The sequence below is a fragment of the Erythranthe guttata genome, chromosome 1, assembly GCF_056151865.1.
Source record: "Erythranthe guttata isolate IM_541 chromosome 1, IM_541, whole genome shotgun sequence".
Lineage (NCBI taxonomy): Eukaryota > Viridiplantae > Streptophyta > Magnoliopsida > Lamiales > Phrymaceae > Erythranthe > Erythranthe guttata.
In genome coordinates this window covers 9298-1082077 of record NC_142533.1, presented here as the reverse complement: position 1 = coordinate 1082077, position 1072780 = coordinate 9298, and the positions used below count along the sequence as shown (strand labels likewise).

General features: G+C 36.0%; 229 protein-coding genes, 4 long non-coding RNA genes, 4 other non-coding genes and 5 pseudogenes across 350 annotated transcripts in view; 107 read left to right on the top strand and 135 right to left on the bottom strand.

Moving 5' to 3' along the window:
• LOC105977073 (8-hydroxygeraniol oxidoreductase) overlaps positions 1 to 1617 on the bottom strand; it is a 2030-nt gene extending 413 nt beyond the window's left edge. Inside the window, exons 1-6 of the mRNA XM_013002334.2 lie at positions 1455 to 1617; positions 1157 to 1299; positions 1018 to 1055; positions 560 to 962; positions 220 to 456; positions 1 to 119 (exon numbers count right to left, since the gene is read on the bottom strand). The exon at positions 1 to 119 is cut by the window's left edge and continues 40 nt beyond it. Of these exons, the coding sequence (XP_012857788.2) occupies positions 1 to 119; positions 220 to 456; positions 560 to 962; positions 1018 to 1055; positions 1157 to 1299; positions 1455 to 1485 (971 nt within the window). The 5' untranslated portion in view covers positions 1486 to 1617. The remainder of the gene's footprint in view (positions 120 to 219; positions 457 to 559; positions 963 to 1017; positions 1056 to 1156; positions 1300 to 1454) is intronic.
• Positions 1618 to 2059: 442 nt separating this feature from the next.
• Positions 2060 to 5967, bottom strand: LOC105977070 (RNA polymerase I-associated factor PAF67). Its single transcript, XM_013002330.2, has 8 exons — positions 5491 to 5967; positions 4828 to 4986; positions 4167 to 4498; positions 3308 to 3647; positions 2810 to 2958; positions 2608 to 2701; positions 2348 to 2419; positions 2060 to 2251 (listed from the first exon to the last, which is right to left on the bottom strand). The coding sequence occupies exons 1-8, from the start codon at positions 5854 to 5856 to the stop codon at positions 2207 to 2209; spliced, it is 1557 nt and encodes a 518-aa protein (XP_012857784.1). The 5' UTR covers positions 5857 to 5967; the 3' UTR covers positions 2060 to 2206.
• A 790-nt stretch (positions 5968 to 6757) lies between these two features.
• Positions 6758 to 9539, bottom strand: LOC105977074 (uncharacterized). The gene is made up of 3 exons (XM_013002335.2): positions 8834 to 9539; positions 7984 to 8064; positions 6758 to 7354 (listed from the first exon to the last, which is right to left on the bottom strand). The coding sequence occupies exons 1-3, from the start codon at positions 9240 to 9242 to the stop codon at positions 6936 to 6938; spliced, it is 909 nt and encodes a 302-aa protein (XP_012857789.2). The 5' UTR covers positions 9243 to 9539; the 3' UTR covers positions 6758 to 6935.
• A 1265-nt stretch (positions 9540 to 10804) lies between these two features.
• ADCL (D-aminoacid aminotransferase-like PLP-dependent enzymes superfamily protein) lies at positions 10805 to 12764 on the top strand. Of its 2 annotated transcripts, none has more exons than XM_013002306.2 (5): positions 10805 to 11140; positions 11228 to 11277; positions 11514 to 11692; positions 11759 to 12435; positions 12543 to 12764. In XM_013002306.2, the coding sequence occupies exons 1-5, from the start codon at positions 10942 to 10944 to the stop codon at positions 12635 to 12637; spliced, it is 1200 nt and encodes a 399-aa protein (XP_012857760.2). In that variant the 5' UTR covers positions 10805 to 10941; the 3' UTR covers positions 12638 to 12764. The 2 variants fall into 2 exon arrangements, with proteins under 2 accessions (XP_012857760.2, XP_088671299.1); XM_088815173.1 differs by having other exon boundaries at positions 10857 to 11136; positions 11227 to 11277.
• Positions 12765 to 24258: 11494 nt separating this feature from the next.
• Positions 24259 to 30334, top strand: LOC105977140 (ENTH/VHS/GAT family protein). 4 transcript variants are annotated; one of them, XM_013002414.2, is made up of 10 exons: positions 24259 to 24817; positions 25441 to 25519; positions 26347 to 26445; positions 26529 to 26642; positions 26754 to 26914; positions 27624 to 27705; positions 27994 to 28079; positions 28627 to 28818; positions 28917 to 29377; positions 29478 to 30334. In XM_013002414.2, the coding sequence occupies exons 1-10, from the start codon at positions 24717 to 24719 to the stop codon at positions 30071 to 30073; spliced, it is 1971 nt and encodes a 656-aa protein (XP_012857868.2). In that variant the 5' UTR covers positions 24259 to 24716; the 3' UTR covers positions 30074 to 30334. The 4 variants fall into 4 exon arrangements, with proteins under 4 accessions (XP_012857868.2, XP_012857867.2, XP_088671284.1 ...); XM_013002413.2 differs by having other exon boundaries at positions 27991 to 28079; XM_088815158.1 differs by having other exon boundaries at positions 24362 to 24817; positions 25237 to 25519; positions 27991 to 28079.
• Positions 30335 to 30605: 271 nt separating this feature from the next.
• Positions 30606 to 33786, top strand: PEX4 (peroxin4). The gene is made up of 6 exons (XM_013002417.2): positions 30606 to 30848; positions 31077 to 31126; positions 31920 to 32039; positions 32141 to 32269; positions 33019 to 33148; positions 33520 to 33786. The coding sequence occupies exons 2-6, from the start codon at positions 31121 to 31123 to the stop codon at positions 33606 to 33608; spliced, it is 474 nt and encodes a 157-aa protein (XP_012857871.1). The 5' UTR covers positions 30606 to 30848; positions 31077 to 31120; the 3' UTR covers positions 33609 to 33786.
• Positions 33787 to 33911: 125 nt separating this feature from the next.
• LOC105977141 (alpha/beta-Hydrolases superfamily protein) lies at positions 33912 to 37230 on the bottom strand. Its single transcript, XM_013002416.2, has 13 exons — positions 36959 to 37230; positions 36305 to 36381; positions 36132 to 36212; positions 35761 to 35889; positions 35578 to 35664; positions 35424 to 35477; positions 35237 to 35327; positions 35077 to 35147; positions 34934 to 35003; positions 34767 to 34819; positions 34589 to 34682; positions 34369 to 34466; positions 33912 to 34154 (listed from the first exon to the last, which is right to left on the bottom strand). The coding sequence occupies exons 1-13, from the start codon at positions 37200 to 37202 to the stop codon at positions 34065 to 34067; spliced, it is 1239 nt and encodes a 412-aa protein (XP_012857870.2). The 5' UTR covers positions 37203 to 37230; the 3' UTR covers positions 33912 to 34064.
• A 1520-nt stretch (positions 37231 to 38750) lies between these two features.
• LOC105977253 (protein tesmin/TSO1-like CXC 5) lies at positions 38751 to 42069 on the bottom strand. 2 transcript variants are annotated; one of them, XM_013002555.2, is made up of 8 exons: positions 41388 to 42069; positions 40999 to 41106; positions 40668 to 40845; positions 39879 to 40196; positions 39686 to 39765; positions 39489 to 39586; positions 39101 to 39403; positions 38751 to 39012 (listed from the first exon to the last, which is right to left on the bottom strand). In XM_013002555.2, the coding sequence occupies exons 1-8, from the start codon at positions 41741 to 41743 to the stop codon at positions 38993 to 38995; spliced, it is 1461 nt and encodes a 486-aa protein (XP_012858009.2). In that variant the 5' UTR covers positions 41744 to 42069; the 3' UTR covers positions 38751 to 38992. The 2 variants fall into 2 exon arrangements, with proteins under 2 accessions (XP_012858009.2, XP_012858010.2); XM_013002556.2 differs by having other exon boundaries at positions 39498 to 39586; positions 41388 to 42068.
• Positions 42070 to 45073: 3004 nt separating this feature from the next.
• LOC105977223 (uncharacterized) lies at positions 45074 to 49972 on the top strand. Of its 2 annotated transcripts, XM_088815135.1 has the most exons (9): positions 45074 to 45430; positions 46173 to 46215; positions 46308 to 46490; positions 46992 to 47269; positions 47383 to 47421; positions 47576 to 47617; positions 47705 to 48486; positions 48576 to 49506; positions 49595 to 49972. In XM_088815135.1, the coding sequence occupies exons 3-9, from the start codon at positions 46324 to 46326 to the stop codon at positions 49840 to 49842; spliced, it is 2487 nt and encodes an 828-aa protein (XP_088671261.1). In that variant the 5' UTR covers positions 45074 to 45430; positions 46173 to 46215; positions 46308 to 46323; the 3' UTR covers positions 49843 to 49972. The 2 variants fall into 2 exon arrangements, with proteins under 2 accessions (XP_088671261.1, XP_088671266.1); XM_088815140.1 differs by lacking the exon at positions 47383 to 47421 and having other exon boundaries at positions 45298 to 45430.
• An 825-nt stretch (positions 49973 to 50797) lies between these two features.
• Positions 50798 to 53457, top strand: LOC105977234 (putative beta-1,4-xylosyltransferase IRX9H). The gene is made up of 4 exons (XM_013002534.2): positions 50798 to 51417; positions 51701 to 52733; positions 52826 to 53075; positions 53145 to 53457. The coding sequence occupies exons 2-4, from the start codon at positions 51865 to 51867 to the stop codon at positions 53244 to 53246; spliced, it is 1221 nt and encodes a 406-aa protein (XP_012857988.2). The 5' UTR covers positions 50798 to 51417; positions 51701 to 51864; the 3' UTR covers positions 53247 to 53457.
• A 1142-nt stretch (positions 53458 to 54599) lies between these two features.
• Positions 54600 to 57876, top strand: VTE1 (tocopherol cyclase, chloroplast / vitamin E deficient 1 (VTE1) / sucrose export defective 1 (SXD1)). Its single transcript, XM_013002450.2, has 10 exons — positions 54600 to 55040; positions 55287 to 55531; positions 55667 to 55746; positions 55974 to 56050; positions 56344 to 56513; positions 56610 to 56707; positions 56794 to 56901; positions 57012 to 57128; positions 57221 to 57370; positions 57460 to 57876. The coding sequence occupies exons 1-10, from the start codon at positions 54778 to 54780 to the stop codon at positions 57634 to 57636; spliced, it is 1485 nt and encodes a 494-aa protein (XP_012857904.2). The 5' UTR covers positions 54600 to 54777; the 3' UTR covers positions 57637 to 57876.
• Positions 57877 to 58316: 440 nt separating this feature from the next.
• LOC105977166 (Phosphorylase superfamily protein) lies at positions 58317 to 59954 on the top strand. The gene is made up of 5 exons (XM_013002449.2): positions 58317 to 58597; positions 58700 to 58767; positions 58887 to 59042; positions 59141 to 59383; positions 59483 to 59954. Exons 1-5 carry the CDS (start codon positions 58363 to 58365, stop codon positions 59843 to 59845), a joined length of 1065 nt encoding a protein of 354 aa, XP_012857903.2. The 5' UTR covers positions 58317 to 58362; the 3' UTR covers positions 59846 to 59954.
• Positions 59955 to 60957: 1003 nt separating this feature from the next.
• LOC105977164 (phosphoinositide binding protein) lies at positions 60958 to 63666 on the top strand. The gene is made up of 9 exons (XM_013002445.2): positions 60958 to 61056; positions 61173 to 61441; positions 61513 to 61578; positions 61682 to 61750; positions 61853 to 62240; positions 62535 to 62699; positions 62788 to 62837; positions 63128 to 63185; positions 63283 to 63666. Coding segments are annotated over exons 1-9 (1254 nt in total). The 5' UTR covers positions 60958 to 61055; the 3' UTR covers positions 63471 to 63666.
• A 1602-nt stretch (positions 63667 to 65268) lies between these two features.
• TIP4;1 (tonoplast intrinsic protein 4;1) lies at positions 65269 to 66977 on the top strand. The gene is made up of 3 exons (XM_013002514.2): positions 65269 to 65550; positions 65654 to 65895; positions 66397 to 66977. The coding sequence occupies exons 1-3, from the start codon at positions 65427 to 65429 to the stop codon at positions 66769 to 66771; spliced, it is 741 nt and encodes a 246-aa protein (XP_012857968.1). The 5' UTR covers positions 65269 to 65426; the 3' UTR covers positions 66772 to 66977.
• Positions 66978 to 67976: 999 nt separating this feature from the next.
• Positions 67977 to 69874, bottom strand: LOC105977047 (protein JINGUBANG). Its single transcript, XM_013002308.2, has one exon. It carries the CDS (start codon positions 69810 to 69812, stop codon positions 68355 to 68357), a length of 1458 nt encoding a protein of 485 aa, XP_012857762.2. The 5' UTR covers positions 69813 to 69874; the 3' UTR covers positions 67977 to 68354.
• A 1105-nt stretch (positions 69875 to 70979) lies between these two features.
• On the bottom strand, positions 70980 to 72423 carry LOC105977058 (E3 ubiquitin-protein ligase ATL42). Its single transcript, XM_013002319.2, has one exon. It carries the CDS (start codon positions 72297 to 72299, stop codon positions 71052 to 71054), a length of 1248 nt encoding a protein of 415 aa, XP_012857773.2. The 5' UTR covers positions 72300 to 72423; the 3' UTR covers positions 70980 to 71051.
• Positions 72424 to 73539: 1116 nt separating this feature from the next.
• On the top strand, positions 73540 to 75060 carry LOC105977035 (pre-mRNA-splicing factor cwc22-like). Its single transcript, XM_013002294.2, has one exon. It carries the CDS (start codon positions 73540 to 73542, stop codon positions 75058 to 75060), a length of 1521 nt encoding a protein of 506 aa, XP_012857748.2.
• Positions 75041 to 78178, bottom strand: LOC105977236 (carotenoid 9,10(9',10')-cleavage dioxygenase 1). Its single transcript, XM_013002536.2, has 11 exons — positions 77939 to 78178; positions 77721 to 77858; positions 77531 to 77636; positions 76996 to 77255; positions 76738 to 76917; positions 76557 to 76635; positions 76375 to 76456; positions 76226 to 76288; positions 75984 to 76122; positions 75389 to 75868; positions 75041 to 75292 (listed from the first exon to the last, which is right to left on the bottom strand). Exons 1-11 carry the CDS (start codon positions 78053 to 78055, stop codon positions 75188 to 75190), a joined length of 1749 nt encoding a protein of 582 aa, XP_012857990.2. The 5' UTR covers positions 78056 to 78178; the 3' UTR covers positions 75041 to 75187.
• Positions 78179 to 78517: 339 nt separating this feature from the next.
• Positions 78518 to 80970, bottom strand: LOC105977034 (wall-associated receptor kinase-like 1 pseudogene; annotated as a pseudogene). Its single transcript, XR_016031975.1, has 2 exons — positions 80001 to 80970; positions 78518 to 79902 (listed from the first exon to the last, which is right to left on the bottom strand). The product of XR_016031975.1 is annotated as a wall-associated receptor kinase-like 1 pseudogene (transcript).
• Positions 80971 to 81663: 693 nt separating this feature from the next.
• On the top strand, positions 81664 to 83829 carry LOC105977103 (Ribosomal protein S5 domain 2-like superfamily protein). The gene is made up of 7 exons (XM_013002373.2): positions 81664 to 81876; positions 82141 to 82254; positions 82569 to 82690; positions 82874 to 82946; positions 83033 to 83100; positions 83324 to 83456; positions 83588 to 83829. The coding sequence occupies exons 1-7, from the start codon at positions 81771 to 81773 to the stop codon at positions 83701 to 83703; spliced, it is 732 nt and encodes a 243-aa protein (XP_012857827.1). The 5' UTR covers positions 81664 to 81770; the 3' UTR covers positions 83704 to 83829.
• Positions 83830 to 83834: 5 nt separating this feature from the next.
• On the top strand, positions 83835 to 87188 carry LOC105977100 (wall-associated receptor kinase-like 8). Its single transcript, XM_088815074.1, has 4 exons — positions 83835 to 84915; positions 85016 to 85180; positions 85282 to 86680; positions 86867 to 87188. The coding sequence occupies exons 1-3, from the start codon at positions 84033 to 84035 to the stop codon at positions 86412 to 86414; spliced, it is 2181 nt and encodes a 726-aa protein (XP_088671200.1). The 5' UTR covers positions 83835 to 84032; the 3' UTR covers positions 86415 to 86680; positions 86867 to 87188.
• LOC105977101 (putative glycosyltransferase At3g07620) lies at positions 87094 to 89916 on the top strand. 2 transcript variants are annotated; one of them, XM_088815083.1, is made up of 5 exons: positions 87094 to 87321; positions 87834 to 88410; positions 88499 to 88629; positions 88721 to 89069; positions 89162 to 89916. In XM_088815083.1, exons 2-5 carry the CDS (start codon positions 87844 to 87846, stop codon positions 89825 to 89827), a joined length of 1713 nt encoding a protein of 570 aa, XP_088671209.1. In that variant the 5' UTR covers positions 87094 to 87321; positions 87834 to 87843; the 3' UTR covers positions 89828 to 89916. The 2 variants fall into 2 exon arrangements, with proteins under 2 accessions (XP_088671209.1, XP_012857825.2); XM_013002371.2 differs by lacking the exon at positions 87094 to 87321 and having other exon boundaries at positions 87789 to 88410.
• Positions 89917 to 90343: 427 nt separating this feature from the next.
• Positions 90344 to 93702, top strand: LOC105977102 (putative glycosyltransferase At5g03795). The gene is made up of 5 exons (XM_013002372.2): positions 90344 to 90613; positions 91494 to 92192; positions 92311 to 92441; positions 92539 to 92887; positions 92959 to 93702. Exons 2-5 carry the CDS (start codon positions 91545 to 91547, stop codon positions 93616 to 93618), a joined length of 1788 nt encoding a protein of 595 aa, XP_012857826.2. The 5' UTR covers positions 90344 to 90613; positions 91494 to 91544; the 3' UTR covers positions 93619 to 93702.
• A 714-nt stretch (positions 93703 to 94416) lies between these two features.
• On the top strand, positions 94417 to 96380 carry LOC105977105 (hypothetical protein). Its single transcript, XM_013002375.2, has 4 exons — positions 94417 to 94779; positions 95464 to 95559; positions 95643 to 95713; positions 95939 to 96380. The coding sequence occupies exons 1-4, from the start codon at positions 94567 to 94569 to the stop codon at positions 96195 to 96197; spliced, it is 639 nt and encodes a 212-aa protein (XP_012857829.2). The 5' UTR covers positions 94417 to 94566; the 3' UTR covers positions 96198 to 96380.
• Positions 96381 to 101342: 4962 nt separating this feature from the next.
• On the top strand, positions 101343 to 102630 carry LOC105977104 (ethylene-responsive transcription factor TINY). The gene has a single exon (XM_013002374.2). It carries the CDS (start codon positions 101604 to 101606, stop codon positions 102339 to 102341), a length of 738 nt encoding a protein of 245 aa, XP_012857828.2. The 5' UTR covers positions 101343 to 101603; the 3' UTR covers positions 102342 to 102630.
• A 10425-nt stretch (positions 102631 to 113055) lies between these two features.
• On the top strand, positions 113056 to 115327 carry CCD8 (carotenoid cleavage dioxygenase 8). Its single transcript, XM_013002314.2, has 6 exons — positions 113056 to 113381; positions 113480 to 114223; positions 114327 to 114520; positions 114620 to 114809; positions 114901 to 115003; positions 115089 to 115327. The coding sequence occupies exons 1-6, from the start codon at positions 113106 to 113108 to the stop codon at positions 115232 to 115234; spliced, it is 1653 nt and encodes a 550-aa protein (XP_012857768.1). The 5' UTR covers positions 113056 to 113105; the 3' UTR covers positions 115235 to 115327.
• A 154-nt stretch (positions 115328 to 115481) lies between these two features.
• Positions 115482 to 118119, bottom strand: LOC105977254 (YebC-like protein). Its single transcript, XM_013002557.2, has 7 exons — positions 117803 to 118119; positions 117549 to 117697; positions 116800 to 116861; positions 116514 to 116670; positions 116168 to 116442; positions 115954 to 116074; positions 115482 to 115864 (listed from the first exon to the last, which is right to left on the bottom strand). Exons 1-7 carry the CDS (start codon positions 117900 to 117902, stop codon positions 115772 to 115774), a joined length of 957 nt encoding a protein of 318 aa, XP_012858011.1. The 5' UTR covers positions 117903 to 118119; the 3' UTR covers positions 115482 to 115771.
• Positions 118120 to 119948: 1829 nt separating this feature from the next.
• On the top strand, positions 119949 to 124737 carry LOC105977094 (elongation factor Ts (DUF810)). The gene is made up of 5 exons (XM_013002365.2): positions 119949 to 120778; positions 121696 to 122562; positions 122650 to 123105; positions 123221 to 123410; positions 123511 to 124737. Exons 1-5 carry the CDS (start codon positions 120215 to 120217, stop codon positions 124437 to 124439), a joined length of 3006 nt encoding a protein of 1001 aa, XP_012857819.1. The 5' UTR covers positions 119949 to 120214; the 3' UTR covers positions 124440 to 124737.
• Positions 124738 to 125515: 778 nt separating this feature from the next.
• On the top strand, positions 125516 to 127500 carry LOC105977097 (uncharacterized; annotated as a pseudogene). 2 transcript variants are annotated; one of them, XR_016030156.1, is made up of 2 exons: positions 125516 to 126422; positions 127242 to 127500. The product of XR_016030156.1 is annotated as an uncharacterized LOC105977097, transcript variant X1 (transcript). The 2 variants fall into 2 exon arrangements; XR_001174533.2 differs by having other exon boundaries at positions 125589 to 126422; positions 127316 to 127500.
• A 759-nt stretch (positions 127501 to 128259) lies between these two features.
• On the bottom strand, positions 128260 to 132566 carry LOC105977095 (Regulator of chromosome condensation (RCC1) family protein). 5 transcript variants are annotated; one of them, XR_016030137.1, is made up of 7 exons: positions 132411 to 132566; positions 132124 to 132306; positions 131955 to 131990; positions 131715 to 131839; positions 129752 to 131644; positions 129298 to 129652; positions 128260 to 129190 (listed from the first exon to the last, which is right to left on the bottom strand). XR_016030137.1 is itself a non-coding variant. In XM_013002366.2 (5 exons), the coding sequence occupies exons 1-5, from the start codon at positions 132502 to 132504 to the stop codon at positions 130373 to 130375; spliced, it is 1710 nt and encodes a 569-aa protein (XP_012857820.1). In that variant the 5' UTR covers positions 132505 to 132566; the 3' UTR covers positions 128260 to 130372. The 5 variants fall into 5 exon arrangements, 1 of the variants encoding a protein (XP_012857820.1); XR_016030143.1 differs by having other exon boundaries at positions 129326 to 129652; XR_016030132.1 differs by having other exon boundaries at positions 129298 to 131644.
• On the top strand, positions 128420 to 130253 carry LOC105977096 (hypothetical protein). The gene is made up of 2 exons (XM_013002367.2): positions 128420 to 129195; positions 129314 to 130253. The coding sequence occupies exons 1-2, from the start codon at positions 128466 to 128468 to the stop codon at positions 130093 to 130095; spliced, it is 1512 nt and encodes a 503-aa protein (XP_012857821.1). The 5' UTR covers positions 128420 to 128465; the 3' UTR covers positions 130096 to 130253.
• Positions 132567 to 132900: 334 nt separating the features above from the next.
• On the bottom strand, positions 132901 to 133710 carry LOC105977099 (SWIM zinc finger family protein / mitogen-activated protein kinase kinase kinase (MAPKKK)-like protein). Its single transcript, XM_013002368.2, has one exon. It carries the CDS (start codon positions 133643 to 133645, stop codon positions 132920 to 132922), a length of 726 nt encoding a protein of 241 aa, XP_012857822.2. The 5' UTR covers positions 133646 to 133710; the 3' UTR covers positions 132901 to 132919.
• Positions 133711 to 137540: 3830 nt separating this feature from the next.
• LOC105977051 (GATA transcription factor 9) lies at positions 137541 to 139394 on the bottom strand. Its single transcript, XM_013002313.2, has 2 exons — positions 138820 to 139394; positions 137541 to 138640 (listed from the first exon to the last, which is right to left on the bottom strand). Exons 1-2 carry the CDS (start codon positions 139132 to 139134, stop codon positions 137879 to 137881), a joined length of 1077 nt encoding a protein of 358 aa, XP_012857767.1. The 5' UTR covers positions 139135 to 139394; the 3' UTR covers positions 137541 to 137878.
• Positions 139395 to 140813: 1419 nt separating this feature from the next.
• LOC105977258 (Thioredoxin superfamily protein) lies at positions 140814 to 143786 on the top strand. Its single transcript, XM_013002561.2, has 11 exons — positions 140814 to 141169; positions 141288 to 141332; positions 141632 to 141688; positions 142062 to 142131; positions 142451 to 142492; positions 142638 to 142711; positions 142820 to 142890; positions 143042 to 143124; positions 143211 to 143320; positions 143410 to 143472; positions 143564 to 143786. The coding sequence occupies exons 1-10, from the start codon at positions 141005 to 141007 to the stop codon at positions 143470 to 143472; spliced, it is 780 nt and encodes a 259-aa protein (XP_012858015.1). The 5' UTR covers positions 140814 to 141004; the 3' UTR covers positions 143564 to 143786.
• A 3105-nt stretch (positions 143787 to 146891) lies between these two features.
• Positions 146892 to 152525, top strand: HB-8 (homeobox-leucine zipper protein ATHB-8). Of its 2 annotated transcripts, none has more exons than XM_013002494.2 (19): positions 146892 to 147220; positions 147949 to 148168; positions 148260 to 148419; positions 148583 to 148683; positions 148788 to 148878; positions 149028 to 149123; positions 149218 to 149331; positions 149431 to 149514; positions 149601 to 149756; positions 149844 to 149918; positions 150009 to 150115; positions 150213 to 150405; positions 150500 to 150685; positions 150810 to 150890; positions 151049 to 151183; positions 151275 to 151591; positions 151690 to 151795; positions 151901 to 152050; positions 152210 to 152525. In XM_013002494.2, exons 2-19 carry the CDS (start codon positions 147951 to 147953, stop codon positions 152354 to 152356), a joined length of 2517 nt encoding a protein of 838 aa, XP_012857948.2. In that variant the 5' UTR covers positions 146892 to 147220; positions 147949 to 147950; the 3' UTR covers positions 152357 to 152525. The 2 variants fall into 2 exon arrangements, with proteins under 2 accessions (XP_012857948.2, XP_088671191.1); XM_088815065.1 differs by having other exon boundaries at positions 146913 to 147220; positions 147879 to 148168.
• Positions 152526 to 165956: 13431 nt separating this feature from the next.
• On the bottom strand, positions 165957 to 169976 carry LOC105977221 (Leucine-rich receptor-like protein kinase family protein). Of its 3 annotated transcripts, none has more exons than XM_013002518.2 (3): positions 169785 to 169976; positions 166826 to 169440; positions 165957 to 166553 (listed from the first exon to the last, which is right to left on the bottom strand). In XM_013002518.2, exons 2-3 carry the CDS (start codon positions 169344 to 169346, stop codon positions 166171 to 166173), a joined length of 2904 nt encoding a protein of 967 aa, XP_012857972.2. In that variant the 5' UTR covers positions 169347 to 169440; positions 169785 to 169976; the 3' UTR covers positions 165957 to 166170. The 3 variants fall into 3 exon arrangements, with proteins under 3 accessions (XP_012857972.2, XP_088671178.1, XP_088671181.1); XM_088815052.1 differs by having other exon boundaries at positions 166826 to 169406; positions 169788 to 169956; XM_088815055.1 differs by lacking the exon at positions 169785 to 169976 and adding an exon at positions 169480 to 169663 and having other exon boundaries at positions 166826 to 169406.
• A 2254-nt stretch (positions 169977 to 172230) lies between these two features.
• On the bottom strand, positions 172231 to 173175 carry LOC105977046 (uncharacterized). The gene has a single exon (XM_013002307.2). The coding sequence runs from the start codon at positions 173021 to 173023 to the stop codon at positions 172418 to 172420; it is 606 nt and encodes a 201-aa protein (XP_012857761.2). The 5' UTR covers positions 173024 to 173175; the 3' UTR covers positions 172231 to 172417.
• Positions 173176 to 181194: 8019 nt separating this feature from the next.
• On the top strand, positions 181195 to 184674 carry LOC105977233 (alpha/beta-Hydrolases superfamily protein). Its single transcript, XM_013002533.2, has 7 exons — positions 181195 to 181916; positions 182490 to 182528; positions 182634 to 182704; positions 183251 to 183315; positions 183446 to 183535; positions 183661 to 183753; positions 183957 to 184674. The coding sequence occupies exons 1-7, from the start codon at positions 181489 to 181491 to the stop codon at positions 184359 to 184361; spliced, it is 1191 nt and encodes a 396-aa protein (XP_012857987.2). The 5' UTR covers positions 181195 to 181488; the 3' UTR covers positions 184362 to 184674.
• A 1306-nt stretch (positions 184675 to 185980) lies between these two features.
• Positions 185981 to 194909, bottom strand: LOC105977163 (P-loop containing nucleoside triphosphate hydrolases superfamily protein). Of its 4 annotated transcripts, none has more exons than XM_088815022.1 (19): positions 194586 to 194909; positions 194107 to 194253; positions 193914 to 194004; positions 193611 to 193729; positions 192717 to 192907; positions 192396 to 192606; positions 191863 to 192103; positions 191072 to 191535; positions 190220 to 190334; positions 189930 to 190120; positions 189481 to 189826; positions 189079 to 189167; positions 188786 to 189004; positions 188414 to 188653; positions 187809 to 188018; positions 187230 to 187499; positions 186942 to 187145; positions 186565 to 186756; positions 185981 to 186469 (listed from the first exon to the last, which is right to left on the bottom strand). In XM_088815022.1, the coding sequence occupies exons 1-18, from the start codon at positions 194739 to 194741 to the stop codon at positions 186592 to 186594; spliced, it is 3669 nt and encodes a 1222-aa protein (XP_088671148.1). In that variant the 5' UTR covers positions 194742 to 194909; the 3' UTR covers positions 185981 to 186469; positions 186565 to 186591. The 4 variants fall into 4 exon arrangements, with proteins under 4 accessions (XP_088671148.1, XP_088671156.1, XP_088671143.1 ...); XM_088815030.1 differs by having other exon boundaries at positions 185981 to 186361; XM_088815017.1 differs by having other exon boundaries at positions 186572 to 186756.
• Positions 194910 to 195573: 664 nt separating this feature from the next.
• LOC105977060 (lachrymatory-factor synthase) lies at positions 195574 to 196242 on the bottom strand. Its single transcript, XM_013002320.2, has one exon. The coding sequence runs from the start codon at positions 196167 to 196169 to the stop codon at positions 195627 to 195629; it is 543 nt and encodes a 180-aa protein (XP_012857774.2). The 5' UTR covers positions 196170 to 196242; the 3' UTR covers positions 195574 to 195626.
• Positions 196243 to 197025: 783 nt separating this feature from the next.
• On the bottom strand, positions 197026 to 199209 carry LOC105977057 (Polyketide cyclase/dehydrase and lipid transport superfamily protein). The gene is made up of 2 exons (XM_088814973.1): positions 198617 to 199209; positions 197026 to 197180 (listed from the first exon to the last, which is right to left on the bottom strand). The coding sequence occupies exon 1, from the start codon at positions 199141 to 199143 to the stop codon at positions 198622 to 198624; it is 522 nt and encodes a 173-aa protein (XP_088671099.1). The 5' UTR covers positions 199144 to 199209; the 3' UTR covers positions 197026 to 197180; positions 198617 to 198621.
• Positions 199210 to 205877: 6668 nt separating this feature from the next.
• On the bottom strand, positions 205878 to 208739 carry LOC105977262 (protein SAWADEE HOMEODOMAIN HOMOLOG 1). 2 transcript variants are annotated; one of them, XM_013002568.2, is made up of 9 exons: positions 208531 to 208739; positions 207906 to 207991; positions 207770 to 207815; positions 207551 to 207686; positions 207109 to 207172; positions 206851 to 206902; positions 206513 to 206656; positions 206262 to 206381; positions 205878 to 206175 (listed from the first exon to the last, which is right to left on the bottom strand). In XM_013002568.2, the coding sequence occupies exons 1-9, from the start codon at positions 208582 to 208584 to the stop codon at positions 206116 to 206118; spliced, it is 762 nt and encodes a 253-aa protein (XP_012858022.2). In that variant the 5' UTR covers positions 208585 to 208739; the 3' UTR covers positions 205878 to 206115. The 2 variants fall into 2 exon arrangements, with proteins under 2 accessions (XP_012858022.2, XP_088671093.1); XM_088814967.1 differs by having other exon boundaries at positions 207109 to 207169; positions 208531 to 208737.
• A 439-nt stretch (positions 208740 to 209178) lies between these two features.
• Positions 209179 to 214106, top strand: LOC105977235 (NADP-dependent malic enzyme). The gene is made up of 20 exons (XM_013002535.2): positions 209179 to 209494; positions 209641 to 209873; positions 210419 to 210539; positions 210623 to 210697; positions 210770 to 210921; positions 211013 to 211118; positions 211245 to 211310; positions 211498 to 211593; positions 211671 to 211742; positions 211826 to 211909; positions 212001 to 212099; positions 212189 to 212236; positions 212325 to 212378; positions 212454 to 212552; positions 212653 to 212742; positions 212821 to 212898; positions 213075 to 213149; positions 213260 to 213350; positions 213513 to 213641; positions 213735 to 214106. The coding sequence occupies exons 2-20, from the start codon at positions 209725 to 209727 to the stop codon at positions 213821 to 213823; spliced, it is 1773 nt and encodes a 590-aa protein (XP_012857989.1). The 5' UTR covers positions 209179 to 209494; positions 209641 to 209724; the 3' UTR covers positions 213824 to 214106.
• Positions 214107 to 215829: 1723 nt separating this feature from the next.
• Positions 215830 to 217602, top strand: LOC105977197 (histidine-containing phosphotransfer protein 4). Its single transcript, XM_013002489.2, has 6 exons — positions 215830 to 216020; positions 216327 to 216457; positions 216571 to 216639; positions 217072 to 217143; positions 217248 to 217320; positions 217413 to 217602. Exons 1-6 carry the CDS (start codon positions 215961 to 215963, stop codon positions 217431 to 217433), a joined length of 426 nt encoding a protein of 141 aa, XP_012857943.1. The 5' UTR covers positions 215830 to 215960; the 3' UTR covers positions 217434 to 217602.
• A 473-nt stretch (positions 217603 to 218075) lies between these two features.
• LOC105977196 (cell division control protein 2 homolog A) lies at positions 218076 to 221745 on the bottom strand. 4 transcript variants are annotated; one of them, XM_088814952.1, is made up of 9 exons: positions 221476 to 221549; positions 220861 to 220899; positions 220594 to 220778; positions 220288 to 220408; positions 219678 to 219851; positions 219145 to 219308; positions 218919 to 219006; positions 218760 to 218813; positions 218076 to 218523 (listed from the first exon to the last, which is right to left on the bottom strand). In XM_088814952.1, exons 2-9 carry the CDS (start codon positions 220867 to 220869, stop codon positions 218434 to 218436), a joined length of 885 nt encoding a protein of 294 aa, XP_088671078.1. In that variant the 5' UTR covers positions 220870 to 220899; positions 221476 to 221549; the 3' UTR covers positions 218076 to 218433. The 4 variants fall into 4 exon arrangements, with proteins under 4 accessions (XP_088671078.1, XP_088671081.1, XP_088671084.1 ...); XM_088814955.1 differs by lacking the exon at positions 220861 to 220899 and having other exon boundaries at positions 221534 to 221745; XM_088814958.1 differs by lacking the exons at positions 220861 to 220899; positions 221476 to 221549 and adding an exon at positions 221595 to 221737.
• Positions 221746 to 222560: 815 nt separating this feature from the next.
• Positions 222561 to 223721, top strand: LOC105977032 (early nodulin-93). Its single transcript, XM_013002292.2, has 4 exons — positions 222561 to 222720; positions 222827 to 222888; positions 223165 to 223240; positions 223361 to 223721. Exons 1-4 carry the CDS (start codon positions 222666 to 222668, stop codon positions 223450 to 223452), a joined length of 285 nt encoding a protein of 94 aa, XP_012857746.1. The 5' UTR covers positions 222561 to 222665; the 3' UTR covers positions 223453 to 223721.
• Positions 223722 to 224278: 557 nt separating this feature from the next.
• On the top strand, positions 224279 to 226210 carry LOC105977225 (mitochondrial import inner membrane translocase subunit TIM17-2). Its single transcript, XM_013002524.2, has 2 exons — positions 224279 to 224438; positions 225126 to 226210. The coding sequence occupies exon 2, from the start codon at positions 225219 to 225221 to the stop codon at positions 225885 to 225887; it is 669 nt and encodes a 222-aa protein (XP_012857978.1). The 5' UTR covers positions 224279 to 224438; positions 225126 to 225218; the 3' UTR covers positions 225888 to 226210.
• Positions 226211 to 226981: 771 nt separating this feature from the next.
• On the top strand, positions 226982 to 229892 carry LOC105977049 (amino acid permease 8). Its single transcript, XM_013002311.2, has 7 exons — positions 226982 to 227736; positions 228058 to 228285; positions 228384 to 228477; positions 228584 to 228801; positions 228892 to 229031; positions 229131 to 229358; positions 229447 to 229892. Exons 1-7 carry the CDS (start codon positions 227634 to 227636, stop codon positions 229876 to 229878), a joined length of 1443 nt encoding a protein of 480 aa, XP_012857765.2. The 5' UTR covers positions 226982 to 227633; the 3' UTR covers positions 229879 to 229892.
• A 1618-nt stretch (positions 229893 to 231510) lies between these two features.
• On the top strand, positions 231511 to 233833 carry LOC105977168 (receptor protein-tyrosine kinase CEPR1-like). The gene is made up of 2 exons (XM_013002451.2): positions 231511 to 233296; positions 233432 to 233833. Exons 1-2 carry the CDS (start codon positions 231511 to 231513, stop codon positions 233773 to 233775), a joined length of 2130 nt encoding a protein of 709 aa, XP_012857905.2. The 3' UTR covers positions 233776 to 233833.
• On the bottom strand, positions 233702 to 235849 carry LOC105977169 (Pentatricopeptide repeat (PPR-like) superfamily protein). The gene is made up of 2 exons (XM_013002453.2): positions 234835 to 235849; positions 233702 to 234753 (listed from the first exon to the last, which is right to left on the bottom strand). The coding sequence occupies exons 1-2, from the start codon at positions 235725 to 235727 to the stop codon at positions 233826 to 233828; spliced, it is 1821 nt and encodes a 606-aa protein (XP_012857907.2). The 5' UTR covers positions 235728 to 235849; the 3' UTR covers positions 233702 to 233825.
• A 64-nt stretch (positions 235850 to 235913) lies between these two features.
• Positions 235914 to 241366, top strand: LOC105977170 (endoribonuclease YBEY, chloroplastic). Of its 2 annotated transcripts, none has more exons than XM_013002454.2 (12): positions 235914 to 236514; positions 237212 to 237463; positions 237545 to 237640; positions 238191 to 238368; positions 238501 to 238569; positions 238716 to 238816; positions 238928 to 239020; positions 239500 to 239571; positions 240009 to 240128; positions 240223 to 240273; positions 240629 to 240817; positions 240907 to 241366. In XM_013002454.2, exons 1-12 carry the CDS (start codon positions 236119 to 236121, stop codon positions 241072 to 241074), a joined length of 1785 nt encoding a protein of 594 aa, XP_012857908.2. In that variant the 5' UTR covers positions 235914 to 236118; the 3' UTR covers positions 241075 to 241366. The 2 variants fall into 2 exon arrangements, with proteins under 2 accessions (XP_012857908.2, XP_088671059.1); XM_088814933.1 differs by having other exon boundaries at positions 236011 to 236514; positions 238447 to 238569.
• A 136-nt stretch (positions 241367 to 241502) lies between these two features.
• Positions 241503 to 242877, bottom strand: LOC105977171 (early nodulin-93-like). Its single transcript, XM_013002455.2, has 4 exons — positions 242664 to 242877; positions 242233 to 242294; positions 241825 to 241900; positions 241503 to 241725 (listed from the first exon to the last, which is right to left on the bottom strand). The coding sequence occupies exons 1-4, from the start codon at positions 242779 to 242781 to the stop codon at positions 241643 to 241645; spliced, it is 339 nt and encodes a 112-aa protein (XP_012857909.2). The 5' UTR covers positions 242782 to 242877; the 3' UTR covers positions 241503 to 241642.
• Positions 242878 to 243506: 629 nt separating this feature from the next.
• On the bottom strand, positions 243507 to 245278 carry LOC105977215 (profilin). Its single transcript, XM_013002510.2, has 3 exons — positions 244935 to 245278; positions 244405 to 244542; positions 243507 to 243855 (listed from the first exon to the last, which is right to left on the bottom strand). The coding sequence occupies exons 1-3, from the start codon at positions 245058 to 245060 to the stop codon at positions 243721 to 243723; spliced, it is 399 nt and encodes a 132-aa protein (XP_012857964.2). The 5' UTR covers positions 245061 to 245278; the 3' UTR covers positions 243507 to 243720.
• A 134-nt stretch (positions 245279 to 245412) lies between these two features.
• Positions 245413 to 247835, bottom strand: LOC105977268 (uncharacterized). The gene is made up of 3 exons (XM_013002574.2): positions 247536 to 247835; positions 246820 to 247051; positions 245413 to 246283 (listed from the first exon to the last, which is right to left on the bottom strand). Exons 2-3 carry the CDS (start codon positions 246995 to 246997, stop codon positions 245664 to 245666), a joined length of 798 nt encoding a protein of 265 aa, XP_012858028.2. The 5' UTR covers positions 246998 to 247051; positions 247536 to 247835; the 3' UTR covers positions 245413 to 245663.
• Positions 247836 to 248732: 897 nt separating this feature from the next.
• On the top strand, positions 248733 to 253515 carry LOC105977179 (ATP-dependent 6-phosphofructokinase 6). Of its 2 annotated transcripts, none has more exons than XM_013002465.2 (13): positions 248733 to 249157; positions 249774 to 249820; positions 249917 to 249956; positions 250086 to 250148; positions 250236 to 250373; positions 250729 to 250887; positions 250999 to 251052; positions 251322 to 251390; positions 251780 to 251909; positions 252094 to 252347; positions 252563 to 252611; positions 252685 to 252839; positions 252999 to 253515. In XM_013002465.2, exons 1-13 carry the CDS (start codon positions 249056 to 249058, stop codon positions 253206 to 253208), a joined length of 1470 nt encoding a protein of 489 aa, XP_012857919.2. In that variant the 5' UTR covers positions 248733 to 249055; the 3' UTR covers positions 253209 to 253515. The 2 variants fall into 2 exon arrangements, with proteins under 2 accessions (XP_012857919.2, XP_012857920.2); XM_013002466.2 differs by having other exon boundaries at positions 248849 to 249157; positions 250100 to 250148.
• An 84-nt stretch (positions 253516 to 253599) lies between these two features.
• On the bottom strand, positions 253600 to 256438 carry AUR1 (ataurora1). Of its 2 annotated transcripts, XM_088814988.1 has the most exons (10): positions 256384 to 256438; positions 256244 to 256347; positions 255505 to 255624; positions 255164 to 255310; positions 254987 to 255082; positions 254717 to 254812; positions 254539 to 254635; positions 254309 to 254426; positions 254087 to 254159; positions 253600 to 253994 (listed from the first exon to the last, which is right to left on the bottom strand). In XM_088814988.1, the coding sequence occupies exons 2-10, from the start codon at positions 256277 to 256279 to the stop codon at positions 253893 to 253895; spliced, it is 885 nt and encodes a 294-aa protein (XP_088671114.1). In that variant the 5' UTR covers positions 256280 to 256347; positions 256384 to 256438; the 3' UTR covers positions 253600 to 253892. The 2 variants fall into 2 exon arrangements, with proteins under 2 accessions (XP_088671114.1, XP_012857921.1); XM_013002467.2 differs by lacking the exon at positions 256384 to 256438 and having other exon boundaries at positions 256244 to 256364.
• Positions 256439 to 256837: 399 nt separating this feature from the next.
• Positions 256838 to 257281, bottom strand: LOC105977076 (oleosin Ara h 15.0101). Its single transcript, XM_013002337.2, has one exon. It carries the CDS (start codon positions 257279 to 257281, stop codon positions 256838 to 256840), a length of 444 nt encoding a protein of 147 aa, XP_012857791.2.
• A 137-nt stretch (positions 257282 to 257418) lies between these two features.
• On the bottom strand, positions 257419 to 260433 carry LOC105977265 (uncharacterized). Of its 3 annotated transcripts, none has more exons than XM_013002571.2 (6): positions 260112 to 260433; positions 259074 to 259194; positions 258607 to 258745; positions 258396 to 258524; positions 258219 to 258309; positions 257419 to 258077 (listed from the first exon to the last, which is right to left on the bottom strand). In XM_013002571.2, exons 2-6 carry the CDS (start codon positions 259148 to 259150, stop codon positions 257908 to 257910), a joined length of 606 nt encoding a protein of 201 aa, XP_012858025.2. In that variant the 5' UTR covers positions 259151 to 259194; positions 260112 to 260433; the 3' UTR covers positions 257419 to 257907. The 3 variants fall into 3 exon arrangements, with proteins under 3 accessions (XP_012858025.2, XP_088671121.1, XP_088671125.1); XM_088814995.1 differs by having other exon boundaries at positions 259074 to 259219; positions 260112 to 260415; XM_088814999.1 differs by lacking the exon at positions 260112 to 260433 and adding an exon at positions 259291 to 259379.
• Positions 260434 to 261601: 1168 nt separating this feature from the next.
• On the top strand, positions 261602 to 272297 carry LOC105977172 (Tetratricopeptide repeat (TPR)-like superfamily protein). The gene is made up of 19 exons (XM_013002456.2): positions 261602 to 261814; positions 261911 to 261985; positions 262709 to 262828; positions 262941 to 262981; positions 263642 to 263853; positions 264049 to 265877; positions 266178 to 266390; positions 266499 to 267161; positions 267321 to 267556; positions 267652 to 267862; positions 267970 to 268125; positions 268512 to 268669; positions 268757 to 268949; positions 269243 to 269625; positions 269968 to 270148; positions 270395 to 270612; positions 270761 to 271424; positions 271675 to 271753; positions 271866 to 272297. Exons 1-19 carry the CDS (start codon positions 261812 to 261814, stop codon positions 272099 to 272101), a joined length of 5871 nt encoding a protein of 1956 aa, XP_012857910.2. The 5' UTR covers positions 261602 to 261811; the 3' UTR covers positions 272102 to 272297.
• A 473-nt stretch (positions 272298 to 272770) lies between these two features.
• LOC105977266 (glutamyl-tRNA(Gln) amidotransferase subunit C, chloroplastic/mitochondrial) lies at positions 272771 to 275913 on the top strand. 4 transcript variants are annotated; one of them, XR_016030100.1, is made up of 7 exons: positions 272772 to 273092; positions 273186 to 273226; positions 273456 to 273511; positions 274011 to 274062; positions 274171 to 274267; positions 274455 to 274704; positions 274999 to 275913. XR_016030100.1 is itself a non-coding variant. In XM_013002573.2 (6 exons), the coding sequence occupies exons 1-5, from the start codon at positions 272895 to 272897 to the stop codon at positions 274244 to 274246; spliced, it is 423 nt and encodes a 140-aa protein (XP_012858027.2). In that variant the 5' UTR covers positions 272771 to 272894; the 3' UTR covers positions 274247 to 274267; positions 274517 to 274644. The 4 variants fall into 4 exon arrangements, 3 of the variants coding, with proteins under 3 accessions (XP_012858027.2, XP_012858026.2, XP_088671130.1); XM_013002573.2 differs by lacking the exon at positions 274999 to 275913 and having other exon boundaries at positions 272771 to 273092; positions 274517 to 274644; XM_013002572.2 differs by having other exon boundaries at positions 274455 to 275913.
• A 1389-nt stretch (positions 275914 to 277302) lies between these two features.
• LOC105977131 (uncharacterized) lies at positions 277303 to 290848 on the bottom strand. Its single transcript, XM_013002406.2, has 22 exons — positions 289631 to 290848; positions 288257 to 288372; positions 287219 to 287424; positions 286905 to 287024; positions 286543 to 286671; positions 286337 to 286462; positions 285192 to 285247; positions 285011 to 285110; positions 284746 to 284863; positions 284326 to 284535; positions 283737 to 284070; positions 282579 to 282672; positions 281779 to 281887; positions 281288 to 281559; positions 281034 to 281161; positions 280577 to 280811; positions 279815 to 280003; positions 279416 to 279702; positions 278622 to 278823; positions 278261 to 278503; positions 277834 to 277910; positions 277303 to 277729 (listed from the first exon to the last, which is right to left on the bottom strand). Exons 1-22 carry the CDS (start codon positions 290476 to 290478, stop codon positions 277582 to 277584), a joined length of 4347 nt encoding a protein of 1448 aa, XP_012857860.2. The 5' UTR covers positions 290479 to 290848; the 3' UTR covers positions 277303 to 277581.
• A 4497-nt stretch (positions 290849 to 295345) lies between these two features.
• SIGC (RNApolymerase sigma-subunit C) lies at positions 295346 to 299056 on the bottom strand. The gene is made up of 7 exons (XM_013002500.2): positions 298789 to 299056; positions 297950 to 298113; positions 297295 to 297867; positions 296980 to 297210; positions 296342 to 296482; positions 296004 to 296204; positions 295346 to 295848 (listed from the first exon to the last, which is right to left on the bottom strand). The coding sequence occupies exons 1-7, from the start codon at positions 298877 to 298879 to the stop codon at positions 295564 to 295566; spliced, it is 1686 nt and encodes a 561-aa protein (XP_012857954.2). The 5' UTR covers positions 298880 to 299056; the 3' UTR covers positions 295346 to 295563.
• A 4999-nt stretch (positions 299057 to 304055) lies between these two features.
• Positions 304056 to 315868, bottom strand: ALA2 (aminophospholipid ATPase 2). Of its 3 annotated transcripts, none has more exons than XM_013002426.2 (25): positions 315462 to 315868; positions 314716 to 314951; positions 314196 to 314409; positions 313483 to 313599; positions 312812 to 312904; positions 312552 to 312726; positions 311923 to 312089; positions 311353 to 311457; positions 311001 to 311098; positions 310760 to 310902; positions 310226 to 310322; positions 309980 to 310089; positions 309577 to 309741; positions 309102 to 309256; positions 308875 to 308955; positions 308611 to 308731; positions 308374 to 308480; positions 307380 to 307511; positions 306815 to 306968; positions 306156 to 306273; positions 305862 to 306035; positions 305661 to 305712; positions 305335 to 305462; positions 305036 to 305186; positions 304056 to 304644 (listed from the first exon to the last, which is right to left on the bottom strand). In XM_013002426.2, exons 2-25 carry the CDS (start codon positions 314838 to 314840, stop codon positions 304306 to 304308), a joined length of 3321 nt encoding a protein of 1106 aa, XP_012857880.1. In that variant the 5' UTR covers positions 314841 to 314951; positions 315462 to 315868; the 3' UTR covers positions 304056 to 304305. The 3 variants fall into 3 exon arrangements, 2 of the variants coding, with proteins under 2 accessions (XP_012857880.1, XP_088671043.1); XM_088814917.1 differs by having other exon boundaries at positions 312812 to 312928; positions 315462 to 315657; XR_016030079.1 differs by lacking the exon at positions 305661 to 305712.
• Positions 315869 to 320323: 4455 nt separating this feature from the next.
• Positions 320324 to 321868, top strand: LOC105977151 (zinc finger CCCH domain-containing protein 23). Its single transcript, XM_013002428.2, has one exon. It carries the CDS (start codon positions 320462 to 320464, stop codon positions 321590 to 321592), a length of 1131 nt encoding a protein of 376 aa, XP_012857882.1. The 5' UTR covers positions 320324 to 320461; the 3' UTR covers positions 321593 to 321868.
• Positions 321869 to 325252: 3384 nt separating this feature from the next.
• LOC105977208 (uncharacterized) lies at positions 325253 to 326698 on the top strand. The gene is made up of 4 exons (XM_013002502.2): positions 325253 to 325351; positions 325578 to 325749; positions 325842 to 325971; positions 326071 to 326698. Exons 2-4 carry the CDS (start codon positions 325614 to 325616, stop codon positions 326528 to 326530), a joined length of 726 nt encoding a protein of 241 aa, XP_012857956.1. The 5' UTR covers positions 325253 to 325351; positions 325578 to 325613; the 3' UTR covers positions 326531 to 326698.
• Positions 326699 to 326719: 21 nt separating this feature from the next.
• Positions 326720 to 330005, bottom strand: LOC105977209 (vacuolar protein sorting-associated protein 32 homolog 1). The gene is made up of 8 exons (XM_013002503.2): positions 329794 to 330005; positions 329509 to 329655; positions 328791 to 328890; positions 328562 to 328647; positions 328376 to 328467; positions 327752 to 327866; positions 327490 to 327670; positions 326720 to 327029 (listed from the first exon to the last, which is right to left on the bottom strand). The coding sequence occupies exons 2-7, from the start codon at positions 329578 to 329580 to the stop codon at positions 327494 to 327496; spliced, it is 642 nt and encodes a 213-aa protein (XP_012857957.1). The 5' UTR covers positions 329581 to 329655; positions 329794 to 330005; the 3' UTR covers positions 326720 to 327029; positions 327490 to 327493.
• A 677-nt stretch (positions 330006 to 330682) lies between these two features.
• On the top strand, positions 330683 to 335071 carry LOC105977110 (clathrin interactor EPSIN 1). Of its 2 annotated transcripts, none has more exons than XM_013002379.2 (11): positions 330683 to 330903; positions 330991 to 331042; positions 331509 to 331588; positions 331723 to 331801; positions 331967 to 332050; positions 332173 to 332318; positions 332424 to 332636; positions 333076 to 333224; positions 333748 to 333944; positions 334096 to 334468; positions 334658 to 335071. In XM_013002379.2, exons 1-11 carry the CDS (start codon positions 330863 to 330865, stop codon positions 334873 to 334875), a joined length of 1632 nt encoding a protein of 543 aa, XP_012857833.1. In that variant the 5' UTR covers positions 330683 to 330862; the 3' UTR covers positions 334876 to 335071. The 2 variants fall into 2 exon arrangements, with proteins under 2 accessions (XP_012857833.1, XP_088671012.1); XM_088814886.1 differs by having other exon boundaries at positions 331505 to 331588.
• Positions 335072 to 335238: 167 nt separating this feature from the next.
• Positions 335239 to 341715, bottom strand: LOC105977111 (3'-5' exonuclease domain-containing protein / K homology domain-containing protein / KH domain-containing protein). The gene is made up of 10 exons (XM_013002380.2): positions 341493 to 341715; positions 340283 to 340458; positions 339501 to 339632; positions 339361 to 339411; positions 338686 to 338782; positions 337958 to 338004; positions 336979 to 337195; positions 335941 to 336070; positions 335679 to 335721; positions 335239 to 335533 (listed from the first exon to the last, which is right to left on the bottom strand). The coding sequence occupies exons 1-10, from the start codon at positions 341536 to 341538 to the stop codon at positions 335456 to 335458; spliced, it is 1017 nt and encodes a 338-aa protein (XP_012857834.1). The 5' UTR covers positions 341539 to 341715; the 3' UTR covers positions 335239 to 335455.
• A 948-nt stretch (positions 341716 to 342663) lies between these two features.
• On the bottom strand, positions 342664 to 346335 carry LOC105977030 (protein EARLY FLOWERING 3). The gene is made up of 5 exons (XM_088814823.1): positions 346118 to 346335; positions 345388 to 345694; positions 344545 to 345062; positions 343814 to 343865; positions 342664 to 343677 (listed from the first exon to the last, which is right to left on the bottom strand). The coding sequence occupies exons 2-5, from the start codon at positions 345601 to 345603 to the stop codon at positions 342859 to 342861; spliced, it is 1605 nt and encodes a 534-aa protein (XP_088670949.1). The 5' UTR covers positions 345604 to 345694; positions 346118 to 346335; the 3' UTR covers positions 342664 to 342858.
• Positions 346336 to 348268: 1933 nt separating this feature from the next.
• LOC105977112 (uncharacterized) lies at positions 348269 to 351283 on the top strand. The gene is made up of 4 exons (XM_013002382.2): positions 348269 to 348487; positions 349800 to 349907; positions 350294 to 350461; positions 350937 to 351283. The coding sequence occupies exons 1-4, from the start codon at positions 348386 to 348388 to the stop codon at positions 351057 to 351059; spliced, it is 501 nt and encodes a 166-aa protein (XP_012857836.2). The 5' UTR covers positions 348269 to 348385; the 3' UTR covers positions 351060 to 351283.
• Positions 351284 to 351899: 616 nt separating this feature from the next.
• On the top strand, positions 351900 to 355298 carry LOC105977247 (glycosyltransferase BC10). Of its 2 annotated transcripts, XM_088814890.1 has the most exons (3): positions 351900 to 352481; positions 352538 to 353138; positions 354373 to 355298. In XM_088814890.1, the coding sequence occupies exons 2-3, from the start codon at positions 352620 to 352622 to the stop codon at positions 355009 to 355011; spliced, it is 1158 nt and encodes a 385-aa protein (XP_088671016.1). In that variant the 5' UTR covers positions 351900 to 352481; positions 352538 to 352619; the 3' UTR covers positions 355012 to 355298. The 2 variants fall into 2 exon arrangements, with proteins under 2 accessions (XP_088671016.1, XP_012858002.2); XM_013002548.2 differs by having other exon boundaries at positions 351945 to 353138.
• Positions 355299 to 356691: 1393 nt separating this feature from the next.
• LOC105977130 (uncharacterized) lies at positions 356692 to 361723 on the bottom strand. 4 transcript variants are annotated; one of them, XM_088814865.1, is made up of 8 exons: positions 361157 to 361723; positions 360971 to 361007; positions 360726 to 360886; positions 360511 to 360640; positions 359481 to 359850; positions 358074 to 358494; positions 357026 to 357103; positions 356692 to 356922 (listed from the first exon to the last, which is right to left on the bottom strand). In XM_088814865.1, exons 5-8 carry the CDS (start codon positions 359831 to 359833, stop codon positions 356872 to 356874), a joined length of 903 nt encoding a protein of 300 aa, XP_088670991.1. In that variant the 5' UTR covers positions 359834 to 359850; positions 360511 to 360640; positions 360726 to 360886; positions 360971 to 361007; positions 361157 to 361723; the 3' UTR covers positions 356692 to 356871. The 4 variants fall into 4 exon arrangements, with proteins under 4 accessions (XP_088670991.1, XP_088670992.1, XP_088670986.1 ...); XM_088814866.1 differs by lacking the exon at positions 360971 to 361007 and having other exon boundaries at positions 361008 to 361347; XM_088814860.1 differs by having other exon boundaries at positions 360726 to 361007; positions 361157 to 361347.
• Positions 361724 to 362801: 1078 nt separating this feature from the next.
• On the bottom strand, positions 362802 to 366372 carry LOC105977129 (vacuolar-processing enzyme). Its single transcript, XM_013002402.2, has 9 exons — positions 365952 to 366372; positions 365020 to 365184; positions 364775 to 364931; positions 364446 to 364531; positions 364161 to 364360; positions 364024 to 364072; positions 363717 to 363926; positions 363424 to 363630; positions 362802 to 363297 (listed from the first exon to the last, which is right to left on the bottom strand). The coding sequence occupies exons 1-9, from the start codon at positions 366147 to 366149 to the stop codon at positions 363115 to 363117; spliced, it is 1455 nt and encodes a 484-aa protein (XP_012857856.1). The 5' UTR covers positions 366150 to 366372; the 3' UTR covers positions 362802 to 363114.
• Positions 366373 to 367435: 1063 nt separating this feature from the next.
• On the top strand, positions 367436 to 371466 carry LOC105977230 (phosphorylated adapter RNA export-like protein). 2 transcript variants are annotated; one of them, XM_013002527.2, is made up of 5 exons: positions 367436 to 367556; positions 368072 to 368349; positions 368650 to 368755; positions 370240 to 370383; positions 370977 to 371466. In XM_013002527.2, the coding sequence occupies exons 2-5, from the start codon at positions 368084 to 368086 to the stop codon at positions 371244 to 371246; spliced, it is 786 nt and encodes a 261-aa protein (XP_012857981.2). In that variant the 5' UTR covers positions 367436 to 367556; positions 368072 to 368083; the 3' UTR covers positions 371247 to 371466. The 2 variants fall into 2 exon arrangements, with proteins under 2 accessions (XP_012857981.2, XP_012857982.2); XM_013002528.2 differs by having other exon boundaries at positions 367453 to 367560.
• A 113-nt stretch (positions 371467 to 371579) lies between these two features.
• On the bottom strand, positions 371580 to 373519 carry LOC105977229 (putative protein phosphatase 2C 72). Its single transcript, XM_013002526.2, has 5 exons — positions 373242 to 373519; positions 372876 to 373160; positions 372667 to 372781; positions 372129 to 372352; positions 371580 to 372033 (listed from the first exon to the last, which is right to left on the bottom strand). The coding sequence occupies exons 1-5, from the start codon at positions 373422 to 373424 to the stop codon at positions 371863 to 371865; spliced, it is 978 nt and encodes a 325-aa protein (XP_012857980.2). The 5' UTR covers positions 373425 to 373519; the 3' UTR covers positions 371580 to 371862.
• A 3120-nt stretch (positions 373520 to 376639) lies between these two features.
• On the bottom strand, positions 376640 to 379431 carry LOC105977239 (BRISC/BRCA1-A complex protein). Its single transcript, XM_013002540.2, has 3 exons — positions 379063 to 379431; positions 377531 to 377689; positions 376640 to 377179 (listed from the first exon to the last, which is right to left on the bottom strand). Exons 1-3 carry the CDS (start codon positions 379366 to 379368, stop codon positions 376820 to 376822), a joined length of 825 nt encoding a protein of 274 aa, XP_012857994.2. The 5' UTR covers positions 379369 to 379431; the 3' UTR covers positions 376640 to 376819.
• Positions 379432 to 379686: 255 nt separating this feature from the next.
• On the bottom strand, positions 379687 to 381929 carry LOC105977153 (flotillin-like protein 4). The gene is made up of 2 exons (XM_013002430.2): positions 380784 to 381929; positions 379687 to 380436 (listed from the first exon to the last, which is right to left on the bottom strand). Exons 1-2 carry the CDS (start codon positions 381708 to 381710, stop codon positions 379921 to 379923), a joined length of 1443 nt encoding a protein of 480 aa, XP_012857884.2. The 5' UTR covers positions 381711 to 381929; the 3' UTR covers positions 379687 to 379920.
• Positions 381930 to 382220: 291 nt separating this feature from the next.
• On the bottom strand, positions 382221 to 384518 carry LOC105977154 (flotillin-like protein 4). The gene is made up of 2 exons (XM_013002431.2): positions 383355 to 384518; positions 382221 to 382954 (listed from the first exon to the last, which is right to left on the bottom strand). Exons 1-2 carry the CDS (start codon positions 384279 to 384281, stop codon positions 382442 to 382444), a joined length of 1440 nt encoding a protein of 479 aa, XP_012857885.2. The 5' UTR covers positions 384282 to 384518; the 3' UTR covers positions 382221 to 382441.
• A 703-nt stretch (positions 384519 to 385221) lies between these two features.
• LOC105977155 (PITH domain protein (DUF1000)) lies at positions 385222 to 388110 on the top strand. The gene is made up of 9 exons (XM_013002432.2): positions 385222 to 385421; positions 386077 to 386157; positions 386374 to 386423; positions 386768 to 386845; positions 387064 to 387121; positions 387219 to 387268; positions 387382 to 387490; positions 387575 to 387636; positions 387837 to 388110. Exons 1-9 carry the CDS (start codon positions 385338 to 385340, stop codon positions 387877 to 387879), a joined length of 615 nt encoding a protein of 204 aa, XP_012857886.1. The 5' UTR covers positions 385222 to 385337; the 3' UTR covers positions 387880 to 388110.
• A 664-nt stretch (positions 388111 to 388774) lies between these two features.
• On the top strand, positions 388775 to 392939 carry SHM3 (serine hydroxymethyltransferase 3). Of its 2 annotated transcripts, none has more exons than XM_013002429.2 (12): positions 388775 to 388997; positions 389678 to 389929; positions 390302 to 390491; positions 390584 to 390758; positions 390853 to 390970; positions 391059 to 391171; positions 391281 to 391403; positions 391528 to 391632; positions 391760 to 391846; positions 391923 to 392030; positions 392297 to 392369; positions 392453 to 392939. In XM_013002429.2, the coding sequence occupies exons 2-12, from the start codon at positions 389713 to 389715 to the stop codon at positions 392725 to 392727; spliced, it is 1584 nt and encodes a 527-aa protein (XP_012857883.1). In that variant the 5' UTR covers positions 388775 to 388997; positions 389678 to 389712; the 3' UTR covers positions 392728 to 392939. The 2 variants fall into 2 exon arrangements, with proteins under 2 accessions (XP_012857883.1, XP_088670960.1); XM_088814834.1 differs by having other exon boundaries at positions 388778 to 388997; positions 390296 to 390491.
• A 53-nt stretch (positions 392940 to 392992) lies between these two features.
• On the bottom strand, positions 392993 to 396344 carry CHX28 (cation/hydrogen exchanger 28). Its single transcript, XM_088814832.1, has 4 exons — positions 395908 to 396344; positions 394794 to 395789; positions 394129 to 394719; positions 392993 to 393857 (listed from the first exon to the last, which is right to left on the bottom strand). Exons 1-4 carry the CDS (start codon positions 396106 to 396108, stop codon positions 393246 to 393248), a joined length of 2400 nt encoding a protein of 799 aa, XP_088670958.1. The 5' UTR covers positions 396109 to 396344; the 3' UTR covers positions 392993 to 393245.
• A 1586-nt stretch (positions 396345 to 397930) lies between these two features.
• Positions 397931 to 402215, top strand: LOC105977029 (ferrochelatase-1, chloroplastic). Its single transcript, XM_088820257.1, is given in 9 exon segments — positions 397931 to 398354; positions 398592 to 398862; positions 398950 to 399093; positions 399193 to 399248; positions 399364 to 399514; positions 399709 to 399809; positions 401783 to 401852; positions 401854 to 402039; positions 402041 to 402215. Coding segments are annotated over 8 exon segments (972 nt in total). The 5' UTR covers positions 397931 to 398354; positions 398592 to 398646; the 3' UTR covers positions 402089 to 402215.
• Positions 402216 to 404117: 1902 nt separating this feature from the next.
• LOC105977123 (uncharacterized) lies at positions 404118 to 409301 on the bottom strand. Its single transcript, XM_013002396.2, has 6 exons — positions 408817 to 409301; positions 408005 to 408294; positions 407663 to 407755; positions 407512 to 407583; positions 407256 to 407372; positions 404118 to 405267 (listed from the first exon to the last, which is right to left on the bottom strand). Exons 1-6 carry the CDS (start codon positions 409106 to 409108, stop codon positions 404332 to 404334), a joined length of 1800 nt encoding a protein of 599 aa, XP_012857850.2. The 5' UTR covers positions 409109 to 409301; the 3' UTR covers positions 404118 to 404331.
• LOC105977124 (NADH-ubiquinone oxidoreductase 20 kDa subunit) lies at positions 409272 to 411378 on the top strand. The gene is made up of 2 exons (XM_013002397.2): positions 409272 to 409896; positions 410835 to 411378. Exons 1-2 carry the CDS (start codon positions 409481 to 409483, stop codon positions 411067 to 411069), a joined length of 651 nt encoding a protein of 216 aa, XP_012857851.1. The 5' UTR covers positions 409272 to 409480; the 3' UTR covers positions 411070 to 411378.
• Positions 411379 to 411955: 577 nt separating this feature from the next.
• LOC105977240 (SNF2 domain protein) lies at positions 411956 to 416415 on the top strand. Of its 2 annotated transcripts, XM_088814802.1 has the most exons (6): positions 411956 to 412916; positions 413633 to 414397; positions 414864 to 414916; positions 415096 to 415259; positions 415347 to 415498; positions 415758 to 416328. In XM_088814802.1, exons 1-6 carry the CDS (start codon positions 412157 to 412159, stop codon positions 416168 to 416170), a joined length of 2307 nt encoding a protein of 768 aa, XP_088670928.1. In that variant the 5' UTR covers positions 411956 to 412156; the 3' UTR covers positions 416171 to 416328. The 2 variants fall into 2 exon arrangements, with proteins under 2 accessions (XP_088670928.1, XP_088670926.1); XM_088814800.1 differs by lacking the exon at positions 413633 to 414397 and having other exon boundaries at positions 415758 to 416415.
• Positions 416416 to 419935: 3520 nt separating this feature from the next.
• Positions 419936 to 423400, top strand: LOC105977189 (protein NDL2). The gene is made up of 11 exons (XM_013002477.2): positions 419936 to 420241; positions 420910 to 421009; positions 421412 to 421509; positions 421592 to 421680; positions 421819 to 421879; positions 421963 to 422049; positions 422161 to 422238; positions 422325 to 422381; positions 422474 to 422529; positions 422625 to 422760; positions 422845 to 423400. The coding sequence occupies exons 1-11, from the start codon at positions 420182 to 420184 to the stop codon at positions 423064 to 423066; spliced, it is 1044 nt and encodes a 347-aa protein (XP_012857931.2). The 5' UTR covers positions 419936 to 420181; the 3' UTR covers positions 423067 to 423400.
• A 358-nt stretch (positions 423401 to 423758) lies between these two features.
• ATH1 (homeobox protein ATH1) lies at positions 423759 to 428042 on the bottom strand. Of its 3 annotated transcripts, XM_088814793.1 has the most exons (6): positions 427679 to 428042; positions 427299 to 427425; positions 424828 to 425696; positions 424340 to 424719; positions 424188 to 424248; positions 423759 to 424099 (listed from the first exon to the last, which is right to left on the bottom strand). In XM_088814793.1, the coding sequence occupies exons 3-6, from the start codon at positions 425647 to 425649 to the stop codon at positions 423944 to 423946; spliced, it is 1419 nt and encodes a 472-aa protein (XP_088670919.1). In that variant the 5' UTR covers positions 425650 to 425696; positions 427299 to 427425; positions 427679 to 428042; the 3' UTR covers positions 423759 to 423943. The 3 variants fall into 3 exon arrangements, with proteins under 3 accessions (XP_088670919.1, XP_012857929.2, XP_012857930.2); XM_013002475.2 differs by lacking the exons at positions 427299 to 427425; positions 427679 to 428042 and adding an exon at positions 426233 to 426612; XM_013002476.2 differs by lacking the exons at positions 427299 to 427425; positions 427679 to 428042 and having other exon boundaries at positions 424828 to 426057.
• A 1119-nt stretch (positions 428043 to 429161) lies between these two features.
• Positions 429162 to 429545, bottom strand: LOC105969435 (putative carboxylesterase 9). Its single transcript, XM_012994190.1, has one exon. The coding sequence runs from the start codon at positions 429543 to 429545 to the stop codon at positions 429162 to 429164; it is 384 nt and encodes a 127-aa protein (XP_012849644.1).
• A 2200-nt stretch (positions 429546 to 431745) lies between these two features.
• On the bottom strand, positions 431746 to 432676 carry LOC105977048 (abscisic acid receptor PYL2-like). The gene has a single exon (XM_013002309.2). It carries the CDS (start codon positions 432674 to 432676, stop codon positions 432095 to 432097), a length of 582 nt encoding a protein of 193 aa, XP_012857763.1. The 3' UTR covers positions 431746 to 432094.
• KEA6 (K+ efflux antiporter 6) lies at positions 431746 to 442705 on the bottom strand. 4 transcript variants are annotated; one of them, XR_016030026.1, is made up of 21 exons: positions 442074 to 442705; positions 441522 to 441565; positions 441271 to 441329; positions 441057 to 441135; positions 440913 to 440974; positions 440762 to 440837; positions 440585 to 440659; positions 439839 to 439910; positions 439653 to 439736; positions 439172 to 439240; positions 439007 to 439084; positions 438601 to 438689; positions 438425 to 438521; positions 438249 to 438302; positions 437916 to 438011; positions 437554 to 437742; positions 437387 to 437464; positions 437200 to 437244; positions 436389 to 436478; positions 435931 to 436296; positions 431746 to 432735 (listed from the first exon to the last, which is right to left on the bottom strand). XR_016030026.1 is itself a non-coding variant. In XM_013002513.2 (20 exons), the coding sequence occupies exons 1-20, from the start codon at positions 442303 to 442305 to the stop codon at positions 436207 to 436209; spliced, it is 1758 nt and encodes a 585-aa protein (XP_012857967.1). In that variant the 5' UTR covers positions 442306 to 442705; the 3' UTR covers positions 435856 to 436206. The 4 variants fall into 4 exon arrangements, 2 of the variants coding, with proteins under 2 accessions (XP_012857967.1, XP_088670906.1); XR_016030028.1 differs by lacking the exon at positions 431746 to 432735 and adding an exon at positions 433705 to 434028; XM_013002513.2 differs by lacking the exon at positions 431746 to 432735 and having other exon boundaries at positions 435856 to 436296.
• Positions 442706 to 443147: 442 nt separating this feature from the next.
• HDA2 (histone deacetylase 2) lies at positions 443148 to 446870 on the bottom strand. The gene is made up of 13 exons (XM_013002490.2): positions 446513 to 446870; positions 446307 to 446362; positions 445844 to 445961; positions 445212 to 445274; positions 444944 to 445012; positions 444684 to 444850; positions 444518 to 444582; positions 444381 to 444427; positions 444188 to 444232; positions 444034 to 444084; positions 443786 to 443872; positions 443598 to 443685; positions 443148 to 443495 (listed from the first exon to the last, which is right to left on the bottom strand). The coding sequence occupies exons 1-13, from the start codon at positions 446795 to 446797 to the stop codon at positions 443389 to 443391; spliced, it is 1248 nt and encodes a 415-aa protein (XP_012857944.2). The 5' UTR covers positions 446798 to 446870; the 3' UTR covers positions 443148 to 443388.
• A 1607-nt stretch (positions 446871 to 448477) lies between these two features.
• On the top strand, positions 448478 to 451192 carry CBL10 (calcineurin B-like protein 10). 2 transcript variants are annotated; one of them, XM_013002492.2, is made up of 9 exons: positions 448478 to 448707; positions 448860 to 449025; positions 449138 to 449220; positions 449480 to 449539; positions 449705 to 449813; positions 449968 to 450020; positions 450322 to 450402; positions 450494 to 450606; positions 450809 to 451192. In XM_013002492.2, the coding sequence occupies exons 1-9, from the start codon at positions 448684 to 448686 to the stop codon at positions 450861 to 450863; spliced, it is 744 nt and encodes a 247-aa protein (XP_012857946.2). In that variant the 5' UTR covers positions 448478 to 448683; the 3' UTR covers positions 450864 to 451192. The 2 variants fall into 2 exon arrangements, with proteins under 2 accessions (XP_012857946.2, XP_088670551.1); XM_088814425.1 differs by lacking the exon at positions 450809 to 451192 and having other exon boundaries at positions 448553 to 448707; positions 450494 to 450685.
• A 527-nt stretch (positions 451193 to 451719) lies between these two features.
• On the bottom strand, positions 451720 to 458541 carry LOC105977187 (putative serine/threonine-protein kinase SIS8). The gene is made up of 13 exons (XM_013002473.2): positions 457697 to 458541; positions 456078 to 456518; positions 455716 to 455819; positions 454300 to 455219; positions 453894 to 453934; positions 453515 to 453583; positions 453298 to 453398; positions 453089 to 453167; positions 452909 to 453007; positions 452708 to 452776; positions 452509 to 452558; positions 452221 to 452397; positions 451720 to 452118 (listed from the first exon to the last, which is right to left on the bottom strand). The coding sequence occupies exons 1-13, from the start codon at positions 458063 to 458065 to the stop codon at positions 452022 to 452024; spliced, it is 2616 nt and encodes an 871-aa protein (XP_012857927.1). The 5' UTR covers positions 458066 to 458541; the 3' UTR covers positions 451720 to 452021.
• Positions 458542 to 459092: 551 nt separating this feature from the next.
• On the bottom strand, positions 459093 to 464711 carry GLDP1 (glycine decarboxylase P-protein 1). The gene is made up of 15 exons (XM_013002496.2): positions 463166 to 464711; positions 462762 to 463007; positions 462593 to 462670; positions 462404 to 462504; positions 462124 to 462319; positions 461893 to 462018; positions 461595 to 461780; positions 461380 to 461493; positions 460780 to 460932; positions 460486 to 460674; positions 460318 to 460395; positions 460080 to 460205; positions 459871 to 459969; positions 459491 to 459608; positions 459093 to 459352 (listed from the first exon to the last, which is right to left on the bottom strand). The coding sequence occupies exons 1-15, from the start codon at positions 464351 to 464353 to the stop codon at positions 459258 to 459260; spliced, it is 3093 nt and encodes a 1030-aa protein (XP_012857950.2). The 5' UTR covers positions 464354 to 464711; the 3' UTR covers positions 459093 to 459257.
• Positions 464712 to 465362: 651 nt separating this feature from the next.
• Positions 465363 to 468536, bottom strand: ZIP9 (ZIP metal ion transporter family). Of its 2 annotated transcripts, none has more exons than XM_013002549.2 (4): positions 468105 to 468536; positions 467872 to 467929; positions 466609 to 467315; positions 465363 to 466089 (listed from the first exon to the last, which is right to left on the bottom strand). In XM_013002549.2, the coding sequence occupies exons 1-4, from the start codon at positions 468117 to 468119 to the stop codon at positions 465634 to 465636; spliced, it is 1236 nt and encodes a 411-aa protein (XP_012858003.2). In that variant the 5' UTR covers positions 468120 to 468536; the 3' UTR covers positions 465363 to 465633. The 2 variants fall into 2 exon arrangements, with proteins under 2 accessions (XP_012858003.2, XP_012858004.2); XM_013002550.2 differs by having other exon boundaries at positions 466609 to 467301.
• A 1556-nt stretch (positions 468537 to 470092) lies between these two features.
• On the top strand, positions 470093 to 471254 carry LOC105977263 (uncharacterized). Its single transcript, XM_013002569.2, has one exon. The coding sequence runs from the start codon at positions 470198 to 470200 to the stop codon at positions 470963 to 470965; it is 768 nt and encodes a 255-aa protein (XP_012858023.2). The 5' UTR covers positions 470093 to 470197; the 3' UTR covers positions 470966 to 471254.
• A 4230-nt stretch (positions 471255 to 475484) lies between these two features.
• Positions 475485 to 476749, top strand: LOC105977036 (NDR1/HIN1-like protein 13). The gene has a single exon (XM_013002295.2). It carries the CDS (start codon positions 475773 to 475775, stop codon positions 476592 to 476594), a length of 822 nt encoding a protein of 273 aa, XP_012857749.2. The 5' UTR covers positions 475485 to 475772; the 3' UTR covers positions 476595 to 476749.
• A 4635-nt stretch (positions 476750 to 481384) lies between these two features.
• Positions 481385 to 482304, bottom strand: LOC105977027 (LOB domain-containing protein 4). Its single transcript, XM_088820239.1, has 2 exons — positions 481533 to 482304; positions 481385 to 481418 (listed from the first exon to the last, which is right to left on the bottom strand). The coding sequence occupies exons 1-2, from the start codon at positions 482180 to 482182 to the stop codon at positions 481385 to 481387; spliced, it is 684 nt and encodes a 227-aa protein (XP_088676365.1). The 5' UTR covers positions 482183 to 482304.
• A 1670-nt stretch (positions 482305 to 483974) lies between these two features.
• On the bottom strand, positions 483975 to 485783 carry LOC105977192 (acyl-lipid (9-3)-desaturase). The gene has a single exon (XM_013002481.2). The coding sequence runs from the start codon at positions 485497 to 485499 to the stop codon at positions 484156 to 484158; it is 1344 nt and encodes a 447-aa protein (XP_012857935.2). The 5' UTR covers positions 485500 to 485783; the 3' UTR covers positions 483975 to 484155.
• A 1265-nt stretch (positions 485784 to 487048) lies between these two features.
• On the top strand, positions 487049 to 489466 carry SQD1 (sulfoquinovosyldiacylglycerol 1). The gene is made up of 3 exons (XM_013002482.2): positions 487049 to 487204; positions 487741 to 488808; positions 488903 to 489466. Exons 2-3 carry the CDS (start codon positions 487756 to 487758, stop codon positions 489302 to 489304), a joined length of 1455 nt encoding a protein of 484 aa, XP_012857936.2. The 5' UTR covers positions 487049 to 487204; positions 487741 to 487755; the 3' UTR covers positions 489305 to 489466.
• On the bottom strand, positions 489419 to 491226 carry LOC105977195 (putative uncharacterized protein YDL057W). The gene is made up of 7 exons (XM_013002483.2): positions 491083 to 491226; positions 490660 to 490778; positions 490467 to 490549; positions 490256 to 490377; positions 490021 to 490185; positions 489859 to 489952; positions 489419 to 489780 (listed from the first exon to the last, which is right to left on the bottom strand). Exons 1-7 carry the CDS (start codon positions 491120 to 491122, stop codon positions 489531 to 489533), a joined length of 873 nt encoding a protein of 290 aa, XP_012857937.2. The 5' UTR covers positions 491123 to 491226; the 3' UTR covers positions 489419 to 489530.
• A 1327-nt stretch (positions 491227 to 492553) lies between these two features.
• LOC105977220 (protein indeterminate-domain 7) lies at positions 492554 to 495040 on the bottom strand. The gene is made up of 3 exons (XM_088814560.1): positions 494741 to 495040; positions 494258 to 494657; positions 492554 to 493786 (listed from the first exon to the last, which is right to left on the bottom strand). Exons 1-3 carry the CDS (start codon positions 494910 to 494912, stop codon positions 492739 to 492741), a joined length of 1620 nt encoding a protein of 539 aa, XP_088670686.1. The 5' UTR covers positions 494913 to 495040; the 3' UTR covers positions 492554 to 492738.
• LOC148772527 (uncharacterized) lies at positions 495041 to 495627 on the bottom strand. Its single transcript, XR_016029945.1, has 2 exons — positions 495493 to 495627; positions 495041 to 495295 (listed from the first exon to the last, which is right to left on the bottom strand). It is a non-coding gene; the product is annotated as an uncharacterized LOC148772527 (long non-coding RNA).
• Positions 495628 to 499693: 4066 nt separating this feature from the next.
• LOC105977050 (glutaredoxin-C6) lies at positions 499694 to 500609 on the bottom strand. Its single transcript, XM_013002312.2, has one exon. The coding sequence runs from the start codon at positions 500558 to 500560 to the stop codon at positions 500021 to 500023; it is 540 nt and encodes a 179-aa protein (XP_012857766.2). The 5' UTR covers positions 500561 to 500609; the 3' UTR covers positions 499694 to 500020.
• Positions 500610 to 512907: 12298 nt separating this feature from the next.
• Positions 512908 to 514704, bottom strand: LOC148772526 (protein IQ-DOMAIN 6-like). The gene is made up of 5 exons (XM_088820236.1): positions 514700 to 514704; positions 513903 to 514020; positions 513503 to 513601; positions 513169 to 513396; positions 512908 to 513072 (listed from the first exon to the last, which is right to left on the bottom strand). Exons 1-5 carry the CDS (start codon positions 514702 to 514704, stop codon positions 512932 to 512934), a joined length of 591 nt encoding a protein of 196 aa, XP_088676362.1. The 3' UTR covers positions 512908 to 512931.
• A 912-nt stretch (positions 514705 to 515616) lies between these two features.
• Positions 515617 to 517413, bottom strand: LOC148772525 (protein IQ-DOMAIN 6-like). The gene is made up of 5 exons (XM_088820230.1): positions 517409 to 517413; positions 516612 to 516729; positions 516212 to 516310; positions 515878 to 516105; positions 515617 to 515781 (listed from the first exon to the last, which is right to left on the bottom strand). The coding sequence occupies exons 1-5, from the start codon at positions 517411 to 517413 to the stop codon at positions 515641 to 515643; spliced, it is 591 nt and encodes a 196-aa protein (XP_088676356.1). The 3' UTR covers positions 515617 to 515640.
• A 913-nt stretch (positions 517414 to 518326) lies between these two features.
• Positions 518327 to 520122, bottom strand: LOC148772524 (protein IQ-DOMAIN 6-like). Its single transcript, XM_088820223.1, has 5 exons — positions 520118 to 520122; positions 519322 to 519439; positions 518922 to 519020; positions 518588 to 518815; positions 518327 to 518491 (listed from the first exon to the last, which is right to left on the bottom strand). The coding sequence occupies exons 1-5, from the start codon at positions 520120 to 520122 to the stop codon at positions 518351 to 518353; spliced, it is 591 nt and encodes a 196-aa protein (XP_088676349.1). The 3' UTR covers positions 518327 to 518350.
• A 912-nt stretch (positions 520123 to 521034) lies between these two features.
• On the bottom strand, positions 521035 to 522831 carry LOC148772523 (protein IQ-DOMAIN 6-like). Its single transcript, XM_088820220.1, has 5 exons — positions 522827 to 522831; positions 522030 to 522147; positions 521630 to 521728; positions 521296 to 521523; positions 521035 to 521199 (listed from the first exon to the last, which is right to left on the bottom strand). Exons 1-5 carry the CDS (start codon positions 522829 to 522831, stop codon positions 521059 to 521061), a joined length of 591 nt encoding a protein of 196 aa, XP_088676346.1. The 3' UTR covers positions 521035 to 521058.
• A 912-nt stretch (positions 522832 to 523743) lies between these two features.
• On the bottom strand, positions 523744 to 525541 carry LOC148772522 (protein IQ-DOMAIN 6-like). Its single transcript, XM_088820215.1, has 5 exons — positions 525537 to 525541; positions 524739 to 524856; positions 524339 to 524437; positions 524005 to 524232; positions 523744 to 523908 (listed from the first exon to the last, which is right to left on the bottom strand). The coding sequence occupies exons 1-5, from the start codon at positions 525539 to 525541 to the stop codon at positions 523768 to 523770; spliced, it is 591 nt and encodes a 196-aa protein (XP_088676341.1). The 3' UTR covers positions 523744 to 523767.
• A 913-nt stretch (positions 525542 to 526454) lies between these two features.
• Positions 526455 to 528251, bottom strand: LOC148772521 (protein IQ-DOMAIN 6-like). Its single transcript, XM_088820207.1, has 5 exons — positions 528247 to 528251; positions 527450 to 527567; positions 527050 to 527148; positions 526716 to 526943; positions 526455 to 526619 (listed from the first exon to the last, which is right to left on the bottom strand). Exons 1-5 carry the CDS (start codon positions 528249 to 528251, stop codon positions 526479 to 526481), a joined length of 591 nt encoding a protein of 196 aa, XP_088676333.1. The 3' UTR covers positions 526455 to 526478.
• Positions 528252 to 532216: 3965 nt separating this feature from the next.
• Positions 532217 to 547767, top strand: LOC105949216 (cytochrome P450 711A1). Its single transcript, XM_088813927.1, has 7 exons — positions 532217 to 532678; positions 532756 to 532908; positions 532998 to 533757; positions 533866 to 533961; positions 534069 to 534415; positions 539329 to 539342; positions 547562 to 547767. The coding sequence occupies exons 1-5, from the start codon at positions 532437 to 532439 to the stop codon at positions 534396 to 534398; spliced, it is 1581 nt and encodes a 526-aa protein (XP_088670053.1). The 5' UTR covers positions 532217 to 532436; the 3' UTR covers positions 534399 to 534415; positions 539329 to 539342; positions 547562 to 547767.
• LOC105949213 (uncharacterized) lies at positions 534733 to 539042 on the top strand. The gene is made up of 4 exons (XM_088820203.1): positions 534733 to 535714; positions 537062 to 537340; positions 537668 to 537918; positions 538245 to 539042. The coding sequence occupies exons 1-4, from the start codon at positions 534733 to 534735 to the stop codon at positions 539040 to 539042; spliced, it is 2310 nt and encodes a 769-aa protein (XP_088676329.1).
• Positions 539327 to 542005, bottom strand: LOC148772520 (protein IQ-DOMAIN 6-like; annotated as a pseudogene). Its single transcript, XR_016031968.1, has 5 exons — positions 542002 to 542005; positions 540793 to 540899; positions 540433 to 540660; positions 540215 to 540330; positions 539327 to 540139 (listed from the first exon to the last, which is right to left on the bottom strand). The product of XR_016031968.1 is annotated as a protein IQ-DOMAIN 6-like (transcript).
• Positions 542652 to 544646, bottom strand: LOC105977176 (uncharacterized). Of its 2 annotated transcripts, XM_013002462.2 has the most exons (3): positions 544598 to 544646; positions 543197 to 543675; positions 542652 to 543059 (listed from the first exon to the last, which is right to left on the bottom strand). In XM_013002462.2, the coding sequence occupies exons 2-3, from the start codon at positions 543669 to 543671 to the stop codon at positions 542821 to 542823; spliced, it is 714 nt and encodes a 237-aa protein (XP_012857916.2). In that variant the 5' UTR covers positions 543672 to 543675; positions 544598 to 544646; the 3' UTR covers positions 542652 to 542820. The 2 variants fall into 2 exon arrangements, with proteins under 2 accessions (XP_012857916.2, XP_012857915.2); XM_013002461.2 differs by lacking the exon at positions 544598 to 544646 and having other exon boundaries at positions 542761 to 543059; positions 543197 to 543718.
• Positions 545396 to 547767, top strand: CYP711A1 (cytochrome P450, family 711, subfamily A, polypeptide 1). 2 transcript variants are annotated; one of them, XM_088814007.1, is made up of 5 exons: positions 545396 to 545711; positions 545960 to 546112; positions 546208 to 546967; positions 547076 to 547171; positions 547279 to 547767. In XM_088814007.1, the coding sequence occupies exons 2-5, from the start codon at positions 545967 to 545969 to the stop codon at positions 547606 to 547608; spliced, it is 1332 nt and encodes a 443-aa protein (XP_088670133.1). In that variant the 5' UTR covers positions 545396 to 545711; positions 545960 to 545966; the 3' UTR covers positions 547609 to 547767. The 2 variants fall into 2 exon arrangements, with proteins under 2 accessions (XP_088670133.1, XP_012857912.1); XM_013002458.2 differs by having other exon boundaries at positions 545396 to 545881.
• On the bottom strand, positions 547606 to 549877 carry IQD6 (IQ-domain 6). The gene is made up of 5 exons (XM_013002459.2): positions 549629 to 549877; positions 549084 to 549347; positions 548724 to 548951; positions 548512 to 548625; positions 547606 to 548436 (listed from the first exon to the last, which is right to left on the bottom strand). The coding sequence occupies exons 1-5, from the start codon at positions 549692 to 549694 to the stop codon at positions 547762 to 547764; spliced, it is 1347 nt and encodes a 448-aa protein (XP_012857913.1). The 5' UTR covers positions 549695 to 549877; the 3' UTR covers positions 547606 to 547761.
• Positions 549878 to 551799: 1922 nt separating this feature from the next.
• On the bottom strand, positions 551800 to 554331 carry LOC105977256 (IQ domain-containing protein IQM1). Its single transcript, XM_013002559.2, has 9 exons — positions 554211 to 554331; positions 553771 to 554059; positions 553546 to 553660; positions 553393 to 553458; positions 553150 to 553238; positions 552982 to 553069; positions 552643 to 552873; positions 552432 to 552533; positions 551800 to 552336 (listed from the first exon to the last, which is right to left on the bottom strand). Exons 2-9 carry the CDS (start codon positions 553989 to 553991, stop codon positions 551935 to 551937), a joined length of 1314 nt encoding a protein of 437 aa, XP_012858013.1. The 5' UTR covers positions 553992 to 554059; positions 554211 to 554331; the 3' UTR covers positions 551800 to 551934.
• Positions 554332 to 556771: 2440 nt separating this feature from the next.
• Positions 556772 to 557383, bottom strand: LOC105977026 (pectinesterase inhibitor 1). Its single transcript, XM_013002285.1, has one exon. The coding sequence runs from the start codon at positions 557381 to 557383 to the stop codon at positions 556772 to 556774; it is 612 nt and encodes a 203-aa protein (XP_012857739.1).
• A 220-nt stretch (positions 557384 to 557603) lies between these two features.
• On the bottom strand, positions 557604 to 559460 carry LOC105977025 (pentatricopeptide repeat-containing protein At5g66520). The gene has a single exon (XM_013002284.2). The coding sequence runs from the start codon at positions 559444 to 559446 to the stop codon at positions 557779 to 557781; it is 1668 nt and encodes a 555-aa protein (XP_012857738.1). The 5' UTR covers positions 559447 to 559460; the 3' UTR covers positions 557604 to 557778.
• Positions 559461 to 565547: 6087 nt separating this feature from the next.
• LOC105977067 (uncharacterized) lies at positions 565548 to 567718 on the bottom strand. The gene is made up of 3 exons (XM_013002327.2): positions 567599 to 567718; positions 566857 to 567488; positions 565548 to 565974 (listed from the first exon to the last, which is right to left on the bottom strand). Exons 1-2 carry the CDS (start codon positions 567618 to 567620, stop codon positions 566857 to 566859), a joined length of 654 nt encoding a protein of 217 aa, XP_012857781.1. The 5' UTR covers positions 567621 to 567718; the 3' UTR covers positions 565548 to 565974.
• Positions 567719 to 568434: 716 nt separating this feature from the next.
• LOC105977252 (magnesium transporter, putative (DUF803)) lies at positions 568435 to 571713 on the bottom strand. The gene is made up of 9 exons (XM_013002554.2): positions 571260 to 571713; positions 570499 to 570597; positions 570283 to 570412; positions 569982 to 570070; positions 569663 to 569719; positions 569519 to 569577; positions 569267 to 569387; positions 569021 to 569169; positions 568435 to 568847 (listed from the first exon to the last, which is right to left on the bottom strand). The coding sequence occupies exons 1-9, from the start codon at positions 571368 to 571370 to the stop codon at positions 568628 to 568630; spliced, it is 1035 nt and encodes a 344-aa protein (XP_012858008.1). The 5' UTR covers positions 571371 to 571713; the 3' UTR covers positions 568435 to 568627.
• Positions 571714 to 571957: 244 nt separating this feature from the next.
• LOC148772519 (uncharacterized) lies at positions 571958 to 572682 on the bottom strand. The gene has a single exon (XM_088813508.1). The coding sequence runs from the start codon at positions 572549 to 572551 to the stop codon at positions 572192 to 572194; it is 360 nt and encodes a 119-aa protein (XP_088669634.1). The 5' UTR covers positions 572552 to 572682; the 3' UTR covers positions 571958 to 572191.
• A 6459-nt stretch (positions 572683 to 579141) lies between these two features.
• On the bottom strand, positions 579142 to 582823 carry LOC105952403 (S-adenosyl-L-methionine-dependent methyltransferases superfamily protein). The gene is made up of 13 exons (XM_012975949.2): positions 582621 to 582823; positions 582053 to 582145; positions 581888 to 581949; positions 581755 to 581805; positions 581655 to 581681; positions 581378 to 581482; positions 581108 to 581215; positions 580878 to 580949; positions 580741 to 580791; positions 580569 to 580631; positions 580369 to 580493; positions 580103 to 580286; positions 579142 to 580019 (listed from the first exon to the last, which is right to left on the bottom strand). Exons 2-13 carry the CDS (start codon positions 582135 to 582137, stop codon positions 579306 to 579308), a joined length of 1647 nt encoding a protein of 548 aa, XP_012831403.2. The 5' UTR covers positions 582138 to 582145; positions 582621 to 582823; the 3' UTR covers positions 579142 to 579305.
• Positions 582824 to 583022: 199 nt separating this feature from the next.
• On the bottom strand, positions 583023 to 586955 carry LOC105952381 (conserved oligomeric Golgi complex component-related / COG complex component-like protein). Its single transcript, XM_012975926.2, has 12 exons — positions 586742 to 586955; positions 586506 to 586658; positions 585721 to 585869; positions 585532 to 585609; positions 585331 to 585424; positions 585185 to 585259; positions 584765 to 585061; positions 584383 to 584450; positions 584242 to 584296; positions 583955 to 584093; positions 583672 to 583856; positions 583023 to 583558 (listed from the first exon to the last, which is right to left on the bottom strand). The coding sequence occupies exons 1-12, from the start codon at positions 586877 to 586879 to the stop codon at positions 583223 to 583225; spliced, it is 1767 nt and encodes a 588-aa protein (XP_012831380.1). The 5' UTR covers positions 586880 to 586955; the 3' UTR covers positions 583023 to 583222.
• A 206-nt stretch (positions 586956 to 587161) lies between these two features.
• LOC105952392 (kinase with adenine nucleotide alpha hydrolases-like domain-containing protein) lies at positions 587162 to 590262 on the bottom strand. The gene is made up of 8 exons (XM_012975937.2): positions 589874 to 590262; positions 589693 to 589784; positions 589488 to 589609; positions 589198 to 589401; positions 588936 to 589104; positions 588769 to 588858; positions 588243 to 588671; positions 587162 to 588016 (listed from the first exon to the last, which is right to left on the bottom strand). Exons 1-8 carry the CDS (start codon positions 590025 to 590027, stop codon positions 587297 to 587299), a joined length of 1980 nt encoding a protein of 659 aa, XP_012831391.2. The 5' UTR covers positions 590028 to 590262; the 3' UTR covers positions 587162 to 587296.
• Positions 590263 to 590433: 171 nt separating this feature from the next.
• Positions 590434 to 594058, top strand: LOC105977224 (Cyclophilin-like peptidyl-prolyl cis-trans isomerase family protein). 2 transcript variants are annotated; one of them, XM_088813743.1, is made up of 9 exons: positions 590434 to 590834; positions 591153 to 591331; positions 591432 to 591533; positions 591878 to 591975; positions 592086 to 592224; positions 592358 to 592577; positions 592910 to 593142; positions 593525 to 593653; positions 593738 to 594058. In XM_088813743.1, exons 1-9 carry the CDS (start codon positions 590615 to 590617, stop codon positions 593876 to 593878), a joined length of 1461 nt encoding a protein of 486 aa, XP_088669869.1. In that variant the 5' UTR covers positions 590434 to 590614; the 3' UTR covers positions 593879 to 594058. The 2 variants fall into 2 exon arrangements, with proteins under 2 accessions (XP_088669869.1, XP_088669842.1); XM_088813716.1 differs by having other exon boundaries at positions 590445 to 590834; positions 593525 to 594058.
• A 2047-nt stretch (positions 594059 to 596105) lies between these two features.
• LOC105977182 (nuclease) lies at positions 596106 to 598112 on the top strand. Its single transcript, XM_088813779.1, has one exon. It carries the CDS (start codon positions 596309 to 596311, stop codon positions 597830 to 597832), a length of 1524 nt encoding a protein of 507 aa, XP_088669905.1. The 5' UTR covers positions 596106 to 596308; the 3' UTR covers positions 597833 to 598112.
• Positions 598113 to 599514: 1402 nt separating this feature from the next.
• Positions 599515 to 604291, top strand: LOC105977181 (AGC (cAMP-dependent, cGMP-dependent and protein kinase C) kinase family protein). 2 transcript variants are annotated; one of them, XM_013002469.2, is made up of 13 exons: positions 599515 to 599864; positions 600694 to 600868; positions 601065 to 601148; positions 601229 to 601470; positions 601548 to 601782; positions 602063 to 602142; positions 602456 to 602540; positions 602795 to 602926; positions 603007 to 603120; positions 603233 to 603280; positions 603466 to 603550; positions 603654 to 603704; positions 603791 to 604291. In XM_013002469.2, exons 1-13 carry the CDS (start codon positions 599722 to 599724, stop codon positions 603892 to 603894), a joined length of 1578 nt encoding a protein of 525 aa, XP_012857923.2. In that variant the 5' UTR covers positions 599515 to 599721; the 3' UTR covers positions 603895 to 604291. The 2 variants fall into 2 exon arrangements, with proteins under 2 accessions (XP_012857923.2, XP_012857922.2); XM_013002468.2 differs by having other exon boundaries at positions 599599 to 599864; positions 603654 to 603719.
• Positions 604292 to 605055: 764 nt separating this feature from the next.
• On the bottom strand, positions 605056 to 607903 carry LOC105977022 (ran-binding protein 1 homolog c). The gene is made up of 4 exons (XM_088813560.1): positions 607596 to 607903; positions 606930 to 607081; positions 606579 to 606704; positions 605056 to 605594 (listed from the first exon to the last, which is right to left on the bottom strand). Exons 1-4 carry the CDS (start codon positions 607760 to 607762, stop codon positions 605392 to 605394), a joined length of 648 nt encoding a protein of 215 aa, XP_088669686.1. The 5' UTR covers positions 607763 to 607903; the 3' UTR covers positions 605056 to 605391.
• A 297-nt stretch (positions 607904 to 608200) lies between these two features.
• On the bottom strand, positions 608201 to 610315 carry LOC105977185 (thioredoxin-like protein YLS8). The gene is made up of 2 exons (XM_013002471.2): positions 610074 to 610315; positions 608201 to 608738 (listed from the first exon to the last, which is right to left on the bottom strand). The coding sequence occupies exons 1-2, from the start codon at positions 610191 to 610193 to the stop codon at positions 608430 to 608432; spliced, it is 429 nt and encodes a 142-aa protein (XP_012857925.1). The 5' UTR covers positions 610194 to 610315; the 3' UTR covers positions 608201 to 608429.
• A 1317-nt stretch (positions 610316 to 611632) lies between these two features.
• Positions 611633 to 614913, top strand: LOC105977087 (putative protein phosphatase 2C 6). Of its 9 annotated transcripts, none has more exons than XM_088813168.1 (7): positions 611707 to 611922; positions 612044 to 612142; positions 612374 to 612434; positions 612530 to 613564; positions 613697 to 614008; positions 614092 to 614197; positions 614292 to 614913. In XM_088813168.1, the coding sequence occupies exons 4-7, from the start codon at positions 612842 to 612844 to the stop codon at positions 614624 to 614626; spliced, it is 1476 nt and encodes a 491-aa protein (XP_088669294.1). In that variant the 5' UTR covers positions 611707 to 611922; positions 612044 to 612142; positions 612374 to 612434; positions 612530 to 612841; the 3' UTR covers positions 614627 to 614913. The 9 variants fall into 9 exon arrangements, with proteins under 9 accessions (XP_012857804.1, XP_012857805.1, XP_088669294.1 ...); XM_088813204.1 differs by having other exon boundaries at positions 611715 to 611922; positions 612374 to 612788; positions 612889 to 613564; XM_013002350.2 differs by having other exon boundaries at positions 611633 to 611922; positions 612374 to 613564.
• An 82-nt stretch (positions 614914 to 614995) lies between these two features.
• Positions 614996 to 620466, bottom strand: APM1 (aminopeptidase M1). Its single transcript, XM_013002348.2, has 19 exons — positions 620010 to 620466; positions 619465 to 619610; positions 619152 to 619254; positions 618808 to 618994; positions 618617 to 618710; positions 618311 to 618464; positions 618102 to 618206; positions 617900 to 618016; positions 617683 to 617796; positions 617274 to 617456; positions 616898 to 617180; positions 616692 to 616813; positions 616496 to 616593; positions 616233 to 616410; positions 616025 to 616139; positions 615867 to 615934; positions 615658 to 615732; positions 615459 to 615536; positions 614996 to 615348 (listed from the first exon to the last, which is right to left on the bottom strand). The coding sequence occupies exons 1-19, from the start codon at positions 620241 to 620243 to the stop codon at positions 615163 to 615165; spliced, it is 2640 nt and encodes an 879-aa protein (XP_012857802.1). The 5' UTR covers positions 620244 to 620466; the 3' UTR covers positions 614996 to 615162.
• A 256-nt stretch (positions 620467 to 620722) lies between these two features.
• LOC105977089 (protein phosphatase) lies at positions 620723 to 622223 on the top strand. Its single transcript, XM_013002355.2, has 4 exons — positions 620723 to 620871; positions 621068 to 621152; positions 621243 to 621363; positions 621968 to 622223. The coding sequence occupies exons 1-3, from the start codon at positions 620780 to 620782 to the stop codon at positions 621342 to 621344; spliced, it is 279 nt and encodes a 92-aa protein (XP_012857809.1). The 5' UTR covers positions 620723 to 620779; the 3' UTR covers positions 621345 to 621363; positions 621968 to 622223.
• Positions 622077 to 624333, bottom strand: LOC105977088 (S-adenosyl-L-methionine-dependent methyltransferases superfamily protein). The gene is made up of 8 exons (XM_013002353.2): positions 623814 to 624333; positions 623542 to 623650; positions 623229 to 623453; positions 623009 to 623108; positions 622812 to 622922; positions 622642 to 622725; positions 622502 to 622560; positions 622077 to 622427 (listed from the first exon to the last, which is right to left on the bottom strand). Exons 1-8 carry the CDS (start codon positions 624091 to 624093, stop codon positions 622235 to 622237), a joined length of 1161 nt encoding a protein of 386 aa, XP_012857807.2. The 5' UTR covers positions 624094 to 624333; the 3' UTR covers positions 622077 to 622234.
• Positions 624334 to 626205: 1872 nt separating this feature from the next.
• On the bottom strand, positions 626206 to 627311 carry LOC105977021 (putative WRKY transcription factor 25). The gene is made up of 3 exons (XM_013002281.2): positions 626886 to 627311; positions 626662 to 626788; positions 626206 to 626552 (listed from the first exon to the last, which is right to left on the bottom strand). The coding sequence occupies exons 1-3, from the start codon at positions 627154 to 627156 to the stop codon at positions 626402 to 626404; spliced, it is 549 nt and encodes a 182-aa protein (XP_012857735.2). The 5' UTR covers positions 627157 to 627311; the 3' UTR covers positions 626206 to 626401.
• Positions 627312 to 628317: 1006 nt separating this feature from the next.
• On the top strand, positions 628318 to 632177 carry LOC105977210 (S-adenosyl-L-methionine-dependent methyltransferases superfamily protein). The gene is made up of 13 exons (XM_013002504.2): positions 628318 to 628713; positions 629126 to 629184; positions 629306 to 629356; positions 629484 to 629619; positions 629969 to 630054; positions 630218 to 630316; positions 630421 to 630474; positions 630559 to 630703; positions 630829 to 630890; positions 630998 to 631085; positions 631287 to 631370; positions 631574 to 631735; positions 631837 to 632177. The coding sequence occupies exons 1-13, from the start codon at positions 628467 to 628469 to the stop codon at positions 632067 to 632069; spliced, it is 1506 nt and encodes a 501-aa protein (XP_012857958.2). The 5' UTR covers positions 628318 to 628466; the 3' UTR covers positions 632070 to 632177.
• LOC105977211 (17.3 kDa class II heat shock protein-like) lies at positions 632166 to 632935 on the bottom strand. Its single transcript, XM_013002505.2, has one exon. It carries the CDS (start codon positions 632812 to 632814, stop codon positions 632341 to 632343), a length of 474 nt encoding a protein of 157 aa, XP_012857959.2. The 5' UTR covers positions 632815 to 632935; the 3' UTR covers positions 632166 to 632340.
• Positions 632936 to 633207: 272 nt separating this feature from the next.
• Positions 633208 to 633992, bottom strand: LOC105977020 (17.1 kDa class II heat shock protein-like). Its single transcript, XM_013002280.2, has one exon. The coding sequence runs from the start codon at positions 633926 to 633928 to the stop codon at positions 633335 to 633337; it is 594 nt and encodes a 197-aa protein (XP_012857734.2). The 5' UTR covers positions 633929 to 633992; the 3' UTR covers positions 633208 to 633334.
• Positions 633993 to 634630: 638 nt separating this feature from the next.
• Positions 634631 to 636477, bottom strand: LOC105977019 (uncharacterized). The gene is made up of 2 exons (XM_013002279.2): positions 635791 to 636477; positions 634631 to 635575 (listed from the first exon to the last, which is right to left on the bottom strand). The coding sequence occupies exons 1-2, from the start codon at positions 636253 to 636255 to the stop codon at positions 634778 to 634780; spliced, it is 1263 nt and encodes a 420-aa protein (XP_012857733.2). The 5' UTR covers positions 636256 to 636477; the 3' UTR covers positions 634631 to 634777.
• A 120-nt stretch (positions 636478 to 636597) lies between these two features.
• Positions 636598 to 638528, bottom strand: LOC105977232 (uncharacterized). Its single transcript, XM_013002532.2, has 2 exons — positions 637819 to 638528; positions 636598 to 637422 (listed from the first exon to the last, which is right to left on the bottom strand). The coding sequence occupies exons 1-2, from the start codon at positions 638407 to 638409 to the stop codon at positions 636766 to 636768; spliced, it is 1248 nt and encodes a 415-aa protein (XP_012857986.2). The 5' UTR covers positions 638410 to 638528; the 3' UTR covers positions 636598 to 636765.
• A 402-nt stretch (positions 638529 to 638930) lies between these two features.
• On the bottom strand, positions 638931 to 640639 carry LOC105977018 (uncharacterized). Its single transcript, XM_088812579.1, has 2 exons — positions 640031 to 640639; positions 638931 to 639940 (listed from the first exon to the last, which is right to left on the bottom strand). The coding sequence occupies exons 1-2, from the start codon at positions 640604 to 640606 to the stop codon at positions 639116 to 639118; spliced, it is 1401 nt and encodes a 466-aa protein (XP_088668705.1). The 5' UTR covers positions 640607 to 640639; the 3' UTR covers positions 638931 to 639115.
• A 679-nt stretch (positions 640640 to 641318) lies between these two features.
• On the bottom strand, positions 641319 to 642886 carry LOC105977017 (uncharacterized). The gene is made up of 2 exons (XM_088812608.1): positions 642308 to 642886; positions 641319 to 642198 (listed from the first exon to the last, which is right to left on the bottom strand). Exons 1-2 carry the CDS (start codon positions 642884 to 642886, stop codon positions 641404 to 641406), a joined length of 1374 nt encoding a protein of 457 aa, XP_088668734.1. The 3' UTR covers positions 641319 to 641403.
• A 936-nt stretch (positions 642887 to 643822) lies between these two features.
• LOC105977044 (uncharacterized) lies at positions 643823 to 645066 on the top strand. The gene has a single exon (XM_013002305.2). It carries the CDS (start codon positions 643930 to 643932, stop codon positions 644884 to 644886), a length of 957 nt encoding a protein of 318 aa, XP_012857759.2. The 5' UTR covers positions 643823 to 643929; the 3' UTR covers positions 644887 to 645066.
• Positions 645067 to 646439: 1373 nt separating this feature from the next.
• Positions 646440 to 648501, bottom strand: LOC105977016 (uncharacterized). The gene has a single exon (XM_013002275.2). It carries the CDS (start codon positions 648315 to 648317, stop codon positions 646614 to 646616), a length of 1704 nt encoding a protein of 567 aa, XP_012857729.2. The 5' UTR covers positions 648318 to 648501; the 3' UTR covers positions 646440 to 646613.
• LOC105977015 (uncharacterized) lies at positions 648479 to 650151 on the bottom strand. Its single transcript, XM_013002274.2, has 4 exons — positions 649647 to 650151; positions 649287 to 649546; positions 649014 to 649184; positions 648479 to 648938 (listed from the first exon to the last, which is right to left on the bottom strand). The coding sequence occupies exons 1-4, from the start codon at positions 650011 to 650013 to the stop codon at positions 648621 to 648623; spliced, it is 1116 nt and encodes a 371-aa protein (XP_012857728.2). The 5' UTR covers positions 650014 to 650151; the 3' UTR covers positions 648479 to 648620.
• A 317-nt stretch (positions 650152 to 650468) lies between these two features.
• On the bottom strand, positions 650469 to 652293 carry LOC148772518 (uncharacterized). 2 transcript variants are annotated; one of them, XM_088820765.1, is made up of 6 exons: positions 651822 to 652293; positions 651450 to 651564; positions 651162 to 651346; positions 651000 to 651073; positions 650722 to 650871; positions 650469 to 650635 (listed from the first exon to the last, which is right to left on the bottom strand). In XM_088820765.1, exons 1-6 carry the CDS (start codon positions 652180 to 652182, stop codon positions 650471 to 650473), a joined length of 1050 nt encoding a protein of 349 aa, XP_088676891.1. In that variant the 5' UTR covers positions 652183 to 652293; the 3' UTR covers positions 650469 to 650470. The 2 variants fall into 2 exon arrangements, 1 of the variants encoding a protein (XP_088676891.1); XR_016032147.1 differs by having other exon boundaries at positions 650498 to 650635; positions 650722 to 650876.
• Positions 652294 to 656477: 4184 nt separating this feature from the next.
• Positions 656478 to 657956, top strand: LOC105977271 (protein BIG GRAIN 1-like B). Its single transcript, XM_013002578.2, has one exon. The coding sequence runs from the start codon at positions 656624 to 656626 to the stop codon at positions 657860 to 657862; it is 1239 nt and encodes a 412-aa protein (XP_012858032.2). The 5' UTR covers positions 656478 to 656623; the 3' UTR covers positions 657863 to 657956.
• A 2144-nt stretch (positions 657957 to 660100) lies between these two features.
• Positions 660101 to 662353, top strand: LOC105977014 (serine/threonine/tyrosine-protein kinase HT1). The gene is made up of 5 exons (XM_088820201.1): positions 660101 to 660313; positions 660409 to 660702; positions 660972 to 661482; positions 661755 to 661897; positions 662028 to 662353. Exons 1-5 carry the CDS (start codon positions 660101 to 660103, stop codon positions 662217 to 662219), a joined length of 1353 nt encoding a protein of 450 aa, XP_088676327.1. The 3' UTR covers positions 662220 to 662353.
• A 1596-nt stretch (positions 662354 to 663949) lies between these two features.
• On the top strand, positions 663950 to 665053 carry LOC148772517 (mechanosensitive ion channel protein 10 pseudogene; annotated as a pseudogene).
• Positions 665054 to 672632: 7579 nt separating this feature from the next.
• Positions 672633 to 674032, top strand: LOC105977269 (mechanosensitive ion channel protein 10). The gene is made up of 5 exons (XM_013002575.2): positions 672633 to 672838; positions 672908 to 673028; positions 673115 to 673408; positions 673496 to 673698; positions 673780 to 674032. The coding sequence occupies exons 1-5, from the start codon at positions 672633 to 672635 to the stop codon at positions 674030 to 674032; spliced, it is 1077 nt and encodes a 358-aa protein (XP_012858029.2).
• Positions 674033 to 676848: 2816 nt separating this feature from the next.
• Positions 676849 to 680151, top strand: LOC105977012 (mechanosensitive ion channel protein 10-like). The gene is made up of 6 exons (XM_088812347.1): positions 676849 to 677094; positions 677322 to 678779; positions 678880 to 679000; positions 679091 to 679384; positions 679470 to 679672; positions 679758 to 680151. Exons 2-6 carry the CDS (start codon positions 677341 to 677343, stop codon positions 679999 to 680001), a joined length of 2301 nt encoding a protein of 766 aa, XP_088668473.1. The 5' UTR covers positions 676849 to 677094; positions 677322 to 677340; the 3' UTR covers positions 680002 to 680151.
• Positions 680152 to 680912: 761 nt separating this feature from the next.
• Positions 680913 to 683441, bottom strand: ACL5 (S-adenosyl-L-methionine-dependent methyltransferases superfamily protein). The gene is made up of 9 exons (XM_013002553.2): positions 683120 to 683441; positions 682899 to 682965; positions 682658 to 682752; positions 682410 to 682512; positions 681895 to 681983; positions 681558 to 681790; positions 681381 to 681439; positions 681138 to 681274; positions 680913 to 681030 (listed from the first exon to the last, which is right to left on the bottom strand). The coding sequence occupies exons 1-9, from the start codon at positions 683314 to 683316 to the stop codon at positions 680952 to 680954; spliced, it is 1059 nt and encodes a 352-aa protein (XP_012858007.2). The 5' UTR covers positions 683317 to 683441; the 3' UTR covers positions 680913 to 680951.
• A 2750-nt stretch (positions 683442 to 686191) lies between these two features.
• On the bottom strand, positions 686192 to 690382 carry PEX10 (peroxin 10). 2 transcript variants are annotated; one of them, XM_088812248.1, is made up of 12 exons: positions 690024 to 690382; positions 689729 to 689760; positions 689492 to 689581; positions 688908 to 689002; positions 688631 to 688811; positions 688310 to 688379; positions 688135 to 688213; positions 687497 to 687630; positions 686958 to 687052; positions 686747 to 686826; positions 686498 to 686628; positions 686192 to 686345 (listed from the first exon to the last, which is right to left on the bottom strand). In XM_088812248.1, exons 1-11 carry the CDS (start codon positions 690220 to 690222, stop codon positions 686526 to 686528), a joined length of 1158 nt encoding a protein of 385 aa, XP_088668374.1. In that variant the 5' UTR covers positions 690223 to 690382; the 3' UTR covers positions 686192 to 686345; positions 686498 to 686525. The 2 variants fall into 2 exon arrangements, with proteins under 2 accessions (XP_088668374.1, XP_088668344.1); XM_088812218.1 differs by having other exon boundaries at positions 686308 to 686628.
• Positions 690383 to 690547: 165 nt separating this feature from the next.
• On the bottom strand, positions 690548 to 690619 carry TRNAD-GUC (transfer RNA aspartic acid (anticodon GUC)). Its single transcript has one exon. It is a non-coding gene; the product is annotated as a tRNA-Asp (tRNA).
• Positions 690620 to 696388: 5769 nt separating this feature from the next.
• Positions 696389 to 699116, bottom strand: LOC105977272 (uncharacterized). Of its 2 annotated transcripts, none has more exons than XM_013002579.2 (2): positions 698813 to 699116; positions 696389 to 697686 (listed from the first exon to the last, which is right to left on the bottom strand). In XM_013002579.2, exons 1-2 carry the CDS (start codon positions 698840 to 698842, stop codon positions 696460 to 696462), a joined length of 1257 nt encoding a protein of 418 aa, XP_012858033.2. In that variant the 5' UTR covers positions 698843 to 699116; the 3' UTR covers positions 696389 to 696459. The 2 variants fall into 2 exon arrangements, with proteins under 2 accessions (XP_012858033.2, XP_088668291.1); XM_088812165.1 differs by lacking the exon at positions 698813 to 699116 and adding an exon at positions 697871 to 698136 and having other exon boundaries at positions 696395 to 697686.
• On the bottom strand, positions 699051 to 699122 carry TRNAD-GUC (transfer RNA aspartic acid (anticodon GUC)). The gene has a single exon. It is a non-coding gene; the product is annotated as a tRNA-Asp (tRNA).
• An 85-nt stretch (positions 699123 to 699207) lies between these two features.
• On the top strand, positions 699208 to 701052 carry NDHU (Chaperone DnaJ-domain superfamily protein). Its single transcript, XM_013002440.2, has 5 exons — positions 699208 to 699751; positions 699891 to 699952; positions 700054 to 700143; positions 700233 to 700373; positions 700809 to 701052. The coding sequence occupies exons 1-5, from the start codon at positions 699475 to 699477 to the stop codon at positions 700902 to 700904; spliced, it is 666 nt and encodes a 221-aa protein (XP_012857894.1). The 5' UTR covers positions 699208 to 699474; the 3' UTR covers positions 700905 to 701052.
• LOC105977160 (uncharacterized) lies at positions 700852 to 707948 on the bottom strand. Of its 2 annotated transcripts, XR_016029266.1 has the most exons (16): positions 707538 to 707948; positions 707228 to 707315; positions 706155 to 706215; positions 705583 to 705719; positions 705261 to 705313; positions 705135 to 705189; positions 704919 to 705049; positions 704580 to 704753; positions 704228 to 704491; positions 703771 to 703818; positions 703634 to 703674; positions 703336 to 703423; positions 703064 to 703262; positions 702872 to 702976; positions 702032 to 702748; positions 700852 to 701781 (listed from the first exon to the last, which is right to left on the bottom strand). XR_016029266.1 is itself a non-coding variant. In XM_013002437.2 (15 exons), exons 1-15 carry the CDS (start codon positions 707707 to 707709, stop codon positions 702115 to 702117), a joined length of 2250 nt encoding a protein of 749 aa, XP_012857891.2. In that variant the 5' UTR covers positions 707710 to 707948; the 3' UTR covers positions 701863 to 702114. The 2 variants fall into 2 exon arrangements, 1 of the variants encoding a protein (XP_012857891.2); XM_013002437.2 differs by lacking the exon at positions 700852 to 701781 and having other exon boundaries at positions 701863 to 702748.
• Positions 707949 to 709241: 1293 nt separating this feature from the next.
• Positions 709242 to 711224, bottom strand: LOC105977161 (uncharacterized). The gene is made up of 2 exons (XM_013002439.2): positions 710520 to 711224; positions 709242 to 710330 (listed from the first exon to the last, which is right to left on the bottom strand). Exons 1-2 carry the CDS (start codon positions 710990 to 710992, stop codon positions 709628 to 709630), a joined length of 1176 nt encoding a protein of 391 aa, XP_012857893.2. The 5' UTR covers positions 710993 to 711224; the 3' UTR covers positions 709242 to 709627.
• A 3996-nt stretch (positions 711225 to 715220) lies between these two features.
• Positions 715221 to 719551, top strand: CKX7 (cytokinin oxidase 7). The gene is made up of 4 exons (XM_013002493.2): positions 715221 to 716513; positions 716610 to 716885; positions 717601 to 717863; positions 718946 to 719551. Exons 1-4 carry the CDS (start codon positions 715794 to 715796, stop codon positions 719262 to 719264), a joined length of 1578 nt encoding a protein of 525 aa, XP_012857947.2. The 5' UTR covers positions 715221 to 715793; the 3' UTR covers positions 719265 to 719551.
• A 4531-nt stretch (positions 719552 to 724082) lies between these two features.
• Positions 724083 to 729932, top strand: LOC105977149 (F-box/LRR-repeat protein 15). Of its 8 annotated transcripts, none has more exons than XM_088827159.1 (18): positions 724166 to 724477; positions 724585 to 725156; positions 725533 to 725713; positions 725806 to 725938; positions 726062 to 726161; positions 726246 to 726443; positions 726532 to 726802; positions 726880 to 726978; positions 727062 to 727150; positions 727232 to 727331; positions 727459 to 727629; positions 727758 to 727910; positions 728033 to 728193; positions 728314 to 728512; positions 728614 to 729065; positions 729145 to 729208; positions 729319 to 729405; positions 729603 to 729932. In XM_088827159.1, the coding sequence occupies exons 2-18, from the start codon at positions 724804 to 724806 to the stop codon at positions 729681 to 729683; spliced, it is 2892 nt and encodes a 963-aa protein (XP_088683285.1). In that variant the 5' UTR covers positions 724166 to 724477; positions 724585 to 724803; the 3' UTR covers positions 729684 to 729932. The 8 variants fall into 8 exon arrangements, with proteins under 8 accessions (XP_012857878.1, XP_088683285.1, XP_088683398.1 ...); XM_088827272.1 differs by having other exon boundaries at positions 724169 to 724398; XM_013002425.2 differs by having other exon boundaries at positions 724287 to 724422.
• On the bottom strand, positions 729890 to 732932 carry LOC105977145 (uncharacterized). Its single transcript, XM_013002421.2, has 7 exons — positions 732658 to 732932; positions 732044 to 732083; positions 731342 to 731412; positions 731021 to 731115; positions 730467 to 730534; positions 730182 to 730295; positions 729890 to 730094 (listed from the first exon to the last, which is right to left on the bottom strand). The coding sequence occupies exons 1-7, from the start codon at positions 732848 to 732850 to the stop codon at positions 729959 to 729961; spliced, it is 717 nt and encodes a 238-aa protein (XP_012857875.1). The 5' UTR covers positions 732851 to 732932; the 3' UTR covers positions 729890 to 729958.
• Positions 732933 to 733080: 148 nt separating this feature from the next.
• Positions 733081 to 734969, top strand: LOC105977146 (uncharacterized). The gene is made up of 2 exons (XM_013002422.2): positions 733081 to 733278; positions 734247 to 734969. The coding sequence occupies exons 1-2, from the start codon at positions 733209 to 733211 to the stop codon at positions 734840 to 734842; spliced, it is 666 nt and encodes a 221-aa protein (XP_012857876.1). The 5' UTR covers positions 733081 to 733208; the 3' UTR covers positions 734843 to 734969.
• Positions 734970 to 735114: 145 nt separating this feature from the next.
• On the bottom strand, positions 735115 to 736272 carry LOC105977147 (putative F-box protein At5g62060). Its single transcript, XM_088820192.1, has 2 exons — positions 735986 to 736272; positions 735115 to 735901 (listed from the first exon to the last, which is right to left on the bottom strand). The coding sequence occupies exons 1-2, from the start codon at positions 736270 to 736272 to the stop codon at positions 735115 to 735117; spliced, it is 1074 nt and encodes a 357-aa protein (XP_088676318.1).
• A 4895-nt stretch (positions 736273 to 741167) lies between these two features.
• On the top strand, positions 741168 to 743799 carry LOC148772514 (uncharacterized). The gene is made up of 3 exons (XR_016032145.1): positions 741168 to 741554; positions 742053 to 742087; positions 743773 to 743799. It is a non-coding gene; the product is annotated as an uncharacterized LOC148772514 (long non-coding RNA).
• A 2384-nt stretch (positions 743800 to 746183) lies between these two features.
• Positions 746184 to 747110, top strand: LOC105977010 (uncharacterized). Its single transcript, XM_013002272.2, has one exon. The coding sequence runs from the start codon at positions 746184 to 746186 to the stop codon at positions 747108 to 747110; it is 927 nt and encodes a 308-aa protein (XP_012857726.2).
• Positions 747111 to 750765: 3655 nt separating this feature from the next.
• Positions 750766 to 755101, top strand: LOC105977041 (RNI-like superfamily protein). Its single transcript, XM_013002301.2, has 6 exons — positions 750766 to 752876; positions 753368 to 753801; positions 753884 to 754045; positions 754211 to 754286; positions 754450 to 754605; positions 754716 to 755101. Exons 1-6 carry the CDS (start codon positions 751551 to 751553, stop codon positions 754848 to 754850), a joined length of 2289 nt encoding a protein of 762 aa, XP_012857755.1. The 5' UTR covers positions 750766 to 751550; the 3' UTR covers positions 754851 to 755101.
• Positions 755102 to 755180: 79 nt separating this feature from the next.
• On the bottom strand, positions 755181 to 756783 carry YLMG2 (YGGT family protein). Its single transcript, XM_013002303.2, has 3 exons — positions 756385 to 756783; positions 755599 to 755798; positions 755181 to 755512 (listed from the first exon to the last, which is right to left on the bottom strand). The coding sequence occupies exons 1-3, from the start codon at positions 756700 to 756702 to the stop codon at positions 755266 to 755268; spliced, it is 765 nt and encodes a 254-aa protein (XP_012857757.2). The 5' UTR covers positions 756703 to 756783; the 3' UTR covers positions 755181 to 755265.
• Positions 756784 to 757317: 534 nt separating this feature from the next.
• LOC105977040 (copper-transporting ATPase PAA2, chloroplastic) lies at positions 757318 to 766388 on the top strand. 2 transcript variants are annotated; one of them, XM_013002299.2, is made up of 18 exons: positions 757318 to 758196; positions 758611 to 758688; positions 758802 to 758899; positions 758997 to 759050; positions 759203 to 759289; positions 759652 to 759819; positions 760327 to 760437; positions 760675 to 760743; positions 761473 to 761582; positions 762734 to 762839; positions 763579 to 763645; positions 764105 to 764184; positions 764345 to 764799; positions 765164 to 765338; positions 765433 to 765564; positions 765655 to 765805; positions 765927 to 766059; positions 766162 to 766388. In XM_013002299.2, the coding sequence occupies exons 1-17, from the start codon at positions 757578 to 757580 to the stop codon at positions 766037 to 766039; spliced, it is 2673 nt and encodes an 890-aa protein (XP_012857753.2). In that variant the 5' UTR covers positions 757318 to 757577; the 3' UTR covers positions 766040 to 766059; positions 766162 to 766388. The 2 variants fall into 2 exon arrangements, with proteins under 2 accessions (XP_012857753.2, XP_012857754.2); XM_013002300.2 differs by having other exon boundaries at positions 757361 to 758196; positions 766168 to 766388.
• A 2047-nt stretch (positions 766389 to 768435) lies between these two features.
• On the top strand, positions 768436 to 775111 carry LOC105977039 (Leucine-rich receptor-like protein kinase family protein). The gene is made up of 27 exons (XM_013002298.2): positions 768436 to 769374; positions 769682 to 769820; positions 769955 to 770026; positions 770143 to 770214; positions 770306 to 770377; positions 770458 to 770529; positions 770607 to 770678; positions 770774 to 770845; positions 770950 to 771021; positions 771107 to 771175; positions 771256 to 771327; positions 771406 to 771477; positions 771558 to 771629; positions 771765 to 771836; positions 771923 to 771994; positions 772075 to 772146; positions 772227 to 772298; positions 772404 to 772475; positions 772582 to 772653; positions 772752 to 772823; positions 772926 to 772994; positions 773081 to 773152; positions 773232 to 773305; positions 773415 to 773546; positions 773669 to 774016; positions 774133 to 774503; positions 774572 to 775111. Exons 1-27 carry the CDS (start codon positions 769293 to 769295, stop codon positions 774935 to 774937), a joined length of 2946 nt encoding a protein of 981 aa, XP_012857752.2. The 5' UTR covers positions 768436 to 769292; the 3' UTR covers positions 774938 to 775111.
• Positions 775112 to 775262: 151 nt separating this feature from the next.
• On the bottom strand, positions 775263 to 776900 carry LOC105977042 (RNA demethylase ALKBH10B). The gene is made up of 7 exons (XM_088811909.1): positions 776716 to 776900; positions 776503 to 776567; positions 776280 to 776394; positions 776087 to 776200; positions 775893 to 776008; positions 775605 to 775786; positions 775263 to 775532 (listed from the first exon to the last, which is right to left on the bottom strand). The coding sequence occupies exons 1-7, from the start codon at positions 776873 to 776875 to the stop codon at positions 775430 to 775432; spliced, it is 855 nt and encodes a 284-aa protein (XP_088668035.1). The 5' UTR covers positions 776876 to 776900; the 3' UTR covers positions 775263 to 775429.
• Positions 776901 to 778118: 1218 nt separating this feature from the next.
• LOC105977062 (RNA demethylase ALKBH10B) lies at positions 778119 to 779306 on the bottom strand. Its single transcript, XM_088811746.1, has 5 exons — positions 779117 to 779306; positions 778940 to 779041; positions 778738 to 778853; positions 778467 to 778636; positions 778119 to 778382 (listed from the first exon to the last, which is right to left on the bottom strand). Exons 1-5 carry the CDS (start codon positions 779253 to 779255, stop codon positions 778280 to 778282), a joined length of 630 nt encoding a protein of 209 aa, XP_088667872.1. The 5' UTR covers positions 779256 to 779306; the 3' UTR covers positions 778119 to 778279.
• A 2901-nt stretch (positions 779307 to 782207) lies between these two features.
• On the bottom strand, positions 782208 to 821125 carry LOC105977259 (uncharacterized). 2 transcript variants are annotated; one of them, XM_088811652.1, is made up of 7 exons: positions 820980 to 821125; positions 820262 to 820628; positions 819898 to 820165; positions 819665 to 819760; positions 819517 to 819584; positions 819152 to 819287; positions 782208 to 782223 (listed from the first exon to the last, which is right to left on the bottom strand). In XM_088811652.1, the coding sequence occupies exons 1-6, from the start codon at positions 821023 to 821025 to the stop codon at positions 819161 to 819163; spliced, it is 972 nt and encodes a 323-aa protein (XP_088667778.1). In that variant the 5' UTR covers positions 821026 to 821125; the 3' UTR covers positions 782208 to 782223; positions 819152 to 819160. The 2 variants fall into 2 exon arrangements, with proteins under 2 accessions (XP_088667778.1, XP_088667744.1); XM_088811618.1 differs by lacking the exon at positions 820980 to 821125 and having other exon boundaries at positions 820262 to 820697.
• Positions 783040 to 799717, top strand: XI-I (myosin). Its single transcript, XM_013002383.2, has 38 exons — positions 783040 to 783467; positions 783643 to 783786; positions 784503 to 784648; positions 784742 to 784898; positions 785183 to 785241; positions 785750 to 785906; positions 786096 to 786245; positions 786334 to 786470; positions 786779 to 786925; positions 787027 to 787128; positions 787876 to 787933; positions 788038 to 788139; positions 788917 to 788954; positions 789049 to 789175; positions 789273 to 789446; positions 790144 to 790275; positions 790965 to 791074; positions 791270 to 791330; positions 791462 to 791639; positions 792178 to 792383; positions 792890 to 793009; positions 793498 to 793596; positions 794194 to 794415; positions 794922 to 795061; positions 795304 to 795415; positions 795584 to 795634; positions 795711 to 795800; positions 795967 to 796137; positions 796350 to 796502; positions 796782 to 796958; positions 797326 to 797463; positions 797556 to 797626; positions 797704 to 797803; positions 797885 to 797941; positions 798024 to 798080; positions 798211 to 798291; positions 798933 to 799018; positions 799136 to 799717. Exons 1-38 carry the CDS (start codon positions 783348 to 783350, stop codon positions 799257 to 799259), a joined length of 4554 nt encoding a protein of 1517 aa, XP_012857837.2. The 5' UTR covers positions 783040 to 783347; the 3' UTR covers positions 799260 to 799717.
• Positions 799912 to 801747, bottom strand: LOC105977114 (hypothetical protein). Its single transcript, XM_013002384.2, has 2 exons — positions 801072 to 801747; positions 799912 to 800644 (listed from the first exon to the last, which is right to left on the bottom strand). Exons 1-2 carry the CDS (start codon positions 801329 to 801331, stop codon positions 800194 to 800196), a joined length of 711 nt encoding a protein of 236 aa, XP_012857838.2. The 5' UTR covers positions 801332 to 801747; the 3' UTR covers positions 799912 to 800193.
• On the bottom strand, positions 804803 to 807300 carry GH9A4 (glycosyl hydrolase 9A4). The gene is made up of 8 exons (XM_013002315.2): positions 806951 to 807300; positions 806643 to 806855; positions 806366 to 806566; positions 806193 to 806270; positions 805955 to 806104; positions 805746 to 805854; positions 805500 to 805663; positions 804803 to 805399 (listed from the first exon to the last, which is right to left on the bottom strand). The coding sequence occupies exons 1-8, from the start codon at positions 807188 to 807190 to the stop codon at positions 805067 to 805069; spliced, it is 1488 nt and encodes a 495-aa protein (XP_012857769.1). The 5' UTR covers positions 807191 to 807300; the 3' UTR covers positions 804803 to 805066.
• Positions 807948 to 811545, bottom strand: FAP2 (Chalcone-flavanone isomerase family protein). Of its 2 annotated transcripts, none has more exons than XM_088811540.1 (11): positions 810929 to 811545; positions 810016 to 810578; positions 809695 to 809923; positions 809331 to 809406; positions 809132 to 809234; positions 808963 to 809031; positions 808819 to 808855; positions 808656 to 808730; positions 808522 to 808573; positions 808382 to 808426; positions 807948 to 808265 (listed from the first exon to the last, which is right to left on the bottom strand). In XM_088811540.1, the coding sequence occupies exons 2-11, from the start codon at positions 810477 to 810479 to the stop codon at positions 808168 to 808170; spliced, it is 1248 nt and encodes a 415-aa protein (XP_088667666.1). In that variant the 5' UTR covers positions 810480 to 810578; positions 810929 to 811545; the 3' UTR covers positions 807948 to 808167. The 2 variants fall into 2 exon arrangements, with proteins under 2 accessions (XP_088667666.1, XP_012858005.2); XM_013002551.2 differs by having other exon boundaries at positions 810016 to 810567.
• Positions 812258 to 817772, bottom strand: LOC105977228 (G protein alpha subunit 1). The gene is made up of 14 exons (XM_088811563.1): positions 817283 to 817772; positions 816519 to 816688; positions 816326 to 816398; positions 815765 to 815802; positions 815565 to 815654; positions 815335 to 815412; positions 815091 to 815198; positions 814867 to 814968; positions 813583 to 813638; positions 813343 to 813477; positions 813174 to 813267; positions 813024 to 813083; positions 812854 to 812933; positions 812258 to 812772 (listed from the first exon to the last, which is right to left on the bottom strand). Exons 2-14 carry the CDS (start codon positions 816600 to 816602, stop codon positions 812595 to 812597), a joined length of 1176 nt encoding a protein of 391 aa, XP_088667689.1. The 5' UTR covers positions 816603 to 816688; positions 817283 to 817772; the 3' UTR covers positions 812258 to 812594.
• A 717-nt stretch (positions 821126 to 821842) lies between the features above and the next one.
• LOC105977009 (uncharacterized) lies at positions 821843 to 823769 on the bottom strand. Its single transcript, XM_088826942.1, has 5 exons — positions 823321 to 823769; positions 822552 to 822819; positions 822356 to 822454; positions 822174 to 822241; positions 821843 to 822069 (listed from the first exon to the last, which is right to left on the bottom strand). The coding sequence occupies exons 1-5, from the start codon at positions 823668 to 823670 to the stop codon at positions 821955 to 821957; spliced, it is 900 nt and encodes a 299-aa protein (XP_088683068.1). The 5' UTR covers positions 823671 to 823769; the 3' UTR covers positions 821843 to 821954.
• Positions 823770 to 824380: 611 nt separating this feature from the next.
• Positions 824381 to 825326, bottom strand: COPT5 (copper transporter 5). Its single transcript, XM_013002506.2, has one exon. The coding sequence runs from the start codon at positions 825013 to 825015 to the stop codon at positions 824572 to 824574; it is 444 nt and encodes a 147-aa protein (XP_012857960.1). The 5' UTR covers positions 825016 to 825326; the 3' UTR covers positions 824381 to 824571.
• Positions 825327 to 825976: 650 nt separating this feature from the next.
• LOC105977214 (uncharacterized) lies at positions 825977 to 826772 on the bottom strand. Of its 2 annotated transcripts, none has more exons than XM_013002507.2 (2): positions 826640 to 826772; positions 825977 to 826497 (listed from the first exon to the last, which is right to left on the bottom strand). In XM_013002507.2, exon 2 carries the CDS (start codon positions 826483 to 826485, stop codon positions 826072 to 826074), a length of 414 nt encoding a protein of 137 aa, XP_012857961.1. In that variant the 5' UTR covers positions 826486 to 826497; positions 826640 to 826772; the 3' UTR covers positions 825977 to 826071. The 2 variants fall into 2 exon arrangements, with proteins under 2 accessions (XP_012857961.1, XP_012857962.1); XM_013002508.2 differs by having other exon boundaries at positions 825977 to 826500; positions 826640 to 826754.
• Positions 826773 to 829288: 2516 nt separating this feature from the next.
• Positions 829289 to 832772, top strand: CID7 (CTC-interacting domain 7). Its single transcript, XM_013002501.2, has 6 exons — positions 829289 to 829768; positions 830278 to 830990; positions 831315 to 831705; positions 831814 to 831884; positions 831995 to 832119; positions 832221 to 832772. The coding sequence occupies exons 2-6, from the start codon at positions 830346 to 830348 to the stop codon at positions 832507 to 832509; spliced, it is 1521 nt and encodes a 506-aa protein (XP_012857955.2). The 5' UTR covers positions 829289 to 829768; positions 830278 to 830345; the 3' UTR covers positions 832510 to 832772.
• Positions 832773 to 832997: 225 nt separating this feature from the next.
• LOC105977136 (protein DELAY OF GERMINATION 1) lies at positions 832998 to 836875 on the top strand. The gene is made up of 2 exons (XM_013002410.2): positions 832998 to 833773; positions 834424 to 836875. Exons 1-2 carry the CDS (start codon positions 833404 to 833406, stop codon positions 834828 to 834830), a joined length of 777 nt encoding a protein of 258 aa, XP_012857864.2. The 5' UTR covers positions 832998 to 833403; the 3' UTR covers positions 834831 to 836875.
• On the top strand, positions 835419 to 836875 carry LOC105977132 (exosome complex exonuclease). Its single transcript, XM_013002407.2, has one exon. The coding sequence runs from the start codon at positions 835419 to 835421 to the stop codon at positions 836703 to 836705; it is 1287 nt and encodes a 428-aa protein (XP_012857861.2). The 3' UTR covers positions 836706 to 836875.
• LOC105977137 (transcription factor HY5) lies at positions 836842 to 838423 on the top strand. Its single transcript, XM_013002411.2, has 4 exons — positions 836842 to 837489; positions 837706 to 837886; positions 838055 to 838211; positions 838286 to 838423. The coding sequence occupies exons 1-4, from the start codon at positions 837204 to 837206 to the stop codon at positions 838328 to 838330; spliced, it is 669 nt and encodes a 222-aa protein (XP_012857865.2). The 5' UTR covers positions 836842 to 837203; the 3' UTR covers positions 838331 to 838423.
• A 267-nt stretch (positions 838424 to 838690) lies between these two features.
• Positions 838691 to 841273, bottom strand: LOC105977133 (adenine nucleotide transporter BT1, chloroplastic/mitochondrial). Its single transcript, XM_013002408.2, has 3 exons — positions 840171 to 841273; positions 839457 to 839618; positions 838691 to 839363 (listed from the first exon to the last, which is right to left on the bottom strand). Exons 1-3 carry the CDS (start codon positions 840687 to 840689, stop codon positions 838890 to 838892), a joined length of 1155 nt encoding a protein of 384 aa, XP_012857862.2. The 5' UTR covers positions 840690 to 841273; the 3' UTR covers positions 838691 to 838889.
• Positions 841274 to 842467: 1194 nt separating this feature from the next.
• On the top strand, positions 842468 to 843378 carry LOC105977139 (EG45-like domain containing protein 2). The gene is made up of 3 exons (XM_013002412.2): positions 842468 to 842674; positions 842812 to 843091; positions 843192 to 843378. The coding sequence occupies exons 1-3, from the start codon at positions 842554 to 842556 to the stop codon at positions 843196 to 843198; spliced, it is 408 nt and encodes a 135-aa protein (XP_012857866.2). The 5' UTR covers positions 842468 to 842553; the 3' UTR covers positions 843199 to 843378.
• A 1200-nt stretch (positions 843379 to 844578) lies between these two features.
• Positions 844579 to 846208, bottom strand: LOC105977135 (putative sugar phosphate/phosphate translocator At2g25520). Its single transcript, XM_013002409.2, has one exon. The coding sequence runs from the start codon at positions 846042 to 846044 to the stop codon at positions 844989 to 844991; it is 1056 nt and encodes a 351-aa protein (XP_012857863.2). The 5' UTR covers positions 846045 to 846208; the 3' UTR covers positions 844579 to 844988.
• Positions 846209 to 847989: 1781 nt separating this feature from the next.
• On the top strand, positions 847990 to 848061 carry TRNAG-UCC (transfer RNA glycine (anticodon UCC)). Its single transcript has one exon. It is a non-coding gene; the product is annotated as a tRNA-Gly (tRNA).
• A 241-nt stretch (positions 848062 to 848302) lies between these two features.
• On the bottom strand, positions 848303 to 850417 carry LOC105977261 (putative L-type lectin-domain containing receptor kinase S.5). Its single transcript, XM_088820186.1, has 3 exons — positions 850024 to 850417; positions 849224 to 849934; positions 848303 to 849144 (listed from the first exon to the last, which is right to left on the bottom strand). Exons 1-3 carry the CDS (start codon positions 850415 to 850417, stop codon positions 848303 to 848305), a joined length of 1947 nt encoding a protein of 648 aa, XP_088676312.1.
• A 527-nt stretch (positions 850418 to 850944) lies between these two features.
• LOC105977260 (tuliposide A-converting enzyme 1, chloroplastic) lies at positions 850945 to 852119 on the bottom strand. Its single transcript, XM_013002566.2, has one exon. The coding sequence runs from the start codon at positions 852022 to 852024 to the stop codon at positions 851092 to 851094; it is 933 nt and encodes a 310-aa protein (XP_012858020.2). The 5' UTR covers positions 852025 to 852119; the 3' UTR covers positions 850945 to 851091.
• A 120-nt stretch (positions 852120 to 852239) lies between these two features.
• Positions 852240 to 852312, bottom strand: TRNAR-CCU (transfer RNA arginine (anticodon CCU)). Its single transcript has one exon. It is a non-coding gene; the product is annotated as a tRNA-Arg (tRNA).
• A 608-nt stretch (positions 852313 to 852920) lies between these two features.
• Positions 852921 to 858112, top strand: RDR6 (RNA-dependent RNA polymerase 6). Of its 3 annotated transcripts, none has more exons than XM_013002463.2 (3): positions 852921 to 853280; positions 853960 to 856720; positions 856850 to 858112. In XM_013002463.2, the coding sequence occupies exons 2-3, from the start codon at positions 854000 to 854002 to the stop codon at positions 857717 to 857719; spliced, it is 3591 nt and encodes a 1196-aa protein (XP_012857917.2). In that variant the 5' UTR covers positions 852921 to 853280; positions 853960 to 853999; the 3' UTR covers positions 857720 to 858112. The 3 variants fall into 3 exon arrangements, with proteins under 3 accessions (XP_012857917.2, XP_088682702.1, XP_088682656.1); XM_088826576.1 differs by lacking the exon at positions 852921 to 853280 and adding an exon at positions 853285 to 853613; XM_088826530.1 differs by lacking the exon at positions 852921 to 853280 and having other exon boundaries at positions 853867 to 856720.
• A 325-nt stretch (positions 858113 to 858437) lies between these two features.
• On the bottom strand, positions 858438 to 859568 carry LOC105977178 (ethylene-responsive transcription factor WIN1-like). The gene is made up of 2 exons (XM_088826619.1): positions 859219 to 859568; positions 858438 to 859132 (listed from the first exon to the last, which is right to left on the bottom strand). Exons 1-2 carry the CDS (start codon positions 859299 to 859301, stop codon positions 858700 to 858702), a joined length of 516 nt encoding a protein of 171 aa, XP_088682745.1. The 5' UTR covers positions 859302 to 859568; the 3' UTR covers positions 858438 to 858699.
• A 549-nt stretch (positions 859569 to 860117) lies between these two features.
• Positions 860118 to 862263, top strand: LOC105977244 (uncharacterized). 3 transcript variants are annotated; one of them, XM_013002545.2, is made up of 6 exons: positions 860118 to 860318; positions 860400 to 860572; positions 861316 to 861580; positions 861667 to 861754; positions 861858 to 861924; positions 862007 to 862263. In XM_013002545.2, exons 2-6 carry the CDS (start codon positions 860564 to 860566, stop codon positions 862058 to 862060), a joined length of 483 nt encoding a protein of 160 aa, XP_012857999.1. In that variant the 5' UTR covers positions 860118 to 860318; positions 860400 to 860563; the 3' UTR covers positions 862061 to 862263. The 3 variants fall into 3 exon arrangements, with proteins under 3 accessions (XP_012857999.1, XP_012857998.1, XP_088682580.1); XM_013002544.2 differs by having other exon boundaries at positions 860156 to 860318; positions 861321 to 861580; XM_088826454.1 differs by lacking the exons at positions 860118 to 860318; positions 860400 to 860572 and adding an exon at positions 860979 to 861032.
• A 1794-nt stretch (positions 862264 to 864057) lies between these two features.
• On the top strand, positions 864058 to 868110 carry LOC105977186 (EIN3-binding F-box protein 1). Its single transcript, XM_013002472.2, has 2 exons — positions 864058 to 864770; positions 865531 to 868110. The coding sequence occupies exons 1-2, from the start codon at positions 864746 to 864748 to the stop codon at positions 867486 to 867488; spliced, it is 1983 nt and encodes a 660-aa protein (XP_012857926.1). The 5' UTR covers positions 864058 to 864745; the 3' UTR covers positions 867489 to 868110.
• Positions 868111 to 868314: 204 nt separating this feature from the next.
• On the bottom strand, positions 868315 to 871889 carry LOC105977205 (TPX2 (targeting protein for Xklp2) protein family). 2 transcript variants are annotated; one of them, XM_013002497.2, is made up of 9 exons: positions 871399 to 871889; positions 870516 to 870724; positions 870159 to 870434; positions 870007 to 870071; positions 869744 to 869818; positions 869558 to 869657; positions 869382 to 869453; positions 869164 to 869274; positions 868315 to 869071 (listed from the first exon to the last, which is right to left on the bottom strand). In XM_013002497.2, the coding sequence occupies exons 2-9, from the start codon at positions 870717 to 870719 to the stop codon at positions 868703 to 868705; spliced, it is 1272 nt and encodes a 423-aa protein (XP_012857951.1). In that variant the 5' UTR covers positions 870720 to 870724; positions 871399 to 871889; the 3' UTR covers positions 868315 to 868702. The 2 variants fall into 2 exon arrangements, with proteins under 2 accessions (XP_012857951.1, XP_012857953.1); XM_013002499.2 differs by having other exon boundaries at positions 870516 to 870720; positions 871399 to 871719.
• A 654-nt stretch (positions 871890 to 872543) lies between these two features.
• Positions 872544 to 875052, bottom strand: APX6 (ascorbate peroxidase 6). Its single transcript, XM_013002547.2, has 9 exons — positions 874677 to 875052; positions 874269 to 874384; positions 873970 to 874040; positions 873817 to 873859; positions 873636 to 873732; positions 873274 to 873357; positions 873050 to 873171; positions 872883 to 872949; positions 872544 to 872793 (listed from the first exon to the last, which is right to left on the bottom strand). The coding sequence occupies exons 1-9, from the start codon at positions 874907 to 874909 to the stop codon at positions 872691 to 872693; spliced, it is 936 nt and encodes a 311-aa protein (XP_012858001.1). The 5' UTR covers positions 874910 to 875052; the 3' UTR covers positions 872544 to 872690.
• Positions 875053 to 875595: 543 nt separating this feature from the next.
• On the top strand, positions 875596 to 879060 carry LOC105977270 (uncharacterized). Its single transcript, XM_013002577.2, has 4 exons — positions 875596 to 876294; positions 876432 to 876614; positions 877172 to 877516; positions 877947 to 879060. The coding sequence occupies exons 1-4, from the start codon at positions 875920 to 875922 to the stop codon at positions 878934 to 878936; spliced, it is 1893 nt and encodes a 630-aa protein (XP_012858031.2). The 5' UTR covers positions 875596 to 875919; the 3' UTR covers positions 878937 to 879060.
• Positions 879061 to 883179: 4119 nt separating this feature from the next.
• Positions 883180 to 885188, bottom strand: LOC105977264 (histone acetyltransferase). The gene is made up of 4 exons (XM_013002570.2): positions 884655 to 885188; positions 884426 to 884540; positions 884225 to 884339; positions 883180 to 884090 (listed from the first exon to the last, which is right to left on the bottom strand). Exons 1-4 carry the CDS (start codon positions 884753 to 884755, stop codon positions 883474 to 883476), a joined length of 948 nt encoding a protein of 315 aa, XP_012858024.2. The 5' UTR covers positions 884756 to 885188; the 3' UTR covers positions 883180 to 883473.
• A 1061-nt stretch (positions 885189 to 886249) lies between these two features.
• LOC105977037 (Core-2/I-branching beta-1,6-N-acetylglucosaminyltransferase family protein) lies at positions 886250 to 888002 on the top strand. Its single transcript, XM_013002297.2, has one exon. It carries the CDS (start codon positions 886597 to 886599, stop codon positions 887815 to 887817), a length of 1221 nt encoding a protein of 406 aa, XP_012857751.2. The 5' UTR covers positions 886250 to 886596; the 3' UTR covers positions 887818 to 888002.
• Positions 888003 to 888601: 599 nt separating this feature from the next.
• Positions 888602 to 890589, top strand: LOC105977081 (ENTH/ANTH/VHS superfamily protein). Its single transcript, XM_013002343.2, has one exon. The coding sequence runs from the start codon at positions 888602 to 888604 to the stop codon at positions 890426 to 890428; it is 1827 nt and encodes a 608-aa protein (XP_012857797.2). The 3' UTR covers positions 890429 to 890589.
• A 406-nt stretch (positions 890590 to 890995) lies between these two features.
• On the bottom strand, positions 890996 to 895316 carry LOC105977080 (putative LRR receptor-like serine/threonine-protein kinase At1g56140). 3 transcript variants are annotated; one of them, XR_016034540.1, is made up of 19 exons: positions 894780 to 895162; positions 894532 to 894688; positions 894359 to 894430; positions 894198 to 894269; positions 894010 to 894081; positions 893849 to 893920; positions 893662 to 893733; positions 893480 to 893551; positions 893323 to 893394; positions 893152 to 893223; positions 893003 to 893074; positions 892847 to 892918; positions 892642 to 892710; positions 892482 to 892541; positions 892358 to 892402; positions 892189 to 892256; positions 891752 to 892099; positions 891441 to 891636; positions 890996 to 891338 (listed from the first exon to the last, which is right to left on the bottom strand). XR_016034540.1 is itself a non-coding variant. In XM_013002341.2 (19 exons), the coding sequence occupies exons 1-19, from the start codon at positions 894868 to 894870 to the stop codon at positions 891160 to 891162; spliced, it is 1968 nt and encodes a 655-aa protein (XP_012857795.2). In that variant the 5' UTR covers positions 894871 to 895316; the 3' UTR covers positions 890996 to 891159. The 3 variants fall into 3 exon arrangements, 2 of the variants coding, with proteins under 2 accessions (XP_012857795.2, XP_088681914.1); XM_013002341.2 differs by having other exon boundaries at positions 891717 to 892099; positions 894780 to 895316; XM_088825788.1 differs by lacking the exon at positions 894532 to 894688 and having other exon boundaries at positions 891717 to 892099; positions 894780 to 895043.
• A 129-nt stretch (positions 895317 to 895445) lies between these two features.
• LOC105977083 (Nucleotide/sugar transporter family protein) lies at positions 895446 to 898520 on the top strand. Of its 2 annotated transcripts, XM_088825910.1 has the most exons (11): positions 895446 to 895541; positions 895617 to 895773; positions 896252 to 896328; positions 896522 to 896686; positions 896843 to 896976; positions 897132 to 897262; positions 897357 to 897401; positions 897476 to 897573; positions 897812 to 897919; positions 898062 to 898118; positions 898207 to 898520. In XM_088825910.1, exons 2-11 carry the CDS (start codon positions 895632 to 895634, stop codon positions 898279 to 898281), a joined length of 1032 nt encoding a protein of 343 aa, XP_088682036.1. In that variant the 5' UTR covers positions 895446 to 895541; positions 895617 to 895631; the 3' UTR covers positions 898282 to 898520. The 2 variants fall into 2 exon arrangements, with proteins under 2 accessions (XP_088682036.1, XP_088682065.1); XM_088825939.1 differs by lacking the exon at positions 895446 to 895541 and having other exon boundaries at positions 895548 to 895773; positions 897132 to 897288; positions 897320 to 897401; positions 898207 to 898454.
• Positions 898521 to 899245: 725 nt separating this feature from the next.
• Positions 899246 to 902137, top strand: LOC105977084 (Ubiquitin-like superfamily protein). The gene is made up of 5 exons (XM_013002345.2): positions 899246 to 899748; positions 900007 to 900106; positions 900578 to 900677; positions 901086 to 901168; positions 901504 to 902137. Exons 1-5 carry the CDS (start codon positions 899565 to 899567, stop codon positions 901799 to 901801), a joined length of 765 nt encoding a protein of 254 aa, XP_012857799.1. The 5' UTR covers positions 899246 to 899564; the 3' UTR covers positions 901802 to 902137.
• A 173-nt stretch (positions 902138 to 902310) lies between these two features.
• Positions 902311 to 903459, top strand: PDE334 (ATPase, F0 complex, subunit B/B', bacterial/chloroplast). Its single transcript, XM_013002346.2, has one exon. The coding sequence runs from the start codon at positions 902589 to 902591 to the stop codon at positions 903249 to 903251; it is 663 nt and encodes a 220-aa protein (XP_012857800.2). The 5' UTR covers positions 902311 to 902588; the 3' UTR covers positions 903252 to 903459.
• Positions 903460 to 904652: 1193 nt separating this feature from the next.
• LOC105977144 (Protein kinase superfamily protein) lies at positions 904653 to 907898 on the top strand. Its single transcript, XM_013002420.2, has 5 exons — positions 904653 to 905078; positions 905511 to 905877; positions 905966 to 906057; positions 906145 to 906618; positions 906702 to 907898. Exons 2-5 carry the CDS (start codon positions 905515 to 905517, stop codon positions 907669 to 907671), a joined length of 1899 nt encoding a protein of 632 aa, XP_012857874.1. The 5' UTR covers positions 904653 to 905078; positions 905511 to 905514; the 3' UTR covers positions 907672 to 907898.
• A 4-nt stretch (positions 907899 to 907902) lies between these two features.
• On the bottom strand, positions 907903 to 911430 carry LOC105977143 (Myosin heavy chain-related protein). The gene is made up of 2 exons (XM_013002419.2): positions 910806 to 911430; positions 907903 to 910322 (listed from the first exon to the last, which is right to left on the bottom strand). The coding sequence occupies exons 1-2, from the start codon at positions 911034 to 911036 to the stop codon at positions 908055 to 908057; spliced, it is 2499 nt and encodes an 832-aa protein (XP_012857873.2). The 5' UTR covers positions 911037 to 911430; the 3' UTR covers positions 907903 to 908054.
• Positions 911431 to 911563: 133 nt separating this feature from the next.
• Positions 911564 to 917634, bottom strand: LOC105977203 (Phox (PX) domain-containing protein). 2 transcript variants are annotated; one of them, XM_013002495.2, is made up of 10 exons: positions 917161 to 917634; positions 916377 to 916487; positions 915742 to 915840; positions 915489 to 915575; positions 914907 to 915015; positions 913944 to 914746; positions 913277 to 913441; positions 912952 to 913194; positions 912350 to 912571; positions 911564 to 912034 (listed from the first exon to the last, which is right to left on the bottom strand). In XM_013002495.2, the coding sequence occupies exons 1-10, from the start codon at positions 917248 to 917250 to the stop codon at positions 911789 to 911791; spliced, it is 2175 nt and encodes a 724-aa protein (XP_012857949.2). In that variant the 5' UTR covers positions 917251 to 917634; the 3' UTR covers positions 911564 to 911788. The 2 variants fall into 2 exon arrangements, with proteins under 2 accessions (XP_012857949.2, XP_088681640.1); XM_088825514.1 differs by having other exon boundaries at positions 915742 to 915832; positions 917161 to 917567.
• A 545-nt stretch (positions 917635 to 918179) lies between these two features.
• On the bottom strand, positions 918180 to 919398 carry LOC105977079 (14 kDa proline-rich protein DC2.15 pseudogene; annotated as a pseudogene). The gene has a single exon (XR_016034472.1). The product of XR_016034472.1 is annotated as a 14 kDa proline-rich protein DC2.15 pseudogene (transcript).
• Positions 919399 to 919800: 402 nt separating this feature from the next.
• LOC105977078 (vesicle-associated membrane protein 711) lies at positions 919801 to 922459 on the bottom strand. The gene is made up of 4 exons (XM_013002339.2): positions 922082 to 922459; positions 921182 to 921372; positions 920675 to 920838; positions 919801 to 920291 (listed from the first exon to the last, which is right to left on the bottom strand). Exons 1-4 carry the CDS (start codon positions 922296 to 922298, stop codon positions 920201 to 920203), a joined length of 663 nt encoding a protein of 220 aa, XP_012857793.1. The 5' UTR covers positions 922299 to 922459; the 3' UTR covers positions 919801 to 920200.
• A 1292-nt stretch (positions 922460 to 923751) lies between these two features.
• Positions 923752 to 931735, top strand: LOC105977077 (TRAF-like family protein). Its single transcript, XM_013002338.2, has 10 exons — positions 923752 to 925483; positions 926491 to 926964; positions 927081 to 927382; positions 927648 to 928373; positions 928461 to 928739; positions 928890 to 929051; positions 929154 to 930092; positions 930167 to 930382; positions 930744 to 931004; positions 931118 to 931735. Exons 1-10 carry the CDS (start codon positions 924118 to 924120, stop codon positions 931457 to 931459), a joined length of 5067 nt encoding a protein of 1688 aa, XP_012857792.2. The 5' UTR covers positions 923752 to 924117; the 3' UTR covers positions 931460 to 931735.
• A 559-nt stretch (positions 931736 to 932294) lies between these two features.
• Positions 932295 to 934983, top strand: LOC105977243 (ACT-like superfamily protein). The gene is made up of 8 exons (XM_013002543.2): positions 932295 to 932589; positions 932744 to 932823; positions 932916 to 932967; positions 933050 to 933164; positions 933293 to 933360; positions 933548 to 934219; positions 934300 to 934404; positions 934483 to 934983. Exons 2-8 carry the CDS (start codon positions 932753 to 932755, stop codon positions 934813 to 934815), a joined length of 1416 nt encoding a protein of 471 aa, XP_012857997.2. The 5' UTR covers positions 932295 to 932589; positions 932744 to 932752; the 3' UTR covers positions 934816 to 934983.
• LOC105977242 (putative glycosyltransferase At5g25310) lies at positions 934976 to 938571 on the bottom strand. Its single transcript, XM_013002542.2, has 4 exons — positions 938008 to 938571; positions 937327 to 937499; positions 935863 to 936214; positions 934976 to 935754 (listed from the first exon to the last, which is right to left on the bottom strand). The coding sequence occupies exons 1-4, from the start codon at positions 938278 to 938280 to the stop codon at positions 935089 to 935091; spliced, it is 1464 nt and encodes a 487-aa protein (XP_012857996.2). The 5' UTR covers positions 938281 to 938571; the 3' UTR covers positions 934976 to 935088.
• Positions 938572 to 938962: 391 nt separating this feature from the next.
• Positions 938963 to 941363, bottom strand: LOC105977119 (putative glycosyltransferase At5g20260). Its single transcript, XM_013002388.2, has 3 exons — positions 941230 to 941363; positions 939750 to 940104; positions 938963 to 939670 (listed from the first exon to the last, which is right to left on the bottom strand). Exons 2-3 carry the CDS (start codon positions 940089 to 940091, stop codon positions 939005 to 939007), a joined length of 1008 nt encoding a protein of 335 aa, XP_012857842.2. The 5' UTR covers positions 940092 to 940104; positions 941230 to 941363; the 3' UTR covers positions 938963 to 939004.
• Positions 941364 to 942090: 727 nt separating this feature from the next.
• LOC105977008 (synaptotagmin-5-like) lies at positions 942091 to 945216 on the top strand. Its single transcript, XM_088825358.1, has 13 exons — positions 942091 to 942332; positions 942464 to 942569; positions 942655 to 942704; positions 942795 to 942915; positions 943008 to 943129; positions 943208 to 943309; positions 943413 to 943487; positions 943567 to 943646; positions 943733 to 943883; positions 943965 to 944195; positions 944297 to 944590; positions 944716 to 944829; positions 944930 to 945216. Exons 1-13 carry the CDS (start codon positions 942228 to 942230, stop codon positions 945068 to 945070), a joined length of 1692 nt encoding a protein of 563 aa, XP_088681484.1. The 5' UTR covers positions 942091 to 942227; the 3' UTR covers positions 945071 to 945216.
• A 253-nt stretch (positions 945217 to 945469) lies between these two features.
• Positions 945470 to 948632, top strand: LOC105977120 (hypothetical protein). 2 transcript variants are annotated; one of them, XM_013002389.2, is made up of 8 exons: positions 945470 to 945834; positions 946619 to 947002; positions 947088 to 947305; positions 947434 to 947504; positions 947593 to 947694; positions 947806 to 947923; positions 948019 to 948154; positions 948238 to 948632. In XM_013002389.2, the coding sequence occupies exons 1-8, from the start codon at positions 945754 to 945756 to the stop codon at positions 948298 to 948300; spliced, it is 1173 nt and encodes a 390-aa protein (XP_012857843.2). In that variant the 5' UTR covers positions 945470 to 945753; the 3' UTR covers positions 948301 to 948632. The 2 variants fall into 2 exon arrangements, with proteins under 2 accessions (XP_012857843.2, XP_012857844.2); XM_013002390.2 differs by having other exon boundaries at positions 945473 to 945834; positions 947437 to 947504.
• A 224-nt stretch (positions 948633 to 948856) lies between these two features.
• Positions 948857 to 950741, top strand: LOC105977121 (ER membrane protein complex subunit 7 homolog). Its single transcript, XM_013002394.2, has 7 exons — positions 948857 to 949003; positions 949212 to 949255; positions 949491 to 949599; positions 949790 to 949853; positions 949944 to 950060; positions 950161 to 950260; positions 950457 to 950741. Exons 1-7 carry the CDS (start codon positions 948930 to 948932, stop codon positions 950552 to 950554), a joined length of 606 nt encoding a protein of 201 aa, XP_012857848.2. The 5' UTR covers positions 948857 to 948929; the 3' UTR covers positions 950555 to 950741.
• Positions 950742 to 950952: 211 nt separating this feature from the next.
• LOC105977007 (Galactosyltransferase family protein) lies at positions 950953 to 954534 on the top strand. Its single transcript, XM_088825158.1, has 12 exons — positions 950953 to 951361; positions 951433 to 951496; positions 952395 to 952444; positions 952568 to 952758; positions 952884 to 952944; positions 953104 to 953176; positions 953313 to 953436; positions 953529 to 953616; positions 953788 to 953838; positions 953920 to 953991; positions 954063 to 954175; positions 954258 to 954534. Exons 1-12 carry the CDS (start codon positions 951231 to 951233, stop codon positions 954278 to 954280), a joined length of 1041 nt encoding a protein of 346 aa, XP_088681284.1. The 5' UTR covers positions 950953 to 951230; the 3' UTR covers positions 954281 to 954534.
• A 691-nt stretch (positions 954535 to 955225) lies between these two features.
• Positions 955226 to 958402, top strand: LOC105977116 (cysteine--tRNA ligase, chloroplastic/mitochondrial). Of its 2 annotated transcripts, none has more exons than XM_013002386.2 (9): positions 955226 to 955619; positions 955760 to 955827; positions 955984 to 956145; positions 956226 to 956396; positions 956646 to 956927; positions 957080 to 957205; positions 957342 to 957545; positions 957672 to 957773; positions 957891 to 958402. In XM_013002386.2, exons 1-9 carry the CDS (start codon positions 955541 to 955543, stop codon positions 958134 to 958136), a joined length of 1440 nt encoding a protein of 479 aa, XP_012857840.2. In that variant the 5' UTR covers positions 955226 to 955540; the 3' UTR covers positions 958137 to 958402. The 2 variants fall into 2 exon arrangements, with proteins under 2 accessions (XP_012857840.2, XP_012857839.2); XM_013002385.2 differs by having other exon boundaries at positions 955232 to 955619; positions 955764 to 955827.
• A 48-nt stretch (positions 958403 to 958450) lies between these two features.
• On the bottom strand, positions 958451 to 961258 carry GUS3 (glucuronidase 3). The gene is made up of 9 exons (XM_013002387.2): positions 960902 to 961258; positions 960482 to 960518; positions 960220 to 960403; positions 960000 to 960148; positions 959664 to 959894; positions 959389 to 959578; positions 959177 to 959302; positions 958977 to 959076; positions 958451 to 958886 (listed from the first exon to the last, which is right to left on the bottom strand). The coding sequence occupies exons 1-9, from the start codon at positions 961181 to 961183 to the stop codon at positions 958500 to 958502; spliced, it is 1686 nt and encodes a 561-aa protein (XP_012857841.2). The 5' UTR covers positions 961184 to 961258; the 3' UTR covers positions 958451 to 958499.
• A 928-nt stretch (positions 961259 to 962186) lies between these two features.
• Positions 962187 to 966659, top strand: LOC105977231 (topless-related protein 1). Of its 2 annotated transcripts, none has more exons than XM_013002529.2 (16): positions 962187 to 962582; positions 962981 to 963075; positions 963195 to 963374; positions 963456 to 963569; positions 963665 to 963823; positions 963978 to 964110; positions 964211 to 964282; positions 964370 to 964531; positions 964624 to 964689; positions 964763 to 964915; positions 965022 to 965321; positions 965435 to 965563; positions 965633 to 965728; positions 965826 to 966017; positions 966104 to 966270; positions 966353 to 966659. In XM_013002529.2, the coding sequence occupies exons 2-16, from the start codon at positions 962999 to 963001 to the stop codon at positions 966510 to 966512; spliced, it is 2160 nt and encodes a 719-aa protein (XP_012857983.2). In that variant the 5' UTR covers positions 962187 to 962582; positions 962981 to 962998; the 3' UTR covers positions 966513 to 966659. The 2 variants fall into 2 exon arrangements, with proteins under 2 accessions (XP_012857983.2, XP_012857984.2); XM_013002530.2 differs by lacking the exon at positions 962187 to 962582 and adding an exon at positions 962585 to 962802.
• A 406-nt stretch (positions 966660 to 967065) lies between these two features.
• PHT4;6 (phosphate transporter 4;6) lies at positions 967066 to 969436 on the top strand. Its single transcript, XM_013002434.2, has 2 exons — positions 967066 to 967214; positions 967875 to 969436. Exon 2 carries the CDS (start codon positions 967982 to 967984, stop codon positions 969314 to 969316), a length of 1335 nt encoding a protein of 444 aa, XP_012857888.1. The 5' UTR covers positions 967066 to 967214; positions 967875 to 967981; the 3' UTR covers positions 969317 to 969436.
• A 115-nt stretch (positions 969437 to 969551) lies between these two features.
• Positions 969552 to 971952, bottom strand: LOC105977159 (AmmeMemoRadiSam system protein B). 3 transcript variants are annotated; one of them, XM_088824903.1, is made up of 9 exons: positions 971811 to 971952; positions 971590 to 971702; positions 971206 to 971290; positions 971042 to 971110; positions 970848 to 970960; positions 970570 to 970681; positions 970342 to 970485; positions 970057 to 970231; positions 969552 to 969903 (listed from the first exon to the last, which is right to left on the bottom strand). In XM_088824903.1, exons 2-9 carry the CDS (start codon positions 971639 to 971641, stop codon positions 969778 to 969780), a joined length of 876 nt encoding a protein of 291 aa, XP_088681029.1. In that variant the 5' UTR covers positions 971642 to 971702; positions 971811 to 971952; the 3' UTR covers positions 969552 to 969777. The 3 variants fall into 3 exon arrangements, with proteins under 3 accessions (XP_088681029.1, XP_088680992.1, XP_012857889.1); XM_088824866.1 differs by having other exon boundaries at positions 971787 to 971907; XM_013002435.2 differs by lacking the exon at positions 971811 to 971952 and having other exon boundaries at positions 971590 to 971786.
• Positions 971953 to 972115: 163 nt separating this feature from the next.
• On the bottom strand, positions 972116 to 975454 carry LOC105977156 (protein PHOX1). The gene is made up of 4 exons (XM_013002433.2): positions 975127 to 975454; positions 972818 to 974821; positions 972542 to 972724; positions 972116 to 972435 (listed from the first exon to the last, which is right to left on the bottom strand). The coding sequence occupies exons 2-3, from the start codon at positions 974778 to 974780 to the stop codon at positions 972582 to 972584; spliced, it is 2106 nt and encodes a 701-aa protein (XP_012857887.1). The 5' UTR covers positions 974781 to 974821; positions 975127 to 975454; the 3' UTR covers positions 972116 to 972435; positions 972542 to 972581.
• A 278-nt stretch (positions 975455 to 975732) lies between these two features.
• Positions 975733 to 979199, bottom strand: LOC105977219 (calcium-binding EF hand family protein). Its single transcript, XM_013002515.2, has 7 exons — positions 978765 to 979199; positions 978608 to 978675; positions 977644 to 977867; positions 977365 to 977448; positions 976731 to 976944; positions 976356 to 976652; positions 975733 to 976265 (listed from the first exon to the last, which is right to left on the bottom strand). The coding sequence occupies exons 1-7, from the start codon at positions 979096 to 979098 to the stop codon at positions 976008 to 976010; spliced, it is 1479 nt and encodes a 492-aa protein (XP_012857969.2). The 5' UTR covers positions 979099 to 979199; the 3' UTR covers positions 975733 to 976007.
• Positions 979200 to 980668: 1469 nt separating this feature from the next.
• Positions 980669 to 981742, top strand: LOC105977245 (uncharacterized). The gene has a single exon (XM_088824664.1). It carries the CDS (start codon positions 980799 to 980801, stop codon positions 981462 to 981464), a length of 666 nt encoding a protein of 221 aa, XP_088680790.1. The 5' UTR covers positions 980669 to 980798; the 3' UTR covers positions 981465 to 981742.
• Positions 981743 to 983404: 1662 nt separating this feature from the next.
• Positions 983405 to 986080, bottom strand: LOC105977238 (uncharacterized). Of its 2 annotated transcripts, none has more exons than XM_013002539.2 (9): positions 985832 to 986080; positions 985527 to 985738; positions 985254 to 985435; positions 984893 to 985177; positions 984748 to 984806; positions 984616 to 984652; positions 984466 to 984537; positions 984055 to 984379; positions 983405 to 983950 (listed from the first exon to the last, which is right to left on the bottom strand). In XM_013002539.2, exons 1-9 carry the CDS (start codon positions 985959 to 985961, stop codon positions 983579 to 983581), a joined length of 1674 nt encoding a protein of 557 aa, XP_012857993.2. In that variant the 5' UTR covers positions 985962 to 986080; the 3' UTR covers positions 983405 to 983578. The 2 variants fall into 2 exon arrangements, with proteins under 2 accessions (XP_012857993.2, XP_088680727.1); XM_088824601.1 differs by having other exon boundaries at positions 985527 to 985735; positions 985832 to 986061.
• A 1016-nt stretch (positions 986081 to 987096) lies between these two features.
• Positions 987097 to 988954, top strand: LOC105977128 (small ribosomal subunit protein uS17). Its single transcript, XM_013002401.2, has 6 exons — positions 987097 to 987241; positions 987332 to 987372; positions 987529 to 987629; positions 988269 to 988413; positions 988495 to 988584; positions 988677 to 988954. The coding sequence occupies exons 1-6, from the start codon at positions 987230 to 987232 to the stop codon at positions 988765 to 988767; spliced, it is 480 nt and encodes a 159-aa protein (XP_012857855.2). The 5' UTR covers positions 987097 to 987229; the 3' UTR covers positions 988768 to 988954.
• A 418-nt stretch (positions 988955 to 989372) lies between these two features.
• LOC105977126 (hydroxyproline O-arabinosyltransferase 1) lies at positions 989373 to 991665 on the bottom strand. The gene is made up of 8 exons (XM_013002400.2): positions 991066 to 991665; positions 990788 to 990855; positions 990497 to 990698; positions 990318 to 990415; positions 990163 to 990232; positions 989996 to 990067; positions 989814 to 989927; positions 989373 to 989731 (listed from the first exon to the last, which is right to left on the bottom strand). Exons 1-8 carry the CDS (start codon positions 991489 to 991491, stop codon positions 989672 to 989674), a joined length of 1110 nt encoding a protein of 369 aa, XP_012857854.2. The 5' UTR covers positions 991492 to 991665; the 3' UTR covers positions 989373 to 989671.
• A 178-nt stretch (positions 991666 to 991843) lies between these two features.
• Positions 991844 to 998267, bottom strand: LOC105977125 (neurochondrin family protein). Of its 2 annotated transcripts, none has more exons than XM_013002398.2 (17): positions 997929 to 998267; positions 997661 to 997811; positions 997184 to 997320; positions 996800 to 996903; positions 996595 to 996690; positions 995780 to 995873; positions 995400 to 995520; positions 995089 to 995288; positions 994713 to 994816; positions 994582 to 994637; positions 994140 to 994229; positions 993937 to 994039; positions 993660 to 993761; positions 993510 to 993582; positions 992427 to 992590; positions 992263 to 992326; positions 991844 to 992178 (listed from the first exon to the last, which is right to left on the bottom strand). In XM_013002398.2, the coding sequence occupies exons 1-17, from the start codon at positions 998095 to 998097 to the stop codon at positions 992099 to 992101; spliced, it is 1908 nt and encodes a 635-aa protein (XP_012857852.2). In that variant the 5' UTR covers positions 998098 to 998267; the 3' UTR covers positions 991844 to 992098. The 2 variants fall into 2 exon arrangements, with proteins under 2 accessions (XP_012857852.2, XP_012857853.2); XM_013002399.2 differs by having other exon boundaries at positions 993937 to 994036.
• Positions 998268 to 998814: 547 nt separating this feature from the next.
• Positions 998815 to 999528, top strand: LOC105977068 (uncharacterized). Its single transcript, XM_013002328.2, has one exon. The coding sequence runs from the start codon at positions 998860 to 998862 to the stop codon at positions 999445 to 999447; it is 588 nt and encodes a 195-aa protein (XP_012857782.2). The 5' UTR covers positions 998815 to 998859; the 3' UTR covers positions 999448 to 999528.
• A 187-nt stretch (positions 999529 to 999715) lies between these two features.
• On the bottom strand, positions 999716 to 1002938 carry LOC105977237 (Vacuolar protein sorting 55 (VPS55) family protein). 4 transcript variants are annotated; one of them, XM_013002537.2, is made up of 5 exons: positions 1002723 to 1002938; positions 1001390 to 1001544; positions 1001256 to 1001295; positions 1000323 to 1000407; positions 999716 to 1000182 (listed from the first exon to the last, which is right to left on the bottom strand). In XM_013002537.2, the coding sequence occupies exons 2-5, from the start codon at positions 1001486 to 1001488 to the stop codon at positions 999990 to 999992; spliced, it is 417 nt and encodes a 138-aa protein (XP_012857991.1). In that variant the 5' UTR covers positions 1001489 to 1001544; positions 1002723 to 1002938; the 3' UTR covers positions 999716 to 999989. The 4 variants fall into 4 exon arrangements, with proteins under 4 accessions (XP_012857991.1, XP_012857992.1, XP_088680535.1 ...); XM_013002538.2 differs by having other exon boundaries at positions 1002740 to 1002877; XM_088824409.1 differs by having other exon boundaries at positions 1001390 to 1001514; positions 1002740 to 1002867.
• Positions 1002939 to 1003969: 1031 nt separating this feature from the next.
• LOC105977066 (CHD3-type chromatin-remodeling factor PICKLE) lies at positions 1003970 to 1018264 on the top strand. Of its 2 annotated transcripts, none has more exons than XM_013002326.2 (31): positions 1003970 to 1004214; positions 1004343 to 1004498; positions 1005540 to 1005677; positions 1005768 to 1005922; positions 1006311 to 1006472; positions 1007141 to 1007388; positions 1007508 to 1007603; positions 1007741 to 1007877; positions 1007987 to 1008199; positions 1008284 to 1008391; positions 1009047 to 1009097; positions 1009204 to 1009303; positions 1009884 to 1010026; positions 1010130 to 1010227; positions 1010485 to 1010623; positions 1010726 to 1010895; positions 1011116 to 1011182; positions 1011272 to 1011394; positions 1012561 to 1012670; positions 1012755 to 1012836; positions 1013353 to 1013550; positions 1013966 to 1014116; positions 1014205 to 1014307; positions 1014458 to 1014532; positions 1014927 to 1014988; positions 1015077 to 1015153; positions 1015828 to 1015952; positions 1016314 to 1016770; positions 1017028 to 1017154; positions 1017543 to 1017616; positions 1017698 to 1018264. In XM_013002326.2, the coding sequence occupies exons 2-31, from the start codon at positions 1004346 to 1004348 to the stop codon at positions 1018025 to 1018027; spliced, it is 4272 nt and encodes a 1423-aa protein (XP_012857780.2). In that variant the 5' UTR covers positions 1003970 to 1004214; positions 1004343 to 1004345; the 3' UTR covers positions 1018028 to 1018264. The 2 variants fall into 2 exon arrangements, with proteins under 2 accessions (XP_012857780.2, XP_088680289.1); XM_088824163.1 differs by having other exon boundaries at positions 1003979 to 1004214; positions 1014193 to 1014307.
• Positions 1018265 to 1019111: 847 nt separating this feature from the next.
• On the top strand, positions 1019112 to 1021905 carry GOS11 (golgi snare 11). The gene is made up of 5 exons (XM_013002325.2): positions 1019112 to 1019508; positions 1019966 to 1020196; positions 1020378 to 1020548; positions 1021434 to 1021547; positions 1021614 to 1021905. Exons 1-5 carry the CDS (start codon positions 1019470 to 1019472, stop codon positions 1021725 to 1021727), a joined length of 669 nt encoding a protein of 222 aa, XP_012857779.1. The 5' UTR covers positions 1019112 to 1019469; the 3' UTR covers positions 1021728 to 1021905.
• Positions 1021906 to 1022075: 170 nt separating this feature from the next.
• Positions 1022076 to 1023232, bottom strand: LOC105977064 (uncharacterized protein At2g39795, mitochondrial). Its single transcript, XM_013002323.2, has 3 exons — positions 1022923 to 1023232; positions 1022505 to 1022839; positions 1022076 to 1022431 (listed from the first exon to the last, which is right to left on the bottom strand). Exons 1-3 carry the CDS (start codon positions 1023130 to 1023132, stop codon positions 1022272 to 1022274), a joined length of 705 nt encoding a protein of 234 aa, XP_012857777.2. The 5' UTR covers positions 1023133 to 1023232; the 3' UTR covers positions 1022076 to 1022271.
• A 115-nt stretch (positions 1023233 to 1023347) lies between these two features.
• ASP5 (aspartate aminotransferase 5) lies at positions 1023348 to 1027503 on the top strand. The gene is made up of 12 exons (XM_013002322.2): positions 1023348 to 1023470; positions 1023581 to 1023677; positions 1023749 to 1023799; positions 1023929 to 1024123; positions 1024271 to 1024309; positions 1024394 to 1024483; positions 1024581 to 1024689; positions 1024767 to 1024876; positions 1025750 to 1025893; positions 1026073 to 1026239; positions 1026963 to 1027227; positions 1027313 to 1027503. The coding sequence occupies exons 2-12, from the start codon at positions 1023591 to 1023593 to the stop codon at positions 1027442 to 1027444; spliced, it is 1389 nt and encodes a 462-aa protein (XP_012857776.1). The 5' UTR covers positions 1023348 to 1023470; positions 1023581 to 1023590; the 3' UTR covers positions 1027445 to 1027503.
• A 753-nt stretch (positions 1027504 to 1028256) lies between these two features.
• Positions 1028257 to 1035067, top strand: LOC105977090 (chaperone protein ClpB3, mitochondrial). Its single transcript, XM_013002356.2, has 10 exons — positions 1028257 to 1028832; positions 1028962 to 1029180; positions 1029259 to 1029496; positions 1030258 to 1030453; positions 1031114 to 1031168; positions 1031820 to 1031970; positions 1032375 to 1032683; positions 1033298 to 1033563; positions 1033653 to 1034582; positions 1034677 to 1035067. Exons 1-10 carry the CDS (start codon positions 1028587 to 1028589, stop codon positions 1034950 to 1034952), a joined length of 2886 nt encoding a protein of 961 aa, XP_012857810.2. The 5' UTR covers positions 1028257 to 1028586; the 3' UTR covers positions 1034953 to 1035067.
• Positions 1035068 to 1035348: 281 nt separating this feature from the next.
• LOC105977091 (sister chromatid cohesion protein PDS5 homolog C) lies at positions 1035349 to 1042941 on the top strand. 13 transcript variants are annotated; one of them, XM_088823977.1, is made up of 16 exons: positions 1035530 to 1035676; positions 1035948 to 1036086; positions 1036325 to 1036470; positions 1037115 to 1037318; positions 1037398 to 1037579; positions 1038039 to 1038165; positions 1038243 to 1038440; positions 1038983 to 1039036; positions 1039373 to 1040203; positions 1040303 to 1040413; positions 1041084 to 1041157; positions 1041247 to 1041298; positions 1041390 to 1041476; positions 1041552 to 1041595; positions 1042075 to 1042149; positions 1042245 to 1042941. In XM_088823977.1, exons 3-16 carry the CDS (start codon positions 1036423 to 1036425, stop codon positions 1042705 to 1042707), a joined length of 2550 nt encoding a protein of 849 aa, XP_088680103.1. In that variant the 5' UTR covers positions 1035530 to 1035676; positions 1035948 to 1036086; positions 1036325 to 1036422; the 3' UTR covers positions 1042708 to 1042941. The 13 variants fall into 13 exon arrangements, with proteins under 13 accessions (XP_088679813.1, XP_088679859.1, XP_088679755.1 ...); XM_088823912.1 differs by having other exon boundaries at positions 1035572 to 1035743; XM_088823940.1 differs by having other exon boundaries at positions 1035651 to 1035805.
• A 4470-nt stretch (positions 1042942 to 1047411) lies between these two features.
• Positions 1047412 to 1048916, bottom strand: LOC148772511 (uncharacterized). Of its 2 annotated transcripts, none has more exons than XR_016033649.1 (2): positions 1048297 to 1048916; positions 1047412 to 1047911 (listed from the first exon to the last, which is right to left on the bottom strand). It is a non-coding gene; the product is annotated as an uncharacterized LOC148772511 (long non-coding RNA). The 2 variants fall into 2 exon arrangements; XR_016033638.1 differs by having other exon boundaries at positions 1047412 to 1047901.
• A 1665-nt stretch (positions 1048917 to 1050581) lies between these two features.
• LOC105977226 (uncharacterized) lies at positions 1050582 to 1053757 on the bottom strand. Its single transcript, XR_016033626.1, has 3 exons — positions 1053087 to 1053757; positions 1052254 to 1052333; positions 1050582 to 1050786 (listed from the first exon to the last, which is right to left on the bottom strand). It is a non-coding gene; the product is annotated as an uncharacterized LOC105977226 (long non-coding RNA).
• A 6316-nt stretch (positions 1053758 to 1060073) lies between these two features.
• On the bottom strand, positions 1060074 to 1063370 carry LOC105951410 (uncharacterized). Of its 3 annotated transcripts, XM_088823436.1 has the most exons (10): positions 1063237 to 1063370; positions 1062608 to 1062747; positions 1062372 to 1062530; positions 1062098 to 1062289; positions 1061775 to 1061966; positions 1061538 to 1061696; positions 1061264 to 1061455; positions 1061014 to 1061132; positions 1060934 to 1060968; positions 1060198 to 1060328 (listed from the first exon to the last, which is right to left on the bottom strand). In XM_088823436.1, the coding sequence occupies exons 2-9, from the start codon at positions 1062710 to 1062712 to the stop codon at positions 1060938 to 1060940; spliced, it is 1149 nt and encodes a 382-aa protein (XP_088679562.1). In that variant the 5' UTR covers positions 1062713 to 1062747; positions 1063237 to 1063370; the 3' UTR covers positions 1060198 to 1060328; positions 1060934 to 1060937. The 3 variants fall into 3 exon arrangements, with proteins under 3 accessions (XP_088679539.1, XP_088679595.1, XP_088679562.1); XM_088823413.1 differs by having other exon boundaries at positions 1060074 to 1060328; positions 1060934 to 1061132; XM_088823469.1 differs by having other exon boundaries at positions 1060074 to 1060328; positions 1060934 to 1061132; positions 1062608 to 1062736.
• Positions 1063371 to 1072780: the final 9410 nt, after the last annotated feature.

Sequence of the window (1072780 nt, the reverse complement as noted above, 5' to 3'; positions counted from 1 at the left end):
TGAGTTCTTACACCACCATAGATTGAACCTTTGACTGTTCTACCACACAAGAGTGGAATATAATTCAGCTCTCCACTTTTCTCAACCCCTGCACCAATAAACACCACTGTTCCAGTTCCCTGATTTGTAACAAAGTTACTCCCGTTACACATAACGTCGGAAAAAAAAGTCAATATCAAATATCAGGAATCGAGGAAAAAAGACGAAGAAATTCGTTACCACTTTCGAGCCCTCTATGGCTTCGTTGAGTAGTGCTGGTACGCCAGTGCACTCGAAACAGTAGTCAACGCCTAACTCTCCGGTGGCTTCTTTGATCAATTCCGATACAGATTTACCAGAAACTTCTGGATTTATGAATTCCGTAATACCGAAAAATCTTGCCTTGTCATGCTTCTTCTCATTTATATCTATTCCTATTATTTTCGAGGCCCCTAGCATCTGAGCTCCCTTTACAGCCTGCATAGTATCTCATTATTTTAACCTCAAAACTCTACATATAATCTTGATATATATATATTTATATATGTATGTATGTGTATGTGTGTATACGCATACTTACGCCAAGTCCAACAGCACCGAGGCCAATGACAGCAACAGTTGAGCCCTTGTGAATATTGACTACTCTTAAGGTTGATCCAAAGCCTGTAGTGAAACCGCAGCAAAGAAAACTAGCATGGGGAAGTGAGATTCTCGGATCAACTTTCACTGCATAGTTTGCGTCTATTACGGCATACTCTGACCAAGTTGAGCAGCTGAAATGGTGGTATAATCTTTCCCCTTTAACGGACATTCTTGATGTGCCATCGGCCATTAGGCCGTTGAAATTGAAGGGGTATTTGTGGCACAAATTTGTTATTCCCGAAATGCAGTTTGAGCATTCTCCACATTCTCCGAGATAGAGTGGCATTACGGTATCTCCTACCTTCAGATTCGTCACGTTTTCGCCCACGCTCTCGATTACACTGTTTTTTTTATTTTGTGTAGATGTTTATTTTGCGGAGAGAGAGAGAGATTTACCCAACTCCTTCATGTCCAGGAATCCGAGGGAACATAGGCTGGAAAAAAAAAACGGAAAACTAAAATTAAAAAATCTTGATAAATTTGAACTAAACGAAGAACTCACACTAGTAATCAAAGTATTCATAGTGCTTAGTACAAGGGGGACGCCTTGCCAACAAAGGATGTCGGTGTGGCAAATACTGGCACAAAGCATCTTAATCCGAACTTCAGATGATTTAGGTGGATCAACTTCAATCTCTTCCACTTCAAGCGCCTCCCGACATTTCCTTACAACAGCAGCTGCAACCAACAACATTCATACCACACAATAATTACGAGCTTGTAGTAATTTGACTCCAAGAATCTCTCTTTTTTTTTCCATAATAATGCGAAATATATAGTAATTATGAGTCGCAGCGATGAAATGAATAACTATCAGATGAAAATGCATGCACCTCTGCATGTCATGACTCCTCTGCTAGTCATGGTGGCTGCTGTCTAACTATGCAGAAAGTTTGTGCTTAGCTAATTTATGGGGAATAGGAGGAATATGGCTTTCTTGCAGTAACCAATCAAGCCATTTAATCTCGCATGAAAATCAATATTCGGTCACAATTAATGTCACAGAATCGTGCACCCACCGCTTTTCATTTCAATAAAAAAATTTGGTTTCGATTTTATGATCTTAAAAGCTCCGCCGTAGGTAGGCCGGCATAATTTTAATGTGTTTAAAGAAGAATGTAAATGCATATCTTCTTATGGCTAAAAAGGGACAACGGTAGTGATTATTAAATTTTCTTTACATACTCTATAACTCTATAATATATATTATATATATATTTCTGTAATATATCTTGCAGATTTTCACAATTACTGAGAAGTTGATTTATCTTGACAAAAACAATATGTAATTTGATGTAACAATTACAATATAATTTATCTAAGCAGCAAACTGCAGATTCTGGGGTTTTTTTCTATTAAAAAAGATGCTGGCTTTACGAATTAACCTCCGTAATTGAGGTAATTCATTTCTGGCATACTCAACAACAATACAAAAGAATCGACAAACTTGATCCAAGTCCATTGCAAAAGTTGAAAAATAATTTCTGAATGAAAAACATTTCAAAATCTGAATAAGACAACAAGGATGGTACCTAAACAAATCGGAATAATTTAAAAAAAAAAAAAAAAGAAAGGATTTTTATGGTTACTCCAACTTTATCCTGTCGATATCAGTCATTATCCCTTCAAGCTGCACAAATATAATACATAGAAGGAATCATACTGTCAGCACATTTACGATGAAAGGAAAACGACAAGAATAAACATCTGCTGCTACAGCTTTTACCTTAACAATTTGTCGCATAAAGTAATCCCCGTATCTTTTTGCTGGTTTGGATTCCGTAACATGAATCATGTCCTGAAATAAAAAAAAAACAAGTCCAATTGATCCATTAAGTAATCCCCATATCTTTTCAAACCTATATATTGAACTAACGAAGTTTGATAGACTAAGGGAATATCACTTCCATACGACAGTACGAGTGAGACATAATTTTCGTGTAATAATTAGGCTGACAATTCATGACCAAGCAAAATGAAACTCACATCATCAACGTAGAAATCGAGATCTGCGTTTGAGGTGATTTTTCCATCAGAGTCTACAGAATGTGTCTTGTGTTTGTATGTCATCAAAATTGTCCTGTCAATAGATAATAAAAAGCCCTTCGAATTAGTACAATTGTAGAAAATAAACCGGGACACAAATAGGGCAAGAAAGAAGGGCGTCAAGTTAGAATTTCTATCAGACCTTAAGGTAGGCTCATCGACTTCCATGTAAGCCGCAAGCTTTCCAAGGGAGATTGTCGAATACACTTTTAAGAATGTCCTGACCCCTGATAATAGTTGTTGCTGTTTCACTTCATAAAGGAACAACTTCAATTGTAGTCTGTAAGCATCCTGAAATAATTTAATCGTTGAATTCGATTTAAAAAAAAAAATGAATTAGATTAATCGTTGATCAACCTCGTGTACTATGTTTAATATATAATATAAGGATGTGACTTCATAGAATTCAAGGCATGCAACTATTTGCAATCTTTTAGCAGAAACCAATGAACTCAAAAAATCAAAAAAATAAATAAATAAACATCTTAATCTGCAGATTCAATCAACCTGAACAGAGTATATTTATTTCACCTTAGTTTTGAAGGATTTCATTTCTAAAACAATTCAATCTGTGATGATCAATTTAAGTTCTAAATTAAAACCACAAAATAAACCCTGGACTGGACTTAATCACACATACCTGATTGTAGTTGACAAGAGTCTCCTCATAGCTAGGAGAAGATGGAGTGATGAACTTTGGGCATGCATATGAGAAGAGCTCATCATAAAGAGTAAATGCATCATCATCATATCCCTGCATCCTCGACATTTTCTCGCCATATTTTTCTCGCAATTGGGAGTTTACAGTCTCCTCAACAAGCTTCACTTGGGGACAAAGAGAAAGAGATACAGCAAGCAAGGCATACATCTGTTCATTTTTCTTCAATATTTGCTCATATTGTGGAGATTTTTGATGATACTGCTTAGTCTTGAAAATGTAAAGCAGTATCTTGTTAAATTCCCGTATTGCCTCCACATACCTATAAGAGCATGAAAAAAAAATGTATTAGGATGATGGAATCCTGACAAAAGTAACAAAAATTAATAAGAAATGGTCAATCGTTGTAGTGTTCTTATAAAATTATGCTCATCTATAAATCTCACAAAGAATATCACGTCACAGAACATCTATGAAGTCCACAAAGAATATCCCGTCACAGAACATCCATAAAGTCAAAACACTGATAGCTCTTGAATACATGGATTATCTTTATCAGTTAGAAAGATACAGTTTTGCCAACACCAAATATTCATCAAGGCAAGGCAACCAAATGGATATGGAAACATATATTAGCACTCTTTCTATGAATGTAACAACATGACTATTGCATTCTCGACTGCCCCCACGAATAGTCAGATTTTTGTCTGACGCCAAATAGTAGCAGGTGTACTTGCAAAACAATTTCAAAGCTATTTACAAATTTCACAAAAAGAATTGATAATAAACCAGCCATACACAGCTATTTACACAATTCACAGACAGTTTTAAATAAACAAACCTTCTCAGCATAAGATTTGCAAATCCATAATGATAAATAGTAGTGATGTGACTTCCGATAACACTGGTGTAGACGCCTTGTTGAGTTATGTCGATTGGAACTATGCACTTGAGGGCAGTGTGGTAATCACCCAACAAACAGTGAACTCTCAGCAGGCCAATCATGCTAAAATACCCTAACACCTTTAAGACATTACTTCCTCCACTGTAATCGTATCCATCAGTAGCAGTGAACTGTTCAAGTCCTTCCTTCTCTTGCTCCAGGATTTGAATGATCATAGACTTCTCCACGAGTGCTTGTAAGAAATTTAGGACACCATAGACATTCCATGCCTAAGAAGAAAACAAAGTTAGCAACCCAACGTAACTTCAATATTAAGCACGAAACTTGAAGACAGACCAAACTACAAACATCATTTGCCATCTCTAGTGAGCAGTTTTCGTATCCAACTTCCAAACAAAACTACGGTAATATGGGTCCAAATTCATTTATAATTTCATAATAGTAAAGCTCTATCAAGAAAATTAAGCATCAAAGGTATGGTGTTAACAGTAAAAGAGCATCATCGGCGAAACAATTACTCTGAGAAAATCAACTTAAACTAGCAAACAAATTTGCCACTAAAATTACCATTCATTCACATATTTTTTTGTCAATGTACCTGATCATACTGTCGAAGAAGTGCAATCTCCTGCTCAGTCTTGCTCTTCATTTTGGCACGATACTGGCAGAATGACTGGAACTGGTACACAAATTCGTCCACCATGTCCCACAACCACTGGTTTGGCAGTTGCATATTCACCACACCATGCAACACAACCTGCATCCGCAACAATAATTTCATATTTGAACTTCTTCAAAATTGATAATAATATAAAAAGCACCACTATTGAGTCATGAAAAATAAAAAATAAGAACATTCCTGCAGTCTTAACAATAAAATTCTCTCTCGCTCTCCGTAACATTTGAATTCCAGCATCAACAGGAAACAACTTAAAATTACACAGAAAGAGCTAGTGAGAGCTGTAAATCATTCTTCGATGACTGTATGCAGCAGCATTATGAGCACTCACCAATTCTACCCAATTGTCACATCTTAAACCCTTAAAAATTCCCTTACGCTCAAACTTCCTTCTGAACCAAACATTTCAAAAAATTTATTGCAAGTCTACTCAATAATTGAATCCCTCCCACTACCCAGCCAACCCACGCCCCAATCATATACCACTCCAATTACATAAACAAGACCAGCTCCCAAAACCATTGCAGCCACATATATTCCACGGCTCTTAACATAGAATTATAATGACAGAGTAATTCTAACCTGGAAGAGACTGCAATAGTTATCCCACGAATCAATCCGCTGCTTGGGCGTGGGCGAAAGGCGCGCGTACAAGTGACGGTACCACATCTCGCGGTACAACAAGCAGAAAACATGATCGTTGTCCACGTACGACGCCACCGCATCGACGGAGGGCCACGGGGAGTCCTTGAATAGCCTCTCGCTGATGCTCTGGAACGAGGTCTCGTACATCTGGTGGATCTCGTACACATTCTTCTCCCGTATGTGGCGGTACATGTGGACGACGAACGACTTCACTGAATCGGGTACATAATTAGGGTCGTACCCGGTGGAGGCGGATTCTCCGGCGGCAGGTTGCTCGGCTTCGTACGACGGCGTGACGGCCATGGTTGTGGGTGGTCTGTTGCAGCTGGGGACGAATAATCTGGTTTTCACCTCTGTAAGAGAGAGCGAGGGTTTTGGAGATAGCTGGGTTGGGCTTTTGTTGATTATTATTGGGTCGCAATTCGGGTCGGGTTTTGGGCCGTATAAACAAATACTCTTCAATTTTCTTTTTTAATTTAAACACAGTTTTTTTTTTCAAATTAAACTTAATTAAGGATATTTAAGTTTAATTTGAACTTATTCTTTTTTTTTAGGGTAAATTACAAACACCCCCCTGAGGTATGGTCAAATTACAAAAACCCCCCTCTTGTTTGGATAATTACATCTACCCCCCTCAACTATGATTTTTTCTTAGACCTCCACCTTTATGGTGCTCTAGTTTGTACTCTTTTTGTGTAAAAAATACAGTTTCTGATGCACCATAAACTGATATATACAAGCTAAAAATCACATATTATGATCATCTTGCTTCATAATGTAGAGTTTGAATGGGATAAAACGGGTACAAAAGTGATAATATTCCATATAATCTCGAAGATTCCACTAAATTTAATGAGTTGAGGGGGTGGTTGTAATTATCCAAATAAGAGGGGTGTTTTTGTAATTTGACCATACCTCAGGGGGTGTTTGTAATTTACCCTTTTTTTTAAGTACAAATTTGTTTTGGAAAAGTTTCAATTATGTACTAAACTTCTCCTAGTCTAATTATACTATTATATTGTCATAAAATTGTATAGTTGTAAACTCGATCCATTCCAAAATAAGTGTGGTTTTGGATTTGCTCCGTACGTATAATTTCGCTTGGGGCTACAAACGGGTTCGTATAATTTCGGCCATGACAAAAGCGAACCTGTTTTTTCATAGTTTGCACTTCGCACCAAGTGCGACAGCTCTTCTTCAGTAATTAAGCGACGAAGTGAATTTTTAAGCACACAAAAGATAATCCACATGTAATATGATTTTGTACACCTTCAGATTTGAGACTAACTACATTTACTACTACTTGGCTAAATGCACAAGTATCAGTGCAACTATAAAAGAGATATCATATATCATGCACAGAGACAAAAATTAAAATTACTTCACATTCTTTGACGGGCCGAATTCGAACGTTCTACAGTTGGAACTTCAAGATAAGCATCCGGTTCATCTTCCTCGTCGGATGATAAAAAAGACGGGCCCATCCATGCTTTAAAGCCTTCGGTGACACGTCTCTCCATATCTGGTGTTACTTGTGTTGGGCTTGCTTCGAGCATTTCCAGCCCGATATTTCTACCGGCAAAGTCAGCCTCGTCGAGTAGCAGTGCTGCTCTTTTCCGAAGGAAGAAAGCTGCTCCTGCGTGTAGGATTACTAGACCCCATGCTGCAATTTCGTAGAGCCAAAACAGAGGTAAGGAGCATCTGCTACCAAGTGTGAGGAGAGTTGAGCCGAGAAATAGTGCAAGTAGACCGAATGTGACCGCAAATACTATGTTCAGTATAGATAAACAACGTACGCTGCCTGTAAATAGGAATAATATTAAAAGCAACTTCTTATCCAAAACGCCAGACACAATTATGTACATAGATAAACTAACATGTTAGATACACCAGACACTAGAACTTGTGTCTAATAAAGCAGCCATTAAACTCCCCTCATCTTTCTCTGTCTTCCTTCAAATCAAGAATGGCATAGATTGTAGAAACTTCATTCACTTCATGTTAGAACATCAAATTTCAAACTTGCGCTAATTTCTGCTACTTCGTAAAATCTCATTACCATCTCAAGTTTCAACCCAACTAGTACACAAATAATAAAGAAGAAAACGAACTTCAATGCAGGTCAAGTTGCCTCTCACAAGACTACATGCTCAGGGTAGTCTAAAGGGTTGTAGATCAGCTCGTTATCCAAATAAGGAAAGGTTAACTACCACTGCTTGAGATCAATTTTACAGTTTTAGCATTAGTGTTGCCCAAGAAAACTCAAGAATTCAGTTGTCCTCTATTGCTTCATAACGAAATGCAAATGCATTATGTCCATAAATTTTGACAGGCTCAAACATATTATATGGTATAAGCTCCGTAAACTTTGACTATCCATCCCGTAGAAAACCACATGTAAAGCAAAAACAGGTCACGAAAGAAGGATACCTCTTCTAGAAGCACAGTAATTGTTCTCAACTACCTTCAAGCACTCATGCCGTGCAGGAGCAGTATAAGCAACAATAATTCCTGCATTACAAATATACTTAACTACGTTGGAATCTGGAGAGAAAAAAATGTCGTGATGGATAATCCACCTCAAAAAAGGAACAGGAGTACTACGAAGCCCTATCGCATAACAGAATCAGTTGAACAAGAGGACAAAAACAATAGACCATCTTCAGTAAATAGTGCAATACATTTTTATCAGCCCGTCAAAGAATATGAAAACTACAGCATATGTGAAGCTTAGTCTGATGTGTACTTCCTTTCCGATGCACAGAGGAACAGTTCGTTAGAAAATGAAAGCCGTAAAGAGATGCATGTACTCGATTTTCCACTGTCCTAGTGAAGAGTTCTCCTATTATATATTATTTTACCATGTGTGCGTGGCACATGTCGTGTATCGTAAAATAACCTTTTAAAGTCGTCTACATTTATTATCACAGTTTCAAAATCCACTACATTCTCAAATATAAGAACTGATGTCAAACAATAGTTTGGATTCAGATCCTAATTCTTATTCAAAACTGAATCCACGATTATACTAAGATGCTTAGACATTCACAATTTAGGAAGCTATCAGTAATCAGTAATCGGCTAATCGCAGGTTAATATAACTGCCATAGTCAATAGGAAATTCGTTAAGAAAAAATAGCCATCGCCACTACCACTAGTCATCAGAATCTCAAATGCAAGCAGCATTACATAGTAGGTTTAATTCCTTAAACTGAAGAAAAAAAATTAACTAAGAAATTCCAATTATCTGATAATTCAATAACAGCACGCATTGGCTCACCTGCAATCAAGTACACCCCAGAAACGCCGAAGAGCAAAGACGAAGGAACAAACACCACCATCCAGAAATAATCAACCGTTTCCTGATCCGTCAAGGCAAAAGCGCCGGGTAGAAGATCCGGCTCCCCGCCGCCGCCGCCGCCCTCCGCCACCACCGACGCGGTGGTGAAATTAATGGATAGAGGCTGCATCCTAAGATCATGGCAGAAAGGCCTGCGCAGATTGTCACCCGGATTCATTATTTTCACGATAATCGCAGTGGAAATCACGACGGCGAGTGAAATTAGGGCAAGCGCGAGGCAAGCGAACGGCTTCTGCAGCTTCTGCCACGCCTTCTCCTCGTCGCGGAGGCTCGCGTACTCGTGTTTCGGCATGAACGCCTGCCGCAATGCGTCTCCTATTATCGCCATTTTTTTTTCCCAACAATTAGTATTATTATATATTTTCACATGTATGTCTATACACGACAGTGTTTTTATTGTTTATTGTTTATTCTGCCTTTGTACTTTTGGAGCTTTCCGGTGGCGGAGCTAGGGCTGGGTGGGTGGCGGTGGGTGGAAGAGAGCTCGAACAAAATGGGGTTTTAAGTAATAATAATCTATGAGCTGTTATTGCTGTTGAACAAAATGCAGTGTTGTTTTTTTGCTTGCAGTTTGGGAATTCACCATTTACCTGGTGTTTTTATCTCTTTCCCCAATTTGTCCTTTGTGGATGGTTTGGTTTAATATTGTGATTAAGATTAAGTAATTAATATTATATAATTTTGTCTTGAATAATATTGTTTATAGTAGTATTTCAATATCAGTAATTCAGTATAGTTTAAATTTCTTTTCAAATACTTATTTCAATCCTAAATCAAAATAATTGATAAATATATATAGGGTAAATTACAAACACCCCCTGAGGTATGGTCAAATTACAAAAAAACCCCTCTTGTTTGGATAATTACATCTACCCCCTCAACTATGATTTTTTCTTAGACCTCCACCTTTATGGTGCCAAATTCAACATAGTCATCTAGATTCCTTGAAATGTGCTCTAGTTTGTACTCTTTTTGTGTAAAAAATACAGTTTCCGATGCACCACAAACTGATATATACAAGCTAAAAATCACATATTATGGTCATCTTGCTTCATAATGTAGAGTTTGAATGGGATAAAACGGGTACAAAAGTGATAATATTCCATATAATCTCGAAGATTCCACTAAATTTGATGAGTTGAGGGGGTGGTTGTAATTATCCAAACAAGAGGGGTATTTTTGTAATTTGGCCATACCTCAAGGGGGTGTTTGTAATTTACCCAATATATATATTCAAAATTACATATTGTCTATATGAGTTTGATGGTATGACCCATAAGGCCCAAAACGAAGTAGAACTCATTAAAAGGCCCAATTGAGGTGATATACCTTTACAAAGCCTTGTAACCTATGATGCACGTAACCTTCTATACACATTCGTTTCCACATTTCGTAAATATTTCGGAAACTGAAACGCCATGACACTAATAGGATATATTTCGGGAACATTTTCGTAAATATTTAAAAGTTTTGAGGACGTTTCTAGTAATAATATAAAAAAATAGAAACGCAGTTCCACCCAAAAAAACCCAACACCCATTTTAAATAACGACTCGGAATTGCCTGCACTTCAAAAAATCTTTGTTACTTCTAGTGGTTTTTTTTTTCTTTTTTCTTTTTTTGTAGATGTTGATTTCATCATAAAAATTAAATTATACGCCCCGAATATAATTTGTGGAATGATAATTCGATTTGAAACTTGTAAATTATATATAATTTATAGATACATATATGTAATTACCGACAAGTATATAGGCTAAAACAATATTATAATACTTTTTTAGAAAATTATAAATGTACCCCTATATTTTTTACAATTCACACGTTTCCCCATCTTCCCGGCCGGTGTTTGTCTTTTCTTTCGGAGTCTGCTGCATTCACTACTACTACCTACTACGTCGTATTATAATATTATTAGTTCGTCAACCTTTTTTTGTTTGCAGAGATTCTAGGATCTCTCTCTCTCTCTCTCTCTCTGGTTTCAGTTCCACACACACACACACTCTAACCTCACGGTCAACGCTCCCATGGCGTCTCTAACACTACTAACATCTCTCCCAAATCCCATTTCACAAACCTCGTTCATCCAATCAAAGCTCACTTCATCGAAAAAAAATCTCTCCTTTTCAAGAAACCGTTCCTTCTTATATCCACATCTTCAGCAGACATCCTATTTTCAATCAAATGCATCCAATAATTCACCCCAAACCCAGATTTCTTCTTCTGGTAATTAAGATTAATTATGATATAATTAATCACTTTTTACATGTGGGTTCTGTTCTTAAATGTTAATTTAATTTTCTGTTGTTTCAGAAATGGAGTCCACTCAAATATCCGATGTCCCTCTTCTTTCTTGCTCCGAGGTTTGTTTTCTTTCACCATCTTTTTTTTTTTAATCATCGAATTTAATTAATCATTAATTAATTAATTAATGACTTAATAGATCATATGATCAATGTAATTGTTTAGCTAGCTTCTTAGTGAATTTGGAAATTCTAACAATAAGTATATGTGACTAATTGAAGTTGGAATATGATTTTCTTTTTCTTTTACTCGATAATCGAAATTGACAAATTTCGGTTTTTTCGGTTTTTCGAAGGCAATCGAAAGATCAAGAAAGTTTCGAGCAAATTACGAGAGCAAGCAAACGTACTTAGCAATGTACTCGAGCATATACGGTGGAATAACAACTGATCCAACCGCAATGTTCATCCCCATCGATGACCACATTGTCCACCGAGGCCACGGCGTTTTCGATACTGCAGCCATTCTCGACGGGTCCGTTAAATAGTATATATAATTCTCGATTTTAATTAATTTCTAATTATGGTATTCGATTTGCAGATATTTATACGAACTGGACCAACACCTAGACCGTTTCCTAGGATCAGCAAAAATGGCGAAAATACCCCTACCGTTCGATAGGGAAACCATTAGAAGAATACTCATACAAACAGTGAGTGCTTCAAATTGCAAGAAAGGGTCTTTAAGGTATTGGCTTTCAGCGGGTCCCGGCGATTTCCAACTATCTCCTGCTGGATGTGTTACATCGTCTCTCTACGCCATCGTAATTGAGGACCAATCACCACCGTCTGATCACAAGGGCGTTAAGGTAATTACATCATCGGTACCGATAAAGCCGCCTCAGTTTGCTGTTGTGAAGAGTGTGAATTATCTCCCTAACGTACTGTCGAAAATGGAGGCGGAGGAGAAAGATGCTTACGCGGCGATTTGGATCGATGAGGAAGGGTATATAGCCGAAGGGCCTAATATGAATGTGGCTTTCGTTGATAAGGAGAGGGTGCTTTTGATTCCTAAGTTTGATAAGATTCTCCGGGGTTGCACCGTAAGTAGGGTGTTGATGCTCGCGGAGGATCTTGTTAAAAGGGGTGGAATTCGAGGGGTACAAATCAAGAATGTGAGTGTGGAGGAAGGGAAACGAGCCGATGAAATGATGCTTATCGGCAGCGGAGTTCTTGTTCGTTCGGTTGTGCAGTGGGACGATCAAGTTATTGGCGATGGTGAGAGTTTTTTTTTTTTTTTTTTTTTTTTTAATATTTAATTAGGATGCAATTTAAATAAATGTGTTGATCTTGATTTTATTGACGAATTCGATGAAATGATGCAGGAAATGAAGGCCCGGTGAGTCGGGCGCTTTTGGACATGATTTTGGAGGACATGAAATCTGGACCGGCTGCGGTACGAGTTCGTGTTCCGTATTGATCGATTTTCGACTTTTCGACGTTTCGTGGTTTTTATGTATCATTAGTGAACAAATGTAACTTTAAAACTGAAAATGTGTATTGTAATGACATTTTGTTGAGTGAATTTTCATACATTTGCTGGTTAATAAGATAGGTATTAAGCATGATTATGTATCCTTTTGGCTAAAAGCTCGACTGTGGGAAAGGGTAAATTACGGCCACCTCCCTGAAGTAAGTCAAATTATAAAAATTGCTCTTATGTTTGGCTAATTATAATCACCTATTCAAGTATTAATCTCCTTACACATCCACCCCTGCAGTGTCAAATTTAGTGGAATTTTCTAGATTATCCGCTTCATCTCATTCGAACTCCATATTTTAAAATAATATGATCATAAAGATGTGTTTACTGGCTTGTAAATATCAGATTGTGGTGCATCAGAAAACTGTATTTTTGCACAGAGAGAATTTTACGGAATCTAGAAGATTATGTTGAATTTGACACTATTGATTCGTACGAATATGTTGATAGGCCTTTTGGATCCAAGATGCTTATGGATCTTCTTGATTCTGTGAATAAGAACACAAAAGAAAGAACCGGGCTGATGCCGGAGTTAGCACTCCGACGGCCAAGTTAGTATATATTAAAATCAAAAGGTTTTGAGGAAGAAATTATATGTTATCTTTTTCTTTTCTTCGAGCCCCCCCTTAATTGAATTAATTCCTTACTATTTATAGGAGAGGCTTCTGAGAACGGACTCCAAATACTGATTCCACTCCTACTTTAAGTGTCCCTTAAAAAATATGACAGCTTTTCCAATAACTTATTAAATTAAAATTACCTATCTTTTCGATGAACAGTGTCATGAACAGTGTTGTGAGCTGCTTATTCCCTAGACTGCATATTCTCTGAACTCCTTTGACATCTGAGGAGGGGGAAATTAAATGCAGAATAATTATGTCAGATATCGTATAAATCGTATCTTACAGCTCTCGCCTTTGTTCTCTCGCTGCTGAAGGTGGACTCCTCGCACCCACGGTCAGCTCTCGATTAGGCTTTCTAGCTAGGCCCAGGACATTGATTAAATCAGCTAGTCTATATATATATTCTCTGTGGCACCTGACATCGGAATAGACGTGCATTAAATATAAGTCGGCGCTGTTGCTTCCCTTTTCAGACAATATTCCTTCCCATCCTTTCATGTCGGCGACCGCGGACTTGCCCTTCTCTCGCCATGGGGTGGACTTCCGAGAGCTTCCCCTTGTTGGGCCCTCATTGGGCCTTCTTATATTGGGCCGAAATGGTTATTTTTACCGGATCAACTAGCCCCCTACTCGCGAGGACCGAGCTAAAGTCCTTCGCGAGTACATTTTATGATATTCGACATCTGACAAGCTATAACAATATACTCATTATTATTATTTATTATATATATATACCCCTTTTTTTTTTTTTTTTTTTTGTCGATTGCGCTTCCCGAAACGCGACTCTACATTCGATGAGAGCCGTCTTTTCGCCTTTAAGGCGACGTATTGACAGCCCTAGGTAACTGTGCAGCCGTCTCTTCATGTCGCCACCTCCCTCCTATAAATAACGTTCCTCTCCCTTGTGCCTCCATTTCTCCTTCAGCCATTTCTTCTTTTTCTCCGGCGTCTGCTCCTTCCTCCTCCGGCGATTATTTCGGCCTTCCTTTTTCCCTCAGGTACATCTACTCCTTTTTGTTGTTTTGTATTGCTCCCTCCCTCAAATATCTATGGCTTCCTCTTCTTCTTCATCCGGAGGGGTTCCTCCTCCGTCTTCCACGGCTGGCCTTTCCCGTGCCGCCGTGGGTCCTTCTCCTCCCTCCAAGGTTGGCTCCTCACGCGCCGCCGTGCCGAAGGGAAAAAAGAAGGTGCTTTCCAAAATGCGTGGCAAATCCTCCTCTCGCAGGGCATGGGAGGCAGACGAGTCTGTTCCTCCCCTGCCCCAAGGTCGCGGGATCATTCGTGAACCTAAATCGAGAGAGCCTACTGTACATATTCCCTCCGTCCCTCTTCAATCCATCCTCACCGCCGATGATATAGCCGACCTTCTCATTCGGCAGGGTCTGGATGTGTCTTATGACATAGCCCTTCCGGACCCTACCCAAGACTCCCTACATCCCCCTCTCGGTTTTAGCACTTGGTACCTGGATCAATTTCTTGCGGGCTTATCTCTTCCCATTCATCCTTTCTTTTTTGCGGTGGCCAGTAAATACCAAGTTCCTCTTAACCAATTTCTCCCCAATTCTATCAAATTCATGTCCGCCTTTTTTATGGTTTGTCTCGAAGCAGGCCTCAACCCGACCGGTGATCTTTTTCATTCAGCATTTGTTATAAACCACTCCCCTTCGGGTTTTTTCCATTTAACTTCTCGCCCGCGGTTGGGACTTTTCAGCGGGCTGTCCAATAAGGTTCAAAATTGGCCTCAAAGATTTTTCTTTGTGCGCCCCCCTTTCCTAGAGGTTTTTCCTACTTCTTTTTTGCTAGATTCCCCGACACCTATGGCGGTGTCGGAAGGCTGTAAACCGTTCCTTGCACATTTGGCAGCTCGCGCCCCTCCTGAGCGATGGGATGTCGAGAAATTGATTGCTACCCCCCTTCTTTTTACTCGCTCGGGACTTTGGGCAATGTCCTGCCCTGACTCTCGTTCGCTCGGTACTTTTATCCCCTTTATACTTATTTAATTAACTCATTATTCATTTATATAACATTGCTCTTTGTATAGGCGAGATGATGCGAGAAACAATGAAAGCGGCTCTTGCCAAACAACGCGCACAATCCTCCTCTCGCCAAGTTTCTGAATCCACCAGCCATGCTCCTTCGGCCCGCCAACCTTCCCAGGACCGGGCCGTGACTAGTGCAGCTCCGGGAGCTTCTTCTGTTCCCCCGCGAGCTGCCACATGGGAACCAGTCATCGAGCTGGGCAGCGAAAACACCGCCCAAGGTACACCTGATCTCTCGATTTCTGCTGAGAGAAATCCAGGTGTGGGGGGCTCAAAGTCCCTGGGTATGCCCGAGCATGAAGAAACTTCTCTCGCCTCTAAGCGCTCTCGCGTCCGAGAAGGCGGTTTCCTGTCATCCTACCATCCTGATATTCCTATGGAGGATCTGCTACTGCACTTCGACCAGCTAAGGTGCATTGAGGATGCTCAGGCTCTCGAGCGGCTGTCTCCCGAACAGAAACACGCTCGCGTTCTGTTTCACGCTTCTCAGGTAAAATGGCAGCCCCTCTGTTCTACTGCCTCCACCTTGTTTATTTTGCGACCTACTTACCTTTTTATTTTAATTAAAAATACTTATTGTCAGATGAACGTGCTTTTGGCTCACGGCTTCGGTGCCGATGAGTCATCTCGCCAAGTTGAAGTAGATCGCCTCAAAAGGGAGGTAAACGAGAAGTCAGTGGAGGTGGTTCAACTGCGAGATTATGCTCGCCAGCTGGAGCAAGCTAAGGAGACCTCGGATGAGAAGGTTCGAATGGAGGCCGACAAGTATCGGGAGATGAAGTCAATCCTTGAGAGCAAGGTCAGGAGATTGGAGGCGGAGAAAGAACAGACGATGGCCGTGGCCCGCGAGACCACGCAGAATATGGAGATAGAGTGCATCCGAGCCGTGGCGCACGAGAGGGCGAAAGGGCTATACGAAACACTTTGTTCACCCAGCGGGCAACACTTTTTGAGCAAGTATCGCGAGGCGCTGATCAACAACTATCCCCTATCGATGCACTTTGCCTCCAAAGCTGCCTCCATAGGGGTTGGTTACTTTGAACGTGGGGTCCGCTTGTATGCCGAAAGGAATGGCTACCCCGACCCCACTGAAGTCATAGGTTACTTGCTCGACCAGTTGGGTGATGAGATTCCCGGATGGGAAGGCAACCCTGAAGAACCGCTCGACCACGATTGGTGGTCCCGGGTCTTAGAAGAGATGCTTGCTTCCTTAAACCGTTATGCATCTCACGCTCCTTCTACGGTGGCTTTAATGGACTCGGGCCATCCTTTCGTCCCGGATCCTCCCTCTGCCTCAGCACCCGCTCTCGCAAGCTCTGGTCCAAACGAGCCCCCTGCTGCTGCGGATGTTACTCCCGATCCTTAAAAAGCAGTTTTTATTTGTAATCTCGCTATCTTCTGATATTAAAAACTCTTGTTCAACTTTTGTTTTTCGTTTTTATTTTCTCTTGTTTTCTTTCGGATAGTCTGTTTATTTGAAACAATGCTTTGCGCGAGATCCCCGCGTTTTTATTTCAGTAATTATCTTTTATCGAGAGCTTTTGCACTCGTGTTCACTGCTTTAATGATCTTTAAAATCTACCAAGCACTTTTTCTGAGCACATGCTCTCGCAGCCTCTATGATTTGTGAGTTCTACCAAGAATGTCTGAGCACATGCTCTCGCAAGCTTTATGATCCTTGAATTCTATCAAGGATCTCTCTGAGCATATGCTCTCGCCGCTTTAATGATCCTTGAATTCTACAAGGATTTTCCTGAGCGAGGGCTCTCGCGGGCTTTATGATCCTTGAATTCTATCAAGGATCTCTCGGAGCATATGCTCTCGCCACTCTAATGATCCTTGAATTCTACCAAGGATTTTCCTGAGCGAGGGCTCTCGCGGGCTTTATGATCCTTGAATTCTATCAATGATCTCTCGGAGCACATGCTTTCGCCACTCTAATGATCCTTGGATTTTATCAAGGATCTCTCTGTGGCCAGCTGTGTTTTTCATACAAGTATATCAAAAGGAGGACCTTTCATATTGTGTTGTTACGAGGAAAATTGTTCGCCTCTTTCATGCGAGACGAACTACAATATGAGCCCTATATCTACACAAAAATACAAGTTTTCAAAAGCAAATCGGACCTTCTACCGTATTCCTTATTTCATACATAATATTTTTTTAAATGACAAATATTCCATGCCCGCGCGACTTGCCTTCCTGACATATCGCTTAGCCTATATGCTCCTCCCGCGAGAACTTTTTCCACCTTATATGGTCCTTCCCATTTCTCCATTAACTTGCCCACCTGTTTTAGGGCATCTGCCTGTTTGAGGACCAAGTCCCCCACTTGGAATGCTCTTGCTTTTACCCTTTTATCATACGCAGCCTTGATCCTCGCTTTACTTGCCTCCATTCTGCGCATAGCATCCTCCTGTTTTTCCAATATTAAGTCCAAGTTTTCTCGTAAGCGTTGATTATTAGCCACTTATTGGAAGTTCATGATTCTGCTTGACGGCATTCCCAGGGGTCACTGCCTCGGATCCATATACTAGCGAGAAAGGACTATCTCCCGTTGATTCCTTCCGCGTTGTTCGGTATGCCCATAGGACTGCATGCAACTCCTCCACCCAATTTCCTTTCACCTTTTCTAATCGTTTTTTTATCCCCTCGAGTAATATACGGTTAATTACCTCAACCTGGCCATTCGCTTGCGGGTGTGCCACCGCCGCAAATCGCTGAGCTATCCCCAAGCCCTCGCACCATTCGCGTATCTTCTTAGAATTGAACTGTGTGCCGTTGTCTGAGATGATGTTTTTTGGTAACCCATACCGACAACAAATATTCTGCCATAGGAACTTCATAACTTCTGTATCCGTGATTTTAGCGACCGCGACGGCTTCGACCCATTTGCTAAAGTAGTCTACTGCCACTATCAAGAATTTTCTTTGACCACTAGCGAGCGGTAAGGGCCCCACAATATCAATCCCCCATTGTGCGAATGGGTGCGGAGATGTGATGATCGTCATGTCTTCTCCCGGGACATGGATTAACGGTCCATGTCTCTGGCACTTGTTGCATTTCTGGACAAACTGCATTGCGTCCTTTCTCATAGTTGGCCAGAAGTATCCGCTCCTCAGGACCCGTGTTATTAAGGCTCTTCCCCCTGCATGATCGCCACAACACCCTTCATGGATCTCTCGCAACACATATTGACCCTCTAGCATGTTGAGGCACCGTAGATGCGGTCTTGTGTATCCTCTCTTGTATAGGATATTCCCATCGAGGCAGAAATGCTTTGCTCGCTGATTCAGTCTCGTTATCTCTTGCGAACTCCCTTGACTTTTACCACTCAGATGATTTTTTATTTCTGTTCGCCAATCCGGTGCTTCTGTCATTCCCAGGATTTCATGTCCCACCTTGAACGAGGGCTCTCCAATGATTATCTGAATCCTTCGAGACTCGCACCCCACATCCATGCTTCCTATTTTGGCCAGAAAATCTGCTCTCGCATTTTCCTCTCTCGGGATTTGCTTCAAATCTACCCCTTCAAATTCCTCCATAAGGGCTCGCGCCACCTCGCAATAACTATTCATTCGGCTGTCCTTGGCTTCGAACTCTCCTTTTATCTGTTGGACTATCATTTGTGAATCTGAAAAGATAGTCACTCTTCTTGCACCTGCTATCGCTGCCAATTTCATACCCTGTATCACTGCCTCGTATTCTGCCTCGTTATTGGAAGTTCGAAACGGTAATTTGATCGCATACTCCGCTTCCTCGCTCTCGCCTGCTTTGTGTAACACTACTCCTGCCCCGCTTCCCATTGAATTGGAAGCTCCATCCACAAATAACCTCCATTCTGCCACTTCCGTAACCCTTGTAGTTTCTTGCAAGAAATCCGCTAAAGCTTGGCCCTTGATTGCCAACCGCGGTTCATACTCTATGTCGAATTGTCCTAATTCGACTGCCCACTTCACCATCCTTCCCGAAACATCAATCCTTCCCAGCACCGTCTTCATTGGGTGATTGGTCCGTACTACTATGGTATGCGACAGGAAATATGGCCGCAACTTTCTCGCTGTAGTTACTAGTGCCAACCCAATTTTCTCAATCTCGGAGTATCGCTCCTCCGCCCCACGCAACAATCTGCTCGCGTAATATACTGGATTCTGTTTTCCCTCCTCCTCCCGAATGAGGACCGAACTTACTGAATATTCACCTACGGAGAGGTATACGTACAACTTCTCTCCCGCTTTAGGCTTGGTCAACAACGGCAACTGAGCGAGAAGCCTCTTCAGCTGGGCGAAAGCGACCTCAGATTCCTCTGTCCATCTGAATTCGGCACCTTTTCTCAATATTTTGAAGAACGGGTAACTCGCCTCCCCAGATCTGGATATGAATCTGCTTAAAGCCGTGATCCTTCCCGCTAGCGTTTGAACCTCCTTAATGTTCCTGGGTGCTTTCATGTTGATGACCGCTTGGACCTTCTCTGGATTCACCTCTACCCCTCTTTCTGTGACCATGTAACCGAGAAACTTGCCCGTTCGGACCCCGAAAGCACACTTATTTGGGTTGAGCTTCATTCCGTACTGTCGCAAAGTATGGAAAGTTTCTTCCAGATCCTCTAAGTGCGTTCTTGCTTCTTTGCTCTTCACCAGCATATCATCCACGTATATCTCCATGTTTCTTCCCAGCTGTGTTCGGAACATTCGGTCCATCAACCGCTGATAAGTTGCACCCGCATTCTTCAGGCCGAAGGGCATCACCGTATAACAATATGTGCCTGTTGATGTGATAAAACTTACTTTGGGCTGATCCTCTCGATCCAGAGGTATCTGATGATAACCTTGGGATGCGTCCATCATACTCAGCATTTCACATCCTGCCGTCGAGTCTACGAGTTGATCGATTCGGGGGAGGGGGTAATAATCTTTAGGGCATGCCTTATTGAGATCTCGAAAGTCAATACACATTCTCCATTTATTCACTTCCTTCTTTACCAATACTGCGTTGGACAACCAGGTGGGAAATCGTATCTCCCGAATTTGACCTGCCATCAACAACTTTTGTACTTCTTTATGGATTATTCCATCTTTTTCGGCTCCAAAATGCCTCCTCTTCTGTTTGACCGGTTTGGTCCCCGCTTTAACGTTCAACTTGTGAATAGCTAAACGACTATCGATCCTTCCCAAATCCTTTGACGAGAAGGCGAACACATCCAGATTGTTGCGCAAGAACTTGATTAATTGCTCTGCCATTGTGGGATCCATCTCTCTCCCGATTCTAGTTGTGCGACTAGAGTCCCTCTCGCAAAGCTGTACAATCATCAACTCCTCCATGGGTCGCACGTGACTGTCCTCTTTCTCGGGGTCAATTTTGGGACGAGGCTCGTCCTTTTCCATCATGTCAGCTCGCCCACTATGAATGGTATCAATCCTCCCAGTTCGTCTTAATGCATCGTAATAGCATCTTCTCGCGGTCTCTTGATCTCCTCGCACCTCTCCGATCTGATCTCCAATGGGGAACTTTAACTTCATATGGTAAGTGGATACCACCGCTCGAAATAAGTTCATGGATGGTCGACCAAGTATCATGTTGTATGTGGAAGGGACATCCAACACTAGGAAATTAATCGATCTAGTAGCTCGCACAGGCTCCATACCCAATGATATGGGCAAGCAAACCTCTCCTAGGGCCTGAACCGTCTCGCCCGAGAATCCCATTAAGCTGGTCTCCACATACTTCAGCTCAAAATTCATATTCATTTGCTTGAAACAACTGTAGAAAATGACGTCCGCAGAACTCCCCGTGTCTACCAGTATCCGCGCAATATCGAAATTGGCCACCATGGCCGTGATCACTAGAGCATCGGTGTGTGGGTGCTGTATCCCCTCTTCGTCTACTCGTCCAAACATGATAGGAGGGACTTGCGACACCCTCTGTACCTCTGCGAGTTGTGATTCCATCTCATATAGTACCTGTAAATTCGCCCGACTTGCCAGATCGGCCGCTTCGACTTCTCCGAAAAGCTCTTCAGTCTCCCTTAATTGTCTCAGATGGGCTCTCCGAGCTCTATTCGAATCACCTCCCGAAGGCCCTCCATGTATCATGTGGATAAACCCCCCTGATGAGGGTTGGTCCTTCCTCTCGCCGGTCTTCTCTCGAATATTCTCCGGTCGGACAGCGCCAGGTCGATTATGCGGGACCACTGTGCTTGCAGGAGACTGTCCGGGTTTGACAAATTCGGGCAAGTTTTTTGCCCGAATCAGCCTTTCTATCTCATCTCTAAGATGCTGGCATTCGTTCGTGGTATGCCCATAATCATTATGAAAACGACAAAAACTACCCGCGACCGGATTCTTCTTGGGAACCTCGGAATAGGTGCGAGGCCATTTCAACTTGGGATGATTCTCGATGGCCATCAAGATCTCAGCGGGAGGTGCTACTAACGAGACGTAATTCTCGAATCGAGGGCCCACCCTCCTCTCCACTGATCCCTCCTTTTTGGCCGGAAGGTTAGGTCTTTGCACTTTTTCTTCTCGCCTTTCCTTTCTTTTATCCATTCCTTTGTCTATGGCCTTGCCTTGCTCGGCTTCCTCTGCATTCATATACCGCTCTGCTTTTCTTAATAAATCGTTAAATGAAAGAGGCGGCTTTTTGGATATGGAGGTGAAGAAATCCCCAAGTCGTAATCCTTGGGCCAAGGCATTAATTAGGACCTCTTCCGAAGTTATTGGCACTTCCAGAGTGGCTGTTATGAAACGCTTAATGGAACTTCGTAGATGTTCCCCTTCTCGCTGTTTGACCGCGAAGAGGGTCAAGGTACTTCTCTTCTGCTTTTTGGAGCTCGCGAAATGATCGAGGAAAACAGAGGCGAGTTGATCAAAACTACCTATTGAGGCGGGCCGAAGCTGACTGAACCATGCTTGAGCGGGTCCTGCCAAAGTAGTAGTGAATACCCTGCACTTTACTCCTTCAGAGAAACGATGTAGGTCTGATGTGTTGTTAAATCTGCATAGATGTTCGCTAGGATCCGTGGTCCCCAGATATTCGTACGTGACTGGTCGGAATGAACCGGGCAGTTCATCATTCAATATTTGTGCAGTAAACGGGCTCCTTTTGGTCTGGACATGCTCTCGCGACTCCTCTAGAGCGAGTGCTGTGTTTAATAACCCTCGCTCCGGAGCAAGCTCCTCGTCGGACCTGTCTGTGTATCTCAAACGTCTTTTCGTGGGCGGCAATCCCTCTTGCTCTCTTCTTTCACTTGGCGACCCACCTTGAACTACCGCCGTAAGGAGAGCCTGGAGTGACTCCATGGTTATAGTTACCGTGGGTCCGGCCACTGCGGGATCCGAAGTGTGCAAGGCCTCTACTTGACGAGTAGATGTGCTTCCTGGGTAAAGTCCTTGCAAATCAGAACGAGGTGCTGGGCTGATTTCGGACTCTGTCGGATCAGGCTGACCAGTCCTTTCGATGGGGGTATCCATTTTCGGATTTGCTTTGATCTTTGTAAGGAAAAAGTGATTTTGGAACTAAGAAAAAAAGATGCTTTTAACAGGGTTTCTGGCTATTTATAAATAAGTTTCCCACAGACGGCGCCATTTGATTCGTACGAATATGTTGATAGGCCTTTTGGATCCAAGATGCTTATGGATCTTCTTGATTCTGTGAATAAGAACACAAAAGAAAGAACCGGGCTGATGCCGGAGTTAGCACTCCGACGGCCAAGTTAGTATATATTAAAATCAAAAGGTTTTGAGGAAGAAATTATATGTTATCTTTTTCTTTTCTTCGAGCCCCCCCTTAATTGAATTAATTCCTTACTATTTATAGGAGAGGCTTCTGAGAACGGACTCCAAATACGGATTCCACTCCTACTTTAAGTGTCCCTTCAAAAATATGACAGCTTTTCCAATAACTTATTAAATTAAAATTACCTATCTTTTCGATGAACAATGTCATGAACAGTGTTGTGAGCTGCTTATTCCCTAGACTGCATATTCTCTGAACTCCTTTGACATCTGAGGAGGGGGAAATTAAATGCAGAATAATTATGTCAGATATCGTATAAATCGTATCTTACAGCTCTCGCCTTTGTTCTCTCGCTGCTGAAGGTGGACTCCTCGCACCCACGGTCAGCTCTCGATTAGGCTTTCTAGCTAGGCCCAGGACATTGATTAAATCAGCTAGTCTATATATATATTCTCTGTGGCACCTGACATCGGAATAGACGTGCATTAAATATAAGTCGGCGCTGTTGCTTCCCTTTTCAGACAATATTCCTTCCCATCCTTTCATGTCGGCGACCGCGGACTTGCCCTTCTCTCGCCATGGGGTGGACTTCCGAGAGCTTCCCCTTGTTGGGCCCTCATTGGGCCTTCTTATATTGGGCCGAAATGGTTATTTTTACCGGATCAACTATAATGATGTAGGTGTAAGAAAATTCATCATTGAGGGGATAGATTATAATTACTCAAATAAATGAAGTTTTTTTTATAATTTAATATTATCTCAGGAGTGCCGCAATAATTTACCAAAAAAAGAGAGAAAGAATATATTCCGATGATATTTAAATATTAAGAAGCACTTTAATTTAATTATTCAAGCTTTATAAAAAGGAAATGATGAAGCCATGAGACTATGTTGGTGTTTTAACTATCAATATATTTAAAAATAGTAATTGTTTTTTTTATTTTATGCCGACTTTGCATGACTCATGCATCCAATAAAAAATAAGTTACGACCACACAAATAATACATTTAATTTCCAAGGACCAAATTTTAAATTTTGAGCCAAAAAAGGGCGAAGAATGAGGGAAAATAGAAACTAATTATATATTATTAGTCCACAAGATTCCAATAATTGGAAAACCACCACCCCTCATTAAATAAGCTGACGTGGACCACCAAACCCACTAATAAATTTTTCATTTCCAGCACACAATCTCCACCGTCGGATCCCGAAAGTCGGCGGCGTCAATCACCACTTAAAACAGAGAACAAACGACAGAATATGAGTCCACGCGTCTAATTACTATTGGCTCACCCCGTTTCCACAGTTCAGGCACAAAACTTTTTTATTTTTATTTTTTATTTTTTTTTAATTTTTTCATTTTCTTCGATATGGTAAAAAACCTCAACAGAATTGTGATAGGAACCACCGATCGGATCCACCGAGATCGTTGATTTTGTTTCATTTTTTTTTTCATTTTTTGTTTCAATTTGTAAAGTTTATTTTTAGAGAAATTGAATTCCAGAGGGGTGTTTCTGGAATTTTTTGATAAATCTTTCGCCGGCTGAGAGGCGTCGATTTCTGTAGTTGCTGTGCAATTTGTCCCCGGCGAGGGTTTTGTGGATTGAGGGAGGAAGAAGATGGTGAATTCTATGGTGGAGAGGGCGACGAGCGATATGCTAATCGGTCCTGATTGGGCTATGAATATTGAGATCTGCGATATCTGCAATCACGATCCTGCGTAAATCTCTAATCTCACTCCATTTCATTAATCATTACTTTTTTTTGTTTAGTAAGGATATAGTTTGTTGACGAATAGAATGAACAGAGAGTGTAGTTTACTGTATCTTCAAATTGGAAGTGGCCGTGTTATTTTTCAATTTCATCTGTTTGGCAATTATATGCAATCATTCGGAATTATGTATTGCAGAGTTGCTTCTTTTATCATATTTCGATTATAAGAATTGGGATTTTGTGGTATTACTAGCATTTAGTTGGTCAGTAGTTACTACTTGAGGTTGTAACTAATTCGATTTGTGAAAAAAAAGTTGATTTATTACTTTCTTATGTTGACTGTAATTTCAATCATTTGCTTGATGAACCTTGACAGCTAACAATATTGTTTGATACTGAATGTACATGTTATTGTATGAAATTAAGGGAAGGAGAAATCATATGGCAACAACAGGAGTCGTAGGGGTAGGGGAAGAGGGTGATTCGTGGGAAGATTTAGGAATATTTGTCTCAATACTAGCACCTGATGCATTTTACTCTTGCTCGCCCTACTTTAATATGCATTTGATATATGCTTTGTACTAGTAATAATGCCATTTTTAAGCTTGTATTTCATTATGCATTTGTCAGACAAGCGAAAGACGTTGTAAGAGGTATAAAGAAGCGTCTTGGTAGTAGAAATCCAAAAGTGCAGCTTCTTGCCTTAACGGTGAGCTTAATTTTACTTAACCTCTTGTTTCATATTGTGCATACATGTCTTATTTTCTTCTAATAAAACACTTGGGTTACTACTATATGTGGTTGCTAATGCTCAATGTTATTGGATGTCAGAAAACTAGTGCCATGATGATTGAATATTATTGGTGTATTACACTAGCTTCAGTGAACTACTTTCTAATCACTTTTAATTTATGACATTCGTTGGTGAATAATTGCCTTTAAATATACTAAAATGAGCTATTCAGCACCGATAGTATAAAACTAGGCATTTTGATTGGGGTGTTGTTACACTAGAATTGAATCAAGGAGTTGTTTGCTTCACTGATCCAAATCATGCACCATGCTAACCGAGTAGAACTATTCCTTTTCATACAGAATTATATAAGGTTAGGGAATTTGTTTGGGTAACAAGGATATGCATGGCAGAGCAAATTGCATTAATCCACTGGAATTTAAGGGATAAATTGCAACATTAATAAACCAGAAGAAGATAATTAGTATTATTTGCTAACTGGTAGGTTAGTGTTTTTTTTTCCTTTTAAAAAAAAAATGGCCTTATGAAACGCCCTTACAACAGAATACCCAAAGGGGTTCGAACTCCTGACCTTTTACCAAACACCACTATAAAATGACTGACAGAAATTATGGTTTGTTTGTATATGTCGTCCACTGGCAATGAAGATGTTTTGGAACAAAATATCCTCCTTTAGATGCTTGTATTATTCCCTTTCCTGTAAAGGCCACATACCCTTGTACTAAAGACAGTTTGATTTTATTATTCGGCAAATCTCAAATGTATTCGTGCCATTTTCCTAGCTATTGGAGACCGTTGTCAAGAATTGCGGTGATATTGTCCATATGCATGTTGCAGAGAAAGATTTACCTCATGAGATGGTGAAGATTGTGCGAAAGAAGGTAAGCCAATGCATAGATTCTTCTACTGTCTTTGACTTGGTCATTTGCTTCTATTTTCATTGACATGAAATTTGTTACTGCAGCCAGACTTTCATGTAAAGGAGAAGATATTGATTCTAATAGATACTTGGCAAGAAGCTTTTGGAGGATCAAGGGCAAGATACCCCCAGTACTTTGTAGCATACCAGGATTTATTGGTATGTCATGCTAGGATCTTTTCGGTCTTACTACATTGGTTTTCATTTTTTTATGCTGTTCTCCAATAGTAGTAATACTTATACTTTTGCAATTTATGGCCCTTTTGTCAGCGTCTTGGGGCAGTTTTTCCACAGAGAACTGAGACGACGGCTCCTGTTTTTACACCTCCACAAACACAACCGTTGACATCTTATCCGCCAAATATTCGTAATCCTGAAGCTAGACCTGATGCTGCTGAATCTTCTGCAGAAGCTGAATTTCCGACATTGAGGTACATTATTTTAATGCCGCATTTAAATTTTCTTCTGTTTCGCATTGACCAACCAACACATGATAATATATTTTTGGTTTGCAATGTGAAAAGGCTGTCTTCCTTATCTAGCAAAATGGTATATAGTGTCATTTTAGTGGAAGTAGGAGTCCTATTCTTTTCAATACCCACTGCTTCTTGACTATGTCTATATTGCCTAAAATCTATATCTGGATGAATTTATTTATTGAGCTGCTGCTGGTTGGAGAAATCATTTTAGAAATCTATGTCAGAAGTGCTTGACTGAATTTGATGAATCGGGGATTTGAGCATCTTGTCCTAGACATGAAAAAGTTATAGAACTAATAGGTCAAGGCCTGGTGTACACATATTTCGCGTAGTTTCTTGTTTAATGAAGTTAACTGTCTCATTGGCTCCATTATTGTTCATGTGCAAGGTCAGTGAGATATTTCTTAAGTTCACTCCCTTGAATTGTTCTGATGTTTCAGAGGTGTTTGTGTTGAAACGTGAAGCTATATGTGTATTATGAGATCCTCCTCTCTTTTGTGACATGTTACGAAGATAGTGGCTCTTGTTGTGTGTAGTTTGTGATTATTAAATTAGGATCTGCAAGGGGTATTGACTTGATAAATATAGCTATTCCCGTACTCCGAGGTCTATGTTTTTAATTGTAGTTATTGATCCTTCTTTCCGGCGGCTCTTTTTTCAGCTTGACAGAACTTCAAAATGCACGTGGTATCATGGATGTTCTTGCAGAAATGCTGAATGCTTTAGATCCTGGTAACAAAGAGGTATGATCACATATAGAACGGTAAACTTTCCAATTATTCCTGTCGTTGTTAATAGTAGTGAGCACTAAAGTAGTTCGAATGGGTCCTTTTAGTTTCCCACTACAGGAAATGACTATGAACAATTTTTGGGATTGGAATATTTCATTTTGATTCATTTGGCAAGATGATAAGTACCCTGCTCTTTATACAAATGAAACTATCTTGTAAAGTTATTATGCTATCCATTAATTAATCTTCGATAGCATGTTAAGTTTTCAGATGATGCCTTTTTTTTGTTTTGTGTAGCAGGGACTAAAGCAGGAGGTTATTGTGGATCTGGTGGAACAGTGCCGTACCTACAAGCAAAGAGTGGTGCACCTTGTTAACTCGACCTCGTAAGGCCTTGTTTCCACTTCTTATCGTTTGTATTTGTGTGGCTGTGATTTGGATATTCTACATGTTTGCACCTTTTCATGCTTGGGTTTCAGTTTTGTTGCATCTAGTTGTTTCGGTTCTTGTAAAAGTGATGCATGAATGTAGAATAGCATTTTCCGCAAAATGTGGTTCAGCTTTGCCGCATCTATTTGCATGCTAAGTATACAGAGTGCTCGGCAATTTAAGTTAGATTTGCCATGGTTAAAGTTAAAACTTGTTTCTCATAAAAGTAATGCACTGTGAATGTAGAAATTTATTTTCCTAAAAGTGCGGCTTGTCTACTTGCATGCTAACAATACAAGAGTGCACTGATTTTTTTTTCTTCTTCCAAGTACCTACTATACTACTGATGTGGATATTATATTTAGTTTCTATCTATATAAAATGATGCACAGCTCTCTAAAATGTGATGCCATCTTTCAGTATATACCCCTTTATCAGAATGAGTTCGATTCAAGCGAAGTGCCATTTAAACTTCGTGCATTCTCTTGACGTTTCCTAATGCAGGGATGAGTCACTTCTATGCCAAGGCCTAGCACTGAATGATGACCTACAACGTGTATTGGCTAGGCATGAATCAATTTCCTCTGGTGTTACCTCTGTTCGAATAGAGAAGCCTACTCCTGAACCTTCCAAAGCTTTGGTCCCCGTTGATGATTTCCTTATCGACACTGGTGATAGCAAACAACCAGAAAAAGGGTAAATTTTGATAGTTTGGATTTTTCATTATTCAAATATTTCAATTCCTCCTTTTAAAAACGGCTTGCTTTAGTCTTAGATGCAAGTTCCTTTTGCAGATCTACATCCGGTACTAGCTTAGGAGCACAGCCGACAACTAACGGTCAGTTGACAACTCCAACAAAGGCTGATCCTAAGATAGATCTTTTGAGTGGAGACGACTTCAACTCACCCACAGCAAACTCAATGGCACTTGTTCCAGTGGAGGGGCAGCCTCAGCCTCAGCCTGCAAGCCCTGTTGCATCTCAGCAAAATGCACTTGCCCTTGTTGACATGTTTTCTGGGAGTAATATCAACACTCAATATGTGAATTCCGTTGGACAAGCACCCTATCATCCTTCATCTCCTCGATTTCAACAACAACCCAATTTCAATTCTCCACAGCCTTTGTTTTACCCAAATGGAAATGTTTCTGGCCCTATGCCACCTCAGCATGAACAGTCGCATTACATGCAAGGCTCCCCTCGTGCCTGGAATGGTCAGATTCCTCCGCAACAGCAGCCACCCTCACCTGTTTATGGTACATTTCTCAGATTTATAAACACATAAAATAGGAAAATTAATATTAGATGTTTTATATTATTATTATTTTTTTTTAAATAATGTTTTTCGTTTTATAGGTGGTCAAAGCAGCGGCGCACTTCCACCTCCACCATGGGAGGCACAACTAGACAACAGTCAAGCTGCCTTCAGCCAGCACCAGCAAATGCATTTGCAAGCCACTCAACAGGCGCCAGATGGCACATACCTTCCAGGATCGCCAACTATGGGAAATTACCAGAATAACCAAATGGTGGTGGGCATGCAGCCTCACCCAATGCAAGCTGGCCACGTGGCTATGTATCCTCAGCCAATGCAACCTGGTCATGTGGCTATGTACCCTCAGCCGATGCAAAATATGTACCCTCAGCCAATGCAAAATATGTATCCCCAGCAAATGGCTGGTTATGGCTACAACTACGGTTATGGCCAAGGCCAACAGCCAAACGCAAACGCAAATGCAAATGCACAGTATCTACAGCAAAGCATGTCCGGATTATCTATGAGAGACGATAATGCCGGCAGAAACAATTCACCCTATTCGGTTCCCACTCCATCTTACGTGCCGCAGTCTGCAAGGCCTTCTAAGGCAGAGGACAAGCTATTCGGAGACCTTGTCGACATTTCTAAATTCAAACCGGGGAAAACCGCACCAGGTAGAGCTGGGAGCATGTGATGTATTTCGGCTTCGTTTCGCCTTTATTTTATTTTGTTTGCTAACTTGCTTGCTGCCTCTTAGGTTTTTTTTTTTTTTTTTTTTTTTGGGTAATATAATTCTTCACATTCATCTTATTGTGTTGATTGCATTTTTTTTTTCTTGCCTTGATTCTGTTTTTGCATTTTGTTTTGGGTTTATTGTCTTTAGAATTAATTATGTACATTTCATGTAGAAAAGGAGAACTCATATAAAGTGAAAGGAAAGAATCATTTTCTTTTATGTTTCTTTATTATTTTATTATTCATTAAATATACTATTTCCATTGAACTTCATGTAAAATTAAAATCTAAATATGTAATTGAATTATCTTGTTAAAATACATTTACTAATTACTGTAACTAATAGCAACCATATTAAAAAAAAAAAAAGTAGATTTTTTTTTAACAAAAAAGTAAAAATAAAAATATAAATTATTTAAGAATTTTCAATAGGACTAGATTAATTATTAAATTGAAAAGTATAGACACAGAGTCATGAATTTTCAAGAGTTGACTTTCTCTGATTTTAAAATTTCACGGAAATACATTTTTTTTACCAATATTCAGACGTTTCCGAATAATATATAATATAATATAATATAATATAATATAATATGAAAATTAGAGGAGGTGTACCACTACAATATTGTGCACCGCCAGTACAGCGGATCACTTCAATCACGATACCACCAAACTTCTCCTCTCTCCGCTTCTTCGTCTCATATCTCAATTCTCAAGTTGGCGACTGATTTCAGGTGTGCTGATCGTTCATCCGTTTTCATTTCTGTTAATATATTTATGATTTTCCCTAAATTCTTTCAGTATTTGAATTTGAATTCAGGAATTTTCCGTCTCGTTTTCTCTTTGTAAAATTAAACCGAAAAATTGCTACGCTCTCATCTTATTTTTTTCGAGGGTTTTTTTTGGGGGGGTTTGATCATTGATGGGTTAATTAAAGCTAAACTAGTGGTCAATTGATGCAGTTTTTGAACATTAGCGTGAATTCAATCAACAGTCATTGCAGAAAATGCAGGTTAGTACTGTTTTCTTCGTGTTTCAATCATGATTGTTCGATTTCTTTACCTGGCTGGGAAATACTCTCTACTTTTTGCTGCTAGGAGTGATGAAATCATAGGGATATGATTTCTGAGAGATGTGATGCTAATACTGTTTATTGTAGTAAGAAATTAAGCATTCTGGTTGATTTTATTTATTTATTTACATTTTATATGAAGGAAAAAACTAATGCGGGTTCACTTGTAATCTTATTTGTTGTCAAACCAGAGTTAATAACTATATCACAATGTTTGGTGATGTGTGCCAATCTAATGCTGCCATTAGAAGGGACGATAACGAAAAGAGAAGTTTATGCACTATATTTTGTTCGGAATTGGAGGGTGTTGAATGAAATATCCAGCTGATGTGTATTTAGTTGTGATACTAATCAGATCGAATTCGGCTTCAACTAAGTTAAAAACTGATTTCCTTTAAAAATATGCATGAGCATCTATGTGTTTAATAAATGATGTACCCGCAATACCGGATGTACATTTTATACGCTCAGAGAATTGTGAAATGTGATGTATCGTGTATGGCACCTGAGAACTGTTGGTAATCTACAGCAATAAATTTGGACTAGCATGACGGCAAATAATTTAAGAAATGAATTCATCTAACTTAAAAGAGAGGAAAAGAGTATTCGATGAAGTTAAAATTTGTTTCATTTTAAATGTGCTCCAACGTGGTAGTTTGTGGATAGGCTTCTAAGTTATTCGAGTTAATATTGGAATTTTTTTTTTTGAATTGATCATGTGCTTCGGTAATAGGCATCAAGAGCTAGGCTGTTTAAGGAATTCAAAGAAGTGCAGAGAGAGAAAGTAGCTGATCCTGATATCCAACTCGTATGTGATGATTCAAACATATTTAAGTGGACTGCTCTTATAAAGGTTGGTCTCGTTATTCTTGTGCTTCATCTCATGAGACATTTTTTTTTGAGGGGAAATCACTTAATCTGAACTAGTTTTCGATCCCATGCTATGCTGTGTAGGGACCATCAGAAACTCCGTTTGACGGTGGAATTTTCCAACTTGCTTTTTCTGTGCCTGAGCAGTATCCATTACAGCCCCCTCAAGTTAGGTTCTTAACCAAAATATTCCATCCAAATGTACATTTCAAGGTAATTGTTACTTCAGGCTTCAAGTCATTCTTTATTGTTATGTTATTCTCGCAAATTATCATTTTTGTGTCTTGTATTTTCCTTGCAATAAACATTGTGAAAGAGCAAGATATGGAATACGTGAGAGTTCCTAAAGTAAGAATGTTGTTTTGCTGAACAATGTTAATATAATGATTGGTGCTCTTTGTGCACAAAACAATTGATGGAACTATATGGAACGAGTCCTGAGAATTGCTAAGTGGAGTGCATGATGAGAACTTGAGTGAAATTTACTCGAGGATGAGCTTGTTTCTGAACTTTGAATCTTCATGTCTGTTAAGTCCAAACTCCAGAGTAATGAACTGTGACTTCCGCCTATCGAGATAGAAAATATAAATTTGTTTTATGTATTTTTTAACACTTACTAGTTTACATGCTGTTAGCGCCGTACTTAGCCAAACGATAAGGGAATTATGCATGCACTTGAATTTGGAAACTGAGCTACGTAAATGATGTATGATTGTGCCAGACCATTAGCTGCAATAAGACGTGCTTAAGGTCTAGTGACATGTTTTTATGGTTTATTTTAGGAGAGTTATGCTTAATGTTGATGGCTTTATGTCGTGAATAGTCCATTTCTGTTTTATCTTCTTCTTCTTCTTTTTCATACTTAAATTAAGGAAAATCTTATATTGATGTATTATGAAATCTGTACGAAGAGTTTCTTTGTGGTATTACTCATTGATGACGTGGTTCTTATTTTTATACAGACAGGTGAGATTTGCCTTGATATCTTGAAAAATGCATGGAGTCCGGCTTGGACCCTGCAATCAGTTTGTAGGGCTATAATTGCATTGATGGCTCATCCAGAGCCTGATAGCCCACTCAACTGTGATTCAGGTATTGTCGCTTGTGGTTCTTTTCTCAACCTGGTAACTCGGTTTTCTGCTTGGTTGAATTGTATGGCCATCTTTTGGGTTTGAATGAGATTTGCAGATTATTGTAAACAGTTAAAAGTTCAAAAATGCATTTCAAGATAATAGAAATGTAAAGATTCAAGTCGCCAGAAAACAATGGCAACCATGTAGTACACTAAACATGTTGCAGAATAGGGATTGGGAAGGCCCGATTGTTCATCTCCTCTAGATTGTTCTTTACTAACCACAAAAAAAAGAAAAAAACTTCTACTTTCTTGAAAATATTGAGAAACGAAATACATATAATCTTGAATGCTTGAAGTGAAATTGATGCTTTTGTGTTTTATTGGGTAGGCAACCTTCTCCGGGCAGGTGATATCAGAGGGTACCAGTCCATGGCCAGGATGTATACCAGACTTGCTGCCATGCCCAAGAAAGGCTAAAAACCTTCGGCTGCTATTTGCTCATGGATGTAGTAACGCATTGCTGTACAATTATATTAAATATGGATTATGTGAATTATTTTTTCAGCGACTGGTATGAATGTTGAAACATATATTTGTAATAAAACTTCATTCTTTTTTCTGTTGTTCGATGATAATGATCAGCTTGGACCTCTTATTTTCTGTTATTTTGTTGAGAAGGGTAGCATTTCCCTTGGTTAAATTGTTGATAACGTAGATTCCGGATTAACTGTTTTGGGGCTTTGTGTAAGCAGACACATTTGTAGTTGCAAAATAAAATTAGGTATAATACTGAATTGGGATGACTGAAACAAATGAATTCAAATGTTGGTTTTAACTTAAACGACGTGATCTTTCAGTTTACAAAAAAAACGTGGAATTGAAGTAGTAGAGCATTATTTCGAAGTACGCAGAACGCCATGTTTTTAACCCTTCTCATGGTTTTAGGTGTTGATCAAACCAGTCGCTGGCTTCTTTGACCATCAAAGATGTCATCTGATGTCCGATACCTGGTTGAGCTATCAGCTGAAAAAACAAAAAAATTGTCTGAACAAGTGCAGACGAGGTTGTTTTGTTTGTGGAATTGGACTGTGTGTGTGCGCGCGCGCATGTGTGTGTGTGTGTGCGTGTGTGTGTGTGTGTGTGTGTGTGTGTGTGTGTGTGTGTGAGAGAGAGAGAGAGAGAGAGAGAGAGAGAGAGAGAGAGAGAGAGAGAGAGAGAGAGAGAGTCCGATCCACACCTTAAAGTCGTCAACGGCATTGGCCTCTTCGTAAATCTTTCTAGCTTTTGATTCGGGAAGTTCCAATCCACCCAGAGGGCAACGAGGATCTTCTTTCCCTGTAATTTGCATGAGCTAGTTTCAGTCTCTTAACTGTCTTAAGGAGAAACTAACAGGAGAAACTAACAGTAAAGGGCATAAATCTTGATACTCAAATGTTGTACTCAATGGCACATAATACCATTCAAAATTAGCAGGGGACGTGGTGCGATAGCAGGAACCGTGTAAGGTGCATCAAAATCAGAGGCCAAACCAGGAGCAATCCTATCCCACACCTGTTAACAACAATATAAACCCTTCTGCAACTCAAAATAAACAAAATACACCAAACAGAGATTAGGGCCAACAGTAAGACTGACCTTCTCCACCACTTCTTTGTCGATTGCACTTTTTCCCAAATCAGTTCTCGCTTCTGGAAACCAAGAACCAAACAATCATCCTAATATTTGTCAGTCACGGACATTTTTCTTTCAAGAGACAAATATACAACGATGATGAAGCCTTCTAGTCACAATATGTCTCTTACCTTCAAATACAGCCTTAATGCTGTCGACTCGAGCTTGCCACTTGTCGTGATCAATTGCCCACCGGAACCCCTAAGAGTATAGACACAAATACTCAGACCGCAAATATTCTTTTACTCAAATTAACTCGTGTTGAAACACTTACTTGAATACCAATTACAGGGGCAACCACTGAATATCGAGTATCGGCAGCGGCACCAAACCAAGCATGCATTCCTGAAGTATAGAAAGTATCATCATACTGAAAATTGCAATTTGAAGAAAGATTTTTCATATATAGTATCATCTTTGAGTGAATATCTGACCTCCAAGTGATTCACCCGTAATTCCTATCCTGGATGGATCGATGTCCTCCCTTTGTGTAAGATGATCCGCCAATTTTACCAAGTCCCATACCTGAAGTTTGTAAGCACAAATATTGGGAAAAATAAGATTGTAGCATATCATTACTCTTTAATTTTTTTTAGAAGATTTAAGAAATGGCATCAATACCGTATCAAATATGAAAGGCATCGTATCGCCTTTTTTCCATGATGACACCAGAGACTGCATTACAACAAATATGAATCACATACGAAGCAGAACTTCGATATTAATTTTTTAATCAATGTGACAATAAGTAAAGATCAAAGTCCAGCAGGCACACCTCCCGGTAAGTTGTCAGGTTTTTCGCACGCTCTCCATGGTAACGGGAATCGATGGCTATAGCAATGTAATCCCTCGAAGCATATGCCTGGAACCATTAAAAAGAAAATACATGGATCAATCTCTGACCCTGAAAGAACACTGGTCAAGACTTGAGCATCTGAAAAAATAACTATTCGATTACCTCAAGTAAAGGCCGCAACCACTCTTTGCATTTGTGTGTACTATGTAGGAAAACTATCGCTGGCCTTCTCTTTTGACTGTTCTCCTTCAGTTTCAATATCAGAACAGGTAAGCGTCCTTGCTCCCCCGCCTGGTCGGAGAAATTTTTGGCAAGCTCGTTTTAAGTGCATAAAGATAAATTACCAGAAATGTCAACTATTGTCGAGTACTGGGAACTTTTAGAAATAGCTGACGTCAGTGTTTTACGACAAGATCTGAATAAATTCAGAATCAAAGAAAATATCCTCTACAACGATTAAGACTAAAACCTACACGCACGATGTGCAAAATTCCTGTTCCAAAGAAAAAAAAGAGAAGGCAGAGTTATAATACCTCAGTTGTAAGGTAAAAGTTCTCCTCTTGAAGCAATTCTTTAAAATTAGGAATCTCTTTCTTTGGACAAGACTCCATTGCCTATATATTTGACCATAAGCTGATACATAAGAATGATGGATCCTATAACGAGAAATCTAATAAAAATTAGAATTCCTGAAGCAGATTTCAACCTCACTGAAGGTTGGCTTAGGTGTTTCTTGATACAACGGATCTCGTACAGGCTGCGCAGGTTCAACGGAAAGAGGAACTGCAGATATCAAACATATTTAGTGGTATGTAATGTTTAGGAAATCTCCGTAAGTTAAATTCCTCTAACATAACCAATCAAAAGAAACAGAAAAGTCGATCTGCAAAATAGGTTTTTTTTGTTTTTTTTTTTTAACTTCCAAATTAGCCTCATTGCCTCTCGAACCGAAACCGATAAACAGCAGATGATATTTTTTTTGGGCGAAGTTTCAACAGGATTTTGAACAAAAAGTCAAAAACACAACAATTATGCTAAAAGTTTATGCTGAGCATTTGCTTCCATAAAAGATTAACACAATGCGGTGTGTTTGGTCAAATCAACGAATACATTATCAGATCACAGATTATATCAGGTGTTGTACCATCCCCTTCAGTTGTAGTACCCATCCATCTAAAGTCTAATCAGAGTACTCAAATGGGGGAATTCAAACTCCTAAACGAAATTCAGCAACAAGGACGAACGAATTCGACAACAAAACATCAAAATTTCACAGCCAAAAAAAGACGATTCACGAAAGAACAGAAACACCAGTAAAGCGGGGCGAGAGAGAGAGAGAGAGAGAGCGCGTGGATTATACCTTCAGCAGTCCGGCGAGTGCGGAGGAGGTGCAGAAAGTCGGAGCGAAGTTTGGCGGCATCTTCGGAAGAATCCATTCTCCGATCAACTGAGGTGAATTGTGGAGTGGTTATGGCGGAGTTGGTGGTGGTGCTCTTTGTATTTACTAATAAGTTGAATTTGGAATTAGCAATTGGGAGTGCATGGGCTCGCACGTGCGCAATGGTGCTCGGCACGTGCGATAAAGTCATCATGGTTGCCGCCATTATTATTTTTATTATGGTGGTTCGCGCGAGTCCTTTGCTTTTCTTTTGCCCCATTTCTCTTAAATTCATTTCATTTTTAATTTATTATTTATAATGGGATTATAATTAATTTTTCAGTGTAGAAAAATCGGGTTTTTTTGTTGTAGGGCGGCTTTCTAGAGTCTTGTGTAAAACGTGTTTCTAGGTTTTTTTTTTTTTTTTTTTTAATATATATATATATATATATATATATATATATTTACATTGAAGAAACTAGAATTTTAGTGTAAATTACGGACACCCCTGAGATAAGGTCAAATTATGAAGAAAAAAACTTTAATATTTGGGTAATTACAACCACCCCTTAATTATGAATATTCTTACACGTCCACATTTTTATGGTGTCAAATTCAGCAGCATCTTCTAGATTCAGTAGAATCGTTTTCTAGTTTATACTCGTTTTGTTCAAAAATGATGTTTCTAATGCACCACAGTATGATATTTACAAGCCAAGAGATGCATATTGCAAAAATGTGGAGCTCGAATGGTGTAAAACGGATACAAACTATAAAATATTTCACATAATATATGAGATTCCACTAAATTTGACACCACAATAACGAACGTGTAAGAAAATTCATAATTAATAGATATGGTTGTAATTAACTGAATACGAGGGTTGTATCTAATTTACCCATAATTTTATGTACCACTAGGCATAATATAATCAAACTTACAAGTCAAAGCAAAAGTCTCCTCAATAAAATGAACCAAAATTTTATTAAGATTTATTATCCGTGGAATAATAATCATACTCATATAATAATAAAATATTTAACACGTACTAGCGACTAATCTAATAATTTAGGGTAAATTACATACACTCCCAGGTATGGTCAAATTACAAAAAATCATCTCTTGTTTGAATAATTACATCTACCCCTCAACTATGATTTTTTCTTACACCTCCACCCTTATGGTGCCAAATTCAACATAATCATCTAATATCCGTGGAATGTGCTCTGGTTTGTACTCGTTTTGTGTAAAAATACAGTTTCCGATGCACCACAAACTGATATATACAAGCTAAAAAACACATATTATGATCATCTTGCTTCATAATGTAGAGTTCGAATGGGATAAAACGGATACAAAAGTGATAATATTCCATATAATCTCGAAGATTCCACTAAATTTGAGGAGTTGAGGGGGTCGTTATAATTATCCAATAAGAGGGGTGTTTTTGTAATTTGACCATACCTCAGGAGGTGTTTGTAATTTACCCAATAATTTAATTACTAACAAATAGACCATTATTGCACATTAATAACTCAGTAGTATAAAATTTTGAATCTGCCCAACATCAACTTTCTTTCGGCCTTTTAATACTAATATAATAATTGCTAGTCAAGAGGACCTAAATTGTGCCAGTAAGACGATTTTACCCCTCAATGAAAAACATTGGACACACACACGCATGTGTGTGTGTGTGTGTGTGTAGCACAGTTATAAAGATGAAGCATGATTTTATCAACTTATGCAAAAAAAGGGAAAAAAAAAAAATGGAAGTATAGAAAAAGAATCTTGATTTCTTACACATGAGTTCTATAAGAATGGTGTAAACAAGAAATCATCACCATCCACCTCACATATTATCTAACTGCAACAACAAGTCCTAACTTTTGGACACACAGTTGTCAGCAAAAACAAAACAAAAAAAAAATATATATTAATTATAACTGCACTAACACCATTCACCTCTCAACCTGTACTCGTTCGATCATCTGCACACGCACTTTACTCCACGAGCTCTAGGGTTCTATCTTCTTTTCTACAATGAATCGGGAACGAATTTTTTTTCAAGAACTTTTGATTCGTCACATAATATATAGCATTTAGTTCATGAAATAGGTAGTTACCTTCTATGGAGCCACAAGTGATAAGTTTATTGAGAAAACTGCAAAATCTGGTCAATACGAGCCTTTCTTGATCGACGTATGTCAGGTCTGGTTTCGTATTATTTGTCCTTGTATTAGGTTCGGTTGTTGTAGATTGAGGGGCATTAGCTGCCATAAATGTTGCGTCTTGTTCGTCGCACATTAACGCAAGTGTTCCTGGTGATAATGGTCGATTATCAGAGGTGTCTGATTCATGGGATGAAGAAGCTGGATTTTTTTCAGCCTCGTTCGCGTTTGTGGAATTATTCGTCGGTTTTCTTTCTTCTGAAAAAAAGGCAAGACACAAATAATTTATAAGCCGGAATAATCTTAATTGTTGTCAATATAATTTTAACGCAATTGAACAGACGTGAAATACTATGTGCTGCTGCTTCTGCCGAAACTTCGACCAAGACTTTGCACAAGTCCTTCACATGTTGTGGTTGGAGGATGCCAGCTAATGGAGACCTTCAATCGTACGAAGAGGGTCATAATAAAATAAAATACTGGAATTTACTCGAATTCGTAAGTAAATAAATAACCGGAAAAAAAAATACGAAGTCTTACTTGTAAGAGGATTTAGAAAGTCCTGAGACTGAAGCTTTCTGTTTAGCAGATAGTGGTGAATTAGATGTCGAACAAGTTTCCTGATTATAACGGGAAACAAGATTTCGTCATAAAAGAAACTGAAAACCACTGCTTCATAATTCAAGATTTAAAAAAAAAAAAAAATCGAGAAGAACTTGAAACAAGCATGCACCTGAGGATATTTTGGAAGCCAGCTAGCCAATTGTTGTTTATTAGATGCTGTCCCGAAAATAATTTGCCGGTTATTTCTAGTTGTCTTGCTTGGAATTCCAATGGCTTCATTAATGGCTGCATTGGCTGCCAATTGGATGAGCGCCATTGATTTTGACGAATGATGGTGAAAATGAGCGTTCCTCTCTTTACTTCCTTCGTAGTTTTTGCAGTCACAGCATTTACATCTGTCGGAGCATAGAATATTGGCTTGGAAGCAGTCACAGTACCTCTTGAGACAGCCCGATTTTTTACAATTGCACCCTTTATGGTATTCTACCTGAATCACACGAATCGGTTAAAGTATGCCGATGATAGCAAAAATCACGAGTCAGTTGAATACATGCTGATGTGGATTTAGACTTTCTTGTTTCTTGTAAAGAATTTGTGAATCACATAGTTCCTTGTTTCTTGAACGAAAGCACAACAAAATCGAGCAGTTAAAAGCACGTCCGGTGAAGGTGTGCAGGTTTACACTATTAATGACAAGTACTTAATCTTATAAGTTCTGCTTAATTTGACTCCATACTGTGTTCATCTCATCTAAATGCGCAGATTAGCAGAGTTGTTCCTTATTTCCGTACGACTGAAACACAATAGAATAAAAGAAGAAATAACAATATAACAGAACATGATCTTGATAGACGAATCAAAGACTAGTGATCCAACAAAGCTCAGGGAAACAAAAACCGAGAACTAGAATTCAATCTAAAACGTGTCTAAAAACGCATGACAAAGTTGTTTTACATACCCCACCATCTGCAGCACCATGTGGACTGCCACTTATCTTTGGTTTGAAGGCATCGGGATTTTTCTCCAAAAGAGCTCTAACTGATTCCTTCTTATACGGCTCGTTTTCAAGATTATTGTAACAATTGGTGCAGTTACATCCATCGCAGTAAGAACCAGACGCAAAACATTCACAGTACCTGTTGGTCATTACAAATGAACATGTTTTGCTTGCTTACATTACATACTCTAAACAACAAAACGAAAAACCTAGTTGACGGGTCTTTTTTATGCATTTTCAATTTCAGCCAACTAAGCTCGCAGATGCTAATCAAACGAAAGGATGTACTTACAGCTTCAAGCATCTCGAGTTCTTACAATTACATTGCTTCTGCTTCTTCGGCGTGCCATCGTTCTGTTCAAGATTAGACCTTTCTCGGGATTTTGGAGACTCCATCTTCCTAAAAAACACATTTTGCTGATAATTATTGCCGTTTACAACTAACAAGCAGTCGAAGCAATAGCTCAAAAAAATTATGAAAGCAAGATAAAATTAGGATTTTTATAGATCAATCACATGGATATTCCCCTTTCTTTAATCCTTTCGGATGACCCGAGCTTCGATCAACAAATTACCGAAAACGAACACTCGATTTTTTCGCATTTCTAATTCAATCTATATTCGCTAAATTGAAAAAAAATAAAAATAAATTTTCTAAAAACATAGACAAAGGGATTTTACAGCAAGGGCTTCAATGCAGGTTTGGGCGCTATCGCAGGCGATTTCGTTTGCCCCACAATTTGAGAAAGCTCTCGCCGGGAATTTTTTTTCGGCGGCATAACAATTTTTCCAGGTGGCAGTTTCCTTTGCGACACCGTTCTCGGCGGCGATTGAGCCCTTCCGTTGGCATGCACTTGTTTCTGTTCAATTAAAGCCAGCAACTTGGACTGTAACTGAGCCTGCGGATGCTCTGGCAATATCAAATTCGCATTGGCATTAGCATTCGCCGCCGTCGATTTAAAATTGATGGTGAAATCCAGCTGCCTCACCACCGGAGACGCCGCCAAAGCACCCGCCGCCGTTTCGCCCTGCTCCATCACTCGAATTCGTAGATAATTCCTTCCGAAAACGCTGCGGGTTTTTCAATTTCATGCAACGGAGTCGATTTTCACTCCCCAAATTATAAACTGGGTGCGTAAAAAAAAAAATCAAATCTTCGGCATTGTTGAACAGAAAAGAAAAGGGGAAAAATCAGAAACGAGGCGGAGTTGATTTTGTAAACACGCGCCGTAAAAATCGAATCTTTTTTTCCGGGAAAGAAGAAATTAATAGGGTTAAAAAGTCTGAGAATGGGGTTGGGGATTTCTAGAGAGAGAAAGTAGTGTGGTGGGAGTAATTTTGAATTAGAGTATGATCCTTTTCTTTTTTTTCAAATCTTTTTGAAAAATTATATTTTTTGAAATACACGGTCTAGATTAAGAGTAGGGTTTCAACGAACGGATGCGATTGAGTTGGCTTTTCTCCTGTGAATTCTTATCCAATTCCGTACATCTGTCAGTTATGAACATTAATTTCTTTTTTCAAAATTAATAAAATATAATCTCTGGATTAAATGCTCGAATTTGATGGTACTTATTTAGTCATTTCTTTATATTTTAAGACTATTTTAATTTTTATGTTCTTATATATAAACGCAGAAGCAGCACTGAAGAAATTGTATGAAACTGGAGAAAGGGGCACCGGAGAGAAGAGTTTTAAAAAATTAGGTCAAAGAAGGCCAACGAGAGTCCAAAGGGGGGAATTTACAAAAGTGACACGAATTTGGCGCTAAAGAGGAGATATTGAGATGCGGCAAACACACACTTGCACCCAACACGTGGAAGCTTATGATTGGTCAGCGTACGTGTGATATTATGGACGGATCGAACGATGAATTTGTGTACCTGAGATGAACAAAGTTGTGGGGCCCACTTGAGCCCCGTTCTTTTTTTGTCTTTAATGAGAAGGTTTTAAATTTTGAAATTCGAAAATGTAATTAAAATGGGCCCATGGGCCCGGAAAATAGTCTAAAATGGGCCCATCAGCCCGGCAAAATATTATAAAATGGGCTAAAAATGAGCCCATTAGCCCGAAAAAAGTGTAAAATGGGCTAAAGAATTGGGCCCACTAGCCCGGCAAAATAGCGTAATATGGGCTAATGGTATATCAAATTTTAATTTTAAAAACAAAAATATGAAATCACGTACTAATTCGCATGCAGTGACAAAATTTATTACTTAAGTGGATTTCATATACATGTTTAAGAACTTAATTAATTACGTACTATATGTATATATGATTATTTGTAAATTTAGTTCATATATATATATATATATATATATATATATCAAAAAAAAAAAAAGCACAGACAGAAGAAAAAAAACATATAGTACCCTCTAAAGCTGTTTAACCTAAAGTGAAGTTACTATTCATTGATGGCCTTATAAATATAATGTGACAATTTAGAGGGACCCATATATATTATTATATTATTTAAAAAAATATATACTATTGCAATTTACTTTGTAGTTGGAATTATTATATTACAGAGTTGCTAATTAACTTCAGATATATAATTAACTGAAATATCTTCAGTGTAAACACATGCAGTATTGTACAGTTTATTGATGTAAAACATAGTATTATTAACTTTGCAAGAACTTCAAAAATAACGAAAATGCCCACCAAATTAAACTAATAATATTTCCCACACAAGTTTAAAAACCCTTTTTTTTTGGTGTTAATTAAGCTTCATTCTCTAGTCACTGAAGATTGATTAGTCGTCGTTTCTTGGATAAATAAAATAATTAATTAATTTATATGATTATTAGGTATGTATTATTTTATATGCCTCAATATGTTGGGAGCATGTGAAGTGTGAGATGCTATTTTTAATTTTATATAAAAACTATAAAGTAATTATTATATTGAATTCCCATTTTTAATTAGTACAGTCTTGCTGCAAATAATTGGAGAAAGGAAATAATTTGGAATCATTACAAAAAAAAAAAAAAAAAAAAACCCATCAAAACACATACACACACACACACACACACCATCTATCGGCTTCAATCATAACGTACATTTTTACCCTAGTAAAGAGTACCTATATATTTCTATATATATGTCATATATAATAGCAAATAAATATATTGTAACTTTTATTTATTTATTTTGTGCTTTTTGCCACTCTTAACTAGTTGAAATAGAATCAATTGATAAACAAATAAAGGATAAGGGTATTTCAGTCATTTTTCTCTATAACTCGTGTATATTTATTATCGATTTTCTTAATATTTATGGCGTTACAATCCAAGAGGACCAATATTTTAACACGTAGAGAGCAGTATTTATTACGTATCAGCTGTGCACCTTGTTTTAGCACAGAGATAATAATATTACATGTACCAGCTGCGCACCTTGTTTTAGCACGGAGATAGTAATATTACCATGTACCAGCTGCACCTTGGTTTATCACGAATAGAGTAGTATTTGTTAATTTCGTCAGATGTGTGATTATGTGTAAATCGAAAGTGAACAAAATGTCCGTTACACTTTTAACAAGGGATAGCATGTAGTGGACTCTAATACACAAGGGTAATTAGGGGAGTTGGACGTTACACAGAGTGGATTTCACCGTAGATCTGATTAAATAACACCCACTAAACACACATACACGCTCAATGTGTCATTATATTGATATGCGGTTGAAATCCAGCAAATATAAATAATGAGTGTAACATCTAATTACCCGAGTACATTTCAAGGTAAGACTATGGAATGCTTTACATGCCATGTTTAATAACTTGCCATGCAAATTGCAATTAATGGGGTAATTACTTTGTTTTGCTAAATGCAATAAAACAGCCAAAAAACCCTAACTACATTTTATCCCAAACCTAACCACATTTAATTTATTTTTATTTTTTTAATTTTGGCAAGTTAAATTATGTTACCCCTAATGTAATATCTTATGGTTTTAGGGTTGTCCCTACCTTTACCTTCCTCCTTTATTACCACACGATTTAGGGCTCTCTTTCCTTTTCCTTCTCTCTTCATTTCTCCAAAAATTTCCCCCACTCTCGATTCTTCACCGGTGTGCGCCACGCACCAATCAGATCCCACATTGGTGCGCGTGGACCATCTTTTGACAAGACAGCGACCGTTCAACTACCCTCCAAAGTGCAGCGCGTGCGATGCACGTCCGTACTGCCGTCTGACTAGGGTTTCGCGGAAACGCATTGTGGGTGGTGATAAGCATCGCAACCAAAGCGCCTCGCTGGCGAGATCTCATTGGGCCCTGCTCTCTCTCTCTCTCTTACATTACATACACATGCCATGTATACATACACACACATAAAAAATACTACAAAGTACCCATATGGGTCGACAATAAACATCATTATTATATAAAAAAAATACACAGAAATCACACACACACACTGTCTCTCTCTCTCTCTCTCTCTCTTCTTGATTTTTTTTTCGTGTTTCTCTCTCTAAAACATTTCTCCTTCCTTCAGGAAACTAAATTTCCAGACCTAGAAAATCTAGGGTTCTCATTCGTTTTGCTCTCGAATTTGTTCTATTTTCTCTCAGATCATCTCAAGATATACATAGAGATGGGTTTTATTTGCTGGTTCATCTTGTAATCAAATGAATACTGTTCTTCACTGAGCTGTGGAGGAAAAAAATTCAGCTGGGTCGACTCGGTGAGCTTCTGATCCGATTCCTCGATTCAAGTAAAGGTTTGTTTTTTTTTTTCTCTTACTTGTTTTTTTTTTTTTTTTACTGTTTACTGTTGTCTTTATTTGATGTTGCAAGATTTACTTTTTTATTTTATTTTTAATCTTAGGGTGAATCTGTACTAGGTTTGTAGCTGACTTTCAGCTCAATTTCTTTTTTCTTTTTTTTCATCGGAAGTGGGTTTCTTGAATTTATTTTAATTGTTGTATTTATTTGCTGGCATGTAATTTCTTTTCACGTTCTTATCATTTTATGGTGTTTTTTTTTGCTTATTATTTATTTACTGTTTTTAGCTTAGCTGGTGACGTTTAAAATAACCGAAACCTTTTCTTGAATTCAATAAACCCTAATTTTAATTGGGAATCAAAAGTAACATCTTTATTTCTCCACTTGTGATTGAACGAGAGATGGGTTTCGAGTTAATTTCTAAGTTGTCAATACCCTAAAATTTAATTTTGAAATTCTGGATTGCATCTTCCTCATAAAGAAAACCCTAAAAATTTAATTTATTTTTTTGCTGTGCTTTTAGTGACTCATTTTGCTTTTTGTTTGGTGGGTTTTGCTATTCTTGAAGTTTATCGTATGTGGGAACCTGTAAATCTTTGATTGGTCGAAGTTTCGTCTTTATTGTTACTGTTAGCTAGGGTTTATCATATGTTCTACATGGCACATTTTAATGTCAGTTTTCCTAACCGTATGTTACTCGTTCCTTCGTTTCTTTCTAATCATATTAATATTTGCCAGGTACACTAAATAAAGTTAGCTTTGAGCTTTGATCGCCTCTCGGGTATAAAACACAGACATTTTAAATCATGATTTTATGCACTAAGTATGTGAATGTAAATGTGAATTAACTTTTTTTTCACCCACTGGTTGTAGGGTTTCGCTATCGGAAATGGACAATAGAACGGTGTCGAGAGAAGAAAGTCATCAGAAAGGTGATTCTGCGGTATCTGCATCAAAATCTTTAGGATCGCTTGTTCGAATTAATTCAATAGCTATAGACATCACTAGTGCTGTGGAAGATATCGAGTCACCAATACACGAGCACTTTTCAATACGGTAAGTGTTTCTTTGATCGAGTTAAACTTCTTTTATCGATTTTCAAAACAATGAAAAAAAAAAAAGCAAACTTTTTTTATTATTTCGGCAAGTAAGTTTCTTTTGACTGGCATTATATAAGCTTATGATCAATCGACTATTTTAAAATTGGATATATCTCTTTCTGCTTCGTGCCTATGTTTCGTGTGTGTGGGAAAATGTGTTCCATCACAAGTGCTATACGTGATACGGATAAGTATAAATTGCATGACAGGAAAAACGATTTTTAGTAGTTGTTTTCATTGATATAATAATATCTTGATCCTGTGGTTTAAACCGAGGATACGAAGATAGTATATATGTGAAACTGACGGTGACACAGTTTGCATGCATGGCAGTAATCTTAGATATCTATAATTATCAATAAGAATTGTTTTTCTGTGTAACCTACAGTACCTAACCTCGTTGAGTTTCAAAGAAAATATTTGTGAATGTCCGGTTTATAATTATGTGGTCGTGCAGTGGTTTTGTTGCTGGGATGAGGAAAAAGAATAGGATGACATGTTTGCCCTTTGCATCACAAGGCAATGATGATGAGCTGGCGGATAATCTGCCTCCGTTAGTTGTTCCTAGATTTCAATGGTGGCAGTGTTCAAACTGCGTTCCAGACATTAATACGAAGAGGAGTACAGACGACACAGTACTAGTACTCGCAGACAGAAGTGATGCCGGTACAAGTTCTTGTCCGATTATCGTTGCAGAAAAAAAGGACTTGTTCTTAGGCGTCAAGGAGAATATAGGTAAATGCTGAATTCTGGTATATATATATATATATATATATATATTCTGTGATCAAGAATCATTCTTGATGATTCTTTTGTGTATTTGCCAAATTTCTTTGTGGATGATGAAGACAACTGTCCAAGTAAAACTATCAAGTATTCTAATTCATGTAAGTGTTTATTTATTTTCTTTTTTTACTTTTTTTTTTTTTTTTTTACGGATAAAAATCTTGGTACCACAGATGTAATTTCTCTGTTAGTATAATTTGCTGCTCTAGATTTTCCCCATGTTTAATATACGTAACATCCGAAATATCCGTGCAGGCAGCAAAGACAAAGCAGTAAATCCACGTGATAATGTTGCAGGTAATTTGATAAATAACTATGTTTTTGAAACTGCTGAGATTATAATATTATAGCAACTGATGCTTCTGATATATTGTATTGTCACAGTGCGTCCTTTGTGTATACTTGACGAGCAAGAAAACGCATCGTCTGGAAAAGACGGTTCTTTTAGTGCATTTCCGCATAGGAGAAAGCCGAAATTGCGTTTTCTGGCTGATATAATGGTGGAGAAGGGGAATAATTCAACTAGTGATCATGTTAGAACAATATCTGTTGATCAGAAGAAAGCAGTTTCCGATTCTGCGGAAGTTTCTAGAAGTCCTCAAAGTAAAAGAAAGATGGTTCTCGAAGAAGAAGAAGAAGACGAAAGAGGAGCCTCTGCTAAAAAAAACAGAACCCTTGTACTGCACGCAGACAGAAAATGCAGGAGGGTTCGAAATTCCGAGTCCGAATCGGAAAAAGACGCACCTGCGAGATTGGATTCGAAACTTGGTGCAAGGGTTGAGAAAATCAAGAAGAAAAGAAATAAAGGTCTTGATATTAGTAAAAAGGCGACGAGGCCTCACACCTTAAACACTGAAGATAGGACAGGTGTCTCTGTTTCGACAATGGGAGAATTAAAGACGAACGAAGCTGAAGATAATCTTGTACCTTTATTAATGGGGACGAGCATTAATAAAGAATCGAGCATTTTAGGAGATTGCAGCACCAGAGGGAAAGTGGGGTTGGACCTTTCTCTCAACAGCTTTATGGATGCTGACATCATCAATTCCAAGAATCGAGCATCTTTCGTGCAGTTTAGGGGCATTCCTGATCTCAATGAGGAGTTTCCTCAGAGGACTAATTATTCTGACAAGAGGAATTTTCCTCTGCATAATAAAACTTCTTCGGTACGTAAAATTCCCTCCATTTATTTTTTATTTTTTTTCTTTCTATTTTGATTCTGTTAATCGTTGCTATTTTCTGTTATTTTTTACAGGATGCATTTGCTTCGTACAGTAAAGAGTCAACTAGAGACGGCAAAGGGCATTTCGGAGTTTACGAGCCACAAAAGAAAGATAATTCCATGGAAATCGGAACTTCAGATGATATTCCAATGGAAATAGTTGAGCTATTGGCCAGAAACCAACACGAAAGGGCACTCGGAAACACAAGGCGAGGGTATTCCGGTCTTTACATGGATCAACGCCCTGGCATGATTAATTTCCCTCTGGCGGGCAGAAACGGTTCAACGCTAGGAAATGGAAATGTGGGAGTGAGACAAAACATTAATCCCTTAATTAATTTAGCGCAGTTTAACAATAACTACTCTCAAATCGAAATCGGCAAACCAGAGGAGAGACAATTCGGATTCTTCAGTACAACTACATCGAGACAACAACAGATTAAGAAACATTATCCAGCATCAGGTTCCATCTTGATCGGGCAGAGACCTAGTACAGGGGGGGCGGAACTATTTTGGCCCCCTACAAGAGAGAATGTGCCGTTTCATCTTAGCACAAATAGGATGGGTGTTGTCGGTCCGTATTCAGACCAATGCTACAAAGGAAAGAGTACTGTAATAAGCGATCATCATACGAAGGTTGTCAAGGGAAAAAAAGCAGCATTCGAAGAGGGGAGAGTGGGGTCCATGTCGTCAGCAGCTTCCGGAAGGTCTTTGGACCATTACTCGAACGATACGATTCCAGCAATGCAGCTGCTGTCTTTGATGGATCAGAGAATTGTATCGGGCTCTTCTTTTGAAGTGGGCCCAAAAAGATTTCTTGATAGCCCGTTTTCTTCTTCCAATCAAAACCGACAGATAAACGGGAAGGAGAACCATAACTTGAAAGACTTGTCTTCTGGATTTCGTTATGGTGGTGCTTATTGTGCCGGCGAAAGCTCAAAGAAAGATTCTTCTTATGTGCTAGGTAAGTTTCACCCTCGATTCTTGAAAAGGCTGATATTTGTCAAACTATTGCATATATTTTGAAAAAGAATGCTTTTTTTTTTTGTAAGGTCAAAGATTAGACGGGCTTGTGATTCGGCCGGAGAGAAGTAATTCACAGTTAGGTCCTTGCACTCTTAATCGGAACCCTGCTGACTTCAGCATTCCCGATGCGGGAAATGAATTCACTCTAACTGCGAAGGATTTGAAGTTTAGAAAGAGATCAAATGCTTCGAAGGAAAAAATGCGTTCGTTGAATTTGGCGAACAGAGGAAGAATGAGAAAGGATGTTTCGGGAAAAGAGTTTTCGAGAAAATGAATAATTGTTCGGGTTTATGCTCTTCGAGCTCTTAATTTAGATTCTCACAATCTAGAGACAATTTTTTTTTTAAATATAAATTGTTGTATCGGAATTTATTTAAAATGTATTAAGCTGCTGGTTTCGTCTCCGGATTTCTCAATATTTATGTACAAACTCCGATTACGACTCCAACTTGCACATCCCTCGAGTCGATGCAAGAATGGAATAATCTTGAAATTAGTAGCTTCAAATTAGTTATGTCTTAAATATATAAATATATGTATGTATATATATAGCAAAATATATATATGACATATCTGTGTTTGTAATCTTGAAAAATGCACACCTATATTGCACAGAAAATGTACATGTATGCAATACTTGTGCAGATACAAACTGTACATTTATTGCACTCCTTTTGTACTGAAAAGTTATTTTCCTTGAAAGTCGCACTTTATTCAGGTTGATAAGACGTGAGACTAGCAGTAGCAACTTTATGTGAATAAGAAAATAATGAATTAATTGAGATTAATTATATTAGGGCTGACGTATGAGACTGAGACCTCATACTTAATGTAATGTTCACACAAACACACACAAACACACACACACATATATATGCATGAATAAATTAATTAATTAAAGACTTAGGCAAAATACGGAGCGTGGCTTGTTCTTCTTTAAAATGAAATTGCAGTAATTATCAAAAAAAAAAATGAAATTGCAGTAAATTGGTGTACAGTAAATTACTAAATTGACCCTTTATTACAATACGAGGTCCCACATTGCCATTTTCTGACACAGTTGATCTGTCAAGGAGGACCCAATTGACAGTTTTCAAAGCAAATTAAATAAAATTAACAAATATCTATATTCATTGATTAATTGATAGATTCCCACGAAAGGGTTTCGCTTAATATGTTGATTTATTTATTGAGAATATCTGCAGGTGTTCGATTATTCTCCATAATTTGACGTTTAATTGATCCATTAATTAATTGGGTCAAAAACTTCCCATATAAGTTTGAATATGTAAGGCACAAACATTCTTTCGCATGTTTAATACAACACTTTTTGTGGTAACCAAATATCTTCTGAAAGAACAATCTTGATCATTGAATTGTAACCATAGAACCCCAATAAATTTGAACACATTGTGTTGAAAAAGTGTGTGTGTGTGTGTGTGTGTGAGAGAGAGAGAGAGAGATCAGTGACTAGTAATTTTATAAACAACCTGGGACCCTCTGTTCATGGAGTTATATATAGTCCATCCCTACATCCTCATGTGATTTGTTGTCATATATTCTGCAGAAAAACACACACACACACACACACACACACACACACTAACACACCTTTTCTCTTTCCGTCTGCTCCCCCAACTCTCACCTATTGTTTTTTGTAGTTCCAAGATTCAAATTTTATTTTTCTGTGTGTGTGTGTGTGTGTGTGTTTATAGACAGACATTCTTCCTCTGTTTTACAGTTAAGCTGCCGAGTTCCGACTGTGGTGCTTGTGTCTGAATTTCTTTCCCCTTTGGAGATTGGTTCGAAAGAAATATTGAAGACCCATTTCTTGGGGGATGAAGACGAGGTAATTGATTTCATTTTCAAGAGCTATTTCAGTTATTTGAGCTTCAAATCTTGTTCTTTATTGCATAAAATGGAATCTTTGCTCGTGTTCTCTGTGGGAGTTCTTTTTGGGGGTTATATTCGTCTTCTTGTATTGATAAAGTTTGCATTTTTCGATGAATTGTTGAGATTTGCAGTTGTAAAAATTCAATCTTTTTAATGATATGCTTAGAAAAATTTAATCTTTTAATGATATGCTTAGAAAAATTAATTTTTGATTTGGGGTTTTGAATGTTCATTCTCAGGGAACTTCTGAGGCGAAAAGTGAGCAACTTCCGATATATTGAGTGTTTTTAAAGTAGGATTAAAGATTCGGATTTTTTTCGAAATTGAAAGAATTATGAATGATTCTTGAAATAACTGTCACTTGGCCAAGATTATATCATATACTAGTTGTGAGGCATTGATCATGGCATCAATTAGAAGAACATTGTCTCCCGTTCCTCGACCCGGAGCTTTAATGAATGGCGGCGAAGCTTACCAGGTGGCATCTCCCTTGTCCAAATCTTCGTCAAACGCGCCAAATTGCCCACCAAATTCCGGTCCATTTTCGTCTTTGTTTGATTCCTTGGACTATGCAGTGTACAAATCCCAGAATTTTATTCTCAGTATATTCTCGCAACGATCTTCTAGGCCCTTCGACAGATCAAAGTTAAAGGGAAAAATTTGGTGGAAAGCATTTCTGCATTTCTTAACGTGCTTCATTGTCGGTATTTTTATTGGACTCACCCCATTTTTTCCATTGGATTTATCCACAAATGTCGTCTCTAAAAACAAAGTATTCAACGAGCTTTACAGTTCAAGAAAGGAGATGTCAATAGTTGGCAGAATTTCTTCGAACGAGAATTCTACATCACAGAAAGTGAGTGTTGAATTCAGTGAAGGAACTTTAGATAATTCGTCAAACCGGGATTCTGAAATGATTTCCGATAAGCTTCTAATAATTGTGACTCCATCCCACGCTAGGCCAATTCAGGCCTACTATTTGAACCGTTTGGCACACACGTTGAAACGGGTCCCACATCCTGTACTGTGGATCGTTGTGGAGATGAATTACCAGTCGGTAGAAACAGCTGAATTATTGAGGAATACTGGTCTTATGTACCGACATTTAGTATGCAGTAGAACAAACTCTACTGAGATAACCGATAATAGTGCGAGTTTGAGGAATGTGGCTCTTTCACACATTGAGGCGCACCGTCTTGATGGAATTGTTTATTTTGCGGACGACGATAATATATATTCGACTGGTGTGTTTGAACAAATGAGGAAAATCAGGTAACTTTCTTGAACACTAATTCACTTCGAATTGTACGTTGAATTGTGGTGACTTATTTGAGAAAGACGTTTATTTTTTTGTTTAAATGCAGTCGAATTGGGATATGGGTAGTGGCGAAGTTGGTTGAAAACGAAGGTGATGTCTTTTTTGACGGTCCGATTTGTAATAGCTCTAAAGTGATTGGGTGGCATGTGGCTGACGTGGCGAAAAGATCTAGAAGATTCCATGCTGAGATGTCGGGTTTTGCTTTTAACAGTACTATTATATGGGATCCGAAGAGATGGCACCGGCCTACAATCGAGCCTATTAGGCAGATTGAGACTGTGAAAGAAGTTGTACAAGTGAGTTTCTTTATTTTATTTATTTATTATCTTTTTTCTGATTGCTGATATATATCTATTATGTTTCAGGCGAGCACATTTATCGAGCAAATTGTGGAGGACGAAAGTCAAATGGAATGTTTTCCGACGAGTTCTTCAAGAATCATGGTTTGGCATCGTAATAATAAGTAGTTGCATGCAATGTACTTTAAAATGTTTTTGTTTAATTTTTTTCATTTAATTTGTGGATATTGAGAAAGCTCGGGAAAAATACGCAATGATGAAAAGTGAAGGAAAAAAAAAAACTCGTCGAATATCATCATATATGGAGAGAATGAGTGCAACTTACTTCATTCTTTTCCTATTTTCTTCCTAAAAAAAGAACATAATTCATTCTCTCTCTCTCTTGCTCTCGTTGTTTCTCTCTCTAGCTAGTTGTTCGATATGGTGCCGAATATCGATCTGATGGTTCTTGCACTAATTCATGGTTCGTTCATATCTTGCGTGCTTCTTGTTGTTACTCTAGTTATCTTGATATGTCTTCTTCTTGCAACCTTTTTCTTGCTGCTACTGATTGTGTTTGTCGATTTCTACGAAACGTTGTCGTTTATCTCGTTCTATTTCGCTACTGCGAAATCGAGCATGGAGTTGGTATTTGTGGTAATTCTGTTAAGTTTGATGGCATTAGCTTTGAAGCTATTTGCTGCTGGTGAAGGTTTTGCTGTCAAATTGAAAGTGAAATTGCAGCAGCAGCAACTCATGAGAGGCAAAATATAATGCACTATTATATTATGGAATTTGTATATAGTTAACATGCTAATCATGTTTTTAATATTTAATTATTCATTTTATTGAAAATCATTGAACATATTTATTAATAATATTTAGTTGTATACAAATGGCATTAGTTGACTAAAGCACAACTTTCAATGACATACACATGGAATTTTAACTAGTTTATTGCCTTTACCTTTGACAATGAGACATTTTTTTTAAATTTTATTTTGGAATCCAAAAGTTATAATAAATAATGGGTAAATTACGACCAAGCCCTTGAGGTAATGTCAAATTACGAAAAAACTCTCTCATGTTTGGGTAATTACAACCACCTCAACTATAAAATTTTTTACACGTCCATCCTTATTCCTTATGGTGTTAAATTCAACAGATTCTTCTACATACCGTGGAATATAATGTTCTCTAGTTTTGTACAAAAATGCAGTTTCTTATGCACCACAATATTATACAAGGCAAGACACACATTTTATAATCATCTTGTTTAAAATGTGGAAAAAACGGGTATAAACTGGAGAATATTTCACATAATCTAGAAAATTCCACTAAATTTGACTTTTAAGTCGACATGTAAGAAAATTCATAGTTAAGGGTGTTGTTGTAATTACCAAAACATTAGGGGTTTTGGCCGTAATTTACCCATAAATAATTGAAATTGCTATCAATTATTAAATGCCACATGTTTATTCGTTGAATAATGTAAATTTAATAATTTATAAATATCATATAATAATTTATAAATATCCTATGATTTGAACATATTTACAATCATTTATTTGGCAAGAATTATTATAAATCAAATGTAGGGACAAAATTAGTGCTCATATACACGTTTTCATTTTGACACGTAAGCTACCTTGCACCACCTCTCTCTCTCTCTCCGCCCACACATCACACACACACACAGTCCTGCTTCAGGACTTCATCAATGGAGAATATCTGCACAATCGCCAACAACCCATGTTTTAATCCATGTTCATTCCCTCTCAAACCCGCCGCAAGACCTCCATTTTCGCCGCCGGAGCTGCTGCGGCCCAGGAAGAAATCCCACCGCCCGTTTGCCGTAAAATCCGTTTTGAAATACGACCCGTTAGATTCTATTGCTAATGATCCTGGAACCCATGTTCTTAATGCGGATCCCGTCTATGAACCCACCCCTCGTAATCGCCCTCTTCGAACCCCTCACAGCGGGTAAATTCAAAATTCCTAATTTTTTTTTATTATTTTGTTGCGTCGCTCAAATTCAGTGTTTTCTAATTTCCACAATTACGTATATTTGATGCTTTTAATTATCGACGTGTATGATTACAAGTTTATGACTAGAATAGCAATTTTTGGAAGGATCAAATTATTGGAATTTGGTACTGCAATTTTGATAATAGTTTTTTGAATTAGGTTTTGATTTTCCTTGCGCATGATTGTGGATTCTTTGATCAGGTACCATTTCGACGGAACCAGTCGTAAATTTTTCGAGGGATGGTATTTCAAAGTCTCGATTCCAGAATGCAGGCAGAGTTTCTGCTTTATGTATTCTATTGAGAGCCCATCATTCCCCAAGAAATTAACCGCACTGGAAACCGCACAGTACGGCCCTCGATTTACCGGCGTTGGAGCTCAAATTCTAGGCGCAGACGATAAGTATATTTGTCAGTACACCGAAGAATCACGCAACTTTTGGGCAAGTATGTTATGTAACCTATTTGTAAATTTGCTCTTTGCTCGTAAAATTTGGAAGAATAATGAAACTGTTTTAAGTCGAATCGTGTGTCGAATTGTTGCGATAGCGCTGAATCTTTACATCATCTAATATGTGGTAGACAGGGATGAACTGATGCTTGGTAATACTTTTGTGGGGAAAACGAATACGAAGCCTCCAAAGAAAGAGATCCCTCCACAGGTTAGCTTTTATCCGGTCGTATTTGCTTTAAACAAAATATTTTCGATGCTTCTTAGAACTCTAAATGACGTGCATGGGAAGAAAGAAGGGTGTTCTTTCATAATAAGCATCTTAGGGAGGAAACCGTTCATTTTTTTTTTTTTTGCGGATTTAAGAATCTTTTTAGCTCTTACGATCGAATTGAAACACTGTTGTTCGTTTATGACTGTATCAAATTGTATGTTCAGGAGTTTAATCAAAGAGTTACGGAGGGTTTCCAAGTTACCCCGCTTTGGCACCAAGGCTCTATTCGTGATGACGGAAGGTAAACCTTCTTCCAAGATGTTTTGATTTCTCGATGCATTACTTCGACTTTTCTAAGTTATTTGTTAGGTTGTATTTCCCTTTAATGACGACTGAGGAAACTTGAATATTTTTCAACTTAGGAACGATGGGTAGTAGTGTTACTCTGTAATTGCTCGCTGTTACATATATAGTGAGAACTTTTTCGACATGCCACAATATTAGTATGTATTATCTGCGTTCCTGTTAATGCAATTGGGACTTCATTTAACTGTTTGTATATACCGCTCATTTTGACATGATTTAGCTTGACAGGACAAATTATGCGGAGACTGTAAAGACTGCACGGTGGGCATACAGCACGCGCCCCGTTTATGGATGGGGAGATGTCGGGTCAAAGCAAAAGTCAACTGCCGGATGGCTTGCTGCTTTCCCTGTCTTTGAACCTCATTGGCAAGTATGTATGGCTGGCGGACTTTCAACTGGTATTCTCTTTTTTCCATTTTGCACTTTTTCCTTTTCTTTTTCAACATGTATATGTGCAAGCTTATTTTATTTATTTTATTTTTTTTCTCGTGTAGGTTGGATTGAGTGGGATGATAAACGCTACGAGTTTAAAGATGCTCCATCGTATTGTGAGAAGAACTGGGGTGGTGCCTTCCCTAGAAAGTGGTTCTGGGTACGTAGTTATCCGTACATTCAGTTTTATTTATTTATTGTGTGATATATCTTCATCTATGCTTAATGCTCGGTCGGTATTTACAGGTGCAATGCAACGTGTTTGAAGGAGCTGATGGAGAAGTTGCTCTAACTTCTGGTGGTGGATTAAGACAGATCCCTGGTCTGACTGAGACTTTTGAAAATGCTGCAATGGTAGTTATCTACAATCTTGATCATATTCCCGTTTTTTAAACCTCGATTACGATAAGTAGTAGTAATTAAGTTATTCCTAAAAACTATCGTTACACCATCTTATTACGCAGATTGGAGTTCACTACGGTGGTATTTTCTACGAGTTCGCACCATGGAATGGAGTGGTTAACTGGGAAGTTGCTCAATGGGGCCATTGGTTCATTACTGCCGAAAACGAAACACACACGGTATAATCACACGCATTACAAGATTCTTTTTTTTTTCTTTTTATTCCAAAACTTGGGATTGCTTTTTAATATAATTTTTTTGATACGATTAGGTGGAATTGGAAGCAAAAACAAAAGATCCTGGTACAACATTACGCGCTCCAACATCAGAAGCAGGCCTTGCTCCGGCATGCAAAGACACTTGTTTTGCCGACTTAAGACTCCGAATATGGGAAAAACAAAACAATGGAACTCAAGGGAAGGTACTTGTTTTTCACTCCTCGATAATCTTTTTTTTTTTTTTTTTTTTAAATAAGAAAAGAAAAATATAATAATTTTATTTGGTTGTTAGGTTATATTGGATGTGACGAGTAAAATGGCTGCAGTAGAAGTCGGGGGAGGACCATGGTTCAGCACATGGAAAGGCAAAACGAGCACACCCGAGATTATCAATCGTGTTGTTGGCCTTCCTATTGATGTTGAAGGACTCTTCGGTTTTGCACCTTTCTTCAAACCCCCCGGTTTGTAGTTTCATATTATTATTATCCGATACAAGATGCTTCTAGAATCTTCCATTCTCGACCCGCCCCGGAAGATCGGTTGCTTTGGACAGGTGGCACACGGGCTTTCCAAGAAAATTCATATGTATTAGTATTACAAAAGATTATATAGTATATTCTTTCTTGTGGTCATGGGGTTAACACTTGACAATGGCAGATAACGAGTGGTGCAATCAATAAGTTTGGCAAAGCATTCAATTCTTTCTTTATCTACTGCCTAACAATTCAATATAAAATAGGTAGACAACTTGTTATATTTATTTTCAATTTTATAATATTTTTCCGCATTCACGTATACGCACGTGGTAAATTCGTTCTCGTGCAATAGTCACAAATTATAACATAGGTGACAGAGCTTGACCTAAATAATGTTGCAAAAGAAATCGAACTAAGGTCGTTAGACGCAGTGATCGTTACTCCACTAATTAGGTCATTCTTGCGTGCAAGAGTTTGGCAATGGTGATAAGGATAGTATTATACAATTCAAAAAAACAAAAAAACACGTTGCGTATACGAAAAATTAGACTAGTATTCGTATGGACCGTATCAACATTCAACGTACATTTCAACTTGGATTATTCAAATCAATAATAAATACTTTTAACTATTTCTATTCTACTATATATATACTTATTTCTCATCATCTATCTCTCTCTCTCTTACACACACACACATTGCATGCAAAACTAATCAAGATGGTGGAAATTAGGAGGGTTTTGTGTTTTGTAATTATTTTGAGCATAATAATGACGTCATTAATACCAAATAATGCAAATGGTGATGTAATAAATGGAAAGACACAAAGAATGATATATAAAGCTAACAAAGAGGGCCCTTATCTTGGATTAGTGATTCCTAATCTCTTTGAAATGAACCCTCTTCTTCACCATCCTAGCTTCCAATCTACTAATCTCACCATTGATTTTGCAGGTCTTTTTTCTTTTCTATATATATATATATATATATATATCTTTTTTTTTTTTTGTAATGAACGAACGTGCAGCCAAATATAATATAATATTGTTTTGACAGGAAGAAGGTTCAGATTTGGTACCATTTATGAAGAGAAAGTGATATTGGTTATGACCGGGCTAGCCATGGTATAATTATGAATCGTCTCACATAACATGTCAACACACACACACACTTATGCACGCGTCGCGCGTGTGTATATATATATATATAAATATATATATAATTAAGGTTTTTCGGTAAATAGTTAAATGCAGGCGTGACGACGCAGCTTCTGTTAAGCTTGTTCAATATAAAAGGAGTGTTGCATTATGGAATTGCTGGAAATGCAAATCCATCTCTGAATATTGGAGATGTCACCATTCCTGAATATTGGTCTCATACAGCTCTTTGGAATTGGCAGGTACATTATTTTTTATTTTCTTTTATTGCAACCAAAAAATAAATTTAATTTTTTTTTTAATTTAATTTAATTTAATGCAATTTAAAATTAATTTGCAGAGGTATGGAGATGGGCCAGAAAATGAACTTGCCCTTGAAGGAAATGGAGACTACACAAGAGAAATTGGACACTTAAGATTTGCTAACTACACTACTAATAGTGTAGTTAGTGACAATCTCTTAAACCGTGTTTGGTATCAACCCGAAGAAATATTCGAAATCGACGGCACCCCCGAGCAGAGACAACACGCATTTTGGGTCCCCGTCGATTCTAATTACTTCGAATTATCCAAGAAACTAGAGGTAATAATCAAGAAATTGTTTATTTCATTGATTTTGTATCTTGATTTTAATATAAATAAAAATATTATTAATATTATTTTATTGAAATAATAAAATTAGGGCATGGAATTGGAGAAGTGCATTAATTCAACAACATGTTTGTCTGATACTCCAATTGTAAGAAGGGTGTCAAGAGGGACAAGTGGCAGCATATTCTTGGACAACTCTGCATACAGAAGTTTCTTGCATGATAAATTCCACGTCAGCCCTGTGGATATGGAGAGTGCTGCCGTGGCATTGATTTGCCACCAGCAAAAGGTGCCTTTCATCACTTTCCGGTCACTTTCTGACCTCGCCGGTGGCGGCTCCGCCCAGTCTAACGAGGCTGAAATCTTTGCTCCGCTGGCGGCAAACAACTCCGTCGCGGTGGTGGTGGGCTTCATTGAAATATTGGCTAGCCTTAACTCCAAAAGTTCTTCTTGAAAGTACTATGTATATATATTATATAGCTCCAAATGTAATTTTAAGCATCACACTACATATTATAATTTATTTTACTTTTCTTGAATAGAAAAAGTGCCGAAGTTACGAATCGAAGTTATTTAAAGTTTGGAAAATACGGTGGCCGTTGGATTTTGGGTCGAAACCGAATTAATCAAGAATTCAGCTTGTTAGCCCGATCTTCAAATAGCACAAAGCCCACTCGGTGAATTAAGAGCCATTTTCGATCTTTTGACTTCTCTTCCGAGTTCTAGATCTCGATTCTTTTGTGAGAGAGTGAGATCCACTTCAAAATGTGGGAAACAAGAGAGTGTGTTCAAACGAGGAATTACATCGAAAACCGTATCAAACAAAAACGGGTTATGGGCTAGCGATGAATGTTGCGTGGGACCTTATTATTAGTGCACCACTATTGAACACACTTGATTAAAAGCAAAACAAAGATTAGAAGATGCACTCCCCACTTACACTTAGATTGCCTAGAATTTAGTAAACTACAATTATCATCATAATCATCATTAATGCTGATTAATATTCCATTATTCACTAATTTATCATATCCATGGCTGCATTTATCAAATAAAGAGAAAAGTACATTCCCAAGAATGAGAGGGGTAAAAGAGGAATCAAGAATCAAGAATCAAAATCTATATAAATCTTGAAAGTAGTAAGTTGTAGCAAGTGATGGATGATGAACTGAGGAAAAAGCCCTTTTCTTTATTTGACAAGTCAATGCAGAAAACTGTAAAGTAGTAACTTGAGAGAAGTAGAATCAGAGTTAACCAGAAACATATTCCTGAAAAAAATTACTCCTTTCATCAAATGAACTGAAATAAAGCATAATGGATGGAGGGCCCTCTGTTTTATTTAATTTTTTTTCATGCTTTTAAAACAGTGTTAATGGGAGAAATACAAAAGATCCCTTGTAATAATGAACCCGCCGCTCGAGAAACGAAAAAAAAAACCATTCTTTAATCTTTTATGCACAGCAAAAAAAGGATTCAAAAGAGACACTCTTAAGTTGGAGACAAAAGTTTGTTCAAACTTTATTTTGGGAAACTTTCGTTTTTTTTTATATAATTAATTTCAAGAAATCATCCAAACACCGATAAATACCAGCAGGGTGTGTTCCTTTTTTTGCATCATCACCAATATCCAGTTTCAGATAGGTTATAGGCATAGCAAGAAAGAAAGTAAGATTAACCACTCTGCTTTTCAACTAAGAAACGAGGAAATAGTCGAGAAAAGTGAAACTTACTCGTGTTTATATTTCCTTTGTTTTTTTTTTTTTCTGTGGGATTTTTTGCAGTGTCTGCGAACTCGAAATGCAGGAGCAATAAGCTGGAAAACATCGAGGAAGAAAATGCTGCAGAGTTTTTGCCCGTGACATGTCCACCGCCAGAAACTCCGACCGAGTCGATGGAGTTCTTGGCTCGTTCGTGGAGTCTCTCAGCCATGGAGCTCTCAAAGGCTCTTTGCCACACTAATGATGCAAACCAAATTTCCCATAAGCCGCCATTAGGCGGCACGGATGGTGGTCCCGCCTCTCAAACCGACCACGGAACCTCTTTGCTCTCTGTATGTACTTCACATTTTAAAGAAGATTAACGAAAAAATAGTTTATGTATAACTCGTCTTATGTATTGCAGCAGAATGAGCCTTTGTTAGCCTCAGAGAGCCCTCCGATGTCACCTAGAAGTAGTGACGATGCCAAGGTAATAAAATCTGTCACACGTGTGCAATTCGACAAAAGTCGATACTTAGTCTAATTAATTAATAAAGTTATCTCCACTTAATTACCTGTGTATAAACTTACAGGAAATATTTGTGCTGCATCAAGCTTTAAACCCAGAATTCCTATCCAATCAACACTTACCTCGAAACGGGGTACGTTTCAATTTTCTCCGGCCGAATCAGAATTAAAAAAAAAAAAAACTATAAAAACATTAGTGCCACAATTCATTTCTCTTTCGTTTTCAATTATTACAGCAGCTATACAGAAGCATCATGAAGAAGAAAACAATGGGGAGATGGATGAAAGATCAAAAGGAGAGGAAAAAACAGGAGATTAGAGCTCACAATGCTCAACTCCACGCAGCGGTGTCGGTCGCCGGAGTGGCTGCAGCCGTGGCCGCCCTTGCCGCCACCTCTTTATCATCATCATCATCCTCGCCGGAGAAATCGGTCAGTAAGCATAAGAGACACTCGAAAACATCCTCTGCGATTGCTTCTGCAGCGGCTCTAGTTGCATCACACTGCTTGGAAATTGCGGAGGATATGGGAGCGGATCACGATCATATATTGGCGGTTGTGAGTTCGGCTATTAATGCAAGAACCAACGGGGATGTTATGGCACTCACTGCCGGAGCTGCTACAGGTATCATCAGTTGGTAGTTAGTTATACACAAGTCTTGAATTGAAAACAACGTAGATAAAAATCGAAACTTTCTTACACAAGTCTTGAATTGCAAACATCATAGATAAAAATCGAAACTTTTTTACACAACACTTGAATTGCAAACATCATAGATAAAAAAATCGAAACTTTTTAAGTTTTACACAAGTCTTGAATTTGCAAACAACATAGATAAAAATCGAAACTTTAGAAATCCATCCGTGATAACATTACTCTGTGTTCTTCATTTTGCGATACTAATATCGAACGGTGCAGCTTTAAGAGGGGCCGCGACACTAAGAGCAAGGCTATATAAAGAACATGGAGGTGCAACTATTGCTCTTACGGAGGATAATCTTCGGAATAGCAAAGAATCGAACATCTCACTAACTCTGAATTTCGTTTCGAAAGGCGGTGAACTTCTCAAACGCACAAGGAAAGGTAAATTATTAAATTTTCTTGAGGTTAAGCTACATTTAAACCCCTTCAAAGAAGATAAGTTACATAAATTTGTGGGTTATTATTACAGGAGATCTACATTGGAAGCAAGTCTCATTCAACATAAATTCAAACTGGCAGGTAATTAAGAAAAAAAGACAACCTCAGTAATATCGAATTTAGCTCAATTTCACTAAGGCCTCGTTTGGTTCAGTAGATTAGCCATGATTAACTAAACTTTATTTGATGTTTGGTATCTCATTAAGTTGTCGGGTCGACCCGTAAATATTATGTTAGAATACCTTATCTTACTTTGTAGGCATGTTTTTTTATTAGGTCATCGAATATCCAATAATATAATTGTGTTTCATTGAATTATTTAATCTTATCATAGCAACCAAAACGAAGCCTAAAAATGTGAAATGAAACAGGTGGTGGCTAAGATGAAAAGCAAGCATATTGGAGGAACATTCACTAAGAAAAAGAAGTGTAAGCAGAAACTAACTATACGGTGTCGTTTTAATAAACATGAATTTTTTTTTATGATTATGTAATTCTTGGAAATGAAACTGGTGCGTGTATACAGGTGTGGTGAGTGGTGTGTATAATGATATACCAGATTGGCCGGCGCGTGAGACAGACGGTAAAGAGAAGATGGCGTACTTTGCTGTACAAACTTCCGACAGAGTAATCGAATTCGAGTGCCGGAACAAAGGGGACAAGGAATTGTGGGTTGAAGGGATCCAACATATGCTGCATTTACATGTCATTTGATATTGGGTTTTTTTTTTTTTTTTTTTTTTATTATTCTGAGTGAAGGTATAAAAATGGTGGTTCTGTCAACCTAGTTTCCAGACAGGAGAAACAGAGCCTTTCGGGCTAAAGATTCGGGCTTTATTTGAGCCCGTTAAGAAATGGGCTGATATTTGAAATTTAAAGCCCAATTAAATATTGTGGGCTGACATTTAAACATTTTGAATTTTTTTAAAAGATTATAATATATAAATTGTAGAATATGAAATATATGTAATAAAAATAAAAATAAATTAAAGGGATGACAAAATAGGATGCATACGTCATGTCATATATTCATATCATATCATGTTCACATCAAATTGGAAATAAAGCCTATGAACGTGGAAATATATTATTAAAAATATATAAAAAATATTATCATTTTTTTTTTGTTTAATTTGAAATAAAATCGATGGGAGATGACTGTACTGGTACATGAATATTACAGGACAACGTCAACATACGTGACATGGCAAAAACCAATTGAGTTAAAGGTCAACGCAGAGAAATAGGAAGTTCATCCATCATGCTATATTTTAATTAAAATTTGAATTTTATCTCCATTATTATTGTATTTTATCTCAAATGGTGGTGGAGAAACAGTATAAACTACGCAGATTGATTGAATAAAGTTGGCAATAATTGAGTATGTGTGATCTGTAATTTTAACTGACGGTGCAAGTTTTCCTGCCAATTAAATTAAAAATAAAATAAAATAAAAAAATGGACCTTTTGAAAATTATGATTATTCTATTTTCTTATATATATATATTTATTTTGATTATCATAAGATCGTCGAAAAAATTCTTCGAATCCCGCAAATGGATAACCAAGCAGTTGGAGTATTTGAGTTTGAATCTCCTTAGTTAATTTACGGTCGTTAGGTGGAGTTTGTTACACACTTTTAGTCGATCTAGTGTAATTTACGTATCTCGTATGATCTGCATGCAAGCTATTATACAAGAGTATAAAATCGTCGATTATAGCTGATTAAATCGTAAATATAATATATAAAACGAACAAATATAGATAGATCAGAAAAGAAGGGAAAGTTTTTATAGGGGTAACACTTAACTTGAATATGATGTGCATCAACATGCATGCTTAATAATTGATGATTAATAAAAATAATTTATCCAATTGGAATAAAAAGAATGTCAATGGAACCATTAATGTAATTTTCAGCTGACAGATATGTCACAATAAAAATAATTAATATGTTTTCCTTTACAACTTTTTTTCATTTTGAGAAGCCAAAATACATATGAAGAAGACATACACCAAATAAACACACTCATTGCGCATTCCAATTTTTTTCTGATGAACATCAACTAATTAATCAGCTTTTTTATATATAAAGTAAAACGACGTCGTATTGCGTATTTAATTGAATATCATCAAGCAGAGTTAGTTAATAATTAATGATTAATTATTATCAACCGAATAATTAACATTTCAGTACTATTCCAAGCTCCAAATTTAAAGTAATAAAACCTAATTATTTTAAAAATGAGGAATTTGGGATTTAATTAATTAATTAATTAATTAATATTCACATATACAAACTTGGAGTGGCAAACTAAAGATTAGATGGGAAGTCAACTGGTCATATTAGTCATTTCACCTTCTCAATAATTCATTAATTTACATCACATGCCATATCCTAGATGATGATCATGCCAACTTTTATTATTACTATTATATTATATTCTTTTATTATTATAATTATAGCCAGGCTTGCTTTTTCATTTTCTAAAATTAAAAAATAAAAATAATTAAAGGAATCTTATTTCTGAAATAATGCATGTTCATGCATTATGTGTATTTTCGCTCTATAAATACAAATGTATTGTCCACTACTACTACTACACTTAATTAACCATTTCTTCAATATAATTAATTAATATTTTTTTAATTAATATAATATAATTAGTAATGGCGATCGCCGTCGGCCACTACCGGGAGGCGTACCAGCCGGACTGCCTCAAAGCCCTCATCGTTGAGTTCATCACCACCTTCCTTTTCGTCTTCGCCGGCGTCGGCTCCGCCATGGCCGCCGGTCAGTTGCATGCATGCTAACATACGCCACTACTTATTATTTAAATATTCCAATTTTCATATATATGACATTATTAATTAATTACGTGTAATTATATTAACAGACAAGCTGAATGGAGATGCACTGGTGGGTCTGTTCTTCGTGGCGATGGCCCACGCTCTGGTGGTGGGTGTGATGATCTCCGCCGGCCTCCGTATTTCCGGCGCCCACCTCAACCCCGCCGTCACCCTCGGCCTACTCGCCGGCGGCCACATCACTGTTATCCGGTCAATCCTCTACTGGATTGACCAGCTGTTGGCTTCCGTGGCAGCATGTGCTTTGCTCAGCTTTGTCACTGGTGGTTTGGTAAGTCCGTGTTTGTTCACATTATTTACCATATTTCATTTTTTCATTTTTTTTAAATAGGATAAATTACGAAAACGCCCCCGAACATAGGATAAATCCATCTATTAGTAATCTCCAAAAACCCACTTGATATTTGTTTCCGTCTTACACCAACCTCTTACAATGTGACTTTTCACGGAATTTTTTTTATTCCAGATAACAGACTTTACGCAATTTCACCTGTTTAACATAAGGTATATTAGATTGTACACATTTCCTGTTATAAAACTCGATCAATAATCAGAGGGGGTTTTTGGATATTACGGATTGATGGATGACTTTTTTTTTTCGTCATTTAATCTAAGTTCAGGGTTTTTTTGTTATTTAGCCTAAGTTTAGGGGCATTTTCGTAATTTACCCTAAAATTAATGATTGCACAAGTAACCTATTAATTGAAAAAAAAAAAAAAAAAGGAATTTATTTATTATTTCAATATGGTCTGAAAAAAAAATTAAATTGCAGACAACACCAATACATTCACTAGCAAGTGGAGTGGGGTCCATACAAGGGGTAGTAATGGAAATAATATTGACATTTTCGTTACTGTTCACTGTGTACGCCACAATTGTGGACCCCAAGAAGGGGAATCTTGAAGGGCTGGGCCCACTTCTAACCGGGCTTGTTGTCGGGGCAAATATCATGGCTGGAGGCCCATTTTCAGGAGCTTCAATGAACCCGGCTAGATCATTCGGGCCGGCTCTTGTGAGTGGAAATTGGACCGACCACTGGGTTTATTGGGTCGGGCCGTTAATTGGTGGCGGGCTTGCTGGGTTTATATATGAGAATTTCTTTATTGTTAGAACCCATGTTCCTCTTTCTGGAGAAGAATCTTTCTAATTATTCAATGTTTTTCGTTTTTAGTGTAAGTGGGGTATTGGAGTATTTCTCGTCGTGGAATTTGGTGAGAGGTCGAGGGTTTAATAATAAATATTTGTCGATGTATGTGTTTGTACGTGTACTTTGATTGCCATGTAGCATCTATGTAATAACGATCGAGTGATCGATCGGTCACGATGAATTGCGAAAGTCGTCGATTCTGTTTTTTTTTTCTTCGTAAATTACACACACCCCTGATGTATTGCAGTATCGGTAATTACAGTTACCCCCTGAAACATTATTAGAAAGTAGAAACTCCAACAGAATAATGCATTCGATAAGTTATTCCATTACGATTTTAACGGACTATTAGTTTCAGGCAGTAGTGGAGATAACATAGAGTTAGGGGTGACATGACTTTCCTAATATTTCTTAAATCCTTATTATTTTATATAAGATTTATAGATTTTCGTTTATGGTAGCATTAACGGCCCCGTAAGAAACAAAATGTAGTGCACATCGGTCCTCAAGACATTAAATCTTGATTGCTGTAATTGTTTCAGGGGTGTGACTGTAATTACAAATACCATAAGGACATTAAAGTTATTTTACAAATACCTCAGGGGTATAGGTGTAATTTACCGTATATATATATATATATAGATAGATAGGAACCAAATTAATTGCGGAATAAGTAAACATAAATTAATTATGCCACTGCGCATATATAATATTAATTTCAACAACGACCATACAACTGTTTTCACTAGCTACAGATTTGATGTGACACCTTTTTTATTATTGGCATGTTATTGTTAGTTAGAATCCCTTAATTGCCCTTCAATGTCACGTTCAAGAAGTAGCTTTGGTAGCTCAAAATGCAAAGTGCAATTATGGGAATTTATATATATCTTATTACCATCTGTCTACCACGTGTTTAATGTTGTGACACATTCTTCATGTTTCTTCATTACAATCTCTGCTCCCTCTTCTCTAAATTAAATACTACATACAGTAGAAACATAAATTAAAAGAGCAATTAATAGTATTATTTATATAACTGGTTTTACTTTATGAATAATTATTTAGATATATGAACATAATATAATCCTTGTTATTAATTAGTTAATTAGAAATTCAAATTAAACTAATTACTAGTTTGTTTAAGTATTTTTCTAATGAGACAAATTAATTCTCATAATTAAATACCATGCAGAAAAAGACTAATTAAAATATGAAATATATGTTGATCAGCATGATGCATACATGTTTCATTCTCACAAATTTTGGCAAATTACAACCACCCCCGAGGTAAGGTGTCTATTCACGAAAAAAATTCTTACTTTTTCATAATTACATCCACTCCTTGAAATTTGTAAATTACTTACATTAACACTCTTTTATAGGGGGTGGATGTAAGAAATTTAAGAAATGGAGGGGTCTGATTATAATGTTTAAAACATAAGGGGTTTTTTCGTAAATTATCTTTACCTCAGGGAGGTGGTTGTAATTTATAATTTCTATGCATGAAAAAAAAAACCAGGATTTTAATTGCGACACTAATTAATACATAATTAGGGGCTTAATTAATGACTAATTAATCATCAGTGAAAAGGATTAGTATTATCACCACCTTGGAGCTTCTTCTCCACCCAAGAAGGAGATAACACAGGGCTCATTTCATACTCTGTAATATTCAAATCATGATGAGTCGTATCTATAGGTTCAACACGTTGACGGTGGTGGTGATGGTGATTATAATTACTCTTCTCCTCCTCCGGCGGCGGCAAAACCTTAATCCTCCAAACCTTAAACGTTTGATCCAGACCGGAGCTGTAGACCAAGAACCCCATGACAACTACTTTCTCGATTTCCAGCGTCGCCGCCAGGCATTTCACCGGGCCTCTGTGGGCGTCGAGCACCGCCATGCATTCATGGAAGCAGCTCCCTTCTTCTCTTCTCCAAACCCTAATCGTCGTGTCCTCCGATCCGCTGAACAGCAGCTTCTCTATGGCGACCAGACAGAGGACGGAGAATCTGTGGCCCTGTAAGAACCCGCCGTGGTTGTACCTGCCGGACATTTTTTCCTTCTCCCAGAAGTTGATGAACCCGTCGGAGGAGCCGGAGTAGAGGAAGCACGAGTTCGGCGGGGAAGGGCTTATGGCCAGGGCGTTCACCGGCGACGGCTGGAACTTCAGCGTCATGGTCAGGGTGTGGGAGCTCTGTCCGTACACGCGCCGCCAGATCTTGACGGAGCCGTCGGAGGAGCACGTGAAGACGCAGCCGTCGTCCTGGTTGACCACGACGGCGTTTATGTGGTCGTCGTGGGCGGCGATCGAGTCGACGCAGCGGCTGTCGGAGATTCTCCAGACCTTGACCGTTCTGTCGTAGGAGCCCGTGTACAGAAGCCCCTCCGCGTGGTTGTACGCCATGCAAGAAATGCAGTCTTTGTGCCTGTTGTTGCCGCCGCTCGGGAACTTGAAGATGGACCTGTTTCTTGGCAGATTAGTGAGTTTCTTGGCCTGGAAGTTTTCCGGCGCGGCGGTGATGTTCCATACGCGGACTTTTCGGTCCTTGTGGGAGGTGAAGAGCATGTTTCCGCGGGCGAGAATGGCGCGGACTTCGCCGGAGGTGGACTTGAAGCAGCCACGCTCGGTGCAGTCAGGCTGGCGCCAGGCGCGGACGCGGGAGCTCTCGGAGCCGGTGAAGACGAGCCCCTTGGCGGCGGCGATGGAGAAGATGATGCCGTCGTGGCGGTGGAGGGAGGCGATGCAGTGGTGGAGGAGGGAGGGAGAAGGGGTGTGGTGGGGGGAGAGTGTCCAGGGGGAATCGGGGCTGGGCGGCGGGAGAGGGGTGGAGGATCTAGAAGGGCTGTAGAGGAGATTGTCGTGGCGGTGGTCGTAGCTGATTATTTGTGGTGGCTGGGATTTGAAGGAGATCATGCGCGGCGGCGGTGGAATATTATGAACTGTACTAGTTTCTTCTTCTTCGAACAAGTTGCAGAGATGATTATTATTGCTTGATCTACTCTTGCTCCTCATTTTGTACTGCTGTTGTTCCATTTTTTTACTTCTTTTTCAGAATTCTTGAGAGAAGAAACTATGGTGGAAATTTGATATATATATATATATATATATATATATATATATATATAGAGAGAGAGAGAGAGAGAGAGAGAGAGAGAGAGAGTTTATATGCAACTGGTTTATTGCTAGGTTCGTAGATAGATGACGAAATTTATACGAACGTACGTTTCTTTTATAAGGTTCGATTCCACATCACGTCTCGCATTCTTAATTCATTGCGTGGGCACAACCTGCGTCACAAAAAGTCGTTACGGCCCAAGGTTTTAGTTCGACGAAAACCCTTCGATACTCTTGTCAGCTCAAGATGGTGAAAGAAATCAGAGAATTCAAGAGTACTAATCGATCGGGAGCTATGAATTGCGAACCAACTACTTAAGTCTTAACCTACTTGAACTTGGTTCGTGTGCTTCTATAGACTTGCCGATAAGAACCTTTGGATGTGGGCCCATCAAACAAACCCCATAACTACCCACATGAGAAAAGATATTTCCTGCGAATTAATTATAAGATAGCTATTTTACATATTTTCTATGTATATATAAATTAGGCAGGGAAACAATTATTCCCACATATATATGTATAAAATTATTAAATGAGATAGCGATTGGGTTATAAGTATTTATCTTGAATTATATATATATATATATATATATATATATATATATATATATATATATATATATATATATATATATATATATATATATATATGTTGAGCAAAATTGGCAAAGGATAGGGTACACTTTAGTAGAACTACTATTTGCTGAATTAAAATGGCTACAATCTATAATTCTATATAGTTTTGGACCAGCATCCAATATGGTCCTAACATATGCTAATTTACTTCTTGTTTTCTCAATTATTTTCCATAGATTGCTATTTCTCATTAAAGCAAAGTTTAATTGATGCCTGAATTATTAGTTAGGCAAATAATTAATATACTATATAATATTTTAATTGTATTAATCAATCAAATATTTAACTAATTAATTAATGTGTTATTTACAATTTCTAGTTGGTTCCATATGTACACGTGGCCATGCATTTATATATATTAATTTTTTTATTTTTTTATTTATATTCTTCAGTGTTGGTTGGTATTGGCATTTGCTGAAGTTAGTTCTACATATACTGCAGAAGTTAATAAAATTGGTAATTTAATTAATTTGACACCTCTAGTTTAATTTGTAAAAAAAAAAAAAGATGAAGAATTAATCAGACATTATTAACAGAATATTTTAACCTAGGATTATCCGAAGTAATTTCTTGATCAGCAAATTTCTGAATGGTTCTTCTAGCTATAGGCAACCAAACCCTTGCAACGTTTTCGTCTTCGTCGACATTTTTACCGAACCTCAATTCTTTAAATCTCGAAAAACTCGTAATTTCGGACATTGATCTCTTCTCACCTGAATCTAACGATTTCGTCGAAGTTACCATCATGCTAGAACTTTCACCCGAACTAGTTTGACCGTTTCCAACGACTACCTTTGACTCAACAAACTTTTTCCTCTCCATATCCTCTTTGATCTTCAATATCTGCTCTTTCGCCGAAACCTCGTTACTATAAGTCAACCTCCCGCTAGGAGACGAGAATCCGGTGCCGTAAGTAGCACTAATCATGAGCATCTCCGAGTTCAACGATATTAGATCCGAAGAGTTCACGTCGCTCCACCGGCTCTTGTGCATCACATCCGATACGATAATCCTGTGTTTAACGTTGTGCATAATCGAATAATCTTGATTATTGTTAATAATCAAGGGCTCTTCGGATTTCTTCCCCGTGTTATTGTACAGCCTCTGCAAAGTGTTTGCCATGTTGAATCTTGAAGAGGGCCTTTCTTGATTTTGCTCTCGTTGAATGAAGAACTCGAGATTCGGAGGCTGATCTTGATCGCAATCGTCGGTACTGGAGATTCGGAAGCTATTCGTGTACGACAAACTTTTGAGGTCTTTCACGTCGAACTTGTGCCTACATAGCGGGCAGCTCGAGTGGCTTTCGAGCCACTTGTCGATGCAGCTCATGTGGAAAGCGTGGCGGCACTTTGGCAGCAAACGGAGGATTTCCGATTCGTCGAATCTGGACAAGCAAACGGAGCATTCGAGGCCGTCTTTCGAGCCCTTTAAGGAAGAGAATCGAAAAAACGGTAGGGTTTCGATTAGGGTTCTGTCGAGGCCGGAGAAACGGGATCTCGGTCCGGTCAGGTCGTGGGGCCCACCGCCGCCGCCCGGTGGTTCGGTGGCGGTGGGGCTGTGGCAGAACTTGGCGTAGGCTACGATGAGGAATGTGAGGCAGAACATCAGTGAGAGGACAAGTAGGACAATTGCCATGCTTGGATGAAGTGGATTCATTGCAGCATGCTGATTATTATTGGCTGTACTAGATTCTTGAGCTTTTACTACACATACTTTGGAAAACAAGATTAATATAGAAATATTGATCAATTGATTTAATTGATTCATAATTGGGAATTTATGAGATTTTTATTTGGGATTTGTTTTGAAATACAAGTTATGGAAAAGTAAATTTTTTTGTGGGCTTTTTATCCATTTCTTGATGATTATGAAGTCAAATTTAATCCTTATTAATTAATATTTGGTTTTTTGTTTGGATGTTTTCTTTGTATGCTACTAGTTTATTATTGGAGGGAGCATCTTCTAAGTGTTTGCTCTTGAAACATGGAGCCAAAAAATGTAACTATCAAATTAAAATATTAAATAAAATTAAAAAATTAAAAAAAAAGGATAAGATTTATTTAGTATTATCCCTCTGACCGAATAAGCCAAATTTATAATTTTGGTCAAATTTTGATTATTGAATGAAGAAAGAATATAATATTGCATGTTGACTAATGAGGACAACTCCAGCTATTGATTAAGATAAAATATTTGTTGTTTTCAAGGAAATTAAAAAGGACAGCCAATAAAATAAATATATATAGATAAAGACTTTTCATCTAATTAACTAGAAAATTGACACACATTTTTGTATGAACGTGAGTTTACAATAATATAATATATAATGTCGCAATTATGTGACTTTATTTTGTAAATTAAGTAATTGCACCTAGTTGACTCAATTAATTATGATCTCTTCCTTGATTAGGAGTTTGATTCTTCATGGATTTATGGAGAAGCAAACAAAACCGGGAAAATTATTGCGTCGACTAACGGTTTTATGGAATCTGCACCCGATAAAATACATCATATAATTTTACATTATTGATCTACACATAATATAACACACAAATTATTGTATGTATGTTTAGAGTTTAGTTATTTATGTAAATTGGGTATTTTTCTTCTTAATTGGGTATTTTTTCTTCTTTCCTTTGCTTATTAGTACGTTTTTTATTATTTATAATAAAAAAAAAGGTAGAAAAAAAAGTGAAAAATAAATGGATCCACTTAAATTGTCATTCCACGTGTCATTTAATAGTGGCATCCGTTATTTTCTAAAATTTTCAGTAAATCCGATTTTCTTGGAAACCCTAAAAAGAATTAGGGTTTGTTTCCTTGTCCATAATAAACTCTCTTACCTTTTCCTTTCCTTGTAAAAATTAATTAGTTTCCTAATCCTAATAAAACAAGAATTTCGCTGCCTCTCTTATAAATTCATCTGCAACTCACACAAAAAATATATTAATAATAAAAAAGAAAATCGATTCGTTAGAAGAAGAAGAAGAAGAAAAGGTTGAAAAGCATGCATGAACACAAACGCAGTACTACGGTGAGCAGTGCAGTGTACGTTCCTCCGTTTAAGTGGTCGTCGGAGAATCAAACCAGCGGCGGCGGCGGCGGCGGTGTTGAATATCAGAAGCGTAGAATCAATGGGTTGATGAACAAAGCAAACCCTACCAACATCAAGAATTTCATAATCCCTTCTTTGTTGGCCGAAGATCTGACACGTGGCAGCAAGGGTTTATTCTGCCGGTCGTGTATCAAATCTCAAGTTGCTTCTCCTATTTTCACGCCTCTATTCGCGGCGTTAGTTGCTGCCGTGAACTCAAAGTTCCCGGAAACCGGGCTTCTCTTGCTGCGCATGTTAGCGCTGCAGTTTTGGAGGGCGCACTTTAGCAAAGACAGGCCGCTGCTATCCGCTTCGGTCAGGTTCGTAGCGCACTTGGTGAACCAGCGCGTGGTCCACGAGGCTATCGCTTTCGAGCTGCTGCTGGACAACTTGCTTTTTGGAAATCCAAGTCTTGATTGTGTTGAGGTGGCTGTTTGCTTGGTTAGAGAATGTGGCTCCTTCCTTCTAGAAGCTTCTCCTACGGAATTGGATCGTGTGTTCGCGCGGTTGCGTACGGTTTTTGCTAAGGTTGAAATCGATAACCGTGTCCGGTTCATGATCGAAGAACTCTTTGCGCTGCGAATAACGAGTTTCGAGGGGCAACCGGCTGTTGTTCCGGAGTTGAATGTAGTGGATAACGAAGAACAATGGATTACTCATCGGGTTTCCGTGGCCGATGAGATCGAAGCAGAGGTCGACGCAGAGGTAGACGAAGACATGATCGAAAGACTCCGCGCGCTGCAAATAGCGAATTTTGTTGCTCCGGATAAAGAAGAACAATTGATTACTCATCAGGTTTCCGTCGTGGCCGATGCGCAGGTCGATCAGATGGGAATTGTGAAGGACGAGAAGGAGAAAAATTCGATCGATTTTCGAAGAAGTATACAGCTGGCAATTACAGACAGTGTCGATTACGAAGAAGCGGGGAATAAGCTGTTGGGAATAATCAAGCCAGGTGAGGGGATGGAGGTGTGTACTGTGTTTTTAGAGTGTTGCGGTAGTGAGAGAAACTACCGGCACTACTACGCGCTTTTAGGGCATCGTCTTTGTGCGGTGAACGAAGATTATCAGGCGGAGTTCCAAAAGTGCTTTGTGAAGCAATATCAGACGGTCGACAGCTTGGACATTAACAAAATGCGGAATCTTGCGATGCTTTTGGCTCATTTACTCGCAATGGAGGCGTTGACTTGGCGTTTTTTTAGGTTCGTACCGTTGACCGTAGAGGGTACGACTTCTTCTTCTCGTGTTTTCCTCAAGATCCTGTTCCAGGAACTATCCGAGTTTCTTGAACCTCGCGAGCTGAACGAGCGTCTTACGCAACACTGTTCGGAAACCGCTCGGTATGCTGTTGAATTGTTCGATTACATCGGGCTTCGCAGTAATGCGAAGAACTTGCGACAATATTTCGAAAACATGGAAAAGGCAAAATCTTAGTGGAATATTTATCATTAGCTATCTTTGGTTTGCAATGTTTTTTTTTTTCCTTTTCTCATTAGTATAATTGATTTGCAATAGATTTTTAATTAATTAAATTGCATTTCTTATATTAAATTATATATAATTATAGTGTCACAAAAGCTCCATGAAATCCATAAGGAACTCTGCTTGGAAGAGTAACTATTGCAACTGGTTCACTTGTGAAATTCTTTGCATCAACTATATATACCTACAACAATATGTATATATATGTCAGCACAATTTCTTTAATTTACAAAACTGTATTTATTCTACGAAAAAGAAAGATTGAAATCGGAAAACTTACTTGAGATGTGTTAGTGTCTTCGTTATGCACGTACGTAATAATCCAACCGTTGTCCTCGTCAGCATCTTCGCCAGATTTCGCCACATAAGCAGCCCCCGAGCAGTAGGTATTCTCCGGAAACTCGTGATAGTCAACTTTTGTCGTCTCTTCGAAATAAAGCTTTGCTAGCCCTCCGTATTTTGCCATGCCTGATTTGGAGCTTGCGTTTGAGTCGATAACTTGTGTGTACGCAAACTTATTTTTGCCGCCAATGTAGTTTTCGTTGATCATCGGAAAATCCATGGAGTAGTCATCTCCGGTGAGATTCTTCTCTGCCACTTGTCCGGTGTGCATATTCAGTCTCCACTCATAAGCACGCGAGAAAAACGAAACGTTTTCTGATTTTTCATCGAACCCTTTGGAGAACCACTCGAATTTGTTCGAACCGAAGTCAGGCCCTGGTATAATTGAATTACGAGCTCGACACGCCAATACGACTACCTGTGCATACATTTGATCTTACATTAGGCTTCATAATCAAGAAAACGAAATTTCGGTTTTTTATTTTTTATTTATTTTTTATTTTTTATTATTATATAGATGTAGGAATTGTTACCTCATCGCCAAGCTCGTAACAATTGATAATGTGAAATGTGCAGCTTGGTTCGACGTAAAACCACTTGACAGATTCTGCATCTCCGTAACGAGGCATTATTCCGATTCTGGCGTATTCTTCTTTGTTGTATTTTATCAGCCTAAATATTTCGAATAAATAAATTACGAAACGGTTAAAAAGGGCTATATCTTGTATGTATGTTGTACCGACACTCCATTTATCGAGTCAAAGAAAATACTCACGGTCCTCCATTTACGAGTCGATTTATGTCCAAGGTCAGAGGAAAGTCCATAATCACATTGTACCTTACAAAAATAATAACCATATATACATCAAAACTCGAGGCGAAAAATTTCGATTCATGAGTATAAACAGAGATTATTATTATTACCTTTTCGTAACACCTATTTCATGACAAAGGCAACATCTGCTCAATTTTAGATCCACTTTATGAAGTAATTTTTTCCCATCGGCTGATCACGGAAATGATAATATAGATTCGTCGTACGTTAGCATGTTCGAACTAGTTAAAATTAATGTCGTAAAAATTTCGACAGTAGTTTTATTAATTACCTGAGATTACTCCTAGCTCAAAGTAAGGCTTTTGTGGATGAATTCCCATAATCACAAGCTCCCCTGTATCTGGAGCTCTCTGTTCATATATAAATCGCAAAAAAAAAAAAAGGTTTATTATGAATTTATAATTAACCGAAACAAGAAAACGAGTAGTGAAAAAGTTAATCTTGATTAGTACCTTTGGATGGCTAGTAAACGGCCTAATCCAAGATCCTTCGATATCCCAATTTCGTCGAGTTTCTAATGTAAGAATGTCGATTTCTTGAGGTATATGATTCTCGGCAATCGAGTACAGCTTCCCAGAATGCTCGAAAATGTTTGTGTTGCTTAGGAATTTATTCACTTCACCAAACCTTAACTGCAACGAACGAAAGCAACGATATCGGTACTATATTTACTACATTATTAATAAAAAAATATCGTTTAATTCGCCTACCGAGTTCAGTAGATAAGCTAACAAAACAGCGAGAGAATCGCCTTCTATAGCAGGGAGAAATGACGGTTTCGCCCTTTCCCGTTCAAGTTTGTACGTGTCCGTTTCGACGTGTCTGTTGTTGTAAGAAATCTTACATTTGCCTTTGCTGTCTTTAAAGAAGTATAAAGCATGTAGCATGCCTTCTCCTTCTATCCAAGAATGGCTCGATTTTCCGAATATTGACTTTGTCGATTTAAAACCACCGAATAACGGGTTCGGTCCTGCACACGTCTTATTGCATGTTAATTTTGGTATGAAGTACTATTTGTCCTTTCCTATTGTTTCTATTCAGGAATTCATCTTTCTCGAGCTCCTTTTTCACTCGAAAACATCGTTTCTTTTTTTTTCGTTCGTTCGTTCCATCGTTATCTACTAAGTCAGAATTAATCTATCTAGTATTTTATATTGTTCTGGACACTAACTAAGAAACAAATAGTAAACGCCAAAATATCTTCTCGGGTTTCGGTGATGGATTAGAAAACGGAGACAAAAGTACCGTTTCTGATGTAAACCCCCGCCGGAAAATCATCCGGTATTCTCCCGGTAACGGAGCCGGTCACCTGAACAGCCTTTCCGATCTCTTCCACCGGAGCAAAATTACTCTGCGTGCATGAAATGCATATAATTCATCAACAATAAAAAATTAAAAAGAAAATCGTATTCATTTTTGCATGGATGTAAATTACCTGAGACGGGAGCAAGGGCTGATCGGAAAACTCGAACGCCGAATCGACAAAGGCATCCAACAATCTCACCGAGGCTTCCTTGATTTTGTTAGGAACATGGTGTAAAATGGGATTCTTCTGCACCTCTTTCAAGAATGTCTGTCAAAATACTATGTCAGTAGAGATAATATTATGTATTTCAAGAAAGGCATTAAAAACGAACATTTTATTTATTTCACCTTAAAACTTAGAGAAGACGAGAGTGAAGCCGCACCGGAACTATTGTCGATTTTCGGCGAAAAAGAAGGCTTTCCTGTGGTGCAACTCACTTGAATTGCATAGCTAAGGCTTGGCATCTCTCTCTCTCTCTCTCTCTCTCTCTCTCTCTCTCTCTCTCTCTCTCTCTCTCTCTCTCTCTCTCTCTCTCTCTCTCTCTCTCTCTCTCTCTCTTAAATGGTAGATGTTTTATTATGGTGAGTATCTTGTGTCCTGTAGGAAAGCATCTTTTTTGTTCAATGATGACTTACTAAAAATAGATGCCATGAACAAGATAATAAATATGTGGGCTTAGTTTAATTAGCAATTTTCTCAGTTCCAAGTTGACTAAGTTAATTTCCAACTAATTAAGTATATTTTATTTTGGGTTTTGTCTGTTTGCTTACTAATCAAGGGTGGGAATATGATATGGCATCAAACAGAGGGTTTTAGGTCATTTTTTATTTGATTGGTGCTAATTCAAATGATTTGAATCTTGATTGATATATATATACATTGATAAAAATTTGATCTTTAAATATCAAATTTGATAAAAAAAATGATCTTTAAATATCAAATTTGATAAAAATTTGATCTTTATTATATACATAAATGAAAGTGTGCATTTGGTGTTAACTCCACAACCAAAATTCTGTGCCTGAAATCACAAATGACTCTGTTTCTGTGCAGCTCATGTCTTCAACGTTAGACTCGACGAAAGACGGATTTCCCGACGCTCTAATTCTCTCCAACTCGACCGCCACTTCTCGTATGTTCGGCCTTTTCTTCCCGCTTAAATTCAAACATCTCTTCGCCACATCAGCAACCGCAGTATGCTCTTCACTCACACCTTGTTCTATTATCTTGGAATCAAGAATCTCCTTAAGCCGATTCTCTTTCATTGTCAAGAGAAAACGCGTAACTAAGCTCCTTTCTTCTTCCGTCTCGTCACTTGTTAATATCGGTTTTAAACCAGTTAGTAGCTCGACAAGAACAACCCCAAAGCTATAAACGTCGCTCTTTTCTGTGAATTTGCTCGTTTGAAAGTACTCGGGGTCTAAATACCCGAAAGTCCCTTTGACCTTTGTGGTCAAATGAGTCACGTCTATTCCAACCGATCTTGAAATTCCGAAATCCGACAATTTCGCTCTGTATTTTTCGTCTAGTAAAATATTACTGGACTTCATATCTCTGTGGTATACGGGAATGGAAGTTGCATAGTGTAGGTAAGCAAGTGCGTTTGCTATCTCCGCCGCGATTCTCAACCGTAGGTCCCACGAAAACGGGAAACCGGTGGTGTCTTCGTGGATGAGGTGGTATAGGGTTCCGTTTGGTACGAATTCGTAGACTAGTAACGGAACTTCCGTCTCTAAACAACATCCTAGTAACCTGACAACATTCCTATGATTTATCTGTGATAAAATGACAACCTCGTTTACGAACTCTGCGAGTCGACCTTCGTTTACTTGCTTTGACTTTTTCACTGCAACGATTCTTCCGTCCGAGAGCATCCCTTTGTAGACCGTACCTTGGCCTCCTCTGCCAAGTATTCGACTCTCGTTGAATCTATCCGTAGCCTTCTCCAATTCCTTTGATGTGAAAATCCCACCTCTTTCAAGAACACTAGTATTATCACGAGCCGACATTTGTTGATGCAAAACAAGACCCCCGTTTCGTTTGATGAAATCCCGTTTTTGCTGCTTCGCTCGTCTCTTCTTCACCGTCTTGTACAGCCAGAAACTCATTGCCAGTGTTAGAAATAACCCCAGCCCTGCTGGTAAACCTGCATATAGGGCGGTTTTCGAAGGGGGCGGCAGATAAATACAACCGGTGCCGTTTTTCGTGCCGTCGCCTACGTAATCGGGGCGGCAAGAGCAATTAAAAGAACCTGGAAGATTAATGCACATGGCTTTTCCATGGCATGGATTAAACTCGCATTCATTGATATCTGCATGCAAAAATATACACACACACACACACATTATATCAGTACATAATATAGCATATACATATTCATGCAAAATACGAAAAAAAAACCCGAAAAACCTTGACAGCCTGGACTGAGATAAGGATTCCCAAAATACCCCTCAGAGCAGTTGCAGCGGTAGCCTCCAAGACCGGTACCTGAATCAACACACACGCTCTCACCCTCGCATATCATTTCGTTCGTACTCAGAATTTGTTCGCAAGTTCGATCTCCGATCGCCCAATCGATCAGAAGCGAAGCGCTTTCAAGCGTCCTGTTACCGAAAGGCGAATCCGAAACATCGGAAGTTTCGAACGTGTAGCTACCGGGCCCCGCGAGAAACGAGTATCCGCACGGGTTGAAAGATTTGACCTTATTGTGGGAAGTCAAAGTGATCATGGAGGAGTATAAGGACTGCAAACCCTTCGGAATCGAAGACTGGCAACACCCGATCCCGGAGCAAGAACCGTTGATTAAATCTTCCGATTTCGAGCAGATCGCCACGCATGAGCTGATGGAGTAATCCCAGTCGTTGGATCCGGTCGACATAATCGCCACGTCATCGCATCCGACGACAGTCAGCTTGTTCTTGCTGGAGAACGCGAAGGGCGTCCCGGTTAAATTCATGGAGAAGAAGCCGGGGTTCGCCGGGGAGGCCGAGTTTTGATCGTAATTGCCTTCGGATTGGCTGTCGTTGTAGTAGCATGTGTAAGAAAGTCGGTTCTTGACAAGTATTTCGGAGTTGTAAATACCTAAGACCTCGAGCTCGTCTGATCCGAGGAAGGCCTTCGGAGGGTCGAAAGACGAGTTGCAGTTTAAGTGGAAGACAGGGTTGATAGAGCATGTGGGGTCCACCTCCGCTCCCGTACCGAACGGGTACGGTACGGTTAAGTTGCCGCATTTGCTCGGGCAGTCGGGATTTGTCGTGCCGGAAAGTTCCGTAAACGAGTTCTTGAAATGATGATTGCCGAATGCAGATTGTAAATGGCAAAGAGAGATTGTTAATAGTAGGAGAAATTCAAAGTAGAAGATCGAGGTTATTGTTTGCATGTTTAATTAACTTGGAATTACATGAATTATTTTTCCAATTGAATTAATTAATTGGTATATATATTTGTTGTGGTTGTTTAATTATTTGAAAAAAAAAATATGGGCGGCTGCCGGAGGTGGTTTTGTTTTTAACGGCCGCCTGCATTTGGGTGATGTAACTAACATTTTTGATCTGAGAATTAAGACAACTGTACAAACGGTCTGTGCTTACGTCATTATCATGTGTGCTTTTACCATTTTATGTCAAATTACAAAAAAGACCCTACTGTTTGGGTAATTACAACCAACCATTCAATTATGAATCTTCTTGCACGTCCACCCTTATAGTGTCGAATTCAACAGAATCTTCTAGATTCCGTGGAATTTTCTCTAGTTTGTACTCGTTTTGTGTAAAAAAATGCGGTTTCTGATGCACTATTATCTGATATTTACAAGCCAAGAGACACATCTTATGAAAATCTTGTTAATAATTTGGAGCTTGAATGGGGTAAAACGGGTACAAACTGAAAAATATTCTCAATAATAATGAATATTCCACTAAGTTTAACTTATCGATGGAGGACGTGTAGTATAATTCATAGTTGATGGTGATTGTAATTACTCAAATACGAGAGGTTTTTTTTCGTAATTCAACCTTAACTCAGGGCGTGACGGTAATTTACCCTAATAATAAAGACATAAAATAGCCAAGAAGCGCGGTTACGACTCTAGCTTAGGTCGTCTTCCCCGTTAAAATTGCTGTTGTTTTCAAACGTTAAACCCTAGCTTAGACCTCCCTTCAATTTCAGAGTTTAAAAACAATGGATTCGGAGAGAAAAGGCGGCCGTGGAGCTAACCAATTGCGACCTGTTGATTGTTCCCGCAACGTTCTCAGCCGCGCTCATGGCTCTGCTAGTTGCTCGCATGGTACGAACCCCCCTTTTTTGCGTACATTTCTCTCTCTAATCATTTTCGTTGATTGCCTGATTTTTAATTATTTTACTGATTTTGTGAGAACTGTCTTGTTACATCACTCCATTAGTTGATTGGAGAAAAATGTTAAGGATATGTTTTAGGATCATCTAGTTTAATTGATTTCTTATAGTTATGCTTTGATTGCGTTTAATGTGAAACTTGCTTCCTGTAGCATGTACTAAATAGGACTTTATAATTTAAATTTTATTTTTTCAGGGGAAACCAGGGTGCTTGCTGCTGTTTATGGACCGAAAGCTGGGACGAAGAAGAACGAGAACCCGGAGAAAGCTTGTATCGAAATCACCTGGAAGCCTAAAACAGGGCAGATTGGTGAGTTACTTTTTTTTTTTTTAATAATAAAATTGGCCTTATAAATTGGCGGCGAGTTTAAGTTAGTTTGTGCTACAATATAATCTGGCATGCTTCCTAATAAATTGTTATGCTCTAGAATGAAGCATTTACATATTTTCAGTTCATTTTCCAATTGAATTGTTGTTGGTGAAGGAACTTAATTTTGCATGCTCCATTATGTGCCAATGGGTGTAAAGATAACTGTTCTATGTATGCTTTATTTATAGCTACTTGTAGTTGATACACTGTCCATTTCATTTCATTGACTAATTTGATACATTGATATTTCGTAGGGAAACCCGAGAAGGAGTTTGAGATGATACTGAAGAGAACATTGGAAAATATCTGCCTTTTAACTGTTCATCCGAACACCACAACGTCAATTATAGTTCAGGTTGTCCACGATGATGGTTCTGTATCCTTTTCTTGGTCATGTTTAGTGATTCGTCTAAGAAATTGGATTGAATTGGTAATTTCGATCAAGCATCATTCACAAGGCAAAAAGGTCCACGTTACTGAAAATATTCGAACATAATGACTTTAGCGCGTAGTATTTCCTATGATATTTCTGAACTTCTTTGACCAAGTTTTTGTTAAGCTTCTCCCATGTGCTATACATGCAGCGTGTGCTGCTCTTTTAGATGCTGGAATCCCTTTGAAATATCTCGCAGGTAAAAAAATATGCTATCTATTACCGCAAAAGCCAGCCTTGCTAGATTGATACAAATGCTGATGTTATTACCTTCAATTTCTGTAGTTGCCATATGCTGTTGTCTGACCGAAAGTGGAAATATTCTATTGGATCCCAGCAAACTAGAAGAACAGGTATGTCCATTGTTACGTTGTTTATGGCACTGTTTTATTGCTGTAGCTTACAAATGGAAATGACCCTTTTCTCCTTTCATTTTTAGCATAGCATTGACGAAAGACTTTACTATGGCTTTAATCTGCCCTTGTCTTTTAATAAATTCACATTTGGTGCATCCAAAGCAATCTTGATTTTAGCACAAATGGCTCTGATGTAACACGTGGTTGGTTATTATGGCAGAAAATGAAGGCATTTGTGTGTTTAGTTTTCCCTAGCTCGATTCATTCTGTGCTCCCTGAAGGATCGATAAGTATAGGTGGAGAATCGAAGGGGGATGGGATTATTACATCTCTTACACACGGTGTAATGAGAGGTAAAACCCTTTTAGTCGTTGTGTCTGTTAAACTCGTCTGGTTTATTATTATTTTTTTTAACATTATAAGCTATTTGTACTAGCAGGTTGATATCTAATTATCATTTTCTTTGTGCTTAATTTCTTAACAGTGGAAGATTACTTTCAGTGCGTCGAACAAGGGCGAGCAGCAATCACGCCGTTGTCGAATATTCTTAAAAAGAAATTGCAATCACAATCTGCAAGTAACCTATCCAAGGCTGGTTGAGCTTAGTTTAGTGGAATTTTTTATGTAGTTTCTTAGCTTCATAATTTCTTAATCACAATATTTGAAGGCAAAACTCTTTATGATTGTATAATCACTTATTATTATCTACTTCAGTTTTATATTGCATCTCATTTGTTATTTGGTGTGATAAAATAACAACCATATTATATATCTAATGAAATAATTTATACAAAGAAAAAAAAGAAAGAAAACGAACTGCTGTTTTCGATGTGTGCAAAGTGCAGGCTGCCGTTCACTACAACCTAGTGAAATAGTATAAGGATCAAATTAGGAATCCAAGATTCTTGTTTCTGTGGGACAGCAATAATATGGGGATAAGCTTTCTCTTGAATGTTGGTATGCTTGTGCTCTCTCTTCTGAACAACTCCTTAGCTGAAGTAGCCAGAATAACAAAGCCCAACTGCCCGAGCAAATGCGGTAACTTAACCGTTCCGTACCCGTTCGGTATAGGCGCCGACCCCACTTGCGCCATCAACTCCTTCTTCCACTTAAACTGCAACTCATCTTTCAACCCTCCAAAGGCCTTTCTCGGGTCAGACAAATTCGAGGTCTTATCTATATGCGACTCCAAAATACGAATCAAGAATCAACTGGCTTGGGTCTGCTACGACAAAAACGGAGACGGGGTCAGTTATGTTGAGTCCTCCATGAATTTATCGGGAACCCCTTTCAGCTTCTCGAATGAAAACAAGCTCACGGTCGTCGGATGTGACGATGTTTCGATAATGTCCGGAAACACGTGGGATGATTCCGTCAGTTCTTGCATCGCCGTTTGCTCGAAAATCGAGGATTTGAGCAACGGTTCTTGTACTGGAATCGGGTGCTGCCAGTCGTCCATTCCAAAGGGTGGTATCCAGTCCATGTCTTCAACCATGGGAACATTGAGCCAACATGCTAAGGTTCAGTCTTTCAACCCCTGCAGCTACTCCTTTCTTGCAGAGGACAACACCTACAAGTTCGAGGTATCCGATGTTTCGGATTCGTCTTTCGTTAACAGGACAACAGAAACTGTTCCGATTGTGATTGATTGGGCGATTGGGAACAGTTCTTGCGATGCGATTCGAAATAGTAAAGAAATGATATGCGAGGGGAAGAGTTTGTGTGTTGATTCTAGTCAAGCGATTGGAGGGTACCGCTGCAGCTGTTCTCCAGGTTACGAGGGAAATCCTTATCTCAGTCCAGGCTGCCAAGGTTATTTACTTATTAGCAGATACTTAGGAGATTAATCATTAGTTAGTCCGCGTTCTTGAATGATTATTATGTTTCTTGACGCGACTAATTTGCTTGATAGATATAAATGAATGCGAGTCTTATCCATGCCATCCAAAAGCCATATGCGTTAACCGTCCCGGTTCGTTTAAGTGTTCTTGCCCTTCGAATTACGTCGGTGATGGCACAGTACTAGGAACTGGTTGCATTTTTCTGACACTTCCAACAAACACTGCACTATATGCAGGTTTCAAATGCTCTCTATCTATTCTTCGTAATTTTTTCTTCATTGGTCGTGTTATGTGAATAAGATCCAAAAAGCATTCTTTCTTTTTTTTCTTCTTCCAGGTTTGCTTGTAGGATTGGGATTGATGTTATTACTGGCTTTGAGCTTTTGGCTGTACAAAATAGTGAAGAAGAGGAGAGCAGAACAGCTAAAACGAATGTTTTTCAAACGAAACGGGGGTCTTATGCTGCTGCAGCAACAAATAGCTCATGACAGTGTCCTCCACAAAACAAGAATTTTCACGTCCAACGAATTGGAGAAGGCCACAGATCGATTCAACGAGAGTCGAATACTTGGCCAAGGAGGTCAAGGTACGGTCTACAAAGGGATGCTCTCGGACGGAAGAATCGTTGCAGTGAAAAAGTCAAAGCAAGTAAACGAAGGTCAACTCGCAGAGTTCGTAAACGAGGTTGTCATTTTATCGCAGATAAATCATAGGAATGTTGTCAGGTTACTAGGATGTTGTTTGGAGACAGAAGTACCTTTACTCGTCTACGAATTCATCCCGAACGGAACCCTATATCACATCATCCACGAAGATACGACGGGCTTTCCATTCACATGGGATCTACGGTTGAGGATCGCTGCAGAGATAGCGAACGCACTTGCTTACCTACACAATGCAACTTCGATTCCCATATACCACAGAGATATGAAGTCTAGTAACATTTTACTGGACGAAAAATACAGAGCGAAATTGTCGGATTTCGGAATTTCAAGATCGGTTGGAATAGACGAGACTCACTTGACCACAAAAGTTAAAGGAACCTTCGGCTATCTTGACCCTGAGTACTTCCAAACGAGCAAATTCACAGAGAAAAGCGATGTTTACAGCTTTGGGGTTGTTCTTGTCGAGCTATTAACCGGCCTGAAACCAATATTAACAAGTGATGAGAACGAAGAACAAAGAAGTCTAGTCATCCATTTTCTCTCAACCGTGGAAGAGAACCGTGGCCTTAAGACGATTCTTGATGCTCGAATAATCGAACATGGGGTTAATGAAGAGCATATTGCAGTAGCTGATCTGGCAAAGAGATGTCTGAATTTAAGTGGCAGGAAAAGGCCCACTGTAAGAGAAGTGGCTACAATTTTGGACAGCATCAGAAAATCTGAAAATCCATCTTTTGTTGAAGATAAAATCTTCACAGAAACCGAATCTTTTGTGCTATCAGATGACGAATCACAGAATGTTTAGAATTGATTGGTTCTGTTTGAACAAACAATTATCGTGATCAAGCAGAGATTCAAGAACTTGAGACAGCAGCATTGATCTCGTTCGGAATAATTCCTGTGAAATCTGACATTGTTTTGTTCACATGATACTTCTCCTTGTGTACAACCAACTATGTTGCCAGAGATTTATTATTATATTTCTAAAGAAGACAAGAGAATAAAGCTGGCCCCATTATATTTAATTCTTCCCATTATATTTAATTCCTAAAGAAGGAGCAGAAAAATCGGGTAATCCTACAAGCAATTCAACACCTATATGAGTCTTTGAGACTCAATGAGAATTCCATAGATTATCAAATACACTTAGGCAAGGAATCATATAATCATACATATACATACATGTACAAGTATACATATACCTTAATCACCATTTCTTTAAGGAAATTTACCGATTTACCTTTACCTTCTCGGTAGGAACTCTGCGTGATGCTGATGCAGAAGCATGCTGGAAATTAATTTTATATTATTCTTGCCTATTGTTTTGAGAAAAAAAATATATATATATGGGAGATAATTTGTTTGGTGGCAAACAAAGGATAAAAAAATCGATTCTTTGGCTGATATTTTAGTTGGAAAATTTTCCATCTCCCACTACCAAAAAAGCAAGCTGACAAAAGCGATATATATGTGTGTGTGTGTGTGTGTGTGTGTGTGTGATTTATACTTGCATAGAGATCAAAACCAGCTTTGTATTTTGCTACCCAATTCTTTAATCCATAGGGTTATGAGTTATGAGTAACCCTCCTCTCCTCATCATTTTACACACACAGAACCCACATGCATATACTGTATTTCAGCTCAAAGTTTGAAGGAGAGATTAATTCTTTCCTAATTAATGCATCGGGCTACTACACAGCACTTCACCCTAGGTGAATTCTCTCTCTCTCTCTCTCTGTATTTATTTTTTGGTGTTCATACTACTGACTGGTTTGCTTACAAGTGACCCTTTCTTCACCTTTATTTCAACTCCAATTCCGCAGAGTTTTTTGCTGTTCTGCAATCAGGGTTTTCACTTTTCACCATTATTAAGTTCCATTTTCTTGAATTCTTGTTTTGGTGTTTCTTCAATTTGTCTGTCTTTTATTTGTGGGATAAGGATAACCTTTTCTGTTGAATTAGGGTTGACTTGATTGATATCCTGGTAAGAGGCAACCTTTTGTGTTCTGCTTTTATGTATTTTATATCTCTATTAACTACTGAACTAAATGCTTCTTGTATTTTTCACTTTTCCCCTTTTAAACTTTGATTTTTTTTGAAAAACAGAGTAAAAAAAAGAATAAGGCAATTGATTCGTGGTTTTTGCTCGTTCGTATTATCGTATCGAAATCTCGTGTTTTTTTTTTATTCTTCAGGAATAATTATGAAAATATCATGATAGCAGCTGATGAGTAATGGAGACAAGGAGACTGCTGTGGTTAATGGCATTGCTCTTTTCATTAGTTTTATTAGTTCAGTACATTGAACTTCCATATGGTTATGTTCTATCATCTTTCCTATCTTTCACCAAATCTCGATCCAACTCGGCTAAAACGAACCATGCTCGTGATTCGTCTGTAAATATAACGAGCTCGTCTGATGAACATGTTGTAAGAAACAAGAGCTCAACACCAGAACTGGCTCCAGTACAACATGGCTATAATGTTTCGATACCGAAGTATATTTCCTCAAAGAATTCTTCATCGGTTGATCTTCAGTTGACAAATGCTGCTCCCACTAACACGAAAAAGAAAGACCGAAATTCTCAGACAACAATTCCACAAGTAGCAAATATGGTTCTGAACAATGAAAAACCTAAGAAGATAGCACAAAGTGATCTTTCAGCTTCTGTTAATAGTTCGTTCGTTAACGGAACTTCTTCTAAGATGAGAAGAAGGTTCAAAGGACCTCCAAGTAGAGTCGTGCCTATGTCCGAAATGAATCATATGCTGACTGAAAGTCGTCTTTCCTTTCGCTCTGTGGTATGTTTAAATCCCGAGATCCTTCTCCCTTTTTCCCAATTTACTTCGTCATCATCATTTTTTTATTTTATTTTTTAATTCTTGGCAGAAACCACGGTGGCCTTCAGAAGTAGACAAAGAATTACTAAATGCAAGAACGCAGATCGAAAGTGCACAAATTGTGGAAACGAGCCCTCATATTGATGTTAGTGTGTATCGAAACTTCTCTTCATTTCTAAGGTAAATAAATAAATAAAGTAAGCCATTGCTTCCGTAGTGACACTTTGATTTGTATATGACTTAACCAAGAATTCGGTATTTTCATTTGCAGAAGCTACGATTTAATGGAGAAAACACTCAAGATTTACGTCTACGCAGAAGGAGAAAAACCCGTATTCCATCAGCCAGAGCTTAGCGGAATATATGCCTCAGAGGGATGGTTTATGAAGCAACTCGAAGAAAACAAGCACTTCATCACTAAAAATCCCCAAAAAGCCCATCTCTTTTACTTGCCTTTTAGCTCCCATTTATTACAACAGACTTTGTACGTACCAAATTCCCATAGTCGCAAGAACTTGGTTCGATATTTGAGCAACTACCTCAAAACAATCACCAAAAAACACCCTTTTTGGAATCGAACCGATGGTGCTGACCATTTTCTTGCCGCCTGCCATGATTGGGTATTATATATATATTAGACTTTTTGTGTGTGTGTGTGTGTGTGTTTTTCTTGTTTTGTTTGTGCTTATACGTTTCAATACTAATGACACAGGCACCAGCTGAGACGAGCCGAATAATGAAGAACTGTATAAGAGCTCTGTGCAATGCTGATGTCAGCGAAGGATTCCACTTCAGCAAAGACGTATCAATACCCGAAACATACGTACGCCATCCTACAAATCCGCTCAAAGACATTGGTGGAAAACCGCCTTCCCAACGGAACATTCTAGCCTTCTTCGCCGGAAAACTGCACGGCTATCTCCGCCCCATTCTGCTGAATCACTGGGAGAACAAAGATCCCGACATGAAAATCTCCGGTAAGCTTCAAGGGCTTAAAGGTAATTTAACTTACATCGAGTACATGAAGAGTAGCAAGTACTGCATAAGCGCAAAAGGCTACGAGGCTTACACACCTCGAGTGGTGGAGGCTATATTCTACGAGTGTGTGCCTGTGATCATATCGGACAATTTCGTCCCTCCGTTTTTCGAGACACTGAATTGGGAGTCGTTTGCCGTTTTCGTGATGGAGAAGGATATTCCGAATTTGAAGAATATTCTTTTGGCGATACCGAAGAAGAGGTACGTTGAGATGCAAGAAAGGGTTAGAAGGGTACAGAAGCATTTCCTTTGGCATAGGTCTCCTGTGAAGTATGATGTTTTTCACATGATACTCCATTCTGTATGGTACAATAGGGTTTTTCAGATGACAGATGGCTGATTTGTGTGACTTTCACTCGTATATAATTTTACAGAATTGCCATTCACCAAGTAATTATATGAATGCAATAAAACATCGTAATTATAGAACTGCCACTACTAAACGAATAGTTACAAAACTATCACTCAACAAATAATTACAACACTGCCATTCAACATTAATTACCGAAGTGCCGCTCATCAAGTAATTACAGAACTGCCACTCTTAAGCCACTCAACAAGTAATTATAAAAATGCCACTTAATAGTAATTATAGAACTGCCACTCATCAATAATTACGAAACCACTCGAAATAGTAGAAATCAGAGTTTTACAATCATAATAAACCCAAGTTTTTTTGTATGTATTTATTTATTAATAAAAGAAGCAAGCAAATAATAATTTTTTTTTTTAAATCATTAAATTCCAACGGTCTATATATAAAGTTCGATTTTTTTTTTCTTAAATAAAAGAGTTGGTGAACCGGCTTTTCTGAATTCAGAAATATTTACTAAAAATATTTTATTATTTTAAAATCATATTTAAAAAAATTCTTCCAAGCTAAAAAAGAAAGTATACATTTCCTGAGAGCGGCACAAGAAGCACGCACACTCACGCAATTGGGCATCCATCGATAAAGAATACAAGAAGAACAAGTCATTCTAATTATAGCTAATTCGCTCAACGACAAGATTAATCAAAACCCCCCTTACCTTACCTTACTGCCTACCTACATATGATGAGAAGAAGAAGAAGAAGAAGAAGAAGAAGATTATTTTGATGAGTCGTTGATTTTCGATTAGTGCAGGTACACCCATTTTACAGAATTATGATTGATTTTTCTGTTTAGTTATTATGTTTGTTCCTTCCAACTTATGGGTTTTAGTAAAGATTGTTTCTTTGCACTTTTAAATTCTTGTTTTAGTTGACTAATTATCAGTTATCAGATCCCCTGCTCTGTCTTAATTTCTTGATACGAGCTTAAGCTGTGAGGAGATTTCTCTGTAATCTCTAGTTTTGTGTTATGAATTTTATTGTTTGTCTGATGCTTTTGTATTTTACTATGTTTCTTGAATTGCTTTGTTTTTCTTGATTTAGCTCATTAGTTTATTTCTTGGAGTCAATTGTATTTTCTACCCCTGTGACATTGTTTGTTGATGTCAGTGGCGGAGCCAGCATACGGCCAGAGGGGGCCGTGCCCCCCGCCCAACAATGCTCGAATTCCTATGTTTATGTAAAGATTTAAAAAAAAAAAATCGTGTATTATTAACAATATCGGCCCCCTCATAAAAGTTCTAATGTATTCAGTCTCCCCGGAACTTAAGATCCCGATTCAAAATCCCGATTCAGCTAGTGGTTGATGTGATGAATAGCATAAAGTTGATAAACCCTAGTGATTGATTGTCTTTCATGCCCTCGTTTGTCTCTTTGGATATCGATGAACTTTGATTTTCTTTACGACTGTCAAAATCCCATCTGAATTTTAGCTCTGTTGAAACATATGGAAACTGATTTCCCTGAGTAACTGGTCGTTCGAAACGAAGGCTATATACATTTTAAAATTGCTTTCTGTATTTGATTTGTTGAAATGACGTCAAATTTTGATATTTACGTGGTCGAATTTATTATATATTTTCTTTTTAATTATTTTTTTTGTGAAATTGATTTTAAAATTACTTTGGTTGCAGAGTTTTGTAGGTGCATTGTAAATATACTTCGATTCAAAGGGTTAATTAAGCATGGGGAAAGAATTGCGGTACAGGTGCCTGGTCGAGACCAGGAAAATTCTGTTGCTAATGGGGGTCGTTTTCGGAATAATTTTATTCATTCAGTTTTTCGAGCTTCCGTATACCAATGTCTTCTCATCTTTATTCCCCACTGAAAAATCTCAGACACCACCACTAGAAAGCTATCCTAGTACAAATTCGTCTAGCAGCCCTACAAATTCAAGAAATCCGACATACATTAGCAGCACTAACTCCACCAATTTAGATGTCGCTAACGGAGCATCGAATACTACCAAGAAACCCGATAGAAGTGATTTTGATCGCGAGAAAAGCAAGAATCCGGATGATTCTTTAAATGACGATATCGACCCTGAGGATGAGTCTCCGTTTAAGGACTTTCCGGAAATGGATCACAACTCGACTGTTGCGTGGATTCCACTCAATGATAGCTTCCCATTAGAGAAGAGTAGAGAAACTCGTCATGAATCACTAGAAACTTCTTCTCCGCTTGCATCTACGGGAAAAGACGACCAAGTAAAAGACGAAAATCCGAAGGCAAAAAAATCTGCTCCTGTGACAAAGGAGACAGAACCTGCAGCGGTAACTATATCGAAAATGAACGATATGCTGAAGCAGAGCCGTGTGTCGTATAAACCAGTGGTATGTTTTCATTGGCCACCTCCGATTTTTTTTTTTTTTTTTTAATTTACGGTAGAAGCTTCTCCAACTTGTTTTGCCGTTTCTTTTAATACTACTATTTGCAAATTGTTGTTTACAGAAAACAAAATGGCCTTCAACAGCCGATCAAGAATTACTGAATACGAAACGCCTTATCGAGAATGCATCATTTATAGAAAAAGACCCTCATTTTGATGTCAACTTGTATCGAAACTTTTCCGAATTCAAAAGGTAATCATTTGACTGGATTTTATAGTAACACTACACGATTTCTTTTGCAACATAATTTAATTTAATTTTTTAAAGAATTTCAAATTGTTGTATGCAGGAGCTACGAATTAATGGAGCAGACGCTCAAGGTATATGTATACGCCGAAGGAGAACGTCCCATATTCCATCAGCCACCACTCAAAGGAATATACGCATCAGAAGGCTGGTTCATGAAGCTACTTAAATCAAGCAAAAGATTCGCCACTAAAAACCCGAAAAAAGCACACCTTTTCTACTTACCATTCAGCTCACGCATGTTAGAGATGACGTTATACGTACCCAATTCCCACAGCCGCAAAAATTTAATCCAACATTTAAGCAACTACGTCGAAATAATCAGATCAAAATATAATTTCTGGAATCGAACTAACGGAGCTGACCATTTCCTCGTCGCCTGTCATGATTGGGTATAATTTGAATAATCTTCTCTTATTTTATATTGAGAGTGACATGAAAAATAAAGTTACGTTTTTTTTAGGCACCAGCAGAGACGAAGGGGGTAATGGCGAATTGTATAAGAGCGATGTGCAATGCTGATATTGGAGAAGGGTTTAAATTCGGAAAAGACGTATCTCTTCCGGAAACTTCCATACGTTCTCCACAGAATCTTCTACGAGAGCTCGGTGGAAAACCACCTTCGCAGAGAAAAATACTCGCGTTCTTCGCTGGCAACATGCATGGTTATCTTCGGCCGATTTTATTAAAATACTGGGAAAATAAAGATCCCGACATGAAAATATTCGGGCGAATAAGAAAATCGAAAGGCGAAATGAGCTACGCGCAGTACATGAAGAGCAGCAAGTACTGCATATGTGCTAAAGGGTTCGAAGTCAATAGTCCACGAGTGGTGGAGGCGATTTTCTATGAGTGCGTGCCGGTGATTGTGTCGGATAATTTCGTGCCTCCGTTTTTCGAGACTCTGAGGTGGGAGTCTTTTGCGGTTTTCGTGATGGAGAAGGATATTCCGAATTTGAAGAATATTCTCTCGGCGATACCGAAGAGGAGGTACGTCGAGATGCAGAGGAGGGTTAAGATGGTGCAGCAACATTTTCTGTGGCATTCTAAGCCTGTGAAATATGATGTTTTTCATATGATATTGCATTCTATTTGGTACAATAGAGTGTTTCAAATTAGGTAGTATTTGGAACTTTGGTTTTTAGGGTTTTTTTGTTTTGTATATATATACAATAAAATATAGAGAATAAAATTATTTTCCTGTAAATATATTGGGAGAGAATTACTGAATTACTGAGTTACTCCATTTTTTTTCAATTTATTGCAGATCAAAGAAAAAAAAAAGTAATAAATATGCGTGGATTTTAGGGAGAATTTTTTTTACAGAATTTGACTAAAATACCCTCTTACTAATTATTTCTAAACTAATTTTCTATCAAGTATTTAAGAGTGATAGGGGTAAAATTTAGAAAATGGTGATTAATGCCTAATTAAAAAAGAATGTATGAAATTTGAAACTATTTAAATTAATTAATGTCTGTTAACCATAAAATTTAGGGTAAATTACAACCACCCTCTAAATATGGTCAAATTACGAAAATCTCTCTCATGTTTGGGTAATTACAAAATACCCATCAACTATAAATCTTCTTACACGTTCACCCTTGCGGTTTCAAATTTAGTGGAATCTCCGAGACGATCATAAGATGTGTCTCGTGACTTGTAATATCAGATTGTGGTACATAAGAAACTGTATTTTTACACAAAACGAGTATAAACTAGAGCACATTCCACGAAATCTAGATGATTATATTGAATTTGACACCATAAGGATGGAGGTGTAAGAAAAAATCATAGTCGAGGGGTAGATATAATTATCCAAACAAGAGGGGATTTTTCGTAAATTGACGTTGGTTCTAATTTACCCTAAAATTTAATTTTGCGTCTTCATAAAAAAAAAAAACATGCTAGAACATGTAATAACAGTAGAAACCAGGTAGTTAATTATCCTTAAAGAAACAGTTAAAAACTCATTAACCAGAATTTCTCCTGTATTTTTCCCTTTTCCCCCATTTTTTCCCTGTAAATTCTAAGGTTTGTACCAGCAGACAGAGCACAGGGAGAAAAATCCATGGCGACAGATACAAAATCGAGCAATTCAATGAAGATGAAGGCATCATCATCATCATCTTCAAAACCCAGTAATTTAATAGATTCAAAACCCAAGATTGAATCATCTGCCCAGAAGAAGAAATTTGCTGATGGATCTATCAAGAATTCTTCCTCTGCTTCTGCTTCTGCTTCTGATATCAAGAACAGATCCAACACCAATTCATCCAAAACGGTGCGCCAAGATTACATTTTTTTTAATCTCTTTTATGCAAAGATCCGATCTTTATTCACCCTTTTAATTTCATTTTGGATTTTGTGATTTTTTGGCGATTTGTTGATCTGGGCTGTGCATAATTCATACTTTTGTTTCTGTGTGATGCTTATTTTCAGTACTGCATTTAATATTTGTCAATTCAATTTGGTTTTATTTACCATTTTCACCACCATCAATTTTGATAATGATTGTATGTGATGATCTATGAGTCGATTGATTTCGTACACTTAGTTACGGAACACGATTGTATTTAGACCCGGAATTTTAATCCTTATTTGTATTGGAGGGGTTCGGTTTGGTGGGATTCGGTTCGTATGTATATATGGAATCATGTGTAATGATTTACATCTGTAATTTGTGTATATGCGGATCGATGCTACGGTCGTGTAACAAAATTGTCTCGAATCGACTTTCTCTTGTTAGTGGATACAAGAAATGAATCGGTTATCGATTATTTCCAATCAATTGCTTCTGTAGTACAATCGTGTAACTTGTTGTGCCTGCGAATAAGATGGTTTATCAGTTCGGTTCTTTGCTATATCTATTTATCGAGAGATTATTTATTCGACTACGATGCTTAAAAGTGAGAATTTTCTGTCATTTTTCTGACTGGTTATGAATATATATATTGATCAAGTGAAGGTAAAGAAAACGACGACACAAACGGTGACCAAAACCAAAACCAGAGAGAAGAAAGTCTATTCGTTAGCTGGCCAGAAATTTGATGTTCCTGAGGAGGTTTGATTTTGTATCCGTAGTTTTTTTTTTTTTTTTTTTAAAGAATATTCTCTTGAATGTTACGTATTCTTCTCCGTTTACAGCGCGAACCTTTGAGAATATTCTATGAATCGTTGTCGAAGCAGATACCTTCAAGTGAAATGGCCGAGTTTTGGTGAGTTTTCTTGAAGTATTACGAAAGTGCTTTGCAATTCATTATCAAGTAGGATATTAGCCAATATACGAGTAAGATATCGGCCGACAATCCATCGATATGCAATAATTTTGTATTGAGACGTTCGTCTTTTAGAACAACCCTATGAGATACGTACAACTGAGAATATAATTAAATAATTAATTATAAGTAATCGAGGACTTAATTGTGTGTTTATTACTACAGGTTAATGGAGCATGGGATGTTGTCTCCCGATAGAGCGAAAAAGGCGTACGAGAAAAAGCAGAGGAAGCAAAAGCAAATTCGGATGGGCACTCCGATAAAATCTCCACCGCCCTATGTGCCGAACAAACCCGAGAGTTCGAAACGGGCCCCACCACCAGTTCCCAAGAACGGCGAAGTAAAAGCAAAGAAGCGGATAATGAACGACAGTGATGACGAGGACGACGATTTTGTGCTGAGCCACAAACGAAGAAAAGGGTAATCATAAGTAATAACTAGTAAGTATAGATTGAAATGTTGTTTGTACAACTCTATAGTTTTCTAGCGATCGAATTCGGTTGAGAATCGATGAATTTGGATGATTCTTTACTTCTGATTAACTATATCAAATAAAAGATGTACCGAAATTGTGATTCTTGGTCATAATGAAATTATAATTCGACAATGAGCCAACCTTTTCGGGTTTTTTTTTTTTGTGTGTGTCTTTGTGGATTTTAATATCGAATTATCGTATCATAATTCGAAAGTCGTGAATATGTCATACTAACCGGATAATTAGAAAGCGATTAAGAGATCAATAATATAGTGTTTAATCTTTCGTATATCTGGCGTTCATCGGGAACCGCGATCGGCCACTCTTAAATACTCTGTCTTGATACAATGGATTGCATATGCTGCAAAAGGGTACTGCAACATGACTCTGTTATAGAAACTTCTGTTAGGAAAATTAAAAAAAAAAAAAAAAAAAAAAAAAAAAAAAGGTTAAATTTGAGCAGAAATATGCAGAAGAGAGTTGCTGTTCATGTTACAGATAAATGAGCAGTTAGGTCAGAAGAAGATCATTAAAACTTGTAATAATAATGTTTGTTTTTTTCACCATTGCATGCATGCCACGTGATGTGCATGTGATGCAACAGGCAAAAATATCAGTAGCCCTCAATTAATACACAAATTCACCAAGCAAAAGAAATATACATATATATGATCAGAATTTTTTTTTTTTTTTTTTTGTGTGTGTGTGTGTGTGGGAAGTGAAGGTGAGATGGATGAAGAGTGGTCCAGTTAGAATTGGTGCAGTGGGTTACTTTTAAAACCTAAAATGGGGAGCCAAGTAGTTTGGCAGCTCATTAATCATTGATGAAAAAAGTGGAAATTCATTTAGAACAGAGTGTATGGTGGGCATTTATTGAGTTTGGGGGGGCCATATTACATGCACAGTGACAAACTACAGCTTTCCCCCCCCCTCTCTCTCTCTCTCTCTCTCTCTCTCTCTCTCTCTCTCTCTCTCATATGGTAGATAAAAGGTGAAACATTTCAAAAAAAACAAGAACACAAGGTAGATGATTTCTTGAAGACTACATATATATTGTCTGAAAATATATATAGGTCAATATTTGTAACTCAAGTTTGACAAAAGTGTTACCTTTTTCTCACATCTCCAGTTTTTTCAACATTATATATTATTGATTTATTTTGTATATATATAATATAAAAATAAAAAATATCGGAGAATGAGAAATTAAATGCTGCATTAAAAAGACTGATGATCAAAGAGATGATCGCTTTCAAGAAATGTTAACAGTCAAGAGTGGTGGAAATTTTGCAACCATAAGAGGGCACAGGTCAAACTAATGGTTTACTGCTGCTTTTATGACATTTTTTTTTTATTAATTATTTTATTTTCTTTAATTTCCACTTGTCATATTTTCTTTTCTTTTTTAATGTCTTTTTCAGGGAATTTATTACGTGGCAATAATTCAATTATTCATCATCAACACTCACTCCCATTTAAGTGTAATAATATTTCATGTTTTTTTTTTTTTTTTTTTTTTTATTTATTTATTTTATAAACTCACTTTATAAGTTAGGGAAAAAAGAATGAAATAGAAAGATAACAGTTAATTGTATAAATTACATGCAAATATACATGTACTTTCGATTGGAGCGAAAATCGAGTTCGACCATGTGAGACCGCAGTATGAGATTTTAGCCTAAAATTTCATACATCAGTCCGAGAGATAATTCTAGTAAAAATTCGGATAGAGAAGATGGAAGAGAAAACAACAACGAAGATTTGACGAATTTTAATCATAGTTACTCTTGTCATAAAATGAAAATCTATAAACCGGCTGGCTGTAGTCATTTAATAATATTGTTTTATTTTATTTTATTTTATTTATTTAATTAATGTATGAGTTGATTTACAAAGATTTGCAATGATATGGAAATTCGAGCAAGGGCCCCTCAATTTTTGCTGTTTGAAAGTGATATTTAGCATGCAACTTCCATTTTGATTAAAAAATCATGCATCTAACTTTATATACATCTAACTTCATAATAATTTTAATATTATTATTATTATTATACCTTTTTTGGAAAATTATTATTATTATTAATATTAATATAATAATAATTATTGATCTGTATAAGGATGGGAGATGTGTTTGGTCCATGGAGATGTAATAATACGACAAGCATGGTTGTAGCACCAATAAAAAAAAAATATATATATATATATATATATATATATATATATATATATATATATATATATATATATATATATATATGAATGAATTGAACACATCAAACAAGGCTGGACCAAATTAAGATCAATGTAAGTAATTGCTATCAAAATCATGCCCACTACCAAAAAAATAAAAACAAAAGTATTGGCAGCTAAAAGTATATCAAATAAGATACTAATATTTCATTATTTTATTTTATTTTATTTTTTTTACCATCAAATTAGGTTTAATGATTTGACTTCGGTTAGGTTTTTGTAATAAATAAAAATTAATTTCTATGAAAACTAGTCCTAAAAAAATTATAATTCTCAAATCCAACAAAAGCAGAGAAAACTATCTTAATAGTTTGACTATAAAAAACCCCAATTATTATTAGTAAAAATGGAAAAAAAAAAAAAACCGGATATATCGATCGTTTGAAAGTCTAAACAAAACGTCGCGACCAAATTCGAAACCCAATATTTGTGTTTCTTAGTGCATTTCGTTTATATAAAGGTGCCACTTTTCATTTAAAATAAAGTTTGTCTCGAAACCAAACTCGATATTTTTCAAAAAAAAATTTAATATTTAATTTTCCATTAATATTTTCCTTGTCAATTTGTCACATATCAATTTTCATAAATTTACCCTCCTTCATCGGGCTCTAATTTCTGCACCCAAATTTATTACACACTTGTATTTTTCGTCCTGTCTGAAAGCTCTTGTCCAAAATGATGAACACTAAAAAATATCTAAATTTTCTTTTATTTTTTCTTTATTTAATTTTGATATATATTCCATATTTGTAGTAGAAGACAGAACATCTTGTCTTAAAAAATTGCTAAAAATAAGTCCATGTAACAAATAATTAATCAAACTATTACATTTATTTAGGACTTTATATTAATAATAATAATTTCCCCATCAATTGAAATGGACCCATTTCCTGAAATCTTCAACTTGTCCTATTCCCCCATTGGGACCAACTCATGTAACAGCACTCCAATTTTTATTTATTTTTATTTAAACATATATATATATATATATATATATATATATATATATATATATATATATATATAAATTATAAATAATCCCTAGGAAATTGAATTTTCTCTAGATATTATTTGTTCCCATATATGTATTATATATTATTGAATATATATAATGTTGGGTTTTCGCCTGGTGTGACACTGTTACCCTTACATTGATACATCATGCCCTAAAAAATAAAAACAAAACATTAATAATATATAGGAAATCTTCAATTATTTCAATCACAAAGATATTCAACACTAATCTAGAGGACACCATATTTCTCAACCCTACATAAACACATACACTAAATGACACGTCTATTATTTCCATTTTTTTTTTTACTATACATATGTATTAGTGTTTTTTGGTTTTTTTAAGGACATCACTTTCATAGGTGATCGATGAACCTCTTACATATATTACCTACTAATAACTAAAAAAAAAAATTACAATTAGTACTTGCCCTAAGTCAATAATTAATTTTTGGGATCATTTGAGATACGCTACTGTTGAGGTGCAAACCATGTCCCACATCGGTTTAACATGAGAAAGATCACTCATTTATCATATCAATGTGGAGTTTGTGTTATTCTGTGGGCCCCCAACAGTGTTATTAGAGTCATGGCGCAGACTTAACCATGTGGTGGAAATTGCCGGAATCTATGTGAAATATCCGGAATCCTCGGTGCTGAACAAATATGGTGAGCTCCCGGTGCCCAAATGGCAGGCGGCTCGACAAACTCCAGGTGGGAGGCTCGGTGTTCCTTTGTTCGAGACTCGGTTCGATCTGAAACTAAGATGGTGTAATGAGCCCTAGGCGCATATCGAGGGGAGAAATCAGTTGGACTCGGCCCAATTTGGACAATATCACACCAATGTGGAGTTTGTGTTATCACTTGGGCCCCCAACACAGAAGCTACTATAACTAGTGAAAAACCAAACCAAAATAATACTTTGAGATACCTCTGAAGAAGCAAAAATACTATACTACCCTTACATGTAATTTTCGTCATCTGCATTTACTGTCTTGTAAACGACTACAAATAACTATAGTTATTCACTTATTTGTGGTTATGTTCTTTCGTTTTGCCTCATCTGGTTTTCCAATCCTTCCCCTCATATGTGATATTAATTTATACACATTCTGAACAAAATTTAGAGATCATCATGAAAACAAGTACAACAACCTTACATTTAATTTGTAATGTATATATATATTACATAATTATTAAAGAAAATACCCCAACTGTTATGTATCTATTAACTACAATAAAGTAATGAACAATGTAAGAGAATTAATATACATGCTGATATATATAATAAAAAAAAATAGTATATGGTATGGTGAAAGAAGATAAGGGATAAATGTACAGTGTGACCAATAGTTTTAACTTAGGTGAAATTAATAAAACCATAAATAAATATATATGTGAAAAAGGTTGAGAATTAAATGAAGGGTTGCGTGGTGGTGTATATACAATACAAGTAGCTACCAGAATGACCCATTTCTTCTTTCTGTGGGCCCACGTATTTAATTTCTTATTCAATTTATTGCAATTAAATTAAATTTACTGGTTATTATTAATTAAATTATAGGAGAACAAGATTTACCTCCTGGATTCCTTTGTTGCAAACGAAAACAAAATAAATAATTGTTGTTGTTATATATGTATGAGTCATTGTGAAATTATGACACTACAAAACAAAGGTCTTGTTGATTAATAAGGGCAACAACCCTATACCCTCTATCACTTATGACATTTTGTATCTATCTATCTATATCTATATATATATATAATATATATATATATATATATATATATATATATATATATATATATAACTCAACTATATACATACATATTCCTTACATATATTCCCTTCCATTTCTTTGCTAAACTTTTTCATTCAACATCTTCAAGAATACATCTCTCTCTCTCTCTCTCTCTCTCTCTCCTCCACACTCTCTGCTTCTTCTCTAACTCTGCAGAAACTAGGTGTACAATTCAATTATCTTACATGCACACACACATAAGAAGACACAGAAACACGATAACGCCGTTAAGTAGCGGAAGTTTGGTTAAGTGGATATTCTGTTTGATATAACGATCGAATTATTAAAAATGATGATGATGAATAATTGTACGGATCATCAATTATCAGACGGCTCGGAAGAAACTAGCTACAGCGGCGGCTCATTACTTTCCTTCTCTTCATCCACGTCATCACTCAACTCGTTATGTCAAACCCAGTCTCCACCACCACCACCGTCCTCCTCCTCCGCGGCGGCGGCGGCGGCGGCGAGTAAGAAGATCAAGAGAGTAAGAGAGGCGGCGGCCAACAGTAACTCCAGCACCAAGCACCCTGTTTACCGAGGGGTACGAATGCGTAACTGGGGAAAATGGGTTTCCGAAATACGGGAGCCCCGGAAAAAGTCGCGCATCTGGCTGGGGACTTTTCCGACGCCGGAGATGGCGGCGCGTGCGCACGACGTGGCGGCGGTGAGCATCAAGGGCGCCTCCGCGATACTCAATTTCCCGGAGCTGGCTTCCGCCCTGCCCCGCCCGGCCTCACTCAGCCCCCGCGACATCCAGGCCGCGGCGGCGAAGGCGGCGGCGATGGACAAATTCGACATCCCGACATCGTCTTCTTCTTCTTATTCCAGCACGTGCTCTTCGTCGGGGAGCTTGTCTTCGCCGCCGTCGCTGGTATCCTCCATAGACCTGTCTGCAACTCTAGAAGAACTGAGTGAGATCGTCGAGCTACCGAGTCTGGGGTCGTGCTTCAACTCGTTAGAACTGAGGAATGAGTTTGTGTACGTCGACAACATGGCCTCCGACGAGGGGTGGTGGTGGAGTTGATCAAGACGTACAGTCGAAACGACGTCGTACCGTGGAATAATTTACAGATTTTTTTTTTTTTTCCTTTTTTAATTTTTTTTTGTGTGTGGTTGTGGTGTAATTGTTAAGTACTTTTACGTTTGTCTTTAATTAATTAATCAGTAGTTAATTGTGAAGAAATTACTAAATTAGCCTTTGCATTTTTTGTTTGAAGGGCTAAAAAATCATTTGTTCTTCACTTCTTCCCCCATCCACCACCTTCTTTTCTCTTCAATGAATCTAACTGTACAGTGTGTTCTCTCTCTTTAAATTCTCTTTCTCTCTCTTATTTATTTCTTTTTTCTTTTCTTTTTATTTTAATCCCACAAAAAGAAAAAAAAAGTAATTATTCCAAATAAACAGTAAAATCTACATAAAGAAAACCTGACAATTAATTTTCCGAAAAGGGCAAATTAAACAGTAACCCTTCTCGTTTTACATCCATTTTATTTTTACCTTATTTGACTAAAAAAAAGACATAAACAAATGTTTCAAAAATTGCAATTCTTTTGTCACATTTATCATTATATATATATAAATATATATATATTCGTCAAAAAGTACCTGACTGCATCAGTTGAAATGAAGGTTCATGAGTTTCACTTAAATTGGAAATAATTTAGGAGGAATCAATCATGAATTAAAACATAGTAGATTCGTGATGATTGGATAACATATTTATTTTATCCACTTTCTCTAAATGGAATGCTATTCTTTTTTTTTTTTTTTCGATTTCACTTATAATTATATCACTGACAAACAATGATCATAAATTTGTTGGCTAATTAATATAATTATTACCTTATTATTATTAGTACTCAAACTATGCACGTCTATATAACAAAATAAAAATCATATTGCTCAATTAAATTATTCATTCGATTGGAAAATTTTGATTTCTTTTAATTTTTATTACTATATACAAAAATAAATTAAGTTTTCAGATGATTTTGGGGTGTAATTTATGTCAACTCCTCTAGCTAGTTCGAGCCGTTTTCAAGTCGTTCGAGGCACGAAATTAAATTAAGTCCACTCAAATTTAAAACTGAACAGTGAAATATATAGTTCAAAATTCAATTAGGTCAACAGCCTTTTTAATATATATATATATATGTAATATTTCATTAATACATATATTACCATGTTCTTAAAGCATCTAAGCCAGTTCAATTTTAATGTATACCAACTACGTTAAAATTAACCACATTTTTCATAACGCATCAGATATTTTATCATGCCTCCCATTTGTGGTATTTATTTTTTATTTATTTATTTATTTTGGAATTTGTGGGGGCAGTTTGGTTAGTTAGACTGAACAACTGATATCTCATTAATACTCTATTATTCGTCTCTATTAAAATCTATATATATGGTGTAAGAGAATCTTTAATTCATTAGTGTTTGTCTCTTTAGAGATATATTGAATTCCCATCTTAAAGTACTTGATTAATTTCTGATTAAAATCTTAATGCAATCACATTTATATACATATATAGATCGATACTTGATAAAATCGTGTTTTGCTAATGACTCGAGTTCGATTTTCTCGTGCTAATATTTTTTTCACATCGAACTCGTCACACGTTGGAGATATTTATAATAACTTTATCTCCTAATTTAGTTACATCTTTATTTCAACACAAAGACACGTTCTTGGGTTTGTTTAATTATGCATAGCAAAGTAGGCAACAGTTGAAAGAGTAGTGCCCAACATTTTGCAAAAGCTAGCAAATTATTCCATGTTCCGAAATTACCCCCCAAGTCTTTGCTTTTATCAATTTATATATTTAGATGTGTATATTAATTATTTGTACAAATAATTTTATATGTTCAAAAAAAAATCTGAAATTTTGACCTCCTTTGTGAATCAAAAAAATAGTTTTTCAGGAAAGTCAAAATAGATGTATTCAATTTCGGTTCTGACTTTTAAATTTCTTTTCATTTTAGATTGTTCTCAAGAGTTGACTGCGAATTTGATGCCCCAATTCAATTCATTTCCAATTCTTACTATTAAAAATGCTAACAAACGGTATATTATAAGCAATATATAAGAAAGGGATATTTTGGTAATTTCTGTTATGTAGTAGCACTGATCAAAATAAAATTCCTACAAATCAATATCCAGTGCCAGTAGATAAAGCACTAATCAGCTAACTGGAGGGCATTTTCTCAATACAACAAAGGGGTATTTTGGTATTTTCCTATTTTGAAATCCTCTACTTTTTATGGAACTTGAATCGTTAGACGCAACACGCTCGTTACTTCACCGACTAGACCACATTTACGGAAAATTATTTCCTCATCTTCCTTTCTCGTGACATGATCCAAAAATGAACTTATTTCCATTAAGCACTTGCATACATTACAACTTTTTTTAAAAAGATAGGAAATAATATTAAAGAATGGACTTGTTAATTGTTAGGGTAAATTACACCTACACCCCTGAGGTATGCTTAAATAATTTTAAGGTCCCTATGGTATTGATAATTACAATCACCCCCTGAAACGTAGTTAGAAACTCTAACGGGATAATGCATTGAATACATTATTCCGATAGGGTTCTAATGGACTATTATTTTTAGCTAGTGGTGGAGATAACATAAAGTTATGGGGATTTCTGCGGTGACATGGCTCCCCCAATATGTCTTAAATAACCCATGCATAACTCTTTGTTGTCTCCACCACTTCCTGAAACCAATAGAGCGTTAGAATTCTATCGTAATAACGTATCCAATGCATTGTCCCATTAGAGTTTATAACTACGTTTCAAGGGGGTGAGTGTAATTATCGATACCACAGAGACCTTAAAACTATTTAAGCATAACTCAGGGGTGTGGGTGTAATTTACCCTAATTGTTATCTAGAAATTAATGGTGGGTCAATTTATATTATCACATCAACTTTTTAATTCACAGACAAAAAAAGCTTTTGGGTTTGAGTGAATAGGAAAAGACAAAAAAAAAAAAAAAGCACTTTTATATTTTGGTAAACCTCAAAAAAGCTATTTTAATACATTATTGGTATATATATATATATATATATATATATATATACTTCCCTGTATGTATGTATGTTACTGCTGCTGCAACCTTGGAACTTTATATACAAGCAGCTGGGGGAAAATAGTATAAGTTGTGCTTAATTGATTCCCAAGTCCCTACACTTTCTCAGCAAATTCTATTTCACCCCTTTAATTTTAGGATATATTAATTAATTTTCACTACAATAAATAATCTGTTGAGGAGTTTTTTTTTTCCATTATAATTATATATATGTCATCAATTAGTGAGTAGAATTTACTGCATGCATAGTTTTTATTTACACCATAATAATTAAATTATAAATTAAATAATTTATTTTTTTAGTTGTGTGGTTCAATTACTTGACATGTCTCGAACTAACCCTAATAAGAGGCCACTGTCACAAATAATTTGATGATGTAACAGCTAAGAATGTGCCAGCTGCAACTTATTAAATTATATATATATATATATATATATATATATATATATATATATATATATATATATATATATATATATATATATATATATATATATATATATATATAAAATACAACAATTTCTCTTTTCCAGATAATTAGTACTAATTTAATCACAAATCTAAAGGCAGGCAGGCAGGCCGGAAATAAGGTAGCATTTTTACATGATTAAGTTGTTAATTAAGCATATAAACTCAGTCACGTGATTTTTTTTTTACGGTAATTAAACTGTCATTAAGTCAAATCAAATAACTAATCATTATTCCTCAGACAATTATCTCGTCTAAGAAACTGACTTAAATAATTAATGCGTTACTTAACAACCTCTTTCGATAATCATATCTTAAACAATTCAGATTTTAATCCTGATACATATTTGTCTCGCTAAATAAGCAAGTTTTAATCATTCGTAATTATAACAACGTTAAAATTTATAATTATGTTAATCTCAAGCACGTGCCTTGCAAATTACTAACATTCTGTCCCAATTATTTATATAAATTATTTTATTTAATTTGTTTGGCCAAAATTGTTGCATGTAATTAATATTTCCTGGCAATTGAGAACAGAAATTGTGCCAGCATAATGTGCAGATGAGGAAGTGGACGAAATTTAATTTCATATGACAATTTTTATTTAATTTATTTATAATTTTTAATCAGAATTGTTCAATTATCGAAATTAGACAACTCATATATATCACGACATGCTCTGATAGTATTCAAAGATCCGTTCGACTGTGAATCTAATTATTTTTCGTTCACTTGTGAATTCGAATGCGGTCGTAATCTATACACACTTGAAACGAAAAAAATTGATTCGGAAATAGAATATACCTTGTACATTGAATAATATAATTTGTATTAAAATTATAAATCCAATATATATGTATGTATATATATATAGAGAGAGAGATAAGTGGGCAGCAAACTTAAATGTTCATTGGTACAACAAACAATTAAATGAAAATGATGGGTCGAAATTTTGGGTACTAATAACATTGACCCATTGAGTGACTATTTTTCAATCATTTTTTTCTCAATTATAAAAAATAATTGGAGTGCAATGGCCTACTTATAATAGCTAAGGTCAGAAATTAATATTTATCATATATTAAAAATTAATTGTGTTTTATTTAGAAACAATATATCCATCCATATATTGGTTTTTGTTTTATATATAATTGTTAATTTGGTCAATTTTTATAAAGCTCTCAACTTTTTGGTCATCATATTCAAAAGTGTGGTTTCGTGTTTCAAATTTGCCGACTCTAATTTTTATTTCATTTTTGTCTGCAAATGATCACATTTACTTTTATCGTATACCAAAATTATTTCTAATTTATGGACTCGGTACTGTACGTTGAATTGTTCCGCGTCGACAATGTAATTATTAGTTCGTATAATCAGCAAAAAGAAGAAAAAAACGACGTCGTAGCATGAATGGCCTTTTTTCTTATAGTCGTCGACAATAATATCGGTACTCTTAAAAAATATATATATACATGCGTAAATTAATAATAAGTAAATAAATATATAATGCTAATGATTTCTCAATTGTAGTACATCACATTTTTTTGTCACCGGAGTAGTTTACACGAAAAATAAATAATTTTTTGCAATTTAAGTAATTAAATGAATAAGAACAAAAGATCCTACGTGTACAATGGGATTAAGAAATGATTAGTGTGCCCCTCTTATGATTCAGTTAAGATTCGCTTTAATTGCCACTACTAATAATGGCAATGCTACTTGTACCTATTTACATTATATTATTAGCTAAGTAGGGTTTCTATTAATTAAGTATGGTCACACAACTTAGGGTTTTGATTTAACAATTAAATATCTTCTAAATGAGGAAAGTTGGGAGAATCAACGTCTATTCAAACCCTAATCCCATCAATTAAATCAGTAAGTCGGCTGATTATGAGATATTTTATAATTAATTACATTAATTAATTTCAACATGTAGTAGCACCCCATACAGGGTAGGGTATATATGATGAATTTAAAAGGAAAAATGAGATATTAATCAGTCCCCACTATATATGTAAGACTTCGATTTATTTATTTTTAATAATTTGTTTCAATTACAATTTTATTTATTATCGATCCATGTAAATATTATTCACTTCGCGGTATACATTTAATAAATTATTTAAATTCTAATTTTTGGGTTTCGATGAAGAAATAAATGATTCAAAACAAATAAATAATTTATTTTATATATTTTAACAGTTTAATTCTTTTGGACGAAATAATATATTCTTAAATTCGGAGAAATATCAAACAAAAAAATTAGGGAGACTTTTTTTAAATAATTTTTTCCTTGTATAATTGATGTCGACAATTTCCACTATAATTTAAATCAATTAATATAGATCTTCTAATATTTTCCTTTAGAACTTGTCGTCGACAAAATCCTACAAAGCTCAAAGTAGGTTTAGCTCGGAGTCAAATGATCACAACACTTTGTAAATCGAGTTTGTCGATCACAAATGGATTAAGTCTAGTGTGAATTACAATTTATTGCGTGATTTTTAAACTATTTACATGAAGAGAGTAGAGATTTACCCAACAGCTGTGTCGTTTGTCGTGTATTAATTTTTTCGTTAAAACAATAAAAATAAAAGTAAGGTTAGAAAAATAAAGAAAAAAAACACCATGATTTTGACATGTTATAGGGTTGCAAAATTGTCAACAAGTTGGACCCCTTCCCTAAAGAACATTTAAGAATATAAAATTTACATATGTAGGCCATAAGTGTTGTTGTCAAAATACTAAAAGAAATAATTTAAAAGACATATGTAATAACGAGAAAGTTGGGGGGGCCTATAAAAAATCATGGACCAGGTGATATTTACATATGCATTCTACCCAAAGGGACCCTATGCATTAAACTAGATTCACAATTAGAAAAAAAAAAATCACATTAAACTTATATAATAAATACTGTCAAAATCTCTATAAATTAATACAGTTATAATTATCGACAAAATCATATTAATTTGGTCAAATATTAAATTATCGAACTAATAATTTAGTATGCTTTCACCGAGTAGGGGCCAAGTTCTTTATTTAAATGAAAGTATTAATTTATCGGGTATTAATTTATCGAGGTTTCTAGACATTTTTAATATTAAAAAATGAATATTTTGATGTTTTCAAGAGGAGATATAGATCCAATGGAGGCGAGCATGTCGGCAAGATGTATGAAGGGTTACGATATTGCCACGTGTCTCACTTATCCAGGAGCTTCCTTGTGTACGGAAACGTCTTGTCAAACTTGATATTCTGTGCAAACCCTCTGTCTTTCTTAAATTACGCCCGGGCCCCTATTCATCATTTTTCTTCTTTAGTTTATTTATTTTACAAAAAGAGAAAGAGGAGAAAATTGTGTTCTTTTATATATAGATTTAAAAATACATATTAATCTATTATTTTTACATTTGAGGAATAGTTGAATGTTGAATATAACATTATTCATAACTCTCATTTTACCTAGCAATTAAGCCAACCAAATTTTATAAATATAGAGAATAACATTATTTATTTATATATATGAATTTAAAAAAAAAAAAAATCTGAACTTTGTACTAGAGAACAATATGTGTGGTGCATAACAAAAGCGAAAGCAAATTAATAATATGAAAAATATTATTAATGATCCATCCACAACTTGCAGACACAATGATTGAATCTAATTTATGAAGAAAACTGTTCATAATTAATATTTATTATTATTATTATTATTATTATTATTATTATTATTATTATTATTATTATTATTATTATTATTAATATTAACGTGTATGAATTAATTCATATATATATATGTATATATATATATATATTTCAGACAAAAACAAACAAGTTATGGTCTGTTTGCTGCGGCCAAGGTAAAAACAATTTGCTACAGAACAACGTGTAATTTATTCAATCTGTCTTTTCCTCGATTGACACCCACCCATCATTTTTTTATATGTTTACTCCACCAAATTTAATTTCCTCCACTTTTCATTTTATTTCTTGAAATAAATACATATATAAATATATATATATATAAATTCTGCATCCAAATTTTTTTTTTTGGCAGAAAATAACCGCTCGTAATTAATGGGGTTAATTATTATTGGAAAAAAAAAATGTAATTAGTAAGAGGTCCAACAAATAATATTCTGACACTTAAATCATGAGTTTTTATTGAACAAATTGAGGACCCGACCCGACCCGACCCGACACTTGTTATAAATTTCCAACCCTGAATCGAACCCATCATTTTCATCATGGCCATGCAAACAAATAATTTCATTTGCATTCAATTGCTTCTGTCTTTTTGTCGAATTCCAAATTATAAGTAATTAACTATGAAAATTTTAATTGGGTTTTATTTTGTAACATAGGCCCAAGAATGATGATTAACTCTAATTATCAACGTTAAAAATTAAATGTGATTAAAGTTAACATGGACTTGGGCTTTTAATTGAACTTAGCTGCACTTATAAAATTGGGCCTGTAATTACTTGGGCCCATTAAATTTGTAATTTTTGGGTTAGGCCAGGCCTATCAAAATGAGACATAAATTGAAAATCGCAGTTATATTATTAAGATGTGTGTCTATCGGCTACGGCTCGATTGTGGCCGAGTTATAAATAATATAAATGATCAGAATAAATAATATTTTTCCAAAAAAATATTTTTTTAATTAAGTTATAAGATGCCTGTCAATGTCAAGAATCCCAGGTTTCTGCTATATATGATTCAACCTAGGAGAAAATGCCCATGGTTTTATATTTAATGAGATAATTAAAGTTAATTAACCAACCAATGAAGATGTTAATCACAATTATAACTAAGTAGATACAAAAATTGGCTTTATTCAACCATTAGCTATTGGTTTAGCTCTTTCATTTGATTCTCTTTCCACTACTAATTGAATCCAAGTATTAATGCATTATTATATTATATGAGTGGGGGTAAATATCCTGACATATTTTTATTTATAATTTCTCGAAATTAGGTGGATTGGACAAAATATAATGTGACGTAAGAATGTGTAATTAAAGGAGACAATCCATGTTGACCCTGTCACTAATAATTTAACAAGTTGCAAAAGTTACACGTTAGTGCAATTAGTGTTTGCCCCACACTTCCATAATCAACCTCTAAATTATTATAAAATATTATTATTATATCTATATATATTAGCAATAGTTTTTGCAAACACTAGTAATATTTTTTTTTTCTAACTTTTTCTTATATAAACGTACATATAGATACTCCAAATAGTACAATGCAAACAAAAAAATTTAATAAAAAAACCCTCCTAACCAGAGGTTTTTTCTTCATAAATTCAAATTTTATATAAAAAAAAATAAAAAAAAAGTAAAGTAACGGACAAGATTCGAATTCTAGACTTTAATCCTAATAATCAATATTAGATACCTCTAGCCAAAATTAGAATATCAAACACTAAGTCATTGAAATGGCATCATATGATTATATAAGGATGATGAGCGTCTAGGGGTGTAAATGAATTGAGTCGGTTCAACAAAAGCTCGAGCTCGAGTCCAATTAACAAAAAGATTATTCGAAAAGTTCGAGCTCGTTAAAATTGATTCGAGCTCGAGCTCGCCAAAACAGCCTAGCTCGACTCATTTACACCCCTATGATGAACTATGCAAACAAAAATTTCTAAAGAAACTCGAGGCAAAATTTTCCAATCTAAATCCTAGTAAGAATGAACCATATCATACAATTGTATAAATATGAACTAACTAATAAATTGCAATAGTAATAATTTCCAACTTCAGAGTTAGTACACTAGTTATAAGCATTATTATGAAAATATATATTCAATTTTGACAAGATTATCTCTTAATGCACTTAATAATTTGTTTTTTTTTTCTTTTCTTTTCTATTATTACGTAATACATTTTTTTGCAAGTAAATGATGAGTAAAATGATGAAGGTGGAGGAAATAACAAATATAAAAATAGCCAATTGTGGTGATGCCTAATATTGTCTGCCACAATTGGGAATTTAATATTTTTCCAATTTGAGTGATACGTATGGGAATCAATGAAACATTGAAATGACACTAATCAATTTTTGATGCTACATTTTGCATTCATTTGGCCCCAATTCGCCAATATTTACTCAATTACTATTGCTTTTTCTTTAATATTTATTATATTTTAATAAATTAAATTAAATTAACTAGCCTTTTCTCCTCGTCAAATGATTTAAATCCCAATATTAATGATTTTGTATATATGAATATTCAACTCCACCTATTATCATTCCATTGAATTAAATTGAAAACTATTTTTTACGTCTCTCCACCACTTTGAATGGCCATACATATTTATGACCCCCTATATAAATTTTATTTATTTTTCATTCTAATTAATGCTTGATTTGATTCATTTCAATCAATTAAGGTTGCCTATTTGATTAAGAAATGAAATATGATACATTTTAGTCATATCACGTTACATTTTCGAACCGTTAATTAGTAGCGTCTGAAGTCGTACATCTTATTTTTTTAATATGATATTATTCAATTGGTCATATTATGGTTTCGGTGGAATCGGAAAGTAGTTGCTGCTGCGTCAATAATTATCCGACCTAGTTGAGCTTAGCCGGATTCAAAATTGAATCTTTACTATAGACAAGAATAAGATGAAATTTTCTTTAGAGTAAAATAAAGATGTTACTATCATTGATTGGATTTTATTTATAACATTTTCGTGTGTTCATATATAACAACGCCAAATGAAACGGGAAATCAGATGCTACAATTGATTATTTATATCGAGAATTATAAATTGATTAATGTTGATATGTTTAATAATTATGAACTATTGTTCTATATTATACACGACACCAGTAGCTATTATTATTATTATTATTATTATTATTATTATTATTATTATTATTATTATTATTATTATTATTATTATTATTATTATTATTATTATTATTATTATTATTATTATTATATTAAATAATTAATAAGCCCTCAATCTATATATGTCTGGTAGTATAAAGGAATTCCACCAATCAAGATTCCATCCCACTAATTTAAATCCAACATAGAAAAATCAGAATTACAGAACACCATTCAAATCTTCATAATTAATTCTCTTATAAATATAGTGTCACAACCTCCATAATTTCTACAAAAAAACACACAATAATATTCTTTCTTGTCTCCAAAGTTAACATCATATACATCTAAGTATGGCTTCCCTCTCATTTTCTTCCTCCCTCAAACCCTGCAGCAACAATTATTCCCGAAAAATCGTTACTCGTTATCGAGCAAAACACGATTACAATACGGATTACCAAAGTCGAGGTTTAACCATCTCGAACGTTGCCACTAAACCACCTTCAAATGTCGTGATTCCCTCGAAACAAGACGATGAAAACATTAAAAAAAATGTTGCTTGGACAAGTGTAAAACAAGAAAGATGGCAAGGAGATCTTCTTGTTCAAGGAGAAATCCCACTTTGGCTGGTAATTATTTATTTATTTTATTTTATTTGAATTTTATTTTATATAATTATATATGAATTAGCATTAATGTTTTTTTTTTTTTTTTATTTGCCATGCAGAATGGAACATACCTAAGGAACGGGCCGGGCCTATGGAACATCGGAGACTACAACTTCCGCCACCTCTTCGACGGCTACGCCACCCTAGTCCGCCTCCACTTCGAAAACGGCCGCCTAGCAATGGCCCACCGCCAGATCGAATCCGACGCATACAAAGCCTCCATAGAAAACAAGAAACTCTGCTATCGAGAATTCTCCGAAGTCCCGAAAACAGACAGTTTCTTGTCCTACATCGGAGACATAGCCAAGCTATTCTCCGGCGCATCATTGACCGACAACGCAAACACTGGCGTGGTCAAACTGGGCGACGGGCGGGTCGTCTGTCTTACAGAAACAATAAAAGGGTCGATTGTGATCGACCCGAATAACTTGGATACGATAGGGAAGTTCGAGTATAGTGACAATTTGGGCGGGTTGATCCACTCGGCCCACCCGATTGTGACGGATAGTGAGTTCTTGACTTTGCTACCCGATCTGATAAACCCGGGTTATGTTGTTGTGAGGATGGAACCCGGGTCGAACGAGAGGAAAGTGATCGGTCGGGTCAATTGCCGAGGCGGGCCCTCTCCGGGTTGGGTCCACTCTTTTCCGGCGACTGAGCATTACGTGGTGGTGCCGGAGATGCCGCTTAGGTATTGTGCCGGAAATTTGCTCAAGGCGGAGCCCACGCCTTTGTATAAGTTCCAATGGCACCCTGAGTCCAAAGCTTACATGCATGTTATGTGCAAAGCTAGTGGCAATGTTGTAAGTATATTTTTTCTTTGTCTAAATATATTGTCACAATTATGGAAAAAAAATGTTAATTTTTTTTTTCTTCAATTTAATAATAATAAAAAAATAAATAAAGGTGGCAAGTGTTGAGGTTCCGCTATACGTGACGTTCCATTTCATCAACGCGTACGAGGAGAAAGACGAAGAAGGAAGGGTGACGGCCATTATTGCCGACTGTTGCGAACACAACGCCGACACCACCATCTTGCAGAATCTCACCCTCCAAAATCTCCGGTCATTCTCCGGTGAAGATGTGCTACCAGATGCAAGGTATATATACCACTTTCGAAAAAAACCCGTTTCAATAATGTATAAGTATTAAAGATTTCTTTTTTTTCAAGAATCGTCACTTTATTCGTAAAAATACAGGGTCGGAAGATTCAGGATTCCGATGGATGGGAGCTCATATGGGAGTTTGGAAGCAGCTTTGGACCCAAATGAACATGGTAAAGGCATGGATATGTGCAGCATAAACCCTAATTTTCTGGGCAAGAAATATAGATACACTTATGCATGTGGTGCTCAAAGACCTTGCAATTTCCCTAACACCCTCACTAAGGTATATATACACATATAGATACACCCAAAACACAGTACAATTAATTCATTAATCACTTATTTATATATGTTTTAATTAATCATTACATCAGATTGATCTGATGAACAAAACGGCAAAGAATTGGGTGGACGAGGGCTCGATACCATCCGAGCCCTTCTTCGTGGCTCGCCCAGGTGCTACAGAAGAAGATGATGGTAAGCTCTTCAAAAATATACATACATACGTACATACATATGTATAACTGTTTACTAAATATGTAATGTAATAAACAATGGACAGGTGTCGTGATTTCGATGATCAGCGACAAAAACGGGGAAGGATACGCGTTGTTGTTAGACGGATCTACTTTTCAAGAAATTGCCAGAGCTAAGTTCCCTTACGGTCTTCCTTACGGCCTGCATGGATGTTGGGTTCCAAAGACATAGATCGATTTACCGTACAGACAACCCATTGTAATTTACTACGTAAAAATTGTGTCTTGTGAAGAAGACCGAAGATACGACGTATCTTCGAATGTACTAGGATGTCGTATAGGGGTATTAGATATATAATTATATACATATATATATATATATATAGTCTATGCTCCGATAGGTATCTTGTTTGTGTAATTTGCAGCTTTCTTGTTTAAAAAATATTTCCAGTCGCAAAAAAAACGAAAGAGAGAGAAAATCAGACACGAAATCAATGTTTGAATCAATGAGAGTTGATGAAACTATGATTTGTCCGTAACTTGATACAAATAGGCAATTTTATTTTTCGTGCTCTTGTTCGACAATAAACGGTATAATGCGTATCGGAAAAGTTATTGACTGTGCTATCTAAAATTTTGCTCTATTTCTTTCTTTTTTTTTTCTCTGCGACGAGATACTAATTCTCCCATGAGTGAATTCAAGATTACCTTGTAAGCGTATGAAATCCAACGGCCAAAAAACCTCCGTTTCAAAATTGAAGTGGCGAAATCATTTCTGATCTGTATATACTGCATCCACATCGTCTAGCTCGAGTAGTTTCGCCATCATCTCCTTGTTCAAATCCATTGCCTCGTCATCAACCTGCAATTCAGACCGTAAGTTTACAATATGCGATCGTTAAAAAAAAAAAAGAAAAAAAAAAAAATGGAATTTTATCTCTTAAGGCGTACCTCAACGGGTGTTAAGGGAACAAGCTCGAACCCGTTGTCGGTTTCAAATGTGATTCCTTCCTCTTTGAGTCTTGTCAATATGGCGGTGTAGTTTTCCATCGAACTTACTATTTTATAGTAACTGATTCAAAAACCATGAAACTTTACTACATAATTACGATAATTTCACGAGATTTCCGACAAAATTCATGCGGTGAAACGGATCTCTTTTTACCTCTCAGAATCTTCTTCGGCATCATCTTCATCGGATGAGGGCTCGATGACATCATCAGCACCAGAATCTAAAGCAATGGCAAGAAGCTGATCTTTGTCGGCATCTTTGGACTTTATATTTAAAACACGAGCACGTTTAAATTTGAACATCATCGATCCAGAATCCGCCATTTTCCCACCGTAGTCCCTCACAACTTCTCTAACACGAGCCACAGATCTATTCACTTTATCCGTTAGCACTTGAACCACCATTCCTGCTCCACCGTAGCCATACACCTGCAAAAATTACACATAATGTTTCATTTATGAAATGTTTACAACATTTGAAAAAAATAAAAAAGCCCGACCTCGTAGAATTTCTCGATGTAGGCTTCTTGATCCTTTTCTGAAGCTCGTTTGATATTGCGGTCAATAATATCCCTTGGGATATCGAGCTCCTTTGCTTTCTCGAATAGAGCGGCCAAAGCTGTATTAGATACAGGACTCGGACCACCTTTCTTGACACTGGATCATTATATACGGAAAAATATGATCCAAGTGAAAATTAACCCAGAACGATTAACATGAAGGCATCAAAAGCTGTGTGGTTTTGCAGAACGAAAAAGGGTTTCCAAAATTTTTCGACTAACTTACGCAGATACGACTTCCTTCCCAAATCTAGCGTACAGCTTTGTTTTCTTAGCATCCTGAGCAGTCTGCATCAAAAGAAGTGATCTAGACTATGAGAAACTAAAGTCTCGTGTATCAAGAACACACAATATGAAAAGAATCTAATCGGACAAACATAGTCTTGTACTCTCGATCCACTCAACGATGCTACCTACAATGCCTATTCAATCAGAATGAATAACATGCAATGCCTCTGTTTGAATTGTTCTTGTAAAGAAAACCGGTTCTACTAATGAGAATAACATAAACTAAAAATCGGATAAGTTTATCTTGTCCCTCGGAAGAGTTGTAAGCTGGTGAAAAAGAAGCTTCTATATGATTATTGGTCAAGATGAAACTGCATACGACATTTTCAGACTATTTACATCCCGAATTAACGCAACTTTAAATCCACCTGCCACGCTATAAAACAGCGCTGGAGAATAACCACCGTTCATTTCAGCAGACGAAGAAATCGAAGCAGTTAATATCCAATACACATTTCTAGAATGAATTGGACCCTCCGAATCGGGATACATGAATTCGCACCTGCACATTACCGAAACCGAAACCAAAACCGAAACCCCAGATTCAGGGGCCATAATCCCCTGTAGCTACCAGGGCTATTTTAGCATTTTTACTTCAATCAAGAATCTTGAATTTGACAGCAATCCCACATTCTAAAGAGCTTAGCTCCAAAAAAAAAATTGAAAAAAAAAATGACAAGTAAATACCTTTCTGCCAGCAATTTTACAGGATCGCCTACCCATACACAAAGGTGTGAAAGTTGAGATCTTTCTATCATGAACTCCATTTTCAAATGAAACCCATTTGCCAGAAGATGAGTACCCACCTAAAGATGATAGCTTTCTGCTCAAATAACCTGTCCGTAAAACAACAGCCCCACAATAAATTACATTTTGATCAGAAATCCCCACCTACAATACTATTCTGAATAAAGAAAAAGAAGAGAGAGAAAGGGACTAACTATTTAGAGAGAGAGAGTTGGAGGGTTTAAGAGAAACCCCATTTGAAAATCTGACGAGTAACGAACCAAAAGCTCTAATTGTTGTTGATGAACACGACATCTTCTTACATGAAATTGGGAGGGTTTTTCTTATCCTCAATACCCTCTAAAACCTCATTCACTTTTTTTTTTTTTTAAACTTTTAATTAAGAATGCCTCATGTTCTGTTCTTGGTTTCTTGCTTCGATAAAATGATTTTTTTCTTTTTTTTTGGGGGGGGGGGGGGGGGTAGGGGTAGGGGGTGAGAGGGGCGGCCTTCCTCTCTCTCTCTCTCTCTCGGTATTGATCTCATTTTTTATCTTTCATTTTTCAAAGAATATGTGAATTTTAAAGTTTTTAATTTAATTAAGAATTAATGTAATAGTACACCAGAATCTCGATAAATTAATATTTAATAAGTTGATAATATAGCGAAAATAAAATATTTTTATATCCCAACTTGATGACAATATTATAAATAATTATCTTGATAAATTAATAAAATTTTGTTAATTACAATAGACTCAATAGTATTAATTTATAAATATTTGTCTATGTATTATTTTTTAAATTAAATATGTACTTGATAATAAATGGGCTTGTTCAGAAAGATTCAAGCATGCATTACCAAAACCTAGTGGGCTTTTCTACCCCTAATAATTCGAAAAGCCTGGCCCATATTTGACCTTTCAAGCCCAACAGACGGATTCTTTCTTCTAGCCCCCCCAAAGTTTCAATAAATTACAAATTGGCCCAATTTCATTTTCCAAACTATTAATTAATTAATCCCATTAGTTAATACTAATCCTAATATTAGGTGAGGCTGAACATGTGGAGTATATATACTATAGTGTTGTTGGAACTTATTTTTCCAAACTATTAATTAATTAAGTAGCATGTCACATGTACAGCCCAGCTGTCCTTAAGCAATTGCTACATCCATAAGTTCTAATAATTAGTGTAGACAATATAAGTTTAGTTCTAATAATTAGTGTAGACAATATAAGTTTATGAAGAAAAAAAAATAAATTATTTCCAACTTAAAATATACTATCTTTGTTTAATGTCAAATTACAAAAAATACCCCTCTTGTTTGGGTAATTACAACCACCCTTCAATTATATATTCTTTTACGAAAAAAAAATCATCTTTCGGTAGGTAAATTTGATACAGTAAGAATTGACGTATAAGAAAATATATAATTGAGGGATGGTTGTACATGATGGGTATTTTCGTAATTTGATCTTACATCGGGGGTGGCCGTAATTTGCACTAAATGATAAATGCTTGAAACATAATTAAATTATTTTGGGCCTTGTTGGATCAAATAAATGGTGATACAAATGAGGCCCAATAGAATAATACAAGTGTTGACTGACTATTCTCTTGTGGCAACGTAGTGCTGAAATTTATATTATATTATTTATTTTATACTAGTATAAAATAAAAGGGGATAACTAAAATTTATTTGTTCACACTTCACTATAATTTAAATAAATCCAATTAAAATAAGGAAAAACAAATGATTTATATTAATTTCCCATATGCAATAAGAACATGCCAAGATTTTCTGCCACTGTCAAGCTTTTGTTTCTTTATTCTCATTTTAATTCTTTTTAAGTATTTCTCTTTGCACACACACTGAGTGTGTGTATGTGTGTGTGAAATTAAGGAATTGAAATTGTTAGTGGTCCCCCTTCAATAATAAAGCATAAAAATTAAATAAAAAAATAATTAAATATAGGCCCCTAACATTTGAAATATTACCAACCAAAATCCAACCAATGTCTTATGTATTCCAGCTTTGTTCATACCTTTCATGCCCAACTTGCAAATGTTGATATTTCCAGCCTATTATAATTTACTTAATTCAATATTATTTCTTATGTTTAATATATATATATATATATATATATAAAAAGGTATTTACTTAATTCAATAATATATGTTAAATTGTGTATGTGATATGTCACTTGAAAATGATAGGTCACCGGTATCATTTTGTAGTCAAATTTTGTGTTACAACTTAGATACTGAATCGGAACAATTTGCGCATTAATTATTTCAACCATTATATTTGTCAATCAAAATTAGTGGACCAAGTCAAAATTGGAATTCACTTTATTCCAATGAAGCACTTACCAAATACTAAATTAAATTAGTATTTTCAAAAAAAAAAAAATTAAAAAAAATAGAAATTGGTAAATCTGATTATTGAAATTAAGTATTAACAAAATCAATAGGCATTAATTAATACATATATTGAAAGAAGGAAATAAATCTAATTTAGAAGCTAGAGAGAGAGAGAGAGCCCTTCTTTTTCCTCTCTGGTTTTACTTTTTTCTGACTCATCTTCTCTCTCTACTCTCTCTCTCTACACACAGAGTAGCAGCAATGGCGTCCCTCTTCCGAGACCGAGCCCTCGGTCTCTCCAAGAGAGACTCTTTCTCATTCTCTTCCTCATCCTCCACCGCGGCGGCCGCCGCCGCCGCATCTCCTTCTTCCGCTACCTCCCGCTTCATGCCTGCCGCCAACTCCACCGCTTTATCCCCACTCCCGTCCCCTTTCGGCGACCTCACCTCAACTCTCTCCGATTCCGACATTCGTTCTTCCGCCTACGAGATCTTCCTCTCCGCCAACCGCTCCTCCGCCTCCAAACCCCTGACGTACATTCCCAGCAGTAATAGCAGTAATTCACCCAGCAACAGTACCACCAACGGCAATTCCACTGCTAATCTGCAGAGGTCATTGACCTCGGCGGCGGCATCCAAGATGAAGAAGGCCTTGGGGATGAGATCCAGCAGTTCCAAAAAGAGTTCCGATTCGCATAATTCGACCCCTGGGGGGAAATTGAAGAAGCCGGTGACTATAGGAGAGCTCATGAGAGTCCAGATGAGGGTTTCTGAGGCCGCAGATTCGAGGATTCGCAGGGGTTTGCTGAGGATTTCTGCTGGACAGGTTATAATCTGCTTTTTGGAGGGTAAAAATGACAAAAAATAAAATGAATTGGCTGAGCTTTTTTATATGTGTGTTTGATTTTCTTAATGTTCATATTGCGATTAACTCCTAGATTTCGATCATTGATGAAGAATTTCGTTTTCTTGTGAGTGATTTAGGGGATTTTAAGCTTTAATGAGTGAAAATTGGGGAACTTTGTGATCTGATCATCTTAAGATCTAGCATTCATTTCTTTTTTGTTTTATAACTGTTTCAATATTTATTTGAGAATTTTGTTGTCTGTCCCATTGTTTTGTTGTTTATCCATTAATGTTTAGTTTGCATTTCTGGTAGGAACATCAAATTGGATTTTGAAGCTAGTGTATTATTTAATTTCCTGAAAAAACTTAATTTTACTAGAAACTGAGAAGTTCTACTGAATACGGGTGTGGCATGTGTTTCGTATACAACCGAAAAAGCCAAAAAAAAAATCTCTGTTTCTTTCTGTGGAGCTTATCAGATTGTTATTCTTAACTTAAATTGAGTTGGAATCCATGGCAAATTATCTTTCTCTTCTGCGTTTTTTATTAGAACGAAAAAATAGATATAAAAATTTTGGTTGCTTTTTAACAGCGACATATATGTTAAATATTCGCATGACTGCTGACTTTTCAGATGTGGACTCTTGTTGCCGTCTTGTTATTGATAAATGATATATATACCTTCAACTCTGTGGAAGACCTGTCAATGTTTTAACATTTTATTATTGATCTAGAAATTTCAAAAAATTATGTTACTTAAGTATGTATGCTATTTTTGAGTTCGTCTGATAATTTTAACTTGATGGATGTTATTTACGTACAATCTTGTGAAACCTAGGGACATAAGCAATATAGGTACTGAAATAAAGATTCAATCTAATTTGCTTGGTTGTGTAGGTTGGGAGAAGGACAGAGTTGACAGTTCTTCCACTCGAGCTATTACAGCAATTCAAAGCCTCGGATTTCACTGATCAACAAGAGTACGAAGCATGGCAGAAGAGAAACCTCAGAATGCTCGAGGCTGGTCTCCTTCTCCACCCTCACACGCCACTGGAAAAGGCTAATACTGCCGCTCAGCGACTGCGCCAAATTATCCATGCAGCATTGGATCGGCCAATAGAAACTGGTAGAAACAACGAATCCATGCAAGTCCTTCGTACTACAGTAATAGCACTTGCCAGCAGGACAGTCGACGGAGCTCCCTTTGAATGCCACTGGGCAGATGGTCTCCCCTTGAATCTCCGTCTATATGAAACCCTTCTAGAAGCTTGCTTTGATGTTAATGACGAGACTGCTATTGTAGAGGAAGTTGACGAGATCATGGAACTTGTAAAGAAAACATGGGGAGTCCTCGGTCTGAATCAAACACTACACAACCTATGCTTTACGTGGGTTCTATTCAACCGATATGTTGCTACTGGGCAAGTTGAAAACGATCTATTACGTGCTGCCGATAGTCAACTCGCTGAAGTTGCCAAAGATGCAAAAGTAACCAAAGATTCGATTTACTCCACGGTTTTGAGTTCTACACTAACTGCCATGATGGGTTGGGCCGAGAAAAGACTATTGGCTTACCACGAAACATTTGACAGTGGAAATATTGACTTGATGGAAAGCATTGTTTCTGTTGGGGTATTAGCTGCTAAGATCTTAGTTGAAGACATATCGAATGAGTACCGTCGAAGAAGAAAAAACGAAGTTGATGTGGCGCTTAGCAGGATCGACACTTACATTAGGTCATCACTCCGCACTGCATTTGCTCAGGTAAGTTAAAAGATACGATTAGTAATTATTAAGCACTAATCATTTACTTAATTCGACCTCTTTTGATAAAGCAATTCTCTCTTGCAGAGAATGGAAAAGGCTGATTCGAGCAGAAGAGCATCGAGAAACCAGCCGAACCCTCTTCCTGTGCTTGCTATCCTGGCTAAGGATGTTGGTGAGCTGGCAATAAAAGAGAAGGACACGTTTAGTCCTATATTGAAGATATGGCACCCCTTCGCTGCAGGAGTTGCTGTTGCCACTCTGCACGCTTGCTATGGGAATGAACTGAAGCAATATATTTCAGGCATTGCAGAATTGACACCGGATGCTGTGCAAATATTAAGAGCCGCTGATAAATTGGAAAAAGATCTCGTTCAAATTGCTGTTGAAGATTCTGTGGATAGTGATGATGGTGGGAAGGCCATTATACGTGAGATGCCTCCTTATGAAGCCGAAGGTGTGATTGCTAATATGGTTAAATTATGGATAAAGACAAGAATAGACAGGCTGAAAGAATGGGTTGACAGGAATCTCCAGCAAGAGGTAACTCCGATTTTCTTACATATTATACTGTAAAAATAATTAGCATGAAGCTGCTGCATTTGGATTTCATTTCTTAGGTATCAAATCTAATCCTTTCTTTTTCTGCAATTGCTAGGTTTGGAATCCACGAGCTAATCAAGAGGGATGTGCTCCTTCAGCTGTGGAGGTTTTACGAATAGTTGACGAGACCTTGGAGGCATTCTTTCTGCTGCCAATACCAATGCATCCTGCGTTACTTCCCGATTTAGTGACTGGCCTAGATAAATGTCTTCAATACTATGCAACTAAAGCAAAATCTGGCTGTGGTAATATTCCCGAGCTCAAGATATAAGAAATAAAAAATAAAATCATACCCCAAAATTCGAGTAACCTTAAGAATTAACAATTTGCTTTTCTCATATTCAGGATCAAGAAGCATCTACATTCCCACAATGCCAGCATTAACCAGATGTACCACAGGAACAAAATTTCAGTGGAAGAAGAAAGAGAAGGCAGTGGCCTCTCAGAAAAGGAACCCTCAGGTTGCTACAGTCAACGGAGATAGCTCTAATACGGTACCACAGCTATGTGTACGCATAAACACATTGCATAAAATACGTATGGAATTAGAAGTTCTTGAAAAGAGAATAATCACCCTTCTGAGAAACTGCGAATCAGCCCATGTAGAAGACTTCTCAAATGGGGTCGGTAAAACCTTCGAAATCACTCCAGCCACTTGCATCGAAGCTGTCCAACAGTTATCCGAGGGTGTTGCATACAAAATCGTCTTCCAAGATCTAAGCCACGTCTTGTGGGATTATCTCTACGTCGGCGAACTTTCTTCTTCAAGAATCGAGCCTTTTCTCCAAGAACTCGAAAAGAATCTCACGATAGTCGCAGACACGGTCCACGAAAGAGTTCGCACACGTCTTATAGCCGATGTAATGAGAGCTTCCTTCGACGGGTTTTTCCTGGTCTTGCTTGCAGGTGGGCCCACACGGGCCTTCTCCAAACAGGACTCAAGTATGATAGAGGATGATTTCAAGTCACTTAAGGATCTTTTCTGGGCCAATGGGGATGGATTGCCTGACGACGTAATAGACAAGTTCTCGACCACTGCAAGAGAAGTACTTCCACTTCTTCGAATGGAGAGTGAGGCACTAATCGAGAGGTTTAGGCGGTTGACTTTGGAGACTTACGGTTCGTCTGCTAAGGCTCGACTTCCTCTGCCTCCAACATCTGGGCAGTGGGACCCGAACGAACCGAACACGTTATTGAGAGTTCTGTGTTACAGGAATGATGAAACTGCTACAAAGTTTCTTAAGAAGACTTATAACTTGCCCAAGAAACTGTAGTTACTGAAAGGTGATGCAGCCACTTTGGGGAGGCATAGGTTTGCTCGAGTTGTTGTACAGTTGAGAGATTTTTTTAAGGCTTAATTTTCGAAAGGCTTTTTATTTACGAGGAAGGTATCGGTGTTATTATTTGTTCTATTCATCTATATAATTTTAATTTGATTGATATATTTCTAGTCTTAGTTTTTTTTTTGTTCATATTTATTCTTTATTGTGTTTTGAGTTTGTTTGTTAATGTAGGGAGATTGATCTATCATGTATGAACTTTGTTATTTACAGCAAGTACCTTACAGTGTTACTGACTTGGATTTGTCTTTGTGTTTCGGAGAGTTGGTATTTAGTCTCGACTCTCAACTACTAGAGTCGAAGGTTATCGTTCAAATCATGCCCGTATTCGAACCTTTTTAATTGTAATAATATATAATATATATACATTGCATTACAGTTAAATCATTTTTCAAAAAATATATAAACCTCAAACCTTAGTATGATGGTAAATTTAATTGAAATATACAAAATAAATAAATGAATAAATAAATAAATCTTCATTTACATATATTTGATTATAATTTTATTATCAATAATAAATAGGGTAAATTACAAACACCCCTGAGGTATGGTCAAATTACAAAAACACCCCTCTTATTTGGATAATTACAACCACCCCTCAACTCCTCAAATTTAGTGGAATCTTCGAAATTATATGAAATATTGTCACTTTTGTACCCGTTTTATCCCATTCAAACACTACATTATGAAGCAAGATGATCATAATATGTGATTTTTAGCTTGTATATATCAGTTTGTGGTGCATCGGAAACTGTATTTTTACACAAAACGAGTACAAACTAGAGCACATTCCACGAATTCTAGATAATTATGTTGAATTTGGCACCATAAGGGTGGAGGTGTAAGAAAAAATCATAGTTTAGGGGGTAGATGTAATTATCCAAACAAGAGGGGGGTTTTTGTAATTTGACCATACCTCAGGGGGTGTTTGTAATTTACCCTAATAAATATTTTAGTAAAATACTAAAACAAAATGAACGAAGTGGGTTTGATAAAACCCTAGTTCCTCCCCCTTTTCCCCGCTCCTCAGAAATCAAAAAAATTGCAGAGAGAGGCAGCAAATCTCTGTTCTTTGCGAAAATGTCGATGTCGAAGAGTTCGAAGATGCTTCAATACATCAATTACCGGATGAGGGTAACAATCCAAGACGGCCGTCAGCTCATCGGAAAATTCATGGCCTTCGACCGCCACATGAATCTCGTCCTCGGCGACTGCGAAGAGTTCCGGAAGCTACCTCCGACGAAAGGTTCCAAGGAAGAACGCGAAGACCGCCGCACCCTCGGCCTCGTCCTCCTCAGGGGCGAAGAGGTCATTTCCCTCACCGTCGAGGGCCCACCTCCCCCCGACGATTCACGCCTCAAACCTACCTCCGCTAACGCCGTCCCCGGTCCCGGAATCGGCCGTGCCGCCGGCCGAGGCGTCGTTACTGGACCGCTCACCCACGCCCAACCCGGCCTCTCCGGCCCCGTTCGCGGCGTTGGTGGGCCCGCACCTGGTATGATGCAGCCCCAGATTTCTCGCCCTCCTCAGATCTCCGGTCCGCCTATTTCCTACCCTCCGCAGCCGCCGGTGGTGAGGCCGCCGAATATGGCGCCGCCGCCGGGAGGGTTTCAGCCGAGACCTGGAATGCCGATGCCTCCGCCGCCGCAGTTTAGGCCCGGTATGCCTCCACCTGGGGGGTTTGCTCCTCCACCTCAGTTTGGACAGAGGCCGCAGATGATGAGGGGTCCACCACCGCCTGGTGCACCGCAGTGGCCAGGTATGCAAGGTGGTCCGCCTGGACAGCAGCCACCAAGACCTGGTATGCCGCCGCCACCTCCTCCCGGTGGACAGGCTCACTTATTTGGTCCACCTAGACCAGGAATGCCACCTCCACCTCAGAACCAACAGCAGTAAACAGTCAGTTTCAGATAGGTGAGTTGTTTCTGATTATGATTATCTAGGTTTATTATTCGAGTTTTCTTATCTCTGGTTGAAGTTATATATGTGTTTATCTGTCTTGCTAGTAACTCCTCTTGATGTGCTTTGATTTTAATCATCAGCTTTGTACGATTATTATATCTCGTTTTGTTTGATTTTCAGTCTCGTTGCCCTTGATTGGAACCTATTCGCCTAGTTTTGTTAATTGTCTATCTATTTAGTAATTCGAGTGAGCTGCGGTCGGAAATATTAGAGTTGTAGAAAATCGAAAGAGTTGGAGTTTCTGCACGAATATACTCCACCATCCATATTAGCTAAACTGTAAAAAGAAATAGAAGAATCCTATCAATTTATATAACTATATATATAAGAATTAAATTCAAGAATGGCTTATGTAGTCCTCTTTCTTGTTGCATGCTCACTGTATTAATGTTTCTACAGTATGTCGGGTTATTACTTATTAGCTATCGAAAATGGATCTGTAGACTAAGATATAAATACCATAACGAGAAGTATACGTTTTTCTGCTCTCTGGTCATGGAAGACTCGAGCGCTACTTTATATTAGAAGTTAATAACGTCTAGATACATAATAGAATCATTCGTAAGTGGACGGAATAAATAACATTGCGACTGATTGTCATTATAGGGCAATCCGAGTTCTTGTAAAGCAAATGCAAGAATCGGAAACATCTGATTTCCCACCATGATATATTAATAACATGCTCTACTATTCTTTAGGTAAAACGTGTTTTTGTTCGGGTCTACTTATATTTGAAACTGTGTTTCTTTGTCTTCTTGGGAATTTTTCTAGATGATGAGGTGAATTTGTTGGAAGTTAAAGTGATCAACATACATCTGAAACTATGATCTGATGTTGTGGCGCAGGGATTTCTCTCAAGGCTGGTGGATTGATTGATGAACGTAGTTGAAGAGTATTATTACCCGGTATCTTTTGCAGTAATTAGATTTTTCGATTGGTAATTAGTGTTTCTTGTTCTTGACAATCGGGATTACTTTGCCATGTTGACTTTGCAAACCTCTTATGAACATGAAAATATGTTGTCTTAGAATATTTTTTTTTGTTTTGTTTTTCTGATGAATCTGAAGTGCATTTCAACCTGTGAAGATGCTGAGAAGAGAAACTCTACATTCAATATTCAGTAAAATTTAAAAATTAATTTGGATCTGCACTTCACCCCTAGGCCTAACCTATACATAAATGAATTAAATAAAAAAATAAAATTAACCAATTTTTTACCTTTTTTAATCTCTTTGTTACTTCACTCTGAATTTTACTTTTCATGACACCTGGGGTAGAGGTTATGCCTGCCCATTTTCCCAAAATATTGATTCATTTGAAAGGAATTGACCTTCAAATTATTTAATTATATGATGTTATATTTCACCTTAACTCGTATATTTTATTTCTAATTTAAAACGTTCTCAAATAATAATATTAACTGGTGGCGGATATTCTCATCAACCAATCCATTTCGAAACCAAATATTCGGTTGCCAACAATCAACCGACCCAAAAAAGTTGAGTCGACAATGGTTTTCAAATTTAAACAAAATTGATTTGTCCTATGTTTTTCGGGCATCAAGTGAGTCAATGTAGGCGTGGAGCGAGTTATCAATCAAGCAATATAAATAATCACCCTTTTCTTGTTCTGAATGTCATCTTATTACCAACATTACACGAAGGAAACAATTCTCAGTACTTGACCAGAACAGAACAAAACTTGTTATTACAGTATTATTATTAATATCAAATAACGTGCAAATAAAACATAACCATGAGAGCTGACCTTGACATTTCTGAAACCATACTCCCCATGAAAACCTCTCTTAACATAATAATTTAAAAAAGAAGAAAGAACACTTGAGATACAAATCACTAGTAATGTCAAACCGGCTAAACCCTCGATTTAGGGTTACGTTAACCTTTTCGAACCTCTATAAAAAAAGACCATCCACTATCAACGAAAACAACAACCCGAGATTCACATAATAACACAGCATAATATACATCAATCATGGTTCGTCGGTTTTTATCAGTTATTCTTGTTCTTCTTCTTACAGTGGCTTTGGCCGAGGCGCAGCCTCGTAAGCCGAAGAAGGTGAAATGTAGGGACAAGAAGTTCCCTCTCTGTTACCACAAGCAACTTTTATGCCCCGACGCTTGCCACCGCGACTGTGTCGTCGACTGCAAATCTTGCCTGCCTGTCTGCACTCCTCCGCCACCGCCCCCACCTCCTCCACCACCTCCGCCCCGTAGGGTGAGGTGTAGAGATAGAAACTTCAGACAAACTTGTAACAAGGATTTCATTTGCCCCTCCACTTGTCCGAGGACTTGTGTCGTTGATTGTCCTTCTTGCCAGCCCATTTGTGCACTACTCCCTCCCACCCCGAGTAACGCCCCTCCTCCTCCTCCGGCGGTGGTGGTCACTCCTAACTCTCCTCCTCCTCCGACGGTGGTTACTCCTAGCCCTCCTCCTCCTCCGGCGGTGGTGGTTACTCCTAGCCTTTCTCCTCCACCTCCTCCGCCAGTGGTGGTGGTTACTCCTAGTGCTTCTCCTCCTCCTCCTCCAGCGGTGGTTGTGGTTACACCTAGCCCTCCACCCGATAGTTCGGAAGCTGCCGGAGGAAAAAGAGTCCGCTGCAAAAACAAGAACTTCCCCAACTGTTTCTTGCAGGAGCACCGCTGCCCCGTTTCTTGTCCCGATCAATGCGAGGTTGATTGTGTCAGCTGCAGCCCCGTCTGCGGTAAGTAATTTGCTCAATCACAACCCCCTTTTCTATCTTTCTTTTTTGTTGAAATTCGTAAATCTTTTTTTTTTATATAATTATTATTTTTTCTCACTCAACTGTGTTGAAAAAACAGAGTGCAACAAACCCGGAGCAGTTTGCCAAGATCCAAGATTCGTCGGCGCAGACGGAATCACTTTCTACTTCCACGGAAAAAAGGAGAAAGACTTTTGCATAGTCTCCGACAAAAACCTCCACATTAACGCCCACTTCATCGGAAAGAGAAACGAGAACATGGGGCGTGACTTCACTTGGGTACAGTCTCTCGGAATCCTCTTCGGGACCCATCGAATCTCTGTCGCCGCCAAAAAGACCGCCACCTGGCAAAACGGCATCGACCGATTGGATCTCTCCTACGACGGAGAATCCATCTCCCTCGACGAATCAGAAGGTGCCACATGGCAGGCGGCGGAATCTGCACAGGGAACAACAACAACAATGACAAGAACACGCGACACTAACGAAGTGGTGATTGAAGTCGAAGGCAATTTCAAGATTAAAGCGGCGGTTGTACCTATAACCGAGAAAGACTCCAGGATTCACAAGTATGGGATTACGGAGGAAGACTGCTTCGCGCATCTCGATTTGGGCTTCAAGTTTTTCTCGTTGACCGATAGCGTGAACGGGGTTTTGGGTCAAACGTACGCGAGCAGCTACGTGAGTAGAGTGAAGATGGGAGTCGAGATGCCTGTTTTGGGAGGGAGGAGGGAATTTGCTTCTTCCAGTCTCTTCTCCACGGATTGTGCCGTTGCCAAATTCGAGGGGGCACAGTCGAATAATTCTACAAACAGTTTCCAGTACGCGAATTTGAACTGCGCGAGTGGGCTCGATGGCCGTGGTGTGGTGTGCAAGAGATAATTCAATTCGTCTTCTCTCAAATATTATTTATAATGTATCTGTAACAGTGTAATAAAGGCAGCGGTACCAAGAGTCGAGCTTCTGCCATGTTTCTTTAAAGTCATTATTGTACGGATTCTTGCCCAAAATAAGCTTATTTATACGATTATTTGAATAAATCAATCGGATACAGAGTAATTACTTGAAATAAAAAAGAAAATATATCTGCATACCTTGTTTCGATTATCCAAACTTTTTAGCAATGTAGTTCTAAGACAGACTCTGCACGAAATGAAATTTACTCACTAGTTTTGTCGGTGTTCGATTTTATGCACTCGTGCACAATCTCGTATATCCTTCTCTTCATCAACTTATCCTTTACGCCAGCAAGCATATCGCGGTAGAACATTTCTAGACGAGCAAGTTTTCTTTGATCCGAAGATTCCAGCATATTCTCCCACTCTTTTCCAATATCAAACGTACCGGAGTTTTGAAGAGATACCGGAATATCCTCCTCTTGGAAAGGCTTCCCAAAAATCGAACCATGAAGCACACTTGCGTATCTCTCCATCACCGAGAATTTCGATCGAAGCAGGTTCATCTCCGCCATTACCTCGGAGAATCTTTTCTCCGATTCCAAATTCTCTAGACTATTTTTTTCTTCAATATACTCATTGTCCACCGAATTATTCGATAATGGCCAAGACACTAAAGCCGGCGAATAGCAATCGTGGGTCCCACGATTTCCGAGGACCCCACTCCTTCCTCTGCCCCAAGACCAAACCCTAAACCCACCGTCGCCAACAAGAACCGTGTGGGCCCCACCACAAGCAACCTCCAAAGGTTCCGGAAACTTCCGGTCAACCAATCCATTACGAGGAATCAATATCGGGGAGAGAGCATCCCCTGCATCAGGTCCAGTAAACCTAGCATCGGGGCATAAACCGAGACCTTTCTCCATACCCCAAGACCACACTTCTCCTTCAGACGAGACAACACTTGTGTGAAACAAACCACACCCGATCGATACCAGGAATATTCTCTTTGGCAGCTCTGTCACAATTTCAGGAGATGGTAAACTCTGTGTCGTGCCATGACCTAGCTGCCCGTTATCGCCCAAGCCGAAAGTCCAGCAAAGACTTTCTAAAGATTCGGTCGGTTTCTTTCTCTTGGCTAATAAAGCAGTGTGGAAAGCACCACATGCTATATCGTAGATTTCCAAACGGGATTCGAGGTTAAATGCTTCTATAATCTTCGGATTGGTCATGTTTTCTTTGTGCCCTAACCCTAGTTGACCGTGGGTATTACCACCCCAAGAGTAGCATATTAGGTCACCGCCTTCATGCGTTTCTCCAGCACTGACTAACGCGATAACGTGTTCGTTCCCGCATGCTACTTTAACAACAGTGTGGCCGTGGAAATTCCAGACAGGAACCGGAGATGCACTGCTTATGAGTGAGAACTCGAGCGACTCGTTTTGAGAAGGGTGGGGGCAATTACCCCACATCCACAACGAACCGAGACTGTCGATTGCAAGCGACATCATTCCTCCAGCTTCGACTGAGGCGATCTGGAAATGGAAATATGAAGCGCTCTCGAGATATTTTATTTGACATTGAAATAAAATGTCGGCTTCGTACCTTGAGTGGTTTTTCGGTGTTTGTTTCTTGATCTCGTGTCGAAGAACCTGGCGATCCTAATCCAAAGAAGCCCTCCAACAAGTGAGGAGTCAGATTATTTTCTCCAGTTACACCAATTTGACCATCCATCATATTAAGGTCAAGGATCACCTTTATCTTGTGAGGAAGTTCTTCGAAAACACACACACACACACACACTCTCTCTCTCTCACACACACACACAAGTTCATAAAAGGATACAGATGTTGTAACCCCAGCCCCAGACTGATCCATCATCTGCCACCATAACAAGAAATAAAAGGAAATTTCCCAAAAAAAAAATTCAATCTTTATCCAAACAACAGAATCTTTAACATAGAAAAAACACTAATCTACAAGAAAAATTAAAACAAAAGGCAATGGAATAAACCTGCAAGAGCAAGACTGTGATAAGAACCAGCAGCAATCGCAACAATCTTCAACTTCTCTTCCCTATCAACATCATCATCGGAGTCAAAGAAGTTGACCCGGACCGGAAAATGACAATCTTCCTCCGAACCGGTGCCCAGCCGGCCGAATGTTCCTCTCCCCCAAGAATACACTTTTCCATCACCTATACATACAATACGCATAAACCCATTTAAGGTAAACTACGTAGGCTATTAGTTCATGTAAATGATAGAGTACACCCAGTAAAAGAAAAACACACGCGCCGACCAGTGAGAGCGAGTGTATGAGCTTCGCCGGCGGCGATAGAAATGATTTTGCGGGAAATATCGCCGCCTTGTTCGGGATTGTCCATTTCCTCCATTGAAGGCTACTGCAAAAGCTTTTGATTGTTCAGTATACAAATTCAATTTGTGTTTATCTGAATACGATGGCAGAAGGATAATTATGTCATTACACTTTTCAATTATTATTTTTTAATTATATATTCACAATAAAAAATCGTATAACAAAATTAATTCTTAATTAAGTTAAAATTGGGCTGATGAAATTAATATTAATTGGACCCTAATGCATCCTGATTAAATGGGGCCCACCTCTTGATCCGATTGGCCCAATTAGCCTAGTCATTGTTGCCCATTTAATAATAAGTAAATAAAGAAAATAAATTATTTTTTGAAGAAAGTAACAAATGAAATAAATAAATTAGTAGCAACTTCTATACAATTTAATGAATATTTTATAGTACACCTGAACAAATTACAAATTAAATTAATTAATTAATCACTGCATGGCCCGTTCCCCTCCGCCGCCAGATCATCTTCACTGACATAAGCCGAAAGATTCAAATACTTTTCCTGGTCATCGCCGCCGTTGCGCCACCGCGCACGGCACAGCACGCAGGTGGCGGACCTTCTCCGGCAGGTCTTCTTCCAAGCCAAGAAACACGTTTCGTGTATCACGTTCTTGCAAGTCCCGCAAGCAACCACTTTATCCTCTCTTCCCAAATCCTCCAAGCAAACCGGGCAGGCGGTGCCGATTTCCGCCACCACATCCGGCCGCCGCGAGCCGGTGCTTCTGGACTGAAAGAACAGGTGATGAAACCTCTCCCTGACGGCGGCGCCGGCGAGGGCTTCCCGGGAGGTGGGGAGATTGAGGAGGCGGCGGAGCTGGCACGGCCGGAGCGTCCTCCGCCACAGGGAGGAATCGTCTAGCGGGAGGCCGAGTACTCGGATGAAGACGAAGAGGATGTGTTTGCATGGGGTGGCACGGTCGGGGCACGTGCACGATGGCGCGGCGGAGATGTTGACGGTGTAGACGTTTCCGGTTGCGCCGAGGACGAAGAAGAGTGAGGAGTCGTCGGTGCGGTGGAGGAGGCGGAGGCGGTGGCGGACGGCACGGATGACGCGGTCGGAGAAGGGTTGGGTGGGGATGAAACGGTGGCGATGCGGAGGAGGGCGGTGGTGGTGGTCCGGTGGGGTGGAGCTTGATCCAACGGATTCCATGAGAGGAAATTAAGGGTTTATAAATTCGTTATGGCGGTTGGGTTTGGGGGGAGGAAATTAGAATGGGAATTAATCATGTTATATGGTATATGGTATTATTAATTTATTGAAAATAATTTTTTATTTTTATTCTAAGAATTTAGGAATGAAAAAAAATTAAATGTGGAGATTCTTTGAAGAGTTGAGTGGGGCACGTGAGGGATAGTGTGATGGTTAATACATTGGCTGTAATGTATTGGTTGTTTGTGTGTTAAGCCACGTCATTATGGGCTGGCTATTTTTATTTTTTTTATTTTCTTGATGAAAATAAATTAATTAATTAATTAATTAAGAAGAATAAGAAAAAAGAAGCAGCAAGCGTAGAAGTACAATTAACATTTTGCTATATTGGCCCTACAATGTAACTAAGGTTCCTGAATACTAGATTTCAGCCCATTAATTTTAAAGTCAATTTATCTTAAACAAAACATTTATATGGGCTCATCTGAAACAAGCCCAATATAAATAGGTTCTTCATTATAATATATTAATAATTTAATATATATATATATATATATATATATATATAATTATATATAGGTTCTTGATTGTAAAGAAGGAGAACTAATTATTTTTTTGTGATTAAAAGCAAAAGAAATCGGACGCATTAGAATCTTTGGAATTAAAAATATAGAATTTCGGGATTTGAAATGAAAAAACTTGGTCCAAAATCGAAATTTGGGGGCATGATCAATAGTAGTAATTAAAATGAATTAATTTAGATAATTATATTACCATTTTTTTAGGAAGAAAAATGAAAAATAAAAGAGAAGCCAAATGTCGGTAAAGTAGTAAAGTATTGGAGACAGACTCTTTACAATGAACATGGAAATATCCCTTATGCATGCATGCATGGCAGCCCATTATATATACCATCATTTTTTTCACCAATTTAATTTAATTTGTGTCTCTAGCTCTTTAATTTTTTATTACCTAAATACATTTACAATGCACTTACACACCCCTGAGTCCCTGACGATTAATTAAATTATTCTAATAGGATCTGATAATCTTTATGTTATTCTACTCAATCCAAATAATGATTCTTCACGAATCACTTTTTTTTTTTTTTTTTTTCTTACTCTTCCATGGGTTGCGGTACACACGTGCTTCCATTTTGGGATATTACCAAACTAGCCATAAGAATATCGGACGAGGGGAACAAGTCCAGTTCGAGCGATTCTATGAGCTCGAACTCGAGCCTGATTTTTTAGGGCTTTCATGAAGCTCGCTACAAAGGCTCATGGCTCACGACGAGCTTTCATTCACCTAAACAAAATTGAGTTTTGGATTTTAAATATATATAAATAAATGCTCACGAGACGACTCATGAGCTTTCAAACAATTTTGAAGTGAAATTCAAGATATTGACAAAACTATCATATAACATGTTTTATTCTTAATTGGAATTAACGTGTCTCTCTCTCTCTCTCTCTCTCTCTCTCTCTCTCTCTCTCTCTCTCTATATATATATATATATATATATATATATATATATATATATATATATATATATATATATATATATATATATATATATATATTACTCCCTCTGTCCCATATTATATGTCTTTTTAGAGAGTTTTTTTTGTCCCAAATTATTTGTCATTTTAGATTTTCAATGAAACATTAATTGCATTATTTTCAATTTTACCCTTAATCACTCCTAATTAATTAGTTGAGAATCAATTAATGTCAAGGATATCTTTATAATTTTATATGTTTTTTTACTATAATCTATGCACATTTATTGATTTTCTTAATATGTGCAAAACAACCCAAAACGACATTTAAATTGGGACGGAGGGAGTAATTAGCAATTAATTAAAATATATGGAAAGACTTAATTAAAATTAGAGTGTAATTAATTGATAATAAATATGGATTGGTGCATGAAAGGTGGGAAGATCAGACATGTGATTACTGCTAAACTGCTGCCCTAAACAATTTAATGTTACAAAAAATAATAATTATAATGAAAAAAAAAAAGTAAGTATTATTTGATCCACTACTCCCTTCTCAGCTTTCACTGTGACTCTAATTTTAATAAAGCTCATTTGCTATGCTAACACCAGATTAAGAAATAAACCTTGCTGCAGAGAACCACAATACAATATCATTAGTAAATTAATTAATTACATTATTAGTCAGTAAACATTTTTTTTAATAAAAACTAAGATTCCATTAATTAAAGTACAGGCTATAAGCCCTATGGATCAGCGATGCCTAGGATCGCACATAGGGTATATACTACGTATAATATACCTACTATACATCATCTTCAAAATTAATATATATATATATATATATATATATATATATATATATATATATATATATATATATATATATTAAGCCATTCACTATATATAATTAATTTGCAGTTGTATTTATTAGGAAGATAAATAGAAAGAGAATTCATCATCAAAATTTAGTTGGATGAATTAAATATAAACATTTGGATTAATAAAAAAATAATATATATTCAAATTCAATTATTAAATTTATAGTGATAGGTGTGACGTATGCATGACACCACATTGGTACTGACCAAAACCTAGTTTTAAATTCATGAAAATAAAATGAGGATTGTTTAATTTGGAACCTCACATGGTGTGCATGAAAGTAGGCACGTCTAAATTTTGACTCCCACACTTTATTTTTATTTTATTTTATTTTATTTATATGTTTATTTAATATAATCTTTCTCGAGAACCAATGAATTTTAGGGTTGGTTGAATAGAATTCCGTGCAAAAAGATATCATTGCCCAAATCAGAAATCGAGGTAACAAAAGGGACTAAATAGTAAATACATTATCCCAAAAATATATTTTATTATCTAAGGTAAATAATTCAAGATTAATAAAAATAATATGCCATAACAAATAAACATTCTCTGTATTTTTTAATTTTATTTATGGGAAATTCAACCTTCAGATACATGTATGTATGTATATATACTCTTTTGTTGTGGAAATTGTGCCTATTTGTTTTTACACTTAGGAATACACAATTGTTTATATTTTTTTTATTCAAAATGTTAAATATACATTATTTTTATAAATTTATAATTAATATCTATAAAACTCATATAGTTCTTCTGTAGGCTGCAGCTGGCAATATTGTTACATGAGAGATGAGAATATAACATGGTATATACTAATATATATAAATATAAATATATTTCTATAAATGAATATTGTGGATATTTAGTAGTGTAAGAATATATAATGGTTGGCACATAAATGAAATGAAATTAAATAAAAGCTCTTTAAATATCACAAAACAATGTGACACTTCTGCACGTACCTTGTTGCTGTGGACCAACTCGTGCAAACACATTATTCATAAAATCACAATTCAATTTGATTTTATTATTATTTTTTATTTAAAATTTTTTTTGTCTGTTAATATTATTGAAGCTACCGACGCTGCCGACGACATGGATTATTGGTAGTTCAATTTGAAATAAATGCATGCAATATGATTATTTCCATTCACCTCTACAAGTAGGCCATCTACATAATATTATTATTATTTTTTTATATATATATGACGCAATAATTAAACCAATTTCGTTGTGCCAATCATGGAGCACACATATATACGAAGTCGCCCTCGTACTTCCAATTTTGTCTAAGTATTATGTTTAATTTGCTTATAATTAATTTGATTTTCATTAAAATCTTCAGGATTTATGATATTTCTATGTACGAATAACGAATAATGAAAAAAACAAAACTAAAATGTGTGTAATTATGTGACGATCTACGGTTAACAATCACTCGATGTAAATAACTTGGTGTAGCATAGAATTTCCGACATACAGCTCAATCGAGGCGACTGAGAAAAAAATGAGAAGAAATGAGGAGTTCTTCAAATTAATTATAAGGGTTCAAGAATTTGCCACATTTTGGCAAAACTACACTTTAAAAAAAGGATATATAATTACTACTCCCTATCTTCTATTTTTCCCTATTTCTATTTTTTTTTCTTTTTCTACATATTGAGTAAATTAAAAAAAAAAAAAAAACACGAACAAAATTTGATGAGTTAGGAATAAATACTTAACCTAGAAAATTAATGAACTAAAAAAAAATAAGAAGGGGGGAAAATTTGTCTAAACCTCAGGCTCAATGTGGTCTCTCCAAGAAAAATTAATACTAATCCGTACTAATTAATCTTAATTAACACTAAATAATCTGCCGGTAATCGGGGCCAATATGTTGATGGATCAAGTAATCGTCACCGTTGGATACATCAAAGATCATGTTCTGATGATGATGCATAAACTGCTGCTGCTGGTTCTGCTGAGCCCTCACCATCTCTTTCTGCCTTCTCAGCTCCATTACTTTCCGGTGCGAATTCGAGTGCTTCGTCATCACAAACGTCGGGCTCGACGCCGGCCTGTACTCCGGCACAAGCCGGCCCGACTTGTACCTGACACCGCACGCATTGCAGAGCGTCTTCGGGCCCATGGGCCCGGTCCTCCACTGGGGCGTCTTGTCGGTGGCGCAGTGGACGCACCTCCTCCCCTCCCCGCCGCCGCTGCCGGAACTGTCGGACGCCTCCTTCTTCTTCTGCTGCGCCGCCGCCGGCTTCCCGGACTTCTTAACCGCCACGTCGGATTCGGAAGAGGACGACATGGCGGGGGCGGTGATGAAGGCCGCCGGCGGCGAGGTGGACACGGCGAGGAGACGGGATGTCCAGTTCCCAGGGGCGGCGCGTGGGCGCTTGCTCCGGGCCTTCGCCGGGACCGACATTTCGGTGGGGATCAAGGGGGTGGGGTGGGCCGCCTCCGGCGGCTGGAACTGGTACTGGTGGGTCTCCGACGAGTCGTTAGTAGTTCGGGCGGCCTTCATTCCTTGAATTAACTGCATCTTCTGCAAATCCTCGCTCGAAAATGATTCGTCCACGAAATTCGACAGCCATTCCAGCTCAGCCAAGTCATCGTACTGTGTAATATTAATAAATTTGCCAGAAATTAATTAATTAATTAAAATCCCAATTTCTATAACAAATTTAACGTACGAAGGAAAATGCTATGCATTCCACATTGCAATTCTAAATAAAAGTTGCATGACTTATGTATGTATGTATAATTATAGATACAATAAAAAGTAATTATACGTACAGGGACACAAAGTTCATTAGAGAAGTGGTCATCGGCGAAGCCGTGGGCGGTGGTCTGCAAGTAGGGTTCCGCCGTGGAGAAAGATGAATTGCAGGAGTTGTCGGCGGTGGTGGGAGCGGCGGTAGGAGAGGAACCGGTGGAGGTGCCGCCAGTCAACGCGGCGCAATCGTCGCCGGCGTCCACCATGCCGTCATCGTTAGGGAAGTCGAGGAGGTCTTCAATGATGAAAGCGTCGACGCCGTTTTTGGGGTTGTTGTCGGCGGTGGTGAATTGAGAGTTGTAGTAGGTTGTCTGGTAGAATTCGGGGGTTTCCATTTGGGGGAGATTAATTCAATTAATTTAGGTTATTGATTTTATTGAAAAGAAGTGAGAGAAAGTGGATGTGAGAGAAAGAGAAGAAGAAGAAGAAGAAGAAGAAGAAGAAAAGAAGTAAAGTGGGGAATGTGTGTGTGAAAAAAAATTGGGTGAGGAGAGGAGTGAAGTTTCTTTGTGGAGAGAAGTGAGGGGAGGGGTTTATTTGCGCTTGAAGGGGACACTGTGGTGGCTACAATTTTGGATTTTGACTAGGACAAATTATGGCTCTTAATCATTCACTCTCTTTTTTCCTTTTGGGGATTTTTATCTAATAATTATTATTATTTTTATTTTTCCATAATCTTCCTCCTAATTTGAGTTAATAATTGTGAAATTACGATTTTGGGTCATTTAATTTTGGTAATGGGTGTGTTAATGTGTTATGATGACGACATGTGACATGTGATTGGATTGGTGGACCACACGTGAGGATTGAAAGAATGGTCTTTTACTTAAGAACTAGGTCATCTTAACGGACCCTTTATTACAATGTGAGCAAGTTATTCACTGCATAAAGTGCAATGGTACCATACTTAGAGTCTGTTAGGCTAAACTTATTTTAAACAGCTGATATGCTCTTACGTCTGATAAGATGTTTTTAGAGCTGATTATCCCTTACATCTTATTTTTAGGATTAATTTTTAATGTGTTTGAATAATGAGCTTATTTCCTATTTTTACTCATTATAAGATCTTAAATAAAAATGTGGGGTAGATGTATTTTTTTAAAAAGATCTTATTTGGTGTCCAATAGCTTATTTTGAAACAAATTAATATATTTTGTAAAAAAATTACCAAACCCTTTGGAAGAGCTTATAAGCTCTAAAACATCTTATAAGCTCATTTTAACATCTTATAAGCTTAGTCAAACACCCTCTTATTGCTATATCATGGTCCACCCAATTAATTTTTCTAACTACTCTATTTATTTACGAAGAAAATTTAATTACTTATTATACTGTACAGTCTTCTTACTTCACCAATTAGACCACTATTGCTAGCCGATTGAAGTATTATTCTTGTTATTATAGATCTAGTTTTTGAAATTGAATTATTATCAACTTATTTTATGTTATAGATGTAAAACGAAGTGGCGAATGAATTTTCATGTCAAACTTGGCCAAAGATCGTGGAGAAATGTGGGGGAGAAGGTTAAGACATGGATGAAATTGTGGGTCCCACTTTTTTAACTCCAATCCCGATGTTTTTATGAATTAGTAGATATGTGTAACTTTGTTTAAAGGTTACAATGTATATTGTAATTTATTTCATTTACCTCAATAGAATCTCTGCTTTGTGCAATTATTTAATTATAGTATTAAAGAAAACTAATCTTGTCTACTGTCCGAATTGCACGTGACAAAGGGTGGAGAGTGTGTCAGCTAAAGCATGTGAGCGCCTAAGGCTTGTGCCAAAAGCCGAACCGGTAGTCAATGAGACGTGGCAATCATCTATTGGTGTATCCGCCGCTGCTGTCCAATGATATTCGTAGCTCACGGCAACGTGTGAGCACGTGCGTCTAATGCACCGCACCTGCGTCGTCATTCCTTGTGACATGTCACGTGCAAGGGATGCTCTTATCTTCTTTACTTTTTTTCTTTTCTTTTTTGAGCTTGAGGAGTGGGCCGTGGGTTGTGCGTATATATATAGGCCGGGCTTTGAATTTAGCCCATTTAAGGCATATTTACACCGTGGCCCATATAAAAAGCATTTTAAACGGGCCCGCCCAATTTGGACCGGGCCCGATATTGTGTATACCAGAAAAGCTTTAATCGGAATTCTGAAGGAAACGAAATGAACTTCCAATTTTGCAGAGATCTGCAGATTTAGAGATGTCGGCAAACAGCAGGAATTCGAATTCAATGAACTGGATGAACCGTATGGTTTCCGAGCCGTACTACTTGCTCCACTTTCTACTGTTCTTCTCCTACATTCCCCTACGATGCTCCGCCGCCAACATCCTCTCCCCTCTCCGATCAGCTCATCTTCTTCACCGAGTAATTCATGATTTCCTGTTTTATTTTTTTTCCTGTATTTTTTAAATTAGTTGATTGTTCTGTTAAATCAATTTATTAGCGTTGTTTCTGAGTTATCGATTTGGTTTGTTTGCTGTAGGAGACACAAGCGCTGCTTGCTTTTTGTGTTTTAGCCGCTATTAAGGTATGGGAATTTTTTTAATTTTTAGTTTTTATTTTAATATAACTGTGATCGAATTGTTTGATTATCTTAATTATTACTGAAGAATCGTATTGATTTCGCTATGCGCATAGTTAATTAAACATGAATTTAATTTTCCTTTAGTTCATCTGTTTGCAATGCATTTATTTTATATTGTGTGATGTTATCACATTAAACAGCTTTGAATTACTTCGGAGTACATTGATTGTGTTGTCGTTTATACTTTGCTGGAAGCCGTGGTTCCTAATCCGGTATCGTGTTTTCTCGATGCTAACTTGCAGGTGACAAGAAGTGAATCATGGGAGGCTTTTATATCCGATACCTTATTTCATGCAAAGGTACACAGTTTGCTGTTTTTTGAAGAAAATGCATAGTTAGCATTTAGGTTTAGATTGTACGAAAATGCGGTGCTATTGAAAATTGAATGCTTATTAAATACAGGAGATAGGAATCGCAAATATTTGCAAATGAACTTTGCATACCTTCCATATTTATTCTCGTATCTGTTATTCAGTCTTTGCAAAGTGGAACGTTCGTAAGGGAGAGGGCTTTTTGAAAAGTTTGAAACAATCGTGCTATGGGAGAGAATTTCCAAAACTAGTGTCGTAATATTCAAATGGGATATAACTTTCAACTCCGTTCGTCATATGCCTGATTTTGTTTCCTTAGTCTTAAAGAAGTATATATCTTAACTTGGATTCTTTTTTCCAGATTTTCCTTGCTGCTATAGCTTTGGTCATGGATTATCACTTGGCTTTGTGGTATGCACTAGCATTTTTGGGTATGTCTTGCACAGTGGTGTTTTCTTTGCCTTACCTCTGCCCCGACTTCATAATTGCAGCTTTGTATTTATCTTATATTATGTAATTTATTTAATCTGAATTTAGTTTGTAGTAGTTTACAGTGGAATACACGATAACAATTATTCCATACGAGTTAAAACAGTGTAAATGATAATTCCAAATGAAAAGTTTCAAAATATAGAGTCATAAATCGTATTGTCACAGATTTACAGTTTTTAGTTAACTGGGCAAGTGAATATGTGAATGTGTATAAATATTCTTAGTTCTTAATGTATTTATTTTGCTTCTGCCTGGCAGTTATATACATCATCGCCGAACAACCTGCATATGGAGGACTAGGTACAAAGATGGTTACACTGTTTCAATTAAATTTCCTTATGTATTCTATATCTAACTGGTGAATATATATTGCATATCGTTCATTATTTTTAATACTGATCTTTTGTCTAATTTTTTATGTCTATTTTGAATTCAACTAATTTAGGTACAACTAGCCAATTGACACCGCTCCAGTTAGAAACATTGCTTACAGAAGGGAACACATCAAGATTCTGGATGGTTGGTGTGTAGACTTTCTCTTAGTACTTATTAACAGCATCTGTTAGACAAGCATAATGCGAAGTGTAGCTAATTACAATGGTTCCTCAATCAACTATTTTTCGGCAGGTGGAATTTCGTTCTTTGTCCATGTCCAGTTGCATACGAGCAAGTTCTTTTTTCCCGGAACTCTCGATTACGTGAGTGTTTAGCATCCCCTATTCTCTCATGCTTGTCATTTTTTTATTGTACTCTCGACCTTTTGTCATAAACTTATTAATTCATTTGTGATGTTTGTTTGTTGCATTATCCTTTCAAAGCTTTTCATACTTCCGGTTTCTTCTTCTGCAGATTCTCAAACAAAAATTTATCCTTTGGAACAATCGATCTTGGACTGTTTCCGAATGCTGCTGAGAAGTTTGGAGTCACCCTCGGTACGGGGAGCCCTTCTATTGCTTTCTTGAAATATCTTATGTCGTACATTATGCCCATTGATGACTGATGTGTCGTACACACACAGGAAGCCTTCACCAACTTCCAGCTTATATATTGTTTCATGATGGAGCTGCTATCTCGCGCTTACCTGATACGGATTACGAAGCGAATTTTTTCGATTCTCCTGTATCTAAGGTCAACAGTGTTACCATTCATATTTCGTAATTGTTACTATATTTAAATTCTTAACTGTTAATGGAGTGTTCTGATTTGCTGATCTGCAGAAACTTCTTTGCCGGCATTTTGAGCTTGATAAACAGCTCATTGATCATATCCATATTAAATAGGTAAGCAATAGAGCACTGCATGTCGATTATTTAGACCAGGTATGATTTTCGAACTCCAACGTCTATCCCTTAATGAATCAATTCCTCCCAGGTTTGAAGTGGTTAGAATGTAAAAGAAGCATACTTCTTCGATATATTGCTCTGCCGCCCGATAACAAGTACGCATTCTTTTTCCGGGCACTTTTCTTTTTTTAATTAATCTCCAGATTTTCAATTTCTCTTTAGTAGGAATGTAAGGCTTGTCTCACGAAAAAGAATTTTGTTCATGGGTAGATAATCTGCGTGAAAAAATGGATACAACATTTGGGCTTTCACTTTTCCTTTCCTTCTTTGGGCTTTATTCTCTCTTTGATTTCTTTGCCCATTTTTTTTTTTTTTTTTTTTTTTTTTGGAAATGGTAAAATTAGAAGTTCAATAAGCAAATATATAATAAACGAACCATACGCATTATTACATTTTCACTGATTGTCATAAAATATTATTGATAAAGTATTTATCTACCTCATTTAAAAAAAATAAAAAAATTATCTACCTACGATTTCTTTTTCTTTTTTATCTTTTAAAAAAAATACATCATAAAATGCATATTTCTTTTGTATGGTTCTCCAATCCCACCTACCAATTTTATAATTAAAAGAAGTAAGACCAATTAACAATAGAAGAAGACAATAAATAAGGTTCAAAACTTGTGTATTGGGCCCAAACCATCATATGAACTGATATTGCTGGACCACCCTCTACAGACTACAGATGGAGTATTTCTTTATCTTCAGAATATATCAGAAAATTAAAAATTAAAAAATAAAAAAAAAAATCTTCTTAAGTACTAATTTCGTTGTATAAGAAATCAATAAATCATCCCGTACAAATTAGAATAAAGAAAAAGGAAGCGCCGCCGAATATTCTTCTGATCAGCCAATAAAAAAATTGCTGAACAATAAATGGGCCTCTGTATCTCTTTCTTCGCGCCGCTTTAGTGGGCCCCAGTTACAAGCTGTCGGCTCACGCCCGAGCCGGCCCACTGACAAACGTCTTTTCGTGCTTCCACTCACTATATTACGCGTGGAATTCCTTTTTCTTTTTTGTATGTAATAATAATTTCATAATATGTCTACTCGTACATGAACCGTATCTCGTCTGTGACTATAATCACTCATACTTTAATTTTTACGTCCCATCCGTTGGATTTTGTCACTGAAACCTGATTTAATTAGTTGTATGTTATTTATTTCTATATTTAGTTGCTTATTAAAATTAAACTTAAAATTAAAATTAAAATTAAGAATTAGAATTAAAATAAAAATTAGGGCACGGTTCAATTTCTCGTAATAGTTTGTTTAAGAATAGTTTAATATTAGAATACATTTTTAACGATTGTAGAGTTTGTTCATGTGTGTTAATTTTAAATAATTTTAGGGTACAACACATGTACTTTTAACAAAAGTTATATCGAGTGTGGCACACGCGTTATCAGCCTTCTGGAAGCAGCGACTGGGGCTATAATGCCGGGAAACTTTAGCCTTTGACAAAAGGAATGAATGGGGTATAGTAGCGTTAGCGTGAGAAATAAATAAGAGGAAAAAAAGAAAAAAAAAGGATGTAATAAAATGGGGCGTGGAGCACGATATAAAGTTACAACCCAATCTTTCACGCGTGCGGGCCACACTCCCAGAAGTGTGGGGCCACACTCAGATTCGGTCTGCTCCCGTTCAGCACAAGCCAGACAGGTTTCTGGGGCACGTGTCTGCACCCAGATTAATTTTTTTTTTTTAATTTATCCGGTTCTTCCTTTTCAAATTTTCATGGTTGAGTACAGCAGATAATAACTAATTAACTGTTTATTAATTTTCACTAATGTTTCATCATTTAAAGAAATGGTAAAAAAATTCAACACAATTGGTCTTCCACCATTTTCAACCAATAAATAAAACCAAAGTTTATTAGTGTGTGTGTGTGTGTACAAATATTCAAAGTTTGAGTGGCAGAATTTAAGGAAGACCAGAGCAATAATATGGAAAAATTGCATTATTGAACAAGTCTTTCTGCTTTGAAATATTTAGTGCATATTATATTATTAGTATATCTGTGTTATCTGGTTTGAATTTCAGAACCCATTAAGGATTATTTAATTTAATTTAATTTAATTTTTTTATTTAATTTAATTTTAATTTCCCTTGTCAGATATATAGCTAGGTTGAATCCGTAGAGTTGAATGAGCAATGACAATAGCAGTAAGGTAGGGCATTTATTAACAGGGGGATATCATGATTAATACTATGTTATTTTTTTCTGGTCATGAGACAAATGGAATGTAATGATTTAAATTTTTAATGAATTACTTGAATTTATTCTTTTAATGAATTATTATTATATATATAATGAGATACTATTGTAGAGGTTGATGATTTAAATATATATAGAGCAGCATGAATGATGATGAATGCAACAAAAAGCATACAAATTTTAACTCAGACGACGACGCATGCTCTTTTCCTTCATTATTTTGTCTTTCCTTCCATTTTACCCCTCAGCTCAAATTTCTTTTTTGCTTTTTTTTTTTTTTTAAATATTATTATTATTTATTTTATTGTTAATTAGGAGAATTGATTTATGAGGCCGAAACATAGTGCTATGTCATCTTCATTAACTTTTTTCTAGTATATCTTAGGCTTTAAGCTAAATTTTATTAACATTTTTGTTAATAAATTTTTATTTTATTTTTGGTACATTTAAATAATTGAGCTTATTTGATATATTGAGTTAGTGGAATTATAATTTTAAGAAAGGGTAAATTACGGTCAACCCCCAGAGGTAAGTCTGAATTACGAAAAACACCCCTCGTGTTTGGGTAATTACAACAACTATCAATCTTCTTAACATGTCCACCCTTGTGGTGTCAAATTCAACACGATCCTTTTGATTTAGTTGAAGGATCTCTAGTTTATACTCATTTTATGCAAAAATGCAGTTTTTTATGCACTACAATCTGATATTTACAAGTCAAAAGACATATCTTATGATCATCTTGTTTCAAATTTTGGAACTGAAATGAGATAAAACGGGTACAAATTGGAGAGTATTCCACTATGTGATACCGTAAACATAATCATGTAAGAAGATTTATAGTTGAGAGGGGTTATTGTAATCTACCCAAACGTAAGATTCTAATTTTTTTATAATTTCATCTTATAATTTACCCTTATAAGAAATTATATCAGTTTAAGTGTATTTTTGTATCTTATCTAGACACAGTATTTATTCTAAATGATGTAAAAAGAAATCATTTAATATATATAAGGTTGGCTTTTATGAGTTAAATTTTCTTGTGACTGATTAAAAAAGTTATACACAGAAAAAATAATTATTAATTAATTAAAATAAAATAATAAAAAAAAAGGGAGCAAAGCAAAAAAGAAAACAGCAACAGCGGAAAGCAAAACAAGGAGGAAAAGGACAATCAAACTGATTTACATTTACTCCAAAAAATGGTCTCCACTTCTCACTTCTGTCCCCTTAGATTCTAGATTATAGATACACACACACACACACATATATACATATATATCTTCTTCCTTTCACTTCAGCCCACCACACTCGAACAAAACCCAGATTATTATTTTTTATTTATTTATTTTATAAACAGGGGTGGGGGGACGGAAAACGGTGATTATGGGAGATCTGTGTATAGTGCTTTGCGCTGCTGTGTGCTTCTGAAGAAACAAGACGACACCGTTTGCTCTTCAAACAGGTAGCACCACAAACTCATACGTATGCTTTGTGTGTTTCTAATTGTGCGCGCGTGCGTGCGTGCATGTGTGAGTTTCTTGAATTTTGAAGAGTTCTGCTAGTGGAAGTTTCAAGACGCTTCAGACACAAGCTTCACTCAAAACAATTAACTTATTCTTTTTATTCTACTTCTTGAAAAGACACATGCTTATTTGCAATATATAATTATATATATATATATATGTATGTATAAATGTTGTCTGCATGTGAGTGTTTATATTCAGATCCACACGTATACGGCACCGAATAGCTGCCTTTTCTTATCTGGGCTGCCGTCTATTTCTGATTTTATGAGGATTTGTGGAAGAAAGTTCACAACTTTCTGTGATTAGGGTTCATACAAACACACACACACACACACACACATAGATGGAATTGGGGATGTGGTTCAATTTGAAGAAAGAAGTCTACTTTCTTCATTTATTGCATCCTTAACTAAGCTGCAAAGAAGAAAATTTTAGTAATTTTAAGTGGGCTTGCTTTTTTTTTGTTAGTTTCTTTATAAATTTACAACTAGTTGGGGTATTTGTGAATCAAGACAGTACCTTGGAAATGTATAGGAAATACTGCAGATTTGTGTTTTAATCTGAACAATTGTCCGATTATTGTGCAAAATATAGGTGCCCTTAAAAAATTGAAAAAAAAATTTGGGGGTAAATTTTCTGAAAGAATCTATCGATTTTCTTGAAGTTATGATGGCGGTGACATCATCGTGCAAAGACAGTTCGAAAATGGGGTTAGACAATGGCAAGTATGTGAGGTACACACCGGAGCAGGTTGAGGCTTTAGAAAGGTTGTACCATGATTGTCCTAAACCGAGTTCGCTTCGAAGGCAGCAACTTATTCGAGAATGCCCCATCCTCTCCAACATCGAGCCTAAGCAGATCAAAGTTTGGTTTCAAAACCGAAGGTATGTATAATAATATTATGCCTCAATATTTTGTCGTGGTTTTACGGATTTTAATTTTATCGTAATTTCACTATGTTGTATTGGAAAACAGATGCAGGGAAAAACAGAGGAAAGAGGCGTCGCGCCTTCAAGCTGTGAACAGGAAGCTGAGTGCGATGAATAAGTTGTTGATGGAGGAAAACGATCGTTTGCAGAAGCAAGTTTCTCATTTGGTGTACGAGAACAGTTATTTCCGACAACAGACTCAAAATGTAATCGAATTATATTTGCCCTTTTCTCGTTTTCTCGTTTCATATGATACTCGTGTGTTAAAACAAAGTTAGAAACAAAAAAAATGCTGTCTTGATCATGTTTTTGGATCTTTTTTGTCCGATTAGAGTATTTGATAATTTTTGTCGTTTTTCTGATTTTCAGACAACGCTAGCCTCAACCGATAATAGTTGTGAATCGGTGGTAACAAGTGGTCAACACCACTTGACTCCTCAAAATCCTCCGAGGGATGCAAGTCCTGCAGGGTGAGAATTACGCGTCTTGTTCATTATTTTGTAAATTATTATTATGAATTTATTATTTGTTATCTTCGTTAACTTATGAATTGCGCTTCTTGTATCTATTGTAGACTTTTGTCCATTGCAGAGGAAACTTTAACAGAGTTTCTATCTAAGGCTACTGGAACTGCTGTGGAGTGGGTCCAAATGCCTGGGATGAAGGTAATAATTTAACCCCTCTTTTTTTTTTTTTTTTTTTTTTTTCGATATCAATTTTAATAGTGGAATTTATAAAATAAAAGTGGAATTTCCGACTTTTTTTTATGATTTAATTTTTTTTTTTAAATTCTCCGATTATTTTCACTTGGCAGCCTGGTCCGGATTCCATTGGAATCATTGCAATTTCACATGGCTGCACTGGTGTTGCATCACGTGCATGCGGCCTCGTGGGATTAGAACCTACAAGAGTGAGTTCTTATTCATTTATTTAATTTTTTTTTTAGCTGAGCATTTTTATTTTAATTGAATTAATTTAAAAATTAAAAATTGTCACTAAAATAGGTTGCCGAAATCCTTAAAGATCGGCCTTCATGGTACCGTGATTGCCGAGCTGTGGATGTTCTGAATGTCTTGTCGACTGGGAATGGTGGAACTATTGAATTGCTTTACATGCAGGTCAATTTTTTAATTTTTTTTTTTTAATTTCTATTTCACATTTAATTTTTATTAATTATATTCTTAACTAAAAAATATTTTATTTAACAATCGATTCAGCTATATGCGCCGACTACTTTAGCTCCCGCTCGTGACTTTTGGTTACTACGCTACACTTCTGTTATGGAGGATGGCAGCCTTGTGGTACCTACTAAATCTTTTTAATTACTCGTCGCAAAATAAAACGCATACGTGTACTATTTTTGTTTATTACAAAGTTTTATTTATAGGTATGTGAAAGATCACTGAACAATACTCAGAACGGTCCCAGCATGCCACCTGTGCAGAATTTCGTACGAGCAGAAATGCTTCCAAGTGGATACCTAGTTAGACCTTGCGAAGGTGGTGGTTCGATTATTCATATCGTTGATCACATTGATTTAGAGGTATATATCATCAACACTTGTTTGGTTCTTGATTTTATCAAGCAATATTTTTTTTATTTTTTTTTAAATTAATTGTTTTCCGGTCAGCCTTGGAGTGTGCCCGAAGTGTTACGCCCACTATACGAATCATCAATGCTTCTCTCTCAGAGGACAACATTAGCGGTAAAAAAAAACTTATATTAAATAATATCCCCGTCGATAGATTGGATTAATTGTATTTTATAATGATTTAAAAAATATATATATATTCAGGCTTTGCGCCAGCTCAGGCAAATCTCTCTAGAAATTACTCAGCCTAATGTGACTGGTTGGGGGAGAAGACCCGCAGCTTTGCGGGCCCTCGGTCAAAGATTGAGCAGGTTAATTATTTTTATTTTCTTATTTCAATATTTTTCTCCGCATGCATGCAGTTTAATTTAGTGTGTCTTAATAATTTTATCCAATCGTAAAATGCAGAGGCTTCAACGAGGCTGTAAATGGGTTCGCAGACGAGGGCTGGTCAATGATAGAAAGTGACGGCATCGATGATGTCACCGTTCACGTGAACACTTCTCCGGGAAAATTAATGGGAACTATTCAAACCTACGCAAACGGATTTCCTTCTATGAGCAATGCCGTGCTGTGTGCTAAAGCATCCATGTTGTTGAAAGTACGAATATCGATCGAGTTTTAATTAATTTTTAATATCTCAACATAATTTAATATCCAAATAATTACTCATCAATTTTTTTTTGGGTTGGCAGAATGTTCCTCCGGCTATACTGTTGAGGTTTCTAAGGGAGCACCGATCGGAGTGGGCCGACAGCGGTGTAGATGCTTATGCCGCCGCTTCTGTCAAAGCGGGCCCGTCTAGTTTGCCCGTTTCTCGAGGTGGATGTTTCGGTGGGCAGGTTATTCTTCCCTTGTCTCAAACTATTGAGAATGAAGAGGTGACAATCTAATTTAATATTAGTATTTATTTTTCTGATATTTTCTCCCATAAATTGTATCGATTTCAATTATTTTGTACCTTCTCTTATTATTATTATTATTTTTTTTCTTATTAATAAACAGTTCATGGAAGTGATTAGGCTGGAAAATATGGCTCAGTATCGAGACGACGTAATTATGCCTAGCGATATCTTCCTCTTGCAAGTGAGTTATTATATCAAGCCAAAATTTGCCATATATCATTTGATTGTTAAAATTTGGGTTTTCGTCACGGTTTGTAAAGGGTAATTTGGGTATTTTCGTAAAAAAAAATGAGGCGATTTATTAGGTTCCTTAATCTTTATACATGATGATTTGATCAGGTGTGTAATGGGGTGGATGAAAATGCCATGGGCACATGTGCCGAGCTTATATTTGCTCCGATAGACGCTTCTTTTTCCGACGACGCACCCCTTCTTCCATCCGGTTTTCGTATTATTCCTCTCGATTCAAAATCAGTATGTCTCTTGTCTTAAATCAATAATTACAATCCACTATTTATTTATTTATTTATTCATTACGTGCTGATATTATTTCGATTTTTAACAGGATGCATCTAGTCCAAAACGAACGTTGGACCTAGCATCGACACTTGAAGTTGGACCGAACAACAAACAGTGTGGCGATAGGAATAATGGATCCGTAAAATCGGTGATGACAATAGCATTTCAATTTGCATTCGAGATTCATCTTCAAGAAAGTGTGGCTGTTATGGCTAGGCAATACGTACGAAGCATTATTTCGTCTGTTCAGAGAGTGGCGTTAGCACTTTCCCCTTCTCCGATTGGTTCTCACGTTAGCTTAAGGCCTCAACATAGTGCTCCTGAAGGGCAGACTCTCGCCCGTTGGATCTGCCAAAGCTATAGGTACTGTTCGATTCTTTCTTAGCTACAATTTTCCTAATTACACATTAATTCGCAAAATCTTATTTTATTTTATTAATTTTTATTTATTTATGTTGCAGATTTTTCTTGGGTGTGGATCTACTGAAAACTGTAGCTGAAGAAAGCGATTCTCTTCTTAAAACACTCTGGCAACACTCCGATGCTGTGCTCTGTTGTTCGTTAAAGGTAAACCCTAAACGATTTATATCGACTCTGATTTTTTTTTCTATATATTAAAATCATGGATTTTTAATTCATTAACATTGTTTTTCGTTCTTCTTAATAATGTAGGAATTGCCGGTTTTCACGTTCGCAAATCAGGCAGGGCTCGATATGCTCGAGACAACCTTAATTGCACTTCAGGACATCACGCTCGAGAAAATATTCAACGACAACGGAAGAAAGACACTATTTGCCGAGCTCCCACAGATCATGCAGCAGGTATATATATATATATATATATATATATATATATATATATATATATATATATATATATATATATATATAATTATATATACAAATTTTCAACACCTTTGATTGCAAAATTAATTTCATGAATTTATAATTTTTATTTATTTATTATTTTTTGTCGGTTAGGGTTTCGGGTATTTGGAAGGCGGAGTGTGCATGTCGAGTATGGGGAGACCGATTTCGTACGAGAGAGCAGTCGCCTGGAAGGTGATGAACGAAGATGAAGATGTACACTGCCTCTGCTTCATGTTTAGCAATTGGTCTTTTGTTTGAATTAAGAAGAAAGAATTTCCAGATAAATTAAACCTAAATTAAAACATCATATTTTGACCTCTTTTTTGTATGAATTGACCACTGTCTTCATTTCTCTTTACTTTGTACTGTGTCTGAATTTCTAAGTTAATTATCCTTAATTTATGCTAAACAACTGTTTTTTTTCTCACTCTTTGTATAATTCTATGTTTATTTAACTAAAATTATTAGCTCGACTGTGTCCGAACAGCAAGAACACGTTTTATTGATCGAGCAATGGAGCTTGGAATCGATTACAAGACCACACACACTCGCGGCAAAACACTCTCACAGAAAACCCTAGAAACTGTGTTGATCAATGGGGTGTTTCGCGGAAAATACAGTTTTTATCCCTCAAGTTTTTATCGATTCCACATTTGGTCCTCCATGTTCACGAAAAACACATTTGGTCCCTCATGTTTCAATAATTTAACACTTTTGGTCATTTCCGTCAATTTACAGTCAGTCCGTTAGTTAAGACAGTGATGGACACACGCTTGATTCCGTTAGTTTTAACGGGAAATTGACGTAAATAACTAAAAGTGTTGAATTTTTAAAACATAAGAGACCAAATGTATTTTCTGTTAACATGGGGACCAAATGTGAAATCGGTACAAACTTGAGGGATGAAACCGGGGTGTTTGTCTCTCTAATATCAATTTATTTTGGGTAAATAAGAAAAAGAAATATGCCTAAAAATGGCTAAGTTTGTCATTGTTAGAAGATGTCATGTTGATTTTGAACAACTTAATTTGGGCAAGCAGATCAATCAGTTTTGCTAAACGGTGTCTGATTTCTATTGCTCAAAATTTTCAAAGTGACCCCTCCATTATGGAATAATTGCTTTTTCTTTTCCTTTTTTCTTTTACTTTTTTCTTGAATGAGGAGAAACAACTTGTGATGGAAACATAAGAGCATTTGTCTTTCACCCTACTATTTTATTTACATATATGGACCTACATAATAACTATTTTTGCTAATTAATTAATTAATTAGCTGTCAACATATTAGTTTATGCTTGGTTGTAAAGTGAAGTGACTGAAAATTGAATCCTCGGAGTGGTGTCAATTTGGGTGCCTAAATAGTATATGCTATAAGTTACATACATAAAATATATATTCATGATGTTCATAAATTCGCAAATACACATGAAGATCGATAACCGAACTTTTGACACGAGTTTGATACAATAAAGAACATAACAAGTTGATCCAATAACTTAACTGTGTCTCAACTCCGTCCATTATGCCAAACTAGCCCCAATCATATATTATACAAAACGTATGTTGTTTTATATGTTTCGGTTCGGTTCGATTCAGTTCAGCTTCAGACATCTTCGTTGGATTAAGATTGAAAGTTATAACACCAATTTCAAGAAATGAAGATATGATTGATTATTTTCTTATGTAGATGGTGTGTGATTTGAGTAGTGGTCAAAAGTTGTGAAATATCCTAAAGGCCCTTTATTGATATAACACAAATATTATGTAACCAAAAAAAGTGGGTTTGGACAGCAAAATCGCATTTTGTTCTTTGAGGTTGAGTTAGGTTATGTACTTATAAGTCATTCCATTTTGTCCCCCCAACTAAACACAATTTTTGACTTAATTATGACTTATAAGTAATTGGGGCTTAATACTTTGGCATGTGATCTTTTTTATTGTTTTAATTAAAGTATAGTTGTGTGATTGGCTCATAGATACATAGGCATGCTTGCACAATGAAAAAGAAAGTAACACTACCAAACCATATGTCGGCTCTCTCTCTCTCTCACACACATTATATATTGATATACCTAAATGGGCCGGCCCAATGGACCCTCAAATTTATCTACCAATTAGGCCCATTGCAAGAACGCCCAATCACATACATGTGGGCCCATTACACGAAAGCCCAAGCTCCTTCAAAATAAGGCTTGAGCCCAACAAAGTAAGCCCAACCCATTTAACGATATATAAATAGATGGTTTATTCATTCGTAAAGGTACGTTCTCATTTTTTAACTGATAATCCACCACGAGTTTATTCTCTCTACTCTCTCTACGATCCGTACATCTGACTTGAGCGTCGGAGGGGTTTCCGCCGGATCAACCCCCGGCTTAGTTCACGTGTGCTCTTTTCGCAGGGACCTCAGGAGCATCAAGTTATCAAGCTACTGATTCGCTTTGCTCTCCCAGCTCTTTTCTATACTACCCTAGGTGTGCTATTCTTTAGCTTCATCATTTTGGCGCCGTCTGTGGGAACGATGCAAACCAGATCACGTAGCCAACAAGATCCTCCTGAGGCGTTAGCTCGGAGAGAGAATGACACAGCAAGTAACCTTCCAGTCCGTGGAGGATCGGGTATACCACCTCCTCCACGCCCCGCGGATCCACTTCCCCCACGTCCCACGGAGCCAGCTCCTCCACGTGTGGCAGATCCACCTCGCGAGGTTCAGGTGATCCCTCCTCGGGACCCACCACTCGCCGATCCAGCTCTCCCTGCTCCTCGAACGGTTCAAATAACCGAGGATGCGCTCCAACGCATGATAGCGGAAGCTTCAACTCGCGCCGCCACAGAGGCTGTGACTCAATATATCGCTACGATGGGAGCAAACGCTCCCAATGCGATACCAGCACCAGCTCCATTTGTAGCGCCACCTGTGGCGCCACCGCCAATCCAGAATCAAATAAGTGTCTCCTCCTCTACCTCAGATCCACGGTCCCGAGTGCAGCTATCTACCAACCATAGAGGGGCACAGCCCAGACAGCGGCGTCCACGCTCACCCCCACGGGGGAATGCGTCACCACCAAGAGTCCCTCTCTTTAATGAGGGAGAAGGCGAAGTAAACAGCAGAATGTCTCGCCAAAACCTTTTCTCCCAACCAAATAATCAAAGGGATGAAAGAATGCCTCCCCCAACAAGACGCAGTCCCTTCACCATAGACATTCTCAACGAGATTTTACCTCAAGGGGTAAAGATCTCGGGGTTACCACAATTTGAAGGGACCACCGACCCACAGGAACATATAGAGAAATTCAGTGCCATGGCAGATTTATATGGCCCAACGGATGCCGCGATGTGCAAAATGTTCCGCACCACTCTCTCCAAGAGGGCAATGAATTGGTTCAACTCCCTGCCCATAGGGTCGATTGACACCTTCGCTCGGTTGTCAACCCGCTTCACCAACCAATTCGCCATCAACAAACAATATGCCAAGACTCCAGCTCATCTTTTCTCTATAGTACAGAGAGATAACGAGACGCTCCGCAACTACATTAAGCGTTTCGTAGAAGCCGTCCACGAGGTCCCCAGTGTAGGACAAGACATGCTCTCCGGGATCATGCAGCAGAACTTGAAACCGAGTAGATTCAAAGAATCTATCGCCGGAAGACCTCCAGGCAACCTAGAAGAGTTGCTGAATCGAGCCGAAAAATACGTCCGGATAGAGGAAGCCTCTACCCATGCTCCTCCTAAAAGAAAAAGGGAAGACGACCGTCAGGACAATAGGAGGCGCGACGATCGACGTCCACCACTACCACCTCAAGGCCAACCCTCTTCCTCCTACAATAGGTTCACTCCGCTGAACACTCGCCTCACGGAAATCCTTCACGTGATAGAGCAGAAAGGTTTAGCAGAACCTCCACGTCCTATGCAGCCAAACGCAAAGCGAGAAAAATCGGATCGTTATTGTCGATTCCATAAGGACAGAGGGCATACTACGGAAGAGTGTGCACAACTTAAAATGGCGATTGAGAGGCTGATCAAACAGAGCCATTTAGGCGAATACGTCGATAAGCCGCGAAATAAACGCCGTGATGATCCTCCACGCCGAGATAATAACCGAGATCAACAACAAAGACGAGAAGATGGGGGTCACCGACGTGACCTAGATAACAATGATAACCAGCCTACCCGAGGAATCATCTCCTTCATCTCCGGAGGACCGGCGGGAGGCGATTCACATAATGCAAGACGCACACTCGCTCGATCAGCGCGCATGAATCAAGAACGCGCTTCTCCATCCGAACGCGTATATCAAATACGAAGACCTGATCACAGCATAGTCTTCAACTCCTCCGACCTTGAAGGTCCAGAGGAAGACCATGTCGACGCATTAGTGGTAACAACAACGGTGGCCAACTTCTTGGTCAAGAAAATATTAGTAGATGGTGGGAGCTCAGCTGACATCATGTACCTCCATGCTTTTAAGCAGCTAGGCATAGATAATGCCCGTTTTAGTCTCATCTCCACACCCCTGAAAGGGTTCACAGGAGAAGGCATTTTGTCAATGGGAGAAGTGGAGCTGCCTGTTTCTTTAGGGGAAGACCCCTGTCGAATCACGAAACTAATCAAGTTCCTCGTCGTCGACAGGCCATCACCCTACAACATCATTCTGGGGAGGCCAGCCATCCACACATTCAAGTCAGTACCTTCCTCCTACCATCAGAAATGGAAGTTCCCTACTCCCTATGGAATGGGAGAAGTGCTTGGAGATAGACGTCTCGCTCGAGAATGCTATGCAAGGGCCCTACGAGAACCCTCAAAGAAGCCTAAACCGCCCGGAAAGGGAGACGATACCCAAAAATCCGACAAACGGAAGTGGGTCAATGCAATCATTGAGGACAATAAAGAAATCCTCATCAGTGTACCAGACGATAGCATCAAGCTAGCGGCTGTCGAAGAGCTTAAGCTCATAGAGCTCACACCTGGAGATGATTCCAAACTCCTACGCATCGGATCTGATTTAGATCCTGAGACGGAGCAGCAGCTAATCAACTTCCTGCGACACAATGGAGATGTGTTCGCATGGAAAGCCCAAGATTTGTCGGGCATTCCCCCTCAGGTAGCCCTACATCGACTTAACGTCGACAAGAGGATGAAGCCAGTCAAACAGAGGAAACGAACGTTTGGACCCGAACGCAACAAGCATATCAAGGCAGAAGTGGCTAAACTTCTAGAGGCGGGTCATATACGACCAGTTCAGTATCCTGAATGGTTATCGAACGTAGTGCTCGTTCCCAAACCCGGAGGAAAATGGAGATTATGCGTAGACTTCACTGACCTCAACAAAGCCTGTCCTAAGGATCCATTTCCTCTACCCAGAATCGATCAGCTCATCGATTCGACCTCGGGGTGCGAACTCCTCAGCTTCCTCGATGCATACCAAGGATATAACCAGATCTTACTGGCACCAGAAGATCAAGAGAGGGCTAGTTTCATCACTGACCAAGGCATCTACTGCTATCAAGTCATGCCCTTCGGGTTAAAAAACGCAGGAGCCACCTACCAGCGTCTAGTGAACAAAATGTTCGCAGATCAGATCGGTAAAAATATGGAGGTGTATATCGACGACATGCTCGTCAAAAGTGTCAAGGTCTCGGACCACCTAACTGATCTGGATCAGTGTTTCGCCACCCTGCGAAAATATAAGATGAAGCTCAACCCCCTCAAATGTTCATTCGGAGTTAGGGGAGGCAAATTTTTGGGTTATATGATTTCGCAGCGAGGAATCGAAGCTAATCCCGCTAAAATCGAAGCAATCACCTCCATGGCTCCGCCAACATCGATCAAGAAAATTCAACAACTCAACGGATGTTTGGCATCCCTGAATAGATTCATTTCAAGATCAGCGGACAAAGCTCTCCCATTTTTCAAGATTTTAAGGGGAGGAAAAAAGTTCGAGTGGGATGAGGCATGTCAAAAAGCCTTCACTGAGCTAAAGTCATACCTCGCTTCACCACCCTTGCTCACAAAACCTCAGCCGGGAGACACACTCATGCTGTACTTAGCTACCTCGGCTGATGCCATCAGCGCGGTCCTCATCCGAGATGGAGGAAAAGGTCACCAACCCATATCTATTACGCAAGAGTTGAAGTAAATTCTTTCCACCACAAAAGGAGTATATTTATTTGGCCCCTGGTATATTATTTAAAACCCTTAAATATATACCTCGCTGCCAAATAAATACAATTATTCCTTATTCAAATTAAGGAATTAATTCACCACCAACGGAAACAATTCGACGCAATTAACTCTCGACACGACCCGGGTCCCTCTACACAAGTCTCCGTCTCGAATCGAGAGTTGGGGGGCTTAATGATATACCTAATTGGGCCGACCCAATGGACCCCAATTTATTTAATAATTAGGCCCAATACACGAAAGTATTCGGGCCCATTACACGAAAACCCAAGCACCTTCAAAGTAAGGCTTGGGCCCAACAAAATAAGCCCAACTCAATCAACGACATATAAATAGAAGTTTTATTCATTTGTAAAGGGACGTTCTCATTATTGATAATCCACCACGAGTTTATTCTCTCTATTCTCTCTACGATCCGTACATCTGACTTGAGCGTCGGAGGGGTTTCCGCCGGATCAACCCCCGGCTTAGTTCACGTGTGCTTATTTTGTAGGGACCTCAGGATCATCGAGTTGTCGAGCTACTGATCCGCTTTGCTCTCCCAACTCATTTTTCCATACCCCTTAGGTGAGCTATATTTTAGCATCATCATATATATATATATATATATATATATATATATATATATATATATATATATATATATATATATATATATATATATATATATATATATATATATAAAATATGTTGAATAATACATAATTTTGATCAACTAATTAAGTGGAGATGAGCTGGAAAGATCAGTCCACGTGGCAAGAAATGAAGGAGCTGATCAAGTAAGCTGAACGCCTTGAGGTGCAGTATAAAACTAACACTAATTAACATATATAAGATCAAAAGAGAGAGATTATGGAGGACAAAATTGAGAACAAAGTAAAGAGATTTCTTGTATAAACATATATCCTCATTAATTAGTATCTTAATAATAATGAAGAATGTGATAATTTGTTGGGACGACAAAAAGGTTGTTTCTCTTGAATCTCTGAATAAAGTAAAAATATGCAGCTAGCCCAGAAGCTGTGTAAATCTTCCCAGACAAAAGATTCTTGAAATCATATATATATACACTTTCTTCACACACACACACACACACATATATATATATATGCTTTTGGTCTAATAATTCATGCATGTCAATGCTCACCATCAACTCTGCTAAATGTAATTAATAACCAAAAAAAAATAAAAAATCTTTTAATTAATTAACTTGGTATTTATTCGTCTGACATGATCTTTAATTCAATTCCAATAAAAAGAACATTATTATATATATTACTAACTTAAAATTTAAGATAAATTGTAACAAGTGCATTGGTCAACTGGAAATCCAAAAACAAAAGTGTAATCATAACGAGAAATGACTTGTTGAATTGGAGTGGGTAGTACTATGCATGGAGAATCCAAAATTATACATGGCTTGCACGTGTGAACGCACAATCACCATTATCATCATCATCACATGATTTACTTTTATTTATTTTTCAATATAAATATTGAGAGTAAAAGGGGCTTTAATTAAATAAATTCAACGGAAATTGAAAAAAAGAAGAGTAAACGAATTGAAGCTCTTTTGCATGGTCTTCAAGAAGTTATAAGTTATGATGAAAGTTTTTAATCTTTTGAGATATGATAACTTAATTAAATATATATTTAAATTTCAATGACAGCAAATCTTAGCTGTTTGATTTATATTTTTATGTTTAGACTCTTCTTTTATGGACAGAATCTTCTACTTCTCATGCATTACTACAAAAGTCACATAAATAAACAAATTATTAAGTAATGGGATTATATATATTAAAATAAAAATAAAAATAAAAATGTGAAGCACAATGATTAAAATGCAGAAAGAAAAAGTGGGCACCATTATAAAGGTTGTGGCCGAGCTTGGTTTCTACTTAAAAGTGTGTGTGTGTGTGTGTGTGTGTGTGTGTGTTTTTATATATGATGGTGATCTTTATGATCTGAGCATTGAGAATAATAATTGGTACCAAAATAAAAATGGTCCCCTTAAGCAATTGGAATTTTCTTTCGGTTTTTAGTTGTTGACCCCAACTGTTGACCAGGACCCTTCAATTCACCTTTTTCCTTTTTTTTTTTTTTTTTTTTTTTTTTTTTTTTTTTTTTTTTTTTTTTTGTAAACCTAATTAATTTTTATTCATATTAAAAATTCACTACAATATAGTTTTATTTCCAATAATTGCTTATAATGTAATGTTGGAAACTGTCACTAATTAGTAAGTAGACCTCAAGCTTTTGAATTTCTTAATTTAATTAGATTATTTTGATGTAGTTTAAGGTTGTTGATGTATACAGTGGCGAGGCCAGAAAGTTTGGTGAGGGGGGGCTTAAACACACGGGGGGTTCGGGGGCAGCGCCCCCGAAAAAATATTTGCTATAAAAGAAATTTGAGATGAAAATTTGATACGCATTTTTTTCCCTTCACTTTCAGATGATAATCCAAAACGAATCTCGAAAGCTAAATTGCTATAAAAATTTGAGAAACATGAATATCAAGTCGATTATCAAATTGACACAGTCGACTTCTAATTGATACCCAATCTGAAAATTAAGATGAGAGAGAAGTTGTCAAATGCTAAACAATTGTCGGTGGGTGGCAATTTAACTGCTATTAGTGAGACTATGGGAGAGAACAAAGTTTTTTTTTTTTTTTTCAAGAAACGTAACGAAGTTGAAAAATAGAAGATGAGAGCAAGTCAGACATGGGGGGCTTTGAGTAAGTGGACTAGAAATAAGTGGGCTTAAATAATATAATTGAATAGATTAAAAAAAAAAGATATAATTGAATAGGCTAAAAATATAAATAAAATATACATGGGGGGCTTTGAGTAAATAAACTAAAAATAAGTGGGCTTAAATAATATACTTGAATAGACTAAAAAGTTAAATAGAATATATATCAAAAAAAAAAAAATATATATATATATATATAACTAGTATTTCACCCGTGCGTTGCACGGAGGTCAGTTTCACAATAAGAAAAATAAAGTTATGTAAACGACTATCTCTTTATAACAATACCAATTCAAGGAAAACAAAATGGAAGGAAATAAAAAAACAAACTTTATCTCTTAAGGTCAGTTTCACAATAAGAAAAATAAAGTTATGTAAACGACTATCTCTTTATAACAATACCAATTCAAGGAAAACAAAATGGAAGGAAATAAAAAAACAAACTTTATCTCTTAATTTAGAGTTGTAACATATAAAATTAAGTTATATATTACAAATAAGAAAGCATGAAGCGCGCAAAACACGATATCAAGATTAAGTGAAATCATTTAAAACATATGGTATAACTCTATTTTTTGGATTGCAATCTACTACAACATGTGAATCTTCTGCAAAATAACTAAGGTAACAACACGGTAGCAGAGAAGTAACACAATAGATATTCAAATAATTTGCAAGTTTATGACTAATGGCGTTCAATTAGTGATGCACATTACTCAAACAACAATAAAACTTATAAATATAGCAAAAGAGATATGATGTATATGCCACTATCAGTACTGGTACCAATGTTGATACCAATACCGATATCAATACTGATACCAATATTGTTACCAATAGTGATACTAATTCAATTAATACTGATACTCATACTCATACTAATACTAATACTAATATTAATACTAATAACATTAATACTAATACTAATACTAATACTAATACTAATACTAATACTAATATTAATACTAATACTAATTCTAATACTAATACTAACACTAATATTAAATACTAATACTAATACTAATACTAATGTTAATACTAATAGTGATACTAATACTAATATTGGTACAAATACTGGTACTAATACTAATACTAATACTAATACTAATATTAATACTAATACTAATACTAATACTAATACTAATACTAATACTAATACTAATACTAATATTAATACTAATACCAATACTAACACTAATACTAATACTGATATTAATATAATATTAATACCGATACTAATAATGATACTAACACAAATATTAATACTAATTGTGATACTAATAGTAATACTAATACTAATAATAATACTGATACTAATACTAATACTCATACTCTTACCAATACAAATATTAATACTAATAATAAAACTAATACTAACACTAATATTCATATTGATACTAATACTAATACTAAGAATAAAACTAATATTGATACTAATACTAATAATAATATTGATACTTACAATGATAATTATAGTGATACTGATACTAATACTAATACTAATACTAATATTAATACTAATACTAATATTAATACTAATACTGATACTAATACTAATATTAATACTAATACTCATACTCATACCAATACTAATAATATTACTAATACGTACTAATACTAATATTCATATTGATACTAATACTAATACTAAGAATAATACTAATATTGATACTAATACTGATAATAACACCGATACTTTCATTGATAATGATAGTTATATTGATACTAATACTAATACTAATACTAAGAATAAGACTAATATTGAGACTAAAACTAATAATAATATTGATACTTATAGTGATACTAATAGTGATATTGATACTAATATTAATACTAATACTAATACTAATCTTATATATAAAAGAAAGAAACGTTGGGCAACCCTAAAAAACCCTAATGACATTTCTGTAATTATTTATTTTTAACTTTTGTTTTTTACTAATTTTAACTATATTTTCAACAATTATCAAACTGATAAATCGTGAAAAATACTTCAACCTCCGGTTTTTTCATAAATATATCCCAAATCATAAAAAATAAAGATAGAAATTCAATTTGTTAAATTGATTATTTTTTTTTTCACTTTTAAAATTCGATACCGTGCATCGGCACGGGGAAAAAATGCTAGTACTAATTAATACTAAGACTAATACTGATACTAATAACAATAATAATTATGATACTGATACTAATACTATACTCATACTGATACTCATAGTAATATTATATTAATACTAATATTAATACTGATACTTACACTAATACTGATACTCATAGCAATATTAATATTAATACTAATACTAATACTAATACTGATATCAATATTGATACTGATATTAATACCGATACTCATAGTGATACTAATAGTAATACTAATACTAATATTGATACTCATATTGATACTCGTCGTACAATACTGATACTCATACTAATATTGATACTCATGCTCATACAAGTACTAACAATCATACTGATACTCATACTAATACTGATATTAATGTTGATGTTGATATTGGTACTAATATTGATACTAATAGTGGTACTAATATCGATACTGATAATGATATTGATATTGATACTGATACGCATACTCATACTGATACTGATATTGATACAAATGTTGATATTGATACTGATACTAATACTAATACTAATACAGATACAAATACTGAAACTGAAACTGATATTGGTACTGATACAGATATGATATTGATATTGATATTGATATTGATATTGATATTGATATTGATATTGATACTGATACCGATACCCATACCGATACTGATGCCGATACTAATGTCGATATCGATAATTATACCGATACTGATATTGATACCGATATTGATATTTAGACTAATATTAATATTAATATTAATACTAATATTAATACTAATACTAAAACTAATATTAACACTAATATTAAGACTAATATTAATACTAATACTATTACTAATATTATTACTAATACTAATATTAATACTAATATTAATACTGATATTAATACCATTTCTTATACTAATATGTTAATAGTGTTAATGTTAATGCTAATGTACATATTCTAATTCTAATACTAATTTTAATGTTAATGTTAATCTGGATATGCTTATGTTGATTATAAGTGTAATACTAATATTATCCAAATCCTTATCCTATTCCCAATCATATTCATATATAACATTAACCATGATTATAATCCTAATCATAATTCTAATCCTAAACCTATTTCTAACATTAATTATAATCCTAATAATTTTACTACTGATAATACTAATGCTAATGCTAATGTTAATTCTAATTACAATTATAATTATAATTCTAACCATAATCCTAATCCTAATGCTAATCATAATCATAATACTAATACATGTCTCTAATTGTAGTACTAATCAATAATCATAATCTTAATTATAATTCTAATACTAATCTTAATCATAATCATAATCCTAATCCTAATATTAATTATAATACTATATTAATCCGAATCCTAATCATAGTATTAATACCAATACTAATTCAAAGAATATTAATTATAATCGTAATTCTAATGCTAATACTAATCACAATCCTAATTTTGATTTTGCATCAATGTTTTTGCAATGATCTATTATTTTGTATAATAAACAATTATATTCAATGTCGCAACTTTTATATCAAATTCCTTATGTGTGGTACCTGATACATCAAGAAACACATATTAAATATATTAGAAATTAATATTTAATTATATTATCAAACTGACATTAAAATTATTTGAAATAATGTAAGGGTATAAGCAAACATTAAGACGTGAAAAGAACGATAATCGTTGTTAATAGGATAAATTATGAAAATCCTCATGAACTTAGGCTAAATTACGGAAAGCACCCCTATTTATCGGTAATTACCAAAATCCCCCAGATGTTTGTTTATGTCTTACACGACCCCCTTATGGTGTGATTTTTTACGGAATCTTTTTTTATTCCATGTAATATGTGGATTCTACCCTTGCAGACGTGACATTTCTTTTATCTTACTTTTTAAATACAAAAAATACCTTTAGGGGAGGTAATAGTAATACTAAAAAGTTGTGAAGATTTTAAGAAGAAAAAATATTTCGTGTAAAGTGCCCCTTACGGTAATTTTTGTCTTTGAAAAGTACCATAAACAAATATCGTGTGCAAGGTAGAATCTGCATTTTCGGTGAATATTCCACGTAATAAAAAAAAAATTCCGTGAAAAATCACACCGTAAGGGGGTCGATGTAAGATGGAAGCAACCATCAGGGAAATTTTTACGATACACATTCTCTGGTCATGTTCATGTATAATGTATAATATCAAATGATTTATTCTGCAATATTTTGTTTATATAAATCCAAGTTTATGAATTAAAATACACAATTTTCGTAACACCGTCAATCATACAATTATAATAGGTGAAGATTTTAAATTGAATTTAAATTAAATTAATTACTATTGAAATTAAATTAAAAAATAAAACTATTTAGAGTTTTCCAATAAAGTTGATATATTTAAAGTATTTTATAAATGGTATGATATAAAAATATAATTAAATAATTAATATCTTTTTAATTTTGGAAAATAGTGACATGTTTTTTGATGATTTATTTTCACCAATCAATTTGCCACATTGGATGAAATTAAGGACATGTCATCATTTGAAATTGACAAATGTCAATCAATTAGGCATGCAATTCAACTTTTATATATTATATAGATGGGAAATTTTTTGGAAGTGAGGGGGGGCTTGAGTCCACCCTATCCCTTGGGTGGACTCGCCCCTGGATGTATACATGGTATATTTGAATATTACTGATATATATTTCATTAATTATTGAAATGCCTTAATAAGCATGCATCATTAATTTTCTGTGCATTATTTAATGAAGTTATAAACATATCAAAATAAATAAAAGTAATAAATTTTCAAGGGAATTTAGTTAATAACAATTGAAACTTCAAACCATGTACAATTATATATACACTCAGTAGCATGCCATCACAACATCAACCAAACCACTAATCTTACACAAAAAACAAAAAAACATAAACTAAATTCAAGAAATTACAAAAAAAAAAGCAAACAAAATTCAACACAGTAAGAAAAAGAAAATCAAATACTACTAATTAATAACTATTAAGAGAAAAGAAGCTTAAACCCTGAAAAAACACAAGAACTGGATCTAACAATTGCTTCCAAATTGTTGACTAAATCAACAGCACAAGGCCTGGCAGCCGGATCTCCTGCGGTGCATTGCAGCGCAAGATTCATGGTCTCGACGACCTGGTTCTGATTATAATCAATCACACCTTGATTATTATCATCCTTGATTATATTATCATCAATCCACATTTCAACATGACAATCAGAGTAGCAGTATCTTGCCCATTCAACTATGCTTTCATGCATACCTAACTCAGCGTCTCCGGCCGCAGATTTTCCGGTCAGCAGTTCAATTAACACAATCCCAAATCCATATATATCACTCTTTTCTGTCAACACTTTTGATCCTTTAGTTTCTACATATAAAAAAAATAAAAAAAAATTAATTCAATTTTTTTTAAAATATTATACGTGCATGGGACATGATTACTTGTAAAAGAAAAGGAGAGTAATTTTACCCTACTGATAAAGTGAAACATCTATATATGTACTTGCAACAAGAAAGTGATTTTTCATTCATCACTTTCTTGATTGAACTTATAATGCATGGATATATATTTTTGGAAATTATTTTAAATTAAGAAATTAAAAACAATTAGTTTGTGTAAATGATTATTATTATTATTACCTGGAGCAACGTAGGCGGAGGAGGAGTCGAAACACTTGTTGTCTGAACAATGATTCATCCCATGAAGACTTAATCTCAAATGTGCTTCATTTTTTTCATCCACCATGATTTTCTTAGCTGAAATTTCACCAACTATAATACTAGGTGAAAAACAACAATGCAAGTACTTAAGCGCTTTCGCAATCCCGAGCGCGGTTTTAATCCGATTTCGCCAGCTCAGACGTTGAATAACTTCACTCAAATCCTTGCCTTGAATGTATTCGTGCACCAAAATCGCGGCCTTTTCCGATCTACAAATCGCAAGCATCTTCACAACATTCGGATGATTAATCTCGCAATACAATCGAGTCCACTCCGTCCAATTCTTTGTCGCGATCGGAGCTATTTCCTTAGCGAAGAATCTTCGCCTCTTGTAAGAAAGATTCTCCTCCCTTACTGAAGAAACGATATCCTTTACAGTCATCCATTTCGAAACACTCGAATTCAAGAACTGCAATTCCCAATCCCCGTCTTCACTCTCGACTACCCTACTCTTCGAATCGAACGGTATTCTTTTCCTTTGCCTAACGAAGACCGCGACAAAAACAGCGACGGAAAATACCGTCACTAGCGAAAGAAGAGAGGCTAAAACGAACCAATGAGTGCTGCGGTTTTTAGCCCCGTCGTTGCACGGTGGTAAAACGGCCCCGCAGAGTTCGTTATTGCCGATCACAGCACTCGAATTTATTGCGAGAAATGCCCCTGTGGAGGGCAACCTTCCATGGAAGTTGTTGTAAGAAATATTGACTTGAACAAGCGATTCCACTTCGCCCAAATTCGAAGGAATTTTTCCGGTTAATTCATTGACAGATAAATCGAGCTGACCAAGAACCGGCATGGATGCAAAACTTGTCGGAATTTCTCCTGCGAGATGATTATGGCTTAGGTCTAAGCTCACAAGCTTCTTACAATAAGATAACTGGTCTGGAATTTTTCCTGACAGTTCATTCCCACTTAGCTTCATCTCCATTATGTCTGAAAAATCGCCAAACTTTTCCGGTATGCCACCCGAAAATCTGTTCCCTGATAAATCCAAATTTTCCAGGCTATTACTTCCGAAAGAATCCGGCAATTCTCCGAAAAACTCGTTTTTCGCCAAGTTCAGCATTTGAAGCTGTGGCATATCCCATGTTCTGTCATCAATCCTGCCTGAAAATTTGTTGTCTGAAAAATCAAGAAAGTACACCGCCGGAAGTGACGTGAACTCCGGCGAGAGTTCGCCGGAGATTTCGTTTTTCTGAAGTCGAACTCGCTGCAAGCTCTTGCAGAGGCTCAAACTCATTGGAATTTCTCCGGTTAGGGAGTTCGAAAAGAGGATGAGCTTGAATAAACGCGACGAAGAGCAAAGATTTTCCGGGATTTTTCCGGTGAGATTATTTGTCGAAAGATCCAAGATAGTGAGGTTATTGTACTTGCCAAGGTCTTTAGGTATCTCACCTGATAACCTATTAGACCAGAGCTGAAGAATTTGGAGGTGAGGTAGAAACGACAACGCGTTCGGTATTTTTCCGGAGAAGTTGTTGGAGAATAAGTGGAGGATTTCCAAATTCTGCAACTGAAAAAATAATTCCGGGATTTCGCCCGAAAGGAAGTTATCGCTCAAATCGAGCGACACTAGTTTCCGAAGATCGAAAAAGGTTATCGGAATCGGACCGGTGAGTTTATTGAAGTAGAGAAAAAGGTGTTCAAGATTTGTGAGGTTGCCTAAAGACAAAGGGATTTCACCTGTGAGATTGTTGTACACTAAATCAAGATGCTTCAAGTTGATCAAATCTCCGATCGAATTCGGAATTTCGCCCGAAAAATTATTGTACCCTAAATAAATCCACTTCAAGCTCTTCATAAGGCCTAATCTTTTCGGGATTTCGCCACTCAATTGATTTGATGCAAGTGTAAGAAACTCCAACTTTGTCATGTTTGCGATCGAATCCGGAATATTCCCGGAGAGAATATTCCCGCCGAGATCGATAACTTTTAATCCCGAAAAAAATCCAATCTTTTCCGGGATTTCACCGAAAAGCATGTTATTCGACAAGTCCAATGTTTCGAGAAACGGGAGGCGGCCGATTGGGATTGGCCCGGTTAAGTTATTGCTGCTCAGATTGAGGTATCTGAGAGAATAACAAGATGATAAATTGTTCGGGATTTCGCCAAACAACTGATTGTTCGATAGATCGATGGATTGGATGTGTGGTAATTTGAAAATGGAATTCGGGATTTTTCCGGATAAGTTTTTTCCAGGTAGCTCGATTTTCGAGACGTGCGAAGAATCGAAGCATGTGATTCCATTCCATTTGCAGAAAGCAAGAGATGAGTTCCAGTTGATGAAGGGATGAGATACTTGATTGTTATTATTTATGGAAGATTTTAAGGAGAGAAGTAGTTCGAGTTCGAGTTCGAAACCTTTGCATGTGGACAGGTGGCAGCTGATGAACATAAACACGAATGCAAACCGGAGAAACATGTCGTAATTGTTCGCCATTTTCGACCGACTGAATCTTGATCTGCTGATAATAAGCTCAAATTAAGGGATGGTTTTCAGCTGATATGAGGATAACTAATTAATCCATCATTTCCTGCAACAAAACATAACAAAAATAAGCAATTGTACTCACAATTGTGTGTTCTTGGATCTGATGTTTAATTTATTATTACTATTAATTAATTAATATAGAATGTTTAGTAAAAATTGAAGGAAAAACACATAGTACACTCACACAGAATGAAAACAGCTTTTAAGTTATTTTGTAAAGAATCTTTCATACATAGACAAATTAAACATGTTTATTAAAAAAAAAATAAGTGACAGCAAAAGCAACAATAAAGAAGAAGAAGAAGAAAGAGAAAGCATGGTGAAGATAATTAACAATACATAAATATCAGTTACAAATATGAATAAAGTTAAGGTTAGGTGACGTACCACAAAACTTATTAGAAGTTGTATGGATATGTATGTAAGAAAGAAACAAGATTTTTTGTTACACAGCAGAAAAAAGCTGGTTATACAAATTATATAAAGGAGTTATATATATATAGAAGTGATGAAGATTGAAGAGAGACTACTAGGGTTTATTTTGAGGGCAAGAGTCTGTGAATTGAAGGGTATATATATATATATATATATATATATATATATATATATATATATATATATATATATATATATATATATATATATATATATATATATATATAAAATAATGGGGTTTGAACTTTGAAGGTAAGCAAGCTAAATGAACACAACACACGAACGGTATAAAGGGGGAAAAAAGGGAAAAGGTTTTGTCGGATATTACCAAAATGCTCTTTTGACTGCCTTTGGAAATTTGTGTAACCGTTGATGCTCAAAAAGTTGGTGTGATATATATATATATATATATATATTTGGTCTCATAAAATTGAAAATATTCGTGAAGATGGATTTAATTAAAGAATTAAGTAACATTCTTGAATGAATTAATTCCATATATATATATGATATAATTTGAGCACACAATTTTCATTGCTTTTCTTGTAGACACACACACTGTGGGTGGCAGTGTGTGTGAGAGAGAGAGAGGGGTGAAAGTTATAATGTCAGATGGAAAGAAGAGTGGGGATTGTGAAAGAATGAGACACATAAATACAGATGATATACCATAATGTACTACAAAAGAGATGAGAGAGAGAGAGTAGTGAGAAAGAGAGTACATAAAAGAAAAAGGGAATATTTTTATACAGAACTGGGTAAAAAAAGTGGTGTATCTTTTTGTTGGTAATGAAAATGGGTGCTTGTGCAATACCATTTCTTCACTTTGTGGGCCCCACCCCCTCCATTCTCTTTCTCCCAAGGAATATACAGTGTCTTGTCTTTGTCATTTTTAGCATGCTTTCTTTTCTTCTTTCATCCTTCTTTCCCCCCAAATTCCACATTATTTCTATTCCTACCCCTAATTTCCTTAAACTTGTCCTATTCCACCCCTTATATTATCTATCATATCAATTTAGAGAAAACCAACTAATTAAAATCATCATAATATTTGGATTATTTTAAGTTGAATCACTCGATAGGTTTCGATACAAATACTCTCAATAGATTAAAATATTACACATATATATAAAAAATTCAATTTCAACTTGGAGTTTAATAATTTACTTTATTTTTACTTTGGTGGCGTGCGCCATTTATTCATATTTCTCATCTGGTATATATACAATATTTATTTATGTATACTGGTTCACTTTTCCTGTGTAAATCCAGTTTTCAAGATCATGTAGATTATTTAACTTTATCTTATATTAAATATATAAATATATATATATATCAAAGTTAATTATGGCACTATCAACTCAAAATGCAGAATTTAATTAATTCCACTTTATTAGTAGATGATATTGGAAAGTTAACTTATGCCATTATGCTGTAAAGTGCACTACCATCCAAGATTTAGTGCCCCTGCTTGCACTACAAAATAATGTTCCACTTTTCTTAATTTAATGTATTAATTAAACATATATAATCCCATCTTAATTTTGTGACAGATCAACTAAACACTAATCTTTTATTTTGTAATTATGTATTAAGAAAATAGAAAAACAAGAAAGATATTGTCCTACTTAAAAATCAATATTTATTTGGTCTTATTAGTTGATGACATGAGATAAGCATGACGATAAGCCGACCCAATTCCACTAAATAAGGGTTGTCCAATGTGACCATTAGATTATGTGCACTTAATTAATTTAATTAAATAAAGAAATAAAAGCTAACTTCCTTGGTAAACTCTTTATTCAAATCAACGGATCCATTGAACAGACCCGGTGAGTATTATGGGTCGGAATAAGCCCAGTAGAGCAGATTGGGTCCGAACAAATATGGGCTCTATTTCTCATCAATTTCTAGGTACTATATATTTGGGATTATCGGCTGCCTACTATTTTCTTATTTGAAAATTTGTAATATTGTTATAAAAATATTTTTTATATATTATTTTCGATTTCTCTCTTTTTTAAGAAAAAAATATTAATTGAATCTAATGAATTTTTTATACGAGTTTACATAAGAAAAATACATAATTATGTTTGGGGGTGTAAATGAGCTGAGCCGACTTAACCAAAGCTCGAACTCGAATTTTTGGAGTTCGAGCCTAGATTGAGCTTCTTCTCAGTTTTCAGTTGTTCATGAGCTCGTCAAAATTGGCTTGAAGTCGATCACGAGCCCAAAAATTAATATTCAAACTCACCAAAATGAACTCGAGCTAGACTCGTTTACACCCATAATTATGCTTATGCTGGTTAATGGAGTAGCTCACACGTACAAGTAAACAGACGAGAAGAAATCACTTATAAATCAGAAAATTAAACTACACAAAACTCTAGGAACACAATTCATCACAAAACAAACTTGTATTAATTAAATTATATATTATATTTATTATTAACACCATTCCAACATACACTAATTAATTAGTTACAATGCAAGTAGAGAACTAACTTAATATTAATCAATTAAAAACCCATTCTGCATGCAATTAATTAATTAAGTAAGTAATTAATTAGATCATTTTATCAGTATTAATTATTCATCTCCTTGGTAATAGCCGGAATACAGCTGGCACTCCTCGAAATCCCAGCTTTCTTCTGAGTATTATTAATATTCGTTCCGCCTTTATCTCTAGGGCTAACCGATTTCGCCCGAACATTCCGCCGGAAAATCTCTCTCATCGCCTCCGCCTGGCACAGCACCGGAAAAGCCCTGCCCAGCCGGTTGAACCTAGAGCACGCGCTGACGTGCGCGTGAATGGCATCCTCCCTGCTGCCGCCGTTCTTCTCCATCTCCTCCTTCACCGCCTCCGAGCAAAGCCCGCAGATCATCTTCCCGCAGTACTTGTCGCGCACTTTCTTCACGTACTGCGGCGTGCACTCCTCCGACATCCCGCAGCACTCGCACTTGGCCTCCTCCACCTCCGATATCGGCGGCAGTGGCGGCGGCTGGTGTCGGTGGTGGTGGTCGTCGGTTTCTTCCGATGAGTCCTGGCTGATGAGCTGGAATGAAATGTCGGAGATGGTGCGTTGGAGGGTGTCCATTGAGAGTTTGGGGGGCTTTTGGTAATTAACGTTGTTGTTGGGGGTGTTTTTGGTCAAGCTCTCGATAAAACTGGAGTCCCTGTTTGGCGCCATGATGATGAAGATTGAATATTGAATATACCAATTGTAATGTAAATTAGGGTTTTTTTTTTTTTTTTAAATTGGGTTATTGAAAAAGGTTTTTGCTTTGTTGAAGTTGCATGAAGACTGGAGTTGATAATAATTTGGAGATCGGAGGTTTAAATTTATAGTGCGTTCCCTTTTAGGGTTTTGGAGTTAAAGACTGGTTCAAGGATATGTGGACCATAGTTTTAGCATGCATGGTTTTTTTTGTGGACCATAGAAATTTGTGTGTGTGTGTGTGTGTGTGTGTGTGAGAGACATATTTTTTTGGCAACGAAAGAAACAGCAGCTAACTATATAATATAGGTGCATGCACTGGGTAAACTTACACTCTCGTATAATAGTATAAATTATACGAGAGGCGTAAATCACACTAGGTTAGCCATATGTGACAAGTTCCACCTATCGGCTGTTAGTAAAAAAATTTGAACTTGGGCTGATTGACACGAAGTCACTTTTTCCAATCGTTAATTAGGTCATCATCTCTTGCAGGACTTTTTGTGACTAGTTTAACTCTATTACTCGTAGAATCTACAAAATCCGATAATCTAAGGAAATTAATTGAACTTTCAAGCTTACTCATTTTGTCATAATTATAAACTAATAGTGAATCAGTGATTATTAACTAGGAAACAATGGACATTACTTAAGAATTGTGAGTTATTTTTTTGGAACTAAGGGGATTTATTAAACTTTGTTAAATCTCCTTTTTAGCTTAAGTTAGGGAAAGTAATGTTTGAATTACAAATAAAAAAATTAAAAAATAAAAACAAATAAGGACTAATTAAATCAAAATTTGTATGAACTAAATTGTAGTGGAAGACAATAAAATTAAAGATGTACACCCCTTAACTACTCAATCACCACAATATACTATTGTACAACTCACTTTGGGATAATTAATTAATTAATCTATTTTTTTTTTATTATTTTTATAATTATAATATATGGTTTCTCCGTTAATTAATAATAATGAATTAATAATTGTGCATCTCCGTGAAGTGATGCTGTTATCACGGGACATGATATTGCAACCATCCATGAACTGTTGCTTTTGTTGAAAGAACATATCATAACTCATCACACCACAACATCACAAAATATGTCTTTTTCTCTTTTTTTTTTTTTTTTTTTTTTTTTTTTTTCCTTTTTTCTGTTATTTACAGACCAAGAACACAAACTCATCACGAGAAAGGCAAAAAGAAAAAGAAAAAAAAAAACAAAAAACAAAATTTATGGTAACTTGTAAAGAAATAAAGTTCCTTCAGCATCAAATCGAATCACATGAGTCTTGATTGGTAGCTAAAAGCAGTAATCTGGCTTTTGTTACCATACCACTAGTGGTCTAGGGGGTCATTAGCAATACACCCCTCTTATAAATAAAAACTAGTGATAAGTCCATACCATAATTCTTCCTTTGTGAAAACCCCCTAAAATATTTAATTCCCATCTTACCCCTCTAGTAGCATCTCACGTTGATTTTTTATATTTATATATTATTTTCAAAATCCCTATTAATAAGGCACCTAATCCCACTATTTATGCTTAATTATTTAGTTTCTCTAATAAACTGCTCTTAATTAAACATTTTAAAAGAAAAAAAAAATTAAACCGTAGCATCGTTAACAAGGAGACCCACATATTGGGATTTTTCCCCCAAATCAAAAACTGGCAAAAAAATCAAAATACTCGTTGCGAATCTGCAGTCACATTCCAAAATCAAAGATAGTTGCTACAAAATCGTCCACCCACTCTCCCCATTCACAGTCGTGTTTTATTTCAGTGGTGTTTCGGTAGTCATAATCCCGTGAATTTGAGTTGCGATAGTCACATTCGAATCTGCTTTTTGAAATGAAGAAGAAGGCGTCACAGAAGCGTAAACGAAGACCCAATCTTCAGGACATTATGCATCTTGATGCCGGTTAGTTTGTATACCTAAATCCTTTGTTTTTGCCAATCAATTTTCGTACCATATATTGCAAAAAATATAGTTTTTTGTGCCCGTAGATCCAATTTAATTTTCTTTTAGGGGTTTCTTAGGATGATTTGTGGTTGCATCATGACTATATGTGACTATGCTAGATACACATTGAATCTATGGTTGTTCGGATTTCATTGAAAAGTGTTATGTATGTATGCCCAAACTGCAATTTAATTAATTTCACTTTAGGGGTTTCTTAGGATGATTTATGGTTGCATCATGACTATATGTGACTATGCTAGATACACATTGAATCTATGGTTGTTCGGATTTCATTGAAAAGTGTTATGTATGTATGCCCAAACTGCAATTTAACCAGTGTTAATAATGTTCTGACTTCTTAACACTTGCAGCAGAAATATGCTCTGATTTGAGTATGTTATACAAATTTGAAACTAAATTAGTGTATTGTTATAGTCGTTTTATATAGTCATGTTGATATAATATATGCTATATGTCTGCATGTTGATGTAATTAGTTGTATACCAATGTTAATAATGTTCTGACTTCTAAACATTTGTATCAGAAATATGCTCTGATTTGAGTATGTTATAAAAATTTGAAACTAAATTAGTGTATTGTTATAGTCGTTTTATGTAGTCATGTTGATATAATGTATGTTATATGTCTACATGTTGATGTAATTAGTTGTATACCAATGTTAATAATGTTCTGACATCTAAACATTTGCAGCATAAATATGCTCTGATTTGAGTATGTTATAAAATTTTGAAACTAAATTAGTGTATTGTTATAGTCGTTTTATGTAGTCATGTTGATATAATGTATGGTATATGTTTGCATGTTGATGTAATTAGTTGTATATGTCTGCATGTGTGATCGTAGATCCAGATTAGATCCATTTTGTTGTTTCAGATGGGATTTACTTTTGTACACACATATTTTTTGGGGCAGCAGTCATGTTTGGGGTATGCGTTGATGTATTAGTTCCCAACAATAGATGTTGTGGTGTATTCATATGGAGTCATGTTGTAGTATGTGAATTATACGATAAATTTGAATTACATTCATATATAGACATATTTTTTTAGTAGTCATATGAGAGTCATATGTAATCATATTTGCTATGCTTTCTCATTATTCGGTGCCATAGTCGAGGAAATAGTTGTTACTAACAGTACCATTCTTTTAGACAGAGGCATCAAAGAAAATGGTACGACAAGTCTGTAACCTGAGATATGGAATACGCAATGTGGAGGTTAGTAAGCTATCGTGACATTCTTCAAGGACGTGCAATTGGAACCAACACATTTTCTTATTTTTTTTCATTTTTTGTTCTTATGTAATATTTTCCAGATTTGGTTGCTTGAGTTTTTTTCTTCTTCTTAATCACTGCTCTGCTTACTTGTCAGTGCAATAAAAGTTGTTTACCCGTACAGTTTTCACTCCAATTATGAACAATAAATTTCTTTTATATTACAAGTTTGTAGTAAATTAAAACGATTTTTAACAAAAAAACTTGAGTGAAAATCGTCTCAATGTTGTTTCTGGAAAGAACGAAAAGGATTTCATTGATATCAACCGTTGTTTTTACATTTGTGGTCATACGAGGTAGTAGTTATATCTAGTCATTTTATTAACCTAGCAAGTGCGTTAAAATTACCAGTTCATTACATCGAGTTTGAACGAATACAATTATGTGTGGTATAGTCATTTTCCAATTTATCTTGATGTCATATAAATTGACTGCATCATCATATTATATTCAAAAACAAAATGAGCATTAGTTGTCAAATGCCATTCGTAGTCATATTTCTTTTTGTGTAGTAATATTACTATTTTAAGGCATAGATGAGCCATTAGTATTCAAATGTCATGCATGTGTAGTTATATTTCTTCTTATGTAGTAATTTGGTGGCATATTCAAGGCTTTTTTCGTTGATATCATTTCCATTCTTTTATCCAGATACTGCAAGGAAGCTGGCTCGGTAGGCCCGTAATCAGGGCTCGTGGAATACACAATTCAGAGTATGAAATCAATTCGAAGACGTGTACATGCAACCAACACATGTTGTCTGTGTCTGATCACGTACCATGTTCTATATAACGATGTCCAAAAAATGAATCTGTATTATGGCTATTATTCAAAGCGACTACGCAATATGACTGTTTAGTGACATACATATACTAAAACAGCCTTGAAGTTTTTTCATTATTTTTTGATCTTATGGAATATTTTTTTGTATCAATATATTTATCTATGTTTACTCTATTTGTATTAGTACGATCCCTAAATTTTTCTGTATCAGTACATTTATCTAATGTGTGTACTTAATATGACTATAGTCCAATATGACTATAGTCGAATACGACTAATCGAACATGACTATAGTCCAGCCTTAAAACCCCTTCATGTTTTTTACCAGATTTTTTTCATCACTACAATCCTCGAGTGTAATGAAATTCAATTCTCCTTCCCGATCCTCAAAACCAACACAAATTCATCACTGCAATTAAGATTACAATTTTGACATAATTTGTAATGGCCTGTAACAAATAAAAACAATATAGTACATATTTTTTTCTGCTAATTGAGACTAATTAAGGATCATACAAGAAAAATGTAAATACGCAATCTTTTCTTCTTCTTCTTCGTTCATAAAAATTCGTACAAATACTCAACACCATTCTAGATATCAGTAAAAATCTCTAATAACAATTGAGAAGCTCTTCCAGGTCATCTTTTGAGTACAAATCCTTCTCCGTAACCATCTGCAACATGAAGCGGTGGAAATCGAGATAAGGGTGGTTGAAATCTTTCTTCTGCGTCACGCTCTCGCTGCCGATTCTCAGAATCTCTGGACATCGCTCGAGCTCCGGATGGCGTCCGCCTCTACATCGGTGTCGGAGGATGAGCACATCGGGGTGGTGTCGCAGGAGGTGGAGGAGGAAGACAACAACGCCACCACCACACGCTGCCATCACTGTCATCGTGTAAAAATACGAGAAGGAGGCGGCAATGGTGGTGTAAAATCTGAAAGGTGGGCGACGGTGGTGGTGAAAATCTTTGGTATGCTGATATGAAGAAGAGAGAAGATAGAAGGGTTTGAAAGTGGGGTGAGAAACGAGATGAGAGAGTGGGAGAGAAAAAGAGGCGAGAATGAGAAGAGTTAGGGTTATGTTGGTAAGGGTATTTTTGTCTTCTTACATAAGTTCAAGGGGGTCTCACTAATTTAAATTGAGATTTGGGTGTATGAAAAAGTCTTTATAGTCAATTGGGTTTAGTTCATAATATTTTCGAAATGAGGGGTGTATTGCATATTTCCCCTTTAAAAATTAATAAACTTAAAATTGAATATTTATAGACTTTATTCGGATTGATCATTAAATTTGCTCAGATTTTGATTAGTTTGAACCAATTAATTTGAGTTGGGCTTTTATCTATCAATTTTTTTTTTGCTTTTAAAAATTCAATGTAGTTAAAGACCAAATTAGAATTATTCAACAACTATATATGTAATTTGCCTTTGATAATTAAGAATTAATGAAAATATATTAAATAATAAATTATATTTCTTTTGTTTTATTTTAATAGCCCTGGCCGAATAGTCCCCACTTATTTTAATGAAAATAAAATTAAAAAAATGAAAATGAAAAACAAAATGGAAAAAATATGTTGGAATTCAATTTGTTGGGCCAAGATTTCATTACCCATACAGATCGGAGTGAATGTGGCCCAAATGGGTCCATGAATATGTTGGAAATTCAATTTGTTAATATAATTTGTCAATAAATATTTAATTTCAATATGGAATTTAGTTTGTTTGGACTTCAGATTGTGTCTGACAAAATTCGGAGTTCGGAACGTGGGAAGTATTTCCACTGCCAAAAGAGTACAACTCCGCAATGCCAGTGGTACAACAATGATTGGAAACATTACAGTGGTGCAATTAATTGATTTAAGTAATAAAGAAATTAGTTTTGAACTTGTATATATATATATATATATATATATATATATATATGTAATAAACTATATTTATTATATAGCCTTTCAACTTTTCAAAGGATTCACCACAAATGTTTTAATTTAAGGGGTTGAAACTAGGCTAACAAGTCAATCAAAACTTAATATATATATAAGTGTCTAATCTAGCTCATAAAATGATTAACAATTATAATGATAAATTAATGAAAAAGGCATATATAAATAGTAAGATGTTACAATCAATCAAATATACTGAGTAATTTCGCATCATATATCTACACATCATTTACACATATACGTACTTGCGAATATATATATAAAATGACTAGTTATCTATACACGTAAATAGCGACATTTTACTCGATATATTTGACTGGGTATATAGTCTCTACCGAACCTATAAAAAATTTGCAGTAGCAAAAATTATTAGCTAATAAATGAATTAGTTGAAGAAGATGGACAACATTGAGACAACATACACATCAAGCATAAGAAATATCGATGCACGTATTATTATTATTAGCTAATTATTATTGTTATATAAAAGTTGATGTAGATTGTAGGGTCAATTGAAGCAACTAAATTAGTATTTTATTGCTGACATATATCTTTTTCCAAAGATACTATTATTTCTTTTTTCGGTAACGAATTAATTTGCAGCCAAACAAATAGGTGTATTGGGTAAACATAATGCACACTCTCGCATAATAGTTTGTAAATCATATGAGAGACGTAAACAATTAGACTAACAATTTATGACGAGTTCGACCTAACGACCATTAATAAGTAGATTCGAGTTTGGATCAACTGACACATGTCCACTTGCTCTTATCGTTAGGTCATCCGATTCATTGTGGGACCCTAAAGAATACTATTAAATAGATGTTGGAAGTTGATGAAGTAACAAAGTTTACTAATTCAATATTAATTATATATAATTTTGGAAGCTCCTAGGAAAGGTTGTGGACCACAAACAAATTACATCCACATGCACTCCTCGATTAAAATTATGCGTATAATCTTAGATTTCTCCAAATTAAACTTATGCATCCACATAATTTGGCTTGCATTAATTATTAAAGAATATAAAAATTAATATCCAACATTTTTGGCCCCAACATATATTTTGAATGTAAATACTTAAACTACACCTATATATAGATATTCTATTTGATATGGGTATGAACCAATTGTCCATGCTCAAAATTTATGAACAATTAAATTTAATAAAAAAAATGTCATAATTGTTTAATAAGAACAATTAAGTGAAAGATTGCATTGGATAAGATTGTAGAGGTGTCAAGATAAGATTGCACCATAGTTAAGGAATATATAAAAATTATTTAATTACAATTGTGACTAAGATTCCAAATTTCATGTGTTACATGCAAAAAATATTTGTGTAGTTTTAACTTTCACTACCCCTTTGACTTATAAAATTAAAAAAATTAAAAAATAAAATTACACTTGTACTAAACAACCTCCATAATTCAAAATTGAACGAACATGCCACGTATTTTAAATATTTAATAGGTGCAAAAAGAAAGGAACAAAATTTGGTCAAAAAAGAAAAAGAATAAGGGAACAAAATTTGGTCACATATCTTACAAAAATAGCCCTTGGATAATTCCCGAACCACATTTAACACTAACCTAATAACCAATTAGAACGAGACACGTCAGCAGTTACATCATAAACTTGTACACGCATCACGTTGAATTAGTCCCCACAAACTCTATAAAGTAATATAATATTCCCACAACACCGTATTGTTTCCCTTCCTGGGTTTATTGAGCCGCTTCACTTTCCTACTGTGATCTTCTGTGCTATTTCATCCAATTAGTACTGCAACTTCTGCTGTGGAAATATTTTCTAGATTCTGACATACTCTGACTGTAACCAACACAGAGAATTATTAAACTAGTAAACGACAATTGCCCTTCAGAAGATTTGCAGTTATTGGACTAATATTTTTTAAATATTTTATAAACTCAGATATGCAATAAAATATGTTTGCAATTTAAAAAATGTTTAAGAATTAATCATCGAAGTTTTAGATAATAAAAAACTATTTAATTGTTTAAATATTTGGTAGTTGCAAAATTTGTAGTAATCAGAGAGGAATTTATTATGATAAACCTTATTTGTGGAGTAAAAAATATTACAAACTTTTATTAATATATATATTTCCTTTTTTTTTTTTTTAGCGATGTAAGATTTTTTGCTTTTCAATATATTATAAGCCCAACCCAACCAAACAAGTCCTAGGAAAATATTCCATTTTATTCGAACTGCAAATTACTGAAGAAACAAAGACAGGAGGGGATTTCCACACCTTCATTCGTGTATAGAATCCCCGGTAACGCGTTAAACCGCCACCCTCTGTTCCTCTCTCTCTCTCTCTCTCTCTCTCCTCCTTTCCCTCTTTCTCTCGACCTAGAATTTTTGTTTACGGACGTATTGAAAACAATTTCACATAATTTACCCTAACGAAGGGCACGGGGAATGGAGGCAGCGGCGGCGGCGTTGCAGGTGGAGGAGCTAACGTCCGGTGCGAGTAGCCGCATAATTCCGGTCTTCAAAAACCTACGTCAGTCAATCCTTTCATACGAGTCATTTCGCAAATCTCTTCTCTTAATTTATTCATTTTTCGTATGGATCCTACTCCTTCTCCCCCGCCGTCACCGATTATCCTCTGCCGCCGCCTCCTCACCGCCTTCGTCCCCCAAATCGGCGTCGTCTGCCGTACGATACCGAAAATTTGGTATCCGGAGAGATGAAGAGGATACGCTGAGGCGCAGGGCTTTAGCGGAGGCAATTGATATGGTGGCGGACGATAACAGCCGGTGCCAGTGGACGACGTCGTTGTTTTTTGGTGTGCGACGGAATGCTCTCTTTTGCCGGTCGTGGTTGCCGGTCTACGGTGAAATTAAGTATGATTCCTCTTTTTTTTTTTTTTCCTGTTAATTTTATGCTTGCGTGAGAATGGAATTGAAGAATTTTTTGTTTCCTTGATGCGTTCATTGTATTGCTTAATTGTCAAGGTTTTATGTCCACGGATTCCGATTGATGTTTGCGTAGGACCATATGAACATGTCTTGTGTTCTCGATCTTTAATCTGATTATTGTTTTGTTTTTCTTTTGTGAATAATTATTTTAAACATTAACAATCGAATAATATTGAACTCAACACTCGGAGTATCAAGCATTTTGCAGTTTCAAAATTTTGCCATGTGACTATTGGTGATATACTGGTATCAAGCATTAGACAGGGTTCTTGAGTATTGATTTGTTTCTGCTTGTGATATACTGATATCATCTATGTATTTGGCCGTGATTGCGTCCGTGCACTTTAACATCTAAAATTCATGTATTAAATGGAGTGAGTGTCAATTTATTTGTTTACGATTATGTCTAGATATATACCTTCTCAATATTTACCAATTGCCTGCCTTTATGTTATTACATTTATTCGTCTCTCTATTCACTAAGGACTTGAATTTCAGGGGTATTCTGATTATCATACATGGTCTTAACGAACACAGGTATGTTATTAACTTTATTTCTCATTTCTACTCATTTTCCTCTCTAAAGTAAAGATGCTGTTGCTAATCTGTGGTCCGTAACATTTACAAATGTTTCGGTTTCAGTGGACGCTACACACATTTTGCTAAAGAACTAGTCTCCTGCAACTTTGGGGTCTATGCAATGGATTGGATTGGTAAGATCTTGTGCTGGAGCTTTAATGATTTTCCTGGATTTTGATTTATGTAACAATTTTGCTGCTCTAGATTACGAAATTAGTAGAGTCGTTTCCTTCCCTCTGATTTTGCATATTAATTTATGTGCCAACAAATGCTCCTTGTAGAGTTGAGCAACAGAAAAGATGACGCATGAGATCAAGGATCATCATTTTGTTTATACATCAATTAATATTTTCAGAAATAATTTTAAGCCAAAGGAAACTATTACGTAGTGGTTATGCATCTGGCGTGTGCCCGTTGTTCTATCTCTTTTGCATCTTTTGTATGAGCCTATATTGATCTTTTCTGATTGATTGATTTTTTTTTGTTTATTCATATACTTCAACAGTCACTTCATATTGTAACCCTAATCTCCTTCCACTGCTAACTTGTAAACAATCGGATAAGTATATAATTTTTTAAATAAAACCACCATCATTTAAGTGCTGATGATTCTTAAAGAATCCTGCCGCAAGTATAGTTTAAAAATTGCTGTTAAAGAGACTGAGGTTTTCCTTCGATAGGTCATGGTGGAAGTGATGGATTGCATGGATATGTACCTTCACTGGATCATGTTGTTGCTGACACTGTAAGTTTAGCTTTTCTTTCTTTTTTGTGTATGTTCGGTGGCCTTTTGTGCCATTATTTGTTTTCTCTGCTGTTTTAGTATTCCTATATATGTAACGTGGTTTAAAAGATACCTCTTCTCCTTTTCAAAGGCTGCATTTCTGGAAAAAGTAAAGTTAGAGAATCCAGGTGTACCATGCTTCTTGTTTGGTCATTCAACTGGAGGGGCAGTGGTCTTGAAGGTATGACTTTTGCAAGAAGCATATGCCAGTTTGAGATCCTTTTTTTTTCCCTTCATTTATATTCTGTCTCCAGCAAAATGTCTGCTATTCTTCTTACTGTGTTGGAATTTTGATTCTTTTGTTAGGCTGCTTCGTATCCTCATATAGAAGAAATGTTGGAGGGAATCATATTGACTTCACCTGCTTTGCGCGTCAAGCCAGCCCATCCTATTGTTGGTGTAAGTAATGCGGTTCTCTTTTACTATAATTCTTGAAAGATCTTCCCATTGTGAATATGCTCAATGAGTCTTTACCTATTATATAATTGTGCTCTTGTTTCCAAGAAAATCATATATTTCATGTCACTAGAGAAAAATGTTGATATTGGTTCAACTTTTCTTTTTGGCACAATAAATTTACTTCCATCGTCATTTTCTTGCAGGCTGTGGCCCCAATATTTTCAATGGTAGTTCCAAGATTTCAATTCAAAGGTGCTAACAAAAGGGGAATTCCAGTTTCGAGGGACCCTGCAGCGCTCTTAGCTAAATACTCGGACCCTTTGGTTTACACTGGACCCATAAGAGTCCGTACTGGCCACGAGATATTGCGCATTTCTGCGTACTTGATGCGCAACTTTCAGTCTGTTACAGTTCCATTCTTCGTCCTTCATGGAACTGCTGATAGAGTAACTGACCCGTTGGCTTCTCAGGATTTATACGATAAGGCGCCCTCCAAGTTTAAGGACATCAAACTTTATGAAGGATTTTTGCACGACCTTCTTTTTGAGCCTGAGCGTGAAGAGATCGCCCAGGATATCATTGATTGGATGGAGAAGCGGCTATTATGAAAATGCCACTCTGGTTATTTTGGTGATATATATAACCTGCAGAACTAGCTTTAATTGTTAAACCATGGCGAAGAGCCGGACTGTTTCTCATTTTGAGCTGAATATTCAATCTTTAGGTGTGACTTTGTGGACTTAGAATATGTATATAAGTGAATGTTGCATGTCTTGTATTTATTGCAGCAAAACTAGAAGTGCTTTTATGATTAGTTTATTGAAAAGACAGGAAAAGCTTTGCTGAAAAATCTTGTTTTGGAACATGATACTCGAGATTTGCTATGTGTTGGAATTACTGGCAGTTTATTCTTTGTCGAAATGCAGTAGCAATAACTGCAAAGCTGATTTTGTGGTAAGTGGTATGTGTGGAGTGTATTCAAATTCACTGTGGTGTAGTGTAGTGTATTTAGTTCTTTCTTGGTGTAGTGTATTTAGTTGTTGTTGTGTATTTATTAGTCTTGGGTGTAGTGCATTTAGTCGTAGTGTATTTAGACCTTAGTGTACTGCATTTAGTCTTGGGTGTGTATTTAGCCTCTATTGTAGTGTATTTAGCCTTGGGTGTTTATTTAGTCTCTATTGTAGTGTATTTAGACCTTATTGTAGTGTATTTAGTCTTGGGTGTTTATTTAGTCCTCAGTGTAGAGTTAGACTTGGGTGTAGTGCATTTAGTCCTCCGTGCAGTGTATTTATTCCTTGATAGTGTGATTAGTCTTGGGTGACACCGTAGTGTAGTGTAATTAGTCCTCGGTAGTGTGATTAGTCTTGGATGCAGACTGTAGTGTAGTGTATTTAGTCCTTGGTAGTGTGATTAGTTGGGTGTAGTGTATTTAGCCGTCAATGTAGTTTGATTAGTTCTGGATGGTGTTTTTTAGTTCGTGCTTTCGGTGTACTATTTTTTGTTACATGTAGTGTGTTTTTTAGTGCGTGTTTTTGGTGTAGTGTGTTTTTTTAGGTGGTGTTTTTTTTAGTGCGTGTTTTTTGTGTAGTGTATTTTTTAGTGCGTGTTTTTTGTGTAGTGTATTTTTTAGGTGTACTGTGTTTTTCAGTGCGTGTTTTTGGTGTAGTGTATTTTTTAGGTGTAATGTGTTTTTTTAGTGCGTGTTTTTTAGGTGTAGTGTCTTTTTTTAGTACGTGTTTTTTGTGTAGTGTGTTTCGTAGGTGTAGTGTATTTTTTAGGTGTAGTGTGTTTTATAATGCGTGTTTTTAGTGCAGTGTGTTTTTTTAGTGCATGTTTTTGGTGTTAGATGTAGTGTATTTTTTAGAGCGTGCTTACGGTGTAGTATAATTTCTTACATGTCGGATTCTTGGTGAATGTTTTTACGCGTAGTGTGTTTTTTAGTGCATTTTTTTTTACGTATAGTGTATTTTTAGGTGTACTCTGTTTTTATGGTACGTGTTTTCAGTGCGTGCTCCTGGCGCAGAGTATTTTCAGTGCGTGTTCGGTGTAGTGTGTTTTTAAATGCGTTTTTTGGTGTGGCATGTTTCTTAGGTGATCTAATTAAAACAGATCTAATTAAAATGAAAAATGTCTGAAATTGCTTTAGTTTCAAATTAAAGCAACAAAGAGAAACAAACACGAACTATGTACCGTTGCACATACTTCGCCCAGACAAGCAACTTAATAGTTTGTTATGTGAAACATCTAACTTTTAAGACTCGCAAAATGCCAGTACAACAGTCCATCTTAATCAATCAACAAAAGAAAATTTGAAATCAAATTTAGAATTACAGACATCAGTCCATATATCACATAGTAAGCATGCACAACAGAAGGACATCTCTATCAGAACCACAGGAGGAATCTTTCTTTAAAAAATCAACTAATACTCTTTTCAAGCTACCATAAATAAATAATGCATTGTGTGTGTGCATTAGATCACAAGTTCAAAACGAGACAAAATATGGATAGAAGGTCCATACCTTGTTCTTACTCTGTCGGATAGCCAATATGGTTAGGCCATATGTTAGAAACAAGCTTTACTTAGTATCGTTCGTTCCCATTGTAGCTGCAATAAATGTATTCGGATAAAGCACAACAAAATTGGACAAAAACACGCATAAAAAACGTTGTATCTGCCCCAGTATAGTGTACGGTCGAGGATGCTCTTCCCCGACTGCAAAGCACAGATATCCAACATATTGATGAGATATTTTACATCATACGACATGAGCTTAATGCTGCAAAAGCAAACATGATATCCCGACTCACCACTCACCAGAAATAGCAGCTCAAGAATCAGGATTCTGTTCTTCGTCGTATTTTCTTGTTTTGCTTTTCCTGTTCTATGTACCTTCCCCTCCGTTCTTCCCTCTGTCTCTTTTTCGAAATTTGCTCTTCCTTTGCAAGCTCCACTGCTCTTGTCTTCCTCTTTACATCGTCCTTGATTTTTTGTTTTTTCATCTACAAAAAAAAAGAGGGTATCAAATTTAGACTAGCTATAGTTGAACTTGTCCGTAGAGCTTGGTGGGGAATATAAATTTCGTTCAAATTTCTGTTTTTTCACACATAAGATGACACTTGTCGATCATGGTAAAAATGGCTGACAGAAAATTCTTTCAGAAAATAATGTAGGCTAATTTAATTACCTTTTCACTTCTAATGAGTTGAAGGTGTTGGACAAGAGCATGCACTTTACGTTCTTTAGGCTCCATCACTACAGCTCTCCTATTTTCAAGCAATGACCTTTTTCTAAAAGGTATATCCTTGGGCTTCGACGCAAATGGTAGAGCTGCCTGTAATGACTTTGGGATAACCAACGGATTGAACTTTCTCTGCTTCCTCTCAATAGGCTTTAATCAAAAAAAAAAAAAGGAGTCAGGAAATAATAACACAACGAAAATCAATTTGTTCATAATTCTGCTATATTTCTTCACCTTGTAAAGTGAATCCTTGTTGACTGGCACCGGAAGGTTCTTTTCCCACCTAAGTTCAGACACTGTTTTCATTCCCTGCCATGTCTCATTACGTGGCTGCAAGGCTGTTGTCAGAGGGTTGTAAAACTGAGGAACTTCCACTTGAGTCCAAGCCCGTAAGAACACAATGTCACCCTTTTTTATTTTATCCTCAAATGTGCATCTAGCAATGCCTTCTCTTGTAGCTCCGCCCTTCTTCTTGGACTTGTTACCAATCTCTTCTTTTGCAGCCTAAGAAAAAGAAAAAGAAAAAGAATAAGGAAAATCACTTACCTAAAATTAACGTCAATGCGTGAAATATGAACAAAAAGAAAAGCCAAATAGGTTATATAATTTATAATCAATTATCAGCAGAACACCTGGCAGTCTGGCACCAAACAACATAATCATACTATGAACCTCGGCATATATTAAAGTCGAGAAGAGGAGAGTTGTAACAGTATAAGAAAATAGAAGGAAAAGCCACCAAAATAAAGTGACAGGAAAATCAAAGGCTACTATTCAACAGAATAGGGTTAGCCTTAGGGGTAAGAAAATTACCTTCTTAACTTGCCCACGAATTCCACTAACGGTTCGTATAGCTGCCCCTTGAAATCTGGCTATTTCAAGATTTGAAGTAAACATTTCCTCAATGAAGGCAGTTTTCTTGAAGATTTTACAGGCATAACCAACTAGCTTGATCTTCTTCACTATCCTTGCAGCATGGTTGAATTCCATCACTGTAGCAGTAGCAGTAATTCTAAATGATGCCTGAAAACCCCCAAAAGCAATTAGGACACATTAGTGACAGGAACTGTGAATAAAATCAAGGATCAACAGACTTGTACATGAGTACATCCTTTATGCAAGCCAGAGTAATATGGGAATGGCCAAACGGGTATTTCCATGTAGTTTGTATATAGAAACAAATATATATATTCAGAAAACTAGCCAGTAAGTTGATGTCCCAGAGGTTATGCAGTCTCCTTTTTCAAGTCAGCTAGAGTATACCATTTTAATAGCTTTTAATAGCGTTCATGAATATAGATAAATAAATAACTGAAGTCGAAAGGTTTTCTATTCCTTAGTCGGGAGAAGGTTGAAATGCTAACCGGCAATACAAGTTTACTCTCAACCTAAGCAGCAAACAACCAAACCAAATTTACCTGATTACTCGATAAATTCTGGATAGCAACCACCCCAGTATGAGGGGGTGCAAGTGGGCCCCAAAACATTGCAAGACAATGCATATGTTCAGGCGTGTATTTGAGCATGCGATGTCGCCCATTATGGTCTTCAATGGCATATATGGGTACAGTTTGATAGCGTCTCCATCCAATGGAAACAATTATCGGGTCTCTAGTTTTAAGTACTTTCTTGTGCCATCTATGTCTTTTCAGTCGTACCTTCAGAGGACAAATGAATGAATGATCAGTGGACCATTAGAGAAAATATAGTACTACAGGTGGCATTAATTTGTATGTATATTAGAAATTTAAAAGCAGAAAACTAAATAACTTTTCGGCGCTGTTCCTGACCTGCATATATCCAACATTTTCTTCCCCCAGTGCAAGACCACCAACAAGAATAGGATGACAAGGATCAAAATTTTCAACCATTTCAAAAGGCACATCGCGAAATTCAAGTCTAAGATAAGACCCAGTTCTGTAACCTTCTATCTCAACCCGAGTAACTTCATCAAGTTCATTAAGTTCAGCAATGTTTACTTGTTTCCGAAGTTCCATCTCTTCCTTCAACTGTACGAAGAGATTGAGTAAGTACCCTCTCAGATGTTTGTGTAGCTCATATAGATCAATACCAGAAAGATTACCTTATCATAGAATCCACTTGCATTGGTTTGACCACGACTAACCTTGGTCTCGTCATTGCCATCGTTACCTTCATCTGAGCCATCAAGCTTAAATTGGAATTAAGGACACAAATATTCAAAATGATGCCGTAAAAAAGTAGTTAGGTGTCTTAATACTCTTATCAAGCCGATCATAAATTCAATAAGCAATTCTTGACCAGGCCTTACTGTCATTGAAACTTTTAAAGCATGACCAAATCATGCAAGGAACAGATGCAAATGATTTCTCCTAATACTATGTAGCACTAAATAGGAGAATGCAAGCGACGCATCTATGATTGTTTATGCAGATCTGATGCATGTGGAAATATATCATATTATGGAACTAAATGAAAAGAATATTAGGTCATAGATAAGGATATTGAGCATCAAATTTTGCACGGAGAGCCAATTTTTTCAGCTTTCGCTCCTCAGCTGCCAAGTCATTATCTTTGCGAGAGCCACCAACTTCATCTGTGCCATGGCTTTCATACTTCTGACCCGTTTCCAAGTCTTCAAAATCACCGAAGGCTTCATCATCTTCATCACCATCAGTACCTTTTGAGAGTTGATTTCTTAAGGATGCCTTCGACCAGTCTCCAGTGACAAAACGATCGCGAATACTTGCAACCATATCGTCACTGGTCCAATCCTTAAGGCTTACGTTACTTAAGAATTTTGAACAATCATCAACGTCCACATCATTTTCATGTATTCCTTCCTGTGATATCTGCAATTAATTCAATGATGGAGAGGTTACCACACTAAAATCCCCAACAAGAATATTGCAAGAGAGAGAGAGAGAGGAGTGTCGACAGTATATAGGAGTAAACCTTATTCCCTTCCCCTTTAGGCTTAAAGAACTCATCATCCTCGCTTCCTTCATCGCTGATTTCCTTCATCTCGTCCGAAGATTTTGATTCAGGTTTCCCATAAACAAGTTGCATAAGATTAATTTTTCTTCTGGCTGCAGTTCGTTCTGACAATGACTCCTTCCATTTGGAAACGTTTCCCATCTCATCTTCTGCAAGAATTACATCCAAAAGAATAAAGGAGGGAGAAATCAAATTAATTCTGAATCATGTATATTCAAAAGACGACTTTAATACAAAAGATGATGTACCATTATCTTCTTCATCATCTGCTGAAGAATCAGAATGAGAAGATGCATATTCATCATCACCAATTTCTGTGTTATCATCATCACTTGAATCCGAATCATCCTCATCACCAGAATCCTGAATTCAAAGGTTCCCAATTTATGAAATTTTATCCCAACAAGGACCATAAATTCATATAAATATCAATAAATAGCAACTTATACAGCCTAATTATTACTAAGACATAAGTTTAATAAGAATCCAATACATGCGATATAGTGACTTGCGCTCAGAGTGTATAGTGTTAATTTGAGAGCATCACTACATTATAATTTTTCAAATCGTACAATTTTCACTGTATTGATTCAAAGTCCTTCTCAGACAAACATGAAATTCATTAATGTTCTCATGTCTACAGGGGCAGTCTCATCATTCACACATCTAAGCATTTGTACAGCCTATATTTGCTTGCATAAACTCTGTACACATATAAGCTTCATCCTGCTACAAAATTGAGCTCAAAACATTCATCCCAAAGGCATTGTCATGTTTAAAAGTATTATTATCAGTCTTCAAAGATTCAAGTGAAGGAAGAAACTTTTTGTTAGATTATACATTAGATGACGAAAATTTAATTAGAAGACATAGTACAAAGCTAATTGAATTACTTAAGCCATTTGGTGATATAATATGATTTTAGCCATTATAAGTTGATTTTATAGAACCAGTTGTTCTTCTTTAATGCCTATCCTCTTAGAGCCTGCATTTTAAGATCGATCTCCTACACTTGTCCATCCGTCCCTTTTCATAAGCATATAGAAGCAACATAAAAGGAAAACAGATGCATACAGATTAGATACTTACAAAACAATTACCTTGTCATCTGTCACCATTTCATTTTCAAAAACAGCTCTTCTTCTCACCCTTCCGTCATGTACATCAATTTGTTCTTTAAAGTTGCTTTGTGCTGGAGATTGTTGCTCCGATGCATAGAAGGTCTCCTCATCTGAACTATCATCTATACTCCTTGAAGATGGTTTTTTAATAGTTTTTTTCTCCCCATCAGATGATTCAAGGTCATCTTCACCCTCGGTGTCACTATCCTCGTCTGATTCATCATCTTCATCTACTATCTCAGATTGATACTTCTCTACAGGCTCTAAAGGTATTTCTTTATCAGCCACATCATGAGCATCAACTGAACCAATTGGAACTTCGGAAGGTGAAATAGGTTTCTTGCCGAAAAGTGTGATGAAACTCTTCTCCAATTTCTCATCAACAGAATATCTTGTCTTCTGCAGTGATTTAACCAAATCAACACCAACATCACGTTGCGTTGCTGCCAGACAAAAGACAAATGTTTAGAGATAAAGAAAACATACAGGACAAAGGTAAGCAGATTTAGTCGACTTCGCGAAAAGCAAAAAAATTAAACACCGCTGCAAATTTTCCATCAATAGTGGTTCGGAATTAATTGAGTCGAAAAATTTCATGTGAGAAAACACTTTCAGAAAAAAATAATTGCCATTTTGAAAATGTAAAATTATATCGGGATTGTTGGAAAAATGAAAATTTGCAAATGGAAAAAAAGTTAAGTAGGAATGGAGGGTGTATATAATGAAAGCATAAAGGAACAAAATTATGATGACCCTAATCATATGTACACCTTTTTGTAGCCCTTCTGCACTAGTTCCATCATCTTTAGAGTACTGAACAAAGTGATCATTTATATTTATATAGACAGCATCCTTATCATAAAGGAGATCCCCTAGCCCAGACATGGGTGCATAAAATAGCTTTTCCTTATCACGAAGTCCCTTCTTTTTGGCAGCTGAGGGTAGAGGACAAGGGTCAGCTAGCGCTGTAATTCCTGACAGAGGATAATCACCCACTCCAGCGATATGTGCCTGTTTTATGCTACATATTAGTAAAATAAAGACTATATATATAAATCAAAAAAAAAAAAAGATCCCTAACTAACTACTCAGAAACAATGAAAAAACATAAACTAACAAAAACAAAGTGTTGCGAAATTAGAAGCGTAAAATGATGGACTAACAGGAATGAGATTGCAATAGAAAAAAAAAACATAATTAGAGACCAACATACTCCATCTGGGCACTTATATTTGAACTTATCTCCTCACACAGAAGCAACTTAAAAACATTAATCTGAATGAGACTGAATCCAAGTGTGTACCTTAGCTCCCTTCTTCAAATTACAGCCACGCAAATAACCATAGAGCGTAACATTTCTGTCACATTTACTATTCATGTGCACCTTCTCTGGGGGCGTAACATCTTCCAAACGATCGACCAAGATGTAAGGATGAGAAACTCTCCAAGATAAAGGGGGGAATTTCATGACAGATATGAACCTCGCTAGATTATGTACTTCACGTTTTGTGTACCTGTTTACACACACACCAAAAAAAATTAAGGCTATTTACAGTACTAGTCATTAACAGTGTAACTCAGAAGTCTGAACAACCAAATATGAAAGAAACAATTAGCCTCTTACTTTCCATGAATCAGGCCAGATAGATAAAATAATTTGGCACCATCATAGATCTCAGTCCAGAATCTGTGCTTGAGTCTTTGTTTGGTTTTCTTTAGTTTCTTAACATCCTTGAATTTGTCCAGATGTGTAAGAACACCCATTACTCTAGGAAATCCATGATTTTGTAATATGTTGAGAAATTCAAAGGTTTCCTGCACAAGATAGTTAGATCAATAATATGAAAAAAATTTAAAATAAATCATTTCAACAGATTTTACAAGAAAAGGATGACATGATAGCAAATTGGTAAAAAATATGTAAAATCGATACATGGACCTCCCTTAGCCAGGGAATGCGTGCTGGGGGTCGGGGGTGCGGTTGCCACGATGAAACAAGGAGGTCAATTATGTCGCTTCGGAATGCAAACCAACAGATATACTCCAATAGCATTTTACTTTTGAGATATATTGTAAAACATCAATTGGATATGGAGAAATTGAGTGGGAATCTGTCATTAGCTTGCTCCTGTAACTTGTCTATCCAGAGTCTTAACAGGATTCTATTGCAGCTAGCCCATGACAATTATGCTTAATGAGCAGTTAGCTTCTTTCCTAGTATAAAGTCAACCTAATGGAGGACGGAGTCAAAGATCACACACAAGCATCTTGAATCTGAATAGCATTCTCGTAAACTTACCACTTTCTATGTTTCATTTTATGAAGCAGCTTACAATGTCAGAGTTTTATTTGATTTCAATAACCAACAAGGATCTGCATGTTCAAGGTGCGCCTTATTATCTAATATACGGCGTCTTAATATAAAAACTCCCTGAATGCTTAGAAGGTATTATAGTAGACAAAGAAGAGGAAATAATCATAGAAAACGAGGAAGATGGAAATAATAATAGAAACTCACCATTTCAAAGCCATAGCTTCCATCAATAAGAAGCAAAGCTAAATCAGCAAACTTCGCACAATCTATCATCCCGTTGATATCATTTGGACACTCAACAAACTGCAGTCGCCTTTGCTTGCCTAAACAATGGGTCAAATAGTCAATGACCACAAAACAAGTTTATCCCAATCCATCTTATAATCACAGGTACTCAAGAAAGCACGCTTTAGTAGATTTATGTATCTACAGACTACAAGCATATGAATAACAGGTCGGAAACAAACACCGACTCGTTCCTAAAGTAGCATGAAAAGCTAACTCAACCTGATACAATAGTAATCGGCCCACGAACTTCAGGCAAATTGTGCTTTGTGTAATGCTTTATTAGAGACTTGATCAGCAATGACTTCCCCACCTACAGTACAACCCATAAATTCCAAGTTCGTTTAAGAATCAACAGAACAAACATAGGATATTTACATAACCAAAGAAAAAGTAGAACATCATATGCACAAACCTGAGGAGGTCCCTGAACTACAATAACAAAGGGAGCAGGTTCTCCCGTGGTGCGATCCATCGTAGGGACATGAAGTCTTTTCTGCTCCTTCTCTGTAGCCCGTGATTGCAGCCGTTTCGCTTTCACAGTCGAATTGAAAGCAAATGCCTAGCACGAAGCCATACATTCAAACAACAGTAAGTGACCAGATCGAAGAAACGATATTGGAAAAACACGGATTATTCAAGCCACGGAGTGAGATAAATTTGTCCTTGAGAAAAAACGGCCGAATTACTCAGAATTATCCAAAACAATCGAACAAAATTCCAGTGACATAGGGTCTAACATAAGTTTGTTATACATCAACATGTCCCTAATTCGAAAAATTGGCACGAATTGGGGTATTTTTTTCATGCTAATCACATATAGAAAATTCGGTGACATGTAAATATCAATGAATCCTACCGCCGAAAACATGAGATACGTATAAATTAATATACCTTAGGGTTGTTAAGTTTCTTCTGCTCCTTGGAAAGACCTTCGCTCGCATTCGGCTTGGACTTCGATTTCTTCTTCACCGAAGCACCGGATTTTCGTATCCTGTGAGACTTGTTTCCCTGACTGTTTTCATCGTTAGTCTTCTTATCCTTTTCCATCGCTTCAACACGAACAATGCGGACGGAGGACGGCGAACGGAGGACGGAAGACGGCGGACGGCGAACGGAGGACGGTGGACGGTTGGTGGAAGTGGAATGAGGGTTTAGAAGAAAGGGTTTTGAGAAAGGTATTGGGTGGAAGTGTTATGCAACTAAGGCCCAGCCCAATTGAATAAGCGGTTTACTATTTATAGTCAGGACCAGCAATTGAGCCGGGCCCCAAGCCCGATGGCTCGGCCCGACTCTATTAGAGCCAAGTCTATCTTGTAGTGAGTCGACCGAGTTTGAGTTATTTGTCTAAACCCGATTTATTTATAAGTCAAGTTTATCCTTTAGTGAGTCGAGTCGAGTTTTAGCTATTTGTCTAAATCCGATTTATTTATAACCGAGTTTGAGCCTACAAAACCCGAATAAGGCCGGATTGATTAAGTTAATAATAAAACATATAATATATTTATTATTTTAATAATATGGCTCAACATAATATTATTTTATTTTGCAAATAAAATAAAATAAAGTAAATAATAAAATGAATTAAGTGGTTGCGATGGCAATAGGTAAAATAAGAATCAAATGCAATATGCCTACGAGCCCGTTACGGGCCACGGGTTGGCCCATTCCATGGAGTAAAACTGAGGCTCAGCCCATGGAATTATATTGTTGGGCTGAATCCATTAGTTTGCTGCAGACGGGCTTCACCCGCAGAATTCGGAATTCGGAATTCAAAATTTCGAAAGTCGGAATGAAAAAAAAAATTATAATAATAATAATAATTACTAAATAATAATTATAATAAATCAATATTATTTAGAAAATAAAAGAAAAGCAAAGCTAAAGGCAATATTTAATTTAAATCCAAATTAAAGTCCAATACATAATATTCCATTAAGAGGATTTATTTTCAATTAAAGAGGAATCATCCATTAATGCTTTCTCCATATTCTGTGCCATGCCCTGAAGACTGACATCCAGATAATTAACCATATCATCGTAACTCAAACCATCAATCGGGTCAGCCAAAAATGACCATTCGATCTGGCACCCTTCATCTCCACCGTTGATCACTCCAGCTGGCACGACCTTTATCGTTGACCTGTACGACTTTAATCCCATGTTATTGTCTAAAACCTCATAGCTTAATCTCATACCTACCGGGTCAACATCCAGAAGCTTTTCATGGCACCACTTCACAACCCCCCCGCCGCCGCCGCCGGCAGCCGCCGGAGTAGTGGCGGCGCAGTAGCGGACGAGGCCCTCTTCGTCGTCGTCGTCGACTTTGTAGCAAGTGTCGATTGTTGGAAGCCACTTGTGGAAGCTGCAGAAATCCTCTAGGAGAAGCCACACCTCTTGTGGTGTGGCCTTGTTCAGTTTAGCAATCACTTTTCCTTCCCATTTAAGCTCAAGAACAGCTTCTTCTTCTGCTGCCATTAATTTTTATTTTATTTTTTTTGTAAAGAAAAATAAACCACTAGAGATTAGTTAATGGTGTGAAGTGTTATATATAGCATGAAGAAAGAGGCTACATATTAAGTAATTAAAATTAAAATTATTAATGAATAAGTTGACCAGCTCGTATTGGATGCTCTAGCAATATTATTCTCACACTTGGAGTATTTTTTACATGCATTATATTGGTACTGCTTCATTTTTTATTTACTGATTTTTATTTTTATTTTGTCCTATACGTTGAAATTGCCTCATGTTGTACATTATTTATTAAAAAAGAAATACATTTGGGATTAATTATTGCTAGTTGTAGAAATTAAATAAAAAAATTGATTAATTATTTGGAATTACTACTGATGATTGATAAAATGAAATATATTAATTATTAGCAAAAAAAGAAAAAAAAGGACCCGTGCAAATTAAGATTTGAGTGAGTGCAGTAATTAAAAAGGAATTAAATGGCAATTGACAGCAGTGGTCCAGGAGTGAGCATCGTTATAAGTAATTAATGGGTTGGATTGATTCTTCAAGTTTTAACCATTTATTTAAGGTGGCATTTATTCTCTGCCCCCACATCACCCCCCTCCTCTTCAATAGTGAAATATTAAAAAAAATATATGCTTATTAATATTATAATAATTATAAATAAATGAATAATTAAAAAGTATAAATACAATGATCATAAACTATAAGGAAATTTAGCAACTAAGTATTAATTTATTAATTGCGAAAAGCTTGATTATATCGGTTAAAAAAAATTATAACAAATATTATTATTATTATTATTATTATTATTATTATTATTATTATTATTAAATATAGAATACTTGGGCTAATAAGGGTCAAATCAGTAAATTGTCCAAACTTCGGCCCATTATAACATGGACTCAAAAAAAGGAGTCTTAAACAGAAGTGCTTATGCCCAACAAGTGCTTATCAGCTTAAGTGCTTAACAGTTGAAGTCAAAGTCAACTGACTAACTGGTGCTTTAACCTGCCCAAGAGAAATTTAATTTGGTGGGGTAAGTACGGAGCATGACCAGCTTATTTCAAGCTTTGATAATTTCAATGATATACACGTTATAAATAGGGGGTTAAGATATAGGTACCTTGTGACAAAATTTATTAGAATTAAATAACAAGTTCAACTAAACATTTGTTTCACATCCTTTATAAAATTTATTCGAAAACTACTCTTTCATTCACAAATTCAAAACTTGCATTACGAAACATTCAAACTGCATTTATCAGTTTTAATTCTGTATTTAATATTTTATTTTTCCATCTAACATTAAAAAAAATGAATGCAAAATACACATTTTTCTTTTTTCTCCTTTTTCCTTTCTTCATTTTTTTTATTTTTTTCCTTTTTTTCTACAGAATACAATTTACATATTTTTCATTTTTTTTAATTTGTTTTTTTATCTTTTATCAACAAATGTAGTCATCTATAGTTAACATCTTTTATTTGTTTATATAAAAGTACAATAGACTGTAGTAGATTATGACATATAGATTGCAGTAGACTATGGTATACTACGGTTTACTATAGTATACTACAGTATACTTGGTACTTAGTGTACTATTCCAAACCATAACCGTCAACAACTCCCAGCCATCGCCAACCCTATCGGTCAACGCAGTCGCGGCCCAACCCTAACTGCCAACATTCTCAGCCGTCGCCAACCCATATCCACCAAATCCTAGCCACCTACTAAAATCTATAGCCGTCAAAGAGCCCTAGTTGATGAATTCGCCCCCAGCGTCGATCTAAATCCACACCACCATCTCCAAATGGTCGGTCATCTCCATAATCGCCGCCCACTACTGCCATAACCATCCCCTTTATAAACACAACCACCACCATCACTTAGGAATGACAATAGGTACGCATCGCCATAGCCACCGCCTCTCTCTATCACCAGTTCGTGATTAGCCGTCGGACTCCTCTACAACCAGTTCTGATCAGATTCATCTCCGCCACAAAATGCGGATCTGTTGTGTGTGTATATATATATATATATATATATATATATATATATATATATATATATATATATATATATATATATATATATATATATATATAGAGAGAGAGAGAGAGAGAGAGAGAGAGAGAGAGAGAGAGAGAGAGAGAGAGAGGGGGTGGGTTGGGCTGGGCGGAAGAAAATATAGAGCCAAAGAGAGAGAAAGCGAGATAATGCTTGAGGCGGCTGAAAATTGAGAGAGTGAGAGGAATGGGCGATGAGAGAAGATCATGATTTCTTATCAGTTATTATAAGGGTATTTCAGATTAAAAATAAATTAAATTAAGTTTGATTGATGTGTGTCTCCAATATTAATCCTTATAAATATAATATAAAATATGTTTTATAGTTAAAAATCAAATATAAAGTAGCTAGGTTTTATTAAAAAAAGAAAAAAAAATACCTATTTCAAAATCCAAAAATGGAAGCCTCCATCTTCTTCAGCATACGCTGCAGCCCAAGTTCATACCTACCCACCAAATCTTCCAAATTCCACCCCACCACCGGATCCAGGCTGATACGCCACCGCACAGTGCATCCTCCTCCGCCGCCGCCGCCGGGAACGACCGTTACAGTCGAAACATAGGATTCGAACCCAATGTTACAATCCACAATCTCATAGGTAAATGTCATTTTGGCCCCACTGATTGCCACCAGTCTTTCCTTCGACCAGCTCAAATTCGAATCCCCATCGTCATTATTATTAGTATTAGTATTAATATTTCCTTCTCGTTTGAGCCCGCCGGAACCCGAACAGTAGCGCATGCAGCCGGGCTCGCCGTTGGAGCCGTGGATGCCGTAACACGTGGCGAGGCCCGGGAACCATTTGTGAAGCCCGAAAAAATCCTGGAAAAGAGGCCATATTTGATCAGCCGTAGCTTTTTGCAGTGTTGTGGATACTTCGGCCTCCCATTTTAGATTTTTTGCCATAGTTTTAAGTTTTTGACTCAGCCCGTGGTGGCGGAGCAGAGTCAATGCTTATAGTGGACTAGGGTTGTTGAGTTTATTACTATTATTATATATAGAATATTCGTAATAATTATTTTCCATAAAAAGAAAAAAAATACCGTTATTTTATTCGGGAGTATAGTCAATTCAAATTATTTTAAGGTTTCGTTTTGGTGGTTGGTGAAATAAGTTATTGATATGCCTAATTGGTCCAACCCAATGGGCCTACAAATTATTTATCTACCGGGCCACGAGCCCAATATCGAAGACTACTATCACCGAGGCCCAATCACCTTCAAGCAAGGTTTGGGCCCGACAATCTTAACTAAGCTATAAATACACATTTGAACTCATTCGATAAGGTACGTCCTATTAACTGAGTAATACTATCAACTGTATTCTCTAGACTATTTTCCACTATCAGCACGTCTGACTTGAGCGTCGGAGGGGTTTCCGCCGGATCAACCCCCGGCGTAGTTCACGTGTGCTCATTTCGCAGGTACCTCAGGATCATCAAGTTGTCAAGCTACTGATCCGCTTTGCTCTCCCAGTTCGTTTTCTACACTACCCCAGGTGATCTAAGTAATTAGCATCATCATTTTGGCGCCGTCTGTGGGAACGATGCAAACCAGATCACGTAGCCAACAAGATCCTCCTGAGGCGTCTGCTCGGAGAGAAAATGACATAGCTAACGACCTCCCACCTCGTGGAGGCTCTGGCTTGCCACCTCCTCCCCATCCCATGGATCCGCCTCGCGAGGTTCAGGTGATCCCCCCTCGGGACCCACCACTCGCCGATCCATCACTCCCTGCTCCTCGAATGGTTCAAATAACCGAGGATGCGCTTCAACTCGCGCTGCCACAGAGGCCGTGAGCCAATATATCGCCACGATGGGAGCAAATGCTCCCAACGCGATACCAGCACCTGCTCCACATGTGGAGCCACCTATGGCACCACCGCCATCGACTCCCTGGGGGCAGTTGTAACCTCTGCCCCCAAAATATCTCGCTCGCCAAGGGTTATCGACTCCCTGGGGGTTTACATCGCCCCCAAAATATTTCGTTCGCCAAGGGTTATCGACTCCCTGGGGGCTTACAACTGCCCCCAAAACATTTCGTTCGCCAAGGGTTATCGACTCCCTGGGGGCTTACAACTGCCCCCAAAACATTTCGTTCGCCAAGGGTTATCGACTCCCTGGGGGCTTACAACTGCCCCCAAAATATTTCGTTCGCCAAGGGTTATCGACTCCCTGGGGGTTCACAGTGCCCCCAAAACATTTCATTCGCCATGGGTCATCGACTCTCTGGGGGTCTACTTCCGCCCCCTCGAACGGTTCAGATAACCGATAAGGACCTTCAGCGTATAATCGCGGAAGCTTCAACTTGTGCTACCACTGAAGCAGTGGCACCATTCATCGTTATAGCAGGAGGAGCAAACGCTCCTCCTCGTGAGGACCCACTGGGTCCTCAACATGATCAATTTCTATTTACTTCTCGAACGGTTCAGATAACCGAAGAAGACCTTCAGTGTATGATCACGGAAGATTCAACTTGTGCTACCACTGAATCAGTGGCACCATAAATCGCCAAGGTTGGGCATCTCACCCCAGTGGTTCGTGATCGCCTCATCCTAAATGGGGGGCTATCACATCCTAAAATTGGGCATCTCATCTCAAGGGTGGTACATCCACTTACCTTTCAACCCCAAGGGGTTTCACATCCCATCAAGTGTTTCACGTCCCTACTTCAAAAACAGAAAAAAGGGTCTGACGCGCACGCGCGAACCAATGGCACAACCGTGCGCATCCACCTCAGACCATAGGTCTCGAGCGCCTCATCCTACAGTGGGCAATTATCCCCATCCTAAGGTTGGGCATGACCCTTACCTTTCAACCCTAAGTGGGTTCACATCGCATCTCAAAAGACGAGTAGAATCTCCCTACTCAAAAAATAGAACATCCCCAAGGGGGTGCACATCTCATCTCAAGGAACGAGGATAATCTCCCTACTCAAAAAATAGAACATCCCCAAGGGGTGCACATCCCATCTCAAGGAACGAGGATAATCTCCCTACTCAAAAAATAGAACATCCCCAAGGGGGTAAATATCAACCAAAAAAAAAAAAAAAAAAAAAAAAGAGGGGTAAAATCGCGTACGCGAGACCCCAGAAGAAGATGAAAAAACAGAAGAAAGAAGAAGAAGAAAAAAAGAAGATGAAAAAATAGAAGAAGAAAAAAGAAGAAGAAAAAATACAAGAACAAGAAAAAGAAAAAAGAAGAAGAGGAAAAAACAGAAAAACAAGAAGATGAAAAAGAGAAGAAGCAAGAAGAAGAAAAAAGAAAGGGAAAATCGCGTGCACAGCACGCGAGCGTGAGACCACGCGCCAATCGCGCGGCCCAAGTGGCGCGCGCGCGTCTAAGAAAAAAAAAAAAAAAAGGGGATGGCTACCAGCGCGTGAACCACCGCGCGCCTCCTACCCGCGCCTCCCAGCTCTCCAACCCGCGCACCATCCAAGGCGCGTCAGCCCCACATGGGCAGCCTTTTTCCGCATTGGGGCGCGCGCTGCTACAAAAAAAAAAAAAAAAAAAAAAAAAAAAGAAAAAACAAGACAAAAGAAAGTGAAGAGAAAGCAGCACACGTGACACAATCACCCAACCACCACCCTCTCTCATGCATTAATTGTGCACGCCTTCCCATGATTTCTTCAAAGCTTTACACACTCTCTCTCCTACACATGTGGGAACAACTTTAATGTCCGCGCGGGACTCAATGCACATCAAATCGCGCGGCTGCCCTTTCAATCACCATCGCGCGCTTCCCAAAGCGCGCGTCAGCCATTTTTTCTTCCAATCGCGCTGTTTCATATATCGCGCTTCACTCCTCATTCAATTGCAGGTAAATTTCACCGGTTCAACTAAATCGCGCGCGAATTTCAATACACTCCACACAATTGCGCGCTCTCTAACGCGCCTCACCAAATCGCCCGTGCTCTCTGATAGATAAATAAAAATTATTTCTCTACACCACGCCAACAGTTATCGGTACACCACGACACCGATATATACTCTCGACACGATCCGGTATCATTTTCGACTAGGCTCCCACATCGAATCGAGAGTGGGGGGCTTGCGAGACAAACCCACAGCGAGATAACTCCCACGTGGAGAGAACCCGCTCTGTCCTACAACCCTTGCGAGACAACTCCCATGAGGAGCAAACTCGCTCGAAACTACAACCCGTAGCGAGACAACTTCCAAGAGGAGATAACTTGTTCGGTCATATAACCCGTTGCGAGACAACTCCCACGAGGAGCCAACTCCCTCGGGTCTACGAAACCATAGCGAGACAACTCCCACGAGGAGCAAACTCGCTCCATCCTACAACCCGCAGCGAGAAAACTCCCACGAGGAGCCAACTCGCTGCGGTAGCGAGATAACTCCCACGAGGAGACCACTCGCTCCGTCCTACATCCCGCAGTGAGACAACTCCCACGAGGAGCCAACTCGCTGCGGTAGCAAGATAACTCCCACGAGGAGACCACTCGCTCCGTCCTATAACGCGTTGCGAGATAACTCCCACGAGGAGCCAACTCCCTCAGATCTACGAAGCCACAGCGAGACAACTCCCACGAGGAGCCAACTCGCTCAACACTACAAATTCGTTGCAAGACAACTCCTACGTACAACCACCTCGCTCGATAATAAGACTCGCTGCGAAACAACTCCCACGATGAGACAACTCGCTCAGAGCAACCTCAATCCGCACGCTCCTAATCGCGCGTCATCCAATGCTCCTACAACTTCGCTGCAGGACAACTCTCTTGAAGAGACAACTCGCTCGCAATGCACTACATAATCGCAAGCTCAAGTTAGCACGATTACAACCCTAGAAACACTTAGAGATATTATGAGAATCTATATAGCCTGGCCAGCTTGATTACTCAAAATTTATCTACTTGTTTTCGATGGGTCCTTCATTAAAACGTGGCCACGGTCCAAACATACTTACGACCCACGAGGTCTAACAAGGGGCACGATCCCCATAAAAAAAAACTCTTGAGAGCCTGATCCCCTCCTCAAGTACATCACGCACAAGGCTATATGTAAACACATACAAGCAACACGTCAAAACATTGACAATGTCGATAAATAACAACTCCCACGAGGAGAATACTAGCTCCGTGCTACTACATTTTCACGAGACAACTCCCACGAGGAGATAACTCGATCAACTCTATTACCCCACGACGAGACAACTCCCACGAGGAGATTACTTGATCCGTGCTACCACATTATCGCGAAACAACTCCCACGAGGAGATAACTCGATCAACTATATTACCCCGCGACGAGACAACTCCCACGAGGAGACAATTCGCTACTACATCGTCGCGGGACAACACCGACGACTCAAATAACTTACATATCGACAACTTGGTCGCGCTACGCGCCAACGCGCATTCACGCCCCTCCGACACACGCTCCAATTCATTTTCGCACACCATCAGGCCATATGCCAAAGAACGAACACTACAATTTTCACTCTCGACACGATTGAGAACCCATTTCAACATGGCCCCCACATCGACTCGAGAGTGGGGGGCTTAATGATATGCCTAATTGGCCCAACCCAATGGGCCTACAAATTATTTATCTACCGGGCCACGAGCCCAATATCGAAGACTACTATCACCGAGGCCCAATCACCTTCAAGCAAGGTTTGGGCCCGACAATCTCAACTAAGCTATAAATACACATTTGAACTCATTCGATAAGGTACGTCATATTAACTGAGTAATACTATCAACTGTATTCTCTGGACTATTTTCCACTATCAGCACGTCTGACTTGAGCGTCGGAGGGGTTTCCGCCGGATCAACCCCCGGCGTAGTTCACGTGTGCTCATTTCGCAGGTACCTCAGGATCATCAAGTTGTCAAGCTACTGATCCGCTTTGCTCTCCCAGTTCGTTTTCTACACTACCCCAGGTGATCTAAGTAATTAGCATCATCAGTTATAATTAATTAAATTTTATTTGTTTGATATAAAAAATGGATTCTTATTTATATTTTATTGAAAAATTGTGTGTTAAACATCCCATAGTCCAAATTGTTACAAAACTACATTTAGTTGTCAAGATAATTGTATGCCATGTATGAGAACAAAATTGTATGAATGGGATTAGGGAACATTAATTACAAAATCTCTATGAATAAGTAGGAATAAAGCTCGTGATTTTTCCATAATTACGTGTCGACCAAAGAAATATTATACTAATCAAACGTCAAATAAAACCTTAAAATTTTGATTAATTGATCTACGTGGTAATTAAAATTATTCAACGTGTTAATTAACTTATACAGATGGATTAGATTTGGAAGAATACATGACATGCGTGCAATTCAACAGTATAATTCCAAAGTCCATAAGTTGTATATGCACTGCATGCAAACCGGATCGCCGAAGACCTACTCAACATCACAGACTACCTATTTTACCTTGAAATCAAGGGCTACAGTTGACAATCAAACGAGCCCAGGACAAAGGGCCCCAGTTGGGCCAAATAGTAGAGATTATTAGAGGATTTTATAAGATTTTCTAGAATTCTCGTATTAATGTAAAGATTCTTACATGATTTTTCTTTGTATATATTTAGTAGAATATCATAGGAATTGATCATAACCATTAGATTGAGATGATTACCACCATATATTAAAAGAGGTGGAGTTGTATAAATAGGAGTACGTTCATTCATTTGTAATCATCTAATATTTCAAGAATTTAAAGCAGGTTGTTTATTCATTTATTCGTGCCTAAGTGATAGTAAATATGACTAGCGGCAAACTGTATCGTCGCCGCAGGCCTTTCTCTTCTGTCTTGTCCTCAATTTGACTTTCACCTTCCACGTCAGATTTAGACATTAGAACATTAGCTCGGTCCGGCTCGATGGACAACGCCGGCGTCAGATTCAGACATTAGAACATTAGCTCGGTCGGGCTCGATGGACAACAACGGCTTCAATTTTGCCGTCACATAGTCACGTAACTCGTTTTGCGCATGTTGATTACAAGGTTAATAATTGAATATATAACTATAATACCGGCCAAGACCGCAATATTTACCGAAAACCCGACTTTATAGATTTAATAAACTCCTGGAAAATTAGATGAGCTCATTCCAATATATATATATATATATATATTTCGATAAACTTTGGTAAAAAATAATATTATAGTCGTTTTTTTTATTAATGTATATTTAATGTTTAAAAATCTAAAATAAAATAAAATATATTTCTTAATAATATAAAAAATATTTATTTATTGATCTTAGATAACGTTATAATTATGAACGAATGAATTTATATTTGTTTTCTTATTAATATTTAATTATAGATTTAATAATATCGATAAAATTGAACATGAACCCCAAGAAAAACTTATTTGACTTCATACTCAACCAACCAATATTTATCTTATAAAAACAAAATAATATTGTTGATAAGAAATTTATGTTTATACATTAATTTCAATATTAAGATATTTGAAAATTTGAATATACTTTTTCATAATATATAGTAATTTAGTAGGAAATTGACCTTAAAATTATAATAGTTAATTTTTTTTAACATATATTACAGTAACAATTGGATAATATTATCATTGAATATTAGTTAATAACATTTTAATTATTTTTTAATTATCAAAAATAAAACTAGGATCAATCACAACGTTAATCGTCATTAATCACCATCGACTTGAATCATCATTAATCACCAAGAACATCGACTTGAACAAATTAAAGAGGCTTACGACTTCGTATCAGAATTTTATTCACTGGACTTGAAGAAACAGCTCACGTCAACTAATATACATATAATGTAAGAGCCTTCCACCTACACCAAATGACACAACAACTCAAGAACAAAGGTTGAAGAACAATTCCCACAAAGCCAATTTCACTCCGACTTTGCCAGTATGTCTGGCCGACAACATAATCTCCTCAGACGGACTTTCTCCTATCACAGTGAAAATACTTTCGTAAGATTGAATAAACCAAACATTTGATTTAATTATAATCCGACAAAAGAAAAAGGGCATTCACCTCAGAATTATCGTGGTCGTATCTAATCAAGAAAAGACATCTGCAACCTCTAACATCATGCCATCTCTTTTGTATTTCTATCACATGAGCATCATAGTACCTTGCTTGATCTTGTCTCTCCTGATAAGTAAAATACGACTTATTGGAATTTATATTTGACATTTAGATGAACCACTCCTCTTTTTCGTACTTCCTGTTTGTCACCATCATGTAACATATTTTAGTTAATATAAATGGAAAAAAAAAGATACCTGGAAACAAACAACGAGATCTCCAACTTTCACTTTACGGCATTCAGAATGTTCTAAAGCAACGGAGCGAACCCTAACAGAATCTCTTACATTAATCCATTCATCTTCCTCTGCTCCAAATCCAACATATCTTACATGAACTTCCTGCATTGATTTAAATAAGTTAGAGTTTTGCCCAAAAACTCAGTACTAGGATTCTCCTCATGAATAATTGCAAATTAATAAAAAAAAAAAGAGAAAAGGTAACTGAAAGCAATCAAGCATTCATTAAAAGATAATTTGAGAATAACTGTTATTTCCATCATAATCAAATGTCAGAACAAAATTTAACTGCTTACAATATCTCCGGAACTGAGGAATCTATGGGAAAGAAATGTGTCAACGTCGTACCTGTAAAACATCAGAAAAGATAAGATAGTGCACAGATAAATAAATAATTTGTGGTTGTAATATAGTCGAGTATTTTGGCTATAATATAAGAATGTGACAATGTCTTGCTGCTTTATTTCTCTTTGCCGACTCAATATTATATTGATAAATTCAATATTAAAGTCGAAAGAACAAAGATGCTCATCAATTGCTCAATTAAAGCTTACCATGCCCCATCCTTGAGCGACTTTGCTTCAAATTCCAAATTGGATAGATCTTCATTCTTCTCTCCTGCCAGTAAAAAAACATACTTAGTCATGTCACGGCTTTTAAATGGACTTTCCAAGGTTGATAATGGTGGTACCATTGATCATTTTACAATGCAACAAAAAATGGGGGGAATGTCCGACTAATTAATCCGATGAACCAGTAATATTGGGTGGAAATATGTTCTGCCTATTAATTATTGTCTAGCTGAGATGGAGCACATAGCTACTAATATCCCATTTGTAATCCAAGGTGAAAAGTTCTCAACAATAGCACTAATTCGAACTTATTATGATCAAAATTCACCAGTTATGTGTAATTTGAATGTGCAATGGGAAAACTAAGGAAGATACGATTTAAACATCAATCACTATACACGTAACAATTTCTAGAAAAACACACCTTCAGCCATTTTTGGATTTCCGATTTTTTTATTCCGAGCGAGGGCTTCCGTGACAGCAGGTGTCTCCTTAGCTTCATTGCATGAACTCTCTTTAGAGAGCCCATTTTGTTGATTATTTTGAAACCAACTTCGAACCTAAAACACAGCAGAGATTGGTCAGAAGATCCATCATAGACCAATTTGTCCAAAAGAGAGAATAATAAAGGAGAATGTAAAACCTCATTCCAGTTTACAGCAGGTTTTCCAGCACGACCACTCGAACGGCTGCAAATATGCCAAATGTATGTGAAGTTGTCCGGAATGTACTTTCTAAAGTAGGCGATTGAGCAATCAATTAAAAGAACAAATACTCACTTCAAAATTCTTGCCAATTTCTTACAGAACTCCTTCTCTAGACATTGTTCTTTAAATTCGTTAAGTAAATGCTCCATTCGCTGAACCTGATATATCGATTGCACAGAGACGAGTTCCGTTATAAATCGCCGAGTTCTTTTATGAAATGCAGATTTAACATCACGTCTTTGCTAACTGCTAAAAACAAATAATACCCTAGCACAGAATTTGAAAATAATCAAGTATTGACTGGTCTTACAAAACATAAACTAACGACTGATGATTTCGATTTTCAAACTCTATTTCAGGCACCAATTGCAAAAGTGCGCATGATTACAGCCAAGTCATTATTAAATCACGATAGCATAATGAACACTTATCTTCGATTTCATTGAAGCATATCCACAAACACTTAGAAACACTTCAAAAAAAAAAATCAACATTCAAATACTTCTCAGCTAATCCAACGCCCAAACAGAAAGAAAAAAAAATGCAGTGCTGATTCAAACCTTGATCTATTCTCTCCACCACATATTCGGCACAGACCGATCAAAATTAAACGCTAATAAACAAACGCAAACGCATAGAACAGAGAAATCTCGGTGAGCATATGAAAATTGGAGAAAAAAAATGTAAAGAAGGAGACCTCGGATTTAGTAAATCCAGAAAATGATTGCCGTTGCCTCGGCCGGAGATCCATTTCCGCCGTAGAAATCCCCAAAATCCGGTGTCTCTAGCCGATTGAGCTCTTTCTCCGACCGACTTAATTGAGGTTTTAGGAGTTGTGGTTCGAGGGAAATCAGGGGTATATCTGTCACAAAAGTCTATAGGTGAGTTTTCTGAAGCCCATTTCGTGGGGAATTTAAATGCTCATCTATATAATAAGATTTTTAATTCATTATATTATTAAATTGCATAATTTATTATTAAATTATTATTTTTTCCGTAAATCACATGAGGTCATTACAAGTAGGGGCCCAAGTTCACAAGGAGGCCCATCTTTCTTAAGGTTTTGAAGGGCCCAACAATTTGCTTCTTCGTACAAGAAAAGGGAGTATTGCATTTATACCCCTATATTATATTAAATTGCTGAATAAAGTCCTTGTATTATTAATATTAACAAAATAACCTCTTTTATGCATTTATTTAAGATCACATTCCCTATATACTGATCTTTTAGGAAGTATTTTGCTACAAGAAATGTATTACAGAGGATTTTTTCCTAATATTAATAGTAGTAGGACCTTTTAATAATTAGATCAAACATCAGGGTGCTTAATGCAATAAACTCAGAGAGAGAGAGAGAGGTGATACACTACACACATCACCAGGTGAAAAAAGGGAATCAAGGGAGAAGAAGAAGGAAGCTAGGTTCAAGTATCAACTTCCACCTTCCCTAATCTCCAACTACCATCAAAGGCGTCTCTCTCTCTCTCTCTCTCTCCCCAATCCTCGGATCTCTCTCTTTCCCTCTCTCACACACACACACACACATACTCTCTTTCTCTCTACATGCACTGAGAAGCATTGATGTATTCCATATATAAATTGCGATTCAATACCCTTGGCTTTCGTTATGCTCCCATTCATGCCGGCCAGTATTATTTCGGGTACACTCGATTTTCTCTTTGTTTTTTTTGGTGTTATTATTTTCAATTTCACGCTGTATAATTACGGCAAACAACGAGACCTCTCCTATTTGTATATATATGGGTTTTTTTTTTTTGTTGTTGTTGTTTACTGTTGAATTTGGCAGACACAATCACTCGTGGCTTTGGGAATTAGAGGAAAATAGGAGAGATCGGAGAAAAAGAAAGAAAAAAAAAGGAGTGAAAAATAAATGGAGAGTACGATGAAGGAGTTAACGGGTGAATCGGTGCTTGATTTAGAGGACAAAGCAGGTGTGGCCGGTGGTGTTGAGGATGTGTACGGTGAAGATAGAGCCACCGAGGATCAGCCAATCACCCCTTGGACCGTTTCCGTTGCTTGGTAATCGATCAATCTTCCACTAAATTTATATAATTATAATAATAATATTCTTCATTCATTGTTAAATCTTTTATAATCAAAATGCTGATTCATTTTAATTCAACTGCTTGCTTCCTAGTATTTTCCGGGATTGCCTGTTTCCTTGATTTTCATCGATCGTACATTTGTAACACTGTGACGGATTAAATTCGCAAATCTTTCGATTTATGTGGAACTTGTGCATGATGATCTCTGTTCTGCTTATTTTCACAAATCGAATCATTTGATTTTTTTTTTTCATTTTTTTTATGTGACAATTTTTTTCCTGCCCGAATTACCCCTTCGTGACTATCACTGTACCATGTTAATAAATGAGTTATGAACTTATACAGTTGGGAGTATCTTCGGTGATACTGATGTTTATACATATGTGGCTTATTGGAAAAGAAATATTTTTACCAACTTTTTATTGCATGTGATGTTTGGTATTTACATCTCGTCTGAATGCAAGATTTCCAACCAATATAATTTTTTATAGATTTATAATCCCTTATTTATTCGTCCAGCGGTAACACATTGTTGCGTGATCCACGCCATAACAAAGGACTTGCATTCACCGAAAAGGAAAGAGATGCTCATTACTTAACCGGCCTTTTACCCCCAGTAGTTCTTTCTCAAGATCATCAGGTAATTCCGTAATTATTACTTGGATCTCGTGATAAGTTTAAACTTTATATAATAAACCCTATTGTCTTTTTTTTTGCTGACAGGAGAAACGGTTGATGCACATTCTACGTCAGTATACAGTCCCGTTGCATAGATATATGGCAATGATGGATCTCCAGGTAAATTTTTATTTAAAATCATTTTTAATCTAAGTCCACATTCTAATTTATTTATTCGTATATATTTTCCAGGAAAGAAACGAAAAGTTGTTTTACAAGCTTCTAATGGATTATGTGGAGGAACTTCTTCCTGTAGTCTACACTCCTACTGTCGGTGAGGCCTGCCAGAAATACGGCAGCATTTTCAGGCGCCCTCAGGGACTTTATATCAGCTTAAAAGAAAAGTAACCTCAAAATTTTCAACCCATTGTTCAATAAATTTTAACCATAGTTTGTTCTTCTAACTGTTGTTAAATTTTTTTATTTTTTTTCTAGGGGAAAGATACTCGAAGTGTTGAAGAACTGGCCTGAAAAAACTATTCAGGTTATTGTTGTAACAGACGGTGAGCGCATTTTAGGTCTCGGAGATCTTGGCTGCCAGGTAATAATTTATAGATTTCTTTAATATAAAACGCCTCCGTATTTTGAAATTTAAGTAAGGTATTATAATTTTTATAGTTTTTTTCTGTCGGATTATTCTCCTAAAATGCTTTGTACACTGCCACAGGGTATGGGGATTCCTGTAGGGAAACTCTCTCTCTATACAGCTCTTGGAGGCGTTCGTCCTTCAGCAGTAAGCGTAACTATACCTTCGTGTTTTTTTTCCGTGTTGATCCACTATGCAACATTCATTATTGTTTCTTGAGTATATATATCGGATTTTTAAGTTCTTGCATGTGAAGTTCTTGCAAAATATGGCTCTTTTTTTTTTCAATACCTTTGACTTATGGAAGAATTGATTATCGTTACGGGATTAACAGTGCCTGCCTATAACAATTGATGTCGGCACAAACAATAAGAAGTTGCTGGATGACGAATTCTATATTGGTCTGAGGCAAAATAGAGCAACGGGGCAGGTCTCGTTATTTCCTCTTGCATTTGATAAAAATGATTAAATTGTAGGATGATTTATCTTCTTCCACTTTGCTTATAGGAATACGCCGAGCTTCTAGAAGAGTTCATGTCTGCTGCTAAACAAAACTACGGTGAGAAGGTCCTCATACAGGTATATATGTACACCACCGAATACGTTCTTTTTTCGTTTTCTATTTAAGCATTTTCAAGATTCACCTTTCCTGCACTTGGCAGTTTGAAGACTTCGCAAACCACAATGCTTTTGATCTACTTGCTAAATATCGAACAACTCATCTTGTGTTCAATGATGATATCCAGGTCTGTATAATTAAATAATCTGGAATTCTTGATTCGATATTTAAAGAAAAAAAAAAGTCTCGAAAGTCATGATTTATTGGTGTCGTCTCAGGGTACAGCCTCTGTGGTTCTTGCTGGGATTGTTTCGGCTTTGAAAATAGTTGGTGGAACTCTAGCGGATCACACTTTCTTATTCCTCGGCGCCGGAGAGGTTAATTCTCACCACTTGCTTCTAAATTTACGACTTCAATTTCAATCGAAGGCAAATTTTATTAAAGTATATTTTTTTGTATGCATTAGGCTGGAACTGGTATAGCTGAGCTTATTGCTCTTGAGATATCCAAAAAGGTAATCAACTTATTTCACGATTCGCTCTTTATTTGGTTTTATTTGCTACAGCTTCGTTTATCATCAACTTTAGACTTGCATTTTGTAGACAAATACTCCGGTTGAACAGAACAGGAAGAAAATTTGGCTTGTGGACTCCAAGGTATCGATTTTTTTTTTTTCAAGCAAAATCCTCTGCATTTTCTTATTGTGAATGATTCTTGAATTTTCGTAAAAGGGGTTGATTGTGAGTTCTCGTAAAGAATCTCTTCAGCATTTCAAAGCGCCTTGGGCTCATGAACATGAACCTGTCAGTGAATTGTTGGATGCAGTTAAGGTGTGGAACGAAAGAAAATCATGTTTCGTTTGACTGACAAATATATCTATATTTTCGCTTGATAGATAGATAAAACTAAAGTTCGTTTTAAACATTTCAGGCAATAAAGCCAACAGTTTTAATAGGAACTTCTGGTGTTGGAAAAACATTCACAAAAGAAGTCGTTGAGGCCATGTCATCCATCAACGAGGTTCTTTCTCTCACAACTCTCTCACTCGTAAATCTCTCTCTCACTCACGCACATAACTCTTGTCCTCGATAATTTCAGAAACCGGTCATTCTTTCGTTATCGAATCCAACCTCACAATCAGAGTGTACTGCCGAAGAAGCTTACACATGGAGTGAGGTAAATTTGCTTTAATTTCTCGACCAATTCGATACTCTTAGACCTCGTTTCTACAATAGCGGGCCCCCCCGAAAAGTTATTGGACTTAACCAAACAGCAAATAAAATCCAATTATTTAGTTAATCATGGTTAGAGTTTTAATGTCTTTCGTGATCATCCCAAATATATTCTTACAGGGACGAGCAATTTTTGCTAGTGGAAGCCCGTTTGACCCTGTTGAGTACAACGGCCAAACATTTGTCCCCGGCCAGGTTTCTGCTCTTTCAATATTAGATATATAGATATAGTTATACACAGACTACTTTAACATTTCTTGTTCTTCCTTTGTCATAAATTTAATTCTATTTTTACATCTTAACAGGCAAATAATGCGTATATATTCCCAGGATTCGGTCTAGGACTGATCATGTCCGGAACAATTCGTGTACACGATGATTTGCTTTTGGCAGCCTGTAAGAGAAAAAAAAACAGAGAACTTAGTTTTTTGCACTTTGGATAAATGGATTTTGAGCTAAAAAAATCGATTTTAAATTCTAGTTTATTTTTCGTATCCAAGATTTTCAGACATGTATAGTATGTGATTTCCACTTTTGTATATGTCCTGAATAATACAGCTGAAGCATTGGCAGCTCAAGCAATGGAGGAGAATTATGCGAAAGGACTGATATACCCTCCGTTTACTAATATTAGGAAGATTTCAGCCCACATAGCAGCTAATGTAGCTGCCAAGGCATATGAACTTGGTACGATTTTATTATTCTTCCCTGATCATATCCTTATTAATATACAGACTTTAGAGAATTCCGGTTATGTACATGACTATTATGCCCTTGCAGGTCTGGCTTCTCGTCTCCCCCGGCCTAAAGATCTTGTAGCGTTTGCTGAGAGCTGCATGTATACTCCAGTTTACCGCAACTATCGTTAGCTAGTAATCCTCAGTGGGGCAGCCGACTTAGGGTAGTTTCGTCATTTCCCACTTATCGGTGGTGGAATTAGCATTTTTTTTTTGTCCGATGGAACATTAACAAATATAAACATAATATTCATATCAATGAAAAAAAAAAGATATTAATCTATAGATATTAATAACTTTATTACATTTGGATGGAATCTTGCAAAGGAATTCTTTTGCCAACACATAATATCATGTACTCTTGGTGGGTTTCTTATCAACACAATGAGAGAGAGATAGAGACTTGGGGAATCCATTTATCTGTTTCAAGCCTTATGCCATTTTAAAGGCTTTTTGTTTCTTTCACAAACATCAACATCCCACGTCCACACCACTCGATTATATACGCAGATAGCCTTGACCAGGGGCCCCTCCGACTCGTTCCCGTTGACCATGGACGGATTAACATGGTCACCGGGAACAGGGCCTGGTGACGGTTCAGCGAGGCCATCATTTTTTTTTTTTTGTGGAAATCGGACGAGGGTCGGTTACTGTTAGGGGTTGAAATCAGACGGATCAGATTGGAATTGACACTTTCGGATAAATTACATTTTTATTTTAAGTGAAAAACTAGTTATAATTCCGCTCCAAAAATCGAGTATGCTTTCACTTTGAACATTCTATTGTGATGTAGCTGTTCGACTAATGTATTTTTGGCTATATTGGGTCATCGTCCGCAATACGAATAAACCCAGTTGGACACTCACACTACTCTCTATCAACACCTGCCAATGAATATCTAACACTTCTTTTAACATTTTTATATAATTATTAATTCAACAGGATATTTATTTAAATATATTTATATATGGCCGTTACTGAACCTTAACAGAGTATTATTATATAATCCAATTAAGTTTTATATATAGTTGAAATTTTGATTTTTTTGCTATATCCTATTCCTCTAGATAATCTTTACTTCCAAACAGTAGATTATATATATATATTATATAATACTTTATTATTTTATATATAATCATAAATTAGAAACCAAAGGGGTTAATCCTTAATAGAGTCATAAGAAAATCAGTAATTTATATCACCAAATTGAAAGGTATAGAGATGTATCCAAATTGGGGAAATAGGGAATCCAAACATTGAAACAGACAGAAAGATGGAGAGAGAGAGAAAGAGAGAGAGAGAGTAGAAAGTGTAAAGTTTGGGACTTGATATTTGAATTATTTATTTATATAAATATTCTTTTGGTAATTTGGTGGCGAAAGTTATATAAATGAGCTAAAAGTGGTACCCAATGTATATATAGGTGACAGGTCAGAAAAAATATTTGAAGGATAAGAATTTTTTGTACAATAATTAATAATATCATGAATATGGTCATATTTCAAGTCTTTGTTCTTCCTTCGTCTTCTTTTGTATTTATCCCACCCCCACCCACAAACCCCGGGGATAAAAAATATATAGGAGATATTTTGTAATTCCGAAATATATAAATTTTTAGTATTTTCACCATCCCACAATTTTCTCTTAACAAAATATATAAATTTATTTCATATGTAATTAATATAGTATTACGTACATCAAATACCATGTTTTCCATAAACCTTGAATTAATGCATGTGTAAATAAATAAATAGTGCCGATTGTTGTAATATGGAATATACTGCCAAAGCTTTTACAAAGAAAAGCACCATCTTTAAAAATAAAAAAAAGACACGTATTATTTATATGCGGTGAGATGACGAAAATCGCAGCTGAAAAAGAACGATGGTCTCTTTTGTTTGTATATATCGGGGAAATATAGAATAAATATATGTCGAAATTATATATATATATAATTATTTTTTTGTATAAAAAGCAAATTGAAATAAAACTAGTAATAATAATAATAATAATGCAAAAGTAGATAAAATATGTACACGTGCATGGGAATGATTGGAGGGGACCACCAGGGTTGAATCTTATTTTCCTCAATTATCTTATACATTTCTAATTATGTTGCCTCCTATATATATACCATATTCAGCCTTCCACATTTTCCCAACACAAAACCATAAAATCCCACTCTAATATAATATAATTGTTTCTTTTCTTCACTAGATCTCATTCAATTATATTCAACCATTTCTTACCGTTAATTATATACAATATAATGGAGGGAAATAAACTGCAACGCCAAGCTGCCTGCATGAGAAATGCCCTTTTTGATCAGGTAATTAATTCATTCATTCTCCTTTTTATTTTTTTCATAATCATTTTTTTTAATTAAGTAATTTTTGTAAGATAAAGTTGTTGCTGCATTATCTATATGTGAGGTCAATAAATTAAATTAATTAATCCTTGTAAGAGCTGACATTTAGTTTGTACTGGCCTTCAATAATATTTTCAATTTCCTTCCATAGAGTTTTTTTCTTCATATCATTTAATAATTACAATTATAATATAAGTACGTACTTTTTTATATTAAAAAAACGGGGGATTAATTAATTAATATAATGATGCATGTCTTTAATTTCAGGGATATCTTGATGAACAGTTCATTCAATTAGAAGATTTGCAAGATGAAGCCAACCCTAATTTTGTGGAAGAGGTCGTCAAACTATTCTACTCTGATTCGGCTCGATTTATTCGAAATATCGATCTGACACTGTGAGTTTCTTACTTATGATCGATGATCAAATTTCAAAAATATTGTCATTATCAGATGGTTTTAACTGTATTTTATAATTTTCTGAAATTTATTTTTATTTTTTTGGGTCCAGGAACAATAGTCCTTCCGATTTTGTAAAACTGGATAATATTATGCACCAGTTCAAGGGTAGCAGCTCCAGGTAAATACTAATGGACTGCATAATGACAATTGTGTAGCTTTTGGGGTATTTGTGTAATTATAAACAATTTGTGAACTCAAAATTTGATATCAGAAAAGATCCACATGCGACCATCTCGACAAAATTCCCTGCAAGTGGTTGTTTGTAACTGTGAAAAAGGGTGTAAATGAATTGAGTACAAATTTGAAATACGAAATGAGCTCGAGCGGGTTTGAATATTTCGTCGAAAAAAAATATTGTTCAATATGGTAATGAATACAGCTCAAAAGAGCTTCCAATTCAATGAACAAAAGGTTATGCCACTAAATAAAAACTCATCGAATGATATTGAAAGCAAACTGCCATGACTTTGAAAATATTTTGTTATTTTCGATACTTATTAATTCGTTGGCATTTATTTGATCACCTTGCCCCTGTGTGTATTTGTTGCAGTATTGGGGCCAAAAAAGTCAAACAGCGATGCACCCAATTCCAAGAATACTGCAAAATTGGCAACTTTGAAGGGTAATTTTTGTTTTTTTTCTATGTCTCCCATGTATTATTTAGTGCCAAATTCTTAAACTACTCAGATAATATTATTTTTTATTAAATAACACAATATATTGCAGGTGCATGAGGACATTCCAAGAGGTAAAACAAGAGCATGCAGCACTGAAAAAGAAGATCGAGAGTTATCTTCAGGTCTTTTCTCGTCGTGCACATACGTGTTTATCAGTTACTATACGTACATTTTCATTACGACTAACTGTCTATTTTACTTTCGTAATCTTCAGGTAGCAAGACAAGCTCGTTAATTCCCCAAAATAAACGTGCGGAGGAGCAACAAAATAATGATGCCAAATAAGTCAATGTGACATCTTTTTTTCTAGAAATCAATTGACTTTGAATCAATGGAAGAGAGTTGATAATTTCATGTGTTCTTGTGTTAATTAAATGTTTAATCTCTTTAAATCTTTATAAAAACCAATAGAGGCCCATTTCATTTACTCCGCTCTTTATGGGTTAATTAAATGGCCCAATTACTTATCTAATTCCCCATTGGGCTAACTTACCTGTGACTGCTTCTTTAAATAAAATAATTAAAAAAAAAAAAAAAAAAAAAACCTTACCTATGACTGTATAAATGCACACATTCGATTACTGTGAAACATCACAATTCACATAACTCGTAGTGGATTCATCAATGAAGCATGAAAACAATAAAGTGGTGGTGCATTCTTCAGCTGAATTTACTACAGCCATGCACAAGATTGATGCGTATTTCAAGTTCACGACATAACTGCTAATTCACTAGCTTAACGGGTTCACTGGTTCACGAGATAATGATGCAATCTATTCCCAACACTATGAACATAGAATCAAAAATCGATCACAGACAAAGTAAGGGTTGCGACAGTTGTTTTCAGTTTAGTATAGACGAAATGTAAGAGGCAGCATTTTAACCAAACTAACGGCACACCATGTCGACCTATTAACGAGGAGAGTAACAGATAAACATGTCTTACATCAGCACAATCTTACAAAGAAGCTGACGAATTTAGGGAAAAAAATTCTTGATGCAATCACACAAAAACGAGGGCACATATAAGCCAGAGCTAGTGAAAAGGAATCAGCAAAGACAAGTTCCATGAGTTGTGACCAGAACCACTTCGATAGAAATCGAATTACGAATAAAAAAGAACAGGCAGATAAAAATCAAAGGGCATACAACAAACTTGTTATCTGACACATTAGAACAGCCCCACAGATGCCACATACCAATATACATTTGCACCAGGATGAGGGGGGCCCACATTACGGGACAAAGCCAATATCCTTAAAGTACTCGTGCTCGAGAGCATGTCTTGCAGTAATTCTTTTGCTGGGGTCTAGGAAGAGCATTTTCTGTAAGAATCGAACAGTAAATCAGTCATCTGGTTATGATATGAGTATCTTAATTTGGTAACAAAACGTGCAAAAATATGTTGGCGAGAATCTAACAAAAAACTTTTCAGTAGTCACGTAAGTAAAGTTATCTTACAGCAAAACCAACCTACTTGAACAATTTCGTCATTTTTTTATTTTTATTTTTTGTGTACATCTTTTTAATACGTCTCCAAACAGAAAGAAAAAAAGCTTACACTGAGGAGGTCAAGACCAGCAGGATTAAGATTTGGGACAATAGTTGCCAGCTCCTGCAAATTAGATATAGCAATTAATTAAGCTTTCGATATTCTGGATGTTTTAACATAAAAACAAAGAAATGGGATGAAGGAACACTCATCCAAGTTACAGTTTACCTTGGGCGGCCACTTCGGAAATGTTGATTTGAAATCAGGCAGAGATGTTACCCCGGGCCATGTTTCTTCAGTCGGGGTGCCCGTAACTCTTCATTACATAGGACACCACACAAAATGAATTATATTATGAATCACATTTTGGGAAATGAAACTATTTTTTTTGGTCCTTTGAAGGTAGAAGTTGATGATTGCAAGGAATGTATCATTGTTTTGTCAAATGTATTACCTAAAAATCTTGAAGAGCTCGTCAATTTCAGAGTCACCAGGAAACAGAGCTCGCTGGGTTACCATCTCAGCAAATATACAACCAACTGACCAAATATCCACAGGAGTAGAATAGTGGCGTGATCCGAGTAGTATTTCTGGAGCCCTGTACCATAGAGTCACAACCTACAAAAGCATTGATGGTTGAAGAAACGGAAAACAAGACAATATATTGACCAACTTGGGAGATCCTTTCATGGTTGGTTTTTAGGTTCAGATACCGATTCAGTTTCAAGTATTCTCTGGGCTGTTTTATTGAGTTTCACAGATAAGAAAAACAGTCGGAGAGCTATAAATGTTGGAAAAGATAATTTTATATCACCCATCAGGAAAAAAAACAAATGATAGTAGACGCAATTGTAACTGTTAGGTTTATCAATCATGATAAGATCAGAAACATTTGCACAAGAACAAGATAGATACGAAATCTAATTAAAATATGATAGTTAAGTACATTAGCCTTCAAAAGATATTATAAAATTCTGAGGTACTCACCTCGTGTGTAAATGTCCTGACAGGAATACCAAAAGCTCTGGCCAATCCAAAGTCGGCAAGTTTTAAAGCATTGGTGCGTCGATCTATCAGCAAGTTTTGAGGCTTCAAGTCTCGATGAAGAACACGATGAGAGTGACAATAGGAAATTCCACGTAGTATTTGGTATAGAAACGACTGCAACATTGAAGATTAACTCAGTGACAATATCATTTTCTTGAAAAACAAAAGATACTTCAGAGCTCTGATATAAATATGCCAGCATTTTCAGTTTGCTTTATTCTTGTTCTATAGATGCTTGTACATCTGCCTGAATCAACATATTTTACTCGTCTTCATAGGCTGCAAGATAAGAGTACCACACAACCTATGTGCCCCCGACCCCCACTCACCCTGGTAGTAGTGATACATATAACACTGATAATTGCAGTAAATAAATAGAAGCAGCATAAAAGAAATTTAGTAAAGCAATTCAAATATAACACAGTTTCTAAATTTTAGCTGATTAGTTCAAAAGGCGTAAGCCCCTCTGTCGACAATTTACCTAAGGCTGCAGAACTAATCCCAAGTATCAAGTTCTAAAAACTCCATCACGCAGAAAGAGACCACTCACTTTAATCATACGAGGATCCTGGGAGAATTCTGGACAAGAATCCATGTGTTTCTTCAAATCCAAGTCCAGATATTCAAATACGAGATACAAGCGTTTCTCACTGTGCACCACATCCTGCAACCTGTGCCAAATTCAAAAAAAATATAATGCAAGTTTCAGGTGGCCTTTATAAAAACCACACTATCAATTGGCAATCATATATAAATTTCCATTGAAGAGCCTTCTTTCACACTCCCTTTATTGCAGCCATTGTCTTGATTCTCTTGGAACGTTCAATTAGCCATGTTAATACGATTCCTCAATTACCTTACTATATTCCCATGTTGCATCTCTTTCAAGAGAGAAATCTCTCTGATTGCGGTGCTAGGCACTCCTTCATCTTCCTGCTCCAGCCGGATTTTCTTCAGGGCAATAGTTTCATTTGTTACACGATCACGAGCCTTGTATACCACTCCATATGTTCCCTCACCAATCTTCTCGACCTTTTCGTACTGAACAAGAAATATCAGAACATTACATCTCATTATAAGCATAAAAAAAAATCGAGTGCATCATGTGGGGAATTAACTTTACCTGCTCCATCTGTCCACGGTGATTAATTCCCCAATCAGTTTGAACAATGAAACGGAAAAGACATAAAAATAACAATGTCAGACACGCTCGGAAAAAATAAACGTCTGTAACAACTATCACACTTCCATGGATATTTCACGGAATCACAAACTGTAACGATCGACTTTAATCAACTGAACTGATAGAAAATATCACAAAATTGGCATCAACAACTCGATAATCAACTGCATTATTATTTTATAAGTTCTTCAGCTCAAATTGCTCAACCGAATCCAGAAATCCAGATCAATTTCCAGACAACAGCAAAAGAAGCATTATAGATTCCACAATGATTATCTTCACAAGCAAAAATTAAGCACAGAAAACATCAAGTAAAGCATAAAATCGGAAGGGAAAAAGGCAAAATCAACACACATTCTCTTTACCAAAAGAAAAACTGAGAGATAAAGAGTAAATAAAAGCAACTCGACAAATAAAAGCATCCTGTAATTAATCCAGTGCAGTAAATCACTGTTACATCCAGTTAAATCATCAGTGAATCAAATCAAATAAAACTAATCAATCAAACACCAAATTAAAATTAAAAAAAAAAAAAAAAAATCAAAAAGACGTACTAGCATCAGAATCAAAAGGTGCGCAAACCGAAAACAAACAGAAGACAAAGTAAATACACTTGCATTGTGATTAATGCTTAAAAAATGAGCAGAGAAACTTGAGAAACGATTGCGTTGTACGTACAGAGATCGATGAAATGTAGAGAGAGAGAGAAATAGCAAAAGAGTTAGTTAAAAAAAAAAAGAGAGAGAAAATAGGCTGTATTTTCTGCACACTCTCTCCCGAGAGAGAGCTTTCATATAGGGTTGGCCTTTTTGTGTTTTTTACTTTAATTTTTTTTTCCATTATATAACTCATTGATTGGGTGCAGGTTTTGACCAAAGGTTTTGATATGGCAAGTCAAGTCACTCTCTTTGCTTTTTCTTTTTATATTCACAAAAAAAAAAAAATATATATATATATATATATATATATATACATACCTATGGCTATGTGTATCTATTGATTTACCCAATTATTTAGTAGATGTGGATTTATAGCTTATAATTAGATGCAATGTGGTCGGAAATCGAACTAAACTATTCAATATTCGATTCTATCACGACAGTCAAAAGCTCGTTCGAGCTCGGCTCGTTAATATTATTAACCGAGTTTTAAATACTAACATTCGTTTGGCTATAAAAGCACAACTCAAGCTCCAAGTTCAATTAGAAAAAAATAATAAAATATATGCAAGAAATTAAATTGCTCGAGCTAGATTTGTATTCGACTCGATTAAAATTTGCCCGAGTCCAAATATTAATGGCCCATTTAGTTTTTCATTCACACGAATCCAAATATAAAGGGCCCATCTTCTGTTCTTTATGATGACCCGATATAAGGCCCATCATCAGATTTTTAATTTCCAACTTAATTGGGATAAATTTTTCATATTGAGAAATAAATTTCTGAAAAAGAATAAAATAAAAGAAAATTAGTGACGTATATCTTATTGAATAAAATTTAAATATTTAGTGTAGAAAGAAGATAGGAAAGGCTGGGAGAAATTATTGGCCTTGCAAATACGTAGAAACCACTAATTAATTTGTGGCTTAAGTATAAATCAAAGGCTAACCCCCTCTCCTACAATTTTTCTGGAGCTTCCACTTATTGTATTTGTGTGCATTTTTTGTTTTTAGTTTTGTTTCTAATTTATATAGAGAGAAACTAATTAATTCAAATATTGGTTTGAATATTAAGTGCATGTAAACATGGGACACTCAAATGAAACCCACAACACTATTACTGCTCAAAACTGTGTTCAAGGTAATGTATATATATTCTCATAATTATTACATTTGTATATATATATATTATATACATACATTATACATATATATCTTCTTCTTTTTTTAATTGTCTTGAATTTCAGCTGGTGCTATTGCTGGATTTAAAGCTGCATGTGTTACTTGTGTGGTTAGTGCAATTCCTACGGTATGTGAGTCTGATCTGATACATCTATGATTCTTCTCTTTATGACATGAAATTTATATGTATAGTATTTAGGGGGCCATTGCCCCCCCCCCCCCCCCAAAAAAAAAAAAAAAATTCTCGAATACTTAATTTTTTTGTAAAGATTTAAAAAAAAAATCGTGCATGATTAGCATTATTGCTCCTCTATAAATTTTTTGATGCATTCAACCCCTATGAACTTAAAATCCCGACTCCGCAAGTGCAATTATATATACATATTTATTTGGATGATTTCAGTTGGCTGCAGTTCGTACAATTCCTTGGGCAAAGGCGAATTTGAATTACACCGGACAAGCTCTGATCATATCAGGAGGTTTGTTCATCTAGTCCGAGAATTTTTTTTTTTTTGGTTCATTTCTTGAATTAGAAATTATACATTTTCTCCTTACAAATTAAATAATATGACGGACTTATTTGATTCGATTATCTGCAGCATCGATAGCTGCATACTTCATTACTGCGGACAAAACAATCCTGGAGGCGACAAGGAAAAATGCAGACGCTCGTTATGATAGAAGATCATAACTACAAATTTATACTTTTAATTTATTTAAAAAAATGAACATAATTACAATAGTTTATGCATAGTGTTTTGTAGATATATAGATAGTCAGTATTTTTTCTTCTTCTTTTTTTTTTTATAAATATTTACTTTGTAGAACTGAAACTGAAATTGGATTGAAATTTTCACAATGTACTTTGTAATTTCACTTATTTTTTTTAGATTTCCTCTCTTCATTTTCTCAAGCTTAAATTTCACAATGAAAATAATATTTGTTGCTCCAGTTTTATAACTATTGATTACTAATGCTTAGAGGTGTGATACAGTTTAATTTAAATCAATTAGTTTACATTTATATATATTATAAAGTGTTGATATTAATTTGTGCTCAAGTGTGTGAATAAAACTGCTAAGTGTGTACTGAAACTCAGTAAAACAATCACAAATTGAACACCAAAAATACCATGGTTCGACTCAATCAGAGCTTACATTGACCAAACGATCCAATAAAAATATTCTTGATCAAGAGTGTTACAAATTACATCAATTCTCAGCAATCTAATTGATCTCACACAGAAAACACACTCAGAAAATCATAAATTGTTCTCTCACAGAAAATGCAGTAAAATCTTGATCCTTTGTCTTTAACAAATTAGCCCACAAAAAGATATCAAAAATATCAAAATTATACATAATAAACATATATACAAATCAATAGAAATTAGTCAAACAAAAAAATTGAATAGTCCACAATTCACTTTAGAAATGACTAGGCTTGCATTGGGCAAAAAAAAGGCCCACACTTAAGTGACCCAATTGAATTTTAGCCCAAACTAAAAAATGAACCCTATAACAAAACGACATTTTTCTCTCTCTACAGCCCAAACTAAAATTGAACCCTATAACAATAAAACGACACTTTCTCTCTCTAGAAAGCAATTTCACCTCCGCAACACCGTCAATCACCCTCCCTCTGTTCTCCACAACCCACGAAACACCGCCCTTCCAGGTAAACCCTAGTGTTTTTCTCGATCTTATTTTTGGAGTTATTGTTGCTCAATCTACGCAATTATTACACTTCTGCCCTTTGGATTGATGTTCTATCCTGTAACCAAATGAACGAGCTCTTGATTTTGTTTGCTGGTTTGAAATTTAGGAAAATGATCGTTTCTTCTGAATATTTCCTTTGAATTTTATTCCTCGCAGTATATTTATATGATAGGTATTATATTGCTGAAGTATTGAAAAAACGGCACCGTTTTGGCATGGTTCGCTGTATTACTCCTGTATTGATTTATTGGGTAATTAATTTTAGTGGAGAGAGAGGGAAGCAGGACTGCAATGAATTCCTCTCTCAAAATAATTCATTTTAAATTCCATTATTTGCGATTTTTCCGATTTTGATTTTTTTGCCCAATTAATTTGATAGGTATCTGATATTGATAGTATTGCTTCTGTATCGATTTATATGCTGGGTGATGAATTAATAGGGGGGAGCAGTAATCAGTAATGCATGGTATACGTATTTCTTTTGGTGGTGTGAAATTCGTGATTGGATTTTGAGATCATAGTTATTTATGTCCCGACTCTTGTCACAAATTGTATACAAAGTTGCTGTCTTTTGTACTCATATTCATATGTGAGTTTATTTGCGTGTTCTTCACATTGAATAAGTATCCGTTTTATGATTCAATAGTGGGGTGGCCAAGATCAGTTCGAAGTCTGCTTACCCTGAGCAAACGCTAAAAAGAAAACCGTTTTGTCTCGACTCTTGTGTGGGCTGTGATCAATGGGGACCCCAGAAACATCTAGAGAGCCATGCCCTGACCGAATCCTTGACGATATTGGTGGAGCTTTCGGCATGGGTGCAGTTGGTGGCTCAGCCTTCCATTTCTTGAAGGGAATATACAACTCCCCAAAGGGCGAGCGTTTCATCGGCGGCTCACAAGCGGTTCGAATGAACGCACCACGAGTGGGCGGCAGTTTCGCGGTGTGGGGTGGGCTTTTCTCCACTTTCGACTGCACTATGGTGTACCTCCGCCAGAAGGAGGATCCGTGGAACTCCATCGTAGCGGGTGCAGCCACTGGCGGCTTTCTGCAAATGCGTCAGGGATTGGGTGCCGCCTCTAGATCGGCAGCTTTCGGTGGTGTACTGCTTGCTCTGATTGAAGGAGCTGGAATTATGTTGAATAAACTTATGAGTCCACCGCCGGGTTTACCAATGGAGGAGCAGTTGCCGAATGTGGCTGGTATGCCTCCTGGATATCCGCCCATGGGGCAAATTCCTGGTCAAGCTCAGGTCAATGCCGAGAGCTTGGGTTCGTCCACGTCGTCATCTTCTTGGTTTGGTGGTCTTTTTGGGGGTGAGAAGGAGGAGGCTGGACCGAGTGATGGAAGCAAGACAAAGGTTTTGGAGAGCTTTGATGCTCCAGCTCCACCGTCTTTCGAGTACAAATAAGTTTGAAAACGGGTTATTTTGGCGAGTGAGGATCTGAGTTTTTTCATCTATCTATTGTGTGCATGTGCTGAGACGTATTCATCTGCTCTAATGGAATTGGACTTCGGTAGGGGAATCTAAGCGAGCTTTGGAGGTTGAAATGGTTAGAGAAACCGAAACTGTTTGTAATAAATTATAAGCTTCGTTTTGACTCTTTCTTTTGTTTGATTATCTAGTTTCGTTATTTATCGACTTCTATATTATGGGTTTTTTAGGTGCCTCCCATCTGTATAAACTTCAGAATCTATTTATGAATTCTACGCTTGTAGTGCCTTGTTATGTAAGGTTTTTGTTGGGCTTGCACCAGTTCTTACACTGGTAAACTTCATTGGGTTATACCTTTATGTGTACATTTATGCATTATTATACACGCATCTACTACATATATATGTATGTAATTTTGTCAAAACCAAAGGTGCAGGCGTACTGGGTTTACGAGTGCCTATTCGAGGAATATAAGGGATAAAGTTGTTTTAGTGATGGAAACATGATTATATAATTGTACAACGTTGAAAAAAAAATCATCCTAAAGTTGTCAAGGCAAGAGTATCTTCTTTTCTTTTCTTTATTGGATTGTGCTTATGATCATTGACTGCTGCTATGAAATCTGCCGTTTCATAGAGGCCACCGGAATATAATATGGGGTAATACTTATCGAATCAAGAAGATTTTGAGTGATGTTTTCTTGCCATATTCTCCGATTATGGGAATCGAAATTATTGCATTCTTTTCTTTGGTGTATGCACTTTCTTGATACTAAATTTTGACCATCCAATTCGAGATCCCGTTACCCCGTTAAATGATTACATTTATTCTAATTTAATTTAGATTTTAATCGAGATCCCTAATGAGCCTTGACCAGTGATTACTTTCACCCGTTAAATGATTACATTTATTCTAATTTAATTTAGATTTTAATCGAGATTCCTAATGAGTCTTGACCAGTGATTACTTTCAAATGTTGAAAAACTAAAAGAATGCAGAATATTAACAAGGTTTTATCATTTTATTTTTATTTTTTTTCCCTCTTTGCAGTTATTGAAGAGGTAGTTGAAGCACATTTATTCATCTTTTCAACTAGAAAGAGGAAAGTTAAAGTATCAAAACCCTTTCTCCCAGTCAGTAGTAACCCTTTCTATGCATTTTACACTTGTCTGAAAATTTCCCTGCACTCATTAAATTAACATCAATCTTGAAAACACAGAAAATTAATATTTTTATTTATTTATTATTATTTTTTTTAATGTAGGCATTTTTCCATTTTCCACCTTATTTTTATTATTATACCGAAAAAGAGAAGAATATTTTGAAAAGTTCCACTTCTTCAACCTCTCATTTTTTCTTTATATTGACAGTTTTGCTGAGATCAAATCACCAGAATTCCCTCTTTTTTGTGTCACTGCCATAGTGCTACATTTATATATTTATATGTATGTATATGTATATATTTTTTCGGTGCATGCATTGCAAAGTCTATAAAAATCTGAGTTTAAGGCCAAAAAAGTGGGATATGTAACCTGCATGGAGACTTTCTTGGTTCCATCTCTCTAGCAAAATCGAAACACAGCCAGTTTTTTTTTGTTCAGAGAGAGAGAGAGAGAGAGAGAGAGAGAGAGAGAGAGAGAGAGAGAGAGAGAGAGAGAGAGAGAGAGAGAGAGAGAGAGAGAGAGAGAGAGAGAGAGGAGAGAGAGGAAAAAAGAAAAAAAAATGCAGGGATTTGGAGATGAGAATTTTGAAGGTGAATCTGGTCTCGAAATTCAGAAAGCTGCAAATGCGGAGTTAGACGATGATGGCAAGCCTAGCAGGACAGGTACTTTTAATTAAGCTTGCTTCTTTAATTCTTGAACTCTATTCATCAAGATCTTGATATTGTCAACACAATTATATTTAATTTATATGAAAAGTTGACAAGAATTAATCCAGATCTTCTCCTTCAATCTTTCATTTTTGTTTTACGATTTTTAATTTAATTTTTTTAATTCACTAAGTTGTCGGTGTCAAGTGTCAATTAGTGTTCGACTTCAGATTTAGTAGTATTGTAAAAGAAGTGATACTGTATTAATGAATTAGGTATTTTCATAAACTGTATTATTTTTTAATATATTATTAATTTCATAATCATTTTGTTTAGGTAATCTTTGGACTGCAAGTGCACACATAATAACCGCAATAATCGGTTCGGGAGTTCTGTCACTAGCATGGGGAGTAGCACAGCTTGGATGGATTGCTGGAGTGGCAACTCTCGTAATTTTCTCCGCTATCACATTATATACTTCGAGCCTCCTGGCAGATTGTTACCGATCCCCTCTTACCGGAAAACGTAACTACACCTACAAGGATGTCGTCAAAAACAATTTAGGTAGCATCAATTATTATTACACAGTCCCTTTTATATTTTTATTTTGAAGACTTTTTCAAAATCGTAATTTTTTTTTGTTTGTCTGAAAATTATTTAAGGTCAAACGATGTACGTAGCTTGTGCAATGGTTCAATATGCCAATCTATGTGGGATGGTAGTCGGATATACCATCACAGCATCGATAAGCATGGCGTAAGTATATCTATATATATATATTCTAACTATTAGGCTAAAATAAAATGTTAATTATGAAGACTTTAATTTTTATTGACAGTTCTATTTTATCTTAAAATTTCAGTGCTATTCAGAAATCGGATTGTTTTCACAGTCGAGGCCATGAAAATTCGTGCAGCGTCTCTCACAATCCGTATATGATCGGAATGGGAATTCTCGAAATATTTTTGTCGCAAATTCCGAATTTCCATAAGCTGTCGATGCTTTCGGTTGTTGCAGCTATTATGTCTTTTGCTTATTCATCTATAGGTGTTGGACTTGCCTTGGCAAAAGTCATTTCAGGTGAATTTTTTTTTGCTTATTTTTTAATCAATTTTTAAATTATATTATTATATCCAAATAATCGAGGATTTTTACGATATATATGAACAGGGCAAGGAGGAAGAACTACACTTACGGGGGTGGAAGTCGGAATCGGTTTATCAGCAGCTGAGAAAACCTGGAGAATGTTCAGAGCATTTGGTGATATTGCTTTTGCTTACACTTATTCTCAAATTCTGGTCGAAATTCAGGTAAATGAAAATAAAAATGAAAATACATACCTCGATTATTTTACTTAAAAAACGTAACTTTTTTTCTCGTTAAAAAACATTTATCTGCCTCGATTTAAGGACACACTAAAAGCAACACCACCAGAAAACCAAGTGATGAAAAAGGCCAACATCGTCGCAGTATCGACTACAACAGCGTTTTATATGATGTGTGGATGCTTCGGTTATGCCGCGTTTGGCAATAACGCACCCGGAAATTTACTAACCGGATTTGGATTTTACGAGCCGTTTTGGTTGGTCGATTTAGCCAACGCATGCATTGTACTGCACCTAGTTGGTGCATATCAGGTCCAAAATTAAATCATCAAAATCAATTTTTTTTCATTTTCTATTTTCACTTCAAGAAAATTTATTTAAATTTTTTTTTGGTCGACAGGTATTTGCGCAACCGGTATTTAGCGCGGTCGAACTATGGGCAAATAAAAAGTGGCCGAAATCGAATTTCATAACGCGAGAGTACAAAATTGGCATTGGCAAAAATAGGAACAAGTTTACAAGCGTAAACTTGATGAGACTGATATGGAGAAGTTCGTTTGTGATAGTCGCGACATTATTTGCGTTGATACTGCCGTTTTTCAACGACATACTTGCGTTTCTAGGGGCAATGGGGTATTGGCCCCTCACAGTGTATTTCCCAATAGAAATGTACATTGCGAAGAATAAAATAAAGAAGTGGAGTCGAAGGTGGCTCGGTCTTCAGCTCATAAACTCGGTGTGTTTGCTTGTTGCCGTGGCTGCTGGTTGTGGCTCCATTCAAGGCCTTAATAAAGCTCTCAAAACTTACAAGCCTTTTCAGGTTAAGGAATAGGAAAAAATAAAGGCCTTTTTATTTTTATTTTTATTTTATTTTATTTGTGTGTGTGTGTGTGTGTGGAATCTAAGCAAGCATAAGCTTGAAGTGTTGTACTATTGAGTGAGAATGTATGTAAGTTTGAAGATGTTATTTGTCAAGAAGATGTGTAAGCATTGAGCTTTGAATTATAGTTGATGTAATGAAGATTTATCTGTTTCTCACTTTATTCATAGTTAATGAAGCTAGTGTTACATATCAAATAGGGTAAATTACAATCACCACTCAAGTATGTTTAAATTAGGAAAAACCCCTTCATGTTTAGATAATTGCAACTATTCCCATCAATTATGAATCTTCTTACACGTTCACTCTTATGGTGTTAAATTCAACAGAATCTTATAGATTCTGTGGAATGTTATCTAGTTTGTATTCGTTTTGTGCAAAAATGCAGTTTATGATTTCACCACAATCTGAAATATTCAAGCCAAAAAACACATCTTATGATCATCTTGTTTCAAAATGTGGAGCTCGAATGCGATAAAATTGGTACAAAATTGTAAATATTTCATATAATTTAAAAAATTCCACTAAATTTGACACGTCAAGAATGGACGTGTAAGAAGATTTATAGTTGATGGATGATTGTAATTACCCAACCCAGATGAGTTTTTTGTAATTTGACCATACCCGAACATACAGAGGGGTGGTTGTAATTTATCCTATTAAATATTGAAAATGTCAACATTACAATATTAGTAATATATAAAAAATATCAAAAAAAATAAAAAAAAAATAATTTGATGCTCCATTTAATAGTCCATATGGGTTAGCGACGTGTTCAATAGTGGACGCCACCAAGTCAACTCATCCAGCCTGGAGAATTTAATAACTATTAAAAAAAAAAAAAAAAAGAAGCAACATACGTATGTTTCTAAAAGCGTTGACTTGACTAGACTTGACTTGATAACTTATTTGAACAGTCAATCCTGGTGACAATGATCCAAGAAACAAACAATGGCAAACCTTCTTGTTGAGGTGCAAACAACGTCCCACATCGGTTAAATATGGGAAAGATCTATCCTTTATAAGGAGGGGATAGTAACTCCATTGGTATGAGGCCTTTTGGGGAAACCCAAGAGCAAAACCAGTTGGGCTCGGCCCAGTCTGGACAATATCATACCAAATGTGGAGTTCGTGCTATCCCCGCGGGGGCCCAACAGTGGTATCAGAGCCATGGCCCAGACCAAACCACGTGGTGGAAATTGCCGGAATCTGTGTGAAATTCCCGAATCCTCGGTGCCGAACAAATGGTGCTGTGTGAAATTCCCGAATCCTCGGTGCCGCAAATGGTGAGCTCCCGGTGCGCAAATGGAGGTGGCTCGACGAGCTCCAGGTGGGAGGCTCGGTGGTGTGAGCCCCAGGCGCAAATTGAGGGGAGGCTCGGTGGTCCTTTGTGGTCCTACCTGTGTGGTACTTTGTTCGAGGGGAGGATTGTTGAGGTGCAAACAACGTCCCACATCGGTTAAATATGGGAAAGATCTATCCTTTATAAGGAGGGGATAGTAACTCCATTGGTATGAGGCCTTTTGGGGAAACCCAAGAGCAAAACCAGTTGGGCTCGGCCCAGTCTGGACAATATCATACCAAATGTGGAGTTCGTGCTATCCCCGCGGGGGCCCAACACTTCTCCTCATCTTCATCCTCTTAATCCATCTCCATCTTCAACTAAACTCACAAAATCTCCCTTCTGAACAGACTACTCTATTGATCCTCAAACAACACTGGGGAAATCCCAACTCACTTTCGAAATGGAACTCGAACTCGTCCGCATGCGATTGGCCGGAAATCGAATGCCTTTCCGGACAAGTCACCGAACTGTATATAACAAGACAGAGTATAAGTGGAACAATCTCACCATCGATATGCCACCTCAAAAACCTCGTTTCAATCGACCTGTCCGGTAATAACTTATCGGGACAAATACCTGTCTGCCTATTTAACTGCTCGAATCTGAAAACACTCGACTTGTCCTCGAATACGCTGTCTGGAATAATTCCGGGTGAGTTCTTTCTTGCGAAAAGCCTCCGTTATTTGTATCTATCAGGCAATCATTTAAGCGGATCAATCCCTGATGATGTCGAGAATCTACACAATCTTGTGTATTTGGATATGTCCAGGAATTCATTCAGTGGTACAATCCCAACGGTATTGTTCCGTATGAATCAGTTGAACTCTCTGTTACTAGGCTATAACAACTTGTCGGGGCCACTACCGCAACACTTGGATTTCTTCGGTTTGAATGTGCTAAACCTTACTCACAACCATTTGAATGGCACGATACCGAGAAGTTTAGGCGATGTACCTACGCTAAACGCCTTAGATTTATCTCATAACCAGCTATCTGGCGACATCACTGAGAATATACTCCGTTTGAGGTCGATGAGCGTACTTCGTCTTTGCTCGAACAGATTCTCGGGGAAGGTTTCTTACGAGTTTTTGAATCACGACTTTCATGATAATTGCTTGGATTCTTCCAATCTTTGTTCTGACAACAGGACCAAGGGTCTACCGCATTGCCCTTCTAGGTTGTGCTCCGATTATAGAATTCAAGAATTTCTCAAATGTAATTCCGATAAAGAAAAATCAAAGAGGCACCTTTTCATAATTATAGGGGAAACAGTTGGTTGTGGGGTTGTAGGGTTTGCAATACTCTACTACTTGGCAAGAAAATATTGGCTTGATAAAAACGAGACAATTGCAGAAAGGTTCAAGAAAATTTGGCAATCTGGGACTTCTTCAAAAGAGCAAAATGAGTGGAAGATGGTTCCATTTCAAAGGTTGAAGTTCGATAAAAACGAGATCTTGCAAAGTTTGACAGAAGAAAACCTAATTGGAAACGGGGGTTCAGGAAAGGTGTACCGAGTTTTCATACCCCGAACAGGCAGTTCTGTAGCTGTCAAAAGTATATCGAGCGCCAGAAAATCCGACAGCAGGCTTGAGAAGGAATTCCTGGCAGAGATTCAGACACTCGGGAATATTCGCCATTACAATATAGTAAAGCTTTTGTGCTATATCTCAGGCAACGATGTAAAGCTTCTCGTGTACCAATATTTCAAGAAAATGAGCCTTGATCAGTGGCTGCACCGTAACAGGCGGGTGATCGTATCAACCGTCGGTAACAATTCAGCCACAAATTTGGATTGGCCAATGCGAATGCACATTGCAATTGGAGCAGCACAGGGGCTTTGCTATATGCACCATGACTGCTCTCCACCTATCATTCACCGTGACATCAAACCCAGCAATATACTATTGGACTCGGAATTCAATGCAAAAATAGCAGATTTCGGACTAGCAAAATTGCTTACCAGCAAGAATGGTGATACAGAAATAGCATCCGCTGTAGCTGGAACCTTTGGTTACATTGCACCTGGTACATAATTTTGAAGTAATTTCTTATCTGCTCGTGTGTATATATATATATATATATATATATATATATATATATATATATATATATATATATATATATATTATACTAATAAAAATTGTAAATCTTGAATTACAGAGTATGCCTACTCAACGAAAGTGAATACGAAGTGCGATGTGTACAGCTTTGGAGTGGTTCTACTTGAATTGGCTACTGGAAGAGAAGCTGTTACTCGAGGAGATCCAATGAACCTAGCAGGGCGGGCCCACCTACACTACAGCGATCCAAGTGCCATTATTGATGCACTGGATGCTGACATCAGAGAACCAATTTACTTGGATCAAATTATCGCCGTTTTCCGACTAGGAGTTATCTGTACTTCCACATCACCTTCTAATAGGCCATCTATGAAGGATTGTTTGCAAATTCTTCAGAATTGCAGTAACAATCTTTATTCGTCTAGTCCAACTAATTTATCCTGAGAGTTTGTTGTATATCATTAAAAAAATATGTTTACTATAGACGCAATTTTCTATAGAACTTCCATTGCCATCTCCTCATACATCATGTCAAGAACTCGATGAATTTCTTCAGCACCTTCAATTATAAAGTCGCCAGCATGAAACTCACGAATCTGGCCCTCCATCTCAATCCAGCTACATCCTGGAGTTTTAGTAACACCCTTCTCTTTCATCAAAGCTCTCATCCTCGCACAATCGTCCCACCTCTTCGTATCTGCGTATATTTTCGACGAGATAATATAGTTGCCGGAATTCGAAGGCTCCATTTCCAAGAGAAGCTTTAATACTCTTTCTCCAATATCTACGTTTTTTTGCTTATGGCAGGCGCCGAGCAATGCACCTAATAAAATTTCGTCCGGTTTTTGTGGCATCTCTTGAATAAAGTCCCAAGCTTCATAAACCCTTCCAGCACGGGATAAGAGGTCAACCATGCATGAGTAGTGCTCGACTTTTGGAGTCAGCCCAAAAGACGATGTCATCAAATTAAATAATCGACGGCCTTCATCCACCAGACCACCATGAACACATGCAGATAGCACCCCGACAAAGGTGACATCATCGGGTGGTGAAGAATTTTCCTCTAACATGCGTTGAAATAGGGACAGTGCCTCTTTTGCTTGTCCGTGAAAAGCATGTGCGGAGATCATTGTGTTCCAAGTGACCTCATTTCTCCGAGGCATATTTTCGAAAACACGTGATGCATAACCCAAATTTCCGCACTTTGAATACATATCTACTAAAGCTGTGGCAACATATATGTTATGCTCAAGCCCTCTTTTGGATGCATATTCGTCGATCCATTTCCCCAAGTCTAAAGCACCAATTGAAGCACATGCAGAGAGAACTGCAATCAATGTAATTTCATTGGGTTCTGGCCCAGTCTCCTTCATTTCATTAAATAAGTAGATAGTTTCATCCGATTGTCCGTTCTGTGCGTATCTGTTTTACAACAAAATTTAGTCACTATAGTGGAAAAAAAAGGAAGAAAAAAAAGAGAACGAGAAACGTAAATGTACTCACCCAGTGATCATGGCATTCCAAATGACCACTTCTTTCCTTTTCATGCAATTAAAAATCGTGCGAGCTGATTCCAACTGCCCGCACTTTCCGTACATATTAATGAGAGCAGAGCCAATATAAGAATTTAGTTCCATCCCTTTCTCTATTACATACTCTTCAATCCACTTTCCCAAATTCAAGTCCCCTAAATCCCCACAAGCCCCAAGCACGCTCACGAGTGTCGTCTCGTCGGGTTCCAATCCTTCATTTCTCAATTCCCCAAACATTTCAACCGCCTCCCCAGCGAAACCCAACCTCGAGTACCCCGAAATTATGGAATTCCATGAAACCAAATCCCTATGAATCATTTCATCGAACACGTACCGGGCAGAACCCATCTCAGTACACCGCGAGTACATTGTGATCAATGAATGAGCCACATGAAAATCCAGCAGCAGGCCAGTTTTCACAACCTCGCAATGCACCGATCTTCCAATCCTCGATGCTAAAAGACTCCCACACGATATAAAAACAAACGGATACGTGAAATTGTCCGGCTTTACGTCTAAAGATTTCATATGAACGAATGATTCCAAGGCAAGATCGAACTTCTGCCATGTCGTGGCATAACCCCTGATCATTACGTTGAAAGCATAACTATTGATGGGGACTCGAGGGAAGAAAAGACTAGAGTAGCTAAAATCTTTGAGCTCAATCATTTTGGAGAGCAAGAAATTGGGCATGGGCATTTGAACGGAGTTAATGAGCATTTGGGTGTGGATTTGCTGCAATAGTTTGGTTGATTTACACTGTTTCAAGAGGTGTAGAAGCCGATTTACGAGCGCTTGATCTTGCCGGTGTGGGTTTCTGATTTGGCCGACGAATTGGCGGGAAATCTTGGTATGAAAAATCATCGATTGGTGGAGATAGAAAACGCAAGACTAAACTGATTTCAGACTGCCCTTTAGAGTTCAGAAATCAAAGGAAAATCATAGTCAAATGCATATTAATCAGATTCTTTTTTATTTTGAATGGCAGTTTGTTTTTCTTTTTCTTTTTTTTTTTTATAAAAAAAAAATTGATAGAAAATTCATTTATAAATAGAATAGTAAAATTGTAAAATATTGAGGTTAAAATTGTCATTAGCATATCGGCTGCCGGCCATTAACCTGAAGACTTGTTAAACCCCGCCCTTACGGTGGAAATCGTCGCATTCAGTATTGTAATCGATAGTAGTAATTTTAAAAATATATATGATTTTTTTTTTTATTCTGAGTAAATTGGAAAAGGTAAATCGGCGACTGAATGCTCTCTCGCCTCTCCCCTCTCCTCCGCACTCTACCTCCACCCCCGCCCTCATCCATGGCGGCGCGTGTTCTTTCGCGCGCACTCCCCTCCGTCGTGGCTCTCCCTTCGAAGCTTCCGTCTCCGTCGCATCCTCGTTGTTTTCACGTAGCGACGTCGTATTCGGGGACTGTCTCTCTATGCGGAAGGAGGAGATTTAATAGTATCAACAATTCGTGTATCGCGCGACGATTTGGGGGTAGAAATGGCAGTGTTGTGATGGCGGCGGCAGGGCGGGAGTACCGGAAGGTCAGAAGCAGAAGAGTGGCGGCCGCGAAGAAGAATAAGGAGAAGGAGCTGGAGCTGAGTGTGAACATTTGCCTCGAAGAACAATTGCCCGAAGATCCTGAAATTATGGTACTACTCTCACTATTTGCTTGCGGCTGGATATTGCTTTACGTTTTTCACCACCACTTTCGTTACTAATAGCTCTTGCAGTTGTAATTCACAAAGGATTTTTTCAGCGTGCATTTCAATTTGTATAGTAGTTGCTGTTATTTTGGTAAGCATATGAGAGTTGCACTGAAGATGCTATTGGTACTACTTTGTGCACTTTTACTATGCGTGTTAATTAGTGGTTCACATTTTTTGTGTAAATATTGCCAGTTTGTATGCATATTTGTATGCATTTCTATGAGAGTATTTTTCCTTACTGTTCTCAAATTTAGGAAACTCGATATTGTTAAATTTGATGAAGGTCAAATGTGGCAAGAGAATAGAGTGAAATCACATGCTAACTAGTAACTAGAGAAACTTGTACTGTGAAATGTGCTTCCCTTGTTTTACTTGCCTAAGGTGATGAAACGGCGCTTCATGTCATGCCCAGCACCATTCTTCCAAAAATCCCTCCATTCCTCAATATCTATTTTACCATTGGATTCTGTTGTGTGAGGCTGTGAATTTGAAGTTTCTATTAAAATGTTTTTTTCTGACATGATTGATAATTCTCAATCATTGTCCGTTGAGACTCTCTTCAATTATTAGCTGTAAGAGCTGATGATTTCATTTAAGTAAATTGTGCTTGTTGTTTCACTTATTGTATTACTTGCTGCAGGATATTGCAGAAATAATGCGTCTTAATGTTCCAATGGCAATGAAATTAGTGTTCGAGCGCCTAAGTACTTCAGAACATAAAACAAGAGATACCACAATAAACGATGTTGGCTGTTTTGAGAGCATTGAGCTATCAGTACTTCTTTGCAATGACGAGTTCATTCGTAAACTTAACAAAGAGTGGAGAGGTGAAGATCATGCTACCGATGTCCTGTCAATGTCCCAACATATCCCTGAACTCAAACTCCCTATTGTAAGTAATTCATTCAGTCATCCTCTTATATGTACATATAATTCTTCGACAGGCCTGATAATAAGCATTACCCTGTTGCAGCTAATGTTGGGTGACATCGTAATTTCTGTTGAGACAGCTGCACGACAAGCAAGCGAGAGAGGACACACTCTTATCGACGAAATACGCATCCTCGTGGTTGGTTTAAATAATACTTAGTTCTTTATCTGCAAACACTGACTTGTTATCACAGAAATAATAAAGAGGCCAATCTGTTTTGATTTATTATCATTTATCAGGATCTGCAACCTGTTTCTCTTCCTTATAGTAATCTGTTCTTTTTATTATTCAACATTGACGTACCGTTGAAAGTAAGCTTACTAGATGTATTTATTTAATCAAAGCATGTAGGTTTTCTGAGGAAATAAACCTCGGAGATGTTAGTAAAACACATCTAATCTGTTGCAGAGTTCAGTTACTTATTTGAGTATTATGATTGCCAGTAGAGGCGATAGATTTGAATTTGTGGCATCAAAGGATTGTCAGTGATTGATATCTATCTTGGAATAAAATTAGTCATGTACATTGGTATCTAACTGGATGCTAAGAAGATATCATTTTAAAAGTAGGCTCATACAAGGCTGATTGAAAAATACAGAATTTAAGAGGACTTTAGACATTTATTCTCAGTTGGCTGGGTATGGATTTGTTAAAACCCTGAATGATACTGGCTTTTATATTCCTGCAGGTTCATGGGCTGCTACATCTTTTAGGATTTGATCATGAGTTAAGCGATGAAGCAGAAGAAGAAATGGAGAATGAAGAGGAACTTATGTTGAAAGGTCTTGATTGGAAGGGGAAAGGACTGATTCACAGTGCATATGATGCTGGAACTAATGAGACTCCACATAATGCCCACTCAGATGGTAATATACCAATCAAATCATCAGATTTTGTGCTTTTTAATAGTTATTGCAGTGAACATTCATGACATCCATTTATAGCTCTATTTCTATCTCTGATATCCCAGAGAAATCACATTTCTGAATTGTCAAAAGACAGGAAGAGAGAAGGCAGTCTCCGTTTCTACAGACCCAAATTTGGCTACATCTTCTGCGACATGGATGGTAAGAAATTACATGACAAATGTTTAGATTTTTTTTTTTCAGTCATGACATATGCCATACTGTAATTTTTTATTTTTTATTTTTTGTTTATCTTCTGAGTAGAATAATGTCAATCTGATCCATTCTCGAATTTTTTAAACATAAAGGTACACTGCTCAACAGCAAAAGTCAACTTTCTTTATCAACTGCAGAAGCTCTAAAAGAAGCGTCATCAAGGGGTCTAAATGTAGTGATAGCAACTGGAAAAGTAAGAGCGGAATTTTCTTTATTCGCTGACTGGAGTTGTATACTCCTTTGTGACACTACTTACCTGACACTGATACTAATTTTTCTCTCATTGGCTCAATCTGTGATAAAGACTCGTCCAGCTGTAATGAATATTTTCAAGATGGCAAACTTGGGCGGCAGAGATGGCATTGTTTCAGAGTCCTCTCCTGGGGTTTTTGTACAGGTTCAGCTTTTCACACGTATCTTTTTCCGTTATATCTTTTTCTGGGCTACATTGTTTCTCAAAATGTTCCGTTGATCTTTTTTCTGGTTCTAGCAATCTCTATTCTTATACATACTGATGAGATACACATCAGGAATTTCTTAATCATGTCTCATGAGTCTGAAAAGGAGTTTTTTTCCTCATGTTATATTTTTGGCTAGAAGACAGATAACTATTGGCATGATTTGTTAGAAGACATCATTTTAAATATAAGACACTGAATTAAGTGGAAAACATGGCCGGAAAAGGCAAAGGCATGACAAGAATTATGGATGGGGGTTGACAATGGATGGATCCATATCTTAAGTTTGTTTAGTTAGGAATCAGAACTATGAGTTATTTACTCACATGGATAGAAAAACAGCACTTCATGACTCCATTAATTGTTTTCAACTAATTTTTTTTCTCTTATATGTTTTTTGTTCAATTATGGATTCCAGGGACTGCTTGTTTATGGCAGACAAGGTCGAGAAATATTTAGAAGGAATTTGGATCCTAGCGTCTGCAGAGAGGTGGGAACAATTTTACCTTTTTCCTACTTGTTGGTGCAAATTTCAATTGGTTTAAATGTAGACTCCTTTGGGCAATTTATAAACAATTTTTCGAAAACTAGTACAGTTTGTATAGAAACAATAAACTTTTCTTGAATCACGTTTTTGTTATCCAGCTGGTTTTCTCCTGCCTAACCCTTTGATCTACTTCATTGGACTATTGAGTCTTTGGAATGATCGTAACTGACATGAACATGATTCTGCTTACATATCGTTATCCTGTCAAAAGCTTTTCTTGACCAGTGTATTCTTTCTCTTTATTTTTATTCCACCTGCTTGTTTCAATTGAAAGGGCTAAAGTTTCAAATTGGCAACAACTCAAAATTTGGCATATAGAAAATCATCAATTTATGCTTGAATCATAAGGAGCTTAGGTGATTTGTTTCTCTGTCTTACAGGCACTTCTCTACTCACTTGAGCATAAAATTCCAATTATTGCCTTTAGTGAGGACAGATGCTTGACATTGTTCCATCATCCTCTCGTGGACTCGCTTCATACTGTGTATCATGAGCCAAAGGTGCTGATTTACTAATTTTCTTTCGGACTGTTCTTATATGAGGGAGCAAGTATGTTTTCTTGAAAATGTGTTTTGACGTTAGATCTTTCGACAGGCAGAGATTATACCTTCAGTTGAGCAGCTCCTGACAGGCACAGAAATACAGGTTTGTTTGAACCTGGAATACCCATCATTTTAGCATATATCAGTGTAGTACAACTGTGTACAACATTAGATCTTCAAATGATTGTTTTAATTGCTGAATTAATATTTTCTCAGTTGCATCAAATATTTCTCAGTCGCTTCAGTTGAAATACTTATTTAACACAAAATCTATATACTGGATATCTAATTCCAAAAATTTGATGTTTACGGGTTTTGTCATTTGGGATGTGATGATGGTGTTCAAAATTGAGGATGCATTTCTAACCTCACAATCTGGGCTTACTCATTATGTTTCTTCGAATTGTGACTATTAATTGAGCATGCATTTTCGTTTTGACATGCCATTGTTATTGCAGAAGCTGATATTCTTAGATAGTGCTGAGGGAGTCGCAAATACTCTCCGCCCATACTGGACAGAAGCAATAGATGACCGTGCATCTGTTGTCCAAGCAGTACCAGATATGCTTGAAATTGTTCCACCTGGCACTTCGAAAGGAAGTGGAGTAAAAATACTTCTTGACCATCTAGGTGTTACTCCAGATGAGGTATGTTTTTAATATCTAAATTCTTATCCATTATTTGTGAAATACATTGCTAATTTTTTAATTTTTTTTTCATTATTGACTATATAAAGATCATGGCTATTGGAGACGGAGAAAATGATGTGGAGATGCTCGAGTTGGCTTCTCTAGGTGTTGCTCTTAGTAATGGATCGGAGAAGGCTAAAGCTGTGGCAGATGTAATTGGTATAAGCAACGATGAAGATGGAGTTGCTGATGCAATATATAGGTATGCATTCTGAGGATGTCTTTGATCACATTTACTGCAAATAGATAAAGATGGAGTTTCTTAAGCCATTTTTTCTCTCTTGAGAGTATAGTTTTCAACGGTGCAGTAGAGAAAGAAAGGGTCTTTTTTTGCACCTTTTAGTCAAATTCATTGAAGAGTCTCGTAATATAAGATTTTTGAGCTGTGGTTTACAATTCTTTTTCTGAATCGAAAATTTCCAACTGTAACTTAAACTTTCCAGTCATGACATTCCCTTGAATGCCTTGTATCAGAGAATTATATAAAGAAACTGATTATTTAGTTGTTTACTTCATATTCTGTTGTAGTTATTCACCTTGTTACGAAACAGGGCCAATGCAACCGTCTTTGTAACCGGCCAAGGTGTACGAGGGCACATTGAAACATCATTAAGATAGAAATATTGTGCAAGACAGTTGAAACTTGAAAGATTCATGTAAAAATTTCATTGAATGTGGAATATAAAATCAAAAGTAGTTTCAGAAACTTAAGATCAATTAATTACTGTCATGTCGAATACAACATGAGTCGAGCATCGAGCAAAAACATCACAAAGTCCATCTTTAAGATGATTTATAATGTGCGTTTCTCCTTGCGCACTCCAATATGGTTTTGTCAGCCGTGATGAAGTATGCAGCTATTGATGCTGTTCATCATCGTCCAAAAAGAAAGAAAACTATCAAAAACTACATATAGTTCATATTCCAAAGCTAAAGAAAGATATTTGTGTATTACGACGACGTACCGGCAGATATAATGAGTGCCTGAGCAGTGTAATTTAGATTTGCCTTGGCCCAAGGAATTGTTCTAACAGCTACCAACTGAAAAAGTTTGCCAAGAGGGATTCAGTACGCACGAATATTAGAGATATCGAACACTATGTGTGTCATCTTGAATCCAAGACATATTTAGACACAAAAATCTTAACCCTTCCCCAAACACTCGATCAACAACTCAAATCCGATATTGCAAAATGATATTCCGTCTCATACTCAATTTCGCTATTACACACAACATGTATATGAATGATATATACAGCTTCACATTCGCAATCACAAGCATCAATGTTTTCTAATGGAATGGCAATGATCATTTGTAAGAAGTAGACTCGACAAATAGCTTCCGAAAGAAAATTCGGAAAAAATTTACGTACAGTGGGTATGGCGCTGGCAACTGATGCAACTGCAGCAGCTTTGGCTCCTGCACGCACCCCTTCTGCAAGTAAAAAAATATTGTTGGTTTCTACCTTGAACGAAAATCTCTGAAACTGAATTCGATTTTTTAGTCATTTATAAGCACCAATTACACGATTGAAATCTTCAATACAGTGAATACACGTGATTCCAGAAAAAGAAAAACTCATAAAATCTGCAATTAAAAGAAAAAAAACTAGAAACTGAAATTGAACGAATTCACTAATTACCGTAGCTGAAGCAGGACTGAAATACCAGAAAATGTACTTGTATATAATTAATAAAAAAAAAAAAAAAAAAAGGAAAAATAATTTCAATCTTCTGAGATTTGAATCAAATGATAACTGCTGGAAGAGCTCGAGATTCGAAACAGAAAAATTAAAAAAAGAACCTTGAGTGCACTTCTTTGTGCGAAGAATTCTCTCATCTTCCATCGGCGACGGAATCATCAAAGGTTTATTATTGCGATTTGGTAATAATAAGTCCCTCATCTCCGACGGAATCCCCATTTTTTAATTTCTCTCTCTTCTGAGTTCTGAATTAGAATTGGGAAATCTGTTCTTAGAATTATTAAATCAAGCGGCAGCAGACATAAGTGATCACATGGAAGAGGGCTTTGGGTTATGGGGGCCCATAATTGATCGAATACAAGTGCGATTTTCCTTTTTACTTTCCATTGTCGCTACAAAAGTCAAATACGTCTTATAGTACAGATGTTTGAGGTGTTGAATCAGAAGTTTGCTTCTTCGTTTTCATTTTTTTTTAACGAAAGAATCGGCATCCAACTATATAGGTGCACTGGCTAAACCTACAATCTCGTATGATAGTTTGCAGACCGTGAAACACACAAAATTAACCATGTGTGACGAATTCGACCTAACGTTGGCAAGAGGATTCGAATCTCGGTCATTTGCCACATGCTCACTTGTTCGTTTTCATTTTTCTATATGATATTGTTTAAATCGACCCAATTTATCCCTCCTATTCTACCAAAATATTTGTATGCACTTAGGCTTTTGAAGTTTCAAGTATATATATTATTTTCGAAACCGAAAAATTCGATGAAATTTTGTAGTTTCGACTACTCCAATCGTCAATGTAATTTGAAGAGTCCCAACTCCAAATTTTCCAAGATGAAGATCAGTTTATCAAATTGAAATAGGGATAACTGAAATCCAACTCCAAATTTTCCAAGATGAAGATCAGTTTATCAAATTGAAATAGGGATAACTGAAATTCAACTCCAATGACAGCATGCTTCCAAAGAGTACAATACAATACAACACCAATTACATAATATCCTTAACTTGAAAACACCACCAGAATTCAACTATCAAATACTCTCCACTCATGTTGATATAATGACAAGGGCTGAAGAGCAAACTATCAAAATAAATCCAATAAAAAAAAAGATTTTAGGGTATAAATTCGAGTATCCAACACAACGGTTACATGCCCTGCTCGATCAGATAATCGGCGATCCTCTCAACAACCACATTGCACTGTCCAGGTGTCATAGGCTCGTCGTATATTCCAACCAGCAAAGCCTGGTTCGTCTTCTTTACAGTAATACCACCAGAGCCCTAACAAAGTATCCAAGCAAACAAATTTAAGTTCTTAAAAAAATAAAAAACATGATTCTTAGAAAAATCTGTAATATTCCAAAGAGCCAGCCAATATATCTAACTAGATATACGAGTTTCAAAGATTCATAAACAAAAACAAAGAAAATCCAGCGGTGAAGGAACAAACAGCAAATGTGTGTTACTATTAGATCACCAAGCCAATTAGGCTAATAATGAATTCTTTATGTATAGTATTAGGCCTCGTTTGGTTGCCAAGATAAGATTAGCCAAGATAATCTGAAATAATCAAATAAAACCCAATTATATTATTGGACCTTCGATGATCCAATTAAAAAACATGCCTAGAGGGCAAGATAAACCATGATAACATAATGTTTATGGATTCATCCCGCAAGTTTTAGAGATAGCAAACATCAAACAAAGTCCTATTATTTAGTTAATCATGGCTAATCTCCCCAACCAAACGAGGCCTTATAATATAACCGCCATGATAATCAAGAAAATACAGCTAGTAAATGAGGTAATTATTCCAAAAAAAATATTTACCTTCTTCCCTCTGATTACAGCTCCAGGCTCACCCTGGATTACCATGTACTTTACACCACCAAGATATAAGCCTGTCGGAGCAAGTTTTCCTGGCTCTTCGAAATCTTCCATTATCCCTGCTATTTCTTCTGCTTTAAACTGTACCAAAATTAATTCAGGTTAATTTTATTTCTTCACGTTAAGATCATCCAATTTTCAATTTTTTTTTCCACAATATGTGGATTCGAGTAATCCAATTTTCAAAATTTTCCACAATATGTGATTCGAGTAATCCAATTTTCAATTTTTTTTCCCAATATGTGGATTCTAGTAATTCAATTTTCAATTTTTTTTTTCAAAATATGTGGAATTGAGTAATGTCAAATTTCAATTTTGTCTCCCAATCAGAACTACAGAGCACCCTGAAATTTCAGCACTTGGATTCATTCTCCCACCAGCAAAATTAAACTCGGCAAACTCAAAATAGCATCCAAATAAATGGAGAAAATTCGAAATAAATAAATAAATAAATAAAGTAATTGATGGAGGACCTGGGGGAAATTGGGGGTCTGAGCCCAAACGACGCCGTCGTGTCCGAGAATAGCAGCAGAAGTGAGATGATTGCCGTCGATCTCACACATCAAGTGATCGTCTACATCATAACTCTGCCACGACATTTTTTCTTTCTTCCTCTTTACTTTCTCTCTCTAAAACCAACAACAACAAAAATGAAACACAAAACTCTTCTTCTTCTTGCTACTGATGTTTAAATTTAATCTGTATTTATTTATACGTGATTTCTTTTGAAAAAAGCTGCGTGGAATTTAAGCTAAAGTTTGTGGCGGCACAGTTGATTATGCTTTATGCTGTTGGCTGCATTTATCACTGCTTTAATTTGTATCCCCACACGCTCAACTTATTATATAATTGTAATAAATAATAATATTCCTTTTTTGAGCAGTCAAAAAACCAAGGCATATTATCCTAGTACATAGGTTTTTACTTCTTCTAGCATAAGTTTTACACATATTTGTATTAGAATAACCCCTTTAACAAATATAGAATAATTTAAAAATAAAATAGAAGTTGATGAACCCTGTTTCATTAGTCCAGAACTACAATCAAGAACTCTCACTATCATGTTTGCTCGGATACCTCGTAATCAGTGAGTGGAAACGAGATTTACGACAACTAAATTTTCTCGAAATCGACAACTTCAAATATATTTTAAACAAAATGAAGAAGATTAAAGTGAAGAATGAACAAGAAGTCGAATCTGCCTACAAAATGTTCAGAAGCTGAGAATCGAGTCTCTGCTGCAACTCGGTTATCTTCATCGACAGCTCGAATTTCTGCTCTTTGTAAATTTTCAGCAAGTAGTCTTTCCCCTCGATCAATTCCTTCAGTTCATTGAATTCCCTCGTCAGCATTTCAATCTTTTCCTCGTCTCTTTTTTTCACTGACGACTCCAAATTTCCTTCGACTTCGGCCAGCCAGACAGGAGCTGAACTGGACTTTTCATATCCAATACAGTGATCTGCAATCGCCTTTCTCAATCTCTGAATTTCCGTTTCAGAATCAAACAAATCCCTGTTTGCGGAATCGAGCAGAGATTGAAGATGGGAAGAATGCGAAAGCTGAAAGCTAATGGAATTCCGAAGCTCGGCAATTTGATACTGCATTTCAAGAATCATGTCGTCTCTTCTCTTCAACTGTTGCTTCAGCTTCTGTATGACCTCCGGTTTGCTGAAAATGTCGGAACCAGATTCTGAAACGCATGGTGAATCGGAGCTGCTTGTATGTTCTTTGTTGAACTCAGTCACGAGAGGACGAGCTATACTAGGCTCTGTTGTCGTTTCCCCATTGTGTTGCTCTTTGATTTCTGCCATGTTCTTCGATCCTGTTTGATAAGCGGGAAAGTAAGACGAACAGATGCAAGTAATGTAGGAAAATAAACTACTTGAAATAGGCAAAAAAAAAAAAACGTTGATCAAAACTAGTGATCTAAAATACATGATTGTTAACTTTGAGAACTGAAAATTACTTTGAACGATAAATTTTCTTCGGCCACAGTCAGACAGAGGAAAGAAGAAATCAAAACCTATTTAAGTATGCTCAAGAGATATGAAGAAAAGACTACTCATAGATATATCCACTATCAATCTCATGCATGAATACTTATGAACAAACATTTCAATACATTGGTCCAGGATTTTATTCCACCGAGCTGAGTTGGGAGGAACAATACAAACTCAATCCAGGACTGATCGTACATTCATACTAAACGGTGTTCGTCTATCCGACACTATCCTGAATGAAGCATTGTAGATCAGTCAATGATAGAGACAGTAAACAAAATCCACCAGCATTACGATCAACTCGTAAATAATTTAAATAAACTTCACAGAATAAGTCATATTATTCTACACTGCATACCTTTTAAAATTCGGTTACTGTTATCGGATTGTTTGGTATCAACGGCCTGCTTAAGCTTATAACCGAGGCGAATTGACAATGCACTCAGCAAAGCACCGCCTGCAATCAAGATCCAGTTTGAGCTCCCCTCCTGGAAATTTCTCGATCCCTTAGGCACTTCACTGGTTCTTGGCCTCATTACCGAAGCTTTCGAAATGAGAAAATCGAAAGGTTTCGATGATCCACCAAATGCCTATATCTGAAATTGCATATATAAACATATCGTCAATCTACTCACAGGGAAAAAAGTCAATCGAAAATGATAAGCTCTATAAAAAGGAAACAACAAGAACTCAAAATTATCGGAACTTATAAACCGGAGAATTGGTTTATCATTTCTAATCGCATATTCATTTCAGACAAAAATCACTACATTTATACTCGCGATTTCTAATTGCATGTTTGTAAATAATTACAGCATTCAAATTTATGTCATCACCCAAATTGTTACCAATGAACAAAATGAAATCAAATGAGTTGAAGATCAACAATTCATAACTACTATATTCTATCGAGATTCTTCCACATTTCAGAAACCAAATTGTACAGATACATTGAAGAAGACAATCACTTCAAATTCTACATAACGTAGCTTTAAAACCGCAAATAGGTGTGCTACTCGAACAGAATAAACTCAGTTAAATATGCGAAAATCGAGGCGGATAATCATCACTCACAGAAGATATCTAAGGTATGAAACAGAAACGGACGGCTGCGATTGATGTTAGCTCGGTGGATAAGAGTTTTAACGGCATCTTAGGGCCTAATAGATGCCGATAACGGAGAATAAAATGACGGTAACAGAGGGTATGGTAAACTGAGAGAGGTGACGGCGAGCGGCGGCGCAGGCGCAGCAATAGACGGCGTTGCGGCGATGAGGAACGGGGGTGGACGGAAGAGATGCTAGCTTGCACAATGAGGGACTAAAAGCTTCTAATAAAGTAATGTTTGAATTTTCGTATAATTAGTTAAAAGTTGAAGTACCAAAAAAATATTTAAAGCTCGTTTGACCAAATCTGACGATTTATAATTAGTTGGGCTTCCTTTTGGGATTGAGCTGCATACATAAATTGTATGCAGCCCATTATCAACATTTGTTGCGACATTTTTATTTTTGTTTCTTTTTGCAGCTACCTTTTTAGATAGGTACACGTGTCCTTTTTGGTAAATTACGGCTATCCCTCATGTAATGTCAAATTACGAGTCTTCTTATACGTTCATCCTTGCGGTGTGAAATTTAGTAGAATCTTCTAGATTATGTGAAATATTCTCTATTTTGTATCTGTTTAACCTCATTCCAACTCCCTATTTTGAAACAAGATGATCATAAGATGTGTCTCGTGACTTGTAAATATCAGATTGTGGTGAATCAAAAACTGCATTTTTTTTCACAAAACGAGTACGAACTAAAGAACATTTAACAAAATTTAGAAAATTATGTTGAATTTGATATCATGAGGGTGGACGTGTAAAAAAATTTATAAATAAATGAGGTGGTTGTAATCACCCAAACGTTAGGGAGCTTTTCGTAATTTGACCATACATCGGGGCTGGATGTAATTTACCTTTAATTTTTGGTATATTCCTTCTTTGCTAACGACTTCTTTTTAAGAATTAAATAGTAACTGTTTAAAAAAAATTAAATAGTTATTTGAGAGATAATGAGTTGTTAAACCACTAGCTTCAAGATATTTATATTGAAAATTTACTCATAAAGCATTTTTTTTCTTTTTTGATTAAACTTTATGAGATACTTATACTGACAATGAGTTGTACCGACATGGCGACATCCATCCCCCCAGGAAAGCTTTTTTGTCTTTTTGATCAGCAACCAAAAAACTCTTTAAATACTTGGATACATTTAATTTAGCAAAATATTAATTTAATAAAAATAAAATAAAAATTGTAAACTAATACCAATGGTAGTGTATTATTAATTTATCATTGAATACTAAATAAAATTAAATATGTAGTGGTGCATTTTTTTATTATCTTAACCAACTAATATGATGATGAACGAAGCTAATTAAAACTATTGGCCGAGTCAAAACAATTGTATTATTATTTTATTAACAATTAACAATTAATAATTAACAATAATTACCCATAATTATTACCTATATATTAATTGTTTTTCGCTGTGTTCATTCTTCTGCATCAATCGACAAGCAGCAGCAAGTAGATTCGCGAATACAGTATGGATTCGCAGAGCAATTATCAGATGAAGGTGGTCACAGGAGAGTTCGGATACATCCTCCAGGATGTGCCTCATCTCGCCGATTACATCCCCGATCTCCCTGTATGTATTCCTCGCTTCATCTGTATCTATCTATTGTTTTTTTTTTCCGTGCTTAAATTTTGTTCCTTCTGTTATTGTGTGAAATTCCGAGTGGTGAATGTATATCTGTAATTGGATTTATTGGAGTGTGTTTTTAATGGCGCTCTGTTGCAACAATTTTTGTGTAGTAATGGAATTATGTGTTACAGAGGAAATGCTGTCATGAAAATTGATCTATATTCCTACTTCATTTCCAGCAAAAAAAAAAAAAGTGAATTTGGCTTTGTCGATTCATAAATGAATGATTTCGTTATTTTGGACGGGGACTAGTGCACGTGTTTGGAATTTGTGAATTTTACCACGTGCAGCTACGAAGATTGCATCCGTTCACCTAATGTTAATGATCTCTTGGATCTGTTAAGAATTACAGTAGTTCGATTGTTGCAATGTTTGCAGCAAGGTGGATTTTGGATTTTCGGGGACATGAATAATTGTTTAGTCTTTTTTCTGATGTGATTATTTTGAGCATACTGTAGTGCGTGTTTAGGAATATTTCAAAAGCTAGTGAGTTTTGCATAAGATTCATGAAATGAAGTACAAACGAGTGACAATTGATATTGCTTCTGTATTTTGGCAGACTTATCCCAATCCGTTGCGCTCCAATCCTGCATATTCAGTTGTTAAGTGAGTCGAGTTTACTTTTATCTTCCATCGGCTTATGTCCAATATTTTTATTACTTTGTTGATGATTAAACATTGTCAAGTTTCTTACGATTTCAGGCAGTACTTTGTTGACATGGACGATAGCGTTCCCCAAAAGGTGGGTTTATTATTCAAATTATTTGTTCAATGAGGGTTGCGAATAAGGTCATATTGGTATTTCTCTATGCCCTGGTAGTATTTCCGAGTTCTTAAATGAACTATGTTATGTTTGGTGATCTCTTTACAGATTGTTGTTCACAGGGATACTCCAAGAGGGGTACATTTTCGGAGAGCTGGACCACGTCAAAAGGTATGAATTCCTTTTTTCTTGTGCAAGCCTTAAGGGTTGGCAAATCCAGGAATTTACCAGTTGTTGAAATTCGTCAACTTTGCGCAGGTTTGTTTTGCTTCGGAGGAAGTGAATGCTTGTATTGTTACATGTGGAGGTTTGTGTCCTGGGCTAAACACGGTGATCAGGGAAATTGTACATAGCCTTGACTACATGTATGGAGTCAATGAGGTTCTCGGAATTGATGTAAGTCGTCTGGCTATTGATGTTAATTATGACGTTTACAAAGCTTTTAGGGTTAAGTGTTCTGATTGAAGTTCATGCTTTGGAAAATGTTTCTCATGCCCTTGAAGAATTTGATAGCAAATGCTGTGAAATCCCATTTACACTAATATATCAGAGCTCCTTATATGTGATATATATTAATTTGTGAATCCATGTGCATCTCATGCTGAAATTTCTAATACTTATGTCAGTCATCTCGGTCAAAGAACGTATGAATTTTTTCGTATCTTCTTCAAATAGCATTGCTTTGTTAAGGATACTGCAAGGATTGCTCTACTACTACATTTTCTCCTAATAGAGGAATCTCTTCTCTTAGGGAGGCTATAGGGGTTTCTATTCAAAGAATACTATTCCTTTGACACCGAAGACTGTAGATGACATACATAAGCGTGGTGGGACAATCATAGGAACTTCTCGAGGTGGTCATGATACCATGAAGATCGTTGACAGCATTCAGGACCGTGGAATTAATCAGGCAAGTGTGTGTCCTACCAGTGATTCTGGCATGTAACTTTCTGCTTAGCAATGCACCATTTCTGGTGTATAAAATACATCGTGTCACTGATGAACAGAGTTGATGGCACAGGTTTATATAATTGGAGGAGATGGCACTCAGAAAGGAGCAGCTGTAATATATGAGGTAATATTATTTAGGACAGGTTACCTCCTAATTGCTAAAGACGCAGTTCAGTTATGATTTTTACTAAGTGGCATTTATATTTTGATGGGCTTATATCACACATATGTTTTGTGCCAATTAGTTGAAAATTTTAAATAACATAACTGAGTAATATGTGGTATTCAATTTTATTTTTCCAACATTAGTATATATATTTGATAGTCTGATCCATGATAATATATGCTTCACTTTTCAGGAGATATCCTTGTCACCTTATTCTTCTTCTGCAGGAAATCCGTAAGCGGGGTCTTAAGGTTGCTGTTGCTGGGATCCCTAAGACAATTGATAATGATATTCTGGTACTTCTTATCCTTCATTTACATTGCAAATTGATACTTCTGGTTTCTTAGACTATATGGTCAATTAGATGCAAATGCACCAAAGTTGGCTACTCGTGTTGATGAATTTTGTTTCACGAATCAAACTTTGCATGTCTTAAAGATTAAGTATGAGATTTTGCCGACATAATTAACCTACATGTTCCTTGATGTTGTGGTGGATGGATGAACTTCATCTTGTACCATAACCCCATGTGCACATCATGTGGTTCCGTCTTGTGAATTTGTTTCCCTTCAATATACAATTGGTTTTATAGAGCCTTTTCACTCTGTTGCTGGTTTCTACGTAATAGTTTCGTTTTCTTTTCATTTCTGACAATCTTTGGTTTTGAACTGATTTCTGTTATCAGGTTATTGACAAGTCATTTGGTTTTGATACTGCTGTAGAGGAAGCTCAACGCGCTATTAATGCTGCACATGTTGAGGCTCAGAGTGCAGAAAATGGAATTGGTGTTGTGAAACTAATGGGTCGCTACTGTGGTAAGACGAAAGCACCGTAACTATTATACATCTGAGATAATTTTCTTTTCTTTTCTAAAGGAAGATTCCAAATTTATATATTTTTGCAATTTCCTTGTGAAGCTCTACAGTTACTGTTGTATGCACTTTCTCTTGTGCTGGCATTTTATATCTTCCTCTAATCTTATTGGAATTATTGGTGCAGGATTTATTGCAATGTATGCTACTCTGGCTAGCCGAGATGTTGACTGCTGTTTGATTCCAGAATCACCATTTTATCTAGAAGGACAAGGGGGACTTTTTGAATATATTGAGAAAACACTTAAAGAAAACGGACACATGGTCATTGTTATCGCTGAAGGAGCAGGTCAGGAACTTCTTGCTGCAAAAGATGAACAGGATGCTTCAGGGAACAAGCTACTTCAAGACGTCGGGTTGTGGATTTCTCAGAAAATAAAGGTATTTTTCTGATAAATATACGCAACTAAACAGAAAGGAGAACAATTTAAGAGCATAGGTCTAACTCACGTCTGACAGAAAAATCACAATTGCTGAATATTGATGGTCTATCTCTTCTCTTTTAGATTAGAAATTACAAAACTGAGTTAATTGAGTGTCGACTGCAACATGATGTTGATGGATTACTCTGTTAAGTAACCTCACTCCTTTTACAGGACCACTTTTCGAAGCAAGGAAAACTTCCAATTACTCTAAAATACATAGGTAAGTTTACTGATGACGAAATTCATTTTTCTTATTTTATTGCAAAAAAGAAACTGAATTGGTATTTTGGCAGATCCAACGTACATGATCCGTGCTATTCCTAGCAATGCATCTGACAATGTGTACTGCACACTCCTTGCTCAAAGTGCAGTTCATGGAGCAATGGCAGGTTACACCGGTTTCATAAGTGGGCTTGTCAATGGCCGCCATACGTACATTCCTCTCAATGTTAGTGTAGTTCTGGTGTTTCATGTTCTTTGTCCAACAAACTTTTATTTGCTTTAGACATTCCACGACACCATAAAATAAGGGAAAAAGGGACTAAGACTTTTAGGTGTGCAATGCCTGATTCTGATATGAATTTAACAGAAAGTATTTTATGCACAGCGTATAACTGAAGGGCAAAACAAGGTTGTCATAACCGACAGAATGTGGGCAAGGCTTCTCTCTTCAACTAATCAACCGAGCTTTGTGGAAACCAAGGATCTCAATGATGATGATGTCAGAAATGATGACGCGCCTCCAACTCAAATGCTGGATGATGCAGGGAGCTCTGGAGATGGGAAAACAGGTATTAACAATACCATCACAAAATGAAATAAAAAAAACACTTTGCAGTAGGCTCTTGAAACTGATCCCTGTGACGACACCTGGCAAAGTATGAGACGTGTACTATATATAATATTGGATTCAAGGGATCGTTCGTGTAGGAACAAGTTTCAAAGTTTGTCGATCTGTTAGGATGCCTCAACTGCAGGCAGTGACAATTTAATCTTGATTTTTTTTTTAATTAGAGATATGCAACCCAAAATTTGATCATTTTATTTGTATCTCTTTCAGTGATGATAAATTGATAGTTAAATTATATGGCTCTGAGTTTATGGACTTGCGATAGTTAAATCCGTAACTTTCTGTTAGTTGGTAACTTCAATAATGAAACTATATTTGGATTTCTTATTTCACCCCTTGACGAAAAACAACTTGTAGATACAAGGGAAACGTAACGAACAAGTAAATTATAAATTTCAAGTGACCAGCATCTAGGGTAAGAAATTGAACGACAGACTTGATACATATATTATGGTAAAGCTATCATCAAAGTGCAAAACATACATCTAGTTAATAATGCCAATGATTATAACCAACGGATCGAGTGTAATAGAATAACCCTCTTTTTTCATCTACTGGAGACAAAAAGACCACACTTTACAGAAGAATATAGGCACTTTGTGGGATTAATTCATTATTGGTTGATGGTGACAAAGCAGTTAAAATGACGAATCAGCCCCTGTAAACTCCGGAGGGGTCGGCATATTGGATAATCCATGGATGCTCTAATAGTTTGTGAAGCGGCAGACGCTGTGCAGAATCCTTGACAAGCATCTGTTTCAAAGTGAGATGACAAAATTAAAATGAAGTTAAAGCCTAGGGACAGCTTTTGAGGTGAAAGTTTAATATTAGGAAACCAAAATTACCTGACTAATAAGATCTTTTGCAGCTGAAGAAATAATAGGTTTTGGAGGGAATTTTAGATCCACTTGTATAATCCTGCAGAGAAGAGAACACACACACCTCTAGTTTATCGACAGAAAAAAATTGCGCAAAATATTCAAAATTGAAAATGCAAGGAAATTGTAGCTTTGGTTGCATGATGGGATTATGACTGCTTACAAAAGTTCATGTAGAAATGAGCGTACCTTCGATATGTGTCTGAATGCTCTTTTGCTTCAAAAGGGGGCACCCCATAGAGAAATTCATAGCACAAAATACCAAGGCTCCATATATCCACACTTGCATCATGCTCCACACTCTCCACTGCAAAAGGTTACAAAGCTTAAACGTTAAAATCAACTGCAAATGCAACACAATCTTTGCTTCTGCCAATTAACACCGAATCACACATCAACTTCATGTAAAATAAGCTTACCCATCTCGGGTGGAAGATAATCTAGAGTGCCACACATAGTCCGCCTACGGTTGAATGTGTGCACAGACCAACCAAAATCTGCAATTTTAAGTTCCCCCTGACAATTGGAAACTAGTGCGGTGAGATTATTACATATCAACTGACGAAATTTCATAAGCAAAAAGCTTATTATTATTACCTGTGCTCCCACCAAAAGATTCTCTGGTTTAATATCTCTGTGTATTACGTGCTTTCCATGACAATATATGAGTGCTCGAGCTAATGATGCAACGTACTGTTACATATCCCATAAACACAAAGAAACCGTAAATCTAGTCAGCCAAGTAGCTAAAATTGCAGAGGTAAACTTGTGGAAACTGAATATGCATTTGCATAACTAATTCAATAAACATTTTAAATTTTACCGACATTTTCTGTAAAATAAGAAAAGAATAGAAAATGCACTCACAGTAGCAGCACGTCTTTCATTGAAATATTTGCACTTCTGCAGCTCTTTGTAGAGTTCTCCCTTGGCAGCATATTCCAGAATCAAATACACTCGTTTCTGTAGTTAATTAGTTACAAGTAAGTAAACTAACAAATTATTATCAAATCACAATAATAAAATAAGTAAAAACTGTCATACCTGATCGTAAAAGTAACCATAGAGTCGTAAAATGTTAGGATGTCGAAGATGGCTCTGTATTTCGACTTCACGGCGAAGCTGATGTTCAACCTGAGACTGTTTCAGCTGGCTCTTAAACAATACCTTTAGTGCCACAATGTGATTGCTCTGCTCAAAAAAAGGAAACTACATTTTAACTTTAATTTCTAGAACAAGTATCAAACAATCCTCATCCTAGAATACTTGATTTTTCAAAAATCCTCAAATGCTCGATTTGAAGAAATAATTTCAGAATATGCAGATGGAAAATTAGCAAATGAAATGATAAGAAAATTATATATGCCGTAAATTCACACGCTTACCCTCTTTTCCCTAGCGAGATATACATGTCCAAACTTTCCTCTGCCGAGAGGCTTTCCTATGTCAAAGTCGTTTAGAGTCCACCGCTGTTTCTCCGTTTGTGCTGTGCTCTCACGAGAACCCTAGGGAAACAAAAGTTTCAATCGCATATCCACAATAGAACACCACTAATCAGACTACCAAAATATTCTAACAAGGAAATCAAGCTTATTATGCAGAGACTTCATTGACTACATACATTTTCTCTCAATTGAATAAACAAGAAACATAAGCACTAATGAAAAAATTGTCAGTGTACAATAATGAAGCTACCCTTGCTATTGTAAACAATTAATGGCAATTTTCACAAGTGGTGCCCAAATAGATCATCAGAAACTAAATCCTAAGCGAATCAAAATTAAATAGAATGAATAATTGACTATACGCATCCAAAATTCAAACCCTTCTCCCTTAAAATATGCATTTCCAAGGTCGTAACAGCAAGAAACTACAAGGGTAAATAAAAAGGAAAAGACAAAGATCACGAAAATCTAAATCCAAAACACTTGAAATAAACCATTAAAACACACACACACACACACACACACAAAGTGCAAATAAGACAATCTTACATAAAAAGGGGAAAAAAACCCTAATTCATCAAAATTTCAGAACCAAAATAACAAAAAAGAAAAAGGAAAAAGAAAACCTAAAATTTCTCCATGTAAGTTTTAGAAATAGAATACAATGGTTCCACAATACCTTGTGCTCTTCTTGGGACTCCTCGGCGACCGTCATTTCTGAAAATCTCGCGCTCTCGGAATATGAGAGAGAGAAAAAAGAAGGGGAGAGAGAGAGAGAGAGAGAGAGAGAGAGAGAGAGAGAGAGAGAGAGAGAGAGAGGAAAGAGGGGAATGGTGGCACCGCGATATTTGCAGGGGGGAATGAAACAAAATTTTCTCTGATTTGATTTAAAATGGGAGCATGGGTATTATAGTCTTTCTGCTCGCAATGCTCCAACGGTCATATTTGATGACAGAAGGAGCGTCTTAAGTGGGACCCCTCGTACTTACTTTATATTTTCTTTTCCAGACTGGAAATTATAAAAAAAAATTAATTAACTTTTGTGTTTTTTTAATTGTACCGTTGCCTTCAACTCGACGAAAATAGCTAGCTAGTTACTATTTATTTAAGATAGTCAATACAGTCAATATTTATTTAATAACACGAAAGACTAATTTTTATTATTTGGTTGTAGTAAATATATGCTAATTTTGTACAACCAATAGCGTTAGGGCACCATTACATCAATTATATCGAAATGCATTTTAATATTTTATTCAAGATCCTCATTAATTTATTTTTCTTGGACTAGTTGACTCTTTTGTGATCCATTGTCTACTACCCTCTCCTTCACATCTCTAGCCTTGCCACCAATCTTCACTTTCAAACAATGCAGCTGCTCCGCCACCGTCAGGTGTTTTCCGGTGAAGTAGTGGTATGTCCACGCAACCGCCGCCAGTGTGGCAGCAAGACAGCCACCGGAGAACATGAATCCGGTGGTGACCAAGGAGAGCGCAACTATAGGCGGGACGATAATTGGGCTAAACAAGACCAAAATGGGAGTGGCTATGAAGAGGGCTATCATTGTTCCGGTCAAGGTCAGCCCCGCCAAGCCCAGAAGAGAGCCGCCAATTAAGGCGGCAATCAAGAATCTTACGGCTTCGGGGTGGTTGATCAGAACTGAATCTCGGAGTATTTGAGACATGGGTTTTGGCTTATTACCGGATATGATGACCATTGTGGATGGGAATGCAAATTCTAAATAATAAGTTCTTGCATTCATGTAGTTATATAAGGCATTATATATGCAAGAGAAAAAGTTCATCGACTCGGAAGTCTTAAAGGTGAGATCATTCAAGGAAAAGCGTGAACATGTTACGTACAAAAGGGGAGATCATTATACATATGCAACAGAAAAACGTGAACACGTCACACCATACACGTTTCAGAATTCGTACATACTTTACACTTATACATGTGTGATAATCTAAGGTGGAAAATTACCCGATACATTTTTTGTATGTTTGAAGCTACATATGACAGCTCGCTTGGCTCAGCAGGTTTAATGGAGCAAATGTGCATCTTTTTATCACTTTTTTTTCTACACAAGAACTGCGTGAGAGAATCATATGGAACACTACTGAGAATATCATTCGAATAGAGGTTACGAAGGGTCCAAAACTAAAACCAACAAACAAAGCCACACAATAATGCTTTTTGTGAGTTAAAGGAATCTGGAGGCTGAGTTCCCTACACCCGTTTCAGTAACTCAGTCAATAATCAATCTCCAGCTAAATCATCCAGTTCTCGGTTAAATCTCTGCAGAATTTGCCTATGGAATATTATGTGGCAAGAAAATAAACTTCATGAATCCTTTGCAACAGTCTGGTCGAATAATGGCGGGATTCGATTTTTCGGCAGCAAAACTGGGGGAAGGAAACGCGGGACCACAAACGCCAATACCAGACATATCAACACCAGAACTACAACATACCAAGCCTTGTGGGGAATGCCCAACAACAGTTCATCGCAAACTGCCATGAAAATGGAGAAAGATTAAAGAAAGATAGATAGTTCTCTTCGTCTTTAACGTTAACCTAGAAGTTTATGTATATATAACTAACGAAGCAAAACTTGAGCGTTTGATATGAGTTAGAAACAAAAGTTTGTCGTACCTATATTGAACATGACATATTCTCTCTCATGTTTCCCTGGTAGTGCAACAATCCCTTCGGGTTCCACGTTCACCATAACATATATTCCACCCTGATCCACGATTTCAATTCAATTAAATTTCGATGGAAAAGCGAATGAGGATAATTATTTACCGACTTGAAAAAACATAGATACACCTGTTCATTCAACGAGAGTATATCGTCAGTCTTGAAAATTAACTTTTCTGTGTTGAGCAATTTTCTTCCGTGATTCATCTCCAAGCCTGATGTACCTCTATGCAGTTGCAGGGAAAAACTGGCAGGTATCTATTATTCCTCTAACATTGTTATTAAATGTTGTCGATAAATTTTAAAAGAATGGAAAGATAGATAGAACTGACGTACATACAGAAGCAGGATATGATATCTTCACTTCGTACCACCTATGGGGACTCAGTCTTTGTAATTGGTAGAGGAAAGCACCATTTTGTAATGGCAGTGTTTCCTTGAACAGCTCTTCACCAACATACAAAACCTTGTCATATATCCTGTCAAATTTTTGGAACACGTGTTCTAATGATTTGTATATCCAACAAAAACATAAAGAAATATTGAAAAAGAAAATGAGAACAAAGTGCTAATCAAATTGCCGTCTTTATTGTGAATATCTAGGATTTTCTTATTCATCGAGCTAAAAAAAGTGCCCAGATTCCAACAGAAGTACATGTTGTAAAATTCTTGTTAGAATAACGAATAATAGAGGTTCCATGGATAACACGGAACATTTGATTGTCGCATCACCTTTTCACATTACAGTTTTATCCCGTAACTGCAGCAACGTAAAATTTAAGGAACCCCAGCCATAAAATATCTTACATGTTTCCATGGATGGATGATGGACCACTGAGTACCGTGATCAGAAAGTAGAAACACAAGCACTCAGAGTATTTCATGTTTCTAGTCGATTGAAGAGTCTTGCTTCAACTTGATTTGATATCTGAAGAACAATCGAAGATGATAATCTGATTTCTATTAGTAACATGAAAAAGAAGTCAATGCAGTAATAGAGTTAAATCGCTTTTTCAATTCTCACAGCTATTTTCACAAAAACTGTCAAAGCCAACTGCCAAGAAAAGTAAGAGATCAGCTGGAATGTAAAAGCAACATCAGGTGAGCTATGATCTCAACCAAAAGCTTAAGCTGTTAGTGAAATGTATCATTTAGTATTAATATCTCCAACACGCCCCTCAAGTGCAGGCGAATTACATTTGAAGCCTTGCACTTGAAATATTTGAATTGGGTGGCGGTGGGATTCGAACTCAGGACCTTTCATTTGGCCTGGCTCTGATACCATGTTGAATGACCATCTCAACTAAAAGCTTAAGCTGTTAGTGAAATGTATCATTTAGTATTAATATCTCCAACAAGATCTAATGGGCTTAGCGCACAAACTTGTTGATATCAATTTGAGAAAAAATAGCTTAAAATGACTCCAAAGAAACACTTCTTTAAATTTGATGTTAGCTTCGGGAAAATGTACTAATTTTTGCATACTTGGGAAACCGTGGTATAAATAGCTGAAATTTCGGTTTGAAATTTGCTAAATTAATTTCAAATCCAAGTTAAATGAATTAGCATGTGCAGTGTGGTTTGTTAAGGGAAATTCATAAAGAACCGATTGAAGATGATATATATTTCTGCAACAAAAAAGCAACATTACAGGCAATGTTTGGATTGTTTCTCTCAGGACAATGAGGTCGATTAGTACAATTATAGACGAAATTCGTAGATTATGAACAGTTGCTATATACTAATACTAAATTCTCCAAACAATAAACTTAGTTCTATGACATAATTAATAAACGATTGATAATAAAGATAACTAGGTTAGAGAAAAAGATGATTTTTTCTTACTTGATTTGGGTGCTTATTTCTGGGAAGCACTGATTCTGAATTCACCAAAATCGTGCTTGAGTGGAAAGTGGAAACGTTGATAAATAGAAAGCTGGCGGTGGAGACTGCTGAGGATTGAGGATTGAGGATCGACAGAGGGCGGTGTGGAATGTGACGGCAGTCAAAACCGGCCGAGTTTGATGGATTATCCGCGGCGGCGTACGGCTCAATTTTGACGGGCGGCCGCAGGAGGTGAATGGTGATCGGAACCTGGGAAATGAAAGAAATATTTAAATAAACAACAATTAAATAAACATTTTGTTATAGTATAATATTTAGCTGTGAAAAATAAAAATTAAAGAATATGCCAATTAATATCTTTAATTTTTGGGAAATTAGTAAAAAGGTCCCTCAACAGATGACCTATTTTGAGGTAAAGGCATACACTTATTTTGATTTCGATTGAAGTCCCAGTTTTTTTTCCTTTTGATTTAAATCCCCAGGCTCTTTTAATTAGATTTTGTCAAATTCATCCTTACAAAAATTCCGAGGGCTCTACAAATTAGTTGGTCATTGACTCCCAGTCACCTTGGCTAACTAACTTTAAATTAATTGACTTCTTTGTAGGGTTGATAATTTGGATCTGGTTCCGCAGATCCGATCGGATTTGGTTCTATCCAGATGGATATGATCTGCATTAAATTTAGTTAGAAATAAACTGGACGTATATTTAGAAGTGCAACAATCAATTCTATTTTTTTAAGTATTTCATCCAACTATACAGATGTAGACTTCAGAAGTATAATATTACGTTGTTTTCCAATTTTTTTTAATAAATAAATTTTATTATTTTAATAAATTAATGAAATTATCTAATAAAATAGAGATAATTTAAGGGATTTGCTATTTACGGTTTGAAAATTGCTATTTGCAGTTCATAACAAAAAACACTTCATCTCTCCCCAAAACGCGTAAAAGCCCAACTTGGGCGTGCAAGCTGCATTAGGGCGCTCGAGTTGGGCTTCCAATGCAATTTTTTTTCTTTTTAATTGAAAGCGTTCGTACACGCCTTGGGCGCCCATCTTGGGCGTTCCAACATGTTTTTGCGAAAAAAAAAGCCTTACAAATTGATTTGTAGGGTTTTTTAACATGAAATTGGTTTCGTAATCGACCTACCCAATGCATATTACACATAAAAGAGTCGAAATTACATCAAAAAATCGAAGCCCAACCCTTCTTCAAGCTTGATTTCGAATATTTGAATTTTTTTTTTTGCTATTTGCAGTTTGAGGGGTTTTTGGATTTTGTTGGAAAATTTTGAGGTTTTAGAGAGATAACGTATTTTTTATTATAAAACGCAAGTAACAATTTTCTAACCGTAAATAGCATTTCATTAATTCAAAGGGTGAGGGAGGTAAGTTTTAAAACAAATTATTATAGAGGAGTCAAATGGTATATGCATAGACTTCAGGGCCAATGAACAAAATAGAAAAATCTTCAGACCGCTAATTGAGAACTCGGTTTTACTTGTGTCTAACCTGAGAGGGTGAAAAATCGAAAATCAGATTAAAAACATGAAATTAAACAAATGTAAAATTAGAAAACTACCGACTCAAAAACCACGACAAGAGTCCCAAAACCCCCGCCTAAATCCCCAATTCAGAAGAACATAAAATAATTTTAGTTATTTACAGCACTGCTCATCCCTAAGATCCGGAGTAATGGTAAGCATTGAAGTTTTAGCTCATTTTTTTTAGTTATAATTAATTATTGGAGTCGATTATAGCTAACCCTGCTGATTTTTTTTTTCGTCGGTGAAGTTTTCCATTGCAGCTATTAATGACACAGACTCGAAAAATCAATGGCAGCCATTGGCTCCGACGAAGGAAGCGCAGGCAAGATTTCGTGTTTTCTGTACCAATTTAAATTTGTTGTGGGCACAAGTAGTTAATTATAGGTTAGTTAAGTTAATATATTTTCGTGTTTGATAAGTTGATATTTTATGTATTGGTTACTTGTGTTCGGTTGTTTGGAAGTATCGTGCTGCAAATGACAAATGCGTTCTTTTAGCAATAATTTTTCTATGAATGTTATCGTATTTGTCGTTTACCGTCTAAAAAAATTAAAATCTAATTTATGTGATTCCCGTCTGGAGATTACTTTTTTGATAGATACAGTCTGGTTTAAGTTTATTTGTATATTCTTTGTATGAAATCGAAATGAGGTGACTCGTGTTTGGAGGTTACTTTTTTTTATAGATACAGGCCTCTATCACCTTATGTGTATATTTTTTTTGTATGGAATTGACATGAAGGCATTCTGTAGGTATGAGGGTAAACGAGTTCAACTTTAGCCAAATCGCAGTTTTGAATTTTTTTGTGAATCTCTCATCGAAGTACGAGTTTAATTATGTTTTTTTTTATATTTTCACGATTCATTTCCTAGTGAGTTATAGTCTAACTTAAAATGAGCTGATATACTAGCTCGTTATTTTTCAAATTGTTCTTTATTTTCTTCCGTGTTGCATATTTCACATGTGCCTTTTTTTTTCATATTTACTTAAAAGTTACTGGTTATTGAAGAGCCTTATTTTTAATGAATGTATTCACATTTTCCAGGAGTTCCAGTTGTCACAGTTATATCATGATGGGCTCTTGAGATTACAAGCTAAAGATTATGAAAAAGCTCGTGAACTTTTAGAGTCGGTGCTAAAAGATCCGTTGGTGCTAAATGCTCAGGTTGTATATCTTATTAAGTCATTCAGTTTTCCGCTTTAGCATTTTTTTTCGTATTTTTGTCATTCCTGCATTTAATTTGTTTCACGTTACAATTTTTCTTTGTAATTTTCAGGTGGAAAACAGTGCAAGTGATGGTCACCTTTTGCAGCTCAGGTTCCAATCAATCCGTAGACACTTGTTTCTTTTCTGCTATTTTTCCGATGGTTGTAATTTTTATGATGTTATTTTATGCATATCAACCAGATTTTGAAATTTAAGACTATTTTTGGTCTCGTCAGATTCTAAAATGCAACTATTATGTGTCATTTCATCATAAATAGATTTTTTGTTGGTTAAAAGGTTTCCTCAACATGTAAATACAGGTGTCCAGTTAATTATGATTTTCTGGTCTTGAATGTGCAAGATTGTTTTCTTTTCTTCCTTTCTTATACAGCCTGTGAAAATCCAGCAATTCACTCAGTCATATAATCATTCTGCATACCTTTAGTGAATCTCTTTGTGAAAATTCAGATGATGAGCTTCTTGACCTCTAGTAGTGAATTATTTTTAAAGGAAGTTTCTCAATTGTCTTTATATTTGAGTTGACATGCAGGCGTTGTTATTTAATTGGTTAATAAACATTGTTTTAACTTGGAAAACGTATTATTTAATATCCAGTAATTCTTTTATAATTTTAAATCTGGGGCATGTTAAGTTTTTGTCCAGCTGAGAGAATTGTCATGTGGACATCCAAACAGGATTTTTTAAGCATGGTTGACATGTATTACTATAGTTCCTTTACCTGAGTTTTTTTTTTCCTCCTGATTTCGGCAGATTTTTGGCACTAAAAAACCTTGCTACAGTTTCTCTTCAACAAGGCCCTTCCTATTACGAGAATGCTCTGCACTGTTATCTTCAAGCCGTAGAGATTGATAGCAGAGATTCTGTTGTCTGGAATCAATTAGGAACACTATCTTGCACCATGGGGTCATTAAGCATCTCCCGTTGGGCTTTTGAGCAAGGGCTGCTTTGCAGCCCTAATAACTGTAAGTGTATATTTTCTCCGTCCCAACCCACATTTCATAACCAAATTATTATGCAGTTACTCTTTTGCTCTTCACTGTCTTATTTTAGTTACTCAATGGTTGCTATCTTTGTAATTTAGCTTACTAGTGACCCTGATTTGTAGAATTAAAAATTGTTACAGAAACCCAACTATTTGGTTTATTGTAAATATGCAGGGAATTGCATGGAGAAACTACTGGAAGTGCTAATTGCAATAGGTGACGAGGTGGCCTGTCTTTCTGTTGCAGAACTAATATTGAGGCATTGGCCATCTCATTCTCGTGCTTTGCATGTAAAAAGTACTATCGAGGACTCTGAACCAATCCCATTTACTCCAAGAGGTATAGATAAACTAGAACCAAAACATATACGCCTAAAATTTCCTGAAAAGAGAAAAGCAACGGATGAGCACTTAGATACAACCATAGCATCTAAAAAGTTGAAGCAAAACATTGAAGTTCAACTTTCAGAAGCCTCCTGGATAGCTCTTGTAGGCCGAGTAATGGAGATCTTACGCCCATTGTCTACATCAGGCATTGAATCGGAAACTGAGAGCTACATATCAGGGGATGTTAGACTAGCCATACAGTTGCCTCCATCTGCAACAAAATTAACTGGTTCTATAGACACTGAAAGATCTACATGTGGGGGAGGCACACCTTTTGGTAATGGCAACTCTATAAATGAGAAAGAAGGAACCATATTCGAAGAACAACCTCAAGAGAGACGAAGCAGTCGCCTTGAAAGGCTTAGAAGTCGCAAACCAGGTAAAGAAGAATCAGAATTTTCCAGCAATAAAGATCTTGCTAAAGTTGTGAAGCAGTTTCTGGTGCCTTATTTGCTTGATGGAACTGGAGCCAGACATTCCAAGCACAATTCCGACCCTTCTTGTAATGCTGAAGTAACGGCTAATTCACTAGACTCGGAACCTATTGACGTGATTGAGTTTGTCCAGAATACTTCCAATAATTTTGGAGCTTATCACATGGGTCACTTGCTTTTAGAGAAAATTGCAAATTCAAGTATTTTATATCATGATAATATTGGAAAAATATTGGACTTAGAAAAAATTATCAGACACTGGGGAAAGGAACGAACTCCTGAATGTAGTCTTTTCCTTTCGGAGCTATATTATGATATGGGATTACGCTCTTCCGAAACATCAATAGTTTGCAGCTTCACATCAGAGGCATCTTACCATCTCTGTAAGGTTATAGAATCTGTAGCTCTGGGATATCCTTTCCATATTTCTGGAATGGATGGTGAAATTAAATTCCCTATGGCAGATGTTTCTGAAGATTACCAACAAGGTCAAATGGACAACTCATCTTTGTTGAGAAGCAACCATCGCTTCTGGATACGTTTTTTTTGGTTAAGTGCACGCTTATCTATATTGGAAGGTGATAAAGAAAAAGCTCAAAAGGAATTTTCTATTGTGTTAGCTCTTTTCAAGGACAAGGATAAGATGGACTCTCCTCTTGGTTCTATTTGCTTGCCACATTGCAAAGTGACCAAAAAGTTGACAGTTGACAGGGTCCTTCATGAAATGAATTTGATTGATGTTGACTACTTAATGAAGAAATCTGTCAGTGAGCTGCTTGAGAAAAGCATGCATGCAGAGTGCAGTAAAATGCTTGCTCCTCTTTTATTGTTCACAAAGGATGTCCATCTCGATGTGTTATATGACCGGGACAATGAAGATAAAGAAAAAAATTCAGTTGAGCTATCTGCATTAGATGTTTTGATCAAATCATGTGAATTGGCAGAACCAATGGATGTTGACATCTATTTGAATTGTCATAGAAGGAAACTCCAAATACTTCTAGCTGCAGCTGGTCTGGAAGGCAGTTCCCCTGATAATACACCAGGATTAAATACATTTCCTTTTTCTGCAAGTCAAGAAAGCTTATGGAAGCACTGGAGTCATTTAATTGCTGAGGAGGTGAAAGCTATTTCTCAATCTGTATCAAAAGTCAAGAGCATCGTCAACCTCAATGAGAATTCTGTAAGTTTCCATGTTATTTTTGTTGATGAATCAAATATGGTGCTTCAGGGTGTACAGTGATGGAATCTGTGAGGCAATCTGAGATGCTTTCCATCAATATATTTTTGGCTAGTCTTTTCTGTTGTATTTGATTGCTTGAAAGTCTCAGATATGGTATAGGCATCCATGCTCTGTCTCTACATAATCATGTATAGAGTTTCATTTTTTATTTTATTTATTTATTTTTTTGATGAACTTTATTGTATTGTTTTTTTGGGTCATACAATATGTTTCTTATAATGTTTGACAATTTTCCTGCAGAAAAACATCCCTGTGGTGGTTATTGGTGATATCCAGTCTTTATTGCTGACGTTTATGTACAGTATTGCCAATTCATGCTTTGCTAAAAAGTCATATGGGCTTGGTAGTGTTCCGGAGTCCATTGAGCAAACTGAAAGATGCTATTTTGTGGATGCTGCTATTGCTTTCTACAAACTACAGTATATGTTCTTCAATACTCCGATTAAATCTCAAGTGAGACTGTACTCCAACTACTCTGACATTGTGTTCAGTTGTTAAATTGTCACATGTATGTTTTCCTCTGATATTTGTATTCTAATTTTTTTCTGACATTCCTATCAGGCAGAGTTAGTTGTGGCAATACATGATATGCTTGCGGAATTTGGTATCTGCTGTCTACGAGGGTGTGATGAAGAACAAGAAGAGACATTCTTGCAACTTGCAATCAAGCATCTTTTGGGGTTAGCTATGAAAATTAAATCCAATATTAACTCTCTTAATAAGGAACAAGAAACAAGGTCTGATCAACAGACTTTGAAAGATGATCCTGCAGGATCTCCAAGTGAATCACTATCTACTATTCTTGATATGGAAGTGAGGAAAACTGCAAAAGATGAGGCTAGTTCATTAGAAAAAGATGCTGTTGACAGTTCAAATGCAGAAAATGTTTCCTCTCATCTGGAAAATGAGAAAACAGGAGTAAAATGTGACAGTGATGTTGGTTGTGTACCTGCCAGTAGCTGCGGCAATCGAAAAATAGAGAATACTCATATTATTGAGTGTGAGAGTGAGCTAACTGAGGATGAAAGAGAGGATCTTGAACTCATCATTGATAATGCATTGAATCAATGTTTTAACTGTTTGTATGGTCTAAATTTGAGATCCGATTCATCCTGTGAAGAGGATTTAGTCGAGCATAAAAACACAAGCCAGGGGGATTATCAGACTAAGGAACAGTGTGCTGATGTTTTTCAATATATACTTCCGTATGCAAAAGCTTCATCTGTGAGTAGATCTTCACTCAGCCCATCTCTCCCTATGGCTTCTACTAGTACTACACCACATTTCAACTTAGTCTTCCTTTATTTGTGCCATACCGGAAATAAATAGGATGATGCATGGCTTCTATTATTTTTTCTGCACTCATTTATGTTTACCTTTCAGAAAACTGGGCTGATTAAACTTCGGAAGGTTCTAAGAGCCATATGCAAACATTTTCCTCAACCCCCTGACCATGTTTTGGCTGGAAATGCGATTGATAAGTTCTTAGATGATCCAGAATTATGTGAAGATAAGCTATCAGAGGATGCTGGGTCTAAAGACTTTCTGGATACCATGATGAAAATTATATTTCCAGTGAACGAACAGATCAAACAACTAAAGACATCTTCCCTGGAAAGGTATAATTGGTTCATGAACCGTGTTTAATTTTCTCTTACATAGATTATTGATATGGAGTTCGGTTAAATGTAGAATTGGTTTCCTTTTGTTGCAGCTGTGACCCGTACCTGGAAATTTATCGCAATTTATATCATCTTCTTGCACAGTCTGAGGAAATAAGTGCAACTGATAAATGGGCTGGTTTTGTTCTAACTAAAGAAGGTGAAGAATTTGTACAGCATAATGCAAATCTCTTCAAATATGATTTATTATACAATCCTCTGCGCTTTGAAAGTTGGCAGAAGCTTGCAAATATATATGATGAGGTGAGGTCGTGGGTTTTTTCTTTTTACGTCAATGGACAATGCAAAGGAAAGTTAGCCGTATAATCGTAGTAAATCTAAAGGATGTATTGTATATTTTTGGTTTGCAGGAAGTGGACTTGCTGCTGAATGATGGCAGTAAGCAAATCAATGTTTTGGGGTGGAGAAAAAATGGTGCTCTACCTCTGAGAGTTGAGGCAAGTCGAAGAAGAAGCAGGCGATGCTTATTGGTCACTTTGGCTTTGTCAAAGACAGCCGCTCAACAGGTTTCATTCCCTTTCTCATTGATTCTATCTGAAAATGTATTTGATATTTCTGTTAGTATGCAAATGAGAACAAGTCTGACATCAACTTCTCTTGGAAACCACTGCTGGAATTTATGGGGATTTTTTTTCTTCTATTTTTCCTAGATGTGCTTATCTTAAAAATGGATTGAAATATCTTATTTCTCTGATGAGATGAAATATCCCGACCTATATGATTAGAACTTTGTGCATCACCAGGATGACTGTTCTTTATGATAGAACCTGCTGTGCGTGAATGCTTCGGTGAAATAGCTTGTAACAGGATTGCTTTGTGAAAAAAGCTTGAAATTATAATATTGCAACTTTTACCATCATTCAATGTCACTCACCACCTTCATTTGTTTCAGGGTGAGATACACGAGTTATTGGCATTGGTGTACTACGATGGTCTTCAGAATGTGGTACCATTTTATGATCAAAGATCTGTTGTACCCTTAAAGGATGAAGACTGGAAGAAATTCTGCCAGAACTCTATGAGTCATTTCAAGAAAGCCTTTAAACACAAGTCTCTTTCTCTCTCTCTTCATTCATACACACAAAATTTGTTTGTGTAACATTATGGGTTTGGTAATTTGAAAATTTTGGTTCACAGGGAAGATTGGTCTCATGCATTTTATGTGGGAAAACTCTGTGAGAAACTTGAATACTCTCACGATGTCTCGTTCTCATATTATGCCCAGGCTATTGCCTTGAATCCATCAGCTGTAGATCCATTCTACAGGATGCATGCATCACGATTGAAGTTACTCTGCAAATGCGGGAAGCAAAATGAAGAGGCTTTAAAGGTTTTATATGATGTATTTGTTGTATTTTCTTCTCTCCAGGACTGTATTTGCCTTTTATTTTCCCATTTTGTTATGCTAATGCTTATGAGTATTTGTGCTTCGACGACTGGCATATATGTATTATTTTAATAAATGACGCGGAGATAAGCATATACTTAATGAAAATGCATAGAAGTTATTTGGATACCTAGCTGTCAATTATTGCCGTGTTTGTTAGATTAGCAGCCACACTATGTTTGATCACTTGACAACTTCTAAGTTATTTGTTTCAATCTGTGCTGCGTGTGTTCTAGGTTGTTGCGGCACATTCCTTTGCTCAATCAGCCAAGGAAACTGCAGGACATATTTTAGGGGGACTTGACAATGAAAGTTCAGAGTCATTAATGCGCGTTGATGGATTATCCAATAGCAACTCTGAGGTGGTAGACTTGCATAAATTTGAAAAAGTTTGGGATCTGCTTTACAGTGATTGCCTTTCTGCCCTTGAAACTTGCGTGGAAGGTGACCTTAAGCATTTTCACAAGGCGAGGTATATGCTTGCTCAAGGATTTCACTATAGAGGTGGGACTGGGAATCTAGAGAAAGCAAAGGAGGAACTTTCTTTCTGCTTTAAGTCATCTCGTTCGTCATTTACAGTAAATATGTGGGAGATTGACAGTATGGTTAAGAAAGGAAGGTACGAAGTTCAGTTGTACCTCCACTTTAATATCAATGTCGAAGCCTTTCCACAGTTTTCATTCTGTCTCTAGATAAGTTTTAAGCATCTAAGGATCCTAAATGAGCACCTGAAATCTGATCAATTTTATCCCCATAATAGATAGATAGTTATCTTAGGTATAACACCACCGAAAAAATTCAAATGGCATTTGACATTTCACAGTGCTGATGAGTTTTTTCAGGTTAAGGTCAATTCCATCTTCACAGAGTCCTGATCAGTTGAACTAATTCTTTAATTTTATTTTGTTTGCCGGATACATATGCAATCAGTTGATCCTTTTTTTACCTCTTTGTAATGCAGACGCAAAACCCCAGGTCCTTCTGGGAACAAGCGAACACTTGAAGTAAACTTAGCAGAAAGTTCCCGTAAATATATAACTTGCATAAGGAAGTACATCTTATTCTATTTGAAGTTGTTGGAGGAGACTGGAGATGTCTCTACCCTTGATCGGGCTTATGTCTCTCTTCGGGCAGATAAAAGGGTATTGAAGCATCAAAGCCTTCAACTTAATTTAATTTCTTTGATTTGCTATCTTTTGTTTGCGATAAGTGAACATCGAATGCAAGTATTGTTAATTTAATTAGTTTGTCCTCTAGAAAATCCAGTTTAATTTTTTTCTTCGCAATTTTAACTCTTTAGTATCTACTGTGAAAAATAGGTAAGAAAGCTATTTTCTAGTTAATATTCCAACTAGGAACTCTGTTGTCTAATTTAATTGTGATTGCAGTTCTCCTTGTGCCTTGAAGATGTTGTGCCAGTGGCTCTTGGAAAGTACATTAAGGCCTTAATTATGTCGGTACGTCAAGGTGGTACTGCTACAGACCATGTTGAGCATTTGCTGGAGAAACTATTCAATTTGTTCTTAGAGCAGGTCAACTTGTGGTCAGATATTTGCAGTTTGCCTGAGCTTAAGAGTTCAGAATGGACAGAGAACAGCCTCTACGGGTTAGTGCTCGCAGAATATTTTTTCTTAGATCAACGACAACTATAAATATTTGTAGGAAGTATTTTTATTATTTCTTTATTAAGTCGGATATGTTTCGTCATTCACAACGTTATGTACTTATTATCTACGTTTTTCGGTTTATTGCAGATATGTCTATCAATACATACAGCTACTCGAGAGCAATGTCAAGGTAGAAACCCTTGAAGGAATAAACGAGAAGATCCGTAAGCGTTTGAAGAATCCAAAATTGTCTAATAGTTACTGCGCTAAAGTATATAGGCATGTTTCTGCTGCCTGGTGTAGATCTCTTGTCATTAATATGGCATTGATCACACCTTTGCATTCAAAGTGCTCCACTGAGATTCATGGTATGGATTCATCGGGCGGTGGGCCGGAAAGCGAACAGCTACTGTGTGTTGACCTTCAATCAGAGGAACTATGGAGTTCATCGTTTGAGGATTCAAATCATCTTAAGATTCTTGAAAATAAATGGAACCATTCACTGTCCAAGATTAAGAATGTTATAATCAAGAGAGTTTCGGACGAAGATTTGGAAACTGCAGCCACGCTGCTTAGATCTTCATACAGTTTCTACAGGGACACCTCTTGTGCATTGCTTCCATCCGGCATAAACCTTTACATGGTGCCAGCTCAGCTGGCGGCAGAAACTTATATCCAGCCGGGAATTGATGGAGTTGACATACTTGATATGAATACTTCCCGTAAGCTTCTTTTGTGGGCCTACTCGCTTTTGCATGGCCATTGCACAAATGTCTCGCATGTCATCAAGTACTGCGAAGAGAATGCTAAGGTATGTATGTCGGAAATCTGTTGTAAATTTACTTGGTTAATTAATTAATATGCAACTGCTTATTAGGATTCCCTTGTGGTAAAATGCATGTGCATTTCGTAAACGATATTTTTACAACTTAGCCTCACCAAAGTAAATACATATCGTAATTGTTGTTATAGAATACCCCACGTTCAGAATCAGTACCTTTTTTTTCCTTTCATCTTTGATATTTCTTTAACGTGTTTCTAATGCCGGTTGTTCATTGCAGTCGAGGATTAAGAAAGTAATAGGAGGTTCATCTGCTCCATCAAATGCCCACACACAAACTCCCACTGCTTCTCAAGCAGGTTCTTTCTCAATCTTTCTCGTGGTATTCAGTAATAGATACTTATACAGTATATATAGATGCTTATATATATATATATTAGTTATTTTATGACTGGAAAACCTGCTGTGTAGGTGGAGCTAAAGATGGGATCTGTAAAACTAGTGAACAAGAGGTTCAGTCAGAGCTCTTTGTTAGTCCTCCTGCTTCACTGCCTGAAACCCATAGCAGCCTTAAACTGGCATCTCCCCTTTTGCCAGAAACCGAGAACACACAGAAGGAACCATCCACTTCACCTGAGAATGATAAAACACGGAATTCGACTAGAGAACCGAATAGCACTAATATTGCATCTTCCAACGAAAAATGAAATAAAATAAAATAAAATAAATCAATCTGCTATTTCCAGAGTTTATAGCAAAGTCTCCACTAGAGGAAGAACATAGTTCAAATTGTTGAACACATGTATAGTGTATTTGTCTTGTTGGTCTACTGTGGAGCTGTGCATATATGTAGTAATATATATTCCTTGGTTTCGAATTTCTGGAAATGCAGATAATTTTTTTGAAGTGGTATAATGACATATTTAACTGTTGATGTATCGGGTAAAATTTTCACTTTGATTTATGCAAAATCACACTAATATATCTACATGTTGATGTGCGAAAAGTATATAGGGACCTGTACACGTGTATGGTAGAATGTAACTCGGTGAAACTCACGAATGGTAGTATTGTCGTCGGCTTCTCATTCTTTATCATCAATTGGGTAAATTACAACCACTCCTCAGATAATGTTTATTTAAGAAACTATCATTTATTTTTCCATAATTACATCTACTCCCTGTGATTTGTAGATTTCTTACATTAACATCCTTTTGTAGGGGTGGGTGTAAGAAATTTACAAACTTCAGGAGTTTGGATGTAGTTTTTCAAAACTAAGGGGTTTCTTTGGAATTACACTTTATCTCAGGGATGTAGTTGTAATTTACCCTTAAAAATTTTCACAGAAAATGGGATGGGCTGCTATAAATAGGTGAAATCTATTGAGGCCTAACCGATTGTTAAATAAGGGAGGCCCAAATTAGAGCACGAATTTTGGAGGGATACAATCAGAAAAGAGGAACTTGAAATTGCTTCGTCAGATAAACAATTACAGCATTAATGGGAAGCAAAGCCGTTCAGCTTATGCTTGGAGCGACGCCACCGCAATCGGCGCGGCGGCTCTTCATTTTCAGAAATAGTGTTTCTCCGGCAGCGGCTTCGGTTAATAAACGGTTTTATGGGGCGGAATCGAGTCTGGAGCCACCAGATGTTCCGCGATTAGCAGAAACCGCTCGGATTTCCCTCACCCCTCAGCAGGTACTAATTTCGATCTCTCCGCCAAATCTATTGACAGTTTTTGTTTTCGTTATTCCTTGATAACTTGTTTCGTTTTCCTTAATCAATTTTTAGGTTGAAGATTATTCTCCCAGAATCCGGAAAGTGGTAGACTGGTACCCTCTCCTGTCGATTCAAAATTAGATATATATGTATCTCTGTGTGTGTGTGTGTGTACAGTGCTACTATTACTTATATAGATATATGAATGTATGTGCGTCGAATTAACTGTATGCCTATGCGTTTGTAGAACTGTGTGTGTCTGTGTGTGTTAGGGTTTTAACTTCTAAAATTGATTCTTAACATTTTGTAATTCATGAATTTGTGATGTAAATATGAATGAAGGTTTGGGCAACTCCAGGCTGTTGACCTCCAGAGCATCGAACCAGCCATAAGAGCAGGTGCTTGAACATTCAACTTTTTTATACATTATAAGGAAAGAGGAATTATTATATATTTTACTTCTGAAACATTTTCCGTATTACATCCTGTTGTCGATACTATAGTTTTTTTTTTCCATAAGTAACATATAAAGTTATTATCTAATGTGATCTTCGCATATCTTCACATAACAGATGTTGCACGTTTCCACTATAGTGCTAGTCCATATTTAAAGAATGGAGCCTTCTTCCAAATCTTCCCCCCCCCCTAACCCCCTCGTGTCCCATTCTTGCTATAAGTGAACCTGTTCCTTGTAAGCATGTTTATGTTCCTTAGTATGAATATGCATAAATGGACCTGTTATGCAGCTGTTGTATTCATTAATAGTCTTGACTCGTTTTTGTGCGGAGGGGTTGTGAAAATGCATTATTGAGGATGGTGAATGCTTTCCCATAAACCTGTGACCATGGCAATTACCTTTGAGTTTATCTGAATGAAATTTTTTTGTTGGATAATTAGATACTGAAGGAGATAATTTGCGTGATGACGTGCCTGCAATATTTAATACTAGGTAAGCAATTGTCTTTTGTTTTTGTTTTTGTTTTTGTTTTTTTTCTAGTAGTGTACTAAGACGAAGGATAGATGATGAACTCAATTTATAATGCCTTATATCTTGTAGGGATGCTATGATAGCAGCTGTCCCAACTTTTGAAGATTCTTATGTAAAAGTTCCTAAAGTCTTGAACAAGAAGTGATTAGAAGATGATGCACCTTAGGTGATTTTCCTTTTTGGGGGTTTTCTAACTCATTACTTAGTTTATTCATAACTTTCTGCAAGACTTCTGTATATGTTGTATTTTTTTTTAACTTTTAGATTGACCTGGAGTTTTATCGTCACATGTATAAATATATATATGTGGTTTTACCTTTAATTGTGATTGTTCGAATGAATTCTTTGTGCAGTAATATTCTTCACTCTTCAGTATTACCAGATAGAGATTTACAGGAAATGCATTTTCGTCCAGGAGTCTCAGCCAGTGCTTCAATAACAAGTCTTGGGCATGCCAGTTGATAGATGTGATCAGGTTTGCATTTGGAGTAACTCTCCAATTATCATTGAGGGTTGAAATAAACCGTCCATGGAAATAGGGTTTGACCAAATGTGGATATTGAGTTTCCGTCAAAGTAACCAAATCTATTTAGTTTCCACAAGGTAACGAACTAATATCTTTAAGAAGTATGAAGCCTCATACATTCCGTTTTGTACTATGACCTTTGGTTTGCAAAACAAAGCCCAGAGTATTGGGGTTACACTTTCTTGCTAAACTGACATAACTTTTTTAAAGATTGAGTTTGAGAACTACCAAATTTCTACTAGTGTAAAAAACATTCTTCCTTTCATGTGAGTAATAACTTTTTGTTACAAAATACTTTTTAAATTTTTTTATCGAAAATCTTGGAGTTTACATACTTGTTAAAAGTCATTTAACAGAGAAGTCGTTTGCAGATGGAATTTTATTGGAGAAGGGAAGCTGCTATTTCTACATCCACAAAATTCTCATTTCACATCCATAATGTTTACACTGTATGTAATTACTTATTATCACAATCTTAAATCTTCTAAAATGCCGTCACTCCCTCTCATCCACCTTATTTTCCCCTTTCCCTCTGAGATACTGGTTTGTCCTATTGTAGCCAAGAACATGCTTGCAAACACACACACACACACTAACTGAAATTCACAAAAACTTGCTTATCCAATGTCCACCCCTGCTCCCTTCTCCAGTCTCCAAACCTGCCTTCCGTCCCCATCCATCAACCATGATTCCCTTACATCTCTTTTTCCTGTTTCATCTACCGATTCCATTGTCTTAGTCAAGCCGTGGGATATTTGCAGGAGAACAGAGGATGGTTACAGGAAGTTTCCTCTTCCCTTTTCTTCAATTTCTTAAAATGATGGTGTATTTTACTAGAGGTCAAATTTCCTGAATATTGGATAAATTCAAGGTAATTTCCTAAACCCGAAAATCGTGGGGTCAAAATTGTGGAAATTTTCAAGGATGTAACGAGGTCCGTTCTATGTCCTTCCCTCTTTTGTTATAAACGCTCCTCAAGTTTGATGCTGTAACTCACAGAAAATACATAGATTGCCTCGTTAAACCTGTTATCTCCAGGATTCTTTCGGGAAGTTTAACAATCTGAAGAAAGTTGAAGAAAAGTCATAGTGAAATGACAATTCCATTTGTACTAGTCTTTGTCATCTGATCCGTGTTCGTGTGTCTCTGTGATGTCTGTTCCTGTGGGTTTAGTGGTTGTGTTTCAGTGTATGTTTGCATTTTTTTTTGTGTAGTGTGTTGGTGGTATAGTGTGTTTTAATCCTTGGATTATGATACTTTGGCAATTTGATTTGTTTTTGTTGTAATGTGTCTTCCAATGTGTTATCGTGTGTTGTTTTCTTGCCCGTGTAATTTAGTGTGTTCTGTGTTGTGTGTGCATTCAGTGTGTTGTCGTGGTGTAATATTTGTTTCAGTCCATTTTCTTGATGTAGTCCGTGTTCTCGGTTTAGTGTGTGTCCTCAGACTGACATGCAATTGTGTTCTTGATGTAATGTGTGTTTCATTGTGTTCTTGTGTACTGTGGTTTAGTATGTGTGTTGGTGTAGCTTGGTATTTGGTGTCTTATGTGTAATACGTGTTAGTGTGTGTTTCAGTATATTTTTTCTCGGTGTAGCGTGTGTTCTGTGTAGCATGTTTCTGAATGTATTTTCTTCATGTATTCTTTTGATGTAGTCTGTGTTACTGCAGTGTGCTGTGGATGAAAGAGATGGATGTAATTATGACACAAAGCCGACCAAATACACAGCTGCTTTTAATAAAAAATCAAAACAAACAAAAAATAAAAAATAAAGAAACTGATATTATCGAGGTTAATAGAGTGTGTGCGTGTCTCAATAATAATTATGAGACCAAAAACAAAGGTGATTCAATTAAACTCAGTTTTGACCACCGTAACTTAGACTTCAAAGTTATTATATTTTATATTTATATTAAAAGGTCAACAGACAAATATGAACCATATGAAAATTAATCTGATACTTTGCATGGAACAACGAAAGAATAAAACTGGGCATGCTATCGTTTAGTGTGTGTTCTTCGGAGGTGTAATAGGTGGTGTGTTTTAGGTGTAATGTGTTTTTTCTCAGTGCGTGTTTTAGGTGTAGTGTGTTTTTTTCTTAGTGTGTGTTTTCGGTGTAATGTGTTTTTTTCTCAATGTATGTTTTAGGTGCGGTGTGTTTTTTCAAATGTGTGTTCTTTTTAGTGCGTGTTTTAGGTGTAGTGTGTTTTAGGTGTAATGTGTTTTTTTCTGTGTGTTTTAGGTGCAGAGTGTTTTTTCAAATGTGTGTTTTTTTAGTGCGTGTTTTAGGTGTAGTAGTTTTTTTTCGGTGTGTGTTTTAGGTGCAGTGTGTTTTTTCAAATGTGTCTTTTAGTATGTGTTTTAGGTGTAGTGTGTTTTTTCTTAGGGTGTGTTTTAGGTAGTGTATTTTTTTCTAGTGTGTGTTTTAAGTGCAGTGTGTTTTTCGAATGTATTTCTTTTTGAGTGTTTTAGGTGTAGTGTATGATTTTCCTACTGCGTGTTTTAGGTGTACTGTGTTTTTCCGAATGTGCGTTTGATTAGTGCGTGTTTACAGGTGTAGTGTGCTTTTCTTAGTGCGTGTTGTAGTTCTAGGTGTAGTGTGTTTTTTCAGTGTGTGCGGTGTGCTGTTCAGTGCATCTGTTTATTCTGTGTAAAGTAGTGCGTCTACAATCCTATGTCACCTCGTCAAACTAGTGCATAGTTAAGATACGGTGGGAATATCCCATTTAATATTTACATGACAAAAGGAATGAACACAACTGCACAAAACAAGGCTACAAAATAAAGGCCTCAGCTCAGCTCTGCTCTCTCTCGTTCTTCCGCCTTCTTTGCATTCAACTTTGTTTCTACTCCTGTGTCAACCACTATTCTCTAAACGATTAGCATAAATGAAACATCAAAATAAAACCCATAGAAAAAATTGATGGGTGTTCGTGTGGAATAATCTCCTTATATCCTATGACTGCCAGAACGAGTCAAAGTCATTGCTATACAATGAACGGTCCTGGATTTCCAAGTTTGCAACATGCCAATTTACGAGCTTCGATTGGATACATTTACACAAAACAAGTGCAAAAGGGAAAATCCACCATTCACTTTCATCCCTGCAGTCAGAAAACAAAGGTATACCACCGTATTAGAATACCTATGATAATAAGATGCAAATGGGCAAAAAACGAAAGTTCAAATGGATTGAAATTCAACTCACATATTCCATGGCTGAAAGGGAAGTTTCCTACTAGATTGCGTGCGATAGTGAACATAACCACAAACGAATGCGACAACCTGTGTAAGCCAATAATAAAAAGACCACGTAAGTAATAAGAACGCTAAGCACATTTACCTGCAGAAGCCTACATGGTCCGAAGTAGTATCATATGAATTTTTTAGGTTACAATGTTATTTCACAAAAGCAAGTTCCTTTTGGCTGATTAACGCATTAGCGGATATACAAAAAGAAACTCATTCCATTCAATTAATATTGATGAAAACAGCACTAGTCAAACAATATATATTCAAAGAGTATTGTTGTATTATTTCATCAAGATAAAGTCGGTGATATCAGTTATATACGAAATTAAGAATAGTGGGGGAAAGAATTGTTGAATTAAGAGATTGAATAAGAAGCAACTTACAATGTTTATCAAGGAAGTGACATTCCACAAAGCATACACGCGTGCAAGACCTGCTGGTCTCCTTGGTCCATGACTAAATAGAGCATTGATTCCAGCAGGAAAGGGTAGTAATATGCCGAGGGGTGTAACAAACAGAACAAGAAAGACATCCGCCAGGGAAAATGAATACAACTGTAGTAATGTGAGCAATACTAGACTAAAATCTCCGAGTAGCAGGATTGATATTACCAAACCCACAAGATCCTGCACCACAACAACATATTATAAAGCATGCATTTTCAGGAAACTACTTCTAAAAGAACACATCAATATCATGTCTACAAGACACAAAGTTCAGAGAGAGATATATATCTATACATACCTGGTGGCCAACAGGTTTACTGTTGTGGATTAGAAAAGAGAGGACAAAAAATATATCTCTTTTCTCCTCAAGCACCTTCAAACTGCTAACATCTAGAATCCCACCATAAACCTTCCTTCTCAAGTTACCTTCAGCACTTGTCTGAGACCTGCCCAAGTAAGTCTTATTTGTGGTCTCATCTTTCAGATAGTTACCGTCGGCACTGTATCAAATGAAAAAAAGTATAGATGAAAAACTTGTTAACGAGGTTTATCTTTTTAAAGAAGTTTATTACATACTAATGCACTAAATGCGGCCAGACATTCTAAATTAACCTCACATGCATGAAAACATGAAAAAAGGCTTTAAGTATCACCAATTTCTCTAGGCACACACATTTGTTCATCAAAATGTTACACAATTGAAGTTTGAATACTAACACGATTGGCAGATAATAAAGGAAGAAACACTTAGAGCATGAATAATCACTTGGCTTATTGCAAGCGGCATTTGCAATTCCTTCATTATAGATGGAGAGAATGAAAAATAAATAATTGTAAATAACTAACCAGAAAGCTCATAAAGATCAGAAAAACCCATGCGAAATTATATGATCATATTATATTTACTATAAAAAACCTTTCAAAATCATATAATCATACAGTAACATCACAACTTCACAAGTGCTTGCGAATACCAATCTATTCATGAATATATATGTATATAGACATACATACAAATAAAGCATGGATCTGCATATTCAACCAAATCATTTATGTATGTATATCTGCTCCAATGCTAGCAAAGACGCATACCTTGAATGCTGTTCATCTTCAGATTCTCCATCATGACATCCTAATGACATATTGTCCACTTCTTCAACAGCATATATCAGAAGTCCATAATGACAATAGCCATTAGTTGTAGCTTGGAACCAAGCCAGGTCAACATGCACACCGTAGACCCTTAATGCAGGATTTGCGAAAGTTTCAAGCCATCGAAGCACTGGGCGAAACTTTGCCCTAAGGCAACCCCTTCTTACCAAGCGCAACTGTGCATTCAAACCCGCCACAAAGCGATACCATGTGGTAGGTGGGATAGACTGAAAGAAAAGGTTAAACCAGTAGAATATCAAGATCACATGCGAATGTTTTATTCAATTTTTTTGTAATTCAAACAAAAATGTTTTCTATTTCCAGAGATAAAACAACTACCTGACTCATGAGACTGGTGATAATATTGTCATTATGAAGTGAGAAAGGAGTCATATAACTTCCATCACCCCCAAATAATAGAGACATTGGAAATCTTTGATCGAGAGGAGGAGGAAGATCATGTCTCTTTTCATCACCACCAAGAAAAAAGTCAACATACGCTAGCATTATATCTGGTGTTGCAGCAACCTACAGTTGAAAAAATGAATTAGTGATACGCTAAAAGCTTCAACTTTTTCAAGTTTTTTTTTTTACAACGAAGCTAAACGAATTGGACTATAGAAGAGACAGGCGTATGAGGGCACTGGAAAAATCTTAAAACGAAGTCTGACTAAATATCTGACTGAGAACAAATTCAATAGTAAAATGGAAATGACAGATAGCATGATGGGCAAAATCTCTATCCACCCGGCCAAGAGAACAAAACAAGAGAGAAGGATCAAAATGGCTAATTTGTTCACAATTGCATGTTGCTTCATTGACATAAAAAAAAATTTGAATAGCAGTGAGTGCATATTAAAAAAAAATAAAAAAAAATTGGAAGAAATTTTTAGTTTAAAAATACAAACGAATAGTTGAAACTTCATGCCTTTGACAGTCAAAACAAGGTGAACCATCAGTAAATGTTTCTCTGGGAAGACTTGGTACTTGGTAGTTATACCACACTGAGAAACTAATAATAAAAAATACTTCTATACTATTCCTGAATATGAAATGGGATCTATAATCCATGTGAATTTAACCAAAGTTTAAGAAATTTACCTTAAGCCCTTCGTAAAGAGCACGTGAACGACAAGAACGTAAACAAGAATGGTCATATTCAGATCGAACGAATTCACGTATTTTCTGCAACTTCATTCTCCTCCTCCATTGTTGCCACGACCATGCAAAAGGATAAGCAAGAACGCAAAGCATACTGTGCACTGAGCCTTCCCACCACTGATATGCAGCAAGAGCATTGACCTCATCCACAAATGTATTAAATGCACCTTCATAACTGCAAATTGAGAATAAAGTTAAGATATTTTTCCAGGTGTGCAGTATTTGGCCGACAACAGAATCCGGAAAAGCATATATCAATCTTCCGCATAAGTGAGGAATGAAATAATAAAGGGATGCAAATCAAATAAAATATCATGTCACGGAAGTGATGGTTGAAAGTTGATACTCACTTGATGGAATAAGAAACTGACAACCTGGAAAATGATAAAGAACTTACACTATTTCTTTTATTTGCTCAGGAGGGGTATGAGGAAGATGCCAAGGTTCACTAAATGTATTTGGACCCATAAAGTACATCCTGTGCACGTGGCTCTGAGACTCCTCCACTCTATTAGTTTCCAAAACCTGATTGGAAAACATTCTTAAATTTTCTTTCTTGATCATCAAAATGATGGCTATGAAGATATAAATAAAATAGCAGCACTTCATATCCATGATTCAATAGTCACTGTATTATATAAAACTAAATACCTCATTAAGAGACTCCAGGAAAGGGAATGAATGATCTATTTGAGAGCCCTGTTGCGTAGGAGCAGGACCCGGTAACTCATCGACCCCAATGAACTTCATTCGTGCAACACTTAGCACCAAGGCTAGTAATACGAGAAGACCCAAAAGCAGGAGCCCAAACAACCAGGGTCCTCCAAATGTATATATCAACTCTTCAAGAGCAGTATAACAGTGTGGCATGTGATATCTATCAGAAATACATTTGTAAGGACATGGTGTTTCAGTAATACCACCTGCATCAAACAGACACCTTTAAGCTAACATTTTACATTCATAAAACGAAAATAAAACTAGAAGGTAGGAACATTTTTAACTATCAAGAACAAAATGCCAAAACTTGAGGTTAGTAAAAAGAATTTAAAAAAAAATAGGAAAACATAAAAGATTACTACGACATGTATAATAACGGGAAGGATCAATAGAGACCACATAATTCTCCCGATTTAACGTACCTCGGACATTAACATAAACTGCACGATTGGGAAGCTCATGATTTGGGCATGAAAAACAGAGGGATCCATCAGATCCTGTGACATTTTTATAAGTACCAGCTGGACATTCCTGCAGACATTTAAGAAATACTCATGAATAAATCTCTGATACAAATTGGAGAAAACTCCAGATTTATTATCAGATATCCAATACAGACTGGAGAAAATTCCACCTACTTTGCTGTATTTGATGGGAAATTTTCACTTTATTGAAGGAAAGAAATAAAGGAGCTACATTCAATACTAAGACAATTGAGAAATATAAAAACCAACAAAGCAATTAGATGACATCTTGAACGTCTTGCATACTAGACTACATTATGACTATCGGCGAGTAAAAAATATCATCAATTCAGTTAAACCATAAATGTTCATGGTAAAAAATATTCTCCCTGTCCCAAATTTATTGCTCCTGCTTCCTTTGTTGGAAGTCTCATTTACTAAAATGAAATTATTTCAATAGTTATTTGAAAGTACTATCTTTGAATTACTACTTCTAAGAGCAGCATTCAGAAGATACACAAAATTTAATGTTTTCAACTCCCATCTAGGGCTCCATGCCGGATCAATGAGAGCTTCAATTTTGGAGGAAGAGGTACATTTTGTAGCGAGTACTTAATAAAATCCATAGTATGGCTTTAACTTCCAAATTTAACTCTTACCAAACACCTCTTGAAAATCAAAAGACTTGGGAGAAATGAATTGAAGAAAATTAACGGTAAAATTGAAAGATAGCTGACAAGAAATGAATAGCCAACTACCTCACAGAAAATTCCATAAAGCCCCTTTGGGCAAGCTTTTCCACTGACTGTTCCATTTTCGCCCATTTGACTTTGGTTGCCACCTAATCCACCCCTATGATAAAAACAGGAAATCAATATCATAGGAAAATGTAACCTACAAAATCTGTAAGTGTAGACAATGGTTTCCGAAATATGAACAGTTAGTTGCTGACAAAAAAATAATATATTTATTCCAGGGGATAGGCTATACATATTATACTGTATGGAGAAGGAGCTCAGGACTACCAATTTTGGTTTACAGTTTCTTCCTTAACAGTGTGTTCAGATACAACACCCACCAAAACACATGGAAGTAGGTGTCAAAAAAATAAAACAGGCATCGTGAGCAGATATAAAAATAACATAACTAAAGGACACAACAGCTTTAAAGAAAGCAGAGGATATGTTCCTCATACAGGACTTCAGGGTCTAATCAGCAATGTCACCCAAACTTTTATTTCCTAGAAATGGACAGCCAGCTACTGAACTCGTAGCCTTACTTACTCTAACATTGACATAGAGTGTCAATAGGTCTTGACTTCTACCACAGAGGATATTATAGAACAGAAACAGGAAAAACACAAAAATAAGATGAATATTAAGTAATATTATGCAAAATTGAATTAGAATAATATAAGATAAATTATATTCTTCCTAAATGACTGTCGCATGCATCAGGCTCTGCCTAATTACTGATAAGTAAAAGGGTTTTCAGTGACATGGCACCATTTGCACAAGATACTCCTCCCATCTCACATTATTCACATAGCTCATTTTCCTGGACGATTCTGCCAGAATTACAAGCAAACTTAATTATTATGAACACATAGATCTGCACAATTTTAATGTAGTCGAATGATTTTCCTCCATAGAACATTACACGAATAACTCCAAAGATTGACCAGATCCTGGTCAAGGTGAAATCAATCACAAAAATATAATTAAGACCATAGTCATAGAAGGGACTCTAAAATCACTTCTAAGTGTAAAAGAACGAAAAAATTACACAAAGAAGCTTAAAGCTAGAGTAAAATGGGAGGCAACAAATTCAAGAATATAACTAAATTCCAGTCAGTACTACAACTACAAGACTAGGCATGCATCAGCATCTGTAGAAGGAAAAGTATATTTACTAACCCTGTATAAATTGTTCCATTGACTGTAGCTAGGGGCCAATATACATCGCCAGTGGGAATGTCCGACCAGTGAAAATGAATCCTTCCGCCACCTCCGCCACCACCACCGCTCAGGCTACCGTGACCTCCAATACTAGATAAATTGCCAGATCCACTGAGAACCATAGAGCGCAAAAATAACAAGATTGTACCACCAGATCCACCCCCAAGACCAATATCCACATTATCAATGGAGGCATTCTTCTTTTGGAGGCTCCCTCTATAGCTGTCTCCATCTGCTCTAACAGAACCTTCAACATATAAATTCATCAAGGGATGCTCGAAAGATCCCATCACTGCATGAAAAGGACAAACAACAACAAATAATTAGATAATCGAAGGACTGGCAAGTATTTTCAGCAATAGATGTCAGCTGAATACCAACCTAGCCCATTTTCTAGCAATCTTTGAGACAATGTGAAATATCTTGAATTTTTATGAGAAAGAAAGCATTTGATTGAACATACAAAAACAAAAAATAGTTCCATTTTTTATACCATGTGGTAGAAGAAAACAAAACACAATCAATCAGCTGAAAAACTTTAGCTCACCCAAGATACCACCACCAGCAGTTGACATGGCCAAGCTATCATTTCCGCTTCCACTACCCAGTTCACAAGGCAAATTAGCATCTCCGTACGATATTCCGCCCTCAATGCAGCTTCCGTTATAACAGCCCATTCCACCCCTGCCACCATGTCCACCACCACTACCAAGACCATTACTCAATACTACTCCTTGACCAACACCACCATGGCAGCCTGCATAAATACCAGATCCTAGATTGTCATGTGATTCAATCACAAGGATCAAACCTCCAAAAATATTTTATGCATGGTTCATTGATTCAAGAATGCAGAGGAATAGCAGAAACTATTACAAAATCGAGACGTGGAGAAACTTCTTAGGATATCCATGATTTAGAGAGAAAGAAGGGCAATATACATCATGCAGGAGAGCCAGGATCTTACCCATTCCCGATGTGCTTATAATTCCAGAAGACTGGACAGTAATGGTTCTGGCTCTATGGAAATGAACAACAGATCCTTCAACAGAACCTTCGACCAGGATATCCTCAACTCGACAGACCTGCATAACACAAAAAGAAATATTTTTAAGATCCTGTGCAAGCAGGCATAGCTGCGTACGAAAACAGCAAAAGAGAAAGCAGTAGGTTGTAAGCGACACATAAATGGAGAAAAACAAAATCACGACTTCCAAACAGTAACTATGCACCTGTAGGGTAAAGGACAGAGAAGAATTCACATTACAATCTTCAGGTGGACTAAGCAGTTCAGCAGGACAATCTTCTGAATCACAATAAAGTTTCGGTATCCTAAAGGGCAACAAAAAACAATTATCATCATAAATCAAGAATAGCACATTCTGATGTTATTTAAATATAAGTTCAACTTACACAGCATCGTCTGAGGAATTTTTTAAGGGACCACGAAGAGCAGATCCAGGTCCAATCTTCAGCACAACATGAGTAATGGAAGCAAGGAAAAAAAAACAATTAACCAAATATAATTTATGCTGCATATGCTACCTATAATTGTGCCAATATCTATCAGACAAAAATACTTCAAATAATGCCAGATGCCAAGTCAATAGGCATCCAAGTTGAAGGCGAAATAATTCGGTTAAAACTGAGTAGAATCTTCTCCAGTTAGACGAAGAGAAGTAAGAAATACACCTCGATGCAACAAATGCTCGGTTACATCAACAAAAGACTAACATGTTCTATGGTTTAAGGCCACTGGTTTCATCAAATGAAGCAAGCAGTTCACATTTTTATTAACTGTATTTATTTGTTGTAGGAGATTGCTACATAGAAAACACCTAGTTTATGACATCCATTTATTCAAGATACAACAGAGCACTATGCGAAAAAGAAAATAGAGAAATCCACAAAGAGAGAGAACTTAACAAGGGCGTCAAAACAAGAGGACAATCTATGGAGAAATATAATTGGGATATCTAGCAAAGAAAGCAAATTATCAAATCACATATATCTGAATGGCATGCCACTCAAAATCCCCATAAGTGAAGATAATGATCAATCAAGCTGAATAAGAAACCAAACAGACAAAATTTCAATCCTTACTTCTCTCATTTTTTTATGAAGTGTGGACACTGAGAAAGCGGTATAAGTCAAATGATAATCACAAACTATATGATGTGATATGCTTAAATAGCATGAGAATTATGACAAGTGTGTCTATGCTGTCTATGAGTAATAGAACATACTGGAGGTCAGAGGTTCAAAATTCAGCTAGTAACTAAATGAGGTGTTGCGAGAAGCCGAGAACCGATTGCCTCATAGATACAGACGACTACAATATTGCAAAGAACCAGAAACTAAAAGCACATCAAAGGGGAAAAGAGAAAGAAGTTCATCAGCTTCAGATCTAAAAACTTGATATATAAGGTCAGTGGTAGCGGTATTTTCCAGGAGAAACAAGAAAAATGAAGGAGCCATCTACAATAAAAAGTTTTTCAAGTTGACAGACATATATAAATAAATAAAAGATGAAAAAGAAAAATTAAGTGGTTGCTTACATTGATGCTATAGAACAATGACAAAACTAGACGTTGAGCTTCTATGCAGTCTCCTGGTCCAGACAAATTTAGTAAACCTTGCCCATGGACTCCCAGGTTGGCATTTGAATGAATAAGGGAAGATTCCTGCCAAAAGAAAATAGACAGCTAAGTCATGTATGAATATGCTAAGAGCACAATGCTATGCTAATGAGTAGGTTACTTACCCTGAGGACTATGAGATTACTAGCCTCAAGTGATGATGTCTCAACATTTTCATCTCCACCACCATCAATTAACATTGACGAGTTCCACATTAAGAACATTTTAACAGACATGCGAAGAGCCCCAAACACCTAGAAAATGATGGAAATCAAAAAATCATATACCTCTCATATATCTAGCTTGATAAATGCATTACAGCAGAGAGAGAAGTGCTAGTATAAAAGCTCAACGTTACCCAAGAAGAAGTCATACAATGATTCGCTACAGTTTATATAGTTGATGTTAACAAAAGCTACTAAAAAATAAAAATAAAAAAAGCCAACCATTCCACGAATTTACAATAAGTTGAAAAATTATCACTTACTCTAATTACAGAATCACTCATTAAGAGCTCTTCTGCCAATAGTTCAAACTCGGACATGGAATAATGTGCAAGCCCAAAGCTCAAGACACCTCCACACAACAGGCTGATTTGTCCTTGAACCTTGATGATGAACAGGGCCAAATTAGATTCTTATGTACAAGAAATTGTGCCTCCATATAAATGACAAGAACCTAAATAGCTTTGTAAAGGTGCCAACGACGGTATCCAACAGATCTATCATTACCAACAGGATATACTGCAGAGAGTGATCTTTGCCAACAGGATATAAAACTAACAACAGAAATTTCACTGACCTGGACGCGGCTCCACAACAAGGGGACTGCAGCCTTGGCCTGATTCCGGATGTAGACATTCGTTAAAAAAGGTTGAGGGAAGTCCATCAGGAGTGTGTCCGTATATGTGGATTTGTAATGATTGCTGACAGTAAGGCTGCGAGGAACAGCATCATAAAATGTACCCGCTGCACCAGCATTTTCTGGGCAACCAAGACTACTTCCACCTGCAATGAAGATATGGATGTAAAAGCTTAACTGGCTCAACACTCGGTCTCACATAAAGAAAATGTGATGCTTAATAGTTTAAGCGCGCACTTTCATTATATTACTAGATATTGCTTCAAGTCATGCACTTTAGGCCAAGGCACATAAAGTAATTTACAAACATTAGGGCATGCCTGAAATTAGCCACATGGCATATTTTACCGTACATGATGGTCAGAAACAGGGTAAGTAAATAAGCTGAATTAACCTATAAGTTAGTTACTAAACGATTGAAAATTGTCTTTTGATCACCATTCCACCCCAGAATGCCGCCTTTGCAAAACAACAAATTGACTATCTTTTTTTATTTATGTTTTGTCATTATCCATAACTAATTTTTTTTTCGAATCATATAGCAATATTATGTTGAGCTTTCAGATATGCAAAAATCAAATTCCACTTACTACAATAATCAAACCTTAAATAGCTAACACTGTCTTTTCCAAATGCCATAAATAGAAGAACCAGAACATGGTACATTTAAAATTGGTGCCATAATACTCCAGTCACCTTTTCTATCTCCCACCTCCCATGAAAAGATAACGAAAAAGGAATAACATATGAAGTTGCTGATGGAGAAAACAAAGCACAATAATAGCTTGTGTCTCGATTTCACCAGGACAGCAGGGCAGCCACATGATAAACCTTTTATTAGGTTGAATTTTACATCTAAGATCATCGGCACAATATCTAGCTACTATTTTAATATACATATTGCACAAGCAAAAGTAATAGAAAAAATTTATGGCCTAAAACCCAAAATGAAAAAGAGAAATATATCACAGGTCATACCATGTACAGCAATGACTGGTTCGTCGTGCCTGCTGAATATATCAACTGAAATTCTACCACCACCGCCTCCAGCAAAACCATTACCCCCAGAAGCACTAATTCTGCCAATTCCAATCCTGCACATCACAAGAAATAATAAGGTTAAAATAAATCAGATGAACTCCAACGCTTTCAAGTGACTTCAGACAAAGCAGATACTTCTGAATAGATAACAAAGTAGACAATAATACATGATCACCTGAAAAATAAAAATGAATCGATGTAGGAAAAACAATAGGACATGGTAATAGATCATTAGAAATGCTAGAAAACAAGGAACATACATAGCATTATTCACAACAACAAAAAAAAAAGATGTTATCAGTGCAATTCAAATCAAAGCTTGGTGTAACTATGGGATTCATGCACGATTTCAGTGATATTTAAAAGAGAACGAAAATCAAGCTCATGAATGCTCGGAGATGGACAAACTAGTAATTAAATAATATTATAATGTAACACACGGAACAAGACAAAACAAAGTTTTATCCAGATACATCATTGCTGAAAGAAAAAAAAAATCACAACATATTGCAATGAAGAAGATGTTACTTGGTAAGTCATATGGTCTTAGCCGAAACTCTTGTTATCGAAGTTGTATTTCAGAGTTATCGGTGAGTAAATATGATATGTGAGAGGGTAATAGAGTCTATGATACAGAATATCCTAAAGGAACATTTGATTTCTGACTGTTGGAAATATATACGACACTGCGAAACAAGCTTGCCATGGCATGATGTGTTCAAGAAAAACAAGCTTGGATGAGATGACAGAATCTTCGCTGCTATCCTAGTTTTTGGCTAGCAGGTTCTTGAGAAAGAATGGATTCAGCAGGATGATAAAAGAACCACAAAACAAGTAACCTACATGCACGACATCTTAGATAGATAAGAACCAGGTTAGCCCCAGTAGACTCTCAATATCAATCACCATTAGAGGAACTCAAGATATTGCGAAGAATTACACAACAACAACATTCAGCGAAGATAATGATATGGTTAGAATGTTAGAATGTCATAAACAAAACCACGAGAAAGGAAATCATGCTAAGTGTGATGCTGATGCACTACATATGAAATCAATTCAAATCATACTGTCGTTCTGACCCATACAAGTTCAGAACAAGTAGATGTACAAATTACAACCACGTACTTTAACTTGGAAGTCCACTGAAACTATATCATCCATTTGCCATCAAATCATAACCATAAAACAATTTTCTAGATTAACAACCATGCGTTCTCACTAGAACTAAAACCAGAATCGTCTAGTATGATTTAACCTTAACCAAAAGCAGAAAACAAAATTGTAACAAGAGAGTAACCAAAAATTTACATCTTATAAGCCTTGATGTAGATGCTCCCTCCAGACCCTCCTCCACCTTTGGCACCTCCATCGCCTCCATCAGCTAAAACGCTGCCATTCACCTCCAAAAGCCTCGAAACCAAGAACATTACCCTCCCTCCTCCTCCACCTCCATAATCAACTTCCTTACTTGTGGTCCCTCCTTTACTCCCGTAACTCCATGGCTTCCCCAAACTCGACCACGAATAGGCATCTCCTCCCCACACATCTTCAGGGAGCTTACTTTTATCCTTTAAACACGCTGCACCCCTGCCCCCATGTCCCCCGCCTGCTCCATCCACTCCCTGTGGAGTCCCACTAGTCTGCGTCGGCGGCGAACCGGCCAACTCAGTAGTATTTACAGCAGAACCATTCCCGAAATAAGCATTATCTGAGGCTAACTCAAAAGTGCCACATAATATCAAGGAGTTCTCGCCCAAAGTAAAGTTTCCGGTGACATTTATTGCAAGCTCGCATCCAGAGAACGACGAGCAATTCAGAGTGACGTTAGGAAAAATTACCAAGTTACCCTTGCCCTCTACGTACACATCCTTCGATATGTTCACATTGGAGACGATTTGGCAGGTGGTGTCTAACGAACCAACGCCGCCTAGATCGGACTCGCAGGAGAGCGACGGGGGGTGAGGCGGCGGAGGGGGCGGCGCCGGCGGCGTGTAGTCCTGGTGGAACAAGAGAATATCGGAGTCGAAATCCAAGTCAAATTGCGGCTCCGACGAACCGAGTATCGAACTAGGGTTTGTGAAGATTGGCAGCAACAGGACGACCACCAATCCTATCACACATCGCGAAAGTGTGAAACGACGCTTGGAGATAGCCATGGGCTGATGATGACGAGAATAGTCATCACATCAGATGGCCGGAATAAGCAGAAACGAATTTCATCTGCAAAAATATTTCGAATCAAAAACCCTCGAGAAACCGCCGTGAAATTGAAGCTTCGCCAGTCGTAATCCCCTACAAACTCGCAGTGCGTGCGTCTGTGTCTGTGGTGAGATGCACGTGTATGTATACCAAGCTATAGATACAGGTCTGTGTGTATAGGTTGGGGATGGGGTTTTGTGAGGAAATGGGTTAGAAAAATGGGTTCAGAGAGAGAGAGAGAGAGATGATGTGATTCTAGAGAGAGAAAGATGAGAGGGGTGGTGTTTAATTTGAGAGGGGGGGTGGGAGAAGGTGGCAACATGGCGCAGTTAATTTCCTTTTTCTTTTTTCCTTTAATTAATTAATTTTATTTATTCTCTATTTATTATATTGGAAATTATGGTAACACAGTCGCACTGTGTATTTTAAGCTCACTACCTAATTCTTTCTCCGACTTTCTTCGTTTGCTTTTCCTTTTCTTTTTCTTTTAATGGATGCAAAATATTCTAAATTTAAATTTAGCAACCAAAAATTGGTAATTTTAATGTAAAAATGATTGGAAGCTGGTCTATCTCAAAATTCAATAGAGGAAAATTATTATTAGTTTAATCTTTCTTTTTTTAAATATATATTGTTAAAATTATACAATGGGGGTCTTTAGTCTTTACTTGTTTTTGTATTAAAAGATTTGCTTACAATAATGTTAGGATGTACTTATAATAATAATAATAATATAATTTTGAGTTCTTTTTGGCTTTCTATTCGTAGTTCCTATTTATTAAGGCTATGTTTATTGAAATTGTACCTGTGATATAAACTATTGTGGACTAACTATTTTTTACTTCAGATAAATTATTAAGGCCTCGTTTGATTGTAAAGATTAATCATAATTAATTAAATATTATGATTTTATTTAATATTTGACATCTCCAATAATACCAATAAAAATACAAAATTCTCACTTTTACTTCATTGTTAAAAAAGGGATTCCCACCAAACCATTATGTATGAATATGTGTTCATGACTCCTCACGTGGAGGGTTAAAAGATTTTCTATTATAAAATAGGTAATGCACAATAATTCATAAATTTTGCTCATGTATTTTGACCCTTAACGTATCTTTTTGGCATGTTAATTAAGAAACCTAATTAAAAGCTATTTGTTATGATATATCTTTTTCCATTTAATGTGTTACTCGTTACTTCCTTCATTTCTAAATAGGTGATTTTTTCACTTTTGCACAAATCTTAAAAATCTCAATAAATATGTCTTGATTTTAGGAAAATAGATATTGATGGACCAAAATACCCATGTTTATTAATTAATGCAGGAAGAGTGCTATAGAGTTAATAAGGGTAAAATTAAAAAATAAGCAATTACTACAGCATCCGTTTTGTAAAATGACAGATAATATGAAACAAAAAGATTTTCTCAAAAGAGACAGATATAATAGAAAAGATGGAGCATATATGGATTAGTGATCGACATTTCAACTATGAATAATGAATATTCGAGGAATTTCAAGAATTAAATTAAGTAAAATATGAAAACACACATACCAATAATAGATAATTGAATGAAAGTGTTGTATATATCAAAATCTGGAAATTCCAAGTGACAAAATGCACTATTGTCAATATGGAATGCGACTTAATTTAAGGTGTCAAAGTCAAGTTTTATCTACACCGGGAAAAAAGAGTAGGCTTTGCCATTGTATTAAGATGACACGTGTCATAAAGATAAAATAGAATAATAAACGGTGACGTATTGGTATTGCGACTAATAAAGCTGTACGCACATATACCTTTGCTTCACCCGGAAGTATATATATATATATATATATATATATATATATATATATATATATATATATATATATATATATATATATATATTATTGTGATTATCCCAAACAGATTCTGGCAAAAGGTAAAATGAAATTGCTAATTTATATGTTCAATATATCACATGAATTCAAGAATGCATGAAGAAAAAGAAAAAAAAACACAGTTTGATTTGATTACTATTACTACCAATCAAAGGATACGACAGCATTCCTTTAATGTTGGACACGAAATATATCTAAAATACAAATACGTTGAGAAGTTGAAGTTTTCGTGGTACATTTACATACACCCTTTAATTAATAAACAGTGTTTTTTATTTTTTATTTTGTTGTTGTATTTGCCTTGAATTGTTTAATACCACACACGTGGTTCTAGGGTTGTTACGTTTGAAATTATTTACATTACATTATCATATATATTCATTAAAGACAACAAAAAAATTATTGTAAACTAATGGAACTTTCAAAAGCTTTTTTGTTGAGAGCTGATGAAACTTTTGAATATAAGGATCCCAAATTTTATATAGTGAATTTCATAAAAAAATGTTGAAGAAAAAAACATTTCACAATAAATTTCAAAACTATCATTCTTGAATTGACTAATTTTTTGAACTGATGGTGTGTTCAAACTTTAAAAGTAAAGTAATTTTTTTTTTATCAAATTCAAAATTTTCATCTTAATTGCATTGACTGAGCAAGAAAGATTATTATTATTATTAATTATTATTATTTGTTAATTAAGGAACATGCAACCAATTGTATACATGCACAGGGTAGTATATATCTTGCAGATTATACGAGAAATACAAATCACACTAAATTAATCATATGTGACAAGCTCGATCTAACGACCATTGCCAAACTAATTTGAAATTGGTCACTTGACACAAGTTCGAGTTCATTTACTCAAATCACTCAATTTTATCTAAAGGGGTCAAAAGAACTAAACCAACTACCACCCTCCATTGCCCAACCACCCACAAAAAACAAAATTGTTAGTTTTATTTTTTATGTAGGTGAAAAAGGAAAAGTTTAAATAAACAAAAAAGTGAATGAACTGGCAACCAGTAATTATAGAAGCAGAACAGTTAATTTTATAATTTTCTGCAATTTATTTTGTTTTATAATTTTCGTGTAAAAAAAAGATAAATAGTAATGAATGCACCAACTGTTAAATTGTAGGTTTGCTGGTTAACTTTATTGTATAAGGTCAGATTGTAGGGTCTTTTTTATTTTAGGGTTAAATACAAAAACACCCCTGTACTATGGACTTTGTATCATTTACCCCCCTGTACTACACATAAATACAAAAAACCCCCTCACATTGCATTTTTTCCAAAATATGACGAAAATACCCCTACTCAAGCATATATATATATATATATATATATATATATATATATATATATATATATATATATATATTTTTTTTTTTTTCTGTGAGCCATTATCCACCATATATTTTACCATTTTCAGTCAATTTTACGTTGAAAATTTTGGTATTTATACTTTTTTCTCCAAAACATCTAATTGCTTACATTTTTTTTTCTAAACAAAACCTTTTATTTTTGTCATTTTGAGTTTCTTCATTTTTTTTTCTTAAATGTCTTCCGGTAGTTCAAACATCCTAAGATTACAAACATCTTTACAATCCTATTATTGTTGAGAATTTGAACAACCGGAAGACATTTAAGAAAAATAAGAAGAAATTCAAAATGACAAAAATAAAAGGTTTTTATTCAGAAAAATTAAAAAAAAAATCTAAGTAATTAAATGTTTTGAAGGAAAAAATAAAAAAATAAAAAATTCCGAAGTAAAATTAACCGAAAATGTTAAAAAATATAGTGCAAAATGGCTCAAACAAACCCTTATATTTATAGGTTTAGCAGGGGTATTTTCGTCATATTTTGGAAAAAATATAATAGCAGGGGGGTTTTTGTATTTATGTGTAGTACAGGGGGGTAAATGATACAAAGTCCATAGTACAGGGGTGTTTTTGTATTTAACCCTTTATGTTATTTTAATGGTGTGCCAATTTTTATTTTCCTCCACTGGAAAAGTCATTTTCTCTCACTTTCAAACCTTGGTGGCTAAACTGCACTTTTTTAAGACAGCTCCAATCTCAACTACTTATATGTATATATATCTATTGATTTAGTAAAAAAAGGAAATATATATATATATATATATATATATATATATATATATATATATATATATATATATATATATATATATATATATATATATATATATATATATATATATATATATATATATATATATATGATGGGAAGAAACAAGTGTACTCCATTGTCTAAATTTGGTAGGGAACAAACAATTTCCAAGGTCATCAAACTTAGGAACCAATAGTGCGATTTTAAGCCCTAAAAACGCGATTTTGGTTACAGCAGTGTGTCCCATTCATTCATTTGCAGGGGGGGTTCAAATAAAATAGTTGCCACGATTATTGCACTAAACAATTTGCCATTATTTTACTTCTTTCTTTTTTCGCACAGCATTTGTCACACGTCTAATATCAAACTATGTGTACAACATGGTATAAAGTGGTATGCATGTAAAAGCTTACTAAGTCATAGTCTCACATAGTGCAAATTACGGCAATCCCTAAGGTAAGGTCAAATTATATAAACATCCCTCATGTTCTGATAATTACAATTACCCCTCAACTATGCATTTTCGTACCAAAAACCCCCTCCCTCAGTAGATAAATTTAACACAGTAAACATGAATTTGTAAAAAAAATACATAATTGAGGAGATGACTGTAACTACCCAAACATGAAGGATTTTTTTCGCATTTGACGTTACATTAAGGGTGGCCGTAATTTACCCTTATTGTTATTATTTTTATTTTTGGTGTTTTGGTATTTTGTTGACTTTTAGACATTATTATAAGCATCTAGAATTTAAAACCACTAAGCAAATTATAGTTCATGTAATAACCTTAAAAAAATAAAAAAAAAATCAACGCTTACAGCCAAAAAGTTTACATTTTCACAAAGAATTATACATTAAAAAATAAAATAAAAAATAGGACCTAGTTTTTTGATTTGTTTCGAGGGGGAAATGGCAACAAACATGCTTGAAAACAATTTATATATCCCCAGAGATGAAAAAAATGAGCAGATATTCTAACTGCAGTATAAACTAAGGTAATATTTGACCATCTCTCTTATTGCATATGTACATAGTGGTTCAAAATTTTGAGAGAATCCTCATTCCTCAGTTTAATAAGAGCCGATCGTTCTATTTTCCTTATCCACTCTTTGCTTACACGAAAAAGCCTACCGATTTCCTCAAGCGATTTGCACTGACAGTTTCCTAGTCCGAATCTTAGGATTATTACCTGTTTCTCCCTTGGCTCTAAGCCATTTAGAAGTGTCGAAACATCGTTTAGCATGTGCTGCCTTATCACAGCTTCTTCTGGACTCGGCATTGATGTATCCGATAAAATTTCCTGGAAAAAATATCCGAACAAACAAAACTACATTAATAAGTCCAAAAATCACGTAAAAAATTTGCTTGACCGGATTTGAGAATGTACTCACTCGCCTACGAGCAAAGCTTGATAGATATCGGATTCTAATAACTGTGACATGCTTTTAATCTTACCATATATTTTGTGGTCATGTACTCGCCTATTTTCTGATCAATTGATCCCACAACTCTTAGGCATTTGCTAGCTGACATAACTTTAGCTACGGATAGACCGGTAAACTTGGCAATTTCATAGTCGTCTGGATATTTCCCGTGGCTTGTGGTAAGGGCCTTGCGTGCCTTGTGTACTTGATTTATCACTTTGCTTAAAGTGCACTGCATCCGAAGAAGAAGAGACATTATGGATGTTGAAGAATTCGCTAGTATTTTTGTTTTTGTTTTTGTTTTTCATAGTTTACCTACACATTTTGAATTAAAAAAATAGTCCATAATGAAAAAAGAAGCGTGCGTACAGGAATTCGGACTCCTCTGGCATGTTTTGCAACCAATGTGGACATCGACTTCCTAATCCAGTATTGTACGTAGGTTGAGAATTTGTATCCTCTTGATTGGTCGAATCTTTCTGCACCTTGCAAGACGCCTATATTTCCTGCCTGTTGACCATCAAGACCACAAAGTCAAACTTTGGATTGGAAAAAACGTAAATCATTTGCATGTGCAAACATTTCTTGAAAAACATTTCCCGTTGATGTTCTTAGCTTTGTCATTGGTAGAGCTTAATAATTTGAGTTTCACAGGTACTTATAAGCACACAATATAGTGAGGCCTGGCCGAGAAATTTAGAGGATAAGAAACTAGTTTAATTCATTTCCAATCTTTGGGTAAAACGCAACAAAAAGGCAATGGCGGAGGCAGAGTAGGGCTTGGAGGGGCTGTGGCCTCCTAATATTTCTCAAAAATCATTAACATTTATTAATTTTCCAGTAGTGTGTTATTAGGGGGGCCGTGGCCCCCCTCTCCAACATCCAACTTCTTCAATTATACTAAATCTGCTCAGAAGTATGTTTATACTATCGTGAAAACAAATTATGATAAACTGCAAATAGTTCAAAAGGAAAAGAAATATGAACACAAGGAAATAAAAAAAAACCTGGATCAGATCTTCAAAGGCTACTCCGAGTCCCGAATAGTTTCTTGCAATAAACAAAACCAAGGAATGTGTGCTTCTTAGAAGCTCATCCCTGCAATGCCAACCGTAATGCAAATGCTGCTGCAATTCCTTCTTTTTAATTCCAGCAGCTTCAGCCCAGTTACTCAAGCTAGCTATTTGCCCTGTTTCTAGTTCCAGTTTCGTCCTGATTTTCTCCAATTCTGCAACCCTCTGTCATACGAATAATATTAACACAATACACAATTTTTTTTTCTTCGAAATAAATAAGCACAAACAGAAACTTAAACAAACAACCTTAACTCCACTCGACATATCAGCCTCATTTCTAGCTGTCTTCTGTCTTTTATTTCTAGATCTCGGGGTTCTTCCAGCAGAGGCAAATCTAAGTTGTTGAAGATCCTTCGAAATGGTTTTGGAAGGCGATTCTTGAATAGTGGCACTTTCATTATCCGATGTTCTTTTTCTCCTCAATTTTCTGAGTTCTTTCTTTCCAGAATGAACAAACACCTTGCCTACATGATTATCCACTGAATCATTCACCCTAGACTCTTCGACAATCTCGGTGGGCCCGTCAGACAAATCAAAAGAAGTGTAGGATTTGATGGTCCTGGATAGACACGAATGGAACAATCTTAGAGCTCCAAGTCTTTCTAATTGCTCTAGAATATCTCCTTCCAACCTTACCGCATTAGAATCAGCAAACATGTCTTCTAATACATCAAGATTTTTCATCAATAATCTCAACTTTGATGCTTGGGTTGCTTGTACACTAGTAAGGTTTTCCAACTTATCCTCGTTTTTAGGTATTTGGATGTCGCTGTCAAGTAAACTGTATAAACTATCACTGGACCCCTTTCCAAGCGCCACCTGAATATATTTCGAGACATAAACGTGTTTTAACCTCATTGACGAGTGGCATAAAAAGGTTAAACATGGAAACAAAAGCTACCTTTAATTGTTTAGCTCCTCCCAAGTAATAATTCTCCAAAAGCTGATGGGAAGATGGATAGACATGTATCCCTCTGGAAGTATCGTTAAGTGTTTCAGTGTCTCCATATATAACTGATGCAGCAGATGATCTCGCCAAGAAGTAGGAACTATCTCTGCCTCTACCTGTATAGTTTGGATACATAATTATCAGATTAAATCCTTTTCTTTGGAGATATCCTTTTGTGTTATTGGTATGTGTTGGAGAGTGGAACAACCCTCGTTGAGAAAAACAGGTCTTACAGGCCAAGATTTAAGAAAGATAAGACAGGAAACACTAATTATCGGACCGATAGATATTGGTTAAAATAATTCACACTTGATCATCCCAATAATTTTAGTGCTAAATAGGTTTGATCATTTCAATTAATAGCTGATCAATTAAATATCATCCATTTCCCGGAGTGACAGCTAGCAGCAGTTTAGCAAATCGAAAATCGGATATAATTAAGTTATCAGTTACTTCAAAAAACAATTCCTTAACCAAATTTCCATTGGCTGTTGGGATTACTAAACCAACTTAGAACATTCCTCGTATCTAGTCAAAACATTCTGTTCTGTATGAACTCTAGCGAATGATTTAACCTAATTATTTCAAATAAATCATCAAAATGCTAGAACAGGGTAAACCTTAAAATCGAAAATGCAAAAATTGGTCGGAACGATGAAACTATATTCATTTATCGCAAGTCGAATTTTCAGATGAAATACCTAATTTTATTTATGGAGAAAAAAAGTAGAGATCGGGAAAAACAAACAAACAAACAAAGAGAAAAATGGAAGAATAGAGATGAAACTCACAAGAAGAAGACGAAGGCCAGGAGGAAGTACTTGTGGAGAGAGGGGACTGGACTGAAAGACCACACCAGTTGAGGTTTAGCCTAAAACCCATTAACGATCGAAAATTGCTTCTGAGAGAGAGTGACCACCATCAATCAAACACTCGTTGCGAATTAAAATGGAAGAGTGTTTGTTGATGGAGAAGTGAGGCCCAGATTAATACGTCCCTCTTCTCACCTCTCAGCCACTGGTTCCCCATCTCAACCAGACAGATACATATTTCATGCATATATATATATATATATATATATATATCTATCTATCTATATCTATACCTACTATAAAAGTATGAATAATTGGTAATGGTTTCTTCCCTTTTTTGTGTGTCCAATATTACCCTTTGGCCAGTAACTTATTCGATGGATAATATGGTAAATATATATTACAATAACAATAACAAACTAAGAATAAAAACGCAACTACTATGATATAATATTAAATAATAATATTTATTTTACTTGTCCACTACCATTTTAATGATAATTATATTTTGCGTTAAAACAAGTAAATAGTTAATACATATTAATTTGGATAATTATTAGTGCAATGTTAATTGGACTATTTCCACAGTTACTATGAAGTAATATTAAATAATTATATTTATTTTACTTGCCCACTACACTTTTAATGATGATTATATTTTGCCGGTTACAATCAAGTAATTTGTTAATACATATGATTAATTAGAATAATTATTAATGCAATATTAATTTGACTATTAGGATTCTTGAATGGAAAAGGAGCATCCAATTCCACTGGAAGGTTAAACTATATTAGAGAATTAGACAAGTCAATTATACAACAAAGCCCATGCAATTCCCCTCAATAATTTGCATTAATGTTACATTCATGACACACGTTTTGATTTAACCTTAAAAAAAAGACCCTTCAATATATCATGTAATTCCAAATATATATAATGTATATATATATATATATATATATATATATATATATATATATATATATATATATATATATATATATATATATATATATATATATATATATAAGGTATTAATATTATGAGATAGTAAGTAATAGTATTATGTTTATTAGGAGGCTCATCAAAGAGGCAACAAAATGAAGAAAATAAGGTTATTTAAATTCTTCCATCTTTTTTCTTGCAATAGCCTCTACAATGTTTAATTCCCCATGAAGATACTTTATCTTGTTTAAACTTTAAAGTGTAAATTTAATAACTATTAATCCAATTTATCATTCTTGATTCCTTAAATTTTTTTTATGTTTGTCTATAGATTTCAAATACAAATTCAATGAAATCTTCTATTTGACTCAAAATGGGTGGATGAATAGTGCATCTTTCAAAAGGTTAATATATAAAAGTAATATTTTCATTTTTTTTATAATTACATCACTTCTAATTCTAATTGCATTATTTATTTTGATTATCCGATAGCAGCCTCAGATCATAACATGGAATTGATTCACCATCAGAGAGTACAGGATCGTGATTTTTTATAATCTATTAGTACACTATTAGAATTAACTAAATTACCTTATTCGAAAAAGCTTTATTTATGATACAATTTTCAAATCTACAATAATAATTATATATTAGTATGTTATTTTGAATTTGTATTAGTACAAAGTTCGAATTTTAGTGTATCAGTTTTAATGCCTTGATGTGTTCATTTATTGGAATATAAAATTTAAATACAATTTCTGGCTTCAATCTGTTGGTTATTCGACATGGAGTGCTAAAATTGAAGATTATGTTCACCCGATCATTTATTTTCAACAACATTAATTTGCATGAGATGATCCCGACTCATTGATCAATATAGTGGCTTCATGGAGGAATTTCAGACTGCATGCTTATTTATATTATACATTTCAAAGTCTGACACGCACTTTGGATAGGGATAAATTTATTTTGGATTCGAGTTTAGCCATTTGGACTTCAAACGACCGTTCTCCAAATATGAAAAAGTTGAACGTGTTCACGTGAAATCTGGATGATTTCATTTTTCATTCCGGTTTTTGTATGTATTACTTGAATTGTAGTTGTTGGATTATATTTAATTTTATTTTCTTAAAATTGAGGATGGTTCTTTAGTTTCTTCTATGTTACACTTGATTAATCTTAAATATCAATAACAAACAACAATATTATACAATTTATGCCAAATTTGTAATTACGGGGAGTGATATTTTTTTTAAAGTTGTGGAGGGATACCCAATGTATTAGTTACACATTTGACATTACTTACATTTTCATGATACATGTGGGGAAATGACTTTTCAATGAAGAAAATATTGAAATAAAAATCAAAAAATAGATTCTTGAGTCATTCCATTATTTATTATGATTATTAAACCAAATAAAAAATAATTTCAATCAAAGACCACAGTATTGCTAAATCAAATGAAATTCCCTTTTTTTACGTTTAGTTGAATCGTCAATAACAAATTGTATCTGAGGGCTTGCGAACGTCGAGGTTCACTAAATCTCGAGTCCACATTCAGTGGGTTTTGTCTCCAACTAATCAACACCTCGCCTGCAATTTCAACCTGTATCTACAGCCCCAACTCTCCGATGTGAAACCCTTAATATCTCAAGTGCCTCCCACCAAAGCCGCAACTGCGATCAACAAATTTATAGAAACACAATAATACAATATATAACCAGAAATCTCCCAAAATTCTTGCACCATTCTGCCACAACATTGTGCTTTTTGATTGTTTGTCAATTTTAATTGTGGTATTTGTGAAGTTTCAATAAAGGGTGACATTGAATAAATAAAATTTTATCGTTGAATATTCTTGATTTATTTAATGTTAATAGTCATGTATTGTGTAATATTCTTCATTTATTCAGTGTTAACAGTCATGTTTTAATTTTTGAATTAAAAAATGTGTATTCCATAATATTCATTTGAATAAAACAGGTTAAATACGTTATGCACCCGTGATTTATAGATATGTAATCCTTAACCCTCCTTTTTTTTTTGGTCAAACTCCTTTTATTACATTAAATACTAATGAAAGTATAAGGGGGTCTGGTTAAAAACATTGTGGGCCTAACACAAAGAAAATGGTACCCCTAAGAGATAAGGAATAAAAACGGACAAAAAAATCCCTAATACAATCTATAACACAAAAGCCCCAAAAGTGGGTAAGAAAAGAAATAACTAAAAGAATATACCTATGCTGATTATTGTAACTCAAATATAAAAAAGGTCCCATATGGGGTTGGAAATGCCAATATCTGAAATATCTCACCACCACCTTAAATTATTCAAGTTTTGCGCTCTTCTCCTACGTTGAGATTGATCCATATTCATCTAGAGTTTCTGCGACTGCGTTCCAATCCTTATGGTTGAATGTCCTATATCCCAAAAACATCACATTGATATGCAATCCATACTGACCTAGGAAGGTCGTTTGCCGAAAATAATTATTGAAGGTGTTAGTGATTATGCGCCCATCCCGCAAGGGGATCGGCAACCGATTTTTTTTGTCTCTACACGTGAGCACTTGAAAGCTGCTGCATAAGATAATTAACCCATTGATTATTTTGCATCAGTTATTTTACATCTTAAGTTTTAAAAAATAATAATAATAATCTTAATATATTTCCACTTTGGTTGGATGAAATAATTGTAAAATAATTCACATAATTTATCAAAAATATCAATTGAAAAGTCAATGCAGTATTTGAAACTGTAAAAGTGTATATTTCTTTGGTATATAATAAATAGCATAACGATACAATAATTATTGGATCATATATAATTTGGAAGTAACTAATATTAAATTATTGGAAAAACATTGATAATAATATGTATTATATAATAATGAATGAAAATATATTTTCAAAAATTAATGAATTTAAATACATTAAAATACTTAAGTTTGTTCAATAACTTAATTCTTAGTGTTTTTAAAAGTGTATTTGTTACAAAATCAATTAGATGTTATGTTATTGAATTTGTACCCAACGCAAGATAACATTTTTAAATATTAAGATATGATATTTTGTTAATATATATTTTAATAATATAATTTAATTATTCTTTTTAGTTATTCTATCCAATAAAAGATAAATTGTGAAGCTATTAAAATTTTGATATACAAATTAAATGTTGTTATTTTTATCAGGAAATTAAATGATGGTTGAGGGGTAAGTGTTACAAATAATACTTTAAGGTGGCAAGTGTTACATATGGTATAATTTAGAGTTAAAAAATGGTACAATTTAATATGGTATAATGGCTGTGAAAAATAGGGGGATTTTCTTAGTTTTTAATACTACATGGGAGTGAATGCGATATTTTTGATATTACATGGGTACAAACTCTATTTTACCCATTTTCTTAAAATTAAGGATGATTTTTTACTTTCTTCTATGCTACACTTGATTAATCTTAATTTCCCATAACGAATGACAAACAACAACATTATACAGTTTATGCCAAATTTGTAATTATGAGGACTATGGACTATTTTTTTAAGTTATGGAGGGATATCCAATGTATTGGTTATACATTACTTACATTTTCACAATACATGTGGGACAATGAATTTTCAATGAAATCTAACGCCCATTTAGAAACGCAGACCGTTCACAACATTATGAATAAAACTATTTTTCTTTGTTTTAACTAATATTGCTCAAAAACTTTACAGATAATCCTTTTTTATATCTTGTTTGTGTAACAAATTTGCATCTCGCTCACACCATTCTTAAGAATGCCAAATAACATGGCGTCAACATATTATATATTTATTACGACACGTGCAACGCACGTGCACTTTTCTAGTATATATATATATATATATTTAATTAATTTATTTTACCATCATATAATAAACGCACGCACGCACGCGCACACCATGTGTTCGAAGAATTACTCTGGTATGGTAGATAATAACCCTATTAAAAAAAATAATAAAATTTGATATATTTTTTTATAATTTTAAATTTAACGTTAAGGTCAAGTACTTTTAAGTTTTAATTTACTTTTTGTTTTCTTTATTGTAATTTACTATTACAAAATCAACAAAAAAAAAAAAAATATTAAAATCCGGTTTGGACCCAGACCCGCCTTAGCACGGGTCGGTTTCGGTCCCCAAAATGTTGGATCCGGACCCGACCCATGGTCGTGTCTACATATACGTATACATACATTGACATAGCGTGATTGTGTATAGATTTAGCATGATAAATCGCCCAGTATACTTCACCCAATGAAAGATCCACGAAAGAACCAAAGAGGAATAAATATACTTAAGAAATTGAATCATTTTTATACATATGTTCCCCCTCTTTCCATGTAACCCTAAAAAGGAAAAAAAAAAAAGAAAAAGAAAAAAACCATATATAAAAGAAACAAAAATGAGCCATACCCATACAGTTAGTTACACAAGTTCCTTTACTAAGTAATTCGCAAAATCCCGCCTAAGTTAGTTGAAGAAACATGGAGTATAACTAATGATAGGTCGATCATTAAATCAGTTATCTTTGCAGTTTCTCGAATAATTGGTAGACAATCTGGACTGTGACTGGAAAAAGTCAAACGGGGCCCCTGCTCCAAGAGACCGTCTCGTTGAATTGGGAGATTCGGTCAACAGAGGTTCATAAACGGAGGAGTTACGGTTTTTAGGTAGTGATATGGACAAAGGGGAGAGATCCTTCTCCAAGGTTCTTGTCTGAGATTCTATGTTTCCTAATGACAAGATTGGCCCTCCCAAACGCTCGGCCTGCTGAAGTATGTTTATTTTGCTGGACCTGTATGTGTATCTGAAGTACTTCAGTGCAAGGACGGGGCCCATTCCAGCTGCAACGATAAGCTGAAATTGATGTACATATAGTGTTTGGTCAGTGCATGCATGATTTAAAAAACGAGGAGTATTTATCGAATTCGCAAAACACATGATAAAAAATTAAGGATATTTTATGACATCATTGATCATACAAAATTAATAAATAGTTGTAGTCTTTATTATGTTATGGTATGAACCTTAATTTGTGTAGTTTTGCAACTAGAATTTGAATCTTTAACCAAACTTCGTCAATGACAATATTTACGATGACAAATGTTAATTTCATCATAAAAAAATCTGAATAATAATTTGGGATTTTGATTTCTTATGAAACTTGTAGATAAAGATGTCTGCTCAAAGTTCCTATACAGAAGATAAATCTATATCAAGGGAGAAAAGAATGTAAAAGAAGACTCACAATCATTGTAATCCAGTACAAGGGTTGCTTGCACAGGCGAAACATTATTGTGTACATCCCCGACGAAGGGATAGCACTAACGATCCAGTTGATGGCATAAAAGCCGACTAAATTACCCCAAATTGCGAGGTGTTGCAATACTGTGAAAGAACTGGAAAGGCCAAACAAGAAGGTGTGAGCTCAACTCAACTATATTCAAGATGTCGGATAATATATTAAGGATCAACTCAACTCAACTTTTTTAACACATTTCAAGCAAGGAGCTAGCATAAAGGTGCAAGAGAAAGATAGCTACTCACTTGGTCTCCAATGCAACAACAAATGCCTGCAACCAAATGCATCCAGAAAGTGCAACCATTGAAACCTCCTCCATCTCACTTTTCTCAAGAGCATAAGAATGTATAGTGATGGCGAAAACAACAATTGCCTGTACAGCATAACAGATTAACGAATCAACTATACCATCAACTTTCTTCACCAGAGAAAGACAAAAACTTCACCATTGAGGTCACACACAAAAATTTCCCACCTAAGCCCAACCTAAATTATGACTCTGTTGACCCCTTTTCTTTGACCTTAAGATAAATTGGGTAGTAAAGAAGATAGAGAAATCAGAATCACTCACATGAAAGAGAGACCGGCCAAACCATCCAGCAAATGTGCTAGGGTTAAGAAGTCTGTTTCAAGTTTTATTGAGTCCGTCAAAATACTAAATATAAGTCTCTAATGAAAAATAAATTTCAGAAACCGTTGTTTACTGCAAGTGCAATCATTTGGAAGCAAAGTTATAAAGTAATTACTTAAAGAAAGAGCATAGATTCAATACCTTCCTGCTTGGCAGTAAAAGAGTATCTGAGGATGCTGCATTACGGTTCTTTCACTTAGATCTTTGTCCAGAACACTGACTAAAACTGGAACACTGGTGTAAAACACATTATAAGCCATTAAGCTGACAGAGTTAAAAAGACTGGTCCCTGAGACACCTGAAATGAAAGAGAAACTGGAACCATGGCCCGGTCAGCATACGGGGAAAACCTGTACTCATTTTTGCTGCTCAAAACAACTGCAGCAAGATATATCAACTGAACTAGAATGAATGCCAGCAAATAGAGGAACTTACAAGATCTGGATAAAACATATTAGTAAGGACTTATAGAAGGAATATTGGGAAAGAAATGCTGTGCGGTTATATGAATAGCGTCCATGCACAAGTATCAGTCTTTTCAAAAATCTGAACTCTGCAAGACAAGAATATTAGTATATGTTAATGCTGCTGTCAAGTATAGGTTAAAAACATAAGTACACATTAATCAAGATTCAAAAGGAGCAGAAACAAAAACATCATACAGCCTCAATGATCTACCATAATAGAATGCGGAATATCTTTTCAAACATCTTCATATGTTCTTTCATCATTTAAAGGTTCTGGCGAACTAAGAGAAGGAAAAGGGAAAAAATTAAAAACTTTTGGCACCAAAATACCAAACAATATATAAACATGGGTGTCTAAGGTCTCCTGAAGATATCAGTTTATTCAGCTCTTCCACGGTAAATCAAATATACGAGAATACAACGGTCCAGTTAGCTAAGACATTCTTGTTTCACAAAAATATCCACTCAGGATATGAAGGTTTGTTTCCAAATTTATAGCGAGTGAAAAATCTCAAAAGGTTACTATGATGTCATTCTTCATTGAAATAATCATATGGGCACTATTGAACAAAGAATTTCCCAACAATTTAGAGGTCATGTTAATTTGGACAGTAGGCAAGATCTTACTCCCAATGCTATAATCAGCCGCTCTTGCTGCCTGCAATCCTTCCCTCCCGCTTATGCCAACCCCAATATCAGCTTGTTGAATCATTCTCACGTCATTTCCACCATCTCCAATGGCCAACGTTCTATAGTCACATGTCTTCAAAAGTTCTACAAGCTAAAAAGGTAAAAAAGGAAAAGCATCATTGCCATTTTAGTAGGAAAAAGGAGAACTAAGAAGAGTAACCATCTTTAGATGCCTATTGCAGTGACTTGTTGCATCTTGCCTAGTAATTTTGTTTGCTTGAGAAAAGATAAATTAAATATAATACAATATTTTATATAGAAAAGTTGGTCTACAATGTAAAGCTATACAGTATATTGAACCAGGGCATGTTTTATTCTGTTTTTCCTCCAATTTCAGATCCTTAATCTAAAGTTCTAAACACCTCTTTTCTACCCTACATATTTTTCTCTTCTTTTTCTTTTGGGGTTCAATATAAATGAATGTGAAGCACTAGTATTTATAATATATAATTCACCAGAGAATATATACAGGACAATAAGAATGAAATTTATATTAAGGCACCTGTGCCTTCTGGGATGGAGTGACGCGACAACATATAGCTGTCCTTGACAAAATCGCAAGTTCTGTGAATGCTTTACGGTAATGCTTAAGGGCAATTTCAAGGGCCCAGCCATCAACAACAAAAGCTACATCCTGAGACAGTAAAATATTTGTTACAAGAAATTCGGACCGGACAAAGAGCAAAAATTGTAATCGGGAATTCTCTTAGTTCCCCACGTTTTTAAGATAACTCTACCTTGCATAATTATAGAGTAGAAAATATAGGAGGCAGAATTACAAGGAATTATCGGCTACATTCGCATATTTCTTTCACTTCAACTGCTCGCATTTAAATGCGGTAATGACTTCAGGCGTATTACTACAGATTTAATTGTACCAAAGAGAATAGTGACTTGATACCAATTAATTTCTAATATATTCATCCACAACCAAGAGATCATAAGTTCCAATGCTGCAATGTTGCCCTCAGTCATTCCTGGGGGCTCACAATAAATCAATAATTTACTAATCCAAGGTGAGATAGACAATAATACGGTGACTAGAAAAGGGACGGAGTTGGAAATAATAAGATAACCCAGAAATAATAAGATAACCCAGAAATATAAGGTTTTTACCCTATCTTTATTGATATAAGAAAGCTCACAGTTCTGCTGACTCAAAACTCAACTATACATTCTCATTAAGCTCCACGATGCACACCCACCGTAAGTCATTAATGATCAGTGGATCTGATTCAGATTCAAGAAAAGAGATGGAAATTTCCAAAAGCAAATCGAAAAGCGACCACACAACAGAGAAAAAATATGATCACATTAAGTTTTTACTAACATATTTTCATGTCAATTTACATGGAAATGATGGAAAATAAAGTTCTTATAATTCCAGTTCTGTCATATCTATGTGTAATCTATTCAACAAATAGAAGTGAGAAATTTAGACTCACAACACACAGTCCATCAAACAATGGTGAAAGAGATTAAATGAAAGATCATACCTTAGGTTCAGTATTTGTGATTCTCATAGTAAGTAAAACCCTCTCCAGGCTCCTACATACTTCATCCTCAGTTTTACCATCAACCATCAAAAGCTGTCCTTTAGGCTCTGTTAACAATGCACAAAACCAGTTTGTAACTTTGAAATATGACAAACTAGCAGCATATAACTTTGTATCACTTTCCAGATCACTTATTTCTAAAATGCCTACATTTACTACTGGAAATGCAAAAGTCACCTGGGGACACGAAATTGCAAGAAAGAGCAATTTGAATAGCAGTGTTCTGCTTGTCTCCAGTCAGCATCCAAAAATTTATTCCAGCTTTTCTAAGAGTTGCGATTGTTTCTGGTACACCATCCTGGATTGTTATAAAAGTTGAAAGAGTACAAGTGAAACAACTTATTCAGCAACAGATTACAAAGGGTGTAATGAATGGAAAACAGAACTTATGTATTAAAATAAAACTGGTAAAGATAGGTTTTCCTGAGCCAATAGTATCACCTGTAGACGATCCTCAATGGCAGCAACACCAAGAATTTCAAGATCATGCTCTAATCTTTGGCAAGCTTCAGCTACTCTCCACTGCAGAATAGAGTAAGTATGATAAGTAAATTTTCTAGGAAAAACAAACAAGAAACTAACAAGCACAGAAAGATGGTGAACCAGGTAAAGAGGGAGTCTGGGAAAAAGATGGGTAAAACTCAAAGTGGTAAGATTTCTCATAGTACCTCTCTATCAATTAGTGTACTATTAGCATCTTTGAACATCAAGGCCCATTCCTGGTATTCATCATCATCTAATTCACGCCAAGCAAGGCATAATGTTCGCAGACCCAGTTGAGCGTATTGTTCCACAGTTTCAGCATAAGTCCTAATCTCTTGTCCTGATACAAACTTAATTTTTAGATATGATAAGAATATCCATCCTATTGAACAATAAGATGTTACATCAAATTCAAAATATAAATTATATCTAAGATCAAAGCCAGAAACTGAGATGTTATACCCAGAAATATGCGAGAAATGAACCAAGTGCCCCAGCAAAATTATTGACTTATCTCACCTCTTATATAGAGATGGGGAAAAGAGTGACCACAAGGTAAGTATTCTTCCGAGGATAGATACAAATTACTAAACAAACATACATTACTAAAAAGTTGGTAATAACATTCGAAGATCAGCCATGAAAGACGAATAAGATTACCAGCATGACTATGAGGAAGAATAGCCTCATCTGCTCCTTTGGACAAGAGGAAGATTTTCCCACTTTGGCAGTCTTTGACCACTACAGACATTCTTTTCCTCTCAGAAGTGAACTCCAGAATGTCCAGTACTTCATATTGGAGTAATGAAGCATTCAAATTGATCTCTGCATAGCCAGGAAAGTTAAATGAACATCGCATCTACAGAAATTACAACAAACAGTAATGAAGATTATTAAAAAAAATCAATTAATTTTTCTTTAAATCTCAGTAGCTAATCAATTGAATTTGCTTTCAAGATGTAAAATGAATTTAGTGTGTCAGAACACATATTATATGCTACTAAAGATCTAGGTCGGGAAGGCCCTCTAGCCCACCATCCAACTAGAGATTTACAAAACTTACCAAGAATGTTCCCATTTTTATTTGCTAAAACCATATGCAAACGGGCAGCAGCACGTACTAGAGCTTCTTCATCTTGAGATTGTGCCTTGTATGAAATTGCCCCACTTTTGCTGTAAAAGTAATAGACAAAAACAATGAAGGTTAGAGATCACTAGCAGGAACAAAATCATATCAAACATGACTCATAGTTCTGGCTCCTTCGCGTCCCGTTTGTGCAAGCATTTCCATATCAAGACATTAATGTACCTTCGGACAGGAATTACTGTATTGCATATCGCCATAACTTTTAGAAATCGAATCACATCAGCAGAGCCACTGGATACAGCATTAAGCAGTTCTGTATCTGTTAAGCACGGATATTATCTTAGTTTATACTTGTACTTGCATATCAAAAGACGATAAACAAAACCAGATAAAATAATAAAAAGACTTGCTACCATATAAGCTACCATATAAACATATTGCTGGAACAAATTCAGATAATAGAAATGAAAGCACAGCATTTACTGAAATCAACAAAAATAAGACAAATTTAACTTGTATTTCGGGATACAAACATTGGACCATCCAAATATAATCAGCTAATCAATGCAACGAATGGCCAAGCATTACACAATGACATTCTTGACTAGTCAGTGCAGATGTCTCTAGCTTATAAGGAGTACAAGTCTCCACTCATTAAGTAGATATTTAACTTCTGATTTTTCAAGGAATGGAGCTTTATGGGACAGAAACCCAAAATACGGAAAATTTCTGATAAACAACTAGACACAATCATACCTGTCAGAGCATCCCCATTCTCATTCCCGTAAAATCGTCCACTTATGCAACATCTTTTGAAGATCATTTTATTTTCAGTAAGGGTTCCTGTCTTATCTGTCAATATATACTCAACTTGGCCCAAGTCCTCACTAATTGCGGTGCTACAAGTTAGAAAAAAAGGGTAAATTAAACCTGCCATGGAGCATATATATTTTTGCCAACTATCTATACCATGAGTGCAACTAGTAGTGTCTCTTACTTGGCTGCGTTGGACCGAGTCTTTGTTTCTAGATCAACCATATGATCATCCCAATCAATAAATTTTGCATATAAGCCTTTAACAAGATCTAAGGAGACCTGCAACAACGAAGAGCACACCCTTTTCAAAGATAATGTGACAGTTCTTATTGAGGTCAAAGTAAATTGCAATTACAAGAAGCAAACTACTGAAATTATTGGATGATTTTAAAAAAAAATCTGTATCCAATTTCTTTAAGAGTATTTTGACAGGCTTTAGAACAACATCCATCACAAGAAGTTTAACTCCAAAAAATTCTATAACAATGACGAAAAATATGGTAATTAGATAACTTGAAAACTAAAAAAATTACCTTTATTGATATAGGAATCATGATGGAGCAAAGCAATTCAAATCGTAGAGGGATGATCAGGAGCTCATACCATGGACCTTGTTTTGGATATCGAACATACCATAGCTACATGAATAAATCAAGATTGAGAGCATTAGTTAATAAAACAATTAAGGGTTAAAATCATAAAGATGTGCCAGGAATTTTATGTCAAAGAGTTAATATTGCACTATATTCTCGGCTGAATTATGTGCTGCTTATAAAATTCTTCTTTTGACAACAATGAATAGTGGTGAATGTTATAAGTAACAAAATACTTGAAATTAAATTCATATACGATAATCACATAGATTAACTAACAATGTCATTATCTGTTATCTTCAACCTAAATTTGCACAACGTAGTTAAGTTCATAAAAGTTGTTTACCTAAAACTGATCCGAAAGAATTTAAATTGAGGTGAGAAAACAAAAGTTTTGGCAACAAGCTTTTCCCCCTTTCAGGTTGTATATTTTTTGCGTAGAGTTTCTTGAATTAGTAACCTATAGATGGAGTCAAAGGAAGACTAATAAATGGTCTCAATGATATATACCTTCCTTGCTTCTGTATCCTTCCATACATTCCCGGCTATGCCCAGAACAATAACGACAACTATCTGAAAAACGAAAATTGCCCCAGTCAATTTGTCAATCATGGCATCCACAGCTGTAAGCTTTGGTTCAGGTACACCCCTACACATGCCTAGCTTGGTTTCATTGCCTGTAATAGAAAAGAGAAGAGGATAAGTTAGACCAAAAAGTACTTTAAGCCAAGGTAAAATAGTAGGAAAATTACTGGATTAAGCAACACGAATTGCAGGGTCAACAAGAAGCTCGAAAGAGTAAGAAAGAACAAGCATGTGGCTACAAAAAACGGATGAAACAAAGAGAAAAGTGAGTTCCCACTACATCTATAATGAATTGTTAAATCATGCTGATTTTCTGATACATCGGTTAAAAACTGAAACAAAAACAGTGAAACGAGGCGAGGTTCAATTCCACCACTCAGAAATTAACATGTAACTTTAAACAAAATTTAATTCAAGAAGGAGAGCAAATCAACTACATTGTAATGTATCATCTAGAAATATCAAATTTCTCAAGAATGAAATGTACTCAATTTTATGAGTTATATAGATAAACAGAGTTGAAAGACCAAATAGATAAAAGGTCACACACTTGCCTGTGTACACAGCAACTCCGCATGCCCACTCAGTGTTCCTTAAGTAGCATGATTGAAGAAGTGTGTTTTTAATTGTCAACGGGAACATATCATTATCAAGAAATGGAGGAAACAGTCGCATGTTTGCATCCAGCCTCCTAATATCTTTATCTGGGCCGGGGCACTCAATTACGCCCTGACACAAGCGGAACAAGAAAATGACATGTGCTCCATACTATAGTCTATTTTAGTTAATATATATATATATATATATGTCTTGCCTTGATTTTGTGCAACAACTCAATATCTATCCCCATGCATGCGGAAGGTATCACCCGTGTCTTCAGATCAGTTTCCCCATCTAGTGCTGCTGTCTACAAACACATAATACATAACAACTATCATCTAAATGTTAGATGATGCTGCATATTCTGAAAGGAACTTTTTAAGTCATACAGGAACATGATAGAGAATTGTGGCTATACATGCAAATGACATTGTCAATTCAAGAGGACATCAAAGCACACCTTAGGTAAGTTCTAGACATAGCCCAGTTGATCGGATCCAAAAGTCCCTAGAGTTTAAGGTTTGGGGACTAGATAAAATAGGAAACCGGAATTCAGAAGAGACAGGAAAAGAATAAAATTGAAACTTTTTCAGCCTTAGGCATCTTTATGGATGCACCTGAATTATAGGCTATGATAAGGATAATACATCTACGGGAGTTTAAGATAGATGTTAGCGAGAAACAGAGGTTACTTTTTTATTTTAAGACAGATGTTAACAGTTTATCTTATTGACAAAGTAACCTATTATAGCCCGTCAAGCCACAACACATTTCTACAGCACAGCTTAACTTCAAGGCATTGTCAACTGTTCGGTGAAATGTTTGTGTTGGAATACCAGATAAGAAACAAATTATGAATTTATAAAGAGGGGGGAATTTTTTTACCTCCACATAGCAAATCCCCTGAGGATCTGCCGTACCAAGCAAGACAAGATCACAGGGAACTTCATCATTCTCGCGCAGCCACACTATGTTCCCAACACGAACATCTTGGGCTTGGATCTAAAATAATAGACACGGCACAAGGCAAATGATAAACTATGACAAAATTGGACGCATGAAATGATAAGTGGAATGGGAAAAAGATAACGATAAAAGTTGAAAAGGCCAAAAGGAAATTTATATAAACATTAAATTGCAACCATCATGTGCCAAATCACTGACGGAGGAAGTGCAGTACCCCACACAGCCCACGGCGCCCCAACATCTAGTCAACCTTAAATGGTCAGCATAATGCCTCAATATTTAAGAGGGGTGTGGAATTGAACATCCCTAAGTTTGTACTACATATGTCTATGTTTAAGAGGATATACACTTATGGATAGGGGACTTCAGCCCGTAGTTTCAACAGAACGTGGGAACACATATGCAGACAATAGTAAATAAAGGAGTCTCAACTGAAAAGCAGACAAAGTAATCTCTCTTTTTTTCCAATTCCCTTTTTGATAACTATGGACATGGAATTCACGAGCATCAGCCACATTTTTTGCAAGCTAAATGGGCCCTATCTAATCCGATTGATAATAGAACAGAAAACTAGAGAACTGTCAAATGAAGAAAAGTATAAATGAATAAAAAAGACGAGGCATTCTACATACAAGCTTTCTGATTCCCTGCCTGACAATCCAAACTTCTTTTTCATTTGCTTTCTTATCTGAGAGATATCTGTTGTAGTCATCCCATGCCTCTTTTATAGCGGAGACCGCGAATATGAATATAAGAGGACCCCATGTACTTGCAGGATTCACAGGAGTAATCAGAGACCACAGTTGAAGGCAAGCGATCAACAAAAAGTACTGGTTCATAAATCGGCTGGAAAGAAAATATGCGAGCTGTTAGATACGACAAATGGAAAATGGGAGGAGAGAGAAGACAAAAGATGTTATTGCAACATTAAAGAAAAAGGAAAGAAGAGACAAATGGCCGGAAATAGAACATGATAAGTGTGTTAAAAATTAGGTATCCCCTAGTCCAGTCAAATTCTTTACTAAACGTTCATTAGAAATGTATACCGCTGCTTTTAGACCGAAGTGAAGGAAATGCAAGGTGATATAAAATAAAACTAAACTTGATTTTATGCATGATGTACAGAGCTTATGTACGACATATTATCTTCACCTGAACTGTTCCCATAGATTTTTTGGGAGAAAATTCCATATGGTATACTTTCTGTTTGATATACGATTGTCACAGTACAGATCTTGTGCTAGATTGTCATCGTTTATGTAAACATAACGCTTCATGATCAACTTGGTAGCATGAACTTAAGTTTAAAAGGATCAAAGCAATGCCGACATCGGTATCAGCGACATTCCGGAGGTAGCAGTGTCCAAGTTTAGAAACTTATCTCCACCCTGCGACATTTTCAAAATCTTAGTAGCAGAATAGAAAGTTGTGATGAACATTTATATATATCAAAAAGAAGAGCACATTTCATAATATTGATTCAAACACTCTGTCCAATAAATATACAAAACAATTCATTGTTTCATATCACTAAACTAGTTAAATCGGCAGCTCACCGGCACCGTCAAGAAACACCTACGTGGCTGGAGGGGGTTTTTTTTTTTTTTTTTTATCACGTATCCATGATTCCTAAGTTACAGCAATCCTTAAAACTTGACTCAAATTTCACATACAAACGCGACACTTTCTCCAGCTGTTTCGTATTAAAATATCGAGATTTCTACGGCTATAAAATCAATGAATACGTCGCAGTCCGTGATAAATTCAGCTATTTCAAAACAAAACTAACCAAAAAAATAACCATCAAAATAGGTAATTCATTCAATGCAGCTGATTCAACAAATAAAATTCGATTAAAAACATTTATAAAAAAAAAGGCGTAAGGGGAAGAATATTACCTATCGATCAATGTGATTTTAGCTACTGAGTGGTTGGCAAATCCAAACGACGCGGTTTGAAGATCAAAAATTCCGCGAATATTCGACCCGATACACGAACTCCGGGCGACTATTTTTCCGGGCTCTTTTGTGCTGCAAAAAAACGCGTAGGTTGGCTGCACTTTGTGATCGCATCAGTCAACTCCAGCGTTTCTCTGTTCAAAGAATCGTTGTTTATTCTGCAACGCTTTCATATAAAGCGGGCTTTCCGTTTTCACTAATGGGCCTGAAAGAGTCGAATGGGCATTCCGTTTTCAAACCAAGACGCAATGATTTAAAGCCCGTTTGGGTTAAACTTAGCCCGTTAATAAGAGGTCGTCTAATTGTCAAGCCACAGTACCATTGACCCACACGAAATTTTAGTCCATGAATAAAGGTAATCTATCTATATATATATAAAAAGACAATCCTTGGCATAATATGTTGACACGTGGCGCTTAGGGTTACAAAACCCTAGGGCAGTTCTTATAATTTTTTGATAGTTCTAGGACTATTTTGCAACAAATAAAACAAGTTCTCCTCCCTCAACTGCATGTATAACCTCTCACGAGATTTATTTTTCCGAAAACTTCTTTTCATCGGTTTCTCGGAACTTCTTTCTTATAACTTCTCAATTCAAATTGCATATCACATCTTTATACCAACTGGAATTAATTTAAAATTCCTTTCGCTTGAATGAATAGCATAAATAAATCTTTCAAAAATTGTTGAAGCGCCACCATAAATCTTTTAACTATTGAATTCGTCCGGGCACAAGAATGTTCGAAACTGTCGTTTTCGTGCATCCAAATCCTCAAGAGGTTAGTGATAGTCGGATTTTATGCTCAAATTTATTGGGTTTTTTGATAAGGTTCTTAGTGTTTTTATTTGTTTGGTAATGAAGTAGGATTTCGTCTCCAGGCACGCAATTTTATTTGTTTGCTTATAATTTGAGGATTTCTTAATTCGCTGTTTATTTATTTCATTTTTTAATTGGGGTTAGCGATTTCTCCAGATTTCGTTGAAATGTTATTCAGAAATTAATGTTCACGTATTATTACCAACAACCCTAGGTAAGATCCAAAATTTATAGCAAACATCTTTTTTTTTTTTTTTTTCCTTTCGTTGTAAATTTGTTCTTTCAGCATGGATTGCTAGGAACAATGATTGTACGACATGGTATATATAATTTCTCAACCGCATAGGCATTTCTCATGAGTCTGTCTTTTTAATAATTTTAAATTTAACAAAAGTGTTGGCATCTCTATATATGTGGATCAGCACTTCCACTGAATTTATATTGCTGATATAGCTAATTCATTTGACAGGTGGCAGGTGCAAATATGCAGTTCACTAACAAATTCAGTTTAGGATGACAAGTAATCTAATACATCTCCTCTATTTTTTAATCTTTGCTCGCGTGATGAAGAACATGGTTATGTAATACAAAATAGTCTATTGTGGTTCTATACCTCTAAATGGATAAATTGTTGGTGTATGCAGGGAACACTCCAACTGTTTTACATCCCCAACATGTGAATGCAAGCCCGATTTCCCCGTTGTATCTCCATATCCTTCTCTGAAATAACCTATGGTATTGTCTGCTATTCACTTCAAATTCAGTTTATTTGCCATGCATATTGTATTCCAATTTATGCCAAAACAATTTCAGATATTGATTATTCATAGTGCTCTAATTTGTTAGTATTAATCTTCAGATATTTTTTTTTACAATTTAAATTGCTACCATTTATACGTTTTTGTAGATGGAATTTTATTTCTTAATCAAAGTATGTTGAACCATACTCCGGTCTCCATCTCAGCAAATAAGGTCTTCTCCAAAAAAGTGAATCAGGATTCGCTCAAGGGCTGCGACATTTCATAGATGCTATAAATGTGATCGAGCATCTTATCCAAAATATATATGTAATAAATTCTTTTTTCTATGATTTTTCCAGGAATCAACACGACTGCTTCCTACATCAGTTCACCGTTGATTACAAGCTTCGTCAACTTCCTATCGGCAGATGACGAAAACTCAAAATGGCACCCAATATGATTCTCACATTCATTATCTTTACCGCATAGTGTGTAGAGTCACTCTCTCACAGGTAATGGTATTTTGGTGCTCATCATATTGGAATCGGAGTTTGAAAACTTGTCCACAATTTGTATTTTTTTAAATTTACAAAGTTTATTTTCATATTTTCGATAAAGCGAATTACAACTTTGAATCCCACTGCACAGTTCAAAGTTCATATTAGTATTTTTGGTTATATGATTTACATTAGAACCAAATTTTGGTAATTAATTAAGATTTTCACAAAGATGGGTTTGGTTTTAATTATGTTTTTTCAAATGTTAGGTTGAGCAATTTGTTATTTTAGTATTCTTTAAGGTTGAGCAAGTAACTGTATTAGAATATTTTAGTTTCTATTTAGTGTGGTTCAAGTCGTACAATAAATTTTATTATGACTTAGAATCCTCATAAACTTAAAAAACCTAACTCACCCGTTGAACATTTTGCCAGGGCTTCCGCAGATGTGAATCTTGATTTTGTTGCAGATGCATTTGCCAAGAGGAAAAGTAGCAAGGGGCAACAAGTATTCAAATTTTGACTTCATCAAGCGACTCCAGAGGCGAAGCATCAGTGCTCGAATTTGAAACACTTACAAATGGAAGGACATGATAGTATAATTTTTCTTACGATTACTGAATTTTTTTTAGTACGATCACGACAATGGTAATTTATAATTGTTGTATCTTATGATTACGAGTACGGGTATACAACTATATACATTGATTTATGGATTCGTATTTAGGTAATTTTATGTTACTGCGAAATGTATTTAAATGAAATAAATTTTTCAGTATTTATATACGTATTTTTAATTAGTTTTGTTAAAGAACTAAATAATGGAGTTATCAATTGCTAGAGTTCTAGAATACATGTATGACACGTTTATTAATTTTTATTTTGTTCAATATACTTCATTTCTAAACGATTAATTCATAATATGGCGATCTAAGTTCATATAACCCTTTGTCAATTTAATTTTACTAATAAATTTATTATATATTGTTTTATTACTATTTTTATTCACGACGTATGTAAATATTTTTCCTTTTTACCTTTGTAAATGCTACCCCGTGCATCGCACGGGTGTAGTACTAGTATTTAAAATAAATAATTAAAAAAACTTTTTTTGACTTAAAAGACAAATCTAATGAATTAAAGGTCCTACTCGTAAAAAATAAACAAAACTAAGGATAATGTTAAAATTAGATCTAAGACCGGTTCATCATCATCACCCGATGAGTTTGTGGATAAGTTTTGAGGACGTGGAGAATTAAAAAAAAAATGGAAAATTAAATTCAAAAGACAAGAGAGAGAAAGAGATGTAGAGAGAGAGAGAGAGAGGGGGTCAAAAGTCCAAAGCAGTAGTAGTAGAAGGACAGTAACAATTCGATCCATATCCGAAAAGACTAAAAGGCCACGCATTCACGCATCGCTTTCAAAACCCAACACGCTACCACAAACGTGGAACGCGGTGAATGGCCATGATTTTAGGTCACGTGAGAGGGGCGTGCCACGTGGCTGTCCGTACAGATTCTCTCCGGATTTGCTAGACAGGATAAGAAACCGGACATTTTGGGCGGATATTTTTTTCATGCCATGTCACTCGTATCCATCGCCCTGTCGTTTTAACGACAACCGGTTGCCGTATTGTGTATCGTAGTAAAATATATACTTTAAACGTTTATTTGTTATTTTTAAAATACTAGTAGATATTACTACTATTTAGTACGGCATTTAAATAAAATATTATTCAATCAATGAATTTAATTTTACTATACCGTGTGGTGTTAAAAACAGTAAAATAAAAAATGTATCAAAAATAATTGCCATTATTCTCCTTAGTATTTTACATTATAGTATATATCAGCTGCGTGACTAGCCATAAATAAGCGGTCTGCCGTGAAACTGGCATCACAGAAGACTTCCACGTGTCACGAGATCCTCGGTTCTTTCGGTAAGAAAACGCCAAAGTTCTCTGTACCAGGAGGAAGATATTTTAGTACTAATAAATAATAATATATTATTATTTTCATATATTTATTCGAGTTGCGGTACGCATGGGAAAATTAACTTCACCGACTGTAAAAGTCAAAAGTCAAAGCGACTGTGGCTCTGACCCAACAAACGTAGTTGAATTGGGCCCCAGAAGTAATGGGCCGTGGGCCACTGTAATAAACTGACCTGGGCCTGTTGGCGTGACTGGTGGGTACAAAACTTTTATCCAATTGTATCTGCCCTTACATTACTGTGTGCACTGCCCATTCAATAAAGGCGCACAATCAATTTTAATTAACACATTTAATTTTTCAAAATTTTTTTTTATTATGAATCATAATATAAAATTATTGTAGGAAATAATAGAAAGAAAATAAAACAGCACCAAAACATTGGCTATGCAGTATGCACCCAACATACTTATCAAAAAAAAAAAAAAAAAGCAGTATGCACCCAACATCTCACAAAACCAGCACCTCAACTACTAAAATATTTAATAAAGTTAAATTAAAAAAATAATAATAATAATAACAATTTTATTTTATTCTGTGGGAGCACAAGAATCCAACTCTCTAACAGTAAAAAACAAGCATTCAATAGAGTCTGTGAGTATTTGAAGTGAATGCCAAGGTAAGGTTAGTAGGTATTTATTTAATTGGGGTTAATTATTTAGTATTATTTAACCACCACTTGGTTAGCATAGGGCCCTAGTGAATATAGTGGGAGGAAAGGCTAAAACAAAAGTTACCGCAGAAAAGTTAACCTAACCATGGTCAAGTTGAAACAGCTAACTACGGTTAGAACCAACAATTTATAAAGGAACCCTAGCATGCAAATCCATGGCGATCATGACAGTCTCTCAGTGGAGTGAGTCAAAATATATAGGAGAGAAAAAAACAGCAGAAAAATGATGATGATGATCGGAGATCCTCATAGGTCAAATCCAACCGTACAAATCCCGTATTGGGATTACCAGAGAACCGAAGATCCGACGGCCCACATTCACTCACCCATTACCCACAACGTTTCCACAAATAGCCCAGATGGTTACCACCACTACGAGAAGGCTTTGGCGGCGCTTCAGCGCTACCTGCCCTCGAACCAAGACGACGACGTCGTCGTACAGGCGGATGACGAGGATTCCGACAATTTCGATTTTCCGGTGGACGCGTTCTCGTGCGATAATTTCCGGATGTTCGAGTTCAAGGTGAAGAAGTGCGCACGTGCCAGGTCACATGACTGGACGGAGTGCCCGTTCGCCCATCCCGGGGAGAAAGCCCGCCGGAGGGACCCACGCAAGTACCACTACTCCGGCAGCGCGTGCCCTGACTTCCGCAAGGGCGCGTGCGTGAGGGGCGACACCTGCGAGTACGCCCACGGCGTATTCGAGTGCTGGCTCCACCCCGCTCGCTATCGTACGCAGCCCTGCAAGGATGGCACCCACTGCCGCCGCCACGTATGCTTCTTCGCTCACACCCCCGACCAGCTCCGGGTCCTGCCGTACAACAGCAGCCCAGACGCTTCCCCTGCTCGAACCGGTCACGATCCGTTCATTCTGGTCGGATCCTCTCCTAAATCTACGCTGTATTCTCCGCCATCCTCTCCGACCACCGCTTCACCTCCGGTCTCACCCGGTGGTTCTCTACGTCTGAGTCAACTCACTGAGTCGATGCGCGGTCTGCAGCTGAAAAAGATGAAAATGGGATTGGGCATGGGCATGGGGTTGAGCCTGAGCCCACCGTCGTGGGGCCTTGGATACGGGTCACCGCGAAGCCCGTCGGCAGTCCGACCCGGATTCATGAGCCTTCCTTCCACTCCCATTCGGGCCGTACCACGGCCCGGTTACAGTGCATTCGACACTAATTGGGGTACTTCTTACGAGGAGGAGCCGGTGATGGAGAGAGTGGAGTCCGGAAGAGCGCTTCGTGAAATAATCTATGCTAAACTCGGTAGAGAGAACTCGTTGGGTCGGGTCGACCGAGTGGACCCAGCAGATACGGTTCCAGATGTTGGATGGGTTTCCGATATGCTGAACTGAGTTTCCGGGTCGGGTCATGAGGTTCGGGTTCGGGGCAGCCCTGTTACTATATCCAAGTTCTGACTGTTAAAAATTGTTAATATGTTTGCTGACTCATTGAAGATGGTAGTGTAAATACGGGTTGCATGTCCGGGTCGGGTTAGATCCGTAGTGTTTGATGATTAAATATTTGATTTTGTTGTGGTTAATTATTAATTATTTTGGTTAATGTCGGGAGGGGTGAAAATGGAAAGTACTATTAAGAAAAAGGAAATTGAAAATTTTGTAATTTTTGTATATAGCATGTTCAGCTACTGTTTTGATTATTAATTATTATATATATATATATATATATAAATATATATATATCTGTTTTAATGAATTTAATGTGAGAAATATATTTAAATCACAGTTTATGAATTTCCATTTTATTTTGACAATGTTGGTTTTTGTTGGACCAAATTATATAATGTTCAATTTGATTAATTGAGGCTTCTGTAGTACAATAAAGAAATAAAATGTTGTTGAGATGATATATATTTTAGTATTTTATCATCTGCAGAAAAATATAAATAATAATAATATTTAAAAAGAAAAACGTTGAGTACCTCGATACACAATTAAATAATGTTATCCAAGTTTTGACTAAGTAAAGAAAATTTAATATAAGAAAGATTAGATAGATAACGACGTGGACTTGATAAACACATCTTCCCCACTGATCTTATCCTTAGTTACTTACTTTGATTAAATAAATGAAATGAAATAAAATAAAATTAAATATATATTATCACTTATTTAAAAAAAAATAAAAAAAAAAAGGGTCTTCCTTCTACTTTTAGTTGTAAGAGAATCTAGAGACCATTTCTAGGTTTAGCAATGCAGTCAATAGTTGAAGGTATTTAATTGCCTAATGGGCTATTGGTAAATTTTGCAAACTCAAGTTTTATGGGAAATACTACATAGTATATTGGTCAGTGCAAAAAAAAAGATATATTTTTTTTTTTTTAAATAAAATAAAAAACTAAAAAGCCGACAAAAATATGTGTTGATTGACAATCAATAAGGATCAAATGTACAGAGTACAAAACAAAACCTATAAAGTGTGAATAGAGCTTATTAGTGGGATGTTCTTTTCACGAAAATTGTTGTTAAATCTCCTTTTATTTTGATTACACCACCTTCCTAATTTTAGGTAATCTTGTAATGTGTTTTGGAGCTTATTTTTATTTTTATTTTTTGAAAAAAATGGAAAAAATGATTGAAAATTAAAGTTGTACCAATCATGTCTAAATGTTTTAAAAAATGTATTTTATAAGAAAAATAAAGTGATCTTTATTTTTATTTTTTAAATAAATTTATTGTTTACCGTAAATTATTCATTTCATATGTTTAGTTCAAACGGAACTTTGATTTACTCGGTGCACGTATATATCTCGGTTTCTGTAAATGACTAAGTTATTGCATACATCAATTATATAAAGCCTAGACCAATGAATTTCAATTTAGCTAAAAAGGCCCACCATATCTAATGTTTGGGCCCCCTGTAATTTTCCCTTAATTCACAGCCTCGTCTCTTTGCTTCTCAATTTTCGTTTGACAAAAAGTCCTAATCAAATATCACATCAGATGCCAAACTATTAAAATAAAAAATATATATATACTTTTAATTAAATTAAAATTATTAATTAGATAATATATAATTATGATTATATGTATTACCATGTGTATAAGATAGTATATAAATCTATGTAATTAACGTTTGATACTCTGTAATGTAACTGTGTTTTATATTTAATAAATCAGATATGAAGCAATTTTTCAATTAAATTTCAGCGTATATCAAATTATTGATTTCGATAGTGACAAATATGTATATATATAGAAAAGAAATTGAGTAATTAAAAAGAAAATTTGAACAAACTTATCCAATTCATGGCATTGGACCATAGATGTGACTATGACACAACTCTAAGTCTCTATCTCCCACCATTACTTTAGCACAAAAAGGAAAAAAATAGCTACTAAATACAAATTAAATTGTCCATAAAATCATAATTATATGTTTATAACGACCCACCTCCTTAATCATTTTTAGGAGCCATAGCTGGTGATTTGGTTTGTTTCTCTACGACGATGAAGCTTATCACCATCGTCTCACTGGTCGAACTTGACCCCTGTTATTTTGAGTTGTGTTTGTTAATATAACAAATCAATCGTAAACAAATATATTTGTTCAATCAAATATGAAGTTCAGCTCGAAATCAAGCTTGATTAAATCTATCATGTATATTTTTTTTAAATCTTTACTTTTTTATGATTTTGGCAAGTTTTACTGTTTTAGTATGACTGCAGTAATATGGAATAACCGGGTGGGCTATTTTGCTATGGGCCTACCTATATTCATCGTCACTAGACCTTAATTCATACTTTCTTTAGAGAATGTGGGCTTTAGCCCACAGAGGAAACATCAATAATATGTGTATTTTTAGTGATATAGACCAATGTTTTCAGAACCAGACGACTATTTGGGTCATCGTTTATAGGGTCGAACCGGTTCAACCGGGTTTTTGATTTTTTTTAATATGCCATTATTTTATTAATTTTAATGTTTTAAAAATATTATTTTCTTTATTTTTTTAATCTCCGAGTTATTATTTTCACTTTCATCCACATCACTTCACTTTTTATATATTTTATTGCTTATACTTTATATTTTTCCATTTTTTATTCTTCAAATCCGGTAATCGAACACCCCTATTAGATCACCCATGATCATATCCCAGAATTATTCGACCACTCATGACTAGATCCGGTCATCCATTACTAATTTGTGAAGGTTCTCTCAAATCTAGCCACAAATAACCAACTCAACGGTGATTAGAGAGGTTTTGGCCGAAAACCGGGTTCCTTGACTGACTCGTCGGTTTTCGGGTTTTGCCCCGTTGAACCAGATTTTGGTCATTTGACCCCGGTTTTCGATTTTTAGATGTTAACCGGACTGCTTTATTGCCGGGCCACGGTCAAACCGGTCCGACCAGTCGGTTTGGTCCAGTTCTAACAACATTGATAGACATTTAATTCTATGTTTATATATTTAGTGAAAATTTATAAACATTAATTAATTTACATTTTTTTTCTTCATAAATATCTTAAATCATCGAACTCCCTCATTTTAGAATTCTTTGATCCGCAATGGAAATCAAACGACATTGTACATTCCCTTGCACTAGTTCTTACATTTTAGGGTAGAGAAATGATAAAAATAAATATTTGCACGCTTTAATCGGTTAGTTTTTATTTTCTTCATAAAAAATAACAAAAAATAAAAATAAAACAAAAAAAAATAATAAATGGTAGTTTACGCTTTATTCTTTGTATGTTTTTATTGCCTTTTTCTTTTTACCAAAATCTAACATCCAAACACAGCATTATACAGTGTGTGAAGTGGGATTCGAGTTCTTCACAATTGTAAAAAGTAGACTGATTTTAGAGGAAAAAATAATTGACTAATCAATTTGAAAGGAAATTGTCCAGAAAATTGGGTAAGCCTTAAATATAACAAAACTTTTCTTTAGTGCATGTGGGGAGTCGTCTATTTCTTTTTGAAGTCTATGGTCGGAATATGTGACGAAATTTACATGCAGAAATTATATTGCTGTCTAGAAGCAAGACTTGTTTATCTACAAGTGTGACTATTGACAATAATCCCTCTCTCTCTCTCTCTCTCTCTCTCTCTCTGGAATCTTAACCAAAGCATATTAAGACAAAGATAAAGAGGTAGAGGATTCTAAAGTCAAGCTTACTACTAAACAGTTGTGAAAACAAGAAAAGAAAAGGACTGTTCCTCAACATTGGAAAATAATATATGAAATATCATAATCTCAAAGATTTATCTTGATCACCTGCACACACACACACACACACACACACACACACTATAATATATACACAGTGGTGGTAGTATATATATCAGGTGCTAACTAGTGTGTGAAAATATTAATAGAGTGGAGGAGGGAGGGAGCAGAGGAATTAATAAAGAATGGGAAGGAATCCATGCTGTGAGAAGAGCAAAGTGAAAAGGGGGGCTTGGTCTCCACAAGAAGATGCCACTCTTATTGATTATCTCCACAAGCATGGCACCTCTGGCAACTGGATTTCATTGCCTCTCAAGGCTGGTATCTCTCTCTCTCTCTAGAATCTCTCTCTCTCTCTGGAAAATAATTAATGCATAAACTGGAAATATAAATAATATTTAGCCAAAGCTCAGGTCTTCAGCGTTGTGGAAAGAGTTGCCGCCTCAGATGGCTTAATTACCTTAGGCCAGATATTAAGCATGGCCCCTTCACACAAGAGGAAGATAATATTATTTGCAGTTTATACACTAAAATTGGAAGCAGGCAAGCTTTTTTTATATACATGTATATTTTTTTTTACTTGTATAATATATAAATTCACTTAAATTATTCTTGTTAATTCACTCATATATATATCCATAGATGGTCTGCCATAGCTTCACACCTGCCAGGAAGGACAGACAATGATGTGAAAAACTACTGGAACACAAAACTTAAAAAGAAGCTCACCACCACCACCACAGGCAAGGCTGCAGCCACCGCTGCCGCCTCCCGCTCCACCACAAACCCCCCAACAAATGTTTCCGCCCCAACTTCTCCGGTGCCTCTAGTTCTACCTAGCAGCAATAACTCTGTCCTAGCGAATACCGACGACCAAAGTGTTCATTCGTACGACGAACCCGTAAATTTCACCTTACCGGGATTGATTCTAGAAGGTTCGAGTAATTATTCAAGTGGCAATAACAGTTGCCCTTTTATGGATGAAAGTTGTGGAGTTCTGAGTTGGATTTGGTCTCAAGAGGAAGAAGCCATTGGAGCTGATAACAATGCAGATTTGTTCAGTATTTTCTCTAAGCCACATGGACTCAGTCAAACTCACTAACCTCTACACACATCAAATGTAAAGGGTAGTCTTTTGTGCATGTGATGTGTAAATTGCTTTCAAGAAATATCAGGGAATGTACATAATTAAAATTAAGATGTCACCTTATAATTATTATGTATATATATTATGCCTCAATGTATAATGCAATTATTATCTTAACATGTTGAATATTCTGATAAATTTAACTTCATAAAAACAGCAGATTATAATGTCATATAATAATATAGGCTCTTCTGATACACACTGACATGACTCAAGTAGGATAATCAAATATATTGACAGAAATAACAATCCCATGCTTGAAAAATAAGATATGCTTAAATGACTCCATAAGAATTCAAAACATGAATTACTTTGTCATCTATACAGTTTTTTCTTCGGACCGTAAATGCGTAATCCAGGAAATTTGGTCTGAGAATGGGCAGTAGCGAAAGCGTTGGTCTCAATTATATAGTACATCTAATACTACTGTTTCTTCGGATTTTCGAATTGATATCTGCAAGGCAGCCATCAAATAATAACTGTCATCAGCCTTGTGCATCATTCACGAATTCTTTTCCGTTAGGAAATCCAACAATAAAAACCAAAACAAGATCGACATAAACTTGAGTCACGTAACACTATACACAATCAACGGCAAAAGAATCAAATATTACATCAAAATCTGCAGAGCATTTTACGTTATCAAGAATTCAAGGCCCATAAAATTGAACTGGAAAGCAGATTGTGGTAGTATATACACTAACTAGCTTATAATTTTCTTTTCCCATTCACTCAAAAGTCAAAATAGATAACAAATCAACAGGTAATATAAAATCCTTATATATAGTATAGCACAAATTGGCAATAATCCACTGTTTCAGTATATCATACATGCCACATAATTGTTAATTCAAATTTCTTGAATTGCTAGAATTTACCAATCAAACACTAATAACATAGGATAAGAAAATGACCTCCTTAAAGGGCCATTTCTCTCTGCAACTCAGCGAGCTCGTCGTCATCATCTTCAACCTTGACTGGTTGCCTTCCAGCTGGAATGCGAACAGGACCATCAGGAGCTGTAGTTGCAGGTTGCAGAAGCTGTTCCTCCAGCTCAGCTCCTTCGAGTTCTTCAAGCTCTGCCTCCAATTCATCCTGTGGAAGAAAAAAAGAATAAGATGTTTCTCTTCACATAAAAGAAATAAAAAGAATAAAGTATCAGCAAATACGGCGTACCTCATCGAAGTCAGCTGCTGCGCCAATTGGTGTTGAGAGTGCTTCTTGAATTTGCTTCATATTCTCCGTCTGCTCGTTGATTTCATCCATTGTCTTGTCCACGTCATCAATATTACTACATAACGAAAAGCAAGTAGAGAAATGTCAATGAGGAAATAAAATTTTACGTGTACCAGAGCAAGGTGGGTATGTGTCTCTAAATAACAATCATGTCAAGATGTCATGTGCTAATTAGTAATCTGTTGCTTTTCATAATTAACGTGACAGTCTATTTTCCCTTCATATCCAAACATGAAGAGAGTAATATGAACCCTAAGTCGTACACTTTTCTGTAAATAAATTGAAATTCAGCAGTGACGTGCTGCCTTGAATAATAAATGATAAGTGTGGATAAGGTGAAACGCTTTCAAGCTAATTAATCTTCATAAAGCTTCCCTTGATTCTATAAATAAACTACATCATTTTCCATTTTTTATCAGTTCCTGCTCTTTCCCAATTATTCTCAGTGCTGGTGGGTGTTTTTTTAATCAAATGAGATGAGGATTGTCTTTGTTAACTGCTCACAACTTGCTAACTTAGCATATATATGACTCCACAGATTTATTTGGGGTCAACACAACTTACGTTGCCTTTTGCATAGCTTTCATTGCAGCTGCTCCAGTTCTCAAAGCGTCGACAGTTTCTGTTGTAGCTTTTGCGCCCTCTAACATTATCATCTGCAAACAAGGCGCACGAAGAACTTAACAAGATCAGGTGGATAACAAAACTATCAGCAGGAGAAATGCACAATTGAACACTTATCAAGAGAACCTGGTCATGAATGCGCAATTGGAAATTTCCAAGCTGCTCAATTTGTTGCTCGTAGAGCCTTTTCCTCTTCAAACATTGTATTGCAGCTATAAAAAAATTGCCAACAGGAACGTCATTAAGAAGATAGCGATTAAATTACATACTATGCCTAGTCTTGAACTTCAAAACAAAGTGCAGAATATTCTGAAGTAATACGTCAAAGAAGAACATTGCAACCACATAATCATACCCCTTTTATTTTTAGCTCTAGTAAACTCCTTGGCCTTTTCAACTTCAGCACCAGCCTTCTTCAAGAGGACTTTCTCTTTTTTCTCGAGCATCTCAAGAGTCTGCATAACATGCACAGCAGGAGTTGAGTAAATTAGGTACCACAGCGATGATGATTGAATTCCATCAACATCAAATCATCAAATAAATTATACCAAAAATAATTTGACCACTAAATTATACAAGACACAAGCATAGAAAATACGAAACGTGCAAGTAAGAGAGGGTCTCCTAGATAGTCATGTTTTTATCACCATTTTCTGCACCATGGAGGACGAACTAAGAAAGTATTTGGAAGCAAATAACTTATTAAGCTTTATAATTCCTAAAACCAATCTACATGATTAACGCGAGTTAAAAACAGACAACTATGAGAATATCTTTCACAATATCGCAAAGTGCAAAACATATGTGAATACGGTACAACACTCCAAAATGCTAGCACAAACACTAACCCAGAAAGGAAAATGCAAGCAGAACAAGATGTTTAAACTATAGGATCCTACCCCAAAATCATATTTAAAGTCACCCATCTACAGTTATTCTACGACACCAATCATATATTCAGAGTTTACTAAAGCTTCAACATACAAATCAACATTTATTGCATTAATAAATAAAAAAAAAATAAAAAATTAAATTACGGCAGAAACAAAAGAACTTTTTAAAATAAACAAAACCTCGTTTAACTTGTCCAGCGTTGCCAGAGCATTGGTCTCTTGCTTGGGCTTGCCGAAAATTCGTGTAAACATCGTCGATGATTTATTTTCCCAAAACGATTATAAATTACAGAGAAAAAACTCAAAAAAAAAATTGGAGTCCTACCCCTGCAATAAAAATAAAAAACGCAAGCCGATTTGATCTATGAACATTGAGAATTCGGATTTACTTTAAAATGACAACAGAAATTAATCGAATATTCAGCTGAACATATATAAATCTGTGCTTATCGAATCATCACCAACCTGGGGATTTAAACGATTAGAAAAATCGGTCGGATTAACCAATTAACTTTATGCAAAATATCGTAATTACGAAACAAAATATACAGATTGCAGAAGTCGCTGGGTGGGTTGAATCCTTCCGTGTTTTAGATCGCTTCGCTTGGATATGGGGTTAGAGGGAAGTATCAATTGACAGGTTGTTCATATAACAATGTGACGGACCAAATAGATTTGACGCTAGAAAAGATCTCCATTAAATTGCATAATAGTCCCTCATGTTTTGAGACTTGTTCAATTAGGTTCTTTTAGTCTTTTTAGTTTTCGTTTTAGCATGGCAATTTCATCAAATTAAACAAAACACCAACGTTTACTTTTATAAAAGTTTTTACAAACAACTAATTTTTGTTTTCAAACGGCTCAATTCCCTATTATCCAGTGTTCAATCTAGAAATCCAAGTAAATGGCGACTTCAATCGAAAACCATCACCATGCTACAATTATTCGAAATCCATAAACTCTAGATTTACCACAATACACATATTGAGTTGACTTACCGACACATTCATAGTCAACACATTCATATTATTTGTCCCTCTCTCTAAGGCAATATAAATAGGCACATAACCAAGCTAATGAGTTGCCGGAAAAAGACAAGCTAATGACAAAAGTACTGTAATATAGAGAGAAATAAAAGAAGAGAGAGAAGCGACAAGTTCAAAACTAAACTAAGAGTTGAGTTGAGAGAAAAATGTTAAGTTCGAGCGAGTGGATTTTCACAATTAAACAAAATAATCTGAACGGTCAAAATCTAGAAAGTTGACTATGAATTGAGCTTCAATTGACTTGGGCATTTTCAGAAGCTGGACCGCTGATAGCTAAGTAAGTATGAGCCCAATCTTAAAATTTATTTATGGGCCCAAATGTTAACATGTACACTTGGTTCTCTCTCATTCATTTCCTATTCAACTCAAAACGGTCCTCCGTCTTTCGCTAATTAAAATTCGATTCAAAATCTAATAATTTATATACAGATATATCCTAACTTTCGCATCTTGATCTGTTGTTTTCCATTTCCCCAGCAGATCCAGCCATGGATTTCATGAAGGTCTTTGATCAAACTGTCCGTGAAATGTATGCAATTTTTTCTCGTTTAATTATTTATTACTCGTCTTATTTTGTTAACCGACTGGCTTAGATTTTTCTCTATGTTAAATGCAGAAAGAGAGAGGTTAATTTGAAGGTGTTGAAGGTTCCAGAGATTGAACAAAAGGTAATACTGATAGATTTATATGAATCATGTAGTTTTTTTTAGCTCAATTTATCGATTTCAATTATGTGATCCAGCTACTTTACTGTTTTCAGCTTATTTTACATTTCTTAGTGGTTTATTCTACTAGAAGACCTAGGTGAAAATATGGCCAGATTTTACTGTAATTGAAATTTAGTTGTTGAAAACCACAAATGGAGGGTTAAAAAACAATTAAGGAAGAAAAGATGAGTAGGTGATACCTGGTATTCACAAAATTTTCGAACCGTGGCAGTGAAATAATGCCCAACCCGAAACATTTGTGGTTCATTGTTCCGATTCATATTTTTATGCACGAATATAGACTTCAATTGGCAAGGTTTTGATTGAATAACTATAAACCATCCAGATATTAGCACAGATTGGCTCCTTATTTCCAGAAAGTAGCATTACGTATGGGATGGTTTTTTGACTTTTCTATTTAAGTTAGGTGTTGGATGCGACGGATGATGAACCTTGGGGTCCTCATGGTACAGCGTTGGCAGAGATTGCAAAGGCCACAAATAAATTGTACTCTCTATACTTTTCTTTCAAAACTTTAATTTTTCCATGACTATAGTGTACTTTTTTTTCCTATAAACTTGCTTGAAGTACGACAATTTGCTTTTTGGCCTCTTATCTGATATGTTTGAGATTTTATGCAGCTCCGAATGTCAGTTGGTTATGAATGTCCTCTGGACAAGATTGACCGAGACTGGCAAGGACTGGCGATTTGTATACAAGGTAGCAGCTCATTTTTTTTTCTATAGCTAACGCACCGCATATTGAATTCGATGAGTCAAACGAGCAAACATATAAGCTGTTGTCCTTTCTTTTCGTCCTACTGTCATTATTTTAGTGAACTTTTTATATCGTCGGGGAGAAATTTATAATATTTTTCTGTGCTAGTCATTAACTGTTATAGAGTACCTGGTGGCTCACGGATCAGATCGTGCTGTTGATGACATAATAGAGCACACCTTTCAAATATCTGTATGTATCTTCATCTCTGACTAACTCCCATCTGTATACTTTCAAAAATGGCAAAGTTGTAGGGAGATTATTAACTGGTTTGTCTCTATCCTTTTGTTATCGTTCCATTTTCGTTTCTCTAGTCTCTGGCAAGTTTTGAGTATGTTGAGCCAAGTGGAAAGGACCTTGGAATCAATGTAAGAAAAAAGGCAGAAACTATTGTGACTCTTCTGAATAACAAAGACAAAATACAAGAAGTAAGAAGTAAAGCTGCTACGAATCGTGAGAAGTAAGCTTATGCATTGAGTTCTAAATTCGAACATATTGGTTTATGGTTTGTAACTTTAACTGTTTCACCAATGGTTGATTTATGATCCTTATTGTTGCTTGTTAGGTATATTGGAGTTTCATCATCTGGAATAACATACAAATCAGGTGCAGCCTCTTTCACTAGTTCTAGCTCTAAGAGTAGTGATCGATATGGAGGTTTTGGTAATCAAAGAGACAGCGAGACGTTTAGTGATAGTTACAACGACAAGGATCAATATGGTGAAGATAAATATGTGAAGTCTACTACATCAAAGAAAGAGTCTTCTCGTTACGGCAGGTCTGTGTACTGTGGTTACATCCGTCACTGTGTAGTGTAACTCTTAATTTTCCTATATTTTCTTCACGAATTTTAAATCTTAAGAATGTTATGGTTTTGTGCACCTACTACAAACCATAAAAAGCTGTCATATATGCTCGTGGGTGCATAACTTGAAGGATCAATTCTAGTATTTCACTCTTTATTTCATATCAGCTGTCAAATTATGCAAAAATTTCCAGTGAGTTAACATTTTTTTTTCTGGAATTCTTACTCTCTTCAAATACTCAAAAAATTATTATGTCTATGATGCATTTTGGCATAAGCTCTCTGTAAGTGATTTATAGAGTTTTGGACTTAGTGAGACAAGTGATACGTTATCGGGTTTGGTAATTTAGTCTTTGTTTTGTTTGATGATACTTCTGGTTTATTCTCTCTAAATTTCAAGAATGTTTTGCAGCATGGGTCAAGACTCTCCTGCCAAAACTGCATCAAAAACATCAACAAAGACTAGCAAGCCAAATATACAGGCTTCAGTTACCTCACCACCTTCAGAACAATATGATGAAGATTTTGATGACTTTGATCCACGTGGGACTTCTAGTGCCAGTGAGTAACAGTAATGAGAGCCCACTTTTTTGTTATGCTGTAAAATCTGGACCGATTATATTGTTACGCTTTCTGCATGCAATGTGCGTGGAAACAAATCAACAATCCCTCCCTTGTTAAGAGAATATGAAATTTTAACTTCTAAATCTGGGTAAAATAGCTGTTCATGGTCAGTCGCTCGAAATGATGCATGACTTATATCCTTGCACACATGTAATATATGCGATGCATATGTTAAACTTCCAGCATTGAACTTAGTAGTGATTGTAACCTGATACGTTGTATGGTAGCATCTAGCATGAATAAGACAAATAACAAGGGAGGTATTTCTTCTCACTCTTTAGCGACAATAACTGTATATCTAAAATGCTGAACTGTTTAATCTCTCAACTCGATTCTCACACCCTATTTGGACGCCGTTCTTCCAAAATGTTGTTGCTTAGTGAAATTATCAACTGGTGATAAAGGGACACCATTCCTTTTATGAAATGTTTTTAAACTATCTTTTGCAAATGTTGAACAGAACCTTCTTCTGGAAGTCAACAAGTAGATCTATTTGGGCAAGATTTTGTCGGTGACCTTTTGGATGCACCCGTATCTGTTCCAACCCATAAGTCTAATTCATTGGACGATGATTCATCAGAGGTTGATTTATTTGCTGATGCTGCTTTTGTATCAGCAACACCCCCACCAGCAGGAGGGAAAATTCCTGAGCCTCAGGTAAGGCTTTTCTCAGAAGTACTTGACATGGCTCTCTCTCTATATATATTTCTTGTGTGTGTGTGTAAAATTGAAAAATCGACAATTATTCAATTCTTGAAAATGCTCAAATCTTCTGCTGCTAATTTAGTTTGTTCGGGGTCTTTTGCAGATCAATGTTGATCTATTTTCCTCCCAGCCTACCCCTTCTCCTGCTGTTTCTACAGCAACGGATTTCTTTGCTGCACCTAATCCAGCTTCCCAACTCAATAGCCAAGCGTCAAAATCTGCCAACATTGTCGATCCATTTGCTGATGTTCCGTTGAACAATTTTGATGGATCTGATCCTTTTGGCGCCTTCACTTCTAACGCAGATCCTATTTCAACATTTTCTAACCAAAATTCTTCCAATGATGAAACCCATGGAAACATGAAGGGAACTTCCACTGAAACCAAGCCCCCATCAAAGGATGCTTTTCAAGTCAAATCTGGAATATGGGCAGATTCTTTGAGCCGGGGACTAATTGACCTAAATATAACCGCACGTAAGTATTTCTCACTGGCAGCAAGCACTGTATAAGTTGAACAACAAGTTCTTGCGAGTTGCAAATGTTTTTTTCAACTTTAGACTGAAACAAAAAAAATGACAAAAATGTGAATTAGCCAATATTATATATACCCCAAACTGGAAGCGATAAGTGTTTTGGTTTATGCTAATATTATTTGTGTTGCAGCTAAGAAGGTCAACCTATCGAATGTTGGTATTGTCGGTGGGTTAACTGATGGATCAGAAGAGAAAGACAAAGGGCATTTGCCTTCATTTTACATGGGCAAAGCTATGGGTGCTGGAACTGCAGGTGGTAAATCTGGGTTCACATCAACACCATTAGATGATGACTTCTTCTCGAGCCTAAGCACCCAACAAGACCAATTTGGAAGCTTTCAGAAATGAATTATTATTATTATTATTATTATTATTATTATTATTATTTCTCACCTGAAGGAAGTGCTGGTATTTGATTACTACATTTTCACTTGAGATTGTAAGGGTTTGATTTTCTTATCATGTGAAGCTTGTAAACAGGAGATGTATATTTGTGCTTGGATGTCGTTTTTGGTTACATGTAAGCTTGTTCGTGAGAGATGTATACTTGTGTTCAGTTACCTGTAATTTCTATCATTTGTTACTCTATGTGCCATTAAGGAGAAAACTTTGCGAACACGTACCTGCATTTGTTCATGTATTTCACTTCTACATAAGGTATACTACATACAATGTGTCTATCAACAAATATTAGGTGCAACAAATTAGGAGTTTGTTTAACCGCATTGGAAAATACGCTGCATATGTAATTGTCTTTTAAAGAGTTACGATCGAAGGGGGATCCTGGGTTCAAGTCACAACTGGTCTAAAATATTCGATACAGCCCCTTCAATATACATCAAAATTGGAACGTGCTTTGTTTATGCCCCAATTTTTCACAAACACAAGATATCAAATACAGACCATTTATTTACACCAAGAACTTTTGCTAGTAGATTTGCAGCATTCTACCCCTTATCATGGCTGCTGCTTTCCTGACTTGCTTTACTGGGCCAACTATGAAGACCTGCACCGAAAGTGGCAACATTGTTATTTCTATCGTAGAGAATCATAAAACCTTGAAATTACAAACATATTTAAAAAAAAAAAAAAAAAAACAGATTAGGTTAATGGGCGGCTAGTAAAGACATACTAGTAACTGAAAGACTAACCTTGTCTGGAGGACCCTTATCACCTCCGAAAAATATTTCAGCGCTGCAAATTTCATCATAAAGACAGGATGAAAGTTATCTCGAGTTCAATCAGAAGAAAAACAGAAACATTTTTCTAAATAGGATATGCACAGTATAAACACATCGAAAAACATGCGAATGGGTTAAAGGCTGATCATCTAAATAGAGATGCCATCATTACTTGTGCTGTAATTAATAAAATGAAAAGACCACAATTGTGCATCATGGGAGAATAGCATACCTGCATGATTCCTTTATCGACAGGATATTAGCTCCTCGTTTTCCAATAACACATCCCATTTTTCCTTGTGGAACATCAAGAACAGACAGAATCTCTTCTTCTGGAGCATTTTCATCAGCAATCAGATTGTCTGCAGCAATGAAACAACCACAGAATCAGCATACGAGATATGAAATTATACAGTAGTATGAAAAGGTGAATACAAATTCAACAAGGTCCTCCATCAAACACATACAAATTATAAAGGCAAGAGAATCCAATAACCTACTTAAATCTCATAAATATTTTATGACCAAAATTTACATATTACCAAAGCTTCTTTTTCCATTCGGTACCCTTAACCTAAAATTGTCACAATGTATAGATTTTGATTACTCACCAGATTCACATTTTTATGGTAGGTCAACCACCTGCAGCAATGCAATTGTACAAATAAAAACCAGCAATGCATCCTGAGACACCATCTTGATGACAGATATTAGCCTTGACTTACTATCTATAGAATCACTGACTAGACCAACCATATCACGGTTCCAATATGTCCACGCTCACCTAGCCTTATTCATTGGATAATGGTTAATACCCAGATCAATCTATCACAGGGTGATCCTCATGTATTAAAGTGTGACTTAGATATCAAAGTTTTCTATTTTTAGTATTGACTCTACTTTTTCTTCAATCAAAGAATTGGTCGACGTGGTCCAGATCCAATTCCTGTGTATTGACAGTTTAATACAAGAGTATGACTAGAAAATCAGCCATTGTTCTTGAGAATTGTGATATTACATTTGCTATATGACAACCAAATAAATCCGTATTTGTATTGTATTTGTTCCGAGGTAGTTATTTCCAAATAACTGAGTAACAAAATGACAAGCACATTAATAAACATATACATTTTTCTGGAAAGCCCATGGTTATATGATACAATTGATAACCCTGTTCATTATAATGTTATGTGTCAATGCCCCATATCTATTTAACACTTGCAAAGTACAAAGATAAAATAATATCAGAGTGGCAGAAGAGATTAAATACCTGGAACTGGAGGCAATGCTGGCCAGTCGTCAAAATTATTTTCACTGATGCAGAAACAACGGCAATAAAGTGCACCACGAACTGAAAGATACCACAGCGATCTCTGGTTTAACTTCTCCACCATCTTATGGTAAATAAATGGAAGAAAGCGGACATCGTCTGCAGCTGCCCGGACCATTAGTTCAGATAATGGTCTATATGTCCAGAACTTCGGATCCTGGGAATGAAGAATTTATCAGGAACAAGCCAAGAAAAACAGCCAACATTAAAACTATTCCACAGGAACAACAATTGTTTCCAGATTTTCAAGTGTAACCAACAGAACTATAGTAATACATGTCATAAATCTTAAGGTTGAGATTTTAAACCATTCTCAGTTCTCACTATGATTGTGGACTAGAGTATGCAAAATTTTCAAATAAAATTTAAAAGAACCATGGAAGAGGCTTAACAAATGGCAACTGAAATTAAGACAGCACCACAAAATGGGTAACTAATGCACATAGATAACTACAATATACGAGATGCAAGAAGTTGTAGATCCCAGTTCTCAAAGGTTCTCAAGTACTTCAAGGAAGCACGAATTAAGTAAAAACATGAAAAATGACCCATTGACAATCTGTAACTGAAAAATGAAAAGCTCATTTGCTCCCAAAGATGTCAGAATGACTCTGATGTTCAAATTTTTTAACTCCAGTAGAAATGGAGTCGATGACTTTGTAAAATAATTTTCAGAGTTCAAGTCACTTTTCATACTTCATAGCAACGAAGATTTAAATAAATATCCTGACATTACTAATTTCAGGTAGTTTATTCGTGGGCATATATCATCAAATGGTTGATAGAAAAAATCACAAATTGAAACATAAGACTTCTGTCGAGAAAGCAAGAACATAACATTTCGTCCAGTTAACTAAATCAACCTGATTCACGTAATGATAAGGAGTTCCAGAATAAATAAGAAGAGACCAAATCTAACCTGCCTCAAGAGAATGCGAACTTCTTCCTTTTCAACATACGATATACCTGTAACAATCCTTCTTTTAAACACAAGCAAATTGAAGCTCTTGGCATAAAGAAACACACAATATAGAAGTCCCTTATAAAAGAGCATCTAAACCTTGGATACAATATACTAAATAGTAAAAAACTGGGTAACACCAAGTTTAACATAGTATAAGATTTATATGGATAGAACAAAGTTGAAAACAACATAGCGAAACATATAGTTCTTTACACGGAAAACCAAATTGAAAAACGGCATAATAAAACATAGTTCGCAAAGCTGTGGAGGATTATGTCTAAATACATGTACAAACTTGGAGTTTAACATCGGGACAGAACAACCAATTAATTGTGGAAGGGGCAACGGTAACAATACTGATGGTTTTTCCTTTTAATTGTGTAAGCTAATTTTTATTTTATTTTTGTTATACCAAACAGATTTAAGCATAACTAGTCTTATTGACCTCATTTTAGTAAACATAATTTGAGGTGTACAATTTTCACAGGAGGGTGTGATTTCACAGAACAGTTGGTTCCCAAAACTGTAGCTCAAGTCTCAAACCCTCATTCATACATCGTTTCATCCATGCTATGCATCTTCACCAAGCAAATAACTGACTAGAATTCATAACAGGTGAACAATAGAAAGTGTTCTAGTCCCAAAAAATGATAAAGAATGGAAAGGAAAAACAAATTGATTACCACCAAACCGTGGGTCAGCAAGCAAGCCAACAAATGATATGTAGTCATCTGGCACTCTTGTCTGTCCTTCTTGCTCCTTTATCAGAGAATAAGCAATCTGCTTGTGAACATCACCGAAAGGAGGCAAAGAGTTTTTTAAAATTTCATTTTAAAATCAAAAGAGATAAAGTTATTTCTCAATTCCATAAGCTATTGAAGGCAAAAGAGGAGAGGAAAAAAAATGGCAATCACACACAACTTTTGTGCAATCCAATTTTCCCCAGAGAAGAAATCTCTATATGCCCACTCACACACACAGACACAGAAACCCGTCACCAATACCAAAAGTCATCAAATCCAGCATATCTAATCAAGGGCCAGAGATACATACACCCTATCACCAGAAGGTTTAAACTGAAAAGGACACCGGAGTTGCTGACAGAAAATTAGCCCAAAACTCGTCAAGTAAATGGACTTTCAAGTCAAATAGAAACTGTTTAGATTATCTGACCACATAGTCACCACTAGCACTAATAAATTGCAGATAGAGGATTAAGTATTCAAACATTCATTTTTCAGGCATAGGAAGTTCATGTACTTTGCATGTTAAGGTATGATACAACTTCACAGAATAATCTGTATTTGAATTTTAAATAATCATTTTTCTGAAATTCAACAACCAAAATAGATACCAACCTGCGTGTCCACGACATTATGCAACTTAATGCCAAACTGAAAGTATAGCGCCTGAAACATATAAACAGACATGAGAAACAAATTGTGGAATATTTTGGACAACATGAAGGTGGATGGGAAGAGATCAATCAGCAAGAGACCTCACTATCTCGTTTGCAGTCGTGGATGACTTTAGTGATGTAATTAGACTCAAGTGCAGGCTTACACGCTTTAACAAGTGTCTCTCCACCCTCAATGGCATCAACCAGATATATGGCATTTGAAAAGGCAAGCTGCACAAAAAATACCATTAGGCAAGAGTACACAAACGTCAGAGCAGTAAAAACTCACAAATTTTGGAGGCTGTAGAGATTAGTGTTTCTCATTGGGCTGGCGTTCATTATCAGTATTTTATAACGAACTAGCTCACGAAACTAAATCCTTCATTTCCATTTCAAGGAAAGATGAACTAGTCAGAGCAGTAAAAACTCCACGTGTCTACACAACAAATATTTGATTAAAGTCGCTCTCAGTCTATGACAGTTGAAGTTTTGTAAGTAGCCAAGAAAAATAACCATTAATAAACAAAAAAGTTGCATGATATGAGTACATGTAGTAGTACGCAAACTTGCTTTTTGTCAAATTCTTACATTTATTTAACAGATGCAATCAGAGAAAAAAGTTAAAAATAAAAAATGGAGTTGACATTGCTTTCTGGACAACACATTGATAAAATGCCCTCAGCTTCTAGGAGTCCACAAAAATAACGAGATGGTATATTGCGTAAAAACGTATGGACAGTTGGACAGACATTAAAAAAAATCGAAAATGGAAGTCTGCAAAAGACAGAAAGGCCAAAATTTAGAGTAATCATCTCTTGAAGTTCAGAAATATCAACCCCCAGCCCAAAAAACAACTATGCTCAAACAAAATTGAAACAAACCTGCATGATACAAAGAGTCCCGTGACGGCAGAGATCCACCCCCTCACAGTCAAAGCCTATGACCAGTTGCTTCTCATGTGAAGGCTGCAGGAATTCTGCAGGAAGTTGAGAAGCATGGGTGACAACATGGATTGGAACTGTAGACAAACATTCTTCGTTCTCAACGGGTTTGTCACCTGAAAAATTAGAGTAAAGGAACCTTCAATATACAAATGAGGTGATTAGGGAAGTTTTAGCTCTTACAGATGACTGTACTAAAAGCAGCATATGGCACATACGCAGACATAATTTAACAAGGCACTTTCTCCTCAAAGTTTTTTCCAGCCAACATTTAAAGCTAAGTGACCCCATTTTCATACACTGTTCTATTGAATTTTAAAAATCACGTAACTGCAATTGATGTACAATATATGAGCCAACCTGTGGAAACTGGAAAGGCTTGGGTTCTCAGTTAAGCATCTAGAAACTGACTGCGATCAGTCGATTCTAATTTTTTTAACAGTATAACTTCAAGATCAAGAGTGTCGAGTGTCGACGAATGGTTCTTCCTCCCAAATGATCTCAAACAAACATGATTCTATGCTTTGAAAGCTACCACATAAATAAATTAAAACACCACACAAGTACAAACAAAACCATTCCTTCATATATATTTCTCCATGTTAGATAACCAAAGTTTCACAAAGGCGATGAGTGTTTCACCTCTATATCACTTACCAGTTTACATGTTGTCTACAGGCACACTCATTTCTGTTGCAGTTTAACGAGTCCAACAGCTTTAATTAGCTAGGTTTTAGTACATAAACAAAATTAACCCTCTGTATGTATAAAAATGTATGCATACGGGAGCATAAATCCACAGCCACCAACATTTATCAACAGTTACCCAAAAAATCCACAAAATCGCGTCGAACTAACAATAAAACGTAAGTACAAAAGAAGGAAAATATACGAAATGACGTGCTACCCCAAATTAATTCTCAAATATCAATTTTCCACTTCTCCGTCAAAAACAATGGCCAAACAAATGAATAGAACACCGATTTCCAGAAATCAATAAACAGATTAGATTACACTGATTTAACGGGCGAAAATAATCGGTTAAAATCGATTCAAATGCGTATCAAATTTAACTTCTGATCATTTCGAAATCATCTATTGAATTAATTGAAAAAAAAAAAGAGAGAGAGGAGGATGAAGAGGAAATTACCAGGGTCCGGAGGGAGAGGAATGTGGGTCTTATGAGGGGACGCCATTCCAGAATTTTTGGGGAAATTCCGAAATGGATTTCAGCGTCTATTTAAATGCTCTGCTGCACAAATGCTGAGATCGCCGCCTCTGGTTCGTTTCACTCCAATTTTATACAATAATATAACAACCATACGTAAGCAAAGCTAGATGCTGCTGTTTAATTATTTTGAATTTAATATGTCAAAGAATTATGCAATCTATATCACATTAGTCTAATTATTTGGATTATAATAATAATAATATAATTTTGAAAAATAAATTTCCTGTGCAAGTCGTGATAATTGTAATCCATAATCGTATGTTCTATATCAGCTTATAATAATTATTTGGATTATAATAATAATATAATTTTGAAATACAAAATTCCCATTATTCTAATTATTTGTATTATACATTTATAATGATAGATTTTTGGAATCACTTTTCTTATTTTCGTCATTAGATTGGACGAAATAAAGTTGACTTTAAGAATGAAAAATGTTAGGTTTCATTAAGGGGTAATTGCACATAAATCTATTTTGACAACTAAAAAAAGTCACGTTTTAAATGCAGTTCAATCCTTCTTCCGTCTTTTTTATTCTCTCTCTTCATTTGCTCTTTCCGCCGTAACGGAAAAATCAATGTGAAACCCAAAATAGTTAGAAATAATGAACCAAACCCTGTGTTCGTTGTAATTTTTGAAAACTCCAGTTACAAAAATCAACTGCACATCATTTTTCATTGAAAGTAATTCGACTTCGATCGATATATGTCGTTATAAGATAGTGAGACAATATCCATCCCGATGCACTGATGCTTCAATACATGGCTCATCGGGCTAAGGACCGTAATTAGCTTTAGATTATGTATTGGGCCTCTATCTTACAACTACGGATTTGGGCCCTTCCATTAATTCTTGTTGTAGATCGAGAGTTGATTGATTTCTCAAAAAAAGAAAAAAAAAGAAAAAGATCGAGAGTTGATCGACTTTCTGAAATTTTACCTAACTACAAATAAATTACGAATTTTGATAGCTTTAAATTATTCTCTGAATTGATTTACTATTTCAAGGTAGATGATCAATTGGGACTGCATTGATCAAATGCCATCTTCCAATGCAATTTGAATTAAAGAATGAAACGACTACGATATACCAGAACCCGTACATGTACGTCTCGAGTATTCGGTTTAGCTAAACAAAAATCACAAGTAATCTACATCTTTAAAACTTGCAACCACAAGCTCACATTTACTACAACAGATTACAGTGCATAACTGGACTGGAAAAGTTGGATAAACAACATACACCAAAAAGAAGAAAATATAATAATAATAATAATAAATCCTTACATTGAATTGTACTGTTCTCTTTCTTCTTGTATGGTCCGAAAGATTCTCGCAGCAGATTCCGAAGCAGACAATCCATTACGGGGCACAACCTTAATCACCCGCGTTGGTTTCAAGGCATCCACAGCAGCTGGGGTAGTGGGGAAAAGCGGAAGCATATTCCTTCTTTCAAATTCAACACCGTTGCTTCCTCTTTTACGCCTCCCACTCGGGCTACTAGCTGTGCTCCCTTGCATTTCGACATCCCATAAAGCGGGCCCGCTTTTTTGTACAGCTGGGCCTGCAGCAGCTGGGGCTCGTATGGTCTGTTCGGGGGGCGGGCCCGAGAATGCTGACGTGTCCATAATCGGGACACAGTAAGGAGGGAAGTAGCCGTGGGGGGGGAACTGAGGGAAAGAAGGTAAATGATGATATTGTGGCGGTGGTGGAGTTGAGAAATTTCCCACCGTTGGATTCGATCCAGGGGGGCCGCAGCCCCCTCCACAGGGTTGGCTGACGAACGGGTACGGCTTATATACCAATCCTTCGGATGGGGACATAACGGGAATTAGCCACTGGTGACCTTGCGGTTGTTGATGGAAGCACGGATTTGTTTGAGTGGAGAGAGATGTTTTTTCAACAGTGTTTTCTGCAGAGCATTCTTTTTCTTGGATTGGTTTATATGAATCATCGCCTTTTCGATTGGGAATATCTGGAATTGATTTAGCTGTATAATCCAACGGGGGTTTATTTGCAGGTGAAGAAGCTTTTGTGGGTTTATTAAAATACGGGGAGTCCTCTAGCAAAAGGTGTGGAGATGCAGCAATTAATCTCTGAACCTGATTTATATGAAAAAAAAAAAAAAACAGTCCCATATCAATACGAAATCATATGCATGAGAGGAAAAATAAAATAAAATTAAAATAAAAAAACTATGTAATTAGAAGCTAATTAAAACTAAATAAACGTCGTCACCTTTATCAATCTATGCAACTCGAATACTTGAACTGCAAAAGCTCTTTGTTGACTGAAACGAAGAAAAGAAGTTAGGTCAAAGACACACAGCAGAAATCTTACAAAGCTTGGAAGAAACCACCACTTTGGCATTTGCGCCCAATAAATTCTAAAATTTAATCCAACAAGAACAATACAACAAGAGGCCCGAAACATGATAAAGATCAAACCGAAGGTGACACGGCGCCATTAATCTTAGATGGTTTGTTTTTCTAACCTTTTCCCGTCTCGTTCCCAAACCGGGAATGCATCTGCATTTTAATTATCTACTTCTCCAGCAACATTAAAGGAACGAGATAACAAATCCGGGAAAGAAGAACGTAGACAAGGAAAAAGAACAGACCACCGCTGATTGACTCACCTTTAATTAAAACGTGTACACTGTCACAGAACCCACCATGGTGTACACAAAACGTGATGCTGCGGTGGCTGAAAGAACTAAATTTCCTCATTTTGAGAGATTATTAGATTCTGCACACACCAGTAAACCCACCCACTATTTAATGATGCATCAAATAGATCTATATAAATTAGAGGAAAACGAAAAACATCCCACATCCTAGAACTGGTGCCAGAATCCAGATTTTGACTCCAACAACTAAATCATGATTAAACCAAAACAATTAAATCTCAATGTACAAAAACACGCACAAAATAAACGAGATGTGGCGTAAGCGAGCACAACAACTTACTTAGCAATAGCTGTTCTGGCTTTAAAGAATTGCTTCTGGCCAATTACACCGACAACGTCATCAGGTGTTATATTCACTCCGTTTACAGCCTCCAAAACGGAAGTTTCCGAAACACTGTCGCCCCTCTCTAAGCCTGTTTCAGTTGGCCTACAAGGCCCATCTTCACCAGACACTGCGTCGTGACTAAGATCGTGGACAGTGTTCACATCTTCAGACGGTAAAGCTTCCTTCGAATTACTAAATAAATTTCCTTGTCCTAATGGCTCAGAACAGCGCTCTTGTAGTATAGATGGTGATAGTTTTTCGCGGTCGGTGTTGTTGTTATATTTATTGAAGCGTTTACTAGGCATGGGGTGGATGAAAACGGGAACTCGGCACTCGTCTTCATCCGATTTCTTTCTCTGCTCTACTTGCGCCAACTGAGTGCTCAAATCGGAATAGTGTTTGAATTGGTGCTCCGATTGATGTCTTGGAGGCACCTGACCGTTGAGAAACATCTCTCTCTCATTTCCACCACACTGCAAGTACAAGTTGCTAGCACTGGTCAGAACTAAAATCGTTTTACAGAAAAAAATCTCTCTCTTTCTACCGCCAACTAACGAATAAGTGAACACAAGAAGATGTTTGATACATTTTCTAACTCGATTTTCAAGAGATCTTTAGCCTCCTCCAATACAAATAATCACATATGAAATTCAACTGGCTAAGCGACAGAATAAATGGTTATATATAAGGTTATAACTACAATAGGAGCATGCGAGACATGATACCGATGAATAGAAACTTGTAATGCAAGAAAATGAAGATATATATCATAAGTAAGCATTCAAGTTCTAAAGTCACCTGGCTCGAAGGAGGCACCAAATTGGCAGGGCCATTATTATTAGCTGTATACGGAAGCATCGAACGACTGTATCTCTGAGACGGAATGCTGAGCTGTTCGTAAAGCGCCATCTTGTTTCTCGGAGGAGCTCTCGGCCCTCCTTTCTCAGTATCATTCACATGAAGCCTAGGAAACATTGGTCCTATACTCTTCTCCTCGTCTTTCCCTCTCTTCATCCTCGATATATTTCTCGATACTGTACCGCCTTTTTTTTTTTTGTTTATATATACGCTCTTCAAACGCCCGAAATTACGAAGCTCTAAAACTCTGAGAATCAAGATAATTCACTAGGGTTACCATAGATCTACACACAATCACACACACATACATGCGGATGTGTGCAAGGTGTGTAGTTAAAAGATACATGTGTATGGTGAGATCTTACCCCAGTGAAGCTAACCAGGTGTAACATGAAACAAACAACTAATTTCCACCAAAAATAAGGCAGTTTTCATGAAATTAGGCTTTCTGAAGCAAACCCTAACTATCATTTAACAGAACTGTATCTAATTACTTCCTTAATTGCAATTAATTAACAAAATAAACACTCACTTGCAATTTGCAATTGTCAAAATTAACTAATCTTCCTTTTTCCCCCAAAAAAAAAAATTTCAACAGCTACGAAGAACATATGCAGAAATGAAACTAAAAAAAAAGCTGAAAAAGAATAAGGCATGAGAAAGCAGATACCTTATCAGCTGCAGAAATCAATAGAATCTAAAAGCGAAGAATAAAAATGGAAATCGAGATGAAAGAGAGTTGAGGATTCAATGAGAAGATGAGAGAGAGAGAGAGAGAGGTGTGTGACCGACAAAAGAGGAAAAAGTGCAAGGCTTTGTGGGCCCAACATGTGGATAGAACAGAGCCTAATACCTCCTTAAAATATGCTTGTCAATAAATAAAATCTCATTTTTAGTACATCTACCACTAGATTATTGCCTAACCAAAGGAAGGAAGACTTTTGAAGATCAGGTCTACTGATTGGTTTTTTTTTTTTTTTTTTTTTTTGACACGTATGCAAACATTAAAAGAATTAATTTAATTTGTTTTAGAAATTATGAGAATTGTTATTTTGAATTATTAATTGGAGTTTCTGGGATTTTTAAGGGTATAAATAATATTTACAGTATTTTGCTAATTAACTTGCAATGCAATTACTCTATATTATATTACTATATATATTAGATAATAAATATATCTCTGAAAGGAAAATTAAAACTTAGTCAAACCATTCTATTAAGGAGATCAAATAAGATCTGAATTTGGTAAAAATGCAATAAACTTCCGTTCATTGATTGGTCGAATGTGTATGTCACAAAATCGCACGTAGTGCATCGAATATTGAAAGTATACGGTGTGATTTCGTCCGTGGGGCTTCCGTCTTCTTCAAAGCACCTTAATCCGTACTCCGATGATGGCACCTGCAACGCCGGGAGGGATTTCCGGCGGGAAAGCTCCGACGATCAAGTCAGTGATCTAAAGAGATAAGTATATGCGTGATATTGAAGTGAATAGTGTATTCGGGTGTGTGTGTGATTAATGATCCCTCTATTTATAGGTGAGGAAACCTTGGCCTCCAAGGTTTCCTTTTTTAGGGTTTGCTCCTCCCTCAAGTCAAGTGTTTTGGGCCTTTATTATTTTGGGCATGTTCTACCTCGTTTTGGTACTGGGCTGCGAGCTATGATATTTCCAAGTCGTCATTGGGGAACCGTGGTTCGACATCTTTCCTCATATTGACGAATTGGGTCTTTTCAGTTCATATATACTTGTTTCGGTCATAATGGCCCATATCACGGTGCTTATTATCATTATTATTATTATTTTTTTTTTGAATATTATTATTATTCCTGAAAAAAAAAAAAAGGAAAATTACACAAACAAATCATATGGGCTATGCATAACCTGAAAGCCCACAACCTTTTTCAACTTTTAGGCTATCCGATTTTGACCATATTATCATATTACTATTACTGGATTGTTGTCAAATAAATCATATGGGCTGACCTGATAGCCCATAAACTTTTTTCTTTTTCTGGGCATGGCCGGCAGCATAAATTTTAAACTAATTGGATCGGTAGCATCCTTTTGTTACTTGGTTAAATAATTATTTTATTGCAAAAATTACACAAGTATAAAGAATTATAATAAATGTAACTTGACTTTGGAAATTTTATCATGTAATAGTGTGATAAAAGATGGAGAGTTAATATTTAATAGAATTAAATTAATAAGGGTAAAACATGAAAATAAATGTTTATATGTTGGGAATCTAAAATGACAGAAAATATGGAACAAAAGTATTTCTATAAAGTGACAGTCATTGTGAAAGGAAGATCAAAAATGGTGAGTTCTATTCTATATTCCAAAGATACAGAGCTAATTCAAACATAAATAATCAAGACTTCTTTTCGAAAGAGAAATAATCAAGAGTAAAAAATGAATGGAGTTGAGACGAGTGCATTATTATGTAGTCTTATTTAAATCTTTATTGATTTTTTTAAATGACAATTTGTTTAGATAAATAATATAGTCGAGTTCGAACATGTTTTGAACCGAGCTTCAGTTTAATGCATGAGTTCGAGCATGTTTTTAACCGAGCTTCAATTTAATGCACAACTTTTTATATATATGTACCGGAAAAAAGTATTTATCACAAAATATCTAGACTAACACGAACGTAGTCACAAATATCGCAAATATGAGACGAATGAGTTGACATGACGGATGAGCTGACTCGACAAAAACTCGGGTTTTTGCTCGGACTCATGCAATTCTAGTAGTCCATATGCTTACTAGCCACAAACTTTTTTTTATTGTAATATTAAAAGAATTATAATAATTAATAAAAAATAATTAAAAAATAACAAAATAAGCGGAAAAGGCGATTTTCACTAGTCATTTACTGCGAGTGATTTAAGTCCCAAAAATTGGCAAGTGGGACTGAAGTCGATCACGAAAATGGTGAATTACATGTTGATGATAAGCGCCGACCTTGACAACCTCACTGATCTTCAGCCTCAAGACGGTTGCAACGATCCCAACTTCACCTACTACTTCAAGGTACCTTTCCATTCACACTGATTTTCGCTTTTTTTTTTTTTTTTTTTTTTTCCCCTAATTTCTTTATACGATGCTTTTGTTGCGTCGAAGCATCGTTTAGGGTTTGTGCTTCAATTCTATTGCGTTTTTGTTTCTAATTTCGCTCGTATAAGCCTTGAATCCTTTTCGTTTCCCTGATTGATGTTTGAGATCGATCTTATCCGCTCAACTGGTTAAAATTGAATTTGATTTTTTTTTTATCTTGAGCAATATGGCACTGAGTTTGAGGTAAATTAGGTTGCCTGTAAGAAATTTTGTACATAATGGTGTGGGATTGAAAATGCCAAGGATGTATTGGGGAACCTAGGTAATTATCTTCACATGGCTTTGTTTGTGGATTTTAGCCATTAATTTAATCAGTTATAGATGAGGTTTCTGTATCTTTTTTATGGTTTCTGCTTCTCTTTCAGCATTTCTTTTTGGTTGAAACTTATGGTCGTTCCGCGTTACTTTTGTGTTGTTTTATTTTCTTTGTATGATTTTGTTAAAACCGGTTTCATGATGTTTCCGGAACTATGTTAATCTTGTATAGTTCAGTTTCACGTCGCTTCAATTTCATCTGTTCTATATTTACACACTAAATGCAGAAGTACATAGTTCCTGGAAAGGTTTCGATATTTTATGTGGGTAGTTATAAATTCAGATGCATATGTGCATGCCCAAAGACAACTGCCGGTATTTTTCAATTTTCATTTGAATTTCTTTCATATCCACTTTTTCTTGGTTAATTTGGTAAAAACATTATCCATAGTTAATATGCTCTTTAGCTTACTCTTGTCCCTTGTTAACTATTGATGTAGCCGTTAGCCAACTCAGTCGGACTGTTTATTGCGAGCACCGTTGAATTTGGTGCAAGTATTATTCCTGAATTCAACTCATTTTGCGCATTGAATCACGGAGTTAATCTTATTGTATAGTCTTTATTATCCTTGTTATAGTATATCACGAGCATTTGGGCATCTTACTGAAATTTTGCATTCTCACTCTCTCTCTCTCTCCCCTCTCTCCCTCCCTCCCTCCCTCTTTTTTAAATGACTACTGTAGAGATGCCGACTTCATCTCATTTATCATTTCTCTTGATATTACAACTTGTTTCTATGTTAAGTTCATGTTAGCAAATACAAAATTGATCTGGGGTTCAGTATGTATACTTACAAAGACTCTTTATCGAACCAACTTGAGCTGATAATAGTGGTTAATCGTCAAAGGTTCCTGTGGATTTTGAGCGTTTAGGTTATCAGTTTCACTGATGTATTTTGTCGCATTTTCACAGCTCAAGTGTGGGAATTGTGGAGAAGTAACCCAAAAAGAGACATGCGTTACCTTGAATGAAACAGTTCCTTCTACAAAAGGAAAGAGTGACACTCATCTTGCTCAGAAGGTTGGGCTTCATCTTCCTTTCTGATAAAATCTACCATTTTAGAACTTCGTTTAACCAATCGGTCTTTGTCTACTCCTCTAACTGTAATTGGTGCATATGCGTTTATTGAATTAGATCAAATTTCTCGAATTCATAAAATCCCGTAAGTATCCATTAAACACTGAAATTTATTCTTCTGGTAGAAATGACCTTTTTAATGGTAATAAATATACTGTCAGTTTCTTGATGCCAATGTTAATTAGTGTCACAATTGATCAGTTTTGGTGTTTCAGCTACCGCCAAGCCTGTAAGATATATAATCAACTATTAGATAAATATTAGAATTGTAAGATATATAATCAACTATTAGATAAATATAATTTCTAACTCTCTCTTTATATTTGCAGTGTAAGTTTTGTTCTAGGGAAGGAAATGTATCTATGATTGCTGGCCGAGGCCATCCTCTTACTCAGGAACATGCTGAAACTGGTGAATTTGCCCCTCTGATGATGTTTGATTGCAGAGGTTACGAGCCTGTGGATTTTGCATTCGGCAGTGGATGGAAAGTTAAGTCGGTAAGTCTTTGAATTTTATTTGCACTTAGTTTTTCCTTTTGTATATTTTTAATTTACCGTGGATTAAATTATTTTCTGAATTACATCATCGCCATGCTTAGAGATCCTTAATAAATCAATGCATATATTACACAAAAAATGGTTTTGAGTTGTCAAGATGTTCATAAGTTGAGCTGTAATCATGTTGATTATTCCAGAAGTAGGAAACTGGCTGATCTCTAAATACCTCGCCCGATAACTCGTAACCATGGCCAATTAAGTTACATGTGCAAAATAATTACAAAGACAACTATTGCTATCATATAAATTGATGCTTTAAGATCGGGAGCTTTTAGCTGATGCTTGAGTATTTGTCTGCGTATCGAAAATGCAAGCGAATGCCTACTTTAAAATCTATGTTATATAAACACAAGCATCTCCATTCTATTTCTTTGTACTTAATATTATCTTGCCATAACAACATTTTTTTCCGTAGATTGAAGGAACAGCGTTCAATGACATTGACTTATCGGTAGGGGAGTTTGCTGAATACGACGAGAAGGGAGAATGCCCCGTCATGATCTCCAATCTCCGTGCTAAATTCGATGTGGTGAAGTAGCTCGTAAAACATTACAATCTCATGCATTAAAAAAGTGAGGGTAATTTATAAACTAACCGCCTCTTCGTAATAAGTCGTTTTATAAAACTGATGAATATTCCCCCCCTTGGTGTTTGGTGTATGTTGACTTGAGAATAACTGCATGTTGGTATTGCATTACCTTGTCAGTTGTCACATACATTATACAGTTTGAAGCTTAAATTAATATCTTAGTAATTGTCAAAGCATCACAGCTGTATCTGGATTATTCTAGATGCTCAGTTTCCTCTACAGTTTTGCATATAATATGATCTTTAGCTATTTTAATATAGCACGACTTAGAAAAAACATGGCCTTATAGTAGCACGACTTTAAATTTATGGTTATAGTTCACCATAATTTTGCTGCAACGTACCTACCTCGACCGGAGTAAAAAATTCCCACTTTGATTATTTATTTAAAGAAATAAAATTCATAATTCCATGATACTGTATGTAGATGTAGATGATTATTTTTTTTTTTTTTTTGGTAAAAATTGAAGAAAATAATTAATATCACATATCTACCAAAATTTTACAAATTCAGTGGAGCTTTTTCAGCAAAGTGACATTGTGTTAATTGTTTATTATTGAAGAAAAAAATAAAATTGGCCATTTTGTGGTAAATCCAATACCGGACAGCTACAAATTGGGATTAACAATATTGATTAGCTTACATTAATGACACCTTAATCACCATTTTCCCCTCCAAAATCTAGGATAGTCGATACGATGTCGTTTTATTATGTACCAAATATAATAAAATGGAAAGAGCCCAACAAATAAAATCGCCACCAAACCCCCACCCCACCCCCACACCACCCCCACTTCCCAATTTCTCATAAGCATGTGATTGTGATATTATTACACATTCTTAAAAAACATAAGACAAAGCACATTACATTCCTCAATTCCTCGCACCACTTTTCCTCTCTCCTTTCCGTTCCCTCCTAGATCTTTTCACCACCTCTTCTCGTGCGTTGTTTCCTTCTCTCTCTCTCTCTCTCCTCTCTTTCTCTCTCTATAATTTGTATCAGTTCCTTTTTCTCGTAGAAGAGTGTGTTGAAGGTTCTTTGATTTTGCGGATGGTATTACAGTAATTTTTCCTTTTTTCCGTCTGTCTATATATGGCGTGACTTTTAGCAAACCCCACAAAAACAGCACATTTTCCAATTCCAGTTCTTCGTCTGTTAATTCGCTAAACCCTTCAATTCAGCAATTTCATTCCTTCCTTCCTTTTTTTTTTTTAATTACTGCAAGGTATTTCAATTCATGGTTTGATCCAAATTTATTTCAAACCTCGACGGTTACTCGTTATTTCACCTCAATTCTCTGCGAATTCGCCCCCTTTTTCCTTCGTTTCTCTTTACTCTACTTGGGTAAAGTAGATTAAAGAGGCGCCGATGTATAAATTCTGATCATATAGTAATTCAGCAATTAATTGGGGAATTTGCTATTCAGAGTGATGTCGTCATTTTTCTAGAGATTTTCGAGTTTTTTTTTTTTTTTTTGAGGAACTATTGGTATAAAAGTGTTGTACTTTATGCAAAACAAGGTTGTACATATGGAAGAAGGTAAAGATCCTGTAGCTGCAAACAGGGCAGGCCAAACCAGGGTTTTGCCCCAAAGGCTGCTACATTTGATTGTATTTTTTCTCGCACTATGCCTCACTTTCTCCGTTGTTAGTATTTACATGATTAGGTACTTTAGTGTTAATAGTTTTGTCACATCTGTAACACCTACCTTACTCTCCTGCAATAAAGAATTGAATACATTAGAACAATGGATTAAGCCACCCTCTAATTTGATGCACGGGATGAGCGACGAGGAGTTGTTCTGGAGGGCGTCTTTCGTGCCCCGTTTGAAGAAGTATCCATTTAAGAGGGTCCCGAAAGTTGCGTTCATGTTCTTGACAAAGGGGCCTTTGCCATTGGCACCTCTTTGGGAGAGGTTCTTCAAGGGGCATAGTGGGTATTATTCGATCTATATCCACTCCTTGCCTTCGTTCGAGGCTAATTTTCCATCCTCGTCTGTGTTTTACAAGAGGCAGATACCTAGTCAGGTATGGTTTTTTTTTGTTTTCTTTGTGACGCCTTATTTGCTCGAGCTGTGTGAATAATTTAAATTGTATGAGTTGAGTACATTTATTAGAAATTTTACTTTCTTGATTAATTCGTAGCTCGTTGAAGTAAATATTTGTTGGTAATTTTCCATGTGATTATATGATTTACGGGATTGGTGTATCTGGTAATTAAATTTGTATCAGTCGACTGGAATTGATTGTGCGTTTACTGCGTTGCTTGCTTAGACAAATGAAACAGTTGCATTTTACAGTCCATTATTATTTAATTTTATTTCACTTATAATTTAAATTACATTTTTGGGGGACTACTCGATCTAGGTATGCCTTCTGTTAATTGAGGCGGTTTAGTTTTTCAGCTAGATAGTTCTTGTATGTTGTTCTACATCTGCATTTCGGTCATGTGGTTTTTCTAATTTTCCACCTAATGGTTGAAATGATTAGAAGCTTCCTTAGTTTTCTTAGCCTAATTTAAACATGTTGGTTGTCAAGAATCAAGCTAATTGGACGCCATATCGACTAATCAGTGGTTGACTGTTTAGATACATAATTTTGTTTTCACTAAATTTACGAGTTTATTGCATCTCGTATCTGTGTGTTATATCTAATTGCTAAAATACACCCTCCATGTTATTAATATTAACCAAAACCCCTTTACAATGCGCTTATTAGGGGGCGTTTGGTAACAAAAATTGAATCATAAACACGGGGAGTTTATTTAGCAATTAGAGAACACAAGGGGGTGTTGAATGCAATAAACCCCCAAAATTTTACTTTCAGATTTTAGCGTTCTTTATCTTACTGTACTGAGCATCATCTCCTATGCAAATTACTTGGAAAATGGCAATACCAGTATGCGGGGTACCATGTTGCAGTTTCAATGCAGGCTGATTGATACTAAAAAGTTTGTGTTTTTGAGAATTTTAAGGTTGATTAATATGGCTGTTTGTAGAAATTTAAGGTTCTGTACTCGGCATACGCAAAGACAACTCCAACCCGTCTCTGTATGCTGTAAAATATATAGTTTCCAGTAGAAAATTTTAATAAACTTATCGTGTGCACAAGTCATTACGTAATCAAGTATCTACATATGTACCCTTCAAACTACTACGTACCATAGAATATTGATTTTCTTTTTATTCTCGCTGATTTCTCTACGTGGTATATTTATTTTGCTCTCTATACTAATAAATAGTTTGAAAATGATTTTCCACAGGTTTCGGAATGGGGAAAAATGAGCATGTGCGATGCAGAGAGAAGACTAATAGCCAACGCCTTACTCGACATATCAAACGAAAGATTCGTCCTCTTATCCGAATCATGCATCCCTCTCCACAACTTCACCACAATCCACAGCTACATAACCGGATCCAAATACAGCTTCACGGGCGCGTTTGACGACCCTGGTCCATTTGGGAGGGGCCGCTACAACGACCACATGTTGCCGGAGGTCGACATCAAAGACTGGCGAAAGGGCTCCCAGTGGTTCGAAGTCAGCCGCCAGCTGGCGCTGTACCTCATCCAAGACAAGAAATTCTACCCTAAATTCGAGCAGTTCTGCAGGCCGGCTTGCTATGTGGACGAGCACTATTTTCCAACGATACTGACTGTGCAGGCGGGGAATCTCTTGGCCAATAGGAGCGTGACTTGGGTTGACTGGTCGAGGGGCGGGGCCCACCCTGCTACATTTGGGCGGTCGGATATTACGGAGGATTTTTTTAAGAGGATTTTCGAAGGTGAGAAGTGCTTGTATAACGATCAGCCTTCTTCTGTTTGTTCCCTTTTTGCGAGGAAGTTTTCTCCTAGTGCTTTGGAGCCGTTGTTCTTCTTGGCTCCTAAGTTCTTGGGATTTTAGCCTGCTATATATTTTGATTTCTTATTATGGTTTAGAGAAAAGGTGAACCTTCTTTTTTTCTTTTTTTTCTTTTTTTTTTCTTTTTTGGGTATAGGTTGGAGTTTTAGAGAATGATGAGATATTCAGTGTCAAATCTACTGCTACATTTACACTCACCCACACAGTGTGTGTGGTGGATTGGCATCCATAACGTAGCAGCAAATTGAGTATAATATGTGAACAGAAAAAGATATGGGGTTGTTGTAGTTGTTTATATTTTGTTGGTATAAAGATTCTTATATAGTGAATTAGTGATCACAAGTTTTTCTTTTTATCTGTTTTCTAGTTCGATTTGCCAGCTGTGTATAGATGCCCCGCCTAACCGCACCAGACCAAAATTTGCTCAAATTAGGGGTGTGAATGAGTCGAGCTCGCCTGTTTTGGAAGGCTCGAGCTCGAGCTCGACTATTTGAACTCGAACTCAACGAGTTGAGATTTTCTGGCTTGAGCTCGAACTTTTATGAGGTTTGGTTAGCTCGAGCTTTAAAAGTAATTAGCTCATTAATAAAATAATTCTATTTTTTTAATAATAATAATAATAATAAAAAGCTCGAAAGCAATTTTTTTCCTTTTATAAGCAAACGTAACTAACATATCTTTTATAATTCGAAATTCACAAAAGGAAAGGAACCACCGAAATAAAATGATTGCTGATGAGTTTAGTACGCTGTCGTATCAACCAGCTGTCTATCCACCAATCGCCAGTTGTAAATTCGGGCAGCTGCCCGTACAACCTAGCCTCTGCCCCTAACGCCCTCACCCACCACTTCTCACTCGGTATATAAAGCGACGAACACCCTTGATTCTCGAATTCCTACACTCTTACACGCACTAATACACCTTTCAAAAACACGCAGGCGTTGCAATGGCGGTGTCTCAGACGAAAGCTTTACTGGTTGCAACTGCAATAGTGGCAATTTTCGCCCTCATCGGTGGTTCAGCGGCGCAAGAGGCTCCGGCGCCAGCGCCGGCATCATCCGCCGGAGTTGCTTCTCCGTCGTTCGCGGTTGGTTGCGCCGTCGCCGTAGCTTCGTTCATCTTCGGTTCCGCACTGAGGATCTGAGAATACGTAGTATATATAGTGTGTATGTATAGGCTGATTGCATTTTAGGCATTACTTTTGGAGTTCATTTTGTGTGCTGTGCAGATCTGTTTGGCGTTTGTTTGCTTCTGTTCTTAGCTGGAAATATTCTTCATTCTTTTCGATTTTTATCCCACATTTCTCTGTTTGATATCTTGTTTTCGTGGAAATATTTTAATTTCATTCGTTTCCTTTCACAGTTTCTTTGTTTGCTTTAATTCGTTCAAATTTCAACAGATCCGAATCTTCGAGCTAATCTTACTATTTGATTCGTTAAATATGTCAAGTTAATTGAGCTACGCTTTATTTATTATACTAAAACAAATCAAGTGGGCTTTTCCTTGGGTTCTTATAAGTGAAAATCCAAGTGGGCTTGGCTTTTAATTTGGTGATTCGGTTCGACTATTCTTTTCATTGGCCCCCCATTTAGGAGATATAAAGTTGGTCGAGCAAAAAAAGTGTTCATAAATTATTTAAAAAAAAAAAAGATTGACTTGACTTATTCGTGCAACAAAAAAAAAAATAATAAATAAATAAAAGAGAGACACAACACAAGTTGATTGTATTAAACGGTATATAAATTTAACACCAAATGGTGAAGTACAAAGATACAGAAGGAGACATATTTAGATATATATATATTTTCATCAAAGCTGAAAGCTGAAAAACTTCAACGGATTTCTTCAGAAAATTTAAGGCTAGCTAGTTGTTTCACAATTAATTAATTAATTAATTTCCGTCTACTCCGAGTCGGACTCCATGTTTCCCATAGCCTTCAAACCTCTTGGTCTCTGAAAAAATATAAATAATTATTACAAGAGTAAAATGACGAACATAAAAACGAAAACAATAAACGAGCTGTTGCAATTCGATCCTAAAGGGAAAATATAGTACCTTCTTGGAAACCTTCTTCTCTCTGACCTCGTAACGTTCAAGAGTCAAATCGCATAACCATGCACCTGGACTCACCAGCTGCAATATATGCAAAACAACAATTAATTAGTAAAATTTTAAGTTCGTTTATCCGTCAATTCGATTATTATTGCAATGTCACATAATTGTTATGGTAAGTGTTTGGTGAAGATAATTAACATTATTATTCATCACAAACTGAGAATACAAACAATTAAAAAAAGAAAGACAATGTGCTGTACTTTGTCCTGTTGTGCTTGGTGTGTTTGAGAAACATTAATGGGGTTCACCCACTGAACCAAAGAAGAAACATGAAAAGCAAGTACCCACCAACACCACCACTGTGTGTGATTGGCATATTCCTCCCACATTATATTATTCCATACAAATTCAAATTTATTAAATTACTCCAAATATTAAATGGTGCCTCTACTATATGTACAAGATAATCATAAAAAATATACTATAGGCCAATTAACAAATTTTCCTTTGGGAGTAGTTGAATAATTTGTCAATTCAAACAGTAAATATTAATATACCAAAAATAAAATAAAATAAAATAAATTAAATGGCCCCCATCTATCTATATATAATATATAAACAAAATAAATTAATGTGGAAAAGGGCACGTGTACACCTAGCCTTGTATGACTTCTAGTAAGTCCATTATTCCAAAGGCCACGTCTTATATATGTCAGCCCTCACATGCTTCATGCTATCAACAAATATCAATTAAAAAAACAAAATTATCTAAAATTATTCTTGGTAGCTAAATTATGTATAGCATTTACAATAGCAAGATTTTATTTTATTTCGAATATTAATTGTATAATCTTAGTTCATTAGCACACGGATTTCAGTTACTGAATCAGCTAGAATTACTACTGTAACAGTAGTTAATGAAAAAGAAGTATATCACATTTTTCCCACCTAATACAGTAAACAAATCATTTAATGTAATACTGATTTCATGCTTGTTGAAAACTCAAAACCAAATTAAAAGCAAGAACAGCTCATCAAAAAGACTTACATTGAGTGTGCGCTGAATAAACTTTGCTCGTTTCTTGGGCCTCTGTGGGAGCTTGGAACCTTTAATTGCCATGAAATCCTCTTCTTTCTCCTTATTCGTTAACGCGATCACGAACTTCGGCGGCCACACGGCGGCGATCGTGTCGCCGCCGGAAGATGAGCCGCCCTTTTTCCCATCTTGGGCTGTCTCTGTTGACCCAGAACCACCACCACCACCGCCGTGGTGGTGGTTGGTGTCATTATTGTAAATACTATTATTGTTGGTGGTGTTCTTGTTAGTATGGTGGTGGTGGCTGCTATTATTATTAATATTATTAATAATAATTGAGGCACCACTTTTCTTTTCTCCTCTATCTGGAGATGTAAATCCCCTAGCTCCGTTGCTTTGTTGTCCCCTCATACCAATTGAAGTCTCTGAATTCCTAATTTTGAATCAAAACACAATAAATCAGATTTCAGAATATGTGCATCATCATATAATAAATCTAAAACTATAGAGCAAAAAAAAAAAAGAAAAGAAAAGGACAAATACTATCTAAATATCTACAAGATTGAGACAATCGAAAAATAATTAAATTAGTATGTAACAAAATTTAATACAATAAATAAAAAAACACGGTAAAAAAAAAAAGTAAAAGGTTTTCAAGGGAAGGAAGGAAATTACAGGAATAGCCTTGTGGGGTAGTGTTTGAGGAGGATCACAGAATTGGGCGACCAGTTTTGCTTAGAAAATGGGGGATGGTTGTTAAAAGTGAGGATGTGGTCAGCTTTTCGATATACAAGGGTCAAAGTATTTGTGGATCGTGTGTGTATATATTCTGTGCAAATACAGTGTTTCATTTGAGGAATCTGAGCCGTCCAATTTGAGACAGGTTACGTGTCCCAATCTTATTCTATATATGTGTCGTGGATCTAAACAACCTAGCAAATAAACAACTCATAATAGTGGCCCACTTTTCCCCAAGAAAGAAAAGGCAAGGGGTGTTTCTGCAATTTCGCTAAACATGATTTTTGCTTGATAAAATAATAATAAATAAATAAATTATTATTACTCAATTAATAATTGACGAAATAGAGCAATCAGCACGCCATAAATTTCTTATCTGCTTTTTCAAAGAAAAAAGAATTTGCGATTAAAAAATATTAAATATCCTTTACTGGCACATTAGCACGCTCGTCCCCATCACTAGAGCAACTAACCCCTTGACCTAATTATTTTGTCACAAAAGTTTTTTACTCGCAAAATTCATTATTAATAAATCACATTTAGGATTTAAACATAGAAATAGTAAACAAATCATTTCAACCATTATTACCATCTTATCCCCGCGTGGAACTCACGTAAGACCACAAAAACATTTAACTTAGATAAAAGGAAAAAAAAGAAAAGAAAAGGCAGCTATCTTACCTCAAGATTCGACGTGACGGAGAAGCCGGACGCTGACGGAGATTCAAATATCCGTTACTCTTACCAGCGTCATTATTTTTTGAATTCGGATCTTTAGTATGATTGAGATCCGACCTTATGACCCGCCTGTCGATTCGGGTGGAGGTGTTTGCACGCTGAACCGGTCCAGAACCGGAGGAGTTATTAATCTTGTTAATATGATGGTCCTTGGCCTGGGATTTCATGCAGCGGAGCCTTTTTCTGTTCCCCCACTGCAACACGAAGTCAGACGACGTCGTCGTAACTGCTGATCTGGATTCGGATCTTAACAGCAATCCGTCTCTATTGACGGAGTGAGTATTGTTCCTCTCCATCTCCCCCTTTCGTACACCTGTGCACCACCGTTAAATCACGTTCCATGGTTATTAACGGAGTTATGCTCTGTTAACTTAAAGTTCTGCTCAATTCCGAGTCACATTAAAAAAGAAAAAAAAAGAGAGAGAGAGAGAGAGAGAGAAAAGTAATAAAATTTCAAACGGTAGAGAATTATATTTCCGACAAATCGGAAAAAATGGAGAGAAACGATGTCGCATCGGAAATCACACAAACTTTTTGGCCAATTACAAAAGAGTTGTATTTTTATTTTTATTTCATTTCTGGAACAAGGAAAGAAATGGAGATGAATGCGTGGTTTCATCATCAGTGAATGATGAGATGTAATTTCTGGAAAAAAAAAATATATAGCCATATATAGTATAGCACTCTTTTTAGTATGCAGTTCTAATTTTCTGAGGCAATCGATCCGATTTGATGAGGAAAAATTAGTAAAAAATGTTGATATCTGAGATTCAGAGGGCGATTAACACAAGGAACGAGGTGGTTGGAGTTTTAACACGTGATTTTTAGGTTCCAGATTTCGAAGAAGAAGAAGTTGGATCAAACACAGAAAATTCTGGGGAGAGATTTTGGTGAAAGTGAAGCTTAAACAATTTGAAGTAGGAGGTTGGAATTTTGAAGAAGAAGAAGAAGCAAAAAGTAATTGTCACATTACCGGTGAATCTCAATTATCTCCCACCGCTGTTCAAATAAAATATCTTTCACCGGAATTGACTGATTTCTGCGGAAGAAAAATATGAACTTTCTTCTTCCTTCCGAATCAGTTAAAACAGAGTCCTCTGAATCTGTGATAACAGAAGCCAGAATTAAACGTTATTCACAATACAATTTATACGTTGATTTTTCTCATCTTATCGAAATAAATTTTACCTTAGAAACTCCGAATTTGATCGAGAATAGACGAATTGATTTCATACAGAGCGATTTCAGCTGATTTACTCTTCAAACCTCCGATTTAGCGATTTGACGGATTAAGGTTCCGATTTCTTTTCTTCACCAGGATGCCGATCTCAAATCTCACAGAAATTTACCTGTCAAACAAAAAACAACAAATCACTCCCAAAAATAATCAAACAAAAAAATGAAGGCATAAAATCGTGTTAACAGAATCAAACTTCTATATCTTCTCGAAGACGACACGGAAATGTGTACCTGTAGTTCAAAAAAAATGGTAAATCAGAAAATCAAACTCATATCGCAAGTAAAATTTGTATACAGAGTGAAGAATTTCTCATCGGGAACACAAAAAAAAGGAGGTTCAGATCATCTGATAATAGGAAATCCTCTGCATTTCCACTCACCAAATTCCACTGCTAAAATTTCTGTAAATTGTCCTAGAAATTATGAGAGAGGAGAGAGAGAGAGAGAGAGAGAGAGTTTTGTTTTCTACTCCTTGTGAAGAAAGAAAATAAAGAAAACGAAATACTCTCCCCTTTCTAACACCATTTTTATACCCTCTCGTTCTACATTTTCTATCCGCAACCATTAGAATAATATCGACGGTGTGGATCGCTTCTCGTTTTAACTCTGATAAACGGCGTTAATGTTATTGTATGTGCCCCACATAAACGCTGGATGACGATTCACGGCGTCAAATTGTCTGACGGAATCTCTTACGCCGTTAGTTTGCCGTTTTACGTTTTTTTTTTTTAAATTTGCAAAGTTTAATCGTGGAGCCTTCTCGTTAACCGGTGCCACTGGCTCCTAGCCTATTGATTAACTTAACCTTAGTTAATTAAATTAACTATGGTTAGGTTAACTTAATCCTCTGTTTTGAACGGAGAACCCACTGGACTTTGGAGTTCGGAGAAGCCAATAATAAACAGTCTTTTAGGTCATATTCTCTTGGATTGTTTTTGTGGTAATTGGAACAAATTTTCGAATTTCATCGATTTCGGTCCGATTTTAACTTCCGAAAAAGTTTGAAAATTTTCTAAAAGGTGCTAATTTCGTCCTGACCCGCTGATTTTTTAAATTAAAATAAGACCGTAATTCGAAATTTAATATGTATTTCAATTTCATTCAAATAAAAATCGAAACTTTTGTAGGGTATCAAACTGCCCAACTCCATAAAGCCTAAATAAATATAAGTTTCCCTTGTGCAGTATTGATTACTGCCAAGGAGAATATATATATATATATGTATAACAGAAAGATAGAAAAAAAGGGTGATTAAATTGAAAAATAAATAGATAAAGGATATCAGCTCAGTCTTCCAATTTTCACACCAGAAATTCACACTTTCAGTATACACCACCAGAGTACCTCAAGAAGAACAAATCTTCTTTCTCTCTCAACACACAAACCCTAGTTTACCCAAAAACCACGAAGGAAGAACAGATCAAGCACTCAAGCTTACCCACTCACCAAAACCCCAATTTCAGAACTCACAAATAGAAAAACTGAGGGATTTAGGTCGGGTTTAGGGTTTTATCTGTATCTTATCCTCTTCCAACCTCCATACCTGTATTTATAGGGACTGAAGTCAAATAGAGCCGGTGAAGGCTGTACTGGAGGGTCAAAGTCAGCTATGTACCATGCTCTTTGACCTCCAACCATTAATCAGTCAAGGCAGTACAAGGGAGGAAGAAGACAGAAGCAGGAGCGGCGGAGAAGAAGAAGGGAAAGCAAGGGTTTCAGAATGAGAGGAAAAATGAGAGAGAAGAGGGTATATAAGTGAGTGAATGAACGGTCCAAATTCAGCCAGAAATCCGACGGATGGATTTGGCTCAGAAATGGATTGGGCTCACTTATTAATTCTTGGGCTTAACTCAATATGGTGGTGTATAAAATAGTAGAGTAATTGGGCTTTCTGGCCCAGCCCACATTTGGGCAAAAAACCAACAACTTTCGAAAATTGGAATTACAAAATATCTTTTGAAAATTGAAAATATTCGAATCGGAAGTTACTCAGTTGATGGGAAAGTAATAATCTACAAAGGCAAGTTTCTTCTTAGAATATACAAACTATTAAATTGAAGATACTTCAGTTCCAAACTATTTCATCATACAATAACAATACAACCAAAGTACAATATGAACAAAGAAAACTACAAACACATATACCTATATTACAACAAACTTTCCCAGCAGTGATGTTTCTTTTGAGGATGTATATACAACAAACCCACCATATTAACAATGGTAACAAACATCATTTTCTTTCTTACATATATCCACATAAATTAAAATCCAACTTCACAATATATACGAGATCATATTTCAAATATCCGGAATTTCCCCGATTTTGAAGTGCCGATCAAGCACTGAAGCCCCTATGTAGAGAGCTCCAAGAATTAGAAGGGAAGCTAGTGCAGGCTTGGCCAGATGCCTCAGCCATCTGCTCTCTCGTCACACCGGCATTGCAGATATTGGCAATAGAACGCATGTGCTTCATTCCGTATTGCGATAGTGATCCACAATGAGTCTCAAATGTTCTAACCTGCATATATATATAATCTTATGTTACAAATTATACGAATTTCCTCCTTTTTTTCCCCATTTGAATTCATTTACGTATTTTTCTTAAAAATTCTCTGTAGTTACAAACTAGAAGATGATATGTTACCAGCGATTTAAGGCAATCCCAATCATCGACAAGAGGCTGCCCAGAAGGTCGCATGGCCTTCAGCATTTGTGGGCCCTTGTCAATTCCGAAAAGAAGTTTCCCGATAAGTTTAATACTGCTATCAACATGTGTTCTGTGTGCCATAGCTTCGGAGAGTTGCTTTTGAGCTGCAAATTTCCTGTCAGAACCTTCAGGTGCTCTGCGGAACTGCAATTGGTCGATCAACAAATGATTTTTCGAGCACAAAATGAAAAAAGAATAAGAAAAGAATACATTGTGAATAAAATTGATACCTTATGCCAGAAATGTAGAAGATCAGCATCTCGTTGGTTAACAGGTTTCGAAGATGGAAGCGGAGAATTTTCGTCCACAAAGGTAAGATTATCATTTGCAGGATCTGTACCCAAATACGTAAAAAGACTCTCTGCATTTAGTTTCACATCCCCATATTGCATAACATGGGAACCGTAATAAGAATTTTCATTTGCTGTTCGTTTCTTGACCTGAAAATCCCAACAGAGATATATACAATATTAAATTCATCAAGTTTATATCAGTAGAAAAACATAAGAGCCGTAGAAGAACTATTTATCTTCATACCAATTCGTACTGCTGGCTCAAAGTTTCAGTCCGAAGGTTGTGAATGTCACTGTTCATAATGTTGCAATGTCAATACTAAATTATTAATTAAGACAAAAAAGAAAAACATATGCAATTGAAGTGAGGAAATTACGGACCTGTCCTCCATCCAAGCAATGCTGTAAAGGTCGCCTAAGCAAGTTTCGTATTCGGGGGGAGGGCTTGGGTAATCTCCAGGGCAGTATGTACCCCAACTGCTTTCTTCAGCATTTGACGCAGTTGTGGCGTATATATTCAACCCTTTTGGAAGAAGACCTTCGAATATACTTCCAGCTTCACAAGCTTCGAGGTAAAATACCTGAAAAATATTGATGGAAATATTCAGGCCTTCGTTTCTAGAATAACGATTGCACACAATGGAAATTTAATAACTGATTAATTACCAATTTCTTGTATGTTCCAGAAGCATGCTTCTTTATTAAGACCTCGATTAGATCATTCGCATATATGTAATGGCTTGTAGGCATCCCTGTGTAAAATATTGAAAACAAATCAAACATTTTCCGAAGAAAAAAAAGAAAGGACAATCTCCAACTATTGATATGCTTTGAGAACTAAGTACGGAGAACAGATTTCTTGAAAAGGTGAATATATATAAGACGCCATCTTTTCTAGTTTTTCGTAATGTTCTAGGTGCAGATTAAGTAAAATGAAATAACGAATACTAATAAGAAGCAATCGATAAATTTATGACATTGGAAGAAGTACTAACCAAGAACTCCAGGACCGCCATGATCTGAATAAAATACGAATATATGATCATTCGGACCACTATCTACAACCTTTCCACTACCTCCAGTCAGTGCAGTTTTGTTACCGAGAAGCGCAGCGTAAAAGTTATTTGGTGTAACATCGTTTCCAATATAATCCTGCCTCAAAAAAATTACCATATTAGAAAAAGAATACTCAGTTTGCAAAATCAACAAGCAAATAAAAGACAAAAGAAATTACACAAACCTTCGGGACTCCCTTGTAGACATCCTCACCGTGAGGGCTGTTAATGAGGACACCTGGCCTCGGGTTCTCGATATTGTAGGCAATGTCGTCATACATAAAGACGATGATATTTTCATCTTTCAGACCACCTTTCCTTAAGATTTGATATGCATGGCAGATATCAGCCTGGTACAAAACAGCGCTCGAATTATATTAGTGTCCAGATTAGAGGAAAATAATCGTAAGATGTTATCATTATATTACAGCAACATTTAACCTCCATGATTTGCCCTTCGGATAAAGTATGCAGACAACATACCATCGTATGGGATTAAACAATGGATTTATCATTGATGACTAATTACAACGGTTGCAATCAGGTTATAGAATAGCTAATTCCATAAGGAGCGGAATAATGCTTAGCTCGACACTAATGCCCGCCTATTTGCCTTCGTTGTACAAACACGAGATTTCGCAATAGTGATATGCTAACATAATATTAATGTTAAGTCAATTATACAGAAAATCGAGTACTAAAGATCCTTATTCTGAATATTCAGCACCAATTAATTTTATCCATGAAGGTCAACTTATAACAACAAGGTCCTCCACCCCCAAACAGAAGAAAAAAAAAATAATGACAAAACAAATGAAGATGCTTCTAGAAACAAAACTTTTCAAAAATTTGAAGATATTTTTGAAATTATCAGCAATTAAAAAGTAAACGATCTGCTAAATCAGTAGTTACTAGTTACTAATCATCAGAGACTAAAACAGAGCACTATATGCTGTTTAAAAAAATGGCTTCCAATAATACAATAATTACTAGCTGAAACCTACAGCCAAGGGTCAAAATTACAGTATCCAACAAAAATTACAGAAGTAAAGCTTCAATTGTTTCAAATAAACGAAAAAAATTATATATAGTTTTAGGGGGGACGAGATGAATTTACCTGGTGCCTGTAATTCCAGTAACCGGACGACCCTGCCAGTAAGACAGCCCATCTGGTGCCGACGGAATCATCGTCTGCTCCGGCGGTTCCGTCGGAGGGGAGCTTGATGAAATCATGCCGTCCGTCGGCAACGGTCAGGATCGAGAGTGCAGTGAGGAAGAGTGCACCGGCGACGTAGCGTATCATCATCACCATCATCTATCTATCGTCCCTGACTTCGTGGGAAATAAATCAATAATTGAGTATGGTTGCGTTAGGAATATTTTATAATGGATATATAGAGAGAGGAGATTCATCAGTGACGTAGTACCGACGGGAGTGGGATTCTCTGCTTCGCATCTTCAATTTCTGTAGCAATCATTTGTTAAAACTCCAAATACAGTTGATCCAAACTACATTGGCATTTGACGTGGCATCCAGTGATTGGTTCCAAGCAAGGCCTTGCTTTTTTGAAATGGTCATTAACGTTTGGGTCCAGCTCCAGCCAACATTATATCTGGGGCCTACCAAATAGAGACTTGTGTAGCCTACACTTGATTGTCAATTTTGTCAATGAATTTGGACCGTCCATTGAGATATTTAGATCACTATAAAGTAAAAACTATATATATATATATATATTTTTACTGAATGTTTTATTTTGAAAAAAGAAAAATCATAGAATACGGACAATCTACATAGAAGAAAATAGAGCCCTTTGGTTTTATTCATACATTTACTATCACAAATGAATTGATATTGGACTATTTTCATAAATAAAGTGACAAAATCATAAGAAGGGCTAAATTAAAAGCCCAGTTAAAAAGCATATAAAATTCTATCATGGAGAAAACGCCGTTAGCACCTTATATCGTATGATGACACGAGCTATGGTCATAAGGTGTTACGACGAGACCTCGGATCGATATTTTAAGAGAACTGAAACTTATTTAACTTAAAAGTTCATTAAATGCGGCATACTCAGATACAAAAAAATTTACATTGAACATCATATTGAATCTTGCATTTCAATACACAAAATACCTATCAAATTCCTTGGGACTAGTGTTTATTTTTTTTTACTAAAACATACAGCATACAAATAAAATCCCTCTTCTGACTTGATCGTCGAAGCTTATAGAACCGGCTCCCGACCAAGATCAACTAGAAGCTAATGTAAAAGCAAGCTAGGCTGACACCACAATCACATCATTACCAATCAACAAACAGAGTTCGATAAAAAAACCCAAATAATTTTTTTGTTTTCCAAACAATAGATCCAGTGGCCTATCAGAATTCTCTTGATTTCATTTTAATTAAAGGATTTAAATTTGTCGAATTTAAATTAATAATTGATTGATTAATTAATTAATTATTATTTTGTTCTTTTAAAACTCGTAAATTGACGAAGTGATGACCCAATAAATTGAAATTCGATAACCCAGTAGATTTAGTGAGAGGGAAAGGAAATAAAAATCGGCCCGGCCCACACTGGAACCAATATCAATAAGCCCACACAAAAAACTTAAAAATATTTCCTTCATTTAGAATTTGCTCAGTTCTCTGTTGAAGCTCTCCGCTATCGGTGGTCGTGAGGTTATTCAGCAGTAGTTTCCAGAATCCAGAGTTAGTAATATTTATCTTTTGATTTCTATCCGTTTCTACACTCAATTCTCTGTTTACGTTTCACAGTATTCAATTATGTTCTGTTATATATGCATAAATTTGTTAGGGTTGTTTCATTTGAATTTTGAACTGAAACCTACAGGTAATATCGTACGAGGAAAATAAATTAAGTCGTTTTTCTATTTTTGTTTGTTTTGGCCATGATTGCATTTTTCTTAGGCGCCGCCATAATTACCATTTCTTCAATGTATTTTTTTGGTTTTGGTAGGGCTTCCTCGTGGTGTTTTGTTGAAGCATATTAGCAGAACATGTTGTTGAGAATTAATTTTTGGTGCTTCAAAATTTTTTGTTAAAAGATTATATCATGTTTGGCTCGTCATTACGATCCAGTATTACAATTTACACACAAGTTTGTCAAAGTACAGTTTAAATACTGCAAACCACAATTTAATGTAATTTTTTGTTCAATTTTATGCTCTTATGTGGAGAGTATTTGACTTGAATGGCTACTGCAGCTACTTGATCACATGGAAGGAGGAGAAAGCTTGCTGGACACGATTTTCGACGATGAAGGTTTTGAGGATGCACAAGATGTTGAGATGCTTGATGTTGAAGAGGGTGAGTTAATTGAACAGGTTTCAAAGACTAAATTAGGAGAAAGTTCTGATGTTGGTTGTAATCAAGTAAATCAAGAATCTAACAGGGGGACTTCGATAAAGAAGAAGAAGCGGAAAAAGAAAAACAAGAGAAAGAAAGGCAGCAGTAAGGACCCAAACGTAACAGATATCGACAGGTTTGATATTTTTCACGGCATTATGTTGCTTCATTTTTTATATTTGTTTTACATTACTCATTTATGGTGTGATTTTGTTACTGTTCATTAAAAAATAATCGTTTACTTGATATTTGTTCACACATGACACATCGCATGTTGCACATCTTGCTAGTTATTCGTTTAATCTGTCCATGAGCTACAGTTTTATTTTTTATGATGCTTCTTGTATTATAATGTATAGCTTATTTTATTTTGCTCAACTTCAGCATTTACTTCCACATTTTGGTGATTGTTTTATTTTCATGCCAATTTCATTAGGTTCGTTTCTGATGCATGCTATCGTTTAAGAGAAAGGAAATCCTATCTTATGTGGACTGCTGTTGCTTGTCTTGGTGCCTCGGCTTTGAGCGATCTTGTCAAAGAGGTTAGTGAAGTTCCTTTTATTTTTTGTTTCGATCTGATGAAAGATAGTTTGTTGGACCTTTTCCTATTTTTCCACCACTAAGATAATTGCAATCCTGAAATTTAGATACTATACTTCGCTTGATTTGGCTTCTGATGTAGTCTGCGATCTCAGTTAGAGGAGTTTCTCCATGAGTGTGAAAATGTATAGTATCTTGTTGCTCTTTTGTCATCTTCCGATAGAAATTATTGACAAAAAGGGTAGTCACGGTTTATGAATAATATAAGGAGTACTAACTTGAAGGATTTGCTGCACCCTGCAATTCAGTCTGATCCGAGTTTTGCTAAAGACATGAAGAAATAGGTAGCATCACTTTCTTTTTTTGTGGATTTCTCATCATGCAATATAATTTCATTTTATTAATCATTCAGTGATATTTGAATCCAGTGAAGTACGTCAAAACTTCCAGTGCCCTGGTGATGGTCATAGTTCATTACTTCAGATATCATCATTATTTGGATGAATTTTGGTATGTGTTTGCATGCGAATTTTGGGGAATAAAAAAAAAAGGAACGCCTGCTTAGTTTTCTATTACATCATTGTCCTTGTTGGTAGTATATTACTAATACCCTTTGCGCTTGTTACGTGATACCATCATGCTTGTTTGCATTAATTATTGGAATTTCCAAAGTGGATTAATGTACTGTGGCTGATCTCTGGCCTTGAATCATATGAACTCCCTTGTAGTGGTTGATGTTGAAAGTTCTATAAACCATCTATCTGGAGTTTTTGGTAAACTCTGAAATATAGTTGGTAATTGTGAATAAAGGTGAGACTCTGGTTACCTGTCTTGATGTACATGCTTAAGACCACTTCCTCCATATTTCTGATCTCGATGTTATCTCACTTAAATCGCGGATTCTTCAGACCAAAGAAGTCCTTGCTACGATGCACATGAAATTTTCGTCTGAGATAGATTATTTCCAAAAACAACACGATTTCTATTAATGTAGGTTAATTTAAATGGTTTTGCTCTATCTGTTACTCTTCCAACCTCCTCACCCATGTCATGAGACTGGTAGAACCTATACAATGTCAGACCTTTAAATTTTGAAAAAAAAGGGGCTGGAAAATGAACATTGCATGTGTGGGGTTAGACAAATGTTTATGCTACAGATGGGGTTAAAATTCTGGATAATCGTAAACAAAAACTCAGTTTAAAAATGAGGTGGGAACCTTTTAGTCAGATTTAATCTCCATTTATAACTGAAGAGATGAACTAAATTGGAAACTCAATGGGCTAAAGTGTACATACTCGTATCTGGCTTATTGTGAAATATGATGCCCTAAGGATCAAAATGTTTTGTGCAAGTTTTATGTTTAGAATTATGTGAAACGTGTCTTCTTGCGCCATTTGAATACGATTGCTGTTAGCTCCCCCCGTCTCTGAAGTTTTTATTCAACTTCATTCCCAAGATTGTTAACGTGAAAAGGCAAACTTGTAGGTTGATGCAATTCAGGCTTGTGGAGGTCAGATGACTGTTGACGGCAGACGTTCTCGGAATGGTGGTGGAATATTATGGAATATCATCAAATCGCGTGATCCAAAGGCTTACAAAGAGATTATGAGAAAAGGAAAAGAGTTTGAGGTATGTCTTTTTTTTTTTTTTTCTTTCTTAAAGTGAATCATGCCATTATTCTTGCTTTGCTGCAAAATTCTTTAGGGAAGTAGAATATTTTTAATTTGCAGTTGGATTCTCCCTTTCAAGTATAAAAACATTGATATGTATTACTTAAGTAAATCAGCATCATCGATGAAGTTAGAAATTTGGGCAACGGTTGAATTTTGAGAAGTTGGTTTGTTATCATTCATATGCAAATATTAGCAAAACCTCATGCATCCTCTTCTTTTCCATCACAAATAAAAGCAAAAAAAAAAAAAAAAAAAAACAAACTTCTCTCTATTCGATGGTGTTTCCTCAGTTTTGTTTTGCACTCGTTGAAGAATACTTGTGTCAATTTTAGGAAATGAATCTTGTCTGACTACTTTTTCCCTTAAAACTGCTCTCAGATGAATAATTTGCTACTATTGTGTAAGTAATGAAAATGATTCGGTTCTATGGTCTGATCTTCTGACATTTTAAGGATCCCTGATACTTCACTCTTGAGTCATGCCTCGTTAATTTGCTGTCCTTGTATTTAGTATTGAAGTGCTGATGTGTTAGTTTAATGTACTATGCAGAAGCAATTCAAGCAGCAACTTCTCGATAAGCAAGAACCTAAGCAACAAGCAGGGGCTTCTTCGCAGAACAACACTGTTAATGCCAAGCTAGCAACACCTAATCCATCGGACGGTCCAGATCTTACATCTCATGATCAAAGCCATCATGAAATCACGACACCTGGACAGAAACGTGCTTCTGTTCATGATCGAATACGAATGCCAGTAACATATGACGATCTGTTTGGCAACGAAGAGGATCCGAAAGATAAATTAGATTCACTCGAATGAAACGCTGCCTTCATTTTTCAGAACAATCAGAAGACCATATTTTAAAAAAAATACCCTTCTGGTTTTAATGATAAAAAATTCTTCTGAAATACTCTTTTTGACCTTTTTCTTTCCGATTTTGTGGGGCTCAGTTGTTTCGATTCGTGTTTTTGCATCTCTTGAGATAAGCATATAGTAATGATGAGAAATCGAGAACATGCACATGTTTCGTTTCTTGAAATTGTTTATTTTAATTTTTTAATTTTTTTTTTTTTTTTGAGAAATGATGATTTGGCTAATTATGCATGTATTAACCTTTTAAATAAGACAAATCATTTCATAGAAAAAGAATTATTTTATTTATTTATTATTATTACCACTCAAAATGAGAGAAAAAAAGGCTAAAATATACAAACATTATTCGTTAATCAAGCTTAGAGTTCCAATTCTAATTGGTTCCCAGTTATCTACTATAGTATTAACCTCTAGTACAGGCCTCTGATTTGTCACAACCAAATCATCAGATAACCCAAACAACTAATTTTCATTACAACATCCCCAAGTGAACTTTATGATTGTGCACAATCTCATATTCAAGAAAGTTTGAATTATCTGCACAAGTCCTCACACTACTGATTTATTGCAAAAAGAGACAAATAGCTGTGCAGTCGTCTCTCTTCGAGTTCGGAAACTTGTGTTTCCACGAAGCAATCGCAGCATCCACCACTGCTTTCGCCGCTGCCTCTTCGTTATGTGCAGACGAGGAGACTACCCCCATAACTTCATCGTTACTCATCACATCCCACACCTGAAAAAAAAAATTAAAATCATTAATCGCGAAAAAATATTTTGGTATATCGATTTTTTTTTTTGGTTTTATTTTGAGTTGCGCTTATTTCTTACCCCGTCACTGGCAAGAACAATGAACTCGTCGTTTGGAGTTAAACGGTGGTAGGTGACATCAGGTATGCAAATAATGCCGTGATTTTTTAGCACGAAATCTCCGAAAGCACGCGACATTGCTAGGCCGGGTGAGTTCTCATAAGGTAGCCACACCCTCTGAATATGTGGTTCTGCTTCCAGTGCAACTACTCTTCCATTCAACCTTTTTATTCTCTCTGCTTCAGCTGCACATATTTTTTTCCCAATATCAGCAATACTATTCAAATTCAGTATTTACTTCTATACTTTGTGTTTATTTTGCATTATGGGTTTATTGCATTCAACACCCCGATGTTTTCTCTAATTGCTAAAAACCTTCCCGTGTTATTATATTACCAAAAACACCCTATTAGCAAAACTGCCCCCTAAAAGTCACTTTTTAGTGAGTAATGTGCCAAAAAAAGCATTAAAAGGGTTTTTTAGCAATTCGATATAACACAGGGATACTAAATGCAATAAACTCGTTGCATTATAGAGACTAAAAAGAAATTATTCTTACATTTGACTCCAGGTTTGAGATCAGTAGTTAATTGAACGGCCATGATTCCATTCTCAGTTCTTGTTCCTAAAACTGCCCTCGAGTCTCCCAGATTTGCTACAACAAGATCTTCACCCTATACACACAGTTATACACCGTCAATACACACACACATACACACACACAAAAATTAAAAAAAAAAAAAAAAAATCAAAAATAAATTTAATTACCTGTTTGATAACAACAACAGCAGTGGATCCACTGCAAGAGCAATCCAAACCATCAACAAGTTTAATTTCCTTGTCAACAACTTTGAATGAACTCATGCAAGCTTCTTTCCATTTAACCAAATTAATAATACTCAATCCTGATTGGTCACCACTTCCGAACTTTTCGGTCATCTGGCTCAGAATCAAAGCCGGTAGCCGGTTTCTCACCATCTTACTCACCACGTGCCCATTTTGCCCATGCCCATCATATATCCCACAATATACTCCCTTTTCATTTCCATACCCCTAAACAAAATTAAATTTATTTTATTTTATTTTTAATTTAAAATTTAACAATTAAAAAAAAAAAAGAGGTTTAATGTGTACCTGGAAAAGAATAGCAGTATCTTGATTCAATCCTTTGCTTCCAGTATGAGAATACGTTGACCCGATTCTTCTCTGTGATCCATTGGTATTGGAAGTAGTAATTTCGGTGTGGTAAACAGCATTTTCATGGCCGAAATTATCGTCATGTATTAATGAAGATGAACTCGAAGCACATATTCCCATTTTTCTTTTTTCTTTTTTTCTTTTTATTAATTAAATTTTTGTTGTGTACTTTAGGAATCAAAGAGGTAGTCCCCATTTATAAGGAATGGGGGACAATGGAATATGCAGGTAATTAATTTGCTGAATATTTTAATTCATTAAAAGAATAGTAGAGAGTTGAAAAAAATTGCAATGTGGTTCAATAATTGAGTTATTGCTTTTATTTTATTGTTTTAATTCATAAAGAATAGTTTAATTGTTAAATTAATATTAAAGGCTACCCCAAGATTCATTTCAAAGGGCAATCCGATGTGTATTTATGTAGGATTTAATTGGTATGCAGAAAACAGGTGCCCCACTATAATAATAACCAATTTCACCTATTTGGGTTTTGACTTTCAATTTTTTAAATTTAAATAATACCGATTTTTTTAATGAATAAAAAAAGAAAAGAGTGTTTCTTGATTTCCTTTGGACAATAATTCCATAAATTAAAATGTAGTTTAATGTTTTAGCAATGGATTATATTGCTTGCTAAACCAATTTGAGCTGTCTGTCTTTATTAATTAATTATTTATTTTTTCTCCTTAATTGGTCTAATTAGAAAACCAATTAGAGGTCTAAATCTTGGTTAATACGTAATATGAAGAAAAACAGGTGGAATTTAGTTTACAGAAATAATCAATTATGATTAATCATAATTTTAGGTAATTGTTTAATAATAAAATGTCCACACGTATTAAAAGCATTGATGCAACATCTAATCACTTTGTTTTCCAGCAAGAAAGAAATAATCTATATCAAATAAATAAATAAATAAATGAACCATACATTATTTATGATGCAATTTATAGGAACTATAATATTAGAATTTAAAAGTAAAGATACCAGCAATGCCAACTGGTGATAAAGCCCTTCCCAAGTTTGTGGCATATGAAATGTAATTAATTTATTTATTAAAAATTATATAATTAGTAAAAGTAGACAATAAGATGAATATTCAAAGCTTCAAAGTTTTTCATGTAAAAAAAAAAAAAAAACTAGTGATAAAAAAAATATGAAATTTTTGACCTTCATATATATTGAGATTTTATTGGCTACTTATTACTCCCTCCGTTCCCTATTAAGTGTCGTTTTTTACTTTGCACAAAGATTAAGAAGCTCAATAAATGTGTTTTGATTTTGATAAAATATATTAAAAAGACTAAAATAACCTTGATTATTTAATGATGTGATAAGAGAGAGTTAATACTTATACTTGAATTAATAATGTTAAAACAGGAAACAATGCATTTAATGCAGTATTGGAAATCTAAAGTGACAAATAATATTGAACAAAAATATTTTTAAAAAGATATAGTTATTGTGGAACTGATGAAGTACTTTATAATGTAAAGTAAAAATATTATTATTACTACTAGTAGTAGTAGTGAAATTAAAGAACCTCCTCACATCACACCTCATAAGATAGAATTTGATTCTTGGAGTCTAGTTGACTTTTTCCCAATTTGATGATAATTGGCATCTACTTCAGTTGACTTTGGTGATTTTTAAAACAAGAATGGTGGCTAGGAATATTGATGAAAGGTCCAAAATTAATGAGGATCTTGTCCACATTATTTATCAATTAATAATTACATTTATATAATAATATAATGTACAATGTTCCAAAGCTGATTGGAGCAACCGAAAGGTTTGGAAGAAAAACAGATGTTTGACAAACAATACTCTGTTTAGTTTTCATGTTTTTTGTCCACCGAATTGACCTCACACTGGCCACGTGTGTATTCGCTCGTGTTAGACTTAGAGGGTGTTTGGCTAAGCTTATAAGATGTTAAAAGGAGCCTATAATATGTTTTAGAGCTTATAAGCTCTTCCAAAGTGCTTGGTAATTATTTAAAAAAAAAACCTTAATATTTTAAAAAATAAGCTGTTGGAGAGCAAATAAGATCTTTTTAAATAAGTACCTCTACTCCACCTTTTTATTTAAAATCTTATAATGAGTAAAAATAGGAAATAAGCTCATTATCCAAACACTCTAAAAATTAATCCTAAAAATAAGATGTAACAGCTTATCAGCTCTTAAAACATCTTATCAGACGTAAGAGCTTATCAGCTGTTTAAAATAAGCTTAGCCAAACACCCTCTTAGTTTGATTGGATAAATAAATTACTATTAATTTAATTGGACCTTATTTAATTCTGATTTATTGCATGTATATTAGACACCTCTTTAATCCAATTAGATAAAGCAACAAGAGTTATAGTTGTGTTTTTGTATTGTTTATTATTGAGGTTTGTCACCACAACTCACAACTTATTTGATAATTGGACAAATTACTTTCCCTAATTGAGTTGATTAAGAAAATGAAAGACGTTACAATATCATGAAAGGGCAATAAATATGACATCATAAAATTAATGGAATAATACATTTAAAATTAATTGTAACTTGCAACAATGAAATTATTTTGCTTCATGAAAGTTTAAGCTTTTGAAACCATTTAATGTGTAGTCAGAAAATATAAATACGAGTATAAAATATAAATTATATTACCAAATGTCATTCAAAATTCAATTTAACCCTACCCTTTCCATGTAATTTTCATAATTGCAAAACGGGTCTCCTATGTATTGTATATTATTCTTTTGTCCTCGTCAGATTTTGATCCTCTTCTTAAATTCTTCCTTTTGTTTAACAGCATTATCACTGCAGAAAAATGATAAGTAAGATGCCTGTGGCCTGCATGCTGATAAGTAGTTTTGAATAAATCAAATTGTATGAAATTTCAGTTACACTGGTAGCATTTCTAGAAGCTAAGTAATGAATCGAATCACAAAATCGAAGTCGTGATTTAAAATTAAATTATTTGACTAATCCGATTTAATTTTTTTTTCCGAAAACGAAGTATTGTCAAGTTAGTGGTTATCACAATCTCAAAATTTCAAACTTGATTGAACATATTATATTAGAGGCATAATAATACACATCGCCATAATTCAATCCCATATTTGGATCAGATCATCCATTCAACATATATGAATATTGAACTCCATTATTGAGGTCTGAAGAAGAAGAAGAAACATAATGATTTTGAACTAAAACTCATTCATCTTATCCACAATAAGTCTCGATTTCTTCTACAAAAATAATAATGAAAAATTCAAGAATATGAATCCAATAATGCATCAACTTTTATTTTATTCCACAATTTAAGCAAAAAAAAAAAAAGATCATTGGGAATTTCTTTTTTTTTTCATTAAGAACTCCATCATCACAACAGTTGATACTTCTATCCATACACGAAACACAAAGTTAGACGATAAATTCACAGATTACATAGACAACACAAAAAAGAGATATTTCATATTCATAAAAGTTTTATCTCGATTCTTGATTTAACAGAAACTTGAATCTCACTGGCTGGAGACAACAACACTATCATCGCCCTGTGATGCTTCTGCTACTGCAAGAGTTTTCCTGGTCAAAGACTTTGGTATGTCCACCTCATCATGCGCACAGCGTTGCTGAGGATGACACAAGAGCACGCACATGTGGCGGAAAAGGGAGCGTGTTAGCCCTTGACCACTCTCAAATATGTAGCCTTCGAACTCAGTGACCTGTTCAAGAGCCTCCACCAGGGTATCGTACACCGTCTGCGGACAATTATCAGGGCTGGGCTTATCGTGGAGGTACATTACATCCAAAGTGAAGAGTTTCAGAGTTGAAGGCAATTGATATAGTGGAGGCATGGATGACCTACAGTAGAGCAAGATCTGCAACAACAGAATACATCGTTTTGCATGAATATGGAGCCATATATCAGGATTTTTTTATTATTTTTTATTTTTTTATATATATGAATCAGAATAAACCAGTAAAGAACGACGAGATGATTCACTACTCTTTTACGGATGTTTCATATTTTGATAGAAGACTGATTATCTCTTGGAAAATATAATCGAAACTCATTCAATTACATGTATGATCTAAAATAGAAAGTACGAAAGATGATAGGTAGAAGTGTTTTTATTTATCTAAAATGGCAAGAAAATGGCCAAAGAATCCAGACGAGATCAAGAGATTACGAAAAAAATAACTAGACGAGTTAAGTGGAGGTTACTCACCACACGCAATATCCGATTTTGTGCACGGGATTTCTTAGCTTCATGAGTTGCAACTCTGAATAGCTGAGTGAGATCTGCATGACTGGAAGATGAGTCGACTGAGATACTTTGCAAAGCAGCAATCACAGAGTCCACTTCACTGCTGAACTCTTTTCGTATCTTCACAAAAGGTAAAAAAGATAAAATCAGACCCATGTGTTCAAACTATAAAAAAATGATTTACCTCACTAACAAAATGAAAATAAAAGGAAGATTATAAATTTGTTTATGTAAAAAGTTGCATATCACTGATGGCAACTGAATGCTCGGAAACGGGATGAAATAATGTGTATCATTAAATTCATGTTATAAAGATGCAGGTTCTCGAATTTTTAGACTGGTCCATTTAAACCAACTCAGCCATTTTCCTTAACCAGTGCATCTAGCAGCATTTAAATGTTCCCGCATTATAATCCAAAAACATATGGCAAAACATTAACAGATTACATTACATCAGGAAACTTCCAAATTTCATTAAAACAGATAGCAACTCATGGTCAAAGTCAAACCCAGTAGAGAACAGGAAATACCAGCTGAGATGTGACTTATCATTGATATAGGTACAGTGATCTCTAAACTTGAGGCAAATATATATGAATAAACTTTCTATGTAGTTCATATTCATACAAAGAAATAGAAATAGAAAAAAAACTGGTGTCCTGACGAGGCATGCATCTAAGCAATAGAGACAAACATGCTGGAACATAGAATAGAATCCACCACCAAGTTGATTTTAAACGTCTCTTTTGCTTTACAATAATCTAAAGAGTCGCAAAACATTCGGCTACTGCATACTAACATATCAAGTTAAACGGAGCATTTAAGATACTATACCAATTAAGGCGCGATTTGCTCAAAAATCAAGCCAAAGAACGAAAGAGATGAAGTTTTAGGGCTGAACACACAAAATACTCCCAATGTCAAGGCGGCGACTTCTTCAAAAACTTCTATTTTCACAAGGAACGCTTTTGATGCCTTTTTAACAATTCTAATTAGTAATGCCTCATTTATTTTCATTGCCTACTAAAAAGCACATGATGTATCACAAACGCACTTGATGTCACTGGCACGTGTTCTTCCTACCTAATTCAGCAACGAGCATTGAACTGTAGGGTTTTGAAAATCTTATCAATTACCATGTAAAGAGCTACAGTTTACCCCAAATAAAATGAATTCATTCACACACCTTTCGTGACAACATTTGGACTGATTATTGAGGAGTGCATCAACTTAAAATCTTATATACCCATCGGTACTTGTAAAACAAATCAGCGAAATCCAATTGAGTATGTCAACCAAAAATGTAATATACCTATCATCACGAAAAATCCAATGCCTACTTGAATAAGTTAGTGGCACCTAAGTAATGAGCATACGGTAATTCCAATTCCCAAACCAATATAGCCAACAATTCAAGCCTAAAGAAATATACTTGAATTCTATAGAGATTGTATGATAATACCAGTAAAATGGAGCAATACATAATTAATTACCCAATAAGTGGATTTCGAGAGGGCGGCGAAGGCGAATCGGTGATCGGAATTGATGGTGAGCTTAGCGTGGACGAATAGCAGAATAGCTTGCTTGATGGAGTCCAATCTGGTGTAGGGTCGACCATTGGGCCCGTTTACCTTCATCTCCGCCATTGTTTCTGGACCCATGTCGATGCAGAACAGTATGTCCTCGCTTGAAAATTGACCTGCCGGAAGAGTGTATCCTCCGCCGTTTCCCTGCGCCGGCGGAGATGGAGGGCGGCCACCCGGCGGTGGGTTTGGATTCCGGTACTCTGTTACTTCCATTTCCGCGTTCTCGTTTGTTTCAAGGTGCTCTGGGAAATTTCGAAAATATTAATTGAGAGAGACTGAACGAGTTGAACGGTGTGTTTGGTAACAGAAATAATTGAGTAAAAATTGGAATTAAATTTCAGGATTTCTATTCTGATTTTTCAGAATTTTTTTTTTTTTTTTTTTTTAAATTAAAATTGGAATATATGAGATTTATAATTATTTATTTGATTTTAATTTACGAAAAAATAGTAAAAAAAAAAAAATCTTGATTCAATTAAGAAAATTAGATTTATAATATCGATATTATTATATATTTTTATTTTAGAGATAAATAAAGAAATAAATATATTGAATATCACCTTGGAATAAGTTGGCCTTTCAATGGCTCAACTGTTAATAAATTAGTAGCATATTAAATTATGGCCCAACGGACCGTAATTTATTTCAAATATAAATAAATAATTAATATGCTCTATGAAAATATTAATAAATGTGATGGATCCTCCTCATTTCAAAAATTAATTTGTATCGATTATTTCAGTTTGTTTCTGTATTAATATAAGGTCAATTATTTATTGTGGAGTCGGTCAAAGTGCCCATCCATGAAGGCGGGAGCATCCCAGTCTGCTCATTAACGGTCTTGAATAACGGCGGCAGCATCTTGTAAACGCCGGCAACTTCATTCATGGCATTATTACTACCACTCTGTTGTTGACCGTCACCGCTTCCGTTAGTCCAAATGCTGATCTTGGGCTGAAGCCCACGCACAGCCTCGGCGTTAATCTTGGCTATATCCTGATACATGCCGCCGGAGATCATCAAGTAATCTCTCAACGCCGCGTAGTTTCCGCCCATTGCGTCGAGAAGCGTGCGTACGTAAGCCCCCTGAGCTTCCGCTAGTGCTTTCAGACCTTCCGCTTCCTTTATCTTGGCGTAGAAATCTCCGTCCGCCGCTTGCTTCCGCCCGTAGAATCCGGCCTCCGCCGTTGCTTTCTGTGCTTGCGCCTCTTTCTCCTTCTGGTAGAGATGTGCTTCGGCCTCTTTCTGCTTCTTGTATAGCTCCCAATTCGCCTCTTGGGCCTTTTATTTGCGTTTTTTTTTTGTCGTGTTGCGTTGAAAAGAAACACCAGACAATCAATTAACACATCAAAACATCCCAGCTAATACGTTTTAACGAGAAAAATACAGTTTTCATCCCTCACGTTTCCCATCGATCTCACATTTAGTCGCTATATTAACAAAAAACACATTTCATCTTTCATCTTTCTTAAATACAACACTTTTAGTCTTTTCCGTTAATTTTTCGTTAAAATTAATGGAATCAGTCGTGTATCAATCACTGCTTTAACTAACAGACTAACTGTAAATTGACGAAAAAAACTAAATGTTTTAAATTGGTGCATGCAAAGTGGAAACTATATATATACCTTGGTTTCGTACTCAACACCGGCTTTGCTCAAGAACTGAGCCTTGAGCTTCTCCGTCTGAGTCAAGGCGTTCATCTCCTCGACCTCCTTCTGCAACTCAGCATCCCTCAAAGCAACAGCCTTGTTAGCCTCAATCTCCGCCACCTGCGCTTCCCTCGACCAACCAGCCTTCTTCTTTGCCAGGTCAGCATTTGCCTCCGCCAGCTCAGCCTCCCTCAGATTCTCGAAAATCTTCACCTCAGCCTTCACCTTAATCTCCTCCTTCTTCCCCTCCCCCTGCCTCTGCGTCGACGCAATCTTCGTCTCCGCGTCGATCGCCGCCGCGTTCCGGAGAGTCTCCCCCTCCTTCTCCTTCGATCCGAGATCCCCCTTCTTCTTCGCCTCCGCCACGTCAACCTTCGCCTGATTCGCCGCCTCCATCTGAGTTTTCTGCCCTAGATAGGAAAAGTACTCATGACCAGGTACATCCACCAGCTGCTTCACGTTCGCGTTGTAGATCAGTAGCCCGAATTGGTTCAATTCCAATTGAACTTTCTCGAACACTTCCTGTTTGAATTCTTTGGTCCCTTTGAAAATCTCCTCCATTGTCATCGAAGCTGCCAGAACTCGAGTCTCTCCTTCGATAATCCCCTGCACGAGTTCTTTGTTGTGGCATGAGAGCTTGTCGTGTGGGGCGATGAGCTTCGCGTACTTGAAGAGGCTTTCCTCGTCGTCGATGCGCGGGCCGATCGTGAACACGGCGGGGAGGATGAACGGGAGCTTCTCGGAGCTCATGGCCTGCACCTCGAAGGTGTAGTTCACCGGAGATACGTCGAATTTGCTGTAGGATTGGCCGGGGAATACCCATGCTTTCTTCGCGAGTTTTATGTCGATGATTCCCACGCCGGTCACCACCAGGTACTCCGATGCTTTAGCAACTCTGTACATACTTATTGATTTGGTGTGACAAAATTAGCAGCCCAACTGTTTGATGAATTGTCTGAATGAACCAACAAGGTTCTGTTAGATTTGCCACTATGTTTACGTGAGAGTTTGTTAGTGGTTTAATAAGAATTTTTCCATCTTTTATTTTGTATATGATCTGTAACCGAGTCAAAACTTCAAATATTTCTTGTTAATCATTTTTGCGGAAATTAGATGTTACACCTGTCTGAATTTGAACCGGGAAATTAGATGTTACACCTGGCTGAATTTGAATCGGTATTTAGTTTTCATTTATTATCGAAACTTGCTATTAATATTTATCGGAACTTGCTATTAATATTGAACATAGATCTCCCAAAGGTTTAACCCATGGTTTCTAACTTCAATTTTTTTTATATAATTTGCGAGCTTCGATGTCGACTTTTAATAAATCCCCGTGTCATATTGAAAGTTTGTCAAGAATAAACAGTACTAAAAGATATATGATGAATATTAATAAGCAACAGAGGTTAATGATGAAGAAAAATAAAGCTATTTTGATTTGATTGCTAATGTATAGTAGTAGGAATTAAGAAAAAAATGCCAGAAAGCAATTGTTAATTAAACATGAAAAAAGTAAGCATGAAAAAAGAAGCATCTAAACCTAATTATGAAATAAGTAAGCATGAAAAAAGAAGCATCTAAACCTAATTAATATATAGCTATGTAGATACTGAATTATTGATATGATGATATCAATTGTTTGACGTAGAGTCGTCGGTCAAAGTGCCCATCCATGAAGGCGGGAGCATGCCCGTCTGCTCATTAACAGTCTTGAATAGCGGCGGCAGCATCTTGTAAACTCCGGCAACTTCCTGCATCGCACTATTGCCGCCACCATCACCGTTCCCACTTCCGTTAGTCCAAATGCTGATCTTTGGCTGGAGCCCACGCACAGCCTCGGAGTTAATCTTGGCTATATCCTGGTACATACCGCCGGAGATCATCAAGTAATCCCTCAACGCCGCGTAGTTTCCGCCCATTGCGTCGAGAAGTGTGCGTATGTAAGTGCCCTGAGCTTCGGCAAGTGCTTTCAGCCCTTCTGCTTCCTTCATCTTTGCGTACAAATCACCGTCCACCACTTGTTTCCGCTGGTAAAAAGAAGCATCCGCTACTGCTTTCTGTGCCTGTGCCTCCTTCTCCTTTTCGTAGAGGTACGCTTCTGCCGCTTTTTGCTTCTTGTAAAGCTCCCAATTCGCCTCTTGGACCTTTTGTTTGTTATTTTGTTTTGGTCACAGTAAACAAAACAATCAATTAATCAGGACAACTAAAAATATATACAAGATTAGATGGTTCGAATTTGAATTATTCATTATCGAAAAACTAAAATCGAAAAAATTGGAAATTAAATTCAAACTTTAAAAGTTCCAAAATCGAATCGAAATTTTTTGGATAGTTGGGTTTTGGAAAATTCTAAATTTTCTTAATCACCTAAAATATAAAGTACATGCTAATATTTATAGATAGTATAAATACAATTTTTGACAAAATTGGTATTTTCGTAATTATTTTCAAAATTGAAATTCTGTTCTAATTTCCATCACTACTAGCAATATGATAGGTTAATTCAACAATATTAAAATAAAATAGCAAACAAAATATATATACCTTTGTTTCGTATTCGACGCCGGCTTTGCTCAAGAACTGAGCCTTGAGCTTCTCCGTCTGAGTCATGGCGTTCATCTTCTCGACCTCCCTCTGCAACTCAGCATCCCTCAAAGCAACAGCCTTGCTTGCCTCAACCTCCGCCACCTGCGCCTCCTTCGCCCAACCAGCCTTCTTCTTCGCCAGCTCAGCATTCGCCTCTGCCACCTCAGCATCCCTCTGATTCTCAAATACCTTGACCTCAGTCCTCACCTTTATCTCCTCCTTCTTCCCCTCACCCTGCCTTTGCGTCGACGCAATCTTCGTCTCCGCATCAATCGCCGCCGCATTCCTAAGCGTCTCCCCCTCCCTCAGCTTCGACCCCAAATCCCCCTTCATCTTTGCCTCCGCCACGTCAACCTTCGCCTGGTTCGCAGCCTCCATCTGAGTTTTCTGCCCCAAGTAGGAAAAATACTCGTGGCCAGGTACATCGACAAGCTGCTTCACGTTAGCATTGTAAATCAGTAGCCCGAATTGGTCGAGCTCCAATTGAACCTTCCCAAAGACTTCCTGTTTGAACTCTTTGGTCCCTTTGAAAATCTCCTCCATCGTCATCGAAGCAGCGAGGACTCGAGTCTCGCCTTCGATAATGCCCTGCACGAGTTCCTTGACATGGTGGGAGAGCTTGTCGTGTGGGGAGATCAACTTGGCGTACTTGAGGAGGCTGGCCTCGTCGTCTATGCGTGGGCCGATCGTGAATACGGCCGGGAGGATGAACGGGAGTTTCTCCGCGCTCATGGCTTGTACTTCGAACGTGTAGTTCACTGGAGATACGTCGAATTTTGTGTACGTTTGGCCGGGGAATATCCATGCTTTCTTCGAGATTTTTATGTCGGGTATTCCGGCACCGGTCACCACCAAGTACTCCGATGCACTCGCGACTTGATACATGTTGATTTGACTAGCTACCTAAGACAGAAAATTTTGATTGATGACTAGCTACCTAAGACAGAAAAACAGAAAATTTGCAGCACTAATAATCGTTTGGAGAATTGTATTTTGCGTGAATGATGAAAAGCTTAGACGAGGTTAACTCGTTATTTATAATAGAGTATTTTAGACTCCTTTGTCTAATAGAATTCTAATTTCATAGTGATACACTCCATGCTGGACTTTAACTTTATTTCTTGAATTGAACGATATAAGGATTAATATATATATATATATATATATATACAATATTTTATTTTCTAAATTGACTATGAGATTTCTCTATCAATGATTTTTTTTAATGTATTATCGTTTGTATCGTTTAACCTTTTTTCACCATTGATCCTAGTTTCATTGGGAAATTACTTGAGTCAAAAGAAATATAAATGAGTTATAAATTGAAAATTAACAAAAGAAAATTGATATAAATTTTTTGAATTACGATGTTGTTAGAAAAACAAAAAGAAAAGTAAATTAATTTAGAAACAACATTTTTATCCCCAATTTCGAAAATTCTAATTGCAAAATTTTCAGATTATTTGACTAAATATGACATTCGATTCAATTTTAATTTTTTAATATATAAAAATAACAAAATTGTTTTTTTCTTAAATTGTTACATTTATAATATTAATATTTTCATGCATTTTATTTTATAGATAAAAAAAAATAATGAATTTTACGTTCTGATCCCATTATTTTTAGAATTTCGAACAATTTTTTTTTATTCCGATTCTCAACAATTATCGAATTTTTGGAACAAAATTCGAATAAAGTTTGTCCTTATCCGTTTACAATTTGATTTAGTTAATATTAAACCCACTCCAAATTTTGTTAAAGGTCTACTTTACCCTTTTATTATTATGTTATCCAAACATGAAATAGAACTTCCTTTCAAGTCAAAAGATGCCCTCAAAACAAATAGTAAAAAGAGCATAGACACGCTTCTCAAAGATTTTTCGGTTTCACACAGTAAGACACACTAATACGCACACAGTACAGAAACCGAGCAGAGAAATGGCATGCTTGCACGATCACAGCTGCGATGAACATGATTGCTCCACCGATTGGTCTCTCTACAAGCACATAGATCTCTCCAAGGTTTCCCCCATGGCTCCTAACTTCGATTATATTTATATATATATTTTTTTTTAATTCATTTGCGAGCTCCGATATGCACTGTACTTTTTGTCCTCGCCGATTTAAATTGTTGCCTCAATCACTTGAAGAATTTGGTTGTTCCAACAATCAATTCGTAGACGTAGGAAATTCCTCGTCGGAAATTTCCGGCGGCGAGGTGGTTGCTTTTCCGAAAATTTTGTCCGGTGAATTAGATTGGTTTATAATTTATATTATATCGCCGTGCTGAGGAAAAAATCTGATATAGTCTGTGTTTCGGTAATCTTGTGGTGATTTCACTAGTTATGATTCTTTTTTTTATTGAACTTCTCTTAGTAGAGTTGTGATGTGGCTTTGTTTCTGTTATTATTATCATTGTTTCGGGTTTTTTTTGTGAAAAATATATGTAGAATTTTCTAGATTTCTAGTACTTATGCGTGACAAACTTGGGGTGCTAATTGTGTAAATAAATATGCAACTGTTGTTTAGGTTGAATGTGACTTCATCTGGGAAACGCTTCGTAACTACTCATATGTTTTATGTTCGATCATATATCAGAACCTAAACCGTGGATATGTTGGATGATATTTTGCTTTTTTTAGCAAAATGATGACTGAAAATTTTGGTTGTACGAAAGGTATCCGCACTGAACGAGGCTGTGCCTGGAAGTGTGAAGACAGTATTCAGAGCTTGGGAGCAGCGTCTTAACTCTTCGGAGGTATTCCATCACTTCCACATATTTTTGTCGAATATATAAGATTATTAACATGTGTGGGTGTAATAGAGTCACTCTCACAAATCACATATTTGGCAGAATGAAGGACTACGGATGCTAAATTATTCTTTACTTCTTTATTCTATTGAATCTGCCTATGGTTGTCAGCTTTACTAGCTAATTCCATCGAGTACTGAAAACTTGTCTCTGATGCGACAGGGTATATTGGAAAGCAATGAAGGCGATCCTGAGTTGATAGTATTTATTCCGTAAGTATCAACCTTTAATCCTACATAAGACCATGGAGAATTCCTTTTTCCTTTTTCATTGAGAAGAAATGGATTAATATGCCAATTGTTTTACGTTTATGTGCGCAGTAAAAGCCTTTAAATTAGCAAACTTTGAGCTCATATAATCAAAGCTAGAAAAAAAGAATTAACATGCTATCTGATACTTGAAATTTGGCATGGAAATTTTAATTATGTTTTGTGTGCCAAAATTCCATTTTCCATAGACTTAAAAAGCAATTTCTATTGAAAGGAAGACACATTCGTTATTCTCATTTAGTTCTACTGAAATTTGGCCCGCTTCTTTTCTTTTGGTGTTTGTATAGTTTTACATCAGATGTCAAGATCAAGAGTATTTCAGTTGTTGGTGGGGCTGATGGCACAAGTCCTGCAAAGATAAGAGCGTGAGTTCTTATAACTGACACTTATTTCATTTTAATTTACCATATGTTAATTAGGCTCACAATTTTAGCCTTTTATTTGCTGACAAGAAACACCCCTTCGTGTAATATATTGCTTATCAAGTGTCGATTTAATTTGTGTTAAAACATTTTGACACTCCCCTTGTTAGCAATTCTGTCTCTGGCTTATTGACTGAATTAGTCTATTCTTCTAAATGTAGATTCGTCAATCGGGAGGGCATCGATTTTTCAGATGCTCAGGGCATGCAACCTGTGCAGGTATACTGCCATCTTGTTTTCCTTTATTTTTATTATTTATTTTTTTGTTTAGATATATTTATAATAGTGTACTTAATTGAAATCTCGATAATTTTAGGAATGGGAGTTGGTGGAAAATTTGCAAGGAGTTTTGGAATACCAGACAAGGTGAAGTTTCCTCCGTACTTGGTGATTAGCTACGTAAACAGTGTCGAGATCTGATTAGTAGATCTTTTTTATCAATCTTGAATATCTGACTTTGCATACGATATAATCAACAGATATTCAAGATTTCAAAGTGTTGGAAACATCACTTTGCATTTCCCAGATAATTTTGGTGGAGATACTACACAAATACATTACATTGGGTTTAAAGGAGAAGCAACACAGGTAATTTCTGGTGCAATTTTGAATCCTTTTTTTTTTTTTTTAATTAACCAAATTTTACCTGATTCAACTTGCAATTTCATGCAGCTGAAGAGGGATGTTGTTGCAACAATAGTGTACGAACTCATGCCGAACCCTTCAGATCACAAGTGAGTTAAAAAATTAACTACAACTAGTGAATATCAACCAGTACCTACCTGTCAAAAAAAAAAACATAAAAACCAGTACCGGAATCTTAACTTCAATCCAAATTCCACATGTTGATGATCTACTGACCGAAATTTCATTTACAACTTATTGGATTTTTCTAGCGACCACTTCTTAAAACACTGATTTCTTTTTTGTGCAGAACACGCTCGGAGACAGGTGGCGGCCTTTCACAGGTGGAATGAGGTTCTAATCGTATATAGGTATAGCTTCTTATTTCGATGGCTTTTGGTGTAGATCTAATTACATCATGTGATAAAGCTCAACGTACCTTGTAAAAGGGCCATTTTGTTCGGCAGAGCTATTTCATAGACTTCCAGTTTCTTTATGGTTTGGAGGATCTTAAGAACTTCTAACTCAGTTTCTTTTGCCCTTTTTATGTTTATGTATGTCTATGAGTGCGCACCTCCCCAAAACACGATTTATCAGTTTCGTTTTTAGTCTAGGAAGTCATCCCTCGATATTAATGGGGAATTTTTGAATGTAACATAGAAAGATACTACCATCAAAATATGCACAAAGCTACAAACTATGGGTGGAAATTAAAAAAAAAAAAAACACTCTTAGAATATATCTACGTTTTTATCTTTGCAATATCCAATTTTCTTACAAATTTTTGGTTTGCAACCGAAGTACAAAATGGTGTGATGACAAATATTGTCTATTTGTGAGATTAACTCCGAACAAAACATCCACCATTTCGTTATTGTAGTGCTAGCAACCAATGGTGGATATTTTTCGATCCAAATATCTCCGAGCATTTTCATCAAATAGAGACTGCGTCTTTCTACCCATCAAATTGATCAACTTGAAAACCATAAAAAATGAATATGAAAATAAGAAATGGTGCAATCTTACAACATTCTTGGGTAAAATGAAAGACGTTGGGGCTAACTAATGTAAGGGTGCAATAAGTCTTTTTTTTATTTTGTTGGGGTGGATTTTGACAAAATGATCATGTTTTGGGGTACGAAATGCTATTTATCCGAAAACCCTTGACCCTTCCCAGCGGGAAATATCACCATTTACTTTTTTATTATTTTAATATATTAATATATACTCAATATAAAAGAGCAAAAGATTGGTTCATCGAGCGGCACGCACTTGCTACTATTTATCGCAACTAGGTTTTAGTTTTTCCACTTCTCACTTAATAGGATATGTCATATAACCCCTAAAACCTCGCTCGACCATTTTGCAGCTCTTCTGATAAGAACAAATACCCGGCGCAACCGTTTCATCCTCGAACCAGGATTAGCAGTAGATTTCGAATTGAAATCGATTCTGCAGCCGGAGAAGTCAAGTAATTTTTTTCTGGAATTGCTAATCTTTTGATTTTTTTTGCTTTTTGGTTTTGTTTTATTTCTCCTTTCGTTTCGGAATTCAAAAGTTAAACAAACGTTGTTATGGATTGATTTTATCTGCTTAATTTGAGCTAGTTTGCCGGCCTTTTGGGTGAAAAGTTGGAGCTTCGTTTTCAGTCAGTGATTTTTAACTTGTGTGCTTTAATTCGGTAGAAGTGATTTAGAGATAGTTTTTGTGTTGAATTGAGGGGAGAAGTTAAGCTAGAAGCTTAATATTGCTCAGAACCTCAGTTTGATTACTGCATGTATTATTTCCTTTGTCTTCTCTGGTCTGATTACATTATTCAACCGTTTGAGTTGCAGTTGATATAGTTATAAATACCATCAATTGAAATGTTGAAACTATTTTTGTGATGCCGAAGAGTTTTTGTCGTCTAAGCCTTAAGTTGGTCTGATTTGGAAACTTGTACTTCGAAGCATAATCAAGATTTTTGGTATTTGAAGCTTTGTTCCTGTAGTGTTTGTTGAAAGAATTACATGACAACCAATGTTTGTTTGTTTAAGAAGATGACATCGGTTTGTTTTACCTTTACAGATTGTTTGGTTTGAAATTTAGATTAAGCTTGTGACCGAGTTAAATTTTTATTGACTTAGTTGTAAATATTTCATGTGAATATAGGAATTTTCTGAGCACCGTATTCTTAGAGAGCCAGCATGCATGCTTGTGGTGGATCTGGAATGATCAATTCTATCCAACAGCCTGTTGGGGCTAAGCTATCGGTGATTCCTTCAAAATGGATTGGTCTGAGTGGATGCTCAAATCATGTGAAAATGAGTTCAGTGAAGCCTTGTTGGTCATCTCATCTTGAAGGGAGCTTAGTCACTGGGAGGCCACCCTCTTCTGTGTCTGTTCCTATCCCTGAAAATGCAGGTATCAATTATCTTGAATCTATCAATTCTCTTGCAACGTGCTATCATGTGGAGTGTGTTTGTTGTGTTTGTAGTTTGCCGATAAATCTGATCTTTATAATTTTTATGATGATCTAGCAGCTTTTTGTCTCTACAAATTTTCGACATATTTTACCTTGTGTTTTTTAACAATATGCTGGCTAAGAATGAACTTCACTGATCTGTGTATATTCTAAAGCAAAGCTAGATCGAAATCTTAGATTGTATGAACTTATATTTCTTATCAATTCACATACTGCACTCTTGAACTGACTGAATACCAATCATTTCTATCTGTGGAATAAGTTGAATTCATAATTGCAACAATTTATTTTTATTATGAACTTAGGTGCAGGAAGCAGCTTTGCAGACCATGGCTTGAGCGAAGTTGATGCTGAAGTTCGCTCCATTATTGACAAAGAGAAGAACCGTCAATTTAGAAGCTTGGAACTTATTGCTTCAGAGAATTTCACATCCCGAGCTGTGATGGAAGCAGTTGGTTCTTGCCTCACTAACAAATATTCTGAAGGGTTACCTGGCAAAAGGTAAGTTACCTGTATTCAAGAGTGGGAAATTACCACTTTAACATCACTTTAAACTCTTCCCGTATTTACTATGTGGTTTTTTTTCTCTCCAGATATTATGGTGGCAATGAGCACATTGATGAACTTGAGACTCTTTGTCAAGAGAGGGCTCTCGCAGCTTTTAATTTGGATGGAGGAAAGTGGGGCGTAAATGTCCAGCCATTATCTGGTTCTCCTGCTAATTTTGAGGTTTACACTGCAGTTCTTAAGCCACATGACCGCATAATGGTAAATAATCTTCTTTCTTCCTTTGCGTTTACGTCAAATAATTTTGGAGTATTTGGAATTATGTTAATTTTGGTGGTTCATGAATGGATTCCAGGGCTTGGATTTACCTCATGGCGGACACTTGTCACATGGGTTCATGACTGCCAAGCGACGGGTATCAGGCACATCTATTTATTTCGAATCCATGCCTTATCGACTGGATGAATCTACAGGTATTGTTGTTCTTTCAAGAACATAATTCACGTTTCTTATGATATAATTAATCACAACCTTTTTACTGATTTTAAAATTGTTTTGTAGGCCTTGTTGACTACGACATGCTTGAGAAAACAGCTATCCTCTTCCGTCCTAAGCTTATAATTGCTGGTGCTAGTGCTTATCCTCGAGATTTCGACTATCCCCGTATGAGAAAGGTACAAGTTCTTATGTAAATTGCTGATTCCAATATTTGGTAATAGAATGTTTCTATGGTATAGTTGGTTGTCTTTGTTCTAAATTCTATTGCTTGATATGCCCGTGAAGATTGCAGATGCTGTTGGTGCTTTTCTTATGATGGATATGGCCCATATTAGTGGACTTGTTTCTGCTTCTGTTGTTGCCGATCCTTTTGAGTACTGTGACATTGTAACAACTACAACCCATAAGGTTGACCTCGATTCCTTGTTTGTTTCTCTCTTTCTTTCTTTTTTTTAATAAAAAAAAGTGACAAATTTTGCATGAACAAGTACCCACTAATTATGAAATTATTTTTCTTTCTATGTTTTACCAGTCTCTCAGGGGACCTCGAGGTGGCATGATCTTTTTCAAGAAGGAGCCTGTTCTTGGAGTTGAGTTAGAATCTGCAATCAATAATGCTGTTTTTCCAGGTTTACAGGTCTGTAAATTGTCTGCTTTGTTGCTGCATTACTGAATATGATCCAATTGTCAATTCTTTAAGACTATCTTTTATTTGCTAATTTTAATTTTGTTGTTTTGGTCAATTAATGTACTATTATGAGCAGGGAGGCCCACATAATCACACTATCGGAGGCCTTGCTGTTTGTCTGAAGCATGCCAAATCTCCGGAGTTTAAGGCTTATCAGCAGAGGGTATAACGTGTCGCTTTTGGTTAATTAACTATCCCTGCATGTCAACTTATGCTGACATCATCATTTCATCATGCAGGTGGTTTCTAATTGTAGAGCTCTTGCGAGTCGACTTGTGGAGTTGGGATACAAATTGGTCTCTGGAGGGAGCGATAACCATTTGGTTCTTGTTGATCTCCGCCCCCTAGTAAGTATATAATTTCTTCATCATCTTTTTTATTCCTTATATTCATCATCGAGAACACTTTCCAGCTTATATTAGGGACTGTTTTGAAATACAAGTGCATGAAACATATTATTCTTACTGGCAATTTGAGTCATTTTCTATCTCTGAGATCAATCACTCATTAATTTTTCATGTTACTATTCGACTCTGTTTCTTGATTTTTTTTATCACTAGTTACAAGATCAATGCCATGTCATCACTTAATAAACCTTGTGTTGTCTGTCTAGGGCCTTGATGGCGCTAGAGTGGAAAAGATTCTTGATATGGCATCCATAACCCTCAACAAAAACTCGGTTCCTGGTAAGCCAATTACACAGATGTGTAACTAATTAACGAATTTTAGTTGCTCGTGTACTCAATGCAAATTCACCATATGTATATAGGTGACAAAAGTGCACTAGTACCTGGTGGCATTCGCATTGGTTCACCAGCCATGACTACGCGATGCTTTAGCGAAAAAGAATTCATTGCAGTTGCAGATTTTATTCACGAAGGTGTGCAGATTACTTCAGACGCAAAGAAGTCTGTTTCAGGCTCTAAGCTCCAAGATTTTATGAAAGTTGTGACTTCTCCGAACTTTCCGTTGATGGATCGGGTTTTGGATCTGCAAAGAAGAGTGGAGGCATTGACCACCCAATTCCCAATACCTGGCTTGTGAGTCTGATTGGAAGGAAGCGAAAAGACGTCAGAGCCTAATATAATATATAAAGGACGCAAATATTTGCTAGTTTAGACATCTGTTACTTCTTTTAGAAGTGAAGAGGATGAAACAATTTTTCGTACTGGCTTCGGTTTGCATGTTGTGTATTATGTTTCTGCATCTTTGATGCAAATTTTTGCGAGGAAAATTGGCAATTTCGACTTTATTAATTCCCGCGCGTAGCTCTTCTGCCGTAATTGAAAATCTTTCTGAGGTGCAAGCATTTATATACAAGAGATGGGATATATTTTCACTACTGAAGCACTCGGTGGACAATATACAGTTATATACCTAGCAAAAAATAATGTTACACAGGCAAATAACATAATAAAAGATTACAACCGAGACTCCATGCATATAAATAACTAGGTCTATTTTCAAGTCTGTACACAAATTCTTTTATCTGTACACAAATTCTTTTACCTATACTCCCAACATTTTCTACCTATTCTATGTACACTAAATATACTAAAAGTTTACATAATTGAGAATTCATCTTGGAGGCCATCTAGTTCACCCTTCAAACTATGTTGCTGTATAACCAAAACTGACGCCGTCGTCGAAAAATCCGAAGCAGAAAGAATATCACCAATAGGCCCAAGCTCCGGGCACTCTTCCCAATCATTCATCCCCACCGTCAATATCGAATTCACCCTCCCTCCCCTCCCCACTATGAAAAGACCATATTGCCCCTCGAGCGACCTCAAAGTCGAGAAAGTCTGCCCCGAGTTGACTAAATACTTCTCCATGTACGCCACCTGTCCTCCGGCGACGTGCCTGTCGTAGAAGTCGGCGAAGCACTCGTCGTCCACCTTCATCTCCTCCAGATGCTCCGTTGTGTTGGACTTTGCTATGGTGATTATGGACGACATGCTGTCGCCGGTAGCTTCCAGAAGGAACCGTATGACCGTCAGCTTCACGCCCGGGTGGCGCGCCACCCTGCCCGCATAAGCTAATGCTTCCCTGTCGTCTTTCCCGCCTATGAAGATCACCGCCGCGTGGAGGGATATGGTGGATCTTGATATTAGTGTAGCCCCGAGACCACGGTCCACTAAGATTCCCACCGAGCATGGGGCGTGGCGAAGAACCTACACGAAAAATAGAAGCTTATTTATGATACAAGGAATAGTTATATTCTTTTGTACTTTGATGACTCAAGCTCAGTGGCAGGGGCATAACTTTATCTTTGGGCCCCACACTTTCTTGTTCCATGTATTTGTCACGGTAGAAGTCCGATGATGAATAATTTACCATTTTCTCAATTTTGCCCTTATCACTCTTTAACTCCTTGAGTTCCAAAAATGTGGAGCTCACAAGTAATGAAATTCGAGCTAAGCCTTATTATAGAGTTTTCTTTACCTTACGGTTGACGTGTCGAAAACCGGAGTGTCCCATATTAAGCCTCCCACCTATTTCTTGCTGCTTATGAAACGGCAATATTATGAGCGTAACCATCAAATCCTCCGCCAAAATACAAACATCTTGATGCATGCTATTGAGTGTAGAGAGCGCGAGCATCCTCTTAACGGTGATCCCATCTCCGTCTTCATTTAAGTAAGCATTAATCCCATTAGTTATCTCCTCCCTCATCTCCACAACCGCTGGATCGGTCACCGTCACAGTATCCACACCTTGAGTGTGTGCTAATGTGGTGGCTATTCTATCGGTCAGCTCCACCATGTCCGTGAGGTAAACCAATAATCCGGGGTCCGCGGGCCCACGTGAGATCCCCACGAAATTTGCAACGGAGGAAATGTTTTGTGGGCCATGCATGCATAATAGAACACGAAGCTCGTGCGATTGGGCGAGCCATTGGAGCGCCATTCTTTGTGTGGGTGACCGTTTTCTCGCGCGTTGGATGATGTTCGCCACCACCATCGGAGCGTAGATTATGGTGAGAAAAGTCGCAAACACCATACCGATGCTTGTGGAAGTGCTCGACAACAGCATCTATATATATAAAAAAAATTGAATTAGGAAAAAAAAAGTTGGTTTAGTTTTCGAGTTTTCTTGGTTTTTTTTACCTTTGAAGACATTATAGCCAAATAGACATGGAAATGGCCCTTGATGTTCAACAACAAACCGGCGGCGATCGAGTCCTGCCAGTGAAATCCCAACATTACCCCTGAGACCCAAGAGCCAAGCACTTTCCCAGCGGTTGCAATTAAGAAGACGAATATCAATTTAGCCCACGTGCCTAATTTGCCAGCTTCGAAGCTGTTGAGCTGAGCCTCTGTACCAACCCAGAAGAAGAAGAGTGGGTAGAAAATAGCACTGAAGAAATAATTCACCTTACTAATCATCATCTTCGCAATTCTCCCTTCTCTCGGCATGAAAACTCCCGCCAAAAACGCGCTCAAAACCTTGTCGTAGTTCGACACAATCGGCGGGAAGCTACACACCATAACCACGTACGCCACCGCCAGCACCAGGTGCGAGCACTTCATCGGCTTCCCCTCTGGATTCTCTCGATTCACCCAATTCATAATCAACGGCGTCAATTTCGCCGCTAGAACCATCTCAATCACGAGGAGCGAAACCATGGTGATGATAGATCCGACGGTCCTGTACACGAACGCGCGCACCGGGTCGAAAATCACGAATCCGATGCAGATTAGGAGTGTGGACACCAGATCGGTGTGGACCCCGGCGGAGACGACGAATCTGCCGATATCGGATTTGCCGATTTTGAGATCTGTAATCAGGCGCGTGAGCAGCGGGCTGGCGGTGCCGGAGATTATGATGGAGAGGCAGAGGTTGAAGGGGGCGTTTGTGCCTATGGGGACGGTGAGGAACGGCGTTAGGAGAGCCGCCATTACGAAGGTTGTGAGAACGCCGGTGTAGGCGACTTTGGCCTCCGGGAGGTGGATTTCGAGGAATATGTTTGGGTCCACTTCTAACCCTACCACGAACATGTGGAGGACCATTGCTACTTCTACTATGTATTGCAATGTGTTCTGTATCCCTTCGCCGCTCGTGCGGCGGCGTATGACGGGGAGGTTGCTCAGGAATAGCCCTACCTGCGAATCCAATTTTAAATCCATTTTTTACTTTTCCATTTTTTTTAATCAAAAATAGAAAAATTGATAATTGGGAAATGATTTTGAGAAAGAGAGAGAGAGAGAGAGAGGTAGTAACTAAGCATTCGGAGATGATGCGAGGCTGAGAGAAGCGGCGGAGCAAAATGTGGAGGAAGTTGCAGAGGAAGACGATGAAGAAGAAGCCGAGCATGTAAACGGCAATGGTGGCAAGTTTGAAGGTCATATTCCCCCCATTTGGGCATAGTGATTGTGTATAGCCTGAATATGTATTTGTTATGTTTTTCCAATCATAATTCATTTTTTCTTTTTTTCTTCTGAGGATTTTTTGTATGTGTGTATGTATATAGAGAATCAAAAAATGATGATTGTTAATTTTGTATGTAGGTAGTTTCAGAATCTGCAGAGTTCTTCCATTGAAGGAAAAAATGATTTAGCTGAGAAACTATTCGAAGAATCTAAGTTCCATTTTTAACTAACTCTACGTGAAATGTGGGTGTTCATGTGTGGCCAGGGAGATGTCTCTAAACACCATGCAAGAATATGGTATAATGTCTTTCGCCCTCTTATGTCTTATCTACGCCAATAATAATAATAATAATAATAATATTAGGTAAATTACGGTCACCCCTAAAGTAGACACGCCATAGGTTGGGTTGGACCCGGACCCGCCCCCGGATTTGGACCGCCCCGCCCCGGAACTGACCCGCACCCCTTGGGCCCGGACCCGAACCCGACTTTACATGGGTCGGTTTCGGGTCTTGATTTATTGGACCCGAAACCCGGCGGAGGACCCGAGGACCCGTCCGGTCCACCCGAAAAAAAAAACGTTCTTTTTTTAATTTTGAAAATGCAACGGCTATAAATCGGACTCAAATCATACCCGACTCGGACCCAGTTCGTAAATTCAATTTTTTAAAATTTTTTTTAGTTTCAACGACTAGAAACTCGGGTTCACTCGGACCCGATTCAATTTTTTTTTTCCAACTGTCAAGATTCAAAAAAAAAAATTCAAAAGACCGGTTTTGGACCGGAACCCGAACCCGACCCAGACACGGACCAGCCTCCACACGGGTCGGTGTCGGGTCCCCAAAAAGTAGGACCCAGACCCGGATCCGACCCGGCCCGTGGCCATGTCTGCCCTTAAGTATGGTCAAATTATGAAAAAACTTCTCGTGTTTGGATAATTATAACCACTTCCCTCAACTATAAATCTTCTTATATGTCCACTTTTGCGGTATCAAATTTAGTGGAATCTTCTAGATTATATGGAATATTCTTAATTTTGTACCCGTCTTATCTCATTCGATTTCCACATTTTGAAGTAAGATGATCAAAAGACGTGTTTTTTTACTTGTATATATTATATTGTGGTGCATCAGAAACTGCATTTTTTGCACAAAACGAGTACAAACTAGAGAACGTTCCACAAAATCTGGAAGATTATGTTAATTTGACACATAAGGGTGGACGTGTAAGAAAATTTATAGTTGAGGGGTGGTTGTAACTTGTAATTATCTAAACATGAAGGGTTTTTCGTAATTTGACCATACCTCAGGGTGGTAATACTTTAAACTTTGAAACTGAATGCAGGGTAAATTACTGCCACCCGAGATAAGATTAAACTACGAAAGAACTCCTTTTATTTGCGTAATTATAATCACCCCTCAACTATGAGCCTTGTTACAGGTTCACGGTCCACTCTTATGGTGTCAAATTCAACCTAATCTAGATTCCGTGAAATGTTCTCTAGTTTGTATTTTTTTTTATGCAAAAATGCAGTTTCTGATGCACGATAATATGATATTTACAAGTCCATAGACCCATCTTATGATCATCATGTTTCAAAATGTGGAACTCGAACATGATAAAACGAGTACAAATTGGAGAATATTCCACAAAATCTAGAAGATTCCTCTAAATTTAAAGCGTGGACGTATAAGAAAATTCTTAGTAGATGATGGTTGTAATTACCCAAACATGAGGTGTTTTTCGTAATTTGATCTTAAAGTGGCCGTAATTTACCCATCCAATATAGTGTGAAATAATATAATATGGAAGTATTACTGTTAAATTAATTGATTATTAATGTTAAGTCGGCCAGTTCGACTGAGTCTTAGGCCGTGTTTGGCTTTTGAAAAGAATCAGCAATTTGAGCTACTCCAATGGGAGGTGAACACGTCGATCATTTTTTTTTTGGAGTAAACGTCGATCATTTTCACCCAGCCCTATTTTATTACAGAAGCAGTTACCATTTCTTCTCCTATCCGATACTCACCAAAGACATGATTCTCGCCAAAACCCTCGATAAAACACTTTTAAACCGTTCTTCTATAGAATTTCTCCAAAATCTCCGTTTCTTCAATGGATTTCTCACATGAAGAAGATTGTTTCTCTTCTTCCATTCGGTGATTTTGAAAATTGGAGTCGGCTTGTTGAAGAATCTACGCGATGGAGGCTGCAGCTGGCTCTCGGATTCTTCCGCAATTGAATTTCAATCGAAGTTCCGCATCGTAAGCCTTTTTATTTGATTCTGAGTTTGTTTCAGTGTTTATGATGTGCGTTTGTTCATGTTTGTAAATGTACAATCTGATCGAGCGAACTTTTACATTTTATACATGGTGAAGATCTTGTTAAATCATTAGGTTTTCATGATTAATTTTTATTTTAATTAATGAAACCCTAATTTGTGGCATAATCCACGATCGGTATGCATTTTGCATATGGTAGGAGAGAGAAATAAGTTTGATTATCACTTTGTCCATTTCCAGGTTGCGCCATCAGACTATTAAATCTGAAGTTTCTTTGCCTGTGAATTCTGATACAAGTGAGATGAAAGATGGGGGATTATCTCTCAGACTTTCATCACAACAGAGGCAAACAAATTGTAGGGAGAACATTTTCCTCGGCTAGGGTATGCACGTTTCCTGAGGGAGATATCGACTCATATTCTCATACATCAAAGGAAAAGATAGGAGTGATGCTTTTGAATCTTGGAGGGCCTGATACTCTAAATGATGTTCAGCCTTTCTTGTTCAATTTTTTCGCAGATCCTGTACGATTTTTAAAACAATTTCTATCTTACTATTATTTTGTTTCGATAATTATGAGATTACTGATTTTGTTTAATGCCACGTCACAGGATATCATTCGCCTTCCGAGGTTTTTCCGGTTCCTTCAGCATCCTTTGGCACAATTAATCTCGGTATTGCGAGCTCCCAAGGGTAAAGAAGGCTATGCTGCCATTGGAGGAGGTTCACCTTTGCGCAAAATAACAGATGAGCAGGTATTGCACGCAATGAGTTTTAGTGTTTCTCCTGCTTGAGTATTTCTTCATATTTTTTAGGATGCTCGAAAATAATTTACTTCATCTTTTGCAGGCAAGTCTATGGCTGACTTAATTGAAAAGGAGTTACAGATATTCCCAAACCCAGAAGAGATGGGTGATATATTTTATTTGAGGTGTGACGCATTAATTTTTTCTTTTTTTTTTGAATTTATGTGGAGTTTTCACAATAGAATTAATAATGTTTTTTTCTTGTGGCATATTGTAGACCATGATACTCTTCAGTACTCATGGAGTTCCTGTCAGTTATGTTGAGGATGCAGGTGATCCATATAAAGACCAGATGGAAGATTGCATTTTCTTAATAATGCAAGAACTTAGATCTAGAGGAATTGGCAACAATCATACTTTGGCTTACCAGGTTCGTTATGGTTGTTGAATTCTACATTTTAGTGCATAACTTAGTTATGAATTATTTTTATTGGCCAACCCCTAGTGTCCAAATTCCATTATTATCGGTCTCTAGAGCCACCACCTCTCAAGGGAAATAACTTTGAACAACATAGGCTGCTTACTTTCATGGTATTGGTATTAACTATTAACCTCATGTACCAGAGGCGGGTAGGACCTGTGCAGTGGCTAAAGCCGTACGCCGATGAAGTTCTTGTTGAGCTTGGCCAACAAGGAGTGAAGTCTCTCTTGGCTGTTCCAGTGAGGTATCTCTCTCTCCAGCTCTCTCTGTTTTTGTGCTCTTTCCCGTCACTGTTTATGTTGCTTGAGGAAATTATATTTGGGGTGATGGAAGCCCATTATATACTAGTTGTCCATTATATACTAGTTCCCAGGATACTACATCCCAGAGTCAATAAAAAATATTTTTGTAAACCAGAGTTATATGATTGATGGTGAAAAGCTGGAGATGATGATAATGGAGAACGCGAATTATATATGTAAGAGCCATATTTTTAGTCTTTTAAATAAAGTGAGGGTGAAATGGAACAGATTCTACACCCCAGTTCCATCCTTTAGGTGGGATGGGTCATGCTAGGATGACCGATTTTGTGCTGGACAACTAGTATATAATGGGCTTCCATCACCCCAAGTATTCAGGGCATACGTTGGATAAAATAGCACATCCAAACTAATATCCCAAGTAAACGAGCCCCTGGTATTTGAGAAATTATATACTATCGTTTTCCTTTTATGAGATTTTAATTTTTAGTATTTAAACGTATATGAGATTTTTTAAAGAAAAACATATATTTAGTCTCTTCATTATGAATTTAATGAGGAGGTTGTAACCTTTTGTCATATAGAACAACTTTATTTTTATATATATTAAAAATAATACAAATGCTTAAACTTCAAAGTGAATGGGGCAGCTGAACTGAACTACAAAGATCGTTTTTCTAATATAATAACTAATCCTATATATGTCTATCTATACTTATATACAAACGCATGAACATGGTAGGTGGTTTTCTTCCCTTTTATGTATGACCTATTATATTTGTACACCCCTCAACCAATTGATAATATTAGGTAATTGTGCTTAACTGAAAATTTGTGAACTTCACAATGAGAAATTCCTTAAATTAATTTCATTGTTCTCTTGAACAGTTGGTAGTTAAATGTTGTCAATTAATTAAGTAAAATAATCATGAAGGCGAATGACTCTTTATGTTCTAACTTTTTCTTCACATTTCCTTTCTATCATAGCTTTTGAAATATGTTGATAAATAATATATTGTTATATTAAAATAGATATAAAGAGCATTTGAATGAAACATCACGTACCTATAGAAAGGACGTCCTCGCCTTTTAGCATTTCAGATGTCTAATGCAAAATAATTTATTTATTTTATCTGGCTATCTCATATTTTTCAGTTAGTTACTATATTTAGAGAATAAAGAAAATAAATTAATATGTCTTCAAATAGATACAACGATTCAAGAGTTTTTATGTTTTGGATAAGTTATATTTAGTAAAATCAATCTATATTTGAGATTTTATTTATTAGTCATAAGATATGTCACTTTTATAATTCTAAATCTTTTTATTTTCTTTCAATTACAATTCTAGAAATATTTTAAACATTTATTTGTAATAAAATAGATTCTTGGAGCTTTTGCAATAAAATATCATTGTTTAATCTTATTATTTAAAAATTGTTCCCCATTTTCTCTAAATCTGATTTAGAAGACAATCTTCATAAGTTGAATTTGCTTTCTTTATTCAAGTAAACATGAATTATATCTCATTAATATTTTGTGCATTTAAAATCTATATTTTTAATTATTATGTGTTGGTTTCTCAAATCAAAATTATTATATTCTCGTTAATGAAGATGATAAATTTAAATTTAGGTCTCGGTTATCTTTTCAAAAAGGGGTAAAGTGGAGTTAGATGTGGTAAATTCATGGTGGTATTTTTGTCCTATAACGCTTGGGTATTAATCAAAATCATACATAGTAAACAGCATAATCTACATTCTACAAATAATAATATTTATCATCAATACCTCCTCTACATCTCATAGACTCGTACCAAAAAGTAAACGACCTCTAAAAGGCACGAGTCTTCTGTTCTTACCGATTTACTATGACAAGGCGTCGATGAAACGTATAGACTTCTAGATATATGTGAGCTTCCATGTTTTGTATCTAATAAATGGTCTTATACTTTCAGTTTTGTGAGTGGGCACGTAGAAACTCTTGAAGATATCGATATGGAGTACAGAGAACTGGCTCTTGAATCCGGGTATTGTTAATTGGAGTCGTGTTCCTGCTCTGAACTGTAAGTCGTCATTCATTACTGATCTAGCTGATGTAGTGATTGAAGCCCTTCCTTCAGCTATGGAAATAACAACCACAGCTGAAGCTGAAAGTGATATTTTGCAATATGCTATCAAAATGTGCGTTGGTTCTATATTAGCCTACATTTTTGCTTTTTTCACCAAAAGACTTGTCCACATTCAGGTATTTCTTTTCATAGATACCACAGATTTAGCTTTGGAAGTGCGCCCTTTGCTATTTGAAATAGGTGCACCTTTTTTTACATGCTTACCCTCGTTTTCTGATCGCAAAAAACATAGCAGGTGTACTGATCTATGCTCCCTATCCATTTTCTTTTGATGGGTTTGTATGAGGCTAAAAAGAGTGTGGTGAAGTATGAGACAGTAGAACATGCTGTGATTAACTATGTGCAGTTGTTTTTTAGATTGGATAGATAGTATGAGTGATTCTTATACTTAAAAAATTATCCTCATGTTTCGATTCAATAGATTAGATAGATAGCAAAGGATGATCGACTGATCGAAACCCCGATATTGAGGCTTTCAATTTGTTATTATGCTGAACAACTTATCACCAAAAGTCTAGCCCGCATTCAGGAATGAGACTTTTATGTTGCGATGAACTCTAGTGTTCCTATTTTGTATTATCTTTTTCTCTGTCTTACCCCTTTCTTGATATAGTTGTTTTCAAACTGGAGAGAGAGTGGATGATAATCGTGTAAAGGGACTTTTATGTTGTGATGAACTGTAGTGGTTCTATTTGTGTTATTTTATTTTATGGTAAAGGGATTTTTATGCTGTGATGAACTGTAGTGGTTGTGTTATTTATTCCTATGCTTTTCCTCTTTGTTGAGGTAGTTGTTTTTAAGACTATAGAGGATAATCATGTAAAGGGACTCTTATGTTGTGATGGACTTTGGTGGTTCTATTTGGTGTTCTTTTTCCTTGTGATTTTCCCCTTTCTTGATATACTTGTTTACTGGAGAGAGTGAAGTTGTTTTTCTATGATTTTTTTTCCATTCTTGATTGACAAATGTTAGGTCGTTTTGGAATTTCAAATATTCTGCAGTCAGAAAATAAAATGTATTAATTACACAATAAATACAGTGGAAAAACATAAACACACAGTAAACACGCAGGAAACTGTGACACTACAACACCCTAAAACACACGCAGTAAAAAAATCAAACACACTGCATAAACACATAGTACACACACTACTATCAAAACGCAGTAAAAAAATCACATAAAAAACACAGTACACCATAAACACAGTGCACACAGTACACCGTAAACATGCAGTGCACACAGTACACCGTAAACACGCAGTGCCCACAGTACACCATAAACATGCAGTAAAATTTATTAAATATAAAAACAGTACACCATAAACACGCACTACACACAGTACACCGTAAACACGCAGTAAAAAAAATCAAATAAAAAAACAGTTTACACAATAAACACGCAGTACACACAGTACACCATAAACACGCAGTAAAAAAAATCAAATAAAAAACACAGTACACCATAAACACGCAGTACACACAGTACACCATAAACACGCAGTGCACAGTACACCATAAACACGCGGTAAAAAAAATCAAATAAAAAAACACAGTACACCATAAACACGCAGTACACACAGTACACACATTACACCATAAACACGCAGTAAAAAAAATCAAATAAAAAAACACAGTACACCATAAACACGCAGTGCACACAGTACACCATAAACACGCAGTAAAAAAATCAAATAAAAAAACACAGTACACCATAAACACGCAGTTCACACAGTACACCATAAACACGCAGTAAAAAAATCAAATAAAAAAACACAGTACACCATAAACACGGAGCACACACAGTACACAATAAACACGCAGTTACAAAAATCAAATAAAAAACACAGTACACCATTAACATGCAGTACACAGTAAAAAAAATACCATGAAAAAACACAACACCAAAAACACGCAGTAGAAAAAATCAAATAACAAAACACAGTACACCATAAACACAAAATAAGAAAATCACATGAAAAAACACACTGAACCATTAAACACACAGTACAACGTAAACATTGTAAATAATAATCACTACACCCAGAACAAATAGTGCAGCACACTGCACCCAAATAAACACAACACACTATAGTACATGGAAAAACAAATACGAGCCCGGGAATTCTTAAAACAGAAGAAAATCTGTGAGGCCAAAACTAAATAGCAGAACATAATCTGAAGACATAACAGAATAGAAACATGCCAAAGTCCAATGTCCGAATTACAGAAGTCCAATGTCCAAATTACAAAAGTCCAATGTCCGAATTACAAAGTCCATTGTCCGAATAGCAGACCTCAATTACCTAAAACATCTATTAAAAGTAACAATACATTAGTAGCAGAAATCGATCGATCAACTGATTGTAAAAAAAAAATTAACTAGGAGGTGAGGCTTTGGCAGCCCCAGAGGGGTGGGCTGCTTGAGGTGCAGTCACATCATGGGTAGCAGCACCACTGCGTGCATTGCCATCAGAGGAGTAAGCTGGAGGCTGGGAATACGCACCTCCATAAGCATTGCTGTATGGTGGGGGCGCATACCCCCCTGCAGGTGGGGCCCCATACCCTGTCTGAGATGCTGCGGCATAAGCTGATGAAGGAGGTCTCTGTGCACTCGAATCTGAGCTAGGTGGATACTGAGCATACTGAGCCCCAGGTGACTGCTGTGGCTGTGCGTAAGTCGGCTGAGTGCCCGGATTTTGGGCCTGAGGTGTTCCATAACTTGCGTAACTAGGTGGTGCTTGTGTTCCATAAGCACCCTGTGAAGATCCATAACCTGGTTGGCTAGAAGTTTGATGTGGATAGTTATGATTGTACGACTGTCCAGGTGGCGTCGTTTGATTGGTTTCACCCTGTGTTTGTGCATCAGGTGTTGGGTTAGGAGCATTGGCGTAAGTAGAGTTACTATATCCTTGTTGGTCATATCCTGATTGCGCTTGATACCCACCACCATAGCCATCTTGGCCATAACCTTGTCCGTAACCTTGACCGTACCCATAATTATTAGAGCCATCGGTTGGGGCTCCTTGAGTTTGCTGCTGCTGCTGGTTGTAATAATCATAGCCACCTCCTTGAGCGGCTCCTTGATTTTGAGGAGGAGCAGTTGATTGATCCCAACCAGTAGTGGGTTGAGGAGGATAACCAGAGTAAGGTGGTTGGTTATATTGTGGTGGGCCAGGGTACGCGCCAGGCTGGACATAGCCATAACCAGAACCAGGTTGCTGCTGATTTTGTGTCCAGTTAGTTGGAGCTCGAGCTTGATAACCTTGCTGAGAATATCCTCCAGACATTGAATTGTTGTTTCTCATACGATTCTGCACAAAATTGTTTATCACAAATGAACCTTGAACTAAACCACCATATCTACACTGACAGTTAATATTTTCATGAAGCGAAGCATTTTTTTACCAAACAAAGCCAAGATAGATATCAACTAACAGAAAAGTATCAGGTAAAGATAAATCATCAAATATAATCCTCAGCAAATTTACTCATAGCACAGTTGCATGAAGACAAAAGTTAGTGCCTACATACCGTACTTGTTGGGTCGTATTATTCGATTACTCCTGCAGAAGCCCATCCTCTCTCCCTATTCGAAGTGAATGGGTACAAAAGAATAGGCAACATACTATTTATAGCATACAAAACAGGACTACAGATCCATTTGCAAAAGCAAAAGTATATGCAAGGGCACTTGATTTAACAACTATAGGCTTCACCATAAACTTACTGGGAGAGGCAATTGCAGGCAAAATATCCGAGTAGATTGTAACATTGGGAGCTGAAAAATCTGGCTCATATTCTCATCTATGAGCATCCAAAATGCAACACTAGAAGATCACGAAGTCACAAACTTATCGAGGAAAAAAAGTTGCCAAAACATAATAATGTAGAAATTACTATTTCGCCAGTAGATTCTAAAGTGCAAACAACACAAAGGCTTTAGGTGGGTACAAAATAATTGAACAAAGAAGCCAGCTCAAAAATACCAAGAGATTATTAAATTTCAGGTTTGCAACCTGCCATTTCTCAACCGTTGATACAAGGCAAATTAAATTGTAAAATAGTTAAATTCCATGACCGCTTAGATTTGAAAAAGGTGTCTTAGTCCCATGATTATGTCACAAAAAAATAAAATTAATGGAAAACGACATATGTCAGAGGGAGAACATGTTCAGTACACTCGATTGAAGTCAACAAAAACTTGCCTGCAAGTCAAGTATAACAACAAATGTTATATAACCAGATAATCAGTCGAGGAAACACCAACTTGAAATAAGCCATGTTGATGTTACCAATTGTCCAACATTTTCTAACCCCTACAACATCCCCATTTAGAGCACCATGTATTGAGCAAACATATACAGATAAGAGGCCAAAATCCTGAACATTAATCCCTTATTCACTTGACTTAGTCTAATTGTTTACTTTCAGATATATCTTCAACACTATAAGAAACATCAAAGGTTGCTTAATTACCTCAATGGAGAGGATCCACGCAATACCTGCCTCACAATAACCACATATCCAATAGTCCAATAAATCAAAAGGATATAGGTAACGTCCTTAAATACCGATCCGGATTCCTTATAATCACTAACTAGCGAAGGTAATATGTTAGGAATTGAACTACTGTGAAAATGTACAGGAAAGAAGCAAAGGCAGAACTCTTCCATCCAGGGATCATTTTGACATGTCTCTCTATTCACTAATGGCAAATAGGGCAAGTACGCAGATATACAAAATGGCAGATAGGGCAAGTACGCAGACATACAAAACGGCAAAACATCACATAAAATTTAGAAGGAAATATTACATCAATATGGCTGGGGACAGAGGGAACTTCATAAATCATCTGTTTAAAGGTAAGTACAAATAAAATGACACTTGGTGCAACAAAAGTAGCAAAAGACATAAAAAATAAAAAATAATATAAATCTGTTGCATTGTTTCAAAAAAACCTTTCGAGTATAAATTATCTCATAAAATACAAAAAATAAGATTATTTCTTGTAACTTGTTAATGTCAGGAAATCTGCCAAATTTGACTTGAATCTTTTAAAAATTTGAAGTAGACTAGGGAGAAACTCAATTTGGAGAATACAATAACAGTCATAGAGTCCAGATAAAGCATTAATTTACTCTGGAATATTAAGTCCAAAAAATTCTATTAATAATTAACCGACAGTGAACAAGAGCCTTCCAACATAATTTTTTTTTTTCAAATGCAAGCAAATAACCAGCTTCTGAAACAACACTAAAGCAGCATAAATGAACAAGTGAGCAACAACCATTAAACAAACCTCACTGGTAACTTCTTCGACCAACAATTTAGCAGCTTCAATTTGTTCACTGCTGCCATCAATTTGTACAGTCCTCTCTAGTGAATTATCACCAGGTGGCAAGTGCAGAGGTATGACCTGTAATATTTGAGAAAAGTAAATTTGTCATACACTTCCATTAAGTAGGATGAAACAGCGTATGACTACTTACAATACAAAGACTAGCAATGCTCTATAAATACATGATGCAATATATTCAAATACCACACTGGCTTACCTGAATACGAGCCCCAGTTGTTGCTTGCATACTTTTAATAGTTTCACCCCCTTTGCCAATAACAAGTCCCACCTGAAAAAGTGTCGTGAACTTTAGGGAAAACGTGTAGATAAATAACCATCACATAAGACAGAGACTGCATAGTATATACCTTATTGTTGGGGACCTTCATCACAAACTGCTCTGCTCCAAATGGTTGCCCAGTCGACCGTCGAGAACCTACGCTAGAACCACCTGACTCAGCCTGTCGCGATAAACATGCAAATTGTGAACACGAGAACATATCAAGTTAAATATTTATTAGATCCATATAACTTGCAAAGTTCTCAGGAACTTTCAACACCAGAGAACTGACCAGAAATCTATTTATTATCAATGTGAATGTAAAAAGTATAAAGTAAAATGTTATAAGAATCCAAATAATAAACAGAAAGTAAAAAGTAAGCAGCATACAAGTAATGAGTATTGAATAGCATGTCCCTGTATGCAGTACCTCAGAAAGAACATCACTGATCAATTGCTCTGCCTTCGCTATTTGATCTGGAGTCCCCGTGAGCTCAACCCCCCTACTAGTAGAATTAGGATCCGAATCCATGTCTCTAGTTACTTGAATCTTTGCACCTGACTGCAATTGAAGGTATTTGATAGTTTCACCACCTTTGCCAATAATTACACCAACCCTTCCATTTGGTATCTCAATTCTTTTATTTGGACCTGGATAACCATAAGATGCACTCTGCGGTGGAGTGCTAAGACCCAAACCCAAATGCTTCTGACCGATACCTAAATCGAAAAAAATAATATAAAATGTAAGAAACCAAGTCTGACTTAATTAAACCACATATACTCGGATAATAACAGAACAGTAAACATGTGCATATAAATTCCAAACTTTTCGCATAAAAAACACAATCTAAAATTTGATACAAAAGAGAGTCTATAAAACCTATAAACTCAGATGTAAATGGCCAAATCCCGCTTTATAGACAAGGCGCAAAATAAATTCATGATAAGATATTCAATTGATTACGCCTAAATAAATTGGGACTCCACAATCAGCAATCAACCACTGAAACATAAACTAGGGTAAAATATTTTTAGGCATTATGTATATATACAAGCTTGTGCGCACAAGACAAAATTTAAAATCATAGAGATGCATAAAATTGTACAAATACATAATCAGTCCGACTGCGGGTGAATGTGGAGATGCTAGATGTATGAACCAACACAGAAATGTAGGGTTTGAGTGAAGCGAAGAAGATAACTGTAAAAAAATTCGAAAATACCACAAGAAAGACTAACCTGCATCGATAGCATCGAATCCCCCGCCAAAACCACCTCCGTTTTCACCTCTGGCTCTTTTGGACGGATCTGCGTCATTCAGAAGCCTCGCAGCGATCTCCTGCGCCTTCTGTTTAGCCAGTTCTATCTCGCTCATAGGAGGCGGAACGTTTTTGTACGACGGTGGAGGCGCCGCGGAGTCGGGAGCCGACGAAAAGCCCGTCGCGCGACGCGCCACCGGCGGCGGAGAATCCTCGTACTTGCGCTTGTTCTGCTCGCCTCCTGAGGATGCGTAGACCGCTTCCTCTGCCATTAACGCGAATCGAAAGTGGAGATACAGGAAAACGCGAGTAAGAATTTCGGAGCGAGGGAGAGGGTTTCAAAACCCTAGATTGGGGAAAGAGAGATAACGAAGGGGGTGAAATGAACCTTTACGGAGGTCCTTGGCTCCTTGCAAACTTTCAAGGGCTAAAAAGTAATATCTGATAATCTAAAAGCGTACTGCCGAAAACGCGATTTAGAGAAAAACCGACTAATTACACCGCCAATTAAGAAAAGGACGAAATTAGCCCACCTCATCCAAATTTTCCCCTTACACCTTTTTACCATAAATACCCTCCTCTCGCAAATCACCGATCCGAATGAAATAAAAAAAATAGGAGAAAAAAAGAAAGAGTAGCGAAAAATGGCTCAGCTAGCTAGGAACGCCGGCCGCATACTCTCCAATACGACGCCGTATCACCACCGCTCCGCCCTTGCCTCAATCCACACCACCCTCCCTTCCCTCGCCGCATCTTCCTCCTCCGCCCCCACTCCGTACGCGTCAGCCCCTCCTCCGTCGACCTCCTCCCCCGCCGGCTTATCCAAGGGGGCGGAGTACGTGATCTCGAAGGTCGATGACCTCATGAATTGGGCCCGCAGAGGCTCAATCTGGCCCATGACTTTTGGATTGGCCTGCTGCGCGGTGGAGATGATGCACACCGGTGCCGCACGGTACGATTTGGATCGGTTTGGGATCATTTTCAGGCCCAGCCCTAGGCAGTCGGATTGCATGATTGTTGCTGGTACTCTCACCAATAAGATGGCCCCTGCCCTCCGCAAGTGAGTTTTTTTTTTTTTTTTTTTTTTTTTTTAGGGATTCCACTTTTAATTTGGTTCTTGTGATATGTATGAATATGACTTAGATGTGTAATTTGCTGACCTAGGATTTGGAATTAATTCATTTGCTGCTTACCTGCTCTGTGATTGCAATTTTAGGGGGTTTTTTTTGTGAATTCCCCTTGCAGCGTTTGTGGAAATACTATTCATTTTTGTTATTCAGTTCTTCTAAATTGGTGGTAGCTAAAGTAATTCTGAAAGAAAGCTAAGTCATTTTTATACTAATGAACAGAGTTCGGAATACGAACGTGATCGATAAAAAACCTCCTTAAATAAATGGTTAATCTACTGATAAATAATCGATATGCCTGCTATATTGATCTCCACTTTATGTGTGGAAATGTAATGGTGCAATCTCTATTTATGATTTACAAACTGCTTGGAATATTTCTAGAAATTGCAGAACATGTGTGCCGATACTCTGTTGTGAGGTGTCGTGCTTCGTCCATCCTTTTGCAGTATCTTTTCTTGCTTCTTCACCCTGCTTCAGGTGGTCGGTGTTTTATATGTTGACCTTTAGCTGTGCGTTCATTTTATGGATTTTACGATAAAAATAATACCATTCCAAGCTGCGGGTTTATTTCTGGAAACATATATCAGTAGATGGATATGCAATAGCAAACGCCGAACCCAAAAAATTGGTTAAACACTGGTCCCGTGTGTGTTCAAGTCAAGTTATTCGTTGCTGTATTCTTGTATTACCGAACTAGCTTTTGATATTGGTTGGCAATGACGCTAAAGTAGTCCAAACTTTTCCATGCGGATTAGATTTTATCCGTTCGGGTGAAGGAATTGCAATTTCGTTAAGCCTTTCGAGTTTATATACGTTACTCTGCAATTTGTGTTCAACTTTAGAAATAATTTTATGTGTTTCTTGGCAGAGTGTACGACCAAATGCCCGAGCCAAGGTGGGTTATATCCATGGGAAGCTGCGCGAATGGTGGCGGTTATTACCACTACTCGTATTCAGTCGTACGAGGTTGTGACAGGATTGTTCCAGTAGACATCTATGTTCCAGGTTGTCCACCTACTGCTGAGGCCCTTCTCTATGGACTTCTCCAACTGCAGAAGAAGATCAATAGGCGCAAGGATTTCCTCCATTGGTGGACCAAGTAAAAGGATTTGGTTTCGCAGATTTCGCTGTGTGTTTGTGGAAAATAATCGAACTGGTTGTAGCTTTTTTTTTTCCGACTGTATTTGCTAAGGAAACGGAGAGATGTATTTGGATCGTATCGTAACTTGTTTGTTTTTTACTTTCCGTTGATCGTAATCTTCGAAGGCTTGTCTTATGGTTAATGTTTGTATTTCCCATTCAATAAAGAATACATGGTGTCTGTGTGCCTTCTTTATAAGGGGCTTATTAAAGTATTGAACAGTATTCAATATTAATATTGGAGAAAGTCCATCTTCGTTTTGGGATTTTAATTTTAATTTTAATTTTTTTTTAATTAGATTACTGTTTTGTTTTAGTATATTTGTGTCTGTCGGCTTCCATATATATGTATAATGTATGTATCTCTTTGCGTATCCGGGAGTGTGAGAAAAAAAACCCGGTCGGATCAAGTGAGCTTGTCTTAATTGATCCAAGTTCGAATTTCATTGTCAACGATTGCTAGATCGAGTTTGTTACACAACATGCTTAGCCTAGTGTTGTTTTATGTCTCTCGTGTGGTTAGCTGAGTTGGCATGTGTATTAGATAAATGTAAATTTGTTTTCAATATAGTGCTCTAATTATTTTTATTTTTTATATGTTTCTTGTGTTCCATATCAAGTTTTTATGAAATTATTAACTGTGTCTAGCATCGAAGTTTTTTTTTTCTTTCCTTTTTAATTAAAAAGATTATTTTATTCACTTATTAAATCATTTTATTCCACAAAAGAAAAAATAAATAAGGTATTAGTTTCCTAGCATATACAGATTTCTCCTTTTTTTTCTATTATTGTTGACTTTTTATGATATTTTCCGGAAATTATTAATTAAATAAAAAATGGACTAAATTATTACTCCAAAGTTCCCGAATTCAAAGTAATGATCCGTTGAGACAAAGCTTCCCTCCCTTGCTCAGGTGACTTCTCTCTGCAGTAAGGTTTTCAAAAACTCACCATTAAACCCTAAACCCACCAATTTCTCGCCCTCAAATTCCCTTCGAAATTCCCGCAATCAGCGTTCAGTTCACGCAAATTCGTCGATTTTCCGACACAATGAACCCCCAAATTCAAAATAAGGAAGCCATGTTGAAAGAATCCATCAAGCACTTTTTAACTTCATACCAGAGCGGCAGCACTGATTACTCCTCTTTCGAGTCGATTTTCTTCCGTTTAATCCAAACAATGCTCGATCCGCCTCTCGAAATCACTTGGTTTTACTCTGCCGTCACTTATCACGCAGCTAAATTGAGCTCGCGGAACAACCCTTCAACCAGAGTGCTGATAGCTAAAGATTTGCTCAACTTGCTGATTTCCTGTTCTAATCTGAGTAGTCCGTTGAAGAAGATCGGGATGCTTGCTCCCGTTGTATATGAGCTGTACGAAATTGTGCGCGATAGTAGGAATAGTGGGCTGTGTGTGGATATGGAGGTTGAGAAATTGGTGGAGAATACGGTTAGTTGTGTTATGATGTCTGCTAGGGTTTACGATTATGCAAACGAAGATGCTAAATTCGATAGTGCATTGGTTTGTTTTGAGGATTTGGTTCGGGTTTGGACGATTGATAGAGGTGGGCGGGGTTGCAAATTTGGGGAAAATTTGAGGGTCTTTTTTCCTCTTTCGAGTGACGGAATTTGGAAAGGGTTGAATGGGAGGTGTGGAATAGGGGAATTGGTTGGGATCGTTCTGTGTGAAGTGTTCTTTCTGAGGCTGTATCTCAGCTTTGGTTCGGGAATGTCTACGGAGGACTTTCTAGAACGTACGAAAGATCAAGCGGTTCAAACTATCAAGGGGTTCCAAAATCGCTATTTTTTGGGTGAGTTTTCTTGTTACTTGCTGTATGTTGTTCCTCGTTGTCTGTTGGTATTTTATATTTATCCAACTTTTTATGCTATATCATTTGATTATGATGCCGAATTAGATCGTGTTTCTTTAGTAGTTTCATTTGTTTGCCTTTTAGAGTCATCGTTGATTTTGGCATCTAATTGAGATTTGATAAATTAAGGAGCAAGTTTGGCAGTTGAAATTAAGGTGGAGAAGTGAAGTCAACACAAAATTGTGTATTTGATTTGTTAAAAACAAGGAATGGGTTGACCGTTGACGGACTTTATCAGAACTCGTAGTAGACTAATCTTTTCATTTCCCTTGGTGTAAACTTATAAAAGAATAGAAGACTGATAAAATCTCTCTCGATTTTTAGAGGTATATAATTTTCTTAATTTGATTTTGCTCCGGATTGGATGTGGCCATATTTCAGAATTTATGACTGCCAACGTTTTCTTCGCTGGACCCTGCATTTAATGATGTAATCCAACTATTGTAATGTGCGCGGCATATGTAATTTATTTCAGAATTGTCTTCGATTGTGTCGCTTTAAAAGAGTAGGTGCATTATTACATAATCATCCTATAAAATCTGCACTCCTTGCTTGCTAATGACAAAGATTGGTTGTTCGTCATAGACTGTGACGGCCTCTTGCTCATTTCAATTTGCCAAACCCTAATTAGGACACGTTTAATCCGAGTAAACCAGCCATGGCTTTGAGAAATTTTCAGAAGTCGCCTTCAATTTGTGATGAAACTCTCCAAAGCTCAATCATTTACTTTTTGAGAGAGCATCAAAAAGGTGTCTCGATTTTTTCCAAGTTGCTTTCCAAATTTGGTGGGTTGATTCAAGACTCTAAAGATCCGCGTCTTGAATTTATTTGGTTTTACTTTGCGGTTGCTTCTCACGCAACCAAAAGATCAGCCTATTCACTACCCCCGGAAAGTCTTGTGAACGCTATTGACTTATTAGTTAATTTGCGTTCATTCTCATCTTTATCCCATGTGGTAAAGAAGGTAGCTATCTTTGCTCCTGTGATCCACCGCCTGTATCGTCTGGAGATTAATTTTTCTGCAAGAGATCAAAACTTGCGGGACGAGATTAGGATAGTTGTAGAATATATTGTTAAGTTTATAAGCGTTTGTTGTTCCAAAAATTTAGAGGTAGGGATTAATGAGTCGGATAGTTTTGTGGAGTGTATGTTGGATTTAATAAGGGTTTGGACAGCGGACCATATTAGTGGGAACAATGACTCTGATATCCTGGCATCTTTCTTTCCGACTCTGCATCGGGATTTTCATCGAGAAGTCACTTTAAGCATGGGATACCTTGCTGGGGTTGTTATGAAAGAGACTTTTTTGTTGAGGTTGTATCTGAAAATCTCTCCGCGAATTAATAACGATGACTTGCATAAAGAGATGCTAAATGTGGCTATTCAGACTATAAAGGGTTTCCAGAATTTCTACTTTATAGGTGAGAAGGTTTATATTTTGCTGCTGAGTCTATATTCTTTTACTCAACCTTAAGTTCCCTAATTTGTAGCCGGTTAATATCATACTCCCTGCTTTTCCTATTCATTTTTTGGCGTTTTCTCTTTTTTTTTTCTCTCCCTCTCTCACTTTTCACGTGCAGCATGACTAGCCTTTTGTATGTTTGCTTCTAATATGTTATGTACATTTGAGGCAGTATCGACATTTTAATTGATTGGGAATTCTGGTTGAAAGTGGTTCGTTAGGCTAATTTTTCATTAGGTAGGCTTTATAAAATGACTACGAATTTGAGTGCAGATTTCACAATCTTCTCTACCAATATGAATCAATGCCGTAGTTTGGTCTTTAGTTTCTAGGTTTATATGCACCATACTAACTCATGTGCGGTTGAAATTCCATGTTTTAGAACAATCTGCTTGATATGCAATCTGATCGAATGTTCTCTACAGATATGCTCCTGAAAATGCTGTTGGAGCCCAACTTACCTCTTGCAGCCTTACTGGTATGTTTCGTCCAGCAATTTAAGAAATATTAAACAAGGTTTAGCATAGTATCTTTTTGGAAATCAGTTCTTAATGGGGTTTTATGCATGACTTCAAATTGGCAGTATAAATAAACATTTGGTAGAGAACTAGCATGCAATCTTCTGTTCTTGGTAAACTAATTCAATAATTGCTGCAGAGTTCTGAGGAAGAAATTCTTCTGCATAAGGTGTTGCTCGATGCTGTTTTATTGGTGGAATACTCGTTTTATCCCGGACAATGGGTCCAATCATGCGACAGCCGCTCGAAAAAGCTGGCTATGTTATGGGTGTTAGTTTCTGAACGAGCCATTCAATTTGCCAGGTACTGAAGTATAAATAATGCCAACATTTTGAACATATTATTACGCAATGCCTACATTATGAATATGTGAATTTTGTTGGTTTACAGGGATAAAATCGATCTTAGCAGAGCCAGTTTGTACCTGAATGCTTTCCGCGAATCCCAGTTCGTAGCTGAGTTAATAAAGTGGGCAAGCATTGAAGCCACGAGGGTAAACCAAATGACCATACCCGACGTTGAAACTCCTAAAGCTCTAATCAGTGAGTTGTTAATTGACTTTTTTCTCATATTCTTGTTTTCTCGTTTATTTTAGCTTGAGCTATTCCTGAATTATATATCATGTGCAATTCCAACATTTGGGACCGAATCCCTCTAGAAAAACGGAACTTTTCAATTCATGTTGCAAAATATTTCTTTAGCTATATAGGAATAAAATGTGGTTAAATTATGTACACAAGAGAAGTTCAGTTCATGCAATATTTTATTCGCCGAAATTTCAGTAGCTATGATTTTTTGCAGAGTGGTTATTGGTCCTTGAACATCAAGGACTTCGAGTATTTGAACACAAAGTAGTGTCACGCCATGCAAAAGCACTAGTAGGCATGCCTATAGTGGAGAGTGAGCCGTCTCTCAATCAGAATATCCTCGTTCGAAATGGAATTGATTTAAACGTGGACCAAGAAATGGATGACCTATCAAACGGTGGATTTCCAGCTACTTTCTGCTTGATGGGCAAGACAATCGAAATGGGGCGAAAACGGAAAGAGGTTGTGAGTGTTCTGCAAGAATCGAGGATCAAGCAGGTCAAGCTTGAACTCTTTGGAAGTTCGGACGATGAAACGATTTTACCTCTCTCTATGGAAAATGGATTGCAGAGTGGGGGTGCGGCCGAAAATGTGGGCCCCGATGATGATATGGAACTCAACGGGTGATGCGGGAAACGAGCTGTTCTATTTTTATATTATTATTATTTTTTTTTTTATTCTTGATATGTGTTATTTTGTGATTACAATGACAATGAATTGCATGCAACTGTGTGTGTGATTGGAAAAAAAGTTGCTAAAACTTGAAAAAAATGTTGCTTTCTTCACATGTTTGTGGTGTAGTCTTTATATTTGCCTTTACCATTGAGTTTTATGTGTGTGTGTGTGTGTGTGTGTGTGTGTGTGTGTGTGTGATGGCAATAAATAGGAGGCGTGAAAGGCGAGAGAAAAAAGGTTTTTATCTGGCTGGCCTTGGATGGTGAAATTACACCAACCTCTATATATATGTGTGTGTCTGCATATTCAATTTCACTTCTCTTAACTATTTACTATTTACGTTAATTGCCCCTCTACTTTTGATTCTTTTCAACTACTACCCATTGCTCCATTTCACTTGCAAATGTATTGCCTGCATTTCAAGTGTAATGTAAAAGATTTGAGGCTTAGGTTAATATTTTACAAGTTGGCTGGTCTCTTCCTTAAATAGTAATTTTTTATATATATATATTTTAATTCGCAAATTCTTCTACCAAAATACATTTCCTCAAAATAAAATGAAAATAAGTTCAAAAAGTGTTCCAAAATCCAAACATTCTTCTGAAAATATTTTCAAGAACATTGGCCGGCTGGCTCTAAAAAATCATAATAGGAAAGACCGTTTATTTCTTTTCTTGTTTATTCTTTATATTATGTTAAATACTATCACATTTCACATGACATCACTATTAGTCTATTTCAATTATTTATTACGAATTCGGGGTCCATTGATTCTTTTAACAATTATTTAAATTATGAATATATAATGAGATAAATATCCTTATACTAGTTGATAAAATTTAAACCGAAACTTTATATTATACTAGTAAAATATATGAAAGAACAAGAAATATCAAATATATATGGGTTCCACTCACAAGAAAACTATTAAAGAGAGGAGGAGATCCACCGACACCCCACCAATATAATCACATTTTTAACGAGGAAAATCTTATTGCCGGTGACGATGAAATAAAATCAAATTAGATTGATGTTTGATTTTTTTTATTTGGATTGTAATCATATATGACAAGCTCCCACTTATCGATCGTTGGCAACTGAATGTTCTATTTGTATTGTAAACAAATATTTTTAATCTAATCAACTATGTAAATTTATATTTTAGATATCTTTTTTTCTCATTTAACCAAGATTCGTATAGATAGAGATGCTCTCAAATATATAATATTTTATATTTTGAAAAATGGCTAAAACAACTAATTGTTGTCTAAAATAATAATGATGACCAACCAAAAAGGCTTTGGTGGGTAAGATGGCGTTTTCGGATTAACAAAGCTAAAAGAAGGCCTTGAAAATGATTTGTCTGCTTCTCTGCACCCCATTCTTATATACTAATATTAATTAATATATTTGACAAATATTTGTTTCTGTACAAATACACTAATCCTTACCGACATATAATAATACATATTATATTAGTTCATTTTAATTCGAGTTAGAAAAATTATTTTGGACAAAATAATATAATTATTTGTTTTAATGTCAAATTTATTTTATTTTATGTCAAAGGTTCACATTTTTGCTTTTTTTCTCTTCCATGAAGTAGAGGTTATTGGCATTTCTTAGATCTACAAAAGCTAATCTTGTTATTACTTGAGTATTAGAAAAAACAACTAAATAAATAACAAATTACAGTCACCTCTTAAGTAAGATTAAATTACAAAAAATTTCTTTTATTTGGGTAATTACAATCACTTATCAACTATATATTGTTTTTATACGTTTATTCTTACTGTGTCAAATTTACCTATTGAAGAATGAGGTTCTTCGTAAGACAATACATAGTTGAGTTGTAATCACCCAAACAATAGTAATTTTTTCGTAATTTGATCTAACCTCAGGGAGGTGGCCACCATTTACTCAGTAAATAAATATTGATTTTTTTGTGCAAGTCACATGTTAAATTTGTTGTACGATGTATATGTGGTGGTAGTTGCTTCGATCTAAAGGTAAAATAGCTAAAATTGTTGCTCAAATTGTGTGTGTGCTTGACCCAATGTTATGCGTGCGTGCGTGCGTGTAAATATAATAATAAAATAAATAATCTCCATTGGAGTAACAATTTTACATGGAACAATGAGAAACTTCATTAATTACATCTAAAGTCAAATATCAACCGGCGGATCGATGTGCTTAGAGATTAGTATAAATTTTATGAAATTAATTACATATTATTAAAGTCAAATACAGAATTAATCATTTCTTTCAATTCATTGCAATTTTCATGCATCCTATACAATGATTTTTTATTTTTATTTTATTTTTCTGAAGGTAGTAATAGTAAATAAAGAAATTAGGTTGGCAGGTGATTGAGTCCTACGTTGGAACTTCTGATGTACACTAGCTACTAAATTCTAGTCAAAGATTCTAACATATACAATTATGAATATATATCAACAAACTCCCTTTTCTTTCTTTTTTTCATAAAAAAAATAGAGAAAAAAAGGACAAAATAGAAAACAAGACATAAACCAACAAATAGTTATTTAATTCAACAAATTAAAAAAAAATTCTCCAATTATAATAAACTTCGATTATCAATGTGATTTAATACCTCATTGAAAGAAACAAGAATAAAATAAAAATCATATTGATATTTATACTTACTGTCATGTTATGTTGCACTGTCCATATCGATCGAAACTCGAATACTTGTATTAAAAAAAAAAAAAAACATGATTCGTAATATTGCGGTTATTTATAATTGAAGCAATAATTTCATAATTGACAATTCCAAATGGTTTATAAGTGTTTGGTTTCACATTCAACTCACAATAAATAATAAAAAGAAAATAAATGCTAATAAATTTCTTGCATAAAAACCACCAAACATGCCTTTTCACTGAGATTGTGATATGAAAGGGAATTCTCAAGAGGGAGCTCTCATGAGGTTAATGAACAAAACACACTCACCTTAAATGGAAAGTGATTTTTGTGTAGTTTTAAATTAGTTATTAATTAAATATTCATCCATTTTATTTAATTTACTATTCAATGTATTAATCAAAACTAGGTCATCTGGTCGATCTACACCAAAATCTATATATACATATAAATAAATAAATAAACAAATAAACTGTGGCACATCTCTTCACTGGATTAATAATAAATGACAAAATAAAATAAAATATGAAAGTACCAATATTAATTAATAAGTAATGATTTAAAATATGTATCCCTTTGGATGTGTGCATGCATGTCCTTAATGTTAGTGGTTCCCCACCTTTAATTGAGGATCACATTAACCACCATTGTTTTAATCAAACATTAATTTCTATAATAATAATTAATAATTATGATTTTCCCGGTAAATATTTATTTATTGTGTTTTAAATTATTTAATTTGTTAATTATTACAATCCACAATAAATAAATAAAAAGCATCAAGAATTCAGTGTTGCATAAGCCTCTTGTAATTCAGTGTTACCACTAGACTAGACTAGTTTAAGTTTAAAGGCAAATCACCAACCAAAATGGGTAAATAAAGATAAAAATAAAAATAAAAATAAAACAAGTGAGAAATGACGAGGACAAATGAGTCATTTCAGCAACTGAAATGTGTCGGCCTCCAAGTCTGGTTGGAATCCAATTATGTCATCGGGTTCGGACCCACTCCATTTTCTCTACAAAGGCCAAACCGAGAAGCGTCGGTGACTCAGTGAACGTTGGACTCAAACTCAACTCGCCATTATATATACACACAAATATTATATATATATATATATATATATATAGAGAGAGAGAGAGAGAGGGAGAGAGAGAATGGGGGGAGAGAGAGAAAAGAGACGTGGATTGGTATATAAGCTGTGAATGCCGAATCCAACGCGTTTCAATTTGGCTGAAAGGAAAAAAAAAACATAATTAGAAAAGAGGGAAAAAGAGAATTGTAGTGAGCAAAGAGCAATGGCGGACTCCAGCGATTCCGTCTCCGTCGATATGGAGTCCGTTTCTCTCGCCGGAAAGGTCAAAGTCAAACTTGAATCACATTGTTCATACATGCGCTTATATACAGCCGTATTCGTTTTGTTCTCCTTCTTTACTTTTCTGTTTCTGTTTGTGAAAACGTATTTTTGTATCTGCAATATATTCACTGGGAATGGATTTTGTGAGCTACATTATGAGCAAATTTTTGGGAGGATTCTCTTGAGATATTAACTGAAATATTTGTTTAATTTAATTTATTTTTTGTGGATTAATTGAGTGGGAAATGAGCTTATTCTGGCAACGTTTTGTTTTTCAATTATGCACTGATTGAGTTAAATTCACATTTTGGAAAATATGGTTGATTTTTAAACTATAATCTTATTCAGCAGTTTTACTAATTTGGGGAAAATAAGTTAGTATCTTATTTATCCTTTTATATTCATTCTGTTTGGGAAATAAGAAGCTTCATTTGTTTATATTAATTTTTTTAACGGTTTCATTTCCAGAAATTCTCTGATTGCTGAATTATTTTGATTTGGATTGAGTTATGATCATCTATGGGTGAAGTGTGAACGTGTCTTTGAAAATCGTATGCTTATTTACAGAATTGTTCGTCGCTTAAAAGCATGTGGCATCAGAATTGTTGGATTGCTTTAGCTGGTGGAATATTTGTTTCTGATTGGCATATTTTTTTTTTCTTTTAACAGGAGCATATTGTGAAAACCGGTCATGGATGTGTCTCGGTTTCTGTTTTCGGTGACCAGGAAAAACCGGCTCTTATTACTTATCCTGATTTAGCTTTAAACTGTAAGGAAACTATCTGAAAATCCAAACTCCTGCTGTTTTCGTACCCGTGAATCTTAAGTTGACACTTGCGATCCTGCTAATGCTTTTCTGTTATGTTATATCAACTTTACCGAAACTTTGGTATTGCGTCTTTTCATTTCAATCCATCTTAAAAGCTGCCTTTTTTTTCCTTTAAAATTGCTGCATAACGTTTCTTTATCGGAAATGTTTTCTACTCAGTCTCAAATGATGCAAGATGTATATGGAATTGTCTGTGTTAAAATCTTGAACTAGAATTTCCAGTTTAGAATTTACAAACTTTGTAAAGCCTTTTGTCGGCAGATGTTTGAATATTTGGAATTTGGATAACTTCTAGAAGGTGTTTTTGACGTCTGACACATTTGTCTGCATGCTACCAAACAGATATGTCCTGTTTTCAAGGATTATTCTTTTGTCCAGAAGCACTGTCTCTTCTTCTCCACAACTTCTGTATCTACCATATCAGTCCTCCAGGTCATGAGGTCAGTCTCAGTGTATTGATTGCTTTACAACTAATATTAATTTATTGTTTCTGATCTGTACTAATTTGAAGAGTTATTGCAGTTAGGAGCTCCTGTAGCTGACCCTGATGAACCCTCATTATCTGTCGATGATTTAGCCGATCAGATTCCTGAAATCCTCGACTATTTCGGGTAATTCCCGTGGCATGCATATTCTATGCCAATTACCGAATCTATAATAGTGTTCTTTTTTCTACGGAGGGGATAAAATCTTTGGTAATTTATTTGGGATAATTCGTAGAGGCATGCTTATTCTCTTTCTCTCTCCAGGCTTGGTGCAGTGATGTGCCTCGGCGTTACAGCTGGAGCTTATATTATTACACTCTTTGCTGTAAGTTTTCTTCCTTCTCTAGTTGTATGTAATGCTTTATTTATCCATCCATTTTGACTTAGTTATGTAATGCTTTATTGCAGATAAAGTACTCGCAACGTGCTATGGGTCTGATTCTTGTTTCCCCTCTGTGCAAAGCACCATCTTGGACAGAGTGGTTATGTAACAAGGTTTAACACTTAAAACTCTTTCACATTGCTATATACACTGAACAGTATTTACTATTAAATTTTGTAAAATGTGGAAGAAAATACATTTTTTTGACGAAATATTATTTGCAGATGATGTCAAATTTGCTTTATATTTGTGGTATGTGCGGTATAGTAAAGGAGCTGATGCTTATGCGCTACTTCAGCAAGGTCTGCAGGGAAATCCATTTTGTTCAACAATTTTACTCGTTTGTGGAAGTGATGGGCAATTAATAAGTTTTTTAATCATTTGACAGGAAGTTCGTGGCGGCGTTGATGTACCAGAATCAGACATTGTCCAGTCATGCAGAAGAGTTAGCACCTCAACCTCCTATTAAACCTTATTTTAGACCACATTTCTTTTTTATCGTTCATCTAAGATTCATCAAAATTTTCAAATATGCAGTTTTTGGGTGAGAGACAGAGCCCTAACGTGCTGCGGTATCTTGAAGCTATTAACGGGTACCTTATTTTACTATTATACCATTACTAAATCAACTATAACGTCAGAATTTTGTTGTCCGAAGAGTTTAACCTTATTGTATGCCACCTGGCAGGAGACCAGACATATCCGACAGCTTAAGAAAATTGAAATGTCGATCCTTGATTTTTGTCGGAGAAAACTCTCCGTTCCACTATGAAGCTCTTCATATGACCTCAAAGCTAGATCGCAGATTCAGCGCCTTGGTTGAGGTATGCACACACACACACACACACACACACACACATGTGGGTGTGCGTAAAAATTAAATATATATGCACATGTACGGTGTGCAGGTTCAAGCATGCGGGTCGATGGTTACAGAAGAACAACCGGATGCAATGTTGATACCGTTGGAATATTTCCTCATGGGTTATGGATTCTTCAGGCCATGTCAGTTCAATGTCAGCCCAAGAAGTCCGTTGAGTCCGACTAGTATTTCGCCGGAGCTTTTCTCACCGGAGAGCATGGGATTGAAGTTAAAACCGATAAAAACAAGAATCCAGGCTCAAGTGTGAGTATGGACTTTTTCATAGTTTTTGTAGTAGATATATATTTATGTGTGTGTGTATGAATGGAGGAGTTATGCCAGTGGTTGAAAGAAAGTTACTGCAGGGTTGTAGATAAAAGATAAAAAAGCACACAAATATAATTTAGCAAAATGGAAGAAGATAATATACAGCAAAGGAGGGTTATATATATACATATATAATTATTGTTTTTGCCACTTGTAATCTAGAGTGTTAGTTGAGACTATAGCGTGTTGATCTGTGTACATCGTTTGGATTTATTTATGCTGATTAAACAGGAAATAATGATAATAAATGGCGGGAGAAGTGTTCTATTATTTAATTGTGTTTATACTTTATATTCATCTGCTTCATCCGAATAAACTTAGGAATAAAACAATAAAATAAAATTTGTTAAAGTATTTGTTCGTTTAATGCTGTAGACCCGATATATTCATTCTACCACATATTATATTATATATTTACTTGAGATGTTTGACAATTTCAGTGCACAATTTTATTAAATTAAAGGGTTGACCTACTTTTGTGAAAGTGGAACAACTTTTTTCCAGGGCCTTATGTATTTTTGGAATTAGATCCCAATTAGATTTGAATTCTCTGTCAAGCTGGGAATACCACAAATCCCATCTTGTATGAGATATAATATAATTTATTCATAATAAATAATGATGAAAAGTGTGTTTGTGCTAATAAAATATCCAATATAATAATATACCAAAATATTAAAGTGTTTAATTTGATACCCAAACACTCCCTCTAAAGAAGATGCAAATATATGCAATTCTCAGAGGGAAGCACATATTCAAAAAGATGATAAACTAAATACAGTTGAGCCAAAATATACACTTGCATTTAAAAACAGAGACTATCTTCTATTCTCAAACCGCATATAATTTCTCTGTGCTCCATCGGTTATTTCTTCGTCGTGTCTGCGATTTTTTCTTCTGTTCATCTCCGCACACATTTCCTCTATCATCGGTTTCCATAAACGTACACGCGCATTTATAAACCAATTCGACACCTACTCACACATATATAGACCATTCGTATTTCATAAGCCGGAAATTAAAAACATAACTTCTATATAACTGCGAAAATGTTTTATATACCTGGCTCCTTGTCAAACCACTTTTCATCGCTAGCAAATGCTTCTCTGCGTCTTTTGGATACCTGCATTTTTATTTCCACAAATTATCGAACATTTCATAGTTATACATTTTAATACATAATTGTCAAAAAAAAAAAAAAAAAACGAGCTTACGGGTGAAGGAAATTCTGAAACATCCATGCCCTCAAAACGGATACGGATCTTTCCGGAAGGCCTCTCTGCGGCCTCCAAAGCTGATGATCTCTCTTTCTTAGCTGCTGTAGGGCCCACTGCTTCTGGATATAAGACATGTCGAACGACGACGAACTCTCGTCTCCTCCTCCTTTATTATTGTTATTATTATTAGTAGTATTAACGCGTGCTCCCATTTCAATAATGCAGCTGCTAATTCTCTCCCTCAGATTCTTGTACATGAGAGAAATTGTGGGGAGTGCAAATCGAGCGTGTAGATTCGGATCCAATTCCGTCACAGCGTGAAACGCGGAAATCACAGTGTGGATCTCATCGAGGCATTGGTTGTACTGCTCGTCAACCTAATTGATATTCAACAAGTAGACTTATAAATATAAATTAATTACAAGATTGATTAATATTTTATTAAGGACGGATATTAAAAAAAAAAAAAAAAAGGAGCAACAAACCAGTTGCAATAGAGATATCAGATGTTTCATCTTGGCTTCAGCATCATCCATTTCGTGCGAGTGTTTGTCTCGAAAAACGGGTCCGCCGTTATCACTATCGAGCCCATTGTATGAGGTGGAACGAAAACAGTGCTTAGAGAAGCTCATTTGGTCGAAACTTTCGAGCGCGTACGAAGCAATTTCGGCGAGTATTTCTTGCATGGCGTGGAAAAATTTCGACCCCGGCTTGTAAGAAGACGAATTACAGCTCAGCGACAGGTTATTATTATTGTTATTATTATTGGTGCTGCTGGAAGTGTGATGGGAAGGCCTCTTTTGCAACGAAAAGCTAGTTAAACTTGAGGAGCATTGGTCGTGGATCGAAGGGGAAGTTCTAGAAGGTTCTAGGCTCAACGACAGCTCGTTGCTAAACGGGTTTAAGGAACGTTGATCCGTCGGTATCCATTCGTTGAGAACGGAGTTCCCGAGTTGGTGAGGAGCTGTGAATCTATCGATGCTTGCATCAAAGGGTACGCCTTCGTAATTTACGTAGTTCATGCTCTCGTAGGGGTAGTTGTTCTGAAAGGGGACTAGCTTATCTTGGTTCTCGAAGGGTATATTCGGAATTTGGGGTTGTGTGTTGAGCCAAAGTTCATGGGAATTGGGTAAGGGAATGGATGTTGGGATTTGGTTACAATTGGTGAAGGTGGTCATGTGAGATTCTCCGAGGGTCAACGGCAGAGAAAATCCAGACATGGGATCGTGGTTTCGAGTTTGCCGATCGATTGGATCGGAGTTTCGATCCGTCACAAAGGAGTGCGATTCGATTAAGTTTCGTTGCATTTTCTTGGCAGGTTGGATTTCCACCAAAGAATATCAAAAAAATAGACCTGAAAAATCAAGAATTTATAAATCACTCTGAATTCAGGGTTCTCATGTTGTCATGCATACCTGTATAAGTAGATTTAGTTCACACACACACACACACACACACACACACACACACACACACACACACACACACACACACACACACTATATTTAAGTTCTTTAGAAACTGTATCATCAGCACACACACACACATATATATCTAAATTCTTCAGAAACAGTATCAATGTATCATCAGTTCACACACACACACATATCTCCTTAATAAATAAATAAAAATCACACACACACACACAATATATATATATAAGCATGAAATAGATAGAGTAACAGTATCATCAGATGTAAATCATATCTAAATACTTTAGAAACGTAACATAAGAGAGACAAGACTAATAATATATTAAACAACATTATGACATTTAAATATTAGTTCCACTGCACTCCACCATAAGTATATGTATATATATATATATATAATGTCTGAGGAAAACAGTTATTAAAAGGCTAAAGCAAGAGATGAGTTTAAAAGACAAACCTTGAAGGAATATTAAATTGCAATGAACACAGATGATAAATAAATAACCTCCGTAGAATATTCAGTTTCCCCTTCAAGCCATTTTCAAGCCCAAATAATTTTGCAGCTATCACTAAATTAAATTAAATTAAATTACTTTTGGGAAGAAATGATGATTGCTGCTAGCCCCCTCAAAAAACAACCCATCAAATAAAAAGAGAAAATGAGAGAGAGAAAGAAAAAGAGAGAGAGAGAGAGATTTGATGCTATGGTGATCAGAACTATATGTAGGAAATCATTGGTTACCCTTTCTTGCTAAACAAACAGTGTACAAAAACCAAACAGCCAAAAGACTGTTGTTGTTGTAATATATATATATAAAAATATATAAGTCTTGTAATAATTATTAATAATAATCTGTGTTCTTCTTATAACCTTTTTTTTACCATAAGGAATAAAGTTTTTTTTTTCATGTAAGGAAAAAAGTTTGCAAAGGGGAGATAGTGTACTACTGTGTACTTAAACCCCACCACCATTCCGAAAACAAACAAAGAATAAAATGCCAAAATGCAGAAAGTGAGCTAGCTGTGTTTTCCTTTTTTTATTTATTATTATTTTTTTAATTTAATTAAATTAATTAAATAAATAAATGAATTTATTGATTTGTCCAAGAAGAATCCAAAACCCAATAAAAAGAATCTGATGATCTCTACAACACAATCTCCTCTCTTTCTTAAAAGACTCTTCTTTTAACACATACACACAGACTGACTTATTAACCATTGGGTTTAAACACCCTAAACACAAATAATCATTGGTTTTAAACCCCATGATTATTATTTCTTATTATACACACACAATGCCATTAATAAAAAGTACTGCATGCCAAAAAGGAGGAAATTAAAAACATGGGCTTCTCTGCAGAGAGAGAGAGAGAGATATAGGGAGTTATTATTAGGGTTTGGTAAAAAAAGATGGAAAGAGTATCAGCCACACAATATTATCGATCATCTATTATTATTATTATTAATAATAATAAAAAAGGGAAAAAAAGAAAAGAAAGAAAGAGCATTATTATATGCATTACTCTATGATGCTGCAGTTTTACTCATTTCTCTTGCAGCTTTATTAGGGCCCATTTCTCTCTCCTCTCTCTCTCTCTCCTCTCTCATCACCCCCTTGTCCTCGTCATTACATCTCATTATCTCTCTCTCCTGTAATGATAATTACAAACACAATATTATTATTTGGATTCTCTTCTCTGTTGAAACTCCTGTGCATGGCAGGATGTATATATATATATATATATATATTTGGTAGCACAATTTATAATGGTGAAAAAAATGAAAAAGAAAAAAAAGAAAAAAATATTGAGAGAGAGAGAGATGAGAGCAGCAAGGAAATTAAAGAGATAATGTGATGAGAAAGGAGAGAAAAGGGGGCAAGAAAACAACATACTTTTGTTACCTGATTCAAACAACTAAAGGGTTTTGGCAATGTATGTAGATTGAAAAAATATAAATATGGGCCTGCCACACTGTTTCACCACCAGTGTACTTTCAGTCATGCATGAGAGAGAAACAATAAACAAACAAATTAATATATACATACATGAGAGAGAAAGAGAGAATAGTAGTGTATATATGTATATTCAATAATGATGACGCAAGCAATTTTGGAGATCTGAATGGGGATATCTTTGGCGAATTTATCGTATGCGTGCATGCAATTTTACTTTTTTTTTTTTTTTTTTTTTCCTCTGCTGCTCTGTTTTTTTTTTTTTAATTTAAATTTTGGTGTTAATTGTTTGTACGGTTAGAGGGGTGTATGCGGTTTCAGAGTACAGAGTCTGTGGGAAAAGTAAAGGAGAGAGAAAGTAGAAGTAGAGAGAGAAAAAGAGAAAAAAGGATTGATGATGAGCACTTTCTGTATCTATCTATCTATATTATTATTATTATTATATCTATTATCATACTCTACTACTCAACTGACATGATGTGTTGCACAGCCAGCATAAATGTGATTTTTCAGATTATTTCAATGCTTCTTTTATTTTAATTAATTAATTTTATGCCCCGCGAACACAGCCAAATTTAAATACATAAGTATAATGGTCCCACAACTTTTAGGCTCTATTTCAATTTTTCTTTTTTTTTTAGTTACGATTCTTGTTTTTTGTTATCTTATGGATTTTATATATTACTAGTATGGAGAAACACTCTCACACTCAATTAATCCAAGTTTTTCTCTCACTCGGACACCCAATCACTCGCATAAGAAAGAAGTGCATTTGTCCGTTTCTCTAAGAACACTATAAATAAGCACAAAACCAATGATAGGAGACAACAAAGCTGCTCGCTCCTCAGTCAAAATCAGCCATGTACGACGAAGATTTATAAAGAGTTGTCGAAAAAAAAACAAGCTGATGGAAAGTACTGTTCACGTAAGAAGAGGGAAACGAAAAACGCACTCGAAATTGAGAATTAGATTTAGATGAGCTAATTAAGTTTTAGCGAATGAACGCCCACGATTAAACGAAATAATATGAATGATTAATTCAAGAAGATTGACTTTGGATTGGGGTTTAGTTGACTCGGGTATTTTCTTGGGCTGCCAGATTTCACTCTTTAAGTGTGGGCCCAAAACTTTAGCAAGTATATATTACTCCTGTCGGTATCAAAAAATGAATTCACATGTAATATATGATACAAATGTGAAATTCCAAAAAATAAAAAAACTAGGGATAATTAGCAATACCCCCCTCATCTAGGTAAATGAGTTAAGAAAAACCCCCCTCCCAAAAATAATTAGAGAAAACCCCCTTACCTAATATTCTACCCAAATATTATTTAATAATTCCCAAACCACCCTCTCACTCTTATCTCTTCTCTCTCTTTCTCTCTCTCTCCTCTTTCTCTCGCACACATAAAAACACACACACACACACAAATTAGCGAGAAATCTCAACAGGAGAAAGCTCGCTCTTCGTCCGCTTCTTCCCTCCGAAGAACGGCTGGTTCAGGACGACTCCGGCGACTCTCATCGGCGGCGGCTTCATCTCCATCATCCGGAGCGCGGTGTTGAACACGATGTTGGCGCCGCAGCTCACGCCGTACAGGTAGCACCGATCTAGGTCGCCGTGGTCGCGGATCCACTTGTCGCCGCGGTCGGCGGCCTGGCTCTTCACCCACAGGACGGCGTCCATCGCGTCGTCGTACTGCGATGGGAGGCGGCTCTTCGGCGCGATCCGGAACTCGACGGAGACGACGATGGCGGAGACGTCGACGGAGAGGCGGTTGCAGGTCTCGTGGTTCAAGGCGTCGGAGATGGTCATCTGGATCCAGCCGCCGGCGTGGAAGAAGAGTAATCCGACGTCGTTTTATATTACGATTTTTATGAGGCTTTAATTAGTTATAGTGGGCTGTGTCAACTTAAATCTTTAACCATATATATGGAACTTAAACCTAAATCGACTATGTACATGTTCATAGTCGATTAAGCTAATCGACTATGTTCTGGTATTCGATTAGGGTTGATCGACTCCAGTTTTTTTATTTTTTTTTGGATTTCTTGTTTATTGTTTCAATTGTATAAATCATTTATAACGTTTGTATATATTTTTTTCTTTCTAAAATATAGTTGATTTTGCATTTTTTCGCAGTTGTAATTTGTTATGTTTAGTAGCAGATTCTTAATCGACTATGCTTCATCATAGTCGATTAATACACCTGATATAGAAAAAAAAATTAAAAAAACAAAAAAAAATTAAATAATTAAATAATTTCCTTAATCGACTATGAAGCATAGTCGATTAAGGCTTAATCGACTATGCTTCATAGTCGATTCAGAAAAAAAAACGGAAAAAAAAAAAAAAAAAAAAAAAATTGCTGAGCGTGACCCAGTGATGATGTGGCGGATGGGGACAAAGCTGGAAAGCATAATGGCTGAAAATGGGTGTGGACTTTTCTCAAATGGACTAAAATATTTTGGGCCTCCCTCAATTAAAAATAATAATGAGGGGGTTTTCTCAAAGAGCCCCAAAAAACTATGGACTAAAATTTTATTTGTTTACATTAGTGAAAGATTGTTTCTTTTTTAATCCATATTTTTGTATGCAACCTAATGAGTTTAAAACCGAGCTATAAGAATAAACAGTAATCATCCCATCCACTATTTGGATATCTGGACAAATTATCAGAACAAGTATCCCAGTAAATTTAATTTAAATAAAAACATTCCTCTGTATTGCACTATTTCTTGAAATTACACTAAAACACTATTCCACTAATTTTTAATTTCATTTTCAGAAAATGTATTAATGATTACCAATAAATGGGATAGGGCCTATTCAAAACAAGAGAAATAATTATATATATATATATATATATATATATATATCAACTAGCCATATTATTTTTTTTAAATATTAATTAATAAATTCTCTACTTTCCCTTGAAAACATAATTAGTAAAATGAAAAATGTATTATTATTAACAATAATTTGGAATATCGGAATGATTGATAATGTGAGATACAATTATGAAGGTGGAATAAGCTTCGACAAGGGTTGGGCCCAACCTCGGGCCTTAATATGTCTATTTTATTTTATTTGGGCTTTGGAATTTTTTGAGTTATGTTATTATCAGATAATTTGTACGGCCTACTCACTTTAAATTCAATTTCCCAATTTAACTTTAAATAGGACAATTTCTAGCTCTTAGATCTTAGTTATGGTAAAATAAATCATAATTAGTTAATTAAATAATAAAGTCTTATATTGCTAATACTTGGTCAAGATTGTTCACAATTAGTGAATTTCCAAAAGAGCTAAAAAAAAAAAAGAAAAAAAGAAAAACACACGATGAAGAAGAAAAGTAGTAAAACAAAAAATGTAAGCAGCTACATTCACATGCATAATGCCCCCAAAGGCAACTCACAAGTCTCTCAACACACACACACACACACATATATATATATATATATGTATATATATAGCTGTCCAATTTCCATACCATATATTCGATCAATTATGGGGTTGACATTTTTTCACCCACAGCCAAAACTCTCATTGCAACTAAAAGAAGACATCTAATGAGATGATTTTGTGTCTTCTTTCTCGATCACGAGTTTCTTGCTTAATTCCGTTTCGCACCCTTGAAATATACAGCAAGAACAAATTAAATTATAAAGCACCCCATTGAATTATCCTGCAGATCCATGTAATATAAACCATATATATAATGTGGTTACATTATAAATAATCAAAATGCATATTGGTGGCATACAGATCAGATCATTGCCAATTGTCTGCGCTCTTAGTTAAAAAAGTCATGCATGCGGAGAACAGCTTCATTCTTTGAATGCAAATTAAGATCAATTATATTAGTCCTTTTGTCATCGATGCTTTTGCAATTATTTCATTCTTGACTTCACTATTTTCATATACTAAATCTCTCTCTCTCACACACACACACACAAGCACTAAAAGTTAGGAGCAAAAAATCCAAGTTAGATTCACATTGAAAACAACTATATATCCAAGATCATCCAATCATTTATTCCACAGCAAAATGTCAATATAATAGAGCAAAGCATTAAAAAGAAAACTAATTAATTGAACTCTTCCAACTATACAAGAAATAAAAATAACCCAACTTGCATGACTAAAGAAATTAAACCCCTTTTTCTATCCACTAATTAAACAAATATTTAAAATAAAATAAAATAAAACACACACACACACACACATGCACACACCAGCAGGGCACCATCATCATTTCTGCACCACCATTATTGTTCTAATTACCTGGCGGCCCTGCAGCCCATCTTTTCCGCCGATCCGATCCGATCAATATCGCCGCCGCCCACTAGAAATTAAAATAATTAATCGTGGCCGGCGCCGCCATGCAGAGATGCTACCGCCACCACACCAAGCTTCTGAAGATTGAGCTTCACCACCGTATCCGTGAACATCTTCGTATCTTCCCCTGTATTTCCCTCCGGTATATCCACTATATACGATTCCAACACCATCGTATATACCGATTCACCTTTCTTGAATTCGTTCACTGAAGTCACCGACCGGTAATTGTTCAGCCTGTGCTCGCCGCCGACCACCCGGAAGCTGAGCACGTGGTTCTCCTCGTCCAGGATCTCCAGCCGCTCCGTGGATGTGGACGCGGGTAGCCCGGAAACCACCGTCACCTCCCGTATGCTGCCGACGCCGCCGTCTCCGGCGGCGAGGCGGCAGCTCTTGATGAAGTGCTTGTACCGCTGCGGGTTGTCGAACCGCCGCACCAGTGGCCACACCGCGTTCGCCGGCGCGTCGATGCGCTGGGTGATGAGCGACGTGCATGTGTTGGGCAATGCGCCGAAGGTGTGGTACGTGCGGATCACGTGCTCCAGCTGCGCGTGTTCTTCCGGCTGCAGTCCCTGAGGAATTTGTTGTTGAGCTTTGTCGTCCATTCGATTCAAGAAATTCAACGGTCAGTAAAAAATGGAGAATTCTGCCTCTTTTCTCTGAGCTGATAAATTAATAGGGATTCTTGTATCAAGAAATAGATCGATCGGGGCATAAATAAAATGGATAAAATAAACTTATAAAGAGTTGAGAGTTGTGGGGTGGTGGTGGGGGTGGGGTAGGTGTAGGAGGAGGGGCCCACTAGTTTAGGGTTTGTCTGGTTTAGGTTTTCAAGGGTGTTTGGACGGATTTGTCCTTGAGATTTGTAATTTATATAATTTATAATTTTATATTATATAAATCTATTGTCAGTCGTCAGTATATATACCAAGAAAGGGATTACTATTAAAAAATTAAGCAAATACAAGAGGGCATCTTCTATGTTATAACTAGATTTAGAAAGGATATATATATATAACTTAGGCAATGTTTGGATAATCATAGTTTCTGAAAAATGACAATGTTTTCTACCTTAAATTTAGGGCTGTGTCTTTGCACTTGTAGTAAAACAGAATTTAAGGAAGAGGTTAATTAATAATTAGATTAATGTGTACTAAGATTAGAGGAAATCAATAGGAAATTAAACAGCTGTGGGTGGGTTTAATTTATGATGATACTTAATAATTTGCAACTTGCACGTATAGCAATGAATTATCATGTACAATTAATTATATATGTATTCAAGTCATGCCCTAAAAGTCAGTGCCCTACAAGAATTGGATGATTTATAATCTAATTAGCCATTTGGGCAATGCAATCTTTATTACGCTAATAACTTGTTAGGACTAATTGTGGAAAATAATGATGACCTGTCTAATTTGTTTAGTGTGTCATTGTCTCCAATAAGTGGGATTAAGAATCTTTTCTCCTCCTAGTTAATAGGTAATGTCTGGATCACGTTGCTAGAAGAAACAGCTAAACTTAAATTATGGAGGAACTAATACAAAGGGTTTTGTTAGATACTAATGGAGTTGGGAATGTGAACGGAATTTTCGAATCCACCGATCTCGATCTGAATATTTTTCGTTCCAAATTTTAATTTTTGATTTTTTTTATTTATCGATTTTGTAATGGAATTGAAATACATATTAGATTTTGATTCCTGGTTGGATTTTCCGAACTTTTTCCAATTACGAGGAAAAAGGATAAAGAAGTAAACTTATGGGGGCAAAAATATAAATAAAAAAAAGATTAGTGCCAAATAAGAAGGGTGTAGCTAGTCACAATCTTGGTTGAAAGGGGGGAAATGTAGATTCATGGATCATGTGAGAGAAAGTTAGAACTGTACGCGTGATTTAAACTCCACTTTACAGGATTCTTCTCCTTACCCCCCATCTGGCCCCCACAATTACACTAGCTGCACCATATATTTAGTTATTAATACTTTTTATATATAGTTGTTTATAAAAATAAATTATTTGAATATGGTCCGAGAGTGCAAAAGTATTTATTTAATGGCCTTATTGTGTTTTTTTGGTAAAATTTATGGCTCACATTTGATGCAAATTAATCTAGCACCATAGTAGTTGTAGTGCAATATTAATATATTGATAATTATTTGGAATAAAATTAATATATGTATTTGATGATGATGATGATGATGATGATGATAATAACTGCAAATGAATAGCATTCAAAATCTTGAATGATGGCCTTGTGTTTTTTTCTTTATAAGTACTCAATAATGCATGAGAGGTGATTGATGGGCTTTGTTAATAATTTATTTATGTTTATATAATGGGTTTTCAGTACAAACTAAATTGCAATGTAATGAAAATATTGATTTAAACAGTTTTCTCTGTTGATGAGTTATTATGACCATATAGACCTAGTAATAACAAAAGGAGACAGTAACATATTGCACATTGCATATAACTACACCAACAAACACACACACACAAACAAATAAGAAAGAATAAAATAAAGTATAGGGTAATTAAATAGAGAAGAATTATTAAAAAAAAAAAGAAAGAAAAAAGAATACTTCCTGTTGAAGTAATGAAGGGAACATGGTTTTGAAATTTGGCAGGATTAATAAATATAAAAATAAATATATAAATGCATAAGTTTGGTTTTGTTGGTATTGGGTTAGTTATGGATTTGTAATAATGAGTAAAAGAAGGAAACAAAAATTTGACATTTAGTGGTGGATGCATTGCATTTGCATGTATATCCAACAACCACCGAAGCCATGCATGCTGCTCAATTTTGTTGTTATCTCTCTCACTTATACTAACCATATCACACACTCTTGTCATATCATATATATGCCTCCTCAACTTGCGTCCACATTTACCTATGCACCTTTATTTCTCCTTCCAAACTCTCTTTCTACCTATTTCTTTCTGCTCCTTTACTCTCTCTCTCTCTCTCTCTCTCTCTCTCTCTCTCTCTACCCCTCTGCTTCTCTCTCTCTCACACATCACACACACAGGCGGCACACACACAAACATGTATATTTCAACATCAAATAATAAAATTAAATGCTGCGACCCATTCTGTATTATTACGTTCCTGGTTGTATATTGGAATAAAATAAAGAAGAGAAGTCAATGGTCGTTTCCATAAATTAGCACCAACCAACTAATTAAAATGCCAAGATATGGGGGGAACTGTATGGGGTTGAGTGGGCCGTGGCCGGTCAATTATCTGGCTCCTACTACTACTAGTACCAACTTTAGGGTTTTCAAACTCACTATAATATTATTTTAATACAATCCAAAGGTCAAAGCTCCGCAATTAATTCTATTTCTTTCAATTAATATTTCTGGTTTTCTTAAAATAAATCTAATGTTATTTGTACGGACCTAGGCAATATGATATTCAAGTTCTAATTAAGGGCAAATTACAGCCAACCCCCTAAGGTAATGTGAAATTACGAAAACTTCCCTTATGTTTGGTTAATTACAACCACCCCTTAGCTATGTACTGTCTAACGAAAACTTCCCTTATGTTGTGATTACCCAAACAAGGTGTTTTTTCCTAATTTGGCCGGCCGTCATTTGCCCTATAATTAATACAAGAACACAACAGTAAGTACCTTAAAAAAAAATCGCCAAACCGAGAGGAAATTTCTCTTTAGACTTGGTTTTAACCCACAAGCAATTTTATGTACAGTATATCCATTCAAGCCAATGCAGATGATACATATCAACACACAATCATAAACAAAAATCAAAACAAGTGGGAGGAAAATAACAACTGTCTGAATTAACTGCAAAATTATTTTACACTCAAAAAAGGGGAAAAAGAGGATTACCTTGCACAGTGTGCTGCTTTGAATTGTTAGTGGCTCCTAGTCTAGCAGTTAGATTACATCCTAGAGTGCCTTTGAGGCTCGCGTCGTTTTTTTCTGTTTCACTGCTTTGGTTAGAGAAATATGAGATATATCCACATCGCACCGCCTTGCTTTTGATGGAAACGGAGGAAATATCTGATGAACCAATCAAGCTGTTTGGACATTAGATGGTTTGATAATAAAAGGACCATTTTCCAAGGTAAAATATGTGGAACCGTTACAACTCAACAAATAGTGTCATCCTTCATGTATCAAGAGATCCTTGGATATTAAAGCAATTCTCTGCTTCGCACTGTCTGTACGTAGAACATCTCCTTTAAATCCAAGCTGAACGTAGAAATCATGTTCAAAGAACAATGCAGGAAATTAATATAATAGCTAGATTACAATGAACTTATGAGACGAAATAAAAGGATTACCTCGGTTTGACTTTCAGGCGAGAACCAGCGTAGCAACACGCCAAGGTGCACTACTGCTGGTATCAACTTGAAAAGCAATGGAGTAGTTACCTGCAGGAGAATATTTGTCTTCTCTGTAAGAAAATATGAAATCGGAACAATTGCCCTTGGCCAACATTTCAGTACAGCGGATTGAACTTCGTGATAAAACAATCAGTTTGAAGAAACTGTAACCGGTATTCCACTAATTACCTTATCAATTAACAAAAAGTTGCCAAGGAGTAGAATGTTACTTGATACTTATCAACACAATTTAGTGGCAACTATGAAAAAGATACAGTAGTACAACTAAAACGTCAAACTAAGTCGCATGACTAAAGAGAAATCTCCCAGCCAAGATAGCTAAGCGAGCAGGTTATGGGTTTGGTAGAGTTATTAAATCACTAGAGCTGCAAAGGCGGGGTTGTTATCTCAAGGTGAACTTATCGTACTCAGAAAGATCGACTCATAATTGGTGCAAGTAAACGTAAAATAATATTTAAATTCAATATTATATAGACATGTACCCAATTTATAGATGTCAAACATAATACAAAGGTATCTCTCTGCTAGGAAGAATAAAAAAAAGGGAAGGCTATTTCTTTGGGATATTGGAGGCCAATAAGAAACCAGATTCATATGGCTGTGTACTCGACAATTAAGTGGATGAATGTAAAATGAAACCTGTAACATTATGCTTTCGTTTGTATAGAAGTAAAACCATTGGCGATCAAGCACAAAAACAACAGTATATAATGAATCAACTAGAACAAGATAAAAGAAGATTATGTACCAGACTAAGTGCTGTTGTTCCAAGAAGCAGCAGGTACACTTTACCCTGAAATTACAAATAGATGTATGAAATGAACAGAACAGCAATTACCTCAACAGAACAAAAAGAAGCCCTATGGAGGAAGGAAGAGGTAAGATAGTTAATCAAGTTTTAGGAAAACTACAATGGTATGCTCGAAAGCATTTACCCCAACAAGATGAAGATTTGAAGCCCGACTAAGCAGTACAAAAGCAAATTCCCCTATTTGTGCCAGAGACATTCCCACCTACAAGGCTCAACGACAAAGGCTACAATGTTAATGAATATGTCTGAAGATAAACCCAAATGAAATCTATAAACATGGTAGCATCTTACGAGTATTGAAGTTTTGTTGCTGTAGCCAAATCCCTTGACAACTCCAGAAATGACTGAAGTTTTCACAATGACAACTAATATAACTGAAGCAAGCAGGATGTCAACATGATTCCACAGAAAATGAACATGGATTAACATCCCAATGCTAGCCAGGAAAAGAGCTGCAAACATGTTGCGAATAGGTTCAACCTGCATGAATAAAAAGCCACAAATCAAACAAAGAAAGTACCACAATGATAATGTATATAGTAATATCTGTAAGTAAATTTCTTACTATACTGGCATGCATGCAAACACACTATTAACAATTTAACATGTAATTTGTCTCCTACAGTCAGAGAAGAATGGTAAATCAATCTTACTTGTTCGAGCGTATGCTGGGCAAGATCAGTTGTTGCTATCATCACTCCAGCAGCAAATGAACCCAATTCCAAACTGAGACCAAGCTTGTCACTACACTGAAACCATATAGAACAGTTGGTGCTAATCTAGTCAGTTTAGAGGCATTTATATGATCATAGATTCACAGGTTACATAAAAAAACTAGCAATCAGAGACAAGATGTGGGAGCTATGTTTATAAATCTGTCTTTTTTGGCATGAATGTCAAAACGATCATCTCACACTGTAAATATCAATACAATATAGGTACTGAAGTAATTGGAAGAGACTTAAGAAAATGGAAAGGTAACTAACCCAAGCAACAAGTAGGCAAAAAGCCACTGACGCCAATTGATATAGTTCATTGGTCTGCAAAAGGAGAAATATCCATACACGGACTTGTGATATGCAATGTCTTCGTAAATGACAAACATCTCAAACCCGAAAAAGAACACAGAAAATAAACAAACAAAAAGGAACTCCCCTTTTACCTGTGATGACAAACTTATCATAAGTTTCAGGAACCAAGGCACACAGGTCCGTGACAATATCGATAAAACTGCCAAGAAAGCAATCAAGACCACCAGCCTGGCTAATGGATTAATAAGTATTATGTTTAGCAGGTCGAAATTGTCATGCTCATTAAAGGTAAAAAGATTGAACTTACGATTTAGTCATGGATATTACCCCCTGCAAGACACCAGAAGTGCCGCCAAGTACTGGAAGCAAAGCAAAAAGTAAACCCACAGCACAGTCCTGAAAATAAGGTTTAGAATATTATAATATAAGCATTGAGCATCCCAGGCAAGATATACTTATAATTACAAATTGACGAGGATATGCAAAACTGAACCCAAAAATGTTTTTTTCAATCAAAACCTTCAACTGCTATGCCATATACAGAAAAATGAAGTTATCTGATGGATATTAAAATAATCGATTAAATTGAACATGAAGGTGGTTATGATGGGATATTGTGGACTGAAGCATTACCCCCGGAAAACAAAATGTTCTCTCTGGAGTCTGGAAAATACAACAGTCTTGAAGTAAAAGAGAAACAATATTCAAGATACCTGTAAAATCAGAGTGCCAATAGTGACTTGACCATGAAGAGCATTAGTGCTATTTTTCTCCATCAAAAATTTATATACCTACAATCAGAAAGTAGAATAAGGAGGAGATTTCAAGATATCATACAAGGGGCAAAGCACAATCAAGTGAAAAATGTGTGACCTTACCACCGCTGTAGATGACATTGACAGAAAAGCGCCAACAAATACACCCTCAGAAGCTCTGCCGCCACATGCCTGCAAATAATGAGCGTAAAATTGCAGCATACAGACCGAGGGAAGAAAATTACTTTCCACTGTAAGAAATAAACGTATAACATCACCAACAAACTAACTGGTTTAAGGACACAACATTACAACTGGCTTAAGAGTCTAAAGGAGCATATTTAAATCTTCTCTGCTAATAAGAGCCATCACAATCTCATGCCACTGTTGCATCACGGATGCATTAAAATATAATGAGGGGAAGCGCATTCACATTTGAAAGGTTCTTACTACAGAAATTGCATCTACTCAAAAGATCAGTTTGATGACCTATTCTCATGGCTATGATCGACATCATCAACTTGATGGCTTGACCATAAATGAAGCGGGTTGTTTAAGCTTCTTGCAAAAAAGATAATAACTACAACCCATATGATGAACATACCGAGGATATAATTCCGCACAGGCACATAAAAAGCAGAATTTGGAGTAACCCTCCAAGAACAGCGACTGCACGAACAACTCGAAGCTGTGATGTGCACATATGATTAGTTTGCAGCAGTAACCATGACTTGAGTTTCATACAGAAGGGTTAATAGAACAGTAATTCCATCATTGAGAAGCAGCTAACCTTTGTTGTGGAGAATTCCAGGCCCAGAGCAAAAAGAAGGAAAATTACACCAAACTGTGCCACTGTTTCAACCTATATGCACCAATTACGTTAGAATGAAGAAACATGCAATGCTATAAATATCACTATCTCACAAAGTAAATTAACATTATCTGTACTTCTAAAATGAAACATATGCCAGAAGTTAGAATGTAACTTTTCTATGCTATAGACAACAGAGCAGTCCTAAAAATATATATATAGCCAGCCAGTTAAAATTATTTTTCAACTGCTTAATGACTGGGGATCAGTTACCCCATCCGTAATAAAAGAAAAGTGATCGGTGTTGGCTTTCAACAATGCTAAACAGAGATTGGAGTCAAACTTCTACTCAAATAAAATGCCAATTTTGATGTTGCAGGGTTCCAAAATCCTCGTGCCCTGGATAAAGCACACTCTTCTCCCATTATATTACTAAGTTACTATTGCAAAAATCATATTAAAATATACACAATACTAAAGTAATAACTAATAATATGGACAAGTTTCTAAACTGGGCATAGTCTATCCATGGAAATCAAGCCACAACATTCATCTTTCCAGAGGAATGGAATGTATCATTTCCATAAAATCCTTCAATTTCTTTACTCATATTAGGAACATAACACAAGTACAGGTGATATCAGAATCATACTTATGTAAAAGACGTCGACATAAGCAAACTATCACATTAGCTGTCAAGAATTAACTTCTTAATAGTTACATACTTGCACCATTTCACTGATGACATTTAAACCTCCAGGCCCGACAACTGACCCCGCTAATAAATATCCAGTAATAACCTGTATGATATTTCTTTGAGTTAGAAAATAAAATGCTGATAAGAACAAGCTTAATGACTGTGAATAACCACTGAGAACACAGGTAAAGGTGAGAGATCGGACCGGTTGTCCAGCACACGCAAAAGCAATTCCACCACAAGTTGCAGAGACAATGACAACAACCAGATCTGATATGAGCCTGCAAAATCACCAGTAGGTAATTTGGAACCGTAAAAGATGAGACAGGGTACATTGAGTCAAACTGTAAGTATACCTCAAGTCTAGCTGCAGCACTGGGTATTTGGATTTGAAATTTGATATGATAAACACGTTGTCCTGGACATACATAACATTTTGATTTTTTTAAGGAAAAAATCACAACAAAACAAAAAGAAAAGTAGCAGAACATTGGGTTTACCTTCCTATCGATCAAAGTAGGGGTCTCTTCAGCTCCATTGTCATTATCCAGATTGAAAACTTGATGAAGTTTAAAGGATCTATTGTTATTAATGAGAAAAGATAAATCATATGAATAAAAGGGAAGTAAATAATCAACTAGTGAAGATGCCCATGATTAAAAAAAAAAAAAAAAAAAAAAAAGAGAATTATCTAGGATTGGAACAAACACTTACTTTTCCTCCTTTGTCTCATTTTTCTTTGTCTTCACTCTGGCTACTGTTTCCAGGACAGCCTGATCATGAGAAAAAAAAAAAAAAAAAAAAGGAAGCCAGAGATAAGGCAAAAAGTTTGACTATGTACTAGAACAAAGATTCTTTGTCAATTTATTGTATCCCCATATCAACACCCAATCATCATAGATGCAAATTCAACTCCATTTCCATCAATCCAACGAAAATAGTTGAGCAGGTGCAATGCCACAAACCTGCTGCTCAGCCACACTGTTGTTGAAGCCTCCAGCATCATTAACTGCCAAAATTCAGTTCAAGTTACTAGATCAACTAAGAATCCAACATCACTTAATCAAATAAAACTGATAACGAACAATCAAAATTCTACATGTAAAACCACAACAGTAGACACGAATTAAGGCCTAATCCTAAAATTACTTGGAATGGAAAAACTTGCGTTGAACAAAAAACTAAACAAGGACTCATTCTGGATACGGAAAAATTCCTCAAAACAAATAACCACTAAAAACTAAGTCCATTGTTGGCATCTGAAGCAAAGTAAAGCACCAATGGGCATTTTCTCAAATAAATTAAGACTGGACAAGTAAAACTGTAAAACCTCTCGAATCTAAGCCCTAATCAAATTTCTTAAGAAACTGGGACAATTTTTTGTTTCAATTTACGCATCTGATTTCCTCGTAACACAGAATAAACCCCAATGCAAAACCTAACTAAACACGATAACATAAGACTATCAGAAGACAATGAGATTAGAAACAGCACAGAAATTTGAGATCTAGGAAAACCTTCGTTATGATCCTCATTCTCCGTGAACTCCTTCTCAAGCGCCCGATCGATAATATCAGCAAAGGTGTCCTCCTTCAGCCTAGTCCTATTGCCGCTGGAATCGATGCCGGTCGCATTGGCAGCGGAAGAGGCTTCATCTTCAACCAACTTCGAATCCTCCGATGCGGCGAACGAAGAGGCCGTGGCCACCAAAGCTACAAAGAGTAAAACAGCAGCTAATGATTTACTCATCTGGCGATTGCACGCCGGCGGCGCAAGACAGGCAGGCCCCGGCGCACGTCAAACGAATGAAGGATTCGGTGCTGCGGGTGTCGGTTCTGTTCGCTTGTCGCTGTCACAGGATGTACCGCAAAAATGGTAGCAATGTCTCAAATTCTAGAGAGAGAGTGGGAGTGAGAAATCCGGAGAGTGTACGGACTAGTAATTTAGATGTGTTCGTATATAATGATCAATTGATCATCCGTGATTTAAATAAAGTAGTGGTTAAGTAAAGATCAAGAGGTGATTAGAAGTGTAATTAAGACGATGATGGAGGGGATGTTTTTTTCTTCATGAATGCGCGCCCACCACGTGAGTTTTAATTATTATTTTTTCAGAAGAAATGAAATAAATAGTTAATGCGACACAAAACAATATGTCTTATTGTTTTTCTTCGCATCTTACACTTTGTCATTGAAGATTTCTTGGCTGAAATATTGCGGCAACTACGATTATAATTGTCTTTTTAATGGAAATTAATGCTCTACGTATTGTATTTTGGCCCCATTCGGAATGAACCATCTACATCAAAACTATTATTGCTAAACTTTAAACCTATTATTGTTAAATAAATATGTGTATTTTAACTGTAGATTTACACACACTCATGCGTATGTGTGCTTAGTGGATATGATAGTTATCTAATCGAATCTACAATTCAAATAAACCCGATGTAAATAACCAGGTGTATCAGCTAACTCGTTCGGTCAAGTGAAGAAGGTTTTCTTCATTGACCCTGAATTTAAGCAAGTTTATTACAAGGCCAAGCTTTTCTGGAGTTATTTCATATTATTTATCGTTATACAATTAGAATGTTGGACAAATTTATTTCAAGTTTCAATAAACATGGTTATATAATGGTTATTCGGACAGCATTCAAAATCCAATAAATTCGTCGAAAAAAATTCGTTTCCGTCGAAGATTATAATCTATACAAGTTAGTAGCTACTACTTCAAGAAAAAACAAAAGTCCAATTGACATCCATATGTACAGTCCACCATGCATTGTGTGTGGAGGTGTAGAGTAGTACATCCATCAAGTCCAGAAAAAGATCTTCATGTGGTTACAATATTTTGTACACTCTCCATATTTATCAGTGACTTCTTTGACAAGTTTATGATTGAATCTGCTATTACTCTAGCACTAGATTTCATATAACCACCTGCAAAATTAAATAAATTGCGAAAGCTAGTCTTAAGCTGCCATTGGTGGAAAAAAGTAGATAAAGAATCGATTTATCAACTTTGGAGTAAGAAATCAAAACCTGACGTAAGCATGACAAGGGGAATACCCCTCCCGCGAGCAAACACGAAAACCTTTTCGTCTCTTGTTGCAATTCCATCAGGACTGATCTGCACACATTTCTTTTAATATATTACAATTTCTCTCTTTATGTAAGTTACCGTTGAGATTTTTCGAACCATCGTTAAAATTTATGAATCGAAGACTTACCTTCAGCCTACCCAAGGGGTCTCCATCTAGAATGTCAGTTCCCGCGTTGTAGATAATCAATTCAGGATCAAATGAGTCCGCAGCAACCTACAAATTCACTAGAACACATACATAGTCGAATATCCCGATGGAAGATGGATATTTTATAATCTAAATAATTTAGACGAATTCTTTTGCTAGGCCGAAAATAGATGTACTTGAAAGTAATATTGGAGAAGATAAGCGGGAAAAGGTCAACCACGTTATACCTTGAGTGCTCCATCGAGTTTTGACAGATATTCATCTGTTGCTGTTCCACTCTGTGATGATATAGAGAGAGGGTATTAGATTTAACATGTAGTATTATTACAATAGGAAGTTAAGTTACTATAGCAACACTTGGATATGTAAAATCATTCTTACTGCTACTTCAACTTTCTGATTGATATATCTTCTAGCTTCGTAATCCTTCACGTAAAGCAAAATAATAAATAATCAAGTTTAAGATAATTAAGCAGAAATGACTGATCGCAAAGATTTCTTTTTCTAAGGTCTCTTTGAAATTTCAGAGCAAAGAAAGAATGGTTTATAATGAGTACAACATGTCGGAACTTACAAATGGATATATGTCTGGATTGTACATATCAAGAATGTAGACTCTTTCTGCACAAAAGATGGAAAACGAAATTCATAAACAAGCAAGTCAATGTAGAAAGGCTAAAGTCATACTGTCATCGGAAAAGAATGTCATACTGTCATCAGAAAAGTCAACTTCATGACCGTTTCCCTGGTGTGCATCAAGATCGATTATCATCACCCTGTATTGATTCCAGCAAATGAGCACAATGAATAAGCTACAGCTTCATGCTCAGGGATTATGCTTAGAATTAAGCCTTGGGTTTGTATTCGTATTTAATACCTTGAAATAGTTAATCGGGTAAATGCAAAGTGAATGCAAAGAGAGATGTCGGCGTAAACACAAAATCCGCCTCCTTTTTCTGCTGAACAGTGGTGAAATCCACCACCGACATTGATAGCCCATCCTCGCTCTTTTGCAAGCTTAGCAGCCAATACAGTCCCCCCAACCTGCAGTTTATCGTAGTTTTAAGAAATGATTCCAGTAAAAGGGTAATATAAAATTTAAAAAAAAATTAAAAAAAGTACGTCCGTCAATAGAACCTGTTTGCGAAATGGGTAAAGAACATACTTATCCACAAGACAGTTTGGCAATAGTGCTACTGGAGGAACCTAAATTAAAACCAAAAGGAAACAAAATTGTCAACTGAAGAAATCAAAAAAGCCTAGTTTAGACAGACTAATCAATTGAACCATTTTCTCTTCTACATTATAATTAGAATGAGATTTTGAGCATCGAAATGAAAGTGTTCAGAGATTATATATCTTTCTTTTAAGTGAAAATCTTGGGCGAAAACTCAAAAAATGTTACCTCAACTATTGTTGAAACATTCAAGCTACTTTTTAAACTTTCCAAGTATGATTCTGAATGCACCTGTCACCAAGGTTTCAAAAGATAAATAACAAATAAATAACCACGAAATCTGGCTACCAAAGTGTAATATTTATGTAAGTATACTGCAAGTTTAATCTAACAAGAGACAGATGATCACATAACCAATATGATTAAAACTTAAATGAGTAACCATTCCTTCAAATAAAGAGTAAAATTAAGTGAATGCATCTACAAGTTTTTTCGTGTTTATTGTTTAATATCTGGTGCAAAAAACTGCTAGTTCATCAAACAATAAAACATGAAAACCAGTAACAAAGACTCAAGATCCAAAAGCAAAAACTAATTTCATCACAGTTAGAGGTCAGTGAGCATGAGCCTAACATCAAGTTTTCGTGCAGCCGGAAAGCAAACGCTAGAATTTTAAATGAAGTATGTCAATAAGAAAGTAGTGAGTATAGTTAAGTTTACCAACCAGTTATTTGTACCGAGTACTGAAATATCCCATTCATAAAAATCTAAAAACTTCAAAAAATCATGTAAAAATGCAGTCACTAATCGCACCACCCAAAAAAATACCAAACAAAGACTATGTGACCAAGAATGGATACCACTAGAAGATCTTCCCTTTTAGCTTCCACAGGCTCAACTACTTGCTTTTTGTCCAAAAGACCCTCGGCAATCAGAAAGCGGCAGATTCGACCCCATTTAGAAGAATCAAAAGGGTGCCTGATATTTTCAAAAGTAACATGACTAAGAACAGTCAATCTTTCAACTACGCAACAGGGTCACAGGAGATGCAGAAGTGAGCTTCTGATACGATACCACACAAAGGTTTAATTCTTATTTTCATTTAATAAACTTATGTTAAGCACTTCTCATATTTTCCTCGAGCACTATGTGGAGATGCTACATTACTATGTTGTATGATGAGAGAGAAACCAACCCTAACTATGTTGTATTGATAAATATAATAACCAGAATTACAGAGTGCGGATAAAAGAAAAAAGCCTATGAAATCCCTAATTCGATCTATCAGAAGTCAAACCTAATCAAATCGGCAGCGCTACTTACAGCTTTTCAATGCCGAGAAAGGAGATATCATACGAAGATGAATAAATTAGGGGAGCCTACAAAAGAAGGAAGGAAAAAAAAAATCAGAAACGAGACGAATTAACTCAAAATTCGTACTCAGCCAGCACTAGATTGAAACTTCATCGCAAGCTAATCAAGTAGATAGTAACAGAAAAAAATAGTTGTGAATACACAGTAGGTTTTACCTTAGAAGTATGCACGTCGAAGTAGAGCTTGCTCGAGAGAACCCGACTGCGGCGCGCCGATCCACCTCCGCCGTTTTCGGATGCTGCTGTCCTTGCAGAATCGCCGCTGCTTGAAGACTCAGTCGCCATTTCACCGCCGGCAAAAGCGTTTGTAATTGATTGACGGAGTTTGCAGAAGAAGAGAGTGGCGAATGATTTGATCGGTGGAGAAGTGGAAACATTGTTCTGGATAAGTGCGAGCGATTGACACGTGGCGAACGTGCGAGGGTGAGGCACAATGGACATTTTCGCGTTGACTTGCTGACCAATTCAGTAGAGCACTAGAGCTCGAAGAGAGCAGAAGACGGAAATGAATTTTATTTATTTTTTATTTTTTTGTTAATATTTTAAAATGTAAATTCATTTTGTGGTGTTTGAATAATTAAACTGAAATGCTATTCATAGAACAAATTTTACCACCTTGCAGTGCGACTTTATTTCATTTGTAATTTTCAAAGAAAAAAACCGTAATTCTCTCAAACCCTTTCCCAACTATATCTCGTGCATGAACATTTCGTATTCCCTAACACGAAATGGATGAAGGCATTTCGTGTAAAGAAACACGAAATAGTGTTTTTTTACGATACACGAAACCACAATTTTATGTTTTTTTATGCATTTCGTGTTGTATTGCACGAAATGGAACACTGCATTTCGTGCAATACAACACGAAATCCCTTTTTTTCATAAATTTGTTTTATTTTGTGTAAATTTACACGAAATACAAACTTGCATTTCGTGTAAATTTACACGAAATAAAACAAATTTATGAAAAAAAATGGCATTTCGTGTTGTATTGCACGAAATGCAGTGTTCCATTTCGTGCAATACAACACGAAATGCATAAAAAATGTCAAAATTCGATAAAAAAATACGTTTGTTATCTCAAAATTGAAGTAGGTTTGTTTCATATTGATAATTATTGTGTTCTAATTGATATTATCGGAAAAATTTGATGATTTGGAAAGTTTAAGAATTCGGAGGTCGAGAGAATTTGAAAAAAAGTTAAATGATTTCTTGACAAATGAATTATTTTGCACTGTAACTGGAAACAATTGCACTATGAATAGTAAACCCCATAATTAAATGAAGGGTACGGTACATAAATAAATAATTGCAATTAAAATAAATTAAAAATATTTTATATTTTTCGGTCCCCAAATAAGATATCCACACACATATTCATTATTATTAGGGTTATTATCCTATCCACTTCTTGAATACATCCATTAAATACAACAGATGTCTTAGTTTGGAAAATTCAACACAATTTAAGCAGCTGTAGTGCATTAAAGTATACGAAATACTAGTAGGCTTCTGAAAACGCCATAATTTACCGTAATTTTCCGTCGTTTTCTCAACTATATATCAACAGCCCGAAAGATCAAACTTTATTCGCACATATGTATATGTTCATTTTCGTGTGTATGTGAACAACTACGATGCACCTAATGCATTTTATCAGATGTACCACGTAATAACTAAGATTATGTACGGTCGAGACATTGCTACGATTGTTCTCTCCTATACAGATATATCTCGAAATACGCTGTCCTAACAAATTGCAATAAAACACTAAATCAAACTAAACATTATTGTGCATATATATATATATATATAAAGATGAACTGGCAATGGTCACCAACTTTATCCTAAAATGTGTAGGAAAGGTATCAAAAAGTTGTCGCCTGCTCAAATTGGCTGGCTACATATAAATACAAAAACCATCATTTTTCCTATTTAAATTTCTATCAAATAATTGGTCTTGTTACCCTTTTTTTGGCTACATTATTAAGTTACCATTTATGCAAAACCCATATTTATTATTTAATTTTAAAGTATACTGTATACTCTAATAGAGCAATATTGTGTTCATAAAAATAATATATTTGGATTTTGATTAATATGCAAAATTAAGTTATTAATTAATATTAAAAAATAAAATAAAAATTTACCCAAACAAGTCCAACCACATTCTCTACACATTTACTTCACGGCTCTCTCTCTCTCTCTCTCCATCTCGAAGCAGACACATAAACAAATTAAACATTTATTAATTGCGCAAACAAATCATTGCGCTCAAGAGCAACGGGATGTGAGTTATATTTTTTTTTGCTTCTACCAGATTTCAAATGGATTCAACCAACAGTTCGACGGTAAATTTATTGATTTTTTTAAAATATTTTTTGCGTGATTGTTGATGTAGATTGTTCATTGACGACAATGTGTGTTTCGAATGTTTTTTTTTTTTTTTTTTTGAATTTTTAATTTCGGTTGTTGGTATTAAATTATTAATGGTGAGATGCAGGGGTCGAGCTCGTTGGCATTTGCGGAGAAAATCTGCGCGGCTATGATTCCGATTATAGCAATAATTGACGCGCTGATTTTCGCGGTTTCCGGCTGTTTCGATTGCCGTAGTAAGAAATTGCGCAGTGGGTACCAGGAGATTGTTCGTCTCTCTGAGGAATCTCGATGTAAAGTAATTTTAATTGTGTATTTTTTTTCTGTTTTATTTCAATTTTTTTTAGTTTCTCCATAACTTGATTAACTCTCTATTATTGAGATGGATAACTCTTGCTTTTGCAGTTACTGTAAATGAAGTGGAGGCATTGCATGAGTTGTTTAAGAAGTTGAGCAGTTCAATTATTGATGATGGATTGATTCATAAGGTATATATTACTCAGCTAAATCATTGTAGATTCCAATTAATTGCTGCTATGAAACTTGTATTATTGTCTATTTCTAGGAAATCTTGTGCATCTGTCTAATTTTTACAATTTTTCGGGTTCTTCTTTAGTTTTGTAATAGTTGTTTGTTGGTGATAAAAATGCATTATAGTTTTGCACAGGTTTATTATTTTCACCTTTTACTGTACATAAAGGTAGTACAGATATTTTTTCTTCCTAACTTTTCGTTGTTGGCATGTAGGAAGAGCTTCAGCTGGCATTGTTTAGAACTGCTTGCGGGCAGAATCTTTTTTTGGACCGGGTAATCACAATCTCAACTCTTATTGTTTTTTTTAAATATTGACTTTGGCATTCTTAAAGATTAAAAGCCTTGGTTCTATAATTTATTTTGCTTAGACTGTAGATATCCATTTGTAAAAAGAAGAAGCTCTTTGGTGTTCATACGGTTCCCTGATTTTACTTGCAGGTTTTTGATATTTTCGATGAGAAAAGGAATGGTGTTATTGAATTTGAAGAGTTTATCCATGCACTTAATGTGTTCCATCCTTACGCCCCTATGGAAGAGAAAATAGACTGTAAGATATCGTAAGGATTCTTGTTGGTTTACAAGATGCATTTTTAACCTTGTGAGCTATATTATACGAACTATATTGTAGGGGATATCATAATTTTTTTATTTTGGATTAAATAAATATGCCCAATTCGTGCACTAACTTTGTTATTCTGCAGTTGCATTTAAGCTTTATGATCTGAGACGAACAGGGTTCATCGAGCGAGAAGAAGTAAGTCTTTAGCTATGCAACTCTTATTCTCGTACTAATAAACTGTAGAAAAGTAAAAATAAAAACTGAGATACACGTAGAAAAGCTATCATTAAGGTATTGACATTCTCAGACCTCTTATGTTGAAATGCTCATCATTTTCATAGTAATTCGACACTGTTGTGTGTTGGTCTCTCATAACCTATATTCTCTATTGCTTTGTCTTTCATTGTTGCACTATATCTTTTTTTTTTTTTTCATATTAAAGCATTGTCCAACATGATTTCACAAGTTAATGTACAAATTTGCATATATACTTCAGGTCAAGCAGATGGTGATTGCAATACTTAAGGAATCTGATATGGAACTTTCTGACGAACTCTTGGAACAAATACTCGATAAGGTAAAAGAAAAAGTTTATGCCCAAATTGAAGTTGTTTTCTGAGTCTCATGTAATTATTTGTTACTGATTGTGGGTTCAATCTTTTCAAAAGACATTTGCTGATGCGGATGCTGATAAAGATGGTAAAATCAATAAAGAAGAGTGGAAGGATTTCGCCACACGACATCCATCCCTTCTGAGGAACATGACTTTACCCTACTTGAAGTATGCTCTTTTGTCCTTCCTCAGATATACTGGAATTATTCTCTTTAAGAGCCTATTTACCTAAAATGAAAGCGCGTTCCGTTTGCTTGGTGGTTATACGGATTTTGGTTAAACGGGAACAATTTCTTTGCTGCATACGGTTTTGGCTTTGAACTCTTGGATAATTAATTATCTGACAGTGATCATGTTTGCATTTTTGCAGAGACATAACTACGGCTTTTCCAAGTTTTGTGTTTAACACCGAGGTTGAAGATTGAGATACATAAAAATCATTTATTGGAATCATATTTTGATTAGAGTTCTCGGTGAAGAGAGATGATGATAAATCCCATTATTGATGTATTCTCAACTTGAGTACAACCTGTCAAAGGAGGAATTTGTGACTCCTGGGACAAGAGCAAAGTTAACATCAGATCTCAACAACTTGTACAACCAATTGAAAATTTATGTTTCCTAATCTATCTATGCATACATTTTTTGTGCATGAGCACTCTTTTCCTAGCATCTCTAGTCCAGCTTAGGTTGTAGTCAAAGTGCTTCGTGATGTATATATACAATATCTAAACGAATTTGCTTTATTCCTAAATAACTTTAATTTTTTACGTTCCAATGTTAGTAATTTATACTGGGTTAGGTATCCATAAATCAAATTTGTTCTACCTAGTGATGGCGTTCCACAACATACCAAATCATATCTGGATTCTCATAACATTCGACAAAATTGATTATTCCAAAATTACTTTCAGGTAATTTCAATAAAAACAAATTCCAATAAATCATCTTTTTTTAAAAACATTAAAAACTCATTATAAAGAGGCTAATGAACTAGCAGTATAGCACACTAATTAAATGATCAATAAGGCATATAGTCCCAATAATACATGGTTTAAACTTTAGTGGCATATACCGCAAGCACAATAGAAAAGTTTACTCATCCACTTCTCTTTTTTCCGTGATAGAATTAAAGAAGAAGCTGGTAGAGCCACACGCAAGCTAACTCGCATTCATCTTGCTTTTCCTTTACTAACTATATCTTCTTTCGATACAAATCTGTAGAGACCATTTTATACAGTTACTTTTTTGGTGGTCTCGACAAACAGTACAACTCATGCCTTTTTTTTTCGTTTTTCTTTTATTTAATTTTTGTTTATTTTTTTTTTTTAAGAGACTTCTTACAAATATATGCTACTACATTTGATTTAACCCTAGAACTACAAAGATCCTTGGTGCTACTTTTTGAAGTTTAAGGGCATTTGCTCTTTTATCCGAGTTAATAATTAATTGGCTGCATTGAGTTCCCACTTCGAATGAACCAACACCTACCAATCCAACTACTTTTTTACCTTGACGATTTCTCGAACTTTTGTCTTCTCCCAGCTCTTTCAAACGAGCTTTCAACAATCTTTACATCACATCTAATTTGTACTACTCTCAGTTCTCTGCACGCAAAGGTGCTGCAGACGTTTGAGACGAGTAATAATCTCTGCAAAAGAAGGGCGTGCCTGTGGATTTCTGCAGAAACATAACCCCAAATTTGAATTTAAATCTGAGGGAATAATATGTATATATAGTTTCGAACTGTCCCTTTTAAGACAAGGATAAAAAAAAGTTCACCTATTCCAACACTCGCTTATTATATCGGCCACAAGTGGATCGACCATGGGGGGAATATCAAGATGTCTGCCCTGGAATCCAACAGCTCCAACAACTTGCATTGAGTTCATTTCTGTCCATGGAACTCGCAGAGTTGCCAGCTCCCATAGTATGACACCGAAGCTATATACATCAGATCTGCAATTTAAAATTTACAGAAAACAAAATGGTGAGATATTCAGTTATAATATCCTAAAATGAATTATACTTTTCACAAGGGTTCAGAGCACTGGTAGACAAGTAACTCACTTCTCATTAGATGGTTCATTTCTCAGAACCTCTGGTGCCATCCACTCTGCCTGCACGTGTAGCAAAAAAAATAGTAGCCAGTAAATATTTTATACGTCAACATTTTGCTTTCTTCTTTTCTTTATATTTGAAGTGAAACTGATTGTTTATCAGTAAAAGACTAAAAGAAAAGCTAAAACAATGGGTCAACAGGCATTACAGTTCCAGCAGTCGACTTTGAAGATAGAAAAGTATGGTGCTGTAGACGAGACATCCCAAAATCACAAACCTAAAAAGCTCAAGAAAGCAAATATGAGATAAATATATATGTGAGTGTGTGTGTGTGTGTGTGTGTGTGTGTAAAAAGAACTTCATTATTCGTAGTCATTAGGGTTGTAAAAGTTAAAAATGGTCCCTCCACCTTAACGATCCAATTTTTATCAACGAGGAGATTTGGAGTCTTTAAATCTCGATGCACAATGATAGGATGGCTAGTGTGCAAGTAATTCATGCCCTTGGCCTGCAAAATAATGGCGCATCAATAGAGGGTAAAGGAACATGATAGCAGAAAAAACTGGATTACAATCTTTGGAGCAAATACCACATCGAGGGCCATTTTTATTCGCCTTTTTTCATCAATGTGGATATTTGGCCGGTGCAGCAGTTTATATAAACTACCCCTGCAAGTAAGAAAAGATTATGAGAAGCTAAAAGAAAAAGGCCAGTAGATACATTAGTTTCATTGCAGACGTTAAATAAATAACTACAAAAATACGGCACAAGTATCCGTTCGAGGAATACAATACAAACCTTGGAAGAAATTCTGTCAATATTGACATATTCGGGGGGCTCGTCACTGCTCCCATGAAAAGAACAATATTTGGATGTCTCAACCTCAACATGATCTCAATCTACATCAAGCCACAGGTAACCATAGATTACACCAAAACTAAACTAAATGAACAGAAAACTCTATCTAGTATGTACAGTATAATGCATAGAAGAATGCCAAAACACTAACCCTTACCTCACATTTAAATTGTGTGAGTGCATCACCTGTGATATCTTGTTTCATGAACTTCTTCACTGCAACTTCCTGACATGAAATAATAGTATTTACGTTACTGTAAGTATAAATTAAAATTACGGCAATACATACCCATTTATACTGGAAGACAAAGAACAAAACACATACAGACAAATATTATATAGTTTCAGGAGCAGTGGATTGTTCTAAATTTCGGAAGGAACTCAAATAATATGCACATGGCCACAGAAATATTTTGAGTGCCGACAGTAAATTCAAATGCACTAAGATAAAATCAAAAGTAATATATTCATGTAATTTTTGATTCAAGACATATATAAACCACATATGCAACTCTCTGATGAAAAGTAACACTTACTGTGCCATTCCATTCACCTCGGTAGACTTCACCATATGATCCTGCACGAAATGCACATGTTCAGTTTATTAAACTCGAGCAAAGATAATAGCCTCTGAATAGAAGTCTTACAGCATTGCAACTCCAAAGCAATGGACTGATATATCTTTAAATAAGTCAAAAACAATAGACCTAAGTCGAAAGTACTAGTTTTGATTAGAATGGAAAGGCTTACATAGAATTCCTGTAAGAACAGATCTACTTTATTTAAACATGCACTAGAATGACTGAGTAGTGTTCACAGCAAAAGTAGGGGTTTGCTTAAAAAATACTCAGAAAAAGGCACATCTAAACACCATATAAACCTTGCTCTATTTTACACAACTCACAGCCAATGAAGGATAAAATCTAATGATAGGACTTTTACCTATGCCAATGCGTTCACCAATATGAAGATCCTCCCATAAAATCTCAGCAACTCCATTTAGCACAGGATCACTTTGCATATTGTGAATCTTATTAGCATCAGACTTGTCATCATAGGCTATGCCCATAGCTTCTCTATTTCCAGAAAAATCAACAATTTCACTACCAACTGCAGCACCATAATTTGGGACCATTTCCATACTATCTTTAACAAACACATTTTGTTTGCCTTGAATGAAAGATGATTTATATCCTGCTAACTCCGGTTTGAACTGGTTCCCTCTCAATCCATCAGCTGAACGTTTTCTGCAACTGTCGTTAAAAATGTTATTAACATGAGACAGCTCATTATTTAACAAGGATATCTCTGGATGACACTGATCAACACCCTTTTCTCTTCTCACTATTCTGTCACTTTCTAGCAATTCCCCTTCTCTATCATCAGAACTTATGGAAAGCAAATCTTCATGCGCTGATGCAAGTTTCTCGAACAACATAGAAGAAAGTTCTCTAGAAAACTCTGGTCTTTTGGCAGCACTGGTGACATACACTGAAACATCTTCTATATGTGAATCTCTTCCAGTTGTTTTATTTCCGGCATGCACTGGCGCTTCACATTCTCCAATTGGATATGGATAAATATCTCTAGTGTCATGTTCCAACTGGCCAGTCTGGATTTTTCCAGCTATTGATTCGGTGGCCATTGAAGATTTTTCTGAACTCAAACTTCTGGTTTTGGCAGTTTCATCCACACTATGTGTACATGATCTAATTCTAGCTCCTTGTTCAGGTGCTGTAAATGAACTTTGGCCAACCCCTGCAATAGATCTTGTATCCAAACCGAAACTCTGAAGATGACTGCTGGGTGTTTCAGCAGGAATCAGAGTGCCTGGAGCACCCATTAGATCAATAATGTACTCGCTGCATAAATAGAACAAATTAATTTAACCATCACTCATCATTATTTTTGGTAAAACACAGAGTTTAACTCCAGAAACATTTCAAAGATATACACACTACTAGAAAATAAAAACTAGACTAAATATGAAGAGATCCTATAACCGAAAAAACAAACCTATCCGTGGGGACCAACATAAAGAAGGAGGGACACTGGCAAAGAAAACTCATTTGCATTGATTCCTCTTAACTTTTAATAAAATAAAATAACTGAAAGAACAGTATGAAGTTGATGAAATTCAAAGTATATAATGGGTAAAAAATAATTAGAGTATCACAACCCATGAATAGCATGGCATGATTGCTTGTAAATGATAAATCAGAACAAAGTGCAACAAAAAAAATTATCACAGATAATTTTTAGCTATCAAGATTCTTACACAAATGGCAAAACTAGGTGCAAAAGGGAAACTACGTGAAATGAAAAGATCGCTAAACTAACAAATAAAGAAGCTATTACCTTTCACTATCCAATTTTATCAAGTTCACAGCTCCTTCATCAGTGCCGGTATAATAACTCCCTTTGACAAGCTTACATGGAAGATTAATCCTATCAGCAAGTACCTAAAACCCAACTTTTGATCAGAATGCAAGGTGACCAGGTTTACATATAAGGAATCACTAACATGGAAATGATTTGAACAAATGAATGGTTACTATATATTGGCTCTTTATCATATCAAAGAGGCAATACACACTCTTCCCAATAAAAAGCAAGATATGGAAGTAAGCCAGACATATTAGTATCATTCTATTTGAAAGATAAAGCATAATCGACATGAAAGTTAAAAGTAAGCGTAGAAGAAAGAAATCATTTACAACCTTAAAGAGTAAGGCCCTTTGCCGTGAGTTTCCAACATCAAGAGAGCCAAGGGGAAGGACGACTGTATTGAAGTGGAGTTTTAGCTCAAGATTCCTTGCCCTCCATCTCCTAAACATTTCTTCAACATCACTAACGGGACCTCCCATTCTTTCCACAACAAGATCAGCAATTTTTTGAACTAGAAAACTCGTATTCAGGCCCCTATTCATTGCACGGCATTCCATGGAGATAAAATAAACTCTTTCCTCGAGTTTCCTCAGTTCCATATCAACCGCCCGATTGACTGATACAACCTCATAAGCAACATTATTCGAAACAGAAATTGCTTCAAGATCTGCCAGGGATGGCATTTTTGCTTGGACCAGCAAATTTGAATCGATTCCACAAACATCATAGAAGCCATCTATAACTTTCTCATCATAATTTACAACGTTATAGCTCTGCATTTCAAAAGGAGGAAGAAAAGAGCAAAGAACTTTATCAACGGTTTCAACTTTCAAGAGACAAGAAATGCCAAAGTAAATTTATTTATTTCATTTTCCCTTCTTGGGAAATATGGGGTTACAATGGAGGTGGCAGAGTGAAGATGGAGCAAGTGATGCTGTAATCAGTAAGTTGAAAATGATTGATTAAACTGAAGAGTTCAAAAACATACAATTCGTCTATGAAACAAAAAACCAGTTTATCGAGGATAAAGGATTCTCTCATTAACAACATTCTCATTATATTAACACTACGTTAAAAGTAATTCACTATTTCTGAAGACCAAAAGCATGGGCTACTTGTATTATATGATTCTTGAATGAATGACCTATTCGGATTTTGCTGGCATGATATAATGATTCAGATTATTACTTATTCACAAGACGTAATCCTCACCCTAACCAAGCAAAAAAGACACAGGCCATAAGGATAAATGTCTTCGATATTTTCCACATGCCTGCAGATATTTAAATAAATTTGGCAATGCTGATCTCAATTTAGAGGTTTATTCACCGAAGCATCAGGTCGAATCCTTGTTCAGTCATACAAAGATGTAATAAATAAATTTCAATGCATGTTCATTTTCAAGTTTTTACAACACCACAATATTTGCACCAATAAATGGGGTAATCATAAGCCCTTTAGTTGCAGGGGAAATTCTGTCAAACCGCATGCATGAGAAAAACACAACTGTGGAAGCATTTTGGAACCAAGACACCTAATCACGAGTTCTTAGATGAAGCGTGTTTTTAGAAATTTTACAAAATAAGGGTTGTGGTGGCGTCATGTCTACATTGTTCCTATTATACCGAGACCTTTGTTTTCAGGAACTGAAAACTAAATGCAATTATTTATTCTACACCACACATAGTTATAGAATATTTTCTCTCAACATGAACACAATTCTCACCATCAAAATGCAATTAATGTACGCAGTAGAAGAAATAATTACACAGTAAATTGAGCAACATATAATCCAAGGGACAAATTAAGCTTAATATCCATTCGCATAAACAAATTTCTGACCCAAATAAAACCACATTCTCAAAACAGACATAGAACTTGCCAAGTTACAACTACTGTAAACCTCAAAATACAGAAGAGAAAAAACAAATATTAAGAGAAGCGATTTTACCCAATATCGGAGCGATAGAAAGTCAGCCAGGCTTTGAGAAGGCGAGCGGCCGAGGCTAATCTGCTTAACGGCGTTGATTTGAGCAGTTTCGGAGTCAACGCAAGTTTGACCCGGATCCGAAACGCTAATAGCCAACGCTAATTGCATTTGGAACTCCTCCTCCAGGAAATTGAAACTGTTGCTCGAGGCCTCGTTGTCGGAGGGAGAAGTCTCCGGTGGCAAATCGGAGGTCTGCGACGGCGGCGATAACGAAGACGAGGTCGAAGTCTGATTCGGCGGCGAAGGATCGAGTGCGGCTGTCGGCGGCCGCCCCTGGTTGTGGTGATCGCCGATGTGAAGCTTCCGCAGTAAGTGCTTCATCTTCGACATGTTCGCAGGCTCTCATCAATCGAAGAAGAACAACAAAAAAAAAAAAAATAATCGATAATTTACAGGAAATAATAAATATTCTGAAAACGAAAATCAAAAAAAAAACGAGGAGAAATCAACAGTTTGGTTTCAATCTGATGGATTCGAAATCGGGAAATAGGTAATTGTTTTTACGAATTAGGGAATTGGGGTTTGAAATGGGCATATCGGTGGGTGTAGATTTTAGAGAGAGAAAGAGAGACGCGGTTTTAACCTGCGCACTTAGGAAGGGGGAGAAGTGTGTGTGAGAGTGAGTCTTCAATCTTCATCGTCAAGCCAGCATATTATAATATATATATATATCACTTAATATCAGTGGGGGAATAATTAATTAACTACTGCCTCCTTCCTTCCTTCCCTCCAACTTATTTTATTTTCCTCTATTTTTATTTTTATTTTATTTTTCTAAAAAAATCGTAATAGTTATTTAAATTTACATTATGCTACTTTTTGTGAATTTAAGAAATATCATACCGAATTCTTCTTTTATTTAATAATAATAATTTATCCCCTAAAGTTACTACGAGCATTTTTCTTCTTTTTTTCGTTATTTTTACCGTTGGATAATCTTCACTTTGCGGATTGCTGAAATTAGTCAAGAATAATTAAATAATTGAACTTTATCTGAACAACTATCAATGAGAAAATGAGTTTGTATTTACTTTGTGGAAGTGTTTAGATGTTTTTGGTCCAATTACACTGATAAATTTTCATAAAATTGTAATACCTTTTGTTTTTTAATTAATTTTATCTAGAAAAACAAAAATAATTCATATATTGACTTGACAGGATACTTTATAAACAGATTTGGTAAATCTCAAACTTATAATAATATTTTATATTTAGAGTTGTGTAATTTTATATTCCTTGAATCGCATTGTTGGACTGCACTATGTTGTCACAAAAAAGCCAATAAAAGCATCCAAAACATAAAGGAATTAATTATAAAAAATATAAATAAAATAAATAAATAAAAAAGAGGAAGCACTGATAAAAAGAAAACTAATATACTGTAAAAATTAGGACATAATAAAAACTGAAAAGTAGCAATTATCAGCAACAATTGTTATTACTGATCTTCTCAGCAACAACTGTTATTAACTTGTTTATCTACAAAAAAAGATGATGAAAAAAAAAAAAATTTGCAATAATCTTAAGCAGTTGCTTCAGCTGCTTCTTCAGCCATCTGTGATACCGAAAGTAAGGTGCAGACGAGGTTGCGATCTCCATACACATTGTCGACTCGTCCTGATAATAAAATAATAAATTATAACAATGAATTTAGCTTGGCTACATTAAAAAATTATAATCAAATCAAGCTCAAAAGCCATTTTCAAAGCTCGATAAAAATTCAACCAAACTCGAACAATAAGAATTTATACGAACCGGTGGTTGGCCAAAACTTGGCAGTTCTGAGCCATGCAGCAGGGTAGGCAGCATATTCCCTTGAATATGGTTTCGTCCATTCATCAGCCATGAGCAACGACGGTGGATGAGGCGCCCCCTGAAATATTATTAACCCAACTAATTATTTTTTCTAGATTTATGAAAAATAAAAACGAAATACATAAATGAATAGGCAAAATGATTTTAAAAAAAAAAAAAAATATATATATATATATATATATATATATATATATATATATATATATATATATATATATAGAGAGAGAGAGAGAGAGAGAGAGAGAGAGAGAGAGAGAGAGAGAGAGAGAGAGAGAGAGAGAGAGAGAGAGAGAGAGAGAGAGAAGAAATTTGGATTATACCTTGAGAACATTGTTGTGAATATCGGCTTTTCCTTTCTCGATCAAGGAAATTTCTTCTCTGATCAATATAAGTGTATCACAAAATCTGTCTAGCTCTGCCTGTAAACAGAATTTAAAAAATAAATAATAATAATTGTTATTTGCATGTGAGTATGTCAATTTTATATATATGAAAGTTTATTTATTATGAATTTATTCTGAATTTAGACCTTGCTTTCACTTTCAGTTGGTTCAATCATGAGTGTACCAGGAACAGGCCACGACATAGTTGGTCCATGAAAACCGTAGTCCATGAGACGCTTAGCCACATCTTCGGGCTCGATTCCAGCTGTATTCTACATTAGTAAAAAAGAAATATACGATTTTATTCATTTGAAATTTATTTAATTACAAGGACGAAAAAACTGCTAATAAATTAAATGATTTCCGAAGATAAGAAATCATCACCTTAAAGCCTCTCAAATCTATAATGAACTCATGAGCAACTGTTCCATTAACTCCACGGAAAAGAATCGGGTAATGGTCCTATTTATTATAAAAAAATCAAGAACCGAGAAAAAAAAAAAAAACCGTAAAAAGAAATAGAGAAAATAGATTAGAGAGAAGCGAAAGAACCTCCAATCGTTTCGCCATGTAATTTGCATTCAAAATTGCAATCTTCGACGCATCGGTCAAACCGTTTGACCCCATCATTGCAATATAAGTGTATGATATTGGCAAAATTAAAGCCGAGCCCCAAGGTGCAGCTGAAATGGTACCTAGTGGCTGAGATTTATCCGGTGCTGGTATACCTCCAGTCGACACCTACAATATAATATTAACCAAATTCCAAATAAAATATATTCAATTTATTTAATTATTCATGGCTTATCTTCCCAACCAAACGAGGCTTTAGAAGAGATTACATACCACAGGATGTGAGGGTAGAAATGAAGCTAAGTGTTTCTTCACTCCAATAGGCCCCATGCCGGGCCCACCTCCACCGTGAGGAATACAAAATGTTTTATGGAGATTTAAATGGCAGACATCAGCACCGATAAATCCCGGGCTAGTTAGACCAACCTGCATTTTTAAGAAATAAATTCTTTAAACTTACATAAAAAAAAAGTAAGATAAATTAATAAAACATGGGATGTAATAAATGTCCCGTTTCAACTTCAAACATGATTTTGACCATTTTCGAGTTTGTAGTTCTTTGAGTTAGCTTTCTAATCCAACTTGAATCACCAAGACTGGATGTCGGTTTATAACGATATGCATGAATCGACGAACATTGCCCACAACTTTGATGTATTGATTTATCTAAAATTCAATGTAACTAATTCATGTATAACTTTATCACCCTGCATCCAATCTAGCTGATTCAAGTTGGATTAGAAAGTTAACTGAAAGGACTACAGTTTCCGTGCATTGAATTTCGCCAAAATCAAACTAGAATAGGGTCAAAATCTAATCACGTTAGAATTCAAAACGGTATTACTAAAATTGAAACGACATTTATTATTTTACCTGAGCATTCATGTTAGCTCCATCCATATACACTTGCCCGCCGTTGTCGTGAATAATTTTGCATATCTCGTCGATTCCTTCTTCGTAAACTCCATGTGTTGAAGGGTACGTAACCTTGATTTAGGTCGAATATAATATTCATTAAATGGCATGTTCAGATTACGAGAAGGGTAAATGAGTAATAATCATAGTTATTATTACATATATAGATATACCATAAGAGCAGATAAGTTGTCCTTATTAGCTTCTGCAGCATTTCGTAACTCTTCGATATTGATATTCCCTTTGGAATCAGTTCCAACAGCCACGATTTTCATTCCGCACATGGCTGCACTCGCAGGGTTCGTTCCATGTGCAGAGACTGGGATAATGCATACATTACGGTGGTGGTCCCCTCTCGACTACATTACACAATTAATTAAAACATAAATCAAATGCAATAATTAGTTTCTAATCATTAATTATTTTTTCCTTCTAATTTCTGATGATAAAAAGTTGGCATTAAATATATACCAGGTGATACGCACGAATAACCATCAGCCCTGCATATTCTCCAGCAGCACCCGCATTTGGCTGCAGAGAGAAAGAATCGAACCCGGTAATCGTGCACAGCATTTCACCTAGATTCTTGAACATTTCCTGCAATAATAATATTTCTCAATTATGTCACCTTATATAAACAAGAATAAAAAAAAAAAAAAAAATTATTTTTCTAATTTTTATTTTTTTTATTTTTTAAAAGACCTGGTAACCGGCAGCTTGTTCAGTGGGGGCAAAAGGATGAAGATTTGCAAAGGCAGGCCACGTAACAGGCATCATTTCGGTTGTTGCGTTCAATTTCATCGTACAAGATCCTAACGGAATCATGCTGTGGCATAATGAAAGATCCTTTGCTTGAAGCCTATGAATGTATCTAAGAAGCTCGTGTTCCGTGTGAAACCTTAAAAAAAAAAAAACGAACACAACGGTTGTAACTTGCCGCCGATTATTTATTTAAATAATCAACTTATAATATGTTTCGTACGAGTTGAATATGGAGTGAGTCAGAAACGGGCTCTCCCTAACAAGCCCCGAAGGGATCAAATTCTTAACCTCAGGTGCAAGAGATTCAGCACTAAATGTCACCTGATAAACATAAAATAAAAGTTAAATAACATGTATGTATACAACAGAAAGTTACTAATGTGTGTCTTGGAAAAAAACTCGTAATTACCGGTTTGCCACCTGCAAAGATTTCAAGAAGCGTATCCACGTCTTCCAAACTGGTTGTTTCGTCAAAAGAAACAGTTATCTGAGAGAGAAAAAATAGTTATAAGGTTATTCCAACGTTGTTTCGTATTAAGATTAATGTGTACTGGGATTATATTTATACATATGCTTACGGTATTATTATCGACAATCCGCAAATTAATTTCACGTTTGTAAGCAGCGTCAGCAATTGCCTTTGCATCTGCGCATTTCACCTTCACAGTGTCGAAGAATGGAAGTTTCTGGATTTCTACGGTCCCGATTTTTTTCAATCCAGCAGCAAATATTCCAGCTAGACCATTAACCCTTTTAGCAATAGTTTTAAGTCCTTCTGGTCCGTGATAAACAGCGTACATTGCAGCCATGTTTGCAAGCAACGCCTACACGAGAAACATAATAACTTTTCACATAATAATAAATTAAAAGCTGCGATTGATTTCGATTTCAATAAATACATTCACGACGAAATTCTTTATTTCTTTCAATTTTCTGCGAGTCTAAAGAAAATATTCATAATAAGTAAAGTTTAATGAATTACCTGAGCTGTACAAATATTGCTAGTAGCTTTATCCCGACGAATATGCTGTTCCCTCGTCTGCATAGCCATACGAAGAGCCGGTTTTCCATGAGAGTCAACACTAACGCCGATAATTCTACCGGGCATAATCCTCTTATACTCCTGCGAAGTCGCCAAAAACGCGGCGTGGGGCCCACCATACCCCATAGGCACACCGAATCTCTGCGCGGACCCCACCACAATATCCGCCCCCAGTTCACCCGGAGGCTTCAGCACAGTCAGAGCCAACAAATCGGAAGCCATAACAACCTTAACACCGTTCGCATGCGCATTCTTGATAAATTCCCCGTAATCCAAAACCTCACCCTCAGTTCCTGGATATTGCACTAAAACCCCACAAACATCACCGGATTTATAATCGACGTCCTCGACATTACAAACGACGATTTTGAGATCGAATCCATCGGCTCGAGTTCTGCAGACATCAATTGTTTGTGGGTGGCAATTACTTGCAATAATAAATGTCTTCTTCTTACCCTTGAATATGTTATTGCACATGGCCATTGCCTCGGCTGCCGCGGTACTTTCGTCGAGCAGGGAGGCGTTCGACATCGGCAGAGCGGTGAGATCGGTGATCATCGTCTGGTAATTGAGCAGTGACTCGAGCCTGCCTTGTGAAATCTCGGCTTGGTAAGGGGTATATTGGGTATACCACCCTGGATTTTCCATGATGTTCCTCAGGATTACAGGCGGGACGAAGGTGCCGTAGTAACCCATCCCGATGTAGGACTTGAAAACCTTGTTCTTCGATGCCAGGTGTTTCATGTGTTCGAGCATCTGCGATTCGGTCAGCCCCTTGTCGAAGATGGGCAGCTCCATTTTGTCGGCGCGGATGGATTTGGGTACGGTGGCGTCGATGAGTGAATCGAGGGTTTCGAACCCGGCGAAACCGGCCATCCTGGATTGATCCTCCGGCGTGGCGGAGTTGTGGCGGCGGGCGAAGGTGTCGCTCGGTTTGAGGGCGTCGACGGAGATGGATCGGGTGAACGTGAAGCTGTGAGCTTTTCTGACAACATTGCTGCCACGTGGCACTAAAGCCGGAGGTAAGGAGGAAACGTACCTGGAGGATCTGTACAATGGCTGCTGCTTGGATGCAGAAACCAGGCGTCTGAGTATTGCTCTGTTCACTAATTTTCGGGCACGCTCCATTTTTCTTGTTTTTTTTTTTTTTTTTTTTTTTTGAAAGACTGCAAATTATGCTATTGTTTCAGTTCTATTTAGGGAGGAAGAATCAATTAAAAAAATTCCATAAATTAAGAAAGTGGGTGGTGGTGGTAATGGGTTGTTGATGATGAAGACACACTTTTTTATTTTTATTTTTAATATGTAATATACAAATAATAATTATTGAATATTTACTTTAATATAATGGGATTTGAATCTTTGATCTTGATGTATGCTATTGTTTCAATATATATTATTTTTTATACAGTACATGCATACACAACACCAACTTGTAGAAAAAACTAATCTTTTTCTGCACATAAGTTGCTGAAAAACAGAGCCTAGAAAAAAAAATGTTGGTTAATTAATTCCATTTAAAAAAGAAAAAGAAAAATCGTGCTTACCAACAATTTTGCATAATTGGAATAGCGACTTTGGTTGAGGTAGGCAGTAGCGAATCAGTATGGGAGTTGGTGAATCTTTCTGCATTAAACAAACAATCATGGGGCCTCGGGGGTTGGAGCTTGATGCTGATAGATTTTGGTTCAATCTCCACCGTCCGATGAAGAGCAGCCCCCTGAAATCGACGGCTGCTGATATTTGTATTGCATAAACTGATGTAAGAATCCTCCAAACTTTTATTTATCTCCGTGTCTTGTTGTAATTAATCACTAATCACCCACTAATTCGACTTCATTCTACAATGGTTGTGCACTTGTGCTTATTATATAAAAGTTTTAGTACTATTTACCAAATTCAATCAAAGATATTAGCAAACTGAACACACGATTGTTCTGAGTTGTTATATTTGTAATTCAATTAACAAAAATTAAGCTTAATATAATTAGCAATTGAAGCTCAAGCTTTTTACAATCACTTAATCTGATTTAATTTTCCGCAACATTTACCCTTTTAGATTTATTTATTTATTTTTGACTGATATCTATGTATAAGCATAGAGTTTAAGATAGATACAACTATTAACTACTTAATCACACCAAAAGCCAAAGATTAAATTAATGGAGCAGTAGCACTTGAGAAAAGTTACACAGATTAAAATACAATCAATTAATAGTACAGATTTCAAAAATAAGAAAAAAAATGATCATGACTCTGACCCCATTAGCTTCACTCAGAATACAACAAAAGGAAAGGCAAGGAATACTCTAACCTTTAAAAAAAAAAAAAAAAAAAATTAAAGAACCGAAAAATCCGATTTGTTTTTTCTTTCTATATTTTTTTTTTAATTCCAACACAGTTATGAATCAAGCCCAAACAGCAAGTAAAGACATCAAAGCAGCACCAAAAAACAGAGCAACATAAGACACAACTTGGAGCCTCACATTGGAACTCATCCTCTTACTCAAGAAATCGGCTGCAATTAAATCGACCAAAGCCATGTACACCAAAATCCCAGCTGAAATAGAGTCCAAAATGCCCTCGATTATTAGAGCACGTGGGCTATTAGCATTGTAAACCGAAGCAATACCAATTCCCAAAGCAATACCCATTGGTGTAGTCAAGGCAAAAAAGCAAGCCATTATTGTCGATTGAAGGGTCCCAAACTTAGCCTGTGAGATGCAGCCACCTAGTGCAAAACCCTCGAAGAATTGATGGAATGATAAAGCCCCGATTAAGGGTCTAATTGTACACGGGCTATGCGAAACTCCGAGAGACAGTCCTATGATCACAGAGTGTGAAACTATCCCAAGTTCAAGAACCTGTAATGGAAACAGAGCAAGGCCTTGATATATTAGCTTCGAAACGAGGCTAATGAAAATTTGGAAGCAAATTTGAACTTTTAATTGTCTGCTTTTTGTTCCGTGCAGCTTCAATTTCTAACTAAATTACCAGCATTTTGTAGGTGGCTCCATCAGATTTCAAAAAAGAAATATTTTCCAGAGATCAAGAAATATATTCCGATATTATTTGATGAAATACTAGAAAAATGACTAGTAAAGTACATAACAAAAAATATGGTGAATTCCAAAAGTGATGCAACAAGATACGCCTGCGAAGAAAGTTCATCTAAAGACTGAAACCAACAATACAAGTAAATAAATTATCATGGACACATTCACCAAAACTAGTTTCATCAGAAAACGGCAACACGAACACAAAAACAGAAAATCGAAGATATGCCTTTTAATGTCTATGTAGATGTAACAGGGGAGATATATGAAATTAGACAGAAGTGCATGACAATTTTTAAGCGTATGCAGTAGAGATAAGAAACATGCCTGTGAAACAACGACGTGCCTAACACCACTTTCATCATCACCAGTGTCGATCCCGTGCGAGTGACCATGCGGAGAATCCCTCCCTGGATAAAACCCTTCACGCACACCCTGTTCTTGGTCATGACTATGAGTATGATATGCTGCATGCGCATGCATTCCCACTATATGCATACCACCCCCTTCTTCTTCATTCCCACTATTACCCTTCGTTCCCACAGGAACAATCCCTGTTTCGGACAAACTTTCCGATGACTCATCGTCATTAACAACAACAGATTGACCCTGTTTCTTATGTTTCCTCTCGTAGTACTGAGTTCCTACAAAATCCGCCAGAAGAGTGGCTAAAGCAGCCATCATCGAAATGAACCCCGAAAAGGGGAATTTGGACCACGGGAATTTGGGCAGGCAAGAGTCCGTGAGCGCTGACGTGGCATCAGGTAGGATGTGTACGAATCCCGTGGCGAGGATGACCCCGGCGGCAAAGGCTTTGGCAACTACGAAGAGGTTGGAATCTGTTCGTAGAAAACGGTGTTTCTTGCCGACTAACGGGATGGACACACCGCAGACTCCTGATATGAGGATTGCCGAAATCGCAACAAGTTTGAGGATGAGGGCGGACGACTCGTCGCGGCACGTTTCATATTCTTCGCCGCTGGTCCCACACGTAATGTTTGACATTGATTCGGAAACGTTCTGCACAAAAGAGTCTTTATATGACCGCCAAAAACAAGGAATATTGACGGAGTCAGTAACTGAACTGGTTAAATGTTTAAAATACTGGCAAGAGTTGCAGAATATAACGACTCAGACGGTAACAGATGCTCAAAAGTGCCACAAGTTCTAAGTGCTTAGGAGTTAGGACAGTTCGGGTTGATGGGGCCGTAAATGCAGACAAGACATGACAATTTCATAAACCAAAAAAAAAAATCGAAATCGAAAGCAAAATAACGATCGCAACTCTAAAACAGTTAACCATCTCAAAAACAAGAACTGAATTCTGGACAAACTACAAGTCACTGAAAGTGCACTGTGAAAGTACCACTCCATGAGAATATAATAAACAAATGAAAACTTTTGAACTATTGTTGTCAAACTGACCAATTAGGGATTGCATAAAGCAAAGTATCTATAGAAGCATATCAACATATAAAAAAGTACTTTTTCCCCGTAAACTACTCAATAAAAACCCACAATTCAAAAATTGAATCATTTCAACATTTTCCTCAGTTCCAAGGCATAAATTTTGGGGATTTCGAAGTTTACCAGAATAACCCTGAATTCTCCCTCCAAAATTCCCCAACCAAAGCACCGGCAACAGATCCTGCACCAAAATTCAAAATTCGAATCAAAATCAAAGCCCTAACCTTCAAACAAGTCCAGAAAACAAACATACTGTGAAACTGTGTGCGCGTGTGTGTTAGTGTGTGTGTGTGTGTGTGTGTGTGTGTGTGAGAGAGAGAGAGAGAGAGAGAGAGAGAGAGAGAGAGAGAGAGAACCTCTAGAAATGACATATTGAAAACAACTCAAAATCCCTCTAGTTTTAATTCGCCCCGTTCAATTCGGCAAAATCTCGAAGCAAAAGCACGAATCTCTAAACACCTGTCTGGATATGTGTGAAGTGTGGCATGCATACATATACATATATATATATATACACACACAGAAATGGAATCAAATAATAGGGCTGACGAGTTCCAAGTACATGACATGGGATGATGATTGTTTTCGTCAAAAGATGAAGGAATAAAGGTACAGAGAGATAGAAATTGTGTACACCGATACAAAAAAATTGTGTAGATTTAGAGAGAGAAAGAGAGAAGATGAAAAATGTCAACATATCTCGAAGAAATTAGAAACATGGGAGTTGCGTTTGAAAGAGGAATCAGCTGGATTGTGTCGACACCATTATGTAATCCTTATCGAATAACCCGACCCGTGTGCATGTGAACATTCATTCCTGAGATGCCCTGTTTTTTTTTTTTTTTTTTTTTTTTTATAAATATTTTAATAATAGTTCTAAATATTATAGTCATTATTCAATTGACTATAATTTGTAACAACTATATGAAGAAAAAAAAATTCGATCCAACCATGTTATTAATCTTTAATATATAATTCATAAATTGTATTTAGTCAAATTGGATGCCCAAAATCATGCCTTTTTCGAGTAATAAGAAAAATAGTTTTAATTTGAAATCATAAATAAATATAACCTTTATTCTTTTTTTTTTTTTGACATGGTAGAGCTCTTACCTCATGAGTCATGCCCTGAGTGAATTAAAAAAAATTAAATAGTTTTGAGAATTTCTTTCAAGCAACGTAAAATTTGATCTAACGACTGTTGGCAATGGAATTATAACTTTGATCAATTGACACAAAATCACTTGCTCCATTCGGTGGTGATTTATCTATACTTGACTCGAGATTGAGTGACGACATAATTACTCACTGCCATCATAAGCTCTTTGTTATCTTAGTATTCAAGAAAGTAATTATTTATTTCTACTTGTAATTTTGAAATGAAGGGAGGTGCCACCTAAATTAAATGTGTAATGAATCAACAATTATTGCTCTCTATAATTTCCCCCTGTCAGGAAAATGTCGACACTATGTGATGAAGTGTTGACTATTTACTCTTTTATTTATTTATTATTTTTATTTTTTTTACAAGTAAATAAATTCTCTATTGTTTTGTGTTTTAGATAATTGATTTAAAGAAAATTACAAAATGAGCAATTTAGAACTTTGAGTAGTTTGCATTAATTAAAATTATAATAAAAAAAAAAGTATATTTGAATTTAATATAAATTTGATAGGATGGGCTTTTTGTGTTTGACAATTTGATAGAATGGGCTTGGTCTATGGTCTACTCTTTGATATATAGACATTAGTCATTAGATAAATGGGCCTACCCCAAAAATTGGAACAAAATGTCTGATTTAATTCCAAGTTCCAAGTCCAATAATTGCAATTGCAATTGGCAAATCAATAACAATTAACAAGAAGACAAAAGTGCGGAACGTCGTCGTTTGGCTGTTATTGTTCTGCTGATTGCCGTCTGACATCACCAACATGCATGTTATTAATAAAATATCCCTCATATTTAACTCGTTTTCTCTTTCTTTTTTCCCACCACTTTTCATTTGTCCATTTCCTCAAAGCATATCTTGACACGTAAGCCATTCCGATTTATATTATTAAAAAAAAATCATGATTATATATCCCTATTTGATTTATTATATTAGAAGGATTGGTCCTTTGCAAATGAGCTGATGACTACTTATCAATGATGTAATAGTAGAGACTAGAGCGAGTTCACTGCTCTAATTATTAATGATGTAATTATATAATTGATGCTTAAAATTTGATTAATCAAGCAATTAATACTTAATAATCATGTGATTATTTCAATTCCTCTCTTCTCCATTTGGTACTCGAAAGAAACAAAAAAAAAAAAACAAAAAAAAAAAAAACAGCGGCAAACTCCATTTATACCACCACTTGTGGGTTGTGACCATCATCTCCCAACAAATTAAGAACACTTCATTTTTCTTTCTCTCTAAAAAGTAAAAACATATTAGCAACAAGAATGTATAATAATAAAATGGTTGAAGAATCTGCATCTGAAGAAATAGCATCTTCAATATGGGCATTCATCAATACTCCCACCGCACTTTTCATCCTCCTCAATCTCATGATTCTCACCATTTTCTTCACCTCCACATTTTCTCTCTCTAAAAATCACAACTTGATTGCTAAATCACCACAATCACTTTTCCAACGCATTAAATCCATCGACTTTAATCAGCAACCAAACCCAGAAGATTCCGACACACTGCAGCAGTCCCACTACTTCTTCCAAGAAAATCTTGAAATTTCTCACTCACAACAATACAACGTTTCCGACGAAACCCACCAAAATAATCCTCAACAAACACCAACCCATCTCGATTTTGAGCAAAAAGATTCCAACTTTGAAGATTTTCATCAGGCCCGAGACGAAGAAAAAAATGTACTTGATGAGCAGAGTATGACAGACAGTCACTTTATTCGTAGGACTAAATCGGACACCGAGCCAGCTTCCGGTGAGTTTCCGGCCAAACTTCCGGCAAGAATGAGGAAGTCGGCGAGCTTGAAATCGGCGTTCGGGCATTTCGAGGAGGAGGCTGTAGTGGAGGCGAGGCGGCCGGCGACTGTGAGGGTGACGGGGAATGCTAAAGTGACCGGCGGTGACGAAGAGGTGGATGCGAAAGCAGATGATTTCATCAACAGGTTTAAGCAGCAGCTGAAGCTTCAGAGGCTGGACTCCATTATCAGGTACAAGGACATGATTGGGAGGGTGACTGGGGGAGGGTAATATATGCTATTCTACGTTTTTAAGGGGGGTTGTTTTGCAATATATTTTTACTTCTGGGGCTGTTTGTAATTTTGAGTAACTTCTGGGGTTTTGGCATAGAATAGAATAGATGGTGGTAAATGTAAAATGTGGATCTGATGCTGTCTGAGAGCATGTGATTGGTAAATGGTCTGGTTTTGGATGGCTATTTTTGTCATTTAGCATTCATTTGAGGGACTAAATATTCACTTTAATATTAAATTAATCAGTGGAGTTAAGCTTATAGATTTGACCAGTCACCATTGTTATACTGTCATATTTCTCTGCTAATTATTTCCAAAATAAAATATATATACACTTGTTCAAAGATTTCATATAAACTTATTCTATTCAATAAATTCCTTGATTTTCTCCCATTAAAAAAAAAAAATAAAAAAAAATGCTTGATTTTTAAACGTGGGGGTGTTTGTAAGGGGTATTTTGGTAAATATACCAAGAAAATAACACAAGTTAAACTGGGCCGTGGGCTTGTGTACTTAGAGTTGGATCCTTCTCCGAATTTGGATTCTTGAACAAATATCTTTTACTTGTGGGGCCAATAAATTTGAGGTAGTTAGGCCCAGTAAGAAAAAATGATCACACGCACACGGCACGTGCATGTAGGGGTGGGCATTCGGGTCGGGTTATTCGGGTATAACCCGACCCGGTCGAGTATTACCCGACCGGATCGGGTAATTTTTGACGTAACCGGGTTTTTCCCGGGTTCGGGTACCCGGTGCTCCCAAACCGGGTCGGGTCCGGGTATTAGAAATTCTACCCGGGTACCCGATCGGGTACCCGGTTAAAAAAAAAAATTATATATATATATATATATATATATATATATATATATATATATATATATATATATATATATATATATATATATATATATATATATATATATATATATATATATATATATATATGTGTGTGTGTATGTCTGTATATATATGTATATTTTATGTAAATTTAGTAATTCTTTTGTTTTTAGGGAAAATGAGGGATAACCCCCTCAATACACAAAATAATAGAGTCCAGGCCCATTTTAATATTTACCATTTGTAAAGAAATCTAAAATTAACATTAGGAATTGTGACACCCCCTCACGTGTTTATTATTCCAATTTTGTCCTTTCTTCCCCCACTCTTTCTCTCCCCCCCCCTCTCTCAACCGTCCTTTTTGACGTGTTGTTCATTTATTATTTTTCTTCTCTCTCCTCTCTTCTCTTTCTTTCACAATTTCCTCTCTTCTCTCTCCTCTCTCCTCTATTCTCTCTCTTCTCTCTCTTCCGCAATTTCTTCCTTTCTCTCTCTCCTCTCTCCTCTCTTCTCTCTATTCTCTCTCTTCCACAATTTCCTCTCTTCTCTCTCTCTCCTTTCTCTTCCCTCATTTCCTCTGTTCTCGTCTGTTTCATTTTTTCTCTTTAGTTTCTCTATATCTTCTCAATACTTTATCTTTTCTTCTACATTTCATCTCATTTTATAACACCATAGTATCTTAAATTGAAATATAATATAGTGAATTAATGGAAAACTATAGTTGACTACCAATTTTTTATAGTTGACATCGGAACAATTGTAGTTGACTATCCAATTTTTGTAGTTAACTCTGGCAACAATATAGTTAACTACCAATTTTTTATAGTTGATATCGTAAAAATTATAGTTAACTATCTAATTTTTATAGTTGACTCTGGAAAAAATATAGTGAACTATCCGATTTTATAGTTGACTCTGACAACAATATAGTTAACTACCAATTTTTTATAGTTGACATCGTAAAAATTATAGTTAACTATCTAATTTTTATAGTTGACTCTGGAAAAAATATAGTGAACTATCCGATTTTATAGTTGACTCTGAGTGTATATATGACTGTAATTTTTTTAAGTTTTTCGACAACAATGATCTCTTCTTTGTTGTGGACTCTGATAAAACAAATTTCATACGAAACAAATATTTATGAGTCAACAAATAGTGCGACCATAGATCTGTAGATCTAAAAAACAAGCTTGTTTACAAACTCAATTTTATAGTAATCAACCATGGAAGAATTCCGAACCGTCGCATATGGTCGTTGCGTATTGTTGCATACCGTTGATGTAGGAGACTTCGATTTGTTCTTCGTAGTCGCTGAGAATGTTGTCAAAAAGAGAAATCATGGGGTAAATGCACAAAAAGTAGGTTAATAGAAGTCGGTGAGATCGATGGGTGTATAGGAAACTACCTGTCTTCTTCTTGCCGTCTTTCACCATTGTTTATTTTTTTGGTTTTCTGGTTTTCTTCTTGATTCCCAGAATAATGGTTTTCTGGTTTTTTTGCTTCTAACAAATGTAGCAAACTAGGGCAATCGTTGGAAATTATAAACGATCCGATATATATTACAGTTTGTGTTGGGGCGATTTTCGTGGCATAATTATAGCAGACCACCGAAAAATGGGGGATGGAGAAATTATATTGAAGAAAATGGTTGAGGATATGCAGTTTTTGGGGAAAACGGTGGGGGGTCATTGCTATTACAAATTGTGGGGGTAGTTCAGTAATTAACATTTTAGAGGGGGTTTGACCCATTAAAAATAATGTAAGGTGTTTAGTCCTAATATTTTTTTTAATGAGGGGGTTATATCTTATTAACCCTTGTTTTTATGAATCTGTGTATATAACAATATGTTTTACTTCCCGTATTTGTAATCCAAGTAAAACAACATCTAATATATTTTTGATATTTTATGAAGTTTGATGTCACATTTCGAATTGGAAGTAATAAATAATTATTAGGAAAAAAAAAAGAGGAAAATAGTAAAACCCGAACCCGACTCGAACCCGACCCGAAATAACCGGGTACCCGGCAACCGGGTACCCAGTTATCTCGGGTCGGGTTCGGGTAATTTTTTTTTTGCAAAAAACCTGAATAACCCGACCCGACCCGAATGCCCACCCCTACGTGCATGTATAATACATGTACATTTGGGTATTAAAAAAAAAATTCAATTAAATTTTAATATTGAGAGGAAACTACTAAAATAAAATAAATTAATATGAAATATTAAAATAGCAAAATATTAATTATTTTACTAAGCGAGAAAAAAATACATTCCCATACATGATGCGGCGTCGAAGTCACATGTATGACATCACACATGTGCACCTCCATTATTGCAGATTTCTCTTGTCTTTTTAATTTTATTTTAATTCGGCCAACAATATATTTTATGTTATATATATTATAGTATAAACATTGTGACCGTTGTAGTGTACTCTTCAAATATTTTGACCCCTTCATTTCATCTCCAAAGTCAATAAAATCTAGCATAATATTAGTCAATTTACACTCAACAAATTGAATTTTAGTCAACGAAATTGAGATAATTATAATGTTGGATTATTATAATTTGAAATGGTTTTGTGGATTTTCAGCCCAATTGTTTAATGATTTAAATAGCCCAAATTAAAAAATGAAACTGTAAATTTACATAAATAGTGTAATATTTTGATCTTGTGTCGGTGGGCAATAGTGTAAAAGAAATTAAATTAACCAACCCACCACCCAATTAATGACACCTGACCAAAATTATATACTATACTGATAAATTATTCATTATTGTACGCCACTTGCTTAATTTGCTGCTACCTCGAATACCAAATAAGTCATTAGTTGTTTATTGACTTTTAGGTTAAGTTAATCACAGAAGACAGTAATTAATTAGTGATCAATCTATTAATTATTTTTTCAATATCAGGATAACTGAAATTGATATATTTATATAATTTATTTAAATTGGGCTAAATCAATTTAGTGCGTTTAACCTAAAAATTGACTAAGAGTCAAAATCTGGAACTGTGTTGATTTTGACATACATGAATGTAGTTGTAACAAACAATCATTTTTTGATAAATATTGAGTAATGGAATTGACATCTTAAAGAAGAAGCTTATGTTCATTAAATCGGATAGCAATTTTATTCGAGCTCGAGCGAATTCAAACTCGACTTATTTATAATCTTTGCCTGAATTTTCCGAAACCTCGGGGCCGGCCGAATAATAAATGAGATGAGCAAATTAAGAATGATTCATTGAATTTTTTGATGCACAAAATTGAATGCCAACTGGTAGAGTACAGACTATTATTCCACTTTGCCATTTATGCAAATAAGAAAAAGTGGAAGGCCCATACTGAAATTTTCGTAAAATCGTGTTAGTAAACAAACGCGATTTCAAGTGGCAGCCAAACAGTCAAACGAGAAGGTTCGCTTTCGTTTTGTTTTGTTTTGTTTTGTTTTGTTTTGTTTTAATTAATTACAGGCCACGTGTCAACCCGTAGCCGAGATTACTACAAGATGTGCACCTCTTAATCAGTGATTATTTTCTCTCTCTCTCTCTCACACACACGCACATGTAGATATAGAATATACATACAAAAACCAGCCATGCAGCAGATAAAAGCCATATATAATATATATATATAAAAATTGTGATAAATTATAAATTAAAATTAAAGTAAAATAGATGCAACCATTGCTAGTTGTTATTTCACTGTAACATTTCCCAATTGATATACTTTTTTCAATTGAAATTGGAAAAAAAATATTATACTTTATTTCTCTACACACTTCACTTATTTACTCTCTTTATTCTTTAATAAGGAATCCCTCATTTTTTATTTATTATCACTCACACCACACTAATTCTACATTATCTTTTCTTTTCTCCTCCCTCCTCCTTTTCTTCCCAAGTTATCAGTTCACATAAAACACACACACACACACAAACACACAAATCTTGAAAAAATGACTGACAGAGTTTACCCATCTAACAAGCAAAACGGCACCGCCGCCCACCCCACCCCCGCCGCCGCCGCGCCAATCGCGGCAAACCCTACCTCAAACAAAGCCCACCTCTACAACCCCACGCGCCACCCCTACCGTCCAACTCCCACCTCCCGCCACCGACGCAAGGACAGAAAATTCAGCTGCCGCCGCTGCTGCTGCCTCAGCTGCTTCTGGTCCTTCCTCATCCTAATCGCGATTCTCCTCCTCGCCGCCATTGTCGCCGCCGCCTTCTACGCGCTGTACCACCCCCACCGCCCCCTTTTCTCCGTCGCCTCCCTAAAAATCTCGACTTTCAACATCACCACCACACCCTCCGACGACTCCACCCACATCACCACCAAAATCAACGTCACCCTCTCCACGAAAAACCCCAACAAAAAGATCTCCTTCATCTACGATCAGATCTCCATCGCCGTACTATCGAACTCCGTGAAATTATCCAACGGCTCTTTCGCGAATTTCGTCAGCTCTCCAGAAAACATTACCGTAATTCACACTGCCATGGGACTGAACTCACAGCTCTTGGACGCCGATTCAGTGAACTCACTGAAGTCGGATCTGAAGAAGAAAAACGGGTTGCCCCTGGAAATTGTTCTGGATACCATGGTAGGGGTAAAAATGGAAAAGATGAAGATGAAGAAGATTGGGATCAGAGTGATATGTGACGGAATTCATGGGGCGGTGCCCAAGGGCAAAATTGTCACTCCGGCGGCGGCCGTCACTTCCAAAGCCAAGTGTAAGGTTGATCTCAGAATCAAGATCTTGAAATGGACATTTTGATTTTTTTAATTTTTTTTAATTCCTGTAATTGATTTGTATTTTTTTTATTTATAATTAATTCTATGAAATTATACTACTTTGATTTACATTTTGCCATCACTCTTTTGTACATTTACAATTTGAAGAAATTTGAGGGTTTATTTGGAGAATTAAAATTGGGGTTGTTTTATTAGTAGAAGGCAAAGTTTGTTATTGCAAATTTTTTTTTTTTGGATAAATGTTTCATGCAATTGAATTGTTACAGACGATTATTTATTTATTGTTTGTATTTCAAATTGATGTAATAGTTTTGAAAAGAAATTAACAAAACTTTATGGCAGAAATGCAGAATTTCTTTAGGGAACATCATGTAATGATATTCTAATTGAAACACGAGTATTAATTTGCTTTTTGTCATTTTCCGGCTACACAACGGTAAATTTCATTCTAGGCTATTACAAGCCGACCTCAATAGGGCCCAAAGCCCATTACCATTCTAAAATATTGTAGGCCTAAAGCCCATAATTGAGGGCCCAAAGCCCATTATTCATGGTGGGGGTGTTGCAAGCTTAATTCAATTGCAACTTTTCAACAAACTGATGAGCTCAACTCTCTTGGCCTCATTGATCTTGGCTTCCATGGCCGTCGTTTTACTTGGAGCAATAAACGTATTGGTGCTGCTAATATTCAACAACGAATCGATAGAGGAGTTGCCAATTCTCTCTGGTGCTCCACTTTCCCTCATAGTAGTGTCTTACATCTTCCAGCCTTTGCCTCTGACCACTGTCCCATTCTCCTAAACACTTGTGTCCAAACCCCGTCTGGTCCAAAGCCTTTCAAATTTGAGGCAATGTGGATTGAAGACAAAACTTGCTACTCCACGGTTGATCTGGCTTGGAATATTCAAATTCCAGGCTCTCCTCTGTTTCAAATTTATTCCAAGATCCAAAATGTTAGGAAGGCTCTCAAAGAGTGGAATTTATCCCACTTTGGTAACTGTCACCACAAAATAAAGGTTTTGAAAGAAAAGATTGATTCTTTGCAGCAGGCTGTTCAAGATTCTGAGAATGTTACCCTTGAACATCACTTACAGGTTGAGTTGGATGAGTGGCTTAAAAGGGTTGGAATTTTTTGGAAACAAAAATCAAAAGAAAAATGGTTATGTGATGGTGATGCTAACACGAAATTTTTTCATCTTACCACTGTTATTCATGCAAGATATAACAGAATTTTGTCCATTAAGAATATGGAAAATAATTTTGTGTTTCAAAATGATCAAATAGGCAACTGCTTTTTGACTTATTACACCAACCTTTTTGCTACTGATTACTTGCCAAATTCCCTCCCCTTCCCTGATGATCTTGAGAATCTTTTCCCTCCTGTCATTCATGAGGAGGATAATCTGGAATTGTGTTCTATCCCATCCCCATCTGAGATCAGGACTGTTCTTTTTTCCTTTGCTTCTTATAAGAGCCCTGGTCCAGATGGTCTTCCCCCCCTCTTTTACAAATCATTTTGGAAAACCACTAGAAAAGCTCTAATTGATGCAGTTCAGTATTTTTTCAAGAAAGGTTATCTTCTCAAGGCCTTGAATCATACATTTATAGCTCTCATTCCTAAAGTCCCTCACCCTACTTCTGTGGATCAATTTCGGCCTATTAGTCTTTGCAACGTCACGTATAAAATCATTTCAAAGATCCTTGCAAATAGACTTAAACCTTTTCTTTCCAAAATCATTTCCCCATTTCAAATGGCATTTGTGGAAGATCGAAATATTCATGATAATAACATTGTTTCTCACGAGATAATGAACTATTTGCATAAAAAGAAAGGGAATAAGAGTTTTATGGCCATTAAAGTGGACCTTGCAAAAGCTTTTGATCGTGTTGAATGGAAATTTCTCATCTGCATTCTTTCTAACCTTGGTTTTTGTAAGAAATTTACAGATTGGATTTTTCAATGCATATCTACTTCATCATTTTCCTTCCTCATCAATGGCTCTCCCTCAGGACTCTTCTCCCCTTCAAGAGGAATCAGACAGGGAGACCCTCTGTCTCCTTTTCTCTTTGTTCTTTATATTGAAGTTCTGTCTAGAATGCTTTCTGTAGAGGAAGTCTCTGGTCACTTTAAGGGGGTTAAAATCTCTAGAACATCTCCTTCTTTTTCCCACCTTTTGTATGCTGATGATCTTATTCTCTTTTGCAGATCAACCCTTGAAGATGCTACCAGTATGAATCACATTCTTACCAAATTCTCTTTGTGGTCCAGCCAACTTCCAAATGCTTCCAAATCTTTTGTTCACTTCAGTGGTAACACCTTACCTCATCTCAAGTTGGCCATTCTAAATTGTCTCGGCTTTAAAGAATGCAACCACAAAGAGAAGCACTTGGGTCTCCCTTTTTGTATTCCTCAATCCAAAATTGCCGCTTTTCATGACCTTACTGCCAAGATTAATTCCAAATTGGCTGGTTGGAAGACTAAAATCCTTTCACAAGCTAGTAGAGGGATCCTTATCTCTGCTGTTGCTCACTCTATTCCCTCTTATCATATGTCAGTCTTCCTTCTTCCCAAAAGTCTCAATTATCAATGGGATGCTTCTTTTAGAAAGTTCTGGTGGGGTCAAAATCAAAATGGGAATTCATATATGCCCAAATGTTGGGATTCTATTTGTCTTCCAAAATCAGCTGGGGGTTTAGGGTTTAGAAGGATGTTTGACACTAATAGAGCCCTCATCTCCAAACTTGCTTGGAACCTTGCCATTTCCAAAGATAACATTTGTGTTAAACTTCTGTCCTCAAAGTACTTAAAAAACCAATCTTTTTTCCACTCTAATTCCCTCCCCAGTAATGCCTCTTGGATTTGGAAAGGAATTTCCAAATCAAAAGATCTCATTTTCAAAGGTGCTTGTTTCTCTATTGCTAAAAACTCTACTGTCAATACTTGGGATGACCCTTGGATTCCTTCCCTTCCAAATTTTAAACCCACTGCTCTCCCTCACATTAATCTCCCTTGTATTGAGTTTGGTCTGGTTAGGAATCTTATCATTGAAGATTCTAATTCATGGAACATTAGCCTCCTCCTCGAGCTGTTTCCACCTCACGTGGTTAAGGAGATTATGAGAATTTCCATCTCTCATTTCCCTGAATCACAGTCCCTCTTTTGGTCTCCCTCCTCGTCAGGGAATTTCTCCTCCAAAAGTGCTTATATTACAGACAATTCCAGCCGAATCTCGAACACTTTGAATGCTTCCACCTTTCCTTGGAAAAAAATATGGAATGCAAAAATTCATAATAGGCATAAATTGTTCCTTTGGAGGGTTGTTAACGATATTTTGCCTACTCACTCAAAGTTGGGTGTCTTTCTCCCAATCTCTAACCCCCTTTGCCCTCTTTGTGAAGTAGAGATTGAATCCATTAACCATTTGTTCCTCAGATGTGCGTTTATTGAACAACTTTGGTTCATATCTAAATGGAGTTTCTGCATTACACCTTTTAGAGATGAACCTGTGGCTGTTTGGATTGCCTTGCTCTTGAATAAAGACGGAGGGCTTTTCCCTTCTGAGACGATTAGAGAAGAATTCTTGGTTTATGCAGTTGTTCTTTTTGATTTGGTGTGGACTTTTCGTAACCTCAGTTCTCATGGCTCAAGCATTCCCTCATTGCAGGTCTGTTCAAAATTGGCATCAGCACGTGCTTCAGAGCATTGGACATCTCAACTCTCTAAAATGACGAAGAAAAGTCAGACTCAACCATGCAAATGGAATCCCCCCCCTCGAGGCTGGATCAAAGCAAATACTGATTGCTCATTTTTGGATGGAAAGGCATCCTCATCGTTCGTTCTTCGAAACAACAAAGGATCCATTGTCTACGCGCATGCAACAAATTTTCTCTGCATGGATCCGCTTGCTGCTGAATGTCAGGCCCTTCTCGAAGCATGCACCTTCATGAACAGCTCAAAGATAGACCAATGCATCTTTGAAGCTGATTGTTTAAATGCCATTCTCTTCATTAATGATAGCTCGTCTCCGATCCACTGGTCTGCCAGAAATACCATTGAGGAAATCCGCAGGTTTTGGTTCCTTTGGCCCAAATGGAGATTCAAGAGCGTTTCTCGTAATGCTAACTTTTCAGCCCACAATCTCGCTAAATGGGCATTTTCTTGTAATTGGAATGGATTTGTCTCCATGGAGTCTATTCCTTCGATTTGCTTTTGTGATGGAGGTTTTCCGATTGTAGACTCTTTAATTTTCTAATTCTCAATGCAAACGTTTTACTCATCAAAAAAAAAAAGAGTAGTGGTGGCGGCGATCGTTTTCGATGTGATGGCGGTTTCATCGGAGCCGCCGCCCATCGAGATTGATTTCATCCTACTATCAAGACTGACTCAATATTGATTTGATGGTTTATAGTGAACTTTGATAAATGTACCTCAAAGAATTGTATGATTTTGATAATTTGAAGTTGATGCACAAGCTTCTGTGTTATGAAGATGAAGAAACGATCGACGAGGCGGAGGCGGTAATAAAGGTGGCGCAGATGTTCTCGAGATGCATCCGCTATTTACATGATGTGTTGGATAAGAAATGGGCATTTAATTTCAAGATCATACTCAAAAATTATAATCTAACAATTAAAAATTGAACAACTGCGAGTTTAACTATAAAAAAATATGGAAAATCAACTAATTTAATTCACATGAAAACCATGTTAAATCTACTAAACTAATCTACTTAATTACAAAAAGGTAGCTATATATCTTGTATAGAATTTCAATTTTTCAAGAACAAACGAGGAAGCATCCCTTGATCATCATCACCTTTTATCAATTATCGGCACCTCATTCACACTGCAATAAATATTTATTACTCAGTTAATTAATAATTAAGCCAAAGTATGATTAAGATTCAATTAACTAATAAAAAAAATTCACAAATTATTATTATTAAGTTATAAAAAAAACCTGGATACATTCAAGAATTGTTCCATTGTATCAACTCCTCCAACAAGTAATTCTTGATCCTGACCATTGCCATTAAGTACTTGGCTACTAGATCCTTCATGCAACAACATGTTTCCAACACCACCAATCATCATATTCATAGGCTTCTTATCTTGATTAACAACGTGATTAGCATTAATATTAATATTATTGTTAATATTAATCCCACCGTAAACACCGGAGTTTGGTAAATTCCTGGACCTGTAAAAATCAAGAAGCGCTAAAGTGGTGTGTAATTCCTTAGTAGAGAGCTGTATCCTTCTTTCCAGTTCACGTATAACACCGAGGCAACCCCACACGGGGTCCCTCGCACGTGCGTCGGCTTCTATAATAATAGTCTCGGCGGCGGTTTGTCTCCGGCTTTCCGGCACCTTCTTCAGTATTTGTACGATGTTGTGCACTCCGAACAGCTTGTGCGCGTTCATGAATTCCTTCTGCTTGTGCGCCGGAAAATACGGCGCCAGTTTGCAGTCCGGTGTGCATCTCCGGCGCTGGTACTTGCAGACCGCGCATGCTTGGAACGCCGCGGCGGAGGAGGAAGAGGAGGATGAACCACCACCGCCTCCGCCGCCGGGAGAGGGTGGTGGTTTAGTGGAAGTGGATGGTTTCATGGTTTTTAATGGGGGGTGGAGAGAATGTAGGGTTAAATGTGAGCCGAAGGAGTAGGTTTTATTTGTGAAGGAAGATTTGTTGATATGGGACTAATGGGAGAGAGTTGTACGGAACGTGGGAATCGATTATTTATCTTTATCTTAAGATTCTTTTTCTTTATTTTTATTTTCTTTCTTTAATAAACCAAAGATCTTTATTTATTTATGGTTACCATAATATATAGTGGTGTATGTTTTGTTTTCATTAATTAAATGATAATGCTAATTGTTCATAGTTGTAAAACAATTTATAATAATAATAATAATAATAATAATAATAATAATAATAATAATAATAATAATAATAATAATAATAATAATAATAATAATAATAATAATAATAATAATAATAATAATAATGAATAATAATAATAATAATAAGGGCTCGTTTGGTTACCGCTATAAGGTGCTACTGACTAAATAGTAGATGCTAATAACATGTTCGGTTGGTAACATTCAGAGTTTTTCAAACCCGCTACTAAAATCAAAGTCCGCTATTAAATGCTATTATTTCATTAAATTAGTAGCACCCCTCCCCCTGAGAATAATTTAATAGGGGGTGACTAAAAAGGAAAAATACAATTTTATCCTTAAAATTATATTTTATTATTGTAAACTAAGTGGTTTTATAGACAATTCATATATAATAACTGATTTTAACAAATTTAATAGAAAATCTAATCTAAGAAACCGAACATGCTACTAACTAAATAATTAATTAGTCAGTAGGGAGTTAATTCAATCTCATGTAATCCAATTTAATCCAATATAAATTACCGAACGAACCCTAATAATAATAAGTGAGATCTAAGTAGTTATTGTGATGTGAAACACCACTATGTATCGTGTCACACGACAATTCTATTTTAACTATCCACACGAAAAACCTGTTTATTGGACTCCCTTGCTCTATAATTATTCTAATAAATATATTCTATAATTTTTTTTGTTATTATTATCATTAAATAATAAATATTAACCCAGCTAAAAAAATAGTATTTCAGAATAAAAAAAAAAAAAAAAAAGAAAGCCCTTGCAACAAAAAAAAGTGATTGTTCTAATAACGGCCAGCCCAGCCCGTCTGACTTAAAATGGGCCGAGCTAACAACCACGTGGCCCGTATCTTCACATGGGCCACGTAGCCCAACTCAACACTTGAATCGGGTGGGTCATCATACAGCGACCCGTGACCCGGACAGCTGGGCGGGCCCTAACTCCAATCACATATTCACACTAATGCCCCCCACAAAGGGCACAAGTGTTGCAAGCTCTGGTTTTTTTTTTTTTTGGAGAAGATACTTAGCTCAGATAATCAACAAAGATTCATGTATTAATTGTTAATTAAGCATATAATTGGACATGAGATAGATAAGAGTTGCTTAAACATTGATCTCATAAACTAATAATATAAAAAATTTAGTGTTAATTGCAAGAATTAAGAAACAAACACCAATAAACAGGATTAAAAAATCCGACATCCTATCCCACAAGAACGTGATGACTGATAATTGATTCGAATCGTTGCCCAAAATCCAAAATCATTTTTGTTTTTTTCATTACCATCTCTATAGTGTAAGTAGTGCCCACGTGTGTGGTTGTAAAAAATGTGCACTTGATTCTTTGTTAAAAATGCTAGATATTTTGCTGGGACAAGAGTTTTTGTCTGTACAGCCTGTTCAGATCAAGATGCCACAGTTTTCATTTTCTTGATACTCTCTCTCTCTCAAGAAAGCATTGCAACAACAATTGATGGTAAACAGCAAACTAAGACAATGGCATTAAGTCTTGTAAACTGATCACATTCATACATAAACAATACAGATTAATCGAGAAATGCATAACGAACATAAACGTCGATTCTTGCTAAAAAAAACCGATCAACACTGATAATAAAAAAAAGCAATCGAAACCAATTGTCGAATCAAGATTTTCTTTCAGCCATGAGTATTGACCGCTTCCCAAACCAGATTCTTCGGAGCAGGATTCGTCAAATCCCGAGCCTGCATAGCCGCGTCCCTCAACGTCTTGATCGTCATAAAATTCGCCTCCAAAAACGAGGCGCAGTTGTACGGCAAGCCGTGCTTCTTGCAAAGATCCTTCACAAACGGAGCGATCGTCCGCAGCTGATTCCTCGGCAACCTAGGAAACAAATGGTGCTCGATCTGAAACTGCAACCCACCGTGAAACCAATCCATCCAAGACGAACACTCGATATCCAAACTCCCCATCGTCTGCTTCTCGAACCAATCGTTCCCCTTCGGCGGGCCCACGTAAACCGGCGACGAGAAATGATTCAAACAGAACTGCACGTGCTGGACACCTGTCACCGCGAAACTCGCCAACACGAACAAGACTCTCTCACTCCAATTGGGCAAGCAAGAAACAAGCAGAGGGTACCAAATCCAAAACACCGTCACCCCGATTATCTCGCTGTATCGATACGGCACTCTCTTGTTCGACAAGAGTAGGATAATCGACTGCGCGAAGAGGTTGATTCTAGCTAAGCACATTACAGGGTAGAATGTCCAGTGCTGGTTTTTTACGAGCATTCGAGTGAACGAATCGAATTTTAGTGTCCGGTCGTAGTAGTACGAGACGAGGGAGTTGAAGAACTTCGACGAGACTGCGAAAAACGGCATGTGCTGGAGATCGGGGTCGTGGTCGAGGCTGTTGCAGGCAATGTGGTGCGCGTTGTGGTTTCTCTTCCACCACGCGATGCTTATTCCGGCGAGGCAGTTGCCGGAGAGGATTTGGGCGAACCGGTTTAGTTTTGGGGTTAGCATAACCTGGTAGTGGCCCGAGTCGTGCCCGATCCAGCCGCTCTGAATCCAGAGGAAGCCCATGAGGCAGCCGCAGAGGAAGTGGAGCCACGCGCCGTCGTGGCAGAGGACGCCGTAGAGAGTGGCGGCGAGCATTACCACTATTGAGCAGATGGAGATGAAGAGGCCGTGGCCCTTCTTCTCGAAGAGGCCCATCTTGGAGAACTCGTAGGCGAGTTTGCGGTAGTCTTTTGACACGTCGGAGACGGAGTAGTCCTTCAGGTGGAGGCCGTTGGAGTACTTTTCCAGAAACTGCCAGGCGGCGCCGCGGTGGAAGGCGACGAATGCGTCGGTGGCGTCCTGGCCGGCGAGGTGGAGGAGGGGGAGATCGCCGCCGGGGTGGTGCTTCACCCACTCGGAGACGTCGTACACTTTGCCCTGGATTGAGATCCATAGATCCCCCTTCTTGTTGTGGGTTTTCAGCTCTTCTGATGTAATGTACTTTTTCTGCTCCGCCATTGTTGGTTCTGGTTCGAGATTCAAGATTTAGAAAAGGGGTTTCTTTTTTTTTTCTTTTTTTTTTTTTTTTTTTTGTTTGGAAGAAAAATGTGGGAATTATGAAATTTGATTTTATCTTTTCTCTCTCGCCTCCTCCATTGGTTGAAGAAAAAAAGAATGGATTTTTAACAGTGGCGGAGTGAGGCGGAGATTCACACTCTGATCTCAAATGTGAGTCGGAGATGAAGAGCTATATAATAAGCGAAGAGGATGGGGTTATTAATGGAAATATCAAAATATGTTGCATTATTTAATATTTCTTTAATATTTTATTATTTCTATTTTTCTTTTATCTATTTTAAATTTATTTAATTAGATCAACATTGTAGTTTCAAATATATGAAAACCTCGATAAATTAATAATTAGAAAAATAAATAAACTCGTTTAAATAGAAATTTCTTCCCGTCTCAATTCGGTAAAAATTGTACTAAATTATTATTTCGATAATTTTAATATTTTATTAATATAAATTGTTTTATCTTTTAGTGTAATTCAACAAATTCAAATGAAGTAGGTAGAACTCCTAATTGGTGAGGTAAAACTGTTTTAACTTTTCTAACAAACATGGTTTTTTTGCATGTTATCTAATTTATTAAATTTCTAAAATTAAAAGGATATATGTATAAGTTAAATATTAAACAAAAAATCAAGACTATAATTTTGGGAAAATAAAGAGATAATTAGTTTTATGTAAAAAATAAAGATGTGGATATGGCCTACTGCTTGTCTGGTTGCAATTCCCAAGTAGGGGATATGCACATGCATACAGCATATCCCTTCTCACCCTCACAAATATCTTCCAAATTATTATTTCTTTTTGTTTTTTCATTATTGATATTTTTGAATGCTTTTGGTGGGAATAAAAGATGCTGGAAATTTTAACCGGTTGAGATTTTCTGGATCGAGCTCGGATTCGCATTAGCTTCGGTGAACTCGAGCTTTAATCGAACAACTATAATCGGACTTGAATTCGAGTTTGAACTTTTGTTGAGTCGGCGCGTCGAGTTGACGAGCCGGCTCAATCGTTTTCCACCCCAGTTGATTCTAAAAATTTGTCCTAAAAGTAAAAATTGGGCTAATGTTTACATATAAAATTGGGCCGAAAAAGAAACCGTAACTCATTAATTGAAATATCCAAACATAAAATATGAAGAATTACAAATTAATGGGCTTAAACAAAACTAGACTCAGAGGCCCATTTTTTATATAGGCTGATATTTTTTTCTGAATTTATATGGGCTGACATTGGCACACATTATTATTCCGTGACAATATATTTGTCATTAAGTGTCATTAAAAAGTCAATTAATATGAATAAATTAAAGGAAAAATAAAATAATCATGCTTTTTAATGCTTTTCATTAAATAAAAAAAAAAAAAAAAAATTGAGCCCAAAATTACAGTTCCATAGCAGATAGTACAATTTCTAAAAGTTTCAGGATTCAATTGTAAAACTTTTAGGGTGCCTTTTGCCATATATAAATTCCGCAGGGACTTAAAAGTAATTCTGCCGTCCAAAGTTCTTGAGATGTGAAGAATATCCCCTTCAACTTGGCATTTTATGCTCCTTAAAACAGAAGCCAAATTTAGCAACACCATTCTCTACAGTCTACAGTTTCTCCTTCTACGATTCTCGCTTTGATTGGCGATACACTTCTTAACTGGGTAAATTTTTATTTTTTTGTTTATATATATATATTTCAATTTTTCGTTAACTGTACTTTGATTATCCAAGTTTTCAAAATTTCCTCGAATCTTGATAAACAAGAGCGTAAGATGGTTCGTGCTGCATATTTCGATTCGGAACTTAACAATTTCTATCTTCTTTACTCTTTCTCTCTCCTAATTTTGCGTTCTTTCTTCAGTGAAGTGTACTGTGCCCAAATGGATAACTAAAATACCAAATTCTACATAAAAAGTTTATTTTTTTTTACTGAAAAGTATATTCTGTTTAGCTGAGCTACATCTACTTGATTTTTGCTTTTATCTGATATTGCAATGTGTTGTGGTGTATGCTGATTGAGCTCCCACAACTTCTGATAAAAAAAAAATTCCATGTATATATAGTGTTTGAGTAAATGCCCAGAAGAAAGAAAACAGTGAGGAATCTAATTTCTTGATTTTTGGCTGGCTAGTTTACTGTGAATATTTTCATCCATTTGGGAGAAAATATAATCATCACTCTGTTTCTGTTTTTTCAGTTATAGCTTCAAGTTATGGCACATCTACTCTCAGTATCTTCTTCTTTAAGCATCTCCTCTGGCAGCAAATCATACAGCAAACCCTTAACCCTATTCTCCCTTACTTCCTCTTCATCCATTATTTCCCCTATTTCTAAATCACCCCTAAAAAAAACACTTTCTCTCCGAGCAAACAATGCATCACAAAAACACCGTACTCTCCATGTAAACTCCGTTTCGGTTGGTCAAGAAACCAAGGTGGAGCCTGGATCCGGGTCCCACGAAACCTCCAACGGAGCTCCTGCCCGAAAGAAAGTCATGGTAATTGGCGGCGACGGGTATTGTGGGTGGGCCACCGCCCTCCATCTATCCAACAAGAATTACGAAGTTGCCATTGTCGACAACCTCGTTCGTCGCTATTTCGACCACCAACTAGGCCTCGAATCCCTCACTCCGATATCATCCATCCACGACAGAATCCGTCGCTGGAAGTCCGTCACCGACAAAGACATCCAACTTTTCGTCGGTGATATTTGCGATTTCGAGTTCTTATCAGAAGCTTTCACCTCATTTAAACCCGATGCCGTGGTCCACTTTGGAGAACAAAGATCCGCTCCTTACTCCATGATTGACAGATCTAGAGCTGTGTACACGCAGCACAATAACGTGATAGGTACACTCAATGTTCTATTTGCTATTAAAGAATTTGGAGAGGATTGTCATCTGGTGAAACTAGGGACCATGGGAGAATACGGTACACCTAATATAGATATCGAGGAGGGTTTTATAACGATTACTCATAATGGGAGGACAGATACTTTGCCTTATCCGAAGCAGGCGAGTTCTTTCTATCATTTGAGTAAAGTGCACGATTCTCATAATATTGCATTTACTTGTAAGGCTTGGGGAATTAGAGCAACCGATTTGAACCAGGGTGTTGTTTATGGTGTGAGAACTGATGAAACGGCGATGCATGAGGAGCTTTGTAATAGATTCGATTATGACGGTGTTTTTGGAACTGCGTTGAATCGGTTTTGTGTTCAGGCTGCCGTTGGTCATCCACTTACTGTCTATGGTAAAGGTGGCCAGGTAATTAATTAATTAATTACTTCTCATTAATCACATTTTCTTGATTTTTCTGTATATTATGGTTCTTGATTTCAATTTTTTTTTCTATTCAAAGACAAGGGGATATCTTGATATAAGAGATACAGTTCAATGCGTTGAGATTGCTATAGCGAATCCAGCACAGAGGGGGGAGTTTCGTGTTTTTAATCAATTTACGGAGCAGTTTTCGGTGAATGAGCTGGCATCTTTGGTTACAAAGGCGGGTGAGAAATTGGGGATTGAGGTGAAAACGATATCTGTGCCTAATCCGAGGGTGGAGTTGGAGGAGCATTACTATAATGCGAAGCACACTAAACTCGTGGAATTAGGGCTTAAGCCTCATCTTTTATCAGATTCTCTTATTGACTCGTTGCTCAATTTTACCATCCAGTATAAGGACCGTGTTGACTCGAAACAGATAATGCCTAGCGTTTCCTGGAGAAAGATTGGAGTTAAGCCCAAGACTATTGCAGCCTAAACAAGATCCAATATATATATTTATTTTTAATTTTATTTTTTGGGTATTTTCTGATAGATGAAATTGTAGCATTGTGTTGTACTCTTAGGTAATTGCCAGTGAAATTATGTATGATTGAGGACCAAAAATTTGAGGCTCTATTAATTTATACATTTACTGTAATTTTTATATAAGATAAATAGTCTGCAATGTATACATCGATCTAATAATCGGAAATTGAAAAGGATTAGAGGCGGGAATCGATAATCTTATTATTTGTACACGAGGGCGACGAGGATTTAGGGACAGACTCGTCTTTAGATAAACCAGTCTTCACAAAATTCAGCACAATTGAACACAACAAAGATTGATACTTTGTGTATTCATGATCAGCTCCTTCAACTATACACAAATTGTGATTAGGTACATACTTGGCGAACTCGTTTGCATCTTCAACCGGTACAAATTCATCAACCGTACCATGGATCGTTAATACCCTGCATTATTAAATTGCAAATAAAGGTCACTAATTACCATAGAATTCAAGTTTTGCACGTCTTTCGATTATATCAAACCTGCAGTATAGAGGGATCTTTTGGCATGCTAAACGAGTATCTGTTGCCAGACGGTCAACCAAACTCTCTTTAGTTACTCGATACTCGATTTCTCCTACATTATATCACAAGGTGCATATAAGTCCACAATAAGAAAAACGGACATGATAGTAACAAACGCACCTCTTCTGTTTTTCACATCGATAAAACCGAATCGCTCCATTTTTTCTCGAAAGTTTTTACCCAAGCGACCTTCAATCCCTCTCTTCAAATCAAAACGCCCCGCTATATTAACAATTGTTCGTACATCATTGTACCTTGATGCATACATAAGCACAGCATTCCCTCCTGTAAGAACTTATCCCAACATTCAAGAAAGTTCACAACAGAGTTAAAAAGAAACGTGTGCGATAAATACCTTTACTATGCCCAATAATTGCTGTTATCAAACGTTGTTCCTCCTTAAAGTGCTCGACTACAGCACGTATATCTTCAGCTTCTCTAGAATAATTCCCATACTGAAACGAACCTTCACTCTCCCTGAAAATTAAAATTAAAAAAATTATTTTTATGAAATTCGACACAAAAGAGAAAGTCGATATATAAGGCACTAATTTCCGAAGACTCACCCGTTACCAGCAAAGTCGAAGCGGAATGCGTTAATTTTTTCTCTTTCGAAAGCAAAAGCGAGGTTCACCATAGGAATACGTTCCTGATGAAAGTTACAAAAAAATGTTACAGTTTGAAGAGAATTAAGACAAACTAAAATGCAATGTCCTAATAATATGATGTGGGAATTATTTGACAAGATCATACATACACCTTTGTAGATCGAAATCCGTGGCATATAACGACAAGCTCACGGGACCCGGTTTCGTGTAATATCCCAACAAGATTTTCACCATGGCTGTTCTGTATTACTACTCTCCTGTGCTCTACCACTGGCAATTATTAAATAAATAAATTAATAAAAAAAAATTATGAAAATACCCATTAAATTTTTAAAGCTCATAAATCAAAGGATAAATTTAATACTAGAATCGCTGTTCAATTTCCAATTCGAGCTGAACAGATAAAGCACAAATGAACACCTCTTTGTTTTCAGTTCTTCAATTAAACAGATTACAGAAAAAGGTAGAATATTGTAAAATTAAAGCAGAAACCCACATTGGATAATCAATCATGAAAATTTATCGCACCCAGATTGAACTGAATCTATGATATTTTGCTGAAGAAAATACTGACCTACGGGTTTGATGGGTTGATCCTGTTGATTTTCCGACATGGGTATCTGTTTCTTCGTTCGTTGTGCTGATTTTCAACAATTATGAATGGAAGTGGTGATCGAAATCGCGATATCTCTTCTACTGTAATCGTGTTTCTCTTATTTATAAAAAGCAATTGATTTACGCTTTATCCGATATGAATGGGCTTTTAAATGACATATGTGTTTCCAATTAATTTTTCTTTTGGATATTTCTTGGCCCAATTTATCTATATTGGGCCAATATTACTAAGCTTTTGTCGGCCCACTTATTAGCAATTAAGGTACAACATTCATACCAACTTGTACCACCCACCGGCAAATAGCAAAATCGAACGAAAAATACGAAAGTCGAGCCATTTCGAATCGTACCAAATAGTATTTTCGTTCTTTCCTAAAAGATAAGTTGTGTTAAGCTGCAATTTGAAAAGCACTCATGAATCTATTATTGATTTATTTCTATTTAAAATTGAGTTTCGACGTATTTGCAAACATTCCAAAGTTTTCAAATGCACATTATATTTAATCCCAACGTCTTAACTCAGGTTTATTTGCAAACACCACCTAATTCTGGATGTACTGAATGCCATTTGTAATAGATTGTAAATTATATGTTAAAAAAACTTAAAAATTGAACATGAACCGAAAGGAATCAAACCGTGATAAAATCGATATATTTGGTTAGCTGACTATAATACTTACAGGCTATTACACGAAAGCGACATTAGTATGTGGTGTGTACATGAAAAGATATAAGTGACATGCAAAGAAGAAATGTACAATAAAAGTGGGAAAATGGTACAATTATATGATGCTTGTAAAGAATCTCACTCAATATACATATATAGCTAGAGAGAGAAAGAAACATGTATATTATAGAGAGAGAAGGAAACAGGAAAACCCCTGAAGTGAGTACTACAAATCAACACCAGCGTACGCAATGCTTCTTCTTTATATTGGGAAAAGTTGCTTAACTTTTTCCCTTCTAAAGCTAAGGCAATCACAAGAATTATGCAATTAGAATACATATATATATATATATATATATATATATATATATATATCTACACTTTTCTTCTTCAGAATATCACACCACATTGTTTCTCCATTTATTTATCTTTTTTTTTTTTTCAGAATATCCCTAAATTAATTCATCATCTTACAATATTGTTCTTGAAATTGCATTATTACAAATTGTCACATATATTACTTATTACTGAGATATTATATATTTGGTCCATCAACTATAGTATATGATGAAATGTTCATTTAGCAATAATATATATACTAAAATATTCTAGCTTTTTTTTTTAATAAATATGTAGTATATTTATTGAAATATTATTTTTTTTTGTCCAAAAAAATTTATTAAAAGACATAATCTTTAATATATATGTCCAGTTAATATAAATTCTCACACTTAAAATAACAAAAAGAAATGCTAATTATGACTGAAGTGAAAAAAGCTAGAACAACAATAATTGCAATTATATGAGTATTATTACAATAAAAGGGAGCTTAATTAGCCCCTCCATAGAACTAAAAATTGATGAAATACAACAAAATATGGAGATCAAAATAGACTAATTAAATAAATAAAATAAAAATCAAGCAAAGCAAAGCATTATCTGTAATGATCAACTCTGCCATGGATCTTGATTCTGAGCTTGTTGATGATCATCATAATTATTAGATGAAGATCCCATTTGTTCAAAACCAGCCATATTCAGAAAATCTCTATCCGGAAATCCTCTTAGCCCTAAAAAATCCCTTGTCATACCGTCGTCACCACCGCCGCCGTTAGCGGCACCACCACCACCACCACCGCCGCTGCCACCACCTGCTTTCCTTACAGCAGCAGTACTCATGATCAAATGGGCATCTTCTTGAAAACTATAATCACCGTTTCTCTGTTGGTTCAACATTCCATCAAAATTATCTTGATCAAATGCCAGAAAGCTGTTGCCATTATTATTATTATTAATATTATTATTATTTTGAAGTTGCATGCAACCAGTGGGGACGTTAGCAAGCTTGTTCCCGAAAGACGCCAAGCCATGCACAAACAAGTCTGTTCCCATATCTTCACGTGACGGCAGTAAGCCAGCTGTACTTGTATTATTAGTCGACGTGGACGAGGTAGCATAGAAACCCGGTGCACCCACGTGCTGCTGAATATTATGGGGTCTGTTCATAATTAAACCACCAGATGATTCACCAGAAAACTGATGATGATGGCCCGTTTTCGTGCTCATAGTCACCCCCATTTGCGACGCTTTCTGCAGCAGAGCGGTGGCCGACATTAAAGAAGTAGAAGTTCCGGCAACGGCGGCGGCGGCGGCGGTGGTGGTGGTGGTGTTAGGGTTAGGGTTTTCTTGAACAATTGATGGCTGTGAGGTACTGAACAAGGGTTGGTGGTGGTGGTGTTGTTCATGGAGAGGTGATAGCCATGGCGGAAGCTGGTGGACGTTGAAGGTGGTCTGGTTTTCTTGTTTGAGTGATGGGATGAATGGGTGGTGGAAGGCGGAGGCGGCGCCGCCATGGATATGAGGTTGGTTGTTATTAATAGGGGGTGTTTGGGAAGACAAGAAATGAAGAGGGTTATGAAGATCACGTGTGATTGATCTTGAACTTTCTTCTGCCAATGCATCGCAGAATGCTCTGTGTGTTATGAAACTGTCCCTCCTGTTTTTTTAATTTCATTACAAACAACAAACGCTAAGCAACAAACACAAACAAACAACAAATCCATATATATAATTATATGCTTTTTTCAATTTCTCTCTCAACTCTAGAACTACTGTACAGTCATCATTTCTTGAAAAACTTAAAAAAAAATCTTTCTTTTCCCACTCTCTCTCACACACGGGGAGAGAGAGAGAGAGAGAGAGAGAGAGAGAGAGAGAGAGAGAGAGAGAGAGAGAGAGAGTCGTCAACCCTTTGTGTTTTTCTGAAAAGGTACTACTAGCTAAGCTAGACAGAAAAACAAACAGGTGAAGAATTTTCACTTTAATCAATGCTACAACTAATTAATTGCTTTTTCTGATCTACAACCAAAGAAAGAGAAAAAAAAAAATTGTAAAACCAGGAAATCAAAATCTGTATTAATAAGAAGCTGATGGAAAAAAAACGGTGGGTAAATAAATAAATACATACCTGGAAAAGAGAGTACCGCAATCACATCTATACTCGCGAGTACCGCAGATCTTGGAATGAGCTTTCCAATCAGATTGGACTGCATATTTCTTGGAGCACTTGTCACACTTCCATTTCTTCTCGCCATGTTTTCTCGAAAAGTGTTTCTTGATACCAGTTAGATCTCCCAACGCTCTAGCCGGGTCGTGGTGCACGCATCCGGGTTCGGGGCAAACGTACACCTTCTTCCTTACCACTTCTTGTTTGCTCCTTTGCTTCAGCTTCCATGGCAGATTGTGCCCTCTTCTGTGCAGCTGTAAATTCTGGTCCCTCTGGAACCCTTTGCTGCATATCTCGCACACAAATCTGTTCGTCGCCATTAGCGATTTTGGAGATAACGCCACCACCTCCGCCTCCGGATCTACAAATTATTTATAATTCATTCAATCAATAATTAATTATAATATTTGTAATTAGAAAAATTATTTAATTGATAATTATTACCAGGGTTGCCTGGGAGATTTCTTCTCTTCTTGGAATTCGGAGGTTGTTGTTGTAATTGGGTTGTCTGAATAATATTGTTGATGTTGCTTGTTGAAGAAATGCTTGCTTCATTTGATATTGCAGATGTTAAATTTGACATTGTACTATTTTCATCCACTACTGCACCTAACATATTTCTCTCAAAATCTTCTTTTTTTATTTTCTATATATATATATTTAGAATATTTAATATATGTATATGTAGATTATTGTAGCTGAGAGTAGATTAGAGGGGTGGGCAGCTAGCTAGGTTTTCTTGAATTTAGAGAAGGGAATAATTGTGTGCAGAGAGAAACCCTAAAATTGGAAAGGGTTGCAGAAAGTGGAAGCTGATGAAAGGTATTACAGAAAGGTCAATTTCAAGAGTCTCTTCTCTCTCTCTCTCTCTCTATATATATACAAAGCTGTGTAGCTATATGTATATATATCTATACTCAGTAGTATGTATGTAATTAATTAATGCCTTTCATTCTTCATAAATCTGCACACAGGCCATCATCACTTTCCTCCCATATCCTGTTCACAAACATGACTAAACATTCAGAACACACACACATACACATGTGTGTGTGTGTGTATTTATATTGATAAAGAAAAAAAAACAGTACTACATACAAAGTTAGTTTTTTGACTGCAATTAAACAGCTCCAAAAAAATATTTATAGTGTAACAATTTCCATATCTTATTTAGACTTTATCAATAAAAACATCACCTGGATTTGCAGCTAAAACCAACAAGATTCGATAAAAGCCATACACATGAAATTAAAACAGGAGAGAGAGAGAGAGAGAGTGTAGAGAGAGAGAGTAGAGAGAGAGAAGGTATGTATGTATCTGTTGTTTGTTTCTTTTTAGTTGTTGATGATCAACAAAAAAGAAAACCAAAGGCTGGCCAACAAGGCCAGCAGGCCTTTCTGACGTTTCAATTTGTCTTTTCCTTTGTTTTTATCCTTTTCTTCAATTATTGCTTATTATTTTTTCCTTTTTTTTTATTTATTTCAATTTTCTTCTTACAAGTAAACTATAAAACTCTAAATTAATACAGTCAAATTATTACATCAACAAACTAAACATATATACATACTTATTGTTTATTTATTACCATGCATCAACTATCTCAATAGAGAATATCAGAAGAACTGAATCATTTATATATATATACATATATATATTATACACACACACACACACACATATATATATGCATGAGAATATGAGATGATAAATTGTACGTTGATTAGTGATTAAATAAGAAAAGTTGTTGAAAAGTGAATAATTGAGTAATTAAATTTTGTCCATGATCACATGATTGGTTTAGTAGATTACATAAAATAAATCAAAACAGACATCAAATCACGGAAAGCTGTTGCATTATTCTTTCTGCTCATCGATCAATTAAATCATTGAATTTTGTGTCTCTATGATATATAATTTATACACAACAACTGGTTAATTACATGCCTTTTTTATTTGCTATATTTTCATCTTTAATTTGTTTTACAAACAATTAAAATTCAGAATAATATTTATTTATGTGTAGGTGGGATAATATTAATAAAGTAGAGATATGCAAAATGCAAATTGTGCTATCAAACAAAAGAACGTGACTTACTATGGAGCGATGCTGTCCCTGTTTTTAATATATCATTTTCTCAATAACTTCATAAATATTTATTTAAGTATATTAATATTCTCTTCACATTAAAAAAATAAATAATTCTTTTGTCATTTTACATACTGAATTTATTTAATCCCATGACTTTATATTATTTTATATCAGCCAACTTTTTATTTACAAATTTTCTTTGCGCGTGGACCTGAAAAATTAATCAACGACTGAGAATGCATACAAAGTATTGTCCACTTATTTAATTTGTTAATTATTTATTAAAATTTTTATTTTATTACATTCGACACCGACGTCTATGAAACTTGAAGGCATCCATTTCTTTCGGTTTACGTATTTCGTATGATTATTATTTATCACCGAAAAAAAAATCAAGAAAAAGGGAAAAGAATGAAAGAAATTGAAGAACCTAAGTTGAATGACTTGTAGCCACTAGCCCGGATACGAGAATGTCGACACGGCGAAATGGACACGGGAAACCCTTAATTATATCCCCAAAAATTCTAGATATTTACATAAACATTAACAAAATGTTGTTGCAGGCGGGCATATGTAATGGAGTTTCGGTTTCCGAAACACGAAAACACTTGTGCACGGAAATTTGGGTGCATCTTAGATGACAGGTAATAGGGATGGCCTTAACGGACCGTACAACAAGTTCTGGGCCTGGACCAATTTTGAGGAATCATTACATTTATTCAATGGACATTAACTAATTTGAAAGATTATTAAATGTATCCAATTTGGGTACAGTTGAAGACCAAAATCATCTCTCTCTCTCTCTCTCTCTCTCTCTCTCTCTAGATCTCTCTCTCTCTCTCTCTCTCTCTCTCTCTCTCTCTCTACCCAATTTGAAAATGGGCTTGTACATTAGTGGGCTTTGGGTCAGTAAATATATTAGTCAAAAGATGGGCCTAATGGTAGTGTAGAAAATGAATTTGAAGTTGGCCCATCATAATTTGGGTTTGACTCAGATTTGTTGGTCGTGTTTTATTTCATCACCTCATTAATTAAATAAATTAATTACGTATCTAATACATTTTGCAGCTCTACGCAAGAAAACATGGAACAAAATTAGGTAATAGACTCTTGAAAAAAGGTGGAAAGAAGGCCAAAGCAAAGATGACGTCAGCTACAACAAAACTTGGGGAACCACATATAAAGTACCTAATTAAAGTGCCTTTTGGAAATTGGAACTTTAATATATGTATATACATAATGTTGAATAATGACAATCTAATTTAAAACTACTTTAGTTGTTCTTTTGAGGGAATTATTCTATTTCTTCGATGGCGTCCTTCGTTTGCTGTCGTGTTATATTTTGAAGCTTTGCACGTAATTTTTTTTTTCAGATAGCTGACAGTAAAATTTAGTTCGTATGCAACTGAATTAAGTTTTTAACGAGCGGCTCACTTTTTACTCTCCTTAAACAATTGCTAAAAGCACACACATACATGCACACGAATTGTGTGTATATATACATATAGTTATAAATTGTGATATTGTGTACATACATCCAAGCTGTATTATGTCTTTGAATGATTAGCAAGTACTGTTTGAACTTTGAAAGGCAACATCCTCCTAGCTAGTTTATTAGGTTTCTTTTTGTGAGATTTTGAGTTGTAGATTCTTTCTTGATCATGTTCATGTTTTAACATGGGACCTACTCATTTGTGTTTCCAATAAACGGCTGCCACGTGTGATTCCATTTTAACAAAATTTGTCACACAGAGATTAGATTCTGGGCCTGTGTGGGGGGTGCACCCAACAGTAGAAGTTGTGGTTGTTGCTGTTGCCACAAGAAGATGTCTATTCCAAACCCAAAGGAAAAGTTAAAGCTAAATTATGTGTAATAATAACATTAATTAATTTTAAATAATAATAATATAAATGAACCATTGAGATTAAATGAAGTGGGGTTGAACTTCTTGCTCTAATAATGGACTTTATATATCCTATCTTCCCTTTTTCCTTAATTTGGAAAGATGTTTCAATTAGTGGGTTTGGTATTCATGGCCTTTTTACTTAATTAATTAATTTAATTATCAGTATTTTTTATAATACTCGTCACTAATTAATACGTTAATAAAATACTAAATGGAAATTAAACAAATAAATAATTGCAATATTGTATTTTCAATTCTGTAGTTCTTGTTCATCTACAATTTTCTTTTGAACAATTGCATCATATTAATGTCATCTAGGAATAAATTCTGACTGTGTTGGAGTTGAGAATATTCAACAATTTGGTTTTCTCTATCAAGCCTACTTGTGTGTGTGTGTATAAATAAATATATAAATAAATAATAATCATAATAAAATAGCAATCAGAACAACCTCTAAATTGTCTCATGCAATGCTGACAAAGATCTTTGTTAAATCATATGCCCCATTAAATGTCTGTTTGTCATACCCAATAATTGTATTTTTATTTCCCTTAAATTGAATTATATATATAGATCATAATCGTTATTTTTTTTTTCTGTAAATAAAATTCCATCAAAATATAAATCAAAATAGGGAAAAAAAAAATCCCACTGAGAGTATTTATTTATTTTTTGTCAAGAGCAACTGGGCATGGAATCTTTATTTCAACTTTTCCTTTTTCAATTCATAATTATTGTTGTCGATCAAGATTCCATTGATTTTTTTCTCCATCTGATGTAACGTGTCTTTTTCTCCCCTCCTTAATTTTGTTACATGTTAATTTTCGGAAGGCACATTACATGTGGTTATCATATTATATTGAAAAGAATCTTGATTACATTTCCTAAGTAAGACTTAATAAATAATTAATGCAAGCAAATTAGTAATTTGATTTTCTTAATGTTAGATCTATCATTGAACATACGTATGTATTATGTGTACTTTTTTGTTACTTTATTGCTCACAATTATATATTACACTTTCTTGATGCCTCCTAAAATATTCATCTTCTATTTATAAATTATATATTTTTTATATTTATATTCGAACAGTTATAAAAATTGTGCACTTGGAAAAAAAAAAAGGGAATAAAAAAAAGATTAAAAATAAAATAAAAAAGGAAAAAAACCTGTCAAAAGTAGCCAAGAAAAGCTGCAGTGTGGTCGTGTGGATGCCACCATAATTAGGACAACATTAAAAATCAGAGAAAAAAAATTCTTACTACTATTTAGCAGTCAAAAGTAGTTCGCAACAAACAATTAAATTTTGCCTTAGAATAATTTCCCAGGAACTATGAACATTAAACAAGCTCTCAAGAATATTCCTCCACAGTTGTTGGAATATTCATGTTAATATATAAATTTGCAATAAAAATTCTTATTATTAAAGAAATAGAGTACATCATTTTGTCACACTAATCTTACAAATTTTCATTAATTCCAATATTTAATATAGGTAAATCATAAATCATAATTTAACTTAAAAACTTCTGTCTAATTGCAAATACCAATCTGGGAAAACACTAATTCACAATCTTACAGCGATAATAATAATTAGAAGAATAATTGAGAAAACTACTTAGAAATATATTTTTAGTCTTTTTTTTTTAATGACTAATAAATCATGATAATAATACTAGTAGTAGCATCAATAATCACAAAATAATAATTATAATAATTAAAAAAAAATCAGCTAATTAGAAATTCATTTTTCAGAGCACCAACTTCAACAAGCTTAGGCACGAGATTGTTACTCAAGTGCAGCTCCATAAGGCTCTCCAGCCCACCGATGCACGCGCCGCCTATGTAAAGCGCCGGCGCTCCAGACGCGCCGCCGAGGACGGGGGAGGAGTGCTCGTCGCCGTTGCCGTCGGCGCGGGGGCTGAAGGCGGCGATCTCTTCTTCCTCCAATTCGATGACGGTGGGGTGGACGCCGATGGCGGAGAGGAGGCGGCGCATGACGTGGCACATGCAGCAGGAGGATCGGCTGAAGATGACGACCGGATTCTCGGAGATGAGGCGCTGGATGCGCATCTCGGTGGACTCGGCGACGTCGATCGCGAGCGGGGAGATGGTGGTTGGGGTGAGCTCGAGGCGGACTCCGCCGCCGCCGTCTCCAAGGTGGCCGTAGCGGCGGACGCCTTGCATCGCCACCACCAGGGAGAGGATCGTGTCAACGGTTTGGGAATCTGGGGTTTGAGAGGTGTGATTTTCCTCGCTGGTTTTCATGGACTGATGCCAAAGTAAATGAATACGTGGAGGAGAGAGGCTTGTGTGTGTTACTATATATGAAAAACAAATGAGGGGGTAGGTGGTGGGGTGGGGTGGGGGTGGGGTGGGTGGGTGGGTAAATTATTTTTTTGAATTTAATTATGTATTAAAAATGTATTATTGTCTCCTACTGTCCTACATATGGTTTTTTGATAGTAGAAAATACCTCTAATTTGGATTAAACACCTTAATGACGGTGTCGTATTAAAGTTTAAACTAATGAGTTTGACCCGTTAACATAATTTGTTAATTTGATGTAGATGATCTTACTTTGGGCCTTAGCTAATAAAACAATATAAAAAATAATTAGTGGACCTGTTGGATCGATTAACGGTGTCAATATTGAAAGTTAATTAGGAGACTGTAAATTTTATCTTTACTATATTTTTTTCTCCGTGCGATGCATGGGATATTATTTCAAAATTGAAAAAATTAATAATGTAGTATTATAAATGTTACATATTAAGATTTAACGAATCGAATTTATATCTGCATCTCTTAATATTTGAGATATATTGATGAAAAATAGGAGATTAATAATTGTTGAAAATTATAGTTAGAAAATTATTAGAGAAAAAAATATTAAAAATAAATAATTACAGATGTACCATTAGGGTAGGATTCTTCACAGTTTAGTTTCAGTTTTGATAATTGTTGAAAATTATAGTTAGAAATTAGTAGAGAAAAATGTTAAAACTAAATAATTACAGAAATACCATTAGAGTTTTTAGGGTTGCCCATCGTTTCTTTCTTTTATATATAAGATTATAGTAAAATTGAAGTAGAAATTGTGTATTGTAATTATGTTTATTACAATAGGTACTTTTAAATGTAAATTACAATTTATATGTAATAGAAAATTCAAGAAAGGAGAACTTATTAATTAAAGAAAAAATAGTTAATTATTTAGTGTGTCATCGGAAGGAGCAAGAAAAATAACATCAAGCGCAGGAGTAGAGAAATGTAGTAATACTTGCACTAGATGACAAATATAAAGATACCATTGATCTGTTTAAATGGTAATTAAACATGATACCATTTTAAGTAATGAAGTAGATTCTACGATTTAGCCCATCTTCTTATTAATATTTTATTATTTTTTTTAGGTCGAACATCTTGAATTTACCTATTTCGTAAAAAGAAAAGAAAAGAAAAGAAAATTAAATTAAATTAAATTAAATTAAATTTAAATAACTAATTAAATAAAAATGAAATAGTAAAATATTGCCAATCAAACCAGCCATGAATAATGTGATGAGTGGCAAGTTCGTGATTGGCTAGAAGTAAAATCAAGTCAAACTCTAGCAAATAATAAATTGAAAATTACAGCAATATTCCAATTTCCAAGGACCGAGAAATAATTAAATTATTGCATATTAGTACAATATGGTGACCAATCGTTTAACCGACGTTGAGGGACTTATTATAGAATAAAATAAAAAAAAATCATATATTTTACGAAAGGGTTGACCTCAGTTGCAATTTCATGGAAGTTGGAAGAAAACGACACCGTACCCCTTGAGGATCTAGTCAGAGAGTATCCGATACTTCTCCGCAAGGCTGTGTTTGGTTGGTATTATCTCCGTGCACCGAAATTATGTAAAATAAACGAAGACCATTAATAAGTTTATTAACTAATTAATTTTGTAACTGCAATAAATCATTGGTCTATTTTATATATTTTTAAAAAAAATTTACTGTATAAACATTTATTATGCATTCATCCAGATTTAATTATTTAACTTTACTAAAGAGTAAAAATTACGTCTAAAGTAAATTCGGATTTTTTATTATTAATTTTTTGATCCATTTTCTACCAAACGCAACCTTACAGGAATCGACCTTGGCACATGGATGATGGAGTGATAAGTGATAAAGTGTGGTGCTGACGTCATCATGACCCTACAGGCTGGACCCCACAGAGGCAACAGTGACGCCACTTGGAGTATCCCATGTGTCACGACAAACACTGCCTCCGTTCAGTATGACATCATCGTCGCCTCTCCACGTCATCCCGTACGCTGCATTAGACACGTGGCAGTAAATTTACAATTTTTTATTTGTTTTTCTAATTTCGCTTTGGGCTTTTGGTTATGGTAATCTTGTGCCTTTGAGCCCATCAAATATTATAAAGTTAAAAAGGGTAATTATAATTGTTAACCAATCCTTTTGGGTTGATAAAATAATTTTGAATTAAATATACTTATAAAATAAATTTTATATTGTGTATAATTACGGGAAGTTAGATGCTACACCCATTTATATGCACGTAACTGACACTCAGGTGTATGTGTGTTAGTGGGAGGTTAATTAACCTCATATACAGTTAACGATCTTTTTGTGTAAATAACCAAATGTAACATCTAACTCTAACATAATTAAGTGTTTGCGTAAAATTTTAAATTAAGGAGAGTTCGATATGATGCAATTAATTTCTGATTCATACAATACTATATGAATCTAGTGTGTGTGTGTGTGAAATAATAATGGAGAGAAAGTGGTGGCCTTCATATGTGGGAAAGAAGGCCCACCATATAAAAGAATATGCAATTTGTGCATGAAAGTCATGTTAGGCTTATTTGTGAACCGTTGATGGTGCTAAATTTGGTGCCTGCCACGTTTGAATTTAAATATAGTTTTATATTTTATTTTTTATTTTTTTACATTTAATAATTGATTGCGTCAAAGTAGAAAGAAAAAGTTCCTAAAATAAGAATTTAATTTACATTCCAATTGTTGGTTCTAAATTCGATTAGTGTTAAATTCATCACTATCAAATCTAGGGTTTCTTTTGATTTTCTTGATTAATTAATTAATTGGCATTAATTAAAATTCTCTTACATTTAGTTACCATTTGATTCTTTTGTCAAATCAAACGATCATATGATTGATTGACGAGTGATCACGATTCACAACACATAGGTTAAAAACAGGGGAAAAAATGTAGCTTTAATTTGTGACCGTAGGATTAAAAACAAAAATCATCATCTTTCGACCGAAAGTAGAAAATATGATGGACATATTTACCCTCAAGAAAATATGTTTGTAAATAGACCATGCAAAGCAAAAGTGTAATATATACGTCAAATCATCATCGTCTTCGTCATTGATTGCATCACCTCATATTCTCATCAAACCAAACTTACGTTTCTTGTATTTCATTTTCTCTTTTTCTTTTTAATTTTTGTCTGGTTAAATGAAATCAATAATTAAGGATGTAAGAGTGTGCATAAAAATCACGACAGTTCAATTGGATTTTTTATTTATAAATAGTGCACGTTATATAAAGTGCCAAATTAATTAAAACTATGTTATTAAAGAAAAAGAAGGTGAAAAAAAAAAAAAAATTTTGTTGCATGCATCATGCATGCATGCATGTGGTAGTGAGTAGTGACAATTCTTAATTTGTACTCTACTAATTAAACAATGGGACTTAAAATTGATGTATTCAAAGTCATTTAACATAAATTAGGTTTTATATATTAAACGATAAATTGATGTGTCGGCGCCGTTGGTTTTCGAATTTTACGGTGGTATGGCTGACGCACACCCGATCGAAATGACACTTCGATTTTGCTCTCTCTCTCTCTCTCTCTCTCTCTCTCTCTCTCTCTCTCTCTCTCTCTCTCTCTCTCTCTCTCTCTCTCTCTCTCTCTCTCTCTCTCTCTCTCTCTCTCTCTCTCTCTCTCTCTCTCTCTCTCTCTCTCTCTCTCTCTCTCTCTCTCTCTCTCTCTTTTAATTTACAACCAATTTTATGTGGAAATATCTATATTTTTACATTTGGATGGCAGAATTACAAAATTGGAATAAATTTTGTCCTTTAGTTGGGCTTGAAACAATATATTTTGTGCTACAATTAATTAATTAAAGTGTCGTAAGTTTAAATTAAAGTCAAAACGTAAACGACACCCTAAGCTTGTATTAGTCCCAATTTGTCTTTGATAACGAAATGATTAGGGAAAAGAACATAAAAAGTGAATAAATGGTGTTTAATAATTAGCTTAATTTGGGATTAATTAGTTTTGCAATTAGCAATGCTTCTTGAAAGTGACTTCACATGTCAGCGCTAATGCGATGAGAACCATGATATGTGGGACAACTTTATGGCATGTGGGGGGTGGGGGGTGGGGGGTGGGGTAGGGGGTGGTGATGATTATATATTTATATATATATTTGCAGTTTTATGAAGCCATTAAGTACTTCGTCACTTTCCAATAAATTTTTATTTGTATAAAAAATAAACATAATAATGATGGGTTATGAATCTTATTCCTTGTATTTGAATCTTTGACCAAATGAATCTGATTCAGACAACGACTACCTACCCTTACTTATGTACTACTAAAACAAATACAGACCCCTTCTGTTATAAGTGGGATACTTTCATCATTCTTTGCCAAGTGTCATTTCGTTTTTTAATCTTAAATCAATAATTATTTGGCCGGTAAAAAAATAGTGTTAGATATAAAAAAAAAAAAAAAAAAAAAACTTATGTAATTAGGGGTTAAATATAGATGTGAAGGAAGCATCACAGCAAATAAAAAAAAAAAAATCTTTGTATTTTTAGTGGTTATTAGTTCATCATAATAAATAAATTTGTTGGAAATCAAAAGAAAATAAGAATTCAAAAAATAAATAATAGAAGCCCAAATATTAAATGGGCTTTATATAATTATACTAAAATTCCATCAGAAGATAATTAGGCCCATTGAGCTTCTCAGGTTTGTGTTCCTTGTCTGAAAAATACTTTTCCTCATGAAAAATGTTCATGTATATATATATATATATATATTCTTTTTATTTCGTTGGGAAGGGTTTCTAATACATTATAATGAGCAAACGAATTTATTTCGTTGTCGAATAGATATCGTTGGCAATACATTTTTTTTATCTCACAATGCTTGTAATTAGTTGGCACAAGTATTTCATTGCCAATAACATTTGCAATGCGCAAGGAAATTATTTTCATCGCAAAAGATATGCACAATAGACAACAAATATTATCGTTTTGCCGAAACCTGAAACTTTTGCAACGAGGTACAAGTTTTTTTGCTTAAACAATGAAATTGACATCTTAGCTAAAAAAATTGTTTCCAATATCACAAGTACTTGTATATCTAACTGAATATAAAGAGGAATCAGAGATTAATAGCAGCAGCATCCCTCATCTCTGTTGTTAGCAGACATCCTTTCTTCTCGGCTGAATCTAAGACGGCACTGCATAATCGAGAAGATAGTGTAAGCTAAACTAAATACAATTCTTAGTTGCTATCTGATCAAATGACATATTTAAGAAATTTAAGGTAGCCAATTATTGGCAGAAACATAGCATTCCATTTTTGCACACTTGAGTAAAAATTTCGGATAATAATACCTTCATTGCTACATCACACAAAAGTAAATTTCTCGTTACTAATAGGCAAATTCGCAAACTATGTTCCTTATACTACCCTAAGAAACAAGAAAATTACGATACGGACCAACTTACTTGGACAGAAATTGTTCCATACTTGTGGCAAAAAAAAAAAAAAAAGGCAATACCATTTCTAAATGGGCACGATCTCTGATGCTCCTCCCTCGATGCCCTGTCGACAAAACCATTTTTTGTTTTCTTGTGTGGGCATAGGGGATACAAGCAGGTATAAACTATTCTAGGCGCCACCCTAGCATCAAGTTTTCTCTTAGGAGAACGAGTTGTCGGAGTTGGATTGGGAACTTCCTCTGTACCAAACTCTAAAACAGCTTGTATGCCTTTATCAGTGAAGTCAAAATCTCCAGAACTGTCACAACCAAGAAAGGCAGAAAACGAAAAAACGAGCCAAGATTGTAATAATAGAAACTAAGGAATTTTAAGTTCATAATATCAAATACATGATTGAATCTTATTTCGATTAATTCAAATTGTAGTAAACTTACTCAAGTACTGATTCAGGAGCCTCCGATCGTGTCATATCTGCATCGGATAATGGTTTTCGCAGTAAAAGAACTTCAGCCTCGTTACCCTCGTTGTTCCAACAATCTTTGCAAAGACAATAATCCCCACAGAATATGTTCGATGCGAGGCACAGGCATAAACTGTAAGAGAACAAATTTATAAACAGTTAAATACAAGGGTTGGCTGCATAATTAGAACTGATTATAAGAATGTTGGATCTACCTACTTGTCTTTTGGGCATTGTTGCTTACAAATGCAACGATTTGAAAAGATCAGGGTGCTGTTCTTCCGTTTTTTTGATCAAATCACTCGTTTCTTTGCTTACATCAACCATGGCGAATTTCCGATATCGTTTCCCTATTTTTCAGATTCAGTAACACCGTTTCCACAACCTTGAACCTGTTAAGATGATTGGATTTAAAAAAAAAAAAAAAAAAAAAACTCTGTCAAGGTAGTTTTGCAGCTCTCAGTCGAATGGAAATTCGGAATTAATTCCACAATTCAAAGTTTATATAATCATAATCAAATGCAACCCTAAAACTGAATGTTGTAGATGAATAAAATGATCACACAATCACAATTTTCAAATTCACCCCCAAATAAACCAAAATGTATTAACAAGAAGTTGACACGGAATTCGCAACTGGAAAGTCGGAATTAATGCCACAGTTCATAGTTTACATCATCGTTCTCAAATTCTATACCTGAAATCGAATGCCGTAGATGAAGATAATCACACAATCAAAACCTGTAGAACCAATTTTCAAATTCACCCCCAAAATTTTTTAAACCAAAAAGTTGCCACAATTGAAAAATTACATCATCGTTCTCAACTGCGAACGTAAAACCGAATTCCGTAGATGAAGATAATCACAGAATCAAAGCCTGCCTGCAGAACCAATTTTCAAATTCACCCCCAAATTAAACCTAAAAGTTGGCTCTCTACAATAACTGAATAAGTTGACATGGAATTCACATGAAATCTAACCAAATTAAAAGAGGATCAAGGAAACAGAATCGGAAATTCAGAGATAATACATACACATTACAGATATATACATACAACGATAGAAATAGAATGGATTTCAGTAGTGATAGTTTCGAGCTTGCATGAATTAGGGGAGAGAGTCTCTGCATTTTCCTCTTACTCTCTCTCTATCTTCGAATCTTCTCTGAGATGATCTTTTTCTGTTTTATATTGACGAAAACTGTTCTTCCATTTTTTTGATAAAATCACTCGTTTCTTTGCTTACATCAACCATGGCGAATTTCCGATATCGTTTCCCTATTTTTCAGATTCAGTAACACCGTTTCCACAACCTTGAACCTGTTAAGATGATTGGATTTAAAAAAAAAAAAAAAAAAAAACTCTGTCAAGGGAGTTTTGCAGCTCTCAGTCGAATGGAAATTCGGAATTAATTCCACAATTCAAAGTTTATATAATCATAATCAAATGCAACCCTAAAACTGAATGTTGTAGATGAATAAAATGATCACACAATCACAATTTTCAAATTCACCCCCAAATAAACCAAAATGTATTAACAAGAAGTTGACACGGAATTCGCAACTGGAAAGTCGGAATTAATGCCACAGTTCATAGTTTACATCATCGTTCTCAAATTCTATACCTGAAATCGAATGCCGTAGATGAAGATAATCACACAATCAAAACCTGTAGAACCAATTTTCAAATTCACCCCCAAAATTTTTTAAACCAAAAAGTTGCCACAATTGAAAAATTACATCATCGTTCTCAACTGCGAACGTAAAACCGAATTCCGTAGATGAAGATAATCACAGAATCAAAGCCTGCCTGCAGAACCAATTTTCAAATTCACCCCCAAATTAAACCTAAAAGTTGGCTCTCTACAATAACTGAATAAGTTGACATGGAATTCACATGAAATCTAACCAAATTAAAAGAGGATCAAGGAAACAGAATCGGAAATTCAGAGATAATACATACACATTACAGATATATACATACAACGATAGAAATAGAATGGATTTCAGTAGTGATAGTTTCGAGCTTGCATGAATTAGGGGAGAGAGTCTCTGCATTTTCCTCTTACTTTCTCTCTCTATCTTCGAATCTTCTCTGAGATGATCTTTTTCTGTTTTATATTGACGAAAACTGTTCTTCCATTTTTTTGATAAAATCACTCGTTTCTTTGCTTACATCAACCATGGCGAATTTTCGATATCGTTTCCCTATTTTTCAGATTCAGTAACACCGTTTCCACAACCTTGAACCTGTTAAGATGATTGGATTTAAAAAAAAAAAAAAAAAAAAAAACTCTGTCAAGGTAGATTTGCAGCTCTCAGTCGAATGGAAATTCGGAATTAATTCCACAATTCAAAGTTTATATAATCATAATCAAATGCAACCCTAAAACTGAATGTTGTAGATGAATAAAATGATCACACAATCACAATTTTCAAATTCACCCCCAAATCTAACCAAAATGTATTAACAAGAAGTTGACACGGAATTCGCAACTGGAAAGTCGGAATTAATGCCACAGTTCATAGTTTACATCGTCGTTCTCAAATTCTATACCTGAAATCGAATGCCGTAGATGAAGATAATCACACAATCAAAACCTGTAGAACCAATTTTCAAATTCACCCCCAAAATTTTTTAAACCAAAAAGTTGCCACAATTGAAAAATTACATCATCGTTCTCAACTGCGAACGTAAAACCGAATTCCGTAGATGAAGATAATCACAGAATCAAAGCCTGCCTGCAGAACCAATTTTCAAATTCACCCCCAAATTAAACCTAAAAGTTGGCTCTCTACAATAACTGAATAAGTTGACATGGAATTCACATGAAATCTAACCAAATTAAAAGAGGATCAAGGAAACAGAATCGGAAATTCAGAGATAATACATACACATTACAGATATATACATACAACGATAGAAATAGAATGGATTTCAGTAGTGATAGTTTCGAGCTTGCATGAATTAGGGGAGAGAGTCTCTGCATTTTCCTCTTACTCTCTCTCTATCTTCGAATCTTCTCTGAGATGATCTTTTTCTGTTTTATATTGACGAAAACTGTTCTTCCATTTTTTTGATAAAATCACTCGTTTCTTTGCTTACATCAACCATGGCGAATTTCCGATATCGTTTCCCTATTTTTCAGATTCAGTAACACCGTTCCACAACCCTGAACCTGTTAAGATGATTGGATTTAAAAAAAAAAAAAAAAACTCTGTCAAGGTAGTTTTGCAGCTCTCAGTCGAATGGAAATTCGGAATTAATTCCACAATTCAAAGTTTATATAATCATAATCAAATGCAACCCTAAAACTGAATGTTGTAGATGAATAAAATGATCACACAATCACAATTTTCAAATTCACCCCCAAATAAACCAAAATGTATTAACAAGAAGTTGACACGGAATTCGCAACTGGAAAGTCGGAATTAATGCCACAGTTCATAGTTTACATCATCGTTCTCAAATTCTATACCTGAAATCGAATGCCGTAAATGAAGATAATCACACAATCAAAACCTGTAGAACCAATTTTCATATTCACCCCCAAATTTTTTTAAACCAAAAAGTTGCCACAATTGAAAAATTACATCATCGTTCTCAACTGCGAACGTAAAACCGAATTCCGTAGATGAAGATAATCACAGAATCAAAGCCTGCCTGCAGAACCAATTTTCAAATTCACCCCCAAATTAAACCTAAAAGTTGGCTCTCTACAATAACTGAATAAGTTGACATGGAATTCACATGAAATCTAACCAAATTAAAAGAGGATCAAGGAAATAGAATCGGGAATTCAGAGATAATACATACACATTACAGATATATACATACAACGATAGAAATAGAATGGATTTCAGTAGTGATAGTTTCGAGCTTGCATGAATTAGGGGAGAGAGTCTCTGCATTTTCCTCTTACTTTCTCTCTCTATCTTCGAATCTTCTCTGAGATGATCTTTTTCTGTTTTATATTGACGAAAACTGTTCTTCCATTTTTTTGATAAAATCACTCGTTTCTTTGCTTACATCAACCATGGCGAATTTCCGATATCGTTTCCCTATTTTTCAGATTCAGTAACACCGTTTCCACAACCTTGAACCTGTTAAGATGATTGGATTTAAAAAAAAAAAAAAAAACTCTGTCAAGGTAGTTTTGCAGCTCTCAGTCGAATGGAAATTCGGAATTAATTCCACAATTCAAAGTTTATATAATCATAATCAAATGCAACCCTAAAACTGAATGTTGTAGATGAATAAAATGATCACACAATCACAATTTTCAAATTCACCCCCAAATAAACCAAAATGTATTAACAAGAAGTTGACACGGAATTCGCAACTGGAAAGTCGGAATTAATGCCACAGTTCATAGTTTACATCGTCGTTCTCAAATTCTATACCTGAAATCGAATGCCGTAGATGAAGATAATCACACAATCAAAACCTGTAGAACCAATTTTCAAATTCACCCCCAAAATTTTTTAAACCAAAAAGTTGCCACAATTGAAAAATTACATCATCGTTCTCAACTGCGAACGTAAAACCGAATTCCGTAGATGAAGATAATCACAGAATCAAAGCCTGCCTGCAGAACCAATTTTCAAATTCACCCCCAAATTAAACCTAAAAGTTGGCTCTCTACAATAACTGAATAAGTTGACATGGAATTCACATGAAATCTAACCAAATTAAAAGAGGATCAAGGAAACAGAATCGGAAATTCAGAGATAATACATACACATTACAGATATATACATACAACGATAGAAATAGAATGGATTTCAGTAGTGATAGTTTCGAGCTTGCATGAATTAGGGGAGAGAGTCTCTGCATTTTCCTCTTACTTTCTCTCTCTATCTTCGAATCTTCTCTGAAATGATCTTTTTCTGTTTTATATTGACGAAAACTGTTCTTCCATTTTTTTGATAAAATCACTCGTTTCTTTGCTTACATCAACCATGGCGAATTTCCGATATCGTTTCCCTATTTTTCAGATTCAGTAACACCGTTTCCACAACCTTGAACCTGTTAAGATGATTGGATTTAAAAAAAAAAAAAAAAAAAAAACTCTGTCAAGGTAGTTTTGCAGCTCTCAGTCGAATGGAAATTCGGAATTAATTCCACAATTCAAAGTTCATATAATCATAATCAAATGCAACCCTAAAACTGAATGTTGTAGATGAATAAAATGATCACACAATCACAATTTTCAAATTCACCCCCAATTAAAACCAAAATGTATTAACAAGAAGTTGACACGGAATTCACTACTGGAAAGTCGGAATTAATGCCACAGTTCATAGTTTACATCATCGTTCTCAAATTCTATACCTGAAATCGAATGCCGTAGATGAAGATAATCACACAATCAAAACCTGTAGAACCAATTTTCAAATTCACCCCCAAAATTTTTTAAACCAAAAAGTTGCCACAATTGAAAAATTACATCATCGTTCTCAACTGCGAACGTAAAACCGAATTCCGTAGATGAAGATAATCACAGAATCAAAGCCTGCCTGCAGAACCAATTTTCAAATTCACCCCCAAATTAAACCTAAAAGTTGGCTCTCCACAATAACTGAATAAGTTGACATGGAATTCACATGAAATCTAACCAAATTAAAAGAGGATCAAGGAAACAGAATCGGAAATTCAGAGATAATACATACACATTACAGATATATACATACAACGATAGAAATAGAATGGATTTCAGTAGTGATAGTTTCGAGCTTGCATGAATTAGGGGAGAGAGTCTCTGCATTTTCCTCTTACTTTCTCTCTCTATCTTCGAATCTTCTCTGAGATGATCTTTTTCTGTTTTATATTGACGAAAATTGTTCTTCCATTTTTTTGATAAAATCACTCGTTTATTTGCTTACATCAACCATGGCGAATTTCCGATATCGTTTCCCTATTTTTCAGATTCAGTAACACCGTTTCCACAACCTTGAACCTGTTAAGATGATTGGATTTAAAAAAAAAAAAAAAAACTCTGTCAAGGTAGTTTTGCAGCTCTCAGTCGAATGGAAATTCGGAATTAATTCCACAATTCAAAGTTCATATAATCATAATCAAATGCAACCCTAAAACTGAATGTTGTAGATGAATAAAATGATCACACAATCACAATTTTCAAATTCACCCCCAAATAAACCAAAATGTATTAACAAGAAGTTGACACGGAATTCGCAACTGGAAAGTCGGAATTAATGCCACAGTTCATAGTTTACATCGTCGTTCTCAAATTCTATACCTGAAATCGAATGCCGTAGATGAAGATAATCACACAATCAAAACCTGTAGAACCAATTTTCAAATTCACCCCCAAAATTTTTTAAACCAAAAAGTTGCCACAATTAAATGATGCACTATCGAAAATAATCAAGAATCAAGAATGTAGGTATGTACCTGTTGAGCAAGAGAGTAAGCAAGTGCTCTCTCTCTCTTGACAGCTCCCTCTTGCCTCATCTGTATCTTCGTCTTAACCTCTTCGAGCGTTCCTCTGCTATCACACCATCCTTCCTAAAAAAACGAAATGAAATTCGACGATGTATTAAATACAACACCAAAATCAAATAAAACAATGGTTGGATTATACATATATATATGTATGTATACCTCAGCTTGTTTCAAGATATCATCATGGCAGTGGCGTTCATCGAGCATCTTCTGAACGGCCTGTCCCTCTTCAGACATACGCACACGACGAGCTCTAACACGAGCTTGTACACGGACAAGGGCTTGCATGCATCTTAGGGTTACAGCCGCTTGTTTTCGAACTTGCCGCCCACGGACTATTGCTTGAAGCCTCACCAACCCTTTTAAAGCTCTCAATGCTCTTCTTGCCTGTAATATTTATTTTTGTCCCCAGAATCAAATAAATGTAATAATCATAAACAGATTGTCATCTCAATTACATGATAGAAATTAAGCTAAAAACAAAAGGTGTTACCAGAAAAGCTCTGAAAGCAGTTTGGATTCTAATGGCGGCCCATTCTTGCCTAACAGCTCTGAAATCTTTAGGAGGAGCCCTAACTGTTAGAACCCTAATCTAGGGTTCATATCAAAGAAGAAATCAAAGAACAGAGAAGAAGAAGAATTTTTATTGAAGAAGAAAAAGTGTGTTACAACGGTAACAAAATCAGCTTTAAATAGCTGTTACAATAACTACCTAAAAACGCTAAAAGGAGAAAAAAACTTATAAAAACGTAATAGCAAAAACACGTTTTATTTACAAGAGAAACATAATGATAAATGCTATACAAAAGTTACTAAACAACATTTATAAGAACTACATATCCAATATCCCCCCCTCAAGATGGACTGGAGCAAGCATAAATGTTGAGAAAAGCCATCTTGGACAACAAATGTTTAAAGGCAGGAAGAGGCAATGCTTTAGTGAAGAGATCTGCAAGTTGATCACAACTTTTAACAGGCATGAGTCTGAACTTCTTCTGTTTAACCTGCTGCCTGACAAAATGACAATCAATTTCTATATGCTTAGTCCTTTCATGAAATGTAGGATTAGAGGCAATATGAACAGCAGCTAAATTATCACAAAAAAGCAAAGTGGAAGGAGAAACAGCCTGAAAATCCCATATCTAAGGTGTTTGCGTTTGTTTCTCAAGAAGAACGTCAGAGATCAGTTGTCTCTTCACATGTTGAGTCATCTGGTTCTGTTTTTTCTGTCAAGAATGAGGGGTTTAACACCGTTTCCACAACCTTGAACCTGTTAAGATGATTGGATTTAAAAAAAAAAAAAAAAAAAAAACTCTGTCAAGGTAGTTTTGCAGCTCTCAGTCAAATGGAAATTCGGAATTAATTCCACAATTCAAAGTTCATATAATCATAATCAAATGCAACCCTAAAACTGAATGTTGTAGATGAATAAAATGATCACACAATCACAATTTTCAAATTCACCCCCAAATAAACCAAAATGTATTAACAAGAAGTTGACACGGAATTCGCAACTGGAAAGTCGGAATTAATGCCACAGTTCATAGTTTACATCGTCGTTCTCAAATTCTATACCTGAAATCGAATGCCGTAGATGAAGATAATCACACAATCAAAACCTGTAGAACCAATTTTCAAATTCACCCCCAAAATTTTTTAAACCAAAAAGTTGCCACAATTGAAAAATTACATCATCGTTCTCAACTGCGAACGTAAAACCGAATTCCGTAGATGAAGATAATCACAGAATCAAAGCCTGCCTGCATAACCAATTTTCAAATTCACCCCCAAATTAAACCTAAAAGTTGGCTCTCTACAATAACTGAATAAGTTGACATGGAATTCACATGAAATCTAACCAAATTAAAAGAGGATCAAGGAAACAGAATCGGAAATTCAGAGATAATACATACACATTACAGATATATACATACAACGATAGAAATAGAATGGATTTCAGTAGTGATAGTTTCGAGCTTGCATGAATTAGGGGAGAGAGTCTCTGCATTTTCCTCTTACTTTCTCTCTCTATCTTCGAATCTTCTCTGAGATGATCTTTTTCTGTTTTATATTGACGAAAACTGTTCTTCCATTTTTTTGATAAAATCACTCGTTTCTTTGCTTACATCAACCATGGCGAATTTCCGATATCGTTTCCCTATTTTTCAGATTCAGTAACACCGTTTCCACAACCTTGAACCTGTTAAGATGATTGGATTTAAAAAAAAAAAAAAAAAAAACTCTGTCAAGGTAGTTTTGCAGCTCTCAGTCGAATGGAAATTCGGAATTAATTCCACAATTCAAAGTTTATATAATCATAATCAAATGCAACCCTAAAACTGAATGTTGTAGATGAATAAAATGATCACACAATCACAATTTTCAAATTCACCCCCAAATAAACCAAAATGTATTAACAAGAAGTTGACACGGAATTCGCAACTGGAAAGTCGGAATTAATGCCACAGTTCATAGTTTACATCATCGTTCTCAAATTCTATACCTGAAATCGAATGCCGTAGATGAAGATAATCACACAATCAAAACCTGTAGAACCAATTTTCAAATTCACCCCCAAAATTTTTTAAACCAAAAAGTTGCCACAATTAAATGATGCACTATCGAAAATAATCAAGAATCAAGAATGTAGGTATGTACCTGTTGAGCAAGAGAGTAAGCAAGTGCTCTCTCTCTCTTGACAGCTCCCTCTTGCCTCATCTGTATCTTCGTCTTAACCTCTTCGAGCGTTCCTCTGCTATCACACCATCCTTCCTAAAAAAACGAAATGAAATTCGACGATGTATTAAATACAACACCAAAATCAAATAAAACAATGGTTGGATTATACATATATATATGTATGTATACCTCAGCTTGTTTCAAGATATCATCATGGCAGTGGCGTTCATCGAGCATCTTCTGAACGGCCTGTCCCTCTTCAGACATACGCACACGACGAGCTCTAACACGAGCTTGTACACGGACAAGGGCTTGCATGCATCTTAGGGTTACAGCCGCTTGTTTTCGAACTTGCCGCCCACGGACTATTGCTTGAAGCCTCACCAACCCTTTTAAAGCTCTCAATGCTCTTCTTGCCTGTAATATTTATTTTTGTCCCCAGAATCAAATAAATGTAATAATCATAAACAGATTGTCATCTCAATTACATGATAGAAATTAAGCTAAAAACAAAAGGTGTTACCAGAAAAGCTCTGAAAGCAGTTTGGATTCTAATGGCGGCCCATTCTTGCCTAACAGCTCTGAAATCTTTAGGAGGAGCCCTAACTGTTAGAACCCTAATCTAGGGTTCATATCAAAGAAGAAATCAAAGAACAGAGAAGAAGAAGAATTTTTATTGAAGAAGAAAAAGTGTGTTACAACGGTAACAAAATCAGCTTTAAATAGCTGTTACAATAACTACCTAAAAACGCTAAAAGGAGAAAAAAACTTATAAAAACGTAATAGCAAAAACACGTTTTATTTACAAGAGAAACATAATGATAAATGCTATACAAAAGTTACTAAACAACATTTATAAGAACTACATATCCAATATCCCCCCCTCAAGATGGACTGGAGCAAGCATAAATGTTGAGAAAAGCCATCTTGGACAACAAATGTTTAAAGGCAGGAAGAGGCAATGCTTTAGTGAAGAGATCTGCAAGTTGATCACAACTTTTAACAGGCATGAGTCTGAACTTCTTCTGTTTAACCTGCTGCCTGACAAAATGACAATCAATTTCTATATGCTTAGTCCTTTCATGAAATGTAGGATTAGAGGCAATATGAACAGCAGCTAAATTATCACAAAAAAGCAAAGTGGAAGGAGAAACAGCCTGAAAATCCCATATCTAAGGTGTTTGCGTTTGTTTCTCAAGAAGAACGTCAGAGATCAGTTGTCTCTTCACATGTTGAGTCATCTGGTTCTGTTTTTTCTGTCAAGAATGAGGGGTTTAACACCGTTTCCACAACCTTGAACCTGTTAAGATGATTGGATTTAAAAAAAAAAAAAAAAAAAAAACTCTGTCAAGGTAGTTTTGCAGCTCTCAGTCAAATGGAAATTCGGAATTAATTCCACAATTCAAAGTTCATATAATCATAATCAAATGCAACCCTAAAACTGAATGTTGTAGATGAATAAAATGATCACACAATCACAATTTTCAAATTCACCCCCAAATAAACCAAAATGTATTAACAAGAAGTTGACACGGAATTCGCAACTGGAAAGTCGGAATTAATGCCACAGTTCATAGTTTACATCGTCGTTCTCAAATTCTATACCTGAAATCGAATGCCGTAGATGAAGATAATCACACAATCAAAACCTGTAGAACCAATTTTCAAATTCACCCCCAAAATTTTTTAAACCAAAAAGTTGCCACAATTGAAAAATTACATCATCGTTCTCAACTGCGAACGTAAAACCGAATTCCGTAGATGAAGATAATCACAGAATCAAAGCCTGCCTGCATAACCAATTTTCAAATTCACCCCCAAATTAAACCTAAAAGTTGGCTCTCTACAATAACTGAATAAGTTGACATGGAATTCACATGAAATCTAACCAAATTAAAAGAGGATCAAGGAAACAGAATCGGAAATTCAGAGATAATACATACACATTACAGATATATACATACAACGATAGAAATAGAATGGATTTCAGTAGTGATAGTTTCGAGCTTGCATGAATTAGGGGAGAGAGTCTCTGCATTTTCCTCTTACTTTCTCTCTCTATCTTCGAATCTTCTCTGAGATGATCTTTTTCTGTTTTATATTGACGAAAACTGTTCTTCCATTTTTTTGATAAAATCACTCGTTTCTTTGCTTACATCAACCATGGCGAATTTCCGATATCGTTTCCCTATTTTTCAGATTCAGTAACACCGTTTCCACAACCTTGAACCTGTTAAGATGATTGGATTTAAAAAAAAAAAAAAAAAAAAACTCTGTCAAGGTAGTTTTGCAGCTCTCAGTCGAATGGAAATTCGGAATTAATTCCACAATTCAAAGTTTATATAATCATAATCAAATGCAACCCTAAAACTGAATGTTGTAGATGAATAAAATGATCACACAATCACAATTTTCAAATTCACCCCCAAATAAACCAAAATGTATTAACAAGAAGTTGACACGGAATTCGCAACTGGAAAGTCGGAATTAATGCCACAGTTCATAGTTTACATCATCGTTCTCAAATTCTATACCTGAAATCGAATGCCGTAGATGAAGATAATCACACAATCAAAACCTGTAGAACCAATTTTCAAATTCACCCCCAAAATTTTTTAAACCAAAAAGTTGCCACAATTAAATGATGCACTATCGAAAATAATCAAGAATCAAGAATGTAGGTATGTACCTGTTGAGCAAGAGAGTAAGCAAGTGCTCTCTCTCTCTTGACAGCTCCCTCTTGCCTCATCTGTATCTTCGTCTTAACCTCTTCGAGCGTTCCTCTGCTATCACACCATCCTTCCTAAAAAAACGAAATGAAATTCGACGATGTATTAAATACAACACCAAAATCAAATAAAACAATGGTTGGATTATACATATATATATGTATGTATACCTCAGCTTGTTTCAAGATATCATCATGGCAGTGGCGTTCATCGAGCATCTTCTGAACGGCCTGTCCCTCTTCAGACATACGCACACGACGAGCTCTAACACGAGCTTGTACACGGACAAGGGCTTGCATGCATCTTAGGGTTACAGCCGCTTGTTTTCGAACTTGCCGCCCACGGACTATTGCTTGAAGCCTCACCAACCCTTTTAAAGCTCTCAATGCTCTTCTTGCCTGTAATATTTATTTTTGTCCCCAGAATCAAATAAATGTAATAATCATAAACAGATTGTCATCTCAATTACATGATAGAAATTAAGCTAAAAACAAAAGGTGTTACCAGAAAAGCTCTGAAAGCAGTTTGGATTCTAATGGCGGCCCATTCTTGCCTAACAGCTCTGAAATCTTTAGGAGGAGCCCTAACTGTTAGAACCCTAATCTAGGGTTCATATCAAAGAAGAAATCAAAGAACAGAGAAGAAGAAGAATTTTTATTGAAGAAGAAAAAGTGTGTTACAACGGTAACAAAATCAGCTTTAAATAGCTGTTACAATAACTACCTAAAAACGCTAAAAGGAGAAAAAAACTTATAAAAACGTAATAGCAAAAACACGTTTTATTTACAAGAGAAACATAATGATAAATGCTATACAAAAGTTACTAAACAACATTTATAAGAACTACATATCCAATATCCCCCCCTCAAGATGGACTGGAGCAAGCATAAATGTTGAGAAAAGCCATCTTGGACAACAAATGTTTAAAGGCAGGAAGAGGCAATGCTTTAGTGAAGAGATCTGCAAGTTGATCACAACTTTTAACAGGCATGAGTCTGAACTTCTTCTGTTTAACCTGCTGCCTGACAAAATGACAATCAATTTCTATATGCTTAGTCCTTTCATGAAATGTAGGATTAGAGGCAATATGAACAGCAGCTAAATTATCACAAAAAAGCAAAGTGGAAGGAGAAACAGCCTGAAAATCCCATATCTAAGGTGTTTGCGTTTGTTTCTCAAGAAGAACGTCAGAGATCAGTTGTCTCTTCACATGTTGAGTCATCTGGTTCTGTTTTTTCTGTCAAGAATGAGGGGTTTAACACCGTTTCCACAACCTTGAACCTGTTAAGATGATTGGATTTAAAAAAAAAAAAAAAAAAAAACTCTGTCAAGGTAGTTTTGCAGCTCTCAGTCAAATGGAAATTCGGAATTAATTCCACAATTCAAAGTTCATATAATCATAATCAAATGCAACCCTAAAACTGAATGTTGTAGATGAATAAAATGATCACACAATCACAATTTTCAAATTCACCCCCAAATAAACCAAAATGTATTAACAAGAAGTTGACACGGAATTCGCAACTGGAAAGTCGGAATTAATGCCACAGTTCATAGTTTACATCGTCGTTCTCAAATTCTATACCTGAAATCGAATGCCGTAGATGAAGATAATCACACAATCAAAACCTGTAGAACCAATTTTCAAATTCACCCCCAAAATTTTTTAAACCAAAAAGTTGCCACAATTGAAAAATTACATCATCGTTCTCAACTGCGAACGTAAAACCGAATTCCGTAGATGAAGATAATCACAGAATCAAAGCCTGCCTGCATAACCAATTTTCAAATTCACCCCCAAATTAAACCTAAAAGTTGGCTCTCTACAATAACTGAATAAGTTGACATGGAATTCACATGAAATCTAACCAAATTAAAAGAGGATCAAGGAAACAGAATCGGAAATTCAGAGATAATACATACACATTACAGATATATACATACAACGATAGAAATAGAATGGATTTCAGTAGTGATAGTTTCGAGCTTGCATGAATTAGGGGAGAGAGTCTCTGCATTTTCCTCTTACTTTCTCTCTCTATCTTCGAATCTTCTCTGAGATGATCTTTTTCTGTTTTATATTGACGAAAACTGTTCTTCCATTTTTTTGATAAAATCACTCGTTTCTTTGCTTACATCAACCATGGCGAATTTCCGATATCGTTTCCCTATTTTTCAGATTCAGTAACACCGTTTCCACAACCTTGAACCTGTTAAGATGATTGGATTTAAAAAAAAAAAAAAAAAAAACTCTGTCAAGGTAGTTTTGCAGCTCTCAGTCGAATGGAAATTCGGAATTAATTCCACAATTCAAAGTTTATATAATCATAATCAAATGCAACCCTAAAACTGAATGTTGTAGATGAATAAAATGATCACACAATCACAATTTTCAAATTCACCCCCAAATAAACCAAAATGTATTAACAAGAAGTTGACACGGAATTCGCAACTGGAAAGTCGGAATTAATGCCACAGTTCATAGTTTACATCATCGTTCTCAAATTCTATACCTGAAATCGAATGCCGTAGATGAAGATAATCACACAATCAAAACCTGTAGAACCAATTTTCAAATTCACCCCCAAAATTTTTTAAACCAAAAAGTTGCCACAATTAAATGATGCACTATCGAAAATAATCAAGAATCAAGAATGTAGGTATGTACCTGTTGAGCAAGAGAGTAAGCAAGTGCTCTCTCTCTCTTGACAGCTCCCTCTTGCCTCATCTGTATCTTCGTCTTAACCTCTTCGAGCGTTCCTCTGCTATCACACCATCCTTCCTAAAAAAACGAAATGAAATTCGACGATGTATTAAATACAACACCAAAATCAAATAAAACAATGGTTGGATTATACATATATATATGTATGTATACCTCAGCTTGTTTCAAGATATCATCATGGCAGTGGCGTTCATCGAGCATCTTCTGAACGGCCTGTCCCTCTTCAGACATACGCACACGACGAGCTCTAACACGAGCTTGTACACGGACAAGGGCTTGCATGCATCTTAGGGTTACAGCCGCTTGTTTTCGAACTTGCCGCCCACGGACTATTGCTTGAAGCCTCACCAACCCTTTTAAAGCTCTCAATGCTCTTCTTGCCTGTAATATTTATTTTTGTCCCCAGAATCAAATAAATGTAATAATCATAAACAGATTGTCATCTCAATTACATGATAGAAATTAAGCTAAAAACAAAAGGTGTTACCAGAAAAGCTCTGAAAGCAGTTTGGATTCTAATGGCGGCCCATTCTTGCCTAACAGCTCTGAAATCTTTAGGAGGAGCCCTAACTGTTAGAACCCTAATCTAGGGTTCATATCAAAGAAGAAATCAAAGAACAGAGAAGAAGAAGAATTTTTATTGAAGAAGAAAAAGTGTGTTACAACGGTAACAAAATCAGCTTTAAATAGCTGTTACAATAACTACCTAAAAACGCTAAAAGGAGAAAAAAACTTATAAAAACGTAATAGCAAAAACACGTTTTATTTACAAGAGAAACATAATGATAAATGCTATACAAAAGTTACTAAACAACATTTATAAGAACTACATATCCAATATCCCCCCCTCAAGATGGACTGGAGCAAGCATAAATGTTGAGAAAAGCCATCTTGGACAACAAATGTTTAAAGGCAGGAAGAGGCAATGCTTTAGTGAAGAGATCTGCAAGTTGATCACAACTTTTAACAGGCATGAGTCTGAACTTCTTCTGTTTAACCTGCTGCCTGACAAAATGACAATCAATTTCTATATGCTTAGTCCTTTCATGAAATGTAGGATTAGAGGCAATATGAACAGCAGCTAAATTATCACAAAAAAGCAAAGTGGAAGGAGAAACAGCCTGAAAATCCCATATCTAAGGTGTTTGCGTTTGTTTCTCAAGAAGAACGTCAGAGATCAGTTGTCTCTTCACATGTTGAGTCATCTGGTTCTGTTTTTTCTGTCAAGAATGAGGGGTTTAACACCGTTTCCACAACCTTGAACCTGTTAAGATGATTGGATTTAAAAAAAAAAAAAAAAAAAAAACTCTGTCAAGGTAGTTTTGCAGCTCTCAGTCAAATGGAAATTCGGAATTAATTCCACAATTCAAAGTTCATATAATCATAATCAAATGCAACCCTAAAACTGAATGTTGTAGATGAATAAAATGATCACACAATCACAATTTTCAAATTCACCCCCAAATAAACCAAAATGTATTAACAAGAAGTTGACACGGAATTCGCAACTGGAAAGTCGGAATTAATGCCACAGTTCATAGTTTACATCGTCGTTCTCAAATTCTATACCTGAAATCGAATGCCGTAGATGAAGATAATCACACAATCAAAACCTGTAGAACCAATTTTCAAATTCACCCCCAAAATTTTTTAAACCAAAAAGTTGCCACAATTGAAAAATTACATCATCGTTCTCAACTGCGAACGTAAAACCGAATTCCGTAGATGAAGATAATCACAGAATCAAAGCCTGCCTGCATAACCAATTTTCAAATTCACCCCCAAATTAAACCTAAAAGTTGGCTCTCTACAATAACTGAATAAGTTGACATGGAATTCACATGAAATCTAACCAAATTAAAAGAGGATCAAGGAAACAGAATCGGAAATTCAGAGATAATACATACACATTACAGATATATACATACAACGATAGAAATAGAATGGATTTCAGTAGTGATAGTTTCGAGCTTGCATGAATTAGGGGAGAGAGTCTCTGCATTTTCCTCTTACTTTCTCTCTCTATCTTCGAATCTTCTCTGAGATGATCTTTTTCTGTTTTATATTGACGAAAACTGTTCTTCCATTTTTTTGATAAAATCACTCGTTTCTTTGCTTACATCAACCATGGCGAATTTCCGATATCGTTTCCCTATTTTTCAGATTCAGTAACACCGTTTCCACAACCTTGAACCTGTTAAGATGATTGGATTTAAAAAAAAAAAAAAAAAAAACTCTGTCAAGGTAGTTTTGCAGCTCTCAGTCGAATGGAAATTCGGAATTAATTCCACAATTCAAAGTTTATATAATCATAATCAAATGCAACCCTAAAACTGAATGTTGTAGATGAATAAAATGATCACACAATCACAATTTTCAAATTCACCCCCAAATAAACCAAAATGTATTAACAAGAAGTTGACACGGAATTCGCAACTGGAAAGTCGGAATTAATGCCACAGTTCATAGTTTACATCATCGTTCTCAAATTCTATACCTGAAATCGAATGCCGTAGATGAAGATAATCACACAATCAAAACCTGTAGAACCAATTTTCAAATTCACCCCCAAAATTTTTTAAACCAAAAAGTTGCCACAATTAAATGATGCACTATCGAAAATAATCAAGAATCAAGAATGTAGGTATGTACCTGTTGAGCAAGAGAGTAAGCAAGTGCTCTCTCTCTCTTGACAGCTCCCTCTTGCCTCATCTGTATCTTCGTCTTAACCTCTTCGAGCGTTCCTCTGCTATCACACCATCCTTCCTAAAAAAACGAAATGAAATTCGACGATGTATTAAATACAACACCAAAATCAAATAAAACAATGGTTGGATTATACATATATATATGTATGTATACCTCAGCTTGTTTCAAGATATCATCATGGCAGTGGCGTTCATCGAGCATCTTCTGAACGGCCTGTCCCTCTTCAGACATACGCACACGACGAGCTCTAACACGAGCTTGTACACGGACAAGGGCTTGCATGCATCTTAGGGTTACAGCCGCTTGTTTTCGAACTTGCCGCCCACGGACTATTGCTTGAAGCCTCACCAACCCTTTTAAAGCTCTCAATGCTCTTCTTGCCTGTAATATTTATTTTTGTCCCCAGAATCAAATAAATGTAATAATCATAAACAGATTGTCATCTCAATTACATGATAGAAATTAAGCTAAAAACAAAAGGTGTTACCAGAAAAGCTCTGAAAGCAGTTTGGATTCTAATGGCGGCCCATTCTTGCCTAACAGCTCTGAAATCTTTAGGAGGAGCCCTAACTGTTAGAACCCTAATCTAGGGTTCATATCAAAGAAGAAATCAAAGAACAGAGAAGAAGAAGAATTTTTATTGAAGAAGAAAAAGTGTGTTACAACGGTAACAAAATCAGCTTTAAATAGCTGTTACAATAACTACCTAAAAACGCTAAAAGGAGAAAAAAACTTATAAAAACGTAATAGCAAAAACACGTTTTATTTACAAGAGAAACATAATGATAAATGCTATACAAAAGTTACTAAACAACATTTATAAGAACTACATATCCAATATCCCCCCCTCAAGATGGACTGGAGCAAGCATAAATGTTGAGAAAAGCCATCTTGGACAACAAATGTTTAAAGGCAGGAAGAGGCAATGCTTTAGTGAAGAGATCTGCAAGTTGATCACAACTTTTAACAGGCATGAGTCTGAACTTCTTCTGTTTAACCTGCTGCCTGACAAAATGACAATCAATTTCTATATGCTTAGTCCTTTCATGAAATGTAGGATTAGAGGCAATATGAACAGCAGCTAAATTATCACAAAAAAGCAAAGTGGAAGGAGAAACAGCCTGAAAATCCCATATCTAAGGTGTTTGCGTTTGTTTCTCAAGAAGAACGTCAGAGATCAGTTGTCTCTTCACATGTTGAGTCATCTGGTTCTGTTTTTTCTGTCAAGAATGAGGGGTTTAACACCGTTTCCACAACCTTGAACCTGTTAAGATGATTGGATTTAAAAAAAAAAAAAAAAAAAAAAACTCTGTCAAGGTAGTTTTGCAGCTCTCAGTCAAATGGAAATTCGGAATTAATTCCACAATTCAAAGTTCATATAATCATAATCAAATGCAACCCTAAAACTGAATGTTGTAGATGAATAAAATGATCACACAATCACAATTTTCAAATTCACCCCCAAATAAACCAAAATGTATTAACAAGAAGTTGACACGGAATTCGCAACTGGAAAGTCGGAATTAATGCCACAGTTCATAGTTTACATCGTCGTTCTCAAATTCTATACCTGAAATCGAATGCCGTAGATGAAGATAATCACACAATCAAAACCTGTAGAACCAATTTTCAAATTCACCCCCAAAATTTTTTAAACCAAAAAGTTGCCACAATTGAAAAATTACATCATCGTTCTCAACTGCGAACGTAAAACCGAATTCCGTAGATGAAGATAATCACAGAATCAAAGCCTGCCTGCATAACCAATTTTCAAATTCACCCCCAAATTAAACCTAAAAGTTGGCTCTCTACAATAACTGAATAAGTTGACATGGAATTCACATGAAATCTAACCAAATTAAAAGAGGATCAAGGAAACAGAATCGGAAATTCAGAGATAATACATACACATTACAGATATATACATACAACGATAGAAATAGAATGGATTTCAGTAGTGATAGTTTCGAGCTTGCATGAATTAGGGGAGAGAGTCTCTGCATTTTCCTCTTACTTTCTCTCTCTATCTTCGAATCTTCTCTGAGATGATCTTTTTCTGTTTTATATTGACGAAAACTGTTCTTCCATTTTTTTGATAAAATCACTCGTTTCTTTGCTTACATCAACCATGGCGAATTTCCGATATCGTTTCCCTATTTTTCAGATTCAGTAACACCGTTTCCACAACCTTGAACCTGTTAAGATGATTGGATTTAAAAAAAAAAAAAAAAAAAAACTCTGTCAAGGTAGTTTTGCAGCTCTCAGTCGAATGGAAATTCGGAATTAATTCCACAATTCAAAGTTTATATAATCATAATCAAATGCAACCCTAAAACTGAATGTTGTAGATGAATAAAATGATCACACAATCACAATTTTCAAATTCACCCCCAAATAAACCAAAATGTATTAACAAGAAGTTGACACGGAATTCGCAACTGGAAAGTCGGAATTAATGCCACAGTTCATAGTTTACATCATCGTTCTCAAATTCTATACCTGAAATCGAATGCCGTAGATGAAGATAATCACACAATCAAAACCTGTAGAACCAATTTTCAAATTCACCCCCAAAATTTTTTAAACCAAAAAGTTGCCACAATTAAATGATGCACTATCGAAAATAATCAAGAATCAAGAATGTAGGTATGTACCTGTTGAGCAAGAGAGTAAGCAAGTGCTCTCTCTCTCTTGACAGCTCCCTCTTGCCTCATCTGTATCTTCGTCTTAACCTCTTCGAGCGTTCCTCTGCTATCACACCATCCTTCCTAAAAAAACGAAATGAAATTCGACGATGTATTAAATACAACACCAAAATCAAATAAAACAATGGTTGGATTATACATATATATATGTATGTATACCTCAGCTTGTTTCAAGATATCATCATGGCAGTGGCGTTCATCGAGCATCTTCTGAACGGCCTGTCCCTCTTCAGACATACGCACACGACGAGCTCTAACACGAGCTTGTACACGGACAAGGGCTTGCATGCATCTTAGGGTTACAGCCGCTTGTTTTCGAACTTGCCGCCCACGGACTATTGCTTGAAGCCTCACCAACCCTTTTAAAGCTCTCAATGCTCTTCTTGCCTGTAATATTTATTTTTGTCCCCAGAATCAAATAAATGTAATAATCATAAACAGATTGTCATCTCAATTACATGATAGAAATTAAGCTAAAAACAAAAGGTGTTACCAGAAAAGCTCTGAAAGCAGTTTGGATTCTAATGGCGGCCCATTCTTGCCTAACAGCTCTGAAATCTTTAGGAGGAGCCCTAACTGTTAGAACCCTAATCTAGGGTTCATATCAAAGAAGAAATCAAAGAACAGAGAAGAAGAAGAATTTTTATTGAAGAAGAAAAAGTGTGTTACAACGGTAACAAAATCAGCTTTAAATAGCTGTTACAATAACTACCTAAAAACGCTAAAAGGAGAAAAAAACTTATAAAAACGTAATAGCAAAAACACGTTTTATTTACAAGAGAAACATAATGATAAATGCTATACAAAAGTTACTAAACAACATTTATAAGAACTACATATCCAATATCCCCCCCTCAAGATGGACTGGAGCAAGCATAAATGTTGAGAAAAGCCATCTTGGACAACAAATGTTTAAAGGCAGGAAGAGGCAATGCTTTAGTGAAGAGATCTGCAAGTTGATCACAACTTTTAACAGGCATGAGTCTGAACTTCTTCTGTTTAACCTGCTGCCTGACAAAATGACAATCAATTTCTATATGCTTAGTCCTTTCATGAAATGTAGGATTAGAGGCAATATGAACAGCAGCTAAATTATCACAAAAAAGCAAAGTGGAAGGAGAAACAGCCTGAAAATCCCATATCTAAGGTGTTTGCGTTTGTTTCTCAAGAAGAACGTCAGAGATCAGTTGTCTCTTCACATGTTGAGTCATCTGGTTCTGTTTTTTCTGTCAAGAATGAGGGGTTTAACACCGTTTCCACAACCTTGAACCTGTTAAGATGATTGGATTTAAAAAAAAAAAAAAAAAAAAAACTCTGTCAAGGTAGTTTTGCAGCTCTCAGTCAAATGGAAATTCGGAATTAATTCCACAATTCAAAGTTCATATAATCATAATCAAATGCAACCCTAAAACTGAATGTTGTAGATGAATAAAATGATCACACAATCACAATTTTCAAATTCACCCCCAAATAAACCAAAATGTATTAACAAGAAGTTGACACGGAATTCGCAACTGGAAAGTCGGAATTAATGCCACAGTTCATAGTTTACATCGTCGTTCTCAAATTCTATACCTGAAATCGAATGCCGTAGATGAAGATAATCACACAATCAAAACCTGTAGAACCAATTTTCAAATTCACCCCCAAATTTTTTTAAACCAAAAAGTTGCCACAATTGAAAAATTACATCATCGTTCTCAACTGCGAACGTAAAACCGAATTCCGTAGATGAAGATAATCACAGAATCAAAGCCTGCCTGCAGAACCAATTTTCAAATTCACCCCCAAATTAAACCTAAAAGTTGGCTCTCTACAATAACTGAATAAGTTGACATGGAATTCACATGAAATCTAACCAAATTAAAAGAGGATCAAGGAAACAGAATCGGAAATTCAGAGATAATACATACACATTACAGATATATACATACAACGATAGAAATAGAATGGATTTCAGTAGTGATAGTTTCAAGCTTGCATGAATTAGGGGAGAGAGTCTCTGCATTTTCCTCTTACTTTCTCTCTCTATCTTCGAATCTTCTCTGAGATGATCTTTTTCTGTTTTATATTGACGAAAACTGTTCTTCCATTTTTTTGATAAAATCACTCGTTTCTTTGCTTACATCAACCATGGCGAATTTCCGATATCGTTTCCCTATTTTTCAGATTCAGTAACACCGTTTCCACAACCTTGAACCTGTTAAGATGATTGGATTTAAAAAAAAAAAAAAAAAAAAAACTCTGTCAAGGTAGTTTTGCAGCTCTCAGTCGAATGGAAATTCGGAATTAATTCCACAATTCAAAGTTTATATAATCATAATCAAATGCAACCCTAAAACTGAATGTTGTAGATGAATAAAATGATCACACAATCACAATTTTCAAATTCACCCCCAAATAAACCAAAATGTATTAACAAGAAGTTGACACGGAATTCGCAACTGGAAAGTCGGAATTAATGCCACAGTTCATAGTTTACATCATCGTTCTCAAATTCTATACCTGAAATCGAATGCCGTAGATGAAGATAATCACACAATCAAAACCTGTAGAACCAATTTTCAAATTCACCCCCAAATTTTTTTAAACCAAAAAGTTGCCACAATTGAAAAATTACATCATCGTTCTCAACTGCGAACGTAAAACCGAATTCCGTAGATGAAGATAATCACAGAATCAAAGCCTGCCTGCAGAACCAATTTTCAAATTCACCCCCAAATTAAACCTAAAAGTTGGCTCTCTACAATAACTGAATAAGTTGACATGGAATTCACATGAAATCTAACCAAATTAAAAGAGGATCAAGGAAACAGAATCGGGAATTCAGAGATAATACATACACATTACAGATATATACATACAACGATAGAAATAGAATGGATTTCAGTAGTGATAGTTTCGAGCTTGCATGAATTAGGGGAGAGAGTCTCTGCATTTTCCTCTTACTTTCTCTCTCTATCTTCGAATCTTCTCTGAGATGATCTTTTTCTGTTTTATATTGACGAAAACGAGAAGATGGAAAATACAGTTAGAGGGTTTCAGTTGTGCTGTGGCGGGAAAAGGCAGTTCTCGTCTTTGCGCAGCTGTACATATTTTAATTGGTTTAGGTTGGGGCCCACTAAATGCCAGCTTTGAATATTTTGTTATTTTTAGTCAAGGTGAAAAATAAATTGGCACGAGTAGAAATTGGAATCAAAAAAATGTTCTAGAATCGAAAACAACGGAAACGAATATTCAATTTTTTTTTACTCACATATAATGGAAAATAAATAATAATGTTGAGATTATAAAGGTGATATTTTGTTACGTACGCTAAAATATAGTTTTTTTAAGTCATATGCAGTAAGATATGTTTTCATTAATTATACTTTGTAAGGTCGAAATTAAGTTGAATTTTGTTCCAATTTTGGAATTAGAATTGAAAATTGTTAATCCAAAATTGAAACTTGAGTAGGATTTTATTCCAATTTCTTGCCACATTGCAACTAAATATCATCTCATTCAAATTATTCTATAGATTACGAAATCCACTACAAAAAGACGATGGCTGCCTTTCCGGCCATATCGCAACTAAAAAACCCCATTTATTTCCATCTTTTTTGGTTTCTTTAAATATAAAACCAGGAAAAACGATCGTCTGATCCACGTACACGCAAATCATTTCGAGAGAGAAAGTAATATGTCTAGCTAGTCAAAGATGAAAAGATAACTACGTCGTCCTTATTTTCCAGATGGCGGCGTTGAGAGTAAAGACGACGACGCCATCCTTATTTTCCAGATGGCGTTACATCCCCAATCTATATTTGCTGCTAATTTGGGCTCATGATGCAGGACTTGCTTACCATCCATGTTAATCAATGGTGATAAGATCGCCGCAATCTCGTTCGGCTCCCGTTGTAGCTTTTCAATCATTACCGAAGGGCTTGGCAAATACCTACTCGCATTCTTCCCATACCATTCTATTCATTCATCCATTCCATAAACACACACAATTATATTATAATATAATAAAAAAGAAAAATCAATATATATATATATATATATGTATATGTATATATATCGACATTTATTTACCCATAGTATCGAGATCGTTGTTTTCTTGAGCATAAGCTGTGGCTTGGTCCTCGTAAGCCCTGACTAGTGGCATCCCGGACTCGTTTTACGCGAGGATTTGTTTGCTCAAAAGGCAATGCTTTCTCGGCATTGTCAATAAGTAACTCTAAACTAGGGTTGGTAATTTCTTCGATGTGGGTCCTCATTACGTAACCCATCAAGTAGACTAACTTACGCCACTCTAAAATGTGTTGCTCTATTTGAGGCCACAATCTAGCAAGCTTTTCATCCTTTTCAATTTCGTCCGGGATTCGAACCCCGCCACACCCTGGAGGGTATACGGGTGGTTTAGTAACGCTTGCATGGCCAACTCCCCGATAGCCGTACCCATTCCTTCTTTGAAGGATTCAATCATGTTATTGAGCCGCCGCATACGCCCTAGCACCGGAATTTCCGACATTTTTCTGTTAAAAAAAATTCATAAATTAAACCCCTTTCAAAGTTCAGGCTCTTATAGATTAATATTCAACACTCGAAGTCCCTAGTATCTTGTACAAGATTAACTACGAATATTCAACTAATTAATTAGTGGCTGAGCCAATAGATATCAACGGTTCAACAAAATACCAATGAATTACTAGGGTTTTATAGATACACTGGACTATTGTGCCCTATTGTACACTATTGATGTATATATAATAACACACAATCATGTATATGTGTGCTTGGTATATATGTGGTTATTTATATAGATCTATTGTGCAAAATCACCCGGTGCGGTCCGTGTAACCATGTCATAGAGAATTATATGTTTCTCTCTCTTAAGTTTCACCATAATTAAAGGGTAAAAAAATAATACAACACACGAACAACAACATAACCCTTATGTCATCAACCAAAGCCACAATTCACATTCAAAACGCCCAAAGAATAATAAAAAAAGAAAAAAAAAAATACATAATACCTTATAATTTGATTAAAATAACACAGCCCTAACAAAATTCGTCACACTGGGGAAAAGCATGTGACATCAGCGTTTCCTGTATTTATAATACGATTAATTAATTCTCACGGGCCCTAAGCTCTTATAAATTATCAGTTTGAGCCCAATTAATTATTTTTAGGCCCCACTTTCCGCATTTTTTTTATTTTTTATTTTTGAAATAATATTTTTCATGGTGCTAAATGTCACTAAAAGGTAAGTTGTGCCTAATATTGGTAGACCGTGTAGCATCTAATGAAAAAACAAAATGACATAAGCAATCTTTTAGGCTGTTGTTTTATTATTGGCTTATTAGCCAATTCATTGGAGCTACCTAGGATATGATTAAATATAAAAAAAAAATCAAATAGGGGCCTAATAATAATAATAATCAATATTAAGACAAAACCATATGTGAAGGAATCTAAATCAAAGTTCACCATCATGCCAAAATTTGATGCCCTCATAAAATCTTTTTCGTCAAGATGCCATTTAGCTTGATGCTTAAATTAAATTCCAAGATTCTTTTTTACAATAATTGAAAATTCTAAGATTCTTTTTAAATAAATCTTGAAAATATTGAAATATGTATATATAATAAACGTAACATAATCGTCAAACCCCACAATCATAATAAGAAACACACAGTAAAAAAGATATTGAAAAATTAAATTTAGGCCCCCACCATATTTTGCCAATATTAGTAGCATCATCATTCATCAATGACAAAAAAGACCACCTCACATAACTTAAAATATTATTGCAACTTCCCTTTATATTAATCCCTCCAAAATCAATTCTTCACAATCATCTCTCTCTCTTCTCTACTTTATCTCTCTAGAATGGGGTTTTTTGCATCAGTTTTTCATGAGTTTACAGAGATGGAGGCACCTGTTTTATCAGCAATATTAGCAGTAAGTATATCAGGATTATTAATATTATGGTATTTTTATGAGCCATATTGGAGTGTTAGAAAAGTGCCAGGTCAGCCACCAATTCCTATTCTGGGACATCTCCCTTTGCTTGCCAAACATGGCCCTGATGTTTTCTCTGTTCTTGCCAACCAATACGGTCCCATTTTCAGGTGTTTTTTTTTTTGTCTGAATTTTTTTCTTGTCTGAAAAATAATTTTCTCATGAAAAAAAAAATGTTTGAAAACAGGTTTCATATGGGGAGACAGCCACTAGTGATTATAGCTGATGCAGAGCTATGCAGAGAAGTTGGTATCAAGAAATTCAAATACTTTTCCAATAGAAGCATCCCTTCTCCAATTGCAGCTTCTCCTCTTCATCAAAAAGGCCTCTTCTTCACAAAGTATATAATTACGGAATCGTCGAATTGTTTCGATAATCGAAAGCTCGTAATTTTCTCGAAAACAAGAAATTATATATTTTTTTTTTCAGGGACGGACAATGGTCGGCTATGCGAAACACGATTCTATCCGTTTATCAGCCGTCTCATCTTGCGAAATTAATTCCTACCATGCAAGAATTCATCGAATCCGCCACTTCGAATCTCGACGCTAAAGATTTCGTCTTTTCTGATCTATCACTCAAATTAGCAACAGATGTGATTGGACAAGCTGCATTCGGGGTCGATTTCGGCCTCTCCAAGCCCAATTCCGTCACTAAGTTAAACAACAAAAACGACGAAAATCAAGTCCATGAATTCATCAAGCAACACATTTACTCCACTACCCAACTCAAAATGGATTTATCGGGCTCGTTTTCGATCATATTAGGCCTCCTTATTCCGATCCTACAAGAACCCTTTCGACAGATTCTCAAACGAATACCTTTCACCATGGACTGGAAAGTCGAACGAACAAACAAGAATCTGACTAACAGGCTCGATGAGATCGTTCAGAAAAGAACGAAAGACAACGTTGGATCCAAGGATTTCTTGTCCCTTATACTTCGAGCAAGAGAAACGGAGACAGCTGCAAAGAACGTCTTCACATCGGATTACATCAGCGCAGTCACTTACGAGCACTTATTGGCTGGATCAGCCACTACTTCGTTTACGTTATCTTGTATCGTTTATTTGGTAGCTTCCCATTTAGAAGTCGAGCGGAAGGTTCTAGAAGAAATCGACTCGTTTGGGCCCCACGATCAGATTCCCACTGCCAATGATCTTCAACACAAGTTTCCTTATCTTGATCAGGCAGGGTTTTCTTCTATGTTTTCATTTTCTTGAAATATCGAAAAAAACAAAACAGAGGAATTTGGAGATAATATCTCATTTTATTAAATCTTTAATTTTCGAGTGCAGGTAATTAAAGAAGCAATGAGGTTCTATACAGTTTCACCTTTAGTTGCTAGAGAAACATCAGCAGAAGTTAGTATTGGAGGCTATGTTCTCCCAAAGGTACATAAAACCCAATCCAAAGATTAAAAATCCAGTCTTTACACTGTATCTATACACATATATATGGTTATTATTATTTTTTAAAGATGGGCATTTTTAATTGGCAGGGAACATGGGTGTGGTTGGCTATAGGTGTTCTAGCAAAAGATCCGAAAAATTTCCAAGAACCGGAGAAATTCAGACCAGAAAGATTCGATCCAAACTGCGAAGAGGAAAAAAGAAGGCATCCTTACGCAAACATCCCGTTCGGCATAGGGCCTCGTGCTTGCATCGGACAGAAATTCACCTTGCAAGAACTCAAACTTTCGATGATTCATCTATACAGAAATTACGTATTCCGCCACTCCCCACAGATGGAGAACCCCTTGGAATTCGACTACGGCATTGTACTCAACTTCAGACATGGCGTAAAAGTTCAAGCCATCAAACGCCCATGAAAAAATAGAAGCACGTCTGTTAGAATAATATAATATAAATTCATTTTGATTTAGTTTAGCCTTAATTAGGTGATTTGATTAGATTCAATCAAGTCTTAATTAGTGATTTGATTAGTGATTTGATTAGATTCAATCAAGTCTTAATTAGTGATTTGATTAGGGATTTGATTAGGTGTAATTAGTTTCTTCCTTTATTATTTCTCTCTTGTGTGTATATAAATGTACAAGCTCTCATTGATGAAATACAAGACACAATTCATCTTTTTCATTATGTGTTTCATCTTTTCTACATGGTATCAGTGAATCTTTGATTTTTTTCTCCTCATTCTTCAAAATGTCTACCGACGATCTTCTTCCTACAAAGTCGTCATCATCATCACCCACATCCATCATAACCGATTTATACACAATCCATCATTCCGATAGTCCTTCTACTATCCTTGTCACACCTTTGTTGACAGGAGATAATTACGGATCATGGAGTCGTGCAGTCACAATGGCACTTTGTGCCAAAAATAAGCTTGGTTTCGTTGATGGGTCACTCCCAATTCCGACAGAGAAATCTGACATTTCTAATTGGGAACGTTGTAACGATTTGGTAGGAAGTTGGATCCTTAATTCTGTTTCACCTGAGATCCGTCCAAGTATCTTGTATGCTGAAACTGCAGCACAAATTTGGACCGATCTCAAGGATCGTTTTTCTCAATCAAATGCTCCAAAAATCTATCAATTGAAACAATCAATTTCTTCTCTCAAACAAGAAAGCATGTCTGTTTCATTGTATTTTACGCAACTCAAATCTCTATGGGATGAACTCGGTTCCATTATCCATATCACTCCTTGCATTTGTGGTAATGCTAAAAGCATTATTGACCAACAAAATCAAGATCGATCCATGGAATTTCTTCAAGGACTACATGATCGTTTTTCCGCTATTCGCAGCCAAATTCTCTTGATGGAACCATTTCCTTCCATTCAACGTATCTATAATTTGGTTCGTCAAGAAGAAAAGCAACAAGAGATCAATATTCTCACAACTCCTACTGTTGATGCCGCTGCACTTCAAGCATCTAAACCTCCATTTCGTCCGTCGGGAAAACGTCAACGTCCATTTTGCGACCATTGCAACAAACATGGTCATACTCTTGCTACATGCTATCAACTTCATGGCTTTCCCGACAAACATGTGAAGAAATCCGTGCTACCACCATCCAACTCCACTCTTATGGCTAGTTCACTCACGCACGAACAATACAACAAGCTTCTCACACTTCTTGCCAAAGAAGAAACTAGTGGACCCTCAGTGCACTTAGCAGGTAAAAATCACACATTTTCGTCATTTTGTTGGATTATTGACTCCGGTGCTTCTAATCATATATGTACATCTCTCTCATTTTTTTCTTCATATTCTCCTATTCGTAAAAACATATATGTTCAATTGCCTGATGGCTCTCACGCGCCTGTGACTCACATAGGCACAGTCAAATGTTTTGGTACTTTCATTCTCACGAATGTTTTTTACATTCCATCTTTTAAGTTCAATTTGTTATCCATTTCACAATTTACGAAATCCACAAATTGTGATATAATTTTTTCTTCGTCTGGATGTGTATTTCAGGACCAATCAACGAAGAAGACGATTGGTCGGGGTAATCCTTACAATGGCCTTTTCTATCTAGATTGCAATTTGGTTTCTAATTCTGCTCTTTCTATTACGCAATGTAATAAATTTGATCTATGGCATTCTCGCCTTGGTCATCCATCTAGGCCTCGTTTTGATTTTATTGTTAAGAATTCTCAAAATATTATTCCAAATAAGGATTTTGTTTGCGATGTTTGTCCACGTGCTAAACAGGCACGTCTTTCATTTCCTCAACGTACATCTTGTTCTTCTCATTGTTTTGAACTGATTCATGTTGATATTTGGGGTCCTTTCTCTATACCCTCACAAAATGGATCACGATTCTTCTTAACTATTGTTGATGATTATTCAAGATGCACTTGGATTTATCTAATGAAACACAAATCCGAAACTTTCAACATGATAACTCATTTTTTTAATCTAATTCGTCGTCAATTTAACACGAAAGTCTCTCGTTTCAATTCCGGAAATGGGGATATTTTTCTTCCTCAACTTCAAACCATACGTTCAGATAATGGTTCTGAATTTCTTTCCAAACAAATTCAAAAATGGTTTCATGATAATGGAATCATTCATCAACGTAGTTGCGTTGCGACCCCACAACAAAATGGCATTGTAGAACGTAAACATCGGCATCTCCTTGATGTCGCTCGAGCTTTACGATTTCAAGCAAACTTGCCTCTTTCTTTTTGGGGTGAATGTATTCTAACCGCTGCATTTCTCATTAACAAACTTCCAACTCCAGTCCTTCAATATAAATCTCCTCATCAAGTCTTAGTTGGACATCTTCCATCTTATTCCTCTCTTCGAGTTTTTGGGTGTTTATGTTTTGCTAAAAATATAAATATTCAACATAAATTTGATGAACGAGCAAAACCTGGCATCTTTGTTGGTTATCCTTATGGACAAAAGGGATATCGTATATACGACCTCAAAACTCGTCAAATTTACGTTTCACGCGATGTCATTTTTCATGAGTCAATTTTTCCATATCATGATCTTGCAAATTCATCTTTACAAGATCCAATTTCAATTACTCCGATCAATGATAATGGGACTTTTGACTACCCTACACCACTCATCGACCCCCCTTCGGGTGATTCTATTCCTCATAATGAAACTACGAGTTTGGATGACTCGCCACCATCTCATTCCTTACCCTCTCAACTTGATGATTCAATCAATTCTCCCTCTATTTCCGAACCTCCTTCCTCACCTTCTCAAGTTGATGGTTCAACTAATTCTCCATCTATTTTCGATGGCACACCATCTTCTGATTCACCTTCTACAACCATTGTTCGTAATTACCCTCAACGCATCCGTCACCAACCAAAGCGTCTCAATGATTATATTTGTAATCATATTTCACTATCCACTGATTTTCCACTAGCAAATTACATTTCTTTCCGTAATTTAAGTCATTCCCATCGAGCCTTTCTCACAAATATCATTAAGAATCAAGAGCCGCGATCATATTCTCAAGCCATAAAATCAATTGAATGGCGTGATGCAATGGCCAAGGAAATTCGAGCTCTAGAATCAAATAACACTTGGTCCTTATGTCAAATTCCACCCGGCAAATCACCCATTGGTTGTAAATGGGTCTTCAAAATTAAATATCGGTCAGATGGTTCAATTGATCGATATAAAGCTCGTCTAGTTGCCAAAGGTTATACTCAAATTGAAGGAATTGATTATCATGATACCTTCGCACCTGTGGCAAAACTAGTTACTGTACGTCTCCTACTCTCAATTGCTGCCATTAAAAGTTGGTCCATCCACCAACTTGATGTTAACAATGCATTTCTTCAAGGAGATCTTAATGAAGAGGTCTATATGAAACTTCCCCCTGGCTTCTCTCACAAAGGGGAGACTCGTGTATGTAAATTAAATAAATCAATATATGGTCTTAAACAAGCATCTCGTCAATGGTTCTCCAAATTCTCAACCACTCTTATTAGTCGAGGTTTTCATCAATCAATTTCAGACTACAGTCTTTTTACATATATTCGTAATAAGACATCCATTTTTATACTCGTCTACGTTGATGATATTATCATTACAGGAAATAATGATGATGCTATTTCCGATATCAAAAAATTTCTTGCCAATTCTTTTTCCATAAAAGATCTTGGTAATCTTCGATATTTTTTGGGTATTGAAGTATCTCGTTCTAAACAAGGCATTTTTTATGTCAACGCAAGTATACTCTAGACATCTTATCTGATTCCGGGATGACTGGTTCTCGTCCGTCTGATTTTCCAATGGAACCACATCTTCGTTTACGTCCACATGATGGGACTCCTCTTCCCGATCCATCAATCTATCGACGTCTCATAGGGCGCCTGCTGTATCTCACTGTAACACGACCGGACATTCAATATGCGGTAAATACTCTTAGTCAATTCATGCAAAATCCGCATTCTACTCATCTTGATGCTGCCAATCGAATCCTTCGTTATCTTAAAGGTACTGTTGGTAAAGGTTTATTCCTTTCTGCATCTAGTTCTCTCACTCTAGTAGGATATGCTGACTCTGATTGGGCTGGTTGTCCTACCACTCGTCGGTCTACCACTGGTTATTTCACCATGTTGGGTTCTAGTCCTATTTCTTGGAAAACTAAGAAACAACCAACCGTTTCTCGTTCTTCTGCCGAAGCCGAATATCGTTCTCTCGCTGCACTTACGTGTGAGTTACAGTGGTTAAAATATGTTCTAACGGATCTCGGTTTCAACCACTCTCAACCAATTCCAATTCATTGTGATAGCCAAGCTGCTATACACATTGCAGAAAATCATGTCTTTCATGAACGCACCAAGCACATTGAGATTGATTGTCATTCGGTTCGAGAAAAAATTCAGGCAGGTCTCATTGCTCCCTCATACCTACGTTCAAGTGATCAACTGGCAGATATTTTTACGAAACCACTTGGCGGTGAAGCTTATCGGCGATTAGTTCGCAAGTTGGGTGTTTTTGATATATCAATACCACTTCCAACTTGACGGGGGGTGTTAGAATAATATAATATAAATTCATTTTGATTTAGTTTAGCCTTAATTAGGTGATTTGATTAGATTCAATCAAGTCTTAATTAGTGATTTGATTAGTGATTTGATTAGATTCAATCAAGTCTTAATTAGTGATTTGATTAGGGATTTGATTAGGTGTAATTAGTTTCTTCCTTTATTATTTCTCTCTTGTGTGTATATAAATGTACAAGCTCTCATTGATGAAATACAAGACACAATTCATCTTTTTCATTATGTGTTTCATCTTTTCTACAACGTCGCTTGTTCAAATTCATAGATTATAATATTTTACATAATGCAGAATTCAAACCACAAATCTGATTACAGTTTTTCAACATAAAAACAAACAACAGGGTGTTGTAAAACTCAAATCGGATATTAAGACGACTAGTTATTTAAAAGCAAGCCTCTCTATCAGTCAACTTTCTTGAAAACTTGTCTGTTCTGGCCGGAAGGCAACCACCACCGCCACCGCCGCTCTTCAAATCACTATTGCTAAAAGCAATCGACTTTTTAATAAACTGAAACTCATCCATGGACTGCTGTCTTTGAGCATTTTGCTTCCTCTGTTTCGCCTTAGTAGCTTCGGTCATGTTCATGTAATTAGGCCTATTACAGCTCTGGTTACTGTTGTTGTTGCTCTCTTCTGTTTTATCCGAAAAAACGGGAGTGAAAATCGATAAAGAAGCAGAGCTTTCGTCGTATCTGAAGTAATCAGAACTCGGACTCGAAGAAGAGTGAGTAGGTTGTGGTGGCTTTGCTGATATCCTAGTTGAGACATTGTTTTTCCGCACCTTAACCGAACTAGGTTCGGACAACCTAGGAAATTTCTCCTTTGAGGGCTTAGATGGCGGTGGAGTAGTCGTTGTGTCCAATATATGATCGGTATTATTATTATTATTGTTTTGGATTTGTTGTTCCATTAATCTGTTTTCCCAAGGCTTAGCCACCATCCACCGTTCAAGCCAGCTCCATCCATTGTTGTTGTTGTTGTTCTTGTCGAAATCGTGAGTTTTTAACGAGGGCACAGAAACATGAGTTGGGTAATCGACACTTTGGCTCGATTTCCACTACAATCAAAGAACCAAGAAAATTAAATGATGAACTATTGAAAATAATCAAGAATCAAGAATATAGGTATGTACCTGTTGAGCAAGAGAGTATGCAAGTGCTCTCTCTCTCTCTTGACAGCTCCTTCTTGCCTCATTTGTATCTTCGTCTTAACCTCTTCGAGCGTTCCTCTGCTATCACACCATCCCTCCTAAAAAATCGAAATGAAATTCGAATAATGTACTAATACAACACCACAATCAAATAAAAGAATGGTTGGATTATACACATATATATATATATATATGTATACCTCAGCCTGTTTCAAGATATCATCATGGCAGTGGCGTTCATCGAGCATCTTCTGAACGGCCTGTCCCTCTTCAGACATACGCACACGACGAGCTCTAACACGAGCTTGTACACGGACAAGGGCTTGCATGCACCTTAGGGTTACAGCCGCTTGTTTTCGAACTTGCCGCCCACGGACTATCGCTTGAAGCCTCACCAACCCTTTTAAAGCTCTCAATGCTCTTCTTGCCTGTAATATTTATTTTTTTCCCAGAATCAGATAAATGTAATAATCATAACAAATTGTCATCTCAAATTTCAGATGATTATTTCATTATAAGTTTCAATTACAGGCTTGAAAACAAAAGAAAAAGGGTGTTACCAGAAAAGCTCTGAAAGCAGTTTGGATTCTAATGGCGGCCCATTCTTGCCTAACAGCTCTGAAATCTTTAGGAGGAGCCCTAACTACAGTTGACACGGAATTCGCAACTGGAAAGTCGGAATTAATGCCACAGTTCACAGTTTACATCATCGTTCACAAATTATATACCTGAAATCGAATGCCGTAGATAAAGATAATCACACAATCAAAACCTGTAGAACCAATTTTCAAATTCACCCCCAAATTAACCAAAATGTATTGACAAGAAGTTGACACGAAATTCGCAACTGGAAAGTCGGAATTAATGCCACAGTTCACAGTTTACATCATCGTTCACAAATTCTATACCTGAAATCGAATGCCGTAGATAAAGATAATCGCACAATCAAAACCTGTATAACCAATTTTCAAATTCACCCCCAAATTAACCAAAATGTATTGACAAGAAGTTGACACGAAATTCGCAACTGGAAAGTCGGAATTAATGCCACAGTTCACAGTTTACATCATCGTTCACAAATTCTATACCTGAAATCGAATGCCGTAGATAAAGATAATCACACAATCAAAACCTGTAGAACCAATTTTCAAATTCACCCCCAAATTAACCAAAATGTATTGACAAGAAGTTGACACGGAATTCGCAACTGGAAAGTCGGAATTAATGCCACAGTTCACAGTTTACATCATCGTTCACAAATTCTATACCTGAAATCGAATGCCGTAGATAAAGATAATCACACAATCAAAACCTGTAGAACCAATTTTCAAATTCACCCCCAAATTAACCAAAATGTATTGACAAGAAGTTGACACGGAATTCGCAACTGGAAAGTCGGAATTAATGCCACAGTTCACAGTTTACATCATCGTTCACAAATTCTATACCTGAAATCGAATGCCGTAGATAAAGATAATCACACAATCAAAACCTGTAGAACCAATTTTCAAATTCACCCCCAAAATTTTTTAAACCAAAAAGTTGCCACAATTGAAAATTACATCATCGTTCTCAAATGCTAACCTAAAGCCGAATTCCGTAGATGAAGATAATCACAGAATCAAAGCCTGCAGAACCAATTTTCAAATTCACCCCCAAAGTTGGCTGTCTACAATAACTGAATAAGTTGACATGGAATTCACATGAAATGTAACCAAATTAAAAGAGGATCAAGGAAACAGAATCGGAAATTCAGAGATAATACATACACATTACAGATATATACATACAACGATAGAAATAGAATGGATTTCAGTAGTGATAGTTTCGAGCTTGCATGAATTAGGGGAGAGAGTCTCTGCATTTTCCTTTTACTTTCTCTATCTAGAATATTACCTCAGATTATCGTCGCTTACTTTCTCTCTCTATCTTCGAATCTTCTTCTCTGATCGCCGCCTGTGTTTTGTTCGACGAGATGATCTTTTTCTGTTTTATATTGATGGAAAATACAGTTAGAGGGTTTCAGTTGTGCTGTGGCGGGAAAAGGCAGTTCTGTACATATTTTAATTGGTTTAGGTGGGGCCCACTAAATGCCAGCTTTGAATATTTTGTTATTTTTAGTCAAGGTGATAAATAAATTGCAATTTCGTATCAAATAAATTAATCAAAAAAATGTTCTAGAATCGAAAATAAATAATAATGTTGAGATTATAAAGGTGATATTTTGTTACGTACGCTAAAATATAGTTTTTTTAAGTCATATGCAGTAAGATATGTTTTCATTTATACTTTGGTAAGGTCGAAATTAAGTTGAATTTTGTTCCAATTTTGGAATTATAATTGAAAATTGTTAATCCAAAATTGAAACTTCAGTAGGATTTGATTCCAATTTCTTGCCATATTGCAACTACATAGCATCTCATTCAAATTATTCTATAGATTACGAACCATATTTGAGCACGAAATCCACTACAAAAAGACGATCATCTGATCCACGTACACGCAAATCATTTCGAGAGAGAGAGAGAGAGAGAGAGAGAAAGTAATATGTCTAGCTAGTCAAAGATGAAAAGATAACTACGTCGTCCTTATTTTCCAGATGGCGGCGTTGAGAGTAAAGACGACGACGCCATCCTTATTTTCCAGATGGCGTTACATCCCCAATCTATATTTGCTGCTACTTTGGGCTCATGATGCGGGACTTGCTTACCATCCATGTTAATCAATGGTGATAAGATCGCCGCAATCTCGTTCGGCTCCCGTTGTAGCTTTTCAATCATTACCGAAGGGCTTGGCAAATACCTACTCGCATTCTTCCCATACCATTCTATTCATTCATCCATTCCATAAACACACACAATTATATTATAATATAATAAAAAAGAAAAATCAATATATATATATATATATATATATATATATATATATATATATATATATGTATATATATCGACATTTATTTACCCATAGTATCGAGATCGTTGTTTTCTTGAGCATAAGCTGTGGCTTGGTCCTCGTAAGCCCTGACTAGTTTGTCCAAACGCATGGATTGTTGTACGAGGATCTTAGTGGCATCCCGGACTCGTTTTACGCGAGGATTTGTTTGCTCAAAAGGCAATGCTTTCTCGGCATTGTCAATAAGTAACTCTAAACTAGGGTTGGTAATTTCTTCGATGTGGGTCCTCATTACGTAACCCATCAAGTAGACTAACTTACGCCACTCTAAAATGTGTTGCTCTATTTGAGGCCACAATCTAGCAAGCTTTTCATCCTTTTCAATTTCGTCCGGGATTCGAACCCCGCCACACCCTGGAGGGTACGGGTGGTTTAGTAACGCTTGCATGGCCAACTCCCCGATAGCCGTACCCATTCCTTCTTTGAAGGATTCAATCATGTTATTGAGCCGCCGCATACGCCCTAGCACCGGAATTTCCGACATTTTTCTGTTAAAAAAAAATTCATAAATTAAACCCCTTTCAAAGTTAAGGCTCTTATAGATTGATATTCAACACTCCAAAACCCTAGTATCTTGTACAAGATTAATCTAACTACGAATATTCAACTAATTAATTAGTGGCTGAGCCAATAGATATCAACAGTTCAACAAAATACCAATGAATTACTAGGGGCAATGTTTGGAAGTGTTTTGGATGTTATTTTGATTTCATTTTGAGGAAATATGTTTTGGGAGAAGAATTTGAGAATGAAAGTAATGTTTGTTTATATTTTGGAAGGAGACAAAATACACTGTAGCAGTCAAATCATGTTTAAAGGTGTTAGAAAAATGTATTTTAGAAGAAAAAAATTGAAAGATGAAGTGATGTTTATTTGTTTTTAATGGAAACATTTTATACTGTAGCAGTTAAATCATTTTACTGTAGCAGTCACATCATGTCTGAAGGAGAGAAAAACTTTTAAAATTATTTTGAGAAAATGATTTGAAAAATTTAATAAATACAATTTTGTTTTGGGGAAACAATGAAAACAAAGCAAGAATGCTTCCAAACATTGCCTAGGGTTTTATAGATGCTGCATCTGCTGAAATACACTGGGCTATTGTGTCCTATTGTACACTATTGATGTATATATAATAACACACACTCATGTATATGTATGCTTAATATATATGTGGTTATTTGTATAGATCTATTGTACAAAATCACCCCGTGCAGTCCGTGTAACCATGTCATAGAGAATTATATGTTTCTCTCTCTTAAGTTTCCACATAATTAAAGGGGAAAAAGTTAATACAACACACGAACAACAACATAACCCTTATATCAACAACCAAAGCCAAAATTCACATTCAAAACGCCCAAAGAATAATAAAAAAAGAAAAAAAAAAAGAAAAGAAAAACATAATACCTTATAATTTGATTAAAATAACACAGCCCTAACAAAATTCGTCACACTGGGGAAAAGCATGTGACATCAGCGTTTCCTGTATTTATAATACGATTAATTAATTCTCACGGGCCCTAAGCTTTTAAATTTTATCAGTTTGAGCCCAATTAGTTATTTTAGGCCCAACTTTCCTCATTTTTCCTTTTTTTGTTTTCTATTTTTTAAATAATATTTTTCTATGTTGCTAAATGTCACTAAAAAAGTAGGTTGTGCCTAATATTGGTAGACCGTGTAGCATCTAATGAAAAAACAAAATGACACAAGCAATCTTTTAGGCTGTTGTTTTATTATTGGCTTATTAGCCAATTCATTGGAGCTACCTAGGATATTGATTAAATATAAAAAATTCAAATAGGGGCATAATAATAATAATAATAATAATAATAATAATAATAATAATAATAATAATAATAATAATAATAATAATAATAATAATAATAATAATAATAATAATAATAATAATAATAATAATAATAATAATAATAATAATAATAATAATAATAATAATAATAATAATAATAATAATAATAATAATAATAATAATAAGACAAAACCATATGTGGAGGAATCTAAACCAAAGTTCACCATCATGCCAAAATTTGATGCCCTCATAAAATCTTTTTCGTCAAGATGCCATTTAGCTTGATGCTTAAATAAAATTCCAAGATTCTTTTTTACAATAATTGAAAAAATTCTAAGATTCTTTTTAAATAAATCTTGAAAATTAAATCTTGAAATATGTATATATATAATAAACGTAACATAATCGTCAAACCCCACAATGATAATAACAAACACACAGTAAAAAAAGATATTGAAAAATTAAACTTAGGCCCCCACCAAATTTTGCCAATATTAGTAGCATCATCATTCATCAATGACAAAAAAGACCACCTCACATAAATTAAAATATTATTGCAACTTCCCTTTATATTAATCCCTTAAACCAAAATCAATTCTTCTCAATCATCTCTCTCTCTCTCCTCTATTTTATCTCTCTAGAATGGAGTTTTTAGCATCAGTTTTTCATGAGTTTACAGAGATGGAGGCACCTGTTTTATCAGCAATATTAGCAGTAATTTTATCAGGATTATTAATATTATGGTATTTTTATGAGCCATATTGGAGTGTTAGAAAAGTGCCAGGTCAGCCACCAATTCCAATTCTAGGACATCTCCCTTTGCTTGCCAAACATGGCCCTGATGTTTTCTCTGTTCTTGCCAACCAATACGGTCCCATTTTCAGGTGTTTTTTTTTTTTGTCTGAATTTTTTTCTTGTCTGAAAAATAATTTTCTCATGAAAAAAAAAATGTTTGAAAACAGGTTTCATATGGGGAGACAGCCACTAGTGATTGTAGCTGATGCAGAGTTATGCAGAGAAGTTGGTATAAAGAAATTCAAATACTTTTCCAACAGAAGCATCCCTTCTCCAATTGCAGCTTCTCCTCTTCATCAAAAAGGCCTCTTCTTCACAAAGTAATATAATTACGGAATCGTCGAATTGTTTTGATAATCGAAAGCTCGTAATTTTCTCGAAAACAAGAAATTATATTTTTTAGTTTTTTTTCCAGGGACGGACAATGGTCGGCTATGCGAAACACGATTCTATCCGTTTATCAGCCGTCTCATCTTGCGAAATTAATTCCTACCATGCAAGAATTCATCGAAACCGCCACTTCGAATCTTGATTCTAAAGATTTCGTCTTTTCTGACCTATCACTCAAATTAGCAACAGATGTGATTGGACAAGCTGCATTCGGGGTCGATTTCGGCCTCTCCAAGCCCAATTCCGTTACTAAGTTAAACAACAAAAACGACGAAAATCAAGTCCAGGAATTCATCAAGCAACACATTTACTCCACTACCCAACTCAAAATGGATTTATCAGGCTCGTTTTCGATCATATTAGGCCTCCTTATTCCGATCCTACAAGAACCCTTTCGACAGATTCTCAAACGAATACCTTTCACCATGGACTGGAAAGTCGAACGAACAAACAAGAATCTGACTAACAGGCTCGATGAGATCGTTCAGAAAAGAACGAAAGACAACGTTGGATCGAAAGATTTCTTGTCCCTTATACTTCGAGCAAGAGAAATGGAGACAGCTGCAAAGAACGTCTTCACATCGGATTACATCAGCGCAGTCACTTACGAGCATTTATTGGCCGGATCAGCAACTACTTCGTTTACGTTATCTTGCATCGTTTATTTGGTAGCTTCCCATTTAGAAGTCGAGCGGAAGGTTCTAGAAGAAATCGACTCGTTTGGGCCCCACGGTCAAATTCCCACAGCCAATGATCTTCAACACAAGTTTCCTTATCTTGATCAGGCAGGGTTTTCTTCTATGTTTTCATTTTCTTGAAATATCGAAAAAAACAAAACAGAGGAATTTGGAGATAATATCTCATTTTATTAAATCTTTAATTTTCGAGTGCAGGTAATTAAAGAAGCAATGAGGTTCTATACAGTTTCACCTTTAGTTGCTAGAGAAACATCAGCAGAAGTTAGTATTGGAGGCTATGTTCTCCCAAAGGTACATAAAACCCAATCCAAAGATTAAAAATCCAGTCTTTACACTGTATCTATACACATATATATGGTTATTATTATTTTTTAAAGATGGGCATTTTTAATTGGCAGGGAACATGGGTGTGGTTGGCTATAGGTGTTCTAGCAAAAGATCCGAAAAATTTCCAAGAACCGGAGAAATTCAGACCAGAAAGATTCGATCCAAACTGCGAAGAGGAAAAAAGAAGGCATCTTTACGCAAACATCCCGTTTGGCATAGGGCCTCGTGCTTGCATCGGACAGAAATTCACCTTGCAAGAACTCAAACTTTCGATGATTCATCTATACAGAAATTACGTATTCCGCCACTCCCCACAGATGGAGAACCCCTTGGAATTCGACTACGGCATTGTACTCAACTTCAGACATGGCGTAAAGGTTCAAGCCATCAAACGCCCATGAAAAAATAGAAGCACGTCGCTTGTTCAAATTCATAGATTATAATATTTTACATAATGCAGAATTCAAACCACAAATCTGATTACAGTTTTTCAACATAAAAACAAACAACAGGGTGTTGTAAAACTCAAATCGGATATTAAGACGACTAGTTATTTAAAAGCAAGCCTCTCTATCAGTCAACTTTCTTGAAAACTTGTCTGTTCTGGCCGGAAGGCAACCACCACCGCCACCGCCGCTCTTCAAATCACTATTGCTAAAAGCAATCGACTTTTTAATAAACTGAAACTCATCCATGGACTGCTGTCTTTGAGCATTTTGTTTCCTCTGTTTCGCCTTAGTAGCTTCGGTCATGTTCATGTAATTAGGCCTATTACAGCTCTGGTTACTGTTGTTGTTGCTCTCTTCTGTTTTATCCGAAAAAACGGGAGTGAAAATCGATGAAGAAGCAGAGCTTTCGTCGTATCTGAAGTAATCAGAACTCGGACTCGAAGAAGAGTGAGTAGGTTGTGGTGGCTTTGCTGATATCCTAGTTGAGACATTGTTTTTCCGCACCTTAACCGAACTAGGTTCGGACAACCTAGGAAATTTCTCCTTTGAGGGCTTAGATGGCGGTGGAGTAGTCGTTGTGTCCAATATATGATCGGTATTATTATTATTATTGTTTTGGATTTGTTGTTCCATTAATCTGTTTTCCCAAGGCTTAGCCACCATCCACCGTTCAAGCCAGCTCCATCCATTGTTGTTGTTGTTGTTCTTGTCGAAATCGTGAGTTTTTAACGAGGGCACAGAAACATGAGTTGGGTAATCGACACTTTGGCTCGATTTCCACTACAATCAAAGAACCAAGAAAATTAAATGATGAACTATTGAAAATAATCAAGAATCAAGAATATAGGTATGTACCTGTTGAGCAAGAGAGTATGCAAGTGCTCTCTCTCTCTTGACAGCTCCTTCTTGCCTCATTTGTATCTTCGTCTTAACCTCTTCGAGCGTTCCTCTGCTATCACACCATCCCTCCTAAAAAATCGAAATGAAATTCGAATAATGTACTAATACAACACCACAATCAAATAAAAGAATGGTTGGATTATACACATATATATATATATGTATACCTCAGCCTGTTTCAAGATATCATCATGGCAGTGGCGTTCATCGAGCATCTTCTGAACGGCCTGTCCCTCTTCAGACATACGCACACGACGAGCTCTAACACGAGCTTGTACACGGACAAGGGCTTGCATGCACCTTAGGGTTACAGCCGCTTGTTTTCGAACTTGCCGCCCACGGACTATCGCTTGAAGCCTCACCAACCCTTTTAAAGCTCTCAATGCTCTTCTTGCCTGTAATATTTATTTTTTGCCCAGAATCAGATAAATGTAATAATCATAACAAATTGTCATCTCAAATTTCAGATGATTATTTCATTATAAGTTTCAATTACAGGCTTGAAAACAAAAGAAAAAGGGTGTTACCAGAAAAGCTCTGAAAGCAGTTTGGATTCTAATGGCGGCCCATTCTTGCCTAACAGCTCTGAAATCTTTAGGAGGAGCCCTAACTACAGTTGCAACAGCAGCATTGAAAGCATCGTTTTTAAGAGATGAAGAATCGCTGAAGGAATCTTGTGGGCCACCATTTCTTTTGAAACCTTTCCATGAAGAGGACCCACCCACATCAATGGAGGATGATGATGAATTCTTCCATATCTTCCATTTTTTGCCCTTTACACCAACTTTTTCCTTTAAAATAAATTAAAGGGTTTGCAAAAAGTAGGAAGAAAAAATCATCAAAAATTCAATTTTGTACTTAAGAGTTAAATTTATGCAGTAAAAACCTAGTCTTTTTTCCAGTAATGGTTACAGGCAGCAGTAAAGATTCGATTTTGACTCAACATTTGCAGTAAATAAACCGTACATAATAGGTTGAACACAGAAGACTACATGAAATGAAGATCAAACATAAAAAAGATTGAATTTTTATTTTTGTTTTTTGTTATTACAGGGTGTATAGAGAAGCTTACATTGTCATCTTTGTCGGGTTTCTTGAGCCCAATCAAAGCTTTGATCCATTTGCCAGAAGCCCCCATTGCAGAGAAAAATGGAAAGGAAGAAGAAGAAGAGATTAATGTGTGTTTAATGGAGAAAGTGATAGGCAACGTCTCATATGGAAGAGGACCAGTGATTTTAAATGAGAGCTGTAAAAATAGCTGTTTCTTCTTTTAAAGAATTAAACCTTATTAAATACACCCATTTATGTAACATAGACTGAGGGGGCGGTTGGTGAAAGTGGGGGGCGGGGTGGGGGGCTAGTACAATTATACTCCTTTCATTAAATTTTTTCTAATTTTAATTAATTATTTTTTTACACTCTGTGATTCTTGTTTCCCACTAAAACAGGGTTTTTTTTTTTTTTTTTTTTGGTACATTTAAAATAAATCTTGTTGCTAGATTTTTTGCTGTATTTGAACTAATTTGGTGGATTATTATTGTTAAAATATTACAAACAAAACTAGTAAAAATAAATAATTAATTAATTAGTTGAAGGGGGGTGGTGGTGGGTACAGTACGTGGTGAGTGGTGGTGACTGTGCACACAGAAGAGTGTGTAGTAATGTGTGTTTTTTGTTTGTTTTGTTGAGTCCAATGAGTGAGTGAGTGAGCCGTTGGGTTTGGAGAGTTTGAAATTCAAAAAAAACGGCTTATTCCCGCTCGAGTTGGTGGGACGAAATGGGCCACGCCTTTTTAGACTAATTACGATAATGGGCCTGCCTATCTATCTGGGTGGGTGGATCCTAAAAAGGCACAACCCGTTTAAGCATCAAAAGGTGCAAATTAAATAAATAAATATATATTTTAATAATTTAATTTTAATAATAAAGAAAAGAGCATATAGTATGTTTTTATTTATGTAAAAGCAGACAAAGAAATCCCTAATTAAGATATGTGCATGCTGTCTTTGCAGATAGATTGACAACATTTGCATTGGATTCCTCTGTCGGATTGTTTGTTGACTCTCTCTCTGTGTGTGTGTATTATAATATAATACATACTATATTGGTGTATTTTTTATTCATCATCAAATTGTTCTGTATTTTGGCATTTAATAAAATGCTTAATTATCATTTTTGTATTAATTAAATCTCGTGCAATAAGAGAGCAATGTAATACATTGGAGTGAAGACTTCATCATTATTCATTAACTTCATCATTTTGAGATTGGAGAGTTAATGGTCATCTCCTAGTGTAAAGTTAAATTACAAAAAGATCCTTATTATTTAAGTAATCACAACCAATCCCTTCAGTTAGGGGTGTTCATTCAGTCGGTAAATCAATCGAATCGAATCGAATAAAAAATTTGGTATGTGCCTAATACTGAAGCGAAAATTCGGTTTTGTATTCTATAAATTTTTACAAAGAAATTATCTTTCAGTAAGGATAAACGTGTAAAACTTTAGACAATTAAGGGAGTTATTGTAATTATCTAAAATTAAAAGGATTTTTATAATTTAACCTTATTTTAGTAATGACCGTAATTTGCTCGAATTGGCATATTATGGGCAGTTTCACTATCAAAATTTGGGACCTCTTGTCGAGTGTTAACTGTCACAACACAAATGATGTAACAACTGCTCAAAATTGACGAATCCTACACGAAATTGAAAATCGTGTCAAACATCAATTTTTCTTCACTATGTCATTTATTTATATTTTTCAGCAAAAGAAATAAAAAAATAAAAAGATAATAAAAAATAAAAATTGTATCTTGTTGTTTAATGGAGAGTGGAGACATTTAAACATGAAAACCGAGGTTGAAAACTTCGAGCCCTAATTTTGTCTTCCATTAATTTAATTTGTTTGACCTAATTTTAGTATCAGACTTCAGAATCCTAATTTGGCAACACTCTGTCGACACCTGTCTCTATGAATGAATTGTTTAAATCTCCAGCTTGGCATATATAATATAAAATATAAAATAAAATATGCACAAAACATATATATAATATAAAATAAAATATTCATCGAATAAAAAGACCCCAAGTACAACATAAGTAATTAATTATACATTTAAACAATGAAACGCCTGCTTCATGCACTTCCATCCATAATTATCTATACTAACCATGTTTAATTAATTTTTTTATTTTAATTTAAAACTGTGAGTTAATCCATGGTCAAACATGAAAAACTGTGGGTCATGAATCATTATCTGATTTTCATCTGGCACGATTAATGCTAAATTAATGTAATTATTTTATATCAACTGTTACATTTTATTCACAGCACTCTAGGGAAAGTTTAATTTTTGAAATAATTGAGTAAAAAATGGTTCAATAATTGGAAGTTGAATGAGACAACCTAGGACTTACAAACCCCATATTAGCAATCCTAGGTGACATTCGGATATCCGGGCTGGGCCGAGGCGAAGGGATAGGATTATCAGTCCTGGAGTAACGAGGCGTGGGATTGATAACTTTATCAGCCGGGGATAGATTAACTTTGTCAAGTGCCAGAGATTGAAGCTCAATTGGATAATCCCTCACACAACCAATCCTAGGACCAACTCCACTTGTCCACTTGCTTGTTATTAAATCTGCCTTGTTGTTCAAATCCAGCTTTGCTGCATTTATGTTGCTTGTATTTATTCCCACTCCGCCTTTTCGTATTGTTTTCGGTTCCTTTATCGTCGCGTTTTCCGCCTTATACTCGTCGTCATCGCCTATCGTGCATCTCTATGGAAAAGAAATAATGTGCAATATTAATACTGTCATGCATGTTCTTGATTTTAATTTAATTTCTTGCATCAAGATTTAGAATTTAGGACTACCTTAACATTGGTCATGTCGACATTGTTCGCTTCAAGAAAAGCGACAAATTCGTTGAAATTGTCTTCCGTAGGAAGATAATGACCGCTATAAGGCCATATCGCCTGCACACAAAAAAAAAAAAAACCCGGAATCAGTTATGATTTATTAGCATTTTTTTTATAAATGGAAATGAATTTAAAACATTTTTTTGTTTTAATTTTTTTTAATTACCTCAAGAACACCATAGTGAGCAACTAATCGACCAGCCGAGGTAGTAACGCCACCGGAAAGAAAACTCGAATGTTGGAAAAGACCCTTCTTTTTCGGTCCCACATAGAAATTTTTTGAAGTGCTGAGTACAAATATCCACTTTGAATTCTCATCTGTGTTCAACAAATTCCCACTTTGCTTGTACACTAACTTCCCTTTTTCGACAATCACTTCGTATGCTTCCCTCTCTTTCTGTCGTCGTACGATAAAAAAAATAAAATCTTATATTATATATGTTAATTACTAAAAATATTTAATTTTTTTTGGTTCAAGGAAATTTCAGTTAATAGGATTGTTTACAGGTCCAAGATATTGGATGCATTCGCGTTGCAAGACGACCCTCGGGCAGCTCGGAAGATTTACTTCTTTGCCATCGCCGATATCCAACCTTTTTTTCAAGAAAGATAACATGATATATAAATAACATAGGATTAATTATTTATATATGATTGGTTAATTGTTATATACCAGTAGAAGAAAGGCTGGTAACTTTTCATGTCGAACCATACATCGTAGTAGAAGTGTAAGTTGCGTCCATAGCGATGACGAGGATCAATCTGCTTCAAAAAAAAAAACACAATTAATATCATATAATTTTTTTATACCAATAAACTTTCATGAAGAAGCAATTAATTAAATTTCTGGCATTAATTTAATTACAGCCTGCAATAAAATAAACATCACATGAGAGAATATAATAATCGATCTTACAGCTTCAAGCCAATGATGCAGAGCAAGTTTCTGACCATTCTCATCCTTAATTAAGCCTTTCCCAACCTATAGACATCATAATTAGTAACCATGTAATTAATTAATAAATTCTTGAAAATGTAATTAATTTCAGATGTATATATATAAATATACCTTAGCAGCCCTTCTTCTTGCACGATACCACCGTGAGGCAGCAGTTTCGTGTTCGTTTATGTTGAAGAACGATATCGAGCTTATGTCCAAAGCTGCCGAATCCAATGCTTTCCACCTATTTAACAAATAAAACATGGATTTTTTTTTTGTTATATCAAATAAATAATTACAATAGTCTAGTTTGATTTTTTTAATCATATTAAAGACAAGTGTAACTAGACAAACCAGAGCTCTTCAACGACAACGGCACAATCTGCAAGATTTCGTCTAGTCCTATAACTCTTGTACACTTTCTGCACCTTAGTTGCAGCATTATCAAGCTCAAATATAGGTCTTGGAGAAGAAAACAACGTGGGGCCCGCAATTGTAACGGAAAATTCGGGCTTTGGGCCGTCGACTTCTTGATTATCTTTTCCATTAACAGAATCTGAACACTCATTTTCCATGCCTACAAACTAACTCTAGAATCTGCTTACTGAATTGAAAATCTTATGCCCCAAATTCTGTTTGCATGCTGATAAAAAGTAATGAAATCACATTGTTTATAAGAAGAAAAAATCGAAACCAAAACCGAAACCGAAACCGAAACCGAATCACATTCTTTATAAGAAGAAGAAGAAAACAGGTAATAAAATAAAGCAATTGAAAATCAAGAAAATGTGTACCTTTTGTAGTTGATTTCCATCTTCAGTATATTTTTTAGCTCTACAAGAAAGTTGTTATCTTGAAATAAATGAAGTAAAGTACATAAATTGTGAGACCCTCTTGATTTTTCAATAAATGGACAATATTTCAAGAACTCAGACAAGTCAAGCTAGAGTCAATAGATGTGTGCTTGGACCATTGTCCCTTTCAATAATTGACTTTTGATTTTTAGTTTTGGTGTTTTTAACCAGCATTGATTTTTCTTATCTAGTCACTCATCTAATTAAGAAAATCTAAAGAGATGATCATTAGAAAACTATATCAAATTATAATCAAATGGATTCAACTATAATTCAGAACACAAACAGTTGGAGGGTAAACAAAATCTTTATCCAATCAATAAGAACAAGAGTTTTGCAAAGTACAATCAACGAAAAGATTAGAAAATATCAGGGATTGAATTGAAAATTTTGAAAACTTCATTTTCGGACAAACAAAATTTTTGGGGTGAATTTATAATTTCCGAAATTTCTGATCTAAAGGGTATTGATCCATTGGGTATTTTAAAGGGTATTGATCCATTGGGTATTCAAAAATTTTGGGGTGAATTTATAAATTACTAAGCAGTATTGATTCGTACTTTTGAATATATTTTAAATGTCAAATAGAAATGTTTAGTAATTTAAATCTTACGATTCGATTTGATTAGTATTTTTGAATGTCAAACAGAAATGCTTAGTGATTTTTAATTTGATTCGATTTGTTTAGTACTTAGTAAATAATTCCTTCTGGTTTACTTCATGATCCTCGCAACTCGTAAATTGTACTGTTCATACAAGGTGGTGAGCCTGCAAATTTTATTTATTTTTTGCTTTATTTTTTCATTAGAAGCTCAACATAAAAATGCATTTAACTCACATTTTTACAAATGGCTAAAATAATACTGCAAAGATCTTTTAAATAGCCATTAGCATCCAAGACAGTGGACTCGCCCCGAGGCGGTTTCATCAACTCTCTGTCGCAAGAACTAACTCGATCCGCAGCGGCAGCAACGTACTTTTTTACGAAACTTCCAGCCCCACCCGACATATGTCTTTTAGCTTCCTTGAGTTGATTTATGACAGCCTTGTAGCTCAAGAAACAATTATAGTACTTTACTCTAATCTCCGGTTTATGAACTGATACACTTCTGTAATGAGACCAGACTAAGTCAACTGTTCTATTTGCTCGAGACTGAGCTTCGTTCATCGAGTTTCCTCCCAAGATTGCAATCGGATTTTCATGGAGGCTCTTACCTTTTAAAGGGTTCAGATTCTTTAAACAGAGAGATGGTTTTCTCGTCTCGTTGCAGATTCGTTGGATCAGTTTATCTGTTACTGCTGCATTGGTTTCTGCTAATGTTAAACAATTGATTGAAGATGATAATATTATTGTGAAAATCAAGAATGAGTTAACAAGATAAACAAAATGTGTACTCATTCTTGAACTCTAGAATTTTCGATTTTTTTTGGTGGAGATTTAGATTTCGTTGATTTTGTTGTTCTTAAATACATAACTTAGGTGCTAAGAGTATTTTCCATTTTATTATGTAAGTAAGAAACTGTGCACACAAAGGAAAAATGCATTAATGACCATTAACTGAAGAAAAATCCTCGTAATAACCCGGAAATATACTTTATTATTTTAAGACAATCACGTTATACGGAGCCATTTACGATTCAACTATACACTTTATTACAAATTCCCACGATTATGTCGCACAGATCCTTAAACTCCTTGTTATCTTGCAAGAACTTCCTTTTATTATTAGTCTCCGGTAGCTTCGTCAATTCCGAGTCGCACGAGTCAACTCGGTCGACTGCCAGCAAAGTGTAGTGTTTGAACGATTTCGCTTCACCGGCCAACATGAATTTCTTGGCTTCCTTAAGTTGCTTCATAGCATCTGCATATTTGACGACACACCTATTGTACCTTAACCTTATTTCATCTTTCCAAAACGGTTTACCATGATAGTGGTCCCAAATCACTTTCGCTGTTTTATTAGCATGTGATTGGGCCATGCTCATGGGGCCCGCTCCCAATACGAAAAGGGGTTTAGGGAAAAGACGACCGCCTTTTAGAGATTTGAGGCTGTTAAGACAAAGAGAAGGGTTCTTTGTCTTGGAGCAAATATCGTTTATGAGTTCATCGGTGATTCTTGCATTTGTATCGGAAAACGCAATAGTTCTCAGAGGCGATGTTAAGAGTACGAGGATAATCAAGAGTGCCCCAAGAAAAGAAAGTTCCATTCTTGAATATCTATTGTAAGATAGAATGCAGAAAAAAACATGTGTGTGGTTTGCTTCATTAAATAGTTTTGGTTACCCTTTTTTCGATTTTTCACAAGTACGCGAAAATGGCAAAGTGCATTAAATAATCAAGTCAATCAAAATCTTCTTGATAAGAACTATCATCTATGCATTGATGATTGAACACTCAAACAAGAGATTTAAACAATTTAAATGAAGAATTTATTGCAGATGTGAGGAGATTATCGACACCTCATACTACCTTATGTTTTTCGACATTAGTATATTTCTAACTAACCGAGCATGAAGTTCCTCTTCAAGACACCACATATGGCGAACACAATGCTACAAAGATTATTAAACTTCTTATTATCCTTAGCAATACCCAACGGTTCGCGAAAGTGCCTAGCTAACTCTTGGTCACAAGAACGAACGTCAGCCGAAGCGAGTGAAGTGTGAAGCCTTGTCATTCTTATCTTTCCTGCAACCATGAATTTTTCAGCTTTCCGCAAATGATTCCTTGCGCTGATATAATTGTTCATACATTTACGGTACCGCCCTTTGACTTTAATTTTTTTTTGGTCTTTTATACCATCATAAATGCCCCAAATCTTCTTCGATGTCGATCTAGCATGACCCTTTACAATGTCCATTACATTCGCAAGAGGTTTAGGGAAGAGGGTTTTGCCTCGGAAATGGTTGAGAATCAAGTGACAAAGAGAAGGGTCCCCTGTTTGATAGCAAATATCTTTTAACACCACATCTGTTAATATTACAACTAATGGCACCTTCACAGTTCGAGGATTCGCAATAACACTTATGTTATTGGAACTATTGACTGGAGGGGATATTGTCATGAGTACAACGAAGAACAAGAAAGTGGTGACATGGCAGAGTTTCACCATTTTCTTGAACTTTAGTGTTTCTTGTTCTGGTTATTTCTCTTTGTTTTTGGACAGGGATTGTTTTGCTTATGTTTGTGTTTAAATAGGGGAAGGGTGTTTGTGTGTCAGAAAGTAAGGAAATGGTGCATATTAATGGCAAATTATATTGATGGCCAAGTTATTATTGAAGAAAAAACCTTAATTAAAGTTACCTCAGATGAAATTTTATGAAATCCAAAGGCAATAAATCCGAGTAATCGGTACATTTAAGAAGACAGAGATGTAAAACAAACGTTTTGTCGTTAGTTTCAATTGGAGAACACTAATACCAGACCACTCACAGAGATTCAAGAAATTAGCATATCTCATTTGATAATTTATGTACACGAACAACCGAAAGATCCCTTATTCTAATCCTAAATGCCAACAAAAGCATCTGTAAAATAAGGAACATACCTTTGACACCTCGCTTCCTTTGTGATCTCGTCAAGAACATCATATATCATCGGTGCATTCTCATGAGACCTATCGCCGGCCAGAAACTCGTATATGCTTCCTTCAATCTGAATCCAGCTCAAACCGGGGGGCTTTTTCGTCTTTATATCGAGCATTTTTCGCCTCACAGCCACCACATCCTCCCACTTCTTAGCTGCAGCGTATACATTGGACAATAGCACAAAGTAGCCAGCTGCTCTCTGAGGCTCAAGTTCCTCTGTCAGCCAATGTGCCACATCAGAAGCAAGCTCAACGCTTTTGTATATCCTACATCCACTCAAAAGGGCACCCCAAACAACATCGTTTGGCTTCATAGGCATCAATTTCACTAGCTCGTGAGCTTCATCCAATAAACCAGCACGGCTTAACAAATCAACCATGCAGCCATAGTGCTCGATCGTTGGTTCGATTCCCCAATCGGCAGTCATGCTACGAAAGTAATGGCGACCTTCATTGACGTAGCCAGAATGGGTGCAGGCACATAGAAGGCCCAAGAATGTGACTTTGTCGGGTCTAATATTGCTTTCTTTTTCTACGGTTTCCATCCATCGAAACACGGAGAGAGCCTCATCTCCATAACCGTGCTTCGCAAAACCCGTGATCATACTAGTCCAAGAAACTATAGTCCTCTTCTCCATCCTTTTGAATATTCCAAATGCTGCCTCAATTTCGCCACAGCTGGCGTACATATGTATCAGCGAATTCTTCAACGAGATGAGGATTGGCTTCCTTCTGTAAGCGAAAGACTCGAAAACGTATGAATGGATGTACTTGCCCAGGTTCAGATCACCCAATTCAGCACATGCTGACAGCACCGCTACCAGAGTAACCTGGTCAAACTTTATACCCTCCTTCTGCATCGAACGGAATAAGGACAACGATTCTTTACACCTCCCTTTTTGTGCACATCCAGCAATCATGGTGGTCCAAGACACAACATTTCTCACCGGCATCTCCTCAAAGATTCTTTGTGCTCCATCAACATCTCCACAACGAAAGAAACCCAAAAGCAAAGAATTCCACGTGACGACATTTCTGTCAGGCATTTCGTCGAACACTAACTTCGCCTTCCCAACTCCATCCTCTCCTCCACTCTTGACATAAAAATCAACCAAACTGGTCATCACATAAATATCCGAGCAAAACGAACTCTTCATAACCCTCCCATGAACCTGCTCCCCCTCTCCAAACAACCCTCCTTTCGCACAACCATTAATAACAAAATTATACGTATGCCCATCAGGCCGCGCTAAAGAACGCCCCATATAATTAAACAACTCAAACGACTTACGCGGGTTGCCGCCGATAGAATATCCTCGAAGAATTTGGTTCCAGACTGAAGTACTTGGATTACCCATTTGGTCGAACAGTTGGTGGGCACACGGGAAATTGTTGAAGGATGTGTACAAAGCCAACAGCTTGACAAGAACGAAGCTTTTACTGGCAAATCCATTGGTGGTGATGTGGCCATGGATTTGAGCGAGGTGTCTTATCGTTTTGCAGCGGTGGTGCAATAGGAAGAGGATATGCTGTTGCAGAAACCTAGCGTTGGTGTTGCCATGGGCGGGAGCGCTTTGTTCAACAAACATACATACACACGACTTTTGTTAAAAAATAATTCTAAAATATAATTTATAAAGTCTAAAGAGTATTAGAAAGTTGCTAGTGTATTTACTATTTAGGCTATGGTTCCAATTTTCGAATCGAAGCCAAATCGAACTTTAATCGAAACGAACTTGAATCGAGCTCGAGCAATTAGAAATCTCGGATTGCTACATATCATAGTAGTTACACATAAATATGTGTTTACGACGAGTCTCGAATCGTGTATCAAGTAGTGTCTTGTATTATATTTTTTTTCTCACCAAAATTTCATAAATTAAGACAAGGAAAAAGGGATACTAATACATTAATTATCTCAATCATACTTATTGAAGAGATTTTATTACTAGCTAGCTAACAATTAATCAACCAACCTTACTCTTAATTACTATATTAATTCATCCATCCTTTTCCAGGCTTAACCGTACTACAAATAGCAATTATCATGTTAGCAAAATCATTGAACTTCTTATTTTCCTCCGAAACGTTGTACGCCCCGTAATAGCCCATCATTTTCTTATCGCAAGATTGAATTTGTTCCATCGCCATCGAAGTGTACATCCTCACGGACGAAGCTTTTCCAGCAAGGATGAATTCGCTAGCTTTAGTGAGCAGATCCGAAGCGGCTCGGTACCTTTTCAAGCACTTGCTGTATCTCTTTTTTACGGTTTCGTCTTTTATGCCGTCGCTCATCCGCCATATCCTCTTTGTCGATTTCCTGGCATGCGTTTGAGCGGCCTCCATTACATTCGCCAGAGGCTTAGGGAAGAGTGGCTTGCCTCTGTAGTTTTCCAGCGTGTACCGGCAGAAGTCGCGGTTCGTTGACGTCATCTGGTAGCAGATTTTAAGGATGACGTCATCTGTTACTAGTATAAATGCAGGGGCCTTTATTATAATGGTGTTTCTAGGGTTGGAAATATCAACAGTTTCATTTCCTGAACTTGTTATTGCATGAGAATGTTTTAGGAGTAATGTAATAACCAGGAAGAACAAGAATGAACAAAGAAAATAGGGTTTCATTTTTTTTAATTTTTATTATTATTACTATTATTTTTTAATTAATTTCTTGGACACACTACTCTTCCTTACAGCAGTCTTAAATAGGTGAATTTAAATTTATGTGTTTGTTCATAAATTTAATGTGATACTTATCTCATACTACATATTGCTTCAAAATCTCAATAGATAAAACCTAATTAATATTGTAAGGACTACACATGCACAAATATATACAGTTGGCAAAATGCATTAATGACAAAGAAAAATCAAGATTAACACAATTAGTCAGATGATTGAATTTCTTTTTTGATTATTGTTCTATGAATATAATTATTTTCTCAATATTTTAATTCATTATGTAGAACAAGTATGATATTGCAAAGATCTTGGATCTTCTTACTAGCTTAGACAACGTTAGATGGAATATTATTCCGTTGTCCGGACAATTCTCGATCGCACGATTGAACAGCTGACATGGCACTTAAAGCATTATCTAACCGGCCGAATTGCGCGTTGCCTTTCTTCAAATCTTCCTTAGCACGTTTGAGAAAGATGGCAGCATCAATGTAATATTTCTTCCAACAACTATATGATTTGATGTAATTGTCTTAACCTGGACAAGTGCCATCTTAGTTGCACGTAAAAAAAGGTTCCGGAAAAAGGGGGAAGCCCCTGTAACTTTTCAGAATCTTTTGGCACACCCTATTGATGAATAGATCGGTTACGACTTCGTTTCGAGGTCTTATTATGAGTCTGTCCGCTGATTTTGCAACAATTACTGTAACGAAAATAACGAGCAATATCGAACGGCTAACGAGAGAGATCAGCTTCATTATTCTTATGATTTTTTTTTTTCAGGAATAGTTTGCTTCATATATATATGCATGTATATCTTTCTCTCATAATATAAATTAAAATATAAAACATGCATTAAGAATGATGAAGTAAATAGAACCATGACTAATTAATTAGATAGATAATCTTGACTATACGTACTTATCTCATCTATGACTATACTTATCATAAATTGCTTGAAAATCTCAATAGATAAACCTAATTAATATTGTAATTAGGACCACATATGCACAAATATACATATATATACAGTTGGCAAAAAAATGCATTGAAAAAACAAGAATATAGTAAAACAAATAATTAATCAGATGACTGAATTTCTTTTTTTTTATTATTGTTCCATGCATGGATATATATATATGTGTATACATCTTACAAATGATACATTAATCAACATATCCCATGACATATATTTATTCTTGATTTAATTTATAAATCAACCACAGCTAGCCTCAAAATTTTAATTCACTGTTAAGAACAAGTATGAAGTTGCAAAGTTCTTGGATCTTCTTACTACCTCCGGCAACGTTGGATGGAATATTCTTTTGTCCGGACAGTTCTCGATTGCACGATTGAATAGCTGCCATGGCATTTGAAGCATATGATCTGACAGATTGTGCGTCGCCTCTTTGATAATCTCCCTTCGCACGTTTGAGAAACATGGCGGCGTCACCGTAATATTTCTTCCAGCAATTACGGTACTTGCGTTTTAGGTCGGACTTTTCTTCTTTGATATTTCTGTAAAGGTTATAAATATGATTTGATGTTATATTAACCTGCTCAAGTGCCATCCCATTTGCATGTGCAAAAGGTTCCGGAAAAATGAGTTTGCCCCTAAATTTGTTCAAAATTTCTTCGCACAAATTAGGGTTTCTTGTGTTATGGCAAACCCTATTGACCAATACATTGTTTACGGTTTCGATTCTAGGTCTCATGATTATGGGTTTCGCCGCTGATTTTGCAACAACAACCGTAAGAAAAATAAAGAGCAATATTGAGCTAAGAAGATCAGAGAGCTTCATTATATATATTATTTCTTATGAAATATAATTCTTGATTTTTCTTGGACATGCATTAATAGTTTGATTTTGTTTGTGTCCTTAAATAGATATATGTGTTTGTTTTTCAGCAAAGAGATGTCACAAAATGGCAAATCATATTAATGAGAATTCGATGAACGGAAAAAAATAATTAATATCCCAAAGTTCCACAAAAACGACCGTTATATTTTCGGCTTTTCTTTATTTTTAATTTCGTTTATTATACGTCATCGACCATGCAATATTAATTAATCAATAGTACTCATTTATAAGCACATAGAACCATTATAATATTGCAAAGATCTTTGATCCTCGTACTATCTTTGGCAACACTCCTCGGTAAATACCTTCGCATCGGCCCCGTAAATTCTTTGTCGCAAGATTTAACTTCAAAAACTGCAAGTGAAGTAAACGAGCTGACACAGTTTGTATTTCCAACTGACATGAATTTGCGAGCTGTTGTGAGTTGATCCACAGCCTGAGAGTATTTCTCCCAACATCTAGAGTACCTCAGTTTTAGGTCGAATTTTTTGTCGTCTTTTAAGTCATGTTCGAGGTTACCAAATGTTGACCATGTTTCTACAACCTGGTTAAACGCCATCATCATTACACTTTCGAAAGAGTTGGTATAGAATCTTTTGCCCTTAAATGGTTTCATAATTTGTTGGCAAAAATTAGGGTTTCTCGTCTTCAGACAAGCCTCCTGTATGAGCGCATCGGTGACTACATTTCGTCGAACTTTTATAGGGTATTCAAGCGTTGAAAAGTTTCTACTTGTCTTCGGGCAAACTTTTCGTGCGAGCGCATTTGGCGTTCCTATACTATTGTTTCGATTTTTTGTGGGGCCAAGTGTTGATGAACCAGTGGCTGAAGATTTTGCAATGAGTATAAAGAAAATAATTAGGGCTAATATTGAGTTAAGAAGAGAGGGCTTCATTTTTTTTTAATATTAATTTTTTTTTTTTCTAGGTCAAGAACATTTGATTTTGTGTTGTCTGTGCTACCTTAAATAGTTTCATGTGTTTGTTTCCCTTTTTGCCGGGAAAATTAGATGGTGCATAAAATGGCAAATCATATTAATTATGTGATAATTAATTAATTATGTGATACTTATCTTAAGATATTCTCTAAAATCTCAATAGATAAGCCTCTGATTAATAAAAATCAGTCTCGATCTACACTCTTCGGTTTTAATTAATTTTTCGTTGTTCATTAATGTCGTAAGGACGAAATGCATATACAAATATAGTTGGCGAAATGCATGCATCAATGACCAAGAAAAACAAGAACATGTATAACAAACACGCAATATTTATTCGAAAAAAAACAATTTATTACAAGGAAATGCTGCTTTTCGTTACTTAATTAACTTGTTCATCACACAGAACTATAAGAATACTGCAAAGCTCCTGGAACCTTCTAGAACCAGCCGCAATGTTTGCCGGAACATGCTGCTGATTTGCGGACAATTTTAAATCGCCCGATTGGGCAGCTGACATGGCAAGTGAAGCGTGACTCTTCGCAGATGTTACGTAATTAATGCCACCTTGCAAGTTTGCATTAACTTCTTTGAGGTATTTTGTAGCAACACTATACTTCTGCCAGCTAATGTGGAACCTCGTTTTTAGTTCCGATCTGTAACGGCTCATGTGTTTGTAAAGATCCCAAATTTGTCTGCCTGTCGTTGTAGCCTGTGCAAGTGCCAACGCGTTGAAACGGGCAAGAGGGTGCGGAAAAAGAGGGCTGCCCGTGTATTGGATCAGAATATTCCGACACAACTCAGGGTTTCTTGTCTTAGGGCAAACCCTATCTACGAGTTCCTTCGTTACTCGTGTGGGGGCGGCCGATGAAGATTTTGCGACGAGTATTGTGAAAAAAATCGAGAGCGTAATTATTGATACGAGAAGAGAGGGCTTCATTCTTGATTTTGTTTTTGAAGAACAGTTTTTTTCTTTTTTTTTTTTCTTTTTTGTGTGTCTAATTTAAATAGGTGGGGGTGTTTTAATTCATTGGCAAATCACATTTAATGATTTGATGAGACAGAATTAATTCTTAATAAAGTTAGAATTAATAAGTGTAAAATAGGGGAAAAATGACTTAATGCAATACTGGAATTCTAAAGTGACAGATAATATGAAACGATGCAGTAATATTAGAAAAACAGTTTTGGAATTCTAAAATAACAGATAATATTGTGTTGACCGGTCAACACAGTAACATTAAAAACGAATAGTACTTTAACATCTCAATTATCTATTATCATCACACCTTATTTAGAGAGATGTAATATTTATTTCTAGTAATAAACCTTTAATTAATTCATCAAATCCCCGGCGATAAAATATTGCAAATCGCAGTTATCATACTCGCTAAATCAGCGAACCTCCTATTATCCTCCAAAATCTCCTGCGATCCATAGAGAAAATTACCATTCAATTTTCTATTGCAGGATTGAACTTGTTCCGCCGCCATCGAAGTGTACATTCTCACGGACGCCGGTTTTCCGTCGCGAATCGCTTTACTAGCATCGTTGAGTAGATTCGCGGCTTTTGTGTACTTGTTCAAGCACTTGTCGTACTTGGTTTTCAATTCTAAACTTTTGTATTTTAGGTTGTCGGAAATACGCCATATCTTCTTTGCCGTTTTCCTGGCGTGTGTCTGAGTAGCCTCTAGTACACTTGCCAGAGGCATAGGAAAGAGTGTGCTGCCTTTGAATTGGTACAGAGTGCTTCGGCAGAAATCTTGGCTCGCGTACGTCGTTTGGTAGCAGATTCTTGCGATGACGTCATCCGTTACGATTACGAAGAAGGGAGTCTTTATTACGGTTATAGGATCTTCATTGGAATCTGTAACAAGAGTAGTACTTTCATCTGATGAACTTGTTACTGCAAGAGATTTTGTGAGCAGTATAGTAAACAAGAATGAACTAACAAGAAAGGGCAACTTCATTTTGTTTTTTCGATTTTCGTTTCTTTTATTTTCTTGGAAACAAATTATGAATCATTTGAGCCTCTCCTAATGTTCTTAAATAGGGGAAATTAATTTGACATTTTTATGTAAATTAAATGTGGTTCTTATCTCATATATCCTTGTAAAATCTCAATAGATAAGCCCCATGATTAATAAAGTAAATTAAAACCAATTTATATTGTCAAAAAATGCATCAATATAATATATAGTAACCAAGAAAACAATAATCTTGAAACTTTTTTATATTGTTCTACGTAGCTTACACATAATTAAGATACATTTAATTATATATAACATCCCATGAATTATTATTTATTCGTAAAATAACAACTTAGGTTATTTAATTTCATCACACAAAGCTATTACGATACGGCAAAGCTCTAAGAACCTTCTAGAACCATCTGCAACGTTCGATGGAACATGTTGCCCGGCCAATTCTCGTTCGCATGATTGACCGGCAGACATTGCAAGAGTAGCGTTACTTCTTACGACATATCTCGCAACGCTAGTTTGCACGAAAACAACATTAGCCTTAGTGAGTCGACTCGAAGCAATACTGTACTTCTGCCAACATTTATGGAACCTCGATTTTAGCTCGGAGTTATTGGCTGAACTGTAAAGGTTCCAAATCTGTTTTCCAGTTGTCTTAGCCTGGTCAAGTGCAATCACATTAATACTTGTAACAGATTTTGGATAAAGCAATTTGCCATTAAATTGGTTGAGAATTGTTTCGCAGAAATTAGGGTTTCCTGTCTTAGGGCAAATCTTACCGATAAGCTGATCTGTTACAGAATTGTTTCTAGGTTTTATGGGTTTGGCTGAAGATTTTGCAACAAGTGTAATTATTATCAAAATCAAGAGATTTGAGCTGAGAAGAGAGAGCTTCTTCATTCTTTTAATTAATTATTTGCATTCTTGATTTTGTCTTAAACTCTTAATTTAAATAGTAATTTGTTACATGTCTTTGTTTAATCTTTGGCAAATCACATTGAATTGATTGACCAAAGTTTTAAAGACAAAATGGGATTAACTTTAGGTGGTGTTTGCAAATGATTATTTAAAATTCAGAAGTTAGTGATTGTGAGTTAAGTTTTAAGTGCTTATTTCTAAAAGTTTGAGGTGTTTGCAAATATTCCGGAAAATGAACTTAAATAAAAAACAGGGTTAGGGGTGCTTTTAAAAAAATAATTTAAAGCATATTATTTTAAGAGAAGCAAAAGTAAAAGTTGATTTTGCAAACACGTGAAAACAACTTATGAGCAAAAACAAGCTGATAATCACTTTAAAAAACTTTTGCAAACACCACCTTAATAATCATTTATAAAGTGATTTTTTTTATTTTTTTAAAGTCATTAATTCAATTAATTAATATAATAATAAAATCAAACCAGATCAGCCTAACTATGTTCATTTAGTAAAAGTCTATGCAAAACTACCAAACAGATTATATTTTTTATTGACAAAAAAATAAATTATTTTATATAAAAAAAAAATTTAATAAATACATGGAGTGTGTAGAAATGAAAATAAAACCTATTTTCGAGAAGAATCTTCTTGATCAGTAGAAGAAGATTGTCTGGCATAAGACAAGGTGCCACTGTGTGATTTGGGGTGGTAGGTTGAAATTTTCCGGCCCTTTTCATCGTACAAAATGCTGTCTTCGTCTTCATCAGGAACCCTACATTTTTCCCCTAATATTATCGTCTTCTTCCATATCGAATCCTCGTGGCTGAATTTCTTGTCCTTGTTCCGCGTCTTCTCCTGCCGCCCAGTCCCGCCGCCGCATCCGCCGCCGCCGAGTACCCTCATACTCATGCTGGACATCAGCTTCGAGGCGGCGGAGTTCGACCGCTGGTGGTGGCGGTGGCAGGAGGCGGTGGAGTTCGACCGGTGGTGGTGAATGCCCGGTGGTGGAGGCAGCGGTTGGTGCTGCTGATCGGTGGCTGTCGTAGGTGATTGATCGGCCGCGTCCGTCAATTGCCCCCCTGAGCTTTCGCCGGCGGCGGCGAACGGCGGTTGTGCGGCTGCGTCATTAGGTATTGTTGTGGCGTCCCCGCCGCCGGTGGTGGAGAAAGGTGAATTGTCATGATCTGGTCGGACTGCCGCATCGACCTGGTCCGGCGGCGGCGTTTTCTTGCGGGATAAAACGCCGCAGAGGAATGAAACTGCGCATGCATGAGATATATAAACTGGTTATTAATATATAATTCAGTTTTCTATATTATATTATATTATATAATAATTAAAAAATAATGAATTGTCTGGTTTGAACAACCTAAAGGAATCTTTCTACCCATGATAGAAGGGAGAAAAGAACAAGAAATTCCGGCCAGGATTGTAATATCTGTCGATCATCAACAAAATTTCATGAATTGATTTATTTTACAGAAAATAAATTAAAAATATTTTTTTAAGGATTGATTGTTTCTTTTTGTTTTGTTTAGGTTGCCGAAAGAGAATGCTTGAATTCAGGGCTGTGGGGAGAAAAGCTAAGGCCAAAAGGGTTTGGCACCTCTATTTTAGACATTTAATTTTGATGGTTAAAATTAGTTATTTGTTGAATAAAATGTTAGTTTTTCATTAATACATATGTTTATAAGTATTTAATAAAATATTGGGTGTCCTTTAGGTACAATTTAACTTGTCAATTGCGTCACTAGAATTATCATGAATTCATACGGATGAAAATGCATTAATTGGGTGTAACTCAGATTATGGTGTGTGTAGATAAACCATAAAATTGATTCGATATATGTACACTTCATTGGGTGTAACACAGATTTGACATTTGTGTGTGTAGATAAACGGTTGGCCTATCGAAAATCTGGAAATCTTTGTACATTGATGCAGGTGTTAAGCGTGTCTGATTAATTAAATAATTAGAATCTTACCATGATTAATTAAACTATGGGACCTTTGTGGGAAAAAAAATGGCTTTATTTATTTAATCTCCCAACAAAACAATTAATATTTTTTTTATCAGGTTTCATCTTATATTAGCAAATCTTATCTTAGTAACTAAACGAGGCATTAGGCCGCTATTAAAAGGCTACTCTAATCGGCCAATATTAGAAGAATATATAGTTGTGTTCAATTTGTTTATCAAATATATAAGCTGAAAACAAACAATCTTGATAGCTCCAATTATCACTGTACATTTATACACTCAAAACAAACGAACCAACGAAACGTTCAAACAAATAGCCTTTTAAGTTGAATCTAACGAATTACATGTTCATGAGCCGAAACAAGTCTTTTTTAATTTGTTAGCATTTTTTCCCCTTTTTTAAATGTCTATAAAAACTCAAGATTTAGCTTTTGAGGGCGACGACATTAATTGATGGAGCGTGGTTGTTTGGATAACCGCACTAGGATTAGAATCTCTTGTACGGGCCAGGCCCGTCTGCCTGAGCCCGAAGTTCCTCTCTGTACCATTTCTTGCAAATCTTCTCCATGGCCTTGGAAGGTGTCTAACCAGCCTTGTTGAAGTTACCAACAAAATCACACCAACAATAATACATAGCCTGCATTATCACAAAATACGATTCTTGATTAGCAACATGAATCCATGATTAATGCTTGGCTTAGTCCATTTATAACTTTTTCGGGCCCGGCCCACAAGTTTATCCTGGCAACCAAACGCGGCCTTAACAGACTAAAAAAACGTTGCCATAAGAGGAGGAAAAAAAATGGATACCATCCAAGAAGAAGCGTTAGTCGAGCCATGGGAGCTGAAGGCAATCTTTCACCCAATGCAAACATGCCAGCAAGTACACCTGTCACAATCGAAGCCACAGCTGCACACGTGGACACAACAATTGCCCTTCCATGCTTTAAACCACGGGTCTGCTTGGAAATTTTGGAAAAAAAAAACAATGAGTTATTACATTTTGTGTAGCTTTAACTAATATTAAGAAATACTATTAAAAAAATTATTTATTACCTGGTAAACAAATCCAGAACCACTACAGCAAATGCTGATTGAAACGCAAATGGGGAGTAATAGCTTAGAAAAACCCTGCTCCAAGAATACAAATCCCATCTTCGATATTACAGATGCCATCCTGCAAATTATATTACATGTGTTATTTTTATTTTTATTTTTTTTTTCTCCTTTATAAGAAGGCTCGATAGAAAAGCAGATAATGAATAATCCACATTAATACTTGTTCTTAGGTTAAATATATAACAGTACCCGAACAAAATGCCGGATTGTAAACCATAAATGATTTCTTCAACCACTTCATATTGCATCTGCAATGTCAAAGAGGCAAATAATTTAGATTAAGTTCATCAAGTTAATAGCATAATATCTCCAATTACGATTTTTTTAATATACCAACTCTTGTTCTCTTCTTTGGCGTCTATAAACACGAAGCCATCCATTAAGAAGTACCTACAATGAGCAAAAGTTTTACGGTTAAGACAACTCAAATTTGAATAGAAATGAACGTTCTCTCTTCAATTATCTTTTAATTCTTTACGTTGTAGAAAAAAATATAATCTTTAAGTAATAGTCGAATGAACCAATGTTCAAAAATATCATCAAAATCGGCATCAATTAGTAAACTAGAAGACACACAACGAAATAATGAAGTTTTGAATAGAAGACATTTTCATGACTATGATAAGATGTTGAATAAAGGTAAGATACCTACAAACAAGAAAGCAACGACAAATGCGAGCCACGGTAAATGAAAAACCGAGATGGAAGACGACTTTTGCTCTTCCCCTCCAGCACCTACACCTGGCAAAATACAATGCAACAAGTTAGCTAGTTAGCTAGTTCGATACAGCAAATATTTGAGCATAGAGAAGACTATTTTTGTGTTCGGGTATTTTCTCACATTATAGTCGGGAAACATCAAGAACCCTAATTAAGAAACAAACTGATCCAAAATCTTACTGCAAATGGAGGAATCTCAGTGTCTAACTTGCACTAGAAAGAACGTATATTACCTATAGTGCCGATACCGGCCAAAGCAATTCCTATCCAGTCAATAGCATTCATGATTTCCTTGAGATAAAAATGGGAAAAGACGGAAAGAATAGCAAGTCCGCAGCCAGAAACGGGTTGAATGACTGACACCTGCCAAAGATAAAAATCTTCGGATTAAGAAACTACCATAACTTATCAGAGTACAAAAATAGCAGACGAGGTTTGATGGAATTTACAGGGGCCTGAGAAAGTGCTAGCAACATCAAAACAGCTCCGAAAATATCCATCAAGAAGCCGAGTATCCAATCTCTGTTGGAAGCATATGCTTTTATCACCTGTCAATACAAATAACTTGTCATATCTATTCTTCTTATGTCGATTTGAATGACACACCCTTCAATATTACAAACAAAAAATGGGAAAATTTGAAGAAAATACAGACCAAAGGATAAAAGAAAAAAAAAAGGGATAGTCTCTCCGTATTTCGTGTTGTTAGAGAATTGAAACAAACTTAAACTATAGAGAATTTACAACCAATCGGGCATCAAAAGCGAAGGCTGAAACACTTTTTCTTGATATATCACAATAAAGATCATTTATCTATGAGGCTAGATCATTCACAAAGAATTTTCCTCATAATCAATAAAAATGTGTTATTCACAATCAGCTTCACAATTCAAAAGGATAAGCATTCTACTCTAAGAAGTCCATGAATAAAAATTCCCCAATCACAAAATAAATGGATAAAAAAACCTTGACCATTCTAATAGAAAAACCATCAAGAACAAAAATTGAATTAACCAGGTGAAAAGATGAATCTGCATCTGTTTATAGAAATACAGAGATAACTACATTCATTAACACAGAATAAATAAAGATCCAACCAAAAGAGTTACCCAAATCCAAAAGCCCAGAAATCATTTAACACATATGGCATCGAAAAACACATATCGGTAGAGTAATACACACACATATACATACACATGCATATACATACCTTGAGCTTCAAAGAGAGAGGTGGGAGAATGAGGGTGCCTTTCTTCTGGAGGACTTTTCCGATGTTATTTCCGGCGGTGGCCGCCACCGTTAAGCAAATCGATTCCCACATCGCTCCCCCTCCACCTCCCTTTTGCCTTTTTTTTTTCTTCTTTGCTAATTTCTTTCTTTATTTCTCTATCGATTGACGCATTCGATATAATCTTACAAAAAAATAAGTGAGATTGCGTGAATTTGTAATGTATATATATGAGCAACCTGCGAAGATCTCTGTCGATTATCACAGATCTCCGTCGAATTTCCGTCGATTAACCGATTGAATTCTTAGGGATTTTGTTGGGCTGTCGTTTTCTTGAAAATGTGAATTCTAAAATTTAGAGTATTTAATAATATTTTAAATCTGATTTTATTATTATTATTATTATTATTATAAAAGCATCATTATTAAGAGTAATGGTTTTTAACCAATTGGGCATTATAGGCAATATAGCTGCATAAATATTTCCAAAGGTCAAACTTTGACATTTAATTAGCACATACTACAATTACATAGAGAGGGGCTAAAATGGTATTTTCTTAATAACAAAGTCTTACTACATTTATTTTAATAAAATGAAATTCGACTCGACCTCAAACTCAATTAAAAAAATATAGAGTATCTACACAAAATTAGGACACATGATTTTAATATGTATTCGATTCGATTAAAGCTCGTTTAAACTTGTTTTGATTGCTTATCAAACCAAACTCAAACACAATCTAAAAAAACTCACGAAAATCGAACAAAAACTTGAACAAACATACATTCAATTCGCTCGACAGATTTACACTCTTGCACTAAAACCACTCCTTAAGAACAATATATAATTTATTAATTAATTTAATAATAATAAATAAATAAAAGAAGAAGAAGGCCCCTATGAGGTGATTGAATCACCACCGTCCATAAAGCACCTGAGAATAGGTGTCCTTAAGCCACCTAAAGCTCTTACGAAAAGACCCTTTTACCCTTCCCTGTACAGAGTACACTTTGTAACCAGCTACCCTCGTCTTCCTCTGAAACTCAGCATCATTCAAACTCCATGATTTTGAAATTGATGACCCATTATTATTGCTCCTCCCCTTCTTCAGCTTCTGGGGTGGCAACGGCGGCGGCGGTGGCTGCGCGGCGGCGTAGCGGTGTGCAGAGGTGGAAGAAGAAGAAGAAGTGTAGGAAACACTGTAAGACCTGAAATCATAAGGCTGTATTTGCATTTTCCCATCACTACATGACTTTGATCTGTAATCCGCCATGGATTTTCTTGGAGTTTCTTTTGATATGAGGTGCGGAAAAAAAGAGTTGGTGTTTATTTTATGTGTATTTTTTTGAGTTGTGTTTTGACAGGTAAGAGGAGAGGGAAAATTGGCTTTTATTCTTTTATTTTTGAACTTGTTTATTTTATTTTATTTTATTTATTATATTATTTAAAAAAAAAAAGGTAAGTTGTTAATAAAATTGAATTACTGGATTAACAGAATAATATATACAAAATTGAGGCAATTATTCATGAAACAATTGTAGTGGAGCATGTGCAAGTTGTCTTTGTATAAAGTGGCTATAATTGATGACAATTATGTGTAGTTATTCAAACTTTGAGTAATGACAATTTAAATAAAAACGAAAATTATTGAAAATAAAAGATGAGTTATATAGAATATTTATAAATATACTCCTACACTTTTAATATTTACACATTTCCCCGAAGTTTGCGTATCCCTGTTTTTGGAACATGCCGTTTACCCGTATCCGTTTCCTCGTATCGCCGTTTCTGTTTCCGTGCTACGCAGCATACAACCGAATAAACATAAAGAAGACAGATTTTGGTAAAGATGTAATATGAAACTGATCATGTTCTGTGGCATTAGCAACTCCCAAAATCTGGCAAAACCCCACACCACAAAATTGACATAAATTCTTGTTTAATATTATTGATTGATTTCCAGCCTAATAATAATAATAATCAAAATAAAAATAAAAGTATGTGCGAATTGGGCCTCCATTCTTATGTTTTAAGCCTGTTTTAATTTAATTAATGCTTTAGCATTTTTATTTTTATCTATTGGACTAATTTATATTCATGGGCCTTCTTCGTTATTGATGGACCTTTCTCCTTTGTTTAATTACATTATGGGCTACTTTGTCATGATATCTATAATTTAGGCCCACGAAACTATTTAAAGGGAAAAAAAAAATACAATTTACGCTCGCCAAAGTTGTAAAGTATGTAATTGTTTGATATAAGTCAAATATAAATCTGAAATTCGAAAAAATACACGAGCCGAGATTGAGTCTATAGTGATAGGCCCGAAACGAGCTTGAGCCTATATAGTATGAGATTCTATGGTATCTGAGCTTGAGTCAACCCAAATTCAATTCATCAACTGAAATTATTCGACATTAGTATGTGACGTTGATATTTGTTGATTGATATTGATGTATGTAGATACCCACAATCACTAAAAAAAATTGAATGAATATTGTGGATGGGGCTGCAAGCACGTTAAAAAGAGGTTTGTGATGTTGCCAATCAAATGGCAAGGGTGCATCCACGTTTCATAGAATAACATTCCCCCAATTGCTCAAAGATGACAAGATAATTCAAGATAGATTTGACAAATATTCAACTTCACCAAAAAAAAAAAAAAAAATCATTTGACCAATCATACATGATATTATCTTCCTCACTCACTACCACAAGTTTCTTATCGAACAAACCAACTTGTGTAACGGGTGGAAACTCGAACGAAATTTCCTTTTTCTTTGGATTGAAATTGAAATTTAAATTTAAATATATAAGAGAATTAAAAAAATTATTCATTTTGAAATTATATATGTATGTATATCAAAATAATTCAACAAAAGAAATGAGAAAATAGAAAATTAAATTGATCCAAAGTCCAACCTTCTAGAAAAGGAAAATGATGCGAACACAAATGACACCTCATAGGAGGAATCCATCCACTACTTCCATAAAGGGCAAGTTTCTTTATTTATCCAATCACTTTTGTAGCCACATCATGTCATCATTTGTTTCACAAAACCCTATTACAAAGTACAATTATAGTAGCCCTAATCTAGTACATTAATCATATGACTAACCAATTATACTTAATTCCTTAATCACATCCATCATTAGCCGGCTAATTATGACACACATACCTAGCTCCTAGCTCGGTCGTTTATATGCTACACTCGGTGAAAGTTACATCAGGCCGACTTTTACTGTTAATCTACACATATCAATGCAGGTGTGTGTATACGCGCGCACGCATGCTTATGAATAGTAAAGATCTATCAGATGTAGCATAGTATATATAAATCTAGCTAGCCCTAACTGCTTATCATGCACAACCTCGTTCAAAAGAGGTACATCATTTTCATATCTAGGGTTGTTAACTACTTCTTAATGTAGTAAAGTTTAATAAGTCTACTGTCTGAGTTTTTAAGTTCTCGATGTTCTGTAAAGTTGAATTTATCTCGAAAACGTCAAGTTTTTTGGCGTATTCTGAAAGATAAGTTATTGTAGTTGCTTCAATCCTTAACATAAAGCCATGGAGGTCGTTTCGAGCACTCGTGTCGCTAAATATTAGAGCTTTATTGCATTAATTATTAAGCACTCGTATTCGATCTAATTGTTAAAAAATGGTTCATATTATCAGTATTAGCAAAAACTCTTCAATTATTCGGCGAACTATCCTCTAAAAATTCATTTATAACACGAGAATTTTTTTAACAAATCGATATAAAGATAAATTTAAAAATATTAATTTAAGGGGTAACTAATTAGCCAAATATTAAACCACTCTTCACGAAAGAGCCTGCTACTTTAATTTGTACCAACGATTATTCTTCTGTAGTTCACCATTATAATAATCATTTTAGTTAGTTGTTCATTAATTAATAATTAATAATAAATAATTAATATAAATTAATAAAAAGCATAGATACTTTATGCTGCTCTGAAGGCGCACAAGATGCCGACGCGTGGGTTTATACCACTCAAATCTCTGTCCACCTCCTATTGGTTGGTTATCCGCGTTGCTTTGAGCACTGCCTTTATTTTATTTTATTTTATACTTTCTTAATTTCTTTTTTGACAAACACGTGTTAGCAACTAAATGGGCGAATTTTACAAGAAAAATTAAATTTTGCTTAATGGATCTTATGTCCCTTGATCCATTATAGAAAATTGGTGGGCCCAATAGAATGGGCCCAACACAAATTTAGCTGAAACTCTCTATATTATATCATATGTTTTTAAACGTTTAAATAATTCATATATATATATATATTTTATGAGAATATAACATAAAAAAAGAAAAATGAATATAAAGTTGGAGCAAAAAGTCAAAACTGAATTATTGCAAGTTGTCATTCAATAATAATATATAAAAAAACAACTGAAGAAATACATGACTTCATCTTACAGAATATTGATTGATCAATTATTAAAACCCTACTGGTATATATTGAAATAAAATAAGTGAACAAATCCTAATAAAAGTAGAACACAAATATGTATATATTAATAAAGTGAGATCCCAAATTTATCCTCTGCAAATTAAAGAAGAGCATCACCCCCATCTCCATTGATCATTGATTGGTGAATTATATATATTTGAAGTATATATATATATATATACATACATACATACATATATATAAATTTGTGCAACTTGTATGCATGAATGAACATATTCTTTCCAAGTCAATACCCTTTTCTCCTATTGGATGAATTATTGTTGAATCATTATATTCATATATTTATGATCTTACTTACTGGAAGTTTGTATATATATATATATATATATATATATATATATATATATATATATATATATATATATATATATATATATATATAATATGAGGGGCGGCCAATAGGACATAGACAACTTTGTGATCCTCAAATGAAGGAAGAATAAAAATGATATGAGTGGAAAACAACATTTGTGTTTTGTCACTAATATTCATAATTATGTTTTTTTCTTTTTTCTGAGGATTTATATATGGAGAAATGGTCTAGTTAGTTAATTAATTTGTGCATGTATTATATTACACGATTAGTTGACATGTATGAAAATCAATTACCAAAATGAAATCAATTATATTGCCAAAAATGAAAATTTATGATAATAATAAATAAATGGTGGTGGATAGAATTATTATATATGTAGAGAGACTTCATCTGTGTGTAGGTCAGCTCCGATAAGAGGGATAGGCCTCCATTCCATTGGCTGGTAAAAAGAAATTTATTTAGAATAACAAGATGCATCGGTATGTGTAATTTTTTGCATGTCTGATGTCTAGTCTCATGTGATATATTTAATTTCAATATAATTATATTTAATTTAATTTAATTAATTAAATGTTTTTAATATTAGATATATAGATAGCAGCTTGTTTGGGAAGGGGTGACCGTCATCAGAATTATTCAGAAGACGATAAGAGACACACAGACACACAGTGGGGTGTGTGTGTGGGGGGGGGTGACGTAGTAGAGCAATTAATAATAAAATAATATATTGGGGATATGAAAAGATAAACCCCCACATTTATTCCCATTAATTATAGAGATAGAGATAGAAGGGAATTATGATTATTGGAAGAACCGTTAACTTTGCCTCCTACTCCTATATAAAGGGACAAATTGTGCCTGCATTTCTTCACACATCCAATTCTAAACCATAGCTGCTGCAGCTTGGTTTCTCTCTTTCTTGAGGGTTTCCTAGCTATAATTATTATTTAACTAATTAATTTAGGGTTCTTCCTTCCTAAATTGATATGTATATATACTATATATATGTTGGTGGGGTTGAGTTGTTGTGATATATATTCATGGATCTGATCTCATCTGATGGAAGGGGGTAATTATTAAATATAAATAAAGGGAGGTGACAGAAGAGAGTGAGCACAAATGGTGTTTTCTTGCATGATTTCTCTTCACATGCTTGATTCTATGTGTGCTCACCCTCTCTCTGTCACCCCCGTCTCTCTCTCTCTCTCTAGAATCTCTCTCTCTCTCTCTCTCTCTCTCTCTCTCTCTCTCTCTCTCTAGAATCTCTCTCTCACACACACACACACACACACACACACACAATACTGTTATACTAGGTGTTATTGCAGGTTCATTTTCTGCAGCTGCAGCCGTATATATATATATGCCGGGGACAGAAGAAATTACCACTGATGATCATCGATCTGCTGTGTGTTTTTTGTTCATGATTTTACCTGTCAGTTATTTTCAAGATTTTTGCAGACTCAACCCTAGCTCGGTAGGTGTTTGTTGCAAATTGGAGGATATATATATATATATAAAATTAAATCGAAGCATCATCATCATTAATTAGGGTTCTTGAAAAAATTCACAAAGGGTTTCAGATCTTGATCCGTAAAACTAGCTACCTCGCTAATCAATTGTTGTCTTTCTCTCACATCTTAATAACAAAATAACACACTCTTAATTACCTTTTTCCATTTCTTGCAGCAGATAATTTTGACCGCCGATGAGGGCGGTTTGTGGGCATTAATTCTGATGATGCTTTTTTTTCTTTTTCTTTTCTGTTTTTTTTTTTTCCCTTTTTTTGTTCTTTTGTGCTCAACTTTTGGACTTCTCCTGATTGGGTTGAATTTCCTTTCTCTATCTCTACACCACTGACCTAATTCTCTCTCTCTCTCTCTCCCTCTTATTAATGTTGGATATTGGGGTATATGATCTGAAAATGTCCAGTAGTTGTTTTAACTGGATCTGTACATATAAAAGAAAAAACATGCCCTAATTAATGTACAAGTATTATTTTTGTTATAAGCTAATTCACTTGTCTATTACCCCTTTTTTTTTCTTTTTCTGCAGGCTATTTTGCAGTGTTGATTACTTATTACAGGATTCCAAAGTACATCCTTCGACAAAACAAATAGATATTGAAATATAGATATTTAAAGTATGTATGTATAATAACGTCATTATTTATCAAGGAAAGGGGTCTACCCCCTTTTTCACTTTGTATTTTATATTTAGGGTTTAGTTTATGGAGGTGTTTATTCTACCATGATTATGGTACATCAGATTCTATTTTAGATATAAATAGAATATAATGATGATGATGATGATCATAGGTTTTTTAATTGAGTTCATACAATCAGTTAATTAGTATAATTCTGAGATTGCACTTTTTTAAGGATTAATACCTTAATGTATTTCCCATAATCTAGTTTAAGTTTCAAAGAAATATACATTGGTTAAATATTATGAACTCCATTAAAACTTGTTCGAACTCAACTCAATTGTTTATCAAACTGAGCAAGCTCAAAAACAATTTTAAAAGCTCGATAAAAATTCAAATAAGTGTGAACACATGCGTTTAACTCGACTAGGTTCATTGACACCCTTTTTTGTGGACCATTAAGCTGATCTGGGAAATTAAATATAATTAGTATAGTAGTGTGAGTGGGTGAATAGTGGTTGGATTAGATTAAGGAAACATCTTTCAAACCTATTTTAAACTGTAAACTGCTCCCTAATGCCTAGCTATATACCTGTTTTAATAAAAATTAGTTGGTCTTTTTTTACAATTTAATTAATTAAAGAGAAAGCAAGAACAAGGTACTTAAACAAATAATTTATTTCGGCTCATTCGAATAAAATAAGATCAACATATATATATAATCCGTACGTTAATGGGACTGCGAATGTCACGCTTGTTAGCTTAATTTTTAGAGTTTGGACCACTGCATGCTTTAATTAAGTATGCTTTCATTAATATTTAATTATCTTTAATTACCGGATAAATGGCCAGTTGGTCTAGTGTAGGGCTAACATTTTTGGGTTTGCAAAATCAACCTATTTTTGTGGCAATTTTAGTACTATTTCCACGTCAGCAATTGAGATTTCTATTTCAACATTTTTAGTTTCGAGTTCGAAAAAAGCAAAAATGGAAAAAAAACACACGAAGACGAAGACGCACGCGCGCATCACAATGTAGTATCGAAGTGCGAAAAAATAATCACCTAAGCAATGTGAAAGTACATAATATTAAGTGCTGTGGATGGAACTTCATATTGGCAATTAGATAACCAATTCTTGATGATGCCTCCATAAGAGCTATTTGAGGTCTCGTCAGATTCCGGCCACCTCTCCACCAGTTTGAATCCATATCGAGCTGCAGCCGAGAGTATACAAGCCTCGTCAACTCTCCGCAAAACATGGCACAGAATCAAACCTCGGTCTTTGTTACTTTCTCCAGATACACCGGTCGATATCAATGCTCTGGCGGTAGCAAATAACGGTATAATTGCCTCCTTTACGTAAGTCACATCCGTGCCAATTATGATGTCAAAACCTATATCGCTCAGTTTCTTGATGGCCTCTGTATCTTCTTCATTCCCCCACTCGAGCCTCTTCACGTGCAAAGAATCGAGAAACTGTGGTTTGACATTTAAAGCTACGTTTTGGGTCAGCAAATCGAGGGCTTTTGTGTCTCCGTCGGTGGCTACCACTAGATTGGCCGATCCGACGGCTATCATTGAACAGACTCCTGCGCATCCACATCCGAGTTCTAAAACCCTTTTTCCGGAAGTGATTTCTTGATTGGCTGCAAGGACGGAAGCCATTAGCCTTGCAGATTCCCAGAGCATCAAACCGGTTGATGGGCAGGTATGTTGATACTCTTTTGATAGGACTTTGATCTTGAAGAAGTAATCCCTTATAGAAATCTCTATAATCTATAAGAAAAATACAAAATAAATTTTCAGATTCAGGTCTCTTAAGACAAAACGAAAATAAATAAATTAATGGCAATCAGTACCTCTTCACTCGAAGATGAAATACCGAACATTTCTACAGCCACTCCATCTGATATATCGATTTCAAATCCATTAACATCGTCTTTTCTTTCACAACCCTCTTGTAGATGTACTGATTCATCTTTAGTCTTGGCACCAGAAATGCATTTAGTGTCGGCTAACTGAAATACGGCTTGAACCCACCGCCTGTAACAGAATCGCAGTTTTTAAAAGGACAACAAAAAATCAGAAATGCGTTCAGAAACATAAGAAACACGCAAAAACTTACCGATTCATTACAAGCTCTCTTGATCTGTTTTCCACTTGTTTGCAGCACAAGACATGTTCTACCATACTAAATCCATTTTCTTCAAAAAGATTTCTTAAGAACTCGTCTGCGAAGTAGAATGCTCGCTGACAGAAAAATGGATGCTATAAGAAAACTGGATATATTCATCGAAATTCAAGAAGTATTAGTAAGCAACTTACAGTCCCATCACCCCTAACGTAGAAGTTCTCGCTGATCTTTTGTTCCTTGCCAGTGAAACGCTCCTGTTTGTATGGCAGTATATATAGCATTAGGATATTTCAGCATAAAATTAAACAAGAATTTAAATAGGTCCGAAAAAAAGTTAATCATTCTGCTGCAAGATCAGAATACCTGAGCTAGATCACCAATTGCATAATCACGAAACAGTATACGACCATTTGGCTAGATATGGAAAATAGGGTCATGTTAGCATAAGTTAAGCGTAAATTGAATGGAACAATGTGATTGTGCAAATTTTCAGTACTCACCTTGAGAACTTTTCTGATATTTTGTACTACTGTAGGCATTTTCTCTGGCGACACTGCAGATAAAACGAACATCTACTTAAAAGAGTCAGCTAGCATGCATTAAATCGACACTTCGTTGTCAAAAGAAAACAAATCTGATTTTAAGAGCAATTTATAATTACCAAACATCTTGAAAAATGAAAAATAAAAATCTTTAAATCAGCACCAACTAAAACTAATTAATTAATTACCATAGTTACGATGTCCACTGAAGAAGGAGCAAGTTGCACACTCAGATCATCTATGGTAAGATCAGAAACAAATGCATTGACTCTGGCCTCTGTGAAGTCCTTGTGCATCTAGAATTTACAAAAAAGTCGAAACCAGTGTGTCAATAGTTGTAAACTGTGAAGATCATCTTAATTGGCACTTGTAAGGTGTATGACAAATTTGAAACATAAGAGTGAAGAAAATTTGAAAATTCATCCAAAAAAAAAAAAAAAAAGAAACAGAAATCTAACCTTAACCAAATTGACAGCACGCGGTGAAAAATCACAAGCATGTACAAATATATCCGGGTATGCTGCAAGCAAGGGAAATATAGTATTTCCAGCTCCACAACCGACCTGGTAAACAGGAAGCTTTAACAACTCAAGTGCATGTATCGAAATATGAAGAATAAAGGGATATGTCAACTTCCCGAAATGACAAAGCTGCCCTCAGGATACAATCTCATGGCATAAAGCGGATAAGTGGCGTAATAGAATAATATTAAATTAAATCCTAAATAGTGGATACCTCTAGAATAGCCTTTGTTCCTTCTTCCTGCAAAAGTTGTAGCCAGTGTATTAGGACCAAGCTCGATTAACAGAAGCATATAATTATATTTAGAACTTACAGAGAAGTGGTGCCCCCATTCCTTCTCCAAATAATGACGATCCTTAAAGAACTAGAGAATGTGCAAAAAAAAGAAGCATTCAGATATTAAGCATTTGGCAGGAAAGAAGAATAAGTAAACAAAAGAAACTAACCTTGTCTTGATGGCGCTTGTAAAAGATATCCCAGTACTTCTTTGCATCTTTTTCATACTTATCTGCCGCAACAGAAACTCGGTATTAGCACATTAAACACTTGCATTTCAACTATTAGGAGAATTATTTATGACAAAGAAAAGAAAAGGTTTAAAGAAATGTGACCTCTCCAGAAAGCAGATACTTCATCATTAGAAGGTGAATATATTTGTATCTTCCCTTGTTGTACTACGTCCGATGGGGATGCCATTGCTACACCTACATTTTCTACTATATCAAAAATTGGATAAAAGAAGATTCGAAAATTCCAATCAAAGCATCTCTTACCTTCGAGTGAAGTAGTAAAGTTAAAAAAACAAAGGCATGTAATGCAACCTTCAACTCAACTAATTAAGCAACAAATATAGAAGAAAAGTTGAAATCATTGGTGAGGTTCGAACTTATAACTAAATACATTTCAAGGATTAATATTGCAATATTGAAAATTGACGAAAATAAAAAAATGGATCACTGATCCACATTCAGCTAACAAATCAACAAGTGAATTACGATTGCCCATAAGATAGCTGAATTGCATCATACATTTACGAAGATTGGCAAATTACATTGCACGAATTTCAAAGAATCAAGCAATTTAATTATCAATTAACAAATATTTTAACAAATTAAAAAAAAAAAAAAAAAAAAAAGTGAGAATCTACTGGAAACCGGAAGGAAGAAGATTAAAGCATACCTTATTGGCCTACTAGCGAAGAAATAGGAATCAAACAGCTGCTTGAAAATTAACTGGTTCTGATTTTGAGCGAAACCTGAAAACAATTCAACGGAGGGACGTTTAGTTGAAGTGTTGTAAACCCTTGCAGCCCGTGGGAGTGTTTTTTAAGTTTTTTATTTATTTCTTTATCTTCTTTTAATTTTTTTTTTTTATTTTAAGTTATTGAAAATCCATTTATCTTTTTATTTATTTATTTTAGCTTTTAAGAGTTTTTTTTTTTTATGGGGAAAAAATTAGAAATTTAAATTCTCTTGAACAAATTATGTTGCATGGTTTTTATGTTTGTCGATGACAATACCATATAAGCTTATGGAAAAATGTGATTCTATTTAGAGATTTTGAGGAACAAAAAGCGAAATATAAAAAAAAAATATATGCTGTGAAGATAAATTACTACACCGGGCCATTACATAACTCAAAGCAGTCAAAAATCTATGTAAGTTTCACCACAAGACCAGGCAAAATTATTACATCTCATCTGAACAAAATAAAGATAAGTGTTATAATTACAATAAATTGAAACTGTATGGAGGCTTGTATTTGTATATCTAAGGATGATTTCATGATACTGGTGATTTTTTAGTATCATCTTCACTTGTTGCTTTCTGCTCTTCCTTTTGTGGACTCGTGATATTATTCTGTTCTTTCTCCTCCAGGTTGGCACTTGCAGTTCGTTCGATATTATGCGGGACCCCATTTTCGGAAACAGGCTGATTACCACCGTTCTCCAATACATTTTTGGTAGCTACATTAAGAGCAGGTTTCGGTAATTCTCTTGCAGGTGAAGTTGCTAATAATCGTCCAATTCCATCGAATAAATTTGTAGCATCTGTTATCAGAGGAGCTCCACCTGGGTAACATCGACCGAAGCATGTCGCAGAATGTGGAAAAACAACCTGCATTTTGAACAAAAATCGAGTATTTAATATAGAGATTTGTTACTTGACTTATACGAAGAACAGAGCCAACTATTGCTTCTGAAGATAGACAAATTTGTAAGACATGTTACCTCAATAAATGCCTGGCAAAGTTTAAGGAAAAGTACAGACTCGTTGGTTTTCAGCATCCTAGTGGTGTTGTATCTTAGTAAAGAATCGGACACAGCCTGCAAACCCTTGACTAATTCTTGAGCGATTAGATTTTTCAAACTTATTGGAGCACAAGGGCGTAGTTCATTCATCGCCGCAGATACACCTGAAACCAGCAGACGGGAAAATGCAATAAACCTAAGTAATTATAATTTCACTAATCAAAGTACATGGCAAAAAAGAGAAATGAATTTTCAAGTTCACCATTGATAAAAACAGCAAGAGGTGGATGTTCCATTAGATTTGAAGGAGGAGTGACATCGTCTTGACTTTCTTCACCGAAACTATTGGCAGGGAAGCCAACTGATGGCAGTGGGACCCATCGATGAGAATCCAAGACTAACTGGATTAATAAATAAAAAGTATACGTGTCGTAAATCTTCAGCCAGGAATAAATAATTTTGCTGTAGGAGGATCATAGCGATCGAATACGCCTAACAGAAAAGCAAGATGGAATTGTAAAACTCAATGCATTGCAGTAATTCACATACCTGAAAATTCTCAACAGCTGTGGTCATATTCTTCGAAAATAAATTGAGCACTGCTCTGTAGAAACAAACATATCCAGAATGAAAACATGCCAAATGACTAATGAATTACAAAGATACTTTAAATGGCCTATATATATTTACTCTTCAAAAAGAGGTGGCAGCAGTCCTCGAAAATCCAAACCAACCCATCCAAGGCCCATAGCACAATACTGTAAACCAAAACCAGAGGAAAAACAAATCATTAAATTTTAAATTACAAATATGTTTGTCATATGAAAACAAACAAAAACAGCACAACAAGCAACATTCATACCGACACGAAGCTAAAACTAAAGAGGAAATATTCAACCCTCATTAGGAGAGTTGGTACCTTGACTATTACGGTCAAGGTTTAGGATTCGAACCTACTTTCCCATTTGAGGTAAATTTTTATTTATTTTTGGGGTTGGTTTTTTTTTTTTTTTTTTTTTGTGTGTGTGTGGGGGGGGGGGGGGGGAGTACATATCTGATAACTGATTCTCACCATGCACTGATCCAGAATATTTGACAAGGATCCACCGTCACTTATACTCGGAAGCATCAATTTAAGAGTCTTCAGATGCAATGTAATCTGATGCATGGCCCAGTCAAAGAGAAGGCCACCATCATAATTTTCTTCATTCCCTGATGTGTCATCGGCAAATATGGCTCGATATTGGTTAACAACATCAAAAAGATGCATTCTGTGACAATTTACCATCCCTTTCAGATACTCGTAAGGATTTCTCTGATCTAAATCGTCAAGTATTCCAGTAAGCCAGGCTTCACGGCATCTTAGAAACTGAAAACCAGACAAGCATCATGGATCAGAAAGTTACACCTTAAAAGATGTACTGACTGGGGAATACAAAAACCACGATGAAATAAAATCCTATTCACATACTAAGCACAAAATTTTAACTACCTGTAGGCGCATTTCATACTCACTGAAAACTCCTATTCGGCGTAAATATCCAATTAAGCGAAGGCATTCTGGTAACTGCAAGCGAAATGGTGAAAATTGTTCAATCACATTACAGCAATGTGCTTAATTTGAAACAAGACCAGTACCTGAATGTTAGATCTAAGTTTCTGGAGAAGCTGAAAAAGAAGAGACTGGGTAGTCTGCCGAACTTCTGCAGCTAGAGCCTGAATCACAGGAATTCTTTTTTTGAAAGAGAAACAGAAAATAGTGCCTCAATAAATGCGTCGAGCAGGTCTACACATGAAAAAGATAACATGCTGTTATGAGAACCATGGCAGAAAACTCACTTTGGATGCATCGTAGTAAGCTTTGCAACAAATGCTTCCAGGTCAAGAGCTTCATCATAATTTCCGTTTCTCACACACCTGGATAAATATGCTATCTAATCATTCTTTCAGAAACTTTAAGCTGTATTTAAAGACAATATATGGTATCAGGTAACTGAAGAAGCATATAAATAAGTTGGGGAAATGTACGTTTCCATGAGTTGAGGAATTTCAAGCAAATCAAGCAAAGTACTATGATTTGCTAGTAGTGTTTGGTTCATCTTTCTTTTCTCCAGAATATCTTCGGCGGAATCAACAAACTCAGTGCAGCCAGATGTTAGCTTCGGAATTTCAGCTATCTGCAGAAGAGGGCAAACATCTATTAATCTACATGACTTTACTAATGACACAAGCACAACAAAGAAACAAATAAAAACTATTGTTATACGGTGTTATTGTGTGGTACTATCTTCAAGAGTCTAGCCTCGAAATTCAACCCTATGCTTTAATGATCCCAGTCTTTGCATTCAAAGATTTCAGCTTTTATAACGTTACTTAACTAATTGCATTCAGATATAAGAATGCAAATGCACTCTCCCTTTATTAGAACTACAAAATGGCAAAAGAAAACCCTATTTCCACGTTACACCCCAAAACAATCAAAGTAGAAATGCATGAGTTTCGAAATCCAAAAACCTGCTAAAGAAAATGACAAAGCTACAACAATTATTGGGCTCCTGAACTTAATAGTAAATTCAACATTTCTTATCCTTATTGAAGGCTATAACTGAACCTTCAAAATCACAATTTACAATGTGTGGATTTTTTTCCATCTATTTTTCACTAGAGCAGCTTAACATTAACAATTCATAAATATACATACAAAGACTATGCCAGACCCAGCTAAATAGTACCTCAAATCAAATTATATATAAAAAATAAAAATAAAAATAAAAATAAAAAAAAAAGACGAGAATAGTCAAATTAAGATTTACCAGAGACTCCAGATGCTTGTCAATTGAAGAAACCTCCTCTCGGATCTCGAGCAAGGCATCCGCCGCCGCAATGAATGCGCGATAATTCCCCACCGCCACCTCCTGCATCTGCCGCCGTATTCTCTCCGCATCTACTTTCAGCAATTCCGGTTCCTTAGACAAAAAAAAAAACACAAACATTGCCTCAAATTTAAACACCAGACACATAATCAAGCAATATCGGACTGCACGAATACCTTATGGAGGCGATCGAGAGTGAACGAGAGGAGTTCGGACACGTAGGGCTGCTGCGCGGCGGAGGCAAGAGGAAGAAGATTCGACATCTCCGTGTACGCATCGGAGCTGGCCGTATGTTCTGGCGACGCCATTGCCATTTTTTAATTCCAGACTTTCGATCGATCTCTGTTGGAGATCTATGAAGCCGGGGGTTTTATCTGACTCTAGTGAGAGTTTTCAGTGGGCCGATACGATATTTTCAATAATATAAGGTTCGTTTTGAAATTTTCAAAAAAGCCATATTGCTCACCTGAAGTTTGTGATATTGCATTTCGGCCCCTTCAGGTTTTTTATTTTTTTACTTCCCACTTTTTATTATTTGAATCGTTTTCTTTTTTTGAATGTCCAAAGTGATCAAGAAATAGTGAAGTACCATATGGTTGGATATTTAAAGAAGATATTCCTCATCATAATCAACTAGTTCAATGCATGTTTTACTAGTAATTACAAATTTAAGAAGAAGATTAAGTAAAAATTGCAACAACTAGTTGAAATTTTCTAGAGGAGTCGATGATCTACGAGATCGTATGCCACTGGCCTAACCCACACTTCATTCCGAGTTCTTTAAGCCTATTAAGCTCCGGCAGTATCTCCTTACCAAGATCAGGCCTATCTTTCTTTCTCAGCTCGGCACATTTCAATCCCAGTTTCGCAAATCCGAGCGCCTCTTCGACCGGCCAATCAGGAACCGTTGGATCAAGCAAATCTGCAAACACTCCTTTCTCTATAGCCCTTTCGACATGATGAGTCAGCCCCATCGGTGGCCTAGCCGTGATTATTTGCAACAAAACCACACCGAAAGAATATATATCCGATTTAGTCCCTAATTTCCCCGTTTGTTGATACTCCGGATCTATGTAGCAAAATGTGCCCGCCGCTGATGTCATGTGGTATTGAGTCACGATGTCAGCAACCGAAGGTGGGACCAATCGAGCCAAGCCTACGTCGCTAATCTTGCACGTGTAATGATGATCCAATAGAATATTCCCTGGCTTTAGGTCGCGGTGCACGAGCGGCTCGGGTTTGGTTTGGTGGAGGAAAAGAAGCCCCGTTGCTATATCGGCTGCGATCTTGAAGCGAACCCCCCATGGAATTGGAGGGGTGTTGCCTTTTCGAAATAGACGATCCTCTAAGCTTCCGTTGTCCATGAATTCGTACACTAGGCATCCGTATTCCGGACATGCTCCCATTAGGAGTACCATGTTTGGATGTCTTATGCAGCTTAGGACTTCAACCTATACAAGAATGTAATAACAAGGACACAATTATAACCATTAAATCGGTACTATTTTGACTACAAATATGATTTTGACCATTTTCAATCTGAAATTGGCAAAAATTTGCAGTCCTTTGAGTTGACTTTCTAATTCGACTTGAATCAGCTAGATTGGATGTCAGGGGATATAGATTATACAAAAAAGAAAAGAAAAGAAAAAAAAAATAGTGATAATGTTCAAATACCTCTTGTTGGAATTGCTTTCTTCCTTGAGCAGCATCAGCTCTGAGTAATTTAATGGCGACCGGAGTATGGTCGAGTTTGCCTTTAAAAACGGGGCCGTAACCACCTTCCCCGATTTTCATGGAATTCGATAAGTTATCGGTAGCTATTTGAATTTCCTCTATGGTGTATTTTCTGTAACGAACGTCGCTGTTTGACAATACGTCAAGAGCTCGATTCTTATCTTCTGATTCCCTCTTTGCTTTCATCTCTGCATGCTTTCTTCTCTGCGTTTCCTTCTCAGCTATCTTTTGAGCTTTTTCCGCTGCTTCAATGGCTGCTCTGCATTTTGCTTTTTCCATCTCCACAAGTGCGAGGGCCGCCTCTTCAGCTAAACGGGCCTGCTCAAATCTGTTCACTTCATCCATCTTCATTTGTTTAAGTTCGTCGACCTAAATGTGTAACAAACATATATAAAACGTTAAACATTGTCTTATTTTTACGAAAAATTAAAATATCATCATATTCATCAGAAATTAATTAACTTACCCTTTGTTGAGCTGAAGCTGCATCTTTGCAAGCTGTGTTGTACATGTTCATCGTTTGCTCCACCTCTAGCTTTAGTCTTACAACTTCGTTCTGCCGTTTATTCAGGTCATAAAAATATGATATTGAACACGAAATTAAATTCTTGAATATAAAAATAATTGGCTTACATCTGCTTTTTTATTGTCTACAGTTTCCACTCTTGTGATATCCATTGATTGAAGGTCGAAACTGTCCCAATGATCCGTCGGACTATCGAACAAAGAATTTCTAAGCGATCTATTCTGAGTCTCTTGATGGAGTTGATCATTGTTCTTTTCCCCCTTTACACGAGGTGGCCTTTTTTTTCGAATTTAGTGAGAAAGGAAACGAAATTTCATTAAAAAAAAAAAAAAAAAAAAAACGAAAAGTCGAGTTAACATTGTTAATTACTTGCTTCCATCTTCTTCTTGTTCAGAATGACTAAAGTTGATGAGATGTGCCAGTGGAGATGGCAACTTAGGAGGAATCGGACTCGCTTGATCTTGTCGTACAGCTGGCCTTATCGATTGTGCCTTGCCTTTTGCTATTACATATACGGAACAAAAATCGGGAGCTGCCTTGTTTACCAATGTCGGCACATCATGTGTCCAAAATCTGCAGCACATAAAAAAAATAAAAAAAATTATGTTCATGTCATCACATTATTATTAATTAGGATTCTAGAGAGAGAGAGAGAGTACCTTAAGAGGTGGTTCCTTGATGAGGCACCAAGAACAATATTGGTGACATGTTTTTTGTTGATGTAGTCTAAAATTGTAGTATGTACTTCGTTGCCTTGTAGAACTTCTTCATGAACTATTGTCTGCAAAAATTTCAAATACAAATTAAAAAAAAATTTAAAAAATATTAAGCCACATATATTTGAAAATATAATGTTTTTCTAACCCCTTTACGAGCAAAATAAGCACGATAACGGGAGAAGATATCGTCCACATTTCCACCGTTAGCCTCCACATGAGAACCACCATTCCAACCGTCTAATTAAAACAGACGCGAAATTTATTAGAAAAAAGAAAAAAACAGAAAAGGAGAGCAAGAAAATCGCATAACGGGTAAAAATAGCTACGTTTGGTCTTGACATGGATTAAAATGAGGTTTTTGTTAGATACAAGCAGATTTTCGACGGCCCATCTAATGGTCAAGGTGCTGCGCCTGTCCTTGTCAACGGCCACCGCGACGGTGGGATTAAGGATGTCTTGTGAAACTTGGCCGGATAACATTTTTGTCACAATTATATGTTGTTGTGTGAGTAGAGTATCCGATGTTGTTTCATCGTCTTTGGTGGTGGTGCGATGAGGCTAACACGGCTAGTGCTGCGACTTTTCGACCACCGTTCCCGCCACCATGGCATATGTTTATTACGATCAATTTTCTTGCAAGAAGTTTCCGGATGAAAAATGGGAGAAAAGAAAAGAGACACAGATGTATGATACTTCTAAGTTTAACAAACATAACAAACTTTTTTTTTGGAAACATATACTAATTTTATCACACTTTCTTGTCCATTAAAAATCATGTATTCATATTCACTCTCTTATTTATAATTTATTCATGATTTTTTCAATATTTAATTAACAAAATTACTATAAAATAAGAGACCAATATTTACTCCTTCCCCCCCCCCCTAAGGTATATTTACTCCTGAACCGCGTCGTTTTTGAATCAAACAATTTTCACTTCAGAACTCCCCCAATTGAAACCCTAAAACAGCCGAGCTTTACCCTCAATCACAGATTACAACAGCAATAAATCCTGACTGTAATCGACGAAATTTTTACCACAGTACTTCAATTGGAGTTCATAGAAGATGTCGACGATTTACGTATTGGAGCCGCCGACGAAGGGGAAGGTGATAATAACGACGTCGTACGGTCCACTGGACATCGAGCTCTGGCCCAAGGAGGCGCCCAAAGCCGTCCGCAACTTCGTACAGCTGTGCCTCGAAGGCTACTACGACGACACCGTTTTCCACCGCGTCATTAAGTCATTTCTTGTTCAAGGAGGTGATCCCACCGGCACCGGTGAAGGTATAATCATTTAAAGTCATTATTATGAAATTTCAGACTATGAACTTAGGCAGTGTTTAATTAGCATAAGAATTTTCTTTGAATACAATGCACAAAAAAAAAGGTGGTGTATTTTATACTGTACATGAATCATGATGCTTCAACTTCGGTTTTATATGCTAAATTTAATATGGTTCGACTTCTTACAGTGGTATTATAAATTTCCCTTCAACATGGAAATCATGATATTTTGGAAGTACTTTTATGATCCTTTAATCGATTCATGAATCTAGTACTTTGCATTTTTCATTGACATGTTCATTTATATTATATGTACAGGTGGTCAGAGTATATATGGCGGTGTTTTTCCCGATGAATTTCATTCTCGTCTAAGATTCAAGCACAGGGGTTTGCTTGCATGTGCGAGTGCTGGCACACCTAATACAAATGGCAGTCAGTTCTTTATGACCTTGGATCGTTGTGACTGGCTTGACAAGAAGCATACGATATTTGGAAAAGTAATAATACCCCACCCAAGACACTTATGTTTATCTCTACATTTGATTAATTGCCTTCTGGATTTTACATAACATTTAATTTTTTTTTGTTTTTTCGCAGGTAACTGGAGATTCAATATATAATCTGTTACAGTTAGGTGAAGTAGAGACTGGTAAAGATGATAGGCCTCTGGACCCACTTCCAAAAATACTTTCAGTTGAGGTATCAGTTTGTTATTGTTCAATAATTTAATATTTGTATATACTTGCAAACTGTTGATTTCCAGTTGTATTTTTTCAAGCATTTAAGAGTTAAAACATTTAATTGACTTGCTTCATGCCCTCAGTTGCCTCAAGTGGAATGTATTATTTATCCTTTTCTGTACGATTAGGAGTTCATCTGCTTATCCTAATGTTAGTAGGTTTTGTGACCGATGGTATCAAAATGTAGAAGATGATGTATATATATGCATACATGGCCTTCCCAAGACTTCTATTACTTCATCACGCAAGCCTGTGTACTTGATACTTTGGTGCGTAGTTTTAATCTTGAAGCTGCTAATTTAGGTGTTATGGAATCCGTTTGATGACATCATCCCAAGGAGAATGCAGGCAAAGTCTTTACCATCATTGGAAAATAAAGAAACAAAGCAGAAGGTTACCAAGTAGGTTTCCTTGTTTCATTTTTATGTGAAGTATAGTTATTCTCTCAGTGATACTACTTTTTTTTTTATGTGGCTGATAAGTTAATGAATGCTTCTGATTTGGTGTACAGAAAGTTGAACTTGCTTTCATTTGGAGAAGAAGCTGAAGAAGAGGAGAAGGAACTCGCAGCTGTCAGTACTAGAATAAGAAGTAGTCATGATGTTTTGAATGACCCCCGTCTCCTGAAGGAAGACCTTGACAATGATCTGGTAATGATGCGTAATTATTTTAGATTACTGTTATTCTCTTAGAAGTTGAAATTCTTGATATGTATAAAAAATTCAAGTGCATGAGAAAAAACTATCGATATAATGTTAGTAAATGTTCAACTTATTTGTGCAGAACTCAGCTCAAGGCCAAAAATCAAAGGATGCGCAATTAATGGTGAGAGAAGCTCTAAGCTCAAAGAAAGAGCATCGAGAAGAATTAGGAGGTGGATTATCTGAGTCTCCTGATAATAGTGATGAAGATGACGGTAACTTCGATGCGCGAATGCGGCAGCAGATACTAAAAAGAAGAAAAGAGCTTGGGGACCTACCAAATAAGAAAGAGTTGCCTGATGGTGAGCCTTAAGCTCTTACAACTAGATAAGTAAATGTCTTTTGTAGCATATTATGGTCGGAGATGCTTCAGTGTCCAATATTTTTACTTGGAAGGCCAAGTTGACGGTGTTGCTGGTCTGAGTGGGTTTATTTCTTTCCTGACCTTCAATGCTGATTCAGCTTGTCAGTTCCTCAGCTCCAAAGCTTTTTGAATTTTTTTCTGTCTTTTGAAATAGCAGATGGGTATCTGCATTAGAAGTGTGCCTTTGTTTATTCTTTACTCAATATTTTCTCCTGTATAACTGGACATTCATCCTTCTAATCTTCTAAACCTCATTATTTTCATGGGCAGCGAATGTAGGTTCACGGAAACGCACAGGATCTCCACCAAGGTCAAATGTGGACAACCGTGATGAAAGGCCAAAAGCGACTAAATTGTCGTTGAAGAAAAAAGGAATAGGCTCCGAAGCCAGGGCTGAACGTATGGCTAATGCAGACGCTGATTTACAGTTGCTTGGAGAAGCAGAACGAGAAAGACAGCTGCAGAAGCAGAAACGACGCAGGCGTCAGGGGCAAGAAGATGAGGTATGGTTTAGAATCTACATTATGTGTAGAAATTGGGGAATGCTTTCCTCAGTATTTTATCCTTCTCAGTTATGATTGATAGAAGTGAAATTTCCCGTGATATCCAATATGTGTGAATAAATATATTAGAGGTGTGAACCAATAGTTGTTTAAAAGAAATGCTCAAGCTGGATGCTGTAAGGTAGTGATTATGAGAACTAAATAATGATTCTATTCAATATGGCACTATCAATGATGCAAATATACAGCAGAGGCAAGTTAGATACTGGTCTGAATTTTTTTTCCTGGATAGAATGTGTAATTATACGCCGTCTTACTTTTGCTAGGTTGTTTAATTTATAAATTGGTAAGTTTCTTATCATAGTATTTATGTGGGTTGTAGATTCTAGCGAAACTTCAGAATTTTAAGTCGGCCGTCTCAGCCAAAGCTGAAGGATCAAGTGGTGCTAAGGATGAGGATTTGTCAGATTGGATGGCAGTTGAGCTAAAGTTTGCTCCTGAGCATGGCAAGGTAATATTTTATTTATTGCATGTAGGTTTTGGACTATTCTACAGAAACACGGAAATTAACACCGTGTTTTGTACGATTCCACAGAATAATATGTCACGAAGTAACGATCCGAATGACTACGTAGTGCATGACCCTCTTCTGGAGAAAGGAAAAGAGAAGTTCAACAAAATGCAGGCAAAGGAAAAGCGCAGACAACGAGAATGGGCCGGAAAGTCTCTTACTTGAACTAATTTAAGCTTCTTAAAATAAACATTTGAAAACAGCTGCTCGCACAATTTTCCGAACGAAGGTTAAGTTTTTCAGAGTATCAGCCTCGTTTGTGTTTATGCTCATGGACTGTGCAAGATGTACACATATACGCCATCCATTTGACATGTTAAATACCTATTTAATACTGTTTGTGCATATGATTTTATATGTTTTTTAGATAGTTGCTAATGCAAGATTTCGCAGCTTGAATATTGTCTCTCCTCCAGTTATATTATATACACCAGCAGCCATGTGGCGATTTTGTCACAACATGAATGTAAGGTTAGTTATTATTCTCTTTACCACATCATTCGCTGTGATAGAATAGTTCTTGAATGATTGACGATATTCTCGAGTTTCTTCAACTTTTTTAATTTAAATTTTTTTTTTTGATAAAATGGATTTGTGACTGTATATATATAAAAAAATCCTAAATTTTTTTATATATTTAATTTTTTTTTTTATCAGACACTATTCTAAGTTTCGGATATTATTCAAACTCATTTTGAGACTCGGAGTTTATTTAATTGCGGTGTCACATGATATTGAATTAAAGAAGAGGGCAGAATCTGGATCACGAACTTGGCAGAATGCACATGGTTTTCGTTGACTATATGATGTCTGTCAAATATATATATATATAGTTGATAGCTGTTGCCGCGTAGAGCAAAGAACATACTCTCAAATCTCAATACAGCATATGTCTGGAAAAGCATATAGCAATAAGCAATTTGGTCTCCACTTGGAATCACCATTTCGAAATGCGCATTTGAGTTTGTTCAAATTGTAGAAATTCATAGGAAGGAGTGAAAACTTTGACTTTTCATTTCGTAATTGGAAATTGGTTTGTTAACAATTTGTTGGAATTGGCTTCTTTTAAACATTTTTTTTTTTCATTATCCACGTTTTTAATTTAAACTAGAAGAGACCAAACATACGATGTGTTTCAGCTTAGAAAATTTGCTACTGCCCAATTGACGGGCATCTAGGAAGAAAAAAAATGGGTCAAATCAACGTTCATATCAATCAAACATTGTTTAAGGAGTACCGCAAGAGATGTTCAGCGGTTGGAGGAAGTAAACTTGTGTCAATTGACCAGCGTTCGATTTTTTTTTTCAACAGTTGCTAAGCCGGGCTTATTATATATGATTAGCGTAGTGTACTTACGTCTCTCGTATGATTTGTGAATTATTATATACGAGAGTGTAGTTCTTCTTAATCAAACTTCCTCAATTCCTCTAATTTTCATTTTTGAAAACTAGTATTTTCTTCCCTTCATTTTTTGTAATCATTGTCTAACGGTCTCTGAATATAATAAAATACTATTTAATTGGAGTGCTGATAACTATATACTCGGATCAAATTTCACATCAAATAAGATGTCAAAGCTGTTTTTTGACTTTTAAAGTAGGCTGTGCCTGTAGTAATATGTTGGGAACATCGGAATCAGCTGTTGAAAAATGAAGCAGAGGTTTCTGTTTTATGTATTCCACTTTTGTTGACTACTCACCCCCCTCTTTCCCATTTGTCTCTTGCATTATTATTTCTCTCCAAACAATATCTTTACAATTTATATAAATTTTGCAATTACCAAATTGATAATATTTAAACCTAACTCAAGTAACAATGCATCGAAAACGTAAAAAGTTTGCAAGCTATTATACGAGAATATGTTTAGTCAATGCACCTATATAGTTAGTTGGCTATGAATTTTTTCATTCGTCCGAATATTAAGGAGTTACTGTGATTTAATCTAAATTAATCCAAACCATCAATCTAATGGCCTAAATTTATTGAAAAATAATAATATCTAAATGTTTATTGCAAACATAAAATTTTATTTTGATAATTTTGTGATGAAAAGTTGTGATTTTGTAAAGATTATTAAAAAAGAATAGATTATTTAATTATATTGCACCAATTTCAAAATTAATAGTCCTAATTAATAGAAAAGAAAAGGAAAAGAAAAAAGAAAGAAAAATAGGGAAAAAAAAATAGAAAGAACCAGAGCTATAAAACTAATCTCTCTCCAAAGTCACCGTCTTTAACCCCCTAAAGAGTAAAGACCCCACCTCCCATCTCGATTATCTTCTCCTCGAAACTTCCTCAATCCCAATACCGTGTTCACACCAATCCCACACGTTTTCTTTCTGTATCTATAATATATATATATATATATATATATATATCTGTATATGTACAGCTGACCTGAAGTTTTCAAATCCCACTTTCTGTAGTTTGACATTCTCTCCCCTGGGTTCACATTTTCATTCACGCAATCTGTCGATCACCTTGACTGCTATATATCATATTCATGTATGTATATGAAGCTTCCTCCATTTTCACACAAAAACCCATTTTTTAGCGCACTCTAGACTTTACCTTTTTGAGGAAGCCGATTTGGAGATGAACGAGGAGAAGCCGCAGCAGAGGAAGAGAAGAAGAAAAGAGAGCACGAGCGCCGCCGTCGGAATTCTGGGAGCAGCGGAATCGGAGGAGAAGAAAGTGAAGACTAAAGGGCTGAACGAGATCATAACTTCTTTGAGCTTTCTCGAGGATCAAGAGAAGAACGAATTCGAAGAGGTTGATAAAGCCAATCGAGAAGAGATTCTCCAATTGGAGGAGAATCACAGCAAGAGAAATCGAGCGATGATGGATTACTACACCAACCTACAAGGTTTTCACAAAGACGCCGAACAGGCTGAAGGAACTCGGAAGAGAAAGGGGAAGGCGAACGCTTTCGCCGCTGCAAACGTCGCTGCAATAGCCATCGGTGCTGGTGGTGGTGCTGCTGCTGCATCATCTGCTGAGGATTCTGTTTTTTCCGGCGCCGGAGACAACAAGTCTCCGGCGGCACCCGGACCTCAGAGGCGGCTGTGGGTTAAGAACAGGTCTAAAGATTGGTGGGACCAATGCAACAGCCCCGATTTTCCCGAGGAGGAATTTAAGAAAGCTTTTAGAATGGGGAAGGAAACATTTGATTTAATCTGTAATGAGTTAAGCTCTGTTGTTGCTAAAGAAAACACTATGTTACGAGATGCAGTTCCGGTTAGGCAACGTGTGGCGGTGTGTATATGGCGGTTAGCCACCGGAGAGCCGCTAAGGCTCGTCTCGAAGAAATTCGGGCTCGGGATATCTACCTGCCATAAGCTCGTGCTCGAGGTTTGTTCTGCCATAAGAACCGTTTTGATGCCGAAATATCTTAGGTGGCCCGAAGAAGAGACCGTAACGAGGATAAAAGAAGAATTCGAGTCGATTTCGGGTATACCTAATGTAGTTGGATCCATGTACACCACACATATACCGATAATCGCGCCCAAGATTAGCGTTGCAGCTTATTTCAATCGTAGGCACACAGAAAGGAATCAAAAGACATCGTATTCGATAACTGTACAAGGGGTTGTTGATCCTAGAGGAGTGTTCACCGATGTTTGCATAGGTTATCCTGGTTCGATGCCCGACGACCAAGTCTTGGAAAAGTCGACGCTTTTCCAGCGGGCGAATGCGGGATTTTATCAAGGGGTATGGATTATCGGTGGCTCCGGTTACCCTTTGATGGATTGGGTATTGGTGCCTTATACGCAGCAGCATTTGACATGGACTCAGCATGCGTTTAACGAGAAAATCGGGGAGATTCAAAAGATTGCGAAGGACTCGTTTGCGAGAGTGAAAGGCAGGTGGGGCTGTCTGCAAAAAAGGACTGAAGTGAAACTTCAAGATCTTCCTGTTGTGCTTGGTGCTTGCTGTGTGTTGCATAATATATGCGAGTTGAGAAACGAGCAATTGGATGCTTCGATGGAGTACGAGCTTGTGGACGATGAGATGGTTCCGGAAATTGGATTGAGGTCGGCTACTGCAATGAAGGCGAGAGACGCGATTGCTCATAATCTACTGCATCATAATCATGCCGGTACATCGTTTATTTCGTAGTCGAAAGTCGGAAAGTTTTAAGCAAATTCGGTGATTGTTGTGTTGTAGGATGAATTCATATAAACATACACAAAAAGAATAACATATAGGTGAAGTTCTTTCTTTTTTTTTTAAATAATTATTATCGGTTAGTTAGGTAAATTTACATTAGTTTCTTGAAGATTGATTATTGTTTTATTGTATTGTTAATTTGTTATACTTGCAAAAGATTGTATTATGATTTATGAACCTTAGAGATCAAGAAAATTTATTTGGTCACAATTGATTTTGTGACATGAAATTTATCTCTTCTTCTGTATTTGAGGTGTTGGCCTATTTAGATGGCAAGATTCATGATGTTGTGGGTTAGTAGCTATTGGATGAAAATGTAATTGTTTAGTTATGATGTAATTAATTTGGTAATCTGGTTTTTGAGGTGTGTTTTGGGCCTACATTATCTTAGGTTGTCTTAATTGAAAGTGTTGTGTGTGAATGTTGTTGACAGCAAAGTCAAGATGGCGTAGCAGAGTAGGTGATCCTCTAATCCTTTTCACACCATTGGACCTATTTTTTTATGTCATAATATCATCATTCTTCAAATGTATGAAAAATGCCACCAATGTGTATGTTGTCTTATTTTAATGAGAGAGAGAGAGAGAGAGAGAGAGTATTATATATAACAAATCAAATTATTTCTTTTTTGGGCCTTCTACAACAGAGGCCGATGTGATTGAATGTTCCCATGGCCTAAGGTGACTATTTTTGGTGTTAATGAAAAGTTTAATACTATAGATTAATTAAAGGATAAATTACAACCAATGTTGAGGTATGTCTAAATTATAAATAAATACCTAGTACTCTCCTAGTTTATTTAGGGCCAGCAATTTGGATCCAATTCCGATCAAATTCAGTTCAATCCACAAGGAACCGATTTGCATTAAATCTAGTAAAAATAAATTGGACCCGACCAAGGTGACAATTTTTAAAATTTGGAACCATGTGGATCATATTTGAATATATTGAAAGTCCAACATTATATCCCAAACAAAATTTATGAAAAAATGAAATCATCTGTAGCGCTCGTTCAACCACCGTCAACACAATAAGTCTCTCTCTCTCACTGTTTGGTATGTTGAAAGAAAGTAATTGCATAAAAAAAAGGAGATGTCGAACAATATCTTATGCTTTCGCCACAACCACATAAAGTACGCATCGGCCACATAAAGTACAGAGAACAAATCTGAAAGCTTCTTAATTTCCTCCTCTTCTCCTCCACCACCACCATCGACGCCTTCCCCCTGCTCCACTAACGGCACCATCTACTAGTACTTCGCCGCCGATCCTACAAGATCAAGAAACCTGTCTATAGTAATTCATGTCATCGAGACTCAATTGCTTTTTCAAGGAAGACCTATATATATTAATAAAATAATGATACGGATTTTATACGAGGTGGAGACGGATTTAATAGCACATCTCCGAGCCAGATATGGGTGGTGAATTTCCCTAACAGTTGGTGCGTTTTCCAAAACCCGTCCCGTGGTCATCCCTAATCTAATTACCCCATTTAACGGTTAGGACTTACGAGTGTAATTATATATATATTTTTTAATTTATTAGGGATTAATTGTAATTGTAAACAAATTAAAAATGTAAAAACAAATTAAAATGTGAAGTAGCGGATCCTGCCCGAAATAGGCGGATGCGTACTCCCCAGCCATTTTATTCTCTCTCTCTCTCTCTCTCTTTTAATTATATATAATTAGCCATTTTATTTTTTTCTTGTTAAATACGCATATTATATTTAGACGAAACACACACAGACACGCACTCGCACTCGCACTCGCAGGGACATGTATTCACATTTAGCGGGAATCTAGAGAGAGAGAGAGAGAGTAAGAGAGAGAAAAATGAACGGAGGACAGAACAATAGCAATGGGGACGAAGAAATTCTAGGTTCAATTTTGACAATGGAAAAAGTGGCGGCCGCCAAACAGTACATCGAGAATCACTACAGAAATCAGATGAAAAGCATTCAGGAAAGAAAAGAAAGGTATGATTGCTTCGAGATATACATATTTGTCGCAACTTTTAACTTCGAGATTTCGTTAAGTAGATTATTTAATTACTTTTGAGTTCTTAATTAAGTCCGTGTCCGAGATCTGGTGTTTTGCTTTAATTTTATTTGTATTTTGTAAGTATTTCCTGGGTAAACTCTAACTGTGGATTTAGGTTATGAAAATTCATTAAACTCATGGTCGATTAACGATAATTGAGTAGTCTATTGCATATATACATATGGTGAATTTTATGCGCTTTCTTTTGGGGGTAGGGTTTTATCTAATTGGATTTCATTTGTAATGATTTACTAATATAGTGAGATTAGAAGATGATGATGTTCAGTGGGTTAATTTGAGAATAAAACTGCTGTGTTTTGTGAGAGCTGAATCTTCACAAGTTTTCTAGGGTTGGTGTTTTCCTGGTTAGGAAAATAGGTCTGAACTGTTTGTTTGCTGCAAAGGAAATAAATGTGGTCACGGTTATTTAGTATGATGTGAATTGTGAAGCGTCTCGCTAAACGGATTAAAATGTCTGGGACATATTTTTTTCGCGTAACAATCAAATGCTGTTACACAGTTCAGTCTGGTTACCGATTAAAAAGGTTTACATTCATTTTCTGATTTGTAAGCATTGGATATTACTTAAATCGGATTTGCTCACAAAACAAAATTTAGACAGCAGACCTTGGGTCAAATAAAGTTACAATTGATGTACTTCATGTTGGGTGTATTCGAACAAAGACTTACTTCTACTTGTTTAGATCACTGTTACAGATTTTTGAGCTAAATTTGAAACCTATGTATTTCTTCTTTTTACTTCAGGAGGTGGGTACTAGAAAGGAAGTTGGCATCTTCAGATGTGCCCGAAGATGAACAGATAAATCTAATTAAAGATTTAGAACGGAAAGAAACAGAGTTTATGCGACTGAGAAGGAACAAGATCTGTGTAGATGATTTTGAACTTCTAACCATCATAGGTCGTGGAGCCTTCGGTGAGGTTGGTTATTTACAAGCATATCTCCTTTCATTCAAATGATTTTTAATGTATTCCAAATTCATTCAAAATTATTGTCATGAATATATCAAAGTTTTTAGTCTAGCCTCAATTAATTGTGCAACCTGATTATTACAATAAATATGTGTCTTTCAGTTTTATATGATTTCTCAGCTTCTGATCGTATTTGCAACTTTAGGTTCGACTATGCCGGGAAAAAAAATCAGGGAACATTTATGCCATGAAGAAATTGAAGAAATCTGAAATGGTTTCGAGAGGACAGGTAGTACATTAAACAAGCATGCATAAATAACTACTGTAATATTTTGGTACGTTTGCATGATCAAATGTTTTGTGTTTTAGGTGGAACATGTTAGAGCAGAGAGGAACTTATTGGCAGAAGTGGACAGCCACTTCATAGTTAAATTGTATTACTCTTTTCAAGATTCAGAGCATTTATATCTTATCATGGAATATCTCCCGGGTGGTGATATGATGACCCTGCTGATGAGAGAGGACACACTCTCCGAATATGTGGCTAAATTTTACATTGCTCAAAGTGTACTTGCGATTGAGTCCATCCACAAGCATAATTATATTCATAGGTGCGTGTAACCGAATTAGATGTTGTAAATGAGTTAATTTTTTCGTTGACTTGTCTTATTCACTAATTTCCATTCAGGGATATCAAACCAGATAACCTTCTACTTGACAAGAATGGACACATGAAACTGTCAGACTTTGGTCTGTGCAAGCCACTTGATTGCAGAATTTTATCTACGGTGAATGAAAACGAGGCCATGGGTGATGAAAATATAAGGGAACCAATGGACATTGATGGCCACTCTGCAAATGGTAATAACTGGAGGAGTCCTCGTGAACAACTTCAGCACTGGCAGATGAATAGGAGAACACTTGTAAGAACAAATTAGGAGTTTTTCTTTTTTCCTTATTACATACTCGTGTTCACTTACAAGCCTTTTCCATGGTGACTTTTGTTCGTTAACTGATGAGGGCGGCATTGTCTTTTTTTTTGGGGGGTGAAATGGAAACTTTAATTCTACATCCTGCTTGAATCTGTCATTTGTTTATTTTAATATCTAGTCTCCTAACTATACCATGCAGCATCTGTAGTTTTAGTTGCATCTCTGTCCAGTTCGCATTATTTAATCATCTGCACTTTTTTATTTTTTTAAGGCATTTTCAACTGTGGGTACGCCAGACTATATTGCTCCAGAAGTATTGTTGAAGAAGGGATATGGTGTGGAGTGCGACTGGTCAGTTCATCTCATCTCTTTCTTATTATTACATCAGTTACTTTTATCATTCCTCTCTTGGCATACCACTATGAATATAAAAAAAGCATATGGATCCATAACTTTGATAAATCAGAAATGAAATGGCATGATATGAGCCTTAATTCCACCGTACAATCAACACTTTGATGCTTAATTTATGTAATGGTACCTGTGCAGCAACTCTAGGATTCAGAACGAAATGTATCTTCTATATTGCATTACTCGTTATAGATGTTAAGCTTGTGCTGGTGTGTCTATTTCTTGTCACCTAAGCAACCACATATGCATGCAGGTGGTCACTGGGTGCAATTATGTATGAGATGCTTGTTGGCTATCCCCCTTTTTATTCTGACGATCCTATGACCGCGTGCAGGAAGGTATATTCTTCTCATACAATCTCAACTATCCTTTTTTTTTTCCGTTCCAAGAGAGTGATAGCAATGTTGGCTCAGGCCTTCAGCCATTTGGTAACTGCTAAAATGGATAACATCTTTCTGCTGGTTCATCACACATAAATTGCATGTACGCATTTAGCTTGAGAATAAACTGGTAGAGTGCAACATATGACTTGACAAACTAGGCTTACTGTTGAAAAAAAAATCATCTAATAAGGTTAACTAATGGCCACCAGATTGTTCATTGGAGAAATCACCTGAAATTTCCTCAAGACACCAAATTGAGTCCTGACGCAAAAGATCTTATCTGTAAGTTACTCTGCAATGTGGAACACAGGCTTGGAACTGAAGGAGCAGCCCAGATAAAGGTACGAGTTTATAAGTATTGTGCGTCGGATTGTCTCTTCCTCTCTCTCGCTAACACTTAAACTATAAATATATGCAACAGGCTCACCCTTGGTTTAAGGAAATTGAATGGGATAAACTATATGAAATGGAAGCAGCCTTTAAACCAGAGGTTAACGGAGAGCTGGACACCCAGAATTTTATGAAGTTTGACGAAGTACAGTCATATATCTCCATCCTTTATTATACCTACTTCAGTGACAAATATCAAATCTTATTTCGTTTTATCGCAAAAAATCTCACCAGTGCAAATTTCTTGGTTCTGACAGTTGAATCCTCCAACCTCGGCAATATCTGGGTCAGGTTCCTCACGCAAGGTTCTTATTGCTCTTTACCCATTCTCAGATTATGTTTTGCCAATTCTTGCTTAACTGATATTATTACCAATTATGCGCTTCATTTTAATTTTGCTTGGTCTTGATTACTGTAATGGTTTACTTCTTATGCTTAAGCTTGATGATGAATAAGGGAAATAACTTTGCTCCTCACATTTAATAAGCAGATTCATCTGAGTCCAAAAGACTTGAGTTTTGTGGGCTATACATACAAGAACTTCGACGCTGTTAAGGCATTGCGTTATTCATCAGGTAATAAATTTACATGGCTTGATTGTTAACTCTTGTATCTGTAAAGCTATAGCAAAAAAATAGTCGTCTTCGTTTCTTGAAGTACAAGTTCACCAAAATGCAGATGATACGAGGAGTACATCACCAAGCCGGTCATCGATGGATTCCTTATTTGGTGAGAATATGTTGGGTATGTTGAATTTGGTAGAGCCCGTACTTTTGTGATTTGTGAATATAATTTAGTTGGTGTTTATCTGATAGGTGGTTCCACAGGAAGAGAAATGAAGAAAGGAACACCCGAAGAAACAGACGTACAAATGAGAAAATCTACAGACGATGTAATGTATGATGTATCCATAGTGTAATGGTAAGTTCAGAAGGAAGGTTTAGCGATTGCAGAGATCTTGTCAAGTATGGCAACGGAATCCATCCGTGTGTGTTTGTAGGAGGTTTTATTGCCGTGTTCAGTGTTCGAACTGAACGGGAAGGCCGTGCCTCGTTCTGCAGAAGCATTCACTCAATTGTACAGTATGAATGATGGCATAACCATGAATATAGGCCCACTCAGGCCCATCTAAAGCATATATGGATGACCTGGCTCAGTATATGGGTTGGATTTTGGGCCCGTCAGGCCCAATAACGAATGATATAGGCCCATATACGGGCCTGGCAGACATGATGAATTGGATATTTTAAAACCATTTTTCAATTTAAGAATTAAAAAATCAAAACGGTCAGGAAAACAAAATTTAACTATTAAAACCGGCCCGAAATAATGGGCCATTGTTGCGGTCCAACAAACAAAACAATTACGATGCCGGCCCAATAATGAACGCCCCGTCCCAACTAGATGTAGTCCAATTAGCCCCAAAATACAAATTATATATTCAACAATGGACCGATTCAGGCCCAATCACGGAATTTCAGGATTTAAATATAGGCCCAGTCAGGCCCAATAACGTAATTTACAGTTTTAAATATAGACGCAGCCCGGCCCATTAGTGGAATTTGCGGATCTAAATATAGGCCCAATAAGGAATTTTTGGATAAAATATAGGCCCAATAAGGGATTTGCGGATCAAATTATTGGCCCAACAAGGCTCAAAATACAGGCCCAATAGGGAATTTTACGGATCAAAATGTAGGCGGAATAGTGGAATGTACGGATTAATATATTGGCCCAGTAAGCCTAATAGGGGAATTAGCGGATCCAAACATAAGCCCAATAGTGGATTTGGTGATCTAAATATAGGCCCAGTAAATCCAAATATACACGCAGTAAGGCCCAATAATGGAATACATTGGTTTAATATGAGCCCATTTAGGCCAAACTAAACAAATCAAGCATTAATAAAGGCCCAGGATGTTACGAAGTTTATGTATTTAAATAATGGGTCAATCAGGCCCATTGAAGAAAATTGGGGATTGAGTAGAGTCCAATTCAGGCCCAATAGCAGACTAAATAGATTCAGATGTAGGCCCATTAAGCCCTTTGAACATTACCAAAAGCATAGACAAATATAATATACTCGTGCAACAAAGACCTTATAATCCTCGAAATAAAAAAATATATGCCCGTTAGGGTAATGCACCCTGTTTAAAACCAACCTTTGCAAGACAAAATGGTAAACAAACACATCCAATCCAATAGAGACACCATCCAACCATACTCTTAAACTCCAAAACACACCAATTGACAGACACAACCAATCATGATACCAACAAACAAACCAAATAACACAGTCCATCGTAAGTTTCATGATAATAACATATATCCCGTACGAGTCCAACTCACCTGAATTGCCCCAGCCAATGTTTCAATCCTTGTCAACAAAAACAAGACAAGAACACATTAAGGGACCTTACTTCTCATTGCTAGATTTTTCCTTTTTCTCATCTGAGGACAAAGGTGCTTCTTTGGCCTCGATTTTCTCTTCTGTGTCTTTTTCTTCAACAGTCAACTTTTCAATAAGATTGGCAGCAGTGGTCCCTTCTTCGCTTTCTCCACTGCTCTTTGCCAGAGATTCAGTGATTTCCTCAATCTTATCCTTGAAAGATTTGCAATCTGAAATAAACATGGAAAAACATAACCGAAATTTACCAGGTTGCTCCATTAAGAAATGGATCCAAGAGGGACTAAATTTTTAATCACAAACTAATGTTCACTCACAACAGCCTGTACATGGATATGAAATTATTTTTTAAGCCAATTAAATAAAAACTAGGACATAAAAAAACGAGTTTTTTTTTCATGATCCGTGACAATAATATCACCAACTTGCATTTCTTCCAATTAGGAGCTCTGAGGATTATAAAGCAACAATGTTTTGGAGATAAACCTAAAAAGTCGAACCATCACTACATTCACATGCTTGTAGATAAATAAACATAGGCTAATACTACATCAGAATCTATGTAGTACGGACACCGGAACGCGGACATGGTGAAACAGGGAAACAGCCACGAGGAAACCTCATTTTCCAAAAAAAAAATGGATATGGGAATGTGGAGGAAATGTGTAAATATTAAAAATATAGGGGTACATCCATAATTTCTAAAAAGATATCATACAGTTAACTTATATACTTATCATCAATTACATATTTGTATTTACAAATCATATATAATTTACAAGTTCCAATCCGTATTATCATTAGATAGATTTTAAAAAATGCATATCAATTTATTTTAGTATCGACTTAGCATCTAAAAAATATTAAAACACCAAGGGAAAAAGAGACATAACATTTAAGAATTTTTTCAAGCAAAGACAATTAGTTTCGGTCTTTATTAAAACTTGTTTTGGATTTTTTTGGGGCAGAAACATGTTTCCATTTTTTCACTATTACCAGAATAGTCCCCAAAACTTTTAAATATTAAAAAAACCTCCTCAAAATGTTTCCAACAGTTGTTATGGAGTTTTGGTTTCCGAAACGTGGAAAGACGTATGCACCAAAGTTTCCATGAATCATAGTATAGAATTCAAAGTAGAATTTGATACAAGGCAGAGAATAATTCATGTTGGAGATGAAAAGTCGAAATAACTTACTTTCAATGGATGGAAAACGAATACAAAAGTTTTCCTCCTTCAGCTCTCCATCTGCAAAATCAGCAGCATGCCACACACACGACTTCTCATTCCCATGATGCTCTTGAACCGTCATTGTAGGCAGCACTATAACCAGTAAGAGAAATTCAATACTCAGCAAAACAACAACCAAATCACTGAATGTGATCCACCCTCAACATTTAAAAAAAAAAATTACATAGAATTCCATACAAATATCAAAACCCTAATCCCAACTTTTGCAGGATAGGTAGGCATATCTAACAATACATTCATACAACTAAATGTAAAATAGCAAGCAAAAATAACTAAATAAGTATATGATTTACTAACCAAGATGGTTGGCACAGATCTTAAGAGTCTTGTTCTGTCTCATAACAAGCCTAACTTTGCCCGTTTCCTTGTGTTTGAGTAGCTTCACAGTGCCAACTCCCCTCTCTTTCCATTGGTTGGCTTCCTTATCAAATCTATACAGCTTCGATTTCCTGACAATGACAAACAATTTAACATTAAATTATTATAATAACAAACGCAAACACTATCAAAGACAACATTCACACAGAATGGAAATATCAGGCAATCCAGATCTACTTCAATGAATTGATTCGAAATTCTTAACAAAAAACATAGTTATAAATGAAAGTATTGCAGTAAATCCACATGTCCATCGATTTCATCTTTCTATCAATCACAATTCACAAACAACTCAAGAAAACATACTTGGAAACTCTTAACACACTTCATCAACCGCATCAACTAATCTATGAGTCAGAACCAAAAATAACTTCCCAGGAACAGTAATTGAGTTAACATTTCAAATTTATCGCATCAAATGTGTGGATCCATTCACGCGCTACATCTACAGACTACAGAATCAAATGCACAACCAAGATCTGTTCGGCTAATTTTCGATCCACTTAAAACCTAAATCATTTCCTGCTAAAAGTACATGATAAACATTTAATATCAAAATTAAACCTAGAAAATCAGATTACTTACAAGTCGAGGATAATATCTTCATTTTCTTCGCCTGTAGTAACGGCAATTTCCTGGAGTTGAACGATCGGGGCTATCTGAGCGCCGGTATCTTCGTCATCCGCTAATGGCTTCTCGTCTTCCTCTTCTTCTTCCTTTTTAAGAACTGTGGGTTCCGTTGTGCTTGCCATAATTGTATGCGGAAGAACTGCGGAGATAAACAGTAGACACAGCGAACCAGAGAGTGAGATCCGGCGTAGGTTTAGGGTTTCAGCAGAGAGAGAGAGAAAAGAGAGAGGAGAGAGGAGAAATCGCACGAAATGAGCGTGGCCGTAATGCTTCTGTAAGGGTTTCAAGAGGCCCATTTAATTGGGCTTTTTACAACAAATAATGGGCCTCCGTAGTACTTGTTTATTGGATCGGATCTTTTAATAATTTCAGATCCAAACATATTTTTATTTAATTAATAATATGTATTACGAATCTTATTTTTTAGTTTAAATTTAATAATTTAATTAAATATTATAATTATGCTCACAGTTTTGAATTTTGGTTGAGCTGCTCCAGTTCAATACGCCTGTAAAAGAAAATTAGTCAAATTTTAGCCAACAAACCCAGAAAAATGGTAAACACAAGTTACAGCTCATCATTTATTTAGCATATACCATTCATATCATAATTCATAGATGTGAAAATCACATATAACAATAATAGCAGATAATAGCATTCTTGAGTTACAACACACCAATATTCCCTGAGGATTGATTCAGTTATCGAACAGATGTTTTGAGCATCGCAATTATGCATAAATAATACGCGAGTAACCACTGATACTGCTCGAAAGATAGATGTAAGAAGTCAGTAGCGATATTTGGTGGAGTAGTCTTTAGGAGCAATAACAAGACCACGGCCCTTCCTAGCACCACGGTACACAGTCTCGACAATGTCAATAAATTCCTGCTTGTCCTTCAATGCCCAGTTGATCTTATTGTTGTTTCCAGTGCCGAGATCGATCATAATGTGTTTGTTTCTGAAGAAGAACATGACTGTTGACGGGTCGTACAGCTCGTACATTGTGTTGAAATCAGGCACCTCTGATATATCCACTAGGTATATCACTGCAAAATTCTTTAGTGTTTCCGCAACTGAAGCCAACACCTCATCCATCTGCAGAAAAATAGAATCACATTATGGGAATTTTTTAAGCAGACGAATCGTAGAGGATAAGACCAGATTTCTCAATAACGACAGCAATATATCTAAGAAAATGTTCAGCATATGCCGAAGAAAATACGAGGAATGAATTGCTATTATGTGGATGATATATCTATAGCACATGATTCTTGCATAGTGTGTGTGTGTGTGTGAGAGAGAGAGAGCAGGGGGGGGGGATCTGCACAACTCATCATCATTACAAAGTTCTCAAAAGAGAAGAAATAAGTCAGACATGGAGGCCTTATGAAACAAGAAGATCCTGATTTGCATCGAAACTTTCTGCATCATATACAGGCAGAAGCCATGCACTGATGCACTCCTATAAAACCAAACCGGAAAAAAAAAAAACCAAGGAAACGGAAATAAATAATTTGTCCAAAGGTCTACACTCTACAGTATCAAGTGGATTTCATGCCCCAAACTTCTATTTCTTGTTTTACTCATAGATAAAGATTTCTTTAAACTAATAAGAGATCCTTAAATTAGTTATAAACGACTTCAATTGCAAGTTGACCAATGGATGCATGACTTTAATAATATAAAGTATCAACAGTACCTTTTTCAACAGCAAAGGACCTTGAGTAATATTGAAGGACTTAAAGCTACAGATTACTCAATAAAATTTGACCTCGTTTAGACAGAAATTCGGGGTTTCTGGACAAAAAAAAAGGAACATCTTCATAGAGAAACAAATGCAAGTTGAGCCTAGCAATATCAATACAAATTCGTTGTTTCCGCTGGACAGCTGATGCAGACATCGACTCAGTAAAACTCAAAAGAGACCAACCCAAATTTGAATAGATTAATTCTTTCACAAATATGAATCCCAATCTTATATATATATATATATATATATATATATATATATATATATATATATATATATATATATATATATATATAAGTTGATGATGTATAACCTAGAGCAGCACAAGGAACAATTATTATCAATGTACTTACTAAGTTTAGTTACTTCATGGCAAATACATGCTAAAATTCAACTAAGAGTAACAACTTTGATGCGATTACTAGATTATAAACATGTCGATTTCACCCAAAATTTCCCATGAAAATCAAGATGAAAAAATAAATTTCAGAATCCCAAATTCCAATTCAATCGAGACTATTAGAACCCAAATTGATGCAATTACGGAGCTAATAAATGCAATAAACACCCAATAATCTATAAATCAAGAGCCACGGATCTCGAAAAAGGAGAAGAGGAGTTCTGAAGAAGTAATCAATTAGGGTAAAAATACAGTGGAAAAACAGCAGAGAAAAACTGACCTGCATGCAAGTTTCGTCCCAGTCATGGCCGAAACGGATGATGACGAGGCGCTCCTCCTCGGCGAGTATAGCCTGATCGACGGCCCATCCAGAGTGAAGGTGAGGCAGCAAATACGACATCGCTTTGGTGGGAAATGAATTCGCTGTGCTAATGTGCGCGGAAGAAGCCTTTGTTTGGGGGTTCTGATTTTTTTATAGCTGTGGAAGATTCACGCGCTTGACCCAAAGCCCAGCCCACCCCAACATTATTTTCACTTTTTCAACCATCAATTATATTTATGATAAATTACGACCACCCCCAAAGTAATGTCAAATTACAAAAGAATCCTTCATGTTTTGGTAATTACAATCACCCCTAATTTGTGGATTTTCTTACATGTCCACCATTGCCATGTTAAATTTAGTGTAATCTTCTAGATTATGTAGAATTCCTCCAGTTTGTACCTGTTTTTATCTCATTCGAGTTCTACATTTTGAAACAAGATAATCATAAGATGTGTCTCATGGATCATAAATATCAGATTGTGGTGTATCAGAAACTGCATTTTTGCACAAAACGAGTACAAACGAGATAACATTCCACGTAATGTAGAATATTATATTATATTGAATTTGACACCATAAGTGTGGAAGCGTAAAAAGATTCATAATTAAGGGGTGGTTATAATTACCCAAGCATGAGGTGCTTTTCATAATTTGAGTATATCTCAGGGGTGACCGTAATTTATCTATTGAACAAGTTTTCTTTTCGTAAGACAACACATAGTTGATCAGGTTAATTGTAATTTGGGCATACACTCATTATGTATAATATCCTACTAAATTTTAATTAAGGTCAACTCATCAAAACAAAATATCTTAATATACTACTTAAAAAATATAAAATAAATTCAATTCGATTCAACTCATTTATACAATTTATCCAAAGTGGACTGGATTCATATACCCATTAAATAGTTAGCAAATATCAAATATAATAATTAAAGGGAACTGTTATTTGTGGTTTATAACAAAAAACACTTCATCTCTCTAAAACCCCAAAACTTTCCAAAAAAATCCAAAAACCCCCCCTCAAAACGCGTAAAAGCCCAACTTGAGCGCCCATTCATGCAGTGCACGCCCAAGTTGGGTGTGCAAGCTGCATTTGGGCGCCCATCTTGGGCGTTCCAAAATGTTTTTGCGAAAAAAAAACCCTACAAATCGATTTGTAGGGCTTTTTAACATGAAATTGGTTACGTAATCGACCTACCCAATGCATATTACACATAAAATAGTTGAAATTACATCAAAAAATCGAAGACCAACCCTTCTTCAAGCTTGATTTCGAATTTTCGAATTTTTTTTTATTTTTTGCTATTTGCAGTTTGGGGGGTTTTTTGATTTTTTTTGAAAGTTTTGGGGGGTTTTATTATAAACCGCAAATAACAATTTTGTAACCGTAAATAGCATTTCATTAATTAAATAAGTAAATAAAGGGGATTGGATGGAGATGCTTTAATATGCTCATCTGAATTGGACATCTGGCATATATCTCGCCCAACCATTCTCTCTCTTTTCTCGAGATAGTATCTTTTTTTATTAAGCCAATAATAATAATAATTAAATAAATAAATAATACTGATAAATAATTGATAGCTGTTTATTCTTTTCTTTAATCATTTCTCTCTTCCCCATTCCACTTATTTTCTCAAAATGAAATTTCTTCGTTCGACAATTTATTAGCAGCACCTGATTTTTTATTTTTCCAACAAATATTTATTTCTCTTTTGCCCTCGTGTTTCCGGCAGATGTTGATGAAAGTGAAAGGAGGGTGATTGATTTATAGTAAGAAAATTGTGTAGTGGTTGTGGTTAGCTCCTTTTTCAACTCATTTAGCTTTCATCAATTATTATTAATTATTATTTTATTATTATTATAATAATAATAATGAATAGTGTTCCCCAATTTCTTTGATTGTATACTGATGCAAGTAAGTAAAGCAATTTACTAATTGAAAGAGAGAGTTCAGACTTGATAGAAAGCGGCTCACGATTTGAATAAAGGGTTGACATGGATTGCCTCAGATCCAGGTTACTCTAAAGTTTTTTTTTTTTTTCTTTGTCAGGATTTCCCTGTGATTCTTCAAACTTTTGCTCAACTTTTTCATTAATTAGTTGTTTCTCTCATTTTCTGGAGCTAATTTTTCATTATTGAATTTTTAATTTTATTTTTGTTTCCTCTGTTTTCTGTTTGATGATTGGTTGAATTTGAAAGGATCTGCCCTAATTGTAATTTTATTTCTGTTTGCTTGGTGGAGGTAGATAAGTGAAGAAGAGTCCAGAGAATAAAGAAGGCAAGATTTCCAGAGAAGTTATATTCATGGTGACACTTTTTTTTTTCACGGATGGTAGTTGGTGTCTAGTTTCTAGCTCACCAGATCTGACAACTCACTTCATATTTTAAAACCCCTCTTTCAGTTGATTGCGATGCTTCGATCCATCATCGCCGAATCGAAGTTTCCGTAACCTTCTCCATACATACATACACACACATAGATATATTGTGGAAATGCCGACAATTCATCCATTTTCACTTCTAGATTTTTTCGTCGTACTATAGAACAACGACAGGTCGATTAAGTCAAGATGGGCGGTGGGTTAGCTTTTGCTGTTTAGATAGTGATTTCGATGGAGGATACGTATGGGGCGGTGGTTGTTGCATTGCCATTTAAGTTAGGTAATTCGAATCTTTTTACAATCCTCTGATTCTTGAAAAAAGGAAAAAGTTGTATGGATGTAAATGTAATGAACTTCAATTTGATGGCCGATCGAGATAGCTTATTCCCCGATTCCGAGATTAAAAGCACCGGTAATTCGGTAGATGGTGACAATGAGGATTGTAGTTTCGGTGATTCCGAAAGTGAAGTTAGTTTTACGGTTTTGAGGAGTGGAGTTTCTTCTGTAATGGCGGTGACTTCAGAAGATGAAGGCAATTGGCTGGCTACAGATGGATCTTCGTTGGAGGGCGATCCAATTCTTGACAGCTCGTGCTCTTTGTCTGTGGTGAGTGATACTAGTAGTCTATGTGGCGACGATTTATTGGGCTTTGATCCAAATTCTGAAATCGGGGCCCACTTTTTGGAGGTCGATAAGAGCTTATGTGGCGTTGAGCTTATTTCCAATACGAGAGATTTGGTGGTGGGTGATTCGCTATCTGTGGACCCCACTTTGAAATTGGTCGATCCTCAGTTAGATAATAATAATAATACTAAAGGGGTAAGCATTCGGACAAGCCGGAGTATATTTGAGGTGGATTGTGTGCCTCTTTGGGGTTTTACATCTGTTTGTGGTAGGAGGCCCGAAATGGAAGATTCCGTTGCGACTGTGCCTCGGTTATTAAAGATTCCTCTCGAGATGCTTATTGGAAATCGAGTTATTGATGGAGTGTCGGCCTGTTTAAGTCATTTGACGGGCCATTTCTTTGGAGTCTATGATGGCCATGGAGGATCTCAGGTATGTATGTATGTATGTATGTATGTGTATATATATATATATATATATATATATATATATATATATATATACACTCAATTGAAACTTGTGAATTGAGATGCATTATTTGAAATATTATTTGTTTTTTTTAAGGTTGCTAATTATTGTCGAGATCGTATGCATACTGCATTAATGGAGGAGTTGGAAATTTTAGTGACTAATGGAAGTAGTAATAAGGAGAGCTGTGAAGAGATATGGAGAAGGGCTTTCACAAAGTGTTTTATCAAGGTTGATGATGAGATTGGAGGGCAAAATGGTCAAGAACCTATTGCTCCGGAAACTGTGGGGTCCACTTCTGTGGTTGCCCTAGTTTGCTCTTCGCATATAATAGTGGCCAACTCCGGTGATTCGAGGGCTGTGCTCTGCCGTGGCAAAGAACCGGTGGCCCTCTCTGTCGATCATAAGGTATAGTTTAATTTTTAATTTTTGCTCCCATTTTTTTTTTTTTGATTATATTTTAAAATTTTAATTTCGTATATCCACTATAGCCAAACCGAGAAGATGAATATGCAAGAATCGAAGCGGCTGGAGGGAAGGTAATACAGTGGAACGGGCATCGTGTGTTTGGTGTTCTTGCAATGTCGAGGTCTATCGGTAAGTCCGTCACTCTAGTAAGTATATTTGGATCTATTTATTTAGCTTTAATTATAGAATAACAATATATGTATATTATGGCAAAACATTTTAGGAGATCGATATTTGAAGCCGTGGATAATTCCGGATCCTGAAGTAATGTTTGTGCCACGAGCGAAAGAGGACGAATGTCTGATTCTGGCAAGTGATGGGTTGTGGGATGTTATGACAAACGAGGAGGTTTGCGACATGGCTCGTAAAAGAATATTACTATGGCATAGAAATAACGGGCCCACACTTCCATCGGAAAGGGGCGAAGGAATCGATCCTGCAGCTCAAGCAGCGGCCGAGTACCTGTCGAATCGCGCGCTTCAAAAGGGCAGCAAGGATAATATCTCTGTAGTTGTGGTAGATCTAAGGGCTCAGAGAAAGCCCAAGAGCAGAAATTAGCATAAATTTCTCTCTTCTTTTTTCTTTTTTTATTATTTTTCTTTTCTTTCTTTTTTTTTTTAATCAAAGAATGGAGAATTTGGAATTGTGCCCATGTGTTTTTCATCAAGGGCTGTTATAGATTCTTCACTAGAAATGCAGTTCTTAATTTGTATGTAATAGTAGGCGTTTAACGCTCTGGAAAAACTCGTTCGGAGTCTCGAAATTCATCTCCATTTGCTGCCTATGCAATGTAGCTATTCTAAGTGTAGAGAATTTGGAAGAATGAATGAAATGCCCTTTGAAAATAGTTTCGCAATGTACGTCACATTTATTTATTTTTCGTTGATGCATTGATCCACACATTCCACTAGCATCTGGAATACAATATAATACCCAAGAAAGTATTAATTTGATCGATAAAAGTCGAAAACAGACCCCAACTTGCATCAAAAGTCATGAAATATGAAAACGGTTCATTCGTAAATTTATTGTTTTCTGTTCTATAAAGTTTTTGCACAACGAAAATTAAAGCACCGTCTTAAAGGAAATATCTTCTAATATTTTCTGTATGCCAACTCCTGAACAGCCTCAGCAAGATGTTTCTCACTTTGAATGCTTTTGACCCAAGCTGCATTAATGTGAACCCTTTCGATGCTCTGCTTCAATGTTCTTGCAATGTAAGGCTTCATACGAGTGGCGAAGAATTGTTGTACTTCTTCTGCCTTTTCGTAAGATGAAAACTGTGGGAAATAATAGACAAGGGGTAAAAAGGGCAATTATCAAAGTAAATATGTAATAATACGACGTGGTGTACCATAAAAGCTTATACAAAAAATTGAATAGCACAAACCGGTGAGACAACTGCACTGATGAAGCGAGTTACTAGGAATCCAGCTCCGTAAGTTTTATTGATATGGTCCCAATGCTCCTGTAATCCACCCACATATCAATTGAGCAATGTAAAATGTCGGAAATTTTAATCAAAATATAGCATAGTCCTTTGGAAAAATGGGGGGTATTTAGGTAAATAGACAACTATGGGAACTTACTTTCAACCAATTCCATGCTGTTTCACGAGCGTCACCACTGACAGACAGTCCCATAACAGCATCTTGGCTCCTGACCTACATTAGAACAAAGGGAAGAAGAGAAATTACTAATTACTAATTACTAGAAGAAGCAACATCAAAGAATCTTCTAGAAGATTGTTTGGAACTAAGAATCTCAATTACTAATTTCATGAATATCAAAACTGTACCTCGGGAGATAACAAGAAGTTAAGAAATTCCTGGATAATTTCAGGATCCCGGCACGAACCCAATGAACCTAGGGGAAAGAAGGCAATGCATTAGTGATTTTGCAGAATAAGTCACAAAATTAATAGTTAATAAATACTCAAAATGATGAAAATTGTACCTAAAATTCGTGTTTTCTCCTGGCTAAGGTCAGTTTCTCTGTAAATTCTCAGAAGAGAATCGTAGCTGGATCTGTCTGCTTTAGTAGCACTTCGCACAACAGCGACATATACAGCCTGGAAAAAAGAAGAAAAAGGGCCGTCAGAAAAAGTAATGGACAAGTTTCTCGAATCTTAATTACAGATGAGGTTGAGTTTTGTTCTATTAACCCTTCTCAAATCAGGGGGAAGAACAGGGGTATTTCTGTCATCCAAAAAGATGCGGAAGCGCCTGTTTGCTTCATTTAGTGTTAAGTCATGTCCAAACGAAGCCAATACTGTTAATAGCTCCCCCCTTAGCATTGCATCGAGGTGGCTCTCTCCTTGCTTAGGATCCCAACCAAGTCTCCTGGTAAATGAAACGGCAGCCGTAATTAATATATTTCTAAACATTAAAATATAATTTTATTAATTATTATTAATTGTATACATACTCAGCAGAATTCTGGAAAAGGTTGATGAAGTAGAGTTTGATGTTATCAGCCAACTCAGGTGCAGCATCGCCTACGATTCTTGCCACTTTAGAAGCTATCTGCAGAAACAAGAAAAAATATAAATCAATGAAATTAATTTTCGGAGCAAAAGAAATCCTGAAAGACAAACACTAAACCTAAAAGAGAGAACATTTACCGATAACAAGTTAGATAGGACTGTGTAATCGAGCTCGTCTCTGTAGGCACTCATCAAAGCAAGCAGAGAGGTCAAGGATTGTTGGCATGCCATAGACAATGAATAGTAGTCGTCCAATATTCCTGCTCAGACGAATAAACTGTGTTCAATATTCCATTTAAGAATTAAAGAAGACCCAAAAAAAAAGGTAATAAAATCAGAATTACCATATTTATCACAGGTGGACAAGTGCTTCTTCTCTATTGCATCCCTAAGTCTAGCTGACAGGTCTTCATCATACTTCACCCGATAGAAACCAGTCTGGTCAAGATTTACTTTAATCCAAGGGCGGTCTGATGAATTTGAGGCACCGAATAATTCCTTAATATCAAGAGTTTCACTTTTTGTTTGCAGCAAGAAATTTTTACGAGCATCGTAAGTGTTACAACACAGAGTTACTGGTACAATCCATTGCCCTTCACCAAGAGAACCACTCAGCAAAAATCGTGACTGTCAATCAACAAAATACAAACAGCTGTCAGAATTTCCAGAAGTAACACAAACAATCAGTCAAAGAAGTGGGTCATCAATCAATCACATAACCTGTTCAAACTCCAAACTTTGGCCTTTGACTTTGACCGAGACAACGGGATAACCTTGTTGTTTTGTCCAAGAGTCCATCAGCTTGTTCACAGGTTCACCAGATTCTTCCTGAAGAACTGACCACAAATCTTCTGTCTTTGCATTTGAGCAAGCGTATTTTTTGATATAGGAAGCAAGTGCCCTCTACAAGATGTCACAATATGTGAACACTCACACTCAATAATCGATATGTTGTTCACTAGACGAATATATTCGGACAATATACAATATAATTGTCCCAGTTTTATCAAGAATGGATAGCAAACTTAAAATAAACTTAGGTTAAATAAAGAACGAATATTAACTTGAAAAATTGGAAGAAACACTAACTAATTAGAAGTGAAGTAACTTTTAAAACTAAATAACTTACCTGAAAAACTTCAGCGCCAAGATAGCTCTGTAGCATCCTAATGACAGATGCGCCTTTCCTATAACTGATTGCGTCAAAAATTTCATCAATTTCACCAGCATGATTAATATCCACCTGAAAGAAGATTCCAAGATACATATTAACAAAGAAAACATAAAAAAAAAATTATCATTGCTCAATATATGTTAATAACAAAAATAAACATTTTGACATTCACCTCGATGGGGTGGGATTCTGCTAGACCATCGAGTCGGAGTCCCTCAGTACATTCATCAAGGAACTGAGTCCAAATTTGCCAATCTGGGAACAAGCTATCAGCCGCTAAATAGCTAACCTGAATTCCATAAACCAAATATTAATAATAAACTGTTGTTTATATCAATTGAACACAAATCTAAACTTGAAATGTAAGACGATACCCATGTAGCGAATCCCTCATTCAGCCATAAGTGTGTCCACCATTCCATTGTCACAAGATTGCCAAACCACTGGTGTGCTAGTTCATGAGCAACAACAGTGGCAACCTTAAAAAGAAAAACAATACAATAATTATACGAAGAAACTTAAAGCAATTAATGCATTTTAATATAGGCAAAAACTGATTTATATCGAGGGGGGTTCATTTTACCCTCTGTTTGTTTGCAGCTGCAGAGTGCTTCTCATCGTAAAGCAGTGCTGTTTCCCGGTATGTAACAAGACCATAATTCTCCATTGCTCCAGCAGCAAAATCAGGAATTGCAATCATGTCCAATTTCGGAAGTGAATATGGCACAGCAAAGTACCTGAAAATTTTCAATTAACAAGCGATGAGTCAACAAATCCACATCTACACGAGCTCCAAAGAGAATATGGTACTGCGTGACATATATATCATCGATAACAATTAAAGCATTAAATAAAGTATCAGCTAATCACTTTTATGCATCGTACATACTCTTTATAAAGGCCAAGTGTTTTGACAGCAACATCCAAGGCAAACTTCCCTTGGCTAGCCTTGCCAACCTGACAGTATACCCTCACAAGGATTCCTGGGAAAACATAGTATAACATCATCAAGAGTGAAACACTGACATGAATGAGATAGCACGCACTATCATGAGATAAATGAAAAACTCGAAAATATACCATCAGGTGTACGATCTTCAACATAGTCAAAGAGGCCAACGACAACTGCCACTAAATAAGTGGACATGATTGGTGATTCTTGATAGTACACTGTCTTAAGATTGCCATTTAGTTTTTCCTCGGTGACTGGCATGTTCGAAAGAGCTACCAGATCCGACGGTACTTCCAATGTAATCTTGAAAGTAGCCTGAATTGCAGGTAAGAGAAAATGGGATATACACTCATTATTTTGCGGAAAAAAATGAAGCTAGTTTAAGTAAGAATAGACCGATGCACGAGCAAGAAGGTAACGAAAAATTTAAATGCAAACATCCATGAGGATAAAAAAAATATACTGTAAGTACCTTGCAAGCAGGTTCATCCCAACAAGGAAAGCACCGCCTAGCATCAGCTGGCTCAAATTGTGTAACAGCCATATTTTTCTTCTCACCGTTGTGCTCATAGGTGCTGAATTATGGCATCAAAATGTTAGTACCGGCAGAATTTCTCAATATAAATGAATGTAACTCCAATCATACAGCCAAAATCGGAAAATGGAGGAAGCTATAAGAGTTGATGTGATATGTGCCACGAGCTGCATTAGAATGAAAATGGAAAATAATAAAGAATGCTTGCAAAGAATTGCATATAATACATGAATAAAGCTGATAAAATCACCTTCTGTAAAACCCTTTCATTCTATCGTTTAGGGTCCCGTCAAATTCCATGTCCAAAGCCCCAAGACCAATTGGCAAATTCTCCTTAAACTCCAGCACCACTATCTCATCCTCTTCGAATAACTCCACTTCGAGAGCTTCCACCACCTGAAAGTTTCCAGCAAAATTTAATGTAAACAAGTGTTTTGGAATGTATCTATTTATTTCTTCAAGCTAATACCGAAACATGAAGGAAATACATCCAATAACCAAGTTCAATAATGATTCAAAAGTTATTTACAGAATAAAACGAATAATTCTGATTTCCTTCTCCCTATCGTCTAGTAAATGTCAATATTAGATCCAAATGGATCATATATAAAAGAGAACAAAAGCTAAAATAAAATCACAAAGGTTATGTTGACCAAGGATAATTCAACTACAAAGTTAACCATGAAATCTAGCCGTAGAAATCAGATGTATATCAGATGAACAAACTCCTTATCAATATCAAACTTCCTGACGAGAAAAAAAAAACGAAAAACACAGAGGACAATGTGCTTTTACCTTATTATCAGATGTGAAAGTGACGGAATTAGGTTTGACGGAGAGTTCGGCGGCATTGAGGACGAGGAACTTGGTGGCGGAAACGATGTTGACCGAAATTTGAACGGCGCCGGAGAATTTACAAGCAGCGAGATCAGGCTTTAATTTGAGATCGTAGCGCTTAGGGATGGCGAATTTGGGGAGACGCGGCTGCCCTTTGAATTGGGCGTATTTTTGGTTCTTCAGCTCTGCCATTGCTGCAATCTGCGAAAGTGAATCAATCCTTCCTACGTTAATTTTGGTTTCGTTTGAAACTATGAATCTATCTTTTAGTGATAAGTGATACACAAGCGATACGTGTATAGAAATCCGGGTGCAACGTGCAAGTAAATGGGCCGGGTCAGACAACCCGGTTTATTTGATCCGTCAAGTTTTCACAGATTTCACATTTAGCCTCTCATGTTCACACAACACATTTGGTCTTTTATGTTTTAAAATTAAATATTTTTAGTCATTTTCGTTAATTTTCCGTTAGTACTAACCGAATCAACTGTGTACATATGACCGCCTTAACTATCCAACTAACGGTCAATTGACGGAAACGACAAACGTGCTACATTATTAAAATATGAGGGACCAAATGTGTTTTTTTGTGAACACAAGAGACCAAATATGAAATCAGTGAAAACTTGAGGGGTCAAAACTGTAAATTTCCCAATAATTAATGGAAGAAAAATATAATAGAGCAAAATGTTTGGGAATGATTAATGCGTGAGAAAACCAGTTGAAAAATGGGGATTATGGGAGACAAAAATCGGCCCTCTTCTTCGGCAACTTCACCTTGCGCCAATTTCCGTACTGCTTATCACAATTGCTTCAACAGGTTTAATTTCAGTTTATTTTTCTTCTTTTCTTTCTGGGTTTTTGTTTTTCATACTTGTGGTAAATAGAAAATTTGGGTAATTTCATTTCTTGGCAAAGGAGTATTTTGGTTCTTGTATATTGAATGTTTTGATGGATACAATCATAATCCTTAAATTATAATGGGTTGATTTGATTTGATTTGATTTGATTTGTAGGTGGTATTCGGACAAGTTCTTGAAGGGTCAATGGGATAAAATGGAGTGTGTTTCTGAGTGGGATAAATACAGAGAGTGTTTGTCAGTAAGCTCTCAGCTCTCTTATATGTTGTAAAAATTCATTTCTATACTGAAATTAATATAGTTAATCTTGGCCTGATATTTTCATTTTCAGAAACATTTGGATGATAAGCATCTAAGTCGGTTCTTGGATGCCGATGGCGTAATGGATTTCAACAATCCAGCTCAATTCAAAAGTGCCTCCGGTGTCTCTTGAAAATTCTTTTTAATCAGAGGTAAATGCTGGAAATCGATGAGCTTTAATTTGTTGTATAAGATCATTACACTCGATCAATGATTTTTTTTCGTCATCTGTGAAACGCGGTTAATTTCCATACCTAGTTATGATAGTGTTATCACGACACATTTCTAGGTGTCGGATGATGTCTGAATTTCGATAGTTACGTTAGGTGTTTTTGTATGAAGATGATACATAAGCTGACATATTCTTCCATTACCACTTCTTTAAAGACACTAATGTCGGTTCTATGCATCGAACTTTCAAAGTACTGGAACAATCCCGAAATGTTTTTCTTCGAATCTAGTTGATGTTCGATGCTTTATGACAAGTGTTATTCGGATTGAAATTATAGTGTTGTGATGAAATATGTAGTTATACATTCGCACTTACTATATTGCCTTTCTGCACGTTGAAGATTGACTTGAACATAATAAAGAGTTGTATCTATAGATCAGACACTGAATGACTATTTATTCTCGGATTTGGACCACAAGAGTGCTACTGCAGATACTTGTCGAACGGTTTGAATTGCTCGATTATTTTGCATTTCTTGAAAACAGATCATTATGTTTTACGTTTTCCCCCCTGTTTTGTAATAGGGCTACGTGCATATACTGCGATCGACGAGGAAGAGTTAACATACCAGTACGACTACCAGTTTTGGTTTGTATGGAGAGAATTCATCAGCTTTATTAAACGAAAACGATGTAAAAAAATATCAATGTCTACTTATTAGCACATCTCACGCAGTAGAGAATATTGATCATCAACAATAACATATCGATGTTTGTAACAAATGGTTCGTCGACTTTCAAACACTCAGTAGCAATTTTTTTTCGCATTTGTGACCTGTTACATTAGCTTTTTTATTTCTTCTTGAAAAGGAAATGAGCAACCATCCATTCTTCTCCATTGTTGTAACCGAACAATTCCGCAACTGCAATGAAAAATGTTCTCCAATAGACGGTCCACTTGACGGCTGAATCTTTACCGTAAGTGGACTCCATTAATGGCTTTATTGAGCTCAAATTCTGGTCCATTCTCTTAAGCCATTCTTCACTGCAAACAAGATTGTTCGGTTAGATTCTCGAGTTCTACAATCTCAGTTTATATCGATTTTCAAAATCTTATACCTTGTCTGCGCATAATGCTTGCCATTCACAAGCCAGTGATCGACTATAGACACGTCATCCTGCACGAGAGACATCACAATAAGCCAGTTTTCGATACTTACACACTCCGCTGGGCTACAAAATACATAGAGGCAGCTCACCTGAAAGTAAAGGAGCAGGTTTGCTGACGGCATTGTACCTCCAGTAAAGAAGTACCTAGTAATCCAGTCGTCCTCGTTGACATCCTGCATCACAAAATAATTAATAAAAAAAAAAACAATCTTCGAGTTAAACGAAAAAAAAAAGAAGCCACATAATTTGCTGCAATTACCTCAAAGTGGTAAGCAAATGTTTTATGGCAGAAATAATGGATGAACAGAAGACCGTCGGATTTCATCCACTTGGATATCTTCTTAAGAAGATCACGGTAGTTTTTCATATGCTGTATTAAGTGATTGAAGAAAAAAATTCACGAGCATGGCCAATAGTAATTAATAATAATACGTGAATCAAGCAACGATTCGGTACCTCAAACATTTCAATGGAAAATATTCTGTCGTAAGAAGCTTCCATATCAAACGTGCTGATATCTCCAACAACTATCTCCACATTCTGTAACCGAAGATCCCTGCAAGCAAAAACAAGTGTACGTAGTTAAGAGGCACTGGTCTTCGAAAGATTATCCACATGTTGATGTAACATTCGATTAACTCAAAGTATCTGCATGTTAAAAATTAGGCGAAATTACCGACACTGCTCCTCGATGTGTTCCTTTTGGGTAATGGAATTGCAAATCCCTTTGATCAGGCAATTGGGGTATTTCTGAGCAATGTATAGGGAAAGAGATCCCCAGCCACAACCGACATCGAGAACGGAATGACCGTCTTTTATCTGCGATCTCTCACAGTACAACTCCAACATTGCCTTCTCAGCATCGTCTAAAGTGCTGGACTTATCTGAAAAGTAGCAGCAACTGCACAAAATTTCAAACCAGATCAGATCAATTGCAGTATAAATTAAATTAATTCCAAGAGAATATACAGAAAATTAATTAATCTTGCCTGTATTTGAGATGTTTGCCGAGGGCAAGCTTGAAGAAAGATGTAGGAACTTCGTAATGTTGAGACTTTGGCGTTTCTGTCTGGATTGCTATCGGCATTACTTTCAAAGCTGCCACAGATAATTAATTCACAGTAATCAGTTTCCGATTTGGATTAATCATAATCAACAGTAACTTTGTTCGTGTGAGATAAAAAGGGGGGAAAACAAGTTGACGCTAATTTTTCTACCAAAAAAAGGGAAATAAACGATAGCACAGAGTTCAGCAATTTACAATGCACAAAATTGAGGAGATCGGACAGCTGGATGTCGGGGGAGGATCTGTAACCGGAGCGGATGCGACTGGCGAGAAGGAGCCGAGTGAGGCGGCGCACGACGGCGTCAGGCAACAGATTCCGCTCGAGCGAACCGAGCATGAGGCGGACGGTGGCCTCGTAGGGCACCTGGACAATCGAATCCACAATGCCGCCGTTAACTGCCGCCATTGTTACCGGGGAACCGTCAGCTGAAGATGACGGAGTTGCGTATTTTCGCTGTGATTTATCTTTCAGCATGCAAAATTCCTGCGGCGTTTGTGTGGCCACGTTTCACTTGTCAGTCTAGCGGATATGTATGTGACCACGCTTTACTTTTTGTTTTAAAATTTGGCCGTTAATTGTTCGCCATTAATCAAAATTCAGTTTATTTTACGAGTTTCTAATTCACACCAACAACATAAATTAATTAATTAAAGTAGATATAGTTCATCACACGTGATCTCTTTTCTCAGCATTGTTCATGTATTGGTCTTTTATGGTAAAATTTCATTTTCAACATTTTTTTTAACTTGTATAGTAGCTACTAAACTCAAAACATAGGGAATTAGAGGGATAATTACAGTTTTGGTCCCCCAAGTTTGTACGTTTTTCACTTTTGGTCCCCTATTTACCGCCGTCAACAAAATACACACTAATGTTATCAAATTTTAACACATTTAGTCCCTCCGTCTGTTTGACCGTTAAGTAGCAACGGTCAACTATTGAATTAGGGCTGAATTTGAGATTTTTCATAGATAAATTTGCACTCAGACCCCTGCATTCTTTTAAAATATTCCAAAAACACCCTAAAATTTTACCCAACCCTAATTTAACCCCAATTTCATCATTTAACCAATTTTGACAAACAACCCCGATTTTTACAATCATTACCGCTGACCCTTGACCGCCGTTGATTTTTTTTTTTTTTTTAATTTGTACCTTTTTTCGGCTTTGAGTTTTTTATTTAATATTGATTTTGACGCCGTTCACCGACATTGTATTCTCGGTTAACAATGTTGGCTTTTTTTATTTTTCTTGATTTTTTACGAACTTTTTCCTTTGACTTTTTTTTCGCCGATCAACACAATTACTGTATAACACAATAGTAATACCATATTAATATCTAGTATCGTAATATTAAAATTACAAACTTCTAAGAAAGTTTTTATCTAAAATTTTAGGGCCTAAATACAATTTAAAAAAAATTCTAAAATCCATAATTTATTCCCCACAATTTTTTCTTCGTGGAACCGCCAGTGCATCTCAAATTTCTTCCCAAAAAAATATGAAGAAGATGAATTAGGCATGTGCGGAGTAATTTGGAATGAGAAAACCACTTTATTACAACGGTTTCTGGGGCTAACACCGGCCGTTAATTTTTATCTTCTTTTTTTGTCTTAAAATTTTTCCGTCATTGAGATGCGTTGACTTTTTAATTTTTTCTTTATTTTGACTTTTTTTATGATATTATTTTCTCGCCAATTATCAGCTTTGATTTTTTTTAATTATATTTTTCCATTACTGAACAATTTAAATAAAAATCAAGAAAAAAAATGTCAACGCTGTTAAGCCAACATTCAACATCGGTCAACAACGAGAAAAAAAGATCAATCGACAAAAGAGTCAACCGAGTTAAAAAGAAAGTCAACGTCGGATTACCCAATTTTGAAAAATCGGGGTCATTGGTTAAAATAGGTTAATTGATGAAATAGGGGTTATATTATGGTTGGAAATAATTTTAGAGGTTTTTAGAATATTTTGAAAGAATACAGGGGTCTTATTGCAATTTTCACAAAGAAAACCTCAAATTCAACCGTTGACCGTTACTACTTAACGGTCAAACAAACGGAGGGACTAAATGTGTTAAAATGTGACAACATTAGTGTGTATTTTGTTGACGGCGGTAAATGGGGGACCAAAAGTGAAAAACGTACAAACTTGGGGGACCAAAATTGTAATTATCCCGGAATTAGATGTTACACTGGTTAATTTACGGGAACTTAGATGTTATATCTAATTATTTATACTCGATGAATTTGAACCGTAAGTCTACACATAATCACACACACTCATGTGTATGTGTGCTTAGTGGAAAGTTATTTAATTAAATATATGGTTCAAATTTACCCGATGTAAATAAATAGGTGGATTTCATGAAACTCCATGTTATTAACATGAGGTGGATTCAAACATAAATCTGATTACATAACAATCCATTAAACATACATACTAATAAGTGTGTGTGATTATGTTTAAATCTACGGTTGAAATTCGCTCCATATAAATAACCAGGTGTAATATCTAATTAGTAATTACCGCTTATAACACATTATCACACACAATAAATTTATATTTACCACAAAAAAAAAATGTCAATTTAAATTTTTACTTTATCTTTTTATTTTTCGAGGAGAAACATGATATATTAATATTTGAATACACGCTGAAACAAATTGGCAATGCTAAAAAAAATTACAGCAAATTGTCTCTGTTTGCTCCTCTAATTAACCTACTTTGGATCCTGATCATGTTCTAAACGTAATTATTAATTCAACATAATGAAAATTCAATGATTAATTGATGATCTGAGTGTAGAGACAGCTGCTTGATGGTTGTGGATTCCTTCGTACGTAGTTAACACGTACCGTTGATCCTCTTTGTCTCGTTCCACTCTCTTTTTCACCACGCACCCTTCCACCGAGCATTTGTAGTAGTTCCTATTCGTTCATTATACAAGATACAGTCGTCACTATATATAGTTTGCCAAAATATATAATTTTCGAGGATATTATTGAAATAATTAATTTAATTATAGCTAGGTAGTACCTTGGATTTGGGCTATTTTTGACCATCTTTTTTCCATACTTCCTCCACTTGAATCCATCATCAAGTATCTCAATCTCCGACTTCGTTCTGAAAGCAACCTTATCTCTAGTTTCCTTCTTCGTCTCTACTGAATAACACAAAAACATTGTGTTCGAAATCGCCACGACATGTATATAGAATTTATGATATATATACATAAAATATATATGAAGTGAATTGCTTACGGTTATTGATGGTCATGGCTTCAGGGGAGCTACTGCTGCTGCTAACTCGAGTGGCGACTTCATTAGTGGTATAACAATCCAGATCATGATTAGGATTATCATTATAATTACCGCCTGCCGGATTAATAAAAGAAGAGAAGTCTTGATCAAAGTCGAAGAAATCAGAAACGTCGAAATTTGTATACTGGCCGCTATAATGGCCAGCGGCCGATGAGGAGCCGTGGAAACCGAAAGAGGCACCGGACATTTTTGTATCGGGTTGGGGTTGCATTGGTGTATATAAGCCGGTGTATGAAAGCTCAGTTAATGTAGTAAGTTTCGTGGTTGTGTAGTGAGAAGGTTCGTAGATGGTGCAGATTAGATTGCTCTTTGTATATATATATCAGTGGTGGCTAAGGAATTTTTAGTGGGGCCCAAGAAATGCCTAACATATATATGATGATGATATATGTATTATATATGCAAAGTGTAAAAATGGAGAAGAGAGTGGGGTTAGGGTATGTCACTGGATGACTTGGTGCGTAGACTTTTTGATTCTTGCTTTAACTTCTAGATCTTCTGTGTGTGTGTGTGTGAAGTCTACCTACAGTCTCGTGCTTAGACCAATTTTTTTTGATTGATTTTTGAATTGGACGACTTTCCTTCTAATTCATTTCTAAATAAATCTGAATGTAAATTTTGAACTTTGATTTTTCTTTTATAAATTGGGATTTTTGGGTCTTGAAGAACGAATCATAGGGGGTCGTATTCACGAGTAGTCATATGGTATTTTATTGCATGTGATCCACTAATATTGTGAGTTGACGTGCTTCATCCAATCACTTATGGTCTCTTTAGTCTTTACAACACTAATTTAAAATTCCAAATTTCCATTTTTCTTGAAAATTACACTTATAACATCAATATTATTATTATTATTTTAAATTAATACTTAAAAATATTCGAAGTGCTAATTCGAATTTGATTCGTCCAATTTCACGCCGAGATTTGAACAAAACAAATTAGTGGGCTTCATAAGTCGATGCAATGGTAAGCATCTGCCCATAACAGAAAATTAAACCCAGTCAACATATAATTGTCTGGTCAAGGGAAATTGATGATGACCTGGCCTGTTCATATATTGAAACTTCTTTAGGTTAGGGTCTTTGGGTCTTAAGTAATTACAAAACTGGACTGAGAAGTCTTTGTCAATTAGTCACATTGACCCACAAAATAAAAATAAAATTTGGCTTACTAATAATATATTTTTTATAAATTATTAAAAACAGAAAATGAAGAATATAAGAAAAAATTGAAATTATTTTAAGAACTTATGATATAATTTATTTTGAGAGGTAAATTTTTTTTCTTTTCCAAATAGTTATAATTAGTGCAAGATCTATTTTAATAATTGTAGTAAATAGTAATATATATCACTCTATTTATCAGAAATATATAAATATTTATTGGAAAATAGTGGCAGCAATAAAAAAAATTTGCTTTCAAGTTCAAAAGAAAGCTGAAATAGCAATTAGAACCATGAAGGCTAAACCCTGAAAATTCTCAGCCTCGTCGTCCCCACTATTACTCAAAGCGTGAGCTATGGCGCGGTGGAAGCCTACTGCAGCCCAAACATCGACGGTTAAAGAGCGGAAGCCGATTGATAAGAAGCCGAGCAATGCCGAACGATCGGCTCTCTTCGCCAGACGAGAAGCCGCTAAAGTTTTGCGCAGCACGCTCCAGGGCGACGCCCGGCGCCGAGCCGTCGGCTCAATTAAGTCGCTTGTTTACAGTCCGTCCGTGAGGAACAAAAAGGCTACCTTTGCCCTGGTCTGCCAAACTCTTAAGCGTACGTTAGCAACACTTGTGGAATTTAGATTGTACAATCAGTTAAGCAGAGTGTATAACACTCTGTTGAAATGTTAATTAGGGAAAAAAAGAAGCTGTGGATTTGTTCTCAGGAGTGTAACTGAATCTTCAGAGCAGAAAAGCATATTGTTTAATCATTTATGTTTATGGTATTAAATTTTTAATCTCTTGGCTAAACTAAGTATTGTAACTTTTTATCCTGTCACGTTGAGATCGAGCTGAATTTCAATTGAAGCACAATAAAGTGGTTATGAAGTTTCATTTGATAGGCGGATAAGAAATCTCGAAAGTTTTGATTATCCGGTTATATTTGTACTGCACTATGCGTTGTAAATGAGGCAAATGGATAGATTAGTGCTTTTGTTTTGATGCTGTTTATTTTCGATTTGTAGATCTCTCAATTATTAAGGATGTTTTGGAGGAGGCGAATGTTCTAAGTGCCAAGTGGAAGGTAGTAACCACCAGCTAAATATTAATGCAACTATGCGACCTAAATTTCTTTTTTCGGATAGTGTTTTCTTTTCAATATCGATGATACTATGCCAATTTCATCTTACTGTTTGTTTATACAGAAGCACCTGGAACTAATGTATATCATCGCATATGATTTACTCTTTGGACAGGTAAGATGTATTGCCATTTCTTTATTATACACTCAAGAGTGGTTAAGTAGTTTTCGGTATTTTTATATCGTATCCGTTGTTCTATTCTTATTTTCTTTGAGCGATTGACTTAAACAACTTTCTGTAGGAAGTTTCATTAAGTGGTGATGCTGAAAAGTATCTCATGCTGAAGAAAGATGCACTACAATCAGCTCTATCACGTATTTTAAGGCGTAAGGGCTTGAAAACTGTAGAAGACTTGCTGGGTCTTGATAAAAAATCTGGTATACCTTCTCTTCAGTGTTCTTGCTTTGATGATTATATGTACTCTTCATATTAATTAATCTGGTTTTTAAAAAAAATTGACATCATCGAGGAATTGTGTGATATTCCTTGTTTAGAACTAAAGAACGGCTACATGTTTCTGGTTTGCTTTGTATACGCTATGATAATGTAGTGATAAGATCTACGAATCAATCAACCTGCGCTATCTGAATGCAGAAACAATTCAATGAATTTAACATTTGTGCCGTCCCTCTAATGCACCCGAAAGACATGTTCATCAGGAATTTATGTTTAGGCAACTATTGACTTTTCCCTCTTTCCTAAATTCTATAATCTGTTTCTCTGCAGAAGTAAGAAAACCTCGTTATGTTCGTGTGAACACTTTAAAGATAGACACAGAATTCGCCAAAAGCGAATTAAGACAACAATATTCGGTATGTTATATTATTTAAAGGAGTACACAGTACAGTTAAACTACTTTAATATATTGCAAGTCTTCATTAAGAGCTCGACATATGCTTGCTTTTTCATCTCTTAGGATTCTCTATATCTAAAATTCAATGAAGATTTTCTTTGACTGTCGTCTCTATCCATCAGGTCCAGGAGGATGACATGGTGCCCGATTTGTTGATCCTCCCACCCGGTGCTGATTTGCACAATCATCCTCTAGTCAAGAATGGAAGTATTTTCTTGCAGGTATTTATTTCCCAGAGTTTAAAAAACGTCTTATTTGTAGCTAATGTTGGAAAAAAGACAATGGAACATGAACTGGAAGTATGAAATGCCTGTTTTGTTTTTAGGGAAAGGCAAGCTCGATGGCTGCCATAGCTCTCGGACCGAAACCTGGATGGAAGGTACAGTACTTGTCAAGCCAAATATATAATGTTGTTTAATCTTCACATTGTTTTCTGTTGCCTAAGACAACTGTATTTGCGAAGGTCATTGATGCTTGCTCAGCTCCCGGTAACAAAACTGTGCACCTTTCCGCTCTTATGAAGGGCAAGGGGAAAATTATAGCTTGTGAACTTAACAAAGACAGGGTTAAGCGCCTGCAAGATAACGTCAAACTGGCGGGGGCCATAAGTATCCTTTGTGTCATTACTTTTCCTCCACCTGTCTGCATATGCATGTTTCTGCTTTATCGAACAAATTGCAAAAAGAATCTGCCCATCGATTTCTGTTAGATGGTAAACTTAACCTTGGCCTAGATGTGAAAGTTAAGCATGGAGACTTCTTAAATCTTGACCCTAAAGATCCTTCATATTCGAAGGTAATCCTTAATTGTTTTTTGGTCTTCGTGATTATGCCGTGATATTATCTTGTTGACTGACACAAGTGTTGAAATTCTCACAAATAATTCTCTTTTTAATTCCGTAGGTACGAGCTATACTCTTAGATCCATCATGTTCTGGATCAGGCACTGCCTTCGACAGATTAGATCATTTACTCCCGTCGCATAGCGCAGGTGACTATTAGGTTTCTAACTCCAACACTTTTGATATAAACCTTAGTACTCGAATGTTTCTTTTTTTTCCCCTTAAAAGAGAGAAAAAGAAAAAGATTGGCATTATAAATAGCGATTACAATTTACATCACACACACACGCACCAAAAATATTCGAACCCGTTTATTCATGCAACATATTCTCTTTCTTGATTACATTCAGAAGGCACCTCTGATAATGTTGATGTAAAGCGACTTCAGAAGCTTGCGGGTTTCCAAAAGAAGGCTCTAGAACACGCATTATCTTGTAAGGCTAAAATCTGATTACTCATCGTTGTTGATATCTGCGCAATGAACAATAATTTGTTCCCACAATAGTAATTATTGTTATTTTGTTTTTCGATTTATGAATCAAGATGCAAGACCTTTTTCTTCACGTCCCCTTTTTGAGTTGATAAAAAGGGAGCAAAAAACACTAATTTGTTCCTACTGTTGTTGTATTTGGTATAGTCCCATCGGTGGAGAGAATTGTTTACAGCACATGCTCAATACATCAAACTGAGAATGAAGATGTTGTCAACTCTGTTTTGCATTTTGCTTCATCACTTGGCTTCCAACTCGCGACAGCGTTTCCCCAGTGGCCTCGCCGTGGTCTCCCTACTTTCGACGGGTGTAAGTTCTTTGCTATGCTATAAAATTCACTCTCTATATTTCAGGCAGATAATTTCGGTTATAGCAATGATTAACATTATCTTTAACTTTCTTCTTTTCAGCTGAACATTTGTTACGAACAGATCCGACAATAGACAAAGAAGGCTTCTTCATCTCTCTTTTTGTTCGAGAAGGCCTTGCACAAAACGAAGATCACCAAATTCGCAGAAACTCCCAAAGCAGGGCAAGAAAACCTTTAAACATCTTCGTGGCGAAAATGCTTAAAGTTTCGAGGCACCACCGATTTAAACTCTCTCGCAACAGAGCAAATGCAGCTTCTTCTCGAGGTATCTAAACTTTTTTGTAGACTATTTATTATACACAATTTTTCAACTTCAAAATTTTTGATACAAAATTGAGTATGAAGATACTGATTTTTAGGGCAAGAAGATTGAATTCAAAACATATATCATAATCATTCATCATTTCATTTCAAAAACCACAATACCACAACCACAAAAGCAAAATCACATGACAAAAAGTTGTCATGTAACACAAAACAGAAACATTATTCAATACTAACTCGAAACCTTAACACATAACAGAAACACACAGAACCAGTCTCTTCAAGCAATTTTAACCTCAATAGTCTTGGGCTTCTTCGGCTCCGGCGGAGGCAGTTTCTCGACCGTGACAGTCAGCACTCCGTCCTGACAAACAGCCGTGATCTTATCAGTGTTGGCATTTTCCGGCAACACAAATTTCCGCATAAACTTTCCGATCCTTCGCTCCATTCTCACGTACTTGGCCCCTTCTTTCTCCTCTTCCCTCTTCCTCTCGCCGCTGATCAGCAAAAGATTGTCTTCCTCAACCTGCACTTTAATGTCGCCGGATTTTAAGCCTGGCATGTCGATCACGAAAACATAGGAGTTAGGGTATTCTTTGACGTCAGCGGGTGTTGCCGCCATCGCCTTGGCGTCTCGAACGTAGGTTCTGGTCGGCGCGCTGACCGATTTGGTCGCGTCGGAATCGTCGGTGTCGAGCATGTTGTGGAGAGTGTGGAGGAGTGGCGCGTCAAATCCCATTAGCCTGAAATCCATTTTTCTGTTTCTTGAAATTTGGGGATAAATCTTTTGAGATAGAATTTATTTTTTTCTGATGGTATTTTGCAGATGTTAATTGACGAGTAGTGTGGGGGGTGGGGTGGTGGATTTATAGTGTGGGTGTGGAAGAAGGAGAAGTAGAATGAAGAAGTTTCTAGAGAGGGAAAACGGAAAGCTTCTGGCGCTATCTGGTAGAATTGATGTGTTTCTAGAAAGTGACAGGTCCGCCACGTGGCAAAACGGTAGGAAATTTTGGAGCGTGTCTTTTTACTACTTCCACCCTAAAAAAAATCGTCCTTTTACCAAAGAATGAAGCATTTATTATTCAACACTATATGATTTTCTATTTAATTATTTTTAAAGTACAAGAGTTTATTAGTACTAGTGACATTACACAACGATTTATTAAAATAAAATAAAATATATACATACAATACATATACTATACACACCCTAAAGCAAAACATTTTATGTACAAAAACGTATTAAACATAGGGCAGATTTTTCCTCCAACACTTTAATCTTTTTTTGTTCCATCTAATTCTCCATGGCTGGCTTCACTCTCATGCCAATCACTAGCTTTCATCTCCCCAGTACTCCCTTCTCCTCCGCCGCCAGCGCCGCCGCACTGGTGGCCGGCGCCAACCTTCACTTCAATCACTTTCGGCTTCTTGGGCTGCGGCGGCGGGCTCTTGTCCACCACCACCGTCAACACCCCGTCCTCGCAAACAGCCGACACCTTCTCTTTATCCGCGTTATCCGGCAATTCGAACTTCTTAAGCATCTTCCCAAATCTCCTCTCCATCTTCAAATACTTGACCCCTTCTTCCTTATCCCGCCGCCTCCGCTCGCCGCAGACGACCAAAACGTTGTCGTCTTCGAGGTGGACTTGAACCTGGTCGGCCTTCAGCCCCGGCATGTCCACCACGAAGTTGTACGAATTCGGGAGCTCGATGACGTCGGCGGGGGTCGATTTCATGGCTTTATTGTCGCGGATGAAGGTGCGCGACGGGTGCTGCGGCTTCTCGGTGTCGTCGATGAATTCGAGCATGTCGTGTATTGCTGATATCATCGTGTTGTCTAATCCGAGGTCCCTTAACGCTACTTCCATGGTTGTGGTTTTCCCGGTTTTTTGGAACTGAGCTTATGAACTGAAGTGTTCAATTAGTTGTTGAGTTACTATATATATGTATTTGAAATATGATCCATTTATAAAGTTTTTGGATAAGTGAAAAGTTAAGGCGGTGATAATGACGTGGCATTTGAGGGAGGCACGTGGCGGTGTGGGGAGGGATGTGGTTGCCATGTAGGTGTTTCTGCTTGACATGTAGGATTGTTCTGACGTCTGTTTTTTAATTGGGCTAAAAAGCCCAAACTAATGTATACATTATTTATAACAAATGGGCCACAATATATATGGAATTTTGCCCAAACTAATGTATACATTACACTATATATAACAAATGGGCCACAGTATATATGGAATTTTGATTTACAAAAATAATTCCGAAATTCTAATTTTTTTTCGTCCTATTCAGAAGTGACAAATAAAATCAATATTATTATGTATTTTTTTATTATATGTGGAAAAAAAAATTGAAATTTTGATACACCGATAGTTCCAACCGTATTTGTTTTTTGGAACAAAGTTCTTGATTCGAATTTTTGAAAATTTTATTTTAACTTTTTAATTTTTTTGGGATTTTTTGAATGAATTCGGATCAATTTGTCACTTGAAAAAAATTGAAATTTTCCGAAAGTGCTAATTTGATTCGATCCGTCCAATTTTCAACCGAGATAGGAAAGACGAGACTGTAAAATAATTTTTCGTATTTTTCTTCTCAATCATCTGCATCAAACTTTCAGAACACAACAAATCATCGAGTTTCGTCTGATGAGTAATTGCAATTGACCTTACTATATATATACTTGACACAACTCGTATCGACAATGATGAACATCAAAGCACATCATCCTCTTCGTCATCTTCCCCTTTAACGATAGCCTCACTCGCCTTCTCCACAATGTACCCATACTTCCTAAGTAAATACATCACGCACCGACTAGCATTACCGACAAACACAACCCCAATCAACGAGAGCCAAACCATAACCGATATCTTCGCCACATCATACACCGTACGCTCCACTTGCTTAGGCGTCATGCTGACCAACGTCACGAAGTACGTAAGCGTCTGCGCGCTTATAGCGATCCACATAGTCACCATTTGAGTCCACATCCACCTCCTCCTCCTCATCGGCAATCCACTCACTTGCAGCAAGATTATGCTGAGCGAAGCCAAGAACGCAACCGTGTTGAATATCATGTATTGGCCGTACTTTTTAGGTAGCGTGTACGCCATTACAGATTGTCCCGCTTTGTGTGGTTTGTCTGCACGGATCGTGCTGTTTGGATTGCCCGAGAAATCGTCCTGCCAAACGCCACCTGGCGGGGAGAGCCCGGCTTGGAAAGCGACAGTTGCGAGAAGCGACGCGACGATCATTAGTGCGTTTCGTTTTCTGGCTAGCCAATCTGTGTGCTTTTGTTTTTTCTTTGCGGAGGTTTTCGTCGTCTTGTTGATCTCGGAGATATCTGCGTCGTTAAGTGTGACGGATTCTTCGCATTTTTCGAGACATCGTTTAATCTCTAAATCCCTCAAGTCACATGTGCTTTGTAATAAGAGATCTAACGGTGTTAAGGCGTTTGCATTTCTTGATTCTGCTTCAATTCTAGTGTTATTTAGCAGATACTTTACAATCTGCAAATATTGCAAATCATCACCCCTCTATTTTCTTATATTGCTAAAAAATCCCATGTGTTATTTTTATTAGCGAAAAAAACTCCCTATAAAGTCTCACTATTTAGGACTTGTGTGATGAAAGAAATGAATTATAGGGGTGTTTGCTAGCATTTATTTAAACACATGGGGTACTAAATGCAATAAAAAATATTAGAAATTGAAATATTGCGCACCTCAATCTGTTTCTTGGCAACTGAAAGATGCAGAACGGTGTTTCCTTCTCGATCCTTCCAATTCAGTAATTTGTCATCTCTCTCAAGAAACTGCAGCAGCAATTTCATCGACTCGAGGCGATTGTACTTCACGCAGAGATGCAAACAGCTCTCTCCTGCGGCGGTCAGCACCGCCGCGGCCGGCGGCGCCGCCTTCAGCAACTCACTCAAAACCACCGTTCTGCCCTTGATCGCCGCCAGATGAAGTGGGCTCCTCCCATCTCCGTCCAAAACATAGCACATCGAAGAATCTATTGAAACCAGATCCTTCACTATTGTTGCGTGCCCTTTTGCCGATGCAAAGTGAAGGGCTGAAGACCCTTTTGAATTCAGTGATTTTGATAGCTCGGGATTTGTTGTTAGAATTTTCTTGATGAATTCCACGTGGCCCAGAAGCACTGCTGTGTGTAATTGATTTTCAGACATGGAAGAAATGCTTGAGGATTTTCTTCTAGAAGCTGTGTAAGAAGTGAAATTGAGCCTATTATTGCTGCTTTTTTTTATCAATTTTTTTTTTGATTCTGATTCTGAAATTATGAAAGATTTTTTTTTTTTTTTATTCTGATTATGAAAGTATGAAAGTTTTTTTTTTTTTTTTTTTTTTTAGGATTTGAGCTTTATTTGCAGCCTCCAATTAGGACAGGGTTTTTTTTTCTTCAGGGTCCAGAGTCAAAGGTTATTATTGTAAATAAAATAATGATATTTTGCATCTAGAAGAACTTATATTTTTGATGATTCCCAGTTTGTATACTTCACTTCTGCAATATGTTTTTAATAGAGCAAAACTTAACAAATTTGTAAGCAAAATACATTTTATTACATCTTCTGCAAAAATCCAAACTTCAAAACATGAAACTCATTATTGATCAAGAAAAGCAAAAAAAAAAAAAAAAAAAAATTCACACACACATACACACTTGCTTGACAAAAACAGATTCAGACAGTAGAATTTTCCTGGCACGCTTCGACCGAATTTCGAAATCGTTTAGGACGCCACACATTAACACCTTTCTTCTTCAGCCACCTGTCCGCTAACCGAGCCGTGTTCCCGACGAGAAGAGTCGCCATCACAGCAGTCCACACAGCCAATCCGATCTCAATAACATGGCTCAGCGATCTCCCGAACTTTTTCGGAGTGACAGCAGCGATCGACATCGCGTAGGTCACAGCGATGGATGTTATCGTCACCCACATAATCACCATCAGAATCCACATGAATATCTTCTTCCTAAACGGGAGCCCGCTTATGAGAAGCAATATCGTACTGAGAGACGAGATGAAGGCTATCGTGTTTGCCCTTATGAAGCTCTTGAATGCTTTCGGATGATGGTGCGCCATTATCGACTCCCCTGCTCTGTGTGGGTTTACGAGGTAGTTGCCCTGCGGATCTTGCGTTAGATCTTCTTGCCAAACGCCGCCAGCTGGACTCACTCCGGCTTGAAAGGCCATCGTTGCTATGAGGATCGCGACCACCATTATGGAGTCCCGTTTCTTGGTAAGCCATTTGATTGGTTTGTTGTTGTATGCTGTTTTCGTGTTGAAGTTCGTTGCGTTCACATCCATGTCTGTGTTTTGCACCAAGTATCGAATTATCTGCAACCATTTTCCCGTTCAACTTTTAGATAAGAGTACGGAGTTCGTTTCGTTCGACACTCCCGTGTTATATCAAATTGTTAAAAAAACTCCTTTTGTTGTTAAAATGAGGTAAAAAAAACCCTCTAAATGATGCGTTTAGGGGATTATTTTGCTAATATTTATAACATGGAGGTGCTGAATGCAATTAAACCGAAAAGTACGATTACATGTTATGATCTTTTAAACCAATCAGGTAAAAAAATTCTCCATAATCATTTGCAAGTTGCAACTGAAAAATATGCAGATAGAGATAGAAGAAGAGAATTAAATAACCATCACATGCACACGATGAATCCATCGACTACCGTTGAAATTATGCCGGAAAAAAAAAAAAACCTGACTTTGTAAAAATACCTCCGATTGTTTATTCCCGAGTGCCATGTGTAATATAGTGTTGCCGTCGTCATCCTCCGAATAGAGGAGTTCTTTAAAGATGGGCACCAGAATCTTCAAAGACTCTAATTGGGAGTATTTAACACACAAATGCAGAACGGTGAGGCCTCGATCGAGCTTTTCTCGGGCAGCGACGGGAGCTGCCTCAACGAGCAATGTCACGACCAAATCATGGCCTTTCATGGCTGCGAGATGTAGAGGATTCCTGCCCTGAGAGTCGCGCGATAGGCACATATCAGGTGCAGCTGATAACAATTCCTCTGCGATTTCCACATAGCCTCTAGCCGAGGCTATGTGAAGTGCAGACGATTGTTGGGAGTCTAATTCTTCGGCAAGACGAGGATTTATTTTCAAGATTTCTCGAACAAAGGCCAAGTGCCCGTTCGTCGTTGCTATATGTAGAGGAGTCTTGTTTGAACACGTGTACGAGATTTTATCGAGGAGAAATTGATCTGTTTGGTGTAGTTCTTGCAGAGCTCTTGTATTGCCACTCGATGCAACGTCGTAAAGACGTTGCTCTGCCGATTTTCTTTCCATCTCTCTTAGTCCCATTTTCGGACACAAGAATCATGTTTATGTATAGAGTATGGGGATTCAAATGAGAAATGACTTCGGTTGACTTGTGATAACGATATTCAGGGAAGACTCGGTCCGGAGATTCTCCGAGGGTTGACTCAGACTTTGCAAGAAGAAGATGGTGTTACTCTGTAAAGAAGACTTTTTCAACCAGGTATCACTATCAAACTAAATTACTAGGAAACCACCTATGGCTACATCTGCTAAAGATTAATTAACTGAAATTAGTTAGAAAATACACTGTCAGGGCTTAAATCAATTGTAATATATACCTAATATACTGATTATTTTTCTGACCAATAATTATTATTTATTTCTTCATAAGGTTGTTGCATGCAGTTAACAGAGTATTATACTCCAATGTATGAGAACCCACAACCAAATATAAATTGGATACACAACCGACTGCTCGTTTAGTCAACACCGTTCTTCGTTTTCTTGTTTTCATATTATGTGAACGTTCGTTCGTTGATAAGGTGCATCGTTCGACACGGTCGTAAAGTCAGTCAATATGCTTATATGGTGATGATAAATTTTCAGTATTAAACTATACAACACATTGCTAACACTTTGACATTTGAGGTTGCACATAAAAAACTTGGCATTATTGATACAGTAAAAACTGAAATATTTTCACACAGACATAAAACAACGAAAGACAAACCGGAAAAAAAATAAAAAATTAAACACCAACATTATTCACAAGAACATCTAATGAAGAAGTTGCTGTAATAACCCTCGTCCTCAATCTCTTCCTCAGCTTCTTAACCGCCATCGCTACCAAACGAAGCGTATGTCCAATGAGGAGTAAAGCCATAAGGCACATCCACACAAATACGGCAGATCCGATCACAGTCAGAACCGTTTTTTGTTCCCGATCGGGGGTCAAAACTAATATCGAGATAGTATAAGTGAGCGCGACAGCTGTAATAGCAACCCATGTAATCACCATCAGAATCCACATAAAGAATCTTCTCCTTATCGGCAATCCACTCATCAGAAGCAATATAATGCTGAGGGATGCAATGAAACCCGTCGTGTTATAGATATAAAACGACACGTACCCTCCGGAGTAGTTATTCGCCATCACGGAAGAACCCGCCGTATGAGGATCGTCCACCGGGTTTCCTTGAGAGTCGATGAGTTTGTCGTCTTGCCATACTCCGCTCGGAGGGTTGACTCCAACTTGGAAAGCCATCGTTGCTATTAGCGAAGCTACAATCATTAACGCACTCTTCTTTTTCTCCAGCCAATCGTCTTGCTGCTTGAGCAACTTCTTCCAGCTATGGGAGTTCGATCGATCGAAAGAAGTAGGCAGGGCTCGGGTTGCTGTCGCTTCTTGATTAAGCATATTCGCCCCGATAACTCCAGCTCTTTTGAGGGAATCTTCGATTTCTAAATCTCGTACGTCCCTTCTACTTTGAATCAAAACGTCTAATGGCGATATCCCGTTAAGATTCAGTGCATTCACTTCGAGTGTAGATACGGTCAACAAGAAGTTGATGGTCTGCTAAAACATTTTCGACTTCAAATTAAATAACTTGGCTATTAAAATGCATCATTTATAAACGGAGATTAGTGATTTTTGAATAATTACCTCAACTTGCTTATCTGCCACAGCTAAATGAAGGAGAGTGTTTCCTTCGGCATCTTTAGAGTTTACGAACACGGGTTCGCGTATAGTACTCACCAGCAGCTTTAAAGGCTCGAGTTGGTAGCGTTTGACGCATAAATGAAGGATGTTTTCTCCTCCGTACACATTCATTTGTGCTGCTTCCGGTTTTGCTCGAAGCAGAATTTTCATGACTTCGATACGGCCTTTGAGTGCTGCTAAATGGAGGGGCGTTAACCCGTTTCTGTCACGGGCTAGGCATGTTTGATGATCAACCGATACTAGGGCTTTGACCACGTCAACATGGCCTTTTGCTGAAGCTAAATGAAGCGGAGACGATTGCTGGAAGTTCAACTCACTTGTGAGCTCAGGTTTTGCTTTTACGATTTCCTTCACGAAATCGACGTGGCCTAACATTGCTGCCACGTGCAGAGGAGTCTCGGAGAAATAGTTGGCTGAAACTCGATCGAGAATTAGCGGATCGTCTTTTAGCAGCGTTCGCAATGAACTGATGCTCCCTTTTGATGCTGCATCAAATAGCTTAGTTTCTAGTGTTTCCATTTCTTTTGATATGATCAAATATCCAACATTCAACATTTTATATAGACCAATGTATTAAAATAATAACAACCAATGTGTATCTCTCTCTCTGAAAGTCAACTTCCACATAGGTTTTATTGTCTGAACGTAGCAATGGCACTGTTGGATTACAAAATCAGATAAATATTCAGAAGAAGTAGTCTCCTACGAAATCAATCATCGTCATACGAATATCGACTTTATATATGATACGTGCAAATTGCTGCCTTGAATCAAGACTATATATACACTGATTTTGTTTTAACCTTAATTATTCGGTACAGTTGGTTAACAGATTATTGTCCAGGTACGAACTTCACCAGCTACTAAGACGAAGAAACAGAATGAATCACACATGCGCGCGCGCGCGCACAGATACGTACAATTAGGGTGCATATTATCACACTCTGAATCGGTTTTTCGTTCATTATAATAAGGCACAAGATTTTGTAGAGAGACGAATAATTTAGGAGGATCAACAATTGTCGCAGCACTGGTTGCGACAATTTAAGTCAACCTTTTCACATAGGTTATTTTTTATCGTCTGAACAAGACTGTTGAGCAAATGGCATTGGTGGATTACAAAATCATACAAGAAGAAAAAAATGTAGCTTAATGCAAATTGTTCAACTTTCAATTGTAGTGAAACTCCGATAATTTAATGCCATTTCGGTAGAATTGATACAAACTGAAATTTCACAAAGCTGAACATTATAATTTCACAACATTTCAAACATCACAAGACAAATAAACAAACAAATAAACAAAGAAAGTAAGATTTAAACGCCATCGTTATGGAGACGAACAACAGATGAAGTTGGTGTATGAATTTTCGTTAGCCTCCTCCTCAACTTTCTAACTATCTTCAACACCAAACGAATCGTATGTCCAACCAAGAGGAGACCCATCAGGGAGACCCACACATATATAGTGTATATTATCAAACTAACAAATGTTCCATCTAACGGCGTCACGCTTGTTACCGAGTTTAAGTAAACTATGGCAGTTGCTGTGATTGCAATCCACGTGGTCACCATTAGTACCCACATAAAAAACCTGTGCCTTATCGGCAATCCACTCATCAAAAGCAATATAATGCTGAGAGAGGCAATGAATCCTATTGTGTTATACATATAAAATATCGAGTACAAATCTGGAAAGTTACGCGACATTATAGAATATCCCGCATATTGAGGTTTAAACGTGGGATCTCCAGGCTCAACTAGTTTATCCTCTTGCCATACTCCGCCTGGCGGGTTTACTCCAACTTGAAATGCCATTGTTGCAAGCAGTGAAGCCACAATCATCAATGCACTCTTCTTTCTCTCCAGCCAATCATGATCTTGTTGCTTGTTTTTCTTCTTCACATTTGTCGATGAAGGAAAGGCTCGAGTTGTTGTCTTGTTATTATTAATCTCCAAATTTCCAATGGCACCAGCTTTTTTGAGGGACTCTTCGATTTCTAAATCCCTAACATCTCTTCGGCTTTGAGTCAAAATGTCCACAGCTGTCATCCCGTTAAGATTCAGCGCATTCACCTCAAATGCAGGCACACTCACCAAGAAGTTGATCGTCTAATTAATTAAAGAAAGAGCTTCCATCATCAGCTTTAAATAATAATAAAGAAAAAAAACAAAATAGATATATATGTATGTATGTATGTATGCATGTATGTATGTATACCTCAACTTGCTTGTCTGCGACAGCTAGATGAAGGAGTGTATTTCCATCACCATCTTTAGAGTTTACGAACCGAGGATGGCCTAAAGTAGTCTTCATCAAGAGCTTTAGAGACTCTAGTTGGTAGTGTTTGACACACAAATGAAGGATGTTTTCTTCTCTATACACCGTCACTTGTGCTGCTTCATGTTTTGCTCGGACCAAAATCTTGATTACTTCGAGCTGGCCTTTGAGTGCCGCTAGATGAACGGGAGTTAGCCCGTTTCTGTCACGGGACATACATGTTCGCTGGTCAACCGATAATAGCGCTTTGACCACATCAACATGGCCTTTAGCTGAAGCTAAATGAAGAGGAGACGAGTGCTGGGAATTCAACTCACTTGTGAGCTCAGGTTTTGCTTTTACGATTTCCTTCACGAAATCGACATGGCCTAACATTGCTGCCACGTGCAGAGGAGTCTCGGAGAAATAGTTAGTTGAAACTCGATCGAGAATTAGCGGATCATCTTTTAGCAGCTTATGCAATGAACTGATGCTCCCTTTTGATGCTGCTTCAAATAGCTTACTTTGTAATGTCTCCATTTCCTTTTTGATCTATGATCCAATATACAACATTCAAATTAATCATATACATATAAACCAAATTAATGTGTGAACAAGTCTGCAGGTAGCAATGGCGTTGGTGGACTACACGAAAATCGATTATCCTTGTACGCATATTGACTTCATATGTATCTTTCATTAATAAATTTTTCTTAATGAAGTACAGTTAGTTAATTAACAGAGTATTCTCCAATGTGTTCGTCATGTAAGAACCCACAACCAAATATAAACTGGATACATGAATATCACTAACTACTTAAACAAATCAAAAGAATGAATCACACACACACACACACACACACACACACACACACAAAGTCGTTTTATATATAAAACGACCTTTCCTTGTTTCTTTGTTTGCGTATTATGTGAACATTCAACAAAGTCAATTATGTCTATGGTGACGAATAATTTCATATTGAAATATTTTTCTTTTTTCTGAATAGTTATCTATTTTGTGATCCACCAATGGCATTGCACTGCCACCTTACCTACATAAGTTCAATACCAACAAGTTGTTAAAGACTTTGACTCTAAATTGTGGAATTCAAATTGAAAACACTGTTCCAAATCGTAAATTGTCAGAACAAATTGAAATCGACGGAAATCAAAAAAATTATTTTAATTTCCACCAATACAGTCCTGCGTGTACTATGAATTCAATCTGGATTCTTATTGAGTGAAGCCCGAATATGAAACCCACTTGTAATAAGCTTTAATTCGTCTGTCTGGTCTGGCCCAATTAATTGCTACCGAAGAAAAACGTGTTTCAGCCCATCTAACAACATTCAATCAGACAAAACACGATTTCTCTGGTGCAGTAGACCAAATGCACTATAACAAATCCCCATAGCACAGAGCCTCCTCTTTTCACTTATTTATACAACGAAAACTTCTCTGCTTTTCTTCTAACAAACACATTTGATCATCTTCTTCAACAGTTTCTATCCTCCTCCTTTGTATCGGGTGAAAGAAACTCTTTTGAATATAGTGCATAAAATCAGCGACGAGAATTAGCGACGATGAGTTTGGCTATGGCGGAGGAAGATTCAGCGACGAAAATCCATCTCCCGGCCGACATAGATTGGGAGATGCTCGACAAATCAAAGTTCTTCTTCCTCGGCGCCGCCCTTTTCTCATGCGTTTCCGGCTCCCTCTACCCAATCGTCGTCCTGAAAACACGTCAGCAAGTGATGATCAACGCCATCCCCTGCTTCAAGATGGCGTCGTCGATTCTCCGCAGCGAGGGTTACAGAGGATTCTACTCCGGCTTCGGCACTTCTCTAATGGGAACTATCCCCGCACGTGCCCTTTACACGTGCGCCCTCGAAGTCACCAAGAGCCATCTTGGCAATGCCGGCATCTCCCAGCTCGGATTCTCCGACGCCTCCGCCTCCGCTATTGCCAACGCCGCCGCCGGACTTAGCGCCGCCGTGGCCGCACAGTTAGTGTGGACCCCAGTCGACGTTGTCAGCCAGAGGCTAATGGTTCACAAGAATAAATACAACGGTGGAATTGATGCTTTTAGAAAGATACTATACTCCGATGGAGTGAAGGGATTGTACCGAGGGTTTGGATTGTCGATACTAACTTACGCACCGTCGAACGCGTTGTGGTGGGGTTCTTACTCCGCCGCCAATCGACTGATTTGGAGCGGTTGTAAGCCGGAAGGGAAACAAGTGGTGGCGGCTCAAGGGTTGAGTGCCGCAATGGCTAGCGGCGTGTCTGCATTAGTGACAATGCCGTTCGATACAATAAAGACGAGATTGCAGGTTTCCGATCGAGAGGGTGGTGGTTTACGTGGCGGTGGATTATCGGAAAGTATGAGGAGTTTGGTGAAGGAAGGTGGATTAGGGGCTTGCTATAGAGGGTTAGGGCCGAGGTGGGCTTCGATGTCTTTATCGGCAACGACTATGATTACGACTTACGAGTTTCTCAAGAGGCTTTCGACTAAGGATCAAGATCATAGCTTCGCTTAACGAGTTTTAGTGACGATCGAGAATTGGTTCTAGTGTCATAATTAACTATGTAAATTTTGTAACAAAAATTGTAGAAGTCTATGTTTTGAATTGTTGTATGTTGTACACACTAGTGTATCTATTTGCTATGTGTATGATATGACTTGAGATTTGTGGGAATAAGATATTCAATCTTGATAATTTTTCTACATATTATTTCTAACAAAGTCTTGATTTTTGTTTGTGTATTTAGATTGTGGAATCATAATCAGATGTAATTTGATAGATTAATTCATTCCTGCAATTAAACTGTCACCTTGATTTGCAATCAAACTAGGTCTTCTACATAAAATCTTACCACCTGGATTTTGGCTTGTTTCGTATACCTGGAAAATAAGATTTCTTACATGAACTTGTTAATTCTTGTTTTTTTTTTTTTTTTTTTTTTTAATTCTCATATTAATTCCAATTAAAAAAGAAAAACTTTACTAAATAGACTGTAGATTATAATTCTTGTGTCAGATCTTGGGAGGGCCAGTTAGGAAGGTGTTTGGCTCTGGCCTTGCGGTGTTGGCCTTAGTTGAGTTGAAGAGACAGACATAGACAGATATATATATATATATATATATATATATATATATATATATATATATATATATATATATATAACACTGGCTTAGTGGTGCATAGGCCATATTTACACTGGGAATCAAGTGTTTAAAAATGATTTGAGGAGTCAAAATAAAAAAAAAAAAAAAATAACCCTTGAAAATAAACAACTCTTGTTCCAAAAGAGTATGAAGGACCTACCCCTTTTTGCCAAATCGCCCCTTGTTAAAATATCATCTCAATTATTCCACGTGGGCCTTCCAAGATCTAATACAATTTGTCCTTACTCAATGTTTTTTTAATTTTTCTTTTCTTATTATCCAAATACTAGGAAAAAAATAATGTAAGATAGTGTTGGGAGTTATAAAATCATTTAAACAAAAGTTAATTAGTCAAACATCATATAACTATTGTTTAGTTTCACAATTAATTAAAATGGAATGTGACAGAACCAGAAATATGATAAAGAAGGGGATGACTTTTTCCCGGGAGAAGAAGGTACAATAACAAGAATAGGTGAGACAAGGAATATGATTCCAATTCATATTGAAATTTCCAGAAGATACCAAAGAGGACCACATTATCCATTTATGTATATATCTTTCTTTCTGCCCATCTTTGCAATTGTACTTTTTTTTTTTTATCTGATGTGTGCAAGTGCATGTAGATACAAAGTTCGGTTCAACCCGAACTTAATTACGAAAAAATGATGAAATACGCATGAAAAAATCATGCTACTTGAGGTTGATTCTTGTTTGGCACGATCAAAATTCAGTTTGAACTCGACTAGATTGCTTATCGGATCGAGCTTGGAAAATCATGCATTCGGCTCATGAACTCGAATCGTTCGGGGTCGGATTTGATTCTTTAATGTCCTAGTCATATGCATGCAATGGATCACATGTGAATTTTGATTGCTTTAAAAAATACTTTTTTTTTTCTGAAAAATTCAAGTATATCTGATATAGATCTGCATAAAGCAACCATTGTGACTTACCATGTGATATTTAGGTGTCTGTCTTTCTAGTTGCATTGTACTTGGTACTAAAAAAAAACACATACACACATAGTGAACCTTAAAAGAATGTTTACATAGAAACATAATTAAGAAAAAATCAAATCTTTACACCAAGTTTGAATCAGTTACCACTGTTTCTACCAACGCGGCACTCATCCAAGACACTTTGATACTCCTCCAAATCAAACGACGGGCATTTATTTCTCATCTGATCGAAAAGATCTTGCACCTCGTGCACTAAACCCCTCGAATGCATATCCTTAACGAAAACTTCGAAGCAATCTTTCCTAATCGTGAGGCTTTGATCGATCATCTCCTTAAAAAGACAAACCGCCCTTCTAACATCTCCACTTGCACAATATGCTTGAATCAAGAAACTGTACAATGTAGTATCGAGACCAAGACCATCTCGAATCATGTCATTAACAATCATGTCAATATCTTGAATCCTTTCTTTGAATCCAACAAGCCCGATTATCACCTCACTGTAAGATATAAAATTTGGGTAGCAACCCCATTGAGGCATCTGCTTCAAAAGAATAATCGTCTTATCAAATTCTTGCAATTTAACATAACTTCTGAAAACGGCGTTGAAGCTAGCTACGATTGGACGAATGCCTCTGGCTTTCATTTCCCTTAATAGTACAACTGCCTCGTCGGGCCTCCCTAATTTGCAGTACTCGTTCACAATCACGGCGTACGACTTTTTATCAAGATTCATACCAAGGCTAACCATTTCTTTAAAATGCATAATAGCCTCATCGGATCTCCCGGCAACGCAATATCCCTTCAATAAACTTGTATGAGTGGCGAGGTTCTCCTTCACTCCGGCAAACCTCATCCTAGTCATCATCCTCCTCGCTTCATCCACGTCACCATTCAGACAAAACCCGTTGATCAAAACATTGTAAGTGAACACATTAGGCTCGCAATTGTCGCCCTTACTCACCATTTCATCGAAGCACATAATTGCATTCTCGAACTCGCCTTTCTTGCAGTACCCATCGATCAAAGTCGTGTACGACACAGTATCGGGTAGACAGCCCTCATCCGCAACCATCCGATCCATAATTCTTCGTGCGCTTTCGACTAAGCCCTTCTTGCAGAACCCATCAATGATAATGTTGTAAGTTATCGAGTTCTTCCCACAGGTCATTTCGTCGAACACCTTCTCCGCATCCTCGATCATGCCCACATTACACAAACCTTTGATTATGGTCGTGTAAGTGGAAACATCAGGTGTAACTAGACATGATTTAATGACAATCTGACCAAAGTAACCCCAAGCAAGACTAACCTTGTTGGCCTTAACCAGAACACCAAGCAACGTATTGAAAGAGAACAAACAGTCCCCTGTTTCCGTCTTCACTTGCTTAAAAAGCTTCGCAGCCCATTTTAGGTGTCCCAAATCACCATGGGCTTTGATAAACTTACCCACCATAAAATCTGAAAACTTGTTGCGGGTTTTCAGTAAATCAGCTGCTAAAGAAAATAACTTGTGTGATAGGAGTTTGTCAGTTATCGCAACATAGCAAAAATGGGAGTGGCGATAATGGTTAGGGTTAGGGTTTGAGGCCCAGGTGAAGAAGAAGAGGGAGTGGTAAGGATTTGTCTGATTTTTGATAATTTCGATCACTAAATTAGGGTTTAAGTACGGAGAGAATTGATTGAGGATAGAATGATCAGGGTTTTGGTGGGTTTGAGGATTTTGGGGATTTAGGGATTGGAGGAGGGATGTTATTGTAGGGATGAGTGCGGCAGAGCCGGAGAGCAGAGGAGACAGTGGCTGATGCAGGCGGCGCGCGGCGGTGGCCGCGGCGGTCATTTTTGCTGCTCGGCGGAATCTTGATTTCCTTTTTCTAATTTACAACATTTCACTAATCTAATAGAATAAATACTTCACGGGCAAAATGAGTAAATAAAACCATTTGAAAATGATTTATAATCAATTAGTTTACTTAATTAATTAGTAATTTCAAGAATGACTTGGAAGATAAAAATGCAATCTTTACTATCTACATCCTTTATTTCAAATTTCAGACAATCAACATTTTTGTTCCAACTATGAAATCACACACACACACAATCCCTCATCTACATGTCTGTGTTCCAACAATTTACAGACAAGCTAAACGAAATCCGGTGGCCGGAGCGCTGCTGCAGCAGACACCGGTGGGGCGGCAACCGTCTGATTAGGCCACCCCATAATATGAACCTGAACACTGTCCATTTTCTCAAGTGCCGAAAATAGCGCTTCCTTAATATCACCGTTGTCGCAGCAATGAATTAATCCTTCCGAGTCAACGGTCGAAGGCATCAAACTCTTCCCTTGTAGCCTCGATATCACAAGCATATGCCCCATTCTATTTGCCTGCTTGAATAATTCACCGAGCCCAGCTCGCTCAGCCGCTGTCCCCGTTGTTATCGAGTAAATGCCGATAAATCCCTGCAAGAAAAAAAAAACATTCGTGTAAGAATTTTTCTTGTTTAATATTTTTTTTCGTTAGTTATTCGTTATTACCTCTTCAGTTCGTTTAATTTCCATGCCGAATCGGGTTTCCCCATGTTCCGGAGATAGCTGCAGTGCCACCTCAGCAACACCAGGTAAAAACCAAAATCTTATACCTTGTACAATATTAACTGTTGTATTGATATTTTCTTGTCTACTCCAAGCCAACTCTTTGCCTGCGTCCTGATTTGTATCGTTCAAATGAAATTATGTATTCAAATCTTGAGAACAATTTGTTTTTATGAAGACAACAATAGAAATTAAAGAAAGGATCGATTTATTTACTGAAGTGATCGTCTGTTCGGTTTGAATGTTGATGAAAACAAGCGGAATTCCCGAAGAAACTGCAGCAGAGAACCAGGCCATGACTCTCACCGTGAGTGCTTCTATGCCGCGTTCTCTTACAAGAGGCATGAACAGAATCGAACTAACTACGGTAGATCTTCGATCGGGCAAATACGAACCCACTTTATGCTTCCAATCGTATTTCATTCCCTTTCGATGAAATCCCTTAAAATCCAAATTCACTACTCTTCTACTCATCTCTGTCACATTCAAATACATACATAATGAACACTAATTATATATACTCAAGTGAATAATAAAAAATAAAAAATTAAAAAACACCAAAAAAAAAAAGGTCACCTTGGAGTTGAAAGCACTCTTCGAAAGTCAAATCTGCAAGAACCGCTACGTGTCTCTCGTTGGAGGCTGCTCTAACGGTGAACATTTTCTGCAGCTTAAAGCTTTTATCCGGTACTACATACGCGCGGAGTTTCACCGTACCCTCGCCCCTTCTCACCTTCAACCACACACTATCAGCTACACGGTTTATTTTGCCAAGATGAGAGCTAAGTTCGGATCTAGCCTTGGCCGAAACAAAAGAGGCATCCGCACCGTCTTTTGCTACGCCTTCTATTATATCTCCAGGCAACGGCATCGTTTCGTCCCATTCTTCTGCCGCGTTTTGCTTCACTTGTTTTACGCAAACAACCGTCTCCGAAGGGACCATTATTCAATATTGAGGAAAACGAAAAATACATGCAAAATGTAATTGTTTCACACTTCTTATATCTAAAATATTATAACAAAATGCATAGGAAATGCGGTTTTTTCTATGCAGTGGGGTTTTTAGTTCTCGACGTTGGATAACTACATTATTGTCCTTTTTCAGAAGCATGTATAGTTATGTCTGATCCTATTCTTTGGTTTTTCCAATGTCTTTTTCTTGCTACAATGGCCGGTTTATATGATTTCATAAGTTCTTGTCACTAGGTATACAAGTTAATTTACCTACCAATAATATCAAAGTCAGCTCGACATCGACAGCAGTTTAAGTATCGATGTTTCAGAAAAAAAAAAAACTATATTAGGAAAAAATTAAAAAAATTTAATCGGTGTTTACAAAACAACGAAACCTAATAACAAAAAATAAGATATATAAACGGACAATTACAATCTTGACTCGTTTACTCGTGACTCAGTGAATTGACCATGCCACCATTTCCTTGGTAAATATTGGCAAGTTCTGTTTGAAGCTCTTGTATCTCTATTGAAGCGCGTGCTCTTTCGTTTGCGTCCTTTGAATTCAAACTCTGCTTCTTTTTCGATATACTACTCTTGATGCTCTTTATCTACAACGAAAAAAAGCTAGAATTAATTCAATGTTATCTACAAATATACATGAAGAGGAGAACAAGAAGTGTACATAAAGGTACACCTTTCTGTGGGGCCACCTAGACAAGCCTCCTTTTCGGCATATACCCTTTAATGCCGACGCACAAATACTTAATTGTTTCGAAGCAACGTTAATCGGAAGATGGAAGTAACCTGCCACATCCTTCAATTTCATCCTCCCTGTTCTTTCCCTCTGTTCTACTCATCATAAGCACAAAATTAGCAAAATTTCGCATTAGAAAAGTCGAATATATATATAATATATAACACCACAAATATACAAAATTTTGTTCGGAAAAAACGGAAATGTTTAATACAAACCTGTGATGCAATGTTGCTCTTAGTCACCCTTACTCCATTATTTCCCTCTTCTTCTTGGTTCACGTGCCTTTCCTCTGTACAAGATTTAAGGATACATTATCGTCTTAAATAAAAAAATAAAATAAAAAATCTGAAAATGAAAAACGGGATTTGATTTTGAACCTCTCGGAGTTTCGGGAAGGAAAACATCGTCGTCAAAATTTCCGACGTCGCTATAAAATCCGATGCACAAGGCATTGTAGAAGTTAGAGAGAGGATCCTGTAGCATGATATAGCCTTCTCGTTTACGGTCATTGCAATATTTAACTAAGAATTGCTTCACACTTAACATGCTTTCGTGGCAGAAACTGTCGAAAATTCGAACATAAATTTTACTAGAATCCACAAAAATGGTTCCTTGTAAAAAAGAAAAGTAGAAGGTGTATGTATATCTATCTGAAAAATGCTTACTCAAACATTTGATACTCGTGATTATCGGAAGGCGCATCGGTATTGTATCTCTCGAGAATAGCGTGGCTGATTAGGCCTAATCTTCCGTGTATATCAAGCTTCAACACATTAGTACCTACGAAACATAAAAATAAAAAAAAAATTATATACCAACATCATAAGTGTCGGGAAATTAGATGTTATACTTGGTTATTTACACTGGATGAATTTGAACCGTCCATCTACATATAATCGTACACAGGTCGATTTGAATGTGTGCAAATCAAATCTACGGAACAAATACACCGGTGTAAATAATCGAGTGTAGCATCTGACTCCCCATAAGTGTCACACACATTGAGACACGTGGCTTTAGAAATAAAACAAACATACCATTAGTGTGGAAAATTTGTCGGAGTGTTTGGCAACAAGTGCAACTGTAGGGAGAAGGTGGGGGTGGCCAAATTGGGATTTGTATTGGATTTCCGAAATTGGAATTCTGCGACAAATCGATGAAGTTGTTGTTTTCATTATTATTATTAATACATACATTTTCGTCGAATGAAATCCCAGAAAAGTGGGTCCCCTGATTTCCACCGTAACTATGGTGCGCCTGCATCATGTTATTTGCGAGGCTGTTCAGCAAAGGGTCGTCGGGAATTTCGTCGGACATTAGTAATTGTTCTGCACTTGAAATGGCAGTAGCGATGATGTCATCATTAATGCCTGGAAAGTTGGAATTTTGGTCTGCCATTAGTAAAAAACTTTGTTCGGCGGTTTTTTTGTGGCGGCGACGCCTGGTACAGACCAAGCGCCGCGGTGGTGGGTTTCTATCTGGTGTTTCAGAATTAATTAGCAGAAGGGGATAATTTGAATTGCAACTTCTGGAAATATAAGGGGAAAATGCGCTACAGGGACATAATTAAGGCAGTTAACACCCGTTGTTAATAATAATAATAATTTATAAAATAAAAATAAATAACGGTAAAACATTCAAAATATATATATATATATTTTTTTATTTTATTTTTTGATGGAATTGTTGAAATATTGTTGTCCACAATTATTTTTACCGGGTACTAAACTGAATTTTGTTTGATTTGACATAATTTTATTTTCATGCTGCATGCATGCAGTACTGTGTATTTATTTTACATTATTCTATTATAAAACAATATTAAAAAATATAATTAGAAAATGGATGAGATGGACTGGTCAACTCTGCTTAATATAATATTATTATTTTTATTTGTGTAATGGGCCCAACAGATCTTATATTCGAATTTTGGGCCCAACTCATTTCGAATTCAACCCAATTGGACCCCAGCAGCACTTAACGCCCAATTGCCGCCCAATTACAATTATAACATATTTACGGTATTACCCCTCCTCTTTGAAACAAAATAAATAAATAAAAAATGTCATTTTCACATTGAAGTAGTGGCTTCTAGACACCAACCATACCATACCTAAGAAATAAATATGTAACACCCCATAAATTGAAAGATCATAAATATTAATAGAGAGAAAAAAACAAATATTTACATGCATGCACTTAAGGGATGAGGATGTGAAGGAGGGGGGGCACGCGGAGCACGTGACGACAATTCAAACTAAAAAGAAAGTGATGAGGTCTGAGTGCACGTGGAGCTATGCTCTGTCAGAGAGGGATCAGATTCTTACATATCAGGTGTTCTGTACGCCGATCGAGGCTTTTATCGTGGAGGGGAAAAAGAGGTTATTCATTAATCTTTATACTATTTTAATTTATAAATGTAAATTTCATTATAAAACAAAAAATATTTGATGATTAACAATTTAATCATGATGTAATAAAAGCCCATGTCAAAAAATCTAATCTTATATTTTACGCATTGCAGTTTTAATTACTGTCTATGAAAGAGGCAGCAAAGATGTTCCCCGGCAAGCTAATTATAATAATCTGACAGGAATTGCCATGTCAGCAACCACATTCACGTGCCAGATAATGTCTTGTCCACGTGCCAATTTGTTAGTGAGAGGGAACATATATATGGCCCATTTATATATATATGACCAAAAATTATAGGAAGAAGAAATTAAATGGAAATGGAGTGCCAAATTAGAAATGGTCCAACGGTATGGCGAATGATATGAAGAGAGTTGGTCGTAGGGACGACCGAGTCACAAATTATGGATACATTAGTATTGATCAAGAAAGCTTGCTTAGTCGACTTAACACAAATTGTCCTTACCCTAAAAAATGTTGACTTTGAATTTCATGTTAATTACAAACAGGGTGTAAATGAATTGAGTCGAGTCGAACGCATACAATCGAATTAGGCTCTATCTACTTCAGTTCATAAAGAAAGATTCTAATTGAGTACTCGTTTCTTCAATTAAGAATAAAAAGCTAATTAATTATCAAAGAAGCTTTTCGAGTAGTGCATATATATATATAATTAATCTTATTTCAAAGTATACATATATATATATAAAAGAAGATCAACTTAGAAGATCGACATTGTCGAGCTTTATAACACACAAACACCCATATTTGGTACCTAAGGCAGATAGATGAATCAGATTCTCAATCAAGAGAAGGGGACCATATAACTCTTGAGAGCTTTTTTTCAGCAAAGAAAGTGATTTTGCCTTAGAAAATAAAAATGTCGGAATATGAATTCAGAATTAGCAAATCTGAGAGAGGAAGAAAGCATGTGATCTTGATAAGGATTAAGGGGGCAAAAATCTGGCATTCCACGAACTCCTTAACCAGCATTAATTATTTAATTCCGATTTAATTAACTTAAGTCCAAGACTTTGCTTTCGGGTCACTGTTTAATCATGTTGCCATGTTTTCCATTTCTTTTTTTATTTCCATAATTATATACAATTGCGTGTGTTATGTTTCACCATGTGACAAATAATAAGAAACCAGTTATATATTTAGACTTGTTAAGGGAAATAAATATGTGTATAACAAGTTGAAAATAATAATTGAGCTCATGCAAAACAAATCAATAAAAATAGAATATATTATTACAAAATTATTCTTCTATTTTGTCGACTAGCTAACTTGATCGTGACATATGAACAATCTATGTATAACAGTATTATAAGTGAACAACTGATTGATTGAAAGAAGGAGATGAAGAAAAAGAAAACAGTAAAACGCATGTAGTAATTAATTGGTTAAAATATTGTTAATTAGTATACTAATTTAGGAACCCTACAATTTATTCTTTTGGGGGTGCAGTACTGCAGTAAACTTCTAATAATTCTGGTGGTGAATCTAATGTCTATTCGAGATGTGACAACCTGATAATTAAACTTCCACTTTTACTTTATTGATTTGAAATCATTTTTTTATTTTATTTAAATAAAAACCCATCATGAAAGTAAATAATATTTCCAGGCTTTTCTCCATTTCTTCACTCTGAAATAGCCGATAAAAATTACAAAACAAAATTGTAAAAATATGATTAAGTAGTATTTATACTTAACGTTTGGATTTAGACTTGTAAAAAAAATTATTTTATCAATTGGGCCGAAAAAGATTGGGGTTCTCCATAACTTGTTGAGCATCGATTAGTTTTTAGCTCATAGCTGTGTGTATGAGTTTGAGCCAATAATATTAGATCGGACTTAAATTTTTGAATTTAGGCCCATCAGATCGAAATTTGAATATTCTCTTGGCCATTCAAGATACTACGATTACGATTGCTCAATTAAAAATAAAAACAAAAATAAAAAAAAATTCAATTGGTGCCAACTTAATAAGAACATATTATTCACTTATCATTTGGTTGTTTGGAATAAAAACAAAATAAATGAAATGTAGGAAAGGTAGTGAATAATTAGTTGGTGGGAGCATGTGCACCGGTATCTAATTTGGTAGTTTGGTGTAAAATTATTCAACGCATTAGGGATAAATTAGATTTAGACAAATAAATAAACACTGCCTATTTATATGCTATGTGGTAGAGATGAAAGATGCCTCCTATTTGATTCACCAAACCTTGAAAATAACTACACCTTCATTCGTAATTATTTAAAAACAGAGATAGACTAAAAAATAATTATTAGAAAAGATCCACATTATTTATATTAAGTATTTTGGACTGTATCTTGTAACTTGTTCGTTTGGTAACAACATTTTGACGGTATTCCGACTTAAGGGAGATGTGCATTATTATATGAATTGATAACTATTTTATTGACCAGATAATAATTTTTTTTAAAATTGATATGTTCTTACGTCTTATTTTTAGAATCAATTTTTAAAGTGTTTGGACAATAAACTTAAAAGCTCTTTTTAACAGCTTATATGAATTGATAATTCCACATTCTTGGTGTGATTCACCGTTAACTTTTCCTAACAATTCCTTGATTTGCTCCATTAATTAGTTTATTACTCGTTAGTAAATATAACATCCTAATTAAGCAAGTGTTACGTTTAATCCCAGAAGAGGTTTATATATATTAAATTTAAAATTTCCCAATTCTCAACTTCCAAAGTCATCAGCTTTTTCTTTTAAAAAGAATTAATATTACAAAATATATATGGTACATTTAGCAGGACTGTTTCTGTAATTGCCTCCCACTATATTGCACTTTCATCAAATCACAATGTGCCCCCACATAAACGTAGACTATAACAGTAGTATTTTTCTTTATTTCGAAATTACTATAATAATTTTATTTAAAAATTCAAAAAAGAACAATAAATTTTAATTTTCAGTAAGTAGAGTAAATTCAATAGTTTCTTGAATTTGACTTTGTTTCCAAATCATGTCCGTGATTTTAAATTTGAATTTTAAATTCACGCATTGTACAGAAAAAAAAAACAAATATTCAATTTTATTCCTAAATAGTTGCGGTCGAAATCAGTGCATTTAATAACGTAGCATAATTAGCATGCTGATAATCGCGTCCTAATTCACGTAATTAAAATTAAATTCTCACACACAAATTTTGCTAAAATAGGTACAAGGAGTTTTGGGAAATTCGAAAAAGACCCAAAAGAATCAAATATTGCCAAGCTGGCATTCAGACCGCGCGTGCCGACTCCTTTATATTCCTCTCTTTCCTGTTCACTTCTCTTCATTATATTTTTTCTCGCTTTCTTCTGTTACAAATCTTCTTTCCGTTTCTTCTTCCCTCTGTTCACACACACACACACACACAATTACACAAACTCATTAAACAAAAAAATGTATACCAGAGAGGAGAATTATCATTACAAAACAAGAAAAAACAGCATGAACACACCTTCATTTTCCTCCACCCTTCTCGACGAAATCTACCGCTCAATCGACGGCGGCGCCGCCGCCGCTGAAAAAACAGAGGATTTCAACGAAAAGCCTCTCAAAAAACAGGGCGGCGGTGCTTGTGCTTCTGTCAGAAGGGCTTGTCTGGTCGAGAAATGGATGGAGAAGGAGGCTAACGAGAACGTCGTTGCTAAAAAAACGGCGGCGGCGGCATTGTTGCCGGAGCTGGAAAACAACGATCTGCTGTTCTTCAGCTCGACTTCGAGTTCTTCCGACAGCTCCGGCGCACTTTCTTCGTCGTCGGAAACAGAGTTCTTCGGCTCCTCCTCCACGAAGAAGCCGCCCAAGGTTTCTTGTTTCTCATCAACAAGACCTAAACCGGTTCGGACCGGCGCCACGACCCGAGTTGAAACAAAACCGCAAAAGGACAACCGGTTTTTGTTCGACGATTACAACAACAACAGCAACAAGAAGAACCAGGATCATCAGAAAAGCAAAACGGGAGATGATTTGCTGATCAAGTCAAAATCCAGGGCTTTAAAAATCTACGCCAATTTGAAGAAAGTGAAGCAGCCAATTTCTCCAGGTGGGAAGCTCACAAGTTTCATCAACTCCTTCTTCACCAATGGCAATAACGTAATTAATACAAAGATTCAGGATTCTTCGAAGTCTTCACCAAAGGCCTCGTCAACTACTTGTTCGTCGGCTTCTTCGTTTTCCAGGTCATGTTTGAGCAAATACTCGCCGAAATCAAGGGAGAAAATCAAGAACGGCGTTCAAAGAAGTGTGAGATTTAATCCAGTGAGCGTTGTCGTTGATCAAGATTTAAGGCCGTGCGGGCAAAAACCCGTTTACGAAAGGCCTCCGTTGCCACCAAATTCATTGGCAAAGTTGAAATTTAGCAAAATGGAGAAAAATATCGAAGTTGAAGATGCTGCAAAGAATGTTCTAAGAGGGTATTGTAGTAAAAACGGCGACAATTTGTCCTTGTTTAGGAAAATTTGCGACGAACAATATGACGACGAAGACGATGATGATGCAATGAGTGATTCGAGTTCGGATTTATTCGAGCTCGACCACTTAGCATTCTTTGGAGACAAAAGATTCTGCGAAGAATTACCCGTGTACGAAACTACTCGTTTAGACACTAATCGCGGTGTTGTTAGCCGTTTGGTTCGTTAATTACACCGGAATAATATGTATTTTCTTTTAGTTTTTATTTTATTTTATTTGAGTTGTACATTTCTTCTTTATTGAACTATAGGGCTCTTTTTCAGAATGCTTTTGATCATAATCACACATATAAAAAAATTGGTAGTAGTAGATGTTACTTTACAATATATGGAATTTGATGATGTAAATATAAATAAATAAATATAAATGTGGGATTTTGTGGTAAAAAAGCAGGATTTGGAATGGAGACAAACACTGAAAAAGAAGGGGAAAATGGGGTGTGTTCGTTGATCCCAAGTTTGTTAGAGTGTGACTGATTTTGATAAAACAGAGGACGAAATAAAAAGCAGAGAGATCTAGAGAGAGAGAGAGAGAGAGAAATCTAGAGAGAGAGAAATCTAGAGAGAGAGAGAGAGAGAGGATTCGAGATCAAAATGAGAAGCAGTGAAATAGTAAAGGGAAAGACAAATCTTCCCCATGGGAATAGGGAAAGTGAATATCTTTAACTTTATTTAATTTTTATTTGAAGGAATTTTGGTTGCTTCGAAATGTTGTTCAAACAGATCCCTATGTAAAGTGGCACTTGTTTGGGAGTGCTTCTCTCTTCAACAATTACTAATTCTTTTTTCTAAAATTAATTAAAAAAAAAGAAAAAAAATCATTTTCCCCCCTCTTTTTTTTTTCTTTTTTTTTTTAAGATTTTTATCAGCAACGGCTTTATTGGTCAAGATCTAAAGAATGATGGAAAATGTTACTTATTTATCCTAGGTATAAAAAGACATGACAAGTTAGTATGTAGATTGTAGACTCGAAATTCAATATTTGTACTTTGAATTTTGCTAAAGATTAATATAACAGTAAATGATATTTATGAAATACTACTAGAGATTGAGAAAGACATATTCAATTTCATAGGTACGAATTACGAATCTTATATATGTCTTGTCCTTGTTTATTAACTAAACATTGCAGCATTGATTGCAGTAAACTTAAAAAAATGCAATAAATTAAGGCCATAGGGTTTTTTGAAATACAATAAAATAAAATGTTCAGCCGACGTAGTTTAGTTTAAGTTTGAGTGAGTAAATATGTTAGGCCAATGTACAATTATTAATTAATGGCTTCATCAAAACCTTTTTTCTGGGACCATTTTTGGCTCAACTATCAATTCAGTATTTACATACAATAAAATAGGCCCGAACTCCAACTAACCTAATAATAATAATATATATACAGTTGGAAATGTGAATTAGAAAATGTAGCTTTAATGCTTATTAAGTAAAGGATCCAAGGAGAAATGAAACTGCAAGTCATCTAAAAATGTTTGTCTTGTGTATTTGGATATTCCTAATAAGAACTAACAAATTAAAACGACGTAGTTTATTTAGCTCATTAAGTAGTAGTACGTGGGAGCATGCAACTTTTTAAATATTAATATTAAAAAAGAAAAAGAATGACCAAATGATTTATTAAGAATCATTATATTAATATATATATATATCTATAGCATATAATTGTTATATATAATATAATATATTGTTCATTCTATGAATGTGGTTTTGTTGTTGTACACTAAAAAATAGTTCATGAAGAAGGTTCCATCAACCTACATATTACTTTATTATGATGATATATTATATATACAATTAGAATAAATTTAATAGAAGCCTCTTTTTTTAGGGATGATTCTCTTCGGCTTCCTAATGGTTGGTGAAAGTGAAGTGGGGTATTAGTACAAAGCCACCAACATTAACAATCAACAATCAATTTTATTTTTTTTAATTGACATAAAGTTTTACTATTTGTATTTCAAAATTAATTAAATGAAACTGGGCTTTTTGGATGATTGGGCTCAATAACACCATATTGGAATCTTCCACTTGCCCAACCGTCCTCAATATTATTGGTAACATCGTCTATTTTGTCAATTGACTCTTTCTTTTATTTTTTTATTATGTTACTAAATGTCGAAATTGAATGAATTTTAATTATTCATATGTAATTAGTTAGTCCCACTTTCTTGATGAATTTTGTTAATACAGACCAGACCAACTTGGATGTAAAATACATGATGTAAAAGACATGAATATTCATCAAATTATCCGCCCAAAATTCTGTCCAATTATATTCAACACTCAAGCCTCTAACTAAACATATATATAAGATATAAGATAATATAATTTTGCCCTAATCTGCATATTCCCCCATCTCAATTTTCTTTTTTTATTCCTACTTGTAATAATAGACATGATTAGTGATAATGCAACGACTACCCCCGATGATAAAATCATTCCATTTAGCCCTAGCCGGAGAAAGGCTGCCACCACCGCGACCTCGTCTCGAGGCTTTTGTAGGCGGCTGAGCGACTGCATTGTTATGGGCCCCGCGGCTACATCAAACCGAGTCAAAATAGAGCGACGCACAATAGAATTCGATCAACGTTCTCATGATCAGGTACTTGTTACAAATATGATAAAAAAGTATATAAAATTGTTTACTTATAATTTAATTATGATCTGAAATATGTGATCTTTTTTTTTTTTTATGTAAAATAGAAGGTAGAGGAAATAGAAAGGGAGGTGCAAAAGGAGAGAGAGATGAAGGGAATGTACAAGGCAAGGCTAGAAAAAACACAAGTATTCCTTAAATACTGTCTTCAAGTAGCACAAGACAATGGATTCTTGGATCTCATACTAAACAACAATGATAACAAAAACCATGATTATTTTTCACTCTCTCCCTCCACTATCAGCAGCCCCCCACCCCCTTCTCCACCCCAATCCCACCCCCATCTTGCCCCCCTCATACATCAAGCCAAAGTCAATGGTTGGTATATCCACCCTCAAGAGGTTCTCTCTCTCTCTCTCTCTCTCTCTCTCTCTCTCTCTCTCTCTCTCTCTCTCTCATGAATGAATGAATGATACGATTACATTACAATAATGTATTGTCTTCTTTTCTTATTTTATTAGATTTTTTGCTTCCTAATTAATCCTTATTATAAGATGAGTAATATAATGAGAGGATGAAGATTTGTTAGGGTTTGTATTTTTCTTTAAATATTGCAAGGCAAAATCTACTTTAGGGTTCTTACAAATGATCATTATATAAATATGAACAGATTGAAATGATCCATCTGTCAGCACAAGGAAGCACCGCAGACATATACAGAGGAAAATGGAGAGGCGTCCACGTGGCAGTCAAATGCATGTACCCAGATTTCTTCCAGTCGAACGAAAACGGAGTAATCTTCTTCGGACAAGAAGTCGAAACCCTATCGAGACAGCGCCACCCGTTCGTGCTGCAGCTGATCGGAGCCTGTCTCGACCCGCCCGATAACTGCTGGATCGTTACCGAATTTCTGGCGACCAACTTGAAAGATTGGCTGCATGGACCTGGAAAAAGGAATAAGGAGAGAAAGATTCCGATTCCGCCGTTGAAAGACAGAATCGAAAAGGCGTTGGAGATTTCGCAAGCCATGCAGTATCTTCATGAGAGTAAGCCCAAGATTCTTCATCGTGATTTAAAGCCGAGTAACATTTTCTTGGACGATGCTTTGCATGTTAGGGTTGCGGATTTCGGGCATGCCTGTTATTTGACTGACGGAGAAAAGGCACTCACCGGAGAAACAGGTAGTACATTAAATAGAAATATTACACCGTGGATATATATTCGACGAATTAGATTCGAATTTGTAACTAATGAGTAAAATTCAAAAGTTCAGTTAGGAGTTTTGATCATTAAAATAGTAGTTTTTTTTGTGTTCATATATTGAGTTATTTGCCAATGGTTTTATTATAATACATAGAGAAATTTATGCTAATAAATTAAAATAGTTAAGGGATTAATTATATTATTGGAAACTCTATTAGTTTTAATTATATTGTTTGAATTATTGAGTTAGGTACATTTGTGTACATGGCCCCTGAGGTGATCCAATGTGGACCCTACGATGAAAAATGTGATGTGTATAGCTTCGGGGTGATTTTGAACGAGCTTATGTCGGGCGAGCATCCTTACATTCACACCGATTTTGGACCTTCTAAGGTTTGTTATGTACTTTTTTTTATTTATTACGTTTCATTTTGTCGAAATCTATTATGTATTATTACATTTAATTTGCTTGTGGTTTTGTTTTAATTTGTTATATATATTATGCAATATTATTTATGAACAGATAGCCCTGGAAGTGGCAGAAAATGGATTGAGACCAAGAATTGCTGAGCTGGACGATGAATTAATTGAAGCTGTGATTAATGATCTTATTAAAAGATCATGGGATCAAGATCCGACAGCTAGACCCGGTTTCTCTGACATCACATCCATTTTGAGTACTACTCACAAGAGATTTCATGGTATCCAAGAATGAATTACTTTTTCTTTTCTCCTTTTTTTTTTTTTTTATTTTTTTTATTTTTCATACTTTAGAATGAACTACCAATAATCAAATATTCGTTTACTTAGCAATTTCAAGGTTCTTGATTTTTTGGTCTTTGTAACAGTACCTGATGAGAATTTTATTTTGGTGGTTCATTACTTTTGTGCTAATTGTCCCAAAGTTTATGTTTTGATTTTAGTTATTTTCGTGTTTATGTTTACCAATATTTAACTTTTTCAGTATTTGGGATGTGATAAATGTCGATCGTTTCAGTTTTACTAATACAATTTTGACTTACAACGTGATTTTGGCTATTTTTTAGGATGAATTTGACAAAACTTAAAACACAAAATTTATAGTTCTTTAAGTTAGCTTTTTAGTCCAACTTGAATTACTAAGATTGGATGTCGGGTGAGAAAGATATGCATGAATCAATGAATATTGCACTCAATTTCGATAATTTGAGTTATCCAAAATTCAAAATGTAACTCATTCATGCATAAATTTGTCAACTGACATCTAATCTAGCCGATTCAAGTTGGATTAGAAAGCTAAGTCAAAGGACTACAATTTCCATGTTTTGAGTTTTGCCAAAATCAGACTGAAAAAAGGCCAAAATAACGTTCAAATTAAAAACAGTAATAGAAAAATTGAAATAACATTTAACATTTCAGTATACAACTACAAGCAGGATATATATGAGGAAAAAGTTAAATGTAAGATGTATACCAAAAAAATGATAATAATAATAGAGGATTCAGTACTACTTGACGGACAAGCAGAGTCTTTTGAAAAGATGTCATTGTTCTTGCTAATAAATGTCAGTTTGTAATAATTACAGAATGTGTTGCCATTTTGGTTGATATGTCATATGTCTGTGCATTATTTCAATTATATGTATTACTTGTCGTTTATAATGATTTAATATTGGTCGATTCGGCCGATAGTATTACTAATTATTGTAACTGTAATATTTTCAACACTTCTTTTTTTTTTGTTCGTTTATGTTAAAAATATAAAAATTAAATAATTCATCGATCCCAGAACTTAAATTTGATTAGTGGATAGTTATTTTATTTCACCAGGCGTATGATCTTATCTTATCGATATGTTTTAGGTCGATTTGGTCATATATTTTGTTTATTGTGATTTACAGCTCTTGTGTAATTTGCAGAGTTATTAAGGAAGAGTACTGAATTTAGCCAATACGCATTGAATTATTGCGAGTTTTTTTTTTTTTTGCTAGGTAAAAAAAAAACAAATAGGGAAAGAATATGATAGAAGATGGAGGGTGGGGTAGTGTTGAATTCTTTGCAGATGGTAATTGACAGATATTTGAAGTGAACACAGATATTGTTCGGGCGCCATTTTATTTGATTCTCAATTTCCACAACGAATTTTATTACTCTCTCTCTCTCTCTCTCTCTCTCTCTCTCTCTCTCTCTCTCTCTCTCTCTCTCTCTCTCTCTCTCTCTCTCTCTCTCTCTCTCTCTCTCTCTCTCTCAGCAGTCTTATCGAAGTCGATTCTTTGATCACTTAGTTTGAAAGCAAAAGCTTTAATATTTATATCAAATTCAATAATAATGTAGACAAGTGTAAACTACACACACTCCTGGAATTTTCTCAGAGTACTGTTACGGCGGCGATCGGCTACTCTTCCACGGCAATCAAGTAGGCCCTTTTTCTCTACTATCTTACAATTTTCAACGTCAATAATTAGTATGGTGGACAACCAGAGAAGGAAGGGTGACATCATCATCAACATACCCGACGACGATGAAAAAGATTCTAATTTTCCAATCCCATCATATCCTCCTCCAAATGATCGACGCCACAAACTTTCACTCGATGCACCGCATCGATTATCGAACGATTCGACATTTAGTCCCCGACAATCGGTGGCAAGGAGTTGCCCTTCGCCCGAAATCTCAAGGTTTAGTCCAAGCCCCATTAACTTTATGCCTCCCATAACTCGCGAAAAATCACTTTCGAGGCCAATTTACTCGAAGCCCAAATCAAGATTTGGTGAACCATCCATGCCTATTGATAGTAAGATACTTGAAGATGGAGCTTTAGTCGAAGATTACGCTGTCTCGTTTAGTCCATTAATCTCGTCACCGAATCGATTTGGTGGAGTTGATGAGGATAAAAAAACATACAAGAAAGTCAATAGTAGGAGATTGCTCAAGTGTAGGAAAGTGAAAACCAAGGTTTTGATCGAATGGTTTCTTTTTATTTTCATTACGGGGTGTTTGGTTATGAGTTTAACGGTCGATAAGTTCAAAAATTGTAGGATTTGGGGTTTGAGAATTTGGAGGTGGTTTATGCTTGTCTTGGTGACTATTAGTGGCTTGTTGTTTACCGAATGGTTGATGGATCTTGTCGTTTTATTGATCGAGTTGAACTACTTGCTCAAAAAGAAGTTGTTGTATTTCGTTTACGGTCTAAAAAAGAGCGTCCAAGTCTGTATTTGGTTGAGTTTGATCCTTCTCAATTGGGTTTTTATAATCGAAGAAGGGGTCAAACAATCCCGTTTAGCCGCTCGGGTTTTAAGTATCATAACGTGGACCATCGCTTCGTTGCTAATCGGCGCATTCCTATGGCTAGTGAAAACATTTCTGCTAAAGATACTAGCATCCACTTTCCACGTGAACACTTTCTTCGACAGGATTCAAGATTCCATATTCCATCAGTATATTCTCATGACTCTGTCGGGCCCGCCCGTTATGGAGTCGGTGAACATTATTATCGAAACGAGCAGCAGCAGGAATAATTCGAGGTCGTATGTTGTAAGAAAGGGAAGGGAGGGAAAGGGGAATTGTTAAGTGTGTATTTTTACACTTTATCGTATCTTTTTATTTGAGCTTTTGGTGTGTTTTAACGATAATTGGTGCTTAAAAAGTTGATTTATCGTATTTTAGGTACAAATTGAAGAATTGGAAAAGTATAGGGTCAAAACTGCAATTTTGGCGAAAATATGGGTCAAAACTGAAAATATCAAAATTCTGAAGAAACAATGCTGAGACCCCCGTCCCAGTTTTAGGCTAAATCATGGGACCCCCGTCCGAGACTCCGAAATTGCGCAGTAAAGGAATTTTAATTGCACAAGGAAACTGCCTTCTTCCCCAAGTTCTTCACCCTATATAAGACCAAGCCAAGCACACAATTGGGGATCTATCTTTTTACGCAATTTCAAGAGCAACAAAGCAATAACGAAGACGAAGAATTCGAAGACTCCAAGCAAAGATTTATCGTCTATGATTTATTTTATTTGCGTTTTTGATTTAATTATGAGTAGCTAAACTACTTATTTCTAGGATTTTATTTGGAACCCTATGTGGGATTTATGAACCCTTTTCTATGATTTTATGCAAGTTTTAATTCCGGATTATTTCTTCTACTTGTTTTATTAAGTGCATGAACTTGATCAACTTATGTGCTTTTATGTTATTGTTAATCGCATGAATCGGAAGATCGGGTTAATAATTAGAACTGTGGTAGAAGAGCCTTTGTGGTATTAACATAGGAATATAGTTAATATCTTAGGTAGCCATTATTGAGATTTGTGCTTAATGCTTTGTTCTAGAATTAATTGCATAGGAATATAGTAATTGAATCTAGAGTATTAGAATCGTAATACACGCGGAAGCGGGTTACGATTATTTTAGCATCTCAGGTTAATAATCCGGGTTAATTGCTTGCATAATTGAAGGAATTGGGGGAATAATAATCACATAGGGGGAAGAATAAAATCCTAGGCTTGTTTACTTTGATTAAATCTTCGTTTTAATTGCTTTCTTGTTTTTGTGTTTTTAATTGCTTTAGTTTAATTTAGTTTATTAATCCTTTTTCGACTGTGTAGGGTGGGCTTGATAACAATTGGTAGAATTTAGCGTCTAGGATTAGATAATTAAATATTCCCTGTGGGTTCGATATCCGGACTTTTAGTCCACTATATTACTTGTACGATACGTGCACTTGCGTGTAGGTTTTCGGCCAACAAGTTTTTGGCGCCGTTGCTGGGGAATATTTTAATTATTTATTTTATTCTAGCTCTAGATTTGAACAATTTTCACGATTCACCCATTTAATTTTTGTTTTATTTTATTTTTGTTTTAGGTACGGTGTATGTCTAGGAGACTCGATCTTGCTAGAGAACCGTTTGATCCCGAAATCGAACGCACTTTTCGAGCCGCTAGGCGACGTCAACGCGCAAACAATATAATGGAGGACGAAGAACGCAGAGCAGCGGGTAATTTACTCGGGGCCAACGGAAACCAAGTCCAAGACCCACCCCTTGAACTTCCATTACAGCCAGCAGATAGGCCACGGGCACTTCAAGACTACATAATCCCGACTCATGACGGATTCCGCCCGAGCATCCAATATCCACCCATTGAGGCGCACAATTTTGAGATCAAGCAAGGCCTCTTGACGATGCTCCAAAATAACGGGCTATTTAGCGGGTTGGCAGGTGAAGATCCCCATCTTCACATTGTCAATTTTCTAGATACCTGTAATTCTCACCGTCAAAACGGCGTTTCCCAAGAGGCGCTTCAATTAATTCTCTTCAAGCACTCTTTACAAGGAAGAGCTCGCCAGTGGTTGATGTCCCAAGCCCCCCACTCTATCTCGTCGTGGTCTCAACTCCTCAACCTTTTCATGAAAGTTTACAGCTCACCCGAGAAGGACGAGAGAATCCGACGAGAAATTCATAATTTTTTCCAAGAGCAAGGCGAGCAATTATACGAGGCATGGGAGAGATTTAAAACTCTTTTGCGGCAGTGTCCAACACATGGAGTCGAACAATGGCGGCAAATCCACATCTTCTACCAGGGGATCAACGAGAATGCACGAACCGTTTTAGATGCCTCAACCGGAGGTAATTTTATGAGTCAATCGATACCGGATGCATTTATCATGTTGGATCAAATTGCACAAAATCGGTTTGCTAAGTCAAGCGAAAGAACGGTTAGTGGAGCTAAGAAAATTCCCGGAGTGTTGGAGTTAGATGCAATTACGGCCCTTCAAGCTCAAGTGACCCAAATTGCTCAACAAAATCAACTCCTTCTGCAGCACATCAAAGCAAGTCCACCACAACAAGTCCAAGCAATCGATTCTCCATGTTGTGAAATTTGCGGTGGAAATCATTACACGCTCCAATGCCAACAAGATGTGGAGTCGCTCAACTACGTCAACAACGCGCCTCGCCAGTTCCAAAATCAAGGGTGGAGATCGCAAGGGCAATATGGAGGAAATCAACAAGGCCAAGGATATCAAAGACCTCCAGGCCAATTCCAAAATCAAGCCCCTCCTCAACAAAGCTATCAAGGCAACAATTCACCGGCCCAAAAATCAAACACGGAGGAGATATTGGCCCAATTCATAACCGCTACCCAAGCCTCGTTGCGAAATTTGGAGAATCAAGTCGCTCAATTAGCTTTGAATCAAGAGAACCGTCCGCAAGGAGCATTGCCATCGAATACGGAAGATCCTCGAAAGCAAAAGTTCGAGACGTGCCAAGCTATCGATTTCAAGATCGAGAAAAAAGAAGAAATTCAAGTCAATTCGCAAGCCACTGTAGCCGAATGGGTCGAGCCAATCCCATATCCACAACGATTACTAACGAAAAAGATCGAGGTCGAGACGTGCCAAGCAGTCACCTTGAGGAACGGCAAGAAATTGGAGGAAGCCCCACAAAAAGAGAAGAGAAACAAGGTAATCGAGAAGCCGAAAAAGAATGAGGAAAAAGAATCATCTTATGACGAGCCACCATCGACGGTGCCTTCACAAGTCCCTCCAATTCCTTATCCTCAAAAGTTTATAAAGAAGAAGCTCGACGCCGAATATCAAAGATTTTTGGACAAGTTGAAGGAAATTCGCATAAATATTCCTTTCATTGAAGCACTTCAAAAGATGCCAAAGTGGGTGAAGTTCCTCAAGGACCTCGTGAAGAAAAGTAAGAAATTGCAAGGGAACGAGATGATCCAACTCACGGAGCAAATTAGTGCAATTCTTACTCGGCCTCTTCCACAAAAACTCGGCGATCCAGGTAAGTTTACTATACCTTGTACTATAGGAGGTAAAAATTTTAGATCGCTCATTGATTTAGGTGCTAGCATTAATCTTATGCCGTACTCTACTTTTAAAAATCTTGGGTTAGGAGAAATTGAACCGACGGCTATAACTCTTCAATTAGCCGATAGATCTTTAGTTTACCCAAAAGGTATTTTAGAGAATGTGCTAGTGAAAGTCAATAAATTTATCTTCCCTGTTGATTTCGTTATACTTGATATAGATGAGGATAGGGAGATACCTCTTATCGTAGGGAGACCGTTTTTAGCCACGTCGAAAACTCTCATTGATTGTGCTAGTGGTGATCTTACAATGACTGTGCATGATCAAACAATCAAATTCAATGTTTTTAGTGCTAATAAAAATCCATGTGATAATAATGATTGTTTTGCTATTGAGCTTATGGATTTTACAAATAATGAAAAGTTTGATGTTTCGATATTGGACAATGGGAAAGCATCTTTGAGTGCAGGAGATGATGGCGGAAACGGGAATCGGACGGAGCAAGTTTATTTCATGGACTCACTTTTAAATCCTCCGAGAGAAAGTCATGCGAGTCGAGGTCTTAACGACGATGAGAATGCAAGGAAGATGTTGCCAACCAAAGGCTCGAGCAAGTCAAGAGAGAAGGATGAGTCAAGCTATTGTGGTCGTAAGGAGAAAATCAAAAAGGAATTGCACAAAGGACAATTGGTGTTATTGTGCAAATCCCGTCTTTGGTTATTTCCAAGGAAGCGCAAATCAAAGTGGTCGCGGCCGTTTATTGTCCAAGAAATTCTTCCTCACGAGGTGGTCAAAATAAAGGAGCGCGATTCAAATCGTACGTTCAACATGAAGCGGAGCCGGCTCAAATCGTATTGGGGAGCGAGTGAAGAATGCCAAGTGACCTCGGTCACTTTTGCTTGAAATTAAAGAAGCAACGTCCGGCTGAAGACTTTAAACTTAGCGCTTCTCGGGAGGCAACCCGATTTTTATTGTTTTTCGTAGTTTTCTTTAATTTTTCGTTTCGTTTTTTATTGTCATAGGCATGCAATCTAATTAATTTATTTGAATTTTAATTTTCAGGGTCGAAAACATGGTCAGGGGGTCGAGACGGCCGTCCGAAATTGCAAGCAAAATCCCGGATGGCCGTCTGGGAAACAGAACGATCAAATCGTCATCTCTGTCCATGGGACGGCCGTCCCAAAAATAGGTGTAAATGTGGGACGGCCGTCCCACAACCAGTAACAGGAAAAAAATCTCGGACGGCCGTCCGAAAATCAGCACAAAACCCGGGACGGCCGTCCGACTATTTTTGGGGCGTTTTAACTTAAAAAAATTCGATTTTCTCCCCCATTATTTCCTAAACCCTCCTCTTTCCTTCTCTCAAACTCTCACACACAAAAGGAAGCTTGAGAATCAAACAAAATTCTCCAAAATCTACTCTTTCAAGGCACGCCCACAAGGTGTTCGACAATTTGCTCCAACCAAATTTTGAGTTCGGTTGTCAACCAATTCGCACCGAATCTATTCCAACCTCTCTCCCAACTTTCTCGTCCAACAAAAGAAGCCGCACGAGTGAAGCTTCATCTTCTAAAGGCAAAGGAAAAGGAAAGAAAAGTGCCACCAAACAACGATTCCTCTTCCAAAGCCGCTCCTCAAGCCCGAGACGACCCCGAAACCTCGAGCTCCCGTGCCGATCGACGACTCCCAAAGAAGATGGAGCGAGAGAGATTTCCGATGATGAGGAGCGTGAGAGAGCTAGGTAGGAGCACCCCGATCACATCGACTCCGAATAAATCAGGTGTTTTCTATCCTTAAAACTTTGTGCTAATTTCGTTGAGGGCAACGAAAATTTTAAGTTTGGGGGTGAAAAACATGTTTTTGTGCTTATTTTTTGTTTTAGTTTGCATGCATTAGGTTTTATTTCATTTTTATTGTTTTTCTCATTTTTCCGAAATATAAAAAAAAAAAAAAAAATTTGCTTGAGTCGAATGCATCGATGATTTATGATGATGAGAGATGATCAATGTTTGATGATGAGATTTCTTGTTTTGTGTGATAAGGATTTGATGTTTGTTTAGCTTTCGATTCAACGGGACTTAGAAGCGAATTATTGCTAGGAATCACATTTTGTGCATTGCTTTAGTTGAATGTTTTGTATTTTAAATTTGGAATTAATTTGTGCTAGATCATGCTATGTTCGGTTTTAAGACTCACCGTAGGAAATTTATGATACGAAGTATTGAGTAGTGAGTGATTTGGGATATGATTTGGGCCTTCTTTGAACCGTTTGAGCCTTTCAAGCCGACCTTTTTATCGAAATTATCCTTAGAACCTTGTTTTGAGCCTCGGAGAAAAGGTGTTCTTTCTTTTAGCCAATGTGTAAGGTAGAATAGGTGGAGATTCTTGAAAAAATTATCCCTTGGAGTTCGGTCGAAAATTTTATAAGGTCCTTCTTCTTCTTCGAAAAAAAAAAAAAAAAGAAAAAAAAAAAAAAGAAAAGAAAGAGAGAAAAAGAGAAGAAGAAGAGACTAGAAGGGAGAAATAAGGACTAGTTGTTGAATTATTTTTGAAAACTCGATCCATTGCCTCAAAAGCAAAAGTGGAGACTTTTGAACTTTTGTGAATCGAGTTTATTAAAGTCCGTAGAGGTGAATTCATTGTTTCAAACGCCTATCTTTCAAATTTTGGCGTAATCACCTAAATTCAAGAAGAATAGCCACACATACCCATATTTCCTACCTCGAACCAAAGAGCCTAACAATTGAAAGCCACAAAGCCCCAATGATCCCAATAGCTTAATGTTCGATATTAGTAGAGTAGAATAATTTGGTGAGTATTTGGAGTCAAGCATATGCATGTAAGTATAAATTCTTTCTATCTTTAATTTGCAAATATTGGATGCTTGAAGCAATTGTATGAATTGTGGTTTTCGGTAATGGTGAGTGACTAAGTGTTGTTGAATTTTGAGCTTGCGAATGCCTAAGAATTGTCATTATAATTACAAGTTCTGAGAACGTGAAGTTGATCATTGATCTATGTGATGAGATGTTATCGTTGAGTTATTTGCTTATTGGTAAATTTTGCTTGAGGACAAGCAAAAGTTCAAGTTTGGGGGTGTGTTAAGTGTGTATTTTTACACTTTATCGTATCTTTTTATTTGAGCTTTTGGTGTGTTTTAACGATAATTGGTGCTTAAAAAGTTGATTTATCGTATTTTAGGTACAAATTGAAGAATTGGAAAAGTATAGGGTCAAAACTGCAATTTTGGCGAAAATATGGGTCAAAACTGAAAATATCAAAATTCTGAAGAAACAATGCTGAGACCCCCGTCCCAGTTTTAGGCTAAATCATGGGACCCCCGTCCGAGACTCCGAAATTGCGCAGTAAAGGAATTTTAATTGCACAAGGAAACTGCCTTCTTCCCCAAGTTCTTCACCCTATATAAGACCAAGCCAAGCACACAATTGGGGATCTATCTTTTTACGCAATTTCAAGAGCAACAAAGCAATAACGAAGACGAAGAATTCGAAGACTCCAAGCAAAGATTTATCGTCTATGATTTATTTTATTTGCGTTTTTGATTTAATTATGAGTAGCTAAACTACTTATTTCTAGGATTTTATTTGGAACCCTATGTGGGATTTATGAACCCTTTTCTATGATTTTATGCAAGTTTTAATTCCGGATTATTTCTTCTACTTGTTTTATTAAGTGCATGAACTTGATCAACTTATGTGCTTTTATGTTATTGTTAATCGCATGAATCGGAAGATCGGGTTAATAATTAGAACTGTGGTAGAAGAGCCTTTGTGGTATTAACATAGGAATATAGTTAATATCTTAGGTAGCCATTATTGAGATTTGTGCTTAATGCTTTGTTCTAGAATTAATTGCATAGGAATATAGTAATTGAATCTAGAGTATTAGAATCGTAATACACGCGGAAGCGGGTTACGATTATTTTAGCATCTCAGGTTAATAATCCGGGTTAATTGCTTGCATAATTAAAGGAATTGGGGGAATAATAATCACATAGGGGGAAGAATAAAATCCTAGGCTTGTTTACTTTGATTAAATCTTCGTTTTAATTGCTTTCTTGTTTTTGTGTTTTTAATTGCTTTAGTTTAATTTAGTTTATTAATCCTTTTTCGACTGTGTAGGGTGGGCTTGATAACAATTGGTAGAATTTAGCGTCTAGGATTAGATAATTAAATATTCCCTGTGGGTTCGATATCCGGACTTTTAGTCCACTATATTACTTGTACGATACGTGCACTTGCGTGTAGGTTTTCGGCCAACAGGAATCGAAAGAGAGAGTATATCGACATCAATAAACTTCATCAGATGAAGCAAGAGAAGGTCTCTGCTTGGACGATGAAGATGTTGGTCGACGTTATACATAATTCGGGTTTGACCACTCTTTCGAACGCGATTGACGAGAGTGTGTACGATGGAGGAAACGGACAAAAGGATAAAGAGATCACTAATGAAGAGGAGGCAATTTCTGCTGCCTATCACATTTTCAGACATGTTGCTAAGCCTGGTTGCAAGTGAGAAACAATTTTTTATTTTTCAATATTATATATTAAATATTAATCTTGTATTTATTTAACTTGCAGGTACATTGATGAAATGGATATAAGCAGATTCATGATCAAAGAAGAGGTGGAGATTGTTTTTCTGATGATCGACTTGGCCGAAACTCGACAAATTGATCGAAAAACTTTCACAGACTGGGTGGTAATATATATTATCCCAATCTTGTTATATTGAAAAATTGGGATTTATATTTTCAATATTTTCTTGATTTGGTTATTTATGTGCAGGTGAAGGTTTACAAAGGTCGAAAAGCGTTGGCTCATGCACTGACGGACACGAAGACAGCTGTCAAACAATTGAACAAGCTCGTAACCGGGATTTTGATTGTTATAATGATAATAGTGTGGCTTTCGTTGACTGGAATAGCAACCACGAAAGTGCTTGTTTTGCTCTCTTCGCAGCTCGTTCTTTCGGTTTTCGTGTTTGGTAACACTTGCAAGACTATTTTTGAAGCTATTATTTTTGTTTTTGTAATGCACCCTTTTGATGTCGGGGATCGTTGTGTCATCGATGACGTTCAGGTAATTTCCACGAACATCCGGCTTGGTTGTTTGTTTTATGTTCACTCTACTTATCGGTTTTTTATTTTATTTGAATAATTTATACAGATGATCGTGGAAGAAATGAATATCTTGACAACCGTGTTTCTGAAATACGATAACGAGAAGATATACTATCCGAACTCTGTTTTGTGTACAAAACCAATTAGCAATTTCTATAGAAGCCCCGATATGGGGGATTCAGTCGAGTTCTCGATTGATTTCAATACGCCATTGGAGAAGATAGGTGCTTTAAAGGAAAAAATCAAGAAGTGAGTTCATTTTTATTCGAATACGATGTACCATATTCGATATTTTTATTTATTAATTGCGTTTCGTTGTATAATTTGCAGGTATCTAGAGAAAAATCCACAGCATTGGCATCCAAATCACAGTGTGGTAGTGCATGAGATTGAAAACGTAAACAAGATCAAAATGGGGCTTTACATCAACCACACGATGAATTTTCAAGACTATCGGGAGAAAACCAGACGTAAAACTCAAGTGATTCTCGAAATGAAGAGAATTTTCGAAGAGCTGAATATTAGATATGATCTTCTTCCTCAGCATGTACACCTTCTCGACTCGAAAAGGGCGTTTTCGTAATCTTGATAGCCATAAAATGTTAATAAAATTTCATATATATATCATAGATATTGCAATTTGTTTAGTGGTTCTTGAAAATCCTTTAGACCAGTTATTAACTTATTATTGTCATTTGCTATGAAATATAAATTGTGTATCTTCTGCCTAAAATCAAATGTTAATAAAATAAATAATTATTAAATTACAAACTCATTTTAATATCACAAAATGTTTGGTTGTCTGGCCCATTAAATTAGAATAATGGGCTGATCAGATGCATGCGTAGATTATTATTTCACACTTATGGGCTTGTTCGAGAAAATATCAGACAATAGCAAGAAACGTGTCTTATTATAATAATAATAATTATAATAATAATAATAATAATTATTATTATTATTATTATTATTAGGGGTGATAATAAATGTGAGAGTAAACTCGAGCACCACTAGGCCACTAGCTTGATCGACATGACAATAAAACTGTTCCTTCTCCAATCTCTATCACAAATTGACCTGCCGCTGCCGCCATTAATTATTAATATTTTATTTTTGATAAATATTAATTATTAATATTTAATACAGTATGAATAAAATAAAACCCATTAAATAATTTGCTTGGCTTCGGGGAGTAACAATAAATATCCAAGATTTTGTATTCGTAGTCCAATGGGGGCCTCAGATTTGGCTGTGTTGTTTCATGCACCACACAACTACACAAATTACTCTACATTATTATTAGTTGATTTTTTTTTTTATTATTATTTTATATAAATAATTATAAGTTGAAATTGACCTTTCAAGACAATGATACAAATATAAAATAATGTACTTTCATCTTTGACCACGCATTTTCCAATTGGGACAGTTTTAATTATTTAGGTGTGGACTCGATATATATTATTTTAACAAGGAAAAATAATATTTATTTGGAAATTGAAATTTAAAGATTAATTTAATGGATGTTGTGTTGTGTCAAGCTTTGGCCCAAGAGGTTCTGCTAAGCTCTTTTAAATGTAGCCCAACTTCAGAGTTTAATAAGTAATGATTGCATCATTATTCTAACATTTAATTCATGCCCGAAATACATATCATAAATAAATAATAATAATAATAATAATTAAAAATAAAAACACTAGTTTATGTCCGAAATTCTTGGATAAGTAATGATTGCGTGATTATTTTAAATTTAATTTTTGATTATATACTTAAATTATGTATAGTGTATACTTAAATTATGATTCACATAATATAATACTTATATATAAGTTAAAATAAAATATTAATACCTTATAACATAATTATGATGCAAAAGTTTACATTATCGATAAATTATGTATTTAGAAAATAGTAACATTTATAAATATAGTAGGAATGACCATGGGGCGGGTAAGGCACGGATTTTGGAAAAACCGCACCCGCCACACTAGCAAAATTTATCACCCGCTCCACGACCCGTAAAAAATATTTATTTATTAAATTTATAATTTATTTAATTAAAATGTCTTTATAAATTAGATTGTATAATATAAAAAAATATAAAAATATAAAAATTAAAAATAAAAATATATAAACAGGTTGGATACGAGCGAATAAGAGTGTCTACGTTCAAAACATGTACCCGCTCCATACATGCTACGAGTGATATTTTTAAAACTCGTACACGCGTTATTAGCTAATGGGTCGGGTATTACTCGGTAATTCCGAGGACGGGCAGAGCAGTTATCCGGTGGGGCGGGATAAATTGTCCCTAAAATATAGGGTGAGGGTGAACCCAAAGTAGAAGGAAAATTAAAGAGGAAAGAATAGAGAAGAAGAAGAAGAAGAAGAAGAAGAAGAAGAAGGAGGAGTTGAATTTTTGGCAGAGAGTGATGGGGCTGGGGACAAGAAAATTAAGTGGACAGGGATATTATTTAATTATTTAATTATTTAATTATTTATTTATTTATTGTTAGGTTGTGACTTTTCACTTTTCCTCAATTAATTTTTGGATTCTCAGATCCCGACAAAATTACAAAATCTTTCCAAAATTCATTTTCCTACAAACTTGTGAGGTGAGAAAAAGGGAATCATACTATTTCAAGGACTACAAAACAAATCGAATGTAAAAAGTCGATTTAAAAAATATCACTTATATACTTCAAGCCATACAATTTTTTTATCATGCACTTAAATACTTTATATACAAAATTATTTACATTTTTTTATATCAATTAATATTAAAGACATATCATTTAAATATTGTAATAGTATTAATCCTAGGGTTAAATTAACTTAAAGCTAAACTAGTATTAAAGCATATATTAAAATGCAAATAGATTAAATTAAACTAATTTAAATGGAAACCAGACTTATTTTAAACCCAAATTACAAAATAAAAATGGAACCTACTTATAACCATAAACATAACTATATTTTACTTACGTAAACATGCATATATTTTAAATTAAACCTAAATATAATTAAGGAAAATTTGAGAAATTATACTAGGTAAAAAAGGTGCACTAATTCCATTATTTCTAAAATTCGATAAAGTTGACAACATTTACATCTATAAATTGAACTCTCTTGTGTTGTGTAGGATCCATAATAAGCATTTGCTCTCTCTCTCTCTCTCTCTCTCTCTCTCTCTCTCTCTCTCTCTCTCTCTCTCTCTCTCTCTCTCTCTCTCTCTCTCTCTCTCTCTCTCTCTCTCTCTCTCTCTCTCTCTCTCTCTCTCTCTCTCTCTCTCTCTCTCTCTCTCTCTCTCTCTCTCTCTCTCTCTCTCTCTCTCTCTCTCTCTCTCTCTCTCTCTCTCTCTCTCTCTCTCTCTCTCTCTCTCTCTCTCTCTCTCTCTCTCTCTCTCTCTCTCTCTCTCTCTCTCTCTCTCTCTCTCTCTCTCTCTCTCTCTCTCTCTCTCTCTCTCTCTCTCTCTCTCTCTCTCTCTCTCTCTCTCTCTCTCTCTCTCTCATATAAAATTCAATAATGTAGCAAATAATGTATAGTACGTACACACAGTATAAGCTAAGTGCTGGATTATTTTTCTGAGATTGAATATACGACGGCCACCCACCGTACCGGCTTCTCTTTCTACGTCAATCAAAGGTACGTAGGCCCTTTTTTCTATTCTCTTACCATTTTTTAACGTCACTGTGTACGTACTTACGTACGTTTATCTCTCATAATAAAGAAACAGGAAAACAAGTTTGTTCATTTAAACTAATTGTGTTTATGTGCATTTGTATATCTATCTATATATTTTAACATTAATTCTGTAACTTCCACAATTGCATGTGTACGTACGTTTGTGTGATTCTGATTTTTTTTGACAGGCATCATTGATCTATATTAATGGATAGTATTGCAAATATTAAATTAGCAGCTCCAAATGTAAGCATGGCGGACAGCAGCCAGCTGAGAAAGATGGGTGCTGACGTCATCATCACCATTCACGACAATGGAAAAGATTCCAAATTCCCAATAATTCCAGATTCCCCTCCAAATGATCGAAACCACAAACTCTCACTCGAGTCGAACGATTCGACTCGAAAATCGGTGACGACAAGGAGTTGCCCTTCCCCCGAAATCTCAGGGTTCTGTCCAAGCCCCATTCATCCACCAAGAACCCCAAGAAATCTCAATCTCACACGTGTGAAATCATTCTCAAGGTCAGTCCACTCTAAACCCAAATCAAGATTCGGCGAACAATCAATCCCTATCGAGAGTACCATACTCGAAGATGGTGCATTAGTCGAAGACTACGCTATCGCGTATAGCGATAGTGTTAGGGAAACTAATCATAGAGCCGTGTTTTTTAGTAGTCCGAAAACACCGTTTATTTCTTCGCCGCCCGGTCGATTCGGAGAACTCGACGAGGATGAAGAAATATACATGAAAATCAGGTGTAGGAGGAAAATCAGGTTTTGGAATGTGAAAACTAGGGTTTTGATTGAGTGGCTTCTCTTTCTTTTCATTATGGGGTGTTTGGTTGTAAGTTTAACGGTCGATAAATTCAAAAATTGGAGGATTTGGGATTTGAGGATTTGGAGGTGGTTTATGCTTGTTTTGGTCACTTGTAGCGGCTTGTTATTTACCGAATGGGTAATGCGTTTCGTCGTTTTATTGATCGAATTAAACTACTTGCTCCGAAAAAAAGTTTTGTACTTCGTGTACGGTCTTAAAAAGAGCGTCCAAGTTTGTATCTGGTTGGCTTTAGTGCTTCTCAATTGGGTTTTTTTAATCGAAGAAGGGGTCAAACAATCGCGCGTGGAAGCTCGGATTTTGAGCTTCATCACATGGACAATCGCTTCGTTGCTAATCGGTGCATTTTTTTGGCTACTGAAAACTTTGTTGCTAAAAATTCTAGCGTCTTCGTTTCATGTCAACACTTTCTTCGATAGGATCCAAGATTCCATATTCCATCAGTATATTCTGATGACTCTTTCCGGTCCACCGTTTATGGAGCCCGCGAATATTGTGGTTGACAAAATCGGGAGTATGAGTAAATCGAACTCGTATATTGCGAGAAAGGGGAAAGAAGATATGGAGAATCTTAAGAGGAAGGAGTTTATTGATATAAATAAACTTCATCAGATGAAGCAAAATAAAGTCTCTGCTTGGACTATGAAGATGTTGGTCGACGTTATACATAATTCCGGTTTGACGACTCTTTCGAATGAGATCGACGAAATTAATGGCGACGAAGAAATGGATAAAGAGATTACTAATGAAGAGGAGGCAATCGCTGCCGCCTATCACATTTTCCGACACATAGCTCAGCCTGGTTCGAAGTAAGCGAATTTTTTTTCTAACAAAAATCCATCTTTTTTAATTAAAATTTGATTTTTTTTTTGATATATAATGTAAAATAATATTGTATTAAATTTGTAGGTACATTGATGAACTGGATTTAAGCAGATTCATGATTAAAGAAGAGTTGGAGATTGTTTTTCCGATGATTGACGTGGCTGAGACAGGGCGGATTGATCGGAAAACTTTAACTGATTGGGTGGTATATATTACTCGATAATCAATCTTTTTTTTTTTTTTTGTATTTTGTTATAAATGTCAACATTTTCTTGATTTGGTTATGTATGTGCAGGTGAAGGTTTACAAAGGTCGAAAAGCGTTGGCTCATGCTCTGACGGACACGAAGACAGCTGTCAAACAATTGAACAAGCTTGTTACCGGGATTCTGATTGTTATAATGATAGTATTGTGGCTTTCATTGACTGGAATAGCAACCACCAAAGTGCTTGTTTTGCTCTCTTCGCAGCTCGTTCTTTCGGTTTTCGTGTTTGGTAACACTTGCAAGACTATTTTCGAAGCTATTATTTTTGTCTTTGTGATGCATCCTTTTGATGTTGGGGATCGTTGTGTTATCGATGGCGTTCAGGTAATTTCCACGAAAATCGAGCCTCATTGTTTGTTTGAGTTAATTAATTATAGTCATACAAAAAAATATATTTTTTTTTTGACAGATGATTGTGGAGGAGATGAATATATTGACTACGGTCTTTCTGAGATACGATAACGAGAAGATATACTATCCGAATTCTGTTTTGTCTGCAAAACCAATTAGCAATTTCTATAGAAGCCCCGATATGGGGGATTTGGTTGAGTTCTCGATCGATTTCAAGACTCCATTGGAGAAGATAGGCGCTTTGAAGGAAAAAATTAAGATGTGAGTTAATTTTTATTCGAAAATATATGATACCATATTCGATTTTTTATAATTCATTAAGTGTGTTTCATTGGGTGATATGCAGGTATCTAATGAATAATCCACAGCATTGGCATCCAAATCACAATGTTGTAGTGAAGGAGATTGTAAATGTGAACAAGATAAAGATGGGGCTTTATATCAACCACACGATGAACTTTCAAGACTACGGAGAAAAAAGCCGACGAAAAACTCAAATGATTCTCGAAATGAAGAGAATATTCGAAGAGCTTAATATTAGATATGATCTTCTTCCTCAGCAAGTACATCTTCTTGATAAAGATCATTAATTTTGGAAATAAATGAATATGCAGTTGTGTTAATGTATTAATTAGTACTTGTTGAGAATGTTCAGACAAGTTCTTGTTCAATTCATCTGATCATATTCAAATAAGTGTAATTTATGGCGAATGAATTTTAATCAATGTGTTCACGTGATCGAATTGAATTTAATTTCAAGTATCAAGTGGCTACCCCTAAAAAGGGACCCAAAAAATATAGGGCGAATTATTGTCTTACAAGTGGTGTCAAATGTAGCTACCGAATGAGGGGTTATTTGAAAAGCAATACATAGTTGATGGACTGATTGCAATTATCTAAATAAGATCAGTTTTTTTGTAATTTGAACTTACCTTAAGGGGTGGCCGTAATTTTCACAAAAATAGAAGGGAATATATTTTTGTCCCTTTTCCTTTTTTTCCTTTTATAGAAAGAATATATTCCTGTCAAATGGTGAATAACGGCTAGGGGCATGCCACGTTGGATCTAACTTGGATGCCGCCATGTCAGCAAAAGATCTCTCATCTCGCAATTTAATTTTCCATGCATGCATAGAAAAATGGGCCGACCCGTATGTTGTGGCCCATTAAGTAATGGGTTTATCGGATCCAAATATAGATTATTGCTCTACACTTTTGGGCTTGCATAGGTACAAAATTGAAAATTCCAAGAAAAATGTATTGTCATATGAAAATTAGTTAATTGCACCAGTTTGTTAAAGCCAAATTGGAAATATATAATTAACAGAAAGCTTCAACAATCCTCAACATTTTTCTTAGGATTACATTACATATTCCGACAACTTTTGTACTGTCTTAAACCCAATTAATTAATTAATAGCTTCCAAACAGTAATTGCTTACATTTCATTAATTAAACAACTCTGTTTTCTATTCATTCCATAGTCTTTTTTTTGGGGGGGGGGACAGTTTGTTCTCTTCAAATTCTGTACACGAGTCGACTCAAATCCGATATGCTACGCCCTGGCCGTGGATAAACCTCGCGTCATCCTCCGCGTACACGTGACTCTCGTTTTTCAACCTGAACCATAAATAACAAATTTATCTAAATATTTTCTTCGAGATGTGTTACGTACTAAGATTTTCGACCAAATTATAATTTATTTATTTTGAAAATCGAAGACTTACGTTTTGGCAACAGTCTTATTCAAAATGGTGGATGAAACAAAAGTAGCACCATTCAAGTACAAGAGTTCCCCATCAATTCTTTCTGCAATCTTCTTATCCATTTTTCCAGCTTCAATGCAGAGTGGCTGATCAGAGGCCTGTTTAATTATATTAATCCATTATTTAATTATTAGATATATATAATCCATACAATTAATTAATTCGGAGAACATAATAATTAATAATCAAACATCTAATACTTACAATAACCCATCCCCACGTATCAGCGAAAGACGGCACATGAGCCGTGTAAGCACGAACATCTGTACGTTCACACATATTATATATCGAAATCACAAGATGAAATAATCGATCAAATAGTTTCATATTTAATTAATTAATGAACAAGATATATAGAGATATGAATGAATAATAACTTACACTTGAAAACATGTTTAATAGTGTTGTAGATTGAGGAGAAAACCTCCTTGTGGGTGAATACACCGGCGGGCCCAGCCTGAGTAACGAAGATGCCGTTGGTATTGAGCTTCGGTTTAAGAATATTTTCGTAAAATGATTTCGTGTAGAGTTGATAGCAAGGCCCTCCTTCAACTGGATCTGCTAAATCTCCCACTATTATGTCATATTTTTCCTTCCTTTTTTCCAGCTCAGCTCTTCATCATATATACACTCAAATTAGTTATTATTGCCATATATATATAATTAACCGGCTTTAATTTATTACGTAAATTATAAAACATTATTAATTAATCCATACTTGGCATCATTGATCACTAAATCCAGCTTCGTGTTACGGAAAGCCTCGTGGTTCGCTGTGAGATGCTTTCTACAGAAATCAACAACCTCCTGTTGCATTGAGTGGCAAAAGGATTATTTGGTAATTTCCTAAATCCATGCAGAAACATGCATTTTGATATTGGAATATATATATAATATAAAGTAATAGAAGGCTCTAAGCAAACAAAAGGACAACCTACCTACAAAAGAGATTTTATGTTCCCCTAATTTAATCCAACCTTATCAGGATTAAGGTTGTCAATAAAAGTGGCAAACAGGGCAAAAACATTTTTATTTTATTTCTTAATTTATTTTTTCAAAAAGCACCGCTCGTGTAGGTGCCGATAATTGGGCGCATTTAACGAAATAAACGAATACAAAGGGTACACGTAAAAAATGCAATATAAATATTCCAATCATTGCGAAAAAGAATTAATTCTTGTAAATGCATTATTACTGTAGACATAATGTGTATAGATAGAGATATGTATATACCTGATCGATATCGCACATGACGACTTTCTCAATGGATTTGTGCCTCAGTGCTTCCCTAGCGGCGGACCCTTCACCACCACCCATTATAAACATTGTTTTTGGGCTGTGATCATATCGATACAATATTATGAATATATATATATACATGATACGTATAGTGTACGTGCATGTGCCATAACGATTAAATAGAGTAGATACGAAGCGTGCTAATTAAGATACATATACATATATGTATGTGAAGGACTTACTTGGGGTGACATAAGAGTGGGGGATGAATCAAACATTCATGATAAATAAATTCATCAACTTCAGCACTCTGCATCTTCCCATCTATCACCAAAACCTGCACAAATTAAATTAAACATAACTAAATTTATTACTAATTAATTACACCAACATCAATATAATCAATTACTTATGCATGTATCCCTAATTATATAAATAACAAAATAAGTATGTAAATTAGGTGGTACATGTTGGATTACGTACCTTCCCGAAATGTTTGGTGTCCAAAAGAGCTATGTCTTGGTACTCACTAGTTCCTTTGTGCAGTACTCTGCGAGAAGATGAAGGGGCATAACTGTCATTTTACTCTTCCGTTCTTTTAGATATATAAAATTGAGTTTCATATTATACAAAAATTAATTTATATATACCCGGCCTCCAAAAAACAAATATATATATATATATATATATTATGTATAAATTACCTGTTCAAAGCAAAAGACCACTTGAGATGAACATCAATCTCTTCTTCAAACCAAGAATCTTCTTCTTCTTCTTGTTGTTGTTGATGATGATGAACAAGAAGATCATTTTGCTGAATGATCATATTATTGTGATTTGTTTCGAAATGCACATTTGAGAAACCATTGTTGTAAGCTAAGAATTCAACTGCTTCACCCATTATATTATATTCTTTCTTCTTCTTCACTACTTACAATTATAATTACCTACACACAATGAAAGAAAGCGTATGATATAAACTTCAAAGTTTTTGGAAGTGAGTTTGAAGTAGTAAATGTGATACTCTTTTTATAGGCATCCAAAAGTGTGCAACGTATCCCATTTTTTGTCCTTTTCTCACATGTCTAGTCATCAGACACACCCAAAGTTTTTTTTTTTTTTTTTTATATTGATTTAAGGATTAATAACAAGTTTATATAAAATAAACTAGGTGTATACCAAACAAAAAAAAAGGAAAAAAAAAGGCATGCGCGATTTTAGTCTGGAAATAGAGATAGGAGGAGCACAAAATTATTTTATTGCAGGGCGTGGCTTATGTGGGCCCCTTATTGTACACGCTCAATATCAATATTCAAAATGCCACGCTTGTTTTTAGTGACACATGATCTATTTTGGCATGTTACCTGCCTGTGTTTCTGGCTGCTAATATTTTTCTCTTTACCCATTAATTAGGCAATTGCCCATTAACAAGTCTACTCTTATATAGGCTACAATACAGAACAATTGAAACAAAAATAAAAATTCAATTTTTTTTTACCGAGAAATTCATGCTATCGAAATTATCTATCGTGTCGTATGCCAAAAAGTGATGATAACGACTATGGGTAAAAACCAAATGGATCAGGATGATAAGGGAAAACAAAAATGCGATAAAGTTGGATTATATAGTCTACAAGTGAAGGTTGTTAGGTTGTTGTTGTTTGTCCCATGTCGAAAATTTGTTATGCTTATGCATTTTTTATATGTGGAATGAGTAGAGTTTTTAGAGATGAGTTGTACAAATATTTTCACCGAAACAAATCTCGGTTATTACATGTGATCGGAGTTTGAATTCAAGTTAAAAATGAGTATGTCTTTATTGTGTTAGGTATAATGTTGAATGATCCGCATGTAACTAAACACTGCACACATGAATGAATGAATGAATGATAATGGTGTTTGAAGACACTATCTTTCATTTTATGTGAATTTGATCATATTATAACATGCTGAATATATATATAATTACTAATTGATAGCAAAAAAAAAAAGAATTGAGTGGATAAAATAGAAGCGTGCTAGCTACATAAATAATGCGAGTTGACGGAGGAGACTGACGGCAGCCGGCAGATGGTGGGCCTCGCGGCCAACCCCTCTATATTGCTGTCTTTCAAGCGTGCCGTTATTCCACTTATTAACTACCAATTTCCTTTTTTTTCTGTGGAGAGCCCACTCTCTCTCTCTCTCTCTCTCTCTCTCTCTCTCTCTCTCTCTCTCTCTCTCTCTCTCTCTCTCTCTCTCTCTCTCTCTCTCTCTCTCTCTCTCTCTCTCTCTCTCTCTCTCTCTCTCTCTCTCTCTCTCTCTCTCTCTCTCTCTCTCTCTCTCTCTCTCTCTCTCTCTCTCTCTCTCTCTCTCTCTCTCTCTCTCTCTCTCTCTCTCTCTCTCTCTCTCTCTCTCTCTCTCTCTCTCTCTCTCTCTCTCTCTCTCTCTCTCTCTCTCTCTCTCTCTCTCTCTCTCTCTCTCTCTCTCTCTCTCTCTCTCTCTCTCTCTCTCTCTCTCTCTCTCTCTCTCTCTCTCTCTCTCTCTCTCTCTCTCTCTCTCTCTCTCTCTCTCTCTCTCTCTCTCTCTCTCTCTCTCTCTCTCTCTCTCTCTCTCTCTCTCTCTCTCTCTCTCTCTCTCTCTCTGCACTATTTATCAAATCAACTTGGCAATTAAGAAGGATACTACAGTAGAGGGCATTGCTGTCACTTAAAATTGAGCATTAGCAAAAAGAAGCACTAATTGGTTTGTTAGTCTACCTTGTAATGGGGAGACAAAGGCCAAAAAAGTGTTCCATATAATCCCACAATATAATGTAATGTAATTTATTATTATATATAAATATGGATAAATATGGCCAAATTGTATTGTAAAGGGGGCGGCTTCAATCATTATGAGGGACTTTTCCTAATTAATTGAAAAGGTTGTTCTCAATCCTTTCTTTAAATGTCACCATCCCCCACTAAGTCAATCCATTATTATATTAATATCCCATTACTACTACCACCACCTTTTATTATTATTATAATTATTAATGGGTCAAAACTTTTCACTTCATCCCTGTTATTATCATCTCTTCAAATTGCTGCATGCGTGCCCTCTTTACATCTTCAACACGTCATTTCTTGCATATAATAGTTAGGCTTTTTATCTCATTTGCACCCTTGAACTATAGCCTTTTATTACTTTTCACCCCCAAAAAAAAGATTAACACGATGACGTGGCATTGAAAATGGCTTTTGATTAATCGACCAAATTCATCATGACATGTGTTTGGCAACACTATTTGCATGCTGTTCCAAACACGATCCCACTAAACTATAGTAGCTTACAACTCAAATCACAGCTAACTAGAACTAATACAATTTAAACATGAAATTAATAAATGTTTTACATATTTTTTGTAAATGTAATAAATAATACGTACCAAATAGTAGTACTGTTTTGAGATGAAATATTAGTTACAGTAATTATGCAATTTCATATGTTCGTGATGACCCAAGAAAGAAAATGGACACAATTGAGTGTAACAACTTTGGAACAACAAAATAATTGGAAATTACAATAGGACCCCCAGCACTGTACAATTAGGACAGTACTATATTGATAATAATATTTTATCCCAAAAAAAAATTTGTGACCGAAAAATGACGTCATCGTGATCGCAGGTACCACATGCTTGTGACTTTACAGTTTACATTATACAATCATGATATTAACGGAAAAGTAAGATTTTTTTTACTTTTTATTTTATTTTATTTTTTTGTGTGAAAAAGAAGAGATTTACCCAGAAAGAATTGGCCACGAATTAATTCCACTCTTTATATCGTGGAACCATTACATAGCAAAACCCAATGTTTTTACATGGTGACAGTAATATATATGTTGGCATTGCAATTATCATACACGAGACGAGACAATATGCTGGCATTAGGTTTCGTGGCTCGATCACTAAGGAGGAGAATATTTCATTAATATATGATTACTAAACAAAAACAAGACTCTAATTGCCGTAGTACGACCTATTATACGAGGATTGCTTCTAAAAAATATTTTCTTTGATGGTAAAAAGAAAAACATAGCAAAACAATTGACGAGAATACCTTATTGCAGTTTCTGAGTTTGGGCGAGTTAAAAATCAGAATGGTATAGACAAACAAGACTTGAATGAGTCGCGGGTGAACGGCATAAAGGGCATTCTGGCTTTTCATTACACCATTCCATAATACAATTCCTGTTTGAAAAAAGACAAAAAATAAATTAAATAACAGATGAGGAAATGAAAGATGTATACCACCATCACCCGTTGCAGTAGTAGGATCAGTGAAGTTGTTTTGGAGTCGAAATAGTACCAGCAAAATACATGACCACATGGGGTTGCTGTTGGGTATTGCCGATTGCTTAGACAAAGCGTGCATTTGCTCACTTGAGACTGACAGACACAAATCACGAGAGAAAGATTTAGCAGAGAGAGAGAGAGAGAGAGAGAGAGAGAGAGAGAGAGAGAGAGAGAGAGAGAGAGAGAGAGAGAGAGAGAGAGATTTAGCAGAGAGTGAGTTATACCTCTGAAGTAGATGTGGATTCGGGAACCCAAGTACTCTTTCCGGAGTCGTCAGCTGCCAGACTACCTTCCTCATTTAGAACAGGCAAACCTCTTCCTGTCAATTACGATATTTATAAGTTCTCATGTAAACAACAAGAAGCATATTCTTGTCTCTAATAGACTGATGACAAATAACAAAAGAAAGTGAGCCCCGTGAATCAAATATTTGCATCCCACAAAAAAAAGAAAAAAAAAAAAAAAAAACCGTCATCATCAAAAGCATACGAAATATGCAAATTATGCGGTTTCCTCTATACATTATTTGAAGTCTACGAATAAACACGGCAAAGATTAAAACAAATATACAAAAGGTTTCCTACAATTATGTGGAAATGCTAGCTGTGTGAAGTCACAAGCGACATTCTAGACTTAAGATGGATCTTTTTACTAAACAAAATGTTATATTCTTTAGTTCTTAAAATCGTCGATGCGGAGGATTAGAAATCCTTTTTTCAGCTAATGATATCAGTTCAAAATATGGAGGACAATCAAATATCACCTCCTGAAGTTTGATAAGTTCCGAGAGATGTTTGTTGAAAAGAAGTAGCCAAAGAAGATAAATTGCTTCTCCTCAATCCTTCTGCAGCAAGTATACACAGCTGAACTAGGAGGAAAACCCCCAGTATTTGATATCTGCATCCGACGAAAACTTTAGACACAACTTATCTCATAAATTAATTTTAATACAACTATATTAGCAAAAATCCTTACGGAGATAAAATCATGCAGCGTCTTACAGGTCTCCATTATGATAGTTATTTTCTCTATAATACTACAAGACTAACACAAACTCGATGCACCAGCTGTAAGAACGCTTAGATATTCATGTTGATCATATGTATGTATGTGGAAAGTAAAACAATCTGGAAATGAATAGTTAACGAACATGGGCGGATATTTTATGAATAGGATCCCAAACAAATTTCTGTCGGAAAAAAAAATGAAGGAACATCACTACCTATCAGCTTTTGCCCCCTTAGGGAGAAGAACTTATGTAATAGAATTTCACCAAATTGACAAAAGATACCAGATAAGCAATTTTAAGAACAAGTATCGGATGAAAATATTACATATCCCTCTCCAACAAATTTGTCAACTTAAGAGTGATCTTAAATTAGTGCTAATTGGAAGACGTACCTAGGTCGTTGATTGTTTGGTTTGCCAATAAACACGTAACGAACGCCAGCAGCTCTTTTTGATAAATGATAGTATAGTCCTGTAAAAAAAAATTTAATACGAGAACCATAAAACAAATAGCTTACCGTCAAATTACTACTTATTTTTTACAATTAATACTGGTTCATCACTTCACCTTCAAAATAAAAGAACATGAGGTTTGTCCGGAGAATCAACGTGAAAAACTCACGGGCTATAGGTACCATCTGAATTCAACAGTAGAAAAATAAATTGGTTGGGACAATTATTAACTGAGGAAAAGGGGAAGATAGTAAGGGGGAGCGAAAAAAAACATGCTCTCATAGTTGTATCTATAAACATGAATCAGGAAACAAATGATAAATGACAACTGGCTCCAGTTAAAATATAGAAACTCATTCCACATACATTTTATTTTCCTACTATTTAGTGTATTACAAGCAAGCAGACTAGTGTAGTGTGGTGTAAGAGAGCATACTGAGGGCCACCTCTGAACTGCATATAACCATAATCCACTAAATTTAGATTTCAATCTCGACAAAGCGGAAACTCGGGCTCCAGAATTAGCAGAGGACTGAATTTGAATGTTTGAAGTATTCTCCGTTATCTCATCAGATAATGAATCATCCATTGTGATTCCTAAGGAAGCAATACGCGAGCTGCAAACCCGATGGATAAGTAAGTCAGCCATTATACAACCACCTTAAGTTTTTAACAGGGAGTCTTTCAAGTAACACAATGAACACATGCAGAACCTGATCCTTTCTGCAATATACGGGAATGCTGTCTGATAAAAAATAAACAGAGAACGCCTAGCTGGAGTTGGAGGAAGTCCGTGGGGTCGTGCAACCTGGTAATGCAATACAACCATTAAACAAATTGAATTTCCAATCATATGTATTAAATGCAAAATAATTCAACAACCCTTTTTTATCAACTCTGCAGCTAACGTATTACAAATCAAATCATGATTGATTACTCGAATGATTACAATGTTACATGGACTTGAATCATGCTGAAGGTTTATTAGCAAAAATATTACAGAGGTGTGCAGATGATTAATTCTCCAAAACCAAGTATCTATTAATATCTTATTGTTTGCATTTCTTAGAAGAGACTGTTGTATACACACACATTTAACAAAACAAAGAAAATATAATATGATATATATGTCACGCTGAACAAACATTCCTCCATCTAAGTTGCCGATATAATCGTTTTCTACATTGTCTTTGTGATTCAATCTTAGTTCCATACAAACCCAAGCAGAAAACAAACTAAGCCTCGTGCATAAGCATATGCACCAGTAAAATTAAAAAAAAAAATGAGAAATGCAAACCTGAGTAATGTCGCAATACTCTTCTCCTAGGGTCTGTTTTCCAGCGCCAGTCGTTAAAACATAATAGAGCATCTGTCCCAACAGTTTTGTCTACAAAACAAAAAATAACCAGGCCACTATTCTAAGAACAAAAGCAAAATATCTTGCGGTAAATTAATTACAAAAAAAAATAAAAAAAAAAAAAAAAAAACACATAACCAAAGTGAGAGAAATTAATTAGGAAGAGCAGCGGCAAACCTCACTCTGATATGCAACAGCAACTCTTGTACCTGAAAGATGAAGAAAAAGTCACAGAGTTACATTGACATAGGTTGATGCAAGGTGCAGAGAGCCTCTATAAATGAAACTAATTTTTTTTCAGTAATTTTAACATATTTTCACTAATTATAATTCCATGAGCACTACAAAGCAACAATCCTTAGATCAAAATACAACGCACACATTTCTAATTTATAAGGTCTGTAAATGCTATGAATAAAATCAATTTAATTTCTGTATGCGCGGAAAAGAGAAGATGGATTAATTACAGTACCAAAGAGGTGGCGGAAGGCATCTCGGCAGGCGTCGTATACGAATGAAGCGTACTGGTCGTCCTTCTCAGCTGCTCTCATTATTTCCGGCTGCGCCGCCAGCGGAAACCTCCGAACGCCGACGATGCCGCTAGGTCCGGCATCGGCGTTGAGATTGTCGGTGGCGTCGACCGTAACAGCAGTTGCCTCTCTCAGGACCATCCCGCCAAAGCACGCACGAGCACAATCTCTTCTCAGTTCCCACTCTCTCTCTCTCTCTCTCTCTCTCTCTCTCTCCAATTACTGTAGACGACAATGCTCCCAAAACATAAAACGACGCCGTCGAGTGTGTGCTTGAAACAATATTATCTAGAACTATTCCACTTTCCAAAAACGCGGAACGACGCCGTGCTGGTATAGGCTGTGGGCTTCAACTAATGGGCTTTTCTTTTTCCATTTTTGATAAAGGAGTCCTGCTGTGGGCTTCAAAAAATATTTTTTTATGATATAAAAATAATTATTTCATTAGAAGAGGACAAAAATGTCACGCCGTTGCCGGGGATCGAACCCGGGTCACCCGCGTGACAGGCGGGAATACTTACCACTATACTACAACGACTTGATGATGCTAGATTAATATTTAACTAATAATAACTATATTAATAATTAAAACAAGCAAAAAATCTGACGCCGTTGCCGGGGATCGAACAAGGGACACCCGCGGATAGGCGGGAATACTTACCACTATACAACAACGACTTGTTGAAATTGTGTTTCATGAATGGATTTTCTCCCTACGGAGATTGCCGATGGACATTTGAAGAGAAGCAAGCTTTGTCGATTGACTTTTGAGAGCTTAGAGGCTTAAATCCTAAGTATCCTTTACAAATATATGATTATGATGAGATGATGAAGTCCGTGATAATGTAATATGGACAAACAAACGGACCCCGAAAAAAATATGGCAGCTCGAAATATGCTAGGTAACGTTTGGACCATCTTCATCATCGATTTCCAAATATTACTATCGATAACATCAACGATGGCAAGTCCTCATAGTATGTTTTTATTCCCCTCCATATTCTTTTCTGCAATTATTTCAACTTGTGTTTTTTTGTGAGCTTTAATTGCTTGCTTCTTTTTGGGATTTGTATAATTCTCTTTTGGCTTGTTTTTGGGATTTGTATAATTCTCCCCAAAAAAACAACTAATCTCTTTCAAGTTGAGTCATATATTCAGCTTACCTATCACTTGGGAGTTGGGTGAAATGATAACTTTGACTACTTTCATTTACTTATATTTCATAATCAACTCATAACAACATGCATCTTTTTTCTGGTTAACATTTTATATATTTTGGCGCATTATTTGAATTCTATAGCTTTTGATGGACTATATATATGTGTGTGTGCACGAAATATAATTACTAAAATGCATTTTGAGGCACTATGAGTAATTGTGCATATAATTCTGCTGTTGGAAGCCATGGGTGTGGTGTGGAATAACGTCACGATTTGTCTGGTCCACGCATCTTGGAAATACGTATATTTTTTTTCTCTTCATGGAGTTTCATCTAGGAAGAAAACACTTGTTATGTCCATTTAAAAGTAATAAAAGCCAGGACCGGAGCCTTGATCTCTCTGTATTTGTATTTTTAGATCTTATTAAGGAATATATATGGTACTTTGCATGAAACATATGTATATTAATCATATCACGTGTTTTGTATAAAAGAGAGACTGTGATTTTGTGTCCATTTTTGAGCTGATCTCATAAGGATTGTCCTTCGTGTTTTTGAACACTTATCATCTTCTCCAATCATTTAGTTTCAAAAAAAATGTAGGTATGTATATTTATATAACATTATTTGATATGGGGCGATTGTTATTGTAGTTTATCTTAAACTCTGCCATATGAATTGACCCTTGAGTTACTACTCTTTAACCTATCTTCATGTTGTACATTAATTAGTTAATGAATTCACCCTTAATGTATTCGTCTATCTTCATGTTGTAGATTAATTATTAAAATATCGCACTATAGAAGTTGGGAAGCAAGTGTGGGTGTAATGGGCAACTATGCACCAGCCTCTCAGCGCTCTTATCGGTAAATAGCGTTCCTTAAGTAGAGCCGACGTCTTCAAATATATGTCTTGAAAAATTCTGAACCGCTTTTCACATAGAAAGTCTCGTAAAACCGTCTCTCATGGGCACAAGTGTCACGTGTTTTCAAATATGGATTTTGCATCAGATCTTCTGTTCTGATCCATTTTTATTGATTCTTATCTTTTATAATGACAGGTCACCAAGCAATTCTTTGTTGTTGTAGAAAGGGAAGAATGGAAATTTGAAACTTCATGCGATTTATATGGTACCCTCACAATTATCGGAGCTGTTATATTCTGTAACACGAAGCGCAAGGTACTCTTTCATTGATCTACCACCAAACTTTTTTATATTTTTGGTTTTGTTTTGGGGGCTAAAATATTATAGAATTGGAAATCATGAAAGTAATGAAATAGTCTCTAATTGAAAATTCAAAACGCCACAACTAGTATTCAATAATCCAGAAATAGAAGAAAATATTTAAACTAAAATGTCTGCAGAACTAGTATTCAACCAATCCAGAAAAAAGAAAATATTTAAACAATGTCTATCGTGTGAAGTCATCCTCCTTCCCCACCAATATAAGCAGTTTATTGTAGTCGTAGATGCAAGTTAGTGTAGGTATCACGACTGCAATAGAGGAGAAAGAGATATATTTAGGAAAAAATAATAATAAGAACTAAAGCATCAAATAATAAAAAGTTTCACTTGTGACTTACCATTTCTGATTCAGATTAAAAAATAAACCTTCATCTCCCATATGCAAATCAGCAGACGGGCAGTTTACCTGAAAAAATCTGCCTAAGCGTGGGTATATTAGGTCCAGTTGTAACGATAAACATTCATCGGAGTATGCGTTATCAACATATTCGTATTGCCTATCTCTCATTATATCCACTGCTCTGCGTCTCAATTCTTCCCACTTTATCTCATAATTTTTTGTACGAAAATCAGTTAAGAGAACCACTATTGCTGATGAGACAAAAGGAGCATGTTCAATCATCTCATAGTCATTTTCATTCAGAGGATTCCTCGGCGGAGTAAAGCCAGGACGATGATCTGGAATTACAGTAGAGTTTTGAGAAGGGCCAGGTGGATCATTGTCAGGACGATGATCTGGAATTACAGTAGAGTTTTGAGAAGGGCCAGGTGGATCATTGTCGTTCGGAGAAGGATTCCTCGGAATTACAATAGAGTTTTGAAAAGGGCCAGGTGGATCATTGTCGTTCGGAGAAGGATTCCTCGGAATTACAATAGAGTTTTGAGAAGGGCCAGGTGGATCATTGTCGTTCGGAGAAGGATTCCTTGGAATTACAGTAGAGTTTTGAGAAGGGCCAGGTGGATCATTGTTGTTCGGAGAAGTAAAGCCAGGAAGATGATTGCCGGAGGAATTGGGAATATCGTGATGAGGGGTTTGAGATGTAGGGTTGTCTGGCACAAGATGACCTCGACTGACATCCTCTTCAATACCGCCACCGTCCTCTAAAGTTTGGTCGCCGTCCTCTAAAGTTTGACTGGAGCTCGTAGTCATTGTTGTTGCTCTAGAGGGTCTATTAAACTTTCTTTTTTTTCACGGACCAGCCTTATTTGCGTACACCGGTCTCTTTATTTGTTCCCTAGGAGAACGCCTCGGCGGAGAAGGGGCGATTTCTGTGGTTGTTTGGTTTCGAAGAGAACGCCTTAGAGGCTCTGACGAAGAATGATTAATGGTCGGAGCAGAAGAAGGTGCCAGCTCTGAAGAAGGATTGGTCGGAAAAGAAACTTCTCGAGGATTGGTCGGATTAGAAACTTCTCGAGGATTGGTCGGAGTAGAACCGTTCGGATTAGAAACTTCTCGAGGATTGGTCGGAGTAGAACCGTTCGGAGTAAAAACTTCTCGAGGATTGGTCAGAGACTCCCATTCCTCAGGATATTTATGTAGATCGAATAATATATAATTATTATTTTTCGACGTGGAGATCTGTGACTCTGATCAATGCCACGAGGCGTGGATTTTCTTGGGATATTTGGGAGATGAAGAAACCTGGGGAATGGAAGAAGGTGCTCAAGATTGACTTGGATGCTCAAAAGTGTAAAATAGAGAAACACTGGGGATGTACTCTTCTCAACGGACTCATACCGGCTGGTTGGTTAAATTACATGGATGTGTTCGTGTTGAGTGTTTGGGAGGTTCGAGATAAGGCTCTTGTGCTCTATGATGTTCGGACACGGGAAATCGAGTGTCTTGACTTGGACTGCATTGGTAATTTGTCTGTCTATTGCCTTCATAGAAACAGCCTCGTATGGTTAGATCATACTTGGATGGATTCCGCCTCTAAATCGAATTAGAGCCAATGGTGGTTGCTTGTGGAATTTTTCATTTTGCCGTGTATTTTATTGTGTAAGATTTTAATTTTCAGTTAGGAATCCGTATCTATATAAAGACTCATCGCGTAGAATATGACATAGTTATACACTAGAGAGAGAAAGTAGAGAGAGAGAGAGAGAAGCAATACATATACATTCACGCATCACGCAATACACATAAATATTCACGCAATACAGAGGAGAGATTCACGCACGCATCACGCAATACACAGAGAGAAGGCAGAAGTAATTCCATATTCACGCAATACACAGAGAGAAGGCAATTCATATTCACTCAGTACTCATATAGAAGGCCGAAGGGATTATCTAGTTTTTAGTGAGAGGTAATTATTAGGGTTTTTTTTATTGTTATATTCCAGTATATGCAATAGATTTGGTCTTATGGTATTGGATAATACTAGTTGTTCACGTTTTTTTGATAGTTTCTCACTTTCTTGTGTTTCTTAATATATAATAAATTTTCTTGATGCTTCCAGAACTTGCAATGGATCCAGTGGAGCCGGTGGATCTACTCAATGAAATGTTTGAAGTTCAGGACAGAAAAAGAAAAATTGAGTACGTCGTTTATTTTGCTAATGAGATGTTGTCTATTGCGAAGAGTAATATTCATGTCGGTAAGTTAGTAAATTTGTGAATATCGATGCATGTTGTTGTTGTATATAATAAAATTAACTCCTAGTGTAACTATTATATGCAGACCTTGAACCAAAACCGTACAACAAATTCAAGATTGAAGATAATTTTGATGATATGGTGGTCGATGATTCCGATGGGAATGGTAATTGAAGTTTTTTTTTTCTTTTTTTAAAGAATATTCTTTTTAAATAAATAATAATAATTACAGATCAAGATGATGGGGGGATAATCTTCCCGACCTTGCTGATCTCTCTCTGCACGATTCGACCAATCTCGGAGACCGTTCTACTCCGACCAATCTCGGAGACGATTCTACTCCGAACGGTTCTGACGAAGAATGATTAATGGTCGGAGCAGAAGAAGGTGCCAGCTCTGAAGAAGGATTGGTCGGATTGGTCGGATCATGCAGAGAGAGATCAGCAAGGTCGGGAAGATTATCCCCCCATCATCTTGATCTGTAATTATTATTATTTATTTAAAAATAATATTCTTTAAAAAAAAGAAAAAAAAAAAAAAAAAACTTCAATTACCATTCCCATCGGAATCATCGACCACCGTATCATCAAAATTATCTTCAATCTTGAATTTGTTGTACGGTTTTGGTTCAAGGTCTGCATATAATAGTTACACTAGGAGTTAATTTTATTATATACAACAACAACATGCATCGATATTCACAAATTTACTAACTTACCGACACGAATATTACTCTTCGCAATAGACAGCATCTCATTAGCAAAATAAACGACGTACTCAATTTTTCTTTTTCTGTCCTGAACTTCAAACATTTCATTGAGTAGATCCACCGGCTCCACTGGATCCATTGCAAGTTCTGGAAGCATCAAGAAAATTTATTATATATTAAGAAACACAAGAAAGTGAGAAACTATCAAGAAAACGTGAACAACTAGTATTATCCAATACCATAAGACCAAATCTATTGCATATACTGGAATATAACAATAAAAAAAACCCTAATAATTACCTCTTACTAAAAACTAGATAATCCCTTCGGCCTTCTATATGAGTACTGAGTGAATATGAATTGCCTTCTCTCTGTGTATTGCGTGAATATGGAATTACTTCTGCTTTCTCTCTGTGTATTGCGTGATGCGTGCGTGAATCTCTCCTCTGTATTTCGTGAATATTTCTGTGTATTGCGTGATGCGTGAATGTATATGTATTGCTTCTCTCTCTCTCTCTCTACTTTCTCTCTCTAGTGTATAACTATGTCATATTCTACGCGATGAGTCTTTATATAGATACGGATTCCTAACTGAAAATTAAAATCTTACACAATAGAATACACGGCAAAATGAAAAATTCCACAAGCAAGCAACCACCATTGGCTCTAGTTCGATTTAAAGGCGGAATCCATCCAAGTATGATCTAACCATACGAGGTTGTTTCTATGAAGGCAATAGACAGACAAATTACCAATGCAGTCCAAGTCAAGACACTCGATTTCCCGTGTCCGGACATCATAGAGCACAAGAGCCTTATCTCGAACCTCCCAAACACTCAACACGAACACATCCATGTAATTTAACCAACCAGCCGGTATGGGTCCGTTGAGAAGAGTACATCCCCAGTGTTTCTCTATTTTGCACTTTTGAGCTTCCAAGTCAATCTTGAGCACCTTCTTCCATTCCCCAGGTTTCTTCATCTCCCAAATATCCCAAGAAAAGCCACGCCTCGTGGCATTGATCAGAGTCACAGATCTCCACGTCGAAAAATAATAATTATATACTATTCGATCTACATAAATATCGTGAGGAATGGGAGTCTCTGTAAAAATCTCACTCTCCAAGTTCAAACTCAAGAAACAAGTACTGAACCACCCACCCCAATGCACAAATCCTTCAGTAATCAATGGTCTATAGGCGAGAAGGTGCACAGCTGTGGCAGGTATGTGTTGGGTGTCAATGCATCTCCAAGACTTGCCAACTCCCAAAGTCAATATAGCACATCCTTGTATACTCAAATTGTTCGACCCGGGGTAGCTGTGTATGTGGACAACTTTATACTCCTTTGAAGCCGGAGCATATCCTAGACACGAAAAATAGTGGCACGCATGTTGATGAGCAGAAAATTGAGGGACTGCAATCCGTTTATTAGTCGTGTCATTCACAACGAAAACAGTTCTGTGAAGGTTGTTTCCCTTCGAGGGGTAATCCTCCAATGCCAGGCCATTAAAAGTAGCCCAATATTTGGAATTGAGATTCAGACGGTACTTGGATTTTAACTTGAATTTGAAGTTATTGACTTTGCCTCCTCTACTTAGTGTCACGAAAGTTGGATCTTCCGAAGTTGTCCAGTCCTGGATCAGAAGTCCGGGGCTTGAATGCTTAAGGTGTTCCTGTATGAAATCATGTGTGTGGATTATTTTGTACCATCTGCGGCAAACGAGCATGGCGGATTCGTAAATTTCTTCAGCTTCGAGCTGTAGAAGAATCTGGAACACGATTTCATCCGGAAGAGACTCTATACTTGTCGTCGAACTCAAACATTTGTGTTTACATCTCCTGAAGTAATAAGGGCGACTGCGACGATTGCATTTCTGGACATCCACCTTTTTCTGCATATTATATATAACAAACCATAAACCCCAGGTCAGGTAACCCCAACTATTTGTCAGGTGAACATGATCATGTTTTCTCTATTTGACCCAAACACTGGTCCAACCATATATCAATATTTTTCCTTCATATAATAAAAACATTGATATTAAAAATGAAAAAAATAAAATAAAACTGATCAACCTGGTCCGACCCATCAAAGATACTATCAGCATAACTAAAGCCAAAGGCACTCTGTTCAATTTATCCTCTGATGAACACCAAAGGAGGAATAGTATAATATGCCAATTATATTGCAAGAAAAAAAAAATTATGCATTCATCAATTAAATATTAGTTATATTCGTGTTTTCTTCTTTTTAGCAATGTTTTCAAAACCGGACCGGACATCGAACCGGAGAGCCGTGGACCGGTCCAACCGGGGTCCAACCGGGTTTTTTATTTATTTTGTATTTTTCATTATTTATAAATAATTTGAAGTGTTATATTACAAGTTTACATTAAAGACAACACTGCACCAACAACGACTTTAATTTAATAATTAATTAAAAAATCAAATTTTTTTTGAAGAATTTATAATACAATTAAATAAATAGAAAAATAATATATGGATATTTCATCACATTATTTTTTATATCCTAATATAAGCAAATAAACAAAAGAATAAAAGGTAAACCCTAACACCCATTTTATTTCATCCGCCGCCCAACCAACTCACAAAGACTCACACTTGTGATCTCTTTCTTCTTCTTCTCAAGCATTCACCCACAGCCGAAGCACAAACTCTCATCTACAGATATTCTACTTGAGATATTTTAAATTCACAATAAATATTTTTTGGAGTCCAACCGGACCGAATCAGTGAACGGTTCCCGGTTGAACCGGTCCGACCGGCCGGTCCGATCCGGTATTGAAAACATTGCTTTTTAGTCTTCACTGTTAACAGAGATGTCGGTGGGTACGGGACCAAAAAAATCATAAAAACTCAGAAAGATTTTAGAACACCGAATGAAAAATAGGAAAAAATGAACAAAATCATGGATCTGAAAAGCAGCATTGCAGTTTCAAAGCAAATCCAGAATATGAATTTGTAAATATGGGAAGCAAAGTGATGAAAATACAATACCTCCAGATTTAGTTTTTCTATAATTGGCATCGGAGTCGAGGTGATCCACCGGCCCCGGCGGCTGCTAGAGAAATGGGGACGAAGGGACTGTATAAATCAAAACCGTGCTGGTTTAGGCTGTGGGCTTTTCTTTTTCCATTTTTTATAAAGGAGTCCTGCTGTGGGCTTCAAAAAATATTGTTTTATCATATAAAAAAAATAATTATTTAATTGGAAGAGGACAAAAAAATATATATTTCGCCGTTGCCGGGGATCGAACCCGGGTCACCCGCGTGACAGGCGGGAATACTTACCACTATACTACAACGACTTGATGATATTTTCATTCTGAATGTATATTTAATATATGATACTGTTCACTTTACAAATTTCCTTAACTGCATCACAAATGCACATTTTGTTGTAATAATTCTCATATTTCAATGAAGCAATACCCCTAATAAAGCTTCAGTCTCAGTTCTTTCAACTTTGCTATAGATTTTCTTAATATGATAGAATGAATTCATTTATGACTTGACCTTCATTATTTTAGCAATTTGAAGTAGTGACGTGGTAGAATAAAAACAAAAGCGTGGATAGCATTTCTCTGGCAAGGAAAGAACCTCTTTGTTAATATCCATTCTCAAAAAAAAAAAAAAAACTTGAGCGCACATTCTGCAACAATGGCTGCTTCATCAACAGCCACCGGAGCAACTACTGCTTACTACATAGCTACTCGAAATCACTTATCATCGACTTATCGGCATCCAATACCACCTTCACTTTCAACGTATCTTAAAGCAACAAAGCCACCCAAGAAATTCCTACTCATTATTACGAATTCCGGCGACGCAAGTGTTACTGCAACTGAAGAGGAATCCGAGGTGCCGGTGGAAGTTCCTGAAAGGTCTCCATCCCTTATATCAGCACTTAATGTGGAGAAAGCTTTACGCGGCATTGGTCTCTCTCTCTCTCTCTCTCTCTCTCTCTCTCTCTCTCTCTCTCTCTCTCTCTCTCTCTCTCTCTCTCTCTCTCTCTCTCTCGCTTGATTAGGTTATGGAGGAGAGCTTACTAATGAAATTCGGTTTTAGATTTGCAGCAATTACAGACGTCGATCATTACGGTAGGCTGGGGCTACGGAGTGGATGTTCGTATGATCAGGTCCACAACAAATTAAAAGATCGTTATTTATCGACGATTGCATTTTAAGGGTGTTTTGCATATTAATTATAAAATAAAGTAATTAGATTATACTTTGTTAGGTTAATGTTGCTTTCAAGAATAAGGTAACGGAAGTGATGAATAGAGGGCTAGCTGCAGAAGAACTCGACAAGGAAGTAGAGCTGTTAAAGGTCCATAACATCCCATTAATTTATTTATTTTTAAATTAAATCATAGAGAGTTCTTACTTATATTGAGCCCCATTTTGAATTGATCTCAGGAATCGCATTCGATTTTATCAACGGTAGAGGAGAGACGGCTGTACGATTGGAGCTTGGCTAGAAGCGGGAAACCTGATAAATACGTATGGCCTTTTGAAGTTGATATTACTCAACCCCCAACCGAAATCCCTCCCCCTCAGGTAAACACTACATTTTGTATCTCTGAATCTTTTATTTTAACTTATTTTAAAGTTTGAACAATAGAAAACTCAAATTTTAATTTTTTTGTCTTTTCTTTTCTTCAATAACATATCCTTACATTCAATTTTTTACTTAATGTTTTAACCCCAACTCAAACAGCTTGAAATTCAACGCGTCATTTTTCTTAGTTTAGATGTTATTTATTTATTTTTTCCATATTACGAGTCCACGGCTTGTCTAATTTTTATTTCGAGTGTCCCGAGTCCAGAATAAAGGTTCAAGTCACATGATCCGCCATGTTCTGTCGGTCAAAACAATTTGTGCGAAAATATGTTCAGTCCTTTAGTATGAGTCAATGTCTTCTTCAATAGTCCTTAATATGTATATATACATATACAACATCTAAACAAGTCCACAATAATTCTATTTTGCAGGAGCCAGACGATGAAGGGCCAACAAGATTGGTGGGATACTTCATTTTAAGCTGGTTAACTTTATCCGTCATACTGTTTATTGTCATCAATCGTTAGCCAAATAGTTACATTATTATTCATTTCTATGTTTTGGGAAACATATAGTCTCCAAAATATAATGTAATTTTTATGCAAAAATAAAAATGATATTCAGATCCCTCCATGTATTATATTGCTCTTTTAATAAAATATGTTCTCGAAAGAACTATGAAGCATTGTGTGGGGCCCAATAGTGAACAAAACCGATCGTGAAAATGAAAACAATGAGCATATGTGTGTGTGTGTGTGTGTGTGTGTGTGTGTGTGTGTGTGTGCAGATTCTAACCACAACGCTATTTATAAGTAGTGATGATGCAAGTGAATTTTTACTTCAACACTTTTGAGGGACAACTTCTCTATCTACTCCCTTAAAATGCCTACAAACGTGACTGACAAATGTGAATTTCAAATAATTATAGAGATGGCATGGGATCATAATTATGTTAAATGTTGATTTTGATGCATGAACGACCAACACATGCAACTCGAATAATACATCCGAATTCCCCCCTCCCCAGTATTTCCATTACAAGTAAAAAAAACAACCATTTGATTTTAAATTTCCCTATCATGTTAAAGACCTGATTTCAACAGATTCTACGTCTTAATAAGCATTTCTGATCATTTCCTAGTCTTTACTTTTTCATCGTAAATTATTTAAGGGAGAAAAAAAATTAAAAAACAAAGCATGTAAGGAGAGGAACATCTCCAAGAAAAGGATTCCAACTTACTAGGAATCAGACACAGAGGTAGAGGACATTCGATTCTAGAAAACAAAAAAACATACCTTCATCAGCACCGATACCTCTGCGGAAAAGATCGATTGAGTGAGAAATATAAACTTCCATACAATAATTTCAAGTGCCAGAGTCTGGTAAAATCTTTTTGCTAGCATCTGAACCTCACATTTAACAAGGGAAATCAGGTTAGTCAGAAATAATCAACAAAATATACTTAACTACCAGCTCATGTCAAATTCATAAAAAGGAAAACCAATCTATACTACCTGTAGTAGCATTTTTTAAGTTAGAGAATCCTTATTCGACCTAAATGTATTAAAATTAACTTGTATCAACCTCTATGTATTGAGAAGACTCTTTAATATGACTAAGATACATCTATGACTACAAATTGATACAAAATACCTATTTAAAAGGAAGGATCACCAAAGTCCATTTTCGATACTTCATTCTATGTTCACCACAAAAATCATGCCCGAGTCTTTGTTTCAATGTGCTCTTCTCTTACGGTAACGGTATTCATCTCTGTAGTCCTCGTCAGAGCCATTGGCCGTTTGCCACCTGTCAGCATGATGTCCATCTCTCGAGTGCTTCGTACTGTGCCTGGAATGTCTAGAATCATGACCTCCATCCCTCCTCCGTTCAGGTGAGTTGGGCTCAAAACCAGAGTCTGAAAAGTTGCGATGTTTTCTGTGAGAACCCTTAAAATCGGAATCGACTCTTCTTTTAACATCTTTTTGGGCCGAGTGATGGCCCAAACCTGAATCGCTGTCATATTGCCCCCTTTTCTCATGGTACTTCTTTGGCTCTACATCATAATGCTTGTTGTGCCTCCCCTCACCATGCCTATCGGAGCTTCTAGATAAATCTTCTTTGCCTGAATTTGACCTCTCCGCATGGCTTTGCCTCTTTTCTCGTCCACCATAAGAAGGGTGTGAGCTCTTCTCATGTCTTTCATCTGCATGAGTATGCTTGTCATGCTGACTTTTTCTTCCCAATCTTTCATCGGAGTGACTCCTGCTTGCTTCCTTGTCTTTATGTAATTTATAATCATGAGATTTTTCTGGGGGGTTATACCTATAGCCTTCTGGAGAATCACCATCGTTGTCGGAAAGTTGTTCTCTGATGCACAAACAGAGCTTTCGTTAGAAACTTCTATCAAAAACCCAATATTACTAAAAAGAATATTGGAGAGACAGACAGAGCAGTTCTTCTCATTATCCTGTATTACTACGCTGAACTAACCTTCCAAGATTTTCATTTGAGAGCTTCCTTTTATTTTCACAATGTTGAAGCCCAAAGTGGTCAGTCGGGCGAGGAGGCGCCATATTTCCTATTCTCATATTTCCACTGCAAGATGTACTTGGTGTCAGAATCTGCATTGATTACATTTGATTGTGTGAACTTGAAGACAAGAGAAGCTCTCATCAAACCTACCCAGGTACAGGCATACCACCACGCATGGAAGGAATGTAGGGAGGAACAGGATATGGTGTGACTGGGACCATGGACGCATTGAACTGCATCATTGCTGGATTATTGTACATATTTGCATATGGTCTAAAAGGAGGTAGTGAAGAACCATTCCAGTACGGTGGTGCATAGCCTGGCATGCCTCCATGAAACACTCCATTCCCTAAAATGATTAACGAAATAAGCATTTTGCATATGTAACTAATAACTTAATACAAATAAATACTTGAAAATACCTGGCTGAAACATGGGATTCTGATGGGACATAGGGCAGTCTCTCATGAGATGATCTGGAGAACCACATGTATAGCAATTGCGGGCTCCCTAAAATTCGACAATGTAAATTAAGATTATAAGCTTTGAAAGCATGAAAATCGCTTGTACGAAAAAAAAAATTATCGCGAATTCTTTGATAAATTGCAACTGCTATGAGGCGCTCAAAGAGCAACTCAAAGATTCAGATATGCTTCAATCTTAAAAGCATTTATAGTATCATAATCATTAGAAACAATTAGGTGCAGTCACAGAAGTTACCTTTCTATATCCACCAACACCCAAAAAGTTTCTTTCTCCACCTGAAAACCAAAGCAATATAGCAGAGGGTCGGTAACTGCAACAATCACCTATTGCTTACATAATAATGATACAGCCATTAAGAAAGTATTGTTTACCTCCAGTGTCAATGTAGAAGCCCGCTTTTCGTTTGGTGTTAGAATCAGCTGCAGTAAATTGCAAAAGGATAGGACTTAGTTAAGGAATGGGAAGCTGGCAACAAAAGAAAAGGTAATCGCACGGATAATTTGGTAACCAACACTACTTTATACATTGGTGCAGAATGAATTTAATCCATTCAACTTAATAATCCAGGAAATTTTATTATCAGAAAAGAAAAGAAAACAAGAATTTTCATGAAGTCATGATTCCTGTATTTCGAGTGATCGGTTAATTCAAACAAACTGCTGTCAACATTTCCCTACACTATTATTTTATTTTATTTTGCTGCTCATCTCATTTATGTTCTCACAACATTTCAGCATAACATTTAGAAAAATAGTTGTTTCATGGGAGTTGGAAAGTAAATTATTAGGAGAAAGCATTTTTTTTTCTGGAATAAGTAGAGGGAATTACCTTCATCATGAACATTAGCTTGAGTAAATACAGGTTGATTTTCTCCCTGAAAATCTGCCGATGGTGCAACAAAAGATTTTATATCTCTATTATCAGAGTTCCCATAAGGTACGTTTCTTTGATATTGTTGCTCATAGGGAGCTTGTATATAAAGTCGATTGTATCCATTCCCAGTTCCACAAGTTGACTGAGGCAATTCCAGTTCCCTCTGGGCAACAGTTAAAGCACATGAAACATCCTTAGCTTGAATTCCAGATTCTCCATCTGCATTTATAAAAAAGGCAATCATGCACCATTTTAAAATAAAGTCTCTGAAAAGTTCCTCAAGAATTGTCCGGAATAAGCTATCCACCTGGCACATATTTCTCCATGGCATCATTCTCTAGACCAACATCAAGCATCTGATTTTCAAGAAAGTGCTCAATTGCTTGACGCAATGACAAATTTGGTAGCAGATCATCGACATTGCATTTGCTGGAAAAGCACTTTGGGCAAAACCCGTTTCCAAGAAGCACTTGGCGGATACCTGAAATCATACAAACAAAAGAGAATAACAAGTGATTAAGATAAATATTACAAAATTCTGTCACACGGACAGCAGCGTAAAGACAAAATCTAGGAATCAGGTATTGGTAGATTAGTAGTAATATCGACACAAAATGGGGCATCCAAACAGCTCATCAAAACTCACACTTCTGACAAAAGCTGTGCTGGCAACAAGGTATCATCACAGCCTCCCTGAAGAAATTATTGCACAGTGCACATTTCAATTCTAGTGGCAAATTAGTACTTTGCATGGCCTGGAAATTGGATGTGGGGAGCCTGTTAACAACAAAAAAATGATGTCAGAAATGCAAAATAAACACTTAAAAAAGAACCTAATAAGTAGGACCAATAAGTAACATACTTGTTTAACTTCATCTTCTCGTCAACTACCCTCTCAATACCAGATTGATTATAACCTGAGATTAAAATCACCCATGTAAGCTTATGTAGCAAAAATAAACTAAAAAATGACAGTAACCAAATAAACCTCTTGGTATTGCTTGATTGGGGTCGCTTGAACCATGCTTTTGACATTCTAACCTGTAGAGACATAAAAAGAATCATTCTATAAGTAAAAATACAAGAAATTTGAAAAATAAATAATAATAATAAGAATAATAATAATAATAATCCTGGAGAGGAATATTACAGGCAAAAAAGTTTAATCGGGGTCAAAACCTCATCAAACAAAAGAAAACTCTTTAATGGCGTAGACATGAAGCCTATTCATGCAAGTGACACCAACTGATAAGATCTTAAATATCATATAATATGTGTGCATGTGTCGAGTAACTGGTAATGCGTTATACCTCAGTCCAGCAACATTATCCTTCTTGTTACCCATTAAGTTATTTTCATAAGATCCATGATTGAAATCAGGGAAGGTCGAATCAGGAGCGAGACACAAATCAGCGCCTAAGTCATCAAATTCGCCTGTTGGTTCATTCTGCATAAAAAGAGAATGCCAAATTATCAGGAAAGTAGTTCACACATTTGGAAAAAAAAAACTAACACTAAAGCCACACCCTAATCCAGGTATCGAGTAGTTATTACTGACAGACAGTTGTAGACGATAATTTCATAGGGAAATGGAACCAGAAATTATTCAAGTTGGAAACGACAAGCAGAATTTCACATGATAATAGAATCTAAAATGAGAGAAATTCTCAAGTGATAGAGGTGTCAGAGAGAATTATATTTGAGATCATCAAAATTAGTGCATATTACATCAAGGGGAGAATATACAGGTCCCATATGCATAATTATACACAAAGTTGTTTCATATATATTATTCATTTACGAATGGTGTCCATCACAAGATGACAAAGAAAGCGACAACAAAAAAAAGTATGGATGCGAAATCCACATAAAAGATGCTTACAGCTGGATTCGGATTATGGGACTCTTTCATCGAAACATTCTTCACAACTTGAACGGGTGAGCTGCAAGAAAGGTACACTATATAAGTAAAACTTGGAAGAATGAATGAAAAATAATAATTCTGAAGAACTATTCATATCTAAGCTCGAACATAACGAATTTAATTTATTGCAACAGAAAATACTATAAAAGGGAGGTATAGATGTGGATAAATTCCCACAATTTAATGATGCCCATTGACGTTAGTTGGAAGTTATATTCGACACGTGGCTAGTAACATTTCTGTATAGATAAACCATTGAATTAATCGGACCAAGAGAGTTGTTATTCAAGGGAAATTAAGTAAAGTTTGGTGACATGATTTCGACAGGGTTTTGAAATTTAATTCGAAGAGCTTGATGTCTCAACATGAACAAAGTAATATTTATAAAATTACAAGAAGAAATTCGGCCAAAAGTGCATCGCGAAAAGTTACAAACCTCTAAAGTACCAGTTAACGTAGAAGTGCTGACACGTGTTGAAAGTGGAATCCAAGATTTACGTAACTCGCATAACGAACTTAAGGATAAAATTAACTGTCACTCTTAAATAACGTAGCATTTTTAACAAAACATTTTTTTCATCAATTCATTATCAAACTGCAGAATTGTGTAACTTAATGATCCTATATGACGTCACTCACCACAATGGTGACAATGATCATGAAATCAAAATGCCGCCTAAACAAAGACCGCATGATAAGGTAAGTGAAATTATAGCATTAGTCCATTAACCGCTTACGTATACAAAACCAAAAAGTCGTTAATTGACATGCAGAAATATAACACAACTACTGACAGCGCGCGATCCTGCCACACCAAACCTTTGATATCTTTTTCTTGAAATATATATCCAAAACCGATTCAAACCTCAACGAAAATAAATGTTAGGACTCCAAAACAGGTCAAATTCATATATACACCCATAGGTATAATCAAATACACATGCATGCATCACAATCTCATCCAGAAATAATGAGCTCAGTTAAACAGTCAAATAATTCAAGTAATTCATTTTGAGGGGAAAAAAACTAACACAGCCGGTGGTGGCAAGGTTCCACCAGGAACTCTCTTAACAATCACGCTGGATCCGCTTGGAATTTGAGAACCATCACCTTTGTACTCTGCGAAATCCAGGTTTCACCAAACAAAAATTAACTAATTAAAGAGACGTCTCAAGTAAATAAGAAAAAAAAATCATCATCAGAAGCAACATAAACAAATTAATGCAGCTAAAACAACCGGCAGAAAAAATGCAAAATCGAGATTTATAAAAAAAAAAAAAGACAGAAAGAAACTGAATGGAATGGCAAGTAATCAAAGCGATTTTGAGAAATTCAAGGTACCTAAACCGGTAGCTGCATCGGAGAAAACGAGATCAAACCCTTGCTGTTGTTGCTGAGAAGATTTCCCTCGCAAAATCTTCGCCCGCAGCTCTCCAACGGAAATTGAGTCACGATTTCCAATCTCCGCCGTATCAAAATTCACCGAACTCCTGAATTTGAACCGAATTGACATAGCTGTAATTACTTTTCAAATGATCAGTCGACGATGTATCTATACAATTAGAACCCTCTCTATCTGTGTGTGTGTGTTTGTGTGTGTATGTGTGTGTTTTTGCAGGTTTGTCAATGTCTAAGGGGCAACGTCATAAAGGGTTTTGCATTGCTGATGTGTGAGAAAGAAGGCGCAAGAGAAGGGGCGGGGGGGGTGGGAATTTATAGGGTCGCTTCTAGTGTGTATTGGGGGTGGGGGGTGGGGGGGAGGGTCACGTGACGTATGCGTGTTGATGTGTACTGGAGATAGGAAAGGATTTGTACCTCCAGTTGGCAACTGTGCAATGACACAGTTGCGCGCTTCTTTGGGTTGTACCCTGAAAAGAAGCTGACTCTTTTCAATGTTAGACGAATTGGGTACAAGCCTATGAAGCATAATGGGGCACGTGACACGGAGAAGTCAAAGTCAAACTAATTTTTACATTTGTATCGAGCCAATTATGAAAATTTAATAAAATCCATGTAAAAGCATTTATAAAATCCATGTAAGTATAATCCTTCAAATCAGGTTTGGCAAATATTTCCCCACTTTTTGGATAGTGATTTTATTACTTCTTGCCTCTAAAAAAATTGTGATTTTATATTGGCGAGTAACATTGGAAATCAGATATTACACCTGATTATTTACATCAAGTGGATTTAAATCGTAGATTTGATTAAGTAACTATTCACTAAATACACACACTTAAAGGTAATTATATGTAGATCTGCGGTTCAATTTCATTTCGGATTTTTTCTTAGGAAAAAAGCCCACAGGCCCGCCCAATAATGGTCGTGATCTATCATAATGGGCTGCTCTCGCCCAAGCCCAACAAAATATACAAAACCAGGAGATATCACAAAATGGGCTTATTATAATTAATTATTAATATTTACCCACTAATAAAACAAAATAAAAATAGAAGAGCAGAGAAATAATTAGTTAGACAGGTGGTCAATATATGCACGAGAGGGTGTGCAGGCGGCAATTAATTTTTGATGGCTGCTAGTGTAGCCATCAAATTCAGAAATGCAAACTCTTCCCTCTGACCGGGACCCGCCACCGGCGCCCACCACCAGTCACCACCGCGCCCCGCACATTGCTACGTCGTCGTTTCCCACACCTTGTGCTGGTTGAGTGTTATTTATGGCAAACCAAAATGTTTGCATGAGTTGCTTCAATAACATTGAAGCCTCTTAAATATATCAACCACAACCTACTCCATAAATATATATGATTTAAGATTTCGTTTTAATAGAACTATTCGAGTTCGATTCCTGTCGAAATAGTTCATTCAAATTAGATATATTCGAACATAATGTTTTTACGTCAAACCGATTTGTTAGTTGTTTCGCTAATAAAGGATCGAACTCGCAACCAACAATATAGGAATTATATGTAACTAGTCCAAATTTGCAATTAGGTTCGACTCTACCGTATTAAAATCGTAACAAAAACAGTGCCCCGAGAGAGTAATTACTAAAAGTAGGAACATTAACTAAGAGAAAGCAAAATGGAAAAAGTTGGAACACGACTTTAATTAATTATACATTCCAAAAGATCGACCGATGATCTAAATGCAGTAGGCCATTATATCTGCAGAATGCAGATACAAGAATGCATGACTAGTAGATATCATAAATATTAAAAAAGACAAAATAAGTACAACATGCCAACGAAAGTCATTTTTTTTTTCCTATATATCAAAATTCAATAGCTAGTGCTATAATTTAGTTGGAATAAGCAGAAATAATTAACTTAGGATTGAAGCAAAGAAACAACATAAAACATACATAAACCCTAGTTCTCTAATCATGCTAGCTACTCCATTTCTCCATCGTTTTCCGAGGCGATAATTCGACCAACTTCAATCAACGGTTCAATCCAAGCCCTTAATTAACTAATTAACACCTTCCTCGTGCATTTCGCCGTTCTTTTGGAAATCATCACTACTAATATTAAGACTACCACGTTCGATTTCAGACGGAAAATCGATTCTTTGACCCGTGATTTTCTCCAAATACGAAACAATCATGGCTTCTCGACTTTTCGCCGAAGCCCTATCACGAGCCCTAGCCAAAGATTCCTCCTCAAAATGCGCCAATTCTTGATTCCTCCAAGCCTCCTCTCTAGCCCTTCTCTCTTCATCCAATCTCTCGACTGCTTCGCTAAATTTCCTATGAAGACTTTCTTGATGATCCATCACTTGCTTCGTGAAGTTCTCGAAGAATTCGGACATTGGATCAACTAGTTCGCTATACATATAGCTAGTTTCCGTTTTCTTCTTCTTCTTCCTATTCTTCGGCTTTTTATCAGCATTGTTATTCTTCAATGAATCCGACCCCGCTTCTTCTTCGGACAGCGGCAAGTGGGCGGTCACGGGCGGCGGAATATGACTATGACTAGGGCTAGGGCCTGTTTGGTTAGCCTGATTATTATTAATATTATTAGAAGTAGGAGTAGAATTGTAAATGGCTTCCAGCTCGCCAAAATGTACTGATCTACTTTTGCTGATGATATCTTTCTGATGATGCATTTGCAAGTGTTCTTGTCTCTCTACTATTTCACTGTTTTCATTGGATACTTCTGCTGCCACTGGTTCCCTACATACATTTATTATTTCTTATTAACAATATTATTATTCAAAAGGACGACAATATATATATATATATTCTTTTCTTTTCTTTTATTAATTATTTCTTAACCAAAAATTAATGTTCTTGATCACAGCAAATAATGATGCATAAATAAATAAATGTAAAAGAAGTGAGAAATAAAAAAGAAATAATTACCAGAAGCGGGGTTGTTTAATAGGGGAATCTTGTTGGTTCTGCCAACAATGGAGGATTCCGAGAGAAGGGTGTCGGGTACTCTCCTCGGGGAGTTCATATTGCTCACTCCCACGAAGAAAGCTACCATCTGATGCTGCAGCTGCCGCACCACCACCTCTTTCATTATTATTATTATTATTAATGCTACTACTGCAGTCTCTATAATCATTTGATCTGGAGCAGATTTCGTTTAGACCTAGCTTGAAGTTCACCGGGAAATACGCCTGAGAGGCGGCGGCGGCGCCGCCGTAGTGGTGGGGTGGAAGGAAATGGTGCTGGTGGTCGAGGAATAGTTGCTGAGTGGGAGTGGTTAGTGAATGATGGTGGATTTGGTGGTCATGAATAATATGGGTTTGGTTCATGGATAGTATATTGTTTTCCGGTGCTGATTGCTGGTGCTGCTGGATTCCGGGTATTTCAAAACCCGAATGCATTATCTATATAGATATAGATATATATGATTCTGTATGTATAGATGATGATGAACAGTGACACTGGTAGATCTTGAAGAAGAAGAAGAAGAATAAATGAGTTTAGATTTGGAAACCCTAATAATAATGTTGAGAAATTGTACGTTTACTGGAAGAAAGATGGAGAAGAAGGAAATGGTAGGGGTAGAGAGAGAAAAGAAGGGAAGAGAGAGAGAGAAGAAGGAAATGGTAGGGGTAGAGAGAGAAAAGAAGGGAAGAGAGAGAGAGAGTGATGGAAACCCTTGTTAATGGAAGAGCTACTAGCTAACTGTGGGAGAAGATAAAGGGCCCGGAAATGAAACGGGTTGGTATGTTTTTTAACTTGACCCGGTTAGAAGAATCTACCTTTTTTCTCTTTTTGTTTTTTTCTTTGGCCGTTTAGGACTTGGGTATTGATTGAAAACGAAATTATTATTATTATTTTTATTTTTTAAAAACTTATTATAAACCTATTTTATCTCACTATTATATAATTTAAAAAGATTTAAACTAAAATTTAGGAAACTACCAATAAAGTTGTTTCGTCGAAAATTTAAAGTTTAATTGCAAACACGTCAACTTCTAAAACATATATTTAAAATCGTTTATGGTATTGGTTGAAAACACCACCTAACGTTTTGAATCGACTGTCTATGTAAATACGTGAAAAAGAACAAATTACTCATAATTATATTCATACAATAGCAAATGTGAAATAAAATGTCTATCAAATTGCATTTGGATTGAATGATTTCAAATAATTTTGAGTAAAAATTTCAGTATCACAAATTTTGAATACAACCAAACACAAAAAGTAAATTTTAAATTTGAAGTTACAATTGTATGATATGATTTTTAGTTAATTAATTGAGTATTTTTATCAATTTGCTAGTTTTATCTTACATTAATTATGACATAATAAATAAGGAGAGAGAGAGACTAGAGATGACACGTGCGGTTGTGTGTGTGGCAGAGTAGAGAGAGAGAGAGCAGAGCAGGTAAATGTGTAGAGAGAGAGAGAGAGAGAGAGAGAGAGATTCTGAAAGAAATAAAACTACAAAATAGAATTGATGGTGGCGCACGTGAATGTGTCACTGTGTTTGCTCGTCCTTACTGTCTCCTTCTCTGCATTAATTTCTGTGTCCACTGCCACCCCCACCCCCACCCCCACCCCCCTCAACAATCCAACGGCTACAATCCTTTTTTTTCTCTTGCACACGCCCTTTCATTTTCAGACACTGATCTTCCCATGTATGTATTCTTCATTTTTAAATTCTTGAAATTCCCGTTTTCTCCTTTCTTCTGCAATAATACTTTACTCTTTCACCCCCATATATATATGCTTATTTTGTCCTCTCCTATAATAATTGTATTATTATAAATAAAATGTGTGAAATAAAATAACTACTGGCAAGGGGTGGCAATTGGAACAAATATTCTGAATTCCGATGATTTCTGATTATTATTTTTTGATCTTGGAATAGTGTTTTTCTATTATGATTTCCGAAATTTTCGATATCCATTTAATTTTATTAAAATAACTATTTTGATAATCCAAGCAAACAAAAATGAAGCCCATCAAACCCATGAATACAAACTATTGGGCTCCATAATTGGGCTCCCGGCCACTACTTTTGTTATATTATTATATGACTTGCTTTATTCGATTTAAATTATATGACCCATTGGGCCAGTATTCATTGGGTTCGTTTCTTCCGAATTTTCATTCTATATTTAAGTTTTCTTTTTTCTTATTCTTTTTTTTGCAGTTTGCAAGATAAAATTTTGAATTGAGTTGCTACTTGATACTTGCTAGTAGTGTGACATGGAAAGAAGGAAAAATAAGATTTTACGAAAATAACATAAAAACTAAACGCGAACCTATAGCTTTGGTTCACAACTCTAGACCGAGCGTAATGGCGCTCGGTTATCGTTTTCCGGTTCAAGTTTTCGGCTTTTATATTTTTTGCTCACTCATATATAGAATGTAACATGATCATTTATCAAATATTCAAATAAGACTATTGACTTGTTGAATGTCTCAACTCCCAGTCAACTAAAATCTCTAGAGCCTGAGATTCTGAATAGACTTCCAAATCACAAATATCAGATTATGTGAGATATTTTTTTGTGTTGGATATAACTACCATATAAAAATAAAAATTAAAAATAAAATAATAAATAATGAATAAAAATAAAATAAATAAATAAGAATTAAGTTTTCTACTGCAATTTGACCAACATGTATGTGTACGGTAAAATGAAGAAAAAAGTTACGTCAAATACTGAACAAAGCTGAAAATAGCAAAGAAAATATAGAAAGAAAACGATAGAATTCATTGTGTTGTGTATAATTCTAATAACTCAATAGCCCTTAATTAATACGCATTTATTTCTCGTGTTGCATATTCAAAATATTTTAATTGAATTTGACTAAAAAAATTATAGCAGAAAATTGTCAGATTTTTTAAAATATATTTTTATAGATCCATATTTTTATTTTCCTTCACCTGCAAGCGCTGAATACTAATTACTTAATTTCTTTTTATTTATTCATTCAAACTTATGTTTATTGGGAAAAATAGAAAATATATATTATTTAAATCTTCTTAAATTTTGTACGTAGGCTTCTTTTTTTAATAATTAAAATACACATCATTAGGTATTATTTAAAAAATCTGTTTAGTTATAATTACAATTTACATTATAAAAGGTTTGATAGTTTTGTCGTGATTATGTCAGTAAAAGGATAAGCATTTTAGGTATACATCAGACGTCAAGTTGGCATAAAGAAAAATACAATGAATAATGAATAAATAAATAAATAAATTTTCTTGTAATAAAACAAAGAAATAATAAATTAAAAAAATGATATTATAGGAATGAAAATCTTTTTGGGACCACAATACTCTGTTTCGTCGAGGAAATCCAGAATACTGCATCAGAAGATTTAATGCTGCACCCAATTTCTTATAACTTCAGCTACGTAAGAAATCTACAACAAACATATCTTTGATTATCTGCTTTAAATTAATAATTACTATTAATTTATTTAATTTTATTTTGTTAATAATGAATTCAAAGTTCAAACAAAGGTGAGATCAGCTGACAAAAGAAGATTTTTCTGGATTGGTTACTACTTGTTCAATATTGGACAGCTAACTAATGCTTAGATTTGGAATGACGTAATTAGTTTATGATTTAAGGATTATCTTCCCACTTGCTAACATAATTAAATATTCCTAATGACGTGCTTAGTCGAGTTGTTTCGATATATTGAAATGACCCTCGTAAATTTTCTGTGAAAAATATAATCGTGATGTATTTGTCACACATCGATTGCACACAGCAAAATCATTTTTCAATCTCGACTGTAAATATGTGCGCTAATTTTGTTTACTACAACAAGCTTTCGACTCTTGATTTTTAGGAGCCGTTCGTTGTTTTTCTCTACACTTCGTTATGTTATCTACGATTAATTCTACAACAGATTTATCAATTCGATATTCACTTTGATTCTAATAATATTTTAATAAACTATTATCACTACTATTGCAACTCGGAGTGAATATTTGTTGGTCACAACAAGGTACTTCTTGAAAGATTTGGAACATAGAACCTGCACAATAGAAGAGTTGACCTTTTAGAATATTAGAGCTGACTTTTTTTTGTAAAAATATAATGCAGAGGTATGTTGGTTTATCAGTCAATTGAACTTTACCAATAAATTTACTTGAGAACAAATTATCATTAATTCTCTTTATATGGTAGGTAATTCGTAGGAGTTCTTAATACACTTTGTTTCTTCTATTTTGTATTTAGTATTTACAATTGTTAAGAGGGTCTTTGACTAGGCTTATAAACTGTTAAAAAAATTTGTAAGATATTTAAAAGCTTAAAACATTCTTCGAGAGTGTATGGTATTTTTTTGGTAAAATAGACCTTAAAATTTCATAAAATAAGAAAATTGAGAGCTTTAAAGTTAAGATCTTATAACTTGTAAAACCAGCTTATAATCTTATTATCCAAACAATTTAAACAACTTATCAGATATAAGAATTTATCAACAATTTCAAATAATCTCAGCTCAATCAATTCGAACTCTTCTTGGGCAGAAGGAGGAGTTTTATGAATTGTAATGCTACACACATATATATACAAAAATATAGAAGAGTATATATAAGAGGAAAATGTGATGAAACTAGTAAATAATTGACCAAATCAAATTAGTGTCATGTTGCCAACATTTGTAAACTCTATCCTAACAAATTAGTCTATAATAGAAAAATCGAATAATATCCGTATCTTGATTTATATACAGCATGTGAATTATAACAATTGAAAGTCGTGTTTAAACAGAAAAAACACAGCTTCAGAAAAAGAATTAGAAAAAAAATTGCCGAAATGAAAAGAGAGTAGCCAGCTGCGAATCTTGGTAAAATACCTCATAACCACTAAACAGGAAATAAGCATCATTTTGTAAAAACAAGTGGCGGACAGTTGCAGCTGACCCTCATAGCCGATAGGAGAGAGAGAAGAGAGAGAGAGAGTGTAGAGAGAGAGAGATTGAATTTTGAAACCCTTTTACTTTTCCTCTTTCTTTCTCTCTCTCTTTTTTTTTTTGTTTTTTTTAATTTAATGTTTAGTATTTAAAAATTCCACTGAGCTACCACTATTTATAATTCCGATATATAATCCTGATACAATTGCGCCATTTATACACTCCAAGATTTCGTTTCAATAAAGAAACCGTAGCCACATCTTTTTGTATTCGGAAGAAAAAACCATGATAGCATATATAGAGAGGTTTGTCCACGAAAACGACGTCGACTCCATGCCGGAGCAGGACACGGCGGCGGAGCAGGACCGCGGCGACGTCCTGCCGCTTTTCAACGGCGTCGACCTGCACGGGACGGTGGAATTCGCCGGATGCGGATGCGGCTCAGACGCCGGTAAAGATTTCGGCGGGACCCACTTCACTGAGCCGTTGGCCGTCATTCGGCCGTCAAACAGCGCCGACGTGGCGAAGGTTGTCAGGCTGGCGTCACGGTCGCCGCACCTGACCGTGGCTGCCCGCGGTAACGGGCACTCCGTCAACGGGCAGGCCATGGCCCACCGCTCCCTCGTCCTCGACATGAAGTCAATCGAAAGTAGAATCGACGTTGACCCCGCGGCGGCGCTGGCTGACGTCAGTGGCGGTGCATTGTGGGAGGATGTACTGGAGCACTGCGTTTCCCGGTACGGCCTTGCCCCACGCTCGTGGACGGATTACTTGGGTTTGACGGTCGGCGGCACTCTGTCTAACGCCGGCGTTAGTGGTCAGGCTTTCGTTTACGGTCCCCAGACGGAAAATGTAACGGAGCTGGAAGTCGTTACAGGAAACGGCGACGTATTGGTTTGTTCCAAGAATCAGAATCCGGAACTCTTCTTCAGCGTTCTTGGTGGACTCGGGCAGTTCGGAGTCATCACTCGGGCCCGGGTCATGCTCCAACCCGCACCCGACATGGTATATACTTCCAGCTATACAAAAGTAGACACGTTTCAGAAGTCTTAATGGATTTTTAAATTGCTGATTATTTTATGTGGTTGTTTTGGTGAGTAGGTGAGGTGGATAAGGGTGGTGTACAGTGAGTTCAGCGATTTCACTCGGGATGCCGAGTTGCTGGTGACTCGGCCGGCGGGTGACTCGTTCGATTACGTGGAAGGTTTTGTAGTCACCAACAGCGATGACCCGGTTAACGGGTGGCCAACGGTTCCATTGGATACAAATCAATCATTTGACCCGACCCGGATCCCTCGTAATGCCGGCCCGGTTGTTTACTGCCTTGAGGTGGCCTTGCATTACAATAATGAGGACCCGCCTTTCACAGTTGACACGGTAAATTAAATTAAATTAAATTAAATCGTTCATTTTTATTCAAATTTCATTTTTTCTAACTTTGCAATTATTAGTTCTTAAAAAATGTTACTTTTTTTTGGTTTAGTATTTTAAATTGAATAAAATAGTTTATGGTTGTCTAGAATTAAGAATGTGTGGGGCCAATTAAGTTAAAAGATGAGACTAGAAGGGGACTTAATTTTGACCTAGGTGTATGATAATTGGACCCCACAAAGTTTGATGTTGACGACGAAGCAATAAGTGGGTCCCACCCAGTGAAAAGGTCAAAAAGCCTTACCACGTGTAATAACCACAGCCCCCCACCCCACTCGGGAAGGTGGGTGGCGCCTCCGGACTCCACGGCGGCGGAGTCACGGCGGCGGCGGGGGGAGGGGCAACAGTAATAAATTAGGAAAAAAGGTGGTGAAAGGTGACCATACACACTGTGGGTTTGTGCTGGGTATGTATCTTCCATTGGATTTTCTGACAGCATCAAACGTATGGAAGCGGACACAGAATGCGGTCCTTATTACGAGATTGACACCAACCGTACTTTAATTTCTTCTGACGTCCTCCTCGCGTAATGACAAATTAATAAAATAAAATTCCCCCCAGGGCCAAAATAGTAATTTCACCACTTCTAGTCGTCCTGTTAATTATAATTAGTCCTCTAGTAAATATTGTATTTCAATTAATAATTATTTGAATGGTGCAGAGGGTGGAGAGATTGATGGGAGGGATGAGAGAGAAGGAGGGAATGAGGTTCGAGGTGGAAGTGGGGTACGTGGAGTTTCTGTCACGTGTGAAGCGTGCGGAGAAAGAGGCAAAGGCAAATGGTATATGGGAAGCCCCACACCCGTGGCTTAACCTATTCATCTCCAAAACAGACATCGCTGATTTCGACCGTCTTGTCTTTCAGAATATTTTGCACCATGGCGTCGGTGGCCCTATGCTTGTCTACCCTCTACTACGCTCCAAGTACGTGTCCTTCTCTCTCTCTCTCTCTCTACAACTCTCTCTCTCTCTCTACCTTCTTCTCCTTTTAATTAAACTTTCTTATTACACCCCTAATCCTCTTCTGTTCTTTCTATTTCTGGCATCTATTTATTCCTAAAAATTGTACTATACTATTACACGATCACCATGATTTTTCTATTTAAGTTGATTTACCACCGTATTTGCAAATAATCAACCTCGATTAAATTTCTAGTGTACGTATTTGAAATTAATTAATTAATAGTTTTGATTATGAATTCACTTGAAATAGATACATAAATAAAAGAGATTATTGGGGTGAAGAGAGAACTAATTAGGTGGGGAATGGGTCCAGTAAGAGTGCGGGTGAATAATGGGGCGGACCACCCTATTTTGTACTAATCGGATCGGATCGGATCCGCTGACAAAATTTGCTGGGTCATTTTAAATCGGGTGGGTAAGATTTACATATACACATAATACATGTCATGTTTCTTTCCTTTGTATAAAGTAAGAAGGATTAGAATTTAGAATATAACATTGACCCACCCACAACTTCTTTTTATTTTTTCAAGTATAAAATAATTGCAGTTATTGCAGCTGTACTAGAATACGACCATTTTATTTAATTTATTATTTATTTATTGAATAATGGTAGATTTCTAGAAACCAATTGTCATAAGTAGAGAAAGAGAGAGAGATAGACAAGATGGAAGTAAAGTGACCCTTCTAGGTTGTATAAGCCAGAATTAAAGTAGTATATGATTAATAATTGTCATAGATTTTGTTTATTATTACTAAATTTAATATAACCGTCCACTTAATTTGGTTGTGCAATAATGTATATATAGAATTTTTGGCTATATATGTGAGTACAAATTAAGTGTATTATTATTAATTAACTGGCAAAATTAAAAAAGCCACTAGCTAGCTAGCTTGTGACACCATTAGCTTTTTGGTGGATCTTGTAGAATCTAGACAGGGTACAATGAGTGTGTAAATAAATTCAATTAATTAATTAATTTATTTATTTATGTTGTGGTTAATTATAATAATAATTAAAAAATATATATATATATATATAGGTGGGATAGCCGGAAATCGACGGTGTTGCCGGAAGGGGAGATATTTTATTTGGTGGCGCTGCTGCGGTTCTGCTTCCCATATCCAAAAGGTTTGTCGGTGCAAGAAATGGTTGTACAGAATCAAGAAATTGTTCAAACATGCACTAACAATGGCTTTGACTTCAAGTTGTACCTTCCCCATTACAACTCCACAGATGATTGGAAACACCACTTTGGGAATCAATGGACCAGATTTCAGGGGAGAAAAGCCTCTTTTGATCCAATGGCTCTCCTTGCACCTGGCCAGAAAATATTTCCTAGAAATTGGCAGCCCTCCTGATTTTTTTTTTCCATTTATTATTTGGTGGTGGTGCTTTTTTTATTTTTATTATTATTTTTTTTTCTTTTCCACTCTCTTTACGGGGGTTTAATTAATTTCCAGATGTAAATGAATTATCTCGACGAAAATTTTAATTTTTTTTATTTCTATTTTTTAATTTCTAGGTATCAATAATTAGTGGTGTGCTGGGCCAAATCCAATAGGCAATAAGATTTGTGTTGTATGACAGAAATGTGGAAAGTCCAAAAATGGTGGTTTGTCTTTACAAGAGAATGACAATTTTATCAGCCTTAGTCGCAATCGTTACAGTTCAATTTTTCAATAATTAAAATTGTTGGGCTGGAAAGTGTGCAGAATTTATATTTATTTGCTATTTGTTATTAATTATGGTAAATTACACATACACCCATGAGTTATGCTAAAATAACTTAAAGGTTAATGTTCTATCGGTAATTACATTCATCCCTTGTTAGAAACCCTAATGGAACAATGCATTAGATAAGTTACTCCGTTAGGCTTCTAATGGACTATTAGTTTCAGGCAGTGTTCGAGACAATATAGAGCTAGAGGCTCACATGGCTTTCCTAACATTTCTTAAATCCTTATTAATTTTATATAAGATTTACAAATTTTCGTCTATGTTATTATTAACGGTCCCGCGGAAAACATATATAATGCATATCGAACACCAGGACATGAAATCTTGGCTCCGGTAAAATTTTCAGTGGTGTGGCTCTAATTATCAATACCCTAGGAACCTTAAAGTTATTTTAGCATACATCAGGGATGTAAGTGTAATTTACCAAATTAATAATATTTGACAATTCAAAAAATCAAAGTTTTCTTTTTATTGTGATGATGATGTTTCCTAAATTCTTGATGGTTCATTATTTTGGTTTAAAAAAAAAACAAAAAAAACAAAAAAAAAAAAAAAAAACAGATACTTTATCAATACATATTTAAATACTCGGTTATGAATCTTATTTAATTAATTAAATAATTATGTCTTATTCATTTTTTTTGTCCATTAGCTAATGATCTTACTCTTAGAACCAGTAGTAAACATACATATGAAGTTCATTAATATGTTTAAATAATAATTATACTTAGATTCTTGTATAAATTAAATGAGTCAAAGATATTTAGAACATAGATAAGTGCTCCAAATAAAGAAGATTGTTACACTGATAAGAAACTGATCTGAAAATCAGATACATAAACACTGATTAATTAATTATTAATATTGGATATTATATTATGAGTATCAGATTCTTTTTTGTCATGAAAAAGAAAAAAAAAACTTTTATAAATAGCTTTAAACATATGACCTGGGAGATATAACCGTAATTGGTTTCATCCAACAAAAGAAAATCAAAATCTACTTGGTTCCCACAATCCACCACAACCCTAATTCCATAGCTTAGCTTCCCCCCCCCTTTTTTTTTTCTTTTTCTTTATTATTGCTTTCTCTTTCTCATCAAAAGTTGGGCAATTTTTAAACAAATATCATTACTTTTTCTTTATTACTATTTTTATTTCCGGATATATGACAATCTTTACAAATTATTTCTATTTATTCAGGTATTATATATCTTTGATGGATATTTCATTATACGAGATCATGCATAACTTGCTACGATCGGCTATTTTTTTTTTTATTATATAAAATCAATTAAGACAATATTTTCGACCTGAAATGTACTAAATTATTAGACACAAAATAGCAAGTTTATTTTAAATTATTTTATATTGTTTCATTATTGGTATAATAGAATTTAAAGTTTGATGAAAGAAACAAATATTTGGGAAAGCAAATACTTTAGGAAAGTAATGATAAGATCATCATTTCTTGTGAAATGCACCATTTTGTAAACTTTATTTTGAAATAAGTAAAATCTCTTTTTCTTTTATTAATATTTATTTATAATTTTTTTTGCTTTTTTAATGTAGTCAATCAGTCTTCAGTTCACCTGCAGAGTATCGGATACGTTTGCACTCCGGTAAGTGTGTCATGCAAAAGATATACATACGTCGCCGGTATTCGTGTCATGCATCGACGTGCTTTTTCTCAACACTAATTTCTTCCCAATTAATTAATTAATTAATTAATTGAAAAGGTACTCGATTTTTTTTTTAAAGAATGTATTTTTGAGTTATAGTTGATATAAAATAAAATTCACTAATTAAATATTTAAAGCAAATTGAATTTGGTGGACCCAAAAACCGGGCCAACTTTTTTTGTTGTTTTGCATGATTATTACAAAAAGTAGCTCTCTCCCAACTGTGGGACTTCACTCTTCACAGTTGTTAAAATCGTGATAGTGAATCAATTCACAGCTGAAACCAGGAATTATATATATATATATATATATATATATATATATATATAAATTTTTGGAGAAATTTTGGCCCACTCATTTTCCTTTACAACTGTATATTTTACAAAATTAAGTGCACCAAAATCTTTTTGCAATGCACAACTTTTGGCACCTAATTGAAAGAAGTGTTGTGTTATTTTTATTTTATGTTTGTCTTTGTTCTATGATACACTAGAGGATTTCATGACTAAATTATATTTTAATTTATCGATATGATACATGTTTCATACATACTCGTACGTATATAATATTGTATGAAAAACTATTACATATATGTTACAGTTACTAGTGCAACATCTAAGATTTGATACTAGTTCCCAATTTTTTTTCTTTTTTTTTTCCTTTGTCGTTTTCTTGATTTAAATATAGGGACCCCTTAGTGTTTTTTTTTTTTTTTTTTTTTTGTTTTTTTGTTTTTTTGTTTTTTGCTAGTGAGTTGCAATTTGAATGGAACTTTTGGGTTTGTGCAAACATTTTACTTTTTCGGTTTAAGATATATTTAATTCATAACTGGACTAAAGCCCAGTTATGAATTAAATGGGCCCATTTATTCATTTATTAGATAGGCATTAATTGGGCCAGCATAATTTTATTACCGGTTCGTTTGAAGCCCGTATTAGTCATAATTTTTTTTCTTTACATATTAAATATCGATTTAGAGTTTGAAAGTAAAATTATTCGTATTTACCAATTTTGCTAGTATTTATTATTGATTTATAATATTTGGATTTTTGGAGAAAATAAGATTATTCATAGTTTTCATGTATATGTAAAGGGTAATTTTTGAAAATTTGTATCAAAACTTATGTGCATCTACTTTAAACGACACTTAATGATTAACAGATGAAATATAAAATCAAAAAATATTTTAATTTTTTTGACCTTTTATTTTATTTTAATAAAGTAATATAATATATATTTTTATTTGCTCATACATAAATATAGACTTATGTGTATGGTTTTGAGAGTGTGGATTTACTTATTCTTATTGCATCTATATGGCTGACTGCAGGTTCATTCTTAAAAAAAGAAAACGAAACGAAAAAGAATAAACTATAATTTAAGGTAGAAAGAAATATAATTAAATGATATGAGACTTGTGTGGATGGAGAAAAATTGTTTGGTGTCGGCCACGTATAGGCCCATAGAATATAAATAGTCATGACAATGCCCAAGATTTGGTGGACCGGTGGATCTTGTTTTACCATGTTTTTACAGCCATTGATTGGGCTATGTGGGCCCACGTGTTTCATTTCAAAAGTAATAATTAATTCAAATGTTGTCACCCAATCTGCTAATCATTCTTTCTTGTCATTATTACCACTGCTGGTTAATTAAGGAGCAGATTAGCATAATCTGACAACCTTAAACACGTTTTGCTTCATGTTTTCACCTACCCAACCACCAAATGCTCGTTTCAATTTTATTCATCAACAGAAATAATGAATTCGAATAAATTTTGTATTAGGTAATATATAAACCCCAATTAAAAGATCGATTTGATTAAAATACTAATATTAATTATACAAATTAAACCTCTATTCGTACATTTGATGTGCTCACAAACTAGATCACCGTTACGGTTTGTAGCTGTTTGATATGCCTAATTGGGCCAACCCAATGGGCCTACAAGTTATTTACCTACTGGGCCACGAGCCCAATATTGAAGACCAATATCACCGAGGCCCAAACACCTTCAAGTAAGGCTTGGGCCCAACAAAGCAAACCCAACCCAATAAACGACATATAAATAGAGGTTTTACTCATTTTATTAAGGTACGTCCTATTAACTGAGCAATACGATCAACTGTATTCTCTGGACTATTTCTATGATCAGCACGTCTGACTTGAGCGTCGGAGGGGTTTCCGCCGGATCAACCCCCGGCTTAGTTCATGTGTTCTATGATCGCAGGTACCTCAGGATCATCAAGTTGTCAAGCTACTGATCCGCTTTGCTCTCCCAGTTCATTTTCTACACCACCCTACTGATCCGGTGGATCTTGTTTTACCATGTTTTTACAGCCATTGATTGGGCTATGTGGGCCCACGTGTTTCATTTCAATAATAATTAATACAAATGTTGTCACCCAATCTGCTAATCATTCTTTCTTGTCATTATTACCACTGCTGGTTAATTAAGGAGCAGATTAGCATAATCTGACAACCTTAAACACGTTTTGCTTCATGTTTTCACCTACCCAACCACCAAATGCTCGTTTGAATTTTATTCATCAACTTAAATAATAAATTCGAATCAAATTTGTATTAGGTAAAATATAAACCCCAATTAAAAGATCGATTTGATTAAAATACTAATATTAATTATACAAATTAAACCTCTATTCGTACATTTGATGTGCTCACAAACTAGATCACCGTTACGGTTTGTAGCTGTTTAAATCTGATTTATTAATAATTGAACTTAAATTAAATTAAATTTATAAAGTTTGATAATATTTTTTTTAGAGAGAGAAAAAAAATTAAATAGTTCATACTAAATAGGTAACGAGTTTAGCGGGCCGAATTGCAACATTTTTATGATGGGCTAAGAAATGTTGAAAAGCCCGAAAACTTTGGATTTAATTAATTTAATACCGATTCGAATTTCGGACAAAAGATAATATGCCTTTATTACCGCAGGAGAGAGAAAGTGAGAGGGAGAGGAGAGAGAGTGTGTGTGTGTGTGTGTGCAGCAGAAAAAGAAGCTCTGACGAAGAAGAAAAACGAAAAAAATCTCCATTGAAGCCGATCTTTTGGTTAGGAGGAAATTTTCGCCTTGCGTATGTTTTAATTGCATCCGATCTCATCTAATTAGCATATACGCAGCTCTTCAACGTATACATTTTCCTGCAAATTTTGTTTTCAGGATTTAATTTTCCCCAATTTCTCGACGATTTTTGCAATTACTCATAATTTTTTGTTTCTCCGATTTTTTTTTATAGCCATTATCTGATTTTTAGGGTTTTGTGGTGAAAGTTGGAGCTGTTGTGGGTGAAATAGGTGGGATCATTAGCTAGGATTAGTGAAGTGGTCTGGGAGCTATGGAGGTTTGGTGTTTCCATTTTTTATGAATTGGAGGAAAGAGAAGAAGATAATATTAATATTACCGGTGGTAATTTTTTGTATACGAGGGGGGCATTTTGGGGAATTAGAGCGAGGATATGGATAGTGATGATTCTGAATTAGGGCTCGGGGGTGCAGGTGAGTTAGGGCTACAGATTAGTGTCGAGAATGCAAAGGGGAAAGATAAGAACGAAAACTCGGATTCTGATGGCGAATTTGATGACAAGAGTGAGGATCTCTTGCCGTGGATGATAAATGATGTAAGGTCAAGATGTGTTGATAATGGTGGAAGTGGAAGCCATGAGGTGAAAATGGATGTTAATTTGAATTTGAGGTTGAGTGGTGAGCCTTCATCTTCGAATTCATCGAATATTGCTACGGAAACGGAGAATTTCGATCGTTTCGATCATGACATGCAGAATAAACGGCCCAAAGTTCATTCCTTCTCTCTGTGAGCTCTTTCTCTCTCTATCTGTGTGTGTGTGTGTGTGTGTGTGTGTGTGTGTGTTCCTGGTATGGATGTGCCGATATGTATAAAATTTCTTTGGTTGAATCATTGAGATTTAGTACTAGAAAACCATTTAACAGTGAAGTGTTTGTCTCAAGTTTTGATTCGAATTTATCTGTGAGAGAAACCGTTAGAAATGGTTCCGACGAAAATCGCAACTCATGAATTTGTTAATCTAAGAAGCCACGATTAATACAAATATACACTAAGCCATCACTCGTTGAGTACTGACCTTACACCACTGCTTGTTTTATTGTTTGTTCTTCTGCATCTTTTAGAAGACCATCATCTTTGTGTTAAATCTTCTTCTCTTATGCAGAGATTGGGTTACTAATTTTGAAACCGAGATTCATTATCTCGGTCCGCTACACGAGGAGGTTGATGACGAGAATTTGCCTGATTCTAGTGTTACCTTAGACAATGCTGAAAATAAGAACGATCCTTTACAAATGGAAGATTCTGGAGTTCGGATGGATCTGACCGATGACTTATTGCATATGGTAACTATTGCAAATTTAACCATGCAAAACTGATATTCTTTTCACCTGTTTAAGATTACGAGGCTCATTGTCAATATTTTCACCTGCTTTAGGTTTTCACGTTTTTGGAGCACATGGATCTTTGTCGAGCTGCAAGGGTATGCAGGCAGTGGAGAGATGCAAGTTCTCATGAAGATTTCTGGCGTTACTTGAATTTTGAGAATCATTACATATCCGTGCAGCAATGTTAGTATAGCACTACGACAACACTTGTATTTGTTTAGTGGCTAACTGTTTTCTTCATCCTTCATACCATAATTTTTTGATCTCATGGAAAAACTAACTCGAGTTATTTATTTTCTGCTTCAGTCGAGGACATGTGTCAACGATATCCCAACGCTACTTCAGTAAATGTTTATGGTACTCCCACTATTCATCTTCTTGCAATGAAAGCACTCTCTTCTCTGAGGTATTTTATATTTAAATTTCGCTTCATCTTTTTTTACTTGGTCAGCATTAGATGTTACTGATACAATTGACTTTTTTTTCCCAGAAATCTCGAGGTTTTAACTCTTGGCAAAGGTCAGTTAGGGGAGACTTTTTTCCAAGCCTTAACAGATTGCCACATGTTGAAGAGTTTAACTATCGACGATGCTTCTTTGGGTAATGGCAATCAAGAAATTGTCATTTATCATGATAGATTGCATGACCTTCAGATAGTGAAATGCCGTGTGATCCGCATCTCTATTAGGTGCTAAATTATTTCATTCTTGTTTATAAATTTCTGCTTCCTCCTTAATTAGGTTATGAATTATACATATATATATTTTTTTCCTCAGGTGCCCACAGCTTGAAACTTTGTCTCTCAAGCGGAGCAGTATGCCACATGCTTTTCTTAATTGCCCCCTTTTACGCGAGCTCGATATAGCTTCCTGTCACAAGCTTTCGGATGCTGCAATCCGTGCAGCAACCACGTCATGCCCACTCTTGGAATCATTGGATATGTCCAATTGTTCGTGTGTCAGTGATGAGACACTACAAGAAATAGCTAGGGCTTGTAGACATCTGCGTATTCTTGATGCTTCATACTGCCCAAACATCTCTCTTGAAGTAAATCTCTCTCTCTCTCTCTCCCCCTCCCTCCAAGTATATCTATATGAGATCTAACATTTGACTATCCATTGAAGTCCGTGAGACTGCAAATGTTGACAGTTCTTAAGCTTCATAGCTGTGAGGGAATAACATCAGCTTCGATGTTAGCTATAGCTTCGAGTTATATGCTTGAGGTTTGAATAACTCTCTTCTTGTTTTCTCTATTTTTTGCGATATCGGGATTTGATTAATGAATTTATGTCTTTATATGCTTTAGGTTCTTGAGCTTGATAACTGCGGTTTATTAGCATCAGTGTCTTTGGAGCTGCCACGTCTGAAGAACATAAGGCTTGTACACTGTCGGAAGTATGTCCTGTCCAACTCTTGGATTATGAGCCCTAACATCTCTTATTTTCCACACATTAATTATTACTTGCATCGTTGCAGATTTGCTGATTTGAATTTAAGAAGCACTCTGCTTTCGTCAATTACAGTTTCTAATTGTCCTTCTCTCCAGAGAATCAGCATTATTTCCAACGCTCTTAAAGTATGTTTTTATTCATGAAATAATTGAATAATCACCCCCCTGTCAAATTCTGACTTCTTCATTGAAATGAATGATTTTATTCCGTAATTTTGATATCATTATTCATACTTCGTCAATGTAATTACAGAAATTAGTTTTGCGGAAGCAAGAAAGCTTGAAAACCTTGGCATTGCAGTGCCATAGTTTGCAAGAAGTAGATCTTACCGAATGTGAATCTCTGACAGATTCCATTTGCGAAGTTTTCAGTAGCGGAGGAGGCTGTCCTGTATTGAGGTCATTAGTTCTCGACAGTTGTGAGGTTTGTCATTGCAATAATTTTTCCCTTTTGTCTTCCATTACAATTCCATCTATTGGTCAAGAAATCCAATATAGGGTTTTCTGTAGTAAGTGTTGTTATATCTGATTTTATCTACCACTCTTTCTCAGAGTCTGACGACAGTGAGTTTTGAGAGTACGTCTTTGGTTAGTCTTTCACTTGGGGGTTGCCGTGCACTAACATCTCTCGAACTCAAATGCCCTAACCTCGAGCATGTCTCTCTAGATGGTTGCGATCATCTTCAGACAGCATCGTTTTCACCTGTAAGTCTTTTGTTCTCATTCTCTGTTTCTTTGTCTGAAGCACAGTTTGGGAAAGTCTTGCAAATTGATGTCACTCTCTCTATTATCATGCTTTCATCAACTCTTGCATAAATCTCTTGCAGGTTGGACTTAGGTCATTGAATATGGGCATATGCCCGAAATTGAGCGAGCTCCATATCGAAGCACCGCTTATGGTTTCGCTTGAATTGAAGGGGTGCGGGGTATTATCTGAAGCATCCATCTATTGCCCACTTCTTACATCTTTGGATGCATCTTTCTGCAGGTGAACTTTTACCTGCTCTGTCAGATTTTAAGTTGATCGTCAATTCTTCTTCTTCTTTTTTTTTTTTTTTTTTTTTTTTTTTATAATAATTGTTAATCTTTCTACGGTTAATGTGTTCAGCCAACTCAAAGATGACTGCTTATCTGCTACAACATCTTCGTGCCCGGTTATTGAATCGTTGGTGCTGATGTCATGCCCGTCTGTTGGTCCTGATGGACTTTCGTCTTTACACTGCCTTCCAAACCTGATCTTCCTCGATCTTTCTTACACCTTTTTGGTCAATTTGCAGCCTGTTTTTGACTCGTGTTTGTATTTGAAGGTACTTTGTTGCATCTGTTATATGCAAAAACAGGGATATTGAAAAGTCGACCGAAAAATGCTTGTTTTTTCTGTTATGTTGATTTAACCTATTTTTTGTAGGTTCTAAAATTGCAAGCATGCAAGTATCTAAGTGACACATCACTGGAGCCTCTCTACAAAGGCGGCGCTCTCCCGGCTCTCTGTGAGCTGGATTTGTCCTATGGGACACTCTGCCAGCTGGCAATAGAGGAGTTGCTTGCTGGCTGTAAGAATTTGACTCATGTCAGTCTGAACGGTTGCGTCAATATGCATGACTTGGATTGGGGACTTAACTCTGATAGACTCTCTGAAGTCGGCACATTTTATGGGTCATTCGACTCTTCTTCGTCTTCCTCCTTGGAACCTAATCGCCTGCTGCAGATTCTTAACTGTGTCGGTTGCCCAAATATCAAGAAGGTGGTTATTCCTCCTACGGCACGATGTTTCGATCTATCATCTTTAAACCTTTCATTGTCGTCGAATCTGAAGGAAGTTGACTTATCTTGTTGCAATTTGTTCTTTCTTAACTTGAGGTATTATGTCTATACTACTTTGATGTTATTCTCTATGGTGCTGTGACGTATTTGACCATGGTTTGCTTTAATCGTTCAGCAATTGTAACTCATTGGAGATTCTGAAGCTCGACTGTCCAAGATTGACCAGTCTTTTTCTTCAGGTATGTTGTTATCGGCCTCTTAAGTACTGTAGTAGTTAAGATGGTAAATTAACTATCTTTACGTTTTTTTTTTCTAACCCCTTTTAATGCTTTTGTTTATGGCTGTCTAGTCCTGTAATATTGATGAGGAGACCGTTGAAACTGCCATCTTGCACTGTAACATGCTGGAGACACTCGATGTTCGCTTTTGTCCAAAGGTGACAAATCATCTCTCTCTCTCTCTCTCCCCCACACAAACTCACGCACACGCACACACACACACACACACTGGCACACACACACACACACACACACACACACACACACACACACACACACACACACACACACACACAAAACCTTCCAATTAAAGGTAAACTTTGTTGAAAGCATAACATTTATTTTCACTTGGCAGATATCTCCATTGAGCATGAGTACAGTCCGTACAGCATGCCCAAGCTTGAAACGCATCTTCACCAGCTTAGCACCAACATGATACAAACAAAATGAATTATTCTCATGTGTACAGTATTTTTTTGTGTTTGGATGTACTATAGGTGATTGTGTTGTAACTTATAAGATGTATCATGTATTATTTTCATACTGTTAAGAAACCTTAACCAGACAAATTCTTACATTATCGCACAGGAAAATTTGGTTTTTCATGTTCAACTTGGTTTTGTAGAGCTGTATTTGATAATGTAGTACTTTCACGAGCAGTGAATTATATGAATCTTGAAGTAAATATTTGTGTATTTTTTAACTTACAATTTACAATATTGATTCGAGCTGCTTTATCTGAGGATCTAGGTTATCAGGTGCTGCGGAATCTTCTCCTGGGCTCAAGTATGCATCTGCCATAGCTTTCCCCTTGTCCAGCATTTCAGCTGGAACAGTTTTGAGAAGGCTGTGCAAGAGAAAAATATCATTACTTTTTGCAAAACTTAAATCTCAGACAAGAAACTAAAGACTTATTACCCAATCAATTACCTACCTATTCAGTGCAGTGAGGACAGTAACAACATTCACCTTCATCGATTCAATTGTTGAAGCATTTGAATCATTTCTGGATGCCCGCAGCAGCAGTGAATCGAGTTCTTCCAAGGCTCTACAATTTAATTAATAAATACTAAATAAATAAATAAAGCCATGTTAACTTGCCATCATCAAACTGAAGATCGAAAATAAACTATTTGCCCTTTCACAAGCTCATCTTTGAATTTTAATTAGAAAGTGCACCACCGAGTTACTGAGTAGAACAACCAGACTCTACGGGTACCTTAAACACTGATCAACCTCATTAAAGGCAGATTTGCCATTCCCAGCTTCCGATGCATATTGTGCTACCTGCTTATTGACAATCAAGAAAGTTGTGACACGTAGAAGCTGTATGAAACGGGGTCAACCAACCTTTTAACAGATATGACAGTATTGAAAGGTCAACTAGTCTACACTTCTAAGTTCTATTGAATCCTTAAGAAAATAAAAATGTTTAATACATAAATTGTGAAAATTAGGCTTAATCACTTACAATAGTTTCTAGTCTTTTACCCAAATCTTCCTTCTACTAGGTGCAACTCTGAGTTGTAACTTGTAAGCCTATTTTTTGTTCTGCGGGACTAGACAAACGTGGAAGTCCAATTAAGATTAAAATCATTTATCTGAAGAGCCTTGTTCACCAAAGGTTTAGCAGACAAATAATGAGAGAGAACGCACCTAAAGGGATTTATTCTACACCAGAAATAGGTTAGGAAAAATCATTACCAGAAGTGTGGATTAAATTGACTAAAGAACGAAAAACAAGAATGGTTATGTGAAACCCCACTGACTTACCGCTCGAATATTAACACGCAAAGAAGATGCAGGACCGGATCTTAAAAGAGTGCGGCAATCAGCAAATCTTGGTTGATCAACTTCAAGATATTGCCCTACAGTGCAAGTAATAATGCATCAAGTTAGATCTGTAATATTTTTTTATTCTTTGAGATAGTAAAATAGACCATTTTACATATATTGCACTAGATTACTCGATCAACAGAGCATCTCAAATGGAAAGAAAAAAGAAGGCGTTAAGAGACCCTCTTGGTGCAACTCAATTGCCACTCAACATTCTGATCAATACTGTTACTAAAAGAATCAGTCAAAGAGCATTACCCAATTCCTTAATCTGTAATTCAGTCAAAATAACAGCTGGTATATAAGCTTCTAGCGGATCAAGCTTTTTCCTAGATACAAAATTTGAAAAATATTATTAGCAATACAAAGAAAGAGGAACTATATTCATTAAGAAAAGCTACCCGGTGGCCAAGAGTGAAACGAAATTTCCAGCCAAAATAAAAACTGAGAAGTCGATAAGCTATTGAAGCAATATGTTTCCACAATAATTTCACAAGATGGCACAAATTTATCTAGAGATGAAACAATCATGCGGCTAACATTCAACATTAAAGCAATCAACAGAAAGAAATTACTATCATACGTTCCATCAACTAACTTGTTTCGAGGCTTCTTGAACGTGAAAGAACAAGCGGCAAGCTGTTTTTTCAGAATAAGAATTAAAGTGATGAAGTAATCGTTTAGCTCCTACTTTTGAACAACTTCTTGAGTTACTATAGTGAATTCAAATGCATCATACGTGAAGTCATTTGATATGCTTCACTCAAATTAGGTTTTTCTATCCAAATGCAACCTATACAAAGAAGACCATTTCTATCCAAGTCATTATTTCTTCTTATTTTCCTTCGTTTTTCTCTAGTAAACTTCACGCATTATGATATAAGTAGCTACATACACTGATCTAAAAGGAAAGATAAATTATCAAGACCATACAATACGAACACAGACTCTAATGCATACTTTTTCACATAGTTGTCCAAAATGCTGGCGCCCATTGCATCTGCATTAGCCAAAGCCAAGAAAGGCTGGTCAGAACACAAAAAAAACAGAGAAAAAAAAAGAGAAAAAATGAAACTGCAGTTACTCGAAAATTTCGACCATTTTATGACTCAAACAAAACGAATAAGTAAAACCAAGCAAAGATAAACAATAAAAATTGTAAAAATCAGCTAAAAATTGAGTTCAGATTTAATCTGCATTTGCATGTGATTAATCATTCAAGCAATCGAATCAATGTAAAACTTAACATCGATCTAATTTTCCAGTTAAATTCCTAACGTTTATGAATTATTGAACCGCATTACCGCAATCAATGTACATGCTGCATGTATATATATATATATATATATATATATATATATATATATATATATATATATATATATATATATATATATATATATATATATATATATATATATCGATATATAACTCATATATTTGTACATATGTGAAACTTCCCAATCCAAAGACGGCATCATGTGAAAAACGATCCTACAGTTAAAAGAAGAACAAGGAAAATGCAATTCATGAGGGCGGGGTATTTCTGTCCTTTGAGTGTAAAATACGTGTACCTTTGGTGAGAGGGAAGAAATTGAGGGAAACAAGTAACAAGGAGACCAATCGTCTGCTCTCTGGCTTCCTCTCCGGCAGCAATGCGCACCTGAATCTAGTGCTAAAACTGCGCCGTTTTGGCTTCACCGTCAAGCTTGAAGCGCGCGTAAAAGGAATAATTGAGGCACCGTGCGCGGTGGTGATGGTGGTCATTTCTCTGGCCGGCAAAAATTGGGGACGACGGAGACCAGTTGAGAACTTATCCAGTTTTTGAATGGGAAGTTACAATTTTACCCTTGAGGATATTTCGAGGTGTGGTTTGCAAAAAAGGAATATTTCAAGGGTTGGATTTTGAAATTTAATGAACTTGAGGGGGCGAATTGTAAAAGTGGTGGGTGGGGCCGTGGGGGCATCCTTTACTATTACGTTACGTGTGACGTCGGTGGCAGATCGAAGCAAACAGACAAACTTCAACAACAGCTAACGCAGTGAGTCCAACTGTTCCTTTCTTTCACACCAAAACTTTCTTCAACTACTCTCTCTCTCTTCTTTCTCTCTCTAAATCACAACAATGGCTAACTTTATGTGGACTCCTGTTCTCTGCATTCTCTTCATTTCAGCTTCTTCTTCTGCTCTTCAAAGTAAGATGCTTTCCACGAAATTCTTCTACCGCAATTTTTATGCATACAACCTGCTTGATTATTTGCTGCAGTGTCTTTTGAGTATAGAAAGAAAGTATTGAAATCTCACTTGATCTGCTTGTGAACTTGGGTTTGCTTTATGCTCTCATTCATTAATTATTCTTTGGTTTCTTAATTAACATTATTTACTAATTAGAGCATTATTCTTTCTTCATTTGCAAAATGAGTAATAAATGTGATGGTACATTGGTGGTTACTGGAGCAATTATTGAGCTTTGCTTTGAATTTATTCATTAATTTGAATATAGATCTCTAGATGGATACTTGAATTTTTGCTTGTACTACTGTTTTCCACACACATTTCAATTAGCCATTTGTGTAGATTTTTCTATAAAAAAGAAGCCATTTTTTTTAATCTGCACTAGGAAGGAATGTTATAGTTAGATTCGTCGGGCAACAGTCTCGTTGGCTGACGATTAAATAATAATTGTGAAGGGCATTGTTCTGAAGCCTAATTATAGGAGTATGTTTTTGTCTCCATGTAGTTGGTATTTATGTTCTAGAAATTTTTTAAGAAGAGTTAGGTGGGTAAATTTGCCCAAACTTCACATTCAAAATTTAGTTGTAACTCTTGAATTTCCAAATTAATGCTTCTTCAGGACTAAATATAGAGATGGTACAATGCAACTTTTCTTCATACTTAGTGGAGTTTGTAATGCATAAGAAGTCAATTGTAAAGTGTTGTCGATTAACTATATATTGGCTTTAGAAAATGTGATGTTTCTGCCTATTTCTTTTGTACGAGTAAGCATTCGACATTACTTCAAGCTATGGTAGTTGGCACATCTTCGAAGCTAAATATTTCAAGAATTTTAAATTTCCAGAATAATATCTGCGCATTCTTTTTCCCAACCTTTTTTCTATTCGGAATCGAAATAAAACAAACGTATTTTGTGACTGAAACACAGATAAAGTGACAAATAACCCTGCTGATGAGCTAGTGTCTTCGATCAACAATAACAGAACTGCAAGCAAGTCATCATCCTTGTACAGCAACCCTGGTCTAGCATGCCTTGCTCTCCAATACATTAAAGCATACAAAGGAGACTGTAGCTCTGTGGGCGGAACAAACGCCAAAAGACCAGCCGACTCTGAATTTACCGAATCTTTTGCCCCCAACTGTGGAGTAGAGGTCTCAACCCTTTCTCCAATCACAGGCCGCCTACTCGCATGTCAGTCCAAATACGTGGAGCCCAGTGTGGCATTTTCCGATATTCTGATGAAAAATGCAAGGAGCGTCGAAATTGTTCAGAGCAAGAACCACTCTGAGGTGGGGGCTGCAGTTAGTGGCTCGGATGGGGGCGGCCCCTATTTTTGGTGCGTGCTGTTTAGCAACGGGAAATCGAACAACAGTTTTGTCTTGGAAGGAAATGTTACCAAGATAAGCCGGCCAGGATGTTTCAGCGGTGCTAATGATGAATGTAGCGGTGCTGTTGCTTTGTTCAGAAGTTTTCGGCTTTGGTCGATTGGAGTAACAGGTTTGGTTATTGCACTGGCTTTGTGAATTTGATGTCTTGGTTTATAATTGGTTGTCTATTTCAGCTTTTTTTAATTTTATTTTCTTGGACTTTTCTTTGATTTCGGAAGCCTCTATCGGTTTGATTTATTCGGTCTTGATTGTGAGTTTGCAATGTTTTTGTTCTGGATTTTCATGTCTAGGATTAAATATACTAAAAAATATACTCGGTTTGATCTCGAGTCCTAAGTTAAATACACTCAAAAAAAAAAAATTGTGAAAGCGAAACATATTCCTAACTAGATAAAACAAAATGCAAATTAACTTGCTGTCGATTCTTCCGTGTCCTTCCTCGTCTTGTTTGGGCTGCTGCTGAAAAACATGTTTTCTAGATACAGGGGTGAGTGAGGATACCCTGTATTCGGAGTCACCTTAATTTCTGCACAAGTCTTTGTGACGAGGTTGTACTTGTACGCTGTATATGATTTCCTCCAACCATCTTCAAGTGCAATCTCGTTTTCGTTTGTCAAATATACAGACTCGATATAACTGCTTGAAAACGGCATAGCCTCCTTAAACTCCACCGACGAACCACCACCTCCTCCACCGCCAGGAGCTCGTTTCACAAACCATAACTGATTGATTCTTCGATCCACAAAATTATTATTCTCAGCCTTGTGATAGGCCAAACACATATGATCTCCCAAATAAGTAAGAAAGAACCTGCATTGATTATCATATTCTCTAATTGGCATAGGGAACTTCTCAAACTTCTCTTGTTTCGAATCGAAACAAACCAAGAAATTCTCGTCCATCTGGCACGTGCGAGTTCTCGTTCTCAAAACCCAATAAGTATCACCTTCAAAGGGGGACCCCTTATCACAACATACCATCGTACCCGGAATATCGATTTCCATCTCTTTCATCTCGTGGGACCATGATTTTTTCCCCATCGTATAAATCGAGTAGCGGCTTTTCATATCGGTAGCTACAATCTTATAATCCTTAATCAGTGGATCGTAATAAAGACCCTGAGCCACATCATTATAATAATCATCGCCGTCGAGTGTATGTATTTGAGGTTGGCACGGGATTTTTCTGTATGACCTGCTCGATGGATTCCACAACACGTAAATGTATTGATGATCGGGAAGATAACGTCACACTAGTACGAAACCGTCGCAGTAGCACAAGACCGTCAGAGGCCTCTCGCGTAGATAACTATCGGACGGTGGGAAAATAATAAACAATGAACGTTTTCCGACCCACAAAAGTAGATCCTTGTCGTCGTCGGAGGAGCTCTTCTTCTTCTTCGTCTCTTTCGCCTGTCGGAGATGATTTGCGATGAATTCGGGGTCGGAGATTGTGGCCTCCCATGATTTCGAGACGCACTTAAATCTCATGAGTGACTTTACGGGCAGACGAAGGAGAATGTTTTCGATGATTTCACTTGGAACATATGTCTGCCGTTTCTTCATCGTGCAGAACTAGAACCAGCAGCTAGGGTGAAAATACTTGTTAGAATACGTGCAAAAAATATGTAAATTTAATTTTCAGCTTCTCTTGGCATCAATTTATAAGAGTAAAATAAGACTAAATAGTAAATACAATGTAATTAGAACTCCTAATCCAAATACATCTTTAAATCCTATATTACCATAATTTATTATATATGTTAATAGATGGTGATAAGTGATAACGATTCAAGTTTTCAAATTCAAGATTTGAATGTATACCGATCGTAATATATATTATTAGGATAGTATTTTCATATATTTCACGTTATTAATTTCCTAATATAAGACACAAATTTAGAAATATATCTTATATATAAAACGAAGAAACGGTAGGGCAACTCTAAGAAACCCTAATGTCCTATTTGTAATTTTTTTATTATTTTCGATTTTAATTAAATTTTTATCTCCTAAATATTATTTTAAATATTATTTTCGAATTTTATCAGATTAATATCTCCCAAAGATTATTTTAGATTTTTATCTCCTAAATATTATTTTCGATATTCATCAGATTATTATCTCCTAAATATTATTTTTGTTTTTTATCAAATTTTTATCTCTTAAATATTATTTTAAATAATATTTTCGAATTTTATCAATTTCATATCTCCTAGATATAATTTTAAATATTATTTTCGATTTTTAGCAGATTTTTATCTCCTAAATATTATTTTCATTTTTATCGGATTATTATCTCCTAAATATTATTTTAAACATTATTTTCGATTTTTATCAAATTTTTATCTCCAAAATATTATTTTCGAATTTTATCAAATTTATATCTCCTAAACATTATTTTAAATATTTTTTTCAAGTTTTATCAAATTTTTATAAGATTTTTATCTCCTAAATATCATTGTCGATTTTATCAAATTTTTGTCTCCTAAATACTATTTTCGATTTTTATCAAAGTTTTATCTCCTAAATATTATTTTAAATATTATTTTCGATTTTTATCAAATTTTTATCTCCTAAATATTATTTTAAAATATCATTTTTGATAATTATCAAATTTTTATCTCCTAAATGTTATTTTAATTATTATTTTCGTATTTTATCAAATTTTATCTCATTAACATTATTTTAAATATTATTTTCGGTTTTTATCAAAATTTTATCTCCTAAATATTATTTTCGATTTCTATCAGATTTTTATCTCCCAAGTATAATTTTTTGATTTTTTATCAATTTTTTATCTCCTAAATATTGTTTTTAAATATTATTTTCGATTTTTATCAAATTTTATCTCATAAATATTATTCTCGATTTTTTATCAGATTTAATTTATATCTCCTAAAAATATTATTTTTCGATTTTTATCAATTTTTTTATCCCCGAACGAGCCCAATCACTCATATTTTCAGCCATAAATATATCTAAGACACAACAAATTAAATCTCCTAAATATTATTTTATCTCCTAATTTTCAGCCATAAACATCTCAACACTAAATATTATTTTTTGATGATAAAATACTAATTATCATATTCCCAAAGATGAAGGATTCCCAAAAAAATTCCTTAAGACTCTCAACACTTTTAACTTCTCTCTTCTACTTCAACACGTTTGTTTTTTTGTGTTTTATCTTCTTAATTAGTTGTATCCCACCTCTCAACTTCTCCACCCCAGTTTAATCTTTCCCCGTTTCTACGAAATGTTTGTGGCTTCATAAAATGTTAGCTATTTTGCAATTTGTTTTCTCTTCATAGTTCATAATAAATCTGATTTTCGATATTTACAAAAAGGGATAAATCTGAATGTCTGCAACATTTGAATTTTTATTTCTTCATCCTATCTAAGGCTTCTTCTTTTGGTAACCCGATTTTAGTATTTTTGTCTTATTTTCTTCTTCATCCTATTGACCGTGTGGTAATTAGTTTGCACCTTTTTCCATCATGGCTTATAGGTAATTTCATTTTGTTAAATTATGTGTTTCATTAATTTATACCAAATATTTCAAATTTTGTGTATAACAATTATTTGTTTTTAGATGTTATTGGACATGTTATTGAAAGGATGAGTTGAGAGAACTAAGCGAAAATGGGCGGAGCCACAAGCTATTGGAAGTCGGCCTTCAAGACCTATTGTTTGTATGCGATATTTAATTTATTTTTTATATTTATTTTTGTTTCTTAATTTTTCAATTGTTAATTCCAGTGGCAAAATAGGAGCAAAACGAGACAGTGGAGAATGGCTTAGTTAAAATGCAAGATGTATAGATGGCCTTTTACGTTAGTATGTTGTCGATAGTATAATTTTTATTATATTTTAACTAAGTTATTAAATCTAATTAATTTTAAGCTCAACATGAAAGACATAGTTGATGATTTTGTTTCTGATTCAATTTTTCAATCTACTGGTCTTAGCTGATTCAATTCATTTGGAAAATTATTCAATAGTAAAGTTATTTGTTTTTTTTTTCTTAGTATACTTAGTAATGTTTCACTGATGAATTATTAATGAATGATTATTACAAAATTTTGATCAAACGATACATCAAACGTTTGTTTATATTCTTACAGCATCAAAACAATGCAATTTGTTGTCCCGTGCATCGCACGTGTACAATACTAGTATTTATAATTGATATAAGTTGATTGCCATGTCTTTTGTGAAATACTAATATTAGGATTAAAATTATAATTACCATAATTAACATCGGTATTAGTATTTGTATTGATAGGTCTATCTACAATTTATTTATTTATTGGATCACGCGCCCAGTTCAGAATCTTTCGAATAAAGTTTGAGCCCGATAAATTGATATCAACCTAATCAAATAACTATAAATAAAACTTAATTCATTAAATTAAGGTACATTATTTTTACTAACAATCCAGCTATTAAAATTTTCTCGACTATTTCACGATTCAAATATCTGACTTAAGCATTGGAGGGACTTCCGCTGGATTATTTCGGGCTTAGTTTACATTTACTTTTTACACATTAATCACCAGAGTATTAGGGTGCCTCAAGACCAAGGTTGTAAAAAGCGGTAATCGGGTCCGAGTCGGTCAGGCACCGACTCACCGGTGATTAATCGATGATAAATCAGAATTAAATCGGTTTTTAAAATTTAATATAATATATTTCCAAATATTATTTATAAATACTCCAAACATATATAAAAAGATATTTACACATAGTTATATCTCCATCATGTATATATCCTAATAACATAATAAAAGTTTAATAATCATAATATCATAATACATAAATATCCTTATAAAATATAAATAAATAAACATTTTTTTTGAATTTACATTTATTCTTGAACATTCCTGGCATACATCATTAGTTCTTTAACAATAACAATTAACATAAAAAAAATAAGGCATAAACTCATATTTTCTTTTATTAAAATCCAACTTTTATTTTAAATTATAAAAAAAAATAAGAAAAAAAAAAACCGATTTTTAACCGATTTTTGAACGATTTTTGCCATCGAGTTTGACCCGCCTTAAAGGTTTGACCGTCTCAGACCGCCTCGGACCGCCTCAGACCGCCTCACAGGCAAAAAACCGATTTTTCAAACCTGTACACTGAAATCTGAAAAGTTTTGGACCGCATCCGCCTCGGAGACCGATTAATCGGCCGCCTCGGCCGATTTTTAGAACACTGCTCAAGACTATCTAGCAAGTGAGTACTGAGTAGTGACCTGATTCATGTCCTCGACTATATCTACTATAGGTGATTATTACACGCCATCAAGTATATATAGGTGATTAATATCTATTATACTCGATTCATCTCTCCTATCTTGAGAGGAGGCAAAGTAGGCGGTCCGTCACGGCCCGCTAGTTTTGACCCAACCCCTTGCCAGTTTCCCTTGGGTTGGGGAGGTTAAAGAGTTTAAGATTTAGCCCAAATAGGGTTAGGCACAAGTTGGCCCAAATGTATAGAGCTAGGTAGAGGTAGGTGGTGGTAGGTAGAGACATTTTAGGGATTCTTTGGAGTGTTCCACTCCCAACCGTTAGATCATATCGATCTCCACCGTCCATTGAGGAGGTGGTCTTTTATAAATAGAGATAGGGTCCTCATTTGTAATCATCCAACAAATCCAACAAATCCAACAAGCACTAAAGTACCTTCTTACTGACTTAGCTATCGCGAGGGGCGAGAAGGAGCTAAGGCCGCACGGTTCTTTATTAAGGGAACAAGTCCGTGACAGGTCGCCTAGGGCCGCCTGATTTTTATTTTTTTTAATTTAGGGCCCACAATTTTTTTTACACCCTTTATATATTAGCATTTATTAAAAAAAAATATTATATGCAAAAACCTTCATTCATAAATAGATATTAAATGAATGATTGTTAATTGGGCTTAATTATTAAATTTGTCCAATCAAAATGTAGAGCCTTCTCTCTTTGACCTAAGGAAGTATAAGTAGCTATGACAATATCGTAGCTCGAAAAATTTTCATCATTGTATGGGTTGCCCCTCCTTATACATTCCAATGGGAGCACTTTGAAATGATTTGGTCGTGTATGGTCTTTGATTTCTTTAACCCATGTCGATACTCTTGGACATACAATCAAAGTTGTTTTCAGGGATGCATCCGAAGCAATCAAGGCCAACATGGTTAGGGTTGTACCATGTTCGTCAGCAAGAATTCCGCCTTCCAACACTCCGTTCCTTTCCCTGTTAACACACCATCCTAGAACCTGCTTTTGAGGGTAATACAAGTTACTTCTTGTTGATTATCCTCGGAAGATATTCCCTTTCCTGAAATTGCTATCCTGGCTTCGTCAAAGTCTGAAACCCTAGCATAAACATCCGTACGGCAGAGTCTTATCTTACGTTGATTTTGATACATATGCAGAGTTCCTTCTAGCAGGGTCAGGTGTGACAACTTGCATGAAAAAGAAAAAAAAAAGTTTAACAAAACAACGGATACATTTTTTTGTTAAATTATTGCAAATTTGCATTGAAATTATTAATGCAAATTCATCCATTTAACTCTATTTACTTCAAGAAATCACTAAGAAATACATAAAATTAAGAAAATTAACTAAAAATTGAGCAATAACTAAAGTTAAAAAACAATGCATGATTTAAATCATCCATTACAAAACTGAAAAATAAAAAATGTGTGAATACATGTTTCTATGTCCAATAATGGTAATGATGTCCGCATGAATATTAATAGGAATGGACGTGCAATGGGAGTTCAAAGACAGAGTTGTCGCCTTGTATGACGAAGTGAATGAAGAGCACTTACAGTGGTGTTTTGCTCTCGAGAGGTAGTAATGAAAATTCTAGCTCTTTGCATTTTGATCTACATTTATTTCTTAGATTTTGCACGAAAAAGTTTGATCATGTTTAATTTACTTTGTAATTGTAGGCTAACTCGATTGGTTTTCCTCTCTTAATTCTTCTTGTGCATTATAGTACATGAATTTTTAGTCATTGGGTCCCGACATGTAAGTATAAGATGTTATTATGATAAGTTTATGTTCTATTGTTGGTAAAAATGGCGGGAATGTTCAAAACAATTTTCCCCCAACTCTTGTCCATGAGTGACGAGACAAAGAAAGATCGATGAAACAAAAAGGAGTAATTTTAAAGCAACATCATTCTTACTTTTTTCCCCTTTCTTCTTCTATTTTATGGATTTGATATATAGACGGAGAATATGATCGAAATGCATTAAATGGGAGAGTATACGAATGTATGTGTAAAAAAAAGTTATTAATACTTTCTCGTTTATTGACATGATACTTTACAAGTTTTTATTTCAGGTTTAATGCCGGGGGAAACAGGCTAGGGGAAACAGGTACAATTATTTCTTCCATGTAAATAGGTTGTAGATCAGATGTGACAAATATTGAGTTAATTGCATAGACCCCCTGTGTTATTTTTCGGAAGCAAAAAAACCCCCCCGGAAAAAAAAATTAGCATATAACCCCCTATGTTGTGTTTTAGTCAGCCCACCGCCCCACCGCCCCTTTGTGCGCACTGGCTCGTTGACTTACATGAAATGACAAAATTGCCCTTAATAAAAAATAAAGCAAAAAAGACCTCAAAATGCCCCGCCCAGCTGCTGCCACTTGTGGTGGCGGCGCCGCCACCATCAGCCCGTGGTGGAGGCCGCCGCTGAAGACCACGGTCGCCATGGACGGCGGCACGAATTCCTTCGCCATGGGGTTCAATTTCGAGAGCACTCCAGCAGATCCCCTACCCTCCCACCCAACTCACAGGCCACAACACTCATCCACCGTTTCTCCACCCGGCCACCACCATCCCCCCCCTCCTTCACCATCAATAAACTTTACACGTGCCTCAAACCTTCACACAATGTCCTATTTTGACGGCGGTGGCGGCCACAAGGCGAGCAAGAGAAGAGAAAAGAACAAAAAGATGCAATTGTTGGACTAGCAGGTTCGGCCGTCAAACTCGTCGCCGTCGAGAGAAATCGTTTGGAGATGTTGTAGATAGGCCGTTGCTGTAATTGGGGCTAGGGTTAGCCTCGGGTTGTGCGGATTCGGGTCTGGTATGTGGATTGCAGAAGAGGAGGTGATGGTGTTGAACTTGGGGTCGGGGTTGGGGTTTGGGGGGTGGGGAACGGGAAGAAGACAATGATTTTTTTTTTTTTTTTTTTTTTTTCTAATGACATATAATATTTTTTCAAATTATTATTTTGCATTCTGGAAATTACAATTTGGTCCTATAAATTTAGGTTATTCATAATTTAACCAACAAGGTTATTTTTTATTTTATAAAGGGGTATTTATGATAAAGGAAACTGAAGGGTTTTTATGTTTTTTCCTGTCCTAAAATGTCCTAAAATGTCCTAAAACGCACGCCCAGCTGCATGAACCGCGAATGTATCCCACGATTCGCTCGTAGGGTCCTTATTGTCATTGACTTCCTTTCGTAGGGGGGTATTTGCTAATTTTTTTATCAGAGGGGTTTTTTTGACAATTAGACATTTCACAGGGGAGCCGAGTGCAAATACCCCGACAAATATTTGTTCTGATAAAAAGAAAAGTAACAATTTGCATAAAAAAAATAAAAAAAAAATTAACAAAACTAAAAATAAAAAACAATACATACCTTCCAGGGTAATTAAAAACCTGTCCAGCAATGGGGTTAAAATATTTGCCTGATGTGGCCTGACGTCACCGACGTATGCGCACCATGTATAGACTTCGATGTCGTTACGAATAATTGGAGTACGAACGAACTTAACTTTGGCTCCCTCTAAAGTCGTTGGCAACAACAATGTAGGGTCTGTCTTTACGAGAACGTCCAAGTATAGTGTAGCGACTTTAAGTAGCGATTCTTCCATGATCAAGAAAACTATTGAAGCTGTCACAATTTTTCTCAAACCGTAATAAGGTGTGAAAGAAACCCCAAGATTTGACTACAACGATCCAAAATGACCGTTTTATTTCCGATTGCAGAATGTGAGGTTGCTGATTTTTTTTTTTCTTTCTTTTTTGTAAATCTTGGCCGAAGAAAGTCAGGTTCTTGAATACAAATATACTCCCTCTGTCCCATATTATATGTCTTTTTAGGGAGTTTTTTTTGTCCCAAATTATTTGTCATTTTACATTTTCAATGAAGCATTAATTGCATTATTTTCAATTTTACCCTTAATCACTCCTAATTAACAAGTTGAGAATCAATTAATGTCGAGGATATTTTAGTAATTTTACCTGTTTTTTACTATAATCTATGCATATTTATTGGTTTTCTTAATATGTGCAAAATAACCCAAAACGACATTTAAATTGGGACGGAGGGAGTAATAAGGTGACGAGAGGGTTTGCTTTCCGCAGTTCAGTGGCTTCTTGGATAAACGTTTTTAGTTTTGTTTTTTTATATATATATACTAAGAGGCCAAAATCGTGTTTTAGGGTCCAATGAACAAGTAGGCCCATTTGATCTTTGGATCGATTTGATTTATAAGGATGAAAAGAAGACAGTCAAATTTCGTTATTTTCTGTATATTTTCAAATTACATTTTTGGAAACATTACAATTGTACTTTTATAGTTCACAAATTTTTAGGATCCCTAGTATATTCTGAAAAGATACTGATGTGTATAATTGGATTTAAGCCCAAGATGCTCAAATTGGCCCATCTAGAGGAAAAATCCAATTAACACTCTTAATTACATTCAACTTGTCCCACATTGGTTTTTAACAAGAAAACCACATCAAACTACACCTATAAATATGTGTTATCATACACATAACAAGGTAAGCACTATTTAGGCAATTAATTAATATTATTTGCTTATATTGTGATAGTTTTCTGACTTGAGCGTTGGAGGACAATCGCCGGGCCACCCCCGGCGTGTCACCTAGTGTTTTCAACTGTTTTGTAGGTTAACGAGTGGAGCGATCCCTTCGACTACCTCGGACGCGTGGCAAGGACTCTCGGCATTCCCGATATTGGGCTTGAAGATTCCCGGACTTAGAAGACCTGTGGGCTTCAAGACCATTGGGCTGACCCATCATTTTTGGAGCAGCATCATTTTGGCGCCGTCTGTGGGAAGGCGAACTAGATCACGTGTCATGACGAAGAGGATCAAGGCGATCCCAACCACTCGCCTCGAAGAGCGGAATAGTCTTAGAGCTTCCTCGATGAAGCGACGGAGTCTCAGAGCCGCCCCGAAGAGGGGAAGAGTCTTAGAGCCGCCCGCCTCGAGGAAGCGACGGAGTCTCAGAGCCGCCTCGAAGAGCGGAAGAGTCTTAGAGCCGCCTCGAGGAAGCGACGGAGTCTCAGAGCCGCCCCGAAGAGAGGAAGAGTCGCCCGCCTCGAGGAAGCGACGGAGTCTCAGAGCCGCCCCGAAGAGCGGAAGAGTCTTAGAGCCGCCCGCCTCGAGGAAGCGACGGAGTCTCAGAGCCGCCTCGAAGAGCGCAAGAGTCTTAGAGCCGCCTCGAGGAAGCGACGGAGTCTCAGAGCCGCCCCGAAGAGCGGAAGAGTCTTAGAGCCGCCCGCCTCGAGGAAGCGACGGAGTCTCAGAGCCGCCCCGAAGAGCGGAAGAGTCTTAGAGCCGCCCGCCTCGAGGAAGTGATGGAGTCTCAGAGCCGCCTCGAAGAGCGGAGGAGTCTTAGAGCCGCCTCGAGGAAGCGACGGAGTCTCAGAGCCGCCCCGAAGAGCGGAAGAGTCTTAAAGCCGCCTCGAGGAAGCGACGGAGTCTCAGAGCCGCCCCGAAGAGCGGAAGAGTTTTAGAGCCGCCCGCCTCGAGGAAGCGACGGAGTCTCAGAGCCGCCTCGAAGAGTGGAAGAGTCTTAGAGCCGCTTCGAGGAAGCGACGGAATCTCAGAGCCGCCTCGAAGAGCGGTAGAGTCTTAGAGCCGCCTCGAACCAAAAGAACTACGGGAGCGGCCAACGAAGGTGGTCAAGGCGATCTCCACCAACCGCTTCAAGGTAACGCTGGAGTCATAGAGCCGCCTCGAAGGAAGAGAACGACGGGAGCGGCCAACCTTGCGGGATCTTCAGCGCCGGTCATTTAGATGACTGCAGACGAATTACAAGCCTTAAAAGAGTATCGCTCGACAGCCAAAGTTATTTCTCCGAACGAGCTCCTCGAAGAGGCTCACCACCACTCGCCTCAGTGTAGCGCATCCTCAGATCGTGAGCCTCGAAGATACGCTCGCCACCAATCGCCTCATCACAACCCATCATCGAACCACCCCCTTCGAAGAGAAGCTCGCCGCCGGTCACCACGCCCCGTGAGGCAGAGGGCTCCTCCTAAGGGAGAGAGAGGCGCATAGCCGTCGAGAGAGAAGTGTTTCTTCTCGGCCGGGTGTGGCACGCCATGAATCACGATATAACAGGAATAGCGAGCGCTCCTTTCGCCATAGAGACTCTATTGGAAATAAATTTGGAAGTAGATATTCCCAATCTGAAAAGAAAATGAGCCGTGAGGGCATTGATGACCGTAACTCAAGGAGACCTCGACGAAAAGCTTCGAGGCCAACGACCGCTCGCTTTGAAACATTCCCCGCTCGAATAAGCCCATTTGTTCCTGCCATTATGGAAGAAGTCTTACCTCTCGGATTTAGGATCCCCAATCTACCCCAATTTGACGGGACCGGAGATCCCCAAGAACAGTTAAATAACTTTTACGCCAAGCTTGACCTCTACGGCCTCAGTAACGCAGCTTACTGCAAGATTTTTCAGACTACGCTGACTGATCAGGCACAAGTTTGGTTCAACGGCTTGCCCGGAGGGGCCTTAGACAATCTGGACCAACTAGCGACACATTTCCTTAACCACGACTCAATGAATAAGAAATATGCCAAAACTGGATCGTATCTCTTCAAGGTCATACAACGAGACGGAGAGCCACTCAGAGATTACATACAACGATTTGTCAAAGCAGTACATGAAGTGCGCCACGTTACTCACGAGATGTTAGCCGGCATACTACAACAAAATTTGAAGCATGTTCGTTTTCGAGAGTCCATCGCGGGACGACCCCCTAAGACCCTGGAGGAGCTCTTGAACCGCGCTGGGAAGTACATACGGATTGAGGAGATCACGGAGATGAGAGTACCCCTTAAACGAAAGCGCGACGTGGAAAGCCACAACTATAATAGAGAAGAAGAGAGACATCCCATCGAACCTTCGGGAAGTTCTCACCTCAAGGATAAACTTCTTGACATGATGATCATCGCTGAGCAGAAGGGTATTCTTCAACCACCGAAAATGATGAATGAGAATCCAGAACGACAAAAGTCGGATAACTACTGTGAATACCACAGATATTGGGGTCACACTACTGATGAGTGCTTTCAGCTTAAGCAATCACTCGAAAGACTTCTCCTAGATGGGCACTAGAGCGAATTCCTAGAACAATCGCAATCCTGAAGAAATACTTTACTTAATGTTTATTATTGCCCCACGCGGGCTCCATGTAATTTCTTTTCATCAATAATTCGGGGGCAAATCGCCCCGCGCAATATTTCCAATCAGGTAATAAGTCGCTAGCATACCGCACCGCTCAATATTTCCAATTATGTAATAAATCGGCGGCACACTACCAGCCGCAAGATTATTAATAAACTATTTTAGCCGGTGGGATACCGCCGCCGTAATTTCTACATCAACCCTTTGTCTTCTGCACGCAGAGCATTGACAATCGATTTAACAAAAATTCAACAGATTCAAAAAGTAGCTAAATGGGAAGATATCAAGGATCACAAAGGGTCTGGCCAACTCGAACCTTGGTTTCTCGCTCCCAGAGCTCCAAAAAATAGAGCAACTAAAGCTCAAGGAAGTCTGATCTGCCATAAAAGTTCGTATAAAACACTTAGGCAAACGGACTTCTCACATAAAAAACTTGAGGGTCTGATCAACCGCCAAGTACAGAAATACGGACTCCCCACTAGGCAATAAAGCCAAGGGGTACCGTTTCACCTAGAAAGATAAAGCATAGCTCATTCTTCACAAAAATATGGACTTCCCACTAGGCGTTTAAGCCAAGGGATACCGTCTTCGCCAAAAAGATAAAGTAAAAGCTTATCCTTTGCGGGAACCGAGCTTCCCACTAGGCGATATAGCCATGGGATAGCGTCACCGAAAAAGATGAAGCATAACTCATTCTTTACAAAATGCGCGTTTTCCACTGGCAATAAAGCCAAGGGATATCACCCGCTAAGAAAACTAAAATAAGTCCTCGTTCTTGGTGAGAAACGGACTCACGATTCACAAAGTGTCGAAGCTTAATCTCAAGAAACAAAAAAAAAAAAAAAAAAAAAAAAAAAAAAAACAAAAAATATATATATATATATATACAAATATAAAATTAGCACTTGACAGTAGGCAACACCAACCATTCCACAATCTTCCGCAAGATGGTGTCACCAGTACCTCGAATTTCGAGCCACATGACATCACAAATTCTCTCGCTGACGTCACGCAGCCTTTTGGCCAAGCACATGGCTAATGTCACGCTACCCTAACACTCAACAGCTCCGCCTCGATCCCCGCACCGGATGATATCACACTTTTTTTGGCTGACGTCACGGCCCACTCAGCCCACCTTTTTTCGAACGAGATACCGGGCCCATCCGAGGGGACCTAGAGCCGACCGAGTTGACTCGAGGAGACCCAGAGCCGACCGAGTTGACTCGGTCGGCTGCAGCTGCCCAGCCGCACGAATTTTCCTTACCGCGTGACATCGCACCGGTCTAATTTCCGAGTTGCGACCGCCCACAGTATTTTCCTTTTCTTGGAAAACGAGCATCAACACTCTCTTGCTTCTAACTTTCTCCAAACAACTCCGAATTTCGCAAAATTTGCACCGACAAATTCTAAATTTTTCACACTACAACTTGTAACTTCCAATATCGTGGAATTTCTCACGTGTTAAGACAATCTACGGATTTATCAAAACGCCACATTAACATTGAAGCCCGGTAAGTTTTTCGACAAAACTTCTAAGTACTTCGAGTCGCGAGACCAAATATTGAATTTCGCAACATACTCAAGCCTCAAAACGCACCCCACAACATATCGGCCCTCGATATTCTCATCCCCATTGGTACGAATCCGATTACAAAAATACGGACTTCGTACTAGGCGTTAAAGCCAAGGGATACCGTCCTACCAAAAAAGATAGAGTAAAAGCTTATTCTTTACGAGAGTCGAGCCTCCCACTAGGCGATATAGCCAAAGGGATACTGTCTCACCGAAAAAGATGAAGCATAACTCATTCTTTTCAAAAATGGACTTCCCATTAGGCGTTAAAGCCAACGGATACCGTCTTACCTAAAAAGATAAAGTAAAGGTCATTCTTTACGAGAGCCGAACCTCTCAATAGGCAATATAGCCAAGGGATACCGTCTCACCGGAAAAGATAAAGCAAAACTCATTCTTTAGGAAATGCGCGAGTCCGATTAGGCAATAAAGCCAAGGGATATCACCTATTAAGGAAGATAAATTAAGTTCTCGTTCTTGAAGAAAAACAGACTCCCAATTCACGAAGTCTCGAAGCATTTTCCAAAACAAATTAGCCATTGGCAATTTTTTCCGAAAAAGATAAAATGCAATTTCGGTATTTTCTCCTAACAGAAAAAAAGGGGGAAATACGTATTCAAGCGACCATTTCTTATTTACTCCCAGGCAGGTCCACGAGGCCGTGGCCCAACCTGGGAGTGGGGGGCTTAATGATGTGTATAATTGGATTTAAGCCCAAGATGCTCAAATTGGCCCATCTAGAGGAAAAATCCAATTAACACTCTTAATTACATTCAACTTGTCCCACATTGGTTTTTAACAAGAAAACCACATCAAACTACACCTATAAATATGTGTTATCATACACATAACAAGGTAAGCACTATTTAGGCAATTAATTAATATTATTTGCTTATATTGTGATAGTTTTCTGACTTGAGCGTTGGAGGACAATCGCCGGGCCACCCCCGGCGTGTCACCTAGTGTTTTCAACTGTTTTGTAGGTTAACGAGTGGAGCGATCCCTTCGACTACCTCGGACGCGTGGCAAGGACTCTCGGCATTCCCGATATTGGGCTTGAAGATTCCCGGACTTAGAAGACATGTGGGCTTCAAGACCATTGGGCTGACCCATCATTTTTGGAGCAGCATCAGATACGTTTTTCTTCCTCGTAAGAAACTCTTGTGTGGTTTACGTCACTCGTATAATATGCAAGCTAATTTGAAATTGAAAAAAAATATATTATTAGAAAATAAATCATTTTGTTTGCTTCATTTAAGGCCCATAAATCACATGGTATGCACGAGTTTACTATTTATTTTATTGATTATTGTACTTATTGATTATATTTTGAATATTAATCAATACTTTCACAAAAAATAATCAGATAATATATATATATATATATATATATTATACAAACAAATAAATACTAAAAGAAATAGTAATGTATGGCCACTTTAGTGGATGTTGAAGTGGTATTCCTTATTTAACCAAGTATTGGGGAAGCCTTTTCTCGAGTCGAATAAATGCCTGCACGAATATTGCATGCCCCTATTGTGCTCATGCAAATTATATGATTTATAAGCCTTAAACGACTAACCAAATTATACTATATTGTTTAATACTTAATATAATACAATAATAATTATTCAAAATTACGAAAACTCCAAACAAAATTCAAAAATTTTAAACTCCAAAAAGAAGGAAAGTAAGCAAAATACAGTTGTTACTAATAAATTCATCGTTATCCGGACAAAACGTTAGGTGGATACGCATAATGAATTATCGTAAAACGAGTAAGTGCGCTGGATTTTGAATTTTAGTAGTAAATCAATATCCGTCGTTTGAAAAGGTAAAATAGTAATTAAATAAATATATTTTATTTAATTAAAAAAATATGAAAATGGCAAGAAAAGAAAAAAAATGAGGGTAATTTTGGACATCTATAATTATTTTTGCATTTTAAATAAAAAAAATACACTAATAAAATAGTAGTGCAGCATAAAAACACTAGGGCAATCAATTTTTAATTAGAACAAAAAAAATAGTAAAATACCCAATGTATACGTATATGTATATCTATATCTATACATACTGATACAGACATGTGTATATACCATACACGCCAGCTTCCCCAACTGGAAACTCGACAATAAAGTTTCTCTCTCTCTAACGAAATCTGAATCATCTCTCCTCCGCTTTTAGCATTCAATCAATTTTCCAACATCGAAACACAAGTCTTCGTCAATGAATTCGGATTCTCCTATATTATATACAGCAGCTACTCCTTTATTTATTCATGTTATCGGCAGATGTGTTTTCACTCTCACATTACCTAAATGCCCTCGCAGCAGAACCCTTTTAAATCATTCTGAAACCGTTTCATTAACTCGATTCAAATCCTCTTTACTCTCTCATGATCCTCCTGTTTCTATATCCAATTTTTCGTTTTTCTCTTGTTTGAATTCTGGGCCGTTCTGCTTTTTTCATTTTTGAGTTAATTGGGCTTTTTTTTCTTTGTGTAGAGAAGATTGGAAATTTACCCCCTTTTTTTATTTTTTCGTGTAAAACCAATGATTGTATGATTGTTCTTCGATTTTTGAGTTTAGCATGAATTTTTTTTTGTTGGGGTTTGATTCAACGTTTTATTTGTTATTCTTGATCCCCCTTTTCTTTTCAATCTTCAAAATCTGTTGATCTTTTTTTCTCTTTTTCCTTCTTTGATTCAAAGAAAATCCCTAATTTTTTTTTCTGGGATTTTGATTTAAATTGAAATCTTGACCTTTTCTGGGAAGGTCAATAGTTGGATTTGTTTGAATGAAGAGGGTTAATGAGAGTGTTGAGGGGGGGAGTGAAAACTTGGGGTTAAAGAAAGTTAAATTCTCCAACGGGAATGATGAGAGTTGTGCTGCATTAGATAGAAATGAAGCTGAAGAGAGGGTTTTGGTTGAGGATGGAGGGATAGATTCTGCACAAGTGGATAAAATCGGAGACCTCTCCGAAATTTTAGTCCCTGAAAGTATAGATGGTCTGTCTGTCGGTTGTGTCAAAGAGTCCAATAAATGGGACTTGGATTTAAATGTTGATTTGAGTTTGGGAAATGAGGAAGAGGAAAAAGGTCTAGGTTTTGATCTTAATTTTCCAGTGTGCACAACAAAGGACGTCGGGATAAGTGAGAACAAATCTGTGATTATCGACATCCTATCTGATGATAGCGACGAAGAGGTCGAGATTATAGGTTATAGTGGTGGTTATAATGAAAAGGGTAAACAAATCGAATCAGGGCTGCCCCATAATAGTGCGGAAACATTGAGTCTTGGCTTGGGAACGTACAGGATAGATGATGTTTTTGGTGAAAGTAGTGTTGTGAATGGTGGTGAGAGAAGATATACCAGGGAAGAAAAAGGGAAGGCTAGTGTAGTCGATTCGTGGTTATCGCTTAAGGCTAAAAGTCCAGTTGATTTGGATCTGCAGTTTCACTCTTCTGATGAATTAATCAGGATTAATGAGCCTAATGAAGATGTTGATGATGGAACATGGCAGTTAGCAGAATGGGCTCCAAGATCGGAGTCGGCTGAAAGATTGTTTAGACAAGAAGAACGAGCGTTAAGATTCAGAGAGTCATTAAACAGACAAGCTTTGAGAGAAACCGCTAAACGATTTGCTCGTGTAAAAAATTCAGATCAGAATAAAGTAAACGAGCCTTTGTCTTTTCTGAGACAAGCACCACTTTCAAGATCCGAAGTACAAGAATTAGGGAATACTCAGGGCCCCTTTTCTGAAGCTCTAAAGATGGTAAGGGAGAGAACATCGAAACGAGCGGCTAAGCAGTTGATTGATTGGAAACCCTGTTTAGAAAACCAGAACCGAAGCGCTACCGTGCCACTTGTTCCTTCGCTGTTGGATCTGTCTATTAGAGCTCTTGCACGAAATGCAGAGCGAATGGTGTCACTTGAAATGGTTCCAGATAACCTGCGTGAAAGACTAACCAACGTGTTGTGTGATGCAAGTAAAATGAATGTTCACGTCATGAGCCTTCTTGTTAAAGGATGCCCGACAGAGATACGCATAAAAAATTGCACATGGCTAACCGAAAACCAATTTCAGGAGACAATTGCAAATTGTGTGACAAGAGATTTGCAGGTAGACCATTCTTGCTTTTTTCTTATATTTGTAATCTTATATTTAAACTTGCCTTGTTGTGATGCTATGATGCTTCTATATACACGACCACATTTTATTCTCATCTTATATTTAGACTTGCCTTTTTGTTAAAGAAGTGAAGTATGCGTGCATATATATATATATATAACTCTTGGCTGTTGTCCGGTTATGATAATTATTGGCATGATCTGAAGTGATCAGGGAAACTGAGATTAATGAATGCCCAAGCTGCTAATTATCTTAGTATGTTTTGACATTCGCATAGTTTCTCTATATTTAACTCATGTTTGTTTAAGTTAATTTATGATTTTGTTGTATTAAATACATTAAATCAGTTGGAATTTTAAAGCTCTCTTTTCTCCTGCTAGAGTGAGAATTAGTTCATGTTTTGCCTCGTTTCCTTACTACTAAACCACATGTGATTATCATCTTGAAACAAACTATTTATGATGCATGTATTATGGATGCAGGTGCTTCAACTTGACCTGTGTGGGCGATTGATGCTCGACTTTTTGTTGAAGAATGCATTAGCCCAATCCTCAAATAGGTTTTCGAGTTTAGTTATTTTGTCCCTTAGAGGTGCTTGTCGTTTGTCAGACACTGGGATTATGCACCTGCTCGAGTCAACACCTGCAGTACGGTCTATTAATTTGGGTCAGTGCACCCTCGTAACCTGTGATGCCATCATCTTCCTTGCTAATTCGTTAGGACCAAATTTGAGGGAGCTGTATATAGATGAATGCCTCAAAATAAATGCAATGCTCACTCTTCCTGCATTTAAAAAGTTCAAAAATTTGGAAGTACTGTCAGTTGCAGGCATACGTACCGTAACCGATCAATTTATCTGTGAGGTGGTTAGTGTATGCGGTCATAGTATGAAGGAGCTCGATCTTGCTAATTGTCTGTAAGTTGATTTGATTAAATCCCTCTTCCTTATATATATACATAATTACATTCTAACCGTTCTTTACTTGATATGATTGCAGAGAACTGACTGATTACTCTCTCGGAGCCATTGGTAGCAATTGTGCTGATTTATGTTCGTTGAACATTTCAAACCTGCATAAGTTGACAGATTTGGGAATGGAGTATCTTGCAAATGGTTGTAAATCAATTCAGAAGCTTAAACTTTGTCGCAACGAATTCAGGTTACTATCAATTCCCCATTTTCTCTGTAGCTTAATGGAGTTGTACTGTAAATCAATTTAATTATAATTTGTTTGAATATTTTATAAAACTGTAGTTTCATTAATTTCTATTATTTTTCAGCAATTCACAGTAAAATATAATATGGTTTTTCTTCTTCATGTTAGTGATGAAGCTATGGCGGCATTTATAGAAAGCTCTGGAGAGTGTTTGACGGAACTCTTACTTAACAATATGGCAAAGGTATCGTTTCTGAAAACCAGCTACCTAGTAAATAAAGACTTATGCTGAAGCTTCGTTAAATTAAGCACTTCTCTCCCATTATTAAGCTTTGTTAAATAATTTCTTTCAAATTTTTGTTGGGTTTAAGAGTTTTATGGTTGTAACTAATAGTGGAACTTAGCAGATTGAAGCAAACACTGCGTTTTCGCTGGCCAAACGTTCAAGAAAGTTGTTGAGTTTGGATATATCATGGTGTCGCCGAATTAGCAACGAGGCTCTCGGATTGATTGTTGATAGCTGCTCATCTTTAAAGCTGCTCAAAGTCTTCGGTTGTAGGCAGGTATATCTTTGATGCATGAGCCTTTGAGGGAAATATCAGTATCAAGGATAGGGATCTTGATTTATTTACCTGGTTAATTAGAAAGAAGCTTAATTTTTGTGTTTGTGCAGATAACAAATGTATTTGTAAATGGACATTCGAATCCAGTGGTGAGGATAATGGGATTAAACTTGACTCCGATAATGGATCATCTGAACTTGCTTGCAACTGAAGGAGTGCTCTTACGCCATTCACCGATTCCATAAAGAATCGAATTTGACATCATCATCATCTGTGAAAAGCCCTTTTTTTACGGGTGGCTCGAATTATGTCATTTACTTATTATTTGTCACTAAACATTGCTAGCGCATAATGTGGCGTAAAGTACCCCCTTTTTTTTGTTCCTTGGATTACAGGGAGAGATACTGCTGATTTATGTTCTAGATGTGGATTAAATTCATCTGAAAATTATTCAATACCTTGAAGCTCTATTTAAATTGAATCCAACTATTTTTTTAAATACATTTTTTGGATATTTGCATGTTGTGATGAACTTTTAACTTCGAAGGGGCAAAGAAAAAACACGACTATCGACATATTCAAAACGAATGCAATATTATATATCTTGGATCATAGTGGTAGTTAAAAAAAAAATCAAAACGGGGAAGAGGTAAAAACAGCTTAAAGATCACCGGTGTGGCGCTTCGACTTGTTTGCAGAAAGCCTAGTCATCCACTTGTTCTGTGATGCAGTAAAGCGAGAAGGCATATCTTTTGATGCTTCCGTCGATGGTAGTTCAGCAGGCAGTGCAGCAGCTGTGCTTGTGAAGGCATTTAAAACGAGAAATGCTAGTACAGGTGATAGATCCAGTCCTCCGAGTGGTGGAATTAATCCTCGGAATATGTTCAAGTACGGATCACATAATGTGCTGAAAACAAAATTCGCAATATATATAAGCAATAATAATGTGATGCATTGAAAGAAAAAATAGGAAATGAGTGTTGTTTATTGTACCTAAGGGGGCTGACAACTTGCGGAGGAGCATTAGGGAACCAAGTCAATACGAGCCTTACGACCAACAAAGTGTTGTATATGTTCAAGAAATTCGAAAGCCCATTTGCTACCACAAGTCCAGCCATTGCATCGCCTGGTAATATGGCGGCAAAATTGGAATCCGACAGCAGTGGCATATTCCGGCGGTGCCTGATTGGAATCTGGAAACAAGAATACAGTTTTCAAGTTCACGTGTTCGTCCACATTATCTTAATTCTCGTATCAACAACAAATAATCATCAACAATTGAACACGGGACTGCAACAAATGTGTTCCGAGTTTTGCACAATACAAAAAATTCGGTGCAAGCTGAAAGCTATGCTCCCATGGTGCACATTTAATTAGGGCTTGAAAATTTAAAACAAACACCGTACTCGACGATTTGAGATCGATCTTTAAAAAAGCTCCTTCATTAACATAATGAAGTAATGAACCAATGTCGACCACAAATTTCAGTTCTAAATACTATGTACAAAAATCAAGCTACATGAGCTCGATTCGTGTTCGGCTCGATTAAATCTCGACTCGATTGCTTATCAAACGAAGCTCAAAACACATCTTTTAGAGCTAGAGGTAAACTTGACTTTCTTCATTGTTATGAGTGGTCTATAACAGTAATCAAGGAACTTAGATAAACTAGGAGCAGAAAAATCCTACCATTTGCAATCACAATTGTTCATTAGATTCACACGTGTCTCAAATATTGTAACACATCTGGGAGAAGAAGAAAAATATATATATATATACCTGGCAGCCATGTTGAAGATAAGAAGAAAATGACATTATTTTATCAAGGACCGAATTCTGGGACCTGAAATTAACCAGCATCTCGAGACATTTATCCACATTACAAGCAATAGATTTTTGCAATTCACGAACAACGTTCGAGGTTTGCGCGAGTAGTGGGAGGAAGTTGGGGTTTGGAATCGAAGCTTGTCTGAAAAATGGAGTGTTGTGAATGAAATTCAGAATGAGCGGCGGAGAAGAAAACGGCAGAAGTAGTGGAGCTGGGCTTTTTGATTGTTCGTCCTCTGATGAGTGCTTTATGGATAGCCAAGTATCCATTTTCGGTTTTTTTTTTCTCTTACAGCGAAGCGATAAAGTGTTGCAGGGGATAAACAAAGGTCGGAGGAGTTAGAACAAGGATAGATGGAAGATGATGATATTTGCAATTTGCCCCTTCTATGTTTGGGAAATTGTAGATCAAGGACAGTACTCTTTGGAAATTGCGTGACCACCCCCTTAGTTTCAAGTGGGCTTTGTTTATGGGCTTAGCTTCAAGTGGGCCAATGGATTATATTTGATATCGTAGTTCATTGCTGTCCAATTAAAAGACAAAGTCCAATACCCTTATAAAAATATAAATAATTTTTTTTTTACCCAGTGCACCTATATGCGAGTTGCTTCATTACAAAAAATAAAAATAAAACATACAACTAGTATTTTTTATTTTTTTATAATTAATGCTCAATTCACTAATTAAATGAAATTAAACATGACTTACTTCAAAATTGGCCTTCAGATGAATTTGGTACTAATGTAAGGGATTATTTTAAATGAAGGACATGTTAAACGTGCTTGGGAAAATGGACCCCGTAAAAGTGTCCCTAACTACAATTAGAAAAAGTTATTGAATCTACCTAACACCACAATAATAAATGATATAAAAATAAGAAATATATACATCAATTTTAATTATCACCAGCAGCCCCCAATTATGATCACATGCAATTCACACCAACACCATATAATATAAGATAATAAAAGAATACAAATTGTCAAATTCCACGTTTGACCTTATCCCACACGCACCACATGTCGCACGTGCCTCCGGTGTGAAGTCTCCAGATCATTTCACGCGCACTAGTCATTTCACCGGCGTCGTTTCTCTCTCTCTCTCTCTCTCTTCTCACACACACACTCTCTCTCTCTTTGGAGCCATGTCCACCACCGGTCTCCTCCGTTTCTCTCTCTACCCTCACAGTTCATCTCTCAACCGCCGCTATGAGTTCCGACCTCTCCATCTCAAACGGCGCTCTTCGCTCCGGCCACTTTCGTCGAAATTGCATAATTTCAACCGCGTTTCCTCGAAAGCCGTCGAGTTCAAGTCATCTGGCGAAATCCAACTGCAGGAGAAGCCAGCTCAGGAAGAGTTTAGTTCTACTGTGTTGCTTGATGTGTCCGGAATGATGTGCGGCGCGTGTGTGACACGCGTGAAGTCGATCGTCTCAGCCGACGAGCGCGTTGCTTCGGTTGTGGTCAATATGTTGACGGAAACCGCTGCGATCAAGCTGAAGGAAGGATTAGGAGAGGATTTCGCCGGCGTAGCGGATGAGCTGGCGAATAGAGTCTCGGCGAGCGGATTCGACGCGCGGCGGAGGGTGTCGGGGTTGGGGGTGGAGGCGAAAGTGCGGAAGTGGAGAGAGACGGTGGAGAAGAAGGACGCGTTGCTCATAAAGAGTAGGAACCGGGTGGCGTTTGCTTGGACTTTGGTTGCGCTCTGCTGTGGCTCTCACGGGTCTCACATTTTGCATTCAGTCGGTATTCATATCGGTCATGGTGAGAATTTCACGATTTTCCACTTTTTATGTTTGAAATAACTGTCCATTAGTCGATAATTGAAGTAACCCGTTTGAGTTTGAGTTTTCGTGTCTGCGGACTCAATTACTTTTGGTTTTAGCTTTGGGGGTTTAAAATTCTTCTGTATTTCATTTGGTACAACTGCTTTCGCACAGGACATTAATTCTGTATTGGTGCTTTGTGACAACAAATACTGTAATACCTTCAGCATCCAGAATTTGATTTGGTATTAGTTGATGCTGATTAACTTGCGACAATTTTCCAGACTGAGATGTACAATATGCTAATTTTTTTTGCAGCAAAAGCCCCTTGTTGTTTATTGGTATAGTGCGATTGTTATGAGTTTTTATTTAATTGTTTTTTTTTTTTTTTTTTTTTTTTGTTTTTGTCTAGGATCATTCTTGGATATTCTGCACAATTCATACGTGAAAGGTGGTTTGGCTTTGGGCTCTCTATTGGGACCTGGACGAGGTTATCAATTTTTCACACTTGAACTTATTGTGTACTGTAAGAGTTATGTGCTGTCATTACTGGGTGTTTGCACACTTTTTTCTGCTGACACTATTAGTTACGTAATTGCCCAGACTTGCTTTTTGACGGTTTGCGGGCATTTAGAAAGGGTTCACCCAATATGAACTCTCTTGTTGGCTTTGGGTCGATTGCTGCCTTTGGAATCAGTGCGGTAAGGATGTAAATGATATTGAATTGCTCTTTTCATGATGCTTTGAAATGATTTGCTGCTGGTTGTGACTGGAATTCATTGATTATTGTATTTTCAGGTATCACTTTTCAACCCCGAACTTCAATGGAATGCTACATTTTTTGACGAACCGGTATGATTTGCTTTTAACTTATATTTACCTTTAAAACTTATTTTGTGACTATTATGACTTGTGGAAATTGCAATTAACTTTATATGCTGATAACTGCCCCTGGTTTAATATGCTAAGTTTCTCACTGGAATTAATTGATTTTTAGCATGCAGGTCATGCTTCTTGGTTTTATACTACTGGGGCGTTCACTTGAAGAAAGGGCTAGGATCAAGGCATCTAGTGACATGAATGAGCTATTAGTAAGTTTAACTGTTACTTGCAAGCCTATTAGGAGAGCTTTCTCCTACTCCATGTTACGCTGAGTAGTGTTTTTTTTCATGGGTGGGTGGGTCGCGTCGCATTCGCATTCGCACATCTGTAACATCAAATTGTGTGAGTTCACAAAATATACCAAATCTATATCGGAATACTCCGTGACACCTCACAAAATATACTGTTCTGACAAATCAGAAAAATTGCTTGCTTAAATTTCTTGATGGAACTCTTTTAGCAGAATGTTTATGGGCACAAGGTTGGGCACGTCATATATATATGACAATCATTATGTGCTCTTTTCATTGTTGATAATGTCTTGACGAGTGCTAATTGGGTCATCTTGCAGTCACTTATATCTACTAAATCAAGACTTGTGATTGCTCCCTCTGGTGGAAGTGATGTCTCTGCAGAAAACGTTCTCTGTACTGATGCGATGTGCATTGAAGTTCCAACAGATGATATTCGGGTTGGTGACTCGCTCTTGGTTTTGCCTGGAGAAACAATTCCTGTAGATGTAAGTGATTCTAAGATTGAAATCCTCAGTATTAGATGCTATTACAAGTAAAAGTTCTAGCTACATTCAGCAGCACCATGTGTTGTATGTTGTAACATAGGTCTGCTGATCTTACTTGCTGTTTATTTTTGTCTATCTGATGTATGGTCATTTAGGTTCTAATCTCGTTATTTTTTTAAGCTTTGTTCTTAGTATCTCTCCAATCGACTAAGTACTGACAAGATAAATGTTTATTTATCATAGCTGTAACCATTCTCCAAGCTTGTCAAAACAGAAAATAGTTGGATAATATTGTTGAGGAAATTCATACATTGGAACGTGCTTTGGATTAGTATATAGAATGTGACTGGTTACGTGAACTTGTGTACAGATTTCTTGTATTCAGAGTATTTCGAGATAAATCGGTTTAATTTTGTTAGTATATTAAATGATGTTTGATGTGTACTTTCCTGCTTACACAAGTGAAAATATATCAACTAATGGATGAACGGGAAATTATCTGCACAGGGGAAAGTCATGGCAGGCCGAAGTGTGGTGGACGAGTCCATGCTTACTGGTGAATCTCTTCCTGTATTCAAGGAAAAAGGCCTATCTGTTTCAGCGGGAACATTAAATTGGGTATGAGGCTAGTCGGAATATTTTACTTCAAATAGTTGTATCCAATCAAGTGCTATGATGCTGTGCAATTATTTTTTGTAGTTATATGTTTGTTGCAACATATAGAAAATTTGGCATATTTCCATCTAGTCGATTAAGATTGGTTCTGTTGTAGTTTTGTTCCTATGAATTTTCTATAATGTCTGTACATTGGTAGTTCTATGCTCGGACTGATGCTTTTATCCAAACTTTTCTCAGGATGGTCCTTTGAGGATAGAAGCCTCTTCCACCGGATCAAATTCAACTATATCCAAGATTGTTAGCATGGTCACCTCTCTCTCTATATATATATATGTGTGTGTGTGTGTGTTACGGGCATTTGCATGCTTGCATGCATGCATCTCTTTGGGATAGTGAATTCTCTATTACGTACTTTCATTTAATAGCTAATGGGTTTCAAATGTTGCCATATTTTTAACTATATATGTGAGCAACTTACATGCAGTTAGCTGGACTAGTGAGAATGAGAATGGTGTAGTTGCCCTTTGTTCTGTATGACATTCTAATGGGTTTTATTAATTGTTTGGGCAGCTAATGAATTATATTTTGTTTAGAAGCTAAAGGATTAAGTTTCTTACTTGCATATTTAGATGCATCTGTGCCCTAATATTTCTTGGTTTTGGTTGTTCGCTTTGTGGACATCTCATACGAGAGATAGGAGCATTCCGTTGTGGATAGAGGCAGTATAGTTCCATTCCATCTGTTATCACTCGAGCTATCACTGTGCTCTGAACATTCATTGGAGGCCAATTTAGTCTTAATCTCTGGCCATGGCCTGGGGTTGAAGTTCGAATCAAATTCTAGTTTTCAGCTAACAACTTCTTTTCAAAGTATTTAACCATTGATATAAACTATTTATTTGTAATATTTTCATAGTGTTATTATTCGCATACTAAACTTTTGTTACATTATAAGCTATGTAAACTTCTTGTGGTATTCTTCTGTAATACAATTGCAAACCTCATTATTGATTATTCCTTCTTTCTTGTATTGAAGGTTGAGGATGCTCAAGGGCGTGAAGCACCAATTCAAAGGCTTGCAGATTCAATTGCTGGCCCTTTCGTATTTAGTGTCATGACGATGTCCGCAGCCACATTTGCTTTCTGGTGGGTTTCTGCATATTCACTTCTATAGTTCAGACTTGTAAACATATAATTCTCAGTTGATGCCCAAATTATTAAAGTAATATTATATTTATAAACAATTTTCTCAAGTCAAAAGTGATGTAAAATGTAAATAGTTCTAGAAGTCCCTAGAGTATAGTTGAAGTAAAAAAATATTCGATACATCATACATGTTGACAGATACTTCTAGAAGTATTTAAATGCAGAGGTTGTTGTAGAGGTGTTTTCAGAATACTACATCTAGGAAGTAGTATGACTGTAAAGAAAAAATTAGGAGAACCAGAAACCAACATAGCTATAGTTGATAGTAGCACTTAAAACCAAAGCAAGTTCAATTGGATAGCAATACTGGAACTTCCCCGAGGCTCCATTGCTATCCACGTCCATAAGAAAAGAACCATTAGTTGGTCGCTGGTCTTATGGTAATGGTGACTATCTGCTTCATTTCCAATGCGTAGTAGTTCTCAAGTGTAGGAGGTGCTTTTAGCTTTGGAAAGAGTCTGCGTGCCCGTATAGGTGGCGGGCCAGTATAGTTGTCTTTCTGGTAATAGTTTTAGTTGCAGTTAAAGAAAGCAGGAGCTGAAAGCCACTTCGTCGAAATCGTGGACCTTCAGATGGGAAAAGCTATCGGATCCATGAAAGTCAAACCCAACTCCCATGTCCGGCCTCCCATTCGAAAAAGGATGATATGAAAAAGATGGATTCTGTCCTGACGAGAAAAGACAAAGAAGCCCGTTCTGCTCTCTCTTTTTCAAAATTGGGTCGAGGGAAGAAATCGGGTGGCTATACATTATACACCACCAAAATTTAACCGATTCCTTAGCGCAACTTAAGCAAAATCTCTGGCCCTGTTTCCTTCTTTCGTTTAGGTTTCGTCTTATTGTGTAAAAAACATTCGTATTGTACTCTATATGGTGCTCTTTGGTGTACTCTTCTATCTAAATATAATTGAGTAGCTGACATTGTGCTACTTGCCTACCGTCCAAGTTAACTACTATCCTTTTTCTCAGCCAAGGCTTTGGTCTATTTTTTCCTTACGATTTTGATGTATAGATTAGTTTGACCTTGATACGCTGTTTCAGGTGTCTCATTTATATTCTATGCGCTTTGATGATTGCAGCTTCTTTCTGCAGGTACTACATTGGAACTCATATATTTCCAGACGTGTTGCTTAATGATATAGCTGGGCCAGATGGAAATTCACTGCTATTAAGCATGAAGCTTGCCGTAGATGTTTTGGTGGGTAATTGTATTATTGTTATTCTAGCTATTTGATATTAGATTCCTGTTTTGACTGAAAAGCTCGAAGACATAATTGTCTTCTTTCAGCTATCATTCTTCTGTCTCTTTTCCTGCTTCTTGTTGATGGTTTCGCGTTCATAGACCTTGTCTCTTGTCTTCATCTCTTCCTCTATTTCCATCGTCCTTTGCCGTTCTTCTTTCGATTGGCTAACTGTCCAGAAACTGTGGTAATTTTTAGTAATTTGTTCTATTAATCACTTTCTCCAGATTTAGGGTACTATCCCATAGACAGAATTCTTTGTGCGTTCTTTGTGTTCTTACTTACTTTGTGTGTCTTCATATTTATAACTACTGTTCATGAGAAATTTGGATAGAAAGAGATAAATGTTGATCTTATTCTATTTTGTAAAATTGAGCCATTTCTGTTTTCTGTCTTTCTGGCATGCCTATGAACAAAAAATTGACCCCATAGTGATAGGTTCAGTGTATTTCAGAGTGAGACTGCTGGTCACATGTCGTCACAAATATACCAAAGCACATAACTAGAAACAGAAAATATACATTCCACGTGCATTGGAAATTTGAACATTGATGGAAAAGCTTTGATCGGAATTAGTTATCTCTTCATACCTTCGGGACAGTGCCAGATAATATAGTGACTATAATTCTTTACATGAGACAGATGGCATTGTTTATTATTAGCCTTGCCTTCATTAAATATTATTTTATTTTCCAGGTTGTTTCCTGTCCATGCGCTTTGGGCCTTGCAACACCGACGGCAATTCTAGTTGGCACCTCCCTTGGTACTTTATTTTACAGCATATATTTTCATTTTAACTTCAGGAACCTTATCTCTTCATTGTAACTCTACTAGATTGCTAATGAAGTGGGGTTATCTAGCCTTGATTATTTAGGTCTCATATTGACTGAATCTTGCTTCCGCGGGACTTAATGCTGCTGTTTAAATGCTACTGTTGTAATCATGACCTACATTCAGTTTGCGATCAACTTTTTGCATAGAAATATCTAGAGAACTCCAGTATGAACTATTTGCCAAGTTCACAGAATTTAGTAATCAATTGACATCTTGGATTTCTAATATATACTCGGGGAAACGTCAGTTGCAGGTGTCACTGTGACTTGAGGGATCTTAAGACAAGTCGACATAAAAAACTTGGAGTGTGTGAATTTGATCTGAGTTACTTCGTAGTTCTGGGTTAATTTTCTAGTAGCTTACCTTTTCTACATTCGCTTGATTTCAGGAGCAAAACAGGGTCTTCTTATCAGAGGAGGAGATGTATTGGAACGCTTGGCAGGGATAGATTACATTACTCTGGATAAAGTAAGTACTAAAGCATACCCTCTTCCACATGTGACATGCTTTTACTTATAAAGTTGTACAAAGCTGCCGGGGACCCATCTATATAACGAAGAAGGTGGGACAAAGGAAGTGCAACAATACCCACTCAAATTGACTTTTTTGTTCAAATTTTGCTATTCAGACGGGGACTCTTACTGAAGGAAGGCCTGCCGTATCAGCTGTTGCATCTTTAGGTCATGAAGAATCAGAAATACTTAAAATTGCCGCTGCAGTGGAAAAAACAGCATCACATCCACTTGCGAATGCTATTATAGCTAAAGCCGAATCATTGAATTTGAATATTCCTAGTACAAGGGGTCAATTAGCTGAACCAGGTTCTGGGACCTTAGCAGAAGTAAATGGGCTTTTAGTGGCAGTTGGCAAATTAAGTTGGGTCCGTGAGCGTTTTCAGCCGAAAACAAGCCTCTCGGATATAAAGAGACTTGAAAAGACTGCGATGCTTCAGTCATCAGCAGAGTATTCATCATCTAACTATTCAAGAACGATTGTTTATGTTGGTAGGGAAGGAGAAGGCGTCATTGGTGCTATTGCAATATCAGACAATTTACGATGTGATGCTGAATCTACTGTAAATAGGTATTATTGTCTTTCCGAAACCAAATGCATAAAATTAGCATGGTACGAGATTCGTTGTTCGAGTATTATAAATGTTTTCTTGTTTTTCTTTCCTAAAACAGGATACCTCATACAAGTTATTTCCTTAACTAAAACTAGGTCCTCTCTCCTAGGCTTAAGATTTCTGTTATAGAATCCTGTTTATACGTTGAATTATGCTTATATTGTCTTTTGACTTCTCTGTCATTTCCTTTGAACCAAATGCATAGGGAATGTTCAGAATGGAAACGATGAACCTGCTTCTAGCTTAATTGAACTATTGGCATTTCTGAAGTATTTTTTCTCTTTGCAATTATTATAATATTTCCGTTTAAATTTGTTGAAGGCTTCAGCAGATGGGAATTTGTACAGTCCTTTTGTCAGGGGACAGGGAAGAGGCAGTTGCAGAAATAGCGAAGACAGTTGGGGTAGAAAATGAATTCGCCAATGGTTCTTTAACACCGCAGCAGAAATCTGGCGTTATTTCAAATCTTCAAGCATCAGGTCATCGTGTTGCCATGGTAATTATCTATTACCTTGAGATTAATGTATAAATCTATGTCTCCTGCAATTTGATAAATTATAACCATGTTAGACTAACTTGTATTTCTAAAGGTCGGGGATGGTATTAATGATGCACCTTCTCTTGCACTCGCTGACGTTGGGATTGCCTTGCAAATTGAGGGACAAGAAAACGCTGCATCAAATGCAGCATCTATTATACTCTTAGGAAATAGGCTATCACAGGTATGCATTTGCCTCTAGTCCTCCATCATTCATATATTATCGTATTCTAATTCAGAAGTATTAAAACATTATGTATGGGATACGCGACAGGTAGTAGAAGCAATTGACCTTGCAAGAGCAACAATGACAAAAGTTCGTCAAAATTTGACATGGGCAGTTGCCTATAATGTTGTAGCAATTCCTATGGCAGCTGGAGTACTACTTCCCCATTTCGATTTTGCTATGACACCTTCACTTTCAGGTACTTCTTTAACAGCATCTCCTATATATATATATATATATATATATATATATATATATATATATATATATATATATATATATATATATATATATTATTCATGACATATTTGTTACGGCAGGGGGGATGATGGCAATGAGCTCAATCCTTGTAGTGAGCAACTCACTGCTTCTGCAGTTCCACAAGCCTCAAAAGAAGAAAGAAAAGAGCGAAAACAACTTTTTTTCTCAATAAAATAAAATATTATCCGACGGGTAAGTTTGCTATCTCTCTCCTTTTCTTTTTCAGTAATTATTATCGACAATGGCGAATAACCAATAACCGAACTTGGATTTTCTTTCCCTTTTTTTCCGTAGAAGCAGAATGGAGAATTTCTTCAAAATTCAATTGATTGAGACAATAAAAGCGTATGGCAGGGAGGAAAAGGTTAGAACAATCCCACCATGATGTGAAAATTCCAACTCTTTGATGCTATTTATATAAATAAATAAAATTGTTTGTACCACTTAAAAGTAGAAAACGTCGATGTTTGAAATAATATATTATAAATGAATGGAATAAGTGTCTCTGTTTGTGCGGGAAATTAGATGTTACACTACACGTAATCACTATCACACACATAAATGTATAAGTGTGGTTAGCAAACAATTATTTAATCAAATCTACGGTTCAAACCCACCCGGTGCAGCATCTAAACCACCATGTTTGTGCCGTTCATGTTTTGGAGATGGGCCTACCTACGGCTACAAAAATCACAAAATCTTGAATTGAGTCATTAAATAGGCACGTGACTATCCTTGTTTCATAAACGATTTGCATGTGATCATTGGACCCATTAACGTTCTCTTTCTCGTTATAGAAATAAAAAATACAATTAATTTTAATTTTCGATTTTCGATTTTCTTTGATGATTGTTTTTTTGTACATAAATTCGGCGATAGTGGAGCGACCCACTGGACTCTGTATAAGGCCCAGTGGATGAAAAAATATCCCGTGGTGGCTAACGACACTATTCCGTTTGAGCTGTCACGTTTCGAAAATGCACTGTTCGATGATAAAATTAGTAATGCCATTGTATTTCCCTTTTTAGAAGTATAATATATCCAACAAGTAAACATGTATGAAAGTGACTTTTCAATTTTGGATCTTATATTCAAAACACTTAACTTCAAATTATTTACTGTAAAAATGTTCTTAATTCCCAAACCTTATAAGCACACAAAAGATACTTTGGAGACGAGTGCTTGGACATCGACATTTAACGGCGTTAGAAGATCCGTCAAATGGGTGTTAGTTAAGTTTCATCAGCCTTTAAACGTTGGACCCACTAAACTCTGTCGTAGGACACAACATATTATGGCCAAGAAGAAAAAGTAACTTTCATTTGACGGCAGGTTAAAATGTTGGGGTATGATTGTAATTTGATGACTTTTGATATAGATCTTCAGCACTGATATTATTGCATTCTCACCCTTAAACGTATCCTATATTACAATCCCACTCTTTGTTTGAAATAATAAGAGTATAGGGAGTAATAAGTAATTAAACATTTTGGCTTGGCTAGTTGGTGGTGGGTGATATTGATTGACTGCAAGAGAACGTGAGATTGCAGGTGAAATAATGGATGAACTGAGTCGACCATTAAAAGGGCAAACATGTCCATAAATACAAATAATGATGATACTGGAGTTCCATTATTAGAAACACAAACAAGTAAGCTTTTAACTCCATTGTTATCACTATATAAGCCTTATACTACATATTAACACCTAATGATTAATTTTTAGATCGACTGTCACAAAATTTGTCCTGTTTACATGTAATTACGAAAAAATTCCTCTTGTTTGGATAATTACAATCACCCCCAACTATGAATTTTTTGACACGTGGATAACCCTTATGGATTTTTTGACATTAAACAAAATCTTCTAGATTTCCTGAAATGTTCTCAAGTTTGTACTTGTTTTGTGCAGAACGCAATTTCTGATGCACCATAATCTGATATTTATAAGTTAAGAGACATATTTTATAATTCATCTTGTTTTAAAAAGTGGAGCATGAATGAAGTAAAACGCGTACAAACAGGAGAATATTACACATTATCTTGAACATTCCTGTAAGTTTGACACAACAAGGGTAGGCGTGTAAGAAGATCGATAGTTAAGAGGAGTGGTTGTAATTACTCAAATGTGAGGGATTTTTTCGTAATTTAACTTTGACTTAGGAGTATAATTAAATTGGAAAATTGGGCCAAACAGAAAATTGTGCCAAACGTAGTTCAAAGTTAAGAAAAAAAGAAACTTGTGTGATGAAAGAAATCATATACAGAAGAAGTTAATGATAAAACTGCAGTTAAGAAGGGAGGGTAAATAATGAGTTGTTGAAATTTCTACCCCATAGTTGAAAAATGTACGGTGCAGGGTGCAGCATCATATCAAGAAAACAAACAAAAAACTCAGTAGCTTTTCTCACACTTACCCAATGAATAATGACTGACTTGACTTGCACCAAGTAGGAATATTTACAGTGTACAGATTCCTAGGCTGTATGGGGCGTTATCATCGATATATATATGTATCAACTTTAAACGGTTACACAAATATATATATATATATATATAGATAAGATTTGGTTTAGTTAACAAGAGAGAAGGTTCAAGTGTTCTTTTGTCAACTGATCAAGAAAATGTTTGATCTTAATTTGAGTAGTTGTTTACTTGTTAATCATATGAAAGTAGATAAAGATTGGGTTTTTTTTTGGTACCCTTCACATTTAATTTCGTAGAGCTTTTATGGTTGGAAATACATGTACATGTACTAATTATTTTGTATGTATACATGTATAGAGAGAGAGAGTAGAGAGAGAGAGAGAAGTGTCAAGTGTGAGGGCCTGTAATCTGCTGCAGGGACTGGTATCAGAACCTTGGCAGATGGGTCTTTTAACTTTTTTCCCTCTTCAAAATAATTTCTCCATTTTCTTCCTCCAAATAACTCATCTCTCTCTCTCTCTCTCTCTCTCTCTACACATTTCAACAACATGCATTATTTGTACTGTTCTTTTTCTCTCTCACACACACAGATACACACTCAAACACACACACACACTCTTGCAGAGCTCTCTGGCAGAACGATGTGATTGAACATTACAACTAAAGCCATCATAGCCCTGCTCTTCTCTCTTTCTCTTGTCACATTTTCCCACATCTTTTCTTGACTAGTAGTAATAATTCAAATTCCCCTTCTTCTTCTACTACCCTCTCTCTCTCTCTCTCTCTGTATCTATGTCGGTGAATCCAGGAGCACTCCATGATCTGATACTCTCTCTCACCTTTTCATTAACACCCCCATTTCATCTTACATCCATTCAAACAAACCAAAATTAAGGTTTATAGCTAGAGGATTTCGTGATGTAAGAAAAGAGTTTTTGGCTTATTTCCAAATTTAAGGTTGTGATTGTTCTGCAAACTGGTCTATGAGTAGTGTGTGCTATGGCTAATTCTTGGAAAATAAATATTCTTGTTGGAATTCTGGCAGTGTGCTTGAGCTTTGCTTGTGTTAATTGTGATGAAGGTTAGTGTTGTTTGGTTTGTGTTTTTTTGCAACCCTTATTTAAACTTTAAAGCATGCTGCACTTTGAGTTAATTATTGATTTATTTAACTTTTTAAGAGAACCTTCTTTCCTTTTTTGTCTTTATTTTAAGTGAGTTTAGTACTTAAATATCAGTTTACACAATCATAATCACGTCATTATGTCCACTAAACCCTTTTGTCTTATCTTATTTCTTCGCCTTCACTAATTGTAATCTATAGAATCTTTTTATTGTACTGTGGCTGATATTTTCAATTTACTCTCTTTGGATTTTGTATGTGAAAAAAGGTACTATTTTGGTGGAGGTAAAGAAGTCATTTAGAGACGTGGACAATGTGCTGTATGACTGGACTGACTCACCATCTTCAGATTGCTGTGTGTGGAGAGGTGTCACATGTGACAATGTCACCTTCAATGTGCTTGCTCTGTAAATTTCTTTCTTTCTTTTTTTGTAATTTTTTTTTAATGATTAATTTTGGGACTCTATAAGTTAATTATCTTTCTTGTTTTATTAGTTTATTTTGTTAAAGATTTGATCTTTACACTGTACATATGATGCAGAAATCTCTCGGGTTTGAATCTTGAAGGGGAAATTTCGTCTTCGATAGGCCAGCTTAAAGCCCTTCTCACCCTGTAAACTCAATTTTTTCCCCCATTTTTTGGTTGCATTTTCTTTAGTAAGTTTCATTAAGTTTTGTGGTCTTCTAATAAAAGTGATTGTTCTGTTGTGTATTTAAATTTAAAACCAGTGATCTAAAGGGGAATCGTCTCTCCGGACAAATCCCGGATGACATTGGAGACTGCTCATCTCTTATAAGCTTGTAAGTTCATGTTTAATCTTTCAATTGACTACAGCATTTTATTTTAACACTTGTCCATTAATATAATATTAGTGGATGTCGAATTCATCAGGGACTTATCGTTCAACGAGCTATATGGAGATATTCCCTTCTCGATTTCAAAACTCAAGCAGCTTGAGAATTTGTAAGTCAAAAACAATCTGCCATTCCCTATACTATTATGATTCAATTTCACGCTGATTTACACGTATTTGTGGTGTACAGGATTTTGAAGAATAACCAGCTGATTGGTCCAATCCCCTCGACACTTTCTCAGATTCCTAACTTGAAAATTTTGTTAGTAAAAATGATTTCTTTTCACGGTTTCATTTACTTTTTAGTTATTAATTTTCTTCCAAATTTAATTGCTATAGGGACTTGGCCCAAAACAAGTTGAGTGGGGAAATACCAAGACTAATATATTGGAATGAAGTTCTACAATATATGTAAGTTAAATAAACTAGCATATAAATTATTTCTGATTATTAGATATGGATTAATATTGCAAATTATAATCCTAAAAACTTTTGTTTTCGAATAGGGGGTTGCGAGGTAATAATCTACAAGGTACACTCTCTCCCGACATGTGTCAGCTAACGGGCTTGTGGTACTTGTAAGTTTCGTATCACTGGTCTCATCACTTAAAATTAAATTCATAAAGTTGTGCTCTTTAGGACAATTTGCTGACTAAACTTGATATATTATTATTTATTACAGTGATGTTAGAAATAATAGCTTGAGTGGTTCAATACCTGAAAATATCGGCAATTGTACTGCCTTCCAGGTTCTGTATGTACCTTACTGAATACTATAAATTTTCAATTTACCAAGTCATTGAAATTGTTAAGCTTACTCAATTTTCTGTGCATGATAGGGATTTATCGTACAACAATTTCAGTGGCGAGATTCCGTTCAACATTGGGTTTCTACAAGTTGCTACCCTGTACGTATACATCTATTTTCGACTTTCATTTGATTAAAAAAAAACGTAGTACATTTAAAGACTGACGCATATATTATTAGGTCATTGCAAGGTAATCGGTTCTCTGGGCAAATCCCGTCTGTTATTGGTCTGATGCAAGCACTTGCAGTGTTGTAAGTGTCCCTTTAATATATTTGTTTCTGATTTTAAATCATTTCTCTTGTTTGATGTTTTTTTCTCTCTGCATGCAGAGATCTAAGCTGCAATGTGTTGAGTGGGTCCATACCACCGATTCTTGGAAATTTATCTTACACTGAGAAACTGTAAGTATTATACAACCTATTATATATGTAGTCCACTATTTGTATTTTGTATTTTAATAATGATAATATTTCTCGCGAAGGTATCTACATGGGAATAAGCTAACCGGTTCTATTCCTGCTGAGCTTGGGAATATGACAAAGCTCCATTATCTGTACGATCCCTTGTTTAGTTTTTTCGTACTCTTTTAATTATATTACACACGGGCGTTTTTTTTACAATTTATTATGTTGAAAAAAGTTTATCCTAGTGTAATCTTGTTTAAGTGGTTTTTTTTTTCTTTTTTTAGGGAATTGAATGATAATCTTCTCAGTGGGCATATACCATCCGAACTAGGGAAGCTCACGGATTTGTTTGACCTGTATGTTATTTTATCTTAAATAAGCTCTCACTTGTTTTAATATTTACGGATCAGCAAAAATAAGTTATTCTTACATTACTGTACAGAAATGTAGCCAACAACCACTTGGAGGGGGCTGTACCCGATAATCTCGGCTCTTGTACAAATCTGAATAGCCTGTGAGCATCTTATGCTATATTTTTTCGATTAAGTAGTTGTTTCTTTCAGATATAACATTTACTGTAGGGTTTGCTGACAGTAATGTGCATGGGAACAAATTGAGTGGGACTATTCCCCGAGCATTTCAAAAGCTCGAAAGCATGACTAATCTGTGAGTTCAATAAATTTCATTTTTTTTCGTTCTTTATTTCAAGTTGTTTCCTCTTACATTATTATGATCACAATTGTCAGGAATCTATCTTCGAACAATCTCAAGGGCCCAATTCCAATCGAACTATCTCGCATTGGTAATCTGGACACTTTGTAAGTGCTTCGCTTGCTTATTTCAAATATAATTTTTGGTCCTCTTTTGTTAGTGGTTCATTATTTTGCCATTCTTGTAATAATTTTCTATTTTTTTTCTTACAGAGACCTTTCCAATAACAAGATCAGCGGTGATATGCCGTCTTCTCTTGGTGACTTGGAACACCTCCTTACGCTGTGAGTGCGCTTTATATGGAGTTTCATAATTAGTACATACAGTATTTTTCGTAATTAGTACATACAGTATTTTTGTATCTCACTTTCTTCTTTTTTTTCTCAACAGAAATTTAAGTAATAATGCTTTGACTGGGATCATTCCTGCTGAGTTCGGTAACTTGAGAAGCGTAATGGAGATGTAAGAAATAAACGAGTTTGGATTTTTCTATTCTCTTTTTTTTTTCGGGCATTTTTTAGATGGAATTTCAAAATTTTGAATATGCTATTTTCGCGCAGTGATCTCTCGAAAAACAACATTTCCGGTCCCATTCCGCAGGAACTTGGTCAGCTTCAAAATCTCTTCTTGCTGTAAGAGTTCTTTCTGTTTATGTGTACACAATAACTTCGTGTTTTATACCTATGTCTTATTGAGAAGTTAATCAACATTTTTCGCAAATTTGAATAATACAGGAAGCTGGAGAACAACAATATATCCGGAAACGTGATGTCACTAGCGAGTTGCCTCAGTCTTACAGTGCTGTAATTCCTCAGACAAACTTCATTTGACTTTATTTATTTATTGACGATGTTATTATATGAGTTCGAACTTATTCATGTGTTTGCAGAAATGTATCGTACAACAATCTTGCTGGTTTTATTCCCACCGGAAATAACTTCTCTAGGTTTTCCCCAGACAGGTATCCGCTCGTCTTTCATTCCAATGTTTATTATTTTCTCCTCGTATTTGTATTTATATATTATTTTTTCTCCATTTAGCTTCTTAGGGAATCCAGGGCTTTGCGGGCACTGGCTCAACTCTTCTTGCTATTCACCTCGGCCAGCCCAACGAGGTGACTAGCAATTATTCGATTAGAGATTTTTTAATTTTTTAATTTTTAATTTTTTATGCTTATTTTAACTAATATTAAAGTATCACATTTTACATGCAAATGATTGCAGTTACAATATCGAAAGCAGCTATACTCGGAATCACTCTAGGCGCTCTCGTTATTCTGCTTATGATCTTAGTTTTAGCTTGTCGACCGCATAAGCCTAAACCATTCATAGATGGCCCACTTGATCACAAACCAGGTCTATTATTGCATTATATATATATATATATATATATATATATATATATATATATATATATATATATATATATATATTATTTAAATACTATACACTAATGTTTTTTTTTCTTTACATTACAGTGAGTTACTCATCTCCAAAGCTAGTCATCCTTCACATGAACATGGCTCTTCACGTGTACGATGACATCATGCGAATGACGGAGAATCTGAGCGAGAAGTACATAATCGGTTACGGTGCATCGAGCACCGTGTACAAATGCGTTCTGAAAAACTGCAAACCCATCGCTGTCAAGAAACTCTATTCTCAGTACCCTAATTGCCTCAAAGAATTTCAGACAGAATTAGAGACAGTCGGGAAAATCAAACATCGAAACCTAGTTAGCCTCCAAGGATATTCCCTCTCTCCTTCTGGAAACCTCCTCTTCTACGACTACTTGGAAAACGGAAGCCTCTGGGACATTCTTCATGGTCAGTGTCTTAGTGTCAGCCCATCGTTCAGTTCAGTTGCTGAGTCAGCATTTTTTAGTATTTTGTATAGGAAATTGTTATTTTATTGATTTATAAATGGCTGTTTTTCTTTACAGGAAAAGCTAAGAGGAAAAAGCTCGATTGGGAAACTCGTCTAGGTATAGCACTTGGTGCTGCACAAGGGCTGGCCTACCTGCACCATGATTGTAGCCCTCGAATCATCCATCGAGACATGAAATCTTCGAACATTTTACTGGACAAGGAATATGGGGCCCACCTCACTGATTTCGGCATTGCCAAACGCTTGTGCGCATCTAAAACGCACACTTCAACTTGTGTAATGGGAACAATCGGTTATATCGATCCAGAATATGCTCGAACTTCTCGTTTGACCGAGAAATCCGATGTGTACAGCTACGGAATTGTTCTCCTTGAGCTTCTCACTGGAAAGAAAGCCGTTGATGATGAATTGAATCTCCATCATATGGTACAATTTTTTTTTTTTTTTTTTTTAAATTTAAATTAATCTTAATATATAAATTTTGTTGATTGTAGATTTTAACGAAGGCAGCAAATAATGAAGCAATGGATACGGTTGATCCGGAGATATCGGAAACATGTAATGATTTAGGAGAAGTGAAGAAGGTCTTTCAGCTGGCTCTATTATGCACTAAAAGACAGCTAATGGAGAGGCCAACGATGCACGAAGTGGTTAGAGTACTAAGAACCCTTGTGCCTCGTGAAGATAAAAGTTCGACCGTTATGCCCTCGGATCAAATTACATCGACGAAAGCTCAGTGTTACATGGATGAGTATGCAAATCTGAAAACTCCACACTTGGTCAACTGTTCATCCATGAGCACATCAGATGCAGAGCTATTCCTTAAATTTGGGGAAGTAATTTCTAAGAATAGTGTTTAATGTAGTAAGAAAGAAATTAGAAATCAAGAATGTTGGGATAAGAGAAGTGATTATTGTAATATAAAAGGATCTTTTAGTAACCAACAATTATTGTAGTAAGTTGTAAAAAAAGAAAACTCCACACTTGGCTTTTTTCTCTACCTATCAGAATTAAAAGCATTGCTTGCCAACAAATTATGTGTAAATTTAAATGTGCTGTTTTGATATTTATGGTAAGTGGGGTATTAGGGGACCTTAGTTTCGAATTCCGATTTCCAAGTGAAGCGAAATAGGTTGATGCATTGTGGAATAGACCAGTGAAGCCCATGTATCGAAATACGCAACATAAACGTATAAAGAAATTTGAATATAATAGCTAGAATTTCAGAAAATATCACAAGGGTGATAACGCAATGAATGGCACACTAGTTTGGGAAATATACTGGATCAAGTGCATGCTACGTAATTATGTAGAAACCGATAATTTCAACGAAGCTATCCGAACTTTGAAGGCTATGTCTGAACTTTGAAGAAAGTAATGATAACCCTCTTGTTGGGTGAGGCGCACATCGCGTGGACTGTGTCTGAACATATTCCGTTCAAGATTAAAAGAGATCTGAGAAACCATATTCCGATTAGAATGCTATAAGTCTACATACATATGAAATGGAGAGTTTAAGATACATACCCTTCCTTGAGAGGAGAAAGTATGAAACCTCTTCTATAATTTCCTTTGCCGTCACCTAAAATCGTGTTACTTGTTTCACCTAAAACCGTGTCACCAAAAGCCATTCTTGATTCAGAGAGAATTAAGATGGAAATAGGCTGGTCCAAGTGAGGCGGTTTCACAAAAGGATGTGAATATTCTCCCTGCATGATCGATAGGTCACAAAACGATTTCCTTCATATTCTTTTAAATAGACAATTTATTGGAGGGAGGGAGGGAGACAATTTATGTGAATTAATTAATTTATACCTCATCAAAGAAGTTAATTATGCAGCCATTTGGTCTCCTATCTTTTGGAATCCAATTCCGCTGAATTGCTTCCTCGATTAGACCTTGGAGAAGAGTAGGGATTGGCTCAATATACCCTGTAAAAGAAAAGAATATTACATGGTACGTTGGTAGAAAAGCTCGATACATATAAAAAAACATAATTTTGGGCATACTTGTCGGGAATTGGTTGGTTTTGTCTACTTTTATCAGCTCAAACATGGGAACCCCAAACTGAATGAACTCTCTATTATTTCTTGTATGCTGGTTATATGAACCGAATGTCTCCCCTGACAAAAAATATAACATTAGATAATCCAAGTGATAAGTACATAATCTGCTTGGCAAAAGAAACAATTTGTATGTTACCTGAGAGTTTGCCATTCTGACCAGCAACTCGGAGTTCATTGACAAAGTCATTCAATCTAGAGAGCTTTTCAACAGTGATTAAGTTTTCGTATAACTTGATACCTTTCATAAAACACTGCAATTCATAATATACCAACCATGCATCATCAAACATCATAATACTCATGATGCCTATTTTTCATCATCTACACAAGCAAAGCAATCAAGAAAAGAAACTACTTGCCATTTTCTCCTTTAATGTATAGCCAAATTGCGTCCTGATATAAACACCACTATGTTTCCGCGACCCTGCATAAAGTTTATAAAAGACTAAACATGCAATATACGATAAAAAAAAGTTACTACCAAACAGCAACTCTCAATTCAAGCATGAAAAATACAGGCCAAAAGTTGGAATTCTGAATTTTAAATATAGAAATCTAATTTTGGGATTTACCTGCATCATTAATTAGATTTAAGCGTCTTATTTGATGAATGCTTCGAAGCATATCATCTAATTTATTTACCGTCTCCAATTCATGTTTCAGTACTTCCGAAACTGCTCGGTTCAGAAACTCCATTGCCGTACTCTGAGTTGCGTCCATTGTCATACTCATACCATCCGCCCTATATTCTTTTTCGTTAATGTTTATATATACTTCTCACAAAATAAATATATATATATAGGGTAAATTACACCAACACCCTTGAGGTATGCTTAAATAACTTTAAGGTCCCTGTGGTATCGATAATTACACTCGCCCCCTTAAACTTAGTTAGAAACTCTAATGAGATACATTATTCCAATAGGGTTCTAACGGACTATTACTTTTTAGGTAGTGGTGGAGATAATATAGAGTTAGAGGGTGACATGGCTCCCCGAACATTTTTTAAATCACCCATAGCTCTTGTCTCCACCACTTCTTGAAACTAATAGTCTATTGAAACTCTATCGGAATAACATACTCAATGCATTATCTCATTAGAGCTTCTATCTTTAGGGGTGAGTGTAATTATCGATATCACATGGACATTAAAGTTATTTAAGCATACCTCAGAGGTGTGGATATAATTTACCCATATATATATATGTTAAAAACTTATTAATAGAGAAATATTCCATTTCCTTAGTTGCCATAGAAATCTAAGTTAAAAATATCAAGTGATTGTGTAAAGGTTTTGATCTGCTGCGCCTGCACCTCAGCGCATGCAGGTTACTATGTAAAACTGGATTTACAAGCAAACTGTCACGTTTCTAGGGGCCTAATTTAATTAATTTACAATTTTACAAAAATTAGTTTAATTGTTTTATGGATTGTTATTGTATAAATTAATATACGACTGGGCCCGTTTTCGGCCTCCTCGTAACAAAGTCCAAAAAATATATTATTTTATATTACACTTTTCGTCCTATATTATAGTATAGGCCCAAAATGGTTGTAAGTCCCTATATTTTTTCTTCCACAATTTTAGTCCTCGAACTAAAATCAACTTCAACCCATATTTACCTATATTATTAATTTAGCCTTGATGCCACATCATTCCTACAATTTACCCCAAATTTCATTGCAATAATTTCGTGATTCATGCAATTATCATGTGACCTTACTTCGCCAATAAGGGAGAAATTAGAAAAAAAAAAAAGGAATGTGAAGAACAGAATGTGTGCGATTTAAACTACATTAAGATTGGAGGAATAAAGTGAAATACGGGCTAAATTAAAAAAAAAAAAAAAAAAAAAAAAAAAAAAAAAAAAACTCGAGATAAAAAGGGATTGAAGTTGTTGCAAAACACGTGACTGTTCCGTCCAAACAAACACCCAAATGTAACGGCAAACTAAAATTGAAGAAAACTTGTTAGTTTGAGGACTGAAATGGTAGCATAAATAATATAGAGACTAAAATCAAAATTGACGTAATCACCCCGATATTTATACATAATGAATTGGCCTAACTAGGAACTTGACAAAATCCTCAATCAATCATTTACAAGAATTACGGGCAAGAGCTTGACAACAATCCTTATGTCCGGACTTTGAAGAAAGTAATAGTTATCCTTTTGATGGGTAAGGTGCACATTGCGTGCGTTGACTCTGAAATTTCTCCATTCATGACTAAAAAATGCCTGAGAAACCATATTCCAACTAGAATCAGATTGTTGTATAATTCTATACACGAGTATGAAAATGGATAGTTAGTTAATACATACCCTTCCGGGAAAGGATTAAATGTGAAACCTCCTCTATAATTTCCTTTACCATCAGCTACAATGTCACCGATAAGCTTGTGGCCAAAAGCAAGTTTTGATTTAGAGAGGAGTAAAATGGAAATAGATTGCTCCAAGTGAGGTGGTTTCACAAAAGGATGTGAATATTCTCCCTGCATGATCGATCACAAAACGAAACGATTTCCTTTATATTATTCTTCAAAATAGACAATTTATTCGAGGGAGGGAGGCAATTTACGTGAATTAATAATACCTCGTCAAAGAAGTTAATTTTGCAGCCATTCGGTCTCATATCTTCTGGAATATATTTCCATTGAATTGCTCTATCGATTAGATCTTGGAGTATAGCAGGGATTGGCTCAATATACCCTGTAAAAGAAAAGAACATTACATGGTACGCCTGTAGAAAAGCGAGCGAGTACGTTAATAGATACATATAAAATAAACATAATTACTTTTGGTTTCGTCTACTTTTATCTGCTCAAACATGGGAACGCCAAACTGAATGAACTCTCTCTTGAATCTTGTATGCTGATTATATGAACCGAACGTCTCCCCTGAAAATATATAGAAGATTAGATCCAAGTGAAACAACTTTTGTTTTAGCATAAAAAGCATGACGAATGATTCACCTAAGAGTTTGCCATTTCGACCAGCAACTCGGAGTTCATTGACAAAATCATTCAAAGTAGAGATTCCGTCATCCTTCGTTAATAATATGTATAACTTGAGACCTTGAGTAAAAGTCTGCAATTCATAATATACAATCATCAAAACACCTATTTCAATATAATACTCGCATATATCTATTTCTAGAATTTGTCTATACTTGCCTCTAGCTCCTTTTTTATAAAGCCTACTGGCGTTTCGATATAAGCACCACTCTCTTTGATCTTTTGAAATTGCCGAGACCCTTCGTAAACTATATAAATAAATTCGACATTATATTTTGTTATCAAATCCGTATACGATCGAGTTTTAACTATATATATAGAGAGAAATGTAAATTTGGGGTTTAATTACCTGTTCGACCAACTGGATCAATGATAGCATCTGCAATTGGATCAACGAGACTTATTTGATCAATGCTTCGAAGCATATGATCAAGTTGATATATTGTCTTCCATTTATGATTCCATAGTTCCCAAAACACTCGTTCCACAGACTCCATTGCCGTACTCTCAGTTGCGTACATTGTCATTCCAAACCCTAGGGCAACCTAATAAACCCTAATTACACATTTGTAATTTTTTTAATATTAATTATTTGTATAGTTTTTTACTCTTTCTCTCTCTTTTATACACATACATATCTGAATTTTATTCAATATAATTTAATTATTATATATTTAATTTTTCTTCCTTTAGTGTTTATATTTTATAATTTATATATACTTGCAAAATAAAGTTTTAATTTATTTATATGGGAATATTGTATTTCCTTGGTGGCAATGGAATTTGAAGTTTTTTTTTTTTTTTTTTGGACATATTAACATATTATTATTTTTTCAGATTTTATCGCAACTATTCCTTTTTTTTTAGTGATTAAAAATGCTAGCAGATATATATCCGCTAACAACGTAACCAAAAGCTCAAATCCATGGCGGCCGGCGGCTTCCAACACCACCACCCCTTTAACCCATCACTTAACAAGAAAACCCTAACACCGCCTCCGCCGCCGCCATTTCTCCTCCTTCTCTAATGTCGGCCACCGCACGCACTAACTTCAGAAAGCATCTCAAATGGGCCATCACCATCAATTATCTGGTGAATCTGGTTTAATGAACAGACACCAAACTCATCAGCACGTTGGTGCACCGGGGTTCTGTGCTACCTTCAACTAATACTACAAGTACAGCTGGCTTATTGGCGCCACGTGAAGATATGGGAATCAGGGTTGTTTGTGCATGGCTTGGGGTCTTTCGGGAACAAGCTTGCTAACGTCCCCTCTGGTTGCATGCAACTTTAACATAATAATAATAATAATAATAATAATAATAATAATAATAATAATAATAATAATAATAATAATAATAATAATAATAATAATAATAATGTCAATAACTTTATGATAGTATTAATATCATAATTAGCAACAAGATTAGTATTAACATACTAGTAATAGCATGATCATATTAGCATATTAAGATTAGTGTTAACATATTAGTAATAGCATGATCATATTAGCATATTAGTATTAATATTAGTATTATTAATATGAATATAATAGTATTAGTATTAACATAAGCATATTACCATTAATAATAGTATTAACATTATAATTCGTATTAGTATTAGAAAAGACATTTGTTAATTAGTATCATGAAGAATGTTGCATTGCATTGGACAACATTTTAGGAGATGAGGTTTCGCTAACTATCTTCTTCTTCATAATTGGTAAAGAGTGAATATCTATTCGCCAAATATTTCTATATTTCAGGTTCCACAATTGAAGCTCGGATCATACATTTCAAAACAAAATCAGAGGTTTTCAAATACGGCAAAATAGACAAGTGAAACGGTGATTATAGTTTTCAAGAAAATGCCCATTTGATCATGAGTCCTGATGTAAGGAAAACAGGTTGTCACGGACTTGTTCCCTTAACAACGAATCGTGCGGCCTTAGCTCATTCTCGCCCCTCGCGATAGCTAAGTCAGCATCTCCCGAATGTGTTGCGACGAAAAAAAAAATTAAGAAGATAAGAGAGTTTGTAAGAAAGTACTTTATTGCTTGAGTGCTTGTTGGAATTCTTGGATGATTACAAATGAGGATCCTACCTCTATTTATACTAGACCATCTCCTCAATGGACGGTGGAGATCTATTTGATATAACGGTTGGGAGTGGTTCTCTAGAATACTCCAAAGAATTTCTAAAATATCTCTACCTACCTCTATACATTTGGTGGGCCAACTTGGGCCTAACCCTATTTGGGCTAAATCTTGGACCTTTTAACCTCCCCAATCCAAGGGAGACTGGCAAGGGGTTGGGTCAAAACTAGCGGGCCGTGACAAGGTGGTGGTGCCGCTAACGGTGGCGGTGGTGATACGACGAGGGATTTTTAAGATCTAAGAGTCCCGGATAGAGATTTTATGAATATGGCTGTGATGATGCTAATTACTTAGATCACCTAGGGTAGTGTAGAAAACGTGTTGGGAGAGCAAAGTGGATCAGTAGCTTGACAACTTGATGATCCTGAGGTCCCTGCGAAATGAGCACACGCGAATGTGATGATGCTAATTACTTAGATCACCTAGGGTAGTGTAGAAAACGAGTTGGGAGAGCAAAGCGGATCAGTAGCTTGACAACTTGATGATCCTGAGGTCCCTGCGAAATGAGCACACGTGAACTAAGCCGGGGTTGATCCGACGGAAACCCTCCGACGCTCAAGTCAGATGTACGGATCGTAGAAATAATAGAGAGAATAAAACTCTAGATTGTTGGTGAATAATCAAAACGTACCTTAACAAATGAGTAAAACATCTATTTATATGTCGTTGAGTGGGTTGAGCTTACTTTGTTGGGCCCAAACCTTATTTTGAAAGTGCTTGGGCTTTTGTGTAGTGAACCTAATTATTAGGCGAATTAGGGAGCCCATTGGGTCGAGTCAATTAGGTATATCAGGCTGATTTTGAACAAATGGGATCGTCATCTAATTATGATAATGATCAACATGCTCAAAATCAAAATCCATGGCAGAGTTGATTAGTTGATCTCTATATTAATTTATTCCATGTATATCTTTATATAAGGGCATCTCCAACATTTGCTCTTTTGAACTGCTAAAAGTTAAATTATATGATATATAGTTGATGGGAACAAAAAATCCAGCTCCAACGGGCCAGCTAAAATTTTGCATGCAATGTATAATTGAAAGCCCAACTGCTATCAATAGCAGATACTGTACATGGACTGGTAAATATAAATATAATAAAATAATGAAAAAGTATCTCAAATATGGAGAGAGACAAAGTGGGCCACACCACTTTCCTTTAAATAAATAACATAATATAATAAACATGTATAACATAGATGTTATGATTGAAGTAGAAATGATAAAAGTAAAAAGGCAAAACACTATTCACAAGCTAATATAAATATACCATTTTGATTTATAGCATTCTCCATTGGAGATGCTCTAACAAAGTTAATAGAATCTTATAACATAATAAGATTTATTCCAACTTTTTTTGCATCAATAATAAATTGGGCAGCTGAATTCAGTCTTAGCGGGCTATTACGCCCAGCATTTGTTAGCCCAACGTGGGTTGATCCACCGACCAGTGAAGCCCATTTATTAAAGTACGCTGTCGCAATCCAAGAGTGCAAGATAGTTGACGTGTCACATACGGTATTTAATGAGAGGTGTATAACTATTTTTTTTAATAAATAAATAAAATTGACTATATTTTATTTTTTCCTCAATTTACAGAAATTCAATTAATACACCTTACTAAAGTCGAAATAAATAAATAAATATTTCACTGGATAAATTTGAAGTAAACATTTATAAGAAATTTGAATATTATAGAATTTTAAAGTAAAATATATCATAATGGGCAAAATTTGAATTTTGTGTAGCGACTACTAGAAGAGTAGTACAGTGGGCATTAATTTGTTTCAGAGGACGAACAAATAAAATATTACATTTTCTTGTTTTGACTATGCATCGAATTCCCCTTTTTCTTAGGGCGGGAAGATGAAAATTTCTCCTCTCATATTTCTCTGTGGAATTTAGGGCTTGTTAATTCATTTCAAACTTTTTTTTATGTCCGTCGAATTCAAATTTGTTCTTTCTTATTTTTATCCGACTTTTGAAACTAGTCGGGAAGAACTGAAGAATCAGTGAAGAAAAATACTGAAAAATGACTCTTCGGAAGGGTTCGAAAGTGTGGGTGGAAGACAAAGACTTGGCTTGGATTGAAGCCGAGGTTATTGATTTCACCGCTAAACATGCTCAACTCCTCACTTCATCCGGCAAAAAGGTGATTCTGCTTTCTTCCTGCTTGGCTTGTAATTTTCACTTTTTTTGTTTTCAAAATTGACTTTGCACGGTGTCCATTTCCTTGCGATTGTTTTGAAATTAGGGTTGATTTATTGTGGTGTTTCTAAAATTAAATGTTGGGAAATGAGTTGTACTGAAAGTTTTTGGTGGAATAGGTCTTGGCACTGCCAGATAAATTGCAGCCATGTGATGGGGAAGCGGAACTTGGAGGAGTGGATGATATGACCAAATTGACCTATTTGAATGAGCCTGGTGTTCTTGACAATCTCCGGAGAAGATATGCGCTTAATGAAATATATGTGAGTAGCTTTCGTTACTTCCTCATTTTTCACTAGGGTTTTTGTTGATTAGTGAACGCACTGGGAGCTGATTAGTTTTCCAGAAGATGTTTTATTTGCAACTTAACTTAAGATAGGCATTCGGCAATTAGGTTGAAGTTCCATGTTATGGTCAGTTGCAAGGATGCCATTTTTTGGGATTGATTAAATGTGGGTGGTCTACTGGGATAGGCAACTGTAGCCACCTCATGGATTTTGTTGAATGGTTGTGTATATACTTTATGTAGAAGGACATTTGGACTAAATACACAGAAACTATTTAATGAGAATTATTTAGCGGTGATCGTAGTTTCAGGAACCATAACTGTTGGATATTATTGATGCCCTAATATACTATATTTGAACAGAGTGTGCTTTGCTAGATCCTTCAGCAAACAGGGTTGTACTTTCCTAGGTAGTAGAATTCTTATGATTTTGTATTTTGATATTTTTGTTAGTTAAATGTTCATATTTGAGAGTTTGCTCGGCTGTTGGTTGATGAATTCACAATTTAAATTTTATTAATCATTTATCTCCAACTATGCCCTTTTTTTTTTCCCTTCGTTTCTTTGATCTACAGAATATATATCTTTTGGGGAATGGGTGTCTAAGCTTGACTATAATTATAATATTTGGGATTTTATTTTCTTAATTTTTTATTTACATTTTGGCTGATATATTGTTTGTTCCGATTGTAGACATACACAGGAAGTATTTTGATTGCAGTTAACCCATTTACGAAGCTTCCTCATCTATATAATATGTACATGATGGAGCAGTATAAGGGGGCTCCTTTTGGTGAACTGAGTCCCCATGTCTTTGCTGTGGCTGATGCATCTTACAGGTTTGTCTAGCTTGAATTGTTCTATTGCTACTGAATACAATCATATTGCTTATGTACTGTGTGGTGAGTGTTGATCTGATTTTTATGGCACAGAGCAATGATGAGTGAGAGATGTAGTCAGTCTATTCTGGTTAGTGGAGAAAGTGGGGCTGGAAAAACAGAGACGACAAAGTTGATAATGCAATACCTCACTTATGTTGGTGGTCGTGCTGCCAGTGATGACAGAACAGTTGAACAACAAGTTCTGGAGGTAGGTGATCACTATTCTGTTCAATTATGTATTTCTTGTTGAACGTAGGGTTGCATTAAACAATTAACATGCATTGATGTTCATCCAACACACATTAAGAAAAGTATGTTGAGTAGAAACCTGTTTCTTGTCTATGTTCATATTGTAAAAAGCACATGAGATTAGAGGAAACTATAGATGTTTGGCTACATAGTGACTATGTTCTAACCATTCTATCTATTTCCAGAATCTTCGTCGTTAATTTTTTAAGCGAATTGCTGACTACCTATTTTCTTCCATTTTAGTCAAACCCACTTTTGGAGGCATTTGGCAATGCGAGAACTGTTAGGAATGATAATTCAAGGTATTGCACTGTTTTCTTTACCTGGGTAATTTTCGATCTGCAAACAATTCCTATGCTATGGTGAAGGAAAGGATACCCCCCCCCCCCCCCCCCCCCCCCCCCCCCCCCCCCCCCCTTTTTTAGATGTTCTCTGATATAATGTTCCTTCTGAGCTTTATGCTGTCTACATTCTTGATTTATGCAAGTTCAACTTCTTATGTTCTTCTGGCTTGAAAAACAATTACTTCACTTTATGAAATTTAATGGCATAATTGACACATTTTCTATTAGATGGGTTTGAAATATGTGGTTTTTTTCGGGTACTTCAAGCATAACTATGTAGTTTGCAGTTCAGCAGACGATGCCTGAATTTTCGACAAAATTATACTTTGTACTCAAATTTTCTCAACTATGTAGCAATTAGCAAATATATATATATGTGTGTGTGTGTGTGTGTGTGTGTGTGTGTGTGTGTGTGTGTGTGTGTGAAATATGTCAACTATAATTACTTATTCTGCTGGCTGTGCAGTCGTTTTGGCAAGTTCGTCGAGATCCAGTTTGATTCAAATGGTAGAATTTCAGGTGCTGCAATCAGAACGTACCTTCTAGAGCGATCTCGCGTTGTTCAAATAACAGACCCTGAAAGAAATTACCACATTTTCTATCAGTTGTGTGCATCTGGCATGGTACTCTCCAAATTCATGTTACATTTAAATACTTTATTTTTTCTATTTTTTCTCTGTGTGTGTGTGTATGTGTGTGTTGGGCCATTACATTGAGCCTGCTCCTCTAGGCGGATCCCTATATTGTGATACCACTTGTTTGGACTCCTAGTATCCATGTTTTGTATTTGAGGGTGCTGTTATGTTATTCAGGACGCAGAGGCATACAAGTTAGGTCATCCCAGCAACTTCCATTACTTGAATCAGAGTAAGACTTATGAGTTAGATGGAGTGAGCAATGCAGAAGAATATGTGAAGACAAGAAGGGCAATGGATATTGTGGGAATTAGTGACGACGAACAGGTTTGTTTAACAAAATTTTGTGTCTGTATCATGCATCATGACTGTCATGTCTTGGTCTTAATGCCTTATTCTCTTTTTATGGTACCAGGAGGCAATATTTCGAACGTTGGCTGGTATCTTGCATCTTGGAAATTTAGAGTTTTCTCCTGGCAAAGAGCATGATTCCTCTGTTATCAAGGATGATAAGTCTAATTTTCATTTGCAGATGGCTGCCAATCTCTTTAGGTATGTATTTCATTTTGATAGATTTGCCAATTTCTTTTATCAATTCTCAAAGGCTGAATGAAGAAATATACTTTTCTCTGATATTTACTCTCGTTTTCTTCTTTGGGCTGTCTGCAATCAGATTTCTTTTGTCATGTTACCTTTCATTTAGAGGTTTGAAGTGCTTAAGTATCCTGTTGTATTCACTTAAGGGGGTTTCATCTATTGCTTGCCATTTTCTTGGGGAATAATGTGGTGGAAACTTATCTAGCATCAGTGTTTTATAAATGCTTTTGGCTTGACAACTGTATGGTTTTCTTGTAACTCAGGTGTGATGTTAATCTCCTTTTAGCCACACTTACAACACGCTCAATTCAAACTCGTGAGGGGATAATTGTCAAAGCTCTGGACTCTAGTGCTGCTGTCTCTGGTCGGGATGCTTTGGCTAAGACTGTTTATGCTAAGCTGTTTGACTGGTCTGTTGAATTTTTTTATGCTATGTTTGAAAAGACCTTCTGCTTCTTGATTAAACTAATAATGTGAAGGTAAAATTTAAGTGATTTTGTTTGTTGTTCAGGCTTGTTGAAAAGATAAACAGATCTGTCGGACAAGACCATGATTCTAAGATACAAATTGGAGTACTAGACATCTATGGATTTGAATGCTTTAAGTTGAATAGGTAAATTATCATGAAATCATTCCCTCCATTTTATCCTTTTGTTCTACTTACTATTTTGTCAAGGGGAACTTGGTTCTTGAAATTAAAGAACTACGAAACCCACCCAGGGACAATCTTCTTCTTGTAAAGAAGCTCAAGTTGCATTTGGATGGGAGGACATTTAAAATCCTTAGCTTTCATTTTAAAGTTTTTTTTGAGCAAATGGGTGGATTTCTAATTCTTCCCATTGGAGTCATTTCAAATCCTTCTCATTTGGAATCATTTTAAATTCATTCATTTCAAAAGCTCCTATCCAAATGAAGCCTAAATGTGGTCAAATGTCCCAAATATTGTCTTGATTGACCTGCATATCTGATGTTATTGTAGCTCTCAAAGATATAGGATTGGTTGGCGGTTACCAATTCATGGTAAATTCAATGTTAGAAAATTAAGGCAGTGGACCGTACTTGGGAATGTCCCCATGTATAACAGAAAATAAATCTCTTGATTCTTACATTTTCATGAAACTTGATTTGCTGGGTAAATTTGTTAGTTATCAGTCCGGCCTTTGTGTTGCATTCTCTGCGATTATACTTTTGAGCTGATTTTATCAAGCAGCTAGAAGTTTAGTGCATCTTAATGTTTCTTTGGCCTTCGAATTGGAACTCATTGAATTTACATATACAAGTTAATTATTCGTGTAAGATATTTACTCAACTCCATGTGTGCTCTGGCAACTTATCGGTTGGTTATGCTCCGCTTAAACAGTTTTGAGCAATTCTGCATCAATTTTGCGAACGAGAAGCTCCAACAACACTTTAATGAGGTGACTTAATTTTCTTGTGGTACTATTTGTAGTAAAATGTAGTATTTATGATCTAGCTCCTTGCTTAATATATTTCTTCCTTTTTATTTGGTTTTGTTTTACAGCATGTGTTTAAGATGGAGCAAGAGGAATATCAAAGAGAACAAATCAATTGGAGCTATATTGAATTTATTGACAATCAAGATGTTTTGGATTTGATAGAGAAGGTTTTCTATTACTCTCTTCTCAGATATGTTTTTTTATAAAGTTGTCCTAAAGTAGCACAATACATTGCTGCAAAGAAATATAGAGGTGCTACACAATTGATGAATATTAAAATGTAGAGTTGGTTCTGATTAATTTGGTATTAATCTTGTCAGTGCCGGGGATCAAAATTTAACTATTTTCAACCAGCAACAACTCATGTTTGTAGAGTTGATATGGTTGGTAATCTGACTTTCACAACGTAATAAATGACCTTGGAAATGCAACTTTGTCTTGAATATAACTCACATGGTTTTGATTTGGATTATTAAAACTATTCCGTTAACTGACTTATTCTTATCTATATACATTTTATCTATTTCTATGATACCTTTTTACTTATCATAATTTAAAATAACAAGGACCCATAAGTTTGATGGATTATTGAATTTTTAACTACACTATTATATAAAATATCCAGTTGACTGAATTTCTTAACTGAAAACCATAAACAAGAGTGATATTTAAAGAGAATCAAAAGTTTTGGTTTGAAGTTTGCATGGTATTTTGGCAACTGAACTTTTGTGCTGACTTGCCTTATTCATATTTGGAAAAAATGTGTTTTCAACTGAATCAACTTTTATAACATGCTATTACCCATGAACTCTGGAAGGGTGGTTAAAGGAGAAGAGGAAAACCTTAATGGAGATCTATGGGGCCTATTCTGTTTTCTTGTCTTTTGCTATCAGCATGACCTATTTCTCATTTTGACTAATCCCATGGTGAACCTCCTTATGCAGAAACCAATAGGAATAATTGGTCTTTTAGACGAAGCCTGGTACATCCGTGGTTCCCCATTCTCATTTCATTTTTTTTCTTATTTATTTATTGGTTCTCACTTATCCTTAACCTTCTTCTCCCTTCCCCTGCAGCATGTTTCCAAAATCAACACACGAAACATTTTCGAACAAGCTATTCCAGAATTTTCGCTCCCACCAACGATTAGAAAAAGCCAAGTTTTCTGAAACAGATTTTACTATTGCTCACTATGCTGGCAAGGTACATCTTATGCTGTGAATTATTTATTTACTGGTTAATACTATCTTCTAGTTTATAACATTGTTGGCTATTTACTCTCTGATTGGTTTGTCACTAGGTGAACTATCAGACGGAGAAATTTTTAGAAAAAAATCGTGATTATATTGTGGTTGAGCATTGCAATCTATTGGCCTCTTCCGGATGCCCTTTTGTAGCAGGTCTCTTTCCACCGTTGCCTGAAGAATCATCTCGATCATCATACAAGTTTTCATCAGTGGCGTCTCGGTTTAAGGTACTGCTTTTTCTTCTATCTGAACTTTTCTGACATGGCAGCTTCTCTGATCTAAGATTTTGGAACTACAAGTAAACATGTTTTTGGATCTAAGAGAAGATTGAAACAGGAAATTTAGCAGTCACTATTATATTGACAAGGGTGATCTCATATTGTCAATGTTGTTATGAGCCATCTGTTTTATTAGTTATACTGTCTGTAGTTTCCGGCTAAGTTTGTTATGTGCTCCTCATGAGAATAGTTTTGACACTACACATACTGAAATCTCTCTCCTGTTAATGTGTTGGTGCTTCTTCTATTGAAAGCCATGCCATTTTAGGGATTTGTTTTGTATTAGAAATTGTCAGTTTGAGGGATTTGTACCTTCTGTCATTTGAAAGGTAATCATATCAGATTATTATCATTGATTTTCGCAAGTGCCATGGTGGCTGATAGCTGACTGTTTCAGTAGAGTGGTTATTTTCCATTTTAATGTGACCATATACATTATTGGTTATAAATGGGTTTAAATACAATAAGGTTTGTGTTTGTCTCATTGATTTTTCACGTCCTTGTTAGAATCCATCTTGTTTGAGCAGCAATGCACTTAATCCGGTTGGTTTATTGAAATTGCTTGTAAACTATGACATCATGTGTTTAATACAACATCCTTAGCATTAATCCTAGACATCTCACTCATTTGCCACCTTGTTTACAGCAACAACTTCAATCTCTTATGGAAACCCTCAGCTCAACGGAGCCTCACTATGTTAGATGTGTGAAGCCAAACTCACTGAATAGGCCTCACAGATTCGAGAATGCGAGCATCATACACCAATTGCGTTGTGGGGTAAGTATGAGTTAACTTATTGCTGTCACAAGTTCACAGTAGCAAGCCTCTATTTTTTTTTACGTTTCTGTTGAATCTGTCTCTTGATCTCAAGAAGCTGCTGTACTGGGAAGATCATACTTCATTAATGTCTTGAAGACTAAGTCGACTCATACAATGTATGTGTGTGTGTGAGTGTGAGCGTGTGTGTATCAAAATTGACCACCTCTGGAGGAAAATTGAACCCTGGACAAGAAATTATTTTTCTGCCATCTTCTTATCTGTTGTCTGCCTTAGGACCTGTGCTCTTCCACTTAAGTATATTATTTTTGACATTACTACTGGAATGGTGAATATAATGATGAGGGCATGTGTGAATGGGACTACCACTGGATCATACAGGCTTTATATGGGATGTGGGACATAAACAAGTTATTGGTTGTACTGAGTTAAATGATATGCACCCGAAGATGACAGATTTAATCTTTTCTATAATTTTCTTTTTTGTTTCTATAAATGAACAGTAGATTGAGTTTGTTGATCTATTGATAAATCAGAATAAATGCGTTGTCTGTTTGGTAAAAGTTGCAGCTGGTTTAATGCTAGCAAAAGGAAGATATGGTGTAGAGAACTATTGTTATTTAATTGAGAGGTTATCTTTTTTCAGTGTGGTCGTAATTTGTATTCTGTACACTTCTGATTTGTTGCAGGGTGTTTTAGAAGCTATTCGCATAAGTCTAGCAGGCTACCCCACGAGGAAGACTTACCATGAGTTTGTTGACAGATTTGGAATAATTTCCTTGGACATTATGGATGCAAGGTACGCTGAAATTCTACCTAGAAGTAATTTGCATGTTCTGATAGTGCTAACTGTAATATATTTGATTGGTACATAGTACTTAAATATATTGATTGCATCATATACATGTGTTGCTTGTGCCATCCATGTTTTATTTCAGATTTCAAGTTCTATCTACTTGCACAGGCTAATTTTCCCATTTTAATCTGTTTTCAGTTATGATGATAAAACCATGACTGAGAAAATACTGCAGAGATTAAAGCTTGGGAATTATCAGGTTTGTTATGCCAATAGTCAGTTGTAAACTTTTTTGGCTGATTTCTGCTGTAACTCATTGCCCATTTGTAGTTTCTTAATGTTCTTCCGTTTCTCTTAATTTACTTTACAGCTTCAGTTTGTTTTTTGCAGTTGGGAAAGACCAAAGTTTTCCTTCGGGCCGGTCAGATTGGTATATTAGACTCACGCCGAGCTGAGGTTTTGGATTCCGCAGCCAGGCGAATTCAGGGTCGTCTGCGTACATTTGTTGCCCGTAGGGATTTTGTTAGAAGGCGTGTTGCTGCAATTTCTCTACAAGCATCTTGTAGAGGTAAAATCCTCATGCTTGGACTAAATAACTTTCAAAAAAACGGTTTACTCTGTCGTACAAATTGTATTATCGTACCATTTACGTAACAGATTTTAGTGCAACAGTCTTAACTTTGTTCAGAATATGCTGGTGAGTGTCGATGACTAGTAGTGAACTTGTCAAGGGACAAGGTGGATAAAATTATTGGTGGTCGTGATTTTTATTTGTTGGTGGATGTTGATATGACATGAATACATTCTCGAGATAAAATGTGTTTAACTAGAGCTATGTACTTCTGCTTTTATAGTACAATACTTGGTGCAATGGGAGGAACTTTTGTCTTGTACATGTGTAATTTGCCATACTAAAGAAATGCTTACTATGAAAATATTTCCTTCATTAATCCTCAAGCTGCCATGGGATTTTGTTGGCAGTTGTTAAGACATAAACGAGCGTTTGGGAAATCATTTTGTTTTACCATGTCTTGATCTCTTGGACACCTTAACTTGGCCTGAAACCAGGTGGATTTAGAGGGTACTTATTTCATAAAATTGTGCAGGCTATCTTGCTCGAGATATATTCACTGTAATGCGTGATACAGCTGCTGCCATTGTAATTCAGAAATATACTCGATGCTGGTTTCTTAGGCATTCTTATATGCAACTCCGTCTGGCTTCGGTACTCCTACAATCTTGTATTCGTGGTTTCTCAACTCGCCGGATCTTTTTGTATATAAAGAAAGACAGGGCTGCCACTCTTATCCAGGTAAAAAATAGATTTGTGTTATGAGCCTTCGAGGTTTTCTGTTGTATTTGATATATACGGTTATCTTTTCTCTGTAATGATTTTGTAGTTAACAATCTTCGGAATTGTGCTTATTGGGACCTAGCAAGTTCCGGAACTTATTGATTTTTTTTTTCTGACTGTTTTTTTGTAGTTCTATAAATAGTAGGAGAATTGATCTATGATTAGTTACTCTACTTGCTCGACTTTATGACTGTTTTATGTATTGTGCATTATAGTCGTGGCCTAGTTTTTGTCAGGAACTCTAATGATACGGGAATTTTATTGGATAATCATAATAATTGTTGAATTTTCCAATTGCTCCGACAATGGTAGCATACAGATCAAAGCAAAATGTTTTAGCAAAATGATATAACAGATTTCTGGTATTCTTGGGAGGAATATGTTCCCTTATCTTGCTTTTTCTTTAGATGTATCTATTACTTTTCTTTGGATGTGCTGTCCTAATTAATTGATATTTGTATCAGGCTCATTGGAGGATGTTCAAGGTCCGCTCTATCTATCGTAATCGTCAACATAATATTATTGCAATACAATGTCTGTGGAGGCAAAAGTTGGCAAAAAGAGAACTTAGGAAGCTTAAGAAGGTGAGAATGATCGTAGTCTCATAGCCTGGCACTGTAATTTGTTATACAGTCTGTTTGATCACTATTATCTGCTTTTCGTTTTCTGGATTTTCAAAGGGTAAAATTGTGTCTTTATGTTAATGAGTAGCAAGGACTGGTTTACAGTCAAAATTAGGTGTACCTTAAGCTGGCTCATTCCACATAAAGTATGTTCTGTGCGTGGAATATGAGCAGATAAAACATTTCATTTTCCTTATTCTGTATATGGCAGTTACTGGCAGTAGCCTGGTCAAATTATGACATTCTGTCTACTGTAAAAGACTTGAACGCACACACTCTATAGCTTTTGACATGGCCGTTCTTCGTTATGTATGAATTATTGTTATTTATTTTGATTAGTAGATTGCTGGATAAAGTTACAGAGTCTTTAGAATGATGATCATTCATGTTTGAAATCTCTCCATTAGTCATCTCCTCGCTCACAAGTATCTTTCCATTTCTCTGTGCAGGAGGCTAATGAGACAGGCGCGTTGCGTTTAGCAAAAACCAAGCTTGAGAAACAGCTGGAGGATCTTACTTGGCGACTGCATCTGGAGAAAAAAATACGGGTACCAGCTTTGCACTATTTAAGATATAATGTTTCCTTTCACAGGGTTTCAGACTAGCAATCATCTTTCTTATTTCTTTTTCCTCTCTTATTTCGAAATACGTGAGGCTTAAATTTGTTTCACTTCCAAGAACCAATGGCATTAAAATGTAATGCAGAGCTTTATGATATGGGGCAATTATCCAACTTTTTTACAAATCGGTCTAGCAAAAATCAATTTTATCTAAAAGCCTATCATGCGAAAATGCCCTCAAACCCTAATTTTGTTCCAATTTCATCCCTCAAACCCGAAGATACAAAAATACCCCAAACTTTAATTTTACACAAATTTCATCCCTCAAATCCGAATTTCACTCCGATTTCATCCTTTGACCGTTTGACCGCCGCCTAAGTTTATTGTGTTGACTGGTCAACATAGCAAAAAAGAAGAAGTTAATATTACTGTGTTGACCGGTTAACAAGATAACATAGCAAAAAGTTGTTGCTGTTGGAGTTGCTTTCATTGTTTTCCCATGTGAGAGTCTGTAGAAAGTAAAGAGGTCTTGTTTTTTATATGCTTTGCCCCTATACTTGGTTAAATGGCTGATGTTAAGTGCAGGTGTCTAATGACGAGGCTAAATCAGTTGAAGTCTCAAAACTTCAAAAGTCTGTGGAGTCTCTGAAATTGGAACTAGATGCAGCTAAACTTGCAACTCTCAATGAGTTTAATAAGAACATGGTGCTAGAAAGACAGCTTGAATTATCAACCAAGGACAAATCTGCATCGGAAAGAGAAGTTATCTCTTTGACTGAACTAAGGAATGAAAATGCAGTCCTGAAGGTAATTATGCACAAGTTGGATCTATTTAGTTCTATCGACGTGTCTTCTTCTTAAGTTTGATATAATTTATCACGCAGATGCATTCTTGCCTGAGCTTTTGATATTTGTGCGACATTATAATTTATATATCTTGTTGTTGTCTATATTTTAATGAGGAATCAAGAATCAGAATCTTGTGATCTTTCTTATATATTTAGATGTTACAAATCAGTATACACCCTCTATACTTTCTCATTAGCTGAGGCTTATCTGTAAGTATTTTAAACTTCTACATCCGCCTTTGACATAATATGTTTATCAAATAATGTGAAGCATCTGTTCTCCATTTTTATAGCCAGTAAGTTTTCACCTGGTTAGTCTAGTTATTTTCTACTCTCCAACTTCGGTCCAGAAATCAGCTAGAGATTTTGAACTTTCCAGTTAATACCGGCTCAAGAAGATAACATGAAATCTTTCTGATTATCTTTTTATTAGAACACATTAACTTCAATGATTTACTTTTGCAGAGTTCTCTCAAAGCATTAGAAGTGAAAAACTCGATGCTGGAGTGCGAACTTGCCCAATCTAAGGAAGATTCAAGTAGTACTATTGCAAAATTGCGGGAAGTTGAAAAACATTGTTTGCAGTTCCAACTAAATTTGCGAAGGTATTGTTCGACAGTTTTGTTCAAACTGCAAAGATGCAACACTTCCTTTCCCCATAGTAAGAAATAAACATTAAGTGACTGGCACCTGTAACCTTCGAAATCAGAGGATAAAGAATTACGCAAATCCCTTTATCATTTCCCAAAATGTGCCAGCAAGGAGAAAAATTGGCCTTTTGGTTATGATTTGTTTGGAAGTATTTGCATGTGCTTGTTGTGGCTCATGTGGTTTTTTTTTGCATCAGTATGGAAGAGAAGTTGAAGAATCTAGAGAATGAGAATCTTATCATGCGCCAGAAGACACTGAATGTCTCTCCGAAGAGCAACAGAGCAGGATTTGTTAAACCCTTCCCTGATGTAAGCTGTTCTTAGCCACCTTCCATCATGTAGTGAAGTCTGTTAAAGAAATTTGTTGTTGGGTTATGCAACCTTTGAACAATTCAGTATCAAATTTGGCATAATGTTTTTTTGTTGAGGATCTCTCACAATACAACTATGATCTTAATTTTCACTTTCCTTTTGAAGCCGAAGTTCTCTGGTGCACTTGTTCTTTCTTCTGCTGATGAGAAATCTTATGTAAGTTTCTCTAAAAATATTGGATTTCATGACTAGCTACTTCTATGGTCTGAGGTTCTTCTTATAATTGTTCCAGGAATCTCCTACACCATCCAAATTCATTGCATCTCTATCAAAAGGCTTTTCCGATTCCCGCAGAACAAAGTCAGGGATGGAAAAGAATCAGGTTTTCTTCTCGCACTGTTAGTTAACATATCATTTATTTTTGTATTCACATTCTTCTGCTTGGACCACTGATAATATGCTTTACATGTACAAATATCTTTAGCTATTTTGAGGTTCTCTGCTAAATTTTGTGCTTATTCCACTTCTAATTGGTAAAACTGTTACAGGGAAACTTAGAAATCCTTTCACGCTGCATCAAAGAGAATTTGGGCTTCAAAGATGGCAAACCGATAGCTGCATGTGTCGTCTACAAATGTCTTCTTCACTGGCATGCCTTTGAATCTGAGAGGACAGCTGTTTTTGACTTCATCATTGAGAGCATTAATGATGTTTTGAAGGTAAGTATCCGTTCATATCATAAAATCTACTGTATGAATTTCAAAATTCTCGTTTCTGAGAGTTTTCTAGCTTCCATGTTTGTGATTTTACTAATATGTGGAATTAATTTCTGAATTGTTTAAACAAGTGATTCCATGCAAGAAATATACTGTTAGAACTTATTTAAGGGCATGTGTAATAACCATTTGATCTGTAATGGTTGTTTTTTCAGGAGGGTGACGAGGATGCTTCTTTGCCTTATTGGTTATCTAACACGTCTGCACTTCTATGCCTTCTCCAAAGAAACATGCGGTCCAATGGGTTCCTAACTGCTGGTTCGCAGCGTTCTGCAGGGTCTACAGGGATGAACGGGAGGCTTGCGCAAGTAAGTTGAAGGTGGCTCAGTTATTTGGCATGAGTCATTACGACATTGTTGCAGTTTAAGACTCTGTTTGTAGATTTCAATAATTTGTTTGGGCATGTCTGATCCAGTTACATTTGACTCTATTTCACTGATCATGAATCATTAAATTCTCGATATACAGATTACATCTAACTTTTTTTCATTAGTATATTCAACGATTTTGGTCCGTCATAGAAGTATGCAGAATTGCTTCAGACTTGGATCAATTTGAAATTTGACTGAAAGGCTTCTGCTTCTTAGGGCCCAAAACAGACTTTCAAATATCTTGGAATGGAAGAGGGTTTATCACACAAAGAATCTAAATATCCGGCTCTATTGTTCAAACAACAGTTGACTGCTTGTGTAGAGAAGATTTTTGGTTTGATCCGGGATAATCTCAAGAAAGAAATATCTTCGTTATTGGGACAATGCATTCAGGTTCTTTTTAACCTTTCACTTGGCACTTGTATGTAATCATGATCTAATTTACAAGAAGTACTTTGCATGCTACATGTCCCAGTCTATGCTTACATGGTTTGGAATTTTGGCATCATAAAGTACTCTTTGTTGGTTGAGATCCTTTTATGCCACATATACTGAGAATTACTCCTCTTTATTACTGTTATCCATGTCTTACTTTGCTTGAGGTTCAGTATATGATGTATATAGAAGGTGTCTAAACATATCAAGGATCTTACCCTCTTGGTGATTGATGTACACTATGATCATTGTCTTATCGTTTTTAATGATGTCTTTTTGTATTGTACTTGTATATTACAAGCTAACATTCTATGTTTTCTCTAAGGCACCAAAATTGCAACGAGTTCATGGTGGGAAGTCGTCTAGATCGCCTGTTGGTGTTCCTCAGCAATCACCAAGTAGTGAGTGGGATAGCATTATTAAATTCCTGGATTCGCTAATGAGTCGTTTACGGGGAAACCATGTATGCTACTTTTCTACTTTCCTTGTTTCTCATCACTCGTAATTTTCATTTAGTTGATATGTTCATTGTAAGCTGAACTAGTGAATTTCCAGGTTCCTTCATTTTTCATCAGGAAGCTCACCACGCAGGTTTTCTCCTTCATCAATATACAATTGTTTAACAGGTTTGTAATCTGATTCCAAGTATTTCCACATAGCTCCCTAAAAACATGCGCAAGTCTTTAACTAAAGTCATTGGCAGTCTTCTGCTTCGACGTGAATGCTGCACATTTTCGAACGGTGAATATGTCAAATCTGGTCTTGCTGAATTAGAAAAATGGATAGTCAATGCAACGGAGGAGGTATTAATGCTTTTTTTTCTTGACTCATCCCTAGCACAAATTCTCTCTATGTTTTTCTAGTCTGAGTCAATTTGGATGCAGTTTGCAGGTACCTCTTGGCATGAGCTAAATTATATTCGACAAGCTGTTGGATTTCTGGTATAGCCCATAGTTCTGATTTATAGTTTAACGATGTGACTTTTCAACTTGTAGTTCCTAATGTATCTTGTTATTATTATAGGTAATACATCAAAAGAGGAAGAAATCTTTAGAAGAGATAAGACAGGATCTCTGTCCGGTAGGGCTTTTATAAAACAGTATAAAGATACTATTTCTAAATTTTCTTTTCACTTTTTTGTTGGCATTCATCACTTCATCTGATATTTTCTCACGCTTTTTCTTTTTGTCTTCATTGATAATTTTGGCAGAAATTGACTGTAAGACAAATCTATCGAATCAGCACAATGTACTGGGATGATAAGTACGGGACTCAGAGTGTGTCAAATGAGGCAAGTGGTTTTAATATCTATGTCTTGTAACAATTCAATACTGAGAATTGCGGGGGCATTCACTCAAACTACACAGAAAGGTCTAACCCCATGGGTCCTTAAGTCGAAGAAATCCAGAATCCACTTTTCCTTGTTGCTAACAAATTTTTAAGAATCAATAGTAATTCAAATGGATTGCAATTCTTAGCTCAGTAAAATGCGGCTCTCAATGATAATTGACCATCCCTCCCTGCTGGTTATAAATGTCTGCACAAGATAATACACTTCTTTTATCCTCCTTTTCTTTTAATAAATAAATAAGTCTTTTCGTTTACCATACTTCCTGCCAGCTGGATTTGCCAATGGACTATCTGGAAATTTCTAATCTAGTGAAAGCTACCAAAATTTCTACTCCTGTTAATAATCTAAATATTAATAGATAACTAATTGGGCTGCTACATGTCTGTACCACTCTTTCATCTTGATGTACCAAGAAAAATGATAAAGCAAATTTACAGTATTCCTCTTACTTAACTGAAACCTTTGGATCCATATTGTGTGAAAACCGTTATCTAAGGTCTGAGCACACATGGCTAGCCTTCTTTATGTGCGTCAAGGTTGTGATTAACATCTAATTTTTTTTTCCTTTGTGGTTTCGGCAGGTTGTGTCTCAGATGAGGGAGATTGTAAACAAGGATTCGCAGAATTTGTCCTCAACAAATTCATTCTTATTGGACGATGACCTAAGGTAAAATATTATTATTTATATGATTAGAAATGTCTTTAATAGAGGGTAAAGGAACATGGATCTTATTATTTTCTTAATGATGTATTGTATTGTTTCCTCCATGATCCTTTTTCTCAGCATCCCGTTCTCCACGGAAGATGTATATATGGCAATCCCTCCAATTGAACCTTCTGATATCGAACCTCCAAAGTTCCTTTCTGAATATCCTTCTGCACAACTACTGCTCCAGAATCCGAATTGAATGATCCACCACCTTTGACTGCATAGCTGTACATCACATAGGTTTTTAGAGGGCTGATTGATTTTGTTTGAAGATATAAAGCATTAGTCTTTGTTCTCCGTTTGGATGGAAAGTTGGATCAGCTGAATGAAGGATTATAACCGAACAACAGTCCATCTGCAAAGTTGCGACTTTGTAATCCAGGATTGATGGAAAAAGGTAGTGATGTAATACAGTTCCATTAGCTGATATGTTATAGGTCACACGCAGATTAGGCAACGTTTTAGAATGCGATGGGGTTGTAACAAGGATAAGGTAGCAAATTTACTCAAAAGCATTGTACATTGTTCGTCCTGTTGTAAATGCGGTATTATGCTGTATCCTTGTCGTTTTTCTTCTCCCCCTTTACCCATGTCACCTTTTCTACTCGAGATGGTTTGATTTGGGTGGTTGAAATTAACATTTTTTCTCCTCCGTAATTCCATTCGGATTGATGCTCATGTTCGTGTATATGGTAGTGATATCCTCAGCGTTTTTTACCTGTAAATTTTCTCTGGCGTTCGAATTATTTTTGTACATTAGCCACACAATTTCTTGCGGGCGATTCAGATTCGATACCCATTTTGGTTTGAACAAAAAATGCAGGAAAACTATGGAACAAGAAGACACGAAAAAAGATAAAAACTAAATATTATTCATTCATCAGCTCAAAATGCAGCATCGTATTTTTCCAGTATGCGTTCCTGCAAAAGAGCTCATCCAATCGAAAGTACCATATTTCCCCACTATACTAGAATCAAAACTCAGTTTCTTCGCCAATTAATAGGTGAACTGATGATAGCCATATCCGTTTTGATGATGAGACAGAAATCTTCGACTTCGAATTATCATTTCCCACATTAGTAAATCTAAAAAATCAGATTCAAGAAAAGAAACAAAGCATATGTATAATAAGTCAAGACGGCGTCGTAGCCAATTCATTGGAATTGGAACAAGTAATAGCAACAGAAACACATTGTTGCAAATCAGCCAAAGAAAAGGATCTCCATGCAGACAAATCCTTCCTAGGAGAAGAAGATAACGAAGAAGGTAACGACGACCCCACTTCAAATTGCTTATTATCGTCATTTTCGGAGTTTTTCATGGCTACAGCCAAAGCAAAAGCTGTTCTGCCAGAACCAGTGACCCTCTTCGATATGCCACCGCCATTAATGCCTCTAAGAGTTGAGCTTGAGCTTCTTGTCTTGTCATAGACAATGTTGCAAGCCAGCAGGTTTCTGCGCTTCCTTACGTATGCATTGTCTGGCTTTGTGATGTCTTTTATCGATGATGATGAAGACGAAGATTGATCTGCTAAACATGTGAATGACTTTGATTTGCCGTTGTAGAATCTCGAGATTCCTCTCCTGTATTAGTGGGCAATTTCACATTGTGAGGTTTTTTCATGAAAAAAATGATGGTGCTCAAGAAAATAGACAAACAGAGGAACATTGGACTTAAAAACAACATTGGCTACAATGTCAGATATTTCTATTCCCAAATATATGTTTGTGTGTTGACAAAACATCATTGTACAAGCACGAATAGAATTTCCTTTACTTTTTCAAAATGATTTATTTTATTTTATTCTCAAATCATAGCTTTACTAGTGTTTAAACAAAGATCAAATAACCCAAAATGAAATTCAACCAAGAAAATAAAAAAAAAAGTCAAAAAACGAAGCAAGAAACAGCAAAATCCAAGAAAGATAAACATGAGAGAGAGAGAGAGAGAGAGAGAGAGAGAGAGAGAGAGAGAGAGAGAGAGTTAATAGTAAAAAACAAAACAACAAACCTTATAGGTAAAACTTCCTCCAAAGAATCCATGGCATCCAAGGGACCTTTATATGAGCTTTGAACCTCGTCACAATCTTCAGATTTGTCCAATGAATTATTGTCAGAAAGATCACTGTTTTTCCCAATAGAAGATGATTCTTCTGAGCTAAATGAATCCTTAATTTCTTCAACCACCTTTTTCCCCACAAAAAACCTCTGTTGTTCCTCTCCACTCTGAATCTCATCAAACCCACCCTTGTTCATAAATCTGCTCGGCATATTCCTTAAAAAGAAGGGTTCTTGCAATATGGATAATATCCAGACAAGCAACTATATACGATCGATTAAAGATGGGATCTATCTCTGTAAGAAGAAAGAAAGCAAAATTGAAGGAGAATATACTTGACAAGAAACTATCTTTTAATGCAACTATACCTATACTTTTTTCTGTGGGTAGATATATATATATGGATCACTATGAAAAAGAAAAGAAAAGAAAAATGCGCGAAAGAACACAGAAAACAAATGTTGGATCTTAGAACACGACAAAAGAGTAGGAAAGAAGACAAGAATAATATGTAATGGGAAAGAGTGAATTATAATAGGGAGGGATATAAATTGAATGATGAGATGAAAAAATGGGTTGTGTTTTTGTGGGGTGTGGATTAGGTCTTATCCTATAATTCTCGTCCACTGGTTTTACTTTCTTCTTTTTTTTTTTTTTAAGACGAAGAAATTTAAAATTAACTAGTGCTTGGACGATAAGCTAGCTGTCTGCTAACTAACTGTTCTTTGACTGGATTTTCATTTTTATTTTTTTCAGAATAAAATTATATTTGTTGATTATTTCAATTGGGAAATTATATTAATCAAACTAATTTTTTTTCCAAAATAAAATATTGGGTAAATTAGGCCAACCCCCAGGTGTGAGGTCAAATTACGAAAAAATCTCTCAGGTTTTGGTAATTGCAATGACCCTCCGCAACTATGAATTTTTTTACACGTCCGCCCTTGTGATTTGTGCCCGTTTTACCTCATTCGAACTCAACATTTTGAAACAAGATAATTATAGGATGTGTCTCTTAACTTGTAAATATCAGATTGCAGTGTTTCAGAAACTGTATTTTTGCAATAAACGAGTACAAACTGGAGAACATTCTACCATGTGAAAAATTATGTTGAATTTGACACTAGAAGAGAACGTGACGAAAGATTTATAATTAATGTAATTATAATATCCCAAACATGATGAGTTTTTTTCGTAATTTAACCTAAAATATATATATAGGCATAAAAAAGAGACCAAACACATTTGTATGTGGTCAACATACAGCTTCTGATTCGTTATCTGATTTTGCAAAGGACTGTAAATAGTCCTATGGCTGCAGTGCACCAAACCTAACCACTTTTCTTTGCTTTCTATTTGTATTAGTCGAAAAAAGTCTTTTTTCTCAATAAATTTGTTGAAATAGGAGAAAAATAAATAATTTGATTTGAAATTAATATGCTTAGCCAAAGTTCAACCACAATTATATATATAAAAAAAAAAAAAAGTAATAATTTTGGGTTGGAAATTCAGGTGTGGCATTTGATAAAATGATCTAGTGCTGCAATCAATAACCATCTGTAAAGTCATAAAGAAGTGTAATGGGTCCCACACATGGCCAAAGGATAAGATTATAATCTTTAATTGCTTTATCTTTACCCACACTCTCTTTCTCTCTCCTCCATGATCCATCCTATCTTTAAAACTAGGATAAATTACAAACACGCCTGATGTATGGTCAAATTAAAAAAACACCCCTCTTGTTTGGATAATTACAACCACCCCCTCAACTCCTCAAATTTAGTAGAATCTTCGAGATTATATGGAATATTATCACTTTTGTAACCGTTTTATCCCATTCAAACTCTACATAATGAAGCAAGATGATCATAATATATATGTGATTTTTAGCTTGTATATATCAGTTTGTGGTACATCGAAAACTATATTTTTACACAAAATGAGTACAAACTAGAGCACATTTCACGAAATCTAGATGATTATGTTGAATTTGGCACCATAAGGGTGGAGGTGTAAGAAAAAATCATAGTTGAGGGAGTAGATGTAATTATCCAAACAAGAGGGGTTTTTTTGTAATTTGACAATACCTCATGGGGTGTTTGTAATTTACCCTTAAAACCAAGATTAAATACAAAAATAAATAAATAAATAAATAAAAGATAAAATCAGCTAGCTAGTCCGTTGACTTAAGACTTAAGAGCGCACATGGTTTTTTAGGCATATGGTTATTTGTTTAAGAGTCCTCCTACCTTAATCAAGATAAGATCCCATCAAACTTCTTTGATTTTATTTAATTTTATCATTATTTAATTTTATCATATAAATTAACAAACGACGTCGTTTTGTATACTTTATATTTAAATTATAATTGTGGAATTAAACGAGATAAAAATATGGAAGTCACTAGAAGTAAGTAGTTGGGCCCACTTCAGAAGAAACCAATACAGGTTGGTTGGGCCAGTATCCAATTGGGCCCACATGTGAAAATAGCCCACTACTAATACGGCCGACGTTCCAATGAAGCTAATATGTCATTTTTTTTTCATATATTTTTAAAGATTTTCTTTTACATGCAAATATATAGTATATAATATGTTTATCCATAAGTAATCAAGAATTAGTTCATCTAAAAAATGTTTTTTGTTTTTTAAAAAGTCGAGCAAAATCATAAAAAATCGTATGCTAAAGAAACTGAAATTTCCAAATCATTTTTTAGGATTTTTTAACACAAATATATAGTATATAATATGTTTATCCATAAGCAGTCAAGGATTAGTTCATCTAAAAATTGTTTCATTATTTTTTAAACAGTCGAGCAAAATCATAAAAAATTGCATACTATATAGCACACGTTTTTTGCTAAAAAAATTGAAATTTCTAAAATATTTTTTTATGATTTTTTAACACACATATATATAGTATAAAATATTTTTATCCATAAGTAGTCAAGGATTAGTTCATCTAAAAATTGTTTCATTATTTTTTAAAAAGTCAAGCAAAATCATAAAAAATCGCATGGTATAAGCACACGTTTTTTTGCTAAAAAACCTGAAATTTCCAAATCATTTTTTATGATTTTTTAACACACAAATATTTAGTAAAAAATATGTTTATCCATAAGTAGTCAATGATTAGCTCATCTAAATATTGTTTCATTGTTTTTTAAACAGTCGAACAAAATTATAAAAAAAATAGCATACTATAGCACACGTTTTTTTGCTAAAAATACTGAAATTTCCAAATCATTTTTTACGATTTTTTAACACACTAATATATAGTAAAAAATATGTTTATCCATAAGTAGTCGATGATTAGCTCATCTAAAAATTGTTTCATTTTTTAACACACGTTTTTTGCTAAAAATACTAAAATTTCCAAATCATTTTTTTTAACACACAAATATTTAGTAAAAAATAGGTTTATCCATAAGTAGTCAATAATTAGTTCATCTATAAACTGTTTCACTTATTTTTTAATAGTTGAGCAAAATCACGAAAAATCATGTACTATTATAGCACACAATTTTTTCTTAAAATATGTGAAATTTTATGATTTTTTTAACACTCAAATTTATAGTATAGAGATGTTTATCTATAAGTAGTCGAGAACTAGTTCATTTAAATATTGTTATACTAATTTTTGAACGGTCTATTAAATATCAAAATATCGTATACTCGACAACATTAAATAAAAGAATATACAAGGTTTCCTTAATACTTGATAAAACATTATAAATGTACATCATCAAACAAAATACTAGATTTCCTTAAACAATAATGTCCTTCTGTCTTAATACATTCCTACACCACTACCAAATCAACAACAACATTGTTGCTAAAGAGGAGGGCACACAAACAAAACAAAAAAAAAAAACAAAAATTGAAATAAAAAAATCTATATACTTACAAAGTTTTGGCATGTATGTACCTATACAATAGCCTTTAGTTTCATGATTGAGAATGGTGCCTAGCAAGCTTTGCCAGCACACCAATTGCCAATGAGTTAGTGTACGTAGTTGGTTCGGTCATAGCGGAATTAGAGCGTTGATCGACAAAATCATCCTTCTTGTCGGGCCCACCAACAATTGCCCCCGTTAACTCGTTAGGGTTCGAACCGTTAGTATTGTACCAATAAACGAAGCTCATTGGACAACTAACGACCTTCGTTGGAGACATCGTAGGCACAGAGGCACCTCTGTGGTGTGCTTGTTTTGGTGGATCTTTACCGAATCCAACCATGTAGGATCTTCCTTTAGGGTTCTTTCCTAGTAAATAATCCATCTGCATTTCCATTTAAATAAATAAATAAATAAATCATAAATAAAATTAAATTTGAAAAGGGTAATATTTTTATTTTTTAAATATTTTTTGAATTTTTCACCTGTTGCTTGGCAAATGCCATTAAACGGGTGGAATCGAACTTATTGTTTCCGCAAACGGCTTGTTGTTTATGTTTGGCTAGAATATCGCTATAGGCACTAAATAGAAAAGCAGTGCCTGTGACATATTGTGAATTGGCTCCATCTCTTAGGTGAACTAGTCCTCCTGTTTTTTTCGACATGTGTTAAATATATCGATTTATTACTTATATATAGAAATTGTAGATTTTTTTTATTGAACTAATTACCTGGAGAAATGTAAACCTTGTGATAGGGGCTATCGGGAAGTACCGAACATACGAAGCTATCGGCTTGTTCCTTGAAAGAATGCAATTCCTTGTGGCCCTCAAAGTAAAACTACATTATTTTATTTTTTGGAAAGTTGTGAGATTAATAATTAAGATATTATACGATGAATTTTCGATGAGAAAAAAAGATTTAATTAGTGGTTTTTTACTTGCGTGAGGAGAATTTGTGCTCCGGCGTATTTAAGGTCCCAACTAAATTCGGAAACAGTTGAACTTGTGGCTTCCTCTTGTATGTATTTCATGTATACTGATTTTTTTGTTGCTGTGTATAGCCATGTTGCTGCCCACAACAATTCATCCTAAAAAAAAGAAAAGGATTAATAAATAAATATAAATGATTTTTTTTTTTGGTTATTTTTATTCAAAAGAAATGGTGAGATTAATTACATTGAAGCCTGAGTAAGAGCAATAGAATGGACACTCTCCATCATAGGTTCCCTTATATGATTTCGCAAAGTCGAAAACCTGCAAAATATGGAATTATTGTGTAAGAAAAAAAATCAGTGAAAAAAGAAAAGGTGGTATATATCCAAAATAAGAGCTTTACAAAAAATAATTACCGATCTAGCCCTGTTAACGAGACTACGAGAATAAGCATGATCGACGCGTCTGAAGACAATAGAAGCAGCAGCCAAAGCAGCAGCAGTTTCCGCTGCAATCTCTGTACCAGGGGTATTTTGGTCAATCTTCAATACTGTACGAGGCGTTTTCATGTTTTCCGGTCTTATCCAGCATTCGTGATCTTTTACCGGATCTCCCACCTCAAGAAAAAAAACATCATTTTATTACACAATAAAAAAAAATCGAAAAAGTACGTAAAAACTATATATATAATACCTGCACATACAAACGATTACGCCTAGAACTAGCTTTAAGAAGATAATCAGTTCCCCATCGAATAGCAGAACGGAGATTTTTTAATTCACCGGAAGATTGAAGCTCCGATTGATAAGAAATTGCAGCCCATGCGGAAGTTGTTACTGTGAAAGCCATTGGAAGGCCATATTTCACATTATCACCGGCATCATAGTACCCTCCAACCAAGTCAACCTATATATTATTACAACAAATCGAATATTATTTATTTATTACAAACAAGTTATTGCAAAATTTTGTAGGAGAAAATTAGAAAAACACACACACACATTAGCAAGACTGCCATCTTGGAGAGCAGAATCTCCTCTCCAAGAAGGCCTGTGATTGGCTGGGAGCTTTCCAGATCTTTGTGCATCCAGAAAAATAATCGATTTTTTAAGGGCGCTTTGGTAATCGAAATCTGCGTTTACGGTTGAGAGAAAACCTCCAACGAAGATTATAAGCCATGTTGCGATATACATATATGTACCCAAGCTATTTCCATGGATCCTCTTCAAAGTTGACTTCATTTTTGTCAAGATTATTACAAAAACAGAAATTGGGTTCGGCTAGAAAGAAGCAAAAATACGAAAAAGAAAACGATGGAAGGAAACATAAAAAAGAATGGTGGTTAGTTGATGAGGATATAATGGTGTTGAGTTTAAGGTTTTGTTTGGGTGAATTGGCGGGAAATCAGCTGAAAAGTTAGGTATTTGGTAGTTACAGGTTGAGATAAACTTGGAGGATCAGCCACTAGATTTACTCTACTTAATTAAACAATTACTAAATAAATAAATAAATATCTCATTGCTTTTTTGACCAACCATTGACTCTTTAATTGTGTACAGTTAAATGACCAACCAATCTGCTGTTAATATAAAGTTTGAGAAAGATAGATCAAATTTGTTTGAATTAATATTTTCTTCTAGTTCAATTTTACATGTAGAAAAACAAAATCATGTTCCACATTTTTTTTCGAGATCAGTCGAGCTAGCAATCGAATCTAAATACAATCCCAATGTTTAAACTCGATAAAAAAAAAATACGTATGCACACAACTAGGATCGAACTTGGATCCTTCAACTACAAAAATGAGGGTGGCTTAAAATTGAACTGATTTTATTATGCCTTTTTTGCAGTGGGAAATTCGATATGGAGTAGTAGTGTGACAAAAATCAACGTTCAATAGGTCAAAACACAAATATTTATTCGCAACTACTTTGTACATAAATCGAATTCGTTCGAGAAAATAATGCAACATTGGAGGAAATTGGGACACCCTGCTAATTTTCAGAATCAATTTGATAATTTTTTGAAGATAATTGCTACAATGGTTGAGCTACAAAGAATCATATACGGAAACAAGTGAAAAATCGGGAAATCTTGAGCGAGAAACCCCACTATAAAAAGGGCTTGCTCTATATTCAACTACGACCTGTTTGTATCTACCTCTAACGAATCAAGACAAGTATATAGCCAGGAATAACTCGTAAAAATTGTTCTTCATTCAGCACATCCTAATTATACTTGCTACATTTTTTCCAATTTCTTCTTTCGTTTGCTCGCAGATAGGAATATCACCGATATACATGTCGAAAAAGGCCCCTGTATATTATATGCATACAGATTAGATACAGAATAAGAAACGTTAATGCTTCCTACTTTCTAATAACCGAGTAATATTCATATTTGATACGTCATATTTAACTGAGTAAACTTACTGCACAAATCTTTGCTTTGGACTGCTCCAATGTTATTCCCTCCAACTGCACAAAATAAATAGTTTACCTTGTCAATTTCCGAAAAGTTTCAAAATAAATAGTAATACTTGTCAATTTGATGGCATCTAAGTGCTGCTCACTTTCAGTAATTAGTTGTCCATCAGCTGTGCGACGGAAGTTTATTGTTGTACCCTGTAAATAATCCATCATCTCAAATTACAATAAATAAATAAAAATTAAAATAAGAAGAAACGATGGATCAAATGATTCATACCACGTGTAAGGGAATGTCCTGTGAGAACATGGAACCAAACGTTTGTAGGCAGCTAAAATCAGCATTAGGGTTTGTCTTCACAAGAGCAAAAGATTGTCATTACACGAATTCGGAAATACTAACCATCAAGCACAGGCAAAAAAGAAAGAAATATAAAACATACCCTTGTTAACCGTGCACGAAGAGACTTCTCAAAAGCACTACACGAGTCAATTAATACAATGAATCAGTAACATTAAAATCCTAGTACTGTGCCGTTGTGAAATATATATAGTATATTTGACATAATCGAACAAGACTAACTTACTCTTTCACAGTATTGATTTTGATTCCATTGCAACTGACCACAAGCCTAACTGTCATGTTGATATCCTCCCTGCAGCAAATATAATGAAACCAAAGTTTCTTCTAAGTTTAAATCGGTTCGTAAACAGTTCATCGCATACTAATATTATTCGGTAAATATTGCGACAAACCTTAGAAGATCCTGATAAAAATCTTGGCGCTTGTTCAATTCATATTCTGGAACGGAAGAATACTTCTGGCCCAATTTCTCACACACGTCGAATGGATGAACGTCTGTCGGAAAACCTAATTAGTAGAATATTTTTTGGAGCATTATCTAAATCAAACATAATATGCTTCGAAAGAGTCAATGCTAGGTCTACAACTTACAGAAACCAAATGCATAGACTTTGAGAGATTTGATTCTTATAATCGTCATAGTTCTTGATCCAGTACCAACAAGGACCTGATTAAAAAAATAGCCGATATAAACAAATCCCAGGTCAAATACAAATGGAACGTAATTTTTATACGAGCCAAGCATAGAGTCCCATAGCAAATTTTATTGAACAATTTGCTTCTCACTACACTAACTTATACAAAATGTGTTAGCTCAGACACAAAGAACAGTTTGCATTACCAAGAAGTTGTCGATTATTTCACACATTACGGCATTCAAGTCAAAGAGATTTAATAAAGTGTTGATTGTATAATTCAATGAGAGAACAAAATGATTAAAAGTATGTGGGGCTACCTCTGGAGTGAAACCGGAATCACTTTCTCCAGACATAGTGTAGTCCAACATGGTAGGAAACTCTACCCCAGTTCTGGGCTCGATTGATTTAGCGTAAGCTAAATGCTGAATGGGAAGATCGTTGCGGGGCCCACTTCCTCTATTTTCAATCTCACAAGGCCTTTGATCCATGCATTTCTGTGCTTCCACAGAACTGTGTTCCAACGGAACAGCTAGAAAATTGGAAGATCTAAACAACATATACGAATTAGAATTGCATGAAAAATCCACGAGTTCACTAGAAATAGAAAAGAAAAAAATTAAAAAGGTACGCGAGCTTACATATTAGTAATTGGGGGAACCAATGCAGCAGCCAAAGATAGCATATGAAACGATTGAAGCCTTTCAGCCTCTTTACACATGTGCTTCATAGCAAAATTTGATAAATTGACGAGCACCACTGGAATCTGCCATTTCCTTCGATGTCTTGACTTCCAGAAAAATCCAGTCAAATCGTGGCTTACAGAAGAAATGTGTTTTACAGAGAAACTAGAATGAGAACCGCCCGATAATCTCCTATTTATTCTGGAATTGGATCCACCACTACCGAGCCATATAACTAACGCACCAGCGAATTTCGACATGCAGTTGAAAGCATCTTGAAGTACCAAACTTCCGGGTATGTAAAGAAATCGTGAATTGACAACTAAAGATGTAATATAACTATGTGGCAGAAGTGGGTCCATGGGAAAAATGCCACTCGAACCACCATCTGGGTCGATGAAGAACATCCGATTATTTCCCATGATCAAGAACAAGTACTTGAATTATTTGTTCGAATCCAGAAATTTTGTAATTAACTATCACACACCCGGCACCCCTGATAGGGAAAACCTGTTCAAATTCTAAAAAAGAATTAGCAAGGATTTAATTATCAAATTACCCACAAAACATTTGGGAAATCAATCAATAGTTTTGAGAAATAACAATCGAATTCAAAGAAAATTAAAATAAAAGGTGATGCACTGGTAATTAGACGAATGAAATAAATACAGCGATCATAAAACACAAAATCGATTCTACCCTAATTATGATCAGTAATATCCAATATCACAATCATGCAAAAACAGTTAAATTAGAGAAAACGAATTCACCATTTCTATCAGCACCAAACAACCAGAATTATATTCATTTTTTTCAATTCGCACAAATGAACAGAAAGAAAAAATAAAAAAAAGTGGGAATAATAATAAACCTGGAGAAAGATCGGGAACCCTTTTACAATGACCTTGAAAAGGATTCGAAAAAGTTGCCCAAATGTTCGATCAGGGTTTATGTAATCGAGTTATATAGACGGGAGAAAAGAATTACAGGAAGGTAAAGAATATAGTTTTTATGAAGAGAGAAAGGAAAGCAAACCAGATTCAATGATTTCTTTTTTCTTTTTAACTTTTCAATAACTTTTGTGACGAATTCTTCTTTACCAGAATCAAATATTTTCTTTCCTAGATTTTGCAAAGAAAAATAAATATTGAATTGAGGCAAAAGGGTTGAAAAATCTGTGACCTATGTTGTTGTTTTCCTCCAAATAATTTGGGTTTTTTTTTTTTTTTTTTTTTTTTTTTTTTTGCAATTTAATAAATATTCTTGTTCATGTGCCCCTTATTCATGTTCACATTCATTCTCTCTTTAAAGAAACTTCTCCACATACACTTTCATTTGTTCTTATTCAAAAGTGTTAGATTGGTTATTTAAATATTATAAATAAAGAGTTATATGTTATTTTCTAAAATGAAATAAAAAAAAAATAAAAAAAAATTGGTGTGAAAGGTGATGATATACCGAATTTCCATAGTGAAATAAACCTTTCATGAAAATATAGAAATTGTTGTACAATAACCTTAAAAAGGGCACGTGGTCCTTGTAATCGATGCCAATAAATGTTGGTGCAAATGCAGATTGTCTTGTTGTAGGGCCATTGATCAACATGTGATGTTATTTCAATTTTCCCAATTATATATTTTCCAATCGTGATTAAATTCCCTAAGTTGTAGTCATAATTCCACACGTTTCCCAGGTCCGCAACTCAAACGGACCGTTGATATATCATAATTTACATTTCTCCATAAAAACCTACCGGGGAGGGAGTGGGGGCTCTCGGGCGACGGATTTCGGCAAGAATATTCCTGAATAGGACTCCCACCAAATTAGGCACTTTTGGCATTTGACAACCTTTTTCTTTTCGAAACTTGCATTTAATTAGAAAATTATATATTTTTTTGATTAAATACTAAATAGATACAAACTACAAAAATATCTAAAGTTAGGTCAAAATTGTCCATCTGCCGTCCATATAAAAGATTTCTCAATGATTTTGACAGGTTAGCTGAGTTTAAAAGTACAAATAGGTAGTCGGCAAGGTAGATCTGTAATAAGACTTCTCACCCACCATTTTCATTATACAAAGGAAAATTAAAACAAATTAAAATAATAATAATAATAATAAATTCCAACTGTACGAATATGAACAAGAAGCTCTTCGAAAGATCACATGCGATACTCACATTTCAAGAAATTCAGAGGGTATGAAAACAATAATATAAATATGATGCAAAATGAATGTGATTTACAGCCAGATCACTCATTTACAGCTGATGAATATTGCAAATATAACTCCGTAATTCAACCGTCCTCATCGGAAAAAAACTTTTTTTTTTCTGTAGGAATGTCCTTTATAGCCAAGAGATTCAATAACTAGTGTTTTTTTTTCTCTCCTACATTACAACTAATAAAAACCGTACCTGAAAGACCCGAATTCCGTAACCAGAAGCCGAATGTCTGAACCTCAGCTGTCAAAATCCAAAAATCTTTGTTTTTTTTAAGGTAGTAATAATGATGATTCTTTCTTTTGTTGAAGAGTTTCACAAAAGTCCTGCTTCGAATAAATTCCGCCTTCTCAAAGTTTCGTCTACAAGCTTGAAAGTCTTCTTCACAAGTTTCTGATCTAACGCAGTTGTTCTATAGATCTTAAAGACACGGTCAACACGGTCAGGTGCCGTGCTCTGGAAATACAACTCCTCGAATTTCTTCTTCACAAACCTAAGTTCATAACAAAATGTGACAAAAAAAATTAAGTACCATAATAAAATTTAATGTGATAGGGAGAAAGAAAGTGCTTACTCGTATGCATGCTCGATTTCTTGTTTCCCCGTTGAGACTGGCTGGTAATCCTTGAACCACCCGCATACATTCAGTGGGACCTACATAATAAGAGAATATTATGACATCATCGGAGTCGATTGCATGCATTGCATAAAAAATTGAAACAACCTTAAATTAAATGTCCTTACTTGCAGAACCTTCTTTTCAAATAAGTCAAACTTGTTGAGAAATAGCATGAAAGAAGTTTTCTGCATATAAGAAAAACCAAATTAAAAATTCATTAAGCTGACGTGTCGAGAACAATATATACAGTTTTGTAACATGTCATCATACAAAACCTCGAAGCAAGGTTGCTTAAGGACCCACTCCAAGAGTTCCTTTGTCTCCATCATTCGATTCTTGTTATCATCCTCAAACAAAGTTTGGTCATACCTGTAACACAACACAAATTCTAGGAAATGTCCAAGAAGATATTTGTCGGTAAACGAGAGGGTAGAATAGTCATACTCGCTTATAGCAGCACAGAATATCACAGCTGAAACACCCTCAAAGAGATGAATCCATTTTCTTCTCTCATTTTTCTGGCCGCCAACATCAAAGAGTCGATATACTTCTCCACTTTTTTTGTTTTCTCCAACTGGGCTGCACACGAAATAAATAATTACGGAGACAAAATCACAAAACTGGGGACAGAAACCAAGAAATGGTTCATATTTTCTATGGAGAGAAAAAGAGATCAGTAATCACCTGAACTGGATTTCGACAACACCAGTTGTTCGAACCCTGGCATAAAGAACATCTTCCTACATCGTGAAAGAAATATAAAACATACTGCAACACTCAGTAAATGAAGTGCTCAAGAAATTGTTATCTACTTCTTTCATAAGAAAAACTGGATAAACATCTACTGTAATACATAATTGAGTGTAAAGGAATATTAAAAATTAGTTGAACATTTCAGCGTATTTTGGCGAAAAGCGTTGTGATTTTGCTTGACTATTCATAAATTAGTGAAATGTTTTTAAACGAACTATTTATTGACTGTTTATGAATAAACATGTTCTATATTATATATTCGAGTCTTAAAAACTTTAAAAAAAAGATTTTAACATTTCAGCATTTTTTTAGCCAAAAAACGTGAGCTATAGTATACGATTTTTTGTGATTTTGCTTGAATATTCATAAATTAGTGAAGTAATTTTTAAACGAACTATTTATTAACTGGTTACGAATAAACATCTTCTACACTATATATTTGAGTGTTCAAAACTTTAAAAAAATATTTTAACATTTCAGCCATTTTTAGCCAAAAAACGTGAGCTATAGTATACGATTTTTTGTGATTTTGCTTGAATATTCATAAATTAGTGAATTATTTTTAAACGAACTATTTATTGACTGGTTATAAATAAACATCTTCTACACTATATATTTGAGTGTTAAAAACTTAAAAAAAATATTTTAACATTTCAACCATTTTTAGCCAAAAAATGTGAGCTATTCATAAATTAGTGAAATACTTTTTAAACGAACTATTTATTGACTGGTTATGAATAAATATCTTCTATACTATATATTTAGTGTTAAAAACTATTAAAAATGATTTTGAACATTTCAGCCATTTTTAGCCAAAAAACGTGAGCTATATAGTACACGATTTTTTGTGATTTTGCTTGACTAAACAAAATTAGTGAAATAATTTTTAAATGAACTATTTCTTGACTGGTTATGAATAAACATTCTATACTATATATTTGAAATGTTAAAAATTATTAGAAATTGATTTGAACATTTCAGTGAAAAAAAAAGGTGTGTGCTATAGTACAGAGGTCTTGCATTCGTAAATCAAACCATTAAGCAATCAATAAGTTCCATCAAATTTGCAGTACGTTCTCAAGATTAAGAGAATGGATTCATCAATTTCTATGGCCGATGATATATTGTTATTTTCTGCTGGAATATTTTATTTTAAAATTAGATAGGGATGGAATGGAGAAGTGAGTCATATGAAATCTTTCGTGTTTCACATACCTTTGTAGGAACATAGTCTGCGTCGCACAATCTTTGCAAATTTTCCATAAAATAATGAGCACAATCCGGAACTTGAAGTTCATTACCACGGGTATATGTTTCCTGCCCGATCATAGACGAACAGTTGATCAAAATACATCCATAAGCACATTCAATTAATTCCATAACTCATGTTGTAGCGATTAAAGATTATTCTTAAGCATTTCAGATGAAGAACAACCAACCTGTATGGCGTTATCTCTCCAAAGTGTTTCAATCTCATGCGCAAGCTCTTTAGTTAAACGTGGATAGTCCAACCTACCACCAATTTCTGAAAATTTGTCCCCGAGGTGCTGACAAATTAAACAGAAAAATAAATTAAAATTAAAAAATGAAAACTAATGTTCCCATCAACAACTTTTTTTGATAACTTTTTAAATTTTCACGAGGGAGCTGATTTCTGATATAGTATGAAGAAATGATGCAGACCTTATTTTCATCAGATATAATGAAATCTGATGAATCTGCTGAGCCCAAAGATAATTCCTTCGATCCATCGTGTAATATCTGTAGGAAAAAAACTCATTCTATATAAGATTCGAGCCATACAACCTCGACATCTACAATAATGTAATTTGAATACTTTTTGCATCCTATCATCAACTGCAATATAAATCAAAGGGAAATAACCAACACACCCTTTTTCATAGATTTCATACTTTTATTGTCTGATAAACATTGGCATGGATGACTGGGATGTAGCCTTTTAGCTCAGTCTCGTCAAACCCGCTTTGAAATAAAAGTTTTATCTGCAATTAATTAAAAGGAAATTATCTACTTAAAACAACTGCAAACTAATCCAGACATGTATGCACGGAGAAACTTGTGATACTCATCGATACAGAATAACGGGTCTTGCCTGCTTGAAAATGGTGGATTTTCCAGAATCTCCAGCACCTTATCACAAATAAGTAATAGCACGTTACATGGATATCAAACAAAGAAAGAAAAAACAAGATCGAAATTGAAGGTGGGGAGAAAATTTTCAATACTGTGCTTTTTGCAACAGTAATTCTGACTGAATTTGGACGTTTAAGTGCAGAAACCAACATGAAAGAAGTCTGTGTTTCTATTATCAAATTAAATTGCTAATGGGGGTGCTCATAATCAAAAAATATTCTGAAACGAACCACTCCGAAACATAAGAAGATTCAACAGTTTATTCTGAATACCGCAGAGTCAAAAAGTGAAGAAATATCTTCAACTTTATGTTGCTAAATAAACTCAAATGATTAAAAATATTAATATACTGGCATCTCTAGGAGATTGCAAGAGGATCAATCATGTATTCAAAGACATTTTAAAAGTGGTACATAGTAGATGAAACATGTACCCTACATTACATCTGATCACTATTATACATCAAAATCAATAAACAAAGAGCATAATCAAGAATCAGATCCCATGTAAGTATGTATACCAAGTAATAGAAGTTTCTGAATATGCTTCTCCGATTTTGTTTCTTGCTCAATTCGCCTTTCAATTTCTGCAGTCTGAGAAACAAGTTGACTATATTTTAGTGCTAAAAATAACCATAACTGAAAGAAACAAGTTACCGAGTAATATTACACTCAAAAGACGTAATAGTTTAAGGCATAGCAAAGAGGATTGACCTGCTCATTCTCTTCAGAATCAGCTTGATTGTGTTGATGTCTACTGCAGAGTAACCCCATATTGTCGATTAGCGTACACAACATAAATACCAGTACGCTCAAGCTTTTGCTTTTGCTGTGATCAATCACAAATTCCTTCACCCAATCTTCTACACTGATACATTTTTTACCTAATTACAATGTTACGATTCTTCAGAGCCAATAAAATTGAGCTACAATTTTGAGAAGAAACTCTCGAGCAGATCACTAAGAACTTACAACTACACGTTTTTTTCCTTAATGAACACAAATCACACGTGACACACATGATACAGAATAACTTAAAATCCGGGATGATATTTACATAAAACCTTGTGTAAGCAAACGATTAATGCAGCTCAGTTACCCAGAACCAATACCAGATATCAGGAACAGAATTTTCTCAAATAAATAAATATAAAAAGGCAACTACAAAAGCTGATAAGCAAGAACTTTTCGAATTTAAGCATCTGCCTACTCCAGAATGGCATCAAGACATTTAACAACCGAATTCGAAGAAATAAATGTTGCTGCATTTGTAATCAGAGTATCAGACCCGATCTAGAAACACCAATTCAACTCTACACTATTAAGATTTGATCAATTAGCTCCAGCATCACAATCTTCAACAACAGCCCAACGATGCAAACAGTTCCAAAAAAAAAAAAAAAAAAAAGTTCACTATATTCAATATTCCAGCTCAACATAAATGAACAGCACGAAAAGAAAAGGAAGTTGAAATAAACCTGGAGAAGCAGAAAAATGCTCGAAAGGAAAGATCGAGAAAACTGTAAGATGATTCCGACAACGATTTTAGAAAAATTAGGGAAGAATCGATTAGGGTTTATGTAGTTGAGTTAAGAGGAAGAAAGAAGTATGGGTGAACGAACTGTGCTTTTGTAAATAGAGAGGAAAACAACGCCAGATTCAATGATTTATTTTTCCTTTTTAACTTTTTTCAAACACTTTAGTTGAATAATCTTTTTCTGACCCAGATGATTCTTGGTTGTCAATATCAATTATTTCTTTACTATATATTTCAGTGTTCGCGGAAAAAAGAACAAAATTGAAAAAGAAATTAAATGAAAGGGTGGGAAAATTGTTATTATCCATAAACAATTTGGTGATTTTTTAATTTAAATATGTTGAATTTTACCACCTAATAATTAATAAATTTATTTATCAGAAGAATTATTTGTTTGATTGTGTGACATAAGTCACCATTAATTAAATAAAGGCTGCGGCTATATGCAAGACTAATTCCACTTGTGCAAGACCAAATTAAAATTTTCAATGTATAAATACTATAATACCCTTATTTATTAAAAAAATAAAAAATTCCAAATATGCAAGACCAAAAATTCAAAAACACAAAAAACCCTATCACAAGACCACAAAACCACAAGATCAACTATCATCTTCTCCATCTTCCAAAACCCACAAGACCTTTCTCCTTCCTCCTCCATTAACCCACAAAACCTAGAAATTCAAAATCATCAAAACTCAACAAATCTTACAAAGATGGCAAGTATGGAGTCATGAGACATCAAAATAGAAGATTATACGATGGAAGAACCCAAGAATGTATGCATTTATGGGTTTTTTTTAGCTAGAATATCGATTTTCCAAAAAAAATCCCGCGCAAACGAATTCGACATGTACATGTCGAATTTTACAGCTAAAAATCGACATTTAGATGTCGATTTTGAGGTATTAAATTCGACATTTAGATGTCGATTTTGAGGTATAAAATTCGACATTTGAATTTGTGCTATAAATTCGACATGTCAATGTCGATTTTTACCTATGAAATTCGATGCTTAAGTGTCGATTTGTAGCATAGTTTTTCGACACCTTGGTGTCGATTTTTGTTTTTTTCTCATTATTTGTATTTGGTCTTACATGAGAAAAAAAAAGCCAATTTAATTTATGGGCATACTTGTCATTCCATCTTAATAAAATAGAATCTTTTGGAATCTTTCTTTAATTTGGTCTTGCACAAGTGGAATGAGTATTGCATATAGCCGCAGCCTTAAATAAATTGTATTTTGGAACTTTTTTCTAATAAATACTAGTTATAATTTATACCCGGATCCACTTTTAGAAATTTAATTATTTAATATGGTGTGGGTTGTTTGGGCCTAATATTGTAGGGTTATCTGGATATGGGCCTGACCACTGATGTATTTTATAGCCCGAATGTTTGCCGTATGGCCCGTATCTTGGAATCAATTGTACGCCTATATGATCAATTGGCTTAATTCCACTTTGCATCCTTGAAATACATTTTTTTTGGCATTTTACACTCTTGAAAAAAATTACTAGTATTTTGCACCCTCAAAACAGAATAAATTATGCATAATGCATCCTAAAGAATTTTCAAAACTAGTGAACATAATTTAATATACTTTTAATCGTATACTTTTAGAATGCCAACTGTCAAATTATTTTGTTTTTTTACATTCATCAACCTTTCGATCCTATAAAGTGCAAAAATAAAAATATTTCTAAACGAAATCGAAACACAATAAGCTTAATTGGTAACACTAAGTAATCATGTGAATCAATGTTTAACGAAAATGAGTAGAAATTAATGGATTTTTTTTTTCTTCCATAAAAACAGATCAATACATATTGAAACCATGAACAAAGAAGTCGTTCACAATGTTGTTGAATTGGTCTGCACGTTCAAGTTGGGGACAATGTGATGCTTTTTTTATCACCTTTAATTTGGCCTTTTCCCCTAACAATCTGCATTCACAAAACCAATATTATAATATATTTATTTGCTAATAAATATATTTGCTATAATTAACAATGATTTATAAAACAACATTAACTTATTTTTTCCACAATTTTAAGCCGTGAATGTGATTGACAACGCAACTACTATATATATAGATTAATTGCGTATACAACTCAAAAAAAGAAAAAGATTAATTGCGTATTAGTAAGCGATTGATAATAATTAATTGCGTACTTATTGAGTTCCGTAGCTTTCTCCAATAAAAATATTTGATCTTCCTCTCCCCACACAATCAACGTTTCCTGCAGTTTTCAAATTAATTTAAAAATTGAATTTCCGTGATGAATTAATTAATTAATTATGACGTCATTATTTGGTGTACCTGTGAAAGTGGAGATATGGTGACATCTTCATCTTGTCCAATGCTCAATTCTTTCAATAGTTCCAGCTTTTCTTTCCTGTTCTCAGAATACAATTTCTGTACCAATTTCCGCAATATAAATATTATATTTGATAATTTTCACTGTCGCAAAAAAATTAATTTGTTATTCTGCAATAAACATTTAATTATTAATCATTTTACTCGATATTAAAAAAAAAATATTTAACGCTCACGTCGAGGAAATCATTGAGCAAGAACTCCGGCATGTACGGCCGCCGGAAAAGAACGAGGTCGAGCAGCGTCCGCAGCCCGCTAGCGGTGGTGGGCAACATTAAATCTTCAATCTTGTCGACTTTTGCTTTCTTCATCAGGCGGTCGTTGTCGCTCCGCCGCATGTTCACGGCGGAGCTGGCGATCACCACTTTCTCCACCTTTTCCGGCGACGCCGCCGCCATCAGATACGCCACAAATCCGCCGTAGCTCGTCCCCACCACTGAGTACCTAGATCATATCGGAACCGAATTCAAATTTAATTAATGGATAAATAAATAAATACATATCCGCATCTTTTGGCTGATTCATTAATTAATTAATTACCGATGAATCTGGAGCTTTTCGAGGAGTTTGGCGAGACAAGTTGCCTGAAAAACCTCGGACCTGTCGGTGGAATTGGTGAAGGAGTCGCCGAAGAATAGTAGGTCGGGTACATAGACGTCGAATTCTCCGGCGAAGAATGAGATTTGCTGACGCCACTGCCATAGGCTCGGAGGACCAAAGCCGTGGATTAGGACAAGGTTAGGTTTTGAAGTGGCGGCGGTGGGCCCCCAGAAATGGATGGTGGTTTCTCCGTCGATCTCCACCGTCTGCGAGGAGAGTCCGGCGGCCGTCGCTGAGCGGCGGAGGAAGTTGCTGAGCAGGCATACGATGCTGAAACAAGAGGCTCCCATTCCGCCACTTTTAATTACTATTAATTAATTAATTAATTATGAGAATTAAGGAATGTAAGTATAAATATTATTAAACCAGTCCATATATATATATATAGAGAGAGAGAGAGAGAGAGAGAGAGAGAGAGAGAGAGAGAGAGAGAGAGAGAGAGAGAGAGAGAACTAAACCATTCGATACACACACCGTACCCTACACATTTATGTGTGTGCGCATAATTAAGTTGTATATATACACACACCACATACACATACAGTGTATGTATACGGGATTCGTGTTCTTTAATTAGTGATTTAGTGAAAGTAAAAATAGTATATAAATGAAAATTAATTGGATCGATGAATTAAATGAAGAATTCCTCAACTCTTACCTACTTTCTCCACCCAGCAATGTATGTGGGACAAAATTGATTGCATTCAATTAAATTAAACATAAATAAATTATTTAAAGGTGCTAAGTTGGTAGGGTACGTATTATTATTATATTAGCCGCCCCTCTAATTCGAATTGTATACGCATTATTCACATGAGAAAAGGGGGTTAGTTATACGTATATATATAATAATAATAATATAAATATATTGGTTAGTGTTAATGAGCATCTTTGCATGCAATTTCAGAAGAATTAGTTATGTAATAAATCCAACGGTTTTCAGTTATGGCAAAGTTCACGTGAACGAAAAGATGAAGATAAAGTGGTCCTAAGTATGTGTCGCATGCTGCTACCCTGCATCTTCTGTTACATATTTGATATATTCATATTTTATTTAATACTATCCCCATACAGTATATATGTGCTGTGTATAAATTACCTATTAATTACTAATTAGTTGTCGTATAAAAGTAGTAAAAATATATATATAATTTTTATGACAAACGCCATCGCTAAAATTATGTATGAGACGATCGATGAGAGATTTCATCCTTTACGCTAGTTAGAATTAATTAATAGACGACGACACATTTGATTCCATGTGATGAAATCAGTTACGAGTCAAATTTCGAGTTCTAATTTAGTTTTCTTAATTTTTTTTTTCAATTAATATTGCCTTGTAATAATATAGAACAAATTACATCAAGATGGAAGACGCGATATATTTCAATTACTAAATTATTTTAGACCATTATATTTGACCCTCAATTATAGCAATCAATATGAATCATTGTAATTTATTATTTAATTTGTAATGATGTAATCACGCCTCTAATTAAACATTAACTACGTATTTTCCAATTGCGATTAATTTTTCTTTTATTTAAAAAGGGCAAACGTAAATGGGCTTAATAAACTTGTTTTACATCGAATAATAAAAGTAATTCCCTCAACAGTGGGTAATAATATTGAGTTATGGGCCATGCAAGAAATTGTTGACAACGTTGTTGAATTGGGATACTTGTTCAAGATGGTTGGCATGTGATGCGTTTTTTATCACGTGTAATCTCGTCTTCTCCCCAAGCAATCTGCAATTTTTTTATTTCACAAAACCAGCATTTTGTCAACATTATTTTCTAGAAAAAACATATTCATTTTGACAAATTAAATTATCAACAATAAAAAAGCGTACTTCTCGAGTTCTACGGCTTTTGCTAGCGGAAATATCCGATCATGCTCTCCCCAAACAATCAATATCTCCTGCAATTTTAGGATTTGCTTCAAATCAAGCCTTATTTTGTATTATATATATATGGTGCATGATCATCACTATGTTTTATATACATACATATATACACATATATGTATATATACCTGCAGCTGCAAGGGAGAAATGGTGACAGTGTCATTCTTTCCAATGGTAACTTCTTTCAAGAGTTCGAGCTTCTCTTTCCTGGATTTTGAATACAATTTCTGTGGACCATATAAAATGTAACAAAATTCAATATTTTAATTGATTAGTAGCAATATATATATACGTTGGACAATGAAAAATTGAAATATCAGCCACCTCAGCAAAACCCTTGAGCAAAAAATCCGGCAAGTAGGGCGGCCGGACGGCTATGAATGCGAGCAATTTCCTGAGCTGCGTAGCGTTGACCGGCATCAACAGATCCTCGATCTTTTCGACTTTTGCTCTCTGCATCAGCTCGTTTGTGTCCCTCCGACTCATGTTCACAGCACAGCTGGCAAACACCACCTTCTCAACCCTCTCCGGCCACATTGCCGCCATGTGGTATGCCACGAATCCGCCGTAGTTCGTCCCCACTATCGAATACCTAATTCAAATATAGATACTTATCGGTTAAAGATTTTTATTAGGGGTGGAAATCACACGGATCGTATATCATAATTATTAGCATCTTCGAAAAAAATCGATTTTTTTTTCCGGAAGTGGACAACCAATTCCAAAAAAATGGAATATCAAGAAACGAAATGAAAAAACTTGTTACAAAATCGAAAATTAATTTTCGGATTGAGGTTGATGAAAATCGAAGATTCCAAGTTTTTCGGTCACGTGTATAATATACAAAATGCATAATACTATTGGTACTACAAGTACAGATTTTGGAAAAAGACTCGGAATTTTAGGAATTATTTTCGGAATTAAAATCATATCAAAAATCGGAATCTCATATCTATTCCAATTCCGTTCAAAAAAAAAAAATCAGAAAAATCAAAGCCTTGTTCCAAAATTGAAATTTTTTGAATCGCAATCGGCAGAATTCGGAAATTTTATTCCAATTTTCCAACCCTAATTTTGATCATACATTACGTACCGAGAAATCCCGAGTTTTTGAAGGAGTTTAGCAAGACAAGTGGCTTGGAAAATCTCGGTCCTATCAGTAGATTTGGTGAAGGAGTCACCGAAGAACAACAGGTCAGGGACATAAACGTCAAAATCACGGGCGAAGAAGGAGATTTGATTGCGCCATTGCCATATGCTCTGAGGACCCAACCCGTGTATGAGGAGAAGCGGAGGTTTGGAGGTGGGGGCAGGTGGGCCCCACAGGTGGATAGTGGTGCCGCCGTCATCTTCGATATCCACCGTTTGAGATGTGAGGCCCGCCGCTGCGATGGAGCGGCGGAGGAACCTACTCGAGAGGGAGAGGAGAAACGAGACTGCCATATATCTATATATCTATATCTATGTCTATATCTAACCTTTGCTCTCTCTCTTAGTTACTTTCTTGATCTTTTCTCTCTCTCTCTCTCTCTCTCTCTCTCTCTCTCTATGTATATATATATATATACAATCATAAAAGAACATATGTATATGTCGGCAACAAGAATCGATTTCTTCTTATCGATTATGTTCAAAATATGCAAATTCTTATCGCTTGTATTACGTAAATGGTGACAATTTCAGCAGACAGCAGCCATAGTAAGGCGTCATGCCTTATTGCTAAGTATGAATGATTTTGTTTGCTTACTTTGCCTCAATACTATAAATACTAAATACAATGTCTTCAAGAATAAGTTGTAAGGAAGAAATATACAAATACAATTTCCAGATTTATTGGAATTTCTAGCCTTCAAAAAATTTATCCAAAATGCAATTGAAATTCTTGGGCAGCAAATATATGTCAAAATTGTTAAAACAATTGCAAAAACAGAATAGACTAATCAATGAATATTTTTTTCACCAATCAAGAAACAGAGTACACCTGCTTCTAAATTGCTCAAGGTACACCACAAAGATGCAGGATATTAATATTTAAATATTGACCAATGAGGCAATGAGTTTTTATATATTGTTACAACAATATTCTGGGCAAAATATTTTATTTTGATGTAAGAAAATTAAAAAGATAATCATAAACAGTACTAAGAAGCCAATTGGGAAATTGAAATACAGATCCTCTGTATTCATGTAATAATAAAGTACCACAATTTTACAACAAACATTCAAACAGAGAGAGATCTAGAGAGAGAGAGAAGAGAGAAGAGAGAGAGAGAGAGAGAGAGAGAGAGAGAGAGAGAGAGAGAGAGAGAGAGAGAGAGAGAGAGAGAGAGAGAGAGAGATCGGATCAAGCACAGGCGCAAGGATTATCGACGACCAAAACACGATCTTCATCGCCGGCTCTGAAAATCAAGTACCCGACGGCCAAACCCACCACCACCGCCAGAAACACGCCGGCGTTGAAAGACATGACGGCCAGCATCAAGAAGTACCCGATCGCCGAGTTTATCCCGAACAAGATCGCATCAGCAAATCGCGACGGCGGCCAATTGGAGCCACCCAGTTTGGAGAAGAGCAAAGGGGTTTCGAGGGGGGCGGCGCCGCCGCCGGAAGACGGGGTGTTCTTGGAGAGGAGCCTGATTCGGAAGCGGCGGTCCTCCATGTACTGGTAGAAGGCGGAGAAGAGAAAGCAGGCGAGGAGAGAGAGGGAGTAATTCAGCCATGAATCGGTTTTCCATGAATCGAAGAGGATTGTTGCTCTTATCCCCCAGTAAAACGTCATATGCATCATCTTTGCAGAAATTGAATGAAGAATTCAGTCTGCAAAAAAAAAAAAAAAAAAAAAGGATCTTGATTTTGCAGATTGGGTTTTGGATTTTGATGCTTTGTTTGTATATTAAGGAAGAAGAAGAAGGAATTGTGTGGACTTTTTTTTGGTGGAGTTGGATTTGGATTCGTCGAATAGATTTATTATTTAAATTTATTATTTATTAGGTGGAAGAGATAATTATTTAATTTGATGTGTATTTTTAATTGAGTTGTACTACTGTTCTTGTTCTTCTTGCACTCTTTTGTACGTTATTAACAAGTTCGTATTATTGTTAACACTAATTTTTTTTTGCAGGACAAATACGAGGTGTTCACCTAGTACTACTACAACAACAACAAGAACAAAAATATAAATAAATAAAAATTCATTATATTTATTTCAATTTATAAAAAAAAAAAAAAAAAGAAATGTAGAATTTTTTATGTTGCTAAAAAAGGTCAATTTAATGGACCACAAAAGGAATAAAAAAAATATTCTCACTTTAAAAATAAACGAAATTTGAATTTCAAATAAATGAAACCCCACAAACTATTATTATTGAATTTGCATCCTTATTAAACATGTGGAATTATTTAATTGTTGCAAATTTAATTAATTAGTGACGAAAAAATATGTAGTACAAATCCTAAAGCAACGAACGTACAAAGATGAATGAATGTACTATGCAGAATATGTACTAATGAATATAATTTAAAAAAATAATAATAATAATTTTTTATCCAGAAATAGAAAAGGAAACCTGCTCTTTCTGCCATACTGTCTGTAATGCAATCTTAGCCTCTTTTAGTATCGTAACTATTTCAGTCGAATATTATTTTTCTAAATATAATTAATTATTATAGTTTTATTTCTATTGCTTCATATAATATATACATATATATATAACCAAGGCTAATAAAAACTCATGCTAGCAAATTAAATATTTCTTCTGGAACATTTTTTTTCTCTTGCTACCTTAAAAAAAACATCAATTATTATTCGATTTATGAATTATAAGACAATAGTTATAAAATTAAATCAGCTGGTTTCTAGAAAACCAGAGTCGAGAGCAGGACGACAACTACGAGACCTAATCATGTTATTATTACCGGGTTTTGCAACCGGGCTGGATCGGGGCGAGTCGATACTCCTCATTAGCAGTTGTTTCAAAGCACAAATCAATTCTTCAGTTGGATTCTTCGGCGGGCTGAGATTCTTGAATTTCTTGCAAAAACTCATGTGCCGATTCAAGGCTTCCTCGTCTTTGATCTCTTTGTTCGATCGGGCTATTTCGTCTTTTACCGCCTCCGAGCAAAGCCCGCAAATCCACAGGCCCGAATAATGGTCGCGGACACGCTTTATATATTCGTCCGTGCATTCCTCCGTCAGCCCGCAGCACTCGCATCTTGCAGACACGACTTCCGTTGTTTGGTCTGAAATATTATTCTCCATTGTTATTACAACCTGCTGGGAGAAAAATTAACAATGTTGAATGGCTGTTATATATAAGCGGAGAAGCACGCGTGTAATAAAACTGAAACTTCTTTTTTTTACTTTTGAAAATTCAAATGGCGAAAATTGAATAAAAGGGTTTAATGGCAATTACGAGTTATGATAGAAAGAATATGTGCTGAAAATCTTTGCCGCGTGTGTATTTGGTAACTGATGAATTTTATTTGAACCTGGATTTAATTTAATTTCTTCCAGAAATATATAATATATATATATTATTTATTTATCTTTCTTTCTCCCACTCTCCTTCTTCTTCAACAATCTCTCCGCCGATTATCAACCGCTTGAATACCATATACATTTTCTGTGTGCGTGTGCACTGGGATTCTGAGAAAATAGCAGGATTGTGACGATATATATATATATATATATATATATATATATATATATATATATATATATATATATATATATATATATAAAATAAAAAGTGTGGTTTTTAACATGAAAAGGTTGGATAGATTTTCTGAACTCTGGTGCCAACTAAGCAGTGTTAACGTGAGTATTACAGACAAGAAAGTGTCATTACCAATCATTGGCGGTTCTTGGCGCAGTAAATATTTTTTGATGGCTACATTTCTATTGGCTGTAAACGAGCTAGGATCTGCTGCTTTGCATGTCGGATGATTTCTGTGAGCTCAATTGATCTTTGCCCTATATCTTGAATGTATGTGATTTGGTCAACGTTCTCAAAACTTGGACTGTTGGGCCTTTTTGAATTGTTTAAAGAAATTGTGTTAAAATACACAACAACTTCATAAGTTTGAGGCCCATAAAAATAAAAGATAAAATTAGACGGCCAATTTGAAACGTGTTTTACTCCAAGGATTAATTTTGAAGTTTTCTAATTTTTTTTTTTTTTAAATTTCTTAATCAAGATTGGTGAGTGTATGAGATATTCTTGCAATTAAGTTGTTGTTACTAATTAAAACTATCGACTACTAACAATTATTGATAATCTCGAAAATAAAGTGCATTATATTATTTTTGCAATAGTAAATATTTTTGTCTCTCCAAGTACAGATTGCCGCAGCATAAAACCAAATTAATACAATGTATTATATATATATATTTTTTAAAATCTTATAAATCTTATAAGTTCCCTAAATACTTCATTTTTTCATTTAAATTAAGATTTTTTTTGAATTTCTTTTTTATCAAAAACCTTATAATAAGCAGAACGAATGATCTTAAGTATTCCAATTGAACTTGTGTATTTGCGATTAATTGCATTAGATTAAAGTTTATTAAGTAAAGTTCTTTGTCAATTTATTAAAAAGTAAAAAAGTGGAATTATTAAAATAAAAAAAGAGTATGAATGGAGTGGTACAGGAGGGTAATACTAGTCCGTGGTACAGCTGATTAAAACAATTCAGATGACTCGCCAGCTGTACTGACGGCAACATTTGCGGGTGGTCAGAGCCAACCGGAAAAAGGACGGCCACGTGCATAATTGGACGCGTGGGGTCACGCATGTTCCGAATACCACCACAATGTGTCACTCTCTTGTATTAAGATTGTACAGTACTACTCTTAAAGCTCTTTTCATCTAATTAATGGCTCTTAATTGTACAGCCCCATAGGGACTTTGTCCGGATAACTAAATTGCATTCCATATAAAAGTTTAAGAAGGGCGGCCCAAAGCTAAAAATCAATTTAGTACAAGAAACATTGGGTTATGAGGTTTTATGGCAAGATGTTGGGTCAAAAAATTCGAGCATATCAAAATAAAAATACATAATATACTCTTAAAACACCGTTTAATCAGAGTTTATTTGCCGCAAAACGCTTATCGGTATGGTAGGTATGACGTCCGACCAAAATTCCAATGAAAGCTGAAAGTTAACGTATGCGAGACTAAATTGACATCATTAAACCGGCGAGCTTAGTTGCATTACTCACACACATATATTCTTGATCAACAACATTAATCGATTTGAGAGACGTGAGAGAAATCAAAAATCCAAACAATTAAATCTTCTCATATGTGGGACTGGAAATTGTGGCCTAGAATAGCGTCGCAACAACTTGTACCATTTTGTGGGGACGATGTGAAAAAAAATGAAATTATAAAAAAAAAACAAAAGAAGAAAAACAACAAAAATGATAAGAAGAAAACACACACACACACACACAAGAGTAACATAGAGGAGGAGAAAATGAGTTTTAATTAGTTTAGACAATGTTGCACCACTTTAATATATAATTTTATCATATCATTAGAAAGGTCAATAATTATCATATCACGCTTTTGATAAAGATTCTGTCTTATCAACCTAATATTTAAATTCTCCACGTTTAAAATAGTTGACTATATCAAGACTTGATATGGCATGGCTACCAAGGCTCTTAATTCACTTGATTTATTATATTATTATTGAGTACGCCAGTAGATTTTAACTTTGAAATTTCATTATACTTTGTCTTAATTTTATTGTCCCAAATTGAAAAAATAAACAAGAAAAAATAATTCAAAATAGCATAACATTAAAACAATAATGAAACCGAGTAAGTAAAATAAATTCATGCTGATTTTGTTTCTTGTAGGACCGACAATTGAGTTGGGCCTAACAAAAGTCCGATGTATCAGTGAGTCCGGTCTTAATTTTACTTCAGACTAGCCTATTGTTTAGTGTCTGAGCCGATGATATGAAAGCTCGAGCCTATGATAAATAAGCATGATATGTAAAGTTGAGTCAACTCATACTCGACTTATGAATATGTTACAATTATTTCAATTTCCAACCATTATACAATTTGTTATTTATTATGGTCGGACGATTACTCAATTCACAATTTTTTTTTATTATTTAGATACTTGGAACATATATGAATTATAAATGTAAATTAAGTTAATAATCTTGGGAAAATCTAAAAAGAAAATGAAATGATAATTACCAAAAAAAAAAAACAAAAAAAGAAGAGAGACTAGGGTCTAGGTGTAAACCGTGCAGGGGGAGAGAGAGAAAAATGAAAAGCCTGAAATAGAGATAGAGAGATTTAGAGAGAGAGAGAGAGAGAGAGATAGATAGATACATATTTGCCACAGCTCACAGCTCAAGAAAAATTAAAGTAGAAGTAGAAAGATTCAATAAATTTTCTCTTTTTCTGTGTTTATATAGATTGACACGCACACTCACACACACTTTTCTAAAATTGAAAACCCCATTTTTTGCTTGTATTATTTGATACGGTTTCGTTCATCGCAGAGCTGCATTGAAAGGTATGTCCACAGAATCCAGATCTTTTTTTTATTCATTTATCCTTTTTTTTTTCACTTGTAAATTGTATTCGGTTCGTATTTAAAGAGATCTATTAATATTAGCTGTGTTGTTGAAGTTCGAATTTGTGGCTATTGTTTCTTCTCCACTACAGCAGTTTCTCTACTGAGTTCAATGTATAAATGAGTATTGCTGATGATGAATTGTTGTTGATTGATTTTGTTATTTCTTTTTTGAAAATTTAATTGATTATTAATTGGTTCGATTGTAGCTTTTGGCTATTGGGTTTACGAGAGCTCTATGTTGTCATTAATTGTGTGTTTTTTAATGTTGTTCAACTAATTTTATTTATTAGCTAATCATGGTGTATTCATCATTATGTAAGTATCTCAATCTGTATTTTGCGTGTGAACATCGATTTGTCTGTATTTTTAAGGGGCAATGAATACATTAGATTTAATTCGTACATCGTTTAGAAGTCTGACTTGTGGAAGAACTTGTTGATATGCAGGGCTCGGCTAACGCAATCTCAATAGTACAGCTCCGGTTGATATCCAGAATTCTTTTTTATAAATAATAATGAACTTTTCGGCAAAAGCAGGTTCTAGTGCGGCAAAGGCGACTCTGAATCCAAATGCAGTTGAATTCGTACCTTCTGCTATTAAGTCACAATCTGCAGCTTCGAAATCTATATTAGATAGATCTGAGTCATCGATTTCGAATAACTCCGATGAAGAAGCTCAACAGTATTGGTCCAATCAGCTCCCAGATGATATTACTCCCGACTTTAACGAAGGCCTATCGTTGGCTGATGTTAATGAAGAAGGCTCAAGGTATACTATGTTGAACGAAAAACAGGGTTTGTCACCTTACTCTATTAATGGTAATGGCCATACTGAAAAGATGAGATATCCCGTTTCATTGTATGGAAATTATCCAGCTCCTAATACGGGTTTTCTGCCTTCTCTTGGAAAACTGGACAAACAAGTTATGATCAATGATCATGTTCTTGCAAGACAAGGCCATCCTTATAATCGAAATTCAAGAAACGGTTTCCTTGCAGAAATTTCGAATGAGCAATTATTGGTGGAGAATGCTGATGTGGGCCCTCTTGAGTTTTTAGCTTCACGATTTCCTGGTTTTGCAGATCAAAGTCTTGTGAAGGCGTATTTCTCTAGTGGAGGCGACCTAAACCTAACAATGGAGAGGCTTTCTCGGCTCGAGGTAAGCTATTTTCCTCTGTTTTTGACAAGAATTCTTTAAATTCCATGTGATGTAAATCTTAGCTATGTAATCGGAAAAAAAATGCTTTTTTTTTTTTTTTTTAATGATGCATGCTTTTTGTTTGGACTGTGTCTTATGCATTGGTCTGATACTACTAATTACTATTTGTGTACGAATTCTTGATAGTCATATGAAGGCGTAGACAAGCATTATTTAGACAAACTAGTCGTGCAGTTATGATAAGAACATGAGAACTATGTGTTTATCTTTGATTGTATTTTCCGTATATTATTTTCACAATATAATATATATACTTGGTTGCAGCTTCAAGCTGATAGAGACTTGAATCCGACTCTTAATTCAAAGGCCTTGGATTTTCCCACTCTCTCGAGGGCAGATTTGCCAAAGTTTTCTGACGACAATCATCGAAATATTAGCCCTTATCACTCAGCTGAAACGGATAATAGCACATTTGTATTTCGACCTTCATCGATTCCATCAAGACGTGGTTCAGATTATGCTTCGGCTGTAAGAAAAATGGCATCTCAAGATTCAAGCATCTGGAAATACGAAAGAAATGGATCTTCAGACACAAATATCGGATCGAGCACAAGTTCACAACTCCTGGAAAGCTCATACAGTGGTGTCCCACAAAGGGCCGTTTATGGAAATCACGAATCTCCTGTCTGGCTTGAAACTGGAGGAGAAGCAGTTGGTAATAATATCTTCGAGGCAATATAATATAATTTAATAATTTAACTCGCTCTTAGAAACTTTTAATTGCGATGTGTGTATATATGCTTTAACTTTATCGGGATGGCAGCGAATGTTTATTCTGAAATGAGGGAGGGAGCTCGTGATCGTGCACGTGTACGCAATGTGTACTTCGACCAGGTGTGTTCTATATGAGTATATATCTATCTATCTATCTTGTTGATAAATTGGAAATATAAATTGATTTTTGTTTGAATGAACAAATAAATTTATCGTTTCGATGAACTAAGGCACGTCAAGCATACCTCACCGGTAACAACGCCCTAGCTAAAGAGTTGATTTTCAAGGGACAGTTGCACAATATGCAGATGAAATCAGCACATGTGAAAGCTCAAGAATCAATTTATCGTCCGAGGTTTATTTATTTATTTTTTATTTTTGAAGTCATGGTGAAAATGGTTTACGATATAGAAGAGAAGACAAAAGTCAATTGTGCACACTTGACTGATAATGCAGGAATCCGGAGATTCAGGGTAACTGGAGAGAGCGAATGATCGACCTTCACGGTCTGCACACGAGTGAAGCGATTTACGTGCTTAAGGGTGAGCTGGCGGTGCTGAAGAATGCTGCCAGATCAGCAGACCAACGATTGGTCGCTTACATATACGTGGGGACAGGTCAGCAGACGAGGGGTCCACGTACACCAACAAGACTTTCCGGTGCCGTTCAGCACTACCTACTGGAAGAGGAGAGGCTTGACTACACCGAGCCGCAAGCAGGGCTCCTCCGAGTCGTGATATACTGAAAAAATGAGGATGGTATACGAAATCGGTTAAAAGAACAGAGGGAAAAAAACAAAAAAAAAAGAGAGAGAGAGAGATTTGTTTGTGTCTGTATATGGGAGAGAGAGAAATGTAGGAAGAATTATGTACGAGGTAGAAAGAAAGAAAGAAACCACCAAAAGTTTTTGAGGCACAGATATCTGTAATATTAACAGTGTAGTGGGCCGAAATCAAGAAACCGTTTTTTTTGGGCCGTTAGTGATTTTTACATGGGCCTCCTTTTTAATGGTGGCTTTCTTTAAATGGGCCGGGTAACCTAAGCCCGAAGCATGCAGTGTTGATGTGGCAAAAGCGCGTTTGTCTTAATGTAGGCGTGTCTAGGTTAAATGAAGCGGTGTAATAAAGACACGACAATGGGCATGCATGCAGCTGGCAAACAAGCTGACGTACACTTATGTAACCTTTCGTGACTAAACCTAAGCATTAGGAGTCAAGTTGCAAAAACCTAGGCATTGTCATGTGTGATTCCATGCTTATTTTTTTTGTCGCTTCTCTGCAGTAGTGATTCCATAATTTCAACTAATTTTGTTCCTAATATTAATCATTTCTTCTAATTTCCTATATAAGTGTCTTAAATTTCTTTTTTAACAACGAAAAACCCCGCAACCAGCCCCAGTACCCCTCAAACGAGAGATGTAAATCAGACTATGGATAAATCATGTGCGGTGGCATGCATGCACTCACAATAATGTTTTTTCTTAAAATGAAAAACAACAATATTCATTAACACTTGTAAAGATTTTGTTTTCTCCACATATTTTGTTATCATAGTCACACACATTATATATATACACACACACACACTGCATGTTCACTAGTAAAAAAATATAATTTGTGATAGAGAGATTGATATCCAAATGGGAAGTAGTAGTAGTGAGAGAGTGGAAGGGGAGAACATGTACAAGGAATGGATGAGTTTGCAAGAACAAGAACTCACTGAACTCATCCATTCCTTAAACCTTAACAAAACAACTGCCACCACTTCCGATAATGATGCCGAGATAACCGCACTTCTTGACAAAGCCACTCAAAGTTTCCAGGACTATATCGAAAGGCGGAACCGCCTCGCCCGCCGCGACACCTCAGCTTTCTTCTCCCCGCGGTGGTGCTCCTCCTTCGAGAGCTCCATGTTGTGGATAGCTGGCTGCAGACCTTCTTCTTTCTTCAATCTCTTTTATGCCCTTTGTGGTTCTGATATCGATTCCAGACTCTCTCGCTTTCTCCAAGGTTCATATGTATCTTTTTTATTTTTTTATTTCTTTTATTACCGTATATAGTAAGGTGTTAAATATCGTTTCAATTTTACTAGAACTGTTTTTTACTATTAGTAGGTGATTTTGACAATTTTTCAATCCGATTTGCCAAAAGTCAAAAACACAAAATTAGTAGTTCTCGTAGCGGACTTTCTGATCCGACTTGAATAACTTTCTGATCCAACTTCAATAAGATATACTATACATTATTTTCTGCTTGACTATTAAAATTTGTGAAGATAAACTATTTCTTGATTATTTATGAAAAAACATCGTCTTCTATATCATGTATTTTAGTGTGATTTTTTTTAACAAAATAATTGAACATTTCAAGGATATTTAGTAAAAAGCGTGTGCTATAGTATATAATATTTTTTTTGGAATTTTGCTTGATAATTCGAAGCTAATGAAACAATTTTTCAGATGAACTATTTATATACTACTTATGCATTTTATAAAATTAAACATTTCAGCCAATTTCAAGAAAAAGTGTATCCTACAATATAACACAAAGTTGGAACGACACATGTAAAACTGAAACGACATTTAACACATTTAACACAATTAAACTTCAATGATGATGCAACAACAATAAGATGAAATTTTCTTGTATGAATTTACCAGATGGGAAAAGTGACGAGTTTCCACAGCTGTCACCTAGTCAACTCGTTGCAATAGACAATCTGCAGAGAAGAACAATAGTTGAGGAAGAAAAGCTGACAAGTCAGTTTGCTAGCTTGCAGCAGGACAAAGCTGACGTGCCATTGGCGCTCATAGCAAGAAAACTGGAGGGCCCACAATACGAGCTGAACGAAGATGTAAGAGAAACGATCACCGAAATCGAAAAGGCGATGGTTGGTTTGATGGAGGAAGCTGATAATTTGAGGCTTGAAACATTTAAGGAAATGGTGAAAATACTTAAACCTGTGCAGGCTTTGGAGTTCATTATTGCTGCTAAGAAACTCCGAGTTTGTGTTCGATCTTGGGGCGAGGAGCGAGACCGCGAACATGGTCGGGAAGACAAGGAATAATCATAATAAATAATTATGGGTTTTGAGGAAGCTTTTTTGTTGGTTCATTAATGGTGTTTCTTGTTTGTTGTTTGTGTTGTTTTGTTTTGTTTTATTTTAATAATGTCCGAATTTGGGCTGTTTAGTAAGCTGCAATAATTTGGAGGGAAGATGAATTGCTGATTAATAATTTTTTTTTAAGACAAATGTTGAAGGGCAAATTCGTCATTTATGTACAAAATATTTAGTTACTTTAGAAGGTAGAATACGTTTATGGTTACAATTTAGTATAAAATTGGAAAAACTCGAAAGCGTGTTTTGACAAAAGTTGCTACTATTCTTCATCTTCAGACGGAAATTGGACATTTCGTTGTTCTTATGTAGCAATTTTGATTATCTGATTCACCATTGAAATTAGGTGCAGAACTGTTCTGCATAGATTGCTGTATACGCGGTTGATTTGTTGCTGCATATCTGGATTTTACGGTATGCATTATTCTACAATGAAGCTGCTCATAAACTGTTCGATGAAATGTCTGACTCGGTATTTTCTGGCCTTGTAAGCTTAGTGGAAAACCTATTTGCAGGAAACTGTGGATAAAGCTTGAAATGGCCTGTAAGTACGTTGCTAATTTTCTGTGTAGATCAAGACATTTATTGAGAACTCAAAATAATGGGATGCTTACGAGGCTAGCGTATTATCGTTCTGGAGGAGGAGGAGAAGAATCCTCCGAAACAGAAGAAGAGATTTTTTCTTCAGAATGGTGTGGAATGGCTTTCTCGAAGATGAAGAAATGGAGCCACTCTCTGAAAGAATTCGACTTGATTGATGGACGGCTTGTCAATATCAACGACCATTCAAGAATTTACGACGATAAGCTAGAGAAGAAACTGCATACTTTCAAGTCCGTTGCTAGGGTCTTTATCGGGCTCCCGATAACAAAAGAGACGATGAAGAAGAATATGTTAGCTTCATTTCCCGACACACAATTCGCAGAATTTCAATACTTCTCTAAATGCCACGAACGGGAGCCACTCATAGTGAAGTCTTTATCAAAGATTTCCGACATTTTGAGCGTTTCTGCGCAGCAAAGGAAGGTGGTAAGGCATAATATATGCCCACAGATCACAGAACACCAAATATGGACCGGAGCACTTGTTGAAATACTCAACGGATTGAAATCCGAAATCGAGGTTCTGATTCATCGCAGGCCAAGTAAAGATACAAGATTGGCTCATCAAATCGCTATTGGCTTGCTAAAGTTTCTTGAATCTGCTGTATCTTACGACCCCGAAACCAGTTCTTGGATGCGACTAACGCCTACAAAGGGGGCGAATACCCCCAATTCGCCTAAATGGGAAGATGCCCTCGAGATGGCAATGGATCTTAACAACTGCCTAAGTGATGAAGAGGATTTAGCAATCCACGTTTCGAAGCTAGAGGGAATGAAAGAAGGGCTGTATCAGATTCGGGAGGTGTTGATCGATAAGAACATCGGATACAAGGAGATTCGGTATCAAGAACATTTGGTGCAGAAAAAGCTCACGAAAAACTTGGGCCTTCCATCTCAATGTTTGTTTACGCTTCTTCTATATTATCTTTACGGAAGCGTTGAAAACGTTGAAATAGAAGTGCGTGGAGGGGTTCATGCAATCGGTTACGGGGGTAAGTTTTGCTTGTATATGGGGAAGATTTTGACGGTGGATGAAGAGAAGATAGTTTGGAATGGGGTGAAGCAATTGGATAAGGCATTGAGTTTGTTTAAGTTCGTGTGGGAATCGGCAGGCATGAAAGGAGATTTGGTGCTTCAAGGCCATTTGTGGTGTGTTGGAGCTCAAAACAGGTCTATTTCATACAGAGGAAATACTTACATGATACATGAGATCAATCTCTGAATGTGTACTGAAGTAAGTTTAAATTTCGTTTTCGGTTTCGTTTTTTTCTTTTTTACTTGTAATGTTTAAAGATTTTTTTTTTAAATATGATGAAGTTAGAGTCTTTGGTTAGATATCACCATGCTTAGATTCTTCATCTTACAATTTTCCCTTCTATATATATATATATATATATGAAAACCAAAAATGAAAGAAGTCCTTAACAGAGGGGCCAGAATGAAGATTTGTAAAAAAATCAGGGGTTATAAATGAATTATTTCATAGTTGGAGGGTCTGGTCTTGAATTTTGAAACAGTAGCATTTTTTCACTAGCCTAGACAACATTTATTTGCAAGCAACAACAGATAATGGGTAGTAAAGTGTAACCTACCCTAACCACATTACAGCCGTCCGATCAAATGTTGATCCAAAAGCTACTATCCCACCACGATCACATCCCATCCACCTTTGTAATGTACAGCAGCTTCATGGCTCATAACAAAGCCACGTTTGCTGCTTATGATACGTCAGATCAAAAGTCAATCCAACGGTTTACTCCCCTGTCTCTGTTCTGTGAAATCAACATCCCGCTCTTTTTGTTCTCTACGACTTGCTAAATATCTCATCATCATAGTTTCTCTCTCTAGAAGATCTCTTTCTCTCTCTCTAGATTCTTGTTTTGGCGGCTTTTGGTTAGTGAAGGAAATGCAGGATCAAGCCACAAGTTCTATGGCGGCGAGCTCGTTTCCTTCGAGTAGTGAGAGATCTTCTAGCTCTGCTGCTCTTCATGTTGAAGTTAAAGAAGGTTACTTTTCTAATCTTTATTTTTGTAATTGAATTTCTACAATGTGATCATGCTGCTAGTAATATTCAAAGATGTCTGAATATCACGATCATGATCTGTTACTGTTTTTTTTTTGAACATAATTTTATTGGGGTTTGAAAGAATTAAAGAAGATTTTCGACATTTCGAAATAACGTAGAGTGTGGTCTAATTTGTTTGCCACACACTTTTGTGAAGGTATGGAGAGTGATGATGAAATAAGGAGAGTGCCAGAGATGGGAGGTGAGGCAGCGGGTCCCACAGTTTCCGGCAGCCGTAATGGAGGTTCTGCCGCCGGTCCTGCCCAGCCATCAGGCGGCGCTTCAAGGAGGAGGAGTGGTAGAAGCCCTGCTGAGAAAGAAAACAAGAGGCTAAAAAGGTAATTTCTCTGCTCTAAAGCCGGGTCCCCACTGTACTGAATGCTGATCATCCACTGGGGTGGTGGTTGTAAATTGTAAATGTAAATTGTGATTAGGGGCATGTTTGTAAATTGTAAATTGTAAATTGTAATTGTAATTTGTTTTTTGGTTGGGAAAAATAAAAAAAGGTTGTTGAGGAACAGAGTATCAGCACAGCAAGCAAGGGAGAGGAAGAAGGCATATATGATTGATTTGGAGGCTAGGGTTAAAGAACTCGAGACGAAGAATTCCGAGCTCGAAGAAAGGCTTTCCACTTTGCAAAATGAGAATCAAATGCTTAGACAGGTTCACTTTTCTCTCTTTTAATCATATATTTTCGATCGAACGTGCTTCTTGATGAGAATCTCATGTAATTGCAGATTCTGAAGAACACAACTGCAGGCTCGCAAGAGGGTCGAAAGTAGTGATTTTTTTGGTTCAAGTGTTTTTCTTGTGAAATAATAAACTTGATGAGAATCTCATGTAATTGCAGATTCTGAAGAACACAACTGCAGGCTCGCAAGAGGGTCGAAAGTAGTGATTTTTTTGGTTCAAGTGTTTTTCTTGTGAAATAATAAACGAGGTGTCGTAGATTAAATTTGTAGGTTGGAGATATAGCATGATGATTATAGTCGAGACTCGAGAAGCTTTTGTATGAATTATTCGTTAACACTTTAATACTAATTTCTAGCTACCTTTGTTACTCGTACACCAGTCGATGCTGTATTGCTGTGCAGTATATTACGATTAATGTAATTAATTATACGTTAATTATACCTCGGCCCTTGCAATCTTTTACTAAAATGACATCACTAAAAAACATTAATTGTTTGATAAAATAACATAATCAACTCTAATCCAAAACTCCACTGTCTCCAAAAAAATCCCAATCAAAACTTCCGAATGGCGAAAATTAAACCAAAAAATAAATAAAAAGTTGTATAAAAAATGCCAAAAATTTGTAATCCATTATAAAATCGCCACCTACTCTTCTTCCTCTTTCTCTACCAAAATCTTCTTACAAGCTTCATAACACATGAAAGAAATCCCAGCAGCAGGAACCAATTTCAGACAGCTCGGTCCAAGCCCTTTATACAAACCTTGTACGCCTTCTCTTTCGAGTATAGTTGCAAGAGCATGTAGAACATTCTTGTACACCACTCTTCCGCTCACTGCACCAACCTGCATGTGCTTACGAGCCACCTCCAAAGGAAAAGTAGCAGTGCTCGAAATAGCACCTGCTAACGAACCAATCAATAGGGTTTCTATATTGCCAATCTTTTCTTGCTTGGCTACTTTTCGGTACACTTTTCTCAATGTGTCGTAGGCACAATAGTTTGTTGCAGCGTATGGGATTACACCGATTATACTTGGAGCGAGGCCTCTGTAGAGCTCGCCTGGGCCACCCTCTTTTATTATTTTCACGAATGCATCGACTAGACCGGTATAAATTTCTCTCTGAAATAGGCAAATAAGAAAAAAAAAAAAAAAATTTGGATAGAAGTTTGGGAATGTAAGTGATAATAACTAGGTTTCTGTTTAACTTTTTACCTGTATGGTTAAACGAGTCTTGACTAATTCAAGAGGGTACGTGACCAAAGTTGAGGTGACTCCAGCACAGGCGCCGGCAACTAGAGAAGGAGGGATGGGTATTTTGAGCTGTTCGCCGTTTTTTGGTGACAGTTTCTTGTTCACGGTGTCGTAAACAAATAACTGTAAAGAACATAATACATGAGGAGAGTATAGATACGAAAATGATTTGATGATAACAAGACACAGATTGACGGTCGAAACAACATGAGCCAACGAAGACTAGAGTTGATGGTAATAAGAAAATTGAAATGGTTAATTTTCAAGAACACGGTTTTATTTGTCGGCATTGAAACATTAAAGGGGCAATCAGCCACATAACGAGTAAACGACCATCAAAATTGTACAGTACCAAAGCTAACAAAGTTGCCGAGGATTTTTAAAGACCAATAAAGTCAAGAACATAGAATAAACCTATAAAAAAAACCCCACTAAATTCGGACTACGTTGTGCAGCAGCAACTCTCAACCTCAAGTTCCTTAACACATTACAACAATAACAGAATGCTCACAGCAATAAAGATAAATTCAAAGCCAGTTATTCGTAGTGCATTTGAAGCTAAAATCACAAAAATATAAGAACAAATGAAAACATACTGGTAAAAAGTAGGGCAAGTAAAGTAAACAAGGCAGACTAATATAACAGAAATCAAGAACTCAGTTAGTTCGATTATACCTCAATGGCTTTGCTAGGCGCAACTCGAATTACGTTGACAAGATTACCCCTAAACAAACCCGGCCACCCCTCGGTTTTCATAATATCCTGGAACACCTCAGAAGTGGAATGCCCACTACTCCCCACCATCAAATGAGTCCTAATTGTCTCTAATGGAGCAACTGCAGTTCTTGAAATCGCACCAGCAATTCCACCGCTGAATAACCTCCTCAATGAAGGATTCGAAATCTTAATCTTCAGCTTAAGCCCATTATTTTTCTTCTTCTTATTCGTCACCCCCTTTTCCTCCTCCGACACTTTAAAACCCTCAGGCAATGAAACATACTTCCCGAGCAAATCGGCATACGGTAATTTAAAACCGCCATTGTCGTTGTTTCCCACTTGACTCACAGACGCAAACAAGCCACCACCGGGATAAAGGTTGCAATCTTGGTTGTTCCATTGAAGCCCTAATTGAGAATCTGATAAAACCCCATTGCTCTTAAACTCTAAAGATTGAATTTTTCCTCCACCACCCATTAGATTTCCAAAAAAAAACAGAAGCCCTAATTTCTCAGTTCTTTCTTTATCTCCCTCCAATCCTTACATTCTTGACGGCGGCGGCGGTAGGTGAGGAGAAGCGGTAGGTGAGGTGAAGGTGGTAATTTTGCAAGAAAAGATTCGGTAGGGTTTAGAAATGGATATAAAATCCCACACCCACACTACTCTAGAGAGAGTCTAGACTAAAATCAATAATGGGGAATTAATAAAATCAGTTATCGACCGCCGAATCTTGGCTAATTTTAAGGACTCACAGATTATGGAGGCGGAGGATCCAACAAGGGCTTTTCTTTTCTTTTCTTTTTAGAGAAAGCGAGAGAGTCCAGACTCTCTCTCTCTCTCTCTCTCTCTCTCTCTCCTCTCTCACTCTCTCACTCTCTTTTTTCTCCTTTTCAATTCGACCCCAGATTTTTTAAATATATGATAATCATTTAAGAAATAAAATACTATACCCTATTAATTTGCAATAAGCAAATTCTTGTGTGGAAAATCCTTAAATGCTTGTGTAGTCGTGTATATACGCTAGCTGTGATTTTACATATATATCTGAATTTAATTCCAATTACTAATATAATATGGAGTCTGATTTATGATTAATAATATATTGTCTATTCCAATTTGGTTTCATTTTATTTTTTCGTAATAAATTTTGAGAGATCTCTGCCCTTTGAATTCAAGATTTGGATTGACCTGAAATGGCAGTGGGAATATAATGATTTTTTAATTATAGAATTTGAGACCATTTCTGACTTTGCAGTAGTTGTAGTAAAACCTAGGAGGACTCTCTCTCCTATTTGGGCCGAAATATATTTTATCCATAGTCCAAATTACGACCTCTTCATTTACAAATATTATATTTTGGCCCATAATAGGATTGCACCACACGAATAGGCCCAATCCAAATTGAATTAGTAGATAACATCAATTTTAGCTTGCGGCGGATGGTGGAAGGGCTATGGGATAATGGGGCGGTGTGTGGGCGGCTTTTGCTGAAATGACGCTTTTGTCACTGTCTCGCATTCTTAGTCCAGGGATAAAATGGTCAAAAGCAACCAAGCTGAGTTTAATAAATAACGAAAATATAAAAACATACAAAAAAATTTAAGCTTCTCGAGCTCGATTACTTGGCCGATGATCAAATCAAACTCAAACACAATATTGATCTCGTTGATAGTGTGCACGGATTCTTATTTGCTTCAGATTAGCTAAGATACGCATCTTTATTCAATTGTCTCACTCATCCTTAATTAATTAGTTTATTAGATTTTGATCCTTAGTTTATAATTTATATTACGTCTTCTCTTACACTTCTAACTCCATTGAAGGATAATTTAAAATATTTTATCAAAAAATAAAGTACTAAAGAATCATAATTACGTAATGCCACTAATGTAGTAGTATCAAAAAATGATCTAATTAGTTAATAGTAAATTAAAATGATAAGATACACTCAAAATGAGATAAGATATATATCCTCTCCCACTTTAACCAAATTAATTAAAAGGCCTAAACTTGTTGTTAACCACTAATCTCTAATGTAATGCCCCACTATATTTTATACTTGTGTATCGACCTATCTATTTTATTCGGACAAACCAATAATTTATTATTTAAAATTAATCACACGTGCGTCAACTGATGATTGAAAATCTTTCAATGTACCTAAGTGAATACTATTGACTATTGTATTGTGATCACATCACAACCGACATCCATATCTCCCATCTATAAATTTGGCACATTTTGCAAATCCATTCAAGCAGATCCATTTTCAAACTTCCCTCTACTTGAAATTTGAGAATAAATTTTTTTTTTTTTTTAATTTCTCAGTCATCGATCGATCATGAGTCGTCGTCTACTATCGTTCATTGCAGTTTTAATCGTAATTAGTTTTTCGTGCAAAGAGATGAGCCTTGTTTCTGCTGATATAGGAACAGCTACTTCTTACGATCCTCCATACACACGTAAGTATATCTATATCTATATCTATGTCTATATGTATATATAATGTCGATAATGTCGTGTTTTTATTAGTTTCTAATTAATTAATTAGTCGGTAAATATAGTAAATAATGTGAAATTATTTAATTTGTGCATGCAGCAACAAAGTGCAATGGGAATAGGCAAGACCAATTCCCATCAGGAAACCTGTTTGTACAGGTGAACGAAGGGCTGTGGGATAACGGAGCAGCCTGTGGGCGGCGGTACAGATTGAGGTGCCTTAGCGGCACAAATAAGCCATGCAAAGGCGGCACAGTCGATGTAAGGGTGGTCGATTTTTGCTCGAAAAGGCCGTGCCCCTCCACTATGGTCATGTCCAATGATGCCTTTGTTGCTGTTTCTCACTCTCTTGATGCCAGACTCAACATTGAGTTTATACAGTATGTTTCAATTTATTTTCTCCATTTTTTTATTTTTTATTTATTTATAATTTGTTGATGATGAAGAGTACTCACAATGTTTGTTTGATTTTTTGGGCAGGATTTGATGTGAATGTGAGATATAATTCATTCCAGATATACATCACAGCTAGCAGAGTTTAGCTTCTTTATTGCAGGATATATATATAAGTGTGTAATAATTAGTAGTAGTATTCTTGTACTAATCAATAATAATAATAATTAATAGTATTAATGTAATTATTAATAGAGAGAAGCTTTGTCTGAAATGGTTGGCTGTTCACATCAGAAACAAAAACAGGGAATTAATAACAAACTTCTTGAATTTTGAATGAAACAAAATTATACCCCAAATTCAATTCTGGTACAACCAACTCATCACTAACTAAATTTAACTAAACCCACTTAACCTTGTAATTAATTAACAGAAGTTTGTTATAAGTGAGACCAAATCAAGAATGAACCATAACAAACTTCTTGTCTGAAACTGAGTGGGGGGAGCCTTTATTTGATACCTTTCTTCTCCAAATTCAAATTTCTTTAGGACCACAACATAAGCAGTCAATTTCTAAGTTAGGTGGTGTCGAAAGCTGCAATAATAAAAGTCGAAAATGTCGCGATCGACAATAATTTCTACTGCCCAGAAAAGTTGAAGATGCATATTAACGAGAGAGAGAGACACAATTTAAGGCAAGTATAGGCTTCTTCTATGTTACATGTCAAACAGAATTTAATTCAAATTCAATATTTATGTAAGAAGCCTAACTTTGAATTAAATTCAAGCTGACTTTGTAATCCGGCCTATAAGTAAGCTCTTTCTTATTTAATTGCTAGATGCATGTGAAGTATATGCTAACCATGTGCATAGGTTTCTTTAAGTGTAGATCCATTTAAGCAAAACCTCCCTCTGCAAAGTCAACTGTATCGAGGCGAACAAGTACCTAAAAACCTATAGTTTAATCCAACTACATCAAGAATAATCGAATATACTAATAAATACTCTCGTAGTAACAACTTAAGACAAGGGCCGAAGGTATGTCATACTTTGAATATGTCATAAAGCCACAAGAATCGTCGTTATTTGGAGTGGGTTTTATTCTAATTCAACTCCCGTTGTTTACCATTAGCCCTTTGACCCCACACCAAGTACAGTTTTCTGATACTTAATTACGATTAGCTATTTAAGACGACAACTTAATAATGCAGTTAAGCCAACACTAATCACATATTGCACCTTCCATAATCTACCAAAGCAACGAAGAAGCAGCAAGTATAAGCATCATAAGTTCCATTGTTTTCAAATTCAAGAACCAAACAGTCGTAACAACGAAACAAAGCACACAAATCCAGAATGACGACAAATATTCATATATATTACTGCAAGAAAGAACTATACCTCTCGAATTGCAAAAAAGTTGAAAACTTGCAGAAAAACTTTCCCAACATAATGGAATTCGTATCGGTTCATATTGAGTCTCAAGTGCCGGTAATATTATAATGAAAAGATCGAACAAGTATACAAGGGAGATTTAAATAAAAAAGAAACCGAAGGGGGGAAATACGGAATCGAAATGCATCTTTTTTTTTTTTTTTTTTCCGAAACTACTAATGTAATAATAATACATAAACGATAAACCGGTAGATCTTGAGAAAGAAATGTGGATCTCAAACACCACCATCATTAACAACCAAAAACGAATGCACCATTGACAGATCATCCTTCATTCAAGTTCGACAACGTACCTAGATATCCCAGATCCATTGATAAACACCACAAGTCAACCTGCAAATTAAAACCCAAGATTTCTTCCTCAATTATTTAAATTAAAATTCTTTTTCTCTTCCTTTTTTTTTCTTCTAGCTACATAAAATTTCCAAATTAAGCTTGCGAATCACCCTTCTTCCCCATTCCATCTCCTTCCCTCTCCTCCAAAAGCTTCCCCGATTCCTCGTCGGTCGGCTGAACTTTCTTCTGCGCTTCCTTTGCCTTCAAAGCCTGCAATTTGCAGTGATTGTAATACCCAACCCCCAAAAATGCCAACCCGTAACCGAACAAATTCATCGGAGTAACGGTATCCTTAATCACAGACCAAGAAAAGGCAATTAGCAACCAATCTTTGACAACCCCAGCAACATTCATGGTCAAAGCTGAAGTCTTTCCAACCAACAAGAACACAGCCAAGTTTAGGGCAAATGCACAGAGTGAATTAGTCCCGAAAATCACGAAATCGAATTGGAACGCAGATGTTTGCTGCTTCAACACAGGGTACTCAACAAAGAGCCATGGAATTGCAAGAAAAGCGAAGCAGCTAGGGGCAACGTAGTAAAGGGAAGTAATTGGGTTCAAATTAATCCCTTTTGAGGTCAACAGAATCTGAATCATAACCAACCTGGTAGCCTCGAAAACGACGGCGCCAAGCTGGAGGAAAACCCCCCAGGAGTCGTACTTGGCCTCGCCGTAGGCGGCGATGGCGACGCCGACGGAGATGGCGAGCATGTTGGACATGGTGTTGCTCTTGTAGCTGTCCTTTTTGAGGAGGATTCCGATGGAGTAGACGGCGACGGGCATTAGGGCTTTGAGCATCTGGATGAAGGAGACGGAGAGGTAGATGTAGGCGGAGTTGGAGAGCCAGAGGGAGAGGGAGTAGAGCGCGCCGATGGGGACGACGGAGGTGAGGTAGACGCGGCGGCTGAGGGAGGCGGGCTCGACGATTTTGAAGAGGCGGACGGCGGCGAAGGCGAGGGAGGAGCAGAAGGCCATGTGAATCATGGTTAGGGAGATTGGGAACGGCCAGTTGTAGAGCTTCTTGTCGAGGATGTATTTGTTGTACACGATTACCGTGAAGGAGAGGAAGATCCATATCGCCACGTACGTGTACGATAGGATGATCTTCTTCACCACTCCGTCTGAGAGTGCTGCTCCGCCTTTACCCATTGCCGGTGGCGGTGGTAGCGGTGGAGAGAAATTGATAATTAGAGTTTAGAGAGAGAGAGAGAGGAGAGAGAGAGAGATGGCGGAGGAGATGTGGAGAAAAGTGGAGTAAATAATGGAGAAAGTCTTCTAATGGAGGTGGGGATTGATTTTTAGTTTTTATTTTTATTTTATAATAATAATAATATAATAATATAGACTGGGTCACCGGTCACCTAGGGCTAGACTAGTCTTTTAATCGGTTTCAAACTAATTAGGGTTCAAAAGTGATATTTAAGGAGTTTTGCGGGGTCAATTTGAGTTTTTTAATTTGGGCCTAAGGAGCCCATTAGATTAGGATGTTTGACTGGATGTAGAATCTGATTCGGATATGCGCCGGTCCATACACACAATATATATTGATTGGCCCGACGACTTTTCCTTATATAATTAATTAATTTCGAAAATAAATTATTTAATCATCCATTTTTATAGGTAATTTTATCTATGTATTAATAACTTTATCTTCCATGGTAGATGGCAAATTTAATATTTTATTTATTTCAGTAGTTACATTTTATGACAACAATGTAAATGCAAAAAAAAAAAAAAAGGAACTAGTAGTATTTGTTTGTTTTATAATTTTATTTATTACTTTGTGTAATAAAATTATTAAAGTACCAATACTAATAAATAATAAGAAAATGTGAATGGGGTTCACATGGTCGACACCTATTCATGTGCATTTGACTACCATGCTACACGTGGCAATGTATCTCTCTTGTTCAAATTAGGACAAAATATAATTCACCTACTCTAAAATATTGCATTAAGATTTTTAAATTCTTTCTATCCTTTTTAAAAAATCTCAAATCCTATTTCCAATTTTTTCTTTTGTTTGTTTGGTAAATAAATCAAAATTGTATTTCTATTTTTTGGCATAGTTTGACTGGTAAGTAATAAATATATTTACTAAAAAATAATTTAATATCTTTCCCTAATACTTTAAATTAAATTAACATATATGTAAGTCCCATATATAAGAAATAATAATAGTATTATGCAAAATGAAGACAACAAGACAAATATGAGGCTGCTGCTACCATTAAAATAGGGATATTATTATTATTATTGAAAAGTAGTTGTTGAGAGAAAGCCTTCATCTCCAATAATAATGTAATAGAATTTCAGTGGTTTTATTATTAATTTGCTTATTTGTTTGTTTGTTTGTTTGCGTGGGAAAAAAAAGTCGTTGGCTTTAGACAATATATAGCCCATTGAAGGGGACAGAAAAAGAAGAGTAGCTGCAAAAAAACCGTTACAAAATAAATATATTGACCATATAATTAAATCTTATCTACATAATATTATTACAGCCACAACCAGGGTTGGGAACATATATACACAAATATATAAATACTTAATACACGTACATGCATGATATGAATAATTGATTATAATTTATGTCAAGTCTAAGTTGTATAACATTCTTGTACAAATTGCAACAAAATTATGTAATTATTTTAGTGTTTTTTTTTTTTTAATTTTTTTTATCTGGCATTTAATTTTAAAGATTAATTACTCAAAAAAAAAAAATTAATTTTAAAGATTAATATATAGTCGTGCGTGGTTAGTGTTAACAAACTGACTGCCTACTACTTGAATGGGTGCCACAAACCGTTGACCATTTCTCTTACATGTGTATAACACCAGTTGGTAAACATGGACTTCAACTGCCATTTGTCTAACTTGTTTTGACACCACCACAACCTCCTCCTCTATACTATCTCTTTCTATTTTGCAGTTAATTATTAATATACTGTCGCAGAAAGTTGTACATTTACACTATTCAACAGTGGATATTTAGGTGCTATATTAAATAAAATCCAACTTATTTTGGCTTGAAAGTTTCTGATTATAAATATCAATAACGGATATTAATTAAAAACACTTTCATTTCAACATCACAGCGTTTGTAGTCCAACGGTTAGGATAATTGCCTTCCAAGCAATAGACCCGGGTTCGACTCCCGGCAGACGCATACTATACTATTTTTGCATTTCCTTTTTTGCAACTGTTTTAACAATATTTTTTCTTTCTTTTACAGAACATGCTTCTTTTACAACTGTTTCAACATTTTTTTTTCTGTCATTTGAATTTGCTTCATTGAGAACATTAGCTTAAACACATTAATTATATTATAAAGTTTCAAAACTATTAACAAGATAAATGTAGCAACTCCTCCCTCCATAAGCTATAAATCTAATACAGAATTAAACCCCTTACATAGTCTTACTTGGTACAATATCATAATACTCCATAGTCATTTCATCTGCAGTATTCGAACCCGAAGAAGAAGAAGGCGGCAACGACAAAAACAGCTCGGTCGGCCTACACTCGGGCAACTCCATCAAACTCCGATCATCACCGTTCATAAACACCTGCACCACTTTCCTCATCTTAGGCCTAACACTATAGTCAGGGCTCAAACATGCTAATCCCACTACCAAACACCTCCTCACTTCCTCCTCATCAAACTCCCCCTTCAACTCACTATCCACGCACTTTACCAAACTACCCTTCTCGTAAAACCCCCAAACGAAATCCACCAAGCTACACTCCTCCTCCTCCATCAAACCCTTCGATCTCCGACCGCACACCACTTCAAGAACCACCATCCCGAAGCTGTACACGTCCGACTCCGTGGTGGCTCTTCCCGTGTAACTAACTTCCGGCGCTAAATATCCGATCGTTCCCGCCACCATGGTGGTGATAAAAGCACTATCGTTTTCGAGCAATCTCGCGAGCCCGAAATCGCCTAAATGAGGGGTAAAATCGGAATCCAACATTACGTTGTTTGGCTTTACGTCACGGTGAACAACGGGGTTTTCGCATTCTTCGTGGAGGTAGAGTAGGACGGATGATAACCCCGTTAGGATTTTGTAACGGGTTTTCCAATCGAGAGAGTTCTTTTTTCCTATGTATTTATCGAGGCTTCCGTTTGGCATGTACTCGTACACGAGTAGTAATTGCTCTTTTTCGTGGCACCAGCCCTGTAGTTGCACTAAGTTCTTGTGCCTTAGGCGCCCGATTGTGCATATTTCGGCTAAGTACTCCTTTTCACCTAATAAAGAAATGATTTTTATCATGTTTAATAGGGATCAAAAGAAAAGGAGTGTTCTCCAAGAATCGAAAATATATACCTTGGTTTGAAGTTGCATTAATCTTTTTGACAGCTATGATTCTATTATGTAAAACTCCTTTGTAAACACTTCCAAAGCCACCTGTACCAACAAGATTTTCTTTACTGAAATTCTTGGTGGCTTTCGAAAGCTGCTTATACGTGTAAAACTTTGGAGCATTCGCTGCGTTTTTCGTCAGCATTTCTATGTCGTCTCTCCTTTCTAGCGTCGTTTTTCGTCTGCTTCGAACTCTAATCAAGAAAAGCAGAACGGCTACTAATAAAACAACAACAGTTGGGATAACGATTTTCAACGCTTTTTCCCACTTGCTTCGACCAATCCCGTGATTTAGTGACTCGTTTGGCAGTTCATATAAAGTGAAGTTCCAATCAAGAACTTGATGCACCTCCCAAAAATGGCCCGTTGAGGCGGTAAAGCCCACGTAAGCCTGCTGAGGAACAGTATCTTCCATGATTATCTTGTGGTTCAAGAAATTTACGAGATTTTCGCCTACATACGCAACGTAAATACGAAGATCTTTTTCCCATCCATCGTATTCAATTCGGACATTAATGCTTTTCCCACTCTTGAGATCAATCCCGATATCGGTAAGGCTCTTAACCTCCACTGGATACTCCACACTGGTAGTGTCAATAGCAATGTGGTTCTTGTCTATATCACGAGGGTTCTTGTACGTGTCTAGCTCGACAGCAAGTTGTCGAAGAACACCACCTGCATTTTTTTCATATTAATCTGCAGCTATTCAATCACATAATAATTATAAATATAGGAAAAAAAAAAAGAAAAGAAAAAATAATTGCCTTCGGTTGAAGGATCCATGATTCCGATGAATGAACCGAAACTATCTGGCGGGGAGGGGTTATTATCCTGTGCGATGATGAACGCCATTCCATCACCGGATACCGTTGAATTAGATGTGATTCTGATGGTGAAGGTGGTGGAAAAAGAAGATGGCCATACGAGCACCGGATAACGGAACAAAACTCGTCCCACGTCGCTCGTTTCTTTGGGCTGGTTAGTTGTGATATTTAGGCCACCATTGCCTGAACTAACTGAACCCCAACAGATTAGATTGCCTCCATTTTCACAGCTAGAGGAATCAAATGATGAGAAAGAGAAATTGTGAGATTGAACTAAGTTGAGACAATTAGTTTGATGGATCAAGAAAAATAATAATACAAGTAGAGTTGACATATTATTATTATTCTGTTGTTGATGAAATTAATGATTTTGTGTTGTGTGCCCATAAATAAATGAAGCTAAGGAATCTCTTGTGCATAAGAACAAAACTTTGAACATAATGTGATTAGGCTAATTAATCAGAAACTAGATTCTTTAATTTGTTTCCATTGCATTAATTAAAATGCTAAAAACCAACTCAAGAACAGGAATTAATGCCTCAAGTTTGTCCTTTTCCTTTAGTTTTTTTCTTGGTCTAATTTCTTTACTTTTTTTTGGGGGGGGGGGGGGGGGAAATGCAGTTTTCAGCCCTTAAGTTTGAATTGATTACAAATTTGGTCTCTCATGTTCACAAAAAACACTTTTGGTCTCTCATGTTTCAAAATTCAACACTTGTAGTCATTTCCGTCAATTTTATGTTAAAACAAACGGAATCAAACATGTTTCCATCACTACCGTAACTGACGGAGTAAGGGTAAATTAATGAAAATGACCAAAAATGTCAAATTATTGAAACATAACATAAGGGACCAAATGTGTTATTTGTAAATATGAGGGACCAAATGTGAAATAATTGCAAACTTGAGGGGTGAAAACTGTAAATTTCCCCCTTTTTTTGTTCTTTTATTGATTTGGGCAATTGATGAATTTGAATTTATTGGGCCTTGGGCCGAGTAAATCAAATATGATCACAGGCTTTGTATGAAAGAAGAGATCTGATTCTGAAGCAAAAACGACGCCGTAGAGTCAGGATTCCATGCATGAAAAACATGGGATTCCCCCTCAGCATCAACCAAACGCACATTCCTCACGCCTTTCTTCTTCAAGAACTCCACATACATCACTCCTCTCTCTCTCAAGAAATCCAACCCCGCCACAAACACCACCACCGCCGGAAAAAGCCCCCACTCAGTCGTCTCCGGCAGCCCGGCCTTCTCGATATTGCAGCCGTAGTAATCACGGTCCGATCCCTCCGGCAAGCTCAGCTTCCAAAACATGTCGTTCATGGCCACCTCGCCGGCGGAGGACTCCTCCATCTCCAGCTCCGTCCTCGCCTCGCTTCCGAAGTAGGGATGAATCGGCAACAGCCCTTTAACCCTAATATTAATGTTCGTTTCGATGGCTTTAACGGCGACGTGGTGGGCTATATTTCCGCCGGCGCTGTCGCCGGAGAGGAAGATTCTGGAAAGATCAGCATCTTGGAGCCACGACTCGGTGTTTGAGCCGCCGGCGAGCCATTGGAGGGCGGCGAAGCAGTCTTCGTAGGGTATGGGGAGCTTGTTTTCGGGGGCGAGACGGTAGTCGACGGAGAGGACGATGATTCCGGCGGTGGATGAAAGGTTACCGAGGAAAGTGTGGTAGCCGAGCCAGGTTGTTGAGCCGATGCAGAAGCCGCCGCCGTGGAAGTAAACCAGGATTGGGATGGATTTCGATTGTGAAGAGTGGTGTTGGGGGAGAAAGATTCTTGCGGTAATGGGTGTGGATGGATCGATTATTACATCCTTTGACTTGTATTTAGTGTTGTTGGATAATGAGGGGGCGGCTGTCGGAGGGGAGAAGCGTTTTACGGCGCCGTTTGAGAAGACTTGGATGAAGCCTGGTGACTCTGCAACTATGGACATTTTTCTGCAAGCTGGGGTGAAATTAATAAAATAATTTGTAATTGGGGTGGTGGAATAAATTAAAATTGGAATTGGATTGAGTTTGTTATATATTGGAGGAAAATAGTGTTTGGTGGAGAGTGGGTATATCATATCATGCATGCATGGCATGAAAATTCGGAGGGAAAATGTTGTAAAATAAAATTAAAAAAAGAAAAAAAGAAAATTTGATTACACGCGCCAGGTAGGGGTCGAACCTACGACTTTCTGCTTAGGAAACAGACGCTCTATCCACTGAGCTACAGGCGCTTGATGTTAGAATAATCAATTAAAACTATATGACAGCAAATACCATTCAAAGAATAAAAGAAACATAAGGGAAAATATTTAAAAAGATGTGCTTCTTATTTTCATATATTAACATGTGACCAAATTGTAGTGTAGTATCTGTAGACTATACTATTAACTACACATAATAATTACATACCCTACAAAAATAGATGAATGCCATCTTTGACTTTAATCAACATTCTTGTCTAGTTATGCAATTGGAGCAAAAGGGCACATTCACATGCATCTAATCTACTTGAGGTAATTTCTTCAATTTTAATTTTATAAATTTTTTTTTTCTGTAAATAATATTGATAGATATATGGAAAATCATTATCTACAGTGAAGGTGACATACCGTCTGTAAAGAGCGGGCCAACTAATAAATTATTGGACTAATAAGTTTTCTAAAGGCCCAAAAAAGGCAAAATAATTATTTTTTTCTACTAATTATTACTATTTTCTCTCATAATATAAAAATGGGATATTCAAAAGGGCAAAACCCCTTTATTTAATGATTGATTTTACAGATGCAGAAAATAAAATTCATATATTGATTATTATTGCGTAAATAAGTAATGAAGCCTGTGATAAAAACATCACACTCACACCACTCAGCCTCAAATCAAGCAGGCATCTTTTCGTACTTTGGAAATGGGGGTGAAAGCCTTCCCGCGTGACACCCCCCTTCCCCCTACCCCTACCCCATACCACTGGAATAGCATAAAGAAAAGAAAAGAATAAAGTGAAGAAAAGCAAGGCATTATACTGAAAGCTACCCAATCGACTTCTTTTCTCTTCTTTACTCATTCTTCTTCACTTTCCGCCCTTTAATACCTATCCTTTTTTTTTTCCATCCGAATCACAATCGCGTTCAGAGAATACTGCTGTAATTGAATTGAATTGAATTGAGCTTGATTAATCGGTGTGGGCGAAACGCGAAAATAGGTGTGTGTGTGTGGACTGTGGACGCTCTGTAAATTGGGAATTTTTTTTTCTTCATCTCGAGATGCGATACGTTTGTTTCTGTTTTATCAGCGCTTTTTTTTTTTTTTTTTTTTTTAATAATGCAAATGGTGGTTTTTGTCAATTCAAGTTCCGTTATTGTGTACTGGATGATCTAGTACTCTAGCTATGTTCTTCAACGCATTCATGCTGTATTTTTTTTTAATGAATAATTAAGTGTATTGTATCATTTATGTGGACCAATTGAAATTTAGTTGTATGTTTGTTGGTGTTGTTCTCGTGGATCATTTTCACTGGACATTGACTTGGGTCAATGTAGGTGCTATCCTCTGTTTTTTTATTCATTCATCTTATCACTTTAAAAAACACTTGTTTTCAGATTAAGAATGAGAATTTTTTTTTGAACATTTTGGTGTTAACTTAAGCAGATACTTGACTGATCTTTACTATTATGCAGACATATATGTTTTTTTTTTTTTTTTATTTCTGTGTTTGAGTATTGTATTTATTTTAGATGTTTATGGTATATGCCTTCCTGTTATTGGTTTTCGGTTTTCGTTGATGAAGTATAATAATTTTCATATGCTCTTATGTGTTTGTCTCTATGTCAATTGATACTGATCTACACACATTGAATCATATTGTTCTGTTTTCCATGCAGAATTTTTGCCACAAGACTTGCAACGCTTACAGAAAACGCAATGGGGTCCGAGATAAGTGATAGAGAAATGATTGTAACTCAGATTAGCGTTGGAGGACTGGGAAGTAATGTCACAGCCAAGATGCTTTTGGACTACTTTGAAGATAATGTCGGCCTTGTTTGGCGGTGTAGATTGAAGACTTCATCCACTCCTCCTGAATCATATCCAAATTACGAGATTGACATCGACAGTGCCAAGCAAAGTGATGACTATGTCAAGATTCAACCGTATGCATTTGTGCACTTTGTAGTTGCAGAGTCTGCAAGCAAGGCAGTAGAAGCTGCTAGCCGTGGCGACCTTAGATTCGCGGGTAAACTTTTGAAGGTTAGCTTGGGCCCACAAAATCCTTACCGGTTGAGTGAGAGGAGAAGGACTACAACACCGTATAAATTATCTGATGCTTTTGTTGAGATTGGATCTCTGAGGAGCCGAGAGGAGCTCGTTGTTGGTTGGAGAGGTCCTCGAAGTGGGGTTGATTTTCTCGTTGATCCATTCAGCGGTACATGCAAGCTGCATATTAAAAGAGATACCGCTTTCTGTTTTAAAGGTGAAGCCAGATCTGCGATAATTAAGTGCGATTTCAGGATTGAGTTCTTTCCAAGAGAGATAATCGAGATCAAACACTACAGAGATTTCTCTTCCTTGATAATTCTGATACAGCTGGCCTCGTCACCCTTGATTTACTACAGAACCGCGGATGACGACATTGAGGAACCAGCAACATGCGATTTGTTGGACGACGATGATCCATGGATTCGCACTACAGACTTCACATCCAGCGGTGCATTTGGAAGATGCAACACTTACCGAATTTCGGTCAGACCTCATAATGGCCCACATCTCTTGAAGGCTTTGGATTATCTTCGGAAGTGTAGGGTACCGGTTCTTGATGAAAGAACAAGACAGCGCCTTGTGGTGCAGGACGAGCCTGATTTTGGGATGCCCGTTTTGGATCCCTTCTTGTGCATTCAGTACAAGGAAGGGATATCCTTCAAGGTCATGTTTTTGCTGAATGCAGTTATGCACAAAGGCATAATTAATCAGCATCAGATATCCGAACAGCTTTTGGATATGTTCAGAAGGCAGCCTGAGGATGTAAACACAGTTGCACTCAAGCACATGTGTTCCTACAAGCGTCCGGTTTACGATGCTTTCAAGGCTGTGGAAACCGTGCAGAGATGGCTGTTGAAGAACCCGAAGCTCCTTGAGAGACCTCGTGGTATGGATGATATAGTTGAAGTCCGAAGACTGATCATAACTCCAGCCAAAGCTTACTGTCTTCCACCGGAAGTGGAACTCTCTAATAGAGTTCTGAGACATTACAAAGCCGTAGCTGATAGATTCTTGAGGGTCACTTTTACGGATGAGGCAATGTCGACACTCAATAAAAATGCCCTCACGTACTATGTTGGGCCTATGGTGAGGGGCATTACCTCGAGTTCCAACCCACAGAGGACCACTATATTCAAACGGATAAAGGATATTTTACACAGTGGGTTTTATCTGTGCGGTAGGAAATACTCCTTTCTGGCATTCTCCTCGAATCAGCTTCGGGACCGTTCAGCCTGGTTTTTTGCTGAAGACAAAGATATTGGGGTAGCAAATATTAAGAACTGGATGGGAAGGTTTACGAATCGTAATGTTGCAAAGTGTGCTGCAAGGATGGGGCAGTGCTTCTCTTCGACTTATGCCACAGTTGAAGTCCCGTCGAAGCAAGTTAACTCTAAGCTTCCTGATATTGAGAGGAACGACTACGTTTTCTCTGATGGTATTGGGATGCTATCAGCTGACCTTGCCATGGAAGTTGCAGAGAAGCTGCAGTTGACTACTAATCTCCCCAGTGCTTATCAAATCAGATATGCGGGTTACAAAGGCGTTGTTGCATGTTGGCCTGCACAAAGTGATGGATTCCGCTTATCTCTCAGAAAAAGTATGAAGAAGTTCGACTCCAATCACACAGTTCTCGAGATTTGCTCTTGGACTCGGTTTCAGCCTGGTTTTCTGAATCGGCAGATAATTACACTACTCTCTGCCTTGGAAGTTGGAGATGAGATTTTCTGGAGAATGCAAGAAACAATGATTTCGAGGCTGAATCAGATGCTTGAAGACACAGACACGGCTTTTGACGTGCTTACTTCTTCATGCACCGATCAAGGAAACACAGCAGCAATAATGTTGAGTGCTGGTTTCAAGCCTCAAACTGAACCTCACTTGCGAGGGATGCTAACTAGCATCAGAGTGGCCCAGCTTGGTGACCTTAGGGAAAGAGCCAGAATATTTGTTCCTTCCGGGAGGTGGTTGATGGGCTGCTTGGACGAGCTTGGTGTACTCGAACATGGCCAATGCTTCATCCAGGTGTCAAACCCTTCTTTGGAGGACTGTTTTGTGAAGCACGGTTCTGAGTTTTCAGGGGCTAAGAAAAAACTCGAAGTTATCAAGGGCCTTGTTGCAATTGCAAAGAACCCCTGTCTTCATCCTGGAGATGTGCGGATTCTTGAGGCTGTTGATTGCCCGGGGTTGCACCATCTTTATGACTGTCTTGTCTTCCCTCAGAAGGGAGAAAGACCACATACAGATGAAGCATCTGGGAGTGATCTCGATGGGGATCTTTACTTTGTCACTTGGGATCAGAATCTTATGCCTCCAAGCAAGAGAAGCTGGACCCCTATGGAATATGCACCTGGAGAAGCCAAACAGTTGCCACGTGAAGTGAAGCACACGGTAATCACCTGCTCTTTCTATACAATCTTCCTTTCCGAAACCTTTTTTATTATTATTATTTATATATTTGTTGTGAAGAGGAACGATTGATGTAGATTTTGACATTATTTTACCTTTTTATATATGCAGGATATAATTGAATTTTTCACCAAGAACATGGTGAATGAAAGCCTAGGAGCTATCTGCAATGCACATGTGGTTCATGCCGACAGTAGTGAATACGGGGCTTTGGATGAGAACTGTATCAAACTGGCTGAGCTTGCAGCAATTGCAGTTGATTTCCCAAAAACGGGAAAGATTGTGACTATGCCCGCTGAACTGAAGCCGAAGCTGTATCCTGACTTTATGGGGAAGGACGAATCTCAAACATACAAATCCAGTAAAATCTTGGGCAAGCTCTACCGTAAAATTAAAGATTCTAATTATGACTACGAAGAATCTTCCGAAAATACATCGGTAAACATTGCTTACGACCAAGAGCTGGAGATCGCAGGATCCGAAAGTTTTATTACTGATGCATGGAACTGCAAGTGTTCCTACGATGGGCAGTTGACCGGTCTTTTAGGACAGTACAAAGTCAACAGCGAAGAAGAGGTTGTCACAGGACATATATGGTCCATGCCCAAGTACAGCAGCAAAAAGCAAGGCGAATTGAAGGAGAGGCTCAAGCATGCCTACAGCACACTAAGAAAGGATTTTCGGAAAGTTTTTGAGAGCATGGATGCAGAATTTGATCTGCTTTCTGATGACGAGAAAAACACTATGTTCGAAAGAAAGGCATCAGCTTGGTACCAGGTAACATACAATGAAAGTTGGGTTAAGAAATCGAAGGATTTACAAGTGGTGGCTGATGAAGTAGGGAAGACGGTCATGTTAAGCTTTGCTTGGATTGCTGCTGATTATCTTGCTCGGATTAAAATAAGGCACAGAAGGATGGAGAATGCTATCTCGATGAAGCCCATCGATTCTCTCGGCAGGTACCTTGCTGATAAAATCTGAATTTTTTTTAAGGTACGAGGTTTTTTGTGGTTCGGTTTTTCTATGGCTTGCAATTAAGTTGCAAGGCCACTTTGCCGCTTATTGAATGTGTTGCTAAGTCCCATTTTCGTCGCATGGGCATGTTGTACCCTGTTTTTTTTTTTTGGCCCTAGGTTTGAAAATTGCCCAGTGCAATGGATTATGTAATATTTTGTCAACTTTTATGTTTATGAATTGGTGACTTCTTACATGCAACTCTAGTTTGTTGTACATGACCAAAATCATTAAACTTGTCTTAAGTGGGAAAAATGGTTTATTTATGTACTCTGTCAGGTTAAAGAAATGCTGTCCTAGGTAAGCATATTACTGTAATAAATGCAAATATTATGTTCAAATGAAAATCTATTTCATCCACCTATGTTGAAAGCAACTTACTACTCTACTTTCTTGGTATTTAATGATCAAACCAACCACCAGGCTGTAGCAGTTAGTGACATTAGTTTTGATGTATCAAGAAAATATTGGGTTTCGGGTTATCGGGTATCGGGTTCCGGTTTATTGCTTTGCAACCAGAATTTCCCTGAATTTTGGACATCCCACCTAGGCTTCTTTTAAAAGTCAAACCTAAGTTAAAGTAGGGCAACTTCTTTTATTATAACTGTACTCGCATATGTTGGCAGAAGTCGCTCTCTAGTATTTACCTGAGTTATATCTGCAATATAAACAAACACATACGCACACACACACACACACACACACACACATTATTACACATATATATACAGAACACAATGTATATACACATATATTTTATTACACACACACACACACACACACATGTATATATACCTGAGATACATAATGTATTGTACAAGTACAATTTAGCTCTATACAATTTAGTCCTGGTTTTGATACTTCATGCAGCCTAAGTTTCAGATAGAAGAGAAACTCCATCCTGTCAAGTTATTTGCATGAGTTTACAGAACACATTAGTAAGTAGACTAAGGTGCTGAGCCATTCCAATGAAGTAACTCCTCAACCATCTGCACTGCAACTTTGTTCTCTTCATCCTTTTCCAATGATGATTGACATGGCGAGGTGTGATTGGATGTCGAATTCTTCTTCTTGAGCTCGACTTTCATGACCCAGTGCGAGCTGGAACGCATACCGGCTCGCTTCTGCCACACGCCTATGTTAGAACTGTCGGTGTCGAGCTTTAAACAAGTGATGGAAGAAGCTGGAATATTCTTGCAGCACTTGCTGAGCCTTGCTCCTAGTACTTCCGAGGGTATTCTTGTCTTTTCGTCTTGATTGTTATCTGGGATAGGGAAGTTTGTCTTTGCCTTTTGTCCACTCATCAAAATAGCTGCTTCATCATATGCCCTTGCTGCTGCAACTGCTGTCTCAAAAGTCCCCAGCCAAATCCTCTTCTTTCTGCACACAAATAAACAACCTTAAAATCTTGATATAAGTATATATAATATATAAACATGATGAAAATTCATGAGGTTATTAGTTACAGTAGAGGGTGTCGAATTTCGGAAACCCAGGAGCCCCACTGGCGTTGCCTGACACCTTTGAATTTGTTCGAGGATTGCACCATTGTTGTTACTATGTTTTTGGTTTTATTTGTTATTTAAAAAGTAGTTATGATATATGCATGAATATGCATAACAGAGAAAACTGAAAAAAGCTGGCTGCTGTGGTTGAGAAGAAGAAGAATAAGAAGAGGTGGTGGTGGTGGTGGTGCTTATAAGTTGTAATATTAATGGGGCTAAGAAAGTTGTTGCAGTTTGTTTTGAAGAGGGGCTCTCTACAATTAAAGCTTTCACTCACCTGCTATGCTCTTAACCACACACATTTGTCTCATGATCTCTCCAAATCATCTCTCACGTCATGCTTTTTTATTTTTTATTTTTATAAAACCAGTTTTTAAATAAAGTCTCTTTTCTTTTATTTTACATGCATGAAATGATTGTTCTTATTCTTTTATATTCGTGTTTTTAAATAACTGAGCTCTGTTGTTTATCAGCAAAGCAACCAGTACATGATGTTTTGAGTCTGAATAATCTAAAACCGGATAGAGGAACAACTTAGATAGTTGCTTTGGACGATGATTCGAAGATAAATAACATGTAAATGACTATTAATTAAGATGAAAGAAAAATAACATGTGTCGATTTCGGTCCAGAAAATTCTCGATTTTGAAACATGTTTTTCTAATTCCAATTTTCAATTTTTTTGGGACGATAATTTCAATTAGAATATCCAATTTAAAATAAAATTAGATTTTGTTAAAAATGTTAATTGTGATCCAATAGATTCGATTTGGAGCGCTAATTACAACAAAAAAAAAAACAATAATTTAGTAGTCAACCTGATGAGGGGCAGTGAAATAATTTCACCCTAAAAAAAAGAAGTGGGCCTACAACAGCCCATTACTCTCCAATCTCCATTACCCACTTACCACAAAGCACCTACAGTTTCTCTCTCTACACTCTCTTTCTCTCTCTACCTACACTGTGCTGCTGTATACGCCTTTTCTGCTACTGTGTGTGTATTCGCTGATCAAACCCCACCACCAAACTGCTGTGAATGTCGATTCATCAGATCCATAGTGGTAATCAGTTTCTCGATCACAGCTTTTAATTTCGTTATTCTTTTGGTCAATTGGTTAATTTTTGTTTGTTCTCGTCTGCAGATTAGTGGGCTCTCTCTCTCTATCTCTCTATCTCTCTCTTTTTTATGGATATTGAGATCTGGGCTTCAGAGAGGGATGATTGTTTGATCGAATTTACAGCTGTTTCATCTGTTCATGAAGTATTGGTGTAGATCAGCTCCCTCTCGGATTTCTCAGTTAATTGCATGCATGGGGTCAGTTTTTTTTTTACCCTTTTCTCTGTGTAGATGTTTATGTGTGGAGGTGTAATAATTAAAGAGCTAAAGTGGTAACTCGAATGATTTTAATATGGGTGTGCAAAATTTGTGTTGGTTAAGATTTCATTTGGTTCCCTTTTTTGTTTGGGAATCTTGATTTGCCTGTGTTTCAAGCAAGCACCAACTGTGTGAGTTAACAGAAGGTGTTGGTTTTTCTCTTTATCTTACATCATCATGCTTTGGTTGTGTAAAAGTAAAAAAAAAAACATCGAAATTAGGAAGTAGCAGCAGTTAAGTATATTAGATTAGATGTTGTTTAGCTGTACAATCTGAAGCTTGTGTTGGAAGAAGGCTTGTTTGTTGTCTTCTTTCTTTTGGGTGTTCGAGGAAGTATTGTCGAGCACTCGTTGGTTCGATTATGGAAAGGTTGAAAGAAAAATGCAGATATATTTTTCGCGTAAGAGGGTATAACAAGCATTAAACATCTTGAATAAACGGTCAACTGCCCTTCGTGTGCTTTTGTTTTTTTGTATCTTTAATTGGCCAACTGACTAATTAGCATCCTCTAATTTTTTTCTCGATAAATGATGATTGGGTTTCTTCAGTATTTGTTGAGTATTTATCGTCCTCTAATTTCATATGCAAATTATCGAAACACCCCTCGTTGGTGTGATGTGATCTGTCAATACTTAATGCCGATACACTAATCATTTATATGGTATAAACCTAATTTGTAACAGAGCAGAGGTTGTCTTGGATGTTGTATAAAGCCGCCACTTGTAATATCCGTGGACGAGCCATCAAAGGGACTGAAAATACAAGGTCGACGTGTGAAGAAACCTAGTTTAACCGAGGATTTCTGGAGCCCTAGTTCAGGCGATATGGATAACAGTGCCTTTGCTTCCCACAGAAGTATTTCATCGATTAGTACTTCTAACCAACCCCTCGACACTCAATCCACTTCTGCTGGCACAACCAACAATCCCTCTGAATTCGTAAATCATGGCAAGTACTTTCTTGTTTTTTTTTAATTCAAGGTCAAATCCAGCCTTTCTCTATGTCTCGTCAATTTTTATTTTATTTTCTTGAAGGACTTCTTCTTTGGAATCAAACACGGCAGCAGTGGGTTGGGAATAAAGAATCTGAAAAGATTGTAAAAACACAAGAGCCCAAATTGAGGTAACAAATTGAAACAGGTCGTCGATGAGAATATTATTAAGGGCTCGTTTGATATGATGTCATGAATAAATAATCTTGCATTTATTGGCATATGGTTTTGCAGTTGGAATGCAACTTATGAGAGTTTGCTCGGGACCAACAAACCTTTCCCCAATCCCATTCCGTTGCCGGTTAGTTTTTGCTGCATAAAAACCTTTCGTTTTTTTATTCTTCCGTTATTTTTGTGACGATTATTAGGGTTTGAACAAACAGGAAATGGTGGATTTCTTGATTGATGTGTGGGAGCAGGAGGGACTTTACGATTGAGAGAGTATTAAGGGTACAATTTTCGACTTAAGCAGCCTCTTCTTCCGTCTTAAGTTTTCTCTCATAAACTTATATAAGCAGTCACCTCCTTTTTGATTTTTTAATGTCTCTCAATTTGCAATGAATTTGTAATTACTTAGCTTTTATGTTGTTACTGCCCTCTTCTTCATGTTTATAAATGTTTGTTTTTTTCCTCCTGTTAATGTTCATTTCTAATGTGTTTTTTCTTCGATTAATTCGCAATTAAAAAATGACCAAAAGGCCCTTTATAGATAGATTTGTCTTGTTAGGTTTTAGCATTTACTTTCTTGTTCATCTGCACAAATCACAATTGACTTTTAACCATTATTTTGATGATACGTAATTGAAGGTGTTGCATTTTGTTGACTTGATTATTTTGTTTACGAATGTGAAAACGTTTATTTGATTTTTCTTATTTATTAAAATATAGAGTAAATTACGGATACTCGTGAGGTAAGACTAAATAGATGGGAGGGAAATCTCCCCTTCCATGATCAAATACTTAACTTACACATTTCTGCGTATCGGTAATTACGAATACCCCTTATAAACTCGTAATGAAATAAGTGAATTGTCTAAATTACTCTTTTATCAAACAAATAAATTATGAGTATATTACGGCACCCTCTGAAGTAAGACATAATATTATATATACCCCCTAGGAGTATATGCGTATATTCCATGGAATTTTCAAGATTTTGTTGCTCGTAACTCTGTATTGATGTAATAATGTAAGATGAAGAAATAGCTCAGGGAATTATATGTAAATATGTATATTATAGAGTTTATAAGTTATTTAGTTTTACCAATGCTAAAATATATAATGTTGAACATGGAGAAGTGAAGGGGCCCACATTTCAAAATTCAAAATGTGAAAAGAAGAGCAATTAATCATCTTTTGTTTGTCGGCCAATTTGATACAATTAAGAATTCCAACTTCATATCCATCTGTGGTTCATGCATTACGGGGGAAAAAGGTCGTACATGTTTTTATTCTTTGACACCTTAATTTCAATTTTCAATTTATTCTTAATTATAGTGACATTTTTAAATTGTACTAATGCAAGTTGAATGATGGTCCATAAGGCCATCGGTATGGATGAGTTGGCACAATAACGTGCATTATACATGCATCTCAACCTGACAACCCACATAAATTATTTATGTGTGAAACAAATTCACTACTTGCAAATTGCTCACACAAAACAAAATTACACCTAAACCTTTTAATAACCTAGAGAATTAACAACATAATTAATTAATTATCCCTTATTTTGAAGATAAATTACACAAGTACTATTAATCTTGAGAAGCGGATCTGTACATTTGAATGAATTGAAAGATTCGTTCAATGATTTTGGAATTTTTAGCTTATAATAACAATGGTGGCATTAAATAATTACAAGTGACACACATATTTTAATCAAGATTTCATTATTAAGAATTTGACCACTTGGCCTTACTTTGTGGAATCATATATAGTTTTAAAATTGTCTTAGAAATTATTTTCAAGGCAGGCTTGTGGAGTGCATGATTAGCACACTTGAACATATAATTAATTAGAATTAGGTAATGTGAATTTGGCTTCATTGTAATTGATGCAACTTGACCACCTAAACCATTCTCCAAATTGACCATATACATGTGTGTATACTGAAATTAGCAATAATATATATGTAATTATATATATATATATATATATATATATATATATATATATATATATATATATATATATATATATATATATATATATGTACATCAAATTTAGCCTTATAAGTAATTCCAATATTATGTATGTATATCGGTTCAAGTATTCTAAAACGAGATTGTCATTTATGTTCGTATATCACATGCACGTATCGCCATCTTTTACCTGTCTACGTTCGTTTATTACATGCACGTATATTTATGTAAGAAAAATATATAGGATAAATAAGATATAAGATAAATCTAGTTTGGTGGTTTCCCTTTTTTTCTCCTCCATCCTTTTCAATTTATTGCCCACTACATAACTCTTGTTAATGGTTAATGAAACATAATAAACAAGAAAAACATTGGCAATTCATATTACATAGTAAATAAATACAAACTAAAAAAATTGTCTTGAAAGCTAAAAGGTATTGGGATTGAATACTTGTAAAATAAAACAAAATAAAATAATGAATGAATAGAAGAAACATTGAACATAGCAAATAGTCTTGATTCATTGCATGTCACCCCATTCTCTCTCTTCTTTTAAAAAAAACATTTAATAAATTAAAAAAAGAAAAAAAAAAAAAGTAAATTTAGGCAGAATCCCCCAAACAGACCCCACTTTGTTGACAACAAAAGATATGCATAAGATATGACACCATGCCCACATACATATGTATCTGCGTTTCGTTTCATGTACAAATATATACAGTCTCTATACTTTCATTTTACATTTCGTAATACCCACCCACCCCCTTTTTATCTCTTCTTTATTCCCCTTTTTTTTTTGCCCTATTGATTAGGGTTTCTTGATGATCTATTGTTCTTGATTTTTCCTCTGATGCAATCAGTTTTTCTTGAGGTTATTTTGATAGCGTTTTTCTTGCTTGATCTGTTTGTTTTTGCTCTCAGCAGAGGGTTTTTTGGCCTTAGATTTGACTTCTCAGGTGTTATTACATCACTCTTCACATGTCTCAAGTCGTTGATTTCAGTGGTATGGACTCTGATCTTTTGTGGGTTGTGATTAGGGTTTGATGTTCTTCATATCTACTTTTTGATTTCCATGTTTTTTTTCCCTTTCTGTGTGCTGTCCTTTTTTTTCTGATGAGATCTTGTTGTTTTCTTGAAAATTATGCAGATTTTTACACATGCATCAGTGTTTTAATTCTAATTGTTTCATGGATCTAAACATATGTTTATTGTATCTTGTTATGTTTTAGCCAGATCGTAGTTTTTCTGTATTCGTAACGATAAGATTGGTGCTATTATTTCAATTCTTTTATCGGTTTTGGTCAATTTGATATCTTATAACTTACAGTATTTTTCCTTTTTTTGAGTTTTTTTGTTCACATGTCCATGGATCTTATTTCAAGGCTACATATTATTTTTTTCGAAGAAATCAAATTTATTAACTTAGTTAATATTCATGCATAGCGTGAGTGAAATTTCGAATCTACGATTATTAATGTTTAATGGTTGATTGAAACTTGAATAGTGGCTGTTGTAAAAGATCGATGTAACTGATTTCTCAATTATGCTAGGTTTGTTAAAAAATCTGGCTAAAAAAAATATTTCGGTTTGGGAGTCGGGATTTTACACTTACCTTTTATGCATAGTTTCTTCCATGTTTGTTGGTAGATCTTAAATATGCAGTGTGACGTAATGACATAGTTTCTTTTCATTCTATCGAAAATTATCCGGTTCTTTGAGTGTGAATATTGTCTGATTTCTATGTCCTTCGTCTTTAATTTCAGGTGACAATTCGTTTTGCCCTAGCGCATTTCTGTACCAAAATCCCAAGGAGTCGAGCCAGTTTCTGTCTCTTGGCAGCCATGTCAATGTGTACTTCACTCCTCGCAAAAGATCTCGCATCACCGCTCCATTTATTGTTAGTGGAGAGCCAAAGCAAAAGCCGTCAATCGAAATTCTCCCCGACGAATGCCTCTTCGAGGTTTTCAGACGCCTTGAAGGAGGCCAAGAAAGAAGCGCATGCGCTTCTGTTTCAAAGCGTTGGCTCATGCTTTTAAGCAGCATCTGCAAAGATGAGATCTGCACCACTAAAGAGGAGCCCAAGATTGGATCTGATCTTCCGAAGGCGGATGATTCCACAAAGAAGGCTGAAGAAAAAGGCGAATTTATTGATCTGACTGAGGAGTGCCAAGAAACTGACTCCCATGGTTATCTCTCGAGATCATTGGAAGGCAAAAAGGCTAGTGATGTGAGATTGGCTGCCATTTCAGTTGGAACAGCAAGTCGTGGAGGTTTGGGCAAACTTTCAATCCGAGGAAACTCTTCCACTCGTAGGTTGACAAATCTTGGCCTGAAATCCATTTCCCGTGGTTGCCCTTCTCTGAAGGTTCTTTCTCTGTGGAACTTATCTTCAGTTGGTGATGAAGGTTTGTCTGAAATCGCAAAGGGTTGTCGTTCGCTCGAGAAGCTTGACCTCAGCCATTGTCCAGCTGTCACCGACAAAGGGTTGATTGCCATTGCAATGAACTGCCCGAATCTGACGTCGGTTACACTGGAGTCTTGCTCGAACATCGGTAATGAAAGCTTAAAAGCTTTAGGCAGCAACTGCCCCAACCTGAAGTGCGTTACTCTTAAAAACTGCCCTCTTGTAGGCGACCAAGGAATTGCGAGTCTCTTCACTTCAGCTGGCCATGTTTTGGCCAAAGCAAACCTTCAGACACTGAACATCAGTGATGTGTCTCTTGCTGTGATTGGACATTACGGTACTGCAATGACCGATCTTGTACTCGGCGGTCTGCACAATGTGAACGAGAGGGGATTCTGGGTGATGGGCAAAGGTCAAGGTTTGCAAAACATGAAATCCTTAACAATAACTTCTTGCCAAGGGGTTTCCGATGCTGGTCTCGATGCGATTGGTCGAGGTTGTCCTGATCTGAAGGTGTTTCGCCTCCGTAAATGTCCGCTCGTGTCCGATAATGGGGTCGTCTCATTTGTCAGAGCTGCTGCTTCGCTCGAGAGTCTTCACTTGGACGAGAGCCATAGGATCACACAATGTGGGATTTATGGGGTCCTTACAAACTGCGGTGGGAAATTGAAGGCGCTGGATTTGGCCAACTGTTTGGGGATTCGTGATGTTGACTTTGTATTCCCGTTGACCTCGTTTTGCAACTCTCTTCGATCGTTGACCATTCGTGACTGTCCTGGATTGGGCAATAGTGGGTTGGGCATGGTGGGTAGATTGTGCCCCAAACTGACACATGTCGATCTTAGTGGGCTAAAGGGTATAACTGATGCTGGTGTACTACCCTTCGTTCAGAGGGCAGATGCTGGTTTGGTGAAACTAAATCTGAGTGGATGTGCTAATTTGACAGACAATGTGGTTGTTGAAATTGCTAAGGTACACGGAGAGACCTTGGAGGTTCTGAATCTCGATGGTTGCAGATTTGTCACCGACGTTAGCTTGATGGCAATTGCAAAGAATTGCTTGTTTATGTCTGAATTGGATGTTTCACAGTGTGGAATAACGGATTACGGGATTGCAGTGTTGGCTAGGGCTGAGCAGCTCAGTTTGCAGATATTTTCTATTGCAGGTTGCTCTTTGGTTTCTGACAAGAGCTTGTCTTCCCTAGGAATGTTGGGTAAGAGTTTATTGGGGTTGAATATCCAGCATTGCTCTGGACTCAGTTATGGTGCTGTTAATCTGCTTCTGGAGAAACTTTGGAGGTGCGATATACTTTCTTAAGCAGAAACTACTAGTGGAAGTGACGAAAGGAGGTGAATCGGAAATTTGCAGTGGAAGGTCTTCTTATATCTATCGACTAGGTCTAGTTTTTGGGTCCGTCACAATGGGTCTTCGATGGTTCAGTTCCTCAAGTCTTTTTTTCCCAGCGAAGTTTGGCCACTTTTTTTGCAGCTTTTCTTTTTGCGAGAAAACTGTTTTTTTAAGGTTGTTGAGAAACATCCTTTTTTGTGTGGCTGTACTGAGCTGAGAACTCGACACTGGGGTGCTGGATTTTGAAGATTCTTGTGAGTGGCTCTTTTATAATGTTTTTTTTTTTAAAGCTTTTGAAGTTGCAAGTGTTCTTGCTATGGATGAAGCTTGTCCGGTCGATCTTTGTAGTGTCTTTGTTAAGGTTATTTTAAGGTTGCTTTTGGCAGTTTCATAGTATGTGCTTTGGCCAATGGCAGGCAACTTGTTTTGCTCTGCCATGACAACCTCTCGGGGTTGTTTTTTCGTATTTTGCCAAGCACTAGTTTTGCAGGTTTCTCCTGTTGTGAACTGTCCCATGTAGCCTTGTTGTGTAATTTGCTTTACTTTGTACTCTTGTGTTATATGTTGTCTCAATAAAAACTAGTTTAATGTAGCTTTTGTGTTATCGCAACGCTCTTCATTCATCGTTGAATCTGTGCTGTCTACGTAATATGATTTGTGCCACTCCCATAAAAGCAAGATTGAGACATGTAAGGAACGTTGAATGGTAAAATCGGCAAGTGAAAATTGTGCAAGGTTAGTTTTGACAGTCTCGATTGATTTTATCTTTTCAACGTAAAAATTGGAAAACAGGGTATTGCAAGCAAATACAAATACAGCTCATTATATAGCATGCAAAAGTTGCTGTTTATCCGAAGGAATACAAAAGCGCAAAGTCGAACTAACAACATCTACAACACCTAAATATTTCAAGGCACAAAATTTTCCACTTACGAAAAAAGGTTGACATTCGTATTTTTTTAACATAACTTAGGACAAGTTCACCACACTCGGCCCTCACACCAGGCTCGGAAAAAGCATATAAAAGAAAAAACCAAACTTTCTTCGTTGACTATGAATAAAATGACAAACCAACCCTTAATACGCCTCCATTGTTGGATGAATCGTGTTTTATTGAAGCCCTCTCCAATATTTAAGGTTAAAAGATATGCACAACCTTCATCCATTCATATCTGATTTAACGCTCACACTGCAATAGCTTCACGTACCAAACTGGCATTTTCTTGAACTTCCAAAACAGGTTCCTCAGATTTATTCACTTCCTCGGATAAATCGCTCGCCTGAACCACCACCACAGATTCACCTGTTTCTTTGGTAGCGGTGATTTTACGAGATACAGATTTTTTCTTTTCAAAGGATAAATCGGCTTCCTCAGACGGCAACTTTGGAAGAGATTTCCTCAGCGGTTTCTTAACATGCGGTGGTGCTTTGGCAACGTTGCTTTGTGTAAGTTTCTCATCCAAGCTTAACCTAGCTGGACGAGCACCGTTTTCTTTGGAGTCTGCAGTCTTTTTCCTACCAAGCTTGGGGGATTTGGCTCTTGTAGTAGGTATCTATATCAAACGACAATGCTGACATGGCATTAGGTCTGTGTGTGTGTCTTAACAAACATCGAGAAGGTCAATTCCATATATTAAAAAGTTACCTTCTTTAGTTCCAACTTTGGAGGTGGAGGCTCCTGATAGAAGCTTGGCATCGGTGTAGCTTTGAATGCCAAACTCTTTCTGAACATTCTGATCTCAGCATCTTGCGATTCCTATGTAAAAGACAAGAATAAACACGACTCAAATGCAGATATTTCGCCACCTATAAAACTTTTTAAGACACATAATAATATAACATGATATAAAGAGACATACACACCTTAGTCTTGGCTTGAATGTTGCTCTTCTCTTCTTCCTTTGCCTGAATCTTCTCCTCGAGTTTCGAATAGAACTGTCCAAACAGAGGATGAAAGGAAAAAACACATCGTGTCCATATTAATCACGAAAGAGAGTAGCAAATACTCGGTACTGCATATGGAACAAAAAATTACAAACCTCTTTTCTTTTCTCAGCCCTTTCATAACATTTGAAACTGAAACCGTAGGTTGGAAGAGTACCCGATTTGCGGGGCTTGGAATCTCCAGCAGTAGGGCTTCTACAAACTACTTAAGGACAAACCAAAACACGACCTTTTTTGTTATAATATCAATGCAGGAAATAAGAATTACTCTAAAAGGATACAGCGAAGAATGTGACATTTCTTCGTTTTCACTGTCGTGACTACTTTTTCTAAGTGCCTTCAGCTTTGTCTTCTCCCTGTATTCAGGAAAATCACAGTTCAAAAACAACTGCGGCAGGCAATTATAAGGAAAACATGAAGAATCGAACAAGAATTTGGTTAACGGGACGATAGGAGATATAACTTCATATTATAAATCACTCAAATTTTCCAGTCATCAAGTAACATGAAAATCTATCTACGCTAGGGAAAAAGAAAAACATACGATGGTTCTTCAGACTGTTCTTCGCTTGTGGAAGATGATGTTGCATCAGGAAGAAGCCCATCATGCTGCTTGAGGTCAGAAAAGAATTATGCTAAAGAGCCCAAAAACGAAGATAATATCCAGTTTCTAGCAGACAGTTTTTAACATTTTACCTTAGAGTTATCTTGTAAAGATGTCGATCTTAAGTTGTCAACACCTTGCTTCTCGTTAGACGGTTTATTTTTTCTGACAGCAGGAATCTGTATTTTTTGTGATTTTGAAGCACCGGTGGTACCATTTGAAGCAACAGAAGGTTTTATCGCCTCTCTTTCATCTTTGCTCTTGCTCAAAACTGTTGCTCCAACATTTCCGGGATTCTTGGCCCTTCCGATACCCTTTACTGGTTTCAAATTCTTAGAATCACCCCCAGATTCTTTAGCTCCAACTTTCTAGAAATACGTCAGTTATTAGACCACTTTTAAAGAATAAATTAAGCTTTGTAACTGCATAAAATATTATGAATCTCCTACCTTGAATTTGCTGGTTGAATGGCTTTCTGGTTTTAAAGAAGGTTCTTCTGCCATTTCTTTTCCGGTGGCTAAAGTTTTGTGGTCGTTCAACTTGACAGCATCTTCAAGATTCTCGTTCAATCCCTCGATCTCCAAGCCTCCATTGGCAGAGATGGCGAGTTGTTGGTCAAGACCACTTCCAAAATCAGCATCCATTGTGCTCATTCTATCTAACAAAACAAAAGGAAACTCCCGTTTGACGTCTAATAAATCACACGAAACTCCAATTAAAAAAAAAATCGTCTAAACTACAAGAGCTAATCAGTTGTAGCAGACATTAGATATTCTTAATGACAATTAAGCAAAGCCATTTCATTTCACTAAATAAAAAATTTAAGCAATTCATCAGAAGATGGCTGCACAAAAAATTAGCTCACAACAATGAACTAGGCTTCAAAGGTAATTTGGAGCACTAAACAAATCACAATCAAGATTCCATCTTAACCAACAAGAAAGCACTTTTTGTGTACACTGAAAAGAATTTCAGCACAAAAGTTTTAACATTTTCAAGCCACCCTTCTCTAGATCTTTTCAAGCAACAAAAAACCCTTTCCGAAAAGAAAATCATTAAGCAGAATCATTAACTAAATCATTAAGCCATTAACCAACTAGTTCAGATTAGTAAAAACCCACAAAGGAAAGTTTTAGCTAAGCAAACGAAGTAGACAGTAGATCTCCAAATTCCCCCCACACAAGATCCAATCTTTAATAATTCCAAGATTCAGATTCAGTAGCTAAATTCCAGTTCACAAACAACACCATTACTACATCAAGACAAAAGCACACATTTGAATGTATAAATGACAAGCGATGAAGCAGTAAGCTTTACAGTAGTAAAAGTTACCTTTCAGAACATCTCAAGAAGAAAAGTAGAAGAACGCCATTAAATCATCACTGGTTTAGAAAGATCTGACCGATTCTTAAATGGGTCTCGTCTGGTCAGGTTTCTACTAGTCTGAACTTTGAAGTGATCTTCAAATCTTGTGATTTCTTTTTTCAAAAAATGATTTTTATTTTATTTATTTTTGAAATTTAAAAATGATGTCAAATGGCTGTCTGTATATACTCTCTCTCTGGTTAAAATAAGAAAACTGTGAGGCAAAGGTGTGTCTGTTTCTGGACTGCTGAGCTTTGGCTACGTGCCGTCGCTATTGAAATCCACTCCATCTCACTTTCTTTTCTAGGATTATTTATTTCAAATAAAAAATAAATAAATAAAAAAGAAAAATGTAAAAATAGTTTTCCTTTTTTTAACCTCGAGAATTTAAAATAAATAATTCTTTTTCTACAACTTAATTATAATTAATGTAGAGACCTATGAATTCACATTGTGTCAAGAGATTGCTCATCTGTGGATGGAAATAGTATATACAACATAAGGCAAGACACTGTGCCACGTCATTTAGGTCAAACGGGTAATTGATGACATGGCAAGAAGATATGGGGCATTATTCATTATTGAAGATTGAATTTTTTTTCTTTCTTGCTAGCTAGTATTTGTTTGATTTGAAATGGTTTTTTTTTTTTAAATTAATCTATAAAAAAGGATTGCTGCTCTTCTCATACCATTTTGTGCAGTGTTAATATATGACAAGTATTCTAACGTGCCCTTAAATAATATGAAGAGTTGTTTCAGGAATATATATGTTGAAGCGACATGCACAGGTCCAGTTTAATTATGTGGAATAAGATTGAAAGAGACAAATGAGAATGAGACTTCACATTTCACTTTAATTTAATATTAATTAATTGTCAACACAAATTTTGATAAGGAAATGAAACACAATTTGCCTAGACGAAAAGGATCATACCAAGGTCTTGTTGGGGGGTTAGGTCCCCCACCCCCGCCCCTCAATTTCCAGTTCTGCAATTTAAATGCTTGTTGTGATGGCTTCATTTATTTTCATTTTTTCTGATTTTTATTTCTTCTATTATCAGCTTGATAGTGAGATGCAGTACGTAATTGTGTGTGTGTGACAGGAGTAATAGATGGTCATAAATTTCCCTTATTATGAATGAGAGAAAAAATACAGTGAAAGAAATAGGCCACGAGGTTTTGGACATATATCCGAATTATTTAGAATGGACCATAGTACCATGTTTTTAACACGAGCGACGACCGATGCTTTCCATGAATCACATAGATCTCCACTTGGCACCACTATTGACAAGTTTAACATAGACATTCTTAAAATCTTCAAAAAACAGATTCTGGTCATCCGCATACTTTGATATCCACCTGTCAAAAACAATAACATATATCAATCGGGATACAAATAACAAAAGTGCAAAAATACCAGCGACAAGGGTTGTGAGGAAATGGCTTACTTGATGCATTCATCATCCTCACCAAGTGATCGATCCGAAGGAAGGCCAATCATATCAGACATCCCACCTAAATGTGTGATAAAAAATAATTAATTACATGTTATTAGTTCTTAAAATGGTCGCCTGAAAAACAAGATGTCAAAGGAAGAAGGAACACGGTGAATCACCTGAAGCTGACCATGGCTTCTCTAGAAGAATTTTGTAGTAAGAATTGTCAAAGACTGTCGGACTTCCGAAGCCTTTGGTTCCTAGTGTATGAGCTCCCGATAATGCAACCAGTTCCTGTGTTCTGTATACAAACTTTGTTTAGCATTTATTCCAGCACAAACATTGGATGTATATACCGTAAGTGATTTTTTTATTTTTTGGGAAATGATATATGGATACTCACGAGAAGCCTTTCTTTTGAAAAACTTGCTTCATGGTAGCTGCAACGAGTGTTTCTTCCGGAAGCTTCCCAACAGGATCAGGCACCCTGAAAGACAAGGTGAAGTGATAAAAAACTCTTTCTCATTTTACTTTAACCCTGTAAACGACATTAAGACGTCACCAAATAGCAGTACTACGTGAAATCTAATGATATATCCCGTGTGGTTATTTTTCTTATGCCACAATTGTCCACTAATCTTTTCATGATTGTAGTAGTTCAAGACTCTTCTTTCGAGTAAATCATCTCGAGAAATCAATACATACTGAGAAACCAGAAAATCAGAACAACTACAAGCAAGGATTAACAAGATTAGAGCACTTTACGTTGCATCTAATCTTCCGAGTTGAACAGGGATCTTTGGACCTCCACATATTGAAACAGCTTCCGCTCCAGCCATGGCAATCAAATCCGCCCACGATACTAACAGGCACCAAAGAAGAGTTATATGATATACAATTAATGCTTGAGCAGTAAATTCTCATCGTTCCATTTGCCAAGAAATACCTGGTTGTACCGCATCCACTTGTACTTTTGCTTTCTCCAGAATCTGAGAACAATGCACCCACTTAGGAGGAAGGAATGAATGAAAATACTGGATACAATTGACGGCATACAAAAATCGAATTAAGGGATACACGAAGAAGATGAGGAGCTTGCCTTCAGTGACTTCTCAAGACCCCTGTTCTCAGGCCTGTCAAGTTCGTAAATTATCGATCCATTCATACCACCTAAAATAACGAAATCGACCAGGAAATCAAAAGGCTAATAAACAAGATCTAAAATCAGGGGAAACAAATCTTCCATAAAGGGTTAAGGAAAAGAAAAACAAGAATTAGATTCTGCTAGTCTAATTTTTGAAGTAATGGAAAACGAACTCCTACTTTTACAATTACCCCAAAATATGCAATTTTGAAAATTTCACTTTGAAAAGAAAGATGGATTCCTCGATGCAATACCTGTTTTATCACCGTCGTCAAAAGTGCCAGCATCGTGAAAAACTAAACGAAGTAAACCGGCAGCCCTGCCTTTGGACAATACCTTACCGATCTCTTCTTGTAACAGAGCATTTTCACTGGAGCCCAAAACCATTAGGTCAATAACACATTTCACAAACTATCATTTGGTTTTAAATGATTCGTAATTAGCTAATACTATCCAGTGGATGCCTAATTAACTGCGACAAAGATGGCGAAAATGCCATTGAATCTTCAGCAATCAAAAGAATTCTGGCTGAAATAGTACTATTTGGATAAACAGGATTAGGTTTTTATTTGAATAAAAGCATTGCCACTAGTTATGAAACCAGATAAGTGAAATTAAATTGGAGCAAAATATATGTACAACCAAAGGAGGACTATGCTTACTCAGTAGCAGAGGCAAAACTGGGAGAGGGCATGAGAAACGACGTCGTCGCTATATAAATCAGAGCTCGCCTCCCAAATGAAGACGGTGGAGTAGCACAGGCTACTGTGAGCCTCTTCCCTACTAATTTGACCGGCTGTAGGTTTATGACGGGGAACTTGTGGCCCCAAGCGGCGGAGAAGGAGGTGGCGGAACCGAGAAACGAGGGATCGACGGCGGCAGTGGTGCTCCTCATCTTTGCTGAGTAGAGTAAGCAGCTGAGAAGTGAGAACAGTTGTCGGTTGATTTTTGGTGAATGATTCTTAATTTCTTACCGTTATTACCTTTTTTTTTTTTTTTTTTTTTTTGATAAGAACCGTTATTACCTTTTAGTTTGCTGTTACTAAGGTGAATTATAACGAAATTTCATTATAAATAATTAAATTATTTATTTAATAATGGAATTGAAAGTAACTTTCACTTATGGGCCAAGATCTGAAATCCAATGGACAGGATTGAGCCGTAGCCCAATGTTGACTGAACTTAATTATGATTAAATCCAATTACTTTAACCAACGTTGATTTTATGGATCCGATATTAGACCCAACAACTCCATTGAATTCAAAATTAAGTTATTTTATGTGAAACTCAATAAATAATACTTTATTGTAATTCAGAATAATTAAAATCCTGATTAAAAGCTGCAGCCGTGGAGGACCAATCCTAAAAATATTTATATGAAAAAATCAAATTTGTCATATACACTACACCAAGTTTTACGTTTGACAAAATCTCACTTCTTTCTTTCAAAATACGTATATATACGAGTTCCACGTGGGATTTCCCTAATTTCACGCGTACCTCACGTGCGGAAATTCCTTCCCCGCGTCTACGTGTCACCATCTTTATACTTCCCCTTCACCTGACCATTCCGACAACTTGGAACAAATCCGAGCACACCAGTGCCTCCACAGAAAGCCAATCGCCTCGCGACACGTCATACACCGTATATTTACAAGAAGGAAGCACCTGACGTGGCGATACCTCATTGGTCAGATTTATTTATTCCCGCCCTTTCCGAAATTGTATTAGAGGATACTGGTCAATTTCTTCGTAATATCCCCTTTCCATTAATAAAAACTGTTTCTTTCTCCTTCCATATTCCTCACCGCCCCCCTCCCCCCCCAAATAAAAATATTCCAACCTAACAAAATTAAATACTTTCCATAATTCTAATTCGATTCGGATTTAAAATAAGACCGACGATGGTGGTGAAGGTGAGGAAATGGACGCCGTGGCCTCCGTCATCCGCCGCCGCGACGCGGAAGTTTCAGGTGGCGGTGAAGCCTTTAAAGCTTGAGGTGTTGTTCGAAGACGGCGGCGATGAAATGACTGAGAAATTTGTGGCGATCAAGATAAAATGGAAAGGCGAGCCTAAATTCTTTCCGATGGTGATGACGCCATTTCAGACGAGGCCAAAAAGGGAAGTTTCCAGAAATAAAATTATGGAGAAAGGTCGCCCGGGAATTACTCAGTTTGACTATGACCAGTCGTTCGAGAACACGTGTTGTTTTTCGGTGGTTTCTAATAATCACGATCCAAAATTTGGAGCCTGGGAAATCGCCTTCAATGTTCTATATGTAAGTTTCAATTTCGCTTTTTTTTTTTTTTTTTTTTTTTAAATTATATCGGTGGATTACATTGATGACGTGTAGTTTGTAAATGTCAACGCATTAAATTAAAATTTATAAAATTAAAATGTTGATGCATGAAACAGGGGGGGGAGAAGACAGATTCAAAGACGGAATCAAAGGGGAAAATGGGGGTGATTGGGAGGGTTAATTCGGTAAATATATCAGAAATAGCTTGGAAAATGGACAATTCTTCTTCTTCTTCAGTAGAACAGAAGCTTCCTCTGAGTTTGCATATTGATGGATTTGCCAGAGAAGCTGCCCTCACGGTAATTCACACTTTTAACCTCCTTTTTTTCAATAAAAGTTGACCGAGGATGAGTAGCTAAATGCTAATATATATGTTGACCACCAAGTGCATGTGTGAATATATGTGTTTTGTGTACTTTTGGCTTTTGATGAAAATTGAAGTTAAATGTTGAAAGGCATGTGATTTGACTTTTTCTATTACGTACTGTCGATAGAGAAGTTAGTTGGGCGTTCATTTTTCATATATATGAAATATAATAAATAAATACAAAATACGAAATACGAAATCAGCATCAAGTTATCGGTCCACTAATCGTCTATTATGACAATTGATTGTATAACTTCAGCTAGTTAATTCTCATTAATTAGACATTAAATAATTAACACGGTTTATTAAATTAAGCCGATCAATCTAATTGAGGTAACTAGCTGCAATAAACTAGGTTGTACTTGTCCTTGTTGCATGAACTGTTCAGCTTTGACAATGTCTTCTGGTCAGTTGTTGAAGAACTTTTAATATGCAACTAATTAATGAAGCATTCATCAATATAATATAATATATTATATCTATCTGCAGGTGCTATTTAACTTTGTTGAAATCAGAGAATCGCAAGAATCAGCGACTATGGCTCGAACGAAGTCTGTCGACGTAAAACGTTTTTCAGGCAGTGAGTCTCATAAAGAAAACATGAAGGCAAGAAGAAGATCACTGAGTCAAGAAGAAGTGAGTCTAGATGAACCGGATGAGTCGAGTGTATTCGAGGCGAAAAATGCAGCTCAAACAAGTCTGTCAATGACCAAGTCAAAAGAAGGATGGTTTTCATGGAAGAATAGGCGTTTCAGTTTTAAGCGAGCCAAGACTAAATTGGATGTTGATCCTCAATCCACGCTCGACTCGTCCAGCGACGACCGTGTTTCAGAGGTGCATATTTATTTATTTTTTATCATCTTACAAAGTATTGATTAATGCTGACATTGAAATGGTTTATATATCTATGATTTCAAAAATTGGTTTAAAATTTGATAATATATAGTAGGACTTGGTAAAGCTTTGAATAATTATATATAATAGTTGTTGCAGCATCATTAATTATGCAAATAGTATTTATTAACTAATGACTTACTATTATCTGTATATTTAATTTGTTTTAGATGCAATGGGTTAGACAAAGTACATAAATAATTTCATTGACTTTTGCAATCGAAAACAGTTGAATGAGGCAACTTGGTCAAGGGTAATTGTATATCAAATCATGCATTGGCACAAAATACATTTAAGACCAAATTAAACCTCTAATGCAAACACTAATTCATATTGTAATGACGTGGCTTTTCCTCGTATTTTATTTCAGACAGATAATAACACAGCAGGTGCATGGGAAGAAAAGGAGCTAATTAGTAGAGATGGACAAGTAATGCTTAAAGCTTCAGTTTTCTTTGCTTCATTTGACCAAAGAAGTGACAAGGCCGCCGGAGAAAGTGCTTGCACGGCATTAGTGGCGGTGATAGCCCACTGGCTTCACTCAAACAGTGCTGCCATGCCCAACCGATTTGAATTCAACGACCTCATAAAGCAAGGTTCCTCCGAATGGAGAAAACTATGTGAAGATGCTTCCTATGTGAACAACTTTCCCGACAAGCATTTCGATCTCGAGACTGTCTTAAGAGCTGATATTCGACCCCTATTAGTCTCCCACAATAAGTCTTTTGTTGGATTGTTTGGTGCTGAAATATTCGAATCTTTGAAGGGAGCCATGTCTTTTGATGACATATGGGATCAAATAATTAGCAGCAGCAATAATAATAACAATGATGAATCAGCTGCTGCACCGAGAATCTACATAGTGAGCTGGAATGACCATTTTTTCGTGTTGAAAGCCGAAACGGATGCTTATTACATCATCGACACTTTGGGCGAGAGGTTGTTCGAGGGCTGCCAACAAGCATACATATTGAGGTTTGATGACAAAACCCTAATGCAGAAATTACATGCAGATAAAGAAAAAGAAAAAGAAAAAGAAAAAGGCAGCAAGTTAAAAGCACAAGAACCTGATAATGAGATTAGTGAAGAGGGAAAAAATGAAGAGCAAGAGGAAGAGATAATATGCAGTGGTAAAGAATGCTGTAGAGAATTTATAAAGAGATTTTTTGCAGCCATACCATTGAAGGAACTCGAGGAGGAAGAGAAGAAGAAGGGGGCCGTTTCTCACTTCTCACTCCATCAACGGCTGCAGATAGAGTTCAACTACAGCTACTCGTCTTCCCCTCTTTCTTCCTCAACTTCATCTCCATTTTCGCCTCTAATAACAACTACTTCTCAATCCTCTCCTATTTCTGAATGAGATATATATACATGTATATATATATGTGATCTACGATTGTAGATTATTATAACATGCATGTACATTATTATTATTATATTTATATATGAGAAATGCCCGGCTCGTTTGATTCTTTCGCAACGGTTAATATGCTGGTTAACTGTCATATTCAGTTTATAATATACATGCACCATCAAGAAAAGAATTGCATGCAGCACAAAAATTTAACATTCCCAATCCCGGTTCTCTAGATCTTTTTTAGCAACCAAATATCCCTTTTCGAAAAGCGAATTGAATGCCCATAGCAAGAGAGGAATTAAGCATAATCAGTATTTATCTATCCATATATGGCATCATATAATTTAGTAATTCAATAAAAGGAAATAATTATTTTCCCGCCATTTCTTCATGTATAGCCTAGCCTTCTCATGCTCGGGCTAACTCGGCTTGCTCCTCCCGTGACTTAGCCATCTTCGCCGGGTCTCCTTCCTTGGGTTGTTGTCCGGTTTGTACCCGCCGAGGGATGTGGGCCTTTCTTTGAACATGGCCCAAAATGTAGTACGGACCATAAAAAATACATTTTTGAAGAATTATTATCCTAAACATTAAATTAATTATGGCAACAAAATCCGATTTTCCTTTGGATGTTTTCTAATTTATAACGTATCTCGTTGGACCAGCACTCCGCCAGCCGCCGCCGCCGCCGCCGGTTCATCACCTTCGCATCAGTTCTGCCTGGTTAATCATTTGAACATCGACTCTGATGGCAAATAAAAAACAAGAAGGAAATCTGGAGGTACGTACTTCGTGCTACATGTTTCCACTCTGTATCAACTGATTTTATATTAACTGTGGATATGCCTTGTAATTGCAATATTGCATTACTGTTTAAGTGTTTATTAATGTGTTGTGAAAATGTTAACATGTTATTAATCGTTCTTTGACTTTTATTTTTATTTTTTGTTGAGAAATTATTCGTTAATGATTGTGGTTTTCATAAAATTCAATCCAATGTCCTGTTCATGTTTCCCTAAAATATAATTATAGACAGAGCATAATATGCAGAAGAAGATGGATGTCAGGAAATGCAATCCTCGTAGTCGCCCTTATTACTTCAGGAGATGTAAATACAAGGGTTTGAGTTCAACGACAAATATAGAGTCTCTTCCGGAAGAAATGGTGTTCCATATTCTTCTAGAGCTCGACGCCGAAGAAATTTACGAATCCGCCATGCTCGTTTGCCGCAGATGGTACAAAATAATCCACACACATAATTTCATACAGGAACACCTCAAGCATTCAAGCCCCGGACTTCTGATCCAGGACTGGACAACTTCCGAAGATCCAACTTTCGTGACACTAAGTAGAGGAGGCAAAGTCAACAACTTCAAATTCAAGTTTAAATCCAAGTACCGTCTGAATCTCAATTCCAAATATTGGGCTACTTTTAATGGCCTGGCATTGGAGGATTACCCCTCGAAGGGAAACAACCTTCACACAACTGTTTTCGTTGTGAATGACACGACTAATAAACGGATTGCAGTCCCTCTATTTTCTGCTCATCAACATGTGTGCCACTATTTTTCGTGTCTAGGATATGCTCCGGCTTCAAAGGAGTATAAAGTTGTCCACATACACAGCTACACCGGGTCGAACAATTTGAGAATACAAGGATGTGCTATATTGACTTTGGGAGTTGGCAAGTCTTGGAGATGCATTGACACCCAACACATACCTGCCACAGCTGTGCACCTTCTCGCCTATAGACCATTGATTACTGAAGGATTTGTGCATTGGGGTGGGTGGTTCAGTACTTGTTTCTTGAGTTTGAACTTGGAGAGTGAGATTTTTACAGAGACTCCCATTCCTCACGATATTTATGTAGATCGAATAGTATATAATTATTATTTTTCGACGTGGAGATCTGTGACTCTGATCAATGCCACGAGGCGTGGATTTTCTTGGGATATTTGGGAGATGAAGAAACCTGGGGAATGGAAGAAGGTGCTCAAGATTGACTTGGATGCTCAAAAGTGTAAAATAGAGAAACACTGGGGATGTACTCTTCTCAACGGACTCATACCGGCTGGTTGGTTAAATTACATGGATGTGTTCGTGTTGAGTGTTTGGGAGGTTCGAGATAAGGCTCTTGTGCTCTATGATGTTCAAACACGGGAAATCGAGTGTCTTGACTTGGACTGCATTGGTAATTTGTCTGTCTATTGCCTTCATAGAAACAGCCTCGTATGGTTAGATCATACTTGGATGGATTCTGCCTCTAAATCGAATTAGAGCCAATGGTGGCTGCTTGCTTGTGGAATTTTCATTTTGCCGTGTATTCTATTATGTAAGATTTTAATTTAACCAAACCGGTAATTTTGATTATAACCAAAGAAATATTATGTTATATGCATTCATTTCATGTCGTATATCGTTTGTCATACTAATTACTAAGGTTCTGACCGGACAACTCCTTCCTTAAACACCCCAAAATCGACAGCTAATTTTCTTGCGTTTTGTTCCCACATTCTTGCTTCTGCCTTGTGCACTCTAAGGCACTTGAACTCTGGCATCATCTTTTTCTATAATGACGACAATTTTTGAATTTCGAAGTGAACAAACTGATGATCGAATTTCTTTCCAAAAAAACCCTAGGGCTAGCTTAACTATATATATTTATGTGTGTGTGTGTGTGTATGTGTGTGTGTGTTTGTGTGTGTGTAATCTAATCGGCAAAGATCAAAGAGCAAAAGCTTGTTGAAAAAAGGAATTGCAAAAGAAGATTTGGAGATAACGGGCAAACAAGCGAATCGCGCCTCCCTCCATGTTCCGGTTACCACTATTATTCCTAGTATAAAGTTGTCCGATTATACATTTTGGTGTATGATGTTTGATGAACAATGAAGATGAACAAGAGATAATATGCAGCAGTGGCAAAGAATGCTATAGAGAATTTATAAAGAGATTTTGTGCAGCCATACCATTGAAGGAGTTGGAGGAGGAAGAGAAGGGCGCCGTTTCTCACTTCTCGCTCCACTAACGGCTGCAAATAGAGTTCAACTACAGCTACTCGTCTTCCCCTCTTTCTTCGTCAACTTCATCTCAATTCTCTCCTATTTCTGAATGAGAATATACATGTATATATATATATATATATGTGTGTGTGTGTGATCCACGGTTGTAGATTATTAGAACATGCATGCATGTAAATTATTATACTGTGTATATGAGAAATACCCGGCTCGTTTGATTCTTTCTCAACGCTTAATACGCTGGTTAATTGTCTATTTCAGTTTGTATACATGCACTATCCATCAAGAAATTAAGCTATTTTATTATACACGTTCTGTTGAACGACGATGATTCTTGTTTTGATGACCCCATAAAAAATGATGATTCTTGTGGGTTTATGGTTAACACTAACCAAAAGGCTCATGCAGAAAATAGCTACAAAAATTGCTTTAGAAGTTCAAGCCCGTGTTTTACCGTCAACCGAATATGCAACCTTCTACATATGTTGTGTGTCACAAGAAATTGAGTTTCTTCACTTGGGTTTTGTCGGTAAGGCTTACCTTCACAAGAACAGCCTCGTATGGTTTGATCATGCCTGGTAATTTTAGTGTATGATGAAACTTGATGAACAATGAAGATGATGTCCTTTATCTTAAAGATGATAATCTGTTCAATCACCATCACCCAAAGCAATAAAAAAATAAAATGGAAAGATGCTCAAAGGTAATGTAGGGACCTACAAACTTCAAACTAGTGACTTTAGGACAAGGTGCAATAACTTTATAGATGATGACAATTATTATCAGGCCAAGCTGCTTTCTTTGTCAAGACACTATTTTTTCTTTCTGAAATATGGTATATGGAGAGAAGTTACAGTATGTATGCAGTATGCACAAATGCCCATGCACAAGGACCATCTCTGACTAACTAAACAATTGCACTACTGTAATGAATGTTACTTATCATATATAATTCAATTCCTGTTTGCTTGCAACTTGTATATTAATTTATATATCAATTATCATCCACCATTAAAATCAGAATAAAACCCACTTTCTTGTTATTCAAAAGAATCCAAAGCTTCATCCCCACTTTAAATGCACAATTTATATATACTGGCAAAACACCTTCCATCATCCTTAGGACCACCATATTAATAACTGAATGAGATCTTTTTTACTACTACCACATGATGTACATTCATACAAAATCAAAATCGAAAATATATTGTTCCTAGAATCAATGAATCATCCCCCCACTTGAAATACTTTCTCATTTAACCGGCTCGACAAATTTCTTGTGTGTTTTCAGGTCTACAAGTCAACATCCAAATTACACAAAGTCACAAACGAGAAAAATAAGAAAAAGAAGGTTTTGTGCAAATCTAAGAGATACTCTAAATTTATAGACAAAAGCTAACACTTCATTTACAGAAAAATCATGAACCGGATACTAATCCGCATCTCAGATGCGCAAACTAGCAGTTTACATTTTACCTTATAAAAGCAGATTTAGCTGTTTCTAACCTTGTAAATGTATTCATGCCCTACTCTCCCTGTTTCTCCAGGAACTTCTTTCCTTGTAGAGAGCTTCTATTACCATTTTCGATTTGTATGGAACCACCATAAGAGCCTAGCCGCAGAGTTAAATCGCATTCGTTTCCATGCCCTTCGCTCGAATTAAGCCCCTGTCTCGATGGAATAATGTTAATGTCTGAAACATCAAGAATCTTCAACGGGGTGAGATTTTTCTCGAGACCGAGCTTCTCACTCTGCACAAGGTGAGAATTTGAAGTCGAAGGTTCGTGGGGTCGAATTTGATTATTGTAGCACAATGGATAGACAGACCATGTGTTTGATGATGCACAAGTTTGTTCTGATGCACGATGGTTATTGCTCGGACAAAATTTCTTAGGCAAGACTGGAAATTTCTTGACATGGTTAGAATTTCTAATCAAGTTACTATGATGCAAGGGATTCATGGGGTCGAGCATCGAATATTGCCGATAAGGAAGCATTAGAGGGCTACTACTAATGACTGTCTGATTTCCATAAACTTTATTATTTGAATTTTCTACCCCTTCAGGCCTAAGGTAATGTCTTGGAGAGTTGTTCCGTTCGCTTCTTGATGATCTTCGAGGAGTGCATCCCAGATGCAGTGCAGCTAACATTGTTTCGAAGCAAAGAAATTGCGTTTTAGTACGATTTTCTTTTGAGCCCAAGTCAGAACATAATCAAAGATTCAAGAACAAAGTAACAGACAAATCCATTCTCAGAGGTAAATAAGTAGAATGGTACCTTCGATACAAGGCTGCAAAAGTTCCCCAGTTTCGGTACTCTCGTCTCTTCGAATTATCGTGTTAATGGCATCATTAACTCTATCCCAAAGGGTTTCGAGGTCCGAATACTCAGCCTAAACAAACAGATTTTGCACACATCACAAGAAGAACACATAAAAGAGCAATCTTGGAAGAAATTAATCATAGAGCAGAAATCTACCTCAGAGTTGGCTTTGGAATACATAATTTCCTCAGCTTTAAGGACAACAATGGGGAGCTTTTCTTGCCACTCTCTGTTCTTTCTAGTAGCTGGACAATGAACCTCGTTCACAATCCTAACCAACAACCCACCAAAAATCAGTAAGAAGTTAACAGAACTAACCCCAAACACACACACACACACACCCAAAACACACACTAACAAACAAAAAGACAGCAAAAAAAAAAACCTGAAAATTTCTTGAATAAGAGAACCCCTAACAGGGTGGTGTCTGTCACTGTGCCAAGCTCTTCTAACACACTCATAAGGTCTAGGGCCTGGCCTTGGCATCCTCTCCTTAACCAGAAAGCATAAAGAAAGAAAGCAAGAAATAAATAAAGATTGGTTTTTTCTTGAATATATATATATATATATATGGTGTCTAGGAAATGCTGGATTTAGGTAGGGGGGAGAAGAACACTAATAATGTGTTTGAAACATGACAAAAAGAAAAGGGATTTGGATGTGGATTATACTTTTCAATGCATAATAATATAATAAATTTGTTTGAGTTTTCCACTTTTATGCAAATTTTTTAAGAGAGTTTTTGGGGTATGTCCCCCACTCGGCCACATGCCAAGCTACGATGGTTCCCCCCAAAACACACACACACACCCCGGTGGGTGTGTGTGTGAGAGAGGGATGAACATTCATGTGGTGGGGGAGAAAGCTGTGACGATTATGAAATTTGTCACTGTCGGTGGGCAATCTAACCAATAACCCCAGCCTCACCCTCACCCTCTTGTGATATAATAAGTCATACTATTAAGTATTATCTCCAACCAACATAATAAACACTCTTTCTACATTAAAAAATAAATAAAAATAATAATTGAGCTTCTGCTATCATTTTCTTAGCACATAAAAGAAATTGATTTAACTATTTAATTTTCTTGAATTAAAAATGCCACATTATAAAGACCCCATTAATCATGTCAAATTTTGGAAATATGTTGTGGCGAATTAGAAATAACGAGATTTGTAATTATAATTTTTTTTTAGAATTATAATTTGACTGATTGGACTTGCATTAAATGTTGTCGGAAAGTAAAGTGAGAAATTTGCTCCTCCTCCAGTCCAATTGACCTAGTTGGGCCTCATTCTTCTCATGAGAATCATCTTGGGTCAAATTTAGCTTATTGGGCCATAACTAATCGGATCAATTCAAATGGACTCAAAGTACACCCATCCAATAAAAGATAAACTATTCGGTCAAGCCTATTAAATTTCATATTACAAAGTACAAATAAATCAATTAAGTTGTACCATCTTAGTGGAATTAATTGTAGTCCTCCAATGATTTAATCGAATCCAATAATAAATACCCTCGATCTCATTATTTTTAAAATAGGAGTACTACATAATCATTTAAACCTTATCCTCCTCTCTTTAGACTGCATTGACTTTTTGACAAGAGACTTGTTTCAGCTCTTGAACGTGTTTTGTCGGATTCAATCATCAACTTAGTTCATAGTAATAATATATACTAATGAAAATATAGTAACGACAAGATGCAATATTGAAAATTCCATGGTAAGCAAATAAAGAAACTAACATTATAACCACACTTCTTTAAATTAAAGTTCCGGGGGGTTACGCAATTAGTTAAGATTGAACGAGATAAACATCTCATAATCACGATTTTCACCCACACAATTACCAAAATTGGAGCAAGAAAAATGGCATATAAGAAAGACGAAGCCTTTCCTCGTGACCACACACACATTTATTATTCAATAGTAAGGTCCCATTTATTCACAATCTGCATGTTAGCCATTTGTCTATTCAATCCCCACCGTCCAATCTTTTAAACCACTTGTGCTTAATATATAATCTCATCACTAATCTCAAATTTATCACTATCCTAATATATCTCTGCTTTAGCTGGTTATAAAAGAGAAATCTTTCTTTAGTGCCATATACCCGAATCTATCACTATTCACTAGAGTTGAATTAGTACTTGTTAAATATCTAATAATGCATTAATATTAATTGTTTGCAAAATAATATTTTATTTCGGTGCTAATTAATGATTAAAGCTACATCATTTATCTGTTGAGTATTATTTGTGTGTTGTTACTCCAATCATATAAAATAAAGCAGAAAAACTCTCAGCCCCTTCTAGAAACAATATGCTTCCACCCACCCCACTATCCCTTCTTTGTGCTATTCTTCTTTGCCTACCACTTGCCGTCATCTTCACTTTCACCGCCCCTTCCACCACCACCTTATCCAGCGGCGCCGCCACCACTTCCCCACTACTCCCCATCACAGCCTCATATATTAATTATACAACTGATGATATATACCCAGAGCCTATAATATTACCGAAAGTAAAACCTCATGAAGTAGTACTACTGATCAAGAACCAAACCACCGCCAACTCAACAACTCAAGTAATATCTGAAGATTACATCGACGGTGATGATGATCGATCACTATTTCAAGCTGCCTCCCGGGTCAACCCGAGTCCGAAGCCCGTTAAGAAACTCGCTTTCATGTTCTTGACGACCACTTCCCCACTCCCACTCGCTCCTCTCTGGGAACTGTTCTTCGCACGCGCCCCCAAGAATTTGTACAACGTATACGTGCATGCGGATCCGAGTAGTGTTAACCACACGTTCCACGGTGTGTTCGCCCGCCGAGTCATCCCGTCCAAGCCGACCCGCCGCCACACACCCACTCTAATCTCCGCGGCGCGTAGGCTTCTCGCCCACGCGCTTCTCCACGACGAGTCCAACTCCATGTTTGCGCTGTTCTCCCCATCCTGCATCCCCATACGCTCCTTCAGTTACACTTACAGGACTCTGATGAAGTCGAGGAGGAGTTTCGTGGAGATACTGAAGAACGAGCCCGGCGCGTACGAGAGATGGGCGGCGCGTGGGGTGGAAGCGATGGCCCCAGAGGTGGAGTATTCAGAATTCCGGATCGGGTCGCAGTTTTGGGCGGTGAAGCGGAAGCATGCTAGGATAATAGTGCGTGACAGAAGGGTATGGTCAAAGTTCAAGCTGCCGTGTTTACGTGATGACACGTGTTACCCGGAGGAGCATTACTTCGCTACGCTGCTGAGCATGGTGGACCAGCGGGGTTGCACACCGTGCACACTGACCCACGTGGACTGGAATGGCAGCCGTGGGGGCCACCCTAGAATGTACAAGACAAGTGAAGTGGGCCCGGAGTTGATACGGACACTGAGAAAGTATAGGCCCAGATACGGGGATGAAGAAAGATCGGACGGCTCAAACTCGTCTGTGAGGAGAAGGCATGACCCGTTTTTGTTTGCGAGGAAGTTCTCGCCGGGTTCACTGCACCGTTTGATGAGTATAGCTAACGCCGTCATCTTTAAAGATTAATCATCAAAGATGATGGATGATCATATCCTGTTCTTTTCTTTTTTTCTTTTTGTAATAATTTGTATTAATTAATTAATTAATTAGTTTATATGATGATATTGGTGTGAGTGAGAGCATATATATATATAATTAGTAAAGCAGAAAGAGTAAAAGACGGGACAAACCCGTGCTTTTGTTTCCCACCATTACTTTTTTGTTCATTATTACCTTTTTCCTTTATATACAAATTCAAATTCCCCCCCACCCTTTTCAGTTTTCACACACAATGCAAGGAATATTATTACAGTACAAACAAATTAATTAATTGATTGATTTGATTTAATTAACAAAGCGGTGGTTGGGCCCAATTCGTAGTAGCAGATTGAGTACCCATGATGGGCTTTGTTTTGGTCATACGAGCCCATTAGTGAAAGTGGGCATGGCCCGAGATGAATTAATTAATTAAAGTGGAGCACGTGGCAGTTGGTAATGAAAAAGGGGCCGGGCACCGCCAGCGTGACTCGGACTCCAACTGTAAACCAGCCTATTTTGTGCTCACAGTTCCGACAGCTCAACCACACTTTGGAAAAATTCTCGGTATACCAAATCCTACGCCCTGGATTTTAAATCTACTTCTTCAATCCTTTCCACTTTTATACCTAAGCTAGACCTAGCTAGCAGCAAATCTAGAGAGAGAGAGAAAGAGATAGATAAGCAAGCAGTCCTCCTCATCCACCCCCAAAATCCACGCATAATATATAATACACACTGTAGTACTATCTGCTACTGTTACTGTTGATTAACCATGGCTCCGAGCACGTTACGCAAGGCGATTGGGGCTGTGAAAGATCAGACCAGCATCGGTATTGCGAAAGTTGCCAGCAACACGGCGCCGGAGCTTGAAGTTGCCGTCGTCAAAGCCACCAGCCACGACGACGACCCGGCCTCCGACAAGTATATTAGGGAAATTCTTCACCTCAGCTCGTCCCATGGCTACGTCAGCGCCTGCGTCGTTTTCGTGTCCAAGAGATTGGGGAAAACCCGCGATTGGATCGTGGCCCTCAAGTGTTTGATGCTTGTCCACCGCCTGTTCAATGACGGAGACCATCTTTTTCAACACGAATTCACGTACGCCACGAGGAGGGGAACCAGACTGTTGAATTTGTCCGATTTTCGCGACGAGGCGCATTCGAATTCGTGGGATCATTCGGCTTTTGTGAGGGCTTACGCCATGTACTTGGATCACCGGCTCGAGCTCATGGCTTATGAGCGGGAGCAGAGAAGTGATCTAATCAAGAAACTCGGCGTTAGAGATTATGATTATATGAACATGTATCGATTCGATAAATCGAGTAGCGGAATTCGAAGATCGAGATCTTCGGGTGATGTGAGAGATTCAACACAGGAGATGATAGCCGCTACTCCTCCTCTGAGGGAAATGGAACCGGGTCGGATTTTTGGGAAGATGGATCATTTGCAGAGGCTGTTGGATCGGTTTTTGTCGTGTCGGCCGACTGGCTTGGCGAAGAACGAGAGGATGGTTCTGGTGGCACTTTACTATACTGTGAAGGACAGTTTCAATCTGTATGCTGATATATGCGAGGTTTTAGCTGTGCTTTTGGACAAGTTTTTCGATATGGAGTATCAAGATTGTGTCAAAGCTTTCGATTTCTACGCTACCTCGGCGAAGCAGATTGATGAGTTGGTTGGGTTTTATAACTGGTGTAAAGGTATTGGTGTTGCAAGGTCTTCAGAATTTCCAGAAATTCAGAAGGTAAGTAGCAAATTATTGGAGACTTTGGACGAATTTGTGAGGGATAGAGCGAACGCAACGAAAAGTCCTGTAAGGAAGGTGGAGAAGGAGGTGGAAGAGCCGGCGGAACCTGAGATTATAGCATTGCCGCCACCTGAGAACTATAGCCCCCCACCGCCGCCGCCACCACCACTGCCACCTCAGCCTGAGCTTGTTGAGCCAGCTAAGATAGCCATTCAAGAAACTGCGGATTTGTTGGATTTGAGGGATGAGGGAGTGAGTGCGGATGATCAAGGTAATAAGTTTGCTTTGGCCTTGTTTGCCGAACCGGCCCGGGCAAACGGTGTTTCACCGGAGGTGACTTCTGCTTGGCAGAATCCGGCTGCAGAGTCCGGTAAGGCTGACTGGGAATTGGCTCTGGTGGAATCAGCCAGTCATTTGTCTCAGCAGAAGGCTTCATTGGGTGGTGGACTTGATCCTCTGTTATTGAATGGAATGTATGACCAAGGAATGGTGAGGCAGAATGTGAGCATGGCCCACCTGAGCGGTGGCAGTGCCAGCAGCGTGGCATTGCCGGAAAAGAGCAAAACTCCAGTGTTGGCACTCCCTGCACCAGATGGAGGAGCGATGGAGATAGTTGGTGGAGATCCATTTGCGGCATCATTAAGCATTCCACCGCCTTCGTATGTGCAGATGGCAGATATGGAGAAGAAGCAGCATTTGCTCGTGCAGGAGCAGATTGTATGGCAACAGTATTCCGCAAATGGCATGCAAGGCCAAGCTAGTTTCGCTAAGATTAGCACAGGTGGATATTACGCTCATGGTGTACAACCGATTGTGCCTTACGCGGTAAATGGTTATCACTACTCTCCTTATTGATCATTAATTCTCCACGATTTTTCTGTACATTAATTAGATTACTTTTTGTTTTTCGATTTTGTACTTGTTATTTGCATGGTTTTGTGATTATATGAATTGATGTACGAATTTTGTGTTGATCATGAATGTATATGTATATTCTAATTAATTTGTTACCGAAAGTGACTTTCTTGTGCACAAGTGTTTATCTTCGAAACTTTTCTAATTGATTCCGATTAACAACTTGACTGTTTTTTAATTGAAAAATCGGGTTTCTGTCGTAGTCGAACTTAGCTGCCAAGTTGATTTGATAAATAGCATAATATCTGGTATCTGACTCATTGTTGATTAGAACATGTCAAATTAACTTAATAGTTGTACAATGGTTGATTGGTTGAGGTGAAGTTAATCCAATTTAATTAGTTGCTATATAATAGTGGAAATAATACAGTATGAATTAGAAAGGGACTAGCATTATATATTGAATATGGAGCTTGCAATCTAGTAATTCTTCAGCTCTTGGAAATCTGTTATTGTAGTCTTAATAATATGTAAGGAGGGTGAAATGTTGACTGAAGTCAATATCAGTTGTGAGGTGAGGTCAACCACTCCAAGTTTTAACCAAACTGCCAGCGGCTTACAGGTTGTAATTTGTACTAATTATTCATTAATAATTATTACAATTCTTCATGCATATATTTGACACAGACAACAAACAATCAAGAAAACCAAACAATCATGATTAATAATAATCAATCTTTCCTTGGAGATTCATTGTGAACTCTCATATGAGCAGGCTCTTTCTTTGCCCGCCAAAGGTATACAACAGAACCTATTACCACAAATACTGCCACACATCCAATCACAATCCCCGCTATTCTTCCGACACGCTTCCTGTCACTCTCCGATGATGAAACCTTAAACTCAGACACTGCACAATGTTTCAATATTTCATCAAGATTTCCACTTTAAATTCATGCATCGAAAAAACGTGACGAAATAAATAAATGGTTTGATTTGAAGAAAGATAAACCTTGAGAAACATGAATCGCCGATACTAAAGGGCCATACGTGCTTTGCAGTGGAATGCAACAAGTCCCTTTTCCAGCCCAGAATAATTGAATGTCGATCACAGTATTCGTGACGTTTGCCTCGAAAGTCTTGATCAGAGCCTTCTTCGATCCCCCAGCTTCGTTTAGTATATTGAAATCTTCAATAACTCTTTCACCCTTTATTACGATTTTTTACCCAAAAAAAACATCATTTTTTAGTAAAATAAGGTTGTAATAACTAATAATACAAAAAGTACCTGAATGTAGACATCGAAGAGTCGTCGGGCAAGACCTTTCCAAGAAGGAGTAGAATCATCATCCATTTGTATCTCGGCAAAATGAAGCTCGATTCTGTACACTCCGTTTTCCAAACCTAGGCCGTAGTATCTCAACGAGTTTGGTGATACCCTAGCTGTTTTATACAGTTCGGAATCTAATGTGTTGGTGATTTGAGAGTCCGTCTGAGCAATATAACGGGGCCCGCTTGGATTTGAAATGAATATTCCGTAACTGCTTACTGCCCATTGGTTGTTAGTGCTCGTGTACAACGAGGCAGCTCCCATCATTTCTGAATCATCGTCATATTTAATGCCATCTGCAGACACTTTTTCCACACCTCCACAGTTGACCGAAAACGAAGCTACAAGAAAAACTCGTAAACATATAATTTTATTTTTCAATAATCAGATTACTGATCGATTATTTCATCATTCTTGTATCTCAACTTACTTGATGGATTTTTAGTTCTGCAGTTGGTATTATTGCCTTGAAGGCAATGCAACATTTGGGATGCCTTTCTGTAGCAAATCACAAAATTAATTGCTAAATTAAATAAATATTAGCACAACTATAGATACATGCATTTGTTCCATGCATAACGATGAGAAAGGCTACTTACTCGTTGTCTAAGTTGACATCGTTAATGGAAGTCCCAACTACATTTCTGCATTTCAAAGAAAAATTAAAAAAAATATATATTACGGCCACTTGAACATGTTTGTAAAAATTGGAGCTCGACTTACACAGATATATCTTTTCGGTACGTAGGGACGTTTCCCGTGAGAGGATTGAACGAGACATCTCTGCATAAATAAAAAATGTTTAGAAAATTCATCAAGAATCAAGATTACATTTTGTGCAATTCAATTACAAGAGAAGAATATATCTAAGTTTTGGGCTTACAAGGCAATGAGTGCTGAACCTATGATGTCGGTAGGTAGATCTCCGTTTAGGTTATTGCTCCCAAGATATCTGAAATTAGCAGCGGCATACGCAAATTCCGACGTTTATTTTCTTTAATTGTTCAAGCAATATCACTAAATAAGAAGCCGTGAAATATACATCATTTTCTTGATACATATAATGAAAGAAGAAATGCGTCACTTACAGATACTGTAACGAAGCAGAGTTTCTGAATGAAGCTGGAATTGGACCTGTCAGCTTGTTGAAGCTCAAATCCCTGTTCGAGTGATGAAAGAAGTCTATTAAAGCCTCAAAACATGTAATTTTAACTTGAAACGAAATATAAATTAACTCTACTTACAAGATTTTAAGGTTGGGTAAAGTGGTTAGATGTTCTGGAATTTGACCACTAATTCGACAGTTTCTCAATGATCTGTCATTGGAAGTAAAATATAAGAAAAATGAATATAAAGAAGAAAAAGTTGTTTGCAGTGAGATTCAAGAGCTTACAATATGGAAAGACTAGTCAAATTCTCTAAGAAATCCAGAGAAGTGTCACTTCCACCAACGTCACCGATTCTCCTGATAATAATAATAAATTAAAAACAATGGAATACATACATGCAAGAAAGTATATGATAATATTCATACGAATCAGAAGAAGCTAATGAAAATTCTTACAAGTCTTCGAGTTTTGTTAGAGAACCAAAGCTGCTCGGAATTGGGCCTTCAAGATTTGTTCCTTCGAGTCTCCTATTTAAACAACAAATATAAAATAAAAAGAATTGCTTTCAATCATTAACGTGACGAAATATAGAAGAGAAAAGAATGTACATACAGGACTTTGAGTTGAGTAAAAGTTCCCAAGAAGTCTGGAATCTTTCCGGTGAAACCATTATCAGATGCCCATCTGAAAGAGAGCAAACGTCACTTGGTGAATTGACCTAAATCAATGGTAATAACTAATAATTCAAGCATACTGAGAAAAAAAGAGAGTGTATTTTTGCAAAGAGAAAATACAGTGTTTGGAGGGATTTCAAATTCGATAATTCTTGTGGAATGGGTCCAGTCAATCCACTGCTATCGATGTACCTGAAAGATAAACAAATCAAGTTGTTTTAAACATAGTTAATGGAGAAAATTAATCTCTAATTTCGAGTAAAAATAACAAATATAATTAAGAAAGTGGACAGATAAGTGTACTTACAGCTGCTGTAAGGAGGTTAGATTTCCTAGTTCTGGAGGCAAGGTTCCTTTAAAATTGTTAGAGCTAAAACTTCTGTATTATACACAAGAAATAGAGAAATTATGCATGGTTATGATATATCAATTGTAAGAAGACACAACATATGACAGCAAATTTCTTACAATGAGATCATCTTGGTTAGATTACCAAGCTCTGCAGGCACTGGACCTGTGAGATTGTTAATGCCGAGACCCCTGTATTTTCAACACCTCGATATTAAATTTGCAGTTTTTTTAGGGGACACACTCACTTCACTAGAAACCTCAAAAACGTGCATTCGTATAAAGTTAAGGTTCGGAATGATACTAACAAGTACTGCATTTTCGACAACTGCCCAATTGCAGGTGGGATCGATCCATTCAACACATTCTGGTCCAAATTCCTACATCATAGAACATTAGAATTCGACCACCGTTTATTTATTTATTTTATTGAAGAAAAATGGTTAAAGAAAGGCAATCAATGACTTACAAATCCATCAATTCAGTAAGCAAAAACAGTTCTTGAGGAATTTCACCATAGATATCCAAGGCATATATTTTCCTGAATCATATATATATTACAAGTGAGCACCACACACACAGCACTCTTACAGTTACAGTTGAAAAGAAAAGAAACATGTATAAAAAGTAAAAGAAACTAACAAGTGGGTTATATGGCAAACAGTAGCAGAACAATCACAGGCAATTCTTGGATTAGCAGTTTCAGGTGCCCAGCTAGCATTTTGGATGCAGGGGTCAATATTTAAATTCACCTTTCTTCTTAGATTCCAATGATCAATTATCTTGTTCATAGCATCCACTGATTACCAATTTTAGAAGGAGTGATTAAACATGAATTTATTGCAAGAAAATATCCAAATAGTATGACTAACAGAGAAATAATGAATTACCTTCAAGGGGTTCAGTTTTTGGTTGGGCAGAAACAAATTCAAGAACGCATAATAGCAGCAGCATAAACAAAGCGAAGCTCAAAAACCCCATTTTGTTTTAATTACAGATGCTTATCGAACTGAAACATGTGATGAAGTTGTGGGCATACTAAAAACTTGGGGAAAGTTTGATGTTTTGGAAAAGAACAATAGTGTAAGGCCATGGATATTGATTTTCTTGATTTTCTTACTCGCGCAAGTCTTCTTCAACCTCATTATATATGCAAATTAGACTTTTTTATGACAAGGTTTAATATGTCTTATTATATAAACCATTTTTTATTCTTTTAAAAGTTATAGCAGCCGGCTGAACCATGTTTTTAGTGCAATCTTATATTCTTATCGCTCATTTGATTTGTGCTCAAAGCATTAAATATAACAGACACTACGAAACCAAGTGGGCAAATTTTATTTGAGTCACAACAAAATTTTGATTTTTTTTAGAATCTACAAACAATTTTAAAAATTTCGGATTGGCCCCACATTGATTGCGTGTGTGAGCTCCCATCGAAATATTCTTGTAATAAGCTGCTTTCTCAGGTGTTTTAGCGGCATTATCAAATTTTGTCTGTACAACAAAGGTTGTGGTGAAATAAATAAATAAAATTTCAAGAAACAATTAAAAACGTTAATTAAGAGTAATTAGTCATCCGACTTTACTTAACATAGAAACTAGAAAGTAATGAAATTACATACTAATAATACCCACGTTAGGACACAGACGTAGGTTTTTTCAATTGATCAGTTGCGAAAGTAGGAAAGTTTTGATCTTTTAATTTTTATTTTTTGTTTTCTCAGCGAATGAATTAAACAATGGCAATGAATTCGAAGAGCGACGCCCTTCTACCAATTACGTTGACCGATCCTCCGTCGAGGGCTCAAGAGAAACTCTTCAATGGATCCGCCATGACTAAGGGCGGCGCGTATGCCGCAATCTCTTATATGATTTGTGCTGGTACTTTCTCAAAAAAAATTGGTTCTTTTCAATCCTATAATCTGTGTGTCAACCGTCATTTACTTCTTTCGCTCGGAATTTTGATTTCGTTTATTTTCATGTAGTTCAATTTTCTATTATAGCTGATTCTAGGTTTTCTTCATGGGTTTCTCTTAAACAATTCTACGTTGGAATTCAAGAAAATGTTTCCATGATTTTGATTTCCATGTTTATCGGAATTGGTAAAGTTTGAGTTTTTCAACTCTGTGTTGTCTAATAGTAACATGTTTGGGTTCTGGAAAATGATTCCTGGAATGGAAAAAATAAATCATTTTTGTTAATATAGAAAAGTATTGCCCTTAATAGTTAAAGGGAATAATTAATTTTTGTGTGATTATTGACGATTAAATGTTCCTTTAGGTATGCGAAATTAAATCCATACTTTGTTCATTAATTCAATGCGAAAAGGACTTATCTCGTTGGGACTTTGATTTTGCAGTGTTCTTGGTGATGTTCAATAAGGCTGCTCTTTCTTCATACAACTTCCCTTGTGCAAATGTCATCACCCTTTGTCAGGTATTTTTATAAGCAACTTGATCTCGTGTCGGAATTGCACACATTGTATGGCCACTGTCACAACCAAAGAGGTTTGCTAATTGCTATTTTGAATCCTAGTTTGTTACTCATGTATTCGAATACCGACCACACGTATGCGTTTTCTGGGATCTTGAAGCTTCGTTGTTATGATTGATGTATTTGCTGCATGCAGATGATTTCTTCAAGCTGTTTTCTTTATGCTCTAAGGCGCTTAAATCTCATTTCTTTTAGTACAAACGAACCTGTCGCGGCTCTCACTGATACTTCCAAAACATCGGTACCAATCAAGACATTGGTCAACACTTCCCCTCTTTCTCTAACCTATTTGCTTTACATGGTAATAACACTTTCAACTCATTTATATTTGAACTTGCATGTCTTTTCATGGTACATGTGTGTGTGTGTGTGTGTGTGTGTGTGTGTGTGTGTGTGTGTGTGTGTGTGTGTGTGTGTGTGTGTATATTCACGAGCGCTCTCTTGGTTTATTTGAAAGCTAGCCTCTATGGAGTCTGTCCGGGGAGTAAATGTACCTATGTATACAACCTTAAGGAGAACTACAGTTGTATTTACAATGATGCTCGAGTATATCCTAGTGAGGCAGAGGTATACACGCCCTATTCTTGGAAGGTAAGCAGCAGGGTACCTCTAATTGTACTTGCCTGCAGACAAATTTAAAGAAACGAACAGACTAAAAATGCACTAATTTAGGGTATGTAGTTAAATGGAGTCTTTTTTAGCAAGGCATGTTTACGTTGGGTGATGAATAACTTAGGTTTTGGCAGTGTGGCATTAATTCTAGTAGGTGCCTTCGTAGCTGGAGCTGGGGATTTGTCGTTTGACTCCTATGGCTATACAGTTGTTTTGTTATCCAACATCGCCACTGCAGTATACCTCACTACCATAGCTCGCATCGGTACTATTTCTTGTGTGTGTGTGTGTGTGTGTGTGTGTGTGTCGCTTTTTCTCCGAGTTTTCTTGCTCTGATACATGTTTTATGATTTACCTAGGAAAATCTAGTGGCCTCAATAGCTTTGGTCTCATGTGGTGCAATGGTGAGTGCTCGCTTCTTTGGATGTATTTGCCAATTCTTTCATTAAAATTTCTGTTAACTTTTTTCTCGAAACAGGAGTTTTGTGCGCACCCATTTTACTGATGTGGATAATTTTCCAAAATGACGTGGAAATGACAATGAATTTCCCGTATTTGCTATCTCCTGGATTCCTAGTAAAGTCTTCTGACTAGATTAACGTTGATATTTGTTTCAAGCCTGATACACATTTATAATTTTCTCTTTCTGTTTTCAATAGTATGTCTAATGTACCGATCCGGTTGTCAAGTGTAGTCTAGCTATGGTATTAATTAGTTTGCAAAATGTAGATCAGCGCATTTATGTTGTTATGATCTCGTCTGTCCAGTTTAAAATTATCCTTTTAGATTGACAGTTAATTTATGGTTTATTCAGGGGGTGTTGGTTATGTCCTGCATACTGGCCTTTTTCCTCAACTATACTGTATTCCTCAACACGACTCTCAATTCTGCACTCACTCAGACAATTTGTGGTAATATGAAGGTTTGTTCCCATTTTTTTTAAAATTAAATATGTCATCAAAACTGTTTCAGCCTAAAAGCATGATCCTAAGCTGAAACGCAATTTTACAATCTTCATTCTGATTACTGTATGACGTTGCGTTTATATCATCCTGTTTGCATAGGACTTTTTCACAGTTGCACTCGGCTGGGTAATTTTTGGTGGACTGGCGTTCGATTTAGTAAGTGTAATTATTATAGTTATATTGTGTACTCGTTGAGGGTTGTGTTTTTCATGCAACACCGATGCGATTATTAACTGTGTTGCAGGTGAATGTATTTGGGCAACTCCTCGGGTTCATCGGCTCTGTAATGTATGCCTATTTTAAGCTTATTGGGAAATGACAGATTGCTTCATCTAACAACATTCACAACTTACTGGAAATATGACTGCCGATTAGGAATTTTTTTAACTGCTATACATAAGCTGGTAAATAATAAGTTGTCTTTCAGAATCAGAATCCATTATTTGTATAGTTTATGTAGCATATATTTTTTATTGAATAACTTTGGATTCATTGCATCTTTAACTAAAGTTATATGATTTAATTATCTCAACTCATGTAGTTGAATATTTCAATTTATGTGATTCAACCTCAACTTTCACACTTATACGTATTCAGGCTCACAAACACTTTCGGCACACATACGCTCACTCGTACACACTTTTGACACACAAACACTCCAACACTCTTTTCACACACATATACACAAATTCCAACTCACTTTTCACACACAAACACACACATACACACTTTTGACATACATGTACTCACTCATATACACTTTCGGCACACACTCCAACAGACTTTTCACCAACACACTTTTAAAACACTTATATTACATACATAATTGCCACTTAGTAAGTAATTACAAAATTGCCACCCAACAAATACTTCCAGAACTGTCATTTATCAGTAATTGTCATTTATCAGTAATTACAGAACTGACACTCATCAAGTAACTATAAAACTACGATTCAATAATAATTACATAACTGTCACTCATCAACTAATTACATAACTGTCATTCAACGAACTAATTACATAATTGTCACTCATTAGTAATTATAAAACTATTTGAAGCCCATGATAAAAAACGAATTTGAAATTTAATTTTGCAAAATGAAAGATATTAACCAAGTCCATGGATAATCACAATCTTATTATGCATAATTCAGTGGGCCCAACATTAGTAAGCCTTGATTGGATCCGACTTAGTAAGCCTTGATTCGGCCCGACCCAATAATAGTTTTCTACAGTGCGCCATTTTTAATTTTTTTTGGGATAGAAATTCTACAGTGCGCCATAAATAGAAGAAGTAGCGTGTATGAGTCTCTGATTCCCGCTCGAACCAAATTAACTGCAATCACTCGATTGAGTATAGGGAAAGCAGAGAGAGAGAGAGAGAGAGTCACATTCGATTCTCTAGAATCTCTCCCGACACAAGCCAAACCCTAGTTCTAATGCTTCACGAAAGAATCAGAGATTAGCAGCTTATCACATTCCGAAAACCAACCTTCTCCGGGGAAGACAAGAGCGCTATAAATGATGATTTTTACTTTGTATTCTAGGTAGAATTTCAATTTTAGGGTTACGGTGAGTTGGATTTCCCTTTTTGGGTTTATAATGATTCGGATTGTGGAGAGGGAGGATGACTGTTATGATGAGCCTCGGTGTTCAAATGTATCCATGTTGTGTTTGTTTCCCCCGCTCACAAAAATCGAGAGCCCGAGAAAGAGCATTTCTTACAATAAACTTCATCAGCGGCCACTCAAGCTCACTGTTTTCAAATTGGATGGCTCATCTTTCGGTATATTTCGATTTATTTGTTGGTGATTGGAATTATGTATTAATACATTACCTGTATATACTCTTAGGCGCTCGTGTTCGTGTTTATTTACTATATATTACGTAGGATTGACAGGATGCATATGGTAAGCTATCTACATGTGCGTGTATGAAATGAACAAATTAGATATGTTATGGGGGCAGGATTTCATGTATGTATAATAATGTAGATTATGTATTTGAATGCCTGAAATATTAATGTGAATGCCCTGTTTTAAAGGAATTGAGGTGTCAAAGACGGGAACAGTGTGGGACGTAAAGCAGGCAGTGGAAGCAGCATTTTGTCATTTGCCGAAGAAGGGGCCTGGTAGAGTTTCATGGTAATGGGCTTTGTATTTTGAAACCCCATACACATTTATCTATATGTTTAATATACATTGATACATTTGTGTGTGTGTGTGTGTGGATCCATGTCTGTGTGTACATATATGGGAGGTTTCGATGGAAGGAATTGAAGAGGGAAGATGATTTTGCTTGTTGAAAATGAAACGCTTCTTTTTTTAATCCAGTTTCGATGTATGTAAGAAGCTGAATATTGGTATTCCAGTTGAAACTTAGTTCTCCTATCTTGGATTTCTGTATCATGCATGCAAGAGGGATTAGTTTTGAGATCATCTGAAGAATGAATTAAGTTATTAACTCATTACAAAGTGCTTTAAATAAATCATGATGTGATATTTTAATTTCTTATCACTATTCACTAGTATTGTCGTAGTTCCCACTTGTTTCTAATGAATTTATCTTATGTGGTCCTTTCTGGTGTATTTTAAATTTGATAAATTTTAATGCAGGGAACATGTATGGGGACAGTTTTGTCTTTGTCACGAGGGCCAGAAGTTACTGACTGACAGTGAATGTATCAGAATGTTCGGCATTAAGGATGGTGATCAGGTTGGTCATAGTTTTCGGAATATATGGTAGTGCCTGCCTAAATTGCCGCATGAAATAACAGAAGCTTTAGTAGTACTGGTGAACCTTACAAAAGAGAAGTCTATGCTCACTGAAAATGCTAGGAGGTATTGGCAATTTGAACAATTTGATGAATTTTAGTCACACAAGCCTTAGATATGTCTAATGAGCAGATTTTTGGTTGGAATAGTTAGCAACATATGGCATGTTGCTTGACAGTTCTGGTAAATGTTTCGGCATAAGTGAGATGTTGATCGAGGTGTAAAACATACTTTTTCGTTTACTTTGCTCACAACTCTTCATTTTGCTGATGCTCTCTCACCACACTTGTTTACGCTGGTTGAACCAGAAACATCTTTGTATTAACAAGTTTAAGTTTGGCACCTTCAGCTGCAGTTTATTCATCATGCTTCCAATTTGGTGAGGATACAATCAGAGAGAGAGGACTCTGATTCGGATCATAAACCTGTCATGTAAGTTGACCATGCTTGCATCTCTTATTACCTTATGACTAGTGAAGATGACCTAGACTACTTCAATAGACATGTTTAATAAGGCTGGTGGGAAACAAGTCTTGGATATCAGCATGAAAACATATTCTGGTGTGATATAGCTTAAGTTGACGTGGAATACTATTTCTTTTCAATCTCCTTTTCCTTTAATCAAGAGATTTTGGATTCTAAGCTGAAAATTCATCTGTCTATTGCATTGATATTCATTCAGGGATGTATCCGTATGCTAATAATTCTGCTAGGATATCATGGTTACAAAATCAGGACTCATGTTACGATGTGAACCCATTTTGCAGTTCAAACGACAACAGGGGTGGAGGGAAAAATGGTGAGAAATATGACAGTAATCGTATGGAGATTGTAGATGACAATCGAGGTGATGATGTCATATCACGTCGTGAGTACAGGCTTACTCACTTGTTCAGGGGTTGGTTCCCATATCGTAAATTGACGAGCTCCAACATGAGAATCCAAGAGAGGAGGACCAATTCATCGAGATTTTCGTACAACATGCTTGGAGGTTTCAAGAATTGCTTACGACCACCTTCCAGCAATAAATACGTATCTCACAGACAAACTTGGAAAGGAAGGTAATTCTTGGAACTCGCTGCTCAAATTAAACAATGGGGTCCAAAGCTAAGTTGGAACTTAACTTCCATGCGAGTCCCAGTTGGTCAAGCGGGTGATGGTCTCCATTATGATGTATGTTAGATACCGATTAGTTTGGGCACTAGAATAGACAAATTTTTGCCCTTCACTTTGTATACAGAGTTATGAAAATAGCCTACTCCATTCGGACAAACAGTTTTGCCAAAGTCAAGAATTCATCATCATCATCATCATCATCCATCTCTTCATGTTTGCTGTTTGCTGTTTGCTGATGGAACAAAAAGGACTACTTATTGTAGTTTAACTTTTGATTTTTCATAATTGCTTGTATTTTTACTTGTTATGTGAAAAAGGAGTTGCTGCTAGTACTCTTCTCACAAAATGGTATCACATCTATCAAGTCCTCTGATCTCATGGGTGTATAATGTAAACAAATCATACTGGGGAAGACTATATATATAAATTATAAAGCAACACTACAATAGAATGTGTGAGAGATCACAATTAGAAAAAAAAAAAAAAAAAAAAAGCCTGACAAATAGAGAAGCACGTGAGCGGCACGCCCCTGCTTAACATCTTGAAAATCATTTCAATGAATCTCCACCTCAACATATGTTATGTGGCATAGGAAGAGATAACATTTTGCAAGATATTCATTCATTGGTTCTCATCGGTATCATCATTTTGCCCAAATTCTACCACCAACCCAAACAATTCAGAGCGAGAAATCAAGAAGAAAAAAGGGAAATCAAGAAGACAACGGAAAGCAGCCATGGCTAAGATGATCATGGTGGCCTCTTCGAAAAGTGTAATCACATGTTCGATTCCACCCACCCCTAAACCTAAACTCCACCTTCAACCCCAATCCCACCCCCAACTCTCTCTTCCCAAGATACCCCTACTCGTCAAATTCCCCAAACTCAACCAAATACCCTCCCTCATCGCCGCCGCCACCACTTTCACTCTCCTCCACGCGCCGCCGTCACTCGCGGAGGAAGTGGAAAAGGCATCCCTTTTCGACTTCAACCTCACCCTCCCCATCATAGCATTTGAATTCCTTTTCCTGATGGTTGCCCTGGACAAGGTTTACTACACCCCACTCGGGAAATTCATGGACGAGAGAGACGCCGCCATTAGGGAGAAGCTGAGCAGCGTGAAGGACACTTCCTCGGAGGTGAAGCAGCTGGAGGACCAGGCGTCGGCTATAATGAGGGCGGCGAGGGCTGAGATATCTGCGGCGCTGAACAAGATGAAGAAGGAGACGCAGCTTGAGGTGGAGCAGAAGATTGCAGAGGGGAGGAAGAAGGTGGAGGCGGAGCTGCGGGAGGCGCTGGTGAGTTTGGAGAACCAGAAGGAGGAGACAGTGAAAGCACTAGATTCACAGATTGCCAATCTTAGTCAGGAGATTGTCAAGAAGGTGCTCCCTGTTTCTTGATTTTACAATCTTCTAAGGAAAAAAAAAAGGAATCTTTGGCTGCTGCAGCCATTTGGATTTGAAGTTAATTTGAGTTCCTTTTTTTTTTTTTTTTTCTTGTTCATTGTTTTGGGGTTTGGTTTATTTGCAATTATGTTAAATACTACTTTACTGTATAATCAAATGAATGAATGATCTGTGACATTGATCTTTTCTTATTTTCCTTAAATGTTTCTAGAATGGATGATTTAGTGGTGGTGGTGATGACTTGAAAATAATTCAGAGTAATACTAATAATAAACCATATTTAAGTTTGATCCATATCAGAATCTGGTTTCTGTTGTTTTAGAATAATGGGTATAGTTAAAAGATGTGAGTCATATATATTTGCTATGATGAGCTTGTTTTGCTGGATAATAAAGAAAAGCTATTCCTTTTTCCATCATATATCAAAGAGAGTGTATAATGTATATATATATATATATATACATTGGGGTGTTGTGTTGTATAAGTGTAAATGCCAGTTAAAAAAGCAGTGCCATTGGAGTGAGAGTACATTGGGGCAAGCAAGATATGAGAAAAAAGAAAAGGGAGACTTGGTGATGGTTGCTTGCACAAAAGTGATGAATCCCACTTCAACGGCACCTCTTTTCCTTTTCACTTTGCAGCTTTTTTGCTTCTTTGATTCCAAAAAAGAGGTGTTTTTGCAAATTCAAATTTGATTAATTAAAAAGGGGTGTTTGCAAATTCAAAATTACTCTAGTAATTGGATCTATTCCCTTGAATTATTGATGATAGGTTGGGGGAGAAAACTGTGACTTGTGTGATTGGACCTTCTTGGAATCTTTTTATTGCATCTGGACTTTATTTTTTGTTTGTAGGGAAACACAACTACTGCAATATTACATCTTTTTTATTCTTTTTTATTTGCTAAAAAAAAAAAAAAAAAAAAGATGTGCAGCTATTATGGCGTCTAATGTGTGTACTTCACCCTCCTGCACTAATCTACAAATCATACAAGAGACGTAAATTGCACCGTGCATCGAGCCTCAATTCTAATTGAAGTTTCCAATTCATACAATAATGCAGGAAAATTGAGAATATTAAATACAATGAATAAATAGTAGCAAAAACTCAAATGGATTAGAAATTAGAAGAAGTGGTCAACAGTCATGTGGAATGAATTAAGAAGGTACAGTGACTTGCAAATTGTCTTTAAATAAAATAAATAAATAGCAAGTAAGTTTAAATGCTTTTTAGTTTCTTTCTTGTACGCATTTGTTAGAGCTTAAAACAATCAACCGTAGACAATTAGACATATACTGACAATATAGAGGTATATTATTATTAATTTATTTACTTTTAAACAAGAAAATCCAAGAGAGAGGCACGGATATTAAATAACATTCAATATATACAATTATAGAAAAATAAATTTTGAAGATTTACCAAATAATATTTAATTATTTATTTATTGACAGCAAAAGGGAAAGGAAAAGAAAATGATAATCAAAATAAAAATTGAATGTACAGAAGGCAATGTCGCACGTAGGCCACCGTTTCATGAAGATGACTCATTTCTCCTCTCTCTCTCTCTCTCTCTCTCTCTCTCTCTCTCTCCTCAGTCTTATTCTATTTACTTCTCTCTCTTCTTCTTCTTCTTCTTCTTCTTCTTCACTCTTCCGTTTTCTGTAAATAATTGTTTGAATAATCAATCCCCTAGACTATGCAAATGATCGCTTAATAATTATTATTTTCTTGTTTAATTCGTCGAAATATCGAGCTCACTTTTTCCTCCATCCATTTTTTTAAATTTCATCACAATCTTTTTCCTGCTACGGACTATCAGTAAGTTTCTTCTTTATACTTCCTTTTGTTTTTGCTTCTACAACCAGGTACATGATTTTTTTCAGTTGTTTTTGTCTCTGTGGGGCTATTTTCTCGTGTAGCAAATTTGGGTGAAGAATTGAAAATGAATCATGGGTTTCTATTTTCTGCTTTGGTTGTGGATTCATGATATTTTTTTTTTTAGTTTTTTTGTCAGATTGAAATTTTGTCTGGAGGTCTTTAGTAACTATGAGCTCTGAAAGCGCCTAATTGGACTTATTCTTGTTGTAAATTCAGATGATCTAGATTCACCAAATTGAAATGAAATTTGGAAATTATTGAATCAATATAGGGATGGAGTGATTGTATGATCTGTTATTATTTCATATGTAACTATTGTTGACTTGATTAATGATTTCACTGTAATAGTATTTTTCATCTGGGAAATTTCAGGAAAATGGCTGGACAAGTTGTTGCTAACAGGCCTCCATCTTCATTTGAGTTTGTGCTAGTAGGAGACTCTGGTGACAGTAGTACCGTTATTGGATCATCTAACCAGATCAGCCCATGGATCGACCCGTCAACAATTAAGCTCAGGCACAGAATCGGACGAGGCCCTTTTGGCGATGTTTGGCTGGCAACTCATCATCGTGCATCTGAAGATTACGAAGAGTTTCATGAAGTTGCTGTCAAAATGTTGCATCCGATTAAAGAAGACAACGTTAGAGATGTCTTGAATAGGCTGGACACTATAGTTTCCAAGTGTCGAGGGTTGGAAACAGTGTGTTGGCTCAATGGACTTTCGGTTATAAATAAGAAAGTGAGTGTTCTGTTTTGACCTTTTATTATCATATGCTTCAATCTACTCTTTATCTAAAAAACAATGTTCTTGTATTTTGTTCTTCTAGATATGCATTGTTATGAAATTTTACGAAGGCTCGGTTGGAGATAAAATGGCTAACTTCAAAGGGGGAAAGCTCTCACTAATCGATGTTCTGAGGTAGCCTTTTCTTTTGAACATTCGTAAACTTATAATTTCATTAGAAGCATAACTTACTGAGTACTGACACTGTGATTATGTGTACAGGTATGGGGCAGATCTGGCTCAGGGAATAATGGACCTGCATGCAAAAGAAATCCTTATTCTAAACCTTAAGCCTTTTAATTTCCTTTTGAATATAAATGACCAAGCTGTTGTTGGGGATATTGGCATTCCTTACGTTCTGTTAGGGATTCCGTTGCCCAGTACAGACATGGCTCGACGACTTGGTACTCCCAACTATATGGCTCCAGAACAATGGCAACCCGAATTAAGAGGGCCAATATCTGTTGAGACTGATTCTTGGGGATTCGGTTGCAGCATATTGGAGATGTTGACTGGTACACAGCCTTGGAGTGGTAAATCAATTGACGAAATATACAAATTGGTTGTGACTAAGCAAGAAAAACCTCGTATTCCTGATGGGCTCCCCCCTGCTGTTGAGAATGTCATTCTTGGTTGTTTCGAGTATGATTTCAGAAGCCGCCCTGTGATGGCAGATATTTTACATGCTTTTAAGAGGTTCATGTTTATTTTGTCTATTATATAAGCATACATGTTATGTTTCTTCAAGATTGTTAAGTTGACTTTTATGGAATTTGCAGTTCACAGAATGTAGTCAACCAGGATGGGGGCTGGACAGATCTTGGAAGTAGAATGATCAGAGAGAAAGCAGGTGGTGTTGGTTATACTGAGTGGTTTCTTGCAAAAGATCACCTCCAAGTTGGTGATATGGTTCGATCGAGGAAAGCTCCAAACTCGTGCAGCTCTAAAAATATGGATGTACCCGAGGGAACTGTGGTTGGTCTAGAAAGGGACACAGATCAAGATGGATTTGTTTTAGTGAGGGTGCATGGGGTCCACGACCCAATAAGAGTCCACGTGTCAACATTAGAGAGGGTCACGTTTGGCTTGGCTGCAGGTGATTGGGTTCGTTTGAAGAAAGAGGACAGCAAGAAGCATTCGCCTGTGGGCGTTCTTCACTCCATTAACCGTGATGGGAGCGTGACTGTGGCTTTTATAGGAATGGAGACACTTTGGAAGGGAGACTATTCGGAGTTCCACATGGCGAAACCTTATTGCGCGGGGCAGTTTGTGAAGCTGAAGTCGAGTGTTTTTAGCCCTCGATTTGAATGGCCTCGAAAGAGAGGGGGTGAGTGGATGGCAGGGAGGATTTGTCAAGTGTTGCCTAATGGATGCCTTGTTGTGAAATTTCCGGGTAGACTGACAATTGGTGGTGAGAATAGTGATAGCTTCTTGGGTGATCCTGCTGAGGTGGAGCTGGTATCGTTCGACACCTGTCCTACTGTGGTGAAGAAGTACCAGCATCTAGAAGATTTTCACTGGGCTGTAAGGCCGCTGTTGATTGCATTGGGCCTATTTACGGCCATGAAGATGGGCCTTTTTGTTGGTAAGAAAGTCGGCAGAGTGAGATCCAAGGGAAAGAATCATGATATAGTGGTGGTAACAAATGATAATCAGAATGTGGAGGGGCAGAGTAGCAGCAGCGGTGGTGGGGGTGGCAGCAGCGGTGGTGCTTGGCGTCCTCCAAAGGTGACTGACATTTTCAGATGATGTGTGAAGTGCTTGAAAATTGACTGAAATGCCCACGAAATCGACAGTGAGCGTTCGAACATCAACAACTGAACCTGGAAAATGATGACTTGTTGTGTAAATAGATGTATGGTTTTCATTATGTCTCTACTTTTAGTTCATGTATATAAATACTCAGACAATCTATTGGCACTTGTCACGTATGTTGTTTTTAATTCAAAGGTCTGAAAACCAAATGGAACGAAAAACAAGTGTGCAACACACCAAGCACAAGAGTAGAAATAAACTCAAACAAATCAGTGTACATATAATACAGGAGCAGATTTCACAACTTTTGTCTCCTACATTTAGGAATTGGCTTGATGTCTAAACCTCAATGTATGGCAAGAAACTCAAAATCAGCTCTACTGGCTCATGTAACCAGTAACATTAGCTTCTACGACAAGCTGCTGAGTCAGCGTCAGAAGCCGAGAAACTTCTGATTGAACTTCAACAGAGCACTTGTTCGCGTTGATCGTATTTATCCTAGCCTCAGTGTTATCTTTCTTATATAGGCTCATATCATAATCAGAAGCCTCAAGTTCAACACATAAACCAGTTTTGTTCAGAAGCTCTCGACTCATTTCTGCGATTTTTTGCAACGCACTTGTGGCAGCTTCAACTTCCAGTTGAGCTACTTCGAATTGAAGTTTCTCAATTGCGAGGTCACCTACACTCTTATCACCAATTCTTTCTTGTGCCAAAGCATAAAGTTGTTTGATACCATCTTTATCTCCCTTCATTTCTGTTATTTCCTTCTCTTTAGCTTCCAATTTTCTTATGACCATTTTTAGCTCTTCATCCTTGATTGTCAGATCCTTCTGTGCTGCAAGAATTTCCATCTCCTTTGTTTTCAGGCTTTCTCTGGTAAATACCAGTTCAGCTTCCAGTTGTTTTTTCTGCCATTTAAAACTATCACCAAATCCGTCTAGCCACGAAGGTGTTAAACTGTCATTGTTCTGATCAAGCGGGCCCAGTGCGTGATAGCCTTCCTCATCATCAAATGACAGAACTGCTTCCTTAGTAAGATCTACAATCTTTTCCACCACCATCTCAGCTTCAGTGAATCTTGATTTTGCATTGCTGAGATCGTGTTCAATTGTTTGGACATGTTCATCCTTCTCTTTCAGCATGGAACTTGCTTTAGTAAGCTCTTCTTCTCTGCTGCGCAAAATCCTCTTCAGTTCATCAATCTCCTTATTTACTTCCTCCAACATTGTTTTTGCATTTGAGAGTTCCAAATCCTTTTCTTCCAGAATAAGTAGAAGGGAAGCCTGTTCGGACTTTAAATGCTGGATCTCTAGCCTTGCTTCCACCAATTCCGACTCTTTAGACTTGAGGAAAGATTGTGATTGTTCGAATGCAGCACTTTTACGGTCTATATCCTCCCTGAGAGTCGAGATTTCCACAATTGCTTCTTTCAGAGACAATCTCTCTTTATCCAATTCCTTCTGTAACTCACTGACAAGCTCTTTCTCCAGGGATAAATCCCTTTCGAGCTGCTTGTTTTGTGCTTCAGCGACCCTCAGTTTCGCTTTTTCACCCTCCACTTCTACTCCGGCATCCCTCAGACTTATCGTGTACGACATAATACTCCTCCGTTGTTCTTCAAGTTCTGCAAGTTGCATTTCCAACAGCTGATCTTGACTTTCGATTTTCTGTCTAGATGAAGCCAAAGCTTTCTGAGATGAAATTAGATCAGATCTCACATCAGAGAGAAGCTTCCTCACTGTTCCAAACTCGGCTTCATTTGCATCCCCAACATGCTTAGATGTTTCCCCGGCTAGTTTTTTCAATTCCACTTGAGCCACTAGCCAATCCGTAGTTTGCTTCTCCAACTTTGCTTCAGCAACTTTCAACTTCTCCGCATCACTTTTCTGCACGCTGATCGACATTTCTAGTTCGTCGTCTTTCTTCTGAATGGCTCCCTGAAGTTCCTGAAGCTCGACTACTTGCTTTTCCACAATTTTATTTGCTTCATCAAGGAGAATGGCCTTCGATCTGAGTTCTGATTCAATTTTGGCAGCTTCTTCACTCTTCTTCTCCAGTTCATGTTTCATCTTTATGATTTCTTCGTCTTTAGCTGAGAGTGCTGACTGAGAAGCTGAAATCTCCTGATCCCTCTCCTTCAGACGAAGTTTAAGATCACCAATTTCTGCGGCTTGAGAAGCTAAGTCTAAATTTGCCAGTCTTAGCTCCCCTTCTAGTTTCTCCTGCTTCATGTTAGCAGCTGCTATTTCTTTTTCTCGTCGCTCCAAGTCCTTCCTGGCAAGATTAATTTCATTGTACTCCAACAAGAGTTTCTTCTCTGCATCTTGCAGATCTTCTTCCTTGTTCTTCAAAGCTGCCAGAGCTATCTGAAGATCCGATTCCAGCTTACCAAGACTAAATCCCAGCTCAGCTACATGGGGTGAATAAGGATCCCTACCTATCTGTTCCTCAAGTTTTTGTGTTTGATCAAACAACTTCTCCAGAAGAATCCTAGCTGGTTCAGTCGCTCCATCTTCACTGACGCTAGATGATCTCCTGCGATTTAAAACTGATTTGACAATCCACAAGTACTGAGAGTTTCTTCTATGCGGCTTCAGAAACTCTAATCTCGTTTGCTTCCATTTAAGACCAGAACAGCAAAGCTGCAGATGATAATTGAAGTCACTTAATCAGATATTCAGCCGCAATTTTAAAATTTAAAATGCTAGGAAGCAATAATAACCTGAATCGCAAATGAAAGCAGAAAAATAATATAAAATTGAGTAATAATTATGCCTTTTTTCCAGGGTTAAACCTGTCTGTACAAATTCTAACAAACTGCATTCCTTTTTCAATCAAATATCAATGTCAATCGAGGAAGTTCCAATAACAGTTAACCAGAAAAACAACAAAAGCTACATGACATAAAGCACTTGTATTCGATTGACCACAAATAATGACAATTCACCACCTATTAGAAGATAGTTCTGTGTAAAAATTCAGAAAAATAAATAAAAAGAGTAACCGCAAATGAACAAAACTAAAATTACATAAAAAATGATTGACCGAATAACATAGAAAATTCAAAATATGTAAATACGCATATGTATTTGCACGTATTTAGACATAGAGCCGTAGAGAGAGACCTGAGAAAGGTGATGAGAAGAAGCGAGGGAAAAAGAGGCAGAAAGCGCCATGCTCATTTGCTGACCGCATCTGATCTCAACCGGAACAGAGAAATTGCATCTACCATGATATGAATGAGAAAATTTCTTGTAAACAAATGCAGTTGGAGGTGTATAGAGTATGTGTTGTATGAGTAGAGAGAGAGAAAACTTGAAGGTGGGGAAAGGGATTGGAAATGGAAGAAGACGCATTAGCAGTATTCAGGAGGGAGGGGATATAACTTGAACCTAGGAAATGAATGGCATATGGGCGGGCGAGCCCGTCAATCTCACCGGCCTGAAAAATTCACATCCATAGGATTAATGGGCCCCACATCCATGGCCCAACCAAATTAATTAATGTGGATATACATTAATTAATAAATCTTTGATTAATGTTTTCATGATCTTTTCGTTTTTGTTTGGAAATGGAAACAAGCAAGGGCCGACATCCATCATCACCACGTGTAGCTTCCGATTACCACTAGAAGCAAACATAGGTCCATTTTCTTCTTGTTCATGCGTTCGTTTTTTCGATGTCGATCACCGATGTCGCTTTCCTCGTTTCACTTTTTTTACATTATAGTTTTATTACTAACTCGAACCCGAACCTCTTTCCCGAAATAGAACAAACCCCATATATGCGTAATTGTTCATAATTTGTAATTATTCAGCTTCACAATTACTACCAAATCCTGGGCCGAATGTTTGTTTTTCATGTATAAGCCTTTACAATTTGATTGAACAAAAACAATATCATCAATTATAAAAATTAGGAAACCGAATAGAGTTTGATGAATGAATTGCATACATGGGGGGGATGGTGCTGACAAAGTGCAAGAAGAAAAACTCCCATGGTTTTGTATTGCGCACTCTACACATTATTTTCATCCTTGCTGTGTTGTGGTATATTGGCCTATACTAATTTTACAACATTCCTCAAAAGTTGTCTTTTAACTCAAATCTCACTTTTTTACATTTACATCTGAATGTGGTTCACTATCACTATCGACTTCCTCATTTGTTTTGTTCACCTTAAGGGCATCAACAGTAAGCAAGTTCACCTGTTTTCTCAATTCACCATTATCGACTAATATTCTCCTTAGCATCTGCCTCAACTCCTCGTCTACAGAGCTCACATCTTCATCTGACTCAGCAACTCTATCAGTGGTTGACGCAGAATAATCATCATCCTCCGCTAAATGCTGAACCTGGTCACATTTAGTTCAATGGAATTAAAAAACTTGCAGTGAAATGGAGGACATTTAAGAATGAGTCAATAGATGAATTATTATAAGTTACTGCTCTGTCAATCGAAATAGCCAGAGCATACATTCATAAGCAATAATTACTTATCAAAGATTCATGCTACGATACAAGTACGTCTCACTTATCCATTTTCAGCTTAATTGCTGTTTGTGAAACAAATTCTGGTTATAACTCAATTTGCAAGATACAATAAGAAATGCAAGAAATTTGAGTTTAAGGAAAAATCAGGATAAACAATCTGAATTTTGAGGGAGTACCTCCGCAATGAGAAGGCCTATTTGATTGCCAGATGTGTCTAGAATATCTGAAGGATCCAACGTTGATGGAATATTTCTTTGCAGAGAATCTCCTTTTGTGTGCATTATGTTATTCATATTGCACTCCTGAAGTTGATCATGAAGAATCTTGCATTTCTGTAGCAGCTTCCTCCACGAGATTCTTGTTTGCTCATTTCTTTCTCTTTCTTCTTGAAGAAGTTCCTGGGATTGCAAAAGTTGTTTCAAAATCAAAATATGGATTTATCAATTGGACTATATGCATTCAGATTTGAAAGCCACATCAAGTACAATTACACATGCAATAAAAGAGGCAACATACAAGGACTACCACAACTATAGCAAGAATAAAGATTCCATTTCTGAAAACAAAAATCGGGCAATACTTTCAGAGGAGCACAGATAAGAAACCACATGTTGCGTCAAGAAACTAATCAGCCTCGAAGTCCTCAACAATGACAGGGTTCGACTCTACATGTAAGATACAAACAGAGCTGAGCGCATGCTACATGGTTAGAGCGCACCGACAGATGACATTTGTGGTGATTTACTTGCTTTGAAATAGATGAGCAATGAAAGTATACCTTCACTTCAGATTTTTCTTTGAGTGACAGTTTAAGTTGTTGATTTAGTTCTGATTGGGAACTTCTTAGAGATTTAACTTCTTTCACAAGAACTTTGATATCAGCTTTGGACTTTGATTCTAGCTCTTGATGTCGCTTCAACAAGTCCTCAAACTGATGCTTTGCGGAATCCAACTCCTGGTATAAAATATCATTCTGCTGATTGCCTTGTGAATCTGTGGACTGAGTGTCCGTCCTCTGGGCCTAGAGAAGTTTTCATATCAATATGTGTTGCACAAACATATATAAACTATAACTGCAACATACAGCAAACTGGATACATAACCTGTTGAGAATTCAACTTCAGTTCCATTTCCATGGACCTCCGCCTAAGTTCTTCCATATCCCATTGCATTTGGGTCACTCTTTCCCTTTCAATTAATATAGCTTGCTCAAGGTTCTCTTTACTTTTCTGTTTGGTAGTTTCAAGATCCACTTCCAAATCCTTCACCTGGGAAGAAATTACAAGTCAATATTTCATTTCCAATAGATATATGTGAATATACAAGCATGAGGCAGAAAATATTGAGCATGGAAAATTTACTATAAATTGCAATAGGCCTTTCAAATCCTTGGAGAGAAGAAAATCAACTGGGATTGTAAAGAGTAAAGAACAGAATGAAATTTGACGTCAATATCAATTGACCAGACATGAGCGTATTTAATCAATGTTTGAATCTGATCAACAGAAGCAACAAATGAAGGGATCAAAACTGGAAATTGGTTAAGAGAGCAAAGTTCACTGTTGTGGAATTCGGGGCTGGTGGTGAGATTGTAATACAACTAGTTCTTACAATGTCTCGACAGTATCAAATGAGTAAATAATTTCTAAATCAATCCACACCAATTTTAATTAATATATCATATTGAAGGTTTTTGTTTTCTCAATAATATACCAGAAGCCAGAATATGAAATGAGGTTGCTTTGAGACCAAATTTCAGCATTCCAATACCTTTGTTGCAAGATAATCCTTCACAGCAATTTCTTGATTCAACCGTGATATAAGATCCTCCATATCAGTTTTGGCTGTGATTAGCCTCCGTTGCAACGTGACAACTAATCTATTCATCTTTTGGCGCTGATCCATTGGGACCAACAGGCGTATATCATCAGGGAGTTCATAATCTGGGTCTCTAACAGTCCCAATGGTTCTTGAGATCTCAGTCCCACTTCTCAAATCAAAAACTCCATGCCCATCTGAATTAGGAAATGCAAAGTTTGAAAAATCACTACCTCTTTGAGAACTCCTGTCGCTTCCAATACTCTCATTTGACAGCTTTCGAACATGATCTCTGCCAATGTCTGGTTCAGAAAGATTCTCCAATGTACCTTCCGTATGATGAGAGGCTTTAGAAGAACTTCCGTTACTCATGTTGCGGTCCAAATTATAATGAGTCTCTCTAGCATGCATTTTATGCGTAGGAAAACTTTCGAGCTTCTCCAGAATAGCCTGCCCCATGGACAAACCCTCATCAATGCTCGACATTCCATACTTCACAAACTTGTCTACTGGACTTGTCATGTCATCATCAAATGACTGGTCCTCTGTCCCAGCTTCGGAGTTGTTATCCATTCCAAGGCGTGGAGTACCAATCTCAGACGTCTCATAAGCTGTATCACTGCCATAGTCTGATGTACGCGATGAGCTTCCTGCTACCACGGATATGCTTGAATTTGGATGAACATGAAGAGATGAGTCTGTGCTATTCACAGAAATATGTGAATCGGAACTCTGTTGACCCACCTCTTGGAATGCTGAAAACAATCGTAACAAAGATAATTTTATAACACCCGAAAATGTGCATATCCCAGAAAATCGTAAGAGAAATGAAAAATTCAGATTCAATACTACTAAAATCAAGTTAATATGATAAAACTACAAATAAAAAAATATCAAGCCAGAGCTGACACATACATGACCTAGCAGCAGCTTCCAGTTCAAGAAATGACGCAACAACAATGTTTCTTGACACATCAATGTCTGATAGTAACTTTGCCATCCATTCCTCTAAAGAACTCCTCCTCTGCAATAAAAAAGAAGCCTATGATAATCTTAACAGTCCATGAAAACTGGATAAGTAAAATATGAATAAGAAGAATCCAGTCTACATGCCATCAGAAGAAATTATACTTTGTTTCATAAATAGACTAGCATTTGAAGGCATCATACAGCCTCCAGGGCCACACTCCTTAGGAGAATGAAATTACAAACAGTTAAAAAGAATCTCCACCCCCAACCCAAAACAACAAGAAAATGTGGGTCCAAAGCTAATCAAGTAAATAATCTATAAGGATCAGACTACAAAGCAAGACTATTGTCCAACACCAAGCTCTACCATGCGTGGAAAAGAAAACAATTCAGGAAAGTATTTATTATTAGGAAGTCCCCTAGTGTATTAAGATAAAACCTTTTTCTTAAAGAGGTAAACTGCAAAACAAATCCAAGGTTTTCAATCACAATATGGCTTTAATGTCCAAAGGTATAAAATTTGTTTACCGCTTCCAGCATTGCCCTCGTTTTCATCTGCAAGAGTCCCTTTGGAGGTGTTGAAGGAATGTTTTTCCGAGGAAAGGCTCGTTTAAGCTGTAGAAAAGAAAGTTGGCAACAATATCGGCATCATTGATTACAATGTATGTAGGGCAATAAACATGGCTCAAGCAATGTCCAAAAAAGTAAATAACTATCCATATTTCCCATACAAATCTATGATGATGATGCCCAAAACTCCAATTTAAGTATGTGAACTTACAGCAGCATGCAACTTCAAGAAATCATTAAATCTTCTCAGGATAGTTCTTGTGGTTGTAATCCCTTCTGGTGATTGTATGCCGACTTGTACCCTGTAAAACTGCCCCATAAAATGTTAATTCAGGAAAGCCGTAAAAAAATCTGTGTGCAAGGAAAGGTATAATATAATCACAAATAAAGAGAAACATAACATTCACTAAACGGCAATCAATAGCAATCAAAGTAGGGAGATAAGCTCATTGATTCACACACATAGGTGCAGATAAAGAGGGAGGTATCTGGAAAAGCAAAAGCTGATTGATTGATATGAATACGTGAGATGAAGAATTTCCCATCAACTATCATACCACAATTTGCCTATGTGCTGCCACCAACACGAAAAACTTCGATTTACACTGGTCATTTACTACTAATATTTTACCAATTTATCATCTACTTGGCACTTTAGAAAGTTCTACAGAGTGATCAAGGTGAAAAAGAACCAACTTGACTGACTTTATATCTAGCTACCCTTTCGACTGATGAAAAACAAAGCATTTTCTTAAATTATTTTACAATTGTATATAGTCACAATCAAGCATAACTCACGAACTATATCATGTAATGTACATTTGACAGATAAACAAAACATAATACCACTGTAGGGTCAGAATCTCTTGATTTTGCAAGTACAATCCAGGAAGGTAATGTAATGCAGTAACTCCATCCCGTGCGAGGATCATGAGGCCAAACAGTTTCTCCCCCGGCCTGCAAAGCACATATAGTGTATAAACTCAAAATATAAGAGTAACAGCCATGTCTCAGCATGAACCATAATGAAATTTGAAAGCTCGTGGGGCCCAAGGTCGTCATGCTCTGTAACTCAACCAATTTGTTTAATGCAAATTGTAGGTTAGAGGATCAGCGTTTTGAACAACAATTTCTTAAGATCACCACTCCTAATTAAGAAATTTTAATAACAGAAAGATTACTACAAAAAAATTGGATTTTCTTTTATAAAGTAATAATATTTTCCTCTTAAAACCTCATCCTCTTACAGCACTACATTTTATGCAAGATTGCATTATCCTTCTTAGACTACAACGTCATTTGTCATCCGTGCAGCAACAAAACTTAATTCAGTAAAACAGTAAACCGAATCTAATATAAGGATCAAGCTCTAAGTATAACAATAAGAAATGTTTTGATCTTTCTATGTACAGAATGAGAAGTAGAAAATTTGAGCCTCTAAAACTTGTACCCATATTGAGCATATCTATGATTTACTAAACACATCAAAAACTTAAATCCAATCACCAAACATATAAATCGATCAGGGATTCTCAACTGATTGTGAGCTAAATCGATCAATCGGCAATAAAATCAACACAATCATAATTCAAAAAAAAAAATAATAACAATGAAACAATAAGAAGCATACCCAATTACGAGGCGGAGGGCTCCAATCCATTCCCAAAGGCAAAGGCGAAGTTCCATCGTGCCTATGCTTTGGTGGACTCTGCCTCTGCATCTCCAAACCTTTGGATTTCGATCAGTTTATTCTAGTATGTCGATAAGATCAATCACTTGATAAAATTACTACAATGCTACTGAATTACTTAATATCCAGCAGTTAAATACGATGAGACTGATAATCAGGTATAAATTGATAGTAAATTGGAGTGTTGATAGGGTTTTGGGGGGATTGAGATCGGAGTGCGAAGGAATTTTCCTTCTCCTCTTTGGTATCTCCCCGGCGCGTGAGTGGGTGACAAGATTAAGAGGGAGAAAGTGGAACGTGGCTACAAAGTGCAGGGTGCGTCACGGTCCAATTGACGATTTCTCCTCTTTTGTCTTTTCTTGGTTCAATTACACGCTTCTCTTAAAGTCGTTGAGAATGTAACCCTGTTTCATTGATTTATTATTTGTGGAAAATATTCACATTATTTAATGTTTTTCTTTTTTTTCCTCTTTTTTGGGGCATAATTTTCTATTAACTTAGCAAAAAAATATTAACAAAAAATAAGGCACGTTCGGCAACCTATGTAGCACGGAAACTTCAACTTCTTGATGTTTATCGTGTTTCGTACACATTTTGTGTCGGACACCTTATGGGCCATTTTGTAATTTCTAAAAACCTAGAAACATGTTTAATAGAATATTTTCATTTTTTTTTACCTAATTATTAATACGATTTAATTATCAATTGCAAATTAATAGTTGCTAGCAAAATTTATTTCGAATATATTTGTATGAAAATATATAAAAAGAATTTATATATAAATAAAAACTTACATATATTCATATAGCATATTTATAAATATACGCCTGCAACTTATCATTTTTTTCCTTTGCAGATAGTATAATGATGATGTATTACATACACTATTGGGTAAAAAATTATATCACCTGAGTGTTGATAATGGCAACAATATGCAGGTAATATGTAGTTGAATCAAATTTAGTCTACAAAAAATAATTGAACATAACATGAACAAACAATTACACAGTACAAAAGGCAAACATTCTTGCCTTGTTTATTGCCATCAAAACAAACAAAACAAATAACCTTACAGAGGAGGAAATCAAAGAGCAAAACATAAAAACCAAACACTAAACACACTCCCAATAAGTACAACAACAATTGTTGAACCAAGAAAAACACAACACAAGACAATGTGACTCATGCTGAACCTTCTTGTTGTACATTGCATTCTACTCCATTTTCTTTTTTCATACACACTTGAATCCAGGTGGAATTTTCTTGCCGCAAGCACCAACAAGAGCGCTGAGTGAAATCGGTATGTTCAAGTTAATGCCTAGCACATTAGCCTTAATAGCTGTGCAGAGGCAAGCAGCCACCTCCAAGTCAGCCAGTCCTTCAAGCACCGCACAGCACTTCTCCCCTGAAGGTGGGGCCCCAATCACCACATTCACCAGCCCCAACAGGTCAGCACATACACCTAGCTTCAGTGTGTCTCTGGGGCAAAAGGGGTTCACCGGAGCTACCTTTGGTGGCGGCTTTGGCTTCGGCTCCGGCGCCGGCAGCTCAGGTTCACAAGTGCCGCATGCGGTAGTGAAGGCAGCAGAAAGGAAGAAGGACAGGATTAAGACGGCGGCTGAAAGTTTGGTGGCGGCCATGGCTAGCTATGAAGAGAGCTTACTTAGCTTAGCTTCTTAGTGGTGGTGGAGTAGGGTTAGGGTTAAGTGGGAAGGGAACGCCGATCGATATATATAGAGGGAATGTGAGGTTGATGTTTGGAGATGGATGGATGGAGTGGAAGAGCTGAGAGTGTGTGTACAAGTTGTATTTTTTGTATGCTTGTGCAAAAGTTAAAAAAAGAATGGCCATCATCATGTATGTATTCGCACATCATGTCTGCTAATTCTCTTCATTTGCCACATTATGTACGTAATGATATACACACACACACACACACACATATATATATTCTAAGTGGTATAAGGCCAAGCGTATGAGCTGTAGGAATTCTCTCATGTGGGAGGAAAATGTACAATTGCTTTAATGTTTTCTTGTCCTGTGGTATGTCTAGATTGAATCAGATATATACTATACATGAATTATTGATGCAAGCTCATCTTCATTATTGGTATTAAAACAAATAAGTAGCAAGAATTGAACAGCAAGTTGAAATACAGTAATTGTAGAATATTAATCCCTGTTGAATGTAGACCAATAGAGTGTTCATGCAGGATATGTTTTGGTAAAAACAAGTAATGGATGGAGCCCTCAATCTGTTAGAGAGGCAAACCTGGACCAATGATTCAACAACATGTGACTTCTCTTTATCTTATATGCATAAATGTATGTATATATTCATATTAGGTAACAGTCAAAAGGAACTTCCAAAAACTATCAGCCACTGAGTGAAAACAATGAGTGGCCACTGATTCTACATTTGTAATTCTGGTAACAGTCATATCTTTTCCAGTTACATAACATAATGTTCTTCTGGTAACTGTAAATTGGTGTAATGGTTTTATGTGGTACTATAGTTCTTAAAGCATTGGCATGAATCCAAATTCTTACAGCAAGAAAAAAATTAGTCAGCAGCACACGAAAAGGGAATTAGATGCTTCAATAGCATTACCAAATAATTATACACTTATGTTCCACGAAAGCAACAACGACTGTAAAACTTAATTTCAACAAATCAACCGAGTCATAAAAACAATAACTCAACCTTGTTACTCTCTGAAAGGCATTGCCTTATTTCAGAGAAAAAACACAAATTATAAAATACACATATAAATATCCAGAAACGATGATCACAATATGTACCAATCATTATACGTCCTGTAAAATGGAGCTGGGGCCAGAGAAACCACCACACACAATAAATATGGAAGTTATCCACACATCCCGGTAAGATGTGGAATAATAGAAGAATTGCAAGTCACTCAACAGTGAAAAAAATAAGAAGCAGGGGAAATGGCAACGATCTATCTTGATCAAATCCTCACTTCAGACAAGATGGAAGTGCAGGTCCATGACAAACAAAAGCCACAACAACATATATTATTACCAGGAGTAGGAATATCAATGCAATCCTGTAAAAGAAACAGTCATCACTAGTTTAGAAACAAACAGAACATAGATGCCAATGCAACTAACATCTAAATTTTTCTGATATGCTCCACGGTTTTTGAACCAGCAAAATCTTCTAAATTACCATAACAGCCATTTGAAAATATTGCCCAGGAAAAAGAAAAGTAATAAAGAACATTTTACCTAAAGCTTATTTAAATTATTTCCTAGGTTCCTACAGCCTATAATACGTTTTTAGCCCTTAGAAGATGCTAGTTCATGTGTTAAAATAACAAGTATCATAATTAATAACTGATTCAAACTACGGTTTGTAGACCAACGTTTATTTTGGGAAAGAGTTCTATATAAATTCAAAACACATAGGTGTTAAGTTCAACCAACTTACGTTAGCTTGACATTTCTCCACCAGACAGTGCTTCTAAAACGTCGGGTTTGCTTCCTGAAGCGAAAAGTATTTCCTTGCATATTGGCAGTTTTATCAACCAATAATTCTAGCCGATCACCTCTCTCTAAAACTTTATCAATATTCTCGATCATGACATTTCGTACCTGTAATAACATTTAATGTTTATTAGTCATCTGTATCTTGAATAGTAGTAGCACACGAGAATCCAGCTGTTAACAGTCAGTTTATTAAAAGCAAAACTTTATGTGTTGCAAACCGGTGACATATCATATAAACATACAGCACAAAGTATATATCTTATTAGGTTCATGGAGATGTAATGCACTTCACCACCGAAAACAATTAAACATTCCCATTTAGGAAAAACATGCCAAACTGGAGATATAACGGTATCCTAAAACAATTTTGTATCTAAAACTTTAGTTGGAAACTGAAAGGACTCAAAATTAAAGGCAAGCCAAAAGTTTGCTAGAGGTCAATATTCACCTGGCTCATTTCACCCTTTAGTCGGTTTATCCTGTCAGCATTTGGATCATTTGAAAAGTACTCTATTTGCTGGCCGAGGACTCTTGAAAATTCATCATTCATTGCATATGGTTGTGCAGACAATACAGCTCTGCCATAAGTCCTGACAAATCTTTGGTGTATTTCTTCAAGAAATGCAAACGGAATTCTCCCTGTATAGATTTGAAAGTACAACAAAAAGGTTGGGTCAAACACATGGCACTGCACGTAAGGCCTTATCAAACAAATGCTCAATGACACAAGAAGACTCAACATGATGGCATGATAGTCGAAACAGGGACACATAAGTCAGAATAGATGGCACCCCTCACAAACACCATCTAAGAAATACTCGACGTGGCTACTTGCTACTTTACCATGACATATGACTAATTTGATGTACTATAGAGTAACCCAAAGTCCATACCATTATGATATACCAAAAGACTTAATAAAACAACCAAAAAATGAAGTAATTGATGAAGAATCGCATAAAGCAAATATGGCTGCTTGTAGTAAGTAAAGTTGTTAAATTAAACAAGAGTTACAACCCCCCAACACCCACACACACACACACAGACACACGCAAAAAAAGACATCGTTCTCAGATCCATAAACAAAGCTTCACAATTAAAAGCTAGTAAAGTCCAAATTCAATAACATAATTAATGTTCCTTGCATAAATCCCCCCTTTATATTCAGTAATTGGAAGAGACAACAACATTCATGGTCAAACTCAATTCAAATCAAATACGAATTATTAAAATTGGTGCAAAACTTGGTCTTTATAGCGAAGATACCAATTTTCACCAAAAAGAAAATTGAACAGAGCAAAATTAAAATAATAGGAGTAGAGAGAAGGGGAAAGAAAAGGCATCGTACTTCCGGCGGTGTCGTCGGCCATACAGAGAACAGTGAGTCCATCGGTGCGTTTGACGTGAAAAATGTACCGATCCTGCGAATATGAAGCGTTTGTATCGTCGTTACCAGGGATTTTCTCGATAATTTGCCGCGCGATCGCATTCGCGGTGGTAGATGTAGAGCTGAATTCCGCCAGCACCACAGAGCCACGCGCCACCAGCGCGTACAAAATCGCCATCCCCACGCCTCTCAGAAAGTCTCTGTGTCGTGCTTGTTCGAATTAAAGTTGGAATAATAATAATAATTGTGGTGAAAAGCTAATAACGTGATTCAGTTTAGAAAAGCGTTTTGTGATTTTAGAAGATCCGTAAATTGGGCTTATTGTCAAATATCAATATTATTTGTTTGACTGGGAGCCATTTTAGGCTATGCGGTGACTGGTGAGATGTCACACTCAAATTCAAATTACCCATAGATATTTATTTGAATAATATATTTTAATTTAGTCTATTTATATTTACTTGATTTTTTTTAGGGATGGCAATTTTTACCCGACCCGCGGGTACCCGCCCCGATCCGCCCCACAAATAAATGGGGCGGGTACGGGTTCTAATTTTTCACCCGAAAACGGGTTTGGGGCGGGTGCGGGTTTGTATATACCCGCCCTGCAGACCCGCCCCGCATATATATATATATATATATATATATATATATATATATATATATATATATATATACTATTTTATAATACATTTGATATTTTATTTAGAATTATTGTTTTCATTAGGGTTATTTAAATTTTTTAATTTTTTTTTTACTTTTTTCTTCATCTTTACGGGTTTTTTGGCGGGGCGGGTACCCGCGGGTTTTCAATGGGGCGGGTGCGGGTTGAACGGGTTTGTAAACGGGGCGGGTGCGGGGAATGCAAAACCCGCCCCATGGCCATCCCTAATTTTTATGTTGCGAACACCCAAAACAGAGAAACATTATGGGGCAAAATATAGCCCATATTGTAACCAGGCTTCGCCACATAGCCCACTACTTGGTAATATAAAAGAAAATGGCCCAACATAAGAAATGAAGTGGACTTGCGATTATTTATTTATGGACCAAGCTGAAGTTGTTTGTTTACCTCTTATACACGTTAGTAAGCCCAAAATAATTACTTTCTAATATAAATACAAAAATCCTTGTAGGTTCATTTTATTTTGGGGAATTGCAATTCAAATATCAAAGGTGCACAATTTATTGAATTTTAACTAACTCATGAAATTCCGTAGATATTTTTATCATTTGTTTTATTTTACTTATTTTTTGAAGCTTTTACCCAACCCGAGTAATTGGATATTTATGGCTCGTGTTATCCAATAAATTTGTGAGCAAGAGTCTTGCATGGGAATTCCTATTTGTGAATTCATATACACAAATGAATATAAATTCACGATGTTCTTATTAAATTTCTAATCGTTTTTTTTTTATATATAAAATGTAAATAAATTTATATTATTTGAATGAAACAAAAGTAATATATTTGTGTTTCTAGGTGTACTATTAGCTACTTTTATTATTTCATCAGAAACATAATAATTAAGTAATGCAATTGCAGCGTAAATATGGAATATATTGTATTAATTAATAATGTAAATCGAAGAGTAATAAAAATAATAATAATCCAATAAAATAAAAAAGAAAGAAAATAATAATACAGTAGGTATGATGCACGCTCAACATTGTGGTGTACTACCAATACCAACACCGCCACATAATCTGTTTCTCCCCCTCTCCGTCTCCATCCTTCTCTCTCTCTCTCTCTCTCTCTCACACACACAGTCACACACTTCTCTCTCTAACATCTGTTGATCAATCAACAATAAAAACGCAGGGAGAGAATATATATACATACATATTTGTTTAAGTTCACTAATATATATACTTATTAATTAAAATATTTTAGAGTAAATTTTGGTAATAAAATTAGAAAAGAAAGAGAGGAAGAAACCTAGACCACCCCCAAAAACCTAACTAGACAAACAGAAGCTCATACATATCATCAAACAATGAAGCAGCATCACTCCCAAAACGACGTCGCTGTCTCCTCCTCCGATGCCTATCCCGCCTCCGTGACGGTGCGTTCTTCATCTCATCCTTCATCGGAGAAGCCGTACATGGCGGTGGAGGATCCATTGCGTGACACTTCTTCCTCAGCCTCCGTCGCCACCACTCCCTCCACCGACTCCCTCCTTGTCGACCGCCGGGATAAACACTCCGCTCTCTGCAAATGGACAATCGCCAATTTCCCCAAAGTCAAATCGCGGGCACTCTGGAGTAAGTACTTTGAAGTCGGGGGTTTCGATTGCCGCTTGCTTATATACCCCAAGGGTGATTCCCAAGCTCTTCCCGGATACTTATCCATTTACCTTCAAATCATGGACCCTCGAATCTTAGCTTCTTCCAAGTGGGATTGTTTCGCAAGCTATCGTCTCGCCATTGAAAACATCTCTGACTCCTCTAAATCAGTGCACCGAGACAGCTGGCATCGATTTTCTTCCAAGAAAAAGTCTCACGGCTGGTGCGATTTTGCCTCTCTTCATTCTCTTTTAGACCCCAAGCTTGGGTTCTTGCATTTGTCCAATGACTGTATTCTCATCACCGCCGATATATTGATACTCAACGAGGCGGTTTCATTCACGCGAGATAATGAATTGCAGTCAAATAATGCATCTGTTACGGGCGGGGGAGTGGGTAGCAGTCCTGTGGCTGGGGATGGTTTGAATGGGAAGTTCACTTGGAAAGTTCTTAATTTTACTTTGTTTAAGGAGATGATCAAGACTCAGAAAATAATGAGCCCTGTGTTTCCAGCTGGAGATTGTAACTTGCGCATTAGTGTGTATCAGAGCGTGGTGAATGGTGTGGAGTATTTGTCCATGTGTTTGGAGAGCAAGGACACAGAGAAAAACTCGTTGATGTCAGATAGAAGTTGTTGGTGTTTGTTTAGAATGTCAGTGTTGAACCAGAAACTGGGTAATGGTTTGAATCATGTCCATCGAGATAGTTATGGGCGTTTTGCTGCGGACAATAAGAGTGGGGACAACACAAGTTTGGGGTGGAATGACTATATGAAAATGTCAGATTTTATGGGGCCAGAAGCTGGGTTCTTGGTGGAAGACACGGCAGTTTTTACCACATCTTTTCATGTAATTAAGGAATTGAGCAGTTTCTCGAAGAGTGGAACTTTGATTGGTGCGAGGAATGGAGGAAATGTGCGGAAGTCGGACGGGCATATGGGAAAGTTTACGTGGAGAATTGAGAACTTTACGCGGTTGAAGGATCTTCTGAAAAAGAGAAAAATTACTGGACTTTGCATTAAAAGTAGGAGGTTTCAAATTGGTAATCGGGATTGTCGCCTTATTGTTTACCCCAGAGGTATTTTATATAACAGTAATGGAGAATCGATGGAATTGTATTATGAATGCTTATTTTCATTTCTGTTACAGCCTCTATGAGAGGAAGAATGTCCTTAGCCGCTGTTGGCCACGAACTTGACTAGTTGTATGATGCAATTATTTTGTTAATTTCTTAAATATAGTTGAATAATATCAATCAACTTAAAAACATAAATATTTGATGGTATTTGGCAAAATGTTAAATATGGTAAGCTAGTCAAATGCTTAGATAGTTTGACCTTGTACTGCACCAAAATTGAACGCTTATTTGGAGCAAAGCAATTATTAAAGGCAAGGATAACATAATTGTGGAATTTGAAGTTCTTGTATAGACATTTTTTATAGAGAGGGAATGCATTGATGTTATTTGTTCATTTTCTATTTCTCTATGTTGTCAAAATAGCCTTGAATTTGACTGATATGATATGTTTGAGCACAAGTGACTAACAAATAGAGGAATAGTTGTGATTAAGTTGTGTTATTATTATGGAATTATAGAGTCGAGATGCAGTTTTCTTTAGTGACTGAAAACTGTACATAACCAATCCATATACTAGTTAAGATCAATATTCATCTTTCTTCATATTCTGCTTTTGTATGTTGTTTGGCATATAGTTATGGCGAGGTTTTAGTTTTGGTAGAACTTCCAGGCAGAACTAGTTATCTATTGTCATTCATAGGTTGACGCTCTTCTCTGTCTTTTAGCTGGATGCATTGACCAAGTCAATGGATTGGTTACATGAGTGAAGAATTTAGTCTAAACAAATTCCAGTTTTCTGGACATGTTGATGTTGCATTTGATGTATTACGTTTAATTCTAAAATTACATAGAAATTGAACAGAGTGATGAAACGGACTAAGCTTGCCTGATTCTAGTAGTTTCTATTTTTCAGTTGCTAGAAGTTGCTTTTGAGCTGATTACAACATTTGCTTTCATCAAATTTGTGCTTCTTCACGATGATCCTAACTCATGCTTCCTGGTATCAGGGCAGTCTCAGCCTCCATGCCACCTCTCAGTGTTTCTTGAGGTTACTGATTCACGAAATACTAACAGCGACTGGAGTTGTTTTGTGAGCCATCGTTTGTCAGTTGTGAACCAAAAAATGGAGGAGAAGTCTGTGACAAAAGAATCTCAAAATCGATACTCAAAGGCTGCAAAAGACTGGGGTTGGCGCGAGTTTGTGACACTCACTAGTCTCTTTGATCAGGATTCTGGATTTCTAGTCCAGGATACTGTTATCTTCTCTGCTGAGGTTCTTATACTGAAAGAAACATCCATAATGCAGGAGTTGACTGATCAAGAAACTGACTTAGGAAGTACCAGTTCTCAGTTAGAGGGAAATGGGAAGAGGAGTTCATTCACGTGGAAAGTTGAGAATTTCTTTTCCTTCAAGGAAATAATGGAAACTAGAAAAATATTTAGCAAATTCTTTCAAGCTGGCGGATGTGAGCTTCGGATTGGTGGGTAGCTCTTTAATAGTTTGCTTTATTACAATTCAAATAGTTACAACCGCTACTAGAATTATGTTTGGTGATTAATTCTAATAACGTTTTGCTACCCCGATTCGGTTGTACAGGAGTTTACGAGTCCTTTGACACCATATGTATATATTTGGAGAGTGATCAATCAGCTAGCACTGATGCTGAGAAGAACTTTTGGGTACGATACAGGATGGCTATTGTGAATCAAAAAAACACATCGAAAACGGTTTGGAAAGAGTCTTCCATTTGTACAAAGACATGGAACAATTCTGTTCTTCAATTTATGAAGGTATCTGACATGTTAGAAGCTGATGCTGGGTTTCTGCTCCGCGACACAGTTGTGTTTGTTTGTGAGATCTTGGACTGCTGCCCGTGGTTTGAGTTTTCCGACCTGGAGGTTAGTTTATGCTCAAAGTATCCACCTGGTCCCTCCTAATATCCCCAAAATTCATATATGTGTGTGAAACCTAAAACTCAACTTTATTAGTTATGTTGCCTTCACAATCTAATTGTTGAACCTAGTGATTCATTTTGGTTTGAACTTGATATTTCTTTTTCGTGAATAGCTGGCTTTGTGAATCAACAGTGTCTTTTCTGACTTTAACGCGTACATCGTTTATTTAATATTAATTGCTGTTTTAACTTGGTATATCTGTTGTCAGGTTTTAGCTTCTGAAGATGATCAAGATGCCCTGACAACTGACCCTGATGAACTCGTTGATTCTGATGACAGTGATGGTCTAAGTGGAGATGAAGAAGACATCTTCAGAAATCTTCTATCAAGGGCCGGCTTTCACCTAACATATGGAGATAATTCTTCTCAACCTCAGGTCACTTTAAGAGAGAAACTGCTGATGGACGCTGGAGCAATAGCTGGTTTCCTTACCGGACTCCGAGTTTATCTTGATGACCCTGCAAAAGTGAAACGCTTGCTGCTTCCTACAAAGATATCTGGTAGCAATGACGGAAAGATATCTAATAAAAATGGCGAGTCTTCTCCCAGTTTGATGAATTTGTTGATGGGAGTCAAAGTTTTGCAACAAGCAATCATTGATTTACTTTTAGATATAATGGTTGAGTGTTGCCAACCTTCAGAAGGGAGTTCAAGTGATGATTCCTCCGATATTAGCTCCAAACCTTCCCAAGATGGCAGTGGAGCAATTAGCCCACTGGAATTTGATGGAGACGCTGCAGTGACAGAATCCACACAGCTATCCATGGGGGAGAGATTAGAACTGGGGATTGGTGAAAGTACATCTTCATCTGCTGTGCAAAGCTCTGATCTGAATGGTACTAGCATACATGTCAAAACTGTTCCTGGACAGCCTACTTGTCCCCCGGTGACATCTGCCGCTGGTTTTTCCGAAAACCCATCTCTTCGATCCAAGGTATTGTTGTTATATTCTTCTAACTTCCTGAACATATTGCGTATCGCCTGCTTGGGTTATTAATTAATTAAGGAAACCTTCAATTAGACAAGGTGGCCAGAGCAGTCGGAGGAGCTTCTTGGGTTGATTGTGAACTCGTTGAGAGCTCTTGATGGAGCTGTCCCTCAAGGCTGCCCGGAACCAAGAAGGCGGCCGCAGTCTGCTCAAAAGATTGCTCTTGTGTTGGATAAAGCTCCTAAGCATCTTCAACCAGACCTAGTGGCATTGGTTCCGAAATTAGTTGAGCATTCAGAACATTCTCTTGCTGCTTGTGCACTTTTAGATCGGCTGCAGAAGCCTGATGCTGAACCTTCATTACGTTTGCCAGTAAGATAATTAAGGACTTTTGTATATTGTTGTTTCTTTGCTTGCATTGAATAGTTTTGTTATGCATGTTGGATAAGATTTTGGCAAGTAACATCAGTTAATTGTTTTTAACTCCATGTTCGCCATTTAAGTGAAACATTTACTTTCCAGGTTTTTGGGGCACTTAGTCAGTTGGAATGTAGTACTGAAGTATGGGAACGTGTCCTTTTCCAAACGCTGGAGCTCTTGGCTGATTCTAATGACGAACCTCTTGCAGCCACAGTGGACTTTATATTTAAAGCGGCATTACATTGTCAGCATCTTCCTGAAGCAGTAAGTAATGAGATAATAAATTATGTTAATTTGTTTCTTGATCCTTTTATCTGCTTCTTTCTTGTGGTCGTGAGATTCATTTTTGTTGGTTTCCTGCTGCAGGTAAGGTCTGTACGAGTAAGACTAAGGAATTTGGGTACAGAAGTCTCTCCGTATGTCTTAGATTACTTAAGTCGGACTGTAACTAGTTGTGCAGATATTGCTGAATCTATTTTTCGAGATATCGACTGCGATGATGATTTTGGTGATAATTTCTCACCAACCCCTCGCGGGGTTTTTGTATTTGGTGAAAGTGGTCCTAATTCTGAAAGACTACATGCTGGGGAAGATCAAACTTTCCATGGTAGTTCTCATTTTTCGGATATTTACATTTTAATTGAGATGTTGTCTATACCTTGTTTTGCGGTTGAAGCCGCACAAATTTTTGAGAGAGCTGTAGCTCGTGGGGCCTTTGATCCTCAGTCTGTAGCTGTGGTGTTGGAAAGACGCCTTGCGGGACGATTGAATTTTACTTCACAATATGTTGCTGAGAATATTGAGCAGCCTGATGCAGTCATAGAAGGGGAAACCATAGAGAACATGAGTTCACAAAGAGATGATTTCACTTCGGTTCTTGGTCTTGCCGAGACGTTGGCACTTTCGAGGGACTTGCGAGTGAAAGGATTTGTGAAGATCCTTTATACTATATTGTTCAAACAGTATCCCGATGAGTCTCACAGATTAAGGATGCTGAAGAGGCTTGTTGATCGTGCTACAACTACTGCAGATGGTAGTCGTGAGATAGATTCAGATATGGAGGTTTTGGTGATGTTAGTGTGTGAGGAGAAGGAAATAGTGAGACCCGTCTTGAGCATGATGCGGGAGGTTGCTGAACTTGCAAATGTTGATCGAGCAGCCCTTTGGCATCAGTTATGCGCCAGTGAAGATGAAGTTCTTCGAATTCGTGAAGAAAGAAACACTGAAATTGCTAGTATGTCTAAAGAAAAAGCAGCATTATCTCAAAGGTTATGTGAATCTGAGGCTACTAATAGCCGTCTCAAGGTAATTTTTTTCCTCTATTTATGCTTTTCACAGAAAATCATTACTATGGTTAATGCTTGTATATGCAATGACAGACTGATATGAAGGCTGAAATGGATCGCTTTACTCGGGAAAGAAAAGAGTTGATGGAGCAGATGCAAGAAATTGAGAGTCAACTTGAGTGGGTTCGCTCAGAAAGGGATGAAGAAACCACAAAGTTTATGGCCGAGAAGAAAAATTTTCAAGATCGCCTTTATGATGCAGAATTACAACTCTCCCAATTGAAATCTCGAAAACATGACGAATTGAAGGTCCAGCATTTGATCAACTAGACCCTATCGACTTTTTTATTTCTGATATTTTGCTCGTGATTTGGTTTAACTATGAACTCCTGAGTTTCAAGTGTTGAAAAAAGTTAAATAGAACAAATTATTTTCTGTGGCCCTCTCCTTCCAAATGAATTTGCTGAATTATTTTCTGCCAAAAAATTGTCTTAAGATTCAATAGTGTTTGTCTCACAGTGGTTCCTAGTTTCAAATATGACAGCTGAATGTTTTTTTTTAATAATTCTTTTGTGCTTTTGATTTCTCGTCATTCTCAAATTACCTTGAGGTATGGAATGTAGTAATCATGATTATTGTTGTAGCTAACAACTATTTGTGCATGTTTCAGAGGCTAACGAAGGAGAAAAATGCTCTTGCTGAGAGATTAAAGAGTGCTGAAGTAGCACGGAAAAGGTATGATGAAGAATTGAAAAAAATTGCCACCGAAAATGTAACTCGAGAAGAGATACGAAAATCCTTGGAGGATGAAATTCGTCGGCTGTCACAAACAGTTGGGCAAAAAGAAGGAGAGAAGCGTGAGAAGGAGGAACAAGTAGCTCGATGCGAGGCATATATTGATGGAATGCAATCCAAATTGCAGACGTTCGAGGTTTGTAGTTGAACCCAAATTCCATAACTATGAGGTTTAGGAGATGGATTTGTTGTATTTATGATTATAATATAATATTGGTTAATAATAATAATAATATGGTTGGGTTGCAGCAATACATACATCACCTAGAGTCTCAAATTCAAGAAGAAATGTCAAGGCATGCTCCTCTATATGGTGCTGGGTTGGAAGCTTTATCAATGAAGGAGCTGGAGACTATATCACGTATCCACGAAGAAGGGCTGAGGCAGATACACGCAATCCAACAGTGTAAAGTAAGTCCAGCTGGCAGCCCTCTTGTAAGTTCACATCCACTTTCTCAAAATCATGGGATCTATCCTTCGACTCCACCTCCAATGGCCGTTGGATTGCCTCCACTTGTCATTCCAAATGGTGTTGGGATTCATAGCAATGGCCATGTCAATGGTGCCATTGGCCCCTGGTTCAACCACTAGGTTACCCACCCACCCACCCACCCAACAATGGTGGTTACTAAAGGAAAAGTTTTACGACAATACCAAGTAATGGTGGTGTCACTTTGTATTTTTCGTTCTTGGCATTTTTTAACTGTTGGAATAGAGGTATAGAGAGAGGAGAAAGTTCATGCAGATGTTCTTCATCCATTTTCTATTGGGCATGCTTATCCAATATATCATTAACAGTTATAAATGCCACATTTGAGTTTTGTTCTTTGTGGGGTTCAATCTATTAAAGGCAATTTAGAAAGTTTACTTTATTTGTCCCACTTTTTTTTCGTTTGTTCCTCGCGGGGTATATTTTTTACGTGTAATTTCCAATTGCATATCTAGTAGCTCTTGGCGTTGGTCTTCACTACTCGGAGTTTATGAGGATAAAGCAAGTGTATGTATGATATCAGAAGTGTAATTTGGATAATAAAAATCTGAGAATCTATAAAGTAATATGCTACTCAATGAAGTTCACCAAGTGTAACATTGAAAACTGCACTCTCCATCTAGTGTACTTGTTGGCTTGCAAATCTGTGCAGAACCTTCTTCTACTATTATATAATCCAAACAAACCGAAAAAAAAGAAAAAATGAAGAATGAATCATTACGTTTGACGACATATGGGATTACACGTGTAGTTGGAACTGAAAATATGAAAGTTGGAAGATGAAGAAATAATGAAGGGACAAAGCTTAGAAATGGAGTAGTAGAATAACGTTAAAGACGACAGACCGACCATTAAAAGTTGTCACCAGTTTTCCATAATTTAAGGACAACATAAACATAGATTTATGAAATTAAATTCATCTTTACTTTTCTTAGCAAATTAAACTCCACCATCCAATTTAAGACTTGTCTCATTAATACAAACTCCTTTCTTCTCTCTCTCGTCTGTTCTCTCTTTTATTATGTTATCATTATTTTCTTTTTCATTTTTTTTATTTTTGTTCTTCTTGAAATAATCTTTATTCTTCATTTTTGTCTCCTTGGGAGATTGCAAGGCGATGATCATGTCGACGGGCTTAGCTAATTTCCTTGTTGCATATTTATGTTCTCTCATAGACTGCAGATGATGTAATTCCATTGGTAAAGTGGAACAACAATATATTAATTTCTAGGTAATTTGCTCGCAGATACTGTCTCTCTTCCACAAACATTCTTGGAATGTACCAACATTTCCAGCACGAACAACAAGTTATCTTGTCTAAACAGGAAATACATTTTGACTATGAAAATTCTTTAATCTGATTGTCATGCCCTATTTGCATGCAGTTTGCAAACATGAATACAGTTTGCTCACCTTACTTTGATCCTGATTTTGACAGCCTTCCAGAGAGAATATTTGGTCCAGCGTAAGTTTCTCTCTCTCTCTCTCTCTCTCTCTCTCTCTCTCTCCAGACCTTATGTCCTTTGCTTATCATTTCTTCCCATTCTTGATATGCAGCTGCAGAGTTACCATAGACAATGAAAGCTTAGAAGATTGCACGATTGTAAAGGTAAATGCATATTATTCGCTTTTGTTATGAGACAACCTGTGAATATTAATATCTCTAAGCATATGTATCGAAAAAATGGCAGATCGACAGCGTAAATAGGCAGGGCCTCCTCCTTGAAGTCGTGCAAGCCCTTACGGATATGAATCTCACCATATCTAAAGGCTACATCTCTTCTGATGCTGGCTGGTTTATGGATGGTATTTTTTTTTTTTGCATCCCTTCCCTTCTTTACTTTCCTTTTTTTTTTGTATAAAAAAAAAATCAAATTTCAACGTAAACAACAAGCTCGATATGGTACTTAATTATGATCTGATGTGCTCTGCAGTTTTTCATGTTAAAGATGAGATAGGCAAAAAAGTTACTGATCAAAGGGTTATAAACTACATCCAGAAGGTAATTAATATGTTAATACAATGACATCTGTTTCAACCTTGCTCTCTTTCTTTTTTCTTTGTTAAGGATTTGCTTTGTGAGTTGGCAAATCATCATACAATCAATCAGATTAGAACTTATTTTTTTTCTTCTTTCTGATGGTTGTTGGTTGACTTAATGAATGCTGACTTAGAGAGAGACAGTGTAGGCTCTTGGCTCAAACAGTAACACCAGCCCCAATGCAAAGGCCCGAAGCTCACCGGAGTTGCCTCTCGGTGATACTAAAGCAATTGAAATGACCGGAAAAGATAGGCCCGGCCTGTTTTCAGAGATATCAGCAGCACTAGTAGATCTTGGTTGCAACATCATCGAAGTCCACGCATGGACCCACAACGCCCGTTTGGCATGCGTGGCCCACATCTCAAACCAATCCACCGACACTCCCATAGACGATCACAGGCTCCACGCTATTGAGGACCACTTGACCACCGTTTTGCGGGCCACCACAGCCAAAGAAGAGAACAGCAGTAATAACCAGCAGCAAGAAGTGAAGCCCGCGGGCCTTCCCACGGGGGATTCCAGCACCACCACTAAGGTGGAGCGAAGACTGCACCAGCTCCTGCTTTCTGTGAGGGACTTCGATGGGCCGCCACTTCAGCAGGCAAGATTGCCAACGAGGATTTCAGACAGTGATGATGAGGAGAGAAGGGGGGGCTGCCATGTTTCGATCGAGAGTTGTGAAGAGAAGGGGTATTCAATCGTCACCATTGAATGCAAGGACAGGAGAAGGCTCATGTTTGATACTGTATGCACGCTTACGGACATGCAGTATGTCATCTTTCACGCTTCCGTTGATTCTTGCCGAGGCTATGCATATCAAGTACGTTTGTTTCTTATTGTTTTTTCTTTTAAAAAATAATCAAATTGAAGAAAAACAAAATTGAATTTTCCCTTTCACAGGAGTACTTTATAAGACATGCAGATGGCTGTGCATTAAACACAGAGGGCGAGAAAGACAGAGTTGCGAAATGCTTAGAGGCAGCCATAGAACGCAGGGTTTGTGAGGTATTATTATTATAATTTGTATATATTAATGATGCCATTATTATAAGTTAATTATGGTGTATTGGATGAATAATGCAGGGGGTGAGGTTAGAACTGTGTGCATATAACAGGGTGGGATTGCTCTCGGACATAACACGGGTACTAAGGGAAAACGGGCTTGCAGTAGTAAGAGCAGATGTGGCGACACAAGGAGAGAAGTCGGTGAATGCTTTCTATGTGAGGGATATTTCAGGTAATAATGTAGACTTGGACTTCATCAAGTCAATCAAGTCAGAAGTTGGTGCAATTGATCTTGAAGTGATGGAATATACAACCGATCATTCTCAACCAATTACACCTACTTCTATGTCTATCGGTGAGAGATTGAAGTTTCAGATCGAACGCCTCTCCCACGGCTTCGTTGCCATGTAAATAGATGATGCACAGCTGCTTTTTTTCTGCTTTCTTTTTGTACAGTTTGAATAATTTTTATAATGTACATAGATAATCTTATTAGCTAGTATTATGTATATAGATTTTTGCTATCGCAAAAATATCGAACTTTGTAAATCATGTGAACAAAGACAACTAGTTACAAAACTTGCTTACCTTTGGATACAAAAGAATACAGGGCAGTATATAAGTACAGCATCAACATTCGAGCTCATAACTTTAATCTTAAGTACTATACCGTTCCAATACTAATTATCCAACCCTAAGATTTAATCTTCTGAGCCATACAGAGTGCAAGATCATATGAAACGCATCAAATTTCTTCACTGGTTGGTTCAAAACAAAATGCTTTCTTACAGCTCTCAAACCCTCCTTCAGCATCAGATACTTATCTTCCGATACCCCTAAAAGTATCTCTTTCAATCTCGGGATTTCAGAAATATCAACCTGTATCGAGAAAGCCTCCCACTTCAAAACATCGCTGAATGGCAGTACATAATGATCGGATAGTATGACAGGTATGCACTCAGCGTAAACGGCCTCAACAATTCTGGGGCTAGCCACTTCATAACCACTGGGGCATAAGCAAAACTTTGACCATAACATGGAATCGTAATAATCTTGATCTTTAGGGAGGTATTCGTAAATACGGAGGTCGGAGTCTCTGCCCTTCCAATGCTGTAGGAGAATTGACCTAATGGGGCCATGGAGCCCACCAGCAAAGAAGGCAAGGAAGGGTCTCGAAAGATTGGAGGGTGGAGGTGAAATCAGCTTGGGATTTACATTGCCGCCATAGAGATGAATTTCAGGCAGGCTCACATCTTTCTGTGGATTGAATCCTTCAGAGGAGTTTGCATTGCACAGTACACGAATCGATGTGTTGTATAGAAATGAATTTCCTCGTGACGCATGAGGTGCCTGGAAATTAAAAAAATAAAATTCAATTAGGATAATAACATATATGTATATAAATTTGGTGATTTAAGATCAACTTTTTCATTAATAAATAGTGTGCATATATAATACCCAGTCATGGCAAGAGAGCATGAAATGGTCAGCGCCTTGAGTAGTATTCCAGAAGGGGTGTTTTACGGAGATGAGTTTGACGTAATCAGAAACAAACTGTTTGAGTGGGGTGAGATTGTACGTGTCGGGGGTGTACAGGTATTTGACCATCCATGTTACGCTAAAAGGCATGAAGTAGACATGGGCCGCTCGTGGATTGCTTGTCCTAAACCGATTGTTACCATGCTCCATCTCGTGTATGAATCTTCCTTCACTAGTGTATATGTCTTTGCATGGACCGTCGTGTACTATTGGTAGCTCCCCTTCTTCGTATACGTAAACCTTGAATCTTTTTTCCATTTCCTTGTAACTCCTGCAGTATAATATATTTTTCTTTAATACGAGCAACAAAGTCTAGAAATAAAAACAGTAATATGCTAAAAGTGGCTTTTGTCTGTATGCTTGAAGAAACGGGCAAGGTGATGGCAATGCATTAGCAAGAGGAATGATTTAAGGGATGAAATGATAGCATAATGTACTATGAGTTTTACTTGTTTACGCCACAATCACTACAGACTAATACAATACAGCTGTTTTAAGCAGGTTTATAGCCTAATAACTAAAAGGTTAAATGTTTCATAGGAGCTAATTAAATAATTTTCCCGTTCTTTGGAAAGATCTCAAAATGAAGTAAATTTCAGATCGATAGAGAATACTTAAAGGAGCATGATTATTAATTATTCCAAAAGGGACCAAATTCAGAAATATATATGGAGTGAATGTCAACATGTATTGTCTGTGCAAAAGGAGTTGAGCTTTTAATTATCATATGATACAATCCTACATAAACAGAAATTAATAGAATTTTAAGAAAGAGTGTTTGCTTTTTCTTTCAATTATTGTAACATTAATTCAAAGATAATTTTTTGTAATTTCTATCAATTCAAACTGTAATTGATCCAAAGAAATAAAAAAAAAAAAAAAAGGACCACCAATATAGACAAAAAGGGTTAGAGTTAACCATGAGCTATGTTTGATACAAAAAGAAAAAGCAATGAGTAATAGTATAGCACGGCGGATTTCAGTGTTTTTTTTTCAAAATTAATAATTGAACAAAAAAGAAAAAAAATAATAGAGTGGAAGAGGGAACAATGAGTGTGCGCACTAAAGCACTCCCATGCTTCAGGTGGAAGACTCTCTTCCCCCAGCCCCAGCCCCAGCCCCCTCTTCTAAACCACAACTTATTTTTGCTATTCAAAATTAGTGCAATATTCTATAATTTTCAAGCTACGTACCTTCCAAGGAAAGTTCCCCAAAAGCCATTTTTTTCTACGCGTAAAAATCGATTTCATGATTGATAAAAAAATCTTGAATATTAAACGAGTGAGTACGTGCACTTCAAAGCTAATCAAATTAATGAATAATTTTCATAACTTTGATACTAAGGGAATTTGATATTAATAATGATGAAATTAAATAGCTTACTGAAAAAACGCAGTGGGGTTTCGATAGATTGCTGATGAGGAGAGAATGCTGCTGCCATTATTGTTGATATTGATGATTGCCGATGATAGGTTTCTGTTAGAAGCTGCTTTTCTAATTGCTGCTCTTGATTTTGCTAATCCTTGCTCCTTTTTATTATTACTATTTGCTCTTCTCTGCATATTTCATATTTATTTAATTCTATTATTAATAGATCATCATAATTTCATGCTGCTGGCAATCAACTTTATTATTATTATTATTATAATTTATAAGCAACACACAGAAGAAGAACACACTAGCTACTAATCAAACAGTAAATGATATATAGTCATTAGAAAATTTGAACATGCAATCAATTCACAGCTTTACCAACAAATACTCTAACTTTACCCATTCCAGAAACCTCTTAAATTACTATTTTAGCCTAATTAATAATTAATTTTGGGTGCTGACCATCACTAGTGTTAAATTAAACTTCATCCAGGAGAATTATAAGGCAATTAACATTATACTTAATTAGCTCCAGCTAGCAGATTATGTAACTGAAAATAAATTCAATTTACACACACCTCATTTGATGCAAATAACATTTAATGTTCACATTCAAAATTTTCTACGGAAAACGCACAAACACACTTTAGTGTGTGTGTGTGTGTGTGTGTGTGTGGGGGAAATGCTTACTTTGACAGTTGGCTTGGATTTGGATGAGAATTCAGAAGAAAGCACAGCTATGGACTCATCACGCGCAGCAGCAGTGACCAACTCCACCATCGGTATCTTCAATTGATGATCTGCTTCATCAGAACCCGAATTATTAAACGACCCGAATCCGTTAGCTCCGTCGTCGGAGAAGAAGATTCCGAGGACAAAAATAACGGCTACCGATGTTGCTAAAACAACTGAGATTACGATCGACAAAGTTAATCCACCGCCGCCGCCGTTCTTCGTCGACATCTCTCCCCTCTGTGTATACTTGATTTATGATGTGATGGTTACGTATAAATGCAGTGTAAGTATATATATATATATATGTTTTCCACACACCACTTGCGGTGAGTGTGTGAAGTTGTTGAAGAGACGGTTATATGGAGGTGGAATTGGAAAGGCGGGGGAATATATTATAGACTGTGTGTATTGTACATGCGTGTGTGTGGGGTACTGCTATGAACTTGAAAAATGTGAATGGAATTTACTGTTTTGACCCATGTCAACGGGATATTATTAATATAATCAATTTTCCTGGTTACCGATTCATAGAATAATATAATAATAATATATAATATGGTCCGTTTATATAAAAAGAAAATTTACTGGTTACCAAAATCCCATCTGTTTATTATGAAAATCTTAGCTAATGAGTAATTACCACAAAAATAATCAGCTATCTGTATTTATTTATAGGAGGGGATTATGTGTGTTAAATTGGATTTAGAATGATAAAATATTGACCCGATTTCATTAATTTATTTTTTCTTGGCTACCATATCCATTGGATTGAGTCTTGTATTTTACTATTTTATGCAATGAATGACAATGTATTTTTTTGGCTTTTTCTTTTTCTTTTTTTTTTTGGAGTAAAAAATAAACTTACTTTTGTGTAATCTATATATTAATATATTTATAAAGAAATAAAAGATTTGTTTTTAATAAAATACAATGTTAATTGTGTGATAATTAATTAGGTAAGTAACCTAACATTGAGCCTCCGGAGCCAGACGGAATGAAGAATCATATGCATCAAATCATAGGGTTGAGAAGGCCTGTTAAAAACAAAATGTCTCTTCACCTTCAAAACCTGTTTCTGCTTTCTCAGATACACATCCATCGGAATCCCCTTGAGTATCTTCTTTATCTCCGGTATTCTCTCCACCGGCACATGAACCGAGAACCGCCTCCAATCAAGTACATCGCTGAACGGCAGAGCGTAGCCGTCCGATACGATCACCGGCACACATCCGGCGTGCATCGACTCAATCAACCTCGGGCTCGCCACCTCGTAACCGCTAGGGCACAGGCAGTACTTGGAGCGGGACATCAGCTCAAAGTAATTCTCGTTTTTAGGGAGGTACTCGTGCACTTGGATCTCGTCGTCTCTCTCCTTCCAGTGCCGGAACAGTTTCTCCCTCACGTGTCCGTGGGCCCCGCCTGAGAAGAATGCCAGGATTGTTCTATTGTTTGGGGATTTGTTGAGATCCGGCGGGCCGAGTGCCAGGCCTGGTGGGACATTTATTTCCGGCAACGAAACGTCTCTGTTCGGCCGGAAACCCTCGGAGACGTTCGCGTTACAGAGGCCTCTGATGAAGTTCTTATAAAGCTCTGGGTTTGCACTAGAAACATCTGGTCCCTGCGAATTAATTTTAATTTATTTATTGATTAACTACATTACGGAGAATATAATAATGAATGAATTTTGTAGTAATTACCCAATCGTGGCATGCGAGAAAGAAGTGGTCGGCGCCGGAGCTGCGGTTCCAAAAGGGATATTTATTGGCGACGACGGTGACGTAATCAGCAACAACCCTGTGGAGGTGGTTGCGGTTGTAGTTGATTCTGGGTGTGTAGAGAAAGTGGATGATCTCAGCCACCCCAACTGGGAGGAAGAAGGCGTGCGCCTCCGCGGGATCGGCGGCGACGAACTGATTGTGAGAATCTTCAAGCGCATCAATCATGTGACCTTCCATTGAATAAATGCCTTTCATTCTGCCCATGTGGAACAATGGCGGCTCACCTTCTTTGTACGTCCATATTTTGAACCTCTTCTCCATTTCTGTGTAGCTCCTGTGTACATGCAATTGTTTTACTTTTTTTAGTAATTATTAAAATATTCATATTCTATATAATATTAATTTTCCTGTAATAGTATGCATAATAATTTAAATTTGAAATAGTTGATTCCAAGTATTCTCCGTCTAAAAATCTCTATAAAATAGATCAAAGAAGACAACATATATATATATATATATATATATATATATATATATATATATATATATATATATATATATATAGCTGCAATTTTAGGCATTCTATGAATCCACACTAAAATTACACAATGCTAAAGAATTAATCCCATCAGATAGTAGTAATAATTTCATAGGTCTATATTTCACCAATTTGTTCTATGCTACAACCGGTGGAGTTTACTTCATCTTCTACTACACACGTATACAAATCATACATATCAACTTTTAAGATACTATCGATTTAAACTTCCTTTTGTATTCATTTACTATCAATAATAAGGTCTACCATTGTGTGTTATTTTTCCCTTTTTTTTTCAATTAATTTGCTACTTTTCCCAAAATAAGGAAATTAAAAATAGGGATATATCGTGTGAATTATAACAAACGTTTAAAGAGGAGTATATATGTTAATGAATATATAGTAAATATTATGTGAGTCTAAAGAAATTTCCCTCTATTTCCCTTGGTTTATATAGCTAATAAGTTGTTGAAATCCTTGCCTAGTGGGATTATGAATTATGATCTTCATACCAATTACAACTGGATAATTAATATTTTGAGGATGCACTAATTAATACTACTAGTTAATGTGATTTGCCATTCTTTATTGTTTTATTCCTTCTAAATCCATGATTATGTGCCTAGTGATATGTAATTAATTGCCTAAACAAAATCATCAATATTCTAACCTCCCAAAATTAGGGGTGGTTTAGGTTTAGGTTTAGGTTTAAGGTAAGGAAAGGAGGGCAATCAAAGCTACAACATAAACAACAATTCTAATAATCTTTTAACTAATATAAATTTAATTAATTATATTGTTTAATTTTTAATTATTCTAACAAGTATTAGAATTGATTTGCTGATATTTATAGATTAATAAAAAAAGGTTAAAATAAATAAGAGAAGGTAATGAAGAAGTGAGGAGAGAAGCTCAACGTACTGATGAAAAGCATAAGGGTTTCTGTAAATGGAGCCGCTTGGAATGAAACTCGCATTCTTTCGTCCTGCTTTGTTAATGGCTGCTCGAGCTCTAGCCAACCCTTCTTCTAATCTCTCCAAATTGCCATTTTTTATATGTACCTGATGGAGAAAATAAATATAAATATATATGTTAATAATAAAGCAAATAGTAATCAGAAACAAAACATGCATGGCGATGATTGTGTGCGTGTGTTTTCACCGACCTGTTTGTGCGTGGAAATTACAGAAGAAGAAATTGGGAGGAAGTGGAAGTGGGCGTTGAGGCAAGAGAAGATGAGGATGAGAAAAAGACAAGAGTATAATAACAATGGAGATGATAAACTGGCCGCGCTACCCATCGCTATGTATGTATCTACAGTTTGTTTATTTTTTTCTGAAATTTAAGAAGACTCGTCTCCATTATATTGTTGGTAATAAGTAGGTATATAAAGATTTGGAGAGACGCAGTGCACAAGTCTTATTGACAACGGAGAATTCTACTTTCCTAGGTTTACACATATTTATCATCTCATAATAATATATGGAATACGATATAAATACGTTCCCTATTCCTTATTTAAATTTTTTATAAACGGAAAGTTAATCAGCTTGGGCCAAAATAAACAAGGAAAATAATCTTCCATAAGTAATTGAGCCTTTTATTATGGGCTCCATTTAAGCCCATTTAGGTAAATGGACACGTCACTATTTTACCGGTAATACCGTTTGGCAGCTCCATTCACACAATGTATCGTTTCTTCTCCAATCAGCTTCACCATTAATTGTTGTTTTCAATCCAAGGGGAAATAAAAAACACCGATCTTTGGTTCTTCTGATTGCTAAGAAAAGATGATATTTTTTACAGTACATTAACCCTATTATGGATTATCATTATTATTATTGTGGCAACATATATAATAGGGCAGAAGAAATTGCAGCAGCAGATTATTGGAGACGACAAGAATAAATAATTGGAAGATGGGATTCGTAGTGGGTTACATTCTTGGTTTCGCATTAGGGTTCGGTTTGATGGTGGGCTTTGCCCGTTACCAGAATACCAGATCCAAGAGTCGAACTGATTTGGTATCCATTTTTTACGTCAATGTATCCATGATTTTAGGTTTATCGAAATTACGTCAACCTTCTTGATTTATTCTTGGACGATAAATAAAATAAAATAATAGTGGAAAAATGAATGAATGTAAATAATACAGGCAGCAGCAGTAGCAGCTCTTTCGAGGATGACAGTCCAAGATTCGAGGAAACTTCTTCCAGATCAATTCTACCCTTCTTGGCTTGTCTTTTCACAAAGACAGAAGTTGAGCTGCATTACATATCATATCATATATATGTTGCTGTATACGCATTAGCAGGGAGTTTGTATTGATTTTCTTTCTTATGCAGGTGAATTGGCTTAATCACCTTATTGAGAAAATATGGCCTTACGTTGACGAGGTTCGTTCCGTTTTCGAATGTACTTGTTCGATTATTGGATAGGTTTTAGGTTTGTGTGATTATCTGGAAACTTGTTGTGTTGTGGCATAGGCTGCTTCGGAGATAATAAGAAGCTCGGTGGAGCCAATTCTGGAGCAATACAGACCAGCAGTTTTGGCTTCCCTCAAGTTTTCTAAGTTGACTCTAGGCACTGTCGCACCACAATTCACAGGTTATAATATACATGATCACATCATAAATACAGCACATTTCTTTCTTTAATTCTCATATATCTATTGTTTTGTTTTTTTTAATGTTAAATAGGATTTACCATCATTGAAGGTGAACCTAAAGAGATTGTAATGGAATTGGATTTGCAGTGGGATGGAAATCCAAATATTGTGCTCGATATTAAGACTAGAGTTGGCGTAGCGTTACCAATACAGGTACGTTTCCATCTTTCGAATGCTACGAATTAAAGAAGCTTACATCTTACATTGAATTCTGTATCTTTTTGGGTGTAGGTAAAAAATATTGGATTTACGGGGGTTTTCAGGCTAATATTCAAGCCTCTAGTCGACGAGATTCCATGTTTTGGAGCTGTTTGTTATTCCTTGAGAGAGAAGGTACGTGAGTCCTAATTAAATTAAGCATTAATTTGTTTGTTGTACATGAAAACTGATCTTTTGTTTAATTAATGGGAGTTGATATGTTCATATATACATGCAGAGAAATCTCGACTTTACGCTCAAAGTGGTTGGTGGTGATATATCATCAATTCCAGGAATATCTACTGCCCTTGAGGTTTACTCTGTCCTTACAAATATGCATTTAACCATGTTTTCATCATGCTTCTAATTTTTGTTATGTTGTGCATTTGTAGGATACAATACGAGATGCTATTGAAGATTCTATCACATGGCCCGTCCGTAAAATTATACCCATAATACCTGGAGATTATAGGTCAATAATTACAAATCAAAATAAATCATTTATTGTTTTCTCTGAATCATGCATGTATCTTATGAAGAAAAAGATTCATGTTACAGTTACCTAGAATTAAAGCCGGTTGGAATTTTGGAAGTGAAGCTCATTGAAGCAAAGGAGTTAACAAATAAAGACGTGATCGGAAAATCCGATCCCTTTGCAAAGATATTCATCCGTCCTTTACGTGACAGAACAAAAACAAGCAAAACAAAAGTAAACAATTTTCTTTGGCTTCTTTATTATATTCCACACCCCTTTTCACTAGTTTGTTTATAGTTAAATGTACTTTTTTAGGATAATCAAATAAATCCAATATGGAACGAGCACTTTGAGTTTGAAGTTGAGGATGTGGTGACTCAAAACCTGACGATAAAGATTTACGACGATGAAGGAATCCAAGCTGCTGAATTGATTGGGTGTGCTCAAATGCCACTCCGTCAGCTTGAGCCTGGTAAGGTCAAAGACGTGTGGCTCAAACTGGTCAAGGATCTTGAAATCCAACGAGACAACAAGAACCGCGGTCAGGTGGGACCACATAGCTAGTTTTGTTTTCCCATGATCATTTAGCATTGTTCATTCTTGATATCTTCAACGTAACTTTACGACACTACTTTTTCATATCTTAGGTGCATTTGGAGTTGTTATACTGCCCAATGAGCAGTGAGAGTGCGTTTATGAATCCGTTCGACCCGGATTTCAGATTAACATCTCTGGAGAAGGCACTTAAGCAAGTAACAGATGATGGAGCAGATGAGGATCCACCAAAAGCTGCATCGAAGAAGAAGGATATTATAATCAGAGGAGTTCTGTCTGTGACAGTGATGTCTGCAGAGGAATTGCCAACTACTGATTTCATGGGAAAATCGGACCCTTTTGTCGTACTGACTATGAAAAAGTCTGACCAAAAGAACAAGACAAGGGTAAACAAACACATTATTAATTACTAATTACTAATTAATTCCCGGATCCTCCAAATTAGTTTTTGATCGAAACTCTGATCAAGTGTATATATGTATGTTGTGAATTAATTGAAAAAAGCATGCAGGTGTTGAATGACACATTGAATCCAGTTTGGAATCAGACGTTTGATTTTGTGGTGGAGGATGGATTGCACGAGTTGCTAATCCTCGAAGTATACGACCACGACACGTTTGGGAAGGTAAATTCATTCAATAAATAAATATATATCATCATCAGAAGCTTATGATCTGCTGCATTTATTGAAAGATATATATAATAAAAAATGATGAATTGTGCAGGAAAAAATGGGAAGATGCATAATGACACTGACAAGGGCAATACTAGAGGGGGAATTTACAGACATTTTTCACGTAGATGGAACCGCCAAAGGAAAGCTTAATTTGCATCTCAAATGGACTTCTCAAGCTATCATCAAATAATATAATCATTTCTTTTATTTATTTATTATTCTTTTGGTGTAAATTAAATGATGAAAACAGAAGAAAGGAGTGGGAATAAATTAATTTGAAAGATATTCCTAATTCCTCTTGAATATTCTTTTAATGCATGCATATTGATTGATTGATAGGTAGCGACCAACTTTGATGTATTTTAATAAAAAAAATAAAATTGATGAAAACAGGTGTTTGTTTTAACTTTTACCAACCAACCTCGCGTCACAACATAAAATAAATGAGAGAGAAGGAACCATTGGCCATTATTAAGAAGAGTGGAAAATAAATGGAGGGTAAGTTTGTAATTGACACGTGAAGCCAGAATCATCTATCTGGTTGGGTTAGTTGACCATTAATAAATGTGAATAACGTAAAAAACAGACTATTAACAGTATAATCAAAATCATTCATCCTTTCCCCCACATCTCTAATTCCTTAATTATTTGTTTGTTTACGCATTCCATTTTCACCATCGATCTACTTCCTCTGCTTAATTCGACCAACCTAACAGACTCATATTCACTCATACTGATACACCTTTCTTTTCTTTTTTTTTTTTTTTGGTGGTTCCTTATAATTGGGTGCTTGTTCCTTTGTCGGTTACGTTGGGATTTACAAGATCTTGAACAAGATCATTTTTTGGCGTCTGTATTTTTGTTGAATCTGTGATGGGGTTGAGGTACAAGGCTGGTCTGCTGTTAATTGCTGCTGTTGTCGTTATTTGGGTTACCTCCGCTGAGGTTACACAGGTCTCCTTTCTTCTCTCTCCTCTCTCTTTCAAGTTTAAGGTCTGTATTATTAAATTAATTAGCTGAGATTTAAGTTGTCTCTGTTGATTATATCGATATTATTTGGATGGGTATTCTGGAAACTTGGTATGAACACGCATATCATATTATTAGTTAGAATTTCATTGTTTCATGTTTCAATTCCTCTCTCTGGAGGCTAAATATGTTAGGTATTGAGTGTTCGTTCTATAATGGCAAATCTGTCTACCAATCAAATCTTAAGCTTCAGAATACACCAATCACAATTGTTGAGTACAACCTACTTCCTGGACAGTTTGTCTTGAGAGTCCATTTACTGACATTGACAAAATATGACATGTGTACGATGAAACAATATCTGACCCTTTCTTGCTTGTAATGTTTTCATATATGCTTCTTATACCAGATTGTTGTCCACACACCTAATTCGTTGCAGGTTGTGTTCAAATTGTAAATTGCTATGTTTGAAAGTCAATCACAAAGTTGAAGTCTTACTTACTTTTCGTCGAGAATTTCAGCATGTGTAGGTTTATTTTTCCTTTATTAATGAGACATCTTGGGGTTGAGGAGACTTGGACTCTGTAAAGCAATTGAAATCTGTTAATTGCAAAACTATTATCCTCGGCTTAGGGAAACTAAAACGATTCTTGTGATATTTAGTCAAGAAGTAGGTATTCTTTGATGTGATTTAGGTAACTTATTCTTAATCAGTGTAACAGAAGCAGTGCATATATCGTTTTATTTTTAAATATTGTTGTTTAAACAGGGTATTTTCACAGACTATAAGCAACCATTTGCAGTCACATATCTGGGAGCTTCTCTGATGGTGATTTATCTTCCAATAGCATTTATTAAGGATTGGATATATCGTTTTCTGAAGAGACGCTCCCAATGCATAAATGATGACACCCGTCCCGGAATTGGCTCTCCTTTGAAGTACATCGGGGGACAGCAAATATTTGAAATTGAAATTCAGGGATCCTTAAACAGAAAAGACAGTGATTTAGACCTTTCAGAACATCAAGAAGGAAAGCCTTTGGTTGCTAAACAAGGGGATGATGCTAGAATTATCAGACCTGAAAAAGAAATCACAACCAAAGAAATCGCTACTTACGGATTTTATCTTGCCCCTCTTTGGTTTATCACTGAGGTAATTCCCATCTTGCCATATCTCTTTGATAATTATTTTTTATCTTTAGAAGTTAAAAACATTTTCCGTTTACACTGTCTTGCAGTACTTATCAAATGCTGCTCTTGCACGTACAAGTGTAGCAAGTACTACAGTTTTATCATCTACCTCAGGATTGTTTACTCTCTTTATTGGTGCATATTTGGGCGAAGATTCCCTGAATATTCCAAAGGTTGTTGCTGTGTTTGTCAGCATGGCTGGTGTTGCCATGACAACCCTAGGAAAAACTTGGGCAACTGATGAGTCTGAACTAAATATCTCTTCGTAAGTATATTTCACTGTTAGCACTTGATGTTTCGATTTCATGTTTATTCCTCAGTTTTGCGTTTGTAATTGTATATTTCAGGGAATTGACTTGACTGATGGTTCAACTTTTTGTTTCTGTTAAAAAGAAGTGGGGAACGCTCTCTCGTGGGGGATCTTTTCGGACTTCTATCAGCTGTGTCATATGGATTCTTTACAGGTAATAAATTAATGAAATTAACTAATAACCATATTATATTATTACTCAATGGTCATATTTTTATGTATGTAATAATAATGGTGCGCAGTACTTCTGAAGAAGTTTTCGGGCGAGGAAGGGGAAAGGGTTGATGTGCAGAGGTTGTTTGGTTATATTGGACTGTTTACACTTGTGGCACTTTGGTGGCTTGGTAATAATTGTATTACAGGCTTTGTCGTCTTATGTCTTTTGTCTTTATTATCTCAGATTTGTGACGACGTGGTTATTTAATTGGTAATAAAATTTTGAAATTTCATTTCAGTATGGCCATTGACTGCTTTGGGTATAGAACCAAAATTCACAATTCCACACTCTGCTAAGATGGATGAAGTTGTTATTGCTAATGGTCTTGTTGGAAGCGTTCTTTCCGACTATTTTTGGTGCGTGAAATTGAAAATTACAAATATTTCCAGTTTAGTTGGAACTTGAAAGCCAAGACAGTTAGTTAATCTTAATAGATATATGTTTCCGACAGGGCGTTATCTGTTGTGTGGACAACACCCGTGGTGGCTACGTTGGGCATGTCCCTCACCATTCCACTTGCCATGATGGCTGATATGATGATTCATGGACGGCATTACTCTGCTATATACGTACTTGGCTCTGTTCAGGTAACTAAATACGTACATACATACATACATACATACATATATGAGCTTTGGTCCTTATTTCTCTGCTTGGGATTACATTGCAGGTATTTGCAGGATTTGTAATAGCCAACCTTTCGGACTGGTTTTCGAAAATTTTGGGTTTATAACAAAATCGATATTGGGTTCCGATGAACAGAGATATAAATGTACTAACTGTGCAAGTGCCGAATCTGAGAGCAATTTCCCATTGATTCTTGTTGATTTTTGAATTTTCGATTGGAGAACCTCATCATCGGTATCGGATGTAGCATGTAGTAAACAGTTATTCAAGTTGTTATTAGCTGATCTTTAGGCTCCTCGATCACGTTACTTGGTTTCCATTTTTCCACCTTTATTCATTGATTGGCTATAGTATTGGGCTATTGTTGTATATGTTATTCTTCAGGCAACAATGTGTGTATGATTAATACAAGTTCTATATAATTCATTTTTTGCTGTTATTCGATTTGATTAGGAAAGATCCATTACGAAAGGTCCATTAGTACGACGCCCACTAACAGTTGATTAAACAAAATAAAAAAAAAATAAAAAAAAAATAGCAAAAACAATCCTAGTTGGACTATTAGTATATTATTATGCCTAATTGAAATAGACGAGAAAAAGGCGGGGGCATAAAGAAAATAATGATAAATATTAGTACCAAACAGAAATAAATTCAAGTCCAACCCTTGTACTTCTCGTTATTCTCTGTTACCACCTCTCTCTCTCTGTCTCTCTCTCTCTCTCTGTCGATTCCATGGCCTCCCGATACTTGATCTTTCTCTCGCTGATCTTACTTCTTCTACCTTCCGCACTCGGGATCTCTGATGGGTAATACTTCTTCTCCCTAATTGGATTTCCCTTTTCAATTTTCTTTCTCTGTTTGCTAAATTATAGGTCGAAAACCATATTCCCCCCCCCCCCCTTTAATTCGTACCGTATTTTAGTATTTCTTCTTCAACGTCGTTTCTTTTGGATACCCTTAGCTGGGTTCCTCTGTGTTCTTGTTTGCTGAATTATTACTTTTTTGTTTCTGTAGGAATGTCGAGGGATATAGTATAAATGGTAAAGTTAGATTTCCAGGTACCGTCTCTTTCTTCTACTATTTACATCTGATTTTTTCTACGGATGAGCTTATAATTGCTTCCAAAGTTTCGATTTTTTCCTAAGATCCTATTCCAGCATTTATAGTAATTCAATAAGGGAGTTTCCCACCGCAATTTGGTGTTGTTTTTCTATTTCTTTTCTTTTATTCAAGCATAAATATTGCTGTGATCCTAATTGTTGATTTCCTATGTTTAATGTTTTGTTCCAAAAGGGTTCAGTGCTGCTGGATTAGGGCTCCCAGCAAAAATTTCAAATGTCAAAGTTATACTTAATGGTGGTCAACAAGTCACCTTTCTGAGGCCGGATGGATATTTTTCATTGTATCCTACAATCTCTGTCTCTTTGCTCATCGATTTGGGGCTTGATGTATTGGTTTAGTATTATGTTTTTGTTTAGCTTGATCTGTAGATTTGAAAGAATGAATAGTAGAATCACTATATCTATAAATTAAGTTGTTAAAAACATGGTAATTGATGAATAAAAAGAGTAATTCTTTAACTATCTTTCAAGCCATAACGTGCCAGCAGGAACTCATCTTATTGAAGTGGCTTCTATTGGCTATTTCTTCTCTCCAGTAAGATATATTATTTACTTCTTCAATTCTTTGTTTAGCGTCGTTAACTATCAAACATGATGGCAAAATTGTTGGTTGGTTTTGTTTCAGGTGAGAATTGATGTCAGTGCCAGGAATCCTGGTAAGGTGCAAGCAGCTTTAACAGAGAACAGGAGAGTATTGAGTGAGCTTGTGTTGGAGCCTTTTAGAGAAGAACAATATTATGAGGTTATTTTGACTTTCTAGACCTGTATTCTGAATTACTTGGCTCACGTAATTGTTTAATCTGAAAGTTAATCATGATTGATTTTCATGTCATAATTTGCAGAGGAGAGAACCATTCAATGTAATGTCCATACTTAAAAGCCCGATGGGTCTGATGATGGGATTTATGGTGATTGTCATGTTTTTGATGCCTAAATTAGTTGGTAAGTTTTTTATGCATTCTCTTCTCCGATCAATAATCTTCCTTCCGCTATAACTTTATTCTGTTGAGTTAGTTGATTTTGATTATCTTTAGCATATAAAGTTTAGGGATTTGGTATTCATGTATTTAGTTGATGATATATTGCAAGTATTCTCGCATATAATTTAACTTCACTTTGTATAATTTATGTGGTGCAGATGCTGAAGAATTGAAAAAAGCACAAGAAGAAATGGGAAGCCAAGGTGTTCCGTCGCTTGCAAACTTTCTAGGCGGAGCTGCACAGCGTGCAAATTAGACATTCAAGAAGAATATCGGAAGAAGTAGACATGACATGATAGGATTTTCTGTTTCTTATCAATAATTCTTAGCTATTTGTTTGCATTTTTTCCTTACACTTGTATGAATGAATTCGAATATTCTGAAGTTGTATCCACACAGACTTGGTTGTTTAATTTTATTTGAAGAAAGTTTGAATAGGACAATTAGTGAATTTCGAATTTCCTTGTGTCAATCTTTCAAGTTTCAACTTTGGAGTATAAATTTTATAAATCAATTTTGAAATTTATTAATATTCTAGCACCTTAAATCACCCCTTTTTATTTTAAATTTATTTTATTTTTCCGTTAGAAAAAGATCAAATTGGTAAGGCAAAAAAGGAAAAAACATAAAAATGATATAAAATTGCAAAAGAAGTTTGCTGGGCCATGAAGTAAACTCACAAGCACAGCTGCATATCTGGTTGGTCCATAGAGAGAGAAACAACCCAGTACAGCAAACATCTCTCTCTCCCTCTCTCCTCCCAAGTTCCACCACTCTCTTCTTATTTCTTCTCGGTTTCATTTTTTACCTCCAAAATTCGCAACGTCAATTTTACTAGTCTTTGTTTTTTTCGGTTACCTTTTGTTGGAGTTTATAACCCACTTCACTCATCAAGAGTTCACATCAATTTGTTTACTGAAAAAAAAATAAAAATGGAAAGCAGCTTGCCGGTGACGACGAAATCGGAGAGGCGATCGAAATCCAAAAATATTCAGAACACCTCCAAATCTTCTCTTCTCATGGGTTTTCTTTCTTGCCTTGCCTGGGTTTATGTTGCTGGCCGGTATGTTTTCTGCATTTTCTGATCGCTACAATTTTTTTTTTTGTTTCTTTCTCAATTATTCTTCATCTCAGGTTGTGGCAAGATGCGGAGAACAGAATTATACTTGCCAATTTGTTGAAGAAGAATTCTGGTCAGGTTTGATTTCTCGAAATCTGATTTTTGCTTTCCTTTAAATCCTTGTGATTTAGTTTCTGGAATGGGTTTCTTTGAACATTGCTGTGAGGCTAAGTGTTACGAGGTATTGAATTGTAAAAATAAGTTACGGGTGGTTCAGTTTCTGTTTCAATTCAAAATGCTACCTGTTCAAGAATTCAGTACTAAAAAAAAGGAACAAATAAAAAGAGGAATTCAGAATAAAAGTCTGCAAATAATATTTTGTGAAGTCCATCGTACAGATGGAAGGTCATCATCCTGAAATGCAAGTAGGAAACCTGTTTCAGCAAATAGGGGTTATTGAGTATAGTGGATCAAATGAGATAAATACACAATATGCCTTCCAGAAATATGTGGTTTCAACTGTGCCAATAGGGGAAGCGTGAAATGATTAATATGTCATGAGCTATTTCCGAAGAGAATCTTGAAAAGGAAATATGTTTACTAGATGGCACATCTCATCTACACGATGCAATTGAGGTAACAATAGATTTTAGCAATCTTAGATTAACATGCTACTGTGATTGGATTATTGAAGCCTATCAGAACAAGGCCTTATTTGATTTAGAGGAATTACTCGAACTAAGACGTGTGCTAACTAGGGACTCGGGAATGGGTGGTGACCAATCACATCTTTCTGCTTATTTTAATTTTCCGCTTTATGTGCTGGTTAGTCGATTCGATGTAAGAGATTCATCAAGTTTTGTCCTTTTCTGTTGTTATTATATATTATAGTGGATTTGGAAACATAAATTAGCGTTGACTCCACCATAAAATGTATATGTATCTATCTGTGTCCCTGAATATGTATTTACGTCCATGAATCACAAATAAATGGAAAATGGAAACTATGAGTAATTGTTTGTCCTTATGCTGGCAGCGACCGGAGGTGCTTACCATGGAAGACAAACTAATGGTCCTCGGATGCAAGTACGTATTATCATGGCTCCACTTCTTTCCAGATGCATATGCATAAAATATTTTACCTGATGCGTAAGTTATTTGTGGTTGTAGTCATAAGGAATACTAGACTCATATTGATGAACATTTTAGGGATTTGGAGAGGAGAATTGTTGAAACTGAGATGGAATTGACATTAGCAAAGAGCCAAGGTTATCTTAAGAACCAGCTGCAGCAAAGCGGATCTTCTTCTGGTAAAAAGTTGCTTGCTGTTATTGGAGTTTATACTGGTTTTGGGGGTCGTTTGCGACGCAATACCATCAGGGGTTCTTGGATGTCCAAAGGTTTGTCAAAATTCATTTTCTATGCGTTAAGCTCTCAAATTATGATGCCTTTAGTATGCTATATTGCACTATTGACTGACAGAGTGCGAGGTCTGAATATTATATTTAAATTATTGTGACTGCAGCTGATATTTTATCAAATCTTGAGAAAAGAGGGATTGTTGTGCGATTTGTGATTGGACGAAGGTTTCCCACTTACTTTAGCATTTTCTTTCTTAAAAGTACCGCATGACACTTGTTTTTACGTTGATTCCAGTCTCTTTAGTAAATCCCCACTATCACACTAGATATTGATCAGTTTATCAACTAGAAGTTGCATGATCACTCAGTTGCTTGGATTCGCAGTCCTAATCGTGGTGACAGCTTGGACCGCAATATTGACGAAGAAAACCGTGCAACGGAAGACTTTTTGATTTTGGTAAGTTATTCAATCCCTAATTATATTATTTGCATTGATAACTGTTACATGGAATTTATGTATTTGTAATTTAGTTGCCTATGAGGTAGTTTACTTGTAACATGTGTATTACTGAACACAGTTACTGTTTTGCTAGGATAATCACGAGGAGGCTCAAGAGGAATTATCCAAGAAAGCAAAGTTCTTTTTTGGCACAGCTGTCCAGATGTGGGATGCAGATTTTTATGTAAAAGTCGACGACAATGTTGATATTAATTTTGGTATATTCTAAATATTCTACTTGGGACTTTGAAACTCATAATTATCTAATTTTATTTGAGTAATGAAGATGATAAATCTGTCGACTTGGCAGATGGTCTGGTTGAACTTCTTCAAAACCGTCGTGATCAAGATGGTGCTTATATTGGTTGCATGAAGTCCGGTGATGTAGTTGTTGAAGAGTAATGCACTTTATCTTGATTTGTCTTAAGTTGGTTTTGAGAATCGTCTATTTACATAAATGGTGCTTAACAGTACTGGTTATTCTAACAATTGTTGGTATGAAGTATGAACACTACCATTATGGTAGGTACAACATCCGAAGCCGTAAAATGACTTGTGATTTATTTCAGGGGGAAACCATGGTATGAGCCAGACTGGTGGAAATTTGGTGATCAGAAATCGTAAGTGCATCAAAAGAGGTTAAGAAGAGTATTTTGTTGTTAATAGTTGTTGAGTGAATGACTTGGAAGTTTATTCATCAGGTACTTCCGGCATGCAGCTGCTCCTGTCATTATACTTTCGAAAAATTTGGCTCAGTATGTAAACATTAACAGGTTAGCGGCCCTAAATGCGTTTGTTTGCAAGTTGAATTCTTCTTTGAAGTACTAACGGTAGTGTAATGCAGTGCATCTTTGAAGGCATACGCACATGATGATATTTCAGTGGGTTCGTGGATGATGGGTCTTCAAGCAACCTACATAGACGACACTAGTCTATGTTGTACTTACTCAGGCCAAGGTAGTATATTCATTCTTAATTCTTTTCTTATGTATACAGTATACTTTTGTTATTTGATGAAATATGGTGGTGGTGTTTGCAGATAAGGTTTGTACATTGGTTTGAAAAGAAAGAGCAACTGCATGAATCTGTTGTAGTGGTGGACAGACCAATATTCGAAGAAGGTTCATTGAGAGAGTATTAGTTAGATCATTCTTTACATTGCTAATATTGTTTGTTAGTTAGCAATTCTTACAAAACACTGTAATATCAATTGTTTACATTGCTAAATTGTTATAGTTGCTCAATACCATTTTGACAATGTAGAGAATGATAATTTTTCTTGGCCATGTATGTAGTAAAACGTGTTTGCAGTCCTAGTTTTATCATTTTAAAAATGAAATGCTATTTACGGTTAGAAAATTGATATTTCCGGTTTATAACAAAACCCCCCAAAACTTTCCAAAAAAATCCCAAAGCCCCCGAAACTGCAAATAGCAAAAAAAAAAAAAAAATCGAAATCAAGCTTGAAGAAGGGTTGGGCTTCGATTTTTTGATGTAATTTCGACTCTTTTATGTGTAATATGCATTGGTTAGGTCGATTACGGAACCAATTTCATGTTAAAAAACCCTACAAATCGATTTGTAGGGCTTTTTTTTTCGCAAAAAAATGTTGGAACGCCCAAGATGGGCGCCCAAAGCGTGTACGAACGCCCGGAATGGGATGCCCAAATGCAGCTTGCACGCGCAACTTGGGCGTGCACTGCATGAATGGGCGCCCAAGTTGGGCTTTTACGCGTTTTGGGGGGTTTTTTGATTTTTTTGGGAAGTTTTGGGGTTTTAGAGAGAAATTATTTTGTGTTATAAACCACAAATAGCAATTTTCAAAACGCAAATAGCAAGTCGTTTTTAAAATCAGTTTTGATAAATCGCATCTTAGCTCTTGGCACAAGTCGTGTTAAGCGTTTTCGGATAATATTAAAATTGGAAAAAAGGACAGACCGGAACCGGACCCTGACCTTTCTCGTTCGTCGGATAACATCACAGACAGCACCACATAATACATACCCCAGAGAGAGAGAGAGAGAGACAATCTAATGGCGACTGTACAAAAATGGTGGAAACCCTTCATTCCGATTCGGCGCTCACTCTTTCAACGCAAAATCTTCACCTCAAAATATGTCCATTCCAAAACCAATTTCCGCTTTCGGACTTTTTGTGCTGTCAATAAAACTCAGCCACATTGTGAAAATAATGTCAAGGATGAAGATAATTGCAGCAGCAATTATTCTGGAAAAAGGAAAAAGGAGGAGATGTGGTTGTATAATACAATGAGCAAAGAAAGGGAGTTGTTTAAGCCGAAATTGGAAGGGAAAGTAGGGATGTATGTGTGCGGTGTCACCGCATACGATCTCAGCCACATTGGCCATGCCCGCGTTTACGTTGCTTTTGACCTTCTCTACAGGTATATCTATAATTCTCTCCTTTTTTTTTGGGTTTTACGTCTTAGTATTTATGCTTGATATCTGTTTTATGGATTTCCTAGTTATTCATGCCAAACTGTTTTGACTAATTACATTTTCTTCATTTCCTTTCACAAATTAGGCAGATACCTCAACTACTTGGGTTATGAGGTCAACTATGTCCGTAATTTCACTGATGTTGATGACAAGGTGAGTGAGTGAGTGAGTGAGTGAGTTCATTACAGTTGGAAATTGTCTGCCTCTTCTTAGATCATTTTTTGGCCTTCTTTTGAAGAGCTTAATTTCTTTACTTCTTTATTATGTATGTTGATAGGACATCTGAGTCTGCATTTTCAATTTCTGTAGATTATTGCCAGAGCAAATGAGTTGGGTGAAGATCCAATTAGTTTAAGCAGAAGATATTGTGAAGAATTCCATCTTGACATGTCATCTCTAAACTGTCTTCCTCCTTCTGTCGAACCTCGTGTCTCTGATCACATGCCGCAAATTATTGATATGATTAAACAGGTATTTTCCTCGTCTTTGATTTACTTTCATTCTTCCTTTTCATCCATGGCTATAAAAATCTCTTTTTTTGTATTCCTTAGATACTTGATAATGGGTGTGCATACACGATAGATGGCAATGTTTACTTCTCCGTGGACAAATTCCCTGATTATGGTCGATTATCTGGGCGTAAATTAGAAGACAACAGAGCAGGTGAACGAGTGGCTGTGAACTCAAGGAAGAAAAACCCAGCTGACTTCGCTTTATGGAAAGTGAGTCCTTAGTTTTAACTTTGATTATAATTTATTTATACATTTCCCAGATGATGCTGCCTGCTCTATTTATGTTAAATGGCATTTTTTTGTGGAATGCCATCCACGTATTGCATTTTGTAGCTGTTCTTTAGGCTTTCTTTCGGGCATAGATTTAAATTTACCGGAGAGTTTCGCTAGCTTTGTAGTCAATGTGTTCTCATACTTTTCTTAACAAAAGAGATGAGATATTATTTGGTATTATTGCAGGCAGCAAAGAAAGGAGAGCCTTTTTGGCAAAGTCCGTGGGGTCCTGGAAGGCCTGGGTGGCATATTGAGTGCAGTGCAATGAGTGCTGCTTACTTAGGTTATTCTTTTGATATACATGGTGGTGGAATGGATCTTGTTTTTCCCCATCATGAGAATGAGATTGCTCAAAGTTGTGCTGCTTGCCATGAAAGCAGCGTTAGCTATTGGATTCATAATGGATTTGTGACCATCGACTCTGAGAAAATGTCTAAGTCTCTTGGAAACTTTTTCACCATTCGACAGGTACAGGTGTAACGAATTCATTCTCTTTCACACACATACACCCATTTAAACTGTTGTTAGTAGTTGCTTATGGGACTAATTTATTGCGAATTATCTGTGGTAGTCTTAAATATAGTTTTCTAGTGGTCAGGCCTCATTAAATTAATTTTCAGGTTATAGAACTGTACCATCCACTGGCTTTGAGGCTTTTCCTTATGGGAACTCATTATCGTTCCCCAATCAATTACTCAGACCTACAGCTTGAAAGTGCATCCGACCGTATTTTCTACATTTATCAGGTATAACAATTATTCAACCCTTGACTAGATATTTTGCTATATAGTATTAGGTGTTCTATTACGGCATGGTTATAAGTCAAATGCTGAAGTTAGGCCTGATTTTCGCCTATATGAATTGAGCGTATTCTGAATGCAGACTTTACATGATTGTGAGAGTATCACGGCCAATTATGACGAGGCCAGTTTGAAGGATTCGATTCCATCAGAAACTGAGACTTGCATCAACAAATTTCATGATGAATGTCTGACATCCATGTCGGATGATCTTCATACTACTGTGGCTTTGGCTGCAATGTCTGAACCATTGAAAAACCTCAACGATCTTCTACATACTCGCAAGGTAGTATTGGTTTCAGCTTATTGGAACTCCTTTTAAATTATGCACCATAAGTTTACGTCTCGTTGCAAAATGTTAGAGTTGGCTGGTTTATGGAGCATGATTATGAGCTCTGAGTACTTTGTGCAGGGAAAGAAGCAAGAGTTGAGAATAGAGTCACTTGCAGCTTTAGGAAAGACAATCGGAAATATTCTTAATATTTTGGGGCTCTTGCCAGATAGTTACTCTGAGGTAAAATAAATTAATTAGTCTCTCACTGTGATTAACTTCATTTATTTACCAAATAACATTTTTATATGTCTTTTTTTTTTCGGAAATGTAAATGGCTGGTTGTTGTACGTATTCCAGGCACTGAAGCAGCTGAGTGATTATGCACTAAAGCGTGCAAAGTTGACGGAGAATGAAGTTATGCAGAAGATTGAGGAAAGGAATGTAGCGAGAAAAAATAAAGAATACGAAAAGTCGGACACAATCCGAAAAGAATTGGCAGGTGTGGGCATTGCTCTCATGGATAGCCCAGAGGGTACGTCTTGGAGGCCAGCTATTCCTCTGCCTTTGCAAGAAGACCACCATCTTACACCACCAACTTCTTGATACCTTATTATTGTAAAATTCCACTATTAACTCTTGAGCTAGATCATATGTTAAAATAAAAAAAAAAAAAAAAAAAAAAAAGCTTAACTGGGGTGGACTGTTATTCAATTGAAATTAGAGTTTAGTTGAGAAAACTCAAATTCCAACAAAATGTCACCATTTCATCATTCTCGTCGAAATTGATGGTTGAAATTGTTAACGTTTTCACATCAACAACATGATAAGTTGTAATTTTCCTCATTTATTTGGTTCTGGCTTCTTCTATATTTTCCGTTTGTTCCATTTATAAAGTTATTGTCAGGTATCAGCAGTGACTGGGGTGAGTACATATATACAATACAAATACAGCACTTTGACAATGCATTAATTACATGCTGGCACCTGAATGGAGGGTATCTGAGCAAATAGTATGGAGAAAGGAGCAACAGTCATTGGTTCTGAGGAGATTACTCTTCTAGGTACTAATGGAGGTATTATTCCTGAAGAAGTATTTACTTTTATTATTTCCCCGTTCAGAAGCATTGTTTGGCTATGCAGATCACCATCTTTTGCCGTTAGATGGTATTCTTCTCTCATCATCATCTCGATTTCACCATTGTGTTTGTATCTGCTCGTGGGATTTGTATTTCGTGTTTGTTCAACTATTTGTTTTACTGTCGATGTCTTGTTTGATATGAAATTTTCAATTGAAACACCAACTTCAACTGTAGTCGCCTTGTCCAGGTTGATCAATACCAACGTTATTCCAATCTGTGTCGCATTCATTGATCATAGGCGATCTAATTAGTTAGGTCCCATCTCTGAAAAAAAATATATATATGATTAGAATAATTTGCTTACTGAATTCTTTGAACAGTGAGCATATGCCCGTATCTTTTTCGTCCCTTCAAAACTTGTCGATAGGACATTTCTTCCCATCAGACGGTGCCAAAGAAGTGCACTACAAGAAATGCATCAATGGGGAGTTTGTGTAATTTCATTTCTCTACTTTAAGCATTATAAATAACACAAAGGTAATGCAGCACGAAACTAAAAATCACCTGTAGTAATCAGGATTAGGGAGATAAGTGTTGGTGTCGAGTAAACCATAGTTTCCACCAATAAGACTCTGTCTGCAATATGTTTTGGAATCATAAGAAGAAGACATCCCCAGCTGATCCAGATACCTTTTCCAATCCCAAACAAAATAAGATCGAGTCATTTATGACAAAAGCAAAACAAATATTTATGAAGATTTTTGTTATTTTCTTACCAGAAGCTGAAGACAAATGCATTAGTGACACGATTGCGGCCACTGTTATAAGCCCCTCCAGCTTCACCAACCCAAGCAACAGTTGAACTTCCAGAACTATTGAGAATCTTCTGGAGATCCCTAAATGGCTGTGCTCCACCGTCAAGATACGATGGATCCAGTATCTTCTCTATCAGGTGATCATCCACCCCTTGTTTGCAATATAAGTTTACTGATTAATAATTCCATTCCATCATCTGATCGATCTGATGTGATGAATTAAGACTAAAAGATACCTGGACCAAGGTTGTAAATGTGGTGCGTGATCACTTGAAGAGAGCTTGCAGCTCCTTTAACGAATTTTGTGAACCAATTTGCATCAAAGAAACCACCTGGACCGAGGACCAGTGGCTTGGTCTTGAAGCCCTTATATATATCTTGCACTGTTTTCTGAAGAGTGATTATATCAGATGCATATTGCTCTGCTGCAACACTTGCTCCAATTCCACGGCCACTCAGTTCATTTCCTGACATTCAAAAAAGCAACCCCATATTATTATTATTTTTATAATGAAAAAGTTGAAGGAATAACATGCATAGGTTCTTTAACCGATTTTATCGAGAATTCTTACCAAGCTCCCAACCGTAGATAGCGTAGCCACTGTTGACTGTGTGCCTTATGAGGGACTCTGCATTGCTTGAATTCCAAGCTCCAGTGCAACTCCCATCTGATCCAATTGTTCGCCCGTTTAATGCATTCAACCCAAAGATAATCTCTGCTCTGCAAACGTTTAAAGAAAAAGTCACGAGGCTGGAGAAATTTATTGTTCGTAACGATTAAAATATATATACCCTGTCATATTGAAGAAGTTATTGAGGTCATCCCAACGAGATAGGGGCAAGCAACCTTGGGTAAATCCAAAAATCTCGGAACTATTCCTAAGAAATTGAGTACATGGTGTCGGATCATCTGCTGTTTGGTATATCACTTTGTCTTGCAAAGTTCCACCAATTCTGATTTTCAGGGGTGAAAATGCTGCACTTCAGATATCACTAATCAGTTATCACTCACACATTATTATTCTTTTTTACTGTTTATAGGTAGGAAATGTACCTCTGATTGCGTTTACCAAAATCTTGTTGCTTAGGTCCTATAAATTAAAAAAAAAAAAAAAAAAGAATTACAATTTTTTTTATTTTTTTTGAAAATTAGAAGAATTACATTAATATGAAAATAAAATCAAAAGGGACAAAGAGCCCTTTTCACTGTCACTGTATGTATTGTGGAATTTTTGTTATTGGACATGCACTCAACTAGTCAACTACTGGTTGAGTGGAGGAAAACTTTATCGAAAAAAATGCCATTACATTCAACATTTGTTTGATTGGCAATATATAACAACAGGTCATTAATATACAGAAATTTAAATAGATGAAAGATAAGAAGAACATTAATTGAGAAACAAGTAATAAGAAACCGAGCGATCGAGGAAAATAAATATGAGGAATTTGAGTTAAAAAAAAAAAAGCATACGAGATTGAGAAGTGAAGCAGTTCCCCAACTACAAGTTCCATAATCGCATTTAGTAGGAGGCCACCAATCCATAGTAGCACAAATGAAGTCTTCATCTGTAAATCCAATCGAAGAAGAAACATCAATATGCACTGTTCCATTAACCTCTGAAAACACACTACTTGTTGAGCCTTGGCTGCTCGCTAAGTACAGCCACAAACTTAGCCCCATTATTTTTAATAAAGAAGCCATGTCGTATAGTAGTGTGTCCGAATTACGAGCATCACTCGCTGAAGAACCCATTATATTCAACTCTGCTGGATGGATAATAAGAAGAATTAAGCTGTTTCTTAAAAAGATCAAGAATTATATATATATATATATATAAGAAAAAGGGCAATCAAGAAAATAGGTAGGGGTATTTATAGTTAATTATGATGTGTTTGACATGTGAACAAGAAAGATGTGGCCAGTGGGCTGCTTTCTAAATATTAGTATTTAAATTTATTTATCTGAATAAAAAAAGATGATGATCGTTTGAATAATAATATGATGCTAAGAATCAAAGGCAACACAACATAATATTCTAAACCAACCAAATTAAAAAAATGAGTCAACTTCATCAATCACAATGCATGCTGCTTCTATCTCTATATATTTCCAGTTGTAATAATTCATGATAACGACGCATTATATAAAAATCAATCAATATTTTTAAATTGGCAGCATATTATGTTATATTGGAATAATTAATCAATCAGCTTTTCATCCATCATTAGGGCCGGGGCAGTTGATCTTTTCATTGGTTTTAGTGGAATTAATTAATTAATTAGGTACAAAAGCTTTGTATTATTTGAGTATGTTATCCAGTCCAGATTTGATTACAGGTACATTACAAGTTGATTGGAGGTGTATAATTAGATAAGTTATATATATATAATAATACTATATTAGGGATCGAATAATATGTCAACATACATACATACATACATGCTGTACATATATAATCATGCAAATGGTGTGGTGTGTGGTGTGACCAAGTTACGATACAAAGATTTTCAGACAGTAGAGCCAATTGATCCATCCAAAACTGTTTTCTCAAGAATTATTAATGCTTGGGCTTGGTAGAACGAACCGTGAAAAGTCTCGGAGGCCCGATTGTAGCTGTTGGATTAATAACCGGCCCACTTTATCAGGGCCTTTTTTTCTTGGGCCTATGTTTATTTTTTTTTTTTGAAAATCTAATTTCTAAATAAATAGTTAATTAATTGTTATTTATTGGTCAATCTCATGGGTTTTTGTTTTTATCGCAATTAATTAAATCTCATGGTTTGGTTACGAAGATTGTATATTTGCAATAATGGAAAAGAATAACCATATTTTTAGTATTTCAAATCATGTTTATATTTACAAAGTCGATATTTAGAGTTTTCATCCCAAAATAAAATAAATGTCCATAATTATGGATAGACTTTTGTACGTATAAATATATAAGTACATACAGAGTACTCCTGGTCTCCATCTCCTCAACAACTTATCAGATAAGCAGCACAACTTATCTCCCCTTTGACGCATCGGTTTTCTCACTGTATCTGAAAGAATTTTCAGGCAGAAATTTGTTTAGAGAGAGAGAGAGAGAAAGGAAGAGAGACGGTTCAGACCTTTTGTTTTCAGTTCTATTTTTTCTAATAAAAAAAAAAAGGTAAGCATCTCTCTCCCAATGCCCTTTTCTTTTGCTTTTCTCTTTTATATTACTGTGACTTTTCAAGTTTCTTTGATTTTTGTGACCCTGTTTTCAATTAATTAAATTAAGAAAAAAATATTTAATCCTCTGGTTTTCTATATTGTTTGTTCTGTGGCCTTTATTTATACATTAATGTACTGTTATTAATCGAGAACCGTGGTTTTTTCTGCATGCTTTTGTAAGTTTTTATTTTAATTTGTCAAATTGTTGTGAATAATGAAAGATGTTGATCAGAATCCCTTTTTGAAGCAAACTTATTTACTGATCAATTGAATTGAAAAATTGAAGTTACCTGTATGTATATATGTATGATTTGTTCTAATGTTTTTTTTTTTTTTAATTTTTGGTGTTTGAAGGATAGTAGTGTGGGCAAAATGTCTCTGAGTAAGGATCTGGTGTTGTTGATGTTGCAATTCTGTGCTGAAGAGAATTTCAAAAGGACTGCTCACATGTTTGTCTTTTATTTCTCTCTCTACATCTTCATCTTCCAATTCTTCTTTTTCTTTTTTTCTTTTTGTTTTTTTTAATAATTGTGGAATTTACTTTTGATGTATTGTATGATAATAATAGGCTTGAGCAGGAAAGTGGTTATTTCTTCGATTTGGAATATTTTGAAGAGCTGATCCTCCATGGTAAATGGGAAGAGGCAGAGGAATATCTGTCCGGCTTCACATTAGTTGAAGACAACAAATATTCAACCAAGATTTATTTTGAGATTCGCAAGCAAAAATTTCTTGAGGCCCTGGACAAGTACGATTTTTTATGAATAATCAATAACAATAGAAAACTTCCCTGGTTTAATTTATTTCTGACATTATATTTTTGTGATAGACGTGAATCTGCTGCGGCTTTAGACATTCTTGTGAAAGATCTCAAAGTTTTTGAGCAATCAAACAAAGAATTGTACAAAGAAATGACTCTGCTCCTAACTATGCCCAACTTTAGGCATGTTTCTATTTCCTTATAACATCTGTTGGACTTTTCAACCAACAAAAAAACTTTAAAAAATATGTAATGGTAATTCGGTGATAAATTGGCAGGGAGCATAGTGAGCTGACCTCGTATGGAGATACGTTATCTGTGAGAAGAAGCATTATAAATGAAATGAGGGCTGTCATTCAGGCAAATCCAATTCTCCATGGAAAAACCAACTTTCCCCCTATTACCAAGTCAAGGCTAAGGCGTCTCATTAACCAGAGGCACTTCTTTTCTCTGCCCCCTTTTTTTATGATTTTGAGTTTAAATTTGAAATCATTATTCCTCTCGTTAAGTCGATATGCAATTATACTTACCGTGATGGACATTTTTGTTATTGGATGAATATAATACTGATTGTGAAGTTACAATATGCAGTTTGAATTGGCAGCATAAGCACTGTGCACATCCTCATCCACAACCACATATTGACACCCTCTTTACAGATCATAAGTGTCCTGGACCAGATAATATGATGCAACAGAGTCAATTGGAAAACGAAATTTCACTTGTAAGTTCTTTTTTTTTTCTTAATCTTTTGTCCTTTGAAACCTAAATCAAGCTTCATTGTTTTCTTGCACTAATATTGGAAATTTCGATGCTTTTTTCAGGTCACCATGTCCACCGAACTGTCTGCATCACCTCTCACCGGTACCACCCCAGCTGTAAAACCTCTCAATGAAGTAAGTAATCGCCGTGCTAATGAATTATTATTATATTTGTTGATAAGTACAGTCATTATATATTTCAAAACAAATATTGTTATGTAGGTAATATCACCCACAGATTCTTCGAGCATTTGTCAAGATTCAGCAAATGATGTCGAAAAAGATGAAATTTTAGCAATTATTGAAGGCCATGAGTTGCTTCAAACTTCCCCTTGTGTTTCGGGCGATTCTTCCTCTGGATATCTAACAGAATCATTCAGAAAGGTCAGCATCTCTCTATCCTTGTACAGTTTATTCGTGGGAAAATGTTTTTTTTTCCCCCTGCTTGTTTTGTTAATGCTTTGTGTCATGTTTAGCTTTCTGTAAATCAGATGCCTGTGCTGCCTCTTCAAACTGTTGTTCCGGCAAGAAATGCTGCTTCAGTAAGTTGTCTTAAAACATTGAGTATTTTCTTTTTATGTCTTCCTCTAATAGTCTAATTAATACACTTTTTAGGAAGAATCTCTGGTTATGTGGCAGAACATAAGTGCCAGAGGGGTTTGCCCTAATAATGAATTAATGAAAATGGAGATACCCCATATTTCTAAAGTTGTTGAAGTTTCAAGCTGTGAATATGTTATCCTCCCCTCTCTAGTTCAGACTAATACGGTACGATTAACACAAATCCCCCATATTATCATATAATGTGAGAAATCACCACCGAGTAAACACAGTTTTAACAACATTGATTAATTTAATTTGATGGGGTTTTCAGATAAGGAGGTTGCTGTACAGTCATTCAGGTAATGGGGTTGTGGCATTAGCAGAAGATGGGACTCATCTACTCTGGAAATGGGAAAAAAATGATGATAATATAAACGGGGAGGCAAGTACAAAGAGTACCCCTGCACTATATCAACCAAAGAGAGGTTTATTAATGATAAACGATACTCCACCTCGAAATAGCAGTTTGGATGATCAAGTTCCATCTACCTTGACATTGTCCAAAAATGACGCTTATGTTATCTCATCATCTGGAGCCGTCATTTCTTTATACGACGCCATCTCTTTCAAGGTAATATAATTATCCATTAAAACTGTGTTTACGTGCTGCTGCTTAATTCATTATTTATTATTATTATTATTTTTGTTCACTTAAAAAAGATAATGCTCGATGAATGAACGTAGGAACTAAGAAGTGTGATGAGGCCACCCCCTGCTGCAACATGTATTGTGTTCTATCCGCCAGATAACAACGTAATTGCTATTGGCCGCCATGACGCATCAATCCTCATCTTTAACATACGTACTGATGAGGTATGTATCGAAATATTATTATTTTTGCTCTTAATACCCAAGAATTAAACATGCCCTTTATTTTGGCAGTTAATAAGTAAGCTTAAAGGGCACTCGAAAAGAGTTACTGGGCTTGCCTTCTCGACCACCTTAAATGTACTCGTCTCTTGTGCCGTAGATACTGAGGTTAGTGTTATACAAATTTATTGTTCAATATATATATATATATATATATATATATATATCTTGATTGGCTGCTTAATAGTGTGTGAATTCCGTTTAGATTATTGTGTGGGATAGTCGTACATGGGAGAAAAAGAAAAGCACAGTGTTGCAGATTTCAGGTGGTTTGTTGGGGTCAGCAGAGCTATCGGAAACCAGTATTGAACTCGACAAGGATCATAATCACTTCCTTGCTGTTCATCAGACTCAACTTGCCATTTATGAAACATTAACACTTAGACGTGTCAAGCAGGTCAAATATCTCTCTCTTTGCTAAATCTCTCTCTCTCTGTCTCTCTCATTCATGATTTATTGATATCTGGTCTGTAAAATCGACAGTGGACGATTGCCAACTTTTGTGCGAGGATATCGCATGCGACGTATTCATGTGATAGTGAAATGGTATATGCTGCAATGAGAGATGGAATCATTTTAGTGCTTGATGCTTCGGATCTTAGTCCAAGATACGAGATTGATCCATCTGCATATCTTCCATCTCGTCTCAGGTACTAATGACTAATGACAAGAGTATTTTGATTGAGCAAGAATGTAATTAGTAATTAATATGTGAACGAACGCATGATGCAGGCCTTGTTATGTGGTGGGGGTGGTGGATCCAGTAGTGATAGCTGCTCATCCAAAGAAGAAAAACCAGTTTGCTTTGGGATTATCAAATGGTGAAGTTGTAGTTGTTGAGCCCCTTTTTCCGACTCAAGTTAAATTGGCGGCCCTTCCTTCGTCTCTCTGAAAATCAAGACAAATGGAGTTTTAATTGCATTTTTTTATGTCATTTTCATTTAATTTCGTTTTGAGGACCAAATTATTTATCGTCTATCATCATTCTAGTACAAATATATATATATTGCTATTTTTCCTTCTTTCTTGAATTAACAAATATATGTCTACTCTTTATCTTGTTTTATAATTAAAATCATTAGACGAAATTTAAATCACACGAGTAAATAATGGGAAAATTCCCTTGCCAAAAACAAACACTCGGAATAGAAGTAGAAAGGATAAACCAACCATTACAAAATTTCTTATATTTGAACAAGTTTTTTATTTCAATTTCTAAATTTTCTGATATATTATACAACAGAGTTGAAAATAATTTATCACTTTGAAAAAAGCCAATTGAGACCAATTTTAATATGTGGAATTAATTCCTCTGGGAATAATAGTCAACTTCATTTATTGACCCAATTTTTCTGTAGATTTATTTAACAAAAAAGTAATTAATAATTAGAAATTGAATCACCGTTACCTCCTTGTGTCAAAGTAGGAGGTCAAAGTAGGAGGTAGCGGTGCCTAATTAGTAATTAGTAATTAGTAATTGGTAATTAGCAACCTCCTCCTTATCGCTCGATCGCTCGCTCACTTGGGTCAAACTCCCCCCGTTTTCATTTCTTTTCTCGTAATCTGCTGCTGGGGAACCCTTTTCGCTTTTGAGGTGACTTCAATTTTCTTTCTTCATCTTTGGTTTTCAATTGAATCTTTCTTATCGATTCCCGTTTCATTTGCAGCTTAATTGGCTTCTTCTTCTTGTTTTTTTTTGAGTAATCTTGATTTTGTACTATTGGGGAAATTATTGATTTGTATGTATGAACGCAATGAATCATGACAATGCTTTAATTTTTTTTATTTTGGTTGTCATTTTGTTCTCTGTTTGTTCTGTATGTAATGCAATCAAAATGATGCCTGCTGCTATGATAATCTTGTCAAAGGATTTTTAGTTTCTTAGCATAATAATGGTTCTGAGTTCTGACAGAGATTTAAATCGACTAATATAGAGAATATACAGTTTTTACTTTAAATGATGGTAGGAAATCTTGTCTTCCTGATAAATTTATGATTTTGATACAATGTTCTTACCTTGTGTTTTGCATTGTTTCCGCTAGAAAAATGTGTCGTACTTGATTACACATATTTGTTAGGACAGTTTTGTGACACTGAATGGCAAATGTATCTTGTGCATCATATATATATCTTAAGTTCATCTGATGTTTGGGTAAAATCGTATCTACTTCATTGGACATGTCTTCTGTGTTTCTGGTCTGTTATTATCTTATCAATCAAGATTATTAAACTTCATTTTTCCGAATTCTTATAGGAGGAGGGCTTCTCCCTTTTTTTTTTTCTTTTTTCTGTGAACGAACTTGAGAAATCCTCCACCAAGAAAGAAAGATCTGGTTTCTCCCTTCATGAAACCAAAAGAGAATGAAGATCACAAATGTCCCAAAACGCTACATAATTGTAGTATTGACATTCATCTGCACTTGCGTCTGCTACATAGAACGAGTGGGCTTCTCCATTGCATACACTGCAGCCGCTGATGCCGCTGGAATTAACCAGTCTAGCAAAGGCATGATTCTCTCAACCTTCTATTACGGGTATGCCTGTTCACAAGTTCCTGGCGGCTGGGCAGCTCAGAAAATCGGTGGAAGAACTGTTCTCTTACTTTCCTTTCTCTTGTGGTCTCTGACTTGTGCTTTCGTACCCTTGGATCCAAATCGGGTCACGCTTATGGTACTAGCTCGTTTGCTTGTTGGAGTGGCACAGGGCTTCATCTTTCCCTCCATCCACACTGTACTTGCACAGTGGGTCCCACCACATGAAAGATCAAGATCAGTTTCTCTTACAACCTCTGGTATGTATTTCGGTGCAGCTGTAGGAACGCTTTTGCTCCCGTCACTGGTCAAGTTTCGGGGCCCACAATCAGTATTTGTGGCCGAAGCTTCTTTAGGTGCTATGTGGTCCCTACTTTGGTTTAGGTACGCCAGCGACCCCCCTCGTTCTGAGCATCCGAAGGCTACAGCTGCTGGTTTTGGTGAATCAATGCTTCCAATCAAAGAAAATCATCAAAAGACAAAAATAGAAAATGGAGTACATTCAACTCGAACAACAACAAATATTCCTTGGAAGAGAATTATGCTCAGTTTGCCTATTTGGGCGATTGTGGTAAATAATTTTACTTTCCACTACGGCCTATATGTACTCATGAATTGGCTTCCGACGTATTTCGAATTGGGGCTCCAGCACAGCCTTCAAGAGATGGGGTCTTCTAAAATGATACCTTATCTGAACATGTTTTTGTTCTCGAACATCGGTGGTGTGATAGCGGATCACTTGATCACCAGGAGAATTATGTCTGTGACTAGAACAAGGAAGCTTCTAAACACGGTTGGATTTGTGGTGGCTTCAATTGCATTGATGGCAATTCCGTTGTTCAGAACACCAAACGGGGCTGTGTTTTGTTCTTCGGTGGCTCTCGGTTTCTTGGCATTTGCAAGAGCTGGATTTGCAGTGAATCACATGGATGTTGCTCCAAGATATGCAGGGATTGTTATGGGGGTATCTAATACAGCTGGCACTTTAGCAGGGGTGATTGGGGTTGATCTTACCGGTAGACTTCTTGAGGCGGCTAAGGCGGCACAGTTGGATCTGACAAGCCCAGATAGCTGGAGAGCGGTTTTTGTAATACCAGGCTCACTCTGTATCTTCAGTTCACTCGTCTTTCTTTTGTTATCCACAGGTGACAGGATTTTTGACTGACTCAGACAACTAACTAAACTTTTTTTGTGTTGAACATTGTAATACTTGATGATATTCTTGCTGATACCATTCTTTATGGTTTCTGCTTCATAAATAAATTAGCCTTCCGAGTTCTGCCCATTGTTTTTTTTTTTAATGTTTTTGTTACTTCATCAAACGATCGTGTTTGTTTAACTCGGCACTATCTTTCGGAGTTTGGTCCATTAGTTTTTTTTGCTTAATGAATAGTGAGAGATTAAAGACCAAGAGTATTAATATTTCATTTTTGGAGAACAAGAGTTGTTACCACCATAGAACATTGACAGATTAAAGAAACACAAACTATCAAGAATTGTTTCTTAAAAGGAAGACTAAGACCAAATTTGTTATTGCCAGAAATCACAAGTTATAAGTTACATTCAACTGAGGCATGAATGCTAATTTATCAAATAAGGAAGGTCTTGTGCCACCACCTCACAAATTCAAGCATCAACTTTTGCTGCTGCAGAGGCATAACTTACACTGCTGTCTCTCATGGATTTGCAGTGGCTTGACTGTTCGTATCGCAGAAATCGAATCTTTATCTTTGTTGAGCTACTCTTCAACATCTATTGGAATTTCAAATACAAACTTTGGTTAGGAAATCCTCCAATTAAGGATAAAGCAAATAAGTAGAACGCATAGCTCAATAAGTGAAAGTAAGGTAGCTCTTTTAGAAGAAGAAAAACGGAAGAAAAAAGAGGCACGTTAAAGATATGTACATGAAGAAAAACACTAATTGGATGTCGTCCACAAATAGTATTGTCCGTCTCCAAGAGATACTGCTTAAATGCATCTGGATCTCCTGTCTCTATTATATCCATTCCCGATTTATCCAATGCCTCAATAGACTTGTGGATAGCTCCATGTTTTTTATCATAATGCGTGTAGTTGAATCTAAACAAAAAAGAAGATCAAACTCGTGTGATATTTCAGGTATTAATCTTGAAATGGATAACCGAAACAGTGAGGACAGGTTCTGAATAAAGATGAGGAGCATAACATACCGTGAACCCCAGTGACAAAAATCTGAAGAGACAGAAAAGAAATTTGTTGGATCATCCACATATTTGGCTAATAGTCGACCATACATGGCTTCAGTTTCAGCACTGAGAGCACCGACCAGAATGGGCACAACTTTCACAGAATACCTGTATTAACTTGTAATACATATTAGCCAGAAGAAAGATAATTGTTGAAGAAAAGTAAAGCAAAGAAAAACAAATCATACATACCCCTGGAATACTTTAACTAGATAGGGAAGGTGCATTTCCATGCTATGCTCAGCCTCATCAACATGAAGATCCATGAATTCAAACTTCCCAGTAGCTTTAAGCTCCTCATTGACTGGCACAAAGGTAAATCATAAACTATTTACCCGGGAAATATTAAAGTAAAAAAACTATTTTTGATGGATGCGCGAATGACACTGTAGAAATACATAGAAAGTTTGTTTTGGAAACAAATTGGCAATGCAGAAACAGCAGAGAAAGTGAGTGGTGGTGGCATGTACCTTGTAGATCAATTGGTAGGTCACCTATGGGGGTCTTGTAGAGTGTAGCTTTTGAAAGAGCACATTTGGGAGTGTAATGGTGGTGAGATGGGCCAAGAAGAAACACCCTAGAGCTGCATAATAATAAAGATAAAGATAAAAAAGAGGTCTTCAAAAGAAAACTTGGGTATTCATTCATGTAAATTAGAAAATACATGTTTTCAGGATCAATGTTGCCAAAGGCATAGGCTGCAGCACGGCCAGAGTATGAATAACCTGCATGACTAAATGGTAGAAAACCAAGATTTGTGTTAGAGGTGTCGTCGTCACCATTTCAATACAAGGATAATAACGGTGGTGGTGGTCAGTGGTGACTTACGGTGCAATAACAGCTCTTACATCTGAAGATTGGGCAACCCCGCAATCCCTAAGCCACCCATCAAGCTCTTCCCCTAACTTTTTAGCTTTACCAATGGAACATCAATAATTCTTCTTAGAAACACTCAAACAGACTTTTAACAACATAATTTATTTAAGCTGGATGATGATCTTAATTATTAATTAAAAAAAAACAAATCTTTGAGCAATTAACTTAAGAGACAAAATCGAAAAATACAAAATAAAAAACTAATCTTTTTCATCAAGACCGGAGTTTTGTTTGTTCTGAATTATTGACATAGTTAATAAGCAATAGAGTCCTGACTGAGTAGAATGAACAAGTAAAGAAAGATGAATTGAGAATTGAGCGAAATTGGGTGCTTACGATTGTCGGTGTACCATGAACCAGCGTGAGATGCTCTCCTGATCTTGTCCATTCCAAAACCTAATAGATGATGATGATGATGATGATGATGATGATGATAGATTCTTCTTCTACTGTAAATTGGTACAAGATATGTTATAATATTAATATATATAAAAAATAGTGTGAGAAGAAGAAGAAGAAGATTAAATTCAGACGCAAAGTGCGCCAGAGAAAGTGACCCAATGCCGGATAATTGGGCCTTGTTTTGTTGGCCCCACCCACTTTAAACTCTTTGTTGGTCCGGATACCATTTTCCTTCTGCAAACATTTTATTATGCTATAAATATTCTTTTTTTAAGTTTTACACAAACCAAATTATTTAATTTCAACTTTTATGACTAAATAAATTATATGTTGTTTATCAACTATCTAGAATTGTTCTTTGCTAGTAGTGACTGGTTAATGGTGACACATACAACAGATTAAAGCCAAAGAATCATCGAAGATTGACACAACAAGTTGTTCGCATCGCCCCCACAAACAATAATACAAGAAATAGTGTATTAATGTGTATACATCCACAAAAAAACACTTTACAAATCCAATTCAATTCAAATAACCATTCCATTCTATGTTGTATGTAATAATGTAAACCCAAAAAAGAAAAAAATGAGCACCCTTCCCTCAGGTACAAGAATATCATCCCAAAGATGAAAGAACAAATCAAACTTCTCTGAAAAAAATTAATTGAAAATAATAAAACGCCACCTAATCCAAAATTAAGTGGGCGTAATGGTGAATTTCTTCACTTGACAAGCAAAGCAGAGCAAACCAAGATGACTGACAACAACTATCAAGAAGGACCTGCAAGATGATTTGTAAATACTGTCAGTGAAAAGCAACACACCCATAAACTATAAACTATGTTGTCAATATTAATATCCATAATAAATTTGCTCCATGAAATTACCTAAAATAATCTGGAAATACTTGTTTTCTTTTCTTTCTTATCAGGGGTGCTCCAAAACTGAATGAAGTTTCGGAGAGCGCCTTCTAAATAGTGGTTCCAGTCGGAAAGATGCCACACCAGTTCGCCACCTATCAGCATCATACATCTCATTCCAAGCCTGTACTATTTCATCCACTTTGAATCCTACGTTGTCACAAATTCAAAAACGAAAACAGTAACCAAGTGTCAAATCTACAAGCCCATTCACGAAACAATGCACACAAAAATAAACTGTACCTTCTAAAGCAGTTTCATTTGAGCAATGGTTCTTGATCATAACTGCAATATCTGTTTGTGATGCTCCCCCAAGTTCAAACTTTTCAACAGCAACCTCCACGCATTCTTCCCAAGTCGGTAGGCTTAACTTATATTCTACAACAGAGCGTTCATACAGCATCGTACCCCATAACAGGTAAATCTGAGACCTCATAGATTCTGCCTGCTCAGAAGCTTCGTCTGGTGATATATCTTTAAATAGCCCATCCAACCCAAATTTACGCAACTCTGCTTTATCTTTTTCATATTTTGAGAGTCCATTAAGGCGTTGTTCTTCAATCTCTTCCCACATTTGCATCCCTTTCTCCATACTATCCTCGGCTTTGTTATATAGCTCCAATACCTGTGCCGATGGCCCTATCTCTAAATCAGACGTGCTCCCAATTACATAAGACCAAGAAAGTTTTGCTTGTTCAAATTGCTGCAGTCCAAGAGCAAGAAGCCCTTCGTAAAAGTCTGGCTTAACTTTTAAAGCTTCCTCATACCTCATACCAGCCTTGGCATATTCGTTTTGTGCCCAATCATAAGCAGCTTTAACCTGCATCTGCACGGATTCAGCAGAGGTATCTTCAGGAACAAACACCTTCTTCCTTGCCTTGGACAAGTGAACATGTCCCCAGTTGAACAACGCTAAAGCGCTCATCTCCTGGAACTTGGCTGCAGCAATATCAAACAGCTCTTGTGCATCTTCACTTGCAACAACATCTTCCATTGCTTCCGTATATAATTTCATTCCTATTTCATGAAGATCCAGGTAGGAGTCACATTCAAATCCAACATGATTCATGAACAGCTTTGCAAACTGGAAAATCCAGTCCTCAACACAGGGTGGATTTTTCTCTACATCAGTGTTTTTCGTGACCAGCAATGGTTTCTCCTTGCTTTTGTGCAATTCCTCTTCAATGACCATCCCCTCGTAAAGTGGCTCTTTCTCGGGACTAACTTCAGCAACGTACAATCTCAAAAAGCCTTGACGATTAGCCAATCCCTCAGCTATTCTCAGCTCATCAGTTGTAGTGATAGTTACCAAATCACCTTCTTGATCCTTATACTTGATTAGGACACCCTTCAGATTTGGGAATCTGTCCACAACTATGTCCCTCACCAGACGAATACCACAATTCACTGGTAACTGCGCCCATCTTATGTCCTCTCCATGAACCAATTTCACAGATTTCATTAGTACCTTTTCTTCCGTGACACTTCGTTTCTCTTCAACAACCACCTTTTCCTCGGCCTTCTTTTCTTCAACTTCATTAACATTCTTCTCCTCAGGTTCCTCGGTATTCTTCCTGTCAAACTTGGTATTCTTCTTTTTCTTTCCCTTCTCTTTGACAACCTTTCTAGGAACCGGTGCATAAGTAGGCTCAACATAACTTGGGGGCAAATCAACACCCTTGTCTTCGATCTGCCCACCACTCTTTTCGATTGCCTTTTTCACACTATCAGCAATCTCCAACGCAGTCAAATTATTGGGTTCCATACTCAACACATTATTGACGTCTCTTAAAGCCATGTCAAGCCTATTCAGGGCCTCGTAACACCTTGCCCTTCTCAATAAAGCCTTGCTATACTTGGGAGCCACTTGAAGTGCCAAATTACATTCATTTACAGCTCTAGGGTACTCACCGATGCCCATTTGCATGTAACAAGCAGCCATGTTACTCCGCAAAGATGCAACGTCAATATGGTTTAAAGGTAGCAATTTGAGGGCCTTTTCATACTTCAACATAGCACCTTCATGATCACGTTTCTGGAACAACTTGTTGCCATCTTCCTTCAATTCTTGAGACATGTTGATGAAGATAGCAGTATCTTCATCAAATGCCTTTGAGTTACGTTCCACAGCTTTAGTATGCTTCTGGTTTCCATCGTTGGATTTTGACCCTATCTGAATTTTCTTCTTTGCAGTAGGCTTTCCCATTTTTTTACTCCAATAAAATCACAAAGTATCTGATTTATACTCTGTCAAAGGAAAACGCTCATTAACAATACAATCTAAACATCATCAAAGTAATCAATATAAATCAGGACAGCATATGAATAAAAAAATTATTAAAAAAAAAAAAAGCAAATGAGAGAATGCTTCTGAAAACAATCTGCAGAATGTATTTAAAAGCTCAAAATGAAAACCAAATATTAGATTTTTCTTCATGGCTCTAATATTTTTCGTACCAAATCCACCTGAGAAAGGGATTACAGACACGAATAACCTTGCGTAAAATAATTAACTAGGAAAAATCAGAGCTAAAAGAGAATATATAAAATACCTTGGATAGAGAGGTATTTGCGAATCAAGAATAATCGGTGATGATGGTTACCGAGCTGAGAAACTGAAATATATTATTGAACGTATGTAAATATGGAAATAAATAACGCTTCGAAATATTATGTTCGTCTGAGATGCAAAAAGGCTGAGGAGTATTAAAGCGGTTTAAGAAAGGCAAGAGTATTTTTGGGAGAGGCGAGAAATTAAAGGATGTCTGGTTTTGGGGAATTAAAAATGTCACTAGGGTTTCTAATTTCCATTTTCTACTTTCTCGAGTTAGCAGCCGTCAACATATTATTATTATTATTATTATTATTATTTTATTTATTAAACTTGATGTTGTTGATTCAACAATTTAGCAAAAATTCAACGAGGAAGGGGGGCGTGGAGAACACGCGTCGAGAAGCCCCACTGACAGAAAAGCCAGGAAATCGGTACCCTGGGACCCACTGCTGACAGCGAATGAGAAAATCGAATATTCCAGATACAAATGACCCTCATTAGCTGTAATTAGTCGCATATACCCTTTAATATCATTCATTCCCAAATTTAGTTCATCAAAATTCAAAATCATCAGATCAAAAAAATATAAACATAAGATAGAAAATTAAAATAGAGTTGAAGAGTATATTAATTACTAAGCTCCCAGCGGTTTGTATACATACATACATACATACATACACCTTGAGAAAAAAAAGAAGACAACTGAAGCAGAGGCATGTTATCCTTAGTAAACCAATTACACAAGAGAAAAATGAGGTCTATTCATCTTATATAAGTTACTAACTGGAGAATATAGATTGATGATATCATTTGTACAATATTGCCAGTATCTCCAAAAGCAACTGCAAAGTAGGTAATTATGAATATTAGCTGTCGGAGTCAAGCTTCGGTGCTGCTGCGGTGAACAGGGAGTTCATGGGGATAACCACCACCACCACCACCACCGAGAAATGGACTGGACATTTGAAAGAATGATAAAAAGCTGAAGAAACCAGCTTCTGTAGGTTCAGCGATATCTCTTTCACGCTTGTGCAGAACTCTAACAAACTCATCTGCACTTAAACGTCCATCTTTATTCGCATCGAATACATGGAATATTATTTCAAGCATTTTGTCTGTCAGCGACACCCCACACACCTGTTCATCAACAAAATATCATCGTCAACACACTATTGCCAAAAAATACTCGCTCATTAACCATTTTGTAATAAAGGAATCGGAACCAACTTGATTAGCTGCACGTTGGAGATCCTTCCTTGTCAACAACCCATTTACTTGCCCAAAACTAAAAAGTGCCAAAGAGAAGGGTTGCAACTTTTTTCGCAGCTTGGCAAAACTCTTGAATTCCTCTCGTGTAATACGAATATTACCAAGACCTGGGTGATTATCCAACTCATCAACACGACGAAGCAGCTTACTCAGGTGTTTCAAATCCGCTGATGCAACCATTGAGAGTGCAAAATCCTTTGCAGATATGGTTCCTCGTAATTTGTAATCGTAGTGAGCAAACTCCAACTCCACCAACTATCAATCTCAAAATTAAATATAAATCAGAAATAGTTATGTTGCTGACTTTCTGGACGAAGCATAAGATGGACATACCTCATCGTGCAGATGTCTCAAGAATTGGACGAATTTATCATGTCGAAGAAGATCCTTGCCATCTTTCCCAAAGAAGTACTCTAATAGGCCTCCATTTTCTATTGAACCGCCGAGCTTGCTTCCTGCTCGAAATCCATCGCTGTGGACAGCCCCTTGCCTATTATGAGCTCGCATCAATGTCATCACTTTCTTAAATTCCTCTCTATCTATTTTCCTGTTGTGAAAAAGTGAAACTTTGCATCATCCAGGAAGCAATTGAGAGGTCCTCTATTATAATAACAGTGACGATACAAATCAATGAACCTAGGGAAAATATTTCTGATATTTACATAGATATAGCCATATAGGCAACAAAAATTGAACAGTAAATAAGAGTTCAGAAGGGGGTGACATCGAAGAATTTTCTTGTGCCTATTGCAAATAGCATATTAATCAAGCTAACACTTAAAACACAGACGTTAGATCAATTTAAGACACTGAACAAGCAAAGACCAAATCTACACGTTTATCCAAAGATGTGTGTTTCCCAGAACACTAGAACAAAGAATCATTACTTGAAATGTCAAAGACATATTAATCAATTCGGGGTATTTGAACAGTTCACATTGACGGACAATGTTAGATTGACACCTACCCATTGCAGTCAAGGTCAAACATCTTGAATGCCACTGAAAAGCTTGATTCTGGTATACTGAGAATTGTAACAAAGAATAGATACCTGTTGGAAATGCATTGGAAAAGTTTAGTTCTTCTCATGACAACTTTCTCATATAGTATTACATGGGAGGGAAAAAAGTATACCAGGGGGAAAGTTGAAATCAGAACCAAACAATCTAAGGGCAGAATCAATTAAGAAACAAAGAAAGATATGATCATCTCACCCAAAGAATACATGCTAGACGTGATAACTTACTCTTTAAATGATATGAGACCATCACCATTTGTGTCAAATAGCATAAAAAACTGTGATGGGGCACAGTGCAATTCACCAGGACTCCTTTCCCCTCTGAGATGTCCGTCTCTTACAAGGTTGGATTCAGAAGGGGGGAATACAGGAACAAGTGCTCGCATCAGATCAGCTGGTGTCATAAAAACTTCTCCATCATTGGCACGAACAGATGCAAAATACTCGAACACCTTAGGGAGGAACATGTTCAGTCAGATATAAAAATCAAAATTCTGTAAAATAAAGCTTAGACGAGCAAACAGAAGTTACTAAATTATTATATATACGTCCCGAAGATGGTTAAACTATAGACGTCAAATCTGAGATACACCCAGCAAAGTGTACATTGGGTATATCATCATCATTAATCTGCACTACACACATCAGCATTAATAATGTGTGTATTTTGTGTGTGAATAAATGGTGGTGAAGATATACCCGCTGTACTTGGCAAGCATGGAATAAACCAACTTTAGGTACGCAAGGCACATGTGCTTTTGCGGTTCATAACGATAGATATATAAAGAGGTTTGGCCACCTTCAGTTTGGTTAGTCCCCAGCAATCCCTCTATTTCGGAGAGGACAAGCATTTTACCATGTTGCTAGTTATTATTGAGGGTAGAAGTTTTAACAGACATATGGTTATAAACGAAGAATCACCACAAAAGGGATCCAACTAAAGGCCAACATTATTCATTTTCACTTCTCTTTTCAGTTATTTCAGAAATGGAAAAACCAATACTGACTGTGACATCTTTCTCTAATTCCAAATATAGCTGTTTGAATTAATGATGGGCAACAAACAGATCAAACTCTATAATTAGTCAAAATCCAGAATAATGAGCTACTTTTATTTTCCCAAACAAATGAAGACTAATTCTTCTTCTTGAGTTAAACTAAATCACGAGCTGAAAAAAGGAAAAGGGAATACCTTCTCTGGTGGACTCCGCATTCTGATTCGTTTCTCGTAGTTAAAGAATATTTTCCTTCTATATGCTTCTGCACACCACAATAAAAACGTGTAGAATGATAAATCCTTGATTGAAATCATAATGAATCTGTCGCTAAAAAGATTCATCGTTCCTTACCTCCAAATAGAAATACAGATTTATTATTTTGACTAGGCGGGGAAAGCGCGGCGGCAGTGGGGGCGGGGACAGGCGCTGAAGAATCGGCGAAGGATACATATGGGGAATCGGAAGAAGATGAAGAAAAGGAGTAAAGAGAAAATACAAGGGCAGAGGCGGTAATTATGCCGGCTGAAATTCGTCCTAGTATATTGGTTTCTAAATCGTCATGAAGAAACTTTGAAGAGTCGGGAGGTGGAGGTGAGGCAGAGAATTGGCGGAAATAGAAGCGTCGGACGGCAGGAAAGCGGTGGATCGAGGGGGAGGAACGACGGAGAAGTGACCAAGACGACATAGTTTTATCCAAGTTGTTGCAGCGGGGAACAAGTCTGTTTACTTTATATTCGGGCTGAGTGCCGGCCCACTCATTTCATAATGGACTCAACTTCTTTGAATGGGCCAAATTTATATTTTATTAATTAATTGGATCCACAAAATATGTTTAATTTGAATTTCTTAAATATGCAAGCAAAGTCAAATGTGTTTCTTAATTGTTACTCAAGCTCGAGATCTCGATTATCTTCTCCAATCATGATATATATTCTCCTTCAACAAACTATTTATTATTACTGAATATAATGTTAATTTGCAGTAAAAGAAATGTCATTTTTTAACTAATAGAAGAAGTGATGATTCCGTATATTATGCGATTTCAGTCTTTGAATGTCAGCTATATATATATATTACCATTTAGATGGATACACGTTTTTCAAATTACCTTCCCTTCTCATTAGTCATTAGTCGTTAGTCATTAGTAACGTTAACTATTATCGTATCAACTAGCTAGTATTAATTAATTATTTAATCTCAAATTATAAACTCTTTTTCCTGGTCAAATAATAACATTAGTAGTTGATGATGGTTTGATATGTGTACATCAACTGCAGTACTATATGTATTGGTGAACTACTAATGACTTACCAACTTGTCACCTCTTACAAATTAAAAGATCTACCTGCAGCTTGTCACCTCTTACAAAATTACTTACAGTCCAACAATAACAGTTAATATACTTTCACTCTATTACAAACACAATGCACTATATATAAATCAAAATATAATTAATATTGATAAATAAATAAAAAGATATATCCAAAAGATGATAAAAAAAAATGGACAACCAGTTAATGCAGTGCTGTGGTACATGTCGAGGGGTGGTAGGCCATAATGTTCCAGTACTACTCCCATCTCATTTCAGATAAGATCAAACTTGTTCAATTTAAATCTACTTGTCAAATAACTAATTCAATAGATCCAACAATTTAAGTCTACTTATTATTCATAATCTAATTTAAACTCTCATTTAGACTCTTATTGCTACAGATAGTTATGAATTTATGAAAATATTATTCATAAATATCTTACCAGAGTAATACTTTTCATTTTTATTTTTTATTGTAAACACTTTTTAATTAAAAATTGAAATGAATGTGTTGGTGCAGATGGCTGTTTGAATACATTTTGGGCCTTATAATGCATCCAAAGGTTAGAGGGCCCATCATAGTCTCACCCAAAATTTTCAAAATTAATTAAAATAAATTTAAAATAGTAGTCGTATATTTGAGTAGGTCAACAGTAGCTGTTATTATGGAATTCATTGCATACATTACGTGTCATCGGGGCCTCATCCTCTGAACAAGTCGTTGCTTGAAACGGCTCCCTCTTCCGTCGTTTACCACTTTTTATATTACTTTACAGCCGTTGGATCAGATTCCCCACTGGACCCCACCCTCACACCAGACTTTACCCAATCTTACCCCTACCTTTTTCCCATCTACCCCTCAATTACATCTTATTTCCGAAATGTGCCACCCCCCTCCCCTCCTATAAATCAACTCTTTGACACCAGCTATGTTTGCCCAACTGAAAAGCCTGAGGGCCCTTTAGAAAAACAAACCCTCCTCCTTTCTTCTCTCTCATCCCTCTCTCTCTCCTCTCTCCTCTCTCCTCTCTCCCAAAAGAAAAAAATATATATTATTATAATTCCATCAATTGATGGCTACATCTTCTAGAAGGTCTAGCGGATCGGTATTACCCGTCGGCTCGGCTTTCCGACGGGCAGGTCCTTTCTATAATTCCACGACTATGACGTCAGATGCGTCGTCGTCGTCTTTTAAGTCTGCGTCGTCCTCTTCATTTGCTTCTTCCACCAGCTATTACTCTTCTTCTTCTTCTTCTGCCTCTGGTGGTTTCTTCAACAAACGTCGTGCGGCTTCCCCGACGCGCGTCAACCTTCACGCGCTATCACCGCCACCTCCCTCGCCGTCTGTTCGTTTCTCTATCGACAGATCTATATCCCCGCGGCGTTCGATTGCGGCTACGCCGCGCAATCAGGTGGTTCAGAGGAAAGGCGGCAACAACAACATCCAGAAGAGGACGTGCTTGTGCTCGCCTTCGACGCATCCAGGTTCGTTTCGATGCGCTCTTCACAAAAGCAGTTTCGGAGGTAACCACTCGGTACCGTACGCGCCCAATCGTTTGAACATGAGGAGATCGGCGATGACGAATTCTCTGGTCCGGATCGGGACCGTTGAAGGTGATTTAGTGAAGCGAGCTTTAGCGTCCTTGATTCGTCCGTCGTCCCATCAGCAGCGCCGTCGAGTCAACTTCCGGGCGCGACCGAGCCGTCTTTCAGTCATGACCAAAGCCGAGGATCTCTGACTGATAAAATAAGTGGAGATTGCAGGTTTGATGACTATTGGTATTGTTTAAAGTTTTCTCTTCCACGGCGGCAGAGTTTTGTACACCTAAGCAATTTTGGAAACAGGGGGAGCCGATCTGTCTCCGTTGTACATATGTTGTTTGCAAATGAAGGACGTTTTAGAATAGCATTCCTCATCCATATATATGAATCTAAGTAACAATCAGTAATTCTCTAGCGCTTGCAAAAAAAATCAATTGAGTTTTCTATAAAACAAAAACTATAATTCAAGCTAAAACTAAAAGGATTTCGGCTTGTTGTTTGAGTTGGCGTTTGGGTTTGTTAAGATTATAGAGATCAATCATTCGTCAAGGTATTCAGTACGTGTTTCCCGTCGTCGCGTTCCGTTCAACAATTCCGTTAATTGTCCGTTCGCCGTGACTGTTAGCCGTCCATCTTGTTTGCTGCTTCTCTCAATCCGAGGTAATTTCCGTTTACTCGTAATATTTATTTATTTCTTGTTTCATTTGATTAGTACTAGTTGCATTTGAAAATGAATTATATAATTCACCGTTAGTTTGGCGATGTCTCTCATCTCTCTCTGTTAAGATGTTATTACAGCGTGCAGGACGGCGTAATTAGGATGATGAGCTTGAAAGCGTGCAAGTTAGCAATTACTTGGGAGTTGGGACATCATGTATGTTACTTTAAACATAATAATACCTTTGCTTTGGGAGACCGGATTGGACCGAAAACATATTTGTGATGTAAAAAATGGAAGTTACTGGACAGTTAAAATGCAATCAGATAAAAATAATAATTAATAATAAAATAGGAATGACATAATAAGAAGAATAAAGTGAAAAGTGAAAAGAGAGAAAATGAAGAATAAAGGTTAGGAAGACAGGGTCGATGTGGGCCCAGATAATGGGTTGGGTTGGGCCCATCTTGACAACTTGTATGGTCTGGTTAAATTGTGAACAGATAATAATAATTATAATGAATCTAAAATGTTGAAAGAATTGTATTACTATTGGAGGCTGTGTCTTATCGGGAAATAAAATTAAAATTAACCATGGTTGAATGAAAGAAGTGGATTCGAAATGACAACACAGCACCTCAATCCGCATTTAGCGCATTGTGCCTTTGGTGGAGTCTTTTGTTTGACTAACTTAACCTTAACCAGGATCCCAGTTCACAACTTGTGTGTTTTATAAATTGAGACAATAATTTCAATTGCAATAGTATATTTTTTTAAACATATAGTCTATAGATATTGTGGGCAAGGGGTTGTGGTCTGTGTGTATCAATGAAAGGATGCCAGTAATAAATATTAAATACCCCAACTGTCATGGACAACTGTCAATCATATCCAACCCAACCCAACCCAACCTAACATACCTCATGAATGATAATAAGACTAAGAAAATAAATAATCAGTAGTTATATTACGCCCACTTTGATGATAAATATTATAATAGTATAATAGTACTCCAATTGTTGGGATTAACGGCCCAGTTCAGCCACGCATGTGCGCTAGTACTGCAACTAGTGCATAAGAAACAACACACTTTTCCTAATTATCATTTATCAGCCACAACAACCATACATAATATTGATATGATCAATTTACTCGTATCAAGCGGCGTAGATCAAGGATCAAATGTTTGATTAATTCTATTATTATTGCTCATACATATACAGTCATGGATTATTTGTTCGTTTATCACTATTACGTTTAATTGATTAAATAGATGAATTGGGTAACATATTTGGTTTACGAAACCCTTGCCACCATAGTGAGCAAGATATATAGCATGAATAAATAATGGGATCGGGCCAGGTGGGGATAAATAATTGAGAAAATAAACCGCTTAGCTTGCATATTATTAATTCCATCTTATCTTCGTTTATTCTTCTTACAAAATAACATATATATATATATATATATATAAAATAGTTGAGGACAGGGAAAACAATTTCAGATTACTTTGTTTCATTTACAAACTGCAGCAGCCGGCCAGTAAGTATTTACAGCAGCCGCTCATCAGCTGCCATGCATATGTATATATATAACTAGGATTATGTATATATATATATATATATATATAGAGAGAGAGAGAGAGAGAGAATATTATTTGTCTGCTTGAAAACCTGCAGGGTGGTGTGGCATGTGCTCTTTGGTATAGACTCGGTGGCGCCTCTCTCTGCCGTAAATGACCCAGAACAAGAGAGACAGCATGACGGCGGTAGCAACCATCACAAGCCCAATGTATATCCACTGGCTGTACTTTCTCAGCCCAGGACAATACCTCCCGTTTATATCCGTGAACGTTTCTCTCACAAATGTACAATCCTCAAGATTCACCAAAAACGGTCCGTACTTGTACAATCCATAGCTCACATTCACACCTGCACTCATCTGACTATACATATCCCTTGTCAAACGACCCTTTGTCACGCATACCCCATTTCCTGACGTTTCACACACATACCCGCTCCAAACCTCCAAACAAATTAACACATAAGCATCTATTATATTTGAAACCATATATAATAATATTCTTCTTCAATCAATATAAAATACCCATTTTATTATTAGATAGATACCTGTGTAACGTTGCTGAGATCCACTTCGCCAGGTGTACAAGCTCGATCGGTCAGGTCAGGATTGAACGGATTGCATAGGTTTGGGACAGGCGGACCAGATTGATTGTAGTAGAATGGGGCCACGTTTGGGGGCAAATTGTTGTTGGATATATTAGTGATTACGGTGTTCATTAAGTTGACTAGTTGTGATGTTACTTCCTTGCTCTTAGTCAATGTCTCTTGTGCGGTTGCATTATCTACACAAGGCAGTATATCGTCTAGTGCTGTGTGAGCTGTTGGATTTTCGACCCACTGACTCATCGCCACACATGTATCTCCAGTCACACTTTAATTAAGTAGAGCATTAATTAATCCAATGAACAAGGCAATATATAGTTGGTGGGTATATAGGGATGATATAGTTGAACTTACTTGTGGAGAAGAAGAAAAATGCCACACAATATGAATGTTGCAGTCACAAGAATCCATCCAGCAATCACCAACCTGTAAAAACATATGAATTTCATTACGCATGATACGGACAATAGAGTAGAATGAATCACTTATGCTATGTAAACTCACAGGTAGACAAGAAACTGCATTCCAAAGATTGAAAACACTGAAAATATGAGAGATCCCAAAGTGAGAATTTATAAGGATAAAACAAGTTTTTCATAATTTTCTCGAAATGAGAAATAGGATGAATAGGCATACCGAATCCGAGGAAGGTTAAAAGAAGCATTACAGCAGAGAGTACGATAAGAGCCAGCCTCCTGCAACAATACAATATTTATAGGTGATGAACAAACAAACATGGACAAAATGTAGGGGAGGGGGAGTAGTGGGGTTTTAGACATACACAGATTCAATGACATTCTTGATTTTATGAGAATTATCTTGTGTTTGAGAGGAAAGTATGTTAGCAGAAGAGTTGATCTTGTTCTGGATGAGATCAATGTCAGATTGGACATTAGAAGGAAGAAAGACTTGATCAACGTTAATTTGCTTGGCTGCAGAAAGATACTGAGACACATTCCTAAGATTATCAGAAGTGGTGTCTGCCTGCTGTACAACATACTCCAAAGTGCTCATACTACTGCTATGATATTTCCCCTGCCCCGTGTACAACACAACACATCCAACACTGAAAATGCAGACCAAACATTAGTTAGTTAAATGTGTTTTACATGTACAAAAATAGAGAGAGAGAGAGAGAATACATAGCAGCAATTGTGAAGAGAGTGAGGAGAATGAGGGAGAGGGCATAAGCAATTCGAGAATAGCCGTAGGGCTCCTTTCGGCAGCAACAGAAGCAGAGACATATGAGAGTCAAGGAAATGCCGAACACCACAAACCAGATTGCCCCAATAAAGAAAAATGGAACAGCAGTGTAAGCTACAGACTACAACAACAACAACAACAACAACAACAAACATTCATTTAAAAAACAAAAAATGAAATTAAAATTAGACAAGGAAGGAAGGAAGACTGACAGCCCAGTAGTGGGGATTGCTGATGTTCCAACCACCAGTGTACTTGTGAAAATTATTGAGTGGATCTTTCCTGTAAGTTGTATTTGCAGCCAAAACAAGAAGACTTGAGTTTAGTTGTTCCTCCGAATCACCACCACCACCACTGAGAAATCTCTCTATTCTACCCCTATTAACCATTAATTCAACCACCCTCCTCCCGCTCTTCAACTCTGCTGCACAAATCAAAATCACCAATGAGCACCCACCCCACCCACAAGGCCACAACTTTACTTTATTTATATTAATTAATTGGAAAAAAAAAATACCTGATGATGTGTGATGAGTGGGAAAAGGGGGGGAGTGTTGGGATGAAGATGAAAATGGTATGTTTGAAAGAAATAGAAAACTAGTAGTGACAACGGACAAAAGCTGCACAGCCCTGAACATGATTAACATGCTTTCTTCTTCTTCTGATGATGATAGAGCAGAGCAGAGAGAGGAGAGGGAGAATATTGTATGTCGGGAACAGGGTTGTTTATGCCTTTTAGGGGGGATAATTATATTTATATATATATAACTATATGTAATTACTAATAATTAAGAAATTATATATATTAGTGTGTCAATAAGAAGTAGAGTTTGGCAATAACCTGTAATAGCATTCAAGTTTTTATCCGGATTAGGTGATATTTGTCAAGCTGCTGCTCGCATTAATATTAATAAATTTTATATATATATTTATATACATGGAAAATAAGAGATATACTGAATGAGTGATTGAGTAAGTGAGTGGGGTCAATCAAAATCAAATGAAGAAATGAAAATATCGGCCGTTACTTTACTCTTTCTTCTTCTTCTTCACCTAAACAAATGATTAAGATTTGGTTACAGCCAGCCAAGCCAGCCAGGTAAAGTAATCAAATAACAAATTCATAATAGAAATTAAAAACAAAATTAATTAAAAAGAAAATAAATAAATATATTATCTCTCTGTCCATCATCTGCCCAATCCACATGACAGATAATGCCTAGTCTTCTCTATCCTTTTTTCATTTATTTCTGCAAATAATTACAGACACATGCATTATCTTTTTCTTCTCTAATCATAAAATAAATTTCAGTTTTTTATTATTAATAAAGAAAACGAAACAAGAAGAAGAAGATAAATTTTCAATGATTCTTACGTACCTTCTTTGTTAAATTCTTTATTTCTTTCTTTCTACATTTTATGACCTAATCCTCCGCCCCATCAAATCACACCTTAATTGCCCTCCCTACTAAATTAATGCAATACAATACAATGCCCAACCAACCTTGTTCATTCGCTTAATTTAAACGATACATTATTATTATTATTATTATTATTATCCACATTTATCATATGATTATTATTATTACAAATATATATTCTCTACAATTAATTCAGGAAAACACACGGATCCTGTTCATCATGTCATGACCATAAATATATATATTTTATTATTACGGGCTTTCTTAGTTATGTTATGACCCAAAAAGCCCAATTAGTTAGTGCCTTTATGGGCCTTACCCTTCAAATGGACTCTATATGACATTTCATACTTGTATATCTAATTCTCTATATTATATATATATATATATATATATACGGGTTTGGGTTCCGCCTTACAATCTAGGGTTTTTGCTGCTGCTGCTTCTCCACTTTCTCACACACTTTTCTCACACACTCTCACAAACTCGCAGCCATGGCGGAACAGGTTATTCTTATTAGATCAAACATCCCTCTCTTTCTCTTTCATTCATTTTTGTTTACGAGTCGTCGATTTTAATCCTTATACTAATTGCAGACTGAGAAGGCCTTCCTGAAGCAGCCTAAGGTTTTCCTTTGGTAAGACTGTGTTTCTACAATATTAGATTTGTTTTTCAAATTTATATTTCTTCTCGATCTACTAAGAAATGCACCAAACTTTGTGTTGATTGAAACGATGCTGTTTTAGATTTTGAAATGCTCTTCATATTTTAAATCTGATTATTGTATTTGTAGCTCAAAGAAGTCAGGCAAGGGTAAGACCCCTGGAAAGGGAGGAAATCGCTACTTTAAGAGCATTGGGTTACAATACAAGACACCACGCGAGGCTTCTGAAGGTCCATTTTTGTTTATTCTAATTCATTTTCTCATTTCCTTTGTATTTATATTTGCCATCTTGTTATGATATATATCTTTGTATTATTTGGATTGGTACCCACTTTGTCTAACTTTTACAGCTTTTGTGTTATACTCAGCCATGTTTGTGGCTCTTAGCTTAATTTATTCACTTAACATGCTCTTTTCGATATCTCGTTTGATTTTATATTTAACATTTAATATCCCTAAATTAGTCCCTTTTCCACTATCGAGCTATCATTCTGGAAACTGTTACATTGGTTTAACCACTAATTTAACTTTTCTATGATATTTTCTACTCTAGTGTAATTCCTTTGTGGTGCAATAATGCAAGTATGCCGTCATACAGACGGACACATGGGCAATTTACTGAAGCTCCTTTATAATATAATGTTATAGATTTATGTTTATGATTCTTGCAGCCTTCTTATTAAAACAAAATGTTTCTTGTTTACTTGAACTTAACCTTCTTACTATTTTCTTGTTACATTGATTTTTATGAAATAAATCCGATAGTACAAAAAGTTGATCTTGTAACTTTCACCGAACATTGATGTGTTGCATTCATGGGTTTGCTTCTCCTTACATTCTATTGATGATTGAATATGTCTTATCTCCAGGCACGTACATTGACAAGAAATGCCCGTTCACTGGTGATGTATCCATCCGCGGCCGTATTCTTGCTGGGACCTGCCACAGTGCAAAGATGGTGAGAACCATCATTGTTCGGAGGAACTACATGCATTGGGTGTCAAAATACCAGAGGTATGATATATACCTTTCAGTGAAATATATGTCGTTCTTTTTGAGTGTTTATTTTTATAATTGTTTCATTGTGGTTTGTAGATATGAGAAGAGGCATTCAAATATTCCTGCTCACATATCTCCATGCTTCCGTGTGAAAGAGGGTGATCACGTCACCATTGGCCAGTGCAGGCTAGTGCAACATTTTCATTTATCAAGATGCACTTGTAATAGAATTTGTGGAATTTATATGACTGTTAATGGATTTATGTGTTGTATTGCAGGCCCTTGTCGAAGACGGTGAGATTTAATGTTCTGAAGGTGAATCCAGCAGGTTCAACTGGTCTTGGGAAGAAGGCCTTTACAGGGATGTGAGTTGGGGCACCTGAGTTTCTTGTTTAAGTATTAAAAACAGTTTTTGAAAGGATTGGGTTTTTTAGACTTTTACTGGTTTATGTTGGAACTACTGTCTTTCAGTTTGCATTGACAACTTAAGTTTTGTATTTTTGAATTGGTACTACTATTGCTACTTTATTTATCCTTTTCGTTTTTACTTTAAAAATTGGGTATGGAATTTATTCTTCATCTGCATTTAATGGTGGATTATTAATATGCGTATGGGGTCTTAACCAACTGTGTGTATAAGATTAATTTCTTGGGATGGTAATTGGGGTTATTGAGTAGAGCTGACTTGTACAACCTTGCTATGGAGAAATGAGAAGATAGAATCAGTCAAGTAAAATATTTTATTCTGGCTTAAGTTTATAGTAGTTCTGCCAAAAGAGATTGTCTTGGTTCACCATATCTAATCCATCTGAAAATTGTGGTATGCTGTCCGGCTTAATTTTTTTTTTTGATGAATTGACTTAAAATAGTTGAACAAATCAAAATATTATCTGTGAAATTATTGTGAGCATCGGACTTCCTTCCTAAACACGAAGCTAATGATGATGCAACAAAACACAAAGCTAGGCTGCTCATCACCACCCACAAGTCTCTTCAAGTATATGTATATGTATATATATTTCAAACATCTTAGCTACTGTCAAAAAAAATAAAAAAAACATGTGCTAGTACAACTAGATAAAAATTGGTATTTGAAAAGTCCGCAAATTAATGCTGTTGCTATTGAAAGCTTTGAGACCGCAGCTTGGCAATGCAATAATCTTCAAGTCTATAGGTTAACAAGATGGATGGATCAATCTTCTTTCAATGATAAACGAGATAATTGGGAGACGGACATTAAGACAAGGATTTGATGAACATCTCCTTGTTGAATCTAGGAACCCCAGTTTGGAATATTGGCAGTGGCTTCATTCACCATTTTCACCAACGTAACCTGTACCATCTCATGTTCATCAATCACATTATATACATACCTATCTACTTCCACCATTTCCAAATTAAAAATAACAACATACCACACTTTCTGGGACACCATTTGGCGGCATAGAAAGATTTCTTGGAGGCCATACATTGTCATATGATCTCTTGTCAAATCTCCATTCTCCAATCTTCCCATATGTCAACTTTCCCTGATACCGTAGTAGCTAGTAATCAAACTTGCAACATAATTATTTTAAGATAGGATGAAACAACATACCTGCAAATCATAGTCGCATCCGTATGTATAGTGAATTATGTAAGCTTTCCCAATTGCCGTATCCCAAGGAGGCTGCCGGGAATTCCAACAAATCACAAATGTCACATAATCTCAACTTTATAATGTATATATAAAAGACATCATTTAAACAGAACTACTAGCCTGACCTGAATCATAAATTCCTTGTACAAAATGTTACCCACGCCATGTAATGCAGATGCAACAGCATATGCATACCTACACTTTCCAGAAGCATTCTTCATAACAAAACTTAGTAGTTGAACATCAAAATAACACAGAGTGTACAACTACTGTAGCTTACATCTCAAGGACCCATCCAAAAGCTTTATCTGCTTCCGGATCCTTCTTCATTGCTAAAGAAACATTCATCCAAGTTGGAGCTATCTTTCTCAGAGATTCCTAATTTAATTTGGTAAAAGATAGATAGTCAGACAAGGCCAACAACCTTACAGGAATGCAGCAAGTATGTACATGTTGTACCTTTCCTACAATCACGGGGGAATTTCCAATAGGATCAACGTTAGTTATTGGTCCATATTTCTCAGGGAAAAATTTCCTCAGCACGGTCTCGTATTTCTTAGGCTCGATGTAAAAGAAAGGGAATGCAGCTCCGAGGCCATCTCTTGACAAGTTGGGAATGGGTTTGACTAGGATGTGGTCTGGCTCAGACATCAATATATAGCTGCATGCATATACACGAGAATAGTTTCATTTCACAGCAGAAATTGATAAGAACATAAGAAGCCATGTTTGAAAAAAATGAGAGCATACTCTTCTTGAATATCTGCTTGCTGAAGCCATTGCACAAATGCCCAAGGCCTGTTTAGGACAATGTACCCCTGTTGTAAAATGAGAAGTCGAATCAGTTTCGAGTATGGACCATGATTACTTTTCTAAGTTGTGATGAGCATGGACTATGATTGTGATATATCTTTCTCAAAAGCTTAAAAAGGTACCTACCCTCAACAATATGACCAAAACCAACAGGCACTTTTACAATCATTCAAGAAAAAAAAAAAAAAAAAAGAATTGAGTTGGAAGTTGGAAACCTGATCCATTCCGTCGGGGAGAGGCTGAGCAACAAAAGTAGGGATCTCATCCATGAATCTGTCGGGTCTCCCAGAATGCAAAATTCTGGTGAAGCCACCCATGTCGGAGTTGGGCTCATCTTTCTGTTTCTTGAACCAGTAATACATCACCCTGCACTGCCACGTGTTGTAGATCGAGCCCGAAGTAGTAACCGCTGTATGGAAAAGCCTTTTTCTTTTCTTCTTCGAGCTCGGCAACTCTGTGGGCATTTTAATGATGGGGTCAACAGAGAAGGATTTGAATTTGATTGATGAAGAAGAAGGGTTTGAAAGGCCTGGAAATTCTTGTTTGAGAGACGCATTTGCAGATATGATGATGTTATATGTGATGAGTGCTGCTGAAAATGTGATTACCAGAGTGAAGAACAAATTCCCACAACCCCCCATTTTCGCCGCCGGAGTTTGGCTTTTTTGGCCGGAATTTAGGTTGTGTTTTGTCAACTGATGGTTAAGGACTTGTACACTGCTTTTCTGCTTCGGATTTTTTAGGCTAATTATTTTGCTTCGGAGTTGACTGAAAATCTACTTGGGAATAATTTATTTATTTATTTTTTCCATTTTATTATTGTGAATGTGGAAATGTCTATTGAAGTGTACCCAGTTATTACCAAGACTTGGTAATTATCAATTAATTCATTATATTAAAATTGACATTTTCTAAACTTCAACATTGGAAATGAGGGTGGTTGAATGATTCTCTAGTCTCTACAGTTTCTGGGATATGTATACAAAATAATAATAAAAACTAAAAAGTGATATATTTAGTAAGAAAATTATTTGTCATATATTTTTTTTTTTAATGAAACAACACTCGTATATCAAATTAAACTTTTCTTATAAACATGTACGAGTCAAGGCACTAAAACCATAAACCATCTAAACAACTCTGCCAACTATCATTACATTACATCATCGGCTCATCTCAACATACATACATACACATACATGGTTGTACAATTATCACTTTCTCCAACCAACTAAACTGTCGCCATTATTATGATCGTCTCACAAAATTTGCTCCTCCCTCAACTACTACTTTGACATGTGGAAACCGTTCTGCCCAAGAAGAATATCCTGCATCCAATTTCAATCACATTTAACCAACATTTTTATTCCACACAAGACTTACCTTACATAAATACATACATACATACATACCTGAGCTCACTATCTGATAAAGATCAGCCTCCGTGTTGGTGTTGATATCATCAGACATCAATTCCTGCATATTTTTTTATTTTAAGAAAACGAATTTGTGTTTGATATCTCACAAACAACGGATAAATATGTTCTACTTTTAATCAAGTGACCACGGAGGTTACCTGACCACATGTAACCAAACTTCTCTTCAAGAGCTGTGATAGAGCAATCAGGTTGTCGGGCTTAAATTTTGGATGGCGTAAAAGAGCTTCCTCACAAGTTGTATCCAGTATTAATGAGCATATGCTTGATGCCATCATGATAACAGATGTGTCAATTGTATCCTCTGCATTAAAATGTAAGGAATTCATTGAATTTCTCTACAACCAAACAAATCAGTCAAAGGAAAACTTAAGGTATGTGATCAAGTGTATGTAATGTCAACATCTTTTCACAAACATTTAACAAAAAACAAAGAAACTATGAATTTTCCCAAGTCCCAATGCAACATCACTCCAAAATCAGGAGCAGCATCTTTCTCAATTGCATGGATGATACAACTATTAATCTCCATATGTTTTCTTTAACATCATATATTTTTTTTATCGAACTAGAACTGTTATAGAATTGAACAAAAACATGTCTAGTTGACAATTGTTTTGAGTTGTAGAAGGTGCCTAAATTTCCAAAGTCTTTGTCAGTCATAAAACTTCCCTCTTGACTGTATATAGTGATACAAAAAATCCGATATCTCATTCGAAATTCAACTCAGAGGCAGACAAACCTTTTTCCTTTTATTTCTTTTTTGCTTGCCTTTATTCTAACAGTAGCGCCCAATCGAAGTTGCTTTTCCTGCTCCCTAGAGACACTTGATGCCCATAACGGGGAAAATAACTTATACGCAATGATTGTCTAATCTAACCAAGACAAAATACAACTAGAATTGTTCTAATTTTGAGTTCACCACTGAATACTTCAAAGATATATGGATCCTCAAGTCCAAATAATGTTTTCGTTATGCCTTGCCTCCCACCAACCACAGTACTTTTACCATGTCATTAATGTTTTTCTCTGTCCATGATTTTTTAATAGTATATTCACCTAGATCTAGAGCCCTTCATTGTTTTTCCTATCTCCTTAACTTATTTTTTCTTCTTGGCTTGTATATTTTAAAAGAAAATATACATGCCAAACAAAATGTACAATCAAACAGATAGTCATCTCTACCAACATTTAAAATAAAAGACGTTGTTTAAGATAGTCACCTGTCCAGCGTGACAATGCCTGCAAAAGCTCCACATAACAAAGATTGTCCAAGGAAAATCCAACTTCCTCTCTCTGTTCATGGAAGAAAATGTTGAGTTCCAGTACATAGACCACCCATGTTCACGTTAAAGTTTAACAAAAGGTTATACCTTTAAAAGAAGATTCAAAATTGTATCACATGCCAAGAATATGGTACTGCTATCAATTTTAGAATGGCTTGAATCAATTAAAGAAATAATGCAACCAACAACCTGCCAAAAAAAAACCGAAAAAAAGTAAATAATCGTAAGTTTCACATGCAATGCATTCTTGAAAATGTTACTATCTTGTAAACATTTTGTGCGTGTTTAATGCAAGTTTATCACTGAAAATATATCAACAAAAAAATATTATACACCAAAATATTTAAAAAGTGTGTTCTCTTACAGCTCTGAATGCCCCAGCTGAGACAAATATTTCACATCCATCTTTGTCCATTGTTATTTGGCACAGCACAGGGAGCAAAAAGGAGACGGACTGAAAAGGGCTGCTGCCATTTGAAGCCAATCAAAAAGGTTAGTCAATATTATGAAGAACCGGAAGGCTCGAACATTTTTCTTGTAACTTTGGTATCAAGAGATGTATCAAACCTAGACTCATCCTCCCCTTCAACACATAGCATATAACCAAGAAGTTCCTTGATCTTCTCTTTGCATGCACTAGGTGCTTCTGCAAGATAGCTGAAACAACATTCCAGTTACAATATTGAGAATCATGACAATCTTAAATCAGTTTCCACCCCCATCATGCCAAGTAACCATTGAGAACATTAATATAGTATCATAAAAAATAGTATCTCTCTGATAGTTGATAGCCCATTCATTCTGGAACTTTATTCGAGACATGTACAACCAATGAGTACTTGCATTATGTATTTTCAGTGAAATGGGCTACTTTTATAAAGAAGGGCTTTAAACACTTGCATCATAGAACCATATATAGAAGAAATGAGGGAGTCCAACAAAAAGAATAATCCAGTTACATCTAATTAAAGTCAACAAATAACTAATAAGCAGTGAGTAGATTAGGTACCTCCCAACTATTCTGACAGAAGCTAAAAGGTCATTCCCTTTTCTATCCCCATGATCCTGCATAAAACATGAATCTAAGAATATGTAGGTTCATCTATTACTCTATTGTTTCATACAAAGAGATAATCTTACCTTCGCATCATGCAAATATTCAAGGACCACACCAATTGTCTCATTGAGCCCGCCAATGATCTTGGTGAAAGTGCTTTCAGTAAGTATGCAAGTTGAAATTGATTCTGCAAGAGATTTCTGTTGTCAGCTAATATAGTACCCATCGGTTTCCCTTAGACACCTCCCAACCTCTATTCATTTATCTTGTTTATATGCAACTTTGTTATGTTCAGGCCACAAAAATCGAAGTCCTTCAAATAACCTAATAGAAGTATAATGCTATGCATTTGACTTTGAACAAAATAAAATAATAAGATTGTAGAACTCTTCCTTTCATGATATAGAGAAAGAGAGAGCAGCACACACTAGAGGCTTTGTAAAATATATGAAGACATACCTTCATTTCCTCCAAATTTTGAGATGAGTTTTATAATCATTTCTACCAAAGAGAAGGCAACACCAAGATTCCTTAGCTTTACGAGAAATGTTTCAGCATTTGGAGGTGAACTTTTAGATGCTTCATATTTTAAGTATGCTAGCTCATTTAAGATAACAGCAATTTCAACCCTAGATGACTCCAAAACAAGTAGTATGCACCTGGAGAAAGACAAGAAGGAAAATAACTACGTAAACTAACCAAATATTTCACACAAAAAAATAGATCAGAAGAACAAAATGAAAATCCGAACTCTGACTTCTATCACTCACCGGTTATCAGGGAAAGAATTATGTGCAAAAGGTAAGATCGTTGATCCAATGAGCCATTCTTCGCCAGCAATGGACATAGCGCACTCAGCAAGAACAAGAGCCTGAAGTTTCTCAGCAGGAGCTGCAGATGAGACGCAAAAAATGAGATTCCTACGGAAATATATGCACGGTAGACATGACATTTCTTTCTAAGTAATATAGAGAACATGTCCCCACGACTTTTCAGCCAAATAAAGAAAGCATACCATAAAACAAGTGTTGGACAGTTCAGCTACTCCGTTTCTGGTTGAATATAATGGTTTCCATATTGCATTTGGAAAAACACTTGATATTTGCATCTCACTCACTCATACTATAAGTAAAATTTCAAGTAAACGTACCAACTCGATTCTGTAGAACATCCATGATACCGACACGAATGCAAGTTGACCATTCACCACATGTCATTGACTGAAGCACTGCATGTACAGGCCCCTAAAGATCAGGTAAAATCCACGATAAGATTCAAAATAGATGCATTGCGTAGATGAAGAATTTTAGGCTGTACTTATATGTTATCAGTTAATTAGGCTTCGATAAATACGCTGATCGTTCATGAAATAGATTTGGGGACAACACCAAATACATCAATAAGAAACTCTGGATAGGGCACAATGTTGTACAAACTACATAATATTCTACGAAAAGTTAGATGTTAATTAACATTGTTATCAGATCTCAACATATGTAAAACTCGTACACAAGCCTAATTCTGTAGGGCAAAGAATAACATAGAACTTAAAGATTGCAGTTTTTTGAGTCCGTTATAACACCTACAAATATACAGCAAATAGTGACACATGTACACGAATACAATCTAATTTTTTTTAGGAAAGCTAGTAAGTCTTGGTGTGATCTGACTTGGAGCTGAAGGATTATGGCTAAATTCCTATATCTTCTATTTGCATTATAGGTTGTGTAAAGAAGATGTTAAATTAATTCCAAAAGTATGGACAAAAGTTAGTGAACATGGTAACAGGTAGAAATCCTCACAACATTGAAATGTATCCACATCACAGGGACAACATGCACTTTCTCCTTAAATCAGGGACAGAGTCCCATTCAAAGAAGAATGCTAAAAAAATAGGTTGATACCATGCACCTTAGAATTATATTGAACATAAAATTTTCCAGATATTCAACAGAACATCCATACCGAATAACTTGAAGACAATATAATAGAGAGGAGGTAAAGCGCGTCAAATTTCAAAGCATTCTGCAGCAGAGCAAACTGTTTTGCTATTGCAACCACCTGGATCAACCAAAAGACAGGAGCTCAATTAAAACAAAATAAATCGTGAGGATAAAAAGTTAACAATCTGAAAAACGAGCTAAAGAAGGCTAGGAAAAAATAGAATCACCATATTTGATAGCTCTGAAGGATGATCAACGTGAACTTTTCCAGCAGGCAGTTTGCTGACAATCAACTGAACAAGTTTCATTGCAAGCTCCATCACATGGGAACCTACACCACTTTCAGCATCAGACCCTCACAATTCACAAAGAAACACTAGGTGAAAGAATATATCTTCACCAAGGATATTACTGTAGCCAACTCTTGTGACTAAGAGATGGCCCAGCACCATCAGGATTGGTTTAAATGATTATAGCATTGCCAATATCACGAAGCTAAAATACTACAAGCATGTAGCATGGAACATCTAAAATCTATGAAATGAAAGCACTTCATAACCTTTTATAGTTTGTCAAATTAATTGGTTTCGGAAAAGATTCAAACTAATTACCATCTGGTAAAGTAGCCATTTGAGACGCCAAAACATTCACGCCTCCTGAATCATACAGAGTTATTATCCCATCCTCACGAGCAGCACTCACCAAAAATAGAAATTCATAACACTCCTCGCGAAAAGATGAGCCAGATCTGTAATTGGAAACACATAATAATCAATTGGCCAGTGGATCATAAAAAACAAGTTCATATTACCAGTATGAACCAAACAAGCTAAAAATTAAACAGCAAGCTTGCAGTATAATAACATATCAGGTTTATGGCTTGCCAAGAACGAGATTATATAAATATGTATTAGGCAGGGAACTCTGAAGTTCAAAACAGTGAAGCTGCGTACACCAGATCATTACTCTTTTCATCAGTGAACTACGGAAGCTCAAATCATTCAGCAAAAATGACAAAAAATGATCAATGTTCAATGAAATCCAGCAACAGAAGCATATGAAAGGGAGAAAAGAGCAGAGTTACATACTCGTTGGAAATAACCTCCAAAATAAGGGGGATTTTGGACACCATTTCGTCAGTAGCAGCAACCTGGGAAACCCTAGCAAGAGATGCAAGCAAAGTGACAGACAAACGCAAGTAAGCCTCGCGGTTGGAGTTATCGCCACCTCTTCCCATTCCTGCGAAAAAATAAATACGAAATTGACAATGAAATGAAATGAAATGAAATGAAATGATAGATAGAGAAATAAAGAAGGAAGAAAAGAGGAAAAGTGAAAAGATATGTATGTATGTACCAGTGAGCAAGAGGCGGTGGAGGAAAGTGGAGCCAAGAGCGAGATAGACATTAAGAATGGTGTGTTGATCATTTTTGTCGCAGAACTTAGTGACTAAAAGAAGACCAGCTAGGCGTTGGGAGTCTGTTTTACCCTTCAAAAGCTTCATAAAATCTTCCAAAGACCCCATTTCAATTATAGAGAGAGAGAGAGAGAGAGAGAGGTTGTTGGTTGTTTACGAGACGCAGCGGAGATGATGGGGGAAATTGAATCACCGGGCAAAGGACGAACATACTCTAAAACATAGAGAACCTGTTTAACCCCATTTTCATTTCATTAAACGGCCCACTCTCGTTAACCAGCTACAAAAGGGTGTGTCTGGCTGGCTTAAATTGGGCTTGGGCTCGTTGCAAATATTTTATCATTTCGGTACACAATTTACATAACAATCAATCAATCAATAATAATAATAATAATAATAATAATAATAATAATCAATAATAATAATAATAATAATAATAATAATCAATAATAATAATAATAATAATAATCAATAATAATCATGATTATTATTATTATTGATTATTATTATTATTATTATTATTATTATTATTATTATTATTATTATTATTATTATTATTATTATTATTATTATTATTATTATTAATTTACAACCACCATCAACATTTTATTTGTAGATTAAAAAAAACAAAAAAGAGGAAGAAGAAGAAGCACCATCAACATTTGAAGTATTTGTATCCCACCCATTGATTGGCATACACAATTTGGCTCTACCATACAAAATCTCACAATTCATTCCCTTTCTTACATTTTACATTTATTCATAGTATAAATATCATCAATACTTGGCCATCCACTTTTTTTCTCTGCAGCTTTTATTTAATCCCGATTATTGATAATATAATAATCATATATCAGATAATTAATAATAATGGAGGAGGAGCACGACATGAGTAATTTGAGGGTGAGGCGCAAGAAATCCGGGGTGGGCATTACCTGTTGTTTCAGTGGCACCGCCGTGAAACACCTCCGCCGCGCCTCCTTTGACGCCCCGAGTCCTCTCAGATCACCCTCTGCATGGTTTAAATCCAAGGCCAGCGATTTGCCGGAGATCAAGGGAAAATGCCGCAACTTCATCTCTCGCATGGGCCGACACCGCCGCCATTCCTCCGCCGAATTCAGTTACGATCCTCTCAGCTACGCTCTCAACTTCGATGACGATCAACTATCCCCACACGATGACTATGGAACCACCACCAATTTCACCGCCAGATTACCGGTTTCGCCACCGAGGCGGGAGGGTAAATTGGGGAATGAGGATTTGAGGAGAGGATTTGAGGCGCTGTCGATCATGAATATGAAGAGAGGAGCAAGTAGCGCGCCACATGCAGTTGATATTAAGGTGGCGGGGCAGAGAAGAAACAACGGTCGTGAATTGTCGTCGTCTCCGAGGGGTGAGGTAACGTCGTCGCCCGTCGGACTTAATTCTTCAAATAGGAAGGTCTTGCTTCAATTATAACTCTTTTCTCATCTCATCATCTAATATTTATTCTTGAATTTTTGGTCCAAATGTCTGGTTATCAAATCTTTGAAATCCAAATGATGTGTGTGTTGTGTCATGTGTGTGTGTGTAGTAATATTTTTGGAAGATGACGTTTTATTATGCCAACAAACTAAATTCATTTCATGGCTATAACTGTTGTATCAATAATTAATAAATAATACAGTGACTCGTTAGTCCCAAAAGAAGCATGGATTGGATGGTAATTGGAACAAGGAATACTTGATTTGTCACTCATATAATAACTATTTCATCACAAAACATCATACACATATATGCTTCATAAGAATATTTTGTATAGTACACACAACATATCTATCTAGGCCCACATATTCTTTTTTTCCTTCCTTTGACAAACAAGGGTAGACAGAATGCAAAATGAATGCTGATAAATTTACACTAACATATTACAAATCAGAGCTCATCCACGATGGAAACCAACTGCAATAATTACAATGGATCTTAACAAAAGCAATAGCAGGAGGTTGCAGCACCAAGTCTTAAAACATAGTGTAGCCATCATCCTCATTCGAACCAAGGTAGCATAAAATAGACAATGCGAATACGAAAAAGGATGAGAGTTCCATTGCTAATGCTCCCCAACCAATTACACCAGAGTGCTTCAGAATAACTGGTATAGCAATGCTGCCAACTGTTGATGCACCAGTCATAAACTTAGCTGCATCTATCCAACTGCAACATCAATTCAGTTACCAACTATAAGCCTACAAATGTTTCTAATCACAATGAGGTCACACACACTCAAAAATCTTGGTGGGGAACAAGTGTAATTCTACAGTCACTTTGAAAAGAGAAAAAAAAAAAAAAATTACCCACTGGTTGACTCGGAGTAGAGAGAAGAAGTATCGAACCCAGCAAAGAAGATTAAAGGCATTGGTAGTAGAACATACATTAATACTGTCAAAAAAATAAACAATGAAATGTTATAAAATAAATCAGAATCTCCAACTTTCTAGTGTCTTAAAGGCGAGAACAATAAGCCTCTGTTAAACATACAGTCATGACAGTGTTTTAATGTACAACAACGGTCATGATAAACTGTTACTATCAACATTTTGTAATTTCATCCATACATGGTAGGATGCAAACAAACGAGGAAGTTATGGAACGGTATATGCCTCATATTGAACAAATAACAGAAGCATTGTCATCCAATTGCCAGTTACTTAGAAGACACAAGCAAGATAATCCGCATGTATTATATTTTTACACTTCAGAGTTGCTATACACTAATTACTAACATAACCATTTGAAAGCTCAAGATTTTGATTTGAACATCTGATGTCTGCCGACTGTGTGATAGATGATTATATAGTTTTGTTCTTCCTGGAATGACGATCACAATCCAAAAGGCAGTTTGAGGCAAATTAGTAAATGTTCCAATTCAATATGCATTATCTCTGGATGCTTTTTTAAGCTTTTGAAACACATATAAACTAAAACAGTCTCTTCTCATTTTTCGTATTCTTCATACTACCGTTCTTTCTGCTCATCCCGAAAAGGAAAAGGCTACCATCAAAAGCAGTTGGCGGTAAAGGAGTAATCCTGAGACATTCACAACTCTACATATATGAAACATCTAAATGATTTCCTAGGCTTGGGAGAAAGCTTCAATTAACTGCATGTTCGTTTCAAAAAAACTAAAAGCTTTTGACCTATGCTGTGAAGATCCACATAAGCAACAAATGCCAAAAAGTTATATATTTTTTAACCATTGTAAGCAAAGAACAGTTGTATATAGGGACCTGTTAACATCGGCCACCAATTATTGTATAGAGCGCATGCCTGAAACATCATCAAAATAATCAGAGATATAATTAACAAAACCCAAAAAAATGAACAAGCCAAATGCAGTTAAAAGCACAGTGTGGAAGAGGACCAGTATTTGCAATACAATTCCCCCTGACACAAGAATTGCTAACATGGCGAGTTTCCCAGACTGCAAGCAAGCTCTCATACGACGAGGCAAGTCTGACATCCTGGCCTTGCTAACAGAAAGAATACCTGGAGAATGTACTCAACGGATATTGTTACCTGGCATTGTAAGTTACAATACTTTTAGTGTCATGACTTAAGAAACTAGAAACATTAGAAATTGTTGGCCGACAGAAAATTTAGCAAACACATTCGAGTAAAGATCGGTAGAACTTTTATCTGGAATCAGCAGTCCAATAAGTAGACATATGCGACTATGAGTGTACTTAACTACTTATAGTGACAGCAAGATGCAATATATATGGAAGTAAATGAGTTAAACGAGAACATCTTGTCATGTTTCCTTGAACCTATGCCAACTTATTCTCCCCAACAATCAGGACTACAACTTCGGAACTGCATAATTTATATAACTTATTGTAAAAGCACCTTACTAAAGTTAAGGGTGGTAGATACACAGGGGTCTAAAAGCATGAAATTGAGACTAATAGAAGAGGATTTTATCAGTTTCATTAAAGTAGGGTGTTAACTTAATAACTACTAGAAGCATATTAATATTCTAAGCCCAGTCTACTAACTTCTGAGGTTTAATCATTATATGCATCATGGTGGTTTACAATTAAAAACGAATACGGCCCTGGATACAGTCCCCAAATAAAGAACAGCCACAACTTAAGATGACTAAGAGAAAATAGCTAGAAGATAATGAGTTCATCGTTTTTAGAGAAATTTGAAGTTGGGCTAATCTTGATGTCTTATTTCTAATTGGATCTCAACAATAAATGGTCTACACATCCAATTCTAGCATTTCTGTGTGGTGGTGGTGTCTGAAGTTGGCATGATGGACACTTAGCAGAAAAAAGGAATCGAACAAGTGTTCAACTTACAGTATAAGCCTTGGGTTTTCTAATTCTTAATCATCCAGGGAAAAGATACAAGAATTTACCAGCCTCCTCATCATTCACCAACTACTCCAAAATCCGGTATACATGAGAACCCACTTTGATTCAATGGATTGTTTGCAAATATTGGATATATTATATACCAACAACCAAGACCTTTAAATTACCACAAAATCTTCTAATTATTAATTCCCAGATATGAAATTTAAATTGTTAATCAACTATAATAATGATTACAGTGAAACTCACGCACTTATGCTCTCGTTTACAAAGAATTAAAAAATTTGAAGAACACGCACTTATGCTCTCGTTTACAAAGCATGAAATTTGAAGAAAAAAGGTATCCATCCATTGACGGATATTGATGAAACATACCAGGAAGGAGGGATTACCAGAATCGAAGACCTCGAATTCAACCGAAGACAACAAACAGGGAATCAATCACAAGAAAAATAAAAAGGATGGGTTTTGGCCTTTGCCTTTGGGGATGGAAAGTAATAATAATAATAATAATAATAATAATATGTCAGACAGCTCAGACGTCAGAGTTTAGAGAGATTGTTGGGTGGAGCCGGAGGGCAGGGAGTAATTAATTGCATAATTGAGGTTTCTTCTACAGTATTAGTAATTCAATTTATTTTCCATTTTAATAAAATAAATTGTGTATACATTTACAATAAATTTGGCCCAACCCCAATTTAAGCCAAATTTGGGCTTCAATATAAACGACCAACATTTTTCTTGGTAGTTTAAAAGCCCACCACGATACTAGAATGTAATAATAAAAAAATAAAAAAAAGCAAATATTATTCTTTTGCCCCTCCAGTCCGAGTTATGTGTAAAATCTACGATTGAATATGATTTTATACTATCCTACATTGGGTGAAATACACCGGACAAATCTTTATCATTCATAAGTGCATAAACACACACAAACTCATCGACATTGTTATGTATAGATCAACGGTAAAACATTCATCATGTGTAGCATAGAAATAAACATTAAATATTATGGAATCAAATGAATCAAGTTAATGAATACAATGTATATGTATGTATGTGTGTATGGGATATTGACATAAACATTGAGAAGTGAGATAACATGTACATTGTATTAAATAGATAGTTGAAGGATTAATGATAAATCAGGACTATCAAACAACTACTCTCACACACATACATGCATACATATATATTACTATGACACTAGAAGCATATTTTGAATATTTAGTATGTATTAGTATTTCCAATCTATTATGGTTAAACCAAATAGATGTTTTGTAGATGCCCAAATAAATAAACTTTATAAAATCATTTTCCATAGTTACATGATAAAGATAATTTATGATTAATTTATCCAACAAAAACTCATTAATATTATCCACTATACAAATCAATTAGCATAACCACAAAAGAATCATCCAAAACAATTATTAGCGTAACCAGTAACCACAAAAGAATCATCACTCAATCGCATATTAATAATACCATATGGTATTTGCAATTTTTTTGTTAGAAATAATAATTATAAGTTGGAAAAAATAAGTAAAAAGTAAAACCCATATGGTTAAATGTTTTGGGCTGGAACAAATAAATATATTTAATATTTAATAATATTAATTATAGGGCTTGGAAAATACAATTTTGTGATTTTGTTCGCACACTATAAATTCAGAGCAGCAGTACACTTTTGTCCCCCCTCACACCGCAGGTGGCCGTTTCACAATAGAACCACCATTTGCATTCTCGCTCTGCGCTGTCTCGATTTCCTAATCCGCGCACATCTCTCTATCGTTTCAATTTTGTTTTTTTTAAATTTCGTCTGCACTTTGACTGAGAGTCCACAGACACACACAGTGGTTGTCAGGTAAACTTGAAACTCCGCTCGCATGCACTACAATTGTACATATAATCGTAAACCCTTCCGCCCCCATTTTGATTTCTATTTTTTGATTGAAAAATTTACATGAATTTGCACGCATGTTGTTTGTGTAGGAAATGGCGAGTTTGGTTGAGAGATTGCGGGTTCGATCTGATCGAAGGCCTGTTTACAACATAGATGAATCAGATGAGGAGTCTGACTTCGTAAAGAGGAAATCCGCGACGGGCGCTTCTTCCGACAAAATTGAGAAAATTGAACGCCCGGATGTGGTAATTCTTCTCTTCTTTTCGGCCTGATTCCCCCTCCCTTTTTAATTTTTGTTCCTTAAACCCCCTTTTTTACTGACCCCCCTATATCATGCATATGTATACCTGCTACAATTGAACGGCCTGATGTGTTTCTTCCTTTATTCTGGCTTTTGGGACCTAATTTTGTACGATTTAGAAGGAAGATATGGGCACATTTTCGGAGATTTCAGCAACTTTGGTTTGGGAATTCCTTTAATGATTCAAAACAATATACACCATCTAAAAGGAAACCATATTATGCAAGTCCGGTCTGGAGAACGTTAACAAATTATTTTGCATCATTCGATCTTTCCTTGTTGTTGCTGTGTGCTACTGGTTTTCAGTAAGGAGAGCACCGGTATTTGTTTGTTTGTTTTTTTTTTGTTAGGTGCAGATATTAAATAAAAGTATATTTTGTTGATACAAAGGTGCTTTTATTACCATGTAGTTTTTGGACAGGAACTCTCACTTCCTTGTGAAAGTTTTATAATCCTACTTGGCCTGTTAGTACACGTGGCAGATTTCGTGTCATATCATTATTCTTTTAACTTATTGGCCGTTGTGCCATAAACTAGCGATTTACCTACGTTCTTATCTATTACATTAATGAGGAGAAAGAGAAAATTTAAGTAATCCGTACATTTACCTTCTCGTATTTCAGTTAGTTATTAACCAAGAGAAGCAACAAAATGTAAAGTACCTTCACAAAATCTGATAGCAGTTTCTATACGTCAGCTAGATATTAAATTTGACGATAGAAAGATATCAAGAATCCCTTTCTATGATCCAACAAATAGAAGTCTATGGATAATTGAGAAACAAAATTGAAAGACACAAGATTCGGTGTTGAATAATTATGATTTTAATGCATAATTGATATGGCCTTGTGAATCTCTCTGTATATCGAAACATAGATGATTAATAAATATATTATACTTCCTTTTTTGAATTGGAACATTTTATAAATACAATTGTTTTGATTTACGTACATTATTTCATTGCCTCATCACATACTATTTATAGAAGAAAGATTCTTGTCAAGCTTGTGGAAATGATGATAATATTTTGAGCTGCGAGACATGTACCTATGCTTACCATCCTATGTGCTTGCTGCCACCACTCAAAGGTCCTCTTCCTAACAGCTGGAGATGTCCCGAATGTGTATGTCTTTTGAACCCATAGTTAGAACTCAGAATATGGAAAAATGAGGTTTGGGTCTCCTAATCTTGTTTAGATGATGTGCTTTGACAGGTTGGCCACCTCAATGAGCTCGAGAAAATACTCGATAGTGAGATGCGTCCGAGTGCTGCAGATAACAACGATGCGTCGAAGCTGGAATCAAATCAAGTTTTCGTGAAACATTATTTAATAAAGTGGAAAGGATTGTCCTACCTTCATTGCACATGGTAGAGTTTCTCTATCTTTTCTTTTTAAATCTTTATTGACTGTTTTCCAAAGCATGGTACCTTTTCCAAATTGAATGCATTATCTAAAAGTGACAGTATGCAATATATCCTGTTGTTCCACCATTTGCAACTTCAAGCTGTCAATTATTTGGAGGGAGCCATTATATCAATTTCTTTAACTTATTTCTTATATGTATAACTACATACTTTATTTTTCTTCAGGCATCTGTAAAACGTTGAGTGACCTTTAATGTCATTTATATGCCAAACAAAGGTCTAGTTTGATTTTGGATTGTGGAGATGTATCTTTAATAGGGCTAAAGTTTTCGCAATTTGTTTGTCATGTTCAGTATTTATTCTCATATTCTGGATAATACTATTGTTTCAGGGTGCCCGAGACAGAGTTTCTTAAGGCGTACAAGTCAAATCCTCGATTGAGAACGAAAGTTAACAATTTCCACAAACAAGCTTCGTCCTCAAATATTTCTGAGGATGAATATATCCCTATTAGACCAGATTGGACAACTGTGGATCGAGTTATTGCTTGCAGGTCTCACCAATCATTTGGACAACTGTGGATCGAGTTATTGTTTGATATATTCTTTATGGAGGAAACATATAAATTGTGGCTTTTATTGACAATCTTTGGTTACTCAACGAATATATCGAACATTGGTAGATTAAGTAGTATTCAACTGGTTATATGGCGAAGAATGATTCTGGTAATATCGAATTTTAAAGTGAAATATCAGTGTAAATGAGACATTCTTTTGCTCATACAACTTGTTTAGGAAATGAGGAGTAAACCATGATATCCAACTTAGAATTTGGAAAGTTGATTCTTGGACAGATCTTTGCCTTTTGAGTCTCTCTGGTCCTATACTTGGATCCAATATGTAGCTGCATTGAAAAGGGTCAAGTGCATGAGTAGAGTTTAGAATCTGAACTTTGGTATTGTATGTTTGGTTGCCTATTTGGCAATGGAATGTGTTTATGCCCAAATACAAACTTCCATATGGTGGTGTAATCCACCATGCTGGTTGTTGTATTATTCAACATTCCAGACCTAGTCTTTTTACAGTAAATAGAGTTTTATTTTCTTTTATCGTAATGTAATGCAATGAAATTAATTTATTTTCTATCACAGGGTCTATGCAGATTATTGTAGTTGTGTTCAATGTATCTTGCTAATGCCGAGTGCTTTTATTCTCAATACAGGGAAATAGATGGAGAGAAAGAATATTTTGTGAAATGGAAGGAGCTTCCATATGATGAGTGCTCTTGGGAGTCGGAGTCAGACATTGCATCCTTTCATAAAGAAATTGAAAAATTTAACAGAATTCAGTCTCATTATGACAAGGTCGCTGTATCAAAACAAAAGAGCAGCCTACGTGATGCCATGGAACCAAAGAAAAAACAGAAAGAGTTTCAACAATATGAGAGAAGTCCTGATTTTCTATCTGGAGGTACATAGTCTCTTTATTAAATCGAATTCAGTCGTTTATTTTGACATAATCAGTCCTTTTCTTTTATTTATATATTTATTATTTTTTTTTAACTCTGTTATTATCTCATTGAAATCAAGGTTCATTGCATCCATACCAGCTTGAAGGGTTGAATTTCTTACGTTTTGCTTGGTCCAAACAGACACATGTGATACTTGCAGATGAGATGGGACTTGGTAAGCTATATATATATATATATTTTATCGAGGAACTTGGTATATGTTAGCCTTCGAGTTTTACTGCCTTTCAACTATCTTTCTCTTGCTTTATCATGAAGCAGAATTTCCATTTCTATAAATCTTTTTGTTCACAGGCAAAACAATACAGAGTATTGCCTTTTTAGCGTCTCTGTTTGAGGAGAATATATCTCATCATCTTGTTGTTGCTCCTCTTTCGACATTAAGGAACTGGGAACGTGAATTTGCCACATGGGCTCCTCATATGAATGTTGTAAGTATTCATGAGTTTCGGTTGGAAAAGATTAGCTAAAGAGTATGCTTATGTTTGAAGTTGCATTATATTATCGGGAATGTACTTAGTAAAGAGTTAACTGCTGCAGGTGATGTATGTTGGCACTGCCCAGGCACGCAATGTGATCAGAGAACACGAGTTTTATTACCCTAAAAATCAAAAGAAGAGCAAGAAAAAGAAATCTGGTCAATCTGTCAGCGAAAGCAAACAAGACAGAATAAAATTTGATGTCCTTTTGACATCTTATGAAATGATCAACATGGATTCATTGTCATTGAAACCTATAAAGTGGGAGTGCATGGTGAACTGACATTCCCTTGAGTTGTGACTGTTTCCCTGTCTATTTTATAATTTCTCTTGAAAATTACTTAACATGTCTGTGCAGATTGTTGATGAAGGCCATCGTCTTAAAAATAAGGATTCAAAACTTTTTTCTACATTGACGCAGTACTCTAGCAGGCATCGTGTCCTTTTGACTGGAACTCCTCTTCAGGTAATTCCATTATGATTTAAGCTGAAACTCTACTGTAGTTTTGTTGTTTATGCATCTAACTCGTATACTTTCTGTTTTTATATAAATGTAACAGCAAATGATGATTTGGTTTGTGCAATACCCTCAGTAAAGTTAGTTTACGAACTAATTTACATGTGTAGTTTATGTCTAGTTTGTGCTTGGTGGAAAATGTACACATAAATCTCTCAACCTGATTCAAATGAGTGATTGTTGCGCATCTGTCTCCAGTGACAAGTCATACATAAGAAACCGCTTTTAGTATTATATGTACTTGGGTATAAGGAATGGACCTATCATTATTCAGTAATCATGCCAGAGTTGCTACTGTATTGATGCCAATATTCTAAACTACTTATCTGTGTAGCAAAGCTAATGACTCTCTGGTGTTACTGCGGGCCAGAAAAGAACAGTTCCGTTTATTTAATCATCAGAAAAATTATCGATAATTACTCACAAATCACAAATTGATCATGAGTGTTGCTTGTCCTGTGATCCAAACAAGATCTTTTGCCGTAGTTTGATCTTTAGAAAACTTATCGATAACCACTCATGAAGCATAAAATTGATCATCTAAAGCAATTTCTGCTATCTAATTTTTCATGTATCTATATTTCTGATTGAACTCGTGTTGCAGAACAACTTGGACGAACTCTTCATGCTTATGCATTTCCTTGATGCAGGAAAGGTTAGTCCCTGCAACATGGGCATTACATTTTATTATTCTTGAAATGAGTGACATGATTATCCACAGAGTTGGCATGACCTATTTTTCATATCAAAATGCTTTTCAGTTTGGAAGTTTAGAGGAATTTCAGGAGGAGTTCAAGGATATCAATCAAGAGGAACAGATTTCTAGGCTTCATAAAATGTTGGCTCCGCATCTCCTACGAAGTACGAACTGAAACTTGTGTGTGTGTGTGTGTGTGTTTTGAAATTGTGAGCACATTGTATATTACAAAACTAATGTGCGAGCCTGTCCCAAAATGTTCATTATACGACAGCCCTCTATGACTGGAGAGAGTTTATCATTGAGTTGCAAGATGCATAAATATACAATAATGAACATTTGCTAGCACCTTTAAAAATAAGAAAGAGAAATATCAACCTATGAGTGAATAGATACTATATACCATCATTTAATGAACCTTGCAGAAATCCTCAATAGACGAATAAAAAGGAATTTTCAACCCTTTTCGAGGAATGGTTTCAATCTGCGATCTGATCGGTCTATTAATATTCCCTGTTTATGCATATATTGACCATCTTGTACCATCATGGATCGTTGATGTCACTTTATTAGCTGCGAAAGATGGGCCCATGCAGATCTATGAACCGCTCATATTTACTTGAGGCTTTAGATGGAACTATGATGTTGAAGGCCTTAGTTTCTTTTAGTATTATTCTCTTACTATGCATCATATCATTTTTGTACTCATATGACTGTATATGAATTTTTACACTTTGATTGCAGGACTAAAGAAAGATGTCATGAAAGAGCTACCTCCCAAAAAGGAATTAATTTTGCGTGTTGAATTGAGTACAAAGCAGAAAGAGTATTACAAAGCAATCTTGACCCGCAATTACCAGATACTAACTCGCAAAGGTGGTGCCCAGGTAAGTTGTTAATTGACCATCGTATTCAACTTCTCATAATGTTCTATTTAATATAATTGGCTTAGTGTGAGAGAAGTACTTAGTTAACAATTTTGATTGCTAGATTTCCCTTATAAATGTGGTGATGGAACTGCGCAAGCTCTGTTGTCATCTCTTTATGTTGGAAGGAGTTGAACCGGAAGATACTAACGAGTTTCACAGGTTATATATGCATTTTACTCTGGTTTCCTAGATTTTTTGTTGGTTTAAATTGAAAATGGATTTGGTGACTGCATGAAATTAATTTTTGTGTCATCTCTGTCTTTTATTTTGACTGCTTGCTCTTGTTCTGTAAAAAAACTATTCTACTGAAGACATAAATATGAATCTGTTTCATTTGATGTACAATATCATAGTTTTCCTATTCTCAAGATGGATACATTTTAAAACTTTTCTTCTGACAATGATATTTATCTCAGGCAACTGTTAGAAACATCGGGAAAATTACAACTTCTGGACAAGATGATGCTCAAACTTAAAGAGCAGGGCCACAGAGTTTTGATTTACTCTCAGTTTCAGCATATGCTGGACCTATTAGAAGATTACTGTAACTATAGGGTATGAATAATTGAATGAATGAATGTATTCAATTTACATGATATTTATACGTGCGGCAATAATTCCAATTTTTGCTTTTTGCTATTCTTATATATTTCTCAGAAATGGCTTTATGAAAGGATTGATGGAAAAGTTGGTGGAGCAGAAAGGCAAATTCGAATCGATAGGTTTAATGCTAAGAATTCATCAAGATTTTGTTTTCTGCTCTCAACTAGAGCTGGGGGATTAGGAATAAACCTCGCTACTGCTGACACTGTAATTATATATGACAGGTAATCCTAATGTTTTAGTGTGTAATGGCATGTACCTCCAAATTATTGCACTGTATTCATTTTTGTATGATCATGTATCTTTTCTCTTTTGATATATTTAATGTTGCTAGAACTATGCCAAATGTTGCTTCAAAGAAAACAAAATAAATGTATTTATGTCTCTTTGCTTGCGTATTCTAATTTCGTATGGGTATGTGGTAATCGAACATAAAAATTGCAGCGATTGGAATCCTCACGCAGATCTGCAGGCAATGGCAAGAGCTCATCGCCTTGGTCAGACCAATAAGGTTACTCTCATTGTAGATTTCGCAATGGAAGAATCTGCATGTTCACTGCTTGGCGTATACATGATTTTAAAATATGCTTCTATATGTAGGTAATGATTTACAGGCTCATAGCACGTGGAACCATTGAAGAAAGGATGATGCAGATGACAAAAAAGAAAATGGTTTTGGAACACCTAGTAGTCGGAAGGCTCAAAGCACAAAATATTAACCAGGTAAAAGTATTTTAGTCTAATTGGAACCGTTTATTGCCATCGAGTTATCCCAATTTTTCATGCTGCATAGATTTACACAGATAGATATGTGTTGCTGCATTGTATTTCTACCACAAGGTCATAGATGGATCTGTGTTGTTTTCTTGTATTTATGTGACATGTTCCTTTACTCCTTTTGTGGTAGTCTTTTAGAAAAATAAAAAAAAAGTACATTATGTAGTATCAAGAAGATTAATGGTAAGAGATATCAACTGCTGAGACTTGATTTTTCAATAGTTTTCCGTGGTATTTATTCCCATCCTGTGCCTAATATGAATTAGTTCTCTTGAAGTCAATGAAATTTCCACCATCAAAGAATGTAGATGTTATAATATTTTGACTTGACAATTAAATGTCGATAGACAATATAGGTGCTAGTATTATTTATATTCGAAATGGTAGGATGGGTAAAGGAAAAGCCATTTAAACTAAACCAAGTTCATCATAAGTACTAAATCGATGTATAAACTCAAGATTGATGAAACAATTTAATGAACAAATTTTTGACAGTCGTGTATATTCAATACACATTATTAGATTTATAAGAATAAAATTCTTCGTATTAAACAAGAAAACCTAAATATTTTAAGAAAAATGAGAAAGTATATGTAATAAATGCTATATAGTATGGTGGCTCTGGGGAAAATTCTTTCTATACATACTAGATTTGGAAAAGTAGATTTTTGTTTCCGCAGAATCTTATTCCCCAAATGATTTTCTTCCCATCAGATTTTCCTTTTTCTTTTTCTCTAGTTTTTCGTATCTGTCATTTTCCAGCAAATCTCCCTCTATTTACATGTAACAGTGCTAGTGCTTACGCGTCCTCCCTTTTATATGCAAAGTGCATTCCACATGAATGATTTGGTTTCCTAAAATCAGATAGCATTTACAGAATATGTTGTAATTTACCTATAGAATCTGATAGGAGTTACCATCCGTGGTGAGTTTATAAAATTTAGTGAAATACCACAACTGGAGGGCATTCTCCAGTCTTACGACTACCTTTCTTATATATCTGTTGACATATTTGAGGATTTTCTTGCTTATATATTTATCGGAAGAAGTCAAGTTCTCCTCGGTGTTCTTTTTGAAGCTTCTTGTTTTGATATATTTTGATTCGGGTGCAGGAGGAATTAGATGATATCATAAGGTATGGCTCACAGGAGTTATTTGCTGATGATAACGATGAGTCGGTAAAATCTCGTCAGATCCATTATGATGATACTGCAATTGATAGGTAAATTAATTTTCTCCGATGTTCCACTGGATGTACTATTTGCATTATGTGGTTAGTTTAAAACGTGAATGCTCTGTGATGTAGATTACTTAATCGTGAACAAGTTGAAGATGAAGAGGCTCCATTGGACGATGAAGAGGAAGATGGATTTTTAAAAGCCTTTAAGGTTCATAATTACCTGAATTTCAGTATTAATATTGTATATGTCACCACATGACTTTTGTAGGTAGTTGGTCATAACTCGTGTGTCATACCATCTAGATCTAACATGTGATACTGTGTTTTTTGTCGCGATAGTTTATGAAACCATCATTTCAGTTAAACGGGTACAATAACATGGTAAGAAAATTTGGATACCATTATTCAAAACGGAGATATTATTGAGTACTATTAAAATCTGGTCCCTATAGTTGGCTATGGTTTTCCCCAATTGTTGATTAGGGTTGCTGCGATTCAGTTTGAAAGAATGACAAGGTAATAACTGAAGTCATCAAGTAGTTTTCGACTTTGTTATTGGTCCTGGGAAAGTGCTTAGGTCAGATTTTCCTGTATCTGAACAACTTCTATTTTTTGAATATTGGAGACTTCTTTTTTACTTGTTTATTCGTCTTTACTCTATTTAATATATTCTGCTAATGAACCCTCATATTCTAGTGGAAGCTAAATGAAGCTGATGTCGCAGGTAGCAAATTTCGAGTATGTTGATGAATCGGAATTGGCAATAGAAGAGGAAACACCTTTGCCAGCACCAGAGATTAAACCCTCGGTGAACAATTCTGAACGAGCAAGCTTTTGGGAAGACCTTTTACGAGATAAATACGAAGTTCACAAAGTGGAAGAGTTTAATGCTATGGGCAAGGGAAAGAGGAGCCGCAAACAGGTATGTTTTGGAATTCTATTAGTTTTTTGCCGTGATGCTCACTTAAATCTTAAGTTGCTTATTGTTAGTACACTTCTCGAAATGCGTGGATAAGAAAAATGAAGAGCATGATAGTTGATACACAATTTAGGGTTGTTTGATCAAGTGAAGCCCATTCAACATATGTGTTGAGTAAAAACAAGATATTTAACAAAACTCCTAATTACTCTTTTAATGGCAATTGGAATATTAACTCCTATTTATCAATTATCTATGTTACGTCAGATGTTCTATGAATACAAGATATTTAATGTTCCAAAAGTTTAGCTTGTGGTTTTCACCATTCTGGGGTTTTATAGTGAAACATATGTGCAGTATTAATTATCTTGTTTTTCATAGTTCCTTTTGTGTTTGCCTTATATATACTTGAGTGCAGATGGTATCTGTTGAAGACGATGACCTTGCTGGTTTGGAAGATGTGAGTTCCGATGGGGAAGATGATAACTATGAAGCCGAGTTAACTGATAACGAGACAGCTGCAGCTGGAGCTGCAGCTGTCAGAAGGCCTTACCGAAAGAGAGTTCGTGGTATGGATTAAATACTTATTATTCATTAATTGATGGGACGAATGAGACAGTGCCTAACTATTTTTCTATTGTTCAATTTTATCACCAGACACTTCAGAAAAACTTCCTTTGCTGGAGGGTGAAGGAAGATATTTACGAGTACTGGGCTTTAATCAAAATCAGAGGGCTGTGTTTGTTCAAATATTGATGAGGTTGCATTTTACTCTCGAGTTCTCATCAAAATTCAATATTAAATTCCATTTATTGCTTTTCTTGCCTCTTTTGCTCTTTTTTGAGTAGATAAATCTCGAGTTCATATTTTTTTCTCAAAGAATAATGTTTGTATCTGAACCGTGTGTCAGGTTTGGAATAGGTGACTGTGATTGGGTAGAGTTTGCACCACGTCTAAAACAGAAGACCTATGAAGAGATCAATGAGTATGTGATCGGTTTATTCTACTCCACGTTTATCTTGAAATGTTGGTTGCATCGATATCTGTGTCAGAGCAGCTACATTGGTTCAGGCATCTTGGACTTGTATTCTTCGTCATTATGGCTTACATGCTTTAGAAGCTGATGTCATGCAACTATATATGACATTTGTTTCAGTAGTAAATCATGGTTCTGCCCCTGCTTGTAGAATTGGGAAATCCTGAAGATTGGTGACCTTGTCCATTGGACTAACTCTTAAGCACAAATTAGTCCAGCGTGAAATGCTTTGAATCAAGTCTCTTATTAAATGGGCTAATAGTTTGTTCTTTCAGCGAATGTACTTTTGAATGCTTTTTACAGTTAGCTACACATGTGCTGATTAGTATTAATTGTTATGCAGTTATGGGAGACTTTTCTTGGAGCACATGAGCGAAGAATTAACTGATTCGCCTACGTTTTCAGGTAATTCGGCACTACAAATATCTCTATTCAAGTACATTTAGTTTATTAGTTAACCAGTTGAAGGATACATAATTTCTGTTGGTTGCAGATGGTGTACCCAAAGAAGGATTAAGAATAGAGGATGTACTTGTCAGGATAGGAACACTAACTCTCTTCAGGGAAAAAGTAAGGTTTTTATCCTGAAGAAAAAATAGTTCCATTGGTCTTATCACTCGATGGCTTTTTTTTTTTTTTTTTAAATTTATTTATTGCTGTTGTCTTTCAGTGATAATTTTTGTCTTGACATCTTGTGTTATTGGATAGAAAGGAGTGTTGCTGTCATTAACCACTTGAACTTGTGAATGTACAGTCCTAGTTAATTATTTAATAAGACATTTCTGAGCAGATTGTGGCTAGCTTGCCTTATTTTGTATAGCTATAACTTTACTAGGGCCAAGGTAGAATCTTCATATACAATGTCGTAACTTTTTCGGGCTACATGTATATATAGCATCAAATTGAATTCAAAACAGCTCTCCAAATCTGCATTTATGACAATCTTTCAGCAACCAGGCCTTTTGAAAATGACGACATCTATTGGCTCCACATATATTTGTATGTATGCATGAGGCCATGTATTTTAACACTGTATGGGTAAGAAACTAATAAAAAACGTGTGAACATTTCCTGCAATACCTTTTATACAAACTTTTATGCCTCTTTTAACTTTTGAAGACAGGATGATATCTTGTATCATATGATTAGTGGATTATGTTGCATATTATCAACACCTTAGTATTAAATTACAGATATCTTCTCATGCTCAATTCCTGTTTGATAAAACTTCTTTGGGTTGGCAGGTCAATGCTTTATCAGAGTGCCCTACCCTTTTCACGGATGATATTATATCCCGCTACCCAGGATTGAAAGGAGGCAGACTTTGGAAGGAGCACCACGACCGCTTGCTGCTGCGAGCAGTAATGAAGTATGATCCCTTTTGCCTCTTTCTCTTCAGCTTTTTTTTTTTCTTCTCGATTTGAAGTTTCATGACGAAGGGGGAAACAAACATATTATTATCAACATAGAGTCTGAATCCAACGTGGTTGGGGTAGATGTTGTAGCCTTTAAAGAATGAAATTGTCCAAATATAAGAAATAACTATCAAGCATTATCCCTTTCTACAATTAGTTGATTTTTCCTTGCAAAATATGGTACTTCCAATCATCTTCTGTGTCTATTTTAAATATTATGATTAAAGCCGCGTTACATGTCATTTGATTTAATAAAGCCATCCTGTAACTTTTCCGTGTATTAATTTGATTTTTGTTGTTTATCTGAACATCAAGACATGGTTATGGAAGATGGCAAGCAATTGTTGACGACAAGGACTTGAGAATACAGGAAGTCATCTGTCAAGAGCTGAACCTTCCGTTTATCAACACACCTATCACAGGAACTCCTCAAGCACTAAATATTTCTTCAGGGGTGTCTCAGGCACAAGCCTCTGCTTCGGGAGTTTCTCAACCACATGTCCCTGCAACGGGATTTTCTCAACCACAAGATGGTGTGAACTCGGAACATGTTGAAGCACCTGCACAGGCAAAGGGAGCTACTGGGGGAAATGGTTCTGGAGCTGATGTTGCACATGGAACTACTGATACTTCAACCAGACCACAACTTGTTCAAGAACAATCTATGCTCTATCATTTTAGGGAGATGCAGAGAAGACAAGTGGAGTTTGTCAAAAAAAGGGTGCTTCTTTTAGAAAAAGGACTCAATGCAGAATACCAGAAAGTATATTATGTAAGTCTTTTATATTAGTATAGGTGGATTTTTATGCATTAATGGTGGTAGAAGTAGTACAAAAATGCTTTGATTGTAACCTGGCATGCTTTGTTTATTCCTTTGTTGGATCTGTCCCTCTTGAGATGCTATCACTTTGTTAAATTTTGTTTGAGGTGTATGCTTTTATTGACGAATGTCATATTTACTCTACTGCGAGGTCAATATTTATGGTCCACCGCACGTTTTCTTTTTTTAAACTAGATGATTCTTTTCAGGCTGATGAAAAAACAGATGAAATTCCAGTTGATGGGACTGGGCACAGCGTCAGAGATACAAAAGTTTCAAGCACTGGGGAATCAGATGCCCAAATGATGGATCAGTTGCCTCAAGTTGAAATAATCTGTAAGTTTCTTTAATTGGTCGATAAAACTTGTCTGGAATATTTATGTAGCTAAACAGTGATATAAGTTAACTGAGACTAATGAGCTCTTCTTGTTCCCAATCTTTTGTGAGGTTTCCCTGTTATGTGTAGTAATATCTTTTCTTAAATTTCCAAATGCATAGTATACTTTAGGAGAATGGAGCTATATATCATCAGTCACATGACTTAAGGTCTAAGTTATTCATATATCTAGAATTTGACTTTAACTTAAAAAAGTGACAGTCAGAGTTTTGGGATTTATTTTACATTGAAAGAATCTAATGAAAATCTCCAAAACTTTCCTCTCGATAACTTATTATTACTAAAAGAGTGAAGCTATGACCTGTATTTATATCCCGGTAAATGCAGCTCCTGAAGAAATCTCGGTATTTGCTTGTGATAAAAACTCGGATCGCTTAGGTATGGCCAGAATCTATAACCAGGTAAATTCTATTGATAATAAATGAGTTGCAATGTTAATTTGAATGTTGTCGATAGAATATAATTTGGGTACGACCATGCAGATGAGCAGGACAGTGGGTGAGAATGGACCAGATTCAGGTGAAGCATATAATAATAGAGCTGCTAGTTTGAAGATGGGAAAAAGTATGGGTGTTCTTCAAGTTTGTAATGAAGAGATAGACCAAATACTTTCATCAGTGCAGCTGAGTTCGTATATGGATAAGCTGAGCTGTAAAGCGGATGATGACAAGGAGCAAGTTGAGAATTTGGGTTCCTCCTCATCTACACTTGGACAAGTTATGGATACAGATACTAGTGAAGCAGAACCAACAAATCGAGATGGATCTGTTGATATAGAAATGGAGGACAATAAATCTGCCACCCCTTCTTAGCTCATCATCATCATTGTGAACTAGTACTTGTTCCAATTTATTTTGAAATTCTTCCAGAAACTACAGAATATATGATGGACTACAGATCGTGAATTAATTAGTTAAATTAAAAACTATATATTGTTTTAATATGTTGTGTGTCTGTTTGTTTGTATGCATGGACGATTGTGCCCATAGATGTTACTCTTAGAATTGATTGTTTTATCATGAAAAGGTTGTTGGTTGTTTAGTAGCTTACTTTGATCATTGTTTTGATTGTTGCGCACCCTTTTCATTGTTTGTTTCTTGTCCGAACAAATTGAAAACGCACGTGGAATGAATATACCTTCTACAAACAGAGCTTCAGGGAAATTCTGATTGGACAAAAGGTTGGTTATACGCATATTAAATCATATCAAAGGGTTGTACAAATGATTTGTCATTAAGTTGTTCCTCTTACAATACCAAAGGGTGGCATAGAATACAACAACCTAGGAAATTAATTATTAGCTCATACTAATAATCCTCTCCTTGAGCATCAACCTGCATATAAATTCCCATTGTCCTGCACAACCATGATAATATGACCAACTAAATTAGTAGGTCAAGATGAACCATTTGGAGAGGATGCTTTGTAGGATCATCAAATGACATGGTTCAGATGATGAAGATAACTAAAATTAGTAGGTCATGATGAACTGTTTAGAAAGGGTACTTAGTAGGTCAAGATGAACCATTCGAAGATGGTACTTTGTAGTGAACCACTCCGCTATGTTCACTAGCGAACAGGGGGATGAAGTAGACGCAGTTCGACATTGTGCGAAAACCCCATATTTGGAGTTTATCAAAGTCAAGATCCAATGGATCGCGATGGACACATGTATGAGGGTTCGCCCAATGGCCACAAGGGTCGAAGTGGACCGAGAACCCACTCTTAATGGGCCAAGAGTTCGCCCAATGGTCAACAAGAGTTGAAGTGGGCTGAGAACTCGCTTAGTGGGCTATAAAGATTGCTCCTGTCGCACATGGTATTCAAGTTACATACAATATTCCCAGTGTTACCGAACAAAATATTATATAATGTGATAAAACGAAAATATAACTTATCATACATACAAATACAAAAAAAAAAAAAAAATACAAAAAAAAATAAAGGGGGACGATAGATGAATTAGTAAACAAAAATAGACGCAACCGACGGACAATAGCAGTAGGTAATTTGTAGAGCAGTTGACAATTTGCTGTAAACATTTCCTTCATTTTCACGCACGCCCCATCTCAATTCCCGTATATATTATTGTTTCCCAATCCATCCACCAAATTCGCACATATTATTCTTTCGATTTTTGTTTTTCCTTTCCCCTTCTCCCTGTTCTGTATTAAATCAATAATCCACACACGAATCCCACTTACCTAGCAGTGGAGAATTGGATTGAGGAAATTTGTGAATCCAGAAAAAAAAAATGGATCCTCCTAGCTCTTGGGATTCCTTGCGTAAACAGGTATGTAATTATGTTTTCAATTATCCGATTTTTCTTCTCTTTTATTGAGAATTCCATTTGTACGCTTTCGATTTTAGGGTTTCCTACATTTTCATGGTTATGTTGTTTGATCGGATGATGATGATGATGATGATGATGATGATGCAAAAACAATGCATTATGCTAGATTTGTTCCTTAACTCATCATAGAGTCATTTGTGATGTTATGCTCAGAAGATCTTTAATCACGTCTGCCAAATAATGAGCATTGTTGGTAATTGTATCAGGAATTTGTCTTCAAATGTTCTCTCAAGTGTAAATCCTGACAATGTTTTTTAGACAACTCTTTTATTTTTAAATCTCCACAACCACTTTGAGTTTGTTGTAAAACTTATATACATTAATATGTTGACTATTATTTTCTCTCTTTGTCTGAAATCTGACTGTCACTGTCCCTATTTTGTTTACGTCCAACTAGGCCCGGAAACTTGAAGCCCAGCTGGATGAGCAGATGCATTCATATCGTAAATTAGTATCAACAAGAGTTAATGATTCTAATGATAATGATGTGGAATCTGGAATTGGTCAGCTCTTGAAACAACTTCAACAAGTAAATTTGCAAATGCAAGCTTGGGTTTCATCTGGAGGATCTGAAATATTTTCTCATACGTTGACTCGACATCAAGAAATTCTTCAGGATCTTACTCAGGTTCATATAATTTGATTACTTTTACTATCTTAAGAACCTGTATTCTAGATTCTATCCTTTTAGTTAGGTTCTTAGTTTCATCCTCTTTCAGATAGCAAAACTTTTTTGTTGACTAATTTGTTAAATAATTACAATTTTGTTGGCTTAATATATCTCACTCAATCCAATTTTGAGGTTATAGGAATTTAATCGACTCCATTCCAGTCATAGAGCTAAGAAAGAGCACGCATCACTGCTTGAGGATTTTAGGGAGTTCGATCGTACAAGATTAGACCTCGAAGATGGTGGTGGTTCCTACGAACAAGCTGCTCTTCTGAAGGAACGTGCTTCCGTCCATAGAAGTGCCGGTCAGGTAATAACTAATATGGTCTATGTGGACTCAAAGTTGAATGACAAGTTTAGTTAGTAGGTGTGATTGTCAAGAGTTGTTAATGTGGTGCTTGAGGTGGATACACATGTTACTTTAACAATTATTTTGAGCATAGAACACGACACTGGAGTATAGAGGCATGTGGAAATGTTGATTCAATTGTGAAATATAAATAATATTTGTACGATCAAGGATGCATAAATTTTAAGCAAGTTTTACATCTGAGAAAAAAACTATTGAATTATCTTGACACCATGAATCAATCTTTTGCTGGATAGCACAACGAAGAGAGATAATTTAAACGTGAAACATCACTATGCATGTTTTAGGGATAACTTGGGGAATACTAGGGAGTTGTCAGTTTTATGAGAAATTCTGAAGTTCATTGAATATCACTGATCTCCATGGTGATGATGCATATTGGAAACAGTGTGGCCTTTGGTTCAGAATATTGCAACCTAGTGATAAGACCTCCTTTGGTTTAGAGGGTTGCCTGAAATGGTTGACCTTGCTTGTTTAGCGTAGTTCTTAATATTAGGAAATTGGAAGAGTGACAAAGGTTAAATTCAAATAACAGATTGAACATAGTTCAAAATGCCCCGAGAGAAAAAGTGTGCCTGATTCGAATTTCAAAAGCAATGGGTTGCAATTTCCCTAAAATAACTGTGTCATGACGCCTTAAATTCTCAGTTTTGGTACGTGGTGGATGTATCATTGTTTCAAATAGAACATAGATATGTACGAATGTATGTAAATATGATAAGGGTATTTGGAAAAATCTTGCTCGACATTATATGTGCTTCCTGTTATCTCTTGTATATTAAGCAAGTTACTTGGAAAAGCTCAGCCTATTTTGTTTTGATGTAGATGGACTCTGTGATATCACAAGCACAAGAGACCTTAAAGTCTTTGGTGTTCCAACGTTCCACATTTGGGGGCATCAACTCAAAGCTCAGTAATGTCAGCAGCCGCCTTCCCACGGTAAGAAAATTAATACAAGTTATTGTTACATTAGTTGATATGTTGTGACACTTGAGAGTTTTGCAGGTGAATCATATACTCTCAGCAATAAAGAAGAAAAAGTCCATGGACACCATCATACTCTCCTTAGTTGCATCTGTCTGCACATTTCTGATTTTGATATACTGGTGGACCAAGTAGAGGAGTTTTCACATATGAGATGATCTTAAGGCTGGTATACTGTTTGTACATACATATCCTATCGGCTTGTTGCTGGATTTTGTTTGTTTACATTTATCATGGCATCTGAGGTTCAATTGTATCACACCATTTTATTCAAACAAAATTCTATTTATGACATTTGTTTCTCACACAGAAAGTCATGATTCGCATTCAATGATTACATATGTATTCAACTTTTGATTTCTGATAATTTAGACTGATCATTGGCCGATGCATGCACTGATTTGCAAACATGGAGGAGATAAATGATTTGTTTTGATATCATTTATCTAGTATTAATTAGAGTCAATTTCCCAAATATCACAATTCATGCACAAAAGAAACAGTCTTTATATGTGCATCTTTTTCACCGGAACACACAATTAATCCACAAATGTTTGTTTGAAAATGGCATACAAAGAAAGAATTCGCCCAAAAGGCACAGAATAGCCTCTGCAAAATTTGAAACATAAAGGACACATGATATGTTTATGAAGATTCAACAAGATGAATCTAAATCTACCTAGTTCTCAAAATAGGATTGGAGCTTTCCCAACCACTGTATAAGCTCAATCCTGTCTTTGTTGATCATATATTTATGCAAAAACTTGGCGAGGCCATCATTTACCCCCCTTGTATCCAGGAACTTGTAAAACTCATTCCGGAGTTGGGTATTTAAATTCCTGCAAGTAACAGTTGTGAGTAGCAGCAGTGCTAGTATCCGAATAAATTAACTAATGTGCGTGTGTACCGCACCTAATGTCCGGACCCATACAAGGTTGAGATGGAGAGTGTTGTTGGTGTGGCTGCGGCTTGAATATAACAAGTCTCTGGATTTCTAAAGAATCTGGCCAAGCTGAGCACACAAACTCCATAAAGTGATCACTTGTTTCTCCTTTCCATATATCAACCACCATGCTGATGTGAAGTCGAACATCTTCTGCATCTTCTGATTTTGGAACAAGAATCGAACCATCAAACATTGTTGCTTCAATTTTAATATTTTCATCATCAGCTGATTTCCCCCTCAATGTAATCCACTGTTCACCGGGTCGATCTTCTACAATAAATCTATTGAACTGCGCCACGGGCTTCAAAATTATCAAATTATCAAATTATCAAATGCAATCGACGACTGGGACACAAGGGAAAGAGAAAAAAAAAATTAAAGTACCTGGTGAGGAGGAGCGTAATCATAATGGTATTGGATCTCGTTTCTCAGGATCCTTCGTATCTTCGATGAAGGTGACGGGTGAGTTTGAAGGGATGTGTTATGGGCCCCACGACGGCATACACTTTTTGTGGAAGGGGAAATCCAATTGATGATGGAGGGATTAAGCAGTGATGATCTGCGGCGTAAGCCATTGACGAGAGCTCCCCCCATTTACGCCCAAATATATATCAATCAATCAATTAATCAAGGTTTTAGGGTTTTGCCTAGCAATTCAATAACTTGTGCTGCGGAAGTGGCATCTGTTTGTGCTTCATTACGGAAGCTGATCGATCCAGACAGACTATTTGCTTCGTGGGCTTTCTTATTTGGGCCGCAGTTTTTTTGGTCACGTAACAAACCAACGGTTAAAAATGAAATCGATTATTATTATTTATTATTAGCAAGTGAAGAGACACTTTGTATCGCTGTCTCCTCCTGTGATTTCTCCGATATCCATCTGCTCTTCCTCTCGTTTCTATCGCTCGCTGCTGCTTCATCTTTCCTATTTGGTCTGTAAATTATTCAATTGTATTTTATTATGTGTGATTTCTCATCCCGATCCATCCATCCATACATTTTCTTCGATTATTGATCATTCTTTTATTCTTCATCTTTACAGCTCTCCGGATATGGCTTCTTCACCGATTCTCTCTCTTGCCTCCTCCACTGCTTCTTCTGCCTTGCCTTGTCGCCGCCGATTCCTACACAATCTCAAGGTAACCTTTTCTTTCTGCGATCCGAATTTGTTATCTGTTTTATTGAATTCCTGGTTTCTATGGTTTACCAGGCAACTTCCAATCAAATGACATTTCTCGGGAATGATCATATCAACTCAAAGGTGCGTTTTTAGCCTTTTTGCTCCCCTATGCACTTCAATTCTCTGAATAACTAAAGAAACAAAGTTCATCGTATTTACTTGGAATATCAGATTTTTTGACCTTCATTAATTACGTCTTCTTTATAGCAGTCTTTCTTTAGGACAAGCATGAGCGTTGCTGTTGAGAATTCCAAGTTCACTGACATAACAATGGCTCCCCCTGACCCCATTCTCGGAGTTTCTGAAGCATTCAGAGCAGATACCAACGAAATGAAGCTTAACCTTGGTGTGGGTGCCTATCGTACTGAAGATCTTCAACCCTATGTGCTCAATGTTGTCAAGAAAGTAAACTGCCTCATCTACTCTTGTTTATACATTATACATTACACTGGTTTTCCTATAGTGGCCAATGCTTCTACTACATATTTTATTTTAGAATAAAATATATTTTGACCACGCTTTTCCTTTTATAAAAAAAATTAAAAATTATAGGCAGAAACTCTTATGCTGGAATGGGCAGAAAACAAAGAGGTACTTGTTATTTTAAATCAAAGATTATGAAGTAGCATCATTTCTGGGTTTTGTTTACTTACAAATATCTATCGCAACGTGTAGTATCTACCGATCGAAGGTTTGGCTGCCTTTAATAAGGCTACAGCAGAATTATTATTTGGAACAGAAAATCCTGTTATTCTGCAACAAAGGGTAAGAAATATGCAGTTTTCATTTTTTATTAAAGAATTGTTATTGGTAATCAGAATGAAATCGTGAGTTGTAAACTAATTCCATTTTCTTGTCACAGGTTGCCACTGTCCAGGGTCTTTCAGGAACTGGGTCTCTGCGGCTTGCTGCAGCGTTGATAGAAAGATACTTTCCTAGTTCTAAAGTTCTGATATCATCTCCAACCTGGGGTATTTGCTAACATACCCTTTCAACATTACTGAATAAGATGTTGGTTTTCTTAGTCTGATTAATTATGTCTCTGCAGGGAACCACAAAAACATTTTCAATGATGCCCGAGTTCCATGGTCTGAGTATCGCTATTATGATCCGAAAACGGTCGGTTTGGATTTTGATGGGATGATATCTGACATAAAGGTTACTAAAACCATATTTTCTTCGAATCTACTTTTGAATTGTGTACCCTCAACTGAATTAGTAATTTTTGCATCAGCTCCTTGCTCTTTGTAACTCATGCATTGAGCAACTTGTTCCAGTAAATCAGTGTCTGTTGATTCCATTAGTTGTATGATCACATATTGATATTTGGTGGCTAATCATGAGTTTACTATGCCATGTGTGGCTGTATCTTCTCTTTTCGTGATAAGGGGGAAAAGGCCGTATTGATCCATCACCTTAGTCCCATATACTCTTTGAGCAACCAACTAGAATGCTCTGAAGCCCCAGCCCCCTCAAGTGTTACTAATCCCACTGCAAGATTGTAATTAGGAGGTAACTGGCAGACGTAATATCAGTTGGTATGGTCCTTGTGACAAGCAAACCTCAAAAGCTCTTTTAGTTATCTGTTATCTGTTAAAGGGGATAAATCACCAAAGACCATTTACCCCGATAATATAGCTCATCCCTTTCATTATGAACCAAGAAGGATCTTTACACAATCTTCATGAAATTAGACTCTAATAGTTCTGAATTTTGCTACTCCGACTCCAACAGAAGTAGGTTGCAATCATTATGTTCTGTCTTTCTAAAGATATCTGCACCTTCCCTTCTGCAGCCTAACAGTTTAGTAATTTAACTTCTTTCTTTTCCTCATGTACAATCAAGTTCGTGTATGCTTTTTACTCCGTTTCTGATTAGGCAGATCAACTCCTTGTTTATTGTTTGAGATGCATACGACTGATGGTTGTTATAGTCCGAACTTTCTCTTCACCTCAACAAACAAGATAAATTATATAATCCCAAAAGAAGCAATCTATGGTCCACTTTTTGAATGAAACCTCTTGAATTCAGGCAGCTCCAGAAGGATCTTTCGTGTTACTTCATGGATGTGCACACAACCCAACTGGCATTGATCCCACTCCAGAACAATGGGAAATAATTGCTGATGTCATTCAGGAAAAGAACCATATTCCATTCTTTGATGTTGCCTACCAGGTACTCTTTTATTTGACTTACGATTTCTTTGGATTTAGGGCTCGAATCTATACTTTTGTCACTAGCGCTCCATTTATTCTGACATCATGGGTGGTTAATACAACCATGTTAAAGTTTAAATTCATGAGATTTGGAAATCATAGAAATGTAAATATGTGTGTATCCCAATCTGAATGTAGGGTTTTGCTAGTGGGAGCCTTGACAAAGATGCATCATCGGTGAGAATGTTTGCTGCGCGTGGTCTGGAACTTCTAATTGCTCAGTCGTACAGTAAAAATTTGGGTCTCTATGCAGAAAGGATTGGAGCTATAAATGTTGTCTGCTCGTCATCTGACGTCGCACATAGGTAACAAGAAAAGGATATTTCTTCTTTTTTATTTTCATATTGTATTGAATTTCAGAAGGTGCTTTAATAGATTGAGGTAGAGTGCATATTCATTCATGGAATTTGCTGAAGATTCTTCATGTTTGCGCTTTGCGTCAAAATTCAACCCCACTCTGTACTTCCATGAAGATAGACCATGTTCACGCTTCATGCCAATTTTTTTTTTAAACTTTGTATTTTCCGCAAACATGAACCATGTTTACGCTTCCACTCGAATTTTGACTTCTCAATTCTTGTGTCAGTTTCGAGCTCCATCCCCTGGCACCACACAGTATGTGTAGCACATTTGTAACAGTAAAAAAATGTTGGCTGCATGTTTTAATATCCCACGTGATGTTTGTACTTTCAACTTGGTGGTTGTCTTTTTCCATCTTGTTGGGCATTCTGTAATTTTGGAGTGTTAGCATTTGAGGCTCTGACTACACTGACAAGCAACTAAAACAGTAGAGGCACATTACATGTAATAGTTTCAGGAAATCTCTATGATGTTTGCTGGCTGTGCTAAATCTAATGATTTGTCCCGATCCAATGTGAAAAATCCTACAATAGACTGAGGATAGACTTTGAGTGCTGGGACTCTTTGGTTGTCCTTATTGAGGGTTTGCTTTAGAGGTGTATGATATTGTTGGAGTATTGAATCAATCTCTGAAAATAGTTAAGAGTGACTGGTGCTGGTTAATGCAGGGTAAAAAGCCAGTTGAAAAGACTTGCACGGCCAATGTACTCAAATCCTCCCATACATGGAGCCAGGATCGTCGCTAATATTGTGGGGAATTCAGATCTCTTCAGTGAATGGAAAGAGGAGATGGCATCGATGGCTGGAAGGATAAAGAGTGTCAGAAAGAAATTGTATGATAGTTTGTGTGCAAAAGATAACAGTGGGAAGGACTGGTCTTTCATTCTCAAACAGATTGGCATGTTCTCATTCACTGGCTTGAATAAAGCTCAGGTATTTGAAAATACGACATACATATTTTCTCAATTTGGAATTTTGTGTGACTTGTGCTGATATTTCTACCCTTTGGCTGAACCAGAGTGACAACATGACCAACAAATGGCATGTATACATGACCAAGGATGGAAGAATATCATTGGCTGGATTATCGTCAGCCAACTGTGAATACCTTGCTGATGCTATTATTGATTCATACCATAATGTTAGCTAGAAAAGATCTTTATATATATATATATATATATATATATATATATATATATATATATATATATATATATATATATATATATATATATATATATATATTTGATAATAATAATAACAATAATGGTTTAACCCTGAGAGAGAGTTTTGGTTGCATTCAGATTTACATTAAAAAAGTATGCTGTGATGATGCATTATTATTTCTTATCTATTCTTCTTACAAACTTTTGAAACATAAATTTATTTATAACTTTCTGTGACTTCAAGTCAACTGTGTACTGGACAACTATTTCTCTTCCAAGTATAATTTGTTTCATCATATTTGCCTGCTTATCGACATTGTGACAATGAAAAGGAGCAATATTTGTTTGTAATGTCTTTTAACATTTAAATGATTTCATTAATAAAAATGTGTACTATAGTTAATGATTGTTTTGTGATCTAAGCTTGATGATCAACTTTCTCTTGCACTAGTTGCTACTCATGAATAAACATTTTTGGTGCTATATATTTGAGTGTTAAAAAAATTAGTAAAAGTATAGTTTTCATTCGTTAAGTTTGCAGCGATTTCACATTTGGACACATTTGGTTCCTCATGTTTAAAAAATTGAACACTTAGTTCATTCCGTCAAAATTTTGTTAAAATTAATTGAATCAAGCATGTGCCCGTCACTGCCTTAAATGACATACTAACAATAAATTGAAGGAAATGACCACAAATGTTAACTTATTGAAACATGAGGGAGCAAGTGTTAAAATGTTTGAACATTATATTGATTTTTTTAGCATAAAGTGTGTACTTGTTGACATTTTTTTAGCATACAAATAATTGTGAACCTATTCGTTCTCAGTAATAAGCCATATATTTAATTTTGTTAATCAAAAGTGTTGCTATAGGCTATGGCCCAATAGTATATAGTAATGTTTATGTTTTAGCTTTAAAAACAAAAAGGAAAAAGGGAATTTAGAGGCGGAAACTTCTAGCGCATTCGAAATGATGCATGAACCTTCCCCAAGCTTCGAGGGCTAAAAAAATTCAGCGCCAAAACGCAATGTTAACATCATCCAAAGTTTAACTCCGGCATTTTTGTGGGCGGCGAATTCCCAATCACAATCTCTGTTTATGTACTTATTTCCATTTTGAAGGCGATGGCAATTTATGGAAGCTCAACGGCGGCGCGGCTAAGCAGGATGGCAGCGGCAGCACTCAGGGCGTCCCGCTCCCGCTCTCTAGTTCCTCAAATCCGATTACTCACCCACTCGACCCGCTCTCCATCTGCTGAGACTGGAATCTCATCCCCTACTTTTTTCCCCACATCATGCCTCAGCCGCATCATCACATCGCTCCCTGCCGCGGCCCGCTCTTACTCTGCCTCTGCTGCATCATCATCACAGGTGCATACATTTTTCATTTTTATCGAGTGTTTATGAATTGGTCCAAGGGTAAGTTAGTGTTCCATCGTATATTTGGCTATTCTTTAGTCTGAATTTTTTACTTTTTCGACTGCGTTAAATTTTTACCAGATTAGCAATTCAGAGTTCACCGAGATGGCATGGGATGGAGTTGTTGGCGCTGTGGACGCAGCAAAATACAGCAAACATCAAATTGTGGAAACAGAGCATCTAATGAAATCCCTTTTAGAACAAAAAGATGGGCTGGCAAGAAGAATATTCACCAAGGCTGGTGCTGACAACACATCACTTCTGCAGTCTACTGATACCTTCATATCTCAGCAACCAAAGGTATAATATGTGAGAGCAGATGTGACTTAGAATGCCAAGAAATATTCCTTAAATGGTTGTCATAACTTTTGCTTGCAGGTTTCAGGGGACACAACCGGGCCTATTTTGGGCTCTCATTTGAGTTCTCTGTTGGAGAATGCACGGAAATTTAAAAAAGAAATGGGTGATTCATTTCTGTCTGTCGAGCATCTAGTGCTGGCATTTCCCTTGGATAAGAGATTTGGGCAGCAATTGTTCAAAACTCTTCAATTAAGCGAGAAGGCTTTGAAGGATGCTGTCATAGCTGTTCGTGGTAATCAAAGAGTAACTGATCAGAGTGGGTGCTCACATCTTATAGCTTTAACTTTTGAAAAATTTAGCTATTTCGTAAATCATTCAATGAATAGAAGAACTTCTTAATTGGATTGCGCTGCAACGTTTATTTTAGATATTGGTAAGAGTCACAATTGGAGTAAACCATCTTTTAATGAAGGGGAACATTTTCTTGTGCTTAAAGGCTCATCATCATTTTCTGCTGATGATCAACTTCGACCAAAAAGTAATCTCAAAACATGTTACTTTGTCTAAGTAAGTTTTTATTGAGTATGACTAGTTCCTTGCTGTTAACATTTAAGAAGACTTAATTGTGTGCTCTGATAAAAATTCGTAAAGAACATGACAGAGAATTTTATATGTTAGTAGTTTCTTCAGCTTCTGTTGTTTCTGCATATGAAACAAAGGTTCATTGAGTTTAGAGATCTGTATTTGTTATATGCAATGCAGATATTTGCAGAATATAAGCAGTGAAGAAGTATATTACGCAGTGAACCCATAACTTTTCGACATTCATAAATAAACACCTCAATCCATTTTACACTAAAGCAATCAACAAATTTCAGGTGGTCTCTCATGGTGACAGCTAGAAAACAATTAATTCCAGAACTAAATTCTTCCATATCTGTATGAGACAGTTGTATTATCGTCTGTCTCTCTTTCTCTCTATTTTCTACTTGAACTATTAGTTCATAAAAGTTGTCTTCGATTTTCTTCCCCATTTGATTTTGTTGTTTACTGATAATTGATTGGCTCATTGTACAGGTCCAGAAGGTAAATACGAGGCACTTGAAAAATTTGGGAATGACTTAACTGAACTTGCCAGACGCGGAAAACTTGATCCAGTTATAGGACGTGATGATGAAATACGGAGATGCATCCAAATCTTATCCCGCAGGACAAAAAACAACCCTGTTGTAATTGGGGAACCTGGAGTGGGTAAAACAGCAATTGCTGAAGGGTATATCTTCTATTTTTTGCCGCTATGTGACATACCTGGAAAAGTATATTCTTTGTTATATGTTCTCCAAATGACTGCTTTATTTTTCATGATCTACTACTCATCATACTTGGAGACATTAAATTATTCTTATCACCTTTCAACCTTTGCAAGATTCCGTTGTTAGATGACACTTACCAGATAAGTTGTTGGGAGAATTTAGATTATGAATTTGGGGTTGATTGATCTGTGTGGTTTAGATGATGCGTTGAATTTATATTTCTCTAGCAAAAAATTCTCCTTGGGCATTAATGTTCTAGGTTGTTTCTTATATATTTTACTTTGAAATGAAAATATAGGATGATAAGAAGATGCAGTGGTGTTTATTTTCGCCCCCTTATTACTACAATAGATTTTCATCAAAGTTGATGGTGTATATTGGGAATAACTATTAGGGGAAACCTTTAATAGCCACAATTTGTCCGGTTTCAATATGCATGCTTAATTATGATTGGCAACTTTTGTGGTGCTTGTCCATTTATGTTATCAGTTTCAGTTTATGCTGGACATTTGGTTTGAAGAAATAGTACATGTTAATGATGGTTACTTCTTCTAGTAAATATGTGAAGGCTAGTCACTAGACCACAAGTTTGTCACAGCAACATATCAAATGTTTCACAGGTTAGCTCAAAGGATTGTCCGTGGAGATGTCCCAGAACCTCTGCTGAACCGAAAGGTTGTACCCTCTCTGTCATCTGATGTGTAATATTAGAACTTTATATAGGCATTGAAGATTTTACTGAAGAAATTTTCTTCATTAATTCAAAAGTTAGTGTCTCTATTGAAATTCTTTTGTATTTTCTTTAACCATGTGTCGTGTTTGGAGTTTGTGGCCTTTAAATTTTTATGTTACTGTGTGCTTTTGCTTTTGTCAATCATGTGGGAAAACTTTGACAACTTTGGAGCAAGCTTTGAAAAATGGCAAGCTGAGTATAGTTTTTAACCTTGCTCTTAGGGATCTCTTCTCTTGTGAAGATTGAGATCTTTCTCAGAAATTCTCTGGTCTGGTATGCGTAAAGAAGAATGAAAGTTTATAGATGAAACTGCTGATAGATTTAAGAAGGATAATTGCTCCTATTGAGTGTGGATATTGGATTTTTCTGTTTGTAGTTACCTTTCTTTGTGAATCTAGGTAGATCTAACCTACTTAAGGTCATGAAATGAAGAGTTGTGACCAGTACACATAAATACCAAATATGTCAAAACTTAATATACTTTAGATTGCAGATATTCTGTCTTTATTTCTCCCGGTTTGCAGGTTGAGTGAATTGCGTATTTCCCCTTATATGTTTTAATTGCGCTGTTTGTTTTCTTATGTATGTGCTAGTTGATCTCTCTGGACATGGGTTCTTTGCTTGCTGGTGCAAAGTATCGAGGAGACTTTGAGGAAAGGTTAAAAGCTGTATTGAAGGAAGTCACAGCTTCAAACGGGCAGATCATATTGTTCATCGATGAAATGCACACTGTAGTTGGTGCAGGTTTTGAAATTATAAGCTTCTGGATCTCCATTCCTTATCTTTGAATTTGTCATATCAAGCAATTGCTTGCTTCTTTCCGATTCATTGTTGGAAGTGACTTGCAAACTTAAATACATGTGCAACTTTGCTTCAGCAAATTTTTTAGATGCATTAAAGTCGAAATGTCTACCTCTTTCACTTTTTCATCAGTATAATTTATCCGCTTTGCATATATATCTTGAATGCTAACTACTCTGAAAGGGTTGCTGCTGACTTGCAGATGAAAATCCATGTTCATGTATTCTACTTATGCTCAATGATTGTAGGATATGCATCTTTAGTTTGTGTTACATTTTCTATTTTTTTCCCCTTGCTTTTTTGATAGTTAATCCTTTTTTAGTAGAAATGTTCTACTTAACGTGCAGGTGCTACTGGAGGCGCATTGGATGCTGGAAATTTATTGAAACCCATGCTTGGCAGGGGGGAACTCAGATGCATTGGGGCAACTACACTGAACGAATACAGGAAGTACATTGAGAAGGACCCTGCTTTGGAACGTAGATTTCAACAGGTATTTTGTGGACAGCCATCTGTAGAAGACACAATTTCCATTTTGCGGGGATTGCGTGAACGTTATGAACTGCATCATGGGGTGAAGATATCAGACAATGCTCTGGTTTCAGCAGCAATTCTTTCAGATAGATACATAACAGAGCGTTTTCTACCGGACAAAGGTAACAGTATGGTTTTTATATCCAGGATCATCATTTTGGTAGGAACTATATTTCTGTAGTATTATCTTCTTTCTATTATCATTTATTTAGTTTGAATGGCATTTCTTGATAACTACGTGTTTCTTAATTTTTTGTATGAAAAATATTATCATGTAAAGATGAAATATATATACATAGCGCTTTAAAAAACGTCACGAGTATGACCAAATTAATATATGAAAGATTAATAACATGTTATAGTTAAAAGGTCTTCTTTTTTTTTTCTTTTTGGCAATTTGTATGCAGTTGTTGATCGGTTAAGGGATTGGCATTGCCAAATTTGTGTTTTGTAATTTAGTTATCAGGTGTTCTGGTTTGGAAGACTAATCCTCACCATCAGTTGCATCATGGGATTGGGTATTCTTGATTGGTAGGCATTGGACCTATAAATATCATTAACAGGAAAAAAAAAAGATTCTTCCCACGAATCCCACCTATAATCAATACAAATTCATATGTAGATATGAATAATAATAGTATTTTCTATGTATTATTTTTGCAACAAACAGTTTTCTCATATCTAGATGTCGACTTGTTAAAATTTCAATTATATGCTCATTTGTGCTATATGCCAGCCATTGATCTTGTTGATGAAGCTGCTGCAAAACTAAAAATGGAGATCACATCCAAGCCTACTGAGTTGGATGAGATTGACAGAGCAGTGCTTAAGTTGGAGATGGAGAAGCTATCTCTGAAAAATGACACGACCACGTCTTCAAAAGAGCGGTTGAGCAAACTGGAACATGATTTAGGAGCTCTTAAACAAAAGCAAAGGAAGTTAAATGAGCAATGGGACAATGAGAAAATTCTGATGAACCGAGTGAGGTCAATCAAAGAAGAGGTAATGGCCTAACTTCATATTTTTATGACAATGACAGGCATAGCTAATTCCAAATTTTTTTATACTTGCATAATTAAATCCTTGAGTAGATTGATAGAGTCAATCTAGAGATGGAAGCTGCTGAGCGTGAGTATGACCTCAATCGTGCTGCTGAACTCAAATATGGGACATTGATGTCTCTCCAGCGCCAGCTTGAAGAATCTGAGAAGAACCTTTCAGAATATCGGGGATCTGGAAAGTCACTACTGCGAGAGGAAGTTACAGATCTTGATATAGCTGAAATTGTAAGCATATGGACTGGCATACCAGTATCTAATCTCCAGCAGACTGAGATGGAAAAGCTCGTCTTATTAGAGCAGGTCCTCCACAAGAGGATTGTTGGTCAAGACATGGCAGTCAAATCTGTAGCTGATGCAATACGTCGTTCAAGGGCAGGACTTTCCGATCCGAACAGGCCTATTGCAAGCTTCATGTTCATGGGGCCGACTGGTGTTGGTAAAACTGAGCTTGCAAAAGCTCTCGCTATGTATCTTTTCAACACTGAAAATGCACTTGTGAGAATCGATATGAGTGAATACATGGAAAAGCATGCAGTTTCACGATTAGTCGGAGCACCACCTGGATATGTTGGATATGAAGAGGGTGGGCAACTGACAGAAGTAGTCCGTCGACGGCCGTATTCTGTTGTTTTATTTGATGAAATTGAGAAAGCACATCATGATGTTTTTAACATCCTTTTACAGCTTTTGGATGATGGGAGAGTAACTGATTCTCAAGGACGGACAGTCAGTTTCACTAACTGTGTTCTTATTATGACATCAAACATCGGATCTCATTATATCCTTGAAACCCTTAGAAGTAAGCATGATAATAAGGATGCTGTTTATGATGTGATGAAACGGCAGGTGGTTGAGTTAGCAAGACAAACTTTCCGACCCGAGTTCATGAATAGGATTGACGAATACATTGTTTTCCAGCCTCTAGACTCCAAACAAATCAGTAAAATAGTTGAATTTCAGGTAAAAAAAAAAGAGCTTGGTAATGACTGATGTTAAATTCTTTTTGAAAACTTTAGTATTGATGATCTGAAATCTAAGTTATGTATGTATGCAGCTAAATCGCGTAAAAGAGAGATTGAAACAGAAGAACATCAACTTGGAATACAGAGAGGAAGCTGTTGAAGTGCTTGCAGCATTAGGGTTTGACCCAAACTTTGGAGCAAGACCTGTGAAGAGGGTGATACAGCAGATGGTTGAGAATGAGATTGCAATGGGAATCTTGAGAGGAGATATTAAGGAAGAAGATTCAATAGTGCTTGACAAGATACGAGAAGATGCTAAAGAAATCTCTAGTCAAAATAGATTGTGCATAACAAAAATGGAAGAGTGAAACTCGACTAATGCTTGTTTCAGGGGATTGCCACTTCTAACAAAACTCTCACTGTACAACAATCTCACCTTCAAAATGTACTTGCTTGGAGATATCGATATTATGCTTGCCGGAATTGGTAACTCTTTCATATGGTATTTATTATGATCCATACGTACGGCATTATATACTTACTACTGATGATCTATACTAATAAAATGTGAACGAAAATGACTATTGACCCTGCAGTTCGATTCCTACATTACCCCCCTCCAATGTTTTCAAGTTAACCACCAAGAGTTTATTAGATAAATTAAATAAGAGACGCAAACTAAGTTTGATAATCAATCAATATTCAAGTAATAAATCATCACATGCTAACTTATGTATAAATACTAAATACTATTATTAAGTTTTGCAAGCAGCTCTATTTGTTAGTTATTTTTCATAATTTCACCAAAATTGGATATTTGTGGCTAAATCAACTCACATCAAGATTGGAGTGTCTAAAGCATATCGGAGAATGTAAATAAACAAAAAGTGTTGCCAACCGGATCTAATTTCTTCTTCTTTCTTTCGAAAATCCCAGATCTAATTTCTGCCACCACATATATAAATATATATATACAAAATAAAAAAAGAAAAGACAAAAAAAAGCCAAAAGGAGAGGAAGAAAGTATTGTTGTGATATCAAAGGGAAATCATTCGGTATTCTCATTATCGTTGCCATTTCTTATTAAATGTGGTATATTTCTGTCTCTCTTCACCTTTCTCACCCCCTCCGGTCCAACACCCCCACTAGATCCTGTTAGGTAATTTCTAGGGTTTTCATTGAGCTTCTCTCCAGAAACTAACAATTGCAATTCCCAAACGAGTAATTAACTACTAATTTACCGAATAAAGCTTCCCATACGTCTACCTCAGCCTAGGGTTTCGCCGCTGATATATTGGACGACGATGCTGCTGAGTTGAGTTGATATTTTCTCTTGTTTATTTTTTTTTTCTTTTGTTTGTAGAAAGATCTGATACAAGAGTGAGAAAACAAGGACGATGCCATCACTTTCCATTGAAGAACTCGAAGAACGCCTTTCTGCTGCTGGGAGCAGTCTTCTCCAGCCTTCCACTTCGCCCGATGACCTCCTGCCTCTTCTCGATGTAAGCCTACACCTTTATTTTTTTTAATAAATTCTTTAATTGCGTTTTTTCATTAAATTTTCTTATATTTATGTTTGCGTTCGATTTTCTGGGGAGTTATTAATTAATAATCATTATGGTCATCATTGCTTCGTCTCTCAGTTGCGTCTGTTTGGAAATTATTGTTTCTTTTCTATATGTTTTGATTTGTTAACTGTTGAAAGTGGCAACGTTTTCGCTTCTTGTGAAACTTATGAAGGTAATTCAGGGCCCATCAACGCCTTACAACCGTTGAATGATCCGGGATTTCTGCATATTAAGCGTTGCATTTATTGAGTTCATTACGAGTTAGATGAGATGTATTCTTACACATGTTGGGCACTATTTGGGACCAACTTGATTCAGGTTCCACTATGTTTAACTTGCTTTGATGTAACTTCTGTTTGATAATTTGATGTGCGAAAAAACTATATTTCGAAGTGCTGTCACGGTAACATCATAAGTGAGAAAGCTCAAAGATTATGTATGTAACTTTCTGTTGTTCTAGAAATATTCACGGCTCATGCTTGGGCATTAAGTTGTTGGCTGTAGTTTTTTTCATCTTTTGCAGTCACAAGTCCTCCCTACTCTATTAACAGTTGAAGAGAAATGGAAAATTTATGAAATTCTAAATTATTGCTTCCATCCATACTGGAATAAAAGAAAAAGAAGACGGAAGATTCTTTCATCATTACTGTTCTAAATTCTAATCTTTTGTTTAAACTTCTTCATTCAGCTCTGAAAGAACAAGAGCCTTAGAGTATATTTTCCAATGTTGTGTTAAACAGAATTTTGATCTTTCCATCAACTTTATAAACTGGTTGGAGATTTCAAATTTATCGGTAATCAATACGTGCATGCAATAGGTATGCATATATACATTTGCTTATTTCCTTGTTACCATCACGAAGAGGAAAAACAGGAGTATTGATGAACTTTTTGTAGATTGTGCTAGTTCTTGCTTGGTGCTTGGTTTCCTCTAATCTCTGTGCATTTTAATCTGCTTTAAGCAAATTGAGGAACTTCTATCAAAAGTGGAGCAGTCACCTGCCAAGTCCATGCAAGATGCCATTTCTCCACTAATGAAGGGGCTGGTCGCGGAAGAGCTAGTGAAGCATTCTGATGTTGACGTAAAAGTAGGCGTAGCTTCTTGTATCAGTGAGATAACAAGAATTACTGCACCGGACGCTCCATACGATGATGACAAAATGAAGGTAACATCTTCAACTATCTCCCTCCCACCCCATATCTTTCTCCAGCTTGTAGCATTTATGACTTTTTGTATTATTTCAGGATGTCTTTCAATTGATTGTATCATCCTTTGAGAACTTGTCGGACGTGTCCAGCAGATCCCATGAAAAAAGGGCCACTATACTTGAAACTGTGGCCAAAGTCAGGTCCTGTGTCATCATGTTGGATTTAGAATGTGATCAGATGATTATTGAGATGTTCCAACACTTTCTTAACGCTATTAGGTAAAATATTGCGATATGCTGCTCAACTGTTACCATCTGGATGCAATATATTTTCAATTAGATTTTTCTTATTCACTTTGTTCATTATTGCTCTATCAAACCTTAGTTTTTCCTTGCTATCTAAACATAAGAAAAGGCTGGTGTTATCTGTCTTCATTTACCTCCATTCGTTTTTGTTGCTTTGATTCTTTGCTTTTCCTCTAGGGGAGGTTGTGAGTAGGCCTCTCATGCCTACCCGATATTTGATTCATATAGTGCAATCATCAGATGTCTTAAAGCGTCATATATTAATGGTTTCATGATGGCTGTGAATCATTAACTTGATCGTAATTGCATTGACCTTACTTTGAAAATAATAGCTAAAAATTCAGGACTCCTAGTTTTTTTTGTGATTTCTGCATAAGATGGGGACTTTATTCAATTCAAGTGCTTTATGTCTTGCTATTTCGCCGCTTCCAGAGATTATCATGCCGAAGGAATTTTTACATCCATGGAGACAATTATGACTCTTGTGTTAGAAGAAAGTGAAGATGTTTCCCCAGATCTACTCAATCCAATTTTGGCTACCTTGAAAAGGAATAATGAGGTCAATTTCTTAGACGTTCTTTAGAAACTATGTATCTCTTCTGCTCTATTTGCTGCTGATAAAAAATACCTTGACAGGCTGCTATGCCGATTTCAAAGAAATTGGCAGAGAGAGTTATTCAGAACTCAGCGGAGAAGATTCGATCTTATTTAACTCAAGCAGTGATATCCTTAGATGCTGCCTTAAATGATTTTGGTGAAGTCGTGGCTTCTGTGTGCCGAGAGAATACGGGTACAGTCGGGCATAATAATGAGAGCGTCTTAAGAGACCAGCCGGTATTCTTTCATCTATTTACATTTGACTGTAATTTTCCGTCTTGCAGCAATTTCTCCAATTTTTGGTTGTCTATTTATGTTGCCCAATATACTGTTGGTTGTAGCCAGTATGCTATTGGTGCTGTCATTTATTCTATTTGTAAATTATGCATAGTACTACGCCATTATTGATTGAGTGGAGTGTTTCCTCTTTTTTTTTTTTTTTTTTTTTTTTATTATCTTTTTTAATCGTTGATCAATCGGCAATAATTGTTCCATCTTTTATAAGCCTTTTTTTGTCAGGTACTCACAATTGTGTAAATGCTTTTATTCTGTCATGTGATATTGGTTCATGTTCATTATATGGTTTTGAGCACTGTCCTAAGTCATACACATTGGAATCCTAGATGCAGGATGTCTGTCTGAATTTGGTGACTTTAATTTGATTGATATCTTGTTCACAACGGATATATATTTTTTGGTTTGATGTTTATAAGATGATATTACCTTTTGAATTCAGATTTTGATATTAAATTAGATTCACCATGCTAATGTATTTCTAGGTTGTTGAGAGGAAGTCCACTAGTGCTTCTCCAGTTCGGGATCCAGTGATTCAGGCATGTTACTGCAATGGTTTAATCTGATAATTCCTGAAATTATGCTTGTGTTTAATATGTGGATTGCTTCTTAGCATGATTATTTTTTAGGTTGATGAAAAGACTAGCGACATTATGTCTGTGTAGCTGTCAATGCATGATCCTCCACCCCCCCCCCCCCCCCCCCCCCCCCTTTTTTGTATTTTACTAAGCAGAAATGGTTGTTCTCTTTCTATATATATTTTGCTGGCTATTAATCTTTGCCAGCTGCGCATGTGCGTTGCTGATATACCTAGGAGAAGTTCTGCTGTCTGTGTCCTAAAAAATAACCTGTAGACCTCATCGTTGTGCATGCAGGTCACTAAGGATAGTATTCAAGAAACCATTGAAGACAAAGATCCCACTATGACTAACTCACCAAAATCAATTGTGAGTAATGGTGCCAATGAAACTGGGACTGAACAAATTATGACTGATGGAAATTCTTCACAGAACACTAATTCTCACCAACAGCTTGATGCCAAATCAATGTCCAAAGCTGAATCAGATGATTCGGGTGCTCAAACACCAGTGAAGTTGGAAGCGAAAATGGAGCATGCAGAATCTCAGCAGGTGCCATATAACCATGAAATTCCAAGTAAAGATGTGCATATTTCTCCTACCGAGGTCAAACCTGTTGAACCTGTTAAATCTTTGGACAAAGTAAAAGACACCACTGCTCAGATTTTACCATCAGAATCACCTGAGAATGAGGCCGTGAATGAAACATCTCCTACCCAAAGTGGCAGCCCTATCCATGAGAGCCGAGCTGAAAAGGACTGTCTTGCAAATAGGAAGGAGAACTTTGTTGAAGAAGAGATAGAATCTGTTGATACTGATTCTAAGAAAACATCTGAAGGAGAATATATCTCAGAAGAAAAGAAGCAGCTGTGCTCAGGAAACAAGATGGCTGAAGAGACAACCGACAAGGATAAATCGACTGAAGACGGAGCATCGAAGGCCGATGATGGCGGTACAAGTGATTCGGAGGCAAGATCACCTGACCAGACAGATCAGCTGGGGGATGCTAGTAATAAGATGGATGAAGGATCCTCATTAAGGAAAGAAGATGGCGAAAAGAGAGGACGCATGAGACCTACAATTGAAAAAGATGTTCTGAAATCTTCTGCGAGAGAAGATCGTGGGAAAGTAATCACTTTCTCCATAATTTTATTATGTTTCAGTTATTTTTCCTATTCCTTACTTTGTGTTGTCCATGTTGTGTGGATTTTGTGGTTCATCATGTAGGGCACAGTGACTTCGCCAAGGTCACCTTTAAAATCAATGAAAGATGAATGCATCCGCGAAGAAACCCCAAAAACGAATACCAAGAGAAAGCGAACTTCAGGTGTAGAGAAAGTAAGTAATTTCTTTAACTATTCTGCTTTAACTATTCTCTTACACCTGCTTTCCTAGAGAACAATATCCAATAACAAATGAACAGGACTCAATTGTTACTCTTAATGTGGACTTGTTCGGAGAGGCCAATGATTGCACCAAGTCGTGGATGGAAATTCTCTTCTCATGAATGTATACATGTGTTGCTGGCAATTTACCAAGCATTTTGATCATCTGTCTCTTGAACCTTTCATCTTCCATTTGATTTTTAGTAGTGAACATAGTCCTTTTTTTGTATCCCATTTGTTTTGATGGTTATGAAGTTTGAAATAGTTTATTTGTTTGTTTGTCAAATTTTGCTTAATGAGTCGTTTGAAGCTGTTTCCAAATAGTTGGAAAAATCTCGTGGAGAAAATAAGGAATTCCATTGAAGTATGTCAGATCAGTGAACTCTTTCATGGAACCATCACATGATTTCAAACAAACCTGAAGAATTACATTGTCAACTTATGGATAGGATTGCATCATGCATTATGTGTAATATCATAAACTAATGGTCCCTGTTCCACAGTTTAACAACTGGTCAGGTAGAAATAAACTCAGAACACCTGAAAAGCTACATTTGCGTCTAGAGAAGTTACATCCTTTGACAGATAATGTTATTATCATCTAATTTTTTTGTTTATTCCAGGTATCTGATACTGTAAAATATGGCAAGAATTTGGTTGGTTCAAAAGTTAAAGTTTGGTGGCCAGATGATGAAATGTAAGTGGTTCTTTTAAATTTAAAGGTAGTACAGATAGACAATTCATTATGAAATGAGAGCTTGTTTTCTGTTTGGTCATAATGGACAGGTTTTATGAGGGTGTAATTGCGTCTTTCGATTCTGGCAAGAAGAAGCACAAGGTCAGTGTGGAAGTTAGGTCATGCCTTTCATTAGTATTGTTTGTTTTGCCTTTAAAACCCTTATTTTAGTTCTTGCTTCTATCTTAAACAGGTCTTGTATACTGATGGTGATAAGGAAGTGCTAAATCTCAGAAAAGAAAAATGGGAGTTTGTTGGAGATGACTTGGTTTCAGATGGAGTAAGTAACATACTGATTCTTATTTCTTCTTAAGTGTACCTTCTTGACTTTGTCACTTACAATCTCTGTGAATAGGACCAAGATGTTGAACATTCAAGTCATGATACTTCCTCTGACATGTAAGTTTCAATTTTCATTGTTCCGTACATGCTTCTACTTGTTTTTCCATCTTAAGCACCCCTTCTTAAGAAGTAATGCTTTTATTCTTGAACTCTGTAGACTTGCAATTACTTCCCACTGAGTAAGGTCACATCATTGGTCATCCTGAATTTATAGCTTTTTATGGTCGTCATACTTGAAATGGCTGTTATATGTAGTAGTTGTCTTCAGACACTGAGGGTAAGATTGAGATTCAAGAGTGAGACCAATGTAGAGATACCTGTTGGCTGTGGTATCATATGCACTACGTTGTTAGAAGTAGGCTCTTTTTTCGCTCATATGACAGAGGGACTGTTCCAGTCTCCCGTCATAGACACAAGCTACTAGCAATGGAATCAAGTGATTTGGGAGGGGGGTCTTAGAATGAAAATATCAAGAGTCTGAGCTTTTGCTTCTTATTTCTAACCAAGAGATCCCTTTGCTTCTTTCCTTTAACCAGGCAAAGGAAGAAGAAAGGTAATATAAATTCCGAAACATCAAGCAAGCGTCAAAAGATGGAGGGTTCAACAAAAAGGTTTGTTCTCTTATGCTCAAATTTAAGTGTACATTTCTTTATGGGAGACAAGGGTGTTTTATAAGAATGACCAGTAATGAGTCTCACTCCTCCAGCAAACCAAAAAATGCCTCAACAAAATCTGGTGGCAAATCTAAGGATAATGGCAAATCTAAGGATGATGGCAAATCTAAGGATGATGGCAAAGCAGAGCCTGAGTCCAAAGATAACAACTCAAAGTCAAGTAGAAAATCTGTAGATGAAAGCATAAAACTGAAAGATCATTCTCAGAAAGGCAAAACAACTGGTAGATCCAACACTGATGTTGCCAAAACATTAAGCCGCTCAAAGCAAGTCAGTCCAAAGACTCCCAAGTCGAGAGGTAAAACGACACTAAGTGGCAAAGCGAGTGATGCCAAAATACCAAAATCTAGTTCATCAAAGGTGAAAGAAACTGATCGGATGAAGGGAAAAACAGCTGACTCGGCAAAATCAGGAGAAACGGCCAAGGGGAGATCCTCAGATAATGTGAAGCCACGAGAAGGTGAGACCAAGAGCGCAAAGAAGCGAAGAAAATGAATTATAAGATGCACCGCCAGTGTGTTGCGTTATCCTGTCTCTGTTTGTTCGAATTTTTCTGCAGTGTCTTCAGCATTTGAATGTTAAAATTTAGGATTTGAATGTTAAATTAGGTAGGGATATTTAACTGTCTTTTAACTTAATATTCGCCATATTAGTTGGTTGTGGTGGTGATGCTGATGGTAGGTTTTAGTTGTTCATGTGTTTTATATTGATAGATGGATTTTGACGCAAGTAATATGTTCTGTTCCATATCATTACTCGTACCGAGTAGAGTACTGAAACAAAAAGTGCACCAGTGACAGCCAGTTACGTACAGTGTTCAGTTGTTATAATTGAAAAGGAGAATGCAGGACTCAACATGTCTATAAACTTAGACCCAAGATTTCAATCCCTTTCTAATCTATTTTTGAACTAGTGATTCATATTTTTCCACTAAATTTTAAACATTTAATCACATAATATGTTTATAACAATAAGACATTCAAATATATAAAACAATAGTTTTTATCAACAGTCTTGAAAAAAAATTATGACAGTTTTTATAAAAAAAGCATTCAAATGTTTAAATCAGAATTCAAGATCCAATTACTCGACCAAAAGAGAAATGTCACTACAAATACATCAAACTATAACCAAAGAAAACAAAATACCGACCGAAACTGAAACCCGATAACCAAAACTCGAAACTCGAAATTCGAAATCAATAAAATGAATCCCCGAAAACAGAAACCGAAACCGAAACCGAAACCTCGAACCCCGAAACCCCAAACCCGAAACCCGAATTGAAATCGAAACATAAATCGAAACCAAAACCGCAACCGAGAACGAAATCCAATATAACACTTAGTTTTTCGTAAAACTACCAAACAAAATATAAGAGTCGAATAGGTATTTAAATTTGATTTTAACCTTACTCCTATTCACTATATAACCACTTGGATAACCCGGAAACCTAAATCAAACCGAAACCGTAAATCGAAACCGAAATCAAAGCCGAATCCAAAACAAACTGAAACCGAACCCAAACAAATGAATCCCCAAAAATAGAAACCGAAACCTCGAACCCTAAATCCCGAAATCGAAAGTGAATCGAAACCGAAACAAAAATCGAAACCAAGACCGCAGCCGAGAAGAAATTCGTATCTAACACTTCGTTTTTCGAAAAACTAGCAAACTAAATAAAAAAGTCGAATAGGTATTTAAATTTTATTTTAACCCTACTCAACCGAGAACGGAATCCAATCCGAAATCACAAAGAACTGTATGCATAGTACACAAATTTGAGGTAAAATTGGTGTAACGTCCAAATTTTTTTTTTTCACGATCAAAATCACCAAAAACTGTATGCTATAATAAGACACATGTTTTGGGCAAAATTGGTGAAACGTCAAAATTTTTTTTTCACGTTCATATTTTAGTTTAAATTGGTGCAACATCCAAAAAACTATTTCACGATCAAATAACGAAAAACTGTATGCTATATAGTACACAAAATTTTGGTAAACTTGGTGGAACCTCCCAAAAACTTTTTCACGATCAAAATCAACAAAAACTGTAAACTATAGTACACATATTTTGGGTAAAATTGGTGGAACGTCCATAAACTTTTTCACGATCAAAATCACCAATAATTGTATAGTAGTACACATATTTTACTTTAAATTAGTGCAACGTCAAAAAAACTATTTCACGATCCAAATCACAAAAAAGATTATCGGTAAAATTGGAGAAACGTCCAAAAAACTATTTCACGATCAAAATACCAAAATCTGTGCAATGTCCAAAGAAGTACTTGATGATCAAAATCACCAAAAATTGTATGGTATTAGTCCACATATTTTGGATAAAATTTGTTGAACGACCAAAAACCTTTTCACGATCAAAATCACAAAAAACTGAATACTATTAGTATTTAGATTTTCGGTAAAATTGCTGAAATGTCCAAAAAACTATTTAAAAATCAAAATCACGAAACTGTATATTATATAAGTACACAAATTTTGGGTAAAATTGGTGGATCGTCCTAAAACTTTGGGTATATTATATTAATATAGTTTATGGTTTAAATGTAATTAGTTTAGAGTTAAAATATCATTAAAATTATAATTAATCTTATTAATTATAAATGTAATTAGTTTAGAATTAAAATACCATTAAAATAATAAAATAATAAAATCTGGATAATTCCTTTAAAATACGTAATTAATCTTAGTAATATATCATTAAAAGGTACGTAATTAGTTTATAGTTTAGAATTAAAATATGATTAAAATTAGTTTAAATGTAAATTGAAATAAAAAAATAATAAATTTTATTACTCTTATTAATAAGATTAATAAGATACGTAATTAATCTTATTAATATAGTTTATAGTTTAAATGTAATTAGTTTAGAATTAAAATATCATTAAAATTATAATTAATCTTATTAATTATAAATGTAATTAGTTTAGAATTAAAATACCATTAAAATAATAAAATAATAAAATCTGGATAATTCCTTTAAAATACGTAATTAATCTTAGTAATATATCATTAAAAGGTACGTAATTAGTTTATAGTTTAGAATTAAAATATGATTAAAATTAGGTTAAATGTAAATTGAAATAAAAAAATAATAAAATTTTATTACTCTTATTAATAAGATTAATAAGATACGTAATTAATCTTATTAATATAGTTTATAGTTTAAATGTAATTAGTTTAGAATTAAAATATCATTAAAATTATAATTAATCTTATTAATTATAAATGTAATTAGTTTAGAATTAAAATATGATTAAAATTAGGTTAAATGTAAATTGAAATAAAAAAATAATAAAATTTTATTACTCTTATTAATAAGATTAATAAGATACGTAATTAATCTTATTAATATAGTTTATAGTTTAAATGTAATTAGTTTAGAATTAAAATATCATTAAAATTATAATTAATCTTATTAATTATAAATGTAATTAGTTTAGAATTAAAATATCATTAAAATAATAAAATAATAAAATCTGGATAATAACTTTAAAATACGTAATTAATCTTAGTAATATATCATTAAAAGGTGAAATAAAAAAATAATAAAATAAATAAATGGTATAAAAGACAAATGTAGCCATAAATTGAGCGGAAAAAAACCCTAGGATTTCACCACAACAACCTTCCTTTTCCTTTTATTAATAAGATTAGGCTTCAAATTTCCGTGAATAATTCCTTTGAATGTAAATACTCCAATCCCATTACAATGTCTCTGCAATTAACATAGTAGACAGCACAATGGATATAGTATTAAATATAAACTTGGCGGCTATACTCCCATAATTAATGAATACATATTTTATGTTAAAATATAGGGCCTGTTTCATGTGATGAATCCATTTTTTTTTTTTAATTTATATTTGTTATAAACTCATTTGATTCAAATTATTCATAGTGCCTCTATTTAATATTATTCAAAATTATCATATATTATATTATTATGGAAAATTAATTATTTTTTCAAATATCCAAATCCCCTAATTTTTCCCATCTCACGGCATTCAGTTTCTGTTTTTCCTTTTTTTTTTTATTTTTTTATTTTTTAATGATTTTCTTTATTTCGATTTAAAACAAAAATTGGTTAATTTTTATTTATTTTATTTTTATTTTTATTTTTTTCGTATTTTAATTTAATTATTTTTTTCTTATTTATATTTTTCATGTTTTTCATTTTGATTTTAAAAAAATGGTTTTGTTTTTATTTTCGTTTCTTTAATGATTTTTTTTTCTTAATTTTGATTTTTATTAAATGGTTTTTTGGATTTTTTTCCAGTTTCTTTGAATAAGAAAATGTTTTATTTAATTACTTTTTTATTAATTAATATAAGGATATAATATTAAAATTTATCTTTTTTTATTATTAAAAATATTTTGAATTTACCTTAAAATTTTGATTTTTTTGGCTGATTGTAACTTACACATGTCTAACGAAGGGTTTGTCAAATTTTCCCTAAAATATAAAACTCCCCAATTAAGAGTTTGCTGCATAGTTAATTAATACAAACTTTATGTTAAAAATATAAAACTCGCTGTGGTAAGTGGTAACATGCAACCGGCAACTTTTTATTCACTTTTCCTTCTTTTATTCATTATTAAATATATATTTTTTCATGCAAGTGATGTTTCAACATCAAATATCAAAACCACAAATAAATAACACAATTTATACGTCAAAATCTTTAAATGTATAAAAATGGTGTAGCTAATACCTCATTAATTTTAAAAACATTGCAGATGGATAGAGAATAGGCTCTGCAGGTGAATTGCGCGTAGTGCCGATAGTTGTCCACAGCTTAGATCTCAAATTGCAAATTAACTCACTAAATTATATTTACCTCGTTCTAGACAGAGATATGTGAAATATGGATCTTCTTCCTGTAATACAATTGTGCAAAAACCCTGTCTTCCATGATAGAACTATACATATTGAGATCAAATTTCACTTTATTAGGAGAATTGTGGAAGAAGGGATTATTGACCTTGAAAAAATTCCCTCAGAGTTCAACCCTGCTTACCAGTTGAGAAATTTCGTTCTTGTTTGAAAAACTTGAACCTAATTTCCCAAGATTAAAATGTTGTGTGCTATTTCTACAGTTTGTGTGACTGACTGTGTGCTGTCTGTGTGACTGATTGTGTGCATGTTTTTCTGCAATGTGCTTTGTCTTTGTGACAATTTCTTCTGACTGTCTATGTGAAATCAGAAAGATATACTAGTACTACTTTGTGTTTTACATGTATATCAAAAACAACAATGATGACTTCCAATAAATCATAAAATTCACTAATGATACACTTTGGTCCAAGGTGGAGATTTGTAATGGTTGTGGCACAAATGTGTCTTGAGCCTATAGCCCAATATCTCAATACACACACACTTGTCTATTGGAACGGCCTAAGCAGAATAAGCCCATTAGTGGGAATGTGCTAGAAGGTTTAAATCTGAACCCTTGGTTCCAGATTGATCTCAGCCGTTCATTCTAGCTGACTCTCCCTCTCCTCTTGTACTCCTTTCCCGTTTTGTGCCCTAGACAATCTCTGTTCTCTCCTTTGGTCCCCTCTGCTTCTTTCTTCTTTTGCTCCAGCAACCATGGGCCATCCGCCGCCGTCTTGGCCGTGCTTGTCCCAGTGGTTGTCGCTTCAACGGCTTCATTTGACTGGAGTCCCTATTTAATGCTGAGAGATGAGTTAACAATGAATTAACAACAAAACTAGGTTCAAGTTTTTAAAAAAGAAAGCAAACAAAGAAGGTACCTTTACAGGTAGAAAGAGAAATTCACAGAAAAAAAAAATAAATAAAGACGTACTGCGAGAAGTTAAGGGAAACGAGAACAAAGGAATATGAAATCTGTATATAAGTAAGACTGTAAGAGTAAGGATTTTGTCACCAAACCGCATCAGGTCTGTAAACAAGAAATAGTACTATAGTTTTCAACCTAGCTAGTTCATAGAATTTGCACTGTTGTCTTCAAATTTAGAATATTTCTTTGCCTTAAGGTATCTATGTTCAAATTATGAATATAAACGTTATACCATTTTGATGATGCTAAAAATAGATCACCTCAAGTAGTTGAGATATGGAAGAGCAGAGTGGATCACTGGCTCACGAGCTTGATGACCTTGAGATACCTGCGATCATAGAACACGTGAACTAGGCCGGGGGTTGATCCGGCGGAAACCCCTCCGACGCTCAAGTCAGACGTGCGGATCGTGGAAATAAAATGAGAGAATATGACTCCTAGTCTTATTTAGATAATAGGGCCCTCCCTTAATAAATGAATTATATCGTTATTTATACCTTAGATGAGATCGTTGGGCCCAAACCTTATCTGAAGGTGATTGGGCCTCGGTGATATTGGTCTTCAATATTGGGCTCGTGGCCCAGTAGGTAAATAAATTGTATGTCCATTGGGTTGGCCCAATTAGGCATATCACATTTGTAAATACTTACTGCCTTAATTGAAATATGAAAGGGATTGAAGAATAAATATATTTAACTAAAATAAAAGAAAACACGTACGATTTTTCACACCTAGAAAAATAATGGACTTGCACTAGGCCAAAATGCAACACTGGCGACGTTTTTTTTTCGCGACGGTTATGTGTTCGTCGCAGGTTTGCGACGTTTCGGTATTTAAATCGTCGCTTAAAGTGGAAAGTATTATAATATATATATATATATATATATATATATATATATATATATATATATATATATATATATATATATATATATATATATATATATATATTGATATGCCTATTGGCCCAGCCCAATAAACCCATATTTACTGGCCCACAGGCCCAACTTAATAGCTATTTATACGAAGGCCCAATCACACCCAAATAAAGTTGGGCCTGATAAATTGATCTCGGCCCAATCAATAAAGTATAAATACAACCTAAATTCATTTAATAAAGGTACGTTATTATTCCCTCGATTATTCTATTCGAATTCTCTCCATAATTACCAACTATCTTCACGTCTGACTTGAGCGTCGGAGGGGTTTCCGCCGGATCAACCCCCGGCTTAGTTTACGTGTTTTCTGTTCGCAGGATCCTAGAGTAAATTAAAGTTCTCAGGACTATCTAGCTCGTGAGCACGTGACCTACTTTGCTCTCCCAGCTTCAACCCCACACACGGATTGCGCGGCTCCACTTCGCGCGGAGCCGAGCCGCGCGGCTCCTCTCACATCCTCGAGCCGCGCGGCTACGTCTACTGGTTCCACAGAAATTTCTCCGGATATCCCCAATCGCGTGCAATCGGAACGCGCGATGTCTTCTTCCGGTACAACTTTTTTACCGGAACTCGACCCAATTACCTTCCATACGGTGCCAAAAGTCATCTCGGTCTCTACAATCGACTTTCGCAGGATAATTTTCAACTGTTTCGCCTTCCCCACTTGGGACATATAAATTATTTTATCTGAGGATCTTCTCCGCCAGAGAATATTCTCTTTTCTACACCGGAGTATATGGAGCAAAATAAAATAGAGAGATATAAAAAAAAAAAAAATTTACTCACCCATATTTATTCGGCGTGGTTCTTGATACTCTCCTCTACTGATTTCACAAGGACTTACCTACTACTAAGCAAATTTTTATATTTATGCACTTTAAATATAAATCCGCTCACGACTCCGGCACGCACAATAATAATAATAAATTATTATTATTCTCCCTCCGTCGACGACACAAACACGAAGAACGAAATACAATTCTACTCTCGGCACGATCCGGCACTTCACCCTCCCAAATCGACTCGAGAGTGGGGGGCTTAATGATATGCCTATTGGCGCAGCCCAATAGACCCATATTTACTGGCCCACAGGCCCAACTTAATAGCTATTTATACGAAGGCCCAATCACACCCAAATAAAGTTGGGCCTGATAAATTGATCTCGGCCCAATCAATAAAGTATAAATACAACCTAAATTCATTTAATAAAGGTATGTTATTATTCCCTCGATTATTCTATTCGAATTCTCTCCATAATTACCAACTATCTTCACGTCTGACTTGAGCGTCGGAGGGGTTTCCGCCGGATCAACCCCCGGCTTAGTTTACGTTTTTTCTGTTCGCAGGATCCTAGAGTAAATTAAAGTTCTCAGGACTATCTAGCTCGTGAGCACGTGACCTACTTTGCTCTCCCAACTTCAACACACTAGGTGATTTATTTTTTACGTCATCATATATATATATATATATATATATATATATATATATATAGATATATATATATATATATATATATATATATATATATATATATATATATATATATATTGTGACGCCCACTACCGAAATACACTGTACTTTTTTTTTTTTCAAATGAATACTATGACTATAATCAATACAACAACTTCGACTTAACTACTCAACATTAAAATCAAATACATGTGACGACCAAAAGCCACAATTAATCTAGTATTCATAGTTCTCGAATTACAATCATTCTTAAACACAACACTAGATTAAAATCTCTAAAATCACCGAATAACTTCTACTCCTAAGAGCCATCAACATTATCGTCCACTTATGCACCTGTTACTGAGAATAAGAAGGAAAATAAAGGAGGAGTAAGTCCAAGTGGACTTAGTGAGGAATACAAGGGAAAAATAGTCGAATCAAATAATAATCACAATATAAGTGTTCAAGGAATTGGGGATGGAATTGGAATTGGAATTGGAATTGGAATTGGAATTGGAATTGGACCATCTAGAGAATGATCGTTCGATAAGGGACAATAGGCCAAAATATAAGGCATGTCAGTATGATCAGAATAAACAATACAATCAATATGTACAGGTAAAGAACAATATTCAACGGGTAATTCCCGGCGTGGAGATTCCCACGATAACAATTTCAGATATCAAATATGAGACCATGGAGATTCCCATGGTAACAATTTGTTCATGTACCTGTACCTGCCTTGTGACTCCCTTAGCCGTTACTACCTTATACACCGATCAGGGAGCTACCCTGCTAATCAATCAATAGGCATGCCCGGGCGCATGCCGATTCAGCCATCAGCACAGTTAACCTCCAACTATGCCAATGGTCTGAATCCAATATGGGTACTGTCGAAGAGACCATCCACCGTCGGCCCAATACCGCCCAGCAGTCTTTTTCGAACAGCCCCGGGCCCAACTGTTCAATTATCCTTAAGGCGTCCCCAAAGGAATCAATAATATAGAGATACGGATATGCTTCCGACTATCTCAATTTACATTTTGAATCCCAATAATGAATTCCACTTTGGAAAGAGTCGATATCATAGTTCAATAAGTTTTGGGATTTCAATAACAAGTGACAATAATATGTGGTCACGAATTCACAAGTCAAGAAAGGTACGATCAATGGTTTCAATAAGAGAGTGACCACAATTCAAGATCGTATAACAATTGATGAAGATGGATCTCAATCAACAATAGTCTACGGTTAAAATTTAAGCCGTAGTTGAATAGCTTGAAAGACAAGTGGTTTCAAATGATCAATAGAAGTGAAGATATGAACGATCCATCAATTCACCGTAGGTACGAAACGAACGATTTAATGGATAAACAGAATAATCCTAAATGGTCCAAGAGTCGGGAAAAGAACGATTTACGTTTATTGAACCACTGTAGAATAGAAGTGGTTCCAACTAGTATACAAGTAAAGATGTGAAACAATTCCGAATTGATAGAGAAACGAATTGAAACTCGTTGAATTATTCAAGTCGATAAAAGAACTGAATTGAGTAATCAAGGAATCGGGATGAGAAATTACTCGAATAATTCCCGAATCAAGATGAGAACTTATTAAGTTCCACGAAAAGGATTTCGAAACAATCAAAGATTGCAATAGCTCAAGAATCAACAATTCTCGGAAATCAAATTGATTCACAAGATAGGTGACAATAAATATATATTGAATTTAGACGACGAATAATAACAATAATAAACCGAACGATACGAGTGCTCGGCATATATCCTATTTTTCCATAAAGAATAGGCAAGGGATAGGGATCCTCACCTGAAGTCCAATGCAAGTGTTATAAAAACACCTTACTCTCGAGTCATGCTCTTGAATGAGAACCTTAGAACGCTCGATACCTATAAAAATATTCATCACTTAACAACATTCTAAATGCTAATATAACCGTATTATTCCACTATACCACATACTCAATTTCTTGAAACATTTATTAAGAATGTCTTGCTGCCACAGCTTATTTGAACAATCGTTACGATCACCTTACTTATCCGAATAACCTAAACGATATATCGAATTAAAGCTAACATCAGTGTCTACAGGTTTACTGAAGACCCTGAGCCCAAATTGTTAACCTAACACAGCAATAACAGCCCCGGAAGATGAGTACATGAAACTGCCAGGTTTTTGGAAAATTCGTTGTTGGCACAGTTTGTTTGAAAAATCATAACAATTAGCACGTTAATCCAAATTGATCACATGATACGTCAAATGAAAGCTAACAGAAAATCCTACGAGTTCACAAAAGGCTTTAGTCCCAAATTCGGAACCGAAAATAGCAGAAACAGCCTCAAACCAGCATTACAGAACTGCCGGGATTTTGGAAAGATTATTTCTGGTACAGCTTATTGTAAAATTTATAACTATTTGTAAAATTATCCAAATTGTCCAAATAATACACCAAATTGAACCTTACAATGTAAACTACAAGTTCTCAGAAGATACATAGCCTAGATTATTAGCTCAACATAACATAAACAGCCCCGTAAAACGAATACTCAAAACTGCCGTGTTTTGACAGATTTACCGTCACTTAATTCGGACCTCTAATCAGCTTCAAAACATACTCTAACTCGATACAATTTTACACTTACCAATAGTTTTCGAGGTCCTCTACGAGTTTTGTGAAGGAATGATTCCCAAATTCTCACTCCAAACCCTTCGATTTCGGCTTCATAAACAGGTGCGGCAGCAAATACTATTTCCTTCAAGGTTCCGGCGAGCGGGCTGAACTTCTTGCCCAATTCCGGCAACCACCGCTGATTAATACTACCGAGCTCCAACACCAATGGAAGGCTAACATCTCAAGGTTTCTAACCGTGTGTCGTGATCGTCAATATTCAACCTCTAAGGCCTCCGAGCAATTAATTCTTCGAAGGACCAAAAGCTGAAATCCGATTCTAAGACAGCTTGTCTTCTTCGTCGGATTCCGGCCACCACCGCCAATCATCTGATGCGACCACCACCGGAGGCGATCTGATCATAATAGCCCCTTGATAGAGCCTCCTTCACGCAGCCCTAATTCTGCCAATACTTCGAATTGGGGATTTGAAATTCCAACCTCAAATTTGTTTCATATACCTCACTTCTTCAAACCCCTTCTTGAATTCGAATTTTCTTCAATTAATTTCTCGAATTCAGCCAAGAACCGAGAGAGAAAAGAAGAGAGTAGGCGAGAGAGAAAGAGAGGGGATAGAGAAAGAGAGAAGACGAGAGACGTATTTATCGGGGATTACCAAGTCATAAGCTTGATTGCCAAGTTTATAAAAATATTTATTATACTTATCCCCCAGTCATAAACTTGGCTGCCAAGTTTTATAATTAGAATTATTATGCTTATGCCCCAAAATTATCATATAATAACACATCAGCCCCAAATCTCATTATTAAGTACAATAATCTCTTAAAGGAAACCCATAAGCATAAATTATGGGGTGTTATATATATATTCCCAATATGCATATGGATATTTATTTTTATATGGATATTTTACCACAATATAGATTTTATTTCCTTTATAGTAATTAATATTGATGTAATCTTTTATATTTATGTAGGTGATCTATAATTAATATAGATTAGGCATATAAATATATGTCTAATCGAAATTTATGCATTTTATTTATAGGAAATTGCTTAATTTTAGATCATTACATGGAATATGAATATTTATTAACTATAATTTACTCTAATTTAGGTACTATTAGATATAAATGTATTCCATTTACTATAATTACATAACTAAAATTTAAGAACTACAATTTTATTACCATGATTTTATTTCATTTACTATGATTTAGGAACTATTCAATCTCATCATATTATATATACACGGTTCATTTCATTGTTACTCTAAACTGCAGGATAATATTGTTCTCTCGATACTTCATAAGCCGACCACCGTTCTCTTTTTGTGAATCGTGAGTATAATATTATTTTAGAATAATCTTTACTTTTTTTGTTTTCCTTTTCTTTCACGATACCCGAGTATATGAATTAATGTACCTACCTTTCTCATATAGATTATATATTATACTTTATTCATATTAAGAAATATATATAATTCAAGATTTGTAATCGTATATTCATCTTTTATTGTGTGACTTAATTGACTAACAAATTTTTGAGTACGTGTATTAAACACATATAGATGTCATAGCAAGTAGATCTCATTAGAAACTGGAGGGTGAAAAAAAGTCATGGAATCTTAAAATCCGTGTTTTGCACATTTAATTTGGAAACAACCAAATTATATATATATATATATATATATATATATATATATATATATATATATATATATATATATATATATATATATATATATATATATATATATATATATATATATATATATATATATATATTGATTCTATTACTTTAACAGATTCTTTTGTTTAAATATACGTCATATATATTGTGACTATTTTTGTAATATATTATAATTGTTTTATCGTTTCTACATATTTATTTAGTTTATTTTATGGCTATTCATTTTCGTGTGGATGCGCACAATTATGTTAATGATATACAAAGCTCTTTCAACATGATAGATAAAACAATAAAAAAAATGGAAATTATTTGTAAATCGATGCAACTCATATTATTAATAATAAAACTTTAAGGAGGGCGAAGACATATCACATATTGTTGGAAAGGCTGGGCCGTGGCACACCTTAAGTACATCATCTCATTGGTTAAAAAAAAGAATACGTGTTGCCGCAAACCATGTTATGTGCGTAACAAAACTCTGTCCAACCCTTAGTCAACAACAAATACAGTTTTCCATGTTTTTGTCGAGAAGATACCGCAACTTGAAAATGATTTTCCTCCTCGTATCGAATATTGATAGTAGACAATCATGTCAACCGAGAAGCTTCAACAAAAGCAATCATTAAAGGCATATAGAATTGAATGAAGAAATCAAACACAAAATAAAGCAATAATTCATTGTTATACTAAAAAAGAGACTATAATTAACATACCATTGCATGTAGGTGATACCAATGCAATTCATTTTCAAGAATTCCCTCCATATCTCCGAAAATAGAAAAAAAAAAGTATGTGGAAAAGTTGAAGAATGTTAATGTATTGAATGTTAATTTATAGTAGAGTTAGGGAATGTAATAAAGGTAACAAATAAGTAATTAATTTAAATTGATGTAATTACCTAATTTATCTAAATTACTTTAAAAATAATAATATATGATATATATGGTGGAACATAATTGCATTTCAGTCCCACGTTTTTTTTAATGAAAATATTGTTTATAAAAAAAATAAAACTGTTTAACCAATAAAAAGATACTATTTTGACACGTAGGAGAGATAAAATTTGAAAACCAATAATGTTGAATTATTTCATTAACAATATGGGTGATTCTTGTAAGTGGGTTTTTTGGGAATTAGTATAATATATTGCATAAAATTTAATCAATTGTAAAATTAAAAAAAATGCATTTACGTCCTACACTTTTTCAATCAATATATTGTTTATAAAAAAAAAACTCATTAACCAATAAAAAGACATTATTTTGTCATATAGGATAGAAGAAATTTGAAAATTGGGTTTTTTTGACAATTAATATAATATTGGGCACCCAAATTAAGTGGAATGTACATTTATATATTTACGTTTTTAATATGAAGCAATTGATTAAAAAGCTAAACTAAATAGCCAATAAAAAGACGTCATTTTGACATGCAGGAGAGATAAAATTTAAAAATCAATAATGTGAAATTAATTCATTAATAATATGGCTGAATATGGTAAGTGGGGTTATTTTGAAATTAATAATAATATGTGATATATGTGGTGGAACATAATTGCATTTCAGTCGCACGTTTTTTTAATGAAAGATATTGTTTATACAAAAAAAATCATTAACCAATAAAAAGACACTATTTTGACACGTAGGAGAGATAAAATTTGAAAACCAATAATATGGAATTATTTCATTAACAATATGGGTGATTCTTGTAAGTGGGTTTTTTTTGCAATTAATATAATATTGTGCATAAAATCTCCTCAATTGTAGATTTAAAAAATTGCATTTAAGTCCTACGTTTTTTTTAAATCAAAATATTGTTTATAAAAAAAGAAACTCATTAACCAATAAAAAGACACTATTTTGCCAGGTAGGATAGATGAAATTTGAAAATTGGGCTTTTTTGGCAATTAATATAATATTGTGCATAAAATTTAACTAACCCAAATTCATTTTCGAGAAGTACAGCCCTCTCGGACCTTAGACAACCCCTACTTTCAATATGATTGAATCATCACGATCGACATACCATAATGTACATAAACTGTGCCCGCATGGGTGTAGCTCAACTGGTTCCGGAGGGGGTAAGTTGGTGCAAGGTCCTGGGATTGAATTCTGGCAGCCGCAGTGTGAGAATTTCAACTCCAATGAGGTTTGGTTCCTTGTGGGCACCAGGAAAAATAGGGTGTTTATTATTATTATTATTATTATTATTATTATTATTATTATTATTATTATTATTATTATTATTATTATTATTATTATTATTATTATTATTATTATTATTATTATTATTATTATTATTATTATTATTATTATTATTATTATTATTATTATTATTATTATTATTATTATTATTATTATTATTATTATTATTATTATTATTATTATTATTATTATTATTATTATTATTATTATTATTATTATTATTATTATTATTATTATTATTATTATTATTATTATTATTATTATTATTATTATTATTATTATTATTATTATTATTATTATTATTATTATTATTATTATTATTATTATTATTATTATTATTATTATTATTATTATTATTATTATTATTATTATTATTATTATTATTATTATTATTTATAATTATTATTATTATTATTATTATTATTATTATTATTAGTATTATTATTATTATTATTATTATTATTATTATTATTATTATTATTATTATTATTATTATTATTATTATTATTATTATTATTATTATTATTATTATTATTATTATTATTATTATTATTATTATTATTATTATTATTATTATTATTATTATTATTATTATTATTATTATTATTATTATTATTATTATTATTATTATTATTAGTTCTAACCGTTATCTCATTCAACAAACCCAAACTCAGCGACCCCATAAGAAAAACTTGACCTAAAAAAACAAAAATACAAAACAATCCAGACACTGCGGCGGCACCTCTATCTCACTATTAATGTTAAACTTTTGTTATGTGATTAGAATATATAAACGAAGAGAGAGAATCAAGTTCAATTTTGTTTTATATGTTTTAAGTATTTATAAATAAAATTTAGAAATATATTACACTAAATCAAAAAACCGATTTATTTCCGATATATCCCCGATTAATCACCGCCGCACCGATATATCGTGTGGCTGTCCCAAACCGCCTTAGACCCGATAACCGATATTTAGAACCTTGAAAATACACATCATTTTTATTTAAAATCGTATCCTTAACCTTCTAAGTTCATTGGATTAAAGTACCCCCAAAAATATTTCAGTTTACCCAAAAGTTCGTCCTGTAGTCGAGGAAAAAATAAATCTAAGATCAAAATCCGGCCCCTCAGACCAAAAGTTTATCCTTCTAATGTGCTCATACGAGAGTTATTCAACGAATTTCCCTAAAACTTCGAGAATAATAGAAATTTTGTAGGTTTTATTTCTTTAAAAAATCGGACAGGGAAAGAGAAATCCAAGAGAGAGAGGGTTCTTTAGAGAGTGAAACCTAGAAAAAATGAGGGATTGTATCAGACATAATGTGAGATACAAGGGCATGTGATGCTACATCCGATAATTTTCACCTGGTAGTCTCTCTTCTTGACAAGTGAATTTTTAATTCATTTTTTATAATTATATTTCTAAAACCCTACAGGCTATAACTGAACCCGAAGTGGGAATCTTATCAATTAGGGTGCCTAGTTATATTAACTCGTGTAGCATCGTCATTTCCGTAAAAGATTTATCGCACACTCAAATTTAACACTAAAAGTTTGGCCATTCACCTTAAAAATAGGAGGGTGTTTGTTGTTTCTTATATAAATATTTCCGATTTTGGAAAAAAGTTTATTTTGTTAATTCAAATTTTTGAATTTCTGATTTTTTTATTTTTTATAGTTTTTCACTTCGAAAGTGATTATTCCGATCTGATCATGCCGTTTTCCACTCATAATATGAACACCAATTGGTTTATTATTCCTATTTTATAAAAAAATAAAATAAAAATAGAATCAACTTTTAAGAAACGAGTTCTATTGCAAAGGAATAACTAATCTGAAATGTTAAATGTAGTTTCACTTTTACTAATGTTGTTTTGACTTTGAACTTGATAATTTTGACATATTTTTATTTTGATTTTGGCAAAATTCGAAACACGAAAATTGTAGTCATTTGAGTTAGATTTCTAATCCAACTTAAATCCACTAGATTGGATGTTGTGTGACAAAGTTATGCATGAATGAGTCACATTTTGAATTTTAGATACCTCAATACATCAAAGTTGTAGGCAGTATCCATTGATTCATGTATATCTTTCTCGTTCGACATCCAATTTTGGTGGTTCAAGTTGGATTAGAAAACTAATTCAAAATACTACAAATTCTATTTTTCGTTTTTTGCAAAATTTGGAATTAAAAATGAACAAAATCACGTTTGAAGTCGTAACAATATTATTAAAGCTCGAACGACATTTATCGCATCCCATAATTAATACAAAATTGCCGAAAAAAATGAGTTTAGGATACATCGTGCAACAAATTAACGAATTTAGGTAAGTTTGTGCAAAGATTTTTTGTTTGAGGAGAAAAGTGCAAAACGATCCTTAGTTTATGAGCAAACTGCTTTTTACTCTTAGAACTATTTTATTTTCGTATTGTGAATAAAACTAATATTTAAGATAGTATCATTTTCAAATATTAGATAAAATCATTTACATCATTAAATATTGGGTAATTGACACTTTGCACCCTTAAATTAGATGCTATTGGCACTTTGCATCCTTAAATTGAAAAAATAGCACTTTGCACCTCCAATTACAGTATGCTTAGCACTTTGCACCCTACTACACTTTTTGACTAAATATATGACTTACAACCGGTTTTATGGGTATCAAGAGGGGCAAATTTGGTATTTTTTTTTTTTTTTTTTCCCCTTATTTCTCACAAAACTAAAGTACTAAACATCATTTTCTTATCTTTCTTCATTATTATTTATTCAACTCAATCGTCCCCTTTTCTCCTAGCTTTTGAGTTGTGTCGAGTTTCAAATTAACAAAATATGTATCTCTAAATATAGTATAGCGTGTGATTAAAAAGACAAGTAATTAATTGCAAAAAATATTTTTATCACTAGATCAAGTATTCATATAATTGTTTATAATTTATTTTTTTCTTGTATATTTTTATTTATTAAAATCAATTATGAAAAATAAATTGACTATACAAAATATGTGTAAACTTGTCAAAATGTTTGATGAATTTAAAAGGTGATTAAATAATAGAATCAAAATTTTCACTAATTAACTTGATGAATTCTTCAAAAGCTTTAAAAAAGTATAAATTTAAATACTCAAATCGGGTGATGAATGTCTTAAAACAAAACAAAAAAAATAATTGTAATTAATTATTTGAAATGATGAATTCAACTATAACGTCAACAAACAAACAATAAATCCAAAGATGAGTCCAATAAGGACTCGTTTGGTTGCCGAGATAAGTACCAAAACCCTTGAGGTATAATTGAATTAAGAAAAACCCTCATGCATATGCATCCGACAAGCAGTGGCCAAGCAATGCAATCTGCAAATTCAGTCATTCAATTAAGGTACTCACATACCCATAATAATGAATAAAAACTATGACAAATTAACAAGGAACAAAAAAAAAAAAAAGAATTATTAATTAGCAAGAAAAACACCCACGCTCCTAATAATGTTGATCACTTAATTAATAAAAAAATTAAAATGAGGTCAGATTGCTGATCAAGTAATGTATTGCACATTTCACATGCTGCGAGATCAAAAATTATAAAACAAGAGCTTCAAATGTGCCTTCTGGTATTGTTCTATATTGCTCCTTTGTATTTTTATGGAGGACCATTAAGTTGCATAGAACATTCTATACATAGTTTATTTCCCGTTTCACTTTAACGATTATATACCATGAACAGTAAATATGACATATATGTTTTCCTTTCCTACTAACCAACACAAATTTTTCAAAAAAAAATAATCAGGATCATCATTGATTCTGGAGCATCAAGAAAATGCAACTCATTTGTAGGATAAATAATTGTATTACTATTGCATCTAGTTAGTACCTCGAATATTTATACACACACATAATCATAATTAAAAATACGTTAGAAATACAAGTTGGCTAGGGTGTATTAATTGAGAGATTACCTTGTCACAATATTTTTTTTTTCATATTATCCTTGATAGCAATTGCTTCTATGCAAACATCAGAGGCAGCTATGTAATTGGCTTGGAGTTTTTCCACTTGTTCAGCAGCATCATCATATTTTTTCTTGAATTCCGTAACAGCTGCTTTAGCTTTTATGGAACTCTCATTAAATATATCAAGCTCCTTGCGTGAAACAACCTGCACACACCAAAACCAAAACCAAGATAGCAAATCCATTATCCGCTCTAATATGTAATGTATGTATGTTTTATAGATACAATCAAACAAGTTTTGTCGAAAAATAACATCAAGTATGTATGTATGTATACCTTTAAAAAATCTTCGGCCTCGTCTCTCACTTCACGATACTGCCTGATTCCATCTTCGTCTTTGATATCAAAGAAAGAAGAAGAAGATAATTTTTCGCGACGTTGGCTCAGTCGAGAGATTTCACGCTTGAGCTTTTTCCTTACCTCCAATGCAAGAACATCATGTTTTATCTTATTTTCTAGGTCACATATCTGCAAAATTTAATCTTTTTAGGAAAAAACAATCTTTTTTTCTCTCTAATCCAAAAAGAAAGAATAGAATTTTCATGCGTACCTGATTTTTGATACCGTCAATAGATAATGCATTTCCGGCTTTGGTAACAATAGATTGAAGATAATCTATTTCCATATGCCTTGACTTCAATAATTCACTTGCATTTATGTCCTTTTGCTTGAGATAATCATAATAAACACCAAGAATATCATTGTCCGCCTGCAAATTGGCCGAGAATACCATTACATTTTGTATTATAAAAAAAAAATCAATTAACGAAAAAAAAAGACAGCTTACTAATTTCTCTACGACTTGTAACTGAACAACATCACTTTTTTTGGCATTTTCATCAGAGGCAGCTATGTAATTGGCTTGGAGTTTTTCCACTTGTTCAGCAGCATCATCACATTTTTTCTTGAATTCCGTAACAGCTGCTTTAGCTTTTATGGAACTCTCATTAAATATATCAAGCTCCTTGCGTGAAACAACCTGCACACACCAAAACCAAAACCAAGATAGCAAATCCATTATCCGCTCTAATATGTAATGTATGTATGTTTTATAGATACAATCAAACAAGTTTTGTCGAAAAATAACATCAAGTATGTATGTATGTATACCTTTAAAAAATCTTCGGCCTCGTCTCTCACTTCACGATACTGCCTGATTCCATCTTCGTCTTTGATATCAAAGAAAGAAGAAGAAGATAATTTTTCGCGACGTTGGCTCAGTCGAGAGATTTCACGCTTGAGCTTTTTCCTTACCTCCAATGCAAGAACATCATGTTTTATCTTATTTTCTAGGTCACATATCTGCAAAATTTAATCTTTTTAGGAAAAAACAATCTTTTTTTCTCTCTAATCCAAAAAGAAAGAATAGAATTTTCATGCGTACCTGATTTTTGATACCGTCAATAGATAATGCATTTTCGGCTTTGGTAAAAATAGATTGAAGATAATCTATTTCCATATGCCTTGACTTCAATAATTCACTTGCATTTATGTCCTTTTGCTTGAGATAATCATAATAAACACCAAGAATATCATTGTCCGCCTGCAAATTGGCCGAGAATACCATTACATTTTGTATTATAAAAAAAAATCAATTAACGAAAAAAAAAGACAGCTTACTAATTTCTCTACGACTTGTAACTGAACAACATCACTTTTTTTGGCATTTTCATCAATTTGTAGCTCTTCAAATGTAGGTCTGATTGATTTTCCTAGAACATTCATACTGTCTCTGTGGATGTGTCTTTGCTGTGGCAATTCTAGAACAAATATCAAAAGTTAATATACATACAATGTATTATAATATAAAGAGTATGTAAATATGACACAAAATAAAATCTTAAAAGAAAAAGAAAATTAAATCGGGAAGACCATCAATTGTTCAGCTTATTCTTTCTATATATTTAAATTAAATGATTTTGTGAGTCTAATTCAAAGAAACAAGGGATGGTGATTTTGTGAGTCTAATTCCAATAAAAATAAATTAAAAAAAAAAAAACAAAAACAAATCTCTGAAAGTAAATCGAATTGCGAATTATAATTTCTAGCAACACGAGTATTTGAGAAGGCATCTTAAATCTTCTAATCTCGTTTCAAACGTAAAGCCCCAAAATTTGATTACATCAAAATTATAAACAATATATATTTTTGCATCAAAAACCCAATCGGATTTCGATTCTGAACTACCAAATCGAAGAAAAATAAAACAACAACAAAAATAAAATAAGAACAAAAACGAAAGAAGGTACCTTTACGGTTAGAGATTCAAAAATCGAAGGAGAACAGAAAGCGCAGGATAAGTTGATGGTAGAAAGGAGAGATGAACGGGGTATATATATATTATATATATAATAAAGAAAAAGGAAAGGGAATAAGAAAAAAAAAAAAAAAAAAAAAAGGAAATTGTCGGTAAAAAAGGGAAAAAGAAAAAAAAAAAAAAAAAGAAAAAGGAAAGGAAAAAAAAAAAGGAAATTGTCGGTCAAAAAAGGGAAAAAGAATAAAAAAAAAAAGGAAAAAAGGACCGGAAAGAAAGGATTTTGTTAGGGCATCTCCTGTCGATGGGGGGCGGCTCCCCCGGGGCTCCCCCTCCCCCTCCCCCGACCCCAACCCATTTCTCGTCCAGCCGATCAATCTCTTTCTTCCAATTTTTTCCATCACCACTCTCACCATATAATAATAATAATAATAATAATAATAATAATAATAATAATAATAATAATAATAATAATAATAATAATAATAACAACAACAACACGTAATGTTAATATAATTAATAGAATATTTACAATAAAATTACTATTTTAAATTAAAAAGATCGAATTAGAGAAAAAATAAATGAGAAAACTGAAGTAAAATAAAAAAAAATAATAATAAAATGAAAATAAATAAAGAAAAAAGAAAGAAACAAAAAACAAAAAAAAAAGAAAAAACTAAAATAAAAAAAAAGAAAAGATACAAAATAACAAAAGAAAAAAGAAATAAAAAAGAAATTGCTACATGGAAAGAGAAGGAAAAAGAAAAAAGAAAAAAAAAAAAAAAAAAAAAAAGGTGGAGCGTGAAGCTCACGTGAGAGAGAGGAGAGTGAGAGCCCAGGGCTTGTGCCTGGGCTCAATTCACCCCCCCAGCCACCCCAGCCCCCCACCCCAGCCCCACCCCAGCCTCACCCCCTACTCACTAAACACCCCAGCCCACCCCCACCCCCACCCCTCCCCCAATCCATAGGAGATGCCCTTAGGAGACGGGCTAAACAAGAGTATTAGGGTTTTCAACCTAGTTTTTCGAATTTGCAGTTTGGTCCTAGAGTTAGGAATTTTAACCTAGTTTTTAGAATTTGCAATTTAGCTTTTCCTTATTTACCTAACTACATTTTAACCGTGCGATGCAGGTGATATTATTTCAAAAGTGAAAAAAAATAATCAATTTAATATATAATAAGATTTAACAAATCGAATGTCTATATTTATCTCTTAAAATTTGAGATATATAGATGAAAAATAGGAAATTGATAGTTGTTGAAAACTATAGTTAGAAATTAGTATGCATCAGAAAACAAACACACAAGCACGTTTACGGGCAATGCCCAACATTTATATTAATTTCCCACAAAGAATACAAAGCAGACTAAGGTGCACACACAAAATCCTCACTCAGAACGCCCACAATTGCAATCTGAACTCTCTAATGCTAGATTGGTCGGATTTGTGCACTATAGCCAAATAAATACAATTACCCAGAATCCACACATAGTGGATGGCAATTCCCTCAATTAAAGTATCCATTTTACCCCCAAAATCACCATATTAGGTTAAATCATTGCTCTTTGGGGGGAATATTCTCCCTATTCCATTCCCAAATCGGCGCATAGTGGTTATCCGATTCCACGTTCGTCAAGTTATCTTCGCGCCTTCTAAAAATAGCAATCTGCGAAGCAAAACCAGGCTCCACGTCAGCAGCACCACCAACACCGCTGAAGTCAAGCCCGTAATTATGGGTTGCCACCAGGTCAGCAGCCCAGCTCTCAAACTGTGCCCGCGTCCATTCGAATTTGTGATCATGGTTTCGAAACTTACAAACCTGTGTCTGATTCTTTTCGTCCGGGTCCTCTGTAGTACAACCTTGGAGAATAACATTGTACTCGTAATTTGGAGTTGAGACAATCAGGATTTTCGGACGGAAACAGCTCAGCACTACTTCGCCAAATAAGCTCGCTTCTTCTTCCTCCAAAAGAGTGTCTACTTTTGTTGGTACCTCTAATTCTCCCATCCCCAAGCTTGGCAACATTCGTGGGTGGTTTAAATGCATAAAGAACTTTGAATTGTCTGTGAATTTATGAAATTTAATGTAGGTGTTATGAAGAATACACGATTCCATTTTGACTGTATTCATGAAATTGTTTATATTCATTAAGAGATTAACGTATTAATCTTGGTATTTTATGTTTTTTTATCAAGTATTTAAATTAAGATTTGTTTATGTAACTGTAAGTTTTAGCAAAAGTATGGTAGCCGTAGGGGCTCATTTTAATCAGTTTTTTTAGCAGTTTATTTACCATATAATTGGTCCGACTTTTAAACACTTGCATTCCTAAATAAATAGAGTATTAGTCTGCATTAATTTTATTCCAATCCGTGCATCGCACGGGTCAGATTACTAGTAAGATTTTAATATTTGAAGAAATAACCTGTGCCAAAATATCATTAGACGACTTCCCAGGTGATAAGTATATAATTTTGTTCATGTATACATGATTCCAATTCCCAATTTGGTTCCTTATAATTTTTTGTGTCAATAGGGCAGGCCCGTTCCTATGAATTCGGGGGCCCAAGGCGAATTCTGTAGATATTTGAAACGGGGGCCCCTAGCAAGAGCAACATTGTTTTTTTTTCTGTTCGAAGTAATTAAAACATAGTAGGTTAAAAAAACTTGAATGGTACGGGGGGCATCGCCCCCGATTTTTTTTAGAGTTGTTGAATGTAAGTTTTACACTCAATTTATATTTTCTCATGAGGGTTTTTGTGGAATTTTATTTATTGAATGATGTTTAATGACTTGGTTATTATATTTTAGGTACATATTGAAGAATCGGGAGTCTAGAGGATGGAACGGTAAAGAACTGGCAAGGGAAGACAACCAACTGCAGACCAAAAATAGAACTGAGACGCCCGTCTGGAGATTTCAGCAGATTCTCCGACGGGTCGTCCCGGGAGGAAAAATAATCTAATAGAAGGTTGAGACGGTCGTCTGAGAAAATGAACTAAATTTCGGACGGCCGTCTGTAGTTCCTCGACTACGCATTATAGGAATTTTAATTGCACAAGGAAACTCCTATATATTCAAGTACTAAGTACACCTATATAAGATAATCACAATTACGAAAATCTGGATTTTTTTTACGCAATCTTAAAACAAGAAGAACGAGATAATGGAGAATCGAAGACAAAGAGTTGACGAATCTTCATCATAGTTCTTTTTTAATTTCTCTTTTCTGTCTTTTATATATAATCAATTAATACTAATGTATAAGGGCTATTTTTCCAAAATTGGGGGCCCCTAAAATTCGTAAAAAATCGGGGGCCCGAGGCGACCGCCTTTCTCGTCTCCCCTCAGAACCGGGCCTGCAATAGGGTCAGGAAGGCAATCGAAAAAAGTAATAACTACTTTTGCCGATGACTTCATTAGGCTCGGACGCATATTATTATTTTGTATCACCAATGGTGAGCATATTTTCGGGGAATCAATGTCTGAGAATGAAAGGAAAATAGCCGATGGAAATCAACAAAACATTTTGTCGATAGGCATAACAGAAGCTAGGGATCTTATCCCCTCAACTTCTCAACGCTAAAGCAAATTCGAGGTAACTTCATTAAATCATATGTTTTAATTTTAATTTATTCCATTTTATTAAATCCACATATCAAATTTAATTAAATTTTTTAATAGAAAAAAGAGTCCTACTACTACTATTATTATTATTATTATTATTATTATTATTATTATTATTATTATTATTATTATTATTATTATTATTATTATTATTATTATTATTATTATTATTATTATTATTATTATTATTATTATTATTATTATTATTATTATTATTATTATTATTATTATTATTATTATTATTATTATTATTATTATTATTATTATTATTATTATTATTATTATTATTATTATTATTTCAAATAAGGGGGTCAACCAATACATATTTATAATTTATTTGAAATTGTTGTACAGGCTAAAATTAAAACAAGTAGGAAATCATCCCTTGTTTTGGGATGAAGAAAAGAAGCATTTATTTATTCGAACCGTAAGCGATGCACTCGTCTTCGAGAAAAAAGACCCTCGGAAAAAACGTCGCCTCACTAAATCAATTGAGAAACGGAAACGAAAAGTTTTCGAGGGTTCATGGGATTTGAAGTTAGATGCAGTTGTCATCAATAATATTATGACCGGAGAAGCCTGGTACGACTTTGGTTTACTATGTGATCTACTAAGATTTATACGAAACGAATTGGCCCATTATATGGACCAAATAATTGGAAGGAATCCTACAGAAGTTTAAAACTATTTCTCATGTCTATTTCCAAACCTTTTGATTGAGGTGTACCTAGAAATGTCTGCAGTGAGACACAGATCAGACTTTAAGAAGTTCTACAATTGAACTAATTGTCTTTAACTAGATTTTGTATTGTTTTGACAGATTATATGTATATATATATATATATATATATATATATATATATATATATATATATGTAACATGTATCATCTTCAAATGTATCACAGAAAGACACTGATTGAGCACCCAAGAAAAAAAGAGATGCTGACAACTCGTCATTATGATAAATTATCAATTTAACTAAAATTAGCAGATTATTATATGTTATGGAAGTTTTACTAGCTAACTTAGCAATGTTTAGTATAGAATTTTTTCGGCCTACTTTACATTTTCTCCTAGAAGCTATAAATAAATGTTTCTATGGGCAGCACATTAATACATAATTTGACAAAGAAAATGACACAGCAAGTTGCCTTAATTGAAATAAAAGAAAACGCGTAAGATTTTTCACAAAATTATAGGTTCGTCCTAATAGTTATATTTAGATTTAAAATAAACAATCAATTATTATATGAAAGTCACACATCCCACTGCTTTAACGATTTCCTCAAGTTCGTAAATCACAAATGTAAATATCAAGATTTTTCCATAAATTGAACACTAACTTAAATAACAAATAACAGTAGCAAAACATATGATTCGTTGAATGAGATAAACCACAATTAACACATAATTTCTTGTTTTAGTGGCTGCTGACGTCTGACAGGGGCTGCAAGAGACGGTAAACACGATCCGTTAATTATTAAAGTATAGCCCAAAAGAATATTCTAAAAAACTAGGTTAAAATTCCTAACTTTAGGACCAAACTGCAAATTCGAAAAACTAGGTTGAAAACCCTAATAATTCCTTTTCTTCTTTTCCTTCTTGTTGTTAATTTGTCATAGTTTTCATTATTATGGCTACTGCTTGTCGGATACATATGCATGCATGAGGGTTTTTGGTAATTCAATTATACCTCAAAAGGGTTTCGATAATTATCTTGACAACTAATTAAAGGGTTTTTCAGTAATTTTATATAGCATTCCAATTTCATTCCAAATAAATTCGAAAGAATCAAAAATCGGAATGGAAAATATGATTCCAAATTCGGATATTTTCGGATCAAAATTTGCGGAATTCGGAAATTCCATTCCGATTTTCACCCCTAACCTTAGGTCCGTATACATACTTTAGTGCAAAAAAAAATGTAATAATTTTCATATTATGTTTATTAAAAAAAAATAAAAAAATATTAGGCTAGTGCATATTCAATATTAGAAAGTGTTTGTAAATTGAAATATAAATTTAACCAAAAATAAGTAAACGCCAGTACGATAGTTTGCATCCGTCAACTTCATTACGTACGAGTAAGCCAAAACATTTTTGGATTTGAATTTCAGTTTATAAGTATTTGTTGTAAATAGAGACATATATAATAAGGTCATAAGTAAAAATATATGTATACACACACTGACACACATACATACATTTAGCGATAATTGAGAATCTGACCGAAGAATCTATATCTATATAATATATAAAAGTTGAATTGCATGCCTAATTGATTGACATTTGTCAATTTCAAATGATGACATGTCCTTAATTTGATCCAATGTGGCAAATTGATTGGTGAAAATAAATCATCAAAAAACATGTCACTATTTTCCAAAATTAAAAAGATATTAATTATTTAATTATATTTTTATATCATACCATTTATAAAATACTTTAAATATATCAACTTTATTGGAAAACTCTAAATAGTTTTATGGGTAAATTACAAACACCCCCCTGAGGTATGACCAAATTACAAAAACACCCCTCTTGTTTGGATAATTACAACCACCCCCCTCAATTCATCAAATTTCGTGGAATCTTCGAGATTATATGGAATATTATCACTTTTGTACCCGTTTTATCCTATTCAAACTCTACATTATGAAGCAAGATTACCATAATATGTGATTTTTAGCTTGTATATATCAGTTTGTGGTGCATCAAAAACTGTATTTTTTACACAAAGAGTACAAACTAGAGCACATTTCACGGAATGTAGATGACTATGTTGAATTTGGCACCATAAAGGTAAGAAAAAATCATAGTTGAGGGGGTAGATGTAATTATCCAAACAAGAGGGTTTTTTTTGTAATTTAACCATACCTCAGGGGGGTATTTGTAATTTACCCTAGTTTTATTTTTTAATTTAATTTCAATAGTAATTAATTTAATTTAAATTCAATTTAAAATCTTCACCTATTATAATTGTATGATTGACGGTGTTACGAAAATTGTGTATTTTAATTCATAAACTTGGATTTATATAAACAAAATATTGCAGAATAAATCATTTGATATTATACATTATACATGAACATGACCAGAGAATGTGTATCGTAAAAATTTCCCTGATGGTTGCTTCCATCTTACATCGACCCCCTTACGGTGTGATTTTTCACGGAATTTTTTTTTATTACGTGGAATATTCACCGAAAATGCAGATTCTACCTTGCACACGATATTTGTTTATGGTACTTTTCAAAGACAAAAATTACCGTAAGGGGCACTTTACACGAAAGATTTTTTCTTCTTAAAATCTTCACAACTTTTTAGTATTACTATTACCTCCCCTAAAGGTATTTTTTGTATTTAAAAAGTAAGATAAAAGAAATGTCACGTCTGCAAGGGTAGAATCCACATATTACATGGAATAAAAAAAGATTCCGTAAAAAATCACACCATAAGGGGGTCGTGTAAGACATAAACAAACATCTGGGGGATTTTGGTAATTACCGATAAATAGGGGTGCTTTCCGTAATTTAGCCTAAGTTCATGAGGATTTTCATAATTTATCCTATTAACAACGATTATCGTTCTTTTCACGTCTTAATGTTTGCTTATACCCTTACATTATTTCAAATAATTTTAATGTCAGTTTGATAATATAATTAAATATTAATTTCTAATATATTTAATATGTGTTTCTTGATGTATCAGGTACCACACATAAGGAATTTGATATAAAAGTTGCGACATTGAATAATTGTTTATTATACAAAATAATAGATCATTGCAAAAACATTGATGCAAAATCAAAATTAGGATTGTGATTAGTATTAGCATTAGAATTACGATTATAATTAATATTCTTTGAATTAGTATTGGTATTAATACTATGATTAGTAGTATTATAATTAATATTAGGATTAGGATTATGATTATGATTAAGATTAGTATTAGAATTATAATTAAGATTATGATTATTGATTAGTACTACAATTAGAGACATGTATTAGTATTATGATTATGATTAGCATTAGGATTAGGATTATGGTTAGAATTATAATTATAATTGTAATTAGAATTAACATTAGCATTAGCATTAGTATTATCAGTAGTAAAATTATTAGGATTATAATTAATGTTAGAAATAGGTTTAGGATTAGAATTATGATTAGGATTATAATCATGGTTAATGTTATATATGAATATGATTGGGAACAGGATAAGGATTTGGATAATATTAGTATTACACTTATAATCAACATAAGCATATCCAGATTAACATTAACATTAAAATTAGTATTAGAATTAGAATATGTACATTAGCATTAACATTAACAATATTAACATATTAGTATAAGAAATGGTATTAATATCAGTATTAATATTAGTATTAATATTAGTATTAGTAATAATATTAGTAATAGTATTAGTATTAATATTAGTCTTAATATTAGTGTTAATATTAGTTTTAGTATTAGTATTAATATTAGTATTAATATTAATATTAATATTAGTCTAAATATCAATATCGGTATCAATATCAGTATCGGTATAATTATCGATATCGACATTAGTATCGGCATCAGTATCGGTATGGGTATCGGTATCAGTATCAATATCAATATCAATATCAATATCAATATCAATATCATATCTGTATCAGTACCAATATCAGTTTCAGTTTCAGTATTTGTATCCGTATTAGTATTAGTATTAGTATCAGTATCAATATCAACATTTGTATCAATATCAGTATCAGTATGAGTATGCGTATCAGTATCAATATCAATATCATTATCAGTATCGATATTAGTACCACTATTAGTATCAATATTAGTACCAATATCAACATCAACATTAATATCAGTATTAGTATGAGTATCAATATGATTGTTAGTACTTGTATGAGCATGAGTATCAATATTAGTATGAGTATCAGTATTGTACGACGAGTATCAATATGAGTATCAATATTAGTATTAGTATTACTATTAGTATCACTATGAGTATCGGTATTAATATCAGTATCAATATTGATATCAGTATTAGTATTAGTATTAGTATTAATATTAATATTGCTATGAGTATCAGTATTAGTGTAAGTATCAGTATTAATATTAGTATTAATATAATATTACTATGAGTATCAGTATGAGTATAGTATTAGTATCAGTATCATAATTATTATTGTTATTAGTATCAGTATTAGTCTTAGTATTAATTAGTACTAGCATTTTTTCCCCGTGCCGATGCACGGTATCGAATTTTAAAAGTGAAAAAAAAAAATAATCAATTTAACAAATTGAATTTCTATCTTTATTTTTTATGATTTGGGATATATTTATGAAAAAACAGGAGGTTGGAGTATTTTTCACGATTTATCAGTTTGATAATTGTTGAAAATATAGTTAAAATTAGTAAAAAACAAAAGTTAAAAATAAATAATTACAGAAATGTCATTAGGGTTTTTTAGGGTTGCCCAACGTTTCTTTCTTTTATATATAAGATTAGTATTACTATTAGTATTAATATTAGTATCAATATCACTATTAGTATCACTATAAGTATCAATATTATTATTAGTTTTAGTCTCAATATTAGTCTTATTCTTAGTATTAGTATTAGTATTAGTATCAATATAACTATCATTATCAATGAAAGTATCGGTGTTATTATCAGTATTAGTATCAATATTAGTATTATTCTTAGTATTAGTATTAGTATCAATATGAATATTAGTATTAGTACGTATTAGTATTATTATTAGTATTGGTATGAGTATGAGTATTAGTATTAATATTAGTATTAGTATCAGTATTAGTATTAATATTAGTATTAGTATTAATATTAGTATTAGTATTAGTATTAGTATCAGTATCACTATAATTATCATTGTAAGTATCAATATT

Coding starts and splice junctions, on each gene's coding strand:
- LOC105977203 (XM_013002495.2), bottom strand. CDS start 917,250: ATGCAGAGGCAGAGTCCACCAAAGCATAGGCACGATGGAACTTCGCCT. Junction 914,747..914,906: donor GGAAGCTGCTGCTAGGTCAT/GTATGTGTCAGC, acceptor GATTGTTTTCAG/CATTCCAAGAGGTGGGTCAA. Junction 913,442..913,943: donor AGGATTATCTTGCAACAAAG/GTATTGGAATGC, acceptor ATTTCTTCCCAG/GTGAAGGATTTGGAAGTGGA.
- LOC105977261 (XM_088820186.1), bottom strand. CDS start 850,417: ATGTCAACTCTACTTGTATTATTATTTTTCTTGATCCATCAAACTAAT. Junction 849,935..850,023: donor CATGGATCCTTCAACCGAAG/GCAATTATTTTT, acceptor AAAAAAATGCAG/GTGGTGTTCTTCGACAACTT. Junction 849,145..849,223: donor TAATGCAACTTCAAACCAAG/GTATATATTTTC, acceptor TTTCTTTATTAG/GTGAAAAGGAGTACTTAGCC.
- LOC105977008 (XM_088825358.1), top strand. CDS start 942,228: ATGGGATTCGTAGTGGGTTACATTCTTGGTTTCGCATTAGGGTTCGGT. Junction 942,333..942,463: donor CCAAGAGTCGAACTGATTTG/GTATCCATTTTT, acceptor TAAATAATACAG/GCAGCAGCAGTAGCAGCTCT. Junction 942,705..942,794: donor TATGGCCTTACGTTGACGAG/GTTCGTTCCGTT, acceptor GTTGTGGCATAG/GCTGCTTCGGAGATAATAAG.
- LOC105977244 (XM_013002544.2), top strand. CDS start 860,514: ATGAAGTATTGGTGTAGATCAGCTCCCTCTCGGATTTCTCAGTTAATT. Junction 860,573..861,320: donor CAGTTAATTGCATGCATGGG/GTCAGTTTTTTT, acceptor GTAACAGAGCAG/AGGTTGTCTTGGATGTTGTA. Junction 861,925..862,006: donor CCAATCCCATTCCGTTGCCG/GTTAGTTTTTGC, acceptor TTGAACAAACAG/GAAATGGTGGATTTCTTGAT.
- ACL5 (XM_013002553.2), bottom strand. CDS start 683,316: ATGGGTGAAGCAGTTGAATTCTTAGCTTACAACAATGGTTTCTCAAAT. Junction 682,513..682,657: donor CCACTCTTATGTCACCCCAA/GTAAGTCCTTCA, acceptor ATATGATCACAG/CCCAAAAACAATGTTTATAA. Junction 681,031..681,137: donor AATAAGACTGTTGCCAAAAC/GTAAGTCTTCGA, acceptor TTTATGGTTCAG/GTTGAAAAACGAGAGTCACG.
- LOC105977236 (XM_013002536.2), bottom strand. CDS start 78,055: ATGCCAAGCCTTAGCTATGCAATTCAAGTGAGTTGCACCACAGGAAAG. Junction 77,256..77,530: donor GGGGGTTTACATCAGAAACG/GTACTTTTGTCT, acceptor AGACGTGTGCAG/GACCGAACCCGTTATTCGGT. Junction 76,918..76,995: donor TAGCTTATCTACTGAACTCG/GTAGGCGAATTA, acceptor CGTTCGTTGCAG/TTAAGGTTTGGTGAAGTGAA.
- LOC105977161 (XM_013002439.2), bottom strand. CDS start 710,992: ATGCATTCGGGTTTTGAAATACCCGGAATCCAGCAGCACCAGCAATCA. Junction 710,331..710,519: donor ATTAAACAACCCCGCTTCTG/GTAATTATTTCT, acceptor AAATGTATGTAG/GGAACCAGTGGCAGCAGAAG.
- LOC105977237 (XM_013002537.2), bottom strand. CDS start 1,001,488: ATGTCAGACTTGCCTCGTCGTATGAGAGCTTGCTTGCAGTCTGGGAAA. Junction 1,000,408..1,001,255: donor TTGGTGGCCGATGTTAACAG/GTCCCTATATAC, acceptor TTTTTTTGACAG/TATTAATGTATGTTCTACTA. Junction 1,000,183..1,000,322: donor TACTCCGAGTCAACCAGTGG/GTAATTTTTTTT, acceptor TTGATGTTGCAG/TTGGATAGATGCAGCTAAGT.
- LOC105977077 (XM_013002338.2), top strand. CDS start 924,118: ATGAAGCAGCATCACTCCCAAAACGACGTCGCTGTCTCCTCCTCCGAT. Junction 928,374..928,460: donor ACCCATCTCTTCGATCCAAG/GTATTGTTGTTA, acceptor ACCTTCAATTAG/ACAAGGTGGCCAGAGCAGTC. Junction 928,740..928,889: donor AACCTTCATTACGTTTGCCA/GTAAGATAATTA, acceptor TTTACTTTCCAG/GTTTTTGGGGCACTTAGTCA.
- LOC105977060 (XM_013002320.2), bottom strand. CDS start 196,169: ATGGCAGCAGAAGAAGAAGCTGTTCTTGAGCTTAAATGGGAAGGAAAA.
- LOC105952392 (XM_012975937.2), bottom strand. CDS start 590,027: ATGTTATCCGGCCAAGTTTCACAAGACATCCTTAATCCCACCGTCGCG. Junction 589,785..589,873: donor AATCCATGTCAAGACCAAAC/GTAGCTATTTTT, acceptor TGTTTTAATTAG/ACGGTTGGAATGGTGGTTCT. Junction 589,402..589,487: donor TCAAGGAACCACCTCTTAAG/GTACTCTCTCTC, acceptor TATGTGCTGCAG/ATTTTGGACACATGATGTGC.
- LOC105977094 (XM_013002365.2), top strand. CDS start 120,215: ATGGCGTCCCTCTTCCGAGACCGAGCCCTCGGTCTCTCCAAGAGAGAC. Junction 120,779..121,695: donor TGAGGATTTCTGCTGGACAG/GTTATAATCTGC, acceptor TTGGTTGTGTAG/GTTGGGAGAAGGACAGAGTT. Junction 123,106..123,220: donor ACAGGAATCTCCAGCAAGAG/GTAACTCCGATT, acceptor TGCAATTGCTAG/GTTTGGAATCCACGAGCTAA.
- LOC105977026 (XM_013002285.1), bottom strand. CDS start 557,383: ATGGTGAAACTCTGCCATGTCACCACTTTCTTGTTCTTCGTTGTACTC.
- LOC105977182 (XM_088813779.1), top strand. CDS start 596,309: ATGAACGAGGAGAAGCCGCAGCAGAGGAAGAGAAGAAGAAAAGAGAGC.
- HDA2 (XM_013002490.2), bottom strand. CDS start 446,797: ATGTCCATTGTGCCTCACCCTCGCACGTTCGCCACGTGTCAATCGCTC. Junction 445,013..445,211: donor ATGTTTCAACAATAGTTGAG/GTAACATTTTTT, acceptor GTTTTAATTTAG/GTTCCTCCAGTAGCACTATT. Junction 443,496..443,597: donor CCTTGTCATGCTTACGTCAG/GTTTTGATTTCT, acceptor TTAATTTTGCAG/GTGGTTATATGAAATCTAGT.
- LOC105977254 (XM_013002557.2), bottom strand. CDS start 117,902: ATGTCGTGTTCATCAACAACAATTAGAGCTTTTGGTTCGTTACTCGTC. Junction 117,698..117,802: donor CAACTCTCTCTCTCTAAATA/GTTAGTCCCTTT, acceptor TTTTACGGACAG/GTTATTTGAGCAGAAAGCTA. Junction 115,865..115,953: donor TTCCCTTAACACCCGTTGAG/GTACGCCTTAAG, acceptor TCTGAATTGCAG/GTTGATGACGAGGCAATGGA.
- LOC105977195 (XM_013002483.2), bottom strand. CDS start 491,122: ATGTCGGAAAATCAACAGGATCAACCCATCAAACCCGTAG. Junction 490,779..491,082: donor TCAACCCATCAAACCCGTAG/GTCAGTATTTTC, acceptor AATAATTGCCAG/TGGTAGAGCACAGGAGAGTA. Junction 490,550..490,659: donor ACGGATTTCGATCTACAAAG/GTGTATGTATGA, acceptor AACTTTCATCAG/GAACGTATTCCTATGGTGAA.
- LOC105977074 (XM_013002335.2), bottom strand. CDS start 9,242: ATGGCGATAATAGGAGACGCATTGCGGCAGGCGTTCATGCCGAAACAC. Junction 8,065..8,833: donor TGGGGTGTACTTGATTGCAG/GTGAGCCAATGC, acceptor TTTGTAATGCAG/GAATTATTGTTGCTTATACT. Junction 7,355..7,983: donor TTACTGTGCTTCTAGAAGAG/GTATCCTTCTTT, acceptor TCCTATTTACAG/GCAGCGTACGTTGTTTATCT.
- LOC105977051 (XM_013002313.2), bottom strand. CDS start 139,134: ATGGAAACCCCCGAATTCTACCAGACAACCTACTACAACTCTCAATTC. Junction 138,641..138,819: donor CTAATGAACTTTGTGTCCCT/GTACGTATAATT, acceptor AATATTACACAG/TACGATGACTTGGCTGAGCT.
- LOC105977253 (XM_013002555.2), bottom strand. CDS start 41,743: ATGGAGCAGGGCGAAACGGCGGCGGGTGCTTTGGCGGCGTCTCCGGTG. Junction 41,107..41,387: donor CCTGCATTGAAGCCCTTGCT/GTAAAATCCCTT, acceptor TGTGTTTTTTAG/GAAGATGGAGTCTCCAAAAT. Junction 39,013..39,100: donor CACTTGTGGCTCCATAGAAG/GTAACTACCTAT, acceptor GATTCATTGTAG/AAAAGAAGATAGAACCCTAG.
- LOC105977041 (XM_013002301.2), top strand. CDS start 751,551: ATGAAGAGGGTTAATGAGAGTGTTGAGGGGGGGAGTGAAAACTTGGGG. Junction 754,046..754,210: donor CTTTGTCGCAACGAATTCAG/GTTACTATCAAT, acceptor TCTTCATGTTAG/TGATGAAGCTATGGCGGCAT. Junction 754,287..754,449: donor TACTTAACAATATGGCAAAG/GTATCGTTTCTG, acceptor GGAACTTAGCAG/ATTGAAGCAAACACTGCGTT.
- LOC105977192 (XM_013002481.2), bottom strand. CDS start 485,499: ATGGCGGAGCAGAAAAAGTACATTACATCAGAAGAGCTGAAAACCCAC.
- LOC105977229 (XM_013002526.2), bottom strand. CDS start 373,424: ATGGGAATATGTGCTTCGAGTTCATCTTCATTAATACATGACGATAAT. Junction 372,353..372,666: donor TCTCAAACCTGGAGTCAAAT/GTAAGAATAATT, acceptor AAATATGTGCAG/CTGAAGCAGAGAGAATAAAA. Junction 372,034..372,128: donor TTGTTCTTGCCAGTGACGGG/GTAAGAAATAAG, acceptor TTTTTTTTTCAG/GTGTGGGATGTGATGAGTAA.
- NDHU (XM_013002440.2), top strand. CDS start 699,475: ATGGCTGCTTCATCAACAGCCACCGGAGCAACTACTGCTTACTACATA. Junction 699,953..700,053: donor GTGGATGTTCGTATGATCAG/GTCCACAACAAA, acceptor ATACTTTGTTAG/GTTAATGTTGCTTTCAAGAA. Junction 700,374..700,808: donor CCGAAATCCCTCCCCCTCAG/GTAAACACTACA, acceptor TCTATTTTGCAG/GAGCCAGACGATGAAGGGCC.
- LOC105977181 (XM_013002468.2), top strand. CDS start 599,722: ATGAACGGAGGACAGAACAATAGCAATGGGGACGAAGAAATTCTAGGT. Junction 600,869..601,064: donor GTCGTGGAGCCTTCGGTGAG/GTTGGTTATTTA, acceptor TTGCAACTTTAG/GTTCGACTATGCCGGGAAAA. Junction 601,783..602,062: donor AGATGAATAGGAGAACACTT/GTAAGAACAAAT, acceptor TATTTTTTTAAG/GCATTTTCAACTGTGGGTAC.
- ASP5 (XM_013002322.2), top strand. CDS start 1,023,591: ATGGCTTCTTCACCGATTCTCTCTCTTGCCTCCTCCACTGCTTCTTCT. Junction 1,023,678..1,023,748: donor GATTCCTACACAATCTCAAG/GTAACCTTTTCT, acceptor ATGGTTTACCAG/GCAACTTCCAATCAAATGAC. Junction 1,025,894..1,026,072: donor TCTTTGATGTTGCCTACCAG/GTACTCTTTTAT, acceptor ATCTGAATGTAG/GGTTTTGCTAGTGGGAGCCT.
- LOC105977243 (XM_013002543.2), top strand. CDS start 932,753: ATGAATACAGTTTGCTCACCTTACTTTGATCCTGATTTTGACAGCCTT. Junction 933,361..933,547: donor TTATAAACTACATCCAGAAG/GTAATTAATATG, acceptor GAGACAGTGTAG/GCTCTTGGCTCAAACAGTAA. Junction 934,405..934,482: donor TAGAACGCAGGGTTTGTGAG/GTATTATTATTA, acceptor TGAATAATGCAG/GGGGTGAGGTTAGAACTGTG.
- LOC105977209 (XM_013002503.2), bottom strand. CDS start 329,580: ATGTTTACACGAATTTTCGGCAAGCCCAAGCAAGAGACCAATGCTCTG. Junction 328,648..328,790: donor TAGAGCTAAAAATAAAAGGG/GTATGATTATGT, acceptor ATTTTTTTATAG/CTGCAATACAATGTTTGAAG. Junction 327,867..328,375: donor AAAGCTATGCAAAAGGCAAC/GTAAGTTGTGTT, acceptor TTCGTTATGTAG/TAATATTGATGACGTGGACA.
- LOC105977172 (XM_013002456.2), top strand. Junction 261,986..262,708: donor CTCCGACGAAGGAAGCGCAG/GCAAGATTTCGT, acceptor CACATTTTCCAG/GAGTTCCAGTTGTCACAGTT. Junction 266,391..266,498: donor ATACTCCGATTAAATCTCAA/GTGAGACTGTAC, acceptor CATTCCTATCAG/GCAGAGTTAGTTGTGGCAAT.
- LOC105977225 (XM_013002524.2), top strand. CDS start 225,219: ATGGGGACCCCAGAAACATCTAGAGAGCCATGCCCTGACCGAATCCTT.
- LOC105977046 (XM_013002307.2), bottom strand. CDS start 173,023: ATGGCGCCAAACAGGGACTCCAGTTTTATCGAGAGCTTGACCAAAAAC.
- LOC105977022 (XM_088813560.1), bottom strand. CDS start 607,762: ATGGCAAGCACAACGGAACCCACAGTTCTTAAAAAGGAAGAAGAAGAG. Junction 607,082..607,595: donor GAAGATATTATCCTCGACTT/GTAAGTAATCTG, acceptor TGTCATTGTCAG/GAAATCGAAGCTGTATAGAT. Junction 605,595..606,578: donor TCGTTTTCCATCCATTGAAA/GTAAGTTATTTC, acceptor TGTTTATTTCAG/ATTGCAAATCTTTCAAGGAT.
- LOC105977124 (XM_013002397.2), top strand. CDS start 409,481: ATGGCTCAGCTAGCTAGGAACGCCGGCCGCATACTCTCCAATACGACG. Junction 409,897..410,834: donor ATGGCCCCTGCCCTCCGCAA/GTGAGTTTTTTT, acceptor GTTTCTTGGCAG/AGTGTACGACCAAATGCCCG.
- LOC105977233 (XM_013002533.2), top strand. CDS start 181,489: ATGGAGGCAGCGGCGGCGGCGTTGCAGGTGGAGGAGCTAACGTCCGGT. Junction 183,316..183,445: donor ATCATGTTGTTGCTGACACT/GTAAGTTTAGCT, acceptor TCCTTTTCAAAG/GCTGCATTTCTGGAAAAAGT. Junction 183,754..183,956: donor CAGCCCATCCTATTGTTGGT/GTAAGTAATGCG, acceptor ATTTTCTTGCAG/GCTGTGGCCCCAATATTTTC.
- LOC105977214 (XM_013002507.2), bottom strand. CDS start 826,485: ATGGAGAATAATATTTCAGACCAAACAACGGAAGTCGTGTCTGCAAGA.
- LOC105977231 (XM_013002529.2), top strand. CDS start 962,999: ATGTCTCTGAGTAAGGATCTGGTGTTGTTGATGTTGCAATTCTGTGCT. Junction 963,076..963,194: donor TTCAAAAGGACTGCTCACAT/GTTTGTCTTTTA, acceptor TGATAATAATAG/GCTTGAGCAGGAAAGTGGTT. Junction 965,564..965,632: donor TTAACATACGTACTGATGAG/GTATGTATCGAA, acceptor TTATTTTGGCAG/TTAATAAGTAAGCTTAAAGG.
- LOC105977119 (XM_013002388.2), bottom strand. CDS start 940,091: ATGGAGAAGAGGTTCAAAATATGGACGTACAAAGAAGGTGAGCCGCCA. Junction 939,671..939,749: donor TTCTCGCATGCCACGATTGG/GTAATTACTACA, acceptor ATTAATTCGCAG/GGACCAGATGTTTCTAGTGC.
- LOC105977197 (XM_013002489.2), top strand. CDS start 215,961: ATGGAGGGAAATAAACTGCAACGCCAAGCTGCCTGCATGAGAAATGCC. Junction 216,640..217,071: donor TTCAAGGGTAGCAGCTCCAG/GTAAATACTAAT, acceptor TATTTGTTGCAG/TATTGGGGCCAAAAAAGTCA. Junction 217,321..217,412: donor AGATCGAGAGTTATCTTCAG/GTCTTTTCTCGT, acceptor CGTAATCTTCAG/GTAGCAAGACAAGCTCGTTA.
- LOC105977159 (XM_088824903.1), bottom strand. CDS start 971,641: ATGGACAAGATCAGGAGAGCATCTCACGCTGGTTCATGGTACACCGAC. Junction 970,961..971,041: donor AACATTGATCCTGAAAACAT/GTATTTTCTAAT, acceptor ATTATTATGCAG/CTCTAGGGTGTTTCTTCTTG. Junction 970,682..970,847: donor CCTACCAATTGATCTACAAG/GTACATGCCACC, acceptor CCTTTGTGCCAG/TCAATGAGGAGCTTAAAGCT.
- LOC105977047 (XM_013002308.2), bottom strand. CDS start 69,812: ATGGAACAACAGCAGTACAAAATGAGGAGCAAGAGTAGATCAAGCAAT.
- RDR6 (XM_013002463.2), top strand. CDS start 854,000: ATGGGGTCCGAGATAAGTGATAGAGAAATGATTGTAACTCAGATTAGC. Junction 856,721..856,849: donor CACGTGAAGTGAAGCACACG/GTAATCACCTGC, acceptor TTATATATGCAG/GATATAATTGAATTTTTCAC.
- LOC105977164 (XM_013002445.2), top strand. Junction 61,579..61,681: donor GAAGTAGTGACGATGCCAAG/GTAATAAAATCT, acceptor ATAAACTTACAG/GAAATATTTGTGCTGCATCA. Junction 62,241..62,534: donor CACTGCCGGAGCTGCTACAG/GTATCATCAGTT, acceptor CGAACGGTGCAG/CTTTAAGAGGGGCCGCGACA.
- SQD1 (XM_013002482.2), top strand. CDS start 487,756: ATGGCACATCTACTCTCAGTATCTTCTTCTTTAAGCATCTCCTCTGGC. Junction 488,809..488,902: donor TCTATGGTAAAGGTGGCCAG/GTAATTAATTAA, acceptor TTCTATTCAAAG/ACAAGGGGATATCTTGATAT.
- CYP711A1 (XM_013002458.2), top strand. CDS start 545,640: ATGGAGTTTTTAGCATCAGTTTTTCATGAGTTTACAGAGATGGAGGCA. Junction 545,882..545,959: donor CAATACGGTCCCATTTTCAG/GTGTTTTTTTTT, acceptor GTTTGAAAACAG/GTTTCATATGGGGAGACAGC. Junction 546,968..547,075: donor AGTTTCCTTATCTTGATCAG/GCAGGGTTTTCT, acceptor TTTCGAGTGCAG/GTAATTAAAGAAGCAATGAG.
- LOC105952403 (XM_012975949.2), bottom strand. CDS start 582,137: ATGGCATCCCCATCGGACGTAGTACAACAAGGGAAGATACAAATATAT. Junction 581,682..581,754: donor AATGGGGGCACCACTTCTCT/GTAAGTTCTAAA, acceptor CAACTTTTGCAG/GAAGAAGGAACAAAGGCTAT. Junction 580,494..580,568: donor ACGTTAGGGGTGATGGGACT/GTAAGTTGCTTA, acceptor TTTTTCTGTCAG/CGAGCATTCTACTTCGCAGA.
- LOC105977262 (XM_013002568.2), bottom strand. CDS start 208,584: ATGGATCTCCGGCCGAGGCAACGGCAATCATTTTCTGGATTTACTAAA. Junction 207,992..208,530: donor CTGGATTTACTAAATCCGAG/GTCTCCTTCTTT, acceptor TCGATATATCAG/GTTCAGCGAATGGAGCATTT. Junction 207,173..207,550: donor AAATCCAAAAATGGCTGAAG/GTGTGTTTTTCT, acceptor TTTTACTGGCAG/GAGAGAAGAATGAAGATCTA.
- LOC105977087 (XM_013002350.2), top strand. CDS start 612,842: ATGGATGTAAATGTAATGAACTTCAATTTGATGGCCGATCGAGATAGC. Junction 613,565..613,696: donor ATGGCCATGGAGGATCTCAG/GTATGTATGTAT, acceptor GTTTTTTTTAAG/GTTGCTAATTATTGTCGAGA. Junction 614,198..614,291: donor TGCAATGTCGAGGTCTATCG/GTAAGTCCGTCA, acceptor AAAACATTTTAG/GAGATCGATATTTGAAGCCG.
- LOC105977121 (XM_013002394.2), top strand. CDS start 948,930: ATGGCCTCCCGATACTTGATCTTTCTCTCGCTGATCTTACTTCTTCTA. Junction 949,854..949,943: donor TTGGCTATTTCTTCTCTCCA/GTAAGATATATT, acceptor GTTTTGTTTCAG/GTGAGAATTGATGTCAGTGC. Junction 950,061..950,160: donor GAGAAGAACAATATTATGAG/GTTATTTTGACT, acceptor CATAATTTGCAG/AGGAGAGAACCATTCAATGT.
- ATH1 (XM_088814793.1), bottom strand. CDS start 425,649: ATGCAACGAAACTTAATCGAATCGCACTCCTTTGTGACGGATCGAAAC. Junction 424,249..424,339: donor TTTCAGAATTTCCTTCACCC/GTAAGCTCGTTT, acceptor ATAAAAATGCAG/GTATCCAAAAGACGCAGAGA. Junction 424,100..424,187: donor GTGGTTTGACAAGGAGCCAG/GTATATAAAACA, acceptor ATGTGTGAGTAG/GTGTCGAATTGGTTTATAAA.
- LOC105977153 (XM_013002430.2), bottom strand. CDS start 381,710: ATGTACAGAGTTGCTAAAGCATCGGAGTACCTGGTGGTGACCGGCGTG. Junction 380,437..380,783: donor GTGTTGAGTACGAAACCAAG/GTATATATATAG, acceptor CGCAAATAAAAG/GCCCAAGAGGCGAATTGGGA.
- LOC105977081 (XM_013002343.2), top strand. CDS start 888,602: ATGGCTCCGAGCACGTTACGCAAGGCGATTGGGGCTGTGAAAGATCAG.
- LOC105977245 (XM_088824664.1), top strand. CDS start 980,799: ATGGCTACATCTTCTAGAAGGTCTAGCGGATCGGTATTACCCGTCGGC.
- LOC105977234 (XM_013002534.2), top strand. CDS start 51,865: ATGGCATCAATTAGAAGAACATTGTCTCCCGTTCCTCGACCCGGAGCT. Junction 52,734..52,825: donor GAACAAATGAGGAAAATCAG/GTAACTTTCTTG, acceptor GTTTAAATGCAG/TCGAATTGGGATATGGGTAG. Junction 53,076..53,144: donor CTGTGAAAGAAGTTGTACAA/GTGAGTTTCTTT, acceptor ATTATGTTTCAG/GCGAGCACATTTATCGAGCA.
- HB-8 (XM_013002494.2), top strand. CDS start 147,951: ATGATGGCGGTGACATCATCGTGCAAAGACAGTTCGAAAATGGGGTTA. Junction 148,879..149,027: donor TCCAAATGCCTGGGATGAAG/GTAATAATTTAA, acceptor TTCACTTGGCAG/CCTGGTCCGGATTCCATTGG. Junction 150,891..151,048: donor GCGATATCTTCCTCTTGCAA/GTGAGTTATTAT, acceptor TGATTTGATCAG/GTGTGTAATGGGGTGGATGA.
- LOC105977039 (XM_013002298.2), top strand. CDS start 769,293: ATGGCTAATTCTTGGAAAATAAATATTCTTGTTGGAATTCTGGCAGTG. Junction 772,824..772,925: donor CTTCAAAATCTCTTCTTGCT/GTAAGAGTTCTT, acceptor TGAATAATACAG/GAAGCTGGAGAACAACAATA. Junction 773,306..773,414: donor ACCTCGGCCAGCCCAACGAG/GTGACTAGCAAT, acceptor AAATGATTGCAG/TTACAATATCGAAAGCAGCT.
- LOC105977136 (XM_013002410.2), top strand. CDS start 833,404: ATGGGAAGTAGTAGTAGTGAGAGAGTGGAAGGGGAGAACATGTACAAG. Junction 833,774..834,423: donor ACTCTCTCGCTTTCTCCAAG/GTTCATATGTAT, acceptor TGAATTTACCAG/ATGGGAAAAGTGACGAGTTT.
- LOC105977128 (XM_013002401.2), top strand. Junction 987,373..987,528: donor CAGCCTAAGGTTTTCCTTTG/GTAAGACTGTGT, acceptor TTGTATTTGTAG/CTCAAAGAAGTCAGGCAAGG. Junction 988,414..988,494: donor TGGGTGTCAAAATACCAGAG/GTATGATATATA, acceptor TGTGGTTTGTAG/ATATGAGAAGAGGCATTCAA.
- LOC105977058 (XM_013002319.2), bottom strand. CDS start 72,299: ATGAATCAATTAAATCAATTGATCAATATTTCTATATTAATCTTGTTT.
- LOC105977027 (XM_088820239.1), bottom strand. CDS start 482,182: ATGAAACCATCCACTTCCACTAAACCACCACCCTCTCCCGGCGGCGGA. Junction 481,419..481,532: donor CAATTCTTGAATGTATCCAG/GTTTTTTTTATA, acceptor TATTTATTGCAG/TGTGAATGAGGTGCCGATAA.
- LOC105952381 (XM_012975926.2), bottom strand. CDS start 586,879: ATGGCAATGGCGTCGCCAGAACATACGGCCAGCTCCGATGCGTACACG. Junction 586,659..586,741: donor CTCTCGATCGCCTCCATAAG/GTATTCGTGCAG, acceptor TTTTTGTCTAAG/GAACCGGAATTGCTGAAAGT. Junction 583,857..583,954: donor TCTTGCTGTTTTTATCAATG/GTGAACTTGAAA, acceptor TGCTGGTTTCAG/GTGTATCTGCGGCGATGAAT.
- LOC105977068 (XM_013002328.2), top strand. CDS start 998,860: ATGGAGGAGGAGCACGACATGAGTAATTTGAGGGTGAGGCGCAAGAAA.
- LOC105977269 (XM_013002575.2), top strand. CDS start 672,633: ATGAAGCAAGAGAAGGTCTCTGCTTGGACGATGAAGATGTTGGTCGAC. Junction 672,839..672,907: donor GTTGCTAAGCCTGGTTGCAA/GTGAGAAACAAT, acceptor TTTAACTTGCAG/GTACATTGATGAAATGGATA. Junction 673,699..673,779: donor TTAAAGGAAAAAATCAAGAA/GTGAGTTCATTT, acceptor TATAATTTGCAG/GTATCTAGAGAAAAATCCAC.
- LOC148772524 (XM_088820223.1), bottom strand. Junction 519,021..519,321: donor AACATTTGTTGTCCAAGATG/GCTTTTCTCAAC, acceptor TATGAACCCTAG/ATTAGGGTTCTAACAGTTAG. Junction 518,492..518,587: donor ATATCTTGAAACAAGCTGAG/GTATACATACAT, acceptor TCGTTTTTTTAG/GAAGGATGGTGTGATAGCAG.
- LOC105977137 (XM_013002411.2), top strand. CDS start 837,204: ATGATACGTCAGATCAAAAGTCAATCCAACGGTTTACTCCCCTGTCTC. Junction 837,490..837,705: donor TCATGTTGAAGTTAAAGAAG/GTTACTTTTCTA, acceptor ACTTTTGTGAAG/GTATGGAGAGTGATGATGAA. Junction 837,887..838,054: donor GAAAACAAGAGGCTAAAAAG/GTAATTTCTCTG, acceptor AAATAAAAAAAG/GTTGTTGAGGAACAGAGTAT.
- ZIP9 (XM_013002549.2), bottom strand. Junction 467,316..467,871: donor GAGAATTCAGGGTTATTCTG/GTAAACTTCGAA, acceptor GGTCATATAAAG/ACTCTTTTGTGCAGAACGTT. Junction 466,090..466,608: donor GGCACGTCGTTGTTTCACAG/GCATGTTTCTTA, acceptor TTTCCATTACAG/GTTCTTGAACTTGGGATAGT.
- LOC105977189 (XM_013002477.2), top strand. CDS start 420,182: ATGGCGGACTCCAGCGATTCCGTCTCCGTCGATATGGAGTCCGTTTCT. Junction 422,050..422,160: donor CAGAGTGGTTATGTAACAAG/GTTTAACACTTA, acceptor TATTATTTGCAG/ATGATGTCAAATTTGCTTTA. Junction 422,530..422,624: donor TATCTTGAAGCTATTAACGG/GTACCTTATTTT, acceptor GCCACCTGGCAG/GAGACCAGACATATCCGACA.
- LOC105977062 (XM_088811746.1), bottom strand. CDS start 779,255: ATGATTGTATATTATGAATTGCAGACTTTTACTCAAGGTCTCAAGTTA. Junction 779,042..779,116: donor TCGAAATGGCAAACTCTTAG/GTGAATCATTCG, acceptor ATATATTTTCAG/GGGAGACGTTCGGTTCATAT. Junction 778,854..778,939: donor AAAAGTAGACGAAACCAAAA/GTAATTATGTTT, acceptor TTTCTTTTACAG/GGTATATTGAGCCAATCCCT.
- LOC105977168 (XM_013002451.2), top strand. CDS start 231,511: ATGTGGAGTTCGTGCTATCCCCGCGGGGGCCCAACACTTCTCCTCATC. Junction 233,297..233,431: donor CTTTGGTTACATTGCACCTG/GTACATAATTTT, acceptor CTTGAATTACAG/AGTATGCCTACTCAACGAAA.
- LOC105977155 (XM_013002432.2), top strand. CDS start 385,338: ATGGCATGCTTGCACGATCACAGCTGCGATGAACATGATTGCTCCACC. Junction 387,122..387,218: donor AGGGCATGCAACCTGTGCAG/GTATACTGCCAT, acceptor CGATAATTTTAG/GAATGGGAGTTGGTGGAAAA. Junction 387,491..387,574: donor TTAAAGGAGAAGCAACACAG/GTAATTTCTGGT, acceptor AATTTCATGCAG/CTGAAGAGGGATGTTGTTGC.
- LOC105977240 (XM_088814802.1), top strand. CDS start 412,157: ATGAACCCCCAAATTCAAAATAAGGAAGCCATGTTGAAAGAATCCATC. Junction 414,917..415,095: donor TACCTCTTGCAGCCTTACTG/GTATGTTTCGTC, acceptor TAATTGCTGCAG/AGTTCTGAGGAAGAAATTCT. Junction 415,499..415,757: donor AACTCCTAAAGCTCTAATCA/GTGAGTTGTTAA, acceptor GATTTTTTGCAG/AGTGGTTATTGGTCCTTGAA.
- CCD8 (XM_013002314.2), top strand. CDS start 113,106: ATGGCTTCCCTCTCATTTTCTTCCTCCCTCAAACCCTGCAGCAACAAT. Junction 113,382..113,479: donor GAGAAATCCCACTTTGGCTG/GTAATTATTTAT, acceptor TTTGCCATGCAG/AATGGAACATACCTAAGGAA. Junction 114,810..114,900: donor TCCCTAACACCCTCACTAAG/GTATATATACAC, acceptor TCATTACATCAG/ATTGATCTGATGAACAAAAC.
- LOC105977116 (XM_013002385.2), top strand. CDS start 955,252: ATGGCGACTGTACAAAAATGGTGGAAACCCTTCATTCCGATTCGGCGC. Junction 955,620..955,763: donor GCTTTTGACCTTCTCTACAG/GTATATCTATAA, acceptor CAAATTAGGCAG/ATACCTCAACTACTTGGGTT. Junction 957,206..957,341: donor GTATTTTCTACATTTATCAG/GTATAACAATTA, acceptor TTCTGAATGCAG/ACTTTACATGATTGTGAGAG.
- LOC105977032 (XM_013002292.2), top strand. CDS start 222,666: ATGGGACACTCAAATGAAACCCACAACACTATTACTGCTCAAAACTGT. Junction 222,721..222,826: donor TGCTCAAAACTGTGTTCAAG/GTAATGTATATA, acceptor CTTGAATTTCAG/CTGGTGCTATTGCTGGATTT. Junction 223,241..223,360: donor AGCTCTGATCATATCAGGAG/GTTTGTTCATCT, acceptor GATTATCTGCAG/CATCGATAGCTGCATACTTC.
- LOC105977268 (XM_013002574.2), bottom strand. CDS start 246,997: ATGAGGCCAAGAACCAGTGAAGTGCCTAAGGGATCGAGAAATTTCCAG. Junction 246,284..246,819: donor CAGTAACCGAATTTTAAAAG/GTATGCAGTGTA, acceptor CTTATCAAACAG/GATCGAAGAACATGGCAGAA.
- LOC105977271 (XM_013002578.2), top strand. CDS start 656,624: ATGTATACCAGAGAGGAGAATTATCATTACAAAACAAGAAAAAACAGC.
- LOC105977141 (XM_013002416.2), bottom strand. CDS start 37,202: ATGGCGGCAACCATGATGACTTTATCGCACGTGCCGAGCACCATTGCG. Junction 35,328..35,423: donor TGCCTTTCATATTTGATACG/GTATTGATGCCA, acceptor TACAAACTTCAG/GTATGGGACTTGGTAAAATT. Junction 35,004..35,076: donor CCCCTGTAATTGGTATTCAA/GTAAGTGTTTCA, acceptor CTATACTCTTAG/GGGTTCCGGTGGGCAATTGA.
- LOC105977221 (XM_013002518.2), bottom strand. CDS start 169,346: ATGGCGAACAATTACGACATGTTTCTCCGGTTTGCATTCGTGTTTATG. Junction 166,554..166,825: donor CTCCGCCTACGTTGCTCCAG/GTAATAATAATA, acceptor TTTTATATGTAG/AAACTAAAGGATCAAAAGTG.
- LOC148772522 (XM_088820215.1), bottom strand. Junction 524,233..524,338: donor CTGCTTTCAGAGCTTTTCTG/GTAACACCTTTT, acceptor TAAATATTACAG/GCAAGAAGAGCATTGAGAGC. Junction 523,909..524,004: donor ATATCTTGAAACAAGCTGAG/GTATACATACAT, acceptor TCGTTTTTTTAG/GAAGGATGGTGTGATAGCAG.
- LOC105977064 (XM_013002323.2), bottom strand. CDS start 1,023,132: ATGGGGGGAGCTCTCGTCAATGGCTTACGCCGCAGATCATCACTGCTT. Junction 1,022,840..1,022,922: donor ATTACGCTCCTCCTCACCAG/GTACTTTAATTT, acceptor ATAATTTTGAAG/CCCGTGGCGCAGTTCAATAG. Junction 1,022,432..1,022,504: donor TGTATGGGTCCGGACATTAG/GTGCGGTACACA, acceptor TGTTACTTGCAG/GAATTTAAATACCCAACTCC.
- LOC105977036 (XM_013002295.2), top strand. CDS start 475,773: ATGACTGACAGAGTTTACCCATCTAACAAGCAAAACGGCACCGCCGCC.
- LOC105977133 (XM_013002408.2), bottom strand. CDS start 840,689: ATGGGTGGTGGAGGAAAAATTCAATCTTTAGAGTTTAAGAGCAATGGG. Junction 839,619..840,170: donor CGCCTAGCAAAGCCATTGAG/GTATAATCGAAC, acceptor TGTTCTTTACAG/TTATTTGTTTACGACACCGT. Junction 839,364..839,456: donor AGACTCGTTTAACCATACAG/GTAAAAAGTTAA, acceptor TGCCTATTTCAG/AGAGAAATTTATACCGGTCT.
- LOC105977009 (XM_088826942.1), bottom strand. CDS start 823,670: ATGGCAGTCTCGTTTCTCCTCTCCCTCTCGAGTAGGTTCCTCCGCCGC. Junction 822,455..822,551: donor TGCTCAAGGGTTTTGCTGAG/GTGGCTGATATT, acceptor TATGGTCCACAG/AAATTGTATTCAAAATCCAG. Junction 822,070..822,173: donor AAAGCCGTAGAACTCGAGAA/GTACGCTTTTTT, acceptor AAAAAATTGCAG/ATTGCTTGGGGAGAAGACGA.
- LOC105977070 (XM_013002330.2), bottom strand. CDS start 5,856: ATGGCCGTCACGCCGTCGTACGAAGCCGAGCAACCTGCCGCCGGAGAA. Junction 2,702..2,809: donor GTCGATGAGCCTACCTTAAG/GTCTGATAGAAA, acceptor ATCTATTGACAG/GACAATTTTGATGACATACA. Junction 2,252..2,347: donor TTATGCGACAAATTGTTAAG/GTAAAAGCTGTA, acceptor ATATTTGTGCAG/CTTGAAGGGATAATGACTGA.
- APM1 (XM_013002348.2), bottom strand. CDS start 620,243: ATGGCAGAGCTGAAGAACCAAAAATACGCCCAATTCAAAGGGCAGCCG. Junction 618,017..618,101: donor ATGAGGGATTCGCTACATGG/GTATCGTCTTAC, acceptor TATGGAATTCAG/GTTAGCTATTTAGCGGCTGA. Junction 616,594..616,691: donor TCCTATCTAACTTGTTATCG/GTAAATGTTCTC, acceptor TTGTTTCTGCAG/ATAGCTTCTAAAGTGGCAAG.
- LOC105977135 (XM_013002409.2), bottom strand. CDS start 846,044: ATGGGTAAAGGCGGAGCAGCACTCTCAGACGGAGTGGTGAAGAAGATC.
- LOC105977196 (XM_013002487.2), bottom strand. CDS start 220,820: ATGCTTATAATGAGATGTAATGTTCTGATATTTCTTGTTCAGTACGAA. Junction 219,309..219,677: donor TCAGGACATTTACACACGAG/GTGAGTACCTCA, acceptor ATGCTTTTGTAG/GTTGTGACTCTATGGTACAG. Junction 218,524..218,759: donor CTGGTCTTGACCTCCTCAGT/GTAAGCTTTTTT, acceptor CGATTCTTACAG/AAAATGCTCTTCCTAGACCC.
- KEA6 (XM_013002513.2), bottom strand. CDS start 442,305: ATGAGTAAATCATTAGCTGCTGTTTTACTCTTTGTAGCTTTGGTGGCC. Junction 440,975..441,056: donor CTACTTTGATCGATAGGAAG/GTAAACCCAATG, acceptor ATGTATGTCCAG/GACAACGTGTTTATCATATC. Junction 438,522..438,600: donor GTAATATCCATGACTAAATC/GTAAGTTCAATC, acceptor TCCATTAGCCAG/GCTGGTGGTCTTGATTGCTT.
- LOC105977010 (XM_013002272.2), top strand. CDS start 746,184: ATGAGCCGTGAGGGCATTGATGACCGTAACTCAAGGAGACCTCGACGA.
- LOC148772518 (XM_088820765.1), bottom strand. CDS start 652,182: ATGGCAGACCAAAATTCCAACTTTCCAGGCATTAATGATGACATCATC. Junction 651,565..651,821: donor ACAAATTTTCCACACTAATG/GTATGTTTGTTT, acceptor TATGTTTCGTAG/GTACTAATGTGTTGAAGCTT. Junction 651,074..651,161: donor CCTTCCCGAAACTCCGAGAG/GTTCAAAATCAA, acceptor AATCTTGTACAG/AGGAAAGGCACGTGAACCAA.
- LOC105977088 (XM_013002353.2), bottom strand. CDS start 624,093: ATGCTGAAAGATAAATCACAGCGAAAATACGCAACTCCGTCATCTTCA. Junction 623,109..623,228: donor CACATCGAGGAGCAGTGTCG/GTAATTTCGCCT, acceptor TTTTGCTTGCAG/GGATCTTCGGTTACAGAATG. Junction 622,923..623,008: donor TTTCCATTGAAATGTTTGAG/GTACCGAATCGT, acceptor CACTTAATACAG/CATATGAAAAACTACCGTGA.
- LOC105977247 (XM_088814890.1), top strand. CDS start 352,620: ATGCAAAACAAGGTTGTACATATGGAAGAAGGTAAAGATCCTGTAGCT. Junction 353,139..354,372: donor AGAGGCAGATACCTAGTCAG/GTATGGTTTTTT, acceptor GATTTTCCACAG/GTTTCGGAATGGGGAAAAAT.
- LOC105977123 (XM_013002396.2), bottom strand. CDS start 409,108: ATGGCAGAGGAAGCGGTCTACGCATCCTCAGGAGGCGAGCAGAACAAG. Junction 407,756..408,004: donor TCAGTGATGTTCTTTCTGAG/GTACTGCATACA, acceptor TTATCGCGACAG/GCTGAGTCAGGTGGTTCTAG. Junction 405,268..407,255: donor TCGAAGAAGTTACCAGTGAG/GTTTGTTTAATG, acceptor AATTTTGTGCAG/AATCGTATGAGAAACAACAA.
- PEX10 (XM_088812248.1), bottom strand. CDS start 690,222: ATGGTCCTGAGAGAGGCAACTGCTGTTACGGTCGACGCCACCGACAAT. Junction 689,582..689,728: donor CTGTTGCATATCAGAGTGAG/GTTTGCCGCTGC, acceptor TTTGTTTTGTAG/ACAAAACTGTTGGGACAGAT. Junction 689,003..689,491: donor AGTATTGCGACATTACTCAG/GTTTGCATTTCT, acceptor TTGCATTACCAG/GTTGCACGACCCCACGGACT.
- LOC105977066 (XM_088824163.1), top strand. CDS start 1,004,346: ATGGCGAGTTTGGTTGAGAGATTGCGGGTTCGATCTGATCGAAGGCCT. Junction 1,008,200..1,008,283: donor CTATAAAGTGGGAGTGCATG/GTGAACTGACAT, acceptor ATGTCTGTGCAG/ATTGTTGATGAAGGCCATCG. Junction 1,010,896..1,011,115: donor ACTGTAATTATATATGACAG/GTAATCCTAATG, acceptor TAAAAATTGCAG/CGATTGGAATCCTCACGCAG.
- LOC105977239 (XM_013002540.2), bottom strand. CDS start 379,368: ATGGAAGTAACAGAGTACCGGAATCCAAACCCACCGCCGGGTGGCCGC. Junction 377,690..379,062: donor TCTCGAAATCCACTTATTGG/GTAATTAATTAT, acceptor CCTTTTGTGAAG/ATACGAAAAGAGTTCAGCAG. Junction 377,180..377,530: donor AAAATCGGATATTGCGTGTG/GTGAGTAACCTC, acceptor CTGTTGTTGCAG/ATCTTGCTCTACTGTAGGTC.
- GLDP1 (XM_013002496.2), bottom strand. CDS start 464,353: ATGGAGCGTGCCCGAAAATTAGTGAACAGAGCAATACTCAGACGCCTG. Junction 462,671..462,761: donor GGATTGTCGATAATAATACC/GTAAGCATATGT, acceptor TTTCTCTCTCAG/ATAACTGTTTCTTTTGACGA. Junction 460,933..461,379: donor GAGCTAACATGAATGCTCAG/GTAAAATAATAA, acceptor TTAAAAATGCAG/GTTGGTCTAACTAGCCCGGG.
- LOC105977230 (XM_013002527.2), top strand. CDS start 368,084: ATGGAAGGAGGAGAAAGCTTGCTGGACACGATTTTCGACGATGAAGGT. Junction 368,756..370,239: donor TGAGCGATCTTGTCAAAGAG/GTTAGTGAAGTT, acceptor GCAAACTTGTAG/GTTGATGCAATTCAGGCTTG. Junction 370,384..370,976: donor GAAAAGGAAAAGAGTTTGAG/GTATGTCTTTTT, acceptor TGTACTATGCAG/AAGCAATTCAAGCAGCAACT.
- LOC105977089 (XM_013002355.2), top strand. CDS start 620,780: ATGGGGATTATGGGAGACAAAAATCGGCCCTCTTCTTCGGCAACTTCA. Junction 620,872..621,067: donor TATCACAATTGCTTCAACAG/GTTTAATTTCAG, acceptor TTTGATTTGTAG/GTGGTATTCGGACAAGTTCT. Junction 621,153..621,242: donor AATACAGAGAGTGTTTGTCA/GTAAGCTCTCAG, acceptor TTTCATTTTCAG/AAACATTTGGATGATAAGCA.
- LOC105977242 (XM_013002542.2), bottom strand. CDS start 938,280: ATGTCGACGAAGAACGGCGGCGGCGGTGGATTAACTTTGTCGATCGTA. Junction 937,500..938,007: donor AATCCAAGCCAACTGTCAAA/GTAAGCATTTCC, acceptor TGAAATATGCAG/AGAAGAGCAAATAGTAATAA. Junction 935,755..935,862: donor TGCTCTCTTGCCATGACTGG/GTATTATATATG, acceptor TTTAATTTCCAG/GCACCTCATGCGTCACGAGG.
- LOC105977112 (XM_013002382.2), top strand. CDS start 348,386: ATGGTGAATTACATGTTGATGATAAGCGCCGACCTTGACAACCTCACT. Junction 349,908..350,293: donor ACACTCATCTTGCTCAGAAG/GTTGGGCTTCAT, acceptor TTATATTTGCAG/TGTAAGTTTTGTTCTAGGGA. Junction 350,462..350,936: donor GTGGATGGAAAGTTAAGTCG/GTAAGTCTTTGA, acceptor TTTTTTCCGTAG/ATTGAAGGAACAGCGTTCAA.
- LOC105949213 (XM_088820203.1), top strand. CDS start 534,733: ATGTCTACCGACGATCTTCTTCCTACAAAGTCGTCATCATCATCACCC. Junction 537,341..537,667: donor ACCTTCTACAACCATTGTTC/GTAATTACCCTC, acceptor AATATCGGTCAG/ATGGTTCAATTGATCGATAT. Junction 537,919..538,244: donor CTCACAAAGGGGAGACTCGT/GTATGTAAATTA, acceptor TGTCAACGCAAG/TATACTCTAGACATCTTATC.
- LOC105977149 (XM_013002424.2), top strand. CDS start 724,804: ATGGATAGTGATGATTCTGAATTAGGGCTCGGGGGTGCAGGTGAGTTA. Junction 725,939..726,061: donor TTACATATCCGTGCAGCAAT/GTTAGTATAGCA, acceptor TTTCTGCTTCAG/TCGAGGACATGTGTCAACGA. Junction 727,151..727,231: donor AGGCTTGTACACTGTCGGAA/GTATGTCCTGTC, acceptor GCATCGTTGCAG/ATTTGCTGATTTGAATTTAA.
- APX6 (XM_013002547.2), bottom strand. CDS start 874,909: ATGAGGAGCACCACTGCCGCCGTCGATCCCTCGTTTCTCGGTTCCGCC. Junction 874,041..874,268: donor TGACGACGGTGATAAAACAG/GTATTGCATCGA, acceptor TCGTTATTTTAG/GTGGTATGAATGGATCGATA. Junction 872,950..873,049: donor GAAGCCATGGTCAGCTTCAG/GTGATTCACCGT, acceptor TCACACATTTAG/GTGGGATGTCTGATATGATT.
- IQD6 (XM_013002459.2), bottom strand. CDS start 549,694: ATGGGGGCTTCTGGCAAATGGATCAAAGCTTTGATTGGGCTCAAGAAA. Junction 549,348..549,628: donor AACCCGACAAAGATGACAAT/GTAAGCTTCTCT, acceptor TTTATTTTAAAG/GAAAAAGTTGGTGTAAAGGG. Junction 548,437..548,511: donor CATACTCTCTTGCTCAACAG/GTACATACCTAT, acceptor CTTTGATTGTAG/TGGAAATCGAGCCAAAGTGT.
- LOC105977012 (XM_088812347.1), top strand. CDS start 677,341: ATGGATAGTATTGCAAATATTAAATTAGCAGCTCCAAATGTAAGCATG. Junction 678,780..678,879: donor ATAGCTCAGCCTGGTTCGAA/GTAAGCGAATTT, acceptor TTAAATTTGTAG/GTACATTGATGAACTGGATT. Junction 679,001..679,090: donor AAACTTTAACTGATTGGGTG/GTATATATTACT, acceptor ATGTATGTGCAG/GTGAAGGTTTACAAAGGTCG.
- LOC105977084 (XM_013002345.2), top strand. CDS start 899,565: ATGATTCGGATTGTGGAGAGGGAGGATGACTGTTATGATGAGCCTCGG. Junction 899,749..900,006: donor ATTGGATGGCTCATCTTTCG/GTATATTTCGAT, acceptor CCTGTTTTAAAG/GAATTGAGGTGTCAAAGACG. Junction 900,678..901,085: donor GCATTAAGGATGGTGATCAG/GTTGGTCATAGT, acceptor TGGCACCTTCAG/CTGCAGTTTATTCATCATGC.
- CKX7 (XM_013002493.2), top strand. CDS start 715,794: ATGATAGCATATATAGAGAGGTTTGTCCACGAAAACGACGTCGACTCC. Junction 716,514..716,609: donor TCCAACCCGCACCCGACATG/GTATATACTTCC, acceptor TTTGGTGAGTAG/GTGAGGTGGATAAGGGTGGT. Junction 716,886..717,600: donor CGCCTTTCACAGTTGACACG/GTAAATTAAATT, acceptor TGAATGGTGCAG/AGGGTGGAGAGATTGATGGG.
- LOC105977210 (XM_013002504.2), top strand. CDS start 628,467: ATGGCGCGGTGGAAGCCTACTGCAGCCCAAACATCGACGGTTAAAGAG. Junction 631,086..631,286: donor ACTCCCGTCGCATAGCGCAG/GTGACTATTAGG, acceptor GATTACATTCAG/AAGGCACCTCTGATAATGTT. Junction 631,371..631,573: donor TCTAGAACACGCATTATCTT/GTAAGGCTAAAA, acceptor TATTTGGTATAG/TCCCATCGGTGGAGAGAATT.
- LOC105977083 (XM_088825939.1), top strand. CDS start 895,632: ATGGCAATGAATTCGAAGAGCGACGCCCTTCTACCAATTACGTTGACC. Junction 896,687..896,842: donor TAACCTATTTGCTTTACATG/GTAATAACACTT, acceptor TTTATTTGAAAG/CTAGCCTCTATGGAGTCTGT. Junction 897,574..897,811: donor TGCTATCTCCTGGATTCCTA/GTAAAGTCTTCT, acceptor TGGTTTATTCAG/GGGGTGTTGGTTATGTCCTG.
- LOC105977111 (XM_013002380.2), bottom strand. CDS start 341,538: ATGGCGTCCCCTCATAAGACCCACATTCCTCTCCCTCCGGACCCTG. Junction 335,722..335,940: donor TCGATAAAGGAATCATGCAG/GTATGCTATTCT, acceptor TGAAATTTGCAG/CGCTGAAATATTTTTCGGAG. Junction 335,534..335,678: donor ATAAGGGTCCTCCAGACAAG/GTTAGTCTTTCA, acceptor CTTTCGGTGCAG/GTCTTCATAGTTGGCCCAGT.
- LOC105977125 (XM_013002398.2), bottom strand. CDS start 998,097: ATGGGGTCTTTGGAAGATTTTATGAAGCTTTTGAAGGGTAAAACAGAC. Junction 996,691..996,799: donor CTTCAGAGCTATCAAATATG/GTGATTCTATTT, acceptor TGGTTGATCCAG/GTGGTTGCAATAGCAAAACA. Junction 994,638..994,712: donor AATATTTGCATGATGCGAAG/GTAAGATTATCT, acceptor TGTTTTATGCAG/GATCATGGGGATAGAAAAGG.
- LOC105977272 (XM_013002579.2), bottom strand. CDS start 698,842: ATGCCAATTATAGAAAAACTAAATCTGGAG. Junction 697,687..698,812: donor TAGAAAAACTAAATCTGGAG/GTATTGTATTTT, acceptor TATAATATGCAG/AAAAAGGTGGATGTCCAGAA.
- LOC105977017 (XM_088812608.1), bottom strand. CDS start 642,886: ATGGAGACATTACAAAGTAAGCTATTTGAAGCAGCATCAAAAGGGAGC. Junction 642,199..642,307: donor TCGCAGACAAGCAAGTTGAG/GTATACATACAT, acceptor TTAATTAATTAG/ACGATCAACTTCTTGGTGAG.
- LOC105977160 (XM_013002437.2), bottom strand. CDS start 707,709: ATGTCAATTCGGTTCAAATTCAGGAGTTCGGTGAATTTTGATACGGCG. Junction 706,216..707,227: donor ACCTTGCCACCACCGGCTGT/GTTAGTTTTTTT, acceptor CCTTTCTTGCAG/CTCACCCGTTCAAGTTGTGA. Junction 703,819..704,227: donor AGCTAATGTTCATGATGAAG/GTAATTCCCTCT, acceptor AATTTACTGCAG/CTGATTCTAACACCAAACGA.
- LOC105977100 (XM_088815074.1), top strand. CDS start 84,033: ATGGGGATAAGCTTTCTCTTGAATGTTGGTATGCTTGTGCTCTCTCTT. Junction 84,916..85,015: donor TCTCAGTCCAGGCTGCCAAG/GTTATTTACTTA, acceptor TTTGCTTGATAG/ATATAAATGAATGCGAGTCT. Junction 85,181..85,281: donor AAACACTGCACTATATGCAG/GTTTCAAATGCT, acceptor TTCTTCTTCCAG/GTTTGCTTGTAGGATTGGGA.
- LOC105977131 (XM_013002406.2), bottom strand. CDS start 290,478: ATGGCTATCTCCAAGCGTCGTTTCACACTTTCGCGATGTGTGATAGGA. Junction 278,824..279,415: donor GAAGATGAACAGCATTCAAG/GTATGCGTCTTT, acceptor CATTTGATACAG/TGCCGACGGTAACTATCTGA. Junction 278,504..278,621: donor GTAAACCTGTTGGCCACCAG/GTATGTATAGAT, acceptor GTTGTGGTGCAG/GATCTTGTGGGTTTGGTAAT.
- LOC105977080 (XM_013002341.2), bottom strand. CDS start 894,870: ATGGGGTTTTTGAGCTTCGCTTTGTTTATGCTGCTGCTATTATGCGTT. Junction 892,542..892,641: donor GGTTCAGCACTCATTGCCTT/GTAAGCCCAAAA, acceptor TTATTTATGCAG/AGATGTCTCGTTCAATCCTC. Junction 892,403..892,481: donor TACCGAAAAGATATATCTGT/GTAAGTCGAGCT, acceptor TTTGAAATGCAG/AAATGTAGTTGGGACTTCCA.
- LOC105951410 (XM_088823413.1), bottom strand. CDS start 1,062,712: ATGAATGTTCTAGGAAAATCAATCAGACCTACATTTGAAGAGCTACAA. Junction 1,061,697..1,061,774: donor TACAAGTCGTAGAGAAATTA/GTAAGCTGTCTT, acceptor GCCAATTTGCAG/GCGGACAATGATATTCTTGG. Junction 1,061,133..1,061,263: donor AGGCCGAAGATTTTTTAAAG/GTATACATACAT, acceptor TGGTGTGTGCAG/GTTGTTTCACGCAAGGAGCT.
- LOC105977048 (XM_013002309.2), bottom strand. CDS start 432,676: ATGGACGACAAAGCTCAACAACAAATTCCTCAGGGACTGCAGCCGGAA.
- LOC105977016 (XM_013002275.2), bottom strand. CDS start 648,317: ATGACCGCCGCGGCCACCGCCGCGCGCCGCCTGCATCAGCCACTGTCT.
- LOC105977015 (XM_013002274.2), bottom strand. CDS start 650,013: ATGGTCCCTTCGGAGACGGTTGTTTGCGTAAAACAAGTGAAGCAAAAC. Junction 649,547..649,646: donor AGAGTGCTTTCAACTCCAAG/GTGACCTTTTTT, acceptor TGAATGTGACAG/AGATGAGTAGAAGAGTAGTG. Junction 649,185..649,286: donor CCGAACAGACGATCACTTCA/GTAAATAAATCG, acceptor GATACAAATCAG/GACGCAGGCAAAGAGTTGGC.
- LOC105977179 (XM_013002465.2), top strand. CDS start 249,056: ATGGATTCGCAGAGCAATTATCAGATGAAGGTGGTCACAGGAGAGTTC. Junction 249,821..249,916: donor CCTGCATATTCAGTTGTTAA/GTGAGTCGAGTT, acceptor TTACGATTTCAG/GCAGTACTTTGTTGACATGG. Junction 251,053..251,321: donor GAGCAGCTGTAATATATGAG/GTAATATTATTT, acceptor CTTCTTCTGCAG/GAAATCCGTAAGCGGGGTCT.
- LOC105977171 (XM_013002455.2), bottom strand. CDS start 242,781: ATGGGGATTCCGTCGGAGATGAGGGACTTATTATTACCAAATCGCAAT. Junction 242,295..242,663: donor CACAAAGAAGTGCACTCAAG/GTTCTTTTTTTA, acceptor TTTTACTTGCAG/AAGGGGTGCGTGCAGGAGCC. Junction 241,726..241,824: donor GGCACTCATTATATCTGCCG/GTACGTCGTCGT, acceptor GATGATGAACAG/CATCAATAGCTGCATACTTC.
- LOC148772519 (XM_088813508.1), bottom strand. CDS start 572,551: ATGGCGGATTACAGATCAAAGTCATGTAGTGATGGGAAAATGCAAATA.
- LOC105977101 (XM_088815083.1), top strand. CDS start 87,844: ATGGAGACAAGGAGACTGCTGTGGTTAATGGCATTGCTCTTTTCATTA. Junction 88,630..88,720: donor AACTTCTCTTCATTTCTAAG/GTAAATAAATAA, acceptor TTTCATTTGCAG/AAGCTACGATTTAATGGAGA. Junction 89,070..89,161: donor TTGCCGCCTGCCATGATTGG/GTATTATATATA, acceptor CTAATGACACAG/GCACCAGCTGAGACGAGCCG.
- AUR1 (XM_088814988.1), bottom strand. CDS start 256,279: ATGACGGTCGCCGAGGAGTCCCAAGAAGAGCACAAG. Junction 255,625..256,243: donor AGTCCCAAGAAGAGCACAAG/GTATTGTGGAAC, acceptor TTGTTTCCCTAG/GGTTCTCGTGAGAGCACAGC. Junction 254,813..254,986: donor ATGAAAGACGTGCTGCTACT/GTGAGTGCATTT, acceptor GATATGTAACAG/TACGTTGCATCATTAGCTCG.
- LOC105977105 (XM_013002375.2), top strand. CDS start 94,567: ATGGCGACAGATACAAAATCGAGCAATTCAATGAAGATGAAGGCATCA. Junction 94,780..95,463: donor ACACCAATTCATCCAAAACG/GTGCGCCAAGAT, acceptor GATCAAGTGAAG/GTAAAGAAAACGACGACACA. Junction 95,560..95,642: donor AATTTGATGTTCCTGAGGAG/GTTTGATTTTGT, acceptor CTCCGTTTACAG/CGCGAACCTTTGAGAATATT.
- LOC105977057 (XM_088814973.1), bottom strand. CDS start 199,143: ATGGCAAAAAATCTAAAATGGGAGGCCGAAGTATCCACAACACTGCAA.
- LOC105977151 (XM_013002428.2), top strand. CDS start 320,462: ATGATGATGATGATCGGAGATCCTCATAGGTCAAATCCAACCGTACAA.
- LOC105977144 (XM_013002420.2), top strand. CDS start 905,515: ATGGCTGGACAAGTTGTTGCTAACAGGCCTCCATCTTCATTTGAGTTT. Junction 905,878..905,965: donor TTTCGGTTATAAATAAGAAA/GTGAGTGTTCTG, acceptor TTGTTCTTCTAG/ATATGCATTGTTATGAAATT. Junction 906,619..906,701: donor ATTTTACATGCTTTTAAGAG/GTTCATGTTTAT, acceptor TGGAATTTGCAG/TTCACAGAATGTAGTCAACC.
- LOC148772526 (XM_088820236.1), bottom strand. Junction 513,602..513,902: donor AACATTTGTTGTCCAAGATG/GCTTTTCTCAAC, acceptor TATGAACCCTAG/ATTAGGGTTCTAACAGTTAG. Junction 513,073..513,168: donor ATATCTTGAAACAAGCTGAG/GTATACATACAT, acceptor TCGTTTTTTTAG/GAAGGATGGTGTGATAGCAG.
- LOC105977099 (XM_013002368.2), bottom strand. CDS start 133,645: ATGGAATCCGTTGGATCAAGCTCCACCCCACCGGACCACCACCACCGC.
- LOC148772523 (XM_088820220.1), bottom strand. Junction 521,729..522,029: donor AACATTTGTTGTCCAAGATG/GCTTTTCTCAAC, acceptor TATGAACCCTAG/ATTAGGGTTCTAACAGTTAG. Junction 521,200..521,295: donor ATATCTTGAAACAAGCTGAG/GTATACATACAT, acceptor TCGTTTTTTTAG/GAAGGATGGTGTGATAGCAG.
- LOC105977025 (XM_013002284.2), bottom strand. CDS start 559,446: ATGTTTGTTGAACAAAGCGCTCCCGCCCATGGCAACACCAACGCTAGG.
- LOC105977096 (XM_013002367.2), top strand. CDS start 128,466: ATGGTTCGTCGGTTTTTATCAGTTATTCTTGTTCTTCTTCTTACAGTG. Junction 129,196..129,313: donor CAGCTGCAGCCCCGTCTGCG/GTAAGTAATTTG, acceptor TTGAAAAAACAG/AGTGCAACAAACCCGGAGCA.
- LOC105977145 (XM_013002421.2), bottom strand. CDS start 732,850: ATGACCACCATCACCACCGCGCACGGTGCCTCAATTATTCCTTTTACG. Junction 731,413..732,043: donor TTGGACAACTATGTGAAAAA/GTATGCATTAGA, acceptor TTTTGTATCTAG/GAAAAAGCTTGATCCGCTAG. Junction 730,535..731,020: donor TGCGTGTTAATATTCGAGCG/GTAAGTCAGTGG, acceptor GTCAATAAGCAG/GTAGCACAATATGCATCGGA.
- LOC105977169 (XM_013002453.2), bottom strand. CDS start 235,727: ATGATTTTTCATACCAAGATTTCCCGCCAATTCGTCGGCCAAATCAGA. Junction 234,754..234,834: donor TGGAATGCCATGATCACTGG/GTGAGTACATTT, acceptor GTTGTAAAACAG/ATACGCACAGAACGGACAAT.
- LOC105977120 (XM_013002389.2), top strand. CDS start 945,754: ATGGGGTTGAGGTACAAGGCTGGTCTGCTGTTAATTGCTGCTGTTGTC. Junction 947,306..947,433: donor TCTGAACTAAATATCTCTTC/GTAAGTATATTT, acceptor TCTGTTAAAAAG/AAGTGGGGAACGCTCTCTCG. Junction 948,155..948,237: donor ACGTACTTGGCTCTGTTCAG/GTAACTAAATAC, acceptor ATTACATTGCAG/GTATTTGCAGGATTTGTAAT.
- ADCL (XM_013002306.2), top strand. CDS start 10,942: ATGGCGTCTCTAACACTACTAACATCTCTCCCAAATCCCATTTCACAA. Junction 11,278..11,513: donor CTCTTCTTTCTTGCTCCGAG/GTTTGTTTTCTT, acceptor GGTTTTTCGAAG/GCAATCGAAAGATCAAGAAA. Junction 11,693..11,758: donor ACTGCAGCCATTCTCGACGG/GTCCGTTAAATA, acceptor TTCGATTTGCAG/ATATTTATACGAACTGGACC.
- GUS3 (XM_013002387.2), bottom strand. CDS start 961,183: ATGGGTTCTTCAGCGAGTGATGCTCGTAATTCGGACACACTACTATAC. Junction 960,519..960,901: donor CTGCTTCACTTCTCAATCTC/GTATGCTTTTTT, acceptor TTTAATTTATAG/GACCTAAGCAACAAGATTTT. Junction 959,077..959,176: donor CCTAATCCTGATTACTACAG/GTGATTTTTAGT, acceptor CATTTCTTGTAG/TGCACTTCTTTGGCACCGTC.
- VTE1 (XM_013002450.2), top strand. CDS start 54,778: ATGGAGAATATCTGCACAATCGCCAACAACCCATGTTTTAATCCATGT. Junction 56,514..56,609: donor GGCTGGCGGACTTTCAACTG/GTATTCTCTTTT, acceptor TTTCTCGTGTAG/GTTGGATTGAGTGGGATGAT. Junction 57,129..57,220: donor CCGAAAACGAAACACACACG/GTATAATCACAC, acceptor TGATACGATTAG/GTGGAATTGGAAGCAAAAAC.
- GH9A4 (XM_013002315.2), bottom strand. CDS start 807,190: ATGAAGTCAACTTTGAAGAGGATCCATGGAAATAGCTTGGGTACATAT. Junction 806,856..806,950: donor AAGATGGCAGTCTTGCTAAT/GTGTGTGTGTGT, acceptor AATAATATATAG/GTTGACTTGGTTGGAGGGTA. Junction 806,105..806,192: donor GCTCTTACTCAGGCTTCAAT/GTAATTAATCTC, acceptor TCTTTTTTTTAG/GATGAATTGTTGTGGGCAGC.
- LOC105977095 (XM_013002366.2), bottom strand. CDS start 132,504: ATGGAGGAAATGGACAATCCCGAACAAGGCGGCGATATTTCCCGCAAA. Junction 131,840..131,954: donor GGGCTGGGGTTACAACATCT/GTATCCTTTTAT, acceptor TTAATATGATGG/ATGGTCAAATTGGTGTAACT. Junction 131,645..131,714: donor ACACCGAAAAACCACTCAAG/GTACGAAGCCGA, acceptor TTCCATTTCCAG/ATCGCCTCAGTCGAAGCTGG.
- LOC105977238 (XM_013002539.2), bottom strand. CDS start 985,961: ATGTTAATCATGTTCAGGGCTGTGCAGCTTTTGTCCGTTGTCACTACT. Junction 985,436..985,526: donor GCAATCCCCACTACTGGGCT/GTCAGTCTTCCT, acceptor TTGTTGTTGTAG/TCTGTAGCTTACACTGCTGT. Junction 985,178..985,253: donor CTCTTCACAATTGCTGCTAT/GTATTCTCTCTC, acceptor CTGCATTTTCAG/TGTTGGATGTGTTGTGTTGT.
- LOC105977166 (XM_013002449.2), top strand. CDS start 58,363: ATGGTGGAAATTAGGAGGGTTTTGTGTTTTGTAATTATTTTGAGCATA. Junction 58,768..58,886: donor TTATGACCGGGCTAGCCATG/GTATAATTATGA, acceptor TTCGGTAAATAG/TTAAATGCAGGCGTGACGAC. Junction 59,043..59,140: donor CAGCTCTTTGGAATTGGCAG/GTACATTATTTT, acceptor ATTAATTTGCAG/AGGTATGGAGATGGGCCAGA.
- ALA2 (XM_013002426.2), bottom strand. CDS start 314,840: ATGAAGCGTTATGTTTACATAAACGATGACAATCTAGCACAAGATCTG. Junction 305,187..305,334: donor GTTGTTGCATTGGAGACCAA/GTGAGTAGCTAT, acceptor TGGCCTTTCCAG/TTCTTTCACAGTATTGCAAC. Junction 304,645..305,035: donor TGTACTGGATTACAATGATT/GTGAGTCTTCTT, acceptor CATCAATTTCAG/CTTATCGTTGCAGCTGGAAT.
- LOC105977187 (XM_013002473.2), bottom strand. CDS start 458,065: ATGTCGAAGATGAAGCACTTACTGCGGAAGCTTCACATCGGCGATCAC. Junction 453,935..454,299: donor TGGTGAACGCATTGGCATAG/GTAAAAGTCCTA, acceptor CATTTCGTGCAG/GATCATATGGTGAAGTCTAC. Junction 452,777..452,908: donor ATAAAAATTGGATCGTTAAG/GTGGAGGGACCA, acceptor TGAGCTTTTTAG/GTTTGTGATTTTGGGATGTC.
- SHM3 (XM_088814834.1), top strand. CDS start 389,713: ATGCATGCTTGTGGTGGATCTGGAATGATCAATTCTATCCAACAGCCT. Junction 390,971..391,058: donor TCGACTGGATGAATCTACAG/GTATTGTTGTTC, acceptor ATTGTTTTGTAG/GCCTTGTTGACTACGACATG. Junction 391,633..391,759: donor CTGTTTTTCCAGGTTTACAG/GTCTGTAAATTG, acceptor TATTATGAGCAG/GGAGGCCCACATAATCACAC.
- LOC105977235 (XM_013002535.2), top strand. CDS start 209,725: ATGGAGAGTACGATGAAGGAGTTAACGGGTGAATCGGTGCTTGATTTA. Junction 210,922..211,012: donor TATATCAGCTTAAAAGAAAA/GTAACCTCAAAA, acceptor TTTTTTTTCTAG/GGGAAAGATACTCGAAGTGT. Junction 212,237..212,324: donor CTCTTGAGATATCCAAAAAG/GTAATCAACTTA, acceptor TGCATTTTGTAG/ACAAATACTCCGGTTGAACA.
- LOC105977042 (XM_088811909.1), bottom strand. CDS start 776,875: ATGAGTATGACAATGGACGCAACTCAGAGTACGGCAATGGAGTTTCTG. Junction 776,568..776,715: donor AAATCTAATTAATGATGCAG/GTAAATCCCAAA, acceptor AACTTTATGCAG/GGTCGCGGAAACATAGTGGT. Junction 775,787..775,892: donor TAATTAACTTCTTTGATGAG/GTATAAATTAAT, acceptor TCGATCATGCAG/GGAGAATATTCACATCCTTT.
- LOC105977007 (XM_088825158.1), top strand. CDS start 951,231: ATGGAAAGCAGCTTGCCGGTGACGACGAAATCGGAGAGGCGATCGAAA. Junction 951,497..952,394: donor TGAAGAAGAATTCTGGTCAG/GTTTGATTTCTC, acceptor TTATGCTGGCAG/CGACCGGAGGTGCTTACCAT. Junction 954,176..954,257: donor TTGTACTTACTCAGGCCAAG/GTAGTATATTCA, acceptor TGGTGTTTGCAG/ATAAGGTTTGTACATTGGTT.
- LOC105977078 (XM_013002339.2), bottom strand. CDS start 922,298: ATGGCGATTTTGTACGCGCTGGTGGCGCGTGGCTCTGTGGTGCTGGCG. Junction 921,373..922,081: donor GGCCGACGACACCGCCGGAA/GTACGATGCCTT, acceptor AAATCTATACAG/GGAGAATTCCGTTTGCATTT. Junction 920,839..921,181: donor TAAAGGGTGAAATGAGCCAG/GTGAATATTGAC, acceptor ATGTTATTACAG/GTACGAAATGTCATGATCGA.
- LOC105977264 (XM_013002570.2), bottom strand. CDS start 884,755: ATGCCAAGGCCAGGCCCTAGACCTTATGAGTGTGTTAGAAGAGCTTGG. Junction 884,541..884,654: donor CTTATTCAAGAAATTTTCAG/GTTTTTTTTTTT, acceptor GTTGTTGGTTAG/GATTGTGAACGAGGTTCATT. Junction 884,340..884,425: donor ATTCCAAAGCCAACTCTGAG/GTAGATTTCTGC, acceptor CTGTTTGTTTAG/GCTGAGTATTCGGACCTCGA.
- LOC105977030 (XM_088814823.1), bottom strand. CDS start 345,603: ATGAAGAGAGGGAAAGACGAGGAGAAGAGTATAGGACCAATGTTTCCT. Junction 343,866..344,544: donor GCCAGAACAGCTATTGCTAA/GTAAGTTGTTGT, acceptor TCTTCGTTTCAG/TCAACAAAGAGCTTTTGCAG. Junction 343,678..343,813: donor AGTTGCATAGATTGATAAAG/GTGACGACGTTT, acceptor CATATAAATCAG/GTTCAGAGATTAATTGCTGC.
- LOC105977232 (XM_013002532.2), bottom strand. CDS start 638,409: ATGGGACTAAGAGAGATGGAAAGAAAATCGGCAGAGCAACGTCTTTAC. Junction 637,423..637,818: donor TCGGGAATAAACAATCGGAG/GTATTTTTACAA, acceptor AAATGGTTGCAG/ATAATTCGATACTTGGTGCA.
- LOC105977143 (XM_013002419.2), bottom strand. CDS start 911,036: ATGCGTCTTCTTCCATTTCCAATCCCTTTCCCCACCTTCAAGTTTTCT. Junction 910,323..910,805: donor CTTCTCATCACCTTTCTCAG/GTCTCTCTCTAC, acceptor TATCATCTGCAG/CTTTGCTGTTCTGGTCTTAA.
- LOC105977067 (XM_013002327.2), bottom strand. CDS start 567,620: ATGGGTAGAAAGATTCCTTTAG. Junction 567,489..567,598: donor GGGTAGAAAGATTCCTTTAG/GTTGTTCAAACC, acceptor ATGCATGCGCAG/TTTCATTCCTCTGCGGCGTT.
- LOC105977103 (XM_013002373.2), top strand. CDS start 81,771: ATGGATTCGGAGAGAAAAGGCGGCCGTGGAGCTAACCAATTGCGACCT. Junction 81,877..82,140: donor CTCTGCTAGTTGCTCGCATG/GTACGAACCCCC, acceptor TTATTTTTTCAG/GGGAAACCAGGGTGCTTGCT. Junction 82,947..83,032: donor CCCTTTGAAATATCTCGCAG/GTAAAAAAATAT, acceptor CAATTTCTGTAG/TTGCCATATGCTGTTGTCTG.
- LOC105977090 (XM_013002356.2), top strand. CDS start 1,028,587: ATGGCAATTTATGGAAGCTCAACGGCGGCGCGGCTAAGCAGGATGGCA. Junction 1,029,497..1,030,257: donor TCAAAGAGTAACTGATCAGA/GTGGGTGCTCAC, acceptor CTCATTGTACAG/GTCCAGAAGGTAAATACGAG. Junction 1,030,454..1,031,113: donor AAAACAGCAATTGCTGAAGG/GTATATCTTCTA, acceptor AATGTTTCACAG/GTTAGCTCAAAGGATTGTCC.
- LOC105949216 (XM_088813927.1), top strand. CDS start 532,437: ATGGGGTTTTTTGCATCAGTTTTTCATGAGTTTACAGAGATGGAGGCA. Junction 532,679..532,755: donor CAATACGGTCCCATTTTCAG/GTGTTTTTTTTT, acceptor GTTTGAAAACAG/GTTTCATATGGGGAGACAGC. Junction 533,758..533,865: donor AGTTTCCTTATCTTGATCAG/GCAGGGTTTTCT, acceptor TTTCGAGTGCAG/GTAATTAAAGAAGCAATGAG.
- LOC105977185 (XM_013002471.2), bottom strand. CDS start 610,193: ATGTCGTATTTGCTGCCTCACCTTCACTCTGGATGGGCCGTCGATCAG. Junction 608,739..610,073: donor GGGACGAAACTTGCATGCAG/GTCAGTTTTTCT, acceptor ATTTTTCTGCAG/ATGGATGAGGTGTTGGCTTC.
- LOC105977050 (XM_013002312.2), bottom strand. CDS start 500,560: ATGAAAACCAGCGAGGAAAATCACACCTCTCAAACCCCAGATTCCCAA.
- LOC105977019 (XM_013002279.2), bottom strand. CDS start 636,255: ATGTCTGAAAATCAATTACACACAGCAGTGCTTCTGGGCCACGTGGAA. Junction 635,576..635,790: donor TTGCCAAGAAACAGATTGAG/GTGCGCAATATT, acceptor CAATATTTGCAG/ATTGTAAAGTATCTGCTAAA.
- LOC105977256 (XM_013002559.2), bottom strand. CDS start 553,991: ATGGAAAATGAGTGTTCAGATTCTGTTAATGGAAAAGATAATCAAGAA. Junction 553,459..553,545: donor CAAGAAGAAGGGCTGCTAAG/GTATATTTATAT, acceptor TGATGTCTATAG/GTTGGGAAAGGCTTAATTAA. Junction 553,239..553,392: donor TGCATCATTGGCTTGAAGCT/GTAAGATCGATT, acceptor TTTTTGAAGCAG/ATTGATCCTCGTCATCGCTA.
- CID7 (XM_013002501.2), top strand. CDS start 830,346: ATGAACTTTTCGGCAAAAGCAGGTTCTAGTGCGGCAAAGGCGACTCTG. Junction 830,991..831,314: donor AGAGGCTTTCTCGGCTCGAG/GTAAGCTATTTT, acceptor ACTTGGTTGCAG/CTTCAAGCTGATAGAGACTT. Junction 832,120..832,220: donor GAATCAATTTATCGTCCGAG/GTTTATTTATTT, acceptor CTGATAATGCAG/GAATCCGGAGATTCAGGGTA.
- LOC105977049 (XM_013002311.2), top strand. CDS start 227,634: ATGCAGGGATTTGGAGATGAGAATTTTGAAGGTGAATCTGGTCTCGAA. Junction 228,286..228,383: donor TGTCGTCAAAAACAATTTAG/GTAGCATCAATT, acceptor AAATTATTTAAG/GTCAAACGATGTACGTAGCT. Junction 228,802..228,891: donor CTTGGCAAAAGTCATTTCAG/GTGAATTTTTTT, acceptor ATATATGAACAG/GGCAAGGAGGAAGAACTACA.
- LOC105977211 (XM_013002505.2), bottom strand. CDS start 632,814: ATGGATTTCAGGCTAATGGGATTTGACGCGCCACTCCTCCACACTCTC.
- LOC105969435 (XM_012994190.1), bottom strand. CDS start 429,545: ATGACCATCTCCGACGCCTTGAACCACGAGACCTGCAACCGCCTCTCC.
- LOC148772525 (XM_088820230.1), bottom strand. Junction 516,311..516,611: donor AACATTTGTTGTCCAAGATG/GCTTTTCTCAAC, acceptor TATGAACCCTAG/ATTAGGGTTCTAACAGTTAG. Junction 516,106..516,211: donor CTGCTTTCAGAGCTTTTCTG/GTAACACCTTTT, acceptor TAAATATTACAG/GCAAGAAGAGCATTGAGAGC.
- LOC105977110 (XM_013002379.2), top strand. CDS start 330,863: ATGGATTTCATGAAGGTCTTTGATCAAACTGTCCGTGAAAT. Junction 331,589..331,722: donor GCAAAGGCCACAAATAAATT/GTACTCTCTATA, acceptor GATTTTATGCAG/CTCCGAATGTCAGTTGGTTA. Junction 333,945..334,095: donor GGAAAATTCCTGAGCCTCAG/GTAAGGCTTTTC, acceptor GGTCTTTTGCAG/ATCAATGTTGATCTATTTTC.
- LOC105977260 (XM_013002566.2), bottom strand. CDS start 852,024: ATGTCCATAGTTGCAGAGTCACCAGGCTTCATCCAAGTCTTCTCAAAC.
- LOC105977021 (XM_013002281.2), bottom strand. CDS start 627,156: ATGCAACCCCAACCCGATACAAAAATGTCCGGTGCCTCTTTCGGTTTC. Junction 626,789..626,885: donor AGCCATGACCATCAATAACC/GTAAGCAATTCA, acceptor TGTGTTATTCAG/TAGAGACGAAGAAGGAAACT. Junction 626,553..626,661: donor AAAAATAGCCCAAATCCAAG/GTACTACCTAGC, acceptor ATGAACGAATAG/GAACTACTACAAATGCTCGG.
- LOC105977270 (XM_013002577.2), top strand. CDS start 875,920: ATGGTGGTGAAGGTGAGGAAATGGACGCCGTGGCCTCCGTCATCCGCC. Junction 876,295..876,431: donor TCGCCTTCAATGTTCTATAT/GTAAGTTTCAAT, acceptor TGCATGAAACAG/GGGGGGGAGAAGACAGATTC. Junction 876,615..877,171: donor CCAGAGAAGCTGCCCTCACG/GTAATTCACACT, acceptor ATCTATCTGCAG/GTGCTATTTAACTTTGTTGA.
- LOC105977139 (XM_013002412.2), top strand. CDS start 842,554: ATGAGTCGTCGTCTACTATCGTTCATTGCAGTTTTAATCGTAATTAGT. Junction 842,675..842,811: donor TTACGATCCTCCATACACAC/GTAAGTATATCT, acceptor TTGTGCATGCAG/CAACAAAGTGCAATGGGAAT.
- LOC105977205 (XM_013002497.2), bottom strand. CDS start 870,719: ATGAGCACAATGGATGCTGATTTTGGAAGTGGTCTTGACCAACAACTC. Junction 870,072..870,158: donor CTTTACAAGATAACTCTAAG/GTAAAATGTTAA, acceptor GACCTCAAGCAG/CATGATGGGCTTCTTCCTGA. Junction 869,819..870,006: donor GAACAGTCTGAAGAACCATC/GTATGTTTTTCT, acceptor TCCTGAATACAG/GGAGAAGACAAAGCTGAAGG.
- LOC105977040 (XM_013002299.2), top strand. CDS start 757,578: ATGTCCACCACCGGTCTCCTCCGTTTCTCTCTCTACCCTCACAGTTCA. Junction 759,820..760,326: donor GAGAAACAATTCCTGTAGAT/GTAAGTGATTCT, acceptor TTATCTGCACAG/GGGAAAGTCATGGCAGGCCG. Junction 765,806..765,926: donor TATGACACCTTCACTTTCAG/GTACTTCTTTAA, acceptor TTGTTACGGCAG/GGGGGATGATGGCAATGAGC.
- CBL10 (XM_088814425.1), top strand. CDS start 448,684: ATGGATTCAACCAACAGTTCGACG. Junction 449,540..449,704: donor AGAATCTTTTTTTGGACCGG/GTAATCACAATC, acceptor TTTTACTTGCAG/GTTTTTGATATTTTCGATGA. Junction 450,021..450,321: donor GGTTCATCGAGCGAGAAGAA/GTAAGTCTTTAG, acceptor TATATACTTCAG/GTCAAGCAGATGGTGATTGC.
- LOC105977259 (XM_088811652.1), bottom strand. CDS start 821,025: ATGCAATCAATTTTGTCCCACATACATTGCTGGGTGGAGAAAGTAG. Junction 820,629..820,979: donor TTGCTGGGTGGAGAAAGTAG/GTAAGAGTTGAG, acceptor ATTAATTAATAG/TAATTAAAAGTGGCGGAATG. Junction 819,585..819,664: donor CCATATCTCCACTTTCACAG/GTACACCAAATA, acceptor TGAAAACTGCAG/GAAACGTTGATTGTGTGGGG.
- LOC105977076 (XM_013002337.2), bottom strand. CDS start 257,281: ATGGTCATCATATCCGGTAATAAGCCAAAACCCATGTCTCAAATACTC.
- LOC105977037 (XM_013002297.2), top strand. CDS start 886,597: ATGCTTCCACCCACCCCACTATCCCTTCTTTGTGCTATTCTTCTTTGC.
- LOC105977018 (XM_088812579.1), bottom strand. CDS start 640,606: ATGGAAACACTAGAAACTAAGCTATTTGATGCAGCATCAAAAGGGAGC. Junction 639,941..640,030: donor TGGCAGATAAGCAAGTTGAG/GTAATTATTCAA, acceptor ATGTTTTAGCAG/ACCATCAACTTCTTGTTGAC.
- LOC105977014 (XM_088820201.1), top strand. CDS start 660,101: ATGATTAGTGATAATGCAACGACTACCCCCGATGATAAAATCATTCCA. Junction 660,703..660,971: donor GGTATATCCACCCTCAAGAG/GTTCTCTCTCTC, acceptor AAATATGAACAG/ATTGAAATGATCCATCTGTC. Junction 661,898..662,027: donor CCGATTTTGGACCTTCTAAG/GTTTGTTATGTA, acceptor ATTTATGAACAG/ATAGCCCTGGAAGTGGCAGA.
- YLMG2 (XM_013002303.2), bottom strand. CDS start 756,702: ATGGATACTTGGCTATCCATAAAGCACTCATCAGAGGACGAACAATCA. Junction 755,799..756,384: donor ATCTTCAACATGGCTGCCAG/GTATATATATAT, acceptor TCTTGTTTCCAG/ATTCCAATCAGGCACCGCCG. Junction 755,513..755,598: donor CAAGTTGTCAGCCCCCTTAG/GTACAATAAACA, acceptor TTTTGTTTTCAG/CACATTATGTGATCCGTACT.
- LOC105977258 (XM_013002561.2), top strand. CDS start 141,005: ATGTCGGCAAACAGCAGGAATTCGAATTCAATGAACTGGATGAACCGT. Junction 143,125..143,210: donor GAAGTTTGGAGTCACCCTCG/GTACGGGGAGCC, acceptor GTACACACACAG/GAAGCCTTCACCAACTTCCA. Junction 143,321..143,409: donor TCGATTCTCCTGTATCTAAG/GTCAACAGTGTT, acceptor GCTGATCTGCAG/AAACTTCTTTGCCGGCATTT.
- FAP2 (XM_088811540.1), bottom strand. CDS start 810,479: ATGGGAAATAATCGGATGTTCTTCATCGACCCAGATGGTGGTTCGAGT. Junction 809,924..810,015: donor GTTCCCCCAATTACTAATAT/GTAAGCTCGCGT, acceptor TATGTTGTTTAG/ATCTTCCAATTTTCTAGCTG. Junction 809,407..809,694: donor ATTCCGGTTTCACTCCAGAG/GTAGCCCCACAT, acceptor TTTTTTAATCAG/GTCCTTGTTGGTACTGGATC.
- LOC105977228 (XM_088811563.1), bottom strand. CDS start 816,602: ATGTTGTGTACGCTAATCGACAATATGGGGTTACTCTGCAGTAGACAT. Junction 815,803..816,325: donor TCAGAAACTTCTATTACTTG/GTATACATACTT, acceptor ATTTGTGATAAG/GTGCTGGAGATTCTGGAAAA. Junction 812,773..812,853: donor GAAATCGAGCATGCATACGA/GTAAGCACTTTC, acceptor TTATGAACTTAG/GTTTGTGAAGAAGAAATTCG.
- LOC105977208 (XM_013002502.2), top strand. CDS start 325,614: ATGGGAAGGAATCCATGCTGTGAGAAGAGCAAAGTGAAAAGGGGGGCT. Junction 325,750..325,841: donor TTCATTGCCTCTCAAGGCTG/GTATCTCTCTCT, acceptor GCCAAAGCTCAG/GTCTTCAGCGTTGTGGAAAG. Junction 325,972..326,070: donor TACACTAAAATTGGAAGCAG/GCAAGCTTTTTT, acceptor ATATATCCATAG/ATGGTCTGCCATAGCTTCAC.
- LOC105977104 (XM_013002374.2), top strand. CDS start 101,604: ATGATGATGATGAATAATTGTACGGATCATCAATTATCAGACGGCTCG.
- LOC105977178 (XM_088826619.1), bottom strand. CDS start 859,301: ATGGTGCAATCCTCGAACAAATTCAAAGGTGTCAGGCAACGCCAGTGG. Junction 859,133..859,218: donor GAAATTCGACACCCTCTACT/GTAACTAATAAC, acceptor ATTTGTGTGCAG/AAAGAAGAGGATTTGGCTGG.
- LOC105977265 (XM_013002571.2), bottom strand. CDS start 259,150: ATGAAATACTCTGAGTGCTTGTGTTTCTACTTTCTGATCACGGTACTC. Junction 258,525..258,606: donor AGATATCATATCCTGCTTCT/GTATGTACGTCA, acceptor GAGGAATAATAG/ATACCTGCCAGTTTTTCCCT. Junction 258,310..258,395: donor TACTCTCGTTGAATGAACAG/GTGTATCTATGT, acceptor ATCGTGGATCAG/GGTGGAATATATGTTATGGT.
- SIGC (XM_013002500.2), bottom strand. CDS start 298,879: ATGGGTTTTAGGCTAAACCTCAACTGGTGTGGTCTTTCAGTCCAGTCC. Junction 297,211..297,294: donor ATATGTCGAGTGGAGTTAAG/GTTGTTTGTTTA, acceptor TTCGTATGACAG/AGGGTTGCAGAATTGGAGAA. Junction 295,849..296,003: donor ACATGACCACAAAATATATG/GTAAGATTAAAA, acceptor TATTTTTTCCAG/GAAATTTTATCGGATACATC.
- LOC105977170 (XM_088814933.1), top strand. CDS start 236,119: ATGCTCTCTCGCCTCTCCCCTCTCCTCCGCACTCTACCTCCACCCCCG. Junction 239,021..239,499: donor CTCCTGGGGTTTTTGTACAG/GTTCAGCTTTTC, acceptor TATGGATTCCAG/GGACTGCTTGTTTATGGCAG. Junction 240,129..240,222: donor CTGTGTATCATGAGCCAAAG/GTGCTGATTTAC, acceptor ATCTTTCGACAG/GCAGAGATTATACCTTCAGT.
- LOC105977215 (XM_013002510.2), bottom strand. CDS start 245,060: ATGTCGTGGCAGAGTTATGATGTAGACGATCACTTGATGTGTGAGATC. Junction 244,543..244,934: donor AGACCCCCAATTTCCCCCAG/GTCCTCCATCAA, acceptor ATTTTGGTACAG/TTTAAAGCAGAAGAAATAGC. Junction 243,856..244,404: donor CTGTAATCAGAGGGAAGAAG/GTAAATATTTTT, acceptor ATACTTTGTTAG/GGCTCTGGTGGTATTACTGT.
- LOC105977126 (XM_013002400.2), bottom strand. CDS start 991,491: ATGGGGGGTTGTGGGAATTTGTTCTTCACTCTGGTAATCACATTTTCA. Junction 990,233..990,317: donor TTTGGATGGGTCCTTGAGAT/GTAAGCTACAGT, acceptor TGGAAAGTGTAG/GTATGCATATGCTGTTGCAT. Junction 989,928..989,995: donor GATGCGACTATGATTTGCAG/GTATGTTGTTTC, acceptor CTACGGTATCAG/GGAAAGTTGACATATGGGAA.
- LOC105977147 (XM_088820192.1), bottom strand. CDS start 736,272: ATGAAGAAACGGCAGACATATGTTCCAAGTGAAATCATCGAAAACATT. Junction 735,902..735,985: donor GAGAGGCCTCTGACGGTCTT/GTGCTACTGCGA, acceptor TCCATCGAGCAG/GTCATACAGAAAAATCCCGT.
- LOC105977224 (XM_088813716.1), top strand. CDS start 590,615: ATGTCGACGATTTACGTATTGGAGCCGCCGACGAAGGGGAAGGTGATA. Junction 590,835..591,152: donor TCCCACCGGCACCGGTGAAG/GTATAATCATTT, acceptor TTATATGTACAG/GTGGTCAGAGTATATATGGC. Junction 592,225..592,357: donor AAGACCTTGACAATGATCTG/GTAATGATGCGT, acceptor TTATTTGTGCAG/AACTCAGCTCAAGGCCAAAA.
- LOC105977044 (XM_013002305.2), top strand. CDS start 643,930: ATGAGTTTGGCTATGGCGGAGGAAGATTCAGCGACGAAAATCCATCTC.
- LOC148772521 (XM_088820207.1), bottom strand. Junction 527,149..527,449: donor AACATTTGTTGTCCAAGATG/GCTTTTCTCAAC, acceptor TATGAACCCTAG/ATTAGGGTTCTAACAGTTAG. Junction 526,620..526,715: donor ATATCTTGAAACAAGCTGAG/GTATACATACAT, acceptor TCGTTTTTTTAG/GAAGGATGGTGTGATAGCAG.
- LOC105977091 (XM_088823687.1), top strand. CDS start 1,035,982: ATGCCATCACTTTCCATTGAAGAACTCGAAGAACGCCTTTCTGCTGCT. Junction 1,037,319..1,037,397: donor ACGATGATGACAAAATGAAG/GTAACATCTTCA, acceptor GTATTATTTCAG/GATGTCTTTCAATTGATTGT. Junction 1,041,477..1,041,551: donor ATGACTTGGTTTCAGATGGA/GTAAGTAACATA, acceptor CTCTGTGAATAG/GACCAAGATGTTGAACATTC.
- LOC105977140 (XM_013002413.2), top strand. CDS start 24,717: ATGGTGAATTCTATGGTGGAGAGGGCGACGAGCGATATGCTAATCGGT. Junction 24,818..25,440: donor ATCTGCAATCACGATCCTGC/GTAAATCTCTAA, acceptor TGCATTTGTCAG/ACAAGCGAAAGACGTTGTAA. Junction 26,446..26,528: donor TGAAGATTGTGCGAAAGAAG/GTAAGCCAATGC, acceptor TTGTTACTGCAG/CCAGACTTTCATGTAAAGGA.
- PDE334 (XM_013002346.2), top strand. CDS start 902,589: ATGGCTAAGATGATCATGGTGGCCTCTTCGAAAAGTGTAATCACATGT.
- LOC105977020 (XM_013002280.2), bottom strand. CDS start 633,928: ATGGAAGTAGCGTTAAGGGACCTCGGATTAGACAACACGATGATATCA.
- LOC105977130 (XM_088814865.1), bottom strand. CDS start 359,833: ATGGAGAGGAACAATACTCACTCCGTCAATAGAGACGGATTGCTGTTA. Junction 358,495..359,480: donor CCGTCACGTCGAATCTTGAG/GTAAGATAGCTG, acceptor ATTCAAAATTAG/GAATTCAGAGACTTCAATTG. Junction 357,104..358,073: donor TTATTCAGCGCACACTCAAT/GTAAGTCTTTTT, acceptor CATATATTGCAG/CTGGTGAGTCCAGGTGCATG.
- LOC105977129 (XM_013002402.2), bottom strand. CDS start 366,149: ATGATGGTGATGATGATACGCTACGTCGCCGGTGCACTCTTCCTCACT. Junction 364,932..365,019: donor TCTACAAGGGAGTCCCGAAG/GTTTGTGTAATT, acceptor TTTTTGAGGCAG/GATTATATTGGAAACGATGT. Junction 363,631..363,716: donor TTCTACATTTCTGGCATAAG/GTATCAATTTTA, acceptor GACCAATTGCAG/TTCCGCAGAGCACCTGAAGG.
- LOC105977263 (XM_013002569.2), top strand. CDS start 470,198: ATGTATAATAATAAAATGGTTGAAGAATCTGCATCTGAAGAAATAGCA.
- GOS11 (XM_013002325.2), top strand. CDS start 1,019,470: ATGGATCCTCCTAGCTCTTGGGATTCCTTGCGTAAACAG. Junction 1,019,509..1,019,965: donor GGGATTCCTTGCGTAAACAG/GTATGTAATTAT, acceptor ACGTCCAACTAG/GCCCGGAAACTTGAAGCCCA. Junction 1,021,548..1,021,613: donor TCAGCAGCCGCCTTCCCACG/GTAAGAAAATTA, acceptor AGAGTTTTGCAG/GTGAATCATATACTCTCAGC.
- LOC105977266 (XM_013002572.2), top strand. CDS start 272,895: ATGGGAAGCAAAGCCGTTCAGCTTATGCTTGGAGCGACGCCACCGCAA. Junction 273,093..273,185: donor TTTCCCTCACCCCTCAGCAG/GTACTAATTTCG, acceptor ATCAATTTTTAG/GTTGAAGATTATTCTCCCAG. Junction 273,512..274,010: donor CGAACCAGCCATAAGAGCAG/GTGCTTGAACAT, acceptor TTGGATAATTAG/ATACTGAAGGAGATAATTTG.
- LOC105977102 (XM_013002372.2), top strand. CDS start 91,545: ATGGGGAAAGAATTGCGGTACAGGTGCCTGGTCGAGACCAGGAAAATT. Junction 92,193..92,310: donor GTGTGTCGTATAAACCAGTG/GTATGTTTTCAT, acceptor TGTTGTTTACAG/AAAACAAAATGGCCTTCAAC. Junction 92,442..92,538: donor AACTTTTCCGAATTCAAAAG/GTAATCATTTGA, acceptor TGTTGTATGCAG/GAGCTACGAATTAATGGAGC.
- CHX28 (XM_088814832.1), bottom strand. CDS start 396,108: ATGAATTATGATTGGAAAAACATAACAAATACATATTCAGGCTATACA. Junction 395,790..395,907: donor GCATCATCTCCGAATGCTTA/GTTACTACCTCT, acceptor TTGGATTCGCAG/GTAGGGCTATTCCTGAGCAA. Junction 393,858..394,128: donor TTCGACACGTCAACCGTAAG/GTAAAGAAAACT, acceptor TTTTTCGTGTAG/GTTCTTCGCCACGCCCCATG.
- LOC105977176 (XM_013002462.2), bottom strand. CDS start 543,671: ATGTCGGAAATTCCGGTGCTAGGGCGTATGCGGCGGCTCAATAACATG. Junction 543,060..543,196: donor CAACGATCTCGATACTATGG/GTAAATAAATGT, acceptor ATGAATGAATAG/AATGGTATGGGAAGAATGCG.
- PEX4 (XM_013002417.2), top strand. Junction 32,270..33,018: donor ATCCAAATGTACATTTCAAG/GTAATTGTTACT, acceptor ATTTTTATACAG/ACAGGTGAGATTTGCCTTGA. Junction 33,149..33,519: donor CCCACTCAACTGTGATTCAG/GTATTGTCGCTT, acceptor TTTATTGGGTAG/GCAACCTTCTCCGGGCAGGT.
- LOC105977252 (XM_013002554.2), bottom strand. CDS start 571,370: ATGTGGGAATCGATTTGCTTAACGGTGGCGGCCACCGCCGGAAATAAC. Junction 569,720..569,981: donor TTGTCGTTGCTTTCTTGTTT/GTAGGTATCTTA, acceptor TGCTCATTGTAG/GTACTTCTTAATGGATGGCT. Junction 569,578..569,662: donor AAAGAAGAGAACAAGAGTTG/GTATATTAAAAA, acceptor TTGACATTGCAG/ATGCAATATGAAGTGGTTGA.
- LOC105977035 (XM_013002294.2), top strand. CDS start 73,540: ATGCATGAACACAAACGCAGTACTACGGTGAGCAGTGCAGTGTACGTT.
- LOC105977146 (XM_013002422.2), top strand. CDS start 733,209: ATGGCTAACTTTATGTGGACTCCTGTTCTCTGCATTCTCTTCATTTCA. Junction 733,279..734,246: donor TTCTTCTTCTGCTCTTCAAA/GTAAGATGCTTT, acceptor ACTGAAACACAG/ATAAAGTGACAAATAACCCT.
- LOC105977132 (XM_013002407.2), top strand. CDS start 835,419: ATGGCCTGTAAGTACGTTGCTAATTTTCTGTGTAGATCAAGACATTTA.
- LOC105977186 (XM_013002472.2), top strand. CDS start 864,746: ATGTCTCAAGTCGTTGATTTCAGTG. Junction 864,771..865,530: donor TCAAGTCGTTGATTTCAGTG/GTATGGACTCTG, acceptor CTTTAATTTCAG/GTGACAATTCGTTTTGCCCT.
- LOC105977219 (XM_013002515.2), bottom strand. CDS start 979,098: ATGTCGTCTTGGTCACTTCTCCGTCGTTCCTCCCCCTCGATCCACCGC. Junction 978,676..978,764: donor ATCTGTATTTCTATTTGGAG/GTAAGGAACGAT, acceptor TGTGGTGTGCAG/AAGCATATAGAAGGAAAATA. Junction 977,868..978,607: donor TGCGGAGTCCACCAGAGAAG/GTATTCCCTTTT, acceptor TTCCTCCCTAAG/GTGTTCGAGTATTTTGCATC.
- LOC105977163 (XM_088815022.1), bottom strand. CDS start 194,741: ATGGAAAAGGATAAGAAGACTAACGATGAAAACAGTCAGGGAAACAAG. Junction 190,335..191,071: donor AAATGGTGACAGATGACAAG/GTAATTGTTTTG, acceptor CTTTGAATTCAG/GATTCTGGTGATGAGGATGA. Junction 188,019..188,413: donor AGAATTTATCGAGTAATCAG/GTAAATTTGGTT, acceptor GGGGGTTTTCAG/GCATCATTTAGAATTACTGC.
- LOC105977156 (XM_013002433.2), bottom strand. CDS start 974,780: ATGGGAAAGCCTACTGCAAAGAAGAAAATTCAGATAGGGTCAAAATCC. Junction 972,725..972,817: donor AAATGAAACTGCTTTAGAAG/GTACAGTTTATT, acceptor GTGACAACGTAG/GATTCAAAGTGGATGAAATA.
- LOC105977154 (XM_013002431.2), bottom strand. CDS start 384,281: ATGTATCAAGTCGCGAGTGCATCGGAGTACTTGGTGGTGACCGGTGCC. Junction 382,955..383,354: donor GCGTCGAATACGAAACAAAG/GTATATATATTT, acceptor AACAAACAAAAG/GTCCAAGAGGCGAATTGGGA.
- COPT5 (XM_013002506.2), bottom strand. CDS start 825,015: ATGATGCATATGACGTTTTACTGGGGGATAAGAGCAACAATCCTCTTC.
- LOC105977114 (XM_013002384.2), bottom strand. CDS start 801,331: ATGCCGAGCAGATTTATGAACAAGGGTGGGTTTGATGAGATTCAGAGT. Junction 800,645..801,071: donor GAGGAAGTTTTACCTATAAG/GTTTGTTGTTTT, acceptor CCACTAATACAG/GAGAGGAATCTCGAGATTCT.
- XI-I (XM_013002383.2), top strand. CDS start 783,348: ATGACTCTTCGGAAGGGTTCGAAAGTGTGGGTGGAAGACAAAGACTTG. Junction 796,503..796,781: donor TGAACGGGAGGCTTGCGCAA/GTAAGTTGAAGG, acceptor TCTGCTTCTTAG/GGCCCAAAACAGACTTTCAA. Junction 798,081..798,210: donor TAAGACAGGATCTCTGTCCG/GTAGGGCTTTTA, acceptor TAATTTTGGCAG/AAATTGACTGTAAGACAAAT.
- LOC105977220 (XM_088814560.1), bottom strand. CDS start 494,912: ATGTTAGGTGCAGTAGTGGATGAAAATAGTACAATGTCAAATTTAACA. Junction 494,658..494,740: donor AAATCTCCCAGGCAACCCTG/GTAATAATTATC, acceptor AATAATTTGTAG/ATCCGGAGGCGGAGGTGGTG. Junction 493,787..494,257: donor TGCGGTACTCTCTTTTCCAG/GTATGTATTTAT, acceptor TTAAAAAAACAG/GAGGGACAGTTTCATAACAC.
- LOC105977223 (XM_088815135.1), top strand. CDS start 46,324: ATGGACAATAGAACGGTGTCGAGAGAAGAAAGTCATCAGAAAGGTGAT. Junction 47,422..47,575: donor TATCAAGTATTCTAATTCAT/GTAAGTGTTTAT, acceptor ATATCCGTGCAG/GCAGCAAAGACAAAGCAGTA. Junction 49,507..49,594: donor AGATTCTTCTTATGTGCTAG/GTAAGTTTCACC, acceptor TTTTTTTGTAAG/GTCAAAGATTAGACGGGCTT.